The sequence below is a fragment of the Lissotriton vulgaris genome, chromosome 7, assembly GCF_964263255.1.
Source record: "Lissotriton vulgaris chromosome 7, aLisVul1.2, whole genome shotgun sequence".
In the NCBI taxonomy this organism is placed as follows: Eukaryota; Metazoa; Chordata; class Amphibia; order Caudata; family Salamandridae; genus Lissotriton; species Lissotriton vulgaris.
This window is the reverse complement of record NC_141695.1, coordinates 939183646-940337078: the sequence shown is the minus strand read 5'-3', so window position 1 is coordinate 940337078 and position 1153433 is coordinate 939183646. Positions and strand designations below refer to the sequence as shown.

Below are 1153433 nucleotides of genomic sequence, written 5' to 3'. Positions count from 1 at the left end.
ACGCCCACAGGGCTAAAAGCGATTCTGACCCCCCCTCCCTCCCCCCCACATGTCTTCAAAGACCATTTGCATATTTACATACCTTTGTAAACTGGTTAACAATGCTTAGTTTTTTTTTTAATTCTGGTGCAGTACCCACTGGGCCTCCACTCGCCCTATTCCTTATGCTTGCATTTTACATTTAAACTGCAGTAGTGTGAGAATGTATTTCATAAAAGGGAACATAAAGTAGGGTTGCCAAAAGAAAAAATGCCAGTCACGTGTTGTTTAAAGAGCCTGCAAAGACCTGTCTTGACACTAATTAGGGTTAAAAAGAAAAAGTATTTATTCATTTGTAATGTGACTTTTCTGTCTTTGTTCCCTTTAATTATCAATCACGGATCATTCAGGCAGCCCTCGAAAACAATTAAAAGTGCCTTTTATTTATATTTGCTGTTCGAAGTATGCACAGATTAGTGCTGAAATACAGCTTTAGGTGACTGCTTATACCATCTGGGACATCAAAGTAATGAGTTGACAACCCTAAGACTGGAAGTTTACTGCAGCATCATTATTTATTTCCTCCATCCTCAATCCCTGATTAATGCAATTATAGCAATAGTTTAACTTATATCTGAAAACCTACACAACAGTCAATAACAAGCTGAGTTACTTCAAGTGTTGGGGAATGCACTCTGCATTCAGACAACACACCCCTCATTCTTGTTCTTCACTTTTCCACTTTCCCACTCACCCTGCACTCACAATTATCACAATGCACTCACACTGATCACCATTCACTCACATCATTCACCCACTCACCATGCACTCACAGTTATCACTCTGCACTCACAATACACTTGTGCTGTTCACCCTGTACCTCACCCTGCAGTCACACAAGCACAGCACTCACCTTGCACTCATGTGGTACTTCACTCATCTGTACCTCTTACTGCTCAATCAGCAGTATTACTCAAACACGCTCATCACTAACCACGCATTCATACGTCCCACTCTGCACTTACATCTGCACCCAAAGTCATATGGCCAACTCACTCACCCTGCAGTCACTCCTCTTACCCTACTCTCACACTGTTGCATCGCTCACCGTGCACTCACATGGGCACTCCTGCCACCCACACCGTGCAGAGGGTTAATCTGCCTGCTACAAAGAGCGTGTACCATGCAGATTACAGTACTGAGTGTGAGTAAACTATGTGCAGCTCGATTAAAATTGAAATTATTGTCAGAAAGGTGCTTTAGAGAGATGAGGTTCATTGCTGGCGAGAGGTAGTGAGGGAATTCATGCAGAAAGATGAAATGGGGAGGGGTTGCCAAAAAAACTATTGCACAGTGTGCGACCAGTGCTAGGGCCAGCTAGGGAGTGTTAGCCCCCCCGCCACAGTTTGGGTCTAGTTGCTCCCCTGATCCCAGCATCCGTCATGGGCTGAAATGAACATAAATTCTTTCAAAAGGCAAACCTTCAGACCCGCATTTAGAAAACAAATTGCAGCAAGGTTTATATAGTGCGGACTTAATCCAAAAGTATTGGAGCAATTTACATTATTAATTTATTTGTATGCATGGGAAGCTTAATTGATTTACCGAGAATCACAGGATGTTAACCTGACCCGATACTCAAAACCCACCTTCTAAGTCGGCAGCTCGAGCATTAAGCCACAACTTCTACCACATGAGCGCAAGCATTTTCAATATTATATACAACTTTATTCAACAATCAACCTTTGACAAAGCCAATAGTCATAGCTTCTCGTAGGTGTAATGTTACTTGTATTATATATTTGGATGCAATGACAGAAGATCAGTCGGGCAGCACACTATGCTAAGCATCAATTTTTAGCTTAATTGCTTTTAAGCCATGCCCTTAATTGCATAATTAACGCCCCTTTCAGAGACCCCCCCTCGTTTTTTCATCTCACTTAAAGCCCTGGTTTACACGCAGGGTCGGGTTCTTGGCGCACATAGCCTTGGCTGCACCGCCCTGAGACCTTACTCTGCCACACACAAAGTAAAAAAATTAGAGGGAACATTGATTGTGACTTACCTGTTTCCCTTGCAGACACTGTCTTCTGGGCTGGGAACTCGCCTGACAAGCACCTGTGAAAAGATGAAAGTAAGACAGCTAGGTATTGCCTTCAAGAAATAAGGTAAAGCACAGGTGCCTGTTTACATGCAAAGTAAGTACCAGAACAGAAGCTCCCAGATGGAAGGTTTCCAGCGTTCCTGGAGTCCTAAAGGGAAATGAAAAGGAACACGGTAAAAAACTTTGCAAATCGGTTAGTGCAGAAAACAACAGTACATTACACATTTGATAACTGAAACTGTTTTAAGCAACAATACCAGTTTGGAACTGCGCTTGGCACAAGGAGACACTCTGTGCAAATAAAAAACATTAACAGTTTGAATGGTGTGACTTCAACATCAGACTGAGATTTTACTTTTATGTTCCCAAGAAAGGGATTAGCTATGTCCAGTGACAATTGCAATTTAGAAATTGAGGGAATATAATAAGTCATAGCAATAGCATTTGTCTTATGTTTCTCTCTTCCTCTTTCTTAGAGGACTTGAGTTCGCAAATTCCTTACATATTTACAACAAGGGGAAGGGGGAACATCTGGTGGGTGAGAAGGGCATAAGATTACCCAAGTCTGGAGTGCCTATTATTGATGGGAAACAAGTTAGTTAAAAGAACTAATTGATGATTTGTGTTGCAGATGTGCCCAACGCGGTCCACTTGTTACAACCATCCACAAGACCTTAAAGCTTATATAGACCATATTATATGAGTAAATAATCCAGTGTGAGGTGTTAGATTAGGCGCTCTTCTCTCTTCTTGCTTTCTTCCCCCATTCCCAGGGTGTCATGGTGCTGGCCTCCGAGTTCTTTCGAGGTTGGCACAGGGAGGGGGAGTCAAGGTTGGGTCTGGAGCTCAGCAGATGCCTGTTGCTCTTCCAGGATTTCAAGCATAATGTTAGACAGGAATCTCTCCTGGTAGGCTCTATCCCAACAAATGTCAGCCAAAGGGCATTTTGACTCAAAGTTTGCATTGTCTAAAATGGCATTTATTTCCGTTATGAAATTGTTGAGATATTTTGCAGCTTGGCTATGGTACTCAAGTGCTTCATCTGAGTTTGAATGTATTTTAAAGTGGTATGAGTAGCTGCCAAATCATTTTTAACAACAGTGACAACATGTGTGTGTTGTAAAGTGGGTTATTAGTAGTGGTAGATATGCATCTACCACTGACAATAAGGCCACTAACATATTCTACAGCTGAGTACAGGTCTCAATAAATCATTCCATGCTTAACCCTGGGTAGCTTGACTGTGAGCAGGCAGGCTTTATTTACGAGACAGGTATGTAAAGCATTTTAAAACAGCAGTTCAGTAAATAATTAAGACACAAAACACAATAAAAATCCCACACCAATTTATAAAATTAGGAAATATTTATATCTTTATAATGACAACAACACAACAACAATCCAATGTAGGGAACCAGAGATATGAATTTTTAAAAACGTAGCACTATATAGCACTTAGAAACATATAGCACCACTCTGGGCCATCTGGTCGTGCTTGAGCGGGACAAAGTCAAAGTTTCAGACTGACCGCGATTGAGCCATGCTCGGATACCCCTCATGATAGGCCTTGGTCAAAATTGAAGATGGAAATCTGGAACTTTTCAACAGGACGAGCCAGCAGGGAAGGCAAGTTGGCTCGCTATTGAAGGTGGCCGGATTGGCTTTCAGTGTTAAGTCAATCCCCAAATGGAGATTTTTTCGAAACTTCTGGAACTTCTTCCTCAAGCTCCTACTGAGGAAGCAAAGTGTACAAAACGTAATCTAAGGGTATGGAATCTCCAAGATGGTCCTAGAAAGGTTGGGACTACAATACCCACAACACACCTGGACAAAACTCTTACAAATCCAATGGACACACTCCAGGCAGTGAATTCTTGGTGGTGATGGTCCAGGGGAGCTCTGTTAACCTGTAGCTTGCAGGGAATCCAATCTTTACTACTCTTGAATCGAATTACTTCCAAAGGGATGTATTCCAGATAATGCAGCAGGCGTAGTCAGTCAAAATGTAGGCCTGATGGTGCAAATCAAGTTTCCAGCTTGTGAAGCCTTCTTCTTATTTTAGTTTCAAGCAGCTGATCTGAGAGGCTATGTTCCTCTCACATATGTATTCAGTGTCCTCTGGGGTCAAGCAGGAGGGCACTCCTGTCCAATGAGGCTCAGGTCGCCACCCCATAGCATGGCCACTTCTTCCAAAGTGTGGCAGAATCTTCTCCCAGAAAGCACTATTCCTCCAAAATTCAGTATGGCTGAAATCTCAGCAGAGTAGCAAGAACTAGTTAAACCAACCTTCAGTGTGGCTCATTTCTATAGCTCTCCTTCCCCTACCATCTGTACATTCCTGCCTTAAGCCTGCCATCTGGCTGGTGGCTAGATGGACCGGGCATGCCCTGCCTGTCCTCTTCCCACTTTGAAGTTTCATGCTTTCCGACCCCTTCCCCCTACTCTGGCATTCCAATGTGGCAGAGCTCTCTCCACCAGATAGCCTCTCCCTGGGTGAGCCTTTATCACTTCATCAAAGCAGCCCAGCTAATCCTGTTAACACTGACCAATCAGGGAAGAGGGCAGGAAGGCTGAATTTTGGTTTACAGACAAGTAGTCTTATAAATGATTTTCTTTATACTTTAGGCTGAATTCAACAATGGCATATTGTTGGATTTATCAATACCATTCTCCTAAGTCCTTGAATGGTATTTTATTTAATTCCAAGCAATATTTATGCATTCATAAACTATTACCATGTTATCCTATGGGGATAGGCATCTACATTGGGGAACTGCAATGCATCATCAGGACATATAAATCATCTTTTATAATGACCCTGCTTATAGTTACAGGATCCCCCAGCCATTGGACACCAAGGGGAGACCTTATGGGTCCTGAATATGGAAAAATGGCGTAAATCCTCACTCCACAATGCTCCTAGCACCAAAGTCGAGTGTAGACACAATTTACATTTAAAATCAGTGCTGCAACACAGGTCTGTTTTTAAAATGCCCCTAGGCTCTCAGCAGTGCACACGTGCAAGTGCAACAACGGCTTCTGGCCTCTAAACTACCATGCCCTATTATATACTAGGTGCTTAAAGGTAAATGTAATCCCCCCTGCCCTAATATCTACAAGGGACTTATAGGATAGGTCATGCCAATCATAGATGTACCCTCACACATAGTGTACCCTAAAGCATGTGTGTGTTTTCACTGTGTGTTCAACATAGCAAGGATGTTTTCAACATGGCACTGGCCCTGTACCTGCCCTGAGCAGAGCACGAGCACTCTTGGTCAGAAAAACAGCATCTAGTGGTTTCAAATGGGGCAAAAAGACGGGGGACTATTGGACTTGGCTCTTATTGTCCAAAACTTTTTCGCTTTTCCCCTAACCTTTTTTACTGACAAGGTGTGTCTGATCTGAAAATATTAAATGCGCACTTGTGTACGCACCTTAATTTCCACCATTGTAGAAATGCACCTTTGTAAAATGTCACTTTTAAAATGGATACCATTTCTGTCTGCTTGTGCCGCCTGCCGAGGTGGGTTGGCGGTCTAGTGTCTGAAGTGTTTGAAGTGACAGAGTGCCCTACACCTCCCCCATAGTGACAGTTGGGACTGGGACTGCCAGGAGCCTTCTAGAAGGTTATAGCCCTTTCTGGTATGTGGAGTGAGGGGTGTATAAAAAGTGGAGCTGGGATGCAATGTGCTCAGATTGAGCGTGGACTTGACTGTGAGGACACATACTGCCAGGAGGTACCGTCGCAAGGGCCTGTATGCTGGCCCCTGTGCCCAACTGTACCCCTCTACTGTCCACAGGGCTAGTGAGAGCCCCGCTGCTGGAGTAAAGACTGCTGTATCAGGAGGAGTGCCACGTTACAGAGGATGACGGTTCCCCAGAACTGCGGCCCTGTGCTGATGAGTGCCCACTGACTGCTGATCTTGCCCCCTAGTGCCTACTGCTCTCCTGCCTAGAGCCTTGTGAGCGCTACATCTGTGCCCTGCCTGCTGGCTAGCACCTGGAGAAGAAGAGCGCTTTATCTTACTGCCCAGCAGGTGAGGAGCTGACACCTGCAGACCTGTGCTGCGAGAGCGCTATCGTTCCATTGACTGTGCTTTTCTGCCTGCTCCCTAGCACCTTGTGAGCGCTCTATTCACATGACCAGTGGAGAAGGTGCGTGGATCCTGCAGCGCTGAGGTTGCAACGTGGGTGGGATCCCCCCTGGCCTTTCCTGCCTAGCGCCTTGGGGGCTCTGCATTTAACGTGCTGCCAGGGAGAGCTGTTGTTGTATAAGTACCACGGGAACCCACCCCGCGTTATTGCACTCTTGTGCCTAATTTGGAATAGCAGGAGCCTACCCCGCGTGCCAGCCTAATTAGAAACACAGCGGGTGCACACCCCGCGGGTTTATTGCCAATGGAAGCGGGAGCCCACCCCATGCTTTAAGACTGCCCGAAATCACCGCCGCGGCCGAGCCACAACGAGAAGAACTGCCTATTTAAAACTAAGCGGGTGTTTACCCCGCATGTATGCTGAAAAGTGTGTGCCCACCCCGCATGCCCGCAGAGGAAAGGAATCAGCAGAATCACCACTGCAGGCAGCGGGAGAACAGTCCCGGCCCGACCAGGAACCCAGGCGCTTCCCTGACTGTCGGCGGGGCCGGGACAGGAAGCGGTCGCGCAACAGAATTGAGGAGACGAGTCCGGAGCCCGCCGGCTCCAGGTCAAAGTCCCGGCCCCCCTTGAGAGGGACCCGGGTGAAGAGCGAGGCCAGATGGAGTGATGTGAGGAAGGCGGGCCCCCGTGTGTCAGTGGGAGCCCCGCACACTGGCCCAAGAGTCAAGAGATGTCCCAGGAGCAGGTCCGACCGAGGCAGGTTACCGGTGCCTGAGGACCCGTGGGAGGAGACCAGAGGAGGCAGGGGACACCTGCAAGAGTTCCGGCGAGTGGGGCTCAGGCATGTCATGGTTGAGGGGTGTGTCGGGGCCCAGTGCCAATGCCCGCTCCCTGTACCAGTATTCTTTTGCAGGCAGCTGCAGATTTGTGGGGCACCCTTAATTGCAGAATCCAGAAGAGGGACACCAAAGGACTTGTGTTGACTTTCATGGGCACGACTTCCCCGTCCGACAGCGGGCAGTCACCATGGTTGGGGCATTTCTTCATTGTAGAGTCCTGGAGCAGGAACTCCCCGGGCGCCGTGGCGCCAAGGATTAATCTTTGCCACACTTGGAAAGGTATCCGGTGTGCCCTGCTGACTATGTTCTATGCCCTATGAGTGTGATTGATGCCTTATGACAGGGTACATGGCTACTGATGTCATGTAAAATATAGCTACCCTACTGGTTTTACGCGTCATGGGTTGTCTGCCTCATGATTTCTGCCTAATGCATCTATGCTGATAAGCTTTTGTAGGCCAATGTTACACATGCGCTATTGTTTCTGCCCCATGCTAATTGTTTTTCATGTCTTTATGCTTCATGTGATATGCTGCATGCTAATGCCTTCCCCCTAATGCAGGATGTGATATTGGCTCATGGTTCAGGCCCCAGCTGAGTATGGTGTGCCTAATGTTATGCAGAATATGCTCACATATTTAAGCCTGATGCTAATGGGATTTTTACTAATGTAATTGTGGCTCATGATGTTATACCCCGAGGATGTTGATATGTTTATGCATAACGGGCTTATGTTATCTCTATAATGCCCTTATGCTCAAGGTGCTGCCTAATGATTTCTGCCCACAAGGATGCCCAATCTAAGGTTGCCTAAAGCTAACTGGATATATGCCTAGAGTGATTTTATGCTTAGGCAAATATGATGCGAAAAGTGGTTCTATGCCTAACCTGATGTTTTCCTTCCAGGCCTATGGCAAAGGGAATTTATGCTTGATACTAAGGTTATGGTGCTTCATGTTTATGTCCACAGGATTTATGCTACTACGGTTATGCATGACGTTCTCTTGTTACCCTAAGGAGAAGCCTGAGATGATGCCTTCACGCTATTAATGTTTTCATGCTATGATGCGTCATGTTTATGCCTACTTGTTTTATGCAAATATGATGTTGCTCAGTGCATGCTCTTGCTAGTAGTTGCTGGCTGTTACGTATTTATTGATGGCCTTTACATGTACTGATTATACCTTGTGATGGTTCTGGCAGCAGCCCGATTGGCCCTGCCTTGTAAATTGTCCCCTGTGAATGGTTACCCGGTGCCGGCTGGCACGGAAGATGTGCACCTGTGTTCTGCATTCTAATGTGTTTTATAAATACACAAGTCATTTTTCATTCCTCTGCAGTTTGGCCCACCCGCTCTGCACCACGCTACCTCGTTTCTAACATTGGTGTTCAGCAGTGGGATAGGACTTGTGTTTGCACAGTACCACAGCGACAACGGGTTGCACTGCAAACTGAGCATTTTAAAAAATAACAGGGTTCGGAGATTATTTTTCCTGATTGTTCTTTCCTCCTGAAAGTGTTGTTTTGAATTGTGTTCCTCTGTTGCACTGTGGGTTGTGTATCCTGGGTGTATCTCACCAGGATTGGGTTGGTCTACAACGAGGACAAACTGTGGGAGTACACTGAGGAGGAAGTGATGTATTTCTATAGAGATAGGGGGATACCAATAGAAGGTGACTTCCGCAGAAAATTGTTCCTCTTCAGAGTTTTTAAAAGGGGAGAACCCTTAGATCTCTTTGGGGACCTATCAGATTACCCCTCCGCATATCTAAAGGGTGGATTTGGTGGAGACCCGGAGGAGGACTCAAAGAGTAAGGGTTCCCGGTCCATAAGTCTGGAGGGTGGTGGCACTGAGGAGGAAGAAGATGACACGGTGGAGATGCCAGTAGCTAATGAGGACACCATAGACAGGGAGTCCCGTGCTGGGTCCAGTCCCGGGGTCACTACCCCCTTCCTTTCCCTGTCCCGAGAAGAGTGGGTAGATAGGAGGGAAGAAAGGCAGCATCAGCTGGCTTTGGAGAAGCTCAGGTTGGAGTACGTCAAGGAGATTTTGTGGCTGAGTCTGGAGGAGAAGAGGCTAGAGACCGAGAAGGACCTAGCGCAGGAAAGGATGGGGAAGGCAGAGAGGTCCTTCACTAGAGAGAGACTAGCTCAGGAGACCAGGTTGTCCCCTGAGAGTGGTTTCAGGATTTTGGATTCACCAGGGAGGGTGGGATCTAGTGGTGGCAGCGAGAGTGATTCCAGTGTGGGAAGTCCCACTCCCAGAGCTCGGAAGATGGTGCCTGAACACAGGAGGAGGGGAGCAGGTTGGAATTTAGGGGCGGCAAGAAACTGTCCCATCAGTCTTGGGTGGGGTATGTAGACGTGTGTTGGACTGCCCTGGAGGAGTGGATAGAGTGTGCCATGGTGATCGATTGGGAAGGGCTGTTCCATCAGATTATCAGGAAGCATGTGCTCAGGAGTTGTTTTCCCAGATTGCGCCAACACCTGTTGCAGTGTGGGTTCTCTGACCCTAGGGAGCTTGCACGGGAGGCAGACCTTTGGGTGAGTGCCAGAGAGTCTGAGAGGGCATTGGGGAGTGATCCTGAAGGGAGTGGCTCAGGGATCTCCCAATCCAGCAAGGCGGGAGAGGTGCAGAATAGCCCGGTTAGGTCCCGGGGTAGTGAGAGGGATGTAGGGGCTCACTTCCTATCTACAGGAAGGAGTGAGATGGAGAGGTGTCCCGAGGTGCCCCAACCACAGTCTCCGGGCCTAGAGAGTTCCATAAGGGAGCCCCAGGTAGGGATCCTAGGCTGTCCTGACAGGCCGTCCATTAAAGGGGAGCCCCTAGTGTCAGGAGAACCAGGGGCATCTGTAATCAGAGCTCCAGAGGTTCTGGGGTCTGCTCAGTTGCCGGGTTTAGATCCTGGGTTGGGATGCTAGGTTCAGGGACAGCCTGACCTGGAGGGTGGATCACCTGTAGTCAGGGTCCCCACCAAGATGACTTTCAGGGGTACTTCTCCAGGTAGGAGGGTGCAGAACTCTGGGAGGGGTGCAGAGGGAGGAAGGGCTCACCTCTTGCACCGGCTCAGCCACAGGGCTTAGATCCTGGGTTGGGAGGCCAGAGACAGGTACTGCCTGTCCTGGCGGGTGGGACATCTGTAAGCAGTATCCCCCCAGAATTGTCTTCCAGGGGTACTTCTCCAGTTGGGAGGGTGCAGAACTCTGGAAGGTGGTGCAGGGGGAGGGAAGACATGCCCCTGGCACTGGTTCAACCGAAGGGTTTAGACCCTAGGTTGGTGGATCAGTTGCAGGATCAAGGCCCTGGACTGGGGAGAGAGTGGTGTTCTGAGGGTGTCCCAATTTGGAGGAGAGTGCGGAACCGCAGAAGGAGAGGTAGGGGGAGGAGAGCCTCGGCCCTGATTGCTGGTCAGCTTGAGGGTGCGGACCCTAGGTGGCTGGACCAGTGGCATTTTGGAACTGCACGAAGGAGAAGGAGAGTGGCCAATGAGTACTACGCGCCTGGGGCTACTGCCCCCCACTCTGTGAGACAGCAAGGGCCAGAGACAACTAGATGGCCATGGGGCCGGTCCTGGCCACAACTGACTAGGGAGCACCAGTGGGGTGGCTTAGTTGGTCCAGGGAGGTTTGAGAGAGGGAACCACCGGGTTACAGAGTTGCAAGAACCTGCGGATGCCCCTGAAGTTGCGGCCCGCGTCCATGTTTTCTCGCCCCAAGCAGGGAAGTTCATCAAGGCATTGATCGGTCTACCCTAGCTTTTGGCTGGGAGGGGGTTGTGTTGGACTTGGCCCTTATTGTCCAAAAATGTTTTGCTTTTCCCCTGGACTTTTTTACTGACAAAATGTGTCTGATCTGAAAATATAAAATGTTGTGCAATTGTGTTCGCACTTTGATTTCCACCATTGTAGAAATGTACCTTTGTAAAATGTCACTTTTAAAATGGACGCCATTTCTGTCTGCTTGTGCCGCCTGCTGAAGTGGGTTGGCGGTCTAGTGTCTGAAGTGTTTGAAGTGACAGAAGGCCCTACACATCCTCACAGAGACAGTTGGGACTGGGACTGGGACTGCCAGGAGCCTTCTAGAAGGTTCTAGCCTTTCTGGTAGGTGGGGTGAGGGGTGTATAAATAGTGGAGCTGGTATGCCATGTGCTCCTACTGAGCATGGACTTGACTGTGAAGGGACATACTGCCAGGAGGTACCACTGCAAGGGCCTGTGTGCTGGCCCCTGTGCCCAACTGTACCCCTCTACTGTTCACAGGGCTAGTGAGAGCCCGGCTGCTGGAGTAAAGACTGCTGTACCAGGAGGAGTGCCATGTTACAGAGGAGTGGAGAAGTGTGGAGAAGTATGGCTCACTGGTTAGAGCAGGCAGACCCTGAAGCAGAGGTCAGACCCGGGACCAGGGTTCAATTCCCGACGTGGCAGGGTCTTGAGCTCAAATGTCTACGGACTCGATAATTCTCGCGTTTAGTTGCCTGACCTAATCATGGGTTCACACTCTGCAACTCTGGGCATTAAGCGTGCTTAATCTCCACAACGGCCCCCCGAGGCGGGATGCCTGGCTTTCACCTTGGGGATGCCCTGTAGGGGCTATCTCACAGGGAAAAGTCAGGACGGGTTCCCAAGGCAAGCGCTTAGAGACCCCTGGGTGATAAGCGCTATATAAATCCAACATACAATACAATACAATACAATACAGAGGATGACAGTTCCCCAGAACTGCGACCCTGTTCTGATGAGTGCCCACTGACCGCTGATCTTGCCCAGTAGTGCCTGCTCTCCTGCCTAGCGCCTCGTGAGCGCTACATCGGTGCTAGTGCCTGGAGAAGAAGAGCGCTTTATCTTACTGCCCAGGAGGTGAGGAGCTGACACCTGCAGCGCTGTGCTGCAAGAGCGCTATCTTTCCTTTTACTGTGCTTTTCTGCCTGCTCCCTAGCGCCTTGTGAGCGCTCTATTCACATGACCAGTGGAGAAGGAGCGTGGGATCCTGCAGTGCTGAGGCTGTGACGTGGGTGGGATCCCCCATGGGATTTCCTGTCTTGGGGGTGCTGCATTTAACGTGCTGCCAGGGAGGGCTGTTGTTTTATAAGTACGGCTGAAGGCCATCCTGTCTAATTGCACTAATTGGGAATTGTGTGAGTGTACCCCGCGTGTGCCAGCCCAATTAGAAACCCAGCGGGTGCCCACCCCACAGGTTTATTGCCAATGGAAGCGGAAGCCCACCCCGCACTTTAAGAATGCCCGAAATCACAGCCACGGCCGAGCCTCAATGAGAAGAACTGCCTATTTAAAACTAAGCGGGTGCCTACCCCGCATGTATGCTGAAAAGCGGGTGCCCACCCTGCATGTCCGCAGAGGAAAGGAATCAGCATAACCACCGCCCCTGGCCGCGGGAGAACAGTCCCGGTCCAACCAGGAACCCAGGCACGCTTGCCTGACTGTGGGTGAGGCTGGGGCAGGAAGCGGTCGCACAACAGAGCGGGCTCCCATGCAGTGTGAGAGCCCCATGATATTGAGGAGATGAGTCCAGAGCCCGCCGGCTGCAGGTCAAAGTCCCGGGCCCCCTGGAGAGGGACCCGGGTGAATAGCGAGGCCAGGAGGAGTGCTGTGAGGCAGGGCCCCTGTGTGTTGGTGGGAGCCCTGCATACTGGCCCAAGAGTCAAGAGACGCCCCAGGAGCGGGTCCGACTGAGGCAGGTTATCGGTGCCTGAGGACCCGCGGCAGTCACCATGGTTGGGGCATTTCTTCTTTGTAGAGTCCCGGAGTAGGAGCTCCCCGGGCGCAGTGGCACCAAGGATTAATCTTTGCCACACTTGGAAAGGTATCCCGTGTGCCCTGCGGACCATGTTCTATGCCCCATGAGTGTGATTGATGCCTTATGACAGGGTGCATGGCTACTGACGTCATGTAAAATATAGCAACCCTGCTGGTTTTATGCGTCATGGGTTGTCTGCCTCATGATTTCTGCCTAATGCATCTATGCTGATAAGCTTTTGTAGGCCAATGTTACACATGAGCTATTGTTTCTGCCCCATGCTAATTGTGTTTCATGCTTTTATGCTTTATGTGAGATGCTGCATGCTAATGCATTCCCCCTAAGGCAGGGTGTGATATTGGCGCATGGTTCAGGCCCCAGCTGAGTATGTTGTGCCTAATGTTATGCAGAATATGTTCACCCGTTTAAGCCTGATGCTAATGGGATTTTTACTAATGTAATTGGGGCTCATGATGTTATACCCCGAGGATGTTGATATGTTTATGCATAACAGGCCTATGTTAGCTGTATAATGCCCTTGTGCTCAGGGTGCTGCCAAATGATTTCAGTCCACAAGGATGCCTAATCTAAGGTTGCCTAAAGCTAACTGGATATATGCTAGAGTGATTTTATGCTTAGGCGAATATGATGCGTAAAGTGGTTCTATGCCTAACCTGATGTTTTCCTTCCAGGCCTATGGCAAAGGGGATTTATGCTTGATACTAAGGTTATGGTGCTTCATGTTTATGTCCACGGGATTTGTGCTAATACGGTTATGCATGACGTTCGCTTGTTACCCTGAGAACCCTGAGATGATGCCTTCACGCTAATAATGTTTTCATGCTATGATGCGGCATGTTTATGCCTACTTGGTTTATGTAAATATGATGTTGCTCAGTGCATGGTCTTGCCCGTAGTTGCTGGCTGTTACGCATTTATTGATGAACTTTACATGTACTGGTTATACCTTGTGATAGTTCTGGCAGCGGTCCGATAGGCATTGCCTTGTAAATAGTCTCCTGTGAATGGTTACCCAGTGCTGGCTGGCACGGAAGACATGCACCTGTGTTCTGCATTCTAATGTGTTTTATAAATACACAGGTTATTTTTCATGCAACCTGGTGTGGAGTCTCTTTTTGTAGAGTGCCTGGTGTGTCGCCGGTGAGTGCTCCGCGGATGCTTTACACATTTCCTCTGCAGTTTGGCCCACCCGCTCTGCACCACGCTACCCTGTTTCTAACAGGGACACTGCAAACAAGTCATGATTTCCACCACAATACCCCCCAGTCAATAGCCCAGGAGACTCAGCCCATCCCAGGGTGAGTCTTACCTGCTTTTTCAGGCAAGTAAAAAAGTGCAGAAATCAGTCTGGAGCATTGCAGGGCCTTACATCCTACTACTAAGGTCAGTTCCCCCAGAGAAGCCACCCCAGCTCTACAGTAACAGGACTCATTGTAAACCAAAACTTCTACTCAGATGTTCCATTTTCTTCCTCTCTCTTTAGTGGGGGTAGTGAGGGGTACACCTCCCCTATCTCCAACTGTGCTAGGGTAACACCCAGCTTACCCGCAAAGGCTACACAACACTTGAGCAACCCCACCATGACCAGCAAGGTCAGTGGCCTAACTTACTCTGGGCCTTGGGGTTCACCTCCCATGTCAAGAATAATGCTGCCATGAAGGCCAGCACCCCTCAGAACCTACTAACAGCTGTCAGTATCCAGAACCACCCCTAAGCTCTCCAACAACAAGGGGTTAAGTAGCCTTAGGGCCAACTGTGGGTTTCTGTCATCCCTCTTGCTGCTCAGAGTGAGGGCTACCACCTCCTTTGGCAGACACCCTCCTTCCACTCTCCCTTCTGTCAGGGAAGCGGTGGCACCCTCCTTCTTGGAAGCTGTCTGACTGCTCAAGATTTCCATGTGGTCAGGTGTAGCCTTACCAGTACCAACTCTTGGTTTCTCTCTTACTAGGACAGAAGACACTTGGCTCACTGGAACCCTCTTTAAGAGTGGCTCACTGTTCCTCGTCTTTTTCCCTTTCTTTTGGGACCCAAGTCTCCTAACCGTAGGCACTGGTTCCCCAGGAATTTTGGGTAGGGGTGTCCTAGCTAGCGACCACCCTACATGGGACCAGACCAACATCTGGGAGGTCATTGTCTTGGAGAAAATCTAACAGGAGGTCTGTAATGACTACCACCATGTGCCAGCTAAAGGAATCCACCCTCACCAGGGGGACTAAGGCCACAGGTTTTCTAGTGACCTTGCCTGTGGCGACCCTTACTCTCCTTATCTCTCCTGGCATATACATGTCTGAGGATACCAACCTGTCACTCACTATAGTGTGGCTGGCACAGGTGTCTTGCAGGCCCACAGTAGGGATCCCATTCACCTTATTAGAGTGAAAGTGCCTACACCCACTCACAGGGATCACAAGCTTACCATCTAGACCTGTCTTCCATCTAAATGATAGGAGGATTTATTCATCTGAGGAAGTCTCCTCCATGGCTAAACTGGCCATTCCAGTGCTAAACACCTTCTAAGAACAGGGGGGTTTGCCCCTAAAGTACCCTGACTGCTGGCAGTAAAAAACACCTTGTTATACAAGTGCTTTTCAGTCCTGGGTCCCACTGACTCTGCTTCTCAGAGGTAGGGTGGGAGCTACTTTCCTCCTTTCTAGGGTTCCTGGGTGCTGAGGGAGTCTCTGTGGTGTGCTTACCACCTTCCTTCTTGGGTTTTGGTGGGCCTAACCCCCTTTCTGGAGTCTTCCACCTGGGGCTGTGTGAGATCCCTGTTTCCCACACACTCATCAGTTGATTCTTCCAGCTCAGAGATCAGTCAGTTTTGAGTCCACTAGATACTGGCATAACGTCTCTTCTGCACAATGAGTCAAAATGTGTTCTTTCAAAAACAAATTATACAATCCCCTATTTGTCTACCTTATTATCAACAACCCAGCCTTCTAGTGCCTTCAGTAAAATGTCTGCAAAGTCCACCCAGAATCGTGTGCTCACTTTCTGGGAATCTGTGAACTTTCCCCCTGTATAACTCTGGACCAAACGTCTTGACTACGCATTGCCTCATGTGAAAACAGGATTTTGCCTCATCCCCCTGCAGGGTCAGGAGTCTGTCCCTTCCAGCTACTGGAATCCGTTCTCACAAGAGTGCACCCCAATGCTTAGGGTGAGCCCCACACATCTCTAGGGCCCTTTCAAATGCAGTCTGCCATTTGTTAATGTCATCCCCCTCTGTGTACCTGGGTACTTTACCCGTGGGATGTTTATGGGCAAATCCACCATCCCTGAACCTCTCAATCTGTTCATAATTTTTGCTGCCACCATTTCTTCTTGTGACCTTCTCCCTCTCCCACCTCTTCTTAGCCAATTCCACTTTCTTCTGCTCCAAAGCTATTTGGGCCGCAAACTGCCTCTCTGCTAGGGACTGCAGTGGTTCCTCTCCCACCATCTGGTATTATGCACATACTAATTGAAGGAATGGAGGAGGCATCCTCCCCACTCGCCTTCTGGGTGACACAAGAGGGGGTCAACCGTCCGCCTGCCCCTTCAATTCCTTCAGCTACAACAGCCAAGGCTTTCAGGGACTTAATCAATACTGCCTACATGATCTTGGATGCAGGCAGCCCCCTAAACCTACATGGTATCCTTAACTAAGCCATCTTGAGTTTAGTCAGTTTAGCTAGGTCCAGCTGCACGGTATCCCTAGGTTTGAGTCACAACAACTAGCAATCAGACTTAGAACCATTTTGGAAAAATCAAAAAATGGATTAAAAATCAGTTTAGCCCAAATTCCCAAAATTTTAAACTCAAAAGTTTTGTTCTAAGACAATTTAGATAATGTTAAATATCTTAATTCACTTAACTGAAAGCTGTACTTTAAAACACAAGTCCTCATTCCCACCGCTGTACACCAAGGTTTGGAAAGTGGGTTATTAGTAATGGTAAATATGTATCTACCACTGGCAATAAGGCCACTAACACAGTCTAGGGCTCAGCAGAGGTCTGAATAAATTGCTCAACCCTGGTTATCTTACCTGTGAGCAGGCAGGCTTAACTTGGGGGACAGGTATGTAAATCATTTAAAGACACCAACTAGGTAAATAATTAAGACAACACACAATAAAAATCCCACACCAATTTTACAATTAGGAAATATTTTTATGATAAACGGTAACCAACGGTGGACTGCATTCATCGCACCTCACTGCTATGTTCATTTTGTATTTATCCGGAAGTAGTGAGATCTGGTGTGCATATACAACTCATGCACCTGCCGTTGTTAGGTGCCAGCTGCAGAGCAGAAAAGAAACTGTACAAGTGTGGAGAGGGGCACTACCAACGTGTCTTTTCCAATGAGTAAGACAGACCAATTCCTTTATGTAAGTCAATGTTATATTATGTTAAAATTATTTATAGAGTGCTCTTTCACCAGACGGTTTCATGGCTCTGTGAACGGGGGCAGCAGATGAATGAATGGTGGGCATAGCCTTACTCATATGCCTGAGAGAACAGCAAAGTTTTCAAAAGGGATCTGAATTGGGTATAAGATGTTGTTGATCTGAGTTCCGAGGGGAGGGAGTTCCAGAAGTGAGGCGCAAGAAAAGAGAATCTGAGACCACCGTGTTTCTTCCATTTGATGTGAGAGGAGCCAGGTCACGGCAAGGGAGATAGCGATGGATCAAGGAGGAGACGAAAGCTGGACCAAGATCGGGCAAGGCTTTAAAGACAGTACAGCCCAATTTGAATTCACAGCGTTTGGCCACTGGGAGCCAGTGGAGACTCTTCATCAAGGGGCGAACATGGTGCTGTCTAGGTTGGTGAAAGATGAGCCTCGCAGCCTGGTTTTGTACCAGTTGCAGACGAAGGAGCTGATAGGCAGGGATGCTAACATAAAGTGAGTTGGCATAGTCAATGCGGGAAATGACTAAGGCCAGTAGATCCAGGGTTAAGGCTTCCGTAGTTAGAAATCTAGAGATCTTTTGGATTCTGCGAAGGTGGAAGAAGCAAGACGACACCACTGCGCCAATCTGAGGCTTCATGGAAAGATCTTTGCATATTGTAACCCCCAGGCTCTTAACAGATTCCGCAGGATTGGGAGGATTGCCCTAGAGGGGGGGCCAAAAGTTGGAGTTCCATGGGTTAGAGGTGCCTCCAGTCAGGATAAGCTCAGTCTTATCGGGGTTAACTTTTAGTTGATTGGCCAACATCCAATAGCTGATGAGGCTCATGGTGGACTGAAAGTTGTTGACTGAGGTATCAGAAGAGTCGATGTCAAACACCAACTGGGTGTCATCTGCCTAGTTAAATGCAGCGAACTTGCTTTCGTGCAGGGACCAGATCAGGGGAGACCAGTACAGGTTAAAAAGAAGCGGAGAGAGGGAGGATCTCTGGGGTACTCCACAGGTCAACCTAACTTTCTCCGCCGAGAAGTTGGGAAGGCGACAGCCTGATGTCGGGTACTGAGAAAGGAGGAAATCCACCTCAGAGCCGACCCCTGGATGCCGGCGTTGCCGACACGGCTGATCAGTATGTTATGGTCGATGGTGTCAAAGATGGCCAACAAATCAAGGAGTTCTAAGGCCTGACTGATGTTATGGTCTGCCCTCCTCCTCAGTTCATCCATGACTCAGAGAATGACTACCTCGAGGGAATGTGCTGGTCTAAATCCTACTTGTTGCGAATCGAGAAACTGTGAGTGTTCATTAAGGGAACTGAGGAAGTTGGTGACATGAGCTTCGAGAAGCTTACTGAGTTAAGGGAGCAGCGTGATGGGGCGAATATTGCTCATCAGAGAGGGTTAGCATTGGGTTTTTTCAAGATGTGAACGACTTCGGCTATTTTGAAGGTGTCAGGGACGGAGCCTACTCTGAGAGAGTTGTTGAGGAGCGCAAGCTGGGGGGGCAGGGCAGATGGCGAAAACTTTGTGTAGGATGTGGGACGGGCAACAATCTGTAGGGGGGCTGCTCCAACTTTTTTCAATAGAGCGAAAAACTCATCCCTATATATCGGGGGTATTTGATCCACCACCTGGGGAGTTTTTAAAGGTAGAAGAAGAGGTTGTAGAGGGTGTGGGAGCAGGAATGCTGGTTTTTATTGTAGCAATCTTCTCCGTAAAATATAGGTTAAGGGAGTCGCATAACGTTTGAGAGGGGACGGGTTTAGCTATTACTTTGTCTGGGTGTGACAGCTCCTCAACTATGGAGAGTTTGTCTTTGGTCTTAGTAGCAGAATTGGTGATTTTCAGGGAAAAGTATGTAGTCTTAGCCTGAAGAATAGATTTTTTGTAGTCTTTTAACAAAGTGATATAAGAAACTTTTTTTCCTGGGGCATAGTCTCGTCTCCAGCTACGCTCAGCTTGCCTGAGTGTAAGTTTCTTATTTTTTAGCTCGTCGGAGAACCAGCGCTGGGCATCATGGGGACGCTTGAGTTTGGTTTGCCTAAAAGGTGCAACAATATTTCTAGCTGATTCAAGCCAGCGCTTAATGCTGGTAGCCTGGTTATCTATTGTTCGATTGGCAACCTGCAAATTGAATTTTTACAAATGTCTAAGCATTGCTTATTATATCATTAAAATTCAGGTTTCAATATTTTGTAGTGAGCACTCAAGGGTCAAACGATGGCGAACAACACTTTTAAGGAAGTTCGCCACTAGGAAAACCAACCGCTCAGCCTGTAGCAATTGTAAAAAAAGCAATGCTGGACGATGTTGTTTAAGACCAGTACTCCTTAGTATGAGTATAAGCCATTTTTTTCTAAGGTTATGGTAAAACGTACAAAAAAATAAAATGTGGGGAGTGGATTGTAACGAAAGACCATCACAAGGACAAGGAGGAAGTGCTTTTGCCCAGTTGTTTCTAGTAGGAAATGTGACCAATCTATAGAAAAAGTTCATTCTGTACCTTACCAACAGATGTCGTTCGTAACTCGTGGTGTTATAAGTAAGATATGGTTGTATTAAAGGTTCAGTTTGTATAAGCAAGGTATGAGTGACAGAGGGTTTCGTAATCTCACTCGTTAATCTCAAAGTCTCTAAATGAGCCAAACATTTCTTTTTTAAAACCTTTCTCGGTACTTCACGAATTAGGGAGGGATTAGAATAATATTGGTCCCAAGAATAGAGGGAAGCAGGACATGTAGTGAGGGGGTCGGTAAAAAGGGCACAGATAAAAGGGGATTGGGAGGATTCAAATTTTAAGATGAGGCTGTCAACTGAGGGTATGCTAGTAATATTTAAGGCGGTAAACCTAAGTTGGTAATGAATTATGGTGGCAACCCCACCTCTAGGCTTCCCTGAGGGCCTGTTGGCTTGGAGAATGTAGTAGCCTGAGGGCCCTGCTGCGAGAATATCCGGTAGTGACTCCGTAGTGAGCCATGTTTCCGTTACAAGAAGTATGTCAGGTTTGTCCGAATACGGAATATTTCAAGTTGGTGTTTAACCAGTGAGCGAGTATTTAAGTAACTGACTACCAGGGTGCTCTTTATTTTGTCCTGGGACAGGGAGGGGGTGGGACCAGGTGGAACAGCAGAGCTGGGGGAAGAGCTCTTTATAGATGGTAGGACTAGAAGTTCAGGAAAAGCGGTCCTGAGGTTAAAAATCCCTATAGAATGCAAATGGGCTTGGGTGCAGGAGCTAATATGCCAATTGTCATGGAGATGTGTTAGTTCAGTTGCCGAATAAGAGATGAAATGGGCATAATTTCTTGCCCCTTGCCCCGGTCGGCCACGGACGGGCGCAGACGGGCTTGCCTTTGGCGTGCCTTCGGCACGTCGGCGGCAGGCCCGCTGCGCACGTTCGCTGCGCGTAAGGAAAGGCATGTGAGCTATATGGCGCCGGGCGAGCTAGAGCGCTAACCAGTGGATCCGCCCCCAGCACCTCCCAACTGCCGGGAATGAAGGTCAGAGGTGCAGGCCCCCTTCACATCAATCGGGAAACCCCATGGTGGACCGGGGTGTCGTGTATGACCCAGTCAAGGTGTGTAGTGCTGACACAAGTAGGAACACAGTAGAAGTAAAGAGGGCTGAATTAAAAGCGATAAAAAAATAGTTAAAAATTTGGCAGCATAAGTGCTTGCGCAAGCGCACAAATATGCTCACAGAGTGTCAAGAGAAGGTGATGCTGTCTGCTTAGTAATACAGCAGGACAGGTCTCCGGTCAGGTAATCATAGCAAACAAAGCAGCGTTCTGCAACAGGCTGTGCGCGTTCACAGCGCGAGAAGAAAGACAGGTCAGCTATATGGTGCTGGGAGAGCTAGAGCGCTAACCAGTGGCTCCGCCCCCAGCACCTCCCAGCTGCCAGGAATGAAGGTCAGAGGCGCCGGCATCCTCCACATCAATCGGGAAACCCCGTGGTGGACCGGGGTGTTGGCGTATGACCCAGGCAAGGTGTAGAGTGCTGACACAGGTAGGAACACAGTAGAAGTAAAGAGGGCTGAATTAAAAGCGATAAAAAACTTGTAAAAAATTTGGCAGCATAACTGCTTGTGCAAGCGCGCAAATATGCTCACAACGTGTCAAGAGAAGGTGATGCTGTCTGCTTAGTAATCAAGCAGGACAGGTCTCCGGTCAGGTAATCACAGCAAACAAAGCAGCGTTCTGCAACAGGCTGCGCGCGTTCACAGCACGAGAAGAAAGACAGGTCAGCTATATGGCGCGGGGAGAGCTAGAGTGCTAACCCTTGGCTCCGCCCCAGCACCTCCCAGCTGCCAGGAATGAAGGTCAGAGGCGCCGGCACCCTCCACATCAATCGGGAAACCTTGTGGTGGACCGGGGTGTCGGCGTATGACCCAGGCAAGGTGTGTAGTGCTGACACAGGTAGGAACACAGTAGAAGTAAAGAGGGCTGAATTAAAAGCGATAAAACAATAGTTAAAAATTTGGCAACATAAGTGCTTGTGCAAGCGCGCAAATATGCTCACAGCATGTCAAGAGAAGGTGATGCTATCTGCTTAGTAATCAAGCAGGACAGGTCAGGTAATCACAGCAAACAAAGCAGCATTCTGCAACAGGCTGCACACGTTCAATCCTTTATTTTCTCAGACAACTTGAGTACCAGCCAATGTGTTTCTTTCATTGAAGTATGAACTGCATCAGGGCATAGATGCTATGACTTTTGCAGGAGAGCCGAGGTACTCAGTTCCCCAACTGGTAACAATGGTGATGATGAAGAGCGTGATATGTAAATGCTGAATTTATTGATCCACGAGAGAGAGTGTATGTGAACCATGCACATGTTGATGCAACCTGTGGCGGCCTCCCTGATAAGGGCCTGTCTGTCTGAACCTTAAAGTGATGCGCATCTAGCCTGTTCCTTCCCGGGTCATTAGGATTGCCTTACATAAAGGAATTGGTCAGTCTTACCCATTGGAAAAGACACATGCAGGAAATATTTCTAGCTTTAAAATGACACCAAAATGACAAGAATCCAATGTAGGGAACCGGAGATATGAATTTTTATAGATTTAGCACTACTCTGGGACATCTGGTCGTGCTTGACAGGGACAAAGTCAAAGTTTCAACTCGACCGCAACTCAACCCTGCTCAGATTCCCCTCGCAGTAGGCCTCAGTCAAAATTTTACCTTCTGACTTAGAAACATTTCTGGAGGTTTTTCTGCAGTGGTCGCTCAATGCCTTTCATCGGGATTCGGTGAGGGTGCACTGGCTTGCTTTACAGGGATCTGCTGGTTAAACTCTTGAAGTCAGCCCTCTGGAGCTTTTCAGCTGGACGAACCAGCAGGGCAGGCCGGCTCGTGGTTGAAGGTGGCCGGCTTGGCTTTCAGGTTTGAGTCGGTCCCCTTATAGAGCTTTTTTCCAAAGTTGCTCCAAACTTCTGGAACTTCTTCCTGAAGGTCCTCTTAAAGGTCCAAAGTGTACGAAACACAATCCATGGGTCTGGAATCTCGCAAGTGGTCGTTGAAAGGTTGGGACCATAGCTCCTACAATGCATCTGGACAAAACCCTTACAAATCCACTGGATGCACTCTTGGAAGGGGTTCTTGGTGGTGATGGTCCAGAAGGGCCCTGTTATCCTGTAGCTTGCAGAGATTCCACTCTTTATATCTCTTGAAGCAAAGTACATTCAATGGACTGTAGTTCAAGATAATGCAGCAAGCGCAGTCAGTCAGAATGCAGGGCCTGATGGTGCAAATCAAGTGTTCATTCATTTCTCAGTTTCTCAGTTTCAAGTAGCAGATCTGAAAGGCTCTTCTCCCCTCACATATGTATTCAGTGTTACCTGGGGTCAATCAGAAGAGCACTTCTGTCCAATGAAGTACAGGGCAACACCCCAGAGTATGACCACTTCCTCCCAAGTGTGGCATAATCTTTTTGCAGAAAGCACTATTCCTCAAAAATTCTGTCTGGCTTAAATCTCAGATGAGGCACAAGAACTAGTTAAACCAATCCCCAGTATGGCTCATTTCCATAGCCTTCCCTCCCATAGGAATTCCTACCTTAAGCCTGCCACCTCGCTGGGTCAAATGGATTTGTGGGTAGATGGACCTGGCATGGCCTGCCTGTCCTCTAACCCCTTTGAATATTCATTCTCTCCATCAGATAGCCTCTTCTTGGGTGAAACCCTTATCACTTCATCAAAGCAGCCTGGCCAATACTGTTAACTCTGACAAATCAGGGAAGAGGGTAGGAAGTTTGAACCTTGCTATCGTGAAAATAGCTTAGAGAGGCTAGTCATTGCAAGGACATGTGGTATATTATACTTTCACATGTCCTACTTTTAAATACCATGCACTCTACCTTTCTGGGCACTAAGGCCTACCGTAGTGATAACTTATTCATATTTAAAGGGAAGCTTTTAGGCCTGTGAAAGGCTGAATTGGCAGTTTCCAAATGGCTCTACCAGTGGGCGTGGCCTGGCACCAGCCAAAATGGCTGTGTGAAGTGAGAGCTCTGCCGGGGGCTTTTAGAAAGCCCACAATATCCGAACATGATCCAGCAGCTGTGCAACTGCAATAGTCAGAAGAGTCCCCGGAGCAGTGTCCCAGGGCCGAAAGAGAACAACGTGGCGGGGGAGCAAACCACTGCAACGTACGCCTAGCTGTAGAGAGAGAGGGCAGTATGTGGAGCGGGAGAGGACAGCTATGTGGGGAGAGAGTGTGGACCCCCGTCACAGCACATTGCCTGGGCCTGGCAGAATCAAGGAAGACTCCTACAGTCAGAGCTGGTCCCGGTCGTAACCATGGAGTCAGCTGACTCACGCCAGGACCCCTGGGGAGGCTCCAAACATACAGATGCATCACGGCTTAGGCCCGGGAAGAGATGAGCCTGCACCCAGGCCGGTGAGAGTGATTTGCATGAACCATGAGGAAGAAGGCAGTATCCAGGCGGCCTGCAGGGACGGTGGGAAGTGGAGTTTGATGTGCTTGGGGAGGTCGCAGGGGACTGATTAAAAGCGGCAGCCCAAAGCCCGGTGTGCATGTGGTAAGAGGACCGCCCGGATCCATTATTAAAGAGGGGAAGCAGTGGCGATGATATATGTCTCTGATCTGGACCAGGAATTGTCTCTGCATATAGAAAGATGCCCTGGGAGATCGGCAATGGACATTTGACACGTTGACCAGTGCCCCTCTTGACCATACATCAGGGGCATGCAGAGGAAGAAAGGAGCCTGGGGCTGGTGTAAAACGACAGAGGGGGGCCTGACCCCACCTACAAATCTGGGCGGAACTGATGCCGAGAAGATTCCCAATTTACCAAACCCCCCGTTGTAGGGACAGAACAAGGCCTGATTGCCTTCCGAAGGGTGTGGGAGGAATAATGTTCCACTCTCCCCTCTAAGAGTGGAGCGCACTTGGAGTTTTGTCACCAACCAACCATAACCATGCGACTGAGACTGTAGGCTCATGGGTGGCTCCAGCCAATAATCTGCCCCAACGCTATTGGCCAAAGAGTAAACTTCACTGCAGTCCAGCGGCCGGATCAGAGATCGGCAAGATATGCAGGGTAGTCGCAGCTCACAGTAGGGATAGTCTCTGCCATGACAAAATCGAAGGGTCCTCCCCCTTAAAATCCAACAAGCTGGATAAGTATAAAGTCCCATGGCAAGCAGCGGCAGAAAACGGACTGACTGGTGACAAGGAGGCAGCAGCGGAGCCATGCCTGGGAGCAATTATGGCAGCCAATAAAATGCTAGGTACGAATCTAGAGACAAAGATAGATATGGTCTCGATCGAGATGAACTTGATGAGAGCAGATATGCATAAGACCTCGGAACGGGTCATCACGGCTGAAACAAACATTACAGAGTTAAAATCCACAGCACGCAAACTGGAAGAAAGGGTACAACACCTGACACATCAACACAAGCAAATGGCACTGAGGATGGAGGTCCAGGAAGGGAGGGCCCGCCGCAATAATATTAGGGTGGTCGGGGTCACGGAGGGAGTGGAGAGCCCGAGCATGGACCTGTTTCTAGAAGACATTATATTGAACCATCTTAAGCCGAAAAGACTCTCAACTTTCTTTATAGTGGAAAGAGAGCACAGGGCTCTGATTCCTCTGCAGAAGCCAGGGTCCCCTCCCAGGAGAAATATAGCCAGAATTCTGAATTATAGGGATCAAGGTGCTATACTGCAGGCAGCCAGGATGCATGGAGATCTTCCCTATGAGAGTTCGATTATATGATTATTCCCAGACTTTACCCGGAAAGTGCAGCAGGAACGACGCACCTTTGATGGGGTGAAACGAACTCTGATACCTGATGCTCTTTCCAGCAAAACTCAGAGTGATTGACAATCGCAAATCATGGTATTTCACTGCGCCATCGGACGTTCAGCAATGGTTAGAGGAGAGGTGCCTTCAGAAACTTGGCCGACGACTGAAGGGGGACTGGTGGGAACGCCGGAACGCAATTGGGAGTCCCCGAACCGACGGACAGAGGACGGGAGATCAGCGAGTTGATCTAGGGGCTCACACTTGAGGAGTCCTACTGTTGGAGTGGCAAAACCTGGACAATAACAACTACGCCTGGGTTCGATGGACAGACTAGACGGTTGCAACAACACAGGTATAGGTTGAGAATTATGCCTATTCTGAGTGCCTATCATAGGTAGTTATCACTAACCTGTTAGCTCAGACTTTAATTTCCTACTGGTAGGAAATACTCACCTGTCTTGGGGAGGCTTTGGGGTGGGAGATACGTTTGGAGATATGCCAGGTGCTGCTTGGACTGCTCCCCTCTCCAGCAAAAAAGAAATTGAGCAGAAAATGTACCTTCTTGGGCCTTGCATTGGTGAAGCGGCGGATCGCTATCTCACGCCTACAAAGCTCTCCACCATGCCGGACCTGTGAACCTCAACCACTGCCTCTCCTTCTAAACTCCCACCAGACCTCTCTGCTTCATCCAACTGGCCCTAGCCATCATCCCACGGATCCACGGCTGGTGGGAAATCCATCACCTACCTCACTGTGAAGACCTGGAACTCCATACCTCTAAACCCCAGACAATCACCATTGCCGCAATTCAGGAAGGACCTCAAGACCTGGCTCTTCGACTGAACCTTAGTTTCCACCCCTCCACCCAGCGCCTTGAGACCCTAACGGGTGAGTAGTTGCACTTTACAAGAAACTTGATGGATTCATTGTTTGGCTCTGGCCCATGCTCCCAACTTATGAAGATTGGCTGCAAGATGTTTCTGAGTTGGCAACTGCAGAGGGTATCCGGATAAGAAACGTTCGAAAGCATTAAAAGATTGAAGAAGACTTGCTAGCCTGGACTTACATGTTATCTGAGTTGCAAGAGCCACAGGAGTTGCCTGTATACTGGGACGCCGCTGACAGCTCGGCGTCTTCCCCCCTTACAGGTATGAGTGCACAGTGACTAAAAAGAGCAGACAACTGAGCCTGAATGAGGGTAGCCAGGTATCGTGTACACTGGTTTGTTTTTTTCTCTGACGCGATGGTCTAGAACGAAAGCAGGCAGTGGGGGAAGGTGTTAATAACTGTTAAATAATGGCATAAAGGTTAATACATGATGAAAACTGTTCTGCAAAATATAGTTTATGGATTGTGGAAGTAATGAGAATGGCATATTTTCTCTAATCCTTTCTCGTACTCCTCCAGAGGCGGTTTTGCATTGGTTGACTTAACATTGTGAGGGAGATTCGTTTTTTGCATGTAGAATGATGGGAGAAGTGACAGGAAAACTAAAAAGGGATGCAATATGAGATGCGCTACCTATGCGATATCTTTATATGCCAATAAAGTTATGTTTATTAAAAACTGTTAGCTCAGTATCTTTATTTTCGTATCCTGAATACATTAATGCCATGTGCAATATATATGGAAGCTTGTATATGTAAAGTGCAATTGCCTCCCTGAATGGCTTCTGTTAGTGATCTGTGCATTACCTTTGAGGTTATTCTGATGTATAAACAACCAAGTGGATAAATAAATGAATTAGCCTGCTATAAAATTTCTAGTCATTTAGATATGTATCCAACTTTAAACATGAATCCAAAGATTCCCTTCAACTATGTGGTGAAAATACCCTGATTCTGAGCTGAACCCTGGATGTTTGTGGAGCGGTACACCACCAGGCCGTCTTTCCTGATAACAAAAGACTGACCAGTTCCTTTAGAGGAAGAATTTCTTTATTTCAATGACATCAAAAATGTAGGCTCCAGCCAACGCTTTTCGTTCAATAAAGTCTAAACGGCAGGTGCAGGAGCCGCATGTGCACACCTTTACAAATCTTCATTCTAACTCTAACAGAAGGAACTTGGCGGTGAGGTGCGGCTACTTGGGTCTGCCGTTGGTCTGTGCTGATTTCTGAGCTGAACCCTTTTAAACATACCAGAAGGGGAAGATAAAGTAAATTGGTGTTTCCTCATTAAGTGGCTAAAAATATAATGTGGGAAGGGAGATGCACTTTCACATGGAATTGCCCCAGGTCTTGCTGTGATCTGGTTTCACATATACACTAGGGATTTTCTGACCAATATTTGGAGTCTGCCCTTCCCCTTCCTGTTATGAGTTTCTTGATGTTCCCCTCTTCCTTATCTTCCTTCGTTCTTTTCCTTCAAATATATTCTTTAGTATTCTTATCACTTATGTCCTTTCTTTCTCTGTTCCTGTTGCTAGCCTAAATGTGTCTCTGACGTCCCCCTGCATCTGTTTGTCACTACATAACTTTCTTTCTCAGAGCTATCATTAGAAAAAGCCAAACAAGAAGATTTCATACCCATCACCTCTCTGAACAGTAAGGGACATGACTGGACTTACCAACATCCACCCGCACAGGAATTCACATGGCTGTCCCCATCAACCATACGGACAGGAAGTGATCTCATTGAATTTTCCTTCAGGCATCTGCACAGGAAGTGACACCACTGCCCCCCCCCCCACACACACTTTAGTAGTGACCAGAATGATGTTAAGAGAAATTACGACAGAATTAGGTGCTCTCCAGTTCAGAATGGAAGCCCCCATCCACCTGGTAGGTGTCATACTTCATCTTCTGCACCTCCTGACACTGATCTACATGATCAAAGTGTGAACTAGAACCACATCATTGCGTGGGAGCACTAAAGATTTTTTTAAATAGTACTGTTTAAAAATGAAGCCACTGTTGAATATTGGTTTGGTGCAAGGGCTGGTTTGCAGAAGAGAACAGAAATGTAAGACGATCTCATTGATGGACGATACGTATTTTATTGAGTCTCCAGGGATAGGATTGAAACTGCTGGGGGTTAATTTGATCAACTGGCAGAGATCCATATGTTTCTGTCATTGCAACACCCTCAAACCAGGTGTAAGTGGCATTTAACAGGACAAGGATGCCATCTCTGTAAAAATGAAATACAAATAGGCAAAAGAATAAAGAAATTCAACCAGGGTCAGGGCAATGTGCATTCAACCACCCTACCCTCATAGGCACCCTGGAGTCCAAAAAGGTATTCAACAGCAATCTCTTCACTGGATCTTCTCCTGCCTTTCTAACTGGCAGCAGTTTGTTCACATGGGCAATTCCAAATTTCCCAATATTATGCATGATTCATAGTATCTCCTATCATCATCAACCTCCACATAAAGCTACTTGTTGCTCTACTCATAGACAACAGCAGCAAGATTCACCAACATGCTGAGGGTACTTGACTCTACCTGAAAGTCTTCCCTGCTTTAGACATCTAATGTCTGCATATCCTCCAGGCTTAGCTTTTGAGTGCCTACCTGAAGCTTAACCCGAACAAGACAGAATTCCAATTATGTGCCCTCAACAACAAAGTAAGAGTACAAGCCTGTCTTAAATGACATGAACCTTGATGGCTTCAAACGCCAACTTTCACCGCATGCCAATTCACTTGGATATCAACCTCACGTTTCAGTATTGCAAAAAAACATAAAGATGGTCTGGTACCATCTCTCTCTTCCAAAGAAAGTTAAACTATTTCTTCCTGAAAGCAATTTCAAGGCTGCTGTTTAATCACAGATACTCTTGCATCGGGCTGATGGAAACACCCTGCTCCGTGGCCTCCGAGACTCAATTTGTGCATCCCTTAGAGGCATCCCACTCCCAACAGCACTTATCATCAGGGCCTGACAAAAAGAATCACAGCACCTCCCTAGTGATGAAACTCCATTGTCTTCCTTTGCCGAACCACACCATCTTGAAACCAGCTGCATCATTTACAAATCCATCATTACCAGCACCCCTGCTTATCTTGAAGACAAGCTCACCATCTCTGGTGGTTCTCCGCACAGCCAGGACACCATCAGACTGCAGACTAAGAAGTGTATGAAAGAAACAGCAAACCAGGAGGCCCTTTTCCTCCATGCATCCAGATTCTGGATCAACACTGTATATCCATCAAGACCACTCCAACACCGTTCCAAATTAGGAATGAGTTGAAGACTCACCTCTTTAAAGAACACTACATCACAATATATTACCTTTCCACAACCCAGGCACATCTCCTGTCACCTGTTGACTTTATGCTCGTCTTTGACCCTATACAGGTCTCCACTGCCTTTTGGCTAGGTTTGTGCCATAGACATATCATAAACATTCATACATCCTATTTTTTTCATCTTCCTGTCTGTCTTTCTTGATCCCCTCTCTTTCTGGCTCCCTCAGTCACACCTTCACTCTTGTTCCAAACTCCCCCCTCTCTTCCTATTTTGGACCACACCGAAGCAATATTCTTCACCTGCTGCTTACTGGCCATTACCAAAATGTGGTGGTCAGAGAGAATGAGGTATTTGGGTCAAGATTGTTGTTCACATCTACAGGTCATTACCAAGAAGTTCTGCTTAAGATGTGCATGACTGTTATGCAACGTGAGGCAATAGGGAAATAAAACTTTATTTGAGTATGTTCTAAGAGTACATCCATACATAAAATAGCGCTTGCACGGTTACTCGCTATATCACTTCCACCACCATCCTTCCCCTGGGTACAGACCATTTCACAGGACTGCCGGTGGGATTACAAAGGGAGAAGAGGAAGAGAACCACCAGTACAATAAGAAATTGTTGCATGGTACACAATATGTTATTAAACACATAAAAGATGTAACAGGCTGTCCCATCCCTTTCCACATCACTGCGCTGCTTGGAAGAAAGGGACCACATCTCCTCCTGGAGCAGTCCACTCTTCAGCTGGAAGCAATGGTCACAGCTGTTTTTTGTAGCCGAGCGCATTAAACCTACTGGTGGGATGATTGGTGGAAAAGCCTGGCCCCTCCACTTCTTTCATTTCATAAGTGCGAAACCATCAGAATGGGTCTTTGACATTAGTGATGTAATAAAATGGTACATCACAGAGGGTCATAAGATAAGAGTTTTCCTTGGTAGTAGAAAATACTTTAGTAACAAAAACATGTGAAATCAGAGGTAAAAAAAACATGCTAATTGTTCATTTAAAAAAATAAGTCAGGGGATTAATTTTGCATTTAGCCTTGATGTTACATTTCTGTCCGTAAACTGATACTACCAAAATGCACGATGTAAGAGTGTTATATTGTTATTCTAACCAAGTAGTATAATTTGTGTGCAATTACTATTGTGTCAGATGCATAGGGTACTTTTATTGTTTACCATGGTTTTTTAATTAGAAAGTTTGACACACCTCAAGTTTAACCAAAGAGAATGGTACATGTTGCAGTTTATTACTATAACCACAAGATGGAAGTGTCGGGTTAAATATAAACATTTTACCATGGATTTACAAAAAAAAGTTTTGAATAAGTGAAGGTTAGCTGAAAACATTTGCACACTGTATTTTATTACTGCAGCCAAGAGAAGAAGGCGTCTGTTGTGCCTCCATTTCTATGCGAGTGCGGGCTAGGCCCCAAAATACGCCAGAGCTCTGTACACAATAATGAAACTACAGGACAAAAATAGCATAATCAGCATCCATTCAAGGACCTGACAATTATCTCCAGATGGTAAGTAAATGGCTCAGACTAGGTGTGAAATTTGATATTTTAGAGAAAATGTTTGATCTGAAAATGTTTGAAAGCGCTTTTAAAATCTATAATCCATTCCTGTTTAAAGACAGGAAGCAAACACACCATATAATACTCGGTTCACGGTCATTTATAGGTGTAAACCAAAGTTTACAGTAAGGAATGACTACATTCTATTCTATCAAGTATTTAAAAAAATCATATTTGGTAGTCGTACAGGATTTTATCTCTGTGTTATTGTATACAGCGACGCCAAACAAAAACTCAACAGTAAACCCCATGCATAGGGAGGAGAGTGGCTGACTCTAGGCGCGATTTGCTATCAGACCTATGTGATGACCACTAGTTAGCTTGATGGCATCCACTGGGCTCAGACTGGCACCTGGCACCTAGCACCTTGGATTTTCCCAGTGAGTTGGCCTGGAAATGTTGGGGCAGATTGCATTGTTGGTGTGGACTGGTATTGTTGTTGCAGACGGCGTTGGGTGCATTTCCTGCCGGCAGAGCTTCAGCAATTTAAAAATAAACAAAGCAAAACACATGGTTTTAAAGCATGCTCAATCAAACCACGCTCTCTTCAAAAATATTTGCATTTGCTTTTCGATTGTCCCTGTCTCCTGCTGGGTGACCACGAACAGCACTGACTTTCAGGGCTATAGATGGAAGGGGAGTGAGGGAGTCTACTGATACTTGGCTCAGAGAGTCAAATAAATATATGATAGAAACACTTCAAAACTCATCTAGGTGATGTATGTTTCATAAAGACTGGTGGTGGCAGAGTTTGGGGTAAGAGATGTTTTAATGTAGAACCGAAAATGAGAACCAGAGCACCCACAATTTGCTTTGAGACAATTGGCTCCACATGACTAAAACTCTTCATTATCATCCATTTTGCAATAAATTCATCCACCCACTCTTCACTCATTTAATCATTCATTCACTGGACCAAGCACCCCTCCTCTAACCTCCATCCATCCCAAGAGAATACATCCGATGACAAGGTTCAAAATGTGTTGTAAAGCACACCACATTTGCATTTCTCCCCCAAAAATGTCTTAGGGGAAGAACTACCCAAACCCCCCTTAGCAGTGCTTTGCTACATGAAGAATGGGGGATGGTCTGACAGAATTTTCCAGAGCTGCTTTTGCTTCTAAGTCCAGCCCTTGCACCCACAAACAGGTAACCTCCATTCCAGGGTGGGAAGAGGAGTGTAACACCTCAAACTATGTGGGGTGTATTGGAAGGGCTTTCAAAAGGGAGAAACAGTGTCTGCGGAGTCGTCGTGTGTGTTGTTATACTAATATGCGTTACATGTCTCAGTGTCTCATTTACGTGGACTTCTTTGGCCCTGACACAAGTCTATGTGTCTGCTCACAGCATGGGGTCACAATCTACTTTTTTGATATATCAATCTAGTATTCTTTTCGTTAATAGAGGTAAGAAATATGTGTGCTGCAGCTAAAGAGAATCACTTGCATCTGCACGATCACAATGAAAATGACACCAGTTTCAAAGTGGATTATGAGTTCATCTTGACATATGTATAGTCTTAATACAATATGTTGGGCCTTTTCTCTTCCAGGAATTGTTTTAGGGGCCGAAACATGTCAACAAACATAGCAGGTTATTGGATCATTAAATCACACTCTATTTAGCGACTAGGATGAGACCCGATGATGAAGCATTCCACTACTAGAGTCGTTAAGCGTCTAACTAAAAAATATTGGTTTGTACATCACATAGGGTGACACTCACTGGTTTCTAAACCAACTTGACTTTGTAGACGGGTGGAATATCTTCAGGTGATTGTGGATATAGTGATAGGGATAACGCTATCCTATTTCTTTAGAATTTTCTCTCTCCCCTTCCCATTGGGTTGACCTGCATCCCACTGGGTCCTGTGGGTACAGATATTTATACAGGTGCCCAAGAGTATGTGTACAGGTCTAAAAGTAAACTTTTCCTTTCTGAATCCGGCCTATACAGGTTAGCATATAGGTTAAGTATAAATAAAGTTACTGTAATAATTTAGGGGCTGATGATCTGTGACTCACAAACCATTTGCAGAATTGCTTTCAAATTCAAACATTGGGGCATGCTTTTAAAGGTGAACTTGTACATTTGTACTTTGGGCTATTTAATATTTCTATTTGCAAATTTAATACAAACTCTACAAATTGTAGATATACATGTCTCTACACCCTCAGTTTTGGGGGTGGTGTCTGAATTAACATGCAGTAGAACCATACCTTTACTAAGGGTAACTTTATAACTGCATTTTATGTTCTGCATGCTTAGAGGCAACATCTGCACTCTGGGTGGAGACATCTCAGATAGGACACAGACTGCCTCATGGAAGAGACAAGGAGAAATATATGCTCTTGAAACAAATCCTACACACCTGACACCCAACCCTTACAACAACGTAAATACTCCCACACCTTACGATCTGCTCTTTTTCACTTCAGCGTGCTGATCTGAAGACAACACATTCAATCAGAAGCATGCAGACTACCCAACTCATGAAGAAGAACAATTTTACTGAGGAGGAAATAGCCTTTGTAGTTAAATCTGTATACCGTACTACCAACAATTTCATGGGCTTCCTTCATTCACCCTCAGTGGAACCCTGAAGGCACCTTCATAACAGGAGGTGACAGATTCTGTCAGTGCATTGTTGGAGGTGGCCTGCATCCTGGGGGGTGGTAAAAAGGAGTAGTGAGACACGAAAAGGCAGGTGAATAGACGTTCTCCAGAATACAGCCATTCGAAGTTCTCACTGGTGGGCCTTCTGTAGCTTGTCTCCATCTCACCCTCCCACGAGGAGGCTGACCTCTCCACAATGCACCCCTACCTGCTACATGGGATGCCAGTTTCTGATAACAATAATGTGATGCAAGGTAAGATTCTAAACTCGCCTTCTCTTTCTCAAATAAACAGATACTTACACTTATCTGTCCTTTACTCATGTCTGCATTGTCATCACATACATACCCCTCAAAAGAACCATCTAACACAAGCTGTATACATTGTTACATGTGGTATAGTTTTTAATACTTTTTCCGTACAATAACTCTTTCTTGTACATTGGTTGTGTCAGCTTGGACAGGAGTCCTTGCAACTGCAGCAAAGCAACGTACATGGCAGGCCTAGTGCAGCAACCCATCTACACACACAGGTATGTCCTTATGCTAACAATTATACTAACACATAGGGTGTTTTGGAATGGATTTTATTTCTAGCCAAATGCAATCCTCATTTTATACAGTTACACTATTACATACTTGTACTTTTAGTCGTACCTATTGAAAGTATTGTGTTGTCCCATTCACTACCTGCCAACATCTGCTCAAATCCTTTGGATCCACGTCTTTTTTTTACTACTGAAAGGATGCTGTTTATCTTTTGGTCACCCATCCCTATTGGCACAACGCTCAATAAATAAGACTTGCCAATATGAAGGTAGCACTATATTATATCAGTTATGTCTGGTCTTAATTTTCAGGAGAGATTTCTTTGTGGGTCTCAAAATGAGTAGTGAAATCATATAGCTAGTATCTTATTGTATGATTTATGATAAGGTACACTCATATGTATGTCTTTCTTTCTCATGTCAACTTCTGTCATACAACAGCCCTTGCTGGCCACCTTGAGAACATCAACAACTGGGACTTCACAAAACACCTTTTTAGCAGCTATTATCCACCTATTTTTTTTTAATTTAATGCATTTTTATAAAGCGCAGACTTTACCCAAAGGTGTCAGAGCACTGTACAATAGAACCAGTTACGTTACATGAGAGAGCTGTTGCAGGAATGGAACAAACAAAAATAGCATGCCTTAGAATCAAAGTGACACAGACATAAGGCACACGATCTCAAGCACAGCAAGCACAGACTGTACAAGCAAAAATATGAATATATATGACAAATTTTACAATGACTAAAGAACTTCCTGGCAAAAAATAGCAGGCCATAGAATCAAAACAACGCAGGCAAAAGGAACACAATATCAAACGCAGCAAGCACAGGATGTACAAACAAAAATATAAATATATATGACAAATTTACAATGACTAAAGAACTTCCTGGCAGGGTCTGAGAAGGAGGGAATTAGTTCTGAAAGTGTCTTTGGAATAAAAGAGATTTGAGGTCCGCTTTGAAGATCTGGATGGAGGTGATGGCACGGAGCGAAGGAGGAAGTGAGTTCCAGATTCTCACCGCATTACCTGAGAACGATTGTGCCATCAATGTTTCCCTTTTGAAGGAGGGGGCTCAAGAAGGAACTTTTCCGCATTCCGAGGAGCGCTCTTGGCCATGGAACTGATGTGTGAGATTAGGTTGAGTCTTTTGTGAAGTATGACACCTAAGGATTTAGCGCAGTCCACAATGATGGGTTTACTGTTGAGTAGATTCAACTGATCCATCCAGGATTGAACAGGAGGCTGGGAGAGAGAGCTAGATAAGAGGAGGAATTCTGTTTCGGAAGAATTGAGAATGAGTTGGTACACTAACATTAAGTTGTGAATAGCGTTGAGAATAGAGCTGAGTAGTGAGAGCTCATGAGGGGAAGACACCTTGAGGTATATTTGGGTGTCATCCGCATAGAGATGGTAGAGGATTCCAGATTTGCTAAGGAGGTTTCCTAATGGTTCCAGATAAAGATGAAACAATGGGAGCAAGGATAGAACCTTGAGGGACGCCTTGACCATCCACCAGTGGAGACGAGAGACTGTTCACAATCTTAATCATTTGGGATCTGTCCAAGAGGAAAGAGGCAAACCATTTGAGTACTGTGCCTTCCACTCCCATTCTCTGTTGAAGAATGTTAAGGAGGGTGTTGTGATTAACAGTGTCAAAGCTGCAGAGAGGTCAAGAAGAATCAGAAGGCACGATTCCCCTGAATCAAGAATATGCAGTGCATCATCGATCACTTGAAGCAGGGCTGTTTCAGTGCTGCAATTTTGAATAAAGCCCGACTGGAACATGTCGAGGAGATTATTGTCCTTAATGTGTTGGGGCAGTTGTTTTGCAACACATTTTTCTGTGATCTTTGAAAGAAAAGGGAGATTGGTGATGGGGCGGAAGTTATTGAGGTCATTTGCATCTGCAGAAGATTGTTTTAGAAGGGGGTAACCTGTTCTCTTTTGAAGACAACTGGGAGGGATACTTGACTGAGGTAGAGATTGAATAGCCTGGTCCTGTAAGAGAGAGTGTTAGAATAGAAATCAATGGCGATGCCACTAGGTATTGGGTCAAAATAATGGTTGGAGGGTTTGGTTTCGCGGATGCATTTGAGGAGATCATCCTCCTAGATGGCGGCAAAGTTCTGCCAGGTGACTAAGGATTTTCGCTGCTCGATGGGGGTGGGGTGGCTGACCTGTTCCACCAGAGATTTTACCTTTTGATTGAAGAATATAGAGAACTCAGTTGCTTTCTTTGAAGTATCCTCAGGCTTGATGGTTTGGGGAGAACAATTTGGGTTTTTGAGTACTGAAGGATGGGTTTTTGATGAGGTCGAAAAGTTTTTCGGGTCTGTTTTTAGCTGAATCGAGGAGGGATCTGAAATGAGATGTTTTTTCCTGGAAGATGTGCTTGTGGTATTTGGATCTTGCTGAACGTAAAAGAGAGAGGTTGGGGGTGGATGGAGATTGACTCCAGTGCTTCTCCAAGATTCTAAGGTTTTTCCTTTTTTCATAGAGAGCTTTGTTGAACCATGGACCTGATGGGGTGGGTCTTTTCCTTTCGCTTTGGAGTGGAGCAACCTTGTCGATTTCGACTGCAAGGATTGAGAGGCAAAGGGGAGTGAGATAGTTGACATCCGTATTGGGGTCTAGACTAGGAAGTGAATGTGTAGCAGAATCACATAGAGTCTCAAAATCAATGTTGTTTGTGTTGCGGAACCAAGTAGAGGCTCTTTTAGGTTGGCCGAGAGTTAAAATATGAGAGAGGTGAAAACAGAAGGGAATGAGGAAATGGTCAGACCAGTCAACACGGATGGGTGAAGCAATGGTAATCTGGTAATCTGGTCTTATTTGGATATCACAAGGTCCAGAATTGAGCCCTTGGCGTGTGTAATTTCTGAGCAGTGTTGGGGTAGATCGTTAGCCGAGAGAAAGGTTGCAAGCTTGTTGGCAGCCGAGTCTTCCACGGAGCCCCAGTGGAGATTGAAATCACCTAGGAAGATCTGCTTGTCGATTTGTGAATATTGGTCACTAATAAAGTCGATGAATTCCTCCATGAAGGAAGAGCAATTACCAGGTGGGTGGTAGATGGTATGGAACCTGAAGGGTGAGCCATGATGAACTAGGAGTTCTAGGGAAATGCATTCAAAGGTGCGAAAGAGGGTGGAGGGAAAGGTTTTGATTTGGAGGGCGTTTCTGTAGATAATCGCAACCCCTCCCCGATCTTGCCTGTTCAGTCGTTTCTGAGGATGGAGTAGTCAGTAGGTAACAAAAGATCAAATGAAGTGTGAGAGGAGTCATTGAACCAGGTCTCAGTGAGAAAGAGCATGTCGAGATTGTGGTGAGTGATAGTGTCAGAGATTTCCACTTTGTGTTTGGTTGCCGGTCTGCAGTTATGGAGCATACAGTGTAGCTCTGACGCAACTGTTTTGGTGATGTGAGTGTCTGGACTGATGAGGGGCATTCGGATTAGATTCTTGAATGATGGTGCCCCTTGAGGGGGAGGCTGGTAAGTTCTAAAGGAAGATATGGTCTGAATGGCCAATTGAGTAGAGTTGTTAGGAGAGGCGAGTGGAGGGGAATTGACATTGATGGTCTTGTAGGTAGCCAATAAGTTGGTGATGTCTGTGGAGTACAGATTGTGGTTGGTTCTATTGGGGCGTGGGAGCAAGGAACTCCTCGGGAGGTTATTCTTGGGGGATATCTTAGCACATAAGAGTGAAATGCACGCTTCAAGCTGGGAAATGGAAGAGATGAGAGAATCAAGTTTAGTTTCCAGAGAGAGGTGTGCTGAGCAAGGAGTGTAGGGTGGCTCAATGGTTAAGGGAGAGAGTGGCTAGGTGAAGGAGGACAGGAGGAAGAGGGGGAAGGGGGAGAGTGCTGGGATGCGAGGATCAAAGGTGGGGGAGGAAGTGAAGTAGGCAAAGGAGGACAGTGGGCTGTGGGGGACTGAGGAGAGAGATGTGATGCAAGGGTCTGAGGGGGGAGAGCAGGTGGTAGAAAGGAGGAGTGAATGGAGTTAAAGTGATATGTTTACTGGTGTTGAGCAGAGGTGAAGAATGGAGATCATACATAGGAGGAGAAAGTTGAGAAGTAGAAATGGATGGCTGTAGCAGGAGGGGGGAAGGAGTGGGGTTATGGGAAGGTCATGGATATGGTGAGATGAGGGGAGAAGGGGCTGAACAGATAGAGGAGGGAGGGAGGTCAAAGGGAGGCCATAGGAGTGGGGAGGAGAGAGAGGGCGCAGGCCAGGTGCCATGGGTAATGAAAGGTGAATGTAGGGGTAAAGGCACCAGGCAGAGTGGGGGTGTCAAGCAAAATGAAAGTTGTGGGAGGAGTGAGGGACTGTGCAGTCAGAAGGAGGGAAGAGGGAGTAATTACTAAAAGGGGACACAGGGTTGTGAATCATAGAGGGAATTTAGGATGTGGAGAGATAGGAGGTGTGAAATCAGTGGGAGGGAAGATGATAGGATTACCAAAAGGGTAGGCAGGGATGTTTGGCATGGGAGGGGGAGAGAAGGTTGAAGAGAGATGGGAGAAGTAAGAACAGAATTGAGGGTACGAGGAAAGGGGAAGAACGGAGAGGGTTGAGGAGAAGAGGGGAGGTAGGGGGAAGGGTAAGGCGAGATGATCGGTAGTTCAGATTGTAAGAAAGGTGGATCAAAAAGGGGGAAATGAGAAGGAATAGGGGAGTTAAGGGGTGGGAGAAGGCAGTGGAATAATGAGGAGATGCAGGATGTAGAGGTGAAGTGGGGTGTAAAGCAGATGAGGTAAGGGGGAGTCCCATTGGGAAGGTGGCAGAATGGGAGGGGAGGGAACGAGAGAAGGGGGGATAAAGGTGCGACCTGTGACTCCCGGGAGTGCGGTCTGAAGGAATGTGAGGGGACAAGGGGGAGAAAGGGAGAAAGTAGACAAGCTAGAAGAAGAAGAAGAGGAAGAATCTAGAGAGATAGTAGTCGCAGGGGTGGTACGAAGGGAGTGGAAGATGTGGTCAAAGAGAGAGAGACAGGAGTCAGAAGCTTGGATTATGACAGTGCCATTGTTATAAAGTGTAATGGTGAAATAGCCATTAAAGCGAGCAGAGGGAGACATTTTTAACCGCTTCCCATGCGGGAAAGAAGAGGAGGAGGAGATGTTGAAGGAATTGGAGAAGCTGGAGGACCAGGAAGAGATGTCATTAGTGAAGAAAATGAAGTCATTTTTAATCTTCCCTAGGCACCCATTATGGAATTGGTCAACAAAGAGGGAATCTGGAAATTGTTCAATGATGCTATGCTTGAACCATTTAGCTTGTGCTTTGGACATATAAGGGGGATAAATTACTTTGAAGCAATTGATTCCAGACTTAATTCGACTGGAAGCCATGATAAGGAGATGAGGTGAGGACGTGGTTTGGTGGACAGAAAAAGGGGCCACTAGGATAGTGATGGCGCAAAGAGGTAAAATAAGAGGGGTGCGCAAATTCCGGAAGTCATGAGAATAAAACCAAAAGGAGTGAGGTCAAATCAGGACCAAAGGTAGATACCTGACAAGGCTAGAAACAGATAGAAAGGTACAGGGGAGAAGCAGCATTGAATCATGTGTGCATACCTCTTTTGTTTCTAATAGAGGAAGAGGAAGCACCAAAAGAGGGGTTGCCCAATCCAAGATGGCCATCAAAGATTTGAAAGCATTCCTCTTTCTGTTCTAAGCACTGCCTGGTGGCAAGTGCCGCCATCTTAGTGTCAGGCATCCAGGTTTTGGGCATGGGGGGCCTGGGTGGGGGGAAATAACATGGATGGTTGGGGTGTGAAAGCACCACAGAGGGCACATCAGAAAGTAAGCGAGTAATCCACAGTAATTCAGTTTAAAACCCCCAATCACCCCCTCTGTGAACACATTGTCGGAAGGGACAATAGAGCACTGAATCTTCCCAAAGTACGCAGCCAACCCCTCAAAATAGAATGGAAATCAGCTCAGATCATTCCCATCCGAAAAAATATTAAGGCTCCTATAGATGATGTATCCAACTATCGCCTCATTTCTCAGCTCCCCCTTCAGAGCACGCTTTTGGAAAAGCATATTAACAAACATCAATCCGAATTTGTCGAAGCCTCAAATTGTCTCGATATCTCTCAATCGGGCTTCCGGGCAAGACACAGCACTGCATCTGCCCTGGTAGGTACTGTATTCACCCTCCAGCGGCAGGGCTCCCCTATGCCAGCCCCGATCGGTCCCATCAGCAGCAGGCACCAGTGCCACCCATATGGCACAGTCAGAAGGCGCGTGGTCCCTGTCCTGTAAAGGCCGTGCCATGTGATTGGCCTTCTTGCGCTTCAAGATGGCAGCTCGTGGAGGGGGAGGGGCGGCAATTCTCCTTCACCGCCCCGGAGGCCCCCCAGGAGTCCCAGGACCCAGTCGCGGGGGCGCGCCTCACCCCCAACCTCCACATCCAGGCGCCTCAATCACCAATGGAAGGGGGGGGAGAGGAACCGGTACACCAGCAGCAGTATCTCGGGCCGAATCAGATATGGGCCCTGCACTCACTCACTCTATGCTTCACATGCAGCCCCAGCCAACAGTATCCGACATTCAGGGGAAGTCTTCTTACATCAGTGCACCAGGCCCTGCGCACATGGAACCTTCTGCATTAAAATCGGCTCCTCTTTTGATGCCCGATCTAGGCAAGGCCGCCGTCTTGGGGTCAGGCATGCTGTGCGTGCATCACTGAAGGGCACAAACATCACTAGCGCACAAAATCGGGGTACAGCCTGGTGTTGCCCTCGCGCCTCACTTGTGTGGTGCTCTGTTGGTCCCCCGGTCTCTCAGCGGGACTCCCCCTTGCGTCTTCCAATGGCGCAGGAAACACTGGGATGATAAATTAAGAAAAGAGTCGGGACACCAGGACAGTCCTTTGAAAATCGGGACTGTCCGCATAAATCCTGCGTCCCCTTCTAGGCTCCGAACAGAACCCCCAGACCTGAGGAGCTCATCTGTGGTAGGGGGGGGGAACTGTCTTGTCTGCTGAGGATCACCGCCTGCCTGTGCCGCTCTCCAGTCATTGTCCCCCCAGGGGCCTTTCATTAGTCCTTTCAACAAATGTTTTATCTCTATTTTGAAAGTATGTTCAATGTTAAAAGGCATTCTAATGGTGGTGTTTATTTTTACTCTGATATGTATGTCTAATGTGTCAGAATTTGTGGCACCGAAGAATTTCATAGATTGACAGTATCAGTTGAATATTATTTTTATCTCTACAGTTACTTTGGAAACACAAAATACAATGACAATGGTCCAGCTGCTCACCTAATGTGGGATCTCTGTAATGAAATATAATAATTCCATCCTTGGATCAACACTTAATTTCATATGTTCCTTAATGTTAATGGAGAGCAATCTGAGGAGAGAATCCAATCCTCCTTCAAGCAAAAATATCAGCAGCTAGAACTGTTCAACAAAAAGGGGAGAACCAAGAGTATGAGCTGGCTGAGGAGGAGGGCATTGTTGAGGAGGAGGTCATTGTTGTCTCCCACAAATAACACCTTCAAAGGCCACTTCATGGCTTGGCAGCAGTGTTCCTCCTTAATCAGTTCTGAAGATTTACCATCCCAGGCCATTATAAACGTAGCCAAGGATGCTTGCTCCACTTACACAACATCTCCTCCACACAGTACTCAACTTACAGTCACCACTGTACAACAGTCTACACACTCCTCCCATGAAGGTATACTTTCATTCTTCTCTCGGTCATGTGAGGAACAGGTAGCCCTGGTAAGGATCAGATATCCCCCATTCATCTTCTGCCCCCACAACGGCCTACATTGTTCCGCTCTCTATGCCTGCCAACCTGTTGGCCATGTCAGATGGCCATTTGTGTTGGGAAGTGGAATTGGCATGGTATAAAGCTGGCCTCTGGCAGTGTCGGTTTTCTCAACAGCTGTCTAATGTGTGGGGGAATGTTCATGAAAGGGGGTAAGGGTAATGTTCGCATTATTGATGTGCCGGAACATTTAGAGGGCTCCAATGCATCCCAATTTGTAGAAAAATGGTTGAAAGAGCACATAGCCCCAGAAGGTCTCTTTACCTTTTTCTGTGTAGAATGAGCACACCGGAGCCCTACGGGCAGACCAGCAGCAGGAATGCCGCCCAGACCACTTATAGCCCATATCCTCAATTTCAGGCACCATGATTTTTTACTTAAAAGGCTCATGAAAATGCTCCTACACAGTATGAGAACACAGAGATCTCTCTCTACCCAGACTATACTGTGCAAGTGCAGTGCCAAAGGGCATCCTATCAACCAATTAAGCAAAAACTCCAGGCTCTCAACTTGAAATATGCTCTGCTATTCCCAGCATGAATAAAAATTATCTATAATCAGAAATCTCACTTTTTTTGATGTCCCAAAGCTGCAAATGATTGGCTCAAGTCCACTATTCCCTCTCAGTCACTAGACAATATTGATCAACAACTACAATGGGTCCACACACAGAAAAATAAGCCGAGATCCCGTCGCAACAGAGCAGCACAAACACTATCCACCAAAAAACCACCACCGGAACAGGGCCTACTGGAACACGAGTCGGAGTTGGTGTTGGCAGCCTCCTTGCGTGACACTACACAGATCGCGTCTCCGGAACAATCAGATGATAACTTGCTGCCTTCTGACTCATAAAGTAATGATATCTTGTTCCCCTCGATCACTCCCCAGATCCTAAAGGACTTATTTGGTTGAAACTATAGATTGATGCACACAGGACTGTTGAAGATTGCAGGGATTTGTTAGCATGAGCTGAAAGCCATTTTGTACTTGTCAGCCATTTTAGGTAGCCATGTGCTCACCATGTGTTGTTTCCCTTTTTTTAGAGCCTTGCACAAGCTCAGAGGGGCCTAGCTAGGAGAATGCACCTGCTCCTAGTATAGAACTGTCAGGCTATTCTTGCTGATGTAGGGAGAAGTAACTCTCCTTCCACTTTGTTGAGCAAGCAAATCTTGTATACCCATATTAGTCATTTTGCATGCTTACATGTGCCAGGACCTCCCCTTGGTTTTATGCTGAGTAATGTAACGTAAGCATATATAAGGTCCCTGTTTTCTGTACTCCTTAGACTGCCTCATACCGTTTCCTGAGAGTACTGTGTGATGTAGTCTACCTCATCTGAGGTGAATAAAATATGTCTTTTATATTACAGCTTCGGTGCCAATCTCTTCTTTGTTGGTTTAAAAGAACCATGTTTATCAGTGAGACCCCTGAGAAGGTTTCTATGGTCTACAGGACTGGTACAACTAAGGTCCTCACCCAATATGATGGAGGGAAGTAAGACATTATTGATGCACTAACAATTGGTTTTCTTTCCCCAGATCTCTGCTTGTTTAAACATATCACCGGGTCCCACCTTGAGGGTAGCTGTCTGAAGCTGCAAAGTCATGCTCAGCATAGGATGCACCCCCAGGCAGTTACTGCATTGTATAACCATTTGGAACTAGTATGTTATAGAACATGTTTGGACCAACACAGTTTATTCATTGGCCCTAGTACTGGGTATATTTGTTTATTGAGGGTTTATTGGTTCCTGGTGTTCCTTATCTCATATGATGTAATACATTCCTTTTGCCTATCTAGGGTATTTCTTTGTACCTGTCTGATATCACATGGCTGTGTTGGGTTAGTACAAAAATACTGACATGGAATGTACGGGGTATGGGATTGGTCCATAAACGACGCAGAATTTACACCCAACTGAATAGATGAAAAGTGCACCTAGCCCTTATCCAGGAAACACATTTAACCAACTCGGAAATTACAAAAATGCGTAAAAAATGGAGAGGCCACATTTTTAACACATCCTATGCCTTTGCAAGAGGGTCACTCACTTGGATCAGACATGCTGTACCCTTTGTTCTTGTGGAACAGCTTATATACACATCAGGACATTATGTAATACTACAGGGTAAACTAGATGGTATTCCAATAGTTATCTGCAGTGTATACACCCCTAATTATGAACAAAATGCCTACCTTACTAACTGTCGGAGTGTGGGTCCGAAACAGAAGCGAGGCCGTAGGTGCTCTATATTGGGAGTTTATTTGTGAGTGTTCAACAAGTATTTTATAAGGGGAAAGCAAGGAGCATGAAAGAAAACAAAGTCTGTTGAATCCGCACAGAAAAGTGGTCAGGGATGGTTGGGGTGATAGTTCCAGTGAGGTGTCCTCTGGGTCAGGAGTTCCTCTGTTCTTCGCCCCAGGTCGGGTTCCCGTAGTACTGAGGGACACTTAAAACAAACAAGAAAGGAGGATGGCGGTCAGTCCCAAGTATGCAATAATTTTATGGCCTCCACCAATCATTCAATCAATCACTGCATTTGTAAAGCGCGCTACATACCCGAGATGGTCTTAAGGTGCTGGGAAGGGGGAGGGGTGCTACTGGTCGAAGAGCCAGGTCTTGAGGAGTCTTCTGAAGGCCAGCAGGTCCTGGATCTGTCGTAGGATGGTGGGGAGAGTGTTCCAGGTCTTGGCGGCGAGGTAGGAGAAGGATCTGCCGCCGGTGGCGGTTTTTCGCATGCGAGGGACTGTAGCGAGGACGAGGTTGACTGAGCGGAGGCTTTGGGTGGGGGTGTGGAAGCCGAGTCGGTTGTTGAGGTAGGTGGGTCCGGTGTTGCGCAGTGCTTTGTGTGCGTGGATCAGGAGCTTGAAGGTGATCCTTTTGTTGACGGAGAGCCTGTGCAGGCCTCTCAGGTGGAGTGTGATGTGGCTGTGGTGGGGGACGTCGAGGAAGAGTCGGGCCAAGGCGTTCTGGATGCGTTGGAGTCGTTGCAGGAGCTTGTTTGTAGTTCCTGAGTAGAGGGCGTTCCCGTAGTCGAGTCTGTTGGTGATGAGGGCCTGGGTAACGTTTTTTCTCGTGTCGAGGGGGATCCATTTGACGATCCTGCGGAGCATACGGAGGGTGTTGAAGCTGGACGCGGAGACGGCGTTGACTTGCCTGGTCATGGAGGGAGCGGAGTCTAGGATGATCCCCAGGTTGCGTGCGTGGTCCGTGGGTTCCGGGGCTGTGCCTAGTGACGTGGGCCACCAAGAGTCGTCCCATGCTGATGGGGTGGGTCCGAGAATGAGGACCTCTGTCTTGTCTGAGTTCAGCTTCAGTCTGCTGTCCTTCATCCAGTCGGCTACGGCCTTCATTCCTCTGTGGAGGTTAGCTTTGGCAGTGTGGGGATCTTCTGTGAGGGATATGATCAGCTGGGTGTCGTCGGCGTAGGAGATGAAGTTGAAGTTGTGTTGTCGTGCGATGTGGGCGAGGGGGGCCATGTAGATATTGAACAGCGTCGGGCTGAGGGAGGATCCCTGTGGGACGCCGCAGATGATCTCAGTGGTTTTGGAGCGGAAGGGTGGGAGGCGGACGCTCTGGGTTCTGCCGGAGAGGAAGGATGTGGACCAGGCCAGGGCCTTCTCTTGGATACTGGCATCATGGAGGCATGCTGATAGGGTGCGGTGGAAGACTGTGTGAAAGGCTGCTGATAGGTCCAGGAGGATGAGGGCAGCTGTTTCTCCTTTGTCCATCAGGGTCCGGATGTCATCAGTGGCGGTGATGAGGGCAGTCTCGGTGCTGTGGTTGCTGCGAAAACCGGATTGGGAAGGGTCCAGGATGTTGTTAACTTCGAGGTAGCGGGTCAGCTGTTTGTTGACAATCTTCTCGGTCACTTTTGCCGGGAAAGGGAGCAGGGAGATGGGCCGGAAGTTCTTGAGGTCCTTGGGGTCCACCTTGGGCTTCTTCAGATGGGTGTTGATCTCGGCGTGCTTCCAGCTTTCTGGGAAGGTTGCTGTCTTGAAGGAACAGTTGATTGTTTTCCGGAGGTGCGGCGCGATGGTTGCGCTGGCTTTGTTGAAGACGTCGTGAGGGCAGGGGTCCGATGGGGATCCGGAGTGGATGGAGTTCATGGTTTTGATGGTGTCTTCGCCGCTGAGGCTGGACCAGACGGTCCGGCGACTGGTGCGAGTGGTAGTCACAGGGGTGGTGGACTCGGTGGTGGGTGCAGGGGGGGTTGGAGTTGAAGCTGTTGTGGATGTCGGTGATCTTGCAGTGGAAGAAGGTGGGCAGGGAGTTGCACAGGTCTTGAGATGGCGTCATGTCGTTGGTGTTGGAGCTGGGGTTGGAGAGTTCTTTCACGATGCTGAAGAGCTCTTTGGTGTTGTGTGCGTTGTTGTCTAGGCGGTCCTTGAAGGCGGTCTTCTTGGCAGTCCTGATGAGTTGGTGGTGTCTGCGGGTGGCGCTCTTGAGGGCTGTGTGGTTGTCTGGTGTTCGGTCGTGGAGCCATTTCTTCTCCAGCTTCCGGCAGGTGTGCTTGGACATTCGGAGGTCCTCGGTGAACCAGGCGGCTTTCTTGTTGGTGTCGTTGGTTGTAGAGGTCTTGAGAGGGGCGAGGGTGTTGGTGCAGTCGTTGATCCACTGTGTGAGGTTGGTCGCGGCGGTGTCTGGGTCGGGGTGGTTGGTGGGTGGTCTCAGGGCGAGGACGGTAGTCAGTTGGTCCTCGGTGACCTTGCCCCAGCAGCAGCGTGGTAGCTGTTGGGTGCGGTGATGTGTGGTGGGTTTTCTGAAGGTGAAGTGGACGCATCTGTTGTCGGTCCAGTGTGGTTCGGTGGTGTGGTTGAAGGAGACGCGGGGCTTGCAGAGAAGATGGGGTCGAGCGTGTGTCCAGCTGCTTGAGTAGGTGTCGTTACGAGCTGTTTGAGTCCGAGGTTGGCGAGGTTGTCGATCAGGGCGGTGTAGTTGGCGTCGTTGTTGTTCTCGAGGTGGAAGTTCAGGTCCCCGAGGAGGATGTAGTCCGTGGAAACGAGGGCCTGGGTGCTGATGAGGTCGGCGATGGTATCACTGAACTGTGAGCGGGGTCCGGGAGGTCTGTAGATGAGAGTTCCTCTGAGGGTGGTGTTGGGGTCGGTGTGGATCTGGAAGTGCATGTGCTCGGCGGTGGTGAGGGTGTCATCAGTGTTCGTTGAGATTTTGATGGAGTCTTTGTGGATGATGGCGATTCCTCCTCCCACTCTGTTGGTGCGGTCTCTGCGGGAGATCTTGTAGCCCTGTGGGATGGCAATGGTGATGTCTGGTGCTGAGGTGGCGTTCAGCCAGGTCTCCATCAGGAAGGCGACGTCGGGGGCGGTGGAGTCTAGGAGGTCCCAGAGTTCGATGGCATGCTTGCGAGCAGAGCGGGTGTTGAGGAGGATGCAGCGGAGGTGGTTGGGTTCTCTGGCTGGTGGTGTGGAGGGTTGGATGCTGGTGAATCTGGAGTTCTGGCCAGTGAAAGGCCCCTGGGTGCGTTTCATTATTTTGCACAGCAAACCTGATGGCAACCCCAATTTGGAACTAGAGAATGGTATTAACAATTCAAGAATTGCGTGTATGAAGCATTAACAAACTGCAATATTCATAGAATATCTTTTTTGCATGTGCAATTTACCACCTAAAAAGAACATGATAATCAGGTGCAACCTATAAAAAGATGCTCAGAATTTCAAACAGCTATTCAAGATGGCATCTATGTTTGTAATTGTGAAGAAAATGATGATTCTAGCAACTCAGAAGACAAGGAGGAGCTAAAAGAAGGATTGGAAACCAGTGAACTTTCAGACATTAAATTAGTCTGGTTGAGCTGATAGGGAAGAGATGCATACTAAATTGGGGGTGGGCAGTAAATTCTGCTCAGCCTGTGGAGATTGCAGAGTTTTGCTCACTTCGTATTACTCTTGTAATGCTGAGTTCCAGCCAATCTTTGCCACCTGCTGTGTGATGGAGTTTTTTCTTGCAAGCGGCTCACCAGCATTAAGTTGCTGAGCAAGAATTAGTGTCTCCTAGCATGATTTTCTGAGGCTAGAATGGCACCCAGTGAGATTTCCCCATCATGGGCAGTCGTGGACTGTCACGGCGAGTGCTAAAAATCAGCACGAGAAGCAAGACATTTTGATTTCCTCCAGCTCGCAGAACTCCACGGAATCTTGCTGAGTTTTTATGTAACTCCACGGTATTCTGTCCACCTTATACTAAATACAGACTTAGCAGAGAGGCTATATTGGACATGTTAAATGAATTAGACCCAATAGTAGGTATAACCATTCAGCCGTAATTCCATTCCTACTCATGTTTAGGTACTGTGCTTTCTCCACCTATCAGTGTCATGCAGTTACCAGGTTATTTGAGCTGGTGATGGGGTAATATCATACAGTGCTATTTCTAGATTTTACGAGCATGCTAGATTCCTTTTCTATCTAGAATTCAATCAGATTGAACATTCCCACACACAGGCAGAGTTACAGCATTCCATGTTGGGGTTTTATTGCAAGTTTCCACAAGTCATTTGTAGAGTGGCCCATGTCTTCATTTCTCCTCCTTAAGCAAATGAATGTATCAATTATCCAAGTAATATGTAAATCCGATAATATTTTCACAGACATAGTGGCACGCTGCCCTCGAAACACGTGAATCAAATATGTTTAAGCTCTGTGTGTTCTATACTGCACTATCCAGAAAGATATTGTTGCTGGTTAGTTATTAGGCAAGTATAAACATCATTCTTATTTTTATCTGTGAAAAAGCACATTACCAGTTGGATTTAGGATTACATTATAGACTGTCTTGTAGAGGAAAGTGTTTTTGCAAGATGCTATTGGATTTTAACTTGCACATTCATCGCAAAGAGCAGGGGGGGGGATAGGACACGGCCCACAGAAAGACACACTCAGTAGTGGAAAGCACACTTGATTTGCCGAAAGGGACATTTTGGCTAGTACATAAAAGTGAGGATCACTTCAGTATTCTCCTGAAACATCTTGAAAAACAGTAGCATGTAGTGCTATGCTGCAGAATGTAGCATCATAGAGAGGCATACCAATTGACACAGATGATGAAGACTCTGGTGATGAAAATGTACCTCTTCAGCAACTGAATACAGGTCTTATTAATACTTGAGCAGCTGAGCAAAGAACTTGTGCACAAAATGACACTCCATTATGGATGATTTCTTTGTTTCTGTTTATTCACAGGTAACCACGTGCATGGAGCTTCAAGATGTAACAAAGAAAAATCATTTGTGTTATTAAACGATATATTCCAAATTATACTTTGTGCTTTACATGCAATGTAAATAAACACAATAATATTCCCCAGTGTCTTTTTATTTTCTACCTAATGTAGACTTCACCATACCTTATTTTTCACCATCCCACTATCCCTCAGTGCTTCTAGTCCTAATGTACATAACAGAGAATCAGTAGAGCTAATGGCAAAATACAATACTAAATGTAGAATTTTTAAAAATTATAAAGCAGAAAACAATCAAACAAAATCTCAAATAAAAACACAATTAAATTAACTAGATGTTTTAAAATTAAATAGAAAAATACTTAAAATACTGAAAGAAAAACGTAAACATTCTTTAAAATTATTCACGAATATTTGTATAAATGAGAAACCCAGAACATGAATAAAAATACATAGATTTTCAAACCAAACAACAACCCAGTTGCATTTTTAAATCCAATTTAGTGTTGAAATAAAAAAAACATTATAACTCCATGATAAAAGTATTAAAAACACAAATAAGGACAATAAAATGTACTGCTGAAACTCCATCCTAAGCAACAGTAGGGAAAGTATATCACTAGGGAGGGTGCAGATTTTGCATTTACACTCTAATGTAAGCAACATTAGGGGAAATGTTGGACTTTAGAGGGGTCAGATTTACTATTCCACTCCGAGCTAAGCAACGTTAGTGAAATTGTTGAACTTTAGAGCGGTTACATTAAATCTATTTACACTCTAGTCTAAGAATCAGAAACTCCTCAAGACCTGGCTTTTCGAGCAGTAGCAGCATTCCCCACCCCAGTAGCTTGAGAACCTCACGGGTGAGTAGTGCGCTTTACAAATGATATGATTGATTGATTGATTGATTGATTGATTGATTGATTGATTGATTGATTGATTGAAAGGGTTAGACTTTGGAGAAGTCAGATTTGCTATTACCTTTCCAACGTGAGCCACAGTAGAAAAGGAGTTGGATATTGGAAGGGCCATATAACTATTCCAACTCTAACATGAGGGGCAGTTTCAAAAACGCTGATTGTTTGGATGAGTAGGCAAGACTATTTTACTTATTAGCGTGACTACTCCAATACCAGGGACAAGATGTTTGCTTTGTCACTGCCAGCAGTATTTGCAGATTGTTCTGGGATGTAGGGTTCTTTGTCTAAGAAGGACAGGTTTTTACTCGAAGCATTGTATTAAAGACAAAGGAAAACAAGCAATTGAAAAGACTTACTGGTAAGGACTGGACTCAGCTCCACAGCTTTCCTAAAATCAGTGTCATAGTAGTGGCACGTTGCTCTGAGCAAGGTGATGCAGTGAACAATCGAGCCCAACTACTTAAAAGAGATTGGAGTAGGCTCTTCCCACAATGTTCTTTTTTTTCTTTAAATGCATATATGCTGACAAAACAAGATAGGTATGTAGTAGATGTAGTAGTATTTGTATAGCGCACTGAATCGGCCCCCGAAGGGGTATCTCAGGCGCTTCTACACATACCGCTGTGGAACCCTTCCTAGCTTTTCACTGTGAAGTGCCCACTCCTGGGCACCCCCAAGGTGGAGCCAGGCATCCTAGCATTGTTGGGGCCGTTGTTGAGATTAAGCAATCTATTGCCCAGAGTTGCAGAGTGGGACCCATGATTAGAATAGGCACCAAGGCGAGAATTATCAGGTCCGCGGATATTGAGTCCAAGACCCGCCGAGGCGGGAATTGAACCCTGGCCCTGGGTTAGACCTCTGCATCAGGGTCTGCCGCTCTAACCATTGACGTTATGTTTAAAGGGTTGACCCAACGGCACTGGGACCTGGGTAGTCAAGTTTACATACATAGGGGTCCCAGTTGGAACAGAATTTAGTACACAAAGGAAATTACTTTTAAAGAAATCAAGAAAATCGGTATTGTATTTACAGAGAGATGTTTTTAATTCACATCCTCAGTTGTAGATTGGTTACACATACTTTTCTCAAAATAATACAAGTGCCCAAGGGGGGGCAAGGTGAAAGAGGGACAGGGGGGAAGGTAGTGCAGGTAGTGAGGATATAGACAAGTTGCAAAAGAAATCGTGGGTGGTCATTTATACATTTTAGAAATGATACCACAGAGGCATAATCATATTGCCAAACAAATAATTACTCTCAGCCTTCATAATCCTATAGCAAGAATCAGCCTACAACCTTGGGGTCGAAACGTCGACACAATCCTACTGTCGCCTAGCCAATAACAACAGCTCATTTTTTGGTTGTGTTAATTTGTTGGTATAGGAATATGAAGGCTGAGAGTAATTATTTGTTTGGCAATATGATTATGCCTCTGTGGTATAATTTCTAAAATGTATAAATGACCACCCACGATTTCTTTTGCAACTTGTCTATATCCTCACTACCTGCACTACCTTCCCCCCTGTCCCTCTTTCACCTTGCCCCCCCCCCCCTTGGGCACTTGTATTATTTTGAGAAAAGTATGTGTAACCAATCTACAACTGAGGATGTGAATTAAAAACATCTCTCTGTAAATACAATACCGATTTTCTTGATTTCTTTAAAAGTAATTTCCTTTGTGTACTAAATTCTGTTCCAACTGGGACCCCTATGTATGTAACAGCTCTAACCATTGAGCCTGCCGCTCTAACCATTGAGCCACACTTCTCCAGAGCAGACTTCATGAACAGTGCATTATATTACCTCTAGTGAAAGTGGAAAAAAGAGGCACTCCAACATTTTGAAAACTGATTGGCAATGTGATGTAGAAAGAAAGTATTTAATCCTGTGAAAGGTGGGGCTCCCATCCCAGTGGCAAATGGACTAAAATTGTGAATATGTGTGAGCCACCTGTGTACAGTATGGAAAAGTACTGTGAAGTGATCTCAGTGGCATTGTTGGTTTAGTGGCAAATACATTCAAACATATAAATAAGGAAAGGATGGAAACAAGAGAATGAGAGAAATGAGGGAAAGAGAAGAGTTGGAGCTAGAAGGGGAAAGAATGCAAGGGGGCACATGGATGAAAAAGGAGGGAGAGAAAGAAGTGCAAGAGAGAGTAGACAGAGTGTAAGAGAGAGAGAGGAGTGGGAGGGAAAGAAGAGAAAGAATGTTAGAGAATGCAGGATAAAAGAATAAAGAAAGGGCAAATGTGGTGTGGGAGAGATAAACGAGAAAGATAAAGCAGGTGAGAGAAAAAGAGAAATAGAGAGAGAAATAAGAGAAAATAGAGAACATGAAAATGATAAGAGAGATAAAGAGGCTGGCGAGACGGTAAGAGAACTGGATACAGAGACAATGAGGAAGTGAAACAGAACTTTGAAAATAAATTACCTAACTAAAAAATCATATTCCCCATATTTATACATAGCTTTTGTTTTGCAATTTCCCAATGAACTTGGAGTCAACTGCAGGATAATATGTTTCCACTAAAGGATAGGGTAAGAAATAAGAGTAAAACATTTGGACCCTTAATGTCTTTTACAGAGATCTGATGTTGAGCTCACATTACTCTGTGCTCACATTACTCTGTGAACAGACCATACTGAGTGAAGTCAAGTGGAAGCAAGAAGGTGAAAGGCGTTGTCCTTGTCACCAGGCCTGTTTTGGTTGGGGTGACTTTGTATAGTAATAAAACAACCATACGATTGTACCTCTTCCTTGCAGCTTCTCCGCTTAAAGGATCCTGCTACTGGTCAGATGTGCCGTTCTACCACTTCTCCGGAATGCTGCAAGCCAGGTGTCTGCATTCAGAACCTCATGGGCTGCCATGATGCAACCATTTGGCCCTTTCTGGTCATGTCCGTCCGCTGTCTGGGACTGGTCTTTACATTTTTCCAGTTCGGCCCTTCTCTCTTTCCTGACCGAATCTAGATGTTCTGGAAATATGTGGCCTGCACTGGGCGACATAACTGCCAAGGTTCCAGATTGGTATGTGTGACATTTTTATAATTTCCGTGAAATTATGAGTGACTTATCAAAGATAATGAGTGACACTTTCTCACAAGCAAAATCAAGCAAGGAAGACAAGGGAAACATATCATATATGTCCTATAGCACATAAACAGGTAAGAGCTGTCAGCCAGACCGTCAATCACAGAGAGAGAATCAAAGATAGCAGCACTCGAGAGACAGTGAGTTCAGGTACCTGCAGGTCTGTGGACTGATGCTGGGAGATAAAATAAAATGTGCACTGTTTGAAATAGTTTCATGTGCATGTATTTAGCAAGAATTACCTTTCAAATTATATTGCTAAACGACTCCAATGCAGGTTACAATTTACAGTGCTACAGTGCTTCAGGATTGTGAATCCAAAAGCAGAAGAGCTAATAAAATATAATACAGATCTTGCTTTAAACTAATTTAAGAAACAGCCACTGTACTTGGGACCTATATTCAGAAAAAACAACAACCTTTCCCTTGCAAAGCTCGAGGTTAGCACATCTCACTATTCACGTCACAATATCAACTTAAGAAAAACTTATCTTACCATCATCCAGGTATGCATATCAAATGCCTGCTCAAGAGTCCCCTGGACACCTTCAGAGGCAGCCGATTGGATCCGGGCTCCTATAACTTCTTAAACCAATTCTGGCCTTGCACGCTCTATAATTGCAAGTAGGCTCTGGTCTACAGTCTTTCTGAAGGCAGGCTCAGGACTGAGCCACCTCGGGCCATGGCAATTCAAGTTAGCCCCCAGGCCCTCCTCCAGAAAAAGGCGCCCAGGCCTCTGTCACTGGTCTACAGCTGACTTAAAGGCAGACTCAGGCCTGAGTCACCGCGGGCCAAGGAAGTTCAATTTGCCCCCAGGGAAAACCACCCAGGCAGCTGTACTGTCCTAACTCCTGAGAGTCCAGGGCGGGTCGTCTAGTCTTCGACTCCCTCGGCTGCTGTAAAATATTGATTTCAGCATGGGGTTTGGGGGTAAAATAACAGCAGCTGTTAGCACACGGCGGCCCGGGCTGGTGCGAGCTGCTGCAGGCAGCGCTGCGAGTGCCACGGCCGGGTACCCTGATTATCGGTAGCACTCCGACCATGATTATTTGTAGTTGCTCTCCGGCCACGGTTATTTGCAGCACTCCGGCCATGGTAATATGCTGCCCTCCCTCCTCCGGCCATGATAAACTAGCCAGCTGCCTTTTTCAGCTCTCTTAACAAACTCCCCGCACTCCAGTAGCAGGATGCGATGTCCCCCCGATGACATGATTCTGAAAGTGAGAGCCACGCCGCTTGATTGGAATCACCATCATGACACAGTAACAGTTGAGTGAGGCTGCCACCATCCTAAGCTCAGCTGAGAGCCTCAAGCCTGCAGGAGCAGCACACACAAGTCACTGGAAAACTACAAACTCTGGGGCATAGTACCAACAACCAGCGATATTTATCGCTAAGTAGGCTTAGCGAAAAAAAATGATCGCCGCGCATCGCCGGATATTATCGCTGAGATAACGTGCTATTGGCAACGTTTATCTCAAGAGTGACAATATTTCCGGCGATACTGGCGAAATCTGTGAATATAGCTGAAAATACAGCAATATTCACGCATTATCGCTAATAGGGTCTTAGCCATTATATCCACCTCCTATTTATTGGATATAATGGCTAAGAACTGGTCTTAGATCGTCCTGACTCTGTCAGAAGCGGTCGCTCCCCTCGCTCCCTGGCTCCAGCTGGTATCGTAGCGCTTCATTGCAAACATTGTCTTGTGCTTTAATACTGCTCCCATTACTGACTGCGATCCGTCTTGATTACCTAATATTTCTGCATTGCCTGATTATAGCGTAACGCTATTTTGCACAGCCCACATCGAGTTGATCAGATTGTGTGCATATTGTAGCGCTTGTGTGCCATTGTAGCGCTTCTGCAGGCTCGCATTGTGTTCTCAGTTTATCTGTGCCTGATTGTGCCTGCGCCTCTGCCCACCCCAATCTCGTCCTGTTTGCTTTCGTTTTGCTGCCATCTTGTTGTTGTGCCTTCCAGCCCGCCTCTCCACCCCGCTCCCGCCTCCCAGCTGACCCTCTCTCCCACAGGAAAGTTAAGGACGATCTCGTAGACCACAGCGCTGTGACCGTCATGACTCCATCAGAAGCGGTCGCTCCCCTCGCTCCCTGGCTCCAGCTGGTATCATAGTGCTTCATTGCAAACATTGTCCTGTGCTTTAATATTGCTCCCATTACTGACTGCGATCCGTCTTGATTACCTAATATTGCTGCATTGCCTGATTATAGCGTAACGCTATTTTGCACAGCCCACATCGAGTTGATCAGATTGTGTGCATATTGTAGCGCTTCTGCAGGCTCGCATTGTGTTCTCAGTTTATCTGTGCCTGATTGTGCCTGCGCCTCTGCCCACCCCAATCTCGTCCTGCTTGCTTTCGTTTTGCTGCCATCTTGTTGGTGTGCCTTCCAGCCCACCTCTTCACCCCGCTCCCGCCTCCCAGCTGACCCTCCCTCGCCCCTCCCCCTTCACTATCCACTTATGTCAGAAGCCTTCGCGTGCAGCGTTCACGCGCAGCGGTCACGCCTCATGCGCGCTGAAGGTGCGCCAAAGGTAAGCCCGTCTACACCTGTCCGTGCCTGGACCGCACCCAGCGCCATAACCCCTGGCCCCCACAATATCCCCTCCGCCCGCATAACATACGACGCCGCAACTCTTTCAGCCCTTAACCCCGGCCGCCCACCTAACTGCTACCTAGCCGCCCCAGGACACACCCATGGACCCTTCACCTGCCATTCCTGCAAGTTCGACTGCATCAGGACCCACACCAAATCCACAGACTCCAATCAGAGCTCCGATACTAACCACCTAAAGTGCATCCTGCTCAACACCCGCTCGGTCCACAGACATGCCATTGAACTCTGGAACTTACTCGACACTACATCGCCGGATGTCGCCTTCCTTACAGAGACCTGGATGAACGCCTCATCAGCACCTGACATCGCCATAGCCATCCCGGACGGCTACAAGATCCTCCGAAAGGACAGCAGCAAGCAAACTGGAGGAGGCATCGCCATCGTCCACAAGAACACCATCTGCATCACGACCAGTTCCAACGACAACCTCACAAACGCCGAACTCCTTCACTTCCAGATCCACACCGACCTTAAAACCTCACTCAGAGGCACCCTCATCTACAGGCCACCAGGACCCCGCACACAATTCAGCGATGACATCACTGACTTCATCAGCCCACACGCCCTCCCCTCCGAGAACTACATTCTACTGGGAGACTTCAACTACCACCTGGAAAAGAAAAACGACTCCAACACCACCACCCTTCTGGACAACCTGTCCAACCTTGGACTCAAACAACTTGTAAATACCCCCACCCACTATGCCAGACACACGCTCGACCCAATCTTCACCTCCAGTAAGCACATCTCCTTCAATCACACCACAGCTCTCCACTGGACAGACCACAGCTGCGTTCACTTCAACTACAAAAAGACCATGACCCAAAACCCACCACAACCTATTCCCCGAAGAAACTGGAACAAAATTACCACCGACCAACCCTTCACATCGCTACCCCAAAACCCTCCTGCCAAATCATCGGACCCAAACCAAGCAGCCACAAACTTCACACAATGGATCACCCACAGCGCAGACGAACTAGCACCCTTGAAAAACCATCAAATCAAACAAGGTAACAAAAAAGCCCCCTGGTTCAACGACGACCTTAAAAAATCCAAGAAGTCATGTCGCACCCTCGAGAAAGCCTGGAGAAAAAACCCTACCACTGACAACCTGACCACCTTTAAGAACGCCACCCGCAAACACCACCAACTGATTCAATCCACCAAGAAATCAAAATTCAAGGATCGACTTGACAACAACGCCCACAACAGCAAAGAACTATTCAACATCGTCAAAGAACTTACCAACCCCACCACCGGCACCAAAGACATCACTCCATCCCAAGACCTCTGCGATTCCCTAGCCTCTTTCTTCTACAACAAAATCGCCGACAAACATAACAGCTTCAAAAACCAGTCCGGGGATCGGTCCACTGCACCCACCTCCGATCCAACACCCCCCTAACAACCTCTGCGCCTGGAACCCAATCACCACTGAAGACGCCATCCGCCTGATGAACTCCATCCACTCAGGATCACCAACCGACCCATGTCCCCACCACATTTTTAACAAAGTTGACTCCATCATCACACCCCATCTCCGTGACGTCATCAACTGCTCCCTCAACTCTGCTACCTTTCCGGAAAGCTGGAAACATGCCAAACTCAGCGCCCTTCTGAAGAAACCCACAGCAGACCCCACTGAACTTAAGAACTACCGCCCCATATCGCTCCTCCCATTCCCTGCCAAAGTTATAGAGAAAGCCGTCAACAGTCAGCTCGCCGCCTTCCTCGAAACCAACAAATCCCTCGACCCCTCAAAGTCTGGCTTCCGAGCCAAACACAGCACCGAAACCGCCCTCATCGCAGCAACAGATGACATCCGAACTCTTCTGGACAATGGAGAAACATCTGCCCTCATCCTACTTGACCTCTCCGCAGCCTTCGACACAGTCTGTCATAGCACCCTCATACAACGCCTCAGCAACGTCGGAATACAAGGAAAAGCATTGGACTGGATCATCTCGTTCCTCGCCGGAAGAACCCAGAGAGTCCGCCTCCCCCCTTTTGAATCAGAGGCCACCGAAGTCATCTGCGGCGTTCCACAAGGATCATCACTCAGTCCCACCCTCTTCAACATATACATGAGTGCCCTTGCATCCATCGCATGCCAACACAAACTCAACATCATTTCCTACGCAGACGACACCCAACTGATCCTCTCCCTCACCAAAGAACCAAACATAGCCAAAACCAACTTACACGAAGGAATGAAAGAAGTAGCCGAGTGGATGAAGAACAGCAGGCTAAAACTGAACTCGGACAAAACGGAAGTCCTCATCTTGGGATCATCCCCCTCCACCTGGGAAGACTCATGGTGGCCATTGGCCCTGGGAACCACACCCGTACCTACAGATCACGCACGCAACCTGGGCTTCATCCTGGACTCCTCCCTATCGATGACCAAACAAGTCAACGCTGTCTCTTCCTCATGCTTCAACATCCTACACATGCTCAAAAAAATCTTCTGATGGATCCCCACCGAAACAAGAAAAACGGTCACCCACGCACTGGTCACAAGCCGACTGGATTACGGAAACACCCTTTACGCCGGAACCACAGCCAAACTACAGAAAAAACTCCAACGCATCCAAAACGCCTCAGCTAGACTCATACTGGACGTCCCCCGTCAAGCGCACATCTCCGATCACCTGAAAGACCTCCACTGGCTCCCTGTCAACAAGAGAATAATGTTCCGTCTCCTCACCCACACACACAAAGCCCTCTACGACCTAGGACCCGACTGCCTCAACTCACAACTATCCTTCTACACCCCCACCCGCCAACTACGATCATCCAATCAAGCCCTCGCTGCAATTCCGCGATCCACAGATCCACCATGGGAGGAAGAACCTTCTCCTACTTAGCAACTAAAACATGGAACTCTCTCCCCACCCACCTCTGCCTTGTACAGAACCACCTCTCCTTCAGAAAGCAACTTAAAACCTGGATATTCGATAAATAAAATCCCCCCCCCTCCCCCAAGCGCCTTGAGACCCTCTGGGTGAGTAGTGCGCTATATAAATTTCTGAACTTGAACTTGAACTTGTCTGAGCAGGCGTTTGTTTTTGGAGATATTTGCGCTTAGCGCGAATAAAATTACATTGCTATGCCTGCCTTGCTAATAGGCGATAGTGACTGAAAGCAGTTGCTAACGTCGCTAACAGGTTGGGTACGCCCACTTTGCATGTCATTAGCGATAAATATCGCTGACATGCAAAGCGGGCCCCAAACCGCTCGCTATCGCCTACAAGCTGTCGCTAACTGTTGTCAGCGACAGCTAGCTAATAGGGCGATAGAATTATCGCCGCTTTACGGCCTAAAACGGCCGCTAAAGGGGCTATAATCACATATCGCCTACCTTGGTAACACGCCCCTTTAAGTTTTATTCACTGCTTTCTGTGATAGCAGACACACAGAATATGCATGACAATGCATTGCAGTGTGGTAATGCGGAGTACCACACTGAAATGCGTTAGTTTAATGTGTGATGCGTGATACTTGGCAGGACAGGGACGAGGAATGGCACAGGCAAGCATGTGCTTGTTATGCAGGGTTGCTTACACGGTTGGGTAGGCAGAGCCTCCAGCACTGAAAGCAGCACCTCCAGCTGTAAGTAAGGCAGAAAGAAAATATCCACCCCTAATCACAGGGCGGTTCCATAGATGCCCTGATCAGTCTTGTGTAACTACTCATCTGTTGGATCGCTGACAATAAATCTACCTAAAAAATATTGAGGTACAGAAATATCAATGCAAAAATATTGATGTCCAGAATATCGAAGTCCTATCTGCACAATGGTAAGTACAACAAAATTGAGAAAAAAAATATCGCTGTCTAAAATATTGTTAAAAATATATTTTTTCATGTTTACAAAATAATGCAAAATAAAGGAAATAATACATATAATTAAAATAAACATAGAATTATTAGAAAATGTTCAAAATTGCAAGTATTACATATAATGTAAACAAATAAACATACATATATATGAAATATAATATATATATATTTACTTAATAACATTAATAAATAATTATTGTTCAAATATAAATTGTTCGAAATATATTAAAAATTATAAATACATATATAAACACATACACCAATAACATTAAAAAAAAATATATATATATGATACATTAAAATATTTTTAATCTTTATAAAATACATTTCACACTACATTAACTGAAACAGATTAGAAAATATTGGATAGTGGAGGGGTAAATACTTACTATTCCCGCTCCAGTGAGTGCAACAGTAGGGAAAGTATTGGATAGCATAGGGGTAAAAATTACTATTCCCACTCCAGTTAGTGCAAAAGTAGGGAAAGTGTTGGATAGCGTAGGGGTAAAAATTACTATTCTCACTCCAGAGAGTGCAACAGTAGGGAAAGTGTTAGATAGCGTAGAGGTAACAATTACAATCCCCACTCCAAAGATTACAACAATACGGAAAGTGTTGGATAGCGGAGGGGTAAAGATTACTATTCCCACTCCAGTAGGTGAAACAGTAGGGAAAGTATTGGATGGCGTAGGGGTAAAAATTACTATTCCCACTCTAGTAAAAGTAGGGAAAGTGTTGGATAGCGGAGAGGATTAATTTACTATTCGCACTCCATTAAAATAATTAAAAAGTATTAACAAGCAATTAATTAATTTTAAAAAATGTACCTCCCACCATATTCCCCTATAAATTACACCAACAATATTGTAAAACATAACGCTATTAACATAATTAATTAAAAATATTTAAAATTAATAAACAATTAAAAAAATGACTACTAATTTAATTCACACAATTAATAGTATAAATCAATTTTAAAGAAATGTTATAATTTTTTTTTAATATGCAAATTAAATTAATTCCTACCTACTCCCCTATCAACACACAACCCACTTAAATAAATCAAACAAATAACATAATTAATAATTATTAATAACAAATAATAAATAAGACTATATTATTTACACCAATTTACAATATAATATTTTTGAAAACATAAATATGAAACAATAAAAAATATGACCAAATTAATTATTATTAAATTACTTCCCACCCTACTCCCCTATAAACCCACAACATGCTACCGAACAATAACACAATTTACATATTTACCAATTATCTATTAATATTTAACAAGCAATTAATAACGAATTATTAATACATTATTAATTATAATTACCAATATAAACTAATACATAATTATTAATTAATATAAATTATTAGTTAGTTAATTATAATTAAATTGCTTCCCACCCTATTCCCCTATAAACCTACAACTCGCTACAGAACTAAAACGCAAAATGTAATTAAAAATAATTTATAATTTCTAAAAATTAATCTTTAAATATACTAAAATTAAATTACTTCCCACCCTATTCCCCTATAAACCAACAACTTACTACAGACCTAAATTGCAAAATTGACTAAAAAATTACTAACTTCTAAAAATAATACATATATTTTTTTTAAAAACAATACTTAACCAAAAATATAGATCACATACATTTAAAATACATACTAAAATACATAACACTAATATAAACATCAATATTATTAACTGCAATAGTTTTACAAACGATATTACTGGCTTCGATATTAACAAAAACAATATTGCTTACCTTCATGTCGATATTCTGGTCATCGATATTATGGATGTCGATAGTCTGTCCCTTCGATATTTCCAATTCAATATTTTTGTAGATCGAAAATAAAACTCGATATTATGTCTGTACACCCATCTGTCACTACCCAACGTCGCTGGAGAAATGCAAAGGCAGTCTGTACTGCGCACGTGAAAGCATTTCTTGCATGCACACTAGCAGTACTTCAAGGCTCGTGAATATACACTGTTTCTAATTGTTCAAGAATAGGAATCAGAATCACAAATCACTGTTTGATGGATCCGTTGAGCTTCAAGGGAAGCAAGGAAATACAGGCACCCTACGTAGACATAGACATAGTGTAGAGCATGCAGGGGTGAAATAACTCAGGTTCAAACTCTGGAAGCACTGCTTCAACTGAAACATGAGGGACAGGCTTGGGAATCTGAAGTACGATATGTTCTGGCTACACAAGCATACACCCATTACCAAAGGCGACAATCTTGAGGTGTCCTATTCCCATATTTACAGAAAACAGCGGTATATCACATCGAGAGAAAGCATCACATTTTATGTTATTTGCAATAATTTCATTTATATGTAGTAATTAGAAAGTTTTCAAAAGATCTGTTAAACCAACACACAGTGAAAATAAATGTGTTTCTGTGTTATTCTTGCAATTATTGGTAGCAAGTTAAGCAGGGGAAAGGTTTTGCTGTGCATTCCTATGATGAAAACTTGGGGGCATATTATCAAGCCTGTGCGCTAAAATTATCGCCGCTTTATCGGCCGAAAACGGCCGATAAAGCGGCGATAATGGGCTTGATAATATGCTCTGTGGAATTTCAATCGAAGCCCATGTTAGATGTCTTCACATCTAACATGTGCTTCGATTGGAATTCCATAGAGCATATTATCAAGCACATTATCGCCGCTTTATCGGCCGTTTTCGGCCGATAAAGCGGCGATAATGTTAGCGCACAGGCTTGATAATATGCCCCTGTATTTGTAAATGCTATTTGCGTTCCAGTGATCATCTTGTTAGGTATGGGTGGTCCCAAGATGGACACTGGGGGGGTGAAGCAAAAGATGCAGAAAGACGTCCTTACTCTGTGTGGAATTTCCTGCTCTTCGTGGTACTCATTTAATTTTAAATAAGCCGGATAGTATATGAAAGAAGAGAAGAGACTTTGACATTGAATGAAGACGTCTTAACAAAATAAGTACAGGAGGTCTCCCTTATGCAACAGACTCTTGCATCTTTTCAAAGAAAAATGATTTCCAAGGACTACCAAAATGGCTTCCCTCAAGGTGTTCTGCGTCATTGGGGAATGGTTCTGCCACATGCTTTAATATTCACTAGAAACAACTTTTTTTTAATTTGCAGAGTAAGCTTTGCATAACATGTTACATCTTGAATATTGGTTAGGCCATGATACTGTAAACTTGGCGGACTTGGCTAATATTTGTGTTTTATGACATCATTTTTCAAGATTGTGTTTGATGAAGTGCATAAGATATACTGTTATTTTGCATTAAATGAAGAAATTCTAATTGCACTGGTATAGCATTCTGTCATGTTAGCCTGACATTAGAGAGGCAGATTTAGGAACACTTTGCATTTAGATAATTTTTATATATCACAAAATGCAGTATGTTTAGCATTAGTCCATGTATGAAACACAATGAACCATTTAACATAAATTGCTTATGAGTGCATTATTGTACAGCGATGAATTAACAAGCAAATCCAATAGGTAATGCCTTGCTGACCTATTAGCTTTGGTAGTGCTTTTTTCTGGTGCTCTGGAGCATCAGGAAAAAACAGAATGCTTTTTCTTGATGCTGCGCAGCATTGGCAAAAAGGGGCAAAAAAAGAAGAAAGGCGCAATGACAGGTGGCTGCTGACAACCATGTTATTTTGTAGAACCAAGCGAGCATCACCACACATCTGCGTTCCTAAGGAATGATGCAAACAACACTTTTTTTGAATTTGGCGATCCAAGATGGCGGATGACATTTGCCTCAGTAATTTGAAAAATAAAATGTTATTCAAGGGAATGCACTTTTTGAAATGTCGAGCAGCTAGTAGCAAATGGCAGCTGCGGAGCCCTTAAAAACAAAATCATGAGTTTTGGCGGAGCAATGAAAGAGTGTGCGCAGATTTGGTGAGTGAAAGGAAGCAATGGGAAGTGTGGGAGCAACAGAGGTACGTGAAGCACTTTTTTGGAATGAGGGGCAGCGAGGCAGCAAACGACAGTCACCAGGCCTTCTCAAAATGTTAAGCAAAAGTACTGTAGAAGTACTTTTAGTAAACTATCTGTAATGGGTAAGGGAGCAACTGAGAAGTGGGTCAGGGGAAGAGGGTGAGTGAATAGGGTGACCAACTGGCATTGGTGCAAATTCAGGACGGTGAGTGTAAAAATTCAGGACAAAGGGTCAAAATTCAGGACAAATTCAGGACAGGAGGTCAAAATTCAGGACAAAACTTTAGGACATTTGGATACGTTTTACAGACACATCAGAGGTCGCGCAATAGTATATAAGTAAGCCCAGCCATATCCAAACATTCAACCAGTTGCAAACTTAGCCATCATGTATCCTTCCATCTATCATTTTACTCATCCATCCCTTCATTCATCAATCCATTATCCATCCATCCACCCTTTCACCCTGTACATCTGTACACTCATCCATCCACTCTTCTACCCATCCACCCAATCACTCATCCATTCAGCCATTTACCCTTTCACCCATCCAGCCATCCTTTCACTTATTCATCCATCCACCCAGTCACTCATCCTTCCACCATCCACCCTTTCAGTTATCCATCCATCCATCCTTTCAGTCATCCATCCATCCTACCTTTCTCTCTCCATCGACCCTTTCACTTAGCAATCCTTCCTTCCATCCATCCATCCATCCATCCACATTCCCATCCAACCATCTACTCATCCACTCATGAATCCATCCATTGACCCTATCACTCATCTATCCTTCCTCTCATCTATTTATCCTTTCACTCCTTCACTCATCTATTCATCCTTTTGTCCATCTACCCTCCCTTTCACTCACTCATCCATCCTTACACCCATCCTTTCACTCATCCGTTCATCCATTCACCCTTGCACTTATCAATTCATCAACCCATCCATCCATCATTTCACTCATCCATTCACCCACTCAATCATCCACCTTTTCACTCATCCATCGTTTCACCCATCCATCCACCCTTTTACCCATCCAGCTACCCTTCCACCCATACATCCAGCTATTTACCTTTTCTCTCCTCCATTCTTCCAATCACTCATCAATCCATCCATCCTCTCTCATTATCCATCTATTCAATCTTTCATTCATCCATTCACCCTTTCACTAATTCATCCAGCCATCCACCCATCCCTTCACTCACTCACTCGCCCACCTTAACATATACATTTTTAGCTGAGTCTTTTTGAGAAGAGGCCCATCAAGAACTTCACCCTCGCTGCAGGAGCCATTCCAGGACTGGAACAGAAGCCACCCAGGGAAGCAACAGATCCACCACATGGGGGGACAGGAGCCATCACAGGCGCGGGGGGGGCAGGAGCCACCACATGGGGGCACAGGAGCCATCACTGGGGGGGGGGCAGGAGCTATCCCAGGAGGGGCAACAGGATCCACCAGGGTGGGCACCGGAGTGGGTGTGCAGTATTCTAGTACCATCTTGGTCTCTTCCAGGGTGGGGTAGGTCTTTTCACCCCCTCCTGGACAAGACAACGAGAAGACAGGCTCTCTTTCCAAAATGTTACTTTTGCCATCTCCAACTGTGATGTACAGTACTTAAAGGAGGTGCTCCGAGAGAACTGATTTAACTGATTGTCCTCCATACTTTGTTAGTCAGTGTGGGTGCGATTGTGCCATTTCTTTATTTTATTACATTATAGACTGCATGTTTGCAGAACTGAGGTTTGTTGAAACCACGTGCTGTCTCGGTGTAATGTGGCCGGTTCTAGGATGTTTGGGGCCCTGGGATGTGTGAGGCCCCTCTAAATTGCAGAGACATGACGCATTCAGGGCTGTTTGCATCTGAATAGAAGCCCCTGCTCCTGAAGGGGCAGCCCCTCCCTCTCAGTCACCTCCAAGCACCTCTTAACAGCTCATCAAGGGCTGGAGGTGTGAGGGTTGCCATCCCACTGTGCCTCTCCAATGCTGCTACTAGGTATCCCAGATTGCATCGGAGTCTGTTAAAAACCCGACCCCAACAGCATCAGAGTCAAGAAGGGAGGTGGGTGGCTAAATTTACGGACAAATGGCGTCCGTTAAAGAATCCTTCACGGACAACGGACAGACGGCTGAAATTACGGACTGTCCGTGAAATTTACGGACGGTTGGTCACCCTATGAGTGAAGGGGGAGAAAGAGAGGCAGGTATTGGAGGAGGGCAGCATGTGTGTGTGTGTGTGTGTGTGTGTGTGTGTGAGAGAGAGTGTGTGAGAGTGTGTGTGAGAGAGAGAGAGAGAGAGAGAGAGAGAGAGAGAGAGAGGCCAAAAACACACGAGAACTCTCATTGAGTGCTTAGTGAAGAAGAAAAAGATGTTCACTAAATGTGAGCAATGGAAGGGTATAAGTGGCTTAATCAAAAGACTGGCCTGAAAACAAGTTGTTCTGTAATGGGGACAACGGTACTGAAATGCACCATAAAAACACAAGATGGCAGTGCTCACTCATTAATGTCATTTTACAACAATTGCAGGACGCGCCTCGGAAATTCCAAGCTGAAAATGTCCATGCTTTTCGCTGAAACACAAGAAACGTTGGCACAGCCAACGGTCTGTTTCTAAACAGAAAACAATTCAAGAAAAGAGACGTGTCCGTTAACTTCGTAGGGCACGGATACATTGCTTGCCAACCATTTTGACTAGCATACTATTTGTAAAGGAAATGCTCCCTGACTGTGCTAGAGCGCCATCTTCTGGACCATGTCCGGTAATAGCTGTAAGACGAACTAGGACCGTGCTTGGAAATATCGCAATGCATTTTGTGAATTGCGCTCATGCAGTTGGACAAGGTCGTTTCTACGCTAATAAGCTCAATACTTCATGGTTTGCAGAAACCGTGCACGGCTCATGGGCTCCGATTCACCAGAGAGCCATGGGGCGCGGGCGTGAGAACATGGTCCCGTTATCTAGTGGTGACATCACAGGCTTGTCCCTCTTACCCGTCCCCACGCAACCTGTTAGATCCAGCCTGCCTCCTATTTGTAATAGTCACACTTTTACACGTGGTAAGGTTTATTTGGTGTAAATAAATCAGTAAAGTTTAGGTTGATAGTGGATAGAAAACGTACCTACTTCATAATATGATGCATGCCAGGCGGCTCCTCTTTTGCGAAGGATCGCAGAGGCCAGAGAATGTCATCATTCAAATACAGTTACAATGAAAATCAAATGGGTGGAAAACATTTGATTTGATAAAGCATCTCTAAACGGAACAGCACATGCCCCATATTATTTTGCATTTAGTTATTTTAATTGTTTATTTATATTTCATTTTTCCTCTGTCTTTTGTACATTTATGAGTTTAGTGCAAACACAGACTGGGCAAGAGATACATAGGGCCTCAAGATGGCGCCGCACTGTGTCCTGTTCAAAGCACAGGCATGCGTCCATGTTAACAACACTATGACGCCTTCCTGTGCTAGCCCCAGCGCTGGAGCACAATTGGGCGCCAGGCGCCAGCGCAGGCATCATTGCATCATGTTGCAAGGGTGCTTGCATTGAGGGGATGATTAGTTTTGTGTAGGAAGGACACCAGCATGCATAGAATGAGGAAAAATGAGGAGAAATACAAGTATTTCTCCTTGTTGCGCCTCCATATGCCTCTCAAAGCGTAGGATTCTGACTCATTCCCAGATTTATCAAACAATGTAAATCTGTGAATGCAGCAGAATCCATGGGTGTTGCATGGGATGTGTGAAAAGGGGCCATATTTACAAGGCTATGAAAAGCCACTCAAGTTGGCTTTACATGGCCTTGTAAATATGGGCCAGCAGACTGCTTCGTCACTGCGTCCAAAAAAAGTGATGCACCAGTGGCACAAGCGACTTGTAAATAAGCCCCACAGAGCCTCATTGCACAACTACTGGTGAGAGTTGGTGCTGCACGTAAAGTAACATCTACACAGTATCTGCGTCAGGAGCTCCAGCAATTACTTTTTCAAGGATTTTATTTTTATCATACGCCACCACTTTGTAATACAGTTTCCCACAAGAGAAGGTAATTGTCTGTGGAAAAAAAAACAACCAAGTACTGATGGCCTTTTACTGGCAGGTGACAATACGATAAGTTTGGCTTACTATTTTTTTTCTCGTTCTAATGCATTAAACACAAACATAATTTAAATACATTATTACATTGTTGATCTTGAAATTAGTTTAGCAAAAATCAGGTTAAACATAACTCATTTTGCATGACTAACTTACAGACAAATACAAAGATTTTACAATTTGTCTCTTTATCCAAAATGTCAGAAGTAGAATATTGTCTAGAAAATAAATTGGTCACTCTCCAGGCATTTTGATTATATCCTGATTTTGCAGCATACATGTTTCTGTGTTAATATTATTATTATTATTATTATTATTATTATTGTTGTTAGTAGTAGTATTAGTAGTAGGGGCGGCGGTAGTAGCATTAGTGGTATATTATTAATATAATAATAATAGTAATAATACTGTTGTTTTTAGGTTTTTAATAATCATAGTAATTATTATTATAATGATAATAAAAGTTGTCATCATAACGATCTTCAGAAAATACTGTGATAAAAGGCTAATAACAATAATAGTCGATATTATTATTACTTAAGTAATGGTGATAATAATCATCTTTATAACAATCATCATAATATACTACAATACTATTATATAATTATAAGGTTGCTCTCTGGTAGGTGTGCCACATGATACTTTTATTCAGAGCTGCTTAGCAGCCCTGGACTGCCTTGCCTTTGACGGCCTTTCGTTTTCCTTGTAGCGCTAGTGCGCCCAGAGTTGCCTGGTTCATGTTGGGGCTGGCAGCCATCTTAGGCCGACTTCTTCTGTTTTGAATGGGTTTATGTTTTAACTTTCTCACTTTTATTTTAGTTTTGCAATTTTAATTAGTTTTTTCGTTGCCAATATCTCCCATCTGGAAGAGAAGGCTCCAGTTCAGTTATGTTTGACCCCCTTTGGTTCCCCTGTGTTTTCCCGCACAGTAGCCGTGCCCCTTTGAAGGTGGGCTATTTATTTAGTGGGAGTACCGGCCGGGCGGTGACATGGGGATGGGCAGGGTGGAGGATAGTAATGTATGGATTACGGAGTTTAACAGGTAAGTAAACCGATAAATAAATAAAAGGAATTTCGTTGCGCGCACTGTATCGCGTTTGGTGATGCAGTGCACGCAACAAAATGAATTTTATTTATTTATATGTTTAGTTACCTGTTAAACTCCTTAATCCATACATTACTACCCCCCACCCTCCCCTCCCCACGTCACCGCCCGGCCGGTACTCCCACTATCGGCCGCGGCTGTATTTATTGTTTGCCGATGCAAGGAAACCCTGGATCACTCTCTAGCAGGAGCACCAGATGATACTTTTATTCAGAGCTGCTTAGCGGCCCTGGAACTGTGTTGCATTTGACAGCCTTTTGGTACCTGGTAGTGTAGTGCGCCCAGAGTTGCCTGGCTTCGGTTCAGGCTGGCGGCCATCTTAGGTCAACCTCCTCTGTTTTTAAAGGGTTTACGTTTTACATTGCTCATTTTTATTTTAGTTTTGGTATTTTAATTTGGTTTTTAGTTGCCAGTATCTCCTATTTGGAAAGGGAAGCCTCCCAGTCAAGGGTGGAGATGCTGGGCTCCAGTTAGGTTTTGCTTGGCCCTGTTTGGTTTTGTGGCATTTTTCACTCTGTAGCCATGTATCATTAAATTTGGTCTATTTATTGATGGTTGATGCATGGATGAACTGCTGGTGCACCTCAGGCAAGCCATCTGCGTCCGTCGGCACCTGAACGGTGCCAGTGGCCAGGACCAATGCCCGCCCAGAACAATACACCATCCATTACACAGCTAGCGAGATCCCGCAGCTTAACCCCACAATATTAGAGGACTTTTGGCACTCTCTAGATGTTTCTAAGGATATCACAGGCTGTGCTAAGTGTGGCTTTTGGGGCAAGTGCCCAGCTACAAGACCTCTTACTGGTGAGGAGCCTTTGCAGCTATCTTTGCTGCTTTGCTGCTATTTACTAAACTGACGCTCTCTACCTAAACATAAGATTGATTTTCTTGACTTTTTAATAGACTATCAGTCACACGCTCAATTTGTATTCGAAACCGGGCTATCAGAAAACTCTGCCACTGATATGCTTACTGCAATCCCACCAAGCTATGCGCAAGGCATGATCTGAAGACCTATAAAGGTGGCGGGATTGTGTTAATTTTTAAACAGACCATTCGATGTTCCTTTCAAAAAATTGATAGCGGCTTGTGAGGCAGGGTTTTTCACTCTGACCATCTCTAGCAGCTGCACTCTGGCAAGGTTCCTAATTCATCAATCATCTGGTTTGGCTACTAACTTTGGGGGTCATTAGGATGACGGACGGACCTGCGTCCGTCCGCCACCCCCAAGGTAGAGGGACCGTCCGCATGAGCAGCGGCGGTCCCTCCATGCAAATTAGGTTGTGACCGCCACCCTGGCGGTCACTTCCCATATCTTTAACCTTGCGGCGGGTGCTGCTTGAAGCAGCACCCGCCGCAAGGTTAAAAATGCATGTATTGCATTAACATGCACAAAGCGGCAGGCACTGCGTGGTGCCTGACGCTTTGTTCATGTAAATGCAGGGGGGTACAATAGGTACCCCCATGTGTACCTCCCCTGACACCCTGAGGACCTGCAACAGGCCCCCAAACTGAAAAGAACACATGCTTTTCCAAGGCAGAAAAGCTGCTGTGGAAAAGCATGTTTCCTGCCCCATCCTAATATGGCTGGCGGTGTCTGATAGACACCGCCACCATATTAGACCTTTTCCGCCACGTCGAAAGGCAACCACAGCGGAAAAGCGGCAGACGGTTTTCCCATCCGCCAATGACCCCACAGCCATCCTAATCTGGCGGGGGGCTTTGGAGGCACTGCTGCGGTGATTCCGCATCCTCCGGGCAGGTGGTGGCTTCCGCCGGCCTGGAGGATGCGGAATCACCGCAATCCTAATCGGCCCCTAAATTTCTTCCTTAGCCAACATCCTGCCCTCCTTTTTGCTGGTCAATATAGAAAACAGTGGTCCTGGTTAAGTTACAATTTATATGCAATGTTCAATATCTAACGCATCTAAATAACACCCACCATAGATTCATTTATCATACAGTAGAAATAGTATGTATACATTTAGACCAAGTGTATATTTTGTATGCATTTATTTATGCATAGTTCATATTGACGCAATATTACTTTTGCGAGCTTTGAGCTTATATCCAAGAAAATGAATAACACATAAAAACTAAAATGCAATTATATAGTCATTACATTTCAATGTGCTCTCAGAAGAAAAGGAAGGGGAAATGTGCAAGTTGTGAGGGACCGGGTAAAGGTGGTGTGACTGGTTCAAGAACATCACGTAGAAATCAAGATGCCTTTACAATCATTATGTACATGGTTCCAAAAATGCATCTGACATAGGTTAAAATTCATTAATTTCTTTATATCCTATGTCGTGCTAGAGTAGCACTCAGTTGCTCATTTCCAGCTCAGAACCCCAGAGGTCGGACCATGGACGGCACGTTCCAACGCGCCTAATAACAAAGAATAACAGGACGTAAGCCTGGAGCAACCTGCCTATATTTTTCAGGAGCAGTTCCGCAAATTTCCCAGGAGCGCCACCTGGCCCACTCCCAGACGGCAAAGATTCCTACCGTCCAGATGATGCTCTCACAACTCTCAGTCCTGATGAAGACCCCATCATGAGGCAACAGTCACCCGTACAGCGTTCTTTGGGGGTCGAAACGTAGACCGCGCTACTCTAGCACGACATAGGATATAAAGAAATTAATGAATTTTAACCTATGTCAGATGCATTTTTGGAACCATGTACATAATGATTGTAAAGGCATCTTGATTTCTACGTGATGTTCTTGAACCAGTCACACCACCTTTACCCGGTCCCTCACAACTTGCACATTTCCCCTTCCTTTTCTTCTGAGAGCACATTGAAATGTAATGACTATATAATTGCATTTTAGTTTTTATGTGTTATTCATTTTCTTGGATATAAGCTCAAAGCTTGCAAAAGTAATATTGCGTCAATATGAACTATGCATAAATAAATGCACACAAAATATACACTTGGTCTAAATGTATACATACTATTTCTACTGTATGATAAATGAATCTATGGTGGGTGTTATTTAGATGCGTTAGATATTGACCATTGCATATAAATTGTAACTTAACCAGGACCACTGTTTTCTATATTGACATTCGGACCCAGGTCCTGGAGTTTGTAGGGTTAACCCCTTTTTCACTCCTACTCCTTTTTGCTGGGCCATGCAGAATTTCTAGTGCTGGGTGACCTGAATTTACATTTTGATGAGGCAACATGCTGCTTGGCCTCTATTCTTATGGAGGACCTTGAAACCCTCCAGCTTTTGCAATGTGTGCATTCTCCTATGTACAATTTAGGCCACACGTTAGACCCATCTTCTCCAACTCAGCAGAAGTGAAGGTGGATGCCCCCATTCCTGTTATCTGGTCTGATCGTTATGTCATTTCGTTTCAGTTTACTTTGATCACTCGTATACCTACCTGGCAGGGAGGTAGGCAGCATAAAATTCAGAAATGGGCCATGGTCACCGCCATAACCTTTACAGACACTTTAAAAGCTAACTGTTCCATTCTAAGTGAGTGTCTTGACACAGCAAACAAGCAAATGGAGGAATGAATCATTGTTGCCCTTGATTGGATTGCGCCTCTGATGACCCACTGAGTCACTCGTTCTAAGCCTTCAGATGAATAGTTTAATGAAGAACTCCTATTGCTCAAGAAGAACTGCAAACACATGGAGTGCCTTCGGCACAAGAATTTTAGTACCAACAGGAAAGCTAATTATTATAACCCTGGGCATAGTTCGCGAAGTAGCGCTAAGCAAAGCTACGCAAAGTGCACTTCGCGAGCTACGCGTAGCACAATGCGAACTGCGTAGTGTGCTGTTCAACTTGATTGCACAGTGCTGGATGCTTGTCCGCACTGTGCAATCATTAAAAACGGCATCTTGCACAGTGCGTACTGTCTTTTACTGCTGCTCGAGTAGATTTTTACTCGAGCTGCAGCTTTCTCAACGCGGACTGGTAGTTTCTCATTGCGAGCGGTCGCGAGCATATGCAACCACTCTCAATGAGAAACCTGACGTCCCCACGTTGAGAATCTCGCTGAGAGGTTCATTTTGCACGCTCGCGATCGGCAACTTGATGTTGCTGATCGTGAACGAGGAAAAAGTCTTGCCGGGATGTCATTTTGCTTGCTCGCAGTCGCCAACTTGACGTTGGGGACCACGAGCAAGCATAAAATGACCACTGCACTACGCTACACGTGTTTGCACTGTGCTATGTGCAATTCGCATAGTGCGAAGTAGCGCAAACTTCACAAACTACGCAAGTGTAGCGTTTTGCTTTGCCCAGGGTTAATTATTAAAGGGCCCTTAAGGACTACCACAAGCAGATCTGAATCACGTCTAGCAAATATTACACTCATAAGAGTGAATCAGTACATAATTCTTAGTGAGAGCTCTTCTCAATGAAGAAATCTTTGTTCTCCCTGGAGTGTGTTTCTGTTCATATTGCTCCATCAGTCAAGAGTTGCAATTCGATTGCCCACTTCTTCCCTGATAAGGTCTAAAAAAAATATGACATTTTCCCTGAGGCATCTAGGGATACTCCATACCTTGAAGCATGATTTCACCCATCTGACATTGAGGATGTGCACTCAAATGTTAACACTCTTTCTTTAGAAGAACTATGGACCCATCTGGCCAAGGTGAAATCAAGTTCGCCTGTCGACTCAGCCCCACCTAGGATTTTAGCCCATAGTATGGAGGCATTTCTACCAAGACTGTGTGACCGGAATAACAACTCGCTTATACTTGGCCAAATACCTTCAAGATGGAAATGCTACTGGCATGCCACTTCTTAAAAAACCCTTTTTTCGATCCGGCTCTTCCAGAAATTACAGGCCTATTTCCCTGCTCTCTTTCTTCTTGAAGGTGCCCGAGAAGTATGTGGATTAACAGTTGATAAATTTGATAGAGACCAAGGATCTCTTACATGAGACCTAACCGGGGTTCTGTGCCCAATATAGCACGGAATCAGCTCTGCTACTGGCCTCTGAATCTCTAAGGTTCCTTGCTGTTACTGGCAAAATAAGTGTCAATAGTGGAAATGGCTGCAGCGGGATAAATAAACAACAAACTTCTAGAAAAGCCAACTTTATCATTTTTGGCCTCTGGCATAATTGCTCGCCTAGTATAATTCATTCATTTTTTCAGAAAGACATGTGGAATCTGTCAATGAAATTTATGAAAGTATTGCTGTGCAAATAAAACGAAAACACTGACTTGAAGATAACTTTCTTGTTCAAAGCATTTAGTTAATTAGTGTTTCTAAACAAATAAATGATGATGAGTCACAATACATAATTATTGTTACGGAAGTGTTAACAAATATTAGGTGAATGGGGTGTCTGCAAATGACGCGCAATGAACCCTTCTTTGCGCTACAATAAGAAAACTGTCTAAAGGAACCAACACTGATTCATTGCAGACCAACTGAAACAGCTCTCAAACTAATTGAGTCCACCATTAGTTATATAGTCTAATCCCCAATGGGTTATTTTCTGTTTTTTAAGATGAATGGTGTTGGTCCTAAATACTTTCATAAATTTCATTATTAGATTCCACATATCTTTCTGAAAAAATGAAGAAATTATACTAGGTGAGCAATTCCGCCAGAGGCCAAAAATGATAAAGTTGGCTTTTCTAGAAGTTTGTTGTTTATCTATCCCGCTGGAGCCATTTCTCTTTTTTGACACATGTTTATTGTGTAGCCCAGGCTCCAGAGGGTTTTATGGGCTCTTCCCCTTGCTTTGTCTTAGATAGTGAGAAAGCAAAGGTGCTGATAATGCTGGACTCAAGTGCAGCTTTCAGCACCGTATCCCATGGCCTTCTGATAAAGAGTCTATGGAACTGTGGTGTCGGTAACACAGCCTTGAGATGGCTGGCTTCCTTCCTTCCTTCAAAATCGTACCTTTCAGGTATATCAACAATCTTTCTCCTCTGAGGCTCTATCGCTGCAGCAGGGGGTGCCTCGGGGCTCTGCTCTGAGATTTACACTTTTTAATCTTTATGTGGAACCAGTTGCAGAGATCATCGAGCAACACTGTGTAAACATTGTGTCATACACCGACAACACGCAGTTGCTCATCACGTTATCTCAGGATGAGGGAGCTGCCCCAGCTCAGATCCTGTTTTGCTGAACTTGCAGAATGGATGGATCATAGCTACCTTAAACTCAATGCCAGCAAAACTGAGGTTCTCATTCTTGGTAGGTAGTCCTCTGCCCGGTGGCCAGATGTACTGGGTCCCACACAGGACTTAATTTATAAAATATTAAGTCCAGGTGCTAACATTTTTGTAGGAGGCCACACCCACTATCCTAGCTCCACCCACTTACTCTATTGGCTCCACCCACATCCTCAATTGGCATTACTGGATGCCAGATGTAATACCCGATCTGAATTTCAGTAAGGAACCTTAGACAAGTAAGGTTTTCATAGGAGGTGCCCCCCGTTGCATGTAAATTTGATAAAGATGAAATCAAAAGTGCATTTAATGCACAATTTTGGAATTAGGGCGCATATAATGGAGGTCTGCAAATTTCATTTACCTGAGCTCAGAAATGTCCACTTGTGCAGACTTCTTTTTGGTTGGCCTGTTATATATGTCAAGTTGTGTAAGCCTCTGGCATATGCACATCATACGGGCAGCTGATATTTGCCCAGTGCTTTAAATCTTTGACAAACAAATATTTGGTGGACAATAAGCACCCAGTAGTTCAGGCTTTAGACATACGCAGGTTGTGTGACCAAGGCACACTTGTTCAAAATGTATTTGTGTTTACTTCTAATATTCAGAGATAGTGACTTGTGTTTCCAATAGTTAACAAAGAAGCAGCTCACTAATATTGCTGGAAATAATCTCTGTGACTCCCTCCCATTTCTCATATGAGAGGATCTGTTGTTATCTAAAAGAAACTGTCGATGAATGTTAAATGAAACATAACTAGAACAAGTCTCTGCCAAATGTCCATAATAAACTAACATTTCACCCACATTAAAAAGGAAAACAGTGTTTAAAACAATCTGTTTAAAAATAAGTCAAGGTAATCAGGGCAAGAATACCTGCAGAACATAGCTGACTTTATAAGAAGGGGTCTATAAAAGGCTGGGGCCTTGGGCCAGAGCCCACTTTGCCCATTCCTTAAAACATCCCTGCTTGCTGGGTAGTGTAAAGAAGTTCAAACGTGGATTATAGGTGAAATAAGTATTTATTGTAGAATAGGATCCCATCCACAGGATAAAGAGTCACCAGTAGCAAGGTCCAAGCTCAACTGCCTAGCTAGTCTAAACATCACAACTACAGAATCTGCACAGAGCATTCTAATGCATGTGGCAACCTGGCAACAGGCTGCATAACCAAGATACTCAAGATGCCACACATCTCCCTCCTTATAACAGATAGAAATAAACAGAAAACATTATCTTACAAAGTCATTAAAACGAGTAGGCATACGTGTAATCCTTGAAGATTTCCTTGTGATGACAGGACCAGCCATAGCCCGATGAGATGAGGTAGTTGTCGAAGAACCAATCACAGGGCGCTGAGATGAGACACCTGCAGGTGAAGAACTTGACACAGGAGGTTTGGAATTGTCAACAAAATCTTTCTTGATCACCACAACTCTGTTCAAATTCCAAATGCGATGATCAGTTGTTTTGATGGCATTGCCTAAAACCTTGATGACCTGAATGGGCTTCAAAAATTAAGCAGATAACATCTTGTTCTTCTTACATGGATTTCTTATAAGAACCCAATCACCCACATGCACCATAGTGTGTTTTACAGAATGTTTCAAATCATGAATTCTTTTCCTAGCATGTAACTTTTTTTCCTGGCCCACCTTCCAATCCTCACTTTCATTAGAAACCTTGAGATGTAAATCATTTACCCAAGGCGGGGAAACCAAAGTATTTGGACATCTACCTCTGAAGAGCTCAAAGGGTGTTTTGCCCGTAGTGGCATGTGGTGATAACCTGTAAAGTTTAAGTTTTTCAAAAACATCAGATCTCCAATCTGAACCTGCAGATTTAGACATTCTAATTGTCTCCTTGAGCACACGGTTAAATCTCTCCACGGTGCCATTTGTCTCTGGGTGATAGAGAGAAGATTTTTTATGTTTAACACCATGTTTGGACAAGAATAATTCCATCTCCCTAGAGACAAGTTGACTTCCATTGTCCGTCAAAATGATGCTGGGAATGCCCTCCCTAGCAAAAAGTTTTTCCAAAAAAAATATAACATGTTTGGACTCTATGCCACGAGTAATAGCAATCTCTGGCCACCTTGAAAAGAAGTCTATTAAAACTAAGACATACCATTCAGACCCCGCTGAGTATATAGGCCCAAGGATATCCAGGCCAACTTCTTCCCAAGGGCTATTTGGAAGTGTTCTGATAATCATGGGCTAAATCTTGGGCTTCGCCACCTTCTCACTCAAAGCACATTCCATACAGTCCCTAACTTTCCTCTCAATTTCCAAATCCATGTTGGGCCACCAGTACGACATCCTCAAATTCCCTTTAGTCTTTGAAATGCCCATATGTCCACTATGAGCTAATGAAATGAGCTCACTTCTAATAGATATCGGGGGAACCAGTCTAGTACCTCTGACAAGTAGTCCATCATGTTCAGATAACTGATCTTTAACATGCCAAAATTTCTCCAGTAAGTCTCCATCTTTTTGCTTGACCTTCCATCCAACCTTGATCAATTTCAAAATCTCCATAAGAGTCAAATCTTCCTGCGAGGCCTCCAACCATTTACACTTATCAATGACACCCTCATCAACTGAACAAACCATTTCATCCTCACCTTCCAAATCCTCCTCCAGATCTAAATCTTCCTGAGAGACAAGACGAGATAAAGCATCTGCTACCTTATTTTCAACACCTGGTAGATACTTAACCTCAAAATTATAATCTTGTAACCCTACAACCCATCTTGTAATCCTACTGGAAACAGCATCAATCCCTTTTGTTTTTAAGATTTCACATAACGGTTTGTGATCAGTTCTTACTTCAAAAGTGCTTCCCCACAAGAAGTTTTTCAATTTCTTTACGGCCCAATATACAGCTAACGCTTCACATTCTACCACAGAATATCTTAGCTCTGGACCCCTCAAGCTTCTTGACAAAAACAAAATAACAACCTCACTCCCTTCACTCTTCTGTGTTAAAACTGCCCCTAATCCTTTCAAACTTGCATCTGTTATTAGAATAGAGTTCTTCTCTGGATCAAAACTATTCAATTTGGGGGCATTGTTCAACTTACCCTTCAGGACAATGAATTCTTTTTCACATTCATCACTCCATACAAACTCAGTGCCTTTTTTAAGCAATGATCTCATGCAAACACACAAAGAAGCAAAACCACAAATAAACTTGTTATAGTACTCCGCCATTCCTAGAAAGCTAATCAATTCTTCTTTGTTCTTGGGAGAGGACATTTTCATCATGGTGTTAATCAGACCAGCTTTCGGTTTAATACCATCTCCCGAGATTGTGTGCACAAGATAATCAATGGAGTTTTTCCTAAATTTACATTTTTCCAATTTAACTGTTAGACCAGACTCACACAAACGTTGTAACACACCAACCAATCTTACATCATGCTCCTCATCACAGCTCCCAAAAATCAGAATATCATCTTGGTACACTCTCACGCCTTCCAAATCTTTTAAGACACCATCCTAAGCTCTTTGAAAAACTGAGGCAGCTGACACTAGCCCAAATGGAAGCCTCACAAAGCGAAAAGTGCCAAAAGGTGTTACAAAAGCGGTCAGATCCTTTGAGTCTTCATCAAGTCTTATCTGATGGTAAGCGGATCTTAAATCAACCGTGCTAAAAACTTTTGCCCCTTTTAACAACATCAACATGTCTGTAATTTTAGGTAAAGGGTAGTGATCTACCACCACGCTCTTATTCAACTCCCTAAGGTCTATGCATAGATGGAGAGAGCCATCCAATTTCTTTGCTGCTACAATCGGAGCGACCCATTGGGTTGCTTCAATTTCCTCTATGATACCCTCCTTGACCAATTTCTCTAATTCTGCTTTAACTTGATCTCTAACAGTAATGGGGACACTACGTACCTTACAACAAACCGGTACAGCATATTTCTTTAGTTTAATGTGATGATCATAGTTCCTCAAACAACCTAATTGAAAATTGAAATTAACAGTACCTTTGATAAACTTCAAAATGAGATAACAGAAGATATCTTTGTATCCTTGTTGAGATCCTTTCTTCTTTTCTTCAGAAATCCCATCCTCGTCGCCAATGTAAAGAAGTTCAAACGTGGATTATAGGTGAAATAAGTATTTATTGTAGAATAGGATCCCATCCACAGGATAAAGAGTCACCAGTAGCAAGGTCCAAGCTCAACTGCCTAGCTAGTCTAAACATCACAACTACAGAATCTGTACAGAGCATTCTAATGCATGTGGCAACCTGGCAACAGGCTGCATAACCAAGATGCTCAAGATGCCACAGGTAGGCCCAGGGTTTTGTAGTAGTGTTGCTAAATCTTCAACAATATATGCACCAGAAAGGTTATCTGGAAGTACAACAGATGTAAGTGGATACACAGATGTGTACTGCAAAACAAAAAGCAAAACAATGATGTCAAAAGGAGGAAGGGATACATATAAGAAAGGGGTCCCCATAGGAAGGAGTTGTGTATTGTATATAACAAACACAGCAAATTACAAAAAACATCAAGCACAAAATTATGTAAACGAAAATCAATCAGATTGGCATATGTTATTTAATGACCAATACTTTATGATTAGTATCTATAATCAAAACATCATGTAGATTAAAGGCCCCAAAGGGGGAAAAGGGAGAAAAAGGGGGGGGGGGGTAGTGCTCAAGGAAGTGTCGAGAGGTTATAACATAGTATAAGGAAGTAACAATACAATTTAGCAAAGGTTATCCAAAGATAATCTGAATACAGACGTCCCAAATCAGGACTACAAATTCAAGAACAAATATGAAGACAGCAATTCCACGGTCACAACTAATTATTAGTCAAATCAAGAGTGTGCCGGAAAAGCAAAATGCAGAAGGAACTGTCGACGTTTCGACCCCTATCTATAGGCCGAATGGAGTCCTTTTACGGGGTCTTCATCAGGACATCAAAGTGGGGAAGAAAGGTGGAGCCATTCTGTGTAAAAAAATATGAACATGTATTTGACAACAATCCATACGGAGGACGAAGAGCATCATCCTATCTAAAAAATTAGATGCAAGAAAATAAAATAAATCTGAAATACCATGGTTGTATACCCCAAAGAAGGGGGTTCGATACATGTGCGGAAAGACCACGCTGAACTTCGTGGAGGGTCTCGCGATAATGCAACCCAACGCACCAGTAATCTGTAAAAAACGAGGAGATCTTACTTTGATGTTCTTAGTTGTCAAAGAAAAGATCACAACAGTAAGCCTGATTGTGCGCTATATCAACGCTTCTGTAACAGGACCCAAAGATTAGACTACTAGAAAAGTGATCTGGGCTACATGGAGAATCTTGCGATAAATTAAATACTTAGGTGATTGAGACCTGCACAATGGTGAAAGTTGTTCACTCTGGTACTATGCTTGATAACACCGGGGGATAAAATCGAATCGATTACATAGGTGATAAAACTCACGTTTAAATGGTAACAGTTAAATGGGTACTCACAACAATTAGAAGTGCTTGAATTGACCTTTCACAACTCAGGTGAGGCTATACATGGGATGGTTTCAAAAGGTCAGTCAATTCGGAAGCGTGTTAAACCTGGTAATAAGAGAGATGAAGTTAAGGACATGCGTGGGTTTGTGGTCATCAATCTTAGTGAGAAAGAAACAATCTTACTTGCAAAATTACAAGGGCTTGCAAGTACGAAGATCGGCAGTTTACAATACGGCGTCTGCCCATAGAAACTGGGAAATGATGTGTAGCATAATACACCAGTAACTTAGTCTGCGAGGAAAGATAATACAGCTGCTTTGTTAAAAAAGGGGGACTTGGAGGTTACTAATCAACAGAGTGGCGCAATCGCATTGAGAAGTACTTACTAGCACCGGCAACAATGATGCCTACTACTTGAGTGACGAACAATGACTCCGTTCGGTGAAATGGGTCCGGTATTTAAATCTGCAAGAATACAAATGAGTGTGCTGTAAGAGCGGGACTCATAAATCGACAGAGTCAGCATCGAAGTAAAAAGTGAACTAAGGAGGCACTAATTTACAAACTAACGGCAAGGAGCCTACCTGCAGCTGAACCCACGAACGCCAACTCCGCAGTCTGAGCTACGCGGAGTGAGGGGCGGGGCTAGACTTCGTGCCGGCTCAAAAAAATGAAAGAGTTACTTCGCTTAGTGTGTGGGTTAAGTTAGATACGATGTTTGTTACACGACTCAGGATTTTGAAAAAAGAAGAAATAATGTGTTGAACAAATAACAACAAAAATAAGTTGGATACGATGTTTGTGGCACGACTCAGGATTTTGAAGAAAGAAACACTGTGTTGAACAAATAACCACAGATGTAATGGAGTACGATCGACACAATGCACCGAAATAGTGCAGCTCTCAAACAGGAGGCTGAAAACTATTTACTTAAATAACTGCAACAATTGTTTACTAAATAATATGCTTTCAGAATTCCACGCGACTCTTAGCACAGAAGGTCGTAAGTGATGACAATTTGGCAAAGGTTAAGAGGAACCAAAAGATTAAGCATACTATCACTTTAAAAACACGTACATATTTTACAACAAGTAGTATTGACACCTATTGTATAGCATATTATGACATCAAGCAGCATTGGCACCTTAGCTCATAAGATGTGGCAGCACCAAGAGTGATAGGTTTAGGCAAAAGACATTTCAACAGGGTTTGAAAAATTGGTTTATATTAGCCCAGTGCTGCCAATTGGGATAGACTACTATCTTGTTCATTCAGCCCATTATTAATGGAGTCCAAGAGGGACATCCATTTAGATTCTCGGGTGTTAAGTACTGTGGGGAGGTTGCCCCCTCTTCTACCCAGAACTACTTTTTCAATCACAAACCAACGTAAGTCTGAAACGATGTGTCCTGCTGCCCCCCAATGTTCAACAAGGGGCGACCCTGCCACTTTACACCTCAATCTGCTAGAATGTGAAGAAATTCGGGCTTTAATTTTCTGCTGAGTTTGCCCTACGTATAATTGGTTGCAGGGACACTGAATGATGTAAATTACTCCCATGGAGTTGCAATTCGTGAAATGTTTAAAGTTTAAAGGAGGAAGGGAACCTGAATTAAAGGGAGTCAGAAAGGGATGTAATGAAAACAAGCATTAAAAATGCAATAGGTCTCACCTTTGACTACGTTAACCCCTTCCATGCTGATGACAGAACGGTTCCGTCATCAGCTACGGGTGAGCTGTGCTGATGACGGAACCGTTCCGTCATGAGCCCGTTAGAACCTTAGAACCCTCAGCACAGCGCGAAAATTCGCGCCGCGCTGAAGGGGTTAAAGCCATTTGCTTTGCTATACAATACTATTAGCAAAGCAAATGGCTTTGACTTAATCAAAGGCGAGACCTATTGCATTTTCAATGCTTGTTTGAACCTCTGTTTAATGTGACAAAAAGACTGTACATAGTTGTAAAGCTGGATGGCTTTTCATTTGAGTTTGCTATGGACAAATCCATCTACGAAAAGACAGCCAATACCTAATGGGTACTCCACTGCACGAGCACAACAAACCTGCAAGATGCTTTCAGAAATATCACAAAAGCATTAGAGGCGAAGAAGTAGCAAAAAAACGAAGACGTACAACACAGAATGATGTAAGTGAATGTTCTCAAAATAAAACTAAATATGTAAGTGAAATGCACCCAAATCTGTAATCCTGCTCAATGACAAAAAACAACTTGTATCTATACCATCTTCACTTGTTAACTTACTAACGATGTAAAAGCACACAATTTACTCACCGAGTACGGATAAACAGAACATAGTTAGTCTATTGCTGAAATGTAATTGGTTCAAAACAAATGAGCCTTGCGCGTTTAAATGGTGCTGCTGTCAATCGAAAACACGTAATTTGCCCACTAAATGTGATGAAACTAAACTAAACACTCCAGACACGTCATACATGCTATGGCCCAAATATTGAGAAAGCCAAAACACACTATGTGGTGTAAACGATGCGTGCAACAAATAAATAGGTCTTTAAAAATAAACACCACATAGGAATTAAATATGAATGAAAGAGTAAATACAATGACAAAATCAATGCCGCGCAGGCCTGGTTATTGACCCCGGTCTGGGTAGTAACACACCTTGGACTCTGATACCACATGGACGGTGTGAGATATGGGGCAGCTGACTGCATATGGCGTTAAGGAGAGTAAGGCACTGGAGCAGACTACACCGGAGGATAAGTGATGCCCCTAAGGTAATGAGCACAGCAGCACAATCAGGGAAGGCCCTGCCACTTGTAGGCAAATGGTCTGCCGGTGCGTGGGGCTACACTGAGGTAGGCAATGAGCATTACAAGTAAGTGCACCCGCTGTGCTAGTGAGCTCTGCCGTGTTAGTTTTTCCATGTGTCTTCCTCTTAGCTCATGACTACGCAGCTGTACTGTTTACAATTGCTACAAGTATCAGAGTAGACCATATGCACGTAAATGGCTGACAAACTCTTTGTGGATGAAAGGATGTGAGATCCAGAGATGGGTGTATGGGTGGCCGAGTCAGCACGGCAGCTCAGCAGCTGCGGCACTGGTGGTGTACCCTGAGGCTGGGTGGTGGTATGGGAGATGGCGGTGTGGACATGACACAGAAGTGCATTGCGCAGTGCAATGAAAAAAAGAAAGAATTATGAGAGGCATACACTTACGGTCATGGCGGCAGAGAATAAACAAGCATACAAAAAAAGTGTGGCAAGCTAATAATAAACGTACTGTGTCATGCCGCGGGTAAGAGATCCAATCCCGCTGGGCGTGGCTAAAAGGGGACAGGGTGGCAACAAGCAGCGATTGACATGCCTTCGGTACAATCATGGCACTGCCTTTTGCATATTTTATGACACCAAACGAAGCGCACAAATGAAAACTGAAGGCGGAGCTGGGACAAAGCTTCTTGAATCGTATCGATTCCAAGAAGCCTCGTATGACAAGAGCAGCGCATGCGCTGCTTAAGTCAGGCCGAGATCTAAAAAGGAGACAAAATGAGTGAAGGTAAACGAGGTGGAAGCATAGAATGTGAACAGTGATGGAGAAAAAGAGAGAAGACAGAGCCCGAAAGATAGAGACAAACATGAAGAAGAGAAATAAATCAAGGTAATGAAATGAATGAAGGGAGAGCGAGTGCTATGAAGGGTACAAGCAAAAGAGAGATGAAGGCATATGGGAGAAAGAAGGTCTAAAAAAAGGGAATTGGAGTACATCTGTTGAAAAAAATGGAAGTTGGGGAAAGTTGAGCTGTCAAAGAAAGGCACATAGACAAAAGTGGATGGACAGGCAAAGTAAAGAAGGGTCAGATACACAGGAATCGAGGTGGAAAGATATTTATTGTTTTGCCAATAACATTTTTGTTAAGAAAGTTGATGCCCTCTTTGCTCCGGTGGTTTGCTGGTTAAAAGTAAACAATGATGCTCATGAGTAGTGTGCTTGGGTAACTGGTTTTGTGTGGAGCAAAAGTTGATGGTAAGATCAATTAACGGTTTACTTTAATAGCAGGAGAAAATCACCTCCACGTCACCCATTGAAACCAAGATGCTTACTGGTGTTGCCAAAAACGAATCTAAAGGGATGCAGCTGTGTATTTGCTTGATGGCTCTATGTCATTAGGGAAAGGCTAATCCGGTCATGTTCTTTAATTTTAGTAAACTGTGTAATCTCAGTTGAGCACAATGGGTATAACTATAGTCAACCAAGACTACAGATCCCAGAATGCAATGGAAATGGGATGTTAACATCTATGGCGAGAGTCCTGTCTCAAGTTACAAGAAGCCATCCAAATCCCCTATACATGAACCACGTATTGTCCAGAATGGTTGCCTCAGCCATGCCTCTGTGCACCGTGGGTGGTGGCATTGTAAAAGAAGTCACCCAGTCCACAGGGTCGGGGGTGAACTTCACACCTGCCACAAATAAGAAGTTTGCTGTCAGTTCTTGTAGGTTTATTGGAGAAAGCACTGCCTTCAGTGGCAATTCACTGCGTGAAAAGGAGGGAGAAGAAGCGGCTTTGCAGGGACACTGGTTGATGAAAAGTCAATGAAAACGGGGATCATAGAAATCAAAATTAGGCTTTTCCTCTTTCTTCATGGATGATATGTTCTGATTGCTCTTTGCAGGGGCGGATTGGCAAGGCGGGCATTCGGGAATGGGCCGAAGGGCCGGTGCCTCAATGCCCTCTGTGGGCCGTTTTTTTTCTCCCCTGTCCCACTCCACAGAGAGCGGACTAGGAAAGGGGAGAAAAAAAACCGGCCCACAGAGTGCACAGAGACAGAGAAAATGAAAGCAGCCTCGCTGTGCGGCCAGACAGCGATTGTCAGCTGTGGCCTCTCCTTCACCCCTGCCCTGCCAAGCAATCAAGCTGAGGCTGGGCAGGGGTGATTGTTTGCAATAATCGGCCTCCCTGGGGGCCAGGTGTTTCTCAGGCCTTTGAGCCATTTGCACCTCGGCCCCCTGGCACCCATGCAGCCCAGAAACGGTGTTAGTCTTAACACCTCGCCCACAGCCCTTCACATTCAGGGCACAGTGGGTGAGGAAGAATGGGTCTTGCTGTGGGGGCCAGGTGATGTTTGGAATTTTTTTGTTTTATTTATTTATTTATTTGTGCGTTTTTATATAGCGCGGACTTTACCCGAAGGTGTCAGAGCACTTCACACTAGGAACAGCAATAATACATGAGGAGAAAATTATAAGTGACAAATTACAAAAGCAAACGTTAAGTTACATGAATCAAAAGTGACAATAGTGAGCAACCAAAATACAAGAGGAGCAAACAATACATTACAGGAGGAAAAAGTGATATGTGTGCAGGTTACAAAAGCGTACAAAATACAAGTAGAGGTATAATACTGCAATTAATGGCAGACACCCCATCACAAGAACAAACGTTACGTAGGCAATGGTGGCACTTGTGCAAGTATCTAAAGCAAACAAAAGTGAGAAGTAGCAAACAGTGTGTTACAAGAGAAAAGTGACGTGTGCAAGTTACAAAAGGGTACCATACACAGGTACAAGGGTAATACTACAGTAAATGGTAAATACTCAAACTGCCAGAACACACTGGGAAGGCACTTCCCATGCACCAGCTTCACCTCAGCCTCCCCCCTGGCTACCTGGCTACCTTGGATGACCCAGAAAGCTGTGTTTTGTGCTCCCCTGCCAGGACATTTCCCCAAGGCCTGGAGGGTTGATTAATTTACTAATTGCAGGGGCCTTACCTCTGTTCATGTGCTCCTGAGCTGAAGGTCTGGGGAGGGCTAAGTAGGTTAGTAATAGCAGGGGCTTTGCTGCTTTTCAGGTGCTCCTGTGCTGAAGGTCTGGGGAGGGCTAAGTAGGTTAGTAATAGCAGGGGCTTTGCTGCTTTTCAGGTGCTCCTGTGCAGGAGGGCTGGAATAATTTTGTGACAAAAAGGGGCCTTGCTATTTTTTTTAGTTGCTCGGCATGTAGGCCATTGTCACCTTGGCCCTGTGTCCTGTGCAAGAACACTATCCTCCCACTTTCAATCCTTGTCTGTGCAAATGGTGTTTCATGAAAGGGCACGCCCCTTGAATGTGGGCCACGCCCCTTAAATATGGGCCACGCCTCTTGAATGTGGGCCACTTTTTTCGTCAGTGCCCGGGCCGAATTGTGATCCCAATCCGACCCTGGCTCTTTGGGAATATATTTGTTTCTGTGGTGTCTCTCACAGGACGTGGCTGCTGTTACCTCACAGGCCTCTTGCCGTCTCTCATGCGTCCATGTTTCCCAGAAGGTTGCTCCTTCCAAGGTTCAGGGTGCAACCCCCGGGCAGGTGGGAGGCTAAGACCAGGATGTTCCACCCGGAGGAGTCGTACATCTGCTGTGATTCGGAGTTCAGTGGCTACTTCCTTAGGTGGCCCATGGAGGGGTCGATGAACTATGTGTAGAGGTTTGTGGTATACTCCGGCTGCCATATCAGGTTCTCTGTCCGGGAGCGGGGCCACATGGAAACCACCAGGGGAAGGTGGTCGAAGCATTCTAGGTATGTGCTGCTGTGGATTAATCCCAAATGCATCACCTCCAGCGAGTATGCCTCAGTGCCCAGTATTCTCAGTACTGGCTTGTACTCCCCACAGTGCCACTTCTTGTAGCTCCTTGAGACTGAAGGTGAATTGAAAGTTCCCTTACCTGGGAAGCGGGCGCGAGCCAGGAGTTGAGTTGGCCAGCATGTCCCCAATGTATCCGAGCTCCTTTTGACAGGGGAGAGGTGATGGTGGTCATAGCGCCATTTCGTGAAATTCTCTGCATCTGAGTGCGGAATATGCGCCGAACAGCAGGAGACAAGATCTCAGGTTGATTTGATCAGATGTTTGTGATCAGCCAAACTGCCCACATTTCCTAAATTCAGAACTGGTGAATGAGCCATGTGACTGGTTTGGGGAACATTTTTAACGCGATTACCGTTGCTGGGTAAACCACTTAATTGTTAACTACAATATGCTATGTTTACATAAAAACAAGCGCGAAAAATGAAAGGTTGCACTTTTCCGGGCACATGACGCACCTCAACCATTAAAGAAGGCGTACATGCTTCACAGTAGCACATGTTACCAAAAATGAAATAATGTATTTACTTACTGCCTTAGTGCCTTTTGTTTTTATTTGTAGGCCTCTTGCTGGCTGCTGCATGACACGCTGCTTGATCTTCAAACGATTGACTAGCACTGCGGCTGCACAGTACCCTGAGGCAAAAGAAAGTGGGGACACTGACCTTCATTGGTCTGACTCACTCGGGAGGAAACACTTGACGAGTCAACGCCAAGGAGGGACGGGGCGGGCTATTTATTGTCATTCAGTCTTTGGTAGCGCACTAGCGCTGCTATGATTGCTGTTAGTTAAGTGGTAGGGACCTCACCCAGTTTCTGGCGGTGTGTGCATGCTGTCCGTTTGCCTCATGAAAAGGCAGGTGGCCGCAGGATACAAATTTAAATATTTCACACACAAATCCAGCCCAATCAGGCAACTATGAACCCAGGCAGGCATGAATTTACCATGCAATGTCAGCTCTTCTCCAGGGAGACACTGTGAACTTAGTGAGCCAATATGTTGTGTATGTAGCCCCGGCCATAAGAAATGAGGGCTTGTGCTAAGCACCAGGAAGCACCGGCACAAATTAAGCACTGCCCACCATGGTACAGAGGCCTTTCCGACCACCAGCCTGACCTTTGTAGGGGAATTCTGCGGTCGGAACGCCGCATGCCGGTTAGGCAGTCTCCTGACGGCCATTATTGCAGCCGGCAGTCCGACGGCCTAGCATCAGAATTATGCCCTTAGGGTCCAATTCATACTGGCTATTAGCTCAATCTGGCTATGTATCTCTGCTCTGGGCTAGCTGCTTTAAATCCCCGCACCCTACTAGTTTGGGATCAGGTCAATAAAAGTGTTTGCAGTCCTCCTTGTTACTGTGTCTACAGGAGAAACTAGATTTCTTACTCTTTGTGTGCAGCATTCCTTCAGTGATGCCGAGAACCCTTGCCTCTCAGTCACCTTTTAAACAAGCACATGCATAATCACTAAAGCACACAGACACACATCTCTCCAAGAATTGTATTAACCACCTAATTTACCTTTCAGTGTTGTGACTCTAAACTTGCTGGATGCACAATGATCTTTTCAGCAGGAGTCCTATCTATATATATATCTGCAATAATCATATGATCTCGTCCCCTGAGTAACTCGTACCTGCTGTTACAAAGTTAAAGGTCACATTGCCTCGCTTCTGGCTCCAAAAACCCTCGTACATCCCACAATCCCTCTCCATTTTGAATGCATATCATGTGATCCGATTGGTGCAAAATTAGAGATGTTCCCGCTCTCTCCATCTTAACTGTTAATTACACCCAAGGTCTTTTACTAAAAAACTCCATCTCCCAACATCCACTTGTCCCATGTGTTGCCAACTATACTGAAAACACCTGTTGTTGCGAAACCAAATTATCCATGGTCTGTCTATACTTCTTCAAAAAGTTCTGGTGTTGTGCTCATCTCAAACAGTCTTGTAATTGCTCAGTTCCTTTTCTGCCCTTGTGCTGAACCACGGTGTTGTTCTGTACGTGGACTCGTGTAGTCATTAGACATTCCATTCTTCTTATCGTGGGTGCTGTCCTGATGGTTGGGCTATTGTTATGATGCTTTTGAAAGAGAGCAGGACTCACACCTTTCTTCTTGATTTTTAACCATTTTATCTATATTAATCCTTAGGTGCGTTCAATTTACTGTAGTGCCATGATCATAAGCACAGGGGTATTAACATCATTCAGAGTGGGACTGTCTCCAGCCAGAAGCGAGGCAATGTGACCTTTAACTTTGTAACGGCAGGTACGAGTTACTCAGGGGACGAGATCATATGATTATTGCAGGAATACGCGCAGCGTTCTTTTAAAATGTTAGAGATGCAGAAGGAGTTATTAAGGTTTTTTACCGTTAGTCAAAATGTGCTAGAAACAATGCGCAACTGCATATAATTTCCGTCAGATTAGATGAACACATGATAAATAGTTTTTATTGAACCACCATTATATAGAATGTGTAATTGATGGAGGAATATAGAACGAACAAGCTGTTTCAGGATTAAAGGAGCGGGTGTTGTCAATAGAAGAGGGTGGCTCAGCCGATTTAACAATGGGAAGTAACCCGAATAGGCATGGGTTCGAAGCTGAGGTTGATTTTATCGGTTTACCTGTGTAGATTAATTAAGGCATACTGAGATCACTTTTTTATAATAATAAGAGATAAATGTTGCTGCATATGGTTGGACATTGTAAAACGTGAATACTGGTGCGAACAGTTTTGTAATTATGTTGTATTATCATTACTTACAGTGACCCCCGAAGAAGGGCGTGAAGCCCGAAATGCATTGGGTTATGTGATATGAATAAACACTGCTTGGACTGAATTTTACGTCTCGATCATGTTCTTGGTAAAAGTCCTTAGTGACACCAGTTGAACAGTAGAAACTTGAAAAATTATGTGTACATGGAGTGCGTGTTCCCGTCTAGAGAAGATTTGGAATACTAATGACTAAAGGTTATGGATTACTTTGTATAAAAGTGGAATTAAAATGGTTCTAAAAGGTACAGCCAAAAGTGGCGTCATGCTGTGCATTTCTGTGGACTGGAGACAGTCCCACTCTAAATGACACTTTAATCCACTGCCAGACACTGTCTGCCCTATTTTCTCACTCATGCAGTTTCCTGCTAAATCCTTTGGTGAGAGTTCTTCTTTCTTTCTCCAGGGGCAGCTCTAGGCTCATGGCTGCCCTGGGCAGGGAGCGTAGGTAGGGGGCACCGGAAGAGGGGGTCCGGGCAGGGCAGAGCCCCCTGGAGCTCAGGAAAGTGTTTTAATGAAACGTCCAGAAAAGGCGTTAGATGACCAGTACCTGATGCTCCTCCTACCCTTCCGAATTCATCTCAGAATTATAAAATTTAGTAGGAGGAGGGTATATTGTGACATACAAGGTGAGGAACTGGCACTGATGGCTGCAGTGTCAGGGCCATGACAGGAGCCCTGGACCTACAGCCCCCCCCCCCACAGAGAAAGAATCAGTGGCCTCTTTGCCCAGAAACATCCCTGCCAGGGGCCGCCACATTATTATTATTATATTTCTTATATAGCGCCAGAATCGACCCCTGAAGGGGTATCTCCACGCTTGCCTTGGGAACCCGTCCTGGTTTTTCCCTGTGAGATAGCCCCTACATCGCATCCCCAAGGTGAAAGCCAGGCATCCCGCTGCGGGGGGGCGTTGTGGAGATTAAGCAAGCTTAATGCCCAGAGTTGCAGAGTGTGAACCCATGATTAGGTCAGGCACCAAAGCGAGAATTATCGAGTCCGTGGACATTTGAGCTGAACACCCTGCCACGTCGGGAATCGAACCCTGGTCCCAGGTCTGACCTCTGCTTCAGGGTCTGCCTGCTCTAACCAGTGAGCCACACTTCGCCACGAGTATCATTCTGCTCATGGATATCATCAATTTTTTATTCTTGTTTATGGTCATCAGCGCCTCTTTTAACTAGTACATCAGCAGTATTCTGGCCGGAGGATTCTCCATCTTTAGGTTTCCTTTTGGTGATAAAGTTCAGGATTGCTCCTTCCTGTGACGCTACGAAAGCCTGCTGAGCCGCCTTTCTCTTTCGTTTCGAATACCCAGATTCGTGTACTCGAATTATCTTAATTTTGCTTGCGATGTTATATACGCCTGTACCAGCGGGCCAGCAGTGGGTAGGGAATAAAAGAAGCCAATCTGGAACCAGGGGGAATGCAGGCACGGAGCCCAGTGAAGAGGGGTGGGTCAGGGTGTTTGGAAGTGGAACAGAGCCGGAGGCCGCCAAATCCCTGCCAGGGGCCGCCACGCAAATATGTATCCAACCTCATAGGATTATTATATTAAGGAAATGAATTGGCGTGGCGGCGCCTGGGGTTTGGCGGCCCTGTGCAGGGGCACAGCTTGCACATGCCTGCCTAAGCCCGCCTCTGCTTTCTCATCCTCCTTCTTTCCCGGTTTTGTGTTTTTCCCTGTTTTTGCTCTCAGGGATTGTCTGATGAGGAAAAGTAAGTGCTGGTTCCCAATAATGAGTGCCAGTGGTCCCCGCCGGTAACCATCGCCTCAAATTAAGAACTGGCTCAATGCGTTATGTACAAATAGTGCATGATCACTTCAACAGTGTGTGCTGATTTCAACACTAACAAAGTCCAGTCCAATGTGGAGCTCCATTCCGTCACTGGCCAGTGGCTTCCTCTACTAAGGTCTGATTCAAATCCTCTGGCACAAAGAGTAGGCAACAGACATCCTTGCTTCTCTGTGAGCCTTTGTGACCCAGTCTGTCCACGGCCAGGCAGTGGTTACCATGTCAGCGGCACAGGTTGTCTAGGGCAGAGAGGATCAGGATGCAATCTCCCTGAGCAGAGACCACAAGAAAGGGATGTCTGTAAGTGACAGCAGCATCAAGACAATGTATAATAAATTTCATCTTTTGAGACACGCTATGAATTACAAACTGATAGTTGTACAATGTGTGTGTCTGCTACAACTGACGAGCTGAAATTTAGGGCAATTTGCATTTAATGATATGCTGATATTTTAGAACGAAATACATATTTTTGCTGTCTACAGTGGAGTATTTTGTAAAACAAAAAGGACTGCATTTGATGCAAATGACAAGCAAATGTATTGGGACTAAGTGGCCAAGTGGCAAACGTATATGGTATTTTAACTACTAATTTGCAAAGCATGAGATACTCATGGCTTTGCTGTGTGTGAGCACTGTAATATAGTCATAATTGTGCTGAAGAGATTAGTTAACGGAGCACCTTCAATTGGTATAATACACTTTTACATTGTATTAACTTTGCATTTTTTAGCACATGCCACCACTGAAGAGGCTTTTGAAGTACACCATGGTGAGTAGCACGCTACTCCAGAACCCAAGGTTAGTGGTTTATTTAGCCGTTTTTGGTTAGAGCCTTTAGTCTGGGTTTCCCAGAAGAAGTCCTTACATGCATTACTGAAGGTTTTGGTGAAATAAGAGGGAAGTAAATAACACATCTAGGGCCAGATGTAGGTAATCCCAGTTTACCGATTCTTAAATACAGAATCATACCGAATCGGTATTTTAAAATCGGAAAACGGGATGTAGGTAAAAAATCGGTAAAAATTACCGATTCGGAAACATTCGGAATCCCCATTCAGTATTTACCTAATCGGAAAATACTGAATCGGTAAAACCCATTCAACCCTATGGGCCTCCAGGCCCATAGGAATGAATGGGATTTACTGATTCGGTATTTACCGAAATAAGAGGGAAGTAAATAACACATCTAGGGCCAGATGTAGGTAATCCCAGTTTACCGATTCTTAAATACCGAATCATACCGAATCGGTATTTCAGAATCGGAAAACGGGATGTAGGTAAAAAATTGGTAAAAATTACCGATTCGGAAACATTCGGAATCTCCATTCAGTATTTACTGAATCGGAAAATACTGAATCGGTAAATACTGAATTGGTAAAACCCATTCAACCCTATGGGCCTCCAGGCCCATAGGAATGAATGGGATTTACCAATTCGGTATTTACCGATTCTGTATTTTCCGAATCGGTAAATACTGAATCCGTAAATTTGAACAGAAGCCATGTGAGCCAGTCAACCAATCAGGAACACCCACCACACCCCACAACAAAGCAACAGAGAAACCATCCAATCAGATGCAACCACCCCTCCCCAGTACCTGGAGGTGGCCACACCCATGCAGGTGCAGAGTAACTGAACTTCTTGGAGAGCTGGAGGAAACATAGAGGAGCAGGCTGCCCTGAGCACAGCAGAGCATCAAAATGGAGTCCCAGGAAGGCCAGAAGGATGGAGCTGAGCGTAAGAGGAAGATTAAATTCAGCCCAGCTGAACTCCAGGTGCAGGTGGAGGAGGTGGTGAAACACCACACCCAGCTCTTTGGCAAACAGTCTCTGCATGTTGCAGAGTCTGTAAAACGGAACACCTGGCTGGAGATATAGACAAAAGTCAATGCCATTGGGGTCATACACTGGGACATAGATGACCTTAAAAAAAGGTGGTATGATCTGCGGATCATCACCAAAAAGAAAATTGCAACACAGAGGAAAGAAGCCGGAGCCACCGGTGGAGGGAGGAGCCGTGCACCAGACTGACTGACCTGGAGCAGCTTGTTGAATCCACCCTGGAGCCTGAAAGCAAACATGGGATTGGGGATGCTGACCGCTCAGCCAGAGCTGCAAGAAAACAAGGTAAGATGCACGGACATGAATCCCCACCCTATTTCCTGGGCCCTTCCCCAATGTGAGTGTCTGCATCACAATCCAGAACTGGTTTTAGTACTTACCATCAATGCATCATGGGAGACATAGTCATAGTATCATACATCAATGCAGTCAACATAGAATTCAGCATGGCATGCCACACACTACATCCATAAGCGGTTGACGACTAGGCAATTGTGTGTTATGTTATGTTATGTTATAGCCGTACTTTTAGAGCGCACGGCTACCCCGAGGGGTGTCCCGGCGCTTTAGCAAAGAGGCCTGAGAAACCCAGAAACACAAAGGCAGAGACGCAGCAGTCACAGAGATCACATGGAGAAAAGCACGGTCTTCAGCTCCTTCCTAAAAGCCAGGAGATTATTAGCTTTACGGAGGGAGAGAGGGAGCTCATTCCAAAAACGAGCTGCCACATATTGGAAGGACCGGCCTCCCATCCGGACTCGTTTCACAGCAGGTACCACCATTTTTGCCAGATCGGCAGACCGCAACATCCTCCGTGGAACATAGGGAGAGATGCGCTTCCTGATGTAGCTGGGGCCGATAGAATGAAGGGCTTTAAATGCCAGCGTAAGGATTTTGAACCTAATTCTGCTAGAGATAGGTAGCCAGTGCAGCCTATTAAGCAGCAATGAGGCACTGGCTCTCCTTGGCAAGCCGAATATGGCTCTTGCTGCCGAATTTTGGACAATTTGCAGTCTGGACAAGAGGTACTTTGGCAGACCTGCAAAAAGCGCATTTGCGTAGTCTAACCTAGACCCCACAAGCGCCTGGACTACGGTCTTACGGTATTGCAGGGAGAGCAATGGAAGGAATTTCCTGAGCATCTTGAGGATGCCAAAGCATTTCCCCGATAGCCCCAAAATGTGGGGTCGAAAAGAGAGATCGTCATCAAATACAACTCCAAGATTTTTCACTTGGGAAGATGACTTCTCAGGAGGGAACATGTCCTGGGGCCATCACGACTTCCAACCAGGATCAGGGGCACAGCCAAAAAAAAGCAGCTCAGACTTATCCGAGTTGCATTTCAGGCTGTGCCGCTGAAACCATGTGAAAACTGCACTCAGACAGTCTTTAATTCTGTCGCCGTCAAACATCTCTCCCTTCCTGCATGTAAACAGGAGCTGGGTGTCATCAGCATATGAGATGACCCGGGCCCCATAAGCCTCCGCTACCCTCGCCAGAGGTGCCATATAGATGTTAAAGATGGTGGGGCTCAGAATGGACCCTTGAGGCACCCCCACCTCTAGCGATGGCATTTCCGCGGAGAACGGTGGAGCCCAGATCACCTGCCGACGGTCGGCTAGGAAGGATTGAAACCAGTCCAACACCGTCCCCCTGAGTCCTATCTCCCTGAGTCTTAAAAGGAGGCCTGCGTGGGGGACGGTGTCGAAAGCCGCCGACAGGTCTAGCATGACTAACATAGCCTTTCCCCCCTGATCGAGCGTCTCCCTGATGGCGTCAGTCACCTCCAGGGGGGTTGTCTCCGTGCTATAATTAGCACGGAAGCCAGATTGAGAATCATGGAGCAGGTTGTTATTCTCGATAAAGGTGGTAAGAGTGTGTTGAACATGTTTCTCAACCACCTTCGCCAGAGCAGGGAGGAGGGAGATCGGTCTGTAGTTAGCCAGCTGCATGGGATCTAACAGAGGTTTTTTGATCAGCGGCAGAATGAGTGCATGTTTCCATTCTCGAGGTACCACCCCGGAGCTCAGTGACAAATTGAGCAAGGGATTCAGCAAGCTGTTTACTGTGTGTTAGGAATGTGATTTAATAATGACACACAGGTGATCAACACCACTGACCCATTGTCTATATCTGCCCACAGGAGAGTCATCGCGCAGTACAGCGCAGGAAAGGGAGGAGAGGGCACTGGTAATGGAGCTGAGGGAGAAAACACCGGACAGATCAGGACCAAGCACTGTACCTGAAACGACATCCACAGCGCAGGCAGTCACTGCACTGGAGCAAGCCACCACACCACAGCCACTGTCACCTCTGCTGTTTGGTTCACATAATTCGGAAGCACCTGCACTTTCCCCAACACCAACCTCAGAGTCCTCTGTGCTGGGAAGGCCAAGGAGGCATGATGTGCCCCCTCTCAGGATCCTCGAAACCTCAGATGAGGAAGATGTGGAGGCTTTCACACCAAGTAATCCACCTCTGGCTGACAACGCTGGGGAACAGAGTTCATCTGGAGCTGTGCGTGCTGGTGTCCCAGGCCGTAGGGCACAGGAGAGAGGCGAAGACCAGGATGGAGAGGGGGTCTTCTGTGCTCTTGAGGCCACCATGGTGAAGGTCCAGCGCCTGCAGGCAAAGGGCATTTTAGCGGTGCATAGACAGGTGCGCATATTAAACAGCAGGATCTCTAACATTGACTGGGGGATTGGCTCCATGGCACAAGGAATTAACTCCATGGGAGAGGGGATGAGGGAAATGACAAAGTGCATAAGTGCCCTCTGTGAAAAACTAGAGAGTGACCACTCCGAAAGGTGCAGGGATCATCACTGCATGCGGCAACAAACCAAAGCCATGAACCGGCTTGCCACTGCAACCACCCTGCTATGCCGGCGCTCAGTCACCATGCAGGATAACATTGTGCACTGCTGCAGTGATTTGTCGAGGGGGATGGGGAGAGTCTCCTCTGCCACGGAGGTTTTGCTGACACAGCAGGCAGCCACTGCTGGAGACACAGGTGTCGGGGACACAGAAGACTCCACCGGCAGGAGTGGCTCTAGCACTCCTGTTCCTGACATTGGTAGGAGCAGCAGGCTGCAACCTGCTGACCCAGGCACCACTGCGCACGTTGACACCCAGCCCCGTACATCCCGCACTGTAGTGCGTGGGCGCAAACATTGACAATGCCCTCAAGCCACAGGACAGGTCACAGTGAGGTCAACTGTGGCCACCCAGTGTGGAATACAGATATTGTACTACCATGGTCTGGTATCAGTGAAGTGCTGTAGTGACTATTAAACTACGTACTTCAATTACTAAGCATGCCTGTGTCTCCTTACTTACTTAGAAATATCTGCATGTGATTTCTGCACGTCTCAGTCTACCATCTGTTGCTGGCGCTGCTCCTGCTGCATAGGGCCTGTTCTGTTCCATCATCAATGTCCTCATGATGTGTGATCTCAACCTCTGTGCCTTCCTTGGTGGCAAGATTGTGCAGCATGGCACAGGTCGAAATTATTTTGCAGCAGATGATTGGAGTGTACTCTTATGGAGGCAGTGAAACCTGCTTTTTAGTAGTCCAAAAGTGCGTTCTACAATGCTGCGTGTTGCTCTGTGTCCCACATTGTAACGCCTCTCACTCCTGGTAGATGGATTCATGTAGGGGGTGAGGACAAAGGACCGCAGAGCATATGCACTATCACCTAGGTGTAAAAGAGAATGACATTAGTCACATACTCATGATTGATCCATCTGCATTGACTATCAGGGTGTGTCACTGTTATTTACCTAGCAGGTATCCATCCCCGAATTCGCCGGCAACAAGACGTGTGTATATCCCAATATTCTGGAAGATGTAGGAATCTTGGGTACTCCCTGGGAATTTGGCCACAATGTCTGTTATGATGTTGCCAGCATTGCATATCACCTGCATATTGATTGAGTGTGTTGACTTCCGGTTCCTGTAAATGTGTTCTGTTAATGCAGGTGGGCATAGTGGGATGTGGGTGCCATCTATACAGCCTATCACGTGATGGAAGTGTGCCAGTTGATAGAAATCTGTTTTGGTCTCAGCAAGTTCCGCAGGTGTGTCAGGGAACCGAATGTAATGATGCATCATCTGCATCATGGCCTCAAGGAACTTCCAGAAAAAAACGGGACAGGCAGCTCTGAGACACACCACCTAGTGCAGCAATCACACTCTGGTAGCTCCCAGAGGCAAGCAGGTGTAGGCTGCACAGCACCTGCACATGGGGTGGGATGGCGTTCGCCCTTGGTGTTGGGTTTTCCAGGTGTGGGTGGAGGTCCCTGATCAAGTCCAGGATGGTTCTGGGGTTTAGCCTGTACCTTTGCAGTATCTCTGGCTCAGTCAGTTGGAAGAGCGGTATCCTCTGCCTGTAGACTTGCTCCTCCCTTCTCCATACCCTCTCTCCTGCTGCCTGTAGCCGTAGCTGCCTTGCTATGATGTAGAATGCCGCCATTCTGTTTGCACTGTTGCATTTTGGGACCTTCTTTTATAGCCTGCACGTGGTTACCACCTGCTTTCAATCCATGGTAAATACCGACTCTTAAATACCGGATTTCATGTAATTCAATAATTTTTGGGATTCCTACATCTTGATGGACATTTTTTACCATTTCTTATTTACTGATTCGGTAAATAAGAAATTGGTAAATAGGGATTCGGTAAATTCCGATTTGGTAGAATACCGACTCATATTTACCAAATCGGTATATTTTTGACTCCTACATCTCATTTTCCAAATACCGGTCGGTAACGGCCGAAATTACCGAATTGCGTCCGTTACCGACTGGTATTTGGCTACCTACATCTGGCCCCTAGTGTTGTGGAGTGTTTGTTAGTTTACATGAATGATTAGTGGGATAACAGACTCTCTCACTAGGGATTTAAATGCCAATGCTAGTGGGGGTAAGGTATGCCATTTGCCTATGTGATTTCTAGGATTAATAAAAATACAGTAAGCTTAGAAGATTGATAGATTGCAGGCGAAAAAGCTTTTCTTGTTCAATTATTTAAAATCATTACAATATACTAACTGTATGAAAATAGTTATCTAAAAAAGAAACATAAGTTGGATTCCCTGGGCTTTTTCCTCCAGTCAATTAAATGTAAAACCTTCATAAAATATCATATTCTGACTATGCAGTTTAAAAACAGTGTGCGTTTAAATGTTTTTAAATTGGGTGTGTGTCCACCTCTCTCCTCCGTCCCGACCTACAGTTTCCTTTTTGCAGCTCGGCATTTGCGGACAGTCCCACACGAATTAGGTCTGTAAATTTCCCCAGCCGTGCTACTGTTTGACTTGCTGTAGACGTAAAACACAAGTCTGAAATTTCGCAGCATCGATTGCGGCCCTGAGCTCTGCAAATTGGAATGACCAAACGTTGTCTCTCTCTGGCTAACTTTGGGCAGCAACACAGCAAGTGATACCAGGATTCCTGGTGATAGTCACAGAGTCTGCATGCTACTGATTTATCCGGTCGGGCCCAGCTTGGGTTGAACTCCACTATAGGTAGTGCCAGGAGCCTCATGTGAGTGATCTTTTTTCGAGTTTGATCGGAAAGAGCTTGTTCAAAATAGGGCTGTGCTTTACCCACTTTATAAGAGGCATCCAGTACGGAGAGATTTGGGTGATGATGCAGACTAGCGATGTCTCTTGCAAATGATATTTGCTTTACCTGTCGGTTTACTGCTCTTTTCCATACTGCAGTTGAGATATTCATTTTGGCCAGGTTTTGCACCTCTATTTCCAGCAATTGATTGGCTACTGCCAGTTGCGCTTGCCATGGCGATCCGCTTTCTTCGAAGATTGTTTTAATTTGCGCTTTCAAAGCCATTGCTGGTGCTCGCAGGGTGCTAATGTAATATTTTATTGTGTCTCCCAAGCAAGAGATGTCGGGTCGGGAAAGTCCCAGCTCCAGCCTTACTCTAGCTCTCCTGGCCTGTCGTGGGATGCCCAGCACTTTCTTGTATGCAGCAATTTGAAAACTCATATAGAAGTTGGTAAGGGCTCCTGGGAAAATTAAATGCCATAATTAACTGAGGGCAATATTTTTGCTTTTAGAACTTTCAAGATGGGGTCCGTGGATGGGCAATGTAATTTTCTATTGAGGTTTCCCAGACTGCAGATGATTCCTGCCCCTTTGCTTCTTAAGTGCTTCAGATGAGCTGTTGTCTTAGCCCCCTCCGTTAGCCTGAGGCCCAGGTAATTATAGTTTTTGCAAGTTCTAATTTGCTGATCACCCAGGCGCCATTGGGCTATGTGCTTTCGATGATACTTCCCAATGATGAGAATCTTAGTCTTCTCCTGGTTGACCAGTAAGTTGTTCTTTTGATTAAACCTGTTTAGCGCATCTAGGGCTTTCTGTAGGCCTATCCTGGTGTGGTCCAAAATTACAAGGTCATCGGCATATTGAAGTATTTGGAGCCGCTTGCAGGCATGTGATTTCCAGTTTGTGAGAGAGTTAATGGTTATGGGCTATGGTTAGAGACAGGGCAGTTCACACAACTACATTTTGAAAAGTAAGACGAACAGTCGCAGCTTTTGTGAGAATAGTTTACCCAAGTACATTGAATTTGAAAGAAGAGATGAATAAGGGGATGAGGGCATGCAGAGGAGTTTAGCAAAGGGATGGTTACATTTCAAATCCCTTTTCGTTTTGAATAGGGGTAATAGCATATGTTGGGGGGGACACTTGTTGGATTTCCTGCTATCCTAAGCAGGTGATAGAAAAAAGGTTGAGTATTTGAATGTTTGATAATACATTCATTTTACATTAATGGCACATGGGCCCACTGTTTCCTGGAAGGGTTGGCGGAGTTTTTGCACAAGATTTTTAATGTTGGTCAGAGCTTCCGGTTGTGGTTAGGCTTTATTGTAATTGCGTGTCCTGTTTTGTAGAGCATTTTGTATCAGGGAATCCATGATAGTCAGGTTGTGAGTAGACAGATCTTAATTATTCTTATAATGTCCAGATGGTTGTCAGTGCCACTTTTTTTTCTGGAGGGAATTTGGCACCGTGAAGGGAGAAAGTAACGCTGCTGGTTGTTTTCTTTTTGTAAGGTGGGTAGGATGCTTAATTTTCTAGCTACGTTCTGAATTCTCTCGAGTCGTTTAGCGAATCCCTGGATAGAAACAATTTGTATAATAATCTTTTGAGGGCATAAGTGATGCAATTAGGGGCACCTTGTGTGAAAATCCAAGATGGGGAAAATTGTGATGAAATGGCTTCATAATGTAGAAGATCGACTTGGCTAGTTTGTCCCAGTAATGTTTGGGGTCTTTCTGATTAAATGTCATTGTTAATTCTTGTGAGCGCTCTTTATATAAAAATACTTCCTGACACGTCAATGATATCAACGTTCATGTGACATCGCTTCCTGACACAGCATCACTTCTTGTGTGTCCTCAAAAATGGACTGTCCGCCTAATGATTGAAAATTTGGCCCTTAACTAAAATAGACTGAAAAGTCTCGACCTGGGGCTCTCCACAGCTAAAGAAAATGTGTGCTTAAGGTAAATAAATCCAATAAGTATGGCCATTAGGCTGTAATTAGGATGAACCAGGTTAATAGTGAATGGACTTCTTAATTATCATATGTTGTTTTTATTTTCTGTATGGATAAGTTACATGCAAAATGCTAATTACATGAGTAGCAGAAGTCAGAGTAAAATTGTTTCCAACTGCGTAAGCATTCGTAGGAGCTTGTGTCAATGACTGCAATATTTCATCAATATACTTCGGAGTATACTGTAAATTGTTACTAGTGGTGACGAATGAAGCCGAGCACAGTGCAGTTTAAACTACTGGTCAGAAGATGGCGCAGTTAGGCCATTTATAATCAGTTCATTCATGATCAAGCAGTGACTCTCAGAAAGACAACGCTTTGTAAAACTGTCTCGAGAGTCGCAGGAACTAAGGAAGAAACCATACCTGCGCTGTTTTTAACGACTTTATGAAAAACAAGCATTTACAATGCAATAGGTCTTGCAATTATATTGAATGTTATTGTTTTTTTTTTCCCTTCGTGAACATTAATCAAGCAATGGTGTTGTAAATGACAATGTAGTTTACCCTCTGTTGACCACCACATACGGACATACATAGAAACTGCACTACAAACGGGCACACATGCATGCACACGCTGAGAAACACACACACCCCGTGAGACAGACACACTAATACATAGAGGCACGTGCATAGAAGCACTTGATTACACACAGAGTCTCACTAAGTCACAGGCACACTGAAGCATGAGGAAGTACTGGTATTGAGGCATCGTTTATTTGCACAAAGCATGCCATTAGGCTGTTGCATTGCCCCATAAGTGAAAGGAATGCAAGTAAAACGACCTTGCAAATGGAATACCAAACTTCAGGTGCATTTTCTACAAATCCAACAAGCATTTACAATGCAATGGTTTTGCCTTTGTTAAAGTTTGAGCTATTGGCAATGCTCATGACATTATTTTAATATATGTTTTTTTTTAACATAAATAAATGGCATTGTCACTTGCAATGCCACTAGCTTTATCTTTCCCAAATGACACCCACAAACACCTACAGAGAGCCCCCAACACACACCCACACAGAGCCCCCCCACACACTGCGAGCCCCCCACACACTGCGAGCCCCCCACACACTGTGAGCCCCCCACACACACTGCGAGCTCCCTCCACACACTGCAAGCCTTCTCCACACACTGCGAGCCTTCTCCACACACTGAGAGCCCCCCACACACTGAGAGCCCCCCACACACTGAGAGCCCCCCACACACACTGAGAGCCTCCCCCACACACTGAGAGCCCCCCCACACAAGGAGAGCCTCCCCCACACACTGAGAGCCCCTCCCCCACACACTGAAAGCCCCGCCCACACACAGAGAGCCCCCCCCCGCCCACACACAGAGAGCCCCCCCTTGTCTGGCAATGTACATCAGGCCCTCAGAGTTCTATACAGCTTTGGAGAGAGTTATTCTGCAACTGTTCATTATAAAGAATATATTCGTTCCCAACTATACATTAAAATGATATTGCAAGATACCTGCAGTTCCAAGACCTTTTTAAGTAACCCGCTTTCGGACTCTTTCCTCTAGAAGGTCACAATGCTCCTTGGTGACTTGAATTGCTCATATTACAAATGTTATGGGGGACAATATATCTCATACAAGCCACTCTCAGATGGACGCAGGCAGCTGCTTAGAAACTTCTTTAAACAACATACACAGTGAGGTCAAGGTCCTAGAATGCGAGTGCGCGTATTGTTGTAAGACATCAATAAGGCACATGAGGATGATACACAGAAGCATGCATAGGCACAATCTTGCACAGTGACTTCACTAGATTGAAAAACAGTTGGAAGGCCAGAGGTGGAGGTGACCAAAATGGCCGCTCCCACCGCCCCTCCCCCTTGTCCGAGCAGGTCGAGACCCCAAAAAATGGCCGCACAGGCAAATGACCCTCGTGGCCAGCAATGGCGGCCCCACAAGATGGCCACTATCCGCTGATGAAGGACCGGGGCATCCCATGCGGACCTCCCTAGCAGCCTGAGATGCACAGGGTCCCCGGGAAGGACAGGCAGGCGCCTACCTGGCACAACTGTCCATACCCGATGGGGTAGAGGAGGGGGAAAGGTGACCGCCCTCTGAAACGGGTGCTGGTCGTGAAACATGAAAGCCCCCCCCGCAAAATAAAGTCTGCCAGGCCTTGCCAGCAAGCCTACATGCCCCCCACTTTCTGTAGGATTTGCAGCGCGGCAGCCCTCACTACACCAGAGCCCGAAATGTTGTGGTATGAAACACAAGCCGGAGAAGTTGAATTTAGTTTTTGACATGGATGCCGATTTGTAAAAAAGAAACACATGAAATGATAAATAGACTGACACCAGTTTGGTTTCACGAAATACAAATTGCTGCAGAGAGTCAAGGAAAGTATTCCTTGTTTTTGGCCAGCACTGATACTCTCAGCACAGCACTGGTCAATGCTAAATAATGCACCTTTCAACACCTCCCCGACCCCCTCCCCTCACCCCCCAATCTGGAAATGTTGTTTCTTTTAACTACCCCAAAAATATTTCAGGACTTCTGGTCCCTTGAGCTGGATGACACTAAGCACTCTGGTCCTCCTAGCTGGATAGCTGCAGTAACTTCTAGACCTCATCCATACCATCTCTTCTCGACCTCAAAATTCGATCACCTCTGCCCCTTACTCTGGTGTTCCTAGCCCCTCTTAATCAATTAATCTTAGTGTCACAATCATCTCTTCTAGGCCCTTGAGCAGCTGCTTCTTCTGGGCACCAGGCTGCTTGGTCATAGCTTTTTTATTTACATTGAGCTGGTCTCTTCTGGGTCCCCAGGTATTTTGTCCATCTAGTCTTCTGGGCCCCTAACATCTTCTGGCCGTTGAGCTGGGTGACTGACTTAGGATTGTCCCTACACCATCTTTTTCGACGCCTTAAATGGATGTTCTGATTAGGCCGAGTTGGGCTCTTGGGACACTTCTGAGACATACTATTGCATGTCCCCAATATCTTGTTGGGACCCTAAGCTGGATGTCTCATCAGGGTCCCCAAGCGGAGTGCCTCATATTTCTTTGGGCCACAAGCTCAGTACTCATAGACTTTATTTGGGTTCCATGAGCGTCAGGGTGTCATTGGCCACCCTCTCTTCCAGCCCCTTATTGGGTACTAAACTCTCCTCAGAGCACTTCAGATGTCTATATGCTTTCTCTGATGTACTATCCAAGCTGCTGTCCTCTTGTGAACCTCTCCTCTGACCCCTATGCCAAGTGTCCCTGAAAGAGTTGTGCTTGTGGATGTCCTTCTGGCTTTTTCAGTAGTCCCTACTGTCTTTCTAGGCCAGTTTTGCATTGCTTGGACACTAATGCATCTGCCATCTGAGATAGATGTCCCTTGTGTCTCATAGTTCCTGGGCTGGATATTTTTGTCCCTAGTTGGCTATGTTTGGTATGACTCAGGTCCATGCCACTCCTGCTTCGAGTGTCACCAGTCTTCTAATTTTCTCCATGCTGAAACATGCATGGCTTCTCTTTTAATCTGGAACCACTGCTTGCCTCTGTTCTCTCATTGACCTGTATAGAATGACCTTCTTCTGGTCCGTAAGGTGAATATCTTTGGGATTTATTCTAGCCACTTCTCCTCCCTGTTCAGGGTGAGTGCCTTAACCTCTCATGTCTTCTGTGCTGGGAGAAGAGCCGAAGTCTCTCGTGTGGCTCCTGTGCTGAACATGACCTGCGTGCATTGATCTCTCTACTCGTTCCTAGTTAATACTTTAGTAGTGCTGTTGTTCTATTTGTCTGGGTCTCTCCTAGTCTTTGCTATGGGTACCTTTTCCCCTTGCCCGGAAGATGGGCGACCTCTCTCCTGGCCTCTCCTAAAGAGCGTCTCCTTGTCTAGCTTATGGCTCCTGTGCTGGGTCGTGACTCGGAGGTTCAATGGCTTCGGGAATGGTGGTATGGTTTGTCGTGGGCCTATGGTGAGCTGGATGCTATACTCTTACTTAGCCTTTGCCACAATGAGCGCCAGCCTATTAACTTGTGCTCTGAGAAGCCCCGGTTTCCCCATTGCCAATCTGCCCCTGCCTCATGGGTATTCAGTGAAGCGGCTGTTCTGCACTCTCGTCTAACCTAGGTGCGCTTAGCCTGCTCTTGACCCCTGGAGTTGGGTGCCCCATGTCCCTTCTCTGGGCCCTGCAGGGTTAAAGGTCCCAGTAGGGGTAAGGCCTCTTCGACGTGCCTCCCGCCCGGTCCCCGCCCCCTATCCGCACAGGCTCTGCTGGGCGGGGGCGGGACAAACCCCGTCTCCGGCCCAGCCCGTTGCGCAGCCCGGGGTTAGGGATGGTGGGGGTACGGGAAGGAAACGTCGACCGAAGAAAGGGATGGAGTCTCAACCGGGCTGTGGAGGAGAGGGCCGGGCGTCGACCGGGAACAGCGGCGATCCGTACACGTTGCCAGGATTGAGCTGAGCTTGGTTCCGACCGGGGCCCAACGGGGAGGCTTGTCGGTGGGAGACCCGGGGGGTCGTGGTTGATGGAAACAGCAGTGCTTCTGGTGCATTTAAAGAGAGGGAGGGACGCCTCCTCCCCTCTAACAACTGTTGAATGTCATGTACTTCTGAAGAGGACGATTCTGCGTGAAAGGCAGGGACTTGGGCGGAAACACCTTCCGCGGGGAAATGAGAGGGGCACGGGTGGACGCCAGTCTTACACATACAGCCAGGGTGCCGATACTGGCAGAACACAGAGTCCTAGTGCGAACCCGTCTTCAGAGGTCCGGTCTGTGGGCAAAAGGAAACCGTGCAAGCGACGAGTGTGGGCCAGCCTAAGCAAGGGAGCGTAAAGTCTACCCCGCAGCTCCGGTGTGCTGGCACCAAAGAGATATGGCCCAGGGAGCCAAAAAAATATACAAAGTGAAGAAGGGAGGCGCGGTGTAAGAGAGAGCGAGTCGGGCCGAGGCCAGCATCGTGGGACCGGTAGAGCGACCCGCCAGAGCACAGCCTCGCGCCCGCGGCTGCCTCACGCAGCGCGCAACGGCTTCATTTCCATCCCACGAGGCCTCCCCGCGCACCGTCCCCGGGGCTTCCCATGCCCCTGCTCACGGAGCTCAATACCTCACAGAACCACCCTTCCCCACGGCCTTTCAACCCGTCCATGCGCACCCCTCAACCCTTGCACACGGTTCCCTCAGCCCAACCCTTGCCCGCGGCCCCTCAGCCCGTCCATGCGCACCCCTCAACCCTTGCCCGCGGCCCCCTCAACCCTTGCCCGCGGCCCCCTCAACCCTTGCCCGCAGCCCCCTCTGCCCTTCCATGCGCAGCGGTCTCCTTACCTCAGTGAAGCGCAGCCCCTCGGTGTGCCCTCGACGGCTACGGCCGCCTGGTCTCCCTCGGTCCTCCAGTTGTTCTGGCTGCCACCTTCTCCCGTTTCTCCGTAACTCGTGCTTTTCTTTCCCCAGTCTGTTGTTGTGGTCGGGTCTCCTACCTCCGTATTTCAGCCTGCTGAAGCCGCCTCCCCTCCCGTCCTCGCTTCAGTTGCTCTGCTTCCCCTGCAAGCCGCTTCCTCAGTGCGGCTGCCTCCGCCTCCCGCGGCCTCGGCCCGGCTGGTGCTGTTGCTCGTCCCCTCCCCCTGCTCTCGGCTCCCTCGGTGCTCCTGTGTCTGGCTGCTGCTCTGGTCTCCTCCCCCTGTCCTCTCCGGCTGGCGTTGTTCGCTCACCTCCCCCTGCTAAATCCATATTACGTTACCCCAGTTAGTAGAGAAATGTTTTAAAGCCCGAGTGTTAGACGAGAGCTGAAATCCACTCTGTCGGAGTCTGTGGGCGTGGTCAGCAAGGGATCTAGTAGCCGAAGGCAGGTGCTGGCAATGCCGGACCAGATTCAGGGGCGTTCCAGAGAATTGGCTTTGGGCTGACGTAGCGTGACGTAGCCAAAAGCCAAAAATTCTCGGGAACGCCCCCGAATCTGGTCCTGCATTGACGGACAAACGTGTCTTCCAATGGCTAGCCTCCATTTATGGAGCTAGCCAATGGAAGACGGGGTGGATTCCAAGCCCCATACTATACTCATTAGGTTTTCGCCTGCGCGAAAAAGTTGCGCAGAGCGCAGCTTTCGCCAGGCAAAACCTAAAAATGGCTGGTTAAATAGCAGCAAGAAACTATGTGGCACAGTGTTCAGAGGTGTCAGAAATAGAGTTGTTCCTCGGACTGAGCCGCGCATTGGTTTGGCAGACTGGCCTCTTCCTAGGTTTCCATTACTCGGGCAGGCTGGAAGGCAGTCTTATCCAGAGTATATAAGGTGCGTGAGAGCTTTTCTTGTCTTCTTCCCCATGCAGGGCACAAAAGGCAATGCCTACCCCTCCCCTCCCTGCCTCCATTTCCCAGGTTCCTGCCTCTGCCCGGGTACGCATAGCTATACTGCGCACACCTTTCACACCTTCACTCTGATTCACCATTCACAAACCAGGGCTCTTTCTTGCAGAGCCCCAACTACGGGAGTTGTGTTATCTTTGTAAATGTGCTTATCTTCCCTGGTTGGGGTATCTGCATGAAAGTAATCACTTGATTTGTTTTCGGAGCAGAGTTGTGTAAACTTGAGAAACATAATACAATCAAATGTTTGCAAACTACTTTATGGTTGCCATAATTGTCACACATTTGGAAAAAATAAAGACCTTCTCATTGCAATGACTTAAATATGAACATCTAACTAGGATTCGTTGCAATACCCCAGCGGTGCTGAATTCGGAACTGGGAAATTCAGGTCAAATCTCAGCGTGGGATAGAAACTTGTGATTCTGGGCAAATCACTTCTTCTCCCTGTGCCTACAAAAAAATTGATGTGTCCTTGTGTAATGTAACCAATGCTCATTTAATGCCAGACGCGGTCGGTAGTAAGTGTACCTGCAGGGCGGTGACGTGGGGAGGGGGAGGGGGGTAATCTATGGATTACGGTGCTTTACAGGTAAGTAAACATATAAATAAATAAAACGAATTTCGTTGCGCCAACTGCATCGCATTTGGTGATGCAGTGCGCGCAACAAAATTCGTTTTATTTATTTATATGTTTACTTACCTGTTAAACTCTGTAATCCATACATTACTACACCCCACCCTGACCTCCCCCTCCCCACACGTCACCGCTCTGCAGAAACTCTTACTACCGACCGCAGCTGTTTAATGCGCTCCAATACCCACGGGTCGAGTTCACGCTAAATAAAAACTGGGGAAAAAAACTGTTTAGCGCTATAGAATTCTGCTGCGCGTCACCTCCAGGGACTAGTTCATGGTTAATTTTAGACAAAACGCGCATTTTGTGTAGGATTGCAAAACTGAATCTGTACTCAGACCACACAAGTGCATGCATTTTTCTGCATGACTCAAAAATGGGAGGGCGAAGTGAGTGCGAAGTAGAATACATGTGCGAATCTGGTACTACAGTGCATCACACATCGTGAATTTCAAAAGAGACTGGTAAATAAATTAGTATATCCATAGGCAGCGGTCACATTATCTGTCCAGGAAACTCTAATAACAATTATATTCATGTAGGCATTTATTAACCGCATCGATGCTGATGACGGAACCGCTCCATCATCAGCCACAGTGGCGCTGTGTTGATGACGGAGCAGTTCCGTCATGGCCCCCCCCGACACGCCTGCGCGGTGCGGATTCTGCGCCTGCGCTGGGCGTTGTATTGAGTGGGCGGGGCCATGACAGAAATGCTCCGTCATCAGCACAGCTCACCTGAGGCTGGTGACGAAGCGGTTCCGGCACCAGCGTGTGAGCGCCGCGCGCCCCCCGCCCCCTTAGCGCTGAAGCGGAATAGCCGACACAGCAAAGGGGTTAAGGCATGTGCTGTTACCGGTATGCCATTCGTCGGCCCTGCAATGCTTCCAAACACCAACAAACCTCCAAAAGAGTGAAGCAGATTAAATAGCAAGAGAAAATAATAATGCATATTCTCCATAAATATATAGACAGTGCTTATGTGGGTTAAAACGGGAAGACGCCTCTTATTGTACTGAAAATCAGAACCTAATTCTGTTAACGCAAACACCTTGCGCTTCTGACAATTACTTGCTGCGTGGCACAACGAAAACTGAGGAGACAACCTCTGGGAAACAGGATGATTCCTGATACTGCTTCACACTGAAGTAGGAGCAAAAAAGACGAGGCGGAGTGCAGACTACCCCTGAGTAGATGATTCCAGACACAAGAGCCCCAACCACAGTAATCCGTAATTTTTTAAATAAATTTGTCACCATTCTACAATTGTTTTTACTCACCCCATTCCCCTGTCCACTGCCGATTAGCGGTTTCTGTGGAGGGAATCAGGACACACTAGGAGATGCGCAGGAAGTGATGCTACTCCCGGGTCATCGGGAGAGTCAGCTGACTAGCAGATGAGCTTGCCCCTTCAAAAACAGGACTCCTCTCTGTATGCGCATGGACGTGCTGACCAGAGACGAGCAGAAACTAGCTTCGGAGCAAGGAGCAGGAGCGTCAGGCAAAGGGGTCCTCAGTACTCACGCCGCATTTTAAAACAAAGAGAAGAAACTCCACCTACTCCTAGTACTTCAGTAATTTTTTTAATAAATTTGTCACCATTCTACAATAGTTTTTACTCACCCCATTCCCCGGTCCACCGCTGATTATCGGTTTGTGTGGAGGGAATCGGGACACACTAGGAGACGCGCAGGACGTGACTGCTACTTCCGGGTCATCGGGAGAGTCAGCAGACTAGCAGCTGAGCTCAACCCTTTAAAATCAGGACGCCTCTCTGTATGAGCACAGACGCGCTGACCAGAGAGGAGTAGAAACTAGCTACAGAGAGGGAGCGCCAGGCAAAGGGCTCCTCAGTACTCACACCGCATTTTAAAACAAAGAAAAGAAACTCTACCTACTCCTAGTACTTCGGTAATTTAAAAGAAAAACTTTGTCACCATTCTACAATTGCTTTTACACACCCCATTCCCCGGTCCACTGCCGATTAGCGCTTTGAGTGGAACGAATCGGGAAACACTAGGAGACGCGCAGGAAGTGATTGCTACTTCCGGGTCATCAGGAGAATCAGCTGACTAGCAGCTGAGCTCGCCCCTTTAAAATCAGGACTCCTCTCTGTATGCGCACGGACGCGCTGAGCAGAGACGAGCAGAAACTAGCTTCAGAGCAAGGAGCAGGAGAGCGAGGCAAAGAGCTCCTCAGTACTCACGCTGCATTTTAAAACAAAGAAAAGAAACTCCTCCTACTCCGAGTACTTCGGTAATTTTTTTAATAACTTTGTCACCATTCTAAAATTGTTTTTACTCACCCGATTCCCCGGTCCACCGCCGATTAGCGGTTTGTGTGGAGGGAATCAAGACACACTAGGAGACGCGCAGGAAGTGATGGTTACTTCCGGGTCATCGGGAGAGTCAGCTGACTAGCATCTGAGCTCGCCCCTTTAAAACCGGGACTCCTCTCTGTATGCGTATGGACGCGCTGACCAGAGACGAGCAGAAATTAGCTTCAGAGAAAGGAGCAGGAGCGCCAGGCAAAGGGCTCCTCAGTTCCCACGCCGCATTTTAAAACAAAGAATAGAAACTCCACCTACTCATAGTACTTCGGTAATTTTTTTAATAACTTTGTCACCATTCTACAATTGTTTTTACTCACCCCATTCCCCGGTCCACCGCCGATTAGCGATTTGTGTGGAGGGAATCGGGACACAATAGGAGACGCGCAGGAATTGATTGCTACTTCCGAGTCATCGAGAGAGTCAGCTGACTAGCAGCTGAGCTCGCCCCTTTAAAACCAGGACTCCTCTCTGTATGCGCACGGACGCGCTGACCAGAGACGAGCAGAAACTAGCTTCAGAGCAAGGAGCAGGAGCGCCAGGCAAAGGGCTCCTCAGTTCTCACGCCGCATTTTAAAACAAAGAAAAGAAACTCCACCTACTCCTAGTACTTTGGTAATTTTTTTATAACATTGTCACCATTCTACAATTGTTTTTACTCACCCGATTCCACGGGCCACCGCCGATTAGCGATTTGTGTGGAGGGAATCGGGACACACTAGGAGACGCGCAGGAAGTGATTGCTACTTCCGGGTCACCTGGAGAGTCAGCTGACTAGCAGCTGAGCTCGCCCCTTTAAAATCAGGACTACTCTATGTATGGGCACGGACGCGCTTACCAGAGACGAACAGAAACTAGCTTCAGAGCAAGGAGCAGGAGCGCCAGGCAAAGGGCTCCTCAGTCCTCACACCGAATTTTAAAACAAAGAAAAGAAACTTCACCTACTCATAGTACTTCGGTAATTTTTTTAATAACTTTGTCACCATTCTACAACTGTTTTTACTCACCCCATTCCCCGATCCACCGCCGATTAGCGGTTTGTGTGGAGGGTATCGGGACACAGTAGGAGACGCGCAGCATGTGATTGCTACTACTGGGTCATCGGGAAAGTCAGCTGACGAGCAGCTGAGCCACCCCTTCAAAATCAGGACTCCTCTCTGTATGCGCACGGACGCGCTGACAAGAGAAGAACAGAAACTAGCTTCAGAACAAGAAGCAGGAGCGCCAGGCAAAGTGCTCCTCAGTACTCATGCTACATTTTAAAACAAAGAAAAGAAACTCCACCTACTCCTAGTACTTCGGTAATATTTTTTTTAAATAACTTTGTCACCATTCTACAATTGTTTTTACTCACCCCATTCCCAGGTCCATCGCCGATTAGCGGTTTGTGTGGAGGGAATCGGGACACACTAGGAGACGCGCAGAAGTGATTGCTACTTCCGGGTCATCAGGAGAGTCAGCTGACTAGTAGCTGAGCTCGCCCCTTTAAAATCAGAATGCCTCTCTTCACGCGCAGCGGGCGCGCCGCCGACCTGCCGAAGGCAAGCCCGTCGGCGCCCGCCCGTCTGCACCTGATCCGGGCCCAGGGCCTCCCCCCTGGTCACCCACACACAAACCCACATCCTAGGCTGATAACTTACAGCAGCAATCAACTTAAAACCATACTCGCTGCCTCCAATGACAAACACACAAGCCCTCCAATCAACCTTTAAACTCTATCCACCAAAAAACATGCTCAATGCCCAATCTGTCCTTTCATCTTACAACCCCCTCATAGAAACTCACCTAACAAAGACTCCTTAGCCACAATAGATCAAACTACCATCAACTCAGCTCTCATAAATGCCTGCTCACTATCCAAACACAAATACGAACTACTTAATCTCCTAGAAACGTATAAACTAGATCTCCTTTTCATAACCGAAACATGCGGGAATCCATCCTCAGGACCAGACTTCGCCACAGTAACCCCTGATGGCTTCTGTGTCAGCAGATTGGACAGATCCATAAAAAAAAGGGGGAGGATTGGCTTTTATTTACCAAAATCACTATTCATTGGGAATCAACCCTATCCCGATCAAAACCTGTGAAGCCTTCTCCATCACAATATCACTCACACACGCGTATTCCTTTAAAGGAATCCTCCTATACCGCCCACTGGGACCCAGAGCCGAGTTCATATCCACCTTAGAGCCTCTCATTGAACCCTCAGCAGGAGAAAACAACTTCACCATACTAGGCGATTTCCATTTCCATATGGAAACCCACAATTACCACGACACATTAACCCTCCTAGCAGAGTTAGAAGCAACAGGACTCACTCAACTAGTAACCAAACCTACCCATTCAGCAGGCCATATCCTGGATGGGCTATTTACGAATAATCAACAAATCACCATTGGAAACATCCTCCCTTTCTCTTGGACTGATCACTGTGCGATCTTCTTCAATATTCATATAGATAACAACACCTCCAACCAAGTGATACCCACTACCTCCAAACAATTCAAAGCATGGAAATGTATTTCCCCGTCTGCCCTCAGAGCTCACCTCCTGTCCTCCCAACCAGATCTTTTACTCGAACCCGAGCAAGTAGCCACGCAATACACTCAGTGTCTCCAATTGGCCTTCAACACACTAGTACCACTTAAAACCACCTATACAAACAGGAAAACCCCATCAGCCCCCTTGTTCTCAGAGGCACTCAGGCTAGAAAAACAATCCTGTAGAAACACAGAAAGACAATGGAGCAGGAACTACGATTTAACTCAAAAAATTCAATACAAACTGGCACTACCTAAATACAAACAACTCTTAATCTCAGAAAAACGCAGATACTTCACTAATCAAATTGAATCATCGCAAAATTCCATTAGACAGCTTTTCCAGGTCATAACTAGACTGGCAGACCCCAAACCCAACCCCCCCTCAATCCCCACTCAAACATTCTGTAACTCCTTAGCCTCATTTTTTCAAGATAAAGTCAGCCACATATATACCAACTTTGCAACTAATCTCGCTGTTACCAACGTCTCCACCGCCACCAGTGATACCACACTCACATCTATCCCCTCACCACCATCCACCTTAACAGCTTGAGCGAGCAGTTCACTCACAGATCTCATCCCGTAGATTGGATGGAGTTCTTGTTCAACAAGCGATGAATTAAAAAGAAACCGATGGCCCCCCATAAAGATAAATAAATGTGCTTCACAACAGCCAAGAAGCAGAGAACCCAGTCCGGATGGGCCAGACGATAGGGAGAAAGGGCAGTGGCCCAAAAGCATCCTTTTTAATGGGAAACTAGCATTTAGCATAAACGATGACACAACCCAATGAAAAGGATGGGTGGGGCTTTAAGTCCCCAACTGTAATATGCTCTCTCACAAAATCTCTCGCCCAGTGAGCAGTGCTTTGTGCTGCAAAGCCAGGCAAGACATAATAAGGTTAGTGAGAGACTGCCTTTGGTGTGTATTTTCTTTTATGTTGCATGCACACTGCAAATTTGAGGATTTTACCCACTGGGCATGTAGTCTAGTCATCACGGACAAGGCAAGGGAAATAAATAATTCGACCAACATGACCGCTGCAGTGCCGTCTCTTGTTCGCCGCACTTTAGACCCTGGTCCCAGGGCAGACCCAGTTCTTGGTCTCTAAAGCAAGGACCAGCTGTTGGGAATATTGCAGGGATTTGTGCTAGACGTCATCGCTATGAACTTGCATGTACTCAGGGTCATCTCTGAAGAGAAGAGCCAGTACTTCCTGGTAAATATGAGCAGCTTTGCGTGGTCTTGTTTCCTTAAACACAGCGCCTAAAGGGATTCGTGCAGCGACAATGAACCGGCTGGTGCTTACTGGCAGTGAGTGCACCCTCAAAAGCCTGGACCTTTGCTCATCTAAATCAAACACGGCAGTCCTGCCGTGGGGGGCACAGGACCTACTTAAGGTGTAAACTTTAACTCCTATGACTACATGTCCCAGAAAGCAAAGCGTGCACTGAGCACGTCCTACTTAAGGTGGAATTTGGGAATTTGCAGATTTGGAGTTTCCTGTTGCACAACTACTGAGACCTTTGAGGAAGAAGCTATTGCTTTGAAACGTGTCAGGTCGCCAGTAACAGAAAAGAAATCTCTCTTGGAGCAGCTTCGCGTGGTCTTGTCTCCTTAAACACAGCGCCTAAGGGGATGCGTGCAGCGATAATGAACCGGCTGGTGCTTACTTGCAGTGAGTGCGCCCTCAAAAGCCTGGACCTTTGCTCATATATATATATATGACCGAGCAGCGATGTCTCATCTGTAACAAGTGCATCTAGTGTTGAATCTTTATCATCTTGCTCTTCCAACTCGGATTTAAACTTAATGGGACTGGAAACACTCAACCTCCAGCAAGAAATGGATTTTGTGGTGGAGGAGAGGCTTCAAACTCTGAGGTCATGGCAACCCAATTCACAAACAGGCAAAGGAGGAACCAACGCCGGAAAGCACGACGGCGCAAATGGAAACAACGCCTGTGCACAACAACATCAAAAAAAGAAGAAGAAAATATGGGGGAAACGCCACTAAAGGACAACACTATTATTAATCTTTCCAATGTTACCTTAAATAAAGCCGAGGAACAATTACTATCATTGGGATTGAATTATTCACCGGTACAGAGTTTCAATTATGCCATGACCAGAGTGGATCTTTTTTGCTTCATTAGGAAGCTAAAATTAAAAAAACATTTTGCCTTGAAATCCGCAAAAGATCTCAATAAAACGGACAATTTAGACGATGAAATTGTGCCCAGCGACATCAATCAATTATGTGCTGCTGACACACACACCTTTCTGGACGCCAATGATTTGATCGACTCTCCTAACAATTCGGAAATAGACCCTGAGGAGGCCATGCAGAGTCGTTTAAGGAGAATATCCATCTCCCAAAAGGGTGCTGGTCTGAGTCCATTTCATAGTAAATCCAAGTATATCCCTCTAATGCCTAAAGATGCAATAGACATCTTCCACGACTGCGTTACCAATGACATTAAAAGACTTTATTCAAAAGTGAACAATAAACATCGGAAAAAGGAGATACACACTAAACGCGCTTATGACAAGTTGATGAAGAAATTGGGAGATAATCATGAAATCGTGATCAAAAAATCAGATAAAGGAGGTAATCTAGTAATTTGGCCCAAACAGGATTATATCAATGAGGCCAAACGCCAACTTGAAGACCCCCTATGTTACATCAAAGCCTCACACAAAGAATATGAGAACGCTAAGTGCAAACTACACAAGATGTTGGGCCAATGGAAAAGAGAGGGTTTGATTTCATCGGAGGAACACAAATTTATGTGTATTAATTTTCCTGTTTTGCCTTCTCTTTACCTCATCCCAAAGGTACACAAAGCTGTGCAACCGGTGCCCGGCAGGCCCATTGTGTCGGCCATTGGTAGTGTGGGTGAAAAAGTTGGGGAATATATTGATTTTTTTCTCCAAGACTTTGTAAAGCAACTACCTAGCTTCACACGTGATACCAGTGACTTCATAAGTAAAATTTCCATCATTGAATGGGATAATGATATGCGGCTCATCTCACTGGATGTAGAGGCGCTTTACACAAGCATTGACCATGAACAAGGACTTTCAGCAGTGAAGCATTACCTTTCCAAGCGATCAATTATGTATTATGAACACAATAAGGTCATCTTGTGTCTCATGGAATGGTGCCTCCACAATAATTTTTTCTGTTTTGGCAAGGTGATCTTCAGACAGCTCAGAGGAGTGGCGATGGGGGCCTGCTTCTCTCCCAGCTATGCGTGCTTGCACGTTGGCTGGTGGGAGGAGCAGGTCCTCAATGTGCGCCACAAAGCTTGGATGGATGGCCATGTGAGCTGTTTCTTGAGGTACATAGATGATATTTTCATAGCTTGGAGAGGTACTAAAGAGGAAGCCCTTTCATTTATTCAAGAGATAAACAATAACTCCCTTAATCTAAACTTTACTGCGCATATTGACAAGAATAGAATCCAATTTTTAGATGTTGAGGTGTACATTACCAATTGCACACTTAACACTACGCTGCACAGAAAACCTACTGCGGGCAATGCTACACTGCCGCAACTAGCATGCACCCTAGACATACCATTTCAGGAATTCCCTATGGCGAGATCTTAAGGTTAAAGAGGATCTGCAGCTCTCCTTCTGATTATGACACATGTTTAGGAGAACTGATGACATGGTTAAAAGCGAGGGGTTACTCTGATACCATTCTAAAGACAGCCCTCAAAAAATCTTTTTCCCGGTCCAGGAAAAGTCTCTTTCCAATGTCCACTTCTGAGGCTGAAACCCCTACCACAACAGAACCTCAATTTGATTGCCCGCGCCTGATCACTACATACAGTAGGGAGGACAGAAAAATCAAGTCTATAATTAACAAGAATTGGCCTATCGTCCTTAGTGACCATATACTAAATACCAGATTGCCTGCTTCCCCTACTGTCACTTTTAGACGCGCCAAAACCATGGGCAATTCCCTGGATAGAGCAGCTCCTGAACTCAAAACTAAAATAGCTTGGTTACGCCCAACTCGAGGTTTTTTCAGATGCTCTAACTGTCGAGCATGTAAATTCGGTATCACTACTTCACACTATTCCACTCCCTTTAGTACCATTGCCAAACCGATTTTGGATAACTTCTCTTGCAAGACAGATCATGCTGTTTACGTCCTGACATGCACCTGTGGGCTTAGATATGTGGGCAGCACTAAGCTCCAGGTGCATGTCCGGATATTACAGCATTTACGGGAAATATTACACAGTGACCCGGCCTATCCGGTCGCCCGTCACTTTAAAAGGGTCCATAATAATGACCTGACGTGCCTGAGTTATTTTGTTATTGGAGCGGTCCCAGGTCAGAAAAGAGGGGGTGATCGTGAATTGCAGCTCAGGAAACTGGAGACCAAATTTATTTTGGAGCTCGATAGCCGTTGGCCGAACGGGCTAAATAATATCAAAGAAATGCATCACTTTCTGTAGCTTCCAAGTCTGTACATCTTATTACTGCTAACTTTATATATTAGCAATCCAGTTTTCTTTATTTGTGGTGCCGTTTCTCCTAGTTAGGTTCCCTATTAGGAGATATTTTATCGAGGCACAAGCAGAGCTGTGAACACAATTAATGAACCGATTAAACATTCAACAGCGTATGAATTTATTAGACATAGATCTTACCATGAAAATGTATTTTGTAACATACACTTCCATTTTCTTTACATGTATATCATAGTTCGGTATTTATTACGGTATTTAGGTTTTTTTAACCCCTTCCATGCTGGCACGTTTCCGCCCCTGTGCGGTAAACAAACGAACAGGGGCGGGCCATGACGAACCCCAGCCGTCATCAGCACACGAGCACTTTAGTGCATGACGGCTGGGGTTCGTCACCAGCATGGAAGGGGTTAAAACGTATTTCCTTTTGATATATACATTTGAACTGTATTATACTGGAATATTATGTAATCTTTTTTCACTTTTTCTACAGCTTTTTATTGCACAGTTGGTCATGACATGTATTTGTGTATGGGGTATGGTATTATTTTCACATATTCCCATTTTTAACCTTTTGATACTTTTTTACCATTTGTAATTTTAGAGAACCTATTATCCAGTCATACAGTCACTTATAAATTCAGGAATTTGAGAATCTATATTTGTATGAATTACATGGTATCTCTATTCTGATGGTAATGCGGCTTATTCTTGCACTTTGCACTTTTAGACTCTTACACTGCACTTTTTTACACTTTTTGCACTTTATCTTTCACTGCTAATGTATAGATTTGCATATGTTATAAGAAATACTACAAATGGCTTGAAGGGATAAAAATTGAATTATTGTTTGGCCAGAGGACCATACCTTTTTGTATGTAGATTGTTTATCCACATTTAGTGAGATTTATGATATTGAGATCTTTGCTGACTGGCAAATATCAGCCTCTACACACACTGATCTTTCCATTGAATGCCATTTGTAGCTGTTGTTAATTACATGGATTTAACCAGTGACAATGTTTCTTATACGTTATGTTTAAGAAAAGACTTGCAGTGTCAGTATGTTTTCACTGTTTGTTACACATGTGACACTGGAGGTCACCACTAGGGGGTGGTGATAGTCTCCACTAAAAGTATATAAAAAAGCATTTCAATTCTGACCATGTTGCAGCGTGAACAAGGGCTCTTTTGCTCGAAATGCGTCGCTGGTTCTGTGGATGAAATAAACAACATCTTGCTGACTTTGCTGGTCCGTTCCTCATTCTTGCTGGCGTGGAAGCGGTGTCTGCGAGCGCAGAGCGTGCTGAGGAGGAGCTTTGTTTTCCATATATATATATATATATATATATATACTATTCCTGGTTCCCAAGGGAAATAAAAACGCAATCACTCATCTTGAGTTGAAATTATAGCGGCTTTAATGCAACCATAACCCCAACGCGTTTCACCTCTCACGAAGCTTGCAAGTCTGTAACGCTGTGTCCGGTGATTTCTGGGCCCTGCACTTCCAACTTCGCAGTCCCTCTGTTGGTAAGGCTTGGAGACGCCGTTAAAGTAACTTTGTCTCTCCGTGTGTGTCACGGACTGTCAGCTGGCAGCAAACCATCTGCCTCCATCGGGTTGCGGGGTGGTCTGGGTTAAGCCACTGAACCCTAAAAACTCCTGGAAGAACACTTCTGGAAGGGCCCCCTCTGCGTGTCACTGGCTACACGCTAACATGTCCGCAGCTATCCTTCTCAGTTGAAAAAGATGAGGGGACACGACAGGGCTTTCAGGGAATCTTAAATAATTATTGGCATGACGCGTTTCGGCGGTAGCCTCATCAGATGCCTCCGTTGTTGCAGTCTCACAGTGTCCTTATATCAGTTACGCCCCTCCCTCTGAAGTAGCGCGGGGCTCACCTGCACCACATCTTGTTACGGAGCACTCGGCCAGTTCATGGTAAGGACTGCAGATCCCATCATGCAGTTTGTTCTCGGCATGGACGAATGCTCCCACACAGCTGGGTTTTGTCTTTCTCAAAGTGAGTGTCTGTCTATGGAGAGTGGTCGGCTTGAGTCTGTAACGCTGTGTCCGGTAATTTCTGGGCCCTGCACTTCCAACCTCGCAGTCACTCTGTTAGTAAAGCTTGGAGATGCCAACTCCATCGGGTTGCGGGGTGGTCTGGGTTAAGCCACTGAACCCTAAACACTCCTGGAAGAACATTTCTGGAAGGGCCCCCTCTGCGTGTCACTGGCTACATATATATACATATAATGCATTGATAATCTTCTACTTATCTGTAAAATAATTGCAGCCACACCAACATGGCTCGTATTTAGATCAATTGTTGATTTATTGGTAAATGAAAAAGATGCATTTCGACCTGCTTCACCATTTATGCAAATTGGCACTGCAATGTGCCTATAGACATAAAAGAAATGCTTGGGGGAAGGTTGAGGTCACCTTTCTTCCTCTACAGATAAATTACCACAACTTTATGCATGTCTTAAATGTGATTGTTCATAGTACATTCAATGATGAGTTGATATGCTATATTCTTTGCAAATCAAGGTACAGCACGATATTTCAGTATTGGCTTTCTGTCAAGATTTTTGCTCACAATCTGTCTATGTTTTGTGCCTAAACACAAAAAATGCAGTTGGAGTCAACATAATTTCTTAGGAGGGGGGTTTATAGTACCCCACTAATATTGATCACTTTTGATACAAATTACATTGTGATGTACAGTAAAACATATACTGTAGAAGTCTTACTATACCACCATCTAGTCGAAGAGCCAAAAAAGGTGATCAGATCAGCTGATTAGTTTGGTCTGGGTCAAGTGACCTACTATTATGAAGTCTTGGATAGAGGTCAGAACAGCGTGACTAGATGCTATGAGCTTGTCACAGTGGACTATCAATTGATCAATCAGGGTTTGTAAAGCGCAAAGGCTACTCACCCGTAAGGGTCTCAAAGTGCTGTGGGTGGGTGCACAGATCAGGCTGAGTGCATCCGAAGAGCCAGGTCTTGAGGTCCTTCCTGAATTGCGACCATTGACTCAAGTGACTATCTTCCATAATCACTTTTACTCCGTGTCCGATCCTGTTCCAGACGACATAGAAGTTGGACCTATGAGAGCTTTCTCCGTTGTATTACCAAAGGTCCCGGGAAATAATAAGCTCACCACTTCCGTTTATACCACACAATATACCCAGCAATTATTAGGCGTTCATTTTAGGAACTGGGCAGAGAAATTACAGAAGAGTGAAAAAATAATCAAAGCTTAAAACTTGGGATCACACCTCTGATCAAGAGTACAACCCTTGATTTGAGCAAAAACACCCTCACAATCACGGACTGAATGTCATATGCATTGATAAGGGCAATGTCCGAGGGGCACGCATTTACAATATCCGCCACAAGTCCGGAATTGAAACTCCACCTATAGTCTACTTCGACGCTTAAAATTGTTTCTCCTGATCATCGAGAACGGCCAGGACAATCTCTAAAAATTGTTCCATTATGAAACTCAGCATTTGCAGTTCCAAGCGGTGACTACCGATGCGGTTATTCCTTGTCCCATTAGTCATGTCTGCGTACATGACTTTATTTCCTATCCGTTTTGACAATTTCCAACACGTCTGATTATCTAGAAACTGAGCTCTCCCGTCGAACTGCTGATCTGGGCCACTCGGCTGACGTCAAAGGTCAGAGCCGCCAACCCAGATAGCGGGTACAATGCCCGGCTCTATTATAATGTGATCCACGCCAAGCGGAGTCCCCTTGTCGAAGTGGGGTTATATACAGGAAGATCAGGACGACTGGAGCCGTTCAGGGAACCGTGGGAACAACCACAAGCTGGTCATTCTTGCGAGGGACCAAGGCGAACCTTTGCTTTCCAGGTCACCGTCATCGTCAATTCAGTGGCTATCCGATAAGAAACACAATTCGGATATCACGGCTTGCTCTGTTGGCGAGTACCTTTAGTCACATTTTATTTTGTGTTTGGTTATATCCGTTTTCATTCCTATTTCGTATCACAAATCTTTTCCTTACCTTTACGATTAAAAGAGTAAACACTGACAAGATATTTTGGACATCTTCAAGTGATGTACATAAGTGATCAAAAGTTAATTTAGTGATTCGGTATAAACGATATAAACGATTACTTCAGTGATTCAGCACAAACGATTACTTTACACCCTAACACCAGGCGCCCTAAAACATTCGGAAACCGAATTAACCATAGTGATATGCATAAAACAGTTAAACCCAACACGAGCATTCTTTCAGTGGACAATGTCTCCCGAGCACATAATGTGTGTTCATTCACCACAGAACTCCAATTACAGTGATTCTAAAGCATCAGTCCCTTGAAAACATCAGGATCTAACGCTGTAATCGCAGAATGTGGGCAGTAAAGTTCTGCCGAGTCCACATTAACTCTATTTAACTTACAGAAAAGAAACTCTACTATCTGTCTTCCATTTTGCCTAACTGACAATTATCCATATCATTTTATTTTTTTATTTTTTTTAACTACTGGTTTCAATTAATGAGTTCTGACTTCTTTATTTTGCGGCAAACGGTTAATAACTGCATTATATTTCCTGAATGCAAATTATATATGCAACTTTGTTTGTCCTGAGCCCTGTTCATTTGGGACCCACCAATATTATCAAGTACCTCAGGCGGTATTTTGAAAGCGAATTCTAAAGAACACTATCCTCACAAGGGGCAATCACAGGCCTTAAACTGGCAGTGCCACTTAGATTGCTAAATCAAAAAATGAAAGTTATGTGGCCGATTGCACTTCTTGCAATGTCGAGCGCCCCTGCAGCAAATGTCATGTCCAAGGCTCTCCAAGAAAAGTAACAAATATTGAAAGTACCACGAGTGACAGGGGAGCAACAGAGGTGTTTGAGGATGGACCAGGTGAAGGAAAAATGTAGACAAAATCCAGGGGTGGGGAAAACAATTGACACGCCTAGGGGTGGGGGGATGAGGAAATAATATGGAATGTGGGGGCAGGTGATTGGGAGGAAGCAGCACGTGAGGGTGAGAGACAGTAAACTTGCACTCATGAAGTGCTGAATGACAAAGAAATAAGTAATCCCCAGAATATGAGCAGTGGAAAGAGACAAGTAATCAAATTAAATGAATGTTGAAGAAGCTATTGTCCGGGGATGGACAAACACAAAAGAGGAAGGAAAGCTATTGAATAAGAGGCTAGCATTCAGAGTGGCCAATAAATTATTTACTTGTAAGCAGTGGGATGGTGCTAAGCCCACTGTATATTTTTGGTATGGTCCACACAATGTCTTTCACAAACAGATAGCAAAAGGCTGCCTGTAGGTAAAAAGAACTAAAAACAATTTTCAAGAACGATTACAGGTGAGTTCTATTGGGTATTATCCAGTAAGTTTAGAGCAGATCAATATGTTATTGTAACGGTGTATGGTTGTCGTGGCTGGATAGGCTCTTTTTCAATGTAAAGGAGAGAGAGAGAGAGAGAGAGACAGAGAGAGAGAAGAGAGAGAGAGAGAATGTGTGTGTGTATGCACATGAGTTCATGAATATACCAAAGAACGTTGCTGTTTGTTTTGAGAGAAAGCACAGACTATGGCCTCTTTTACAAGAAAATGAGGTAGAGCCTAATCTTCAAGAAAATGATGCAGCGCGCCACCACAAGCCATTTAGCTGTGCAGTACTGTCTCATTTTAAAAACATAGGGTTGCGTTGTATTAACACCAATACGATGCATCCCTGTGCTTGTGCACAATTGGCTGCCATGCGCCAGTGCAGGCACCTTTGTGTTTTTTTGCAAAGTCAACTGCGCAGATGATTGTTTTTGTGCTTAAAGGGAAAACTTCATGCGCAAAATAAAACATTAATGGCATGTTCCTCTTTCTATGCGTGCTGCAGAATGCAACACGCATAGAAAATGGAAAAACAAGGAGAAATAAAGGAATTTCTCCTCGATGCACACCCCTTACACCTTCCCTGGGAAGTCTGATGCATTCCCTGGTTTACAAGTCCCTGTAAATCTGGGAATGCATCAGGTTCTATGGATGTTGCATGGGAACCCCCACTACAACACCCTTGGAATGCCCCTTTCACACAGAGTAATGCGTGAAAGAGGTCCATATTTACAAGGCCCTGAAAAGTCAGGCAGGGTGGCTTTACGTGGCCTTGTAAAGATGGGCGAGCCCCTTCTACCGCTGGTGCATCAAAAAATGTGATACACCAGCAATGCATTGGGCTTGTAAATAAGCCCTTGATTGGGCTGGATCAATACTGTATTCATAATGGACTATGCGTTGCATATTATGTGTACTGGGCCAGGATGAAGAATGAGTACAAATAATAGTTTCTTTGAGGGCGAAATTGGAACTCGAGTCCACTATTTAACTTTTAAAAAATGTGTGCACCTGATGAGGTCAGTCGTGACTAGAGCCTCATTTTCACTTTGCAGAGACAACCCCACGGTTCCCCCTCTCTATTTGGAATCGGGGAAGCACTTAGTTTAAACATGCAGAACCTCTCCAGGCTCCTCAGGCATAACCCACTAAACTAACGGGACACCAGGTCATAGTGATGGCCAAGGCATGTTTGTCTGGACAGGAGAGTCGCTCATTGGCGCACACATGCTGTCGGAGGAAGGGACCGTCCGCCACAGGGGCGGAGGTACCGTGCGTCAAATTAGGATGCATCCGCCACAGTGGCGGGTGCATCCCGCATTTTTAACATTGCGGCGGGCGGTGCTGAAAGCACCGGCCGCCTCAATGCTAAAAATGCATGTTGTGCGTTTCAAAGCACAACATGACAGGCACCGTGCAGTGCCTGCCATGTTGTACTTTGAAACGCAGGGGGGTACCATAGGTACCCCCCATGTGCACCCCCCACGCCCCCTTTCACCCTGGGGGCCCACAACGGGCCCCCAAAGCAAAGACCATATGCCTTTCCATGGCGGCAATACCGCCGTGGAAAGGCATAGGACTGCCGGCATCGTATTATGGTTGGCGGTGTCTCGCAGACACGCCACCATATGTAAGCACTTTTTCCGCCGGTCGCATTCGCGATCGGCAGAAAAGCGGCGGACGGTCTTGCCGTCTGCCGCAGACCCCCCAGCCATCCTAATGTGGCGGGGGGTCATTTCAAGGAGAATGGCGGATGGATTGCCCCCACCAGCCTGGCGGAGGCAATCCGTCCGCCATCCTAATCGACCCCTTTATTCTTGAAAACCTCTTGGCACTGGCCTTATTGAGGGTGGTGGTGAATACAAGAGCATGATTTAGAGCTCAAAGACTCAAGTCTTCAAATGGCTCCTGCAAGTCGATCTAGCTAGAGTTAAATGCAGAGCAGAGGACGAGCCGCCACAGTGTTGGTGCCAGAACATCTAAATATCCCCACCAATGTGAGTTCTGAAGAACTGTGAGGGCAATAGGGGCAATAGGTGCAAAGTCAAGTCAAGTCAAGTCAAAGGATTTATATAGCGCACTACATACCCAGAGGGTCTCAAGGCGCTTAAGGAGGGGTGGGGAATTACTTGTCAAATAACCACGTTTTAAGTTGCTTTCTGAAAGCTAGGTGGTTCTGGGTAAGGCGAAGGTAAGTGGGAAGTGAGTTCCAGGTTATAGCTGCCAGGTAGGAGAAGGATCTACCTCCCATGGTGGTCTTGTTGATGCGAGGTACCGTGACAAGGGCTTGGTTGGAAGATCGAAGCTGGCGGGAAGGGTTGTAGAAGGACAGTCGTGTGTTGAGGCATTCTGGTCCGATTTCGTAGAGTGCTTTGTGTGCGTGGGTTAGAGCCGGAAAGTGATCCTCTTATTGACGGGAAGCCAGTGGAGGTTTTTCAGGTGACCTGAGATGTGTTCTTTACGCGGGATGTCTAATAAGAGCCTGGCTGAGGTGTTTTGGATTCGTTGGAGTTTTTTCTGGAGTTTAGCGGTAGTCCCGGCGTAGAGGGTGTTTCCATAGTCCAGTCGGCTCGTGACCAGAGCGTGGGTGACCGTTTTCCTAGTTTCGGTGGGGATCCAGCGAAATGTTTTTTTGAGCATGCAAAGAATGTTGAAGCAGGATGAGGAGATGGCGTTGACTTGTCTGTTCATTGAAAGTGAGGAATCCAGAATGACGCCCAGGTTCCGTGCGTGGTCTGTCGGGATGGGTGCTGTTCCAAGGGATTCTGGCCACCAAGAATCGTCCCATGCGGAGGGGGAGGTACCTAGGATGAGGACTTCTGTTTTATCTGAGTTCAGTTTCAGACGGCTGTGTTTCATCCATTCGGCTACTTCTTTCATTTCTTCGTGTAGGTTAGTTTTGGCGGTGCTAGGGTCATTGGTGAGTGATAGGATCAGTTGAGTGTCATCCGCGTAGGAGATGATGTTGAGGTTGTGTTGGCGGGCGATGGCCGCGAGGGGGCTCATGTATACGTTGAAAAGAGTGGGGCTGAGTGAAGATCCTTGTGGTACGCCGCAGATGACTTCGGTGGCCTCTGATTTGCATGGTGGGAGGCAGACTTTCTGGGTTCTTCCGGTGAGGAACGTCGTGATCCATTCCAGTGCTTTTCCTAGGATTCCGATGTTTCTGAGGTGCTGTAGAAGGGTGCTATGGCATACTGTGTCAAATGCTGCGGAGAGGTCGAGGAGGATGAGGGCGACTGTGTCTCCATTGTCTAGTAGAGTTCGAATGTCGTCTGTTGCTGCGATGAGGGCGGTCTCAGTGCTGTGTTTTGCTCGGACGCCGGACTGTGAGGGGTCGAGGGATTTGTTGGCTTCGAGGAAGGCGGCGAGCTGGTTGTTGACAGCTTTCTCGATGACTTTGGCCGGGAATGGAAGGAGCGAGATGGGGCGGTAATTTTTGAGTTTGGTGGGGTCCGCTGTGGGTTTTTTCAGAAGGGCGCTGAGTTCAGCGTGTTTCCAGCTTTCCGGGAAGGTGGCGGAGTTGAGGGAGCAGTTGATGACATCTCGGAGGTGCGGTGCTATGATGGAGTCTGCTTTGTTGAAGATGTGGTGAGGACATGGGTCTGTGGGGGATCCTGAGTGGATGGAGTTCATCAGGCGGATGGTGTCCTCAGTGGAGATTGTGTTCCATTCAGTAAGGATGTTTAAGGGGGGTGAAGGTCCAGTAGATGGTCGGATGGGTTGGTCTCCGGGTTGGTTGTTGAAGCTGTTGTGGATGTCTGCGATTTTGTTGTGGAAGAATGAGGCTAGGGAGTCGCAGAGGGCTTGAGAGGGGGTGATGTCGTTAGAGTTGGCCGAGGGATTGGTAAAAGTTCCTTGCTATTGTGGGCGTTGTTATCTAGTCGTTCCTTGAAGGCGGTTTTCTTGGCCTTACGGATCAGTTGATGGTGTATGCGGGTGGCGTTTTTGAAGGCGTCCTTGGTGCTGGTGGTTGGGTCTTTTTTCCAGGCCTTCTCAAGAGAGCGGCAGAGTTTCTTGGATTTCTTAAGATCGTCGTTGAACCATGAGGCCTTCTTGCTGCCAGGTTTGCTTTGTTGTTTTTTCAGTGGTGCTAGGGTGTCGGCGCTGTTGGATAGCCATAATGGTCTAATGGTCTGACCATAGAGCCATCAGTGAGCTTTTCATTTAAACAAGAAAATAGAAACTATGGTCTTGACGCCCTAACTGGATTTACACTGGACCTGCTGGATCACAGGCATATATGTTCTACTATGTGTAGTCCAGATATCAAGCAAGCTTCTGGATTTGCAATAAAAGATTATGTGGAAATGCAATCACTGTTAAAGGGTCTTTTGAAATAGGCTTTGTGGTAGATGTAATGCATCACTCTGAATGGTAAGTATTTGGCAGAAGTGGCTGGTAACGGGTGAAAGTGGTGAGGCAGCAGGGGGATACAAAAGTAACTTAGTTGGCTACTGCTCGCTGCTCTTCTGCTTTCTGCTGACTGCTGTGCACAGGGTGAGGCTTACAGATTACCCTATTGCCAAGAGCAGTGCTTCTCTCATGCTGGTGAGAGAAGTGCTGGGATTGGCCTGAGCGGGCTGCTTTTCCACTCCATTGGGGACTGGAATCCTGCACCTGCTATTCTCTCCACCAGGCAATGCAGCTCGGGTTGGAGAGATGTCAGTGCGCATGGCGGGTCAGCCGCCCTGAGACAGCTGAGCAAACCGAAATACGCACTGACAGCAGTGCTCAACACTGCCCCTCTGTGCTTGTTGTAGTGCTTGGTGAGTATGGCCCTGCCCTCAAGGCTCGGCTCCGAGAAGAAAATTAAAATGATAATAATACAGTTTTATTATCATTTTATTTTACAATTTTTGCAGCTTTTGGCAGTGGCGTCACTGGTATTTATTGGGGTACAGTACATTGGTATGAAGGCATAACAGCAGGCACCTTTGGCAGCCACTGACCTGCTGGAATTACATCTGGGTCATGGCTCAAGTACCTGGAAGTGACATACTGTGTGCAGCGACTATGTGGCAGAGAGGGCTACAGGCTTCATGGCCTCTTTCGCTTCTCACTGATGCCCACAGTAGACCCAGAACTTGCAAGTTCTTCTCACAACAGGTTTTGCATCTAGTCAAACATTTTTTTGTAGCGTAGTTAGGGATTGGTTAATAATGAAAGTGTTATTAATGGGGAAGAATTATATGCTATATTTGTATGACTCCCCTCTTCTGGTCATATGAATAGGAGGACTTTGAGGTGCGATAGATGAGTAGTAGCTCCTAATTGCCTGGTTTTGAATACTGTAACATATTGCCATTGAACATTAATGGCGTGAATAAATGTTACCTGGTGTGGGCATGTGGAGTTGGGCTCTTCCTTTTTAAGGGTCATGTGGCCACTGTCCCCACTTTAACAACAGTTAACTTTTACTGTCCACTGGGCGGAGGAGGGAGCGGGCTATCTGTGTCACTGACTGTGGGAAATTACATTTGCATAGAATTGATTCTTCAGCAGGTGATGCATTTAATCTTCTCCTACATTAATGGATGCTAAGCCTGGCACACAAAGCCTATATTTTTTGTTGGAAAGTCAGGGCTAACTAGGCCTGGGCGGTGATCTCCGGTCATGGAGTTTTTTGCACTCCGAACTCCGCAGAGTTCACGGAGGTCCCAAAAACTTTACTCCGCCTAGCAGAGTTTTTTTTGTTGCATCGGCGACTGTCCTCATTGAGAAATCTTGCTGGGAAAGGGTCTAGCATAGGATTTTCCTCGCTCGCACTCACCAATTTACTGCTGACAAGCGCAAGCGAGGAAAATCCAGTGCTACACTGCATCCCAGCAAGATTTCTCAATGCGGGCAGCTGCAGATGGTCGCTACCGCTCACATTGAGAAACCTTCAGTTTGCGTTGAGGAAGCTGCTGCTCGAGTAGAACTTCTATTCAAACAACAGCAGAAACAAGCAGCGCCCTCTTTCACTGCGCTTGATGCCGTTTGCACTGCAGCGCAGGCCAAACTAGCAGTGCTAAGAATCAGCGCAAACTTTGCGAGGTAATGCACTCTGCCACTTTGGGAACTCCAAATAGCTTGGCTGAGATTTTTTGACACTTCGCAAAACTCCACAAAATCCACCCAGGCCTAGTGCTAACTTTTAAGTGCCCTTACTTTCCGTACGCATTTTTGCAGTGCAACAAATAACAAACCTATCTTAATTCGGATAGAGTATTGTGGACATTTCTTTGGTCCTCTGGTTAGTCGGTCGCCCACATACATGCTCGGCCCTAAGCCTACAAAAAGGGATTTTCACTTCCAGTAAACTCCATAGGCATCCTAATGCCAGAGCAACACGGATGCAAAGAACAACGCATGTTAGGGTATGCCGGGGTGTGAGGTTGTCTTTTCGGAATCTACAGAGAGAAGAGACAGATTTATGTAACCTCTTTGTTCTGCCGTGGTTAGAGAGCACACGATCAATGATCCGACGCATGTTCTTTTGTGTCAAAGCCAAAACTGAAGAAGAAAAAAACATTGTGTGTAATAAGAGAGCAGAAACTGAGCACAACTCCAACCTGAGGTTGGAAGCCATGGTTGCAAGAAATGTGGTTTTACCGTGGATACAGAGATGTGTCACATTCAGACAGATTCAGGGCAGAGCTGGAGAGGCCATGATACCATAGGCTGGGATATGCACTGTTAGGTTCCCAACCCCTCTCCACCCACGAAAGCAGGGACAACTGACACATCTTTGTTGGGATCGTTACATGGGACTCATTTATTAACATTTCAAACATGGAACTCGACAAATAGGCGAATGAAAAATACAATGAATCATTAAAAGAAATGCCAGATTCTGACTGGGTCGTTCATCAAAACGTCGATGACACGCTGGCCTGGCTTGCGACCTGTAGCTCTTGTTCCATACATTATTGTGGAGTAGGACTGCAAACATTTTAATCCGGCTTTCTTCTGAAGTTATTACAAATTAAATGTATGAGAAAAATGACCGTATTAATAATTGCGACTCGTAGAATGTAATGTGACGTCTGAGGCTGCTGCTAATCACAATGTAGCGTTTTCGACCACGTTAAACACTTTTACAGACCGGCAGCAGCAGGGGTAAAAACACCCAGCTACTGTGTTACAGGCCTTTGGCACCATCCTACCTTCACCAACCCCTAAAAAATGCTTTCGTAACAAGTTTTCGTACTTCGTCTAAGTTTGATCAACAGTGGCATCACATTTCGAAGGAGTTTGAACGTGTAATAACCATGTAGCCAACGTTCCATAATTGTTTCAACAGTCCCAAAATAAATAGAGTTAACTTATCCCACTTTGCATTTTAAGACTGGGTGTTAAAATGTTCCCGTACTTGGCATATGTGTGATGATGTGATGGGTTCCACGATAATGAGTTGCGGAATGTTGAGGTCTTGGGGGCGCGCACACGTACACGTACCTTGTTGTTGTCGACAAGCCACTTGATGCCACATTACATAGAAAATGTAAATATGGTAAACGCGCGATACAGCCTTTAAATAACCACACAATACATATTTACATGAACAGATATCGCGAAGATTAGTCTAAATATGAGCACAGTTTATGAGGCGATGTTTTTTACATGGTTATTGGTGAATTGTTTGCAGCATTTGAAACATTTGGGCCGGTTCATAAGATTAGTTCATGGTTTGTTTTTCTTTACACAAAAGATAAATACTAGTGATTTATCTGAGACTCAAAGGGAGACGGAAGAGTGCACTTTAGCGAGAAGTGGGCACAACTTTGTCCACGGACATGTGCTGAATGCTTCTTCAACGGTTTCCGCGTAGAATAAATGTACACGAAGCAGGTGTGGATTTATATGTGCCTACCAATGAATGGCCTATTTTCTGCTTCAATTAGTTCTAAAACGTTTTAAAAAAAACAATGCAGAGTGTTTTTTTCTCAATAGATATGAGGCTTTCGGACGCATAATTATTGTAGTTCCCACAATGAAACAAGAGATGGCGATAGCTAACCATAAAATGTTACAGAGGGCGGGGGAAGTTGATGCGCCTCCAACGCAGAACCAACATTCTCGTTTCCTGCTGAGTCTTCTGAGCAGAGAGATCGATCTATGGTAATGAAAATATTTGAAAAAATGGGACACCCTTCATGGAACTAAACACATGACTGAAAATAATTGACAAAACCTTTGAATCTCGCATCGCTCTGAGGGTTGGAATACCGCGGACCTGCCATTGAATCCAGCCAGACATGGAAGTGGTGAGACCGCGGCTGACAGGGCAGTGGCGGCTGCGGTGCTTTCTGCTGTTCTTTCTCCTGGATTCTGTTCTGGGTCAGATCAGATACTCGGTCCCAGAGGAGCTCGAGCGAGGGGCCGCGGTCGGAAACATCGCTCAGGATTTGGGGATCAGCACGGATCGTTTGAAAGCCCGTGGACCCCGAGTCGTGTCCAAGGACAGGAAGCAGTTCCTTCAGGTGGATCCAAGCAGCGGGGATCTAGTGATCGCCGAACGGATCGATAGAGAGGGGTTGTGTGGGCAGAGCGCTGTGTGTGCACTGCACGCGGAACTGGTAATCGATAATCCATTGGAAATGCATCGCCTTGATATCGAGATTGTGGATGTAAATGACAACGCCCCCTCCTTTCACGAGAAGGAGTTTACCCTTAATATTGTTGAGTCTTCCTATCTGGGGACGAAGTTTCCGCTAGGGAACGCCATCGACCATGATATTGGATCAAATTCTGTCCATGATTACACGTTGAGCCCCAACTCCAACTTCAACCTAAACATCATCAAAAGTTCTGACAACACAATATTTCTGGAATTGATGCTAAACAAGATGCTGGATCGCGAGGAAATGGACTTTCATAAACTAATTCTCACAGCATTTGATGGCGGGAGTCCAAAGAAGTCTGGAACTGTGCAAATACACGTTCATGTTAGTGACGCAAACGACAACGCCCCCATATTTGTCCAGTCAGTTTACAAAATACAACTATTAGAGAACGTACCACTGGGCACAGTGATTGTACAGGTGACTGCCACGGACTTGGACGAAGGACCAAACAGTGAGGTCACTTATGGCTTTAACAAGCGGGTCCCGCCAGGTGTGCGCCAGATGTTCGCCATAGATGAGCTCACAGGTGTGATCACAGTGCGGGGAGCGCTGGATTTCGAGGCCTCCGAGGTATATGAGCTGTCAGTGGAAGCCACGGACCGAGGGCCGTACCCTATAGCCGGCCACTGCAAGGTAGTGGTGGAAATCATCGACGTGAACGACAACGCTCCCGACATCACCACGACGTCCCAGTCCGGCTCTGTCCCTGAAGATGCCCCCGGCGGGACCGTCCTCGCGCTCCTGATAGTGTCAGACAGGGACTCCGGGGACAACGGGAAGGTGGACTGTACCATTCCTGCGGCCCTCCCCTTTACGGTCCAGAATACTTTCAACAACCACTATTCACTGGTCCTGAAGCAGCCCCTGGACCGCGAGTCTACAGGGGAGTACAGCATCCCCATCACCGCCACGGACAGAGGCGCGCCTGCGCTCACCTCCACCACAACCCTCACAGTGCGAGTGTCTGACGTCAACGACAACAGCCCCCGGTTTGCCAAGACTTCTTACTCCATGCACTTAACGGAGAACAATGTTCCGGGGACCCACCTGTTTACAATCACTGCAACAGACTCGGATCTGAAAGAAAATGGCTACCTCACATATTCAATTACATCAAAGACCGTTTATGAGAACCTTCTCTCAATAAACTCAGAAAGTGGCAAGATCTATGCACTAAAATCGTTTGATTATGAGGAAATACGGCATTTTCAGTTCTATGTCCACGCAAAGGATGCTGGGACCCCCGCCCTCAGCAGTAATGTATCAGTCGATGTGTTTGTTCTCGACCAAAACGACAAGGGGGGCTTGGGGGAGGGCAGCCGACCACCGGGAGGTCCCCTCCCCCGGGCGGTTTGGGAGATCTGGGTGGGGTATTCCTTCTAGCAGGTTCTTTGGGCGTTTTTGGGCTGGTTTTAGTTGTTTTGTGCGCTCCCCTATAAATGGGCGGGGCTCCTCGCTCCGGGCACCATTTTAGGCTTGGTGACCTGGTGGCCGGTTGAGCTTAGAATTTTTGTGTGTTCATACTTTGGTAGGTTTGCTCTTCTTCCGTGGCGATATCATGTCTGGTGAAGATTATCGTGTGCTGGAGGCCATTCGCCTGCTTAGCGAGGCGGGGCATTTGGACCTGGTTATTGGCGACCGGGGTCGGGCCGGGACCCCGCGCCCCCAGCGGGAGGCCTCTGCGAGGGTGTCGGCTGCGGTGGCAGCATGTTACTCCCCGAAACGGCGGAGGCAGGATGGGGTAAGTGAGCGGGGTCGTTCTCGGACCCGTAGGGCGGGTTCCAGGGCCCGGCGGGGGAGTGAGGCTGGTTCTTCTGAGCAGGCCGTTTCTTTGGATTCTTCGTTGTTGGAGGGGTCTGAGGTTGGGGGTTTCCCTCGAGGGGAGGGGGAGGTTTCGGAGATCGGCCTGAGGGATAGAGCGTCCTCTGCTCCCGTTTTCCGGGGCCGTCGTGCTTCCAGGCAGCGTGGTTGCACGCGGCGTTCGGCTTCTGCCTCCGCTGGGGTGGGGACTGACGTCACTCGGGCAGGGCGGGTGGAGGCCATTTTGGATATGGTTTCTGTGGCGCAGCAGCCATTGCGGGGTGCCCCGGATCCGGACGTTGAGGAGGTGGTCGCTCCACTGAGCGTTATACGCCGCCACGTTGTTCAGGTCCCGGGGACGGTTGATGATGGTGCGGTTGGTGAGCATGGCGGGCGGCCTTTGGTGTCCTCTGCGGGTGTCGGGGGGCCTGAGGGCCGTGGCGTTATGGTTTGCGCGGGGGGACGGGAGCTGCAGAGTCCATTATTGTTTTCCCCATCTGGGTCGGTTGGGGGGGGGGAGGCCATGTCTGGGGGTTGCAGCTCCTTGGGGGAGGGGGAGTGGGCCCAGATGGGTATGGGCGAGGGTGCGGGGCGGCATGACTTGCTGGTTTCGGGTGGGGAGCTGGGCAGTGCGGGTGGGCCTGGGGGGGATTCCCGCCATTTTCGGGTGGTAGGGGATATGGCGCAGGGAAGTGTGGGGGGGGAAGGAGCCTGTTATAGGCTGTCGGGGGATTTTCGAAGTCATGGTGGTTTGGTGGGTTCGGGGCCTGCTTCCCGGGGTGCTGTTTCGGTCGGGGGGGTTCAGGATTGGGACCCTCAGGGGACGGCTTCGAGAGTTATTCAGGCTGTGTTGCATGTTAGCTCGGATGAGGAGGTCTGTCCGCCGTCTCCGCGTCTTTGCGATGCTTTGAAGAGAAAGAGTATGGTTGGTTCTGGTGGTTTTAGCGTGTCTAGTAGGGGGGGCGGTGTTCCTGTTGGCGGTTTTTCTGCCCCTCATAGAGTTGGTTTTTGTGAGGGACCCGGCACACCAGTCCGGCCTTTTTCTTTGCAGGAAGAAGCTCGTTCATCGGCAGCAGACTTGGCAGGGCGGCAGGCAGCCCGAGTACGCCGAGGAGAAGTGCGGGTGGAGCCTGGCGCGGCACGTCCCATACCTTCGAGGGATCCCGCCGTGGCCATCACAAGCAGGTTTAATACGACCTCGATGGTCCCAACGAGGGATTTCTACATGGGCGGTGCATCCGGGTCCAGTACGACCTTCCTGGCCTCGGCGGTTGATTCCAGCGTTGCTCATGGGGGCAGGTTATGTACGACCTCTCCTGTGCCACGTAGATTTTCGAATGCTGTTTTCTCATATTCTGGAAGTCAACAGGTGGTCAGTGTTTCTGGTGGGGGGGTGTGTAGACGAGTTCAGTCGTCCTCCCCACCTAGGTCCAGAGTAAGGGCTGGTAAGGCCCATGGTCGTTCAAATACGGTGGAGTCAAGACAGACTTCGGTGGTTGCCCCCCCCCCTCAGTTGGAAGACTCTTTGATTTTAGATTATGATGAGGATAGCCCTGAAGAGGGCGAGGTTCGTGATGTGGTGTCTGGGGGGGGGCATGTTAATGTTTCTCGTGACATGTTACAGGACCAAGTGGTGCGGAGTCGTGTGGAATCGTCACAGCCACGAGTGCTCGGCCCCGTGGTGAGGGCTCCTCGAAGGCCAGATGTCGGTGCACGAACAACGTGGAGGACGGAAACCAGTCAACCGCCTCTTTTAAATCCAGGTGAGGATGCCGTGCGGCCCCATATGGTATCTATTGGTGTTGGTGTCGACCTAATGTCGACGGAGAAAGATGGTAAACTGTATAAAGGTCGTGTGGTACGTGATCAAGGTGTTGGTACTAATGGTGAGGAGGTTGGTACAAGTCACATGGTGGATAGTGGTACGTCCACTGTTGGTGTGGGCACTACGTCAAGGGTACTTCACAGTAAGGAACTAAAAATCAAAAAGCTGCCGTACATGGGTGTGGCGAAGCCTTTGGGGGCTCATTTGATGTTCAGTACGAAAGAAAAGATATGGAATGGTGAGTATGTGGAACTGCTAAAGTTGCTCCACAGGGAAGTCCGGGCTAAGGAAGGTTCTAAAGAGGAGGAGTTCGAGCTCGCTAAACGCCCTAAAGTGCCCCTGAATATAGAAAATTGGACGGCGGCCTTTTTAATCTTTGCCAGCGTCTACTGTGAAAAATTCCCTGAGCGTTGTGTGTCCCTGTTTAAATACATGGACGTTATTCGTAAGGCTCAGCTAACCCGGAGTGATTATGCGTGGGCCCAATATGATGAGGAGTTCAGGGCCAGGATGGCTTGGGACCCTGAAGCGAAATGGGGGGAGCTGGACTCTGACCTTTGGCAGCAGACTATGGGTTCGTCTGCCTCTGGAAAGACCATTTTTACAGCCAGTGGTCTCCCTATATTGTATCGTCCCTTTCAGTCCCGTCCCACCCGGGGAGGGGTGGGGGCCGTCTCTTCCGCCCAGGCGCCCATCGGCACATGCTGGGATTTTAATACCGGGACCTGTACCAGACAGTTTTGTAAGTTCCGCCATGAATGCTCCCAATGTGGCCGGAAGAGTCATCCGTTGTCCCGCTGCTGGGGGCCCAGGGCCCCAGGGTGCCCCACAAAGTTCGGGAACTTTCGTGCCACCCCAACAACCCCCAGCTCCCAGGGGAGGGAAATCTTCATCTGGAGCTGGGCCCAAAGGCTCGTACTCCGGTTAACGTAACCAGATTGGCCGCGGCTTTGCGGGACTATGAGCCTGCGGAGCTGCGGTCAACCTTGTTGCTGGGTTTTCAGGTGGGTTTTCGTTTGGGGTATGAGGGGCCGCGTTTGAGACGTTGGTCAAAGAATTTAAAGTCAGCGAGTGAACACCCGGACATTGTGCAGTTGAAATTGGACAAGGAAGTGAGTGAAGGTCGGATGGCGGGCCCATTTGATGACTGGCCTTTGGCGAACCTCATCATATCCCCGATTGGTGTAGTCCCCAAGAAGGAGCCTGGTCAGTTCCGGCTCATTCAACACCTGTCCTGGCCGGACGGTGAATCAGTAAATGATTTCATTGACCCGGAAGCTGCATCGGTGTCTTATTCCTCTGTGGATGTGGCCATGCAGCTGGTTGTTTCGGCGGGCCCAAACGCCCTGATGGCAAAATGCGACATTAAGTCCGCATTTCGGCTCCTTCCAGTCCATCCTGAGGACTGGTGTCTTCTGGGCATCCATTTCCTTGGGAAGTGGTACGTGGACAAGGCGTTGCCAATGGGCTGTTCTATGTCCTGTGCTTTGTTCGAAACGTTCAGCACCTTTCTTCAATGGTGGTTTACTTCACAGAGTGGCCATGACCTTGTCACTCATTATTTGGATGATTTCTTTTTTGTAGGTGCTGCCAGTTCCTTAGCCTGCCATGCGGCTCTCACATCTTTTCAATCACTTATGAGTTATTTGGGTGTGCCATTGGCTCCGGAGAAGACCATGGGTCCTTGCGCGACCATGTCTTTTTTGGGGATCGAGCTTGACTCTCATTTGATGCAGGCTCGTCTTCCATTGGAAAAGAAACTGACAATGCTCGAGCTGGTTGGAACTATGTTGGGGAGAGAGAAGGTGTTTGTGAGAGAGATACAGGTTCTGCTGGGTCACCTGAATTTTGCCTGCAGGGTGGTTCGGGCGGGTAGGACTTTCTGTAGGCGATTAGGCAGAGCCTTGTCTGGTCATTCCCTTCCACATCATAGAGTGAGACTGTCTGCGGGAGTGAAAGAGGACTTACGTATGTGGGTTTTCTTTTTACATTCCTTCAATGGTGTGCCTTTGTGTTGGGAGGTGGATTGGTGTTGGGAGGTACAGATCTTCTCTGATGCCGCTGGTAGTGAGGGTTTTGGTCTTTACTGGCAAGGACGGTGGTGTGCTCGACAGTGGCCCAGCCAATGGACGAATGGTGGTCGAAGTATTGCCTTTCTGGAACTCTTTCCTGTGGTTGTGGCGGTCACACTGTGGGGAGCGGAGTTGGCCCACAAAAAGGTCCTTTTTCGGATCGACAACATGGCTGTGGTTCAGGTGATTAACAAACAGTCGGCCAGAGATCCCCAGATTTTGAAACTTCTGAGAGTGTTTGTGTTGTGTTGTCTGAAACACGATATTGGTTTTCGGGCCCTTCACGTGCCTGGCGTGGACAATGACATTGCGGATGCTTTGTCTCGTTCACAGTGGGAGAGATTCCGTGGGCTTGCTTTGGAGGCAGACGAGGAGCCGACTCCCATGCCGGAACAGCTTTGGAAGATAGGAGACACCGGGTCCTTCACTTGGTTTTAGGTTCCCTGGCCCCTTCCACGAGGACGGCGTATGAGTTAGCCTGGAAGGAATTTTTGGAGTCAGGCGCTTGTCGGAGGGACCTGGATTGGCAAAGGTCGGAAGATGTGGTACAGTTTATTTTGGTATTGATGGATAAGAAGTTGTCTAGGGTTACTATAGCTGGGAAACTGGCTGGAGTTTCTTTCATGGGTAAGCTTTTGTGGGGTTACTCGCCGTCGGCGGGGGAGCTGGGTAGGAGGATGTTGGAAGGGTGGTCTAGAGAGAGTGGTGCTATTCGCTCTATGCGATCCCCTTTGTCGTGGCAAAAACTGTTCCAGGTTATCTCTGTCCTGCCGGTGGTGTGTACTGACCGAGTGGAAGCGTGTTTGTTTGCCACGTTGATGGTGTGGATGTTTTTTGGTGCTTTTCGTGTGTCTGAATTGCTGGGCAACAGATCCTCTCCTGGCCTTGTGTGGGGGGATGTTACTATCACGGAGCGGGGGGTTCATGTTTGGCTCTCACACTCCAAAACGGATCAGAGAAGTGTGGGTAAAGGTGTCTGGTTAGAATCGGTTTCCCCTCAGGAAACGTGCCCTTTACATTGGGGATTATGTTGGAAGGCATTGTCGGGTGGGTTGTTGGATTTTCGAGGTTTTCAACATGCCAATGGGTCTAGTGTGACGAATTATCAACTGCGCATGGTGCTGCGAAAAGCGCTGCGATATATTGGTTTAGATGGCTCTTCCTACGGTACTCATTCCTTTCGGATTGGGGCGGCCACAGAGGCCTTCCACAGGGGATGGTCGAGGGAGGACATTATGGGTCTGGGGCGCTGGACTTCTAACTGTTTTCGGCGCTATGTTCGTGATGAGCCTACTGGAGCGCTGGCGTCCGCCTCTGTTTTGCCTGTCTGACTCTGTTTTCTTTTTCAGGTTCTGTGGCTGGTCCTCGGGCCGCTTACGTTACCATTTGGATCGTGGGCCATTCGTTCATTAAAAGAGCTCAAGTCCAAGCCCGACAGAGTTATTTTGGTTCCTCGTTGGGGTTCAATGACAGTTTGTTTAATGTGGTTTGGAAGGGGAAGGGGGGAATGTTGTGGAAGGAACTTATACCTGCCTTGAATTCTTGGTTGGTGGGGGGGGTTTGCCCGGATGTCTTGGTGATTCATTTGGGTGAGAATGACATGGGTTCTGTCAAAGGGGTTGTCCTGCTCCGGGCGATTAAGAAGGACTTGGCCTTGTTACACAGTCAGTGGTCGGGTTGTCATGTCATTTGGACGGAGATGGTTCCTCGACGGGTTTGGAGGTATGCGGTGAAACCGAAGGCGGTGGACAAATCCCGGCGGAAGGTGAATTTGGAGGTTTCCCGATTTTGTAGAGACCTGGGTTTCGGTCGCATCGTCCATAGTGACATTAAATATGATGCGGTGGAATTCTTTCGGGGGGATGGGGTACACCTGTCTCGTATGGGTATGGACCTGTATCTTCTGGAGTTGCGGGAGGTTCTATCTCGCTGTTTGACGATTCGGCAGTTGGTTGGTGAGTAAGAGGTAGTCGGTTCTGTATTCTGGTGTCCCCCTTTCCCTTTTTTCTTGGGTCTCCCTCGTACTCCCACCCCCCCCCCTGTTTTAGGCGTTGGGGGGGCAGAAAGGTGGGGCTCTCTCCGTATAAGTCTTTCACCCCACGGCTTTCTGGGTGGCGGTTTTGCTATGAGATCGTCAGTGTTGGGCCAAGTTGGACCCGTTAGTTTTTATCGGTTATTGTTTGGGGATTGTTCAGTTTGATTGACGTGGGGTTCGGAGAATATGGATCGGGGGATATGTTATGTTGTTTTATAGTCAGAAATGTAAGGTTATATTTATTAGGTGATGTTATAATGTTATAATGTTATTGGGTTTTGTATGGTTTTGTGTTTGGGTATGTACGGGTGGGGGTGGGGTGGGATGGAGGGTGTGGGGTGGGGGCGGGGTTTTGGGTTTTGAAATAAAAACGAACAAAACTTGGGTTGTGGTTTTAGATTGTGAGGCGGTTGCCGAGTTTGTGTATTTTGTAAATGTGCACCTGTTCCAATAAAGCGGCCTTTTTCACACTTAAAGGGTTTTTGAGTCTGCTCACTCTCCCCCCACCCCTCTCTCCCAAGGGGGGCTTGGGGGAGGGCAGCCGACCACCGGGAGGTCCCCTCCCCCGGGCGGTTTGGGAGATCTGGGTGGGGTATTCCTTCTAGCAGGTTCTTTGGGCGTTTTTGGGCTGGTTTTAGTTGTTTTGTGCGCTCCCCTATAAATGGGCGGGGCTCCTCGCTCCGGGCACCATTTTAGGCTTGGTGACCTGGTGGCCGGTTGAGCTTAGAATTTTTGTCCCTCCCCCCCTTCCCTTTTTTAAGGATTTTTTCTTTCTTATTTATTTCTTTATTTTTCGTCTGGCTGCGGTTTGAAACACGTGTTCATGGGGTTTTACATTGTTCTTTGTCGCTTGGGACAGGTGCGTGGCGGTTTTGCTATGAGATCGTCAGTGTTGGGCCAAGTTGGACCCGTTAGTTTTTATCGGTTATTGTTTGGGGATTGTTCAGTTTGATTGACGTGGGGTTCGGAGAATATGGATCGGGGGATATGTTATGTTGGTTTATAGTCAGAAATGTAAGGTTATATTTATTAGGTGATGTTATAATGTTATAATGTTATTGGGTTTTGTATGGTTTTGTGTTTGGGTATGTACGGGTGGGGGTGGGGTGGGATGGAGGGTGTGGGGTGGGGGCGGGGTTTTGGGTTTTGAAATAAAAACGAACAAAACTTGGGTTGTGGTTTTAGATTGTGAGGCGGTTGCCGAGTTTGTGTATTTTGTAAATGTGCACCTGTTCCAATAAAGCGGCCTTTTTCACACTTAAAGGGTTTTTGAGTCTGCTCACTCTCCCCCCACCCCTCTCTCCCAATCCACCAGTGGTGCTGCTCCCCCACCCCGGAACGGACTCTTTGGGCACCGAGTACATCCCTCGGACTGTGGAGCCCGGCTACCTCGTGTCGAAGATCACAGCCGCGGATGCGGACAGCGGATACAACGCCTGGTTACAGTATCGCTTGGTGCAAAGGAAGGGAGATGCTCTCTTCAACGTCGGGCTGTACTCGGGGGAGATAAGGACATCTCGAGCCATCGAGGACAGAGACGGGAGCCACCAGCGGCTGATCCTGCTCGTGAAGGACCAGGGAGACCCGGCTCGGTCCAGTACAGCCACACTCAGCGTCAGTATCATTGACAGTAACAGCGAGAAGGTATCCGAATTCACAGAGCGCCGCGACGAGGGGGACCCGATGCCGGATTTAAACCTGTATTTGGTTATTGCGATCGCTTTCGTTTCCTTTGTTTTTCTGTTAACAGTTATCATATGTGTGGCCTTAAAAGTTTATGGAAGTGGAAGTGACGTCGCAAGCTGCGCCCAGCCTTCCTGCTTGATATCCGACGGAAGTCTGTCCTACACTCCGAACAACAGTTACAATGTGTGTCTCAGGAATTCTAAGATTGACTTTTTGGATGTCACTGGCGCCTGCCTCCTGTCTCTGGGGAGCAATTCCATCCCCAGGGACCTGCTGGCGGTGGGGGGGAGCAGAGGGTCGTACACCGCGGATCTCGTGTGTATAGACGACGACACGGTAAGATTGATTTCAGCTACTTAAATACTTTAGTTATAAAGCATTTAATGCCATTGGAGACGAATAACAATGTATTTATTTACTCAATTTTACTATAATCAATACGTGGTTGAACATTATGATCGATCGAATAATGCATTGAGTATTGAAATTTCGTTCCACTGTTTTTATAATATAGTTTTATGACAGAGCTCACCTACAAAACACTTTACAGCCTTATACATTTACTTCCATGGGGCGTCTTAGGCTTAAAGTACAATTCTCACTGTTTTAGAATTCAGAGGTGTACTACTTCCAATAGTGCTCATTTGCACAACTATTTACGTGTTTGGACATTTAGGATATGTGCACTTTTCAAGGCAGAAACGTGATGTAAAATATGTATCTTTCCTTCTTCCCAACCAATATTTTTTACCATACCAGCCCAGCAATTTTGATGGTGTTTCCTCTAATTTTCCACAGTACAACAGTAGCGGCTGGCAGGGAATTAAGGTGGAGGGGCAGGGGTAGCGTGGGGGGAGTCATAAAAAAAATACCACTTACGTCTTCCGCAGGCCGCCTCTCCTCGCTTCTCCGGATTCTGGGGCCCAGGAAGCACCCAGGCTGCCCAAAGCCAATCACAATGCTGCACCGCAGCATTGTGATTGGTCTGAGCACCGTGGATCAGAGCTCGGATGGGGACTAAGGGCCTGGACATCTGGACATGTTCCCCACCAGGCTGTATAAGGCAGTCTGATGGGGGGAACATTCTAAGTGCTCATAACTGTTTGTTCGTTCCCAGATGGCCGGCCAAGCAGTCATGTGCACTTAGTGTGCGCAAACCACTCATCCCCCTGTGCCTCTAGCCCTGACCCGCCCAAGCCTCAAAGAGCAGTGCGGCAATGATCCTCCGCCTTAGCGGAGTAGTCGCCCCTGCTGTACAAGTATATTTATCCCTAGCTTTCATAGGAGGACATTTGCAAGTAGTTTCAGGACAGGAAACTGCATGCAAAATATTGGTGAACATCCTCAAACTTACAAGTTTGTGAGTGCTCATCAACATTTATTGAAATGTGCCTAGAGGAACTCCATCACATCTCTCAATAGCACTAGATTTGATCACACCAAAATTTCAGTAGACTGGCGGATCTTCAGTACTAGCAAATCACATTTTTAATGATTAACTCTCACCATTTTTGATTCTGTCAAAAGATATTTAGCACTTGTTTGAAAGTTTGGTGAATGGGTACTCCATGTAATAAGTCAGATAACCTGTCTGACTTATTACAAGCATTAGTATAAAATGTGCTTTTGAAAAGGCTGACATGATATCCATCACAATCTAAAATCGAAACTCTAAGTCAGGCCTTGATGTTGTCCTTGTAAATGTTTTTTTTTTCTTTCTTAAGTACATAGCTCATTGACTCTGAAGAGGTTAACATAACATTCCCACAAACAAAAGGTTATTGATTAATTACTATATATCTACCAACAGGATCTCAAGGCATAGGCAACCACCCAGTGCCTAAATAGGAGAGAAGCATATTAGAAAGTCTTGAAAAAGATGGCCCACATCCAATGAGTCCATCGAAACGCGTCGACGCCCTTCTTTTGCATAATTTAACAACCCAACTCAGCCCACGAACATTGAGAAAATAAGACATGTCTGGGTTTGAGTTACATTGAGGGTTCTAATGTGCATAACTGTATGACAAACTGTCTATGTCTGTGTTTTTTCTTCTCTCCCCTTCCCTCACTGTATTACATTGGATGAAATAGAGTACGTTTGCAAAAAAGGTTTTTTTCTTATACATTGTCACAACAATGCTGTCTAGATAGGATATACATGAACTACATAATTTTTTGATTACGTCTAAATGAGTATTGGAAAGAGTGATAAACTCTATTTTTAAGCTTTGTGTATGTGTTTTTTAGATTTATGATAACATTGTTTTAATAAAATATTTCTACTTTTGTATATACATTGTTGTTTATGTTGATATTTTTTAATTTGAGTCTTGTGTCCAAGACCAATATCTGGGCTTAATTTTCTAGACAATTCACCAAGGGAAACTGTTTAACTCTTCTATTGATTCATTTCACCTGTTATATGGGTATTACAGACAAAGAGCAGCACCCAGCTACAACATTCCTTATTCACCCAGATATGCAGGTTTGAAATCTAAATATCTGTATCAGCCTAGGGAGGGGCCATACTTATTTGTGGCCTTAAAGTTGTATAATTGACTGTTTTGTCCTTCATGTTGTAGAAGAGCACTTTTCTTTGCCATTTTGAACTCAACAAAGGATGTACTTGCCCAAATGCCTGGTGGGAGGAGGCTTCGGAGCCAAAGGCCAAGGAAATAGATGAATTGGAACTTGGAAACTGAAAACAGTGTTTTGGGTTTCACAAAAGCGTTTAGATTAAAAATGTACAGATTCCATGTAGTTGTATATCAAGATGGATGCCTAAGAGTTAGTGAGGGGCCATGTTATTCATTGTCTCAAATTGTAGCTTGTAGACAGGCAGGTCTTGGTTGGCAGTCAGCCCGCTAAATTATTGTATCATGAGATGGCAGTATGTTTGGAACGATAGTACTGTGTTGTGACGTTTAGCACTTTTTGAATTGTTATAAAGGAGTATTAGAGGAGGCCCAATAGTAATCCATTTCAATATTCAACCCTGCTCACCATTAGTGAATTATTGAGTCTTTTGGCTGTGTTGAGTGTCATAAGATGTCATAAGATGTCATAAGATATCCGTTCTATTTAACAAGTGCTTGTTGTGTTGCTCATGTGTGATTCCTTTTATCAGTTTGACCTAGAGACCAGACTGGGTTCTGGTTGCTAAGATTGGGGCTTTGTAGGGTGGCTCAAACGAGTATTAGGGCAGGCCCACTCATAATCAATATCAATATTCAAACCTGCTCAGTATTAGTGAGTTATTGAGTGTATTGGCTGTTTTGAGTGGCATAAGACAGTAGAGGAATCTTGGGTCTATTTATCAATTGGTGTTTATCAGCAGTTGTTGTGTTTCTTATGTGGGACTCCTATTTTTTGTTTGGCCAGAGCTAGCTCTACCTGTTATGCCAGACTCATGCTTTCCAAAAATTTCACAATAAAAATCTAGATTATATAAATATATGTACATGGGAGAAAAATAGAAGATACATAACGAGCAGCTGTGTAATATAGTCCCATATTGCCATTGAGGGGTTTTGGTGACATTATAAACAAAGAGGCAATGAAAATGTGCCCTGAACCCCAAGATGGCATTTTAGAAATATATTACATGTTGTCCCTTACATATTTTTATATTACATCATTTTTTTGGGGGGGAGTCAGAATGAGAAAAGCGGTTTACTTCATATTGCAACAGAAAAATTAGGCACTGATTGAAATTAAAATGTTTAAGAATTGTTTAAAAGTTATTGATAAAACAATGGCCAATCATGAGAGCCTGTGCATTTACATGTGCCTGTGGCTGCAATTTTTACTGCATGATCATGAAGATATCTCATTTGCCACATAAATTGCACATTTCACGAAATGTGTTGAAATTATTACTGCCAGGGATCGAACAACATAATTTGCATCTAAGCAACATAATTGAGATAATCTTGCCACAACATTTGCACCTGAATTTCAACAATGATCTCATTTTTTTTATATTAGCCGAGCTATGAAGAGTGGTGTGGGTATTGTCCTTACAAAGATAATATCTGTATTTCCAAGAAAGCCATTAACTATTTTCCATATTTCACACTTTCCTGTGTGTATATGGGGATTACAGCACTGCATTTTGTGCATAAAAGTACTCAAACATGTCAAATAACGAAATATACTCACATTCTCCCCCTCCATCTCCCTCCCTTTCTTTCTCCTTTTCATGCATAGGTCTGTTTACATGTTATTGATGTTTTGTTTCTGCCCACCACAATTTATAACATGGGGTAAGGGTCAAGCCACTTCTACTATTGATGCTTTCACTGCGAGTGACAGGATTTTGCTTGTGTGTAAGTGTATACCCACTTAAAAATGAGGCCAACCTCTGCTTTTGTTTTTATTTCACATTCTTTACATCATTACAGCACCTGGTAAGTTTTTACTTTTTATTGGAAACATCACCCTTAGAGGGCAGTATTTTCATTATTTATTATTTTATTATTTATTACTTTTCAAATGTTAATGCTGGCTACATGTGTATCCAAAAACATGTAGGGTAACCACAGTCTGACCTATTGGCTTTGCCAATGCTTCTTATTGATGGGTTGATACGAAGTTCATTTTTTCTGCCAAAAGGTCCACATTTCAGAAGGAAAGTAGATTGGGTCAGTTCGAGAAACTGGGGGTCAAAACAGGACTCAGTTTTGGGACGTTTAACCGCATCGCTGCGGCGGCTTTTCCCGCTGTGTGTGGCGAATTTTAAAAAGCCGCTCAGCTCGTCATCAGCACACGACCACCGTAGCTGATGACGAGCTGAGCTCGTCATCAGCAGCGAAGAGGTTAACATGATGCACAATATAGCCATCGAGGTTTGCATGGTGCAGAGTAGGCCTGTGCAAAATTTAAATTTTGCCAGTGAAATTTGCCAAATTCACGAATTTCACGTTACACAGAAAGTGTTTCAACAAGGGACATTTTCTGCTTGTACTGGACTCCTGTTGGTATTTTGCAATCCTTTATAATGCGTGGTCTGGGTTCTGTTAAAAAAAAGTGACGTGATGCTGCCAAACCACATTATATGTGAAAGGTCACAACTGTTTCTGCCAGTTCTCTCTGGGCCTTTTGTTATTATTCCCTAAGCTTTCACCTATAGTCTAAGCTTGTCTACATGCCCTCCAGCTAAGAAGCATCTCGACGTTGACTCAAGAGCATTCTTGCTGAGCTTTTGGCATCAGTTGGATCTCCAAGACCACACAAGGGTTCCCCAATCTTACTGCCTTAACAAGACATTCCATCTCAACTGTCTTGCTGCATTGCTCATATCATGTATGAGGGGTGAGGCAACACACCACCCCATTTGTATGGAAGTATCTTGACCATCAGTTAAACAGGGCTTTTGCACAGCAAGATGTTATGTGTAATAACGAGAGAAGGTAGTTTCTTCCCACTATAGAAGTATTTTTATTCTTTTGGCTCTTATGACCCAGGTTGCAATGACTCCCTCCAGGCCCAGGGAAGATATATTGCACAGCTATGCAATGTGTCCATTCCTCTCTCTTTACTTCTGACAGAAATACACACAGATATCTACCTAAAGTAGCTCCCCTTGTATGGGAACCCTTAAAACCTGCCCATCAACAACAATAAGGTATCATGTTGAATTTAGTTATTTTTCCATGCGGAGTTAGGTTTGGAATACACGTCTAATCCAGCCAAAGCCAGCTACTTGCAGTTAGTTAAAACAAAGGGAGAAAACATGTGAAGGCGCCTTTCTACCCAATTGGCTGTTGTGCATTATTTATTTCGATATTTTAGCCTAATTGATTAGCATTGGCAGTGCTTTAAATGGGAAAGAAGTGCAGGTACTCACCAAATAGAGCCGTGGACTAGCTGTGGAGTTTGGGGTTGGGGATGAGGGTGGGGCAAGGTGTGGGGCAAAGGGCAGGGCAAGGTTTTTTAAACTTCATCAAGCTTTGAATGCAATAAATCTGCATGATTTGTGAGAATGCTGGATGAGACCTGGAAAGAATCATCTCAGCAATTCTACCAGGCAATGCATATATATGGTTGACTCCCTTTAGTCAGACACGCACAGACACAATATCTTGGCTTGGTAGGGATTCCAAATCTAATTAAAGCATTCTTAAAAGTGATTCGATAACCCCATTGTGATGCTAGACGTTTAGAGAGTCACCAAATTCCTGAATTAAATAAATTCCAACATCCTAATGAACATTTACTCACATGTTTGTCCTTTTTGCCAATTTCTTTGGGGCTGAGAAAAATAATAATTGATAGGTTGGCTGTCAGACTGTACGCTTCATTATTCTGTCCACTTTCTGCTGCCAACTGTTAGTTCCAATTTATGGGATCACAAAGTAGTTTGTATTTCCACTTCCAACACTCTTTATGGAGCTTCCTGGTTAATAAAAGTGGCCCGGCTTCAGAAGTGCCAATTTTTAAATGAATTTGACTCTCCGGTGTTAAACCTGCTGCATCATTTGTTCACAAACTGACGATATTTTGTAAATTAAATTCACATAAAATGTCAACATTTCCAACAGTCAATTCAATTTCCTCGGCCAAGAAATGAACAAAAAGGCACTTTATGCACCCCAGCTTTGAGGTTTCTGGAGTTTAAAATATTGTTACAAACATCTAATTTATAATTCTACATGGCTGAGGTAAGTATTTATGCTGAATTCGTGAAAATTGTAACTTGGCTGGTCTGTAATGATTTCCAAGCAGGTTCCGAAGGAGCGTCAGGAATCCGAAGAATATTCCACAGCCTTCCCCTACGGCCTTCCGACTCTATCAAACACTAGAGTAACGAAAGGCTCACAAGGGGAAAACAGGGAGACAAAACAAGGAAAGGTTGGGGGAAAAAATAAGAGCTTGATGGAGGTCTTCACAGTGGATGCGTGGCAACTCAGAATGGTCACTTGGCAACAGGTGGGCTGTAAAGAAAGGTAAATATACAATCTCTCTAGGTTAAACACAAAACACAAATACCCCCTGGCTATATTATGTATATGACTACTACATACCACATTTGTTTTGCTATGTCGCAGAACTGATATGAGGGATAATGGTAGAAATTCGTCTTGAGCTGTTACAAAGAAAATAACAGTAATCACTGTCTTCTGACCTTGTACACATAAGTGTTAAATATCTGACTTTTTTCAACTCTCACTCTGTATGCGGTAGAAGACTACTGGACAACATCCACTATTCTGATGACAATGAGCTGATGCCAACATTAAATGATCGTTGCATGGAAATCTATGAAACAAAACACACACTCAGGTTTCTATTAGGATCATAACATTAGCCAACTTATATGTTGGCAGCGCTTAGCGCTGTTACCGTGATTCTAAGTCGTGAAGGTTGAATTCTGCACCCCACTCTGGTCCACGCAAGAATCCCAGAACACATGTCAGGCTTGCCAAGGAATAAGTAAAAACGACAATATGCTCAATAAGAAATTCAGCATAGAGTGGAGGATGGCTATGGAGGGAAATAGATGCCCAGCCGGATGACGGAGAACCAGCCCGGTCGCCGGGCGGAGCACCAGATTAACGGAGAAATAAACGGAGCAGAAGGGAACCTAACTAACTAGGAGGCCCCAGTGTGCCCAGCCGGACGGCGGAGACCAAGCCCGGCCGCCGGGCGAAGCAACTCAGGTGAGGGGGGAAGAATGAGTAAGGAGCCCAGCCAGGCGGCGGAGACCAAGCCCGGCCGCCGGGCGAAGCAACGCAGGTGAAGGAAGAGGACTGATTAGGAGCCCAGCCGGATGGCGGAGACCAAGCCCGGCCGCCGGGCGGAGCAACACAAATGAAAAAGGACAGGCTGAGCCCAGCCGGATGGCGGGGAAGAACCCGGCCGCCGGGGGAGACTCCAGGAAATGGGTAGCGTACACGTTACCGGGCGACAGTAACGAGACACCAGCGGACGTCAGGGACAGAGACGTCCGCTAACCTCGGAGACGCTGTGGGGAGAAGGAAAACCGGAGCCCGCACACGAGCGCGAGGGCCGGAAACACTCCCACAGAGGTAACGAGGGCAGAATAGCAAAACAGGAAGTCAGGCAAACAGGAACAGGATGGAACACCAGAACCATCGGAGCTAGACGCAAGAACGTAAAGCGTCGCTCCAAGAGTCTTGGTGACTTAAATAGCGGTCTCAATTAAAGGGGCAGTGTGAGGGAAACTCAGGGCATGACATGGTCTTGAAATATAAGAGATGAACTAGTAAAGACTTGTGTACATTCCCACTCATGCATGTCAAAATACAGCTTCCATCTTTCACTGGCACACACACACTTCACTCCTTTAACCGCATCGCTGCGGCGGCTTTTTCCGCTGTGTGCGGCAAATTTCAAAAAGCTGCGTTACATGACGAGCTCAGCTCGTCATCAGCACACGACCACCGTGGCTGATGACGAGCTCAGCTCGTCATCAGCAGCAAAGAGGTTAAACTCCCCTTTCATACTCTTTCATTCTGTCACTTGCACACTCAACTGTTATACTATTCTTCTTTTTTTTTCTCAGTTATACTCACACACTTTTTTGGCTTTTACTTCCCTTACATGTGCTCATTTTTGCACACATATACCCACCTGCACAGAGTATAGCATCCCTGATCAATTAGGCTAGCTTGAATCCAGTGGTTCAATGAGCACAGGGCCATGTCTGGGCAAACTTACCCTTCCCACTTAGGGTGACAAAAGCGAAAAGTGCAAATGACAGACAGAATGCTGAATAAATCAAACATTCACCCCCAGTTGTAGAAGTGAGATTTTTTTATCTGTCTCACTGGTGTAGGGACACCCTTTGTCTACGGGTTCACAAATGAGGATCAACACTGGAGTGGAAACAAAACACAAGTTTATTGCACTCATGAGAGGAGTCCCATCATCCAGACACTGCAAGTACCTGAGGGAGGGAACTGCCAATCACAAGTTGAAACACAGTATTTATACAGTGTAGTGCCTTGTGAATCATATTGCAACCACTTGGTCATGATGAAATGCAAACTGCTAACTCTTGATAAACCCCTTCCCACGTCATCAATGTAGATAGGCAAGGGAGGTTACAGGCGTTGGCAGGCTTATACATAACACACCTGTGTGCTCTGGCCTTTCGGCAGGGCAGGGCCTCTTACCCTGGCACGCAAGTATTATCAGCACAATCAGCTTTTCAGTGAACACATAACTCCTGACTTTGCAAAAGTCCTCTCAGAAACACAAAATGGGTGTTCACAGACAACATGGGGGCGAGCGTAGGCTAACTTAACAGAATACATTTTTTACTGTTCAACACAGTCACAGATCTGGGTTTAATCCATCATTTTGTACTTAAAACACCACCCCAGTTTGGACCCAGCCATATGCAAATAGGTATTGACCCTGATCTCCATGGGAACAGTCCACCCTGAACTGCCAGGCCAGGTCCTCCCTGGACCGAAACAACTGGTTTCACGGCATCACCCCTCATCAGCCAGGCTAGCTTGAATCCAGTGGTATAGTGAGCACGGGGCCCACGTCTGGGCATACCCATCCCACGACAAAAGCTAAAATAACAAATGCTGGATGGAATGCTGAACAAATTAAACATTCACTGAGTCACAGATCTGGGTTTAATTTATCATTTTATTGCTCACCACGCACCCCAGTTTGGACCCATCCATATGAAAATTAGTCTTGACCCTGCTTCCCAAGGGAACAGTCCAGCCTGAAATGCCAGGCCTGGTCCTCTTTGGACCAGAAACAAACATCCTGGGACTGGTTTGAGGCTATCACCCCTCATCAGCTAGGCTAGCTTGAATCCCCTGGTACAGTGAGCACTAGGCCCACATCTGGGCATACCCTTCCCACTTAGAGTGACGAAAGCAAAAAGAACAAATGACGGATGGAATGCTGAACCAGTCAAACATCTACTCCCACCACAGATCTAGGTTTAATCCATTGTTTTTTTTATCATACTGTTACCCCAGTTTGGACCCAGCCATTTGCAAACCAGCTGTGCCCCTGCTCTCCTTGGGAACAGCCCAGCCCAAACTCACAAGCCAGGTCTTCCCTTGACCAGAAACAAGCATCCTGGGACAGGTTTTATATCTTGTCCAGGCCTGGATGAACCTCACCAGGCATTTGAAAGAGCATGGAATAGGTAGTTTGGAACAGCATAACACGATTTATGAAGCAGGTTCTGCACAATCCCAGTGTTAGCCATATATTTATATTGCTCTCTGGCTGAACATGTGCTGCAGTTAGCCACTCAGAAGACTTATGGTTTAGTCTTGGGTTAGGGGAAGGCGTATAGTAAAGTTTCATTTTGGCGCTGACCATGATGGTTTGTATACACATTGTTGAGAAGAACTGCATCTACACTGATGCTGGCCCCCTTGGAGTACTGGTACTCTCCTTGTCTGAGGAGAGGTACCGGTATTCAAACAAAGAAAATTAAAAAGTGCCAGTACTCAGCACCAGTGAGTAATGGCTCATTTAAAGTACTGAGTATTGGACTACAGCTGGAGAGATCTGAGGAGCTCAAAAAGGGTTCTCAGATACCGGAGACCACGGAGAGGGAAGAAAGGAAAGTCAAGGGCAGGTGAGTTGAACCACTGGAGGGCATCCTCTACCTGTTGAGCACTCTCATCTGTACCACCAAAGTGTCCTTTGCGACAACTGGAATTGCCTGCATCATTCCTAGTCCATGCAGGACTTGGTCCTATGTGGCCTGAGCAAGAGCCAATCACCATCCTTCAGTCTTGAGTTCTGAGATAGAATCTGTGTACCATGCTCCAAGTTCTAAATATTACTGACTAAAGAGAGAACAACGGTCTAGGGAATGTGACAGGAAGAACCTATGTGGGAGCACGTGCAGTTCACCAGTTGTACAAGGCTTGTCCCAACCCAGGCTAGAGTAAGGTTTCCATCAGCCCACCCATTTGGCGGAGCTTCGTCATTTGGAAAACCAAGAGAGAAGGGTCACATATAGCCCAGTAGTACATAGGCTACATGTACAAAGGTAATGGACCTCTTACTCTCTAGATGACTCAGCCTCTATGTTTGTCCAAGGTTTGAGGACCGGTGGAGTGCAGTGCAAGTGATATGTGCAAGTGAGATAAAAATGACTAAAATGACAAAAAATATGTTTATTAAGGATTGTCCTAATGCCATGTGATAAAAACCGCCTGATAGTTTGGAAAGATTTTTACTATCGTTTGGCTAGGAGTGAGGTCAACATGTTTCAGCCGAGAGGGTTAATGACCCAGCTTTCTACAGGACCTAAAGGTAGTTTGTGCTACTACAAAATATATCTAATTGTGTGAAAAAATGTTAATATGTTAATAGAAAGAAAGTAAATCAGTGGTTTATTAACCACCCTACCAGACATATATCTCATATGTGTGTAGTTTTCAAAGTAATTTCTTCATCCCCAGCTTTGTGTGGGGGTAAGCCTCACCTCGCCCGGCAACCGCTCGGTGTGCCATCTGAACAGGTGCCACACCACAGATCTTTCCAAACTATCAGGCGGTTTTTATCACATGGCATTAGGACAAATATACAGTCAACATGTTTCAGCTCCGTATTGCCCAGTCGGGTCTGTGGAGCATTCGTCAGGACAAAACAAAATAATATATACTCACACCTCTTGTGCAGTATGTCAGTGGATTTTGTTATACCCACCGTATTTATGAATACAAGGTTTAATTTACCTGTAATAGAAATCACGAATCAGTTCTCGATATTGTTATGTGTGATTACCAAGGCATGTATATATTTTTGGGCTGCAGCAAATTTTGCAACACCTTTATATTGTATATACTTTCTAAAGCATATTCATTACAGTGTAGGCATTCGTTAGGAAAACAATTGGCGAATCACATTCAGGAATCCAAACAGTAAAGAGAGAGAGGCACATTGTTATGTTAGACAGTGAGCATTAATAACCTTCATTTTTATAGCAACAGGTCTTTCGTTAGTCTGGGAATAAAGGTATCAATGTTGTGTTTGGCAATGCGGTAAGTGTGTAGAAGACCGCCCAGTTTACTCGCAATTGTGAGAGAGGCACATTGTTGTATTAGACAGTTAGCATTAATAACCTTCTTTTTTATGGCAACAGGTCTTTCGTTAGTCTTGAAATAAAGGTATCAATGTTGTATTTGACATTACGGCAAGTGTGTGGAAGACCGCCTAATCTACTCGCAATTGGATGCAGGATACTGGTACCATCAACGCGTGTCAGAATAAAAGTGTTACCTTGGTCTTTGCGATATTGTGTCACATCAGGGGTTTTAGACCAATCGGTCTAGGGCTAAAGTTGAAAAGAAAGGGGGTATTTTTACATTAGGGTAACAGTCCGAGAACCGACTAGGATTTTAGATCGGCCTCGAATTTCTCTTACCCGCAATATGGAGCGTCTTCAGCGTCTGGTGCTGGCGCTCCCCCCAGACACGGAAACGCGTCAGTTTCCCGTTTTTCTATTCTGCAGATCTCATAGCAATAGAAAACGGACCACACGCAATGTTGCTTTTCTTAAGTGACATGAAAAACATACCTTATTGCTTGTATTTGTTGTAACGATTACCACATATAGAAATATTGCTTTAAGATCTTTTATTCTATCTATTTTATACGTGGGCATATGTATCAATTTAGAAATAAAAACATTATCATCGTTTTTTCTACTGCATGTAACATTCTGATAGAAAGGGGACTGCATGTGATTTTGGTTAACTTGATAGATACAGAAAGCAGACTTTCGTCTGGTAGTCTTGGAGCTTACACTTATAGTCAATCAGTGGGTTCTGTGTTAATAACTCATTTCTAAAAATTGTGTACACAACCTTGATTGAAAAATAAAATAATACTCCAGGGTAATTCTCAAATATTAAGAATTTTCATGTCTATCCAAAAAATGTAAAGGTAAGGTATACATACATTTATGCAAATTGATGCCATGGGACAATATCGTTAAGTCCAGTAAGATGAGTTTTAAGACGATTGACCCATCTTTGTTCCCTTTCATATAGGACTTTTTCAGCATTTCCAGTCTTATCCTTCAACATTTCAATGACAGTCCATTGCATTTCTTCTACTGTATGGCCTGATTCTACAAAATGGGTGCAGAGTTTTGTGTTGTTTTTCTTCAATCTAATATTGCTTTTATGTTCTCCAATTCTTAATTTTACCTTTCTGCAGGTCATTCCTATATACTTTTTTCCGCAGGGACATGTGATCATGTAGATTACATGAGATGAGTTACAGTTTGTGTGTTGTCTCTGGGTCCAAAGTAGTGTCTCTGTTAATTGCAGTGTTTTAGTCGTGGTTGTTGAGTTGCAGGCTAGGCAAGTTCCACAAGTATAGTGTCCTGTTATGATTGTCATATCCATATTCCTTAGCCGTCCACTCGATGTTTGTCTTTTTGGACGTATGTGGACCAATAAATCCTTTAAGTTGCGTGTTCGACGATTAGCAAATCTTGGTTTAGGCCAATCCAGGCTTCCTGAGGTCAGTATACGCCAGTTCTTATTTACTATTTTTTGGACCATATGGGTTGCTGGGCAGTATGTTGTAACACATGTTACCAAGTTTGGAATTGGTTCTTTTCTATTAGTTTCAAGTAAGGATAACCTAGGTTGGTTATTGGCTCTTTTACGGCATTTAGAAATCGTTTTTTGTTTGTAATCCCGACATTGAAGTTTTAGGCTTAGTTCTTGGGCCTGTTCCTTATAGTCAATGTTTTGGCTACAGTTTCTTTTGAGTCTTAAAAATTGGCTATACGGTAGATTGTCTCTGAGAGGTTTTGGGTGGAAACTGTTATATGACAGCAAGCTGTTCTTTGCTGTAGGCTTGGTGAAGGTTTTTGTTTCGATCTGTCCATCTTTGATAAAGATTGTCAGGTCCAAAAAATCTATGCTGGTATCATATGACGTAAACGTGAACTTCAGACATTCATCTCTTGTGTTCAACCATTCCATGAAGAGGCTCAGATCAGTATCTTTTCTCCAAATCGTCAGGACATCATCAATGTATTGTTTCCAGTAAAGGATACTGGAAGCGAAAGGATTAATGTCCGCAAATACATTGTCAGCTTCAAAGTGACTGACATACAAGCCTGCCACCGAAGGGGCAAACGCACTGCCCATGGAAGTTCCATGTTTCTGTAGGTATAGATGTCCATCAAATTCAAAATAATTTTCAGTTAATGCCAGTCAGCAACATTCGAGGACAAAGTGGCGAGGTGTATGATGGGTCCACTCTTCCATAAATAGTGTGTCTTCAAGCATTTGTAGTGTCTCTCTTTGGGGTAGACTTGTATATAACGATTCCACATCTAGTCCTACCAGTAACATGGTAGTTTGGTCAAATGGCATCTCCAGTATTTGATTCAGAAGGTCCCTCGTGTCTTTTAAATAGGTAGGAGTGCTTTGGACTAGAGGATTCAAAAATTGGTCCACAAATTGAGATAAAGGCTCCAGTACCGAGCCTATCCCCGAAACTATTGGGCGTCCGGGTGGAGGGGATTTATTCTTGTGCGTTTTCGGCAAAGAGTAGAAGAAAGGGATCTTAGGTTCCTTCGTGCTCAGATAATCTGCCTCTTTTTTTGATATCCAAGCATTGGACTCTGCCTCATAAACCATCATTGCAATTGAATTCTGCAGTCTCGGTGTGGGATCTGAGATTATTTTGGTGTAAAATCTTTCATCGGCCAGTAGAGTTAGACATTGTTGTTTATACCCTTCTTTTCCCAAAATGACGATTGCTCCACCCTTATCTGCGGGCTTTATGACGATGTCGGCATTAAAACGTAGTGTTTCCAGGGCTTGACGTTCATTCCTTGTTAGGTTTTGGAAGATCTGATTTTTATCAATGTTCATTTCATCTATGCCCTTCATGATTGCCTGCTCGAAAGTTTGAATCTCTACAGGTATGAGAGCATTGGGAGGGTTGAAGGTGGATTTCCTTTTTAAGTTGGTATCACCCTCATTTGTCCTCTGTTCAGTTCCCGAGAAAAAAGCTTTCAGTTTTAGTAGTCGGCAGAATTCTGCCAGCTCACATTTAACTTTGAAAGTATCCAAGGTAGGGGTGGGCACAAATCCTAATCTACATGATCACATGTCCCTGCGAAAAAAGTATATAGGAATGACCTGCAGAAAGGTAAAATCGATATTGAATACCCCCTGTACTTAGTCTGGAGCCAGGACAGGAAAGGTGGGATGCCTGGGGTCTTCAAAGGGAAACTTCTAGAAGCATCATCCCTACTTTAAAGGCTCAACTGAGTATAAATACTGGACCTCAGACACCATCACTTCAGTACACTTGTGGACCTGTGGATACTCTGTCAGGAAGAATAACTGCTGGGCTGCTACGAGAACTGACTGCTGAACTGCTGGTCTGCTGTGCTGACCTCCTGCCTTCTTGCCTGGGTGAGAAGGGCTGGACCTGCATCTCTTGAACCCAGAACATAGAGTGACTTCAGGGGCTAGTTGGATCCTGATCTGAAACCTGTTCTGAAGCTTCAGGGACATAACAGACTTCCAACAACCTTGCATCTGCACCGCTATGAGACAACCCTGTCAAGTGGTGCCACCCCAGTCCTAGGCCCTGGGAAGCGGGCTTGAGGTTCTCTGCCAGCCTCTATGGACCAAGCGGTACCGCTTCCTCTGTTGCGTACCACAATCCCGAGTAGAACCAACACATCTCCGCCTCTACGTGGGTTGGGCCTGTCACAAAGACCTGCGTCGCCGATGAAGCCCGCATTATCTTCAGAACCGCTGCTGCACTACGCATCCTTAATGTAGGCCCTTCCATCTCTCACCCACCACAGCCTCGAGGACGACACAGGGCTCCGCATCGTAGGTTTGCAGATCCTTAGAACTGATACATTGCCCCATCTGCCCCAACTGTGCGACATATCCTCGACTCCGGACTTCGCATTACAAGCCCTCATTGACAAGATCTTCAACATCGATTAATTTGGAACTCACACCACAGCTTCACCGCATTTTGGAACCAACGCATCGCTTAGGATGCATGACGCATCTTCAACGCGGATCCTCGCTCCACTCCGCAAACTACAATTGAAGGTACTCTGTTCAGCGGGTCTAACTAGGTCCCTGTGGTACATTGCGGTTGGCCTGAAAGTGGGACTTTGTACCTGGCCATCGATGCCAGATATCCACAGTTGGCTCTTTATGCATTTTGGTACTATTTTTACTAAAATGTTCACAATTTAATGTTTTTGATTTTACTAATTAGATTTTTGTTGCTTTGGTCTTGTTTTATTTATTAAAAATTATTACTTTTTTTCAAACGTTGTTGTGGGCTCCGTTTATAGTGTGTTTCTCTGAGTTACTGTTTGAAGTGTTGCACAAATACATTATACATTGCTTCTGAGTTAAGTCTGACTGCAACACATGCGTTAACCTCCAGAGATATCTTACCTTTATTGTTATTTCCTATGATTTTTTGGGCACACACAGTCAGCGTAGTCCACATGAGGATGGCCTCATGAAACTCTGCAGCTAAAACATCACTTACTGGTGCAGATAAACCACAGCGAAAATAAATGTTCCACACAGTACATGTATAAGAGGTGTGAATCTTAAGTGAAGTGCAGTATCATTCTTTCATGTGTTCCCCTTGCCTGTATCTTCTACAAAAGACATTGCCCCACTAAAGAAGGTATTACTGTCTTGCATCTTGGATAGGTAGGCTCGACAGAATGTCTGTGATCTTTGTCCAATTCAAGACTACTTGTTTTTGTGGGATTACAGTCTAACAGTGAGAGTGTGGGATGTATTTCTTTTTCATTTCACTAGGTAATATTTAGAACATCCAACTCCAGAAACTCATTCCAAATATAACCCAAGAATGACAAAGAAAAGGCGAAGAAGGACAATTTTAACTTCATAGTTTTTTCTATTTGTATTTTTTACCAAAGAGCTTACAGGAGGATTTTCTGACAAATCTACTATGGAAAAACACCATTAAATCATGAAAGCCAGAAGGAACCTGCAGGAAGTAAGTAGTGTAAGGGTCACCTTTGGCAGGTCATCAACAGAAAGCTGCGCTGATCATGGTAAGAACACAAACAAAGGGCGTGGAAGGTCTATCTTAAACACAACTCAAGAGTAGTGTTAAGCAACTAGAGGTCTCTTGGAATATAATCCTTAGAGGATTAAAACGTGCCGAGTTGACAGGCACCACTACCATGTTACTCAACAATTAGTAACTCCCAAAGAAAAAGGCTCAGCACGCTGTGTTTTATCGGAACTCTCAATAGAAATTTGAAAATAATACCCACCAGTGGCCTGTGCTCCACGAACACCTTGTTTGGTCCTTTGTGTGTTCGATTGAAGACCACTGACAACACATATTTTCTCTTACGTTACCCCAAACTGGCCAAGGCGAGGAAACGAAGATTAAACTCAGGACTGAGGGCAGATGAGTTCCTAGTGGAGAAAAGAAAGACTTTGTTTCTCCTTTTCAACGGGTCATCTGGTAAAAAAACAGCGTTCTTCGTCCAGCCCTGCTTTGCTAAATGTAAATGTAGTAGTATTTGTATAGCGCACCAAATCGACCCCCTCAGGCGCTTGTACGCATACCGCTGTGGAACCCTTCCAGGCTTTTCCCTGTGAAGTGCCCACTGCTGGGCACCGCCAAGTTGAAGCCTAGCGCTGTGGAGATTGAGTGGGACCCATGATTAGAATAGGCACCGAGGCGAGAATTATCTAGTCTGCGGAAATTGAGCCCAAGACCCTGCAGCGTCAGGACTTGAACCCTGGTCCCGGGCCTGATCTCTGCTTCAGAGTCGGACGCTCTAACCAGTGATCCACACTTCTCCACAGTCTCCAGCAGTAGTAGACAATCCATAATCTTTTGACACCATTCAGGGGGGGGCGCCTTTAAGTGGCACACATGAAGCTTCTTATTGACAATTTCTCAAGGAAGCAATGAACATAAGGGCATGGCAGGCCCAAGTCACCGCAGACAGACACAAATTGCAAGACCTGCGATCCAAATAAAACAATGTATTGTGCTTACAATAGAGGATGAGTTAAAACTGCAAGGCCCACCATTAATTCGTGGCAGCAGATTCACATGCAATCAGATGAACCCTCAATTAACCATTGGCTGCACTACCACCTCATATTCCAAAGGTGTATGTTATAGTTTGAGCTCTGTTTACTTTGCCTTTTCCATTTGTTCTACCTCACGTTATTTCTCTTTTTGCGTTTAGTTTGTAGGCCTCTTGCTTTACATACTGCGTTCTGGCCTTACTGGAAAGGCCCGACAGTGGAAACTGCTAATCTAAAACGAAACAAAATGACTCTGGGGGTGTTGTCATGAATATTTGCTTGGCCAACGAGACACAAAGGGGTTATGCGTGGTGTGTGTCTATATTCCGCTCGGAAGAGGGGCCGGCAGCCAGTGGCGTCACTAGGGGGGGGCGGGGGGTGCGGACCGCACCGGGTGACACCATCCTCATGGGGTGACACCGTGAGACTCTACAATATTACACCACATATGTGCACATGTGAACTCATGCTGGGCATTTACACGAAGACGCGAATGGGGGAAAGTGCACCTCGTGGTGAGATGACAGAAAGCTGCTAGGCAGCTCCAAAGTATGAAAATGATGTCCCTGCTTGTCTCTCCGCTCTCGCACGGTAGTGCGCAAAGGCTACTAACATCACAGGCAGGGGAGCCCCAATGACATAAAGCCATACCTGGCGCCGCCGGTTGACGTCAGGTCCTGCTGCGCCTGCTTTGGAACTACTGTCCGGCTCCTGACTCCTGCAGCGCGTGCGGGCGCCTTACAGTCTCTCTCTATGGACTGCACTAAGTTATGCAATGGGTATGGCAGCTCGCGCTCGCAAAATAGACTGCGGCACATTGTGTGATCCCGACGCGATAGACCAGACCCCACCGGCCTTCTTGTGAAGTTGCAGTGTTTCAGGTACAGTTATGGCAACATTATTTATAATTATGGCAGCGCTCGCATGCAGGCGGCGGCCGCAACTTTTCAAATGTCCGCACGCACATAATTGCAGCCAGTAGTGGGCTCGCTAATTGCCTTCCGCCAGTCCTGTAGCCACAGCCCGCCCTAAGAGCCCCCAGCACCACCATCCCCGTGTGTGGAGGACAGGGACTCGGTCGGTTAGGCTTAGGCCTCATCTGCCCTCCTGCTTCCAGTCACGTGTGGGCTATGTTACTGTACATCCCTTGTGAGTGGCGGCACACTGACTTGGCCTGTTCAGCCGACAAATCATCTCAAGCGCGCACCGGCCACTGCAGTTACCGTGAGTTCACTAGGGCCTTGTAGCAACGCTAGAAAACAGCCTGCAGTGTAGCATGACACTCAAGGGCTGCACACACACTATTCCTCTCGGTGCACTGCAGAACGTGTTTATCTACTGACTCAGCCTTCCCTGTCAGTAATTTCTGGTATTGGACAGGTGAGTCAAGCAGCAATGGGGGCAGTGTCAGTGCGTGGTCCATAGGCGTGGTTAAAAGACATTATTCTGTATGTATTTTTGTTAGTGTTTCACCTTTACACATCTAAAGCACGCACCATAATTGAAAGATGAATGCAAGTTCAAGTAATCAGTCACAAATACACTCTTACATTGTGAAACCTCAACTGGTTAATTCAGTCTTCCTGCAAATGCCTGTCTGTTTTTAAGGAGAGAAAAATAATGTAATCCTGCTTGGCGCAGCAGCCAGCAGGGCATAGTGACTTCTCTATTTATAATGCTATGACATCCCCTGCTTCTGCGACTGAGAAAGCACTTTAACTATGCAAGGCATTGATTGTAATGCACACAGTATATAATGGTCACTCAAAGTGTCAATGCTTTGGCCGTAGAATGTCACTCCCAAGTAATCTGAAATCATGGAAATACCACACAATCAAACTGAAAACATGGCAGTTATAGAGAGTCATGATAGGGCGGACAGAGTTCCCCAGAACCCACGGAGGGCTGTAGGTCGTCGAGGGAAGTGTGATGCCAGGCACTTGGAAGCAGAGCACCTCCCACACTCACACCTAAGTGCCCTTCCATTTCTGGCACTTTGCACCAGTTTTAAGTTCTTCTTAGAGTTTCTTGTTGCTCAAATGGGTGTAATTTCTGTTATTTATAAGTTTCCGTAGTATTCATTGCTTGATTTTGATCAAATGAAAGTGTCACTTATCGTTGAAGAAAAGTCACTCATAATTACACTCAAACTTTGAAAATGTCACACATAGCAATCTGAAACCTTGGCAGCTATGGACAGAACAACCATGAAGGTTTAAATGAAACAAGCCTCTTTAGAGAATAGAGACCACTCACAGAAACGCAGCCACCCACCAAACGCTCCTAAGGGTCATAAATCGAGGATGCGTGTTAAGAAAAGTGCACTCAGAAACAACGGATGAAACAACCGTAAAAATCATTGTAGTGCAGCATGACGCTTTAGACTCTTCAGAGTACCTGTTTGCTGTTCAGAAAGTGCCGGCACTCTCCCATTCTATGTATTGCAGCAGTGCTGAGAAGTGCAGGTGCTCTTTCAAATAAGGAGCACTGCGTACCGGACAGTACCTCCCATTTAAAGCACGCGCGTTACTCTGACGTTACATTTCCATATGAGTCATAGTATTGGAAATCTAGGACAGGAGTTGTGTGTCAAGGATGGAAACACACCGGGCCGAATTTACAAAGCATTTATACGAATACGCCATTCCAGAGCGCAAAGCCACTTATACAACTCAGGAAGATTGGGCCCGCAGGTACAGCTTATTTATTTACTCACACAGAGAATCCCTAAATGTGGGTATTCACAAACATTTTCTGATCCTCTTTGGGACTAGGAAAATTATAGGTATTTACGCCTGTTAGGGGTTTAAGTAAATCCACGTTCACGGTTGTAAAGTGAAAGGAACATCTCCCCAAGTCGCTGTGGTGAGCACGAGGCGTGCCTCAACAGTAAAAATAGATTTGCACCCATGGAGGAAAAAAAAGTTTGTTTACAGGGGCTTGTTTTTTTTTCTTGCAGACCAGAATATACATGTATATAATATTAGTGTGACTGGGTTTCAAGGTGTCACGCCTCATGATATATAAGAACATAGAGTTCACAGCTCTGCCTTTTGCCATAAAATCCGCTGCCAGGGTGTTCACAGAGTACTCCTCACTATCCCGAGCTCATCTAAAGGGACGATCTACTCGTGTCAAGTACCCAAACCCGGATGATTGATGCAGAAGATGTCTTCAGAAGTGCAGGCAATTTACAGCCAAGATAGTGCAAGCACTGCCTAGCTGGGATTCAAAGTGACTACATGAAGTAACACCTGATGCATTGTCAGACAAAGACTCTGTGGAACCAGTCATAGACGCTCAGGGAGTTCTGGGATTTCCCCTCTATCCGAGGCTCTAAGAGTGAGACAGGTGTAGGCCTTGTAATGGGCGATGTCGAAGTGCAAGCATTCCCCTCCTATTAAGGTCACAATCACTCCTCCAGATCAGAAAGGGTTAAGGTGATTCCAGGGCCAGCTTTAGTGCTGATGGTGCCACAATCTTTTTTGGTGCCCCCAATGACGGACTTCCTTCGCATATTCTCTCATCACTACCCTCCAACAGTGCCCCTCATCTTCTCTCCCTAGTCGTGAGGGGGTGACACCATGAGTCACCGCACTGGGTGACACCAACCCTAGTGACGCCACTGCGGCAGCGGTGCGCCAGGATGTAGGGGGAAGGAGGGCTTGTACTCTGATGGTATATGAATTCAAGGCAGGCGATTGGAAAGCATTTGAGCCACGCTCCAGCTATATAAAACTTCAACAAGAACAACAGAAAAACAGACGGGGGTTGTGGGTGTAGGTAAACATGTAGGGGAGAGCAGAAAGCATTAAAATGCTGATGCTTCTTAACTCTGCCCTCTAGGCCTGGGATGTCACCCTTGCGAGGAGGACATGTCGCTGTGCGTGCTTCTCTCTAGCGTAACGAAACTTGATCTCCCCCCCCCCCCCCCCCCCCTGTAAGGTACGCGTGGGCCCCTCCGGGACCGGACCCAATAAGGAGCTCTGCCGGAAGAGTACTCTGCTTAGGATAGCCCCTGGAACGTGGGCCCCACACCGCAGGGGCTGCGGGGGTGGGGGTGAAAGGTGGGGGGAGGGAGGGTTGTGGTATTTGGACTCGGGCTCCTAGCTGTATCGACCGACCTGTCACTGCCTTAAGTGAGGCCGCTCCAAGACTCCAAGCCAAGGGACACGGGGCATTCTCCAGGGGTTGGTGCACAGACAGACTCACCGCTGAAAGTTACTCTAAGCCAACCTCAGGAGGAGTGCCACAATAAAGCGGTACACCGTCAAGACCCAAAGGTGAAGAAAAGTAAAATATTTCACAACTCTATCAGTATCAATGAAGTCACATCCGGCCCCACCGCATTGTCACCCCTGGAACTGCGTGTACACGTGGGAACGAATACCAATGTCAGGGAAGTTAGCCAGGATGTTTGTCCTGGAAGCACGTGCGTGTGTGTACTCAGACTTTCAACGAATGAAACCCACTAGTTGCTGCAGTAGCTGAAAGCAACATCAGTTCAAGAAAACAAGTAGCATTATAAAATACATCGTGAGAAGCTTTTAACTTTAATGTAATTGAAACCCGAAACCACAAGATGGCAGTACATACCGACTACTTGTAAAGACGCTTCGGAAATGCAGATACAAGATCCCGGAAAATTGCTCAGCTGCATCAGGCGTATTCGCCGAGTCTGGCAGTTGAATCCCCGGCTGGTATTGTGGAGGAAAGCGTCCTGCGGCGGCTGAATTGTATCTGATAGTCATCGCGGTACTGGCTGAACGAGGTGGTTGGAGAAACACCGCCGCTGAGGGATATTTACTGTCGATTGCAATGGCAGAGGCAAAAGAGAAGCTCCGGCAACCGTGGCGGCTGCGGTGCTTTCTGCTGTTCTTTCTCCTGGATTCTGTTCTGGGTCAGATCAGATACTCGGTCCCAGAGGAGCTCGAGCGAGGGGCCGCGGTCGGAAACATCGCTCAGGATTTGGTGATCAGCACGGACCGTTTGAAAGCCCGTGGACCCCGATTCGTGTCCAAGGACAGGAAGCAGTTCCTCCAGGTGGATTCAAGCAGCGGGGATCTAGTGATCGCCGAACGGATCGATAGAGAGGGGTTGTGTGGGCAGAGCTCTGTGTGTGTACTGCACGCGGAACTGGTAATCGATAATCCATTGGAAATGCATCGCCTTGAAATCGAGATTACGGATGTAAATGACAACGCCCCCTCCTTTCACGAGAAGGAGTCAACCATACACGTTATGGAACCATCCTTCCTGGGGTCTCGGTTTCCGATTGACAACGCAGTCGATCCCGATATCGGATCCAATTCTGTCCAGGGTTACACGCTGAGTCCTAACTCCAACTTCGACCTCAGGGTTATTATAAATTCGGATGACAGCAAGTCTGCAGAGCTGGTTTTAAACAAGTTGCTGGATCGCGAGGAGCAACAGTTTCACACACTTGTCCTCACTGCAGTTGATGGGGGAATCCCCAGGAGGTCTGGGACTCTGCAAATACTCGTCCTGGTCAATGACGCAAACGACAACGCACCGGCATTTGACAAGTTCATTTACAACGTCAGACTCATGGAAAATGTGCCCTTAGGGACGAGTGTGCTACAGCTAAATGCCACGGACATGGACGAAGGACCAAACAGTGAGGTCACTTATGGCTTTAACAAGCGGGTCCCGCCAGGTGTGCGCCAGATGTTCGCCATAGATGAGCTCACAGGTGTGATCACAGTGCGGGGAGCGCTGGATTTCGAGGCCTCCGAGGTCTATGAGCTGTCAGTGGAAGCCACGGACCGAGGGCCGTACCCTATAGCCGGCCACTGCAAGGTAGTGATTCAAATCATCGATGTGAACGACAACGCTCCCGACATCACCACGACGTCTCTGTCCGGCTCTGTCCCTGAAGATGCCCCCGGCGGGACCGTCCTCGCGCTCCTGATAGTGTCAGACAAGGACTCCGGGGACAACGGGAAGGTGGACTGTACCATTCCTGCGGCCCTCCCCTTTTCGGTCCAGAATACTTTCAACAACCACTATTCACTGGTCTTGAAGCAGCCCCTGGACCGCGAGTCTACAGGAGAGTACAGCATCCCCATCACCGCCACGGACAGAGGCGCGCTTGCGCTCTCCTCCACCACAACCCTCACAGTGCGAGTGTCTGACGTCAACGACAACAGCCCCCGCTTTGCCAAGACTTCTTACTCCATGCACTTAACGGAAAACAATGTTCCGGGGACCCACCTGTTTACAATCACTGCAACAGACTCGGATCTGAAAGAAAATGGCTACCTCACATATTCAATTACATCAAAGACCGTTTATGAGAACCTTGTCTCAATAAACTCAGAAAGTGGCAAGATCTATGCACTAAAATCGTTTGATTATGAGGAGATAAGGCATTTTCAGTTCTATGTCCACGCAAAGGATGCTGGGACCCCCTCCCTCAGCAGTAATGTATCAGTCGATGTGTTTGTCCTCGACCAAAACGACAATCCACCTGTGGTGCTGCACCCCCACCCCGGAACGGACTCTTTGGGCACCGAGTACATCCCTCGGACTGTGGAGCCCGGCTACCTCGTGTCGAAGATCACAGCCGCGGATGCGGACAGCGGATACAACGCCTGGTTACAGTATCACTTGGTGCAAAGGAAGGGAGATGCTCTCTTCAACGTCGGGCTGTACTCGGGGGAGATAAGGACATCTCGAGCCATCGAGGACAGAGACGGAAGCCACCAGCGGCTGATCCTGCTCGTTAAGGACCAGGGAGACCCGGCTCGGTCCAGTACAGCCACACTCAGCGTCAGTATCCTTGACAGTCACAGCGAGAAGGTATCCGAATTCGCAGAGCGCCGCGACGAGGGGGACCCGATGCCGGATTTAAACCTGTATTTGGTTATTGCGATCGCTTTCGTTTCCTTTGTTTTTCTGTTAACAGTTATCATATGTGTGGCCTTGAAAGTTTATGGAAGTGGCGGTGACGTCGCAAGCTGCGCTCAGCCTTCCTGCTTGATATCCGACGGAAGTCTGTCCTACACTCCGAACAACAGTTACAACGTGTGTCTGAGGAATTCTAAGATTGACTTTTTGGACGTCACTGGCGCCTGCCTCCTGTCCCTGGGGAGCAATTCCATCCCCAGGGACCTGCTGGCGGTGGGGGGGAGCAGAGGGTCGTACACCGCGGATCTCGTGTGTATAGACGACGACACGGTAAGACTTCAAATCCCTAAATAATTTATCAGGAAAGTTTCACCAATGATTTTAATGCACTTTGGAACATGGTGTTTATTTAATCATGTACACAATAGTGCTTAAAGCAAGTAGTTGTATTCTTGCCTTTCTACATAACCAATTTTTGATTGCGGTGTAATTGAGTATTAATAATAATTTTTTGCTACCGGAATTGAATATGCTTAATTTTCTTTTTTGCGGTTTTCATATTATTGTTTCATGGTATTCTCCACCGTCACAGCAGGTTGCAAAAACGCGTAAACCCTGGGCATTAACTGCAGTGGGGTCATTTTTTCTCTTTTTGTTGAATTCAGATGTCTGCAACTGTTGCCAGTTTCAGTGCGTGCTTAAGTGCGTAATTATTTTGGCAAAGGGAACAGATGTTTATTCCTTAAAGTGAAAATATGAGGTAAACTATTGATCCTCCCGGCCACCCTCCCCCAAATGTTTTTTTTATCCTACCACCCAGCAACATTTGGCTGTTTCCTTTTATTAAGTACCCTACAAGCACATTTTCTACTGTCCTTCTTAGGAGCAAATATGCAAATGCTGTCAGAGTGAGAAACTGCAAAATATTGGTAAAAACCCTCAAACCGACAGGTTGGTGAATGTTCACCAACTTTTAGAGGGCGGTGTGCAAAGGAACTCCCATCAAATCCGACCCTGGAACTAGATCTGGTCAAAATGACATTTGATCATACTGGTAGATTTTCATTATGATCAAATTCCACAAGCAAGCGTAACATTCAACAGTTTTAGACTCTCTTTTTTTGCAGTCTTAAAGTTGATCTTTGGTGGGCATAACTGTTTGTGATTCATATCTTCACGGTCACTATGTCTGCGGGCCAGAAGCGTCATGTGAGGACAGTACTTATTACTATGCTTGAAGTTGTTCTCATATTTGCCTTTCGAGTTGCAATAGAGGACTTTTCAGTGCAATTTTTAAACTCATGGAGGGAGATAGTTGCAGGAATGCTTGGTGGTAGGAAATTAATGTAGCAAGGGCCACAAGATGGATGAATCAGAATTTAAAGGAGGAACACGGTGATTTGAATGTGACAAGAATGTTACAATTAGTAAATCACCGATTCTGGATATGCATCAAGATAGGACGCCAAAGAAATTGTACGGGGCCAGGGTCAGACTTGCACTTTTTAAAGAGCTATTGTATAAATGTTCTGTAAGATATAGGGCCATGCATTTGTGCTTGCTGCAGACAATGGTTATGGTAACATCAGGAAAATCAATGTAAAGCCGACTCTGTCTGATGTGTTGGATGACCTGTTATGGAGCCTTGATGCCCTTGGGCTAAGTTGCGCGGTATAAGATTGTATTAATTCATTCATTCAATAGTAACAAGTGGCCAACTAGGCCCAAAAATAGGTTTGCAAACAGCCCAAAAATGCCCCGCACTGACCTGTCATTGTCAAACCTGGTCCTTCAGGCACAGCCAAACGGCCCAATAGGCCAGTCCAACCCTGTTAGGGGTCATACTATTCATTGTCTTTAATGCAAGTTTGGCAGCATCTAGACTGCTATTACTGATGGCCGGTCAGTGTTCCCAATGATTGCATCATGAGGTGGCAGTTTGCCTGAATAGTACAGATCTGGCAAGATCATACCAAGGTGGGCATTTTGCAGTTTTCACTCCTAATTTGCCTGGTAGTGAGGGGCAGTATAAACTGGCCATGTGTTCACCCACTCTAAATCGGGTGGGCAGACAAATGACAAACATCCAATGGCCTTTAGTCTTTTGGGATTTCAGAGATTGTTATTATTAGTGGAGACAGAGTAGTCTCCGCTGTTGACATAATGAAGATCTGCCTGACTTTAAATTACAAGTGTGTGTCCTTCAGTTTGATTAGAGGGTCCTCTGTCCCCACTGCAATGGACGATCCTCTCTGCCAAACTCCAAATCAGGCCCTTTAATAATTTTAAATAATGAACTACCTTAAAAACATTCATTTAAAGTCAATGTTTATTAGGAAATCAATATTTTTATCTGTTTCTGGTCAATATTCTTGGAAGTGATATTTTTGGCATTACATTTTTGTAATTTTTATTATAAGTATAGAACTAAGATCATTTTGCTTATTATGATATTTCCGACACAATATTGTGTCATTGAACATCATCTGCTATATCATCATCATAGGGTAAACTACCTTTGAATCTGCCAGCTGTGGTAGAAAAATACAAAGTTTTTCCATTGTTTAACAAGTTACTTGTTGTCTGAGATGATTGCTTTAGATGGAGCTGAGAAATGGTAGACGTGCATGTAGATGATGTAGTGATTGCTCCAAGTGATGGATGAGGTTGTGTCTAGGGAAAGCCAAGCTAAGAATGTGAAGACAAAGACCCGATGGTGTAGGTTCTGTGTACTAGACGTGGTTAATGGTTTAAATGGTGGAATATAAAGCTGAGAAGGGTGAATAATGAGACAGACTCACAAGCAGAATCTAGAAGGATAAGGAGAAATTTTACATGGGTAAGGGTGGTGAAGAGTGGTAGAGTGAGGGTAGCGAAGATTAAGAAGCTTGGGGGAAGGAGTTGATTAGAAGGGAAGGCTAAGTTGTGTCGGGAGGGAAAAATATATCAGCATGAAAGGCATGAGAGCAAGGGAGAGTGGAGTGAGAGTTATTGGGAGGTGGAAGTCGGATGATTGGACAATGTTTGTCTATCAAAGTAGCATAAGCACTTTTGCTGAATTTTCCATTTGCAGAGAAATATTGTTGGGGTGGGTATGCCCATGAAGAGTAGGATTTTCATCTATGTGGGAAACAAGGTAAACTTGATGAAGGATACAGGGACTTTGGTATCACAGAGGAGTAGAAGGGACCAGCTCGCTGGAGAAACACACCTAAGAAAACATAAGTTCTCTTTAATCAAATGAACGTAACAATCAGAGATTTTTTTGTCTTAACGATGTATGAGATTGGTGAGTCTGGTATAGGTAGCAGAGTTGTGGTGCTTTGGGAGACACAGTCCCCCAAGTCACCAGATGTTAGAACAGATGTCTGCTCCAGAGCAGCAGAGGTGCAGCCTAAAAGGCATGCAGCCCTAGAGGGTCCATTCACAGCAGTTGCAAGATTATCACTAAGAAGACAAAGCTTCCTAAACTCTCATATTGAGAGCCTCTCAGTCCAATCTGATATATGGTGGTGAAACCCTGAGGAACGTGCAGCTTTTAGAACCCGCCAAATGTTAGGAGTCTGAGGGTACACCCAAACAGCAGAGGTGCAACCCTATGGAAGAGGCAGCCTAAAACCACTAGATATTATAGGTAATCATCATGAAGTTCGAAAAATGGTACTGCTAATGGTAGGAGAGGTGATGCCTACTGGGAAAACATCAGGCCTGGACTGGCCGTTGCGGGCACCGGACAATCCCCCGGTGCGCCCGAAAGGGTGGGGGCCGGTTTTGGGCCCCTGGGGGCCCTGTAACAAAATCTGCCGAAAACCAGCCCTGGCAAAGAGCTCGGCGGCACCCCCAACCCCCCTGGGGGGTGGGGAGGCCGGTCGAGCACTTTGCCAGGGCCGATTTTGGTTCCCAGTCCGGCCCTGGAAAACATCTTAAGCCGCCGAATTTTAATGGTTAAGGTTCTTTTCGAGAGAGGTGCAAGTGTAATCCTAAAGAAATTGAGATTCTTTAATCATGAATAGCAAAAATCTATGGGCCAACGCAGAGCAGTGGAGGTGCAGCTGCATGAGAGACACAACTTCCTAAATACACCAGATGTAAACTGTAACCCTGCTGAAATTAGAAGTCTATGGTGTTATCCCAGAGAAGAGGAGGGGAAACCCACAGGATGATGCAGCTTTCTGATATTAGTACTTATTGAACTGAAGATAACCTTAAAGGGAGAGGGGACTATGGCACAGCTCCAGAGCAGCAGTGGTGCATCCCTCTGGATAATACAACACGTAAAACCAAAAGATATTATTTTGAGTGGCAGGCACTGTGCAACTAGTATTCCCTTTAAGTTGTGCACCCATGCAGAGTGCAACTTTTCACCTTACCGGAGTTCATTAAGGCAAGACATTACCGGTGCTTCTTTCTGTGTCATAAAATGGAAATCAAGAGAAAGGATTTTTAAGAGCTGTACAGGAATCAGGAAAAAAATCAAATAGAAGCTACAAAATACAGCAACATCATTCAGATCTTTAAAAATACATCAACCTTTTGGTTGTCATCTGCTCGAATTTGAAGTGAAATTCTGGCCCACAAAATGTTAAGGTGATCTATTAAACTTCTGTAATCGCTTTGAAGAACTGAACACTTCACAGTTCTGCCACCAGCCCCATGTCTCTTAGCTTTATTTCAGTCCCTTCATACACCTGATGCCATTGGGGCATGTTGTTCCGAAAATAAACATGTTTGCAGAAGGAAAAATAGAGAATTATTTATATACATGTATGTATGTGGTATTTCTAGAGCGCAAACCTAGCCCAAAAAAGTGGGGCACAGTACAGGTTCAAAGCCTTGCATAAAGTCAGTGAGCATTAGCAGAGGTAGCTGAGTTGTGGCCTGGTAATGCAGTGTGCGGTAGTGTTCTTCACAGAGTTTCATCTTCACCTCTTCCTGAATTGAATCAGTGTTGTGTGGTCCTGGTGGATATGGAATGTTGTTGCAGATCCTGTTTGCATAGATGGTAAACGTCTGATTTGTTTTGCTCCATTTGACACTTTTCAATGTGCATTCTGATTGTTTCCTAGCTCAGGGTTGACAGAAAACAACCAGAGATGGAGAGCGTGTCTCCAAGATAAGCAGGGGTGCTGGTCATGATGGCGTCTGCTTTCAACATAGATATGCAGCATCTGGTGCTCTCTCAGTTTCAGTCACCTCTTCGAGGTTTATTGTGTTTTATATAGCAATGCAAACTTTTAAACACAACATCTTATGCTGGTTTTTTGGACCGCAGTACATTTGGCTTCTGCAATGGAAATATTGTCAGGCACTGTTTTTCTCCCTCTTCAAATTTTTCCTCAGTACCGGCTTTTGCTATGTGAAAACTACATCTCACATTACAGAGGGAGCATGAAACTGGATATATGTTCTAAATGTGCTGATACAGCATTTAACCCCTTCGGCGCTTATGACGGAACCGTTCCGTCACACGGCTCGGGTGAGCTGTGCTAGTGACCGAACGGTTCTGTCACGGCCCGCTCGACGCGCCTGCGCGGTGCTGATTTCGCGCATGCGCGGCGCGTTCTATTGAACGGGTGCGTTCATGACGGAACCGTTCCGTCACTAGCACAGCTCATCCGAGGTGCGTGACGGAGAGGTTCCGTCACAAGCGCAGGTGAGCCGTGCGACCCCCCCACCCCCTAGCACTGCGGCGGAATTGCCGCCGCAGTGAAGGGGTTAAAACAGCAAAATGTGTTCAGAGCATGAGCGCACAATTACAGGTACTAAAATGGCACCCCCTATTATTTCTCACAGTGTAAGCTCCTGCCATATTTACATGAACATTTCCCATCACTTTACAGTTAGAAGCAAGCGACTGAGAGGTGAATATGAGTGAGTGTGAGAGAGAGAGCAAAAACGTGAGTGAAAGGGTAAATAAATAGCTAGTTAGACTGATACAGTGAGATGCTGAGGTTGTCGGGGAGTCAGTATAACTGCTGGAGTGAGAGATAACAAATGTAGATTGACATAGTTATTAGGAGAAATGCTAATAGAGGAAGATATAGAAAGTCGGAGTACAGGAAAGACTAAGTGAGACTATGATGGAGAATGTGAGAGAAAATGTAAGCAAATGTGTTACGCATGAAAGATTAAAAGTAAATATGATAAGGTGAACGATGAAGAAAGAGCAGATTTTGAACAAATGTTAATGAAGTCAAAGTGGGAGAGAATGAGAGGGAGATGGGTGGCAGTAAAACGTTAAAATGAGAAAGAGAACAGGTGATCTACAGCATAGTAAGTGATAGGTATTCTACTGCACAGTAACCAATGGGCCAGGCATATCTGAGTGACACTTATGAGGCACAGCATACCTCACAGCTTCGAGACACAGTTGCATTACAGTCATTCTTTAGTACCTTTTGGGCAGACGTTTTCTTGTACAGTGATGGATGGGCCACGAAAATAACTGGTTGTATAATCTGTTGGCACATTGCCTGATTGAGACAGGCGACACAAAGGAATTCTGTTTAACATAACTAGAGATATGGTAATTCTGATAGACTTCTCTTACAATCTCATGAATTTAGTTGGACATATATGACATAGTTAATATTATGGTTATTGTATATCCTCTTACAGAAAGTGCAATGGGTAATGTGTCTTCTGGCACCTGAGGCCAGTCTGTCAAAATTTGCACTGTTTCTTAAGATGGCTTCGACTTCTACTGTAGTATCACAAATATGGTATGAGTGCATCAGACAAATAAGTGGCTATGTAGAAGTAAACACTTTCCTTGTGCGGAGGCGTGATATTTCATAGAACATCTTGAAGAGTTTGGAATCATTTGGTGAACAAAAAAGCACTTTAAAATGTACAATTTGGCACCATTTTTATAAAATATATGTTTTTGGGGGCTGTTCCTTACAATATTTCCCTTAGAAGTGATCATTCACTCTCCCATAGTAGCTTACCTCAACATCTTGAGGTACATACAGTGCGAAAAGAGTCACACAAACATTCCACTCCTGCACACAGAGAAAAATAATTAAAGGTAACATTGCTTGCTACCACACTGTGATGTTCCAATCAGGTCTCTGGGGACTGGTGCAAGGCAGCCTTCAGGACATGACTGCACTACTCGTAGTTCAGATTCAACCGCTTTAACAAATCGTGACCCTAATCTTATTTCACAAGAACAAAATACCCTGACAGACTTTCACTCTGACTGTGATATGCTGTTCTGGCTTTCCTTGTAAGATGGGGTGGCTGCTTCTGGCAATTGAACAATATTTCTGCTTGATGGATGGGAATTTGCAGTGGTAACAAAGTGTTTTTGGGTAGTAGGGATACTTGACAATGATCTTTGGGCTTGGACTTTTTTTCTGGAGTGTTCAGAAAATCCTATGTGTGAATTTGTGGATGAGATGGTTCTTCTTGGGAACTGAGATGTGAAAGAGTGGCTTTCCCTTTGTCAGCCAGCGATATAATGGAATTCATTTTAAATTTACTGGCATCGTATGGGCCCCGATATAAGGTTTAATTCCATAAGACAAATGTGCTGTGTGCTTTTGGTACTTTCAAAGTTTAAGGTTTCTGGCACAAACGTGCAGCAGTATAGTATTATAAATAGTTTTCCCAGATGAACCTTTTCCACCACTTAATTACATTCTTCGGTCACATCCTTAAAGCTTTTATTTTTATAACCTTGTGCTATGTACCGTTCCGCAAAATCGGAAGGGACATTCCAGAAGGTTATTCACTTGTGAGCGGATAGCTGACCAGTCTGCTCCAATCTTACACACTTTCAGATTCAGTGATTATTGTAGTTTTTATTTGGCTGCAGCCTCATAGACCACATCAAGTTTGTTAGGAAACAGTCAAATAAAAAGCGAACCATTTGGGGAACTCTAAAACTACGTCTGTTCCCTACAATGTTCTCATGTAAAGCATTGCTTCCATCTATCTATTCAGATAGAGGCTGCAGCTTGCACCCTTTGTGCTCGACCTGTTAGTGTATGAAGATGCGAGTACGCCTGATTATCTTGACCTGGTCACCAGTGCCATCTTAGAGTAAGTAAGAGGAAGTACACCATTGGAGTATATCAGAGATGGGCTTTGTACTTGTCGTGATTTTACTATGGTTAAAGGCACATTATTGTATTTGTGAAACTTCTTAAGGTGCAGGACATTAAATGGTGCTGACATTAATCTCCGCAACGTCTTTGTGCTGTTTGGAACAGCACTGATAAAGGGCACCTGTGAAAGACAAGTTGGCGTTAAGTGTGCCATACGATCAGAGAGTCCTTGTCCAAAAACTACACCTGCTTGAAATGACCCCTGTTTATTTCACTCCTTTGACTTGGAATGCTGCACATTGGTTTGGAGGACGAAGGGAGGGAAATCATGACAGAGCTTTGGATTACTTCACGCGCAGTGGCTGTTCTTGCATGAGGGCATAGGGGGCAGAGCATCACCACTCTCTGAAGATGGAGAAGGAGATTGGACTGGTCAGAGGCTGCAGCACTTACACTGTCCATTCTGGTAGCAGTGCAGCACAGCCGTGTACAAACACACGCTGCGCATGCGAGGTGGACGACATCAATACCGCCCAAATCCCACATGTGCAGTGTGTGTCTGTGAGGCAGTGGTGAGGGCAAGCAGACGCTACTTACAGCAGCAGTTTTGCCAGGACTATGGTTGAATACTCAGCTCGACCGGATCTATGACGTGGCTCATCACATTCTTCTAGGATCCCGCCTCCTCCTGTGACTGGCTGACCCTTGATACTGTCAGCCTATGAGAATAGAAGGCGGGATTTCCAGCACTGCTTTCTTCGGTCTGTGCTGGGTTCCTATTTCCCTCCTTCCTTCAACGAGATGCATCTGGCCCTGAGAGACACCTCTGGGAGAAACACTGTGTCCTTGACCAAGCTGAAATTGATGAGTACAAGTGCACCTTGCCTTGTTTTTCAACGGCCGCCACTGATAAACGGAACGCCCCTCTCCTTTCAAAATTCACCGGCCGCCCCTATGACTATTGTCTGATGGCAGATCTCTGTTGGGTGGTATAAAAGAAGGGATGAGGGGGGATATTAACAAAGAACAATGTGGTTCGTACAAAGTGAGCAATCCTATTCTTTCTGTAATTAACCGTTTTTAAAAGAAACTGGACCTGTGGATGACTTGAGAATACTTAGAGAATACGGTTATCCAGAAACCTAAAAAAGAACTTTTGAAACCTAAAACCAATGTATCAGAAGAGGACAAATAAATTAAAACAAAGGAAGAAAAAGGGACAAAAGAGCACAAAGGAAAAAAGGCAGAAAACAAAGCAAAAGGAGAAGAAATAAGGGGAAGAAAAGAGACAAAAGAGAAAGGAAGATAAAGCAAGAGAGCAAAAGAAGAAGAAGAAAAAGAGGAAATAAAAGAGAAACGAACAGATAAAGAAAGAAGGCTAAATAAATAAACCAGAGAAGGCTAAATAAAAGACAGAAAAGAGAAATAACACAGAAAGGAAAGGACATAAAGAAAAAGTAGAAAAGAAGAAAGAAGATAAAGAGAAAAGAAGAAAATAAAGAGGAAGAAAGAAGATAAAGAGATAAAAAGTAAATATAGAGAAAAGAAGAAGAAAAGAAGAAAGAAGATAAAGAGAAAATATAGAGAAAAGAAGAAAGAAGATAAAGGGAAAAGAAGAAAATAAAGAGGCAGAAAGAAGATAAAGAGATAAGAAGAAAATAAAGAGAAAAGAAGAAGAAAAGAAGAGAGAAGATAGAGATAAGAAGAAAATATAGAGAAAAGAGAAAAGAGAAAGGAAGAAAGAGAAGAGGAAAATAGAGATAAAAGAGAAAAGAGGATAAAGAGAAAGGACAAAAGGAAAGCAGAAAAGAAGAAGAAAAGAAGGAAGAATAAAGACAAAAGAAAAGAAAACAAAAGGACGGACATAAAAATAAGAATAAGTTGCAGGAAGGATGCAAATATAAGAAAACAAGGAAATAAAGAAGAAGAAGACTAGGAAAGCCCAGAAGAGGCCGAATAAAAAAAAAAAAAAAAAAGGACAAAAAAAATAAATAAATAAATAAAGGAAAAGCCAGAGATAAGGCCAAATAGAGGAAAGGACAGAAAAGAGAATTAACAAAGAAAAGAGGGACAAAGATCACCAAAGAAACAGAAAAGAGAAAAGGAGAACATAGAAGAAAAGAAAACAAAAGGAAAGACACAAAGACAAAGGAAATAAAATGGGTAAAAAGGAGCAATGTGACAGGACTTTGGCGCAGGAGAAACAGCAGGAAAGGACAAAGACAAACAATGAGCAGAGCGGACAGGCGCCACCAAGGAAGATCAAGGCAAGAGACACTGCACGGCCAGGACCAGAGGTGGTGAGACAGAAAGAAACAATATCGATATTCAGACAACAGGTTCTCCAAAGATTCACTGGCGGTGACGAAAGTGAAAGGATCAATGATAATGGCTGTCTCCGACCGACAACAAACAACAAGGAAAAGATAGCGTTTCAAGGAGCTAAAGGCGGATGAAGAAGAAATGGCAGCGGCAACTGCAGCCACATAGAAGGAGAAAGATAGAGGACAAGGAAGCGATGGAGACACTAGATCACGAAGGACATTCAGTAAATAACAGAGACTCATTGAAGAGATGTAGAGTGACAAGTTCACTCTCTCTCTCTCCCTCTCTCTCTCTCTCTCTCTCTCTCTCTCTCTCTCTCTCTCTCTCTCTCTCTCTCTCTCTCTCGTTTCGTTCACCTCCATCAATATGACTGTGAATGAGGACTATGGTAAATGTGTCACGAACATTTGTTTGCAACAAGGGGGGAGATGTCGTGTTCCGACAGTGTGGGCGACGGACAGTAGGGCGTTAGGACCCTGTGGGTCCTCAGACAGAGTGACCAGGCCACCGGACACCAGATCCGGTGACGACACAGGAAAGGGGACAGACAATGACTAGGACAGGGACGAGTAAGGACGTGCTGACGGGACGCTGTACAATATGAAAATAAAGGAAATGCCCGACTAACCTGTGTCCAGTGTTTTGGTGTGCCGCCCAGCCAACAGCATGAACACGACAAGTAGGTGGTGCAGAAAGACTGGGGGCGCTTTTATAGGTGCATATAAAATATTGCTGATAAACGGCACAGCCACAACTCTGGCAGGGATCTTAAGTGTGGAATATTAGAGAACATTCCAATTTGGCCTGTGTGCCTTCTCCATCTGATTCAGGGGCAAATTGTGCGTGGATGTTTTGAATGATATATGTAAGATCTCTGTATGTGTCAGCAATATAAACTGAATGGGACTCATTTACAGAGCTAATTTCCTATGTAAGTGTGACTTGTACGTGCAAATATATCTTCTTTTTACGAAGAGTTGGATTCCAGAGAAGGAAAGTTTGTGAACACCCAAAAACGTACTCATTTCTGCATACAAACATTTTTCCAACCCATTCTCACCCTGGAAATACGCAGACCTTTACTTGTGTCAAAAGTAGAGATTTTTCAGAAAGGAGAAGGAAACCATCTAAATATTGGCCTGGTGTTGGGCAGAGGATCTTCCTGTGGGAAATAATCTCACAGTGGAGAAAACAATGACAAACGTTCAAAGGTTTGTGAATTCCAAACTGCTGGAATTCTGCATCCACGCCAGGTCAGAAACTTACAATGTTTAGAAGTCAATCCATCTGAATGTAAATAAGACACCAAGAGCATTTGCAGGTCAAATGAGGTCCTAACACCCAGCTCGTTTGCTTATATAGTGCTGAAGATGGTTATTTTTAATGTGATTGTGGCGTTTCCTACAATGTGTTTCTTAAGGTCTGTGGGAGATGAACATGAGCTTGATCGATGTTTAAATATATCTACACCGGCACGTGATCATTACATTTTAGGTTTTAACAAATTGTAAGTTTCTACTTGTTTTTTGGAAACTTGTGCGTACCCTCTACCGGAGTACGTACATGCTTCTAAGAAGTGCCAGAACTTTCCAATTAAAAAATACTTCACCCCCACTGAGAAGTGCGGGTATTTTCCCTCTAAAAATAAAGAAATGCAGGCGCTAAATACCTTATAGTACCGAGCCATTTTAATCGCTGCTTACACTGGAGTCCATTGTACACATAAACCATAAATACATAGTACATTTTAAGGAAAAGCAGAAACGTGTTAACACCATCTTTTTACCAACAAAGAATGTACAAGCTTTGGACAAACCATACAAATTCATTGCGAAACACATTTGGGAAAATATTATTTAAACCCTTCTGTAGCTCGGCCTTGAATCTTGTAAATGAATCTAAAATACTTACGTATGTATTACTCCTAAATCGCAATACTTTTAAGTTTGAATAGTGCTTCTTTTTTTTTTTTTACAAATCCGCAGAGGTGAGCCATAGAAAATCATGGACTTGTAGTTCAGAACAGATACCACGAGGTGGCGGTGTTCACTCGTGTACTGCGGCACTGCTGCCTCTTCATTCTACGCAGCCACACCTACCTCGCTTTAAACCAATAGGAGTATCTTCTTGTGCGCATCGATGCCTAGGACGGACTTATTGTTATTAATCTAGTTGCATTGGCGACCACCTCAAGGTAGAATATTTTGTAATTTTGTAAATACTTGACTATCACTGCCGGAAGTCTTGGAAGTGTGGAATGGTGGTATCGTGTGGAATATTCATGTGGAAATGGCGCCGGCGGTGCCTCACTCTCCTCCTCCTGCTGTCTCTCTGGGACCGCGCGCTTGGACAGCTCAGGTACGCCGTCTCCGAGGAGGTGGAGCTGGGGACGTTTGTGGGAGACATCGCTAAGGACCTGGGTCTAGATCTGGTGCTTCTGGGCTCCCGGGGACTTAAGCTCGTGTCAAGCGCCTCGAAGCCGCCCTTCCAGGTGAATATGGACAGCGGTCTGTTACTGACTGACGCCCGCATTGACAGGGAGGAGGTGTGCGCGCAGAGCCCCGGCTGCAAACTCCTTTCAGAAATAGTAATTGATAACCCCCTGGAAATGCATCGCCTGGAGGTAGAGATTATTGACGTGAATGATAACGCTCCCTCCTTTGTGGACAACGAAATCACGCTGAGTATTTTAGAGACAACGTCCCCGGGGTCTCGGTTCCCGGTACAGAGAGCCGTGGACCCGGACTCGGGAACCAATGCTCTGAAGGGATACACATTAAGTGCCAATGGTAATTTCGATGTCAACATTTTCACTGATCCCGATAGCAGCAGGGCGGCAGAGCTGGTTTTGAAGACTGCCCTGGATAGAGAGCGCGCCTCGTCTCATGACCTCATCTTAACTGCCTATGACGGAGGTGAGCCGAGGAGATCTGGGACGCTTCAGATACACATTACAGTGCAGGATGCTAATGACAACGCCCCCTCGTTTGAGCAGCTCGTGTATCACGTAAAATTGATGGAGAATGTGCCGATTGGGACAACTGTGGCACAGCTGCACGCCACAGATCCCGACGAAGGCCCCAATGGTGACGTCATGTACTATTTTAACAAACCTGTCTCTGAAGCTATAAAGAGAACTTTCTCTCTCGATGAACGCACTGGTGTGATCACCGTGCAGGGTGTGGTCGATTTTGAACAAACCATGGTGTACACAATATCAGTGGAAGCTACAGATAGAGGCTCGTTCCCTGTTCCTGGCCACTGTAAGGTTGTGGTGGACATTAATGACGTCAATGACAACGCACCACATATAACTATTACGTCTCAGGCTCACTCCGTTTCGGAAAACGCCAACCCCGGGACAGTGATCGCCCTCTTGATTGTTTCAGACAAAGATTTGGGTGAGAACGGGAACACATCCTGCTCTCTGCCACCGGGGCTCCCATTTGTCCTTGAGAACACGTTCAACAATCACCACTCTTTGGTGCTGAGGGGGTCACTCGATCGTGAGTCTGTGGAGCACTACGATATCACCCTCACAGCTGTGGATGGAGGGTCACCTCCACTCTCCGCCTCCACAGTCATTAGTGTGAGAGTGTCTGACGTGAATGATAACAGTCCGAAGTTCACACAACCCTCATACGCGCTTCACCTGGTGGAGAACAATGTCCCCGGGGCTCAGGTGTTCGACATTTCTGCCACTGATCCTGATCTTAAGGAAAACGGACACCTTACATATTCCCTCGTGGGAGACATGGCACGTGGTGGCTTTATCTCTATAAATTCAGAGAATGGTAACATTTATGCCCTCAAATCTCTCGATTATGAGGAAACTAAACATTTTAGGTTTGAAGTGCAGGCGAAAGACGCAGGCGTTCCACCCCTCAGCAGTAATGTGTCTGTGGACGTCTTTATACTCGACCAAAATGACAACGCCCCAGAGATCTTACCTTCTCATCATCAGACACACTCTCTTGCTGGAGAAGTTATCCCTCGATCAGTTGAGGCTGGTTATCTGGTGTTCAAAATCAGAGCTGTCGATGCAGATAGTGGGTACAATGCCTGGTTACTTTATGAAACGGGGCCTTCCAAAGACAGTTCCCCTTTCAAGGTTGGACTCTACACAGGAGAGGTTAGGACATCACGGCCTATTAGAGACAGCGACGCGGCCAATTACAGGTTCATTGTTGTTGTGAAGGATCATGGAGAACCTGCTCTTTCCTGCACAGTCACTGTCACAATCTCTTTATTGAATAGCAATGAAGAAATCCACACAGAGTTTAGAAAAGAGCCAGAAACTGAGCATTCTATTTCAGATATAAATCTGTATTTGGTTATTTGCATCGCAGTCATCTCTTTTATTTTTTTGGTCTTTGTTATAATTTTTGTGGCTCTAAGAATTTACAGAGTAAATAGCAGCCAGGCCAGCTACAACCAACAACATTGTGCAGCCACAATAGGAAGTTTGTGTTACTTTGAAAACAACTATACATTTTGCCTCAGGAATTCTGGGAATGGCACTTTTGAGGTTAATGGGGTGTATCCGATGCCGTCTGGAAATAACACCAGTGAGAGAATTAGCGTATCATCAGCTCCAGGACATGCGCAACAGAGCATCGATGACCTGTTAATGATTGGCGAAGATCAGGTAAGAACTGTTTTTCGATTGCCTTGAAATGTCTTCCCAGAACAGTAAAAGAACAGTGAAAGGATTAATACAATTCTGAACTAGAGCTTACTTATTATATTTACTGATCACTCGTTTAAAAGAACAGGGCCGGACTGAGAACAGAAACCGGCCCTGGCAAACTGCTCAGCTGGCCCCCCCTGGGGTCAGCGGGAGTGCAGGTGAGCAGTTTGCGACGGCCGGTTTCGGCCGATTTTGTTACCGGGGGCCGACATTGCCGACCCCCGGTAACAAAAACAGCCCCCAGGGGCCCAAAACCGGCCCCCACCCTAGAGGCCCACCGGGGAAACGCCCGGTGCCCGCTATGGCCAGTCCGGCCCTGTAAAAGAATTGTTGTTGTATTTTACCATTTACAGGCCGGTATGTCCTTATTGAAGGAAGATGATGTTCAGACTTCGTGTGGTTGTAGTGTTAGTTAGTTCAGTCTGTTTGTCTTATGGTAGAACGTTTTTCTCTAAAACACAGACTAGATACCCATAATTGATCACTACTAGATTATTTTTGGTTGGATGTGTGAAAGCATTTTGAAAGTTTCAGTTAAACCAATGTGCCCTCCAAATGCATCCATTTGCAACCCAAGCACACAATTATAAACCACAATTGTATATTAAATGTCACATTCTGGGCTATTAGCCTGCCTGCTTCCCCTGTAAACCACCACTAGATGAATTATGCTATCTTTGTTGTGATCCCTGGTCCAAATTACCTTCCTGGCATGCGGAGAGACCTGCAGAAGCGGTGGCCTCATCTTGATGAATGTTTGACTAAGGGGAACAGCTCTTGCTCCCACACCTTTTTGAGCTACAACTACTGTGAAACCCGGTATTGCTGCAGTGTGTATTTCAGCACCATAGACCAGAATGGGTCTATCCTCAACCTACAGAAGAAGATAGGAGATTAGGGGAATTAAGGGGATCTTAGGTCCTGGCGAAAGCAGTAAGACCCTTTTAGGGCTGGAATAAATCAGCTGAAACATGTTGACAAACATGCTAACAGGAGAGGTGTGGGCTACTAATAATCCCAGCAAAACAGAGGTGCCAGTACTGATATGCATGATTCCAAAAAACTAATACCCACCAGAAATCTGAACAATAAATCAGAAATGGGGATTACTACTTAATAGTATTTTATTCAAAATATTTGCAACATTTATCCCGACTTTTGATTCTTGGTACACAAAATATTTACAATAAACACGTGGGACATGAGGGTATTAACCAAACATTCAACCATTCATTCAAGATTCAGGCATATCACAGACAACAACATCATTTATACATGCTTGGGGGGGAAAAAAGATTTAAAAGTAAAACAGTGAAACAAATACCATTGTCTACAAATATTTTCAAAACCATTTAGACTGGCTGTTTTATGAGTACATTCCTATATTTCTACAGGGTCAATTCGAACTCATTATAATTAATATTGCATGGTAATGTACAACAATAAGCTCTGGGTTCAGCTAATTCGACGCCCAGAAGCTTCAGTAGACTGGTGGGGTGGGGCCTACGCGTTTCGAATCCAACTGAAGTCGTAGGGGATTCTCTTCAGGGCCTTAAGAATTCCTGTGAAGGATAAGAATAAAGGGAAAAGAAAGAAAGAAACAAGCATGAGTGGCGCATATTGGACCAATTATTTGATAGTCATATCATACAAACATGATCAACATCAAGTGAACTGCCAAGCGATACTAACAACCAGTAGTTGCAACGGCATTGAGATTGGACTAGAAATTGTTTTTACATCAAAAGCGTCCCTTCAAGAGTGTAGCCCCTCCTGATGATTGAGCTAATGTTCCTAAAGAGGAGGACGGGTCACTCTGTTTCTAACAGATACTAGACTGACGTTGGATGAACTGCACGATGGAAGCAGTTTCAAAAAACTGTTATTTTACTCACCTTTACTCGGTAAAAGGACGAATGCCCTTATGGTAATTGTCCCCGTGTAGTGTCAATACGCTAGAGCGCAGGAGACTGCCTGTAACACAGAGAGGTTTAATTTAGACTCATATGTCCAAGGGGCGGCATCTCCTGGATGAGAAAGAAACGCTGAAAGAGGGGGGGTCGTGATCACTTACCCCTAACTTCTCTTTCCTGTATTTAGAGGCTTCTATGTAAACTGACTGCAGGTAAAAATATGAAACAACGGAGGAAACTGTGGAAAATAATGATATGAAGCCCGTTATTTATATAGCGAGAAAGCACTATAAATAGTGTGGTTTGCATGGCCGGAAATATTGAAAAGCTCTTACCGGTCTCAGGGAGTTTTTGGGGACCGTGACTGATTAGATGAAGGAAGCCACTCGGGTCGAAACTGGAGGTTGCTAAAGTGAATAGGAAAAAATGAACAAACACGCCTAGTTGGACTGGCTAGCCAAGATGGTGTAGTGCATTCCGTCTATTGCTAGTTCTTACCGGTCCAGCGTTGAATCTTGTTCCTTTTAATGCATGGAGCCGAATGGTGAAATACTTCGCGGCCGTGGTCTAGCCAAAATCACTACAATGATATGAAATAGGGGAGGGAGAACCATTACAGAACGGAAACTATATTTCAAAACTCGAGCGAATGCGGCGTGAGCTTCCAATTCTCACCTGGTACATACAACAAGTTGTAAGAAGCCCGTTTTTTGTATTTTCGGGGAAGGCGTCAGAGGGCTCCTTTCGAGTAGTTCACATAACTAATACAAAGATAAAAGGAGAAAACACAGTACAAAGTTTAAACAAAGGCAAGGAGGTCTGTGAGTGAAAGTGCAGCCTACTATCAGAGAGGAAGCACTTACTTAAGTTTATACGTCCACAGCTCCGTGATAAATGCAAGCCGGTGTCAGTATCCTATCGGCGGGGGTCACGGGCAACTGTATAATAAAAGGAAGCCACTAAGATTAAACACTGGTAGGCACGCTATGGAATAAAAATGGATAGCTAGCAACGGGGAACGTCACACTTACTATTGAGCCGAGATATCCGCACGTCTGAAAGGCGTCTCAGTCCGCACTGCTCACTCGCGCATGTGTAGAGAAGCGCAAGCTTGGCAGAAAGTCTTTTTAAAGGAAGGGTGTTCCATGATAACGCCCGAAAGGGGCGTGATATGACACCCTGGAAACAGTTGCAAACGGTGATACAGTCTACTTAGGAACGACAAAGCGTGTATAAAGTTGATGAAAGGCTAGTCCAATCCGTGCAGGATACAAATGCGGTAACATTATGAAGGACCTGCAGAGTCCTCATAGTTTAAAGATCTCACTTAATTTGTTTAAGCCTGACATTGCCGTGTCGAATTTAACTATAAGCAATGCCTCTCTCTTAGACAATTTGAGGTTCCAGTCACCTCCACGCGGGTCTTTTTCAACTTTTGATATAACTGTCCAGCTTAAATCTCCGATTTGATGTTGCATCCGTGCCCAATGATTAACCAAGGGCGCATTTTCAACTTTCTTTTTTAGTCTTGACTTATGTTGGGAGATGCGCTGGCGTACTTCTTGATTGGTTTTACCTATATAGAGGCAATTGCAAGGGCACTTTATCCCGTATACTACAAATTTGGATTTGCAATTACTAAAGGCGTTGTGCTTCCAAGAAACTCCATTGTGTTGGAATAGCGACCCTTCTAATGTAGAGTCGCAGCATAAACAAGTCCCACATTTGTGGTGTCCTGTAATTGGGGGCATCCCCATTAGGTGACGCAATGTGGGTTGTATTTTAGTTGGCATGGCTGCTCTTATCACGTAATTAGCTACACTGTTCTCCTTCTTAAAGGCGAATAAAGGGAGTTGTTTTAAACTCACATCTAGATTTTTTACCAAGTGCCAATTTTGTGTAATGACACGTTTGAGTTAATTGGCATTTGGACAAAAGGTTGTAACACACACTTGGCGTTGCAGGTTAGATAATAATCCCAGGCACCATCATTCTGTATTCATTTTAATCCTGACCAGGAAGTCCAGGAATAAAAGTGAAGGCGGACAGTCCTGAGCCAGTTTGAAATTCCAATCTCTTCACCAATTTTCTTTTCAGATCCCTATTATTTTGTGTTTGCATTGTCTTCCCCTCCCTTCTGCTCCACTCCAGTTGTTGGTCTGCGCAGGGGTGTCGTTAGCAAGCCCTATGATGAAACCTGTCACAACTTGTGGGTGAGGGCTATTTTCAAAGTAGCAAAGCGTGTGCCACTTTCTATACTAGCCAGTCATTTCTCTATACTCCTACTCATTTGTGTTTTGGGATATTTCTAGGGGAGGTTGGTGTAGGAGTGTAACCTCTTACCCCACAGTTGTGTGTGTTTTATTCCAAATGACAAGAGGCATAATGTTCAATACAGTGTTAGACATCACATTCTGCTACTTTTAAAACAATTAAAATGAAGAAACATAATATTGTACTTGGTCTTGCAAGTGATCAAAAACAAAATTCCAAAGGGATTTCACCCAGAGCATGAACAGAGAATGAGAAGAAACACCAATGATACATTTATTGTTAACTCCTTGCATGTTTTGAAGAGAGTCCACTTCTTGTAGACTCAAAGCAGGGGTTAACATGCAGTACAGCAGAATGTGGCTACTGATTGGAGGCAAAATGCATGAACGAATTGCATACTGGTGGCAATGTCTAATCTAATGCATTCCTTCTTGTGTTACAAATGCTGTGGAAAGAGCTCCCTATTGAAAACATATATTGGAGAAAATATGGATTGTTTTTATAAGTTGACCATGAATTCGAAAATGTTCTAATAGAGTTCAAAGGATGATTTCTGAAATTGCTATTCAGGTACTTTATTTCTGAAACAGGCTCTAAAATGTGTAAACCCATATTATTTGCATTCCTTTGCCCATTTTTAGTAGTTTTTTTGGGAATGTGGAACCCCTGTAAATTCCGTGCATATAACAGAGGGCATTATTGTGGCAGTCCATCAAAACCTAATTAGATGACAGATGATTGGATTATTCATCTTGATTGGCTGAACTTAAATACTAATTTTGAAAATAACTGATCTAATTGGTTAATTAAAGTAATTAGTAAATGCCAAGGGTCCTGTGACTGCTGGAGGAACAATTTTCATGGGCAAGCACGCAGGTTTCAGATTAGGAAAAAGGCATATTTTAGAAATTTTACAAAGTTCTATAAAAATTCCCTAAAATTGTGCTTCCAGAGAGAAATCTGATTTGCCAGGATCTCATGTAACTTTTTTTTAATGAGCACTCAGCTGATGTAGAAATACCTCATGAGATACTGGGAGGAAACTGGCACAAGCAAATAAATGTCTCTCGGCTAGACATTTTCTGTGCAAACCTTCTTTGGATGATTTTTCCAAGTGATGTGTGCATTCTCTTACAAAAAATGATGTAGAATTGCATAACAAACACATGCCCAATTTAGTGTTTGGAGTATAGGGTGCACAATGGTGACAGAGTACCCTGTCCACCAAAATCTAGGTCTACCTGCCTAATTTTAAGTATAATGGACTGCCAGGTTTACGGTGATGGCTTAACGGAGCGAATGCCTTTGCAGGTAAGCCATCTGACCCTTCACCCTATTTAGAGTGACCAGTCCGGTGGCTATTTTTAAAAACTATTCTTCAGTGAAAGGAATATCTTGGCTGTGAGGCTGGCAGTCATGGACAGTAAAAATACATTAAATGATCCTCATATCATGGAAAACAAGCATTTGAAATGCAATAGGTCACGCATTACTGAAAATTGGCTTTGCAAATAATAATGTAATGGCAATAGCTCAAACTCTCAGTAATGCGAGACCTTTTGTATTTCAAATTCGTGTTCGGAAACTGTTCTTAGGAACAGGGCAGGGGTGGGAGAAGTGGAGGAACAGCCTTTCTTGCTTTATGCAACTTGGGAGTGGCATGAATTTTGTTTTTCAAAAACTGCTTTTTTGTTCATGTTTCAGCTCTGCTACCCTCCTATTTTCACTTTCTACCTGCACAGTTTTTTCCATACACAGCATGGAAAAAAATGCATCTGTGCATGCAAATAGCAGTTTGAACGGGTAAACCTGTTCTTGCCCCTAACCTCTCACCCAGCAGTGTTCATGCCTACCTAGCACCAATGGGTATTTTAAAGGTGAAAGAGTGACATACTGAGAAGCATAGAGGGGAACATTCGAGGGATCTCATGCAACAATCCACATCTTAGCACTGTTGCCTGGACATATCAAGGTCACTGTCTCCTGCCGGTACACGAGACATGCAGCTCTGCCTCTGCTGACATTTCAATCAAATACTTGAAGCACGTCAATGAGAGTGTGTTTCACAGGAAGGAACAGGTCTAAAGACCAATGGTTATGGCCAATGTCCTAAAGCAATACATTAAGTAGGTCTTTTTTCTTTATATGCATCTAAGTAGCAGGAACATATTTATGATCATGGGTTAACTGTAGCTTACATATTTACTTCCAAGCATTGAAATATTATAAAACTTATGAACATCAGAAAATCAACGCACAAAGCGATTTTTAGTTAATGGGAAATGGAGCATGTGGGTTTAATAAAAAAAAACTCAAGACTTCTTTTAAATATATATTTTTAAGTTGGTAAAGGGATTTATTGTTGGACTATGTCTGTTTTCTAAAATCCTAAGTATCAAGAATAAAGCTTTTGGACAAAAGGTTAGCACTTCTTCTTTGTAATATCACGTTGCTAATTTTGCACAGTTTGCATTTGACTGAATTTTAGATCAGAGCATTACGAATAAGGATACTCCTTGGTGGTTGTTCAAGAAAAAAACTTGTAATCCCGCAATTGTTTAGCACTTACCACCTACCATCTGTATCTGTAAAACGTGATTGGGTCTGGGGTGGAGTTGTAACTATCCTTGACTAATAGTAAGTGTACAATTCAGGTTATCTGCAGTTCATTTCACATAGGCCAAAGCACGATCATGTTATGTACATCAATGCATGCGAGTTTCAGAGTACATCTAATGTTTAACCTCTTCACTGCGGCAGCTATTCTGCCGCAGTGCTAAGGAGGCAGGGCGGAAATGCGTCTGGCGCATGCTGGTGACGGAACCGCTCCGTCACCAGCGTCGGTTGCGCTGTGCTTATGACGGAGCGGTTCCGTCATGGCCCCGCCCGCTCAATAGAACGCTCAGCACAGGCGCGGAATTCGTGCCACGCAGGAGCATTGGGCGGGCCATGACGGAACCGCTCCGTCATCAGCACAGCGCCACCGCAGCTGATGACGAGCGGTTCCGTCATCAGCAGGGGAGGGGTTAAAACAATTCAGTAGGCAAAACTCTAGCAAGCGCCAAATTGGACAAGGCAAAATGTGCACAAATGTGCCAGTTTGTACCAAATCAAACAGGGATTAATGGCATGATAGATGATCTTGCAACACACCGATCAAGGCAATCATTAGATAAATCACTGGCTCACACCTAACTCTTACAAGGACAACATAACCATGCACTGGTATCAATGAATGACATTTGGGGACACCTGGGTTAGACATTTAGAAAATGTATTACATGAAATGTATTTCTCCATTAACCTGCATTGTAGTGAAACAACGTTTAAGAGGGAGAAAGGTGAAATCACATCATTTTCTAAAGTTAATTGGGAACGCTGGCATGTATAACATACCAAGCACTATGCTGCAACCAACATAAAATCAGAACACACAGCCCATCTGATAGCCAGAGCAATAAAGCGTATGTAGCGAGCACCCTGGTTCTCTTCAAAGGGGGTACTCAACCACACAATCAAGTGCCCTGGAGCACCTTGCATTGACACAGTCCATTGAGGCCATCACTTCTGGGTCTCGAGCTGTCAGATCTCGGTGCCAGGAGACTATATCCCCCTCCTCACTCACCTCCTTCTTCTGTCCACTTGAGGGTAACTGGCCACAGCACACCAACAGCAGAACTCCAAGCACCAGCAACAAGAATCTGGCGGTCCTTTTCTGTGTATAGCAAGGTTCAAAACTTCCCACCATGGCAAAAGACACACCTCCCAATCCGGACATCCATGACATAGGGTAAATCCGACTGGACAGGCTCTGTTTGGTTTCTGGTGTATCCAGTAACTGTGGAAACAAGAAGAGTGGCTCTGCTGCAGGCAGGTGGCCTATAATGGCGGCGCAAGTAGCAGCTGCAGTCCTTTCTCCGGAGGTGCGGGGGAAGGAGGCAGCTCAAGCCGCAGAGAAAGCGCACAGCCCCAATGTACATCAAGTGTGGCGTGCCACTGCATAACTAAGTTTAATTTTAATAAAAACATTATTTGGCGATCTGCGCTATAAGAAAGGCAAACAATCAATTGGGGAAGTGTAGAGGAGATGATAGAATCACCCTCCTGAACTAGGCTTGTAAACAATGGGATTCTATCAATGTGAGTGGTGACTAATTTTATATGATTTTGTATATTCTCTAAACTCGTGGATACACTGCAATTTGAAAATCAGGCCTCTCTGCGAGTGGCAGAATGAGGGCACTGTGTGTTTTTAAAATACCCCTCACACACTATGAATCCCATTAGTGTCATTCTCCCATCTTTGGGGTCTTCCCGTCCCTCTACGGGGCGGGGCGTGCTTCGACCTACGAGTGACGCGGGAGCACTTATATTTTTGACAATAGGCTATGTGATGTGATGAGGATAGTGATATGTGTTGGGGAGTGTAGGGACCTATTTACGTGAATGGTAGTGTAAAAAAAGGGTAAAAATTCCCTGGCTAGTCGAAAAAATTGATAGAATCCAATTGTTTACAACTATAAGATAGGCACGCAGCTGCCATTGTTTCAGCTGAAAAATGTATTATGGCATGAGCAGTTAATAGCGTGGCCGCCATTCTACAAAAGATAAAGCACAGCGGTGCTGTTTAAATAAAAAAAAGCAGTTGCAGAAAAGCATGTTGTGCATGCATCAGGAGAACCTCACCGACTGTATATAAAAAATAGTGAGTAACAACACATGTAAGAGGGCCAGTCCTCATGGAAGGATACAACAACAGAAAAGGCGGTACTAAGGAGGGGCTACTAAGCCTATTGACCAATAAAAAGCCACCATTTGCAAAGGACAGAAATAGGAGCCAATTAAAAAGATGGTCGGAAAGTGGGCAGAGTTTCAAGTCCATACCTGAATACAGCATGTCTCAAAGAGACAGCACAAGTGCTGCCTTGATGAGACCTAAAACATTTGCATGATGTTAGGGGCATTAGATTTTACGAAAGACAAATCCTCTCCTTGGTAGTTTGTGTTTGAAAAAGTAAGAAACTTTTAAAATTTTGGTGTAAGTATCCATCACCAATGCACACTGACGCACACCAACCTTTTAAATGACTTTGTATGAACTGCTATGACAGCACTTCATACAAGCCCATAGAGTTCACCACAGGGCGGAAGGTGAACCCTAAATGTGGTGGGATGGGTAAAAGCAGGGTTGTGGACGTAAAGTCTTCTGCCACCCTGACTCCCTTTATTCCATCTGCCAAACTCTAAATTGGAGCCACTTAATCTATCTTGGATCTTCATATAGTCTCACAATTAAGAATTTTAACACTAACTTTGGAAACTCAAAGATGCTAAAAGCAAGCATTCACAAGACTGGAAATTCATTTTTAAATACTGCACATTTTCCAATCCTCAAATGCAGTACGTTCACTTAGCTTGTCTGGGATTTATGCAGTGTGGTATGCAGACAGACACCGATCTCACTCTATTCGAATTCCCATTGCAGGCTTTTAAGTCCCTGCTATTACAGAAGCACAGATTCCGCTCATAGACAGTAAATAGTTCTGGGTATGCGAGCAGTGGCATTGGAAGCAAACAGAATTCATATCTAAAACTAATTGAAATGCAGATAACCATTTTCAACATTCTTGCTCTTCTCTACCATCTCCTCTTCCCCCAGGCAATTGTTGCATAGGTGTACAATGGGATGCAATATTATGTATTGGATTCTCTGCACCACCTTGCACTAGAGCTGATGTGGTGCTATTGCACCAGACTTTGCAGTATATGATTTATCACAACAGCTGGATTCAAAGCTGACAATATTTCTCTTAACACAGAGAGCTGCAGATCTTCTTTGTGGTTTGAACTAGAAACATGTATTCATTCATTTGTATTCATTCATTTGTATTCATTCATTTATATTCATTCATTTGTATTATTGTTTTCATGCCTTTGTCTGACAGCCACGAACTCCCCTAGTCATAAAGATGATCGAAAGTTTAATATTAAAAGATTATGGTTTTTGTTAACTCCTATTTTGATACTTTACCAAGGCAATATTTGAAAATGCTCACTTACTTGTTTGGGCAAAAGCATGTGGCTCCTTTTCAATGTAATGCTGTGTTCCTCTTAGCAAGTACTTGAGATTTGTGGAATCAACATAAATGAATCAAAACTCTTTACACAGTTGCATTCCCGCCTTTGTGCATTTTGATTGTTTTCTGGCGGGTAAGTGCATCTAAAAGGACGATATTGCAGGAGTAAAGAAAAAAACCCATATCTGGGATACCCATAAAAGCTAGACATATGATTAACTCTTGCCTAATTTGTCATCTATTTATAGTTAAACTGATGCTGTAGGGTTTTCAACAGCCTTTTCTTAAGCTAGGCTTATATGAGAGCAAAGAATCCAATTTCGAACAATTCTTCCCGTATTACCCTGCTCACAGAGAGCTTTAACAGTTATTAATAGCTTTCTGGGTAAATTAGTGAACACCAGTCAGAATTATACATTGGTCACTCAGGACTGTAAGTTTAAAGTTTTCTGAAACTCTGATTGTCAAGCAGAACATATAATCTTCTTGAGCAGGTAAAGACACATTCTGGATATCTTGCCATTTTCTAAGGCCGCATTCTGTCCTTAAAATATCTCCGTGTGTTAATTTGTAAAATCTTCAGGATCAGCCGGCCTTGGCTACAGAAACATCTTCAAGAATTACAAATAAACAGTGGAATTATTTTCTCGAGAACTTTTCAGGAATGCAAACAGAAAAAGAATCATAGGAGCAAAGAGGTACAAGATGGGTGGATGGTTGAGTGTTCATACTCATCAACTCCTGTTAATGTCTCCATCAATATCATCCCCATCCCCTTAATTGACATGTTAGTGCATTCTCCTGCTACATAGAGGAGGGACCCCTAATGCATGGTGGAGAGACCTAAGCGCCAGATCATGACACTAACATTGCTGCTCGCGCTCCCAAGAAATGCAGCCTAAAACCCATCCGCATTATTCAGGAGAATCATATTCTCAAGTTGTATTTATTCACAAACTAGTTCAAGTGATCATAACATATGAAAACAATATATAATTATTCATCGTGTTGATAAGAAAAGTAGACATCAAATCATCTAACCAGCATAATTATCATAATTAGAAAAGTCATTGTTAAACACCCAGTCAGTCCTTCCAACAATGGTTAATTTGATCTGGAGCCCCTTTCACCACATGCCAGGGACCTCGCTGGGTTTTTTCGCTGGACAAACTTGCCTACTCCCCAATATCAGGAGATCCTGTGCCAACTACTAACCTGAGCTCTAAAGAAGATCATGCCAGAGCCAAACAGGAAATGGGATCCCTTCTGGCACACTTCGAGGAGATGGGCCCAGGCAACTGGGGCATAACTTGATTCACTGGTGCAAGGACCATCTCCTGAGCTCCCCAGGGCAGTGCTATGTAGACCCCCTGAAGGGGGTACGGTCAATCGCGCCCACCCTCATCCTGCCTGACCATTGCAATTCCACTGTCCTTGCCTGAAGTAAAAAAATTAAGCAGAATACTTTATTTGCAGGTCTTTTTGAATGTGTGATGTCAAAGTGTCTACCTAACTCGTGGTTAACCATGAGTCTACCCCACCCATTGCCCTGATGGTTACCTGACCTTCTGTGCAACCCCTTAAAGTCCCCTTTTTAAGCTGGGGAAAGATGATAAACTGCACGGGAGACCTCTCTGCACCGGGAGAACGCGACTTTTGTATTGACCCCTGCTGGAGAAAGCACACTGCACTTGGTGACTGCCCCTGGTGACTGCCGGGAACTATAAATCAACAGAGCAGGTCCCGCAGCCCAGTCCCTCCTAAAATATCTTTTTGGAGCCATGGGGGCGATAGAGCAACAGATTTTATCCATAGAGGAGGCTATAAATACTGAAAGATCAAGTTCAGAAGAACCACGTTACAATCCCTGAAGCCTAGCACAAACCCCAATGGGTGTGTATTAAATCTCTGTGACCCCATCTCTTTTTGTGAGCTAGACCTAGATGGTGACTCTCCACACCAGACTAAACGTTTGAGGAACACTATCAATTCCATCACAATCCTAATTAATACCCACTCTGAAGATTGAGTCATCACCAATAACTCTGCACCCTGCACTGTACAGGATAAAACTGCAAAAAAGTTAAAATCAGCGCCTGAGACACGAGGGCACAAGGGCAACGTGAATAAAGGCCCGACACATAATATTCCAAAAGAACTGGTGACACTAAACAGTGAACTCGATACTTTGGACTCCTATTTACGAGAAACTTTATCTAATCTTGTCAGCAGAGTGGGCATTCTGGAAGACCTACTGTCAAATTGTTTTGAAACCCTCAAGCCTTTATCTGAAAGTCATTATGTAATTCACCATATGGACCATGCCTTGGAAGGGCTCGCTAATAATCCGCCCGTAAACGGCGTCACTATTTTCAGTAATCGTGTGCCCTTAACAAGTCATAATCAGCCATCCAGTAATCTAAATGTAGGTACTAATACCTTGCGCCCATCTGTAGGTTAGGTATGGGACAGAAGTCTTTGTTATTGGATTGTGTGATCTTGACTTGCAAGTCTTTAGAGTTAGTACAGCATATTCTTTCGAAGGCTGGAACATTCTCTATATCCTCACATGACATTAATGTGGTTCTTCTGGGTTTCTTTTATCAACCACCCCATTACATCCACTTGTATTCATATGATAAAGAGCATTCAACAAACTGGCTATCATCATATAATGTCCCAGTTCAAAATCGCTATGACCTCTTATCACACCTGAAGCAAATGGATTGACTCCCTATGGCTACTCAGGGATCAAACCCTCTGAGCAGGGTTGCTATTACAAACATGAGATCATTGGCCCAGGGAATAACTGAGTCGGGATATATAAAAACTATGGCAAGCGCATCAACAGTTTCAGAGAGTATCCCATCTGATGTCCTTAAGAACTTCAGCCATTCTCCTGAAATGAGCGCAGCTGATGAGACTATAGGTAATCCTTCCTTTCCAGTCATCGCTTTTGCCCATAGCTTAGCTAATAGTTCACACGCTTCCCCTGAAGTTGATACTGCCACTGTTTCTGGAACATGCTCGAGGGTCGTGAAGGAAAGCCTTAAAGACCACATTTGTAATGTTTTATTCTGGAATATTGCAGGCCTAAAGTCAAAGATTGGGAATCCACAGTGGATAGAGTTTGCACTTGGGTTTGGGGTCTTGTGTTTACAGGAAACATGGGCGGAAGATGCGATCCATATTAACCCCTTCCATGCTGATGACAGCCCCCGGCCGTCATGGCACACAGTGCTCATGTGCTGAAGACGGCTGGGGTCCCTCATGACCACGCCCGCGATCGGAATGTGCCGCACAGGAGCGGAATTCCAGGCTCTGGCAAGCGGTTAATGGTTTTAGACCTTTCACTTGCCTGCAGTGGCATCAATGCAATGGAAGAGCAATGTGGGGGGGGGGGGGGGGGGGGGGGGGTTGCGCACTTATGTAGCATACCACTCAGTGGAGAAGTGTGGCTCACCAGTTAGAGGAGGCAGACCCGGACGCAGAGGTCAGACCCGGGACCAGGGTTTAATCCTCGACGCGGCAGGGTCTTGAGCTCAAATTGTCCACGGACTCGATAATTCTCGCCTCAGTGCCTACCCGAATCATGGGTTCACACTCTGCAACTCTGGGCAATAGCTTGCTTAATCTCCACTACGGCCCCACCGCAATGGGATGCCTGGCTTTCACCTTGGGGATGCCCGGCTTTCACCTTGGGGATGCCCAGTAGGGGTTATCTCGCAGGGAAAAGCCAGGACGGGTTCCCAAAGCAAGCGCCTTGAGCCCTTACGGTGAAAGGCGCTATATAAGAATGTATGATTTACGATTTATTTACTCATATCTGACGAATATTGTAATACTGGCTGCCGAGCGTTACTATCAAATTATAGGGGCGGATCTAGATAGAACAATTGGTATTTTGATTGTGAACTTTTATAATAACGTGCCGGGTAAAGACCAGGCAGGAGTCCTGGGATCTATATCCCTTCATATTATCAAGTCCCAGGCAGCCTCCTCCAAAGGTCTCTTTATAAATTGGCATCAGAGACTTTAACATCAATTTATGCCAGCATTGGGACACAAGGACCAGCGGCCTCCGATATAATAATAATACCAATTTTCCTCATTTTAATCATCATGGCTCTGGTGAGATCTTAAATGATATAATGATTACAGGTGAAATGGGCCTTGCAAATAACCTATGCAGTCTATCAGTCCCATTCAGTCCAACATTTAACAGACAGAGACTATTCTCAACCAGTGATTTTATTTTAATCTCGTCCAGACATGATTCTAGAGTCAGAAGTTTTCAAGCTCATGACATCTCTCTCAGCGATCATTTCCTGTAGAGTATTGGTGTTAAGGTTGATTTCAGATTAGTTAAAGAGAATGTTCTGTCTACTTATGGTGTTAAGCCAGACAAAATGGCTATGCGCTGAGCTGGAAAAAAATAGATCCAGACTCCTTTATGAGTAAGGTGATAACTAATAATAGTGAAGCCATCAACATATGCCTAGGAGATGGCCACTCCACGTTGGATATAGTGGAGGGGTTTTCTGTTTTATCAAAATTTATTGGTAATATTCTATATGTGAATTCCAGCTGGAAAATCCCTCAAAAGAAAGCATGGTTTGATTCCTGTTGCATTAAAGCCCATTCTGAACTTAATCTTGCACTACATAGAAAGGTCAAAGACACTGAAGAAATATAAGAAGCAAGCATATAGATACGCTTCTAAATCACGGAAAAAATGTTTAAAAGAGGAGGCATGGAAGGCTCTCTGAGTGACATCTGAAACAAAAGACTCTTCAGCGTTCTGGAAAGCGGTTAATGCCCCTTTTCTAGTTGATGCAGGGAAGGCAAGTATAGAAACTGTGGTGACTAGGGAGGAATGGGTTGATCACTTCACCCAATTATTATTCTACCCCTGGCCCTGAACTAAGTAATAGCGACTTGGTGGGGGCGAGGGCAGAACTCCAGACTGCAATTCATCATTGGCATCTTCGACTAGATCTTAAGGAAATTGAAGAGGCAATCACATAGAGTAAGAGTGGTAAGGCCCCAGGGCCAGATGGTATCCCCGTGGACCTTTTTAAACATAATATAGCTTTCTGGGGACCACTTGTAACTCAAGTTATAAATGCATGCATTTCAACCAGCCTTATTCCTACCTGGAGCGAATCGATTTTGGTCCCGATTTTTAAAAAGGGGAACAGGCACAACCTAGCTTGTTATCGGCCTATCTTGCTTCTAGATTCCACTGTCAAGATAATTGGTAGAGTAGTCCTTTCCAGACTGCAGGACTGGGCAGATGATCATTCTATCATAAGCAACATACAATACGAGTTCCGCAAGGGCCTGGGTATGATAGACAAGTGCTGAATTTAGAATTAATGACTGCCATATATACCTAGGCCAAAAGGGGCCCTCTCTACCTGGCTTTTGTGGATTTATCCACGTCCTTTGATTGTGTTATTCACAATAAACGTTGGCCAATTTTGGAGAATGGAATTACCTTTAATCTCCTTAATGAGAGAATTTTATAATGGGGCCAGGGTGCGATTTGGCATAGGGGGCGAGTGCACCAATGTTTTTGCTGTAGGAAGAGGGGTAAGGCAGGGCTGTGTCCTGACGCCCTTTCTATTCACCTTGTTCATTACCAACTTGGACATGGTGCTGAGAGAGGAGTGCCAGGACCTCCGGGGTAAGGGAAGCAACCATTCCCTGTGCTCATGTATGCTGACAACGCGGTGCTCATGGCCCGCACGCCAAATACTCTCCAGAAGGTTATATATAGATTTGCAAATTTTATATCCAACCTGGGTCTTTCTGTTAATGCATCTAAAAAAATGTATTTTAAATGTGGCTCGGGGAACAACAAGTGCTGCTCGTTCTTTTTAGAGAAGAATCGGCTAACATGCGCTAATACTTTCTCCTATTTGGGGGTATTATTTGATCGTACTGGATCATGGAAACAGGCCGTTAATCAAAGGAGATTGTTATACTCTAAGGCACTGGCAGCCTTGACCAACTTTGGTAGGAAATTGGATAGATGCCCTTCCCAGAATTACTTCACATCTACAAAGCTAAATGGGTTTCAATAGCAATTTATGGGGCGGGCATTTGGGGACACGCAGACGTGACATCTTTGCAGAGGGCTGAAAACAGATTTTTAAGACACCTGCTTGCAGTCCCTGGCCAGCGTCTCCACTTTTAATTGTCATTCAGAACTGGGCATTTCGCACTTAGAGGATGTCATTGCCATTCAACCAGGGCCGGACTGACAACCTCAACCGGCCCTGACAAAGTGCTCAGCCGGCACCGCCTCCTCTCTTGGGGGGTCGGAGGTGCCGCCAAGCTCTTTGCCGGGCCAGTTTTCGGCCGATTTTGCACCAATGCTGCAAAAACGGCCCCTAGGGGCAAAACCGGCCCCACCCGTGTGGCGCACCGGGGGATTGCCCGGTGCCCGCTATGACCAGTCCGGCCCTGCATTCAACCAATCCTTCTTTGGCACCTCATTTGGACTACAGAGCAGACTATCTTAAATCGACAATTGATTAGCGACTGTTGTGGGCTAGATGGGTTTTCACACATAGGATGGCTTAAGTACGTCAAGGAATTTCTGTGTAAATTCGGCCATCAAGAATATTTTGATAACGCCATCATTTTAACTAAAATAGAGAGAAAAGTTTTTAACTCGGCTGCTTACAATACCTTGAAAACATCAGATTAAATAGAGAGAGCAAAAAAACGTATGTTTCTGCCCACCAAAATATTCTGACTACCTTTACGATACAGCCGTATTTAACTTATGTAAGCTCATATTTTGAAAGATTTTTATTAACACACGTTAGGATGGGCATCATCCACAGGTTACTTAGCTTTCCAGTAATTAATGATTGGACTAGGCAGCTGCCTAATTTCTCATGTGACGATTTATCAACACAATCCACCATACATGTCTTATTCTTCTGTAAATTTTATTCAGCCCAGAGGAAAAGGTGGTTACTCCCGGTCCTCAGAAAACTTGGTTTGAGACAATGTCGCCCAGCTTTTATAGGTATGCAATCCCTGGGGGGGGGGGGGAACTTGTGATTTTATTTGTTACATTGTTTTTAAAGACTGTTTTTAATTGTAGAAAGACTCTTCTCAAGTAAGAATTTGTACTGTATAATTTATTTCTTCTCTCTAATGTGTTCTTTTAAATGTGCTTTTATGATTATTCTTTTAATCGAATAATGCTTGATTGATTGATTGATTGATTGATAAACTGCAAAAGCTAACAGACAGGTCACAAATAACACACTACCTTGGGTGGGCAAGTGTACCCCATCTCCCTAGAGGAGGAACTGTCCTCTCCACACTCGTCAAGGTGTGGTATGTGACCAAGCGATGCTGGCACCTGGGAACTTCTTTGCCATCCATGAAATCTTAATCATGAAAAAAATCTAATAAGCCCAGACCCCCACCAAAATAAAAAACCAAAAACAACCCAATCATTGCCCAAGGATGAAGGATGACAAGAGAAGATGGTTGTAGGCCGCTGCTTTCTGACTTCTCCATCAAATAGTGCAGACTGTGAATCTGAAGTCCCACATCACCGGCATTGTGCATGTGCAGCCATGTCTCAGCTGTACTCCTTCAGAAATCACCATGGTCAAATATCTCCTTAGCTCTTTTCATTAAAGAATAACCAGAAACCCACACTTTTGCTGCTGCCACGCAGACCTAATGCAAAGAACTGAGCAGGGAAAAACAGCTATCGGAAACACAAACAAGCCTTCAAGAGAATATTCTTTTATTATGCAATGGATTAGATTACAATGAGGAAAACATAGTGCCTGTAGCAATCAGACTTCCATCTACTAATCTTTTTAAATGTGCCTCTCTCATGGAACATAACATATTACAGAAGCAATGGTCTCAAAAGTGAAGGAGTGGGAAGTTATGTTGGAGCCCTTTATCACATGTGTTCTCAGTGCCATTGATAAAGCTCAACTGATTTGAATCCTGATCAATTGAACCCCTCTACGGCATGCCAGCAATTATATAGCCTGGCACCCAGAAAGGAGGCTCATGTATTCTATTAGGGTAGCTACAGGGCAACCTACAAGACCTTACATATGCCTCGAGACTACCTGGTCACCCCTGCCTTGCTGGTTTGCCATAGAAAAGGGGAGGGTGACCACCTAGTCTACTTCTACCTGTGTGATGTTTTGGAGGGGAATTCCACCATGGTATCCATTTTAGATTTTGCAACCAGTTCAGATTTTCTGAAGGCCTTTTAGAATACCAGGGAAAAAGCTGGGAAAAACAACACCACCCGATAGTTTGAGCTACAGACAAAGGTCAATACCCCAAGATCCTTCCCTAACATGTCCGTATCAGTGAAATACCTTTTATCTGATGTTTTCCCTTATTCCCTTTAAGTTTCCCTTCCCCCAGGGCCTTCTTATTGAGGAAAAACTGAGAATACTTGGGAGCTACTGAGAAATGGTCATCCTGTGTACAATTCCCAACAAATGAAAAATAGGACTCAAACGCCCCCTTATAGGGCTAGGCTACACTAATTTAAGTTGGATCAATGCCAAGGCTGCAAAGTTGGTCTGGAAAAGGGATAGCTTCTTCTGCTGCCCCAGGACAAAAATGCTGGAATTACTGCATCTTAAAATTAGATAAATCATCAGCTGCAATATTCCAGTTACCAGCAACATGTTTGGCTGCAAACAAAATATTTTTTAAAGTAAATGGGTACAATTTATTTTAGCAATCTCAAAGCCATATTGCACTTAGCATGCTGTAGGTTAATAGACTTAACCACTGACAAGCTAGAAGGGCAAAATACAACCATTCTAGTAAGAAGATGTTTCCAACAAGACCACAGTCAATCAGCTGTTGTACATGCTATTCCCTCTCCAGAATGGTTCAAAAGCCAACACTGCCTGCTGCATCTTGGCGCGACCTGATAAAGGCAGGCCAGACCAATGTAGTGTAAAGTTTCCCAGGAAAGATAACCAGATCCTTTTTTTGTTTGTTTGTTTTTTAAGATAAAAAATTAATTTTACAATCATATAAAGCAGCTTAATATGAAGCACAAACGTGAATCATTTTTCTTTGTATATAAACATAAAAGTACCCTTTTATTTGCAAAAAATTATGTCTTGCTCATATAAAACTAATGTGTGCACATTGCGCTTAGACTGCAAAGTTTATACAGCTTTACAAAGGGCATCCCTATCGGAGGGTACCCTGTAAACAATTTATTGCATATTCAACACATGGTGCAGAAAACCACATGTAAAACGTAAGAAATGGTGACCGTGACAAGTGTTAGTGATAGCAGCACAGGAGGCAGCTGGGGACGTGCCAAACTATTGTGATTACTTTGCGGTTTCTGAAGACCCCACCCTATCATGTAATGACCACGATGCAGAGGACACTGCACTGCAAACACTAGCATTCGAATAGCCCATGTGCACTAGACACTGCAGGTGTTTGAAGAAAGGACCGGTGTCGCCATTAATGGCCTTTAAGGAGTCTGCGTTTGAAGATCAATGAATACCAGATTTTGAAGGCCACCAAGTGCTTAGCTGCACCTGAATGAAATCATTGACCCTCGAATATCCAAGTGCACCTGCCAGCACTGCTCTTTAAGGACTATGGGACACCAGACACAGTAGGCTTTAGAAAACCCAGTGCATAGGCATCACAAGTCTTCTAGGATCCCAGTGCACCAGGCATCAAGGGCCTTCAAGGATTAATAAGCACCCAGCTCTACAGGCCTTTAACCCCTTCGATGCTGATGACGAGCTCAGCTCGTCATCAGCCACGGTGGGCGTGTGCGGATGACGAGCTGAGCTCGTCATCTAACGCGGCTTTTAGAAAAAAGCCGCGCAGCGTAAAAATAACCGCAGCAGAGATGCGGTTAAGGCATCTAGTCCAGAAGACAGTGATGCTACTGTGAATTACCATTCTCAAAGACTCCAGTGCATAAGGCAGTGCAGACATTCAACAACCCTCAGTGCACCAAAACAGCAGTCCTTCGAGGGAGCTGTGCATCAAGCATTATCTTCAATGGCCATATGCATCAGGCATCTGTCTTCCAAGCAACTGCAAACCCCACACCATAGCCATTCGAACAGTCTGCACAGAACAATGAAAGCCTTTTCAGTTTCTACATGTAGCTTGAATTGCTGGCCTTGAGGGCTTTGGTGTAACCTGCGACTAAGTCCTTCCACGACCCCCCTTTACTGGCAACAGCAGACTTTGAGGTGCCAAATTCCTGCATCACAGGTATTTAATGACTCCTATGCACTAGGTACAATGCAATGGGTAAAGGAAGTCGGACGGATTATGATGCACTGGGCATCGCTCGCCTTCAAGGACCCCTGTGCATTAGGCCGCAAAGACCTAAAATGACCCAAATGATGCACCAGCATAGACGGCTTACAGGGTCTCTACTGTGTCACCACACATTATGCACCAGACATTTTACACCTACAACGACCTCTGCACATCTGACATCACAAACCTTCGACCTCGATGCACCAGATCTATAGCCTTCCTGCACGTACCTTACAGATAAGGATTCAAAATCCCTTTCACACAAGAGTTACAGCTTGATAAAGATCACACAGATTCAAAGGTCTAGATACCGGTGATGCAAGGAATGGCTTGTCTAAAGTGCCTACTGGCCATAATTACCTATTGATTTCCAGACTTAAGCTCTCATTTTCAATATTACCCATGTACTTCAAGGATTATTTATTCATTTTCAGAATTACTTCTTTATCCGTAGGATTATCTGTTTATATTCATAATTAGTCATCGATTTTCACTGAAAGTTAAATACAAAAATATTACATCACTATAAATTCAATCACAATATAATTCACATGGAAATAAAGCATTGTAATGAAAAATTCATACAGCGCACAAAAGGCTTTAACTTCAACTAGAGGTTAACTGCTCTCCCTTGTGCACAGATAGAGCCAGAGCCTGCCAGGTAGACCGGCCCAGTGTACATAAGCCACAAAAACTGAACATATCTCTCTCTCACACGCACACACACCAACCATATCTCAACTTCCCTGTCGGTACAAACTGGACGAAAATGATGCGTTTGGATTCCACCATCATAGAAATATGGCAGCTGGAGAGAGCAATTGCCTATTAGTTCCACAGGACACGAGCTTCCTTAGCAAAGGGATCACCTGTTTACCCAATATGTATTAAAACAAATCCTGGCACACTAGAAAGTACCTCTGAAGAGTAATCAATCTCTTTTCCTTTGCCAGCAAATCTCCAAGCTACCTTTAGAGGATTCTCCTCCAGGTAGAGTTTCGAATGCAGCACCCAACTGTGTTGATCCCTGGTTTACGGCTGGAGCACTCAGCACTCAAAAGACAGCAAACGATCTCTCTCTGAAGAACCTAAGAGCTCTTTGCTCTGTGTTTGTGCCTCAAGAACACTTTGCTCTCCTTGTGACGTCATGGTTGATGAAGCAAAGGCCATTAAATGTGGGCAGTACCAAAGCCCAAAGGGCAGACGCAGATTTGCAAGGTTCTGCCCTAGCCATACTGTCTTGTCATAGACAATAGCCTTTAAGTTCGTATTCCTGTTTCCATCCACCATAGGCAGAAGCATCCCTGTGCAGCATGCAGCACTGTATAATAACAAATTACTATATTAGTGAACACGCTAGTATGGCCATTAAAACACTCCTGTTTCTATCACTAGTTATGCCATCATCCACAGCATAGATCTGCTCAGTATAGATCATGTGTCTGTGGTTGAGGTTGAGTCTGGTATAAGGAGGCTGCTTTCTCCAAATAGTGAAGGTCTCAGCACGTGCCCTGCTGCGCTCCCATTCCCCACCTTCCCAACCCCCACCAGTCCGTACAGGAGTTACCCCATACATACGCTCTGCCACCAGGTGTCACCTCGTAGCTCTATGTTAAAATGTAGTCACACCAGTTCACATTTCCCTAGCCTCTGGCCTTAAAAGTGTTTTTAATTTTCTGATAAAACATTTCAAATTGAAAGTGCACACTTTTTCTCCCTGCACCATCTTACATGTCCACAAATCGCACCAAGATCTAGGGGCGTCTACTAACAAAACTTTGGTGGGGTGGAACATGATGCTGAAAACACACAGATGCTGATGCAGACATCAATGGTGACGGCACTCCGATCCGTAGCTGCCCTCTTACCGATAGATAAAAGGAAGGAAGGGGGTTGACATCCTGTACAAATCCAACCAATCCTGGAGCTGGTCTAATACTACAGCAGCTCCACGATTTGTTGTAGCAGGCTACCCCAGCACTCATTTAGAGGCTGGGGGTCTGTGCATTAAATCCCACAGCTGCTTTGCAGTGCTGGGATTGTAGTGTCTATAGTGCGCATGTCGGACATGCACACTGATAACTGGCAGGGGCAGCAGTCATCCTGCAATCTGCTTGAAGTTGCCTCCGCCACACCCTCACATTCAAGTCTGAGCAGCGCGGGTCAGCGGCACACAATAATAAATTGGTAATAACCATTTTATTAATATGTGTATACCGCTGCACTTACAGCAGGAGGGGCGATACTACTCTGCCCACGCAGATGAACAGCCATAAGGTTCCCGCCCCAGCACCTGCATGCTACTATTTTCAAGTAACAGCTGTCCAACGCTTGCCTGCACATGTACCTTGATAGCTATTGGTCTAGACCTTCGTGGCCCCAGAGAGCATCGGATACAAAATACAAACTTCCAGTTAAAGAAAAAAAAAATATATATATATATGTTAATGACAACAAGAGGCACTGGAGGAATCTCCGCAACAGTGAACTGTGAGATTTCTGGCATGGCTCCTGATGAGGCAGTCAAATGCCAGACTGTCACTGCCATTTTCAAAGCCCTATCATCATGTCAGAATTCAAGATCTTCCGACAGGCCAGTCTAAAGGGGCCACCCCCAAACATGAGCACCGACTAGTGAACAGTGAGCGTTTTTCTGTCAGCCACTGTCCAGACTCCAAGATCCCCCCTCCCCCTCCGCTCCAAAGGGCAGAATAATAAATCAAAGATACAACTACATTTCTTCTGGCTCTAACAAAATGTGCACTCGTCCCCGCCACTGCAAGAATAAATTGCTCAAAAACGTATGAGAAAGACACTCAAACAAACACACAGGTGACGTCTATAGCATGTTAAAAGTCTGTTCCCCATCCCAAATTAGAGACTGCAATTTACCCCAAACGCCCCCCTCCAGCTCTCTAGAACTTCCAGAAGTTTAAATAACATCTTCAGGTAGTGGGGATCTAAAGTGACAGACATGCACAAACCGATCACAAGCTGTGCAAGTCTGTAGTCCTATCTGATGAAACCTCAAGCAAAACGCACACATAAAAATAACATGAAATATTGAGTTTGGTGTGCTGAGGAACTTTGACTTGTGCAACACAAGTACACCTACTGAGCAAGTGAGAAGCCACAGCCTCGGAATCAGTAAAACCAAGAGTGGGATACACTGGCACCCAGGTTTAACCCACCTCCAGTCCATCTATGGGTGCATTACTCACGTCTCACATAAGATACTTTGATGCACGCTCAACTTCATGCAGATTGTCATGCAGTATGTGAAAACGGAATGCCTTGGCTGCCTGAAGAGGACAATCAGATCACATTTGCATAACTCTCAGATGAGAGAGCTGAGCTGGACTCTCAGCTGCTTCTATGGACTGGAGGGGGAACAGGTAGTGAGGTGGTTAGAGGGTGAGGGGTGAGAGGATCTCAAGCAGTTAACAATGCAGCACTCACTGGCATGCCACAATCTGAAGCAGATCAATCCTGTGTACTCCAGCTACCAAAACATGGCAATTGTGGAGCTTTAAGTGCAATGTCTTCCATCGCCCAATAAAAAAAGTACCTATCATAGCTAGAATGTTGCTTCTTCCAATGCACTGTGGATTGTAGGACATTGTGCAAAACTCAAAGTAAGTCGGCACCAAGATAACCAGATCTTGTTATAGGTCAGCTGATTAGCGGGTTCTGTGGTGCTTTTCTTTTAGCCTATACATTGCCTCCACAGTGGACTTAGAGAATGGGTGGCACATAAGGATAATCTGAAGGGCACACAACCGAGCTGTCCCAGTAAAACGTGGAGTTGGTACAGTGTTACTTTGTGATGCCAAAGGCAGGATTTAACACAGTTTCTGAAAGACTGCACCTTCTCCTGAGGCAACTTGCATCTCCCCTTCTGTGAATTAACCAAGCTGACCAGAGAGGTTGCTGCAGCTGACATTCTTTCTTTCACCAAGTGTACACTAAATGTTTCCTTAAGTTTGGTAAAACAGAACAAGAACTCAGCATACCTACTGGAGTCTCCTGGGCACAAAAGCAAGAAATAATCCAGGTAATGTATGAAAATATCTGTGGCCACCACCTGCCTGGATGAGTACTTATGGAAGGAGCTGAATTGCTCAAGCTAGGACAGAGAGAACCACAGAGGCACACATTTGTCAAAAAAGAAAGTCCCCTGCAACTGTAAACCCAGCAGGTTAAAATCCTCGGTGTGGACCTGTAATAAGTGAAAGGCTGACTCAAGGATGGCTTTTGCCATTAGCGCCCCCCATCCCGGTCACCTCAGTTTGGCCAGGGCCTAATCAAGAGAGGTATATCGGCCAGAGCACAGGATGGGGTCAATGGCATCATTCACCCCCGCCCACCTGTAGCGCAGGCAGGTTATGTATGAGCTTGAACTCTCCTGTTTTATGGTTGGGGGCATAAATATATCTAAAGGGCCAGCCATCTATTTTTATCAGTCTTCTTTTTTGCAACTTCTTATTCATCACCAAGGATTGCTAATTCTTACAAAACATGGGGGTCATTACTCCTTTAGCTGGAATTTTAAAACTGTAGCAGAGACCACTATAAAGTTGGTGTTTTGTCTTTCAGTTATGATAGAAATGTAGCCAAGGGATCAAAGCCTATAAAACCAAGGGTGAGGGGGCTTTTCAAGCACACCCCACATGAAATACACTTTTGGATCATTTGTTTTCTATATATTTCTTGAAGCACTTAAGCCCAGAATGGTCTGCTGTCTCTCAGAATAAGCAATTCAATTCAAACCTTCAAGTACCGACCGGACACGTACAGACTTTTTTTTTAACACAAAACATGCCCCTTTCTGTATTCAACAGAGAAATAGGGGAGAATTTCACGGGACACTTTCCATATTGCTGCCCCCCACTTTGGCCTATCTGATACTGACCCCCCGGCATTCAAGGTCCTTCATTCAGACAGTGACACTGCTGACTGCGCCCCGCTGCCTCACCTGCTTACATCTGCAAATCAAACCTAAGGCTGTGCCACCATTCAGCCTGGAACCCCCTCACTGCACTATTTAGGCTCTTGTGAAAAGCAATAGGCACTTCTCAGGACACATTTATTTTCGCACCAGATGTACCACCAGCCTTTTAAGTTACCTGCCCACCCTCACAATTTGTACTAACAGTAGATTACTTCTGACGGGGAGAAAAAGGCTCATATAAGCTACTCCATTGAACCATATAAGCCAATATGCTTGAGCAAACCATGCCTCACCCATAAACTATCAGCAAACACGTCTTAAAATTGAGCCATGCACATTTCAGAAGTGAATCTAAGAAGAGACTTACCCAGAAGACGTAGAAACTGAAGTAGCACATAGAATGTGGGTCCCAGTCGTATCCAGTGGCCAAATGGTGGCCCTTCTTTCTAAGAGAACTATGCCCACGAGTCAGCTCACTTCAGATACCTCAGACCCAGGAGGGCACAGGAAATACCTACATCTGCTAAAGAGAGAGCATCAGTAAACCGTGCATTACAGCTTGCAGCCACTCCTACTTCCTGCACCAAGGTGTACATTGAGCAATAGCAAGGTGCAGTGCTCTAATGCTGGAGGCAGGCCTCTGCTGTTTCTGAAACTATCCCTCCAAATGTTTTAATTTTGTGGCATTAAGAAGCCTAGTTTTTTTTAACAAAAAAACACTGGAGACTCGTTCATCTGTGAATTATAAACAGATGCACAGGGGGTGAGGGAAGACTGTAACTATCTTTTGTCGGGAATAAGGTACAGAGCTATTGATTTGGTCCATAAAGATGACGTGTGATGAATTGTACATCAAGATTGGAGGCTTCGTATTATGCATTAGAGAATTTGCACGCCAACACACATTGAAATTGTGCCAGAAATCAACCCCGAAACAGAGGAGTGCAGAGAGCGAGACAGCGAGAGAGAGAGAGAGCGAGAGAGAGAGATAGACAAAGATGCATTTCACTGCTTTCAATATGATTGACGTCTCTTTACTAAGTAACACACATTCTTATCTTGGTATTTTTCTCTCTTCTCTTTCCTGTCTCACTTATTATCTGGTTTGCTCCGTTCTCTTAATTTCTTCGACAGATGTCTGAGTGAACCACAACCACACACTGCCCAGTCTTCCTACCATACAGCGTTTCCTGCCTGTCTATGGTTCCGGGTACAGAGCTTTTTTAAAAGACACATACGGCTGTGTACCCTACATGCAGACATTTGAGAAGAGGAAAGTGGGAGATTTTAAAATAATAGTTGCAGAATGTATTTTCTCCATTGTCTTTTATTGAAACAAAGGCAATTTCATGTGGGAGATAGCGAAAATAAAGCCATTTTTGGTTTAAAAAAATTGTGTGTCTCATGTCTAAATGCTGTTACCAAGGACTGGATGCCGTTGTTTAAGTGTGACATATTTGCCACATTCCCTCTGAAACGCATAAGGAGAGAACACATGACTTGCTGTAAAGAAAAGATAGCAAACCTCACTTGTTTAAATGACAGTCCCATGCCATTTCATCACCCAACCCAATATAATGGAAGGCGTCATGCCTGCTCCTCTCCTTGGACGTTGTGATGAGGCACATGCATGCGAGGTAGCTTACGTAATGATGGTATTAACCCTTCGCTAGACAGGGTAGCCTGGGTTACAAGCAGCATTTGGAAGGACAAACATGGATATGGATCAGACAGAGCCGAGAGCTGTAGATGGAGCTGCTCCACAGAGATGGCATGATTGACGTACGTTTGCAGAGCTGTGTGTAGTTACTGGTGAGGCAGCCGCAAATTAAGCCAAACTTGAGTACAAAAAGGTAGACATTGAGTTAAAAGTGTCAAGTTGAAAATAAAGATCAGTGCTGCAGTTTGTCTTTCACAAGCACAACACAAATGTAAAGTGATATGGAGCAGTAGCTCTTTGAATAGACGCTGTCATCGTTGTCTTGTTTTCTTTCTTTTAATTTTTTCTTATACATCTACTGGAGTAAATGTTTTTTGTGATTAAAGGGTTCCGTAGATTTTCTTGACTGAGTTAAAAAATTACGCTTTATAAATGTATGCACTTGACTGAAAATATTTTACAAAACATCTCTATGCAAATAGAGTGTGGCTTAAATCCTATTTTATGTTACTCTCTTTATGTTCAAGTTTTGAAAGCATAGCTGTCAAAAGACCTGTTGCTAACAATGTACATGGAGTTAGCACATTAAACTCAGACCTATTGGCTTTGCCAGTGCTTGTAAAAGATGATTTTGTTTCCTACATTGTAGCTAAAAAGTGGCTGATATTCATCAGGTTGGTGTGCCACGTGCGACCAAAATAATGAGATATGAAGACAAGTGTCTGCCTTAAAAGATACCTGTATTCCCAGTCGCATATGTTCACTTTTAAAGACAGTTGATATTTTGAAGTTTAAATCTGTATTCATATTTTTTACTTCAAAAATGAACTTCAAAGATTATAAACTAATTTTAAAAAGGGCTTCCATTTAACTAGCGACGCTAGAAACTTAAAAGAATATTTTGGAAATCAAGTAATTAAAAAAATAGATTCAAACCGAGGTGGTGTTGAAGGACATCTAATAAAATTACAAGTATTGAACTTGCTGGAGTATTTTTCACTACTTAATTTTTGTATTATATCAGTGTATGGGATGACTTACATTTGCGCATTTTTATTCTAAAACTGTAATGTAATAATTAACATGTTCTGGAAAAAGGCGGCTAACTTGTAGGGCCTAGTGTTTTCAGTTAACTCAAAATCCACAGGAGCAGTTATTCTTTCAGCGTGAAAAAGCAATTTTTCATTTTTTGCACGAGTTTATAGTTTTACATTTGGTTGTCTGGTGATGCAATGTGTTTATTCACGAGCCAATAATACACATATGTAACTCGAATACATTTTTATTATTTCTGAAGGTTGATACTGACGTCCCTTGTCGCTTTTATTTAAATGTTAGAAAATATAAACTGATTAAATTTTTATTTTTGTCTTGTATATTCATTTTTTCAGCCGCGATGCCCTAAAAGTTTAACCGTTCTAGATAAGCCAACGTTAGTTTAAATATGCAAATAAGAATGGTACTTAGGTGTGAGTTTCAAACTATAATAAAGTATATAAGTGAATGATACAAATATGTTCTTCATTACCTGGAGTAGCTAGATGTCACGTTTCACCAGTAAACCACTAGATGGCGATGTGAGCTTATTCCTTGGTAATGCAGACATTCTACTGGAAACAACGGTGTACATGAATAACCCCCCTCTCTCTGTCAAAGAAACGACTAGCTGCACTCTGAAGGACTGAAGAAATGAACGATTGAGCCTCGCTGAAACTCTGCATTGGGTGGAGAAGCATAGCTTATATTTACCTTGGCGAGTTTGCCTGCTCTTACCGAGGAATGGTGGTCCCGTGTGGAATATTAATGTGGAAATGGCGCCGGCGGTGCCTCCCTCTCCTCCTCCTGCTGTCTCTCTGGGACCTCGCGCTTGGACAGCTCCGGTACGCCGTCTCCGAGGAGGTGGAGCCGGGGACGTTTGTGGGAGACATCGCTAAGGACCTGGGTCTTGATCTGGTGCTTCTGAACTCCCGAGGACTGAAGCTCGTGTCAGGCGCCTCGAAGCCGCCCTTCCAGGTGAATATGGACAGCGGTTTGTTACTGACTGACGCCCGCATTGACAGGGAGGAGGTGTGCGCGCAGAGCCCCGTCTGCAAACTCCTTTCAGAAATAGTCATCGATAATCCCCTGGAAATGCACCGCCTGGAGGTAGAGATTCTTGACGTGAATGATAACGCCCCCTCCTTTGTGGACAGTGAAATCACACTGAGTATTTTAGAGACAACGTCCCCGGGGTCTCGGTTCCCGGTACAGAGAGCCGTGGACCCGGACTCGGGAGCCAATGCTCTGAAGGGATACACATTAAGTGCCAATGATAATTTTGAACTGCACGTGATAGCCGATTCTGATAAAAGGAAGTCTCCACAGCTTGTTTTAAAAAATGTTTTAGACCGAGAGGACGTGTTCTTGCATAATCTAATGTTAACTGCCTTTGACGGAGGAGATCCGAGGAGATCTGGAACTCTCCAAATAAACATACTGGTGCAAGACGCCAATGATAACGCTCCCTTGTTTGATCAACTCCTTTATCGCGTAAAATTGTCAGAGAATGTGCCAATTGGGACAACTGTAGCGCAGCTGCATGCCACGGATCACGATGAAGGTCCCAATGCTGACGTCATGTACTATTTTAGCAAACCTGTCCCTGACGTTGTGAAAAAAACATTCAATATAGATGCAGACAGTGGGGTGATAACTGTGCAAGGTGAGATCGACTTTGAAGAAGCCAGAGAGTTTGAGCTCTCCGTAGAAGCTGTAGACAAAGGTCCATTCGCTGTTCCTGGCCAATGCAAGGTTGAGGTGGAGATTCTTGATGTTAACGATAACCCTCCTTGTATAACCGTAACTTCTCAGACACGCTCTGTTCAAGAAGATACCAAACCTGGGACAGTGATCGCCCTCTTGATTGTTTCAGACAAAGATTCGGGTGAGAACGGGAACACATCCTGCTCTCTGCCACCTGGGCTCCCATTTGTCCTTGAGAACACGTTCAACAATCACCACTCTTTGGTGCTGAGGGGGTCACTGGATCGTGAGTCTGTGGAGCACTACGATGTCACCCTCACAGCTGTGGATGGAGGGTCACCTCCACTCTCCGCCTCCACAGTCATTAGTGTGCGAGTGTCTGATGTGAATGATAACAGTCCGAAGTTCACACAACCCTCATACGCGCTTCACCTGGTGGAGAACAATGTCCCCGGGGCTCAGGTGTTCGACATTTCTGCCACTGATCCTGATCTTAAGGAAAACGGACACCTGACATATTCCCTCGTGGGAGACATGGCACGTGGTGGCTTTGTCTCCATAAATTCAGAGAATGGTAAAATCTATGCCATGAAATCTTTCGATTATGAGGAAACTAAACATTTTAGGTTTCAAGTGCAGGCGAAAGACGCAGGCGTTCCACCCCTCAGCAGTAATGTGTCTGTGGACGTCTTTATACTCGACCAAAATGACAACGCCCCAGAGATCTTAACTTCTCATCATCAGACACACTCTCTTGGTGGAGAAGTCATCCCTCGATCAGTTGAAGCTGGTTATCTGGTGTCCAAAATCAGAGCTGTCGATGCAGATAGTGGGTACAATGCCTGGTTACTTTATCAAATGGGGCCTTCCAGAGAGAGTTCCCTTTTCAGGGTTGGACTCTACACAGGAGAGGTTAGGACATCACGGCCTATTAGAGACAGCGACGCAGCCAATTACAGGTTCATTGTTGTTGTGAAGGATCATGGAGAACCTGCCCTTTCCTGCACAGTCACTCTCACAATCTCTTTATTGAATAGCAATGAAGAAATCCACACAGAGTGTAGAAAAGAGCCAGAAACTGAGCATTCTATTTCAGATATAAATCTGTATTTGGTTATTTGCATCGCAGTCATCTCTTTTATGTTTTTGGTTTTTGTTATCATTTTTGTGGCTCTAAGAATATACAGAGCAAACAGCCTTGCAGGTTATAACCAAAAACAATATACAGCTGCACTGGGAAGCCTGTGTTACTTTGAAAACAGCTATAACGTGTGTCTGAGGAATTCTGGGAATGGCACGTTGGATATTAATGGGGTGTATCCAGTGCTGCCAAAAGAGAGCACCAACGAGATGAACAGATTTCCAGTTCCACAGGACAAACCACAAAATGTAGATGACCTGCTAATGATTGGCGAAGATCAGGTAGGTCAATCTTAGTATTCGCTTTACATGTCTCCCAGATGATTCTAACAGAACTGATAATGAATGGTTAACGTGTGGCGCAAATACATGTTGCATGCTTTACTAGTCTGTGGTTTAAGACTCACTTTTAAGACCGCAAACATGTTTTTATAAAGCATTGAAAGAAGTGTACAAGAAAATACAACATTTTGTTACTTATAATGCAGTTCAGGGTGATCTAAGCTTGGTCATTCGGGGGCTCATTACTTTGTCTTTTTAATCTAGCATCCTTGCTGTTTGAAGGTAGGACAACTGAAGGCATTATTGTACTATCTTAATTAGTTCAAAGATATTAGTGTTCATGTATGGGGGGATATAACCATTCGGAACATAAACCAAAAATCACAATTGTTACTTAAGCTGCACTTTTTAACGATCTATAAGTTGGGAAAGGTTCTCTGGTATTAAAAGTAAGAGCTGTTTATTAGGATAGATGGCACAATAACTGGTTACTTTGTAAATCAGAGTCAATCTAAGAATACTTCCTTTACCAATCAATCAATCAGACATTTGTAAAGTGCTGCTCACCCGTGAGGGTCTCAAGGTGCTGGAGGGAGAGGGGAAGACACAGCTATTGATCGAACAGCCAGGTTTTGAGGAGTCTCCTGAAGGTCAGCAGGTCCTGGGTCTGCCGCAAGTGGCTGGGGAGGGTGTTCCATGTCTTGGCAGCGAGGTGGGAGAATGATCTCCCGCCGGTGGTCATTCGGCGGATGCGTGGGACGGTGGCAAGGGCGAGGTCAGTGGAGCCAAGCTGGCGGTTCGGGACGTAGAAGGAGAGTTTTTCATTGAGGTAGGTTGGTCCGGCATTGTGGAGAGCCTTGTGTGCGTGGGTGAGGAGTTTGAAGGTGATCTTCTTGTTGACCGGGAGCCAGTGCAGTTCTCTCAGGTGGGCGGTGATGTGGCAGTGGCAAGGGAGTCCGAGGATGAGGCGTTCAAAGGCGTTCTGTATTTGTTGGAGTCGTTTCTGGAGTTTGGTTCTCGCATAGAGGGCGTTGCTGTAGTCCAGTCTGCTGCTAACGAGGGCTTGGGTGACCGTCTTTCTGGTTTCAGTGGGGATGCATCTGTAGATTTTGCGGCGCATGCAGAGGGTATTGAAGTAGGAGAAGGAGACCGCATTGACGTGCTGGTTTTAAAATACACAGCAGTTATTAGAGCACCACATCTATTAGAAGAAGTCATGGGACTACTAACTGGTCTATTGTTATTGTGAAAGATCATGGAGAGGTAGGTTTTAGAAGGCAGTTATGTGGACTAAAACACTCCCTGCAATACACTATCATGATATTGAAAGTCACCAAGGAGTTCCTTGGCTATATATGGAGGAAGCTGTAGTCTGAGTTCCGTTATAAGGTCAAGGAAATACAAGATGACTTGATATATTCTTTAAATGTATAGCAGAATAACATTATTCCTTATAATACGTGCTAATACCATCAACCCCCCACAAACGCCTTAAGTTCTTGACATCTTGCACTTTGATGTTCATTGCAGAGAGGAAGAATAAAAACAGAATCTCTACCGTAAAATTAAACAAACTAAAGCATTTAGTGGTTCTTGGAAAAATATATTAGAATCTGTTTAACCGCATGCGCCCTAGCGGGTTTTCCCGCTGGGCGCTGAAAATTTTAAAAACCTGCGTTACGTGACAAAGCCAGCTCGTCATGCGCGCAGCGCCGGTAACGCCCATGACGAGCTGGCTTTGTCACCAGCTTTGAAGGGGTTAAGGAAACTCATGTCAAAAATCCTGTTGGTCAGATTGTGTAGAAAGGTCTTATCTGTATCACATGTAGTGTAAAAAAAAATACTTTGCTCCTTTCTACTGAATTATTTTTTTTTTGTTAAAGTCAGAAGAAAAAAAAGTCAGTTCCTGCTTTTTTTGTTTAAAATGCAGCTATAATTATGCTACAGTTATTCTCTTTGACATATCTTTCACATTAGCCACTTGCTCTGTCAAAAGGCATTGTGGTTTCTTAACTCAGCTGTAACAACTTTTAAACAGTTGAGCAGCTACATCACTTCTTTATTACAGTCAAGTAGAGAAGTCACAAGTCGCTTGTAATAGGAAACCATTAACAAAAATGGGGTGACCCAAAACATCAAAAAACCTGGGTATCATATACTTTTGAAATACAGTGGTCTTCGACCATTCCTTTCACGTAACTGAGTTAATCAATTCATTATCAATATTGCCACATAGTCATGAGGTATGTCTTGCAGATCAACCCTAAGCATTCAATGTCACAAATCTTCAAAATGACAAAACAAAGCAAAATGCAACAGCAATAAATACAAAATCAGGGGCAATTTTAATTCATTGCGTTTACAAATATCTCTATCCAAAACCTATTTAGGTTGCCCAAAGAAGGCGTGCAGAAGATAAAGAAAAGTCAGGTGCTCAGTGAAGAAAAAAGATAAGAGGCATAGAGGTATTCACAATATTATTTATAATATTTACATAAAAGATCGGTTACACAGTTCACCGTCCTATAATAATCTGGCAGGTGATATACATTTTTATACACATTTTCATTGAATGGAGACATAGCTTCCAAAAATTCTTTGTACCAGAAAATGTGTTTCACAGTCCAGGTATTGAAAAGGGGAAAAGAGCGTCAATGTTTCGACTCGTCTTAGGGCCTAGAGGTGAGTTGGACCGTGGCCATGCGAGTCTTCATCAGGTCTAAAACATTGGGCAACCCAGGGAGTAGTGTTGACCCTGAAATGAAGTAAGGATGGGAATCAGGCTGTTGCATAAAAATTGCGACCAAAACTCAGTCTCGCAAAATGAAAGGGCAAAAACTTGGCTTACCCTACAGTGGAGGGGACCCAGTGAAAAATCTTCACTCTGTGTCCCAGATATAGTTTTTACTCCTAAAAACAAATAATGCCGTGATCAGGTGACTAACTCTCTCATAGTTGATCTGAAGAGTTTTTCAAACAAAAATTGGCTGAAGGTTTCATTGCCTTATCCACGATATGTTGAGGGAGTAATTATCTCATATGTATAGCAGGCTTGAATCTCTGCATCTCCAGAGTAATATTTAAAGAAGGTCCTATAATTAAATAGGAGAACTTGATCAGTTTATTAATGCTTGATTAATGCATAATTCTATTGTCTATATACTGCATTGCCATCTTGAATCAACGTGGCATTCACGTGATAGTAATACTTTGCCATTGTTAACTACATCATTCAACATAGCTGTCTTAAATCGACGTGACATTCCTGTGGCAGTAATAGTTTGCCATTGTTAACTAAACACTCAATTAGTTAAACAAAGGTTTAAAATCATAAAGACCATTCTCAACAATGTGGACAAGGTCACAGTGATAGGTTCCCGAGTAAAGTGGTAGTGGAAAAGAACCTTACCCAAAAACCGTGTCTCTAATAACTTAAAGTCGTATGTAGCTCAGACCATCGGTTCCGGGTATATATTAGAATTAAATCACTGTAGGAATAAAATGGCGGATCAGTTAAGCTAACTGAAACACTCATTGCTAAAAGTTATTATTATTCCCTAAAAGATAGACGCGGTCGGAGAGGCTTACCGCAGTTTCGTCTTCCTAGTTCACGATAGAGACGTTCTATGCTGGCCGCTGTACACACGCCATATTAGAGCCAACAGGCGTCGGCATAGAAAAAGGACTCGCGATTCCGCATCGATCAGAAAGGTTTATTCTAAAAAACTCAAAACTTAGAAATGGTAGTCAGGTTCACGATCCAAATTTAATTAAAGGTGAACTGAAAGAAACATGTTTTGATTAACGTGAAAAACGGAAAACTCAAACTAGATCCTCCGCCATTTTGGAATGGGAGTCTTCGATTTTCAGTAGCAAAACCAATGATGGACTACAAAAATACACATACTCTTCATGTCTTTCCCCGAGATTCGAAGGGGAAAGAGAGGGTGCTGCACGTCAATTCGGCCAGAACTCATGTCATATTTTGGAGAACTTGCAATTATGGATGTCAATATGATAACATAGGTCATACATAGAATAGATAGTGTACGTTATGTATATACTATTATCCAACTGGCAGGGAATGAAAACAGTGCATAACTATCGCACCGACAGACAATCATTCAATTGATAGACTGATAAGCGTGGCTCAAATCCACCCGAGTGACTTACCGCACTCACCTATAGGTATTCTGTAGAAAGTCAGCCGGACAGTGGAGAAGAATAAACAACAGTCTTTATTAGGCCAAATACACTCATATGAGAGGGCCCTGTCCGACCTCACTCCTAGGAGTGCGAACGAGAGGACTGACTCTCAGCGTCACAGCAATACATTATAATGCAACACAGTTCATTAGGGTACGCCCCTTCTGGAAAATTACTGAAACCCAGACCAGTGAACAATGCCATCATGCAGCAGGCATCTGCACCTGCAGAGGATACATCGCTATCTTTACTCAAGGCCATGGAGCTAGGCTTCAGCGTCTCTGAGGCATGAGAACATTACTGATAAAGAGACTTGTTAGTTTCGGCCACAGTAAGCTGAGAAACGAAAACTGCTGTAGTAGTGAAATTCTCTATTCCTGCGGGAGGGGTAGATGAGCGAGTGAGGCTCGCGGGCACAGAGGGATACACAAAATGGTGGCACACAAGCTAAGCTAAGGAACTAATATCGTCACACATATATATGGATAATAAGATAGCAAACGAGAATAATTCAACATGAGTATGTATACGCACTCCATTAGTTAGCCATATGATGCTAACTTACATATGTCAAAGGAGATGGTTGGGGCATCGAAAAAGTGAATTCTATCAAGACAGCACAACTTAAATGTGTTCATATATTAACAAATGTGTTCATACATTTACCCAGGAATAGAGATGCCGGTTATTCATTCCACAATGTAGTATATGTACATTAGTTCAATTAAACACCAGTACAGTATTATCAATCGATATAGATGACAGGTGATCATCTACTGACATGTAGGAGAACTCACAATAATGGTACAAGATTACCCCTATGTCTATAATGTTTTTTAAAAGGGGTCAGTCTATACACATTGTAGTTCAGCATTAGACCTTATGCATCTGCACCTGCTGAACAGCAATCGGTAGCAACCCTGCATATGCTGTTCACGTCAGGTATAAAAATGTTATACAGACTATACATATCTACACCTAATGGTCAGACAGTCAATAACAATCCTGCATACGTAGTTCACACCAGGTATAAGGTATGTACAGGCTATAATTCAGGTTTCATTATGAGGACAACAACCTCAGGATTCCCACAATGTATATTCTCTTATCTTAAGTAGTTCCACTTGCCTATTGTTTTCTTCCTGTTCGTTGAGTCCTTTATTTACTGTATTCAGAGAATATATCCATTTGCATTCTCTACGATTCAGTACATTACCAAAGTCACCCCCCTTGGATGGGATTCCACCTTTTCTATGACCCACCAACGGAGACTGTTACAATCATGTCCAAAGGTAGTAAAATGTTCAACTAATGGTGCACCTGGTGTTTTACATCATATGCGACTGCAATGTTGCAGAATTCAACATTTCTCTCTTTGTGTGGTCTGTCCTATGTACATGAAAATTTTGGTCGCAATTTTAATGCAACAGCCTGATTCCCATCCTTACTTCATTTCAGGGTCAACACTACTCCCTGGGTTGCCCAATGTTTTAGTCCTGATGAAGACTCGCATGGCCACGGTCCAACTCACCTCTAGGCCCTAAGACGAGTCGAAACGTCAACGCTCTTTTCCCCTTTTCAATACCTGGACTGTGAAACACATTTTCTGGTGCAAAGAATTTTTGGAAGCTATGTCTCCATTCAATGAAAAATGTGTATAAAAATGTGCATCACCTGCCAGGTTATTGTAGGACGGTGAACTGTGTAACCGATCTTTTATGTAAATAATATAAATAATATTGTGAATACCTCTATGCCTCTTATCTTTTTTCTTCACTGAGCACCTGACTTTTCTTTATCTTCTGCACGCCTTCTTTGGGCAACCTAAATAGGATTTTGGATAGAGATAGTTGTAAACACAATGAATTAAAATTGCCCCTGATTTTGTATTTATTGCTGTTATGACTATGTGGCAATATTGATAATGAATTGATTAATTCAGCTACGTGAAAGTAATGGTCGAAAACCACTGTATTTCAAAAGTGTAATAGGAAACCGACAGACAGACATTTTGAAAGGGATTGCAGTCTCCCATGTCTTATATAATTGCCATGCCCACATCAAAGAGCCATACGGAAATCAACTTAGAGTTTATAAAAGAGTGAGAAACAAAGCATTCTATATTGCCTTTATAACAACCAACATCATTGTACTGTTGCATTTAAAATTGTGTGTTACCTCAAAAGCATGTATAAAGCATGTTAGAGCAACTCTGTCAATGGCACTTTGAATGTTAATAGTCATCAGAAAACAATTCAAGTGAGATGCATGGGTTGACAGTTGCAGGGTACAAGCAAAAGAACATCTATGACCTGCTAATGATTGTTGAACATCAAGACAGCCAGAGTATGAAAAGCAACAGGTACAGAGCGTGTAACAATCTGTACAAGGTCATACATGGGGTATTTCATTTTCATATGATGGCATTTTGTTGCAAAAGTGAAGAGCTTTGGCAGCGTAAAGCCAGTTGCCCTGCTCTTGTGGAATATTCATTGTTAACAAAAATGAGTGTCATATTGTCTTTTCATCAATGCATGTGCAGAACAAAGGGATCTCTGAAGCTATAGGAATCCAGGATAATACCCTAAAGGTGTTCCCTTCATAGTGTTAAAGATGTTGTTTATTTATCAAAGACCAGTGTAAGCTGTGAGGAAAGCAGTGGGGTGAGATGTATGCATGATCTGCACATTTGTTTCATTGTCTGAAATGCTGCCTTAGTCCAAAGTACAGGGGAAGACAAAATAATGTTTCAATGAAAAGCTTAGGGAAAGTTCCAAGTGTCTGATTAGATTTTAACCATGAGCTTTCTGAAATCACCATTTTGGTGTTTTATGTCTGAATTTAATTTGGGAATTTGTTAAAAAGACAACTTTTGGAATGCTTTCCCCATTCAAAGTCATTTTATTTCGAATACCAAATATTTTCTAATTTCTACTAATTACTACAGAACATAATGTTGACATTCCACTCCGATCTATTAGATAAGCAATAGCTACATTCATGCAACTTACCTAGCTGACATACATACTGATTTTGAAGCTTACGTATCCTATCTTTTATCCAGGGGACTTTGACACCACATGGGACTGTATTGACATGAAACACATGCAGACATTTAAATCCTGACGCATACTGATTACAAAGCTGCTACTCTTGTATCTGTGCACATCAAAAATCTGTATATTTCCCCATATGTATGAATTTAAACACATGCTTTTCAAACAGCTTTCATCCAGGAAGAAAGCTTTCATGTGGTAAGAATTTTCATAGCTCCTTCCTTAGGACCCGATTACGATGGTGAGGAGATGCCACCAACAGGGTGGCGGTCTCTGCACCATCGTAACCAACTTCACTGCCTGACATAGTATAATGGCAGGCGGATATATGGCGGTCGTAAAGACCAACCACCATGCATCCGACGGGCTCCTTGATCCCACCGGTGTAGCGGAAGGGCTCATAGTCCCTAGTGTGGTGGCGGTGTCTACCTGGCACTACCAAAGGGATTACGATGTCCCTTTCCACCTGCCTGTTCATGGCGGTTAAGGCAGGTGGAAAGGGACTTTCGGAACCCGGTGCAAGCCCCTCTTACCCCCTGGCCCTCAGACAGGGGGCACCCATGGCACCCCCTACATATTCCTGCACCCTATGGCAGGCACCGCATGGTGCCTGCCACGTAGTGCAGGGATATGTAAATTGTCCTTTTTTTTGCCTTGTGGCGGGTGCTGTAGCCAGCAGCACCCGCCACAATGCAAAACCTAGGCAAAGCGACCGCCTCATTGTCTGTCGCATCGTAATTTGTACTGTGGGACAAGTCGCCTTGAAGGCGGGCGGTCCCAAATACAAAATAATGGTGGATGGACTGAAGTTCGTCTGCCATAGTAATCAGCCCTTAATTCTTAATACTTAATCAAAATGTTTTTCTTCTTACTGAATTGGGTTGGCTTCTCACGGGGTCCATACAGACACAATGGCCAGGCCAATCCCTGTGGCAGGTACTACAACCTCCTATTAAGTATTCACACGAATTTTCACTCAATTGGTATTTCCACTGAATGCAGTGAAACTCCTGCTATTGCAGGATCATAGTTCCACCTCAAAGGTAGGACAATTGTCTGGGCATGAAGCTTGTGCAAGTCGAAACATAAACAATTCAGCCTCATTACTTGCTTGCGATATAGATAAGGATTTTCAACCATTTTGCACCTCTCCCTTTACCTAGTCCAATTTAGATGACACATATGCTACCTTTGTTGCGTACATTTATAATGTGATGGAGCAATATATTATCAGTCTCTTAATGCATCTTTGGTCTCTTAATGCATTTGCCACTAAGTCCATTGACTGTCTATGGAGAATCATGTGAGATTTTGTATCATAGCAGTGATTCACAAACCTAAACAACCATAAAGGCCTACCCCACTGGAGCCACAGTTGAAGTTAAGTGTTCCAAGGTGTCTTATATCACAGGACAAGAAGTCGCTTTGGCATTTAGGGTAAAAGCAAAATGCAGGGAGGCAGCACACAACACCATATGAGATAATTGGTAGAATGATTTGCAGCCAGAGTTAATATAATATATAAAAATAGGTTCAGAAAAAACCTCAAACCCCAGCTTTTTTAGATTTGTTCAGCTATTCAATGCTGCAAGGTTCATGCTGAAACCTCGGTATTCCACTTTTTGGTGCCATATAGATGATCTCACTTAGATTCTAAAACCAACTGCACAATTTTTGTTTAGGGTGGCTGAGGTGGTGTTGCTTCTAGTTGAAGTTTAAAAAAGCTAGGTTTAAATTCAAGAGTGCTACTCCTATGAACACCAAAATCATGCTTTTTAAGATTGAAATGTCCCTTGCATGGCTCTGGAGAGCATGTACCTTTTCCTATCCCTTTACCTATATCAAGTGGCTGTTAAATTCGTGATATTTCTCTGTAGGTTTTTGATTTGTACCTTAGTGAACTTGACAATTATAGATGTTCAACGAAAGCCATCTGTGTAAAAAGATTGACATTTCAGAATGTGGTTTTGAAGTCGAAGGGCACCCAAAGTAAAGCCCTCCTTTAGAGAGTGACTATTGTCTTATCAGCTGAGCTAGACTGGCAACTGTGGCAGTATTCATTTTCAGTGGAAGGAAGAAGCCCTTTTTGCCTTCATCCTTAGCAAAATATATTGCTACTTGCCTCATGTTGTATATTCATACTTTATTCAATATGGCTACTTGGTGTCTGTAGTCCTTTCTTAGTGTTTCTATCTTCTAACCTAAGAGTGTTCTTTCTGTGATGTGGACATTCCAGCCTTGGCAGTTTATGGTCTGGTCAGCTGTGAGGTTTACTGCTCTGCTGTCTTATCTTGTCTAACTTAATAAATATATCTTAATTACCTGAAGAAGAGTCCTGCTGCCTACCTAATCCATTTACAACATTTTGGCGACATCTGAAGCTGACCAGACCAGAGAAGAAAACCAAGAAGAACAGAGCAGCACGAGTAAGACCTCACAAACAAGAACCCACCTAACTGTGGCTAGAAACAAGAAGTAAGGAAACCACAAACTCGTAAAACGCAAGAAAAACAAGAAATCTGCCGCAAGTAAGATGGTAAAATCAATCAAGTAAGAATAAGAAGAAACCAACCGTCGAAAATTTAAACCTAAAAGAAGTTTGAATGAACTGCAAATATTACTGTTAAAATCATCTGTAACCTCAGTCTCTAAAAGTATAAGGAAGACAGAGATATACAAGCAAATGAAAACTTACACCTGTGAAATGCTGTTAAATCAGATGTAATCTGTACCTTTTACCCCAAGCTGCTACCCAGAAGAAGAAGAAATCAAAAAGCATTTTTCTCTTCACTCGCTTCAACTGCTGCCGTAAAAGAGAGAAACTCAAGTTAAAGTGAAGACCAGAAAAGAAGAAACTCATCACAAGTACCTGTGTCCTGTGAGTCAAATTCTATGTGGAGATGCTGCTTTCCCTGTGAGTGCTCACTTGTAATTTTCTACTGCCTTGCCGATCCATTATTTCCTGAGGCATCTTTCAATCTGATGATGTTGCAGAGTCTTCAGGGGTCCTGGCGAAGAACCATCGCTTACAGAGCGTCATTACGTAACGTCACGTAATGTCTAGCATCCATCTTGTGCCTTCGTTGCTATAGTTATGGGAGCAAGCATCGGAGCACAATTTATTGAAAACTAGTATTTATTTGTTTTGTCCCCAGGGTAACAGGAGTTACGGGACCACAACTTTGTTTGTTACCATCAGCGTTCATTACCTCGCTGAGCATTGAGTTAAATTCATCACGATGCCATAAAAACAATAGGTGAGTTAACTCATGCATTTTATTAAGTGCTGAACTTCAACTGTTAAGCGTGTGTGTTTTGGTGCGCTAGAGGGTATACACGTGAAAATTCAGCAGTTTCAAGTACACTGCACTTTGAAACCCCTCAGGTTAGAAGCCAGAAGATTTGTAGAACAATTAAAATAATACTGGTGTGCTAGTGGCTAAACCCACCTTTCTTTCACAAGAGTGCCATCTGGTGGATTTTCGTGGTATTTCATCTGTCAGTACATTTGGAATGAAAGCCATATTTGATCGTGAACATATTGAATATTTAAACCTACTGCTGTTTTGCTTTGAATCTATGCTTGAAAAGGCTGAAGTGCTTACAACTTTGTAGCATCTATGGGGAGCACAGAAACAGTTATTTCGGCATAGCAGCACCCATTGCAGCATTAAATTGTTTTAATGGTGATGTGAAATAGCACATATATTGTAAAGTCACAGAAGAAGCGCGAAAAAAATAAATTATCTTATTGATTCTGTATTGCAAAAATAAATTGGGAAAAGCTTGTTAGCAGCCACCATCAACTTCTGCAGAGAGTAATTCATTTAATTCCAGTGTTTGACAGACAGGAGCTCAAAGACAAGTGAGGCAGAGTTACATAAAAATAAAATCAGACTTAATGTCAGAAGAAGAGATGCTACTGTTCAAAAGTATTGAAAGACTGTAGATTTCAAGAGATGATATGGAAATTGGGAAATCGGAAAGTGGCTATTACTATTTCAAAATTCTCCTGGAGAAATCTATTGCGTTTAAAACCCCAATTCAGGGAAAACTAAGGTCTGAGAGAGTCTTGAACCCAGGGGCGTAACAAAGACCGACCCAGCCCCCAGGGGGTACTTATACTGGAGGGGCTCCTCAGGCCCTACTGAAGAAAGTGCAAGCAGCATATTAGATTCCTGCAGGGGGGGGCACTTGCGTTTTTTTGTTATCAGCCCTGCCAAGTATCAGCTAACAGCGTGCAATCTGTGGCATGTGCACGCTGCTCTGCAGGCTTGTGGGCCTCCAGCTCTGCTAGGGTGCCGCTGGCAGCCTCAGTCATCAAATGCTAAAACACAATTTATTTTATTTATGCGATGATTCCCCGTCTGGCGCTGTGCGGCAATGAGTCAGACTCCAGGGCTGGGCCCAGTCAGGTTGCTTGATTCAATTGGCCAGATAAGACGTCACGTCCTACTGCCAGAGCGCCGCAGGAAGTTTGCGAGGAAGGCCGTCCCGTGGGGCCTCACTGGTTTGTGGTGATGCTTGGCTATCTTGGAGCTGCTCTCTGCTTGCAGGGGCCCCCATGCTGTGGGCTTCGGATGGCTGCCGGCACAGCATGCTGTGAATGTGATTTTGACGAGCCCAGCTGAGGAAGAATCATAACGCAGTGGTGTGAACTACGTGGGACTCAGTCTCTCTTACCCCGCATGCCTCCTGTCTTCTTGCTGCGCTGATATTTTTCACTCTCTTCAATGTTTGCCCTGGGTAAGTAGTAGACTAAAAAATCAAAGGTGTGTATTAATTATTTAGCGTACCAGCCAAGTTAATCTGAAAACCATATTCAGTGAAAAGGTATAAGAGGAGTTGACCTCGTGGCCCCAGGGAAAGGGTTCCAGTTCTAGGAACAGGATTAATCATTTTTTCTCAATAAGCTTTCGGCTGGGGGAATGGAATATTGTGCGCCAGGTCTGAAGTCTTCATTTTTCGTAATATGCCGTTTTACAACTTGTTTGAGTTAATGTCAGTCACAGTCCGAGTAGGAGTCATCTGTCACACTAACTGAATAGTAAGGTTCGTGCATTAACCCGCGGCCAGGCTCATCAGAACTCACAACAGGGACAGTCAGCCTGCACTAAGGCTAACGGCATTTTGAAAGGAAATGATTACCGCGGGGGGAGGGGATGGAGGGAGTTGGAATCATCTCGGCCTGAACCTGGCACTAGTGCTGCTGTGTGCGATGTCAGGCTGCCTCGGCCTCCCTGCCCTTACATTTTTTTCTCTCACACTCTCCTACGCACCATGCTGTGCCCCACACAGCTCTTCTTGTGCCTTGAAAATACACAGGGCCTCAGAGTCTGAGGACTTTGTCAGCAAAGAATATGCTGGTCCCTCAGGTTAAGTTCTTAGCATCGCAATCCTTGCCGCTGTGTCCTTACATAACCCCACGCTCAAACACCAAGAACGCACAGAAATTCAGCTCTGCATTTACCCGGTGTCCTTCGCTTTGTACATTCTGATCCTAATCTGTCTTGCTTCAGTGTTAGTTACATACACTTTTTGAGGAGTCTCGGAGTGGAGCGATCCCTCAGTTGGTTACATAAGTAAGTTGAAGTCTCACAACATTTACTAAATTGTTTTAATTGGGCCGCACCGGTTCATGCAAATACTGAGTTCACAAAACTAAACTGAAATCCATGGACCACCACAACAGTCAAATATGCATATCCAATTCAGTCAGTTGCAGTTCAATTGATACTAAACTAAGGGAGCTGTGTGAGCATGTTTCAATGAAATGGAGGTAGTGCATCAGTGTAAGGGTTAACATGATTTGCAGTGTTTCTGGTCAGTGGTGACGGACCCGATCGGTCGACAATTAGTGTCACATAACACATTACTTTCAGCTGCGTCATCAGCACAGCATTGTGTAGAAGATCCGTGAGAGCCTTGCTGTGTTGTGATCTGTGCAGGGGGTATGTTATAATTCTTTTTGGTGTCACTGAGTTGAAGGGTCGTGTTTTTGAAATAATGACCTGTGCACCTCAGCTGCTTAGTGCTACTTGTTGCCCAATCAATGTCCATGCCTGTCTGCAGCAGCTTCCACAAGACAGCTGTGTTGACTCTTAATTTTTAATTTAGGCAGCTCATCTATCACTCCCTCTCTATGCCTGTAGCCTCGGTGTCCCCCTTATGAGCATGAGCGGCATGGTAGAGTGGAGAGAGTGCCTCCGAACTAAAGGAGGGCTGGAGGGGGCCATGGATCATTGGGGGTAGGTGCTTAGAAGCATAGCACCTCGCACATTCACACCTAAGTTCCGTTCCATTTCTGGTACTTTACAGCAATTTTAAGATCTTAGAGTTTTCATTCCTCAAATGAATGCAATTTCTGATATATGTATGTATGTTTCCCTTGTCTTCATTGCTTGATTTTGCTCACAAGAAGGTGTCACTCATTGTTGTTGAAATACCACTCATATTTGCACTGACATTATACAAATGTCACACATAGCAATCTGAAACCTTGGCAGCTATGGGTACAGTGTGCTAATATAATATCTCAAATGACTGACTCCAGACTCTCCGTTCAATCTGATTCCTAAATACAGGTCTATTTTTAGCACGCTTGTCTTCCAAATTATGTGATGGTTTTAGAAAAAAACTCACCCCAGGTAACTACCCAGCAGAGTGGAAGCGTCTGGAGATGCAGGCGATGATGGGAGCTGCTGCCTCGAGTCGTGACCAGAGCTCTCTAGTGCTTATCTCCCAAGTCATCCCTGTTTTGTCTGTATATGTAAAGGGCTGAGTTTTGGCCTCTCCGGGGAGTCCTTGCCCTCGCCTCCGAGGTCACTGGCCCAGAGAGCCCATCGATACCTGCTGCAGCACCATCCATGGGCCTCTGCTCCTCTCTGTTGGCGTCGGGGTGTTTGTAATTAGTGATTAAAAACTCCCAACCAAAACTTCAGAGGATGAGGTGAGTGCCCAGCCTCTTAACCTTGAAGGCCCTGGTGCCACCCCATGGCTGCTTATGTATGTGGGAAAATCACAATATTTTCTTGGGAATGTTGTGGTTTTGAACATCCTCCACTATTTTAACAGGCAGGATGGGACTATAGGTTGCTCCAGCTACCTAAGTTAATATCGAGCCAGGTCCGTGGGCAGGGCCGCAGCTAATCTCTTTTTTATTCTGAACCTTACTCTGTCCGGGAGGCTGAGGGTAGTGTGAAAACACCGAGGCACATGCTGCGAGGGCCGCAGGGGGCCATGCACAGCTCTCCAACTTTACAGCTGCACTTGGCGAATTTGAGGAGCAATCAGCAGTCACTCACAACTCAGGGAGCAGCAGTTACATATCAGAGGCTCACATCGGGCATCTAATATCTTGATTGAAAACACAGAAAGACACCCATTAGGGCAAGAGCATGGACAGGCAGCACACTACCTCACTGCTAAAAGAAAGGATAAAATGTACATCAGCTCTGTCTTTCTCCTACTGAAAACCCAGCGGAAAAGGCCAAAAATATTCAATTCAATTTAGCAACAAATCAGGCAATATATTTTAAACAATGCACACCTTGCAAATTACCCGCAAAATGTTCATCTCACCCGCAGATGCACTGTAAGACCTGCCTGTCAGTCTAATTTGATGAGAATTCTTCACTTGCGGCTGAGAGACAAGAACTCCTACTTGCATCGCACTAGGAGTTAGCAAAAGCGAACTGTCACTTAGCCCTTCGCGTGCTGATGATGAGCTCAGCTCGTCATGCAGCACGGTGGAGCTGTGCACGGCCTCCCCCCCGTGCCGTGGGGGGAATTAGCCCCGCGCGATGGGGTTAATTGTCTTTTTATTTGTAGTAGCTCCAGAAACCCCCAAGCAACAGGCTGTAATAGGGCACATGCCACAGCGCCGAGTACAGTGAGTAGATTTGTGTAGCAGTACTGCACTTGCAGACTTCAGTAAAAGCTCTGATACATAGCTCAGTTGGCTCACTTCCAGGCACTACTCGCTGCTTTGAAGACCAGAGTTCCAAACTGTGGTTGACATTCTGGTGTCTTTGCCATGGTAGCTCAAGGGAAGTATTCAAGGTGGAAAACATGTTTTCTGTAACACCAAAGACACTGCAGATTGTGCACCAATCTCGTGCAAACAGAGAATGACTTTTGCACATTCCATGTATGAACACTGCCTAATTTAAAGTATACAAACATGTTTCCCCTAGAGTGCATTGGTACCCCTTATATATCTGACGCTATCTGGTATCTTTATATGTTTTCAATGTATATCCCAAGAGTAGCATCAGTTGTTGCCTTTTAAAACAGGTGGACACTTTCTGTCCAAAGGCTACCTGTGTTCTTGTTTAAGGAATTATATATTATCTGTTAAATCCTGCATTTGTTTAAGTAGTTCCTACACTGTCTCATGAATTTATGCTTCCATGGAGAGAGCAACAGGGCTGCAGAGTGAGACAGGGCCTGCCTGTTGCCACAGATCTAGCTCACCAGATTCGCAACAACAGTAATTGCCTGAGATAGAGTGACAGTATGATCTCCTAGTTGCACTTGCTATGCTTTCAACCATGCTTATTTAGGCTAGCATGCAGTCCATGAATGATCAGATCAACGAGATTGTCTTCTGAGCAGCTGCATTGCCTGCCTACCCTCTGTTACGGAGAACTGCAACCATGCAGTCTGTCTCTGCTGAGCACCCTTCCATTTCGGGTGCTTTGCAGCAGTATCAAGATCTTCTTAGTTTCCTGTTGCTCAAATGGATGTAAATTTCTGATATTTATATGTTTCTTTAGTCATCATTCCTTAATTTTGCTCGCGAGAAAGTGTCACTCATAGTCGTTGAAATGTCACTCATAATTACACTGAAATTATAGCAATGTCACACATAGCAATCTGAAACCTTGTCAGCTATGTCCCAGCCATGTTCAAATCACCTCATTACACATGAAATTGGAGCATGGCTGTAGGCAGAAACCACATTAAATCTTAGAAGCCACATTAAATCTCAGATTGTTTTGGGGCCAAGGGTCTAAGAGGGCCTCAAATTGAGCTAGAGCCTGGCTCGAGCAGTGGCGTAACAATACTCCACGCAGCCCCAAGGGTACGGAGGGCCCGAGCTCCAGGGGTCTCCCCCGGCATGGTGAACGTGTCTATGAGCTCCTTACTGGGTCCGTAGCATGGGGGCCCCCTCCATGCACTTTGCAGGGGGGCCCCTACAAGTTTCGTTACGCCACTGCTTGAACCTGGACCCAGAGAGGTCCCATGTCCCAGGAACGACAGAACCAGGAACAGGCAGAGGACAATACAAGTTTAAGGACCGGCAGAACTAGAGGGGGACAAAGGATGTCCCAGAATCAGTACCGGGAGAGGACAAAGGTCCCAGGACCGGAAGGGGACAAAGGTCCCTGAATTAGAACCGGGAGAGGACAAAGGACGTCCAGGACCGGAAGGGGACAAAGGTCCCAGAATTTGAACCGGAAAAGGACAAAGGTCCCAAAATCAGTACCGGGAGTGGACAAAGGGAGTCCCAGGACCGGGAGAGTTCACGACTGAGATTCGTGACGGACAAGAGTTCCAGTACCACAACAGAAAGTTGTGACAAGGCGGTTCTTTGAACCGGGATAAATGTTCCGCGATTTGAACCGGGCTGTATAGCCCACAGTACTGAGACAGTTTGTCCACAAAGGAAATACAATTTTTAAGGGAACTTAGTGGCCCGAACTACAACCAGAGGCTCACAACCCGAGGAAAAGATCCAGAACCTAGACACCTAGTCCAGAACTAGATTTTGGACTGTAAGAAAACTGGCTACAAGTTTATCTTTGGAACATTCTTCCAGAACTGTTCTATCTTCAAAAATTAGCGAGAAGCCGCGACGGACAAAATACTGATTGGAGAAAGTGAACTCTCTATTTCCGATTTTGATGGCCACAATGACGGATTGTAGAGAGCAGACTGGCTCTTCATGTTTTGTCAATTGAAGGGGAGAAGGTGGTCATCATGATCTTCATCATCATTCTCATCTTGATCCCGATTCTCTTCCTTCGTGTTCTGGAAGTTCATGAGGTCGCTGACCTCCTACGTGTTATATGTTTTCTTCTTCGTGTTTCTCCATGCTTAACTCTTTCTATGTGTTTGAGTGTTTCATTGGTGTTTTGTCTGTAAGGGGAGAAGATGTGTTGTATATTCATACTTTATTCAGTATGGCTACTTGGTGTCTGTAGTCCTTTCTTAGTGTTTCTATCTTCTAACCTAAGAGTGTTCTTTCTGTGATGTGGACATTCCAGGCTTGGCAGTTGATGGTCTGGTCAGTTGTGTGGTTTACTGCTCTGCTGTCTTATCTTTTCTAACTTAATAAATATATCTTAATTACCTGAAGACGTGTCCTGCTGCCTACCGAATCCATTTACAACACCTCACATTTTAAAAGGTCTGCTAGTCTCACTCAACTGGATACCTCTTATCATTCCTGTGCGAAATGGATGGAAAGTAATCTGACTATGCATATGTGGTTTACAGGGAGAGTACAATGTGTGCTTAACTGTCTGGGTTTGGAAGCCTTCACACAATAGAGGGCTTACAGCAAAGCAGCTTAACATGAGCTGCAGACCTTTGTTGATTCCTGAACCTTCCCCCGTAGATGCTACCATAACTGGTCTCTGGTGGCAGGATGAAATACCTGTCCCTTCGTCTATGTTGCGAGTGAGTTCTGGGATCTTCCTGTACCACCAGTCATTTTTAAGTAGCTATGCATAAGTGGGGATTTCACAGCCTTCCGTTTGAAGTGTAGCCTCTATTTCCTGTTAACTCCACAGTAGCGGCTGGTATGCTGTTGGATGGTGGAGCCCCCACCACACAGCTCCACCGATGCACCCACCACACAGCTCCACCGAGGCACCCACCACACAGCTCCACCGAGGCACCCACCACACAGCTCCGCTGAGGTACCCACCACACAGCTCCACCGAGGCACCCACCACCAAGCTCCACCGATGCACCCACCACACAGCTTCACCGACACAGCTCCACCGATGCACCCACCACACAGCTCTACTGATGCAACCACCACACAGTTCCACCGACACAGCTCCACCGATGCACCCACCACACAGCTCCACTGATGCAACCACCACACAGCTCCACCGACACAGCTCCACCGATGCACCCACCACAGAGCTCCACAGATGCCCCCACCACACAGCTCCACCGATGCACCCACCACACACTCCACGAGGCACCCTCCACACAGCTCCACCGAGGCACCTACCACACAGCTCCACCGATGCACCCACCACACAGCTCCACCTATGCACCCACCACACAGCTCCACCGAGGCACCCACCACACAGCTCAACAGATGCACCCACCACACAGCTCCACCGAGGCACCCACCACACAGCTCCACCGATGCACCTACCACACAGCTCCACCGAAGCACCCACCACACAGCTCCACCGATGCACCCACCACACAGCTCCTCCGATGCACCCACCACACAGCTCCACCGATGCACCCACCACACAGCTCCACTGAGGCACCCACCACACAGCTCCACCGATGCACACACCACACAGCTCCACCGATGCACCCACCACACAGCTCCACTGATGCACCCACCACACAGCTCCACCGAGGCACCCACTATACAGCTCCACCAAGGCACCCACCACACAGCTTTACCGATGCACCCACCACACGGCTCCACCGAGGCACCCACCACACAGCTCCACCAAGGCACCTACCACACAGCTCCACAGATACACCCACCACACAGCTCCACAGATGCATCCACCACACAGCTCCACAGATGCACCCACCACAAAGCTCCACAGAAGCACCCACCACACAGCTCCGCCGATGCACCCACCACACTGCTCCACGAGGCACCCACCACACACTCCACCGATGCACCCACCACACAGCTACACTGATGCACCCACCACCCAGCTCCACAGATGCACCCATCACACAGCTCCACTGACGCAGCTCCACCGATGCACCCACCACACAGCTCCGCCGAGGCACCCACCACACAGCTCCACCGATGCACCCACCACACAGCTCCACTGATGCACCAACTAAGCTCCACCGATGCACCAACTAAGCTCCACCGATGCACCCACCAAACAGCTCTAACGATGCACCCACCACACAGCTCCACTGATGCACCCCCCACCCAGCTCCACCGATGCACCCACCACACAGCTTCACCTACACAGCTCCACCGATGCACCCACCATCCAGCTCCACCGATGCACCCACCACACAGCTCCACCAACACAGCTCCACCGATGCACCCACCACACAGCTCCACTGATGCACCCACCACAGATCTCCACCGATGCACCTACCACACAGCTCCACCAATGCTCCAACTAAGCTCGACCAGTGCACCCACCACACAGCTCCACCAATGCACCCACTAAGCTCCACCGATGCACCCACCACACAGCTTCCCAAATGCACCCACCACAGAGCTCCACGAGGCACCCACCACACAGCTCCACCGATGCACCCACCACACAGCTCCACCACTGCACCCACCACACAGCTCCACCGATGCACCCACCACACCGCTCCACCTACACAGCTCCACCGATTCACCCACCACACAGCTCCACTGATGCACCCACCACGCAGCTCCACCGAGGCACCCACCACACAGCTCCACCGATGCAGCCACCACACAGCTCCACCGACACAGCTCCACTGATGCACTCATTACCCAGCTCCACCGATGCACCCACCACACAGCTCCACCGACACAGCTCCACCGATGCACCCACCACACAGCTCCACCGATGCACCCACCACACAGCTCCACGGAGGCACCCACCATACAGCTCCACCAAGGCACCCACTGCAAAGCTCCACCGATGCACCCAGCACACTGCTCCACTGAGGCACCCACCACACAGATCCACAGATGCACCCACCACACAGCTCCACCGATGCACCCACCACACAGCTCCTCCGATGCACCCGCCACACTGCACCGCCGATGCACCCACCACACAGCTCCGCCGATGCACCCACCACACAGCTCCACCGATGCTCCAACTAAGCTCCACCAATGCACCCACCAAACAGCTCCACCAATGCACCCACTAAGCTCCACTGATGCACACACCACTCAGCGTAACCACAGCATCACTCAGCGCAACCACAGCAGCACTCAGCGCAACCACAGCATCACTCAGCGCAACCACAGCATCACTCAGCGCAACCACAGCTTCACTGGTTCAAATATGTTCTTTCAATGTTTCAAGCTGTTTTCAAGCTTTCATGCTTTATTACAAATCACAAAAAGATGTTAATATTTCACTTCTGTTCTTGGATTTTCATCACAATAAAAAACACTGAACATAATCTTCACAAAAGTTATTTACAAAAGTTTAAGCTATTGCCATTACAAATTAAATAAATTATTTAAGTATTAATTATTTTAAAAAGTTAAAAGCCATTGTTATTTGTAATATCAATACATCTAAGTCACGTAAATGCAAAACATGTTGCATAACAAATGCAATAGGTGTCACATTTGCGAAACTCATAACTATTGGCATTGTAAATGACAAAGCTATTAATTTAGCTATTTAAAAAAATAACACATAAATAAAAAAATTAATTTATAAGACCAATAGCTCGAACTTTCCTAAAGCGGGCCCTATTGCATTTCCAATGCTTGTTTATTCGGTTAAGCAGAGAGTGCATTTGCTTTTCAGCCATCTCCCTCATGTACTTCTTTTCTCCTTTCTGTCTTCGATGTTGCTCTCTCGCCCATATGCTTCCCCTTCTCCTTCTCCCTCACCTGCTCTGTGCTGACACTCTATGCACTTCTCCCCGTACCAGTTTCTCGTCCATGTGCTTTTCACCCCAACTCCACGTTCCTCTCTCAAGCACTTGTGCTTCTCCCCACGAGGTCTACGTGCCCCTTTTACTTGTGTTGCAAACCCACAACCTCAGTGTTGTTTTCACTACCTACACCATCTATGTTGCGTTATCTCCCCAAACCTTCTGTGTTGCTTCCTTCCCCAGTGATGCTTTCCCCTCCTGCGGTCTCTGTGTTTCTCTCCGCCACCCGTACCCTCCATTTTGTTATCCCCACTTGTGCCCTCTGTGTTTCTTCCCCTTACAGGTACCCTTCATGTTTCTTTCCCCCACCCGCATCCTTTGTGTTGCTTCCTCCAAGTTTTTTTGGCAACAAAAAAAATACTTTTGTTTTAGCATTTTTTTATGTATTGATCCAAATTGGATCCAAAAATAAAAGCACCTGCCTTATTTTGTAGAGAAGGTATGCATTGTGCGCTCACCTACAAAATTATGTGGCTGTGTCATAGCACCTTTTTTATTGATTTTTCTTTTGACATGCTGCACAGCATCAGGGATGCTATACAGCATTGCTATAAACCACTGGCAAAGCCACTAGGTCCCAAACACAAAGCCTATTGGCTTTGCTAATGATATGTAAGTTTATAAATAAGCGCATGTGGCCTGTGAAAGGTGGTGTTTACTAACTATAATTTACAATGGTGGCTGCTAGGGAAAAGTAGTGGTGAGCCAAGAGGGTTAAAAAAAAAAAAAGTTCACTTATCTGAGGACCAGGGCATAAACATAGATCATGAGGTACACTACTTTTCAGGCACCTAGACAACACACTGAAGTTGACTAATGACGTGACCACAGACATGTCCAGTCTAAAAGAGTAAAATATGAACATGCTACCTGTAACAATCACCAGAGGCTTATCTGTTGATGAATTACTGACATTATGAGTATACTGAATTGTGTAACCTAAGTTCTATGATACCTACTAACAATGTATTGTAACAATACTATATCATTTTGTAATGAACCACATAGGAGGGAGAAACTAATTAAAAGCACCATACTTGTAATATTAGCAACAATTGTGCACATACGCTAGAGACCACTAGTCACGTATATCACGCAGCAATGAAACAGTATCAGAAACTCATCATGGCCAAGATTAGTTACCTTTGACACCTAGTATTACTCATAATATTGTCATGCACTGTAGCATTATGTAAGGTATACCTAAAGTACTTTGGTTTTTTTGAATTATATATACTATCAAAGTATCGACGACTTACACAAAATTATATATTATTAGAACAGAGCGCATCGATGATAGTCCATATCAATAGAGTAAAGATATTCTTAACTCGCTACATATTTAAAGATCTCTTAGATTTTTTAGATATTGCCAGTCTATAAACAATGTACATGTATTACTACTGTGGATCATGGTAATTAATTGAATTCTCCAGTACCAGTCAAGTGCCCTTGATATGGCTTCACAGCAACACTAACATATCCATTAGATATTCCAATTGGACTCGGCTGCTACATACCACACTAGACGCATAGCCTATTAGATAACATCGCAATTTTTTGGCGAATATCCTCACACTTTATTTATGTCCGTTTTGGTTTATATTAAGAACTGGTTCCTTGCTGAATTTTACTTCTCGATATATTCACCAACAAATATTTTTTCTACGAGATGACATGTTGGGACATTCTACGTGACTTAACAATTAGGAAGATACAATGCGCAATATAACCTTTTAGACCTTACAAGATGGCCGCCATAACTACCCAATATCCGGGGTGATGCTCAATTCCCACATGTGGCTCTCGCGTTAACTCACGACGAGCCCGTGACCTACACGAGAACTGATACAACTGCCGGGAAATATAAACGGTACTGAAGAAACATACTGTTGATCTGGAATCTTACGGAAGGACAGGGGACACATTATTACATCTTTGGAATGGCGAAAGGTAGGTGCTACTTTAGCAACGACACTGTTTTTAATTCACTGGGTTTCTGCTCCAAACTTGCAATAGTTAATGTTAAATAGGATTTAATATCCCTTCCGTTTAACATATACGCACTTTACTAATGACCATGCCATATTGACCTACGATTTAACAATCCCAACCAGAATGTAACTTGTCGGGCTGAATAGACGAATATCAACCTTGTGACTTTATCTATTAGCATAACGTTGATTAAGAGCTAATATCCTTTCGTATAACACAAACGCACTTTTAATATTGAACATGCCAAATTGAACTACGTTATAACACTGTAAATTGAATGTAATTTATCGGGCTGATTATGCGAATATCAACCCTATGACTCTATCTCTCGTAGCGAATATTACGAGGAGCGCTTATTATATTTTTTAATACAGTTGCACAGTACATCTGAGTGGAGTTTACCGCGGTTACCGAGATATTTAATAATGAGAAAACAAGGATTTTCGATAAATAGTGTCTCTATGAAGACTAAAGTAATTTCGATAATAATTAGAAACCGTACGTTATTCCTACAGCCCTACATATGAATAAACAGAGTTAAGAAGCTACACTCCTTGACTTCTTTCACCGAATTTTACTGAGATGCAGAGATCGTCCCCTACAGAAACCCACTGCGGGTTGGAAGTATCACCGCAAAATATGTGAGTAATGCGACTAGCTAGGTGAATACTGCGATGGACATTAATGTATTGCATTGAAACCAAATATCTCTTTTTGTAAAATGTATTTTATTCACAGATACGACCGCTTTACCACAAAGAGGTATCCCTTTAGGGTATTTTGACACTTTTTCACCAGATATTGTGCATGTAATATCACACCAAGATATATCCCCTTCTCACAACCTTCCAGAACTTCTTATTAAGAAGTTCCCTAGTTAATTAAATCACAACTGAACACAACAATACCTCGAGCACCTGCACCTATTACATAGTTGTTCATGTCACATGTTGGTCTCTCCATCTTAGTACGAGTTCATAGACCTACTGAATACAGAGGTACATTATGTGTTATATTATTTAACATATATGAACAGTTACATCTACGTAAAGAAGTACCTTGTCTAAAATATTATTTTAAACCATTATTTTAAACCACTGTTTTAAAGCACGAACTTGAGTGACTAATCACCACCTGTGATACTATGTTGCATGGCCCGAATGAATAACAACCAACCAACTTGAACAACAACTAATAGTTAACAGTGTGATGTTTAACACTGTGTTAATGGGACTTGTTGTATTGGGTCCTCAAACAATTGTGTATGTTCTTTTCTTTACCAATGCAGCCTTGAAAAAGTCGTGGGTTACATTCCCAATACGACGAAACATGTGTTGTCTGTGAGAGTCCAAGAATAAAACTTCACAATTAACAACCGGATTATACTAACGAAATTCATTTCTGAATGCAAGAATGTTGAATGCATAATTTTGAAAAAAACGGAAAAGATCTTGATTTTGACGTGTGCTAGGGAGTTTCTTTTGCTTATGTATAGGCCCATGCCTAACTTAGAGGGAGTTGTGGTTTCCTTTACCTTATAGCACCGTTCTTCGAATACTGATTGCATCACATTAGTGAGATATTCTGACTGGCGCCTTAGAAACCTATAAACAATACCACTGGCCTAGTGTTTCCTTACCTGAGTACGGCCACCGCCTCTCCTTCATCCTCCCGCTATTCCTGTCTCCCTGCAGCATACAGGCTCTCAGACTCCCCTGAGCCAATCACGATGCTCCATTCACCAGCATGACAGCAGCATCGAGATTGGTCTGAGCGGCCTGGTTCGGCACTCAGACAGGGAATTGGAGCTTGTGCATGTTCTCCACCCAGCTGTACAATACAGCCAGGTGTAGAAATACTAAGTGTGCATGTCTGTTTGGCCAGCCAAAGATGGCTATCCAAACCATCATGCACACTTTAGAGCACCAATCACTCCTCCCCTTGCTCATCACATAGCCCAGCCCACCCGCCCCTACTTGGCTTGTGTTAAAAATAAAATAATAACATAGTGTTATTAACGTTGTGCTATTTTATTTTTTATTTTATACTCAGAGGGGCAAAGCTACTCTGCCTTAGTGGAGGAGCCGCCTCTGATAATTTAGCCAAACTCTCATAGTAGGCCAGTGACATGATCAAAATTGCTCCTATCTTGAAACGTTTCTATGAGGTAGATTAGGAGAGGGATTCTAGTGATTTAGCAGGAATATACTATTGCAATAAGCAGTTCTGTACTACTTTATGTTATGAGGTTGCCTTTGAAGTTGAAATTACATGTTCTTATCTATGCAGCTTTGTAATGGAAACCTACTTAGGTAGTGACACAAATTGCCGGGGAAGATTTCTTTTTAATAATGAATGACTACTGAGATTGAAGCATGTATGTTGCAGTGACATTTCATAGAATCTACATTTCTGCTAATTCTCACCACCGAAGGATATTGCTATGTACACAAAGTCATTGACTCCTTTCTTTTAAAATAAAAGTCAAGAAGGATCTGAAATTACCAGGCATCATTCTTAACATTAAACGAAAAATATGCATGTTGGGACTTAATATCAAAAGCGTTATTATAACTTTGTAAGGGAACCATGCAGTGCTTAATGCCTCATTCCAATCAATCCTAATCTTGGTGCCCTCCCCAACATGAAGGGTGGATAAGTATTTGGACTAAAATTTGGAGGGCTTCATTACGATGTTAGGCGGACTTGTGTCCGCCTGACACCTTCAGGAATACGGGTCCAACCGACCTCTGGTCGACGGCACCTAACCGCTGAATTATGATTGCATTCAAGGATAAATAGGGGGGCACCATAATTGCCACTTTGGCCCCTTAGCCAAGGCCGCAGGAAGAAGAGGGCCCTGCTTGAGGCCCCCAAACTTGCTTTCCAACAAGCTTTCTATATCGGGAAGCCCGGCTTGGAAAGCCTGCTGGAAACCGAGCATCGTATTCTGGACGGCGAATAGGTATTACATGCCAGTTCCAACTGGCAGACGGGCTCCTTGAGGCCATTGGTAGCCAGCCAGAATGCCCAGCCAATTTCAAAACCGACAGCCTCCATTGTAATGAGGATGGCGCTTTTGAAACTGCAATGAGTCTCCGAAAGCCTCCAAACTATGGGGCCGATTAGGATGGCGGATGCATTGCCTCCGCCAGGCCGGCGGTAGCCACCGCCGCCTCTGCGGAGGCAATCCGTCTGCCATCTTCCCAGGACAGACCCCCCGCCGCAATAAGGTTGGCTGGGGGGTCGGGCGGATGGCAAGACCGTCCGCCGCGTTTCCGCCGGTCGCCTTTGCGACCGGCGGAAAAAGTGCATGCATATGGTGGCGGTGTCTGCGAGACACCGCCAGCCATATTATGATGCCGCCGGTCCTATGCCTTTCCACGGCGGCATTGCCGCCGTGAAAAGGCATACGGTCTTTGCTTTGGGGGCCCGTTGCGGGCCCACAGGGTGAAGGGGGGTGGGTGGTGACATGGGGGGTACCTATGGTACCCCCATGCATTTACATGCTTTTTTAACCTTGCGGCGGGTGCTGCTTCATGCAGCAACCCCGTCAAGGTTAAAGATCCAGGATGTGCCCGCCAGGTTGGCGGTCACTTCCTAATTGCACAGGAGGGACCGCCGCTGCCCCTGCGGACGGTCCCTCCACCTCGGGGGTCCGCCATCCTAATGAGGCCCTATGTTGGAAGTCTTTCCGAGCCTCATCGTAATCAGCCCCGGAGTTGTAAATATTGGTAGGCAGAAATATGAGAAAATAAAAATTGTGACTCAAAGAAATCATGATGCAAAAATATTGTCAAGAATATTGTTTATTCAAGTAAGTAATATCGTTGTTAAGAATATCACTGTTCTAAATATCATTCTCAATAATATAGTTGTAAAGAATATAATTTGTTTAAAGTAATTTAATGTGTTTCAGTTTATATATTAATGTTATGTGTTAGTATTGCTTGTTTTTTTAATTGTTATTAAGGGCCTCATTATGATGGCAGTCGGACGAGCGTCTGACCATCATCGCTATGGACAGGTGACTGCCCGACAAGACGTCGGCAGTCCGGCCTCCCCATTATGCTATCTGCATGGCAGTCATAGAATACCCTTTTCTACTGTGGCTTCTGTTGCTGCCCGGAAAAGGACCACAGCACAAGCCCCAGGAGAAAAGGACACTTTTCAAACATCAGTGCACCATGTGCCAGGCACACAGTGCATGGATGTATGAGGGGTAATATATGTGTCCCCTGGCCACTTAGTGGGGGCCCACGGGGACGGGCCCTGGTTGAAGCCACCAAAGTCCCTTTTTGACATGAAAAGGAAATAGACATCCTAATCCCTATAGCAATGTCTGCACAGGCACTGCCTTCATTGTAGGGATTAGTGTCCAACCGCTGCCCTAATGGGCTCCTAGAGCCTGTCGAAGGCGGTGGTCTGCTCCCCAGACTGCTGCAATCCGACCGTCCGCATCATAATGCGGTGGTTGGACCAATGGCTTGGATGTTGTTGGAACAGCAACCGATGGCCTGTTGGTGGCGGTCCCACCGATATGAAAATGCGGCCCTAAATTTTTTTAATCTAGTTTGTAATTTTAAGTGATTTTGAATTTTTTATTTAATTGTTAATACTATTTTATAGTTCTGTAGTGGGTTGTTGGGTTTATAGGGGGATAGGGTGAAAAGTTAAGTAATAATTATTAAGTAATTACTAATTTTCAAGGAAGTATGTGATTAATATTTATTATACATATTATGATATATTGATTTATTTAAACATATATTTTAGGTATTGGTTGCTACATTTGTAGGGGTATAGGGTGAAAAGCTAATTGGGAAATAACAGTGAATATATTATTAAATATTGAATTTATTATTAATTATGTAAATTGGGTCATCATATATTTTAGGAGCGGGCTGCACTTTATTAAATTTCATGGACCAAACCTCACACTCCCAGAAGCTCTCTTTTCAGTCTAAAATCATCTGATCATCTGATCATTTCTTCAACCCTATTCTCACGACCTAGCCAAAGTTTTCATATAAATCGGTAACGGTAATGGACCAATTTAACTGGCTTATCTCTTCCTCTTAGATTTTCCTGGTCTGTCTGAACATAGACTAAGTTTCTCTGCTTCTAAAAAATAAATTCCTTGCAAATCGTGATGATGTCAACAAATTCTGTCCAGATTCAGTTCACTTCTTCCTCACCAAAGTCCTATAGAGATACTTGGGCAATCAGGTATACAGTCCTCAGCAAAATATCCCCTTGGACAACTTTCAATCAGGACTTAGAGCAGATTTTAGTAATAAAGCAGTTAGTCTGCAGATAACACTTTAAGATGGGAAATTGTACTAGATCTGTTGCAATCAGATTGCAAATATGCGACATATGCCACATGTAGTGCTCTGCAACAGGTGCCTTAGACCTCTATTCTGCTTTATGATGGTTCATCTTTGTGGCCAGATTTAACACAAAACACTGCAACTAGTATGTTAGCTACATTATCATCCTGAAACTTGACACTAAGCCCCTATGGTATCTTAAAATGCAGTCGGTAACCTATTAAATAAACAACTTTATTAATTTTTTCCATGTGAATATCCATGGTTTGGGTGGGCGATAAATTCTGCTCCACCAACGGAGTTCGTGTAGGTATTCCCACTCTGTGTTATGCTTGTAATGCCGAGTTCTTACAAAACTCAGCCAACCACTGCGTGGCAGACTTTTTTCGCATACGCGGTTCCCCAATGGCAGTTGGTGAACACTTGCGAGAATTGGCGTCCCCGGGCGTGATTTTCCGGCACTGGAATGGCACCCAGCAAGATTTCTCAATCTAGGTGGTCATAACCTCTGTGATAAAACTTCAGCTCAAGAAGAAAATCTACTCTAGGGGCAGCAAAGAAAGAGCACCCTGCGGCACACTGTGTCGCACCTTTGTGCTGATTTTGCAGCATAAAACAAGCTCCCTGTGATAAAAAGTATTGTGGCATGCCTATCCCACCCGCTCATGGGACTCAGCGAAATCTCGCTGAGTTTTCATGTATCTTTGTGTAATACTGCGGATTGAAACTCTACAAGTTCCCCCCACCCCTATGGGACAGAGTTTGTAAACATAATGAATATGTACAGAGAGGTAATAGGAAGACTTTCTATGACTCTGCTCCTACTTGTGGGCCTGATCTTCATCATGACACTGGCCTTATGACTCCACCCCTTTTCTGCCCCACTCCCAATTTGGGTAGTAGAAATATTTTTTCCCCTTTTTTTAGCACTTCTTGTTGAAATGTCCTTGTCCTCCTGGCCTCAGATAGACAATTTGTATAATCATATAAGCCTACTCATCAGAGGAGTAACATGTGCAGTGGCAGATATTCAAAGGCCAAGAGATGCGATTTTGTTGTGCATGACCTTAAGACTGCCTTCAGTGGCCTCGGCTATGTCATGGGAGCTCCTGTCCATGCCAGAGGAGCATCAGAGCCTGAATCTGGAGTAACCAGAAGATGAGACAGGGCAGCAGAAGCGAATGTGCCTGCATCTAGGAGCAAGAGGCGGGGGTCTGGCGTGGGAGCAGCAGACATTTTCGCTGAACCTCAATATGAATTTGCACAGAATTCAGGGCGCGAGACATCAGGGCCAAAAGTAATGATTCTTACTGGTATCTCCACCCTGAAATCCAGGCATATGAATTCGGCCCAAATGGGCAAAGCATGCGAACACAAGAACACTGCATTTTACAACATGTGGTTGCCAGAATGGTAGATTTCAGTGTCGTTTCTCTTAAGCATTTGCAGCTGTTAGGGCAGGTGTTTTTTACTAGGTAAGGAAATCAGTGGCGGCTGGTGACATTTGAAACTGGTGGGGCGTAACATTAGTGGTGGAGCACACCGCCTTTTGACATACGACACACAACCGTAATCAGGGTTCAGCGGGCCCTCAAGACTTTGGGTAGCGGTGCCACTACACCTGCTGCAGCAGTGAAAGCTACCCCCTACTGCACACCTAGCGTTTTACATGCTACAGACTTGGTGCACTGGAGGTTTGAGTAAACCAATTCCACAAGGTCTACCTGGCGAAATCGATGCAGACCTGGGGTGGTATTTTTGTATTCCATAATCATTAAATGCTAACTCCCTTTTGTGCCTGAACCTGGATTACTACAGCCCTCAGATTAGTTATTTCATTCCACCGGCTCACAGGTTAACAGTGCTTCTGACCAGAGTTTATGGTGTCGAACCCTAAATAAAAGTGTAATATTTCATGATGTCATTACCCTTTCAGTACTGGCTGGGAAACTTTTGCTTTTATTGTATGGTGTTGGAAGAAACGTGTAAAATGCACCATATGTCACTATTTGTTTTTCAAAACCGTATATCGAGGAATATCTTTATAACCCATCCTCTTTTCATAAATAGGTAAATGCTTAGAATGTGTCAAAGATCAATGCAGGAATACAATGAGGTTGATCCCTATGTAATAACGCCTGCCTTATCCTGGCAGACCTGCTCTCCCCAGGGGCTCTCCTTATAATTACTGACAGCGCGCAGTTAAAAGTCCTTTAAAGTGGAGTCTTCCTCCAATAAGAATTCTCCCGCATGAGGGCTCCTGGAAATGTTCTGTCTGCCGTGGTTAGTGCTCATCAAGCTGCCCATAATAACTACGGTTTGGAGAAGCACATATTTATTTCACAATTATTAGAACTTGTCGATGTCGAAACCTTAATGTTATTAAATTAAAGAATGGGATAAGGGGCTTGCATTGTCTTAATAAATAAAGAGCAGAAGGATGACAAGTGAGAGGATAAGATTATCTCGAGGAAGGGAGAAAAAGGAAGAGACGGAATAGACATGAGCGTGTATATTGGATTGGATGATTTGATGGCTCGACCAAAAATAAATAATTATGAACTCACCGGGACCCAAAGAACGGAGGAAAACCCTCTGCACGTTTAGGGCGCGCTGGGTATCAGGGATGTCTGTGGTGAAGCTCCCCTGGCGCGGAAGTGCAGAGCCTAAACTTTCCATTCAAATGCGCTGACTCGGTTTCGAGAAATTGTCGTTTTTAACCAAGAATTGGCACACCAAAGCCCACAAATGACCAACACTGCTCTGAACCTGCGGCAAAGTTTCAAGTGCTTCGCTAGGGCTAGGAAGTAGAATATGAAATAAATTAAATGCAATGCATTATGGGCCCGTGCTGCTTAGCATATAGAACAGCCGCGCTGTGTGTGCACTATAGTCGCCTTTGCGGAACAGGAAGCAATACGTCCGAAGTGCAGGCCCCCACATCTGTGTTTTAATTTCGATCACGCAGAACAGTGCACAATGTCCGTCAATGGATTTATTCTTAGTGCAAGCAGCTAAGCGTGTGCTATATTTTCACTTCACTTGCATGCAGTGCACGACGCTATGTCTGTGCACCACGAAGCCCCCCTCAAATAGTAAGAATCTATCCACACAGTACACACGGATCATAGTCATGGAATTCACGGTGCTACATCCATGTAATCAGGGCGCAATACTTTTTGAATGAGATGATTGCTCCGACATGGCGCTATAATTTAGCAGTCTGGGCACTATCTTCTACGCAGGTTAAAGATATACATTTTAAGAGGAAAAGCAACGGGCCAAAATAAATAAAATAATTAAATACAATAAAAACTAAACTTACCTTATCAGGATGAGGCATGTCCTCCGCCGGCGGCCGGTTCCGCGTCACAGCACGTCTCACTCCGAGTCCAACGTGACAAATCATTGGCAGGATACCACCCCCAGTCGCATCCAGGCCTTTTGAAAGGGCATGGGGCGACTGTACGTCACCGCCCGAAGAGGAGCCTATATGCAGACTTCTGCACTAAACTAGGCATGCGCAACATGCCTAATGTTATGGGAATGGACTGGCCGTGCTAAATAAAAAGCGCCCCTGGCTCGCAGTTGCGCAGTAGGAGTCCACTTCTGGACTCCTGCTGCTCCCGCCTGCGTGCATGCACTGTGTGTGACGCATGCGCACTTGAGGCTGTGAAGCAGCTGCCAGCACAGGCCGGAAATGTAAACAGACGAGAATTGCGTCTGCTTACATTTCTTGCTGCCTGCAACGTACGTTACAGTTTATCTTGATTGATTGTGAGAAGTGGGGCGCTGCCCCAACGCCCCTAATGGACCAGCCGCCACTGAAGGAAATCCATCTGGGAGCTCTGACCCTGTTATTCCCATAGGAGTAAAATCCAAGTGCAGGGACATGGGACATTCAGATGTTCTCTCCCTTGGGTTCCCACTCTTGCAGGATTATCATGAAGACCCATCCACTCTGCTGCGAGGACGATCGTAACCAGGTCCTGAGCAAAGCGTCACTCATGGAGTCAGGGTAACCTGGCCTGCAGGTTAAGAACTTCCAGAACAAACTGATCTTCCACTAAAAATGAAAAATCTCTTTGTAGATTCATACTCTACCAAGTTTTATCACATGTATGCATCTTTATGTCATGCAAAATAAGAACTGTTTAATATTTATGTTGGGGCAGAGGGAGTGGGGTAACATAAAGGTGCAGACCACTCTCCTGAGAGAGTTAGTTATTCACAGAAAGGCCAGGTTACATGGATCACACTGGCGACTCAGCAGATGTGCATTGACATCCGGGCAAAACTGCACTAGCATCAACATGAGTAAGAAGACATTTGTGCTAATTAATGCAAGAAGGACGTGGAAAAAAATGCAACTAAACATTTTACAAGTCGATGAATACAAATACCTTTCCAAACTTGTATGTAATTCCAGTTTCAAAAACCTGCACACCCCATGCCAGTGGCGGGCCGTTGTACTAATAAATGAAGAAATCGAAGAGAACACAACCACGCTGTCGCTTGTCATACACAAACCCTGAATGCATCTAAGAGAAGAAACCTGTTGACCCAAAGGTGTTCTCTCCTTTACTAGCATTGAGGCACCTCCTCCTAAAAGGTAGGACTGCGACATTCACAATTATTGGAAAAGGATTTTTTTTTTAAAGCTGTACGGCTTGCGGGTCTTGCTTTTGAATGCCCCGTGAACATCAAAACATCGAACCTAATAACATTGTCAATGCTTGTTTGCAGAGCAGCACCATGGAGCTGGCGCAGAGAACGGCATCTAAAAATTAAAGCTGCAGAACAAAACTGTTTGCTTGATTTCTGTAGCATACAATGTTTGTGTGCGTTTTTCAGTGCTTGGGTCCTAGTGCCACCTGGCTGCTCGCGAGTAACTGCAGATGTTAATATCCCCTATGTATTCCAATGCAGCCAGAAGGACACACCGAAAAACAAATAGAACATGGTGACACGGAAAAGAATCTGTGGGAAGATCTAAGATGCGATTGGCAATATTTCATTGTCTAGTCAAATACTGAAGGTCGTGGAGCAAAAGAAGCCAATGGCTGAAAGAGACTGGCATAAAGTCATTTAAAGTATAGAATCCATATGTTCGCCATGAATGGCATAAGCACAGGGCTTTAAATGGGCTGGGTCTCACTAGTGCTGAGCACCAGCTGTGTTTTACAGGGGCCTCGAAACTGGTCTCTATCGGGCTCTGTTTTGTGCCATGGCACAGGCGGTTTATTTTTTTCCGGACTGCAGTTATATAACTTTTAACTAGTGGAGAAGTTACTGCAGGACGTCATGCCAGCTGAGCGTTGTAGGGGAGGGAAATCCTTTAAAGAGAGTCATTTTCTCTCTGGATTTCTCTTCTCTTTTTGAAACTCAGGAGCAGCAACATTATTGTGGTGTCACCAGGACTGTAAGTGGAAGCGTTTTCAATATTATATACAGGCCATAGTTGCTGCTTATTTATCTTATGCAACTAACAACCAGTGACAAAGCCAATAGTCCTGACTTGTTGTAGGTATGATGTTACTTTTTGTATCATATATCTGGATGCAAGGACAGAAAAAGCAAAATACTAGTCGGGCGGCACGCTATGCTAAACCTATTTGTAGCTTACGTGTTTTAAGCCACGTCCTTATTTACATCAGCCACGCCCCTTTGAGAGACCCCCCAGCTTTTTCATCCCAATTAAAGTCCTGCGTAAGCACCAAACATGTTAAACTGAAAAATACAATCTGGCACTGGTCAGGGCTCGAGTCGGGGTACCACGCAGATGGACGGCGTCCCCCCACTTATTTTACCGGGAGCTCAATAACTGGAGCATATGGAGCCACACCTTCGCTCTTTGGCCTCTCTGGGGCGAGATCAGAACCCATTCAGAACGCAGCTCACGCGCTGGCTTCTCTGATGCAAACACATTTAATGGGTGAGCGAGGGGAGGCAATGAGTCTGATGGTGCAAGCCACCTTTCGTGACATCACTTCCTGTCGTGACTTGAGCATCCCCCCACTTCTTTTTTTTAGGACTTGTGCCCTGGTTATGGTTAACAATAACCTCTTACATCCATATATCAAAAGACCACAATAATTCAGAGAAGGGGGAACAGATTCATAGATGAAGTGCCAAGTTAAAGCCAACAACATGGGAATTTTGCAGTTTTACTTGCAGTCCAAGATTCCGTGGACATGCAGACAATACAGGAACACAACTTCAAGTTAACTGAGGGAAAGAGAGAGGGGACTGTCTACGAAGTCTCTGACTCTCCATCTGCAGAAAAACATTCTAACATCCTGCCCCGTCGTACTAGTGCGTTTCGTCTTGTTGCTGAAGTAATAGGGTGTGTTGCATTCATTTTTAAACTGCGCGGCGTTGCTTACACAACAAGAAACTAAAAACATAATCGAAAACAAAATATCAAGGGTCATATTTTAAAATGAAATTACGCCAGCATATGCTAATAAACGTGACATCCATAAATATAGATAATATTTAAAACCACTAAATCGGGCTCTACATATTGTTAGTGTGGAACCCGGATTGCACTCATATGTGTTTGGCACTGAAGCATACAAGCACAAAGGCTGTCTTCACACCTAGATGCTAATGCATCGTACTGGTTGAAATTGTTGCACTGAAAAAAAACCTCAATATTTCTAAAAGTACTCCTTAAATGAAAGGAACAAATTCCTATTCATTCCACACGGTGGTGCCAGGTGCACGTGAAACTGAAATGTAGCGCTCTCTGTGACGTGTCTCCTCCTTGTTCACTTCACTGAAGATTTCTATTTAGAATAGAAAACGAGAACAAGAGAAACACACCAGCTTGTGTGTTGCGCGTGATGGATTTGCATCGATAATCATTAATACGGGGCAACTGTATGTGGTTTCAAGACGTGGCAGGTATTGCGGAAATAGACTTATTTTATTACTGAAATGGCTGTGTCTTTGGACAAACTGGCTTTGAAATGGCGATCGCTGTTCCAGCTTTGGGTTTTATGTTGTTTTACCTCTGTGCGAGGACACCTCAAATACTCGGTCTTCGAGGAGCTTGACCCCGGCACCGCTGTGGGAAACCTCGCCAAGGACCTCGGCCTCCACCTCGTTCAGCTGAACGCCCGGGGGCTGAAGCTGGTGTCCGGGGACAGGAAGCCGCCCTTCCAGGTGAATCTGAGCAACGGCGCCTTATTCATTGCTGAGAGGGTGGACAGGGAGCAGGTGTGCGGGCACAGCAGCGCGTGCACCTTATATTACGAGCTGGTGGTTGAGAACCCCCTAGAAATGCATCGGCTGGAAGTCGAGATTCTCGATGTAAATGACAACGCCCCGCGCTTTATTGAAAATGAAGACTTTATCAGCATCCCAGAGTCGGCAGCGCCAGGGACCAGGTTCCCACTACCGATGGCTCTGGATTCAGATATTGGGGTGAACGCTCTCCAGGGTTACAGTCTCAACCCCAACTCCCACTTCGAGCTTAAAACGAGTGCAAACTCAGAGGGGCGCAAATACGCGGAGCTGAGTTTAGCGCGCGCCTTAGACCGGGAGGCCCAGCCCGTGCATGAGCTCGTGCTGACAGCCTTTGACGGCGGGGACCCCAAAAGAACGGGATCGACCCGCATAACAATTACTGTTATTGATGCAAACGATAATGCACCGACGTTTGATCGCTCGGTTTATCACGCTCAATTATTGGAGGATGCGCCTATAGGGACCACTGTCACGAGGCTCAATGCCACAGACGCGGATGAAGGGAAGAATGCGGAAGTGAGGTTTTTGTTTGGCAAACACGTCCATGGAAGTATTCCAACAGTTTTCCATATAGATGAGACAAGCGGCGTGATAACACTGCAATCACAAGTTGATTTTGAATCCAATAGAGTGTATATGTTCTCAGTACAAGCTTTAGATAAAGGGCCTCTGCCCATGGCTGGACTCTGCGAGGTTGTTGTGAAAATAATCGACATGAACGACAACCCTCCGGGCATTTCGATAACTTCCCTGTCCTCGTCTGTCCCGGAGGATGCTAAACCCGGGACAGTGATAGCCCTGCTGACTGTGTCAGACCGAGACTCGGGGGACAACGGGCAGGTGGTCTGCACTGTGCCCTCAACGCTCCCATTCCAGTTACTAAACCCTTTCAACAACCATTATTCTTTGATTTTAAAAGACACGCTGGACCGTGAAACCGCCGAGGAGTACAATGTCACCATCACGGCCACGGACAGGGGCTCTCCGGCTCTGTCCACCAGCACTGCCCTGACCGTGCGAGCTGTGGACGTCAACGACAACACCCCGGCGTTCTCACAAGCATCTTACTCCGTTTTTGTGAAAGAGAACAATGTCCCCGGGACCCACATATTTACAGTATCCGCCATCGACGCGGACCTGAAGGAAAACGGATACCTCACCTATTCCCTGGCAGCAAACACAACCATCCATAGCTTTGTCTCCATAAACTCCGAAAACGGCAAAATCTATGCCCTGAAGTCGTTTGATTATGAAGAAATAATGCGGCTTCAGTTCCACGTGCAGGCCAAGGATTCGGGGGTCCCATCCCTCAGCAGCAGGGTGTCCGTGGAGGTGTTCATTCTGGATCAAAATGACAACGCCCCCTCCATCCTATCCCCCCACCCGCAGAAGGATGATTTCGGCGCACACTCGATCCCTCCTTCTGCGGACGGCGGATACCTCGTGACAAAGATCCGAGCAGTGGACGGGGACAGCGGGTACAATGCCTGGCTGAGCTATCACATTGATCAAACGACAGGTTCCTCCTTCTTTAACGTGGGGCTCCTCACAGGCGAGGTGAGAACCTCCCGTGGGATCAAAGAACTCGAGGGGAGTCAGCAGAGTGTGTCTGTCATCGTGAAGGATCACGGGAACCCCGTCCTTTCCAGCACTGTCTCCCTCAGCATCACTGTCCTGGACGCCACCAATGATATCCGTAAGCAATTCAGAGAGAACCCGGAAAGCGGACACAGCACCCCGGAGCTTAACCTCTACCTGGTCATCTCGATCGCAGTCATTTCCTTTGTCTTCCTGCTGACTGTTATCATCTTTGTGGCTTTGAGGGTTCATAAAGCCAGTGCGGACAAAGCTGAATACGGACAGCCTCCGTGTCCGAACCAGAGCTGGTTTGACACCCAGAGCAACAGCTACAAGGTGTGTGTGGGGGACCCGTGTAACAGCATCTTACTGTTCCACAGCGCATGTCCGCCGCAGACGGACGGGAGCGGGGGCAACTTGACGTCACTAGAAGGAAAGGCGCAGCAGAGCATCGATGATTTATTAATGATCGGAGACAACCAGGTAAGAAAAATATGTTTTATACCCTGCGCAGGCGCCCTGGCTCTTCCGTGACCCTAGACAAAAGGCTCCCAGCTGAAGATGGCAATACTTTGTTATTAGCTTCTGCTTTGCCTATGGGCATCCACAATTGATCACACTTTCGATGTATGTTTAATATAATGCAGTATACATTTAAAATGTACATTCAATAACATTATGTACATGATGGGAACCCCTCTTTCCTGTAGCACTCATTGGTTTTTTTTTGTGGTTTGCCCGATTGAGTGTTTTTGAGCCATTATATAATGTTGATGCTCAGAGGCGTGCCAGTTCCTCGTGAGATGATACAGGGTCCTGGGATAGATAGCAGGGTTAGCAGTCTCAGTCACAAGAAGCCTGTTGTTAACTTCACGAGGGTGTTTGCTGTGTGTGATGACCTCACCGCACACTCTGCTCTAGAACGGAATTCTTCTGAAAGTGAGGTTGCCTGCCAGAAACTATAATTATTTATTAATATCTTTTGGGCATTGGGGCAGTATTTAGGGTCTGTTAGAACATGAATGACACATCAGACTAAATACAGGTTTGTCAGTTCATATTTTATTTTTCTGATTTGTCAAAATTGTGAATGCAGCAGTTCATGTATATTCACTGCTTCGTGTAGTGTTATATTCAGTAGAGCATAACACACTAGCTCACAGTGGGGAATAGATATTGTTTTGCTAAGATGGCAAAGTATTAGTGAGGTACCTACACCTCTCAGTGCTTACATCGATCTCCAAAAACATTAAATTCTATATTTAACTTTATCGATCACTGTTCAGTTTGTTTATGCATTTTCGCTGTGAGTTTAAGCAGTTTTGACAGTTTCTCAATGATCTTAGTTGTTACACCTAAATGTTGTGGTGCGGACAATGGGGCTCTTAGAGAGAAAGTTGGCTTCTTCAATATGGGAGAAAGCCGATTTGAAATGATTAAAAACTTAGGAGAGTAATTTGAAGTCTGATCTCTTTTCATAGGATTGTCATTTAAAATAATGATGTCAGGATGTTGTGGGAGTACAGATCTGAGATGAGGAGTGTTTCTGGTGGTCAGCCTGCAAGCCATTGTTCTAAGTCAATTTGCTTGATGTTTATGCTCCCAACGAGGCATTTGCTGCTGAATATAATGAGTGATGGGCTTTTATTCTATGATTGCTGCAAGAGTAAAAATGTATGGTGGTAAGAGTTAACGAAATGAAGTGGGACAACGGCGTGTAGCTGTCAAACTTCCTGCAAGTGCAATGGCTCTATGAGTTTGTGATCTCAACTCACCTTTTGTACAAATCCATCACATTGCTTTGCTACCAGTTTTATACTGAAGCTATACATGTTTCCACTTGTCCCCGCTGCCCAGTAGCGTTCCTTCTCAAATTGTTTGACCCACTTTCGGTTTTCCACCCAGCATATTGCACAGCAACATTCATTGTAGCGCGCAATGCCCCTGATTTCGTGCTGTCTAACATTTTTGGTTCACTTGGTCTTCCAAATCTTTGAATTGTAATAGGACACTGGACCACTTCTTATTGTTATTTTCAATTAATGTGTGGGGCAGAGTGCATTGGTAGAGCCATTTGTGCTTAAATATATCTAGTTGTCTTCCCAGAGTATGTATGGAGTTCCTTTAACATATTCTTTACTAATTCATGTTTCCTTTAATTTTAAAGATCTGGCAGGTGCTCAAATGCATTTCCAGAAAATGGACTAAGATAGTTACATTTGCAGAGCCATTCTCTGGATGACTGTGACATGCATCTAAATATTATTTGTCTCACAGTTGTTTGAATGTTATGCATTGGGGCGAATTCAATTTGCAAAACATGTTGTACATGATGACAATTTTTTTAGTACCTGCATCGCTACTGCATGTTATGTTTGATTAAATAGTATTAGCTATTTGTTGTAAGGGAGGAATACTTTACAATGTCCTCTAAGATCATTATTTTGTTATGTAATAAGATTCGAAGTCCCAAAACAGATATATCCCATATGTTCAGAAGACACATATCACCACATACCTCTGAACAATTAATATTGACCAGAGTGTCTTCTTGAATGAATGCAATCCTCTTGCCATAATGTCTATAGAACCAGCTAATAAAAGTCAGAGTAGGCATTCCAAATTCCTAATAATCTTGTTCACCTGAGATGATAGCTTAAGTAGTGTACCTGTGAGCTTGCAGCAATGGCACTTTTGCGGTATCTTTGGTCTCTGAAAGTAAAATCTTAATCTTTAGGCCCACCAAGTTATATGTATTCACTGGGCTTACAATGTTTTTGCACAGAGTACCTAAATAAAATCTGTGCATTGAAAATCAAGACAGCTTGAAGCATCTTCATCAGTAAATATAGAACAGTGTACAAAGTACCAATGGGCCAGAAACTAAGTGAATTATGATTTACCCTAGAACTAGTGCTATATCTTTTTATTCTGCTTATGCAACACATTCAGGAAGAACATTTACTTGCAGAAAATCAGCTAGTGTGTATATTTTGTTACTCCATTTACCAAGATTAGTATTTCTGTGGTACATTCCAAATTTTCATCGCATTCACTGGCATTCTGGGTAAATAGTGTGTAAAAAATATCGTGGTAGACAAAATTCTTGTAAAAAATACCATGATGTCAAAAGTATCATGAAACAGAATAATGAAGGTAAGAATATCATTTTAGGTATTTAATATGTTTTTGTTATGTTGTGCCAAACATTGCTAATTTAATCTAGTATGATAAAATTACAGCTTTAATTGGTATGATAAAAATTAGTTCTTTTAGATTGCTAATTTATTCGTTTTATAGTAGTATATCTGTTTTATTTGTCTCAATATAGTTTTATATGTTTCATTAGAAATTATGGAACTGATTATGATGTCGGGGAGATCACCACCGACAGACCGTCTGTGGTAGTCCATCTGACATCCGAGGCAGCGGTCCAACCGCCACATAATGTAGCGTTCGGACCGACTATGCCTCCGTCAGGCTCAAGAAGCCTGTTGGAGTATCAGTCGGAGAGTAATCCCACCAATGGTGCTTGGCACATGCTGCATGGATGTTTGAGAACTGCCCCTTTCCACTGTGGCTTGTGCTGCATCACTTTTCTAGGGCTGCATCACAACCCTCAATGGAAAAGAGCAGTTTTCCAACCGCCTGAATGGCAGTCGCATTGTAATCGGGCAGGTGGGACTGCCAAAATATAGTCGGTTGGACACCTGCCTGAAGTGATAGTGGTTGGACGCTTATCCAACCGCCATGGTAATGAGGCCCTAATTGAGTTATTTATTTAGAAATTGTTAATTTAGTAGTGGGCTGTTGGTTTCATATGGAATATGGTGGGGCATTTCTTAACCCCTTCGGTGCTCATGACGAGCTCAGCTCGTCATGGCATATACCTCTCAGGTGCTCATGACGAGCTGAGCTCGTCATGACCATACCAGTTTTTATTATGACCCAGCACAGGAGAGGAATATCATCAGCAGCGATGTGGTTAAAATGCAATAATTTATTGTTTTTAATGTATAATTATGTTTCATTGAACGTAATTTTTAACTGCTTATTCAGTATGTAAATAGTTATTTAATTTCTTCTTATTTTGTATTTGTTGGTTTTTAATTGTTATTGGGTACAGTTTACCTAATTATTGATTTGTTTTACTTAACTATATTTTAATTGCTTTAGTTGTATGTGTTTTAGTTAACAAGTGACATAATAATAATATTTTAGCCTTTTTATTACATTATTTATTTTAAATTCTATTGAATTTTTTAATGTTTATTTTTTTAGGGTATGAGTTAAGGAAATGTTTAAATGTAAAAGATCTTTGATATTTTTTAAATTTGACTTTTTATCTGTAATAAACCATTTTTTTTGTTCACATTTAATCTTACATTTGGTCTATATTTAAATGTTTTATTTTAAAAATTGAAGGGGCAATATTAAATGTGACCCCTCCAAAGTCCCACAATTTCCATTTTTTTGCGTAGATTGGTGTGGGAATAGCACATTTGACGTCTCCAAAAGCCAACATTTTCTTTACTGTTGCTTAGATCAGAGTGAAAATAGTAAATTTGACCCATCCAAGGTTCTACACTTTCCCTACAGTTGCTCAAATTGGAGTGGGAACAGTAAGTCTAATCTCCCCAACGTCTAATACTTTCCCTACTTTTACTTACATTGGAGAGGGAATAGCACAGCTGACCCTTTTAAAATCCATTACTTTCCCTACATTCATTTGTATTGGAGTGACAATAGTAAATCTAACTCCTCCAAAGTCTAACGCTTTCCCTGCATATACTTAGATTGGAATGGGTATAGTAAATGTGACCCCTCCAAAGTCCAACACTTTCCCTACTTTTGTTTTTGTTGGCATGACAATAGTAAATCTGACTCTATCAAAGGCCAACACTTTCCTTATTGTTCGTCAGATGAGAATGGGTATAATAAATTTAACCCCACCAAAGTCCAACATTTTCCCTAGTTTTGTTTAAGTTGGAGTTGGTATAGTAAATCGAACCCATCCAAACTCCAACACAAATAACCTACTGTTGCTCACATTGGAGTGGCAATAGTAAATCAGACCTCTCCAAAGATCACCACTTTCCCTATTTTTGCTTAGATTAGAGTGAGAATAGTAATTCTAACCCCTTCAAAGTCAAACACTTTTCCCACTTTTGCTTATGTTGGAATGATAGAAAATGTTCCTTGCTAATTTCAACATTTTCCTACAATTGCTCAGATTGCAGAAGAAATATTAAATCACATCCCTCCAAAGAAAAGCACTTTCCCTACTTTTGCTAACTTTGGTGCCAGGATTGTAATTCGGACCCCTCCAACATCAGAGCCTACAACCATGCTCTTCTCCAAACCAAAAGAAATCCTCTGGTATAAGTTTGACATAGAACTATAAAAGTGTGTGAGAGATAGGATGAGAATAAAAATGAGGGTACTCACAGGAGAAACACCTGGGACATATATATATATATATTTTTGAAAGGCTTTCACTGGGATTACATTGTGGGAAACTCACAGCATACTGCATATCTTACTGTGTTCTTGAAATGCAAAGTCATAGAACCACTATTTACAAGTATGCTGACTGATCTCCCTTGGCTCTTGGCACCCATGACAGACAGATTGGTGGTGTCCCCCTCTGCTGGAAGAGGGGGTCAGTAGGCTCCCTGCACACTGAGGAGTGGCTGAGCGTGCACAGATGCAGCCCGCATTAGAGACTGAGCCTTGATTTCCCCGAGTGGCCCTGCTTACGGCTGCGCATTGTGGCACAAGGGAGGCGCTGTTGGAAGACAGTGGAACAGTTGTTGGAGATCACCACCATCGGTCGTGGTTGTTTATCCTGAACGGTCCGTTGTCACTGACAACCTAGTGGGAGTATGCAGGTGAGCATGGGTGGTTTTCCTGACTGTTGATCCCCTATGAGTGCCCCATGCAATTAGTGGCTTCTCTGGCACACCTGACATGGTGATGGTCCTGCTATAGAATGGCAGCGTTGACGGAAGAGATCACTGCCATTGGTTGGAGACACGCTTCTTGAGTAGCCCCGTGGACAACAGAGCCTCGGCGGAGGGTCGCGAGTGAGCAGGGGTGGCCCTCATTACTATTCATCCCCCAATGAGTTCCTCCTGTAATTACTGGGGTCTCTGGCATACCTTGATCCATGTGGTGGGTAATAACATAAGCGCCCAGTTTCTGGTGACTGATTGGTGGCATTTGGGGATATGCCTGCCGTTCTGCGTTGGGGACCACTAGGTGATTCATGTTTTAGCTGGGACAACATTTCACCCCTTGATGGGCAGCAATCTGCCTCTTTCTTATACTGCCGCCTTTCGCCCTCTGACTCCTAGGGACTCCTGTGCTAGTACCAGAGAGGGTAGGCATCCACAGAGGTGGCTGATCGGGCTGACCTGACGAGACGTCTCTACTCATTGATTTAGGGGGTCATCGCCACATTTCACTGAGCACGAGAACAGCTTTTCTTTAGGGGGTGGCATACTTCTGGATTCGGTCTGCCTTGGGGAGAGGCTTATTAACTGCTTAGTATTGTGCCTTGCTGGTATCCCAGGGGTTCAAGCATGAGGTACTGCAGAGCCTATTTTATTTCCACATGGGGCGAAATAAGCAATCTAGAAACCAAAAGGGGAACACAATGGAGTGGTTTAAAAATTCAATGACTAACTTGCCACCACACTCATGTCAGGCCTTTGGCAAGGGGGTGCAAGATCCAGAGCTCTCCGCCAGAGAACTCACAAGGGTAGAGACACTGGTGGCCATTCAGGTATCTATGGTGGCTAAGGAGGGCAAAATGTAAACTGTGACCCTCAAGGTCAACCTGCTGTGCACAGACTTCCGCAAGGTGTCTGGTATGGTTCGGGTGGCTGAGGGTTCTATACTGCAGCTCCAGGCTGAGGTGGCTACCTTGCAGAAACAGTTGGCTATGGTCACGTCAAAATGGGGGCTCTGGTGGTGTGAGTGAAATACGCAGTACAAAGGTTATGCTGTTACAATGTGCTCCTCCTCTCAAGACCTGGCTCTTTCGCTGAATGGATCTGCGTCTGCCCCCGTCCCCTCAGTGCCTTGAGACCCTCACAGGTGAGTTGCGTGCTTTACAAAACTTAATTGAATGATTGATAGAGGTCAAGGCCAAGTTTAGATCGATGGGCCTCCGCTATATGTTCTTGTATCCCTATAGACTGAATGTGTTTTCAGGGGGCAAATCTCACTTTTTTGATAATACGGATGATGTGTGGTGGTGGCTGAATGTCTAGTACAAAGGTTTGTGCGCCTAATGCGGATTTCGCTTGAGTTTTGGGACACCACGCTTAGAGCGACATAGTGTGTGATAGCCTGCACGTTTTTAAATATATCTCCTTTTAGTGTCTCAATATTATTTTAATTTCCGTTATTGTACCCTGTTTTTAAATTACGATAGTAGCGCTTACTTGCACGATAATTGTGATCCTCACGGCGGTTTTCGCGGGTCTTTAGGCAGCTTTACTTGATCACCGCCATCTTGGGGGTAGTTAGGGATGTTTTTGGTGAGCGCTTTAGTGCTCTTCACAGCAGGCGCGGCCCCTACTTAAGACGAGCGCTTTGGTCAGCTCGGTCCTGGACAAGGTTTGTGCGCCTAATGCGGATTTCGCTTGAGTTTTTTTAATTTCCGTTATTGTACCCTGTTTTTAAATTACGATAGTAGCGCTTACTTGCACGATAATTGTGATCCTCACCGCGGTTTTCGCGGGTCTTTAGGTAGCTTTACTTGATCGCCGCCATCTTGGGGGTAGTAAGGGACGTTCTGCTGGCGCCATTTTGGTGAGCTATTTAGTGCTCTTCACTGCAGGCGCGGCCCCTACTTAAACCTGGCATGGAGACGCTCAACGGTGACGCGCCTAGGGCCAGGAATCCTGGTTAATACTTCAGCAATAAGGATGATATATTCTCGGGACGACCTTATGTCATTGTGCCCTCCTAAAGTCTCTTCCTGTAAATCTGCCCATAAAGGATCTATTCCGTTATCTGGCTGCAGAATGTGTCAGCTGATTCAACCTGATAAAGGTAAGAATGCCTGTTGTTAGGTCTGTTGAATTGTAGATCCCTCCCGAGACACTCGGTAGAAATTAAGCTTCTTATCCAAGATCTCGACTTAGACATCCTGTTCCTGAAGGAAACATGGATGACATCCAGCTCTGAAGTAGATATAGTGCAAGCCCTCCCCAGAGGCTTTCTAATATACCATCTGGATAGACCTGTGGGGCGAGGGGGTGGCATTGCCATTCTATACAGGGACACGTATGTGTGTAGGGCTCAGAATGGTTCAGTGTCGGACTGCAAGAGCTGCCTGTTCTCCTTGCGGACGTCCCCTACGGTGTCGGTGTCAGGTATACTGGTCTACCGCCCTCCGGGCTGTGTGGGTAATTTTGTTAGCTCCTTAATGGAAACAGTCACTCTCCTGGCCTCTTCCACGACCAACTTCATAGTGCTGAGAGACTTTAATCTCCATTTTAATGATCCAGCAGATCTAGTGGCGCGAGACCTGCAGTGCGATTTGAAAGCCTTCGAGCTGAGTTTAATCAATGCGGGGGCCACGCACGATAAGGGACATTTACTTGACCCAATTTTTTCAAACATTCCTCGTTTTATAGCCAGGCCTACTTATCCTCTCCCGTGGTCAGACCACTTCTTGGTCCCGGCAATCTGGCAAATTGATTCATTGGCCACTCTTGGCCCCAAGGTTCATATGGTGGAAATAGCATGGTCCAGGTTATCAATCGATGACTGGATTACCAACCTGGACTGTACGTGCCCTCTCCCTGAATTGGACCCAGTAAAGGCAGATGCAAATTTCGATCAGTGGCTGACCACTTCCCTTGATGCCATTCTCCCGAAAAAGAGAGTGCCAAAGAGGGAGAAAAGAATTGGTTCTGCCCCATGGTACACTCCTGAGTTACGAATCCTTAGGAAGGGATGCAGAAAGTTGGAGAAGACCTGGAGAAAGGAATGGGAGGTAGCCAGCCGAGAGGAATATCGCTCAGCAATGAGGGTGTATAAATCCGCTCTTCGTCATGCTAAAGCCCAATTCTTCGAGGAGCGAATAAGAACTGCCTCCAACTCTTCCAGAGAGACTTTTAGAGTGGTAAAGGAACTTCTTAAAGTTCCCGAGCCCCTGGTAACACATGACAGCCCTGGTGAGAAGTGCAAGGAGCTGGCAGACAATTTCCATATGAAAATTGAGAATATATTAAGCGCCCTGCCCCAGCCTGCCTTGCCCCAGCCTGTTCATAAAATAGACACAGGGAATCAGCCAAGAGGAGCACTCACCCACTTAGATACCTTTGGCCCAGTATCAGTGGTAGAAGTCCTCAAGGTATTAGGCTCTATGAAAAGCGGTTCCCCTAGGGATCCAGTCCCTATGAAGTTCCTGAAACAGGTAGCACCTACTATTGCGATCCCTGTTACTGATTTAATGAATGCATCCCTCGCCCATGGCTTGGTGCCACCGAGCTGGAAAAAAGCAGTGGTAAAGGCTCTACTGAAGAAGCCAAGTCTGGATCCTTCGGACTTGGCAAATTTCAGGCCCATTTCCCTGCTTCCGGGACTTGGTAAAATCGCCGAAAGGTTGGTGAACCGACAGCTGTCAGGTTTCCTGGAGTCTAATGGCCTGCTGCAAGACTCACAAACTGGATTCCGGCCAGGCCGGGGCACCGACACCGCTCTCCTTGCAGTCGTTGATGAAGCCAGAAGCATTCTGGATTCAGGAGGGTCAGTGGCAGTGATCCTCCTGGACCTCAGTGTGGCTTTCGACACTGTGAACCATCAAGTGTTGATTCAGCAACTGTCCGATGTAGGTGCTTCAGGTGTAGCTCTGAAGTGGCTTAGGTCATTTCTCAGTGGGCGGACATACCAGGCTTGGGAAGGTAGTGATCGGTCAACATCTATCCCCCTCCAGTGTGGCGTGCCACAGGGCTCTTCCCTCAGCCCTACATTGTTTAATGTATATATGGCCCCCCTGGAGGACGTGGTGGCCCCATTTGACATTAAAATCATCAGTTATGCGGATGATACGCAGCTGGTGGTCGCTCTATCCCAACTGGTGGATAATCCCGATTCACTGCACTCCTGTTTGTCGAAAGTTCACACCTGGATGTGTGAGTCAGCTCTAAAGTTGAACGGTTCGAAGTCCGAAATAATGTTGCTAGGGAATAAGATCCCCTCATTCCCTTTGACGAGTTGGCCTAGCTGTATGGGAGAGCTCCCGAGTCCGAAAGAGGAGATTAAGAGTTTAGGGGTCTGGTTAGAGCAAGACCTCTCTTTTAGGACCCAGGCGAAAAAAACAGCAGGAGTCTGTTTTGGTCTTCTCCGCTCAGCTCGCAAAGTCCTGCCTCTTCTTCCTCCAACATCAAGGAAGTTGTTTATTCAGGGGCTTATCACATCTAGACTAGACTATAGCAATGCTATCTTTCTAGGTGCTCCTGAAGCAACGTTTAATAAACTCCAGCATGTCCAAAACGCTGCTGCAAAGCTGCTTATGGGCGTGCCAAGGATGCAGTCAGCTAAACCAGCCTTAAAGGCACTGCACTGGCTCCCGGTGCGGGAAAGGGTCAAATTTAAGGCTCTTTGCACAGCACATAAAATTCTTCAGGGGAGGGGTCCTCCTATCCTGAGGAACTTAGCTGTGCCTTACAAAGCTAATAGAGCGTTGCGCTCTGACCAGAAACATCTGCTCCAAATTCCCAGAGTGAAAAAGGCCTGTACCGGTGGGAGAAGATTTTCGGTCAATACAGCCATCTTGTGGAACGCGCTTCCTTTGAAGTTGCGCTCAGAGACCTGTACTCTTCGGTTTTGCAAACTCCTTAAAACTCATTTGTTTCCTGCTTGGTGGTACTGAACCGGCCTTTGGTTAACTGTTGGCGTCTGGACAAGCGCTGGGATGCCAGAGGGTAACTGTGCGCTATATAAAACTTCAAATAAATAAAATAAATAAATAAATAAAGTACCCAGGGAGAGAATGGGATCCCGGAGGTCTGGGACCAAGATGTCTGCTGGGGCCTGCAGCAATCCTGCCTGGAGGGCAAGTTAGGAGAGTGTGACTGGGGCTGGACAATCCCCTGGGAGGAGTATCCATAACAGGGTTGTAATTCAGGATGGTAGTATCATGGCACAGGCTTCCTTGGAACAGCATTCAGAACCGGGAGAAAATGAGACTGTTCTGGAGCGTCTAATGGTGCAGGACGATTCTGTGATCTTATTTTATTGTCCCATGTTTATTTTTATGTGATTTAACATTGTGTACTCATCAAACATTCAGTATTGTAGGGGGAGTATTGTTTCCCTCTGTTTTTGCTGAGGGGGGAACACTAGCAGGTCATTGATTGGGGACACACTGTGATGGTTTGATATAAAGTACTTAGGGTGCATCTGAGAAGTCATGATATTTTGTATGGGGTTCATGGGACGACTCTCCAAGATTAGTGGTGGGCAATGGTTCAAGGGTTTAGGCTGTGGATCCTGTGGTTCCTCGGGCAACATAAAGTGCAGATAGCCTTTCTTCAGGAGGCACACCTTGTGGGTGGGGAAATGCAGAAATTGGGTAAAAAATGGAGGGTTCCGCTGTTTTCTGCTTCTTACTCCTCTTATGCCGGGGGGCGGGAGGGGTGTAGGGTGGTGGCCATCTGGGTGGCTCCGGTGTCCCCTTTAGGCATTTCTATAGCGGAGCAGATGTGGACGGTGGCTATCTTTTACTGCATGGAACTTTGAACATCAATATACTACACTCGTATGCCCCTAATTTAGATGATCAGCATTTTTAGGAATTACTCCAACTGTTGGAGGGTAGTGTGCACTCCCCCATATTCTGGGCAGGTGAATTTAATTGCATTTTGGATGAGACAATAATCTTTACCCACCCAAGCGTGGTACTAAACCTCTGATGGTGGGCTCCTTCTGGCAGTAATGCGCAATTCAGGTCTGCTGGATGGCTGATGAACACAGCATCTGTGGGGTCATGAGTACACCTGATATTTCTGGACGCAAAATACCTACAGTCGTCTAGACTCAATGTTAGTGGGAGGAATTGCCCATTCACTGTTAACTGCGATGACACATTTGGGTCTGTTTCTCTTGGATCATGCCCCTGTGTTGTTAGCTGTGTCTTGGCGTGATACACCTCATGGCATCAGAGGTTGTCGAATGCCCCCTGACCTCTTAACAGGCTCAGTTTCCAGGGATGCATTGGCAACATCTTTGTAGAGCTATCTGGAGATGAACTGGGGGACTCTGGACACTAGAGCTGTTGAATTTGAGGCGCCCAAGGCAGTAGTAAGAGGGGAGTTTATATGAACCATCTGTGGGGTGCGGAGGTGAATGGAAGCTGATCTTAAGGTACAATCGCAATGACTGGCCGACCTGCAGAAGCACAAAGCATGCTTGGCAGACGTGTGCACAACAATGCGGGGAGTACATAGAGAATTGCTTAACCTCTGGGACCCTCTGGATAGAACTACCCTTAAATCATACTGTCAACTCCTAAATAGGGAGCGTGATTAATCAGGCAAGCTACTGGCTTGGATTCTCAGTAGTGAAACAGAGATATCTCCCATTTTGTATATCCGTAAGATGCATGGGAACTACAGATTAGGTGGCCAGACATTTTGTCTGCCTTTCTGGATCACTTCAAAGTGGTGTCTCGGGCTGGTCCAACAGGCCCTGAGGGGGAGATAGATAGGTTTCTGGCAGGAGGGAACTGATGCAGAAAGGCCATATACAGGATTTGGAGGAAATTACAATAGAGGAACTGGGTACAGCCATAATAGCGCTCAATAGATCCAAGGCTCTGAGGAGAAAGATTCCCAGTAGAGTTTTATCAGACTTACTCTACTGTGCTCAAGGATACATAATTGGAGGTCTTCCTTGGGGCAAAGGGGGGTGGGCTTCTTCTAGCGAACTTATGGGAGGGTATTGTGTAACTCATGCTGAATACTGGCAGACCGTTCTTCATCGAGGCCCATAACTATGCATAATTCAGATCTTAAGATAGTATGTAAAATTCTGGCATCTAGGTTGCATGAGTTGGTTCATGAGGGTCAATGAAGCTTTACGCCGGCATGTAGTACCACCTACAATATGCGCACACTCACATGATTTACGAGCCACCTCAGGTGGAGAGGGGAAGAAGGCCTTGGTCTCACTTGATCTTGAAAAAGCATTTGACTCGGTTGAATGGGGCAATTTAATGGCTGTGTTAGGAGGTATGGAGATTGGACTCAACTTCTGTGCCTGGATACAACTCCTTTACACTGAGTTTTCAATATGTATCTGGGTGGGTGGTGAGCTCTCTGAGCCGTGGATGGCTGGGAGAGGTACCAGACAGGGTTGTCCTCTTTCTCTCTTTCTTTTCTACTTGCAATTGATCCCCTTGCTCTGTTTTAGTTTAGGGAAATGCAGCCTTGCGGGATCTAGGTTGGTTACCATGGTGTATCATGGTATGCGGATGATGCAGTTGTTTATGTACGATCCCCCGATGAGTCAGCTCTGCTCTTAATGCAGCTACGGGGAGCTTTCGGTGAGGTCTCCGGTCTTAAAGTCAATGTTGGTAACTCACCCTAGTTCCCCTTGGGAGGGTTGGTTAGGAAACACCCCAATCAATTGCCACCTGTGGGGCTCTACTTGGGGACGAAGGAGTACGATAACTGGGGTTTGGGTTACACACACCAAGGTAGAGCACAAGCTCAGGAATGTTGACAGGGTTGTGATTGGTCTTGAGAATTCAGTCGTATTCTGTAACAAACTCCCTCTTTTCATTATGGCTAGAGTGGCCATAGCGGAGATGGTCTTCCTCTCACGCTGTCTGTCCCCCATTTAAAACTCACTTTTCCCGCTCAATGCTAGTTTCTTTCATAGAATGGATGACCTTTTGGTTTTCCTGCTATGCGATGGAAAGCGCAGTGGGATGGTAATGGCAGTGCTTAAGAGGGACTTAGGGGAAGGTGGTTTAGCTGTCTCAGATGCACAGTTTTACTATTATGCAGTGCATTCGGAGCATGCTGCATGATGGTTGGCAGAGATGAACAAGTGTGAGAAAAGCCTGATGGACGATATGATTAGGGAGGACACATTGCCACAGTTATTGCTGCAAAGGGGGCAGATCGTAACACCCAGTGCTATACTTAGTCAAAGCTACAGCTGCAATCTGGGAGAAGGTGGTTCAGAAAGTTCTCCATAGAGCCCACTTTGGTACGTAGCTAAAACTGTGGGATCTTGCGCCTTTTTTCATCAAAGATACTAACATGTCCATGGAACAATAGAGGGTGGCTGAGTGCCAGATAGTGGGAGATCTTTATCCCGGAAAGACTTTCATTACCATCCAATATGCTCAGGACTCATTCAGGGTCAATCTTGGTAATTTATTACATTACGCCAAACTAGAGTGTTGCAAAGGAGGTGTGAAGCGATTTGCCTGGAGCCCTGCGGCACTTCAGGATACTTGGTGACTTAATTGGTTGGGGGGAGGGGATGCACCTGATTTTGCTCTTTTACAGGCCCTTCAGTGGTAACGTGCTTAAACAACCGTATGTATAACAAAGGGCCTGGGAGTATGAGTTGGGGGACTCCAGTTCAGACACTGATTGGGATCACACATAAGCCCTGGCACGCACAGTGTCTTGCAATAATAGATTCAAGCTGCTTCATTTTCATTTCTTACACTGCACTTATATGACACTTTATACATAAATAGAATGGATTCCTCTATAGGGGCAAAATATGTGCACTGTCGGAAGGTAGGCACCACATTTTTGCATCTGACCTAGGAATACAATGGGGACCAAACCTTCTGGAGGCTGTTAATACCAGGAATGAGGCCGCCTCTGGAGTGGTGATTCAGCAAACACCGATTGCTGTCTGTTGGGCATTGTGGACATACCTAGGGTACTGAAAATCCACTACAAGCTCGATCAGCTGGCTCTTGTCCTAGCGAAATGTTGTTTTGCCATCAGGTGGCTGGGCACTAGGGTGCTCCTGGTTGCTCAATGGCTGAAATACTTAATGGAATGTGGGTGACAGGAGAGCACCACTTGCAGTTGTCACCCACTGATGAGGAGGCGGCGGATGAGCTATTGCTCTGGGCCCAGTTGATTGTGAAACTCCATGAGGATGGGGACTCGAGTGCTGATGATTGCTAAGATCCCTGCCCAGAGACCGAACAGAACAACATCAGCCATGACCTCTGAGGAAGCGATCGAGCTGGTCTCATCATACTCCTCCCCCACCACTCAGAGCCCGCAATCCGCGATCCAGGTGATCACTGGATTCAGAATTGAACACTCACTCCCAAAACACCCTAGGCCCCCAGCCTCCCTCATCAACATCACGACCGCGCCACCAACAATTGAATCTAAAAAAGAGAACCCCGCACCAACTGCTTGCGCATAAACTGCAGATCTGCCTCGAAACATGCCATTGAGCTAGCAGAATCCATCCTTAGTCATGATATAGACGTAGCCTTCATCACTGAGACCTGGCTCAACGACTCCTCTCCTCCTATCATGGACATGCTCGTGCCTCCAGGCTTCTCTATCATCAACAAAGATAGGAAAGACCAAAAAGGCGGAGGCCTGGCAATCATCTACAACAACACCCTGTCAGTGTCTGAAGTGGATACCTTCAATTACAACTCCTTTGAATGTCTAACCGCTATTATCAAATCTTCTAGCAACAATATTACACTGCCATCTCCTGTACCACCCCCCAGGCAACACCACCGTATTCTCAGGACACTTATCAGACCTGATCGCCCACTGCTCTCTCCGAGACAACAACAACCTAATTCTGGGAGACTTCAACCTTCACTGGAATGATAAAAACAGCACTCCAATACAAACCCTGAATGAGCTATTGCATTCCAACAATCTTATCCAGCACTGCGCAGAAGAAACCCATAACAAAAGGGCAATCCTAGACGCCATCATCTCCCGCCCTGATGCAATCATTATAGAACACATCCTTCCGGTCGACTGATCAGATCACCACCTAATCCTTTTCCATATCTCTCAACCGACCATGTGTCAACCTCCCATCATTGATCCCCCAACTTGGTCCAGAAACCTAACACAGATCAACACAGCCGCCTTAGAAGAAAAAATGAACACCCTCCTGCCCATCTCCCCGGATGGCCTCTCAACTACAGAACTCACATCCCACTACAATGTAACCATGTCCTCCATCTTAGACCAGCTAGCGCCAATGAAACTGAAAAAACCCAGGAACATCCCCTCCAGATCCTGGTTTAACAAGGACATTAACCACGAAAGGAGACGACTCAGAACCACAGAACGTCTCTGGAGAAAAAAAACCTCCAGCCTTTGCGATGAACTCAAAACGGCAAGAAGATAGTACAAAAAACATATCAATAACGAAAAAAACTTTTTCTCCAATGAAGTGGACAAGGCTAAAAACAGGCCAGGAGAGTTATTTAACATCATGAGAAACCTAACATCCAAGCACTCCACGACTCACGTCCAGGCCTCCAAAGAGTCATGTGACAGCTTTGCCAACTTCTTTAATGAAAAAATCTCCAAGGTCGAACTCTTTCTCGACATCAACCTCCACCCTAACATCGAAAACTGGTGCTCAGCAAACAAAACAATGGTGAGAGATCAACCAAACAGTACCTGGAGCCACTTCTACCCTATACCGGAAGTCGAGATCCTTAATTTAATCTCCTCCTCCAACCCCTCATCCCATGCCCTCGATTCCCTACCCTCACATTTGGCAAAATTCTGAAACTCTCCCTAGCACCACTCTGGTGCGAAGTCATAAACAGCTCTCTAAAAACAGGCATCATCCCTGATTGCCTCAAAGTGGGCCAAATCACTCCATTTCTGAAGAAACCAGGCCTAGACACTAATGACTTAAACAACTTCAGACCGGTCTCCAACCTTCCCTTCCTAGCCAAAATACTTGAAAAATGCATCCTCCGCCAACTGAACCAACACATCGACAAGATTAATCTCCTAGACCAACACCAATCAGACTTTAGAAAAGGCTGCAGCACCGAAACTGCAATCCTTAACATACTGGATGACATCCTCAACTCCATCGACCATTGCTGCCTCCTCATCCTCCTGGACCTATCGGCGGTCTTTGACACTGTGGATCACAATCTTCTCATCAAGGCTCTCAAGGACCGCGTAGGTGCAGACGAGGTGGTCCTTCAATGGTTCTCCTCCTTCTTTCAAAATCGCTCCCAAAGGGTAAAAATCAAATCCTTTTCATCTGACCTTCTACCGCCATCAGAGGTGTCCCTCAAGTATCCGTCCTCTCCCCTCAATTGTTCAACATCTATATGGAACCCCTCACCTCCATTCTAAAAAAAGCCAACATCCCCTTCCATCTATATGCAGATGACACCCAGATCTACTTGGAAACCTCCTCCCTCAATGACATTCTAAGACTCAACAATACTCTCAGAGAGGTTCAAGAATGGCTATCAACCAATCACCTTAAACTCAATCAGGGGAAAACCGAATTCCTCCTCATTTCCAACAAGGAAGAAACCCCGCAAATCACTGAACGGCTAAAAACTATTGACGCTCTCAACGGTAACCTCACCTTGGCAAGCTTGGTAAAATCACTTGGAATCACCCTTGATTGCAAGCTAACCATGAACAATCTCATCAAGAACTCCGCATAAAAGTGCCTTCCTCAACCTGAAGCTTCTCAACAAAATAAAACCTCACCTACCATCCTGGGACCTAAAACAAGCCACCCAATCACTTGTGTTATCCAGACTCAATTACGGGAATGCAGTCCTCTCCGGGACAGCCCTCGCTCACCTAGCACCACTCAAAACAACACTCAATGCAGCTGCCAGAATGGTCATTGGAGTCAAAAAAATATGACCACATTTCTCCCGCTCTCAGAGATCTAAAATGGCTACCTGTAGAATTACGTGCCAGCTTTAGAACTGCATGCCTCACGAACAAAGCCCTGCACGCTGGGAAACCAGAATACCTAGCCTCGAAACTTAAGAAAGCCGGCCAGTCTAGAAGTCTCAGGAGTTCCAACTCCCTCCTACTCATTCCCCTGAAAACACGCAAACAAAAAACTGCAGCCTGCTATTTTGCAGGAAACGCACCCAAAATCTGGAACTCCATACCTGTGCACATCAGAACTACACCCTCCTTTGAGAAATTCAAAAGTCTCCTAAAAGTCCTCTGCCTCAACCGGGCCTTCCCGAACTGAAAGTCATGACTCTCAAGCCCTCAAACATCGGTCACCTGGGGAATACACCTCCACTACCTACCTCTCTCTTCCCGCTCGGCTTGTTCCATCGTCGCTCAGGGATTTCTTACAGACCTACCCTGTGTCCATGGATTGAACTTACCTCCAACCATCTCCACCCCAACAGCACACCTTGGACCCCCAGACCTCTTGACCTCAAGGACGCTCCCCGGACGCTCGTCACTATTGTGTTCTTCCGAACACTTATGATCACGCTTATCCTCCAAGAAAAAAGTTTTCTTTGTATTGAGACTACCTCAATCCCACTTTACCTCAATAGCGCACCCTGGACCACTAGACCTCTCCACCTCTATGGGGCACCTTTGTGAACACTTATAAATTCCTTTATCCTACTCCCAAACTGTATATGCTTATGTTTTCTTCCCCTCCTGCTGTAAAGCGCTCCGATACCCTCGGGTCTGGTCAGCGCTATAGAAAACTTAAAAAAAAAATGATGTTTTGCTCTATGACTTGGTTAATTTAACAAGCTGCACTTATCTCTGTATTTACCTCCCTGGTGCTGTAGTACCTGAAATGTGGGATATACCCAGTTCTGTAGCTGCCTATGCCTCATATTCATTAGGATACTTTGTTGGAAACTGAAACTCTAGCACAGTATGTTTCTTTTCTTTGTTGTTGCTTTATTGAAAACCAGTAAAACACAGTTTAAAAAGAAAACAAAAAAGAACTTTGCATTCTTCATAAAGTTCACACAGAGATTACAAAAAAATCTTCCTAAACTAGCAGAAGATAACCAATGGCACCTTTCCAAGCCCTAAAGCATGCTCAAAATGCCCCTCGGACAGTTTTCTGGATGGGGATTTTAATGATATAAACCCCGTTTAGCCTTTAGCTTGAGAAAAACATGTAAACTAATTGGTGGATAAATTAACCCCTAATCTACTCTATTATGTGCTCCTTTTCAATGCTCAAAAATCAGTTTCTTCATTTTGATTTTGCAGACCTGGTATTACTAATGGTCAAACTGAAAATGCACTCCTGCTAATCTACTCGTTCGAGTTGTGAGCATAACGGGCCGAATTAGTTAAGAAAATAAATCTATCCACTTACGTACATACAGCATGAAGGTTATTGGGGTTTGCCTAAGACGCTCTCTGTTTTTTTTTTTTTACCAGACACTAGACAGACTGGTGTACCCACAAAATCCACACTATTTTGACCATCTGTCCCAGTGGATTTTCCATCAAATCAAATATTTACAGAATGTCAGGCAATGTAGAGGACAGAAACAATGGCAAGGGAGCCCAAAATGTAACATTTGGGATGGTTGAACTTTGCAAGAGTCCCATGAGCTCTGCAGTGGTTCATGTGCTTATTTCTCGGACTATCGAAGTCTTTTTGTAGATTACCATGGGTTAAATGTCATCAAATCAGATACCACCCTATCCCCAAAGCTGATGAGCTCAATGACGAGCAGATGCTGATTCTGTTGAAAGGCAGTTGATCTGATAAATGGCAACTGGTGGAGAGCATAACAGAAGGCACCAATATAAAATCATTTCTGTACACCCAGGAGGCCATTATCACTGTAAAGCTCAACCATTTTGTTAGCAGAAGAATTAGCACCACCATCTACGAGATGGGCAATTGTGCATCAGCAAGCATGAGTGTGCTGACTGTAGATATCGCTATGATATAGTTGTATTTTATGTCATATGACAGGATCACATCAACTCCATACCGTGTTGCAGGGCCAGCAAAGTGCTAAACTGACTTTGAAAGCAAACAAATAAAACTGGAAGGAACTCCATGGTATGTCTTGTGTCTCAAGTGATGTTGGGAAGATTCTGCATCTTCAAGGTAGGATTCAAACAATTATGGAATTGGCGCTAACCAGCGCTCAGTCCTTCATGAATGACTGAACACATCAATAAAGTAGTGCAGACTAGTTTTGGCCTGATGCGCAGTCTGAAGAAAATGTTCAAGTGGCTCCCCCTCTCGTCCCGTATGCCTCTAGTCCAAGGCCTTATTATAAGCTGCATTGATTACGGGAATGCCCTATTAACTTCCATAAATGAAAACCTTCTGGCAAAACTGCAGGTGTTGCAGAACACCGCGGCCAGACTGATGCTTGACCTTCCTCCCCTTACCCCATCAGATCCTTCCCTCAGGACCTTACACTGGCTTCCCATTAAGAAACGTATCCAATTCAAACTGTGCTGCTTAGTACACAAGACCATCCATGGACAAGGGCCGGTTTACCTGGAAAAAAAGCTCAAACCCCACAAACCGGCTAGAGCCCTCAGATCCTCCAGCAAGCAGCTCTTAAAGGTTCCCAAAGTTCGTACTGTGAGAAATGGCGATAGGTCCTTCAGTAAAACAGCTCCTGAAACCTGCAATTCCCTGCCCATACCTATTATGGCACAATTTAACTATCTCAGATTCCGCAAAGTCCTTACAACCTGGCTTTCGTAATTTCTCTGTCCTTCGCTTTCTCTGATGTCTGTGCTAGCGCTCTGAGACCTTCAGGTTATTTATGCACTATATAAATGCAATTTACATTACATTACATTACAATGCCTTTCTATGTTTATTGGTTTTAACCAAGATTCCTGGAGGACTGTTGTCACTCCGTCGTCAGAGGTGACACTTTTATTTAAAAAAATCAAAACTAGAAAATTTATCTCAAACTGTTCCATTACCTTTGAGCTTCTGAAAGTGGGTATTTTATAGTGACGGGTATTATTTTTGGGTGGGGGTGAATTTTTCTACTGGCATGATGAATGTGTGGATGATCCAGCAGCTTTCAATATTCAGAAGTATTATTCTGAGTGTAACAATCATGGGTCATCAGTGAGAGCAAAATTGAGAAAGTTAACATCCTTTATTTATTCACCACACGTACTGGTCAACCCCATCCTAGGCGCATAAAGTGTTTAGCAAACATGACCATAAAGTAAGAAACCTAAAATGTGTTTTTAATCCCATTTTGCTTTTGGCACTGACTATAATAATACAGTGCATGTGTTCCTGAGCACGTTTCCAGTAAGTGAGAAATACATTGCAGGAACAGGATGCGAACAGATGTAAACTTAGCAGTGTATAGTGCGGAGGTGGGGACCGAAGAGTGGCTTAGCGTATGAAGGAAGGAAGGTAGATGAGGAGCATGGGAATTCTTACCCATAAATAAAGTTAAACCAATGAATCAATGCCAACATTCTTGATAGGAAGGACATGAAAGATACAACCAAACAAAGTAGAAGCACGCGAAGTCGATGAGTATGGCAGTGATGACACTTTAACTCAATAAGATTAAAACATCAGTCAGACCTCGCTGTAATCAAGCAGGCCTCCATAGCCTTAGAATGGAATCCATAGAACAGCCATGAAAATGCTAGTGGTCGACTTAGAATGTATTCCCAGCTCGAATGGGAATATGTAATTGTCTAAAGTTAGTTCGTAGCTTCCATTCTTGCGAGGTATGCACCTGTAGTATTGAAATTGATAATGCAGCGTGCAGCCCCTATGCTTGAATTCCCTGCTTCTTTTACAACAAGTTTTTCTAAACCTCCGTAGTGAACAGAACTGATGTCTTTTTTCCATTTCACAAGTTATGAAAAAAACACAATTATCTTTTTATTTTTGAGTATGTGTACATAAAACCTGGTTAAAGTTTCTAGCAACCCATCTGTCTTATTCCAGAGGTAGATCATCAAAATAGTCAATAACATTTAAAATGTCTAAGAAGCTCATTACAATTTAAAGTCTAAATTCTAATGAGTGTGCAAACGTGTATTTGCACACAAATCTGAATGACGATTTGTATGCTAAATATCCTATTCAGCAGTTTTACCCTGATAAATTCCAGTATGTCCAACTTGTTAAAATACATTGGGAGGTGGGGGGGATGGAAAACAGTTAAAGCACTTGGAATTCGGTGTGTTAAAAACGAATCTGCAAGTTATGCCTCATTTTCCTGTTGAAATTATGGATGGTAGGTATTTACCACATAAGGTAACTATCTCACTCTGGAGTAATGGTATTTACAAAGTGTGGTAAAAACCCAGCCCTATTCTATATAACTTGCAATGAAGGCCTACAGTGTTGTGTTCAGGGAGGCACTGAGTCGAGGCACAAAGTGAGCTGAACAGCAGAGTATAAGCTTTGTTTGGCAGATTATGGGGTTCAGCCTACTCTTGCTTCCGTTTTATTGTCCCAGGATATGAAAGCATAACCTGGAAAGTGCAGATTCATTTAATTATATCTACCCCTATTTATTACTGCACATTACACGAATGGGTTTGGAAATGTGAACCTTATTAACATGATTTGTGTTTCCTCCCTTTTCCTTTGGCAAACAGTTCCCATTGCTGCTATTGTGTTTCTCATTTTGTTTAATCTTTAGGTACAGTTTTAATATAAAAATGTCTTTTCATAATGCACCTGCATGGACCTTGCGTCATTGTGTTCAGATTGTGGAGCTGATAGCTGCCCTATCCTCCTGGCTAAGACTAAGCCTGAAGGCCAGTATACCTCTGCTTGGCTGCCCTGCTGCTGCTTCTACCTTGCCTACATGGACACTGCAGCTCGCCCAAAGTGATCAGTGAATTTAAGTAGGGCCTGGACGCCCATTCTGATCTCTCAGTGAGACTAGAAGTGAACTGCTGAGGACTCAACCTCAGCAACAGATGACAATCAGATGAGCTGCTTGAGCCTCTCACAGGAGATGGGTTTGGGTTGTCTGAGATATTCAGTATTACATGCGCAGGCGAAACAGGCAGGGCTCGAGTCGGGGTACCACACGGGTGGACGGCGTCCCCCCACTTATTTTACTGGGTGGACGTCGTCCCCCCTGCAAAGATTCCCTTACTGAGGAATAAAGTGTATTCTTGTCATTAACTGCATGCAAAAACATACCCAGCTCTCTGCTAAAACATCCGGTGCCAAATTACAGTGCTTAACCAGAAATAAAGCAGACACACACAAGCACGCGCGCATGGACTCAGGCATCCCACACACATAAACACATCCTCCCCACTCTTAAGAAGCGTGCTTCCTTGGCCAGGAACTACCAGCCCCAATGCACCTCCATTAATAGGAGACTATGTTTTTTACCTCCATGTCTTTGAGCGTCCCCCACTTCTATGTTTTTACCTTTTCTGACGTCACTTCCTGTCTTGGCGTCACTTCCTGTCTTTGAGCGTCCCCCCACTTCTTTATTCAGGATTTGTGCCCTGGAGACAGGCACACTCTTCCGTGCACAAAATGTTCTTTTAAATGTTTGTTACTTCTTTTACCTGCCGAGTGTGACGGTCCAGCACTAACTTTGCCAGCTAGCTAGCCGGATACAGAGACCACTGCTGGTGGTCTCTGCTAAGCCTCATGTACTCTTTGGATTGTAGCCCCAGTGTTCATGTCATTGTTCATAAGTCAACATACTTCCTGCTTCCTGGAATTAACATAAACCTACCCTTTGGCAATGCCCCATTTATTTGCAGGTATCATCAACACAGTAGTTGCTGGTGTGTTTGTTGTGTTTTGCTTGGTAGATCTTCACTACTGTTTAGGGATGCAAACCTCAAGACCATAGGGATACAAAGTATCCTGTACTGTTTGAATGATCTTGATCCGTACTTCAGTTAAAGTATGCTTATGAAGCTATGTGAACATTAGATGCGTCTTAACCTCAAGTATTCATAACTGCAAGGAATTGCTTTGGGTCTGTGTGTTTCCATTCCAAGTGTGTTTTGGGGTTGGCGGTCATTAGAGGTCTGTGAACAATACAAGGGTTAGTCACAATCCTGATTTCACTGCTCTATTACGTTTAGTAATAGTTTTTCACATGAGATTCCCTTTCTGAGAGTGAGACTACCAGTTCCTGGAATCCTTGTTGGGTTACCTTTGTGAACTGTGTTTTGTACGCTTTTTTCTGGGTGCTCTTGTACTCCAAAAGTATTTACTATGCATGAATATTACTAAGAGTTGTGTAATAAACCATTTTGGCTGAATATTTTACTGATTGCACAAAACCTCTGTTGAGCTATGTCTGGGCTGCTTCCCACTTCAGTCCAAACAGTTAAGAGAGCTTAGGTGGGTCCATTTACATTTGCACCATTTGTGTTTTGAGCACCGATAGCAAAGGACCCTTAGCTTTCTACCGCAGGAGGGGCGGGGGTTGGGGGGTTCCGTCGCTCCAGTGAGCGGGTGCTGCTCAGATTACCTCTCCTTGACATCCCCCAGCTGCCCAGCCACGGAGGGTCCCTATCTCGCCACTCCCTTGCTCGTCAAACATCCATCGGTCCACTGCCTCTCAGAGAGCCTCTGGGGTAATTCGACCATTGGTGCACTTCACATACACACACGGGCCTGGTCGGTCATTTCAGTCTCCAGATGACGAGAGGGATTCACCTGGCAACACAGCTGTTAGTCTTGCGTTTGATATATACTCGCGATTAACTGGTTCACCCATGTTTGTAATCTGAGGGGCGGCCTCTATCAAACGAAAAAGGTTCATCACTTTCTCTAGTGAGTTAAAAGCACCATATGCATGATAGAGCAGTAAAAAGTAAAGAACCCCGTTCACGTGGAAGCTGTTGGGAGGTGCGCCCCATAAAACACACGTCTGCAACAGTCCTAGCGCAAGGAAAGAGAAAGAACTCAAATGTGTCACATTTCCAAGCTGAGGCAGTTGTCATGGTTTCACAAAGGTGCGTAACTTTATTAGTGCGCACGCGTTCTCGTAATGAGAACCAGTGCGCCAACATGAAATAAACATTGGATTCTCTTTAACGGCAAGAACATTTGATGTATTAGCTCAATGAATTTCTCCAATGGGGTTTTCCGGGGTGTCAGAGCCTGGAAACCCTTGCTGTTGGTGGTCTGCCCAACACAGTTCCCGTAGCAGTCGCAGAAACGTGAGGCTGCCGTGAACACACAAATGTCATAAAGGGTAAAGGGACCCCTGAACGACACGCAGAGGAAGCTATCGAGCCTCGCGCGTGCGTCGTGGTAGAAGCATTCGTGTAAGGAGGACGCATATTAGACAGTTTCTTTGTTGTTCACCATTTCCGTGAAAGTAAAGGAAGGGTCGGCTGAAAGATTTAGGAACATAAAGTAGAGACGTACCTTTGAAGAGGTATGTCCAAAAAGCAGAAGTGCGTGTTTCCTGAAGACGCATAAACATTCCAGACGTCACAACTTAAATAGGCGGCTCAGTGAACTGTCTCCCGGGATACATTTCACGACCACCCAACGCAATGAGCAGTTGTGCAGCACCCCGTTGTTTCTAATTCACGATCACAACACTTGTATAAGTAATAAAAACGCGTGAATGTTTTTTTCAAGAGTGTTTAGTAGCACTGTCCAAAAAGAAAAGACTATACGAACGGTATCAAACGTGTGTTTATGTAAACATGGAAATGTATGCAAAGAGGATCTTAGGATCGTCTATCAGGACAACATCCGAAATGTGAAAACATGTTTAGCATTTTGTGTGGAAATAAAATGTAAGATTTATGATAAATTGTGTTTTAACCAAGAAGGGATGCGAGGCATGCTAAGGCGCCCATGCTCATAACATGGGGGCTCAAATGAAAGGATAGCAAAAATCGCAGCATTCGTAATAATTCCACAAGGTGGCGATACCAGCACGCTTAAACTGTAAACCTCACCTCTGCTGACGGGAAAACAATGCCATGGAAAACCTATCTACACGACGTTCTTGGATGGCACGGTTCCGCCCAGCAATGATTCGTAACTGATCACCAGCAGCAACCTTTCTAATCAGCAACATTATCTGGGATTTTTCATTCAGACAACATGTGGATTATTCAAGACATGGCACTTCCAAGCCCGCGGTGCCCGGTGAAATGGCGCCTGCTTTGCCTGCTCTGCACTTGCTTGGACCTCGCTCGTGGGCAGATCAGATATTCCGTCCTGGAGGAGCTGGACCCGGGCACCTTCGTGGGAAACCTCGCCAAGGATCTGGGCATTGACGTCATCGGTCTGAACTCCCGCGGGCTGAAGCTGATGTCGAGAGCCAAGAAGCAGCACTTCCAGGTGAATATGAACAAGGGCGTCTTACTGACGAGCGAGCGGATCGACAGGGAAGAGCTGTGCGCAGAGAGCCCTTCCTGTAAGCTGAATTTAGAGCTGGTTATTGATAACCCACTGGAAATGCATCGCCTTGAAATAGAGATAATTGACGTGAATGACAACGCGCCTTCGTTTAGTGAAAATGAAACCACCCTTAACATCTTCGAGTCGGCGTTGCCGGGCAGCGCTTTTCCAATAGAAAACGCTATGGATCCTGATATTGGTGCAAATGCCCTCCAGGGGTACAAACTCAGCCATACGGAATATTTTGACATTACAACAAATCAAGGATATTCCAAGAAAAGGAAATCTACAGAATTGACTTTAAAACAAGCTTTAGATCGAGAACTTCAGCCGATTCACACACTGCTTCTGACAGCTTTTGATGGAGGGGATCCCAAGAGATCAGGATCTATGAAGATCATCATTAGAGTTCTGGATACGAATGATAACGTCCCCACATTTGACAGGGCGGTGTATCATGTGAAACTGTACGAGAATGTGCCCGTAGGTACCCACGTGATGCGACTGAATGCCACAGACCTGGACGAGGGTCCGAATGCAGAAGTGGGGTATTTCTTCGACAGGCGGGTTCCCGTGAGTTTACAGAATGTATTTCACATCGAAGAGATGACGGGGGTGATAACAGTACGGCAAAGCATCGATTTCGAAGATACCAACGTGTACGAGTTCTCAGTGGTGGCTTTGGATAAAGGCCCAGTCCCTCTGGCCGGCCGTTGTCAGGTGTTTGTAGAAATACTTGATGAGAATGACAACGCTCCGGATATAACCCTCACCTCCGTGTCCAGCTCAGTTCCAGAGGATGCTGGGCCAGGAACCGTGATCGCTCTGATGATTGTGTCCGATAAGGATTCGAGCAACAATGGACAAGTCGAGTGTAGTGTCCCCGCTGCCCTTCCATTTACCCTCCAGAACCCATACAACAATCACTACTCCTTGATTCTCAAAGATCCACTGGATCGTGAATCTACAGAGGAGTACACAGTCACGGTCACAGCTGTGGACAAAGGATCCCCTCGGCTCACCGCCTCTACAACCCTCAAAGTGCGAGTTTCAGATGTCAATGACAACAACCCGAAGTTCACACAGCCATCCTATGAACTGTATGTGATGGAGAACAATGTCCCAGGGACCCACGTGTTTACAATATCCGCCACAGACCTCGATGCCAAAGAAAATGGATACCTCACTTATTCAATCTCCGCAAATACAACGCTTGACAGTTTTGTCTCTATAAACTCAGAGAACGGTAAACTCTATGCCTTGAAGTCGTTTGATTATGAAGAAATTCAACATGTGCAGTTTGAAGTGCATGCAAAAGATGCCGGTGTTCCATCACTTAGCAGCAGAGTGACCGTCCACCTGTTTATTCAAGACCTCAATGACAATGCACCAACCATTTTACAACTACATCCCCAAAGCACTTCCTTCGGAATTGAGGTTCTCTCTCGGTCTGTGAACGCGGGTTATCTGGTCTCAAAAATAGGAGCAGTCGATGCGGATAGCGGTTACAATGCATGGTTGGCCTATGAGGCCATTACACCAAAAGAAGCCACTTTGTTCAAAGTTGGACTTTCGACTGGGGAGGTTCGAACATCTCGTGCCATCAGGGACCACGATGGAAGCTACCACTGGCTGGTCATACGTGTGAGGGATCACGGAGAACCATCACTGTCTAGTACTGTCACGCTGAGCATCACATTTACAGATAAAGATAGGGAAATGCCAAACAAATTCACGAGACACCCAGAGAGCGAAGATCCAATTTCAGATGTTAATCTGTATTTGGTGATTTCAATAGCTTTTATTTCATTTATTTTTTTGGTAACGGTTATCATCTTTGTTGCCATGAGGATCCATAGATCAGGATCCAACATGTCAGAATACGACCAGTCTTCAGCTGGAAATAATCGTGATAGCTGGTATTATACACAGAACAGTAGCTATAAGGTGGTTCTGGGGAATGCAACACATGATATTTTATTATTTAGCAACCAGGGCTCACAACACTCAGAAGACAGCATCAATAAAAGGAGAACAATGACATCCAAGGAGCAAACGCAGCAGAGCGTTGACGACCTTTTAATGATGGAGGAGAACAAGGTAAGATGTTTTTGATGTGTATCTTAAATCTTAATTGTGAGGTCTGACCGTTTGTTATTAGCATAATACTGTGAGAATCAGTTACTGCTAATGAATGGGGTATATATTTTTGCTTTTTTTGTGAAATGAGAGGTGGGCCCTTGCATTTTGGTACATGCTATTCTGCTAGCTGAACACACATTAATTGTGGAAAGTGACAAGTCTATGCTTTGTTTTAAAAGATGGTGCTAGTTGATTGAAAGAGGGTCACACTCACCACTGGTAAGCTTTCACAGCAGGAAGGGAGTAGGAATAGTCCACAAAGATGTTTCTGTAAGGAGCTGGGACGTGCATGTTACTTACTCTTCCCTTGTTCCTTAACTTAAAGGGGTAATGCACACCTACTCACAGAGAATCTTTTTTCGAAACAGGGCCGGATATGTTCAGCTGAAAATATTGCAAGAAGGGCAAGGTGAATTTTTAATAGGCCCCGTAATGGTGGGTGAATTTAAGGAATCCCGCACTTCACATAGAAGTTTGAATATTCCCTAGTTTGTCCTAGTTGCCATAATTAAAATTCATCATGTCCCTGTAGAATGATGACCTGCCCAGCAATGACTTGTTATGGCTGTTTTGTGCCTCTATACATTGCCCAGTGCTAGAAGAGTTGCTAGTCACTCCTCCCTCACTCCACGAGCGACTGTCCTGAGCTCAGAAGTTGCCATGGAAATTATGAGATCATGAACAGAGAAAGATCATGGCACTGCCAAACCATCTATGCGGCAGTTGCTCATGGTCCTGTGTGGTAGGAAGAGAGAGGGAGAGGTCCCAATGAAGTGCGTAGCTTCTGTAATTTGCATTTCTTTTAAATTTAAAAATTAAACATTGCTTTAGATCGATATGTGGTGAGGGGTGCAAATGGTGAAAAGGCCGACATGTTTCACTCCTATAGTCTCCTAACGGATGCGTGGCATTTTGTCAGGACCAGGGAAGAAACCTAATCTACTCTGAAAATAAAGGAGACGGTCATAAGGATGTCCTAAAGTGTACCGTCTCGGTATTGTGGATTCAAGGATATCCGGGAAGGTGGACAAAAATGAAGAGCAAGAGAGTTTGTCCTTCTAGCGAACCTCTAAGGGGTGAGTGTGGGGCATCCACCAGAGCTTCCAAACACAGCCACAACAGTGGTGAAGGGGAGTTACCACTAAATTGGTGCTCCAAGATGTGGGGCCTACCCATGTCTGGACGCAGGTAGGCCCCACGTATTGGAGCACCAATTTTGGTGGTAACTCCCCACCGCCACTGTTACAGCTGTGTTTGGACACAGGTTTAATTTTCCTTGCCAGCCACGACTCTTGTAGTCTGGTTTTAGCCATAGTATCAGTGTCCAGTTATTAGAGGAGGAGTTGCCCTATGATGAAGCATCCTTGAGGACTCATTTATCTCTCAGTTAATGCTTGTAAAGTCACAACAGTGAACATAATTTGCCAGAACTCATAAGATTTATAACACAATCAAACTTTTTATGTGATAGAATGAATTGGTTATCACAATTAAATCATTATTGGCCGAAGATAGAAAAATATTCATAAATCAACATCATGTATGGCAACACACTAACCACTGTTTAAATTCCTTTTCATGTACACAGTGGATTCCGACACCTTTTGTTAACATATGAACTATGCATAGCATCAGCCATATATAATATTAAATTATGAGAAATAAATGAGTCCTCAAGGATCAATTGTGTTAAGTTATTGATGATATCCAGTTCCTTGGGGAATACTGGGGTGCCCTATTGTTGTGCTATGATGAAGCATGACACATCTCGGGGTGTGCGAGGGCCTTTGCTCCTTATTGGAGCTCTCCCCCCTCCTTGTTCCTTCTCTTACCTGGTCTCCTGCCCCCTTTTTGACCCACCAACCCCCTTCTTTAGGAAATGCATACCTCTTTGTTTGACCATTAATGTTAAGTCATGGTACTTTTGGATCATATCAATATCAGAATAAAAAAATATTGTGTGAATAGGATTTCATGACAAAAATATCGAGGACAAAAATATTGAGAAGGTAAGTGCAAATAGCTAAGTATAGATTTACTATTCTTAACTCCATATCTACGTACCTTTATAAAATATATATATATATATATATATATATATATATATAATGAAATTGCTGTAATTAAATAAAGAAGCCTGAAATGAAAGATATCCGTGAGTGCCGGATGATTTCCATTGATACTAAACTGGAACAGAAATCCTATTTCGAATATATATATATATATATATCGCTCAGCACAAGGCAGGAAGGGTGATGAGGTGGTACCGGTACATTGATGACCTCTTCATCGTGTGGCAGGGGACGTTGGAGATGGCTCATCAGTATATCGAGGTCCTGAATGATAACAACTGTAACCTGCACTTCTCGGGGACAGTTAGCCCGGTGGCAGCTGATTATCTGGACCTGAGGGTGTTTGTGGCACAAGACAGTCTACACACCTCGCTATACCGCAAACATACGGCAGGGAATTCCATCTTGAGAGCTGATAGTAACCACCCCAACAGACAGATACAAAGTATCCGCTACGGGGAACTCCTTAGGCTGAAAAGGAACAGTAGTAGGGATGACGATTTTGAACTGGCAGCCCACGGCTGTGTAGAGAGATTTTGCAAAAGAGGATACGATCCTATCTCTCTATCTAAAACATTGACAAAGGTGAGGAAGATCAAAAGGGCTGACCTACTCAAGCAGAATCCTGTAAATAATCAACCCAGCAATGAAGGTAAATTTCGGATGATCACATCATACACCAGTGAATCCCATAAACTCAAAAGAATATTGCATAAAAACTGTCATATTCTAAAAACTGACCCAGTACTAAAGGACGATATTCCATCTAAACCTTTAGTAACTTATCGGAAGGCAAGATCCCTAAAAGACTCACTAGTGAGGAGTCATTTCGAAAAGTTACTCCCAAGACAGGCAAAATAGCAGAGATGTTTTTTTTTTACCTCTGTGGCAAATACAAAACCTGTTTAGGTAGTAAGAGCGTTCGAATGTATAAGGTTCCTGGTACAAGCATCTCCAAACCTATAGAAAAGTTTATGACATGCTGCACTAATTACGCTGTATATTGGCTTGTCTGCCCATGCGGCCTAAGATATATATAGGGAGCACAATTCATCAGCTAAAGGTCAGAGTCCTGGAACACCTTAGGGCGATTGACAAAGCAGACCCTTCCTATCCTGTCGCAAGAAATTTTGATCAGATACACAAAAGAGACAGGAATAAAGTGCAATTCTTCGGTCTTGACTATGTGCCGGAAAGTGTGAGAGGAGGAGACAGGCTAAAAAAGCTGAGACGCCTAGAATCCAGGTACATTATAGATCTGATGACGAAAGTACCGTTTCGACTGAACAGCGGGATAGAGCTTGCTGTCCATCTAGGAAAATGAGTAGATGATGGAATAATGTTGTAAATCGAACTGTAGGGGACTCTGATTATTTTTGATGGTCTTTCAATGACCCTCTTTAATACTAACTAGATTTAAAAGAATCATTCTTCCTGTGGTGTCTGTGTGTTTTTCTTTCTTTTCGATTCTTTTCTTTTCTCCCCTTTTTATCTCTCTTTTTTTCGGACTCTTCTATTTGATCGAATTCTTCTTGATGTGGACTAATCTGTACAGTCTTATAGAATCAGATGAATTGTGAAGAACCATGTAAGAGGAGAGATTTGGGATTGAGAATCTAAGAAGGAAAAGTATAGATGAAATTAAAACACACCTCAGACAGTATTAGGAAATATCCTATTGTACTGACTTAGTGGATTGTATAGAAGATCAGTGTGGTATAATGCATTAGACGCCTTACTTGCTGGGTAAAGTGAGAAATTTGCCAATTTATGGCTTCACGGACTATCGGAAATTCGAGAAGGCGGCGCGAGGCTTTGCGCTCCCTCAATCTCCCCGTAAGGTACCAATGCGGGGACCAACGCCGATACACGGCGATATTTATTTTATTGTATTTCCTTTTACATTGCACTGAGCAAACGCGTGGCAAAGACGGCAATATGTACCCGAAATGCTGATTTGATTATGTTTTTGCATGTTTAAAGATGGCGCGATACTTAGCTGCAGTGTCCTTAGTCCATCAACAATGTTTAGCCAAATGTGCGATTGCATTAAGACCCAGGCTAACCTGCGAAGCGTGACTAACACTGACGAAGGCTTGATGCTGAAACGCGTCTGTTGGCTCTGAAAAATAAAATAATGATGGTGTGAGCATCTAACTTGGGTCTACGAGTGCGGTTCTTCTGAGGGGGATTCTTGGAAGCTGAGCGCTGTGTTTTTGCGGGCACCCACTACCGCATACCACACCCACCCGTGAGTGCCTCGACCTTCAGTGGGAGTGGGAGCATATATATATATATATATATATATATATATATATATATATATATATATATATATATATATATATATATATATATATATATATATATATATATATATATATGTTTTAGCAAATTGCGCAAGCGCTTTGGCAAGGGCTCACCACGTCCTTCCAACCATCCGGTTTGTTGCACTGGCTCCCAGAGTGATGCACCAGGACTCCCTCTTGTTGTTGCTGAATGTCCGACGCGTTTCGGGGCCAAAACCCGCCCCTTATTCATGGACTTGATGAGGAAAGCGCCAATCTGTACTCACACTTTTCAAGCGCTTCAAAGCTTGAGAAGGGCGTCGTCCGCCCTGAGTGGGTGGAGCTACGACGTCGGGGCTTGTGGTACATGCAGTCCTGTGAGTATAGTGAGTTATAAACCCTTAAGTAGGGTGGCTCAATCCTTCTTTGTAAATGTCATTAAAAACCTTTAGTTAACAGGCGAGGGTAGTTCTTGAAGCACCACTGACTTATTCATTGGAATTCCGTGCTCACAGGCGATCACGTTTTAGACCGCCTCAGGCTTCTGTTGTTCGGATCCTCGTTCCGCACTGGAAGCGGAGCCCCTTGCCACGACCCAGGCAGGCCGTCAGGAATGTGTTTTAGCAAATTGCGCAAGCGCTTTGGCAAGGGCTCACCACCTCCTTCCAACCATCCGGTTTGTTGCACTGGCTCCCAGAGTGATGCACCAGGACTCCCTCTTGTTGTTGCTGAATGTCCGACGCGTTTCGGGGCCAAAACCCGCCCCTTATTCATGGACTTGATGAGGAAAGCGCCAATCTGTACTCACACTTTTCAAGCGCTTCAAAGCTTGAGAAGGGCGTCGTCCGCCCTGAGTGGGTGGAGCTACGACGTCAGGGCTTGTGGTACATGCAGTCCTGTGAGTATAGTGAGTTATAAACCCTTAAGTAGGGTGGCTCAATCCTTCTTTGTAAATGTCATTAAAAACCTTTAGTTAACAGGCGAGGGTAGTTCTTGAAACACCACTGACTTATTCATTGGAATTCCGTGCTGACAGGCGATCACGTTTTAGACCGCCTCAGGCTTCTGTTGTTCGGATCCTCGTTCCGCACTGGAAGCGGAGCCCCTTGCCATGACCCAGGCAGGCCGTCAGGAATGTGTTTTAGCAAATTGCGCAAGCGCTTTGGCAAGGGCTCACCACGTCCTTCCAACCATCCGGTTTGTTGCACTGGCTCCCAGAGTGATGCACCAGGACTCCCTCTTGTTGTTGCTGAATGTCCGACGCGTTTTGGGGCCAAAACCCGCCCCTTATTCATGGACTTGATGAGGAAAGCGCCAATCTGTACTCACACTTTTCAAGCGCTTCAAAGCTTGAGAAGGGCGTCGTCCGCCCTGAGTGGGTGGAGCTACGACGTCGGGGCTTGTGGTACATGCAGTCCTGTGAGTATAGTGAGTTATAAACCCTTAAGTAGGGTGGCTCAATCCTTCTTTGTAAATGTCATTAAAAACCTTTAGTTAACAGGCGAGGGTAGTTCTTGAAACACCACTGACTTATTCATTGGAATTCCGTGCTGACAGGCGATCACGTTTTAGACCGCCTCAGGCTTCTGTTGTTCGGATCCTCGTTCCGCACTGGAAGCGGAGCCCCTTGCCACGACCCAGGCAGGCCGTCAGGAATGTGTTTTAGCAAATTGCGCAAGCGCTTTGGCAAGGGCTGACCACGTCCTTCCAACCATCCGGTTTGTTGCACTGGCTCCCAGAGTGATGCACCAGGACTCCCTCTTGTTGTTGCTGAATGTCCGACGCGTTTCGGGGCCAAAACCCGCCCCTTATTCATGGACTTGATGAGGAAAGCGCCAATCTGTACTCACACTTTTCAAGCGCTTCAAAGCTTGAGAAGGGCGTCGTCCGCCCTGAGTGGGTGGAGCTACGACGTCGGGGCTTGTGGTACATGCAGTCCTGTGAGTATAGTGAGTTATAAACCCTTAAGTAGGGTGGCTCAATCCTTCTTTGAAGCGCTTGAAAAGTGTGAGTACAGATTGGTGTGGAGTGTAAAAAAACGATGGATTAGGACCCAGATCTTTTGACTGGGTTGAATGTGCGACATTGATCCTCATTCGGTCCATCACCTGTTGTTTTTGCAAACTCGCTATAAGTGTACTGGGGATGCCCAGACGTGGGTCCCAGGCACTCCACACCACTGGAGTCAAGCTAGCCGGGCTGATGAGAGGTGTTACCTCGAAACCGGTCCGGTCCTCGGATGCTTGATTCCGTTCTGGGAAGGACATGGCTTTTGTAGTTCGGACTGGACTGTTCCCATGGGTCACAGGGTCAGAGCTGATTTGCATATCGCCATTGTCTAACCCAGGGTGGTGTGGAGTGTAAAAAAACGATGGATTAGGACCCAGATCTTTTGACTGGGTTGAATGTGTGACATTGATCCTCATTCGGTCCATCACCTGTTGTTTTTGCAAACTCGCTATAAGTGTACTGGGGATGCCCAGACGTGGGTCCCAGGCACTCCACACCACTGGAGTCAAGCTAGCCGGGCTGATGAGAGGTGTTACCTCGAAACCGGTCCGGTCCTCGGATGCTTGATTCCGTTCTGGGAAGGACATGGCTTTTGTAGTTCGGACTGGACTGTTCCCATGGGGCACAGGGTCAGAGCTGATTTGCATATCGCCATTGTCTAACCCAGGGTGGTGTGGAGTGTAAAAAAACGATGGATTAGGACCCAGATCTTTTGACTGGGTTGAATGTGTGACATTGATCCTCATTCGGTCCATCACCTGTTGTTTTTGCAAATCTGGGTTAGTACTTTACTTGGAGCATGCCTGAAATAATTGGCAGAACCACTAGACCCCAAAGGCAATGCCACTCACACACGCAATGCCACTCACACACGCAACGTCACTCACACACGCAACACCACTCACACACGCAACGCCACTCACACACACAACGCCACTCACACCCACGCAAGCCCACTCTCACACACGCAACACCACTCTCACCCATGCAATGCCACTCACACATGCAATGCCACTCACACATGCAACACCACTCACACACGCAACGCCACTCACACACGCAACGCCACTTACACACGCAAATCCACTCACACCCACGCAGTGCCACTTTTACCTACACAGCACCACTTTCAGACACACGCCACTCACACCCACGCAAGCCCACTCTCACACACGCAACGCCACTCTCACACACGCAACGCCACTCTCACCCATGCAATGCAACTCACACATGCAACGCCACTCACCCACGCAACGCCACTCACACACACCACTCACACACGCAACGTCACTCACACACGCAACGCCACTCACACACGCAACGCCACTCACACACGCAATGCCACTCACACACACCACTCACACACGCAACATCACTCACACACGCAATGCCACTCACACACGCAACGCCACTCACACACGCAATGCCACTCACACACGCAATGCCATGCAACACCACTCACACACGCAATGCCACTCACACACGCAATGCCACTCACACACGCAACGCCACTCACACACGCAACGCCACTCACACACGCAACGCCACTCACACACGCAACGCCTCTCACACATGCAATGCCTCTCACGCACGTAACGCCTCTCACACACGCAATGCCACTCACACACGCAAATCCACTCACACACGCAAATCCACTCACACCCACGCAGTGCCACTTTTACCTACATAGCACCACTTTCAGACACACGCCACTCACACCCACGCAAGCCCACTCTCACACACGCAACGCCACTCTCACACACGCAACGCCACTCTCACCCATGCAATGCAACTCACACACGCAACGCCACTCACCCACGCAACCCCACTCACCCACGCAACGCCACTCACCCACGCAACGCCAGTCACCCATGCAACGCCAGTCACCCACGCAACGCCACTCACCCACGCAACGCCACTCACACGCGCAACGCCTCACACACGCAACGCCTCTCACACACGCAACACCACTCACACACGCAACGCCACTCACACACGCAACACCACTCACACACGCAACGCCACTCACACACGCAACACCACTCACACACGCAACGCCACTCACACACGCAACGCCACTCACACACGCAAATCCACTCACATACGCAAATCCACTCACACCCACGCAGTGCCACTTTTACCCACACAGCACCACTTTCAGACACACAACGCCACTCACACCCACGCAAGCCCACTCTCACACACGCAACGCCACTCTCACCCATGCAATGCCACTCACCCATGCAATGCCACTCACCCACGCAACGCCACTCACCCACGCAACGCCACTCACCCACGCAACGCCACTCACCCACGCAACAACACTCACACATGCAACGCCACTCACCCACACAACGCAACTCACTCAAAGCCACTCACACACATGCAGTGCCACTTTCACCCGCACTGTGCAGTGCACAATAGGTCTCGCAGTAGGAAAGTTGGAGCTATTGGTTTTGTAAATGACAAAGCCCTTTATGTTTTTAAAATGAAAACAAAAATAAAAGGCATTGTTATTTGCAATTGTAATAGCTCCAACTTTCCTACTGCGAGACCTATTGGCAACGCCAGTGCTTGTTTGTTAATGTGAAGATGCGCCTCTGGATCAGTAAATACCTGCTGTAGATTAATCAGGGTCAGGCTAGATTCCATACTTGCAAGCCAGGGTATCTCAAATCCTCTATCACAACCAAGACAGTTCTTGATGATGTCCTTAGTAAGGCTCACCTCCCTATTTTTCCAAACGGACAACCAGAGCAAGGGGGGCGGGGGGAGGGGGGGTCGAGCTACAATGAAGTCTTCGAAATGTGAAGGAGAGAATTCTTTGTGACAAATTAAGTGAGGGGTCAAAATTGGGGCCGTTAAAACCTTTCTACAAAACCTGCCCCCCTCGATCAGCACAGCGTTGCATTTGGAAATGCATTGTGTTTTATAAATGTGTAGTAGGGGTAATAAGGCCACCTCCCCCCCTCCCCCCCCTCTGGCTGAGGTAAATTAAGTAAAGCGCCAATTGCCCTTGTAAGTTTGGCCATAGAATGCAAAATGTGTTGTGCTCAGGATTCTGTATTCACACATGTCAGGCACAAATATGAAAAAGTGCTTGTGCAATTTAAAGTACTATTGCTGATTGGAAAGAACAACATACAACATTTCTTAAGATTTCATCAAATTTGTTTGCAGATCAACTGAGGCCATAAAATGTATAAAACCATGAATTAAAAGATGCTGGGCTCTAGGTGTAAGTGCCATCAAGACGTCCTTATCTGCATACAAAAGAGAAGGTATCAAGGAGTCTTTGATTTTGGAAAATCAGGGGTACTATTACTTAAAAACGGATGGAAAGTACTTATGTATAAAATGAATGAAAGCGGTGCCAGAACACACCACGGAAGCACCTACATCGATGGTTACCTCCCTGACTGTAGATATTATAATCCTGGCCTTCATATCTTTATGCAGATACACGAGGAAGTGCACTAAACCCTCATCCAAACCCTGTAGCAGCACGATTGACCACAGCTATGAGCGATTAACACGGTCAAACCTTAAAGTTCAAATCTATGAAATCCGGATACAGAGGGGATTGTTTCACAACAGTGTACTTTCGAATAACAAAGGACAAAATTAAACACTGTTCTATTGTGCCAACTCAATTCCTTAATCCGCATTGAGATGGGCACAAGAAGGAATTGTCACCAGCCCATTCTCGAATTCTGTTACAGAGAACTCTCCCAAGGAATTTTACCGTGGTATCAATTAGGGAGGGATTGATAGAGGGAGAGAACAGGGTGGTGCGTGATCCCCCTTGTTAAAGATTGGCTCTATTATAGAGATAGTTCAGGTGCTGGTCAATGAAGAAGTGGGTGAAGCCATTAGAAATATTTGCCAATAAGGGTGCCCAAAACTCAGGTTTGTGCATTTAGGACTCCATCTGGACCCAATGCATTGCCACAGGCACTCTGGTTAATAGTATCTACTACCTCGCTTAGACCCACCTGAAATTCCCCACAGGTGTGCCCTTCAGTAGGTGTGCTTGGAGTCTGGGTGAATTCACATATTTTGGTAAAATGAGCCACCCAAGCTTCACTAGTGATCTGGCAGGTAATACTAGTGGCTTCATGGGTCAGGCGCCATCATATCAGTAACTTCCTTCCAAAATAATTTACTATTACTTGTTGCTGCTGTCTGCACTAGTGTAACCCATTGAAGTTGCTACACTTCCCTCTTTCTCCTGCAGACAACATATTTATATTCTTTACAGCAAGTTTCCACTTCTAAGGGGTCATTGGGGATCGTTGTGAGTGCCTTTACATAAAAGCCAATTAGCCACAGATCATTCCCGGTTAAACCAGCTAAGGTTGGCAGCTCGGGTACGGGATAGTCCATTATTCGTTTTTGATTAAAAGTGGCAGGCTGAGAATCAGCAGGTTAGAGGCAGAGAATTTGCCATACTTCAGTAGAGTTCTTCTTACGTCATTTTGGGAGAAACACAGCGACGAATCCCCCAAACAAGTATGAACAGCCTTCATCAGGTAAATTGGTTTCAGCAGGGACTCCCTTGTGGTGTCAATCGTAGGCCAGCAGCACAGAAGGTGCAACAATGATTCGTGCTTATAGTTGCCGAGTCTGCAAGCCCCCGTACCCAGATGGGCTTGTGGATTAAAAGTCAGCCACTAGTAGACCTAACAGTCGCATGTATAAGATATCTCTAAGTGCACATCTATTAATGGCATCTGAAAGGTATGGTTATGGGTTCCATATTAAGTAAGAGTTGTTCAAAGGGGACAGAATGCAAGAGGACTTTAATGAGAGAATGTTTGAGAGGTATGAGGTTATTTGCAGCTGCTTGTTATTAGCCCTTTTCCAAGCCGTATAAGGAATGGCATCTGATTTTAATGCTGATCCTTCAATTTGAAGAGAGCCCTTTGATTTTTGTTCTTTCCATTGCCAAGGGTTCCCAAAGCTCTCAAATTTGTCTTTTGTGGGGGGCGTGGCTAGCGGCCGATCATGGCGGCAGCGTAGTAGGAGAGCTCCGAGAGTAAGGTAGTCTCCTCCATCAATACGCACTCTCATCCTGCATACTACAAACCTCAGAGGGCAGGCCCAAAGACCCAGGACCGGGCGACGCCAACCACAAGTACTCCGGTGCATGACGGGGACCAGGAAAAGTGGATCGGCGTGAGAGCAGGTTGCGGCCTTGCAGGCGATTGAGGGGCCGAGCTGTAGTGGCACTGGACGGCCGGGCGGAAGTGACTGCGGCCCAGGGGGACGCCACCGGAAGTTCGCGCTGCGGCGCTCTGTGGCATAAACGAAGGAGGAACGACACAGCGATAGGGCGTCTCACGCCCCTAAGACCCACCCGGAGCATTGACCAGTGCATGAACGGCCATCGGTGTGGAGGATTTGAGCATTCTGCACGACGCTGCTGAGCTGCGGGGCGTCTGACGGCACTCGGCGCTGCGCCGGATCAGCTGCGCTCCCACCCGGGAGGAAAGCGTCGGCTCCAAAGAAGGTACACCCCGGCACTCATTGCAGGACAAATAAGGACACGGCAGCGACAGGCGATAAGGGGCGAAAATGGCGATGTCGTGGCGGTGACCCATCGGCGGATTCCAAGTACCGCGGCCGAAGATTGGGGCAGCGAGAGACCCCCGGGACCATGTTTGCGCTTGGGGCTTGTGCTGCGCATCAGACGGTTGTGACCCTCCACGGGCACTGAGGTGTGGAGACAGTGGGTCCCACACACGGCCCATGAGGGGAGCGGCTGCATACAATAGTAGGAGCCTGCCAAGCGCGGGAGAAGTGATCGGCCGGGCCACATCACGGGCTATTTACAACTGCCTGGACAGTGAGCACGGCAGTGGGACAGGCTGCGGATACATTGGCACAGGGGCACACCGTGGACCCCGGGGGAACCGCCAACTTCCCTCATACAACTTGATGGTGGGTGTCTGGTTGTGGTTCGGCGGTGCCAGGACATTGCCGGGAGGAACATTGCAGGCAGAAGCGCTAAAGGTGCCTCGGCGCAGGCGCGACTAGACAAGTTTGCATATGACAAGCTGAGTCTCGAACATCCACTGGTAAATCATCGGACCTAAAAAAGTAACACTAGAGGATGTCATGAAGGCATTAACACAAGTACAAGCAACAGTGGGATCCATCTCTACGGATATCGCCCTATTGCGCGCAGACTTCCATAAGAAGACTGATTGAGTGAAACAGGTGCAAGTGGTCATGTAATCCTTGGTGGAGGACGTCTCGGGGCTGCAGATAGGAGTGGAATGGATGGAGGCTGAAAACAAATCCCCCAAGGAGAAGCTGGACGATCAGAAGGGGCGGTCACGAAGAAACAACGTCAGGATTATGGGGGTTCTGGAATCTGAAGGCACCTGAGCAATGGACCTCTATGTGGAAGAGCTGATCAGGACGAGGCTCTAACCCAAGGGCCTCTCGCACTTTTTCTCGGTCGAAAGGGTGCACCGAGTCCCCGGTGGGACACCGAAACCAGGTGCAGCTCCGAGACCAATACTAGCTAGACTCTTCAACTTCCGAGACACAGGACACAATCCTGCAGGCGGCAAGAGTGGCTCCACCAATCCAGATCCAAAACTCTTCAATCGCCTTCTTTCCGGACTACACAGCTGAAGTCTCCCACTGTAGGAGAACCTTTCTGGATGTCAAATAGGCACTAAGAGCAAAGGAAATACCTTATTCAATGTTGTTTCCGGCAAAGCTGCGGGTGGTTGCAGACAATTAAACATGGTTCTTTGATACGCCGGATGCGGCTCGAGACAGGTCGGGTTGCCTCGCCGCACGAATAGGACTCAAGGAGGCCAGCGAGACGACGACTACGCGGGGTCACAGGCAACTAATCGGGGTGCCGCAGAGCGATCACCACAATAGGCTGCTATATATTTATGTTCCTTGCCCAGCCGGACAGGGAATTTATTACTCAGATAAAAAGATTCTTATTCTAAATACATTTATACAACAACAATTCATTGCAGTAAAGCACACTCCTGTGCCGTACCGGGAGAAATGAAAGAGAGGATAGGAGAGAGTGAAAGGGGTGTTTCGGGCAAAGGAAAAGAGCAAGCAGGGTACTGTTTTGAGTCAGAAGTTAACAGTATCTCCTGGAGTAGTACATACAGATACAGATATATAATAATTCAGTGTATGCCCACTCACAGGAGTCGACGTTTCGTTCCCGTGCTCAAATTATAAAGGGATCATCTTCAGGACTTAAATGATAGTTTTGCCTGGATTAAAAGGTTAAATAAGCCTGTTGGGGAGAAAAACAGGGAACAGAGAAAAAAATAATAAGAGAGAATGTCAATTTAAATGACTTGGGAGAGCGGTCAGTTTTAGCCATCTGCATCACTCTAGAATTCGGAATCACAGTGAGTGGTATGTGCTGGTGCTTGTGAAAATAACATGTTTAGAACATTATTGGTAAACATTTGTGACATTACAAACATTGTCCTCGGAATCGCAGTGATGGGATTGTGCTTGTGGAGGCTGGCCTTAATTTGGAGTTTTTTGGTGCACTGATGGTGACTATAAAGTTTGCTCATTCCTCTGTGTTTGTGGTGAGGGGAGCAAGGTGCACTTATACTTGCAAGAGGAGACTTTGGCGTGCAGCTGCAGCGTCTATTGTTGGATGGAGGCTTTGATTTGGTCCCTTAACGGGTTTAGGGATACAAGGGAGATAGCCTACCTCTAATTGGAGGTGGGGAGGTTGATTTTCTCCGTAGGGAATGCCAGCGTCATGGGGGCTTCTCTTGTCAATGCAGGCTGGGGCTCATTGACTGTAGCTGTAAGTAGATAGTGGAAGTAATAAGCAGTCTTATACTTCCATTTTGGGGCGGTGCTGTAGAAATAGATTTGCTGGGATTTGGGGCATACCTTGGGCTCGGTGATGGTGAACCAGCAAGGCGCTGCACGTGGATTTGGATTAGGATGGTGCCCTCCGAGGTTTCTGGCAGCAGTCGGTAGGGCCAGTGATCGGTATAATTGGAATCTAAGGATCGAAGAGTAGATGGGGTTAGCGGCCGTATATGTGAGAGTGGGCGCGAGGTTTATTCAGGAGTTGTTGCATACCCTTTTGTTTATAAGGTTATGTGAACCTTAACGTTGTTTTCGAGGTGAGTTACATATGGGAGTTAGGGGGCGGCTCGATGACCGTCGCCGGATGCGGTCGAGTGAGTCAGCGATCCGCTGGAAGGGAATGGAACAAAAGTTAGCCCTCGGTCCGGTGTAGGAATCGGTTTGAGGAGGCGAGGTTGAGGTGGAGCGGAAGCTTACCAGATACTGGGATAATGCCGTGGGTACAGCCGACAGCAATGATTCTTCCGTCAGCGGCTAAAGGGGAGTGGGCGGGCATGTTGTTATTCCATCGCGGGCTCACGTGATCGGTGCATGTGGCTTCAGGATAAGACGGGCGCCATATTGGAGTGGTGTTTTGGCAGTTACGCTTGTAGAAGTCTGTAGGGAAAGGCCAATAGTACGGAAATGGGCAGAGTACAGTCCCGATTAGATTCAAAAATTGAAAGTTGCCCTTGATGAGATAAAGGGATGGATTCTGGTGGACATGTTAGTATTGGATCACCAGGTCACGTGATCGGGGCATACAGCCTATGTGGCTTCAGGACCAGGGCGGGCGCCATCTTGAAGTGGCGTTTTTTGCAGCTGCGCTTGTGGGAGCCTATAGGGAAAGGCCAATGATGGAAGAGTGGTGAATGATAGAAACCCGATTGTGAGGGCATTGTGAATATAAAAGAAGTGAGGATTTCCCTTGATAAGTTTAAGGGATGGAATCTGGTGGGGAAGTGCACGTGACACAGAATTCCTACATGATTACATTAAGACAATTCTGTTTTTTCGACCTTCTAGGCATGTTATTACACAGGACATCTTTTGCGATAGTGGTAATTGTTCTATTAGAGGAGTGTTGTCCAGTCCTCGCTTCTGTTGAGTCCCGTGTGAATGGTGTTGAACTGAATTATGGACTTGAGTTCCTCACGATTCAGAAGTTGGCTCAAGTTGCCTCCTCTCTGTGGCAGCTTCACTGCTTTTAAAATTGTCCATTTGAGGTCATCTGCGGTGTGCTTCAGTTCAGCAAAATGTTCAACCAAAGGAGCATTTGGAGTCCCGCATCTGATGTGACTCCTATGTTGGCATATGCGTGTCCTGGCCTTTTGGGTGGTCACGCGATCGAATAACAACATGCCTGCCCACTCCCCTTTAGCGCGCTGACGGAAGAATCATTGCTGTCGGCTGTACCCACGGCATTATCCCAGTGTCTGGTAAACTTCCGCTCCACCTCAACCTCGGCTCCTCAAACCGATTCCTACACCGGACCGAGGGCTAACTTTTGTCCCATTCCCTTCCAGCGGATCGCTGACTCACTCGACCGCATCCCGGCGACGGCCATCGAGCCGCCCACTAACTCCCATATGTAACTCACCTCGAAAACAACGTTAAGGTTCACATAACCTTATAAACAAAAGAGTATGTAACAACTCCTGAATAAACCTCGCGCCCACTCTCACATATACGGCCGCTAACCCCATCTACTCTTCGATCCTTAGATTCCAATTATACCTATCACTGGCCCTACCGACTGCTGTCAGAAACCTCGGAGGGCACCATCCTAATCCAAATCCACGTGAAGCGCCTTGCTGGGTCCCCATCACCGAGCCCAAGGTATGCCCCAAATCCCCGCAAATCTATTTCTACAGCACCCCCCCAAAACGGAAGTATAAGACTGCTTATTACTTCCACTATCTACTTAGCCAATGAGCCCCAGCCTGCATTGAAAAGGGAAGCCCCCATGACGCTGGCATTCCCTATGGAGAAAATCAACCTCCCCACCTCCAATTAGAGGTAGGCTATCTCCCTCGTATCCCTAAACCCGTTAAGGGACCAAATCAAGGCCTCTATCCAACAATAGACGCTGCAGCTGCACGCCAAAGTCTCCTCTTGCAAGTATAAGTGCACCTTGCTCCCCTCACCACAAACACAGAGGAATGAGCAAACTTTTTAGTCACCATCAGTGCACCAAATAACTCCAAATTAAGGCCAGCCTCCACAAGCACAATCCCATCACTGTGATTCCGAGGACAATGTTTGTAATGTCACAAATGTTTACCAATAATGTTCAAAACACGTTATTTTCACAAGCACCAGCACAGACCACTCACTGCGATTCCGAATTCTAGAGTGATGCAGATGGCTAAAACTGACCGCTCTCCCAAGTCATTTAAATTGACATTCTCTCTTATTATTTTTTTCTCTGTTCCCTGTTTTTCTCCCCAACAGGCTTATTTAACCTTTTAATCCAGGAAAAACTATCATTTAAGTCCTGAAGATGATCCCTTTATAATTTGAGCACGGGATCGAAACATCGACTCCAATGAGTGGGCATAGACTGAATTAATATATATCTGTATCTGTATGTACTACTCCAGGAGATACTGTTAACTTCTGACTCAAAACAGTACCCTGCTTGCTCTTTTCCTTTGCCTGAAACACCCCTTTCACTCTCTCCTATCCTCTCTTTCATTTCTCCCGGTACGGCACAGGAGTGTGCTTTACTGCAATGAATTGTTGTTGTATAAATGTATTTAGAATAAGAATCCTTTTATCTGAGTAATAAATTCCCTGTCCGGCTGGGCAAGGAACATAAATATAGAGAAGCCTATTTTGGTCTATATAACAATTGTCTATTGTTTTATGTATGCTTAGGACCCTTGTCTCCCAAAACTTGAGTGACACCCATGGTCCTTAGCTACCCGCTGGGTTCTCCTTGTTCTTTCAATTAACTGAGCGCAATCGCTGGATTGCAGGGGTTTCTTGTAAACCTAAACACCTCGTCCCACGAGGGTGGCTGCCCTAGTGCCACAGTACTTTGACTTTTCTTAACTCTAACTTTAACATCAAGGAGATGTCAGACCATGCCCCACTTTATACTGTAGATTACAATAAACATCTATGCTCCTTACCCTCCTTACTGTCAGAAACCCCAGATGTCCCGACAGTAACTAACTCTACTTTACCTGAGCAACTCGAAAAACTTAAAAAGAAACAGGTTCGCCTACAACTTATGGTATTAATGCTAACGGATTACCTAAAAGCCGAGGTTATAACAGTTGGCTTACAGGTCCGTAATATTCCGGGCATCTTTACGGACAACCCCAAATACGTCTCCAATTTTAGCTATATTGGGACCACATGTTCTAGGCACTGGCTAGCGCTAGGCATCGATATAGCCACAGAAACATTAAAAGCTCTAGAAATTGAAATCAGTGACTTGTTGAAAACAGATCAATGATTCAGATCCCACTCCAGATTGCAAAAAACTACTTGAGTAAGTAGAAAAAACAGTGGCAGATTTCCATCGCATGGAACAAAATAAGAAATCTAATAAAGTCAAGAAAGACATAAAAAGCTACAACATAGAAAACACCTAGCCCTACTTAAACAAGGATTTCTACACCAACAGGCCACACTTTAACCCCAATAATAAGCCTTGGGGAAGGTATAACAAATGGCAAAATATAGTTGGCTTTTCTGATACCTCAGAGGATTCCTCTGACACTTCAGATCCCGGAGAAGGAGGTAGCAATCTCAGACGGGGAGGAGGGGGTGCCCAACCTAATTTTTTATCCAGAGGCCAACCAGGCATAACCCAAAGGGGAAGGGTAAAGAAACCACAGAGATGGTTCAACGCTCCTGGCGAGCGAAAAGCCCCGGAACAATTTCTATCAATGGTATAATCTACCATAGACATTACTCCAACGGTGTCCACCCAAACGCCCTCTGAGATGATACCCATCTTTAACCTATCCAGACACACACTGCAGAAATCCGAAGTGGAACTGCTGAAAAAAGGCTTATCCTTTGTGCCCACTATCCGACCAAACTTTATGGAGTTGCAGACTGAATTGCTTAGATTCTTCAGACTGATCCGCCTGAAAGCTTTCTTTCAACTGCACCCATCAACCCCTTCTAACGTTATCACACCTTTCAGTCCCCCTTCGACCTTTCTACCAACCTCAGGTATGATTCCATCCGAAATAATTTGGGGCATACCCTGGGCTTGGTGATGGTGAACCAGCAAGGTGCTTCACATGGATTGTTCTTTTAATTAGCAGAGCGATCACCAGCGCAGGAGGAGGTTGGCGAGGACACCGGGACAGGACATTAACCGCCCGTTGCTCACATGAGTAGCGGTCCCTACGATCACTTAAGGTCGAACTGCTGCGAGACTCTGGGCTAAGGGACCCCAAAGAGGGCAAGAGGGGCTACACACTCCAGGGGGCCTCTCACCCCAGCAAGCAAGTACTCTTTTTTGGGGGGGGGGGCAAAGCACTCTGCTAAGTTGGGGGGCGGGCGGTTTCATGTCCGTATAGCAGGGAGGCAGGGAGAGGGGGGTACGGGGGCAGTTCTTGTTTTTCAAGTTATACACCTCATAGCAGGACGTAATAGTGGGCACACACGCAGCGCAGACTGGTTGGGTGAACAGAGCTCACTGGTGGAAGAACACATTAGGCGCACATGGGGACACACCGACAGGGATGTACAACTCCCAATCTATTACACCTGAGGGTGGGGCGCTGATGGCGCAAGTGACACCCCTCCGCTTAATGACCTGGAATGAGAGAGGGTTGGGAGACAAAATCAAGAGGGGACTGGTTCTACAGGCCGTAAAGAGACAGGGACCGACACTTGTCCTCCTACAGGAGATGCACCTCACGGGGGGGAGGGGGCTTGCCGAGCACTGGATAGGAGAGGCTATAAAATGATAGTGCACTCTGAATTCACGTCGGGTTCAAGGGGGACAGGCATCCTGGCTAAAAAGTCGTCCCCGTTCATTGTCCTGCACACTAAAACAGACAAACAGGGTTGTTTTGCAGTGATTCAGGGTCAATGGGAGGGGAGGCTCTTAAATGTAGTGTCTGTCTACATCCCGCCAGCGCTCCACTCGGTCGCGCTGCCAGCATTAGGGGATTTCCTCCTGACTTTACCGGCGGGGGATGTAATCATCGGGGGTGATTTTAATGCAACGGTGGATGCCCTTGCCGATCGGTTTCCGGTTCGGCCCCAGATGCCCAGACCCTCTTGCTTCCGGAGCTTCTTAGACGCAATGGGGTTAATAGATATATGGAGGCATACGCACCCTACAACAAACCACTACACTTACCATTCAACAGTACACAACAGTTTGTCCCAAATAGACTATTTTCTTGCATTGGGGAACGGCCCATAACACGTCGAAAATATAGAAATCCAACCCAGAGGCATATCTGATCACTCCCCAATGGTACTTACACTATCCACTCAGGAGAAATCACGTAGAAGGATTTATCCTATATACGCAATGTACCTACAGGTCCCTAAAATCCAAAGAGAACTCAAAACGATGACTAAGCATTACTTTGATGAGAACACCTCGTCAGTAACCTCTCCTGCTACTCTCTGGGAGGCATACAAAATGGTACTCAGGGGTCAGGCCATAACGTCCATCACAGGATACAAGCGCGAGCGTCAACGGGAGCTACATAATTTAGAACTGACATTACATGCAGCAAATGTAGCACATATGACGAACCCTACACCAGACACGTCCCACACCCTTATTACACGCCAACAGCAACACAAGGAGCTTCTACGGCAACAGACGATTGACAACATTGCAGCGACCACACACAGGATTTACGATATAGGAGATAAAGCGGGGAAAATGTTGGCCTAGCTGGACAAGAGGGGGGCAGCGCTAAGCGAATCCAGCAGATACATGATCAGGGAGGGACACTCTGAACACGCCCAGAGGAAATAGTTCGAGCCTTGGCAGACCACTTCGAAGCAGTCTACACCGCAGATAGGGAGGTAACGGCCGAGGCTGCTCGAGCCTCTCTTGGCCACATAGCCATACGCTCGTTGTCACCGGAGGCGGCCACGGAACTAGAAGGGGATATCACGGCCGAAGAAGTCCAACTAGCAATACACGCGGTGCAATCGGGGAAGGCACTGGGACCCAATGGCATCCCAATTGAATGGTATAAAAGCAGGGCTGACACGCTTAGTAGGTCCCTATTAGCCATGTATAATGAAAGCCTGCTGAAGGCCGAATTCCCATTAGATCAACGGACAGCGACTATTGTGGCGATCCCGAAAACCGGGAAACCACCGGAGGACTGTGCGTCATACCCACCGATTTCGCTTCTTAATGCAAAGGCTAAAGTTTTGGCTAAACTGTTAGCCAACAGGTTAATCTCCCACCTCCCGCAACTAATCCACCCTGACCAATCGGGCTTTATGCCGCATGGGAACACTGCCCTCAACCTACGAAGTGTACACGGTGTACTAGACAAAGCGCCCTCACAGTCGGAACCAGCGGTCATACTATCACTTGATGCGAAAATGGCCTTCAATATGGTGGAGTGGCAGTACCTCCTTGAGACCCTATCCTGCATGGAGTTTGGCCCTAAATTTATAGCATGGGTTCGACTACTATATACCAACCCTGTTGCCCAGGTCACGGCGAACGGGCATCTTTACCATACGTTTCCGCTGGCTTGAGGCACCCGTCAGGGCTGTCCTATGTCGCCATTATTATTCACGATTGTCTTAGAACCCCTGGCGACATTAATACGTGCTACTCCCCTGTTGAAGGGGATCACCTGGGTGGAGGGCTGGGAAAATTGTCTCTCACTATACGCGGACGACATGTTGGTGTACTTGACGGACCCGGAGAGTGGCATACCGGAGCTCTTGGCTCTCTGCAACACGCAGGGGAAGACCTCAGGCTACACCATAAATTGGACGAAATCGGTGTTGGACGATTCGGAGTGGAACGAGACGCTGGCTTCTCCAAAGGATGTGGGCATCTCGGTAAAGTTCCGTTTGGTGCAGCTCAAAATCCTACACCAGGTGTACTAAACGAGAGTCATCCTACACAAAATCCGGCGGGCAGAACACCCCTTCTGTCTCCGCGGGTGCGGTGAGGAGGGAACATTTCTACACACTATATGGGACTGCCCCCGCATTGCCGAGTTTTGGAGACAAGTAATGCGTACCATCTCCCAAGCGTTGGATTTGTCCGTTGTTCCTGAACCACGTAAGTGCCTAGTGAATGTGTGGGAACTAAATGACCTTACTAGACACGGCCAGATCTGGGCCACAGTAGGCATGTTGATAGCGAAGAGAGACATAGCTCAAAAATGGGGCGCAGCAGAACCTCCCACGTTAGCACAATGATGCAGGAACATGGATGGGGTGATGATTACTGAAAGGGCGGTCTAAGCAGGAAGGGCGAGCCCACGTAAGTGGAATAAGATCTGGACTAACTGGAATGTGTTCAGGGGAGAGATATGTGAGCCACTGCAAGAAGACGAAATGTCCGACTCAGAGGGGGAAGACGTCGAGGAGTAAGGGTGGTAGGTTGGGGGAGTTAGTTAAGGGGCACAGAGCTACAATCGGCAAACGTGAACTCTCTCCTTGAATACATAATATAAGCGCAAACAGACTTTCCAAACCGGTGCAGTACTCTGATTGAAATGTAAACTGAAAAGTGCGATTCCAACCAAACTTGGTACTCATTGAAATTATGCTCTACGTTAATATGTGCTTCACGATATACCAGTGCGATCGTACCTCTAAAGTGCCCTAATTGACGTGATTGCTACATTGTATGTATTACGTGTTGTTTTATCTAAATAAAATGTTGTTTTTTTTAAATGTGTCTTTCGGGCAAGCCTTGAGTGAGTTAGCTGGCGCTTTCAAGACCCTGATATAGAATTTCAAGATATCACCCTCACAGGTTAGAGTTTGTCTTGAAAAGCCAAGTTCCAGACAGAGTCTGGTCGTCTGAATGTGTCTAGGCAGTTGGAATACTTTTTGTAGGCTATACATTGTGCATGGTCTAAACTAGGGGCATGGGTCTTGAGAAAAGCCTTATGCCTGTAGTGCAGTGCAGTGAAAAGAGACGCCTTCATGACCTTTATTCATGCAAAAACAAAGCTTGCAGCTCAAGACCACTTGAGTCGAGTCAATGCGCACCAAGCTTAAAGTTTTAGACATACAAATATGTTTATCACAACCTGTGAATGGAATTATTGGCATCCACCACAAGCCTTTCTCCTAAAAACGAGTGTGGAATGATTAATTCCACCAGTGGAGTGGAGTGGTGGAATTTATTAGTAATTCTGCATTACAGGAGTAACGTGGAATTACTAAATTCCCCCAATTCCGCCAATGGAATTAAAAATTCCGCCCAGCCCTAAAATAGATATTAAATCACATGAGACTAAGCTGGACTGATAGGAAGTCTTGAATCTTAATGAAAAGTTATGGTCCACAAGTTGCAAAATGGCCAAAGAGTGTCCAAGATAACGGTGTATCATCAGACCTCTAACTTAGGGCTCCAGTGCTGGTTGGGTGGGAGTCACCTGAAAGATTTGGTGGCAAGGGGATGGGAACTGATACTGAAAACATACAGAGAGGTGCCACTCTGACAGTGGAATGTGTGGAGCCTTTGCTGCAAAACACTGGGGAAAACAGCCATTACCACCTAGGAGGTTATTAGGATGGCGGGCGGACTTTAGTCTGCCCATCACGCTAGCGGTTTTGAAACTAGCCGCCAGACATGCGGCGGTCCCGCACCTCTAATTAGGATGCGACCGCCACCCTGACGGTCGCATTCCACATCTTTGACATTGTGACGGGTGCTGCTGTTAGCAGCACCCGCCGCAATGTCAAAGTGCCATGTTGTGCATTGCCATGCACAACATGGCAGGCACTGCGCGGTGCCTGCCACCTTGTGCATGGCAATGGAGGGGGGTACCATAGGTACTCCCCAAGTCCAGCCAACCAGGCCACGGAGGCCCGCAACGGACCCCCAAAGCAATTCCCTACCAGCCTTTCCATGGCAGCATCTTCGCCAAGGAAAGGCCTCAGAAGACACACATCATAATATTAATGGCAGTGCCTGCTAGGCACCGTCACCATATTAAGGCCCAGTTTCACCCGGCCAGACTGCAGCGATACCCCCGCCATTATATTATGGCCTGGGTAAATCAGGCCACGATGGCGGGTGGATCGCCACCGCCAGGTCGGCGGTGGCGATCTGCTCACCATCGTAATCAGCTCCATAGTCTTTACAGCGCATTATACCTACCATGAAGCCATTACAATGCATATGCCTTTACCAAGCTTGTCATTACCACGTATATACCTTTACTATGAATGCTTTTTCCAACCATGACTTTTACTATGCATTATTGGCATATACCTTCACCATGAATGCCTTTGCCATGAATGATTGGGTAAGTTTATGTGAGTTTTTGTAAGTATGAATTGGTGTTTGTTTTAATATAATGGTGTTTATTGTTGGATTCTTAAAATATGAACACATGTAATGCTTTTATATAGGTTCATTTATATGTTATCACACACTTCTGGGTAAGTTTATAGGTAAGTATGGGCAAGTAAGGACAGGAGTCTGTTTTAATATGTTGATGTGTTTTGTACAAAGATTAAATAGTTAAATAATGGTATATTTTAATAGGTTTGTACATGTTATATTTTGTAATATAACAACCATTTTGTAAAATGTGTAAAATTTACAAAACAATGTAAGGACAGGATGTAAGGGATATAGGGGTATTATGTGGATAAGTGTATGAATAATCAGATATTAATTTTTAATACCGGAGTATTCCTTTTTTTAATAGGGTATTTAATACTATAATTATGTTTTAATTATTTTTAAAACAAGAACACAATCCTTTGGGTGTGGAATGCTAGGGATAAAGGGTTAAGCGGCGGGGAAATGTATTAATACTCAGGCATTATTTTGAATGCCCAAGTATTAATTTGTAAAACATATTTATAGTGTTAAAATTATAGCTCTTAAAAAATATTTGTAATACTAGGAAACAAACCTTTAGGGATGAGATGCAAGGGAAAAAGGTGTAGTGTGTAAGAGTATCAAAATGTGGCTATTGATTTTAATGCTTGAGTATTACTACTTAAAACTTGAATTGATATGGTTTATTATTTACAAATTGAAAATAAACCTTTCGGGATTAGACGCTAGGAATATTGGTGTACTTGGTCTGGAATCTAGATGGCAAACCAATATCCCAGGTGAATTCAAACATATATCAGTGGTGGCTGGTGAGATTGGAAAGTGGTGAGGCGTGAAAAATGATGGTACTGCACTGCAGCGAGCGAGCGTAGCGAGCTAGCCTGAACAACTCACAGAGGGTTCGGGGGACTCTCCCCCGAGAAAAATTTGAAAAAAGAGTGGACAAATGGTGCATTTTCAAGCAAATTTGAGAAAGCAGGAAGGTTAATAAAGCATTTGTTAATTACCTTGCTGTTTCCCTGGCAAGCAGCATCACACCCCTGTACATCTCCCTTCTATGTTCATTGCCTTGCTATGCCCCTGTCAAACACCAGCACAACCTTGTATGTGTCTCTTCTATGTTCATCGCCTTCCTGGTGTATGCGTTAATTTTAAAAATGTGTACATAGTTTGCTGGTGAATAAGACTACTCAATAACTATTCCTGTTGTATATCTTCAAGGTTAATCTCTGTGTCAGCTTTACTATTACCTAATTCTAAATCTACAATAACTATCGGATTCTTGCACATAACTAAAAGATTACATAAAGTATAAATCTTCCTGGTGTATAGCTGTGGAATTACACTTTGTGTAAGACTTCTTGATGTCTAAATGTGAGACTTGCCTTTGTGTAAGTCTTTCTGGTGTATAATTATAATACTACAGGTTGTGTAGGAGTCTCTAATTTATCACTTTAGTATTAGACTTGATGTGCAACTTCTAGATTAAAAACCATATAGCTAAACAGTTAATAAAACAAATCTTGATTTCGGATTTGCCAATATTATGAAAACTAGGGCGCATGCAGTTGCATCAACTCTGTGTCCAAGAACTAAAGAAATGAGACGTGTGACCGTAGTGATATTAAATGCTTCGTGTTAACAAATTTAAGAAGCAAAGGGTTACTTCGGTTTTGACCCAGCACTGTGTAATAAGAGAGGGCAATTCAAAATCTATTCAAGGATTTTGACGTTTTGACATATGATAACTCATCGTAGCAAGCATAGCACAGCAGAATAGCAAAACACAGCAAAGTACATCATAACACTATTCAACGAAGCCCAACAAAATAACATACCACAACCCAGTATAGCACACTGTGACATAAAATAAAATAGGTTAATGTGACACATCACAACACATTACATAACAAATGACTCGGCATAGCATAAGAAAGCATGGTATAATTTAAGTAACTTAACATAGCGCAGAATAGCATAGCTTAAGGCAGCATAACAAAATGTCACATAATATACCACCTTAACAGACCGCACAACTTAACAGAACCCAACCCAACATAAAATAAGTTGGCACCGGATTCAGCTTACATTTCCTGTTGTGTTAACCACAAGTAACTGTGAGGCCGAAATGCAGGACACATCTAGCGTTTACCCATCCCGAAATGAATGTTGTGAAGTCAGACAGTGTCCACTATGGGACATCAGCGCTGATACAATACACATCACTGTGGATGTTGGTTATAGATAACATGTTTACAGCGAGCGGGGCCGAAGCAGTGGCTTTTAAAGGGAGTTTGGGGAGAGTTGGAGTATCGCCATGTGGCATGTGTGTGTTAACAAATAATAAAATAACAGCGTCAATATTAAGCGGACACTCATACTAAGACCAACAACAAGATCTGAACGTAAATAACCATAGCAATGTATGAATCCAATATATTTAAGGCCACCATTTTGCCCCAAACATTAGCTTTCCAGTTTATACAAATACTAGCAGCCCTTCCCGATGTTGTCCGGGTATGAATTGCTGCCGGCCAGTAGTATATTGTTTTGTAGGATTTCGTTTTGATAGCATTTCTTATCTGTGACAGGCTTGTGAAATGCTCCTATTCACAGTGCACTGCTGATGCACTTAAGATTGAGCGTTCAGTAGTGTGTGAACTCGAGTTTCCCTACTTTATTTTTCCTTGCAATATTATATAGCGCAAACTCGACAACATGGCATGAGCACAATTTACATTACAGAAGAACACATTCATTTGTGGTAGGCACAGGGAGACAAAGCGATTTGCCTGGAATCACAGGATGTTGAGCTGATGCCGAGATTCTAACGTAGCTCCCCAGCTCTAAAGTTCGCAATTCTAGAACTTGTGGCGGGAGGTGTGTCTAAAAGTGTATGTCGGTGCTGGTCATCAATGAGAGAGACCTGTGCATTTTTTAAATGGGTGTTGAAAAAATATGAGTATGTTGCTGCAGATGCGGGCCTCCGTGCCACCAATGTACTTACCGGGGGAGGGTAAACACCCATTATTCCGCAACTTTCTTTCCGCATACCATCACTCCTCATACTTTCATTACGAAAGTACCATGACTCCGCAATGCCATTATAATGCATGGCATTACATTTTATATGCTTTTACCACGCATACATTTACAATGAAATTCGTTGTAAATGCATGAATGGTAAAAGCATGCTTTTTTTAATGTTTGGATAAGGTAAGTATGGGTATAGGGGTATATGTTTTGGGGTACTGAGGTATATGTATTGGGGTGTTTGGGTATTTTAAGGGTTCAAATATAGTTTTGGGTTATGGGGTACAGGGGTAGTTTTAGGGTTTAGGGATAGGTATGGGTTTTGGGGTACAGGGGTATTTTTAGGGTTCAGGGCTAGGTTTGGGTTTTGGGGTATAGGGGTATTTTTAGGGTTCAGGGGTAGGTTTGGGTTTTGGGGCACAGGGGTATTTTAAGGGTTCAGGGCTAGGTTTGGGTTTTGGGGTACAGGGGTATTTTCTAGGGTTCAGGGCAAGGTTTTGGGGTACAGGGGCATTTTAGAGTCCAGGGGTAGGTTTGGGTTTTGGGGTACAGGGTTATTTTTAGGGTTCAGGGCTAGGTTTGGGTACAGGGGTATTTTTAGGGTCCAGGGGTAGGTTTGGGTTTGGGGTACATGGGTATTTTAGGGTTCTGGGGTAGGTTTGGGTTTTGGGGTACAGTGGTATTTTTAGGGTTCAGGGCTAGTTTTGGGGTACAGGGGTATTTTTAGGGTTCAAGGGTAAGTTTGGATTTTGAGGGACAGGGGTATTTATAGGGTTCAGGGCTAGGTTTGGGTTTTGGAGTACAGGGGTATTTTTAGGGTTTAGGGATAGGTTTGGGTTTTAGGGTAGAGGGTATATTTATAGGGTTAAGATAGGTTAGTGTTTAAGGGTGTTGGGGTATTTTAAGGAGTAAGGGAGGGTTATGATTATAGGGTGCAGGGGTATTTAAAGGGAGCAGGGTGGGATTAGCACACAATATGAGACATGGCATGAAGGGCGGAACATACCACATGCCTTCAGCGTTTGTCACGTCCCCCAGCACACGCCCACAGCACAACGCAGACACGCCCACAAGGGACTACTTTGCTGGCACGGTTCTTTTACCTTTTAAATATATGGTGGGCGTCTGCATTGCCTATGTCCTTCTGCTGCAACTGCTCTTTCCAACGCTGTATTGGGTGTTGTGATTGGTGCTGTGGTTCCTGAGATTACCCGTCTCAAAGGTTTGGGCTCTCTCTTTATTATATTAGTATGGACTCATACTTTGGAGAATTACCTGAGACAGCAGGGACCACCTTGAGGCTTCAGTGGAAGAGAGCTGAGACAGCAGGATTAACCGACAGCCGGTGAGCTTTGTGACAGCCGGTGAGCTTTGTGGAGGAAAATAAGCTCCTCCACTCGTCTCAGTCGGGATTCAGGGCCAAACATTGGACTTAAGTGCGGCGTTCGACACCGTATCGCACTCCGTATTACTGGACCGTCTGAGTGAGAAGGGAATAACCGGTCCTGCTCATGAGTGGTTGGTCTCCTTCCTCAAGAACAGGAGATTTCAAGTGCACTGCCCACCATGCAAATCCAGTATAAGATGTCTTAGACAAGGGGTTCCACAAGGCTCGATTCTGAGCCCAACGTTATTCAATCTGTACATGGAACCCCTTGCCAAACTGGTGGAGTCTTATGGTGTTGCCATTGTCTCTTATGCAGACGATACACAACTGGTGATCAACTTGTCCCGTGATCCAGTTGTGGATGCTGAGAAATTCTCGGCCTGCTTGGTGGCACTTGATGGGTGGATGAAGCAGAACTATCTCTGCCTCAATGGTAATAAGACGGAAGTTCTTATCGTTGGTCCCTGTCCTTCCATCTGGACATCCGCTTGGTGGCCCGTAGAACTGGGCTCTGTCCCTGTCCCGGTGGACACAGTCAAAAACCTTGGCATACTTCTTGATTCTAACCTAGCCTACACTAATCATGTTGGTAATGTTGCCGGCAAATGCTATGGCATTTTGAAGGTCCTGAGGAAAATCCTTGACCTACTGCCTCCCAGCACCAGAAAAACAATGGTACATGCCTTGGTCACCTCCCATTTGGATTATGGGAACTCCCTCCTATGTGGACTCAGTAAAAAAGGCCTAATGCAGTTGCAACGCGTCCAGAACGCAGCGGCCAGGCTTGTCCTGAACCTCCCTAGGAGGGCCTCTGGGAAACATGCATTGCGTTCCCTGCATTGGCTTCCAATCAAGGAACGCATTAAATTTAAAACTATGTACATTACCCATCGCATAGCTCACAAAAAGGCACCTTCATATCTCCAGGATTTGCTTCCAATCTATCGTCCTTCGCGCCTTCTCAGGTCGATGGGCAGCATGCTATTAGTGGTTCCTCGGATCCACAGAGCAAGGATGGGAGGACGGTCCTTTAGACTCCTGGCCAGTAAAGATTGGAATGACCTGCCCATCGAATGGAGGATGGAACCGTCGGAAGCAAGGTTCAGACAGAGGTTGAAAACCCATCTCTTCCCCAAGGCTTAATTAGTTTAGTCTCCCTCCCGGCCCTAGTGCTCCTCCTCCCTGAGCTAAGCTGATACGATGATTAGTGGGATTTTCAGCGCGGGGACGCACTGTTCCTTGTGCAACCATGCGCTTAACAAATGTCATTAATAATAAATAATTAATAAAGCAGGAAGCACCGTGAGGCTCTAAGGAAAGGCTCTGAGACTGCAGGAACCACCCTAAGAATCTATAGGAAGAGACCCGAGGCAGCAGGATCCACCCTGAGACTACCCGGTAAGGGACCTGTTACAGAACAGATATACCTGGCTTTGGACATGAAGAGATCTGTGACGGCATGCAGCATCCTAGGAGTAGGCAATAAGGGAAGAGACTGGAGACAGCAAGAACTACCCTAAGAGTAGGCAATAAGGGAAAATACCACAGACAGCAGAGATAAACCTGGAGCTGGACATCAAGAAGCCCAAGACAACCCTTGAGCTGTAAATTAGAGATCTGACACAGCAGAACCAACGTTTGGGGTGTCGAAGAGGAGGTGTGAAGAACCAAAACCACCCGAGCGGTGCAAGATGAGATGTAAGACAGCATTGCCATCCCTTGGGGTTTAGGGTGGGGGGCGTGATATTGAGTCAGAGACTGTCCTGAGAGAGCAAATTAAGAGGACTGAGATCTCAGAGCCAACCCTTGGGTTTTATAGGTGGAGGACTTGGACCCAGAGACATCCCTGTGGCAGCACAGGAGGGGGCCAGAAACATCAGAGCCAACCCTTGGGCGTTACAGGGGAGATCTGAGACATCAGAGCCAACCCTCTGGTTTTACAGGGGGAGATTTGGACTCAATGACATTTGTGAGATGGTACAAGAAGAGGCCTGAGACATCACAGCCAACCTTTGGGCATTATAGATGGAGGCCTTTGACCCGCAGATATCCCTGAGACAGCACAGGAGGAGGCTTGAGACATCACAGCAACCCTCGGTTTTTACAGGGGATGATTACACCCAGCAACATCCCAGAGGCAGCACAGGGGGAGGGTTAAAACATCAGAGACATTTCTTGGGTTGTACAGGGGAAGGCCTTGGACCCAGAGACATTCTGAGACTGCAAAGGAGGAGGCCTCAGACATCAGAGCCATCTCTTCGGCTTTACAGGGGGATACCTTAGACCAAGATGCATCCCTGAAACAGCACAGGAAGAGCCTTAAGACATCAGAGCCATTTCTCTGGTTTTACAGGGGGATGCCTTGGAAATGGACACATGCCTGAGACTGAACAGGTGGAGGCTTTACAGAGGGACGATTTGAATCTTTCTATACTTTCAGGACAACGGTTATCATTTATAAAGCACTACCCATCTCCTTTCAAAAATACGCAGCAAAACATATCAACGTATCTGAGAGCACCAGAAATCTCTGAATCAGTGCCCTTCTGTATCACAATCCCAGATTTCATGAAGGTGTCCACTCACACAATCCTTCTTTGGAATCCACACTCTAGCAAGCCAAAAATAATATATTTGATTCCCTCAGAATGCTGTTGAGCAATTTCACAAAAGTTGCATGCTAAAAAAACGTCAGTGTCCATTTGATGACTGTGACCCTATGTTCTTGCTCCTGCACTGAACTCCTTGGGTTCTTTACCTGCGTCCACGCAAAATGTACATTATTTGTCATGATTCATTCTTTCATCATTTTTGATGAAGTGTGCTCATTCTTCAGAGGACGTGTATGTTACAGGGATACTTTACATGCTTTCTTTTTCTTTGCCCCTCACAGCACATAAAACACATTTTCAAATTTGCAAAGAGGGAAGTGTCTGCCCCTCATTTACACATTTATAGTTGGGAAGGACGCAACTTCAGGAATAGTGCACTTTCCCACCCGGGGAAAAAAATGTTCAAAGAGATTCGAGTAAAGCGGTTCTAATGTGTTTAGTTGTGAATAAATTAATCTGGCCACCTTGCAACTGCTCTGTCTTGCTTTTTAGGTCTCGGGCTTCGAGACCTATTGTCACGGAGTTCAGTCTCAACGGAGCCAGAGCGGTGAACGAGCGCCGATTGCATCTCGTGGACGCGCACGCCGAGCCTCCTGGAGCCGTGCACATCTCTTGCTCCACATTCACACTCACGGAAGCACACACGCACGCACGCACGCACACACACACACACACACACACACACACCCTCCCTCTCTGCCGCCCCCCCTCAACCCCCACTCACCTGGCTCTTTCCCTCGCAGCGGGTCAGTCATGGCAGCAGGCAGACTCGGTGTCTTCTCCGGGGATCTTGAGCTGATGTGCACGCCCACGCTGCGTCTCGTGCGCGCCCACCACGCTGTTTCGCGCCTGTTGATCCTCAGCTTGTTGCTTACAGCCAGTGGGTTGAACTTGAATGTACTCGACAAAATATCCTTATATAACTAAAGAGTGAGCATCATCTTCATCTCACGTTTGTAAAGGTAACCATGAACACCAATTGTGTTAAAATATATTGAATACGATAGATCACCTTCCACTCGCCCATACATATACTTTAAATTCCTTATTCATATTATTAGAACAAAGCAACGCAGAATATAATTTTTGGTTGTCTGTGGGTGGGGAGATGGGGTTAGCACTCTCTGCCCTCTTTTCCTATCATTGACTCTTAGGCGCCTGTAGGAAAAACCCAAGCTGCTTATACTTTAGAGGAATTCTGCATAAGGATTATTATAGTGTGAGTGCAGAGTGCGCACAGTTCAGAGTGCGCAGAGTGCAGAGTGTGAAGTAGTGAGTGCAGAGTGAGTGAGCAGAGTGTGAGTGCAGAGTGTGAAGTAGTGAGTGCAGAGTGAGTGCAGAGTGTGAATGCAGCGTGCAGAGTGGGAGTGCAGAGTGTGAGTAGTGAGTGCAGAGTGTGAGTAGTGAGTAGTGAGTGCAGAGTGTGAGTAGTGAGTGCAGAGTGTAAGTGCAGAGTGCAGAGTAGTGAGTACAGAGTGCAGAGTAGTGAGTACAGAGTGCAGAGTAGTGAGTGCAGAGTAGTGAGTACAGAGTGCAGAGTAGTGAGTGCAGAGTAGTGAGTAGTGAGTAGTGAGTAGTGAGTGCAGATTGCAGAGTAGTGAGTGCAGATTGCAGAGTAGTGAGTGCAGAGTAGTGAGTAGTGAGTTCAGAGTAGTGAGTGCAGTGTAGTGAGTAGTGAGTGCAGAGTAGTGAGTGCAGTGTAGTGAGTAGTGAGTGCAGTGTAGTGAGTAGTGAGTGCAGAGTAGTGAGTGCAGAGTAGTGAGTAGTGAGTGCAGAGTAGTGAGTAGTGAGTGCAGAGTAGTGAGTGCAGAGTAGTGAGTGCAGATTGCAGAGTAGTGAGTGCAGATTGCAGAGTGGTGAGTGCAGATTGCAGAGTAGTGAGTGCAGAGTAGAGTAGTGAGTGCAAAGTAGAGTAGTAGAGTAGTGAGTGCAGAGTAGAGTAGTGAGTGCAGAGTAGTGAGTAGTGAGTGCAGAGTAGTGAGTGCAGAGTAGTGAGTAGTGAGTGCAGAGTAGTGAGTGCAGAGTAGTGAGTGCAGAGTAGTGAATAGTGAGTGCAGAGTAGTGAGTAGTGAGTGCAGAGAGTGCAGAGTAGTGAGTGCAGAGTAGTGAGTGCAGAGTAGTGAGTGCAGAGTAGTGAGTGCAGAGTAGTGAGTTCAGAGTAGTGAGTAGTGAGTGCAGAGTAGTGAGTGCAGAGTAGTGAGTGCAGAGTAGTGAGTGCAGAGTAGTGAGTGCAGAGTAGTGAGTGCAGAGTAGTGAGTGCAGAGTAGTGAGTGCAGCAGAGTAGTGAGTGCAGCAGAGTAGTGAGTGCAGAGTAGTGAGTGCAGAGTAGTGAGTGCAGAGTAGTGAGTAGTGAGTGCAGAGTAGTGAGTAGTGAGTGCAGAGTAGTGAGTAGTGAGTGCAGAGTAGTGAGTAGTGAGTGCAGAGTAGTGAGTGCAGAGTAGTGAGTGCAGAGTAGTGAGTGCAGAGTAGTGAGTGCAGAGTAGTAAGTGCAGAGTAGTGAGTAGTGAGTGCAGAGTAGTGAGTAGTGAGTGCAGAGTAGTGAGTAGTGAGTGCAGAGTAGTGAGTAGTGAGTGCAGAGTAGTGAGTAGTGAGTGCAGAGTAGTGAGTGCAGAGTAGTGAGTAGTGAGTGCAGAGTAGTGAGTAGTGAGTGCAGAGTAGTGAGTAGTGAGTGCAGAGTAGTGAGTAGTGAGTGCAGAGTAGTGAGTGCAGAGTAGTGAGTGCAGAGTAGTGAGTGCAGAGTAGTGAGTGCAGAGTAGTGAGTAGTGAGTGCAGAGTAGTGAGTAGTGAGTGCAGAGTAGTGAGTGCAGAGTAGTGAGTGCAGAGTAGTGAGTGCAGAGTAGTGAGTGCAGAGTAGTGAGTAGTGAGTGCAGAGTAGTGAGTAGTGAGTGCAGAGTAGTGAGTGCAGAGTAGTGAGTGCAGAGTAGTGAGTGCAGAGTAGTGAGTGCAGAGTAGTGAGTGCAGAGTAGTGAGTGCAGAGTAGTGAGTAGTGAGTGCAGAGTAGTGAGTAGTGAGTGCAGAGTAGTGAGTAGTGAGTGCAGAGTAGTGAGTAGTGAGTGCAGAGTAGTGAGTGCAGAGTAGTGAGTGCAGAGTAGTGAGTAGTGAGTGCAGAGTAGTGAGTAGTGAGTGCAGAGTAGTGAGTGCAGAGTAGTGAGTGCAGAGTAGTGAGTGCAGAGTAGTGAGTGCAGAGTAGTGAGTGCAGAGTAGTGAGTGCAGAGTAGTGAGTGCAGAGTAGTGAGTAGTGAGTGCAGAGTAGTGAGTAGTGAGTGCAGAGTAGTGAGTAGTGAGTGCAGAGTAGTGAGTAGTGAGTGCAGAGTAGTGAGTAGTGAGTGCAGAGTAGTGAGTGCAGAGTAGTGAGTGCAGAGTAGTGAGTGCAGAGTAGTGAGTGCAGAGTAGTGAGTGCAGAGTAGTGAGTAGTGAGTAGTGAGTGCAGAGTAGTGAGTAGTGAGTGCAGAGTAGTGAGTGCAGAGTAGTGAGTGCAGAGTAGTGAGTGCAGAGTAGTGAGTGCAGAGTAGTGAGTGCAGAGTAGTGAGTTCAGAGTAGTGAGTTCAGAGTAGTGAGTTCAGAGTAGTGAGTGCAGAGTAGTGAGTGCAGAGTAGTGAGTGCAGAGTAGTGAGTGCAGAGTAGTGAGTGCAGAGTAGTGAGTGCAGAGTAGTGAGTAGTGAGTGCAGAGTAGTGAGTAGTGAGTGCAGAGTAGTGAGTAGTGAGTGCAGAGTAGTGAGTGCAGAGTAGTGAGTGCAGAGTAGTGAGTGCAGAGTAGTGAGTGCAGAGTAGTGAGTGCAGAGTAGTGAGTGCAGAGTAGTGAGTAGTGAGTGCAGAGTAGTGAGTAGTGAGTGCAGAGTAGTGAGTAGTGAGTGCAGAGTAGTGAGTAGTGAGTGCAGAGTAGTGAGTGCAGAGTAGTGAGTGCAGAGTAGTGAGTGCAGAGTAGTGAGTGCAGAGTAGTGAGTAGTGAGTGCAGAGTAGTGAGTGCAGAGTAGTGAGTGCAGAGTAGTGAGTAGTGAGTGCAGAGTAGTGAGTGCAGAGTAGTGAGTAGTGAGTGCAGAGTAGTGAGTAGTGAGTGCAGAGTAGTGAGTAGTGAGTGCAGAGTAGTGAGTAGTGAGTGCAGAGTAGTGAGTAGTGAGTGCAGAGTAGTGAGTAGTGAGTGCAGAGTAGTGAGTAGTGAGTGCAGAGTAGTGAGTAGTGAGTGCAGAGTAGTAGTGCAGAGTAGTGAGTGCAGAGTAGTAGTGCAGAGTAGTAGTGCAGAGTAGTAGTGCAGAGTAGTAGTGCAGAGTAGTGAGTGCAGAGTAGTAGTGCAGAGTAGTGAGTGCAGAGTAGTGAGTGCAGAGTAGTGAGTGCAGAGTAGTGAGTGCAGAGTAGTGAGTGCAGAGTAGTGAGTAGTGAGTGCAGAGTAGTGAGTAGTGAGTGCAGAGTAGTGAGTAGTGAGTGCAGAGTAGTGAGTAGTGAGTGCAGAGTAGTGAGTGCAGAGTAGTGAGTGCAGAGTAGTAGTGCAGAGTAGTGAGTGCAGAGTAGTAGTGCAGAGTAGTGAGTGCAGAGTAGTGAGTGCAGAGTAGTAGTGCAGAGTAGTGAGTGCAGAGTAGTGAGTGCAGAGTAGTGAGTGCAGAGTAGTGAGTGCAGAGTAGTGAGTGCAGAGTAGTGAGTGCAGAGTAGTGAGTAGTGAGTGCAGAGTAGTGAGTAGTGAGTGCAGAGTAGTGAGTAGTGAGTGCAGAGTAGTGAGTGCAGAGTAGTGAGTGCAGAGTAGTGAGTGCAGAGTAGTGAGTAGTGAGTGCAGAGTAGTGAGTGCAGAGTAGTGAGTGCAGAGTAGTGAGTGCAGAGTAGTGAGTAGTGAGTGCAGAGTAGTGAGTAGTGAGTGCAGAGTAGTGAGTAGTGAGTGCAGAGTAGTGAGTAGTGAGTGCAGAGTAGTGAGTGCAGAGTAGTGAGTGCAGAGTAGTGAGTGCAGAGTAGTGAGTGCAGAGTAGTGAGTGCAGAGTAGTGAGTGCAGAGTAGTGAGTTCAGAGTAGTGAGTAGTGAGTGCAGAGTAGTGAGTAGTGAGTGCAGAGTAGTGAGTAGTGAGTGCAGAGTAGTGAGTAGTGAGTGCAGAGTAGTAGTGCAGAGTAGTGAGTGCAGAGTAGTGAGTGCAGAGTAGTGAGTGCAGAGTAGTGAGTGCAGAGTAGTAGTGCAGAGTAGTAGTGCAGAGTAGTAAGTGCAGAGTAGTAAGTGCAGAGTAGTGAGTGCAGAGTAGTGAGTGCAGAGTAGTGAGTGCAGAGTAGTGAGTGCAGAGTAGTGAGTAGTGAGTGCAGAGTAGTGAGTAGTGAGTGCAGAGTAGTGAGTAGTGAGTGCAGAGTAGTGAGTAGTGAGTGCAGAGTAGTGAGTAGTGAGTGCAGAGTAGTGAGTGCAGAGTAGTGAGTGCAGAGTAGTGAGTTGTTAGACGGACCGGGAGGGTCGGCCGAGAATAAGGGGAGAGGTCTCCGGGGAGAGCCGTCTCCAGCGATCGTACAGACGAGTAACTTCCCCCCCACAGATGTACACCACACAAGGATAAGGTTTAACGTTCTTTATAAGCAATTCTTTAAGTACGGTGAAATGGTACAAGGAGGTCTGGACTCCGGGGTCCCCTCGGTTCTAGTCTCTCGATTGGGAAAAGGGTAGCGGGACAGTTTTGTTACCAATCTGGTAGATGAAATAGCTCACAATCCTCGAGCTCGGTGTCTAGATGATCGGGCCGCGGCGGAGCCAGCAGGTCCCGGGATGGTTGAAGGTAGCGACGGTCCGCGGCGGAGCCAGCAGGTCCCGATGAAGGTGGTGGTTACAAACGGTCCGCGGCCACGCCAGCAGGTCTCGACGACGATGAAGGTTTCAGAAGGTTGCGGCAGCGCCAGCAGGTAGGACAATAGTTCGCAAGGTAGGACTACGGCAGCGCCAGTAGTCCGTCAAGGATGAGTTCTTCACTGCGTCTCTCGACTCCAGGATACAACTGCCTTCCTGCTCTGGAGCTGCCCCAGTTATAGGTCTGGTGCCCTTTGATGTCCGGACCCTCGCACTTGGAGGTCGGGAGGTCCGGGATGAGGGAGTCCAGACACCCAGCAGGGGGGTGGAGCCAGCGCCCGGGGGAGCGGGGTGCGATCGGCACCTGGCGGGGGAGAGCCATCGATACTTCTTTCTCCCATCAACCTGCCAAGTGGGCCGTTCACCTCCTGGGTGGATGGTGGTGCCGGGATGTCGGGGCCTGGCTAGGCCCAGGGTTAGGGTTGATCTGAGGCCACGCGGCCTCGTGGTGCAGTGTCCAAGATGGCGGCCGGGCCGGCCGAGGGAGCGGGAAGGAATTCGGCCCCATGATACAGAGATGTCCGCGGCAGGAGTCCCGCATGGGACGGGGTGCGGGTTGCCTTTGTGGCTAACATCGGGAGGACCGGGGCCCGGGTCCTGTCATGTGGGGAGGAGGCAAGCCCCTCACGTGGCCTGTCCAACATGAGTGCAGAGTAGTGAGTGCAGAGTATTGAGTAGTGAGTGCAGAGTAGTGAGTGCAGAGTAGTGAGTAGTGAGTGCAGAGTAGTGAGTAGTGAGTGCAGAGTAGTGAGTAGTGAGTGCAGAGTAGTGAGTGCAGAGTAGTGAGTGCAGAGTAGTGAGTGCAGAGTAGTGAGTAGTGAGTGCAGAGTAGTGAGTAGTGAGTGCAGAGCAGTGAGTAGTGAGTGCAGAGTAGTGAGTGCAGAGTAGTGAGTGCAGAGTAGTGAGTGCAGAGTAGTGAGTGCAGAGTAGTGAGTGCAGAGTAGTGAGTGCAGAGTAGTGAGTAGTGAGTGCAGAGTAGTGAGTAGTGAGTGCAGAGTAGTGAGTAGTGAGTGCAGAGTAGTGAGTAGTGAGTGCAGAGTAGTGAGTGCAGAGTAGTGAGTGCAGAGTAGTGAGTGCAGAGTAGTGAGTGCAGAGTGGTGAGTGCAGAGTAGTGAGTGCAGAGTGGTGAGTGCAGAGTAGTGAGTGGTGAGTGCAGAGTAGTGAGTGGTGAGTGCAGAGTAGTGAGTGGTGAGTGCAGAGTAGTGAGTGGTGAGTGCAGAGTAGTGAGTGGTGAGTGCAGAGTAGTGAGTGCAGAGTAGTGAGTGCAGAGTAGTGAGTGCAGAGTAGTGAGTGCAGAGTAGAGTAGAGTAGTGAGTGCAGAGTAGAGTAGAGTAGTGAGTGCAGAGTAGAGTAGAGTAGTGAGTGCAGAGTAGAGTAGAGAGTGCAGAGTAGAGTAGTGAGTGCAGAGTAGAGTAGTGAGTGCAGTGTAGTGAGTGCAGAGTAGAGTAGTGAGTGCAGAGTAGAGTAGTGAGTGCAGAGTAGAGTAGTGAGTGCAGAGTAGTGAGTGCAGAGTAGTGAGTGCAGAGTAGTGAGTGCAGAGTAGTGAGTGCAGAGTAGTGAGTGCAGAGTAGTGAGTAGTGAGTGCAGAGTAGTGAGTAGTGAGTGCAGAGTAGTGAGTGCAGAGTAGAGTAGTGAGTGCAGAGTAGAGTAGTGAGTGCAGAGTAGTGAGTGCAGAGTAGAGTAGTGAGTAGTGAGTGCGGAATGCAGAGTAGTGAGTAGTGAGTGCGGAATGCAGAGTAGTGAGTAGTGAGTGCGGAATGCAGAGTAGTGAGTAGTGAGTGCGGAATGCAGAGTAGTGAGTAGTGAGTGCGGAATGCAGAGTAGTGAGTAGTGAGTGAGTGTGCAGAGCAGTGAGTGCAGGTGCAGAGTGGTGTGTGCTGTTGAGTGCAGAGTGCTGTGTATTGGCAATGTAAATGACAATGCTATCTATTAATGATTTAAAGAAAAAAAAGAAATGTCATGAGCAATGCCAATAGCTCCACCTTTAATGATGCCGAGACCATTGCATTGTAAATGCTTGTTAAGTTAGTTGTTCTCCATATTTTGAAAGTTGTATTTCTTTCCACCCCAAGGCTGTAATGTCAGAAAAAGAGGATGTTTCTAGCAGAAGTGTTTTTCTTTTGTGGATCCATTTCACGGGGAAGCAAATTAAAGGAGAAAAGAGAAGGTAATACCCATGTCATGCCTGTTCCAAAAGAGAGGAATTCACAGGACACAGCAAGAAATCCAGCGCACTATGTCCGAGGCCTGAAAGATAGTAGCTCTGCTGTGCAAAAAAAACCTGAGCACACTGTATAGATCACCGCTCGAATTTTACACGACAGTGACAACGGAAAATGTAATATTCAAGTGCCTGGCCTTTAGATTGCACACACCCAATGCTAAGCTCACCTGCTGCTATGCTTAATTTTGCAGTGCGCATTTATCTATAGAATCGATTGGTCATCCCTGGACATGGCAGCTTAATTGTAGCACAGAGCGGGAAGCCCGGCACTGGAGTGGGGCTCAGCAGGCACGCTACGCACAGACGTCTGTCCTCAACTTCCTGCCTTCATCTTTAAACCCCACCCCCTTCACAATTTATCACAGGTCGGGGTGAGACCAGTTCAGTTAGGCTTGCTAACCCCACTCCACCCTGTAACATGCTGTAAAAGGCTGTCGTGGCTTAAATGTCATTGCCTAATTGACGCAAAGCCCCTAGCTCTGCAGGGCTTCTGGATGAAGCGCCCAGGGCTAACTTCATTGGAAACGACTCAGGGGTGGAGTTATGTTATGTTATGTTATAGGTTGTTTTGTAGCGCGCTCTGCTACTGGGGAGTATCCTGGCGCGTTGCGGAGGTGACCAAACATAACACAGAGAGACAGCCTAGACCTAACAAACAAACAGATGGGTCTTGAGATCCTTCTTAAACTTGGATAGACACTGGGCGGTACGCAAATGAAGAGGGAGAGCATTCCAAGCCTTCGCAGTTACCACAGAAATAGATTGGCCGCCCAGCCTAGCCCGCTTATAGCGGGGAAGGGTCAGTTTGGCCAGCGAGGCTGACCTGAGACAGCGAGAAGGAGTGTAGAAAGAGAAGCGCTTCCTCAGGTAGCCGGGGCCAAGCTCGTGGACAGCTCTAAATGACAGCACGAGAGATTTGAACATAATTCTCTGAGCTACAGGGAGCCAGTGAAGTGCGCGCATTTGTGACCGAACACTCTGCCATTTCGGAATGCTAAACAAAAGGCGGACCGCGGCGTTCTGGACAACCTGCAGTCGTTTGACCAGATACGCCGGGATACCACAAAACAAAGCATTAGCATAGTCCAATCTGGACAAGATGAGGGCACGCGCAACCGATTCCCTAGCTTCTCTGGGCAGCAGAGGGAAGAATTTTCTTAAAGCCCTTAGCGTAGCAAAACAGGTCCCTGACAGCTTCTTGATATGGTTCTCAAATCTAAGGTCTTCTCCAAACCAAATTCCGAGGTTCTTAGCTGGGCCTCCCATCACCTTGGGACTAGGAAAATCAGGTGGCCACAACTCATTCTTAAAGTTGGAGGGGAAGGACCCATAGAAGAGGACCTCTGACTTATCCTCGTTGCATTTAAGCTGGGCCATCGCCAGCCAATGAAACACCGAGGAAAGACAGAGGTGAACAGCCGTTGTATCCAGCTGGTCATCCGGCCAGGTAAAGAGCAGCTGGGTGTCATCAGCGTATCCGATGACCTTAGCCCCAAGCTGTTCGGCCAGGTATATCACAGGGGTGATGTAGGCGTTAAACATCAACAGGCTCAAAGTGGAGCCCTGAGGGACCCCTGTGCAGAGTGGTTTGGCCTTTGAAGCAAACGGCGGCATCCATACTTGCTGCGTCCTATCAGAAAGAAAGGATGACAACCAAGCCAGTACCCTGCCGCCAATGCCAATCTCAGACAGTCTAGCAAGGAGGAGATTATGGGGGACGGTATCGAACGTGGCAGAGAGGTCTAAAAGAATCAGGACCGCTCTGCCGCCACCATCCAAGCACTCTCGAATGGCCTCCGTCACCTCCACCAAAGCTGTCTCTGTGCTAAAGGCCGCCCTGAACCCTGACTGCGCCGGGTGCAGGGCATTGGATTTTTCGATAAAGCTGTCCAGTTGGCGAAAAGCCACCTTCTCACAGATCTTCGCCAGGGCAGGTAGCAAAGATATAGGACGATAATTCCCCGGTACCGTAGCCTCAAGCCCTGACTTCTTCAGTAAAGGAAGCAGCATAGCTTGCTTCCAGCATCCCGGAACCGTGGCAGAAGACAGTGAAAGGTTCACAATCTGGGTGACCTCAGTACATACAGTAGACGCCACTCCAGAGAGAACCCGGGCAGGGCAAGGGTCAGAAGGTGAGCCCGATTTCAGGGACTGAAGGAGAGCCTGGACATCAGGCTCCTCTGCCACTGAAAAATCCAGAAACTGCTGTGAGGCGCAGTGGACTGTTTGAGAGTCAGTAGTCATCAGAATATTGCCTGTGGGCAAGGCAGCGAGCAAATCCCTTTGAATTTTTTCAATTTTTTCACTGAAAAAACAGGATAGCTCCTCGCACCATTGAGAAGAAGAGGGAAGCAGTGGTGAGTCTGCCACAGGGGATAAAAAGCTTTTGACAATAGAAAAGATCTCACGGCTATTGTTACTAGCTTTAGCAATCCTCCCAGCATAGTAACCGCCCTTAGCTAATCTGATGGCGGCATGATATTCCCTCTGGGCAGTCCTCAGGATTGCTTTAGCCTCTGGCTGATAGTCTCGTCTCCAAGCCCGCTCTAATTTCTTACAGCCACGTTTCAAATCCCTTAGATCGGGCGAAAACCATGGCTGAGAAGGGATGCAGCGAGGTCGGGACGGGGCATTAGGCTTTGTGGATTCTTTGACCGCACATTCCATCCACCCATTAAAGCCACTAACCGCCTCTACCAGCTCCCCGCTGATTATTGGTCGGGACTCAATTAAGGCTCGCTCAAAGGAGGCAATGTTGATCTTTGGAGGGAGGTCCAGGACCGGACCCGTGCTCACTCTATCGAGTCCATCCACCTGCCAGGCAAAACGGACCAATTTGTGGTCGGACCACGTCACTCTATCCGATCTAAGTGCCACAATGGGAAAGTTGGAACAGACCAAGTCGAGTAAGTGACCCCCCACATGAGTCGGACCTTCCACCCATTGTTTGAGTTGGGCCAGTTCCAAGATTTCTGCCAGACGGCTGGCCGTAGATGAATCATTGGCCTCCATGTGGATGTTAAGGTCCCCCAGTAAAAGGTACTTTGAAAAACTCAAGACTCTGGGCACTATATACTCCTCCAGTGACTCAATAAAGGGACCAGCATATCCTGGTGGTCTGTAAACTAGAGACCCCCCCAGGGTAAAGTGAGGATTAATCACCAGGGAGAAGTGGAGCACCTCTCCATCCGCCAAACCACCAGCCTGTTCAGTGGAAAGGCTCCATCCCTCTCTGTGAATAATGGCTAAGCCACCTCCCCTGCCCATCGGGCGGTCCACCCTAACAATTTTAAACCCTCTAGGAACAGCAAGTTCAATACTAGGGGCGCACGAGCCATTAAGCCATGTCTCCGTGATAAGTTCAGCTCACAAGTTCAGCTCCGTGATAAGTTCAGCTCACAAGACAATTGCTTTGCTGGGCTGATGACGTCACAGGCCTACGGGCGGTGTGAATCCTCAGCCTGGCAAATGCATTGCAGCTGGGTTATTACTACTCCTGGATTTCTGTACACAATGGAGTCGATCCCATATGAATGTTCACACAAAGGTAAGTTTGGCTAGGGGCAAGAGCAGCCCTTTGTCAGCGCTTGTGAACTTGTGTGCTTATTTTTATTTTTTTATTTTTATTTCAAATATGTTTTTCAATTGTGTCAAAAAATGAGAGGGGCGGAGCCCCGACGCCCATATAGGAGAGCCGCCCCTGACAAATATCTTGGGTTTCAACTTGATCACAATCTCAACTTTAACCACCAGCTGGACCAAGGAAAAATGAAACCAAAACAACTCCACTACGACTTTAAAAATCTAGAGAGAAAGTTAAAAGGCTGCTTAACCGGTCACCTGCTAAAGGTAATTGCAGCAAAATTCATTCCAACTATATCTTATGGGTCAGAACTGATGAATACAAAAGATGCAGCTGCCTTAAACCAAGCCCATTTGAGTCTCTTTAAGAGTCTGTTCGCAATCCCAGAACACATCTCCCAGTCACAGATTCGACTGTAATATGGGCTTAAAAAACAGAAACCAGCCCAACAAGGAGCGGTGGCCAAATAATACTGGCGGATGAGGCAAGCAGAAGAAAACACCTTAGCACACTCTTCCTGGGCAGAAATTGAACAGCAAGTGAGACAAAATAATTCCATTGTCAGCGTACTAAAAGAATCACTTGCAGAGCTACACCTTGAAGAGGCCTGGCACACAATCAAATTTGTGAACATAGCAACCAAACGAATTCCATTGTTAATGGACAAAACTGCATTTAAAAAAAAAACATGCATGGGCAGTGATTCCATCTTATCAAATGCTGAAACCACAACAATATTTTTTAGAACACTTCGCACATCATAAAAAGCACTACCTGACAATGCTACGGTTGGGACACTTCCCCACAAAGCACTTGACCCCGAAATGAAATTGTATATGGCCGACGAAAGAAGGCCGATTGTGTGGACAGGGAGATGGAGACATTACTACACCTCCTATGCATCTGCCCCTCTCTTCTAGAAACCCAGGAAACTGTCCTTCGCAAGATTCTCTGGAAAAAACAATCAAGACCATGCAGAGTAGCTGTCATAGAATGCCTTGGAGGCTTGTCAGTGCAACTGTCCTGCAAAGCCATTACTTTTTGTGAAATGGCAGCCAAAGAACTAGATAAAACACAAGAATCAACTTGAATGGCTCTTACAATACTGACTGGTCTGTCCTCACCCACTCCTGCATGATTTTTTGATCTCTCCTCAATTAAATATCCTAGCATTTTTAAACGGCACTGATTATAAATTTAATATTATTTTCAATTGTTAATGAGGATTGAGTAATGACGACACTGTGTTTTTATCCTTTCCATCTTTCAAACCACCACTTTTAATCATTGTGTACTACGTGTTTTTATAATCTTTTACGATTTTTTAATGAAATCAAAGAAAACTATTATTGACTGACTTATACCAGAGTATTAATGTTTGAACTTGAATTTCTAGTTTTTTTTATTGCTGAAATAATTTTTTAACTTATAAGACAAACCTTTGGGGATGGAATGCAAGGGATATAGGGGTATTTGGAGGGGGAGTGTACTAAAACCTGGGTATTAAGTTTAATACCTAAGAATTCATTTTTAAAACATAAACTAGAAGTGTATTTAGTATTTGTTATTTGTAAAAATATTTTTAAAGATAGAAAACAATGCTTTAGGGACCGGATGAAAGGGATATAGGGAGGGAAAGTTTATTAATCCACAATTAATAATTTAAATACATGAGTATTAATGTTTAATCATTAATTTATAGGTTATATATTACTATACTTATTTTTAAAATATTTTTTGAACTACAAAACAGACCTTTAAAGGTGGGATGGAAGGGATCTACGGGTATTAGGTGGGGGATGGTATGAATACTTGGGATTAATTTTAATGCCTGAGTTTTAATGTTTAAATATTAATTCATAGGTTATTTATTACTGCAATATTTTTTTTTACAAAAATGTAAAATAGAAAACAAACCATTAGGGATGGCGTGTAAAGTTTGTAGGGGTATGTGGTGGATGAATGTATTAATACTCAGGTAATAATTTTAATAAATGAGTATTCATTTTTTAAAACAATATATTACACATTTGGCATAATAGATATGTTAACTAAAAGTAGATGTAACTTATAATATGTAAAACATTTTAAAAAATAAACAACATTAATAATAATTTTAACAACCATAAAACATTTTTAATAATTTTATTGTCACAGAGAAATAACCACACAAGACAAATTAATTAAAATATTTATTCAACTGGTTTGTAAAAATCTGATACCATTTTAATAAATACTAAACCAATGTCTTATTTTATAAAAATACAAAATATATTTTAAATAGTTCACAACATATTTGTTTATAATTTTAAATAATTTTTCTTTTTTTTAAACTTTTTTATTGACAACACAAGCAGATGTACATTTCAAAAGAAAATTATAATACATACATTCCTTAAAAACATAATCAAATAGAAAATAGGCAAATAGATTTACAGTATATTAAAGAAAAATACATCAGTATCTTCTGCATCAAATAGGCTCTGACCATGAAAGAAATAGGGAGTATTCACAAATCTAGTACTGCAAAAATGAAGTCATTCATTCGTGAATAGGGAGCAAATCACCCCAAATTTTATCAACTTTCTTCAAAGAACCAATCCCTCGAATTTTGGCAGTTGAAAATTCCATATCGTATATCTCGTTTACCAGAAGCCACCATTCGGTTACTAATGGTGGCTTATCTGAGATCCAAGCCCTAGCAATTATCAGTCTTGCACAAGAAATTAGAATAAACATTAGGTCCTTATGAGTAGCAGTATTTGGTTGTATTCCCAAAAGTATCATCTCGGCAGAGAATTTACCAAAGAACATTTTATTCAGTTTCAGCACTTTTTCTATTTCATCCCAAAATGTTTGGAGAGCCGGGCATGAAAAAATTATATGTACTATATCTGCTGCTAGTAGGTCACATTTTGGGCATTTTATTCGTTCGGATAATGCATTATTCCCTGACCACTTAAAGAAGTGAAGTGGCATGTAGTATAGCTGGCATACAGTCTTGTGAGTTTTAAGCTAGAAGAATTAGTTAAAGAGTTATTGTTATGAAGAAAAGTGGAAATATTATTTGAAGAGATGGGCATTCCTAAAGTAGTAGTCCATTTCTGTGCGATTTTGATGCAATCATCAGGTTTAGATTGACAAAGACATTTTACCCAAGGCTAATTATATCACTATTTGTTTCCCCGTAAATGCAGATCCATATTTCTGAGTCTAAAATTTCCCTTAGTTTCATTTTATTCATAAAGAAATCACGTATCTGTGTATACTTGAAAAGAGCATTTACAGGTAGTTTATAAAGTGTTCTTAAGGTATCAAATGTTAAAAAACCTGATGATCATTATAAGTCGGAGAGGTGGTTTATGCCGAGGTTAGCCCATGTTCTAATTATTGGATCGCTAAAAATCTCAGGTAAGCCCGGATTATACCACATGCTTAGCTTTGGGTGAAAGAACGTAGTTTTATTAATAGCCATAATGGTATACCATATATGGACTAGATCTTTAGCGGTCTTAAACTTCACTTGTTTGAAGTAGTTCGGGTCATTGCTTCTAGCTAAAAATTGTACAGAGTTTGCTCCTAGCATAAATTAGTGATAAAAATAAGGGTAGTTAGAAGAAAAAAGGCTGCGTATCCGACCCAGGAAAGAAGCGTAAAAGTAAAATTTAAAGTCCGGGAAGTCGAGGCCGCCCTTAGTAGCTGTTAGTTTGAGAAGAGACAGAGCTCTGCGATTTTTTTTGTAGCCCCAAATGTAGCTTCCTAGAATACCATCCAATTTTTTAAAAAATAAGTTGTTAAATAATTTTTCTATGGCTTCCCATTTTCTTTAATGGGAACAATTGCCCTCTCTTTGTTTTTACTTTCCGACTTGATGCAAACAGTTTTGCATCTGTTTTTACAGTTGGTGGAGCATCGCTGTCAAGATCGGGTGCAAGGAAGAGCTGTGGTCATGAAAGAAAAATGAATTACACATTTTATATATATTGGTGGCTATGTTTATTGTAAGGAGAGATAGAGGGAGGTGGATAGATGGTGTATAGAAAAAAAACTGTATTTCATTGCTGTTTTTACCACTTTAATATCCCCATGCAGGTTGCGTTTGTATGCGCACATCAGGACAGTTGGTTTTTTTTCAATTTAGGCTTAAATAATGTTGGAAAAAATCATGGTTGCAACTTTTTAAAATCGATTTGAAAATTAAAATAATATTTCAACGTTATTGCATTGTTGTTTTTAATCATTTTGTAAATCTAGAAAACAAAGACCACAGCACTGATGGAAAAACTTGGGATTCATGGATAAATTGCTGCATGATTTGTTTTTTGGATTTCATTTTGGGAGTTGGATGCTTTTATTACGTTTTTTGTAACAACTGGATTTTTTTCAGAAATTTCTTTTTAGGATTATCTTATGCTTTTTTGGATTGCCAAATAATGGGATGTAGGAGAAGTTTTTAAAAACTTTTTTTTAAAGAAAACACATGTAGGCTTTTATGGAGATTTGGATTTTACACTTTGGTCTATTGGATTGCTTAGGACTCTTGGTGACAGGTTTCATGAACTATCACCAAAAGTTGAAGAAAGAAGACAACTACAGGTAGGAACATAAAGTATGCTTTAATTTGGTAAAAAAATATTTTTTAAAAATGCCAATTTCATTTGATAAAGTTGTTAAAGCAGGTGAGTAATTTTAGAGGGTATTAGTTCATGTTAGTGTAGAATGCATACAATATTGTCTAAGTTGTATGAAGCTCCCATCTATGGAAATTAATGTTTTTTTTCTAATTGTCTCTCCGATATTTCTTTACTTTTTTTTTTGTATATGTGATGAATCGGACTACCTGACAATGATTGTACCATTCTAGTTTCACGCAAGGTTAGTGTGAGATCTTCTAATAAATTTGTTGAATGAATTGTGCCATCCTTCTATGGCGTTGTTTGTTTTGTTTGTTTTATCACTTCCCGCCGAGGAACTTTTCCACCAGTCAATGGGAAACCATGGCTGTCTCCTATGACTCAACCTGCCTAAATCGGCAATCAAAGTATCTTTGAAATAATTTTGGAGTGGAGACAATTTTTCTTCATTTTGAGCAATTACATATGATTGTATAATTGATATGTGGAAGTTATCCACACACTCATGGGGTACAAAACTCACAACTGTTATTTTTTTAATTCATATTGCAGTTTACTATTTGGCATGTAATCCTCAGCTAAGGATGTTTTTGAATTTTTCAACAATAGGCCTGATAAAAGTGTGAAAATAATCCTTGAATTTCGGTGTCAGGGTAAATTTTATTAATTGCTTTAATCATTTGTAATTCAAAGTCAATTATTATTTTACTGGGACTTTTATTTGCTGTTTTGTTTTTTATTTCCGATAAAAATTCAGTGTAAGTTGAGGATTGCTTGTCAAGTAGTACGCTGTAAACTAATGGGACAGTAGTGTTGTTTATATTGTCATGAATAGTATAAATGTGGGTGAATGGATGGGGTGTTGACTTAAATGTTCCATTCATTATCCAAATTGAAATATTCTCCAGGGTTACTAAGTTGTGCGTGGTGCTAAAGATTTGTAATAGTTTGAGACAGGTTTTCAGTGTCATACAGTAGGAAAGGTTCATTAGTAAAAGAAACTGTACGTTCAGGGGGATATTAATGTCAGTGTAGGATTGTGGTGTAACTCTTTGGGTAATCTTTTGAGACATGTTTTCAATTTCATACAGTAGGAAAGGTTCATTAGTAAAAGGACCTGTAAGTTCAAGGGTGATATACTCTAGTGTAGGAATGTGGTGTTACTCTTTGGGGATTACATTCATGTTTTTGCCTCTGAACCATCTCCTTTAATTTGGTATTGTGGCATACTACTTACAATGTGCCTGGGGATGTTTTCAGTAACTGTCCTCAAAACCTAGCTACAGGGTTCATTAAGGTTGGCTGCTAGTATTTTTAATTAGAAGATGTTTTCTCTAGCTTCCATCTCAATTTCGAGGCAGAGTGGTTATGCTCTGTGGTCCTTTCCACAATGTCACCCAGAGTAAACCCTTTAACTTTGCAATGAGATGGAAAATACTGAACACACCTCCAATGACTCCTGGGCTCAGTTAATCTCTCCTAACAATAAATGTAGCCACCATACTTTAAGAGCCTGTTCCCGCATCATGATTGAATGTAGTTAACTTGTTTTGGGTTCTCCATGTTTCACTTATCTGTTGAAAAAAGAGGAATTTTTTTTAGGGCAATGGTCTAAAAGTGTGATTTATTCTCCTTGACAAAATTATGTCTGCTACTGAAAAAGATTTGAATGGCTATTTTTTGCTGTCTATGGAGGGGGAAAAATCGGTAGTATTCCTTTAGAAATAGAGAGCACAATTAAGTGGTTGTGTTCTGTGAAAAAACAATGTTGGTTTGGAAGTATATATTTTTGCAAAAAAAAGTTTTACCTGGTTAGGTTATTTCTCTGTTCCAATGTGGTCTCAATAATTCTGTACTGATTTTTGGGTGTATCTGAGTTCTTCTTTCTTAGATATCTATTTTAATTTGGAGCACAAGGTAAAATATTTGCTGCTTTTTCTGCATATTTGCTTTTTTTTGCTTTGTGTGTGTGTTTGGGGTTAACTTACTTATGTACTGTTGATTTTCTTCCAATGATGGTCCTCGATTTTGCACTGTTTGTGTTTTCTTTCCTCCTTCAATGTGTTTTGTTCTTTTAAGGTCTATGGGATTGAAAAAGGGAAGGTGCTGGATTGTGATTTTGCGTACAATCACAGTCACTGCCCAGTGCCTTCCCTGAGGTAAGTACTCAGCAGAGTTTGAATAGTCGTTTTTGTCCCCCATCCATTGACCAGCACCTTCCCTGAGGTACGTGCTCAGCAGAGTTGGAATAGTAACCTTGTCCTCCAGCTCCTGTCTAGGACCTTTCCTGAAGTAAGTACTCTGCATTGTTGGAAATATAATTTTGTCCCCCAGTCACTGTCCAGCACCTTCCCTGCAGTAAGTACTCAGTAGAATTAGAATAGCATTTCTCGCCCAGTCACTGCCTAGTACCTTCCCCCGGGTAAGTACTAGGTGGTGTTAAAATGGTAACTATGCCCCCAAACACTGTCCAGCACCTTCCCTGTGTAAAGTACGCATAGGAGTTAGAATATTAATTTTGTTCCCTAAACAATGTCCAGCACCTTCCCTGAAGTAAGTACTCGGTGGAACTAAAGTAGTAATATTGCACCCCAGACACTGTCCAGCACCTTCCGTGAGGGAAATACTCAGCTGAGTTAGAATAGTAATTTTGCACTCCAGTTACTATCCAGCACCCTCACTAAGTAGGTTAAAGGTTTTAATTAAATTATGATTTTGCTACCATTTTATCAGAAAAAAAATGTTGAATGTTCTGTTACATTGTTGTAAATGTAGTAAATGTAACCAAATGGTGAAGAGAAGATAACCTTCACAGTGTCTCAAAATGGAAAAATATTTCTGCATTAAAAATTGTCCTGTTTATATTGTTAGTATTTTATTGGGGCGATTAATGTTATGGGTATACTAACTTGTGTAGATAGATGGCAATGTGTTGTTCTCTCCTGCTCCCAGTGGTGCATGTGGGAACTTCAGAATGCAGTGCACGTCTGTTTTTATATGTTTTTACAGGCTGTTCAATAATTCACAATAAAGTATGTGTTTTCCTTTCCATGGTTTTGATCCTAACTAAGGCCCTCATTAGGATGGCGGATGGACCTGCGTCCGTCCGCCATCCCAGAGTAGGAGGGACCGTCCGCAGGGCAGCGGCGGTCCCTCCGCACAGATTAGGATGTGACCGCCACCCCGGCGGTCACATCCTCTATCTTTAACATTGCAGCGGGTGCAGCTTCAAGCTGCACCAGCCGCAAGGCTGAAAATGCATGCATTGCATTTTCATGCACAAAGCGGCAGGCACCGCGCAGTGCCTGCTGCTTTATGCACGCCATGTGCACCCCCCACCCCCCTTCACCTAGGGGGCCCGCAACGGGCCCCCCAAGTGAAAGTCCGTATGCTTTTCCACGGCGGAAAAGCCGCTGCGGAAAAGCATGTCTGTGCCACCATCCTAATATGGCTGGCCGTGTCTGATAGACACCGCCAGCCATGTTAGAGCTTTTCCGCCGCGGTCAAAAGCGGCAAACGTAAAAATGACCCCCCAGCTATCCTAATCTCACTAGGGGTCATTTGTGTGTCCGCCGCGGTGAATCCGCATACTCCGGGCCTGCGGTGGCTTCCGTGAAGGCTACCACACAGGTGATTATGTAGCACTGGATCCCAGGGGTTGCAACCCCCTCCCACACCCACCTCACTCATCCCCACACTTCATACACCCAACACATGACCCCCATATACTGTCCTGCATACTACTCAACACTCGCTCCTTCCGTCAAAAAGCCACTGAAATTTGGGATCTGCTACATGACCACTCACCGGACCTGCTCCTCTTAACTAAAACATGGCAGACTCCTTCGTCGGGCACCGTCATTGCCACAGGAATTCTCTCTCCTAGATACAAAATTACAAGACAGAACAAACTGACCCAAAGGCGGAGTCACTATCATCCTTTGAAGAACTCCTCTATTGCCCCACCACCTCAGAAAGGACCACCTGCAAAAGTGAACACTTGACCATCAAACTTCTTATCACTGCCAACTATACCCTGAAAGGCACCCTTGTCTACTACTCCCTGTGGTAAATGGTTTCTATCTCTTTTCCCTCTCTACCACTTTATCAGAATGTCCTGTGACATCATGGAATGTTTGAGTGCCTCACTCTGTGGAGATTGTCAGTTGGTCATCTCAGGCTGAGGAGCTGGTAGCTCTCTCCTGGTGGGGTTTCTCCTAGTATCTTCTTATCTTGTAACTTGCCACCTAACTACCTGCTAATAAAGAGGGATCTTCTACTACAACTGGACTACGCATCCTTGTTTATGTACCACATTTTAGCGATGTTTCTTGGACTAACCTACGCTGCACAGAAACAGGATTATGATTCAGCACTAAAGAAACCAAGTACTGTTCTCGGACCCAGTCAAACTTAAAACAGAAGTAAGTCTATGTTCTTCTGAAATTGGAGAAATGCCCAGTAAACCCCACCAGTGTCCTTTTCATCTTGGACAGCCTGTACCCTGGGCGTTTGTGTTGTAAAGGAGTTTACTGCTGGCTTGTTGTCATCTGGAGATTGACTTCCTCCAGCCACATAAGCTAAGGAGATTCAGCTGGCCTGATCACCCTACTGCATTTCCCTACTGCTCTTGCATCTTGACAGTTCGCCTTTTCTACATGTTCACAGTGGTGCTCTACAACTACTCTGTCACAGGTGGGTAGATGTGCGCTCTCACCCTGTGGGCATGTTTTTTTTGTCAGCGTTTCCTCTGTTTGCTGTCACGGAGTTGCACCGGCACTAGCAGTATTTTCCCTTCTCAACAGCCACCCACCATCTGTTTTGTCAAGATCTACAAGCTCTACCTACTCATACAGCGTGAGGTTTTCCCTTGCTTTCAAGCTGTTTGCTTTGGATTTGAAAAGCTTGGTCCTGAGCGCGAGCCTACGTTCGTCTTTGTGGAAGCCTAATGGTATTGTTGCGGTGAGTGGAGGACACTTTTGAGATGTTTTTGTGTTTTTTCACCATGGGATCCTTTTAGTGGCCATTTAATCTCTTCATTTTGAACAAGCTGTCCGCTATGGCGCACGCACAATCTTACCTGTCTCGAGGAGCCTGCTTCTTGCTCTTTGTGACGTCTGCTCTTCTTTCACTGCCTTCTCCGTTTCGAGTCAGGACAGCACGTCTTCGCCGTGAGCCATCCAGCGCCGACGTGACAACTTGCCTCCATTTTGGTTGTACGGCTTGTCTCCTGGTCCGCTCCAGCTTTCCTTGCGGTGCTAGTCCCTTAACTGTCTTAGTGGTTAGTGGAACATGCGGAGTGAGGAGTGTCTGTCTACGGCGTTCTACGGAGAAAAGTGCTTTCGAGCTTCCTCTACATTGCTGCGTGCATTCGACATTTGCCATTTCCAAGAGGGGGTTCTTACAGGAACTCGGGTGAGAGAATAATTTCGTGACTCTTATCATGTTTCTAAACATCTGCATTTGCATGCTTTCAAGCTTCCTCTACATCGCTGGTTCCATTTGAGTCTTGCCATTTTCAAGAGGGGGTGTTTACAGGAACCCGGGGACTGTGGATGTCCCATCTTTTGACGAACTCTTGGTTGGAGGTTGCCTGCATTTCACCCCACGTTTCCTGTTGTACAGTCACTCATCGGAACTTTTGGACAATTCTAACTAAGAAGTCCTCGGGTGAGAAATCGCTCACCGGAGCTAAACTCATTTGGTTTTTTTATATACTTATGTTTCAAGTTGTTGGTATCTCAATATATAATGTGCGCTGGTGTGTTTGTGTTGTGCATAATGGGTTGTTCCATCCATTTTTGGGAGGTTGTTTCCCTTTTGGTGTATTTTTGTCAAGGATTGTTTTATTCTGTACCCTACCATCGGGAATTTGGGTTGGGTTCCTAAGGCAACGTCTTACCCTACGGTGTACCCTTATTTAAGGGAGGGCGTGTGGCTAGTCAATGCCATATTTTGTAACTAGGGCAATGTTGTACCTTATGGGGTACCCTGTATATTTATATATATAGGGGACATTGTAGTCTTGTTTTCATAGGGTGTGTATCCTGTGTTTCACCCTTCTTGGGCAGCTAGGATGTTTATGTCTAATCTATACCCCATCCATGTACTAAGGGTTAGTACTTATGGTGTACCCTTACTTAGGGGAGGTTGTGGGGTTGTGGTGCCAGTCAGTGCCTACATTTTGTTTCCTAGGGTCTTGTTGTTACCCTTTGGAGAAGTTACGTTGCGCACTTTTAATGTGGTGTACCCTTTCATTAGGGGAGGTTGTCTGCATTTAACTACTTTGTTCGAAAAGTTTCAAGGATTAGTATCCTTTGTGTACCCTTTTCTGAGGAAGGTGGTGTGCGTGGTCAGCGCCACCATTAAGTGATGTTGTGTTGAACAATTCTTACATTGTTCAATGGTGTACCCTACTGTTAGGGGAGGTTGTCTGTGTTTGCCTAAATTGCATCACTCTATTTGGGTATGCGGGGTGCGTGGTCAGCGCTACCTCTTGGTGTTGTTGCGTCACAGTTGTCAGTGTGTGGCTTCTGTGTTCTTTCTTCCAGGGGCGTTAGTATCTTCTGGTGTACCCTTTCCTGGGGAGTCGTTTTGTTCCACAGTGTAAAGGTTGCCTTTCAAGGTGTACCCTTGGAGGGGAGGTTGCTAGTGCACGTCATGCATTCGTCTTTATTACAAGCATTCCTTTTTTCTGTGTAGGTTGCTAGTTCTTCTTAATGTGCTTACTTCAATCTGCACACATTTTGTCATTTAGTTGTTACACCCTACTTAGTTTGCCGGGTTCGCTACTTTGTTTTATTAAGGAGGGTGGATGGGCATGTTATGTAATTTTCATTCTTGTGTTTTGTCCAACCATGACCATTTGTGCATCTTATGAATATCTTTCAACATGCCTCTTTTTATTTTCCTTTGTTTCTGCTTTCACGCTTGTGTTTCCTGCTTTTCAAATTGTCTCTTTGACTAGTTCTTGTGTCTACAGTCGCCTCTGAATTCTTCTACTCCGTCTTAACTTCTTTCTTGCTGTTGTTCGCTAACGGAAGAGGATGTGTGGTAAATGGTTTCTATCTCTTTTCCCTCTCTACCACTTTATCAGAATGTCCTGTGACATCATGGAATGTTTGAGTGCCTCACTCTGTGGAGATTGTCAGTTGGTCATCTAAGGCTGAGGAGCTGGTAGCTCTCTCCTGGTGGGGTTTCTCCTAGTATCTTCTTATCCTGTAACTTGCCACCTAACTACCTGCTAATAAAGAGGGATCTTCTACTACAACTGGACTACGCATCCTTGTTTATGTACCACACTCCCCATGTTCCAACTTTGGCAGCACCATTACAAACTTCCTTAAATCCCCTAATCCTCGACTCCATTGACATTCCTCCTTGGCGACCTCAACTACCAACTGTGGGACCTCACCGATACCCAACAACATGACCACCCTCGTCAAGGACCTATCCAACCTTGCACTCGCCCAGTGAGCGGAAGGTCCCACACATACCACCAGACACCTACTGTGCTCTATCTTCACCAGCTTCTGCAACATCACAGTAGACGAGACCACACTGATCACTTGGTCCGCCCGCACCCATGTCAACTTCAGTATACTCATCCCACACCTCCCAAAAACAACATCACCAAATATTTATTTGAGGACTGAAACAAGATATCGGAAGCATCCTGGTCTTCAGAACTCCTACACAACCGGCTATGACATAATAAAAACCTCCCAGAATCCACCTCCATTTTACACCTGGATTACCGCCTACACAGATATCCTAAATCCTCTCAAAACCAACAAAGCCACAAGCAAGCTGGTACATGAAAGAGCTAAGGCTCTCAAAATATCAATGCAAGCAAATTGAATGCAGATGGAGACAAAGTCAGGATTTTTGCTCTGGAGGAAAGTAGAGCTATGGAGGTCTGTTGAAGATTGGAGGCCCATGCGCCCCCAAAGACCTTGATGGCTAGTTTGAAGGTGCCCTTTAGATGGGCTGTGCTCTAAGTCTCTTCATGCTGTGAAGCTACTGACCCCCATACAATAGCTGACTGTGAAGAGATGTGAGCTCTTCATATTGTATTGTATTGTAACATTTATATAGTGCTTACTACATCTAAGTGGGGTGCCGAAGCACCTTTCTACATGGGTAGCTCACTATAACGTACAGGGTGTGTGGTTGGATGGATGTTGTATTTGTTTTGATCTTCTGTGGTAAGTGTATCCATGCCATGCGTGAGGACCACTGCGGTGTGTCTACTGTGTTATAGGATGCAGCATTTAGCAGTGTGATTGATGAAGATATGTGAGAGACAGGCACTCACTGTGTGGTTTTCTGTAAGTTTGCAACTGGGAGCAGCACTGCAGGTCCCTTTATGACATTTCTTATTTTCATAGTCCACTTAGCTGGTTACTGTACTGGGGTTGCCCACTCTGATATATATTTATTTAAAAGTTTATATTTTTTAGCAGGCATAGTTTGGAGTAAGACATGGATGAGAGATCTGCCTTGATAGACTTCTTTACTATCATCACATATCTGGTTGCCATTGTGAGATTGACTTAACAAATAAGAGAGGAAGGGTATAGAAGGGAAGACTCCCGGTCCCCTATATCATATATGTAACAAACAATAGAAGGAGTACCCCTGAGGACAGAAAATGCCCATGTGGTATAAGGGAAGATACACAAAAAAGAGAAACATTTCTCCTTTTTAAGAAGACCCCTCACTCACCAACCTAGTTGATGACATGCTTCATCATTGGGGTCCCACCCAAATAGTTGAATGCTATCCGGGTGTGCTTCAACGCCTGATTACAGTGGAGCAGGTTTTGATCGCAGCAATGGTGCAGGTGAGTGAAAACAAGTGAATTAAAAATTGTCCTAATTTAACTCCCTAGAATACTTTAATATGGAGCAACAGAACAATATTAAAAAACAGTGTAGGATACTGTGTTTGGTTAAATTGACCTCTGGTATCTTTGTGATAGTAAAAAGTGATAGTGGTCTACATGTTTCAACCTCTCAGTGATATTATCAGGTTTTCTTCAGGTCCTAGCTAAGTGACCCGGGTGGTATACACACGCTACGATGTACCAAATCTTGGTCACTTGTGAAACCACACTGTGTACTCACAGTATGGCGTAAGGAGCCCTTCTGTATCGTCCACCCACTCCCAATCCGGACTTCGCCCTGCTCCTTCTGGAAACACTTGCTCCCCATATAAAAGCCAAGGAGGATTTTATCCTCCTCGGGGATTTTAACATACATATGGACGTCCCAGAATTGCCGGAAGCCACTCATCTGACCACTGACCTATCCCACCTGGGGCTTAATATAAGCAACAACGGTGCCACACACATAGGTGGGCACACCCTCGACCTTATATTCTCAAACTGTTCCAAAATACGTTGTTTTCCTGCTAAAAACATCCTTTGGTCAGATCATTTTTTGATTGAGTTCCATCTGGCTGGACCAATCAATCGACCTCAGAAAGCCTTGCCCCCGCCTATTCTTCGTCGAGAATGGCATAAAATCTCAGTAACCAACTTGTACAAATACTGGGTGCAACCGACTATTACGGAGTCAGATACTGCTGAGTCTGCATTAGAGAAATTTAATCAATCCCTAAAATCTGCTATTGACACCATTGCCCCCCTTAAACTACACAAACAATTTCTCCATACCAAACAGGAGAAATGGTATACAGCTGATCTTAGGAAAGAAAAGCAAAAATGCAGACGTTTAGAAAAATTTTGGAGAACATCAAAAAATGAAGAGGCCAGGGAAGCCTTTCAGGAGGCTCAGTCAGCATATTATAAAAATATAAAACTAGCCAGGAAAGTCCACCTCTCCGCGCAACTGGAGGAGGCAGGGAACTGTCCGCGCGAATTATTTAAAATTCTAAAAGATTTTATTAAACCCACAGCCACTGAAAGTACCGATGATGCTTCTCAACCACTCTGTGACGAAATCTCTGAGTTTTTCGAGGAAAAAATAAATTTGATTTATGACAAAATTTTAACCTCTAAGGGTGGGGCTACTACACCCATTCCTGAAGCTAAACTCGGCACTCAGGCCACAAATTCCCTGTTTGTCATTCCCCCCGTCACAGATCTAAATCTGGCAACACTTATTGGCCATATGAAAACTGGCTCCCCCAGCGACCTCCTTCCTGCCAAAATGGTGGCCCCTTTGATTCCCATCTTAGGCCCCTCGATCCAGGCAGTTATCAACACCTCCCTGGCCAAAGGCCAAGTCCCCATGGAATGGAAGACTGCGGTAGTAAACCCAATCCGGAAGAAGGCGACCCTACCCTGGACGGACTTATCTAACCTCCGACCTATCTCTCTCTTGCCCTACATCGGCAAGTTAACAGAGAAGCACGTGAACACCCACCTTTCTAACTATATCGAGACAGCGGGTGGCCTAGACCCTTCACAATCTGGGTTTAGGCCCAACCATAGCACCGAATCCGCCCTACTGGCCGTCACCAATAACATCAGGATGACGCTTGATAGTGGAGGGTCGATGATTCTGGTGCTATTGGACTTATCCGCTGCCTTCGATACGGTGTCTCACGATTTGCTTCTCTGTCGGCTGAGAGAGATAGGACTGGGAGGTACAGCCCTGTCCTGGATGGAGAGCTTTCTTTCGGGTCGCTCTCAGGAAGTCCGATTGGGCTCCCATAAATCCATCGCTAGGGAGCTCACCAGGGGTGTGCCACAGGGCTCATGCCTAAGCCCCACATTGTTTAATGTGTACGTGGCCCCCCTGGCTGACTTGGTGAGATCCTTTGGGTTTATTCCGGTGTCCTACGCCGACGACACCCAACTTCTGTTCCCTTTTAAGACCTTCTCTCCTGCTTTACAAAGAACTTTCGCAGAAGGCATGAGGGCAGTTTCCAGATGGATGACAAACAACTGCTTACAGTGCAACGTGACCAAAACAGAGGTTGTACTCTATGGGGAAGCAGTAACACTATGGTCCAATGAGTGGTGGCCGCTTGAACTAGGACCTGCCCCTATTCCTAAACAGACCATAAGAAATCTGGGAGTGCTGTTTGATCAGTCACTGACCTTTAAAGAACACGTCAACCAGGTTGCTGGTACCTGTTTCGGGGTTATTTCTTTGCTGAGAAGGGTGTTTCCTTTTCTCCCAGATCACCACAGAAAGACCTTGGTCCAGGCTCTGGTCGTCAGTAGACTGGACTACTGTAATGGCCTTCTTTTGTCAGCTAATGAAGGCCAATTTAACAAACTACAGGTGGTCCAGAATACGGCCGCGAGGTTAGTCATGAATGCTCCATCTAGGACTCCCTCCCGGCCACTACTGACAGAACTTCACTGGCTGCCAGTGCGACTGCGGACCAAATTCAAAATCCTGTGTACAATTCACAAGTGCCTGATGGGGAAAGGACCGAAATATCTCACCTCAGCCTTCCTTCCTTATGTTCCTGGACGTTCACTACGATCAAGCAACCTCCAGCTCCTTAAGGTTCCAAAAATTAAAAAAACTCGGCAAGGGGGCAGGGCTTTAGCATACACAGGGCCTGTCCTATGGAACACCCTGCCCCTTGCATTAAAACTTAGTACTGATCACCTGTCTTTCCGAAAAACCCTGAAAACGTACCTTTTTTCCAGCATCTAATTCACTCCCCTCCTACCACCCACTAAAAATGTTTATGGGCAGAGTAGCTGGTCTCCTTTGTATGGCAAAGCGCGGAGATACCCCTTCGGGGGTCTATTCATGCGCTATAGAAGCATATAATAATAATAATAATGTGGGTAACTTCCTAGACAGTAATGAATCAATATTAACAAATATAGAATGTGTGTTACATATGTTATATGCAATGTTTTTGTAAATTTTAGGAACTTGTGGCTCAGTTTCCTGACAAAGGCGTCCCCACATGCCGAAATGCGCGTCGAATTTCACATTGTTTTGCCACTCTCTGACTCATTGGAGTATAAATTTTTTTAACAAATTAATTGTCGCATTGATAAATTGTATTTTTTTTTATATTATGACATTTTTCCTTTTTTTAAAACAGTGACAGTTGAAATTGTATTGTGTTTTTTACTTCTGTATTTTAAGTACCAAATAAAACAAATTTAATATATTGCCTTTGTTTGCTTGACAATTACTGCATATAACATATGTAACACACATTCGATATTTGTTAATATCGATTCATTACTGTCTAGGAAGTTACTCACATTGTGTTTTGCCCTGCCCTAGAAGTCAGGTGGTCTCTGTTATTACATATACTCACAGTATGGCGACCTCTCATCTATTGCTGAAAGGAAACCTGAAACAGAAATAAACAATCGCACGTAATTCACATCAATTGCAAGTGTGTTGATCTTTTGATGAAAATAGTGTACCTTCCATATGGCTCAGAGTATGAGTCATAATCACAAATGCCATGCACACAGTGACTCTGGCATTCCATGCACGACATATCTGATAATAGTGAGAAACAAGTGAGTGGTAATTGCCATACAAGCATCTACTTAGGGTTGGTAGTCACCCCACCGCGGTATTAGCAATGGGTCTCTTAACGCTCGATTCAAGGAATGAGCGTTTTGAAAGGTTATATTAAAAAGCATGCATGCTTGTTAGTGTGCTTAAAAAACTGCGAAACGGTGAATGAATGATTGAATAATGCTCTTTACCACTACAGCTTGTGCAGCGGCCCTTTCCCTGGGCTGCTGCTCAAGCTGCAATGGTAAATAGCTATGCAATGGTAAACAGCATTTTACAACCGCCTCCACAGCAGTTGCATCGTAATTGGGCTGTTGGGACCGCCGACTCCTTGTCAGATGGTCCTGTGCCGGAGACTAAGGCAATCGGATGCTCGTCTGACCGCCATCGTAATAAGGCTCTTAGTTTGAATGACATAGTGGTCTGTTTATCTGAAGAACTCCATGAGACTCGGACAAGCTAAAGATAGAGGTAGAGGAACATGTTGACTTGAGAATAGTTTCTTTTTAGCTTTTTCCCCCTTTTAATCATGTACTAAAGAGGTCAAAAAAGTCACTAACCACTAAACAATTTTCATGAAAATACTTTTATTGTATATAAATATAGTATATGGCAAGACTGATTGTAATCAAGATGAGTTCACTGTGGCTATTATAACACAAACATGACTGGACTCTGTCATGAAGTATACCTCATTGAATGGGTGAGAGCTTTGTGTCCTTTCAAAGATATATATGTCCATTGTGAATTCACACAACTTGTATACAGTAATATCTGTTTTGATCCACTTAATGAGAAGAAAGAACAGGAAATCGATGAGGACCCAGACCAGGAGAATAAGAGCCATGGAGACTAGGAAGAAAAGAAGCAAACAAAACAGGAGCTTTCATGTGCTCAAAGCTCAAAGCACCAGGATGAAGAGAACTAGAAGAGTAGAAAGAGGGGACAAGAACAGGTAAGGATTAATAATACCAGGGCCAGGGGCGAGAAGCTCCAGAGTGCAAATGCCATGGGGACAAGAATTAGGAGGACAAAGACCAGAAAGATCAGGAAGCTCTGGAGCATGAAGTCTTGAGCCAGATGAATCAGAACCAGAAGGAATAGCACCAAGACTAGAACTGGAAGGAGTACAAGAATGTAATGACCAAGAATAGCAGGAGGGCCAAGGCAAGGATGATCAGGGCAGGACACATAGAGGACAAGGGACATGAGAAGTGGCTGCTGCCAAAAGCAAGCCCTGTAAGTGAAGGGACACGACCAGGAGGAGGAAGAAGTTAGGATGACAGTGAAAATTAGAAGGAGGAGAAGCAGGATCGGGAGGAGGAGCAGGAGAACCAAGAGGAAGCGGATGATGATGAAGAGGAGAAGGACTAGATTGACGTTCAGGGTATTATGAGGAGTAAGAAAGTCAGGAGGAGAAACCAATGTAACTTTAGGCCAAGTTTATTAGTTACAAATGCCACTTCTGTTATGCATAATAATATATTGTTTACGCCTCTAAGTTTATTACTATTTAGAGAGGTCTGACTTTTTTCAGAATATTTGGAGCTCTGCTTAACTCCCTACGCTGTTGTACAACATAGTCTTCCTGTGACCAGTTAGGTAAGGCAGAACAGCTTTATTCTTACATTTTCCTTGTTAACGGTTTCTTTAGAAGACCCTTTTTTTTTTTTTATTCCTGCCTATGCTCTTCAAGAAGCCAATTCAGGACTCTCCTCCTTATCTTCAGCGCCCCCATCACCAATTTTGGATTCATCAGAGGAAATTGTTTTCTCTGAATTTCGGTCTCTGCTAGTCCCACAAATGGGCGCAGCACAGTGGACTCTTGAGAACGAAATCCTCTGGAGTCCATGAGCACGTGTCCCTCTTTTGATTACTGCTCCGCTTCCTAATACTTCCTGCTCTATCTAATTACGTCATCTTTTCAAGCTCCACTGCTTCTCGAGAGCGCATAACCTTTCCAGGGACAAGGGCACCACTCACTTGAAGTTTATTGCTACAAATATACTCAGTCTATGAACATCGCAACGTTGGTGATTAGTTGCAAAGTATAAGCTGCATTGGTCCCTAATTGGTTAACTATTTCTCTCCGCTTGAGCTCTGGGGAGTCAAGAAAGCCATCATTGTATTATTGTCAGGTAAAGAATCGTCATGTTTTATTTGCATGGTTATGTTGGTTTTTGTGGTAAATATGAATAATAAATATGTAATAAACATAAAACGTGAGGGAAGTACATTCGAAAATTGTATTCCCAGTAAACATTCCAAAATATGATCCATATTATATTATAATATACCTTTAAAATATATACTAATGCAGTGACTGTACAGCGACGGAGAGTTGGTATATTGACTGTGTTCCCATATACTCTAACCCTAGAACCATGTAGCTGGCAATAGTTTTCAGAAGTTGATGAGCATGGATTTATTCATTTTATGTCCAGGTACTAATTTAATCGGTGCACAGCGTTGTTTATGTTTAGTAAGCAGAGGTACTAACAGCAGAAGCAAGATTCACTTGCATACTGGGGTGTATGCACCAGAATGTTTGTGAATAATTACATACATATATTGAAGCACAAAGCATGGTGTCATGGATCTTTCATTCCAGCCTCAAAATATGTTTTGGTACAATGGGTCCTCCTAACTTTTTTTTTTAAATAAAACAGTATTGATTGCAAGATGTGCGACATGCATTAAAACAGTCATTATTTGCTGCAGATGACAAAGCTTTGTGACACAGAACGTAAAAGTGTGCGTAAATCCGCAAGGTGGCGCTGTTGGCAAGTGAAACTGCAAAATTGGCTTTATTTCTGATGCTCCACCTACCTGCTCATTCTATTTTTCGAAATTACGGAGAATGGAAACACATTCCTGCTGCTAGCTACGGATCGGAATTAATATCATGCAGCACATTAGCTGAGCAGTAGAATTAAATTTGAATTTTTGTTCCGACAGACACGCGTGGATATTATTTTAAAAAATGACATTGTCAAGCAAGCGGTGGTCGGTGAAATGGCGCCTGCTTTGCCTGCTCTGCACTTGCTTTGATCTCGCTCGTGGGCAGATCAGATATTCCGTCCTCGAGGAGCTGGACCCGGGCACCTTCGTGGGAAACCTCGCCAAGGATCTGGGCATTGACGTCATCGGTCTGAGCTCCCGCGGGCTGAAACTGATGTCGAGAGCCAAGAAGCAGCACTTCCAGGTGAATATGAACAAGGGCGTCTTACTGACGAGCGAACGGATCGACAGGGAAGAGCTGTGCGCAGAGAGCCCTTCCTGTAAACTGCATTTAGAGCTGGTTATTGATAACCCATTGGAAATGCATCGCCTAGAAATAGAGATAATTGATGTGAATGACAACGCGCCCTCCTTTAGTGAAAATGAAACCACCCTTAACATCTTCGAGTCTGCGTTGCCGGGCAGCGCGTTTCCAATCGGAAACGCCATGGATCCTGATATTGGTGCAAATGCCCTCCAGGGGTACAAACTCAGCCATACGGAATATTTTGAAGTTGCAGCTGAAGTCAGTACCGACAAAGATAGAGTAACGGAACTCAGTTTGAAACAAGCTTTAGATCGAGAACGACAGCCCATGCATACACTTCTTCTGACAGCTTTTGATGGAGGGGATCCCAAGAGATCTGGATCTATGAAGATCATCATTAGAGTTCTGGATACGAATGATAATATCCCCACATTTGACAGGGCGGTGTATCATGTGAAACTGTACGAGAATGTTCTCAAGGGTACCCACGTGATGCGACTGAATGCCACAGACAAGGACGAGGGTCCGAATGCAGAAGTGGGGTATTTCTTCCATAAACTAGTGCCTATGAATATACAGAACATGTTTAATCTCGACGAGTCAACAGGTGTGCTAAGTATTCGGGGAAATATTGATTTCGAAGATACCAAGGTGTACAAGTTGTCAGTGGAGGCTTTGGATAAAGGACCATTCCCTCTGGCCGGCCATTGTCAAGTTGTTGTAGAAATACTTGATGAGAATGACAACGCTCCGGATATAACTCTCACCTCCGTGTCCAGCTCAGTTCCAGAGGATGCTGGGCCAGGAACTGTGATAGCTCTGATGATTGTGTCAGATAAGGATTCGAGCAACAATGGACAAGTCGAGTGTAGTGTCCCCGCTGCCCTTCCATTTACCCTCCAGAACCCATACAACAATCACTACTCCTTGATTCTCAAAGATCCACTGGATCGTGAATCTACAGAGGAGTACACAGTCACGGTCACAGCTGTGGACAAAGGATCCCCTCGGCTCACCGCCTCTACAACCCTCAAAGTGCGAGTTTCAGATGTCAATGACAACAAACCGAAGTTCACACAGCCAGCCTATGAACTGTATGTGATGGAGAACAATGTCCCAGGGACCCACGTGTTTACAATATCCGCCACAGACCTCGATGCCAAAGAAAACGGATACCTCACTTATTCAATCTCCGCAAATACAACGCTTGACAGCTTTGTCTCTATAAACTCAGAGAACGGTAAAATCTATGCCTTGAAGTCGTTTGATTATGAAGAAATTCAACATGTGCAGTTTGAAGTGCATGCAAAAGATGCCGGTGTCCCATCACTTAGCAGCAGAGTGACCGTCCACCTGTTTATTCAAGACCTCAATGACAATGCACCAACCATTTTACAACTACATCCCCAAAGCACTTCCTTTGGAATTGAGGTTCTCTCTCTGCCTGTGGACTCCGGTTATCTGGTCTCAAAAATAGGAGCAGTCGATGCGGATAGTGGTTACAATGCATGGTTGGCCTATGAGGCCATTACACCAAAAGAAGCCACTTTGTTCAAAGTTGGACTTTCGACTGGGGAGGTTCGAACATCTCGTGCCATCAGGGACCACGATGGAAGCTACCACTGGCTGGTCATACGTGTAAGGGATCATGGAGAACCAGTGCTGTCCAGTACTGTCACCCTGAGTATCACATTTAAGGACAAAGACAAAGAAATGCAAAGCGACTTCATGGGACACCCAGAGAGCAAAGACCTGATGTCTAATGTGAATCTGTATTTGGTGATTTCAATAGCTTTCATTTCGTTTATTTTTTTGGTGACGGTTATCATCTTTGTTGCCTTAAGGATTCATAGATCTGGCACCAACATGTCCGGATATGACGTCTTCGGCTGCAAATGATCGTGGAAGCTGGTATTACACACAGAATTCCAGCTATAAGGTGTGTCTGGGGAATGGGACACAGGATATTTTACTATTTAGTAACCAGTGCTCACAACACTCAGCAGACAGCATCAATAAAAGAAGAACATTGACATCTGAGGAGCAAACACAGCCAAGCGTCGATGAACTTTTAACAATAGAAGACATCAAGGTAAGAGTAATTTTGATAAGTTGCGTCGCTATGTAGTTTTCATTCAGGTTGTTATTAGAAGAAAACAGGACTGGTGAAAGAATACTGAGCTGCAGATAATAAGCACGACTTAAACAAACAAGTTTTGTAATTAACTAGCATAGGTGATCAATAATAATTCAGAGGAAGTTATATCTCAAAACATTTATGTCTCTGACTTTAGTGGGAATGGGTTAATCATCTTTTCTCTGTTGCTATGATATTCTGTTCTCCTCTGTAGCAAATGCTACACAGTATCCTCAATTCATCTGCCTCATTCAGAGATGACCGACTTGACTTTTTCCATCAATGGCATCCCTGTTGGTTACTTGATGGAAAACATTCTCCAACTGCCCTTTTTAGTAGGGGAAGGCTATAAATCGTGCTCCACCAGCAGAGTTCGAGGAGTTTTGCCCACTCCACTTTATGCTTGTAACGCAGAGCTCTGGCAAAACTCCATCAACCACTGCTTGGTGGAATTTTTTCTCATACATGTCTTGTCAATTGTAAGCTAGAGCAATAATTTGCACCACTAGCGTGATTTTCAGTTGCTAGGACAGCACCCGGCAGGATTTTCTCAATGAGGGCAGTTGCGACCGTTCTCAATGAGAAAGCTGCCACTCAAGTAGAAAATCTACTCAAGTGGCAGCAAAGAAGCAGCGCTCTTTGGCACACTGCTTGTTACCATTTGTGTTGATTTTGCAGCGAAGAACAAGCTCCTGGTGCTAAAAATCAGCGCAGTCAGTGAGACATGCTAAATTCCGCCCACTTGCTGAAATCTGTGGAGTCTTGCAGAGTTTTTTTGTAACTCTGCGGAATTCTGCTGAGTGAAACTCTGCGAGTTACCTCCACCCCTATTTAGTTGGGTTGCAAGAGTAATGATATTACACTGCTTTTCCTATTTATGATGGGTAGTGTAATGCCTTTTATTCCTGTATGTCACCACAGGGAACAACCTGGTGGTGAGGGACAGAAAATAATATGTACCCCACACCCTGAAAGAAAACTTCCTGGGTGTGAGGTTCTTTAGGTTTTAGTTTTTTAGGAGTTCGTTTCTGAAAAGCTAATACTTTGGAACTATTTGGTGAATAATTTTCAAAACCGATGGTGGCTTCCCATAAAATAGTTTGTACATTGAAAGGAAACTATGTACCAAGAGGACCCCTGGGCCACTGATCATCTTTAAATTTGATGGATGGTCGTCCATCAGGATGGCAGAGGTTTTGTCCTATGCCAACCTGATGTCCATAGTACTGAAATTCTAAATCAGGCCATATGTCTTCATGCCTCTAGGATACTGGCTATAGGTTGTTTTTTATTGGTTCTATTGTAGCATTGAAATGTAACCCCAAAGACATTTTTTATTTAGGTTTATTGGTCAAATGTTCACCCCTGACAATTTAGTGTTACTTGCATATTACAAGTTTGTATTCCGACATGTAGGGCTTAAGTGTATGATAGTTATGTGATAGAATGGTATGAGGGTAATTACTGTTTTTAGAAATAGTCAGTAAGTTGAAGGGTGCTTGTCTTGCAACACTCAAGTTGCCGATTATGTAGGGAGAGCAGAGAAATTAAATACATATTTTTCTTTTCTGCTCTGGATAAACTGAGACCTCAAAAATAAGTTGCATTGTAGGAAGTAATGGATTTAGACCCAATAATTGAAAGGCCCTGTTTTGATGAACTTAAAGACATTTTGTGAAAAATATAAATTCATTTTTTCCTAGAAAGATGCAATGATTAACTTGGGACATGTTTTAAATATTATGTGCATTATCCACGTTTTAAATTATGCTTTAGCATGTTGGTTATTTCATTTACTAAATCAAATAATGAAATAGGGTAAGCATTTTATTTTTATTCATCTAATATTCTTCCTTTCCCTCATTTATTTTATTGCTAACTATTAGCATTGTAAAAATAAACAAAAGTGTACTAAAATTCCATGGTTAAGCACTCACTGGTGTGAGTTGAGTGTTATCCATAGGTTACAAGTTCAGATCCCCCATGGCCGAAGGACACTTTCTTTGCCTATGAAATGAGTAATAGTGGGCAATTATTAAAAGCCTTTATGATTATGGGTAGTAGAACTGTATGAATACTCATTTGATGTACTCTCACATATGTTTGTGAATCGGCACCAAAATGTCCAACTCCCTTTTGGCAAAAAGACAGCAAGGGCACAGTTCTTTTTATTTGTGTGATCTCTTTATGAATACTCTTTAAATATTCCCATTTTAGAAGATTTGGGAGCAATTCATAAAGGCATGTAAGAGTACGTAAAAGAATACTATCAGAGTACTACTCTACATACTTTAAATTGACAATATGAATATGCCACTTCAATTGAGCAATATTAATAGCATACAAAATGTTCTGTGTGTAAAGTGAAATGTACCAGCATGCTACATAAAGAAAAAGTTTGTATTGCTTGAAATAAATTAGTTGACTTTACCTGAAAAGAGCTACACATTTGTATTCTGCTAGTGCGATGTTTATTTCATGTAAAAGTACAAGACACTGCATCCATCTGGCCTTAGATTGTTACAGATTTCAAATGTGGGTGACTGTAGATCTCTTCTCACCATGGGGCTTGAATATAAGATTGAAAGTTTAAAAAGTGAGCTTGTCTCTCTGCAGGCAGCTGATTGCTGGAATTGCTTATTACAAAATATAGTCTTTTTACAATCTTAGTGAAGGTTCTTATAGTATAATTTAATGTTTACTTGTGCACAGATCATGTATGGTTAAGAAACAGTATTAGGCCTTCTTTCTTTCTAAAGTAGTTGCAATATTAAAGGTGTTTGGATAGAATTTTCCCCCAAAATTATTGTGATACAAACATATATTGTTTCAAGAATATCAGGATTCAAAAATATCGTCAACAGGAATATCGAAGGTAAGAATATCATTATTAGCGTTGTTATTCCTATTGTGGTAAATATCGTTGAATGGAATTGTTTGTGTTAATTAGGATGTAATTTATTGTATGATGTTTTATTTTATCAGTTGTTTTTATATTTGTGTTTTTTTACCTATGAAAATGTATGTTTGTATATTTAGATGGTTATACGTATATAATTAATTGCTCCGTAATATATTATTAATCTTGAATATGCAAAATTATAAAATTGAATTTTTAAATGTATTTTGTAATATCAATATTTGTATTACAAAATGTAATTTTCATTTCAATTAATATATAGTAATGGTAAAACAGTATTTTTTAAAAATAGAAAAATATTTAAATAAAATATTTAAATTTTTTGTAAAATGTGACATTTTTGCAAGGTTTGAGTTTAAATTGTAGACATAATGATATTTTTGACAAACATGATATTTTATATTCATAACATTTTAACATTTATTTACACGTTTTTATATTTTATATTTTTACATTTGGAATAATAGTTTATTATTTAGTGGCTTAAAGTTTAGGAGCATTAGAAAACATTTTGAAAAATATTGAACTATTATTGGTAATAAACATATATCTTTTTCATTTTAATTATTACATGTGTAGCTTAGGGTATTTTTGATCATTTTTACATTTATTGTATAGTTAAAGTTAAAAAGAAAATGTGTATAAGTATTGCATATTATTTGGGCAATTAAGTTGTTCATTAAGTATTACCTTGTTTAAAATTATTTATTTAGAAGTGACTATAGTAAGGTTTGCCGCTTTGGTGCCCAACACCTTTTTCAAATAGCCTTTAAGTGGAGTGGGATTGTTAGATGTCACCCCTTTAAATTGAATGCATTCGCCAAATTCTTTTAGTTTGAGGAGGGATTAGTAATTGTTGCCCCTTTAGTGCCCAGCCCTTTCCCCAAATTGTTTCATATTGAAGTGGGAATAGTTAATGTAACCCTTTTAATGCCCTAATTCTTCTACAAATTGGTTTGGCTTGGAGTGGAAAGAGTAAATGTCACCCCTTAAGTGTCCAACACCTTCCTCAAATTGGTTTAAATTGGGGAGGAGGGTAGTAAATGTCACTTCTTTAGTGTCCCACACCTTCCTTAAATTTGTATAGATTGGAGGGGTAATAGCAAATGTCTCCACTCCACTTTAGTGTCCAATACTTATCAAAAATGTGTTTGACTTGGAGTGGGGGAGTTAATGTCACCCCTTTAGTGTCCAACAGCTTCCTCAAATTCGTTTAGATTGGAGAGGGAATACTAAATGCAAACCCTTAAGTGTTGAATGCCTTCTTCAAATTGGATTAGTGTCTTTTGCCTTACCCCAGTATAGTTGGATTGAGGAGGGAATAGTAAACGTCATCCATTAGTGTCAATCAACTTTTTACTTAATTTGTATATTGCAGAAACAGTTTGTTATTTTATTACTATTGTTGATCATTAAAAAAATAATTAAAACAAAATTAGCAAGTTTGTACATAATAATAATAATTACATTGTTTTATGTAATAAAGACATTTCACACATGTTTTATCTTTTATTTATTTTTTAAAACAATATTATTTTTTATTTTGTCATTTTTAATTATATTTATTGCATTTCGAAAACCAATTTGTCTATAAAAGTAAGTAAATAAAAAATGTCTTTTTATTTTTTATTAATCAAAGATATGTAAATTATATATCCATAGTGTTCTATTTTGTGTATTTTCAACTTTTCTTTTACATTGTTTAAAAGTGTATTAATATCTCAACTTTTTAATATACATATTTTCAAAATGATTTCATCATATGTTTTTTAAGCATATATTATATAATTGTATATATTTTAAACTAATATTTAACCTCTTCGATGCTAATGACAAGGGTAACTCGTCATGAACTTTCCATATATTTCAATGGAAAATGAATGTAAAATATTAAGGTGCCTTAGCAGCGAAGCGGTTAATTTATACTTTATACATTGTTTATACATACGTTTAGAGATAGCTACTCCTGAGGCGGAAGCCGGGAGAGACGACCATCAATTTTTAAATAATTTGTACTTTGCACGTTTGTGATTTCAAACATTCTGCGCTTACCTAGCTGCTCTGTTGTAATCCTTATTTGACTCAGGGTCTTGGGGGATACTCCCGCCCAGCGGATCTAGCGCTGTCGCGGGGAGGGCAAAAACATCGCCGCCATCGCCCACGAGACATTAGGCCACGCCCACTAACACAAAGCCACTCCCCCTTCTGAGCTATAGACAGCCGCGCTGAATACAAGCCGGCGTTTAGAGATAGCTACTCCTGAGGCGGAAGCCGGGAGAGATGACCATCAATTTTTAAATAATTTGTACTTTGCACGTTTGTAATTTTAAACATTCTGCGCTTACCTAGCTGCTCTGTTGTGATCCTTATTTGACTCAGGGTCTTGGGGGATACTCCCGCGCAGCGGATCTAGCGCTGTCGCGGGAGAGGGCAAAAACATCGCCGCCATCGCCCACGAGACATTAGGCCACGCCCACTAACACGAAGCCAAGCCCCCTTCTGAGCTATAAACAGCCGCGCTGAATACAAGCCGGCGTTTAGAGATAGCTACTCCTGAGGCGGAAGCCGGGAGAGACGACCATCAATTTTAAAATAATTTGTACTTTGCACGTTTGTGATTTTAAACATTCTGCGCTTACCTAGCTGCTCTGTTGTGATCCTTATTTGACTCAGGGTCTTGGGGGATACTCCAGCGCAGCGGATCTAGCGCTGTCGCGGGGAGGGCAAAAACATCGCCCACAAGACATTAGGCCACGCCCACTAACGCGAAGCCACGCCCCCTTCAGAGCTATAAACGGCCGCACTGAATACAAGCCGGCGTTTAGAGATAGCTACTCCTGAGGCGGAAGCCGGGAGAGACGACCATCAATTTTAAAATAATTTGTACTTTGCACGTTTGTGATTTTAAACATTCTGCGCTTACCTAGCTGCTCTGTTGTGATCTTTATTTGACTCAGGGTCTTGGGGGATACTCCTGCGCAGCGGATCTAGCGCTGTCGCGGGGAGGGCAAAAACATCGCCGCCATCGCCCACGAGACATTAGGCCACGCCCACTTACACGAAGCCATGCCCCTCTTCTCACCCCATAATAATGCACACTTCTCGGAAGCGCAGCGGACGAGCGCAGCGGGCGCGCCTAAGGCAAGCCTGTCTGCGCCCGTCAGCGCCCAGGTCGCGCCTAGCGCCGGTTATACTGCTCAAAGTAACGCGTGTACGGTTGCAGCTCCTCCATTATACTCCCGGGAGACTCTGCTCAACTTGGGTGAGTATGCGCATGAGGGTCACCTCTCGTTCGCAGACACTGCTCTCCCTTTGAAAGACTTTGTGATCAGGGGTTTTTTATCGTGTGGACTTCTTAATGTCAGATCGCTGCCCAAGCATGCTGAAGAAATCCAACTACTGGTGGAAACACATCAGTTAGACGCCCTGTTCCTCACTGAGACTTGGACCCACCTTGATTGTGAAATCGAGCTGGTCTGGGCCTGCCCGCAGGAATACAAAAACCCTGCACCTCCACAGACCGAATGGTCGAGGTGGAGGGGTGGGGGTGATTTATAGAGCTTCTTGGCATATCAATATTATAGACATGGACCCGGTTGTTGGGGCTGAGCTGCTTGGCCTCTCTATTAATAGTCACACAGGGGCTATTTTCACAGTGATCATTTGTTATAGACCACCTGGGACCTTCAGCACCCAGCAACAAAAATCGCTACTTAATACCTTTTCCAACATGGCGACCTCCCACAATAAACAGATTATTTTAGGCGATTTTAACCTATGGCCGAATGGCACCTTAGATACTGGGCTGCACAACCTTTTGCCCTCTTGTGAAAGTGTGGGTCTCCATTAATTAGTTAGGAATCCACTCATAGAGCAGGGCATCGGCTTGACCTTATCTTCTCGGTCCCACAGTTAGTACACCTGGAAGAAATTTTGCCCATGGGCTGGACTGATCATTCCCTTCTTAAATTCTACGTTAACAGCAAGGGGGTTAGTACGCAGGCACAAGGCACTACCTCTGAATTTATGTACAGAGACTGGAGAGCTCTAGAGAGGCTAAGAACTACGGATGCTGTGTTCAAGGTGGATGACAGCTTTTCCTCAGACCATCAAGTCGATGACAATTACGATGCTTTATGTCTCAGGATAACCACGGGGGTTGACTCTCTTGCTCCGCTAAAAACGCGCAAGCATAAGGGCAGAGTGTCGTCTCTGTGGTTTAATGACTCTCTAAAGGCTCTAAAACTTGCCTGTAAACAGGCGGAAAGGAAATGGAGGCAGGGATACACCGATGCCAGCAGACTGCTCTGGAAAACTAAACTCTCCGAATATAAAGCCTTGATTCAGAAATCTAAATCTGATTATTTTTGTTCCACAATTTGTACCGCTGCAAATAGCTCTAAAAGCATTTTTCAGATTCTGAACAGTCTTACTCACCCTGACTGCTCAAAAAAATCGACCCCTCCCACACAGGCCCTTTGTGATAATTTCCCTCTGTTTCTCAATGATAAAATAGAAGCCATCATTCGCAACTTGAGTACCACCCCAACCCTGTTCTGTCCCCCTTGCCCTTGGGAAGGAAGTATAGACATCGGAGCGGGGAACCCAGGATGGCAGCCTGCGGATTGTCTGTTGGAGCTTCCCCCTATTACTGAGGCGGACCTCGACAGACTTGCTCACGGTATCTCATCTGGATTACCTTTGGACCCTATCCCCCATAAGATCTGGAAAGCTTATGAAGAGGAACTCTTTCCTACTCTATGCAGGATCTGTAATCAATCTCTGCTTAGTGGCACAGTTCCTGCTTCTTGGAAACAGGCTCTTGTTTCTCCACTGCTAAAAAATCCCTCCCTAAATCCAGAGTGTCTACAGAACTACAGACCCATCTCCTTGCTACCGTTCCCTGCAAAAATTACTGAGCGTTGGGTGAGCTCATGTCTCTCAAAACATCTGGAGCAGCATCAATTTCTGGACGAAATACAATTCGGCTTCCGCCCAGCCCACGGTACCCAAACAGCTTTACTTACTGCTATGGAGGACCTTTGAATGCGTGCAGACAGGGGTCAGGCAGTGGCTCTGATTCTGCTGGACCTGTCTGCCGCATTCGATATGGTAAATCATGGGATCCTCCTGGAGAGACTGAGGGAAGCCGAAGTAGGTGGCAATGCCCTGTGCTGGATTCGTTCCTTCCTGCGGGATAGGAAGCAGGCTGTATCCCTTCTCCCCCTTTCAATCTGCATTCTCCCTGGTGTCTCATGGGGTGCCTCAAGGCTCGGCCATCAGCCCGATTTTATTTAACGTGTATCTAAAACCATTGATCACGTTGATAAAATCTCACAGGCTAAAGGCCATCAATTATGCAGACGACACTCAACTCATCCTCTCTTGGGAGGGTGAGGAATCGATTCCTTTGGAATCCTTTCATGATTGTCTGCAAGATACGGCTGGCTGGCTACATAACAACTCTTTACAGTTTAACGCCTCCAAAACTGAGGTTTCGTTCTGTGCTGGAAGTCGGATCCCTCGTCCCTTCCAGGTGGATTTTTGGCCTCCAGAATCCTCTGAAAAAACTCAGCCGGTCATCACTGTTCGCAATCTGGGTGTTATGATGGACAACAAACTGAGCATGGAAGCCCAGGTTGCGAAAAACGTGTCCACCTGTTCTGCCCTCATTCGGTCCCTACGTAAGATCTGTTGGACTCCTGCCCAACCCACACACTGCAGGAATGAGGATTAGTCCAGTCCACTTCCCCGACTCACCAGCCACTCACTGACTGACACACATGAGTAAGCTGCTGACTCAGAAAAGGGGGTGGAAAATCAAAAGGCAACCACACCTTCCACCCTTGTAACGTGCCGTAAAAAGGAACACCCGCCTCCTTCTTCTGCTCCTGCATAAAAGGGAAACAAAAAATACACCCTACAATAATATCTCAGTCCCCAATCTTACCTTAGCCATATATCCATATCCAATAAATACCATCACACATACACTTACCAGAAGCGTGAGCAGGCTTAGCTTCAAGGAGTTGTCAATCAATTGGAACCTTTAACCCAAGATATCATCTCTTAGGTGCATTAGGTACAAGACTGATCGTTTTGTAAGGGTGTTTTGGTGTGGGCGAATTAGGGGATTACAGGGTAAAAAACACACCAAGCTTATTGGCATGTACAAAAAACCCCTGTTAGCGTGGTCTCTGGGAAAAGGGACTAGAATAACATCAAGGAACGTGAGCCTCATCCGCGTTGTTGTGTTCGAGAGAGTAAGGAAAAACCCAGCCGGGTTTCTCTCGCGGATTGGCCCAAAACGTCACTTCCACCTATAACGAGGTGGACGGGTTGCGCATCAACAGCAAGGGATCGCGCATCAGCGCGAGTAACACCGTTTCAATCACCGCGTCTCCGTGACAGGAGAGTGGCGCGAACCGGCAACCAGCAAACAGGAGCCCCTGAATGCTGGCAAAGGGTCCCAATGCATTTACCAAAAAATGAATAACGGGGGCGGGACAATTAACTAAGGAATCTAACTACCTTCTGACTACAGGGGGCACAAACTACGGAAGGGGGGTGGACAGAAACAGGTAATTACCAAAAACGAAGCACCAGGACAAGGAATTGCACCAAGATAAGGGACAAAAAAGGTAAAAGGAATGGGGAATTCTCCAAGTCTTTCCACAAGCCCGTGAAAAGACAGCAACAACCAACAGGAAACACCGGAGCCAGGATGCAGGAACCCACAGGTTAGCAATAACAAGCATTGACATAAGGGTAGGACTCCTTTTTATGCTACTGATGTGTCATGTGATGGTTTTGAACATGGTCAGCAAAAGAGGACTGGGGACCAGATCCTAACAAGATCTTGCCACTGCTTCCCTTACAGGCCCGGGCATTAATAGTCAGGTGTACTATTTTAAGTCGCCTTAATTACTGTAACGCGCTGCTACTCGAGTCTCCAGGCCTGCTGTTAGACAGACTTCAAAGAGTACAGTCTGCTGCTGCTAAACTGGCCCTTGGCTGGTCTAGGAGGTCCTCGGCCACAGCGGCGATGGCTGAACTCCACTGGCTCCCGTTAAAACCGCGAGTGTCCTTTAAATCCCTCTGTCTCGTTTTCAAAGCCCTGCATGGACTTGGGCCCAGCTCTTTGCAAGCCATGTTTGCCTGGTATACCCCTACCAGAGCACTTCGTTCTGCAACGGTCTGTCTTGTGAAAGTGCCGATATTTAAAAAAGCTAGGGCCGGGGGCAGATCCTTCGGAGTTGCTGCCGCTAAACTCTGGAACAGTATGCCCCTAGATATCCGTCAAACGAAAGAACTTCTTCCTTTCAGGAAACATGTCAAAACTTGGCTGTTTCCAAAGGGTTAACTTGATGGCCATCGTACTGCTCTGCTTTCCCCCGTGCTTCTTTCCCCTGGAGATATCTCAGCGCCAGGATGCCTGTAAGGTGACAGCTGCGCTATACAAATGTTCCAAATAAAATAAATAAAATGAATAAATAAGCATTTTTGTAATATTTTTAAAAATGTTTTACATGTTTAATATTTTGTAAACATTTTTATACATTTATTCAACAGTTTTACAATAATTCCCATTCATTCCTATGGGGAGTTAGTTTTTTTTAAAAGTTTCCTTTAGTGGTCATTTTATGTTTTTTACTGCTACCATCAATTTTGTAATCTTTTTGTATAATTTTAAGTCTATTTCCTGGAACCAGGTCACAGTAAGGTGCTGCTATTCATCAGAACAGGTGCATCCTTTTTAAGGATTTTTTAATGGGTTTGATAGTAGGTGGGATAAGAGAGGAGGGCTTGAAGGTAGTTATAGTGTTGTTTGTTGCATATTTTGATGTATTACTGTTATAGTTTTTCAGTAGTTTGTAGGCTTCAGTTTTTGTATACTATTGTGGTAATGTTTTGTTATATAAATGTATGTTAGTTATATTTTGATTATCAACTGTTATACATATGTGTTTTTGTGGGTGGTTGTTTATTTTACTTTAAAGGTTTGTTATCTCTGATCATGTGCTATGGCCTTTATGAGGTTTTTTTTCCAGGAAATTATTTTGTGTTTATAATGAACCAATGCTTTTTATTTGAATTCCTTTACTTTGTTTTCCTAGAGCATTTTGTTTTATGGGTCCTATATACTTTGGATTGCTTTGATAGAATTTTATAGGATTCTTTGAATGTTTAGCATTTTTTGTGGTATTTTCGACCATATTCCTATTTTTGGTGGATTACTTTTTTTAATACTTGGATGCATAAAGATATCTGCAGCTACAGAACAATACGTTTTATCTATTTTATTTCTTTTTGGGTAGAAAATGTAATTTATTAATGTTTGCATTACTATTATGTTTTGGTTTATGTATTCTAATTATTTCATTTGATGGATTGAATTTGTTAAAAAATTTTAAATGGTGATTATTACATTTTATTTTAAATAATTGCTATTTAGTTTTATTATATCAGTCTTTATTAACCCCTTCCATGCTGGTGACGAACTCCAGCCGTCACGCTCTGCGGCGCTCGTGTGCTGATGACGGCTGGGGTTCGTCACGGCCCCGCCCTGTTCTTTTGTTTACCGCACAGCGGCGGAAACGGCCCAGCATGGAAGGGGTTAATATTGGTAAGTTAATTGTTTTGTTGATTGATGTAATACAAATGATGATTTTTTTTAAGTGTTTGTTTTGTTGTTTTAGAATTTATCATAGTTTTTGAGGATTTTGACAGGCTACCATTTATTTTATAATATGCTTTTAGCAATCATTTCTAAGTAATCTACGCCTTAAATATTTATAAATAGTTTGATTTTAAATTGTAGTATATTGTGCATCTTTTTTGTTTGTTTGCTAAGTTTAGGGGCAATTTGAGTCATGGATTGTTCCATCCATAGTTGTTGGTAGCTTGTGCTTTTTGTAATGCTTCTATAAATTAGTAAGTGCAGGTTGTGCTCCGCCTAATGTGGATTGGAAGGCATTGTGCCATCTTTTCACTGTGTTGTTTGTTTTGGCTTCCTATGCCAAGGTGCTGTCATAGACATTCCATTATGGTATTTAGAATTTGGGTTGGGGTCTGTGTCCTGAGCAATGCAGTCTGCCAACCCAAGTGTCTTTTAAATAGCCCATAAAGGGGCTGTATTTGTCTCCATGTTATTGGTAGAAAGGGATTTGTATTAGTAGATTGTAGTGGTTAGCTACCTCTGTAACAGAAATATAGGCAAGTGGTATCATTTTTAAAATTTCAAATGCAAATTGGCTTCCCACCATGAAAAGGCTGTGGGAAAGGGAAGTCGTAATCCTGACAGTGTGCCTGCCTCAACACCGCCATTGTCCACAGCGGCCTTCGGCTCCACTGAACCATCAGGATCTGAGATCCTGGCAGTGTGGGCATTGTTGTTGCGGGATTGTGGTGGTCCAACCGTCAGACTAGTAATCTGACGGTCAGACCACCTAGGTTTTGAAGGTTGGACTGTCACCACAGTTACGACAGTCCTGGGACCACCACCATGGGTAAGGCAGTCCGGGGACCGCCATAATAAGGCCCTTAGTGCAGATTTTTCGAGGTGTCTTTATATAATACTTTGATTGAAATTATATTAACACCCTTGTATGGCTGTCTGGTGGTAAATTGTTAGAATGGTTTGAATCATAAGTTACTCAAAGTCTATGTTTTTTGGGGGTAGTAATTATTTGTTTTGTGTTTGATATGGTTTAGGAGCTCATAGTAAGTGCTGCTTTGTTTATTTGGTAGTAGAGCATATATAAATGGGATATTCGTTTTTTGATATTCACCTTGTATGGTGTGTATTTGAGCGAATGGTTTGGGACTGATTATGAAGGTCCCATCCATCATTCAAGTTATCTGATGTAGAGAATATTAGTATTTGTTTAATGTTATTTAGGTTGTCATGTAAAAGAAAAGGTTCTTTACTATGTGTTGTTTAAAAAAAATAGTTTGATTTAGCACCAACTAGACCTGAGAAATGGGATATCGGAGCGCTTGACATGAGCACCAGTTTCATTACAGATGAACAAATTCATTTTTGTTAGGCACGGGGAGATTCAGTGATTTTCCCCGAATCACAGGATGATGAGCGTCGTTGCCAAGACTCTAACTCGGTTCCCCAGCTTTGAGGTCGACCACTCTAGCCGTAAGGCTACATCCTTCCTGTGAAGTACTCAGGTATGTGTATGTCTTGTTATTTCTATGGGCAGGTGGGGGTGTCACTGGTGGCTCTTTTAGTTTGTGTAATTAAACATTTTAAAAAGAGGATAGGTGGTAGTTGGCCTGTTATGTGTTTGGAGACTTTAGTTAGTATGTCTTTAACCTCTTCAGCGCTGCGCAAATTCTCCCGCTGCGTGGAAGGATTAATAAGTGGGCGGGACTCGGACGGCCTCTGGCCGTCCTTAGCACATGCCCACTGTGCCGATGGACGGCCGGGGTCCATCCTCCGCAGCAAAGAGGCTAAGGATTTTGCTTGTGAGTTCCTTTGAGCTAGTGTTTGCCTCTCTTAAATCTTGCAATATCTCTTACTTCTATTTCAGTTACATTTGGGGGTGGGTGTGCTTGTTACATGAATTATAACCCAATTTTTCACAGTTGTACTCCTATAGCATTCATTAGAATAATATTTAGCATATTTGCAGTTTATAGTGTCTATTGATGCAGGTTCTTGGCTGTAGATGTAGCCCTTGTGATTTAGTAACTGCTTTCCTTTCTGCGAAGTGATATACCTTGAAGCTTCTATCATTGTATCTGAAAGTAGTGCAATAGTATAAATATATAGAATATTTTAATGATTGCATCATTTTTGAATGTTAATAATAAGTATACAATCACTTCTATTTTGTAAACTTACATGTATCTTGCGTATAGATTTTTTCACGATTTTGCAGCATTCCCTTTGGGGGTGTTCCTATGTGGAGCTGGTCCTTTGTTTTCTGTTGGATAAAACAAATTATGCTTCACTTTAAATGTTAATTTGTTGTCAGTTTGTAGATGTTTAGGTTGTTAGGTTTATTTTTGCTCGCTATTTTGGTGAGTTTATACTTTTAAATTAATGTATGTATACTTTATGTTTTTTATAGTTATTTTCAGGCAGTTTACCACTGTTTCCAGACATGGGTTTTTCTTTTAGGAAATCTATGTTAAAAGATAGAAGTTGGATAGCATTTTAATGATTATTTGTATTTAACATTTTTAAAATTTAATAACAATTATGTTTTAATGTAAATAAAAATTGTAGTTACTTCATTAAGTAGCTGTTGAAATGCATATATTTTTTTGTGAATAGTTTGGTTAAAAAATCCGGTTTGCAGCATTTGTCAGTTTTAAAATAGTTAATTGTTTTAATTATTATTCCATATATATTGTTGGTATAATTGTTTGTCTGATTTTAGTGGTTACATTTATTTATTGTTTAATTTCGTCGGTTGCTTTAATTTTAGTTAGATTTTTTTTGTTTGGTCATTCTATGGTTAATGCTCATTTAGGTATTTTTTTGTAGTATAGTATATTTATATATACATATATGTATATATATATATATATATATTGATACTTTTTAATAGCGTGATCAAGGGTTCATGCCCGAAACACGTCGTTTTTCCTGTTGTTGAATTAAACTAAGCTGAAGCACTTGAGGTGTCCGAGTGGTTCTTTGGAGACGAGTAGAACCTTAGGAGTGGATATATATATATATATATATATATATATATATATATATATATATATATATATATATATATATATATATATATATATATATATATATATATATATATATATATATATATATATATATATATATATATATATATATATATATATATATATATATATATATATATATATATATATATATCCGGTAAACATCCCTTCAAGAAGAAAAGATCAGAGGCCACCAGGGGGAAACAGTGCAGGAACCCTTTATTTCAGACCTCTCAGCAGCGGCAGATGCATTTCGGCACAATCGCCTTCTTCAGTGCCCTGTGCTGTAAAGATTGCAACCCCATAGTTCTCATCCCGTGTGAAGTACTCGCTGGTCACTGTGTCCCCTCCCCCTAATGACGTCATCACACCAATAGGAGCTCATGCCTTGTCCAATGAACTCCAAGTCCCAGCAGGCACTGTTCCGGCACTGCAAGCAGGTGGCGTGGGGGAGTGGGGATAACTGTAGGTTAGAGCCAGCTCCAGGTGAGCCGGGTTGATCGTAGATTACTGGAACACCGGGAGCCTCCCTGAGTCTCCCATGACCGCAGCAACCCATCCCTTCAGGAAAAATCGTGTGTGGGGGCAGTCAAATGCGAGACTGCATGCCCCTTCGGGATAAAATACCTCACTCCACATCCGATATCCTGTCGTTCTTCGCGGTCAACGGAGTATACTGATTCCTCAGTCCCAAAAAGCTGCGAGCAGCAAGATGCCAGCGTTTACTCCGTGTCTCTTATCGCTGCGGGGCCATCTGGATTGCGCCTCTGGCAAGCGCAATTACATATCCGGTAAACATCCCTTCAAGAAGAAAAGATCAGAGGCCACCAGGGGGAAACAGTGCAGGAACCCTTTATTTCAGACCTCTCAGCAGCGGCAGATGCATTTCGGCACAATCGCCTTCTTCAGTGCCCTGTGCTGTAAAGATTGCAACCCCATAGTTCTCATCCCGTGTGAAGTACTCGCTGGTCACTGTGTCCCCTCCCCCTAATGACGTCATCACACCAATAGGAGCTCATGCCTTGTCCAATGAACTCCAAGTCCCAGCAGGCACTGTTCCGGCGCTGCAAGCAGGTGGCGTGGGGGAGTGGGGATAACTTTAGGTTAGAGCCAGCTCCAGGTGAGTCGGGTTGATCGTAGATTACTGGAACACCGGGAGCCTCCCTGAGTCTCCCATGACCGCAGCAACCCGTCCCTTCAGGAAAAATCATGTGTGGGGGCAGTCGAATGCGAGACTGCATGCCCTTTCGAGATAACATACCTCACTCTACATCCGATATCCTGTCGTTCTTCGCGGTCAACGGAGTATACTGATTCCTCAGTCCCAAAAAGCTGCGAGCAGCAAGATGCCAGCGTTTACTCCGTGTCTCTTATCGCTGCGGGGCCATCTGGATTGCACCTCTGGCAAGCGCAATTACATATCCGGTAAACATCCCTTCAAGAAGAAAAGATCAGAGGGCACCAGGGGGAAACAGTGCAGGAACCCTTTATTTCAGACCTCTCAGCAGCGGCAGATGCATTTCGGCTCAATCGCCTTCTTCAGTGCCCTGTGCTGTAAAGATTGCAACCCCATAGTTCTAATCCCGTGTGAAGTACTCGCTGGTCACTGTGTCCCCTCCCCCTAATGACGTCATCACACCAATAGGAGCTCATGCCTTGTCCAATGAACTCCAAGTCCCAGCAGGCACTGTACCGGCGCTGCAAGCAGGTGGCGTGGGGGAGTGGGGATAACTGTAGGTTAGAGCCAGCTCCAGGTGAGTCGGGTTGATCGTAGATTACTGGAACACCGGGAGCCTCCCTGAGTCTCCCATGACCGCAGCAACCCGTCCCTTCAAGAAAAATCGTGTGTGGGGGCAGTCAAATGCGAGACTGCATGCCCCTTCGAGATAAAATACCTCACTCCACATCCGATATCCTGTCGTTCTTGGCAGTCAACGGAGTATACTGATTCCTCAGTCCCAAAAAGCTGCAAGCAGCAAGATGCCAGCGTTTACTCCGTGTCTCTTATCGCTGCGGGGCCATCTGGATTGTCATATTTGGGTTGTGGTTTAAATGTTTTTAGTTTATGCGTATATTTTTGGGGGTTTGTTTTGTTATTTATTTTGTTATATATTTTTTCGGGGTGAAAAGTAAATGTTATATATGTTTTTTTAATTTAAGTATGTTTATAAAATGTTTGTGTTTTATTTTAACTAATTGTTTTATGTTAGAAGTGTTTTTATATGTTTATTATAGATTATTTCGTTTTTCCAGTGATATTATTTGTAATTTACATTGTGTGTTTCAATATTTTTGACATATTATATTTTTATTTATAGGTTTAAAGGTAACAATATTTTTGTATCCAGTAATTGAGTTTTCGATATCTGTAAAAATCGATTTTTTTAACAGCAATACTTGCTCTTGAAATTTTTGATTTTAGTAGTTAAATCGATATTTGTGTGATTGATATTTAATTTCTGATATTTTTTTGTTTCAATACAGTGTGCATTGATATTATATGAGTGATACATTTTGAAAGTTTAAAACAAACAAAGTGAGGCATTGATTTCAGTAATGTTACTTATTTGTCCTCGATGAGCTTAGTCTCAGCGACCAGTGAAAAACTGTCACTGGGAAGAAAAAAAAAGAATTCAGCTAAACACATTGCAGACCTATTGACTTAAGGTATATATATTTTACAAAGTCCTATTGTTATGATGATGATCATCATTATTAATAATGTTGATATTATTGATATTATTACTACAGACAAATATGAAACTAAGGTTGTTATTATGAGTTTGGCAGTGTGGGACTTGCCCACTCCTGCACCACCAAACCTGTGTACAAGCTGCCTGCTAGATCGGGAGTTTTTTCCACTTCTGGCGGGCGGTTCCGTGGTGTTCCCAGGGCGATGCCTATGAAATAGACACCACAATGGGAACGTCAAAGGGAGTACCTGCATGGCATCCACTGTTGCAGTCCATGCCGTGCAGGTACTGGGGTGCATGCACATGTTGTGCCTCCTGTGTTAGCCACATGGCGTGAGACATCAGGGGGCCCTGTAGGGCACTTTTTGTATCCTCTCTGCCACGGTTTTCATGACTGGGTCAACGCCATGAAAATTGTGGTGGAGAGGAAAGTAGTAATACGCTTGCTGGGACCGTGGTGGTCCTGCCATGCATATTGTGGACCCAGGACTGCCGCACAACTGCCAGAAAATGGTTGTTCTCCATTGGTTGCAGTGGTCCAGTGTGGCCCGACTGTCCTAGTTGTGATAGGGCGGTTGGGAGACCGCCACTTGTGAGCCTGGTGTCTGTGCACCGCCAGACTCATAATAAGGGCCTATGGCTGAAGTCTACATTTTTGAAAATAGTTGGGCGAATCACAGTTGGTTAAAGTGGTACTGGTTGTTAAACAGAAGTAGCTGGTTTTTTTTTGACACATTGCTCTGCCTAAAGTAGCCACATGGAGTTCGTAAATGGTAAGGCAGTTCTTGCTATGAAGGTGCACCCACATACATTGTACAGTTATCTTAAGACCCAAGAAAGAGGCAAGTTAATTCTGATTGCTCTTTATGGGACATGAACCACTCTGAAAAGTACCTTGTCCCTACGACTTTTTTAATTACATCCAATTAGTTGAGCAATTTTAATAAACTCTGAACTTCTTCAACAAGGGAAAGGTTTCCAAATTTGCCCGAGTTTAACATAGTTTCACTCTATCCTCGACTCTGACTTTTGCTGTATCTGGAGATCTTGCCCAACCTGTACTAGACATCAAGCTGCAGTTGAAGTAGGTCAACATTTGGCTGCTGCTTAATCTTGTTACTTTCTTCCATGCTGCCAGAAGCCCCACCTTTGACATTTTAGCAACAGGAAAAGTGATGAAGCATGGTATCACAGGAGTAAAATTGAGCATGTGCTTATGGTTCTACTGTTTAAGCTGCCCATTGGTCCAAGTTGTACAACCTTTACTGGCTAGGGAAATGTTTTTCACACATGTGTACGGGCATGCCTGCATTTTCTGACTCCTTTCTTGCTCACACAACCAAAGGGCTCCCAAAAATTCATTTCCTCTAAACCTTTTTTTGATAAAAAAATTGCAATACAGAATTTTCTTGTTGTTTAATCTTTTGAATCATTTCTATTCTCTCTTCTGTTTTTAAGAAGTGGCATTCTGGGAGGCAAGAACAAGCAAGGGAGATTCATGGATTTGAGCACCAGTGCCTAGCCTTGCACATCAACTGGAAATTTAAAGCTACAGTGACCAATTATTTAGGTCTCGCTGGCGTTGCAGCGCGAAGCGCTGCCGCCAACGAGTCTTATAGTCGCCGTGTTTGCCTCCAAGGGAGACAGACCTGGAGACAGACCTGTGCACGAGCCGATTCTACTATGGGCACGAGCCGATTCAGGTCTGTGAATGCGCTTCACAGTGGAACAGCTTGTGCGCGTTAATTAATGTGCAGCACGTCAGGCTCCGGAACAGCTTGTGCGCGTTAATTAATGCGCAGCACGTCAGGCTCCGCAAGTAACAATTATCACAGCATGAGACCCCACTTATCACAGCATGTCAACAGGCGCCCCAGGCTGCTGGAGCACTCAACTATAATTAATGCACAGTTGAGTGCTCCAGCATCATGGGGCGCCTCTCTGCATGCTGTGATAATTATTACTTTGGGGCCTCATGCTGTGATAATTCTATCCCCCTTGCCCTCTCTTCTCTCAGCTCTTCCTCTCACTGTCAGTTTCTCCCCCGACTCACTCCCCTCTAGGTCACTGCCTCTCAATGCCCTGTCTATCTCCAACCCTCCTTCCTTAGTTTCTCCTTCCTTGGTTCCTCAACTTCTCACACGGACTACAACTCGCAGATTCCAAGAACATAAACTTGATAGATAAGCTGCAAACTCACGAACCTGGGAAACCTGATATCTGTTGAAATGTCGAAAACTCCATGGCTTCTCTTGCAGTAGCACGAACGATGCTTCACTTTTGCTCTGTTGTTCAGAGAGATGACTAACGTCCTAAATATATATTGGAAAGTGTTTACATGTTCCCAATTAAAAATAGACGGTACGCTTAACATTGCTTCAGGGGGTGTTGCTGTGAAGTCCTTTCTCTAGTTCTTTAGTTCGCCTAGTCGCCTATGTTACCGTGTTTGTGTCCAGGAGTAAGTAGTAACACGGCGCTTACTACCCGAGACGAGACGAGACTTGAAAGTGAGAGAAGGGAAGAACACCGGACAGGTTAGTGCCATCCTGGCATGTTTGGTAGCGGTATGTTTTTTAATATGATCTCCTTGGCGCACCCAGTGTATGAGGCCAGCTGTCCGTTGGGCTCGCTTTTCTGCCCCCCCGCCCCCTGTTACCTCGTGATCGCTTTTCTACCCCCCAACCCCTGCTTTGGGGGTGCAGGGACTGTATTCATATAAACTAATAATTGATTGCGGAAACTACACATATGATGCTCGAGTCTCACACTTTGAATGAAGCTCGTCATAGAACAGTCTTCAGCTCTGCCAGTTTCAGTGGGGCACCATTATAACTCTAATTTTGATAGCGCATATCTGTGAGTCTTCACTTTTCGCTTTAATCTTACATTTTGATTTCGCATCCTTAGTCTTAGTCACTTGTTTATAGCAATGGATCCTGAAATCCAAAGGTATTTGTAAAAAAAACCTCGGGCTTTTGATAAATGATAGAAGTATGTCTCTGCATGCGATTCCTCGTATGAAGTCTCTGTTTTGTGTGTATGGCCCCCCCACCCCCCTGTTGCTTGCTTTTCTGCCCCCCATCCACCTGTTGTGTGTGGGGGGGCTGTGTGTGTGTGGGGGGGCTGTGTGTGTGTGGGGGGGCTGTGTGTGTGGGGGGCTGTGTGTGAGGGGGCTGTGTGTGGGGGGGCTGTCTGTGTGTGTTGGGGGGCTGTGTGTGTGTTGGGGGGCTGTGTGTGTGTTGGAGGCTGTGTGTGCGTGTTGGGGGCTGTGTGTGTGTTGGGGGCTGTGTGTGTGGGGGGCTGTGTGTGTGGGGGGGCTGTGTGTGTATATGGGGGGCTGTGTGTGTATATGGGGGGCTGTGTGTGTGTATGGGGGGCTGTGTGTGTGTATGGGGGGCTGTGTGTGTTGGGGGCTGTGTGTGTGTGTTGGGGGCTGTGTGTGTGAGGGGCTGTGTGTGTGTGTTGGGGGCTGTGTGTGTGTCGGGGGCTGTGTGTGTGGGGGGGCTGTGTGTGTGTGGGGGCTGTATGTGTGTGGGGGGCTGTGTGTGTGGGTGTGGCTGTGTGTGTGGGGGGGGCTGTGTGTGTGGGGGGGGGCTGTGTGTTTGTGGGGCTGTCTGGCTGTGTGGGGCTCTGTGTGGGGGGCTGTGTATGTGGGGGGGCTGGCTCTGTGTGTGTGGGGGGCTGGCTCTGTGTGTGTGGGGGCTGGCTCTGTGTGTGTGGGGGGCTGGCTCTGTGTGTGTGGGGGGGCTGGCTCTGTGTGTGTGTGGGGTGGGCTGTCTGTGTGGGGGCTCAGTGTGTGTGTGTGTGGCTCTCTCTCTCTGTGTGTGGGGCTCTGTGTGTGTGTGGGGCTCTGTGTGTGGGGGGCTCTGTGTGTGTGTGTGGGGCTCTCTGTGTGTGTGGGGGGGCTCTGTGTGTGTGGGTTTGTGGGACTCACTGTGTGTGTGTGGCTCTGTGTGTGTGTGGGGGGGTGCTCTGTGTGTGGGGGGGGCTCTGTGTGTGTGTGGGGGGGGCTCTCTGTCTGTATGTGGGGGGCTTTCCGTGTGTGGGGCTCTGTGGGTGGGTGCAAATGCAATAGGTCTCGCGTTTGCTTGCGAGAGCTTAAGCTATTGACATTGTAAATGGCAATGCCATTTATTTATCTGTTTTCAAAACCAACACATAAATAAAAAATGTGTCATTTACAATGCTAATAGCTCTAACTTTGGAAAGGCGAGACCGTTGCATTGTAAATGCTTGTTTAAAGATCTGAGGGTGCTGACTATGCTACATTGCCCAACTCTAGACACAGGCCTTAGGCCTGGAGTTAGGGATTAAATGACTTTGGGCCTGAGAAAACCTGAGTTTCCTTATTTCTGGTGGGATGTTTTTGGCTTTCCCAAAGCGATGCCTCTGAAAATGGGCACCACAATGGGATTGCCAAAAACTGCTACTTCATGGCATGCACTGTCAAGTCCATGCCGGAACTGAGGTGCATGCTCAGAGGGGGGCACATGTTGTGCCCCCCTGCAAGCATCCCCAACACCATGCAAATGGGCAACAGGGGGGTCTGTAGGCTCCCTTTTTTAGGACTGCCAGCCTTTTCATGGAGGAATGACCTCCATGACACCGCTGGCAGTCCTTAAACTTGTAATATGCTTGACTGTGCCACAAAAGCACCACCAGCATATTACTCAGGCCCTGAGTGCCGCTTCACGTTCCCTTGTGGCCTAGGTGTTGCAATGTCTGTCTGAGCGCCCGACTTTTAATAGGGGGGACGGACCGCTAGTGCGGCCGTGGCTGTACCACCGCACCACCTTGAATCTGGTGGTCCGCGGACCGCCAGGCTCATAATCAGGTTTTAAATGTAATGGTCTTCAAACATTTTAATTCCAAGTACTCGGTGTAAAATATTATCCTTGAGCCCGCCCAAATGACAATCATATTTTCTAACAATAATTTAAAATGTTAAACATTGCAAGCAGACTAAATAATTGCGGCTAGATTTAACGGCACATACCCTAACTAACATAACGAAACTGATATGCCAATGTGCTTTTCAACTGTCATATTAAATATGTGTGTAGCAAATAAGCTAAATATTTTAAGTGATACCACACTGCAGAGGCACGTTTTAGAGGGAAGGTCCCATTGCAATGTTCCGCTTTACTTCTTTCTTGCAGTAAATCACATATGTAAAATTAAAAATGTATTGTAAGAAAGTTAAATAAAATGTGTGAGGGAATATAGAAATTTTGACAAATATCACCTTACGGTGAAAGGCGCTATATAAGAACGTATGATTTACGATTTACGATTTGTTGTTGCCTTCTATATTCCACATCATAAGACCTTGCTGGCAGTTGGCTCCATGTTGTGGATGACTCCTTCTCTCAGTTCTTTGCATTCTGAGATTTTCTAGCATATAGTTACAGGGGTAAAAGCAAATCTACAAGTCCCAAAAGCAACTATTGCAGTTTAAAGTACTTGGACTGGCGGAACATGTTGCTCAAGACATTGGCTGTTGGGCAACTAGGAACATATTTAGCAATGCAGCGTTTTCACTTGGCACTTTTAAAAGTTCACTGAAATAAATAATTGTAATAATGCTATTGACAGATCTGACACCCTTAAATATCCACAGTGATATTTTAAAGGAAATACATTTAGGTGATGGTTACTTGGGACTCCTCTTTAGCACATCGTCTATCGCAGACAGAACACACCTGAAAAAAAGAAAATAGCATGATGGCTCATTACAGATTAACTAACTAAATCACAGCACTGTTTTTCAACGTGCAGTTTGTCTGAATGCTCCAGAAACTGACTAAATGCTCCTCTTAACCAAAGCCTTGAGTCCCCTCTTTACATCCCTTCATGCCCCTCATATGGGCCTTGTACCAAAATTGGAAGGCTACTGTCGTAAGACACTGGTTCCAATATTGCATTTTGATACCAGGATGTTTAAAGATGAAAATAAATCAGTGTCACGTAGCAGTTTTCAGGGCTCATGGTTAAGTGAGCATGGTTAGTGTTTTAAATTCAGGGCAGCCATTTCTGTCCTTAAAAATTGATGTTTCTGTTCTTATTTAAATACGCCTCTATTCAAACACCAGTGGATTCTGGCTCGACAGTGTGATACTTATTTCTTAACCCTCATTTATGGTGTTTGTTGTTGTTACAGTTATGGCCCTATTTTGTGGCTCGAGATCCAATAAAGATGGTAAATGAAACTGCAGAATGGGTGTGCTAGATCATTTCTCCCACATGTGTTTGGCCTACCCCTGCAAATGCATCTTAAGAAATATTATTTGATCAATCTATATTATAAATGTGACTGTTTCAATGGCCCCCGTTGTCTTTAAATTCTTACTTGAAATTAATTCCACAAGATGGTCATTTCTCTCAAAAAAGTCATAAAAGCAATCACAAGTAATATATCTAATGGGTGAAAATCGACAAAGGTGGGCTGTGTTGATCTCTTGTAGGGTGCTTCCTCCCTGTCTTTTATTAAAGGTGTTGGTTTATAAAATATTGATTATTTATGCATGAATGTTAAATTATTATTTGAGATAGCAAAAGGAAAATTATGTTTTTTTTCTTTTCATTATATGATAATCTGTATGTAAGTTTGACAGATATGTTTATATGGACTGTAGTTTCCCAAATGAACAGATTTTAACAAAAGCGACAATAAAGAAATAAAAACATGAACAACACCAGCTCCACAACCAACAACAATAATGATGACAAAAAGTAAAATAATAATACTAACAATCATACAAATATTTTTTGCATGAAATTACTTGTACTATGTTGATACTTTGGCATTTCTAATCTTCAAACCAATCATTCTCATGTTATTAACTATGTCAAAATACCACCCAGTGGTTTGTAAATTTGGAATTTTAACATGTAGGTTGCAGACATAAGTACAGAGAATGTGCCTTGACCAACTCATTAATCACGTTTGTTACTTTTGCAATTTATGACAACGGTTTCAAACTCAGAGTGATTTCGTTTTAGTTGTTTCTCTGCTGTTCATGTTACTATGCCTAAATCTAAATGACGCAAAATATGAGCGCGAAATGACCTAATGGTAAGTAGAAAGATTTCCGCATAGATTGGCTGAGATAAAACCCAACCAATAATCTAGTTTGACACTTACAGCCGAGTACAGTGTGAGTCATCAAAATAATCTTTATATTAATACCTCAGCAGAATATTTTGTAAAGGATTTTTATGGGAGAATATAGGTCTTATCAAACAGATACGCCACAAATGCTTCAAAATAAAAAAAAACAATTCTTTCAGGTTCTCAGGTTTCTGAGTGTTTTTAGCTGACACATCATTTTTCTGATTGATAGCAAGTCTCATTAGAGTTCAGTGGCAATGCCTGGTCAAATTATACAGCAGCATTTCCTGAATTAATCAACAGAAAGACTTTCGAATATAACTCGCAGTCTTGAGAAATAAAACTGCGCTCTTTACGAGATACTGTTCAACATGTAGCAATTAACTATTTTGTCTTGAATGGAAGTTAATGAACATTATGTCACAAAGTGCCCTCTACCTCTGGAGTCAGTTTGTTTGAAACATATCCACTGGTAAACTCAGCACAACACTAACATTCATACGCACAAATCAAGTATTGAAATCTGGGCCTCTTTTACATTTTTCTGTATGTTTTAAAATGTGTTTACTGCAAGAAAGAATCAGCCTGGATTTTCAAATCAAAAAGACCAACACAGGGTTTGGCTCTTAAGTAGTAAGGCCAAGCCAAAATCAATCAAATAACAAAGAAAACGCCATCACTACTACTCAGTTCAAAACCTATTCGTAGTGCATTGAACAAAACAGTGTCACACCAATCTCGTTTTCGGTTGGATTTAATCCCAATTTTGTTTTCAAATTTTACATTAACAGTTGTTCAAAAACACAAAAGAATCCAAACATCATAAAGCTCAAACTATTGAACCAATGAAATCAAAATTCTCAATTACCCTCACATGCATACATCTGTTTTACTGACGTACTGGTTTCATTTGGTTGCATTCTCCATACTCCATTCATTCTATCAGATTCCCCACCTCAGTCATTCTATCATACTATCACTCCTACCACACACACCCTAAGAAACCTTTACAATGTATTTGCAAGACATATTCTTGATACAAAACAAAACAAGGTGAATGCCATCAATATCATGAATTTAACCAAATTCAAGACGTAAACAATAATCGCAGTTTGGACACAGCCATATGCAGATTAGTGTTGACCCTGCTCCTCGTGGTAACAGTCCAGCCCAAACTGCCAGGCCAGGGCTCCCAGTACCAGAAACAAGCATCCTGGGACTGGTTTCAGGGTATTACCCCCTCATTAACCTGGCTACCTTGAATCCGGTATCCCCCAAACAATGGCCTTGCTAGTATTTCAGACAGTACTTGACTCCAGGCCACGCCCTCATGCGGTGCCTACACTATTTATTGTTCAGTTGCTTGAACTTTGCCTAACAAGGAATGTTTTTGCTTTTGATGATCAATTCTATCAGCAGGTGAAGGGCACTTCAGTGGGGGCTGTGTTTGCCTCAAACCTGGCAATACTTTAAATGGATCATCTTGAAATGACAACCATGACACCCTCTAACCCATTTTTTTCGGGGGTCACGTTATGGCGCAGGTACATAGAAGATATATTCCTTATCTGGCGTAACCACACTGACAGCTTAAACCAATTCCTGCATTGGTTAAACAACAACTGTTCAGGCTTGACCTTCACCCTCACCAGTGACAAATGTGCTATTGCCATCTTTGACCTCACCATCTATCACTCTGAAGGGGAACTATTGACAAAACTATAAAGGAAAACAACTGAGCGCAACACACTTCTATCTTATGACCGTAACCCCCCGAGACCCCCTAGGGATTCCCTCCCGTATTCACAATTCTTGAGGATAAGGCGCAACTGCTATGAGAAGGATGACTCGTTTTTAGAAGCTGCCATACTATCGGCCAAGCTGAGAGATCGTGGTTACCCAAAGAGATTTGTATGCAATGCACAGAAAAGGGCTTGGTACTGTCCAATGGAAGTCCTTCTTAGCCCCAAAGTGAAGAATAATTCCAACGGAATAGTTTTTGTGATGACATTTTCCCCCATTTCCAATCCTGTCCACAAATCGACACTCAAACACTGGTCTATATTGAATGCAGGTAGCTTGAACATTGAACGCCCACTATTTGCCTTCCGCAAAAGTCGTAACTTAAAGGATCACCTTGTTAGAGCTGCACTCCCTAACCCTACTGTCCACTCTACCCTTGATTCTCATTGGGGGTTGGATCCTTTGATTGGTCACTCAAAAAATGGTAGCTGCAATGTTTGTGATTTTACAATGGAGGATAAATCTTTTAACTTCAACAATATTGTAGTGAAAAGTTGCACATTCTCAAATTGCAACACATGAAATGTCATATACCTGATCCAATGTCCATGTCCCAAAGTCTACAATGGTCAAACAACGCAGAAGATAAAGACCCGGATTGGCCAGCATCAGCAGAGTGAGATGTAGAACACAACTAGTTCAACATTTTACTTTGAAGGGGAACAATGAGGATGACATTAAGTGGACAGTGTTGAATGCACTCAAACTCCCCCAAAGAGGAGGTGATGTGGCTCTACTCCTCAACAAGGGAGAATTGAAAATGATAATCTGTATGGACAGTATCAGGATTGTCTGAACAGGATTGAGGATTAGACCGCTCTACTTTAAGTATTTCATAATGTACTCTTTTTATAACGTTGCACCCCTGCAGAAACTGTGTTTTGAATTTCCATGACTGGTTGTATCTTGGTGCCTCTTTTAATGTGTATACTTCAATATTCTTTTGTATTGTACAATCTAACCACAGACCGGGCAATTCTGTGTGAAACTCTATGTATAATTTGAAAGTTCTTGTATTAGCGCAAAATGTATTATTCATTTGACAATTTTATTTCCAGTCTTAAACATCTTCTCATCTTCGTCTGATTTAAGTCTTCTTTCTAAATATCCTTCCTTGACTGCAACCATTCTCGACAGCAGTCTTTCTTCTAAACCTTCGTGACTCACCCAATATGGCTGTCGCATTCTCACGTAATCACGTGCCCTGCCAGCTGCCTTTAAATGCTCACTCGGATCTAGTGGTGAGTAGCCTCACTGCCACTGCGTAACCAGAATCCCTGATCCGGCCTTTGATGCCCACCTAAATCGGTAAGCGCACTGCTTAGAACACTTCTGAAGCTTTCGTGCACTCCACGCTGCGGTTTTTGACCGCTTTCACATGAGGTAAAAGTTATTTTCCCATCACAGGTTCACATTGTCGTACCAGCAAATCCCTGGAGTATTTCCGTGTAGAGCTTCATTCATGCTCTTGTCACAATCATTAGTGGCTCCACCGTGAGCCTAGGTAATTATCTTCCCGGTTTCACTTCACGGAGTCTACCGCGTACTATTCACTTGAAGAGTGTTCATTAACACTCCTCTTTTACCTGCAGTTTATTGTGCACCCAGTTTATCTTACAACCCCTTCCCGAAGCAGTACCTTCAATTCTTAAAATTGCATCAAGGTTAGTGACGATTACTCGTGCATGCAACACTCGCATAATAATTGATTCTTCAGGCATGCTTGTCACATTTAAATGTTAGTCCACTCCTGCAATTCAGGTCAGTTGAGCCCACAATAGTACTGCAGTTCCACCGCTTACTTTCACCATTCGTTTAGCCACTGTTGTTGCAGCTGACACAAGGACGTCCTCTAATCTTTATGTTTTCACCATATCTTGGAGTGTATCCACCTCCAACAGGTTCTGCTACTTTACCCCTCCATGCCTCCATACATGGATCACAGCATAGTATCATGTGCCACACCTCCACCGTATATGCATTCTGCATGGTTCTGTATGTAAGTGGAGACCTTTCCTGGCAAGCCTAATGTCTTCTTACATTCTTTTATGAGTTGCCTCTATCCTTACATCGGATTTTTCTCTGTTTTTACTTCCCCTTCTCTCTCCCAACAGGCAGCTCTCTTTCTCAGGCATGTAACATCACCATCCTGATGATGATCCCATTATCTCTCTAAAAGGGATCGAAACTTTGTCGACCTATGGAACAGATTTGCTTGTTTAAACCATTGTGTCACATTAGTGTGAATGCTGTCATGGACAGCTTGTCATGTATTTTGATTGACTTCAGGCATCCTTTCTCTTTTGCCGGAAATTCTTTGATTCACATGTATTTGTCTTTTATTCTGTGTACTGGATGCAGGACTGCGTACCACTCTATTGTTGGTTGCTTGTCATTTTTTTGAAAACATTTATTTGATTTATTAAAATTGTGTGTCCGGCTCGACACCTTAGAATATAGTACTAATCTTGGTGTATATTTATCATTTTCACATGTTTATGTTTTAAGGACCATTGTTACCATTATTATTATTATTATTATTATTATTATTATTATTAAGCTGTTTTATAGCGCGCACAATTACTCCAGAGTATCCTGGCGCGGAAAGAGGGGAACAGAAGACACAGAGCATAGATCAGTAGACATTCTAGACAGCTATTCTAAACAGGTGAGTCTTCAGCGCTTTTTTAAAAGCAGTGAATTCGTCGATGCAGCGAAGAGCCGCAGGGAGGGCGTTCCATGCGCGTGCGGCCTTTACAGTCACAGAGTGGCCTCCCAGCCGAACACGCTGGAAGCGCGGGACCAGCAGCAGATGTTGAGCTGCTGAGCGTAAATCTCTGTTAGGGAAGTACCGCGTGAAACGTTTCATCAGATAGGCAGGGCCACACCCATTGATGGCTTTATGGGCCAGAGTCAGAATTTTGAAGGTAATACGATGCTGAACCGGCAGCCAATGCAGGCTCTCCAGATAACTTCTAACACTGATCCGCCTGGAGATATTCCCCAAAAGTCTGGCGGTGGCGTTTTGAATAATCTGGAGCCGCCCGATCAGATAGGCCGGAGAGCCACTGAACAGGGCATTGGCGTAGTCCAGACGCGAGAGAATTAAAGCTCTCGCGACTGACTCGCAGGCGGGGGCAGGCAGATAAGGGAAAAATTTTCTAAGAGACTTCAAAGTCCCAAAGCAGCCACCAGTGAGCCTCTTGATGTGCCCCTCGAAGCGGAGGTCTTCCCCAAACCAGACCCCAAGGTTTTTAGCCAAGGTGTTAGAGGCACATGGTGCAGGAAAGCCAACCGGCCACAGTAGAGATCGAAAATCAGGGGGGAACTGGCCGTAGAGCAGAATTTCGGTCTTGTCCTCATTACACTTCAATTGAGCAGACGCTAACCAATTGAAGACTGAGGACAGACAGTTCTGAATCTGCTCAGTATCAAGCGCCTCTCCAGGCCAGGTAAACAACAACTGCGTGTCGTCCGCGTAGGCTATAACTTTGGCACCCAGATGTTCTGCTAGTTCAATCAGAGGTGTCAGATATATATTAAAGAGCAAAGGGCTCAAAGTCGAGCCCTGTGGGACTCCTGTCACGAGAGGTCTCGCCGAAGAGGAGTAAGGGGGAAGCCAAATCTGTTGGGATCTGGCCGACAGAAATGAGCTCAGCCAATCTAATGCAAGACCTCCAATGCCAATGTCGGCAAGCCTGGTCAGGAGGCGCTGGTGGGGAACCGTGTCAAACGCGGCAGAGAGGTCCAATAAAATTAGAGCCGCCCTGCCGCCACCATCCAGACACTCTCTGACCGCCTCCGAGATTTCCACAAGAGCCGATTCAGTGCTGTAAGCAGCACGGAACCCGGACTGTGCCTCATGCAGAGCTCCGGAGCTTTCCACAAACTTGTTAAGCTGCTGGAAGGCCAGTTTCTCTCCGATTTTTGCCAAAGCAGGGAGCAGCGATATCGGACGGTAGTTAGTCAGAACCGCCGGATCAGCACCAGCCTTTTTAAGGAGGGGCAGAAGTTTGGCTTGTTTCCACTCCGAAGGCAGGCTGGCTGATTTAAATGAAAGGCCGACCAAGTGAGATACCTCCTGAACAACTACGTCGGCAACCGCCGCTAACACTCTTGCTGGACAAGGGTCCGATGGTGACCCGGATTTCAAAGATTTAATCACAGCAAGAGTGTCGGTAGTTGAAGGCGGGGCAAACTCCGTCAACCAAGCCGCTGGGGCCCTCGGAGGAATCAGGTGTGTTAAGGCATTTGAGGGAATAATAGCGGCAAAGTTGGACTGAATAGCCGCAATCTTATCCTCAAAAAACCCGGACAAACTCTCACACCAATCCCTAGAAGCTGGAACTGTCCGCTCCTCCGCGCAAGGGGACAGAAAGCTGTTAACAATTGAGAAGATCTCTCGGCTGTTGTTATTGGCCTTGGCGATCCGATTGGCGTAGTAGATGCCCTTTGCCTTTTTAATACTGGCGTAATAGGTTCTCTGTTCTTTTCGCAGGGTATCCTTGGCCAAAGGGCAATAAGATCGCCGCCAAACCCGCTCAAGTTTTTTACAGACCAATTTAAGGGAACGTAGCTCCGGGGAGAACCACGGTTGCGAGGGGGAAGAACGCAGTCTGCCACCCTTCCCTTTGGACGAGACTGAAATCCCTGCCGCCATCCATTCATTGAAGGATGATACCGCAGTGGTAAGGTTACTACCCAAAGTAGGGCGATTCTTGATCAAAGTAGCCGCTAAAGTAGTGTTATTGATTTTTTTGGTGCAAAGTATATTAGCCCTCGCAGAAGAAGGTCGCAGGGATGACCAAGTGAACCGAATCAGCTGGTGGTCGGACCATGTCAGAGGTTCAGGGGCTTCAACCTGGAGAGGAAAGTTGGAGGAGATCACATCCAGGGTATGGCCACCTGAGTGCGTGGGTAAAAAGACCCACTGGGACAGGTGGGCCAAGTCCAAAACGTCACTCAGACCTTTACTCTCTGGCAGATCCGCCTCCTCAACATGAATGTTGAGATCGCCCAGCAGTAAAAAACTAGGGAATCTAAGAGCTCGGGGGGTGATAAGATCACTCAGACCCGAGAGGAATGATCCCACCGGGCCAGGAGGCCGGTAAATGAGGGTGGCCCCTAAAGTGAAGTGCGGGGAGAGAACCACAGAAAAATTCATAGCTTCGCCCCCATCCAAAATAACCGGGGAATCCGCATGAAAAGTCAGTGATTCCCTCAGAATGATGGCAACCCCGCCACCTCTTCCCAGCGCTCTGTCCTTCCTGTGAATTTTATAGCCACGGGGGACAGCTAACTCGACAACCGGAGCGCTGGACGCCGTGAGCCAGGATTCAGTCACAAATAGGAAGTCGAGTGAGCCATCTGACAGCAGCTCGTAGATATCAGCAGCATGTTTGCACATTGAGCGCGCGTTAACTAGGGTAGCCGAGAAAACATGTGAGGCCGGCACCTGGGGAGAGGGAGAGGGGAGTGTCACCGTGCAGCAAAAGCCACAGGTCGGGCAAGAGTCGAAGCAGGGGCATATCTGCGCATCCTCCCCCGTAATCCGGCACAGAGCCGGGCGCAGCGACAGCAGCTGCTCCTTCGAGTACCGACAAATGGACTTAGGCATAGTCCGATGCGGAAAGGCAGCTCGTCCTGCGCCCGTCACGGCCGAGGCACGGACGGGCGCAGACGGGCTGACCTTTGGCTTACCTTCGGCGCGCCTGAGGCGCGCCCGCCACGCGTGGCCGCTACGCGTCCAAAAGGACATAGTAAATTTGTAGGAGCGCGTCACTCCCCCAGCTAGACCGCTGCCACAGGTTCAGCCGGGGAGAGGACTCAAGTAAGATGGCCGCCCGCCCTCCACACAAACGGCACACAGCCGCGATGGAACGGGGTCGGGTAGGCTCACCTAAGCGAACAACAGTAGTCAGGTAAGACTAAAAACAAGCCCCAGACGTTTTGCACAATTTTTAGGCTGCCCCCATCAATAAAACAAGCTGACTCGAGGAGCGAGTACAAAAGGATGCAAAGTCCGGAATAAGGAATAAGGAATTACATAGCTTGAATCCCGTAGCACATGGTATCCATGTCTGGGCACACCCATGCACCTTGGGCGCTACATGAAATACGCAAAACGTGTTGGGAGGAATGCTTGCAATTTGTCTAACCACTGGCGATCGCTTGGGATAGCATCCCCACCCATTGCTCTTTTTCTCACCATGTCACCTCAGTTTGGACCCAGTCCCAGGATACTTGTTTCCGGTCCAGAGGGGACCTGGCTTGGCAGTTTGGGGTGGACTGTCCTATGAGAAACATGGTCAGGACTGATTTGCATATGGCTGGGTCCCAAGTGGGGTGGGGTGGTGAGCAAAGGAACATTGGAATAAACCCAGGTCTTTGTGGCTAAGGGTGAAAGTTTGCATTGTTTATTCTGTCCTTCATTTGTTTGTTTTAATTATGTCACCCTAAGTGGGAAGGATATGCCCAGACGTGGGTCCTGCGCTCACTACGCCACTGGATTTATGCTAGCCCAGCTGATGAGGGGTGAAGCTCCAAAACCATTCTCAAAATGCTTGTTTCCAGTCCTGGGAGGGCATAGCTTTGCTGTTTTGGCTGGACTGTTCCCATGAGTAACAGGGGCAAGACTGATTTGCATATGGCTGGGTCCAAACTGTGGTGGCTTGGTGAGCAAAAGAGTGATGGATTAAACCCAGAACTTTGTGACTGGGGGTGAATGTTTGCATTGCTCAGCATTGCGACCATCATTTGTTATTTTTTGTATAAGGGGAGTACCTAGATCACTGGGTCACCAAGAAATGGAATAGTTTGTCCTGACTCTGCTATAGATAATGGTTGCAGTTTTAACTGAATTCAGTTTTATACAATTTTTTGCATCCAGGAGGCCACTGCTAGATTGCAAGATTTTAATTTTTCCAGAGTACATATAGGGTTGCCAGTGATTGAGACAATTAATTGAGTATTGTCTGCATATTATATATATATTAGTGAAACCAGAGGTTTGTACCCCCTGGGTCATGTATGTATCAGTCAGTCAGCCAATTATCTTTATTCGATTATTAAAAATCATAAAAGAACGAGCATTATTACATAGCAACATTTCATCAGAACACAAGTTAATACATAATTGTAACAGACAATCAATGTTTAAAAAACACTAAAATCATAATGTACAAAATGAGTCATACGAAAATGTTAAGAATATTAAGAAGAGACTTTTGAAAGAAAAGGCGTTTAAAATCAGTGAAATAAAAAGGGAAGTCAATATTCAGGAGTAAGGTGCCTAATTCTTGTGCGGTGCTTATTTATACGTGCTCCTGCGACTAAAAAACTAGCAACATGAAAGGCTACTCTTACATTGGGAAGGAGTTGCAGGAACATCAGGGCTGGTTTTACCTGAATAAAACCTAGATTGCGCAAAATTGGAAGCAAATATCTTTTTCTAATCTCAGTATAATGACCACAGAACATGGTAAAGTGAATCGTGTCCTGGGTGGAAAAGTGATTGCAATCACATGGTTCAGCATTATCGGGTCTATTCCATATTTTAAAATTGCCCAGAATGAAGTGGATCAAATCAAAACGGAATCTCGTTAGAAGGAAACAATGGTATGGTTTAGTTACCAGGAAAAGGTATGGTTCCATTCCTGGGACAGATGTCAACAAACAGTGTTTCCTAACCATGGTTTTTTTTAACTCTATGGCTTCCCTCTCCATAACATATAAATTTGTCAGGGTATTTTTTACTATTTTAAGATCTTCCTGCCTTATCAAATCTGGAGATGAGAAAAGCTCCGGTCGGCCGGCTAAAATTAGCTGCGTTTGTACGTATTTTACCCACGGGATGTTTTGGGCTCTATCCAGGGCTAAACAATCTTTTAAGATAATGTGATTTAATGTGAGCTCCTGGTTAAGCCAAGTTTTCATCCATCCGATGACTGGGGCTAGTTTTAAAATGTCAGTTATATAGCCCAATCCTAGCTCTGTGTGTAATGCATAGGTGGGAGTCGATTGGGGGACAGAAAGCAGGGTTCTCAGAAATTTGTTTTCTACTTTCTGGATTTTGTCATGATTAGTGTACCCCCAAATAACAGAGCCGTACTGGGCAACAGACAAACATTTTGCTTTATAGACCTTAATAATGCTTTCAATGGGACGGGCACCTCGTTTTTTTAGCAAAACCAAGCAACCCTGCTGCCGCTCTTGCAACAGCGTTGCTTTTAACGGAATGCTGGGGGCCCCAAGTGCCCTTTTCATCAAAGGTCACCCCTAAATATGGAAAAGATGGGACTCTCCTGACCTCTTTCCCAGCACAAAAAAATTTTTTCGACTTTCTTTTCCTGCCTGCAGTTCCTGCAATCATTACGTGAGATTTCTCTGTATTGGTTTTCATGTCCAACGAGGTCATGAAGTCCCCAAAAGATGAAAGGAGTTTATTTAGTGCCACTCCGGAGCGTGCCAAAAGAACTGTGTTGTCCGCGTACAGGAGGACAGGTATCTTTGTCTCACCTGCACGCGGAATATCGGTGTGGGATGCTGCCAAGACTACCTCAAGATCGTTTATGTAGAGAGTAAAGAGGAGGGGGCAAGGATACACCCTTGCCTAACCCCCCTCTCTGACTTAAAGTGGCAAGTGCATCTCCCTTCCCTAGTCACTCTGACCGAGGTCATAAGGTCCCTATGTAGCTCAGCCAGGTATCCAACCAAAGGGGGGTCGATACCCATGGTCGAAAGGACCCTCCACAGCTTTGCCCTGTTGACCAGGTCAAAGGCTGAAGAGAGGTCCATAAAGGCCATGTACAGAGAAACCCCCTTGGCGATTACGTATTTATTTATGATCAGTTCTAGGTTTAGGCACTGGTCTAAGGTTCCTCTTTTGGCTCTAAAGCCGTATTGTGCGTTTGATAGGACACCCTTCCCTTCTAAAAGCTGAGTCAGTCTTCCTAGAAGGACTCTTCCCAAGATTTTAACACTGGAATAAATGAGAGAGATTGGCCTATAACAGGCCGGATCTGTCCTCTGTCCTTTTTTAAAGATCGGTACTATCGTGGACTTGGCCCAACTAGTAGGAAAAATGAGATCCCTTGTAGCATTAAAAATGTTTGTGAGAATCTTGGTACTTAGTTCAGGGGCACTCTTGAAGAAATCTGCGGGGACCCCATCGGGCCCCGGTGCCTTTTTATAGAGTGTGTCATTAATTGCTTTTTTCACCGCCTCTAAACTAAAGGGAGAGATGGTAGTTACTGCTTGTGTGAATGGCATCTCGCAGTCTGGGGTGGTATCAGTACAGCTATAGATGTTACTGAAATGTGTCACCCACTGTTCGTCTGGTATAATTAGGCTTTACTGTTTTCAGTTTCTATTTTTGGTAAATTCTGGTGGGGTTTTTTCAGTGTTTTCAATATCTTAAAAAACAGTTGTTATTAGTGGTTAAACATTTTCGCGCCACTAAAAGCAACAGAAAAAGTTTTTTTCTGGTGTTTATGGAATGTTTTGCTTTTATTATTGCTTGCTTATTGCACTGAATGAACATGGTATATAGACAGTGTACTTATAGTGTATATGAGGTCCAAATAGATTTTTGCAAATTAATCTTATTGTTGTACACCATACAATACTTCTTCAGTGAGTCTTTGGGTCATGTGCGCTCACCCTTTCCTTCCTATGTAAACTTCTGTGAAAAGGCCCTCTCAGCATTCATACCCCCTTGGGCTGAGAACCATCAGCTGAGGGACACAGTTGTAATGACTCTTTCTTTGATGCCACATACAGCACAAAATGATAAATATTTGCGTTTTAGTTCCTGTGCATAAGAAAACAGTGTACCAGAATAGACTAAAAAGTCAATAGCATCCCTCATTAACTCTGAAGATTGTAAAGATGCTTTCAGCATACCATCTAACAAGTGGCAAGAATCTCCTACAGGGAATCACTTCAGCTCGGGTATCAATTTTGACAGGCCATCACACAACTTTTTTATATATGTAGCTGAATCACGGCAAAAACAAACAATATCACTCCAATCTTTGTTGAACTTGGAAATAACCTTTTTTGCACAGCATTAAAAGTGACAATGCGTTCCATGTTTTCCAAAAGTCTGGTGTCATGTTTTCACCACTATCCCAGATGATTGGTGATATATATACTTGCATTGAATGTTTAAAGCCTGAGGTGTTGGCAATTCACCTACTATCAATACTGAACCACTAGAAAGTTTGGTCTGATGTTTTAAGGGTTTTTACCCATTCTCTGTGGGTAAACGTGATGACACATATTAGGAAAGATTTTTATGAAACCAGCCATTTTACCGATCAGTGAAAGAATCAAATTCAGCCAAAATATCAAATATGAGTTTGATATTTCCTGATTCTCTATAGTTTATAAAATGATTAAACTAGACCTAAAACATGAAACTAAACTCTTAATCTTTAGACCAAAGGCCACAAAAACGAAAAAAGTAAAAGGAAGAAGAAACAATATTTTAGTGGCATCCCTAAAAAACAAAACTCAAGCAGAATAATGTTAGCCAGTCTTTCTACTGCTAGCTTGTATAACAAACTTACATTGTATTGACCACTTCACGAAGAAAAAAATGACACTTTCACTCTCTTTTGCCTTTCTTTGAATGGCATTTAGTTTGTGGTTTTCCAGGTGTTTTTTCAGTGTTGATATGTTTTAACCAGTGAGGGTTATTTTTCTTTCAGTGGGGTTTTATCAGTTATTATAGGTTTAAACCTAAAACCCCACAGCCTAGGTATAATGCAATCTGCTCTCTGATTCTCTAGTCCCGCGAAGTATGGGTGGTTTATTATTGCCCAGAATTTGGCGCTATCTCTCTGTATATCAGGCAATAATAAATCACTCCAGGCCTCCTTTTTTATCTCGGATTTCCTCACCCTGATAGCGTAACTGTATTGTTTCCTCAGTAATGCTATCTGCTCTTTATCTCTAGTTTTGTTTTTTAGAGCCTTTAGGAGGATTGAGTGAGCCTTGGAGCAATTTGAATCAAACCATTTGGGGCCCCTGAGCCTATTTGGCTTTGTCTTTACGGTCAGGTCTAAATTGACCTGACGGCAGATAACATTAAAAGCCTCTATCATGGTGGTACCAGAATTCTTATTATCCAAACAAATGGCAACCTCCCCCTCAACTTTAGCCAGAGTTTCCTGTAAAAAGGTGATTGGGGTTACTTGATCCCATTTCAGTCTACGATTCTGATCTCTCGGGACTAATTCTGTCGCACATAAAGCATCAATCTCCCTTTTTCCCAAGACTCCCTCTGATATGGTCTCTAAAATCACAGGGTTATGATCGCTGAAAACTGTGGTTTCTACCTTATAGTTAATAGCTTCAGGCCGAATACTAGAAGATAAAAAAATATAATCTATTATTGTGCCTGTGTCATTGCCCACATATGTTGGTAACCTCGGGCCTGTGGGGCAACTACATGATTCGTAAAGGTTAAAAGTAGCTAAGAGCAATTCCAAAGCCTCTCCGTGTGATGTGTGTTCGAAATGCGGTGGGGAGAAATAGGGGGAAGATTCCTCGTATTCCACGTGGCAATCCGCATGGCATGGGTGGATGTTAAAGTCTCCCATAAGGATCACCTCATACCCATGGGCACTATTCTCACTGTGGGTAGACAGGAATTCCTCTAGAGTTACCAAATGCTCGTTTGGGGTTTGACTGACGGGGGAATTATAAAAATTAACAAGTAATATGGGGTGAGAGTTTGATGTAGTTAGTTCAACCGCTAAACAGTTTTTTGAGTTAGATTTAATATGTCTTGGCTTTCCTTGAATATCTAGTGAGATGTATATAGCCAAGCCCCCCTTTGCCCTTCCTGCTTTACTAGGATCTGCAGGTACAATAAAGTGGGAAAAGCCATCCAGAACCAGTCTGTCTGACGTTTCCCAGGTTTCTTGAAAGGCAAGGACATCGTAGGATCTAATTATGTCCAGCCAATTCTTGTCGTTATATTTGGCTCTGAGACCAGCAATATTCCAGCTCATAATTCTGCAGACCCTAATACCTGCAGAGTTCCGAACTGATGAACTGAGAGCAGGCTGAGGACCCTCACCATTACTGTCTTGTCTAGGGGAGAGTCAATCGTTTTGGTCCATGAAGGATAACGGGGCATAGCGATTGAATAGTTGAAGGGGTTGTGCAACAGGATTATGCTGTACTGAATGAAAATGGTGGGCTGCTACATTATACCTTGGGTCCTGGGCCCATCTGAGGTTCGAATCCCAATTGCTGTCCCACCCTGGCGCAGGGGTCCTTGGGTAGTTAACATTCTGCTGTTCACCATAGAAAAACTTTAAAGTTAAGGGAACAACAGTACCCCGTCTGCGTTGGGGAGGGAATAAGTTAGCAAGAATGTTGGGAAGGACGTCTTGTCTTGAAAAACTCACTGCCACACAGTCCCCTTGAAATTTTTTCGGCCGGTTTCCCAACCAGGGGACCCTAGTTGCTGACTTGATTACACTTGCCAGATAGTGCTTTCCCCCTGGTGCTAGCCGCATGTTACTGGTTAGCCAGTGTAAGGCCTTGCTTGTGAGAGAAGTGGGGCTTTCCGCTGTTCCCCCTTCCAGAGGAGGGACATTTGCTAGAACTAAAACCACTGGTGTGGCTTCAACTATGAATTGTAGGGGGTCCGTTGAGTGAACTTGTACTGGGGGGATATTGACCGAAGGGATTCTGTCTGTTGGAATGTTAACTGATAAAGGACCCTCACTGTTAACAGTCAATGTTGGTGGATGAGATGGTGAATTCTCCTCAGGCACCTGGTTTCCTACGCCTTCACCTACAGCCTCTCCAACACCATTTCCCCCTGTATTATTACTCAAATTTGTAACTAGCATAGTTATATTTTCTACCCCACCTGCAACCATAGTATGGAGTCCACCCAACTTCTTGACCTCCGCTTGCAGTTTGTCAATTTTTGATATTAGAGGTTTAATAATAGCGTTGATTTTTAACTCAAGAAAATCAGCAATTTTTTCAAAAAAAGCATCCTCAAATGTGTGATTTGATTTATCCTCAACACTATTCACTTGCTTAGACTTTGGGGTAATAGCCCTCTTCCGTCTTGTCCCTGATCGTAACCCGCCCCGCTTTGGTGGATTTTTGGTGCATAGTCGTCTTGGCCTGGCGGCATGCCCTATAGGCGACTGCTCGTCCGATGAGACGCGAGTCTGTTTCTCCTGTTCGGAGTCAATGTCAGTGTCGCCCTCAGCCTCTACATTGGGTACCTCTGAGGCCGGGGCTACGTTAACAGATGTGCCAGTTGTTCCTTGAGAAATAGGGCCGCTAGTAATGGCCACGCGATGAGCTTCCTGCAGTATGGTGTCATCAATCAAAATAGATGCGGAAGGGGACAGACATCGTAAATCTGGGGATTGGCTCAACCCCAGAGATTCTCTCCTCTGCATGTTTATTTTTTTAACAGTCTGGACAAGGTAATTGTCAATAGTGTTTTGCGGGACTTCCTCAGGTTTTTTAGGCATGTTGACAAAATACACGCAAACTCAGTATTGTACAAACAAAATGGCAGGTAGCAAATTCTTAAAGCAGTAAGTCTTACTTGAAGAATGGGTCACGCAAGTGTTTCCTGCAGCGTTTCTGGCCCTGTCCCTGCCTACTCCTGCCGATGAGGGCCGTAGAGGGCCCGCCCTTTGCCCGGGCTTGGCCCGGCGCCGCCCGCGCGCGTCCCGTGACGCGGGAGGAGCCTCCTCTTCTTATGCGCCTCCGTGCGCTGTGGGCTGACGCTGCCCCCGGCGTCCCCGGGAAGAAGCAGGGGACGCTGGGATGTGTAGTCTTAAGCCGCTCCTGCGGCGCTGGAAAGCGGTAATGGAAACCGCGGGTCCCGTGCCTCTGGACCTCCTCAGGCGATACAGTAGAGCCCGCAGGTGTGGTGATAGCCCCCGCTCCCCTGCTGGAGCCTCCTCTTCTTATGCGCCTCCGTGCGCTGTGGGCTGACGCTGCCCCCGCGTCCCCGGGAAGAAGCAGGGGACGCTGGGATGTGTAGTCTTAAGCCGCTCCTGCGGCGCTGGAAAGCGGTAATGGAAACCGCTGGTCCCGTGCCTCTGGACCTCCTCAGGCGATACAGTAGAGCCCGCAGGTGTGGTGATAGCCCCCGCTCCGCTGCTGGAGCCTCCTCTTCTTATGCGCCTCCGTGCGCTGTGGGCTGACGCTGCCCCCGGCGTCCCCGGGAAGAAGCAGGGGACGCTGGGATGTGTAGTCTTAAGCCGCTCCTGCGGCGCTGGAAAGCGGTAATGGAAACCGCGGGTCCCGTGCCTCTGGACCTCCTCAGGCGATACAGTAGAGCCCGCAGGTGTGGTGATAGCCTTCATGTATGTATCAAATAACACAGGTTTCAGTGTTGATTCTTCTTTTAGCCACGAACCGACCCCGTGTTTAAGATGGTAGATTAAAGATGTAAAAGGTGGGGGTGAAGAAATCTGCTGCGTCTGGTTGTATGGAAAAGACAAAAGCCATTTCAGGGTCCTACAAGAGTCCCCGAGGTCATTGAGTAGTTGTATAGTGTAGTGTAGAAAGCCACAGACAGGTCTAATGAAATCGGTATAGCTGAACCCTTTCTTCACGGGTGGATCGAAGATTTTTGGTGACAGCCACAAGGGCCGTTTTGGTACTATAAGTGGGCCTAAAACCGATTGAGGGTCATCAAGCAGACAGTTATCATCGAGGGACGCTTGCAAGCTTCGATTTTAGTGTTTGTTTGAAAATTTTGGAAATTGAAGGGAGCAGCAAAATCAGTCTGAAGTTACCCCAAGTCCAGTGAATCTGCAGATGTTATTTTCACAAGTTAATATGCCTTATGGCTAGTTAATATGCAATCTACTTATTGATAAACAGATAACAAGGGCTTGACTTGCTGTCCTTGAACTTTGATAGATCTTTATGGCTCAGCTCTTTGCATGCACTTATAGCAACACATTTAGGAAAATAGTGGAAGTTATTTTATCAAATTGTGCCCCGCAGCATAGATGATTGAGCCAAAAGAGGATGTGTTTTGGTATAAATTGGTACATGTTGCATGTGTGGAATGGTACATTGAGTGATTTGATGTCCAGTATGGAGGCTCTGCAATGAAACTTCATATAAAGGAATCTCTGGGGGAAACAGTCCCTCTAACATTATACGGTAGGGATTGTTGATTAATGATGGCAGAAATAATTTAAATGTGAAAGATAGAAAATGCTTGAAAAGTTCTAAATCCTGTAAAGAACGTTTGCCGCTCAGAGTTAGACTTATGGTAGTTTTTGTCAAAATCTAAAAAATGTAATCTATTTGAGCTTTAAAAAATAGCAATATAGCAAATATGTCCTTGCTGTGTTTATCTGAATTAGAAAGAAAAACTCAGCAATTGCTAACATGGGTGGCCCCAGGTGAAAATCTTACTACATTTGTTAAAGTTCATAAAATTAATACATTTCGATTTACAGGAAATATATGATTTCTTTGTCATTTCACAGCCACACTGTTTCAACTATTTTGTATTCAAGGCAGACTATGAAACTTGTTCTTTTAGGCTTTATTGCACACACTTTTATCAGTGAACTTGTCCCTTTAATATGCTACAAAGGTATCAACCACCTAGACAAGTGGCACCAAATGTATGTAACAGGTTGTCGATAAAGAAGACCAGTGAATAGTGGCGCCATTATGACAAGGCAATTGATATGCCAAAGATAACCACATCCATGCCTGTGATGACCACCTTTGTTCCAAAGATGCCAGATGTGTGCTAGAGAACATTCCCCTATGCCAGGCCATCATGATGATACTGATAAAAAACACAATATACCATGAAGAGCTCGAATGCCAGGGCACAATTTATTGGGCCACCTTCATTAATGGTCAGCATTCGTTCAGAGAATGCCACTGTAATATTATGAATGCACCCTGAAGCCTACGGTTGCACATCAATTTATTGTGGTAACCACATTTATACTTGGGATGGCCATCGTTATTGGAACCGTAATGCTAAGGATACAAGGATATCTGAACTAAACGCCTTCTTTCAGGAACGATCGCCATAATGTCAAGAGGGCCAACATTACTAAGGGGTGGCCACAATATTAACAAAAGATATTAGAGATGGGCACCCAAGGAAACTTCTGCAAATCGGCAGGCATGCACATTCACAACCATGAAAAATTACAGACTGATACCTATAGACAGCTAGACATGCCCACTAATATACACGCAAATATCCACCAATATTCATGCGTATTCACACACTCATACATGCTCATTTATACTTGAACATATATGTATACATTTACACACATGCCCGTACTATCCCTCTGCCCGCCCGTGTGCTCATTCACTTTCCTTCAACTCGTTGGCCCTGATTGTGAACTATCTGTGCCTCCCCCAGCCATGGAAGCCCTCCTAGAAGCCACTCTGTCACTGACCAGCAGGAGGCGGGGTGAGGAGTGCACTGAGCGCCTTTTATGTCGCTGCGTCTGGCTCTATCCTGCCTCGAGCCTTGTCAATCCGTCCACGTTTGGAAGAAAATATCTGCGCTCGACTCTGCCTCACTTACAGACCCATTTGCACGTGAAAATTCATTCGGATTCAGATCAAAGGCTTCCCACCATTGCATGCACAGTTATTGTTGTCTTCTTTCTCTGTTTTACTCTTAATGTTAGATTTAGCAATGTGTATGCAGCAGAGTAATCTGTTAATCGCGTGCTTCTTCATCACTCCTTGAATGGTGACACATTTCCCCAAAGGTCCTGCAGTTGAACAACCCTTCTCAAAAAGCTTTGTAAATTAAAGCCTAAACCAGGAGCAGACCTTGGTGTTAAGTCGCAAACCCTACACATGTGGTGCCAGTCAGATGTGAAGAAATATGAAACGATTGAACTTTTTGGTAAGTGAGCCTAGGGATCTCGATCCCAGGGGCTAAGAATGTCTGCCATGCACCCCTAAACTCACCAGCAGTGGCACCCAAGAAGTATTAGCCTATGGTTTAATCGCAAATGGTTTTATAGGATGCAATGTTGAATGTTCAGGGCCACAGATGCTGTTTACAGACACTCTAGACGTGGCTTCAGTATTCATCCGGCAGTGTGGTCACAAAATAAAAAGCCCGATTTCTAGTCTGGCGGGTGGCCCAGCAGCCCACCAGTTCACCCGCGGCTGTGGCCTTTGCTCCACTGGTGGAAGGTCACCCACTACATCGCCGCTAGGCAAAACCACATCTCTGTACATTCAGCAGAGCGCCTGCCGCCACTGCTCCATAGCAGGCACTGAAGCTTTGTGTGAGTGTCATGTATGATGCGCCAAGAAATGCTTTGTGATTTTCAGTAAGAAATTCCCAAGGCGATAGAGAGAACTGAGACTCTGCGGGGATAAAGCACTTAACCCCCCACCCCCTTCAGCCCCCTTCCTTTAAGTGCTTTGGAAGAACCACACGCATGGCGGACTAGTGAACTGCCACTTTTGGAAAGGCGCTGTACACCCTTCAAACTCTAAATGAGACACCCAAGTTTCCATTTTTCTCTTAACACTCCAATTTGAGAAAATGCAGCTGACCTATTAACCAACATGCATACTAGAAGCAGAGAGTGTGGGCTTGAGAGGGATACAAAGGCATAGGGATGGAAAGATCCCCAATAGTTGTAAACAAGAGAGTATGTGTGTGTTTGTACACGGTGAACTGTCAATAACATGGGCAAAGTAATTCCAGTAATCATCCAAAATACTAAAAAATTGCATATTGTAACACAAAGTCTGGTTACGCATAACTTGTTACAATAAAAAACAGTGCCATGCGTTGATGCAGGCATTGTCTTGCATGATTTATCTACTCTTTATCGAAAAGTATCAAAATATACGTGTTTGGACACTGATCCTCAGGCTAAATGTAAAAAAAAACATCGGAGAGAGGGAGCCTCGTATATCTTATGTTTTAGTGGCAAGAAACACAGGGGCACAGAATGTCAAGATAGGTAAAATAGGTTACAGTGAGGCAAGATTTTTTTTTTTTAAATCACACATAATCAAACTTTGAATTATTCTTCAATCCACAAGGTGGCGATGCTGGATAACGAAACTGGAATTCCGATTCTCCGCCCACCTGAAGGCGCAGTCTCCTTGCCAGGAAGCACCAACATAGGAAAAACATCTCTCCAGCACGACGGTTTGGATTCCGCGTAGTCCATAGATCGGAACTGATTACCAGTAGCACATTTACTGATCGAAAGCAGCACACGCCAATTTTCATTCTCAACACTCGCTGCATTGTGCAGAACATGGCACTTCCAAGCCTGCGGTGCCCGGTGAAATGGCGCCTGCTTTGCCTGCTCTGCACTTGCTTCGACCTCGCTCGGGGGCAGATCAGATATTCCGTCCTCGAGGAGCTGGACCCGGGCACCTTCGTGGGAAACCTCGCCAAGGATCTGGGCATTGACGTCATCGGTTTGAACTCCCGCGGGCTGAAGCTGATGTCGAGAGCCAAGAAGCAGCACTTCCAGGTGAATATGAACAAGGGCGTCTTACTGACGAGTGAACGGATCGACCGAGAAGAGCTGTGCGCAGAGAGCCCTTCCTGTAAGCTGAATTTAGAACTGGTTATTGATAACCCATTGGAAATGCATCGCCTTGAAATAGAGATAATTGATGTGAATGACAACGCGCCCTCCTTTAGTACAAACGAGGTAACGTTGAATATCATCGAGTCGGCGTTGCCGGGCAGCACGTTTCCAATCGGACATTTTATCGATTCTGATATTAATACAAATTCCCTTCAAGGCTACAGACTTAGCACTACTGATTATTTTGAGCTTTCACCTGGAACGAATTCTGACAAAAGAGCAGTAGAAATGACTTTGAAGAAAGTTTTAGATCGAGAACATCAGCCGATTCATAAGCTTCTTCTGACAGCTTTTGATGGAGGGGATCCCAGGAGATCGGGTTCGATCAATATAACAATCAACGTAATTGATACGAATGATAACGTCCCCACTTTTGATAGGGCGGTTTATAACGTGAGGCTGTTAGAGAATGTACCCATAGGTACCATGGTGCTCCAGCTGAACGCCACAGACCTAGATGAAGGCTCGAATGCAGAAGTGGAGTATTCCTTCGATGACATAGTTCCTATGAGCATAAAGAACATATTCCACATTGAGGAGTCTACTGGTGTGGTAACAGTGCACCAAAATATTGATTTCGAAGACACTAAAATGTACAAGTTCTCAGTAAAAGCTTTAAATAAAATACCATATTCTCTGGCCGGCCATTGTCAAGTTGTTGTAGAAATAATTGATGAGAATGACAACGCTCCGGATATAACTCTCACCTCCGTGTCCAGCTCAGTTCCAGAGGATGCTGGGCCAGGAACCGTGATCGCTCTGATGATTGTGTCAGATAAGGATTCGACCAACAATGGACAAGTCGAGTGTACTGTCCCCGCTGCCCTTCCATTTACCCTCCAGAACCCATACAACAATCACTACTCCTTGATTCTCAAAGATCCACTGGATCGTGAATCTACAGAGGAGTACACAGTCACGGTCACAGCTGTGGACAAAGGATCTCCTCCGCTCACCACCTCTACAACCCTCAAAGTGCGAGTTTCAGATGTCAATGACAATAAACCGAAGTTCACACAGCCAGCGTATGAACTGTATGTGATGGAGAACAATGTCCCAGGGACCCACGTGTTTACAATATCCGCTACAGACCTCGATGCCAAAGAAAACGGATACCTCACTTATTCAATCTCCGCAAATACAACGCTTGACAGTTTTGTCTCTATAAACTCAGAGAATGGTAAACTCTATGCCTTGAAGTCATTTGATTACGAAGAAATTCAACATGTGCAGTTTGAAGTGCATGCAAAAGATGCCGGTGTTCCATCACTTAGCAGCAGTGTGACCGTCCACCTGTTTATTCAAGACCTCAATGACAATGCACCGACCATTTTACAACTACATCCTCAAACCTCTTCATTTGGCATTGATATTCTCTCTCGGTCTGTGAATGCGGGTTATCTGATCTCAAAAATAGGAGCAGTCGATGCGGATAGTGGTTACAATGCATGGTTGGCTTATGAGGCCATTACACCAAAAGAAGCCACTTTGTTCAAAGTTGGACTTTCGACTGGGGAGGTTCGAACATCTCGTGCCATCAGGGACCACGATGGAAGCTACCACTGGCTGGTCATACGTGTGAGGGATCACGGGGAACCATCACTGTCTAGTACAGTCAGTCTGACCATCACATTTACAGACAAAGACAGTGAAAAGCAGAATGAATTGATGAGACTCCCAGAAAGCAAAGACACACTTTCTAACATGAATCTATATTTGGTGATTTCAATAGCCTTTATTTCATTTATTTTTTTGGTAACTGTTATCATCTTTGTTGCCTTGAGGATCCATAGATCAGGATCCAACTTAGCAGGATGTGACCAGTCTTCTGTTGCAAATAGCCGTGGAAGCTGGTATTATACCCAAAACAGCAGTTATAGGGTGTGCATGGGGAATGCGACACACACCCTCTTACTAGTGAAAAAACAGAGTCCCCAACAGTCAAAAGACAGTATCACTAAAAGAAGAACACTGACATCCGAAAAGCAAACTCAGCCGAGCGTTGATGACCTTTTAATGATAGATGAGAACAAGGTAAGAGTGTTTCATGGTATTATCTTGAATTTTTATTGCGCTTTCAGGCATATCATTATTTGCAGAAATTTAGTAGATTCTGCTGGTGAGACTGTATAGAATACAGAGTGGCAGTGAGGGCACAGTTGATAAAGAAGTAAGATGAGGGGAATAATTATCCTACACAAAGTCCAGTGATGGAACAGGATGTGATGTTAGAACTGTGTCATGCTAATGACTTTTGATTGTTATGTGTATTTCCCACCAGTGCTAGTCTGATATTCTTTGTATTTAATATAGAATAATCACCTAGATATGGATTTTCCTATATGTCTCATATCTAAGATTTCCTTTATGACTCTTGTTTTTCAAGAGCTTAACATTAACACAAGGCGTGGTAAAATTTATATTACACCGGTCTAATTTGCGCAATATCGGGAATTTAACGTTTCACTTGTTACGTATGTATGTATGTATGTATAGGCACTTATATAGCGCACTACTTACCCGGAGGGTCCCAAGGCGCTTCGACCGCTGCGAAACCCTTCCTGGCTTCCCTGAGAGATGGTCCCTTAATGGGTATCTCCAGGGTGAGACCAGGCATCCCCGGCGGTCTGGTGGGGCCGTTAGTGAAGATGAGGCAAGCTAATGCTCAGAGTTGCCGAGTGTGATCGCTCATCAGAGTGGGCACCAAGGCGACAGAATTATCGAGTCCGCTGACCCTGGTCCAGAAACCTGCCGCGCCGGGAATCGAACGCTGGTCCCGGGCCGTCCTCTGCTCTCGGGTCTACCGCCTCTAACCAGTGAGCCACACTACTTCACACAATTTCCCAGATAATACCATTACAACAGGTCATGTAATTACGTGCCATTTGTAAGAAAAAATCAATGCGAATACCCCATTAGGGTAAAAAGTGGTCTTGTTTATATGCATTCTCGTGCCAAAAATTGATGGTAGGATATATTTCGTACTAAAATGTAGCATGGATTTGCATGTTTCATTATTTGAGGAAATCTGTGTGATTTTACAGAAATGTCATATAATTATGTTAAAGCAAATTTTGCACACATGTATACCTATGTTGGATGTGAGTCGAGCTTTCAAACAGTTTATAATTGCAGAACATTAAAAGAATCAGCTTGCACTAATATGTAGTCTGAACAGAGGGCACACAAGGCCCTCTATGACCTAGGACCCGAATGCCTCAACACGCGTGTGTCCTTCTACACCCCCACCCGCCAACTTCGATCGTCCAATCAAGCCCTCGCCGCAATTCCACGCATCCATAGATCCACCATGGGGGGAAGATCCTTCTCCTACTTAGCGGCCAAAACCTGGAATTCTCTCCCCACCCACCTCCGCCTTACACAGAACCACCTCTCCTTCAGAAAGCAACTAAAAACTTGGCTATTCGATAAGTAAAGCACCCACCCTCCCTCAAGCGCCTTGAGACCCTTTGGGTGAGTAGTGCGCTATACAAATTCCTGAACTTGAACTTGAACATCTCTAGTAGCTACTGTACTGGGAGTTGAACACACTTAATTGACACCTGTGCGTTTTTTTCCAGTAATTTTACCATAGACCCTAAAGATGATCATGGCTAAGCCATGACAAGGTATAAGAACTTACAAGGTTTCCTGTTATTGCAAATACACTTCCATTAATGTCCTATAATTAATTTTATAGCTATTTTTATTTTAATACTGTCTCCATCTTCTATCATATCACTAGTAATACTTTTTCAGTTATTATTTTTATTATTATTATTATTATTATTAGGAGATATTATTAGCAGCACTACTGTAGTAGTAGAAGTATTATAACTTCTAGCTTCACGTAGCACCTCCTGATATAAACCTTTCTGTTTTTACAGAGTAATAAACACATTAATTTAAACATTTACCTTTTATCTTTTATGAACAGTAATAAGCCAGCCACTCAGAGATTGCAATTTATTACACACAGGTTGCTGATAGATTTCAGCAGAAGATTCATCAGCCCCCTACCAAAGATATCACCGTCTCTCTGTGTTCTTGATTTCTGCAGCTGATGGCTCTTGTTTCAAGAACCAAAATGACTTGATATCCTTCTCGTGTGCTGATGATGATAATGATGAGATGAGGCCACAGAGAATGTGGGAGCAAAGTAGTCTTTTCGGAAATGGCTAGATGAGTACTTAAACAGTTTTTTACACATAGAAATCTTACTTAAAAGATTGTAAGCCTTCCTTAAAATCCCTTAAAAAAGAGAACTGATTTAATGAGGGCTATTTATTTCCCAAGTTGACCATCTAATGCGTTCAATTTAGATCTCCCCAAATATGTTATGGTCCTTCATCCATTTGATCATTCAAAGGCCCTCAGCACCCCTGGTCATGACATTTTCTCCCAGCTCTGTCTCCATCTGGAGGCCATTTACAATTAGACATCCTGAAAAAAGTAGCTCCTGACTGAGATAATCTAAGCAGTAATAAAGTTTCCGTTTTAGTCCCAGAAGTACACATCTGAGATTGACTTTTCAGAAAGAACTCCATCTCCGTCCTTATTTTATATTTGTATCCTTTTGCGAATGGCAACAATTACTCCTTAAGTTTTATAGATTGTACCTACGCAGACAGCATCCAAATTCCAGTCATGTTTGTTCCTGCAGGTAAATTAGCCGGGTAACTGGAGGTCATCGACCAATGGATGTGGCAGACCTCCCTCAAGATTAAGACAGTTACTCCTGAGCACATCTCACGTTGTGCAGTGGCGTAGCAGGGGGTAGCAGGTAGGCAGCACAAGTATTGGGGTAGGCAGGCTCCACCCCCAGTGTGTTGTTACCTGCAGGCATGTAGAGTGGCCTTCACAAGAATCACCAGCGACCCTCCCCCCGCTCCTACATATGGCTGCCAGGTGGTAAAGGCAAGGACCGCCACGGGCGGCACAGTGTGTATCTTTCCCCTTTCAAGGTCTAAGACCTTCAAGTCTCAGAAAAATATTGATCTAATTCAACTTTTTCAGGTAACTGACTTATTTTTAATTCTCTGTTACCTTTTCTTATTTTAGACAACCACAGTAATTCATCCTCACTTTTATCTTAAAATGTTTAGCAAGCCTTTCCCCCTCCTAGACTTTTCTCAAAGTGTCACTGCAGTTACTTATTTCATTGCTTTTTAACTTCAAAGTCCATAAATGTTTGAATGTTATCATCTCTTGGTCAGTATTATGAAAGTTGTTTCTTTGCCAAGAACCCTCAATGCTCTTGGATGTGCTTGGACCAGAGCTTAATAATACAAAAAAAGGATTGGAGACCTTATCCATAATCCGGACTGTAGTACTGAGGTTTCTGCTGGCATAAAATGAACAGGTTCTACCTTGTTGTATGGGGGAGTATCTCATGAAAACGAAGAAGCCCCCTTTGCACACCAGTAGGCTTACATTATAGATGCATGTGCTTTGGCAAACATCCATAGTGCATAAACCATTTTAGCACATATGAGGCAGTGTTTGTGAGGCACCAGGGGAACATCAGAACGGGGGTATGGAAGGTCTGTGGCACCCTCTGGTGAACACCACCATGTGGTGTGCAGTATCTGACTCTACTTCGCAATAGAAAGGTGGCAAATACCCTCGATTAAGCAGTGGTCATGGACATGCATGTGCAGAGTTTGTAGTAGCATCCACACAAACAGGAAATGAGCTGATAGTACTCTGCTCTGGGCTGTGGAACACATAAGCATGAATAAAATGACTGATGTTAGAAATTATGTTACAGTTTAACTGGGGAGTGTGCCCAGGTCAAGTAGCATCCACAATCCTAGTCAGGGTAAGGCACAAGCAAACCCCAAATGATCCTGTGCTCAACCACATGGTAGCTTGGCACAGAGCAGTCTGGCTTAACTCTGAGGCAATGTGTAAAGTATGTTGCAGCACCACACAAAAAGATCACCAGGTTAGAAAAATAGAGCAAACTTTAATATTTAAAACAAGACCAAAACTACAAACATTCAAACTTCAAAACTTGAGTTATGAATTTTTAAAGAATTGACTGCAATATAGCACCTAAAAGCAGAAAACCGCCAACCGCAGCCATCTGGTCGCTCTAGATGGGGTAAAAGTCAAAAGTTCAAGCCTACAGTCATGTAGCGCTGTTCGGATACAGTCCCACATTTGTGGCACTGTAGTTTTACCTTCTCAAGTTTTATGCCAAGAGTCCTGTTCGTGTTGGAGAGGGCTGCAAGGAGAGCACCGTGGGTGATATTCAGTGTGGCATGAGGAGCAGGCTGGACACTGCAGACGTGCAGGCTGGTGCTTCATATTAGCGTTGCTTTATGGGCAATCAATGCTTGCTGTGTGAAAGATGGGTTGGTGGCAGTTCGCCATGAATGTCCGTGTGAGCAGGCAGTTCACAGTCGCAAAGAGCCCAAAAGATTGATTTCAAGAGACACACCAAGAGTATAGTACCTAAGAGGCACCACTTGGGGATCAAGAACCTGCCACAGACAGGTTCAGGATCTGTGGGGGGGGTCTTTTATGTTCCTGAGGCTCACATCAGGATGCCAGCAGTCTAGCCATTTGAGTCACTCTGGGGTCTTAGGTTCAAGATGAAGTTGCAGTCCTGTTCTTCTTCCCCAGGCAAGTTCAGTCAGAGCAGCAGTCCAGCAGAGTGGCAATCCTTGTGCAGGACAGCAGTCCTTCTTTTTGGCAGAGTATCCTCAGGTCCAGAAGTGTACTGAAGAGTTGTTGTCTGAGTTAGTTTGTTTTATTGAAAGTTGTGCCTTTGAAGTGGGGAGAAGCTTCTAGATGCATACTGTTGAAGTGCACAGACACCCTTCCTGGACCTGGCTCCAGACTAACTACAGGGTTATGTATGTGTGGCGGCAGGACACAGTCTATTGAGTTGTAAGTGGGGCTGGGCCTAGCTCCTCCCTCCCATCCTGCCATGGATGGCTCAACACCTAAGCGCCCATTGTGTGCGGCTGTCTAGAAGGAATACACAAAGCCCAACTGTCAACTACACCCACTCACGTGACCAGATATAGGCTGCAGGCAGCAAACGGCTAAGCCAAGAAAATGGCAACTTTCTAAAAGTGGTATTTTCAGAATTGCAATTTAAAATCTGACATCACTAAAAGTTAGGACTTTAAACTGTGATTCCAGATACACCAAACATGAACCGGTCATCTCTTTCCATTTCAAAATTATACTAAAAGTTAATAAGGCAACTCCAATGTAATCCTATGGGACAGATCGGCCTTGCAGTATTGAAAAAATAATTCAAGTGTTTTTCACTGCCAGGATATGTAAAACTTAAAAGTTCATGTCCAACTTCTTAAATACACTGCACCCTGCTCCAAGGGCTGTTCAGGACTTGCGTTAGGGGGTGATTATATGTATTAAAAAGGAAGGTTTGGTCCCTGCAAAAGCTTTATTTTGCTAGGTCGACATGGCAGGTTAAAACTGCACACACAAGCTCTGCAATGGCAGGCCCGGGACATGTTTAAAGGGCTAATTAAATGGGTGGCACAATCAGTGCTACAGGGCCACTGGAAGCATTTAATTTACAGGCCTTGGGCACATTTAGGCACTTAACTAGGGATTTATATGTAAATTAAATATGACAGTTAGGTATAAGACAGTGCTGCCAGGTTTTAAGGAAAGAGCAATGCACTTTAGCACTGGCTAGCAGTGTTAAGTGCACAGAGTCCTGAGGCCAACAAAAACGAGTTCAGCAAGAATAGGAGGAGTGAAGGCAAAACGTTTCGGGATGACCCTGCATAGAGGGTTAGGTGCAAAAACGGTTTAATGCCCTTCTTGTTGGTGTTAATGCAGCCAAATTCCTCAATGGTCAGAGCATCCCAAAGCATATACTTACATAGCCACAAGTCACCCCGTCGCTCCGTCATATTGCTGTGCCCTTTGCCGTCCACATGCACACAATTGTTGTGTGCATATGTGCATGACAACTCCTGCTAAGTAAACTTGGTATATGGACACAGTGCTCAATCCTGAGAAGTTGAGTGTGTGCCCGCACCCATCAGCACTATTCACCCCGGTCTCAGAGCACTTAATCAACTTCAGGTCTAGAAAACTGATTAATTGAAATATATATCAATACTAATAAACCATCTCTCATATAAAACACAACTAAAATAAACAGAAGAGATTTTTTTTAAATGAACCTCCCAATACAATAAGACAAGTAAGCTAAAATAAACATTATTTTAAAGTCCGACAGTTCAACTGGACACTTGCAAGGAGTGCTGTGCTCATCACAGATTCAAGGATATTTGAACAAATTATTGAGGTGTAAGTATTGGGAGACAGATATATCATAAACAAAAATAGTGTAATCCATAAATACTGTGAAAAGAAATATTATTTTTAAGAATATTGTTTTGTCAGGTAAGTAAAATCGTTGTTAGGAATACCACTGTTGTAAATATCATTTTCAATTTGATAGTTGTACAGATTATCATTTTATAATTAATTTAATGTGTTTTAGTTTATATATTAATTTTATCTGTTAGTATTTTTATATGATTGTTGTTTTTTTAAATAAAGTTTCTGATTTTAAGTGATGTTGAGTTTTACATTTCGTTGTTAATAGTATTCATAGTGTCATAGCTGGTTGATGGGGGATTGTAGGGGGAAAATGGGAGGGAAGTTAATTAATAATGATTAATAACTTTTAAGTCAGTATATGATTAATACTCCTTATGTATAATAGGTAAAATTGATTTGTTATACTTATATTTTAGGTGTGAGTTGCTTCGTGTGTAGGTGTATAGAGTGGGAAGTTAATTAGGTAACAATTAACTTAGAATAATAATTATGTAAAGTGTGTAATCATATATTTTTCTTATGTTAGGTGTGAGCTGCTGTGTATGTAGGGGTGTAGAGTAGGAAGTGAATTAAGTAATAATCAATTATATAAAAATTATTATTCAATAATGAATTAATTATTAATTATGTACATTATGTAGTACTGATTTTTGTTAGTTACATCTTAGTTACAGATTGCTAGGTTTGTAGTGGGATAGGATGGAAAGTTAATTAAACATAAATACCATAAAAATAATTAATTTATGATTAAATATTTAATTAATTAATTAATACTTATGTAAATTATGTAATTATATATTTTAGTTATATTTTAGGTTTGGGTTGCTGGGGTTGTAAGGTGGGAAGTTAAGAAATATTTAACTATTTATTGTTAAATACATTGTTTATTAATTATGTAAATTGTGTTGTACTTATTTATTTTCCTCATATTTTGGTGTGGGTTGCTAGGTTTGTAGGAGATTAGAGTGGAAAGTTAATTAAATAATAATGAAATAACCAATATTTTTAATTTTTTTTTTTTTTATATATATATTTTATGTTAAATAATAATGGTTGTAGTTAGAGTTGTATATGTTTTTTAAAGGATTAGGGTTATTCAAATTCTGTAATGTGTTTGAAGTGAAGTCGTTTACCTACTGTTGGTTAGACTTGAGTGGGTATAGTAACTTTAACCCTTCTGAAATCCAACACTTTCCCTACTGTTGCAAAGATTGCAGTGGGATTAGTAAATTTAGCCCATCTGAAGTCCAACGCTTCTCCTACTTTTGCACAGATTGGAGTAGGAATAGTAAATGTAACCCTTCGGATGTCCAACTTTGATCCTACTGTTGCACAGACTGGAGTGGGACTAGTAAATTTAACCCCTCCGAAATACACTGCTTTCCCTACTGTTGTACAGACTGGAGTTGGAATAGTAAATCTTACCCCTCTGAAGTCCAACGCTTCCCTAGTGTTGCACTGTTGCAGTGGTATATGTTTAACCGATCTGAAGTCCTACAATTTCTCTACTGTTGCATTAATTGGAGTGGGAATAGTATATAAATTATTCCCAGTCTCCAAAAATGTCCTAATATTGGCAAAATATGTTTTATTAATATTTATTTATCATTTACATTTTATTGTATTTGTTTATATTTATTATTATTTCAGTTGAAATGGTTTTTGTACTTTTTTTTAATTTATTTGTTTGGTAATTTAATGTTTTGGAATTGAATTGTTAATATTCTTTCTATTTATACATTGCCTACTGACGGTTGGCAGTAGTTCGTTATAGTTAGGACCTATTTTTAAAAGATGTAATGTCTCAGTTTTGCTCATATCTTTGGCACCATTTGACACATCTTCCCAATTTGTATAACAAATTGACGAAGGCCGATGCCGAAACGCGTCTTTGCTATGCTGTGAGGTTTACATGAAATAAATCTTATTGTAAACCACCCCCACGAGTGCTGCGATCCTTTTACAGGGACAATACCTGTGGATGCTGTGAGCTGCCATATGTTTTGACGGGTACACCCCCGTTACGCAAGCACCCGCTCGAGAGTGCGGAAGGCTGGTGTTGTGGGAGCTGTGTGATATATATATAGATATATATATATATATATATATATATATATATATATATATATATATATATATATATATATATATATATATATATACATATGATATTTGAGGTGAGAAGATCTAGAGTGTCGCTGGTGTTGAGAGTGCTCCATACAGGAGCTGCTTTCCACCTAAACCTGAGAACTACCCAGAGTTCTCTGCTTCATTTTTTGCATAATTTATTCATCACTCTATGCCTGAAAGGGTATTTTTATGACTTATACTGGGTGCTCCCTTGTGTCTGGACAAAGCTATACCTCTCTGAAGAGCTCGAATTAGAGCGAAACACTGTGTCAGGGGTTGCTTTTATTCATTTCAGGTTGGCTTGGTTGGTAGTTTACCAATTCAAAGCTGTAATATTGTATCTGGAGTGATAAATGGCTTTTGTCATTTTACAACTCAGCAAGGACAGCACTGTGGTAGTCCTATGCTTAAAATCTTTGCTGTAGAAATGGCAAAAGACTTTGTCTATTTCTATCTCGTCATGGATAGCACTGTGCTAATCCTACGCTTAAAGACTTTCATAGAAAAGCAGATATTTGAGGTGAGCAGATCTAGAGTGTCGCTGGTGTTGAGACTGCTCCATACAGACGCTGCTTTCCACCTAAACTTGAGAACTACCCAGAGTTCTCTGCTTCTTTTTTTGTATATATATATATATATATATATATATATATATATATATATATATATATATATATATATTTCAGCAACACTTCAAGTCATCAGCATGTTAAGACGAGAAGGCAGACCCGGGTATGGTGCAGAAAACGGGTTTATTCAGAGAACGCCCGCACCACTGCCATAACGCGTTTCACCCTCCTCCGATTCCTTGATCACATGACGCGTTTCAGAATCATTTTTTCAGTTTTGAAGTGACAGTGCAATTGGCATACATGAAAAGTGCATAATAGACATAGAAGTTACATTATAAGCTTGTATAATAAACCCAATGACATACAGCCTGTATATGGTAGTACATAAGTGCAAAATACGCACTAAATATTGTATGTAATCATAAATATTTAAACTATTTAAAATCAGCATGACAACCTAAATAAATTATTAAATAAGTCCAGGTTTAGCTATTTTTGATAGTATAAAAAAGTCTCAGTAAAAATTGTTATAAAATGAATCATACAACAATGTATACATCATCTCTAGTTAAGTAGCGGACGATATGTGTCCTACTAAAAAATCCGTCATAAAACCTCATAGATGACCCAGTGGTACATCTGATCATGCTAACTCCAATTCTGCCTGAAAAGCTGGGTTGCACACTGGCTATGTCAATGCGATATCATAGGTTCAAAGAGGGTCCTGCCCAAGTGGGCCAATAATCATGTGTAACCTTTAAAAGTTCAAAGTGCTAGTGCATAATAACAATCCTGCTCTAACCATTTTTGAATTACAGCCGTAAATCAAAAACGTAAAATCATAAAAAAAGCAAGAAAGATACATTTTCTCACATTTAAATTCAATGGAGGCGTGACTGATGCCAGCTAAAAGTTACTGGATGTGGGAACAGTATAGTTTGAAGACAGGTGAAAAAATCCTCACTGATATTAAGACCATGTGGTGTTTTACAGTTGAGCTCCAAGATGTATTTGGTATCCAGTTTTCTAAGGAGGTACTCACGATTGCCACCCCTTCTAAGGGGCAAGACAGTATCCACAGCTAAGTATTTCAAATGTTGTATGTCGCTGTTGTGGAGTTCCTGGAAATGTTTTGCCACAGGATAAGTGGCATCCTTGTTAGTGATGGCCCTCATGTGCTGGAGTACCCGTTTGTGGACCTGCAGCTTAGTGCTTGCCACATTGCGCAAGCCACACGGGCACTCCAGCACATACTGCAAACTCTGTTTTGCAGTTTAGAGCCTTGGTGATTGCAACAGGTCTGGGTTTAAAGGGAGTGGCGTATGTTTTTGTAATCAGTCCCTGTTTACAGGGTTTGCAAGTAGCACATGTGTAAAAGCCGGTCCTGCTGCTCAGCCAATTTTTAGTTACTGTCACCTCAGGGCTGCTCTTTACCAAATAATTGAACATAGAGGCGCTTTCCTGTAGGAAATACTTGGAGTTGCTGTCAAACATCTTCCTAATACTGGGTCATTGAGTACCAGTGGCCAATTTTTATTGACAATTTTGCGGAGGGTTTTGGGTTGACGGTTAAATGTTAACACTAGCCTGGTTGGATCTGCTGTTGATTCATTATTAGGATTTACCTTAGGTGTTTTGGGCATTAATGTCGCTGAGCGCTGTAGTCTGTTTGCCTTCTTAATTGCTGTCTGAACTACACCTTTCGGGTACCCCCTCGCCATGAACCTCTCCCTGCTCTCCCTCTGGGCTTGAGTGTTGTCTAGATCCGTGCTACATATACTTCTGATCTGCAACATCTCCCCGTAGGGGATGCTGTTGATCAGATGGCTCGGATGGAGGCTGGAGGCATGTAGTACAGTTTTGCCTGCAGATGGTTTCCTGTGTAGGAGAGTCTCTAACTTACAGTTCCTCACATATATTTCTACGTCGAGAAACACTATGCTGGTATTGCTCATCTGAGCTACAAACTGCAAGTTAAGGTTATTGTTGTTAAGTTCAGATACAAAGACATGAGCATCACTCTCACTTCCCTTCCAAACTAAAAACAGATCTTCGATGTACCTATAACAGCAAAGTACATGATTTCCTTGGGTTTCACTGTGCGTTGCCATGAGGACCTGCTCCTCCCACATGCCCATATGCAGACAGGCATAACTTGGAGAAAAGCTGGCCCCCATGGCCACACCCCTGATCTGTTGAAAGATCTGATTGAGGAAAAGGAAGAAGTTATTTTCCAGACAAGTGGAAATCATATCAATGAACATCCTGTTGTGCACAGCGTGTTGCAAGGGTCTTGAATTTAGATTAAACTCAGTTGCTTTGATACCATCAATGTTATGAATACTTGTGTACAAAGAAGTAACATCAAGTGCTATAAGTACACAATCATCATACCAGTTCACACTCTGAAGTTTATGCAAGAAATCCCCTGTGTCCTGTATATATGATGGGAGCCTCTGGACATGTTCCTGAAGGAAGAAATCCACATACTTGGATGTATTCTCAAGATGACTACCCTGGGCCGATATAATGGGCCTTCCCGATGGTTTATGCATATTTTTGTGTATTTTGGGGATGAAATATATAGCTGGTATGACAGGATAGTCCATTTTTAGAAATTTAAATTCCTGTGTGCTTAACAGACCTGCAGATTTCCTTGCTAGAAGTTTGTTATTAAAATCATCCCATGCACATTTGACTGCTTGGATGGTACTTCTTTTGTAGCAGTTCCTGTCGTTGAGTTGCAACAGGGCCTCAGCCACATGACCAAGTTGCCACCCTTATCAGACTGTCTGATTATGACATTGTCATCCCCCTATAGTTTCTTGATCAGTTGGGAGTAGGTATGATCTTGTTTTAGTATATTTGTTTTGCGATTGCATACTTGAACAATAACGTTTTTTCAAATCATAGACCACTTTCTCATGGAAAATATCCAAATTATCACGGATCATGATTGGACAGAACGTAGATTTTGGTCTAAAACTAGTTCTTACAGTTGTCACAATTTGAGATTGAACAAGCTCGGTTTCATCCATTGGTTGGTCTGTATATTGTTCATCAAGAAGTAGTTGCAAGTCCCTGAGCAAGGCCCCATCACCTACTGACATAGTCGGGCTAACATTGCCTGTATTTTGCTAGTCATTTTCCACTTCTCTGTTGTGTCCTCCTTGGATTAAGTGGTATTTCCTTAATTTAATTTTGTGCACAAATTTGTACAAATCCACCCTGGTTTGTGCATAGTCCATGTTCTAATAGAGCTGAAAGAAAGTCCCAATGCCAAGGTTCTTCTTTCTTTCTCACTCAACAGCATTTTTGGTAAATTAATGACTGTATTTGCATTCATGTTGTCCTTTAACTTCTGTTTCATCTCCTGTTTGCCTGTTTTTGTTGCCTGGCTTGTTTCTGCTTTCTGATCTGCCTTCTTGCCCATCTCTTTTGGTTATTTAGTTTCTTTCTTTTGGAGCAGTGGCAGTCTGGCCTCGTGGGCGCAAAGTTTGTTTTCTGTCCCGCATGATGTAATCCAGTTCTTGGCCCAGCGAAGGTTTTGTAAACCCTAACCCCGAACTTGAGGCTTGGTCATTATCCGAACTGCTATCAATAGCTGGGCTCAGATCGGAGGCAGAAGTTGAAGCTTGCATGTTACTGATTGCACTGGGATATGATATGCCCTGGACCCCTGAAGGTTTTGCTAGTTTCACAGCATCATATTTTTTCGCGAAGGTGAATACATCATCCTTGCTCAGAATCCACCTTGTCTCACTGAAACTTGTAGGCCTTGCATTTTTTTATCACATCTTCATCCCTCTGCAAACGATTAATTATTTCCTCCCGGTATTTTGAGCATGTCCAACCTCCCAATCTCCTCATTCAGTTCGTCCATCTTCAATTGGAATGCTGCCCTATCACTTTTGGCATATTTGATCAGGATTGTGACCATTTTACGTGAAGAATCCAGGTTACAGTCCGCCCATTCAGTTACCATCCGGGGATCAGGATTCTCGTAACTGGGGGCGAGCATGATTCTCAGCCCCCTCAGTATCCTTCCCACCTCCAGGTACCTCGTCAAAGATTTACTCTCCCACCATTTAGCCTGTTCCGATTTACAGCACTTCTCCAGTCTTTTGAATAGATCTTTGATGTTATTGGTTGCTGGTTGCGGAGTGTTGTTGAGCACTTGAGTTACATTCACCCCACTCGGTGAATCATTAAAGACATCATCGTCCGCTGCCTCTCGGCTCCGAATCGCATTGGCGGACATGGCCCTAGGAGGGTGTTTGAAAGTCAGTGCCTACACCCGTCCTTGCTGCACACTCCCTCACCGGTCCGTAGGCAGGCCTTTACCTCAGTTTGCTCAACAACATTGCTGGCGTCCTGCGACACCTGCTACGCGTCACACTACCGAAGGCTGAGCTTTTCCGCTGTCCTGGGGTTTGACGGCTGCTCCTTCACGGAGATATTTTCAAAAAACTTCTCCGATGGCCACCGGAGAAAATGCCTCATGCCGTCTGCCCAAAACAAGGGAGGGGTCTGCCAGTATCGAGGAACCAACTCGATAATAAATCTGCAACACTTCAAGTCATCAGCATACAAAGACGAGAAGGCAGACCCAGGTATGGGGCAGAAAACGGGTTTATTCAGAGAATGCCTGCACCACCGCCATAACGCTTTTCAGCCTCCTCACAGGCCTTGATCGCATGACCCGTTTCAGAAGCATTTTTTCAGTTTTAAAGTGACAGTGCAATTGGCATACGTGGAAAGTGCATAATAAACATAGAAGTTATACTATAAGCTTGTATAATGAACCAAATGGCATACAGCCTTTATATGGTAGTACATAAGTGCAAAATACGTGCTAAATATTCATATAATCATAAATATTTAAAACATTTAAAATCAGCATGACAACTTAAATAAATAAATTATTAAATTCGTTCAGGTTTAGTTATTTTTGATAGTATAAAAAAGTCTCAGTAAAAATTGTTATAAAATGAATCATACAACAATGTATACATAATCTCTTGTTAAGTAGCGGACAATATGTATCCTACTAAAAAATCTGTCATAAAACCGCATAGATGACCCAGTGGTACATCTGAACATGCTAACTCCAATTCTGCCTAAAAAGCTGGGTTGCACACTGGCTATGTCAATGCAATATCATAGGTTCCTGCTTCCTGCGTCATCAGAGGTGCATATGCTGTTTCCTCACAACGACGTGCACCTCTGACGACGCAGGAAACAGGAACCGGGAGCAGAGACAGCGACGCTGGAACCACTAAGCAAGAGGTAAGACTGATTGTGCCGTAGTGTTTTAGGGTAGTGTAGGGGTGGGAGTAGTGTGGGTAGTGTTGTAGTGTTTTAGGGTTTAGGGTAATGTAGGGGTGGGAGTAGTGTCGGTAGTGTTGTAGTGTAGTAGTGTTTTAGGGTTTAGGGTAGTGTAGTGGTGGGAGTAGTTTGGGTAGTGTTGTAGTGTCATAGTGTTTTAGGGTTTAGGGTATTGTAGGGGTGGAAGTAGTGTGGGTAGTGTTGTAATGTTTTAGGGTTTAGGGTAATGTAGGGGGGAGTAGTGTGGGTAGTGTTGTAGTGTAGTAGTGTTTTAGGGTAGTGTAGGGGTGGGAGTAGTGTGAGTAGTGTTGTAGTGTAGTAGTGTTTTAGGGTTTAGGGTAGTGTAGGGGTGGGAGTAGTGTGGGTAGTGTTGTAGTGTTTTAATGTTTAGGGTAGTGTAGGGGTGGCAGTAGTGTGGATAGTGTTGTAATGTAGTAGTGTTTTAGGGTTTGGGTATTGTAGGGGTGGGAGTAGTGTGGGTAGTGTTGTAGTGTTTTAGGGTTTAGGGTAGTGTAGGGGTGGGAGTAGTGTGGGTAGTTTAGTAGTGTTTTAGGGTTTAGGGTAGTGTAGGGGTGGGAGTAGTGTGGGTAGTGTTGTAGTGTTTTAGGGTTAGGAGTAGTGTAGGGGTGGGAGTAGTGTGTTGTGTAGGTGTAGGGGTAGGTTTGTCACTTACCTTGCAAACTTTAACAACGAGTATAGCTTTACCACGCATGCCTTTGTGTTGTAATGGCATGCGTGGTAAAGACATTCTCATGGTAAAAGTATGCAGTGTAATAGCATGTCGTTGTCATTGACATCGCGTAGTAATACCCGTGTTGTAATGGCACGCATGGTATTAGTATGCAATGTAATGACATACATTCGTGGGAACGAGTGCTCTGACTGGCTGCAAGCAACATGAGAAAAATGTTGCTGGCAGCCAGTACAAGACTCGGGGACTAAGTTCACTGTCCTGAAGTTATTAAAAAAAAGTACTATAACAGCCTCTCTAGGGCCAGAATTGGGAAAAAAACTGCAATTTTTGCAGCAATCATGCAAAACTCATGCAGGATTAGAAAAACAAAAACAAAGTGGCAGCCTGAATCTGCATTCTTTAAAGGGAATTGGGTGCACGTCTCCACTCGCTAAGCTGTTTTCGGCCTTGGGGACCCCATCCCCTTGGGTGTGAAGCATTTGTTAAGGGTAGGGCATCAGCGCCATAATTACTATTCTTACCCCAAAGTGAGCAAACTGAAGGAAAGTGTTCAAATATAAGTGTTAGATTTATTATTCCAACTTCATTGCATGCAACAGGTGGTAAGGTGCTTGACTTTGGAGAGGTTAGATTTATTATTCCCACTCCAATCTAAGCAACAGTGGGAAAAGTGTTTGATTTTAAAGTTGTGGGAAAGTGTTGGATTTTGGAGGGGTTAGATATACTATTCCCTCCCAAGTCCAGGCTACAGTAAGGGAAGTGCTGGGCATTGGAGAGGTTATATTTACTATTTATACTCCTTTGTAAACATAATCAATAAAAGAGTTGTATTTTGGAGGCGTTACATTTTCTATTCAACATAACCAACACCATGTAAATTGTTGTGCTTTAGAGTGTTTAGGTTTACTATTCCCACATCCACCTTAACAGTAGGGAAAATTATGGACTTGGAGGGTTTAGATTTACTATTCCTATTCCCACATAAGGTAAATCAGGGAATCTATTGGACTTAGACATGGTTAGATTTACTATTCTAACTCCAATCTAAGCAACAGTAGGGAGTGTGTCGGACTTTGGAGGGGTTAGAGCCACTATTCCCACTCCAATATAAGCAAAACCTGGGAGAGTATTGGAGTTAGGAAAGGTTACATAAACCATTCCAATTTCTAATAATTAAAAGAATATATTAAATAGATCACAACATAAAATTATTAAAACATATTCAAAATAAAATATATATGATTTATGAATAACTCAAATTAAAAGTAATTGAAAAAGTGTACTAATACAATAATATATTAATGATTTAAAGGAAATACACTTCCCTGCCTGCTACTCAAAATAACACTAAGCCCCAAAAATGTACAATAAATTATAAATAAAACAATAATATCATTAAAATAGTAAATAAATAAAAGTTAAGTAAAATAAAGCAAAACATATATCAAATGCATTTTGCAAAGTGTATTCATAAATACAACTATCAATAAATTAACAATTAAAATACAACCAGTAATTACAATTAATAGTTAAATTATTTGCATACATATTTACTAATTCAATATTTAATAAACATAAAAAATGATTTTGTAAAAAAAAGTATAATTTAAAGAATTTACCACCCTACTCCCCTACAAACCCAATATCCCGCTACTGAATTATAAATTAATAATTTGGAAAAATTAAATTGCAAATTAAAAATCATAAACTACACTTAAATAATTAAAATACACCAAAACAATCATTTATAATTGAAATAAATTTGCACCCTATATCCATACCAACCGAACAACCCACTGCTAAATGAGAAATTACTAATTGAATGTTCGTAATTTTAATTACATATTAAAGGTATAAATTATACTAAAATTAATTTCAATCAATTAAATTAATCCTAAACGTTATAATTTCATAACTAACATTAAATTAATTTAAAAAACGTATTTAATAAAAGTGTATTGAATAAAACACTATTATATGTTTCTTCAAAAAATATATGGATAAAATAAATTCTTAGGTTATATTCACTCTACATTGTTAATTTTCACACGGAGACTTGCGATTGTGCTAAGCTTGAATGTGGAAAAAATGTGTGCATTCGAGTGTTCGAAGTATGAAGCAGCATAGTTATTTGCCAGCTAGGGTAAAGGTGACTATAATCCCTTAGGTTCGACGAAATGATGTGTTCTTATGGTTATTACTTGCCTCACAGAACTGGAAAGCCATTCTTATGGTGCTTATGATCTGTTCATTACAAACATCACATACAATTTCCATTCCCACTTTATGTACGAACATCTGTCAGACACAATGTTGTATTTGATTATATTAATCTTTGCAGAGTTTTTCAGGCAGGTGAGGCATCCAGATACTGTCGGACAGGCAGCACTTTACGCCGTGGGGAGTGATTGCCTGGAAGCTTGTTGTATTAAAGTGCTGTCAGGCGTGTTGTTCATGCGTGGCACAACAGAGTACACTTTTGTCATGACTTGGTTCACACCGTTTACCTGTGTAATGTTGGGAAGATAGCAAAACAGAGTGCAGAGGTTTACATTAATTGGTCTTTGTGATGTATTCTGCGAGGCGCTACAAGATTCTACCAGGTGACAACCTGAACACCAAATACGTCCTGTGTTGGACTCAGAAGTAAAGACAAATGCTATGAAAAATATAGAGTCCCCGGGAGTTAACTACACAGGTCACGCTTAGTAAGGAAATTGAGATTCCTGCCACAGAGGGAATTTGAGAGTCATGATGGTGTTGCAACATATATTCTGGTATAATTTAAACAGAAGTGAGTTTCCAAAATCTTAGTCACATGAGACTATAAATGCTAGCACATTAATATTGCTTTAAAAGAAAAATGCTGGCCTAAACAAATAGGAATTTTAATAATACATTTCAAGAATTACGATTTCCTTTGTTGGAAAGTTTGCTCCTGCACTTTGCTTTTAAAGACACGCGATGTCGCTAATTACCAGAGTTGTAGTCAGGCATGCACAACATTAATTTCTTTTCACTTGTGTAGTTATGATTTCATTTGAGCTCAGTGGAGAGTACAGATGTAGGTGGATGTCATGGGATATATCTTTTAAAAGATGGCTTTACTCTCAACAACGTCAGCTATAGTAAGCTTACAGCATCCTTTATTGGAGAGGATGCTGCTGTGTCTCTAGCTCACTGGAATGAGGGTCCTGGGGGAAGCAAAGGCGCAGCCTAGTCTTCCCCTGTGAAACTTTGCGGGGTTTGATGACAGGATAGGTGGGTTGTGGGCGCGGGTGGAGTTAGGGTGCTGTCAATATAAGGAGTCAGAAGAAGGGGTTTGAGCCTCTTTCTGACTCCTTCCACCAAAAGAGGCAAACATGTGGCCACCCACACACCCTACAAGTTTTATTGGGGTTTAGGACTTGGTTTTATTGTGTGCTGAAAGGTTGCCATGGTAGGACAGGTTGCAAGGGCGGAGGCAGTAGTTGGGGGGTGGAGAGTAAAATGTGGGCTTATCCACCCCTCAGTGGGGGAGGAAGGGAGCATATGCGAAGGAAGACGGTGTGCGGGATGCCTGGGACAGGACAAGGAGGCTTCATTTGAAGATGGTTGGGTAAAAGAAGTGAGAAAGACATTCGGAATGGAAGCAGGTTATTGAGAGAAAGGAGAAGTGAGGAGTGAAGCGAGATGGGGTGCTGAGGTGAAAGCTGGGGTTGAAGAGAGAATAGTGGGAAGCAAGGGTTTACTTTTAAAGATGTTTTGATATTATGATACAATGTTGAAATGTTTAAATGTATGCAGTCCTGTCCTAATAAATGGCCATTTACGCATCATGGAGTGCTGTGTCTGATTACCTTGTGATGGGGTTTGCAGCCATGCACTGGATTCGCCCCAGGATTTCTGTTTTTGCGATTTTGGTCCTTTAGTGTATAGGACTGGTTAAATTGACCGATTCGCTACTCGGTGCTGGAGGAGTCAGACGCCAGCCCTGAGGTGGGGAATGGGGCGCGGGATCTGGCATGGACGTGAGGGATCTGTATGGGCAGAAATTCCAGTTGAATTCTAAAACCAAGGGACAGTTTTTCACGGTAAGTATGAAGGGCGGGGCTATGCTGACTAAAGAAATACTGGACAGGGAAGTCACCTGTGTGATGAACTTGGATGTTGTGATGGGCAGTCCGTTGGAATTTCACAGCCTCGAGGTAGATATCATACCTATTAATGACAATGCGCCTGTATTCCCAGTGACTGAATGCCGGTTTACAATTGCAGAAACAACTCTGTCTGGAGCTCGTTTTCCACTGACAAGAGAGAGTGACCCAGATATCGGTACGAACTCTCGAAGCTCATATAGACTGAGCGTAGTGATTTGTTCCCTCTTGATATGAAGGCCACTGAATATAAAAAAAGGTCTGTGGATTTGATGCTGAGCAAACCCTTGGACCAGAAGCAGCAAGCAGTACACAAGCTGACCCTTACAGCTGTGGACGGGGGAAACCCAACAAGGTTGGGGAATTCTCACATAACTATAAGGGTTATGGTTATGAATGATAACCTCCCTGTGCGTAATAAAGCCGAGTAATTGGTAGATATACTGGAAAACACACCCCTTCCAATTGTGTTTATAAAACGAAATGCCACCAATGTAGACGAAGGTACAAATGGAGATATTACATATTACATTAGCAGTGAATCATTTTCTAACGAGTAACAACTTTTTTTCATTGGTGCAGATAATGTTGAAATTTGCGTTATTCGGCCCCTAGACTTTGAGGAATCAATTTTGCCTGAACTTCAGGTGCAAGCACAGGACAAGGGCCATCTGCCCCTGACTGGTCACTGCAAATTAATGGTGAAAATTCTTGATGTAAATGACAATGCTCCAGAATTTGAAATTACTTATTTTCCAGCCCAGTGAAAGAGGACGCCCTGCCTAGACTTGACATTGCCCTGTTCACAGTGACTGATGAAGATTCTGGGGTGAATGACAAAGTTCGTTTCCAGGTTACCAATGATCTCCCATTTACTATAGAGTCTAAATACCAGAACTACTGCTCACTGGCAGTGAAGGAACCTCTAGACCGCAAGGCGGCTTCTGAGTACAATGTCACGGTTGTTGCCACAGACGGGGGATCTCTCTCACTATGTGCTATGAAGATCCATTGTGGTTTCTGTGTCTGATGTGAATGACAACCCTCCCACCTTCTCAAATTTGTCTTATGTCATCAGTGTTCCAGAAAATCATATCACATATTCTCCAGGGTTCTGCTCTGGACCCGGATGCAGGTGGCAATGCTCAGGTTAGATATTTCTTTTTAGAAAACAGCATGGACGCTTTGTCTGTTCTCAGTCCCCTCTCTGTTCACCCAGACACTCAGGTCATTAATGCTGTTCAGCCTTTTGATAATGAGAAGCTCCAGGCTGGTTCAAGCAAGGGATAATGGATCTCCTTCCCTGAGTGGCATCACCAATGTTACTGTATTTACTCAAGATGTAAATGACAATCCGCCGATCGGTTCACAGAGTGGATCTGGTAGTGCTGTATCAGCAGACAAAGTTCTGGTGCCACGTTCAGTGAACACAGGTTATATTGTATCCAAATTAAGAGCAAATAACGCAGACTCTAGACACAACGCCTAGCTGTCCTACGAAATTAAAGAATTCACAATAGGGACGCCTTTTAGAATCGGTCGCTAAACAGGGGAAATTAGTCTCAAACACCCACTCATAGACAGCCACCTTAATACACATAAGCTTGTCGTTCTGGTGAAGGATAACCAGACCCCTCTCCTTTCATCAACAGTATCTCTTACTATATCTTTAATAGAAAATAACCCGGAAGCGAAATCCGAATACATGCACCTGTATAAGAAAGAAAACTATCCCAAGAATTTGAATTCTTCTGTATCTCAATTGCTTTCATTTAAAATATCTGTATATTTTGTGTTATACCTTTCTCTGCATTGCAATATGATAGAGTTCAAAATGAGAAAGGAAGAATAGAAAACTCAAATGCTATCCCGATGCAAGAGGCAATTTGTCACATTCGCAAAGTCAGCAGTATAACCTATATTTGACTACGAAAGTAACGGAATGTGACCACTAAACTCTAACCTGTCCAATCGAGGCTGGACACAAAATATAGTCAGTGGAGGAAAAACTGAAGGCCTGATGCAGAGACACGTTACTCGAACAGTGGTTCTGTAACAAGATAAATGTAAAACATTTCTTATTTTGTCCCCGCAGATGGGAGGACTCCAATTAATGGTACGATAAGCCACAACACAGGTTCTCTACAAGTTCGACCACTTACACCAAATGAAATGTGGATAAAGTTTATATAAGAAGAAAATCATATCTTTCAAGAATTAAATAGCAAAATCCAGGACATGTACACACAAAAGAACAATATGGGTTTTACACAATGGTGATAACACAGGGGAGGTGAGTACGATGAAGTGCTCCAAATGAAAACTAGCCATGAAACAACACTCCCAGATTTCTAGCCACCGCTGTTGGAGTGGGCGGAGGAGGAACACTGTTGGCCAGGTCCCAACCCAACCTGGAAGAGGATCCCACCCAAACAATAAGACTTCCGTCTTATCTGGGTTGCACTGCTGCCTATTGACCTTCAGTCAATCTAGCAGTGCCACCAGACAGCTGGCAAAAGCAGCCCTCACTCTCACATGATTCCCATCGAGAGCAGGAGTTGCGTATCATCAGCATATGAGATGATCTTGATGTTGAAGGATTCCACCAAGCATGCCAAAGGGGACATATGAATGTTGAAGAGTGTGGAGCTAAGGGAGTAGACTTGCAACACCCCCTCACTTCAAAATTTTTCCTCCTGAGGCATACAGCTTCATCCATACCTCATGCTTATTTCTTTCAAGAAAGGAGCCCAGCCAACTCAGCGTAGACCCTGTTACTCCCAGATGCTCTAACCTGTTCAGCAAGATGTTATGATCCACAGTATCAAATGCTGCAGAAAGGTCCAACTGCAACAAAGCCACATTGAGGCCTGAATGTAAACTAAACTTATTTGACTCTGAGACCTCTAATATGGTCTTGGTGCTGTGGTGGGCTCTGAACCCTGAATGAGAGGGGTGAAGTAGGTTGTTTTCCGGAAAAAATGTGGTGAGTTGCTGGTTTGCCAACTTCTCTAACACCTTTTGAAGCTGCTGGCAGCAGCGAGAGCTATGGATTCAGTATCAGCATTGGCCTTTTTTAGGTTGAGGCTACAGTCGCACTGCGTAAGCAGTGGGCGGAGCCGAAATCATGTGTGTAGTATGGGGGCCTGAACACGCCCCTCTTCTCCATTGGCTGGCCTCGTAAATGCTGGCCAGCCATTGGAGGAGAGGAGCGTCACTCAGTTCAGGGCCCGCCTTGACGCGATTCGGGGTCGTTACCGTGTGTTTTTTTAAACCCGCCCCTTTTTTTGTCATGCCTTTCTGTTTTCGTTTCTTTCTACATTCTTCAAACATGCCCCCTAGTCTAAAGGATGGGGCTTACAGACAAAAGGCACGGAGTGTCTTGCTCACGCTGTCGGCTCTGATTGGTTAGCAAAAACCAAATAAGCTTTCTGATTGGTGTACCTCTCAACCAATCAGAGAGTCTACTAGCGCGTGGGGGCTGCGTGAGCAAGACATGCTGTAGACTGGCTGTCCCAATCGCAGCAACTGCGCCTATTCCTTCCATCCGGTCACAAAGGTACAGGGCTGAAGCAAATACTTCTAAAGAGGACCCCCTGGAGGCCGGCAGACCTGGAAGAAGCTGTAAACAGTTGCTAAAGTTTTAGTGCGATGACTGTGAAAGCGGGGTATTTCTGTCTTTAATAGTTTTTGAGCCCCTTACTCGTGAGAGAGTTGCCCGACATGTTCCAAGCTCTTTTCGTTTTCCCCTACGTTAAAAGTAACATCCAGGGCTTGGGGCCTCAATTGCATGAAATCATGGCTGCCTTTTTGGATTCTGATCTCTATGTTTAACGAGGTCCCGGAAGGACGCAGGCGGACAGGGCAGTCTTCATCTCGGGATCCCAGGTGTGAGGGGCCACCACCTCACCGGAGCCGGCTCGGCCCCCGTGCCCCCAATCCCGCCTGCCCGGGAGCCATTTCATGCGGGAGCTCCGGCTGCAGGCTGCCCCCGGATCCTTCCAATCCCCTTCATTATACCCAGAAAATGCTTCTCCTGCCCCCTTCCGCCTCCCCCACCCCCGGGGCTGGCGTGCAGTCCCCCGGGGCTGGCATGCAGTGATGGCAGCGGTGTTGGCCCTTCTGTTCAGGGTTTGACAGGCTGGCCAGAGACGGGGTATAAAAACAGGTTTTCTTTTGTTCCAGGATACAGATATTGTTCAATAGCTGTAGGTACGGATTTGGGGGTGGGGACTGAAATACCTCGGGGGTTTTGTTTCACTGCCAGGGACTTTTGAGAAGGTTTGAGGTAGGGTGTGGCGGTGACACCACAGCATGTCTTGTGTTTGAGTCAGGGCGTTCTGCCTGAGCTCCCGTTTCCTTCATGCTGGCTTACTTTCCGTGGCCGGAGGGGGCTAGGGAGAGAACTTATGTGGCAAGTGCGGTGTCCAGCTGCAAGGACATACGAAACCCCCAGTTTTTGACTGGGGTCATTTCATTTATACTGCGCAGTTGGTGCCGTTACTTTTGGGATAATCGTTGCACCCGCGATTTACTTTTAATGTTTGCACAACCCCTTACCAAAGCTCTTAAAGGGCAAAGGAAGGAACCACTGTGTGCGTGCGCGCAATGAAAGCGAGAAATAATAGCAAAACAAATTATATTTATTTTAGAGGTTTTGATATAGCGCTGCTAGACCTTGAAGAGTGAAAACAGTGCTTTACACCTAAGAGTTCATAAAGAGGAGAAAAACGTGTACTTCGAGCAACAACAATAGTAGTATGAAAGCAAATGCCCAACGCTGTCTGCACCAGCATGGCTTTGACAAAGCCGTTAATAAGTTAAATATTTTAACGTCTCTTTCCGTCATGCTATTTTAGCGATACAAAAGCGTGAAAGAAATCTTTTTTGATGGTCTTTTTACTGCCTGATCATTAGATCCGTAAACATAAAAAACGGTCTTGGTTTAAAATAAACAGCGTTGTGGTAACAGAAAATTTAGCTAGTATACATGAGCCCGGGAAATTGGGAAAAACCGGACTCCGTTGCCTCTCTGTGGATGCGCGCCATTTGGCTCGCTGGACAGTCACCTTCATGCTCAATCGAGAGCCGCCATTTGAAAACCTGGTAAAGTGTGCAGAAGCGGCGGCGACTCCTTCCTGGGTTCATAAATGTAAATGGCTTACTGCAGGGTGTGCTGTAATATAGATGAATGCATTACACCTAGTTTCCTCTTCTCTGACTTCAGAGGACCAGCGCGGTCCCACACTTGTTTCTATTTGGCCTTACTTTGCTCGCTATGTGCTTTTTTCTAACGACGGTGTTGTCAGATGTATTTGTTGTAAAAGCACTTTGAATAGGTACTTCGAATAATACAGTATTGTATGTTTTGTGATGTTGCCGAAGTTTTAAGGTGTACATGATTGATCCTCTCCTCACTAGTTTACAAGAACGGAGTTCGAAACACATTTTCCAAATTGATAATCTCATACGAAATGGCGATGAGTGTGGTCTCTGAAAGATTTTCTCTGTAACCCAGAAAATCGATTGAGGATAATGCAGTCATTAAAGAATTGTTGATGAATCCAAAGTGTCATAGGGAGTTTCGAGGGCAGCTTGCTGTTTGAGAAGAAACATTCTGGTTCATGAAGGTGTGTACGTTGGAATTTACTGTAAGACTATTTTTGGTGACTGAGCAGCTAAGGATATTGTCTCATTCCTGCCCTGCATTCCCTCAACGTTAGTGATTGAAAATGTTGAAGTTTTGTCAGTGTGGAGATAGACTGTTTGACACACATAAATGTGTTTTCTCAATATATCACATGCTTGGAACAGTTACGATTGTTGAAGAGTCTGTCTCCTAGGATTTTGTGGGCAGAGACAGTAGCTTTGTCTTAGTCCACAGGAACCTCGAATCTAGACCAGATTTGTCCTTGCCACCTTTCATAACTGCTGATAGGGGTCAGGTGACGTGTGCTATTTGTGTCTAGTGTGTTTTAGTATTCACTTAGACAGTTTCTGTAGGAAACAAAGGGCTCCATTAGGATGTCGGGCGGATCGCCACCGCCATGGTGGCGGGGGCGATCTGCCCGACAGAAATGACCGCCCGCCACCCTTTCCCCCCCGCCACATTACAATGGTGGGGGGGACCGCAACAGAGCAAAACACCGCCCGCCACTTTTCCGCCCCAGTCGCATTGCGGCCGGGGCGGAAAATGATTAATATGGTGGCGGTGTCTATGAGACACCGCCAGCCATATTACAATGGCATGTGTTCAATGCCTTTCCGCGGCGGCAATGCTGCCACGGAAAGGCAGGCGTTGTTCACTCTGAGGGCCCCCTGTGGGCCCCCGGAGTGAAGGCCAAAGGGGGGTGACACACGGGGGGGTACTTGTGGTACCCCCCTGCATTTGCATAATCAAAGCGGCAGGCAACGTGCGGTGCCTGCCGCTTGGATTATGTAAATGCTGCTAAGCATTTTTTGTATTGTGGCGGGCGGAGCAGAGAGCTCTGCCCGCCACAATACTATACATACAGGATGTGCCCGCCACTGTGGCGGGCACATCCTAATGGTGTGTGCGGGACCCCCGCCCTTAGGGCGGGCGGTCCCGTTTTCCGACAGCATCCTAATGGGGCCCATGATGTTTTAAAAGCAAGTGCAGACAGTGAGGATTATTTTGTCTCCGGCTACAGCACTTAAAGTGGAAGCAAACTTGGCTTATGTTATAAGATACACGCTTAGCTCATTTAAACTTAATGTTTTAGTGGCACTGGAAGTAAGAACATAAGAGTGCTTTGCTAACAGTGATTGGAAGCGGTCCGGTATTACAAGGTTTACCGACGGCAAGAATAGGTGAGATGAGGTTCAGAGGTCGGTTGTTCCAACCGGAGAGAGAAAAACAGAAAAGTTATATTCTTCCGAGCTTGCTCAATGAAATGAGAGAGGCTCAATAAAATGAGAGGCAGAATGGTATCTGATAATTCCTCGGGAAGTGTAGGTGCAGATGCCAACTCGAGGAATATTTCTTTTATGAATACACAAAAATAAGTTGCTCTCGCGTAAAAAGTGACAAAACTAATTGTGGCGAAAACTACTTTGCAGAAGCTGGCATCTCACAAAAGATGAAGGACTGTCCTCGCACACTTTTTACACACACTTGTCACTTTTCACTCAAGCAGCTTCTTTTTGTGTATTCATTATAGGTTGGATGCCAGCTTGCTCCAAACACCCCGCTTCTCTAGTTCCCTCCCCTGGGAGTTCCTAGGGTTAGTGTGTCTCTGTGTGTGCCTGTGTGTGTGGCTCTGTCTCTGTGTGTGTCTGTGTGTGTGGCTCGGTCTCTGTGTGTGTGGCTCTGTTTGTGTGGCTCTGTGTGTTGCTCTGTCTGTGGCTCTGTCTGTGTGTGTGGCTCTGAGTGAGGGTGGCTCTGTGTGTGTGTGTGTGTAGGTGGCTCTGTGTGGGTGGCTCTGTGTGTGTGTGTGTAGGTGGTTCTGTGTATGTGGGTGGCTCTATGTGAATGACTCTGTGTGGGTGGCTCTGTATGTGTGTGTGGGTGGCTTTGTGTGTGTGGCTCTGTGTGTGGGTGCAAATGCAATAGGTCTTGCATTTGCGAGAGATTAAGCTATTGGCATTGTAAATGACAATTACATTTATTTATATGTTTTACAAACAAAAACGTAAATTAAAATAATGTCATGAGCAATGCCAATAGCTCTAACTTTAGCAATGCCGAGACCATTGCATTGTAAATGCTTGTTTAATAAAGAGATCACATCAGCTCGTTTCCAATCATCAGGTATTATGCGTGAGTGGAGGGAGATAGCAAATAACTCCTGATATATTGGATCATAAATACTCGAGTTATAGTTCAATATGTGAGGGGATATGGCATCCATTGGAGACCCTTACCTACAATTCAAAAAAGAAGAAGTCACATCCTCCAACAATGGTACCAATAAAGTTGCCAATGTTGAGTGAGGTATTCGACCCACTTGGTCTCCTAGTTGAGACCCTCCCAAAGTATGATTTACCTCTGACAAGTTAGACTGAATTCTAAGAATTTTCTCCTCAAAAAAGTAATTCAATCAGGAGCATAGGGACGGACTAGGTTCCAGTGGAGGGGATGAGTGAAATTGTCTCCAATTTATAAATCTGTGAAATTGGCTGAATATAAATAATCTCTTGCCATCATCTCAGCTTCCCTTATAAAATGCGAAAAAATTGTTGATGCGAGTCTTCTCATGATTTCTATTGTAGGATTTCCTGGACAATTTATAATGGATATTGTCAAAGTCCTGATGCGAACACCGCCACACTCTTTCTAATTTCTTAGGCGCTGCTCTTTCATAAGCTAATTCCTGCGAGAAACAATATGCTGAGCGAGTCTTCGTAGTCTTTCTTGAAGCCAAAATGGGGGCTACAAGATCAGCCACCCTTCTAAGTCATGAGCTAATCACAATGTCCCCCACTCGAGGATCACAGATTTAGAATCCTACAAGGTGCTCCTTAACACATTCAAGGGAACACTACTTCACCATCTGTTCTCAGCCTGTGGTAGGGAAGGACAGGGATCCTTAAGATAATCAAACTTATCCAAAAAAGGCTGAATAAAGTGATCCGACCATGGCACTGGCTGAGAAGAATCCCCTTTTAGTGTTGGATTGGAAAATATGCCATTAATACCATAGCCAGCTATATGGGTGGGCCCCATAGGTGCTTTAACTAAATTAAAAGAGGCTAACGTTTCCACTAAATGCATTGTTGAAGGCATTTCTGGCTTAACTAAATGAATATTAAAATCACCAAGCATGGTGAAGTTGGCGTAGGAGATACATTTAAGGGCTGATAGTTGGTCAAGGGATTACATAAAATCTCCTGCTTATCCTGGGGGGTGACAGACCAATATCCTAGACAGACAGTGCCATCTGTCAATGGATAAGCTGAAGCCCAGGGTTTCAACTCCTCTAATACCATCTGGTTTAAAGGGCTTACAATCATCTTTTTAAAAACCATTGCCAGCCCACCCCCTCTTTTTCCGCCCCTGTCTAAATGCACACATACATAAGCCTCAGGAATACCAAAGTGCAAATCAGTGCAAGCGTCCTCGTTCATCCACGTTTCAGTCATAAAAAGTATGTCAGGAGTCTCCTCCTTTAGCAAGTCATATACATCTGAAGCGTGCTTATGCAGGGAACAAGCATTCATCAATACTGCCTTAACTTCCTTTAGACTATTTCTGGAAGTTGCACTATTAGTAACCTATGATTCAAGGGGAAAAAGCTATACTTACAATTGCCACTTGTAACAGGGCCAGTAGCATCCACCGAAATAGGACAATACCCTGGCTAATCCCCCTCTCTCATACCTACAAGCTCCTCTTACGTTTAAATCTGACAGGACCGACCCTCTGCTTCATAAGCAGCATTATGGCTGGCGCTGGCCACAGTCGCGATGTGGACGGGCGGAGACGGGCTTGGTTTAGGTGTGCATTCGGCACACCAGTGGCACGTCTGCTGCGTGTCCGCACTGCAGCCATGATTTTATAGAAAAAGAGAAAAGCCTCCTCCTACTTGACTGTGGAGCACTAGAGCGCATATGACATAAGATGGTGTCGCTTCGTGTTCCAAAAAGCCCTCCTCCCAGCAGACAGTCTGACCACAGACCACCGGCCTGGTAATGAACCTTTCATAGATTACTTTTCACAGTTTGGCAACAAAAGTTCCCAAAACAATATAGCAGCAGATTTAATCAGCTTTTAAAAAACACCTGAATGCACACATTTCAGGCTCTATTTCAGATTCAGTGCAGCTCAAAATATTAAAACTCCAAAATAAAGTTATGTGGAGAAAGTAGCAGCAGAGTTGCCTAATTCCAGCATCCTTGCACATTCGTGAGGATGTGTCCACAGGCTCTCCCCGCATGGGTGCATAATTGGTTATGAAGGGCGCAGCTGGTCCATTGCCACCTTCTAAATGGCGGGTCACCAAGCCTTGCCCCAAGACGTTGGGGTGTGACACACCATCAGGTTGGCACACTGCTCCTAGGGGGAAGTGGGGAGTTCTCACAATGGCGTGATGAGGCGTTGGTCTTGCTAATGGCCACTTCCTTAAAAAGTGTGGCAAGGCTGCACTCAAACTTTTTGTTCCAGCCCACCTTATCACAATCCCCGGAGCCTTGCATCACCGCCCAATCAGAGGTCCACAGCAAGCATCAGGAGCACTGGGGCAGGAATTGCCAGTGCTTGCAGCATTCTTTAAGAGGGGAGGGTGCTGGTTGGTTGCTCTCCTTGACCCCTTTCCCACCTTTCATGCACACGTAATTTATTTGTAGCATGGGCACTTTGGAGATTGGAAGATGCAGTCTGCACAAAGGTATCCAGACATGTCAGTTTTACTACTTGTAAATGATTCTAGGTCCTTTGACTGGGAAAAGGTGGCCACTCCAGACAAAGGGACCAATTTATATTTTGGTAGCGAGGGAACTCCGTTGCAATGGTGACAAGTTCTCTCCCCCCCCCCCCCGCAAGACTATGGGCTGCCTGCCCAATCAAAATGCGGGAGGACCGTATGTTTAAGTGGGCAGAGACTAGTCCTTCTCCACTGTGGTCAATCTTTTCCAGCAGCCCATTGGAGTAAGGGCTGCCAGAGAGCTATTTATCCACTCACCTAATATAGATTTGCAGATATATAGACATTTTTGAATGTTCATCACCACCCGGAAAATCCTTGCGTTAACCCTACTTTTGATGGATCCCATGTTTTCAGCAACTGGCACTTTATGTTCTCTCTCTAGCCTTTGTGAGATAGTAAAGACTGGGCAATTGTGAAAGCGAGACAAGGAGAAGAATATGCAGTCTAAAACAGCAAGCCTTTGAGTGGCTACATGAGAGTGACTGGGATGTCTGGATTAATCACCCTTACAAAACCATTAATGTATGGCCATGCTATATATCTTATAGGAGCTTCCTTCGAGGATCTGCTAGTAACATAGGTATATAACTTTCAGGTATACTCCATTAACTCACACCAGCAGCTTAAGAAAGAATGAAAGAATTGTGGGCATGGGGCCCTTAAACTTCACCACTAGTATGCCAAGTGTGTTAGATTCAGTGTCTATTGAACCCCATCTAACATTGACCACTAACCCTCTTTTTACCCTGCTTTTTTGTTTACCTCTGTCTGCTGCTACCTTGTCTTCCTGATACTGTGTCAATGGGAAAGTGTCTATGAGCCAGGACACTCGGAAGCACAAACTTTCAATCGCATAGAAACATGTCTTTGGGTCTTCACCCATTATACTAATTAAAGTGTCCTCAACTGGTACTCACTTTATGTAGGACCTGTAGTTAAATTTCTATCAGACCATCAACTAGTGCTCATCCACTTACTAACAGTCCAGATTCCATATGTTAGCGGATAATTTGTTAGGAATTATTGTTTCCAGTGCTATCTTTTAAAGTAGTAAAAGAAGCTTAAGCAGCAGATTTAAAAGCTTTGTTGCAACATATATAATGATACTCTATGAATTAGTGACCTACAATGTTGCTTCTGCTGTAAGATGAAGTTTTTAAAGATGTTCTGGCAACGTCAATGTAGTACTTTCTTATAATATATTTCTGTTCTTATGATACCTTGTCAAAGCACAACCCTCTGGTCCTGTAATCCTTCAACCAGATAATGTTGACTTCTAGTAGTGTTGAAGTTTCAGTTATGATGTATCCCCAGTTATACTTCCCAGAATAAATCTGTCTATGGCACAATTCAGTAATAGCAAATTGCTGTCATTTAATTACATTTCCTCATGTAGCACCGCACCATTCATTTGTTTCTACTTGGACTATGGTGGATTTTTTCAGAAAGATCATAAATGTTGTTAGTGAGCATTTCACAGCAGAACTTGCATGTTCTCAACTTCATGCTCCAGTGGGCAAAGACATCTTTTGAATCCTTTGACCTATGAGAGAGAAAAACACTCAAATCAATTTGGCTTCTTATCCCACAGAAATTGCTGATCAATTTCAAAGTTTTTATGCAGTCAACTAAAACGAAATGATCTGTGCCAAAAACTGCGATTTGAAACTTCAAGATTAAAGCCATAAAGCTCCGGTCAGTCTTTAGAGAAGAGGACTGGTCTGCATAGGATCTAAAAAGGTTTCAAAAAAGCTTGTTTGATATAATTTTGATTCATGGTCCATGAGTAAGATGCATTCTGCAAGATGGTTTTGGAACTACTTCAAAGTCCATGTTTCTTCTTAAGTTAGAAATTTACTATAGAATTGGGTCTTCCATACAATTAATATCTGACGTGTTCCTTCTTTAACAGTGGTATAAATATTGCTTGCATTTTTATAGTCGTAAACCCATACACTGTAATTAACAGAGCAGATGTATACTTGAGATGAAAGTAAATCAGTTTGAGTGTAGTGTGAATGCACTTTGCCACAGTTCTAAGAAATTATAATGATTCGCGTTCATAATCCATCAGCACTCTCACCTGTGTAATGAATGTTTTCATGTTTATGCCGGTTGTCATTACAATTGTCTCTTAAGTTGGAATTTGTTGAAGTTGTCCATGAGACTGCTCTGCGGCATTTCATTAAACGACCTCCTTACTACCTTTGCCAAAACAGCCTCTTGAGTGTATATGTTATACACCTTTAGGTGAAATCATGGTATATTTATTCTGTTTAATGCATGGAAATGTCTAACAGGAAATGGAACCTTGCTGTAGCTTTCGTTCAGCATTAAAAAACGATTTTTTTTAAACTGATGCCATATGCGCGTCCTTCTTAAACATTTAAAACTGTACAAGTTATTTGCGAAAGTCAAATTAGACATATATATCAGAAAAGGCAATACACTAATCTAGATATATAATGTTAACTGAGCTGCTGTGGTGAAAAGTATCAAAGATGAGTGAAAAGGGAACTTATTACTGTGTCAGAAAGTCGAAGAATATAAAACTGGGAAAAGTAAAAAAAAATGCTGCTCCTGTCACACAGAGCCACTATTGTTTTTCACTCTGATGATCACTCTTTGTAATGCAAGTAAAAACATACCTCATTGTTTGTTTTGTTTTAATATCCTAACATGCATAGTACTTACAATCTATTTTGAGTGTCATCGTCGTTCAGTGTTCTATGTTCTGGTTTTAGAAGTGTTTCTTTCAGCAGAGCAGATCACCTATCTTGACAGTGGAACAAAAACTGCTAGGAAATTGTAAATGTCAATCTTGTTCATGTAGCACCTATAAACCTTTCCCATGTTTCAATATTGTGGCAGCTGAGGGAACGGTCAGGCAGAAATCAATGTGTTTTTTTACTCAAGGTCAAACAAAGTGCTGAGGTTTTGGAGACAGGATTAGAACTACAACACAAGTCCAGAATGGACGCAGGTGTATGGAGTAGATGCATTATTTTAGAAAGGGTACTCCGTTCCCCTTGGACTGATGTTGAGGTTGAAGCGTTGCAGCTTGCTAAAGACACCAGCGGGAACCCAGCATGCATTAACAGCAAGTTTAATGTTAAAAAATACGCGCAGCGCATTTTGTTTAGTCACTAAAAGCAGTTCAAAAAATCTAATTTAAAAGTTCTACATATCTGTTTAAAAATATTGTCACTTTCACTCGTGTGTAAGCTTAGTTGCACCTTTGATATCTGGAAAAAGTATGCATGTGATTAATAAAAAATAAAGCAAAAAAAAAATCTTTTCGTATTTATTTGTGCTTGTTTTAAGTTATTGTTTCTGTACAATAATCTCTTGACCATTTTAAGTTAGGATTATTGTACGAGCATGGCATCCATTATTGTGTCGTCACTTTCTGTGTCATCATTGGTGAATTTCATATGATGATTGATCCCCCCACTCACTGTTATCCTTAGAACTTATGCCCTTATTAGAATCTAAATCCGACAATAGTCACCAATTTAGATATTAGGCCAGTTACCCAGACAGGTGATTGGTGACATAAAGGAAACAGGAGATTTCCCAAAATTGAAATACCTTTGAAAAGCTGTTTAGGTTGGAGCACCTAAAACCACAGGTCCTTCCTGACATATATTGTTCCCCAGCCCTACTGATGGTTTTATATGGCCTAATGTATCTGCTCAAAAGAATGAGTTGCTGAGGCATACATATGTGCCCATATGGTATTGGATGTTCTCCTTTTATCCTCGTTTCATAAATGGTGCTTAACCAGTCCGCAAAAATAGTGCCTAATATGAACTAACCAAAATAATCAACGAGTCATATATATCACTTAACAAATCACATGAGGGCACTTTAATTGTAACACGATGTAGCACTGGTATTACTTGTAATGTAATATGACACCACTTCTAAACATTGACAATTTCAGCAATTAAGGGACTAGGGAGAAAGAAGGTAAAACATTTTACCTAGTATTACACAACGTATACATTTGGAAACTAGGAATAGAAACCTGCTCACATGAAATTAGTCGGAAGCAGTTAATGTTCGTGCCCACAGCAGGGGCTTTCTGGCCTATAGAACAAGCATTGGCATAGCCAATAGGTCTCGCCTTCGGGACCTTATAAGTGTTTAACCATGCAACAGTTAATGTTGTTGCACCAAGTATATTGTGCTGCATAACTAAATACTTATAAGGTCCCAAAAGCGGGACCTATTGGCTATGCCAATGCTTGTTTAAACTTGAGCCATGCGATGGTGTGCAGAGCAGTCTAAGAACAACTGACAAAACCAATGGACACATTACTGCTGGCAACCACGCATGATGTACTGATGTGATCACTGGTAGAAACATTACATAATGTGGAACTAATGTAATCTTGTCTAATGTGGTCCGCATAACAACATTCTTAATATTAGGAGATCCCAATGAGATTCATTGAACAGAAGTAGCTCTCATTACAGAAAAGGCTGGAGACCCCGCTGAAGGGTTTGGGGCAAGCGCCGCAGAGGCTGTATGGGGCCTGTCTTGGTGTGTTATAGGGCAGTGCAGGCTTTTAGAAACAGCAAGCTAGAGCAGCCCACTACTGTCCCAGAACATGCGCAATGCTCTGACACGTACATTTAAGCCCTGCTTTGGAAAGTGCTTCCTGACCAGGCTAATTAGTTTGACCTCTGACTCCTAGGTGGGCGGCTTTATTGGACCCCTATGACTTAGTGTATAAGTGATGCTCTGTAAAACCAGCCACATTTCTGCTTTACTCATTTTAGCGCATGTATAGTTGTTTATAGTGCCCTCTTGTGGTTGTGAATCGTAAGAATGATTCAAAGGGCCATGATCATTCAGATTTGTGTTTTAATGCCAATCGTTTGATACCAGAAAGTGCCAACCGGAAGTGGCGATGTAGGCAAACATGCAATTTCAGATATTGCACTGTTTCATGTATATTAAAAGTGTGAACTGTAGGTACATCAAGAAACCTAGATTCAGCTGGCCTGTACAAAACAATTCACTCACTCCACTACCACACACTGCATTCACTCACTAAAGAGTGTTGCTCACTTTTCAGAGTAAATAGAATTTGAAGTTTCCGGAAGCACTTTGCCATCTGTCTTCTCATAAGAAATTCACAGTCATACACCAGTGCCCTAAAATGAGCTCACCCCGATGATGTCTGTCCTGTTTGAAGCACTTACCTGCCTTTTTTACCGAACGAACCTCTTGAGATCCAGCTCCCAGCTCAGATACCTCCAGTCGGAAGGTGATCTTAAGCAAACCCCTTTCATCCTCTGCTCAGTGTTGCTCCTGGCCTGGTGCAGCAGCAGGGGCGTGGCTCTCAGTGGTGCAGCGGGTGCAGTGGCACCGGGTCCAAGTGGTGAGAGGGTGCCCAGGCTGCAGTGCCATCTGTCATTAGAGCCCCCCCAGAGGGTGGGTGAAGTAGGATGGTGACTGTAGGAAAAGTGAAGAATGGAGAAAAGAAAGAAATTAGATGAAAGAAACGGGAACGGTGGACAATAGATGGGAAAGGAATAGAGGGAACAGTGACAGAAAGGGAGAAGTGGATACTGATGATAAAAGAGATAGAGAGGATCAAAGGCAGCAATGGAAGTGAAAGGGGCCAGACATATGGACCTCAAGGAGGGCAGAGAGGAAGGAGATAAGGACTCTACAAAACATGACTTCCTGTCTACAAACCACTTCAAGAATCAAAACACATTAGCGTACTTGTCATCACAAACGTGCACAAATATGTGTTGCGACACACAGGTTGTCACTGTAACTAACAGTGCTGGTGGTATTGGATGTTGACAACATGAGTGTGCGATTGAGCTGAGGTCGCAGAGGGCCTCTGGAGCATGGAACAGGGACGCGAGATTTTGCTGCAACCCATAGGGTACACGCATTAGAGACAGTGGTGTCTGTCTGGCTCTCATTTTAGAACAGACAGAGGCTTCTAATTCCGACTAGATTGCAAGTCGTAACTAGGAAAATTACTTTATTTCCACGTTTTCTCACTTGTCAATCTTGACTAGGAGGCGGATCAGGAACAAAGAAACAAGGTATACACATTCAAAAAAAGAGATGAGGATTGGACCAGTGTAGCCCGACAAATGATGCAAGTGAATAACATGTAAAAAGGAGTCCTATACTACAGGCAACCAACCAGTGCCATTTAAGAGGGAGAGACCTATCATTGTAGTCTTGACAAAGATGGTAAACTATCAGTAAGACCATCGAAACGCGTTGACGCCCCACAGCACGATCAAGGGAGAAAAAGACCTAGCCTGCAAACCAATAATTATATATTGACAGGATTGTGTTCTATCGAAATCCCATCAAACGTGCAACACCAATTGACAATTTTCATGTCCTGTATATGTCTCTCTTTTTTCTCTCTCACATTTTTTGAGTATTGTAATTGTTAAAAATTTCACATTATTTATGCAGTGTATGTGTTTTGAATGTTTTTTAGCATACTTTTATTGTTAGCTCCTCGTGAGCGGTTTTAATGATTTAATTGTATATGTACACGTATGAATACAAAATTTTTTTAATAAATAATGAACTACATTATTGGTTAAGTGTATGAGTTTAGAAAATTCTTTAGTGGTTTCTGACAGCTAGGCAAGCTAAGACACCCATTTCAGGTTGTCCGAGCAAGAATTGGTTCACCAAGGGAAATAACTTTAGTCTTTACTGAAAAGTACCCTATTCCCCTGGTTGTAAGGGGGTCTCTCTCAAATTTTGAAACATACACGCATTAGAGACAGTGGTGTCTGTCTGGCTCTCATTTTAGAACAGACAGAGGCTTCTAATTCCGACTAGATTGCAAGTCGTAACTAGGAAAATTACTTTATTTCCACGTTTTCTCACTTGTCAATCTTTTTAAATGCATCTAATGTGAATTAAAAAAAATGCAACATGCTGTCCTGGTTGTATTATCCCACTCAAACCTCAACACAAAGCACAGGCAGTAATCTTGTTTGTTAACTGCAATCACTGAACTACCTGTGTGCGGTATCAAATAACTAAAACAAACATTACATGAATCTCAGGAATTTTGAAGTACCAGAGCTCACTCTATTTTTCAGTGTGCCTAGTGTGTGGTAAACTGGTGCACACCGAGATACGTGGATTTGCCCAGGCCACTGCTCGCAAAACCCGCGGAAGGGGAGGGGGGAGTCGCGTGGGTTATCGTCCGCGCAGCTGTGAAAGGGGACGCGTTTGAAAGGCAGATGGCATTACATGAATCTCAGGAATTTTGAAGGACCGGAGCCCAATCTATTCCTCGGTGTGCCTTGTGTGTTACACTGGTGCACACCCAGATAGGTTGATTCGCCCAGGCCGCTGCTTGCCATACCCGCGCAAGGGGTGGGGGGGGATTGTCGTGGGGGTTATCGGCCGCGCGGATGTGAAAGGGGACGCGTTAAAAAGGCAGATGGTGGCGCCGCAAAATTGAAAGTAATTGTGGCAGTAAGGGTGCCGCAAGATGGCGCCTGTGCTGGTAGGCGCGTGTCCGCCCGCGTAACCGCTCGCTGGTGGCCGGAGAAAGCCTTTTGGTAGCACTTCAAAATGCCAGCTACTAAATGTCTCTCCAGAACAGCGCATGCGCCGACTCTGGCGATACCTAAAAACAAGTGATTACCAAACTGACCAGTACTTATATCAGGCTGAAGGAGCTTGGCAATAATTCACATGTGCTTGCCTTGCATGATAATGAATAGGACCAGGGTCTACTGACCTTTACATTTATTCCAGCAAGCTTGTACTTAAAGTGATGGAAGTCTTTGAAACATTTCTCATATTTTGGTGGGTTGTAACAGCTTTAAATAGTGCTAGTGTGCATTGTTAGGCTTCTGACATGGGCCAGTAGATTGTTCATTGAATGAAACCCTTTCTTCTTAGATATGAGTGCAGCCTTGAATCACACTGGGGTGGATCATCTCAGACCAGCATCCTTCTGATGGTGATAAGAAGAGAACCAGTTACTTTGCCAGTGACTAAACAAGAGGTGTTAACAAACTGTACGATACCCCTGCCCTTGGAGTGCCTTAGTTGATCTCAGGGACAGAGGAGGTTTATTCATTTATTTATTTATAAAGTTTTATATAGCGCAAACTTGACCTAAGAGGGTATCAGAGTGCTTTACATTTGGAATCGTTGTGTTACAGGTTACATCAGATAAAAGAGCATAGTAAGGTACAGTACATATAAACAATGTTTTAATAATTCGAAGGAGGGAGGGGAGGAAGGAGCAATAGTGGGGAAACGAGGAAGAACAATGCCCAGTGTCCGGCTGGGTAGGTGACGGTCAAGGGGGAAACCAGGGCCCATCTCCTCATTAGCTGTCAAGCAGCTCCACCGGTCATCAGCCATGTTTCCCAGGTCTCAGCGTTCAGGAAAAAACAGTTTTAGAGTATTAGATTTTCAAAGGTTATGTAACGCTATCTAGACCCAGAGGTATCAGAGTGCAAAACCAAAGGAAACTTTGCATTAGAAGGTAGATCAGAAGGATTATAGAGCGCTGGCTTTCCCCGTAGGTTTCAGAGCGCTAGAACAGAGGAAACATTAAGTTTTAAATTGTAACAGTTGAAATAGCGTAGTAAGGTAAAGTAAAACAAACAACAAGGTTGAGAGAATTTATAGGAAAGTAGGGGAGGAAGGAGCCATAGCAGGGAGACAAGGAAGAACTGTGTCCAATGTCTGGCTGGATAGGTGACGGTCAAGGGGGAAACCAGGGCCAATCTCCTCATTAGTTGTCTAGCAACTCCATCGGGCATCAGCCATGTTGCTCAGGTCTCATCGTTCGGTGAAAAAAAATTAGAATAGAAACATAGGCTACAAGGATAAAAGTAAAAGAAGAAGGTGGGGAGAGCGTAGAAACAAGCCAGAGAGGGCGCTGGGGCTACCACATAGGCTGATGCAAAATGAAGGAAAAAACAGCTTTCCTGTAATTGTGTTCATTCTTCCCTCGGGTGTCGGCGGGTGGATTTTGAATCAGACTACCACTAGCAGCATGCCATTCGCGTTTCCTGATCACGTGCACACCCCTTCAGCCCCCTGGGGCGCTTCTGTGAGACTCAGCACCGCCAACAGTCCCCAGGCCTGCGCAACCCAGGCCCTGGAAGGCGTGGAGTAGCTCCGGTACCAGCCATTCAATTTTTGCATTAGAGCAAGAGGGGGAGCCATGGACCAAAAATAAATGTAGAGGTCCTATTGAGGTCAAGCATAGTACTGGAGGAGTAGAGAAATAAAAAGTCAAACAGGGAGGTAGATGTCATCATTGTCAGCCATGTTGGGGTCAGGCATCCTGATTGATTGGTAGTGCTGGGGCCCGCTTTGAAATACACCAGGCAGGGCAAAGGGATCAGGTGCCTACCTCCTCCAGTCCGCCGTCGCTCTTCGTGGTCAGTTCTGCTTTTTGCGCCATCAGTATGTGGCTTGTCCTTCCTAAGATGCCTTTTTGGAACCAGGCAGATGGTAGCCGTTTATGTTGTGTCCGATTAGCAGTGCTGGGGGGGGGGCGCTTGAAACGTATTATGCAGTTCAATGGGGCCAGCCGCCTACCTCCTCCCGCCCTCCTCTGCACCTTCTTGTCGGTCCCGCTGTCTGCAACTTTAATGTCTGCTCAGCCATCTTTAGGCACTATTTTGGAACCCAACAGGCATTCCCGGCGAAGCGTGGCATGTAACACCGCAGTCAAAGGCAGGGGGGTTGGAGAACCGAGCGTCTCACAACCACCTAGCCACCGGCATAAGGTTGCCAGTCTCTAGCAAGTTGAGCCCTATTTATGGCTCTGGGGAAAGGGACACACACCATGCTGAAAATGGTTAAAGAAAACTGTGTGGCAGAGCCCCACTATGTATTGGGTCGTGCCTACTTTTTTGATATAGGATCAACCTGTGGATACTTTTACACTTTTAAGGAGACCTGTCTCCCAAAAGAATTTTGGTAATCATGTGTTTAATTACATTTTAAAAAGGAATAACAACATAACTACAATGTTTTACTAGTTAAAAATGTTCAGAGCTGCCAATAATATTGAGTACTTGAAAGAAAACTGCTTTTTCATTCTGGAGATCTCAGATGACTTTTTTACATGAGGGGGCGTGGCATTAAAACGTTTGAAGACCTTTGAGTTAAAACTTTTATTTTCTGCACTAGAAAAGTGTAATAGACAAAACTTTATAAGTTGTCTATAAATCAAGTTATTATATTCATATATTAAATGTACACCTCAATTGAGCAAATGAAGCATTTCCACTTCTGTTATGACTCTGCCCCTGTTTTAGTAACTGTATGTTTATTTATTCATACTCGCTTCTCTTGAAAAATTATATAATTGAAGTGAAGAGGCTAAATATGTTTACTTATGACTAAGGCTCCCGGTTTTCTGTTTAAACAGATTTTTACACACAAATACAGACTGAAAACTTTTATTCCTTTGTCTGTATTTATAAATAGAAATGGCACAGGGGCCAAGGAAAGGAAAGAAAACTGAAACTGCTACTGCGATGTCCTGCAGATTATTCTCCCATCTAAATCGCCCCGCCCCCCGAGTCTGAACTAAGCACTCTTCTGCCAAGTGAGACTGAGCTGATAACCCCTTCGATGCTCATGACGGAACGGTTCCGTCATGAGCGTCGGTTGGCCTGTGGTCATGACGGAAAACGTTCCGTCATGAGCCCGTTTGCTCATTAGAACCTTCAGCATAGCGCGAAAATTCGCGCCGCGCTGAAGGTGTTAATAAGCGAGCCTCTCTACATCCCAGACAGCAGCAGGCCGAGAGCACCTATCGGCCTTTATCAATAAATCACACACTATTGACCATGCCACGGGGTTAATTGCCCCCAGACATCCTGTCAACAACATGACATTCATCATCTGTTGTCTCACCATCAGCTCGTAGTAACTGCCTGTCCAGAGGCATAGTTTAAAGCGCAAAGAAATGGGCTTGCAGCAGGACAGTGATGTTCTCCTTGTCTTTAAATTAGTGGTAAAAATGCACGATGTGGTGGTGGAGGAGTCGGTTTAGCTCAATTTCTTTGTTGAGCTACAAGCAAAATTAAAGGCCCATAAAGAGAGCTTGTTTAAGGAGGGCCTGCCACCACAGCAAGGTTATGGCTTCATTTACCCCCACAAAGTCTGGGGTGCAAAATCTTTGAATATTTTCACTGGAAGGGTCCTAGCCGTCAACGGCAGCAGAAGCAGCAGCCATCCTAAAATGAGTTCAAAACCAGCATATTTAGGATCGGTGTGAGGAGGGGGGGCTGTTTTCTATAGTGCCCATGGCACCTTTGCTAAGCCATTCTTCACTGTAAAGCAGTTTTAGTAAAGACAGATATATCGGGCGGTGTCTGCCACTTGACCTCGGAGCACTGTGGATCTGAACCCCGAGGAAGGCAGCCACGCTTCTTAAAGTGTGCGTGAACATCTACACGTCTGAGGTACAACAGCTCCTGGTTCACAGCTACAGCCCAGAGCCAAACACAACACTGAGGTTAATTACAGGGTGGCAAAGGCAAGCATTCATTTCAGGCTGTTTGGCATACAAGCGGAGCGAGGTGCAGCGCCCTGCCCAAGCCGCCGGAGTTCCAACGATGCAATGATCACCTGGTAATACGTGCTCGAGCACTCGGATGCAAGGCGGAGAGGACACTGGAATGCAGCCTCTCCCTGGAGAGCAAAGCTTGCTCCCAGCCAAGCACAGAGCTGTCAAATGGAAATTTAGGCATACAAATGAGTGAGTAGATATCGCCACATCCGAAACCTAACCCTAGGGACTGTCACCAAGTGCCGTCTTGAGCAATGCTTGAATGCTAGCCCTCAGAATTGTTTGCCGAAGCCCAGGCCTTAGTTGTTTCTTTTCAAACAAATGGACTATCTTAAGTCACTGTACTTTACAGACCTTGCAGGTAATCTGACTTGCTGCTCACAGTAGCGTTTTAGTACACAGGTGTAACCACAATCAATCAATCATATTATTTGTAAAGCGCACTACTCACCCCTGAGGGTCTCAAGGCGCTGGGGTGGGGAATGCTGCTACTGCTCGAAAAGCCAGGTCTTGAGGAGTTTTCTGAAGGTCAGCAGGTCTTGGGTCTGCCGTATGTGGATGGGGAGGGGGTTCCAGGTCTTGGTGGCAATGTGGGAGAACGATCAACCGCCGAAGGTCACTCTTCAGAAGCGGGGGCACTGGGGCAAGGGTGAGGTCGGCGGAGCAGAGCTAGCGGATGGGGGTGTAGAAGCTGAGTCGTCTGTTGAGGTACGCTGGTCCGGTGTTGTGGAGTGCCTTGTGTGCGTGGGTGAGGAGCTTGAAAGTTATCCTCTTGTTGACCGGGATCCAGTGCAGGTCTCTCATGTGGGGTGTGATGTGGCCGCGGCGAGGGATGTCGAGGATCAGGTGTGCAGAGGCGTTCTGGATGTGTTGGAGCCATCTCAGGAGTTTGGCCAAGGCTCCTGCGTAGTGGGCATTTCCGTAGTCCAACTTGCTGCTGACGAGGGCCTGGGTGACCGTTCTTCTCGTTTCAGTGGGGATCCACTTGTAGATCCCGCGGAACATGCGGAGGGTGTTGAAGCACAAGGAGGAGACGGCATTGACCTGTTAAGTCATGGAAAGGGTGGAGTCGAGGATGACCCCTAGGTTGCGTGCGTGGTCAGTGGGTGTTGGAGCGGTTCCCAGTGCGGTCGGCCACCAGGAGTCATTCCAGGCCGAAGGGGTGGATCCGAGGATGAGGACCTCCGTCTTGTCCGAGTTCAGCTTCAGTCGGCTGTCCCTCATCCATTCAGCGACAGCCTTCATTCCTTTGTGAAGGTTGGTTTTGGCTGTGTGGGGGTCCTTGGTCAGGGAGAGAATCAGCTGGGTGTCATCGGCATAGGAGATAATGTTGAGGTCATGCCGATGGGCGACGTGGGCGAGCGGTGCCATGTAGATGTTAAACAGAGTTGGGCTGAGGGATGAGCCCTTGGGTATGCTACAGATGATCTCTGTGGCTTCTGAGTGGAAGGGGGAAGGTGGACGCTCTATGTTCTGCCGGAGAGGAAGGAGGTGGTCTAGTCCACGGCCTTCTCTTGGATCCCGGCTTTGTGGAGGCATGTTTGTAGTGTGTGGTGACAGACTGTGATGAAGGCGGCTGACAGGTCCAGGAGTATGAGGGCCGCCGTTTCTCTGTTGTCTAGCAGGGACTTGATGTCATCGGTGGCGGCGATGAGGGCACTCCCGGTGCGGTGGTTGCTGCGGAACCCGGACTGAGAAGGGTCCAGGATGTTGTTCTCCTCGATGTAGCGGGTCAGTTGTTCGTTAACGGTCTTCTCGATGACCTTTGCCGGGAACGAGAGCAGGGAGATGGGCCGGAAGTTCTTGAGGTCCTTGGGGTCAGCCTTTGATTTCTTGAGTAAGGCGTTGACCTCGGCTTGCTTCCAGCTCTCAGGGAAGGTTGCTATCTCGAAGGAGGTGTTGATGGCTTTCCGGAGAAGGGTTGCCATGGATGAGCTGGCTTTGTTGAAGATGTGGTGTAGGCATAGGTCTGACGGAGAACCGGAGTGGATGGTGTTCATGATCCTGATGGTGTCGTCATCGTTGATGTTGGTCCAGGAGAGCAGGCGGTTGGTGCGGATGGTGGTCGTGGGGGTGGAGGTCTCAGTGGTTGTCGGGGCGGTTGTGGCTTTCAAGCTGTCATGGATGTCTGCGATCTTGCAGTAGAAGAAGGTGGCCAGTGAGTCGAGTCGCACAGGTCTTTCGAGGGTGTGACTTCGTTGGTTTTGGAGCTGGGGTTGGAGAGATCCTTCACGATGTTGAAGAGCTCTTTGCTGTTGTGCGCATTGTTGTCTAGGCGGTTTTTGAAGGAGGCCCTTTTGGCAGATTTGATGAGGTGATGGTGTCTGCGGGTGGCATTCTCATGGGCTGCGTGGCTGTCATGTGTTCGTTCACAGAGACAGATCTTCTCCAGCTTTAGGCAGGTTTTCTTGGAGGCCTGGAGGTCTTCAGTGAACCAGCTGGCTTTCTTGTAGGTGTGACTGTTGAAGGGTTTCTTGATCGGGGTGAGGGTGTTGGCGTCGTCGTTAATCCACTGTATGAGGTTGCGGGCGGCGGTGTTGGTGGGGTCGGTCGGTGGGCTCTGGGCGAGGATGGTGGTTAGCTAGACTTCGGTGACTATGCTCCAGCAGCGGCGAGGCATCTGTTGGGTGCCGTGGTGCGTGGTGAGTTTCTTGAAGGTGAAGTGGATGCAGCGATGGTCGGTCAAGTGGAGTTCGGTGGTATGGTTGAAGGAGACTTGGGGGCTTGCGAAGAAGATGGGGTCAGGTGTGTGACCGGCGGAATGGGTGGGTGTTGTGACAAGCTGTTGCAATCCGAGGTTGGCAAGGTTGTCGATCAGGGTGGTGGAGTTGGTGTCGTTGTTGTTCGCGAGGTGGAAGTTCAGGTCTCCAAGGAGGATGTAGTCTGTGGAGGCGAGAGCGTGTGTGCTGACGAAGTCGGCGATGGAGTCACTGAATTGTGGTCGGGGTCCGGGGGGTCTGTAGATGAGGGTTCCTCTGAGGGTGGTGTTTGGGTCAGTGTGGATCTGGAAGTGCAGGTGTTCGGCGGTGCTGAGGGTGTCGTCGTTGTTGGTCGAGACTCTGAGAGTGTTCCTTTGGACGATGGCGATTCCTCCTCCTGCTCCGTTGGTGCTGTGGCTATATCGCGTTCCGAGACGGGTTTCAGCCAGGTCTCCGTCAGGAATGCGACGTGTGGGGAGGTTGAGTCGAGTAGGTCCCAGAGTTCAACGGTGTGTTTGCCGGCGGAGCGGGTGTTGAGAAGGATACATCTGAGGTGGTTGGGTTCTTGCCTGGTCGGCAGCATGGTGGGTCAGATGCTTGTGAAGCTGCAGTTCCGGCAGGTGAAAGCTCTGTGGATGTGCTTCGAGGCGGCCAGGAAGCAGGTGTGTGATCGTCCGGTGTTGAGTGCGTGGTGGGTTCTCGCACCTTAGTGGTGTTGGGTGTCATGGCATTCGCGGGGTCCTGGCGCTGGGCGCGGTCCAGGTGTGGACAGGTGCAGACGGGCTTACCTTATGCGCACCAGTGGCGGGCCCGCTGTGCCCTTCCGCTGCACGGACTCCATATGAGGGGGTGTGGGAGGGAGGACCAGCTGGGAGGCTGGAGCAGGTCAGCGAATGGGATTGCAAGGGGGCCGCAGGGACGCAGCGGCTGGAAAAATGGGCGGGGCAGCGGGAGAACTGGGCACAGGAAGGAAAAACAAGTTTAGGCAAGAAAACAAGTACAGGCACAAGGGAATAAAAACAAGTCTGGGCAAGAAAGTAAGTACAGGCACAGGGGAATAAAAACAAGCCTGGGCAAGAAAGAAATTACAGGCATAGGGAAATAAAAACAAGTCTGGGCAAGAAAGCAAGTTAGGCACAGAGGAAAAAACAAGTCTGGGCAAGAAAGCAAGTTAGGCACAGGGGAAAATACAAGATTAGGCAAAAACAATACAGGCAGAGCCATGCAGCAGCGTCGGGAGTGTCCTGCCTGTGAGCAGGGTGACTTGTTGAGTAGCTCTCAGCTTGTAAAAGCTGCATAGATGTCTAAATGTTGCTGTTCCACATTTCTGTAGCCCGATCTCTAATTGTATTGAGAAACCTGGAGCCCATTACAAGTGGATTCATTTTGGTGGCCTAAAGTGTCAACCTGTAGGATCAATTTTTACATGTATTCAATTCATTATATGGCAATGGGTGTACACATCAACCAAAAAGGTGGCGGATGTAGGAAATGGGAGTAGTAGATTTGGAGGGACTTGAACGTTGTGGTCAATTAGCGTTAGTGAGGAGTACAGATAGTGAACCACCCAACTTGCCTGTTCATCGCTGCTGTGGAAAAACAGGAAGAAATTAAGAATCGAAGAGCTCTGTTTACGTTCCTTGATTTTTACTCAGCTTTATTTTCTTAGCTGCACAGCAGGAATTAAGTGACTTCTGTGGTGCTAAGAGTGGATGTAACCCTGTGATGGCAAAAGGACTGGGGCGAATTAACAACCATGGATGTGAACATATAGGCTCAAGTCTCGGGTTTGGCTCACCATCCCATGATTCTGGCTAAATCCCTTAATTTCCCAGTGTCTGCAAAAATGAAAATGACCTTCTGTAATTAAACTGTTGCTCATGTTAAGCACTTCAGTACCTTTGGTGCAAAGTCACACTATTAAAAAAACTGCAAAAAGTGTGCATTGTCTAGCTAAATAAATGTGAAAAAATACTAGCTGCGACGTCTTCTTTTGCTTGCCACAAAAATAAATGTGGATAAATACAGATAAAATGATTAAAAAAAATATGGGGAAATACAGACGGAAATGTGAAAAAAGTAAATACCATAAACTGTGAGCCCTACTTATGATTAACATGAAGAATGATCTTTTGTTATTCCATTGCTCAGGAAATAAAAACTGACGACTATATATAGCATTCCCTATTCTTCTAAGGGAGAGAATGTGGTGCAGTGGTAAAAACTGCTGACTCTGGAGCTTGGGGGTCAGGGTTCGAGGATCGTCATCTACTAAACATCCAGTGGTTCTGGCCTGATCACTTAATCTCCCTGTGCCCATGGCCAGCGCCTGGATACCCTGACGTGTGATAAGCCACGCTTTATAAATTTACAAAATCTAAATTTTTAATTCAATGTGGCTGATGCAATTGCCTTTGGTCACTGTCACCTCCTCCCTTGGCACTGCTATCATCTGCATCTGAAATACACAGAGAGCCTCCATTGCCGTTTGTGTCCCAGCCTGGCACAGACATGTTGAAGGGTGAGTTTTGGAGCTCAGTTTGATCCATCATTGTCTGGTCCAACAGTAGACACAGAAAGGACACCACCCTGTAGGGCAGGAGCTGTTTCACAATGTTGGTCTTAGACTCACTGCCAATTACTAGACTCTCACACCCAGCTGGTCTTAGACTCACTGCCAATTACTAGACTCTCACATCCAGCAGAGGAATAAGTGTAAGTGCTTGGAATGCTATATGTAAACAAATGTATGTTTTTCCATAATTTGTGCTGGGATGTTATATGCTATGTTGTTCTGTATGATATTACATGATGCTACATTATGTTATGTTTCTTTGTGCTCATTTATGCTACCTAGTGTTGTGTTAATGAGTACTTGCCAGAGTATATTCACCAGAAGTAGCCCCAGACATTTAAAGAGCAAAAGCAACAGCAAAAACAAAGTTCAGATAGTTTGGAAAAAATATTGTTTCATTTTCTTGAAGTCTGTAACACAGTGTAAGTGGTGATGTGCAAAGCTTTGGGGCCCGATTTAAAGAAATCAAGATTTGAGATTGGATGGAAGCTAGTAATGTTGTTGCATCTTGTCTGTGTAAGAGAGAGAGTAGAGAGTGTGTCTGTGTGTTACACTCAAGCGCTGAGTCCTTTTTAAACAAGTTCTTCAGACCGGAGGAGTTTTGCCACTAATAATAACAATCTTTATTCGATTTAAAATAAATCATAAAAAAACATGATATAAATTTTCGTCGTAATAACATATTTGAAGACGTAAGAAGTAACAAAATTCATCACTGTTTGCACTATAAAATGGTGGCACCCCCAATTGATCAATGCAATTAAAAGCATCAGTGCTGAGACATAAAATAAGCTGACTGGCACAGAAAACACCAACCCTCCGTTGACCATATTTCTTTCTAATCGCATCGCTCCTCTAATAAAATGTTAGCTCTACACAGCAGATGTTCAAGAGATCCAAGAAGGGGAGGACCTGAAACCATCTATATGCTACTCTATAGAAGATTGTTTGTTTAAACATAAAATCTCTACCGCAAGTATAACGGTGTTTAACTGATTGTGCAGTATGATCATGTTTTAATATGTGCAGTAGATATAAAGTCCCTTCAAAGTTGCTCTGAAATACAAACAGAGGTAAGGCCAGATGCCAGGCACTAAAGTAGGCGACTTATAAATCTAAGAAAGCCAGGTGGCCCGGCTGTTCTTTAGTCCGATGGTAAGATTCTTTAAAAGCAGAATCTAAAAGTGTTGGAAGGATCAGTGATCCGCTGTAATAATATACTCTAGGATGTCAAGATGGCTCTTGAATGAGAGCAGAGAAGGAATGGCCAAGCCTCCGGTTCGAGTGATCGACTAACGCCCACATCGGCTGCTTTAATTGGTCTTTGGTTGAGGCCGACGGTGGCAGATACCTCTGTTTGCCGTGATTCGAATAGAGGCCTGGGGGACCATAAATTGATGATAAGCCAAATGGATGCAAATCGTAAAACTGATGTTTAAAGCCGTGTTTGCTGTGATCAGGGCAGCTATAATTCCCTGCCTGCAGGTTCAAACTCCCAGTTTGATCCACTCAGGCCTCCAAATTTGTTCTGCGCAGGCCCGATAGCGCTGGGCAAATGCATACAAGGTGCTCCAGAGATTCGTCAGGTTTGCCCCATCCTCTACATGACAGGTCATCTGAGAGACAACGCCATGGAGCTATATTTTTCAAAGAGGGCCACTCGCCCAGCCTGAGGGCCAAGAATCGATGCTTTAGATGTTGGGAATAAGAACAAGCCAAATGTGGCAGAGGGGTGGCCAGCTGATAGGTATTGATTACTGTGCAAGCATGCTTACATTTGACTAAAGACTTTCTATCTAACATTCTGGAGCATAGTTGAGTGTGCTTCCTGATGCTTAGTTTGAAAGGTTTGGTTCCAGGATTGAGAGACCACAGGTCGTTCGCTGCTGGTTGTGACCTGCATTCGTTGAGATACCGGCTATGCGACCCATGAGGGTTATCAACACTGATGTCAGTCCATAACAGGGACTCAAGTGAGCCAGCTCTGGCATGTCTCAACTTATAGAAACGATTAGGATAGGCCCCCATACTTGGCTGAGCGTAGTTTACGAGACCTAGCTCCAGTCTGATCTGATCAGCAGACAAGGTTTTTGGCATCCGAAGCACCCTTTTATAGATTTTGGTCACATATTGATTAAGTGTGGGACTGAGCTTGCCCAGAGTTTTGCCACTGTTTCTGCCTTGTGTCCAGCCATAATCACTGTCCAGTAGACAAGCATTCGCATTACTTTGCTTTTATCACCTAACAACATTACTTCATTAGCGAGGAAGGGCTAACTCCCTGTTTTGTGACTGAAATCACTCAGTAGTTAGAGTATACATTTTCCTGAACCTGCCGGAGACATGTATACCACCTCCTGTGTAAATCCAGAGAAACATTCACCTTTTTTATACGCTTGGTGTGTCACGCATTACTGGCACCTGGAGTAAGTATATAAGGTGATAAAAGCAGAGTAGTTTAATTGCACATCGACCATACTGTGTTTATCTTCGGGCCACAGCATCATGGAGCAGGCCCTTGTGTTGACTCTGGGCCACCTAGCACGCAATGGAAAATCCTAACAAAACAAAGGAGAAACGCTCCAGATGCACAGCTGTGTCTGAAGCGCTAGGAAATCCTTTGCTTGCAGCTTTGCATCTACTCGCATTTTTTTTTCCCATTCTGGGGTCATTAGAGCTACTGTCGGATAATGAAACTTGGGCTACACTCGGATAATGAAACTTGGGCTACTGTCGGATAATGATACTTGGGCTACACTCGGATAATGAAACTTGGGCTACTGTCGGATAATGATACTTGGGCTACTGTAGCCCAACGAGTGGCACTGCTCCGGCAGTTCTTGTATCCTGGATTTCTCATGCCATCCGCATTTTAAACCTACAGTATTTCGACTGTGACACCTAAACAGTGCCTTGAGCCACCTGTTACAGTGCAGTAGTCGAGATGGTATTATGCATCCTCGAATAAGTCTATCGCAAAATCTCACCACGAGGACAGTGGTCACAAACAGATGCAATGACATTATAGTACACACTCATAAAATGTGTGCTCCTGGCTAATCAAATGATTTACTGACAAGTCTGAAAACACTGCATTGAAATTGTATTGAAAACTCTGGTGGAATTTTTAACTTGGGTTTAAATGTATAATCCGTCGTCCAGTGAAACACCTGTAAGAACTGTATCTTCAACGTGCTGTATGCACAATGCCCATGTGTAGGATGCGTAGCCATATTCAGATTGTTTTCACTTAGTGGTCGAAGTGCATGGAAAAAAAGTATGGAAACTGTGATGCTGTGCGTAATGTTAGAGGGGTGAGTGAGCTTGGGTGGTTGGTCAAAAGTGTGGCTAAAAAAACTAAAATATTATGTACATTTTTTTTGGTCTTTCACCTTCAGGTAACTAGATATAAAATAATGCACAGCTTAAGTGAAAAATAAATGCAAAATATATTAATCAGTGGGAAGTGCAATAAAATCATTATTGAACCTCTACTGGTTAATGCACTGCAGAGATCTGTGTGTGTAACCAGAGAGCCACAGATTTAAATACTGCTTGGTGCAGTCGAGAATAGTGACTTGTATATATTTAGTGCTGCATGGTCCCGGTCTGTGACAGAAAACATTGTGGACATGTAAGTCATTATTTTGAACTTTCATTAAACACAGTAGAAGATAAGCTGCTACAAAATGGCAAAGAGTTCTAAGATACCAATGTGCTTCCTAAATTATAGATTTTAGTAATACCCAGACAGTACGTAATTAATTTTTAATAACTGTCTTTTAAAAACACCCACTTCACAGCTCAGCTGGTAACTCCCTTGCAATACCTCTCAAAAAGTATACATGTGTCATTAGGAAGCTTCAAGTAATTCCATCAATTAAAGCAAACACAGGCTTCCAAACACCCTTTACATTCGCAAATTAACCAGTTGTCCACATTTACATTTCTTTCAGGCAGCAGGCACCCTGGCTAAAAGGATTGTATAGCGTTCTGCCCCTCCCTGGGTTTCACAGCACAAGAGACTCTCTGCCCTACACTTCAGCTGGAGCATTCCAGTTGTCTTTTCACAAAGAAATGGGGGACTGTTCTAAAATTGTAAAAAGTATTTTTACAATGTGTTCCTCAGATGCCTATCCCCCGCACACTTCGACCACTGTTTTCAGTGTACTTCAATGATGTTCAGATTTAGACTCCCCAGTGCATCACAAGGACCTCAAGAATAGCATATGCTCTCGCTGTTCCAAATAACAAAGAGGAACCTGATTTACTGTCGCAGGGGGAGGTTTTTTAGCAGTCTGTTCGCATTTCCCATCTGGTGTATGAGTACTGATGATTACCCCAAACTTGCAGGAGCTATTTTAGGTGTGGTTATTTTCTGTGTATATAGGCATGGCAAGGACGAGAATATTGTCATTTTATGCGTGTCTGTGTGGGAAAGATGGGATAAGCATCACTTGCTAGAAAGTCTGATGTGGTATTTAAAGTATACTTGAATTGTAAAATAATCTATGTTTCAGAAGAAATTGTAAATTTAAAAACATTAAAGAATTGATGCAATTGCCTGTTGAGGACAAAAGATGGCGCTGTTCACCAACACTCTCTTTTTATTAGATCTCTGTGATGTCATGAATTATGTTAAGAGGAACTGTAACCAATGTATCGCTGCTTCCGTTTGCAGCTCATTCTTGCAGCAGCAATTTAGAGAAGAAGGCACCAGTTTTTTTTTGCGTCTGCTAATTGCTGCATTGTTTTTGTCCGAGGGGATTTGTGGAGATAATCCTGTTTCCTGGAATGGGTTTTGCCGGCAGACGCTGGATTCTGCCCTGGATTCCCGTCTTCACGGTCTCGCTCCTTTGCTGCGGAGGACGGGCTGAGGGGCCGATCCGCTACTCGGTGCTGGAGGAGTCTGAGGCCGGCACCGAGGTGGGGAATGTGGCGCGGGACCTGGGCGTGGACCTGAGGGATCTGTACGGGCGGAAATTCCGTCTGACTTCTAAAACCAAGGGGCAGTATTTCACGGTAAGTATGAAGAGCGGGGCTTTACTGACCAAAGAAATACTGGACAGGGAAGCCCTGTGCGGCAGCGCCGCCGCCTGCGAGATGAGCCTGGAGGCGGTGATGGACAATCCACTGGAATTTCACCGCCTCGAGGTGGAGATTGTGGATATTAATGACAAAGCCCCTGTCTTTCCTAACACTCAAAGCACATTTGCAATTTCCGAGTCAACAGTCCCCGGAACTCATTTCCCACTGAAGAGAGCGTTTGACCCGGATGTGGGTACAAACTCTCAGTGCTCGTACAGCCTGAGCCCGAGTCGTTTTTTTACGCTTAGTACCAAACTTGGCAAATTTAAAAGTACATCTGTGGAGCTGGTGTTGACGAACTCTTTAGATCGCGAACAGCAAGCTTTGCACGAGCTGACACTCACGGCAGTGGACGGTGGTACCCCAAAGAGATCGGGGACACAAGTAATTATTGTTTACGTCCAGGATGTTAATGATAACGCGCCTGTGTTCGAGAAAGACTTGTACAGCGTAAACGTTTTGGAAAATGTAACAATAGGTAATTTGCTTATGAAGTTGAATGCTACCGATCTCGATGTGGGGGCAAATGGAGAGGTTGTGTATTCACTCAGCAATCCCGAATTTCCTGATAATGAACACCTCTTTTCAATTGATGCTGACAGTGGGGAGATTAGAATTCGGGGTCTCCTTGATTTTGAAGTGGCACGCTTGTATGAACTCAACGTGCAAGCGCAGGACAAGGGATCCCCGTCCATGACAGGTCACTGCAAAATACTGGTGGAAATTATTGATCTCAATGACAATACCCCGGAAGTAGAAGTGACTTCTTTTTCAAGCCCAGTGAAAGAGGACGCCCAGCCCGGACTGGTCATCGCCCTCTTCACAGTGACTGATAAGGATTCTGGAGTAAATGGGCAAGTTCACTGCCAGATTCCCACTGACCTCCCATTTGCTGTAGAGTCCAAATACCAGAATTACTACTCCCTGTCTGTGAAGGAACCTCTGGATCGTGAGGCGGCTTCTGCGTACAACGTCACAGTCGTTGCCACAGACAGGGGATCGCCCTCACTCTCTGCCATGAAGACCATTGTGGTTTCTGTGTCTGATGTGAATGACAACCCTCCCGCCTTCTCAGAGTCTTCTTATGTGATCATTGTTCCAGAAAATAATGTGCCCGGATCTCACGTTCTCCAGGTCTCTGCTCTAGACCCGGATGTAGGTGACAATGCCCGCGTTACATATTCCTTGTTAGAAAACAGCGCAGACGCTGTGTCTATTCTCAGCCTCTTCTCTGTTCACCCACAGACTGGGGTCATTTCAGCTCTGCAGCCTTTTGATTATGAAAAGCAACAGGTGGTGCAGTTCCGGGTTGAAGCAAAGGATTATGGGTCGCCCTCCATGAGTGTTGTATCAAATGTGACAGTATTTATTCAAGATGCAAATGACAATGCACCAACCATATTCCATACAGGAATGGTTACAGTTAACTCAGCAAATACACTCCTGGTTCCAAGGTCCGCGAACACTGGTTATGTTGTGACCAAAATAAGAGCAATTGACGCTGACTCTGGACACAATGCCTGGCTATCCTATGAATTTAAAACATTGACAGTGGGGACGCCTTTCAGGATTGGTCGCTATACAGGAGAAATCAGCCTCAGACACCCGCTGGGAGAGAGTTATATGGAAAGACACGAGCTTTCCATCTTCGTGAAAGATAATGGGACCCCGCCGCTTTCAGCAACAACAACACTTACAGTGTCACTATTTGAAAACAACCCAGAAGTGAATTCGAACGACAAGCAACTAGGCCAGAATGAAAACTACCCCAACAACCTAAATTTGTATTTAATTATCGCCATAGCTTTCATCTTGGTTGTTTTTATATTCTGCATTGTACTTTTCACTGTCCTGCATTACTTTAAAGTTAATCGTGAGAAAGAAATGGCAGAAAAACTGGACCTTTGCCATGACGGAGCAGGCAAATGGTTATGTTCACAGAGCCAGCAGTATAATCTTTATTTAACTGCACAACCCACAGAAAGTGGCAACGAAACACTAAAATCTAATTTGTCTAATCAGGGCTGGACACATCTTATAGTCAATGGGGGAATGAATTGGGATCTGATGCAGAGATACAGCATTACTGAAGGAAATGCCATCCAGACACCTATTGAGGTAAGAAGGTATAGTTGGATGTAAGTATCATGGTAATAATTGAAATACTGCATTCACTGTATTTAAAATTAAGAAACTTTTTAAGGTAACAAATACATGGGTAATGTCTACACATTATAACTAACTGCCTAATATAGTACATGTCTTTCACTTGCCTTAATATATTTAGATGTACTGTTAACTAATAGTGTTAAATTTGACGTGAAATTTGTGTGTGCATCTCTATTGAATGAATCGTCTACATTTCCAATGAAGCTTTTATTTTCAATCTGAAGTGCATTTCCTTAGAATTTAATTGTAACCATCACATCTGACAATGTTCAGACATGGCAGTATTTGATTTAAATTATTTTTTGCATCCTGCAAATTGCTCTGAACTATACTATTTTGAGCAGTGCTTTGTAGGCAAGAATATGCTTCCTTGCACACAAAGTTGCGGGCGCCAATTTGTCACTAGCAGGTTCTGTTCTTTGGAATGGGTTAGGACACACCTAGCTGGCATTCCTACTCACAGAAATGCCCTTCTAATCCATGTCAACTGTTGCTAAACGTGTCTTTTTGTGTGCTCCTAGACTCGGTGCTGCAATTTTGAAATATAATGAATGACTGTAGTCAAGGCAGGTGGCATTTGTGGTGTATTTTAGAGCACAAGTATAAACAAATACTAATAATAACTAAAGTCCACGGTTTAAAAAAAACAAATTTAGAGGATCATTTGAGGTATTCTCCATACATCACGCATCAACTTTTCCGAAGCCTCTATATGTGTAATGCGCATGCCGATATTGGACTGCTTGCTTTTATATTTAGTGTGTAGTTTCACACCAACAGTTCCCTTGTAGTAGTGGTAATGTTGAGGGGCAGGGTCCTTAATTACAGCGGCCTCTGGTTCCTTTCTTGTGAACCAACCTGGCTTTAGTTGAATGGAAGCAGAGCCCAGAGTTATTTGGTTTATAAGAGAGTTGTCTTTCCATGCACTTGAAAGTTCTTTCCCTGCTCTGCATGCACTGTGTTCACACTCCAAGATCAAACCGAGCAGTCGATTCTCAGTTCTCAGGTGCTTCTTGTTTAAATAGTGCAGGGTACAATTGGGAGGTGGCCTCCTATCTCCTAAGAGCCCTCCTCTCTTTGGGGTATCTGTTGGGAGTCAGAGGTAAAGCCTGGCAGACATTTAAAGAGGAGAGCAAGATGCCATTCAGGGACTGTTTATAAAGATTCTTCATGCATTACAGAGGCCACTTAAGACCCTGGAGACAAAGGTGATGTTCAGGGAGTATGTATACAGGGCTGGCTCTTACAGCCCACATCCCCACATGGATGTGTAAGCGATCTACTAGTTATTGGCCTGTATAGTGCTCACATCACATCTATTTTTTCTGAAAATGTTACCTTTAATAAAATTCATATCCCGTTCCTAGTTTTATAAAATAACGTCTATTACATTATGAAATTGTAGAATACGAGGCCTAGGCCGCTTAGAGTAATAAGTTAACCTGCATGCTTAATCTTCACTCACGAATGGAGAACAAGAGCCCTCTTGTGGCCCTAACTGCAAGCCATTCTAGAGAAATGCATATCTCGACAGCAATGACCAGAGTGTATAGAATGCCTAACCCCAAAAATAGGGATGCTCATTCTTGGCGGGGTCTGACTTCTTCACATGACAGAGTGGAATGCAGATGTATGATTTGAGGTGATCAGCGATTTACATTTTAAAATAAATCCCAGATACTAAACAAATTCTCACTCAGGGCCGGCTTTAGAGCAGTGCAACCGCACTGGGCGCTGACCTGTGGAGGGGGCGCTGTGACCACAAGGGGTAAGCTGTGTTTAGCAATATCTTATGATTGGAGAGATGAGGGGCATTTTTGCAGGTGGTAGTGAGAGAATCTGAGAAGGCGGTAATGGGGTGCCAAAAGTGATTGCCGCACCAGGCGCCACCAGCGCTAAAGCCGGCCCTGTTCTTACTGGCTGTGGCATGAACTCGCGACCATATGGTAGACTCTGAACTCTTTTTTCGCGCCGTTGGCTTTGTAATTAACATGTTTGAGATTTCACCAGGAAATCTATCTCACTCTATGAGATTAAGCCAAATATTGTAATGCAAAAATTTAACTTTCGGAGTCCTACAGAGAGCGTTCAAATTTGAACATACCCATGGAAGATTAGCACTCCCATGTTCGCATCACAGAACCTCTGCAGAAAGGTATCATCTTCACTTGGATTTCTCTTTCTATTCAACACTATTTCTGATGTAAAAAAAAAACTGTAGATGATGGGCAAATGAAAGTCACCTTTTTTTAGAGAAAACAATAGCTTACAATATTAAAGCATGTATGCACTTTACAGCTTAGGACTCATCACTATACTACATTGAGGTAGAGTGCAGTATAGTGTCACACAATTGGGTGCTTTTTAACGATTATTAATATGCTTATTATATTATACTTTTATCAGTTTTATTAGATCCATGGAACAAATTTTAATGATGTTATCATGGAGAAGCAACACTTTATCATACAGAATTTGATATAAAACTTTACTCTGCTTAATGTTGATGTGTATACATGGTTCAAAGTTCCCAGTACGGCATGTTACCCTCAGAACATTATAACATTTGTAGCAATATTGGTTTTAGTTTTATGGACTTCCCATGGATTTTGATATAGCATTTATTCCATACATTATTTGTATCAATGAACGTGTATATGGTTTAAAATTTCTAATTGTAATATATCTAATAATCTCGCAATAAAGATCTATCTATCACATGTTGTCGATAGCTGAAAAGCATAAAATAATAGACTTATTACAAAGTCATAAGTAAACCGTGATAAAAAAAGGGTAGAAACTTAACAAAAAACAGGTACTTTGCATTTATTTTTTAGGAGTAAACATTCATCAAGTGTAAAACATTAATGTGGATGAATTGTTTCGAACTTATACAAGATAAAACAAAAAAAATTACTGGAGCAGAAAAATAAATACATCGTGTATCTGAAAAGGGTAAAATAAAATACTCAAGAAAGGATGGATTTCTTTTGTGCACCATCGGTTAGTAAACAAATTGACAACAAATATATTTTTTCATTTTTTATTTTATATTGAGGAGAGAATGTCTGAAAGATAATACTCATATATAGTGTGGTGTTCTTGGGATAACAGAGAGTCTGAGCTTCGCTTTATCATGGACATGAATTTGTATATAGCAGGACTTCTTTTTCGATTGTAAACAAATCAATTGCAGCGAGTTTCTATATGTGACGGTGAGCCAGTGTCTCTTTCCTTTGCAGCCCATGTTCTTTGGTCACAGATATATGACTGGATGGGATTCCTGTAGACATGAAGGCATTTCCTATGGACTTCAGGGGAAAATTGTGATGCGTAATTATTAATTCCAAATTGTTGGTGGCTTGACTGTGGGATCGGGTTCTCCTTATCAATCCCAAATGAATGAGTGCACATGCAGGGTTGGACTGGCTTAAAGGACAATCAGGTGTGTCCTATGGACTGGTCTGACATTTGTAAGGGGGATGGTTTTTTAGTATTTTGTGGGCCAGGTGGGCCAGTTTTTACTGTTGATTTTCCTGATATCACCACAAACCAATGCTTAAATCAGGGGTCTTCAAACGGGGGGTGGGCCTAGGGGGGCCTCAAGTGATCCCAGTGCGGCTGCCAGATTCTTGCTAAAAGAGGTATTATGTTATTAACAGTGCTTTGTTTTCAGCTGAAACAAAGGAGCGGCAGTAACCCACTCTATAATGTGCCATCACTAACCTCTTTTGCCATTCATATCCTGGCTGGGAGAAGGTGTCAAAAGGGAAGGGACCACAAATATTCTAAAAAAAAAAACAGCCCCATTTCTAATAATCACACTTTGGATACTTGTACACGTTAGTAATGCATGCCTGGCCAGAATAGTAGGTTGGGCAATCATGTATTTGATTACACTTATAAAACGGTAACAGAACGTACTTGCAATGTTTAACTTAGTATAGACATATTTAAACATTGCCAGTTTTAAAGACTAATTGTGAAAAATGTTGAGGGGGGGGGCCATGATGATTGTTTTTTCACTGACAAAGGGGGGAGCGGGGGGCACAGCATCAAAAAGTTTGAAGACCACTGGCTTAAATAGTCCGGTACGGAGTACCTGCACTTTTTTATTTTGAGAGGAAGAGTGCCTGCACTTCTCAGGAGTGACGTTATACTTTTAATTGGAGAGTATCAGCACTTCTCAGAAACAAGCAGGTACTCGGGTACAGGGTACTTGCACTTCTATTTTTCCATTTCAAGCAGTGCCACAAACATTTCCAGCATCAAAAACAAATGCATGCAAGCTCCTGTGCTTAGCAAGATGCTGATGCAGGGTGTCTTAACTAGTTCAAAACTGGCCTGATTTACAAATGTTGGCCACTTTTTAGGTCTCGCCTGGCGTTGCAGCGCGAAAGCGCTGTCGCCAGCGAGACCTATTGTTGTTGTTTTGCCTCCCAAGGGAGACAGACCGTTGCACGCACCGATTTGGGTCTGTGAACGCGCTTCTCAGACGCGCACACACAGCCCCTGCTTCCGCTTGGCTCGCAGGCAGTAACGGCGCGCGCACACACACACACAGACACGCGTACCGCACTCACCGGGCTAGTCAGATATGTGTGTATACCTCGGTGGAATAGCCACGGGGTCATGTCCTAAGGTACAACGGACTTTGCATCTCAGTGGTGGTAGGCCACAGCAAGGGAAGCCAAGAAAAGCCCATCAAAGCACGTACCCTAAACAGGGATCAAGGTAGAGCTGGGTCGGGGTAGACATTTTTGCAGTTTCCCATGGTGACACTTCATTTCTTGTGGCTGTGCCGCTGCCCCATTCCAGTGAAGAGCTTACCTCGCAGGAGGGGGTCGGAGATAATACATAAAAGCTGTTTCCGCAGATATTACTTCACTTGTTGACTCAACCCCCTCCCCTCACCGGCCCCCGCTGACTTCCGACCGCCTGTCTCACTGGTGCTCCCCAGGGGGTGAAGGCGAAGGATGACCAACAGGCGGGACAAAAACTGCCACTTTTGAGGAGAACATTGCAGGCGTTTGCGGGTTTTTAGCCTCCTCTGCGCGCCTCGAGGGAGAAGCTTCCAGACTTTCGGTCTGTTTGTTGTCTGCGTTGCTCGACCAGTTGAGGAGGACACTGAGGGGAGGGTGCAGGGGGGGATACGTGCTGTCACCCATCAATCATGGCCCTCAGAACCAGCGACCAATCAGCGGACAAGAGTGTTGTGAGGCTGAACTACACGTCCGCACACAGGGTGACAACAGTAAATCTTGCAGTGAACTACGGGGAAGTTAATGGACAACCGAGGAAAGACAAGATGACACTTATCTATCATAATATAACAAACAATGGCTGGGAAATACAAGATAGACTTTGATCCATTAAATTGTCAGGAGGAGTCTCGGAAGGAGCAAGGCGTCCGTCGATGGGTGGCACCGAGGATCAGATGGCACCTGCATCGACCTTTAGCAAAGGGGGGCACCAGTAGGCAACGGACCACAGTAGAAAGATGCACCGAGCCATCAGACATTGAGATAAGTAATGTGCAGAATATATAACTTCATATATCCTTAAAATATTATGTTACAACTTATATTTATTAAGATTGGGGAGGATACATATCAGACCATTATCTGGCTAAGAGCAGGCTCCTGGTGGCAATGTGAGTGATTACAAGTGTTAAATGGGAACTAAAGTGGGTGAAATTAGAATGACACAATGTACAGGAAAACTAGCCTTCAACCATTCTGGTATTTATTTATTTATTTATTATGCAACTTATAACGCGCAGACTAAACCCGAAGGTATCAAGGAAAGAGTCAGTGGTTGCCAACTGTGAGTTACAGTCCTTAAGTTGTTCAGTGAGCTCAGGACCTCTTTGTACTTGGAGGCTGTGTACGCTCAGGCTACAGATGTGAAAAAGTGTGACAGAATATTTTTACTAACAGGAGGCACATCTTCCCCAGTTGAAGGCTTAGCACAGAGAAAAATATGAAAGCTTGTGAAGTCTCAGAGGGAAAAAGAGCCCCGCCATTTCAGCAGATGATTGAAAATGACCATCTCTGGTGAGTCAGGCCTGGGAAGTGAACAGCATTGTTGTGCCTGATTGCGGCAGCTGATTCACCATTCTCCTTTGGCAATAGTATTTAAATCTTTTTTTCTAGTGCCTTTGCAGTTCAGTTGTACATTATTAACAGATGTCTTATGTTTACGTCATTCATAAACAAGACTCTTGCTTGCCGTTTCAGTTAAATTTGCTTTCTGATAGGGCACTGTTACTAGTTTTCCATCATTTTGTTAGTTCTTGTAAAAGAAAGAGGCCATGTATTAGAAATATTAGCAGTAGTCAGACATATTTCATTTCACATTGATTAGTATGCTATACTGTGCTTATAATTTAAAATATAGGTGTGGCAGCAACCTTTTTTTGATGAAGATTCCACACGCCCTTTTTCAGAGAGAGAATGTTTCAACGTCTCCAGAGGCTTAAAATCTGAACTGTATCACCAGATTTATACTTTAAGTGCTGGCCCTGCCCATTCGCTTAATCCCCCTCTTTTGTTTTGGTTTAATGAAACGGTTCTTGGAGCAAACATTAACAAGCTCCTGCTGATGAACTGCTGGGTGTCAATTCCAGAGGCACATCTGGCCCTTATGCTTATCAGAGGATGGTCACAGGAAGTAACGTTCACAGCAGCAAGAATTCCATGATAATAAATTTGGCTGTGCTAAGCTGCTATGTTGGAGATTTAATGCCAAGCTTGCCAGTGCAGCTGTTTATTGACTTCTTATCGCTAATACTTAAACATATATATACATAGAGTAGCCTTTAACATCTCCCCAGAGGAATATTGTCTCATCTCATGTGGTTGTTTAGTCCTTCAACAGAGTGCCTGGATTGCAGTGTTTGAGGGAATATTTTACGCCTTGAAAGTAGACCCAATCATCACACTTAATGTTGTATTAAAATATTCAGTAGTTTATCTCCTATATCCATTCTGTCCATAATGCTATTCCTAGTTGCTATTTTTTTTTGTGCTGCAGACTTTTTTTAAATGCCTTTATTAAGGCTAGATCATTAGTTCTGATCTTAGGATGGCTATCCAATGGTGTTGTCTTTTTTAGGTGGCCACTTTGGTGTCAGCAAACACAACAGGTGATGGACCGAATGTGGATCAATGTCACACACTCACCCCAGTCCAAAGATCTGGGCCCAAATCCATCGTTTTTTTGCACTCCACACCACCCTGGGTTAGACAATGGCGATATGCAAATCAGCTCTGACCTTGTGCCCCATGGGAACAGTCCAGTCCGAACTACAAAAGCCATGTCCTTCCCAGAACGGAATCAAGCATCCGAGGACCGGACCGGTTTCGAGGTAACACCTCTCATCAGCCCGGCTAGCTTGACTCCAGTGGTGTGGAGTGCCTGGGACCCACGTCTGGGCATCCCCAGCGCACTTAGGGCGGAATATGCAAACACAACAGGTGATGGACCGAATGTGGATCGATGTCACACACTCACCCCAGCCCAAAGATCTGGGCCCAAATCCATCGTTTGTTTGCACTCCACACCACCCTGGGTTAGACAATGGCGATATGCAAATCAGCTCTGACCCTGTGCCCCATGGGAACAGTCCAGTCAGAACTACAAAAGCCATGTCCTTCCCTGAACGGAATCAAGCATCCGAGGACCGGACCGGTTTCGAGGTAACACCTCTCATCAGCCCGGCTAGCTTGACTCCAGTGGTGTGGAGTGCCTGGGACCCACGTCTGGGCATCCCCAGCGCACTTAGGGCGGAATATGCAAACACAACAGGTGATGGACCGAATGTGGATCAATGTCACACACTCACCCCAGTCCAAAGATCTGGGCCCAAATCCATTGTTTTTTTGCACTCCACACCACCCTGGGTTAGACAATGGAGATATGCAAATCAGCTCTGACCCTGTGCCCCATGGGAACAGTCCAGTCCGAACTACAAAAGCCATGTCCTACCCAGAACGGAATCAAGCATCCGAGGACCGGACCGGTTTCGAGGTAACGCCTCTCATCAGCCCGGCTAGCTTGACTCCAGTGGTGTGGAGTGCCTGGGACCCACGTCTGGGCATCCCCAGCGCACTTAGGGCGGAATATGCAAACACAACAGGTGATGGACCGAATGTGGATCAATGTCACACACTCACCCCAGTCCAAAGATCTGGGCCCAAATCCATCGTTTTTTTGCACTCCACACCACCCTGGGTTAGACAATGGCGATATGCAAATCAGCTCTGACCCTGTGCCCCATGGGAACAGTCCAGTCCGAACTACAAAAGCCATGTCCTTCCCAGAACGGAATCAAGCATCCGAGGACCGGACCGGTTTCGAGGTAACACCTCTCATCAGCCCGGCTAGCTTGACTCCAGTGGTGTGGAGTGCCTGGGACCCACGTCTGGGCATCCCCAGCGCACTTAGGGCGGAATATGCAAACACAACAGGTGATGGACCGAATGTGGATCAATGTCACACACTCACCCCAGTCCAAAGATCTGGGCCCAAATCCATCGTTTTTTTGCACTCCACACCACCCCGGGTTAGACAATGGCGATATGCAAATCAGCTCTGACCCTGTGCCCCATGGGAACAGTCTAGTCCGAACTACAAAAGCCATGTCCTTTCTCAGAACGGAATCAAGCATCCGAGGACCGGACCGGTTTCGAGGTAACACCTCTCATCAGCCCGGCTAGCTTGACTCCAGTGGTGTGGAGTACCTGGGACCCACGTCTGGGCATCCCCAGCGCACTTAGGGCGGAATATGCAAACACAACAGGTGATGGACTGAATGTGGATCAATGTCACACACTCACCCCAGTCCAAAGATCTGGGCCCAAATCCATCGTTTTATTGCACTCCACACCACCCTGGGTTAGACAATGGCGATATGCAAATCAGCTCTGACCCTGTGCCTCATGGGAACAGTCCAGTCCGAACTACAAAAGCCATTCAAGCAAGCCGGGCCGAAGACGGCTGAAATGCCAGAAACCGGTCCCCGGTAGCTTGTTTCCTTCCCAGTGAAAGAATTGGCTTGGTAGTTTGGTTTGCCCTGTTCCCATGATACATGATGTGGAGAAGTGTGGCTCAGGGGTTAGAGGCGGCAGACCCGGAAGCTGAGATCGGCCCTGGACCAGGGTTCAATTCCCTGCCTCGGCAGGTCTTGGGCTCAAAAATTCCACGGACTCGATAATTCTCGCTCCGGTGCCTTCTCGACTCACGGGTTCACACTCTGCGACTCTGGGCAATAGCTTGCTTAATCTCCACAACGGCCCCTCGCGGTGGGATGCCTGGCTTTCACCTTGTGGATACCCTGCCAGGGTTATCTCACAGGGGAATACCAGGACGGGTTCCCTAAGCAAGCGCCGGGAAACCCTTTGTGGGTAGCTGTGCGCTATATAAGCTCAAATACATTTACAAATACATTTACACTGGGCCAGGCACAGACTAATTTGCATATAGCCAGGTTCTGAGCTGGGATGGTGCAGTGAGCTAAAAAACGGTGTTGGATCAAGCCCTGATCTCTTGACTGGGTGAGAGTATTCTGCTTAATTCAGAAACTCTGTCCATCACCACCCCCTGTTGTTTAATTATTTTGTCCACCATAAGCGTGTGGAAGGGTATACTCAGACGTGAGTCCCTTGCTCATTGCACCATCAGGATTCAAGCAAGCCGGGCCGAAGACGGCTGAAATGCCAGAAACCGGTCCCCGGTAGCTTGTTTCCTTCCCAGTGAAAGAATTGGCTTGGTAGTTTGGTTTGCCCTGTTCCCATGATACACTGGGCCAGGGACAGACTAATTTGCATATAGCCAGGTTCTGAGCTGGGATGGTGCAGTGAGCTAAAAAACGGTGTTGGATTAAGCCCTGATCTCTTGACTGGGTGAGAGTATTCTGCTTAATTCAGTAACTCTGTCCATCACCACCCCCTGTTGTTTAATTATTTTGTCCACCATAAGCGTGGAAGGGTATACTCAGACGTGAGTCCCTTGCTCATTGCACCATCAGGATTCAAGCAAGCCGGGCCGAAGACGGCTGAAATGCCAGAAACCGGTCCCCAGTAGCTTGTTTCCTTCCCAGTGAAAGAATTGGCTTGGTAGTTTGGTTTGCCCTGTTCCCATGATACACTGGGCCAGGGACAGACTAATTTGCATATAGCCAGGTTCTGAGCTGGGATGGTGCAGTGAGCTGAAAAACGGTGTTGGATTAAGCCCTGATCTCTTGACTGGGTGAGAGTATTCTGCTTAATTCAGAAACTCTGTCCATCACCACCCTCTGTTGTTTAATTATTTTGTCCACCGTAAGCGTGGAAGGGTATACTCAGACGTGAGTCCCTTGCTCATTGCACCATCAGGATTCAAGCAAGCCGAGCCGAAGACGGCTGAAATGCCAGAAACCGGTCCCCGGTAGCTTGTTTCCTTCCCAGTGAAAGAATTGGCTTGGTAGTTTGGTTTGCCCTGTTCCCATGATACACTGGGCCAGGGACAGATTAATTTGCATATAGCCAGGTTCTGAGCTGGGATGGTGCAGTGAGCTAAAAAACGGTGTTGGATTAAGCCCTGATCTCTTGACTGGGTGAGAGTATTCTGCTTAATTCAGAAACTCTGTCCATCACCACCCCCTGTTGTTTAATCACTTTGGTGTCAGGCCATCTGTTCTCCATCAACTTAGATTTTCCTTACACAGTTTGTTTACTAGTAACAGAAAAGTATAATACATTAGAATAACAAACTCCTTTAACAAGTGTTTAACTCCTGTATTTAGAGTCTGCAGGGAATGTTTGGCCTACCACGCAGATAGGTTAAAATACAGTCTGCTACTAGTATAAGTGTGGTGACCTCGGATCAGACAATTAAGTAGAAGTGTGGTGACCTTGGATCAGACAATTAAGAACTTGCCATGTGTTTAATAGTTGCGGGCGCTGTGACTTTGTTACTCTCAGAACTAGTACCATATATAGTGTGTCTTGGACCCTAGTGCAAGGAAGGACATGGGCTCTCTCGGCGCCTTCTGAACTGTGAAATACAGCAATAATAGGGGTACTTTGGGCCCCTCACACCTCTGGTCCGGTGGCACTTCACCTGCCGCACCAAAGGAAGATACACCCCTACTTAACTAAAGTTGTAGGTTTATATAGCACTGTCTATAACCCTTGAGGGTATCCAGGCGCTGTCCATGGGCAGGGGCAGATTAAGTGATGTGCCTAAAGTCACAGGATGTTGAGCCGATGCCAAAACTCTAACCCTGATCCCCAGCTCCCGAGTTGGCAGCTATGGCCGCTGCGCCACATCCTCTCTGACTGAGAGCTGCAAGCTCTGTTTGCTTCCATTAGTGCGTATGCTTCTGTGAGTCAGCGGGCTGATACTGTTCTGGGTGGCATTTATTTTTTATGTATGATACTATAAGTCCAGATAAGAAAACATAGTCTCTGTTTAAATGGTAGAAGCAGTTGTTATCCAGTGTTCTTGAGAAACAAACTGCCATAATTTCTATAAACGAACAATTTTTTTCTTCACGTACTTTGAGCACAGAAATGAATAGAAACTCCTCAGTTACACAAGCAACGCTGCATGTGTTACTGATGTGCCAAAAGTGCCCTCTGCTGTACATTGCTATCTATCGCCCTCACTCTATCTATCTATCGCCCTCACTCTATCTATCACCCTCACTCTATCTATCTATCGCCCTCACTCTATCTATCACCCTCACTCTATCTATCTATCGCCCTCACTCTATTTATCGCCCTCACTCTATCGCCCTCACTCTATCTATCAGCCTCACTCTATCTATCACCCTAACTCTATCTGTCTATCTATCGCACTCTATCTATCGCCATCATTCTATCTATCTATCGCCCTCTATCTTTCTATCTATCTATTGACCTCACTCTATCGCCCTCACTCTATCAATCGCCCTCACTCTATCAATCGCCCTCACTCTATATATCGCCCTCACTCTATCCCCCTCACTCTAACGCCCTCACTCTATCTATCTATCCCCCTCCCTCTATCTATCTATCGCACTCACTCTATCTGTCTATCGCCCTCACTCTAGCTATTTGTCTAACTATCACCCTCACTCTATCTATCTATCGCCCTCACTCTATCTATCGCCCTCACTCTATCTATCGCCCTCACTCTTTCTATTGCCATCACTCTATCTGTCTATCTATCTATCGTCCTCACTCTATCTGTCTATCTATCGCCCTCACTCTATCGCCCTCTCTCTATCGCCCTCACTCCATCTATCGCCCTCACTCTATCGCCCTCTATCTTTCTATCACCCTCACTCTATCTATCACCCTCACTCTATCACCCTCACTCTATCACCCTCACTCCATCTATTGCCCTCTCTCTATCACCCTCACTCTATCTGTCTATCGCCCTCGCTCTATCGCCCTCCCTCGCTCTATCGCCCTCCCTCGCTCTATCGCCCTCCCTCACTCTAACGCCCTCCCTCACTCTATCGCCCTCCCTCACTCTATCGCCCTCCCTCACTCTATCGCCCTCGCTCTATCTATCCATCGCCCTCCCTCTATCTATCAATCGCCCTTCCTATATCTGTCTATCGCCCTCACTCTATCTGTCTATCTATCACCCTCACTCTATCTATCGCCCTCACTCTATCTATCTATCGCCCTCACTATATCTATCTATCGCCCTCACTCTATCTATCTATCACCCCCTCTATATCTATAGCCCTCCCTATATCTATCGCCCTCACTCTGGCTATCTGTCTATCTATTTATCGCACTCACCATATCTATCTATCGCACTCACTCTATCTATCGCCATCACTCTATCTATCTATCTATCTGTCGCCCTCTCTCTATCTATCTATCGCCCTAACTCTATCGCCTTCTATCTATGTATCTCTCTATCTATCGCCCTCACTCTATCTATCGCCCTCACGCTATCTATCTATCTATCGCCCTCACTCTATCACCCTCTATCTATCATCTATCCCCCTCACTCTATTGCCCTCTATCTATCTATCTATCTAGTGCCGTTAATCGCACTCACTCTATCTGTCTATCACACTCACTCTATCTATCGCCATCACTCTATCGATTTATCTATCACCCTCCCTCTATCTGTCTATCGCCCTCCCTCTATCTGTCTATCTATCTATTGCCCTTCTTCTATCTATCCCCCTCCCTCTATCTACCTATCGCCCTCACTCTATCACCCTCCCTCTATCGCCCTCCCTCTATCTATCGCCCTCACTCTAGCTATCTGTCTATCTATTGCCCTCACACTATCCATCTGTCTATCGCCCTCACTCTATCTATCTATCGCCCTCGCTCTCACTCTCTTTCTATCAATCTATCGCCCTCCCTCCATCTATCTATCGCCCTCCATCTATCTATCGCCCTCCCTCTATCTATCTATCGCCCTCCCTCTATCTATCTATCGCCCTCCCTCTATCTATCGCCCTCCCTCTATCTATCGCCCTCCCTATATATATATATATATCGTCCTCCCTATATCTATCTATCGCCCTCCCTCTATCTATCGCCCTCACTCTATCTATCTATCGCCCTCCCTCTATATCTATCGCATCCCCACAGCATCACTCAGCACCACTACAACTTCACTATGAGCTACCACAGCATCACTCGTCGCCACCATAACATCACTCAGCGCCACCAAAGCATCAATCACCGCCACCACAGCATCAATCTGTGCAACCATTCAACAACAACTGGTTCAAATATGTTCTCTCAATGTTTCAAGCTTTATTACAAATGTCACAAAAAGATGTTAATATTTCACTTCTGTTCTTGGATTTTCGTCACAATAAAATACACTGAACATAATCTTCACAAAAGTTATTTACAAAAGTTTAATCCCTTCTATGCTCATGACGAGCTCAGCTCGTCATGAGTTACGCCTCTCGTACACTCATGACGAGCTGAGCTTGTCATGTAACGCGGGTTTTTAAAAAAAAACGGCGCACAGCGGGAATACCGCTAGCGCGCAAGGTGTGAAGCTAATGCCATTATACATTACAATAACTTTTATTTAAGTATTAATTATTTAAAAAAATTAAGTTATTGTTATTTATAATATCAATACATCTAGTCACGTAAATACAACACATATTGCATTACAAATGCTATAGTTGTCACATTTGCGAAAGTTACAACTATTGGCATTGTAAATGACAAAGCTATTAATTTCACTATTTTCAAACCCAACACATAAATAAAAAAATTGTCATTTACAATACCAATAGTTCAAACTTTCCTAATGCGAGACATATGGCATTGCAAATGCTTGTTAACTATCTGGCTCACTAACGGGACAGCTTTTTTGGGTGTGCAGTCCTATTATTTGCCCCAGTCCGATCCTGTCCACAGGCCGGGAGAGAGAGGAACTTTTCCTTGTCTGCCTGGTTGTGTTGTTGGTGTTTTCCAGCAAACTGAGTCAAAGGAGCACTTGTGTGGTTTCATCCCCAGGGGCAATACAGGCCCAGCCAAATTAATAATCCGGTTTATTTTACTTGCCTGTTTCTGCTGCTATTGAATTGTTTGAGATTGTCCCCGTTGCGCCCCAAGTGTTGTAGTTGTGTTTAACGTTAGCCCCTAGGCTGGTGAATGAGCTAACTAACGTTGTTCACATTGTTCAGTTTGTACAGGTAAACCAAAAAATGCCTCACCCAGTCTGACACTGCGGGCTACACGCGCAATCCCCAAGCTCTTTGATTTGTGTTTATGACACATTAAATACTAACGAGATATTTCTTCATTAATAGAAAGTGTTATGATAAAAGGGCAGCAAAAGAAAAAAAAACTTTTTTAAAGTAATTTTCGTGAATAACACTAGTCAGTAATTGACAGTGGGTGCATTCGAGGTCGCAATTAATTCCCTTTCACTACAAATTAAACGAATTTAGATGCACCAATTAAGTCCTTCTTGGGAGTACACGTCATAAAGCTTGTTTGGTATTACCAAAGAGAGATGGTATTCCAAAGCCCATCCAAGATTGACTGGTGCGAAATTTTAATTACTTTAGACTTGTATGATAACGCAATACGGATAAACACACTTCAAACACACGCTGTGCAAGCAATCCTGAAATACTCGGAACTGAACTGAACTGACATTTCTTACTACTGAATTCCTTCTTGTTATTTGCTACTGCCGACACACGGTGGCGATATTTACAATCACAATTTCAGACAGCGATACTGTTCTTTGCTTGACTTTTATTCCGGGCAGCAGGCAGTCTGAAAGCAGCAGCTGTGAGATGATTCAATGGGAATACATACGTATACGGTTGAAGAGAGGATTTGCACCGACGTTCGTTTTTTGTAGCAGATCATTTGTTGGCGAGGACGCTCCATTATCTCCCGCACCGTGGAATGGGTTTTGCCGCCAGACGCTGGATTCTGCCCTGGATTCCCGTCTTCACGGTCTCGCTCCTTTGCTGCGGAGGACGGGCTGAGGGGCCGATCCGCTACTCGGTGCTGGAGGAGTCTGAAGCCGGCACCGAGGTGGGGAATGTGGCGCGGGACCTGGGCGTGGACCTGAGGGATCTGTACGGGCGGAAATTCCGTCTGACTTCTAAAACCAAGGGGCAGTATTTCACGGTAAGTATGAAGAGCGGGGCTTTACTGACCAAAGAAATACTGGACAGGGAAGCCCTGTGCGGCAGCGCCGCCGCCTGTGTGATGAGCCTGGAGGCGGTGATGGACAATCCACTGGAATTTCACCGCCTGGAGGTGGAGATTGTGGACATTAATGACAACGCGCCCGTGTTCCCGGCGAGTGAAAGCAGGTTTACAATCACCGAGTTAACGCTTCCGGGGGCTCGTTTCCCACTAAACGGAGCCTTTGACCCGGATGTCGGTACAAACGCACTCTGCAATTATCATGTCGGCAATAGTGCATTTTTCGCTCTAGAGGCTGACACGACCGATTGTAAGAGTAAGTCTGTGGGGCTGGTGTTGAAGAAACCACTGGACAGAGAGCAGCAGGCTGAGCATCACGTGACCATTACAGCTGTGGACGGGGGGAACCCGAAGAGGTCTGGTTCGTCTGAAATTATCATTACTGTTCAAGATGCGAATGACAACCCTCCTGTATTTGATAAAACCGTGTACACGGTAAAGGCTCTTGAGAATGCAACAGCAGGCACCCTTATAATAAAAGTCAATGCCTCTGATTTGGATGAAGGGGCCAATGGCGATATTGTGTACTCTTTTAGCAATCTCGCACTTTCGAAATCAAAAGAACTGTTTTCCATTGATGGAGAGAATGGTGAAATTCGGGTTTGGCGTCCTCTCGATTATGAAGAGTCAACTTTACATGAACTCAATGTACAAGCTCGAGACAAGGGCCACCATTCAATGACAGCTAATTGCAAGGTATTGGTAGAAATTATTGATCTCAATGACAACGCCCCGGAAGTAGAAGTGACTTCCATGTCTAGCCCAGTAAAAGAGGATGCCCAACCTGGACTGGTCATCGCCCTCTTCACATTGACTGATAAGGATTCTGGAGTAAATGGGCAGGTTCGCTGCCAGATTCCCAGTGACCTTCCATTTGCTATAGAGTCCAAATACCAGAACTACTACTCCCTGTCTTTGAAGGAACCTCTAGACCGCGAGGCGGCTTCTGAGTACAACGTCACAGTCGTTGCCACAGACGGGGGATCTCCCTCACTGTCTGCCATGAAGACCATTGTGGTTTCTGTGTCTGATGTGAATGACAACCCTCCCACTTTCTCAGACGCGTCTTATGTGATCAGTGTTCCAGAAAATAATTTGCCCGGATCTCATGTTCTTCAGATCTTGGCGCTAGACCTGGATACAGGTGACAATGCCCGCATTAGATATTCTTTGTTAGAAAACAGCGCGGACGCTGTGTCTGTTCTCAGCCTCTTCTCTGTTCACCCAGAGACTGGGGTCATTTCAGCTCTGCAGCCTTTTGATTATGAGAAGCTTCAAATGTTGCAGTTCCAGGTTGAAGCAAAGGATTATGGGTCTCCTTCCCTTGGTGGTATTGTCAATGTGACCGTATTTATTCAAGATGTGAATGACAACTTCCCCGTGATATTCCATACAACAACCAGTAGTGTTGCCTCAGAAGAGACAGTACTTGTTCCACGGTCTGCAAACATGGGCTACATTGTATCCAAAATTAGAGCAATTGACGCTGACTCTGGACACAACGCCTGGCTGTCCTACGAATTTAAAGACTCCACAATGAGGACACCTTTTAGGATTGGACGCTACACGGGGGAAATCAGCCTCAAACACCATCTGGGAGAGAGTTACCCGGATATAAATGAGTTTATAGTCCTGGTGAGGGATCATGGGACCCCGCCACTTTCAGCAACAGCAACACTCACCTTGTCATTGTTTGAAAGCAAACCAGAAGTTAAATCAGATTACCGGCTCATGGACAAGAATGAAAACAACCTCACCAACTTGAATTCTTATTTAATCATTGCTATAGCTTTAATTTCTAGTGTATTTATAGTCTGCATTATACTTATTGGTGTTTTACATTACATTAAAGTTCGAAATGAGAAAGAAAGACGAGAGAAACCGGACTGCTGCCCCGATGGAGCAGAAAATTGTCCATATTCCCAAAGCCAGCAGTATAATCTGTATTTGACAGCTCAGTCCACAGAAGGTGGCAACGAAACCCTGAATTCTAACCTGTCTGGTCAGGGGTGGACTCATATTTTAATAAACGGAGGAGTGACGGGAGATCTGATGCAGAGATACAGCATTGTTGATGGAAACACTCCCCAGGCACCTAACCAGGTAAGAGTGCACACTTGTATTTCATATTCAAAGGAATATTTGTAAGTAAATGCAGTTTTCTAATACACAGTTCAAGAGCAACTGATATGCTTTAGAAAATATTTTTCTTTTAATTCATAGTCACAAACCCCATGGATGTCTTTTTGAATGATTTTGCTTCATTTAAAAGGAATGAGGTGTTTATAGGTATCCTATTAATATCACTGTTGTTTGCAGGTGTTTAAGTTACCGTGGACTCCTCTGGTCAGTTTGCACTGCGATGCATTTGTTCTATTAGTATTTCCATTATCTTTATCAGATATTTTTCCATGGCGTATATCTGGTGTGGCTTTTCAGTAAACGTCAAGAGAGGATTTAGGCACATTTATTATTGTGTTCTTACCATCTTGTTACTGGTTTGTGTGAGAGGCACAATTTACATTTCTGAGCAGGTCCATCTATGTTGCACTATTCATGTTGTCCTGTTAAGTTATGTGATGTTTTGTGTATTTCTAAATTACGATAACACCTGCAAGGGTATTCTGGCACTGAACAGGTGTGTGTTGGTACCTCTGCCTATGATACGTTTGTTAAATGAAAATCCAGGTCTTCAACTTCTTGTGGAATACAAAAAGAGAGGAGGAGGCTTTGATGTGGAGTGGGAGGTTGTTCCATGCTTTAGGAGTGACGTACGAGAACGCCTCCTGATCTGGTTCTGTATATGTGTGGGATGTGTGCGAGTAGGAGTCCTGCAGAGCAGGAGTATCTGGGTGATTGGTGGAAGGAGATGCAATTGTTCAGGTAGGTAGGGCCTGCGTTGTGCAGTGCCTTCAATGGGTGTGTGAGGATTCTGAATTGAGCATGTTAGTGTATCAGGAGATAGTGTAGTTCCCTGAGGTGTGGTGTGATATGCGTTCTGTGTGGGAGGTAGAGGATGCTTCAATTACTTACCGGTAATTGCATTACTCTGAGTCCTACTCCCTCGCTTCCCTTACTTACAGAATGAGGCATCCCTGCCTCACCAGACACCCGTACCCACGTGATTTGTCACGTGGGGACTATATATAGCCCCCAGCCCCCTCATACCTCCTGTAATACCCCACAGATCGAAACCATACCAAAAGGTTGGCCTGGACCATCAGGGAGGGAGGGAGGGATGTAAGTAAGGGAAGCGAGGGAGTAGGACTCAGAGTAATGCAATTACCGGTAAGTAATTGAAGCATTACCTCATCGTCCCTCCCTCGCTTCCCTTCCTTACAGAATGAGATGTACAAAGCCAAACAGGACAACCAAAGAAGGTATGCAAAAAACAGGTTTATTAAAAAACACAGAAGACCAGGGGAAAAACCACTATTCAGGAATCATAGTGGAAAGAACCCTGTGTCCAAACACATCAGCACAGTCAACCTCCTGGCCAATCCTGTAATGAGAGGCAAAGGTCAGCGGGGAAGCCCAGGTGGCAGCCCGGCAGATTTCCGAAATGGAAGCTCCTTGGACCTCCGCACAGGAAGCAGCCATGGAGCGAGTGGAACAACCCTGAACCCCCAAAGGAGAAAGGTGTCCCCCCTCTTTGTATGCCAAAGAAATCAGAGAACGAACCCAACGACTCAAGGAAGGAGTAGAAGGACGCAAACCCCTATTCACAGGACCAAAATTAACAAAAAGGGAATCCGAGAGACGGAAAGGAGCGACCCGCTCCAAATAGACCAGGAGAGCCCTCCTAACATCCAAAGAGTGAAGCCGCACCTCAGACTCCGAGGACGGGGAACCAAAAAAGGAAGGAAGAACCAACTCCTGATCCCTGTGGAATTGAGAGTCCACCTTAGGACGAAAGGAAAGAATAGGTCGCAACACGATCCTGTCATCAAAAACCCGAAAAAAAGGGTGTTTGGAAGAAAGAGCACCCAGTTCACTCAGGCGGCGAGCAGATGAAATGGCCACCAAAAAGAAAGTCTTGAAGGACAACAGGCGCAGATCCACAGAAACCAACGGCTCAAAGGGAGATGACATCAAGGCGTCCAAGACCAGAGAAAGATCCCAGGTCGGAAAATGCCGCCGAGGGGTAGGAAGAACGTTACTCAAACCCTTAAGAAGGCGACTGACCAACCCCTCAGAATCCGAGAGATTGCCCCAAGAGCTCCTAAACGCCCTAATCGCAGCCCACTGTAAACAAAGGGAAGACACCTTCAAGCCCAAGGAAGCACCCTCCTGAAGAAACAGCATCACCTCAAACAAAGAAGAGGAAGAGGGGTCCAAACCTTTGACAAGACACCACCGACTGAAAGAACGCCAGTGCCGCAGGTAAGACTTGTTGGTCGAAGCGCGTCTAGCCGCCTGCAGAGTAGAGGTCAAACCAGCCGGAACCCCACGTCGCAGAAGACCTAGGCGTTCAACCTCCAAGCCGCCAAGCGCATCCGGCCCAGAACATCCTGTTGAAACGCCGGGAAGACCAAAGGGGGAGGAGACAGAGGCAGCAACCACTCCACCTCCGACCTCAACTCCACCAGGAGAGGAAACCAGGAGGCACGAGGCCACGCCGGAGCCACCAGAATCACAGAAGCCCCCGAGGACCGGACCCTCAGCAGGAAGCGGAGAAGAAGGGGGAAAGGAGGAAACGCATACAGAAGCCCGCGGGGCCAAGGGCAAGAGAGAGCATCCACCGCCCAGGCCGACCCCTCCCGACAGCGGGAGACAAACCGGGACACCAAGGCATTTCCCACATCCGCAAAGAGGTCCACCACCGGAACCCCCCAACGCAACGTCAGAGCCACAAACAACTCCCGACGAAGGCAGAAATCCACAGACGACGGAATGGCCCTGCTGAGGGCATCCGCCCGGGAATTGGACACCCCCCGAATATGGATCGCCGAGAGAGCCAACAGATGAGACTCCGCCCAAACAAACAACCGCCTCGCCACAAGGGACAGAGAAGAGGACCTCGTCCCCCCCTGCCTGTTGACGTAAGCCATGGCCGTGACGACGTCCGTTCTGACCAGGACCACGGAACCCAGCAGAAACTGGGAGAAGGCCAACAGAGCCAGACGGACAGCCTCCAACTCCCTCCAGTTCGATGACATCCTGCTCTGAGCGGGAGACCAGAAGCCCCTGGACTGATGAACCCCCAGCCAGGCCCCCCAACCCGAGAGGCTGGCATCGGTCGTCACCACAACCGGAGCCGGAGGAGAGAGAGAGACACCCTTCAGCAAATGATCCCGAACCAGCCACCAACCCAGAGAAGACCTGATCTGAGGGGAAACCGGGATCGGAGAAGAGAGGGGAAGGCAATGGGGAGACCAATGCGCCAGAACATGAGCCAACAGAAGTGGAGAAGTGTGGCTCACGGTGTAGAGCAGGCAGACCCGGAAGCTGAGGTCAGACCCGGGACCAGGGTTCAATTCCCGACGCGGCAGGGTCTTGAGCTCAAATGTCCACGGACTCGATAATTCTCGCTTCGGTGCCTGTTCTAATCATGGGTTCTCACTCTGCAACTCTGGGCATTAAGCTTGCTTAATCTCCACAACGGCCCCCTGCGGCGGGATGCCTGGCTTTCACCTTGGGGATGCCCTGTAGGGGCTATCTCACAGGGAAAATCCAGGACGGGTTCCCAAGGCAAGCGCCGGGAAACCTCCGGGTAGCTGTGCGCTCAATAAATGCAATAATAATAATAATAATAATAACAGAGTGTGTAAATGAAATCTGGCCCAAGGAACCAGAAACACCGTGGCAGCCATATCCCCCTGGACCTGCAGCCAACGTGCCGCCACCTGCACCGGACCGGACAGCAGAGACAGGATGTGAGACTGAATCTTGACCACCCGAGCCTCGGGCAGAGTGACCACTCCCAAATCTGTCCGAAACCTGGCCCCAATGAAGAGACGATCCTGGGAAGGAACAAGAAACGACTTGCCCAGATTGACAAGAAAGCCGTGCCCCCTCAAAACGGCCAGCACCAAGTCTGTGTGAGCGACAGTCAACTGGAAAGAGGGAGCATGAACCAGCCAGTCGTCCAGATAAGGATGTAAAAATATCCCCTGACAGTGGACCAGGGCCACCAAGGGGGCCAAGAGCTTGGTGAAGACCCGAGGGGCGGACTTCAGCCCGAATGGCAAAACCGCAAACTGGAAGTGGAAGCCGCCAACTGCAAAGCGAAGAAACCGCTGATGAGTCCGAGCCACAGGAACGTGAAGGTAGGCGTCCTGTAAATCGATAGACGTCATGAAGTCCCGGACCCCCACCAACGGAATGATGGACTGCAAAGTCACCATCTTGAAGTGAATGGTCCGAACCCAACCATTCACCCTCTTCAGGTCCAGAACCGGCCGGAATCCCCCTGACACCTTCTGGACCAGAAACAAAATGGAATAACATCCCAGACCTCGCTGCGCCAGCGGGACCGGAACAATCGCCTTCTTTGACAGAAGATCCCGAACCCCCTCCAGTAGAGCCTCCCTCTTGGATGGAGACCTGGGGATAGGAGTAAGGATGGTGCCCCAGCCGGGCGGAACGGCGACAAAGTCGATAATATAGCCTCTCCTGACAATAGTCAATGCCCAGCGATCCCTTACATCCAGCTGCCAAGCGTCCAGGAAAGACAACAGCCTTCCGCCCACAGGACCCGAGGGCGAAACACAGTCGACGTCAGGACTTCCTCTTGAAGGTATCCGCCGGAAGCTTGGGACCAGGCAAGGCCGAAGATTTCCTGGGCCTGAATTGGCGTTGACGAGCAGAAAAGTTCCTGGAGGACTGGCGGGAAGACTGAAAAGACGCAGAGGAGGAAGGAGCAGGATTCCAAAAACGGCGAGAACCAGAGGAAGACGCCTTGCCCTTGTAAGGCAGAGCATGCTTACGGTCCTTGAACGCCTTAGTGACCATACTATCCAGCTGGTCACCAAAGAGCAACTTGCCATCAAAGGGAATCTTAAGGAGCGAGGACTTCTCCGAAGAATCAGCCTTCCAGTCACGCATCCACAAGTTCCGACGAGCCAAAACCAAGGAGCCAGAGGTCATGGCCGCAGAGCGAAGAACATCTGAAGAGACGTCAGCCAAGAGCTTAGCCTGCTGCTCCATGTGGACAAGCAAGCCAGAGCAGTCCGACTCCTCCTGAACAGCCGTGGCCAGCTTGCCAAAGTCAGACACCAAAGATTGCGCCGCATACGCTGAGTAGATACCAGCACGTAAAGACAAATTCCCAGCGGAAAAGGCCTTCTTCAGCGCACCATCCACCTTTTTATCCGTGGCATCCGAAGGCGAACAATCCTCAGGATTAATAGAAGTGCGCCCAATAAGAGTGGCCAACATGGCATCCACCTTCACAGAGTGAGGAAGAGAGACCTCTCCTTCCTCCAGGGAATAAAGCTTCTGCAAAAAGCGAGGAACAGAGGAGCGCTCAAGGTCTCGCCATTCCCCCGAAATCAAGTCTTTGATGCGACCATGAAAGGGCATAGAGAGTACAGGAGGCTTAACATATTGGGGAAAAATGTCCTCGGACCCCATGGGAGCAGCAAAAGGAGAAAACCCCAAGTTCTCCCTGATGTGCTGGAGAATAGCAGGCACCTCCTCCCTACGCACAAACTTCCCCGAAGATGTAGAAGGCATGGCAGAGTCCGAAGAAGAAGAAGAAGAGTCCTCAGAGGGAGAGTCCACCGGACCCCCCGCAACACGAGAAGACCTGCGCCGTGGCTTAGCACCTCTCGCCTCCAAAGCACGAGACACAGCAGCCTCAATCATGGACTGCACCTCAGAAGCAGACAGAAGGGCAGAAGAATCCACCGGACCCTGGGACCTGGTCCTACGAGCCGGGACAGGCACCTCACCATCCTCATCAGAGGAGGACAAAACCCTCAAGCGCTTCGATGTCCGTTTAGCCATAGTGAAACTGACAGGGCAGAAAGCCGAGGTAAGCCCTTAAATAATGTGCAACCCAGCCCCAGCCGGGTAAACCAATAGAAACAAAGACACACGAGGCCACCAATAAAGAAGCCTTGCAGACACTGAATCCAATCACCAAAAACACAAAAATGTATAAAAACGACCTCAAAACGAGGCCCCTACCGCATAGGAGCATCGGGAACAGCCAGCCGAGAAGCCACAGCACATCCGCCAGCCGCCACCTCCATTCCGGCCATCTGAACCGGAACTACAGCCCCAGCCACTCAGGGCCGGTGACTCCGTCACCCGGAACCCGATCGCCCAGCCGCCGAGAAGTGCACCGCAACAACACCAACGCGGTGGGGAAGGCTTGCATACACCAGGTCGGCGCCGCCAGACCCAGGACGGCAATTGCAAGAGAGGGAGAAGCCCTCAAGAAAGTGAAAAGACCGCAGCTCCGCAGAACGGCCAGTGCGTGGGACGCGCGTCTCACAGTGGTGAGACAGAAAAAAACAGGAGGTATGAGGGGGCTGGGGGCTATATATAGTCCCCACGTGACAAATCACGTGGGTACGGGTGTCTGGTGAGGCAGGGATGCCTCATTCTGTAAGTAAGGGAAGCGAGGGAGGGACGATGAGGTAATGAGTCTGGCTGTGGACGTCCGGATGGTTGCAGTTTTCTAGTGAGTTTCTTGCTGATCCTGGCATGGTGGGTATTCCTATATTCCATTGCTGGTGACTAGTGTGTGAGTAACAGTTTTTCTAGTGTTGCATGGGAACCATTTGAAGATCTTTAGCATCTTCAGGGAGTGGAAGCAGGATTCAGTGAGAGCGTTGACTTGTGCGGTCATGCCAAGTTTGTTGTCAATTATTATTCAGAAGTTCTAGGCCTGCAGGGGAAATTTTCATGTGTAAGTTCAAAGATGTGTGGATGATTTACATTCCTATTCCCTTTAATGCATGGAAGGAAACCAGTTTACCAGGCTTTTGCTATAGGTGCTGTACTGAGACTCTATTCAAACGTGGAAAGATCCCACCTTAACACCCAGTCTTAGGCACCTACTTGTTGACATACTTTTCCCTTAAGAATGGTTGTACTTCATTCACTTACTTTCAGTCTGAGGTTTGTTCCAGATATAGAGTTGACAACTAATTTTTTTTTCCAGAGTGACTACATCTGTATTACTGCTAGCTATGGACATGGTTTAGGCTTTTTGCCTGTCTCTGTATTGGAAATGAGTGAAGAGCTTTAACATGCAAATATTAGACTAATGTAAGCTCTCATTTCAGTCACAGTAGTTAAAGAAAAATGGTAAAGGTTCTATTAATAGAGTTTTATATAGTTACATTTTACAGGCAAAATGTTTTGTCCGATCAGATTGATTATAGCTGGACATAGCTAGCTTCTTGCCACTGTCTGCTGGCCCCAATTGGTCGTACAGAGAAACACTACGAGACTCACAAAAATACTTAGTAGTCTCCATTCACAAGCTGGCGGTCAGACTGATGAGACAAACAGGAAAATAATGTGATGTGTTTCTCATTTTCTCAGAAAAGGAAACAGAAAAATATGACATGAGAAAAAAGATAATGTGCACAGACTTCAACATGCAGACATGAGTGATATTGCACGTGAAAAAGGACCAGCTGGCCCTGTAGAGCCTTATCAATAGGGTTCAGCTGCAATGACGTATGTTTTCCTACCTTTGCTGAGGATCTATGTTGTGTCTTAATAACTTCAGAGTCGACATCAGGTAAGAGAATAAAGCACAGTTGTATTAACAAGAGGAAAGACACTCTTGCACAGTAGCAGCTGCTACTGAACAGGGGAATGGGTAGCGCGGGGGTGGAATAAAAAATAAAAAAAGACTTACCTGAGTGCGGCCGGCCTCCGCCTCTCCTCTGACGTCTTTTCCGTGATGCAACAGTAAGCACAAATCCTCCCAGAATCCCCTGGCCAATCACAAATCTGCAAAGCTGCATTGTGATTGGTCTGAATGCTGTGGTTCAGTGCTTACATGGGGACAGGGAGGCTGTGCATGTTCCCTATCAGGCTGTGTAAAACAGCCTGGTGGGGGAACATGCAAAGTGCACAGGACGGTTTGGCCGTAGGGCTGGCCAAACCATCCTGCGCACTTTAGAGAATGCCAAACACTCCTCCCCCTGGCCCTTGCTCTGGCCGCCCAGCCCTACCCACTCCACCCGCACCTAAGCAGGAACGAAAATGATAACGTTAGTTATCATTTTAGATTTCAGTTTCCTTTTTAAATGGCTCCCAGAGCAGTAGGGTGCCGCACCTCCGCCTTAGCGGGCTAGCTGCTGCTGCTTTTGGTATGATTCTATGTAACATGTGCGAGTTTCGCAAGAAGGTTTCCATCCTTTATACAACATAAAACTCCCAACAGGACAGTGTGGTACATGGAGTAATTTTGTATCTGTCCATTGTTCGAGTGGATGACCTGCACAGTTGTATAGCACTGCCATATACTTATAGGTATGGTTCTTCAGTCCAACATTTGCATTGTGTATGTGTGTGGTATTTATATAGAGCAAACCTACCTGAAAGACGGCGGAGCACAGCATAGGGAGAAAGCCAAACATATATTTAGTAAGTGATTGTAGGAGCTTCTGACTTCTAATAGTGGGCTTAGAATGCTAATGGTCATGATGCAATGTTCTTTAAACATGTTATGTTCTTTAAACGGTGAGTCTTCAACAGTTTTCTGAATTGGAAGAGCTTTGGGTGATCCTGCTTGATACAGGGACATCATTCCTGTCCTATCCTTGGTGTGTAGAAGGAGAATGCCTGCAGCCTTTTTTCTTGTTTACACTTTTTTTGTCTCCAGTAGATGGTGTGCTATTGGAGGGTGTGGTGAGGGCCATCAGATACTGCTATCTTGTCAGCCTGATAGGCGTAGTTCGGGTTGTGATGGTTTTTGTAGATGAATATAAACAGAAAAGTCCACCAACCATCATAAATTCAAAGTATTATTATCAAAATAGAACACAAACACTCTTAATCAAGTGCCTGAATATATATTATTTTTACTTTTATTAGTTATTAGAAGATTTTTAAACAAAAAGATTTATCAATGTATTCACATCGCAATAAATGAATAATAAAAACAATAATACCTCATATAAGAAGAGACTGATAAATCATCAAATCACATATATGAAAATGAATCATATAAAAGTTTCTACAGTATCCATATTTACAGCACTCTGGCTGTGCGCAACAAAAACAAAAGCATACAATGTAGAGGTTTATATATATTGATCATCAAATGATGTCTTAGAGTGGGGAAAATACAGTTTATTGGAGACACCACCACCACCAGGGGCTGTATTATAAAATTGCCAAGGGGGGCACAGTGGGCATGTGCTCCCATTTTGTGCACCCTTGGTGCACTTTGCTATTACAAAAGGGGCCGCTGACACTGCTGCTCCTGGGGGTCCGCTACAGGAAAAAAGAGGATGCTCAGAAGGTGACCCGGGGCCTAAATAGTCCCTTGGCTGCCCCTTCCGCTCCCAGCTCTGGCCGGACACACGTCACGTCCAACCCAGAAGCAGTCCACCCGGCCAGTAGCCAATCGGGCTACTGGTCTGGACTATGGGGGTGTGGCGTTGGACCGGGGGCTCGGGCCCTAAGGGTGCGCTCACCAAGGCCTTGCGCTTTTCAAATACAGCTAGCGTTGGCACATATGTAGCGCTAGGTCTATATCAACAGAGTGTTCCCTTATTTGCATGGAGGTATGGCCTGATGCAAAAGTAGGAATCTCCATACCTCTGCACCCATGCCACATTATGGACGCATGAAAAACTCGAGATGGGAGATTGATGAAATGACTCCATAAACCCAAAAAGCTGCACGGTTGTAAACAAACATCGACTGGAATGGATACATGACAAATCCTTTCGTAGTTTGCAGCTCTTGACCACCAAAATAAATTAAAAGATCCGCGAGTGCCCTGATTCGAATTGAACAGTACTGAAAATATAAGTGGATTTCACATATACATCACCAACAAGAGTGGCACCTACTGCGTAAAACAGAGCTCCAAGGCCAATTAATCAACTTTGGCACCACACAGAAACAGTTCTCTTTAAAGAAAAGATTATCCAGCCCTGATGAGAGTCCGGTAACTCATAAACCAGAACTCGAAACGCATCAGCTATGACATTAAATGGCAATGGAATCAATGAATAATTTGAGTCCTCGAATGCTTGTATTAGAATCATTTATTCTCTGAGCTAAAGGGTTTTTAGTCGTTTAACCCCTTCGCTGCGGCGGCTATTCCGCCGCAGCGCTAAGGGGGTGGGGCGGCCGCATGCTGGTGACGGAGCCGCTCCGTCACCAGCCTCAGTTGAGCTGTGCTGATGACGGAGCGGTTCCGTCATGGCCCGCCCCACTCAATAGAACGTTCAGCGCAGGCACGAAATTCGCGGCGCGCATGAGCGGCGAGCGGGCCATGACGGAACCGCTCCGTCATCAGCACAGCACACCCGCAGCTGATGACGGAGCGGTTCCGTCATCAGCGTGCAAGGGGTTAAAGCTTTTCAATTTACTTTGTTGATAATTAGATGTGATCAATTATGTATATACCACTGTTTTGTGGCATATTATTTTTTGTATGTGAATGTATCTAATATAATTTTGTTGTGATATAACACAGGTTTTGTTTAAATGTATTGAATATATATGTGTAGTTATATGCACAATGAGACACAATTTATTTGTTGTTGCACGGTTTGTACCAATGTGATATTCTGTTTAGTAGATGTTCTTTTTTGTGATTTAAAGCAAAATCTTTCAAAAAAAGACAAAATAAAAAGGCAAAATTCATTGCCAAGATAAACGTATTAATTTTCGTTTGTCTTAATATATATCAGTAATGTTAATTTGAGGTTTAGGTAAAATTTCTTGTTGTTTGACATTATGGACGCAGGCACAAAGGAAAATAAACTGTCATGAGGTGCACTCACAGTACAGCCACAAAAAGATGGCACAATGTCAATGCACCCCCTGAAGGCAGTCCTTTGAAGAGAGTCCCTAGATATCCCCTTGCACGATGGGTGCAGTCACCCACTGCACCTACTTGCAAGGATATCTGTTTCCCCTCTTAAAAGCGCAGGCAGGCTACCACCTGCACAGTGAAACACAAAGCGGCTTTGAAGCAGTCGCTCTGTAGTTCACTTGAATGCACTGCCCACATGGCAGCACAAGTTTGCTGCTGCCCTGAACGCTGCACTTCAATTTAGTAAGATGCACTTTCCCTGTTTGCGCCCGACACACCTGTTTGAAGGTGCGCTGTGGTGCAAACAGGGAAAGTGTGCCATATATGTAATAGAAACCCTGGTCATTAAGGTTTTTGTAGATGACGCAGCTGGTTTTTAAGAAAGTGCACGCCAGGAAGGGGAGCCAGTGGAATTCCATCAAGAAGAAGGGTAATGATGTCATACTTCTTCAGATATTTAGTGAGGCAATGTCCAGTGTGGAGGTTACCTTAAAGGCTGGCCGGTGTGGCATCAGGTAGACCAAGGGGGTAGCAAGTTGCCATCATTCGGATGCGTAAGCACTAGGACTTGAACAGTAGTCCAGAAGTCACTTTCTGGGGCGAGTTTATTTTACTTTCTTTAGGAAAGAGAGCTATACAATGCCTTTTTTGCTTTCTTGCAATGTGTTGGTTGATGACAACAGTGATGCCCATGCTGAATCTGAGTGATTCTGCAATGAGTGAAAATTAGGTACATCCAGGTTCATGATGATGTGACAGGTTTGGGCTAACTATCAATTTGTTTACTTGATTTTTTAGTGGGATTGAGCTTCAGGTAGCAGTTGCTCATCCATGTCTGGATGAGATGCAGAGACCGCTTGAAGCATTACATTTTTAGAGTGTGAGAGACTTTCAAGTAGAGTTGTGTGTCATTAACATATTATTGCATTTTGATGCTGTTATTGATGAATACAGTCACCAGGGTCTCCTGTGTGTTTCTCTATTAGTGGACAGATCTGATTTGTCTTGAGAGAGTCTATGAAGATGCTTTGAGTGAGGGAGATGTTGATGCTGATGAGTAGGGAGTCAGAGAGCATCCCTAGAGAGGACTTTAATGACAAATATAACATCAGCTTTAGATTATTGAACATTAAGGATGTTGGTGAGGTATGTGAGAAAGGGGGTTGAGGTATGACAATTGTCAGATGCTTTACACAGAGATGGGTGTCAATGGAAACGCACAATTTCTATTCTCTAGATGCTCTGGGATCTTTAATATCTTTTCAGTGACTAAGATGAAGTGGTTGGGAGCATTGCACTGCACTCGTTTTTTGGGCAAGAATTGGAGATGTAGGCTGGTGGTGATACAGTGAGTGATTGCCTTTGTTGTTTCCAACAGGGCCTCCTTCTGTGGGCTGCTTTGTCCATGGTGTATGATTTTCTTATCTCGTCAGCTGCACAGTCATGAACGTTTGATTTAAAATGTATATGTTAAGGGCCTTCTGCTGCAGGATGTCCTACTGGTAAGACGTCCTGCAGCAGGAAATCATCACTGCTGCAAAGCAGGGACAGTGTGTCCATCAGGGTGCTTGGGCATTGCCCCACTGAGCGTTGCCTTCAATCTGACTCTCTCATGAGTCACACAATGCAAATGAACCCCTCTGATTTCCAGGCCGGCAGAGCCGGAGGCAGTCTGCTTAGAAGGGGGCGGGGCAGCACTACAGTTCAGCTGCAAGTCAGTGTCTGATGATTGAGATCCACCAGGTGGTCGGCCAGTGGAGCGCACAGCAAGACTGTGCATGTTCTATTTAGGGCTTAAACATTTTGCACCAGCCCTGAACACGCACACACTAGGCTGCTCATTAGAAGAGCGAGGGTTGTTCCATGCCGCTCTTCTAATGCACAGCCTAGTGCGCATGTCCGGGCTGGTTGCAAGAAATGTTAAGACCTAAACAGTACATGAGCACTACTGCTCAAGCCAAGCCTGGCGCTGCTGCTGAAGCAGCGTCTGGATTGGATGAGAGCAGGCGGTAGGTGCCAATGTGGTAGTCGGACCCGGCCCATGAGGACTCACAGAGGCGGCGCGGATCTAGTAAGTTGTTTACTTTACTTTACTACCATTGCAGTGAGGAGAGGGGAGCACGGCGGGAGTACAGGAGACCAAATAGAAGTGTTCAAGACGAAAGGTCACAAAACTGCGTGAGTCAGGGGCGCTCGGACGTACCTGTGTGATAGAAGCGCAGATGGGGTGGGTGGTTAGACTTGTGGAAGAAAGTGTCAGCCTGTGTTGCAGTCAGCCTGTGTTGCAGACATACCCCGGAGCCCAGAGGGCCCCCTTCAGCTTCAAAGCCAGATGCCAAGATATGCCACGCTCCCTACCGATATCTGCACCATGTCACGCGGCCTTTAGAGAACACTACAAACGCACTTCTCCCACTTCAGAAACACCTAGAGGCTATCAACTCACAGCGCAGCGCTTAATGAGTTGTGTTGTGAGTGTTATAAATATCCCCATAATTGTTATTATGGGGATTGGAGAATGTACGCAGCGTGGCACCTCCACAGACCTGGAAGGGGGCTGACAGATTCTTAAACAAACTCCTGTGTTTTTTACGCACTAACCGGCCAAGGCCTAAAAATACATGTTTGTGTAATAAACAGATCTAACATTGGAGGTGGCATTCCAAGCTGAGGCGGCAGCCGCAGCGGGGAATTTCTGGGTGAGGTAATGAGGTGGCTTGCGTGTCCGAGGGCCATCAGGAGCTTAAGACCACAGCTGGGGCAGCAGTGGGGGTCTGTGGGGACAATGAAGGCCAGGACTTGGGAGCTGACAGTACAGCGGCCCAGAGGACGAGAACAGCGAGGGGCCCTGCAGGTGAAGTGCGCTGCAAGGATTGGGATGATGGCGTGCTTAATTTGTGCCGGTGGAAAAGAAGTGTTTGATTTATGCCGGTGTGGCGCCGGTGCCTAGGGATTTAAGAGAGCTACTGCAATCCAAATAGGACCTCTTTTCACTGGAGAAACTAGAGGAGGGAGGCCCTTGTGTGCGCAACCCCCCAACCCAGGCGAGTATTTGAGCGGGAGCCGCGACTGCAACAGACACGTACTTGAGGTTTATTATCCTGCATGCTTAATGATGCACTGGGTTCTTAACTGTGTCACCTGTCCCAGTGTTTGCTGCAACCCAGCATGTATTTCAAACGGTGCTTTAAAGGGGTAACCAGGGAGAATGCAGCTGCAGGACCATCCATTGTACCAAGGGTGGGGGGCTGTTTTTGTGTCCGCAGTAGCCTTGACCACATCTCCTGGTGCAAATAATGCACACTTTTTAAGAGCAAGTACACTACTTCAATCCACAACAGGAAGGTGCAGCACTGTGGACGGCGCGTGTGTACCCAATTAGGATGGAAGGGGACTGGGGTTCTCCTCTTCAGTGCAACATACACATGTACTAACTAGGTTCAAAATACACAGCTGAGGACCGGAGAGGAGGTTAGACACATGGACTATGGCGGTGAGGGAAGCACAGGGGTCAGTGCAAGTATCTGGGGGTTGTGTTTGAATCTGAAAGCTCTCTCTCCCTCGACCGCGAGGAAGCCAGAAGGACAGGAACAATTGCTGTCCTTTAAACTCGGATGAGCTAACCTCCAGATATCAGGACCTATCTAAAGCCCCCTGTCCCATATTCCTGATAAACGTATGACAGCCGCGGCGTAAGCAGTCACTCTTTCACCAACAGCAAGTCTCCACCCCACCCCCCTCCCTCCCTCGAGCATGCCGGCCGCCGCTGCTGCCTACACATAAAAACAAAGCTATAGCTCCCCGCGGCAGGTGAAAGATCCCCAGGTAAGAAGATTTAAAACAAAAGTACATCTGCAGGTTACGTTACAAACACCCTGATCACCTAGAAATGCAGTTCATATTAATGACTCGGGATTCTGATTTGCATGCATGTTTCTATTTCATCTGTTGAACAAAGTGACAGGCAGAAATATGGTAAATGTTAATTTTGTGAAAGCAGTGCCCATATTAAAATGTGTTTAGCTGTCGGGGAGAATGTGGTCAAGCCTTAAGAATTTATATTTTACATTGTGTGTATATTTTTCGTGCCGAACATAAAACATGTTTCTGTGTCAGGCCCTTTTTATTTTCCATTTTTTGTTTGTATTGAAATGGGTGTTTTGTGCACGACTGTTATTAGTACTCATCCTAAACACAGGGCTAAAATATAACATGTTTTACCACATTTTAGCCTTCCTGTTTCTCACTCTTTAATCTGCTTGTGTCAGTACTTTGACACGCCTTTCTCTTTACCTGTCACTCAATCTCTTTAACTATTTTTGATCTCTTCATTTCTCTAGGGCCCTCTTTTCATTTCATACTCTTTTTCTCTTTATCACTCATGTTGTTCTTTCTCCTCCTCCTATACCTTTTGTACTCTATATCTTCCTCTCTCATCTCTTTCACCCTGTCTCTTTAAGCATCTCTAGCATTCTGTCTCAGTCATTTACAAGCCTCCATCAGTGACGAGTTCCACTTTGCCACACACATTTGCTCATTTTCACCACTATGTTGGAAACAGCAGTTCACTTGTTGGCTTTGTTTAATGCTATTTGCACTTGAATTGTCTTTAAATTGAGTCTTCTCTGTCTTTCATTAATATTTGACCTTTAATATTCTGTAGTTGTCATTTGTTGATTAAAACAGTAGGAAAAGCAAATGAAGTTTAGTGTGGGCCAGTTTCTACAGTGTAATGCATTTTCAATGAGCGAGATGACCACATGGGTTATAGAGGATGTTTCACATTTTCTGTCTGTGCAAGGGTTCAGTTATTTGAACTCCAGGGTGTAAAGATCTGGGTCTTGCAATTCCTTGTCAGTCATTGAATAAGTCATTCATATAGGTTTCACAGCTGCTTCCTCAATGGAAGAACTCTTTAGGAACTTGCTGTAGAACTCTATGTAGCCAACATGCACTCAACCTCCGCATATTTATTGGTGGCGCTTGAGTCTGAGCAATGACCGGGATGGAAGGAAGCACACCTGGGATAATACCTTCTCACTTTCACACAGCTGCATAATCAAACAGCAGGCCTCTCCTCATAGCTACACCATAGGTTTTTCTCATTCCAGAAAATCAAGCGCAGGCAATTTAGACCCCACCTTTGGAGTACATAAGGGTCTGATTCTAACCTCAGGCTGAAATACTTGCATCGTGCTCACAAAGGGATACTGTTTTAACTGCAGATTACTATAATGTTTAGAAAGCCTGGATTTTCCACACTGGCCATGTATTAGACATGCTCATATGTGTAGTAACTGCGGCCTAACATTTTTTTTTAAAGAGACTTGAAATAAGAATGATCTAACATACTGTTCTCTAAATGCAAATGGGTTTTGTCCTCGAGAAAGGAGTGTTATTAATAAATTCCTGATATTCTGTAGATGACAGCTACTGAAAGCAATATAAAGATCAGGACCCTAGGAATGTCATATTTAGTGGCATATTCCCTTACCAATTAAGTGATCCGCTAACATTGGAAAAAGTTCTGTAGAATTACAGCTGCAGATCCATTCCAGAAAACAGAGGGCAAAAAGTAAACAGAACCTGACAGTCCACATGAGCCAAACATCAATGAGAGGCAAAGAAACTCAATAATAGACCTATAAAAGAAAAGCGAACCAAACAACAGTGTGGCATGTAAAGAGAGAAAATTAGGTTCTAAAATAGCTTGGCTACAAAAACCTAGCATTGTGCTAGTTGAATGTGGACCTTCTTGGCTGCGGGATAAGGGGACAAGAGGACATCACAGTGATGTATGTGATCAACGTGGCTTTCACAACTGCTCTCAGTACTGCGCAGGAGGGGTAAAATACATGCAAATTGAACTGACTCAAGATGGGGACCCTTCTGTTGAAGGTAAGAAGCTAGGGAGTAGGAAGAATCACAGACATCCGAAAGTTAAATTCTGGTCTCAGACAACAAAGATTGCAAGCGTGGTGCCATGGTGATCTATCCCTGCTGTATTCATTTATGAGTGGATTTTCAGAGGATTTAGAAGGCAAGTGACCCCCTCACACATTAGACTTGTGAAAGAATAGCACACAGTGGCACAGATGGACAGAGCACGTGATAGGCCTGCATCTGATATGCATCTGATTAGACTGACAGTTTTTCCAGTCATTGTCTTTGTTAGAACAGATTCACAATTGTTTTATTGACCTTCCTGCTTTCTCAAATTTGCTTCAAAATGCACCATTTGCCCACTATTTTGCCAAAATTTTCTCTGGGGGAGAAGCCCCCCGAACCCTCCATAGGTGGTTCGGGCTTGCTGGATACACTCGCTCGGCCGCATTGCACTACGATAATTGTTTTATGCCTCACCACTTTCAAATGTCACCAGCCGCCACTGCTGCAGAGCTGCTGTACTGCAGCTTGCTGTTTATGAAGTTACACAGATTCCGAAAATGTCCCACAACTCCACCAAATGTAACTTTACTAACTTTGCCAAATTTTGCTAGTGAAGTAAATGCACCTCTAATCAAAATCATGCAGACGCATAGACATCTATTTTTGAAGATTTGAGGAACTGGAGTTTGGATTCAGAAATAATCTGTGCTCTAACATCAATGTGCAAAGAATGTTTCTTATTGTCTCAAGAAGCGTCCTTAAGGATCCTCTTTACTTATAAGTATGTGTCTGTTCATTTATTTGTGTACATAACTAAGGGGGAACATCCTTTTCAACGCAACTTTTACAACGCATGCCTTTACATCGCAAGCCTTACAACGCATGCCATTACAAAGCATTGCGCTGGAGGGCGCTCTAGGATAGGGAATAGATTTAATTTACTATCCAACACCTTCCCTACTATCCACGGGGACTGGAGTAGGAATATTAAATTAAACTGTTCACTATCCAACACCCCTCAACACTATGCGTTGTAACAGCATGCGTTGTAAAAGCTGCGATGTAAAAGCATGCGTTGTAATGCCATACATCCATAACTAAGTGTTTAAGCGTGTATCTGTGTGCATGTGTGGCAATGCTGCATATATCTGTACGTGCCTCATGTGTGAATTTGTGTGTGTGTGTGTGCGTGAGTGTGGATAGAGTGTGGGGTACTGTATGTTGAAGTGTTTTGTGGAAGAACAGTCATTGTATGATGGCTTCAATAACACAGACCATCCAATGTTTCCTGTTTTGGGGCAAATCTGGCTTTTAAGTGGATTTTATGATCTGATCAGCATTTTGAGGCTAGGCATAGCTATACTGCATTAAAAGTCACGAATGATTTATCAATAGAAAATGTGTATTTTTAATAACACTTTATTCACTAATGTGCCCCCGATGCTATAAACAGTTAGTTTCACAGGATAGCTCAAAAAGAAATGAAAGAAATAAAAACTGCCTGTATTGTTGGATATAACATTACTTTAGTAGGATCTTACAAACAAGCAGACCTTGCTAAGCAATGCAATCAGCTGCAACATATTGCTTACCCTGTTCATCGCAAGTGGCAGAAAAGCATCCCTGATTTCATTACTGTCTGGAACACTGCGTAGCAGCTTATCAAGTGAGGAATGTGGTTTCTACGTGACTTTGGAATATGGTATCCACACGGAAAGAGGCGGTTGAAGGTTGCCTCAATACACGGGCCATAGTGTTGATCCATAGTCATCATTTGACAGAGGTAAGAGGTGGCCACACAATGCGTCACTGCTTGAAATGGATTCTATGCCATGTGACTAAGATAGAGTTAACAAAGCCACCTGCCTTCCAGAGACCATGGCTTATATAACATGTCTTTTACGTCTCATATGCCAAAGGCCATTCGCTTCTTTGTCTGCCAATTAAAAATATGGGGCCATATTATCAAGCACGGGAGATACGTTATCGCCGCTTTTATTGGCAGGAAACTGCCACTAAAGTGGCGATAATGGGCTTGATTATATGTCCTTGTGAATTCCCATAGAAGCCCAGGTTCTGGTGCTAACCTGGGCTTCTATGGGAATTCACAAGGGCATATTAACAAACCCATTATCGCCGCTTTAGCGGCAGTTTCCTGCCGATAAAAGCGGCGATAATGTATCGCCCTTGCTATATCACACGGCAGTAAAGTTGGAAGGCTTCCATAAAACATTTTACTGAGTTAGATAGCTTATATTTCACATGAGATAGTCGCGGTACCTCTGACACAATTTGTATTTATATGTTTATTTATTTAGCGCGACAATCATTATGCGGGATATCTCTGTGCTAGGAAAGCGTTATCCTGAGATAAGAGTGGAGAATGTCAGAAAATCTGAGAACAGGGGGGCCTAGGCTAGGAGGGCAGCAAGTGTTAGTGACTATATTGTAGGGAACAGCCATGTTTTCAGCTTCTTCTTAAAAGACATATAAATGTTCGTAAGGCCAAGGTCCAAGGGAAGTTGATTCCAATGAACGGCCGCCAGATTAGGGGAGCGGCCTATTCTATAGGTAGGGGTACTTTTTTGTCCAAGTACATAGTGGATCCTAAATCCCACATCACATAGCAGGGCTAACATTCTCCTTTAAGATGTGAGAATTAGGGATATGATTTATATATTTTTTCAATAAAAGTATAATCTTGTGTAAACCCTAATTTTTGGGCTATGTGTATCGAACAATTTCTATTTTCACTATACTTATACTGACCATGTAATTTTGACTGAAGGAGACCTGGTTTGATCAGAAAATCACTTGAGGAAACAGTGGAACTGGATGTGTGTTGCGTCTGCATATGTTATCGTCACTGCTTGCTTTTAGACTATGGACAGTGCATTGAGCTGTGTTTTATGTGCCTTTAGTCTGGAAGGACATACAACGCATACAGTTCTCACCCAGGTGTTCGTCCACATGTAACACGCATAAAACCTCAGATTCTCCCGAAAGATGTGCGGAAGATAGGTCTAATTTCACCCACCCCAATTGGCAAAGAGTTACACAATGATTATGAACTCAAGGTATAGATGGGTAGGACTGATGGGCGGAAGTCTCTTAGGATACATTTAATATGTAGATATCTGAGCAGTAAATTCGGAGTTGTTCGTTTAATTTTAATGTGCTGCTGATTGTTTCCATAGCGCTGAATTTAGAAAATATCACGGTGTTTGCTTAGCATGCCGCTATACTCTTGCCCTTGTTGTTTTCTAATAAACTATGGAAAGGGAAAGACTCTTAAGCTACATCTTCAATTATTAAAATGCCCCCTACATATATTGACACGCTCGTCTTTGAGTAATTCCCGTTATACCTGCTAAGTAATTCATTAATGCCCCATCAAATTAGTCATTGTTTTCCAAACGACTCACGTCTGGACAATAGAACCAGAATGGTTGAAAAGCCTGTTTGTAGCATAGATTGGTACAGTCAAGCTGAACTGATGAGTAGGCGCCTGTAGAGTGTCACCCGGGCGCTCCTCTACTTTGTATCGAACACCACACGCATCCCCACACCCCTCGGGGCGGGCTTGCACATAGGGGATAAATAAACCTGTGGGAGACCGCTCGGGTCTTCCCGCCTACACCCAGTATGACTTGTGTGGTGTCAGAATTACTTACTAAATCCTGGGCCTGCTCGAAGCCGAGCAGCCCTCCACATTGGTGACGAGGCCGGTACACATACCCCACGTGTGCCTGCGAACCTCGAGGCGCGCGGAGCCCACCCGCGTCTGTCCTGCCCGCTCGAGCTGTTGGTGTGAGAAGCCAAGAGGGTCCCAGCGTGCCTGATCCAGCACGCGACCGACTGCCGACCGGTGCGGGCCTGCCCACTCGTTTCCCACCAGAAGGAATGCTTTCGGCTGGCGGGCCCCTGGTTCTGCTGCGGCGCCTGGGTGAGGGACAAGCGCACACCTGCCCCAGCCCGCACCACTGAGCCCCGCTGCGGCCTGCCTGTAGTCTGGGCACCTCCAGAGGCCCCTACAGCCCAGAACAGCCCGCTCTGCAACGAGCGGCCAAAGACGCTGGTGCAGCCTGAAGCGGAGACCCCGGCCGGGGCTGCCCGCTGTGGTGCCTGCGCGCGCGCGCACGGCCCCCCTCCCCACCGCGTGAGAGGCGGTAGCGCCGATACGACACGCTCGGTGTCAGTGGCAGTGCGCAGAAGGCCGTTTTCAGCCCAGAGGCCAAGCGAGGCCCTGCACAGCGCGTGTAGGTGCTCGCATCAAGCATTGGCAACACCAGGCTTTTGGAACTGCACAGAAGAGTGGTAGAGGAAAAAAAAGGGAGAGAAGAAGTGAAGGAGTATCTTGTACTCTGGGGCCACAGAGACATAAGTGGTGCGAGGGCCCGAGCACGCCCACCCACCTGCGCACAGTGTCCCACACGTGGCGAGGCCGGTTTGAACCAGCGAGCACAGGTGTGCCAACCCACAGGAAGCCTGTGGAGCAGGGCGTGACCGCACACGTCCATTCCAGCACCAAGCAGAGCAAAGCGCCGCCACTGACGCAGAACACGAGGGAGCTACGCCCTACTGTGTCGCAACACCGCCAGGAGTGTCCAAGCACCGGCAGCCACAGCAGCAGCACCAGCGGCCACAGCCGCACAGCAAGGAGCAGGAGGGAACCCAGGGCCTGCGCTGAGGCCCCCGCCACCGATTAACGCACACACTGCCGTCGCACCCCTGCCCCCGTTAAGCGAAACCGCCGACCCGGCTGCTGTAGCCCCCAGATGGAAGGCATGGGTGGGGAGACTCAACCACTACTTCAAAGGGACACGCGAAACTGATGGGACAGTCAAGAGGTCACTCCTCATCTACTACGGGGGAGAGGAAATTTAAGATCTATTTGAAACACTCCCAAACACTGGGGAAGATGACGACTATGATGCGGCGGTCAATGCGCTGAATGCCCATTTCGACCCATAACTCAACATTGACTTTCAAAAGTTCAAGTTTAAGAGGGCCTGGCAGACTGAATCCGAGTCCGTAGACATGTTCTACGCAAGACTTCGCCGGCTAGCTAGCACATGACCGTTCAGAGAGCCGGGAGAGGAGATCTGAGACCAAATCATCGTAGGATGTCGATCCAAGTTGCTGAGAAAACTGATACTGCGACAGCCGGGCATTTCCCTCGACGAGATCCTGGTCCTAGCTCGATCCCACGAGCTGTCCGATGCCAGGGCAGAGGTAATGGAAGCCGCCCTACGTTCCCCTGTAGCCACTCCGTCGACTACCCGGCTCCCACCGATCAAAGAGGAAAAGGTGGACGCGATCCAAAGAAGGTCCTCCTAAGCACGTCAAGCACCAAAATTCACGCCAAAGAACCAATGCGGATACTGCGGAGAAGACCACCCGGCACAACGCCACGTGCGGAGCCAGAGGAAAAATATGCTCCCGCTGTGGGCGGCCAAACCATTACGCCAAAGTGTGCCGAGGAGGACATTTCCGAACCACGCCCAGGGCCAGCGGCATGCCACAGCATGTCCGTCAACTATCGCTGGAAGAACAAGCACCACCACCGGACGACCAAGCGCAAGGCAAACGACCCATGTATGAAGACGACGATGACGAGGAGGTGTTTGTCATCTCGTATGTCAACCGGGCGGGCACCAAGAGACGTCCCCACCAATGTGTTCGGTCACCATTGATGGCAGCAAAGTTCAGGCGCTAATAGACGCAGGTGCGTCTCTAAACGTAATGGACTCAGACCAGTATGAGAAGCTCTCGCCCACGCCGGCGCTTGAGCCATCGAGCGAGAGTTTCTACACCTACGGAGGCACTGATCCCCTGCCACTGCGAGGGGTCATCCAAACCACCATCGTGAGCGGGAAACTTTCCACGAAGGCCAAGTTCCACGAGACTGAAGGCAAGAAGGGAACTTTGCTCAGTTGCCACACGGCAGAAGATCTAGAGCTTGTATTTTTTGCCAACCAAGTCCACGAATTCCGCGCGGAGGCCCTGCTTGAAAGGTTTCCAGAGCTCTTCCAGGGAGTAGGTAAACTCAAGGGAAAGAAGTTTCTACTGCACATCGACAAATCAGTACGGCCGGTGGCCCTCCGGCACCGGCGCATGCCCTTCAATCTCAGGCCGCAGGTGGAGGAAGAACTCAGGAAACTCGAGGAACTGGGGGTGATAGAGAAGGTGTCCGGACCCACACCCTGGGTATCCCCCTTGGTGGTAGCCCCCAAGCCCAAGCAACCAGGAGCGATTCGACTTTGCGTCGACATGAGGTTGCCCAACACGGCGGTGAAGCAGGAGCGGCATATCACCCCAACCATGGACGACATAGTGGCGGGCTTAAATGGCGCAAAGTGGTTCTCCAAGCTCGATCTGAATGCGGGATACCATCAACTGGAGTTGGAGCCAGAAAGCAGATACATAACCACTTTCTCGACGCACGTGGGGCTACGCCGCTACCGAAGACTCAGCTTTGGGATATCCTCAGCCGCTGAGGTTTTTCAAAACGCCATTCGGGAGGTGCTATCGGGACTGAATGGAGTCATCAACCTCAGCGACGATATCCTAGTATACTCCGACACCCTGGAGGAGCACCACGCTCACCTGAGAGCTACCCTGCAACGACTTGTGGACAGCGGTCTGACCCTACACAGATCCAAATGCTCATTCTATCAAGAAAGCATAGACTTTTTTGGATACACATTCACGCGAGAAGGGCTAAAGGTGGATCTCAAGAAGGCGGAGGCTATCTGAGCAGCGAGCACTCCTCGGAATCCCACCGAAGTGCGGAGCTTCCTGGGCATGGCCACATACTGTGGCCGGTTTATCCCGAATCTGGCGGCCATGTCCGAGCCTCTAAGGACACTCACGCGTCAAGACCAAAAGTGGGAGTTGTCCGTAGCCGCCAACAAGGCGTTCCATGACATCAAGACCAGCTTGCTTGACAAGATGGTGATGGCGTACTTCCAACCCCAACGCAAAACAGAATTAGTCGTCGACGCAAGCCCGGTCGGGCTGGGTGCGGTGCTCTTACAAGAACACAGAGCTGATGTGTGGAAGCCGGTGGCCTATGCCAGTAAGGCACTGTCTGATACCGAAACGCGCTACGCACAGATTGAACGGGAGGCGCTTGCCATTAAATGGGAGGGCCAGCATTTCCACCTATACCTGTGCGTCCAAGAGTTCACCGTGGTCCCCGACCACAAGCCATTGATACCCCTGTTTGCAGGTTCGACCCCGCTGGCTCCCCCGCGCATTGAACGATGGGCAGTGCAGTTGCAAGGCTATAACTTCAAAGTGATATTCCGACCAGGGGCTCACAATCCTGCGGACTACCTATCACGGCATCCGGAATCAAGTGCCTCGGGGCATGCCCCAGACGTCGCCTAGGGAGTTGAAGCCTTCATCCACATGGTCTCGCAATCCGCCTGTCCCAAAGCAATGACACTATCCGAGATGGGTCAGGCCACGTCGGAAGATCACACCCTGTCCAAGGTAAAAGAAGCGCTGCAGGCAAACAGCTGGGCGCACTTCATGGACGGATCACGAACCCTCCGGCTAGAAGTCCATCATGCCCGACAGTAACTGTGGCAAGTGAGGCATGAGCTGAGTGTAGGGGAAGGTGGCGTCATCCTCAGAGGTCATCTAATCGTGGTCCCGGAAGGCCTGCAGAAGAGAATCCTAGAGTTGGCCCATGTAGGGCATCAAGGGACAGCCAAGACCAAGGCGAGGCTAAGGTACAAGGTCTGGTTTCCAGCCATGGATGCAATGGTTGATGAAATGGTGAGATCATGCCATGCCTGCACCATCACAGGTGGCGACCCGGCGCTAGTGCCCGTGATTACGGAGGAACCATGCACGACCCCGTGGACACACCTGAGCGTGGACTTCGGGAGTTTTCCGGATGGCCGTCACATGATGGTGGTTGTCGACTTGTACTCGAAGTTCCCGATTGTGTAAGTCTTGTCATCCACGGCATTCCCACAGGTGAAGACAGCCCTGGACCGCACCTTTGCGCTGATGGGCCTCCCTGCAGAAGTCAAGTCCGACAACGGGCCCCCTTTTCAAGGACGGGAGTTCCAATGATACCTAGAGGACCTCGCCATCCGACACAGAAAGATCACACCCCTTGTGGCCCCAGGCCAACGGGGAAGTGGAAAGACTCATGAGGACCCTCAATCGCGCCCTGCGCAATGCTGTTGACAATGGAGAAAATCTGCAAAACTGCCCTTGCCCAGTTTTTGGGGGCATATCGCCAAACGCCCCACAGCACCACGAAGTGTGCGCCAGCCCATCTGTTGTTCAAACGAGCCCCGAGAGACATTATACCGGCTGGTCCGGAGTGGGCCCCAGAACCGAGGAATGAGGAAGCCGTTCAAGCGAGAAGAGAAACGACCAATCGGAAGGCGAGCGAGGTGCGCCATGCTAAGCTGACAAAATTTGTCATAGGAGACTCAGTGGTGATCAAAGATCGACACCCCGGGTGGAAATTCCGGACACCTTACGAGCCGGAGGTCTGGATTGTAGAAGCGATCATGGGAACGATGGTGACGGCCCAAAGAGGAAACCAACGGGTCATCTGGAATGTCTCTAGCTTCAAGAGAGTGGCTGGTCCAGAATCAGATGCAGGAAGCAAAGTCCACCCTTGCAGGGCACCGCCGAGGGACCTGGCCGTATCGTCCCCAGCTTGGAGTCCGAAAACGGAGAAGAGTGGAACGGAGAGCCCTATGGTGAGGGAACAGTTGAGAACACCCTGCATGTCCCCGGACCATGATGAGGCCACTGAACGCCACTGTGAGGTGCTGATATCTCCGAGCCGTTGCAACCAAAGATATCATCTGCGGCCCAATCCAGGGCCCAGTCAGAGACTCTGAGACTTTGTGTGTACCCCACCATAAGAAGGACTTTGATCCTGGTACCAGCTAAAATAAAGGAGAGATGTAGAGTGCCACCAGGGCGCTCCTCTACTTTGTATCGAACACCACACGCATCCCCACACCCCTCGGGGCGGGCTCGCTCCGAGGGTATAAATAAACCTGCGGGAGACCGCTTGGGGTCTTCCCGCCTACATCCAGTATGACTCGTGTGGTGTCACAATTACTTAATAAATCCTGGGCCTGCTCGTAGCCGAGCAGCCCTCCACGGCGCCCAGGCAGTGAAGATACTGTGGGAGAATTCGCAGATCAGCATCCTTTACATTCATAATATACATGTACATTCTCAATATATATTGAACTTATCACCCATAAAAAAGTACTTCGTCTATTTAACAAATTGCCGCCCCTCTGAAACTTCATGTAGAAACTGGTGAACTTTTACATATATTAAAATATTACTTAAAATTTAAAAACTAGAAATTTCGAAAATGTGAACTGTATGAAACGATTTTACGCGATTTCACTTTCCTTAAATATATTTCTGCAGGTTAGCAACAAGGGCACAAGATGTCGCTGTTCACTGTCTATGAAATATAAGGCAGTAACCTCCCGGTTTTGTATGCGTCTTGCTAATCGACTTTCCTGTCAGATGAGGCCAGTCAGACGGAATATGCGCAGGCAGAGGACGCGAGCTGGATTTTGCATCTGTTAATTTAAGCATTCATTGGAGGAAAGAACGTTATCCGAGGCACCGGCTCCCTGGAATGGGTTTTGCCGGCAGACACTGGATTCTGCCCTGGATTCTCCCCTGGATTCCTGTCTTCACGGTCTCGCTCCTTTGCTGCGGAGGACGGGCTGAGGGGCCGATCCGCTACTCGGTGCTGGAGGAGTCTGAAGCCGGCACCGAGGTGGGGAATGTGGCGCGCGACCTGGGCGTGGACCTGAGGGGTCTGTACGGGCGGAAATTTCGCTTGACGTATGAATCTGAGGTGAAATATTTCGAGGTAAGTATGAAGAGCGGGGCTTTACTGACTAAAGAAATACTGGACAGGGAAGCCCTGTGCGGCAGCGCCGCCGCCTGTGTGATGAGCCTGGAGGCGGTGATGGACAATCCCTTGGAATTTCACCGCCTCGAGGTCGAGATTGTGGACATTAATGACAACGCGCCCGTGTTCCCGGCGAGTGAAAGCCGGTTTACTGTGGCTGAGTCAACGCCTCCAGGAATACATTTTCCTTTAGAGGGGGCATTTGATCCAGACGTTGGCACAAACGCTCTTTGCACTTATTTCTTGAACAACAATGAGTTTTTTGCTCTAAAGACTGAAAGCAGTGACTGTAAAGGTAAGTCTATAGAGCTGGTGTTGAAAAAATCGCTGGACAGAGAGCAGCGGGCTGAGCATCACGTGACCATTACAGCTGTGGACGGGGGTAATCCAAAGAGGTCTGGCACATCAGAAATTATAATTACAGTTCAGGATGTGAATGACAACCGTCCTATCTTTGATAAAACCGTGTACACGGTAAAGGTGCCGGAGAATACAGCAGTAGGCTCCCTGTTAATAAGAGTAAATGCTACTGATCTGGACGAAGGGGCTAATGGACAAATACTGTACTCTTTCAGCAGTCGTGGTATGTCTACCATAAAACACCTGTTTACCATTAATGCAGAGACTGGCGAAATACGGGTTCAGGGACCCCTCGATTACGAAAAGTCCCATGTGCATGAGATCAATGTGCAAGCGCAAGACAAGGGTGCAGTGTCTGTGACAGCTCACTGCAAAGTAGTGGTGGAACTTGTTGATGTCAATGACAACGCTCCAGAGATAAGAGTGACTTCCTTTTCTAGTCCAGTTAAAGAGGACGCTCATCCTGGACAGGTCATTGCTCTGTTCACAGTGACTGACAGAGATTCTGGAGTAAATGGGCATATTCACTGCCAAGTTCCCAATATTCTTCCTTTTCAATTAGAGTCAAAATATCAGAACTTCTACTCACTGGCAGTAAAGGAACCTCTGGACCGCGAGGCAACTTCTGAGTACAACGTCACAGTCGTTGCCAAAGACGGGGGCTCTCCCTCACTGTCTGCCATGAAGACCATTGTGGTTTCTGTGTCTGATGTGAACGACAACCCTCCCGCCTTCTCAGAGTCGTCTTATGTCATCACCGTTCCAGAAAATAATGTGCCCGGATCTCACGTTCTCCAGGTCTCAGCACTAGACCCGGATGTAGGTGACAATGCCCGCGTTAGATATTCTGTATTAGAAAACAGCGCGGACGCTGTGTCTATTCTCAGTCTCTTCTCTGTTGAGTCAGAAACTGGAGTTATTGCTACTTTGCAGCCGTTTGATTACGAGAAACTCCAGGTTTTGCATTTCCAAGTTGAAGCAAAAGATTATGGGTCTCCCTCCCTGAGTGGTGTGGTCAATGTGACAGTATTTATTCGAGATTCAAATGACAATTCACCAACTATATTTCATACTTTGCTTGGGAGCGTTTACGCAGCTGACATAGTGCAGCTGCCACGATCAGCAAACTCTGGGCATATTTTGACAAAAATAAAAGCAATTGACGCAGACTCTGGGCACAATGCCTGGCTCTCCTACGAATTTAAGGAATCCTCAGTAGGGGTACCATTCAGGATTGGTCGCTACACGGGGGAAATCAGCCTCAGACACCCTATGGGAGAAAGTTACCCGGAAAGACATGAGCTTATCATCCTGGTGAAGGATCATGGGAGCCCTCCCCTTTCTACAACAACAACCCTTACAGTGTCATTGATAGATAATAACTCAGAGATGAAGTCACACTACAAGGATGTAAATAAGAATGATGCCTACATTACCAGCCTGAATTCTTATTTAATACTTTCCATAGCATTAATTTCTAGCATATTTATATTGTGCATTATTCTTTCCAGTGCTTTGCATTACATAAAAGTTCGAAATGAGAAAGAAAAAACTGACAAAGACAACTGTTGCCTCGATGGAGGATGCAAATGGACAGATTCTCAAAGCAAACACTATAATTTGTATTTGACTGCACAATCCACGGAATGTGACCAGGAAACACCAAAATCTAACCTGTCTAATCAGAGGTGGACCCATTTTATAGTCAATGGAGAACCAACTGGAGATCTGATGCAGAGATACAGCATTGTTGAAGTAAATGATACTCATACTTCCAATGAGGTAAGAGGATGTACATAACTGTAATTTTTATGTTTATGGCCTTCCAAATGTACCCCATTTCATTTCATAATGCCAGACAAAAAAAATGTGTTCCTACTACAAGTCCATTATTATGAACTGTCATTAAGGTTTCTCATGAAAGTTTATTTAATTTCACTTTGATTGGTCTTTGAATTCAAAATCTACATAAAACCTATAGTGACATTTTAAAAATATCCACTTACTATTTCAATAAGCTAAAATTGCAGTGTAGTGATTTTTCTTGTAAGTGCTTGAAATCATATTTTGCTGTTTTTATAATGGTTGTTCTGAGCTTAACATATCGCTCTCAAACATGATATTATCATTAGGGGTGGGCGGAGATTCCGCAGAGTTCCAAGAGTGAGTGGTATTCTGCACGTCCTGCTGCTCGCACTGATCTTTAGCACTAGTAGGTTGTTCTGCTCTGTAACATCAGCGCAAACAGCAGCACATGGTGTGCCAGATGGCGCTGTTTCTTTCTACCGCTCGAGTAGATTATTTACTTGGCCAGCAGCTTTCTCAACGCGAATGGTCATGGCCTGCTGCAACCGCCCGTGTTGAGAATCTCACATGAGTCGCTCTAGCACCCAAAAACCATGCTAGGAGAACGGAAATTCATGCTCATGCTTGCTAATTTAATGTTGGCAAGCCATGCCTAAGAAACAACACCATGCTGTTGTTGATGGAGTTTTGCCAGAACTCTGCGTTCCAAGTGGAATGGAAAGTGGGCAAAACTGCAAATTCTGCCAGTGGAGGAGAGTTTATTGCCCACTCCTAATTATCATTTGTAATTTGTAAAAAGATGTAAATATAGAAAACTGCATTAAAACTGGCCACATTGAACATACATGCATCAGTTGTGTCCATGTTTGAATGAAGCTTTCTAAACTTCAAGAAAAGTCATTCAAAGATGGCTGCTACATATATGAGCGGTCATGGCTCTATGTCTGAATTTTTTTAAATATATTTTTATTAAGAAGCCTCATTCAACCATGGCCACAGTGGAAACGTGCATCTGGAGTGTTGATTTACTAATGGTAGTCCTTGAAATCTAGCAAACTAGATAGTGATGGCCAGCCACTAATAGATGTTATGTTATGTTATGTTAAATTAAATTTATTAAGCGCACGTACGCCCGTAGGCTTCATGGCGCTGTGGAAGACTAGCAAAACATAACATGTAACAGAAAAAAAACGGATTTAACTAAGGATAAGCTTGCTTAAAGAGCCACGTTTTAAAAGCCTGTCTAAAGGCCAACAGATCTTCATGAAGCCTTAGCGGCGGTGGCAGAGAGTTCCACAGGGAGGAGGCCAGGAAGTGGAAAGATCCACCTCCCTGGCGTTGTTTCCTGATCCGAGGCACCACTAACAGGTTCTTTTGACCTGAGCGGAGAGCGCGAGAGGGAGTGTAACTGACAAGGAGGCTGCTAATGAATCCAGGGCCCTTACCTTGTAGAGCCCTGAAGATAATGCATCCCGCTTTAAATGCTGCTCTCTGCGCTACTGGCAGCCAGTGAAGACTGGCCAGTCCCGGTCTAATGGACTGCCACTTAGGAATCTTACAAATCAACCTGGCCGCCTGGTTCTGGACCAGTTGAAGTCTCTTGAGCTGCCCCGCTGGAAGACCCAAGTACAAGCTGTTAGAGTAGTCCAGACGGGACAGCACAAGAGCGATAATGACCTGAATCAGGGCAGGGTGGGTTAAAAGGTGGGCGATCTTCTTAATCTTACGAAGTTGAAAAAAACTTGCAGATACCACAGTCCCTACCTAACTTTTGAGCGAAAGATCTTCGTTGAAAGTGATTCCTAAGCTTTTAACTGTTTGGGACTTAGCCGGGGGGTTTCCCATCTCTGGAGGCCAAAAATGTGGTCCCCAAGACAGTTCACTCTTCCCAGGCAAAATCAATTCAGTTTTGCCTGGGTTGAGTTTCAGGTGATTTAGGCCCATCCATCTCTGGATGTGGACCATGGCCTCCCGAAATTCGGTGGCCGCGCCAGGGGAGTCCAAACAGAAGATCAGTTGCAGATCGTCTGCGTAATTCAAAATTAAGGTTCTGAACTTTTTTAATGAAAATAGCAGGGGTCGTAAGTATAAATTAAATAAAAGTGGGGACAGGGACGAGCCCTGAGGGACTCCACATTCGTTTTTGATTTTGGGGGCTGTATAGGTTCCTAATCTCACTGCCTGGGTGCGATCCGAGATGAATGACTTCAGCCATCTAAGTGCCGAGCCTCTCAGGCCTGCCTGTTCGACACGGTCGACCAAGATGGTGTGGTCGACCGTATCGAATGCAGCCGATAGGTCAAGAAGTACCAGTGCTTGGTGAATGTCCTTGTCTGCATTGCATCTCAGTACATTCTGGACCGCCAGTGTCACCATCTCAGTCGAATGCCCTGGTCGAAACCCTGCTTGATTGGGCTCCAGGTAGCCAGTGGTTTCGACGAAGCTAGAGAGACAGCTAGCAACGTGTGCCTCCAGAATTTTAGAAAGGAATGGCAGCAAGGATATCGGGCGATAGTTAGATGGATCGTGAGGATCAAGACCAGGTTTTTTGATCAATGGAATCAGTAGAGCATGTTTAAACCCTGTAGGTACCTTTCCCTGATCAAGTGAGTCATTAAGCAGAGAAAGGATCCCGTGAGGGATGGAGTGCCCAATCTCTGCAAAAATGTGGGGTGGACAGATGTCATCGGGTGAGCCAGACTTGACCCGTGCAGGGAGGTTGGAAAAGGTTTTAGGGTCTATAGCAGGAAGGGTATCTAAAGTAATAGGGTTATTAAAAATATCATCCAAAAGAGACGATTTAGGAGAGCTAGCTATGTTGCGTTTTATGGTTACAATTTTCTCTCTGAAAAATTCGTTCAGAGAGTTACACAACTTCTGGGTGGGAGCTATTGAAGGGGCTGTCCTATCATCGTCACAGAGCTCATTAACTATGTTAAAAACATCTTTGGTTTTGTTTGAAGAAGTTAAAATTTTTTGGGAAAAATAGTTGGATTTGTGTTGGAACAGGGTTTTTTGGAACTCCTTTCTTGCGGTACAGTACACTGTCCTGGCTTGAGAGGAGTAACTTTGTCTCCATTTCCGTTCCTTCTGTCGAACCCCCAGTTTAAGTTCTTTCAGTTCTTGGGAGAACCATTTGTGAGCGTCATTCCCTCTTATATTAGGGACCAATACCAGGGGGGCTGAGAGGTCAGCTGCGTTGCGTAGCCAGTTAGACAGTGCTCTCTCGCCAGTGTCCAGGTCATCGTGCGGTGGTGGTACGGTTTTACTTAAAACATCAATAAATCCCGGAAGGTCCATAGATTTCCATTTGCGGAATTCTTTGCTTTTGCATGGCTTGGACTTGACAGTTCCTTGTATTTCCAATGTGAAATAGATGATATAATGGTCCGACCATATACATGGGCTGATGACAGGGTTGGATAGAGATAGGTTATGCGTCCAAATCTGGTCCAAGCTGTGGCCTTTCTGGTGGGTAGGTGCATGAATGTGCTGGTTTAAATTGAGAACTGTAAGTAGGTCTTTCAGTTCAGGTGGTTTTGAAAGTGTGCAGGGAATGGAGACCCAAGCAACAGTAGAGTGATTAATAAAGATTGTTTGGAGAGGAAATAGCAGGATATACAAAATAAAAGTGATGGGAAAGTAAGCAGGTAGATAGAAAGATTAAATAAATAACCCCTCATAGACACTGCAATGGAAGTCTGATGTCAACAGTGGGAAGGATACATGCCAAGTGGTGATACTAAAATACTCCTGAGTGGAAAAAATACAATAATATATGAAATAGCTATCAAGTCCTAAGCAAGCAAGAAATTGAGATTGACAATAAATCACCAAATATTAATAGTTGGCTAAGATATATTATATTGTTGAGAATAAGTTGTCATCAAAAGATAGAAAAAGCTGTCAGTCGGCTAAACCTAAACACTCAGTCTGGCTTGATTTGGAACTAAACCAGGCTACACTTTTCACCAAGAGAATGGGCTGAGCAAGTCACAAGAGATATGGGGTCAAGACTGCTGACAGACTAATGCTGTCTTTGCCACACTCAGTCATTAGTCATACACACTTGAAATAAAATGCACAGTATGTAAAGCAAGATTACAACAGGCAGCATATATTTATGAGAACCCACTCATTCATCTCTTAGAGAACGAAAGTAACAACACACAAATGCTGGTCCACATGATGTGGAAAGGCCTTGCCTTATATGCTAAATGCACAGAGAGTGTGTGTCAGAATATCTTTCTTCATAAATATTATCTGAAATATTGAGTTCTAATTATCAGTATACAAAATAATTTCACGTTGTAGATTTTCTTTTATTAACTCCAATATTGTGATATATGTGTAAAGTCTAATTAGGACACTATCAATGTGATAAATAGTATATTGGCAATTAGATTTGATAGGTGCCACACAGTGGAAGGAGGTCTTAGATGCCAGTCATAATCGGCAATGCTCAAGCATATAATAATAAAAAGAAGTAGCTCCCCCAGTGCTTAACTTGAGTTGATGGTTGCAGATGGAGGCCACTGGCATTCATTATTTAGGGACTGCAGCCGATTTGTCATCATCAGACTTTGACCCAGTCTGACCTTTTGATTGCTACCTCACATGCTGGCACTTGTCCACTGGGATCAAAATGGCTTTAGCCCAATCCGCAGTACCTCCCTTAACCTTGGACATCTTTATCTTGGCCTGTATAATCCCAAAGCACAGTTCCTACCATGAGCTATGCTGATGTCCTAGTTTAGGACACCCCCCGTGCCGCACGGCCACCAGCTGCTGCGTGTGCCTCCCGTCTGCCTGCCTCGCTGCCCCGGCTGCCGCCGCGTGACCACGCCCCCTGCCATCGAGCGGCGTGGTCTGTGCTCGCCTGACCTGCAGGCTCCTGTGCCCCGCTATCTTGCCTTGTACCCCTGTATTTATTGTACTGAATTGTAATTTTGTTTCTCTTTAGTGCCTGTTTGCTTGTTTTTTTGTTGCCCCCGTCTCTTCCCTCCCCGCTCCCCGCTTCCCGCCACCGCTGCTAACCCTGCCCCTTTTTTCCTTCTGTACCCTCCCCGCTCCCGCCTCCCAGCTGCTCCGCCCTCCCTCGCACTTGGCCATATATGGCGACCGTGCGACGCAGGTGAGTGTGACCTAGTTTAGGACACCCCCCGCGCCGCACGGCCACCAGCTGCTGCGTGTGCCTCCCGCCTGCCTGCCTCGCTGCCCCGGCTGCCGCCGCATGACCACGCCCCCTGCCATCGAGCGGCGTGGTCTGTGCTCGCCTGACCTGCAGGCTCCTGTGCCCCGCTATCTTGCCTTGTACCCCTGTATTTATTGTACTGAATTGTAATTTTGTTTCTCTTTAGTGCCTGTTTGCCTGTTTTTTTTGTTGCCCCCGTCTCTTCCCTCCCCGCTCCCCGCTTCCCGCCACCGCCGCTAACCCCGCCCCTTTTTTCCTTCTGTACCCTCCCCGCTCCCGCCTCCCAGCTGCTCCGCCCTCCCTCGCACTTGGCCATATATGGCGACCGTGCGACGCAGGTGAGTGTGACCTAGTTTAGGACACCCCCCGTGCTGCACGGCCCCCAGCTGCTGCGTGTGCCTCCCGCCTGCCTGCCTTGCTGTCCCGGCTGCCGCCGCGTGACCACGCCCCCTGCCATCGAGCGGCGTGGTCTGTGCTCGCCTGACCTGCAGGCTCCTGTGCCCCGCTATCTTGCCTTGTACCCCTGTATTTATTGTACTGAATTGTAATTTTGTTTCTCTTTAGTGCCTGTTTGCCTGTTTTTTTGTTGCCCCCGTCTCTTCCCTCCCCGCTCACCGCTTCCCGCTTCCCGCCACCGCCGCTAACCCCGCCCCTTTTTTCCTTCTGTACCCTCCCCGCTCCCGCCTCCCAGCTGCTCCGCCCTCCCTCGCACTTCGCCATATATGGCGACCGTGCGAACGCGCAGCGGTCACGCGCAGCGGGCGCGCGGATTGTGCGCCGAAGGTGCGCCAAAGGTAAGCCCGTCTGCGCCCGTCCGTGCCTGGACCGCGCCCAGCGCCAGGACCCCTGGCCCCCGCCGAAGCAAGACGACCCGCCGGACCTACGACGCCGCAACACTCATCGCACTCAACACCGGCGGGATCCCTGAATGCTACCGAGCCACTCCGAAGCACACCCACGGACCCTTCAGCTGCCACGCCTGCAAGTTCACCTGCATCCGGACCTGCCTCGCACCAGCACCCGCCAAACCGAACACCAGCAGCAACCACCTCAAGTGCATCCTGCTCAACACCCGCTCCGTCCACAGACACGCCATCGAACTCTGGAACCTCCTCGACATCACAGCCCCTGACGTTGCCTTCCTCACGGAAACCTGGATGAACGACTCCTCAGCACCCGACATCGCCATCGCCACCCCAGAGGGATACAAGATCACCCGCAGAGACCGCGTCAAACAGACGGGAGGAGGCATCGCCATCATCCACAGGGACACCATCCACATCTCGACCAACACCGATGACACCCTGACAACCGCCGAACACCTGCACTTCCAGATCCACACCGACCCGAACACCACCCTCAGAGGCACCCTGATCTACCGACCCCCGGGACCACGCAGACAATTCAGCGAGGACATCGCCGACTTCGTCAGCCCGCATGCCCTCCCCTCCGCTGACTACATCCTCCTGGGGGACTTCAACTTCCACCTGGAGAACAACAACGACCGCAACACCATCACCCTGCTCGACAACCTCGCCAACCTCGGACTCAAGCAGCTGGTGTCCACCCCCACCCACCTCGCAGGACACACACTCAACGCCGTCTTCTCGTCCAGCAAACACATCGCGCTCGGCCACGCCACTGGACTCCACTGGACTGACCACAGCTGCGTCCACTTCACCTTCAGAAAAACGACGATCCACCACCACCAGGAACAGGTTGCTCGAAGAAGCTGGAACAAGATCACAGCCTACCAGCTCGCCGCTTCCCTGAGCCAGCACCCTCCCGCCAGCTCAGCGAACCCCAGCCAGGCCGCCGACAACCTCACGGAGTGGATCAGCAGCTGCGCGGACGAACTCGCCCCACTAAGGACCCCGCCCAGCATACCCGGCAGCAAGAAGGCCCCTTGGTTCACCGACAAACTCAAGAGCTCCAAGAAGAACTGCCGAGCCCTCGAGAAAGCCTGGAGAAGGGAACCAACACCAGACAACATGACCACCCTCAAGCTTGCCACCCGGAAGCACCACCAACTGATCCGCACCACCAAGAAAACTGCATTCAAGGACCGACTGGACAACAACGCACACAACTGCAAGGAACTCTTCAACATTGTGAAAGAGCTCTCCAACCCCAACGCCGGAAACAACGACATCACCCCATCGCAAGACCTCTGCAACTCCCTCGCCTCCTACTTCCACAACAAGATCGCGGACATACACAACAGCTTCAGCACGCAACCGACGCTAGCCACGACCGAACCACCGCCCCCCACCACCACCATCCGCGCCTGGACTCCGATCAGCACCGAAGACACCGTCCGCATGATGAACTCCATCCACTCCGGATCTCCAACCGACCCCTGCCCTCACCACGTCTTCAACAAGGCCGATGTATCATCGCACCCCACCTGCGGGACGTCATCAACACCTCCTTCGACACCGCTACCTTCCCGGAGAGCTGGAAGCACGCAGAACTCAGCGCCCTGCTAAAGAAACCTACAGCGGACCCCACCGAACTCAAGAATTACCGCCCCATCTCGCTCCTCCCATTCCCAGCCAAAGTCATCGAGAAGACCGTCAACAAACAGCTGGCCTCCTTCCTTGAGACAAATGGATCCCTCGACCCCTCACAGTCTGGCTTCCGAGCCAACCACAGCACTGAGACCGCCCTCATCGCTGCCACCGATGACATCCGAGCCCTGATGGACAACGGAGAAACAGCGGCCCTCATCCTCCTAGACCTCTCCGCGGCATTCGACACTGTCTGCCACCGCACCCTAGTACAGTGCCTCAGCAACGTCGGAATCCAGGAGAAGGCTCTGGAATGGATCATCTCCTTCCTCGCTGGAAGAACACAGAGAGTCCGCCTACCACCGTACAAGTCAGAGGCCACCGAAGTCATCTGCGGCGTCCCTCAAGGATCCTCGCTGAGACCCACCCTCTTCAACGTCTACATGAGCCCCCTCGCGGCCATCGCACGCCAACACAACCTCAACATCATCTCCTACGCCGACGACACCCAGCTGATCCTCTCCCTGACCAACGACCCCGCCGCCGCCAGAGCCAACCTTCACGAAGGCATGAAAGACGTAGCCGAGTGGATGACGACCAGCCGCCTGAAACTGAACTCAGACAAGACGGAAGTCCTCATCCTGGGTTCCTCGCCCTCCGCCTGGGACGACTCCTGGTGGCCCCCCGCCCTGGGCACCGCACCCAAACCGACAGACCACGCACGCAACCTGGGCTTCATCCTGGACTCCTCCCTCTCCATGACCAGACAAGTCAACGCCGTCTCCTCGTCATGCTTCAACATCCTGCGCATGCTACGGAAGATCTTCCGGTGGATCCCCACCGAGACCAGGAAGACGGTCACCCAGGCCCTCGTTACCAGCCGACTGGACTACGGCAACGCCCTCTACGCCGGAACCACCGCGAAGCTCCAGAAGAGACTCCAGCGGATCCAGAACGCCTCAGCCAGACTCATCCTCGACATCCCACGACACAGCCACATCTCCGGACATCTGAGAGACCTGCATTGGCTCCCCGTCAACAAAAGAATCACCTTCCGTCTCCTCACCCACGCACACAAAGCCCTACACGATCAAGGCCCGAGCTACCTCAACAACCGCGTCAACTTCTACACTCCCAAACGCCAACTCCGATCAGCCAGTCACGCCCTCGCCGCCGCTCCCCGCATCCGAAGAACAACAACAGGAGGAAGGTCCTTCTCCTACCTGGCCGCCAAGACCTGGAACTCCCTCCCTCCCGACCTGCGCCTGACCCAAGACCACCTCTCCTTCAGGAAGAAGCTCAAGACCTGGCTCTTCGAGCAGTAGCAGCACAACCCACCCCCCAAGCGCCTTGAGACCCTCCGGGTAAGTAGTGCGCTCTATAAATTTCTTTGATTGATTGATTGATTGATGTCGGTAGACCTCGAAAAGGCCTTCAACGGGGTTTGATGAGATTTCTTGATTGAAGTCATTACTCAAATGAGGCTGTGCGAGGGATGGGTTAAATGGGTTAAACTACTGTTCTTCAACCCGATGGCAAGGGTCAAGACAGGCTCTACGATATCCCAACAATGTTATATATAGAGGCATGAGGCAGTGTTACCCATTATTCCTCTCTTATTCACTATTTTTACCGCAATCTAACAGACGCGGAAGAGACGAGACACGCCGAGGACGTTTGTCGTTGGAATCAAAAGCCACGAGCAACGATTACCCGGGGTTGGAAAATAAGATCACGACATACCGGCTCCCTATGAACCAGGTGCGGTGTCAAGCACCAGAAAGGGGCCAACCGGATTTTAACTGATCAAATTGTGACAGGGAACTACGCAAAATTGAGTAACGTTTTCCCACGCTATCAACTAATCCACTGCATTATATTATATCCGACAGCTTTGGCCTTTGTTACGTAAAGACAACTCCATTGACAAGCTGAATTTAAACAGGATTCTCACCAATGTGCGATTGCACAAGTAATACGAAGGATATGGAGAAATAATTACTTATTGTCCTGAAGAAGGTGGCTATAACCAACGAAAGCCTCCGAAACGCGTCGACAAATTATATATTTGTTAAATTTGAAGTGGTCAACAAGTAAAGGGTTGTAGGGAAGGGAAGCCCAACCCTGTGTTGCCCAGATAGAGTCTAAATTAACAGTGGTAAGACAAAGTTGATTGTCTTTCCCTTTCTCCTGTGTAGTTTTATGAATTTTTATTGTAATTTTCTTTTTTTTTAAATGAGTGTTTTATATTGATTGCACATTCAGTTGAATGTTTTTTAGTATGAAAATAAACAGTCTGTTTTGATATAATTGATGTATTACTTTTTCTTTGTAAGTGTTTCACATGATGTATTAGGTGTATTTAATTCCATGAGGGGAGTGATTCTGGTTAAGTGTATTGATTAAATGTGCTTGATGTTGATGATATACGGTCTACCCAAAGGGAAAAATTCTTTTTTTACTTTAAAGTCAAATTAGGACACTATAAATGTGACAAATAGTATATTGGCAATTAGATTTGATTGGTGCCACACAGTGGAAGGAGGTCTTAGATGTCAGTCATAATCGGCAATGCTCAAGCATATAATAATAAAAAGAAGTAGCTCCCCCAATGCTTAACTTGAGTTGACGATGGCAGATGGAGGCCACTGGCATTCATTATTTAGGGACTGCAGCTGATTTGTCATCATCAGACTTTGACCCAGTCTGACCTTTTGATTGCTACCTCACATGCTGGCACTTGTCCACTGGGATCAAAATGGCTTTAGCCCAATCCGCAGTACCTCCCTTAACCTTGGACATCCTCATCTTGGCCTGTATAATCCCAAAGCACAGTTCCTACCATGAGCTATGCTGATGTCGGTAGACCTCGAAAAGGCCTTCAACGGGGTTTGATGGGATTTCTTGATTGAAGTCATTACTCAAATGAGGCTGTGCGAGGGCTGGGTTAAATGGGTTAAACTACTGTTCTTCAACCCGATGGCAATGGTCTAGACGGGCTCTACGATATCCCAACAATGTTATATATAGGGGCATGAGGCAGTGTTGCCCATTATCCCTCTTTTATTTGCATTGGCCATTGAGCCTTTGGCAGAACTTTTCCGACAGGTTGTCAGGGGCAGCGGTGTGTTGTGGAGTTTAATGATACATAATTTCACTTTATGCAGATGACCTTCTGCTTTATTTGACGGACCGTGTTGCTAATGCAGCGGGTGTGATGTGGCAGTTGGAGGAGTTTGGGACCCTTTTGTGCCATCGGGTCAATCGGACAAAAACCTGCCTGCACCCGGTGACACAGGGGGGCCAGCGACTACTTAGCCCACTGGGTCTGACATGGTCTCCCATGTCTTTTAAGTATCTGGGTATCCAGGTATATTACATTCTAGATGATTTGCGGGAGGGTAACATGGGAGGAGCACTCTGGAGATCCCTAAAGCTGCCAATCATAGCTTGGATATCCAACTCCGAAATGGTAATGGGTCCTCCTTTGTTATATTTTTTCGTTAATGTCCCGTTTGGGGTGCTGGCCACCTGATTGAGGCAGTTAGATGTTCTTCTTTGAGAGTTGATCTCCGATGTGGGCCATTATAGAGTGTCCCCCGAAACTCTGCGGCATCTGCCAGATGAGGGAGGACTGGGGGCTCCCGATTTTGAGTTGTACTTTTTATTGGTACAGTTCCAGTGTGTCGCCAGGCGGCTTGATGGGGCCAACCAGGACAAACTGGGCCTCCTGGGGCTTGCTCTCTACCGGGGAATCCTGTTGGCAGGTCTGCTCCAGCCGACAGTTGTAATTCCACATCCGGGTACACTCTTGATGGTGGCCCTAAAGTGCTGGTAGTGCAGTATAGTGAAGACCAGAGGTACTCCACTGTATGCCCGTACCCTGCCAATTGTGGGATTGACTCATGGGGAACCCCTATCCTTTTTTACTGCCCTTCAGTTATCGGACAGAATGGCGGCTGGTCTTGTGACCGTCGATGACTGTTATCACTTAGGCACCCTAACCCCATCTGAGGAATTGACATCCAAGCACGATTTGCCCTCTGGACAATTTCTGACCTATGAAGCCTTGGTGCAGACTTCTGGGGATCTCTGGGATGGGGGTTGGGAGGAGCTGGCAACCCACACACTGCTCCAGTTGTTGGTGTCTGTGGGATCGGAGGGACACCTAGTAGCACAGTTCTTTAGGGCACTGAATGGAATGGTGGGGAGGACCTAGGTGGCATTCAGGCTCAAGTGGGGAGGTGTATTGGGATGCGACTTCATAGACCTAGAATGGTGTAGTATAATGGCACATAACAAAAAGGTCTCTGGGAATACGAAACTGAAACACATTCAATTCAACTATGTCCACATGACCTATTTGACACCTCACAGACTCAAGGTAATTTATGGGCGAAGCCACGCGGGTGTCTTAGATGGCAGCACTCAGACACGGGCTTCTGTCACATAACTTGGAGCTGTCCCACTCTGGAGCTGTTCTGGAGTGCAATAGTCCACAAATTGACAGCTCACTTGTTTTGCACACTCCCATGAATGATAGTCATGCCTCTTGAGGGGTGGGGGTTCCCTGGGCCCTTACATTGGAAGGTGAGCACTAGGCTCCAGGATTTGGCTCTTATACTAGACAAGAGCAAGTTGCGATGGCCTGGAAGTCTGCAGTGGGGAAACTTGAGTGAGAGATGTCACAATGTGGGCTAGGGCAGAAGAGAGGGTGTTGCTTAGGGAGGACTATAAGGGGGTGAGATGACATCTGTTAACTGGTATGGAGATGGGGTGGACAAGAGTACACATTAGGAGTACTGGCCCCCCTTACACTTCCCAGCTCAGAATGCTAATAACCCACCAGGATTGGCAAGGTTGCCCCTGCATGCTGTGGGGCTTTCGGCCAGCTGTAGACCTCCTGGCCACACCTCTCCTGGTACTTTTCAATACTCATTACTCGCAGGCTACACGCACCCTGAGAAAATTAGATTTTCTTTTTATTTAAGTTTACAAGTTTTCCCGTTCTCTCCCACTTGTCCCAATGTTTTTACTGATCACATGGGACATAGCAGACATGCAATTACAGAGGCTCTGCATGGGCCACATTAGTTGACATGCTCTAGGGGGGACCCAGACAAGTGAATTGATGTTGAGAGTTTAATTTGCAGGCTTACGGATGCTCCTAGGGGTATTTATTTGTCACTTACTTGCTTTTCCTGTTATGGTCTTGATGTGCATTATTATTATTATTATTATTATTATTACATTGAATTTGTAGGGCGCGCAAACCTTCAGAGTAGCTGCATGCCCATTGTATGCTGTTTAGATGGCCTTGCAGAGGTAATGTTTTGAATTTTTATGTTTATTACAGAAATGACAAAATAACAATAAACCTATGTTTAAAAAATCTGACTTTAACCCAGATCAAGAGAAAGGAAGGCAGAAAAGTGGGAAAGAAGGAGGAAGAGAAACATGCAAATCAGTAACAAATGGAGAAATAGGAATTAAAAAAAACAAGAAAGAGTGAGGTAAAGGGTGAAAGTGTATGATGGTGTATGTTAGTGCATATAGTGGAATCCAGACTTGATATATTTGGTATACAACAACCCTAACATACTGCAGTGTTGACTTCTGAGAAAAACCTTGGACCATGGAACTTATTCTTTTACAAATCAAGTAGGCTCCTTTGATGTAGTAGGTGTGGGCAGGCTTTCAAGCACATCTCCAAGGAGCATAGTCTTTTTCGTGCCTTCCATGGGCTATCTTACCAGTCCTGATAGTTTTATTCAGGGCTGCTTCAATCCTTTTAGAAAGGGAGCCATAGCTTGCTTTACAGGACCCATGGAATGCCCAAAAAACTATTCTAGCATACAAAAGGCATCACACTACATCTACAGGTTGACATTTAAATAAAAAGAAAGCATTGGCAAATAAACATTCTAACCTAACAACCTTAAAAGAAGTGGCATAATACGAAGTAATAGCATAGAAAGTAACATAACAAAAAATGACCTCACTTGAGTCTTTGAAACCACAGTGAGTGCAAAGTCAACAAACTCAATTAAATGTCTCACTGTACAAAGATCCATAGCTGTATCATTCAAAATGACCGCGGCATTGTTCCTATACATATTGAAAAAATCAATTTCCCTGGATGACGTTAAGATAAATGTGCAGTTAAATGTGTAGTTTTATCAATTTCAAACAGACCAATGACGCACCTTATAGCTTGCTACTCAATGCAGGAGGCTCACTCCTGTTCATGGAGACTGGGGCTGCCTATTCAATTTATGTGGTGCTTATTGTGTAAGCTTACCTACCTCCACAGTTCCTATAATTGCTGCCTATATTACTGTTCTTCAAGAAACTATCAGATTGTTGAAGAACACACAGGTACAGTACAGAGCAAAGACTATAGAACACACATTAGAATAAGACATTGCTTAGGCCTGGGTGAACTTTAAATTAAGTGGGCATAGTTTGTTTGATTTTCGGGATTTTACATTTCGTTACCTATATAAAATTCCTGAAATTATGCCATGATGCCACTTTACATAATTACGCACCATTTGCTGTAAACATTTAAAATGAACATACAGGAACATCAGAATACGAGAGGCTATTGTCCGCTAACACCCATATTATTGCTCACCATATATTCTGATGATGCTGTGATTTATCTGATTATGCATCAGTGGCACTAAGCATTAGTAGATAATTTGTGCAATTCATTGATCACAACTGTTTTCTTTCAATTACAATTTAATCAATGTATTCTTGAGCTGTTTCAATATTTTCCAAATAAATTGTGAACATTAAATTAAATTCAAAGTGGAATTATAGGTACAAGAACCCAGAATCTTAACCACTGAAAGGAACTCTGCACAGCAATGCTGTAAATTGCCTCCTCTTTCACCAGTCCACAAACCGATAAATTCATTAAGAAAGCTCAGTGGGTTGAGCACCTGCAGCCCTATGCTGTGGGCCTGATTCACGAAGGGACTTACGTGTAGTAAAGGTACGAGTGCATCTACTCCACACTTGTAACCTTCCTACACGTAAGTCTCTTTGTGAATCAGGCCCTCATTGTCCACACTCTTTGTCACATTTTGGAATCCCTTCAGTGTGGAGCAATGTTAAAATAAATTAGTTGAACCATAACAGCAAGCACAAGTCCTAATTCCCAAACATACATAAAAGACTGCTGCAATGTAAGGCACAAGAATATGGAGATGGGCTTCTGAGCAGCAACAGCTGAGGTTCACTGCACAACAAGTGAAGATGTGGAAACCATGGATAGCCATCTCACAGTCCTGTGCACGGCAAACATGAGCTGTGCCAAGGTGCCTGTAAGGGTCATGTAGTTGTTTACGTGATACATGGGAGGAAGGAGCTGCAGCATAAAAGTGTAATGCACAACTCACCTTCTGAATTTTGTTTACCTAAACATTTGCTAATAAGGAAGAATGGAAACACGTGCAATAGAATCACTTCAAGCAAGACGGGGACCAACCCTAAAGCAATAGAGGACCCTTCCGATAGCTTAAATGTAAACCATCCATCTAACATTAGCTGCTCGAGTTTATGGTCAGTTTCACCTTACAACTGTAGGTGGGTGACACAAGGAAAATCTGGTGTCTGGACATGAGATCCTGAGATAGATTACTCCAGACATCCAGAAGCTTAGGAGCATCTACTTGATTGCAAGAGCCACAGCCACCCTTGCAGTTACCCTGACAAGGAGAATTTAATTAAAGTGGAGGGCTCACTTTACGCTAGTGAGGAAAAGGGATGAGTGACTAGCTAAAAGATTGGGTTTAGGCCACTTCTAGACATAGCCCCAGTGCATCGCAGTACAAGCCATTGGCACTAGCTAACAACAATGCTCACCAATTGCTGCCTATTCTATTGATTTTTTCCACAGTGTGTTCCCGACTAAGCATAATAACATAATATATATGAATTGCACCTGAGCTTCTTCATTGAGGGTGTGATTATGATTGACTTCTGACTCTGTGCAAGTAGAACAGGGGGAGGAGTAGAAGTACACCTGGGGAACAAGTTAGCAGACCAAGGTGCCAATAGAAACACAATATTCAACATCAAATATATGCAGCTAGACAGTTGTGACAAAATGGAGACACGTTATTGAGTGGGTTTAAATATCCCAGGAGCCCCAGATGATATAGTTCGCTTGCAATTCGTGATGTGAATAATACACAGTACCAAACTTCACTAATGTATTACTTTAACTTTCATATCTAAAATATCTAACCAAGAAGCCAGTAGTGACTGTACATGAAGTCAGCAGCAGTAACCTCCATGAATAGCCTTTCAGAAGGCATTATGGGGGATGAAGATGGTGATAGCTCCACGGTTTTGGTGACTTTAGCTCTCTAAATAATCCGCACTATTGAAAATTGTCTCCAGGATGCTTACATCATGAATGCACTCCATGCATCTCCTTGAGCAGTTTTGACCAATATGTTTGGTCTTGGTGCCTTCACATCCTTTTTGGCCCAACTGTTGAATTGAAATATTATTATAGATACCGCATTTGGGGTTAGTGTTGATATTGCATGTTAATTAAAGGTTTGGAGTGTTTTGCATAGTCCTGTTTGATTTTTCTTTCTTTTAAAAAAGTTTACTGGCTATCCAGAATGTCTGGATGGGTTAATATCAGAGCAAATAATAATTATGTAGTTTGGGTTGTCTTTATTCCATCACTGGGCTTTTGATTTTGGTAATCACTACGGTTCCTGTAGAACTGCATTGACTAGATAATTTAGGTGTGGCTACTCTCAGCTTTAGCTGTCTGCAGGAACCTGATATCCTCAATATAACACAGAGGAGCTTCGGGTGAGCCCCCATTAGACATGTGTTGCTTTGTTTCACTTCCCTTCGACCAGTTCTTCATTCAGTTTCCTATGACATTTGGATCATGCCACTGGATCATTGCACAGCTTTATATTTTGCCTCAGTGTTGATTTTCAAAGAGAAAGGAGTTTATGGAAATGTATCGCTTCATGCAACTGAACATGAGTGTTATATGCTACCTGTGTGCTTTCCAGCACACAGGTTTATCAGAACTTAAAATGTTTTACCAAGCTTCTGTGTGGTGGGTTCTGTGTATGTCAGTTGGAGCTTGACTGCGCTTGTTGCCGGTCCCTGTGGATGTTAGCTGTTCCTCTATCACCATTAAATCTTTATCCTGGAACCAACTATCTTGAGGACCTCGTTTCTTCACAACACATTGGCGACAGTGGGAGTATTGTTCCAAGGAATCAAATTTTTAAGAGGATACAGCGTTCACTTCGTGTTTTCAAAGTAAGGAATTTTAATTTACTGCGGCTGTGTTTCTTTATTACTGTGCCCTGATTGCACCAGCGGCGGCTTTTGAACTACTTTATTTACTCGTATTTTTAAATTAGTAATTAAACACTACAGCGGTAGTAAATCTTAATTGTGCACTTGTCAGCACCCGCGACAGACTCTCAAGCAAAATCCAGCGACACATTTATTAAACATTTTTCGTGGTTTCACGATCTTTTGTAACCATATTACTTTCCTTCCATAACGGTTACTTACTCTTGCCGCTTGTTTGTAAGAACTTGCTCGAGATATGGAACGTCCGAACCATTCATTCCTCGCGCATTGCTTTCATTGTCGCAGTGCATCCTGGGTACCCTAAGCATTGTGGGAGTGACATCATCGCGCTTCTTCACATTTCGGCCATTTTGGATTGGGAAGTTTTCATGAATCGATGATTTGTTCATTTTCAACAATGTGCTCATTTTAAAGACTAAATTCCACGAAAGCATTTCACAGCATTTCTACAGCGATACACACGCTTGGTGTGTACTCTTGTTAAAACTTTTTTTTTATTTAGATCCCCTCAATATTTTCACAAAGTACTCTATTTTTTTTTCATTGTTATTATCACATTTTATTTAATAGTTGTTGTCATGTCCAATATAATGGTACCACCCCATTTTTTACCTATTGCTGGGGATCCTAAAATGGATTGGGATCTATGGTATCCCATGTTTTTAGCATATGTCAATGTTCTCGAAGAAGATGGATGTTCTTCTAAAAGGAAATTAGATCTTTTACGTTTGTCTTTAGGAGGTCAAGGCCTTAAAGAATTGTCGGATTTACCTCCATTAGAAGACTCTGATGCTGAAACTGATGTGTTTGAGACTGCTGTTAAACAACTCACTATTAGATTTGGGAAGAAAGTCAATACTGTCATGGAGCATTTTAAGTTTTATTCAAGAGCTCAAAAAGATAATGAATCCATTGAGAATTATATTTCTGCTTTCCGTGCATTAGCTGGATCCTGTGCTTTCGACACTATCAATTATGAACAGGTTCTTCGAGATCAAATAATGATGAAAACCAAAAGCAAGAAAATACAAGAAAGATTGTGGTTAGGTACTGAGACTTCACTTAAGTCTGTAGTAAATATAGCAAAAGGTATTGAACAATCAGAAAAGTTTGTTACTGAAATAAGAGGTCAAAGCCAAAGCCTTTCAGTTAAAATACACAAATCTATACCTGAGGTTTCACTCGTCAAAAGTCAACCAGTTCAGAGGAAAATTGTTCCTTCTACCTTCAAAAAAGATAGTTTTCTGAAAGAAAATAAATTTAATAATAGACGTACATTTATAATATGTTATAGATGTGGTAGTTTTGAACATGTGGGGAATTTTAAGAATTGTCCTGCCTTAAATAAGATTTGTGTCAAATGTTAAAAGTCTTGACATTTTGGGAAAATGTGTTGTTCGTCTCAAAAAGTAAATTGTATTTCTTTTGATGACAAAGTTAGTTGAAGAATTTAGTGAATTCAACTGTATTTCATGTATCTCTTCAGATAACTGCAAACGTTTTCCTTCTAGTATTTTCAAGATTGACAGCAAAGAGATTTCTATGTTAGTAGACTCTTGTGCATGGTATTCTATTATTGGCAAGGATCTGTTTGAGGAATTATGGCCTAATATTGAATTTTTTAACCCTGATATCAAACCTGGAGGTTATACTGGACACAAAATAGAACTAATTGGTTTCTTTTGGGCCAAAGTAAGTTTCAAAGACAGGTCTACTAATGCTAAAATCTACATTGCTCGTAAAGGAGAGTCTATCTTCGGTTGGCCCCATCAAAAAGAGATGGGAATCAAACTAGATCCTAATGCTTCACCTCCAGTGTACATTGATTCTAATTTTTCGCCGCCAATTTTGTCTGTTACTTCAAGTAATAGCGAATTTGTTGATAACATTAAGAATTTGTTTCCCAAAGTATTCGAGGAAAAATTAGGTCAGTATGCCCAATTCAAACACAAAATTATTCTTAAAGACAATGCTATTCCCATTAGGCATAGGGTTAGAAATGTACCCTTAGCCTATCGCGATAAATTGAAAGATATTCTTAATAATTTAGTTAAAGCCAACATCATTGAACCTATTGAGTCCTCTCCTTGGGTTTCCCCCATTGTTCTTTCCCTTAAAGCCAATGGCGAGCTCCACTTATGTGTGGACCTTCGCAGCTTAAATAAGGAAACTTGGACGGACATGCACCCCTCACCAAAAATTAATGAACTTATTTCTACCCTTTCAGGTGCCTGTGTGTTTTCTACCTTAGACCGTGCTAGCGCATATCATCAGGTTGTACTGCAAGAGGAATCCAAGAATTTGACAGCTTTTGTTACACCTGAGGGTATGTTTCGCTACCTACGTATGCCTTTCGGTCTTGCGAGTGCTGCATCTGTCTTTCAACGCTTAATGAAAGAAATGTTGGAAGGCTGTAAGGGAGCTATTGCATTCCAAGATGATATTCTTGTCTTTGGCAGTGATGAATTACAACATGATGAGAACTTGAAAGCTGTTTTAGGAAACATACAATTGAAAGGGTTAACGCTTAAGTTCTCAAATGGTAAATTCAGACAACGGAAAGTTGAGTATTTAGGGCCCAAGTTTGATCATATTGCCAGTATTTCCAAAGCTCCTGCTCCAATCAATAAAGACCAATTGTTTTCCTTCCTTGGTTTAACTGAATATTTTAGAAAATTTGTTAAAAACTATGCCTTTAAAGTGTCTTCTCTTCGTGTATTACTGAAAAAAATGCTAAATTTTCCTGGGGTAATGAACAGCAACTGCAGTTTGATGAGTTAAAGAAGGAAATTTGTTCTGCTCCTTTCTTAAAACCTTTTGTTGTGGGAAAAGAATGTATTGTTTCAGTTGACGCAAGCAATACTGGTCTAGGAGCAGTTCTTCTGCAAAGAGGTGTTGGTGAGGAGTGCATTGTCTCTTACACTTCAAGAACATTGGAAGGTGCTGAGTATAATTATTCAACGATTGAGAAAGAATTGTTGGCTTGTACTTGGGCCGCTCAGCATTTTAGACAGTTTTTATGGGGTACCAAATTTGTCCTTAGAACTGACCACAAACCTCTTGTTAATATGCTGGCTGCGGGTGGTGGTAGGATTTTAACAGCTCGTTTGGCCAGGTTAGCAGCCAAGCTACAAGAGTATCAATGTACCGTGGAGTACATTCCTGGTAGACTCAATGTGCATGCTGATTGCATGTCTAGGTTGGCTTTGCCTCATCAGGATGATGAACACTTTGAAGAATGTGATGTAGCTTACACCATGAAAGACATCAATATGAATGATTTGGATGCTATTTCAGAGAGTGTTTGGGTGAAAGCTATGTCGGAGGATGACATTCTTGGTCTTGTTGATACCTATCTAAGGTGTGGATGGCCTGAAGAAAGGAAGCTTTCAGGTGATTTGAGTTCTTTCTTTAAATTCAGTGATGAACTTATGTGTTCTCACAATATTATCACCAGAGGTGACAAAATCACCCCTCCTTTTTCTGTCAGGGAAAATTTGATTAGAATTGCTCATGAAGGCCATATGGGCATGTCTACAACTAAGAGGCGGTTACGGGAATACTATTGGTGGCCTTCAATGGATGCTGTTGTTGATAGATGGGTTAGGAACTGCCCCTCTTGTTCCAATAGTGATAAGACTGTTAAACCCCTTTCCACTTCCGTTACTCCCAGTGAATATTCAGAAGGCCCTTGAAGAAGATTGGGGATTGACATCATTGGTCCATTGAATTTGCATGATTGTAGAGAGGTTTATGGTTTAGTCTTGATTGACTATTTCTCAAAATGGCTGGAGGTCAAGTTTGTTGAAAGGATTACTTCTAGCCAAGTTATTGATTTTTTAAATAACATTTTCAGTCGCGAGGGTCTTCCTTCAGAGATTATCTCTGACAATGGCACACAGTTTATCAGTAGGGAGATTGAATTGTTTTTTAAACAGCATGGTATTATTCACAAGAGAGTTTCGAATTATAATCCCCAGGCCAATGGTCAAATTGAGCGTTTTAACAGAGTGGTCAAGGAGTCCATTCAGTTAGCTGTTAAGAATGATTTGGATTGGAAGAAAGCACTACGTGCTACTTTACTTACCTATCGGACTTCCCCTAATTCTGTTACTGGTTGTTCTCCTTTTAAATTATTGAGGGGTCGCAAAGCTGGTTCGAAATTGTTGCCCTGGTGGTTAAAACCTGTCAAATCAGTTGTATCTGGTCCTGATATTGAGAAAGTGAGAGAACGTGTGAAGACTTATCAAGAGAAAATGGGTAAATGTTCGAATAAGAAGATATCTAACTGCAAGGTCAGAATTGGTGATTTGGTTCGTGTGAAATTTGGAAGTTCTCTTTCTAAAAATTGGGCTAAGTGGTCTGATCCTGTTAGAGTTATTGAGGTCTTCAGCAAAGCTGTTCGTGTTGAAGGGGGGAAATTTGGAATTTTAGGCGTGTATCTATTGTTAGGTCTGACAAGTCATTTTTTAACTCTAAAAAATCTTCTTCCCATGTGAGTGATGTAGATGATGATTAGAACTTTTTGGATAATTTTTGTACCTGGCAAGATTCTCAAAATTTTTGCCTAATGATTCTGTTTGTTCTGATGAACCTTTGGTCGCCATTCTCGATTCGCAGGATTTTGTCAACAACTCTGATGATGTTTCTGAAGTTTTAGGTGATTGTGGCGTTGTTGACAATGATCCTGTTGGTCGTGTTGGCTCTGTCCAAGGACTTACTGATTGTGTAATCAGGAAAAGTTCACGTGTTTCACATCCACCTGTAAAAATGAAAGACTATTTTTGTTCTTAGTTTTTTGTTTTTTTTTTTCTCAATGGAGGGAGGTGTGTTATATGCTACCTGTGTGCTTTCCAGCACACAGGTTTATCAGAACTTAGAATGTTTTACCAAGCTTCTGTGTGGTGGGTTCTGTGTATGTCAGTTGGAGCTTGACTGCGCTTGTTGCCGGTCCCTGTGGATGTTAAGCTGTTCCTCTATCACCATTAAATCTTTATCCTGGAACCAACTATCTTGAGGACCTCGTTTCTTCACAACAATGAGGTGCTGCTTTATTGTGTTTGGGTAGAGTTTATTGCTGGTTAGCAACCTCAGTAGGCGGCTTTTGGCTGCACATGTAGAGGGTGCAGGCACAGTCTATAATACAGTAGCAAAAGCCCACAAGCACTCATTAAACTCACATAAAAACGAATATTTCAGTAGTGCGTTTGTACATAAATAGTAGCTGGTTTGGGGAGCTATAGTCCAGACTATGTAGAGTCTGTCAAGTGTTAAAATGACAAAACATTTTGTTAAGCAATTGACAAAAAAAGTAAACTGAAGCATTGTGCCCTGTCATTCTCATACTGCCATATGTGTGAACATGCAGACGTGAAACTTAAAGGCACAGGAATATTATTTTCTAGTCTGATCAGTAAATTGCATGAAGCTCTCAAAAAATATATATTGAATATGAAAAAACATTTCAGTTTAGCACTGCACAGCGGGCGGGTTCATCATCTACCATAAGAGGATTTGAGAGGATTATTATGAAAGTTCAGCAGCATTGTGTAAACAAAGACATGGGCTGCCACTATAAAACATGTGTCCGCATAAAATAGTATGTAGGGGATGGTCAGGCTGAGCCCTTCCAGGATTCATAGAGACATCCTCTCAAAGGTAGCCCTGGATTTTAACAACATGGCAGAAATAACGTTATTTGATTTTTATGATGATCGTACCTATTTTTAATGTTTGGTAAGTAAGATAGCATTCAAACCATGAAATCTGATTGAAGGCAATAACAATGAAGATAAAACAAGGACTAAAAGAATTGTACTCGTAATGCATATAAAATGTAAACACTGCCAACTGCTCAATCATGCTGTTTGCTTTTTACATTTCTTAAGAGAAACAAGTGTTGCTAGCTAAAAGATGGCAATACAGTAGTTATTCTCTGTTTTTAGAAATATGTATTTTCTTTATTTAATGATGTCAAACCACTAACAACCAATAGTGGATGCAGTTTTACAAGTATTGTATTTTATATACTTTTATTGCATCGTTGCAGATTTACTATACTTACCTTTATAATCAACTGGTAGGGAGGAGGATTTAGAGTCCATTCTTTTCCCCAAATCAATATCTCAAGCAATCAAAAAAAATGGGAATGGACACTTGTAACTACGTGAACGTAGGTTAAATTGAATCACCCTCATAAACGCTATGTTATTTGTGCGGTGTATATCGGTTCTCCGCCCCACATACGCGTTATGGCATAGTCATTGGGTGTCCAAGAGTGCTGTATGCCTACCTCATCCTGAGCCAACCTCTGGTTTGTGTAGTAGTGTCCAGAGAGATGGAGGACCCACATAAGATAGGAGTAAGTGAAGGTGATTATTAAAACACAAAAAACTCACCAACAGAACTTTACTATAAAAGGGGAGACTTTGTTATTAAAAATTGTGGGTATAACTTAGAATCGTGTTACTTGATCTTGTTATACTAAATTATCAGCAAACGTCGACATGTTTCTGCTCCTTTTGTGCCCAGCCGGGTCTACGAAGCATTCGTCAGGACAGACAAAACACACATAACATTCATTTACTTACACTACTTGTTTAGTAATCAATAGTGTTAATCTTAACACACAGTTTCTAATTTGTTCTAATTTCCTGCAGTAGAGACAAAAGAAACACAGAGAAACATAACATACAGTTGTGGGGGTACTAGACCAAGTAACACAATTCTAAGTTATACCCACAATTTCTAATAACAAAGTCTCACCTTTTATAGTAAAGCTCTGTTGGTGAGTTTTTTTGTGTTTTAATAATCACCTTCACTTACTCCTATTGTTTGGGGGTCCTCCATCTCTCTGGACACTACTACACGAACCAGAGGTTGCCTCAGGATGAGGTAGGCATACAGCACTCTTGGACACCCACTGACTATGCCATAATGTGTATGTGAGGCGGAGAACCGATATACACCGCACAAATAACATAGCGTTTATGAGGGTGATTCAATTTAACCTATGTTCACGTAGTTACAAGTGTCCATTCCCATTTTTTTGAATGCTTTACTATACTTACCTCCAGATATACTTTGGTTATATGGATACATAATACATACATATATATTTGTAATCCAAGAAGGGTCCTTCCCGGGATCGTTCTCCCAATGTCAGTTGGCGCGTTTCTTCGGCGAACCCAAAGCCGAAATATATATATATATATATATATATATTATATATATATATATATATATAGAGAGAGAGAGAGAGAGAGAGAGAGAGAGAGAGAGAGAGAGAGAGAGAGAGAGAGAGAGAGAGAGAGAGAGAGAGAGAGAGAGAGAGAGAGAGAGAGAGAGAGAGAGAGAGAGAGAGAGAGAGAGAGAGAGAGAGAGAGAGAGAGAGAGATTCACTAGAACAAACAAAGGTTACAGAGACGTTATAGTTAGGCTCAGATTTTATGTGTACAATACCAGGTAAAATTCAGTAGTTATAGTTACTTTAGCTAACTATAACTGCTTATGGCCTCACATATTACATCACTCATGACAAGGTCAGTAACATCTTGAATTACATCACTCATGACACAGAAGCACTCACATACCTACTCACACCTGTATACAACCTCTCATACACCCACTCACATACCCACACACCAGTCTCATACCCATTCACAGACCCATCCAAGTACTCGCACAACCACTCACTCATCCATAAAGTGACAGATCACACCAGAACTTTAAAGACAGCAGCTGAGTGAGTGATAAATGAGTTTTGAAAATATTCTGAGGATTTATCAGATAGTGCTAACGTCTTGGCAATGCAAAAAACTATTTTCCTATGGAAACTAGTCCCCCCCCCCCCCCCCCCCCCCATCTCTGGGCTGCTTTCGGTCCCAGGGAACCCATTCTCCAGGGCTTGGTCTTATAAAAGTGGGAGGGGCACATGGCACTCCCCGGCCAATTTTGGCCCTTGGATCCCATCCCCCGGGACCCGAATTTACTAAAAAATGGGCTAAGGGGGCTACACAGCCCCCCTTCCTGGGGTGATTTTTGCCCTTATGTTTCCATTCCCCAGGGTCTGCCTGTAATTAGAAAAGGGAGGGAATGGCGGGCATCCCTTCCTGCATCATTAATGGACATGTTGACCCTCTCCCCCTATAACTAGCTCCTGCTATGTCCTGGGGTGTCCACCCCAGGACGTAGCGATTGCTCTGCCCACTCTGTATGCTCTCATTGGCTTGGGCAATTTCAAAACTTCTGCTAAGTGAAGGCAAACACGGAGTCTGCTCCCAGCTAGTAGGAGCTTTAAGAATGTTCCCGCCAGCTAAGGCAGAGAAGCCAATTTGAATATTGCTCCCGCTTGCAGAGAGCAGCATTTTTGGCATTTTAGCAATGCTGGCTCCCGCTGGATGTGGGGAGCTGGTTGGGGCTGTGGGGCATGGGGCTCCCCCTTAAGTCCCCCAAACAGACATGGTGGTGCCCTGAGTGGGCACCCGGACAACCACGCTTAGTTGGCCAGGCCCCTGGGGATGGAGTCCCAGGGGCCAACATTGGCCCTGGGGAGGGAGGCTGTGTGCCCCTTCCCCATTTAAAAAATGACATGGCCCAGGAGTATGGGGTCCTCAGGCCGAGTGAGGCTGTGTGTAACCCACCCCTTTAGAATATGACAAGACCCCGGGAGATGGGGTCCCCAGGGACCAATCAGCCTTGGGAGGGGTGCTGTGTGCCCCTCACCCCCATAAATCTAATGGTGGCCCCCAAGGGATAGGGTCTCTGGGGCCATAAACGGCCCGGGAGGGAGGCCACATACCCCTTTCCCTGAAAACATTTTGACAGATCCCAGGGGATGGGGTCCCTGGGCCCCAAAATTAGCCCAGAGAGGGGAACATGTGCACCTCTCCCACACATGTGCTGGGCCTTAGGGGATATGATCCCCAGGGTCGAAATTGGCCTGGGTGGAAACTGTGTACCCTCCTCCCCATAAATATAATCTAGGGTCCCATGGATGGAGTCCCTTGGGCAAAACGTGGCCTAGGGAGGGGGTCCGCAGGTTGGCTGCTTATGGGCAGGGGGTAGGGGGGGGGGGGGAGTTGGCAACAGGTTTTTTAGTGTAACCTGTGTTTTCTTAAGTGAATACCCAGAAATGCTGCAGAGCTTTCTCCCGTCAAATCTGTTGAAACCTGCGTGTTTGTAGGACATAAACCTTTGCTGGCTTTAGGGTCTTCAAGGAGTGTGGAAGAAATAATTATTCTGCAGACTAGTCGTCCAGCTTTATAAACACCACTTTGGTTATGAGATACCATCTAAAATTAAATTTCTTTAGATAGTGGCAGCCAATGAAGATTCTTCAGTCTTAAAAAAAAAACAGGACTATGCCTAGGGATCCAAAGTAGCTGCCTCACCACTGCATTCTGGATAGTCTGATGTCTGAGTTTATTGAAGCTCTTAAATGTAGGGGAATTTGAATAGTGACTAACGCCTGAACCATGGTTTCCCTGGCTGTGAAAGGTAAAAAAGGAAGGACTTTACATAGAGTTTTCAGCAAGCGGAAGCAAGTAGCAGTTACAGACTGGATCTGTTCCCAAAATGATAATTGAGAATCGAATCTGACTCCCAGGTTGCAAACAGATTCTGTCATAATCTGGAGAGAGCCCAAATCACCTGCCCACCACCCAAGCCCCCAATTTGATGATTGAGACCAATAATTAGTCATTCCATCCTATTGGAGTTTCTTTTTGGTTTGTTTTTATATGTCATCCAATTGGCAACTGATATCATATATTGTTTACATTTGTGTCTGGTTTCCCCATCATTCATATATAAAGGGGCTATTTGTTGAGTGTCATCTGCATAGAACAACACTTCAAAGCCTTAGGCTTTAATGAGTTTGGCCAAAGGGGCCATATAAACATTAAAGAGTGTCAGGTTTAATGCAGAGCCCTGTGGAACAGGGGTGGAAGAACAAGTAAGGAGTCTGACCACTTGTTGTGATCTAAAAATCCAAAAGCTGATCTACAGCAGGAACTTCAACACCAGTATCATCCAGATGAGGCAAAAGAGTCTTATAGGAAATGTTGAAGGCAGCTGAGAGATCTAATAATAATAATGTGAGGGCAGCTGTGCCCTTGATATCTAACAGATGTTTCAGGCTTTCTGTCACCATGAGGAGTAATGATTCTTACTAAGGACTTGTCCGGAAACCACATTGTGTGGCATCCAAGAGATTTCTGGTGTCTAACAATTTTGTGAGTAAAGAGTTTATATGTGACTCAGCATCTTAGCCATGGCTGGCAACAAAGAAATGGGCCTGAAATTAGCAGGAATTAACTAATCCGTACTACGTTTTTTCAGATTGGACTTTACCGTGCCTGGTTTCCAAGGTACTGTAACCGATGCAGATTCAACTGATGAATTTAGTAAGGTGCAGCGAAAGTTCACTACTGTAGAGGCCCCTAATTTTAGAATGGTGGAAGGACGGGGATCTTTGGGTGACACTGAAGAACATTCATTCAATAGCATTTCTTGGTCCGAAATTAGAGAAAATTCTCTCAGATCCAGGCTGTCACATGTAGTGTTGCAAGGAATAGGTGCAAACATGGGTTCGCCAAAAGAACTGTCTATGGTATAATCTTGTCTTTGAAGTAAAGTGCCAGAGAGTCATAAGTAGCTTGAGAATGATTAACTTGTTGTGTAGCTGCAGCTGGAAAGGTCATGGAATTTACAATCTTAAATATGGCCTTGCTAGAAAGCTTAGTTTATGCAATCTTAGATGCTGAATAGGCTGATTTGGCAAATCTAATCTCTTTATGGTATGACTTTAAACAGGCCGTGTAGGCTTCTTTATCCGCAACTGTTAAAGACATATGCCATTTACCTTAAGCTGTAGCCTATGACTCTTTAATGCTAAAAGGCTAGGAGTGAACCAAGGGGCATACGTTTTGGTAGTTGTACGATATGGTTTTAAGGTAGATAAAGTATCTAGAGTTGATGTAATCCATGTTTGGAAAAAATAGCAATCTACTGTCACATCATCTGAAAAGAATTACAATTGTACTCTATTTCCTATTGCCAAAGCCGAGTTGAGACATTACAAATGTAAGCCAATGAGATTGATAATGGGATTGCCAAATGATTCCACCAAAGTAACAGTACAGGAGTTTGCTCTTCCATCAGCCATTTCAGTACTGTGGATCTGATTTTGGAGCTGCAGAACTAAAAGGGTGGAATTGGCAGGCTACAATGATGCCTGGATGAAATTGAAATTATGCAGGCATAATTCACACACTAAAACACAAACAATTGAAGAAGGGTCTGAGGAAAATTTAAAGACCTGCCCAGTTCGTATCCTCCTAACTGTAATCCTAACAACAAAAAGAACCGGGGGTCTATAACGGAGCTTCAAGTACTCTGAGCTGCTGCAAAACTCCTACATAGGTGAGTTAGGTGCTAATAGAGCTATATAAGTCTCTATATCAGAATGTGTGCCAGGACAAACCTGTCGAAGGACCTACTGAGATTGTTGGTAAGACCCGTACAGAGATGTGTTGGATTCCCATCAAATAGGTATGTAGATCAAGTGTTCTCATTTGGTCATCCAAAAAAAGGGGTGCTATGTCTCTTGATCAATGAGACCCATTCATCACCCTTACTCAATAGGGTCGCACCATCAATCGCTAATGTACCCATGAACAAATGATAAAGATGGGATCGAGTGCAGTGCAAAAATCAAAAGATGTGTGAGTTAAAAACAAGGGGTAAAAGGATCAATAGGCGAAAAACTCTAATGTAATTTGTCCTTTCCCTCAAACAAACAAGAACAATGCAGAGGAAGCAGTCTAAACATATAACTGCATTTACAAGGCCAACATGTTTCAGCCGGTAGGGACAAGATCCCATGGCTTTCTTCAGGGCCAGAGTTCTAAGCATTAGCTACTGCATACACAAAGTGAACGTAACGACAATCTGTAAAGGATATACATAAATAGTCCAAAGCTCGGCCACGAAGCTCGGGTCCTGCAATGAGACAACGCCGGACAGAGCGGGGCCTCCTTTTTCCTGAGCTGGGTTCCAGGAGAGGTGAGGTACACTCCCTGTACTATTCAGATGTAAGAGACACCGTTTGGTACAGAGGAACACGATTTTGGACTATTTATGTATATCCTTTACAGATTGTCGTTACGTTCACTTTATGTATGCAGTAGCTAATGCTTAGAACTCTGGCCCTGAAGAAAGCCATGGGATCTTGTCCCTACCGGCTGAAACATGTTGGCCTTGTAAATGCAGTTATATGTTTAGACTGCTTCCTCTGCATTGTTCTTGTTTGTTTGAGGGAAAGGACAAATTACATTAGAGTTTTTCGCCTATTGATTATTATTATTATTATTATTAAATGAAATTTGTAGAGCGCGCTGACACCATGGGTTTCCTGGCGCTATGGGACATCGAATTCCGGGACTGAGGTAAAGTGCAGAGTTAGCAGGGTGAGGGAAAAAGAAAAGTTTTAAGCAACTTCCTAAAATGAAGGAGGGAGCTGCTTGATTTGATGTTCAGAGGAAGGGAGTTCCAGAGTTTCGGAGCTAAAAAGGCAAATCTTCGTCCACCGAATTTGTTAGTTCTGGTTTTGGGTGTGATAAGTGATTTTTGATAGGTGGAACAGAGGTTGCGGTTTGGACAGTAAGGAATGATAAGGGAACTCAAAAAGACAGGGCTGGGGCAGTTGAGGGCTTTGTACGTGAGACAGCCCAACTTAAAGGCCACCCTTTGTTCAATTGGTAACCAGTGAAGTTTGTGTATCATTGGTTTGGCAGATTGCCATTTGGGAGATTTAAAGATGATTCGGGCCGCCTGATTTTGGACCACCTGAAGGCGGTGGAGGAGAGTTTTTGGAAGTCCATGATAGATAGAGTTGGAAAAGTCCAAACGGGAAAGCACAAGAGAGATGATAACCTGGGTCAGGGCAGGTGTGGGAAGCAGATGGCTGACCTTCCGGATTTTCCTGAGCTGGAAGGAGCAGGATGAGATCACGGTGCCGATATGAGGTCGGAGGGAGAGTTCGGCATCAATAATTACGCCGAGGCTTTTTACAGAGGTGGAAGGGATCGGCGAGGGGCCCAGTTCGGAAGGCCAGAACTGGGTTCCCCAGGAAGAAAAGCTGGAGCCCGGGAGGAGGAGCTCGGTTTTCCCGGGGTTTAGCTTCAACTGGTTGGAGTTCATCCAATCTTGGATATGAAGCATAGCAGAGTGAAAATTATCTATTGCATTGGGAGAATTGAGTGGAAAAATAATCTGCAAATCGTCGGCGTAGTTAAAAACTGTAATGTCCCAGTTACGGAGTGAAAGGAGTAGGGGCTGGAGGTACAGATTGAACAGGAGGGGAGACAGGGAGGATCCCTGGGGGACTCCGCAGGTTGTGGGGGTCTTGGGAGCTGTGTAGGGGCCCAGGCGGACGGCTTGGGATCTGTCAGATAGAAAAGAGCAGATCCAGTTGAAGGCGGAGCCCTGGATGCCAGCCTGTTCGACACGGTTGAGCAAGATGTTATGGTCAACCGTGTCGAACGCGGCCGAGAGGTCCAGGAGAACGAGAGCCTGGGGGGTTCCTGAGTCGGCATTTCTCCTTAGTGTGTCGAGGACAGCTAGGATGACGGCTTCAGTAGAGAATGACGGCCTGAAGCCGGCCTGATTAGGCTCCAAATAACCAGAGGACTCAATGAAATTGGAGAGGCAACTGGTGACATGTGCTTCGAGGAGTTTAGAGAAGTAAGGCAGAAGCGATATAGGGCGATAATTGGAGAGTTCTGCTGGGTCCGCGCCTGGTTTTTTAATAGTGGGACAAGGATGGCTTCTTTGAAGGATCTCGGGACAGTTCCTGTGCTGAATGAGCTGTTCAAGAGAGGTAGTATGCATTCAGGTAAGGAGTGACATACTGTGCGCAGGACTGAGGGTGGGCAGCCATCGTTTGGGGAACCTGATTTTAACCGGGATGCGAGCTGTACTAGGGAGATCGGATTGATGGGGGGGAATTCAGTGAAAACAGAAGGGTTGTTGAAAAAAGATTCTAGGGGGGCGATCTGAGGGGTGGTGGAGATTGATCCTTTTACCCCTTGTTTTTAACTCACACATCTTTTGATTTTTGCACTGCACTCGATCCCATCTTTATCATTTGTTCATAGGTACCTTAGCGATTGATGGTGCGACCCAATTGAGTAAGGGCGATGGATGGGTCTCATTGATCAAGAGACATACCACCCCATTTTTTGGATGACCAAATGAGAACACTTGATCTACATACCTATTTGATGGGAATCCAACACATCTCTGTACGGGTCTTACCAACAATCTCAGTAGGTCCTTCGACAGGTTTGTCCTGGCACACATTCTGATATAGAGACTTATATAGCTCTATTAGCGCCTAACTCACTTATGTAGGAGTTTTGCAGCAACTCAGAGTACTTGAAGCTCCGTTATAGACCCCCGGTTCTTTTTGGTGTTATATATCACACACTGTCAGGAATTTCTACTTATGCTTTTTGCACAAAATTTCTGGCATTATGCCAGTATGCCTCTTCACGTACTTACACACCATGTGCTTTCAGAAAAAATTACAACAAACGGGGCCATTTGTGGCAAACAATTTCTGTGAACATACAGCAACAACAGAACGTGAGCAGATGAATGCGTGTGTCAGAAGGGCTCCTTGAGTAGTTCTCAGCAGCCATGATGTATATGTGCAGTCCTGTGTGTCAAAGTAAATCTCAGCAAACACTTTATATCTCTCTTTTTTCATCTGTGTGTAACTCACATTTCTCTGAGTTTCATGGATGTTACTCATCTGTCAAGTAACAGTTCATCAATAGTGGTGGGTCGACCTTGCAGAGTTTCACTCTCTGAAATATCAGTGGAGTTACATAAAAACTCTGCGAGATTCTGCAGAGTTCCGCGTGTGGGCGGAACTAGCATGCCACACTGCTTGTGCTGTTTTTTAGCACTGGGAGCTTGTTCTACACTGCAAAATCAGCATGCACTACACCAAGCTGTGCGCCAGAGTGTGTTGCTTCTTTTCTGGCACTCAAGTAGATTTTGGTGTATTTTTTTTCTCGAGTGGTTTGTGAGGTGAAGCCATAACTTAGTTTTGAAGATTATTTCTGATGTACTGAGTTCCTTTTGTTTGAAAAGATATCAGCTACGTTTTCAGATCTGTGTTTTAAAATATAAGGGAATGTGGTTTGTGAAGCTTTGATGCTTGTTCTGGTGGCATCGATATTGTTTTGAAGAAGATGGCCTTACTGTTTAGAATATTATTTTTGTAAGTTATATTGTTTTTGGAAAGATATAATTTTGTTCTGATGGGTTTAGTTGTCGTCTGTCTTCTTTTATGTTCTCTGGTGGATTTTCTTTCATCTTTTAGTTGTGAGAACTCTGCTGTTGATTTTTTGTGTTTACTTCCTTTGTGCATGGTTGATGCAGGTAATGTAGGGCTACTGTCATAACAGGATTGGACTTACGTGTTATAAGGGGGTCGTTCTTGTTCTCTTTAATGTGTAACAAGAATGGCTGCAAGCTTTTTCCTAGAGAAGTAGAGCCGATTGAGTTGATATTTCTAGGTTGACCAACTTGTGCTGGTGATCTATTATTCTTTATTTAATAATATATATTTTAAATTGAGTTTTAGTGTTGCTGTTATATTTGTGGGCTTTTGAATTGTATCGGCTCCTGTATACAGTGAAATATCAGACTCTACATTCATCGGATTCTTCAAAACTAGCACTAGGTGTCAATGTACACATGATATGAACGTAGTAGTGTCCGTTCCTCACTGTCAGGGGATTTTGTTATACTTAAGTAATAGGAAGGTCCATCTTAAGCATCCTCCTGTTAGGGATCATACCACCCGTAATACTGAAGGGGTAGGGGACATAGACGTTAAGATTAAAATGTGAAGCTTTAAAGAGGGCTATTGCACAAACGTATTAGTTAGTTATATTTATTAAACAAAAGAAGATGCTGAAATAATCAGATGCAAAATGTAACAGTTCTTTTACTTTTAACGGGATATGTTCCTGCAATATTCGAATAACGACACTAGATGCTGTTATTCGTTGACCAAATAATTAGGGCAGGCAATTATGTTTTTTTGTGTTTTTCTTTCTTGGTTTCATCGGGCTTCAAATGGGATCGGAGCAGCCCGGGGTTGTCATGGTTGGGATATACTGCGCATGAGGAGTGGACGTCAGTTAGATCATTTGAGCATCCCTTGGAGAGAGACAAAGATGGTCGAGTCTTGTTGTTTTTGGAATGGGGTTTGCAGTCAGAGAGTGTATTGCTCCGGGAATTCTGTATTTAACGGGTTCGCTCCTTTGCTGCGGGGGACGGGCTGAAGGGCCGATCCGCTACTCGGTGCTGGAGGAGACTGAAGCCGGCACCGAGGTGGGGAATGTGGCGCGCAACCTGGGCGTGGACCTGAGGGATCTGTACGGGCGGAAATTCCGTCTGACTTATAAAACCAAGGGGCAGTATTTCACGGTAAGTATGAAGAGCGGGGCTTTACTGACGAAAGAAATACTGGACAGGGAAGCCCTGCCGCCGCCTGTGTGATGAGCCTGGAGGCGGTGATGGACAATCCCTTGGAATTTCACCGCCTCGAGTTGGAGATTGTGGACATTAATGACAACGCGCCCATGTTCCCGGCGAGTGAAAGCAGGTTTACAATCATAGAGTCAAAGAGGTCTGGTACGTCAGAAATTATAATTAATGTTCAGGATGCGAATGACAACCCTCCTGTATTTGATAAAACCGTGTACATGGTAAAGGTGCCGGAGAATACAGCTGCAGGCACCCTGTTAATAATAATGCCACCGATCTAGATGAAGGGGCTAATTGACAAATACTATACTCTTTCAGCAGTCGTGGTATGTCTACCATAAAGCATCTGTTTACTATTAATGCAGAGACAGGTGAAATACGTGTTCAGGGACCCCTAGATTATGAGGAGTCCCACTTGCATGAGATCAATGTGCAAGCGCAAGACAAGGGTCCATTGTCTTTGACCGTTCACTGCAAGGTGGTGGTGGAACTGGTTGATGTCAATGACAATGCCCCAGAAGTAGAAGTTACTTCTTTTTCCAGCCCAGTGAAAGAGGACTCCCAGCCTGGACTGGTCATTGCCCTCTTCACAGTGACTTATAACGATTCTGAGGTGAATGGACAGGTCCGCTGCCAGATCCCCAATAATCTTCCTTTTCAATTAGAGTCAAAATACCAGAATTACTACTCCCTATCTGTGAAGGAACCTCTGGACCGTGAGGCAGCTTCTGAGTACGTCACAATCGTTTCCACAGACGGAGGATCTCCCTCACTATCCGCCATGAAGATCATTGTGGTTTCCGTGTCTGATGTGAATGACAACTCTCCCGCAACTCTCCCGCCTTCTCAGAGTCGTCTTATGTGATCAGTGTTCCAGAAAATAATGTGCCCGGATCTCACGTTCTCCAGGTCTCGGCTCTAGACCCGGATACAGGTGACAGTGCCCGCGTTAGATATTCCTTGTTAGAAAACAGCGCGGATGCTGTGTCTATTCTGAGTCTCTTCTTTGTTCAGCCAGAGACTGGGGTCATTGATACTCTGCAGACTTTGGATTATGAGAAGGTGCAGGTCTTGTGGTTCCAGGTTGAAGCAAAGGATTCTGGATCTCCTTCCCTTAGTGTCTTGACCAACTTGACCGTATTTATTCAAGATACAAATAACAATCCACCAAACATATTTTATACAGTACCCAGTGCTGTTAACTCTGCAGAGATGGTCCTAGTTCCACAGTCCGGGAACGCTGGTTATATAGTGACCAAAATAAGGTCAATTGATGCGGCTATCCTATGAATTTAAGGATTCAACAATGGGGATTCCTTTCAGCGTTGGCCGCTACACGGGGGAAATCAGTCTCAGACACTCTCTCGGAGAGGGTTACCCAGAAATACACAAGCTTATCGTCCTGGTGAAGGATCATGGGACTCCGGCCCTTTCAGCAACTGCAACTCTTACCGTTTCACTTATAGAGAATCACCCAGAAGTGAAACTGGGCTACAGCGATGCAAATGTGGAGGAAAACTTACACACCAACCTGGATTCCTATTTAATTATCTCCATAGCTTTCATTTCAAGTATATTTATCGTCTGCATTATATTTTTCAGTGTGTTACAGTGCATAAAAGTTCGAAATGACAAAGGAAAAGCAGAGAAAACAAACAGTTGCTCAAATGAAGGAGGTGAAGTTTCTTATTCCCAAAGGCAGCAGCACAATTTGTACTTTAATGCACAGTCCACGGAATCTGAGCAGGAAACCCTGAAATCTAACCTGTCTAATCAAGGCTGGACACATTTTATAGTCAATGAAGGAATACCAGGAGATCAGATTGAGAGGTACAGCATTGTTGAAGGAAACTTTATTCATGCATCCACTTAGGTAAGGGAATGTACACAGATGTAATGTTTGTGTTCATTTACTGTTTAAGTGCTCAACTTAAAAATCTGCCATGTCTAAGTTAAAAACTATATTTACACTTCACATTCACTGTTATGAACTATCAATAAGGGACCTCGTAAGTTAGTTGTGAATGATTGTTGGTGTGTTTCTTCAATGCACTTTGTTTGAATTTTTAATTCAATGCCAAAGTGAAACCCATAACTCAATTTATTTGCAAATTATGTTTTCAACTATTTGCTTTAGTTAAAAAGAATTTACCCTTGGGATTTCTTAGTTATGTATACTCAATCATGCCACACATTCACACATCAAACTTATGGGACAACTCCAAAGGTAAAAAATTATATAAAAAATATATCAAAATGTATTTTTTAGCACAGCATATGCAATATTAAAAATGATCATAGGATCACAGTAAATCCAATTCAATATACATTAAAAACACAATATTTTGTGTTGTATACACAATTATAAAACAATAAAAAAACAATAAAAAACATACATGTTATGGCAACAAATTCTACATAATACTACAATACCCGAGGTGGTAACATATTTTATTCTTTGCCCCTGCCAATTTTTGGTCATACACTGGGCCCGGTGGTCGTTACCACCAACCGGGGTACGAATGCGTATTTATTTTTGGGTCTGGCAATGGGTAAAACTCTTCTCTCATTAGGAGGATTTTTGCTTTTGGATGGAAACATGGTCTGTTTGTCTATTCGCATCCTTGAAACACCCGTTTATGATGGGCATTTCTACTATTTTTTTTGTTTGTTTTCTATGTCTCAAAAGGTTATTATACTGTTCTTGCAAATTTTGATTGACTCTTCGCATCAACAACGTTGGTCCCTACATTCTATTGACCACATCACCTTTTGGATAGTATATTAGGTAAGGGGAGGGCGCTTTGCCTGTGCTTCACTTTCAACTTGGGTGTCCGACTTTCGTGACCGTTATTCTTGGCCTTGGTTCAGCTAGGTGGCAGGCTATACATGTTTTTGTTGTCACATATATTTTAAGCGGTTTATGTATGCCATATATAGATATATTTTTTCTAGAACTATATCGACCTTTATTGTGGATTCGCGCAGCTTTGGATTAGCACGTCCTGGGTTCATCTGAAATATTTATTTTTTTCTGGTGAGTTTCTTCATTTTGCTTATTGTGTGATCTTGTCTTGATTCAGTTGCGTTATTTCTCTATGGCAACCGCACATGTCCTACGCACCATTTGTGTGATTTTGATTGTTTTTCCTTTGGCCTTTGGGTGGAGAGTCTTTATGATTATTTCTATTCTTAATTTTACCTTTATGCTCTCCATGTGCTCTTTCTTTCTTCCTCCCTAGTTTTCCGTTCTTTCTGTTCTCTCTATTCCTTCTCTATGATGCCATCCCGTTTTTCTGTGCCTCACTCGGGGTACTGGTCAGTTGGAGTTTCTCTTCTACTGGTTTTTTGTTTTTTTGTTTTTTTTGTGTGGGCTACTCCCAGGCCTACACAACTGGATGCAAATCATAAATGTTGTTTTATGTGGCTGTTCAGTCTCTTTTAATATGTATAGTGTTTCTGGTGGATGTTCCACATTTATGTATCAATGTGACTGTATTTGTTTGCCTGCGAATTTTGTGTTTAGTTTGTGTAAATAGATTACGTATATGTACATGTGTGTTTACTTAAGACGTTTTTATGTCTGTTTTATCAGCCCTGACGAAGTCCCCTTGGGGACGAAACGCGTTGGCTGAGGCCTTTTAAAGATTACTAAACAATAAAGGAACTTTTTCTACTCAAGTACATGTGCTACGGACTTCTCTTCTTTTGGTGCACCATCCTATATTCATATAATGCTACAAAAGACTGTTATGGAAGGAACCCACACCAGGCTACACGAATGTACCCTTATTGCGTTAATCTATGCGTAACTAGGGACATAGCTCAAGACAAAGTCTCTGTCATTATGCCAATTGTCCCGTTTACAGATTTAACTTGTGTATTTGCGTCGACGCGTTTCGGTAGAATTAACTGTTTGTTTCCACCTTCTTCAGGACAATAGAATAAAGAGTCCTTCCACCTTGTATTCCACAATTGTATCTTGACTCTGTGTTTTATGGACAGATCCAGATATCTTGTCCTCGCAATTTCAAATGTATACGATATTCTGTGTATTTATTTTGTTCTTATGAATCCTTCTCTTCACTCTTGTATAAATTATTTGTTACTGTCTTTTTTATTTAGAGTTCTACTCTCTCTGGTAATATTCTGTATTCATTGGGTATGCTGATCCATGATAGTTGCTTTACCTTGTATTTTGCTCGTTGAAAGAAGACGCTGTCTTAGATATTAATATTGATCCGGTCTGTTTTTTCTCAATTATAGGGCTCTATCGCTCCTCTCGATCCACATAGGTCTATATCCCCAGCTTGTCTCATCTATCGTATCATCGCCATAAGCAACTATTTGCTTACATCTTCATTCTGCTGCATTGTAATGTAGTTCACCCACTTTAAAGGCACCTGCTGAACCTATACTATAATGCTTACTGGAAATTGCATTCTGTTATTTTTGTACAACTGTTCTGAAATTGACTCTTCTCAGGCATTTATTCACTAATTTCATACTTACAGTGGACAAAATAATGTTACTCAGCTTTCACAAGTGGCATCATGGGAACTGCTATCAAAGGAAGTGATTTGATGGGAAGTGAGGTCACAGGAAATGATACCCTGGGTGGGGTGATCACACAAAGTCATTCAAAGAATCGATCAGTGTAACATTTTTGACAACACGTATAAAGCTTCCTAAAGCAGATTAAAGGACTCAAAGCCAAATCATAATGACACCTTTCTCATATACATTACCAAGATTATATAAATACAATGCCAAAGAAAATAATTAAACCAAATTTTCTTGGTTCATAAAAGCTGGAAAATATTGCCATTTTGGAGATGCAGTGTTACTTCCATGCTTTATGAGTGTACGTGTGTTATATTAATTTGATGTGCAGAACTGCCACTTGCAACAGGTGTAATAATTAATCACTATTCTTGTGTTGTTTAAATTGCTTAAATCAGATAACCAGGAAAGGATGGTAAACTGTGAGATGTGAAAGTATGTTGGAATCCTGCAGCGTACTCAGTAAAAGTGGTTTGGAGTTGATAATGTGTATATTCGACTGACATATGCAGTATAAATTCCAGTATGCATATGTGTTCCACCTCTGTCTGAAAAGCTTCAATGGTGCTGAAATCATTATATTTTAAAGATCTGTGTCAGTATGCATGTGTACAACTATCTGTGTGTGTGTGCAAGTGTGCATGTATGTGTCTGTGTGCACATAGTGTGTGTGTATCTGCGGAAGTAGTGTGCGTGTGTTTCTGTGGGTCTACTCAAATGCCTGTGGTGGGAAAGGGTTAGTCTTAAAACAATGTCCCTCTGCACCTTGAATATTTGTTGCCATGGGATGTAAACAGACTGGTTAAGACATCTAATTTCAAATTGACTGCGGATTGGTAGCTAGGGCTATCTGAATGCAAAACAGTACCAACACAATCGCCTCACTGTGATTTTGTTCATTTTTTATAAATCCATGTTCAGTTTTATACAACAAATGTAATTAACTATTGTGTGATGGACCGAAGAGGAAATTAAGGCATTATTGTTTACCTTTGTGTTGGATCTCACATCCTAGGAAATGTATAATTTCTAAGTTGAGATGACACTGCAAACACACTTAATATAATGTATCATAGCAAATAGCATATCAAATTCCATGCATAATGCAGAGAAGCAGCCATCATTTTGTTGTGGGCTATAGCAATAGCAGGGAGTGGCTTCCTCATCAGTGAACTAGAGGAATACGCCTTACACATCACATGACCCAGTGAAACAGGCCCTCCATACAATTATGCTACTAAATATTGACCTGAAGAATATCAACATATAGGAATATCAAGGCCAGACTATTGATTATTGAGGGACATAGTATTGAAACGTAAGTGCATATAGGGGAGTATAGATTTACTACTCCTAATTGCTCGTCTGCATGTCGTAAAGATCTATGTAAAGAATATGAGAGGGGCTTCTGGAAACCAAAGGAATAGGGTGCAATAAGACAATATCCGAAAAGCGGTTTCCTTTGGACTACACTCTAAGAATAACTAATACTACTGACCACATCAACTGGTATTAGTCATAACCACACAATCTCTAACCCACTTCACATACACCATACGCATAAGGGAGGTATAATAATAAGCCCATGGTCACAATACAAAATTGTAAAAATAGATCTACTTATTGATAATTGTATCAAAATGTTATACAAAAGAAGATACAAATTACTTCTTAAGTTAAAAACAACCTAAAAAGTATTATTTAAGAAACTTTTTTTTGTCATAACACAGAGTGTAGAAAAAGAAAGATTTTTTTCACACTTTGTTGGTAATGTTCATATGTAGTCTGACCAACCTAAAGACTATAATCAATTCATAAAGCTAAGACACAATAAAATAACCAAACATTACAATCTAACAGAGAGAGTACACACAAAAGACAATACACTTTGTCATAAACAAAACACACATCGGTAGTAGGACAATAGAGTGCCCTAGAACCCAATACTACAGAATTGATTAGTGATCTATGGTTCCAGCATTATAACGGATTGTATCATGGAGCGTATAATCATTTTAACTTCAGAAGTAATTTGTATCTTCTTTTGTATATCTTTTTGATATAATGATCAATAAATAGATCTATTTTAACAATTTTGTATTGTGACCTAGGGCTTACTATTATACCTCCCTTGTGCGTATGGTGTATGTGAAGTGGCTCAGAGATTGTGTGTTTATGATGAATACCAGTTGATGTGGTCAGTAGGATTAGTTATTCTTAGACTCTAGTGCAAAGGTAACCGTGTTTCAGATATTGTCTTGAAGATATAGGTTCCATTTAGGTAAATATTGTGTAGTTAGGTGTAAAAGAAATCTAGTCTTACTTACCCTTGATTTTTTCCGAATATTTTGTACCCTGTATAGCCTGACTTCGATATTTAGTATCCACACACTTCATACACATTACATAGTGTGAGATACCAATTCACCCGGGAACATACTGCAGCTCTGTCTTGCGTGCTAGCCTCAACCAATCATGGTCCAACTTATCCCACAGTCTTGTTTAGGCCTCTGGAGGCTTAAGTGACCTTAGAGGTGATACTCATCAAACTTTGCATGCAGAGACAGTAATTTTTTGCTAATTCATTGTATTCATCACTTGCAAATTAGGTGGCTTTTATGCCACCCAACACAGACTGAGATGGAGCCAGGACACTAGACGTTCTCATTTAGTGACTCGTGAATGCGTTTTTTGTTTTATTAAAAGTGACATGGCTTCCACATCACATGAGATAGAGAGCCCAGACTTCCATACGCCATGCTGATCAAATGGTTGTCTTGTATACAAAATGTGGTGGTGCATCTGGCCTTGTCTATTCTAAGAATGTCATCAGCCTCTCTACCACTGAAAACGCTGAATTGTTTACCAGTAGGGAAGATTACTATTTTTAAAGCATTCTTCATTGTCTACAGGGCTGTCCATATGATGTGCCCTGCTTATTTATGGAGCAGGTGTAGGAGCCACTGCCCTGGACACCAGCTGAGATCCACAGAAGCTGGCTTTCTGATACAGAGTAAATACATACTCTCTCGGGTTGGAGGTAGAGCTGTCCGCGTGGGGAACAACATACCAATTTCTTTGCAAAAATTGCTGGATCTTGGCCAGTTTGGAAGATCTCTTAACCCCTTCACTGCGGCGGCTATTCCGCCGCAGTGCTAAGGGGGCGGGGCAGCCGCGCGGCGGCAACATGCTGGTGACGGAACCGCTCCGTCACCAGCCTCGGTTGAGCTGTGCTCATGACGGAGCGGTTCCGTCATGGCCCTCCCCACTCAATGGAACGTCCAGCGCAGGCGCGGAATTCGCGCCGCGCAGGCGTTCCGAGCGGGCCATGAAGGAACCGCTCCGTCATCAGCACAGCACACCCGCAGCTGATGACGGAGCGGTTCCGTCATCAGCTTCCAAGGAGTTAAAACATGGGCTGTTTATTTGGTAATTGTGGGTGATAATGTGATTGACCATAATAGTCTGTTTAGTGCCAGGACGCCTTTTCGGCAATTGTGCGCTTTAGAAATAAAATTAATAATCATAGCAATAATACTGCATGACACAGCTTAACGTGACGGTCATAGCACAGTCATTGATGGGGGTTTGTGGATGGGTCCAGCTTTCACATGCAAGGTGGAATTCTTGGCAAAGGAATGAGGAAGTAGTTAAATTATAAGGATTTTATTTGATGGCCAATACTGTCTGTCAAATATTTTTAGTATGATGCAGCAGTGATATGTGGCTATCAGTTTAAATGTAATGTTAGTGAATGAGCGCTGCATGCATTATAACACCTAGCATGAGCATAAGAAATGTAGGGGGGGGGGGCTTCCCCCCTCACCCCAGATTTTGGAGTGGATGGACTTTTTTGACAATGCACCCTACATTTTTAGATATGAGTTGATGAATAAACAGTGGCAGACAGAGCATGTCTCGTGGAAGCCATGCTGCACATCACCCAAATCTCCTTGAAGCATTGTAACTTGAGTAGCAAACTGGGGGAGGGATGGGGGGCTCTTATGACCTCTTTGTTTTGTTTATTATTTATTTGTAGTCCATAAGATGTTGAGTCTTTCCTAATATCATTCTATTTATAAAGCGAGGCTTGCCTGTAGAGTAAGGGGAGGCAGGAAATGCTGTTTCGTGTCAATGTTACTGCGTGCTTGGCTTACTTGAGAAAACCTGATTTTCGGAGAGGATAAACAGCTGAATGGCAACAGGTAAAGAGCAAAAAGAAAGATGTCTCAGTGGACCAACAGAGCTTGAGGTTTAGTTAGGAGACTCTTGCAAAGCTCAGGATGATTTCAGACAGACATGTTCTGTGACCGAGTTAGATCGTCGGTGTCTGTAGGAGCATTCCAAACACAAAAGCACACCTTTAAATCTAATTACTACACCGACATACATATGTGTGTGTGTGTGTAGTGTCAGTTTGATGTAAGTTGTTATAAGTGCATTTTTATTGTAACTCTGTATACTTAAACTAATTGACTAACAACAATTGAATAACTGAACACAAAGCACTAGCCTTTGGTATTTAATTGAAGAGAAAAATATGTAACCCTATAATCTCAGAGCTGCACAGTATACAGGCCTGGACTCCAATCTTGTCTTATCCATTTGACCAAATTGAGTGATGCACGCCTTATCGCTTTACTTCACTATATTTAATATGAGCCACTCAGTTTGAGAGCACAATTAAGTAATCAGTACTGCATCTGTGCTCTACGAAAGATTCTGGTCTATATGGTTAATATAAAGTATTCTTTTTTTCCACATTTAATAGCAATATAGTCGAGATAGAGAACATGACAGACACATTTGGGTAGCTCACAGCAACGTTCACAGGCATGGATGGGGGTATTCCTGAATCTGATGTTTAAAAAAAATACTTCTAAAAAAATGCTACTCGATTCAGTCAAATAATCGCATCTATGGGATACAATGAGAAATGTTGAAAAAATATATATAGGTTCATTATAAAGTCCTTATCATAGTTATTTCATCACACGTCTTGCCTGTTGTACATCTTTTAAGAGCTCTGTTCGTGCTTTGGGTTTTAGAGCCAAGCCACACCCGTGCTCCAGCTGTCCCCAAGGATGTCCTTGACCTGTCCCTTGACCCCAGCAGAAATGTAGTGTCTCCTACGCCCATGCCCATTAGTAAATTAAGCTTGTACAACTATTGTTCATCCACTACGTCCTTTTCCTTTAGCTTCACATTTGGAAAATAAAATGATGTTGCCTTTGGGGTGCTTTGACATTTTGCACTATGTGCATTTTCTGCGTTCTGTATTATAACAAACAGAATTAAGCTGTGATATTAGAGAGCTCTTCTGCTACTGTTAAAAAGTACTTAATGAAATGTCCATATATAGCAACTTGCCAGCCTTCGAGGGATTCCCTTTTCACTGCTGACGAAAATCATTCACTCTGTCCCGATCTAACTAATCCTATGGACTCGCAAGAGAGTGACCGTGAAGGGAAGACGCCCATTTCTATTACCCCCCGATTCCTTCAAACCTAATAGGAGGGGCTTCTTTTGAATCGCAGTGAAGAAAATATTTTAAACCCAGTGTCTTATTGACAACAGAATTTGATAGATTAAATAATGCAAAGGACAAGAATAGACGCCTGCGACCTTTAGTGGTCCCGCCATTCATAACACGAGACCTTACACTCATGCATGATGGAAAATTACTGAGCAAATTTAAATAAACTATTCAAGTAGGGTAAAAAGTCTGAAAACACTTCTTTCTGTGTCTTGTTCGATGCAATTCATGCACTTTACACTAACGACACTAGATGTCACTGGTGACTGTTGTTTGTTGTCAGTGGGTCGTAACATTTCATTTTCTCGAATGTCAGATGTTCACTGTCACTTGGATGGAATATGTGTGGGGAGAGGACGTCTGTGATTCTGCAGTCGCTAATTTCATCTTTCTTCAGAAGAGAAGACGGTGGCAGGATTTCCGGCTCCGTGGAATGGGTTTTGCCGCCAGACGCTGGATTCTGCCCTGGATTCCCGTCTTTACGGTCTCGCTCCTTTGCTGCGGAGGACGGGCTGAGGGACCGATCCGCTACTCGGTGCTGGAGGAGTCTGAGGCCGGTACCGAGGTGGGGAATGTTGCGCGGGACCTGGGCGTGGACCTGAGTGATCTGTACGGACGGAACTTCCGTCTGACTTATAAAACCAAGGGGCAGTATTTCACGGTAAGTATGAAGAGCGGGGCTTTACTGACCAAAGAAATACTGGACAGGGAAGCCCTGTGCGGCAGCGCCGCCGCCTGTGTGATGAGCCTGGAGGCGGTGATGGACAATCCCTTGGAATTTCACCGCCTGGAGGTGGAGATTGTGGACATTAATGACAACGCGCCCGTGTTCCCGGCGAGTGAAAGCCGGTTTACAATCGCGGAGTCAACATTTCCTGGCGCTCATTTCCCAGTAAACGGAGCCTTTGACCCGGATGTCGGTACAAACGCTCTTTGCACTTATCATCTCAGCATGAATGATTTTTTTGCTCTGGAGACTGAAAAAAGTGAGTGCGTGGGTAGGTCGGTAGAGCTGATTTTAAAGAAAGCTCTGGACAGAGAGCAGCGGGCTGAGCATCACGTGACCATTACAGCTGTGGACGGGGGAAACCCGAAGAGGTCTGGTACGTCAGAAATTATCATTAAGGTTCAGGATGTGAATGACAACCCTCCTGTATTTGATAAAACCGTGTACACGGTAAAGGTGCCGGAGAATACAGCAGCAGGCACCCTGTTAATAAGAGTAAATGCTACTGATCTGGACGAAGGGGCTAATGGACAAATACTATACGCTTTCAGCAGTCATGGTATGCCTACCATAAAACACCTGTTTACCATTAATGCAGAGACTGGCGAAATACGAGTTCAGGGACCCCTCGATTACGAAGAGTCCCATGTGCATGAGATCAATGTGCAAGCGCATGACAATGGGGTAGTGTCTATTACCGCTCACTGCAAAGTATTAGTAGAAGTTGTTGATGTCAATGACAATGCCCCGGAAGTAGAAATAAATTCATTTTCTAGCCCAGTAAAAGAGGACGCCCTGCCTGGGCTGGTCATTGCCCTGTTAGCAGTGACTGATAAAGATTCTGGAGTGAATGGGCAAATTCGCTGCCAGGTCCCCAAACATCTCCCATTCCTGATAGAATCCAAATACCAGAACTTCTATTCACTGGCAGTGAAGGGCCCTCTGGACCGAGAGGCGGCTTCTGAGTACAACGTCACAGTCCTTGCCACAGACGGGGGTTCACCCCCTTTATCTACTGTGAAAACCATTGTGGTTTCTGTGTCTGATGTGAATGACAACCCTCCCGCCTTCTCAGAGTCATCTTATGTGACTAGTATTCCAGAAAATAATGTGCCCGGAGCAAATATTCTCCAGGTCTCGGCGCTAGACCCGGATGCAGGTGACAATGCCCGCGTTACATATTCCTTGTTAGAAAACAGCGTGGACGCTGTGTCTATTCTCAGTCTCTTCTCTATTCACCCAGAGACTGGGGCCATTAATGCTCTGCAGCCTTTTGATTATGAGAAGCTCCAGGTAGTACAGTTCCGGGTTGAAGCAAAGGATTATGGGTCTCCTTTCTTGAGTCGTATCGCCAATGTGACCGTATTCATTCAAGATGCAAATGACAACCCACCAATCATTTTCCAGAGAGGATTCGGAAGTACTAGATCAGCAGACACAGTTTTGGTGCCACGGTCCGCAAACACTGGTCACATTTTAGCCAAAATAAGAGCAATTGATGCTGACTCTGGACACAATGCCTGGCTGTCCTATGAATTGAAAGATTCCACAATGGGCACACTCTTCAGGGTCAGTCGCTACACTGGGGAAGTCAGCCTCAGACACCCTCTGGGTGAGAGTTATCTGGAAAGATATGAGGTTATCATCCTGGTGAATGATCATGGGACCCCACCCCTTTCAGCAACAGCAACACTTACAGTGTCACTGTTTGAAAATATCCTTGAACTAAAATCAGAATACAAGCTCAAAGACGGGAACGAAAACGACCTCAGCAACCTCAACTCCTATCTAATTATCTCTATTTCCTTTATTGCCAGTATATTTATTTTCTGTGTTATACTTTTCAGTGTTTTGCATTATATCAAAGTTCGAAATGACAGAGAGAGATCAGAGAAACTAAACTGTTGTCCCATTGGAGGAGTCAATCGGGCTTATTGTCAAAACCAACAGTACTTGACTGCAAGGTCAACAGAAGGTGACCACGAAACTCCAAAATCTAACTTGTCTAATCAAGGATGGACCCATTTTGTAATAAACGGAGGAGTGACTGCAGATCTGATGCAGAGATACAGCATTAGTGAAGGAAATGATACCTCCACACCCAGTGAGGTAAGAGAATGTACTTAGATGTAACGTTTATGTTTATAGCCATTAACATTTAAAGCAAATATCACAAAATTAGGTCATAATACCTGCCATAGTTAAATCATGCATTGCCTTATGTTATTCTAACTGTTATGAAGGTTATAGTTCTCCAGTGTGGCATGGGACAAAAGTGAAGATCTTTTGACCTTTAAAACAGGTGACAAATCGAGAGGTGGCACCTAAGGGAATAAAATCATGGGCATTCAGGGGTGTGAAATTTAATAAAATATCTACTTGTCCATGGGACTGTTTGCTTCATGAAACTACTTGCCCTGTAACAATATCCACTTATCCGTTTGGTGCCACGTAGTGCGGCAACAAATTATGGCAGCAATTTCATTATATAAGAGCTCTGATAATAACCTCAATGATTCTGCCAGAGTTCATACCATGGTAGGGGTTGAATACTAGCAGTTCCCTCATTTTGCCACTTTCCCACAGATCTACATACTGGGGCTGGAGGGAGTGATAAGTAATAGTTCCCCCTGCTTTGAATGCTCTTTTGAGTATCTACAAACCTACTAATTTGCATGTTGTATGGGTTTTTATCAGCTTGTCTCTAATATTTTCCCATATAGGGAAAGGTTTGAAATGTATTGCTGAAAAGGGCAGAAGTATAACTTCTTCCAGGATTGAGAACAAGCATTTACAGTGCAACGGTTTTGCCTTTGGAAAAGTTAGAGCTATTGTCATTGGAAATGACAATTTTTTTAATTATGTTTTCTTTTTGAAAACCGATAAATAAATGGCATTGTCATTTACAATGCCAATAGCATTATCTCTCGCAAATGCCACACACACCCACACCCACACAGAGCCCCCCCACACAGAGCCCCTCCACACAGAGCCCCCCCCACACACACAGAGCCCCCCCTCACACACACCCACAGAGCCCCCCCCACACACACCCACACAGAGCCCCCCCACACAGAGCCCTCACACACACTGAGCCCCCCACACAACCAGACAGAGCCCTCCACACACTCACACAGAGCCCCCCACACATCCACACAGAGCCCCCCCACACACCCACACAGAGCCCCCCCCACACACTGTGAGCCCCCCCTCACACACCCACACAGAGCCCCCCCCCCCCCCACACACACAAACACACTGCGAGCGAATCTAGAGGCAAGCAAAGGCAGGTGAAACAAGCAGGGTAGGTGAGAGAGCCCACCCAGAGAAAAAGGGACAGATTAGGATTACAGAAATCAAGCAACGTCAGAGGAGGGTCAGAGAAAGCAAACAAGGACAAGGCAACCAATTGGAGACTTGGCAATGAACCTGTGGCAAGCAGGGACAGAAGAGGGTCAAAGAAAGCAAAAACTGCCATGTTTGTGCTCTAGCTACCCCTAAAAGAGAAGAAAGCCAAGAAGGTTCTGATCATGGTTGGCTAAGATCAGAGGTTGGTGGGGACATTACTGTCCTTGTGTAAGAGCTGCAGTCTCTCACATGCCAGTCCACTGACCCTGCGCACACACTGATTGTACATGTACAGACGAAGAAGCGCCATTTCCTGATTCAAATAGAAGCCTAAGTGGCCCTCTCTGTTACTTGACACACAAGGGAGAGACCCTGTCTGTTCCTGTGTTAAACATAAATAGGTAGCCTAATTCATATATACACACTGAAGCACCACACCGCTTCTGAGCACATCCAAAGGTGTCCTCCCTGCTCCTCTACCCAGAAAGGGCGGGATGTGGCCTAGTGGCTAGGGCTGCACCTGCCGATTTCAGAACAGGAGGGTTTGCAAATGCCTCAGCCCCCAATTACCACACAAGCATATTTGGATATGGATTGTAAGTATGGAACGCCCACAATTTTCGTCTTTCAAAACAGATGTACATTTTACCCCCCTTCCATCTGTGGCCCCCTGACGAGAATTGTCCCCGCATTCTAATTGCCACTTAACAACCCGCACTACGATAGGTCACCGTCTGAACCCGTATTCAGTTAGATTTACAAAGATTTATGGGATCTGGGACTATCTGCACTATGTTTATGTTGTTTTACCTGCAGGTTTTGCAGGTGTTACGATTGTATATATGTAATGGTACCTTTGATTTATCTTGCCTTCAAAATGTATATGTAGGGCCGCTGCCCAGATTGTGCCACAAAAACACAATACAATGTTTTATTTAAAAAAAAAATAGATGTACATTGACAAACCATTAGCAAAGAAACCTACGTTTTGTTTAGCACTATAGATGTATTACTCACCAATTCATAAAACTCTTTATAGAGAATTGTTAGACAATATGTCCATAACTGTCTTAACGACATTCACCCAAATGTATCAGCCGAAATTCTATGCATAACCATCAAATGAGTATTTGACACATTTATCAACTTGTTACTATAACACTCTTGTTCTAAGGGCTTTCACGGATGTATGATGTAACAATGCGAGTCCGTACAATGCGTGCAGTTACATCGCGGTCATTACAACGACTGCAATGTTACCACGCTATGCCATTACAACGCAAGTCTTTACATCGACTTGCGCTAGATGGCGTGCTAACATTAGAAAAGTGTAATTTACTATTCCAACTCCAGTCAACTTAACAGTAGGGAAGGTGTTGGGATAGTAATCTACACTATTTGTAATGTTAGCACGCCATCTAGTGCAAGTCGATGTAAAGACTTGTGTTGTAATGGCATAGCGTGGTTACATCGCGGTCGTTGCAACGACCGCGATGTAACAGCATCGCTGTGTACTGGCCGAGATGTTAAGGGTGTTTCCCGGCTTTCACAAATTAATAAATATAAAGACTTCTATCTTCCTGGATCTGGACTCGTGAGACCTTATGGAAAATCCGGCAATGTGAAAACGCCCCACAAAGGAAAAACCTATAAAAAGAAGGCTTGGAAACTGACCCACTCTCACCAGGAACAATAAGTCCATGATCAACCAGTATTCATGATTACATAAAATATAGTCCTCTCCACAATGGAGACCCCGGCAGACAATCCACAAGCACAAGGCTTGTCTATTTTCCAGAACATATGGATAAAAACGAACGTTATTTGTTTTAGGGTTGTGGCTGAATTTTTGTCCAGCAAGGTGCATGGGCCAGTCCTAGTCAGAGCTCAACAGCAGCATTGGAGACTCTTCCATTCGAGCCTGGCAGTAGCAATGTACAAATAGTGTCACCTCACTGCTGTGCCCATGCCTCCAATTAACTGTGCAGGGTGTGTTGTCATGAGCGAGCACACCAGGACATGAGCGAGCAACAAGACGGTATGGAGGTGGAAAGAAGTCTGTGTTGTGGATGTAGACATTTAAGCAGAGCTGGCAACAAGGCTCAGTGAGAAAAAGTTAATGATCCTTTTGAGCAGTCACAACATGTGTGGTGGTAATTAGAAGACCAGTGTGTGCTCATTAACGGCTTGCTGCCTGCGTAGGTTTTTGGAGCTGTTTGTGGGCACAAACTTGTAGTAAAGTTCCTGGTGCAGTAGTGCAATGAACTTGCTCTAGGTCTCGTTTGCAGGTCAACTCATTGGAGCCATTAGTTTGCAATCTAAGTCTAGACCTCAGGCAGAAGTTATAGAAATTGAGAAAGGAGCACTGTGTTTGAGGGCTAGAGAAAGTAAAGGAGGTCAACAGCTTTTCATTGTGAATTTAGCAGTGGGCATGCTTCACCTGCAGAACATCTTAAAGGAGAAAGACTGCAGTTTTAATATGTGCTCTCAAAGCAGTATCCAGAGGAAAATCAATCCAGCTGTTGGGTTGGGAATTGCATGTACTGATTCCTATTTAAAGGAGTCTGGTATCATTTACTTTTATTATGTGTAAACATGACTATCGCTGCTTTATTGAATGCACGTGGCTCACATGTACAGCTTTGGTGGGAAGGGAAGGGAACTTCCATATCTTACGGTTGTGTGGTCCTGTTGAGTGCAACCTGTGTGCAGCGTTATGGGCTTCACTCTAATAAAGCTCTACATAGGACACAGATGGGCCCTCCTGATGCAAGGGAAGACTGTCCGGCACAAGCTAAATCAAGAATGTCTGCTATCATGCAGTCATGACTTTGTCCGGAATGAGTCCGGAAACAGGAATATTACCATACATGTGACTAGGGCAGCATTTTCCGCAGCACTGTCCAATCTCAAGGGGCCTACTTCCCACTCCAGGGAAAGGACAGTGCCTACTCACAGAGGCACAATGGTGTAGAGTTTGCACCACGTGACTTGCTTCGAGAAGCCATTAGATAGCCTATTCTCCCCAGTTTTCAGGAGATGAGGGAAACAAATGTCAGTATAAACCGTGGAAAAAAACAAAAAGAAATGTTTGTGCGGAAAGGGTATCCCAGGCCTAAGTAAGGTATACCTCAAGGTCGGTGGCAAAGGAAGTCAGGAGCATACCGTAAATACACTTAACTACCTCTCGGCATTGAAAGCAGTGCGTTATAGGATGCGGAGGGAGTCCGGGACTCGAGCAGTTGCTGTAGGAAACAGTGCAGTCTTTGATATCCAGACACGTCAGTGAAGATAAAGTGTTATGGGAGTTTGGGAGACGGGCTAGGTGGTCCTTCCCAGATGTCAATTCCGAAATTCCTACGTTTCTCTCCAAACGCCCCTATAATAAAAATATCAAAGCCAGCATGCCAACGGAGAGCAGCGCGCACCGAACCCCAACAACTAAAGAAAGACACCTCTTTACAACTGCATGCCTAATCGGATTTGTTTCCCATATGCGATTTATTAACAAGCATTTACAATGCAACGGAGGGGGGGCGGAAAGGCACGGATAGCGGGAGGGGGGCGGGAACGGCCACACACTGACAGCGGGAGTGGGGGGCGGGAACAGACATACGAGGCAGCGGTAGGGGGTCGGGAACGGGGCCAGAGACACGGAGAGCGAGGCAGCGGTAGGGGGGCGGGAACGGGGCCAGAGACACGGAGAGCGAGGCAGCGGTAGGGGGGCGGGAACGGGGTCCGGAGACCCGGAGAGCGGGAGAGGGGGTGGGAACGGGCAAAAAAAAAAAAGCAAGCAAAAAAAAAAGCAAGCACTCACCTGGACTTCTTCCGGGTGCCGTCAATGCCGGACCAGATTCGGGGGCGTTCCCGAGAACAGGCTTTCGGCTGACGTCACCAAAAGGGAAAAATTCTCGGGAACGCCCCCGAATCTGGTCCGGGATTGACGGACAGAGCCGTGTCCCAATGGCTAGCCTCCATTTATGGAGCTAGCCAATGGGAGGAGGGGGCGAGTCCCTGTTCCCCACTGCAAAACATAAGATTTTTCCTAGCGCATGCGTACTTCGTACGCATTTGCTAGGCAAAACCTAAAAATGAGGTTCGTGGGAAAGTGAGCTTGTTACTGCACAACAGATTTTCACATGAGGAAATCTACACATGATTATTTGAAAGTGCTAAAATGGAGTTCACAAATAGTTACTATGGGTGCGGTTTCCTGATCTACTTCTGTAAATTCTTGTGAAGTCATAAAAGCTGTAAATCTGCACTACTGTTAAGACATATACCATGGGTGCAATTTTGTGACTTTCTTTAACATTTAGGCCCCTTTTTAGGTTTGGTGTTTTTGTTTTTATTAAAATTATATCTATCTACTTGCTGTCATCACTATGTGTGACTGCATTGTACTCTTTCACAAAGACCATGTTGGCACGCAAAGTAGATTTGCTCAATGCCAGGAAGTACTGTGGCAATGTGTGGTTTTTGAGACCAAATATATTTTTGCATTTGCCAATGTTTGTTATAATAATGAGGGCCTAGCAACTCCCACAACAATAACATTTTTACGAGACAAGCATTGACAATCAAAAGGCTGACAACCAATGTCATAGCTATTGGCTTTGCCAATGCTTGTTTATTTTCATGTTTCCTATAATTGTGTTGGAAGTGGTTACACTGATTTTCCATTATGAATATTCTTCGGAAATACTAGCATGCATCTGCATCAACACATTTTGATAAATAATGCTTCAAAGCAATGGTGCCTTAAATTTCACAGTAGTTTACCCTAACATTTTTTTCCAAGTTGTATTTTTTTAATGAACATTTAATTTTGAAAGGAAAGAATTATCAATCTTGCTTTCAAGCTTTTGCAAATATTTGCATACATTCAGAGAGCATCATGGAAGCATTACACAAAGCCTTATATTGTTAAACTTTGCAAACGTGTGTACACATTTTTATTCCGAAACCACTGTCAGGTAATGCAGTCTGAGCTTACAAGATTTCCTTAGAGCGCTCACCCTAATAATGAAGGCTTTGCATTAATGAGCCATGAATACAAGTTTGAACAACATTCACATAGGGACACAAATACCACCTTAACTGCAAACAGTGCCCTTCACTGATCCATAAGGTGGTAGTGTAATCGGGCAGCCAAAGGGTGTTTTGCTGCAAAGGATTGTGCCTACTTGTCCCAAGGACAAAATAAACATGAAAACTTCTTGTCCTTGACCCCAAACAATATATCATTGGCGTTGGGCTATAGAAATTCCACACTGCTGCGTCATTGACGCTACAGGACAATTATATTAGATATAGTGGCAACACAGGGCGAGTCTTTGAAACTGCACTCAGTCCAAGGTTACTAAAATCACTTTAAAATGTTACTGTGCGGATACATAGATCCCACTGAACGTGTCCCCAGTGCAGTGCCCGGATGCATGTATCCAGAAGCAGCAGCAAGATTAATATGCTTCCAATTATTTATGTGGCATAGAAACTGGACAACAAAGCAAGTATGAAGGTTTTTGGTTATTTCCATCTTATTTGGAAGATTCTGTATACTTATATTATCCAAGAGATTGGTGGCAACATTTAGTTGATTGATGCAGTCAGTGCAAGAGAATCACTTTAGCTCTTGGAAAGGATGTGTGTTAGATTAGGGGGTCTCTAGTTGGCAGAGGTAGGTATCTTTGACCATATAGGGACCCTTCCGTCTAGTTAGGGTAAGGGGCTACACTCCTAAAATAACCCCTGCGCACCCCCTTGGTAGCTTGGCATGAGCAGGCAGGCTTATCTCAGAGGCAGTGTGTAAAGCATTTGTGAACGCATACACTGACAACATTACAGATGGACACCATACAAGTTGTAGTATAAAAATCTGTATTTTTATATAGACTTGACACTAGACCACAAACAACAAAAATCAGTGGCGGCTGGTGACATTTGAAAGTAATGGGGCGTAAAAGTTTGATCTGAGTGCTCGGTGGCGAGTGAGCCTAGCAAGTGAGTCTGATTGCTATAAGGTGGGTTTGTGGGGTCCTTCTCGCCATTTTTGTAATCACACTGACTATCCCCAGAGCTCAACTAACCCAACCAATACATACCTTCACACTACAGGCATACCAACACAGGCCCAAGTGATGGAGGAAGGCCATAATTCCCAGCGCCCAACTGGGCGTTGACCAAGCAAAACACAAGAAAATTAAGCACATTACAGCATCCATTGACCACACTTACTGAGGGATCCACCTGCTGGCGGATCTCTGCAGTAGGAAGACCCATAAAGAACCCCTAATGACTGGCACATGACCAACTGAACACATTTACATGGGTTTTGGATGAGGTCGCATGACACGCTACCCTATGAAGCTTCAATCTTATAGATTCCAACAACAACCTGCAGATAACGTTGTACATAATGCACTCCGTACCCATTGATTACAGCTGCCGTGGGAGATGCTGTGCTGTGAAATGTCTAAAGTTACATGGAATGCACGTGTATGCACACGTCCACTTTCTGCGTGGTTTGCATGAGACAACTGCACTTCAAAGTCTTTCCTCATTATAATTGTTTATAACTGTGAAAGTCTTTTTTTTTCATTAGGATGACCACGTCATGCAGAGGGGTACAAAAAACGCTTTTATTGCTCCTAACTAGCATCCCTGGCAGAGTGCCTTTAGTAAAAGTAGGTGGCGAACTACAAGCACCTTGCTCTGGAACAAATGACGCACTATTTACACAGACATGTCTTTTCAAGAAACTGAAGAGTTTATTTTCCTGCTTTTCCGAGGTTGGGTCCAAAGACTGCCTGAAACTGACGTCTGAATGACATAGAAATCAGGCGGCAGGGCTACCGATCTTCCATGCTACCACTTTTGCTTCAATAACCGCCTCCCTATCTCTCTGCCCATCTTAACTCAATTAATGACGGTGATTGGCGCGCTAAAATGTTTCGTTTAGTGCGTGCTGATATAAACCAATTTCAGTTTTCTGGTGTGAGGAGCGCGGTGAAAGGCAACCAAACAATATTTTCTTGACCCAAGACATGCGCTACTAAAACAGTGCCTTAATTTCCCTCCTATTTCTTGACGTTCCAATAATGTGAGATAGGCAGTGGAATAAAAGCACACAAAAACTGACCAGTTCTTCATACACTCAGCCCTAGTTCAAAGCAGGTTAAATAATAGCAAACCCCTGTTCATAAACGGTAAAACGGATCCGATTTTACAAATATAAATAAGTTAAGTACACTTACCTTGTTACCGTCCAGCAGAGACTTCGTCCTGATTCCCGCCGTCCTCACTTTCAATTCCTGCAGGCAGCACCAGCACGTCATCAGGAAGGCGGCGCAGCAGGCAGCCTCCCTCTCCACTGCCACGTTTTTCATTGGTGCGACCGGCTGCCCCAGGCTACGTAATTTTCTCTCTGTATGCTGCTGCTGCAGCATACAGAGAGAACAGGGAGAGTTACTCGAGGGCAGGGGGGAGTGGCTTGGGGGAGTGGCTTTCCCACTGTTGGTAATACTGTATGTTTGGGCGGCCTCAGACTGCCCATACAGTCAGTATTAACAACAATGGGCAAGCCACTCCCCCCTGCCCTCGAGTAACTCTAACCAGGAAGTTCTGCTTTCTCGGGTGCGAGAAGGCAGAAACAATGGTAGTTATATAATATGATAACTACCATTGTTCTGCCTTCTGGCATGGCGAGAAAGCAGGGGGGGCGGCGCCCAAACACCCCCATGCAAGAACCGCTGCTGACAAAAATCCATATTAATGTACTTTAAAATGGTAGAAATAGCTTAGTTCTCTTTAAATGGTAGATGCTACACTTTATGCTCAATTTACCTTTGTATGAGTAACCCTATACAACAAAAGTGTTGCATGGAAGATGATGCGCCGGTTCCTTACACGCAAGAAATGTAATGCGTCGGTTCCCCACTTCTGCGTTGGGGACGGTGATGCGTTGGTTCTTCTCCGCGTGGGGAGGTGATGCGCAGTTTCTTGCTGTGCTCCCATGGCGATGCGACCCGCAACACTCTGATGCAATGAAGATCTGGTGCAATGAAACAAGATGGCGTGTTCTTCTTGATGCGCCAATGATGAGGCAATGCGTGCACGCTTAATGGCCGTGTGGTGACTCAACTAATCTTCCGAGCTGCGACAGGCCCTGCGACATGCTTCTCTGGCGATGCGATGGCGTCTGCTGCAATGCGATGCGATGAGACAGCGGCATCACCCTTCTTCAGTGATGCGACAGCAGCGGCTGCGGCGGCAACACACTTCTCCAGTGATGCAACAGCGACACTCTTCTCTGGGGATGCGAGGCGCATTGGTGATGCAAGGCAACCGCGGCAGCAGCGACACTCTTCTTCAGTGATGTGACGACTGTGGCTTCGACGGCATCATGCTTCTCCGTGAGTCGCGCTTCCATGCAGTCTCTCAGAAGGCCCAGCACAACAGTAGGCGCTTCAAATTCACAGCAAGGGAATTCAGGGGAGCTGGTTGGTTAAGTCTGTTATCACTGAGACTTCAGCAGGAGGCAAGCTCAATTTCCAAGCCCTTGGAGATACTTTGTGAGTTGATGAAAGTAGCACAGAGTTCCTTTCTCCTTTCTTTGGCCGTCGTGCAACCACTGGAGGCCAATCCCCCAAACAGCACTCAGCTTAGGGATAGTCTCCTCCTTCAGTTTCTCTCTGGTTCCTCTCCTCAGCAAAGGTTCTTCTTGTTTACCAAAAGTGATCTAAAGTTCTGGGGTTTCGGTCTCCTCTTTTATACACCAATATCCTTTGTCTCTGAAGGCAGAGAGTGTCTGTGCCTAGTCCAAACAAGTTCTGTGCAGTCCTGGAGCACTTTGTTTACAGGACTCCTTCTCTTCCTTTGACAGTGTAGGCCAGGGACATCAGACACACCACAGGAGGTGGAGCTAGCATTGTAGAAGGCAGGCACAGCCCTATTCAGGTCCCAGGTTCTCCCCTCCCTCCACTCTACATGCAGATGGGTTTATTCAGCGCTGTGCTGACTCACCTTGTCTCCTGGAATCCCCCAGCCCCTGTCACTCAGAAAACAGACTAGGAATAGACAACCTAGTAGAGGCAGGCTTGGATAGTTAGGCAAGAAAATACCAACTTTCTAAAGAAATTATTTTCCAACATAGAATGTTAAAACCAACTTCACTAAAAGATGTATTTTATCATTCTGAGTTCAGGCATACTAAACTCGAATTTCTACCTAGTTCCCTGAGTCAGTTAGGATTATAAGAAGGTATAATCAAACTGCCCATTCTGGCCTATGGGGAACAGGTAGCCTTGCAATAGCGAAAAACAAAAATGGCTGTAATTCACTATCAGGACATGCCACACACATCCGGGCAGGTCCTACCTTTTACATACAATGCACTCTGCCCTTGGGCCTACCTTAGAGGTGAGTAATGTGCAGAGAAAGGAAGGTTTGGCGACTGGCAAGTGGGTGCACTTGCCCAGTCAACATGGCAATACCAGACTGCACACAGGCTCTGTAATGGCAGGCCTGAGGCACACTTTACAGGCTGCTTCTGTGGGTGCAACAACCACTGCTGCAAGCCCACCTGCAGCATTTGATTTACAAGCCCTGGGCACACGCAGTGCACTGTACTAGGATCTGACAAGTATACCAAACAAGCCAATCATGGAGTCACTAATCCATACATCAATTTAACATAGGGAGCACTTGCACTGTGGCACTGAACAGTGGCACATTGCCCAAAGCATCTATAACCAGCAAAAACATATGAGGCAACAGCAAAAAATGGAAGAGAGACCCCATGTCAATGGTGCCAGGCCTAACAATGTGTGACTGTTCAGCTAAAGCTGTGCTGACGATCAAAGTGTAATTTTGCTCCATACTTTTTAAAAATGCTTTCTCTAGCGTTAATCCAAGAGTGAACATGGAATGGTTTTTGGGCACATACATAGTTCTGAGTGCAAACGTTGTGTATACTGAACAGAAGCACAAATCTTGATAAAGAAGACAAAGCACATTCTGCCTTTGATTGTGTAGGTGAAATATGTATGCATCCATGTTCTAAATAAAATGAAGATAATGTTTAAAACTCACAGGTGATGACATGAGTGTGTGTAATTAACATCCAATCAATATTCTAGAGTTGTTATCACTTTCACCTAAACAAACTGCGCAACCAGAATCAGATGCAAACCAAAGTTGTTGACGCTTGTGGGAAATTTATAGTTTACCCAACGATGTAGCTCTAGGCAGCAGTGCCAGAAATTGACTTATCTTTCATAATTTCACAAAAGAGCCAAGATCAGTTAGATAGTTTAGTGAGTTAATCTGGGTAGCATATGTTGTGGATCACAGTTTGAAATTCCATCAATGTGAAAACCTATGAGAATAAATAAGTTGATTGACGATAACAAAAAAGGGAAATAGAAAAAATCAAGCATTCAGGCTCATGTGAACAACACTGATACAATTAATGGCATGTATTTACACAGATATGTCTCTGAGCTGCAGGACCCAGGGATGACTGCACGACTCAGAAGACTAGTAAGCCTCGAGTGGTCCGGCGGGGTGTGTTGAGCGGCCCAGAGGGGCCTCCCCTGTAGCATTGAATACTGCGGATGTGAGATCTGCAATGTGCCTGTAAGAGGACCACGTTTGCTCACATGATGAAAACAAGAGAGGGGCTGAGCACAGAAGTATAGTCTGCAGCACATCTCTTCATGTTTACCTTTAGAAATGGTGAGTGCTTTCCAGCGGATTTTCCACAGAGCCTAAGACTGCCTGAGACGGTGATTCCTGCCTGACAGCCTTTCACCCTCGCATTTACCTTTCGCGACACCCGCTGCGCGGGTGCCGCTCACCTGTTCCCTCGGTCTCCCGCTGGTGTGAGCGGCTCTGCGGTCGGCAGAGAGCACACGCGCTCCCAGTTGAGGAGAGGCCGGGTGAGCATTTTCCAAGCGCCAGCAACGCGTTGAGCCTGCAGGGGGACTGCGAGGTCCAGCAGCCTCTGCTCTACACAGCTGGTGCCTCTTCCCCCTGCGGCCACGCCCCCAGCCTCCAGCATTTAAATCGCTGCTTACATCGGCTGTGGTGGGTGCTTTCCAGCGGATTTTCCACAGAGCCTAAGACTGCCTGAGACGGTGATTCCTGCCTGACAGCCTTTCACCCTCGCATTTACCTTTCGCGACACCCACTGCGCGGGTGCCGCTCAGCTGTTCCCTCGGTCTCCCGCTGGTGTGAGCGGCTCTGCGGTCGGCAGAGAGCACACGCGCTCCCAGTTGAGGAGAGGCCGGGTGAGCATTTTCCAAGCGCCAGCAACGCGTTGAGCCTGCAGGGGGACTGCGAGGTCCAGCAGCCTCTGCTCTACACAGCTGGTGCCTCTTCCCCCTGCGGCCACGCCCCCAGCCTCCAGCATTTAAATCGCTGCTTACATCGGCTGTGGTGGGTGCTTTCCAGCGGATTTTCCACAGAGCCTAAGACTGCCTGAGACGGTGATTCCTGCCTGACAGCCTTTCACCCTCGCATTTACCTTTCGCGACACCCGCAGCGCGGGTGCCGCTCAGCTGTTCCCTCGGTCTCCCGCTGGTGTGAGCGGCTCTGCGGTCGGCAGAGAGCACACGCGCTCCCAGTTGAGGAGAGGCCGGGTGAGCATTTTCCAAGCGCCAGCAACGCGTTGAGCCTGCAGGGGGACTGCGAGGTCCAGCAGTCTCTGCTCTACACAGCTGGTGCCTCTTCCCCCTGCGGCCACGCCCCCAGCCTCCTCGTATATTCTGACTAGTCTACTTCCGCACCGCGGGACGCACGCGGGACGCAGGCCGGGGCGAAGCCCGGGCAAAGGGCGGGCCGTCTGTGGCCGTCCGGGGACGACCGAGGACGGGACGGGCCAACCCATTAACATCTACGCCCTAAAAACAAATAGTGATCATCGCAGAGTCATAACATCGAAGAAAGGTAACAATCTTCCCTCTCTCCCTCTCTTGCGATATAAGTGGCACGGTCTCCTCACAAATGGGTCTAAAGAAACTACGCTCGCGAACAATCTTCATGAAACGAATGGGAACGGAGGAAGCAGTTAGAAAATCCACTGATAAAGGAATCAAAGCTGGCCGCAACAGCCTGACCCCAGCAATCAGCGAATACTTCTCGTCTCTACCAGCAAAAAAGAAACCGGAAAAAACAATGTCTGCCATTGAAAATAAAACATCAGGGAGTCTGGAAGATCGATCTTGTTTATCGGCATCCCCCCATCTGTCTCATAATGTCAGCGACATTGTGTTTAATAACAAGTCTACTTATACAACAAGAGAACAACAACCTGAAAACTCCAATTCTAGTGCGGTGATATCATCAACGCCTATAAAAAACCACGAGGGTGTACACAAAACAGAAGACCCGAGTATTCTTAATTTTACAGCAGAACAAAAAAGTTTGAACTCCGATATACTCTTGATAAAGGGCAATGGGAGCCCTCAAACACTAAAAGACTTATGTATATCCAACCAAAAAGCAGGAGAAAACAGTCCAGAGCTAAAGTCAACAAATACAGACACAAAAAAACTTTCTATACATGAACAAGATTCCTTTTTGGATCCCTTTGTAATAGAAAACAATAATTTTGAAAAATCTTCTATTCCCTTATCCAAGGCTTTCTTTACACTACAAGAAATTCTCGAATCAGTTCTCTCCTTTCTAGGTAACATCCTTGAAAACTCTGACCAAACTTTGGATGTCCAAATTGGTATTCTGAAGTTTTTAGTAGAAGAGAAAAGAAAAAAGGAGTCCTCCAAAAACACAGAAGGCAAACTAGAGGATACCAACCGACGACAAGAAAATGATAACAAGCAAAGCATTTGTCACTCTTCTACTCAGACATCAGATGATGATTTTAAATCAACTGACAATAGGAAAAAAAAGGAATATTTTAATGAATCCACTTTATACTCCTTGAAACGTCTGTTTAGAGAAAACCCCCCAAAAAAGCAAAAACAATTCCCGATTTTCCATAAAAAAATGGGAACGGAAAGACTCGACAAAGACTCTGTAAAAGAAGTCGAGGAATCAAATGTAGTAATTAAATCTGAAATATCCTCAGGAGAAATGACACCAAACTCAACTAAGGATGTTACGCTAAAGGGAAAAAATAAAAGGAAGAAAAAACCTATGAGAAGGATTCATAAAAAGCAAGCACGTAAATTGAAATTTCAAAAAATTATAATACCACAAAAAGAACTACAGGAGAAAAACGACGAGAAAAGTACGCCATGTAGGAGTAAAAAAGAAGAATCCCCCAAAGGAACAACTATTGATAGAAAGAAATCCTTGAACCCAAAGGCGGATGTATATCTCCCATTAAACACAGCTATTACGACAACATATGAAAATGCTGATAAAACTCTTTCTGAAAAGGAAAATGACTGCAGGAATGACACACAATCTAAGGTACTTCAATTTGAAGAACTATTTCCCACTGACAATACCCCTCTTAATAGAAGCAGGATCCTTCACCTTTTACAGAATATAAAGACTCTTCAATCTATGACAAGCAGTGACATCGACCTAGTATCACTCCCAAAGCGAGGTCAAAGTAAAATCGCAATAGTCTCGTTTTGGTCTCCAGTAATACCAAGTATTATTTTGAAGGAAAAAGAGATAATATACCGATTCGGTTATGATGTCATAGAGAAAGCTGAGCTTAAAGGAAACAAAAAATACCCAACTTTCAATAACAATACGCAACTCTTTTCTACACTGCATTCAAACGAGGGACAAAGATCCTCGGGGACTCTAAGATATCCAGAGGGTATGCAAAATAGAGATATAGAACAGGGAGAAGAGATACTGAAAATCCGAGTAAAAAAAGGGGAAAGGGAAGTGTGGCATATGGAACCAAAGGAAAATTTTGCTGAAAATAAAATGGAGAACTCATGGACCTGGCTCCCAGGGATTTTAAACTATAACAAAGGTTCTAACCAACTAAAGTACCCTGTTTAACCAAGGTCTAAAGGTTACAACGTGGAATATCGCTGGTAGAACAATGAAAAAAATGAAGGAAGTCCTTAGTAACCAGCCCGACATACTGACCCTACAAGAAACCTGGGCAACAGAGCCCTTTTCACAAAAAGGATACTATGTGTATAGCATATGTGCAAAAGCCTCAAACCGGGGCCATGCCAAAGGGGGACTGGCTATTTTAATGAGAGAGGATCATCTGTGGGCACAAGAGATAGTGGAAACCAATAGTGAGAACGTGCAATGTATGAAACTGTCCCTGAAAGCCTACAATTTGACCACAACTAAAATAATGTTGCTTTTCAATGTATACGCCCCTCCAGGAAAAAAGCACGACAACTTATATGACGAGACCTTGCAAATTATTATACAAATAATTGAAGCCCATACGTTCTCACCCTATATAATCACGGGAGATTTCAATGGGAAAATTTCCAATACAGAAATAAAAAAATGGGGAAAAATTCTGGAAGAAGAAAGCCTGGAACCTTTAATCCCTCAATTCCCTAACGATATTCGATCTAATAAAAGAGGGAAAACACTGTTAACAGTACTGCTCTCCATAAACGGAACAATCCTCAATGGGAATGTGGAAGGCGATATCCCGGCAGCGTATACAAGACAGGGAAACGGGAGACCATCTATAATAGATTATATTATTTGTGGCAAAGACCAGCTTGAAACTATGTCCCATCTATGCTCCAATTTTACTACAGAGAGCGATCATGCCGTCATGCAACTTAGAACCAGTTGGTCGGTTCCGTCCGCAGAAGAAGGTCTGATGACCCTCGATAGAAAGGAAACTCTGGTAAACAGCGATCAGAGACGTATCTTCTGGAATCCTACCTCTTTGAGTAAAATGACAAATCTGGTCGATCACCAACAGTTCTTAAGGAATCTATACTCCGAAGATCCTATAGAAAACTTCGAGACCATGCTCATCGAACTTAAGGAGGTATTAATTGAAATGAATCTTCAAAGAACTAATACAATCCCAAAAAGAAAAAATAATAACAAAACAGGGAACTCACTGATAAAGAAAACCCTAAACAAATTGATACGTGCGCAATATTTACACCCCTCTCCTACTAAAAAGAAAGAAATAAACAAATTGAAAAACCAACTCAGAAGAGAAAAAACAAGTGAGAGAAAAACCTTTCAAGATCGTAACTGGGTTGAATTACAAATTGCTGCCAAAGAACCAAACCAAAGAACTTATTGGTCCATAATAGCCAAGATATCAGGGACAAAAAAGAAATTACAAGCAGTACCTGTTCCTCCGAAAGAGTGGGAAATTTACTTGGCAGAACTTTACAAAAAGAATGTGGACAAACTACAAGCAAACAGTCCAGATAAAGCAAAGGAAAAAGTTATGGAAAAAATAATCCCGAAAACAACAACTATAATGGTTGAAACACACATTCGGAGGGCAAGAAGCTCAGGAGCCTTTGGTCCCGACCAAATTCCTATAAAGGCCCTGCAGACAAATTCTAGGGAATGGAGCCTTTTACTAACCCCACTTTTCAACTATATTTTCTCCACTGGACAAGTTCCCAAGTCATGGCAAGGGAGCACTATTATCCCTATTCACAAAAAAGGTTGCAAAACGGTAGCAGGAAATTACCGCCAAATAGCCCTGATGGACGCTACCGGGAAAATCTTCGCAGCAGAGGTACTATTGCAATTAAAAAACTGGGCCTTCTCGATGGGTCTGATACCCATGTTCCAGGCAGGCTTCAGACCCAAACATTCTGTTACGGACAACATTGCAATTATCCAGTTTTTTCTGGACAAATACGTCACACGAAAAAAACAGACGGTCTACATGGCTTTCATAGATTACTCGACCGCTTTCGATCAAGTGGATCGCCCCACACTGTGGAAAAAATTGAGGAGTTTGGGAATCAATGATCACTTGCTACAGGCAATTATAAGTCTCCATACAACTACATGGTGTCGAGTCCAAATGGGGGGCGAAAAAGGATTAACGAAAATAATATACACCGAAAACGGCCTTAAACAGGGTTGTTTACTAGCTCCCTTGTTGTTTTCGTTATATCTCAACGATTTGCCAAATCAACTACAAAAGGGCTCAAGCCTGCCCCCAAAAATTAACCAACAAAGAGTTCATTTGTTGCTTTATGCGGACGATATAGTCCTATTCGATCTTACACCATTTGGTCTGCAAAAATCTTTGGATATTCTGTTCAAATATTCAAATGACAATTTTTTAATCCCGAACGTAAGAAAAACCAAAGTTGTAGCCTTTTCTGGGAGGAAGAAAAGTGTCAAATATAATTGGAGGCTAGGTGATGAAAAGGTCGATGAAGAAAAAGAATACATTTACCTCGGCAGGATTCTTTCTAAGAATCTAACAAATACAAAGCATATCGAAAAGTTAACGAAAAAATCTGATTTACATGCAGGAGCACTATCAAGACTATACAACGCCACGGGGAGCAGGCACTTTTCCTCATTAATAAAAATATATAAAGTTAAAATACCAGCGGTCCTGTCTTATGCCACAGAATATATTCCCATTCAACAATGGGGCTTCATGGACCGTCAGGAGGGAAAAATCTTGAAAAAAATAATGAAGGTCCCAACTGCTACTCCAGTTCAGGTCCTACGGCTGGAATTCGGAATTACTAGCGCTTTTGCCACTGCCGTGGCAAACATAATTAGATGGGCCTACCATCTCCTTCATGCTACGGAGGGAACTCTTAGATTTCTGTTACAAAAAGAGACTTTTGGCACAGATGTAGTTAAACAAACTTTCTTAGTGAACATGTCTGCGGCACTCCAAATGGCTGAAATTTCTACAGAAATCTTGCAGACTTGGTCCGTGTCACAACTAAAACTCTTTCTCAAATGTTTTACACCTAGGTTGAGTTATGATTTGGACTACGCTCACAGCTATAGGCTAAAAATATTCAAGCCATTCACTACACTTATAGAGTATAAACATATACAGCCATATATCTCTTTTTGTCTTTCTCACAGTGCAAGGAGGGTAATTTTCATGTATCGAGCTGGGATTTTACCTGTACAAGCCTATAAAGCAAATTGGTTACCTGGAGATCTCTCCCACTTATGTTTGTTATGTCAAGGGGGGGAACAGACTGTGGAGCACTTACTGTTCATTTGCCCCAACTCTAAAGTGGTAGCAGCTCGCGCTCATTATATTTCACCGATATACAGATCCTGTAGGCTATCAAAGGAAAAAGAAATTTTAACAGCGGCCATAAATCCCCCGAACGAATTTGTATGTTATAATCTGTACAAATTTTTTAAATCCATGTTAGTTTTATATTAATTTGTGATGTACTTATCTTATGTAAAGTTCACTTTTTATCTCATGTTATATTTGTGGTCCTCGGTTGAGTACCAACACAAATAAAATCTTTTTGACTTTGACTTTGACTTTGACCTTTAGAAATGCTAATAAAATGAATATAGTTTCTCTAATAGCACTAGCCTGAAGTCTACATGGGGCCATCCCTACAGAGTTAGGGCCTGTCCATCCCAGGAGGACACTCACATAAAATGCTTTAATGGTGATGCCCCATCCAGCTCGAGTCAGATTGAGATAAATGTCATCTGCCCCTCTGAAACAGATGGCAGAAAAGGAAAACCTACCACCTGGAGCCTGGATCCGAGATCCTGAGGAAAATTGCCTCAGACATGTGTGAGTTAAGTCCAAACCTGCTTGATTCCTCCTTCATGCAACACCACTTCACGTTTTAGATTGAAGGAGGCAAATCCACACTCTACCTTCCTCCCATCCAGTCTTTCCATGGTGCTGCTGCGCCTCGCAAACCTTCCGCAGCTGCCCGTTCAAGGAGACCATGTGTAGGAGAAGTGCTCGCTGAATTGGTACAGGTGAGAATGGAGCAGGCGCTGCTGCCCAGGAATGAATGGGCCATTGTGAAGAGACAGAGCAGGGGTGAAGCATCACCGCCTGGGCTCGTGTGGTCCAGAGACAGCCCACAGGGAGCTGGCTGAAATGTAGTTTGTCAACATTTGGTGTCTGACTCAGGAAGATAATATAACCTCTGGAGCTGTGTCTGGGTGACGTCAATGAGGAAAGGATGCTGCCTCCTCATCCCCTCCACTCTCCACGGTGCTATGGCTTTTGGGGAATAACTGGAAGTAATGGCAGCTCTGAAGGCCAGAGCAGCAGGCCAAAAATCCTGGAGAGTGACGAGAACCACCATTCGCAGGATGAGGCTGGGCAGATGAGAAAATATTGGTAAAGCATTTAGAGAGAACTTTAATAGGCCACCAACCTCTATAGTTGTAAAGCCAGTACAGTGCATGATTACTTGATGTGGACATACTCCTTACTACTAGGCTTCTTGAAATTTGGTGCTTACCACAGTACTCTCGTCATAGAGATGTCCTTTGAGTGGAGGTGGAAATTGCTTTTATGAAGAGTCCTCCATTGAAAAGTACAACTTAGAACAACTTATATTTCCATAGCTTTTGAGAGTATAATACACGTCACCCTCTCTAATGTAGTTCCTAAGTCCTTTGCACATGAAATTGCTCATCAAGTCTGAAGGTACCGGGGTGTCTGCAGGAGTAGCCCCCATTCATGCAGAAAATGAGATTCCCTTGCTGTGGTGACATTTACTATAAAGTTTCGGCATAGATTAAAAATCTTTACTGGGTGACAGCTTCATTAATGCACTTCAAACATCCTATTCACCAGGCCAACGAACGTTGTTGTTCCTGGTCCGCTTTTGTAAATTGGGATCAGACTTTTCAGTAACTCTGTTTTTTTTGTCACTTGGTGGTTTCAGTGTGGGTTATAGAGGGTCCTGCATAGCCCTGTTTTATAATTCAGTGATTTTCGTATTTTTTACAGGATGCACAGACTTCTTCTTTGAGGTATTATCTAAAGTATACATTAAATGTTCATACAACATAAGGACTTAGGTTTATTTTAAATGTTTTGGTTGTAACCATCATTACTGTTAGATTTTTATTACATTGCCAATATCATCCTTATTTTATTTATTTAGTCCATTTAGTTCAAGGACATCAGCCTATCCCAGGACTGGTCTCATTGGACCACTCAAGCAGGGGTCTTCTGTCAGATTTCCAGCTACACCTGTACGCCCCATATGGATGCATTTCCTGAAATGGTATGGAATCTGGGTGTACCTCAGCCAGATGCTCATAACAAAGAGGGTGCTTTCTGTCTACCTATGTTTATATATATTTTTTTTTTGCAGAGTTTTATATAGCGCCAACTAGACCCGAACCGAATCGGGTATCAGAGCGCTTTACATAGCACCAATTACGTTACACAAGGACACACATTCATTTCAGGCACGGGGAGATTAAGTGATTTGCCCAGAATCACAGGAGGTTTTGGCGTTGTTACAGAGACTCGAACCCAGATCCCCAGGTCCGAGGTACAGGGCCCTAGCCAAACAGTGCTTCCCAGCACTGCAGACCGAGAATAAAGCAACTTGTGAGCTCACATGCACTTAAAAGAGTCATGTTTTTACTTCAAAGCTACTCCTGTGAATATCTGTAAACCGCACCTTTCAGGTCTGCCAGGTGCTGTGGTCTCAGATTATATCTTATCCTCATGGACCCCCAAGGGTATGCATGTGAGTAATTCTCTGGTACCTGATTTTGACTCTACCTCAACAGGGTAGATTCATAAGGGTGAGGATTTGGAGTAATTCTCAGCTAGCACTTTACATTAATTGAGTAAACTAAATATACATGTAGCTATGTGAGTGACATATCAAGACTGACCTCATTAGGGTTTGACTCCTGAACAATTTTCAGCTGGTTGCTATACCTAATTCATTTGGGTGGACCTCAGGAGAGTTGGGTGTTGTTAGTACCTCTAAGCTACCTCTCTCTAACGCTCTATATTTCATCTCATGATTCACACATCCACATTGGAGTTCATAATTGATCTCCACCAATTACGTAGGGGCTTATTAATCATAAGTGACTGCTACCCAACGGGGGTGGTGGGGTTGGGCATGGGATAAAAAAACACTTACCTCAATACCGACGGCTGCTGCCTAGCCTCCGTCCTCTGTGCAGCAGGAAGCGAAGCACACAGCCTCCAGGAATCTCCTGGCCAATCACATTGTTGCCTTACAGCAGCATTGTGATTTGTCTGAGTGTCGTGATTCAGTGCTCAGACGGTAACAGGCAGGCCGTGCATGGTCTCCAACCAGGCCGCAATGCATCCTGAGGCAGGAACATGCACAGTGCGCATGGCGGTTTGGCGGGCCCAAGACAGACAGCCAAACCATCATGCGCACTTAAGGTGCCTCCACCACTCCTCCCCCTCTGATGCGGAGAGCCCAATCCCGCCTTAGCGGTGGAGCCGCCGCTATTATTAATGTATGCATGGAAAATGTGTGATACGCCTACAATATTTTTGTATGATTATGGCTTAGATGGTTGATGTGTCCTGTTTAAGGTCACTATGTCTGCGGCATTAGCAGACCTCATCTCTTGCCCTGCAGCATAACACGCAAAACTTTACTGTTAAGATATGAAAGTGATTCGCCATTCCATTAGCATTTCTCTTGAAAAGCAACACATGTAACCTTTCTAACCCCCATCCTTTTCCGCTGGACCCTTTGGAATGTAAATCAGTGTTGGGTAACCTGGCTTACGTAGATGCAGCTTCTCATTTGCCTTACGTGACTTGGGAACGTGAACAAAAGAAGGGGGTTCCCCGTGGGTAACTTCGAGATATAGGCAGGTCATAGGGGTAAAAAACAATTTTGAATAGAACAAAGGAGGACACCCTGCCTAGGGATATACTGGCCCTAACTAGAGGGTCCAACAGGTATATAAGAAGGGGTGATTAGCCTAGAAGTTGACACTGCACACAGCAACCATAAGGTCAATCCAAGTAGACTCTACAAAACATATTAGAAATATATATGTTTTTATTTCTTTTGGGATAACAAAGATATAAAAAGTGAATAGTACTTTAGTATCACATAATTCATTTAGTGCATAAAAAAGACATACATTTATATAGGGACAACAACGGAGGGGGGGAGAGGACTACATTAAGACCTACCCAGTACCAGCCACACTTCAAACACACTATCTCACTTACTTCTATCTCTTCTCACTCTACCTCATATTCTACCATTCACCTTTCATTCTTCCATTCATACTTCTAATCCTGGCGTGTGCAACACATAGGTGGTTGATGTGTTGCAAGGATCGGGATGTTAATCCAGGCAGATGACTTTTACTACGGGTCCTGATGTAATTAGGACAATGGCCGTATTCCTGGAGACACAAGCCGACGCGCGTTTCGGTGACAGGCCAATGAGGCCACACCTTCGTCAGGGCTAGGGGCAGTATACTGGGAGGGGCACAAGTGTAAAATCTGTATGGTTTCTTATCTCTATTATCAGGGACCATAGGCGTACGATGGCTTCTGCTGCACTGGGAGGCCAGTATTTCTAATTTTCATTAACTGGACTCCAGAGATGTTGACCATGAAATGTCTTGGAATCACGAAATCAACAAGAAAGTAGGATCAGGCTGAGTTATTCAGGCACATGGGGTTGATGGATTCCCAAATCACTCTCTGAGGCAATATTTCGCAAATTTCTGTTCGGGAGTAGGACAGTTAGAGCGGTAATATTCGAGTTTCTATATTTCCGATGGTTTCGGGGAACCCCCGGCTATCCGTGAAGATCTCGGAACAGCCGGTGAGCACATCAATGCTATGTTTTATTTCAACACCGAGGGCTGGATCACTAGAGTTCCTTCCACAAGTGTGTAAACTTTTTTCAATGGAGTTCCAATGGCTTCTCTACTCGATTTACTGCCACGAAGGGGGACGGGTAGAAGAAGAGCCTTCCTATCGAGGACCGTCTCCTTCAGGTGGGGTTCCGCCGACCGCGCCTGCCGGCCTACTGCTGGGGACTGAATTCTCTAGTGATCAAGCCCTCGGTGTTGAAATAAAACATAGCATTGATGTGCTCACCGGCTGTTCCGAGATCTTCACGGATAGCCGGGGGATCCCCGAAACCATCGGAAAAATAGAAACTCGAATATTACCGCTCTAACTGTCCTACTCCCGAACAGAAATTTGCGAAATATTGCCTCAGAGAGTGATTTGGGAATCCATCAACCCCCTGTGCCTGAATAACTCAGCCTGTTCCTACTTTCTTGTTGATTTCGTGATTCCAAGACATTTCAGGGTCAACATCTCTGGAGTCCAGTTAATGAAAATTAGAAATACTGGCCTCCCAGTGCAGCAGAAGCCATCGTACGCCTATGGTCCCTGATAATAGAGATAAGAAACCATACAGATTTTACACTTGTGCCCCTCCCAGTATACTGCCCCTAGCCCTGACGAAGGTGTGGCCTCATTGGCCTGTCACCGAAACGCGCGTCGGCTTGTGTCTCCAGGAATACGGCCATTGTCCTAATTACATCAGGACCCGTAGTAAAAGTCATCTGCCTGGATTAACATCCCGATCCTTGCAACACATCAACCACCTATGTGTTGCACACGCCAGGATTAGAAGTATGAATGGAAGAATGAAAGGTGAATGGTAGAATATGAGGTAGAGTGAGAAGAGATAGAAGTAAGTGAGATAGTGTGTTTGAAGTGTGGCTGGTACTGGGTAGGTCTTAATGTAGTCCTATCCCCCCCTCCGTTGTTGTCCCTATATAAATGTATGTCTTTTTTATGCACTAAATGAATTATGTGATACTAAAGTACTATTCACTTTTTATATCTTTGTTATCCCAAAAAAAATAAAAACATATATATTTCTAATATGTTTTGTAGAGTCTACTTGGATTGACCTTATGGTTGCTGTGTGCAGTGTCAACTTCTAGGCTAATCACCCCTTCTTATATACCTGTTGGACCCTCTAGTTAGGGCCAGTATATCCCTAGGCAGGGTGTCCTCCTTTGTTCTATTCAAAAAAGTGACTTGGGAACGTGCCTGGTCATGACGCACACCATCTGACACTTCATATTTGAGTCAAGTTACGCCCAAACACCTTCAAACTACGAATGCTGTCTGCAGCAGACGAGGCAAGCATCTAATATGCCCAATTCGTGGAAGTAACGGCAGCGCACATTTTGAAAGACTTCGGTATTTTTGAATACTGATCCTTTAAATTTGCTGCCCACCGCCCTGACCGGAACAGGCACTGGGCCCTCAATCTGCTACCAAACACAACAATGGGACAGTCTGGAACTAACGTGGCACAGTATGGGTAGTATTGCATTGACCTCTTTTGGTGAGAGACCCAAGGTAGTGCTTCTTAAGTGTAGATTAAACTTCTCTCGTACTTAACTCTACCTCAAAACATCGCAACGTAAAATACATCCCTATATACTGAAGAAAGATTCAATATCGTAGGGCTAATTATGTTTAAAAATGTGTGTGTGCTTGTTTATGTGTGTGTATTTATACAAAACATAAATACAAAAGAGAAAATACATTGATCTAATACCTTTTGGAAAGATATTTTCCAAGAAAGATAAATTAATTCGAAGCCTTTAAAACTAACTCCATCCCTGCAATTTACAAAGAGGACACAAGATGTCGCTGTTCATTGCAAGGTAATGGTGTCTTAAAATGTTCTTTTGTGATGCTCCTGCTCTTCGAGCCTGCTGCCGTATCAGAGCAGCCAGAGGTTGGTGTGGTCGGGAGATGCTTGGCGTGAGGACGTCTGTCAGATTTCGCAGCTGATATTTGCAGCATCCTGTGGAGGAGAGGACGCTGGCCGAGGCACCGGCTCCGTGGGATGGGTTTTGCCGCCAGACACTGGATTCTGCCCTGGATTCCCGTCTTCACGGTTTCGCTCCTTTGCTGCAGAGGACGGGCTGAGGGACCGATCCGCTACTCGGTGCTGGAGGAGTCTGAAGCCGGCACCGAGGTGGGGAATGTGGCGCGGGACCTGGGCGTGGACCTGAGGGATCTGTACGGGCGGAAATTCCGTCTGACTTCTAAAACCAAGGGGCAGTATTTCACGGTAAGTATGAAGAACGGGGCTTTACTGACGAAAGAAATACTGGACAGGGAAGCCCTGTGCGGCAGCGCAGCCGCCTGTGTGATGAACCTGGAGGCGGTGATGGATAATCCACTGGAATTTCACCGCCTCGAGGTGGAGATTGTGGACATTAATGACAACGCGCCCGTGTTCCCGGCGAGTGAAAGCAGGTTTACTGTGGCCGAGTCAACGCCCCCCGGATTTCATTTTCCGCTAGAGGGAGCCTTCGATCCGGATGTCGGTACAAATGCTCTTTGCACGTATCATCTGAGCATCAGTGAATATTTCGATCTAGAGACTGAAAGGAGTGAGTGTAAAAGTAAGTCTGCTAAACTGGTTTTAAAGAAAGCTCTGGACAGAGAGCAGCGGGCTGAGCATCACGTGATCATTACAGCTGTGGACGGGGGGAACCCGAAGAGGTCTGGTACATCAGAAATTATAATTAATGTTCAGGATGCGAATGATAACCGTCCTGTCTTTGATAAAGATGTGTACACGGTGAAGGTGCCTGAGAATACAGCAGCAGGCACCCTGCTATTAAGACTTAATGCCACCGATCTGGACGAAGGGGATAACGGAGAAATAATGTACTCTTTCAGCAGTCGCGTCACTGCTAACATAAAACACCTGTTTACCATTAATGCAGAGACTGGTGAAATACGAACTCAGGGACCCCTTGATTACGAAGAATCACATTTGCATGAGATCAATGTACAAGCGCAAGACAGGGGTCCCCTGTCTCTCACTGCTCACTGCAAGGTACTAGTGGAGGTTGTTGATCTCAATGACCACGCCCCGGAAGTAGAAGTGACTTCCATGTCAACTCCAGTGAAAGAGGACGCGCAGCCTGGACTGGTCATCGCCCTCTTCACAGTGACTGATAAGGATTCTGGAGTGAATGGGCAGGTTCACTGCCAGATTCCCACTGACCTCCCATTTGCTGTGGACTCCAAATACCAGAATTACTACTCCCTGTCTGTGAAGGAACCTCTAGACCGCGAGACGGCTTCTGAGTACAACGTCACAGTCGTTGCCACAGACGGGGGATCGCCCTCACTCTCTGCCATGAAGACGATTATGGTTTCTGTGTCTGATGTGAATGACAACCCTCCCGCCTTCTCAGAGTCGTCTTATGTGATCAGTGTTCCAGAAAATAATGTGCCCGGATCTCACGTTCTCCAAGTCTCGGCTCTAGACCCGGATACAGGTGACAATGCTCGGGTTAGATATTCCTTGCTAGAAAACAGCCTGGGCACTGTGTCTATTCTCAGTCTCTTCTCTATTCACCCAGAGACCGGAGCCATTAATGCTCTTCAGACTTTTGATTATGAGAAGCTCCAGGTGTTGCACTTCCGGGTTGAAGCAAAGGATTATGGGTCACCTTCCATGAGTGGCATCACCAGTGTAACCATATTCATTCAAGATGCAAATGACAACCCACCAATCATTTTCCAGACAGGATCTGGAAGTGCTGGATCAGCAGACACAGTATTGGTGCCACGGTCCGCGAACACTGGTCACATTTTAGCCAAAATAAGAGCAATTGATGCTGACTCTGGACACAATGCCTGGCTGTCCTATGAATTGAAAGATTCCACAATGGGCACACTCTTCCGGGTCAGTCGCTACACGGGGGAAGTCAGCCTCAGACACCCTCTGGGTGAGAGTTATCTGGAAAGACATGAGGTTATCATCCTGGTGAAGGATCATGGGACCCCGCCCCTTTCAGCAACAGCAACACTTACAGTGTCACTGTTTGAAAATAACCCTGAACTAAAATCAGAATACAAGCTCAAAGACGGGAATGAAAACGACCTCAGCAACCTCAACTCCTTTCTAATTATCTCTATATCCTTTATTGCCAGTATATTTATTTTCTGTGTTATACTTTTCAGTGTTTTGCATTATATCAAAGTTCGAAATGACAGAGAGAGATCAGAGAAACTAAACTGTTGTCCAATCGGAGGAGTCAATTGGGCTTATTGTCAAAACCAGCAGTACTTGACTGCAAGGTCAACAGAAGGTGACCACGAAACTCCCAAATCTAACTTGTCTAATCAGGGATGGACCCATTTTATAATAAACGGAGGAGTGACTGGAGATCTGATGCAGAGATACAGCATTAGCGAAGTAAATGATACCTCCACACCCAGTGAGGTAAGAGAATATACTTAGATGGAACTTTTATGTTTATAACCATTAACATTTAAAGCAAACATCACAAAATGAGGTGATAATACCTGCCATAAATAAACAATGCATACTGGATATTTACTTTGCAATTCGCCATGCACTGACTTTTACTTTGACATGAAAATGAATTTCATGAATCAGGTTACTTGCAGAGTGTACTCTTTAAGCATCCACTTATTTTTATCGAATGACATACCGGATAGTACCTTTTTTTTTACTTTGAAGCACTTGCAGAACAGGAAATAATTGACTGAAATTGTCCTACGTTATTTTAGTAGTGTTATGCAGCTTATAGTTCTCCAATGTTATATGACCAGCGTCAATAGACGGCATTTTCATGGGACAAAAGTGAGTTGTTTTGACCTTTGTACAGGTGACAAATCGGAACATGGCACCTAAAGAAATGAAATCATTGGCATTGATGCTACGGGAAATTATATTAGATATAGTGGCATCGCAGGGCGAGTCTTTGAAAATGCACCCGGTGCAAAGGTACTGAACTCATTTAAAATCTTACTGTGCGAATAGAGATCCCACTTAACGTGTCCCCAGTGCAGTGCCAGGATGCATGTACCCAGAAGCAGTAGCAAGATGAATATGCTTCCAATTGTTTATGTGGCGTAGAAACTGAACAGCAAAGCAAGTATTAAGGTTTTTGGTAATTTCCATCTTGTTTGAAAGATTGTATGATTATATTATATCAAAAGATTGTTGGCAACATTCAGTTGATTGGTGCAGTCAGTGGAAGAGAATCACTTTAGCTCTTGGAAAGGATGTGTGACTGTTCAACATGCGTTGGGCTTATGGTCAACGTGTGATTTCGCTCCATACTTTTTCTAAATGCTTTCTATAGTGTTATTCACATAGACAATATGGATTGGTAGTTGGGCATATACATAGCTCAGAGTGCTCTCTTTGTGTATATTGAACAGAAAAACAAATATTGATAAAGAAGACGAAGCACATTCGTGCCAGTGAAATGAATATTCATCCGTGCTATGAATAAAATGCAGATACATTTTAAAACTCACAGGTGATGACAGTAGGGTGTGTTATTAATATTCAATAAGTATTCTAGGGTTCTTGTCACTTTCACCTAAACAAACGGTGTACCCAGAATCAGATGCAAACCAGAGTTGTCGACGCATGCAGGAATCTTACTGTTTATTTACAGAATGTTGCTGGAGGCAGCAATGCCAGAAATGGTCATATCTTTCATCAATTCACAAAAGAGCCACGATCAGTAAGATAATTGGCAGCATATGCTGTAGGTCATTCGTAGGTCACAGTATACAATCCCATAATTGTGAAATTATGTGAGAATAAATGAGTTAATTGATAATCATAACAAAATAGGCACGTTAAAAAAAGAAAGCATTTAGGCTCACATAACCAGTACTGATACAGTTCATGGACTTACACAGATATGTCTCTGAGCTACAGGCCCTGGGGATGACTGCAAGTCAAAGTGGACTTGTAAGCCTTGAGTTGTCCGGCAGGGTGTTTTGAGTGGCTCAGAGGGGCCTCATTTGTAGCATTGAATACTGCGGATGTGAGATCTGCAGTGTGCCTGTACGAGGACTATGTTTGCTCACATGATAACAGAAAGGGAGTGGGATGAGCACAGAAGGATGGTCGGCAGAACATCTTTTCACCTTTACCTTTAGAAATGCTATTAAAAATGAATGTGTATTTTCTACTAACACTAGCCCTAAGTCTGCAGGGGGCCATCGCTACAGAGTTGGGGCCACTCCATCCCAGGAGTACACTCACATCAAATGCTTTAATGTAGATGTCCATCCAACTCGAGGCAGATTGTAGTAAGCGTAATCTGCCCCTTTGCAGGAGGTGGATGAAAAGGAAAACCTTCCACCTGGACCCGAGATCCTGAGGAAAATCGCCTCAGGCATCTGAGAGCTAAGTCCAAACCTGATGTATACAATAAGAGATTAAAAAAAAGAACAACCCAGCTGTTATCATAAAAGAAGGTGCAGTGTTAAAACATAACAATCCATTGGAAGAGCCGGGCACAATTACAATAAATACCATAAAGAGGGTCTGAACATTAGTACCACTAATCGCATCCCCTGTGTTATTTGCTCATGGAATGGGGGTGGAGACCACCCCACAGCTATCACATTTTGTTGACACTTGGAACAACGTATCTATTTTGCCATATGTTGCCACACCTAAGTCATGGAGCCTGGCTGATATGTAGTATGTGCACATTTGGTATCTTACTGAGGAACATAATGTAATCTCTGTGAGCGAGCTGTGTCTGGGTGACATCAGTGAGGAAAGGATGCTGCCTCACCCTCCCCCCGAATCTATGCGACAGTGTGGGTGATAGGGTATAACTACAAATACCAATGAGGTACTGAAGGGGTAGTCTCTATAAGAGACACTGGAGGTGGATACATCCTCCTCTAGAAATATATAAAAAAAACATGAGGAACCACCCTAGGATAAATTGCTGAAAGGATATACTCACAGGTCATGTGTTTCCTACAGTGGTTGGAAGCACACATAGTTTCTTAAAATACCCCTCACACACCAAAAGGGCCTTGGGAATAATAATACTCTTTATTGTTTGGTTTAAAAAACCATTTACAATTTGAAACATGACAAAATTGAATAATAGAAATGACTGTGACACAAGTTTTTAAACAGTGAATTTAAAATAACTTAAAATTCGGGGGGCCATTAAGGTCTGATAATGTTCTGATAAAGGACATCCTTCTGGATTTCTTGTAGTCTCTGATTTGATTTTTGTGTCTATTAACTCAGCGGCCATGCTATGGTGAGGCGGGTTTGGATGTGATTGTGACTTCAAGTAGTTTTGACGCTTTATGGACAAATTTAGTAAGCCCAACATTTAGCTTGGTGTTGTCAGGGTTAAGAGCGGCCATTATTGCTTGGCAGCAAGATCAAACTCCCAGTAATACATTGGCCTCCCAGTTTTGACCGTCTGGCCGTAAGCAGAGCAGGGCATGCACAGACGATGTGTTCCATTGTTTCAGAATGATAGTCACACAACCTGCATTCTTTGCTAGTACCTGGCCGGCGCCATACCAGGAGGTTCTTCAGAAAGGGCCATTCTCCCATTCTTGAGGCTAAAAACTTCTGTTTCCAATAAAGTGCATATGTGCTTGACAGGTAGAGCGGCTGAACACCCACTTTAAAATTGGCGATTACAGCCCAAGCGTGTCTCCTCTTGACCAGTATCGCCCTGTCCGAGTGAAAAGGCCACAATCTAACGTTTTTTTTGGTAACGGACTTTAACACCAGGTGCGCGGGATTTGTATCCCAGAGGTCTTTTGCACCTAGTAGCTGTAAACTGTGATTCAGGAGTTGTTGATGCTTGTGGCTGGTCTGATTTTTCTGTATTTCCTGCCAGAGTCTGGCCTCCAAGGAACCCTCCCAGGAGTGGCGCAGTCTATGACACAGTTTAATGAATGCACCTGCCTCCACTCCGTGGTGATTTTGGAGTCCCAATTCGAGTCTCACTTGGGCTGGCCAGGCAAATTTTGACAGCCGAAAGGCTTTTTTAAAGATATTTGTTGTTAACTTGTTTATTAATATCCTGGTTGTGCCCTTGGTGATCTCGTGTCCATACGTCAGGGAGTTGATTACTTTGGCTTTAATTACTTGCAGCATGGGAGTTAGGCTGGAACCTAGTAGCTGTTTTGCCAATTTTGCAGCGGGCACCTCTAATGACAGAGCTTTAGTTTTCAATGATTCTTTGTGCTTGATAAAGGAACCTCTTGTATCAAGAAAGATGCCCAAGTATTTATAACTGGGGGTTGAATCTAGCTTTGTTTTGTTGAAGTACCACCTTTCTGTTGACCTTTTTCGCTTCCCAAAAGAGATAGTTTTGGTGTTTGACAAGTTAAGCTCTAGATGGTTTTTTGTCATATGAGCTAGCAATTCACCCAGTAGCCTCTGGAGACCCACTTTTGTGTGCTTTAACAACACCAGATCATCGGCGTAAAGCAAATGGGTGATGCAGGTCCCATCTAGTTGAGGAGGGTGGCAGTTTGTGCTATCGAGAACTGGAGAAAGGTCGATTATAAACAAATTAAAAAGGAGTGGGCCCAATACACACCCTTGTTTGACGCCAGTTTTGGTTCGAATATTCCTGGAGACGTGTCAGCCTTCACCCAGCTTGATTCTTATCCACGTTTCTGTGTGGTGTTGGATTATTGCTTGAAGAAGAGGCTGGGGTATGCCCCATGATTTTAGTTTCTGCCTTACGGACCCCTGGGCACCCGGTCGAAGGCCGCTTGGAAGTCTACAAAGCAAAGGTGAAGCTGGATATGTTGGGCTGTCACTTTATCCATCAAGATGGTTAGCATTAACAAATTGGTAGTAGTACTGGTGTTGGCCACAAAGCCCGTCTGGTTAAAAGGAAGGTGTGCAGTTGTTACGGCCCAAGCCTGTAGCTCCTCCAATAGAATATTTGCATAGTACTTAGACTCCACGTCGAGAAGTGCAACCATTCAGTATTTTTTTGGCTCATTTCTCTTCCCACCTTTGTAGATTGGGTGAATGATTGCACCTTGCCAAGACTCTGGGGCCATGTTACTTAGACTACAATAGAAAAACAAGGGGTTCAAGTATTCTGACCATATGCTGACATCGGATTTGAACATGGCTTTAGGGAGGATGTTCGGGCCTGGGGCTCCTTCGGCTCTGGCTTTCCTTATGAAGCTGATATCTTGTTTTTTAAGGCATCCGACGACACCCTAGGCTCTTGTGAGGTATCGTTCCTTTTCATTGATTCCTTGTGTGTTGGATCCTCAGGTGGGGTGTTTACCGGCTGAGCCCGCCTCGTAGGAATAACAAGGTTGGAGAAATCGGTGCAAGAATCGTTTTTGTTCGTGTCTCTGAAGTGAAGAGATAAAAACTTACTCCAGACTGCTTCGCTAATGTTTGTACTGCCATAACCTCTTGCAATTTGTTTGCTTCTATTTACCAGAGACCAGAATTGCTTCAGGTTAGGATTTTTACTTTCATAGATGAGCTTCAGCCAGAATTGATCCAAAACCACTAGTTTTTCCTTTTGTGTAGCGATTCTAAAAGCTGCTTGGGCTTTCTCGTAGTTATTGAAGTTGATTTTATTGCTGGGGTTCTTTCTTGAATGACGGAGTGCTCGGTTCCTCTCAGTTCTCAATTTCCTTGTGGCGTTTGACATGTAAAATTGAGAGATTTGGTTTTTCGGAACCCTACTCATAGGAAATTTGTTAAGAAGGAGGTTTGTAAGAGAGGTCCAGCCGCTAATGACATGAATATTTAGCTCTAGAGATTGATGTAGTAGGGCTCTGCTTTTTTCCATCAGTGATGGTGCCATGGAATCTAACCACTTTATCTGCTTCAGGTCCTCTTTGAGTGCCTGAGTGGGTGTGGGCCAGTTCTTGATGGTGTGGAGTGCCGGTGGATAGTGGTATTATTTGTGCCCGGTGATCACTCTCTCCTTGTGGAGCAATTTGATAACTCTTGATCCAGGGCAGTATTTCTCTACTCCCTAGAGTAAATTCCAAAAGCGAGAGGGATCTGCCATCTGACCGGGTCCATGCAGACGGGATGTCGGTGGGGAAGCGCCCATTCAATAAGGTATATCCTAGGCTGCTGAACTGCATTGCCATATATTCACCTAATGTTGAAAATGTGTTTCCAACAGGAATTGACTGGGATGCGAAGTGTGGAAGGATTCTTGGGGGGACTGGTCCTGTATCGTCGGCAAGATTGCAGTAGAGATTAGTATCGAAGTCACTTGAAATTATACTTGGTGTACTGCCATACTTGCCAATTAGGGCACAAATGGAGTTGGGGCCCTTGGTGTCATGCTTTATCATGGGGCTCATCCCGTCCCGCTGCGGGGTGGGGCGTGCGACGACCTACGACTACGTGGGAGCACTGTTTTTTGTACTATGTGTGGTGTAGGAATTAGTGAGTGGAAGGGCCATGGGTGAGAGAAGTAGTGCGTTAAAAATTAACTGGTTCTCGTGGACTAATAACTTTAATATTCCTGGAGCTGGTACTGTTGAAAGAGGGTCAGAAGTGTTCTGCTTTAATGACTATGCTAGCAAAACAATGATGTGTGCCATCGGAGCCGCGGGGAGGCGAGGCCTCAGCGAGGCAGTGTCCTGGAGTCAAGTGTTACTATAGGCACCCATCCCACCAGTCCTATAGCTCATGGAAAAAGAAATGCTGCCGAACACGGTAGCAACACACTGGGCACTGTGCACTAATGTCCCTAGGGACCTAGAAATTAATATAAAACAATAATCAGTACTCAATAGCAAAGCAAAACAAATCACTCAAGTACTATGTATCAATGATTTTCATCAATTGTATTCATCAATGAAATATGATATCAAACTTCAACATGACAAGTGTAATGAACATTGACATGAAATAATCAACTTAAACTATATAATGTATACTCATTGCTTCTTGTACAATGCTTGTATTATACATCACATAAAGATAGGAACCAAATGCTTGCGGACAGCCCGATGCATTTCGGGACAGTAATGTCCCTTCCTCAGGGGAAATCTATAAAGAGACAAAATTTGACACAAATATAGTTCGTACAAGTGCAATAGGTGGGTAATACAAAAAATGTTAACTTCAGACCTCCACACCGGAGGGAAATACCAGCTCAATATGAAAAGGTTGATAGAAAAAGAAAAACCAAGCTGTTGCAACAGGAAAGACACAGAAGCCAAATGAAATGATACCTTAAAAGATTGTGTAGTTAGGAAAAGACCGTACCAGAGTGACAGCAACAATCTGTGCAACACGTGCCAAATATTAAAAACATGGTGAGTGCCAAGCTCATTAACCAAAAACCCTTTATGTGTTTAAAATGTGAAAAAGTTAAAACACGTGTCATCATCAACAAATACCTGGCTGAAAACAACTGGCGTATGCTAAACAGAAAGACCAGTACAACTTCAGTATGGGTACAAAAGTGATGTGAACAAAATACCAAATGATGTGCAACAAAAAGAGGTACACCCACCTTTTTTAAGAAAATGAAAGACCTTTCGTCTGTCCTACACTCCAGTCGTGTAGTTATGTAAGAATCAACTGAAACAAGCGCAAAAACCTCATGTGAGTCACTGCCGATATCACCTTCATTGTAACATAGTTAGTAAAGAGAACTATACTCACAGAAGTAGGTATTACAATGTGTTTAACCACTAGTTCCAAGTATCACATCCCGCGGGTGTGTTATAATGTAGATAGTCTGTTTGTGTGTAAACGTCCTATAAATCAAAACGGAACACGCTCCGTTACCCACTGTCGTGTTGAAAATAAATTGACTACAAAGATCTGATCAAGACTAAGCGGAATGGTACTCACCCGAAAGACAATCACAGTACCATGAAAACTACTAACTCAGCTGACCTCAGTCGAGAGCTATCCGACTCACAAGCGGAAACGTGCTTTAGGCGTCCAAAGGCACATTGACTAGTAACCACACAAAGAGGACTAACTGTGGAACAAAATAGGGCGCCATGATGTAATAGTAGTAATCAAAAATAATGTTGCTGATGGTGAAAGATCGTGGACTATGTATCCTATGCTACAACAACAGATCGTTACTCATGTTTTGCATGCAACTAAACAATGAACTGCTGCCTAAAAAGTCACAAAGTGATAGCAAATGTAACAGTCACTGGATGCTGTTGTACTAGTACCGTGGGGAGCCACTGGGGCCCAAAGTAACACATTTAAACATGCTCAAGTGAGGTGTGCTATGTTAGAAAAGGAAGCGTGTGGAAGCATGATGTATGAAACAAAGTAAAAATCAGAAAAAAGCTGTGGCAAACTGTTAGTTTGAATAAGAAGATAAATAGTGCAGCTGAATCCCGTAAATCAAAGCCCAAGAGGCACAGAAAACAAAAATAGAGAAAAGGCAATTTATGCAACAGCTAAGCAGCATTACAAATCAGAACATGTTGTAAAAATACTGTGAATATCCATCAAGTTGGAAACCATAGTATACAGTACGACGGATAATCACGTACATATGGCCTGGCGTATGAAAAGGTCACTTTACATAATATAACAAAAAATACATAAGATGATCAAGAAAATTACTACTAACTTGATCACCTATAAACATGTGTATTCTTCTGTTTACAGCATAAACTCTCACAGAGAACAAGACATATCAAAGCGGTCATTGAGACCTGCTGGGTGCATCGTTCCTAACGTTTGTATCCAGAACAATTCCCTTTGTAGTAACAACCTGTTAGTGTCACGACCTGGTCTGTCTATTATCTGCTCTATTACTTGAAACCGTAATTGTGATATTGAGTGTTTAGCTTCATCCCAATGAGTAGCAAAACTTGAGGTAATATTTTTGGTACGAATTCTACTCTTGTGCTCAGTTATCCTTATTCTCAATTTACGAGCAGTTTTGCCTATGTAGGCTTTGCCACAAGGACATTTAATACAATAGATAACATGAGCAGAGTTACAATCAGTTGTGTGTTTAAGTTTAATTTTTTGACCTGATCATGGATGTGTCAATACATTCCCTACCGTAACGTTTGTGCAATGTGTGCAATTATTGCATCGTCTGGTGCCTAGATGTTTTGTAATGTTTTCTGCTGATTGTGGAGTGGCCAATAAGGCTCGTAGATTTTTCCCTCTACTGTAGGCAAAAAGGGGTCTCTCGTCAAATATGCCATTAAACTCTTTTTCGTGTTGGAGAAGATCCCAACGTTTAGAGATAATATTCTTGACTGCTCGTGAAACTGTGGAATACTTTGACACAAAAACAATGCACTTGTTTATCTGTACAGGTTGTTTCTGCAACAATTCATTCCGAGTTTTTTGCATTGATTTGTTCAAACATTCTTGTACTGTAGATTGTGGATATCCATGTGTGATGAACCTTTGGGAATATTCCTCAAGTTTTTTGTCACATACCTCTGGATCTGAACATATCCTCCGTATACGAATGAACTGGGAGAACGGCAGATTTTTAAGCAAACTCCTCGGGTGAAAACTTGAGTGTAACAGAGTGCTATTTCGATCTGTGGGTTTTGAATAGACTGCTGTATGAAATTTATTGCACTTAGACTTGTGGATTTGTACATCTAAGTAATGGAAGGATTCTGGTTGTATGTTAAAGGTCAGATGTATATGTGAATTGAGATTATTCAAGGTCGTAATCATCTCTTTCAATGCCTGTTCTGAATCCTGCCACAGCAGGAAAATGTCGTCAATATAACGACCGTAAAGCGGGATGTTTTTCCACCATGTATGATTGGATATGATATTGTCAGATTCATATTAGCACATGTAAATGTTGGCGTACGAGTTTGCCCCCGAAAAACCCATGGAGGTTCCCGTCAATTGGATGAAAAAATATTGTTGCCACTGGAAGTAACATGTTGTGTAAACAGAATTTCAAGAGTTGTAAAATGAACAGTTTCTCCATGTTGATATTATCAGAGCGTAACAATGCCCATTCGACTGCCTCTAAACCAGCTGCATGGGGAATCGAGGTATAGAGAGCTGTCACATCAATTGTACAGAACAAAATAGGTGTGTGTGGGTGAATGTTAAGTGAGTCAAGTTTCTGAAGGAAGTGCGTTGTGTCTTTAAGGTAAGTACACCAATTTTGCATGAAAAGCTGCAAGTAAAAATCCAAGAATTTACCAACAGGATCAAATATGGATCCACTCACCGACACGATAGGTCGGAATGGAGGATCACTTGCGTCTTTATGCATTTTAGGTATCATGTAGATGCGGGGACGTCGTAGGTTATGTGTGACTAAGTATGATGCAGTTTAGTCATCTATCCAGTCATTATGTTTAGCCTCTAACAATAGACTTTTCAGCATGTCTTGTAACTGAACCGTAGGGTCATACGATAACTGCATATATGTAGCAGTATCACGTACATGTGCATTAACTTTTGCCTCATAGTATTGGGTATCCATAACCACAAGGGCACCGCCCTTGTCGGCCGGTTGTAAGGTGATCGTGGAATCGTTGGCAAGTGAAGTGATGACCTTGCGTTCATGCTTAGTTAAATTGTTATGTTTTTTTATGGAAAAAGGCAATTTCTGTAAATCTTTATTGACTAATGACTCAAAGGTGTCCAGCATTTTATGTGAAATTGGGGGCATAAACGTGCTTTTAGGTTTAAAAGGATCTTCTGTTTTTGGTGAAGACTGTGGGTCATCAGAAATTACATTAGTGAAGAAGTGACGCAACTTTAGAAGTCTCATGAATCTAAAGAAATCAGCTTGAACCTGTAATGGGGTTGTTGTGTTGGTTGGCACAAATGTCATGCCTCGATTCAAAACGGCAAGTTGCCATGGCTCAAGCTGTTTCGAGGAAATGTTCATAACTAGGTCACGTTATTGCCGCTGCGCAAGGATTGTCCTGCTTTTTCTTTGTTCTCTCCTGGTTTTGAGGCGGCTGATGGTGTTTCTATGACTACATTGGCTGGTGACTGGTCTAGATCCAGAACCTGTTCTAAAAAAGACACCGTAGATGAAGATTGTGGTTTTTCAATGGCCAGAGTTGAAGGTCCAGCTGTTTGAGACTGCACTATCTGGTGTGCCGTTGTACGGCTCATTTTGGTATCCTTATCAGATACCAGACTCTCTTCAGAGGAAGCAGTAGTGGCAGTTGTTTTGTGTTGATCAAAACCTTCTTTTTGAGTAAATCTCGGCCCAAGAGTAAACTTCGTTGAGTTTGTAGTCTATGGTAACTCTCTTATATTTACGAAGCTTGCCTTCCTGCAATTCTCTTTCATACTTGTCTACTTTCTGGTCCAAGACTTCTAGTTGCAGTTTCCAAGCATTTGTCTCTAGTCGAGTTTCGAGTTCACTTTTTAGTGAGTATATTTCCTCCTCTAGATCACGGATTGTTTTGGACAATTCTTCAATAATGAGCAAAATCAAATCTAAAGAACATTTATTCAAAATCGAATACCATTTGTTCATAAAACAAGAATTTAAATGAAAACAAAATAAAAGTGGCTTGATCTCTAAGCGAAGACCCCTTGGGATACGTTTGGCCCTATGGTACTGTACAGGGGTGGAGGCGTGAAGCCTTTGATTAAGCTGTCGCCTTGTTAAGAATTCAAGTTGACGCAGTTACTGCGTGATAGACCCTCCATGGGTGTCTGAAGTTTTTACCTCCTGCATAAGAGCATAGATGTCACTTGCCTCATCAGATGTGTATGCTTTGGTGTTAGCCCTATTATTGGTTATGTTGGTTATGGAACCAAACGACATTGTATGTGATGGGTGCTACTTCCCCTAGACATGAAGCATTGTCTCTCTAACAAACACATTAACATATAGAATACGTATTGGGTATTGTATTCCATGCATGATTGCTTGCATTTTTTCACCTGGTATCAGCACTTGTGTATATATATGGCTTTATACATTGTCTTATACCACCGGCATTGTTTAGCTAGATAAATCTCTCACTATGGACCAAGTGTATGTTTCAATGTTCTATTCTAAACAGTATTATTGCCTTGTCTATGAGTGAGAACCGGTTGGACAATGGCAGAAAATGCTAAAAATATCTCGGGACAGTTTATTCGCCATAAACAATATTAAAAACATACAATTTAAGCTATGTCTAGCCTTAGTGGATACCCTAGCATTACTCCTTTTCAAGGTTACAATCTAAACAAATTTATCACATAAATCAATTAAAAACATTTGTTAAAAAACAGTTGACGCAGCCTTTCATTGTCCAGCCGGTTCTCACTCGTAGACCAGGCTATAATACTGTTTAGAATAAATAGAATATTGACATAGACACTTGGCCCATAGTGAGAAAGTTCTCTTGTTGGGATTCAAACTATAGGGACATTGTTTTCTTTAGGAGTTGTAAGTCCCTTTTATGAATAGTCCCCCATTGAAATTTACAATATAGAGCAATGTATAATTCCACTGCTTTTCAGGGCAAAATACATGTCACCCTCTCTAATTTAGTGCCTTAGTCCCTTGCAGATGAAATTGCTCATCAAGTGTGAATGTACCAGGCGTCTGCAGGAGTAACCCCCATTCATGCAGAAAATGAGAATCCCTCTCTGTGGTGACTTTTTGCTCTAAATTTTCGACATTGATGAATACATTTGTACTGGATGCCAGCTTCATTAGTGCACTGCAGGTGCCCCTTTAACCAGCCCTACCAACGTGGTTGTTCTTGATTTGCTCTCGAAAATTGTGATCATACTTTTAAGTTACTCTGTTTTGTTTTTTCATATGTCACACTTGGTGGTTATCTGTGTGAGTTATATAGGGGCCTGCATATTACTCGTTAATAATTGATATCTTTTTGAATTTTTCAGGATGCCCCGACTTTCTCTTTGGGTTATTAACAAAAGTGTACATTAAATGTTGATACAACATCTGAACTTGTGTTAATTTTAAATGTATTGGTTGTAACTGTCATTACTGTTTGATTTTAATTTGATTGCCTACATCATCCTTATTTTATTTAATCCTTTTAGTTCAAGGACGTTGGCCTGTCAGCGAACTGGTCTCCTTGGACCACTCAATCGCAGTTCCCAGCTACACCTGCGTGCCTCAATCGGATGCATTTAATAAAGCGTTTGGAATCTGGGTGTACTTTATCCAGATAGTCATAGCAAAAAGCATGCACTCTGTCTGCCTATGTTTATGTTTATTATTTACATAGTGCATAGCTGCCCAAACAAGGCTTCCCAGCGCTGCAGACTGAAAAGAAAGTAACTTTTAAGCCCACCTGCAGCTAAAAGAGCAAGCTTTTTACCTGTTTTTACTTCTAAGCATATCTGGAAACTGCACCTTCCAGATCTGTCAGGTGCTGTCGTTTCAGAATATAGCTCATCCAAGTGGACCCCAAAGGGGTTTGTGTGTGAGTAATTCTCTGGCACCAGACTTTGTCGATACCTCGTCAGGGTAGATTCATAGGGGTGCTTATTAGGAGTAATTCTCCGGTTGCACTATACATTAATTGATCAAACTTCATATACGTGGAGCTTTGTGAGTGACATCAAGACTGACCTCATTAGGGTTTGTGTTGAACAATTTTCCGCTGGTTCCTACGCCTACTTCATTTGGGTGGACCTGAGGGGGCTAGGTGCTGTTAATAGCTCTCAGCTTCCTCGCTCAACCGCTCCGTATTTCATCTGGGTAATTCTCACATCTGCATTGGAGTTCAGATGACACTCCACCAGTTACTTACGGGCTTATTAATATATGTTTGTAAAATGTGTGATTCGTCTACAATATTTTTGTGTGATTGTGGCTTAGATGATGGATGTGTCCTGTTTAAGGTCACTTTATCTGCGGCACTAGCGGGCCTCATCTCTTGCCCTGAAGCATAACACTCAGAACTTTACAGTTAGGGCCGAAGACAGTGATGCACCTTTCAACCAGCATTCCTCTTGAAGAGCAACAAATGTAACCCCCCCCCCCCCCCCCTCCCACCCCCCTTCCCTCCCTCCGGAGCCTCTGCATTGTAAAAGCAGTGTTAGGTAACCTTAGATACAGCTTCTCGTTTGCCTTACATGACTGGGGAACATGCCTGGTCATGCCGCCCAGCACCCGACACTTAACTTTTAAGACAAGTTATGACCAGACAGCTTTAAGCACAGAATGCTGTCTGCACTGGGCAACCCGTCAGCTGAGGCAAACCCCTTCAATGCGTCGTGGGTGTTCCGGTAGCGCACTGTTGGAAAGACTTCGGCAGTTTTACAGACTGATCATTTAAATGTGATGCCCTGCGTCCTGGCCGCAACAGGCACCGTGTCCTCAATCTGCGACCAAACAAAGCAATTAGACCGCCAGGAACCGACCTGCCGCCCTTCGGGTAGTATTGCTTTCACCTGTTTTGGTGAGAGACCCCACTTAGTGCTTCTTAAGGGGAGATTAAACTTCGGACGTACTGAACTCTACCTTATAACAGCGCAGCGTGAAATGCTTCCCTATATACACGAGAAATACTCAGGATGATATAGCTAATTGTGTTTACAAGATGTGTGTGCGCCTGGGTGTTTTTTGTATGTCTGTTTTTGCAAAACATATATACAAAAGAAAACATACATTGATCTTATACCCTTTTAAAAGATATTTAAAAAGAAAGATACATTAATTCGAAGCATTTTCAAATAAATGTATCCCTGCAATTTACAAAGAGGACACAAGATGCCGCTGTTCATTGCAAAGTAATGGTGTCTTAAAATGTTCTTTTGTGATGCTCCTGCTCTTCGAGCCTGCTGCCGTATCAGAGCAGCCAGGGGTTGGTGTGGTCGGGAGATGCTTGGCGTGAGGACGTCTGTCAGATTTCGCAGCTGATATTTGCAGCATCCTGTGGAGGAGAGGACGCTGGCCGAGGCACCGGCTCCGTGGGATGGGTTTTGCCGCCAGACACTGGATTCTGCCCTGGATTCCCGTCTTCACAGTCTCGCTCCTTTGCTGCGGAGGACGGGCTGAGGGGCCGATCCGCTACTCGGTGCTGGAGGAGTCTGAAGCCGGCACCGAGGTGGGGAATGTGGCGCGGGACCTGGGCGTGGACCTGAGGGATCTGTACGGGCGGAAATTCCGTCTGACTTATAAAACCAAGGGGCAGTATTTCACGGTAAGTATGAAGAGCGGGGCTTTACTGACCAAAGAAATACTGGACAGGGAAGCCCTGTGCGGCAGCGCCGCCGCCTGTGTGATGAGCCTGGAGGCGGTGATGGACAATCCACTGGAATTTCACCGCCTCGAGGTGGAGATTGTGGACATTAATGACAACGCGCCCGTGTTCCCGGCGAGTGAAAGCCGGTTTACTGTGGCCGAGTCAACGCCCCCCGGATTTCTTTTTCCGCTAGAGGGAGCCTTTGACCCGGATGTCGGTACAAATGCTCTTTGCACCTATCATCTGAGCAAGAATGAATATTTCGATCTAGAGACTGAAAGGAGTGAGTGTAAAAGTAAGTCTGCTGAACTGGTTTTAAAGAAAGCTCTGGACAGAGAGCAGCGGGCTGAGCATCACGTGACCATTACAGCTGTAGATGGGGGAAATCCAAAGAGATCTGGCACATCAGAAATTATAATTAATGTTCAGGATGCGAATGACAACCGTCCTATCTTTGATAAAGCTGTGTACACGGTGAAGGTGCAAGAGAATACAGCAGCAGGCACCCTGCTAATAAGAGTAAATGCCACCGATCTGGACGAAGGAGCTAATGGAGAAATAATGTACTCTTTCAGCAGTCGCGTCACTGCTAACATAAAACACCTGTTTACCATTAATGCAGAGACTGGTGAAATACGAACTCGGGGACCCCTTGATTACGAAGAATCACATTTGCATGAGATCAATGTACAAGCGCAAGACAGGGGTCCCCTGTCTCTTACCACTCACTGCAAGGTACTAGTGGAGGTTGTTGATCTCAATGACAACGCCCCGGAAGTAGAAGTGACTTCCATGTCTAGCCCAGTGAAAGAGGACGCCCAGCCTGGACTGGTCATCGCCCTCTTCACAGTGACTGATAAGGATTCTGGAGTAAATGGGCAGGTTCACTGCCAGATTCCCAGTGACCTCCCATTTGCTGTAGAGTCCAAATACCAGAATTACTACTCCCTGTCTGTGAAGGAATCTCTAGACCGCGAGGCGGCTTCTGCATACAACGTCACAGTCGTTGCCACAGACGGGGGATCTCCCTCACAGTCTGCCATGAAGACCATTGTGGTTTCTGTGTCTGATGTGAATGACAACCCTCCCGCCTTCTCAGAGTCGTCTTATGTGATCAGTGTTCCAGAAAATAATGTGCCCGGATCTCACGTTCTCCAGGTCTCGGCGCTAGACCCGGATGCAGGTGACAATGCCCGCGTTAGATATTCCTTGTTAGAAAACAGCGTGGACGCCGTGTCTATTCTCAGTCTCTTCTCTATTCACCCAGAGACTGGAGCCATTAATGCTCTGCAGACTTTTGATTATGAGAATCTCCAGGTGTTGAACTTCCGGGTTGAGGCAAAAGATTATGGGTCACCTTCTTTGAGTGGCATCACCAATGTGACCTTATTCATCCACGATGCAAATGACAATCCACCAATCATTTTCCAAACGGGATCCGGAAGTGCTGGATCAGCAGACACAATAATGGCGCCACGTTCGGCCAGCAGTGGTCACATTTTAGCCAAAATAAGAGCAATTGATGCTGACTCTGGACACAATGCCTGGCTGTCCTATGAATTGAAAGATTCCACAATGGGCACACTCTTCCGGGTCAGTCGCTACACGGGGGAAATCAGCCTCAGACACCCTCTGGGTGAGAGTTATCTGGAAAGATATGAGGTTATCATCCTGGTGAAGGATCATGGGACCCCGCCCCTTTCAGCAACAGCAACACTTACAGTGTCACTGTTTGAAAATAACCCTGAACTAACATCAGAATACAAGCTCAAAGACGGGAATGAAAACGACCTCAGCAACCTCAACTCCTATCTAATTATCTCTATATCCTTTATTGCCAGTATATTTATTTTCTGCGTTATACTTTTCAGTGCTTTGCATTATATCAAACTTCGTAATGACAGAGAGAGATCAGAGAAACCAAACTGTTGCCCCATTGGAGGAGTTAATTGGGCTTATTGTCAAAACCAACAGTACTTGACTGCAAAGTCAACGGAAGGTGACCATGAAACTCCAAAATCTAACTTGTCTAATCAGGGATGGACCCATTTTATAATAAACGGAGGAGTGACTGGAGATCTGATGCAGAGATACAGCATTAGTGAAGGAAATGATACCTCCACACCCAGTGAGGTAAGAGAATATATTTCGATATAACTTTCATGTTTGTAGCCAGTAACTTTTAAAGCAAATTTCATAAAATGAAGTGATAATACCTGCCTTAATTAAACAATGCATACTGGATACTTACTTTGCAACTCGCCATGCACAGACTTTTCATTTGACATGAAAATGAATTTCATAAATCGGGTTACTTGCAGAGTGTACTTTTTAAGTATCCATTTTTTTTCTAATGAAATATAGTATAGTATTTTATTTCTCTTTGGAGCACTTGCAGAACAGGAAGTAATTGACTAAAGTGTCCTACGTTATTTTAGTAGTGTTATGCAGCTTATACTTCTCCAGTGTGATATGACCAGCGTCAATTGATGACATTTTCATGGGACAAATGTGAGAATTTTTGACCTTTGAACAAGTGACAAATCGTAACGTGGCACCTACTGAAATAAAATCATGAGATTTGATGCTACAGGACAATATATTAGATATAGTGGCATAGCAGGGCGAGTCTTTGAAACTACACACAGTGTAAAGTTACTGACCTCACTTCAAAATCTCACTGTGCGGATACAGAGATCGCACTGAACTTGTCCCCAGTGCAGTGCGAGGATGCATGTACCCATAAGCAGTAACAAGATTAATATGCTTCCAATTGTTTATGTGGCATAGAAACTGAACAGCAAAACAAGTATGAACGTTCTTGGTAATTTCCATCATGTTTGGCAGGTTCTGTATACTTATATTATATCCATTCTAAGGCTCCCTGTTTTACGTTTTTACTGATTTTTACAGATAAATACAGACAGAAAACATTAATTGTCTTGCCTGTATTTATTTTTAAATGTGGGTAAAACGGATATTGGGTTGCTTTTTGAGTAATTCTAAATACTGTCTGCCATGACTGCCAGGCCAATAGATGTGTGGATTGATAGATAAGGGGATTAAAAAAGAAAGGGATTTTTGTAAAGAGGCTTTAATAGCAGTAGATATGCACAAGTTTGATACTGAAATGTGCATATTTTCATATGTGTGCACTTATTTATTTTCCGCTAGTATTCATCGCACTGAAACTTGCCGACATTCAAGCTTGAGTGCATATTTATCGGTTAAATAAATATGGAAATATACTAATTTCAGCTTAATTTTTCCACAAAATATATATGGTTAAATACAGAAAAAGTTAGCAAAAAATAAATATGGATAAATACAGACCAATGTTTAGTTGATTGATGAAGTCAGTGCAAGAGAATCAATTTAGCTCTTGAAACGGATGTGCAACTTCAAATTAAGTGGTGCTTATGGTCAATGTGTAATTTCGCTCCATATTTTTTAGGTCTTGCCTGAGCCAGCGTGCATGCGCTGCGTGGTGAGCCTTCTAGTAAGGGCTTTTCATCTTGCACCATACGCTCGTGCTTTTTTTCTATCACACCTATTGGCCTTTGTGTGCGTCTTTCTAAGAAAGACTGCACGCAATTGGTCAAAGGTGGGTGCATGGCCCGCCTTCTCTCTGCCCTGGCCTAGGCAGCTCGGTAGCGAGCAGCAGCGCCATCCGTTTCCAATTATCTTAATTGGAAACCGATGGCGGTTGAGCTGCGCGCACCACTCCCGGGCTTGTTCGGAGAAGGAAGCAAGTTCGCCCAGGTCTAAAGAAAGATGGCGAGTTGTGTCTTTTTCTGAGACCATGGCGGGCTTTCCACATTGTAGAACAATATGGCAGATGCTTGTGGAGTATGGCAGAAGTTGATGTCTTTTTAGGGGCGATTACCGACTTTTCCCATGCTGCGCAGAAATATTAAAGGCATTCTTGGAGTGTTAAGCCAGTAACTAACTCCGATAGTCATCTTGCAGAGGACTTAGAAGTTTAAAGTCTAAGATTGAGAGAAATAATTTCAGGAAATAAGGCACACGGGCACTTGTTTTTTATTAACAGCAGCAATACTTTCTTCAAGATCACATGAAGAAGAACCATGGTACCCAGGTAGAGGTCATCCATCATTTCTTTGTGCTTCAGCGTACTCTGCTGGGCTACCAAATGATCTGGTCGTGTTCCTTTGAGCAGGAGCATTGAGGCTTGTGTTTACAACCAGGATCGTAAATCACGGCTTTTGAAGCTGCATCGGGTCCTAGTTCCATAGTACTTGGGGTAGTGACTTCCATCGAGTTTTATACCGGATAATTTATTTAAGCGCCTGCCTGGCATCCCTAACATACAACTGGCTTCCCCAGAGATACAGACTGCAAGTGACCGGCAGCCTGAACCTGAGTGGCACTGGTGCACTGGCACACTGGGTGATGACACACAGACTCACTGCCAGGCAGCACTCTCTTACAGCGGTACACACACAGCGTGTGCACACAACTATCTGCACCCTGTTACTGCTGCTACACACACAGCATGTGCACACAGCTATCTGCACCCTCTTACTGCTGGTACACACCCAGCATCTGCACACAACTATCTGCACCCTCTTACACTGGTCAACAAACAGCGTGTGCACACAACTATCTGCACCCTCTCACAATGGTACACACCCAGCATCTGCACACAACTATCTGTATCCTCTTACAGTGGCACACTTGACTGCACACGGCCTCTGCAGGTTGTTGAAGTCATACACACACAGCACGAACAAATTAATATCTGCACACTCTTACAATCATGGTTCGCACACAGTGCAAGCATACAACTACCTGCGCCTTCTTATAGCGGTACACTCTCTACCTGCACACAACCGCTGCATACTGTTAAAGAGGTACACACTCACTACTGCACAAAACCTTCTGCAGCCTTTTACAGCTGCACACACACGCTGCCTTCACACGGCCCTCAAGAGGCAACAGTTCACATGCCACAATCTTGCCAAATCCCACTCGCTACTTGTGAATGTCCCCTGCAGCTTCCGTAAGAGGGGGCTGCTAAACCAGAGAGGACATCTCACAGACGCAGTTTTCCACAGCCACACTCCAGCATGTACCGAGACCTCCCACGAGAGACAGCCATCTCACTCTAGCCTTCCCAGCACTCACCACTGTATACAACCCCATGCCTGAACACTCTTGCAAGGGTACAACGAACCACACTGGAGGCAAAACACACACCCTGGCCTGTCATGCACAACTGCTGCCCTACATCGACCCTAGAAACCTGAGAGGGGTAAAACCCACCAGAAATAACACCTCGCGCGGCCCAGGGTTCCAAAACGTGTTCGCTGCTAGTATGAAGTCGGCACAGCCCTCTGCAGCCTCTTACATTGGCAAAGGGACGCAGCAACAATGAAGGAAAAGCTCGCACGGGCCCAGTAATTCCAAAACACACGCACTGCCTGCACACAGACCCAACACACTCCCTGCACGCACACAGACCCAACACACTCCTTGCACGCACACAGACCCAACACACTCACTGCACCCACTCAGACCCGGCACACTCACTGCCAGCACACAGACTCAACACACTCACTTCCGGAACACAGACCCAACACACTCACTGCCGGCACACAGACCCAACACACTCGCTGCGCGCACACGAACCCAACACACTAGCTGCGCTCACACAGACCCAACACACTCACTTCCCACACACAGACCCAACACACTCACTGCTCGCAATCTGGCATCTGGTGATTCTCCGCTAGTGACTGTCCGCTGCTCGTGTTCTAATTAGATTACTGTTTTCCAACCTCCACTCCCCCATTATTTATGTCCTGCTCCCCCATAACAAAAAAGTTATAACAAAGCATGTGAACAGGCAGAAAGAAGTTGCCAGCAGTGCAAGTACAATAAAACTAGAAGACATTTTTTTATGTTAAAATCTTTTTTTAATCAGGTTTTTCAATTGTATGTAATGTTGTCTTCCTTTGTATAAAGGTAAAAAAATGCTTACCACTTTTTATCATACCTTTTCAACATAATGCACAGCAGTCACAGTGCTCTGCAACATAGCCAAAGGTTCTGGCTAAACACATAAGGTCCCAAAGGCGAGACCTATTGGCTATGCCAATGTTATTTCTTAATGCCGTCTCTAGTGTTGTTCATAGAGCAAACATAGAACGGGTGCTGGGCACATACATAGCACAGAGTGCAGGCTTTGAGTATATTGTACAGAAAAACAAATATTGGCGATAAAGCACATTCTGCCTTTGATTGTGTCATCAAAATAAACATGCATCTATGTTATGAATAAAGTTCAGATCATTTTTAAAAATCACAGTTTATGACAGTAGGGTGTGTTATTACCATTCCATAAGTATTCTAGCGTTGTTGTCACTTTCACCGGAATAAACGGTGTAACCAGAATCAGACGCAAACCAGAGTTGTTGACGCGAGTGGGAAATTTACAGTATACTCCAGGCAAGTACTGCTTAGGAATGGAGAACTGCTTTTAAATTACTTGATGTTAACTCACTGAAATCGACAATTGCAGTAATTGTTATATATTCAGACACTGCTGCCTAGGTGTACCCCTTAGAAGTGTGATCCTCGTAATACGAGATAATTGCAGAAAATAATGGGTGCTGGGCACATACATAGCTCAGAGTGCACGCTATGAGTATATTAAACAGTAAAACAAATATTGATAATGAAGACAAAGCACATTCTGCATTTGATTGTGCCAGTGAAGTAAGTATTCATCCGTGTTATGAATAAAATGCATATCATTTTTTTCAATCACAGTTGATGACAGGAGGGTGTGTTATTAACATTCAGTAAGTATTCTAGAGTTGTTGTCACTTTAACCTAAACAAAGGGTGTAAGCAGAATCAGACGCAAACCAGAGTTGTCGATGCATGCAGGAATCTTACAGTTTACTCAAAGAATGTATATCTAGGTAGCAATGCAAACACAAGGAAAAAGACATGGTCATATCTGTCATCCATTCACAAAAGAGACAAGATCAGTTCGATAGTTTAGCCACTTAATCTGGGCAGCATATGCAGTAGGTCATGAGTAGGTCGCAGTTTGAAATCCCATCATTGTGAAACTCGATGAGAATAAATAAATTGATTAACAATCATAACAAAATAGGCAAGTTAAAAGAAGACATGCAGGCTCACTTCACCAACACTGATACAATGTGAGGCATAGACTTACACAGATATGTCTCTGAGCTGCAGGACCCGGGGATGACTGCATGACAAAATTCACTAGTAAGCCTCAAGTGGTCCGGCTGGGTTTACTGAGGTGCCCAGAGGGGCTTTCCTTGTAGCATTGAATACTGTGGATGTGTGATCTTCAGTGTGCCTGTAAGAGGACTGTGTTTGATCATATAACTGAAAGGGAGGGACTCGGCACAGAAGTATAGTCTACAGCACATTTTTTCACCTTTACCTTTAGAAATGCTAATAAAATGAATGTATTTTCTCTAATAGCACTAGCCCTAAGTCTGCAGGGGGCCATCCCTACAGAGGTGGGGCCAGTCCATCCCAAAGGACACTCACATCAAATGCTTTAATGGAGGTGTCCATCCAACTTGAGGCATATTGAGTTAAAGAGCATGTGCCCCTTTTCAGTAAGTAGATAAAAAAGAACACCTTCCTATGTGCCTGAGACCATGAGGAAAATCGTATCAGACATCGGTTCGCTAAGTCCAACCTTGCTGTATACAATAAGAGATTGAAAAATAACAGACCAGCTGCTATAATACAAGAAGATGCAGTGTTAAAACAGAACAATCCATTGTAAGAGCCGGGCACCATTACAATAAATACAATAAAGAGAGTCCGATCATTAGTACCACTAATCGCATCCCTGCGTTATTTGGTCATGGGATAAGGGGTGAGACCAGTCCGCAGCTACCTTAATTTTTGACACTTAGATCAAGTTACCTAGATTGCCATAAGCAAGTTTGCCACAACAAAAATACGGATCCTGGCTGATTTGTAGTTTGTGCACATTTGGTATCTGACTGAGGAAGATAATACAACCTCTGGGAGCTGTGTCTGGGTGACGTCAGTGAGGAAAGGACGTTGCCTCACCCCCCCCCCCCCCACCCCCCCGACTCTCTGCAACAGTGTGGGTGATAGGGAATAACTGCCATGGGTGGCAGGTCAGAAGACCAGAGCATCAGGCCACACAACCTGGAGAGGGACAAGAACCACCATCAGCAGGATGAGGCGGGCAGATGAGAAAATGGTGGCACGCCATGGAGAGAGAAATTTAACAACCCATGAGCTTCTAACGATGTAGTGGCAATGCAGTGTGTGATGACTCGTGTACATGTGCCTTAATTCTGCACCCCTGCAATTAAGTACTTACCACAGTACTCTCGCCGGAGAGATGTCCATTGCATGGTGGTGGAATTTCCCTTTATGAAGAGACCTCCATTGAAAATTACAATATAGAGCAATTTATATTCGCACAGCTTTTGAGAGTATAATACAGGTCACCTTCTCTAATGTAGTGCCTATGTCCCTTGCAGCTGAAATTGCTCATCAAGTATGAAGGTAGGAGGAGTCTGCAGGAGTCTGCATGAGTAGCCCCCATTCATGCAGGAAATGAGAATCCCTTGCTATGGTGACTTTTTTATTATAAAGTTTCGGCATTGTTGAAAAAAATCTGTACTGGGCGCCAGCTTCATTAATACACTCCAGGCCCCCCTTTCACCAGTCCGGCCAACATGGTTTTTCCTATCCCGCTCTGAAATTGTGATCATACTTTTCAGGTACTATTTTTCTGGCAGATGTCACACTTGGTGGTTTCAGTGTGGTTTATAGATGGTGCTGCGTTGCCCTGTTTTAAAATTCAGAGCTTTTCTTATTTTCACAGTATGTCCAGACTTCTTCTTTGGGGTATTATCAAAAGTATACATTAAATGTTCATACAACATATGTATGGACTTCTGTTTATTTTAAATGTTTTGGTTGTAACCGTCATTACTGTTCGATTTTAATTTCATTGCCTACATCATCCTAATTTTATGTATTTAGTCCATTTCGTTCAAGGACGTCAGCCCATCCCAGAACTGTTCTCATTGGACCACTCAAGCGGTGTTCTTCAGCGAGATTTCCAGCTACACCTGCATGCCTCATCCGGATGTATTTCATAAAGAGTTTGGAATCTGGGTGTACCTCATCCAGATGCTCATAACAAAAAAAGTGCTTTCGGTCTACCTATGTTTATTATTTATATAGTGTGGAACTTCCCAAACAGGGCTTCCCAGCACCGCGGACCGAGAACTAAAGCAAATTGTCAGCTTACCTGCACTTAAGAGTCCTGTTTTTACCTGTTTTTACTTCGAAGCTACTCCTACGAGTATCTGTAAACCGCACCTTCCATGTCTGCCAGGTGCTGTGGTCTCATATTCTATCTCATCCTCATGGACCCCAAAGGGGTTTGTGTGTGAGTAATTCTCTCGTACCCGACTTTGACGCTACCTCAACAAGGTAGGTTCATAAGGGGTGCGGATTTGGAGTAATTCTTAGCTAGCACTTTACATTAATTGAGTAAACTACATATACATATATCTGTGTGAGTGACATATCAAAGACGGACCGCTATAGGGTTTGTGTTCTGAACAATTTTCAGCTGGTTGCTACGCCTACTTCATTTGGGTGGACCTCAGGCGGGCTGGGTGTTGTTAGTACCTCTAAGCTACCTCTCTCTAACGCTCTATATTTCATCTCGGTGAGTCTCACATCTGCATTGGAGTTCATAAGTGACACTCCACCAATAACATTGGGGCTTATTCATTTATGGATGTAAAAAGTGTGATACGCATACAATATGTTTGTCTGACTGTGGCTTGGATGATGGATGTGTCCTGTTAAAGGTCACTTTCTCTGCGACATGAGCGGACCATATCTCTTGCCCTGCAGCATAACAAGCAAAACTTTACATGACAGTCGTGTACCTCTCAACCAGCATTCCTCTTGAAGCGCAGCAAATGTAACCTTTCTAACCCATATTCCTCCCTCCGGAGCCTCTGCAATGTAAAGCAGTGTTAGGTAACCTTAGATGCAGCTTCTCTTTTGCCTTACATGACTGGGGAACATGCCTGGTCATGACGCACAGCACCCGACACTTCACCTGTACGACAAGTTACGTCCAAACACCTTCAATCTAAGAATGCTGTCTGCTGTTGGGCAACCCGTCAGACGAGGCAAACACCTGAAATGCAAAGTCGGGAATGTTACAGAGGCACTGTTTGAAAGACTTTGGTAGGTTTACAGTCCCACCCTTTAAGTGTGCTGCCCACCACCCTGGCCGGAACAGGCTCTGTGCTCTTAATCTGCTACCAAATTTAGTAATAAGACCGCCTGCAACCGACGTGCCGCCCTTTAGGTAGTATTTATTGCATTGGCCTGGTTTGGTGAGAGACCCTACTTAGTGCTTCTTAAGGGTAGATTACATCGTTGACGTACTAAACTACTCCACCTCAAAATATATTTTTTGTGAAATGTTTCCCTATATACTTAAGAAACATTTGGTATCATAGATAGAATTAGGTGTGTTTACAGGATGTGTGTGCGCGCCTGGGCGCGTATTTGTGTGTCTGTTTTTGTAAAACAAAAATACAAAATAGAAAATACATTGATCGCATACCTATGGTAAAGATATTAAGAAAGATAAATTCGAAGCATTTGAAACTAAATCATCCCTGCAAATTACAAACACAACACTAGATGGCGCTGTTCGTTGCAAAGTAATGGTGTCTTAAAATGTTCTTTTGTGATTCTGCTGCTCTTCGAGCTTCCTGCCTTATCACAGCAGCCAGGGGTTAGTGTGGTCGGGAGATGCTTGGCGTGAGGACGTCTGTCAGATTTCGCAGCTGATATTTGCAGCATCCTGTGGAGGAGAGGACGCTGGCCGAGGCACCGGCACCGTGGGATGGGTTTTGCCGCCAGACACTGGATTCTCCCCTGGATTCCCGTCTTCACGGTCTCGCTCCTTTGCTGCGGGGGACGGGCTGAGGGGCCGATCCGCTACTCGGTGCTGGAGGAGTCTGAAGCCGGCACCGAGGTGGGGAATGTGGTGCGGGACCTGGGCGTGGACATGAGGGATCTGTACGGACGGAAATTCCGTCTGACTTATCAAACCAAGGGGCAGTATTTCACGGTAAGTATGAAGAGCGGGGCTTTACTGACGAAAGAAATACTGGACAGGGAAGCCCTGTGCGGCAGCGCCGCCGCCTGTGTGATGAGCCTGGAGGCGGTGATGGACAATCCCTTGGAATTTCACCGCCTGGAGGTGGAGATTGTGGACATTAATGACAACGCGCCCGTGTTCCCGGCGAGTGAAAGCCGGTTTACAATCGCGGAGTCAACACCGCCCGGAATACATTTTCAGCTAGAGGGAGCCTTCGACCCGGATGTCGGTACAAATGCTCTTTGCACGTATCATATGAGCATGAATGAATTTTTCGCTCTGGAGAGTGAAAGGAGTGAGTGCGTGGGTAAATCGGTTGAGTTGGTTTTAAAGAAACCGCTGGACAGAGAGCAGCGGGCTGAGCATCACGTGGCCATTACAGCTGTGGACGGGGGAAACCCGAAGAGGTCTGGTACGTCGGAAATTATCATTAAGGTTCAGGATGTGAATGACAACCCTCCTGTATTTGATAAAACCGTGTACACGGTAAAGGTGCCGGAGAATACAGCAGCAGGCACCCTGCTAATAAGAGTAAATGCCACCGATTTGGACGAAGGGGCTAATGGAGAAATAATATACTCTTTCAGCAGTCGTGGTATGTCTAGTATAAGACACCTGTTTACCATTAATGCAGAGACTGGTGAAATACGAACTCAGGGACCCCTTGATTACGAAGAATCACATTTGCGTGAGATCAATGTACAAGCGCAAGACGGGGGTCCCCTGTCTCTCACTGCTCACTGCAAGGTATTAGTGGAGGTTGTTGATCTCAATGACAATGCCCCGGAAGTAAAAGTAACTTCCATGTCTAGCCCAGTGAAAGAGGACGCGCAGCCTGGTCTAGTCATTGCCCTCTTCACAGTGACTGATAAGGATTCTGGGGTGAATGGGGAAGTCCGTTGCCAGGTCCCTAATGCTCTTCCGTTTGCTATAGAATCCAAATATCAGAACTTCTACTCCCTGTCTGTGAAGGAACCTCTGGATCGCGAGGCGGCTTCTGAGTACAACGTCACAGTTGTTGCCACAGACGGGGGATCTCCCTCACTGTCTGCCATGAAGACCATTGTGGTTTCTGTGTCTGATGTGAATGACAACCCTCCCGCCTTCTCAGAGTCCTCTTATGTGATCAGTGTTCCAGAAAATAATGTCCCCGGATCTCACGTTCTCCAGGTCTCGGCGCTAGACCCGGATGTAGGTGACAATGGTCGCGTTAGATATTCCTTGTTAGAAAACAGTGCGAACACTGTGTCTATTCTCAGTCTCTTCTCCATTCACCCAGAAACTGGGATCATTAATGTTCTGCAGACTTTTGATTATGAGAAATTCCAGGTGTTGCAATATAGGGTTGAAGCAAGGGATTATGGGTCTCCTTCCATGAGTGGCATCACCAATGTGACCGTATTCATTCAAGATGCAAATGACAACCCACCAATCATTTTCCAGATGGGATCAGTAAGTGCTGGATCAGCAGACACAGTCCTGGTTCCACTGTCCGCGAACAGTGGTCACGTTCTAGCCAAAATAAGAGCAATTGACGCTGACTCTGGGCACAATGCCTGGCTGTCTTATGAATTGAAAGATTCCACAATGGGCACTCTCTTCAGGGTCAGTCGCTACACAGGGGAAGTCAGCCTCAGACACCCTCTGGGAGAGAGTTATCTAGAAAGACACGAGGTTATCATCCTGGTAAAGGATCATGGGACCCCGCCTCTTTCCGCAACAGCAACTCTAATAGTGTCACTGTTAGAAAATAACCCTGAACTAAAATCAGAATTCAAGCTCAAAGACGGGAACAAAAACGACCTCAGCAACCTCAACTCCTATCTAATTATCTCTGTATCCTTTATTGCTAGTATATTTATTTTCTGCGTTATACTTTTCAGTGTTTTGCATTACATCAAGGTTCGAAATGACAGAGCTAGATCAGAGAAACCAAACTGTTGTCCCATTGGAGGAGTCAATTGGGCTTATTGTCAAAACCAACAGTACTTGACTGCAAGGTCAACGGAAGGTGACCACGAAACTCCGAAATCTAACTTGTCTAATCAGGGATGGACCCATTTTATTATAAACGGAGGAGTGACTGGAGATCTGATGCAGAGATACAGCATTACTGAAGGAAATGATACCTCCATACCCAGTGAGGTAAGCAAATATACTTAGATGGAACTTTTATGTTTAGAGCTATTAACGTTTAAAGCAAACATCACATTATTAAGTCATAATACCAGACATTATTAAACAATGCATACTGTATACTTACTTTGCAATTCGCATTGTACAAACTTTTAATTTGACATGACAATACATGTCATAAATCAGGTTACTTGCACAGTGTACTCTTTAAGTATCCACTTTATTTTACAAATGAAATATAGTATATTATTTTTTCCCTTTTGAAGCACTTGCAGAACAAGAAATTATTGACTTAAATTGTCCTACGTTATTTTAGCAGTGTTATGCAGCTTATTGTTCTCCAGTGATATATGACCATCCTGAATTGACATGTTCATGGCACAAAAGTGAGATTTTGTGTCATGTCAACAGATGACGAATCGGAACGTGGCACCTAAGGAAATAAAATCATGGGCATTGATGCTACGGGAAATTGGATTAGAAATAGTGGCATCGCAGGGCGAGTCTTTAAAACTGCACTCAGTGCAAAGTTACTGAATTCTCTTCAAAGACTCACTGTGCGAATAGAGATCCCACTGCACGTGTCCCCAGTGCAGTGCCAGGATGCATGTACCTAGAAGCAGTAGCAAGATTAATATACTTCCAATTGTTTATGTGGCATAAAAACTGGACAACAAAGCTGGTTTGAAGGTGTTTGGTTATTTCCATCATGTTTGGAAGATTCTGTACACTTATATCAAAAAGACTGGTGGCAACATTCAGTTGAGTGATTAAGTCTGTGCAAGAGAATCACTTTAGCGCTTGGAAAGGTTGTGCGACTTTTTAACTCAAGCGGTGCTTATGATCCACGTGTAATTTGCTCCATACAATTTCTAAATGCTTTCTCATGTGTTATTCACAGAGAGAACATAGAACGGGTTTGAATCCCATCATTGTGAAACTCTATGAGAATACATTAATCGATTAATGATCATAACAAAATATGCAAATTTAAATAAAAAGCATGCAGTCTCACATGACAAACACTGATACAATGTGTGGCATAGACTTTTACAGATAGGTCTCTGAGCTGCAGACCCCGGGGATGACTTTAAGACAAAGTGGACGAGTAAGCCTCGAGTGGTCCAGCGGGGTTTGTTGGGCTGCCCACAGGTGCCTCTCTTGCAGCACTGAATACTGCAGTTGTGAGATCTGCACTGTGCCTGTAAGAGAAATGCGTTTGATCACATAACTGAAAGGGAGGGGCTGAGCACAGAAGTATAGTCTGCGGCCTATCTTTTCACCTTTACCTTTAGAAATGGTAATACAAATGAATGTGTACTCTCTACTAGCACTAGCCCTAAGTCTTCAGGGTTCCATCCCTACAGAGTTTGGGCCAGTCCAATCTAAAGGACACTCACATCAAATGATTTAATGCAGATGTCCATCCAGATTGAGGCAAATTGAGTTAAAGATCATGTGCCCCTTTTCAGGAGGTGGATGAAAAGGAACACCTTCCACATGTACCTGAGATCCTGAGGAAAATCGCCTCAGACATCTGTGAGCTAAGTCCAAACCTGCTGTATACAATAAGAGATAAAAAAAAAGAAAAGACCAGCTGTTATCATAAAAGAAGATTTACAGCCTGATTCATCATACTCCCGTTTTGCGAGGCCCTAATAGCGATTCATAGCGAATCGCTATTAAGGACTCGCAAAACGGGATTCATGTAGAAATTGCATGAAGAAATGCGATTCCTACATATTCCTTATTTGCGATTAGCAAATTGCTAATCGCAAATAGGGAATAACTCGCCATTCATTCCTATGGGCCAAAAGGCCCATAGGAATGAATGGGGAGTATTCCTTATTTGCGATTAGCAATTTGCTAATCGCAAATAAGATAGCGATTTGAAGGGTGCCAGGGGTGTCCAAAGGACACCCTGTAGCACCCCTCAAATGAAATTTTACAAGGTGTTGCACACACACACATGTCCAAAGGACATGTGTGTGTGTAACATGCAACTCAGAAAAATGCATTTAAATGCATTTTTCTGAGTTTTCGCAATTTACCACGAGGTCTGACCTCGCGGTAAATTGCGGCAAGAAATTGTGAATTCACAAAATTAAATTGGATGTTGAATTGCATTTAAGGAATCTCAAATTGAGATTCCTTAAATGTCATTCCTCGCAAAATTGCGAGATCGCAATTAGCGATTTTTACATTTGGGATGCTGAATCCCAAATGCAAAAATCGCACTCGCAAAGTGCCAGATTCTCAGAATCTGGCCCTTTGCGTGCGCTATTTTTTTTGATGAATCGGGCGGTTAGTGTTAAAACAGAACAATCCATTGTAAGAGTCGGGCACAATTACAATACATACAATAAAGAGGGTCCAATCATTAGTACCACTAATCGCATCCCAGCGTTATTTGCTCATGAAATCGGGGTGAGACCACCCCACAGCTTCCACATTTTGTTGACACTTAGAACAAGTTATCTAGATTGCCATAAGAAAGTTTGCCACAACAAAGACACAGAGCCTGGCTGATTTGTAGCTTGTGCACATTTGGTATCTGACTGAGGAAGATAATACAACCCCTAGGAGCTGTGTCTGGGTGACGTCAGTGAGGAAAGGATGTTGCCTCACCCTCCCCGGCTCTCTGCAACAGTGTGGGCAGGGCCGGCTCTAGGGCTGTGCGACCGGTGTCAACTCACGGGGTGCTGACTCTTCGAGGGGGCACCTGTTTTAAAACTATTTTATGGATTTAAAACCACCTGCTGCTGCATTGCTGGCCTCCACAATTTTACTACAAAAATAAAAATGTCAAGATACCTTATTGATTAATGTTCTTGCCGGAGAGAGGAGTTTTGTCAAGTGGAAGTTTTAACTCATTTTATGGTAGTACAGTGCCTGCTGTCAATAATGTGTACCATGCAGATCACAAAGTGCATACAGTTTAAATAGGTCAGTGCTTTTGTAAGAGAGCTCCTTATGTTATTAGCAGTGTAGATGTTACAATCCTAACTTGGAACAGTTATCTAATAACTGACATCAAAGAGCTGCATGCAAACTGCGATATAGATTAAAGCATTATGATGTTTTCCTCCATCTTTCATTATTCTAATGTTTTAAAAAGGGTTCATTTCGTTAAAAAAAAAAACATCCTTATTATTAAATGTAACTCCCAACCATTGGGTTATGTTTTAAATTCTGAGAATGTGCTTCTACAGACCAGGCACTCTTAAACTATACTGTCTACCGGTATGGATGACGTGCAACTCCAAAACCTTGTAGTCCTCTGTATTATGTAACACTAGCTTACCCGTCGCGCGTTGCTGCGATCTCAGAAGAAAGACAATTTAAGGAAACTTGTTATGATAGCATTCAATTTACATTGTGTCATTTTTATTGAAACTTATTCATTTTAATATGGAAAACATTTTAAAGTGTTGTTTTAATTCTGTTTATTTATTCGAGTGCTTGTGGATACACAGTATTTTTTGTTTTTCCGTCTGGTGCGTACACAAATAAATCAGAAGGTTTTCCGACGCGTGAGCTGGCCACATACAGTTGTCCATGTGAGAAGCACAGATTCTCCAAATCTAGTCCACACACTTGCAGCGATTGTGCTTGTGTCGTTGCAAAAGCGAGTCGCATCTGAAACTGTAAACGTTCAGCTTTGGAAAGATTTTGATTTGAGGGCCCTGGGGGGCCGATATTTAACAAATGTTTCTTTTTTTTGTTGCCAGAAACCTTCGCGGGAGTGTACTCAACAACTTCCCAAAGTTTCATGGCGATCGGATGAATGGTGTAGTAATGCATAAAGGACAAACAGACATACTTTTGTTTTTATATATATAGATAGATTTCCTATACACTGATTTACACACCTTTAATTGATTGTCTCTGTGTAGTGTATGTGACACAAAGTGCTCTGACAACCTACACTGGTATGAGTGGCGCTATTAAATACATCTGAGAGAGTGCTTATGGAGACTTGTGAGGGCAATGTTAAAGGGTAGTAGTGAGGGAGTCTGTTAGGAGCGCCTGTGGGGGGCGCCAATAAACATAGTGGCGCAGGGCACCACCAGCGCTAAAGCCGGCCCTGAGTGTGGGTGATAGGGAATAACTGGCAGGAGTGGAATGTCTGAAGACCAGAGCAGCAGGCCACACAACCTGAAGAGTGACAAGAACCAACATCAGCAGTATGAGCCAGGACAGATGAGAAAATGGTGGCAAGCCATGTAGAGAGAACTTTAATAGCCCATGAACTTCTAAGGATGTAGTGGCAATTCAGTGTGTGATCTCGATGTAGACAAATGCCTTAATTCTTCACCTCCGCAATTTAGTACTTACCACATTACTCTCGCCAGAGAGATGTTCATTGCATGGTGGTGGAAATTCTGTTTATGAAGAGTATTCCAGTGAAATGTACAATATAGAGCAATTTATATTTGCACAGCTTTTGAGAGTATAATACACATCACCCTCTCTAATGTAGTGCCTTAGTCCCTTGCAGACAAAATTGCTCATCGAGTGTGAAGGTACTTGGCATCTGCAGGAGTAGCCCTTATTCATGCAGAAAATGAGAATCCCTCGCTGTGATTGATGACTTTTTTACTCTAAACTTTCGGCATTGTTGGAAAACATCTTTACTGGGTGCCAGCTTCATTAATGCACTGCAGGCGCCCCTTTCACCAGCTCAGCCAATATGGTTTTCCTATACTGCTCTCGTAAATTGTGATCATACTTTTCAGTCACTCTGTTTTCTGCAGATGTCATACTTGGTGGTTATCAGTGTGTGTTATTAAGGGTCCTGCATAGCCCTGTTTTTATAATTAAGGCTCCCGGTTTTCCGTTTAAACGGATTTTCACATATAAATGCAGATGGAAAAATATTTTTCCTTTGTCTGCATTTATATATAAAAACGGAAAAATGCCAATATATAGGTTTATCTCTGTTGTGGTCTTCGAGGAGCACACCAGTCTGTCCAAGTGCTGGCGGGGAGAGGGCTTATCGTATTTCAGCCGAGTTGATGTTCAGGGGCCATTAGGCCTCCTTTTGTTCCTGGCTTGGAGCAGAGGTGCGGCAGGATGCACAGTGTGACACAGAGTCACCTTGAAGTGCTACAAATGGGGCACCTGCTGCGCTTCTGGGTCCGTTGATTACAGGCCCCAGGAGATGAAGGATGAAAGGGGCAGGGAAGATTACGTTACTCCGTCTCAGCTTTCAGTAAGAAGGTTTGGGGTTTGGTGTAGGATACGGCTATCGCAAGTGCACGTAGGAATAAAATAGGGAGAAGTGATTCTCAGCAGCACGCCTGTTACTTTGCTGCAAAAATATGTTAACAAAATGCTCATGTTCTGTTATCCTTTTAGTTCAGCACGAATGACAAAAACGGCTTCGGTAGCACTGGAGAACTACTAATGTACATGTATGTAAACAGGAAAAGGGTTTCAGCATAATAAAATGTTTTTCATACGGTGTAATGTCTGGAAAATCATTTTCAGTACTTTTCTTTTACTTGTTACTGCCTGATTTAATAATATTATTCACTATTGCGATAGAAAAGATTGTCCGCTCTCTGTCTCCCAATAAAAATAAGTTAGTGTGGCACACCATGTGTGGTGTGCAGCACCTTTTAACTTATGTTTGTTTTACTCGATGGTCCCCTTGCCATGTTCGATATATAGTGCTTCACCAATCTCTTATTTTAATAAGTGCTTCTCTAATTCAGTTTAATTCTGCAGGGTCGCCTTCTCTGGCTCCGGTTTCTCTATTGGGGTCTCAGACCAACATATCCTTCAGTGACCCTGAACTGAGGCGCAACTAGGGTGAAATTTCTAGGGGGGGGGGTGGGGATGCCTAATTCTTCCAGCAATCAGAAGAGTGAAGATGCAGGGGCTCTAAGAAGGGGTGAAAGTACAACAAAGGCTCATTAATAAGTAAATGGTGTTTTAAAGACCTGAGAAGTCCTGGGGTGTGGCTGTGTGTGCGCTGGGAAGCTGTCTCAGCTGGGCTGACACACACAACTGGGGAGGCTAAAGCCCTTTGACCCCAATGGGCATTGCGCGCCTGCACTGAAATAATGTTCTCATCTGACATTGTTTGCATTACCGGTTACCGAGAGGCCAATTGCCTACCTTTGCCTAGAAAAGTTTCTTCACTGTTACTGTATCTTAGGATGCAGTGAAATCTGCAAATGTGAATCATCAGTCCGATGGTTCAAAATGAGCCTTTATGTTGATATTTCTAATATGTTTTTATGAAGAAGACTGCATTTCTTTTAGTACTGCTAGGTCAGTGACAAGACAATATGCATGTGTACCAATGGCAAACAAAATTCTTTCACCTCTAGTCAAATAATATTGTTTTCCTTACTAATATGTGACCACCACGGAAAGTCATGCAATTCACAATCCCTGATTTTGTGAGTTAGTTCCGGAGTAGTGTACTACTGGATAATAAAGCGCTTCAATGCCTTATCAAGGGTAGTAATCGCTATATAAATACAATTACAATACAATACATAACACAGCAAGGTTTACAAGGCCCTTCATAGCTCACAGTCTTATATTAGAAGGTTTGCAATTTATTAACAGCAAGTAACAAAAGGATCTCTTTGTTAAAAGCTGTAACCCATTTACCCATCTGCATAAACCTATCTGAACCTATAGCTGTTGGCCTAGTTTCCTTTATTTATATTTATTATTTATACATATGTGTTTAACTTTTTCCCTTTGTGTTGTATCTTTGTAACTATGTTTTTAGAAAGAAGTGGTGACGGGGTTCAGTTTTCCACTGTAAAGAGGACATAAATAGGGTACTGATATATCAAAACTTTGTTCTACAATTTCCTTTTTAAATAAATGTAAATAAATACTAACCACAGAATAAATATGGATAAATACAGACGGAAATGTTAAAAAAAATAAATACCATAAAACTGGGAGCCCTCTTTATAATCCATAGCTTTTATTTTTACAGGATGTCCAGACTTCCTCTTTGGAGGAATTATCACAAGTATACATTAAATATTCATACAACAGATGGACATAGGTTTAATTTAAATGTTTTGGTTGTAACCGTCATTACCGTTCGATTTTAATGTAATTGCCTACATCATCCTTATTTTATTTATTTAGTTCAATGTCGCCAACCTGTTCCTGAGCTGGTCTCCTTAGACCACTCAATCGGGGTTCCCAGCAACACCTGCATGCCTCATCCGGATGTATTTCATAAAGGTTTCGGAATCTGGGTGTACCTCATTCAGATGCTCATAATAAAAAGTGTGTGTTCTGTTTACCTATGTTTGTTTATTATTTATATAGTTTGAAGTAAAGGGAGAGGCCCAGATTTCCAAGGAACAGGGTGCAAGAAATGTGTAACAAATAAAAAAACTATATTCCCTTGGATCCAACTATCAATCAATGCAATGCAATCAACCACACACTGTGTAAAAATGAATGCCCACACTGCAATTATAAACCACACAATAAATTAAAACAACACATACATTTATTCCATATGCATCATAAACGGTCATCAATACATATGTTTAAAAAGGCAGTAAAAACTCCCTAATTCATAAAAACAATGTTAATAGATAATCAAAACAAACAGAGACAAAAAACAAGTGACAAGTTAAAAATCATCAATAAACGATTAATTTGATTGAATCTATATCGCAGTGTTTTCCTATGAAAAAGTTTATGACGCAATAGTTCCTCGAATTTAAAATCACAAAGGCGTTGACGCGTTTCGGTGTGCACATTAATATAGCAGCACCTTCATCAAGACTTCTCGTAATAATTGTCTCTTTTTGAAGAGTAGCACATAAACATGTGTGCCTATGTCAAAAATTATAAAACACATTACATCATTACATATATCAGATCATATATATATATATATATATATATATATATTTGTTCACAGCGCGTAGCCACGGCTACGCAAATGCACTCTCTTACGATAAGAAGTAGATCACTCCAATCACTCTTTGCGCTTTCCAAAAAGATTTATTGTTCCAGTTGCTGCATCGTGAATACGGGCAAAGGAAAAACCACAACGCGTTTCGGCGAAGAAATCGCCTTGGTCACGGGTACCAAGTTTTTGGATACAGGGCTACCTCTGCCCCTGAAATGCACCACTGTCCTGGTGTCCCGGCGACTATGCGGAGGATGTGAACTGTAATATATATATATATATATCTCCACAATCCTGAGGTGCGTGAAACCAAAGGCGAACACAAAATCAGGTACAGACCACAACGAGGGATGGTGCGAAATTAAAGTGCCTTTATTCCACAGATGGGTAGCAGCATGACACGTTTCGTCTGGGAAACCGGACTTGATCATATATATATATATATATATATATCTACAATCCAATGCTCACCCTCCGTCGAAAGTAAGCGGGACACAGCTCCGCATTCAGAACAGGTTGGATTTTTATTAAAGCCTACAGCACCTTCCCTTGCAGTCCGTGATGCGCTTATATTGTATGGGCAGACGCGTTTCTGGCTGTCATGGCCGTCTTCAGTGCCGATGTCACAGGCTGCTGGCAATTTGTGTGGGCTCTGGGTCGCTGACCACTCCTTTTGGGACAGTCCTACACCTCATTGGGGGGACCCCTCCCTCTGGGGCGGTCTCACGGCTCCACCTCCCCGCTGCAGGTGTGTGTGTGCTTGTAGCTCCTGGCAGACTGCATCCTGGGATATGTAGTTTGGTGTGGATTCCCTGCTTAATAGCGGAGTCCCAAACATCCCGAGATGTCCCATTCACTTGGCACCGCTTCATACATCCTAGTAGTGTAACCAGGAAAGTGTTGTTCCGTCACCACCTGTGTCTTTATCCTATCGGGTAGCGCAATGCTACCTCCTCTCTCCCCATCGCGAAAACTGGTCACCCGCAGGCAATATCTTCGCTGGGGGGGCGCCGCACCTTTGTACTCCTCGTACTGTCCAAAGTTTCATTCTGCTGAAGAGGTGCGGTGCACCAGACCGAGAGTGCGTGCCCCACCGGTCTCAGCCAACCGGAAACATACACAATCCAATGCTCACCCTCCGTCGAAAGTAAGCGGGACACAGCTCCGGATTCAGAACAGGTTGGATTTTTATTAAAACCTACAGCACCTTCCCTTGCAGTCCGTGATGCGCTTATGTTGTATGGGCTGACACGTTTCTGGCCGTCACGGCCGTCTTCAGTGCCGATGTCACAGGCTGCTGGCAATTCGTGTGGGCTCTGGGTCGCTGACACCTCCTTTTGGGACAGTCCTACACCTCATTGGGGGGACCCCTCCCTCTGGGGCGGTCTCACGGCTCCACCTCCCCGCTGCAGGTGTGTGTGCTTGTAGCTCCTGGCAGACTGCATCCTGGGATATGTAGTTTGGTTCTCATATATATATATATATATATATATATATATATATATATATATATATATATATATATATATATATATATAGATATATAGATATATATATATATAGAGATAGATAGATAGATAGATAGATAGATAGATAGATAGATAGATAGATATGAGAATTCCTCTATTCCGGAAATGATTCACTGGATTCAAGGACGGCACACCAGGAAAACGGTACAGAAAACTTTATTGTGAACTAGTTAGCAAAGACACCGCGTTTCGGCATTATGCCTTCATCAAGTGACTTCCTGTGTCTCTAATTCCTCTAGAAATACGTTTCAATGTTCATAGACATGAAAGAAATACATTGTAATTCATGTTTTCAAATAAGTGTTGTATGACATTATTCAAATACAAATTGATAATTAATGCATAAATCATGTCACAAAATCATACCAATAAATTTCGCCCTAATAGAAAATATCCATCTATTAAACAGATTCGGCGATTAAAAGACCGCATTGCTAGAGACTTTTCAAAGCATGGATGGGCTGCGTGATTGTATGAGTTAAAAATATACATATGTGTTTCGGCTACGTGATTTCAGCATAATCATAAGGAGAAAGGAAACATTACGGCAGAAGCATTTCTATCGGTATATGCAAATAATGATTAGCGCGTGAAAGTGCCAACTGCATTATGGGCAATAAAGGGATTATGGTTCTAAGCAACATATAAGCACAGTACTAGCCTGATGTCAGCGCTTAATATAAACAGTGGTTACTGCAAAATGTTTGCCAACACTAACTGCCAATTATATGTGCTAGAAAAAACAAAAAAGGCTTGGGTCCTATCACTGACCGGCCTGGATCGCTACTATTGGATAAACAACAACAAGTGGCCGAGCAGGTTAAATTTACAAGAGATACATCGCTTAGTCAAATAAATTACTAGGTTGGACAACCATTATGTTGAATTGATTCATGTTTTATAAAGCAGTTTTTTGAAAAATGTTTTTCTTATGTCATCAAAAGAACACAAATATATTTAACAAATACAAACATACATTTAGTGCAGTGAAATACACTTGTCACAAACAAACAAAAGAATTGTCATATAAAATCACAAAGACAACTGTGCAATGCCTCAGACAACTTGATTTTGAGGCACCAGTCCTAAATAACAATAAACAAGTGGACAAACTGAAAGTTACATTCGCCTACTTGTGACACCAACACAAGATACATATTGTAATTTATAATGGGGTTCTAATAATAGGAATAACACATGATAGACTGCGTGATTACAAATGTATTATTTCATTCCTATCAAGCCCTGTCTGTTTTGTATCTTGGATGGAAGGTCAACGCGTTTCGAACCCAATTTGATTCTACGGGTTCTCCTCAGGACACGGACTGGTGGGTCGCTGTCGCTGTGAATAATTAAAAATTTGGTATCAGTAAGAAGACTGCCTCTAGGGACCTCACCTCTACCAGACTCAAACACTCTTATGGTTGGTTACCTTATTCGTAATGGGTGGCAGTTAGAAATTCAAGGGCCATCCCCCGTTAGCTGTACTCTGTAAACAGATAAAATCAGAAATATCCGTTTTAAATGCTGCCTTACTGCCCGACTTATGCTCCACTACCTGACCCCTGAAACCAAGACATACCTCATTGATGAGTGCTATGGGCGGGAGGCGGGTGCCGGATCGTTTTAATATTCGGTGTTCATATCTTTACACATGACCACTGCAATAAAAGCGAACCTGGAATTACTGCCTGTCTGAGTGTGCGGATTAGTGGGATTACAACTTTGAATTCGGACTTCCTACCTTAATGATCGTAGGAAGTTCTGCACGGCTGCATGCGTAGGGAGGCGGCAGCCGGCGCACAAATTTGCTAGCTGAAAACACAGAGGACGCGCTGTTAAACACTTTCTACAGACAGGTTATTACTATGTTTATAAAAATGGTTCTTGGCAAAGAACTTACTTGGAAGCGGGTTTCAAATTGCTTCAGTCCGGCATCCGTCTTCTCCCTGAGTAAAACACGTGATTACGTTTGGGGCGTGTCTTCTCTAATTTAAAGAAACTGCAGTCCCGGTGTATATTGGGACATATAGTTTCGGTGAATCTAAATGGAGTCTTTCTTGTTAGGGGTGGTCATGTTGGTCATATTACGTTTCATGTTCATGGTCATCTGAGCAGCACAGAACCAAAGCAGACACACGCCGCAGAATCTACCGTGACAGACCGGATACTTAGAGGTTACTTAGTTCGTTAAGGTCATTCAATCCTGACATTGAGGTGTCAAATTTCAAAATGAGATATGCTTCATTCTGTGCCAGGCGTGCAGACGGATCACCTCCCGCACCAGCAATGTTTTTGACAACTGATAGAATTGTCCATTTCAAATCACTGACCGAGTGATTATTAGTCAGGAAGTGGGACACCAGTGGCGCTGTAAGTACACTGTTGTTAATACGGGATCTGTGTTGGATTATCCGTTGGCGTACCTCTTGTGTAGTTTTCCCAATGTACACTTTTTTGCAGGGACATACTATGGCATATACTGCATACCTGGTTTTACAGTTTGTGAAGTCATCATGGCGCCAATGTTTCTTGCCATCCGTGAAATGTGTTCCTTCCATTGTTAGGCTGCACACCGAACACGTGCCGCATTGTGCTAGTCATGAGTATAACATGATTTTAACAATCGATTTATACATGAAAATTAATCACATATATAATTGCATGTTCGCTTTAAACCACTTGTGGTATGTGCAAAGCAGACAAAAATGGCAGGAACTGCAAAGAATACACCATAGGCACTAAACCGACTCGCCTACTAAAACATACCATCAATTGCAATAGTTATTTTACTGTCTACGTGCTGGAGTGCCCTTGTGGCCTTCAGTACGTAGGCAGTACTAAACTCCCACTTAAACAGAGGATACTGCAACATTTGCGTGCTATTACGAATCGGGATCATAACTATCCAGTTGCGCGCCACTACACGGAATACCATGACAGCAATAACTGCAGTCTACGTTTTTTTGGTGTAGATAGAATACCTCAACACATAAGGGGTGGAGATCGGGAGAAACAACTCAGGATCCGTGAATCCAGGTTTATCCTGGATCTAGATTGCAAAATACCAAAAGGCTTGAATAGTGGGGAGGAACTGGCTACACACATAGGATTATAAAAAACTGCATCTCCCTCTTATGTCATGAACCAGTATTAGGAAATTCCTGAACAGAAGTATGTCAGGATTTTAATTCAATATTTGTTATCTGTAAGCTTCTAATTTTCACTTTTAATGGACACAGGATAATGATTTCCTAATTCGAAATGGGCACTGTCAGTGCGACGCCTATTTAGGATGAATAAATGAGCAATATCCATAATTGTGGAGCCTCATTAGAAAGTACTGGCCGCCCGCAAACCTGTATCACACACTTTAGACACTTCAGTAAACATGCTTTTTCACACACTCACACTGTCCCTTCACCCACCCCATCCTTAGCACATAGATATGGAATACAACCTGTGTCTCCACGGGACCAATAATTATTAGACAACATGTTTGGGCTATAACATAGTGGCAGCAATATCTAGGCTATAATATATCGGAATGATAACTCCTTAATACACAAGGGAAATACGAAGTATACTTCTTATTTTATTGAAAAAAAATATGTGGCAGTTGGTTTAATGCGAACATGCAATTATATATGTTGATTAATTTTCATGTATAAATTGATTGTTAAAATCATGGTATACTCATGACTAGCACATATAATTGGCAGTTAGTGTTGGCAAACATTTTGCAGTAACCACTGTTTATATTAAGTGCTGACATCAGGCTAGTACTGTGCTTATATGTTGCTTAGTACCAAAATGCCTCTATTGCCCATAATGCAGTTGGCACTTTCACGCACTAATCATTATTTGCATATACCGATAGAAATGCTTCTGCCGTAATGTTTCCTTTCTCTGTATGATTATGCTGAAATGACGGAGCTGAAACACATATGTATATTTTTAACAGAGCCCATCCATGCTTTGAAAAGTCTCTAGCAATGCGGTCTTTTAATCCCCGAATCTGTTTAAATAGATAGATATTTTCTATTGGGGCGAAATTTATTGGTATGATTTTGTGACATGATTTATGCATGAATTATCAATTTGTATTTGAATAATGTCACACAACACTGATTTGAAAACATGAATTACAATGTATTTCTTTCATGTCTATGAACATTGAAACGTATTTCTAGAGGAATTAGAGACACAGGAAGTCACTTGATAAAGGCATAGCGCCGAAACGCGTCGTCTTTGCTAACTAGTGCACAATAAAGTTTTCTGAGCCCTTTTCCTGGTGTGCCATCCTTGAATCCAGTGAATCATTTCCGGAATAGAGGAATTCTCATGTTACGAGGTGGCCTCTTCTGCCACCAACGGCATCAACGTTGAAGGCGGGTAAACCACTCGAGCAGCTTCTCGAGGGATATATATATATATATATATATATATATATATATATATATATATATATATATATATTTATTATGTATATTATTCATCCCTATCTATCATAATTATAAATCACATAGTATTGTCATTGCCTAATACAAAACATGTTATTATAAAAATCAAAATACATCAGAAAATCTCATCACATTACAAAATATCAAATATTTATAATAACAGTTGGGTTTAGCCAGAGACTAGGTTTCACACCACTCATTCCATCCTACAACTTAAATGTTTATGGCGTTTAAAAGATTATTACACTATGCAAGTTACCATCCTAGAACCAAAAAGAAAATATACCATTTGGACAGTTTGTTCAGTTGCAAAGAAACTGTTCTACTCTGACTGATTTCTATAAACATTCTGAAAATCTTAAATCTAAATTAAAAGATAGAGGCTATCCTAAGAGATTAATAAATCATTCTTTTAAATGGGCTAGATTTTATGACCATGATAGTATGATCAATTACTCTAGTACGAACCGACAAAATGATAAAACAACTAACCAGAAAATTGTTTTTGTGAGCCAATTCTCAAGTTTTAGCAACAAAATATAGAACATCATTCATTCTAATTGGGGTATTCTCAATGACAATGAAGAAACAAGCCTAGAACGCCCCATATTTGCTCTTAAACACAATAACAATCTCAGGAAGGAATTGGTTCATACATATAGGGAAGTAGGAGTAGGAACAAAAGGCACCAATGAAGGTAAGCGAGCAATAGGTAACTGGAAATGCGGAGGGTGCATAATTTGTGACCAATGCTTAGAAGGAAAGAATGCCATATATAAGAACCATACCCTATGGGCTAAGGATCTTAATTAACCCTGGGCTTAGTTCACGAAGTGCACTTCGCACTATTCGAGCACTATTCGAGCTACACGTAGCACTACGCGGACTGCGTAGTACCCTGTTTGCACTGTGCAAGATTCCGTTTTCAATGATTGCACAGTGCGGACAAGCATCCAGCACTGTGCAATCATTGAAAACGGCATCTTACACAGTACGAGCTGCAGTTTTCTGCCACTCGAGTAGATTTTTACTCGAGCGGCTGCTTTCTCAACACGGACTGATAGTTTCTCATTGCGATAGGTCGCAAGCATACGCGACCACTCGCAATGAGAAACCTAACCTTCCCGCATTGAGAATCTCACCAGGATGTCATTTTGCTTGCTCGCGGTTACCAACTTGACGTTGAGGACCGAGAGCAAGCAAAGAATGACTGCTGCACTGCGCGACACGGGTTTGCACTGTGCTACGTGCAATTCACAAAGTAGCTGAAACTTCGCAAACTACACAAGCGTAGCGTAGTGCTTTGCCCAGGGTTAACCTTAATAAATATAGGATCAGAAATGTAGTTTACCTTCTCATCTGCCCATGTGGTTTAGGCTACGTGGGGGTTTAGGCTACGTGAGGGAGACGGGACGGGAACTTCGGCTACATTTATCTGAACACAAATTTGCTATTGGAAACCACTAGGAAAATGCCCCATTAGTACACCACTTTTTGATGTCAGGTCATTCCTGTACAGAGTTTAAGTGGTTTATTATTGCAAGAATTACAGGTAGCAAAAGAGGTGGGGATATCACTGTTGAGAGAAAAAATCGAGAACAGTGGTATATATCCATACTTGACACCATTAGAACTGGCTTGAACTCTGAGGACTGGTTAAAACTAAGAGGCTAGTCAGATTTATTATCTATATTTACCATTACCGATGGATTTCTTATGAGGCACATATCTCCGTGGGCCTCAAAAATGATTTTTTTATAGGCTTGTTATCCTTATAAGCACTTAGGAGCTAATGTGTATGATTCGTTGGTGTTAATATATGTATTAACCCCTGACAACATAGCATTTTTCACGTCCTATTGATTGCCTCCCCCTCTTTTAATATACTGTGCCAAACAGAGGGGATGCTTATCTTTACATGGTATAGATCAATGAGGACTAGCTAGTTTAGGAAGAGTATAGGAGACTCTGGTACGTCAGACAATAATAATAAGGAAAAAAGCACTGTTTTCCTTATAAAGCCCTCACCCACCGACCTAGTCGGTGGCATGCTTCATCATCGGGCCCACCACAGTGGCACCGAATGTGCCCCAGGTGTGCTGCAACGCCAGGTGACTGCGGAGCTGGTATATTGCTGAGTGTGCAGTGAAAAAGTGAGAGAGGTGAAGTTTAAAATGCTATACAAGAGGTCCCAGCACCCGAGGGTTAACAATTTTTAATAAACTGGGCCTCTGTTAGCAGGTTAAAAAGGCAAGGGGACGTAAAAAGGAGTGCTATGATGACCTCCAGCGTCCAGTGTGGTCTACATGTTTCAGCCAGTGCCTTTGAATTCTAAGCTGGCTTTCCTCAGGACCAATGAGATATGTGATAAGGTGCAAATTAAATTATAGTAAACTTAAATTAAGTGTTTGTGTCATACTTTGGCTATGTGTAGCGCACGCTAAGGCGCTGTAACTGTTAGAGGGGGATTCCCTCAAGCTTTATATGTTATTTCTTTGTAAAAAGCCTCAGGGGTCGCCTGGCAGAGAAAGAGACCGAGTAGTTCGGTCTGGTTCCTCCTTGGACCTATTCGTCCTTCCGCGGCGCCCGATATGATTGCCTCCCCCTCTTTTAATATACTGTGCCAAAAAGAGGGGATGCTTATCTTTACATGGTGACATCCGACACGCACTGAATCTGTGGATGTCGTACTGGCCGGCATACCACAGGTTCGCCGTGAGAAGGACTCCCACGTATATTGAGGCTTTGGCATTAACATGCTGCTCACGGTATTTGATTGACACTAGGATGGAGGAGATATTATAATTCTGCCAGTCTAGTTTAACTCCTATGGAATTTATATTTAATTAAAATAGCAAGATCACGAGAAGGCCAAAAAAAAAGTTAATTATGTTTTCAAATAATTAAATGTATTTAATGAGGATGTCTTGTTGTTGCTTGTAGTATTTCTTCCAACTCCATTATTATTGGGCTACAGCAAGAAGAGACTTGATTAACCCCTTCGCTGCTCATGACGAGCTCAGCTCGTCATGAGGCACACTGGACCTGTGCTTATGACGAGCTGAGCTCGTCAATAACAATGGGGAAACAAAGGATCCAGCACAGGAGGGGAAAAGCCATAGCAGCCAAGGTGTTAATGTAGTGGGCCCGTAATGATGAGGTCACAAGTCAGGCACCATTAACCTGCAGGTGAAGCGCGTTACACATTTATGAGCGGGTATTTAAACATTGGTCCGTTTTGGCTATAGAACTTTCTGATCGCGGAGCAGCTTCGGACGTTAACAATTTACGAGAAATTACCTGTATCTAAGGTAAGCACATAGGGGCTAGTAGTTGAGAATTCCGTGAATTTCAATATAGGTAGTGTTTTTGCCACTATCGGTAACCTCCCGCTTCTACCTGTTTGTCTCCCATTAATTTACAGCGAGACACGAGCATTCCAGTTTCACTAGGAACGCATCCCTTAAGTATGTTCTGTGAACAAGTTTAAAGAAGGAGTGCACAAGAGGATTATAAATACATACTTATTAAGGTATGTTAAATTAACTTATAAGTTCCGCTTTTTAGTTCAAGGGTCTAAGTTTTTTTTTAAATGTTCTATATGGGACTCAGTTTACAGCGATCCGAAGCTCGTTGGGGCCTTGGTTTTTAATGATATATATATTTTCTTTAGAGTTAATAAGGAGCCTTCTCACTCCACCTATTTGATGTGAGCTTCTGATGTTGTTGAACACTGAATCCCCTATTCTCGAGTGGTGAAGTTATTGTTGTATTTGCACTCCAAATTATCAGGTGGGGTCATCATGTTATTCTATCCACAAGATGGGTAGTGTATAGATACTTTTGACCTAATTGGTTTTATATGGTTGTTGTTCTCATTTAGATGTTGTATATCTATAAGAGGTTCAAAGGGATAAACAATCTTTGATGGACAACATTCTCTGCTTCCTTAGATCCGCTTCCTAAGGTAGGCAGTGAGAGAGATATATTTTGCCTTGTATAGTTTCTTGGAGCAATCAGATTTGTACTATTATAATATGTCCATATATGAATATAACTTTTGAAAAATATATCTATCCTGGCAACACAGCAGGATAAACATAGCCTTTGTAAATATTGGTATTAAAAAGATTGAGGCAGTCGGAGGAGTTTCTATTAGAATAGATGAGTGAGACCCTGACTTTGAGAAATTTCATGATGATATAAATAATAGTTTTGGGGTTCAGATCTCTTTTGGACGTCATAATCATTTAAGTTGTAGGATGGAATGAGTGGTGTGAAGCATAGTCTCTTGCTAAACCCAACTGTAATTATAAATATTTGATAAATATTTTGTAATGACATGAGTTTTTCTGATGTATTTTGTTTTTATAATAAAATGTTTTGTATTAGGCAATGACAATACTATGCGATTTATAATTATGATAGATAGGGATAGTGATGAATAATATACATATATATATATATAAAATCTGATACATGTAATGTGTTTAATCTTTGACATACTCTTCGAAAAGAGTCAATTATTACAAGAACTACTGATGAAGGTTGTGCTATATTAACATGCACACCGAAACTCGTTGATGCCTTTGTGATTTTAAATTCGAGGAACTATTGCGTCATAAACTTTTTCATATGAAATGACTGCGATAAAGATTCAATCAAATTAATGGTTTATTGATGATATTTAACTTGTCACTTGATTTTGTCTCTTTATTTTGATTATCTATTAACATTGTTTTTATGAATTAGGGACAGTTTTTGCTGTCTTTTTAAACATATGTATTGATGACTGTTTATGATGTATATGGTTTTAATTTAATGTGTGGTTTATAATTGCAGTTTTGGCATTCTTTTTTACACCGTGTGTGGTTAATTGTATTGCATTGATTGAAAGTTGGATCCAAGGAAATATGTTTTTTTTATTATTTATATAGTGCATAGCTTACCAAACAGGGCTTCCCAGCGCCTCAGACCCAGAATAAAGCCACGTTTCAGCCCACGTGCATCTAAAAGAGGCAGGGTTTGACCTGTCTTTACTTCTAAGCTACTTCTGTACATATCTTGAAACCGCACCTTCCAGCTGTCAGGTGCTGTGGTTATAGAACATTACTCATCCAAATGGACCCCAAAGGGGTTTGCATGCGAGTAAAATTCTGGTACTAGACTTTGTCGATACCTCAACAGGGTAGATTCATAAGGGGTGCGGATTTGGAGTATTTCTCAGCTCGCCCTATACATTAATTGAGTAAGCTTCATATACATGTAGCTATGTGAGTTATATATCAAGACTGACCTCATTAGGGTTTGTGTTCTGAACAATTTTCCGCTGGTTGCTACGCATACTTCACTTGGGTGGACCTGGGCGGTGTTAGACGCTCTAAGCTGCCTCTCTCTACTGCTCTGTATTTCATCTGGCTGAATGATACATCCGTATTGGAGTTCAGAGGTGACACTCCGCCAAATACGTAATGGCTTATTAATGTATGTTTGTAAAATTTGTGATAAGTCCACAATGTTTTTGTATGATTGTGGCTTAGATGGTGGATGTGTCCTGTTTAAGGTCACTCTCTCTGCGGCTTCAGCGGACCTCATCTCTTGCCCTGAAGCATAACTCGCAAAACTTTACTGTTAGGGCAGTAGACAGTCGTGCACCTTTCCACCAGCATTTCTCTTGAAGAGCAACACATGTAACCTTTCCAACCTCCCTCCCTCCGGAGCCTTTGCAATGTAAAGCATTGTTAGGTAACCTGGCCCACGTAGATGCAGCTTCTCGTTTGCCTTACATGACTTGGGAACGTGCCTGGTCATGACGCCCTAGAAAAGGTCCAGCACCCGACACTTCACATTTAAGACAAGTTACGTCCAAACACCTTCAAACTACGAATGCTGCCTGCCGTGGGCCACCCGTCAGTTGAGGCTAACACCTAAAATGCCAAAGTCGTGGTTGTTACGTTTGCGCCCTGTTGAAAGACTTTGGTAGTTTTACAGGCCGACCCTTTAATTGTGCTGCCCACCGCACTGACCGGAACAGGCACCGTGCCTTTAATCTGATACCAAACAAAGCAATTAGACAGCCTGGAGCGGAACTGCCACCCTTTGGATAGTATTGCATTAACCTGTCTTGACGTACTAAACTACTATACCTCAAAATATATTCGCGTGAAATGCTTCCCTATATACTCAAGAAAGATCAGTATCATATAGCCAGTTATGTTTAAAGGGTGTGTGTGTGCCTTGTGGCCTATTTATATGACTCTGTTTTGTAAAATGTAAATGCAAAAGAGCAAATACATTGATCTCATACCTATTTTAAATACTTTATCAAAGAAAGATACATTCGAAGTATTTGAAACTAAATACTTCCCTGCATATACAAATGGGACACTAGATGCCGCTGTTCATTGCAAAGTAATGATGGTGTCTTAAAATGTTCTTTTGTGATGCTCCTGCTCTTCGAGCCTGCTGCCGTATCAGAGCAGCCAGAGGTTGGTGTGGTCGGGAGATGCTTGGCGTGAGGACGTCTGTCAGATTTCGCAGCTGATATTTGCAGCATCTTGTGGAGGAGAGGACGCTGGCCGAGGCACCGGCTCCGTGGGATGGGTTTTGCCGCCAGACACTGGATTCTGCCCTGGATTCCCGTTTTCACGGTCTGGCTCCTTTGCTGCGGAGGACGGGCTGAGGGGCCGATCCGCTACTCGGTGCTGGAGGAGTCTGAAGCCGGCACCGAGGTGGGGAATGTGGCGCGCGACCTGGGCGTGGACCTGAGGGATCTGTACGGACGGAAATTCCGTCTGACTTATAAAACCAAGGGGCAGTATTTCACGGTAAGTATGAAGAGCGGGGCTTTACTGACGAAAGAAATACTGGACAGGGAAGCCCTGTGTGGCAGCGCCGCCGCCTGTGTGATGAGCCTGGAGGCGGTGATGGACAATCCCTTGGAATTTCACCGCCTGGAGGTGGAGATTGTGGACATTAATGACAACGCGCCCGTGTTCCCGGCGAGTGAAAGCCGGTTTACAATCGCTGAGACGACTCTGCCGGGAGCTAATTTTTTAGTAGAGGGAGCGTTTGATCCGGACATCGGTACAAACAGTGTTTGCACTTATCGAGTCAACAACAATGACTTTTTTGGTTTAAAGACTGCAAGCAGTGACTGCAAAGGTAAGTCTATTGAGCTGGTGTTGAAGAAACCGCTGGACAGAGAGCAGCAGGCTGAGCATCACGTGACCATTACAGCTGTGGACGGGGGAAACCCGAAGAGATCTGGTACGTCAGAAATTATAATTACTGTTCAGGATGCGAATGACAATCCTCCTGTATTTGACAGCGAGGTGTACACGGTAAAGGTGCCGGAGAACACAGCAGCTGGCACCCTGCTAATAAGAGTAAATGCCACAGATTTAGATGAAGGGGCTAATGGAGAAATAATATACTCTTTCAGTAGTCGTACCCTTTCCAGCATAAAACACCTGTTTGCCATTGATGCGGAGAATGGAGAAATTCGAATTATTGGGTCCCTGGACTTTGAAGAATCAAATGTGCATGAACTCCACGTGCAGGCTCAGGACCGGGGTTACCTGTCAATGAATGCTCACTGTAAGATACTGGTGGAAATTATTGATCTCAATGACAACGCCCCGGAAGTGGAAGTGACTTCCATGTCTAGTCAAGTAAAAGAGGATGCCCAACCTGGACTGGTCATCGCCCTCTTCACAGTGACTGATAAGGATTCTGGAGTAAATGGGCAGGTTCGCTGCCAGATTCCCAGTGACCTCCCATTTGCTGTGGAGTCCAAATACCAGAATTACTACTCCCTGTCTGTGAAGGAACCTCTAGACCGCGAGGCGGCTTCCGAGTACAACGTCACAGTCGTTGCCAAAGACGGGGGATCGCCCTCACTTTCTGCCATGAAGACCATTGTGGTTTCTGTGTCTGATGTGAACGACAACCCTCCCGCCTTCTCAGAGCCGTCTTATGTCATCACCGTTCCAGAAAATAATGTGCCCGGATCTCAGGTTCTCCAGGTCTCAGCTCTAGACCCGGACACAGGTGACAATGCCCGCGTTAGATATTCCTTGTTAGAAAACAGCGCGGACGCTGTGTCTGTTCTCAGCCTCTTCTCAGTTCACCCAGAGACTGGGGTCATTAATACTCTTCACAATTTTGATTATGAGAAGCTACAGGTGTTGCACTTCCGTGTTGAAGCAAAGGATTATGGGTCACCTTCCATGAGTGGCCTCACCAATGTGACCGTATTCATTCAAGATGCAAATGACAACCCACCAATCATTTTCCAGACGGGATCTGGAAGTGCTGGATCAGCAGACACAGTATTGGTTCCACGGTCTGCAAACACTGGTCACATTTTAGCCAAAATAAGAGCAATTGATGCTGACTCTGGATACAATGCCTGGCTGTCCTATGAATTGAAAGACTCCACAATGGGAACACTCTTTAAAGTCGGTCTCTACACAGGTGAAATCAGCCTCAGACACCCTCTGGGAGAGAGTTATCTGGAAAGACACAAAGTTATCGTCCTAGTGAAGGACAATGGGACCCCACCCCTTTCTGCAACAGCAACACTTACAGTGTCACTGTTAGAAAATAACCCTGAACTAAAATCAGAATATAAGCTCAAAGACGGGAATGAAAACAACCTCAGCAACCTCAACTCCTATTTAATTATCTCTATATCCTTTATTGCTAGTATATTTATTTTCTGCGTTATACTTTTCATTACTTTGCATTATATCAAAGTTCGAAATGACAGAGAGAGATCAGAGAAACCAAACTGTTGCCCCATTGGAGGAGTCGATTGGGCTTATTGTCAAAACCAACAGTACTTGACTGCAAAGTCAACGGAAGGAGACCACGAAACTCCAAAATCTAACATGTCTAATCAGGGATGGACCCATTTTATAATAAACGGAGGAGTGACAGGGGATCTGATGCAGAGATACAGCATTAGTGAAGGAAATATTACCTCCACACCCAGTGAGGTAAGCAAATATGCTTAGATGTAACTTTTATGTTTATAGCCATTAACTTGTATAGTAAATTTCACAAAATGAGGTGATAATACATGCCATAATTAAACAATGCATGCTGGATATTACTTTTCAATTCGCCATGAACAGACTTTTAGTTTGACATGAAAATGAATTTCATAAATTAGGTTACTTGCAGAGTGTACTCTTTAAGCATCCATTTATTTTTTTAAATAACATAGATGATAGTACCTTTTTTTACTTTGAAGCACTTGCAGAACAGGAAACAATTGACCGAAACTGTCCTATGTTATTTTAGCAGTGTTATGCAGCTTATAGCTCTCCAATTTGATATGACCAGCGTCAATTGACAACATTTTCATGGGACAAAAGTGAAATCTTTTGGCACTTGAACAGGGGGCAAATTGGGAAGTGGTACCTATGGAAATAAAAGTATGGGCATTTAAGCTACGGGAAATTATTTTAGATATAGTGGCATCACTGGGCGAGTCTTTGAAAGTGCACCCAGTACAAAGTTACAGAACTGACTTCACAATTGCAGTGTGCGGATACAGAGATCCCACTAAAAGTATCCCCAGAGCAGTGCCAGGATGCATGTACCCAGAAGAAGTATCAAGATTAATATGCTTCCAATTATTTATGTGGCATAGAAACTGGACAGCAAAGCAAGTGTGAAGGGTTTTGGTAATTTCATTTTGTTTGGAAGATAATGTGTAATTATATTATATCCAAAAGATAGGTTGCAACGTTCAGTTGAGTGATGCATTCAGTGCAAGAGAATCACTTTAGCTCTTGGAAAGGATGTGTGACTGTTCAACTAAAGCTGTGCTGATGGTCAAAGTATAATTTCGCTCCATACTTCTTCTAAATGCTATCTCTAGTATTATTCACAGAGAGAAAATAGAATGGTTGCTGGGCACATACATAGCACAGAGTCCACGATTTGCGTATAGTGAACAGAAAAACAAATATTGATAAAGAAGACAAAGCACATTCTACCTTTGATTGTTCCAGCGGAAACAATATGCATCAGTGGTATGAATAAAATGCAGATAATTCCTATAAACTACAGCTGATGACAGTAGTGGGTGTTAATAACGGTCAATCAATATAGAATCACAGGAAGGAAAATTTGAGAAATTGCTTGGCGCTAGTTCACAGTTCCCTGTTTTCCTTTCAGGGAAAATTCCATAAATTTGATCATGCACTAAGAAAAACACATTTAGCATCTTAAATTTCCATATGAATTATTTTTATTGCACTTCCTTCTTACGGACACTTGAAAAAGTTCATCTTTTGTTTGGATGAAATTTGTATCGAAGAACCTTCAAATACTTGAATACAAATCTTCATCAACATGCAGTGGTATAATCATCCAAGCAAACGCATGTTTCGCGAACATTTTCCTTCTTCAGGGCTATACAGAATTTGTTCCAAAGAAATTTCTTTCCAATCTTCTGATAAGAGGGTTCTCAAAATTCCTTGTAACCTAGTGCTTCATCAAATAGTTTCCTCCAGTGGCATAATTCGGCAGTAGCTGCCCATCAGTAAAAGTACCGTCATGACTTTATGCAATTGGAAGAAACTATTTGATGAAGCACTAGATTAAGAGGAATTTTGGGAACCCCTTATCAGGAGACTGGAAAGAAATTTCTTTGGAACAAATTCTGTAAATCCCTGGAGAAGCAAAACTTTTGCGAAACACGTGTTGGCTTAGCTGTTTATTCCACTGCATGTTGATAAAGATTTGCAATAAAGTATTTGAAGGTTTTTTGATACGAATATCATACAAATTGAAGATGAGCTGTGTCAAGTGTCCGTAAGAAGCACGTGCAGGAAAGAGGGTTTCTATGGACATTTAAGTTGCAAAGTGTGTTTTTCTCAGTGCACATTCGATCAATATACTTAGGTTGTGAAATCCCTCATCCAAACAAACGGTGTAACCTGAATCACATGCAAACCAGATTTGCCAACGCATGCAGGAATCTTACAGTTTACCCAATGAATGCAGTTCTAGGAAGCAGTGCCAGGAATTGTCATATTTTTCATCGATTCACAAAGGAGCCAACATCAGAAAAGATAGTTTAGTGAGTTAATCTGAGCAGCATATGCTGTAGATCATGAGAGCAAAAGCAACAAATGATGGACAGAATGCTGAACAATGCAAACAAACACCCCCCCCCAGTCATAGGGATCTTCTTTTAATGCATCGTTCTGTTGCTCACTACGCCTCCCCAGTTTTACCCAGCCATATACTAATCAGTCTTAACACTGCTCCTCATGGGAACAGTCCAGCCTGAACTGCTGAGCCATCTCCTCCCTGAACCCGGAAAATAGTAGCCTTGGACTGGTTTCAGGGCATCATCCCACATCAGCCAGGCTTGCTGGAATCCAGTGGCGCAGTGAGTACAGGACCCACATCGGCGCATACTCTTCCTACTTAGGGAGACAAAATCAAAAGAAACAAATCATTGAAGGAATGCTGAACAAAGCATACATTAACCGACAATCACAAGATCTTTTGCACACCACGCCACTCCAGTTTGGACCCAGCCATATGAAAATCAGTCTTAACCGTGCTCCTCATGGGAAAAGTCCAGCCCAAACTGCCAAGCCAGGTCCTCCCTGAAACAGAAACAAGCATTCTGGGACCGGTTTCAGGGCATCACCCCATTTGCATATTGCGCATGTGAGGTCTATGGTGTGCCTGTAATAGGACTGTGTTTGATCACATGATAACATAAATGGAGGGGCTTAGCAAAGAAGTATAGTCACCAGCACATCTTTTCACCTTTCCCCTTAGAAATGCTAATAAAAATGAATGTGTACTCTCTACTAGCACTAGTCCTAAGTCTTCTCTGGGCCAACCCTACAGAGTTAGGGCCAGTCCATCCCAGGAGGACACTCAAATCAAATGCTATAATGCAGATGCCCATCCAGCTTGAGGCAGATTGAGATAAAGATAATCCACCCCTTTGCAAGAGGTGGCTGAAAAGGAAAACCTACCACCTAGACCCAATATCCTGATGAAAATTGCCTCAGACGTGTGAGTTAAGTCCAAACCTGCTTGATTCCTCCTCCGTGCAGCACTCCCTCACGTTTTATATTGTAAAAGGCAAACTCGCACCCTGCCTTCCTCCCATCCACTCTATCCACGGTGCTGCTGCCCTCGGCAAACACTTCACAGCTGCCTGGCCAAGGAGAGTGTGTGTTGGTGAAGTGCTCGCTGTGTGGGTACAGGTGCGAAAGGAGCAGTGACTTCGGCCCGGCAGTGAAGGAAGCATTGTGATGAGACAGAGCAGGGGTGAAGCATCACCGCATGGGCTCATGTGGTCCACAGCAGACCCATGGGGAGCTGCCTGATCTGTCGTTTGTCAAACATTTGGTGTCTGACTCAGGAAGATAATATAACCTCTAGGAGCCATGTCTGGGTGACGTCAATGAGGAAAGGCTGCTGCCCTCTCATCCCCCCACTCTCCACTGCACTATCACTGCTCGGGAATAACTGGCAGAAATGGCTGCTCTAAAGGCCAGATAAGCAGGCCAGGCAGCTTGGAGAGTGACAAGGCCTACCACCGCAGGATGAAGCAGACCACATAAGAAAATGGTGGTACATCATGGAGAGAGAACTTTAATAGCCCATCAACCTCTAACGTTCGAAAGCCAGTACAGTGCACGATTATTTGATGTGGACATACTCCTTACTACTAGGCCCCTTGCAATTTGGTACTTACCACAGTTCTCTCGTCATAGAGATATCCTTTGAATCATGGTGGAATTTTTTTTATAAAGAGTCCTCCATTGAAAAAATTCAACATAGAACAAATCATATTTCCACAGCTTTCCAGAGTATAATACACATCACCCTCTCAAATGTAGTGCCTTAGTCCCTTGCAGATTAAATTGCTCATCAAGTGTGAAGGTATCGGGCGTGTGCAGGAGTAGCCCCCATTCATGCAGAAAATGAGAAAACGCCACATTCCAAACCATATACTGTCAACTTAAATCACAACCAGTCCATTTTCGCGAGATTGTTCGGATGTCTTTTATTATTTTTATTTTCTCTTTCTTTTTAGAAAAACAAAAGCCAACGCGTTTCATTCTGTAAGCAGAAATTCTTCAGGGCATTTGTGAATTCCGTGATATCATATAGATCAATTAGCCTGGCTAATTTGGTGTATCTTTCAGTAATGTGCGCCTTCATGTCATATATTAGTTTTATTCTTTTCATGTGTCGGGCAAGGTTGATTGTAGGGTACAATACCGTGATCTGATAGTCACTCAAGGAGCATCGGGCGGGACCTGCGAAATGCTTAGGAGTTTCTGGGTGAATTGGCGGCCTTAGTAAGGTATGCAAGGCTCTGGCCCTGACATAGAGATGCCCTGGAGGTTTTGAGTGACTATCAGATCACGTTATTATACCCTACAATCAACATTGCCTGACACATGAAAAGAATAAAATGAATATATGACATGAAGGAGCACATTACGTTTAAGTTTAACGTATATGGTTTGGAATGTGGTGCAATCTCGATACAAGTACAGATACAATTGACCCTGAGGGATAAGGGTGGTGCCTTGGGACAGAGGGCACTTTTGAAGTTTGCACACAAAACTATCTCTCTGTTAAAAGTATTTGGTATACCTTCTGAGTTGGTGCCTATGGTAGGCTAATTGGTCCACTGTCTGGCTTTTGTGTTTGTAGAAAATGAGAATACCTCGCTGTGGTGTTTTTTTACTCTAAATGTTCTACATCGATGAAAAACATCTGTACTGAGAGCCAGCTTCATTAGTGCAGTGAAGGCGCCCCTTTGACTTGCCCAACCAACGTGGTTGTTTCTGGCCCCCTCCTGAAAACTGTGATCATTCTTTTCAGCTATTGTTTTCCTTGCTATTTCACACTTGGTGGTTTTCAGTATGCGTTACAGATGGTCCTGAATAGAATGTCCAGACTTCCTGTATGGGATATTATCCAAAGTATACATTGTTTGCATACAACATAATGGTTTAAATTTATTTTAAATGTTTTGGTTTTAACAGTCATTACTGTCCGATTATAATTTCATTGTCTACTCCATCTTTGTTTTATTTATTTAGTCCATTTAGTACATGGACTTCGGCCTGTCCCTGAACTGGTCTCCTTTGAACACTCAATTGGGGTGTGTTCAGACAGATTCCTAGTTACACGCGTATGCCTCATCCTGGTTCATGTCATCAGACTTTGGAATGTGGGTGTACCTCATCCGGGTGCTCATAAAACCAAGTATGCTTTCTGACCACCTCTAAGCTGTTTCTGTAAGTATCTGCAAACCACACCTTTCTGGTGTCAGAACATAGCTCACCCAAATGGACCTCAATGGTTTGCGTTGTGAGTAACTGTCTGACACTAGAGCTTGTCTTTCCTTAACAGAGGAGATTCACAAGGGGTGCCGCTTTAGACCAGTTCTCGGCTACCATTACATACGTAATAAATATGAAATCATATAAATAAATACTAAATCAATGGAATAAACTTCCACATACATGTGGACTTTCTGTCTATCACACCAAGACTGACCTCTTAAGGGGTTGTGTTCTGAACAATTATCACCTGCCACAGAGTGTCCCTCGGAAGGGCTGGGCGTTGCCAGTAGCTTCAAGCTGCCTCTGTCTACCTGCTCTGTATTTCAACTGGGCATTTCTCACCTCTGCATTGGAGTTCATAGGTGGCACTCCACAAATAAAGTATGGGCTTATCAATGTATGTATGCATGTAATGCTATATGTGATGCGTCTGAAAAACGTTTGTGTCTGTGGCTTTGAAAGAGGATGTCTCGTGTTTAATAGCTCTTTCAACGCGCCATGTCGGACCGCATCTCTTGCCGTGATGCATAACCCGCAACAGTTAACTCTTAAGACATTAGACGGTGGTGCACCTTTCAACCACCAATTCTCTGGGAAAGCAACACATGTAACACTGCCAGCCCTCACCCTTCGCCCCCGAAGTCTCTGCATTGTAAATCAGTGCTAGCTGTCGCACACAGGTGCAGCTTCTCGTTTGCCCAACATGATTGGAGAGCATGTCTGCCCACTCACAGCACCCGAAACATCACTCGTTAGACAAGATACACCTAACACCTTCAAACTATGAATGCTGTCTGCAGTGTGCAACCAGTCGGGCGAGGCAACCACCCTCAGATGCCAAAGTGGTTGAAGTAGCGCACTGTTTGGCAGTTTTAAAAACTGATCATTTACATTTTCTTCCCGCCACTCTGGCGAGAACAGGGCGGCACTGTCTGCCCTCGATCTGCCACCAAACACTGCAAGGAGACGGTCTCGAACTAACGTACCACTCTTTGGGTTTTATTGATTTGGCGAGAGACTCTCTCTAGTGTATATTAAGTCTAGATTCAACTCCTGGCGTTACGTAATTTCTATTCAAAACGTCTAAACGTAAAATGCGATCCTATATTTACTCAAGAAAGATTCAATATCACCGAGCTCATTATATTTAAAGGGTGTGTGTAACTAGGCGGTTTATGTCTCTGTGTGTGTAAAAATGAGTACTAAAGAATGTTTGATTTAATATTTATTGAAAGGCCGTTAAGAAAGATAAACGAATTCGAAGCATTTGAAACTAAATTCACCCCTGCAATTTACAAATAGGACACTAGATGTCGCTGTTCATCGCAAAGTAATGATGATGCCTTAAAATGTTCTTTTGTGATGCTCCTGCTCTTCGAGCCTGCTGCCATATCAGAGCAGCCAGAGGTTGGTGCGGTCGGGAGATGCTTGGCGTGAGGACGTCTGTCAGATTTCGCAGCTGATATTTGCAGCATCCTGTGGAGGAGAGGACGCTGGCCGAGGCACCGGCTCCGTGGGATGGGTTTTGCCGCCAGACACTGGATTCTGCCCTGGATTCCCGTCTTCACGGTCTCGCTCCTTTGCTGCGGAGGACGGGCTGAGGGGCCGATCCGCTACTCGGTGCTGGAGGAGTCTGAAGCCGGCACCGAGGTGGGGAATGTGGCGCGGGACCTGGGCGTGGACCTGAGGGATCTGTACGGGCGGAAATTCCGTCTGACTTATAAAACCAAGGGGCAGTATTTCACGGTAAGTATGAAGAGCGGGGCTTTACTGACGAAAGAAATACTGGACAGGGAAGCCCTGTGCGGCAGCGCCGCCGCGTGTGTGATGAACCTGGAGGCGGTGATGGACAATCCCTTGGAATTTCACCGCCTCGAGGTGGAGATTGTGGACATTAATGACAACGCGCCCGTGTTCCCGGCGAGTGAAAGCAGGTTTACAATCACAGAGTTAACGCCCGCCGGATTTCATTTTCCGTTGGAGGGGGCCTTTGATCCGGACATAGGGACAAACGCTCTTTGCACTTACCAACTTAGCAACAATGACTTTTTTGCGCTAAAGGCTGAGAGCAGTGACTGTAAGAGTAAGTCTGTGGGGCTGGTGTTGAAGAAACCACTTGACAGAGAGCAGCAGGCTGAGCATCACGTGACCATTACAGCTGTGGACGGGGGAAACCCGAAGAGATCTGGTACGTCAGAAATTATAATTACTGTTCAGGATGTGAATGACAACACTCCTGTATTTGATATCGAGGTGTACACGGTAAAGGTGCCGGAGGATACAGCCCTAGGCACCTTCTTAATAAGAGTAAATGCCACAGATTTAGACGAAGGGACTAATAGTCAGATATTGTACTCTTTCAGCAGTCGTACCCTTTCTAGTATAAAACACCTGTTGACCATTGATGCAGAGAATGGAGAAATACGAATTATTGGGTTCCTGGACTTTGAAGAATCAAGCTTGCATGAACTCCACGTACAAGCTCGGGACAGGGGCACTCCAGCCATGACCGCTCACTGCAAGGTATTAGTGGAGGTTGTTGATCTTAATGACAATGCCCCGGAAGTAGAAGTGACTTCTATGTCTAGCCCAGTGAAAGAGGATGCGCAGCCTGGACTGGTCATTGCCCTCTTCACAGTGACTGATAAGGATTCTGGGGTGAATGGGGAAGTCCTTTGCCAGATTACCAATGACCTCCCATTTGCTGTAGAGTCCAAATACCAGAACTACTACTCCTTGTCTGTGAAGGAACCTCTGGACCGCGAGGCGGCTTCTGAGTACAACGTCACAGTTGTTGCCACAGACGGGGGATCTCCCTCACTGTCTGCCATGAAGACCATTGTGGTTTCTGTGTCTGATGTGAACGACAACCCTCCCGCCTTCTCAGAGTCGTCTTATGTGATCAGTGTTCCAGAAAATAATGTGCCCGGACCTCACGTTCTCCAGGTCTCTGCGCTAGACCCGGATGCAGGTGACAATGCCCGCGTTAGATATTCCTTGTTAGAAAACAGCGCGGACGCTGTGTCCATTCTCAGTCTCTTCTCTGTTCACCCAGAGACTGGGGTCATTAATGCTCTTCAGCCTTTTGATTATGAGAAGCTCCAGGTGTTATACTTCCGGGTTGAAGCAAGGGATCATGGGTCTCCTTCCCTGAGCGGCATCACCAATGTGACTGTATTTATTCAAGATGTAAATGACAATCCACCAACCATTTTACAGAGTGGATCAGGAAGTGCTGGATCAGCAGACACAGTCCTGGTCCCACGGTCCGCAAACCGTGGTCACATTGCTTCCAAAATTAGAGCCATGGACGCCGACTCTGGACACAATGCCTGGCTGTCTTATGAATTTAAAGACTCCACGTTGGGGACACCTTTCAAGATTGGTAGCTACACCGGGGAAATCAGCCTCAAACAACATCTGGGAGAGAGTTACCCGGAAATGAACGAGCTTATCATTTTGGTGAAAGATCATGGGACCCCACCACTTTCAGCAACGACAACCCTTACAGTGTTACTCGTAGAAACGAACATGGAAGTGAAATCGGGCTACAAGCAAGTTGAGGAAAATGAAGACTACCCCACAAATCTCAATTCATACCTAATTATTTCTATAGCTTTTATTTCTAGTATATTTATATTCTGCATAATACTGTTTACTACTTTACGCTGCATTAAAGCTAGAGATGAGAAAGTGGCAAGAGAGAAACCAGATTTCTTTCATGATGGTGCAGGAAATGTGTTATATTCTCAGCCTCAAACCCAGCAGTATAACCTGTACCTGGCTACCCAGTCGGAATGTAATCTCACTATCCGAAAATCAAAGTTGATCAGTCAGGATCTGAGTAGTACCACAGCAGGTGGAGAAATAGTTGGAGATCTTATGCTGACATATAGCACTGCAGAGGGAGGTGCCGCCGAGGCAGTCGTTGAGGTAAGAGGAATGCATGATACATGAATCTGATTAAGACCGTTTTTAAGCTAACCAATCCGCATGCAAACCAGATTCAGTGCTAAAGACTGAATCTAGGTATTCAGATGGATTATATAATAGATCCCTATTTTTTTTGTTTTTGTTTTTAAACTGAAATTGTTTTGTTGTGATATATATATATATATATATATATATATATATATATATATATATATTATCAGATATTGTGCGTGTGTGTATATATATATATATTTATATATATATAATATCTTCTCAAAGTAGCTTCTTTATCAACTTTGTTTGTTCTGTAAAAACGTCAGGACAGTAGCATATTTACGAATTTCATGGGAATTTTTTTTTAAATAATTTCCTCTCAGTATAGAGAAGATGTTTGATGTCACAATTTTTATTTTCTGCACGGCACATTTGAAATTCTTTCACTGTTGTCAGCCTTGCTTTAAGTGTGATAAGTTGTGGGCTAATGAATCGCAGATCCGGATCATGAAGGTTGGTTTGCATTGTATCGTGTTTTCGTACCTGTGCTTGACACAGCTGGGATGCTTTGCAAAGATGCGGTAGTGAAAAAGAGAACCAGGAGGAAAACCTCCTTCATTTGATGTTTGAGCTACATGAAACATCCGAAGCCTGTAATAGCAATGTCTGCTGTAATGTTGAGAGTAAAGATTTTAAAGGGAGTAATACATGTGTTCGGTAATTATCAAACTATGCAACTAATTAACGCAATGACAGAAGCTGTTATTGAAGCGGGCGGGGTACAAAGGTAGAAAGCGGGATCCCCGTACAGGAGGGACCAGGGTGGTTTCTGTTTCTTAGACACATATCATTCTGGCCTTCAATTTTGGGAGTTTGCCTGACAGTTGCTTTAAATGCATATTCAATGTCTGGTGTACAAAGCTGGTCGTTTGAACAGTGTGTGGCTTGTGTGACTTCGGTGAGCCAGCATTTCACAATCGTGGACACGAGCTCACACCTGCTGTTGAGGTGGTGGTGATGCACTAGGGTGAGTCAATGTACGTGTAGCGATTAGTACCCGCTGCGGGTGTTGGAGCGGACGGACATACATCAGGGCTGCGTACAGCTGCTCTTCTCAGCAGCCAATTGCTGCTACGTGTGTCCTCTGTATCCATTGACTTCCCGAACGTATGCTGCCTGGCATTTAAACCCCGCCTCTGGCGAGTCTCGAACGGTGAGTCACTTGTGCACTTGTACGTTTGATTGTGTTATTCACATCACAAAGATGACCTCTTAATATGGCGGCTGCTTTCACGTCCGCTCTCCCTGTGCGCAGAGATATAACACAGCTGCCGGCGTGTTCTTTGCGTCTACAGGACTAGAAGGCGCATTTGGTGTTATCCAGCTGACGTCCACATTGAACCAGCGGGCTTTTCATTGTGTCTGAGCGGAGATTGACGGCTGTATAAAACATTACAAAAGGAAGCCCTTCTGCTGCGTGTATAATGAATAATGCATGAAGTCCTCTAGTAGATGTTTACAGGAATGTAATCATAACTCCGTCGGAGAAATATACTAGCTGGCTGTGATGTTTGGGAGTTTAATGTGCAGGTTTCAGCCCGGCCACTGCATTTCATGATCTATTATTAATGAAAGATCTCCCCCTGCCGTCGCCCTGCAAAGTGTTAGTGACACGGTTGACAGTTTTCCAGTCTAAAGCAAACAAGTGCCCATGAAACGGCGAGGACATATTGTATGTATTTGCCTATGTGCAGCTCATAGGGCAGCGTCATATCCGGAACGCTCTGACAATCCTCATTGACTGGACCTGGATCTTTCACACTGAATGACGAGTCGAGAGATATAACCATTGGCAGCCTCGCAGACCTCGGAGGGATGTGACGCTTTCCAGTGACCTGAGGCCCTTTCAGCTCTCGCTTCCGACGCTCTGCTTCCGCCATGAGGCTGGGGTCGGTGTGTTACTGCGGATACTTGTCTCATCGGCTTGGAAAGATGGAGCAGGGTCCAGTGGGGAACTGTTGGGGTCAGTGATCCTCAAGCTCACAAATGATGGAGCCCGGAAACTGGCAGAAGGAAACGAGGAACAAGCTGTCCCCACACGTTCATGTGAACACGTGACTAGATTCATGTCTTTGAATCAATGCCAAGTAGCATCTTCAGTTTAAGAGCAATGGTGAGAGAGATGGCGAGGGGGGATAAAGAAGGAAAAATCCAAGGATAGAGAAAACGAGATCGAGAGAAACTGGGAGAAAACAAACGAGAAAAGAGGCTCCGCCCAGCAGAGGCCGCACTCCTCAGTGGAGGTGTGTGACTGTATGACACACGTCACTACTGAGAACATATTCACACAGCTTTTGGAATAAAAGCACATACTGCAATATTCTATCATAATCCATCTGCAGGTATACCTCGCTTTATATATTATTTTTTAACTCGGGCAATGACCGAGAGAGCAACAATGCGTACTGTAAGCATTAAACCTTAATCATAAATTAACTTATTTTGTATGAAACTACATAAATGCGAAAAAAGGGGTCGAGCTCCTGAAAAATCAGTCAAAGCAAACGAAAAAAAAAATGTTGCTTGTAGTTGTATGACGGCATCCTCACTGGTAAACCACAGTGTATCTACAAAATGTGGAGAATGTTACTCAAAAGCAACCAAAAGATTATTCTGCACCGTAAAATGCTTTAATAGTTACTTGTCATTAATGACGCACCAGCATACTCTTATATGTTGTTATGGTAGTTGGGCAAACTGAAGGGTGCAACGGTTTACTCCACGCCGCAGGACTGTACCAAGTTGCAGCGTTGCCAGGTTACGAAGGATACATGTGTGTTTGGAAATGTTCTCTATGGTTTCCTGGATCATGACGTCTTTAAAATGGTTGAATGTTGATGTCAGTGATAAATACAATATATACATATTTTCACGTGCTTGTAAGTATTTGATATTTTTTAAAAAAAGTTTTGAAAGTTATTGTTCTTTCGTAAAGCAAACTTCTTCTAGGTCTTGACTGTAATAAGTGCTTGTAGTATCCCAATAAGAACACAAGGTGTCGCTGTAGACCATCAACGGGCTGTAGAAATAGGGCTGAGTCAACTCCCTTTAAATATGAAGCCCATGCTCGCTGGAGCGAGATTCCAGTTGTTCTGTGTCATTTTATTCTGATTCAGCTGCGAACGCGCCATTTCTGCCGCGGAACCTGGAGGGCATACAAGAGGCAATGGATCATGGCCACCATTTTCACTGCACCGCAGGATTGTACCATCTTTAGGAGTCAAGAGACCTTCTTCTGAAGTGAGCCTCGCTGTATGTACCAGGTATGTATTTCTCAGACTGGAGCCAGAGTCATCGATGGCGGACGGGACTACTGCTGCACCTCTGTGCTTGGGGACTGGTGGCCGGGCAGGTCCGGTACTCCGTTTTAGAAGAATCCGAGGAGGGTGCGCAGGTGGGGGACGTGGCTTCCGATCTGGGGGTGGACGTCGCAGACCTGCACCGCCGCAGGTTCAGGCTGAGCTCCGACGCTGCAGTCCAGTACTTCGAGATCAATTTAGAGAGCGGAGTCATTTTTGTAAAACGAAGAATAGACAGAGAAGAGCTGTGTGGCAAAAGTGTTACATGTTTTGTAAAATTAGAAGCCGTTATGGACAATCCCCTGGAGTTATACCGCGTACAGATTGAAGTAGTGGATATAAATGACAATGCGCCCATTTTCACAGTGACTCGAAGGCATTTATCTGTTTCCGAGTCCACGCTGCCTGGATCACGTTTCCCGCTAGAGGGCGCCATTGACCCAGACGTTGGCACTAACTCTCTCCGGTCCTATAATCTCAGTCCCAGTGATTTTTTCTCTTTGGACGTTTCAGTGACAGAGACTAAGAGCAGTTCTGTGGCTTTAGTTTTAACCAAAGCCCTGGACAGGGAGCAGCAGTCTCAAATGCAACTGACTCTAACAGCGGTTGATGGCGGGAAACCCGAGAGGTCAGGCAGCACCCAGGTCATTATAGAAATCCAAGATACAAATGACAACCCTCCTGTATTTGATAAAGAGCTGTATACAGTGAGGCTGCCAGAAAACGTCCCTGTTGATACTCTGGTCATTAGCCTCAATGCCACAGACGCAGATGATGGACAGAATGGGGACATTCAGTATTCATTTTATGACCTGGCTTCTTTAAACAAACACCAGCTCTTTAGCATTAACCCTGATAGCGGGGAAATTCGAGTCCTTGGGCAAATGGACTTTGAAGACGTGAGCATGTATGAAATACAAGTGCAAGCTCAGGATAAAGGACCGACTGTCATGGCTGGGCACTGCAAGGTCCTGGTTGAATTGATTGACCTCAATGACAATGCCCCTGAGATTAGAGTAACCTCTATCTCCAGTCCAGTCCGGGAGGATGCCAAGCCTGGGCTTGTGATAGCTCTATTTACTGTGACCGACAGGGACTCGAGAGTGAATGGGCAGGTGCACTGTGAGGTGGCCCCTACTCTCCCCTTCCAGATCGAGTCAAAGTTTGACAGCTACTACTCTTTGGTCCTCAAGAAACCGCTGGACCACGAGGTCAATTCTCAGTACAATGTTAGCATCCTCGCAACGGATGGCGGATCCCCACCTCTATCCACTGTTAAGACCATCGTCATTTTGGTTTCTGATGTAAATGACAACTCACCAACATTTTTGCAATCCCCCTATATAGCCTCTAGCCTCGAAAACATAATTCCTGGGTCTCCTATTTTTCAAGTGTCGGCAACAGACTCTGATTTAAAAGAGAATGCCCAAATCAGATATTCTCTGTTAGGAACAAGTGTGGGGGGCATTTCTGTGTCCAACCTTCTGTCTGTTCACCCCGACACAGGTCAAGTGTTTGCGCTTCAGTCCTTTGATTATGAAAAAATCCAAGCTATCGAATTTTGGGTGGAAGCAAGAGATTCTGGTACCCCTCCTCTGAAAAGCAGTGTGAATATTACTCTGTTCATTGAGGATAAAAATGACAACGCACCCACAATCTTGTCACCGACTTTAGATGATGGAAACTTTCTAAAAGCCTTGGTCCCAAGGTCAGCGAATACAGGACACCTCGTAACTAAAATCACAGCAGTGGATGCGGATTCAGGATACAACGCGTGGCTTTCCTATACATTGAAAGAGCCATTGAACACAGCCCTTTTCAGAATTGGCCTTCATACTGGAGAAATTAGAACTACCCGACCATTTTCTGAAAGTGATAGAGATGAGCACATACTAATAATCCTTATTACGGACAATGGGAAACCACTTTTATCTACAACAGGAACTCTTTATATTTCTTTGGCCGACAGTAATCAGGAAATCATTTCAGATCAGAAGCAGGTGGCAACCAGTGACAGAGTCCTCACTGATCTGAATGTGTACTTGATTATTTCAATAGCTTCAATTTTAAGCATTTTCCTGCTCCTTGTAATGCTCTACATGGCTTCAAGATTTCTGAAAGCAAAGCGATACATCGAAGGATGCAGGAAAGCAGAACCAGCCCCTGATCTCAGAGGAAATTGGTCTTATTGCCAAAATCAGCAATATAACTTGTATTCAACTGTGGAGTCTTTGCAAGGTGACTGTAAAACGCCAAATTCATGCACAGCCACAGATACCCAGGTGTTGAACAACAAAGGCATGGAAGGACATGCAGCAGTTCTTGTTCAGAACCTCCTTGGGATGGAACACGTGATGAAGGTACAAAATGAGGTAAGAGAAAGTACCCTCGCTTTGACTGTCTTCGGTTGGATCTTTGCAGAATCCGGCTTCATCCCACCGTTTCATTCTCTGTATATAAATGTTGTAATCAATTTTAAAAAGGGACTTAAGATGAATTATTTAATGGATATTTGTAACTGTTGTGTTATTGTTTGTTTTTAGAAGGTAGACGATCTGGCAGTAAAACAGACTTTAGACCCAGCAACAATATTTTCTCATTATCACATAAGAATGAAACAATCTGAGTCCAGTTTTTGGAACAGATAAACTACCCTATGTTGAAAATATTGTGCTGGTGTATCATGGGGTGAAGGTAGTCTTCAAAATAGCTTTGTTTCAAGTCGGGATTACGTTTATTAGTGTCAATTATCTTGTTACCTGGCCTGGTTTTGAAAATTTCTCAGTCTAGTAAACCAATTAGCTAAATGTCTGGTAAACTTGTAGATGGATATACATGGTGTGAAGTAGACTAATCTTTATTTTTCTTGAACTCTACAAAACATTTCAAATTATCATTTTTTTGTGAAATTAATTTCCTGGTCATCAATTATGTAACATCTTAAAATACGATTTGATTATCCTATACAGGGCAGAGGGGCCAGGTGGTGTGTTAATCTTCATTTTGCAGTGAAAGTTTGTCCTGTTCCTTGTTGATTGCCAGAGACAAAGGTGTCTCCTCCCAACAGACATGGTGGCGCCCTGCACAATATATCACTAGTTAAAGGTGAATGATGTTTCTGGACACAGTTCCCGTATAGGAGGAAAATATTCTTTAAGGTAAAAAACCTCCTTAGCAGTCTATCAAGGCTTTCATGAAGATGGGGAGTTATGTTGCAGTAGATAAGCCAGGCACCCAACTCCCCCTGACATTAGGAAGAGGGCATAGTCCCGCTAAAGAATCCTGGAGAAGAATAAAAGTGGAACTGTTTCAAAAGGATAAAAATCATGGACAAAAATATATTAAAAACGGGTGAAAAATGGAAAGAAAAAGATCGAAAATGCATTGTGATGTGTCTCTCTGTTGTGATTGCCTCCCTTCTATATAATTTAAACAATAACTGATATCACAGGAAAGACTCTTACTTCATTTTGGAATATGACTTCCATTCACCTCCTCTGTACTATTAACCACCTTGAAAAAGGTAGTTCATATGCCTGATCATAAATTTTCCTTTAGAATCATGGCATTTGCTAACATGCAAAGAAGAAGACCAATTTGATTGATTTTCCTACTGCCTGATCCTACAGCCCCACTGCTCTATGTACCAGTCAGTCATTTCCACTGATCTGGTTGGTCCATGATCTTTAAATCATCAGGCATCTCATGCACAAGGATGCCCAACAACTCCCCGGGCATGTCACCCAGCAAATTACTGTCCTGTTGTGCTGTGGGTGCAGAATCTTTCTATTACCGAAGACTGGCTCTGTTGACTCATGGGTATAGATGTGACAGTTCACAAAGATGGTACAAAAGGGGGTGGTGATGGACGGAGCATTTGAGTCAATCAAACACTCACACCCAGTCAAAAGATCATGGGAACAGTCCAGCCCGAACTGCCGTCCATCACCACCCCCTTTTGTACAGCTTTTGGCCGCCATAAGTGTGGCAGGGTATGCTCAGGCGTGAGTCCCTTGCTCACTTTGCCACTGGATTCAAGCAAGCCGGGCTGAAGACGGCTGGAATGCCAGAAACCGGTCCTCGGAAACTTGTTTCCGGTCCAGGGAAGACATGGCTTGGCAGTTCGGGCTGGACTGTTCCCATGAGGCACAGGGTCAGACTGATTTGCATATAGCCATGTCTGAACTGGGGTGGCAGAGTGGGCTAAAGAACGGTGATGGATTAAACCCAGATCTTTTGACTGGGTGTGAGTGTTTGATTGATTCAGATGCTCCGTCCATCACCACCCGCTTTTGTACCGCCATTAGTTCACAAAGATGGCATATGCTTCATCGACACCCCTGTGTTTTAGTCTCCTTGCTTCTTTTTCTTAAACATTGAATAATGGTTTTGAGGAAGGGGTATGTGTCTGTGCAAGCTTTGATGAAGAACTTAGGGACTTATTGTGATAATGGGTGGTCAGACTGTCACCTGCTATTACATCGGTCAATAGACGGACCGACTAGCAGGTAACGGTTCAACTGCTCAATTATGATGCTACCACTGGGCTGGCTGTCGGATAAGTGCTCTCATGGCGGCTTCTGCTGTGGCCCTGTAAAAAGGCCTCAGCACAAGCTGGAGTGTAAAAGAGCACTTTGTGCACATCCATGCACTGTGTGGTGCATGGCACACAGTGCATGGATGTGTGTGGGGCACTACATGTGCCACAGGGCCACTTTGCAGTGTCCCACAAGGGACAGGGGCCCTGTCTTGGCCTCCAGAGTCCCTGTCCTACAGAATTTTCATGGTAGTGGGACTGCTATGAAAAGGCTCTAAGAAAGAAAAATTGAAATCTCGACAGCACCACTGTCATTAGGGATTGTGGATCCAACTGCCTCCCCGTCAGGATCAGTAGATCCTGTCGGAGGCGGCAGTCTGTCCACTGTCCAACAAGGGTCCTGCCACCTGCACCATAATGCAGCGGTAGGACCGAAGGGATGACTCTCAGTGGACTGCCACCAATGCCTTGTCGCTGGTGGTCTGCCTGACATCGTACTTTGGCTTTAAGTGAGATCAAAATGGAGGCAGCAGAGTATTTATTTTTTCTTAATCATAATTACTTACTTCTTGCCTCTACCTTACCAATTGCAGTTATTGTTTATTTTCCTGGTTTTCCCACTAAGGAATATGAAAGAGGCAGACAAGAGACATTGATTGGAGCTTGACATTGAATTAATGAGATAGATTAGATAGAGCGAGAGAGAGTGAGCAGCAAAATATGCTCGCATACTATGAGAAAAGAGACAGCAATTAAACAGTTCTGCACAACAAATGGCATAAACTTGCAAAAGTCATAGTTGTAATGTGTGCATTAGCATATTTAATTATCTAGTCAATAAATGCCTAACCTGCCAAGGCGCTTACAAATTACCCCGGCCGTCAATGTGTGGAGATGCATACTATCCAACAAAATAAGGAGGATGCCCCTTCCACCATCCTCATTGTCCAACCACTCAATTTAGCAGTGTGGGAACTGCCGGGTTTAAGACAGCAAAGCCCCAGCTGAATTTGCATCAGAAACTTGACCTTATTTGACAGTAAGATGACCACAATTTGACTGATAGCAGTAATATTCCACCAAAATCTCAATAACTATTTTCTTGACTTTTGTTTGACGAACAAGGTGATAATATTTCCTCATACTTACTACCTGGCCAATTCTTACATGGCCACTTCTGGGTAACCATGTGTAGACCTTGTTTTTTAGGTCGAGCTAGAGAAAGCAATGCTAAGCATTGCATCTAGCTCGACAACTAATGTTGCCCGTTTCTGGGAATGTGGACACGAGTCGGACGCGCGCTTTTTCTGTCTCAGATTTGTCCTTGTTAGCGTGCTTTTGCTGCTGGCTGCTTGCTGTGTGGGCGCGCTTTCAGTTAACGCGCTCAATTAGACACACACACACACGCATGCACACACACGCAGCAGGCACACACACGCAGGCACACACCCCTCCCCCCTTACCTCACCGGGCTATTTTCTTGCTGGAATCCCTGTTTTCTTGTGGGCTCCTTCTGCTCGGCTCCCGATGAATGGGCGGGTGGGGCGACGCGGCTAGTGGCTCCAGAGCAGAGACAGGCTTACAACTTCCAGCCTGCTAACTTTCTGCTGCTCCGGTGGGACCTTTGGTACACGAGCTGGTCAAGACGGCAGCTGTGCAGGATTCGTAGCCCCTGCCCTTCGGCCGCCTCCGGGACTCCGTCCTGCTAACGCGCCATTGGCTGAGCGCCCCTCAGCGCTGGTTATTGAGAAAGAGGCGGAAGCGCTGGAGGAAGGGGTAATGCTTGTTCTTCTTTTCGTTCATATTTTTGGTACATCTACAAGACTATATCCATAGCTTAACGCTGAACGTTGTTTCTACATTATCATTTTATTGATGAAGGTGTATTGACAGTAATAAACATGACAGGAGGGCTAAGTAAGGAGGTTGTTCAAAGTAACGATACCTCCGGGTCACCTCCGCATTATATAAACTAGTTGGACGCAGTCCTCTGAAGTAATTGAAACGAGACGCGCAGCGCTCTATAAAATGTGCAATGGCAAAAACAAAGCACATTGTACAGTTTAAATTGTACAGTTTGTAATTCAGCTGCAGCAATCTACAGCTGAATTACAAACTCCATCCAATTGTAACCAATTCAATTTTACATGAATTACGCATGTTCGTTTACCCACAAATTCGCAATTCAAATCGGATATAATTCCAACAAAAAGTGCTTAACTCATAGTAAGCGATTCCAGAATCCTGCAGTGCTATGAACATGGCCGGCAGCCGCCGAAGGACAAACAATTACACGGAAACACGCACGTCAATCTAGCGATAACAGCGACTGACCAGGATCTGCAAAGACCATCATACACGTGTCACGATTAGGAAGAAGATTTGCTGTCAACTGTGCAAATACACGATCTGGCTCGTTCACGGAATCACACTGTGTGATCTTGGACAAGCCATTAATTCTTAATATGCAAGACACGTCTTTTCAAGGGTACCGAGACCTCTTCTGTTCCTCCACCATAGATAGATAAGATGGTATAGTAAAGAGGCAGGTCAAATTAAATGAGAGTGGATATAGAAATCAGGCATCGAGGGACGCTGAGCGAACTCAGAGCAAGGTTGCCGCATATGTTAGCAAAACATCTACTTATGCCACAAAACATTGTCTGGTAGAGAGAGGTTGCATTTGGGACCTTAAGTATTCTCTCTGTGCATAATGTTCCAGAAGAGATTCTTTACTCATAGGCAGTGCCTCTAGAATTATGCGGCAGGGGAGGGCCAAATTATGCGACAGCACTGAATACATTATGCGGTCAGAAAAGGCAAATTATGTGACTTAGTGCAGCACATTTTATGATAGTATTACATCATTATTTTGATATTTTTGCAGTTGTTAACACTACCTGGGCATTGGTTACACCTCATTTGTTCCATTTTAACACTCAAATATAACAATAAGCAACCAGAAATGTAACCAGTCAAGCTCTGGAAAGAAAGGGTCTTCCACTGCACAGCAACACGTGTCACTCATTGCGCCTTTAGTAACTTTTGAACCGTTTGAGCTCAAAACTAATTTTTGTTGTGTTAACATCGGTAAATTATGCAGCAGATGGTGAATTATGAGGCAAATGTGGCAAAGCTATAATTATGCGAAAAAACCAGCGGACGCACAATGGCACAATTCCAATGGCTCTGCGCATAGGTGATTTGTGACACAGCATCTCAATTGCAAATGAAGGTCCGTATGAGCTGTTCTCTCTGCAACCATCAGACATCTTATGTACCAACACACAGCGTCTCCAATGTATCCCGTATGCTCGCTGAATGTGCAGGGCCTTTCATGATAGGAGTGTCTGAGAACATCAGTGAGTCTTGTTCTACATGAGGTGGGTGTGGAGGACCAGGTGCAGCGCTTAGATCTGTGTGGCGCTTAGAAAAGTGGGCGCTTCGAGCTGAGCCCTGTGTCAGCCACAGGTTTAAGCGCAACTTCATCCTTCTTTCGGTGTCTTTAAACCTTGTATTATTATAGAACAAAAAAGAGTGTGGTAATGAAGCCACGTATTTAGTTCAGCAGAGGGCTTGCAATGCTAAGCGGTGCCTACACGTGTGAGAAATGAATGCAGAAGGCTCGTGGTAGGGTCTCCCGAGGCTGTGAGTAAATGTATGATCAATGAGAATAAACGTTGTGTGATTCGATATAGCGCCTTCCGCCTGATCCTCTACCACCGCTTTCTTCACAGCGAGTACTTGGGTAAAGCCACTTCAATGCGCTATACCCAGATTATACCACTTCGGACAGGCGTTGATTATTTTATGTTAATCCTAACCAGCGGGTTGTGTGTGTGATGCTGCTACTGCACACCCTCCCTCGCTTCAATATTGGAGAATGTCGATGAACCAGAGGCTGGTCCGGTTTCGCGACCTCGCACTCCCACTTTCAAACGTCGAATTTGAATTCCAAAGGAAAGTTCCAAACGCTGTCATCAGCACTTAACGTGTTGACATTCTTGAAGCCCGAGCCGAAGTTATAAGTAGAGACTCCCACGGAAGAGGAATGTGCCTACATGGTACCTGATCGGCGCTTACACACCTCGCTTAGTGGCACGCATTCTATCAACCACTTACGGGTGAAACGAGGCGCTGCCCTAGCCGGCTTGAAACTCGTGCACTTACTTTTTTTTGCAATTTTATATAGCGCGAACTGGACCCAAAGGTATTGGAGCTCTTCATATGAGCACCTGCTACGTTAGTATACATTCTAATTTTTTTAGTAGGCACGGCGAGATAAAGTGATTTGCTCAGAATCACAGGATGTTGTGCCCACACTGAGACTCGAGCAGGCTGCCTTGATATTCACTGCATCAGTGCTTAATTGCACTGGCCGCAGGCTTCTGGGAAGAGCTTTTGGCACAAGGACTCATTCTTTTGCAAGTTAAGCGCCGCTCTCAGGCATTTCGCAGTTGAGGGAGTGTTCTGGGGGAATACTTGTCTGTGCAAGTGTGAGAGCACAACTCCGCACTTTTCAAGGGAAATGGTGCCAGCTTTTTCTATTTTTGCAGTCGTGGTTGTGCTTGGCTGTAAAAGACGCCAGCTTTTGGGAATGTACAAAGAAAAAATGCAGTATAGTACAATATATAGCGTTCTCATCCACAGGCACATTATTATTCTGTCATCCATTCAATTTTTTGTTCATCATTCAATCTTTCACCATTTCATCCATCCACCTATTCAAGCATTCATTACCTATGCATGCATCCATCCTTTCACTTACCCATCCATCGGAAAACAAAAAGCACAACTGCGTATTTTGAGTCTAAAATTCAATTTATTGTAAACAATGTCATATTTGAAAAAATGTCTAGGTATTCACCTTTCACCTTAAGCACAAACAGCAGTAGAATGTCCATTCATTTGGCGCGGTGGCTCGCCAAACTCTTTACATAACTTTTCTAGCACGCAACATTTGAGTCCTAGCTGTCATTAAACAGAGCATACTTGTGTTGTGCTCCTCCATTGCAGGTGCGTGAACTATATACATCACGCGCAATACATATACATCTCTTTCCAACCCCCTTTTGTACCTGCAGTCTCCAGCTTTTCCAGGCTGATGGTCACTTTGTATAGTGAGGCTTCATAACCTAAAGACATGCTATGCTGGTACTTTAAACACTTCATTGTATTTAAGGACCAAACCTAAATTCATTTACTTTAAAGAACACTCTATGCAATTCTTCATACTTTTAATAATGTAGTTGATTCTTTTGGATCTATTGTAGTCATTGTTGGTAAATTTTTGGTTTGTTTTACAATTAGTGGTATTTTTCGGATGGTTATTCCTACCCTTTCCAGGGATTAAAACCAAAAATTTGTTGTATTTTTAAAAGCTTCCTTTGAAATGTTTTGGGTTTTGAACTGTGTTTAAATAATTTTGGGGTTTACACTCCCATTATCAAATTGTGCTCTCAGTACCAAATTTTGATGAAAGTAAAAATCATACTTTTTACAGAAATGTATCAAATGGCGTGTATGCTGAAGACAGAATATTATTTTGATATAGTGTGAGGCATTTTAATTATCACTTTTATGAGTTAAAGCTTTTAGTTTAAATGCCATTTGAAGAAGCCAATAGAGGTCCATAAGACTATAAGTGATATACCGTTTTACCTTTCCTGATTATCGAAAGGTAAAAATCACTTTCTAATCAGAAGAGTGGACAATAACAGAGTTGGAGCCATTGGCTTATTCAAAAGGTATATGAAAAAGTGGGTGATCCAATATACCCTGGGAGGTGTGGGCGTTCAATGTATTATTAGCAGGTGAGTGTGCCTACAAGGGATTTTCTAACTTACACAAACAGTTTAGCATTCAATATGCAGATAATAATCGCAAGCTCTATTCAGTAACTTACATTCAATTATTTAGAAATTCAATTAACTCATTTATATTTGAACAAATCTGTTACAAAAGATCCTACACAGGTGTAAATATTTTCGAAATATGTAATTTATAATGAAGAAACGTTCAAAGGGTACAAGAGACTGGTTTCATGCTGAAATGAAATGCGCATAAAACAACTCCAATGTAGCTGTCTACATTGAGGTACACTGCTAATTTAGATCAATTACCATGCACATGTAATGATAGGAGTGGACAAATAACACTCCACTTCCTATTTTTTTGTAAGTTATATAAAGAATATACCAAACCGTTCCTGACCCCAATTTTTAAAAACCTCACCTTTTCATCTCGATGAGGCTTACTTGAAAATGTGCAAGTTGGAAGATGATGAATTAACTGTGCTTGTAGGCACCTTTTTAAAAATCGCAGTACGCTCCCAAAACACAATGTGCACTTCATGAAGTTTGTTTTATTGAATGAATTTGATATATGTTGTGGCCATGTTTTATATGAACTTAATGGATACTGTTTTTGGTCTTGTTTTAAATATTTCACAATACCCCAAATGACTTGTAGGGCTTTTATCATAAGGTACTTTTACCTGTTTTAATATGGTTGTTCTGTACGATTTTATCTTACTGTTTTTATGGATAATGGATTTGCGAACTCCCTTCTGTTATTACATGACTTATGCTTTTATGGATATATCTATATCCGAATAAAGATATTTGATTGATTGATAGAATTGTATTTGTATTTATATAGCGCTTAGTACCCTTGATTAGGCAATGAAGTGCATTATGCCAGTCATCACGCTGTTCTAGAAATCCAGTGTTAGTGGTTACAATTGGTTATTTGAATTAATCTTGTGCTGTCAAGGAAACCTTTCCCTGTATTTACCTATCTTTCTTTGTGATAGATTACATTATTTGGGCTAAGTTCAGGGAGTCTGAATTGGTGTTAAGGGTTGAATATTGTTTTTAAGTCTGTGCATGATTTTGTTTTGCTGGGGAAATTTGTGAAATTTGGAAAACTATAAGTGAAAGTCACAAAATGTTTTAGATTTTGCAGTATGCAAGTTCACATAAACTTCACCCTGTTGGAGACTAGTTCAGATAGAAGATAGTATGAGGGTACAATATATTCACATCTGAAATACAGTCTCTGTTTGTACCATTCCTAAACCAGTATTTCACATGGCTTTTTCTGTGAGATTGTCACTTGAGTGACTGGCGACTCCCATTTTGAAGAATTTAGCATATTTGTTTGTGTTTAAACATGACACTAATTTGACCGCCCCTAGTGTTTATGGAAATGTTTTCAAAGTTGTCTTGATGTTTTCAGTTGCATGTCTTGTGTGTTAACCAGATCTAGTGTGGGAGATACAGTACAGTCGGGTGGGTTCTCAACCTTGGTGCGATTAGCTTTGTTGTCATGTCTAGGCGAGCTACTATTAACTGTGGGATGTTGCACAACACACATGCGTTGGGGCTCTCTGTCATTTTTCTTCTATTGCCAAGAAGTTCAAGTAATCAGGTCATGCTTGGTATTGGAAGTAATTCATTTGGATGCTAAGATTTGTATCATGCTGTTTTGAGGCATCTGCTTGGTGTGTGAGGTATTAGAGTGGTAAACTACATTTTTTTATTAGCTTGTCTTTCATAAGTGAATCAGATTCTTTGATAAGCTCTTCCTTGTTCTGATTCTAGACTAATAGTGTCACATTTCTATTGTTTACAAGTCTAATGGTGAATTTGAGGAAAAGCTGCATCCATGTGGTCCAAATGCGGTATGCAGTGTTTCATTTACTGTAAAGTAGAACTGCAGGTCTGGTACGTCTTGTCATGGACCACCAGCCTGGGACAAATGTGGAACATTACAACAGCTGAGCAGTTTATCTAATTAGCATTATTTTATTTGATGCTGTCTGGAGGAAATATTTTCTTGCACCCTTAGAATTAGTTTCACTTACAATTTGTAACTGATGTTTAACCTGCTAGCATTGTTGTCTTTTAATAAATGATGCTGGCACTTTAGCATACTGGCATGTCTCTATTTCCCCTTCTTAGCTATCTCTACAGTGCGTTATCCTTTATGCTTTCCTCTTTTAACTCCCTGTTTTCTCTTACTCTACGTAACTCTTTGCATGGCTTTGTTAATCAGTTACCGGACTAGCTTTAACCTGCTATTACATGCATTGTCTAAACCTTATATATAGGTACTGCAGCACTCCAAAATCTTTAGGATGAGAAATAGTGTATAAGGATACATGCCTTTACATTTTGACCATTTCTTTGAAATGCACTGACCCTAATTAGGAATGTCCATCTTAGGTCCCACAATGCAAAATCAGTGCCAGAATATCATGATATCTGCATAAGATGCGTTTGCATACCGTTAATGTAATCCAAATTATTTGCATACACAGTGGTTATTCTTAGAATCTGGTCTATTTACAGTCTACCTAAGTTAATGTAGGTGCGTTGGGTGGCACTGGATTGAATAAACATATTAAAGACTGACTATTTTTTAACAGAAAGTTAGAAAAAAACAAAAGTATTAGATTTTCTAAATGAGGATCACAGGCCAACCCACCCTAATAGGAAGGAGATCTCTGCCATCACTCCTGACATATTAGTATTCTTTTCAACAAACAAACGTAGTTCTCTTTATTTTTTATCAAAGCCTTTCACCTGAGTACATCCAAAAGTTGGCAAGTTTGCAGAAAGTGTAATCTTACTGATGTAGTGATTTGGGTGTTAGCAATGACTGTATGTATTCTGTAACTGCATTCATATGCGTGTCGTGTGTTAAATTAATTTATTTGATTTAATTTAAATCATAAAAAGAGCAGCTTAACCGCTAAAACACATAAAATTCATGAGCAAACTACAGATTGATTAATAAATTCTCGTACAAATTTGTGATAAAACTTTTTTCTTTTAAAAAGCAGAGTACAATTGGTGACTTCAGTCTTGTAATAATGAGTCTGGCTAGGAGATATGCAGGTCCTATTCAGGCTGCAGACTGATTATCTACACTTTTTCACTTTACATGTTTTGCTGAATCGAGTTCTCTATGTATCTTTTCTAGTTCATTTGCAGCTAAACTCAAAAACGTTATTGCTTTACATGCCAATTATACCGTCGAGCCTCCTAAACATTTTATTACGGCGGATCTGCAAGTCCTTATTTGTTCTCTTTTCATTATTGGCTGCAAAAGTTCTTTCCGTATAGATAATAAAGCAGGACAAATACTGAGTAGGTGGAGCAATGATTCGTCTCCTTGTCCGCAAAGGCGGCACTCCATTGCGGGCCAGGTCGTTCCCATTTTGGGATTAGGTCTTTAGTTGACAGAACTCCCAGTCTCAGTAGGGTCATACAATTTGCAGAATGTTCCAACAGGTATGACTGAGGCTTTAACATTTTGTATGTTGGCAACACAATCCATGCATTGATTTTCGTCGTCAATAAGGCTTTGTCCTTGTCTTGAGATATTTGATTCATCATTTTATTGACTATTTGATTGAACTCCGGGTAGGATGGTATTGTGTGCCAGGCTTCCTCTAACTTTAAAGCTTCAATCGATAGCTTTAAAAATGGCTAAACCGAATTACTCAGTCTGGAGTGACTTTCAACCTCCAGCCAACAGTAATGTTCCAGAGACTCTTCCTCTGCTGCCCGCATTGTCCAATAGAATTTTACCAGCGCTCCTTGTCTTGACATGATCTGTTTTTTTAACCCAAATTCTAGCCTAATCCGGGCTTTAGAAATATGGCCTGGATTTTTAAAGAGACTGGTTTGGGCGATGTTCAGGGTTATTACATCTTTTGTGTTTAGGAGTTCTGATCCGTAAGTGATTGAAGGTAAAAATGTTGCTGCCACGACCTTTAATAAATGGGTCGTCAAACAGTCACTGAGTTATTTTGCAATGTTTTAAAGCAGATAATAGCTGTTTGGCTTGTGTTTTCCACTGTTCTAGGTGTTGCTTGTAATTAAGGTGGCAATCCAAAGTTATTCCCAGATATTCATATGTTCCCCCCTAGTCCTGGCAGTTGCCGTTGATCGTCCCAGTAAACTTTATTTTTTATGTTGTGTGGGCTCGAGAAACACATAATCTTTGTTTTCTTAAAATGTATGTGCAATTGATTTGAAGCTGTGTATTCTGCTAATTTGTTTATCACTTGTTGGGGGCCACAGAGCATGAGATAGTAGCAAGATGTTGTCAGCGTATTGCAAACTTGCTATTCTCACATTCCCCAATTTTGGGGGGTCCCCTAATGTCAAGCGTAAGTTATTGTCTAGGTTGGCTGTATATACATATATCCATACTAATATAATAAAGAGAGAGCCCAAACCTTTGAAGCGGGTAATCTCAGGAACCACAGCACCAATCACAACACACAATACAGCGTTGGAAAGGGCAGTTGTAGCAGAATGACATAGGCTATGCAGACGCCCACCATATATATTTAAAAGGTAAAAGAACGGTGTCAGCAAAGTAGTCCCTTGTGGGCGTGTCTGCGTTGTGCTGTGGGCGTGTGCTGGGTGGCGTGACAAACGCTGGGGCGTGTGGTATGTTCCGTCCTTCATGCTATGTCTCATATCATGTGCTAATCCCACCCTGCTCCCTTTAAATACCCCTGCACACCATAATCATAACCCACCCTTACTCCTTAAAGTACTTCAACACCCTTAATCACTAACCCATCTTAACCCTATAAATATACCCTGCACCCCAAAACCCAAACCTATCCCTAAACCCTAAAAATACCCCTGTACCCCAAAACCCAAACCTAGCCCTGAACCCTATAAATACCCCTGTACCTCAAAACCCAAACCTACCCCTGAACCCTAAAAATACCCCTGTACCCCAAAACCCAAACCTAGCCATGAACCCTAAAAATGCCACTGTACCCCAAGACCCAAACCTACCTCTGAACGCTAAAAATGCCCCTGTACCCCAAAACCCAAACCTAGCCCTGAACCCTAAAAGTAACCCTGTACCCCAAAACCCAAACCTACCCCTGAACCCTAAAATACCACTGTACCCCAAAACCTAAACCTAGCCCTGAACCCTAAAAATACCCCTGTACCCCAAAACCCAAACCTAGCCCTGAACCCTTAAAATACCCCTGTACCCCAAAACCCAAACCTACCCCTGTACCCTAAAAATACCCCAAAACCCAAACCTAGCCCTGAACCCAAAAAAATACCCCTGTACCCCAAAACCCATACCTATCCCTAAACCCTAAAACTACCCCTGTACCCCATAACCCAAAACTATATCTGAACACTTAAAATACCCAAACACCCCAAAACATATACCTCAGTACCCCAAAACATATACCCCTATACCCATACTTACCTTATCCAAACATTAAAAAAAAACTGCTTTTACCATTCATGAATTTACAACGAATTTTGTTGTAAATGTATGCGTGGTAAAAGCATATAAAATGTAATGCCATGCGTTATAATGGCATTGCGGAGTCATGGCACTTTCGTAATGAAAGTATGCGGAGTGATGGTATGCGGAAAGAAAGTTGCGGAATAATGGGTGTTTACCCTCCCCCGGTAAGTACATTGGTGGCACGGCGGACCACATCTTCAGCAACATACTCATATTTTTTCACCACCAATATGAAAAATGCACGGGTCTCTCTCATTGATGGCCAGCACCGACATACACTTTTAGACACACCTCCCGCCACAAGTTCCAGAATTGCGAACTTTAGAGCTGGGGAGCTACGTTCGAATCTCGGCATCAGCTCAACATCCTGTGATTCCAGGCAAATCGCTTTGTCTCCCCGTGCCTACCACAAATGAATGTGTTCTTCTGTAATGTAAATTGTGCTCATGCCATGTTGTCGAGTTCACGCTATATAATACTGCAAGGAAAAATAAAGTAGGGAAACTCGAGTTCACACACTACTGAACGCGCACTCTTAAGTGCATCAGCAATGCACTGTGAATCCGAGCGTTTCACAGGCCTGTCACAGATAAGAAATGCTATCTAAACGAAATCCTACAAAACAATATACTACTGGCCGGCAGCAATTCATACCCGGACAACGTCGGGACGGGCTGCTAGTATATATATATATATATTAAGCCATGGGTGGTGATGATTTTGTTTGTTAAAGTTCTACCGTCTCCCATTTTTATTTGAACCCATGTTTTTGAGTAGAGGTTGACTATTGCGTTCAATAGGTTTGTGGGGACTCCCCAGGATTCCATTTTTGCCCACAGTGCTCATCTGGGGACCTTATCGAAAGCTGCCTTGAGGTCAACGAAACATGCGTACAAAACATTTGAGTTGGCAATGGCTTGGTTGGCCAAAAGCGTGACGGCAGATATATTTGTTAAAGTGCCCATTTCAGCTCGAAAGCCTATCTGTGTGTTGGGGATCAATGTAATACTGTCTACCCAGTCCTCTGGGTCTTTCAGCAAGTTTGCAGCGTAGATTTTTGCCTCAACATCAATGAGGGCTATTAGCCTATAATTTGAGGTATTTGAACGAGCCCCTGATTTTAATATTGGGTGTAATGTGCTGCCTCGCCAAGAATCTGGAATTGTGTGAGTGTGAGCGGACAGTATTGATAGATGATTAGATCAAAATGCGGAGTCTTTTTAGGTCTCGCAAGAGAACTATTGCTACCGAGTTGCCTCCCAAGAGAGACAGACCGGGGCACGTGCCGATTGGGGTCTGTGGACGAGCTTCTGAGACGCGATTGCGCAGACGCACACACAGCCCCTGCTTTCGCTTGGCTCGCATGCACTAACAACGCACACAGCCAGCCCCCAACCCCCTGCACACACACAGGCGCCCGCACACACACACACACACACACACATATGCACACACACACGCGCACGCATACACACGCCGCCGCCCCCTACCCCCCTGCACACACACACACACCCCACCACCCCCCCTTACAACTAAGCCCCACTCACCGCATCGCCGCCACTCCTGACTTCTGCAGCCACCGCGGGGCTCTCCCTAAGGCATGGGAGCCCCGTGTCACCACTGCTGCTCTCTGGCACTCCGTGGATGCGGGCTTCACCCAGAAGGCGGAAGTCCCGCCCCACGACTGGCTTCACGCTCCCGAACTTCCGGTTGCTATACCAGGTTACAATCCTTGTGTACGGAATGCCATGATCAATGATCATCTTGTTTTGAAAGAGCTTCCTAGTCAGGACTAGAGTATCTCAGGAATCGCGGTGAGTTTTGTGCTTGTTCATAATTTATTTTAGTGGTACGCCATGTTATATGTTTGTTTTCTTTGATTAATTGATTATAGGTTGGATTTTTATACCAACTGAATTCAAAGTATATGGGCGCTTTCCAAGGAGACGTGAGAGCGCCCTCTGTGAAGCACCAAAACAAATACTGCTTTGTATAAAGCGATTGTAATGTTTTCACTGTCTGCCTTTTAGCTTAGTGACGCTGTCCCCACTTGTTCAGAGCTGGCAACTGGCCCCGTGACGTAAGCAGTAGCTTGAGCCTTCGCATGGTTGTAGCCAAGAGTGCCGTGCATTCTGGGACCTGTAGTCCCATGCGTCATTAAATACATACAAACTGCAGTTAGGAGTTAAGACACACAAGAATTGGCGGTGTGTGGCAAACATGGACTGTGGGTTAGTAAAACACAGACCGAAGCACGTGGATTCTGTTTTCAGCAGCAGTGACAGGGGCAACGACAGTAAACAGATTTACAAAGGCGCGGAGAAACGGAAAACAATGGTAAAGCCGGAGTCCAGGAAGGATCCGCATGTCAGGAGCAGAGAAGGGTGCTCAGTCCACTGTGAGTAAATCTGCAGGAAGCTCCTTCACCAATGGCGGGCACCTTCATTGTGTCAACAACTGCTGGTTCGGACAAGCTACATACCAGGGCAGCTTTTTAACATCTCAGAATCAGAGCCATCTCAAAATCAGGGCCAATGGAATTATGCAGCAAGGGAAGCTCAAATTATGCGGCAGGGTTGACTAAATTATCCAGCAAGAAAAGGCAAATTGTGTGGCATAACACAACAAATTTTGTAATGGAAATACTTCCTTATTTTGTCATGTTTACATTTGCTAACCCTGTCTGGGCACAGGCTGCACCTAATCAGTAATAGTTAAACAACCAAATATAGCAATAAGCAATAGAATGGTTCCCAACCAACCTTTGCTAAGGGCCTTCCACTGTGTGGCAACACATGTTACTGCATTTTTTGTAACTTTTGATTCATTAGAGATAGAAACATACTTTTTTTTGTTAAAATCTGCAAATAATGCAGCAGGTGATGGATTATGTGACAAATACAGCAAATCCATAATTATGTGAAAACCGCAGCACTCACATAATTAACAAAGTCCATCCCAGCAGATATCCAAACCGTTTCTCTCTCCAACCATGTCTGCTGTTGTCCATAGACTAACTCTCAGAATGAAATACCAGTGCAGTAACCAGCTTAGTGGAGTCGGATCATAAGAAATACCATAAAGAGACCTGCAGATTCTTTCCTGCTCAGACTATGGGAACTCCCTATATTTGGGCTCACCCAAATATTTTATCACGACACTCCAGATAGTCCAAAACGTGGCAGCAAGAACTATCCTCAAGAAACCCAAATAGTTCACTGCCTCCTTGCACTGGCTTCCAATGGAGGTAAGGATAAAATTCAAGGCACTCCACTTGGCTCATAGGGGAATTAAGCAGAAAGGACCCTCCTTGGTAAGGGGCCCTACCGGTAACCTACACCCACGGCAGGACCCCAATGTCGACCAATGTGTGAGTACTGAAGGTTCAGTCAACCCAAAGGATTAGATTGGGGGGTGGGCTGGGGGGAGGGTAAAGACTGCTCACATTTGACCCCTAAGTTTTAGAATGCTATGCCTGCTGAGCTCAGAAATGAACTAAAGAAGACCCGTTTAAGAACAAGCACTTACAATGCAATAGATCTCGCACTGGCATTATTTTGAGCTATTGACACTGTAAATGACATTGATTTTTTTTGTTTGTTTTTCTTTTGTAAAACATGAATAAAAAAAGGCTTTTGCTATTGACTATTCACATTGCAAATAACAATGCCTTTTATTTGTGTTTTCTTTTCTAAAACATAAAAAAGCTATTGGTATTGCTTTATTTAGCAATGCCAATAGCTCAAACTTTAATAATGCGCAACCTATTGCATTGCAAATGCTTGTGTAGATCTGTGCCTGGAATCAAAAGGTATAAAACACACCCCAAATTTAAAACTGCAGCTTTTTACCTTGTAAGTAGTTTATTTGCTGTCTTTTACTTACTTCGGTGCGCTATATACGAGTGAATAACACGTGAATTGAATTACGCGTTTTAATGGTTCAAATGAGTTATTCAATATTACTTTCAAAATAATTAAATGTTTATTTTGTATTCGCTTTTGTTTTCGGGTTCTGGATTTCCTACCATTTCCCTATTATATACGGGTGAGAGAGACAGCAGTGTGAGAGAACTTTTATTTATGTTTTGGTTTTTGAAACATAAATAAAACGCAATGTTATTTGCAATGTCAATAGCTCAAACTTGCGTAAATACGCGACCTATTGCATTGCAAATGCAATAGGTCTCGCATTTGCGAGAGATTAAGCTATTGGCATTGTAAATGACAGTGCCATTTATTTATCTGTTTTCAAAGCAAACACATAAATACAAAGTTTGTCATTTACAATGCCAATAGCTCTAACTTTTGCAAAGGCGAGAACGTTGCATTGTAAATGCTTGTTTAAATAGGGCGTTGGAGAGGCCGTTTGGTCCCGGCGCCCCATCAGACCTCTGTTTTTTTATGATGTTCAGCACTTGTTTTTGTGTGCTCTGTATATCATTTATCTGACCCTGGTTTACCTTCAGTTTGTTTGGCTTGTAGGTTACTGTGGTCTTTCGAGTTCAGTTTGCAACTCGTGAAATCTAGGGCCTGCACAATTGGTTTTGGTGTCTCAGCCGTCCAATGCTCTCTAGTTTGAGTGTCTCTAGGGGTACTGGCGCTGAAACGTCTTACCTTAGGGTTGTCATTTTTGGCTGTAAGCCTAGAGGATTTCTGAGGGTTATATGTAGCTTCTATATGAGCTCTCCATGCATGCTCGGTTATGTCGGAGTTGTAATGCCGATTTTTTCCATTTAATAAGACGTTGATTTGGGACCAAAACTCTTTGGAGTTTTGTTGTCGGCTGATCTGAAGCATTTTTGTCCAAAACTGCTCGTAGTATGTGCGTTTTGCTGCACAAATCTCTTTTTTAGGTCGCTTTTCATTTGTTTGATTATGGTCAGAGCCTGCCGAGATGGATTCATATGCATTAAGATAGTCCACATACTTGAATCTTACCACCCTCCCCTTTTGTCAGTCATCAGTCTTTGTCACTTTTCACAGAAATGTTTGTCTTTTTCAATTTTGTTTCTTCTTTAGGTTTTAAAAATAAGAGGTATGGGCCGTCTTTCTCCCTAAGAATTCATACTTGAATCACCTTTGGGTTAGGACCACATATTGTATCACCTCATCCACAAAGAGTGTCTTAGTCACTTTTCAATAATTGATCCAAGGTGTATCTGTGCATTTTCCACTTCACTTTCTACTCTCTATTTTCTGTTCAGTCACTGCTCAATAACAATCTCTCCTAACTGTCAACAAACCTCTGTTTTCCAAGCATGTCTGGATTAGAAAGAACTTGTTCTTCTTTCAGGAGCATGTTAAGTACCCAAGGATTATTCCATTGTTTAATCTAGGGATGCTGCCCCTTCATGTCAGAGAGAACTATTTCAGTGCCTGATTGTAGGTGCAATTAGCAGTGCCATCAGTTAAAGACTAATGGGTTTGCTGATGTGATTCCTTTTGAAGCGCTAGGCATTTTAGATGACCACCACTTTATTAGTTATGAGGGTCGTGGAATTAACATGAACTAGCAGTGTGGTCTTGGCTAGAGTTTTAACCACCATTAGGCATCACCTAATTACATTCTATGCATGCACGTATCAATGGTTTCTTTTGGTATGCCAGATGGCTTACCAACATTAAATTCCTAGCCATTTTACCCACAAGCTAACTTTTCCATATAGGCCATTAACTTATTTAAAAGGCCATATCTATGGAATTAATGTAGTGAAAGCACTGTGTTAGACATGATTCAGAATCTAGTGACATTGCAATTGCATTTTCTTGTTCAGAGCTTAATTGTACCTAGATAGTTATTTCAACCTTCTTAATTTTATAGTTTAATGTCTTTGCTGACATACCAAAACATATCTTCTGTATCTGCCCTGAATATATTCTCAGCCAGATTCACCATTGCTTTTATGGGTAAAGCTGTACAGCTATTTTTAAGACTAATTACTGCACTAAGAAAGATAAATATTTCCTCAATCCAATTACACATTATTTTATGAAGAAGTGTTGCAAGTTAAAAGTGACCTGTTGTAGTTTTATATATTTATATTTTAAAACATCAATTTTAAGTTAAAATTATTACATATTGCAGTTCAGTGTACATTAACATTAGTAGTCATTGCTAAACTGCAGAAATGTGGAAGAAATTTACCAAAGTATATGTATGATCCATGAAGTGGAATATACAGTGTGCTTACATTTGAAATGCACTATCATTTCACCCAAATTTAAGTGTGATGGCCATACCTGGTTATCTTACGTTAAATGACACAAAGAAGTAACTTTTGTCCTTAAGCTTATATATTTATAACAATGTGGTTTATTCTATACCTGCTTTAAGTGTGAAGTTATTTTGAGAGAACAAACGTTGGTGGCACCCCCAATCCAGGAGTACATTTGAAATTAGATCACATTTGTAGTAGAGACTGGATAGTATTTATATTAGAGACAGCACAGGAAGCGATTATATTGGAAAAACAACCCATAGAAGAATTAGAAGCCAGTCCAAGAGATAATACTGCACTAGAGGAGGATACGAGGAAGGTGGATGAACCAAACTAAAAAGAGATATTAATAAGTTCAGCCTATGAATTAGCATACCCTAATTTAAACAAGGACTATTACCAAGAAAGAAGAGAGCAGGGTTGGGATAGACAATACAACAGTAGACCTGTATACAAAGAGGAGGAGGGAAACAGGTGACCTTCTCCAACACATCCGGGTCTCTAGAAATGAAGATGAGCGGCCCACTCGGGATGAAAATTGAGGACATTCTTCTAATTCAGCATACAGTATTTTTTTTTTTTTTTTTAGATCAAAGACGAGGACAGAGACACAACCCAAACCAGGGAAGAGGACAGTTTATGAAAAGCCATCTCCCACTAGAATACTTAAAAACAAGGAACCAGAAATATTGGCGGTAAATAAAGGTTCTATAGTAAATCTATCCAGTAGAGAACTTAGCAAAGCGGAACAGGAAGACCCAGGGAAGGGCTTTAGTTTTGCTTCCACTATGAACATTAATTAGTTCAGGAAAATCAGATTACATTGATTTTTTTGAGAGCCGCTATCAACAACCAATTGAGAATAGCTCAGGACTAAAACCAAACTCCACTTGTATGTCCTCTGTAACTGAAGTTCGTAAAAATTTGGAAAAAGTAGTGAAAGTTAATGTTCACAAAATCCTGGAAGAATCCACTACATAATAGTCTACTTAAAGAACAAATATTGCAATAAAACCTTCAGATAAGGATGGGGGAGTTGTGCTCCATGATACAATTGATTACGAAGACCGAGTTTTGAGACTCCTTCAAGTGGAAAAGCATTATCTGAAGGTACATACCACCAAATTAATTGCTCTTAAATAATTAGTCTTAATTACTGTAGACAGCCAACAATAATAACATAATAACTGGATCTGTGAGGAGGAAGTCAGATTTTTGAATAATATTAATTCCATGACATAACGACAGATGTTTTTTTCTTGTGTAATCTCTTTCTTTTTTCTGATATATTGTTAACAAACAATTTTTTATGTGTATAAACTGTGATTTTTTTTAATGTTTTAAAAATTTTCAGTGACCTAATGCAATTTCTGCACAGTTCTTCTCCATGGTAGACCGCCCACCATACATAGAGTTAACCACCTATCCGGTTCCATTGAAAGCACATCTGTAAATCCACTGAAAGTACTTTTATCAGAGATGAATGCCAAGCAGGCTTCCCTGTTATCCCGACTCTCTCAGAGTTATTTTATTAGTTCCTAAAATGTGTGATCCTGAAAGTAAAAACAACAATGTCCTTGATGCACATGGAGCTATCTTCTACACATGGTGTCCTCTGTTTATGTGACTTTCTAGGGTTTACAGTGCCTTTCATGCTGAACCAGACTTGCATAGTCTGACTAGGTCTGACTTGCATAGGCCAGACATCCTGATGCAATGAATCCAGCAGCCTGGGGGCCAGGTGCTGACAGAAATAAATTGTGCACTATCTAGTGGTTGCCCACCTTTACATTTGGCTGGGATACATAGGAGTTAATATGCAGTGGGACACCTGCTTCTTCAACCCCTCAATAAACCCTGAAGTCTAAGTAAAAAGGAAACTGAAGTATTGACACATGTAAGTTAGGTATGTCAGCAAGCTTGGATTTACAGCGGACCAAGAGTTTACCTGCTGAGTTGTGGCCAGCAAGTCAATGAATAGCATAAGTAAATAAATATTCAAGGGACTTCTAAATAAATTGTATGTGAATATATTGTATAAATGTATGTTCAAATGTCTGTTTCCAATTGTCTAATTTGCTGTTTCTGTTACTGTAGTTAGTGAAACCAAGCTACTGCTTCTTTCCTGATACAGCCATGCACTAGCACACTGCTAGGGACTGATTAAGGAAGACGTTCAAAAAACCAGAAAGGTTCTTTTCACTTATTTAAATAGTACAAGTTCTAAGTCACTAAGATGTCATAACACATGGTGCTTTAAATTGCTCTGCTTCATATGTAAGCTAAGGGGGTCCAGTTCTGTATTCTCATAAGCAGGATGTCTGAATTCCTCTGATCTTGGAATATGTACCCAATCAGGCTCACATTCTTCGGTTTTCTTCATTATTGATCTCTTTAAGGTTTCCTGGAACGATTTCTGTAAGGAATATTCTTGCTCTTCAGAGGTACCTATCTACCACTTGTTAAGCTCATTATTGTGCCTGACTTATTAAATGTAAATCGGCTACTCTGTGTCAGATATGCATTTTCAAGTTGTAGTGCCTTCCCTTTTGGTTTGTCTATCTGCTTTATCTCCTGCTTTTAATACCTACATTTGGGTTTACTGTCCTAAGAAAAGTACACATTCCTAGGAATCCTTGTTTTTCCATACTAAGACATACCTCACATGCGTCTTTTCCTTATTTAGTGCAAACATAACATAGCACACTTGCTATTTTTATGTAAAAAAATAACAGCCAACATTCAATATCCTTCTTTGAAAAAGGAATTGCACCCTTCCATTCAACAATGCGGGACACCCTATGCAGCAGTAATATCCTGAAGTAAATATTTCCTTTAAGATTTTACAACTTTCTCATATAACCTTGAATACATTCTGGCCTATTCCTTATTTCAAGACTTCTAAACTATTAAACTATTGTGTTTTTCAACTTCTCTTTTGCAATTTAAGTTAGTCAAAGGAGCTATGTTGATATCTGTGCTAAATGCAATCCTGGATGTTTGGACAGGGCAAAACAAAGTTTCCTCTGTGCCAAAGGAAGATGTTTCTGAAACATGAGTGAGGTTCACATTTGTTTTAGTGAAGGAGACTTCAAAGATTAGGGTGAACATATTGAATAAGGCAAGTGAGCGTGTTTTAAGATTCTTGCAGCGAATGACTTGATAAAAAGAAATTGAAGAGAACCTGTTGGATTAGATACTTGCATCAATGTTTATTTTATATTAGTCAACTTTCTGAACTCATTCATGTTTATGTCTAAATGTTACACACACACTCAGATATAGAACATATTGTACATTGAGATATATATAAAAACAAGTTAGCAGAATCCTGTACATTTAAGGTACACACAGTGTAGCCTTTTAGGTTGCTACAGCTGCATGAATCTGTCAGTGGGACTCAGGATAGTATAATCAATGAGAATGCGATCAGGTTTCAAATTACTAAGATATTTACAACATGCTAGAACTCAGCAATTGATCTGGTCAGACTTATGTCAGAGGTTTCACTGGTTGAGCTTTCCATCACCGGGGTGTGAACAATGTGAACGCCAGACCACTAATGTAAATGAACAAATCAATTGGAAAAACAGACAGTAACTCATGGTGAGGTAAGGGAAAGGCTGAGTCAGTACTGCGGGCCTATTGCATTCATGTGCTTACACCACAGCCTGATCAACATAAAATTGACTGAAAGGGAAACTGCACAGAAACAATTTGAAATTTCACTCTTAAATTGCATTCATGATTGCAAAAATGTTGATTTATGGTTTCAAATCCCAATCTGATGAAAGAATCAGTATAGTGTATTATCCACTATAAATTCATATTTGAAAAGCGCAACCTACTCACCCTTACGGGTCTCAAGGCGCTGGGGGCCGATGTGGAAATTAAGTGAGCTATTGCCCAGAGTCACATGGTGCTGAGCTGAACTGCCGCCAGAGCCGGGGATCAAACCGTGAAACTATGCTCCGAAGTCAGCTGCCCTGGCTGCAGCACCACACTACAGTATATTTGAAGTAGAATACAGCTATTTCAGGAGAGGTGGTTGGCATGGCCATTATAAAAGTATTGAACCCCCACACATTTGTTTGCCTGTAGGTATTCAAAAACGTACTCAGTAGTCTTCACCCCGAATTTTCGAACTTACCTTTTGGCAAGTATTATGCATTGAACAATACATGTACCCTCATATTTGTAGGCAGAGGAAATAGGGGAAGGAAGAAGTTATTTCTTTACCCGTAATAATATTTTCCAGTTGAAGCCAGCAAGAAAAAAAATAACATGCTGAAGCACATGTATGCATTACTTGCCTGAGAATTGTACACTGAGTACAAGATTTGCATGAATAAATGTGAGGAAGTAGGAGTGCTCATGGATACCTATGATTTTCAGAGACTTCCATACCAAAATTTGGGAATTTTGCAAATATATATAAAAAGACAACGTATGGCACGTAGCTTTCTGTCCTTTAAAAGAGGTTTGTAACTCAGCACCTATATATCTAAACAACTTTGTATCCGTGATTTATCTTGTGGCATTTTCCCACTCTGTACATATTTGAGAATTCTAAATACATGTTAAAATTTGTACATTGCATTGTTTTTTAACATATTTATAATTTTACTGCTCCCCCTAGAGACATAAAACACTTTATTTTTCATGACTTGTGAATAGCAGACAAAAGTGAAACTCTGCACCCTGTGGCTTGGGGGGGGGGGGGAATAAGGTACTATTATTGAACTCTTCCGTCTTTATAACACCAAAACAGATACTGCAGGAGATTCTGTGTTCCGACAGCTGCAAAATACTTTGAACACTACATTAGCAGTCCGAGTAGATTCAAATCAAGTCAAGCTGGTATTGGTTGGTTTTAATGGAGAATTATTGGAGGATAGTTGAAGAGACTTCAGATTGTACTGTAAATTTTAAATCGGGCAGCTAAATCAAACAAAATGTTTGCTTTTGATTGGCTTATGAAATTGATTATTTCTTTCTTAATAAGAAGTATACCACTTATCTGGATTAAACATCATACAGGCCTGGAAAGTGGAAGTATATAACTCTGTAGCCAGTCAAATGAAGCAGATCTTTCATATTTCTTATTGTTTATGCTTAGGTATCTCTATATTTCGCCAGTTCTGTATTGCGAAGAAAAAAAGCAGAGCATGAGCTAACTAAAATACAGTTTACAGTGTTACAACAAATGACAAAGATTTTCAAGTACACCTTCAAATCATATGCATGAGCTAAAACATGAAATCATTCTGACATATTCTACTACTTCCACAGAAATTGTCATGATCCAGGTGAGTATTTAAACTCTTTGGTGAAGTTACAATAGTAACTATAGGTCAAGCAAGTCAAGCAAGAGCTTGCTCCTGCTGAAGGAAGTACATGTTTCAATTAATCAGGTCTGACTTTTTTCTCACAAGGACAAGGAATATATTTGTTTTCATTTTACCTTTCTGGGATATTAACCTTAATTTGTGTGTACAAATTATTCGAGAAATGGTTTTCTGACCAGGATGGTTTCCAAATCTTATCTGGGGAACAACATTTTTCACATACTAAAATCAAATGAAAATTCACCACAATGACTAAAACTATTCTGGCGCCATTAATACATGATTTAAATTATGACTGCAATTGGTTGTCATCTTTTATATGCTCCTTTTCGAGGCCCTCAAAAACAAGCATTGTAAATTTCCACTTATACATTATCATGATGAAAAACACATCATCTAAAAAAAGGTATCCCTAGTTCAAGTGTATGAACTTAAATTGCAATTTCAAGGGTCAGGTCTCTCCCAAGTAGTTATAGTCTTTGCCCGTGTCTTCTGAATCCACCCAAGTCAGTAACTGCCTAGGAGTGCTTTCCAATTTGCATAACATTGCTTTAATTATGCCCCCCTAGTCAATTCAATGATGGGGTGGAACTAATCTTAAACTTTCCTCTAGGAAGACATTGTAATAGGCTGGATATGAATTATTTCATATTTAAAGACATAATCAATACTGGGATTTTCTATAGAATCTGGAAGTTACCTACCACTTAGAAAGTAACTGTTATCCATGGGTAGCAACCCGAATAGATGCCTGTACACCAGAACAGTACCAAGAGGTATTTTTACACCTTAATGTATCCTTCCAATTAGTTCTACCACCTTTCATTTGTTATCTTGATCAAAACTAACCGTTTGCCTCCTACCCCAGTCCTCACGGATCTCTTTTTTATTGAAGACTATTCCTTCTTAAGATTCTTCATGTATGAATATGCTAATACTTGCAACTGTAACTTGCATGTTAATCACATATATTTGCAGTGGACACAATACTTCACTGACCCATCCACAAGTGCTCAATGCATGTGTGGAGAATTATCTTTCTCATGTGGTGTCCTCTGTATCTTTGATTTCATCACAATAGATTACTGATGTAGTTTTGACTTGGGCACTCAGAAAATGCTAAACACGCACCAGTTAATTTGTTCTGCACCTACACCTGGTAACAGAATAGCTAGGCCCAACTGGCTTGTTTGACGTCTAGTTAACTGTCACATAGGACACAGCTAGATTTTACCACCTACATGAATTTTTATAATATTATGTCTTTAGGATGTGCCTTTGCTGCCCCGAAGTGCTGTGAATAACGCTGCCACAGATGCATATTATATAGCTTTTGAGATGTCTAAAATTGTTCCTTTGATAATATCAAAGTTCCATATGAGTAGTACATTGGACCTCACATGCCCTTCACGTGCCTCTGGTATGTTACTCCATTGATAATATACCTGAGCTGTTTTTCTCTGGTTAGGCTGTGATAGCCATTCCTATGGAAAAAGCCTACTTACAAATTAAAGTCAAATCACCACAAGTCAGAATAATAAAAAGATACATGGGGCTGTGCACCATAATATATATAAAAAAATAACTTGGTGGTAAACAAAGTTTTGTATTAAATATACTGCAATGATGTGTTATTAAAACGTTTATTTCAGAAAGCTTGGAAATAATAATTACTTACCTGTTTTTCTCTCTTCTCTAGTGGCAGTAATTAGGCCACGTTTTGCTCTGAAATAATATTTTCTTTAACGAAACAAAGAGCTCGAGCAGCCATCTGAGTCTGGCAGGAAGGTAGTGAGTGGTGAACTATAGGGTATTCACCTTGTCCTATCTGGGAGAGGGAGTGGACAGTCACAACAAATGGCCCTCACAAAGAACTGACTGGAACCTTCCATGGCAGGATCTTTATGATAGACAATGCTATAGTGTCAGTGGTAGCCTTGAAGCAGCTCTACTCCCAGCTATCCCATCTTCTAAGAAGGAAGAGGGGAACTTGGCTCAGAACCATCCAGGATTGGTTTTCAAGGACAGATTCCTTTTCCCCCAGTACAGCTCCTGGGTTGAGTACCCTGCATGCGGAGTCAGTGGTCCTGCCAGTATGTAAGGCCCCAAGAACAGCATTTCCCAGGATTGTTTGCAATAAGGCAAAAGAGGATGCTGCAAAAATAGTGCTGGTTTACCTGTGGGAATTTTCTTAAGATTGGCTCAGACGTTATCACCAGTCGGTACCTAGAACTCCATATAGGAAAACCTTCCTACCACCATTGTTTCAGAACACAGTGGAACTGGGACGAACCAGAAAAATAATACGAGCAAAACAACTTGGTGTCTACAGCCTTCCTCTAAAGAGATTGTGGCTTCAATCCTGCTTTTCCATGTAATCCTGCTTTGGAAATGCACTTACGGGTCAGAATGGCTGGCTTCCTGAAGCCTCAGCTGTAGAAAAGGCTGATAAAGGACTTCTTGTAAGTAAGACCCGAAGGCCAGTCGGCACTTCGACCTGTAATAGACTCCTGGCTATAGTAACTGTTTGACCCTGCCGCCCACTGCTGATTTGTGTGCTGGACCCAAGATGACCCTACCTCCCTGGCTTTTGGCAGACCCTAGATCAGTGTTTCTTAACCTTTTGACACCCCTCCCCCCCTCAGTATCATTACTGTAAGCCAGCGACACACATTGAATTTTAAGTTGAAGCTTTCCTAAATTCAATTTAGGCCACTCATTGTCTATACTATATTCTGTTTGATGTACTCGCACTGATCCCACAAACTAATCTGAGGATATTTACTTAAAATTTGGCTTCCAGTTTAAAATTTCATCAGATTTGCAGAGCATTTAAAAATGTTCAACTTAAAATTGTACTTCTTTAGTAATGGACACTTTATTAATCTGTTAAGTTAAAAAAAATGTAAGCAGTCACGAACCCCTGATTAACCAACCCTCTAGGAGTCCCAGGACCACAGGTTAAGACCTACTGCCCTAGATGATCCCACCACCCTAGCCTTAGGCAACTGTATGCTGGGCGAGGAAGAAGCCTTTCGGCAACTCATTTTAGGTCTCATTTAGCAGATCAGAAGGAATGTCGAAAACCAGTAGTCCACAAAGCCTAACCAAACCTGCTGTTCACTCGGTCTATTTTAAGTCGGGAAGTTCTGGGGTACCTTCAATGGAGCATCTGCTGACTCCATTGACAGTAACAGCATACAATCCAGAGGATTTGAGAAACCAGGCATGAACTTTGAAACGCCAAAGTCCCCTGCACACTATAAACATTTCAAAAATGGCCTGTGAGGGGCCAGCATATCTTTTAAGTATTTATTTTGATTATGGACCTGCAGCACTGAAGTATCCTTTCCAACTCAGGTTTAGAAACACATTTCTCTTACAGACAGTAAGACGAATTGTGAAAGTCTAAGCACCTGGAACCTTTTATATTAGTAATTGAGTTCATGACCCATCTTTGGACTAAAATAAAGCTCTTGTACCATTTATTAAGAAGAAGAATGCATTTAACCAATTTGAATGTCTTTTAAAAAAAAGTAATACACAACTTTGTGACTTCAGGAATTCATTTTCCACCAAAACCTTGTGGAAAAATTATTCTGCAGAAATCATAGTTCTTGAATCTATTGTCCCAAGCTAAAGATGTATTGGCAAGCGGTCCTAGACGACGTAAACACTTTTTTTGAAACTGATACTCCTCAATTTCCCGCTTACATTCTTCTTGATCTCTCTAACAGACAGACCTACCCTCTCCGAAATTACAGGGGAAATAACATGCCTATAGCCCTATGTACAGTCAAGTAATGAATCACTGCATTATGTGGCTTCTCCCAAATCCTGGATTGATGATCTTGACTGAAAACACTCTGGAAATTTGTTGAGTTTGAAAAACTCATAGCGGCTCTGGACCTCCAGCCAGACTGCTTCAACAAAGTAAGAGGCCCTTGTATATCGTTCTCATCTAGAATCTTCTAAGAAGCATTCTGACAGAGGTACTTCCAGGGGTAAAGCACCTTCACCCTGCAACCGTGACCCCGCATGCTGTCACAACACGGTCGTTACAACGACCGCGTTGTGACAACGCATACCACTACTCCGCAAGTCGTTACAACGACTTGCAGAGGGGGGAGAAGGTGTTGGATTTAAAATCCAACACCTTCCCTAAAGTCCGCACAGACTGGAGCTGGAGTTGGAATAGTAAATGTTACTATTCCAACATCCAGCGCCCCCCATCGCAAGTCATTGTAACGACTTGTGGAGTAATTGTATGCGTTGTCACAACGCGGTCGTTGTTACGACCGCGTTGTGACAGCATGCGGAATAATGACATGCGGATTCAAGAGGCATATTCACCTCCAGGACTTCTGGATGCACCGGCTGACTCCCATTCATACTTACGAGTCTGTGGCAGTCCTATTATGAACAGGAGGAAAAGGGACCCCTGACTACTGAAGAGTGAATGTTGCACCAATATATAAAACTTGGTCACGGCTGGCAGGGAGAGGGGATCAGGCGCGCAACACCCATTGGGCTGAACGGGCTTCAGCCCCCCCCGTCGTCATCTTCAGCCCGGGCTGCCAAGGTTCAGATGACAGCCCAACACACTTTCCTGATTTACAATTATGTAAAAATAATGAAAGTATGAAAACCGTTTCTCCAGTTTCATTTGTATTGAAGGCTCCACTTTTATTCTCGGATGCTTTAGTATCCGAGTTTGTGATTTAATGACCCCTTCTAAGAGGCCCAGAACCATCCCGAGCCAGCCCTCTGAAGGTTTCAGTGACCCTCCCTGACCCCTAACTTTTGTTTTCTTTAAGAGGGGTGCCACCGAGGTGATTTCCTTGCCTGAAGCAGGGATTTCACCTAAGCACGTTTGATGTGCGTTGCAGCATGGAGTGTGAAGATGTGCACAGCAGGGAGATATGACGCCAGCAGGAATTCCTTTACAAAGGAAAAGCGTCACCTGCACTGGCCATCCCTTTCTCCCTGCTGTGCACATCTTCGCACTCTCTGCTCCAAGAGTCCTGCTGTGTGAGCTTGTGTTTCATGACTCGCCTCTCAAGTGAGGCCCCGCCTGCCCTGCGCATTTTGGACACAGCTTTTCGAGGAACACCTCAACGGATTTTTTTTTCAGGAGCTGTCCTCACTTGTATCCAGTCTGTACTTGGAGCGTTGCTCAACCCGCAGATCTGCTCGAGGAGAGGAGGTACACTGCAATGGTAAATGTTAGAGGGCTGTGTTAAGAGCACCACACTTGCGTCCTGTGGGTCCTGTACAGGCATTCTTCATGTGACCCGGCACTGTACGCGCAGTACATCCCGGGTTTACACGCATCAGTTTCCCGACTGAACACAGTGAATAGGGGCGCACGATAGTGCTGCTCATTGCGTCCTATGGCCCCTTCATTGGTTGGAAGTGATTGTTGGGGTGGAGAGGAGCTGTGAATGTGCGTAAGCACGGATATAGCACCTAGTGGGTTTTGGCACTGGTGACAGTGCTTGTGCTGGCTATGAAAGCGGCACATTGAGGTAGGGTGCATGGAAGCACCTACAGTTGGTACCTGGGGTTGCGCTGTCGCCAGATGCTGGCAACAGTGGCCCAACTTCTAATAGGAAGGCGCTACCAGCTGAGCAGAAAGCAACTCTAATTTAATGCTTGACTGGTCCGTTCTATAATCAATCCGATTTTATTATTTTTAACAAATCTTGCCACTGGAGGGCGTTACTTGGTTGGAAATAACATGTTGGGCCCTGGTACCCCACAATGTTTGTGCATCGATGGATGCAGGTGCTTGGATTCGGTTTTTGCACTCCTGTGTGGGCTGTAGGGTCACATGGTGAAGTGAGAGCAGAGATCCTGCGTTGAGAATGATGGCTGTGAAGTTGTGCGACACCTGGTGTGTCCTCACCTTACACCAAAAGTGTAATGAAGGTGGTGGTCAGGAGCGCGTGCTAGGCCTCAGTTCAGCTGTGAGGGCTTGGGGCAGTGATGCTTCAGATACCTGCCCCCATGTCTGCTGAGTGGGCTGGACAGTGGTACTATGGAAGGGTGGTACTTGTAAGTGATGCTGTTGCAAAGCAGATCGTAGCCTCATTTTCAGCAAGTGGCCTTGAGGCGGTGGAGCCCCTGGCATGTCCTTGCAAGAGATGAGAAGCTGATGTGAAGCAGAACAAGTCCCCTTATCTGCTGAGTGGCCCGACCAGTGGTGCCACAGGTGGGGGGGGGAGTCCCTGGGATGTTGTTTGAAGCATATGGGGCCCATTTCTAATGCATCAAGTCAAGGGGTAGGTTGGCCTTTCTAAAGTAGTCCGCAGTACTGTAACAACAGATGATGGCCAAATATAACTACCATGTCCTTGGTTTGGATTGGTGGTATGTGTATTGTAATCAGGTTCGTAAGTTTATTTGTGGATTTTTTGTATATTTTCACGTTTTTCTTCGATTCACCCTCTATCTCAATAAAGACTGATAATACTTGCAAATCTTAAACATTCACTGTGCAGTAATTCAATTGTTACATCATCATAATACACAATTTAAGAACATAAAAATAAATAAAACAAATTTTGTTGTGCGCACTGCATTGCATTTGGCGATGCAGTGCACACAACAAAATTCGTTTTATTTATTTTTATGTTTACTTACCTGTATTTGGCTGTATTCCATAGTTTACTAACCCCCACCCTGCCCCTTTCCACCCCACGTCACCGCCCGGCAGCACTCCCACCACTGACCGCTACTGGTTCTTTGTAAGAATTTCCTCCATCTGAAGCCAGGCCCAATTTGTTAAGCTGATACATAACACCAGGCTTGTTCCCAGGCCATAAGTCTAGACTAGGATAATTACTTTTTCTTAGTTTCATTTCATATTTTGTTTACTAGACAATTTGGCTTGTGTGTGGTCTCATTTTGTTATTTTCTTCATTCTTCAGTATTATTTGGCCATTTGTTAAACATGTACGCCTGGAGCCTCTTGGTGCTATAGATATGAAACTGATAACAGATTCAGCTTGGTGGAAGGAGTTATAGAGTGAAATTACAGGTTTTTTGCTTTTTCCTTTATTTCAGGCGGGATAGTGGTCTGTAATGGTACGGAATAATCTAACACCTTACACAACCACACAAGTACAACACCATTTGAAAGTCTTAGTTTATTAAATGCAACTTTATTCTACATAGATTCCCTTCCTTATGCATTTAGATACCTTTCATGTACTTACGTATCTTTATATTGATTACTTTGCACTACCCTAGATCTCACCATATATCTCTCGCAATATATTCCCTACCTCCACTCTGACTCATCTCAAACCTCTCTCTACTACTCTCTCCAATGCACTGCCCTATTTCTAACCCTATACCTCTATCAGTATATTCTCTACCTACACTCTTTCATTCATCCTAAACCCAATACTCTTCTCTCCTCTACCCCTCCTTCCATCATCTCATACCTCTTTTACTATTCAGATCTCCCAAACAAGCCTTTCTAAACCCTTCCCTCTGACTCTTCCTCCCAAATCCCTTCCTACTGCTATGAACTCCCCAAAAAAACACATTCTAGACCCTTCCTTTTTCTATCCCTCCACTATTCCTTTTCAATACAAATAAAAGACTAAGATTTCCACCACTCAGATTAATTTCATATTTCCCTATATCAGTCCCCACTAATTCTGTTTGAGTTCCAGAGTAGCGTGCTACCCACCAAAAAGCGCTTCAACATCTCACATGGGGTAGTAAGTGTAATATAAATGCAAACCTTTTCCCTCTTCTATCCCTGCGCTATGCTTCTCAATCCAAATAACAGACTAACATGTCCAGTGCTCAAATTACTTTCATATTTCATTATACTAATTCACCACTGATCCTCTATGGGTCCCAGAGTAGCGTGCTACTCACCGAAAAAGCTCTTAATCGCCTCATCAGGGTTAGTGAGCGCTATATAAATGCAATTATAATAGGAGCTGCACCAGCCGAAGAGGTGAGGACTGGAACTTTGTGACAGGGATGCAATTACCAAGTTCTGTGTTTTTGCAGTATCAACAGCCTGGCAATTGACCTGTCTTTTGAAGAACAGCAAATGTAACATGATATTATCAAAATGTAAATGCTTTATTATTTCTCATGCACCCTCTGAATTCCAGCATGGTGATGATGGGGGTGCTGCTGCACAGCATCCCACCCGCCACTACTTCCACTGCCTATACATTAAAGCACCATGCTTTAATGTCTGTGCTGCCAATAAATTAATGTTTGTTGGTGCTATAGTTTGTAACAACACTTCAAATGGACACATTGCAAAATATCAAATTCCTTCTCTGTCTTTGCGGGGTGGACAGAGTCCCCTTTTTTGGTGTGAAATATATCTGTGAGAGAGTAGCATGTTGTTCTGGGCTCTTTTGACCCAGTTTCATGGGCATTCCATTAGAAAAAAGGTTGTAATTTTAACCATCTACATAATATCGTTGTGAGACAATTTAATGTATTTGAGTGACACTTTATTGCAAGATGAACACATCTCTTGTCTGTTATATAAATGGTTCACATTACCCTCTGTTCTCCAATTGAATTCTCCTAAAACTGATTGTTGTCTAGTTTCGAATGCAGAATTTGCCATTTCTTTTTCTTAGCTTGGCCTGAGCATTACCCGATCCTGATTGTCTGCCATTTTAGCCCCGCCCCCATTGATTAACATGTTAACCACGCCCCTTTGTATGTCATGTTAGCCCCCCCCGAACTTAAGACCTAGTTGTGCCCCTGGAGGGGATCTCTCTCGATTATATTGAAATGTTGAAGTTATCTTTGTTTTTAACTCTCTTCACCTTTTCTAACTGAGGTCTCACTCCCATCGGCCATTGGTTGTATGTCAATATATGTGTAAAGTGATACATAACTATAAAAGAGAGTTAAACAACAATACAGTTTTGAAAGGTGGTGTTTCCACATAACTTTGTTGTCAGCATAATATCCTGTAGGAACTTTAACAGAATTTGAATCTAAAGAGTAACAGTTATGATCAGAATTTTCAAATAGTGATTCATATTGCACTTCTGCTGTTTCAAAGTACTAAAAATAACATTTGATCCAGTTGAAAAATTCACGATACTCTGTTTACTGACCGCCCTCCCCCTAAGAGATGAAAGGTTTATTTATACATTGGCTTATAGGTACTCAGTCGCAAAGGTGATGGAGTTCTCTCCCCATCAATATAGTGGTCCGCCCACCAAATTTAATTGCGAGCAGACCTTAGGTTTGGCTATCGCCAACAGTACTCTGTCTCTGCCATGGCTAAACTTGTAATCATGTCCACCCTCCTAAATTTAGAATGGCTGACACGCAGTCATTTTTTACTTTTCCTTACCATCAGGTAAAATCTGGTGGTAAGGAACAGTAAAATAGTTATAATGCTCCCTTCGACAAGGGAGAATTTTTCCAATGCAGCCTTTTAGCAAAGAGTAAAATTCATTAACAGGAACCGCAGAGACGGTGGTTCCTGCCAGTGCCTTTATAAATGACCACCTGCTTGGTGGTCATTTATAAATTTGGCGGATGGTCTGTGAGGCATGGGGACAGAGTATTCTACCCCATCCTCATGGCAGATCGGTGGGCCACCACCATTATATAAATCTGGCCCAAAGGCTGTCTTTTATTAATTTGAAATCTGGACTTCAGATCACCATGTTAGTAAGTCAGAACTATTCAACTCATAGAGTCATCTTGCTGACTAAATAATGTGCTATTATGTTTCATTAATTACGGTCAGTGGTGATTGGATGGTCATTATCTGTCTACCCATTTACGCATGAAATTGTTTAAGTCATAATCTTGTGTGAATGAAAACTGCACTGAGTATCTAAGGAGACAACTGGATAATGTCAAACGGTTTGGTCAATAGGAGACCCAATATTAAAATGCAGAACTGTTTATTTCAGTGTTTACTTTTCGCACTTTACAAGTTGGCACTGCCCCTCCTGCCCCCTAAATATTATATCCAAAGTGTTTTAGATTCCATTCTAGATTTCTTATTATTTGCTTAAGACCAGCGCTTTATACAAATCTTGAAACTTCCAATCTTTGTACAAAAACAGGAGCTGAAAAATAAGTTCAAAAAGTGATTACCCCAACATACAGTTTGGTTGCATAGCAAAAGCTGGTACTGAAAACCACATCTTTTGTTTACATATTATCGAGCATATTCACAACATCACAACTTTGTTCAGAGTGGTTATGATGAGGAGGCCTCTGAGATAAAATGCGGGGGGGGGGGGTGGTGAGTGCCCAAATGTTTAATTCAGCATTTACTACCAGCATGTTTTTGGTTAAGTGGAAAAGCAAGGATTAAATATCAAGTCCCCCAGTGCGATGGCTAAAACGTTTCACTGAAATGCATCTAGTGTTGAGAGTGGAGCTGTGGTGTTTGCTATACTTATACATTGGCCGTCTTGTTGGAGATCTGGTCAGTGTATTTTAAAGCACTCGCTAACATATGTGATCCTGCTTCTAAGCATTGCCAGTGTTCCAGTGATAAGATACATTTAGGAGACTCAGTGGCGTTTTCTTTGGGTTTTGTGGCAATAGGTTGGGGTAATGGGCAGCATCTTTGGTGAATACCATTTTTACGGTTGAAGTCCTAGCTGGATAACTAAATAAGTCCCTTTGTGTACTTGACTGTTCTAGACTGCTGATAGTGAGTTTTCAAGGCTTACATTATAAGGCAGTTAAGGAACTGAAACTCGGATATGGTATGATGCAATGATCATCCTTGATAGCCATTGGCCCCGATTCACAAAGAGCTTCTGATCTCGGGGCAGAGGCACCACAGTCATTGAGAAATCTTCCCACTGCAGTTTTCCATTGCCGAGATCCCCCCACGAGTGTGGATATCCCGCCATTATTGCGGAGGCTCTTTGTGAATCAGGGCCTAAATGTGTGGAGAGAACTAAATCTCTTAAAGAGGTTAACAGTCTAATTTAGAGGATGTTGGTATGAAATGAATCCCCAAAAACTGCTCCATGACTCAGTCTCTGCTATAATCATATTTGTTTATATTCAGTCAGGGCAGCAATGCAGCGTTTGATCACACCCAAGAATGTACATTTTATTTCCTGAAGTGGTGGAGTGAGTACCAATGGTATAACAGAATGCAATCTCCCTACGTAGGTATGTTTAAGAAAACACTGTGTCAGTGCTATCATTATGTTTGACAATGTGCTCACAAAACCATTATAATATTAGACACTATAAGCTTGTACTTTAATTGGTATAATATGAAGTAGATAGACACTATACAAAAACTGCTTTTTGTAGTTTGTAAAGTAGTACTACAGTAGTACTGTTCACATACTACAAAATGATATTCACAAACCTGCAGGCAGAGACCCCCGCCTCTCCTATGTTGTCAATGCAGAGATCCCCACCAGAATGGCAGAGATCCCCATACACATCAGTATATGTTTCAGTAGGAAAAGTGGGAACGACAAAAGGAAGTGACTGCAAAATTGTAAATTCTTACTACTAAATGAGTGGGGTTTAGGGGAATTTAAGGAGGGATTTATGGAGGGACATGCTAATAAAAATGAACCCCTCAAAAGGTAATACCATTGTTACTCACAAATTACAATTATACATTTATTGAAGATCGAAAGAGTTTGAAAACTTGTGGAAATGTTATCCAGTTTTGCCTTGGAGTAAGTGAAGCACCAAACACGGGTACTTGCAGGTACTGCAAAACATTCTTGTAGAAAGCAATGAACTAATGTTAAAATAGTTTAATTATGTTAACATATAAATTATATATAAACAAGTGTGTGTGTAGGTGTGTTTCCTTGTAAAGTGTCCAGGGAAGCCTGGCACCTTGAGATGAACAGGTGCTGAGCAGAGACCACAAGCCAGAGATTCTATCCATGCAAACAGTGTATTACTTAATTGAACTAAAAAAACATGCCAGAAGTCAGTAGCGAAATGAGCAAATAGCTTCTGCTTTTATGCATCATCGAGCACATGAACCAGCAGTTAGCTGGTAACGTGCTTTGGTCTAAAATTGACCTTAGTACCATAATAAACAGCTGCAAGTAGTGAGAGTTCAGATTTAAGGTTCACTTAGATCCCTGCTTGCCCTTTATAGAGGTTATTTCGCAGATCTGTAGATCCCTTCTTACATTGGCTTGCTTGTGATTGTGTCCATAAGCTATAAAACAGCATTACTTACTTCTCACAGAGGGTACTAAATGTAAATTTTTAGAGGCAATTGAGGAACGTTTATTTTATTCAATGACACAGAAGTAATTCTAATCACTTGTCCTGTTTTCCCCATTCAAATGCATTCTCCTTCAACTGTTTTATGATTTGCTAATTTCTTGGGGTTGTTTTGTTTTCTTTCATTGTGAAGAGGACTGGACAAGCATATGCAACAAAAGGAGCCATCTGGTAGGCTGGAAAGCTGCTTCTGGATAGGCTGGGCTGAGGGATCCTCAGCTCTTTTCATTTGAGAGTATCCATGACAGATACACTTTTCATATACAAGTACATACATGATTTGCTGCAGTGGTAAAACCAGAGATATAATTTCAGACTCTAGTATATTGTAAATATTAAACAAATTCCTCATCAGAAGTATGGCTTGTTTGCAGATGTATTCCGAGGAGCTTCAGAAAAACCACCATCCACCACCACCCGCAACAGATCCCCCACAGAAGCTGGAGCAAGATCACCGCCGACCAGCTCACCACCTCCCTCAGCCAAAACCCACCGGCTAGCACACCGGACCCCAACGAAGCTGCCCGCAACTTCACGCAGTGGCTGACCGCCTGCGCCGACGACCTCGCACCACTGAAGAACCCTCCCAGCAAACCCAGAAGCAAGAAGGCCCCCTGGTTCACCGACGAACTCAAGGACTCCAAGAAGACCTGCCGCACCCTCGAGAAAGCCTGGCTCCACGACCGGATCACTGAAAACAGGACCGCCCTCAAACACGCTACCCGCAAGCACCACCAGCTCATCCGCACCACCAAGAAGAAATCACTAAAAGATCGACTGGACAACAACGCCCACGACAGCAAGGAACTCTTCTGCATCGTCAAGGAGTTCTCCAACCCCAGCACCGGCAACATCGACATCACCCTTTCACAAGACCTCTGCGACTCCCTCGCCTCATTCTTCCACCGCAAGATTGCCGACATCCACGCACCCAACCGTCGAACCAACGCACCCCACCGCCACCCTCCGCACCTGGACCACAGTGACCAATGAAGACACAGCCCGCGCGATGAACACCATCCATTCCAGATCACCGACTGACCCCTGCCCGCACCACATCTTCAACAAGGCCGACTCCACCATCGCACCCCGTCTCCGAGACGTCATCAACACCTCCTTCGACACCGCCACCTTCCCGGAGAGCTGGAAGCACGCCGAGCTCAGCGCCCTACTGAAGAAACCAACAGCGGACCCCACCGACCTCAAAAACATCCGCCCCATCTCGCTCCTCCCTTTTCCTGCCAAAGTCATAGAGAAGATCGCCAACAGACAACTTACCGCCTTCCTCGAGACGAATGGTTCTCTCGACCCCTCGCAGTCCGGTTTCAGAGCCAACCACAGCACCGAGACCGCCCTCATCGCAGCCACCGACGACATCCGAACCCTGCTCGACAACGGGGAAACAGCGGCACTCATCCTCCTGTACCTTTCCGCTGCGTTCGCCACTGTCTGCCACCGCACCCTAGTCCAACGCCTCAGCAACACCGGCATCCAAGAGAAGGCACTGAAGTGGATCATCTCATTCCTCGCCGGAAGAACACAGAGAGTCCGCCTCCCCCCGTTTCGATCCGAGGCCACTGAATTCATCTGCGGCGTCCCGCAAGGATCTTCACTCAGCCCCACCCTCTTCAAAGTCTACATGAGACCGCTCGCCACCATCGTACGCCAACACAACCTCAATATCATCTCATACGCCGACGACACCCAGCTGATCCTCTCCCTCACCAGAGACCCCAACACCGCCAGAACCAGCCTCCACGAAGGGATAAAAGAGGTCGCAGAGTGGATGAAGAACAGCCGCCTGAAACTGAATTCAGACAAGACGGACGTCCTCATCCTGGGACCATCACCCTCCACCTGGGACGACTCCTGGTGGCCCCCTGCCCTGGGCACGGCCTCCAAGCCCACAGACCACGCACGCAACCTGGGATTCATCCTGGACTCCTCCCTCTCGATGACCAGACAAGGCAACGCCGTCTCCTCTTCATGCTTTCCCACCCTCCGCATGCTCCGCAAGATCTTCCGATGGATCCCGACCGAAACCAGGAAGACGGTCACCCAGGCCCTCGTCACCAGCCGACTGGACTACGGAAACACCCTTTACGCCAGAACCACAGCCAAGCTACAGAAAAGACTCCAACGCATCCAGAACGCCTCCGCCCGACTCATCCTGAACATCCCCCGACGCAACCACATCTCCGGCCACCTGAGAGACCTGCACTGGCTCCCCGTCAACAAGAGGATCACGTTCAGGCTCCTCACCCACGCACCCAAGGCTCTCCACGACCTGGGCCCCAAGTACCTCAACGACCGCCTGACCTTCCACACGCCCACCCGCCAGCTATGGTCTGCCAGCCTCGCCATCGCCGCCGTACCACGCATCCGAAGAGCCACCGCCGGAGGCAGATCCTTCTCCTACCTGGCGGCCAAGACATGGAACTAACTCCCCATCCACCTCCGGCTGACCCAGGACCACCTCTCCTTCAGGAAGCAACTGAAGACCTGGCTGTTCGAGCAGTAGCGAACCCCTACCCCAAGCGCCTTGAGACCCTCCCGGGTGAGTAGCGCGCTATACAAGTGATATGATTGATTGATTGATTGATTGAGTGGACAATAAAATGGCACATTTTATGCCTGCAAATATTCATGGGGGAGAATTCCCCAAAACCTACAAGAAGGGTGTCTGACTCTTTTGCTTTGTAGGTCAGTTCATTTTTGTATTTGATAAATGTAGTATCATAGGACATTGTGTCCTGAAATGTGCAATTGGGCAAACTAATATTTGGTACAAATCACAGTAGATGACTTGGACTGTAATAAAATAATTACTGTGGTACTGATTAGCTGATCCTAGATTACAGCAGGGCTTGATTCATAGTATGATAGCATAGGTATGTCCTTAAACGTCTTGAATAGTCGTAGAGTAGCACTAAAAGTTTATGGTGGCCCCCGTCCTTCGTGGAAAGGTAGCCAGACTGGCCATTACATTGTGAAGTTTTAAAAATTGCAATAAGCTAGTTTGCTTATTAACAAGGTACTTATCAAATGCCCTTTTTGTGAAAAGGGGGATACGGGGATGGATTTGTTGATTTTGCAAATTTTGGCTATTATTGAAACAATTTCCAGGACTGCTTTTAACATCTTTTGAGGACTTAGTGCAGGCTGCATATTGTGAGGTTGAGGATTCCAAGAGTGGTTAACTTGTGAAAGGTTGAGAACTTGACTACCTGTGACCTCATTTAGAACATTTCAGCGACGTTTCCAGGTCCCTTGGGTTGGTGGAGGTCGCGCCTATTGGTGGAGTCCCAGCAGTAGAACACCTGCCAAACACAGAATTCCCTGCCATGTTGTTGGGGGTGTTTTTTCCAAAAGTTCATCAACCGATGTAGCTAAAACAAAACTGAATACAATGTGGAACATCATGGAGATTTCTCCCTGCATGTAGGGACCATTGTTGACTTTCCTTACCTGGGTCTGCTATATCTCTCCTGGCACTTCCAATAAAGGGAATATCTGCATATGCAGACCAGCTGTAAAATGGGCATGTATCCCAATGCTTAAAAAGCAAATGAGAAGGCTGTGGGTTTGGCAGAGTGAGAACAGGCAGTGAGATGTGATCTGATGTTTTTATCATCTTTACATAGAGGTAATATAGTGCAAGTGTTTGTGTTGCTAATAGGGCAAACACACAAAAGAGGATGGGAGGAATGCTCGCAATAAGCCTATGAAAGCAGTAACAATATCTCAACTGGTATCATTCAGTAGGACAGTTAGACAGACATGTGCAATATATTACATGAAAGAAAGGGAGACTCATGATTGTTTTTTAAGAATGTGCACATGGCATCATATATTAAAATACAAATTATAAGACGAAGTACAGTTGTAACAGCACTGTGGGCAAGAAATACATAAAACAACCCGAATTGTACTTTGTGCTCAGTTGTGTACGTGACACAAAAAGTGGCGATGCAAGTGCAAAAGTGACAAGATATGTACAGTTAATAAAGTGGTTCCAGACAATAATTTACAATCTTATTTGACAATTTGATAGTAGTTTCTGTGGAACCACGACAAGGGTGTGCCATCAATTGCGCTGACAAGTCAAATGCAATAAGCCTAACCACTGGTAATCACTTGGGATGGCATTCCAACCATTATTTTGCTCACTGTGCTACTTCAGTTTGGAGCCAGCTTTATGCAAATCATTCTTGACTCTGTCCCAGTAGGAGCAGTCCAGTTACTCCAGGTCCTCCTTGAATAGGCACCCAAACAATGCAAGGCTGGTTTTGACCTGATTGGGGCTCGTCAGTTGGGTGAAGCTTGGACCAGGGGTACAGTTAGCATGGATCTGCTTCTGAGCATACAGTTTCTGCTTAGGAAGTTACATCAAACACACCAAAGGTAGTGGAAGGAATACTTGCAATAAGTCTAACCACTAGCAATCGCTTGGGTAGTATTCCTTTTTTAAGGCAGTGCTTTATTGTAATTTCAAACCACATAGACCCATGTACAATAGCACAAGATATCCAAAGCTATCAAATAAGAAGTACCATTGCAATACAATAATGGTAGCCAACATATTCTGTATAAAACAATATATACACAAATTCCCACTCTGCATAACATCCCCGCAACAATCTGTCTGGATGGGCTATTAAGTTAGATAAACGTCATTCTGTATCCTAGGACTGTGCAACTCCTGGACTATGTGCCCCTTGGATTAACACTCAAATAACAGGTGTGGTCAGCTCGATAAACGTAATATCCCATTCATACTAAGTGGCCCCCAACTGGGTGTTAAGCATTTTGCATTTTTGCTCTTTATGGGCTGTTGTGAGGCAGGGAGTCCTAACAAGAAGTCATAGATTATCTTGGTGCTGTCAGAATCAAGATGAAGGGCTCCCATATTGCCTCAAAGACTTCCATCAGGTTATTGATTTTATATATTTATGATACACTCAAAGTTCACAACCCTAGCAAGCTCGGATAGCCATTCCACTAGGGTTGGAAGGAATGGCTATCACCAGAGGCATAGTGTGCACACTATATCAGTGGCTACAGCCGTCGCAAGACACCTTTGTGTTTGGTGGGTATTGTGCAGTTCGCCATGTCATGTTCGCAAGTCCAGGCACATCTCTAGAACAGTGATACTCAAAGTACAGCCGGGGGCCGCTTGTGGCCCTCTTGACCTTTACATGCGGCCCTCCTGATGAACATCAGCATGAGCCTGGAGAATAATATGTTAAATAAACGGGCAAGCATTTAGTCACTTGCAAATAAATGCTTTCCTGTTTATTTAACATTTTTTAGACCTTCTTAAACAGTCCCTGTCCCACTCGGACACCCTACCACCACCCTGCTGGCATCAGTGCGGCCCTCAATTACACCACAGACCATACTGTGTTATCTCTGGGCAAATGTTTGTGATTACCCATGCTGTAGAATGAGCTACTCTGCAGATCAGAAGGGGGCAAGTGCTACTCAGTGCCACAAGATGTGGAAGATGCAGCATCTTCCCTCCCCACATCAACGGGTGCCCTTTGAAAGTGGTGGGGCGAGTAGAGAGCCCCACTACTTCCCAAAAAAGAAAATAAAACACCCCCTCTCTCCAAAACCCCATAGTAACGCACCCCTCCCCAAAAAGTCAAAATTAAATACCCCTCCCCTCCAAAAGCCCAAAATAAGACTACACCTCCCTCCAAAATTCAAACAAAACTACTAGAACAAAATGTTAAATAAATGATAGTTGCCCATGGCTGTGTGTCCTCACTTCTGCTGTGGAAGTCAAGCTCCTCTAACCAATCCAGACACTGCTCTCATGCTATAACCAGCATTAGAGAGGCACCCGGACTGGATGGAGCAGGCTGGCTGGATGCTCCTTCAGGCTCTGGAGGCCGATGCTTGGTCTCCACCCAGCTGTCTACAACCTCTATTTTCTTGTTATTCAACTTTAAGGAGTTGTCAGCAATCCACCTGGAAACCACTGATCTGCAAGATAGAAAGTTGTCCCATGTATTTTGAAAGCCATCTTTAAATTAGATGACGATATGAGTATCATATGTATAAGATACCAATGAAATCCAGAGTTACCAAAGAGAGCAGCAAGATGTGAAATATAGAAATGAAAAAGCTCAAAGAAGATCCTTGTGAAATATGCCGTTCATGAGTTGTGGAGTGGAATGAAAAGGAAGGCGATTAACAGACTGAGACCAACCAAATACAAACGATGAAAGCCACAGTATATAAAATGTATTATCATGTTCTACAATTGTACTTTTTGTATTGAGCATAGACATCAGGGAGACCGTATAATGCCAGAGAAATTTGAACCTTTGGTTTCATAGATTCCAATCACAGGCATTTGAAGCAAGCAAGTATTTGAAGTAATGTGTTTCTCCTAGAGTTATTTGATGATACTATTAATAATCGCACAACAGGTGATGGGAGAAATGCTTGCAATAAGTCTACCCAATGGCAATTGTTTGTGGTAGCATTCCAGACCATCGTTCTTTTACCCACCATGCCACCATTTCAAACAGTAACCCAAATGTCTCACCCAGTAACACGTCCAAGAAATAGGGGTTGCTTTGCTCATCAATAGGTCTCGCCCTTATAAAGTGATGCATACATGGACAGAAAATTAATGTAGGTATCAGTTTACAAAACTGTAAACAATTACCCTTATCCTGGGTACCTTATATGCTCCCAATGCTAACAGATTTTCCCTATTCGTCCAATTGTTTAGATTGTTGACCGGACTCGGCCATACCAGGGAGAACTGGAACATAGCACTCAATCCCATTCTGAATCATACTGGACCCCTTGAAAAATGTCACACAAAAGACAGATCCTTCTTGACTGATGTCATCATGAATCATGCCCTTATAGACACATGGAGCCTGACTCACACAAGGACTATGGACTACTAATTCTATCCCCGAGGCAATGGTAAATCTTCCAGGATAGACTTTATTCTCACCAGTGGGCCCCTTCTTCGTCACTCAATATTTTATTCAGCTAAACTCCCTGATGGGGTGTCCGATCACTTTTGGTCCTCTTTTCTATCCAGCTTGATCATCGTCAACAGACGGGAGGATCTTCATGAATTTCAAATTCTAATTATAAAATTCCAGAAGAGAAACTCCTCTTAAATTCACACGTTCAAACTTCTCAAGAAGAACATGAACACTGCATCCCCCCAGTTACTTTGGACAGGAGGCAAGGCACTGTGGAGGGATCAATTAATGAGAGAATCAACTTTCAAGAAAAGGGTTCTCAGGTTGAGAGGAAGCATCTACATGAGTCCACTGCACAACAGATGGCACAATACAACACTGCCCCAATATGCATACTAAGGCGTCAGCTGGAAGCAGAGAAATGTGCCCTTAACTCCCAGTACATGGTGGAGAAGGACCTATCAAAGTTCAAATGGTGTCATTATAGAAGGGGAAGAAAAGGCTGGTAGAATGAGAATGTTATCCCTTGAGCAATGCAAAGGGAGGTACAACTGTTAATCCCTGCTATATGCAACACCCAGGTAATACTATAGACGCATCTGGAGGACATCACAAAGGTGTTTACATCCTTTTATAAATCATTATATCAGGCCTCGTATTACATTGACCATGCCAAGGAAGATATAATCCAAGATTTGTTGCCCTCCCTTCTCTTTCTGATGAAGGTAGGAAAGTCCTAGAGGGAGTTATTACAGCAGAAGAAATCAGCGAGCCCATTTCCAACCTACCTACATGTAAATCCCCTGAGGAAGATGGATTCTCAGGAGAATTATATCAAACATAAAAATCACAGATTGTACAGAGCTCTATTAAGCCTTTTGAGAGGCAGCATAGACGCACTCACTTCGGGCTATGTCCAATAAAGAGATTATTACACTGTGACCAAAAGAAGGCAAAGACCTATTGGATTGAGGAAGCTACTGACCCATATCTCTCATATATGTGGATGTTAAAATCATGGCCAACAATCTGAAAACAAGACTGGGTACAGTATTACCATCTCTGATCTATTCCTTATAAATCAGCTTTGTCCTGGGACTCCCATCCTGGAAAACTGGAAAAACACGAGGACACTAGTATCTCCTGCTCTGGTCAACTAAGAACTCGGACAAGCAAACATTGGCCATCTCCCTCGATGTGAAAAAATCCAGTGACTGGTTGAGTTGTCATACCTACTGAAGGTGCCTTAACAGTTTTGATTGGGTCACTGGTACATAAAAAAAGGCCAAATGGCTCTATCAGGCTTGGGCAGCTCAGCTAACTGTGGCGACTTCCTTATTCATCAGGGAACGAGACAAGGCTGCCCCCTTTCACCATTGCTGTTCCTACTGGCTATGGAGTTGTTGACAACAACGATTAGGCTATTTACCCAAATTGGTGGCATAACCATGAAAACAACCACTGTAAAGGTGCTTCATGTTCATCACCAAACTGGAAGACTCAATCCCCTTTCTCCCGGAGTGCATTTATCACCTTTTCCCACTTCAGCAATTAGGTGAACTGGGACAAGTGGGAAGTAATGCTCATGTACCAGGTTACCACAAGTGCCATATTTGAGGGTTTCCAATTAAAACGGGTGCAGTAGGGGATGAAACACCTCAGGACTTTTCTCAACATAGGTCTTTCAAAATGGCGGAAGGCATTCTATTACTCCTATCTCTTAAAACACAAACTCGCTTTGCCAATATGGTCGGGCACTCAGTCCTGGCATTCCAAAGGGTGATTGCACCCAGATTTAATTATGTCTTTGCAATGCTTCCAATCTTGATCCCTAAAAAGTGCTGGTTCAAATTGACTTGTTCATTAAATATTTCATATGGCGGACTAACACTCCTCAGCTAAAAATGTATAATCTATATGCCCACACGAAGTCATGAAGACCATGATTACCCCATATGTTCATATATTACACAACACATCAACTCCCCCAGTGGCAGAGTGGAGATCCCAGTGGATCCACACTCTGCCAGACCCATCCCGTTTGGGATACTCTACAGGCCTCACCTTACCTAACCCCAGGCAGAGAACCTGGTACTCAATGCTATGCAGTTCATGTGGAAGCACTCACATAATCTAATCTCCTTGGAGTTAGCCCATAGTTCCATATGGCAGCTCCTTTCCAGCAAAAAAACGGAATCCAGATAAGAGGCGTCCCAATATCCTGTCTGGCTATGGAACTTGCACAAGTGGGCCAATTATTTTTTGGTGACACTATCAAAACCTTTCAGGAGCTTCGGTCTTAGTGTCTTCTTAACTAGTCCCTTCAATGGTCTTATATTCAATTGTGACATTGCCTCAATTAGGAGGCACCCCATACAACTTCCAATGCTCCACTATCCACCAATACTTGGAGACCTTTGGTGAATACAAAGGGTGGTTCATAGCCTGTATCTTCTGTTAATTAATAAGCCCTCCTCCTCTCCCACAAGGGAGTGCACAAGTGTCCATTGTCCTAGGGATACACACCAGCATGGATTTATATTTTGGCGGATGTGATATCAGTCACCATTGTGATGGAGTAACCCATCCGCCAAGATCTAAATCTTGCTCTGAGTTACTCTGACATACCCATTTCTTTGCTTTAAATGTTGCCATGAGCACTGGCTCACCCTAGCTGGGTAGGCCTGTAAACAATAAGGAATTGAATATATGTGTAGCATAAGATGTTGTGGATCTCAAAGGTTATGTTTTTTTTGTATGCCTAATATTGCAATCATTTGAACAAACAAACTGTTAACATTATTAAAATGAATTTACAAAAATAGCAACAATTGCTAAGTTATTACCTGAGATTTCTTGACAAACCTGTTAAAATCACTACTCAATAGGACAACAGGAGGCAGCAAATTGACCTTGTCACATTAATTCATTGTCAATCATAAAAATGGCAATATATATTGTGCCTTTTTTCTGAGTCCTGATGAAGTGAATTGTTATTGGAAAGTATCTGTGTTTGGCATTTTTATTTTTAGTTTCCATGTGTGTTCCAGAGTCTCTGTGTTCTGTTGCACTCCAGTTGGATAACCAAGTCACTCCTTTTGTAAAAATTACTCTAAGGTTACCTGTTGAATATTTAGAGGCCGATTCCGATCTGGGTCGGAAATCACTCCGAACGAGCCGGATCCGGGTGTTTTCCGACCGATCCGGACTCCTGCAGTCAATGAATCAATCAATCAGAGTACTTGTAAAGCGTGCTACTTACCCGTGAGGGTCTCAAGGCGCTGAGGGGAGGGGGGTGCCGCTACTGCTCGAAGAGCCAGGTCTTGAGGAGTCTTCTGAAGGCGGGTAGGTCTTGGGTCTGCCGTAGGTGGGTAGGGAGGGTGTTCCAGGTCTTGGCGGCGAGGTAGGAGAATGATCTGCCGCCTTAGGTCGTTCGGTGGATGGGGACGGCGCCAGGGGCGAGGCTGGCAGAGTGGAGCTGGCGGGTAGGGGTGTGGAAGCTGAGTCTGCTGTTCAGGTAGACTGGTCCGGCGTTGTGGAGTGCTTTGTGTGCGTGGGTGAGGAGCTTGAAGGTGATCCTCTTGTCGACGGGGAGCCAGTGTAGGTCTTGCAGGAGGGGGGTGCTGTGGCTGCGGTGGGGGGTGTTGACGATCAGTTAGGCGGAGGCGTTTTGGATGCGTTGTAGTCATCGTAGGTGTTTGGCTGGGATTCCTGCGTAGAGGGCGTTGCCGTAGTCCAGTCTGCTGCTGACAAGGGTCTGTGTCACCATTCTTCTTGTTTTGGTCGGGATCCACTTGTAGATCCTGCGGAGCATGCAGAGGGTGTTGAAGCAGGAGGAGGAGATGGCTTTGACCTGTTTAGACATGGAGAGGGAGAAGTCCAGGATGAATACTAGGTTGCGTGCATGGTCGGTGGGTGTCAGTGCTGTTCCCGGTGTGGTAGGCCACCAGGAGCCGTCCCAGGCTGAGGAGGTGGGTCCGCCGAGGATGAGGACCTCCATTTTGTCCGAGTTCAGCTTCAGACGGCTGTTCCTCATCCAGTCGACGACGGCCTTCATTCCCTCGTGGAGGTTGGTTTTTGTGGTGTGTGGGTCCATGGTGAGGAAGAGGATGAGCTGGGTGTCGTCTGCGTAGGAGATGATGTTGAGGTTGTGATGGCGGGCCATTTGTGCGAGGGGGGCCATGTAGACGTTGAACAGCGTTGGGCTGAGGGATGAGCCTTGGGGGACGCCGCAGATGATGTTGTTGGCTTCGGATCGGAAGGGTGGGAGGCAGACGCTCTGGGTTCTGCCAAAAAGGAAGGACGTGGTCCAGTCAAGGGCCTTCTCTGGATTCCGGCTTCTAGAAGGCGTGTTTTTAGAGTGCGATGGCAGACTGTGTTGAAGGCGGCCGACAGGTCCAAGAGGATGAGCGCTGATGTTTCGCCTTTGCCTAGTTGGCGCCTGATATCGTCTGTGGCGGCGATGAGGGCTGTCTCTGTGCTGTGGTTTCGCCTGAATCCAAACTGGAACTGGTCCAAAATGTTGTCTTCCAGGTGGCGGGCCAATTGTATGTTGACGATTTTCTCGATGACCTTCGCCGGAAATGAGAGCAGGGAGATGGCCAGAAATTGTTGAGGTCCTTGTGGTCCGCCTTGGGCTTCTTCAGGAGGGCGTTGATTTCAGCTTGGTTCCAGCATTCCGGAAATGATGCAGTTTCTAAGGAGATGTTGATGACCTTCCGTGGTTGGGGTGCGAAGGCTGCGTCTGCTATGTAGGCTGCATGCAGCCTACATAGAGAAAATGGCCTTCCCATAGGCTGGAAGCCGTTCTCACCAATCACAATGCTGCCATTGCAGCGTTGTGATTGGCTTAGGGTAGGGAGGCTGCCTTCTTCCTGTTCCACCAGGAAAACATGTGACCCGGCCAGGTCCCCCCCCCCCCCCACCCCCCCTGTGTGAACCTCCCACTCGCCCCCCTTGCAGAACTCCACCACCACCCGGAAACCCTCTTGAGGATACCCTCAGGGGTGACAAGTAGCATTCTGCAAATCTACTGATTGAACTCCATGAAGTCTCGCAGAGTTTTTATGTATCTCCGCTGAATACTGCGAAGTGAAACTCTGCAAGTTTCACCTACCCCTAGTAACTATGCGAAGTGACGTAATGGCATAATTTGAGAATTTTGCACAACAACTGTAATGGTAAGTTCCTGAATAAATGTGAATTATGCCAGCGTAATTTAAATTTCACCCAGTCCTAGTGAAATGTGATGTTAGTGAGACACATTTTGAAGCTAGTTCTACTGGAGATAGGATTCCGGCCCAAGGTCCTGCTAGGTCCAAACAGGTAATTCCCTCTTCTGTGTCCACCCTTAGCAGGGGATATCTGGTTGGTCAGATACTCTAAAGAGTTTACTAAAGTTGTGGAGGACGCATGAAATGACAGATTCTAAAAAATGAATTGATGTCACTTTATGTAGAGAAGCATTCTGGAAAATCTGGAGGTAGCTTTCTATTGAGATGGATGCTGAGATAGCTGATTCCAACTATAGAATAATTTCCATTTTGGGTCAAACTCCTGTTTCGAACCAAAATGGATTTCAAACGGGAGGTATTTAACCAAGCGCTAATTGCACATGTGTTTGCAAATGTTGTACCTCCAGCTATTTGCTCACACGTTTTTGACAGAAAAAATTCTGAATTGCATAGTCTTGAATACATTCCTGGGTGTGCATATCATGATTTGCCAATAAGACGCTGACTGACTTTATTATCATAAAGATGCTGGACCGTAGCGCTAGCTAGAAAGTTTGAATTTGGAAAGATAGGACTGGTGCAATTAATCAGGGTTAAATTCTGCCCAACTTGGAATCCCATTTCTGGTGCAACTCCTGTGTGTATAATAAGGGCAGTAGTTTTAATCGTATCATTCATGGCTGAAGTCTTGATTTTTTTACTATGCCTTTGTTTATTGATATCAGTCTTTGGACAAATGGTGCCACAAAAAAATATTAAATATCAAATATGCTATGTTACATCTGTCTTTTATCCGAATTTCTTAGGATCCCTTCTTTCTTGTGGGGCATCTCACTGGTTATGAGCAATGGCAGCTGCAAGACTAACGATAGTGCCAAAAAGCAAAACAAAACGAACGGGGCCTTTGACCTATGGAAAACTGATAGTTTTAAGTATTAGGGTGGTAAATAACTGATCCTAATTCCCATTGCCCGATTAAGTGGATATGGTCAGCAAAAAGGAGAGGGAATGAACATAGTTCAAAAGGACCCCAAATACTGCTCCCATTGGCTCCAAAGAGAAGACACAAACAAAGGGACAACTGGTGCTGAAACTGGCCTGACACAGATAGAGTACCAACGTTTAAGTGATGGTATGTTGTTTTAATGACTATTGAGGGTGGGAATCTTCTGGTGCCCATTAGTTTATAGAAGCAACTGGGAAACTTAGATTTAGAGTCAATGTTGTTTTGTGTTTTATATGAAAAAAATCTCTTGAACCACAAACACTAAACAGATGACTTGGACTAGACAGATGGTTTTGGAATCTAGCTGACCATTCTTAGCAAATATTAGCGTAAGACTTTAGGTACAAGGGTTGCCCTTCATCTCTTCTGTGGGCTTGGAAAGGGGGCACCCACAATGTCTGTGAATAGTGAATGAAATGAAATGAGGTTTTGTAAAGCGTGCTTCTACCCTGAGGCCTTGTAGTGCTTAGGACGGGTGGGCGGAGGCAGCTATCGGACTGGGAGGTTTTCAGATGTTTGCGAAACTTGGGTAAATCTGGTTTGCTGCGTCGGGTGAGGGGCAGGGAGTTCCAACGGGAGGCAGCGTTCCAAGAGAATGAGCGGCCCCCCAATCTAGCTCCTTTAATTTTCCGAGTTGCTGCCAAGAAGGTAGTGCTGGAGCGTAGCGATCTAGGGTGGTGGTATGGGGTGACTAAGGAGCAGATCATTGCAGGGCCTTTGTGCTACATAGCTTTATGGGCTATGCACTTCGCTTTGAATTGGATTCTGGCCTGTATGGGCAGCCAGTGGAGTTTCCTCAAGGCGGCTGACCCTGAGTGTCTCCAAGGTAATCCAAGCAGTAGACGTGCAGCAGAGTTCTGAGTGACCTGAAGTTTGTTGATGGAGCTCGCCGGAGCGCCCAGGTACAGGGCGGTCCCGTAGTCGAGACGGGACAGGATTAGAGCCTGCACCATGATCCTCCGTGCCTGAAAGGGGAGGAGAGGCAACATTTTCCTCAGCATCCTCATCAGGCCGAAGCAGGTTGCGGAGAGCTTGGTGGCTTGCTGGTTGAAACCTAAGGTGCTGTCAGCCATACTCCTAAACTTTTGATCTGGTCTTTGGGTTCTGGTGGGGTGCCCATACAGGTCGGCCAGTCGATGGTTGCTCTGGGCGATGGGGTCTTTCCCAGGAACATCAGTTCCGTCTTGTCCCAATTTAGTTTCAGATGAGAAAGTGCCATCCAGTCGGCTACTGCTTCTAGTGCTAGACTCGCCCTCGGGATGGTTGAGCGCCACCACCAGTTGGGTGTCGTCTGCGTAGGTGACAATTTCAATGCCGAAGGGGCGAACTATCTCTGCTAAAGGCTCCATATAAATATTAAAATGGGTGGGACTTAGGGAAGAGCCCTGGGGGACCCCGCAGTTGAGAGGCCAGGATTCAGACTTTTTGGCACCCTCCGTGACCTGGAACACCCGGCCTTCTAGAAAGGATTGCAGCCAGGTGAGGGCTCGCCCTGTGACTCCAAGGTGTCTTATGCGTGAGAGCACAATGTTGTGATCCACTGTGTCAAAGGCGACACTAAGGTCCAGCAAAATAATTGCTGTAGTGCCGCCTTGGTCCATGGACCTCCGGGCTGACTTGGTTACTGCCAATAGGGCAACCTCCGTCCCGAACTTCGGGCGGAAGCCTGCTTGAGAGTCATGGAGTTGGTTGTTAGACTCCAGATGGTTAACCAGGGTGGAATTGATATGCTTCTCACGCAGCTTGCTCAGCCATGGCAGGAGGGAGATTGGACGGTAGTTAGCCATAGTTGCAGGATCAAGATTGTTTTTTTAGGTCTCGGCTAAAAGACGCGCGTAAGCGCGTCTCCGCCGAGATCTTATGTTAGCGAGTAGCAGTCCCAGGAGACACTCCGGGTCGCGCGCAGGCATTTCTAAACTGGCACGCGCATTAGCACGAGCGCTGCGCGAGGCTCTCTCACAACACAGGCATACATAGAAACAGAAGCGCTCACGCACGCACATACATACAGAACCCCCCCACTCATATATACACACACACACACACACACACACACACACACACACACACACACACACACACACGCGCGCGCGCGCGCGCACCGGCCCCCCCTCTCCCCTTTAACTTACTGCTCCGCACCGGCAGGGAGAGTTGACGCTGCGGCTCCTATCCCGGGACTCCCTCTTGGTCAAGGGAGCCCCGCAACACGCGTACAACGTCCTGTTGTCGGCCCCGGGGGCTCTCCACGCTCGCAGGAGCCCCGGGCCGCTCCACGCATTTCCTCCGCCTGCCTCCTCTTCCGGTCCGGACGCGGCTCCGCCCCCGTCACAGGCGACCTTGCCTGACTTCCGGTGCGGCCGCGGCGGAATTCCGGGGGCAGTAAGTTATTGTATATTTGGCTGCTAAATGAAAGCGTGTCCATCTGCCACTGACATTTAAATTTACTAAAAATATGTGAATATGCCCTAAATCCAAATGTAAATTTAATTTAGCTAAAAACTATTATTATTTTAAGTGAAACTAATGTTTTCATGTAAATCAAAACCCATGCTGAACAGTTTGTTTCGGCATTACTGTTTGCATGTCATATTTTTATCTTTTTGAAGGAAATGTACTACTTTTGAGTAGAGAAGTAGTCTAAAGCGTGATTTAACACATGCTGCTCGAAATGTGAACTTGGCGTGGTACAGACAGCTTCAGTGTGTTTCCTTGTTTTCTCTGTTTTGACATTATGCACTAGTTCTAGCTGTGGAAGGAAGCTGTAGTGAGTGCAGAGTAGTGAGTGTGAATAGTGAGTGTGAGTAGTGAGTGCAGAGTAGTGAGTGCAGAGTAGTGAGTGCAGAGTGCAGAGTAGTGAGTGCAGAGTAGTGAGTGCAGAGTGCAGAGTAGTGAGTGCAGAGTAGTGAGTGCAGAGTAGTGAGTGCAGAGTAGTGAGTGCAGAGTAGTGAGTGCAGAGTAGTGAGTAGTGAGTGCAGAGTAGTGAGTAGTGAGTGCAGAGTAGTGAGTAGTGAGTGCAGAGTAGTGAGTGCAGAGTAGTGAGTGCAGAGTAGTGAGTAGTGAGTGCAGAGTAGTGAGTAGTGAGTGCAGAGTAGTGAGTAGTGAGTGCAGAGTAGTGAGTAGTGAGTGCAGAGTAGTGAGTGCAGAGTAGTGAGTGCAGAGTAGTGAGTGCAGAGTAGTGAGTGCAGAGTAGTGAGTAGTGAGTGCAGAGTAGTGAGTGCAGAGTAGTGAGTGCAGAGTAGTGAGTGCAGAGTGCAGAGTAGTGAGTGCAGAGTAGTGAGTGCAGAGTAGTGAGTGCAGAGTAGTGAGTGCAGAGTGCAGAGTGCAGAGTAGTGAGTGCAGAGTGCAGAGTAGTGAGTGCAGAGTGCAGAGTAGTGAGTGCAGAGTAGTGAGTGCAGAGTAGTGAGTGCAGAGTAGTGAGTGCAGAGTAGTGAGTGCAGAGTGCAGAGTAGTGAGTGCAGAGTGCAGAGTAGTGAGTGCAGAGTAGTGAGTGCAGAGTAGTGAGTGCAGAGTGCAGAGTAGTGAGTGTGAGTAGTGAGTGCAGAGTGCAGAGTAGTGAGTGTGAGTAGTGAGTGTGAGTAGTGAGTGCAGAGTAGTGAGTGTGAGTAGTGAGTGCAGAGTGCAGAGTAGTGAGTGCAGAGTAGTGAGTGCAGAGTAGTGAGTGCAGAGTAGTGAGTGCAGAGTAGTGAGTGCAGAGTAGTGAGTAGTGAGTGCAGAGTAGTGAGTAGTGAGTGCAGAGTAGTGAGTGCAGAGTAGTGAGTAGTGAGTGCAGAGTAGTGAGTGCAGAGTAGTGAGTGCAGAGTAGTGAGTGCAGAGTAGTGAGTGCAGAGTAGTGAGTGCAGAGTGCAGAGTAGTGAGTGCAGAGTGCAGAGTAGTGAGTGCAGAGTGCAGAGTAGTGAGTGCAGAGTGCAGAGTAGTGAGTGCATAGTGCAGAGTAGTGAGTGCAGAGTAGTGAGTGCATAGTGCAGAGTAGTGAGTGCATAGTGCAGAGTAGTGAGTGCATAGTGCAGAGTAGTGAGTGCATAGTGCAGAGTAGTGAGTGCATAGTGCAGAGTAGTGAGTGCAGAGTAGTGAGTGCAGAGTAGTGAGTGCAGAGTAGTGAGTGCAGAGTAGTGAGTGCAGAGTAGTGAGTGCAGAGTGCAGAGTAGTGAGTGCAGAGTGCAGAGTAGTGAGTGCAGAGTGCAGAGTAGTGAGTGTGCAGAGTAGTGAGTGTGCAGAGTAGTGAGTGTGCAGAGTAGTGAGTGTGCAGAGTAGTGAGTGTGCAGAGTAGTGAGTGTGCAGAGCAGTGAGTGCAGGTGCAGAGTGGTGTGTATTGGCAATGTAAATGACAATGCCATTTATTTATGATTTAAAGAAAAAAAAAATATGACATGAGCAATGCCAATTGCTCTACCTTTAATGATGCCGAGACCATTGCATTGCAAATGCTTGTTTTTTAGTAGTGCGCTGACCTGAGCGCATTTCCAGGCCACTGGTACTGTTCCTGCGGTAATAGAGGCATTTAGGGTGTTCAAGATGATTGGCCTGATTATATCAGCAACTAGCAGCAGATGGCGCGGAGGGGCAGGGTCAGTAGGAGAGCCAGATGACACTTTTAGCATTAGAGTGTTCAGTGAATCCTCATCAAGCAATGGGAATTCCGTTAGATGGCAATCAGAGTTCTCAATCCCAGGGGAGTTGGACTCGCTCCTAGTTGAGGTAAATGCGAGGGAAATATGCTGAATTTTTTTGAAAAAGTATTCTGCCTGTTTGTCGCGTCGATTTTAGTCCTCTTTGGGTTCAGGGAGGTTTTGTGGGGTTTTAGTAAGAGTTTTGGCGATCTGGAAGCTCTCCCTCGGGGCATGGCTGCTGTCTTTATCTTTTGCTCATAGAATGAGGATTGCGCCGATTTTATTTCTGTTTTATAATTCCTGATCGCTTCTCTATAGTTGGTTATATTTGCCTCCTCTGATGCCTGTCTCCAAACCCCCTCTAGCTTCCTACACTTTTGTTTTAGCTCTCTGTTTGGCGGTGTACCAAGGTGCTTTTTTAGACTTAGTTTTTTTGTGTAAATTTTTCAGGGGGGCTGCAGAGTCAAGCGAGGTTTGTATCCAGGTATTGAAGTTTCTGTTATTCGAGTCCGGGTCATCACCTGTCAGCGGGGGGGGTAACTGTGAGGGAGCGCGCCCACTGGCTGGTAGAGAGCTTCAACCAGTTCCTCCCCATCAACGGGGCAGGGGTTGGATCCAGGGGAGGATTCAAGTTTTCCCAGACAAATGGCACCAGTAAATGGTCGGTCCAGGGGAGGGGAATTGGGGGGCCTACGTGGAGCTTATGATCGTTGCTGAGCACAGCGTCTAACAGGTGGCCTTTAATGTGTGTTGGTGCGAAACCCTTCTGTGCAATTTGAAAAGCTGCTAGGTTGGTCAAAATAGCCTTCGCTTGGAGATCAGTAGGGTCATCTAGGTGGATATTGATCTCTCCAAGAACTGTGAAATTTCCCGGGAATAGCACTAAATCAGCATCGTAGGAGCGTCGAGAATGAACTTGCCTATCTGTCCAGGGAGGCGACAGAGTAAAAGGCCCGAGAAGGTCAGTGTGGATGAGAATTCTAATGCAAAACTCATGCTTTCACAATTACGTACTTCGGCTGGGGAAGATCGGCACCGAAAACAGTCCCTGTAAATTATCCCTAACCCCCCGCCTCTTCCTGATTTACGGTTAACTCTGTGAAGTAGGTACCCTAGCTGTAGAATCTGTGTGATGGCAGGGTCTGCATCATCCCGTAGCCATGTTTCAGATAGGAAGATAGCATCAGGATTGAGGTTTTCTAAGAGAAGTGACAGTTCTACTGAGTGTTTTGTCAGGGAGCGACAATTTAGAAGAAACATTGTTATAGGTGGCCGGGGGTTATGTGCCGGTACCGTAAAAGGTTTGAATTTAAAGTGACAGTGGGAGCAAGTAGGGGCGTTGATAGTTGGGCACATTGTATGGAGACAGTGCGCCTTGGTGGCTGGCTTTAGGTGTTGCAGTTTCTGTGAGTCGTATCTAAGACAGGTGGTCATGTTTTTGGTCGGAGGGGCAGGGGGTCTGGCCCCCTGGTCCAGGCCGGGCGCGGACCGGCGCAGATGGGCTTGCCTTTTGCGCGCCACAGGCGCTTGGATAGCACCTTAAATACAGTGGGGCTATATATGTGGAGCTCCACAGCTAGAGCACTGCCCCTACCGGAAGTGGTGCTACCGGATGTAAGAATCTTCTCCCTTGGGCCTTCCGCACAAACGGCAAATGCCGCGACGCAGTCCTTGGCAAGTCAGATTGAAACGGTCTCTCACCGTACTCAAAAGATAAAAGACCCCCGAAATGGTGATATTACTAATGTAATGTAATGTACCAATACTAGACACACTAATCGTCAGTACTTTATATGACTGATTGTTGTAACAAGGTATCACCAGTTTCTGATGCCTATATCTGTTTTTTGTTTCCTGTCTTCTTGTTTTTGTGTTGTCTGACATATTGATCCTCCTGTCCAGAACAACTTACAAGGAGGACATCCATATACCATGATTCTCAGGTGATATGGTTTCTATATTGAATTTCACCCTGTATTTTTTATGAGCAGTAGCGTATTGGTCATGATGAAAGCAGTAGACACCTGTCTGGGTCTTTAAAACTGCAGAAACATGTTGACCTATACAAAGTAACTAGTGGCTATTTGTTTAAACTACTAGGTTTACGCACTGATTTTTAACATTGGAAGTTTATAGGATACCCATTAAATGTATTTTCTTATAATCTCTCCAATTTTAATATAATCCCTTTTCACTTATTGCACATCACTTTATCACACGCACTGCCTTCCAGTTAAAAGTACACGTCTTTTTACTGTTACATATAGATATCACACTGGGACACCCACCCCTCTTTTGAACATCTCAGGAGGGGCTGTACGCCATACTCTTCTTTGAGTGAAGAGGCCCAGATGATGACAAGGGCGGTACAGGACGGCAACTGATGGGTACTCTCACACTTTGAGAGCATCTCGTTTTGGTTTAGTTGCCATTTAGATCCTTTTCTTGTTGAAGGAGTCCCTTGGTCAGCCTCAGGAAACACGAGCAGTAGAATTTAGACCCACAGTTATACTTTGGTTTGTATACATTGTCTTTGTAGGGGGACGTAACTGTGATAGGTGTTTAAAAGTTTCCCTTGGACCCTCTCTCCACAGTTGTTGTTTAGGTTCCACAAATCTACATATCGTTCTGTTGTTTTCGGCTTGCTCATTAATCGCAGTAAAAATATCTTGGAGTCATGGCCAACAGGCAATTACATTACTGAAAATTAAGACTTGAAACAGCCATGATTTTATCACCTGGTAAGGCAAAAACATACGTAATACTTATGCTGCATGTGGCTGAAATCTTGGCCACATACTTGTCATGCTTACAAACATGTTGTGTAGGCCATTGGTCATCAGATATTATCTATGTAATATATCAAAGTGGAAAAGTTTAAATCTGGCATTTTAAGATGCTCTATTTGGTTATCCCATCGCTTTCACCCATAGAAAGTAAGAACCACATCAATATTGCTTGGCTACACTTTTCTCAAAGCAAGTATGTTTTAGTTATATCTTGTAGTGATGTGTAAATATATGACGCCGTACACTAGTGATAGGACTGAAAGTTTCAACGGTGGCCCACTAGTCATGTCCCAATGTCTCAAATTTCTCCATCAAATTGCCCTTGTGGTACTCCAAATTCACAACACTTGGGTATCACAAAGAATTAAATGAATCATGGCAATATCCCCATTTTGGCTGGGGGAGAGGGCAACTTGTCCCAGTGTCCACAGTGGGAACTGCTTCCATAATGTCTCTGACGTTCGAGCATTGATATTAGCCCTGGTCAGATTTCCTGCAATTAACTCAGCTTCAATGTAACCATGTTTATGCTTAAGTAGCAAACAGTGTCCGTTTCCCACTCAATAGGCAACTCCGGATTCCCTATCCTCTTTTGATACTCAGACAACCTCAAAAGGTACAAACATAATTTACTTGTGTTTATCCTCAACCCAGATATATCGCCAAACTGTGACAAAGTTCCAAGTGTCTTTACACATCATTGAGATGTAAGTGAACATCACCCGTGTAGGATGATATCATATGCATATATTTGCAAGTTTCAGTTCCCATTGCTTGCTGTGATCTCTGAATCTGGGAGCCATTGGCCTTATCAAAAGGCAGATTCGGAGAAAGTAGAAGTAGCACCCCTGCTTAGTTCTTCTTTGAATTGGTCAGAGTTCTGAGAACACTCTCCTTGTCCCTTATTTTGATATACATCAGTTTTGCACAATCTTCATCCTCCTCCCTTTAGAATTATGGATTATCTTTCAATAAAGTTATTGTGAATAAAAATATTGTATGAAGCAGGTCTAATGCTAGTTATGCAGTTATGGGATCTATAGTATTTATTAATTTTGCCATTTTGTATGAATTTCTTTTCTAAGAAATTGATTTTGACAACCATCCTTTTCCCATTGTCATTGTGTTGTTGAGTTTTCACAGGATCAGTACATTGCCCTTTATATGCACTGTCTCTGAACCTAAATCTTTAAACAATATTATGGTACACAATCTTGATATGCAGTGGGCCCTGAAATTCATTTGGAAAGAACAGCAGATTAAGCCAGAACCCCTGATCATCACATTTGGTCCAGGTCAAAGGGGAATATAGGTTTCTAATAACAACATTTACTGTTTGGATTAAAAAGTAATTTTGTAGGTTTACAGTCTAGTAAATTTAAAGCCTCCATCCATAGACTGCAGAACGGTAGAATCTTAGACTGAATATTTCAAACATTGCCACATGCGCACCAGTGCTCATAATATTACCCTATTATGAAGGCTATTGATGGAGGAGGCCTGCCTTGCTTTCAGCACTGGGTTCCTAGAATCTTTGCAAGGAGGAAAGAATAAGGTTGGATTGAATTAGTGTAACTAACTGCTAAATATGACCTATCCAATTGGCTTAGGTGCATCTTCGCTGATATCAGGTTTGAGAAGGAAGAGTAGGACGAAGTGGTGATGCAAAATTGCATACCAATAATCTTTGCTACTGAGAATCCTTCTCTTCCTTGCAATACATGAGTTTACTCACCCACTGTATGGGCGTTCAAAGTGAACAACAAGATGGGGTGCAAAGCTACACAATGAGTTTACTTGTCTTAAAGTAAAGCATACACCACTTGAAGGATGGACTCTGATGATGGTGTTTGGGATTCAGTATATCGGAGACTACCTGTTAATAATTAAGGCATCACCATAATGTACTGACACATATCTTACCCCACCACTAATGCTGATGTGTGCTGATTTATGCAGCAAATGCTAAGTAATTGAAGTAGGATTGAATCTCCTGTACTATCTTTTTTGTGTTATAAACTTAAATCGAAAAGAGAGTGACAGAGTGCACACCGATTTTGTCACATTTTTATCACATTTTTAGTTTGTCACTTTTGTGTTTGTCCGCGTGCTTGGCCCAGAATCGTGGTCTGCCCTGAACCACGTGCTTGTGAAAACATTAGGAACAATGGGGCAAACTCTTACCCCATTACCGGACGCACAGCGATCATAGAAGCATTTCAATAATGCGACGTTATAAACCAAGTTCGTTCCAACCTTAATTCAAAGTTTATTCAAGTTGTTCACAATATCCAAGATTTATCAAAAGTCAAGAGCGAGGCTTTTTGCTAGCATCACTGAAACCTCAAACGCTACAGACATGCAGAGGCCTTAATCGGTAGCTAGGAGTGTATGCCAGTAATCTTCATAAATTCTTCACGATAACCCAATGCATTTCGGGCCTTATCTTGGCCCTTCGTCAGGGGTATTTCTACAATTAAAAAAACAATGTATCAATACAGAAAAGATGTATCTAAGTACATATTTAAACGTGTTGCTGAGCGATTATATCATAACCTTTTCAACGTTTTCCCGCTAACCGTGACTATAAACTGTCACTAAATTCTTGATTGATGTCTAGGTCTCCCTCCCTTGTTTATCACATATATAGTTAGATTTATACGTCCCTGTATAGTGATCTTAAATATACCAAATGCAATGTACTGCCTCCATTTAATTTCCATGCTGGTTATAACTGTTCTTTACGTGCGTAAATAAAGATGCTGTTATTCGAATTCATTTACAAAAGGAATCTCTTCCATCCAATTCCTTACCCTTTCAAACATCCTTCTCCTTCCCTTCCAGGTGGTTCACTAACTGTGTTTCACCCGCCATTCATTATTTAAACACCTTCGTTCAAACTCCGCCCGCAGTGGCTTTCATTAACTCTGTGTTTCCCACTGATCTCCAACTAACAAAGTATCCATCCACATTACTGCGTGTGTTTAAATTCACTGTTAACGTTAATTCCGTACAGGCAGTGGTGATCCTGTGGTATACTCAAACTTTATGGTCTTCCTCATGTTATTGCACTACATCTCCCACCAACCATTGTGCATGCTATCGTAAAATGCCTGGATTGTTACTAAACATCAATCTAGATTTCCCCGCCCACCCTGTTGATCTAAACAACGTTGATTGTAAGGTATCATGTGTAGCGTATTTTACATATAAAGACCCGGTTATTTACAATGTAACATAATCATTATTTCGAACATGTATATGTACAAGAGCATAGCTTCAAAAAACATCAGAATGTATTATACAATAGTTTTAAAACGTAGTCCGGGAATCTATTTCTGAAAATGTGTTCTTCCAATAGTCTCGCAAGTGACTTCCTCATGTTTATCCGTTGGTATCATTGTCACAGTGGGTGCTACTCGTCGAGAGGCAGAAGCAAGGTAATCCAAAAGAGAGTGACAGAGTGCACACCGATTTTGTCACATTTTTATCACATTTATCGCTCTTGACTTTTGATAAATCTTGGATATTGTGAACAACTTGAATAAACTTTGAATTAAGGTTGGAACGAACTTGGTTTATAACGTCGCATTATTGAAATGCTTCTATAAACTTAAATCGCTCAATGCTATTAAATAACAATATTCCTTTTTACCTCAAGCCACTAGGGGAGAATATGGAATGGTCCATAAGGGTGTATGTAATTTATGGCAGGATTGCAAACTGAGAAAAACCTATTATGACAACGTGGTTCAAATGTCTGGATTGAACTATTGGCAGTCTACATACATCATCTATCTTGCATTGAATGTTTGCGGTCTTCCAATTAAGCATTTTTAAATCAGTTGCAATCATACTTAATTGTATCCATGTGTGCAATCATTGTCTTGAGAGGGAGTAAATCCCCTCTATTCATAGAACAATATGCCTTATATATATACTATTTCAAAGTGATGGTGTGTATGCGCTAGGAATTTTAATTGTGGAAATGCTTTGTTAAAGATAGTCTCCCTCAGGCCAGGGGAAAGGGTAAGAAGAGCAATTATGGACTGTATATGCAAGAAGTTGATAGTTCCTTTCCTTACATTGAGACTGTAGACAGGACTTAGATTGAATTGGAAGTCCTTATGGTTTTTCAGAAACAATAACATATCAGTGATTTAGTAGTTAAATCCATTTATGAAACACATTTCAGGGCTAAAGGCACTAGACGATGTGGTTACATGCACATGTATAAGAAACTGTGGAAGATGGAGAGGATACATTGTTGGTTGATATATATCATACAACTTCCTTCTTTCTCCTGAAAAAAAGACAAAACATTCAATAGGCCATTGACTCCTACAGTGTTATTACGGAACTGATACAGTGTCTGTTAAGATTTAGCCTGGTTTCCTGTGTTTAAGGACACTGGACCTCATCCACCAAAGTGCCATGCTTCATCAATAGGGTTGTGCCTCATCCTGAATAAAGTACTTTTCACCTGAGATGTGTTCCTAAGTAGGAACTCTCCGGACAAGACTTGTGGGATATTCTGTCTCCTAATGAAGGTACATTGTCCAAATCTCGATTCTTTATCAATGTGCAGTACTAATTTCCTAATTACCAAGGAATCATAAGAATCATTTTATATGTTAAAATTTGTCATTAGTAGTTAAAATACTTTATGGTACTCTACCTAAATTAAGGTTACTACAAATAGCCAGACACTAAGGGTGTAAATTGCCCCCTGCATTCATATTCGGTTGATATGTGTCGGCCAATATGAAGGCCTCAAATTAGATTTATGGCTTTCTTCAGGACTGATGTTCTCATGCTTCTCACTTCGCATTACCTGTTAGTGAAAATGTTCGTCAAATGTGTGCGTGTGTATATAAAATTAATACCAAACTGGTTCAGATCACCTGGTTCCATTTTTATCTCCCTAACTCCTCACTGAGATCCCGAGAGAGGAACAAATAGGTTCAAACGCAGAGGGTCGACCTTGATGCAATTGTGATGTTGAAGCATGCCACCAACTAGGTTGGTAGGTGAGAGTTCTTCTAAAAAAATAACTGGTTTCCCTAACAAGGTGGCAAAAATGTAACTAACCCTTCATAATGGGTTTTCTAGAGTGCAGCTCTAGAGCTCGTTCTCTTTGTTTATATGTATCTCCCTAACAATACTTATGGATTGGCTACAGATGGGAAGTGTCATTGGTTCAGTAAGGTCAATTTCTGTGTCCATTAATGTGGTAAAGTGATAGGGATTCTACAAACTGCTCCGCGTAAGCCTATTTTTAAGTCTGGCTCAGCCAGGACTTTTCTGAACAAAACGCATAAGATTTGCTTGTGTGGGTCAGTATTTTTCATTCATTACTTATTTTGAAGGGTCCTTCACTTTTTGTATCGTTCACAGTAGTACTGTGCAGTTTTGTATTTTGAAGGGATCATTGGCAAACAAAGTTGTCCATCTCTGCCACTACAAAATGAGAATCTCCATGGCCCCGGCACAGGATGTAGTGGCACGCTGTGACAATTAACTACTTCATGACCTGGGCTCTGTCTGTGAAATGTTTCATACACCTACAAGCATAAATCACCTCATCTCATAAAGGGTTTCGATAAGGTAACAAACATCCCATTGTACGATGACATTTATTTATCCACATAACTGTCTTAAGAGTGCACATTATAAACAGACTCTCGGTGACTTAGTGTAGGCAGAGCCAGGTGATTTCCTCCACATGTGTTGCCTGGAGACTTTTTAATGCTGCCCCATGGCCCTAGCTCATTCTGAAACTGCTTGCATTATCAAAGCAAAGTGCAGAGGAGAGAGAGAGAGGTCAGAGAAGGTAAGAGAACGGTTATTTGTGCCTTTTGACAGCCTACCCTAGTCCACTCTACCCATCGTGAAGCTTGCTGACTTGCTACATCATCTACTACTTGGATGGATTTTCATGCCCCGCCCATGATTGTCTCTCCACTTGGGGAGATTTTCATTGCACAAGCGTGCAGGAAAGTTGAGTTAGGAAGTGCGGGCGTCAAGAACACAAGGAGGTACGCTCAGTGAAAATGCCTTGACACGCATAGTGTGGTAAATGGTTCTATGTATTTTCCCTCTCTACCACTTTATCAGAATGTCCTGTGACATCATGGAATGTTAGTGTGCCTCCCTAAGTGGAGATTGTCAGTTGGTCATCTGAGGCTGAGGAGCTGGTAGCTCTCTCCTGGTGGGGTTTCTCCTTGTAACTTCTTATCCTGTAACCTGCCACCTTACTACCTGCTAATAAAGAGGAATCTACTTCTACACCTGGACTACGCATCCTTGTTTATGTACCACATTTTGGCGACGTTTCTTGGACTAACCTATGCTGCACATAAAGAGGTCTGTAACTGAGCACTAAGGAAACCAAGGACTGTTTTGGGACCCAGTCAAAATTATAACAGAAGTAAGTTTTTATTCTTTTGTAATTAGAGAAACGCCCAGCAAACCCCACCAGTGTCCTCTTCACCCTGGACAGCCTGCACCCTGGGCGTTTGATAAGTGAAGGAGTCCACTGCGACCTTGCTGTCATCTGGAAATCTAATTTCTCCAGCCACAAAAGCGTGTGAGATTCAGCTGGCCTGATCACCCTGCTGTGTCTCTATGGCTTTTGCACCGTGACAGTTCGCCCAGCGCTAGCAGTTTCTTTCTCAACTGTCCACATCAGTGAGTGTCCTATCACAGCTGCCCAGCGCTGGCACTACCCTTCACTACTGCCAATTTCGTTGAGTGTTATTTCAGGCATTTGAGGTTTCTTTCTTTTTGCGTTTTTGTTACGGACCTTTTCAGCGCTGCCAGTACTCCCTTCACAACAGCCAGCACTATTCTTCCTGTGTCCGCTTACAACTTCAACCCATTCAGTGTCTGGAAGCAGCGTGTTCAAGTCTGGAATTTTTTGCGGTGAGTGGGGACACATTTGAGGTGTTTTGTGCACTTTTATTTTTGTTTTACTTTGAGGCAGTTGAGCTCCTACAAGTTAATAAATCAACTGCCATGGCGCGCACACATTCTTACCCGCCTAGTGGAGCTCGCGTCTTGCCCTGTGTGACGTCTTCCCCTCTGCCGCTGTCTCCTCCTTGGCGTCTCTGGACAGCACATCTTCGCCGTGAGCCTTCCGGCGCTGACGTGACGACGTGCCTCCATTTTGTTTGCTTTTACTGCCCAAGTCCGCGCAGTATGTACTGGATCGTTTGCTCCTGTCACTTGGCTGTCAGCTTTACTGTTATCTCATGGTCCGCTCCAGTCTGCCTTCTGTACTGGAACTCGGGTGAGACATTAATTTCGTGACGTTTTTAAACATCTCCATTTTGATGCTTTCAAGTTTCCTCTACATCGCTTATTGCATGTGACTCTTACCATATTCAAGAGGGCGTGTTTACAGGAATCTGGGGATTGGGAATGTCCCATCTTTAGATGAACTCTTGGTTAGAGGTTGCCTGCATGTCACCCTACTTAGTTTCCTGCTGTGAAGTCTTTCATCAGAACTTTTGGACAATCCTGGCTAAGAAGACCTCGGGTGAGATATTGCTCACCGGAGCTGAATTCTTTTGTTTATTCTTATGCTTATGCTTCAACTTATTTGTTTTTCAGTGTATGTTGTGGGTTGGTGTGTGTGTTGAGCATAATGGATTGTTATATTTACCTTTGGGAGGTTGTTGTATGTCAGTGGTTGTTTTATGCTGTACCCTACCATTGTGAGTTTGGGTTCGGTTCCTAAGGCAGTGTTTTAACCCTAAGGTGTACCCTTATTTAGGGGAGGGTGTGTGGCCAGTCAATGCCATATTTTGAAACTAGGGCGATGTTGTACCTTATGGTGTACCCTGTATATTTATATTTAGGGGACGTTTGGTCTCACAGGGTGTGTTTCCTGTGTTTCACCCTGCTTTGCCGGCTAGGGTGTTTGTGTCTAATTAATACCCCATCAATGTACTTAGGGTTAGTACTTATGGTGTACCCTTACTTAGGGGAGGTCGTGGGGTTGTGGTGCCAGTCAGTGCCTACATTTTGTTTCCTAGGGTCTTGTTGTTACCCTTTGGAGAAGTTACGTTGCGCACTTTCACGTGGTGTACCCTTTTATTAGGGGAGGTTGTCTGCATGTAACTATTTTGTTCAAAAGTTTCAAGGATTGGTATCCTTGTGTACCCTTTTCTGGGGAAGGTGGTGTGCGTTGTCAGCGCCGCCATTAAGTGATGTTGCGTTGAACAATTTCTACATTGTTCAATTGTGTACCCTTTTGTTAGGGGAGGTTGTCTGTGTTGGTCTAAGTTGCATCACTCTATGTGGGTTGTCGGGGTGCGTAGTCAGCGCTACCTCTTGGTGTAGTTGCGCCACTATTGCCAGTGTGCGGCTACTGTGTACTTTGTTCCAGGGGCGTTAGTTTCCTCTGGTGTACCCTTTCCTGGGGAGTTGTTTCGTTCCACAGTTTAAAGGTTGCCTTGTTAGGTGTACCCTTGGAGGGGAGGTTGTTAGTGCATGTCATGCACTAATCTTTATTGCAAGGCATCCCCTTTTTCTGTGTAGGTTGCTATTTCATCTTATTGTGCTTATTTCCATCTGCACTGATTTTGACATTAAGTTGTTACACCCTGCTTTATTTGCCAGGATCGCTATCTTGTTTTATTAAGGAGGGTGGATGGGCATGTTATGTAATTTGCATTTAGTTCATCTGTGCATCTTATGTTTATCTTTCTACATGCCTCTTTTTATTGTCCTTTGTTTCTGCTTTCTTGCTTGAGTTTCCTGCTTTTCAATTTGTCCCTTTGTTTAGCTCTTGTGTCTACAGTCTCCTCTGAATCCTTCTGCTCCGTCTTAACTTCTTTCTTGCTGTTGTTTGTTAACGGAAGAGGATGTGTGGTAAATGGTTCTATGTATTTTCCCTCTCTACCACTTTATCAGAATGTCCTGTGACATCATGGAATGTTAGTGTGCCTCCCTAAGTGGAGATTGTCAGTTGGTCATCTGAGGCTGAGGAGCTGGTAGCTCTCTCCTGTTGGGGTTTCTCCTTGTAACTTCCTATCCTGTAACCTGCCACCTTACTACCTGCTAATAAAGAGGAATCTACTTCTACACCTGGACTACGCATCCTTGTTTATGTACCACACATAGCAGTACAAAAGGGGGTGTGATGGACGGAGCATCTGAACCAATCAAACACTCACACCCAGTCAAAAGATCGGGGTTTGATCCATCACCGTTCTTTAGCCCACTCTGCCACCCCAGTTCAGACATGGCTATATGCAAATCAGTCCGACCCTGTGCCTCATGGGAACAGTCCAGCCCGAACTGCCAAGCCATGCCTTCCCTGGACCGGAAACAAGCTTCCGAGGACCGTTTTCTGGCATTCCAGCCGCCTTCAGCCCGGCTTGCTTGAATCCAGTGGCAAAGTGAGCAAGGGACTCACGTCTGAGCATACCCTGCCACACACACTATCTGCTAACAAATCTAAAGAGATCTTCTCCTTGGTTAATAACTTGGCCACCTCTGATCGTGCCTGCCCTAACTTTATTCCTTCCCAAGCCCTCTGCTCCTCTTTAAACGACTTCTTCATCGAGAAGATCGCTAAAATTAAATACAACATTTCTATCACTCCTTTCACTCCACTCCATTCTGCCCCCTCTGTGTCTAATTCTTCCTTTTCCTCTTTCCCGCCCCTTTCCCTGGACTCCTTTTTAGTTCTGCTCACAAAAATCAAGTCTGGCACTCCTACCGATTGTGCCCCCGCTCGCATTCTGAAAACTCTCTTTTCTTCTTGCCCTGCCACCCCTCTTTCCCTTCTTAATGCTTCTCTTTCTACTGGATTGGTTCCCTCTTCATTTAAGTCTGCTATTGTTTCCCCTATTCTCAAAAAACCTGGTCTTGACTCCTCCCTCCCTTCTAATTTCATACCTATCTCTCTCCTTCCCTATCTTGCTAAAATTCTTGAAAGCTACGTCACTTCCTGTCTCTCTTCTTATATCGAGCAGAACCATCTTCTTGCTTCCTACCAAGCAGGTTTCCGTTCGGGTCACTCGACCGAATCTGTGGTGCTCGCCATCCTCGACGAGCTGAAAGCTAAGGCTGACACCAACTCTCCCCAAGCTTTGGTTCTCCTCGATTTGTCCGCTGCGTTTGACACGGTCGATCACAACATTCTTTTGGACCGTGTCAGCGCAGCGGGCATTCGAGGCCCTTCCCTCTCCTGGATCACGTCCTTCCTAACAGGACGCTCACAAGCTGTTCACCTCCCCGGTTTTTCTGCTCCTCCCCTCCCTGTGCCCTGTGGGGTCCCCCAAGGCTCCTCCCTCTCTCCTCTTCTCTTCAACCTTTACATTCACCCCCTTATTTCTTCTCTCCTTGAGCTGGGGGTCTCTGTATATAACTACGCAGATGACCTCCAGCTCGTCTTTGATCTTTCTTCTTCTTCTCACTCCCTATCTTTTTTTCGCTCCACCATGGTCTTTATTTCTGGGTGGATGAGCGCCAATCACCTCAAGCTCAATCCAGACAAGACTGAGCTTGTCCTGACCGGCAGCTCATCCAGCCCTTGGTCCTCCGCTTTTTGGCCCCCTATTCTTGGCCCCTCCCACCCCCGTTCCCTCCGTTAAAACGTTGGGCATTAAGGTCAGCCAGGACCTGTCTATGCATGCCAGGTCAGTGCTTAAGTATCTTCCTGCTTTCTTTCCCTTCGGTTGATCCAAAAAATTTCCCGTTTCTTTTCCCTTGACTCTCTTAAAATTATCATTTCTGCCCTCATCACTTTCCGCCTTGATTGTGGAAATAGCTTGTTCGAAACTCGCCGCCTTCAAGCAATCCAAAATCAGGCTGCCCGTCTCATCTTTCATCTGCCCAAAACTCACCACATCACTCCTGTCCTCAAATCTCTCCACTGGTTACCTATCCTGCAGAGATCCCTGTTCAAACTAGGGTGCCTTGTCTATCGGGCTCTCGATCGCTCTGCACCGGCGTTCATCAACTCTCTGATTTCTACGCACACCCCTGATCGCACTCTCCGATCATCCTCCTCTGCCTTCCTCACTGTTCCCCGTTTCCGCAAAACTCGCACTGGTGGAACCAGATTCTCTGTCCTTGCGCCCCGATTTTGGAACTCCCTTCCTCTTTCTATGCGTTCTATCCCTATCTTCTCACACTTCCGTAAAGCGCTCAAAACATTCCTGTTTGCCCAGGCCTACCCCCGCTAACCTCCTCCCCCGCTAACCTCCTCGGCCCTGTCTGTTCTGTTCTCTAGAGCTCTCAGCGCCAGGAAGCCGTTTGGCCATCGTGCGCTCTATAAATACTTTCATTCATTCATTCATTCACTTATGGCGGCCAAAGAGGTACAAAAGGGGGTGGTGATGGACGGAGCATCTGAACCAATCAAACACTCACACCCAGTCATAATATCTGGGTTTGATCCATCACCGTTCTTTAGCCCACTCTACCACCCCAGTTCAGACATGGCTATATGCAAATCAGTCTGACCCTGTGCCTTATGGGAACAGTCCAGCCCGAACTGCCAAGCCATGCCTTCCCTGGACCGGAAACAAGCTTCTGAGGACCGGTTTCTGGCATTCCAGCCGTCTTCAGCCCGGCTTGCTTGAATCCACATAGCAAGCATCCACAGAGTGACTGGAGACTGCTGGGACCATGTCTAGAGTGAGCACTCTGCAGGTGTACGAGGAAGTACATGTAGGCATGGTTTCCTGCTGATTAAGCGCAGTTTCAGATTCTGTTACTTAGAGACATCCATTTCCGGCAACAGGTGTTGTCGCTGAATTTAACCCTGCAAGTTGTTAGTTGCTGGTTCTGTGATGGAGATTTACATAATTTTAATAGTTTGTGACTTCAGCAATAAGTGTTGTTGATTCCTTATTGATTTTAGACTCTTGACCATGTTGGGTGAAAATATAATTTTTTATATATTACCATTCAAAGATAAAAAAAATACCAGCACTATGAATTGTTTATCAGCTGTCACTATGATTTGATCTTGAATGTGTGAGGGTGATGGCAACTCTGGTGCCAGATACACACTTGTTGGGGTCGAATATCTCTCCAGGTTCCGAAATCATGTTGTCAACCCACCTAATGTCTAGTTGGTGGCCTATGGGAAGAAATCATTAGATTTAGTGTGTTATATAGAAGCTTGCATAGAGTTTCAAGGAGTGAAAGGTCTCTTCAATGTTTACTTCTCTAAAGATGGTTTGTGTTTGCCGGTTTAGTCTCAGCAGAGATTGTGCCTTACAGTGGATCCCAACCACCCTGACCAGGTTTTGTGAGCCCAGTCTGGGGTGGCTCTGGCAAGGAATGAGTCTCTGGTGTTTTTGCAAAGAATTTCCTGATGTATTCAGTGACAAGTTTGCTGTGTTGAAGGAATTCATGCACAAGATCGCTATGAAGGAAGGTGTTGTCTCCAAGGCTCATAAATGTTGCGGGGTTCCTTTGGTTATGAAAGAGCCTTTGAATGAAGAGTTGAAAAATTGGCTCCTGTGGTTTTAGCCAAGAAGAGCAATGAAGATCTGCGGCTGAGTGTGTGGATTTGAGGAACAGTAATGCGGCTATTTGGGTTGACAGGGACCCTTTGCCTAATGTTAATGAGATGTTAGCCACCATAAAGGGAGTCACAGTGTTGTGTTGTATTTGTCGTCGGCATACCATCAGATAGTGTTACACCTAGAGTCACGGCCATTGACATTCCTTATTACAACTGACGGTGCCTAGAGGTACAAACTGATGCCCTTTTGGCGTCCACGGCTGCTGTATTGCAACATGCCATGCACTTGTTGTTGAGGGAGGCACCCCATGGCACTTACTTCCAAGATAACATCTTGGTTTTTGGTAAGGATTTGGAAGAGCATAATCAAGCTTTGAGAGTTGTCTTGCGGGTGTTGCAAGGGAGTGGTTTGACTATAAAAAAGAGAAGTGTAACATGAAGGTGAATGGTGTAGAATATTTGGACACTGAATCAATGTGAAAGGTATTTCTCCAAAAATTTAATTAGTTGCGGTTATGAGACCACTTCTCCAGAGAACAAGGACCAGTTGCAGTCATGTCCAGGTTTAGTGGAATACTATTCAAGATTCATAGCTATATTTGCAGACAAAACCAAATGCATGCATAAACTCTTGTTGAAGAGGAAAGTGTTTTTGTGGGACAGTGAGAGTGAAGAAAAGATTTTCTTCTTGAAAAAATGTAATGCAGCCGCACCAGCACTCAAAACTTTTGATACTAATGACACAACCATCATCAACACTGACACTAGCAGTGTTGATCTGGGTACGGTGATGCTGCAGAGTCGTAATGGAATTGAGATTACGATTGCTTATACCTCCAGACCTTTGAGAGCTGCAGAGAAAAAAACTATTCCATAGTAGAAAAGGAGGTATTGGTCTGTTGGTGGGAAGTGAATTATTTTAGGAAGTAAGTGTGGGGAAGGGCAGATCGTAGACCATTGTTGGATGTGTTCTCCATGGGGGGTCAGGAAGAGTATATCCCAGGATAGCACATTGGGCGTGTAGATGACTACAGAATGGAGAATGTCCACGGCAAGAACGTGTTGGCAGGCTGTTTTACTAGAGTTCTTAGCAAGGGAACTGGCAATTTCTTTGAGGAAACTGCTGGTTGCATGGTGACCAGGGTGATGGCGGTCACTGAAGGAAGGATATCCCATGAGGAATGGAGAAGTGAGGCGACTGGCGATATGGTGTTGCAGGAGGTGATGAAATATCTGATCGAGGGATGGCCTGTTAAGGGTAATGTTTCTGGTGATGCACAGTTTTTCCTCTATGTGAGCACTAAATTGTCTGTGGGAGAGTTATTGGTGGTACCATTAAAATTGAGAGAGTGAATTCTGAAACTCACACACAAGGGGCACATTGGCTTAAGTGCCACTAGGAGGCACATCCCAGTTGGTTAATGGTGGACAGGACTTGACCTGGATGTTGAACATACCATTAGAGAATGTGTGACTTGTGCATAAAGCGATAAGTCGCAAATGTTAGTGAAATACTCTCCGGTGGTCTCAGATAAGTTGGATGGTGCATGCAAGAAAATTGTAGTTGATTTTACGGGACCATTATATTCTTTGCGAAGTTGTCCTAAATTTGTTGTCCAAGGGTATGGAGAGACAAGTTAACCTTCAGGAAGGAAGTGTGGATTTCTGTGTAGGAGATTGGGTTTGAGTGTTGAAGGGATGGAGGGTGAACAAGTGTTAGTCTAAAATTCTCTAGACCTTTAGTTGTGTAGAACGTAAACAAGTATACATTGTTGCATAGTGATGGAAATATTTGGAATAGGAAGAAGATTGTAAGATTCCCTGATTCTTTGAAAAATGTTGAGAGGTTGGCAAGTGAGAGAGTTCAGTGTGATCTTGTTGGTGAAGAAGCGCAACGGGGAGTCTTTAGAGAACAAAGGGAGATTACGTTGCCTGGAAGATTGGATGACTATATGTTATATTAATTTTTTTGAGATGTACGCTTTATTGTTAGGTGTGTATTTTTTTTCCATTTTTTTTATAATGTGTTCTAGTCTCTAGTTTTTTTTCATTTGTGTTTTTGGGTCATGTGCTCAATGTTAGGTGCAAATTAGGCCACTACATATTTATTGTTGTTTTTGGAAATGAGGTGTAATATGACTTAATGCTCTTTGAGATTTCATTCTAGAATGGAATCTCAGAGTACATGTTAAGTCAGTTACTGGGGTGTTTCCTCCTGAACAGGATGTACTTTCCCGCTTATAAAATAAATTCCAGGTTTTCCCTACCTGTTGTGATCTATCCTCATTTCACTAGCATTGTCTGTAGTTGCAACCCTAAAGCTTCAATAATCTTTCTGTCCTCCTAGTGAGATGTATTGGGGGATTTCCCCAAATCAGTCATCCATAGGGAGCAGAAAACCAACTGGGCACTAGTGATCGGTATTATGGTAGTCATTACATGAAAAAGGCTTGTTGCATTGAAGCCAATTCCCCATATAATTTCTTTTTTTACACCAATCCCTGGTATATATTGGGCTTTCTGCCCAACGAGCAGAAAGTTAGATAAAGTACCCTCCAATTCCTCCTTCCACAAGGGAGCAGAAAGAGTGTCTGCTGCCGGAGGCAGAGGCTGAAGTCTAGTGTCAGGATGGGAAGCCTTGCACCCCATCCTGTTTCTCACTTTTTTTCAATGTGGTGTGTGGGCTTTCTGGTCCACCCTCCACTGGGTTGGCAGTCAGGCGGGTACTTGTCCTGTCTACCCAATCGGGTTGATGAAATGCCAATAGTTGACCGGAAAAGAGCAAATGAATGATGTGGTTTGCTGGACCATTTTGGCATGGGGCTACACACCCGGACGTCAGATACAATTACTGTGCAGAGGTAGACAGTATGGGGGCTTTCTGCCTGTCTATATTTCAAAACTAAGCCAAAACAATTCCTACATTTCCCTCGCTCACCATGGGAAATGGCTGCAGTATTGGGCTCCGAGTCAGCTTGCCCAAGAAAACCCACCATCCCAGGGCTTTTCTGAAACCTTACCCAAAACGCCAAGCAAGCTGTAAGAAATATACCTTAAACATCTAATTTCCTCTCTCTTTTCACATGGGATGGCTGCAAAACGTTAACTCATGGCCTGTGGCCTCCAGACACCCTTGCCAACCCAGAACATTGATGAAACCTAGTTACTCAGGTGTTGTAGCTTGCATCGATCCCCACATGTAGTTTTACCCAGAATGCCCTGAAAATGTACGAGTCACTATTTTTTCCCATTTTATGATGACCGAAAATGTGGCCACTTCCAGCCAATGAGCAAAGACTTACTCACCTGCGATCCCACACGTCTCCCAATTGAAATGCTGCTGAACATTGTAGGTGGACCTAGCACATGTCATAGGAATGGACTAAAATGTAACCATGAGACAACCTCATTGACACTGTATTGACTTCCACACCATCCACACAGGAGGTACCTTTTTTATCGAGGGAAGTATGGGATTTCCTCACAGGAATCTGGGGAAAATGTATGATTTTAGCAAAAACTTATGTTTTTAGGCCATTCTGGGTAAGAAAAATGTGTGGGATCAATGCAGGCTATAAAACTTGGAATCCATGGGTTTCTAGATTTCAAAAAGGTGTGGGGTTGGAAATGTATATGTGTGCTGGGTGAGCCCAGATCCCCAAGTGTTGCAGCTATCCACATAGCCAGAAAAGTGAATTCCAAAGAAAAAAGCTTTCTTTCTATGCTGTGTTTTGGGGCATTTTCTGTCACTGGCAGTAGGCCCACGCACTCAAGTTGAGTACTGTTTCTGTTGCGAGAAGTGAGAACATTGTGCAGTAGAAATGTTGCCAATCTTCAGAGATTCTGGAACTTTCTCTCACAGAAATGTGAGGAACTTCTGTAATCATTGTTTTTTTGTTTCTTTTATTTAGCATGAACTCAACCAAAGATATCGGGTATCAGAGAGCTTTACATGAGCACCAGTTTCGTTACAGATGGACACATTCATTTTTGTTAGGCAGGGGGAGATTAAGTGATTTTGCCGAGAATCACAGGATGTTGAGCGTCCCTGCTGAGACTCGAACTCTGTTCCCCAGCTTTGAGGTTGACCGCTCTAGCCGTAAGGCTACAAACGCTACCCCTCTTTTTTTTTATTTTGTCAAAGTTTAAAGTTTACAGGGCGCTCTGGATAACAAACCTTGTGGGATCAATGAAAGTCATAAACCTGAGACTCCTCTTGTTATCTAGTTTACAGAAATGTCAGAGGTTGGTATGTTAGTTTGGGTGTGGGCAGACCCTGGGTCCAAATACTACATCTACCCACATTGACAAACATATTGAATTTCAAAGAAGAAATCATAATGGTTCCATATTGTATTTTTGGCCTTTCCTGTTACAGGTGATAGGCCCACCCACACTAGGAGAATATCGTGTTTATCAGGAGAAGTCTGGATACTTTGGGTGGTAAAATGCATGTTGATGTGTGAGGAAAATCTCTGATTGTTGCTAAAGTCTGCTCATTGTAGGGCATTCTTGGTAAGAACAAGAGGTTTGATCCACATAAGCCAAAAACCCTGGACTTCATCAGGTTTCTAGATATCAGAAATATCACAGTTGGAAGGTCTAGGTGCCGGCTGACTCTAGGCCGAAATACCTCAGCTAGCCCCATCCCCGTAAAAACTGTAAGTCAAAGGAAAGTACTTGTTATCACTTCTGTACATTTTGGGCCCTTTCTGGTTGCAGTTGATAGTCCAATCCACACAAGTAAAGTACTGTTTTTATTAGGAGAAGCATGGGAACACTGAGTAAAAGAACATTTATTATCATCAAGAGAACTTATCTGAGTTTTTGGCTTCCAAATATAAAAGATCGCTATTTGTTAAATGTCTTTGATGAACATGACAGTACAAGTAACCCAAATTCAGAACTTTAAAAATAGCCCCTATTCCTACACCCAGAATCTTGGGCACAAAAAAAATGCATAGCTTGCCTTAATACCCATATTTCTGTCCTTATATGTTACCATATGAATTGATGCATAATTGGTTCACAGTGAAAAATCAATCAAAACTACAGTTCAGTTGATGCCTTCGGGTATCAGTGTTTTTGGGCATCCGACAAACACTGGGTATCCTTGTGAACTAAAGAGTCAGATGAACATCACAGTACACTATTTTTGTCAATCATCCAATGGAGCAAATAATTATAGATGAAAACATTGTCACCCCTTTTTTCGAACGTTACATTTTTTTTGTATTTCAACACTAAGGGGGACATTTGGATGGCGTGCGGACACCCATCGGGAAACGGCACCACCCACCATAAGAGCGGGGGTCCCGTGGGGGCAATTAGGATGCCCCCGCCACAGTGGTAGGTACATCCTGCACTCCTGTCATTGTGGCGGTCTGCGCACACAGCACCACCCGCCACAATGCCAGGAAGGCATGTTGTGCACTTCCATGCACAACATGGCAGGCACCTAGAATTCCACTTTGCACAACTTGTAACCAGGGCCTTGACATTCTGTGTCTCTACCACCCACAGATACCGGTGTAGGGTGAACCATCAGTCACAAGAAGGAAGTAGCTAGGAGTATATGGTTAGGTTTATTTTATTGCAGTAACTGAAGGAGATGCGTTTTTTAAGTGTCCCTAAGCCATTCCTTTGCCAAACGTCCATCTACTGCGTCTTTATTTTGTCTGTCCGTCAGATATGTATGTTATTTTATTTTTTTACACTATAAGATGTGCCACTTCCTTTAGTTTCATTAGATCAGACACAGAGTGATGCTATTTGTTGGGAATTCATTCTATTCTTTTCATGTTCTTGTGAGGTGATTATACTCTCAGAGGGAGCCACTTTCCCTGATAGCAGAACACAAAACATGTGTGGTGCTCCTTCTATCTCCCCTGCCGCATTGATGACACCAGTGAACGTTTCTGCTGATGTCACCATTGTTCTAAGCTAAGGGTTGTGCTAATGACCTGTAGTGATAACATAACTGCAACAAATCCTCTTCCGGACTCACTTCTGCATATTTCAGCAAAACACGGATCAAGTGTCAAACTTGCCAGCCAGAGGTAACACGAGCCTTCCGCTTGAACCCCACGTGCGAGCATTTGTAACATTTGACTTATGCTCACAAAAGCTGCCTAGACAAACGTGAAGGTCTTAAACAGTGGCAATTTTTCGACTGCAGCACGTGCACTAATACAAAAACAAGATGTGTTCAGGACGTTTAATATTTCTTCTTTGCATCATTGCTGAAGGCCTACGCCTGTGCATCCCATTTGGGGCGGATGAAATCACGAGTATATATTCAGGTTGTAATTAATTATAACCTCTTTCAAATCTGGAGGCGCCCAGACAGGATCACCTGCCGAGGAGGAACTAAGACTCCACCTCTAAACGTTTCAACTCCTCTTTATTCTCAGGTACCACTCGCTGGATCCTAGACTGACATCCCCAGTGACGTAGGGAAACTCGCGGGCCCCTCTGCAAAGTGCATGGAGGGGACCCCCACGCTCAGTCAGGCGCTCTCAGCCGCCACTTGTGCGCAGTCCCTGAGGCCCCCCATCAACGCTGGGGCTGTAGTAAGGGCACTGGCCATCCCCGTGTATCACATTGCTGGGACATTCAGCAGTTGCAAGGCTTACCACTTAACTACGGGAGATAACAGCACCAGCTTTTCCAACTAATTGCTCTTTACCCTCTGAAGTGCCGTCACCCCTTTGTTTCAGTCCATTCTTTAAGAAATCGTGGCTTCGTATAAGCAATCCCTTCTCAGAGCTGTACCTTTCCGGTCTCAGGCTGGAACCCAGGTAGAGCAGACTCCTCCTTCCACCCTGCTGAGCAGCGCCAGTTGGAAGGCGGTGCCATAGGCGGCAGGGTCCTAGAACCCCTGCAAAAGCTGACGTCAGACGGGATTTAGAAGTAGCAGATAAAGCTCCATATTCCTAGAAGGGATGGCAGTAGGGTATGTCACACTTGAGCCAATAATCTCTGTGCCAGCCCTGACTGAGGTTAATACAATCAATCAGTCAATCAATCATATCATTTGTAAAGCGCACTACTCACCCGTGAGGGTCTCAAGGAGCTGGGGTGGGGAATGCTGCTACTGCTCGAAAAAGCCAGGTCTTGAGGAGTTTTCTGAAGGTCAGCAGGTCTTGGGTCTGCCGTAGGTGGATGGGGAGGGTGTTCCAGGTCTTGGCCGCGAGGTGGGAGAACGATCTGTGCCTGACGTCGCTCTTCGTAAGCGGGGGACTGTAGCGAGGGCGAGGTCGGCGGAGCAGAGCTGGCGGATGGGGGTGTAGAAGCTGAGTCGTCTGTTGAGGTACGTTGGTCCGGTGTTGTGGAGTGCCTTGTGTGCCTGGGTGAGGAGCTTGAAGGTTATCCTCTTGTTGACCGGGAGCCAGTGCAGGTCTCTCAGGTGGGGTGTGATGTGGCTACGGCGAGGGATGTCGAGGATCAGGCGTGCAGAGCCGTTCTGGATGCGTTGGAGCCGTCTCAGGAATTTGGCTGAGACTCCTGCATAGAGGGCGTTTCCATAGTCCATCCTGCTGCTGACAAGGGCCTGGGTGACTGTTCTTCTCGTTTCAGTGGGGATCCACTTGTAGATCCTATGGAGCATGCGGAGGGTGTTGAAGCAGGAGGAGGAGACAGCGTTGACCTGTTTAGTCATGGAGAGGGTGGAGTCGAGGATGACCCCTAGGTTGTGTGCGTGGTCGGTGGGTGTTGGAGCAGTTCTCAGTGCAGTCGGCCACCAGGAGTCGTCCCAGGCCGAATGGTTGGATCGGAGGATGAGGACCTCCGTCTTGTCCGAGTTCAGCTTCAGTCGTCTGTTCCTCATCCATTCAGCAATGGCCTTCATTCCTTCGTGAAGGTTGGTTTTGGCGGTGTGGGGGTCCTTGGTGAGGGAGAGTATCAGCTGGGTTTCATCGGCATAGGAGAGGATGTTGAGATCGTGCCGACGGGCGTGTGCCATGTAGATGTTAAACAGGGTTGGGCTGAGGGATGAGCCCTGGGGTACGCCACAGATGATCTCGGTGGCTTCGGAGCGGATGGGGTCCGCCTTGGGTTTCTTGAGTAAGACGTTGATCTTGGCGTGCTTCCAGCTCTCCGGGAAGGTTGCTGTCTCGAAGAAGTTGTTGATGACTTTCCAGAGATGGGGTGCGATGGATGTGCTGGCTTTGTTGAAGATGTGGTGTGGGCATGGATCTGACGGAGATCCTTAGTGGATGGTGTTCATGATCTTGATGGTGTCATCGTCGTTGATGTTGGTCCAGTAGAGGAGGCGGTTGGTGTGGATGGTGGTCGTGGGGGCGGAGGTCTCAGTGGTTGTCGGGGCGGTCATGGCATTGAAACTGTTGTGGATGTCTGTGATCTTGCGGTGGAAGAAGGTGGCCAGCGAGTTGCACAGGTCTTGCGAGGGTGGGACGTCGTTGGTGTTGGAGCTGGGGTTGAAGAGTTCCTTCACGATGAATTGGATAACAGCTCGTCTGGATGGTTACAGTGGTACATGATGGCAAGGCCCCCGTGTCAGGTGCTCTAGAAAAACGTAGGTTCGGTTATTACCCACAATGCAAGGTTTCCCGAATCTACACTGTCATGATGAAACTAAAGCAGTGAATGACTTTTTTAACGTGGAATATACAATACTGCTATTTTCATCACTTTTGGGACTGGGAATATGAATAAAGGATTTTTTTTTTATTCTCTTGAGGGGTTATTTTATACCAGTGTGCCCACAGACTCGACATCTGTCCCCGGCCTCTTCAGTCTACCCTTGTCTGACGACGTACTCTTTCACTGACTTTATGTACTTTTTAGGGTCATTTGTAACTCTGCTGCTGTACTTCGGCTATAAAAACACAGTTTTCTCTTTTTCCTGCCAAATGAGATTACTACAGCAATATCAGTCGGATTTCATGAAGTTTATGAAAAATGTTCGTTTGTTTCTTTTTTGTTGTTTTTCATTAAAACAGCATAATCCCAGATTCCTTCCTGTAGCTGGGACTCCTCTGTTAGTACTGTGTGTGGGCTTGGCTCTCAATGCCCCTCAGAATGCTTCCTGCGCCTGGGCATCTGTTTCATGCAAATACAAGATCTTGCGCGAAAGAGAAAGATAGACATCCTTGTGTGTTTGTCCTCTAAGGGGAGGAGAGTTCCTGTGTGACTGTCACATACACTTATCTGCACTAAGGAGGCCTCCGGTTGAGGTGCATGCAGTATGTGTGTCTTGGCTGCCTAGCTGGGCCTGCAGGAGGGGCGCACTGTGAGCTGATCCTGGCAGTGGAATGCCTCTCCCTTGAGGACAGGCGGACCCGGGCCATCTGGCCTTCTGTGGGAAGAGCATGACATTGCATTCTAAGCAGCACTTTGTCTAATAGGCAGACCGTGCATTCCAGCTGTGTCAAGATCCAAGCCAATATCATTTCTCAGGGCGCTCCTTACAGCAAACAACACGTGCTTTGAAGTAGCTTAATAAACATGATTGTGAGAGCAATAACACCATTCCTGTATTCAAAGCAATGCAATTATTTTAAAGACTAACCATACAATTTAGACATTAGACAAATATTTATGTAGCAGAAAACAGTTATTTTTCCTCTCTTTATATACAGACGAAGCTATGCATACCATAGGCATATTAGTAAAAAAAAAAAAAAAAAACACAGGCTAGCGGACGCCTTCATTAACTAAAATTAAGTGACACTACAGAAAATTCGTTTTTTTGTTGTTTTCTTTTAAGCAATTTTATTCATTTTTGGGAATTATGACTTGAATTACTACTTTTCATACAAGTATTTTGTCAAAAAGAGTACAGTATAGAAACGAGATGGACACACAGGTGATGTGTCTAGTTGGTAGAGTTTCACCATCAATCATACATATGACAAAAATGCATTTAGCAAAAGCAACCAAAGACCACTAGGACAGGTCTGGAGGTGGAACAGCATCCTCCAATGGTGTGCCTGTCATTAAATGCTAATCAAAACATGCTCATCCCATATGGACCAGTTTCATATGTATTTCCTACGCTAGCCACCACTCTTAAAGGTCTTTGTACCATAAAGTTAATGAGGGGCCTTGGAGTTTTGTGCAATGGATCATAATCCTACCATTGGCCAGTATTTGCCTATGTTGTATTTTTCTCTTTCGTGGCATACGGTGTAAGCCCAGTATGCAGTGTAGCAACGAGTTTTCGATCTTTAGCTCTGGGATTCTGGCCAGGGTCGCTAGCACCAACTTCCAGTATTCATTAATCACCGCCAATGCTCAGATCTTGTGCAAAAGATCTGCCATATCGTGAGTGTATCGCAGATAGTCCCCAGTGTGTGTAGGATACATTTTTTCTCGGAACATATGGGGTGAAATATGTTCAATGATGTAAGAGTTTAAACTGCAAGAGGCTGTTTTGAGCGTTACTCAACACCTCCTTACGATAGCCTATCATTGTGTCTCAGTTTCTGTCCACAAGCAGGTCTCTGACGTGGCATTCCCATTTCGTCCGTATAATTAGAGGGTTACGTTTCCTATGCTTCAGTAATGCTCCATATAACATAGAGAAATGTTTGCTTGTGTCTCCATAGTCGCATAATAGCAACAGATGTCTGTAATTCCTGGTGGGCTTCCTGGGAATACAGGCCAGAATACACGTATCACCGCAGATATTTTAACAAAGGTCAAAAACTTACACAGACCCACCTGAAATCTGTTCCGGGCCTCCTCAAAACCACTGAGAATTTGCAGCATGGCTCTTTGACACCTAGGCATCTTTACGCTTTAGGTAATAGCTACTTGTTGATGATCCTCAAAAGCCAAATCCATTCCAACTTTACAGATTTCCACAGTTAATATATATTAATGAGTTGAATGTGTGCACTATTAATCCTAATGGAGCGTAGTTTACATTTGCATTGGTTATTCTGAAAGTATGTTGTAGTTTAGTCCTCGGGGACTGATAGACTGCATCCATGTTTAACATACATGAGAAGGAGTTGGGCTCAGGTCATGATTGATCAATCAATCAATTAATCAGAGCACTTGTAAAGTGCGCTACTTACCTGTGAGGGTCTCAAGGCGCTGGGGAGGGGGGCTGCTACTGTTCGAAGAGCCAGGTCCTAAGGAGTCTTCTGAATGCGAGTAGGTCTTGGGTCTGTCGAATGTGGGTAGGGAGGGTGTTCCAGATCTTTGCGGCGAGATAGGAGAAGGATCTGCTGCCGGAGGTAGTGCGATGGATGCGAGGGACGGCGGTGAGGGCGAGGCTGGAGGATCGGAGCTGACGGGTGAGGGTGTGGAAGCTGAGTCTGCTGTTCAAGTAGGCTGGTCCGGCGTTGTGGAGTGCTTTGTGTGCGTGTCTGAGGAGCTTGAAGGTGATCCTCTTGTCGACGGGGAGCCAGTGTAGGTTTCTCAGGTGGGGGGTGATGTGGTGACGGCGGGGAACGTTGACGATCAGTCGGGCGGAGGCGTTTTGGATGCGTTGTAGTCAGTGTCTCAGTTTCTGTCCACAAGCAGGTCTCTGACGTGGCATTCCCATTTTGTCTGTATAATTAGGGGGTTACGTTACCTATGCTTCAGTAATGCTCCATATAACATAGAGAAATGTTTGCTTGTGTCCCCATAGTCGCATAGTAGCAACAGATGTCTGTAATTCCTCCATTTAAGGCGGAAGGGAGGGAGGAGCAGCTGGGAGGTGGGAGCGGGGCGGCAAGGGGGCGGGCCGCAGGGAGCAGCAGTAGGAAAACGGGGGGTGCAGGAGCAAGAAGGGGGGTGGGGGCAGACAACAGAAGGGCTGGGGCTGAGCAAAAAGAAAAAAAAATGACAATACAGGGAGGAAGACACCAATGGAAACAGTATATATAGAACAAAGTGTCCCAATAGGTACCAGTAAATAAGGCAATTTAAAATATGTATGCAAAAAGCATAACAAACGAAGGACAACAAGGAGGCTCAATTCATTAGTGTAAGGCTTGTTATTCACCGTTTTTTCATATGGGAATACAGTTGTAAAGCAGCACTGTACATGAAAGCATTCATGTGACAACCCAAATGGCACTTGGTGACAAAGTGATAAATACAAGTGAAAGTGACGACGCAAGTGAACGGGGTGAACAGCGTGGACGGCGCAGAGTGACAAAAATATATACAGTGTAGGCTCAAGAATAAGTTCAAATTATTTCAAATTGCAAGTAGGACACAGTTGTGAGCCAAAAGTAGTGCGCCAGAGAATTGCGCTGCAGTGTCGACGGCGTTTCGATCCACAGTTATTTGGGATCCTCTTCAGGACAGGGTTGACAGATTGTAGAAGTGCTGAGTAAAGGGTAAAAGCTGGTACTAAGTAGTTGTCAGTCGTGAAGGAGCATTGATTTCAGGCGATCGGAAGGATCATCATACAGATAAGTCGTGACCCGTCAAGTGTATTGAATCTATCGTTCAGGTTTCTCTAGATGATGCAGGGACAGCGTCTGAATTAATCTGGCGCTGTGGTTGAATGAATCCCGAGTGCGTGTTCCGACCTGCACGGAGGTTTGCGGCGACCCGGGACTGCTGTACTCAGGATTCATTCAACCACAGCGCCAGATTAATTCAGACGCTGTCCCGGCATCATCTAGAGAAACCTGAACGATAGATTCAATACCCTTGACGGGTCACGACTTATCCGTATGATGATCCTTCCGATCGCCTGAAATCAATGCTCCTTCACGACTGACAACTACTTAGTACCAGCGTTTACCCTTTACTCAACACTTCTACAATCTGTCAACCCTGTCCTGAAGAGGATCCCAAATAACTGTGGATCGAAACGCCGTCGACACTGCAGCGCAATTCTCTGGCGCACTACTTTTGGCTCACAACTGTGTCCTACTTGCAATTTGAAATAATTTGAACTTATTCTTGAGCCTACACTGTATATATTTTTGTCACTCTGCGCCGTCCACGCTGTTCACCCCGTTCACTTGCGTCGTCACTTTCACTTGTATTTATCACTTTGTCACCAAGTGCCATTTGGGTTGTCACATGAATGCTTTCATGTACAGTGCTGCTTTACAACTGTATTCCCATATGAAAAAACGGTGAATAACAAGCCTTACACTAATGAATTGAGCCTCCTTGTTGTCCTTCGTTTGTAATGCTTTTTGCATACATATTTTAAATTGCCTTATTTACTGGTACCTATTGGGACACTGTTCTATTATACCTTATACCCAGTCCCAGTCCCAGTTTGGTCTATGGTTTTCACTCCTGTTCTTCACTAAACCAATGGAAACAGAGCACAAGGCGCAGCGGCGGTCAGGACAGTCCGGACACAGAAGGCTCGAACTCGCGCTCCTAGCGACGTTGAGCAGTCGAGCAGGCAGACAGGTAGAGCTGTTTGGCAGTAGGGGGGCGACCTGGCCTGCAAGCAGGGTCAGGGGTCGCATGAATGAATGAATGAAACACTCACACACACCAGAAGGCAGGGGGTGACAGATGTTGAGTGAATCAAAGGTGTAGCTGAAGTGGTGACATTTTTAGCTGTTTGTAGATATATGGAATAAGGTAAGATAGGCCCCAACTGGCAGGAATTTCAGAAACATGTTTTTGGATGTAATTTTGGGGCTGAACTTCCAGAAGAGTACAGTCTTTGTACCATTTTCACTGTTTTTACATTGGATGGTCCACTGGATATTTGCTCTTTGGCAGTATTTCTGAGGCCCCTAGTCTTTAAGATCCCCTCTACCAGCACATCTGGTGCTTCTCTTGTGCATTTTTGGTGTCCAGTGAGAATGGAGGGAACCTCTATTGGTCTCCACTAGTTGTATTCTCCAGACAGATTCCCACCACTTCCCTCCACATTTTACTGCCTCTACATAAAACTGTTCAGCTCCCAGTTCTCTTTGTTATGTTAGAGTGCACTCGATGTGACTGTGCGAGTTGTCTTTTGCTCCCCCTAGTGAATTATGTCCACATGCCTGGAATAGATGATGGCTCCCTCTAGTTTAATCTTAACATTTTTTTTTTTTGAATGAGCATAATGTTTGAGACCATTATTTGTCATCACTGGTATAAACCTTTTGTAAAGATTAGAACCAACACTGCAGATTCACCTGTTGTCTGGTTACCCATAGCTATCCTCATATACCTTTGAGCAGGAATGGCAGATGCAAGATGGAGGTTGAGTGCTGCTTTGGAGTTCATCTCATCCCCACTTCTTTTTTCTATTTGTTTAGTCTTTGCTCTTGTCTGTTTCTCTCCAGAACAGCTCCTTGGAAGGTAAGGTGTATCTGTACCTCTGAACTTAGGCAGATGCCCTTGCATTTAATTCTTGAGAAAGGGTCTGCCTAACCTGGTGCCTGAGAAGGAAAATACTGACATAGCCAGATTTGCTGTACAGCTGAACTGGCAGAATGCACTGCACACTTACTGAAAGTGAGCATCTGTCAAAAGTCCTGGCTTTGCAAATATGAGCTAGAGCTACTCAGTAGCTCTCATTATTTTGTGCACTTGGACCCACTTGGAGCCAGTTGCTGACGTACATTCTAACTATGTAGCCACAGTGCTTCCTCCTGACAAGCACTGAGTCTGAAGCCACTGTTGAACTCTGATGGTGTTGTTGTAAGGTTCAACATAGCCTGCACACAAGTCTCCATTTTAAACTACATATTTAAACTTGACATCTTTTTCTAAAGCTGACCATTTACATGCCTTGCACTTACACGATAACATGCATAGAAATTATTCTGTATGCAGCACATTTCTTAGTAAGCATTTTACCATGTGCCCGTACACTCTGTCCATGGCTAGGAACTTTAAACTTGATACCCTTGCATTTGGTTGTCCGGTTAAAGACCGCTCTGAGTCTCAAGACAAACAATCACATCAGTGCTGCATCTTTGACCGTGTGATTGGAACAGTGTTTTTATTTTATAAACCCCTTCTGAGCCAAATTCTGCAGAGGGAGAACTTCTGCTGGGATTATCCTGGAACGCCATGCACTGTGACTGAGATGCAGCCCTGCTAACGCTAAGCTGCATCCTGAAAAGAACACTAGCCTGCTCTACAGCAGATCTGCGTCCTGGTGCATCATACACAGGTATGGGAGTTGTGTTGTCCCAAGATGTCTGGCAAAGGGTACTTCCACTGTACTCTTGCTAGAGTAGGTAGTATTAGATAGGAGTATAAATATAGTCATATAAAAGCACAACAATGTTATCATGGTTGAACTGTTTATATTTTTCACCATTCCTATAATGCTGGTTACAATGCTTTGTTTCATTCTACTAATAATTGGAGCTCAATCTTTTTTACAGAGGAATACAATTATTTGAATAAATGTTTGAAGAGCCAAATGTGTATCTATCTTCTGTCTCCCATGGGCATGCCCGAGTAACAATGAGAGGGTATATTTGTTTCCACAATTTCCTTGGTGAATTAGAGTAGTCATGTTCTGAAGTTTAAGATACCATGTGGAACCCTGGTAATGTTAGGGGTTGAGAAGGGACACTGTGATCTGGCTTTGAATAGGGACAACGTACTCTGATGATTTGTGTGGACCCAATCCCCATATTCTGATGGTTATGTTGTCTGGATACACAATCCTACTTAATTTATAGGAACTTATTGACAATGGACTGCACTGATGCTACTGACATTGCTCTTGTGAAAGCCCACAGACACTGAGAACAGCCTGAATAGCCCTCTGTGTCTTACTAGGAGACATAGGCAGGCTAGTGTAGAAATACTGTCTGTGGCATCTGATGTTGTTCATAAACATCTGCTGATCCCCTTGAACCTGTCTTTAGAAATGGAGGCTAGCTGCATGCGAGATCAACTGCTGTGAAGTGCAGGTGAACTGGGTGAAGGCTCTGTCAGGTGAGCACACCCCTTATTGCACCAAATGTTATATTCATTTACTTTCTAAATTTGCTAAGTGTGTTGGTCTAGCACCCAGTTGACTAGCAAACTAGCCCTAACAAGTGACCCTTGTTGTCTGGAGCAAGCTGTGTGTGCTTGTAGTCTGGTACTGTCCATTATAGGCAGGCTAAGCAGTGAAGGTACACATACACTTAGAGACAATTCCTGTATCTTTGCAGATCACAGGTACACTTTAACTCAAAGTTTTATTTCTGTTGAATGTCCCTTGAGCTATTAAGATATTCAAGAACCTCAAAGGTTGCGAACATTCGCCACTTTTAATCAATACAAAGTAATCATGTTTATAGGAAATTTTTCTTTGGTACGCTATTTATATTGTTATCGATCAGTTTTCACATTCGCCATTTGAGAACCCTAATGTAACTGTATCATCAATTCTGTTTTGCATTGTGTTGGCTCAGTTCTCTGCATGTTCTGAGCTTTGAGAACGTCAGAGCTTTGCAAACATTACAGCTATGCACAGCTTTGCAAAGCTCTGCAAACATTATTATACAGAAATTTTAGCCAGTGGCCTTTGGTTTCCTTGCAGTATAGTGGTAACTTTTTGAACATGAGATTTGTTTTTGCAGTTTGAGATCACCAGTTTCACTGTTTGATCACTGTGTTGTAGTTGTGTTTTTATTGTGTACTTTTCATTTTCTAATTACTATTTATACTGTAATGGTTTTGTAATATGTTAAAAGATCTTACTGACAGTGTTGTGGAACACACAACTTTGTCTGAAAATTCATACTTTATTGCAGCTGCAATTATTGTGTGTCACGTCCGTTGGTCGACACGGCCCCACCCACTGCGCTAAACCGCTGCACCGCGGCAGACTTGTCGCAGTGGTTAAGCGGTAAGAGATCTGTGAAATTTGCGTGATTTTATATCATATAGCTACACAAAATGTTGGCAAAATTATATGAAATTGCAAGTCGTTTTGTGGGATGAAAATCTGTCATTAACACTGTATTTTACTGTGAAATGTGTCCTCTCATCAATTATTTGATGTAGTTTGCATTTTCTGCCTTATAAAAAAAAAGAACAAAAGGGAGATGTGCAGGGACTATTAGCCCTGCATTCTGGCCTTTCATGTTTTTTCCAATCCTTCGCTGTACAATTTTGTAGCAAACCGCATGTAATTACATGATGTTGCATAATGGCCTAATTTTAGGAATTTCATATAACAAGCGTAAAGCAAATTACTGAAATTACGCAGATTACAATAGCATGATTTACAATTTGCCCTGGCCTAGTTAAAATATTATGAGCTTTAAGGGCAGATTTTTTGACTACTTTCGTTTGAAGACAGACATTCACAGAAATACCTTGGTTCCATAATTATTGCGATAGCTTTTATTACAGCAACTATTTAGGCCAAATTGCGTGTTTGATCCTGTTTTTCCTTCAGGTGCAACATGGCTTGGGTATTCTCTATTCTGCTACAAATGTACACGCTGTAGAGAGCACATGCTCAAGTTTCTTAGGTACTTTATCAAGCATTAACCTTCTGTTTGATGTTCAAAAGACCAATTTGGTAATGTTATTTGAAATCTCCTTCTAATCTCACCGATTTCTGACACTTCGAAAATGTATAACACCCTTTTACCCTTGAGTTTGCATCTGTAATATGATGTGCAGTCACATCATATTACATGAAGGTGTTCCATTGCCTGCATGGGCTCACACCACAGGCAAGCCGGGGAGCCCACACCTCAGAACGAGCAGGCGAACAATGTGTGCCTGAGGAGTAAGTGCCAGAGAACAGGCTGCTGAAAACCTGTAGCTCCTTTTAGAATGAACAGGTGCCCTGGGAGCAGTAAAAGGAGGTAAAATGCCTTCTGTGTTTTCATACAACTTGAGAAATATGGTGTTAATTGTTTAGTGAAACGTGAAAGACGCAAAGACAATTTATATCACATTCCATAAGACCTCTTAGGGTTTCCATGTGTTATCACATCCTGCATGTGATTGGTTTCACTGTATTCCAAAGTCTTTCTGAGCCCTGCTGACCTTCTCTTCTTATTCGATTCCACTGACGATATTTTGTCACTCGAGAACAGTGGATTTCCACGATTCCCACAGTAAACAGGTAAAATGTTGTCATCATTGTGGTAGCCGCGCAGCTTTTAGATATCCTGAAGTATTAGGGCATGCAGCTACTGTTTGCAAAATGTAAAAATGTCCCAAAGACATATCATTTATCTCAGGCCAACCAAGGGAAGCCTCTTCGACCCACATTGTTTTCTCTTTGGGTGTCTGATCCCAGTATGCATGTGTATGCATGGTTGCAAAACCCCTGTTCACATCATTTCTTTAATTCCTAACATGTGACGTAGAGTTGCGTGGTAATAGAAAATCAACCAATTTCTAGAGAAGGTGCTAAATCTGGAAGAAAACCCTGCGGTGGATTTGCTATTACCACCAACTCTTTCTAAATACAAACAAATAAAAATGTATGTATGTTACAGACGTATAGAACTTAACTCCCATAATGACGGCTGCTGCATTACTCTAGAGTGTTACTAGATTTAAATAACCTTTTTGACAAAGAGTTGTACTCGATCAAACTTCACCTGAGTTTCAGGAAAATGCAAAACGTCACTTTTATGAACTTTCCACCTCTCAGCTCTGCGCAGCTGGCTCTTTGGTGCGAGGGCTCTGAAAGTGCAGTCATTGATTTACAAAGTAACGGAGCCACTGCATTTGCTTGAAGCCAGAACAGCCTCTCTCTTCTCTTTGGGGTTGGGGAAAAATCCATATAATGACTGTACATTTAGTTCAGCTTAATTATTTTGACATATTCAGCAACTGCATATTGCTCTACACTGAAGATGTCAATACACTACTGTTTCCCCATCATAAGAGAAAGCACAGCAGGAAAAGAGATTTAATGTCGCTGGTTACTATTTTATCTACATTTTATTTTGCTTGAACCGTGACAAAAGTGGTGTGTTCGGTCTTACAGCTCCAGATCACTGCAGTTCAGTTAAATATCCACAAAGCGTAACGTGCTCTGGAGCCGAGAGTCTTGGTGGCATGCAGGTGTGCCTCAAGTTATCCTTAGTAGCTGGTATCAGGATATTTCACAAGGTGCTTGTCCGTAGTGGGCTGAAAATGCAGATGATTGGGATCGAGGTGTAAGTGACTGCTGCAATAGCTTCACTCTATTGACTGCATTGTAGGTGGAAATTTTGATAATAAGTTTGATTTATTATCCCTTCGGTCCAATAGTAATGAACAACCAGAAACCAGAATTATAGGGCCCCGTGAAGCACCTCTGACAGGGAAAGGTCTGCCCAATTTAAACATGTGGATCAGCTAAGACTTACCCCATCCCCTTCATTGTGGTGCCTTGCACTACCGTGGTGCAGAACGCCTTTGGGAAGGAGCTCTCTGAAGACAAGTCCGCCATGTCCATACGTCACGGTGCACTTGCCACCAACACATATAGGTACCAAAGTGGGGTACATTTCCAGTATCTATGTTGCATGTGTCCCTGATGATTGGGGGATTTCCCTCAGCAAGTCAGGGACACTTTCAGTGTTTTCAATGGAAGATCATCATGGATCATATAGAAGGGACGCAGATGAAAATGTGGACAGATTATCAGCTTAAATTGAGAGACTAGACCAACACTATAACCCGCAGAGGCTCTGTAAAGCTGTGTACCACCGTTCCAGATTTTCAATCAAGTACTTGACATTCAAAAGAAGTGAAAACTTTGGAATCAAAATAGAATGTACTAAGCTGCGTTTCACACTCTGTTCAAAGTAATATAGTTTGATAATATTTATTTAGTCTTGTGTTGTCCACATCTGTTACTAGATAAGTATGTTGCCTTTAAAACTCTGTGAGTGGTGAACTGTTAATCTGTGCCATTGGGCCATAGTACTTGAGGGAAGAAAAGAATCCCTTGCTGTGTGCTGTTAAGCACTTTACCTTCTTCCTCCTCCCATTGCTTACTAACTGAAGTAAGGCTCCAGCTGCTTACAACGGCACCGAGTACCAAAGCCTCTTTTTAGGTTCCTGAATGCCAGAGGCATTCTGCTTTCTTCCCATTTAAGAGTAGTTCTCACTCATCACACTTCCTGTTTTGTTTTGTATCCTTGGGTTCTCTTTTATTTTATTTTACCCCAGGAGTTTTGCACTTTCAGGGTTTAGATTTGTTCTTTTTCTCCCCTCAGTCAGGAAAATGAGTGCTGCAGGCACCACACTAAGATAATGTTGTGCAAGGATTGACACTTCAGCCAAGCTTTGCAGGGGCTAACTCTGTATAAGGGAGATGCAAAGACCCGCACTGATGAGCAGTGCAGAGGCTTGCACTTGGGAGAATGTGGTCAGCTCTGAAGTGCAGTGGTACACAGGGCAATACTGAACATGGTTTCTCATAAATTTCTGAACAATGCATAGGCCCGTCCAGAACACACTTTCTTTGAGGATCGTTCCTTCACAGAGCCTAGAATATACAGGTATGTGGGTCAAAAAAGGCTGAGGCAAGGCCTTTCTCCCAGTTGAAGGAGGACTTAGTTGTTGCAACATCTGAACAAACTACTAGCCAGGGGGTAGTCTTTAACCAAGGAATTGCTTTGCATCCACAAAGACATGATTATTGTTTATGTTTGTATCCTGACTTCACTTCTTTTTAGAGGAATAGTTTTTGCATTTTTTCTTTCAGGTAGGTTGTGATTCCTTGGGCGTGGATTCGCCTGGGCAAAATGATATTTCGTATTATCCATCCTTGCTGCCCTTCTTCAGAGGAGTATGAGATTCTCATCCTGGCTTCCCAGAGCATTCTCAATCATTTCCACTGGTGGTTCCCACCTACAGCTTTGGGGACAGGAACGCGTTTTTCCTTTCTGGACCCAATGATACTGCTGATGCCAGCTGTTGGAGTTGGTGAGCAGTTCTGTGTTTTGATTCAGCTCAGGATCTTTGGTGCAAACCGGAGAAGTCCCAGTTTCCACTTGAAAGGAAATGATTGTGGTTGGTTTTAGCCCTTTGGGTTTTTACAGCAAGCACCTGGTAATTCACACAGATCACATGGTGACAAACGGTTATTTAAATCCTCCGTTTGGGATGGGGCTATGTCCACTGAATCGCCTGACCTACCAGATTTGCTCCAGGGCAATTCATATTTGAGGAGTACACAATTACCAGGCATCCCATTTGAGTTTGGGGTTTCCTTTATCGGAGAGATTTACTCTCATGCATCTCAATGTCAGGAGATTTGTCAGACATTCGGAGTTCCAAATGTAGATCACCACAAAGTTCTATTTTCCAAGATTCCATGGTCCTCTAGAGGTAGGGATAGAAGTTCTAGTGAGCAACTGGCCAAAGATTCTAATGTTTGCCTTTCTTCTGATTCCGCTCACTCCCAAAGGTTTGGCAAAGATTCAGAGGAAGGGGATGGAGGTAATCATGATTCTCCCCTGTTGACCAAGAAGTCTGTGGTTTGCATTTATTTATAGACATAAGTATAAGGGATCACACACTCCTGTATCTTCCAATCTTGCATAAAATAGTACTCAGTTTTTAGCATGCATGAAGGGTTTCACTCTCTGGACTTTGAGTGTAACCAAATAATGATGAAAATAGCGTTCCCCATTTGGGGTTCGTCCCCTTCAACACTGCTAACATCCCTCTCTCTTAGGGATGATCCTTGTTAATGTAAATCAAATAGTCTTCAAAATTTCAGTTAAAATATTTTTCTTTTTCATTGGTAGTATTTAATGTTAATCATTCCACCATTCAATCATTGAAAAAGAAAAATATTTTAACTGAAATTTTGATAAATATTTGATTTACATTAATAAGGATCATCCCTAGGAGAGAGGGATATTAGCAGTGCTGAAGGGGACGACCCCAAACGGGGAGCGCTGCTTTTCCTTTTATTTATCTCATGGCAGTTCGCCAAAATGGATTTTGCCCCTAGTCCTGGCCTTTCTATGACAGCCTATTCTTCAAAGAGTCTCCTACCTTTAGCTGCATGTGTCAGTTTAGATGATGAAAGAACTATGGTTTTAAATCGTGCTCTTTCCTTTCTTGTCTCTCTTTCAAATCAAGCTTTCAAAAGAGAGTCCACCACAAAGTCATAAAACCACCACTGGGCTTCTTTGACCAGATGGTGTGAGGCTTATTGTTTTTGTCGAATCCGTTTTTCCCCTGGAAAAATTTCACAATTGTCTCTTTACGGTTCCAACAATTATTTGTGTCTGTCCTAAGATTTTAGTTGTTAGCCATTAGAGACCTTAGGCCTCCTTGGGGTGTTTTGTCTGAAGTTGGGTCCCTTTGAATTGTTAAGGCCAATGCTTTGAGATTTGTTTCCATCATGAGACCATACTTTAATGTTATCACTTGTTATGGAGTTCTCCTTTTGAACCATTAGTTGAAGCAACAGAGAGTTTTCTGTCCTATAAAGCATGCCCTCTCATAGCTATTAATAACTGCTAGGACAAATGGAGAATTGGGCTATTTTCGGTGTTATCATGTATATTTAAGAATATCTGCAGGCAGGAGTGTTTTGATGTTAGGATTAGGTTTTGTACCCAAAATTAATTGAGTCTTACTTTGAGAACTGGTGGTTTTTCTTCCAGTTTTATGTTCACATCCTGTCTTCGAATCAGTCTGTAGGTTGCATCTTTAAGATATGATGAGAGATGCTAAGATTTACTTGCATAGGTCTGCAGAATAACCACAGTTGGATTGCCACTTTATTATCTTTGGTTCCACAAAGTGGGGTTGCAAATCTTCCAAGCAACTTTGAGTTGCCGAAAATGTCCTAAAGGTTACCAGAAGTCAAGTAAGGGGTTTTCAAGTGAAATGGGCGCTGTCTGGGATGACCACATGACGAGTCACTTACTAATTCAGTATACATTTAAAATAACTATTACCTCCGCATAAGCCATTCTTATAGCTTTGCGGGCCTGGAATAGTCCGAATTGCCACTCTTGTAGGAGGAGTGCGATGGTTAGCAGTTGTGTTGTTACGACCATTGGCAGCATGGCAGGGGTAAGGAGTGATGTAAGCTGCAGTGGCCTCCTGACGGGAGCCCTGGCACTTATTTTTTTTTTAATTATGCACTGCCAGGAGGTCATTGAAAACATTCTTTACCTATCAGTGGGATGCCCTGTCACGGTTCAGGCATTCTCAATTCATAGGAGACTTGTCGTGATTACAAGCATGGAAATGGAAAACAGCCAGTGTACTATTTTAAACTGAAACACTGGTTCTTTTTCATAAGAACACTAGAACATCAAATTGTTGATGCATAGTTTTGTCATTTAAAATAGTTGTTTTTTCTGCTCCTCCATTCCCCGATGTCATAATGGTGGTGACGGTAGACTTGACAACAATAGTGATAATTGCAAAACATTTTTAGCATTGTATTTAGCATGTGAAAATGTCTGCTTCTATTAATGTCTGGCAACTTCTTTGGATCTCATCTGTTGAAATTAAAAACTGAACATGAATTCTGGCACTTCTGTTCGGGACACGTGTTCCTGGTTAAAAAGAAAAAGCGACCACGTGATTTGCCAACTTCCTCGTCGACCCAGATCTTGGTTCAGCCATAGGCCGGCGTCGGCCCCGCTAAATATATGCCAGTTGTGTGAAAACACCTTTCTAGGGCTGGGAATAGGCTTCACTGAGCGGCAACGCACGCTGCTATTTGCAGACTGTGTGAAGTCTTGTTTTTTAGTATCTAAGCTAGGCCTGCAAATACAGTATTAAACGTCACGAAAGCGTAGGTCTGGCGGCCTTAAATGAGCATTCTCTGTTCCGTCATTCCTTGCAGCTTCCATGCTGTAAACGTATTTTCTGCAGTTTTAAAGCCTCCTCCCCTCCCCCACTATCTCTTTAACGTCCAGCAGGCCTCGCGAAGGCAAGGAAAAGATACAATAGGACAAGTTCAATGGAAAATATGGAAGGGAACGCGCAGAGACGCAAAATACGTGTTGACGACTACACCCACAATGGCAAAAGTAAATTCTCGATTCCAAACCTCATTTCCCTATCATGCTGCCTTTCCCCTCGTGTCGTGGTGGATGTTATTTCAGGGAGTTCCATTTTACTGAGAGATTTCCCACTTTTTTTTTAATTTAAAAGCATTAAAAAGGGTCGATATAACGGTAACACGACATATTTTCCCACCGTCTCAATATTCACAGAGGTAGACGTGAGATGCGGGCAACCATTGCAATTTGATAATGTGACTGGGCCGTTCAGTGCAATCAATTTTCCGCACTAATGTCTTGCAATATATCACGCCATCTGACTCTCACTAATGCACCGCAGCCAAAACCACATGTTACTCTGTGTATTTGTAAACTATGTCACCCGGCAGCTTGAATACATCGGACGTGTTTAGCCGTGTCGTAATGATTTTTTAAAACAAAAGACAGGCAGGCCGTGTTCTTGTGCCCCTGGACAGAGCCACAGCTGCGTGAAGGACTCTGGGAATGTTATTTTCTAGATGCCACAAGGGACAGCCTTGGGCTTTATTAAAATGCATGAGATGGGGTATGCCAGATAAAGCCAGAGAAATGGGAGGACGTCACATCCACGGTAAATGCTTCCCATCAGGCCAGGCAGAGTAGGATTGTCCAGAGAGTAATGGAATCCCTAACTTGAAACTGCCTGCAATCCTGTCCAGTAATGTAAACAAATTACACAGAGTAGTATTACCTCTTGTTTTGGGCATTTAAAAATCTGCAATGCACGTGTTACAAATTATGACCTGCAATTGAGAGAGTATCTGGTATCAAGGGTGTAAGATGGACTTCGTTAGCCGTTCAGGTGTTGGCCTAGGGGCAGCGACGTTGAATGGCACCGCCTGCAGACAAAAACCTTTGGACTGCTTGGATTTTGCATGATTAAGTGCTCAACGCTGACTGTGCTACTCAAATCAAGAAGATGTGCCTAAGTCGTCTGCTTCTTAGGTGTAGAGTTGCCTCGAAGCTGGGTGGTGTAGTATCCGGATGGATACATTCTAGTGTTCCGCCTGTGTTGTACCACACATTAAACACACACACCCACCACAGGCGTCAGGTGACCCTGACAATAAAAGGGGCAGAGAGCACGTGCTCGAGGCCAGTTACTGCACCAGTATGCCATGTGTCTGTGTCCCTCATTTGCCCAGATGCGAGCCCGAGGCCCCAAATTCTACAATGGCGACGAGTGGGTCTTATCCCACGTCTGCAGTGGGGACTGCTTACCAGGTCCTGGTGGGGGATGTTTAACTTGACCCGAGAGGACCGGTGGCGACCGTAGCCCAAAGAGGACGAGGGAGTGTTCGGGTGCTCACCCAGCACCCGGTGTGCCTGCATGAATGCCCTCCAGTCTGTGCTGTGGGGCCCAAGTGCTGTCCCCTACCTGCTGCCTCGTGCACCTCAACCCAGCGCTCTTCTGTCCCCGCCATCGCCGCTGCTGCCAGGACACCGCAGCGTGGCCGCCGGGACAGGGGACTACATCCCCCAAGATCCTTAGCGGCTGGACGCCGCCTCCAGTAATCAGGGAGCGCCCGGAGGCGCTTAAAACGAAGGACTGCCCTCGGGGGAGCGGGAGGCCCTCCTGTCTGTGCTGTGGGGCCCAAGTGCTGTCCCTTACCTGCTGCCTCGTGCACCTCAACCCAGCGCTCCTCTATCCCCGCCATCGCCAGTGCTACCAGGACACCGCAGCGCGGCCGCAGGGACAGGGGACTACATCCCCCAAGATCCTTAGCGGCTGGACGCCGCCTCCAGTAATCAGGGAGTGCCCGGAGACGCTTAAAATGAAGGACTGCACTCGGGGAGTGGGAGGCCCTCCTGTCTGTGCTGAGGGGCCCAAGTGCTGTCCCCTACCTGCTGCCTCGTGCACCTCAACCCAGTGCTCCTCTATCCATGCCATCGCCGCTGCTGCCAGGACACCGCAGCGCGGCAGCCGGGACAGGGGACTACATCCCCCAAGATCCTTAGCGGCTGGACGCCGCCTACAGTAATCAGGGAGCGCCCGGAGGCGCTTAAAACGAAGGACTGCCCTCGGGGGAGCGGGAGGCCCTCCTGTCTGTGCTGTGGGGCCCAAGTGCTGTCCCCTACCTGCTGCCTCGTGCACCTCAACCCCGCGCTGATCTATGCCCGCCATCGCCGCTGCTGCCGGGACACCGCAGCGCGGCCGCCAGGACAGGGGACTACATCCCCCAAGATCCTTAGTGGCTGGACGCCGCCTCCAGTAATCAGGGAGCGCCCGGAGGCGCTTAAAACGAAGGACTGCCCTCGGGGGAGCGGGAGGCCTTCCAGTCTGGGCTGTGGGGCCCAAGTCCTGTTCCCTACCTGCTGCCTCGTGCACCTCAACCCAGCGCTCCTCTATCCCCGCCATCGCCACTGCTGCCAGGACACCGCAGCACGGCTGCCGGGACAGGGGACTACATCCCCCAAGATCCTTAGCGGCTGGACGCCGCCTCCAGTAATCAGGGAGCGCCCGGAGGCGCTTAAAACGAAGGACTGCTCTCCGCGCCGCGGGTAGCGCGCAGGTAGCGCCGGGCTAAGCCTGGGCAAAGGGGGGGCCCTCTGTGGCCCTCATAGGCCTGAGGAGGACGGGACAGACCACCCCCCTTGGCTTTTCCACAAGAGGAGGTAAAGAGACTTGGACTCCATACTTTGTGGTTTTAATAATTGATCTTATTAATGGACTTTAACTTTTATACTTTAAATTTCCTGACTGTGTCGTTGCTTGGTATTACCCATATACATCTTACCCATAGCCAAGCCACATTATGACTAGTAAGGGGTTAACAGAAAAGCCATCCCTCAGAGGGGCTCATGCCATGGGACACAAGTCCACCACCCAAATGGGACAACACTGCCCATTCCTAGTGAAACAGAGGGAAATAATTCTTTCCAGTCCATAGATAGCATACTCAGCCTAGATTCTCCTTTACTAACAGCCGGTATTGTGCAAAGCCTCTCACTGGAAGAGGAATTAAATATTCTGTGTCAAACTAGGTATGTTCCAGTGGAATCGAGATTCGAACAAATTAGTGCCCTATCTTGTCATACAAATAGTATCGGTACATTATCCCCTAATGACTGCCCGCTGAAACCCCCCCTATCACCTCAAAAATATAACACTCAAAGTATAGCACTCCCCCAGGTCTCATCCGTTAAAAGGAAGCACGACGGGGATAAAGACAATGGGAATCACCCAAAGCTACAAAAACTTTCCGTAAGCCCCTCACTTTCCACCACTAACTCCCCCTTAACCTCAGAGGCTGCAGAAAAATTAGACCACCTAGTACTTCCCTCCCAGTTGGCTTTACTGTCCCAGATTGAACTACTGGTTAAATCTATTACATCGCCGTTGGTGGAAAAACTAAACACTCTAGGGGACAGGTTGACGAGACTAGAAGAAATGATCAAGGCCAATCTGCCACCCACTAAAATCTCTGTAACATCTAACTGCTCCCAGCCACCTGCTGCCCCCGAAGTGCCTACGCTAATTACACAAAGCATTACTGACCTAATTCAGCCACTAGCCCTTAATATATCAGCCCCAACTGTTCCTAAGATCCCTTCTAAACCTGTATTAGCACAGTATAATGCCCCTAGAGCAGAGTTTAATAAAGCACCTTATATACACCTACCACCGGAGGCTGCCCCATTTGTATATGTTCTTTCAGGAGTACCAGCACTCACTCTTGGAAAAGTCGAAAGACAAGAAGATCTACTAAACAAGGTTATGTTTTGGTTAACAAAAAATAGACCCCTACCAACCGACCTTAATGTCTTAATGAAGGCACTGGAATGGATCACCTCGTTCCTCGCTGGAAGAACACAGAGAGTCCGCCTCCCCCCGTTCCGATCCGAGGCCACCGAAGTCATCTGCGGCGTCACGCAAGGATCATCACTCAGCCCCACTCTCTTCAACGTCTACAGGAGACCTCTTGCAGCCATCACCCGCCAGCACAGCCTCAACATCATCTCCTACGCCGACGACACACAGCTGATCCTCTCCCTCACCAGAGACCCCGACACCGCCAGAACCAACCTACACGAAGGGATGAAAGACGTCGCCGAATGGATGAAGAACAGCCGCCTGAAGCTTAACTCGAACAAGACGGAAGTCCTCATCCTGGGATCTTCGCCCTCCGCCTGGGACGACTCCTGGTGGCCCCCCGCCCTAGGCACCACTCCCAAGCCTACAGACCACGCACGCAACCTGGGCTTCATCCTGGACTCCTCCCTCTCGATGTCCAGACAAGTCAATGCCGTCTCCTCATCGTGCTTCAACATCCTTCGCATGCTCCGCAAGATCTTCCGCTGGATCCCGACGGAAACCAGGAAGACGGTCACCCAGTCACTCGTCACCAGCAGACTGGATTATGGAAACACCCTCTATGCCGGAACCACAGCCAAGCTACAGAAAAGACTCCAACGCATCCAGAACGCCTCCGCCTGACTCATCCTGGACACACCCCGACGCAACCACATCTCCCGCCACCTGAGGGACCTGCACTGGCTCCACGTCAGCAAGAGGATCACGTTCAGGCTCCTCACCCATGCACACAAGTCTCTCCACGACCCGGGCCCCAAGTATCTCAACGACCGCCTGACCTTCTACACGCCCACTTGCCAGCTACGCTCTACCAGCCTCGCCCTCGCCGCCGTTCCACGCATCCGAAGAGCCACCGCCGGAGGCAGATCCTTCTCCTACCTGGCGGCCAAGACATGGAACTCCCTCCCCATCCACCTTCGGCGGACCCAGGACCATCTCGCCTTCAGAAGACTACTCAAGACCTGGCTGTTCGAGCAATAGCAGACCCCTTCCCCCCAGCCCCTTGAGACCCTTCTGGGTGAGTAGTGCGCTATACAAATGCTATGACTGATTGATTGATTGATTGATCTGACAAGAGGTCCGACAAGAAGAATGGAGAAGAAGTCAGTGAAGAGAACGACCAAGGAGATATCCATGAAGAGGACCCCATGAGAGGTCAACGAAGAGGACCAGGAAGAAACGGTCGAGAATTCTAACAACATTAACTAGAAGTCAGAAGTAATCAAACTAAAGAAGGTCGCAACGACGGGTCCAGTCACAGATCGAAATGAAGGCAGTGTCCTCAGGGAGAACAAGACAAGGGAGACACATGTGGAGTGCACGCTACACGAAGAGTCCTGGTTTGGGCAGACCAGCAGGATAGAAGACCAGACCGCGTCGTGAAGGAAGGAAAGAGAAGACAGAACTTCAGTGGCAAGACGCCATGGCGAAGGAAGAAAAGCAGAGGAGAAGAGTAAAGAGGTGTGTGTGACAGGTCAGTTCACACACCAGAAGGGAAACACTCGAAAGGAAGAGTGCAAAGGTGCATGAACATCGGAACACAGTGCCCGGAGAACGTCAGTATCACTGGGAGTACACATCTACTTGTGAATCCTTAGATCACCTGGTGACGACCGAGGCGAGCAGACCGGTCCATTAGTAACAACTACCTCTGGGATGGAATGGACACAGGATCGTGGATATCCAAGGGGCAGAGGCCTCTGGGACACCTGTGGCAGCGGGTCCCAACACGAGAGATGGATTGTTGAAGCTTGCTCTGGAAATCCTGGGAGGACAAAGGTAACATGCAAAGGAGCAAGTGCCAACAACATCCTTTCAGATGGAGCTTGGAACACGGAGAGAGGACCCGTAGCGATTCCTCCAACGTGTTTGGAGCGTCAAGGCAGAAGTCCGGGTCATCCGGTGAGAGGGGACACCCACGAGAGAGGGGCATCCGTGAGAGGGATGTGCTACAACTCCAAATCCCGTTTGAGAAAGACAGACACCAGATGGAGAAAATACTTCAACCAGGACTGTACAGTGGAAAATAACCCATACCTGATCCACCATCATTCCATCTGCACCTTCACTGTATGTGGACCAGGAAGAGAGAGACTGTAGAGCTCACTTCCATGCTATGAATCCAAGAAAGGATTACATCCACAGGGCACCCTGACATCGTGCCAAGGAGAACTAGTGGTCCTGGGGGCAAGGGCACCATCGTCAGCAGTTGGCCAACAGTGAAAGAGACACCATGGAAGTCATTGTTATTGTGTTGTATTTTGTTTACAAATTGTATTCTCTCCCACATGTTCGAACTTCATTGTTTTGACCTTCATTAAAGTTTTGAAGGGATGTAGTATCCGGCTGGATACAATATAGTGTTCTGCCTCTGTTGTACCACACACTAAATACACACCCACCACAGGCGTCACCAGTCAGGTGACCCTGACAATAAAAGGGGCCGAGAGCACGTGCTCGAGGCCAGTTGCTGCACCAGTATACCATGTGTCTGTGTCCCTCATTTGACCAGCTGCGAGCCTGAGGCCCCCAATTCTACAAGTGGTACATGAGTTCAATCAGGCTGGAGCCAGCATGAGTATAGTTAGTCCTGTGTATAACTGTGGATAAACATCTTGCACCAAGGTTAACACACATACCCGCAAGTCTCACATTGTTTGTGAGTAAGACATGAAGACAGAGTCAACTTCGGCCTCCCTCTGTACAAATGTTGCAAGCTTAAAATGATCTTGGTTTAAATTCCTACAGTAGGACGGTATCAAATGGGAGATGGCCCTCGGGTAGGAGACCCCCAGTGACTATTCTCGGACAATTTGCACCTAGCACAATAGCCTCTGGGGTCGTATGGATCATCGTAAATCCTGGCCTTGAGGTTGGTTAGTGTGTGGTGGGGTGAATACTGCAGCTTAGGCTCCGTTGATTTTGTCTGATGTTTATATGGAGTTAACAATGAGGATAATCTTTTTAGCAAGTCAAACAGCCACCTGGTTGGCATACTTGCCCCTTAGCTGGGGTTGAAATGGTGTTTGCTGTGGTGTGTCAGTGCTTAATTTGAGCTGGTCATTGCAGGTGGGACCAAACGTCACTCTTTTTGGGGACCAGCACTTATTTTCATCACCCGACACGGCCCCAGAACAAGTGAGAGAAAGGCAGCAAAGAAAAGCAGGCCAAAGGAAGAGATGGAAAAATAGTGAGAAAGTGGGAAAGCAATGATGAAAAAGAGCATGCAAGAATGACATAAAAGGGTAGGCAGAGTATGTGAAAGAGTCCATGAAAGAAGCATGAGGTGAAATCAAGACTAGACAGCCTTGGTGTTAGACAATCATGATATTTAACAGAAAAATCATGATATTTGGAGAAAAACTTTGGACACTGGCATTTATTCTTTTACAAATGAAACACAGGCATGGGCTGTGTTTTTTTTTTTACTGGATATGGAGATACATTTGTGACAGAGTAACTCATTGAGAACCTCTAAATCAGGCCCTTATTCTTAATTGAAGAATTGAAGATGATTTCTGGTGAACAACGCAGCATACGGTTCGACATCAGTAGCTCTAGATGCAAACCCATGATGGTGAGACTTAATGAGGAAGCTGCAGACAGATTTGCACCCACTACCAACGTGTGACCGCATATTTTATTGAGGTTTCTATATAGCCTGACTTTACCTAGTTAGGTGTCAGTGAGCTTTACCTTAAAACCATTAACCTGGCTCCTTCTAAACAACATAAACACACTAGGAACTAAGAGCTTAACTAAACCAGTGTCCTGTAGGAAGGGATGTGTGAAAATATCCAAACGGCAACAGCGTGAATGGAAGGAAAGGGAAAGGAAGATGCATGGGAACAGTGAGGTGTAGAAGTGATGAATAAGCAGATGAGGCGACAGGTTAAGATATGAATAGGTTCTGGTGTATAAGTTACAGGAAGGGAAAAGGAGCAACAGGAAGAAAGAGGATTAAAGAAAGATTTGAAATTGCTAGGGAATATTCCTTTAAAGCACGTGCAATTCTCAAGGATGTAAATGGGCATCTGGTGATCTATGGTGTCAAAGGCCACCGAGAGGTTGAGCAAGATCAGCAGGAAAGCTTCACCTTCGTTCACAGTACAATGAATGCAGTTAGGTATTTTTAACATGGGATGTTTTGGCACTGCAACAATTGCCGAATTCAGATTGATAGAGATACAATAGATTTTTTACATCTGTAAAATGGGAAGTTGATCTTACATTTCTCGATACTTGTACCCAGCTTGGGGATGTTGGTGATTGGCCTGTGTTAAAAACCAGGTGTGTAGTTGGCAGAGGTATGCGCTCTGTCCAAGTAAGGACCACCATTCTAGTCAGGGTAAGTCAGTCACACCCTTAAATCAGCCTGTGCTCACCCTCTGGAAGCTTGGGACAGAGCAGTCAGGTATAGCATAAGAGGCAATGTGTAAAGCAGTTGTGCATACTTGGATACAGTAACACAGTGAAAACACCGCAAAAAAGATTCCACAATGAGGTATGAAAATAGCATGTCTTTTACTCCTTAAAACAAGATAAAAACAACAAAATCCAAATTAAAGCTTCTCAAGTTATGAGTACTTCAAGAATGAACAATGCTGAAAGAGCCGTTGCGCTTTCAGTAGGTTATTTACGGTTACGCTGAAGAAATGACAGCGATCCATGCCATGGATCGGGAACAGACTTTCTCTCCGGATCAGCATGAAGAAATGCTACCAAAGTTATTACAGTTCATATGCAATGTCAAGTTTGCAATAGACTGATCTACTCACTCTATTCAGGGCCGCTCGCAAGAGCGCTGGTAGGCGGCAGGGACCACATAAGACCCAGGGTGCATTGTACCTTTCTCAGGGGTTTGCAGCAGTGCCATTTCCTTCAGAATTGATACTTGCATTGCTGGAGTTTCCCCTTATTGGACACGATGAGGTGATTGGAGTCGTGGGAGGCAGATGCCCGTCTTCCCATGATACGTGCAGAGTGTGCCAGGTCACACTGGACTAACTTCGGGTGCTGCGGCTTTGGTGAAGTTGACAAACACAATGATCTGTGCTCTAGCAGGGAGGCACAGAGTTACTTGATTGCTGCACAGTGGTTATGTGTGTGGATGCCTAAAAGTGACTGCCGACACTGTGTGAAGGCCCAGGACTTGTTGAGGTCTGGTCAGGCGGAGTCAGACTCTGGATTAGCAGAGCCTAGCAGTGTTTGTTTGTGTGAATGAAATCTTTGATGCCCTTGAGATTTCCTGAATAGGGGGCAAGCCAACATGCCCCTGGAATTACTTACATTGCAAAAGGTTGTAGAGAACAGGTCCAGTCCATCTCAACGCCCAGGTCAGAGGCAGCAGGCTAACACAGCAGAGCAGGTAACAAAGTGTCAGTCCCTCCTGTAGCCTAGCAATCAGCAGGCAGCAGACCAACACAGCAAAGCAGTTAGCAAGGTGGCAGTCCCTCCTGTAGCATAGCTCCTCTTCATGGCAGTCTGCTTAGAACCGCAAAGTGAATTAGTGAGAGGAGGTCATGGACACAATACGTATACCCAAATGTGTCCTTGAAGTGGAGGTGACTACAAAGCAAAGCCTTTGTTGTGCACGAGTCTCCTTTCAACCCAGCTCTGTCTGACAACCGATCTATGGGGGGTAAATCAGTTTTTTGTGTGAGGCCAGGCAACTAACTATTCAGTGTAATTCAGTGCAATTCATTGTACATGGCAACCCTTTTGCCCAGGAAGACCCATCAGTTTGGAGATGACTGCAGATGCAGCTGAGTTTCCTGTACTTGTGGCTGTCTAGCGGGAATGCACAAAGTGTAACTGTCACCCACCCCAGATGTGTATTGGAGACTGGCTGTAAGGCACACAAGAGAGCTAGGTAGTACTTAAGTAGTATTTCTAGATTGGTAATTCAGTAGATCCAACGTTACCCCTAAAGAGGATTTGTTGTTACCAATTCAATGCTATAAAACATAATGCAGTAATTACACTTAAAAAGGGTATTTAAGAAATTCCAATAGTTAACCTGTGAGAAGAGCAGGCCTCACAGTAGTGAAAAAGAATGTGGGTGGTTGTCACTACCAGGACATGTAAAACAAAAAGGCACATGGCCTACTTTTTTTTACTTAAACGGCACCCTGCCCATAGGGCTACATACGGCCTACATTAGGGATGATTGATGAGTAATAAAAGGGGAGTTTAAGGCTTGGCAAGTAGTTAGAAATGCCATGTTGAGGTGGCAGTAAACTGTGCCCACAGACCCTGTAGTGGCAGGCCTGAGGCAGGTTCTTACTTCTGTAGGTGGCACATACAGTGCTGCAGGCCCACTATTAGCATTTGGTTTACAGGCCCGGAGTAGATGATATACAACTTTACTAGAGACCTGTAAGTGAACCAAATATGTCAATTGTCATAGCATTTTTTTATAAGAGTGCATGCACTTTAGCACTGATCAGTAGTGCTAAAGTGCTCGGAGTCCTAAAGCCAGCAAAAGCGAAGACAAAACAGAGGAGAAATGCAAAGAGTTTGGGAAAATCCTGCAAAAGAGCCATTTCCAACAGAGAAATCAGACTGAGGTTTCTTAAGAGAAGATTTATCATGCCCATTTTCAGTGAGTGTGGGAAAGATGCCTACTTGTAAGGATGATTAACTGACACCAAAGTTTGCAGAGGTGTTGTACCACTGATTCCCCGAGTCCACCTTACTATTGAACTCTATACTGCAGTGATTAATTTGATCCGGTAGTTGCCAGTGGGGGCCAACTGCACTTATTTTTTGGGGACCGGCACTTAGTTTCCCACACCATATATTTCCCAAGAGGAAAAGAAAGAAAAACACACAATGTGGAAAGATGAAGGAAAGGAAAGATGGAAAAACCATCAGAAAGGGAGAAATCAGGAACCTGCAAGAATGAGATAAAGGGGCATGGGGTTTTCTGGTATTGGATTAAAGAGGTCCGATGTGGTTTCAAGACTATATAGCCTGATACTCAGTGCACTAGCATTTAATAGCACTAGGCACAGTCTTCTGAGCAGAGCTTTGGGCACAGGCACTCATTCTTTTAAAAACTAAGCTCTGATAAACTGTGCATCTAGTGAACTCCTTTGGGAAGTGACACTCAAGGTTGAACCGAACAGTATGTTTAACTCGTAGGATATGCGGTGGACTAAAGACTCAGACCTCAGCGGAACACTCAATAAATGAATGTCTAGCCAATGCTTTCTGTTAAAAATAAAGCATTGAGCATCATAGAAATAGCTAAATAATGTGTATAAAAACAAAAATACACTTTAAGAAACTGTTAGAAATGGGGTTTCTGGTTGGCTAGGGTATGCACCTCAGCCATGCAGAACCCACCAGTCAGGGTAAGGGAGTTACACACTCAAGATAACCCCTGTTCCCCCCTTGGTAGCTTGGCTTATTCCAGAGGCAATGTGACAAGCATTGACGCAATACGCACATACTGCAGTGACACACAAAATACACCACAAAAAAGAGACTCCACACAAGGTTATATACAATCATCACATATATTGTATATAAAAACATAGGCCACAATCAAATAAATCCCTTTGACAACTAGGCAATATTCATAACATCGCATAAATCACTTTGCCACAAGTCAATGGTCATAACATCTTAGGTAGGGCAGTAAGGTAAATGCTCATAGGTTGCACACATTAGAACACATAATGTATGCATAACAACACCTTACATCATCACTGTGTACATTATGCAGTTTCTGAAAATGCCAGCACTTGTTATTTTGTTACTGCAAGGCATTAACACAACATAAATTGCCAACTTTCATTGTACATGAATTGCCAATTCCATATCACCATACCCACGCAGGGTAACTCCCCTACAATTGCAGGAAACCCTTTGGGACAGTGCCCTTGTACTTCTACTGATATCTGGAAGAAAACTGGTCCGCCCAACGTAGGTTACCGGGCCACCAGCCCCCCTTCTATCATGGGTCCTGTAGAATGGGACCTCCGTTTAGGGTTTCTACCTCCTTGGCTAATTTGGTGGCAGGGTGAACCCAAAATGCCTTCAACAGTTTGAGGCAGTTGTCCACAGACACGTGGTGCAGCAGCCGAAACAAATGGGGAAATCTACGAGAAATGCCCCAAGGTACGCGTCAGGAAGGGTGGTTGTGGGGTGACAGAAACACCCTGCCGTCATCAGAGTTAAGAAGACCTCTCTGGGTCCCCATGGGCAAAAATTATCCCATTTGCAGCTGCCTGCGAGTGCGGTTCTGCTGCGACATATACAAGACCATAGGGGAACAGCCCCAAACTCACGTGGCCTCCTTCGGTCTCTGGGCAAGACCCGCTGCTGACGGGCATCCTCCTCTTGCCCTTCCGAGGTAGGACATGGCTGGTTGGAGCCCACAAGGCTCTGACTCCATCGGGGATGGAGCTGCCCTGCCCTGCGTAGGGTGGCGCTGCTGCGGGCAGTCCCTCTCTTTCTGGGTGCAGCTTGGGCCTAGTTGCCAGGCCATGCCTGGCGCTCCGGGAAGTGCGTGCTTCAGTTGGCGAGTGACTGGGGATTCAAAAGGCCTGCTCACAGCCTTATCTCTCCTGGGGCCTTACGGCACGGTGCCTCATGACCTGCCCACTACTCTGAAGGGAGATCAACTCAGAAATCAGGCTGTGTAGTTTCAAAAAGTTCTCTGGGAAGTTTACCCACACATTAAGCACCAGGGACTTACTGATAATAAGGAACTTTCCACACGCTTGGGACCCAACAAGATTGCTCAGTACGCACTTACTTCTTTGGAAACCAAAAGGCACCAGGACAGTCCAGTCCTTCTCCTGCTCCAGGCAGGAGTAGGCACTGCAGGCCGTCCTACTCCACACACATCAGGGTCAGCACTCCTTAAACAGCTTCTCCAGCTCTCCTTCCAGACAGGTCCTTTTTAAATCCGGCAAGGATCTTTTCTTGAAGTTTCTTATTTCCATGAAACTTCCAACAGGAGGCAAGCAAACACAAGCCCTTGGAGATTCTTCATAAGCAGGATACTACAGCAGGGCAAAAAGAGTCAGTCCTTTTCCTCCACCACAGACAGAAGCAGCAACTGCAGGCCAACCTACCCCTCACTGAGAAAAGGCAGCGCTCCTCACAAAGCTCTTCTTCTTGGCAAGTTTGTCTTGTTTCCTTGAGAAATATAAATTCCTGGGGTTTAAGGTCCAATACTTATACCCCATTTTCTTATTGTTCTCTTTGTGGCAGTCTCTGAGCTCTGTCCAAACCAGTTCTGTACTCCCTGGTCCAGGATAACCACAAGGGGTGGAGACAGCATTGTGCAAAGGAGAGACAGCCTATTCAGGTGCTAATGAAACTCCTCCCTCCACTCTAACTACAGGCCAGGTCTATTCAGCATAGCGATGAGTCACCCAGGCAAGGGAGGACGCACCTCAACCCCTCTTGTGACTGTCTAGAGTGAATGCACATCCCCACTCCCTGTCACTCTAAAATTGATGCTGAATACACAAACGAGCAGAGGCACACAGGATGGTCAAGAAAAAAATGCCCACTTTCTAAAAGGGCCATTTTTAAACACACAATTTAAAAACCACCTTTAACAAAAGATGTGCTAATAAATTCTGAGTTCAGCGAGCCTAAACTCTATCTTGTCCCAATTGAAAGTTGCACATGTAAAATGTTACTCAAACAAACAGTGGTAGCTAGGGGACCCGATTGACACACAATCACATGTAGCAATAGTATTCAAAGACTATTATCAAGTTCACAGTTGCCCACCTCAAGATATGGTTCACCACCAGCTAGAACCTCAAATAATTAAGCAACAGACAAAAAGATCTGAGAGGCCACAAGAACAACTTCTAATTGAGTAAAGGCAAAATTGCCAGACAAGCACAAATTGAACGAGAGGTTATCTTTATGAATTAGATCCTTTACTTCATGTTATTTTATGAATTGCCAATACAGCCACCGCGTTTTGCCTGTATCCGGGCTTCTTCAGTGCATCCAAGAAGAAATGAGTGAGGTCGGCGTGCTAGTGTTGTGCTTGATGCTTGCCTCACCCTTCAATGAACCACGTCACCCGTACGCGCAGCGGACGAGTGCAGCGGGCGCGCCGATGGCGCACAGGAGGCGCGCCAGAGGTAAGCCCATCTGCGCCCGTCCGCACCAGACCGGGCCCTGGGCCTTCCATTATCCCCACCAACACTCCTCAACCTCTTTTTAGTTCTCGCCCTGGAATTCGCATCCGAAGGATGCGTCCAGGGTTGGAGACTTATAGTTATCTGACTCGGGGGAATGGAGGACAGGAAACTGCCACGAGCTTCTCTTGGCTGGATTACACTGCGTGCACGCGCACACTCACGCATGTGCACATCACAGCCGCGCACATCACAGTCACAGCCACACCTCCCCCCCCCGTCGCCGCCGCCGCATCTACACACACACACAAAGAGCAGGCTGTTCACAACACATGCACACGCAGGCAGACACGACACACACACGAGCGCACACATACAGACACACAATACACCTCCCCAGCCCCCCCCATGCCGCCACCGCCCACACACGAGAGTACACGCACAGACAATCCCCCCCCCGCCGCGCATACACACACGCACGCACACACTCTAGCGCACAGTCCTCACAGAGGCGTAGCTCCCTCTCCGCCCCCCTATCCTCGCCTCTGCCCCGGTATACCGCCCCAGCAGTAGTGACCAGAGAGCGCGGGTACCTTGCAGACACCATGGGAGGTCCTCGCACCCCCAGGCCGCTCCGTTCCCCCGCTGCCGCGGACCGTGCAGCAGCTCCCTCTCTCCACCTGGCTGCTGCTCCTCCTCTCCGTTGTTCTCCTGGTCTCTGTCCAGGCGCTCAGGAGGGCGTCACTCACAGCTGAGGCGAGCGGCGACATAGTCCACCTTTTAGCCCTGTAGGAACAAGGGAGAGGAGCTAATGGGGATTGCAGTTTTTTACCGACGCCATACCACGTGCAGCTTTTGGAGGCGTGGCCCGAAAACACTACAATTCCCAGCAGACCTTTTCTGCGCGAGGAGTTCGGATGGGTGATGTTTTTACCATTATCGCTGAGAGTCATTAAGCCCAAAGTGAGGAAATGTACAAGCAATACTATAGGTTTATTTTTCTAGTTTACTGCCCCCTTCTCTTCTCGTTTTTTTTTTTTCTAGTTTATTCTGGTTTCATTTTGTTGGCGTTGTCTTTTGATACCAAAGCTACATTTGAGTATGAATCCGTGGGAGACACATCTTTTCACCCTACCTCCATTTTCTCACTATGCATACATAGAACAGTTACTATGGTAGTGAAATTATGTGCCTGTAATGAGCACATTGGGATCAGACCGAGCCTTGGAGTCCTCGGGTCGTGGAGTCAGATAAGGCAAATATTTATTTATTTATTGTGCTTTTTTTGTGTAACTCAGACCCCGTAGGCTAGAAGAACGCCTTACATAAGAGCAGCTAGATTTATAAAATGCGAAGTGACAAACTGTATAGGGTATAAAATAAAGAGCAAATTAAAAGTTGTCATAAGTGACTCTTTCTTTATTACACTGGTAGAAAATCAAGAGCAAATAATCAAATGTAGGGGTAGAAATGCATGATTAGATGTCAGCTGGTGACCAATAACTGAGACAGATAGATTTGTCTAAGAGTTGGTGCAAAACACCTTTAGCTATAGGTCTCAAGATGGCTCTGCACCAAATGCGCTTTCCTGGTTGCTTTGCATGAAACACTTCCATCCTTGTCCCCCTTCTATTTGTTTATTTATTTGATCGAATTTACTTACATATCCAGCACACCTTCACCAAAAAGGCATCTTTTTTCTAGTAATCAAAGGGACCAAAAGATGGTGTTGAATCAGTATAATTAACATAACCGACATGTCTTTGAAAGCGATCTGTAACTCAATCTAAACGCAACCCTAAAAACACTGTTGTCCGACGGAGCCCCACCCACCCTTTAGAACGCCCACACCGTGGCGGAAAAACCGCCGCGGTTAAGGCGTTAAGCAGCGCACTCCCTTTGTCTCTTCACATCCTGCTTTCCCCTCCTCATAGCCAGACATATTGTGTGTGTATTAACACATGTAATCAACCTGCACTGCAGTATCAAACATCAGGCAGACTAGACTAAACTGATAGAGTGCTGAGGATAGAAGTAACGATGACATAGTTGTAAGCCAAAATGTTAAGTCAGCAGGATCTGTAGCACGTGATATGATGTCTTAGCTAAGTAAGCAAACTGATAAAAGAGCACATCTGGTGGTGTGTTCACACGTGCAGTCTCACAGAAGAAGACTGTTATGCCTCATGAGCCACTAGTGTTCTGGGAAAATCCATGCAGTTCTTTTCTACTCCGAGTAGCTAAGAAGACCACGAAAAAGACCATAAGCATCATAACTAGTTTTAAGTATCTGAACTCCATTCTAATATTCCCAAGGAAGAGAGAATAGGAGGGAAATGATAACCCAGAAATAACTAAATGGGAGAAATGTTGCGGTAAAATCACTATAAGCTTAAAAACATGCATTAGCCAGTAGGAGATAATGTATCCAGCTCCAGCTCCGAAGTGCCATGTGCCATTGGTCAAATCAAAAGCAGATACTTCATACAAAGATTAAGACAAAGAGAATTCAAAGTGTCTGACTTATGCTAGCAAACAGTTCAATAAAGAGCCACGTTGAAATGTTCTCTCAATGTTTCAAGCTTTATTACAAATGTCACAAAAAGATGTTAATATTTCACTTCTGTTCTTGGATTTTCGTCACAATAAAATACACTGAACATAATCTTCACAAAAGTTATTTACAAAAGTTTGAGCTATTGCCATTATAAATTACAATACCTTTTATTTAAGTATTAATTATTAAAAAAAAATAAAAGCCACTGTTATTTGTAATATCAATACATCTAAGTCACGTAAATACAACACATATTGCATTACAAATGCTATAGGTGTCACATTTGTGAAAGGTATAACTATTGGCATTGTAAATGACAAAGCTATTAGTTCCGCTATTTTCAAAACTAACACATAAATAAAAAATGTGTCATTTACAATACCAATAGCTCAAACTTTCCTAATGCGAGACCTATTGCATTGCAAATGCTTGTTTACTCTAGGGATTTCCTAATGCATCATAGGCAGCCTCCTCATTCGATCTGCACTCACACTATTAGTATGATGGACCCCCCCCTACTCGTTGCCCCAGCTGCCCCTTCCAATTTATGGGACATGACCCCTGTCCCCCCCCCCAGTAGTTCCACTCAATATGGCCTTGCTTAATTGTCGCTCCTTGCCCAAACATGCCCCCGAAATCTACATGCTACTTCAAGATGGTCACTTGGAGGTCCTGTTCCTCACGGAAACTTGGCTCTCACCGGATTCCAACTATGACATTGGGCAAGCCTTGCCTCCTGGCTTCCTGATTCAAAGACTAGACAGACCTTCAGGTAAGGGAGGAGGAATCGCTATGATACACAAAGAGCACTTGTCCTGTCGACTTACCGACTGTCCGATCGCAGACTGCGAAAACATCCTGTTCCTCATTCAAATCTCCCCTCTGAAATCCTTATCAGGGCTTCTTGTCTACCGTCCTCCAGGCCCCTTAGGGCTATTTTGCAGCTCCCTTCTAGAAGCCTCATTCGCCCTGGCTAGTACTTTCCCAAACTTTACCATCTTAGGTGACCTAAACCTTCATTTTGACAACCCAGCTGCTAAAGGGGCATCTGAGTTGCAACTTGACCTTGCAGCATACCAACTCCACCTGCTCAACGATCAACCTAACCATATCAAGGGCCATCTTCTCGACCCTCTTTTTTCTAACATCCCAGATCTGAAGGTACAAAACCCTGTCCCCCTTCCTTGGACTTATCACGCCCTAATTGCTTTCTGTTGGCATATTCCGGTGTCCTACCGGTCTAAATCGTTTCCCAAAACCCTGGAACGCCGCTGGTCGAAATTGGCCACAGAAGGCTGGACGCAACTTCTTGAAAGCTCCCTTCCACCTCATGATCCCCTTATCCATATAGCAGACATTACGTTTTCTGCTTGGATTGAGGATTCTCTCGATATAATCCTCCCTAAGACACCGGTCCATGCCCCTGGTGGGAAGCCCAAGTCACGTTGGTTCAATAATGACCTCCGCATGCTAAAAAAAAAATCTGCAAAAAAAAACGAAAGAGCCTGGAGGAAAGAATTTGCCCCCCAAAAAAAGAAAGAATATAGTCAATCTATTTTAATCTATAAAAAGGCCCTTAAAACAACAAAATCTGCTTTCTTTGAGGAAAAAATCAGAACCACCTCCTGTTCCTCAAAGGAAATTTTCCGCATAGTAAATAAGCTTCTAAAAATCCCACAGCCTCCCCCTCCCGCAGACCCCACTGGTGACCGCTGTAATGAGTTCGCAGAATTTTTCAATGCGAAAATCCAAACCATTCTAAAATCCATCCCTCCCCTCACAGGAGAAATCCCTTCAGAATCCCATCTCAGTACACAGCAACAACACAGTCCTTGCCTATATTCCTTTTTGTCTATCACAGAGGATACTCTTCTCCCCATCTTTCTCTCCATGAAAAGTGGTTCTCCACTTGACCCAGCACCAACCAATATTTTGAAATTAGTTGCCCCTACTATCCTGCCCCCGTTGGTCAAACTCATTAGCACCTCTCTACTACAAGGCATTGTGCCTCATGGCTAGAAAAGGGCCATAGTAAAACCCCTCTAAAAAAAACCTCACCTTGACCCGGCTGAATTGGGTAACTATCGACCCATCTCTTTACTGCCCATAATCAGCAAAATAGCTGAAAGACTTGTCAACCAGCAGCTCTCAGCCTATTTGGAAACAAATGGGCTCCTGTATCCGTCCTGGACGGGTTTTTGCCCGGGTCAGGGCACTGAAACAGCCATGATTGCGGTTGTGGAGGAGGCTAGAAGGATCCTCGATTCAGGAGGATCAGTGGCAGTGATCCTCCTGGATCTGAGCGCAGCCTTCGACATAGTGAACTATATTACTTTGACCCACCGGCTCAGGGAACTGAGAATCTCGGGGTCCGCACTGACTTGGTTGAATTCTTTCCTTCACAACCGTTCCTTCCAAATTTTGGAGGGAACCTCTAAATCCCGTCCCACCCCTGTACACTGTGGGGTCCCTCAGGGCTTGTCCCTGAGCCCCACCCTTTTCAATGTTTATATGTCCCCCCTGGAGAGAATAGTCACCCCCCACTGGGTTAAACTTGTGACTTACGCTGACGATACCCAGCTTGTGGTCTCTCTCAGCCAGATCAATCAGCCCCCGGATAATCTTTACTCCTGCCTCCAAGACATTTCACACTGGATGGATTGTTCCCATCTTAAACTTAACAGTGATAAAACTGAGGTTTTAGTATTGGGCAACCAGTCTCACTTCATTCCAAAGACTTTGTGGGCTCCTTGCATGAGGCCTGCCCCGGCTCCAAAACAATCCATTAAGAGCCTGGGCATTTGGCTCGACCAGGATCTCATGTTTACTACCCAAGCCAGGAAGTCAGCGGGGGTCTGCTAGGGCATCCTTAGGCCTACCCACAAAATTCTTCCCCTGCTCCCCCAAGACTCTAGGAAGATCCCGATCCAGAGCCTTCTGCTATCTAGACTGGATTATGGTAACGCTCTGTACCTTGGTGCCCCTAAGAAAGTCCTCGCCAAACTTCAGGTTGTACAAAACTTTGCAGTCCAACTTTTAACCGGCATTAACAGTAGGAGCTCGGCAAAACGTCCCTTAAACTGCTCCACTGGCTTCCCATTCAGGAGCACGTATATTTCAAATCCCTCTGCACGACTCACAAAATTCTCCATGGAAAGGGTCCTCAAATCTTAAAAAATCTGATTAGACGCCATGAAGTATCCAGAAACCTTCGTTCAGCACACTTACATCTTGCTCACATACCTAAGATCAAAAAGGCCCGGACAGGGGGGCGTCTTTTCTCCTATAACGCCTCCAAGATGTGGAATCTGCGTCCCCTCACTTTGCGCTCCGAACCTAACCATCTCACCTTTCAAAAGCTGCTGAAAACATGGCTTTTTCCCTAATTTCCACCTCTCCTCTAATATCTCTGTTACTAGAGCTGGGACGCTCACGGGCAGCCATGCGCTTTATAAATCTAATTTTCATTTCATTTCAAAGCTCCTCAGTGTCCGTGTTAGTTCCGGTTTGATCAACCATTAAAGAGACCCAGAAGCTATGTTGGTAGGTTATCTTCTGCATTCAGGTATTTCAAAAAGATATGGACACTGAGAGTCTTCAATGAAGAGCAGTGTAACAAGAGTATTTCGTATACACACTAATGGTGAGACGCTACTCAATTGAATCCTACTTTGACTCGATGCCGGAACCAGAGACAGTTCCAGTCTAAGATGCTGATTATGGCTCTGCATCTTTAGTGTGTATACGAAATACTCTCGTTACACAGCTCTTCATTGAAGACTCTCAGTGTACGTATCTTTTTAGGAGACAGCACAATAAGGAGACAGCACAAATTTGCAAATACTATCACCCCCTTGTCCCTTGCATGCCTCTATATTGCTCCAGCACTCTCCACCACCCAAGCGCTGGAGGATCACAGACTAACTAATTTCAAAGGAATCTGTAGTATCCTGCATTTGGTAATGTTATGTATTTTACTCCTCCTGCTCTGCCAGTGTCTGTGCTCTCTGCCCAGTAGAATGTTGGTGTCATGATGTGCCTGGGAATGTTGAGACACTGAGTGCTGAAGTGACAGTTAGGCATGGACTGAACAGCAGACAGGTTGCTCCTGGTGGGGCTCTGATCTGCTACCTTAACTACTTGATGTTCTGGACTTTACTACCTGTTAACTACTTGAATAAAACATCCTGAAATACAACCTCCTGTGTGGACCTACATCCCTACAGAATCCATCTCTAATAATGGGGTTTGGAGATCTCTGCAGCCTGCTTCTTCTCCTTCAGCCGGGGACTCTTTCGCATCCCTAAGCGATGTACAAGGGAGCACCATGCCACAATGCTAAGTATCTCAGCTCAGGTTCATGTTACAGACCACTAGGAGGGAAATATGGTGTTTTTGGAGATAGCATGTGACCACTCAATCCCTTCTGAGTAGGAAGTCAACATTGTGAACAGATCAAATATAGGCTAGTGTGTGGTGGGGTGAATACTGCAGCTTAGGCTCCGTTGATTTTGTCTGATGTTTATATGGAGTTAACAATGAGGATAATCTTTTTAGCAAGTCAAACAGCCACCTGGTTGGCATACTTGCCCCTTAGCTGGGGTTGAAATGGTGTTTGCTGTGGTGTGTCAGTGCTTAATTTGAGCTGGTCATTGCAGGTGGGACCAAACGTCACTCTTTTTGGGGACCAGCACTTATCTTCATCACCCGACACGGCAACCCTTTTGCCCAGGAAGACCCATCAGTTTGGAGATGACTGCAGATGCAGCTGAGTTTCCTGTACTTGTGGCTGTCTAGCGGGAATGCACAAAGTGTAACTGTCACCCACCCCAGATGTGTATTGGAGACTGGCTGTAAGGCACACAAGAGAGCTAGGTAGTACTTAAGTAGTATTTCTAGATTAGTAATTCAGTAGATCCAACGTTACCCCTAAAGAGGATTTGTTGTTACCAATTCAATGCTATAAAACATAATGCAGTAATTACACTTAAAAAGGGTATTTAAGAAATTCCAATAGTTAACCTGTGAGAAGAGCAGGCCTCACAGTAGTGAAAAAGAATGTGGGTGGTTGTCACTACCAGGACATGTAAAACAAAAAGGCACATGGCCTACTTTTTTTTACTTAAACGGCACCCTGCCCATAGGGCTACATACGGCCTACATTAGGGATGATTGATGAGTAATAAAAGGGGAGTTTAAGGCTTGGCAAGTAGTTAGAAATGCCATGTTGAGGTGGCAGTAAACTGTGCCCACAGACCCTGTAGTGGCAGGCCTGAGGCAGGTTCTTACTTCTGTAGGTGGCACATACAGTGCTGCAGGCCCACTATTAGCATTTGGTTTACAGGCCCGGAGTAGATGATATACAACTTTACTAGAGACCTGTAAGTGAACCAAATATGTCAATTGTCATAGCATTTTTTTATAAGAGTGCATGCACTTTAGCACTGATCAGTAGTGCTAAAGTGCTCGGAGTCCTAAAGCCAGCAAAAGCGAAGACAAAACAGAGGAGAAATGCAAAGAGTTTGGGAAAATCCTGCAAAAGAGCCATTTCCAACAGAGAAATCAGACTGAGGTTTCTTAAGAGAAGATTTATCATGCCCATTTTCAGTGAGTGTGGGAAAGATGCCTACTTGTAAGGATGATTAACTGACACCAAAGTTTGCAGAGGTGTTGTACCACTGATTCCCCGAGTCCACCTTACTATTGAACTCTATACTGCAGTGATTAATTTGATCCGGTAGTTGCCAGTGGGGGCCAACTGCACTTATTTTTTGGGGACCGGCACTTAGTTTCCCACACCATATATTTCCCAAGAGGAAAAGAAAGAAAAACACACAATGTGGAAAGATGAAGGAAAGGAAAGATGGAAAAACCATCAGAAAGGGAGAAATCAGGAACCTGCAAGAGTGAGATAAAGGGGCATGGGGTTTTCTGGTATTGGATTAAAGAGGCCCGATGTGGTTTCAAGACTATATAGCCTGATACTCAGTGCACTAGCATTTAATAGCACTAGGCACAGTCTTCTGAGCAGAGCTTTGGGCACAGGCACTCATTCTTTTAAAAACTAAGCTCTGATAAACTGTGCATCTAGTGAACTCCTTTGGGAAGTGACACTCAAGGTTGAACCGAACAGTATGTTTAACTCGTAGGATATGCGGTGGACTAAAGACTCAGACCTCAGCGGAACACTCAATAAATGAATGTCTAGCCAATGCTTTCTGTTAAAAATAAAGCATAGAGCATCATAGAAATAGCTAAATAATGTGTATAAAAACAAAAATACACTTTAAGAAACTGTTAGAAATGGGGTTTCTGGTTGGCTAGGGTATGCACCTCAGCCATGCAGAACCCACCAGTCAGGGTAAGGGAGTTACACACTCAAGATAACCCCTGTTCCCCCCTTGGTAGCTTGGCTTATTCCAGAGGCAATGTGACAAGCATTGACGCAATACGCACATACTGCAGTGACACACAAAATACACCACAAAAAAGAGACTCCACACAAGGTTATATACAATCATCACATATATTGTATATAAAAACATAGGCCACAATCAAATATATCCCTTTGACAACTAGGCAATGTTCATAACATCGCATAAATCACTTTGCCACAAGTCAATGGTCATAACATCTTAGGTAGGGCAGTAAGGTAAATGCTCATAGGTTGCACACATTAGAACACATAATGTATGCATAACAACACCTTACATCATCACTGTGCACATTATGCAGTTTCTGAAAATGCCAGCACTTGTTATTTTGTTACTGCAAGGCATTAACACAACATAAATTGCCAACTTTCATTGTACATGAATTGCCAATTCCATATCACCATACCCACGCAGGGTAACTCCCCTACAATTGCAGGAAACCCTTTGGGACAGTGCCCTTGTACTTCTACTGATATCTGGAAGAAAACTGGTCCGCCCAACGTAGGTTACCGGGCCACCAGCCCCCCTTCTATCATGGGTCCTGTAGAATGGGACCTCCGTTTAGGGTTTCTACCTCCTTGGCTAATTTGGTGGCAGGGTGAACCCAAAATGCCTTCAACAGTTTGAGGCAGTTGTCCACAGACACGTGGTGCAGCAGCCGAAACAAATGGGGAAATCTACGAGAAATGCCCCAAGGTACGCGTCAGGAAGAGTGGTTGTGGGGTGACAGAAACACCCTGCCGTCATCAGAGTTAAGAAGACCTCTCTGGGTCCCCATGGGCAAAAATTATCCCATTTGCAGCTGCCTGCGAGTGCGGTTCTGCTGCGACATATACAAGACCATAGGGGAACAGCCCCAAACTCACGTGGCCTCCTTCGGTCTCTGGGCAAGACCCGCTGCTGACGGGCATCCTCCTCTTGCCCTTCCGAGGTAGGACATGGCTGGTTGGAGCCCACAAGGCTCTGACTCCATCGGGGATGGAGCTGCCCTGCCCTGCGTAGGGTGGCGCTGCTGCGGGCAGTCCCTCTCTTTCTGGGTGCAGCTTGGGCCTAGTTGCCAGGCCATGCCTGGCGCTCCGGGAAGTGCGTGCTTCAGTTGGCGAGTGACTGGGGATTCAAAAGGCCTGCTCACAGCCTTATCTCTCCTGGGGCCTTACGGCACGGTGCCTCATGACCTGCCCACTACTCTGAAGGGAGATCAACTCAGAAATCAGGCTGTGTAGTTTCAAAAAGTTCTCTGGGAAGTTTACCCACACATTAAGCACCAGGGACTTACTGATAATAAGGAACTTTCCACACGCTTGGGACCCAACAAGATTGCTCAGTACGCACTTACTTCTTTGGAAACCAAAAGGCACCAGGACAGTCCAGTCCTTCTCCTGCTCCAGGCAGGAGTAGGCACTGCAGGCCGTCCTACTCCACACACATCAGGGTCAGCACTCCTTAAACAGCTTCTCCAGCTCTCCTTCCAGACAGGTCCTTTTTAAATCCGGCAAGGATCTTTTCTTGAAGTTTCTTATTTCCATGAAACTTCCAACAGGAGGCAAGCAAACACAAGCCCTTGGAGATTCTTCATAAGCAGGATACTACAGCAGGGCAAAAAGAGTCAGTCCTTTTCCACCACCACAGACAGAAGGAGCAACTGCAGGCCAACCTACCCCTCACTGAGAAAAGGCAGCGCTCCTCACAAAGCTCTTCTTCTTGGCAAGTTTGTCTTGTTTCCTTGAGAAATATAAATTCCTGGGGTTTAAGGTCCAATACTTATACCCCATTTTCTTATTGTTCTCTTTGTGGCAGTCTCTGAGCTCTGTCCAAACCAGTTCTGTACTCCCTGGTCCAGGATAACCACAAGGGGTGGAGACAGCATTGTGCAAAGGAGAGACAGCCTATTCAGGTGCTAATGAAACTCCTCCCTCCACTCTAACTACAGGCCAGGTCTATTCAGCATAGCGATGAGTCACCCAGGCAAGGGAGGACGCACCTCAACCCCTCTTGTGACTGTCTAGAGTGAATGCACATCCCCACTCCCTGTCACTCTAAAATTGATGCTGAATACACAAACGAGCAGAGGCACACAGGATGGTCAAGAAAAAAATGCCCACTTTCTAAAAGGGCCATTTTTAAACACACAATTTAAAAACCACCTTTAACAAAAGATGTGCTAATAAATTCTGAGTTCAGCGAGCCTAAACTCTATCTTGTCCCAATTGAAAGTTGCACATGTAAAATGTTACTCAAACAAACAGTGGTAGCTAGGGGACCCGATTGACACACAATCACATGTAGCAATAGTATTCAAAGACTATTATCAAGTTCACAGTTGCCCACCTCAAGATATGGTTCACCACCAGCTAGAACCTCAAATAATTAAGCAACAGACAAAAAGATCTGAGAGGCCACAAGAACAACTTCTAATTGAGTAAAGGCAAAATTGCCAGACAAGCACAAATTGAACGAGAGGTTATCTTTATGAATTAGATCCTTTACTTCATGTTATTTTATGAATTGCCAATACAGCCACCGCGTTTTGCCTGTATCCGGGCTTCTTCAGTGCATCCAAGAAGAAATGAGTGAGGTCGGCGTGCTAGTGTTGTGCTTGATGCTTGCCTCACCCTTCAATGAACCACGTCACCCGTACGCGCAGCGGACGAGTGCAGCGGGCGCGCCGATGGCGCACAGGAGGCGCGCCAGAGGTAAGCCCATCTGCGCCCGTCCGCACCAGACCGGGCCCTGGGCCTTCCATTATCCCCACCAACACTCCTCAACCTCTTTTTAGTTCTCGCCCTGGAATTCGCATCCGAAGGATGCGTCCAGGGTTGGAGACTTATAGTTATCTGACTCGGGGGAATGGAGGACAGGAAACTGCCACGAGCTTCTCTTGGCTGGATTACACTGCGTGCACGCGCACACTCACGCATGTGCACATCACAGCCGCGCACATCACAGTCACAGCCACACCTCCCCCCCCCGTCGCCGCTGCCGCATCTACACACACACACAAAGAGCAGGCTGTTCACAACACATGCACACGCAGGCAGACACGACACACACACGAGCGCACACATACAGACACACAATACACCTCCCCAGCCCCCCCCATGCCGCCACCGCCCACACACGAGAGTACACGCACAGACAATCCCCCCCCCCCGCCGCGCATACACACACGCACGCACACACTCTAGCGCACAGTCCTCGCAGAGGCGTAGCTCCCTCTCCGCCCCCCTATCCTCGCCTCTGCCCCGGTATACCGCCCCAGCAGTAGTGACCAGAGAGCGCGGGTACCTTGCAGACACCATGGGAGGTCCTCGCACCCCCAGGCCGCTCCGTTCCCCCGCTGCCGCGGACCGTGCAGCAGCTCCCTCTCTCCACCTGGCTGCTGCTCCTCCTCTCCGTTGTTCTCCTGGTCTCTGTCCAGGCGCTCAGGAGGGCGTCACTCACAGCTGAGGCGAGCGGCGACATAGTCCACCTTTTAGCCCTGTAGGAACAAGGGAGAGGAGCTAATGGGGATTGCAGTTTTTTACCGACGCCATACCACGTGCAGCTTTTGGAGGCGTGGCCCGAAAACACTACAATTCCCAGCAGACCTTTTCTGCGCGAGGAGTTCGGATGGGTGATGTTTTTACCATTATCGCTGAGAGTCATTAAGCCCAAAGTGAGGAAATGTACAAGCAATACTATAGGTTTATTTTTCTAGTTTACTGCCCCCTTCTCTTCTCGTTTTTTTTTTTCTAGTTTATTCTGGTTTCATTTTGTTGGCGTTGTCTTTTGATACCAAAGCTACATTTGAGTATGAATCCGTGGGAGACACATCTTTTCACCCTACCTCCATTTTCTCACTATGCATACATAGAACAGTTACTATGGTAGTGAAATTATGTGCCTGTAATGAGCACATTGGGATCAGACCGAGCCTTGGAGTCCTCGGGTCGTGGAGTCAGATAAGGCAAATATTTATTTATTTATTGTGCTTTTTTTGTGTAACTCAGACCCCGTAGGCTAGAAGAACGCCTTACATAAGAGCAGCTAGATTTATAAAATGCGAAGTGACAAACTGTATAGGGTATAAAATAAAGAGCAAATTAAAAGTTGTCATAAGTGACTCTTTCTTTATTACACTGGTAGAAAATCAAGAGCAAATAATCAAATGTAGGGGTAGAAATGCATGATTAGATGTCAGCTGGTGACCAATAACTGAGACAGATAGATTTGTCTAAGAGTTGGTGCAAAACACCTTTAGCTATAGGTCTCAAGATGGCTCTGCACCAAATGCGCTTTCCTGGTTGCTTTGCATGAAACACTTCCATCCTTGTCCCCCTTCTATTTGTTTATTTATTTGATCGAATTTACTTACATATCCAGCACACCTTCACCAAAAAGGCATCTTTTTTCTAGTAATCAAAGGGACCAAAAGATGGTGTTGAATCAGTATAATTAACATAACCGACATGTCTTTGAAAGCGATCTGTAACTCAATCTAAACGCAACCCTAAAAACACTGTTGTCCGACGGAGCCCCACCCACCCTTTAGAACGCCCACACCGTGGCGGAAAAACCGCCGCGGTTAAGGCGTTAAGCAGCGCACTCCCTTTGTCTCTTCACATCCTGCTTTCCCCTCCTCATAGCCAGACATATTGTGTGTGTATTAACACATGTAATCAACCTGCACTGCAGTATCAAACATCAGGCAGACTAGACTAAACTGATAGAGTGCTGAGGATAGAAGTAACGATGACATAGTTGTAAGCCAAAATGTTAAGTCAGCAGGATCTGTAGCACGTGATATGATGTCTTAGCTAAGTAAGCAAACTGATAAAAGAGCACATCTGGTGGTGTGTTCACACGTGCAGTCTCACAGAAGAAGACTGTTATGCCTCATGAGCCACTAGTGTTCTGGGAAAATCCATGCAGTTCTTTTCTACTCCGAGTAGCTAAGAAGACCACGAAAAAGACCATAAGCATCATAACTAGTTTTAAGTATCTGAACTCCATTCTAATATTCCCAAGGAAGAGAGAATAGGAGGGAAATGATAACCCAGAAATAACTAAATGGGAGAAATGTTGCGGTAAAATCACTATAAGCTTAAAAACATGCATTAGCCAGTAGGAGATAATGTATCCAGCTCCAGCTCCGAAGTGCCATGTGCCATTGGTCAAATCAAAAGCAGATACTTCATACAAAGATTAAGACAAAGAGAATTCAAAGTGTCTGACTTATGCTAGCAAACAGTTCAATAAAGAGCCACGTTGAAATGTTCTCTCAATGTTTCAAGCTTTATTACAAATGTCACAAAAAGATGTTAATATTTCACTTCTGTTCTTGGATTTTCGTCACAATAAAATACACTGAACATAATCTTCACAAAAGTTATTTACAAAAGTTTGAGCTATTGCCATTATAAATTACAATACCTTTTATTTAAGTATTAATTATTAAAAAAAAATAAAAGCCACTGTTATTTGTAATATCAATACATCTAAGTCACGTAAATACAACACATATTGCATTACAAATGCTATAGGTGTCACATTTGTGAAAGGTATAACTATTGGCATTGTAAATGACAAAGCTATTAGTTCCGCTATTTTCAAAACTAACACATAAATAAAAAATGTGTCATTTACAATACCAATAGCTCAAACTTTCCTAATGCGAGACCTATTGCATTGCAAATGCTTGTTTACTCTAGGGATTTCCTAATGCATCATAGGCAGCCTCCTCATTCGATCTGCACTCACACTATTAGTATGATGGACCCCCCCCCTACTCGTTGCCCCAGCTGCCCCTTCCAATTTATGGGACATGACCCCTGTCCCCCCCCCCAGTAGTTCCACTCAATATGGCCTTGCTTAATTGTCGCTCCTTGCCCAAACATGCCCCCGAAATCTACATGCTACTTCAAGATGGTCACTTGGAGGTCCTGTTCCTCACGGAAACTTGGCTCTCACCGGATTCCAACTATGACATTGGGCAAGCCTTGCCTCCTGGCTTCCTGATTCAAAGACTAGACAGACCTTCAGGTAAGGGAGGAGGAATCGCTATGATACACAAAGAGCACTTGTCCTGTCGACTTACCGACTGTCCGATCGCAGACTGCGAAAACATCCTGTTCCTCATTCAAATCTCCCCTCTGAAATCCTTATCAGGGCTTCTTGTCTACCGTCCTCCAGGCCCCTTAGGGCTATTTTGCAGCCCCCTTCTAGAAGCCTCATTCGCCCTGGCTAGTACTTTCCCAAACTTTACCATCTTAGGTGACCTAAACCTTCATTTTGACAACCCAGCTGCTAAAGGGGCATCTGAGTTGCAACTTGACCTTGCAGCATACCAACTCCACCTGCTCAACGATCAACCTAACCATATCAAGGGCCATCTTCTCGACCCTCTTTTTTCTAACATCCCAGATCTGAAGGTACAAAACCCTGTCCCCCTTCCTTGGAATGATCACGCCCTAATTGCTTTCTGTTGGCATATTCCGGTGTCCTACCGGTCTAAATCGTTTCCCAAAACCCTGGAACGCCGCTGGTCGAAATTGGCCACAGAAGGCTGGACGCAACTTCTTGAAAGCTCCCTTCCACCTCATGATCCCCTTATCCATATAGCAGACATTAAGTTTTCTGCTTGGATTGAGGATTCTCTCGATATAATCCTCCCTAAGACACCGGTCCATGCCCCTGGTGGGAAGCCCAAGTCACGTTGGTTCAATAATGACCTCCGCATGCTAAAAAAAAAATCTGCAAAAAAAAACGAAAGAGCCTGGAGGAAAGAATTTGCCCCCCAAAAAAAGAAAGAATATAGTCAATCTATTTTAATCTATAAAAAGGCCCTTAAAACAACACAATCTGCTTTCTTTGAGGAAAAAATCAGAACCACCTCCTGTTCCTCAAAGGAAATTTTCCGCATAGTAAATAAGCTTCTAAAAATCCCACAGCCTCCCCCTCCCGCAGACCCCACTGGTGACCGCTGTAATGAGTTCGCAGAATTTTTCAATGCGAAAATCCAAACCATTCTAAAATCCATCCCTCCCCTCACAGGAGAAATCCCTTCAGAATCCCATCTCAGTACACAGCAACAACACAGTCCTTGCCTATATTCCTTTTTGTCTATCACAGAGGATACTCTTCTCCCCATCTTTCTCTCCATGAAAAGTGGTTCTCCACTTGACCCAGCACCAACCAATATTTTGAAATTAGTTGCCCCTACTATCCTGCCCCCGTTGGTCAAACTCATTAGCACCTCTCTACTACAAGGCATTGTGCCTCATGGCTGGAAAAGGGCCATAGTAAAACCCCTCTAAAAAAAACCTCACCTTGACCCGGCTGAATTGGGTAACTATCGACCCATCTCTTTACTGCCCATAATCAGCAAAATAGCTGAAAGACTTGTCAACTAGCAGCTCTCAGCCTATTTGGAAACAAATGGGCTCCTGTATCCGTCCTGGACGGGTTTTTGCCCGGGTCAGGGCACTGAAACAGCCATGATTGCGGTTGTGGAGGAGGCTAGAAGGATCCTCGATTCAGGAGGATCAGTGGCAGTGATCCTCCTGGATCTGAGCGCAGCCTTCGACATAGTGAACTATATTACTTTGACCCACCGGCTCAGGGAACTGAGAATCTCGGGGTCCGCACTGACTTGGTTGAATTCTTTCCTTCACAACCGTTCCTTCCAAATTTTGGAGGGAACCTCTAAATCCCGTCCCACCCCTGTACACTGTGGGGTCCCTCAGGGCTTGTCCCTGAGCCCCACCCTTTTCAATGTTTATATGTCCCCCCTGGAGAGAATAGTCACCCCCCACTGGGTTAAACTTGTGACTTACGCTGACGATACCCAGCTTGTGGTCTCTCTCAGCCAGATCAATCAGCCCCCGGATAATCTTTACTCCTGCCTCCAAGACATTTCACACTGGATGGATTGTTCCCATCTTAAACTTAACAGTGATAAAACTGAGGTTTTAGTATTGGGCAACCAGTCTCACTTCATTCCAAAGACTTTGTGGGCTCCTTGCATGAGGCCTGCCCCGGCTCCAAAACAATCCATTAAGAGCCTGGGCATTTGGCTCGACCAGGATCTCATGTTTACTACCCAAGCCAGGAAGTCAGCGGGGGTCTGCTAGGGCATCCTTAGGCCTACCCACAAAATTCTTCCCCTGCTCCCCCAAGACTCTAGGAAGATCCCGATCCAGAGCCTTCTGCTATCTAGACTGGATTATGGTAACGCTCTGTACCTTGGTGCCCCTAAGAAAGTCCTCGCCAAACTTCAGGTTGTACAAAACTTTGCAGTCCAACTTTTAACCGGCATTAACAGTAGGAGCTCGGCAAAACGTCCCTTAAACTGCTCCACTGGCTTCCCATTCAGGAGCACGTATATTTCAAATCCCTCTGCACGACTCACAAAATTCTCCATGGAAAGGGTCCTCAAATCTTAAAAAATCTGATTAGACGCCATGAAGTATCCAGAAACCTTCGTTCAGCACACTTACATCTTGCTCACATACCTAAGATCAAAAAGGCCCGGACAGGGGGGCGTCTTTTCTCCTATAACGCCTCCAAGATGTGGAATCTGCGTCCCCTCACTTTGCGCTCCGAACCTAACCATCTCACCTTTCAAAAGCTGCTGAAAACATGGCTTTTTCCCTAATTTCCACCTCTCCTCTAATATCTCTGTTACTAGAGCTGGGACGCTCACGGGCAGCCATGCGCTTTATAAATCTAATTTTCATTTCATTTCAAAGCTCCTCAGTGTCCGTGTTAGTTCCGGTTTGATCAACCATTAAAGAGACCCAGAAGCTATGTTGGTAGGTTATCTTCTGCATTCAGGTATTTCAAAAAGATATGGACACTGAGAGTCTTCAATGAAGAGCAGTGTAACAAGAGTATTTCGTATACACACTAATGGTGAGACGCTACTCAATTGAATCCTACTTTGACTCGATGCCGGAACCAGAGACAGTTCCAGTCTAAGATGCTGATTATGGCTCTGCATCTTTAGTGTGTATACAAAATACTCTCGTTACACAGCTCTTCATTGAAGACTCTCAGTGTACGTATCTTTTTAGGAGACAGCACAATAAGGAGACAGCACAAATTTGCAAATACTATCACCCCCTTGTCCCTTGCATGCCTCTATATTGCTCCAGCACTCTCCACCACCCAAGCGCTGGAGGATCACAGACTAACTAATTTCAAAGGAATCTGTAGTATCCTGCATTTGCTAATGTTATGTATTTTACTCCTCCTGCTCTGCCAGTGCCTGTGCTCTCTGCCCAGTAGAATGTTGGTGTCATGATGTGCCTGGGAATGTTGAGACACTGAGTGCTGAAGTGACAGTTAGGCATGGACTGAACAGCAGACAGGTTGCTCCTGGTGGGGCTCTGATCTGCTACCTTAACTACTTGATGTTCTGGACTTTACTACCTGTTAACTACTTGAATAAAACATCCTGAAATACAACCTCCTGTGTGGACCTACATCCCTACAGAATCCATCTCTAATAATGTGGTTTGGAGATCTCTGCAGCCTGCTTCTTCTCCTTCAGCCAGGGACTCTTTCGCATCCCTAAGCGATGTACAAGGGAGCACCATGCCACAATGCTAAGTATCTCAGCTCAGGTTCATGTTACAGACCACTAGGAGGGAAATATGGTGTTTTTGGAGATAGCATGTGACCACTCAATCCCTTCTGAGTAGGAAGTCAACATTGTGAACAGATCAAATATAGGCTAGGTTAACAGGAGCAATCCCTTAGGTGACCTTATCAGTTTGGCATGCCAGGTGACTAGTCCAGCACTGTGAAGTCCAAGTTCCAATTAAATGATTGGAATAACACTGCAATGTTGTGTGTCACATGGTCCCCTATACCACATTAAGCCCTATCAAGGTAAACTTGTTAGCCTCAAAGGTTTCCACCACTTGTCCGGCCATGGGAGCTTTCAGTCACATCCCTATAGAAGAGGTGTTTAGAATCCATGACTTTGACTCTTCCTGCCATACTGACTGAATGTTGTTATGGGAAGAATGTAATCTACAATACAATTATCTCAGCAGCCAGATCGACGGGACACACCGGCATATCTCTAGCACCAACCCCTGGAACGCTTTGCTTAGCAATTTTGGGGCAGTCTCAGCATCTTTGTATTACCACTCTGATCAGCTTGAAATGCGAATTCACATTCTAAGTGCCCTAGCACCACATTGTGGGAATAGATGCAAAACTGTCAGCCCTGAATAATCTGATCACAAGGGTCCAGTCGGACCAGGCCACCGTATATCACTCTTGTCTTGTACCATCGCTATCAACGCCTGTGCTAGGACACTTCAAAAGTTGGACATCATCCTCAATTGCATTTCGTCACCTGCTCAACAGACAGGTACAATACCGAAGCAAGAGGACAACATGGATTCTAGAAAGGAACCTTTACTCTCTGAGGGCACTTTTGAAAACTCACTGCATGCAAGTGCATCTTCCTCTGCCAGCAACTCTGATTTTGTTAGGGGCACCTACGGGACCTGCATTTGAGCAATCCACTGTGTCAGAATACGATCTGTCTGGCATCATAATCACCAATGAGGGCACAATCGCAGCTGTTTTTCGCAATCCACGAGAGGTCACCCAATGACACAGCAGTACCTACTGCCCATCTAGCAGCTGGGGCAAAGCCGCACACAAAAAGGGAGTGGAAAAGGTTCAGAAAAGTGAGAAACAAGCACACTGTTAGCTCTTCTCTGCTTCTTTGCACAGCCTCTGCCCCGCAGGCTGCCCATTGGCAATGATACTCCAGACGGCTATTCAGTTACTCATCCGCCTCCAATCACACAGCCTTCTAGTGATACTAAAATCAAAACCTACTCATTGTTTTATCCCAATACAGTACAAATGTTAGACTACAAAGAGGACAGTGAAGTGGATGGAAAGATTCAAACTTTGCTTTACCAGCATGCAGCTGCAGTACCAGCACTTCCACCATTCCATACCTCCTTGTCCAACTGTGAAATTGATAACTGATCCAGGGGCACCATTTGAACCTGCTCACCAGCCTGTCATCTCTGCCTCTGCCTCTGAGCGTCACCATCTTCGCACAGATTGTCCTGACGAAGACCATCAATGGTCTAGTTCTACTGTTTAGCATTCTGTCTATCATTTGTTGAAGTTACACTTTTTTCCCTAAGTGGGACGGGTATGCCCTGAAGTGGGTCCCTTGCTCACTCTGCTACTGGATTTAAGCTAGCCTGGTTGGTGAAGGGTGACATACCCTGAAACCAGTCCCAGGATGCTTGTTTCTGGTCCTGGGAGGACCTGGCTTGGCAGTTCAGTCTGGACTGTTCCCATGAGGCACAGGGTCATGACTGATTTGCATACGGCTGGGTCCAAACTAGGGTGGTGTAGTGGGCAAAAGAACAATGGATTTAACCCAGATCTCTTGACTGGGGGAGAATGTTTGAATCATCCAATATTCCATCCATCATTTGTTGCAGTTGCACTTTTCACCCTAATTGTTACACTAGTTCTACTGTTGACACTGCCCATCCACTCTCTTCCGTAAGGGCCTAAAAAGCTCTTCAGAGCAATCAGGGAAACAACACAGAGTCACTAGAAGTTAACAGGCAGAAGGTGGCATATACTCCCAACTTTCCAACAAACAAGCTTAAGTCCATCCTGCACTATGTCTTCATGGGCAAACACGACATTCTTAACAGGAGCACAATCTTGAAACTGCTCAGGCAGCAGCAAGCACCAGACATATTAACTCTAGCAAACTGGAGTCTATTGAGTTCAGGGAAAATCCAGCCCAAAGGGGGAGATACATCACCATCACTACATGCTCTTCCCCGGGCTTGGTTATCCTTGTTTGGCATCTTAAGGACACCTTTTTCATGTGGGAGATCGAACTGTCACCTGTGCTACCACCTTGCTACCCCAGCTTACTATCACCAGTCTTCTTACCTTTAACGCACTGGATTCTAGAAACTTCAGAGGAGACATCGGCATTGATTTCTGCTAGTACTTACCAACACCCTTTACAGGTGTCCGTTTGAACACAGTGGGTACATGTTGGGAAGTCCCTCTCAGTTCCAGCAGGGTAAGTAACTCCACAAGAATGTGCAGCCCACTTCCAGCTACTAGCATGTGAACTCAAGATAGGGATTGCAAAACGTCTCCCCCAGTGTATATTCACAGCCTCTTTATCACCCTCGAAGGAATACGATCCCCCCCCGCTCCAGCCTTGCCCACTCTTGCACCAAACTCCAACACCAGTACCTGAAACCACATGTGGTCTCCCCATAGCACCTCCCCCCAGCAAGAGTCCCGCCTCAGCAATACTCAGGTGAAACAGGTGACACCAGATCTGTTCGACGGATGGCGTTTGTCATCCGAACTATAACGCCAGATGGAGGTGAGCAAGTATCTGGCCATAACATTGAAACTGTCAACATCCCCAAGTTCTCCCTTTTTTGTTTGGAACGTAGCTGTAATCAAAGAGAAAATCAACAACCAAGTGTGGTCTTGTTTTGTGAACTCCTTCTCGGTTATGTGCCTACAGGAAGCATGGGCGGTCTTGCCTGCCTATATCAATAGTTTCAAAATGCTCCCTTTACCAGCTAGTACTTCTTCATCTGGTCCCCCATAAGGTGGTCTTACAACTTTCATATTGTCCATAGACTGCGCAAAACTTTTCCACTATGCTGCAGATACACCGTTCTATTAGGTCTTCGGTCTGGATTTTGTCTCAGGCTCATGATTGGGCATAGTCAACTTTTACAACCACATTCCAACAGTAGACAGGGGCTGTATTTTGTTGAAATTAGATCACAACCTGGACTCCCTAAACTCCAGAGGTGGCAAGGGAGCTGCGTCTGATTAGGGAGGCGACTTCAATGGTCATCGTTGCCCTCCTGCTTATGAAGATGCTTGCAGCATAACCGACTGTGAAGGGAACATCTTGCTTCACTTTTCCCCCCAATACATTTGGCAGTAGCATTAACTATTAGAGAATGAAATGTAATATGTATTTCACGAATTAACATAGTTCCATGAACGGTTTCTTCCCTTTAACCTTGGCAGGCATGGGACAGGGTTCTTGAATTGATTTTATCTGACTGTCTTTTAATTTAGCTGCCAGGGCGAGTGAGCAGCTACTACATAATCTTACCTTTAGCGACGATCTTCCCCAAAGTCCTACTCTCTTGATTGGAGGCCTGGACAGAGAAGAGCGGCTCTCTCTCGAACATCCAGTATGTGTCAGGGAGGGATGGGGACAGAAGATTAATGCATTAATTTCCATTCTTTGAAATACACGATTGACAAGCATTGTGCGCTCCAGCTGGTTTAATGGATCTGTCCAGTGCCATTGACCATGTGTCCCACTCCAAATTTTATGGAAGGCTTTGGCATTGACACACAAGTTATCAACACCATCTGGGAAATGTACTGTTATTCTAGTGCTACAATAAGGTTGTGGCCGGGGGGATTGGGGCTGGGGGAGTGTTCTGAAATGTTTGGGGTACACACGGTTGTCGGACAAGAGTGTGTCTTGCTCCTTTTCTGTTCTCCCTCTATATCAACCGCTTAGAGAGGAAACGAGTTTCAAGGTGTGGGGGCATGCCCCAGATTTGAAAGTGCTCAATACCAGTCCTAGTGTACACTGATGATGCTGTTCTTATGGATGCACATCAGTAGCATTGCAGTGTCTTTGGGATGGGAGCTTCTGCATCCTTTATGAAGGGGTTTACCATGAAGATTAACACCATCAAATCCTTTGTAATGTCCTGCGGTTACAGGATGGGCACGAGACCTGCCTTCAAACTTCAGGCCACCCCAGTTAAAAATGTGACTAACTTTAATGGCCTTGGGGTAACGTTTAATTGTAGGGGGTCCGGCAACCACAGATAGAAAATAGAAATAATAAGTTAGGACGGAGAATCAATGCAGTGTTTTCCGTTGCCACGAAATTGGGCACAATGTTTCTTGCCCACATGTAGGCCATCTATCGTGCAAAATGCGTTGGGTTGGCTACCTGTCTGGACATTGAGCCCTGGTGCCACTGCCCCTGCCCACCACTGATAACTTCAACCCAGTTTCGAACCAATGGTGGCAAATCTGTGCAGAAACGTGGGTAGGGGCAGCTTCTTTTGGCGAATCAGGGATCAGACTTCAGGAAGAAGAAGAAACGGATTATGAACTTTCAGGGCCGTCGACGTCACAAACTGCCTATTTCGCAAACAACGTGACATACAGTTCTATAGGGCCGATGCGTAAGTGCAGCTCCAAAGCTCAAGAGGAGACCTGGCACTTGTCCAGACGCCATTTCCTCTAAATCAGCCTCGTTAAAAACATATTACAGGCCTGGGCGTCGCCTGCAAGGCTTGGGGCCCGTTCTCTGGCAGGTCCTGGAGCTGCTCCGGGAAAGGCCGTGCGCGGGACTGTAGCTCAGCTCGAGTTCAGGGAGGGGACTACTGACATGGCTGCTTACCAAAGCTTCTTGGGAGGATGAGCTCTGGAAACGATTCATAACCTGCCTGCCTGCGGTGTTTTCACTCTGTTGCTTCGTTTTGCACCCTTTACCTTCGGCCGACTGTTGTTGACAAAACAATAACAGTAATACTGCTTATAGTAATCATACTTTAGAAGACAAACAAGTATTGATTCTTACATGTATAGCATTAAAAATATACAATTGTTGACTCCACGATAATAACCATCTCTAATAATATACGCCTCTACTCGAAGATTGTCTCGTGACCCTTACAAGTAGTACTGCCAGCATTCGCAACGATGCTCGTTATATCGACCTCGAAGGATGAATGGCCGTCGCAGCAGCCATGTGCATTCGTCCTCTGAGCATTCCCCATCATAAGTGTTCGGGCGCTTACTGGGTCGAGTCTGTGGGTTCAACGGAAGCTTCTGGATTCCTTTTCGAATAAATCCTTTGGACCGTATTCTTTGTAAAAGCATCCAGCCTGGTATGTGTGCCCACGAGCGTTGTATTAACCACACCCATCAAATGGCGCCGTCGCCCTACTACAGCGTCTTTAACACCGCACGTCGATTATCCTCTGCTGTTTACACTCAGCCAATGCAATTTTAGAAAAAGACTCGTGTGTAAATGACAGCACAAAATGTCGGTGTGATTCGGTTGACACCTGTAATTCTGCATACGTCTTTGTGCATGGACATGCTTCATGTTCACGTGTCTGTTTGCAATTATTGGTGTCGCTATCGGCTTACAAGTGCTTTCGTGTGCTTGTTCTTGCGTTGGCGACGCATGTGCATCTTTTTTCAAGGGTGTTTACAGGCACGCAGGTACCTGGTAATAATTCCGTCGACGCCTCGGTGAACAAGAGCGTATTGATATTCATGTTTCACGTGTCTGTGGTTTGTGTACATCTGCGCCGGGTGCGCTGGGCAGGCTGTATGTGTGCGCGCGCCTCTGTTTCTATGGACACAATATGGATGAACGAGTGCTTGCATCTGTGGGAGAGGGGCGTGTCGACCACATGTATCAATGGCTTCTTTTGGACATGTGCTCTTGAAGACTGCGTGTGATGTGTGACACGGACAACAGCTCTTTGGGGAGCAGCGTATAGCACACTGGAAGTGCAGAGGTGACGACGCATGCTCCACAATCAGCCCGTTCTTCGCGATTCATAAAAAATGCACAGCCGTGTTGCTGTTACTACTTGGCTGGTTACACGCCTGGCACGCGGCAGCCTGTGATTATCTCCGGCCGGTGGCGTGGCCGGTGCCCGACCCTCCCGGGTGCACCTCCGCCTGGCTGCCCCTGTCCGAGGTGCTGAACATGCAGCAGGCTTGAGCGGCGCCCCTCCCTCCTCCGCAGGATCCTCTCGGCGGCTGCAGGAGGAGCGGGCTGCAGCGTGAGCTGGGAATAGCAGGCCTTATCAAGGAGGAGGCGGAGCGCGCTCAGGAGGCGAGCGAAGACATGGATTTACTAGGGAGACAGCCACCGACCGCGCCCAGGGAGACGCGCCGGTGGCCCGGTCATGGACGGTGACTTGGTGCCGGGAGACCTCGGAGGATGCGCGGGGGTCTGCTCGGGGAGGAGATGGCTTCCCCCCCGAGGCACGGGTGGCTGCTGTTCATCGCCACCCTGAGCGTCCTTGCGCTGCGCCTGGCTGCTGAGCAGATTCGCTACCAGGTGCGGGAAGAACTCAACCACGGAGCCTTCGTGGGCAACCTTGTGCGCGACCTGCGCCTGGACCTGGCGCAGCTCTCCGCCCGGGGCTTCCGCCTCACCTCGGGCAGCAGCCGCCAGTACTTTGACGTCAACCAAGGCAACGGGGTGCTCTTCGTCAACGACCGGGTGGACCGGGAGGCGCTATGCGATGGGCGCCCCACCTGCGCCCTGACCCTGGAGGCGGTCATCGGGAACCCGGTGGAGGTGCACAACGTGGAAGTGGAGGTCCTGGATATCAACGACAACGCGCCCACTTTTCCTAGAAAGGACTACTACTTGGAGATCAGCGAGTCGGCCCTACCGGGGGCGCGCTTCCCCATCGAGAGCGCGCAGGACCCCGACGTAGGCTCCAACTCCATCCAAACATACAAGCTGAGCCAAAGTGACCACTTTGCTTTGGACCTGAAACCTTTCAACGGGAACAGCAAGCTCATCGAGATAGTGCTGAAGAAGGCCCTGGACAGGGAGCAGAGGGGGCTGCACCAGCTGGTACTCACTGCTGAGGACGGGGGAAGCCCCGCCAGGTCTGGGACGGCCCAGATCTCGGTGAGAGTGGTGGACACCAACGACAACCCCCCGGTATTTGACAGGTCCACCTACAAGGTGAGCCTGCTGGAGAACGCAGCCAGGGGCACCCTGGTGGTCAAGCTGAACGCCACTGACCCGGATGAAGGGTCGAACGGGGAGGTGGTCTACTCTTTCAGCAGCTTCACCCCCGAGAAAGTCCGGCAGCTGTTCAGCATCGACAGCAAGACGGGGGAAGTGAGGGTTAACGGAAGTGTGGACTACGAGGAGGCCTCCTCCTACGAGATCTATGTCAAGGCAACGGACAAGGGCCCCGTGTCCATGGCCGGGCACTGCAAAGTGCTGGTGGAGATCACGGACTCCAACGACAACGTGCCCGAGGTGGTGGTGACCTCGCTGTACTCCCCTGTGCCCGAGGACGCCCAGGCAGAGACGGTGGTGGCCCTGATGAGCGTGGCCGACCTGGACTCCGGCCTGAACCGGCATGTCAGCCTCACCATCCCGCCCGGCCTCCCCTTCAAACTCAACTCATTCCGAAACTCCTACACTCTCGTGACCGACGGGCCCCTGGACCGGGAGCAGACCCCTGCCTACAACATCACGCTGACGGCCACGGACGGCGGGACGCCGCCGCTCTCCTCGCAGAAGACCATCCTGGTGGAGGTGTCAGACGTCAACGACAACCCGCCTCGGTTCGAAGAGACCTCCTACGCGGTGTATGTGAACGAAAACAACGCGCCCGGGGTGTCCCTGTGTATGGTGAGGGCCACGGACCCCGACGACAAGGAGAACGCCTACGTGTCCTACTCCTTGCTCAAGGGGGACATCCAGGGCCTTCCGGTCACTTCCTACGTCTCCATCAAATCGGATAACGGCAACATCTACGCGGCCAGCTCCTTCGACCATGAGAAACTGCGGGAGTTCGAGTTTGTGGTGCAGGCGCAGGACGCGGGGAGCCCCCCTCTCAGCAGCACGGTGACCGTCAGCCTGTATGTGGTGGATCAAAACGACCACGCCCCCAAAATCCTGTACCCCTCTCCTGCCAACGGCTCCAGCGCCATGGAAATGATCCCCCGGACTGCCAACGCGGGCTACCTGGTGACGAAAGTCATCGCCATCGACGCCGATTCCGGGCAGAACGCCTGGCTCTTTTACTACATCTCCCAGGCCTCCGACCCGCACCTCTTCACGATGGAGCTGCACACGGGGCAGATCCGGACTACAAGAAAAGTGGGGGAGGACAGTATTAGCTCCTACAATTTGACTTTCCTGGTGAGGGACAACGGGCAGCCTGCCCTCACCTCCTCGGCGGCCATCACGGTGGCCGTGGTGGACCGGGTGTCCAAGATCCTGCCGGACACGAGGCGGCACGTGAAAAGCACAAAGAACTCCTCGGAGATCACTCTGTACCTCATCATCGCCCTGAGCGCCATCTCCTTCATCTTCCTCCTGACCGTCCTCGTGCTGGCGGCCTTCAAGTGCTACCGGTACAGCGTGTACGGCCAGGCCTGCTGCGCAGGGCTCTGCGGGGCCAAGCCCCGGGGGCCGGCCGAGATGTACAAGCAGGCCAACAACAACATCGAGACCCGCATCCCCCACGGCCTGAAGGTGCAGCCGCACTTCATCGAGGTGAGGGGGAACGGCTCCCTCACCAAGACCTACTGCTACAAGGCCTGCCTGACGGCCGGCTCGGGCAGTGACACCTTCATGTTTTACAACACGGGGGTCCCGGGAGGCACGGGCCCCCACGCCGTCATCGCGGAGAGGCACCTGTCGGGCCAGAGCGAGCAGAGCGCCCAGAACCTCATCATTTTTAAAAGTGAGACCACCACTCCCATTGAGGTGAGCTTTGACGACAAAAAGTTCTTGTGGTTACTGATAGCGCCTTATCTGTTTCAGGGGCGAAAACACCACTAGTGGAACGGGTGCAGTTGCACCAGGGCCCTGGGGTGTGAGGTTTCTGTTGCCCCTTCCCCACCCCAAGCTGTGGCTGCCTTCCACTGCACTTCCAGCTGCAATGACTATTGTCCATGTATTTGACAGGGCCTATGATACTTCTGAGTGCCAAAGCTTTCTTTTTTTGCCCTGTTGTATAATTCGCTGTTGTAAATATATTTAGTTTTTTGTTCTAAATGTGTGCCTAATTGTTGCTGCGTCATAGTGCTACGTGGCCAGAAAGGCACTCCTGAGAGCCGGGATATTTATGAATTAGGCTTTCAGAACTGACCAGTGCTCCAAATGCAAGTAGATGCCCCAGTTTAAAACATGTTTTGGCTTATTTAATTTTGTGTGTGTTTTGTTTTATGCTACAATAGACTAGAGTCGACTGCAATGGCGTGGCTCCGTTCTGTTGAATTCATCTACTGTGGGATGCTGTATTGCATGTTTTGGTATGTAGCGGTAAGCCATATTTGTCTGGCACATGGCAGACATACGTGTGAGCTTGTAGCGCTGTGGGCTGGCCAAGACCTGCGCCCAGCAGGTGTTTATGGTTCTTGTCAGATCACGTGATGACGTGTGCCTCTGATGGGAGCTGGCCCATCCCTAACGTTTTGTTGTATCCATTCTCTGTTAAAACAGAAGAACTTTGCGTAGGTAGGTTCAGGATTAGATATGGTATGATGACACGATATGATATTGTGTACAGAGGGGAATTATTTTCATTGATTCGATTATGGTACAGTGGGTTCATGCACAGTGTGTGGTGTTAGGCATTGCTTAGTTTGTTCTGCTGCTCTATGCTACACTGTGTCGATATAGTAAATTATTGTATGTTCTGCCTACCTATGTTATGATGTGCAATCATATGTTATGCTTTGTTACTTGAGGGTAGGCATGTATGGTTGCGCAAGGGGCTTCTGAGGCAGTAACACAGAATGAGTTCTTTATGGACTCCTTAAATTGAAGCCCCCCTTAGGTGGGCCCCATATGTGCATTTCTAATTTTGTGACGTACGAATAGGTTGTCACAGCTGCCAGGGCACATCTGTAACAGAGCCTTTCCCAGGTCACTGCCCCGGTCATAGGGGTGGAGTGGGACTCTGTGGAGACCGCCCACACCTTAGCACAACGTGAAGCTCCTAGAAGGTATTGCCACCTTAAAAACTGCGAACAACGAACTGTGATCAGCCCCCACAGTACACTGCAGGTGGGGGGCTTGCACAAAACACCCTCCGTCTGTAAACAGAAGACGATTATAAATGTACCTGTGTGTATGCACCGCCTGTTTGAAGAGGGGCGCTCAGTATTCCTCACAGGCACTGAGCACTTTAACATATTTTCTGAGAGTACAGGAGTGATTAGTCAGCTGCATGTTGTCCCCGCACCACGCTGTCCATGGATGTCTTTTGTGTGATTGAGCCTGGAGGCATAAAATGGCAGCGCTGTCCTGCTTAAAAGGCATTCCCAGAGCCCGCGCCTGGGGATGATGCAACAGAAGGCAACTGCTTGCACCCGGCCGCGCTCCTCATAGGAGTAGGGAGTGGGCAGGTGGGATGGAACGTGGCTCGCCCTGGCGGGGTTGCCATGTCTCTTCTCCCATGTGTCTATGAACATGATAAACGAGGCCAGACACCCCGCCCCCACACATCCGTAACCAATGAGGATTCTCTCACACTGTTGTGAGAACATCAGCTTGTTCAGAACGGGGTTCACTGCGAGTGACATCACCACTGACCTCACTTCCCGATGACGGGATGTCCTCGTGCAGGGGCAGTGGGTTGCGTTTGGAATGGCTAGTTGATGGTTTCGAGTTTAAACACCAGCTTTCTCTAGAGCATATTAATGCGACATCTTTGTCAGTTTCCCCCCCCTGTTCTTAAATTTCAGGAGTTCATCATTAGCCAGAATACTCTTGTCCTTTAAACTGTGAATATATCATGATCCAGGGGTTCTAGAATCCCCAAGATGGCGACAGCAGGAGCTAGAGAAGACTGCCTTAATAATGAAGTGTAGTAAACCACAGTCTGAGCCCCAGGGACCATAGTCCTTCAGGCCAATAATCACGCAGGCACCTGGGCCATCGAAGCAGGGTTCAGCAAGCAGTAAAAATGCAGGATGGTGCAGGTAGGGCGATGTGCTCTCCAGACAGGGTCACCACTCAGTTCACCTGCATTTTTAGTATTGGGTTGGAGAGTCACCCACCCTCCAGTCTTATTTAATCACTAGGAAGGGTCTCTCATCATGGTATCCTCGCCCTTGGACTCCTTGGGCTGGCTTAGGGCTTCCATACATTCAGGGTCATCAGTAGCAGTCGGAAAGAAAAGTAAACTTGGGATGTGGACTTCAAGCATGTCCCGTTCCAAGGTGAAATTGGAAGCACTCGTTTCCATGATCTGGAAGCACCACCGCAGGTTTCATGGACGTCAGTGTCGTAGAACGTATTTATTAATGTGGAGTAAGATCTCGGTCACACGCCAATCTCCTGTGTGTTTCACTGGACAAGAGCCTCCTGCTAATTAGACTAGGTAAAATAATATGTTTGACAACCCAACAAAGTAGGTTGGGTATATTGTTCCACTTCTGAAGGTCTTCTAGGAGGCGACTCTTGTCTTACTTACCAGAATACAGTCTGGTGACCCCTGCATGTGAATAGTTGGCTGTGAACAACTTCCAGTGGCTTGTGATGGTGCAATCCCTTGTTGATTTCCCTCATAACGTCATAATGACAGTAGAGCAGGGATTAGCTGTCCTTGTCTCTGGTCATCATCCATGGCCACTCTTATAACCCCCATTCGCAGAAATATAAAATGTACACAAACAGGTAAGAATAACCCTTGTATTAAGTACACCGCTAGTGAGTGGGTATTATCTCCAATAGTCAGAAGTTTCAGTATTTGCCTTCATTATAACAACATTTAAACCATATTGTTTATAACATTCCACTCATAAAGTATTTGAAGTGGCCATTATCTGCCCAGGTAACTGCGCTTAATTTAGAAGGAGAGGTCACATGGCACCTATGGTTCCAGGGTTCCATGTTTTGTCAACACACCCCTAGGACACTTGGCACGAACTTGAAAGGCTCAGTATATTGTTCCATGTTCATAAAACTGAAGGAGGAAACTTTTCTTTACAAGTCGCCTGTGATTGCCGGCTCTGGGGATCCAGGTCTCCCTACTCTTAGCGAAGAGCGAATCAGGCCTTCATTTGCCAGTCGGAGCAGATTATCTGTCCTCTGCTCTCTTTTTTTTTTTTTTTTTGCTTTTTGGCACTAATTGGCTTCTATGTTGACAGTGTCTGTGGGAAGAGACTAAGGAATTTGCCCCATGTTCTTTGGACAAAGGCCAAGAACTTTGTGTATATCAAGTTTGAACTTCCCTTTCATTTGCTTGAGTATTAGTGGTGCGCGGTGGAGCCCTGCATCAACATCTGGAACCACTATGGAGTGTTCAGGCTCAGGCGATTTGAGTCTAGTGTCGTTTGAACCCATAAATCCAGACCATAATTTACTCAAGCAACAGATATCATATCTTTCATGACTATAACAATGGAGCATCATTCGTAAGTGTGCATCTCTGCTCGATGTGTTAATGGACTTTTTTCCTGTGTTTGAGTTTTCTGTTTTTCAGAAGTGTGGCTACTGGCGTTGGGCATTAAAGAGGCTAATTCATATTGCTAGCCGCCAATCTTGCCATAAAATGTCACTGTATAATGTTCATAATTCTATCTCTTTTGAAGGCACCCAATTCCTACCTGCATATAATACATCTCTATCGACACAAAAAGGAGAACACAGATCCCTGTCATAACACTTAGTTTGAGGCAGCAGTCACATGCACTTTCTACTAAACTAAGCTCCTCACAAAACTGTACCCTTCATACCAGAACAGTGACAAGTGGAAGTCGGTGGATCGAGATTTAGAAACCAGGAAAGAGATGCACTGTGGGAAATTTGTATCAAGTATTGCATCATAAGGCACATTTCACCAGCAGCAACATACATATGAAACTGGGTAGGGGTATTACTGTGATGGGGCCATCTGATAACGGAACTGTTGAGCAAACTAAAGGTAAACGGTGCATTTTAAGACTTATCAAAAAGTTGCCTTGCACATACATTACAGAAGTAACGCACTAACCTTCCTTGGCTACAGAACCATCAAGAATTGGACAAAAACCACACTTTTCGCCTTTTGTTCTATCTCTTCCAGCTCTGGCTTATTGTCAGATAGGCCAGTACAAGACTGCTTATGTGCCTCCCATAAATTCCTGAACATTAAAGGCACAACTTATTCCTAACTGCTCAATCTACATCTCTCATACAGAATATATATGGGACCTGCCACCACTTCCCGTCATTAGGAAATAGTGGATATGAGTATATGAATGCCTTATGTAAACAGTGAATAGTAAAGTAATCTGCACATGATGATGTCAAAGAGCTACTTACCACCAGGAACAGAGACAAACTGTATAAATAAAGCTGTCCAATACACTGCCTTACTGAGATTACAATAAAAGTTCCAAAATGTAGGGAGTAGAGGGCTACAAGCCCACAAAAGTGCTTTGGTGGCCCCTCAGGTGCATGAAGCGCTATATAAATGCTATGTTATTCAATGAAAAAACAATACAAAAATTCAGCACATGCAATAATTCTGTACTCTATCACGCGTGTCACCGTAAACATGTCCAATACATTTACTGGTCAAAACATGCCTAGACACCATTTCGTTTTGCAGTGGACACGGACACTAAAGAAACAAAATAAGCATAAACAATCAAATAGATCACTCTACACACTATGTTTTTACGTAAGGAGTAGCAATGTAAATTGAAAGTAAGGGCACAGTTGTGCTTGTAGGATAAATATAACACGTGTTGCACATTTTGTGTTCAGGTCCACAAGGGTCCCTGGAAAAATGTCCCAGGTGCAGGATACAGGGCGTCCTTGTGTAGACTCTGTAGAGAAACACACAGAGCTGGCTTCTGCGTATGACAACACAGGAAAAGGGGCCTTCGCTCCGGGCACTTTAGAGCTAATTCTTTAGGGATTACTGTCCTTAAAGCAGGTTAGTTGTTCTTACTCATGTGGAGACGTGAATGGTTCTTAATCCTGAGCCTGGAGGATTGGGATGCTGGGATTATTTCTTCTCTGCAAGGAGCAGATCTGCACTTCACAGCCCCGCAGGCCTTCCGCAGGTTATGATTGTGCTTTTGGGCAGCTGTGCTATGCCCAAGGATACTGTCTGCAGCTCTGTGGGTGCGACCATTTCAGGGCAGGTGTGCTGGAGTGGTCATGCATACTGCAGCATGTCATACAACAACCATAGGCTTCAAGGGCCTTCTAGTTAGGGGCGCTGAAGCATCCCGCCGCCCCTGTGTTTGATGTCAGCCTATTGCACAGCAAACTCACTACGAACCCTAAAAAATAACCCATGCTCAGGGAGGAACAAAACTGCCTCCGTTTCTGGAAAGACCAGAAAAGTGACCTGTTTCAGGGGTCCTTAAACTACACCCACACCTCAGGAGCAACATTTCAAAACAATATCCCAGAATCCTCTCCTCTAACCCCAGTCGTAGATTACCCTTGAACTACCCATTAATTGCATTTCTTATTCTCTGCTCCACCTAGAGTTCAGTTGTAAACACAATATTCCTGTATAAAACCTCTAATACAAATTCTACGGTTTAGGCTTACTATGGCTGCCAACCCCTTATTGCACCGTGAGCTTGGTTTTAGGCTCACTTCCATACTACCTGCGCAACGCCAAAGTAAACATCTTTTACGAGTCCCACGCCGAGAAGCATTCCTTCTCAGACAGCAATTAAGGTTGGCTTCCTGTCTCCCAACTGCGTCACTACAAAGCTGTATAAAACAGAACATGTGTCCATTCTTTTCCTAACAGTCCTTCCCCGTGTGTGCATCGACCGATTCACACGGTGCGGGGACATTCGGCCTACTTTACTAATTGTATTACAGTCCAGTACACCTCCCCTGCTGACTTTGTCAATGGGCAGCCTCGCGCTCCTCTGATCACAAGCAGCAGTGTTCTGTGTCCGGATCCCCCCCCTCCCTCAGTTTGGACCAGGCCGCGCACGTGTTTTCCACCAGGTTAATAGCAGCCGTCTTAAAATCAGCGACAGGGCTATAACAGCACGCGCGACTAGTACATTATGTCACGGAGCACGCGCGGCCATAATATATTAAGTTTCTCACAGAGGGGAAGAGTTAATAATTGCCTGGCGGAGGGCGTTCGATTCTTGATGGAGAGGGGTGATTTTCTGTGCACTTTATACTCCGTTGCCAGTGGACGGGGAAGTAGCAGGCACGAGGCCAACTTGTGCATTAGCACAAATAATTCGCATGGCTCCAAAGAGCACTTGTTGCAGCCAGGCAATGCTCAATACTACAGCTCTGGAGATGCATGGTTTGGCTTTTAGGTATTCCCCGCACATTAATGCGAGCCTGTCTCTTATGCTGACTGACATCCGTTAAAAGCTAATCAAAATGGCAGCATTGGCATTCGGTAATAACATGATGTGAACCCAGGGTCGGATTGGGATCACAATTCGGCCCGGGCACTGACGAAAAAAGTGGCCCACATTCAAGAGGAGTGGCCCATATTTAAGGGGCGTGGCCCACATTCAAGGGGCGTGCCCTTTCATGAAACACCATTTGCACAGACAAGGAATGAAAGTGGGAGGATACTGTTCTTGCACACGACACAGGGCCAAGGTGACTATGGCCTACATGCTGAGCAACTAAAAAAAATAGCAAGGCCCCTTTTTGTCACAAAATTATTCCAGCCCTCCAGCACAGGAGCACCTGAAAAGCAGCAAAGCCCCTGCTATTACTAACCTACTCAGCCCTCCCCAGACCTTCAGCTCAGGAGCACATGAACAGAGGTAAGGCCCCTGCAATTAGTAAATTAATCAACCCTCCAGGCCTTGGGAAAATGTCCTGGCAGGGGAGCACAAAACACAGCTTTCTGGGTCATCCAAGGTAGCCAGGTAGCCAGGGGGGAGGCTGAGGTGAAGCTGGTGCATGGGAAGTGCCTTCCCAGTGTGTTCTGGCAGTTTGAGTGTTTACCATTTACTGTAGTATTACCCTTGTACCTGTGTATGGTACCCTTTTGTAACTTGCACAAGTCACTTTTCTCTTGTAACACACTGTTTGCTCCTCTCACTTTTGTTTGCTTTAGATACTTGCACAAGTGCCACCATTGCCTACGTAACGTTTGTTCTTGTGCTGGAGTGTCTGCCATTAATTGCAGTATTATACCTCTACTTGTATTTTGTACGCTTCTGTAACCTGCACACATGTAAATTTTTCCTCCTGTAATGTATCGTTTGCTCCTCTTGTATTTTGGTTGTTCACTATTGTCACTTTTGATTCATGTAACTTAACGTTTGCTTTTGTAATTTGTTCACGTATAATTTTCTCCTCATGTATTATTGCTGTTCCTAGTGTGAAGCGCTCTGACACCTTCGGTAAAGTCCGCGCTATATAAAATCGCATAAATAAATAAATAAAACAAAAAAATTCCAAACATCACTGGGGCCCCACAGCAAGACCCATTCTTCCTCGCCCACTATGCCCTGAATGTGAAGGGCTGTGGGCGAGGTGCTAAGACTGACACCGTTTCTGGGCTGCATGGGCGCCAGGGGGCCGAGGTGAAAATGGCTCAAAGGCCTGAGAAACACCTGGCCCCCAGGGAGGCCGATTATTGCAAACAATCACCCCTCCCCAGCCGAGCCTCAGCCTGATTGCTTGGCAGGGCAGGGGTGAAGGAGAGCCCACAGCTGACAATCGCTGTCTGGCCGCACAGCGAGGCTGCTTTCATTTTCTGTGTCTCTGTCTCCCTGCACTCTGTGGGCCGGTTTTTTTTCTCCCCTTTCCTAGTCCACTCTGTGGACTGGGACAGGGGAGAAAAAAAACGGCCCACAGAGGGCACTGAGGCACCGGCCCTTCGGCCCATTCCCGAATGCCCGCCTTGCCAATCCGCCCCTGTGTGAACCATACGCTTGCTCGTTATCGATCTCGCCCCACCCCACGGGTTCTGAAAGCATTCATGGGCCAATATGTTTTAATCTCAGAATAAAAGGCACCGCAAGGTGCTGAAGAGCTGGTCCAGGTGAAATTCAATATTCTGAAATGAAAGAGTGGTTTATCGGAGGCACAGGGTCAGACTAATTTGCATATGGCCATGTCTGAACTGGGGTGGCAGAGTGGGCTAAAGAACGGTGATGGATTAAACCCAGCTCAGTTGACTGGGGTGAGTGCTTGTATTGTCAACGCTCCGTCCATCATTTCCTTTGGTTTTTCTTTATGTTTAGCCTGAATAGCTGGTGTTTCGTTAATCATAGAGCCGATATATTTGATCTCAACATGGACTATAGTTCTGATGCCTGATTTCTAAAAGCAATTTGGCTTAATTCCTTGGCCAATCCTGGCACAGCTCTTGTTCTCCCAGAAGGCTACGGCACCACGAGATTAGACAGAATGAATTTAAGTGGTGATGGTATAGCCATAATTTCCCTCCCCGCTCCCGCCTCCCAGCTGCTCCGCCCACCCACGCACTTGGCCTTATATGGCGACCGTGCGACGCAGGTGAGTGTGACCCACTTGTGGGACACCCCCGCGCCGCACGGCCACCAGCTGCTGCGTGTGCCCCATTGCCTTGCCCTCTGCCTCGCTGCCTGCCTCGCTGCCGGTTGACTCTGCTGTTGTTCGTTTTTGGTATTGTTTTGATCGCCATTTGTGCCTGTTTCTTTTTGTTATTTTGTGCCCGTGTTAGCGTTTTCCTTCCTGTTTGCTGTTGCTCGTTTTTGGTATTGTTTTGATCGCCATTTGTGCCTGTTTCTTTTTGTTATTTTGTGCCCGTGTTAGCGTTTTCCTTCCTGTTTGCCCGCCTACCTCGCCGCTCTCCGTCTTCCCTCCCCGCTCCCCGCTTCCCGCCACCACCACTGACCCGCTCCTTTTTTCCTTCTGTTCCCTCCCCGCTCCCGCCTCCCAGCTGCTCCGCCCACCCGCGCACTTCGCCTTATATGGCGACCGTGCGAACGCGCAGCGGGCGCGCCGATTGTGCGCCGAAGGCGCGCCAAAGGTAAGCCCGTCTACGCCCGTCCGCGCCTGGACCGCGCCCAGTGCCAGGACCCCTGGCCCTCGAGGACCCCGACCGACCCGCCTGACGTACACCGCCGCCACCCTCACCGCACTCAACACCGGCCGAGTCCCCGGATGCTGCAGAGCCACCCCACGACGCATCCACGGACCCTTCAGCTGCAACACCTGTAAGTTCACCTGCATCCGGACCTGCCCGACACCAGCACCTGCCAAACCGAACACCAGCAGCAACCACCTCAAGTACACCCTGCTCAACACCCGCTCCGTCCACAGACACGCCATCGAACTCTGGAACCTCCTCGACACCACAGCCCCCGACGTTGCCTTCATCACGGAGACCTGGATGAACGCCTCCTCAGCGCCCGACATCGCCATCGCCATCCCAGAAGGATACAAGATCACCCGGAAGGACCGCAACGCCAACCAGGTGGGAGGAGGCATCGCCATCATCCACAAGAACACCATCCGCATCACGACCAGCACCGACAACACCCCACCCTCCGCCGAACACCCGCACTTCCAGATCCACACCGACCCGAAGACCACCCTCAGAGGCACCCTGATCTACCGACCTCCGGGACCACGCACTCAATTCAGCGAGGACATCGCCGACTTCGTCAGCCCGCACGCCCTCCCCTCCGCTGACTACATCCTCCTGGGGGACTTCAACTTCCACCTGGAGAACAACAACGACTGCAACACCAGCACCCTGCTCGACAACCTCGCCAACCTTGGACTCAAGCAGCTGGTGTCCACCCCCACCCACCTCGCCGGACACACACTCGACGCCATCTTCTCATCCAGCAAAGACATCGCCTTCAGCCACGCCACAGAACTCCACTGGACAGATCACAGATGCATCCACTTCACCTTCAGAAGAACGACGACCCACCACCACCAGCAACAGGTTGCCCGAAGAAGCTGGAACAAGATCACAGCCGACCAGCTCGCCGCCTCCCTGAGCCAGCACCCTCTGGCCAGCTCAGCGAACCCCAGCCAGGCCGCCGACAACCTCACGAAGTGGATCAGCAACTGCGCGGACGAACTCGCCCCACTGAGGACCCCGCCCAGCAGACCCGGCAGTAAGAGAGCCCCATGGTTCACCAACGAACTCAAGAGCTCCAAGAAGAACTGCCGAGCCCTCGAGAAAGCCTGGAGAAGGGAACCCACGCCGGACAACAGGACCACCCTCAAGCTCGCCACCCGGAAACACCACCAACTGATCCGCATCGCCAAGAAAACGGCTTTCAAAAACCGACTGGACAACAACGCACACAACTGCAAGGAACTCTTCAACATCGTGAAAGAGCTCTCCAACCCCAACGCCGGAAACAACGACATCACCCCTTCGCAAGACCTCTGCAACTCCCTCGCTTCCTACTTCCACAACAAGATCGCGGACATACACGACAGCTTCAGCACTCAACCGACGCACGCCACGACCGTAGGACCTCCACACACCACCACCCTCCGCGCCTGGACCCCGGTCAACACCGAAGACACCGTCGACACGATGAACTCCGTCCACTCCGGATCTCCAACCGACCCCTGCCCTCACCACGTCTTCAACAAAGCCGACGCTGTCATCGCACCCCACCTGCGGGACATCATCAACACCTCATTCGACACCGCCACCTTCCCCGAGAGCTGGAAGCACGCCGAACTCAGCGCTCTACTGAAGAAACCTACAGCAGACCCCACCGAACTCAAGAATTACCGACCCATCTCGCTACTCCCGTTTCCAGCCAAAGTCATCGAGAAGACCGTCAACAAACATCTGGCCACCTTCCTCGAGACGAATGGATCCCTCGACCCATCGCAGTCCGGATTCCGTGCCAACCACAGCACCGAGACCGCCCTCATCGCCGCCACCGACGACATCCGAGCCCTGATGGACAACGGGGAAACAGCGGCCCTCATCCTCCTAGACCTCTCCGCGGCTTTCGACACGGTCTGCCACCGCACCCTAGTGCAGCGCCTCAGCAACGTCGGAATCCAGGAGAAGGCGCTGGAATGGATCGTCTCCTTTCTCGACGGAAGAACACAAAGAGTCCGCCTACCACCGTACAAGTCAGAGGCCACCAAAGTCATCTGCGGCGTCCCTCAAGGATCCTCACTGAGCCCGACTCTCTTCAACGTCTACATGAGCCCCCTCGCGGCCATCGCACGCCAACACAACCTCAACATAATCTCCTACGCCGACGACACCCAGCTGATCCTCTCCCTGACCAACGACCCCGCCGCCGCCAGAGCCAACCTGCACGAAGGGATGAGAGGTAGCCGAGTGGATGACGACGAGCCGCCTGAAGCTGAACACAGATAAGACGGAGGTCCTCATCCTGGGCTCCTCGCCCTCCGCCTGGGACGACTCCTGGTGGCCCCCCGCCCTGGGCACCGCACCCAAACCGACGGACCACGCACGTAACCTGGGTTTCATCTTGGACTCCTCCCTCTCCATGACCAGGCAAGTCAACGCCGTCTCCTCGTCGTGCTTCAACATCCTGCGCATGCTTCGGAAGATCTTCTGGTGGATCCCCACAGAGACCAGGAAGACCGTCACCCAGGCCCTCGTCACCAGCCGACTGGACTACGGCAACGCACTCCACGCCGGAACCACCGCCAAGATCCAGAAGAGACTCCAGCGCATCCAGAACGCCTCAGCCAGACTCATCCTCGACATCCCACGACACAGCCACATCTCCGGACACCTAAGAGACCTGCACTGGCTCCCGGTCAACAAGAGAATCACCTTCCGCCTTCTTACCCACGCACACAAAGCTCTCCACGACCAAGGCCCGAGCTACCTCAACAACCGAATCAACCTCTACGCTCCCAAACGCCACCTCCGATCCGCCAGCCACGCCCTCGCCGCCGTCCCACGCATCCGCAGAGCCACTACAGGAGGAAGGTCCTTCTCCTACCTGGCCGCCAAGACCTGGAACTCCCTCCCTGCCGACCTGCGCCTGACCCAAGACCACCTCTCCTTCAGGAAGAAGCTCAAGACCTGGCTGTTCGAGCAGTAGCGGCACCCCCCCCCCCCCAAAGCGCCTCGAGACCCTACGGGTAGGTAGTGCGCTCTATAAATGTCTTTGATTGATTGATTGACGCTAGAACAGATTACTATCCCTGACTGTGAAACTTCCCTTTACTCTGTTGGCTTCTCTAATAACTTTACTTGCTTTGGCGGTCTTGTGTGTCGGCACCCTGGTCCTCAGACAAACTTTCTAGACATTTTTGTAGAGGTGATTTCCCGATGTGCAATGAGAGTAACACATTTTTATGTACGTGGAGACTGGGTCGGATTGGAATTACATTTCGGCCCGGGCACCCCTTAAAGAAGTGGCCCACATTCGCGGATTTCACCCTTTTATAAAACAGCGTTTGGCTAGTCTCATTGGCCTAATTTTTAGGGAATGTTTGATAGATTAGATATTTTAAAGCTCAGAGCCATACACATTGGTGAAAGCTAGAAGCACTACCTTTTGGCTGGTAGAGTGAGTTGAAATAAAATTGCCGAAACGCCACAACTCCTGATGCAGACTCTTAAAACTGGGCAAACAGAAGATTTTTTTTTATTGTAGTGTTAGAGTAAAATTAGCCAGAGGGCAGTGATTATATGAGCACCAGTCATATTAAAAAAGATCAAATGAATGTTTGTTTTAGGCCATAAGCAATTAAGAATCACAGCATGGTTCGGACTGGAACCCATTTCCAAATTCAGCAGCGCTGACCCTTACATTACATCCTCTTAATTTTTCTCACTGAAAGATGCCTCACAGCGAGGCCTATCCAAGCATACACCTGTCTGTCTACCAAGAACTGAAAGACTTTGGCACTGAGGTGCCAACAACAGGACCCCAGCGGTGCCCCTTCACTTACCCGTCAACCTCCCCACCCAAGTATAGCCTCAGGGCGATGACATAGCAGGGGAGGGGTAAAGTAAAGTATAAAGCTGCTGCTGCTCCAGGGAGCTGAGGTGATAATGGCCCACCGGCCGGCCACATAACCTGCGCTCAGCAAGGCGCCTCAATTTAACATTACAGCAGGGAAGTGAGCTTCTGTCCCGGCCCCACGGGGGCCAAGCTAAAGTGCAGAGAATACTGACTGAGTGACATTGCTGCAAGCTACCCCCTAGGATGCTTGCTCCACGTTACAATGGCTGGGCTGGGAAGAGGCAATAAGAATTGAGCTAACAAAAAAGCGGCCCACAGGTGACCCCTAGGCACCGACCCATCGTCCGATGCCCGACTGCCCGCCTTCCCAATCCGATGCTGCTTGGAGAACTAAACTTACACTTTGATTCAAGTCGCTGGTCTCATATTTCTAAACTGGTCAATGATTTGGAAGCCATTCAGCGAAATCAGTTAGTGAAATTTGCTGCGTATTCAGCTGGACATATCTTGAAACCAGTGTTTTCTAATTTAGACTCTTTATGTATTTCAACCCCTTTTCCTCTTACCTGTACGGACCATTATGCAGTCCCTATAATGCTGGTGAGTAAGAATCTGACATCTTGGAAGACATTGGGATCCCAAGTCAGCAGACATTGGAATAAGCTGAATGAAGTTCAATTTTGTAATTTGTTAATGCTTGATCCCCCCCCACCCCCGTTGACAGATGCTAATTTAGAAGCTTCAGTATCAAACATAAATTTATGGATTATTACCTCACTCATTACTATCATCACTGAAAAAGTAGTCAAACTAAAAAAGAAACCACCTGGTTTGAAAATACTATAAGAGCAAAAAACATGGCGTAGTCTTTGAGCATGCATGGTCTAGACATTATGATTCCACAGCAAAAAAGGTCTACTCAGCAGCCATTAAACATCATCTCAAGGCAATTAAAAAGGCTTGTGTAAACTACTATGCAAATAAAATTGACGGTAGTATTAACTCCGTGAAGGGCATTTTTGACATTGCTCACTATCTGCTCAATGTTTTGGAAAAATCTTCTTTAATAGATGCATCAAATGACAAATGCAATCTATTAGCAGAAAAGGTAAGGGATATTTGTTGCAACTTTAACGCGAAGGACATCAATCGTAACACAGGGCAGGACCTTCAATCGAAGTTTGAGTAATCATCATAGTTATAACTTTGAGTCGTCTGAGCTCATAAGTATAGACTGCTTCCAAACTCTTGTCTTAAGCATCAAATCAGGCTCGCTTAGTGACCCCGCATATTGGGGAAGGTGGGAGGTGTTCTTTTTCCCATTTTCTTAGGTTGTTAAATCTTTCTATCTCAATGGCAGTGGTTATACCTAGTTGGAAACATGTGATGGTTATTCCTTTATTGAAAACACCTTCATTCGATCATAAGCTATCTGAAAATCATCAACCTAGATCTATGTTTTCAATTTTGACGAAAGTATTAGAGAAATTCATCAACAGGCAATTGGTAAACTACTCGGAGGAACAGTGCCTACTGTACCCCTCTCAAACAGGCTTTCGCCAGCTCATAGCACGGAGAGGGCCTTGCTCAAAGTTTTCACAGAGGATTGCAATATTGTGGACCAAGGTGGGTCAACTGCTTTGATCCTGTTGGATCTAAGCACCACATTTGATACTGTATCCCACAAGGCTCTGTTAAAGAGATTGAACGACTGTGGTGTTGGTGGAAAGTCACTCACTTAGTTTTCATCCTTCCTGAAGGGAATTAATATGGCCTCTGTTTTCTTCTAGGAAAGAGAAGCTTGAATGCGGAGTCCCTCAGGGTTCTGCTCTGAGTTCCACTCTCTTTAATATTTATGTACAACTGTTGGCAGACATTTTTCAATTGTTTGGCTTGTCGCTGGTGTCATATGCTGATGATACTCTGCTTATTCTATCACTGTCTGCTAATGAATATATGGGCGTCCCTTTACTTATGAAATTGCGTGGTATCTATGGCAGATTGGACGAGAACTAATTGCTTTAATGCCTGTAAAACCGAGGTGTTAATCATTGTTTAACAGTATTCCTACTGGGGCCCTCACTTCTGGCCATAGACGCCAGGACAAGTGAGCCACTCATCCTGTGCCGGATGAATGGCTCACATCTGGTACAGGACAGTGTAGGACCTCTCTGACATTATACTGTATTCTCCTACCACTCACCACCCCTGCCTGCTATTGTACATAAATGGTTATCGTGGCCATACATCACACTCTGTTACACACTGTCTCTTGCTGCACATTACCACAGGCCTAGGAATTTTATATCACCCTGTGCTTCCTTGATACAGAATTTCCAGTATACACCTCATGCATAACACCCTGTGCTTGGCTGACAAATAACACTCAGTGCTCCTTTGAAGCACAGGACTCAGCCCCCTACAAAAAGCATCACTGAATGCTACTTTGAGGCATGTTGCTCAGTGCTCCCAGTAGGGGTGCAATACATGAGCTCACCCCAAGGCAAAAATAGTCCCATGAAAATCATTGTACTTTCCAACCTGATGATGATATATTTTTTGAGATATTTGTATTTTACTGGGTAAAGCACATGCATGCCTTTATTTAAGTACACGTTAGAAACCTCTTAAATGCCACGGCCTTCTCCGTTCAACTGTGCCCGAGCTAGAGTATGACAACTTACCCTAAATAAGCATTCAGAGAAAGGAATAGTATGTTAAAAAAAAGTAGGAGCACTTTGTCAAATGAAGTTGCATGGCATGAGACAGGCTGCACATTAACATACAGTAAGTGTTTCAGGACTAATGATCAAAATCTTTTTCATTGTGAATTCTATATCTGAACCCCATAAATGATATATAGGGGGGGTCTGCACCCCCTCCGTCACCAGAGCTTCCAGCGCCCCAGAGCACACCTTACTTTTTCCTCCTCTGCTGCACATGACTGGTGGCCACTTATTAGCCTCACCAGGTGCTTCCTGGTGCTTATCACGTGCTTCATTGTTCCACCTGTCTCTATGCTTTCTGCTGCGCAGGGTTATGCATGTCTGTTAATCGGAAGAAATGGCTTGGTAGTTTAGTCTGCCCTGTTCCCATGATGCACTGGGCCAGGGACAGACTGATTTGCATATAGCCAGGTTCTGAGCTGGGATGGTGCAGTGAGATAAATAACAGTGATGGATCAAGCCCTGATCTTTGGACTGGTTAAGAGTGGTCTTCTTAATTCAGACACTCTGTTCATCACCACCCCCTTTTCTGAATCTTTTTTGGCCACTATAGGTGTGGCAGGGTATACTCAGACATGAGTCCCTTTCTCACTGCACCATCAGGATTCAAGCAAGCCGGGCCGAAGACGGCTGAAATGCCAGAAACCGGTCCCCGGTAGCTTGTCTCCTTTTTGGTGAAGAATTGGCTTGGTAGTTTAGTCTGCCCTGTTCCCATGATGCACTGGGTCAGGGACAGACTGATTTGTATATAGTCAGGTTCTGAGCTGGGATGGTGCAGTGAGATAAATAACGGTGATGGATCAAGCCCTGATCTTTGGACTGGGTAAGAGTGGTCTGCTTAATTCAGACACTCTGTTCATCACCACCCCCTTTTCTGAATAGTTTTTAGCCACTATAGGTGTGGCAGGGTATACTCAGACATGAGTCCCTTTCTTACTGCACCATCAGGATTCAAGCAAGCCGGGCCAAAGACGGCTGAAATGCCAGAAACCGGTCCCCGGTAGCTTGTCTCCTTTCTGGTGAAGAATTAGCTTGCTAGTTTAGTCTGCCCTGTTCCCATGATGCACCCGGCCAGGGACAGGCTGATTTGCATATAGCCAGGTTCTGAGCTGGGATGATGCAGTGAGATAAATAATGGTGATGGATCAAGCCCTGATCTTTGGACTGGGTAAGAGTGGTCTGCTTAATTCAGACACTCTGTTCATCACCACCCCCTTTTCTGAATTGTCTGTTAATCGGTGCAGATTGATAGGGGTATATTTCATGGTCTGTGTGCATGGTGTCTGGCTATTGCACCTTAGGACACATGTTCCAGAGATGTGTTGGACTGTGAGCACATGAGCATGTTGCGCATGCAAGCATCCTTATACTGTGCGCACAAGCATCAGCAAACAAATGAGACCCCTATTGGCTTTTGATTATACTTTTACCTTTGTCCAAATTGGGACTCTTCCTTTTAGTCAGGTTAAGGGGGATACACACTTTAAATAACCCCTGCTCACCCCTTGGATATCTTGGCAAGAGCTGACAGGCTTAGCCCAAAGGCAATGTGTAAAGTATATGTACTCAAAACACAGTAATACAGTGATAACACCACACCACACCAGTTTAATAAAAATAAACCATCTTTATCTAAACTCATCAAGACCAAAGCAACAAAAATCCAACATACATGTAATAAGAATATGACTTTAAAATGGTATCAAACAACTTGGGCCATTAAAAACCATGGATGTGTGATTTTACACTAAAGTACCTGTAGATGCATCAAAGTTTCACAAGGCCAAACAGCTGCAGAGAAAGGAAGAGTTGGAAAATGCATCAGTCCCTGAGTCCTTGGGGAGGCGAGGGGACAATTCTGCTGCACACAGGAGAAGTGATGCGTTGAATCTGGACTGTAGGGGTAAGTGAGGCATCAAAATCCAAGACAATATTGGTCTGCAGGTGAAGCGTGGAAAAACTTGGTGCACAGGTAGGCTGCGTGACAAACCAGAGGTGATGCGTTGCTTTGCGAGGCTTCACGTTATCTGGCATCAGTACTGGTGGCTGCAAGGCTTTGTGTCCACTGGCGGGTGACGCAAACTGATGCCGGGCGACTGATGCTGGGAAACTGATGGTGGGCGACGTGAAGCCTCAGTGAGGCTTCACGTCGCCCGGCATCGGTTTCAAGAGGCTGGCAGCTGATTGGCGGGACTCAGTGAGGCTTTGCATCATCCTGCATTTGTTTTGAGAGGCTTTCAGCTGCTTGGCAGGACTCGGCGAGGCTTTGCTTTGTCAAGCGCCCGTTCCGAGAGGCTTTGCACTGTTTTGTGATGCCTTCTGCCGGTTCTTGTAGAGATTAGCCACAAAACCCACCTCTGAGGTCCTGTAACTGGAAGGAGCCACCTCAGGCAAGGGTAGGACTTTCAGATGTTACAGTCTATCAGATGTGCAGGAAGTCTTTTTTCACGCTGAGACTACTTCACAGAAGGCAAGCACACACAAGCCCGTGGAGAAACTTCACAAGCAGGATACACAGCAAAGTCCAGTCCTTTGTCATTTTCTTGGCCTGGCAGGAGCAGCAACCCCACACAGCACATAGCAAAGGGGCAGTACTCCGCCTCACAGTTCTTCAGCTCTTCTCCATTGAAAAGGTTCCTCTTGATTCCAGAAGTAATCTTAAATTCTGGGGTTTCAGGTCTACTACTTATACCCCATTTTGTCTTTGTTCTCTTTGTGCAAGGGTCTCAGAGTCCAGTCCAAGTCAGTTCTGTCCTCACTGGTGTAGTATGGCCACAGGGGGTTAATACAGGATTGTGCAAGGGAGACAGGCCCTATTAAGGTGCAAGGAAATCTCGTCCCACTACTCTAAAATTCGGCCATGCCCCTTTCAACTCAGCTCTAAGTTATCCAGAAAGGGCCAGACCCACCTCAACCCTCCCTTTAGCAGTCCACAGTTAATGCACATCCCCAAAACCAGATATTCAGTACACAAACAGGCAGAGGCACACAGAATGATTAAACAAGAAAATGCCTACTTAAGTGGCATTTTCAAACACACAATTTTTAAAACCATCTTTACCAAAAGATGTGTTATTAAATTCTGAGTTCAGAAAGCCTAAACTTTATTTCTCTATCTTGTCTCAATAGGAAGTTATACTTGTAAGATGTTACAAAGCATCTCCCATTCTATCCGATGGGGCAAGATAGCCTTTCAATAGTGAAAAACGAAATTGGCAGTAATTCACGATCAGGACATGTCAGGCACACCAGTACATGTCCAACCTTTCACATACTCTCTGCCCATGAGGGTACCGTGGGCCTACCATAGGGCTGACTTACATGTAAGAAAAGGGAAGTTTAGGGCCTGGCAAGAGGGTGCACTTGCCACGTCGACACGGCAGGTCGCAACTGAGCACAGACACTGCAGTGGCAGGTCTGAGATACATTTACAGGCTACTCATATTGGTTGCACAATCAGTGCTGCAGACCCATTAGTAGCATGTGATTTACAGGCCCTGACACACCCAGTGCACTTTACCAGTAAACCAAATATGCCAATCATGGAAACACCAATCCATCAATTTACCCAGAGAGCGTATGCACTTTTGCATTGATCAGCAGTGGTAAAGTACCCAGAGTTCAGGCAACAGAAACAGGTCAGGAAAGAATGAGAGGAAGAAACAAAAAGTTTGGGGATAGCCCGCAAAAAGGGCCATGTCCAGCAGCAGGTTGTCAAGCTCAGTTTGATTTTCTATTCAGGACAAGTATGTATTGTGGGCTAGTTTTGTAGGTAGCCACTGTTTACCTGGTGCATTGTGGACTAGTTTCTGCAGGTAGCCACTGTATACCTGGTGCATTGTGGACTAGTTTGCAGGTAGCCACTGTGTACCACCAGAGAGTGATTGAGGCAGATATTAAAGAGCTGAATTTGATTTGTTCGCAAACAAATCACTGGGTTTTGATTTTCAGTCAAGCAAGGTGACCGTTTAAGTGTGCCTGCTGACTCACCAACTCCATGGCCTGTGTGCAGTGCAGCCTTTGTGAAATCATTCACTCCCTTTTCACCTCGCTGCAGAATCTTTTTTCCTTATCCCAGAATCTTCTGTTGTGAATGGTACTAAAAATGCTGTGTTACTGCTGCAGTTTTGGGAAAATACAGATGGGGTGGCTGGTTGCGAATGCTAAAGAAGGAACCATTTTGCAAGGGATGCTAATATCAAGAGACAGTACTGTGAATTTTGTGTATTTAATGGTTATTTTCAAAGCACGTACAAATATGTGATGACACAGAATTTTAGGCAACGGCTGGCCTCCTACATGTCCCGTACAAAAACCGGAGGGGGAGGTAGAGCAAAATGGAGAAGGATTCTTGCTCCACAGAATACTTTATAAACAAAGATAATCCAACTCAGGGGCAGGGTAAAGTGTTCAACAAAATGGTGTTGGAGCACTTAGTATTTTGTAAAATACCCCTCACACACCAAAAGGCCCCTTGGTGTCATGCTTCATCATCGGGGTCTTCGCACCCCTCTAGCGGGATGCGGCGTGCTGCGACCTACGACTACGTGGGAGCACTTTTAGTTCTTGACTATATGTGGTGCATGAGTTTTGGGTGTATTTATAAGTGAGTGGTGGGACGTGGTGAAGGATAAAAAGTACCTGGCTCGTGAGTATACTCTAAAATAAATTTGTATTCCTAACTCCGGCAGGTACTATTAAAAAAAGTGCAGTGCGAGATCAGATCTGTCGTGTTAATGGACAGGACCTCAGGTGTGCGTCGACATGTTTCGGAGGCAAGGCTCCTTCTTCAGGACGGGGGCACAACTTCCCCACCTTACTCACGTTCCATTAAATATTAATCAAAATGTATTAAAGTTGATAACATAAAGAGTGAAAAATAATCTATTAAGGCTATAATGTGCCTACAGCGTCTGCTACAAGTACAATGACTTGTAACAAAAAGAACAAAAGGAACAGAGAATGGTTACCCATGTACCGGGTAGTTCAAACAGGTGCAGTCACCTGGAACCTCACCATGTGCTTTAATAAGCCTATACAAAATCACCTATACCAAACCAAATTTTGTTTTGGCAAGTGTCGATACAGATGCTGTTGCAAAATTACACCAGCTCTAGTGTAGTCTCAGTTATCCAGAAATGTTATTTTAATTTTGCAACCCAGGCTTGATGTGTACAGAACTTGCTCTATTCGTGGCAAACATGTTGTAATCTAATCTTATTTTAAGTGACTGCTTTAGATCAGCATCCTTTTAGCCATTGGTTCCTTTTACTCAGGAACCTTCATCATTTGGCTTGAAATATTTGTTGATCACGTCTTAGATCAGCACATGAGTTTTTTCAGTGTCACAGTTTTTTGTTGGCTGTTTGGTGTATCCATCCTTTGGAATGCATGAGGGACTATTTTACTGCCAGTGTGCGGCCTGATAGACTTTCCTGTGCACTTTTAGCTCCACTTGTTCACCAGCACACAAACAAGCATCAGTAAAGCCAACTCCACACTGTATAAAACTCCAACTCCACACTGTATAAATGTCAAACATATTTAGTGGAGAAGTGTGGCTCAATGGTTAGAGTGGCAGAGGTCTGGCCCGGGACCAGGGTTCAATTCCCCGCCTCGGCAGGGGAATGGGCTCAAAAATTCCACGGACCTGATAATTCTCGCCTCTGTGCCTATTCCAATCATGGAGTCCCACTCTGCAACTCTGGGCAATAGCTTGCTTAATCTCCACAATGGCCCCCAGAATGCTAAGGATGCCTGGCCTCCACCTTGGGGGTGCCCAGGAGTGGACGCCTCACAGGGAAAGCCAGGATGGGTTCCACATCGGTATTCGTACAAGCGCCTTGAGACCCTTGCGGGTGAGTAGTGCGCTATACAAGTATCAATTTACATTTACATTTTCCCAGTGCTCCATCTAGATCTACGCCTCTACAACTTTTTCAAAAGTTTCATAACAAGAGTGATTTCTTTGCAAAATATATGTTTACTCAATTTATAAGCATAATGAACATAAGTTTGGATTAAGCCAATATTTACCTTTTTGTCATCAGACAACAGTAATAAAAATCATCTTACAAAGGCACATAACTGTAAAAGTGAAGCGGTAGAAAATTAACAACATTGCATTCAAATTTGAGAACTCCAATTAAATTGCTGGCCCCCTTCACTGTTCAGAAGACTGCCACGAAAAGTTTATATTCAGTTGTGCACTTCTTTTAGATTAGTGTTATTTAATTTGAATTCTGGCTGGAAGACCAAAAACATCAGAATGTTATGACTCCTGAATGTGGAGACCTGGATATGTGGAACAATTATATTGTGGATAAAATATCGAGGAGCGAAAATGTTGCAAGATCAGGATCATATGTGTATCTTTGTAATATATATATATATAGTGTGGAGGGCTTTAAAAGGAGCGGGACCAGCCTGTGATGTCCCAAACAGTAAGGCATGAAAATACCAGCCGAAAAAGTTTGTTGGGAAACGTCAGGGGCAAGGGAAGGGTGAAGTAAATTGGTCCTTCACTATACAGACTTCAGGATTGAAGGTACAAACTTGAATTGTGAATAAGTGACAGTCTAAAGATTTGAGCAACAAAAGTCACTTCGAATGGACTCTTTATGCTTTACATTGCACTGTGAAAATACTCAGTAACATGATTAAAACCTAAAATGAATAACAGTGTGTTAAACAGAAAAACAAGAGATTTTACATTCCAAGCGCATTTTTGGAAATGTAGGATGCGAGGACCACGTAGATAATGTTGTAGTCTGAAAGAGGCGTATAAAGCACCTTGAGACACCGCAAATTCACCCATACAGCTCACCTGTGATCAAGGCTACCGATGTAGCTGAAATGCGCAAGGACTAAAGGACTAGAAAGGCTGTTGCTTTGTGGAATAAAGTGCTGAGTATTCCTGGAATCTGGTCGGGCGTGCTTCTTTTCTTCGAATTGAAGGTGTGCTGAATATATATATATATATATATATATATATATATATATATATATATATACACACATACACAAGTTGCATAGATGTGGAGTGTTAAGGACAGTAAATATGTGCTTCTCTATATGCACTTCCCTTTTGTTATTTTATCCCTTGATATGTTGTCCACAATATTAGTGTGTCTCAATATTCTTGCACTCAGTATTTAAGAGTACCTTCCGTCAAAACGATACTATGGAGACAAATATAGTTCAAAGCAGATAAACATTGTTTACAGTACCGCACAGCAAAGAAGATTCACTAGCATGGTCTTATTGATATATCAGTTTAGTGTGTACATTTCAATAATCTCTGGATATATTGTTTGGTGTGTATATAAAATAAACATTGAAACATTGCCAACACACCAGGAATCAGAAACAGGAAGACATTTTCAAAAATCAAGCCACTATATGACAAGGTTCTGTGCACATTTCCTATACAATTAGCACCTTAGCTGCTTTGGAACGTCCAGCTCCAGTGCTGAACGTTCCATTGCGCAGGTGCAGCTGGAACGTCCAACGGCCGACGGCAGCACTCCCGAGGTAGTGGTGTCGTTGGTATAGGCGCAGCACTTAAGAGGTTAAAAAGTGAATGTTTGCAAGTAATCCTCAAGATTGTTTTATTGCCCAACACTGCCATGTCCAGGCAACTGCACAAAAGATCGGATACACTTGCATACCCATGTGACGGCTGAATCATCAATCTGGATTTAGGCTGGCAGGTTTAACTGAGACTTTTTTGCTGGATATCTAGAAATAGTGTTGAGATCACTAGATGAGGACCAAATAGCATCCTTATTTTTACTCTTTGCTGCATTTAACCCCTTGGGTACTCATGACGAGGTCAGCTCGCCATGAGCTTCGGCGCTCCGGTGCTCATGACGAGTTGAGCTCATCATGACCTCGCCCGTTCCATGGAACGCTCGCACGCTGGGCGGATTCCCCTGCTGTGCTGAACGTTCCATTGGAACGGGTGTGGCCCTGACGAGCTCAGCTTGTAATGAGCACCGGAGCGCCGTAGCTCATGACGAGCTGACCGCGTCATGAGCACCGGGGCACTGTACGCGCCCCCCAGCACAGCGGGGGGAAACAGCCCCGCACGGAAGGGGTTAATACTGTAGACCACTCTGTCATACTACCAAGCAGCCACGATTGTATGGTTAAAGATAGAACATCTCAGACATGGATTATTTCTTAGTTGCCAGAAACACTAAGTAAAAATAAAGACCTTTCACCACCTATACTAAATAAATATCCTGAAGAGTTTGCAGGTTTGTCCTTTTTACCATGGTTGGTCAGTATCTACATGCTTCACTTGGCCAGTGCTATTAGCACATGCAAGATGCCCTTCCAAATGCATGAAATACCTGGATGATATGCAGATTGTGTAGATGAAAAATTCATAGTAATAGTACAAATATATGCGCAGTTGTGCAAAAATATTACAAGTTTAGTGTATGTGCTATATAAAAATCGCATATCATGACGTAATGTAGAACTTATGTTTGAGTGGTTGAGGGCCTTCAGGCTTACCTAGTGACCTCCACCTCTCTCATCTATATCCATCGATATTAGGTAATGCAGCCTGGCCTCATTGGATCAAGGATAGAAATACAAGTCTTTGGTAAATGAAGCCCAAGCCAACTGCCATTAGAATTGCCCATCACTGGAGAATCCCCCGGCTCTGTTAATCAGTTAGAAATTAGAAGGATATCTTTGACCATAATTTAACTATTCAGGTTTGCTTAGGAGCCATGTGTGTGTATGTTCATCTGCTCAAATTAACCAAAATCACTCCTATGTTCACCTTCTAACCGAAAGTGGATGTTTTAGAAGTCTGGCTCAGTCTACATGGGAGGTATATTCAGCAGCCTCTCAAAAGTCTGCTGAGAATTTCTTCTGCAAATCCTACCTTTATTGGATTTCTTCTTTCCGTGTAAGCATTTCAATATTACTTTCACAAATCTTGGAAAGCTTTGAAAACGTTTTCATGAATCTTGCAGCAAAACAAATGGTTCAACTGTGCACACCTAGTTGAGGTCGAACTTAGGGATGTTTAATGTTTCTCTTTTTCTGCTTCTGAAACCGCCTCCAGCCCATTCGAGGATACTGGTAAAAAAATCAATAAATAAATGTAAGTAGTAATTTATCAAAATAGAAATACAAAGGTATGTAGGGCATTGCTTTTGAGTTCTGTGGAGTATTCATGACATACAAGATTTTTTTTTTTAAACTTCATATCATAGTTTAACTATGAACACTAAGCTATCTCCGTCTAAAACCTGAAGATTAGGGACCCTCATTAAGAGTATGTCAGTAGTTCGGAAAGATGTTAGTCAGTGTTTGAACAGAGCAAAGTGGTTGAGGCAAGATGGCGTCAGTGTGATCGGAACTTGAAGCGGCACTCTGCTGGTCCCAACCTCTACTGATCTGTCCTATGATACACCCTATGCTTTTTCGCTGTGATGGATGGAAGCATGGATTTTGCGCAGTGTGCTTAATGGACCTACGAGCTTTGTGAGCAGGGTCGGATTGGGATCACAATTGGGCCCGGGCACTGACGAAAAAAGTGGCCCACACTCAAGAGGCGTGGCCCATATTTAAGGGGCGTGGCTCACATTCAAGGGGCGTGCCCTTTCATGAAACACCATTTGCACAGACAAGGAATGAAAGTGGGAGGATACTGTTCTTGCACACGACACAGGGCCAAGGTGACAATGGCCTACATGCTGAGCAACTAAAAAAAATAGCAAGGCCCCTTATTGTCACAAAATTATTCCAGCCCTCCAGCACAGGAGCACCTGAAAAGCAGCAAAGCCCCTGCTATTACTAACCTACTCAGCCCTCCCCAGACCTTCAGCTCAGGAGCACATGAACCGAGGTAAGGCCCCTGCAATTAGTAAATTAATCAACCCTCCAGGCCTTGGGAAAATGTCCTGGCAGGGGAGCACAAAACACAGCTTTCTGGGTCATCCAAGGTAGCCAGGTAGCCAGGGGGGAGGCTGAGGTGAAGCTGGTGCATGGGAAGTGCCTTCCCAGTGTGTTCTTGCAGTTTGAGTATTTACCATTTACTGTAGTATTACCATTGTACCTGTGTATGGTACCCTTTTGTAACTTGCACAAGTCACTTTTCTCTTGTAACACACTGTTTGCTACCTTTCACTTTTGTTTGCTTTAGATACTTGCACAAGTGCCACCATTGCCTACGTAACATTTGTTCTTGTGCTGGAGTGTCTGCCATTAATTGCAGTATTATACCTCTACTTGTATTTTGTACGCTTTTGTAACCTGCACACATATCTCTTTTTCCTCCTGTAATGTATTGTTTGCTCCTCTTGTATTTTGGTTGCTCACTATTGTCACTTTTGATTCATGTAACTTAACGTTTGCTTTTGTAATTTGTCCACTTATAATTTTCTCCTCATGTATTATTGCTGTTCCTAGTGTGAAGCGCTCTGACACCTTCGGGTAAAGTCCGCGCTATATAAAATCGCATAAATAAATCAATAAAACAAAAAAATTCCAAACATCACCAGGCCCCCACAGCAAGACCCATTCTTCCTCGCCCACTATGCCCTGAATGTGAAGGGCTGTGGGCGAGGTGTTAAGACTTAACACCGTTTCTGGGCTGCATGGGCGCCAGGGGGCCGAGGTGCAAATGGCTCAAAGGCCTGAGAAACACCTGGCCCCCAGATTATTGCAAACAATCACCCCTCCCCAGCCCAGCCTCAGCGTGATTGCTTGGCAGGGGGTGGAGGAGAGGCCACAGGTGACAATCGCTGTCTGGCCACACAGCGAGGCTGCTTTCATTTTCTCTGTCTCTGTCTCAGTGTACTGTGTGGGCCGTTTTTTTTCTCCCCTTTCCTAGTCCACTCTCTGTGGACTTGGACAGGGGAGAAAAAAAACGGCCCACAGAGGGCACTGAGGCACCGGCCCTTCGGCCCATACCCGAATGCCCGCCTTGCCAATCCGCCCCTGTTTGTGAGGCTTTATGAGCATTTAAGCATTACAGCCGGACAGATATACATACAAGTGCGGTGCGGAGCTGTGCTGAGATGCGGAGCGGCGATGGAGATGAGAGTTAAGACCGGGGTACTGACACCGATATTGATTTGCGGTGGTGTTGGGCTGTTTTAGGAGAAACTCGCTATTCTACATACCGGTGCAACGTAACTGACTTTGGCAACGTGCTGGAGGCAGTGAAACGAGCCCGACACTGCAGGAATAGCTGATGTGAATAGCTGCTGTGCCCCCCCCTTGCTAGGAAAAGACACGCTCGTGTTGAGTCTGAGTCTGTAAGCAGCTTAAATGTGGTAGGCCTGACCTGTTCGTGCTTCTTCTTCGTGTTGGCCGGGCGTATCCTCCCAGTCCGCATTGCTTGGCAGCTTCCTTACTCCGCCGATGGCCGGCAGTGCTTTCTTTGAGGAAGTTTCCCGGTCTTGGCGCGGCGATCAATTTGGCTCGGTAATCTCTCTCCTCCAGTGGCCTGCGTTCCTCGTTCTCCAGGGAAAAGCCAGAAGGCTGGCCGATCGGTGCGGTTTGATGCTGCTTGTTGCCCGCAGCTTCTTTTGCTGCCCAGGACACACGCTGCTCATCGTGAAAGCGGGGAAGGTGTTCGGTGAAGGACTACGGAGGTAGCAGAAGGAGTCCAGACGACCCATATGATCGAGGAGAGGTGAGCCACAGCTACAGCATAAGGTAGCACTGAAGGCAGTCAAAACAAACACTAGTATAAGCATAAGCATGGAGAGGGAGGATGATACGGAGCTTGTGGGTAGCCATGCCGCGGACACAAACATTTCAGTAGTTTCAGGAGATCTAAGCACTATAGGCACCATAGTGGGGCACTCCACTCAGAACTCCCAGGGCCCGTCAAATCGTCCAGAAACAAGAGGTTCAAGGAATAAGGTGGAGAAGGAAAAAAAGAAGTGTAAAATCAAACACACAGAAAAGTAAAAGGATATAGATGGTGATGGCAATAGAGATATGAATGACTATTTACATAATCTACAAAATAATGGGCATACCTCATAAAAAAAAACAGATAAGACAGATCTGCTAGCAAGAAAGGCAAGGAGACTTCAAACTATAAAAAACTTAAAAACTGCTGCAATAACCAGTGGGCAAACTGATGCACAGCCTCGGATCTTGAGCATATTTAACTCTATATCCAAAGAATCGCATGACCCAGTGGGGGGTGGAGGACCCATAGGTCTTGATAAAAAATCAACTGGTAAAACTAAAATCCCAGGTGCTCAAGGCGCTCAAGAAATTAACTCTTCCACCAAAACTGGGCGACAATCTCATGAGAAAGATAAAGACACGCCAGTGATCAAAATTAACAAAACGACATAGTTAAACTAAAATCAGAACCAGAACCAGCACCTGCACAATTAGCTGCACCAGTAAGAGTGAATGAGATAACTGGCCATAAAGTGACTACAAAGATAGATCTTAGTCTAGACCCCGGTTTAGATCTACACTTCACAAAACCCGATCAAAATCTGGATCACGCCACAGGCAGCAACCAACAGATACAACATGTACCTGAGCTAACTATAGAGAGTGATACATCAATCGAAATCACTGGGGAAGATGCCAATTCAGAGCAAACTCCATTTACGAACAGCCGCTCTCATTACTTTGTTCATGCTCAGGCTTGCTCTGCAGAGTCTGATTCTGGCTCTGAAATCTACGAAACCGGCGCTTCCACCTCAAGTGAGTTACAGAGGCCAGAAAAGACAAGTGCTTGATCCCCTGAACCATCAGATCTCGAACTATCTGAGCCAGAGATAAATAAATCAAATTCAGCTTCAAAGGATAGTGCTTCGAGAAGGAAACAAGAAAGGGAAAAAAAAGACAAAACAAACTAATGTATGATGACACAACGGATCAAGGGAGTAACACTGATCAAACTGGCCATCGACCGAGGAATCTTTCACTACATGACACTGTCAAACCAGACTCAGAACTATGTCTATCTGGAGAATCAAAAACATTTAAGACTCCTTAATCAGAACCATCTCTGTGCGACGTGCTAAAATCAATCAAGCGCTTTCAAGAAGATGTCAATCATAATAACAAGAAAAACCACATCGCCATCCAGAAACTCCAAGGGGAAGTACAAAAAGTAGGGCTCGCGTGTCTGGAGATCTCGGACAGAATGGCTTCAGTGGAAATACGCACTGAAAATCTCGAGAAAGATGTTTCTGTTCTGCAAGCACTTTGGAAAGAACAGGAGGGTCTAGTCAAAGATCCAATGTTGAAGGTCGAAGACCAGGAAAATAGAGCAAGATGGAATAACTTACGCTTTCTTGGGATTCCGGAAAATGCAGAAGGGAATGACCCAAGGGGCTACATAATTTCATTGTTGAACGATGCATTCCCAGAGCTACACACTTGGGATTTCGCCAAAGAAATACAACTGGCACATCACTTTCCCCTGACCCTCTCCAAAAGACCACAGACAACGGCACAGTATCTACGAGCAGTCCTGGTAAACTTTGGTAACTTTTTCCTACGTGAAGCTATTTTTGACCTAGCTCGGACGACAAACAAAAGAGAGTATAAAGGTTCCTAATTCTTCTGCAGACCAGATTATGCTCATGCTACAGTGGAAAGAAGGTGGAGGATGAGACAGCTGTTTACTCCCTTTGAACAAATTGGCGCCACTCTCTACTTGCAGAACCCAGCAAGAATAAAGATCATCTTCAACGGCACTACGAGAAGATTTGTTAGCGAAATACAGGCAGAAGCGTACCTAAAAGAAATCACAAACTCAGACAAAAGCAAGACTAAAAAATAGTCTACCTAAAGTAACAACAATAATAAGTCAAATGTTTCAGCTGGATCACATGTAGCTAGTTATCTCATACATGAGCAGGAGGGAAGTGAAGTAGGTGGGGTTTAATAATAATTGCAATCTCCTCATTTTTACTTACTTGTATGTATATTTGTTAATCAAACTTTGAATACCTAACATATTAAGATTAAATATAGCCTCACTCACACAGGCAGACACAGGGGTTGGAACTTGCAGCCGCTTGGAGCTACTGATGAACCTGGTTAATCGGGGGGGTCAACGGGGAGGAGTGAGTGGGTTCTTTAAAGGGGCACTAGGGGTAGGTGAGAGGGGGGGTTTACAGGCACGTAATCTGGTCAGTAGGTGTGGAATCCTTAAGGTGCTATGGGACTGAGCAAAGCTCCAAAAGTAGACTAGAAAAGGGAAAATCTGCTTTTTTATGCATAAATGAGCCAACTTAAGATTCTAACAATTAGTATCTGTGGCCTAAATGACCCAAAAAAAAGGCAAAGAACGGCAATAGATCTTAACTCAATTGGAGCAGAAATAGTTTGTCTCCAGGAAACCCATGTGGAAGGGTCCCAAATACCAATTCTAAAAAATCTTGGATACAGGGTGTTTACGGCAACAACTCAGGCAAATAAAACACGGGGAGTAGCAATCTTGGCACGCGGTGGAGGTCTCCAATTTGCAAAATCAGCTGCAGATAAGTTTGGAAGATGGGCTATCACTGAGTGTCAATATGGTGTGGGGAAAAAATTAAATATATGTTCGGTATATGGGTGTGTTGATGATGATCCAGATCCCTTTGAATTTTTATCTAATGAATTGGCTCATTGGTCACTACCCATGATTATTTGCGGTGATTTCAACTTAAATCTTCCATCAGACTGGTCGCACGGACATATCAAGTGTACATATCAAGGCAGGAAACCGAAAGTTTTTAGAGCCCTTGAGGAACTTTGTAGTACACACGGGATATCAGACTGCTGGCAAATGCACTTTCCCAAAAATTTGGGCTATACTTTCTTTTCCCACCCACATCATAAATTCGCAAGGTTGGATTATATATTTGCATTACATTGTATTGCTGTAAACTGCTCCATAGATAGATTACCGAAGGTATTGTCTGATCATAACCCTCTAATTATAACTATGGATACAGGAAAGATGCAATCAAATCACAAGAGGTGGACTTTTGAAGGGCTTTATTGCTTAACGAAGAATATTGTCAACAGATAGAAAAATTGACTCCTGAATTTTTAGAATATAATCTCGGAAGCGCCCCGTTGGAAATTGTATGAAATGCTTTCAAGGCGGGAATCAGGGGAGAAGCCATTAGATTTTCAATCAAAAATAATCAGGAGGCAAAATCAAAGTTAAAAAACCTACAATATAATCTAATTAACAAAGAGGAAGATCTAGTAAGGGCTATTCAGGAAAACACCAATATCGATGAGGCGATAAGAGAAGTCGCTATTGCAAAAAACTCAATTGTAGAAATCTTCACACTAAAGGCAATCTGCAAAGCCACCCTAAATAAAGAAAAGATTTACGAGCTTCGAGAAAATGTCGGGCACCAATTAGCAGTTCGAACTAGGTAGGAATATACCGATAATACAATTAGGGAGATTAGAGACCCTATCAAGGGTCCTATACAAGATCCTAAAGAAATTAGAGATATATTTAAAAGATATTATACGGAATTATATACTGAGACATTTAAAACTCAATCTCTAATTGAGGACTATTTGGATTCGGTTACATGGACTCAACTTCTCCAAAATGACCAAGATAGTCTGGCTGAAATGCCGCAATGGGTTGAAATACTTCTCTCATTTAACAGCCTCTCATTGGGTAAAACAGCAGGACTCAATGGAATCCCATCAGAATTATATGCTAGATTTAGCAAACAACTGAAAGAGATCTTAACCAAGCTGATGACCCAGGTGTTTCAGGGTGGGCGACCATCGGGATCTTGGGCCCAGGCAAAGATCATCGTTTTCCCCAAGAAGAATAAAGATCCCATGGAGCTGGGGGCCTATCGCCCAATCACCCTAATCAACAACCATTCCAAAATGTATTCTAAATTACTTGCTAGTCGGCTTGCTCCACTAATACACAAATTCATTTCAGTTAGGCAACATGGGTTCGTTCCGGGCAGAACAACCACCGATCACATACAGAGGGTGATCACACTCTTTGACATAGCCGAAGTTTATGGGGACCCTATGGCACTTATCTTGCTAGACGCTGAAAAAGCTTTCGATAGGGTCTCCTGGCAATATCTATGGACGACTATGTTAAGGAGTGGGATCGGGGAAAAATTCATCAAAGCAGTCCGTATGATGTATGTTAACCTGGAAGCGACGGTTATGATCAACGGGGATATATCGGAAAACTTTAAAGTGACGAGAGGGACAAGGAAGGCTGCCCCTGTTCACCCTTTTTATTTGCCCTATTTATAGACCCTTTTATTCGGAGGCTAGAATCTAACCAATCCATAATACCAATGAGAACACCAAATGGAGAAACAAAAACATTGGCATATGCCGATGATATCGCAATAATCACAACTAATCCAAATGAAGCCATAATTTTAATGGAAGAAGAAGCTGGTCACTTTGGAGAGGTATCGGGATATAAACTAAATCAAAACAAAACTCAAATCATAATCAATAACAAAATCAATTAATGTAATGTAAGGGTGGTTGAAAACGCAGTTTATTTAGGCGTAAACATCACCTCAAATCTTAACAATTTGGTTAAACTCAACCTGAGTCCACTCTTGAAACAAACGGACCAAGCATTGAAGAGATTGCATAATCTACATCTAACCATCATTGGTAGATGCAATTTAATTAAAATGGTATTTTTCCCTAAGTTTTTATATTTCTTTAGTACTATTTGCCTAATTTTTGACCAACAGATTTTTAAAGAAATTGATTAGTATATTTTCTCGCTTTATTTGGGGGTATGGTAGACCACGCAGAGCTATGAAATTTATCAATCTACCTACAGACAGAGGAGGTCTCTCCTTGCCAAACTTTAGAGTTGATTGGTGGGCTACTATTCTCAATTACAGCAGAGCACTTTTAACTCATAGCATGGATCTAAATTAAGGAAGGGGGTTCCGACCCCACAGGAACTAATTCTTGGGGCAGAGACAGGTGATCACCTCTGGCGCTTGACCTATGATTGTCATTTTAAAAAGGTTTGTTTTAAAACCTTAGAAGGAATATACACAGCTTGGGGCAATATACACAAAATTCTGGGGATTGGTATATTTTCGCATTATACGACCATTTACAGAAATCAAAATCTCCCTGCGATTTTTACTGATTCATGTATGGAACGGTGGGGTAGGTTGGGTATCACTAAACTTGGCTCATTTTACAACTCAACAGGGTTTAGCACATTCGAATCATTAAAAAATAAATTTGGCTTGGATCACCGAGATTTCTTTGAATATCTGAAAATTAGAGATTTTATAATGAAAAAGGGTGGTGGCAGCGCTGCATTTCAGAAAATACCAATAATCTAAATGATTATTCAACACAATATATCGAACATTGGGGAAATATATAATAGTGTGATCACTAGTCTGCTCGATGATTTAGACAAACATATTCAAATATGGCAGAACCAATTAGAAATATCAGAAACTTCTATCCAGATGGCATTTGATTACTCCCAATCACTTTTAATTTCAACCAAATTACAAACACAATATTATAAGACCTTCTTTCAACTATATTATACACCTAAAAGAATAGCCAAGTGGAGCACAGGCAAGGGGACGCAATGTCCAAGACGTGAGCTCCCTGAAGCAGGTATAATGCATATGTTCGCCACCTGTAATGAACTGTACTATTAGACGGGAAATCTCCACTTTTCTCTCTAGAATTTTTAAAACAAATATAGAGATAACTATTGCTGAAATACTCTTGGGGGCAGGCGGAGATACTCTACCGACTCAAATGAGGGGACTAATATTTGTAGCAATGGCTGTACTTATATGTCTAGCCTCGGTTTGGCTCAACCCACATCCACCTACATTTCAACAATGGCATGCGCGCATACTAGCAACATATAGTTTGGAAATAGCTATATATAGTCGGAAGGGTCGGAATAAGAATAAGAAAGGACTAGAAATTTGGGATCCCTTTATGCAATGGATAGAACATGTTGATTAATCAAAATTGTTAAGCATGTGTTATTTTTTAATTTGCTCAATCTTAAACCTTGTATGATTATGTGTTTATTCTGACCAATGTGTATATATATTTTTAACTATAATGACTGTATCGCGGGGGTGGATGGTGGTGGGATGAATTGTCTCAATAAGGTAAAAATCTAATAAAGATGAATTAAAGAAAAAAAAGAGTATGTCAGTAGTTCCACTGGGTTATGTGACCATCTCTACTCCCCGAGGGGGAAAACACACTGATTTAGCCTGCTCTCTAAGCCTCTTGAGGAGCTGCAACATTCGTTGTAGCACTGTAGTCTCAGTTTAATGATGAGCGGTCTCCATTTTATTTTTGGCCTTGTCAGCATGAGCGGTCTCCATTTTATTTTTGGCCTTGTCAGCCTTTCTATTTATTAGCCTCTTAAGTGCTGCGCCTATACCAGCGGCCGACGGCACCACTACCTCGGGAGTGCTGCCGTCGGCCGTTGGACGTTCCAGCTGCACCTGCGCAATGGAACGTTCAGCACTGGAGCTGGACGTTCCATAGCAGCTAAGGTGTTAGAAAAAAAATCCTGATGAGGTACATTTTTTTGAAAACCAAACAAGTATGACCCTGACACAATGGGTGTTTTTTTCTCTCAGTGTGTAAGAGCCATTGTTTGATTTCCCAACAAGGCACCACAATGGCGTGGCCATGCTGGGCAGGAACATCTATTGACAGTCTGCACGCCCTAAAGAGGTCCAGTGGCTGATAGGCTGCCTAGTCAAGAGATGACGTAGGCAGAGGCATCTGTGGCTCCGTAGGTGGACATCTTGCCGTTTCCCCACCTCTAAACGGGGTGGGGTAACTGTGGGTATGGCAGGGTGGGTGAACTGCCAAGTTATGGTGGTTCAATCCCTCTGATTAATTCAAAATTAGCTATTATTTTGCGATACCTGTCCCACATGTACATTATCGTAGAATCATTTGATCTGTTTTTGTCATGGTTGTGCAAATTTTGACTGAAGTGGCATTGTCTTACAGGGACAATTGAAATCCGTATTTTTCTTATTCATATTAATGCGAACATTTCTTGATTTATTGGTCTATTTGTCTATATATGGTGCAAATTTTATATGGAATGCGTTTTTTTAATATGGGAAGATAAAATGTACATGATCGTCGTCTTTAAATAATTATTCTAAAACCCTTTCAAAAGTAATTCACAAATATTAAAAAATATTTAAAAAGTATGTGTCTGAGTGACACCGAGACCCCCCCCCCCCACGCACATTCTGTGCCCTTATGACTTTAATCGTACATCACATTGGAATACGAGTGTTTCAGTAATTTCCTGTGGCAGATCTTATTGATATTTGCTATATTGAATCAAGAAATTAATTTCCTTTTTGTATTTGAGCCATTGTAAAAAATCCGCCATACACAGTAAACCAGGCATGGAGAAGATTTTAACTTTTAACTTACCGTTCTGTTGTGTATTTTCCTTGATCCCTCAGACATGCTAGGGCTTTCGGGGGCCTTCTTAATAATAAAAGTAAAATGCCATCATGGTCACACAGTGCTCAGGGATGATCGTTAAAAGAGAAACCTCTTAGAAACGAAGGAAAACGGCTTTTGGAGCAGGAGACGTTCCACTTGTTTCACGTTGCAGTCGAAGGCAATTGTAATGAGCTTTTGGTCAATGACCAAAAATATAATGATATAACATAATTACATTATGCGTTCATATGCTAGATATTAAGTGTAAATAGTGCTTGCTTGATTAGAAGACACAATTTATGACTAATTGAAATATAGGCTGTAATTTTGGCATAATTGACCATTGACTATTAATTTATCAAATACGATTTGCTATGGGGCATACTCGTCATTCTTACAATTTAGTTTGTTATGCTGGTAACAAGATTCTCAATTGGGGTGCACTATGCAGAAGTTATGAATGGCCTGATTGGAAATTATGTTAATGAGTAGTGGAAATTATGTTAATGAGTTGCAGTCACATATCAAGGTCACCAGTTTGACACTCTAGGAATTTAAAGTGAAACATGCAAGTCCTAATATAATTTCCTGTCAATGTGGATGGCAAGAAACGGGAAAATCACCCTGCATTCCCTGTAGAACGCAGTAAAAGGCACAGCAAACAGGCTTTGAAGCCTTCCAGACTAAGCGTGCCTAGTAGCCCAAAGCACAGGTTGTGAGTTGAATAAATGCTGAACAAGATACATTGTATTTTAAATATTTATACCACACTAAAAGCAGTCTTGGAGATACTGCATCACAGCTTAAGGCGGAAAATAAGGCAAATGTAAAATCTCTCCATTGCTGTAATTGATTCGTAGTGAAATGCAAGTGGAAGAAATAATTGGGAAGCCCAGAAACATTGTAAAATATTGTGTTGTACCTTCTAAGTCTGCAGTAGAGATGAGCTACACTCACCTTAGATGTGTGATGACTTAATCAAACCGTGATGTCAAGTGTCTATAGTGCAGCAACCTTCATGCCAATGAAGCGATTGCAGCTGCCGAAGATGTTAAGAATGTTTTAGAACCTGTAGAAAGAGTTTACACTGCAGCCCATTGCGCTTGGAAGTCAGGCTGTAGGCCCCTCCTCTTTATATAGTTGGTAAAATCGAAGAAAGTTATCATCAATAATAACTTTTTTAAACACAGAATCTACAAACCGTTGTTGCTGTGCATCGTCTATTACTATACAAGCAGCTCTTTGCCTCTAGTCTTATTTTAACACAAGATACTACTTAAATGATTGACCGTCTCTATAGCATCCAAAAGATGGAGAAATCCAAAAAGGCCTCCATCTTCTTGTTGAAATCACAGCAGCATAAGCTAAAAGGTAAATTTTTAGTGGTACACGTATTCACAATGATCTAGGGCTACCTAATAGAGCTCTAGTGCTGACTTCAGGAGTGTTAATTTAATGTGTAAAATCCTTTAGTAGGTATATGAATAGTACTTTGAATATATAGGTTTAACCAATTGTTCTAACCCTTAGTGTGTTTCGCCAGCCTTTATTGATGGTTTGCAGGGCCGAACTGGCCGTTGCGGGCACCGGGCAATCCCATGGGGGCGCCGCAAGGGTGGGGGCCGGTTTTGGACCCCTGGGGGGCCTTTTTGTTACAGGGCCACTTGTCTGGTTATGGATCCTTTCCCTGTAACAAAATCGGCCGAAAACTGGCCCGGCAAAGAGCTTGGTCGCTCCCAACCTACCCAGGGGCACTTTGCCAGGGTCAGTTTTGGTTCCCAGTCCGGCCCTGATGGTTTGTGAATGACATCTTAGGCTTCGAAGTTCATGGTTTGTATTCTTTCAGAGGAAGTAAGAGAGCCCACAAATGGCACATTGTGTACATATATGGATCTCTTTTCTTTATGTTTGTCTCACATAGCTTAGAATTAAATGTCTACTCTGCAATATGCGTTTCTGGGTGAAAATCATGGATATATCTCCTCATGATGACTAGATATGAGCAGATTTTCTGTTTAATGGAGAGTACATAAAAAAAATACTGACCCATCAAATAAAAACACATGTCTTATCCATTGATGGGTGTGTTCTTTTAAGGATCCGCAGAAAAGACTACGGCCTTAATACTGATAATGTGCAGAAACGTGGCAGGAGCAGCTGATTTGTTTTGATCCAAACACATTTATGTGCTGCATGGAATAATAAAATATAAACTTGACTGCTATATTTTCAGCTAGCATGTATAGCTCGCCTATGTACCATGAGAGTGGTGCCATCCCCCATTGCTTTTTAATTGTGTGAATAGACTCCCCTGTCCTTTGATGGGAGTTGCCTGGGCATAGCCACAATATAAGTGCAGTCCCTGACTGCATTGATCCTGCTAGGTGCCCAATGTTTCCCATCAAAAGGGCAGTGCAGGGTTACTTAGTACAACACTGGGCTGTCTGGTCCTAGTCAAACTGTCTGGTTCTGGATCATTTTCCTAACCTTGAGAGTGGGCCATTATCAAGGAGATGTTCAATCTTGCATTACCACCAGAAAGGTGCTCTTTAGGGTCATTTGGGAGGATAATTTTATCCTAATGAATTGCCTCACCTGTGTTGCATGCACATTTTACATCCCTCCATGATAATCTACATTTTGTAGAGGTGGATGAGCCAGCAAATTAACAGGGAGAGCTGAACCAGAGTCAAGCCTAGGTCCTGGCTTGACTCTAGAGTCCATGCATGAACCGAGCCCTGAAAATAGCTAACATCTATCACTTTATTTGCCCTAAGTTGGCAGGCGTGCCCAGACGTGGGTCCCTTGCTCACTTTGCCACTGGATTCAAGATAGCCTGGCTGATGAGGGTTATGAACCCGAAACCAGTCCCAGGATGCTTGTTTCCGGTCCAGGGAAGACGTGGCTTGGCAGTTCGGGCTGGACTATTCCCATGAGGCACAGGGTCAGACTGATTTGCATATAGCCATGTTTGAACTGGGGTGGTGGCGTGAGCTAAAGAATGATGATGGATTAAATCCAGAGCAGTTGACTGGGTGAGTGTTTGATTTGCTCATACGCTCCGTCCATCATCCCCTTTGGTATCGCTTGGCTTGTAAAACGTGCCACAAAAATCATGTTGGAATTTGATATGATGACGTCAAGACTAAATAAAATGGGTGACTTCAAGATTAAATAAAGTGTTCTTCTTTAATACACAGAAGTTTTTTTCTTTAGTACATCAGATTATTTGAAAATTATTTATTAAAAGTGAGAATTTTTAGTCCTCCTCTGTGAAACATTCCTGCTCTTTCCCTGATGACAATGCTATTAGTGAATAAAGATGCAGGGATTCACAGGATGCAAAGCTGATGCTGAATCCAAACCCAGTTCTCCAAAACACATTGTTGGTAGCTATAGCTGTGAGATCACATCGCCTCCTTTTAAATCTTGGCTCGTTTTTGGCTCGAGGTTCCAAGTGGACCTCGAGCGGAGCCAGAGCCAAGCATCTGGCTTGAGCCTTGTTCAAACTTTCAGCTGTTTGCTTATCTCTGACATTTTCTACTTTCTTCATATGGGGTCTCGCCCTGTGCATAACACATAATGGTAAAATGTGCCAGGTTGTCTTGGAATGACCTCTATATATGGATCATGTCCCAGTGGAATTCTGGTAATTATCTATTTTTGATGAATGCCCAAGCAGTCTGCGTTGTAGCAGTGACCACGTCTCCCTTTCTTTAGTACTAACAATTTACAAACTGGTATTACGAGCAGCATTAAGTACTGTTGGCCCATGGAATACACCTTTTTCTAGGACAGCAACAAAAAGTTCAATTGACGTAATGGTGTCCATACATTGAGCATAATGCCTGTGGTATATGTAAGAATAATTTTAGGAATTTAGTTGCAGACATACCTTCCATGTATACCCAATGCAATTCTATGACATGCTATGTTATAGTATGTTATTTTCTTCTTATTGCTGTCGAGACCCAAAGGCTGGCAGAAAGAGATAGTGCCATTGTCTTTATTATTGAGAAGAGCTGAGGCGTAATCATCTTTGATGGCGCAGATCTTTTGATCTGCAGCTGTCAACGGGTATCACATTCCAGAGTTGGGAAAGGAAAAAATCCGAAACTTTTAATGGTAATGTTTATATTTTACTACTAAAAAGGCAAGAGGTTTGCAACATTGTGCAAAGTATGCTTAATAATTGTAATCAATCCACAATGAACCTAGTATGCGCTGAATGACTGTCGTCTGACTTGCTTAGCTGCTACTAGTCAGTATATACAGCCAATAGTGGTGGCCATCATCGTCTTCTTATATACTTTTAATCACTGTATCTGAACAAAAGTGTCCCATGTAGCTCTCCAAACTGACCACAAGATCACTTGTTTGGTGCTGCAAAACATGCCTTAAACTAAAACATACTTTACAAAAGGAGATAGGAATTTTCTGTTCAAGTCCTTTAACTCTGTAATTGTGTAAAATTTGCTCCTGTTAATTATTCAAATGATATCTAAGTCAAACATGCCATTATTTGATTATTATTGTATGTTTCTTTGAAAGGATCTCTTGTTTCCCATCTGTAAATACAGCAGATTTCAGGAGCACATATAAGTAATTGAGATGATAGTGTTCACCACAACACTGCATGCTCCTTGTTTGTAGTAAGTAAATTAACCCTGAGCCAGGGTCTGAAAGACACTTTGATATTACAAATATTAAGTTTTCGAAATTTTTCCTTTATGCTTTGTTTGTAATAATTTTTGCCATTTATATTTGTCTTCTTCATTTCTTTTTTGCGACTTTGCATTCTACCAAATGTACTAAAAACTGGTAGTTTGTAATATTTTATTTGTAAAGTATGATGCCGATCAACAAAGTATAATGCTGGAGAATTCATGATTACCTCTAAGCAGGCATGGCCACCATAGATCCTGGGTATTAGAAACGAATAGTTAGAGTTAGCAGATATTGCACGGTATGCCATGTGCTGTTATATCAGTAGGAACGCTGTGTGATGTCGAGGACATGTGCCTTCCAATCTACTTGGTAGGCTCTGAAGAAGAGCCTTGTGATCATGTGTGGAAAGCACATGCATCTTTAGTGAATTAAAACATTCATACTAACAAGAATGCATTGTGACTGAAGTCACTTTGTGGTGCTAAATATCTCTTAGAAGGTTATCATAGATTTACAGGGATTTTGCATGTTTTCAAGATAAGTGTCTATCTAGCAGCCAGTTGCATACCAAACAACTTGGGTGAATGTGGGGAATCACATAAAACCACTTATCACGTCGTAGATTATATGTAAACTCAGGTAGGTTAACTCTGAAATCTTTGTGACCATAGAATAAAAAGATTCATAAATGTTTCCATTTTTTGGCTGAAAAGTCAAATATCTAAAACAGGAATCTCAAACAATGTAATGTTCAAGACAGACATCAGTTGCCAAGTGATACATCATGCAAATTTAGTCCACAGGTTTATTGTTGTTTTTATTTGGATTTGTCTCTTAATCGCTTAACCGCAGCGGTTTAGTGGAGTGGGCGGGGACGCATCGGTTAACGTTCGTACACAGCACTACGAAGGTAGTGCACGCGACGGCCGTTGGCCGACAGAAGTACGCACGGGGTTATAAAAAAATAAGCCATTAGTGAGGCATCTCGGTACATTGAATGATCCAGAAGTGACTTTCCAAATGCTTTGGAGGTTCAAACTAACTATACTGCTAATCATAATTTATATAGGGAGTACCACAAAAGACCCCTTTCTTGCATATTAATAAATGGTGCTATGATTACCAATCTTACATCTTAATGCTCTGAAGTATATGAACATGAATATTGCCTTCATTGTTTTTATTGCATTTTTTAGAAATTATGTTCTCAAGCAGAGCTGAGGTTCCCTTTGCCAGAAGAGGAAAAAAGGTTCTATCAACTGTATTCTGATTATACTTGACAAACATAAGGTTAGCCTTAAGCAAACCTAATCTCCCATGATGGGGCGGGTTGTTTGTGTGTGTGTGTATATATATATATATATATATATATATAATGAGGCACACATTATTACCCTCCTATCACCCATAGAGTAATGTCTAGATCGACTAATGCAAAATTGTCGCAATCAGGCAGTGCCATCATTTCGGGCCCTAGAGAGGTCTGCTGGGAGTCCAGATTGGCAAAACAAAAGCAGAGTTACTAATGAAGTTCGGGGTTCACGATGAAAGTACTGGGAATATGGCCTGTTATTATAGAGAGGTGGAAGCCTTGTAAATCCATCCTTGGATATCCATTGACTTATCCAATGACATTCATAGGGATCGTAGAAAACAAGCGATAAATAATTTCTTGAGGTAGGCAGGCTAAAATGCACACTTTAGTAAACAGTTGATATCAATAGGAGCAGTAGGACCACCCCTTAGGAAAAGGAATCTCTATCAAGGAATATTTCTTGTTAAAGAACTGCATAAGCCTTTGCAAATGGCTGAAATACACTATACAGGTTCTGAGTAAATATCAAGATATATGGAGCTAACAAACTTTCAATGTAATGGATTAAAGCCTGACATAAACAGCAAGTTGATAACTTTAAGGCAAAATAGGAAGAACTCTTGCTCCATCGGGGGAAGGGCTAACAATTGCTTGCATTACTCGTAGACGTGTGTGAAGATAAGCCATGTGAGTACCAGCCATTTGTGAAGGTAATGCGCCTGCCAAAGATCGACATTTAAAAGCTGCATAAAAACGCTGCAGCACACTCAGTGCACTTAGTCGTGGAAGTCCACTCTTCAGAAACACTTGAAAAGCTTCTTGAAGGAGGCTTTTTATGTCGTGAGCATGCTACGAGTAGTAAGTACTTCTGCAGACAGGGCACAGTCCATTAATATATTGTACCGCAAATGAGGAAGCTCATTGTTTTCATCGCATTAACGCTCACTCGCTGATCAGGAGTTGACTGATGTGCAGGGAAGGAGCTTTCGCTGCATGTATGGATTGAGATTGAGGAGCAAATGACCACACAATTCCTTGGGAGTAAGATTTGCTAGATTACAGAAGAGCAATTACTATGTAAACAACACGGTCAGTGGGGACAGAAAATAGGCCCAGGCACGAAAACAAAAGTGTACCCCATTGGTGAATCAGATAGCTAAAAAAAAGGCACTTTTGCAAATTGGGGCAGTTTTGAACTTGTAGAGGCATGCTGTATGTGTGTTGTGCAAGGTTTGTAAAACTTGACATGGACATCAGCTTGCTGCAGGCAATGTTTGGTTCACTATCGGGGAAAATCAAGAGTAAAACCAGCACAGCAGACTATACAACAAAGCACCCAAACTGCCAAATAACTACAAGTCCACACACAGTGTTAAAACAGTAGCATGGTGATGTGTACATTAATTGTGGGTGAAAAAACATTTCAAATTCAATTCTATATTATCTGTTTCTAACAGGGTTAAATATAGGCATTTACTACACTACATCAATGCTGAATTTTAGGATTCCAGATGATCTCATGTGGTAAATTGCAAACAGTTGATGTGAGGCTTTCCGCTCTTTCCATGCAGCAATAAATGCAATAATTATAGGTGGACAAGCAAACTTATTAATAGGGATAATCGAGCCAGACCCGAGCCAAAGGTCGGCTCTGGGTTTAAGAGCTTGTAAACGAGCCGAACCATGAAAATGTTTGCCATGTAATTCATGCAAAAAACATCACGAGATAGTAAAGTGTATTTCTGTAACATGCACTTGGATAAGGGTCAGTTACTTAGTCCACCTAGGGAGCCTAGGGGTTATCACTACACCTCCTATTTCAAGAACCACCTGTCTTTGGGACCACCCACCTCATGAGCGCTCACCCTCCCGAACAGATAACCTAGGGGGACCATGAGAATCACAACTATCTCACACCCTCCTTTCACCATGGAAAAATTGCTTTGGAGTCCCCCACCACTGGAACCCCTAAGGGTGTCACTACCGCCCCACCCTTCCTGTGGTTTTGGCCTGCACCAATGGTGGGAACATTTCTGTGGACTGTAGGACTAGCATGGGCACCCCCTCTTTGGAAACCTGCCCAAACCTATACAAGCGAAGAAATTTCCCAAAGCCCCCTAATCACCTCACACACCCCACAAAAAAAGTACACCCCTACACCCCAATGCCAGCATAGTGCGTGTATAGTGCTAGGGTTCAAAGCCTAAACTGTAACACAGTTTAAACAGTGATCCAACATTTCATCACATAATGTGCATGTGTGCAGGAGCTTTTCTTTACATACTTTTGGTTTACATGGCCAAACCTTTCCCCCTTCATAGAGCCTTGCGCTCTAATACTTGCTTATCAATGCATAGGTAATATGTGGCAAAAATGGACTTATCGAATGCGATCAATGCATACTGGAATGGGATACTATGTATCTCATTGCTTACACCAATGTTAGAAAATTAGTCATTACTTGTGTGGCCTGCACAAGTAATGGGTCTATATATATCCTTCACTGGGAACCAAACACCCCATTGTAGCGCATGACTCTCACAGGGTAGAGAAGCTGTCCATATCCAAGGTAAAAGTACATTTATTACACATACTACTCAATACTATGCAGCAATTTACAAATATACCTGAGCTGATAGAAATACTTCTGGATGACATTGCATAATCATTATTAACCCTCCCAAAGGGATATTTAGACCAACAAATCACATGTCAAAACATTCACTTGTATGCAGCTGCAATACTTGTGCATCACTTTGGGTGAGACCACTTAATAATGGCAATAAAGCATGCAAACATTGATCACGAGTGGCTATCAGCCTCATAATTTCACTAAAATTGGTGCAAGTAAAAATATATAGGCATGTCTGAATGATTTGTGCTGTAAAAAATATTTCTAGCACGACATACGCAATTTAAACATAACCCCTAAAGGGTATCACATAGAGAACTACACCAATGTGGCATTATCACTTTTCATCCCTAGAGAGTGTTTGCCAAGATGAAAATTTACATTAGACCACTTCGGGCCATAATCTCTGCCCCTTGCGGGCACAACATTCCCAGCAAAAGCTCTAGCCTGAGGAGTGCTTCAAAACCTTGGAAAGGTTACCTTTTTTAGTCCCAACAAATGTAGGGCGGGGACCCTGTTGTTTCTTTTTGGGGGAGGCTGTGCTGCTCCTGCTGATATTGTCAGCCTGGTGAAGCACAGGTCCTAGGTGGGAGATTGGGCTCTGGTAGGAAACTGTACGTGGTTGCGTTGGGCGGGAAGCTCAGATTGAGCGAAGTCTGGAATACATACCCAGATAGGTCTTGTCAGCAGTCAGTTTCTGTTCAAAAGTTCAGACTTAGAAATTTTTCTGGAAGCTGTAATCCTTTCAGCAGGGAAACCAACAGGTTGAATCGGACAGTCGCTTTGACATCGGCAGCTGCTACTTCGGTATTAGTTCCGTTCTCCATTGGTTTTCTAGAGGAAAAGTTTTGAAAACATTTCTAAGTGTCCTATTTTGCAGGTTTCAGGGTCGAATCAGGAGTGGCTCTTCCATAGGGGCAATGGGGCATGGCCCCACTAACTAAAATGTCTCCAGAAAAGCCCAAGAGATGAGAAATAAAATGGTAATAAAGTTAATTTGTTACTATTTTCTTTTTCACTAACCCACGTCCCGAACCGAGTGTGAGTACCGTGCGGGTTATTGCTGCTGAGTGGAAATTACAGAGAGAAGTGGTGGGCGTGTCACTTTGGCCGGCTGTCTTGCAATGGCCAGCCAGACATGCACATTTTAAACCCCTTTAAACTAGCTGTGTTAGACAGGAGGGATGAGAGCCAGCACAGGCCTGAAGTGCCTTTAGGAGCGATGAGAGATGCCGCTTCCCTTAAACCTGGCACTTCTCTCATGCTAGTTAACTGCAAGAGAGCAGTGCCAGGATTGGTTAGGGCTGTTGGCTAGGGGTCACGCTAGAGCCTGGGGGAGAGGAGAACACCAGGACCAGAGCGAGGAGGACATATTTAGCAGCAGGCAAGGTAAGTGACCATTTATTTTATATTATAGGCACCTTACATGTAGCGCCCATGAATGTACCCACCCACCACCGATTTACCCACTGCACCACTCTATGTAGTTGCCATCCGCGACTGGGTCAGAGGATACAGTCATAACAGCAGATACGGGTTCAGGCCCTTATGGGCACAACTCTCCCATAAACCTCCAGCATGGTCAAGAGCAAACTCGGAACCAATTAGCTAGGCTCTTGGAAAAAGATGGCTTCTTGCAGATTTGTGGCCATGTAGCTCAAAAGATGGTCACCCAACTGACCCTTGGAGTACACTTCTTTGTTCAGGGTCCACATGGGAGCTGGTCCAGCTCATGGAGTCTTCCTCCACAGTTTCAACATCAGGCGCAGTCCTTCACCTATCTTCCACAGGTCCAGATGTGTTCTAAAGAAGGTATCTATGAGTGCCACATGTATGCCTGGCACTAGCTTGTTGGTGGCGCAGGCTCCCTGAACAATAAATAAATATTTTCTAGGGGCAACTCTATCCACTTTAACTTTATTTCCTGTGAGCTTGCCCTAAACAATCCCACAGTACAATGTTCTACCAAAATCCAACATGGCAGATTCTGTCTTCCCCTGGCCAGAGGTCTGGGCAGCCCCCTGAGTTGTGTCTAGGGAAATAAGGACACCTCTTTGCAAACCAGTTTTGAAAGATATTTTACCCCCACTGGGATTGGTGTCATCCTCACTACCTGAATAATTGAAGGGACAGGGCTATGTCTGAGTTCAATCTTCCATTGACGGGGGATTCCCTATTAAAACTTGTACAAAAAGTGGCAGCTCTAGAGTCATGCTTGACATGTTCACTCTAGTGAAGGCACAATAAGTGCTGCAGTCTTATAGCGCCATTTAACTTACCAGGCCCCAGGCACATGAGGTACCATAAACTGGAGAAATATAGGAAGTTAAATATGCAAATCAAGAAGTGTAAACAGTTCAACATTTGTTTACAGGCCCAGGGCACATGAGGTACGATATACTAAGGACATATAGGAAGTTAAATGTGCACATTAAGAAGTTTAGCCAATTAAAACAAAAACAATAGGGGCCAGAGTATATGGACTGCGGCCTATTGAGCAGGGTCAAAATGTACAGGGTCTTAAAACCAATAGCATCAGTTAAAAAAAAGGATGGGGGTGAACATGTAAAAAGAGGCAATTTCTTACAACAAATAGAAAGATTAGAAACAACTTTGCATTGCTTGCACTGTACCTGATCATTCATTATGGTAAGTGGAGCACAGACTGCAGGTCTATCGATTCTGCCGGTTTTGCCAACTGTAATTCACACATAAATATGATAAAAGTGAAACATGCATATTTTATGCTGTGCTGATACAATATTAATATTGTAAATTATAGATATACTGCTGTAAAATAGTATTCATGACCAGTAGCATTCAAAATTGATGTTTTAGATCCTTCATATTAATTCCCTTGGCATATATTGTATCTTTCTAATGGCGCACAATATTTAAATTGCAGAATAAATGTTGGACGGTTGCCTTTGCAAATGACAATGTTTCTGATCTTTGATGTAATTGTTTCAAGAACATTTGGTGGTACGAAAGTGCAAATGTGAACACATTTAAAAACATGGAAAAGCAGAAAATGTTTCCTACAATATTTTAAGCAGATTTGCTTCAGCGTTCAGGCATAATTTAATTTGCTATTTATTCTCAATAAATGATGACTGCGAAGCCAAATCGCAGATCAAATTCTACTTTTCTATTCCAGTTTTTCACACAGTGTCTCACAGTGGAATGATGTGAGGATTCACGGGCACTGGGCTTGTCTTAATGCAGAACACACATAGGGGTTGTCTCTATAAGGGTACTAGAACAGAGCCCTCCTTGGATATATGACTGGGGGATCCCCTAGATGAAGAACCTAGTGTGTTGGTTTTAACAAAGGCTTAGTTATTGATTGGTTTGGGTTGAGGGCACCCTTGGTGTATTTTCCTCTCTAGCTCCCCCTTTTTTTGAATTCTTGAAGCTCTGCACCTGGTCTTCCTATGAGAATCTGGCTCTAAAATCTGCATACTCTCAAAACCACAGAGGAGAGTCCCCAGAGCAGGAAGACCCAATTTAAAGGCTTCTATGCATAGCATATAGATTAGTCCTCCAGTTATAAACCAGAAGGTTCATGTGGTTTCCATTGTCCCTTCTTGAAGGTTTTGGGAGGCATTTCCAGTAATGAAAATGAGTCTTTGGAAAGGAAAGCTCCTGTCTGGCACAGGAAACTTAGTACAAGTAAGTTTGGCATTGTGGCTCTTAGTTGACATTCTGCTGTGGAAAGCATGACATGCCACTTTGCTTATTGTAAATGTAGATTCATTTATATAGCGCTGTATCACCGACCAGTTTCTAAGAGCTTGCTTAGGGAACCCGGCCAGGCATCCCGCTGCGAGGGGCCGTCCGGGGGATTAAGCAAGCTATTGCCCAGAGTTGCAGAGTGGGACTCCATGATTGGAATAGGCGCCGAGGCGAGAATTGTCAGGTCCGTGGAAATTTGAGCCCAAGACCCGCTGAGGCGGGGAATTGAACCCTGCATCAGGGTCTGCCGCTCCAACCACTTGAGCCACACTTCTCCACATGGAGAAGAAGTTCTTGCGATGGAAGACTAAACTAGTTAAAATAAAACGGCATCAATCAAACAGCTTGGTTATGCTTTCTGAATTCCTAAAATGATCTCTCTGCATTATGGAAGACGTAGTATTTTCAAGTTCCTTATACTCCCTTAGAGCAACGATTCTTCTTCTTTCTCAGCAAAATAAATTGCTCAAACCACTCTTAAGCCTTGACCCAAAAGAATGAATGTTTACACAGCTATTGTACCCTTTATTCTAAAGTAGGTGTCCACTGTTCTGTGCTCATGAAGAGCAAGCTCTGGATACTACAAGTTAATCGATTACATTTAATATTCTGCTACAGTTTATTTGCAAGATACTTTAACTTTTAATTGTAATTAGGAATCTTCGTTGAACAAAAAGTTACAATTAATTCTGGGAAAGGCAAAAAATGATAGAAAAAATGTTTTTAATTAATCGTAATCAATGTGTTTATTGAATAATTTTATTCACATGACCATTGCACATATCCATCAAGGTGCAAACTCTGTACAAAGCAGTCTTGGCGTTGCCACAAAAGGGACAGTCCAGTAGGAACTGCTAATCTACATCACCCCCTCTAAATATTTCTCTGCCATGCTGGCAGATTGTTCCTCTGCCTTACGAGTGGATTTACTGTACTCCCCTGACTAGAGCAACGCAGGAAATCTTTCCATAGCCACTTTCCAACCAAGTAGGCAAGGGTTTCCGGTGAAAGTGAATACATTTGCCATTGGGAAATACAGGGAAGCATCTCCAGGTGGAACATCTACCTACACAACTCCTTCCATTGTCAGGGCTCACATATTAAGGCTTCCTAACAGACATTGGTATTTCCCTTCATGTTAGGTTCACAAAACCGTCCTGTGAATGTCCACTTAGCCGAGGAGTCTTTCACATGTGTTATTATGCCAGATATAGTCAAATGATTGACCTCTCCAAATTGTTTTGGTGATTTACTGTAAAGAAAATAGCTAAATCTTGCAAACAATGGATGGTCCCTTCGAGTACAGCTGTACACTTAATGGAGTCTCCTAGATCATGTGTCCATTCATACTTGATTTTCATTTGCAAATCATAAAATCATGTCTTCTTTTACTAAAACCAAGGTTCTTCATCAAGGGTGATTCGACTGCAGTGTCTGTTTTATATTTCTGGATCATACGTTGTATCACAAAAATCAAGTATTGTTGCAGTTACCTTCAATTATGTCATTTCATTCTACATAGGCAAATACAAGCAAGCAGAAACAAGATATGTTCTTGGTCACTGTCAGACGTGATCCGCATCAGATCAGGGAGGCATTCTTGCTTTGACCTATTCTGGTCTGGAGTGGTGTTTTGTTCCCCCTTCTCAGCTTCTCTTTCTCCCACCTCCAGTATCCCAAACACAGTTACACCAGAGAAGCACACTTATGTTTCCTAAGATTGATGAGATATTATCTGCAAAGAAGGTGTGTGCATATTGGAGCTATACCCTAGAAGACTGTTCATTTAGAGTCACCCTTAATTGGCAGAGTCAATGGTACTGGCTGAATATTTGCAATCTACCTAACACTAACTGAGATGCTGCTGGTGCGATGCCCAGAGAATTTGCTGATTTCATGGTGGATTCTACATTTCTTCTGTCCTCTAAATTATGCCCGAATTCTTTGGTTATACCACACAAGGACAGAATCATAGCTAATTACAGAACATTTGCCAAAGAAATGCTAAATTACTGTTGTTCAGCAGATAACAAATGGATTACCCACAATTCAATACTATACTTTTACAATATCTGTAAAGCCTTTTAAGTGGATCTTCTTTGTGCAATGAAATCCTATCTTCATTTTGGGGATGTATAAGGATGGGCTCAGCGCAGGACAAAACGCCTGTTTTATGTACCTGACTCAATATTTCACTGGTTTAGTACTTCATTTTCGCACAGCATCGCTTAGAAACGGAAAGAGGCAAACGTTCCTCGCTGTTTCCGAGCTGTACTGTCTGAAAATAAAACACTAACTCAGACAAATATCAGGCTATGTGAATTCACTTTACTCCCTTCAGGCACATAAAACAGGTGCTCGGCTCTGCCAACGACAGAAAAGCCCATCATGATACTGCCTTTGGCTTCTATAGCACAGACGCTAGACATATTAACCCCTTCCATGCTGATGACGGCCGGGAGTCGTCATGGCACACAGTGCTCGTGTGCTGATGACGGCTCCCGGCCGTCATGACCGAACCCGCGATCGGAATGTGCCGCACAGGCGCAGAATCGCGGCCGCGCCCAAGGGGTTAACATTGTTTCAGAACCTTGTTGCCCCTATATTTTTCTATTTAACTACATGCAGGAAGCCAACATAAGATCTGGCATCAAAGATGAACCTCTAAGTTCTTGAAAAATACGCAGACATCTCAATTTTCTAAAACGATATAAACATGGTAATCTAATTTTCATATGTTCTTATTATAAGACATGAAATAGCTCTTCTTCCCACGGTAAAAATCAGTTCAAAAAACAAACTGTCACTCCTGCTCTGACCAACAACCATGCCCCTACTTGAACTCTCTTTATGAAGTGCTGCAGATAAACAAAGACATTCAATCTAACAGCAAGGGACTGTTCACCATTATTGCCATATCACAAGCACCTTCATTAAAATCACATTTCAGACTGGAATGTAACGCTGAATGTCTGAACTTTACCCAGCCAAGTAACATTTACGTGTTATTTGCAGTTGTTGTGTATTTGCATTGTTTTAATCGGACACACACTTCAGGGAGTAAAATGGTAGGTCAGAGAGCGAGGGAATGGACAAGGTAGGAGATGGGAATGGGAAAGGTATAAGAGAAAAAACGGGGAACTCAACTCTTACTCTAACTTAGTTAGAACTCATATAGCAAAATTCAGTGTTTGAGATACAGAGCAATGCAATCTGGGAGTATGGATAGATTCCTAACTGACCTTCGAGACTCCGATTAAGAAGTTGTCAGGAAGATGTTTTGGAATCCTGAAGATACTAAGAAAAACCCTGGACATTCTACCGATGTCTGCGAGGAAAACTCTGATCCATGCTCTGGTCACAGCGAGACTAGATTATGGAAATGTGTTATTCCTGGGTGCAACCAAAAAGGGATTGCAAAAGCTGCAATCTATCCAGAATGCAGTAGCTCGACAAGCGCTAAAGTTGCCGAGACAAGCCTCTTCCAAGAATGCACTGGAGACACTGCACTGGTCACCAGTTCAGAAACGCATCACGTTTAAGTCACTATGTTTTGGCCACCGCATCCTGCAAGGTAAAGACCCAACTTACCTACATAACATATTGTCACCTTATAAGACCGAACGCCAATTAAGATCCACTGGGAAACATCTGATTAAAGTCCCAAGGATCAAAAAAGCACGTATGGGAGCAAGATCTTTCAGCTACTTGACAGCAAAAAGCTGGAATGCCTTACTCTTGTCTTTCAGGGAGGAGCCATCCGAGAGCAGTTTTCATAGAAAACTAAAAACCTGGCTCTTCACACAATAGACAGGAATGTGGCGGTGAGAGGCAAAGCACTGTTTACTGGAGCTGTCAGGTACAAGCAACATAGCGCGGGGACACACCAGTAGGTGTAACCAGGCGCTCTATAAACTTATAAATAATAAATAATAATGCTCACACAAGAGAAAGAGCTAATTAGAATAAGAAGATGGCTGCCAGTTTGTGGTATTAATGGGTGTGCTTGTCTTTCTTTGGAATACTAGCTAATCCTGTTTTGGTTAGAGTCCCTTTGTACATGCTGCTGTTTGTAGTGAAATATTCATGCTTTCTTATTCCGTATTGAATTTATTTTATAAAAAGAAACTTTACTATCGGTTTTTATGTCCCTTTTGTGAGATTTTGAGCAAAGTAAAGCTCACTGTCTTTCTCTACAAAGATCCTATAATGTGCGTAAATGAGGCACACCAGTCTTCCCGCTGCACCCTACTGCAACCAAGCTCCAGCGTGAGCTCGACAAGGAAATGGTCAGAGTCCTGGGAAAGTATATGCATCTGCGTGACAAATTGTAGTCCGTAGAGGCAATCCTTGAGAAGTAACTATGCGCACCAGTGTAAACTGTGAATTTTCTCTCCGCAAAATGGAAGTAACACCAGACACCCCAAAGGCCCACAGAATTATTAAAACTAACCAGACTGGGTGAGTGGGCCAGCGCATGTTTTATCTGCAGACTAGTTCAGTACCCCAAATCTAATCTCCCTCTTGCACCAGCACTCTTTGAGGAAGCCGAGAGCCAGAAGAGAGACAATAAATTCCAGGAAAGTGACAGTCAATGGAGCCAGGGTATTAATTTTCTTCAGTGATATCGGTCCCCCATGTAGCATCCCTATAATTACAATTAGGGGTTCAGTTTTATGGTATTTATTTTTTTGACCTTTCCATCTGTCTTTATCCATACTTATCCTTTGCTAATTTTATCTGAATGTCCCCATATTGATTTTGGGGTTTGTAAAAAAAAATGAAGCTGAAACTAGTATATTTCCAAATGTTTCTAACCGATAAATGTACACATTTACTTGAATTCCTGTCAGGTTTTAATTATATAAACACCGAGAGATAACGAATCATTGCGCATGCATGAAAACATGCACATTTTATTATCAAACTTGTGCATTTCTATGCCTTTTAAGCCTCATTACTAAAATGTGTTTCTTTTTAAATCCCATACCTGTCAATCCACACAGATGTTGGGCTAGCAGTCATGACTGACAGGATTTAGAGTCACTCCAAAAATGTACGTTTTTATCTACATTTATAAAATAAATACAAGGACACCAAATTGTTTTCTGTCAGTATGTATGTGTAAAAACCAGTAAAAACGGAAAACATGGGAGTCTTAATTACAATGCATCATACATGTGAGACCCTGCATGTCGGTAGTAGTGGAAGGAAAGGTGGTCCTAATCAATATTGCAATTCGCAGAAGATCTCTCGTGAAACGTGCACGGATCACCTGTTGCATGCCACATTTCTTCTCCATCAATTGTGCTTCTTGTAAAAAATAGAGGAGCGTAGAATCATATCTTTTAGTGGCTTTTAGATCGCCCACTTAAAGTTTGTTCAATAGACCGTTGATGTGCCAAGTGAGAATATATAGTTGGGAGGATGTTTTGCTGTCAGTGTTGCTGTCCCTTCTGGGGCATGCTCAAAGGCTTCTGTCAGATCATGCATACATTGTACATCAAACTAATAGTGTAAAGATGATAAAACAGGTATGTAACGGGGTAAAACGTTCCCTCCCACACCACACACCCTACATTTCGAAAAAAATGAAATAGCTGCTTTCCTAGTGTTTGTATCAAAAGCTGTAATCTTAACAGAGCGATAATCGGTATAATGGACCCCATATTAACATTCACATTAACGTAATCCCTCAACCTAATTTTGTCATTCGAGCAGATAGTGGATAGGTGCAATGAAGAGAAAAGTGAAACTAATAGAAATATCAATAAAGAGAAGGAAAAAGAAAACAGAAAAGAGGAGAGTACGAGTTAGCATGTTGTTACTAAGAGGCGCATCTAAGATTACCACTGCAGCCGTTTAGGCACCAGTACGCCCGTAGGTTAAAACCTTGCACAGCCTCGGAATATATCCTATGGGTTTAGTCAGAGACAATAATTAAGAATTTTTCCAACTCATCTGTATGAGATTAATCCCCAGCCACATACACGTAGGCAGTTGGTGTGGGCCATGCCATCAACGGCCACCATTTATGACCCACATGTTCTACAGTTTTAGGCCATTTGGTGAGTTGCAAAACCTTCATTTTAGTTCATGTTGCTGAAGGACCAGAATGGGGCAGTTATGTTCTAGGTCAGAGCTTTCTTGGACTGAGTCAAGTTAAGGTTTATGGCTCCCAGTCTTCCCCATTCTGTTTCTCTCGAACTGTACTTTTTTCTGTCATCTCCCACCTACCCATTCTAGCCTGATCCTGTAAACCCTGTCTGATCTGCTATGAGGCACATAGGTCAGTCAGTCTATAGTAAGTGTTTTCTTTTAGATGCCCAAGCCTCTTTTGGAATGTCAAAAAAATACATCTTGGAGTCTACGAAGACTTTCAGCCGATGTTCAGTTTGCACTACTGTTAGATTTTCTTTCACTCTATCAAAACACTTTTACTGCTAATGTGCAAGCCTGGTGTATTGTACAAAGATGAATATTTTGGCCAAGTTCTGATGTATGGTTATGCTTTGGCAGGTAGCATGAAAGATAGCATTGTGGTCACTGTAGTTCATTATCCAATGAAGAGCTGGTGAGGGATTAGGGGAGGAAACTTGGGCCAGGGTGCGGTACCTCCTTTTTTCTATTTAGGAAACAAGGAGAGAGGTTGGCAACAGAGACCCATGGATGAATCCAGCCATTTAAAAATGCTCCAATTGTGAGCACTCTACCCCTTCCATCAAGTCCATCAGCCAGTTGTTGTTGCAACAGGATACCCCATCTGCCTTCTTCACACAGTGCATGAGTGATCTGGATATGGCCAAAAGCTTGCTTAACACAACTGTCAGACACTAGACCATATCTTTCTGTTCAGAGATATGCCCATCCCCCTTTGTGCCCCTATCAGCTGTGTTACTAGGGTCTTGCCTGGGCAGTATCACAACAGATTTGGATTCTATTTTGTAGGATCTGGTGGGTCTTGTCAATTACCTATAGAATAATTGTAGTGCTGGAGCCATGTTAGGCCTCACCACAATCACTGATCAGTTATTGCACCCTCACAGGAAATTTTCAGTTACTTTGGTAGGTTTTATAAACGTTTCAATTTTGGGTTGGTGAGGCTTCTGGACCCCACTAGAGCCCAACATCAGACAACAAGATCCAATCTGGATTTAGGAATCTCAGGGCACCGCCATTCCAGCTCTAGTCTACTCAGCCCTGCTCTCCAGTTCTGCAACAGTTTCCATGGTTTGAGGATGAGCTACCACCTCAGTGTTGAACCCTGCAGCCAATACCCCGCTTGCTTCCACTGTGTTTGATAATCCATCCACCACTTTACAGCTGCAATATATTTAGGGCTCCTGCTTTTATGGTATTTATTTTTAGAACATTTCCATCTATATTTATTTTGTGGCCATCTTATCAGTATTTATCCATATTTATTATGTGTTTTGGGAACAGATTTAAAGAACAAACGTGCACTCAAACTTTGATGCCTGTCAGGTTTTAGCACATTACACAGCCAAAAAATAATGAAATTATAAACCCACATCAAAAAATGTACATAATAGCACAAATACATATTGAGATATTCAGTAATTTAATGAAATCTCACTGAGCTTTGTAATTGCGTATGCAGCCACTATGTCCAGCTATTGACCATGTTGCAACTATTTACAGGTACTGGGCTGAAAGTCATAATCTTAGCATGAGGAGTCACTCAAAAGAAGCAAAATTATCTGATTTTTTCTCTTTTATAAATAAATACATACAGAAAACACAATGTTTTCTGTCTGTATTTAGAAATAAGTAAAAACGGAAACAGAGAACCCTAATTATATTCTGTGACACTTGTAATCCAATGAACAGTGTTAGAAATGGGGTCTCTATTAGGAAGTGGTTTCCCTCACTCTAGTCAGTGTAAGGGAGTCACACAGCTAAGATAACTCCAGCTCCCCCCTTGGCAGCTTGGCACAAGCTGTCAGGCTTACCTAAGAGGCAATGTGTAAGCATTTGCACACACACACACACGCATATGTGTACACAAACACTCACACACACACACACACACACACACACACTAATGCAGTGAAAACAATACAAAAAAGTCCACACCAGTTTAGAGAAATTGCCAATTTTTATCTGAATAAAACAAGACTAAAACGTCAAAAATCCAACATGTACAAGTCTAAATATCACTTTTAAAAGATTAAGCAACTTTAGCCCATCAAAATCAATGGATGAATTCGCTTTAGCACAAAGCAAAGACGGTGAATGGTGCAAGTGAGGTGAGGCACTGGAAAAGCAAAGCAATGCACCAGTTCCTTACTACACAGGAGGTGATGTGCTGTTTCCTTATTGGCAGGGGCGGTGATGCGTAGGTTCCTTAATGGCAGGAGACGCAATGCATCGGTTCCTTACTGGCAGAGGAGGTGATGCGTCGGTTTCCATATACGCAGTCTTGGTTCCTTACTGCGGTGCGGTGTCGGCAACGAGGGAGGATGTGTCAAAAATCCAGAAGCACTATGCCGAGAGTGGTGATTCAGGCGCTGCATGAATTTCACAGCTGAAAGGCAGTCGCTACGTCGACTCATCAGCAATGAGCAGGTGCTGCGTCAGAGTGGGTTACACCGAAGTCGGTGACATGATGTTCGGGACTCATGCCGAAGCGATTTTTCTTACACGATGCGTTGGCATAAGGGGACCAGCAGCGATTCGTTGATCATTTTTTAGCGAAGTGTCACAAAAACAGGCGCTGGGAACCAATACGTGGATTTTCTCTTTAAAATCACCAGGCTACACTTCTGAAAGCCCAGGAACAGAATTTGGCATTACTTGGCAAGTCAGGACTCTCAGCAGAAGAGCCCAGGCACTGGTAGGTGAAGCCTTTGATTCCCGTGAGACTTCTTAACAGGAGGCACACACACACAAGACCTTTGAAAACAAACCTTGGGAGCAGGACCCTTGGAAAACCTTGGGAGCAGGATACAGAAAGCAAAGTCCAGTCCTTTCACTCCCAGGACAGAAGCAGCAAGCGGCAAGCCAGCACAATAAAGCAACAGGCAGAGTGGCAGTCCCTTCAATTTAATCCAGCTCCACTTCCTGGCAGAATGTCCTCTGTCCAGACGTGTTCTGATTATAGAGTGTTAGAGGTCCAATACTTTTACCCCTTTCTGCCTTTGAAGTAGGCAAACTTCAAAGGAAAGTCTTTGTAGTGCACAAGATCCTGCCTTTAACTGACCTGGCTCCAGACACTCTAGGGGGGGGGGGGGGGGTGGGGGCGGCTTTGTGTGACGAAGAAAGGCACGGTCCTATTTAGTTGTCGGTGACAACTCCTCCCACCACTCCAGCTCAGGAACGGCCATCAGCCTGGTGATGGGCCATCAGGATAAATTTCAGCTCCCTTTGTGCGACTGTCTAGAGTGAATGCACAAGATCCCAACTGTGAGCCAACCCAGACATGTATTCTACAGACAGGCAGAGGCGCAGAATGGTTAAGCAAGAAAATGCCACTTTCTTAAAGTGACATTTTCAAACATGAAATGTAAAAACCAACTTCACCAAAGGATGTATTTTATCATTGTGAAGTCAGAGATCCCAAACTCCAAACCTCTTTCTGCTCCCAATGGGAAATTACTCCTTTAATGGATTGCAAGGCAATCCCTGTGTTACCCTGTGGGAAAAATAGTCCTTGCAATAGTGAAAACCGAAATTAGCTTTATTTCGCTATTAGGACATGTAAAACACACCAGTACTTGTACTACCTTTTAAATACACTGCATCATGTGTCTGGGTCTGCCTTGGGCCTACCTTAGGGGTGACTTACATGTAGTAAAAAGGAAGATGTGGGCCTGGCACATGGGTTTACTTGCCAGGTTGAAATGGCAGTTTAAAACTGCACTCACTGACACTGCAGTGACAGGTCTAAGACATGTTCCCAGGGCTACTCATGCAGGTAGCACAATCAGTGCTGCAGGCCCATTAGCAGCATTTGAGTTACAGGACCAGGGTGCACACAGTTCACTGTACTAGACACGTACTAATAAATCAAATATGCCAGTCATGGATACTCCAATCACCAATACAATTTAGACAGAGAGCATATGCACAGGTTAGTAAGTGGTAAAGCCTACACAACAAGTCAGAAAAAAGTATGAGGAAGAATGCAGGAAGTTTGGGTATAACCCTGCAAAATGGGCCAGCCCCAACAAACAGGATTATATGCTTAGTTCCTCTTTCTAATGTGGGCCTGTATGCAATATTGCATCCCATTGCTCCTAACTGTGTACCATGACATAGGTAAGATGGCACAGAGAAGTGATGGTGGGTATTCTTTAATTTTTTTATGTAAGGCTCAGGTCATAACTCTTGAGTCTTTCTCTTGTTTTTAATTTCAACTTGCACCTAAATGTCCAGTCCTGTTTTACATTGAAGTTCTTGTGAGTAGTTCTTTATTACTCTGGTCTTAGGAGTGATATACTCATAAGTTAGAGTAATCCAGGTTTACTCAGAAAGAATGTAATTCACAAAATATTTTTCTCTCAATAGCATGTTTTACTCCTGAAAATATATGAATAAGTAACCTGTAAGCTTCGTGAAAGACATTGCTACTTACAGAAAGTTATATTTGAATGAATCCTGAATATCTAGTTATAATTGTGGTTCAAAGCATGAGTAAGGCACAGTTACTCAGACAAAGTTTTGTGAATTGATTCTGTAAACTCTCAAAAATAGTAAATGATGAGAGAATATCTTTAAGACTAAAGAGTGCTTATATACCATTAACAACCAGTAAATTTGAATAATTTATACAACATAATAGCACAGTTTCCACACTAATCTGCAGTAAGACATCGACCGGAGCACAGATTTTAAAGTGATTTGATAAATTATTAAGCTCCAGGGTTTTATTTACTCCAATAGCATAGGGCACATTTTGGGTCTCATAAAGTGTAGCGGAGGGATCTTTGATAAGTATTCATTTGAATTGGAAGTTCACAATAGATTGCTTCAGGTTTCAAATAACTCTTGCAAACAAGATGCTAATGAGGATGATATTATTTTAAGCTATGTAGATTGAGGGGAAGCTTTAGTTTTAGGCCTGGACATCCCTGTTAGGCTTGTTTAGTGGCAGACTATCATAATTTCATCCAAATAATTGACAGAACGTCTAGAAAGAGGAGACTGAATGATGCAGGACAATGTTTTAGATATCTGTTTTTTTGTTTGGTTTGAAGCTGGTAGGTTATTTTCAGCCCTGCGATTCTTTAATATTTGTGTGAGAGAAAAAAGTGAGGATACTTTTCAAAGAAATTTGTGACAGGTGCTGCTGTAAAACACATTTCCTTGCCACTTTTAATTTTTCTGAAAAGAACTTAGAGAGTCTAGAAATAGTGTGTTTAACAAATCATTTGCTGAAGGCAGGATTATATTTTGTGGTCAGGTTTACACAACCCCATCTGATTTTACTAAAGTTACACATACATAGATAGATAGACAGATGATTAGATAGATAGATAGATAGATAGATAGATAGACAGACAGACAGACAGACAGACAGACAGACAGACAGACAGATAGTTAGATAGATGTAGGGGCTGTTAGCCATCCATCTTCAGCCATTGGTCTGTTATTGTATCATTCACATTTTAATTCTGCCCACTACAGCATTTGGAATGGGGTAATTAGTCAGCCTACTTCAGTCATTGGCTAATTTCTCTGTGACTGGCTGCATGCTGCCATTTTAGAAGGAGCCCATCTTCACACAGAGCAGTTTCCTTAAATCCCTGAGAGTACTATGGCATTGTGCTCTTTATTTTTGCTGTTATTCGTTCTTTTTTGTTGTAATGGTTGAGAGCTTTGCAGTTTCCCCTACAAAAGGTTTTGATAAAATAATGACAAAATACTGCAGAGCCAAAAGGCTGGGAGTCAATACCAGACAAATTGGCTTTGCCAATGCTTATTAGGTTTTGGGTTAGCCAATATCTTTTGTGTTTATTAAAATATTTTTACTGTGCATCCTTATAACAAGGGCTGTCAGTTAGACATCTTTGTCCATTGATCTGCTGTTGTGTCATTCACATTTTACTTTTGCCCACTACAGCAAGGGGCATAGGATCAGCATGTTTCATGCAAGGCTTACCAGACTGCGAGTGACTGCCTTCTGCTCTTGTAGTGTGCACATAGGCACATTACATGGTCCATTTCAATTCTGATGACTATTTGTGCGTGTTTCCTGTTACATGAAAAAATGACATATTGTGGCCTTTAGACAATTCTTTTTTCTGACTTCGTGTGCCTTCATACAAGAACCAATCACAAACAAAAAAATAAGCATTGGTAAAGCCAAAAGGTCCCCAGCCGAATCCAGACCAATGGGCTTTGCCAATGCTTGTTGTATTCCTATCTGCTTCTTTGAAGAAGAGTTTGGTTTTGGGCCTCTGTACCCAAATCCCATAAATTTCCGACATTCCATTTGAGGGCTGCGAGCTCCACTGCGTATATTGTACTGCGTGGTCTTTGCTTTCGAAATAATGATGCTCTTTTAATTGTGCAGGGCAGGATATTGACAGGACTTTTCTAAGTTACATGGGGCCGTTGAGCTATGTCAGGGTTCTCCAGAGTCGGTCCTAGAAGGCCGGATCAGATTTTGAAGATAACTACATTTATCTAAATGCTAAAAATCTGGCTTGAATCCGGCCCTCCAGGGCCGACTTTGGAGAAACCTGAGCTATGTTATCAGTTTCACTGGCGTGATCCATAACTTTCTGAACTTTGGTCCCCTGCCTCTGACTAGCGTGAAGACGACATGCTCCTTTGTGGAAAGAGAGGTGCTAAACGGAGGAGCTTGAAATGAGATCAGTCCTGCGACAACGGACTCAGGTAGGGTGACCAACTGGCATTGGTGCATATTCAGGACGGTGAGTGTAAAAATTCAGGACAAAGGGTCAAAATTCAGGACACAAATTCAGGACAGGAGGTCAAAATTCAGGACAAAACTTCAGGACAATTGGATAAGTTTTACAGACACATCAGAGGTCGCGCAATAGTATATAAGTAAGCCCAGCCATATCCAAACATATTCAACCATTTGAAACCTATCCATCATGTATCCTTCCATCTATCCTTTCACTCATCCATCCCTTCATCCAACCTTTATCCGTCCATCCACCCTTTCACCCTAGCCATCTGTACACTCATACATCCACTCTTCTACCCATCCATCCATTCACTCATCCATCCCTCCATCCACCCTTTCACTCATCCATCCATTATCCAACCATCCACCCTTTCACCCTATCCATCTGTACACTCCTTCATCCACTCTTCTACCCATCATCCATTCACTCATCCATCCAGCCATTTACCCTTTCACCCATCCAGCCATCCTTTCACTTACTCATCCATCCACTCAGTCACTCATCCTCCCTCCCATCCACCCTTTCAGTCATCCATCCATTTTCCCTTTCTCTCTCCATCAACCCTTTCACTTAGCCATCCTTCCTTCCATCCATCCATCCACCCACCCATCCATCTACTCATCCACTAATGAATCCATCCATTGACCCTATCACTCATCCATCCTTTCTCTCATCCATGTATCCTTTCACTCCTTCACTCATCTATTCATCCTTTATTCCATTTACCATCCCTTTCACTCACTCATCCATCCTTACATCCACCCTTTCACTCATCCATCCATCCATTCACCCTTGCACTTATCAATTCATCAATCCATCCATCTTTTCACTCATCCATTCACCCACCCACTCATCCACCTTTTTACTCATCCACCCTTTCACTCATCCATCCATCCATTCACCCTTGCACTTATCAATTCATCAATCCATCCATCTTTTCACTCATCCATTCACCCACCCACCCACCCACTCATCCACCTTTTTACTCATCCACCCTTCCACCCATCCAGCTACCCTTCCACCCATATATCCAGCTATTTACCCTTTCTCCTTCCATCCTTCCACCACTCACTCATCAATCCACCCATCCTCTTTTATTATCCAGCTATTCAATCTTTCATTCGTCCATTCACCCTTTTACTAATTCATCCAGCCATCCACCCATCCCTTCACTTACTCACTCACTCACCCACCTTTTCATATTAATTTTGAGCTGAGCCTTTTTGAGCTGCAGGAGCCATTCCTGGACTGGGACAGAAGCCACCCAGGCAGAGAAAGGATCCACCACAGATGGGGGGGGGGGGGGGCGGGGAGGGGGGCGAGGGACAGAAGCCATCACTGGGGGAGGGTAGGCAGGAGGGGGACAAGGATCCACCAGGGTGGGCACAGGGGTGGGCATGCGGTATTCTAGTATCATCTTGGTCTCTTCCAGGGTGGGGTAGGGCTCCTCCCTCCCTCCTGGACAAGACAATGAGAAGTCAGTATTTTTTTCCAAAGAGTTACTTTTGTCATCCCCCACTATGATGTACAGTACTAAAAGGAGATACTCCAAGAGAACTAATTTAACCGATGGTCCTCCATACTTTGTTAGTGTGGGTGTGATTGTGCTATTTCTTAATTGTATTATATTAAATACTTCATGTTTGAAGAATCGAGGTTTGTTTACAATTTAGTGACCGTAATTAAGCTCTGTGCTGTGAAGAGAACCACGTGCTGCCTCTGTGTAATCCAGACCGGTTGTAGGATGTTTGGGGCCCTGAGCAGAAAAGAATGTCTCACACAAATTGCAGAGTCATGACGCATTTAGGGCTGTTTGCATCTGAATAGATGCCCCCTGCTCCTGAAGCTGCAGCCCCCCCACCTCTGTCACCTTCGAGCACCTCTTAACAGCTCATCAAGGGCTGGAGGTGTGAGGGGTGGGGGCTGCAGCTTCAAGAGCAGGGGCATCTATTCAGATGCAAACAGCCCTGAATGCGTCATGTCACGTCAAGAAGGGAGGTGAGTGGAAGCTGTGCAGGCTTTAGGGAGGTGCGACCATACCCGGTTAAAATTACGGACAAATGGCGTCCGTTAAAGAATCCTTCACGGACAACGGACAGACGGCCGAAATTACGGACTGTCCGTGAAATTTACGGACGGTTGGTCACCCTAGACTCAGGTGCAGTTGACTTTTTGATGATTAATGTGAACACAGGTCAAGCTTGTGCCCACTCCGCCAGGAGGAATCCGTTGAGTATGTTAGAACCTAAGACACATGACGCCATAAGATCTGCAGTGGAGGTTGTCTAACCATTTTGTAAATAATCTGCTTCCCTGTGAGTATACTCCAATGAGTCCGAGGCACACATCAACATTATCCCCCTATTCACACAAACAGAAACAACTGAAACATGAACGCACTCTTGCGCGCACACACACATGCACACATTCACGCACGAGCAAACACACACCCTCAAGTGAGCTTGAAGTCACATGAACAAACCACAGGTGGATGGATGCGCGTGCAATATTCAAACGCACGCAAATGGTACCCACCATTTCTCTTTAAATAGCTCCACATTTGCATCTGTTTTCCTAACTGTCGCTCATTTTTATCTTCATGATCATGTCACTGGCATTCCAAAAACATATTTTGACACACTATATTTAACAAGTCACGTGACATTACATTATCCTTTTAGGAAGACGATCAACTTTTCGCAGACATCCCACAATTATTTCACACTCAGTGAAAAGGTCAGCATTGTTGCATTATTAATCACTTGTTAGATCACGGTCCCAGAATAGTAAAGAAAATGTCAGTGATAAGATGTCCGCTTAAAGCATCCAACAGAAAGGTCCCGTTTTTGCTTAGAAAATATGCTACCTTTTTAATGCTCTGTAGAATTCGTCTTTTTGCAAGATAAACACAATGTAGTCGGCCTCTTATGAACTGCCTCATTTAAAAAGTCCAGTGTGAGTCAAAATTATTACCTTGTGATCAGAATGGGAGGTGTAATATTTATTAGCAAGGACACTGGGTTTTGAATGCCTCAGAGAGTGTCTGGGGAAAGGACTATATTCTCTAACCTCCCTAGTAGATGCACGTTCAGCCCAGCTTTGCTACCAGAAACTTTGTCAGATGCTTGTTATACACCCCATGCATGCTGTAGCTGCCCCTAATACATATTGCAGACAGACCTGCGTCGTGCAGTTTGACAGCTGGACTCTGTTCCCATGATGCACTGCCCTCTTCCAATTCTCATGTTCCCTGCTTCACTGTGCAAAATCTCGAGGCCTACTGCTGAAATTTTCTCATTGGTGGATGGATTTTATTGGATTCTTATTTTGATCACTCTCCAGTCCCATGATCTACAATCCTGCAACTGAGGCACAAAGTTTCCATTCTTCTTACTCTTTTCAACTGTTGGTTGTCTTCAGAATCTGATTTGTTTGAACTTACTGGATCCTTTTGATTCCTCTCCAGATAAAGCCCTGTTTAGAACCACCTTTTTCAAACAAACCTTTACCCCATCTCTTTGCTATACTTTCCAGTCAAGTTGATCAATCACTCATAAATCTACAAATCTTGTGGAATTTCTTTAGTCTATCACACTCACCATGCAATCCACAGGTAAATGGTCTTGCTGCATTTATGACCTAAAATATGTGCAATTGATGGCAGTGGTGTCATAGCATTGATAATGTAAATCATGCCCATGCCTTTCACTGCAGGCAATGACACCACCCTGATAAACTGTTTCTGAGAAACCTGGATCGTAACAATTCACTTGTTTAAATTCAGTCCCAGGTTTTAACAATGTCACACATCCTGAATAGGAATCTCTTTCTTGTGATGTGGATCCTGGTAGTTCTACGTTCTAGTTCTCTGTAATATCTAGATAAGACAGCTTAAACATTTTGGTGTGACAGAAATATAATTGAGTTCTTGGGCCGAATTAATCAGTTGCTGGATGCATGGTTTGCGGCCATGTAACAGGAGATCTACCTCATATGGGGTGAGATCTTAAAGATTTGGAAGAGGTGATTACAAAAGCAGAACTCATTACTGTATAAAATTGTCTCCAGCCGAGACAGTGACCATAATGCTCTTGATTTAACCCTTAATGCTGATGCATTTCAAGATCTAGACAACTCGAATTCCTGTAACTATCCAGAGCCTACTATTTTGTAAAAGAGAAGAGGAGTTGAATGGCCATGCTTTTAAGGGAATTCTACCTTACTGGGAAATATCTTTGACATTTTTATACACCTGTGGCCCCCTCCGAAAATTTACCTAAGCAGACTATACCGATAATTGAACTACATACTAAATGGTTAAGCTACCTGAAAGGGCTCTTTTCTGAGACTAATACATGAACGCCCAACCGGAACCCAAAGCCTACATCCTGGTTTTGCAATGAGTGTTGTCGGGCCAAATCCCAACTTATCTCAGTCATTAAATCTCACAATCAAGTTGCCCTAACAGATGGTAGGCTATCCTATAAGCATACTCTGGCCACTAAGAAACAAGATTGGGATTAGGGCAATTTGCAAGACTTACTGGAAGCTGCCCGGAACAATAAGAATATTCCATTTTGGAAAATAATAGCCTATGGTAGCCTTGTCGCAAGCAGTTCACAGATCACTATCTGCAAACAAATATCCCGGATAAGCTTTTTTCTAATCTTTATTTTGACTGTGACACTATTGAGCTATCGAACACTACATTGATTTTAACATCAAGTGCAATTCCCAAGGCTGATCGTGTTGTGTTCTTATTATCAGACACATTGAGTGCAATAGAGTCTGTACATATGAGGAAAGTTCCCGGACCAATATGGTTATATAAATATGAGACTGAAATTTGGGCACATCGAATTTATCGCGTATATAACAGGATACTCCTTGGTGCCAATTCATCTGCTTCTTGGGCAGGGGCTCATACTTTTACAAAATTCAGGGAAGGTGATAGGTGCAAGATAGGGAAATACCGACCCAAAAGCCTCCTTGATAAACTTCATAAAAGTTTCTGTAAACTACACCGGGATAAGTTGCAGGAATGGATGGGTGATGGTCAGATTTTTTTTCTTCTCTTCAAACAAGTTTTTGTATTAAGGTCAGTACTATTGATTTATGTTTTCTGTTTTTAATGTATTTCCTAGAAATGTATCTCTCTGTTTGAAGGCCATCTGTATGTGGCCTTTGCTGATCTAGGAGTCAGTTTTATTTGGTACTCAGAAATAGACTATAGGGGGTCCTTAGATTAATGAGCACACCTCCCCACATTCTAGATACCATAATTATGCTACCTATATCTCAGTCTGCCCAAGTTAGACGGTGTAGGCCGGAAGAGCTAACTTCACCAATACCAATATGTAGGGGGGTTTGACAGCTGTGGCCTGACACCCGTCCTAATGTCTTTGTACATAAATCATGTTTTAGGGATGAACGCTTCCTCCGCCCCTGACATCGCCATTGCCATACCTGATGGCTATAAGATCACACACAAGGACCGCACTGACCATACAGGAGGTGGAATCGCTATCGTCCATAAGAAATCAATCCGCATCTCAACCAGCTCTGACGTCAACCTCGCCAACTCCGAACACCTTCACTTCCAGATCCACATTGACCCCAAGACCACACTCAGAGGCACCCTCCTCTACAGACCACCAGGACCCCGCGCAAAATTCAGTGAAGACATCACGGACTTCATCACCCCACACGCGCTCCCCTCCAAAGACTACATCCTTCTGGGAGACCTCAACTTCCACCTTGAAAAGAGCAACGACCGCAACACCGCCACCCTCCTGGACAACCTAGCCAACCTCGGACTTAAACAATTGGTCACTTCCCCCACCCACATCGCAGGTCACACACTCGACCCCATCTTCACCTCCAGCAATCATGTCTCCTTCAGCCACACTACGGATCTCCTCTGGACCGACCACAGCTGCGTTCACTTCACCTACAACAAACCGAAACCCATCGTCCACCTCCAACCAACTCTACAAAGAAACTGGAACAAAATCACCATGGATCAGATCTCCACATCGCTCCTTCAAACCTCCCCAGCCCTCTCTTCTAACGCCAACGAAGCCGCATCCAACCTCACCCTCTGGCTATCCAACACCGCCGACACCTTAGCACCAATGAAAAAACGTCAACACACACTTGGCATCAAGAAGGCCTCATGGTTCAACGATGACCTCAAGAAGTCCAAGAAACTGTGTCGCTCCCTTGAAAAGGCCTGGAAAAAAGACCCATCCACCAGCAACAAGGACGCCTTCAAAAGCGCCATCCGTACTCACCACCAACTGATCCGAAAAGCCAAGAAAACAGCATTCAAAGATCGACTTGACAACAACGCCCACAACAGCAAGGAACTTTTCAACATCGTCAAGGAATTTTCCAACCCCTCGGCCAACGCCAACGACATCTCCCCCTCTCAAACCCTCTGCGATTCCCTAGCCTCTTTCTTCCACAACAAGATTGCTGACATCCACAACAGCTTTGACAACCAACCCGGAAGCCAACCCACCCTACCTTCAGCTGACCATCTTCCCCCCGTTAACACCCTTAACGCCTGGAACCCTATCTCCACTGAGGACACCATCCGCCTGATGAATTCCATCCACTCTGGATCCCCCACAGACCCATGCCCTCACCACATCTTCAACAAAGCAGACTCCGTCATAGCTCCTCACCTCCGAGACGTCATCAATTGCTCCTTCAACTCCGCTACCTTCCCAGAAAACTGGAAACACGCTGAACTCACCGCCCTTCTGAAAAAACCAACAGCAGACCCCACCGAACTCAAAAACTACCGCCCCATCTCGCTTCTTCCGTTCCCGGCCAAAGTCATCGAGAAAGCTGTCAACAACCAGCTCGCCGCCTTCCTCGAAGCCAACAATTCACTCGACCCCTCACAATCTGGTTTCCGAGCCAAACACAGTACTGAGACCGCCCTCATCGCAGCAACAGACGACATCCGAACTCTACTGGACAATGGAGACACAGTCGCCCTCATCCTCCTCGACCTTTCTGCAGCCTTCGACACAGTCTGCCACAGCACCCTTTTACACCGCCTCAGAAACATCGGAATCCAAGGAAAGGCACTGGAATGGATCACCTCGTTCCTCACCGGAAGAACCCAGAGAGTCCGCCTCCCACCATTCAAGTCCGAGGCCTCTGAAATCATCTGCGGCGTACCACAAGGATCCTCACTCAGTCCCACCCTCTTCAACGTATATATGAGCCCCCTCGCGGCCATCGCCCGCCAACACAACCTCAACATCATCTCTTACGCGGATGACACTCAACTGATCCTATCTCTCACCAAGGACCCCAGCACCGCCAAAACTAACCTTCACGAAGGAATGAAAGAAGTCGCCGAATGGATGAAACAAAGCCGACTGAAATTGAATTCAGACAAAACAGAAGTCCTCATCTTAGGTAAATCCCCCTCTGCATGGGACAACTCCTGGTGGCCGGAAGCCCTCGGAAATGCACCCATCCCGACAGACCATGCACGGAACCTTGGCGTCATCCTGGATGCCTCACTATCAATGAACAGACAAGTCAGCGCCGTATCCTCTTCCTGCTTTAACATTCTTCGCATGCTCAGAAAAACATTTCGCTGGATCCCCACCGAAACAAGGAAAACAGTCACCCATGCTCTGGTCACGAGCCGACTGGACTACGGTAACACCCTCTACGCAGGTACCACCGCTAAACTCCAGAAGAAACTACAACGAATCCAAAACGCCTCAGCCAGGCTCATATTAGACATCCCACGCAACGAACACATCTCTGGTCACCTTAAAGACCTCCACTGGCTACCCGTCAATAAGAGGATCACTTTCCGACTGCTCACCCACGCACACAAATCACTCTACGACATCGGACCAGATTGCCTCAACTCCCGACTGTCCTTCTACTCCCCCTCCCGCCAACTCCGCTCTTCCAGCCAAGCCCTCGCCACTGTACCTCGCATCAACAAAACCACCATGGGAGGCAGATCCTTCTCTTACCTGGCTGCCAAAACATGGAACTCACTCCCCGCCTACCTTCGCCTAACCCAGAATCACCTAGCGTTCAGAAAGCAGCTTAAAACGTGGATATTTGACAAATAATCCTCCTCCCCTTCCTAAGCGCCTTGAAACCCTCTGGGTATGTAGTGCGCTATATAAATTTCATGACTTGACTTGACTTGACAAGAGCAGCCTTATTGAACATCCTATGGCTGTGATTCCGAAAATGCACAGATCTACTCAGACCGGATCAGACTTCCGGCCCTTCAAGTGTACAAATGTAATGTCCAATCTGCAGAGCTTTATGGAGAAGAAATATGGGAAATTATCCATGTAAATTGTCTTTTTACAAAAGAGAATATTTTTTAAATAGCTTTATTAAATCTTCTCCAAAGTTCACAGAATTTCCCTTTGATCCTTGATACTGAGCTAAAAAGCATTGATAATGTCGCTGCTTGGAGACCTCTTCTCTATTGGGTAAGACTCTGATCCTTTTACGAACTGGAACCTTTAAGAGCTTAACTTAAAGAGGTCAAGGAACTGGTTACTAACTTAACTGTCAGTTGGCTTTATTATGTGAACTCCTGGTTTTACAGATTAGGATTGCAGGCAATGTGGTAAAACCCCTCATACATTAGGAAAGCGATGAAATGTACCCGTGTTAATACCTATTTGGAATTTATTATGGAACAGTGGCATCAAATCACTAAGAACAGGTCTCTTACTGACCAGTTCTTGAGTTGCAAGCCTGCTCCCAAGTTTGAAGGCTTCTTAGATGAGATTTATCCCCTTTTTGCGAAAAGGCTTAATCTCAGGTTCAGATTTGGAACTATGCCTGTGAAAGCCTTTTCCTCTAAATGGTACTTTGGCTCTTGTGACACTTCTTTTTGTGAATATTGTATTAACACTATTGATAACACTGAACACTTTTAATTTTTTTGCCCTCTTTATTCTAAACCTAAACTCAAATGGATTCGTCCACAGGGCTTGAATCTTGGTGTAATAAACTATCAGCTTGTGTTTAGGACTTTTAGATCTAGTACTAGTAGGCTGGTTAAATTTGAGTTAACCAAACACTTGTTTTCTGCTTGGATTGTGAGGAAAATATATGTAGTATGTGATTGCTCTAAGGAGTTTTAAAGTTCAAGTACTGTTTTGTCTATGTACACATATTTTGCCTCATTTGGCACTCTAAGATCCTCATGTACTGAATTGTATTATAACATGTCTGTTATATGAACCGGACAAATTACTGCAAGTTGAAGGTGGTGTGTAGTTTTTTATGAACCTCAAAGATTACTTTGTTTATGGAGCTTTATGATGTTATTATCCCTGTGTATACATACGCTTGCAAGTTGTTTTAAAATATTTTATGTGCAATTAACTGTATTTTTATTCTTATGTTTAATAGGATTATACTTAGAAATACACATATTTTGACGATGATAATGATGATAATAACTAACTGGAGCTCAACAGTGTTAACGCTGAACTCGTGGTGTGGGACACTGTCTTGAAGCCTTCCTCTCCTTTATACTTTTAACTTGGTGCTGAGACATTTGTTACCACTAGAGTCAGTGATGCTGTCTCCTCTTGCTTTTTTCAGCTTTGTCTAAAATCAAAAGCCCATGTCTTCCCATTTTAACACCTTCTATTCTGCTGTTATGATGATAGCAATAATTTCTCTTGATTGGACGTGTGGGTTTCCATTTACTTGGGACTACAATGTTATCTTTTTAGAACACTCCAACTTTTCTAACATGGTCATGAAGAATAGCCACAACTTCCTCATCACTGTGTCCGCCTCTGGCTACCACAGAAATGCACAATGGGGCTCAGGGTCTAGCGCATGCCGCACCCTTCAGAAATGAATTCTCATTTTAATGCTCTGTTTAGATTTTCATTCTCACCTTTCCTCCCTCTTCCAATTCCTTGCTCTTCTAAGGCGAGAATGAGGTGCGAGAACGTTAACATGTCCAATCTCTCTTTGAGTAATTGTCTCCCCCTTGCTGTTAGATCTGTTGTTGGATATCTTGCCCTGCTAACGGATCTGAAGACAAAGCTATTGTCTCTACCCACTAGCCACGTAGACTCTCTTTCCTTCTCTCAGTGCTGGCACTTCTTTCTTACCGGAAACAAGCAATGATGGATGTGTGCTTGTGAGATACTTATAGGCAAAAGAATCACTAATTATATATGTATTTGTAGGAACTGTGATTTACATTCCCATGAGACCATCTATGCAGTAATGAAGTACAATGCATTAATTTTATATCACGCAAATGTGTCACCATAAGGTAATATCAGATGCTTGCAAATCATAAAATAACATAATGTTACTACCCAGACTTCCATGACGAAATGTGGTAAAAAAGCAAACACAAAAAATGGGAAAGGTATGCTCATGGGTAAAATCGATTATAAAATAATTAATTTGTTATTTTAAAAAAAAGCAAGCAGAAGATGGTCTATACTGACCCTTATGTACACTGCAAGCCATACACCTAGTTGCCTACGGCGTGAGCAGAAGCAGGGTTATTTTATTTTATTTTATATTCTTCTATAGCGCCTGAATAGACCCCCGGAGGGGTATCTCCGCGCTTTGCCAGTAAGAACATAGCTCCAAATGGTCCGTGATCAAATAAGATGGTACAGTTTATCAAGGAAAGATCAGTTGCTGGAAAATAGATGCGTTTTTAAGATCTTTCGAAAAGTCAGATGGCTGGTGAGTGATCTCATCTCAAGGGGTACTCAGATGCCACTTCTGTGCCATTATAGCAGTGTGTGTCTGCACCCGAATGCAGTTTCTAAGCGCTACAGATTTTCAAACAAAAGCATTTGAAAGTGTCTTTCTAGGGGCCCCAAAAATCCTTATGATGACACTGGGCAAAGAGAGACCAAGTCAGAAGTAGAACTAGGCATACAGAAGAGAAGAGGTTAAGATACAGATGTAAAATAGAGAGGGGTGAGCTAGAGAGAGAAGGTTTACTTTGAGAGGGGTCCTTGGAAGGTAGGGGCCCTGGGCAATTGCATATCCTACTCTGCCCATGCATTAAAACGTCTCTGTGTATCTTTTCAGGACTCTTTTGAAGCTACCTTGTTTCATAGTTTTGCTTCGAGCTGCAAGCCTAAAACTCTGCTCTCGTGCTGTGTCAGGATATGTGCTGGAGAGAAGTGAAATTGTTAATGTGAATTTAATTGCTGTGCTGGCAGAAATCTTTATTGGACATTAAGCAAGGCTGAGCAGTTTTCAAGAGTCCTAAGGAAGAATTGATCAGGCACGTTTAACAGCAGCAAGAAAAAAACCTCGACTCAATGTAGATTGTATAAAGCAGATAATGTAAGATTGTGGTTTGAAATAAACTGTGCCACGAGGTAAAATAATCATGAACTTCCTTCCTGCAATGTAAGTCTCTCGTGCCACTGCAGCCCAGCCCGCCTTTGAACTGCGTCAACTTCCAGCACGGCTTGCATCAGTGATCAGTTTTGCTGGCGGAATCTGGGTTATGCATGCCCGCACTGCTTCCCGTCCTTTCAACTCGCAGCAATCTCATTACTAAGAAAAAAAATAACAAAGTTGTTCATGGCCTAGAAAATATTTCATTCGAGCTCATGAGGGGTTTATGTTATTTAATATTCAGTATTGTAAAGCAAACGATGAAAGGATGGGTACATGTCTGCCTGTCACATCCCATCGCGAAGAACAGGGCGGACAGGAGCTGATGGTGCGTGCAGCATTATGCAGTGAAACCCTGCATTAAAGGAGTCAAGCCGAGGTCATCTGTGAAAGCATAAACACGCCGGATTTGTACCGAATCAACCTTGCCAGCAGAAGAGTATAAAAAGCATGGGTACAGGCGGAACATATTTTGCCCTCGGCCAACCACTGAGCCCGCCCCGGAGATGTTAGATATTAATTCCATATCGTTACTTATTGATGGCGAATTCTTGAAATGGTTCACAGCCAGTACTAGGGTTAGAAGGAATGGAGTGAAGCGCTATCACATCCATCTGTCCTCCCTCCAGCCTTGTGTGTATTCAATATCGATTTTAAACTGCTCAGCGTCCACTGCTGGTGACAAGGGTCTCTATTTAGGGGGTGGCGACTGGATGCTGTCGCTAGATGCGGCTTGCACCCATTGTGGACTGCTATGCCACCGCTGTGATGTAACTAATCTGCCTACTCATTTTGTTTAGAAGTATGCCACTTGCTTTTTGGTACCTTAGACAGGGTGTGCAAAGTTAGGAATGATGTGACTCGCAACTTTGAATTAAAAAAAAAAGTAGAAAGTTTTATGTAATACAAATCTTGCAAACATAAAACCAGTGCAGCCTCAGGTGGCTCTCTGATGGCAGGAAACCTCCCCGGTGGCAGAAGGAGTCACGAGGGGCAGTGCATGGACTGGTAATGCTTGACAGCCTTTGCCAGGCATTTGTCTCACCTTTAGCGTGTCTCCTGTCCTCCTGTCAGTGTCATCTTCCCCTGCACATTTACCCGCATCACTTTGCCCCCTACACAGTCCTGGTGGGTGAGCTTTCTCACACCCCCATGCACCAACCTGAGATCTCTCCACCTTATATACCCAAGCCCGTCTACGCTCCTTCCCTTTCTTTTGGTACTCTCTGGTATTCATAACATGTCCTCACTTCATGGTGGTCATCCTGCAGTTGGACAACTTGTTGCATTAGGGCAGACTTGACCTCGATGAAGTTTTGCAAATTAAGAAATCTGCCTCGCTTCACTGACATGATGACTTTGCAGATTACAGTTTTACTTCCACCTCTCACTTGTTCGAGCCTCTTGTGTTGTTTCTACTTTTGATTCCTATTTCTTGTCCTTATGATGGCACATCCTGTGGTGTCATCAGGGGTCAGTGAGCATGTTAGTTAGTTATAGATGGCTTTATGATTTTGGTGGAATGACACCACTGGTAAGAGACTTTTCAAAGTGGTGGAGAGCTATTTACATGACTTTCATGTAATTGTGAATCTTGTTTGCATGCCACTTATAGCCACAATACAATTCATTGCCTACCTATGCTGTATCAACATCTGTAATGTTAACATTTTGTTGGAATTTATAACACTATACAAGAACTGTTTCTCAACAGGGCCAGACTGGCTATTGTGCAACTCCAGGGTGCTCAGGCCAATCCTTGTGCTTCTCCCATGCTGCCAGCAGCATGACAGCAACGTCGCAGATCATTACCCTAATGATTGTAAACACTGAAAAAAACTCTGGAACAGATACATAACATTAATCTGAAAATAGTTCATGAAAATGCATTATGGAACATTAAAATACGTAACATCCTGGGTACTAATATGTTGTCTCATCTGTACACACCCACCCTAATGATCTGTGTGCATGACCTCATGTTTGGGTGGGTGTGTACAGATGGGACAAGATATTAGTTTTTCACATGACTGTTCAATGGCTTCCCCAGATACAATGAGGTAAAGTGAGGAATCTCTCAAGCTGTTCCTCTGGCCTCAGTCAGTGTTGGCTTACATTTATGCCTTACCTGTGATCAACTATGGATTACGGGTGTGTGTTTTTATATTGACAGACTATATGCTGCATGCTCCTGCTGTACTAGGCCGCTTGGAACTCACACGTGTAGACGCCAGATCATCGGGTGCTCTTGTGACTCAAATTAATTTTGGGTATAGTGAAACTGGCCAAGCTTTTTTGTATGGAAGACAAAGCCCAACCTTGGGTCATTGATGGAACTCTAGGTTTTCAATTGTTAACTTCCAGGTAGAGGAGTTTAAACCAAAATTCTACTACTTCCCAAAGGGGGTATGAAAGGTTATCTCCAAAGAGGCAATATGAACCGCAGCTCAGAACACAACTTGAAACCTTGAATATTGCACAATGATTTATACGAGAGTGTGCCTGCCATCCTCCTAAAGATATGCTGGACTCTTCAGAGTGCAATGACTCACCATATTACAGGAGTAAATAATAGGCAACATATCATACCACTGATGACAATTTGTCATTGGCTCGATGTCAAGGAGCGCTACAAATCTAAGGCTCTGGCACTAATGCATGCAGGTTTATGCAGCTGGGGACGTGCATTTTGAAATGGATCCTGAAGTGGTACTCCACAATAGCTCTTTGTGCGCTGCTCAGCAAAACATGCCAGCTCTCTAACTATATATTATTGTCGTGACGCCTGCCGTGTCACCATGCGTTGCAACGTGGCTGGTCAGCATAGCTTTTGCATTGCCTAAATCATCTTGACTCTCATCAAGTAGGGAGGGTCTTTTGAGATGGTGTGATTGCTTCCTAATCTCGGCAGTTTGAGAATCACATAATCTTGTGTTCAAAAACATTGTCCATGAATAAATGAGCAATTAAGCCCCCACTCCAGCTAAAGATGCAATCATCAATGTCTCGAAGTTGCACTGCATGGCTGTGCTTTAGTCTGAATCATATTTTTAGCTGACCCAGCGGAAACGCTATATTGACTATAGTGCCTAGAGACAGACAAATATCTAAATCAACTATAACTATGTTGAAAATGTTTTGTATATGCTGAACAACCTCCTCCAGTGCATTAGACTTTAGTTTTCGTTCTGTTTACATATTTCACGTGTTGTGATAGTCCTCGTATGTGGAAATTAAGTGTTGTACTAATATTGATATTTACACTACTTCCCCCTCACGGAATACTTTCTGATCTCCTTGCACCAGTATTCCTCAGCCCCTCAGGTGAACCTTCGGCATTTTCATTTAAAAGAACAGAAAAAGACACGAGCTGGTTGAGGAAGTTGGGGTGTTCTAACTCATAAATGAACAGACTACATGAACAATAGCTCGCCCCTTTACTGTGCACAGTGCTCATCAATTGAAATTTCAGATGTCATGAGTGTTGCTTTGAATGCTATGCTTGAACGTGGTATAAGTGATGTAATATGACAGGATATAAGCAGTACATGTAGAGGGTCCAGTTATAAATTAATGTAATCTGTCTAGTAAGTTAACAACAGTGTGTACGGCAGTTTGAGAGTTATAGTAACTTTTCAAGATTAAGCTAGAACTATAACTTTATCATTTCTAATGTTGTGTAGTTTAAGTTTGCAAAGAAATACATATGCAAAAATGAAAATGGTGAACTCTGGGTAGTTCCCAGGTTTAGGAGGAGAACAGATCTTTTATATAGAGGACCCTACAACACCAGCAACACACTGAATTTTCTCCTCTCAAATGTCTGTTTCTTTAGCAGAGTATTTAAGCATGGGATTAGCACAGTGCCATCCGCGCTGAGCTAGAGAGTGACAAAGCCTTTGCCATTTTTACAGCAAAGTCTTTAAGCATACGATTAGCAGGTACCAACCACACTGACCTGCCTGACAAATGACAAAAGCCTTGCACCACTTCAGGCAGAGTATTTATTACAGCTTTGTATTGGTAAAATACCATCCAAGCCAAACTGGAATAACTAAAAGCACCCCCAGATAATTGTGTTTTGATCTAGTTAGAGCTCTTCAGAGAGGTGTAGCTTTGTCCAGATTCGAAGGAGCATCCGTTATAAGTCAACACACTACTCTTACATGGTTGATTTTATTCATATAAATATACTACTTTTGACCATGACAGTAAATCATTTTGTGCAGTTATCCAGAGAAATGTACTCCAATTAACATTTCACATTGAGAACATTGGGTTTTCGTTATCATGGTCATATGTACCATTAGTGTTCATGCTGCAGCAAACGTATTCATTATGGGCCTGAGTCGCAGAGTTGTTTGTGCAAATAGTACGTCTCCTTTACATGGTAAATTCAAGTTTGTGACTATCAAAACTTAAATCCGCAAATGAAAATGACTTAACTCCCATATAGAATTTCTACTTGATGGAATTTCTTGTGTTAGAATATATCTTCACAGAGTCGGGTTGGGGCTACTTAAGAGCAGAAGCATAATTAAAAGGTGGTGAAAACAAGGGCAGCTCCTCCACTAGGCCGGAAGAGCATCACCCCACTGCTTTCTTGCTTTTCAGGCCGCCCAAACTAGTCATGCACACTCAGCCCTTCTCCATGCAGGCTGCATTGCAAACCGTTACAGATCATGACCCTGATAATTTTAAACAATGAAAAAAGTCTGGAACAGATACTTAATATTAATCTCAAAATAGTTCATGAAAGTAAGATATGGAAGATTTAAAATACCTAACATCCTGGTTTCTAGCATCCTGTCTCATTTGAACACACCCACGTAATTGATCTGTTTGTAGCACCTCATTGCAGCCTGCATGCAGAACATGCCCACCCCACTAGCCCCTGGCTGGGCGCCATCCCAACCAATCACAACGCTGCCATTGCAGCGTTGCAATTGGCTTATGGGAGGGAGCCTGGCTGCCTGCTTCCTGTTCCTATCGGAGGCAGGAGAACAGGAGCGGAGAAGACGTGGGACCTGCAGGAAAGGTAAGTTTCCCCCCACAACCCCTCGCCCCTGTCCCCACCAGCAAGCAATGCTGGCCGCTACTGGATGAAAACCAACAATCTACAAGCGTGTTGGTAGTCACAAATGGTGTTGGCTTTCACAAACCTTTTTCAGGTAGTTTTCCAGCATAGACCAACGATAATTTTCCTGTTCTCAAGGACATGTAAATCCACCCTAATAAAAAAGAGGGAACATCCCAGTAATTGTTGGTGGGTGTAACCAAATTTGTTTTCCAGGGGGAAATGTTTTATTTGGAAAGACAGAAAAAAAATGTTTCCGTGCACGTGCACTGATGCATTATATTTATGCATGCAGAAATGTACACTTGCTACTTTTCTAAATGAATGAATCAATGTTGACTCATGATTAGCTGTCAGAAACTAGGAACCTGGCAATATATTTGATGAATTTCAATATCGTGGGATATTTGCTCCAGAAAAAAAATTTCACCACATCTTTCTCTTTTGTTTAAACTTACACCCATCTAGAAGGACTGTTTTGGTGTATGGAGATATCGTTTTCGACAGCTGTGGGAAAATGTAAAACTAGAATATTTGTTTATTGCTCTGGAATTTGTTGTTTATGATTTTTATAGATTTTGGAGCTGACTAAACACATTAGTGTAATGTCATTTGGCATTTATTCAGAAACTGTACTCTGGCATTAACACAAATATGCATTTGTTCTTTCAGCAGCCAAAACATCCCAATCCAGATTGGCGTTACTCGGCGTCCCTAAGAGCTGGAGTACAAAGGTATGACTTCTTTTGAAACCACTTCTACAATATATGTATGGGAAATTGGGTATTTATTTCTGGTTCTCTACAGAAGGCATGCATAAAAAACTTATAAAAAGTGATCAAGAGAATTTGTGAAAACTAGCAATTGCTGCATGTGGTGTGCAGAGTAAATATATGAACAGAAAGAGCAAGCTGGGATTTTATGGGTTACAGAGTTGAAATATGGGTGTTTCGCGTTAGAAAGCGATGGCTAAGGAATTTCCCGAAGGGAGTCAGGGTGGGGATAGTTATTAGGTCGAGTGTGAGGGTATTCAAGTAAAGTAGTGCCAAGATGGAAAAAACACTCAGATCTTGGCGTGGTGCCGAGTGAGGCTACTAACAATGTCCCTGGTAACTGATCAAAGTGGAGACCTAGGATTAGAGAAGGAAATGATCTGTGAAAGGTTGGTGGGAGCGTCGGAAAGGAAGCAAATGTGGGCAGCAGGCACATGGCTGCATTTGTGCACTGTAAATATGAATTTTTAGCAGTATTTGTGATTTACAGTAGTTAACCCATGAGGTCCATATCAGTAGAGAGGCTGGTGAAACTGATCTGGTCAAGAGCTTTTTAAATGGGCTGCAAGAAATAATATAGGAAAGTAAGTTTTGTGGTGCAATGAACCCCGTTTGTTAATGAATAGGTATTTTCAAGAGTTAAATACGTTCGCAGAGTTCCAGAATTACTAATTTACCAATGGTAACAGGTAATTCCAAATATATTAAGAATGCTGGTGAAGTGCATCACCCTGTGACACAGTAAACAATGTGTGCAATCAGTGTACAAACTTCAAATAATACTTGAGAACAGTCGTGGGAGTTATTACATTATGATAGATTGGATCCAGGAGTCTGTTTATAAAAGCCTATATGTAATTTTCTTACTACAGTCGATTTGTGACGACTGTAGTCACCTGTAGTAAATGACTATTCACAGGGTCTACTGTCTCTGCGCCAAGACACCTCCGGGTATTCGTGCGCTTAACAAGTTGAAATAACATAACGGGAGGCTAGGTGATAGGCAGACGAGGCAGCATTATTAAGGCTGCAGTTCAAACAAGGAAAATGGAAACAGACTTTTCCTCTTCGGATATCTTTTTCTGAAAAGAAAACTTCATCACCAGAGACGAGATGTTTATGGCAACATATTTATTGTTTTGTAAGCTATAGGTCATTACAGGAAAAATGAAATGTCTCCATGTTTCTACACAATTTGAGCCACATTATTTCATCCAAACTGTAAACTGATTTTTGCTAAAATTATTGACTGCTTTTTAGTGTGTTTTATTTTGTAACACAAATTCTGCATGTATTCTTTATTTCTGCAGTGAACATGAAGGAGCAAGGCACCAAAGATTTAAGCTTTTTTGTGGGAAGGGCAATGGTCTGATCATTTGTATATGTAATAAAATACCCTCTGACATACATTAACAGGATAGGGCAAGTCACCCCAGAGTTCCATGACCTTATAAAAGAACTTAGCCTCGTTCCTCGATGTGGCCATGACACTCCTCAGCGGCTGACAATATGCTTATAATATACAGCAGAGGGTCCTTTATCCCTTATTTAAGAACATCCTAACCAGCAATATAGGTAGAGCTCAACACCAAAAAATGATCGATATGACCCATAGGAGCAAAGCAGCAAGCGTACAGCAATCCCACAATTTAACAGAAATACAGTGGTAACATTGCTTTTATAAGTAAAGTTATTTATATTGATTTTGGGGTGTACCACAGATCAGAGATGGAAACCGTCATACCACTCTTTTATTGATGGATTTATTACTCACTGCCAAGACATCTCTCAGGAAACTGGCTCTTGTGCCTACTGTGCACCATGAGGTCATCCTTGAGGCAGGTTCTCAATCATTGTGTAACCAGCGATTGGCTGTCTTCAAGTGAAAATGAAGTCACAGTCAATAAAAGTTGCCTTGTTAAACGAAAAATGAATTTTATACAACGGCTCCCTAGAGTACAGATTTTGCCAAAAAGCTCATTATATAAAAAAAAGAAATGCGAGAGTATTTCCGCTTCCATTTACTGAATTTTGTTTTTTGTCCACTGACTCTCATGTGACTATACCCACTTTCTTCATCTGCAGAAAGGGATTTGTTTACAGCCATTCAACAAGATTGAACTATCAGCAGTTTCATATTACCACTGGTTAAACAAACCCTTCCAGAGTCTTTCTCATGTGTTTTGTTTTTCTTGTGGTAGGAAGATAATAGTGATGCATGTAATTAAGTTTGAGTTCCAGAAATTTGTGTTGACAATAATAACTTTTCCCTTGGTGGACAAATGTGAGCATTCGCATTGTGACAAAGCAAGCTTACTATCCATATTTGTCTTTCCAGGGGACTAGAAGTTCTCTTCTCAAACTTTCTGCCTTTATGCTGGCCAATTTTCTGCCTCCCAATAGAAACTAACAAAGGGTTGATCCATCCTATCTGAGTGGGTTTAGATCAGACACTGGAAGCAACCAAAAGACTCCGTGATTAAATGAGATGGTGATTTGATTAGGCCTTATGTCCTCCCCAGCTCGACCGCCATCATAAGCACCATAGATGAGAAAGAATCATGGAAGATAAGTGTTAGGCCAGCTTGAAGTGCCTCAAATCAAAATTGAAAACCATTGCAACACAATCAGCCTGGTAGAATTAACTGCTGGAGTACCAAAATGTTGTAATGGTTTATCAAGAGGTGAACGGAGAGCAGAGCGGGAAGGATAACCCAACACAAATCAGCCCTCCGCGACTCCAAGACAAATAGTTGACATCGGCGAGGCCTGATTTGGCCCTGGGAAATCTCGTTCTGCGTCCAGTGTTATTGCATGGAGCATCAACTTTGTACATTCTCTATATTATCTTCATTTATCTAAAATCGTTGATCATAGCCCGGGCCCGGCCCTGTGAACTTCCTGCTCTGCTCCCAGTGCACTTATTTGGAGTGCCATTTTTTGCAACAATTCTTCATTACCATTAAGATATTCACCTCAGTTAAGCCCTGATGAAGTTCTCCATGTGAGAACAAAACACGTAGGCTGAGTGTAATGCTCCCATATCGTGTGAATTAATTGATTTGAAATAAAGGCTTTTGAAACATTATACCGATTCCCAGGACTTCATTAGCTGGCGCACGCCAACACCTCTCTACAATCAACCTGGTAGAATTAACTGTTGGAATACCAAAATGTTGCATGGGTTTATCAAGAGGTAAATGGAGAGCAGAGTGGGAACGATAACCCAACACAAATCATATGGGTGCTCTATAAGAAGGCAAATATTGGCAGAACATCATGTCCATCAAATGTTCCTCAAGACTATAATTTCAGGTGAATCATATCTAGGTTTTAAATGCTAATATAAAGGATGCTCTTCCCTTATGGGTGCTCCTTTCTATCATAATGCATAAGATTATTGCTATCAGGGAAAGCCAAAGCATTATCTGGTCCTCCTGAGGCATCGATTAGCTACATTGTTTTGATCTTTTTATTACCATCCTTTTATTGACATTTTAATATAATACATACACTCAACTTCACCAGTTCATTGATACTCTAATAAACATGAAGCATGTATTCTGAGTGCCAACCTTCAATTTGTACTTCAGTTTTCTGGCATTCAAATCTTGACCCCCTTCCATTTTCTTGTAGAGTCAAAAACACTTTATTCGCTTAAATTAAAATCACAAAAGTATGCTATACATTCATAGTTGATTATTGGAGTATTTAAAAATTTTTCATATAAATAGCTTAAAAACAAGACACATTATGTACAAATGCAAATTTCATATTTACAAATTTCATATTTACAAAAGTTTTAGAAAAATTAAAATGTTTATCATCATACTTGCACTGTCTGTGTTTTCCTACAAAATTACATTTCATTTTTACGGTTTGTGATATGGGGTTTGTTCAATGATCTATTTACAATGATATTTACAAACCTATTATACAATCACTTAACAGTGATACCCCGACTGGGCGTACAATTTTTGACAAAGGCTAGGTCAGTTAATCAGTGCCTGAGGTCTATTTCGACGAGACCTGATGGACATTGTGAGAAAATTTGCTACCCCATACATGATTAGAGGTGTTTCCATTAACTGTAAAAACAGAAAGGCCGGTTTGACTTGGGTAAACTTTTGATCTTTTAATATTGGCTTAATATATTTCTCTCTTGCAATTCTGAAAAAAGGACAAAAAAAGAAAAAATGGGTAGAATCCTGGTCTGAGAAATCGTCACACTTGCAGGGGGCGTTCTCATGGGGTTTACACCATTTATTATATTCACCCAGCAAGAAGTGAGACTGGTTAAAGCGAAATTTAGTGAGAAGCCACCGGTGGAAAGGTTTGTTTACTACCGCCAAGTATGGTTCAATGGCTAAAGATGTTATTGTCAAAAAATGTGACCTCACGGTTGGCTTCATAATTTCGCGTGTTTCTCTTTCGGCTTCTCTTTTCTTTATATATTCCAGTTTTGCCCAGCTAATGTCATCTTTTTGTAGGCCTTCAGGGTTGGTATATAGATCAGGGCGGCCCAGGTATTGTGCTATTTTCTTGATGTATGAAAGCCACTCAATCTCTGCCACACGATCCCGCCCCATACAGTCTTTAATAATCGTGTGATTTAATGTTAAATTGGGATTAAGCCAAGTTTTAATCCAAGCCCTTAGTGGTGCAAGAGACAACATATCTTCAATATAACCTACCCCTAGTTCCATATGTACTGAGTGAGCAGGTGTGGATTTTGGTAAGCCCAGAACAGATCGCAGAAAAATATTCTCTGCCCTTTGGATATGGGTTGTGTTCTTATATCCCCAAATAGAGGCTCCATATCTGGCTATTGCCAGGGTTTTGGCTTTGTATATGGATAATATAGCCTCTGATGGTTTGCCGCCAAGACGTTTGGCGAACCCCAATATAGCAGCAGATGATCGTTTTACAGCAGCGGTCTTGTTCTGGATTTGTGGTGCCCATGTCCCTTTCTCGTCGAACACCACTCCTAGATATGTAAAGGTTTTAACCTTAGTAAGTGCGGCACCATTACAGGTCAGGGTTCTAATGTTACTTTTAGAATTACCCACAGCCATGACATGCGACTTTCCTACATTAATCACTAAATCCAGATCTTGCATAAAAGCCCCAAAAGTATTAAGTAAATGTTGAAGACCCCTCGGGGTCCTTGACATCAGTACCGTGTCGTCGGCGTATAAAAGTACCGGCGTCACAGAACCACCCATGCAGGGCACATCTGCAGAGGCAGTTTTTAGGGACTCACCAAGGGAGTTAATATAAAGGGAGAAGAGCATAGGTGCCAAAATGCACCCTTGGCGCACTCCCCTTCCCGATTTAAAAAAAGAGGTACAGTTCCCTTCTTGGGTCATGCGGATAGTTGCCCTTAAATCACTGTGGAGTCGCGCCAAAAAATCCACGAGTGCACGATCCAGTCCCTTTTCAAGGAGTATTGTCCACAGCTTTGACCTATTAACTAGGTCAAAAGCTGTGGACAAGTCCATGAAGGCCAAGTACATCTTCCCCCTTGAAGCTACAGTGTATTTGCTCAGTATAAGGTGCAAATTAAGGCATTGATCTTCTGTACCTCTGGCAGATCTAAACCCATACTGCGCTTCACACAAGATGTTTTTATCGGTGGTCCAAGCTGAGATTCTCTCTAGTATTATTTTGCCCAAGATTTTAAATGAGGAATCTAGCAGAGATATGGGTCTGTAGCATCTAGGGTCCCCCCTTTGACCCTTCTTAAATATGGGGATGATGACAGTCTGTGACCAGGTAGTTGGAGGTCTTATCTTGTCTATACCAACTACATTAAAAACATTAGTAAGTACAACTGACCACATTGCTGAGTTTGTTTTGTACATATCTGCGGGTACGCCATCTGGCCCAGGGGCCTTCTGTGATGACATGCCCTCGATAGCACTCTGTACCTCTTTAATAGTAAAACTTAGAAGGGGGGTTTGAATGTCGATCGGTGTTAAGTTAGGAGGTCCTGGGTCGATGTTGCTGCCATAAATTTTTTGGAAGTGGTCCAACCATTCCTTCTCAGGAATATTTAACTCCAGTGGCGCATTTTCTTTCCCATTGAACAAAGGTGTATTAACAATGGTCCAGAACTTTGCGCTATCCCTCAGGGTAGCTTTTTCATACAAATTATCCCACGCCTGTTTCTTAATTTCCTTTTTCCTTGCTTGGATATCCTGATTGTACTGCTTCCTAAGCCTCGCCACCTCCACTCTATCACGGGGTACCTTTTTCAGTGCTTTATGGAGTACTCGATGTGATTTGGAGCATGCATTATTAAACCACCCCTCAGCCTTTCTCTCCCTGTTTGTGGATTTACATTTTAGGTCATCTGCCACCTGGCGACAGATGGCTTCAAAGGACCCAATGATATTCCCTTTGAATCTCAATGGCTCCCTACAAACATTAATGTCGCTGCTCACTTTCTCGTTAAGGGAGTAAAGGAACTCCTCAGGTATAACTTTACTCCATTTCACCCGTCTCCCTTGATCCTTTGCAGTGATATCAGCAACGATATCTAGTTCAGAGTTTTTATTAAACAAAAATAAAATATTATCCTCCATGTTCAACACAACCGGGTTGTGATCACTATGTGTGGTATGTATAGCATTATAAAAAATAACATTCTGCAACATAACTGGTGAAATAAATATATAATCAATTATAGTGTTGCAATCCCTAGCTCTGTAGGTTGAGACCCTTTCTTTACTATCAAAGAACTCTGGTTCGTAAAGTTCATTTTCAAGAAGCAGATCTTCTAGGGTCGACCCTTTAACAGAATGTTCAAAGTGTGGGGGTTGGAACATGTCTACATTCAAATTATCTATTAAATGACAGTTTTGTTGGCATAAATGTACATTAAAATCTCCCAACAATATAAAATATGTCGGCGCGGTTTGACTCTCTTTAAAATTACACAAAAACATATTCAGGGAATTGAGATTTTCGATATCGCCAGTGCCTTGGGTAGCATTATAGAAGTTAATGTAAACGCATTTAGATTTATTAGTCAATGTGACTTCCAAAGCTAGAAAATTTTGGGATAGCGTGTTTATTACTTTCGCAGTTCCATTCATTTTAACTGACATTAAAAATTGTAAACCTCCTTTGTTGCGACCAGAGTTTGAGGGTTGTGCAGCAAGGAAGTAGGATGTATACCCATCTATCCAAAAATCACAGTCCATATCCCATGTCTCCTGCAGCGCTATCACATCATACTTTTTCAAAATATTCAACCAATTTATATCTTCCCTTTTAGAGCGGAGTCCTGCGATATTCCAACTCATTAGGTTAACAATAGAACCCCTTACGTTACTATTATTAATTGTAGGCAATGGGTCAGTAATACTGTCATAAGAAACTAGTCAATCAATTTCCTCCAGATTTGAAAGTGCCGAAAACATATTTGATAACTCCAGACCATTACTTAATTCACAGCCCTGGTTTCCATGGATTTTAGGTAACATACCCGTTGTTTGTGTTGCCCAAGGGCTAATACGGTGAGTTTTGGTTGGGAGAACATTACGACTTGCCCTTTCAGGGATCTTTTTTGGTGGTGCTGGTGGTGGGTAGAAGAAACCTAGGGGGACTGCTCTTATTCTATCCTCTCTAATCTCGGTTGCATCCCAAAATAGGCGGGATGCCTCATAGGGTCTGTTAAAGTTAACAATTAGACAATCCCCAGAGAATTTCTTCTTTGTATATCCCACCCAATCCACACGTCTACCTGTCTGAATGTATTCAGAGATATTATTAGGGCCAGTACAGTTAGCATTGCACCATGTTTTTATATTGTCCAGCACTGAGACATTTGACTCAATTTCCCCTGGTTTTAATACAGGAATATTCACCAAAATTGCAACAAAAGGTGTAGCTTCTGGTGGGAGGTGAACTGGTGGTCTCGGGCGAGGTCTTCTGGACCCTGCTGGGTTAAACCCATCTTGGGTAGATGCCAGGGGCATTGTCTGTGGTGGGCAGGGTTTGGGTGCAAAGGGCAGCTTAGTGTTGATTGTGCTGTCCCCTTGCCCCGTTCCATGACCAATTGACCCTAGTGGTGGTGCAGGTGGAAACTGGGGATTGGCTAGTACGGTAATTCCCTGCTCCATAGGGGATTGGGGTTGCCTCTGTGGGTTAGAAGGGGATTGTGGGGTGATTTTGGGTGGTGGGCACCGAGGATCTTTCTCGAAAGAAGTTACAAATTTATTTATCCTGTCACATTTCTTTAGAATATCGGAAACACAATCCCTTAAAGTATCAATAATATCTGTGGAGATTTGTATGAGTACCCCCTCAAGTTTGTCAACTAGGACCTTCTCCACCATGTCCTTGATAGAGGTTTCTAGGGCACTCAATGGGGTATTTTGTAGCTTACGACGCTGTGCACCATGTGTCCTTTGTTTATAAGTGCGCTTGCTAACCTGGTGTTCAGGCTCAGGTTCCTGAGTACAGTCATGAAAAGAGTGTTCAGCTTGACTATCAGTCACTTTTCCAGCCGCACCTTCTTGTACCAATATATTGTCTATATCTGTGTCTGGTAACCTAGTAATAGGTACTTTTTCAACCAGAATTACCGGGTCCAAAGGGATTGGTTGTCTAGACGATGTAGGCAAAGTTTGACTATCCGATGATATGGGGTCCAAGCCTAGTTCGCGCTCTTTATCAGCAATTTCCTGGTTTAGCTTACCGACAGCTGTGGTCAGGAACGACATAATGTTCGAAGATGCAGGGGTTTTTCGCGCAATTTTAGCCTTAGTTGTACCCCCATTAACAGAAGTTTGTAGTTTGCGCTTACCCATTGTCCGGTGTGCAAATCGAAGGGGGGATGCCCGTCCCGTCCCCTGTCGTCCCCGGACGGCCACAGACAGCCCGCCCTCTGCCCGGGCGCCGCCCGCGCGCGTCCGCGAGGCGGAGGGGGCTGTTGCCTTTTGTTGCGCCTCCTGGCGCTTGAGCAGGAAGTGGGCGGTGGAAAACTGCTAGGCACGCTGGGAGTTGTGGTCCGCTCCGCTCCGCGGCCGTGCGATGGCGCTGCACAGCAGCGGGGGCGGCCACAACGTCAGGAACCCAGTGGCGCTGTGCTGGTGCAGAGTAACGACCCCTCCTGGAGCCGGTATGCCTCGAAATGATCCCCGCACCTCACCGGGTGCTGCTGCCTTTTGTTGCGCCTCCTGGCGCTTGAGCAGGAAGTGGGCGGTGGAAAACTGCTAGGCACGCTGGGAGTTGTGGTCCGCCCCGCTCCGCGGCCGTGCGATGGCGCTGCACAGCAGCGGGGGCGGCCACAACGTCAGGAACCCAGTGGCGCTGTGCTGGTGCAGAGTAACGACCCCTCCTGGAGCTGGTATGCCTCGAAATGATCCCCGCACCTCACCGGGTGCTGCTGCCTTTTGTTGCGCCTCCTGGCGCTTGAGCAGGAAGTGGGCGGTGGAAAACTGCTAGGCACGCTGGGAGTTGTGGTCCGCTCCGCTCCGCGGCCGTGCGATGGCGCTGCACAGCTGCGGGGGCGGCCACAACGTCAGGAACCCAGTGGCGCTGTGCTGGTGCAGAGTAACGACCCCTCCTTGAGCCGGTATGCCTCGAAATGATCCCCGCACCTCACCGGGTGCTGCTGCCTTTTGTTGCGCCTCCTGGCGCTTGAGCAGGAAGTGGGCCATTTTCTTGTACAATAGTTTGTAACCTGAAGGTTGCTTTTGATTCCAAGTTATGCTTTGCCTCCCATATAATTAAGTTGTTTCCACCCTCTTCATGCTTCTTAGTCATGCATACGATCCATTCTTTCTTGATCCTGAAGACCATGGACTCGTTATTCAAGCAGCAGTCCCTTTTCATCTAGGTTAAGCTAATGTGCTATTCTGAGGGCCCCCAAAATGTTTTGTTGTCAGAGTGCAGATTGTTCTGAGTGATGCAAACCAGATTCTCTTAGGAACTTTCTCCAGAAATAGCTGTTTCAACACAGTTTGACAAGTTTCACTAGTGGACTTTGGACAAGCGAATGAATTTGAAAGATCTAGTCTTCATTGTTGTGTGCTTCGTGTCAATTCCTTGAATATATTCAGAACAAATTATGTCATCAAAGGCCCATGCACACATTTAGAGCCTTTTCTCAGGTACTGCTGGCTGTTTCCCACATTTATCGAACTGAGAAGGGTAGCTGGTCTTTTGTTCATCAGCCATTGCGAGCTTGCTTCCTCTTGCCATTAGCTTGGTCACTAAACCTCTCATTTTAGGAAAGTTTCTTAAAACCTTCCCTTTCCCTCTCAATGTTCGCGTCTCTTAAACAGCATGACACCTTTGCTTACTGTTTTAAATGCATCAATCAATCAACCAATCAATTTATTGGTGAAGGGCGTAGGTATGCAAATCTTTCTTTATCTGCAACACATATGCTAAGTTGTTCTCACCTCAGTAGTTTGGAATGAGACCCACCTCCCAGTTTGATCACTCAATGATCGTGTACATAATGAAGTATTTAATATGGGGCAGTTGAGCTTGAATGTATTCAGTTTGTGCTTAACTGACAATAAACTTGGAAGTATGTATAGGATAAATTCTCAATACTCTGACTTGCCCGAATTCCATCAGCATAAAGTGTCTGCCCCACCAGCAATGAGAACACTGCATCACTCCTGCCACTTTTAAGGATCTGTTCACAGTCATTCTCAAATACAGGCTTCCTGGTCAGGACTCACCCGGCCTCAGTCATTCGCAGCATGAAAAAAAAATGGAGAACAATCGCCTATATTTCTGCATCATTTAGCTGATCAGGAAAGTTTCAAGACGTGTGCCGCATCTGTACTTTTCTCAAGGGAACATTTTTAAGTTATGTGATCATTCATGTAGAGGAAAACACACATCATGTAATCAGACACAGTTTTTTGAAATTTCAAGCTACACACATCCATTGGTCAATTCTTAAATGTATATGTTCTATGTCTTATTACTTCATAGCATTCATTTGATAAAGTGATTATCTTAATTTGATACAAGGTTATCTTTAGTGCAACTGGGTGCATTGTGTCAGAATTAAATTATTAATTGGAGAAAATAGGGGCAGATGTACAAAAACTAGGAATTGCGATTTCCAAATTGTGATTCTTACTGAATCGCTATTAGGAAATAGCAATTCCCAATGTAAGAAACCTTAGAGCTTTTAATCACCAATTCATAGTGGGTCCCAAATAGACCCACCTCATGAATATTATTGAGGTAGGTCACAGTTCATAATCCATTAGGAATGATAGCCATCACAGGGATGGTGGCATGCTGGGGTCAGCAGACTACCATGTCTCTGATTGCTTTTAAATAAAAGTCAACACCATTAGGAGGGCCTTGGGAGAATTATAGACCCGCAGGTGTCCCTTCCCCATTTTCATAAATAACACACAAAAAACACCTGGGTATTAAAGAGGTAAAGAAAGGACAACTTAGCCGAACAGTGATATTATTTTCTAAGGACTCATTTCTCAACCACCAGAGGTAGCATGCTTCCTCATTGGGATTCACCTCGCAGGCTATAACTCCCTCACTTAGAAGGAGGCGCTCCTTAGATATTTGAAAAGAGTTGGTAGTAACCCTGTGGTGAACTAGATGGTGGTGAGGTATGCCAAGCGGGCAAAGAGTGATATAGTGATTGAAACTGCCTCCAGCACAAGCGTACAGCTTTATTCAAGTGTGCCTGGTTCACGGTTAAAAGAAGGGACACTGCAGAGGTAAATTAACCCTGATTAGGTGCGTCACTAAAGTAGGCCAACATGTTTCTGCCATTTATACCCTCAGAAGATGTGCCTTGGTATTTATCAGGACCTGTGGAAATCGCTTCTGCTCAACAAGCTTGGTCATAAAACGAAAATACAAAACCAATCAGTGGTCCAGTGCAGCCGCAGCTGCTGCAGGTAAGAGCGGTGGGGCAGGCTGGGGGGGATTTCGAGAGACGACCAAGAGGGAAAATTAATTATTTATTTAATTTTCCCATGTGGTCCTCTCTCCAAATCATGCCCCAGTCGGCCCCACCGCTTTTACCTGCAGCGTCTGCGGCTGGTCCACTGTAAGATTCAAAACAGATCCACTGTCAATCAACTTGTAGGGGAATACAGAGACACCTTGGGTATAATGAAAAAATCTGTGGCATCTGCCACAGCGTGACTCCAGCTACCCAAGTTAATGGTGAATATAGAGCATCGCAGTAGTGTGTGCAAAATTAAACAAACTTTGCGGTCACACAGAATTTACCCAAAATAAGGTGAATATTGAACACCATGATTCAATGTGTGCACAATCAGTCAAACATGGATTTCGTACATCATCCAACAGGCTTACCCACAATTGTCAGGTGTTGTGCCTCAACTCGTGGGACCCTAGTATGGGGCTCAGGGTGCGCTCTTTACTGTAGTGAGGATATTGGAGAAAGCAGTAAGAAAGCCTCTTAGGTACTGAAACACTCAATGCTGTTGAAAAACAGCATTGGCAAATAATAGATCTGGACATCTCCTTTGAGTGCCCAAGGAGAGAAAAAAAGAATAAGAACACAAAAGGAATAAAAAAAGTATATTTCTCTGTTCGGGTCATAAGACCCACCCCATTGTGATGGTGGTCATGGTGAAACAAGCACTGGCCATAGGCGGGGAGGGTGGCCGACATTTTGGTGTGTGAGCACAGGCAAGCACAAACGGCATGAAACAGGTATGACATAGTGCATTCTGCAGGACCATTAAAGGTAAATAGCCTGCTTCTCTTGAATGGTTCAAGGACGCAATGGTCTACTACAAATGCTGTATATGGATAAGACGCAAAACTTCAAGATGGCTTCAAAAGGTTTTGCATTGCAGGAGACTCTAAAATGTACTAATGATTGATGTGTGGGAGCATGGAAGCCTAGACAAACCGGGCAGCTAAAGAGCACCTGCCTTATGATAAGTAGGTTGGTGTACAATAGGGGAACAAGAATAAATGGTAAAATCGGCTCAGAAGCAGCGACCGTTGCATGACTTACATGTGTGCTATAAGCTAGAGTTAGATTTAAGCTAGAGTTGATAAATGTGAGCGCTCCCTTGAACAAGATAGTATGCCAATGGTTCGAGGGTTATTAGTGGTACAGGGAACACAGTGACTGTTGGACTTGACGTTCCCTTCCAAATACAAAAATCCAATGCTCTGTGTCTTTACATATTTGCAGTGTTACCACAGGCCCGATATACCGTGCCGCAAGTCCAATGAGGTGGAGCAGCTCAGGTAGTGCGGGGAAATGTCAAACAAAGTTGACAAGTAAAAATAAACCATGTGTCAGAAGTGGAAGCCAAAACAACTGCGAAAAAAAACAAGCAGAGGTCCATAAGTGCATGGAGCACAGCTCTTACCGTAGTGGACGCCCCTTTTAAACCATCCGTCCACCGGCAGGTTTGAGGACACAGGCAGTGGCTGTGGTCTACTCATTTCTGGAATAGATATGCGCTAGTTGATACTTAAAGCATCCCACCTGTGTGGGGCTCTTGGGAATTCTAGTCCACTCTGTTTTTGTAAATATTTCTATTCAGGTTTTGCATAAAACACAACAAAATGATACATACCAAAACATAAACAAAAATATGCCGTAAGGGAAAGTCCGAGACAAATGAAGCATAAACAGCACAATGACAAAACCATTGGTGGGATTAATGGAGGTCATACATTTAGCAAAGAACGTGTATCCCTCACAAAAAAGCCCCCGGAACAGATGGGTATAATATACATATCGTATACATAGAGTAACAGCGCCACCCCTTCCACCCAATTTTCTCTAATCCCAAGAGACCCCATGCAGCATAACTTAATGTAGTGGAGTATGGAGACAGGGAGAACTGAGGGCCACTGGGGGACGCCACCCGAGGGTGTGCCCACCACTCCAGTATCCGAGGTTGACATGGAGTCACTAGGTAAAGAATCATCCACCACCACCTAGCCCCTACGATCCATACACAGGCAATATAACGAATTGGAGTACCACACAGGTAAAAATCAATGTCCTCCTAACTTTCCAATCCTCCTCCCTGCAAATCGCCTCCTACGCATGCAGTCATACTTCGGGGGCTCTGCTACACCAGCACACCACCAGTTCTGCAACTTGTGTGTCAAAGCTCAGTGAAGTATGAGCCATCAGGACTTCAGGAGATCTGTGAACGGGCACAATTTGCCCCCTGTAAAAAGATCACCCAGGACATCAATCCCCCTGCTAGCAATTCATGGAGACCAGACCACCATCCTGGGCTGCTCCCATACCAAATTGTCAGAAGGAGGGAGTCGACGGGTGTACGAGATTGGCGACCTAGTACATCGTAAAGCACAAGCCCTAACATAACACACTGTCCTAATCAAGATATTTGAGGTCCGCACCCTGGAAGCAGTTGTTGGCTTCAGAAGGAAACCCAAGGGGCAATCCATGGAAGGGGAGCCACACTCAGCAACCCCCACACCATCCCACAAATATGTCTGCCAGCAGGCAACCCACTGAAGTTGCGCTGCTAACTAGTTGAACTCCATTTTGGGGGCAAACAGAATTTCCATAGGGCTACATGGCAGTGCAAGTGCCCTAGTAAAGCAAGAGGAGCAAACAATCCCACGCCTTAAAGAATTTCTGGGGCAATTCCAGGGGGAGAGCTGCAAACAAATAAAGAAGATGCAGCATTAAAATCATCTTGGATACGGCCACACGGCCATTCACCAATCAAGGCAGTGTACACCAGATGGCAATGGAATGGCCCAGCTCAGCCAATGCATGTCTAAAGTTCCTGTCATACAGTGATTCCGGAAAGCGGTATACAGCCACCCCCAAGTATCGGACCTTATCACATTCCCATCTCAACTCCCGAACAATGGGGATAAGACCACACACAGGGTCATCCCCCTCATGGGATAAGCACATGGCTTGTTCCAGTTGACCTCTAGCCCAGAGTGAACACCAAAGTCTGAGAATGCTGCTACCACCTCAAGAAGGTGAGAGCCCCTCCTCCTAAAAATCAATAGCATGCCATCTGCATTCAGGGAGAGAGAAGTACAGTCAGAAGTGAGGCTTAGGCCCTGATAGTGCAATTCCGATCAAACCCTGCAGAAAAAGGTTCCATGGCCAGTGCAAAGAGTGGTGTTGAAAGGAGGCATCCCTGCTGAGTGCCCCCTCCATGTTGAAGCCTTCTGAGTTCAAGCTCCTTGTTCGAATCCTGGCTAGAAGGTCAGCCCACAACAGCTTTGTTCACCTGACAAAGGGCATGCCCAAGCCCATGGCGAACATAGTAGCATATAACAACTCTCAGTGGAGCGAGTCAAATGCCTTTCTAATGTCCACTGAGATAACCAGTGCCTCAGGCAGGAGTTGTTCCCGAAGGTCAAAGACCTGAAACAATTGCTGAATATTAGGCATGGTGATACCCTTAGGGATGAAGCATGTTTGATCCAGATGGACTAGCGAGCACATATGTGGAGGTAACTGAGTTGCCAACATTTTATTCAGAGTCTTATAGTCCGCATGGAAAGGGGGCAATAAGAGTTAAGAAAAAGAGAATCTTTTTTATTTCTTAGATAGCGTCACAACAGCTGCCTCCCTAATGAGGTTTAGAGCTGGCCATGCCGTCAGGAGTCATTAAAAAGCGCTAGAAGTCTATGAAAAAGTTCTGCCACGAAGACCGTATAGAATTCAATCGGAAACTCATCAAGGCCAGGTACCTTATCCCTCACCATGTCCTTAATTGCTCCCCACACCTCCTGCTCAGAAATATCCCCACCCAGTTGATCTGCCAACGTTATTTCAAGCGATAACGTGAGGCATCCGTGATATAGTCCAAAAACTCTCTCTGACCACCCACCACCCCTTAGGAGTAGAGTTCTAAAGAGTGCCATAGGGGGACTTCATTAATCACTGCCATTGTGAAGACTTCACACCGAGAGGGGCCCTGGTACTGAAGTATAGTGTGTCCTCCCTTGGCATCCTGCCCGAATTATCCTGCTCTGTATGAGCCCTGGCCACATATACTTTATAATCAAAATAGCTAAGGCGTTCCACTAACTCAACCAGCGCCTCCTCCAACAGCCGAGCCCTGCCGTCTGTGTTCACCTCCAGCTCACCCCCAGCTGCCTCCTGTTGCGGAATATCCAAGAGAAGCTAAATACGAACCCCCATTCTATTAGAGATACAACACCCCCAAAGCACCACCTTCATAGCTTCCAACTCCATCCCAACTGGCAAGGCTGTACCAGTGTTATCATTCCAGAACTGAGAGATATGCTCTCTCAATAAGCTCCGAAATGCTTGATCATCTATTAGTGCTGGATGAAAGTGCCAGGTAAGCACACAAGGCCTAGGGGAAGACCAATTAAATGTTCTTAATACAGGAGCATGATCAAAATACATCTTTGCTAGGTGTTCCAGTCCCATCAGTTGGCCGTAAAGTGTACTGCAAGCATAGAGCCTATCAAGTCGAAACCCAAGATCATGCAATTCAGAGCAGTATGACTCTATCCAAGCTTCTGGGGACCGAAACCGCCAACCATCTATTAAATCCCACTAGCCCGACCAGAAATGGCAGCCGCTGCCAGCCGGCCTGTGGGCCAGGGGCGTAGCACAGGCCCCCGCAGCCCACGCGGTGCGGGGGGCCCTTAGCTCCACAGGGCCCCCTCGGCACTGAACTCTGGCCGGGAGAGCTCCTGATTTCGCCCGGAGGGAGCCCCCTAAGTACCGTGCAGGGAGGCCCCCTCACTTTTTGTTACGCCAGTGCTGTGGGCACACCGCTTAAGGAATGTTTGGACCAATCAAGATTTAAGTCCTCGACATAGTTAAAATCACCCCCACCACTCTCCAGTAAGGGACCATAAGAAAAAACTGGGGCGCCAAGCTGCTAAGGAATGATTCCTGATCCACATTTGGTGCATAAATATTTAAGATGGCAACATCTCTTCCATCTAGACTCCCCGGCACAAGGACATAGCTGCCCTTGTGGCTGTAATCACCCTTTGCAAGTGGAAAGGGACACCAGGCCTAGACCAAATAAGGGCTGTAGGACTTGGCCTTTTTAGCTACAGTTCCCTGAACGTTTTGCTTTCCCCCTAGACTGTTTTCCTGACATAGAGTTGCCAATTCAGATGCTTTGGGGATTTTTCCACTGCTGATCAGTGTCAAAGTACAAGTGTTCCCTGTGTAAAGTGTTATCGTAATTGGTTGGCCATGATTGGTATGTTTGCCTTACTAGTAAAGTCCCTAGTGATGTGCACTGTGTGTGCCAGGGCTAGTGATGCAAAGGTGTGTGGCGAAGGTTACTCAGGCCTGCAGTGTAGGGCCTGTGCGCAGTTTGTTAAGTTAGCATGTTGTCCTGACAAGGGAAACCACTTCTCAGGCCTTACTTCCACTTTTGCGTACACAGTGGGCCCCCCTGTGATAGGTCCCGGGTAACCCCAGGGCAGGGGGCAGTGTAAGTAAAAGGCAGGACAGATACTGAGGTGTGTGCTATGTCCTGACATTGAAAAACACTCCATTTCTTGTTTCACTGGTGAAAGGCCGTCCTGCCCATAGGACAGAATCGGGAAGGCTGGGTATTGTGTTTGTTAGCCTAGTTTCCCATAAGTTTAAAATGGAGAGGTGACGTTTAGTATGTATGAACTCACAGTGCCATAACACATTGTTGTAAGTAGATTAGGTAGGTAGGCAGCAGGACACGTCTTCAGGTTATTAAGATGGATTTATTAAGTTACATAGCAGAGCAGTAAACCTCACAGCTGACCAGACCATCAACTGCCAAGGCTGGAATTCTCACATACCATATAGAACACTCTTAGGTACTATGGGAGATTGGTAAGATAGGAACACTAAGAAAGGACTACTGACACCAAGTAGCCATATTGAAATAAGTATAAATATACAACATATCTTATCCCTTTACAAATAAAACAAAAATTAAAGATTTAAACACATAGTAAGAGCTAAAGTATGGAAAACACAAAGAAAGAAAACATATAACACATAGGAGGTCAGCGACCTCATGGACTTCCAGATCACAAAGGCAGAGGAACAAGATCAAGATGAGAATGATGATGAAGATCATGATTACCACCTTCTCCCCTTCAATTGACAAAACATGAGAGCCAGTCTACTCTCTACAATCCGTCATTATGGCCAGCAAAAACGGGAATAGACAGTTAACTTTCTCCGATCAGTATTTGTCCGTCGCAGCTTCTCGCTAATTGTTGAAGATAGAACAGTTCAACAAGTGCCTCCAAGAGTCAAAAGTTCTGGAAAGATGCTCCCGTAGAAAAATTTAGAGCCAGTTCTCTTGCAGTCTTACAGTCCAAGATGAAGTTCTGGACCAGGTGTCTGGATTCTGGTTCTTATTCTCGGGTTATGGGCCTCCGGTTGTCATTCGGGCCGCTGAGTTACTTTAAATTTTATTTCTTTTGTGGACAAACTGTCTCAGTACTGTGGGCTATAAGCCTGGTTCAAATCGCGGAACAAATATCCCGGTTCAAAGAACCACCTTGTCACAACTTTGTGTCGTGGTACTGGAGCTCTTGTCCGTCACAAATCTCTTTTTATAACTTTAGTAGGAACACTAAGAAAGGACTACTGACACCAAGTAGCCATATTGAAATAAGTATATATATATACAACACACATCTTTCTATGAAAGGGGTTTTGTCACTGTGTGTTCAGAAACCACTCTTTTAGAAAGTGGCTGAGTTTTGTGCTTAAGAATTTATGTGTGTCTCTGCTGAATGTGGATTGACTGTCTGGATCTGAGAGGTGAGAGGAGCTGGGGGAAGTCTTGACCCAGGGAGGGGTTAAAATGGCACCAGGCTGACCTGCATCTGGAGATGAGGTGGAGGAGAAGCCCCAGGAGGTGAAGAGGCCTGGGTTGCGGCTGTAAAACAATTGACCCATCTCCTGCTGAGTGATTAAGGATCCAGGCCCCGGTAACAAAGGGAGAAAGGTGACACGGGGAGGGAGACACCCAGAACTGATTTAGACAGGGGTCAGGGATCCTTGAGTACAACGAACTTCAAAGACATTTAGGGGTATAACTATGAGAGATGAGACCCCTGAACGTTGGAATAGAAATGGATTGAGACTGAAAAGGCAAAGACCCATTTCATGGTTAAGAGGAACCTCTGCTAAGGAAGGAACAACCAAGGAGACTGCTGGGAAGGACCGACCCTTGCTTCGTGATCTGCGGCTGGTCTGCAGTTTGCTGTTTTAACCAAGGAAGAGGCTGTTGGGACTGTGCTTTGTGTGCTGGTTCCTCCTGCTTGAAGAAGACAGTACTTTGTGCTGTGTCTTGTTACACCAAGGGCCCGAGGTGAGCTGGCTCCCTGTTTGGAAACACAGGAACATAAAAGTTTACGGAGAGGTTTCAGGCGACGCAGTGGATGCGTGTTGTGGCAGCTTGAGACCCTCGTAAGGGGTGCCCTGTGATCTTGGACACATGGAGGAGAAGTGAGACTCGGACACGCTGGGTGCGTGTCGTGGTGCACAGGAGGCTTTGGTGAAGAGCTCTTGGTCAACATGTGCATGGAAGGTGAAGTGAGTCTCGGACGCTCAGTGCGGGTAGGTGTTGGTGAAGAGCACCTGGTGCATCAGAGGAGAAGTGAGACTTGGACGCACAGGGTGCGTGTCGTGGTGCACTGCAGGCGCTGGTTAGGAGCGCCTGGTCAACATGTGCATCGGAAGTGGAGTGAGGGTGCATGTTGGGGTGCACCAGAGGTGCTGGTGAAGGTGCCTGGCCTTTCCCGGGACATGACGCATTTTTGGGAGAGGGCATGTGGCCCCCCTTTTTGGCCGCTTTTGGCCATGGGGACCCCATTCTCTGGGCCCGGCTTATTTTTTTGGGAAGAGGGGGGCGCTCGGACCCCCCTCCCTTTCTTTGACATTGCTGTGCCCAAGGGGATGAGATCCCAGGGGCCAAAATTGGCCCGAGGGGGGGGGGGGGAGCACGTGCCCCCTCATCTTTAAAATGCGGCCAAGCCCCAATGGATGTTGACCCCGGTACCGAAATTGGCCTTCCTTCCCCCAAAATATATATATTTGTTCCCTCAAGGACCTGGCCCACCCAGGGAGCTTAAAAAACAAGCGCAGGAGACAACACTTTTAATTTTCACTCATAGATAGTACATCTGCATTAAAAATGGGTTTATAGTTCAGATTAAGAATATTAGAAATACTAACATTCATTAGTAGTACAGAAAATGAGTAGTTTATTTTATGCAGTAGCTCAGTATATATTTTCATTGAATTTCTAAGGTCTTATAAATTCTACTTCCTAATCTTAACATCCTGTAACCTTTGTTTTTTTTATCGGATTTCTACATTTTTAACACTATTTTCTAGCTACAACATCCCTGTAACCTTTGCTTTTTAGTGTATTTCTCAGTTTTTAGGTTTCGAAACCTGGCGAGGGGCGAAGCCCCTCCCAGATCGAAATCTATTGTTTTCAATAGTGAGGTTAGGACAGCCTCTGTTTCCAATTGGCTAGCTCCATAAATGGAGACTAGCCATTGGGAGACAGAGGCTGTCAATCGCGCTTTCTCACGAAAACGCGATTCGGGGGCGTTTCTGGTGCTTTTTTTAAGCCCCGCCCCTTTGTCCCGGGCCGCGCTGCGATTGGCTGCCGGCCCGGGACACCCCCGTGACGTCATTCCCGGGCCGCGCTGTGATTGGCTGCCGGCCGGGACACCCCCGTGACGTCAGCCAATCACAGCGCGGCCGGGACCTGACTTGTTTATGATCTCTTAGCCTCAGTCTGCAGAATCGCCAAATGTTGTTGTAAAGTATAAAAATAACAGAGAACGGAGATACCCGTATCTTACAGGCAGATCCGACGGTCTCTCCCGGGAATTCACCGATATGTCCCCTAGCTCTCCTATGGGTCGGTATCTCGTGACCTCTGTGTACAGTGGGGATTTGTTAACATCTCTCCTCTGCGGGAAGTGCAGATACGGAGACATCGCCGCAGGACCTCCAGAGACACACAGCCCCTCCAGATAGACAGCCCCAGTCAGTCTCTGCTGCGGAGCCGAGGAGGTGTTCGCGAATCTGCATGTTTCTCACCGGGGCATTTCGGTAGCAGCGGTTCCAGCCGAGCGCGGCCGGGATCTGCTCTGCCTCATTCATCACTGGCCTCTGCTCTGTGCTCCTGTGGAGGAGAGGGTACAGCTGTGGGGGAGAGTGAGAGGGGAGCCTCAGTCCGGCAGCTTCTGCGTCTGGCACCTCCAGGGGCTCCGCTCTGTAGAAGTCCACCTGCTGCCCCAGTGCCGGGAATGTAGCGCCTTGAACACCAGACGCCGGAGGCGGAAGCACGGCGATCCACAGTCCAGGAGTGCAGAGCACACTGGGCGAAGCTCGGGACACTCAACCTCTGCGTCTTCAGATCAGCAGAGACGACACTTCAGACTCTGGCACTGTATGGAGTACCGACGTCAGTGCACAGCAGTATAGACTGCCCTTTGAGCCTCCTGGTGCTTGAAGTACCGAGGGTGGGTGCCCGCTGGTAGACGAGATGGGCTCAGACTGCAGGAGCCTCCGTGTCCGGGTACTGGTGTCTGAAAAGCTGCAAAACAACGCTTTAGCCTCCCAGCACTTCAAGGGTTTAGAGGGTTAGTGTACTGTTGGAGAAACTGGGAACTTCGGAGCATCCCGGTGCTTAAAGTGCCTAGAGGATGGGTGCTCCCTTGGGAGAGCCTGGGAACACTGTAGCCTCAGGCTCCGCCGCCAGAACCATCTGCATACACAGGCTGAGAGACGCCGGGAGCACCGGAGCCTTCGGCGCTTTAAAGGTGCAAGTATGCTGGGTAGACAGGGTGGAACTGAGATATGCAGCCCATGCGCTTCAAAGGAGCAGGGGCGAGGTGCGGACTGACGCGGGACTCTGAGCGCCTTCCAGGGCTCGAGATGCAGGTCACAGATGGGAGTAAGCGGACTGGAGCCCCTGGCACTGCAGCTGCACAGACGCGATCCTAAGCACTTCCGAGTAAGTGCCGGTGATACTGTGCACACTGGATACTCCCGCACTTCCGAGGTGTTGCACCCACTGCACTGTTCATAGTGTGCGCGCGCTTACTTCCCATGGGTTGCACGCACTGCGCTGCGCACACTTGATTCTTCTGAGATGCAGTACACGCTGCACTGTGCACGCTGGACACTTCTTCACTTCGGAGATGTTACACACGCTGTGCTGCTCGCGCCGGGTGCTTCCGCGTGTCAGGGATGTTGCGTGCACTCAGCACTGGATGCTTCTGTGTTGAGCACAGCTTACAACGCGCACTGGTTGTGACCCTGGAAGGGACAGGACCGGACTTGCCCTGCGCTCGGCGTTTCTCACAGGGGGTCTCCGCCTTGTCCCGGGTCCTTTACTCCCTCCTCCTCTGGGGTCTCGCAGCTTTCCGCCTGCACCGGAGCTGGACTGTGGTGCGCTGGAGCTGGCGCTGGGATGTACAGACTGCCTGTCCCGCTCTCCCAGATAGGATCAGCCTGACATATCACACGGGGCGGGGGGTCAGAAACCTCAGGCAAGGAGCTGACACTGGCCGCGCTCACAGCCCGCCCCTTTTACGAGAACCTTTCCTCTCACTACCACCACCTCCAGCACCCCTACCCCAGGCACTCTCCTCTCTCCAGCAACCTCCTCTCGCCAGCACTCTTTTGCAGGTCCCCTTCCCCCCCACACCTACTGTCACTTCCGAGGAGCGCCTCTTCTAGCGCCCCATTCTAACACCTTGCTACACCAGCAATTCTAACCAAGCAGCTCTCCTCCTAGCAACACCCCTGTACCTCCGTATACCCACTCTTTTCACCTGCACCCCTTCCTCTACAGCCCCTTCTACTTACCAGTAACCCCCATCCCACAGAGCCGCCCACTCACCAGCACTCCCCTTCCCCGAGTATTGCTTTCCTCAGCACCCCTTCTGCTCACCACCCCTCCTCCGCCAGCAGCTACCCCCTCAGTAGTACTATTCCTCCACAAGCACCCCTACTCTCACCAGCACACGTTATCAATTAACACTCCTGGTCTCACCGGCACCCCGCTTCTGACCACCGCCGCACCCCCACACCCCTTGGTCTTTGGCGGGAATACCCCGCTGTCTGCCTCCTGGACTGGTGGCCTGTCCTAGCACCCTCATCGCGGGTCTGCGACGTATTTAAACAATGTTTAACCCCTTCCCCCCGTTCGCATTTCTCTCCCCTCTTAAACTATTTGTTCTATTTCCCCTTTCATAGCCCGCTCACCTCTTCTCTACATCTCGCCCAAGAGCCTGTACAACCCCACTCTTCCATCCTGCCCGCTTTTCATTATGCTTTAAAGTCATCGCATCTCTCCGTTGCCCTCACTCAAGCACCCTCGTTTGTACTCTCTACCCCCATGCCCCCCCCCCCCCCATATGTCCCCGTCCCTCTCAGTTCCTTTTCCACCCAATCCCTCGTTGTTCCGTTACACTATGCTGAAGGCAGCACCTCGGCCTGTCCACCGGTGAAGCCCCTGCGCAACCTCGCTCCCTGAAGCCTGCCAGTGCTATCTCAAGGGAAAAGGGACTCATTTCCCACACATCTTTCCTACTCTATCCCTTCTGGAATGTTTTGATCTAGCTGAACACAAGCTGTGCCCCCTCCACGCCTGTCACAGCAGGGGGGGCGCCTGCCACCGACACTGTGCCCCATACACAATGGGGCGCATGCAGACAGCGGGGAGCTCGAACCCCCACTGTTTCCGACCCTCTCATTACAGGAGCATCGAGACCCGACGCAGAGCTCCGTCTACAGAGAGCCCATCTGCCCCAGTCCTCGGCCCCATGGTCTGTGTGCTACAGGAGCACAAATGGCCCCGGGTAATGGCTTGCAGCGAGACCCTCGCTTCCAGAAAGGGGGGGGGGGGGAGGTGTACACCAGCAGCTCTCTTTCAGAGTAAACATTTTTATTCCCATGCTGTATTTTCTCTGTGGTTTGCTTACTTACTGCCGGCCTACTATGTAATGTAATGTCCTTCTGCTGTTTACTGTGTGTATGTAAAGCGCTCTGATACCTACGGGTCGAGCTAGCGCTATATAAAACTTTTAAAATAAATAAAATAATGTGGGTCTGGTGCATCCCTTCAAAGCTCTTGCTTGGTACTGGGTGTTTGGTTCTTTCGCTGGAATAAAAAGACGCTTTTACACCGGCGTGACCCCTGCGTTCTGTTCACACAGGGTGTCTTTTGCATTCTGTATTTTCGGTGCATCAGCTACCTGAACCTCCTGTCTGGAAACCACCTTCAGACGAGCGCAATGCTGCCTGCGATGGGAAGGCAGAGACAGAAGCAGTGAAATGACTGCAGTTTGAAAACAGCGCCAGGATATAGTTTGCAAGCTGCTGATCAATGCCTCGTCACTGGGAGGCAGTGTCCTACCTGCTATCACACAGGAGAAGCAGGTACCCCTGGAGTTACTCCGTACAGGCAAGTTCAATACAGGTCAAGCTTAAAAGGAATGTTGCGTTTTAAATAGAGTGAAATGCAGTGAAGATTATTATGATCATTATTATTATAATTATTGTTGGTATTGTTATTATTAGTATGGTTGTTGTGTTTGACAATAATAACAATTATTATAATTGTTAATATTAATAATAATAATGACAATATTAAGGATGATAATACTATTTTTCACTGCATGTCACTAGTTGATTAAAACAAAGGCATTCCTTCTAAGATTGACCTGTGTTTAAATATGTTTATGCGTCCTCGTTTTTTTCGTCTTTCTACATATTTTGCATTCTGCAGCACACATAGAAAGAGGAAAAAGCCTCAGAGGATTGTTTTTGTGCAGGAAGGTGTTCCTTACTGCACAAAAACAATCTTGCCTGCAATGCAGGCACCATGCCTGCGTTGGCGCATGGCAGCTACTAGTGCACTAGCATAGAGGGAGAGCAGGAAAGCCCAGGGCATTTTTTAGGTTTCGCCTGGCCGTAGCACGCTGTGCTTCGCCCAGGCGAAAACTTTTGTTAACAGTATGGATGTTCGTCCCGCCTCTGTTTCCCATTGGCTAGCTCTATAAATGGACGCTAGCCATTGGCAAACAGAGGCGTCCGTCATCCTGCGAGGCGACTTGTGGGCGTTTCTGAGAATTTTTCTCATCCGGCCCCTTTGGACACGTCAGTGCGGCGGTGGGCGTTTATTTTTTATTTTTTTGGCTGCCTTTTATTTGGTCATTTGCCCCGACCTCTGGCGAGTGCTTGCTGCTGTCCTGCCTTCCTCCGTCCCCCTCCCGCTGTCCGTGTGCCCGCCCGCCCCCCCTCCCACTGTCCGTGAGCCCGTTAACCCTCCCGCTGTCCGCCCCCCCTCCCACTGTCCGTGAGCCCGTTAATCCTCCAGCTGTCCGCCCCCCCTTCCGCTGTCCGTGAGCCTGTTAACCCTCCCGCTGTCCGCCCCCCCCTCCCGCTGTCCGTGAACCCGGGGCACATTCTTGCATCCTCCAAAATTCAGCCCTGAGGAGGTTCTTGCTCCTGCCCCAGGGTGTAACCATCTGCGAGTGCGACCCTCCCACCGAAACTCGGGGCTTGTGCTCGGGTTACTTTGGATGCGGAGTTAGAGCAGAGCGTAGCCTGTCCGGACACAGCGCCTTCCTTCTCTGCCATGGGGCTCCTCCAGGCGCCGCTGTGCAGCTTCATTGGTAAGAACTGAGCGGTAACGATGCATGAACCGGGGTCCCAGTGAGAGAGAGCGCACGCTGAGATAATGCTGCCCGTAAGGGCCGTCCTGCAGTTGGGTTTGTGGCAGTGACTCAAACCATGCCACTTTGTATACAGTTGTTTACACATGTCTCTGCCTTAGAGATAGGTACAAATGAAGCCTACAAAGGCGAAACCGTTGCATTGTAAATGCTTGTTTTTATATGAATTGTACTACTACAATTTGACCAATAAGTTAAATTAATAATATACATTTTTCAAGGAAAAAAATACATTTTGTTCAGACATTCATCCTTATTAAATATTTTAAAACTAACATTTTTAAAATTAGGGTAAGGTCATTTATGAAGTTTTTCTATAAATGCTATGCACAAAGTCTTTCTTTTTCTTTAAAAATTTGGTGTTGACACGTGGATCTGCGGATCTGCTGATAGAGCGCGCAGGTCACCCGGCTAGGATATTTTTACTGATACTCACCTGGGCCCATAATTTTCATTCACATTAACATTCACCTTTGGTAACTCACGCTCTACTATCAGTATATCTTGAGATTCTTCTACTTATTTTGATTCCTATATCTATAACCTAGCAATGCAGATATTAGGAACCTAATCACCTAGGATCAGGAAGTTGAGTCAAAATATTAGGTAGTCAAGACTTTTATAAACATTTGAGAAATAAGAAATAACCACAGACTCTGGGTATCTTTCAAAACTTTATCTAATCATCATCATCATCATCATATGTCATGAGCAGAAAATTGAATGTGATAAGGCTATCAATAACTAAAATCAGTAAAAAAGTATATAGCTATGAATAAGACAGAGTATACTTAGCATCTAGAACTTTAAACTGAAGGACAGGTAAAACAAGGAACATGCTAATCTTAGATACCAGGCTTACGCAACATAGATTAAAGGAGGGTAAAGAAAAGGGAACATGCTATTTGAGAGTCTTTAGAGCAGTTTAAAGAAACTTATTGTAATTCGAAATTCAATTTTAGCTCAAATACTAAAGGGTAGGTAAGATTGGAACATACTATTCAATTCAGCTTATCTCCTAAAGGGAGGGTAAGATAAGGAACATATACTAAAATAGAAATGATTTAGCATTTATTAAAGGTAGGTCCAAAAAAGAGGAACATGCTAATAGACGAGTAATGCATGAAAATCTCATTTATAAAGGACAGGGGAGAAAAGGGAACATATGCAATTGCGCTTTACAATATTCGAGAATTAGAAATGCAAATATAGATAAGCAATCACCCACACAGACTTTATATTTACCTAGGATAGAGTGAAGACCAACCCTGGCCACGGGTCAGTTTGGAAAGACGGGAAAGAACCCTCGAGGACTTAGGTGCCAGTAGGCGAGCAGGTACAGCTCATGGACAGTCAGGACAGGATAACCCCAGAATTGGATCAGGATCGGGTTCACCAAAGGGTACGATCAACACCGCAGCTTCGGTTGCAACGTCTGCGCTACTCCGTCTCTGCAAGGAATCTGCCAATAACCCCGATTGGGTTCTCGAATCTCCCAGCAAAGTGCTTCGCCAGCACTTTCAATTACCAAAACCCCGGAATGGGTTTCTCGAACCTCCCAACAGAGTGCTCCGCAGCTCTCTGTATCAGTCACCTCTAGATTACGTTGGGTCAGTGACATGTCAGCTATTCGGACAAGTCGGACAAATTCTCTAGCTAAACCTACGCTAGTTATACTGTTTTTCAGGTCAGTGTACCACCCACCAATGTTGCAAGTGTAAGGATCCCCAATTTTGATTGGACAAAGGAGGAGGTTAAGTCATCACACTACCTAAATTTTAGACTATCTCAGGCTTAATATTCATTCTCTGTACCCACCCCTTAACTTTCAACTTTTCATGACATTTGTCTTTCGGATAACAATAGTTAATACAAATTTTTAATACATTTGTTGCAAGTTTGGTAGAGTTCAGCTTCGTTCAACTAGGTCGCAGGTCAGGTTCCCAGGAGCATCTTGGCTGTGGCTGCCAGCTGTCTGGGTTCCACTGCTGCAGAGTTTTTCTCTCTCCTCATCAAGACCTGCGTAGTAGGGACTTCCAATATGGAGTAATAAACACCTCCCTGGCCCAGAAGGATACGATACATGAAAAGCAAGAGAAAACAATTAAGAACACAGTAATAAATGATTACACAGTATACCATGAATCACTATACTACACGCATTACTTCATAGTAACTATAGCATTATTGGTTATGCAGAACAGACAGCTTTGCGAAAGTGGCAATGCAAGCTTGTAGCATGTGAAAGCACACAGCGGCCATGTTAGCTGTATTGCGCATGAGCAAACACTTTCCCACCAGAACTGCGAGTACGTCACGTCATATGGGTAAGACCGACGCATGCGCAGTCTAAATTCCCGCGTAGCAGCAACCATTTTGTAGTTCAAGCGTATTAGGATTAATAAACACATAGGCAAGCGTCTCTTGGACACCCCGTATAATGAAAAAATGTGCAAATTAGTAAGACAAACATGTTGATTATTTTATTAACATTATTTGAAGTTCATGATAAAAGCAAGTTGCTTAATGTGCGAATCCTTGCTCCATCACTGCCACCAAGGATCTTCATCTCTAGATATCCATTATTTACCTTAAGAACTCCAAAACTACTGAACAGATTTACACCAAATTACAAAAAAGCACTCTTTATGGGCCAAGATCTAGTTTTCTGACAAATTTAGTGTAATTCCATTTAGTGTAATTCCATTCAGTGGTTCAGGCTGTAGTCATGTCTAAAATTCCTATGGGGAATTGCATGGGGAAAACGTGTTTTGGGACCTCCCCTTTTACCGGCCCCCGTTTAACAAATCACCCTGAAACTTACCAGGCAGTAGCTGAAGTAATTAGCAAAACAAAGAATGCTCTTACTATGGAAACTAGGTCCTAACCATAGCTACCTAGTGGTGCCCTCCAGTGGTAAAACCACCACTCTAGTCAGGATAAGGGAGTTACACTTCTAAAATAACCCCTGCTCACCTCCTTAGTAGCTTGGCACGAGCAGCCAGGCTTATCTTAGAGGCAGTGTGTAAAGCATTTGCACATAACCAACAGTAAAACAGTGTGCGCACTACAGAAGGACACCACACCAGTTTTGAAAAATAACCAATTTTTATATACTTAAGACAAGACCAAATACGGTAAAACTCCACAATACTATACTTCAACATCTTCACTTATCAAAATATCCTTGATGGCGATAGCTCCATCCGGGGCTATCACAGCATCGTGCACAACAAATCCAAAAACAGTTCTGGCTGACCGCGGGGTCGCCGGCCAACTACGGTTTGGGGAAGACCCGCAAACAGTACCTTTCAGAGATGCAGGGCGATGGAGCCCTTGAAGTCACTTGCGTTGCAGGTCCAGCTCCTTTCTGATGGGATCTGGAGCGCTGGCGCCAAAAGGCATTGTGTGCTGCGGTGTGAAGCGCAGCGGTGTGGCGTGCTGTGCCCCCAGGTGGCGTTACGAGCAGCGGCTTGGTGGCGGTGTCAGGTGGCGGCGGCGGTGAGACCAGGGTCGCAGTGCGAGATGCAGGCGGTGCTCGTCACGGTGCTAGCAGGTCATGGTGCAAGCAGCGGCATTGTCGTTTCTGAAGTGCGGTCGTCGGCTGACGAACTGGAGACGATGGCCCAGGCGTCGGTAGGCCAAGGCTGCAGTGTGAGATGAGGGCTGTGGGTCATGCAACTTATGAGCGGTGCCTCCAAACCACAGTGCAGGCAGCTGCGTCAATTTCGGTGGGAAGTGGCGGCATCAGGAAGGCCACGGCGTTGTCTTGTTGCAAGGCGGTACAGAGTGCGGGCCCACAGGTCCCGGTGCTAGCAGCAGCTCGGCGACGATGTCATCGGTGAGACCAGGGACACCGTGCGACGTGGCGGCGGTACCCTCAGCGGTGCCAAAGCTTCAAAGTGAAGCAAAAGTGGTGTGGAGAGTGGTGCCCACAGGTCGCGGTGCGAGCAGCGGCTCGGTGATGGCGTCAGCAGGCGTCATCGGTGAGACTAGGGTCACGGTGCGGTGTTGTGGTGGTGCCCTCTGCTGTGCCATCAGGACACAGGTTCGGCAGGGTCGTCGTAGACGTCGTCGGGTGGTGTTCTTCGGGTTGCAGCACAAAGCACTGCCGGTCAAAGAACCTGAAGTCTTTGCTGTTTCTGAGACTCCATGAACAAGGGGAAAGTTCTATCTCAAGCCCTTGGAGAGTCTCAACAATTTGGGTGCAGAAAGTGCCCAAGTCACTGCCCAAAACAGAAGCAGCCATTGCAGGTCAGCCCAGCAAAGCACGCAGCAAAGCGGTTGTTCCTTTCCGCAGTTTTTCCGGCTCTTCTTTTGTGCAGTCTTCTATATCCAGATGAGTTCTAAAGTTCAGGGATCGGGGATCCAGTATTTGTACACAAAGTTCCTTTCATCTGCAAGGCACAGGGTGTCGGTGTCCAGCCAAAACCAGTTGTGCCTTCTCTGGTGTGAATTCCTGGCAGGAGGTAGAGACGGCCTTGTCAGAGGCAGACTAGGCCCTTTGAGGTGCAAGGAAATCTGCTCCCTCTTCCCGCGTTGTAACCCAGGTCTATTTAGCCCTTTCCTGACCTACCAAGACTATCGGGAGCCACCCTGCTCCCTAGCCATCTGTCGCCCAAAAACTAGACAGGCAATCCACATTCCAGCAGAGGCACACGGGATACCAAGTAAAATAATACCCACTTTCTAAAAGTGGCCTTTATGAACTCGTAATGAAAAGGGCACCCTCGCTAAAGGATGTGTTTTTAGACGCTGAGTTCAGGCATACCAAAGTTCCTTCACTTATACCTTTCTCGGCTACGTACGTGGGTGGCACAATCCGTACTGCAGGCCCACGAGTAGTGGTGGATTCACAACCCCGGCACTCGCAGTGCCCATTACTGGGGACTGATAAGTAAGTCACACATCCAATCATAACACAATTTACCACAGGAGCACCAGCGCTTTACCACTGATCAGCAGTGCGAAAAGCACACAGAAACGTTATACCAGCAAAAACAGAGTCAAAACCAGGTGGGCAGAAAGCAAAGAACTCAGGGGAAACACGCCAAAAGATGCCAAGTCTAACTCCTTGGTACTGAACATTTCACCTAACTAGAACGTTGCTTTAACATTTGTAATATTTAATTGCAGCCACCCCTCTTGTGCCGCCAACACCATGCCGTGCGCACTGGGGGGTTTGGCCACAAGGCCTGTCCTGCGAATAGGTTCGGTGGTCAACCCACCCGACAGTAGCCAATACTACACTGCACATAGCCTTTGGCCCTGCGCTGTGGTGGGGATAGCCACAAGGCCCAGCCCTGAGGAATCCCATCATCCAGGGCGTTTTTAGGTTGAGCCTAGCGTTGCAGCATGCATGCGCTGTCCGCTCTGCGACGCATGCTATATTAGGGTATGGAGTGGAAGCTCTGTCACTCCCATCCATTTTTCATTCGCTTGTGTCATTGTCCTTCATAAATACTGCCTTCTGATTTTTAAATAGGCTTGTTAGTCCCTCCTTGGTACCACCTTGTCTTCTTCCATCAGGACTGGACCTTTTAATTTGGATGATACACAGTCTGTGTTATTTAGACCGTTAGCATTACTTTTGTTATGCAGTTTCTCTTACTGCAGGCAGGACGTGCTTTGGTGCCTTTTTCCCCCTGCCTGTTGTCCGTGCGTGCCTTTTCTCTTCCCACCTCCCCCGCCCTCCCATTGTCCATGCCTTCTCCGCCCACCTCCCTCCTGTTGTCTGTGCCTTCAAAATGATTGTGCCTCGGCCTCGCTACATGTTTAAAATATCCATAGACCAGTGGCTTTTCTGATAATTACACCCTCTCTAGATTTAAAAATCCTAATCCATTCGTATGAATCTTGTCACTTCTTATGTAAGGCGCTCTTAGGCCTTTGACTGATAGCCGCTAAATACTACAAATAAAGCCCTATTTTGGCAGTTTGGAGTAAGGAAAAAGAGGCCTTCTGAACCATGAGCTGGGCGCACATGCTCTTCCATAGTTTAATTTATTTATTTATTTACCAGTGACCATTCTGGCTCCTGCATTTAACGTTGTTTTCAGAGGGGTGAGGTGAGATTTTGAAGTCCCAGTCAGGGCTGCAATCCCGTAATCAATTCTGGAGAGCACTAGTGCTTGGGTGGCTTGTTAAAGGTCTTTGGGTGGGAGGAAAGGTTTGATTTTGTACAGTAATTTCAGAGGAATTGCCAGGGGGGTGGTAAAGGAGATGGCAGATTGCTGGCCTGTTTTTACTGAGAGACACTCAAAGGTGCTATATAGACAGGATTTAATTTCCGTGATGGAGATGACATTCTTGTGAATGATCGCTATACCCCCTCCCCTTTGCTCTTGTTGGTCTTTGTTGATAATAGTGAATCCCGGAGGCACCAGCATGTCCATATTGGGCTAAGAAAGATTGTTGAGCCAGGTCTCCGTGATGAATGCAATGTCTATATCATGCAGAGGATGGCTTCTGCTAGTTCAGTTGCGTGTTTAGAGGCCGATCTGCAGTTTAGGAGCATGCAGGTAATGGGGGACCCTTTGATGTTCGGCTTCTTATTAGACGGGGCTCTGGGAAGAGAGATTAGGTGGGCTGGACATCTAGGGATTTTTGGAGTAAGGTCATCTCTTCTGACTCCTGTGATTACTTGGATCGAAGATTTGGGGAGAGGTTAGGTGGAGAGTCATAGCTTGAGGCCAGGTGTGCCGCTTCACCAAAGGAAAGTGCGTTTTTTGCTCCTCTGGGTCTATCGGAGCGATTTTTCGTGACCGATCTGTTGGTAGGAGGCCAGGGCGGGGCAGGGTCCCCATTAGAGGGCGAAGCCTTGGCGAGCTCGGGATAGGTGGGGATGGGGGGTGCTATGGGCAGTTGGGTGGGCTTTTGAATCGCGGCCATGTTGGATAAGGCTTTGTTCAGGCCTTGGATGAGGGTTTCGAGCTTAGTTTCCAGGAGGTTTAGGCGCTGATTCGCACCACTTCCCGCCACAAAATAATTAGCGTCTACGAATAATGGTATTGAAAGCAGAACCGAACGCTTCTAACCTTTAATAATTCCACAGGTAGCTTCTTTTAGAACTGTAACGTTAGAAGCCAGATTCTGCCGGAGCACTAATGAAAGAACACTGGAAGAAGGCACACGGGTATATCCGGAAGTCTGTGTTTTTGGTGCAAAGTCGGCTAGGCTATCGTTTTAGTCTTTTGGGCGTGGTGCACAGGCGCATTAACGTGATGGTGGGCGAAGGAGGTGGGACGCTACACCGTGATCCCCGGCTGAGTGGAAGAGCAACAAGGCGGAGTCAAAAGTAGACAGGAAATGTATTCCTCACTTTATGATGTCTGGCTCAGAAAATGCTGCCAAAGGAGAAGCTTTAAGTGAACATCAGACGAGAGAGGGAACTTAAGTTGGGCGGGAAGGAAAGAAATATCCTTTCATTATCATAAAGTTAGGGTGTTAAAAAAACTAATGCATTAGTGGCATGACTACACACAAGCATTTGCAATGCAATAGGTCTCACATTTTTGAAACTTTGGCATTGCTGCTTGCAGGTTTTCAAAACATATAAATAAAAGGCATTGTCATTTACAATGCCAATAGCTACAAATTTCGCAAATGCGAGACCTATTGCATTGCAAATGCTTGTTTTTTTAAAGTGGAGAAGGTCTGCGTGGCCCCACTCCCAGGATCTATTATGGCCATGGAGACCCCATCCCCAGGGCCATATATATGTTTAAAGGGGGGGCCCCTTCCAAAGCCCTATTAGGCCCTGGGGAGCCCATCATCCAGTGCCACTACTTAAAATAAAGGGGAGGGGTGCCACGCTGACCGCTTCCTCAAGCCTTTTTTGGCCCTGGGAACTCATTCCCCAGGGCCGTTTATTTGAATTAAAGGTGGGTGCACCAGCCAGCTCTCCTCGTGTGGCGGACACCAGCACTAATCCTGCCGAGAAGGAGCAGTTACTAAAGCTACTAATGCTGCTCCCTCCGGGTGGGAAAAATATTTTGATCTGTTTCCCTTCCTGCATCAGTGCAGTACTGGAATACTGCAACATTATCCATATAGACCTCCTTGAGACCTATTGCATATATAAATACACGTAATTTAATGTTAAAAATATACAAATATAACAGATTTATTACTTGATTATAAAATATCTTAACCTTTTTTTCATTAAAATGAATGTATGTAAGATCACATTTTATATAACTAACTTACTTTTACACAATTCTATTTCCCCATCTGAAACGAAAGAGAGAGAGAGAGATCTCTGCAGATGTATGGATATATTTAACTCTTTTAAATAAGTTAATTTAATTTAATATTATTTCCTATGGGGTTTAAATTTAAGTCCCTGCCTCCATTATTTTCTATAGGAGGCTACTGCAGTACTGATAATTGGCTGGATGTGGTTCTGGACTTAGTACTGGCGGTTTTTTTCAGTAGTAACTTACTCTCCTATGTTTGACTCCACCCCTACACATTTGTGTAAGTTTACACTCAGTATTTGTGAATAGCCCAAAGCAGTGAATTTACTCAAAAGTGTACGAGTAAAATTGCATGTGTAAATTACTCTCAGGTATAAATTACCAATGTGAATAGGCCCCACAATGTTGAATATTATCTCAACAACAGCTCATTCCTACTCATCCTTCACATCTTGCTGCCATCACGTTTACAATAAATTATGTGTATTTAACAATAGACTACATTAAGTCTACATTACATAATATAATAATTGCGTTTTAGAAATGGTAACTGTGCTGCAGCAAGGGTATCACAGGCCATATTGCAATCGAGGAAATTGGACCCCATCTCCTAGCTTGATTGTAAAAGCAGCTATAACTGGGCTGCGGGTTGCCCCTCAGAGATTATGGCCCCAATGTCAGTGCGCCTGCTGCATTGGTAATCTTTATGTCCTTGCATGGTAAATAAAATTGGAATACATTTTTAATTTTAAAAAAGCATACTTCAACCAACATGTTGCTTTAATCATCCGGATCCATTTACTGCAGCACATTTCTCTCCCTCATGGACACATATCCGATGTAATTAAATTAGTTCTTATCCTGATTTTTATCTGCAGCTGGTGTCTGTGTAATTGAAGATCTAATTTACTCTGCCCCTTCCATCTGCTGGACTTTTGTAGATATGAATCACAGACCATCCATTCCATTCCCCTCGCTGGACGGTGGCTTTAAATGTTTATCAGGCATACTACACATTACTAGGGTGTATGTTGTCTTGTTAATTGTGCTGTGATTGCTTGCTTTGTTATTCATTTAATTCCTACTAAATTCTGTGTTAGTCGCTGAATAACTAACAACTGCATTCTTCATTTAAAAAAATGTTGAGTTAAAAAGTAAATACACGTTTTCACAAGCATAGAACACCAGCTCTCTCACTCCTAAATTGATAAACGAAATGAGTTGTGGATAAACCAGTCATTAGCCACTAATCCACTTATTCTGAAGCAATTTTTTAAAAAGATTCGTCCTACCATTTTGCTCCTAAAGTAAATATAGTTTTTCACTGAGCTCCAGTTGATCCCACCTCATGCATAGGAGAGTAAGCTGTATTCTCTTACTTAAAGCCTGGCTTTAAGGCTAGTATGAGTCCGTATTGACTGTTATCCACTCGTGGTGATTTTGGCTAACTTACTAGTTTCCACATTTCAGTTTCTTAGTCACAAAGCAGGGAGTGATACATTGAATCTGGTGCAAAGTCAATTCATGTAGGTCTCCTAGTTGGATCAGCAATTACCCACCCATACATGGAAAGTTCTGTTGTTGCCAAGAAGGAAGTTTCCACACACAGTTCTTGTTCGTGAGATTGGATATATCCAGACATCAGCTTTGCCTTTAAAAAAATTAGTTGAATGAATGAAAGAATTATATTTTAAAAGTGCGCGGTTACCCCCCAAAAATATGTCCTGCTGCTAAATCTAACCATGTGAGGGGCTCCATTGCAATTGTTGAAGCAACCAGGCTTTTAAAGACTTTCTGAAAGAGGGATACTCAAAAGCTAGCCTCAGAGAGACAGGCAAGGAATTCCACATTTTAGCAGTGAGGTAGAATAAGGAACACCCTCCCTTGCAGCAGCGTCTGAATTTAGGGACCTACAGAATCCTAGATCGTGTCAAACAAACAGTGCACAAAGGCAAATACAGACAGATCTTTCCAGACAGGTAAGTTGGGCCGGTGCCTGTTGTGGCTTTAAAGACCAGAAAGATAGCCTTGAAAATGTATCTCTACTGAATAGGTAGCCAGTCAGGCTTAGGAAGAAGAGATTTAACAGCAGTCCTATTGCAGAGCATGAGAACGTCACGAGCCACCACATTCTATGCAATGTGGGGCCTATGATGGAGGTACGATGGTAAGTCTTGGTAAAGAGCATTAGCATAGTCCAGGCAAGTAGAAATGAGGCCCCGAACCTTAGTTTTACAAGCATAAGCAGGCAAATAATGGAAGATTTTAGGTGTAGCCTAGAGCTTCACAAAGCACTTGGAGACTACCCTGGTGATTTGTGTAGCAAATTCGAGGTCATTTAAATGTGAAAGCTTTCGCTTATTCTGAGGTTGCGCCTAGTAATCAAGATGGGTTCCTTTAGTGACTTTGTGTAAGCTTTTTTGGCTTGCCTGGTTTTGCTTTGTCTTTCCTTGCGTGGATGGTGCAGTGCTATGTCTGTACACTTCCACGTGTCTGCAGCTGGTATATACTGATTCTAAGGTTGTGCCTAGAAGTCAAAGTGAAGGCAGTTTTAGCCCAATATTCTGCAATAATCTCAAACTGTAATAAAATTTACGATGTGCTATTTTTTGCCCCATCTGGCATAATAAAAAAGGTTACAAGACTGGTACACTATGCTCTTTTAGAGGAGCATGATACATCGGGGGTAATTCCTACTTTCAAAAATAAAATCAATGACCTGCATTATCCCTGGATTGTGCTTCTTATGCAAGTAAATGCTAAATAACTTGCAGTGTATGGAAACCCCGTTAATTGCATGCATGTTCAGTTACACTCAATAAATCAGCAACCATACTTTTCCAGTGTGGAGCGCACTTTGGGCGCAACACCGCTAGTAGTTTACTTTCCAAAAGGAGGAAGAGATGGACATCAAGGCGGGCCCCACAGCCATTTAGGTGTATCCCAAGGGGTCCAATGCAGATGCTGCAACCATCATGTGTCTTCTGCCACTTTGCTGTGGGCAGCCTTGGAGGAAAGCCTAGGAGTGCCTTAGTGACACTTGCGCAGCACCTGTGGAAATACTACTTATCCAGATGTGTGCTGGGTTACAGGCGCATTAAGTTCCCTGTGTGTTGAAGACCAACCTCTAACTTGTGAGGGACCTCAGGTCATCTCACAATGACCTTGGGGTATCGCGTTCTGCACAGTGATGTCACATTACTGTGGTGTGGAACCATTGCATCAAAGTGCACCGCTGTGTATTATAACTCTTATATAGTGTTGTATTGTCAGGTAATAACCGAGTAGTCATGGTAACCTTTCGTTAGCAGCACCAGACCTTACTCCATCTGCTTAACTCAAGAAGTATTCAAGTAGTTCAAGTTACCAATCAGCTGCTGCACTACGGCTTAACTAAATAAATATCCATGTGGTTTCTGGTAGGCTGGTTTCTGCTGACCCGGATTTTACACCACTGCACACCCCAAAATCTGGTAACTGCCCTCTGACTTCGGATCAAGGGGTATTCAAACCATCCTGGTAGCCTACCTTGCACCGTTGCAGTTTCTACTGCAGCCATCCAATTCAGGAAGCAGTGCAGTCCCTTTGGTAACCCATGTCTTACTGTGTCAGTCCACACCATTGCCTTACTTAGTAGTAATCTAGCTGTTGATACTCCAGACCAGGCATACCAGTTTTAAACTCAAGCGCTTAAGCCTCCTTTGGACTTCTCGTCAAGAAATATCTAAGTAGTTCTGCCAGCTGACTCTGCTTCTCCAGACCTAGTCACACTTAACCAGCAAGTCTGCAGAACAGAAACAACTGCCTTTACGCCTACATATTCCTCCCTGATGGACCATCCTTCCTCAGCTCCACCCCTAACCCTACATCTACTTAACACACTGTCCTCAAATCTACCTCCACATTACCCCATATTCCTTACCCCATTCCATGTACCTTTCCCTTTCTTTACTCCACCACTGAGAACTATCTCTCTCACAGTACGCCTCATTGTTTCATTTCACATTTTCCTATTCTCTCCACTTCATCATCCAACCCTTTTCCACTATCCCATGAGCTCTCACCTCCATATCTCTCCATCAGTGTAACAAAATACAATCTATTGCTTTTCCTCTTCCACGAGCCCCATGTTACTACCTCCACCACGTATCATAAACAAGGTGCTTTTCCCTTTCAGGTGCCTCTAATTACTGTTTGATATGCGTGTTAATAGATTATTTGGAACGGTTTTGAAATGCTTGCCCGAGTAAATCTGTTGTTCAAGCTTATATAATATAATAAATGTATCAGACAAACATGTTAATGAAGCTGACACATTCACTTCCTTGTTATTTATCTTTATATTGCGTTTATTCTAACATCTTATTGTTTCCAAATATCGGGCCACTTTTACAACCGTTTTAAGCCGTTGCAGACGAAGATTCCAGCAGTTTGAGACCGCTAATAGAGCATATATCAACTCTTTTTTTGTGAGTCGGTAACCTGTTATCGACTCGCAAAATAGGGTTTGTGAGTCGCTGTTAGGAAGGGGTGTGCCAAGGGCATCCCATCCTAAAAACATGTCTCAGGGGGTGTCAATTGTTTTGCGCCCGGATTGTGGTCGCAAAACAATTGCAGTTTACCTCCTACTTCAAGTAGGTGGTAAGCCACTTGCAAAGGGGAAGGGGTTCCCAAGGATCCCTTCCCCTTTCTGATTGGCAGCGGAAACTTTTTTTAAGAGCAGGCAGAGTGGTCCCATGGACCAGTGCCTACTCTTAAAAAATGAAACCTTTAGTGAAAATGGGCTGAATTTCAACAACAATAAGTTGTCTTATTTTCAAAAGCAAACACAGACATGGGAGTCTGCTGTCCCCAGGAGGCCACCACCTCAGTGTTATTGCCAATTCCTAGTAGGTCTTAAATTGCGACCTGCCTCATGAATATTGAGTAGAATGCTCATTTGCAACTCCATTGGGATTCGCAAAATGTGTCTGAGACACATTAGTACAGTTCAAAATTGCAAGTGGCTAAAATTCATAAATTGCAAGTGCAAAATAAAATGGTCATACATGTGGCCCTTCGTTTCTACAATTTCCATAATTGTTTCTTTTATGAAAAGCAACATAATAACTACGCCTCTTAGCATTTATTGTTTGATCGAAGGGGTTTTCAACTATATTACTTTGTGTTTATTGTTTGAATTAACGTATTTTAAAAAAGATCTCTAAATAGACCCCATTAAAACCCCGGTGTGAGCGAGGAGTTTTACACAGACGTGGTCTATCACAGACGATGGCACGCAAGATGGTAGCACCAGCTTTGGTCGAAGGTTGCAACGAGAAGAGTTGCCTTTACCAGTCACTGTTTATGTTCCGGCGCTGTACAACAAAGTTAGGAAATAGCCACTGTGCAATTCCAGAATGATACAACATTTATCTTTGGCCTGAAAACACATATGCTGTGCGCACCCCCTCTGCAACTCGAGAATAGCCTTATTTTATACTAACTAGGCTGAAAAGGAATTTAGCAGCTAGCAGTAACAGAGTGAGTGTGTGTTTCTATTGCAATCTCTGATCATTAAGACTGGAGAATTCAAAACAATTATATACTTTTTCTTCTTTACATTATCCAAAACGTGCTTCACTACAATACTGTTCATATTAAGGATGGATATCATTCATGTTTTTTGCACTAGAATAGGATTTTAAAATATACATTTTAAAATAAATATTCCGTTTCATAGTGTTAAATTATTTGAGTATGTTTTCTCATTAACAGAAGAGGGTTTGAAATTCCACTGTTTCGCTGAACTCATCTTATGGGACTAATCAATCCCAGGAAATACTTCCTAGGCAGTATTCATTACTGGATTTGTGTATGTGGTGCAGTCCACCTGGATTCCTAGGACGGGTTGGCACATTGCGCAAGTCATCAGTGAAAGGGGTTAGAAATCTGTTCATTAAAACTCTAGGAGTACCCAGGATAATGTATCACAACTAAAACACTTTTCTCTCCTCTTAACAACAGTTTATCTCTTTGAAAGCTGCCCCCTTTGCAAAATATGTGAACATCATTAAGGACCCTGAATCTAAAGTCTCTCCTTACCTGATCTACTTCTACATAGCTCTCCACTATGCCTTGTATCTCCCCAACCATCTACTATACACCCCAACCCGGTCAAATCTCTACTAAACCTCCTTGGCGAACCTGAAGAAGTCGGTGCACTGTGCACAGGAACTCTCTTACCATTCAGCCTGAAAACACACAGGAACGAGAATGATTATCTGATAAGGTAACATGCAGCTTCAAACCATTGTATCATCGCCTGAGGCTGATTTAAACAAGCCTTCCATGCCCATGCTGCTTCTCCAGAAAAAGATGTCACTAATCACACATACTCTAGGACCTTACTGGCCAGAGCACTTGCCAGGCAAAATGCTGGTGTGAAAAACCACCCCCTATCACTCAGCCTAACCCTGCACCAAATAGCCTGAACATGAATTGTAATTACCAGAACCACAAAGTACAGTGCTCAGTACAGTTTGTCACTCCATAGAGACAACTATTGCAATGCGCTCATCCAAACTTAAACAGCCGACATATAGTATTCCCAGAACCCATCCAATTCACCAGATAATTCACAAACAATGGATTACACCCTCAACCAAAGTTGCTGCACTCTAATCTAATTAAATACAGGAGTGAGATCCTTGAGCAAAAACTGAACCCACATATGTCCTATGATCTGACTGTGCCTTTGCGTATCTGTAACCTTGAAATGTGTGACCTTTACCAACTATTCTTTGGGCTAACTCCCGCTGCATGCCACTCTGTGGATGGGGTCAGAGTCTCTAAAGGACTGATCTAAGCCCTTCATCTTGAACTACTTAGATTTTGTAAATGTGTTAAATTATTGACTTTTTTCTTCTTTTAGTCTACAAGCCACCTCCCTGTGTGTGCAGCTGTCACAGCATAATTTGTTTTCAGCATCTGGAAACCAATTGGGGACAGAGCACTTTATATACATAACATAACGTTTCCATTCTGTAGACTTACTCTCACCTTTTTGCTCCCATTTGTGGAGATTCTGCATGGAATTGGAGCCGTGTGTCTAATAGAATAAATATCTCACCTTGGAAACCCTATATAGCACACCCCTTGCAATTCAATCCGTCCAATTACAATCAGACCACATGAGTATTCAATTCGAATTCTGTAATCTAAACAAGTACCACCAACATATAAATTGCACCAAGTTTTATTTGCATGTCTTAAGCACAATTTTTCTGCTCATATCAGGATATAATATATATTTTATGGGGTATATCACCATACAGTTAAAGGATTACACATCCGACAGATTAAAAATCAGTTCACTGAAAACCAACCCAGATACTGTGTAAATTTAAAGCCCACAAATCCTTACAACTATTAAAATAGTTAGAAATGAGAGCCACAAAATAGTACACATGTATCTTTATTATTTTTGCTGATCCGTTAGATAACATCAATCAAGAACCCTGATGAAACAGATATTTTTCATCTATGGTCTCTCGCTGTCAAATGGATTCTGCATAAGACATACATTGATGTGTTTCAGTGTGGTTAAAGATATTTAGCAACTTTCTTCAGGGTCATTTGGATAGCTACAAATTTCTCAAACCAGTCAAATTATATATTATCAAATAATAAGGTTGAAAAATCCTCGGATTAGCCCACATCTTTTTTCAGAAGTGCCAAGATTAGCACAAAATAATTAAAACCCAAGAATCATAATCTTTTGCTGGTTAAAAAAAGCACTATGGGGCTATCAACCCAGAAAAGTGTGATCTCTTGTTCATTGGACTGTCAATTCATATGCGGTGCTTTGGACGCGATAATCATCAAGATAACCGCCAAATATAATTAGGGGGCCATAAATATACCTTGGGCTCCCATTTCTAGAATGTCCGCAGTGGTGAACAAATACTGAGGAAACCAATGAACAGGAAGTTATGCATCCCTGAACTGCTAGCCCCATAATGATCCTTGACTGTGAGAGGCACTGACTTCCCTTTTTAATGCCACACTATAAGACCCTTGTAAGAGGGTACTCTTTTTACCAGCGAAAGATTATGACAGGGTGCCACACAGCAAAAGGTAGGAGGCTCAGGCCAGCCACTATTCCGGAAGGGCATGCAGTCCCTTTAAATGGCAGTAATCGGCCTTCTGCACAACAGATTCCTCAGGCAGTGTACACCATGTAGGTCCAGGTTCTCTGGTCCCATGTCCCCACAAGCATATCTCGCCCATGCTGAAGTGTGGCACCAGTAGTTATGCTGTAGTGTACATTTGAAGTTGGGGTGTTTCAAAACGTCTCTCTTTGAACCACAGATGTCTCCCCTATATTTCAGTCCTGTCTGCCACGAGGCTGTGAAATGCAGATCTTAATCTTTAGTAGGGCCATGATCTAGCTGCAGAGGCCACATGTCACAACCTCTTTCTCCAATCTCCTCAGACAGGCTCACAAATGGCAGCGGTCTGTCATTCCATTTGCATTCCCAGTGTTTTATAGCTGTCATTGGGGAATGCCCAACTGTGCTCCTCCAGCCTCCAGTGTGGACTGGAGCCAAGCACAAAGGCACACAAGTTTTAGAGCATACAAATGACCACTTTCTAGTAGCGGCATTTCTATGCAAATCATGACAAGGCCGCCTTTACCACTGGAAAGGGTTTGTCATTATGAATCCAATGATAGGAAACATCATGAGGCTGCTCCCCTGCAAACCTCTGTTGCAGCCAGAAGTAATTTAACCTGGCAGGGTATGCACGTACATCTGCCCCGCCTTTTACCAAAACTCACTTCACCCCTTAAGATGTGGCTCGGGTGATAGTGAAAGGTCCTCTCAGAATGGCTACTGATTTAAACAGGCCAGCCTGCCTAGTCGCGCAATTGAGCACGCACAAACCGTGCTTGCAGATTGGACGCATGTTTAGAAACATCATCGGTGCCATTGATGCGGAGTGCACAACAGCCTGTAATGGGAGGCTGGACACATATATAGAGACACCATCAGTGACAGTGCTCCCACTAGCCTGCATGGCAGGCCCAACACAAGTTTTAAAACATCAAAGGTGCACATGCCCAAACCGGCCTGCAATGGCAGGCTGGACACTGGTTGACAACTACCATGTGTGCGAGCATGCACACGCTGGCCTGCAATGACAGACCTGACCTACGTTTAAAAACCTGAGGCGAGGACCACTTCCTAAAGTGTGTAGAAAGGGTGCGCACACTTTCACACTGTATCCACAATGGGAATGAGCCCTAGGCCCTAAGGCCGCAACAAGAGAATCAGCCACACCTGGGAAGTGTTCTAGGCGGAGAGTCATCTCCCTTCAGGTTGGCTATGGAGTGAGGCAGGCCAACCTGAGCATAAGAAATTTTTGACAGGCTATGCCTGTGGGTGGCACCATCGGTGCGGCTAACCCCTTTTAGCCACTGTAGGTCCTGCTATGGATATGTAGTGTACCCCTTTTTACAGGGCCCTCACAGGTACGACACCAAACCAATCAAGTGGACACCCGATCCTGGCATGTGTAGGAAGGGCGTACACATTTTCCTGCTGCAGTACAGTGGGAAAGTGTCTCGAATCCTGAATCCTAAGGTCATGAAACAAGAGTTGGCAAAAACCAGGAGGAAAAAAAGCAACAATTTTTAGGGAAATCCCCCTCTAAGAAGGCCGTGTTCAACAGCATGCCACTCCCAAACCAAGGAAATAGGTGGTAGATTAGCAATAGGTGCTTGCTTTTTGTTGTAGCATTAGTGATAATTTATTATTTGTATATAGCGCCTTATGTTTTGCCATTTTGAGCCCTGTAAACAACAGGTGCTTCTGTTACCCAAGTTGTTGCTTCTCATCACATATCCTGAGAATAAAGATTCTCAATCGTAATTACATTGTAAACACATTTATGGCTCTAGTCTCCTTAATATGCATGAATAATATTGCCTCCCAGTTGACTGGTTAATTGCTACATAGCTGAATGCGTATTAAGCTCTGATTACACATTTTACGCTTGCAGTGAAGCTGTTATCATCGTCTGAGAGGAATTATAATGACGACAGAACGAAACACCTTTTTTCATCGATTTCACACATCACGCAGAGATTGCCATAGAAACACACCCTCGACACGTCTGTTAGAGACGCAGCATATTCTGCTAATATGGGCTGGCGTAGCCGCTCCAACATACAAGGAAAAGGGGCTGCAGAAAACACACACACGAACCTTGGAGGCACGTTCGTTAAACATCTGTTAAGTCGGATTAGATTTGCGGGCCTGGTGTCTACGAGTAAGAGTTAAATAGATTTTACAATTTACCACAAGGTCCGCTGCTGAATTCGGATATAAGATTGGAATATAGAGGTGCCCGCTCTTCATATTGTGTTTTACTTTGAAAGCATGGGCCTAAAGCACGCAAAAGTCTGCTTCGAACCACTTGAAATCAGTTTAACAGAGATGGCGACGTTTTAGGGCTATGCTGCAAAGACAAAAGGACACGCGACTGGTGGGTAACTGCCGAGGGCGCGGGCCCCAGGATATTTCCTCCAACTCATTGAGGACCAGATGTATCAAGCTATTTTTTTAGTCGCAAATGCTGTGAATCGCTAAAAAAACAGTGTTTGCGACTAAAAAATAGGTAAATGGTATGTATCATGCAAAAAGCCTTGCAATATTAAGGAATCGCAAATTTTGCTATTCTTTAATATTGCAAAGCAATATTGTATGAAGCATTTAATTTTTGCAAAATTTGACTAAGAAATCGCAAATTACCACCAACTTGTAGTTGGTGGTAATTTGCGAATTCTTTTACAAATGCACTTTTTGCAATTTGTAAAGGTGCCATGTGACGCTCATGCATGCCTCTAGGGCATGTATGTGTGCCTTATGCGCACACATGTCATTTTCAGCGGTGTAGCAGGGTGTCCTTGAGACACCCCTGCACCCTTGAAATTAACTCAATTTGCGATTAGCAAATTGCGAATCGCAAATTGAGAATAATTTCACATTCATTCCTATGGGCCTCCTGGCCCATGGAAATGAATGGGAAATTATTCCTTAATTGTGATTAGCAATTTACTAATCGCAATTAAGGAATTTTAAGAATTTGCTTAAAAATAGCGAATTTCTACATACATAAAATTTTGCAATTCTCAAATAGCGATTCCTTAAAAATCGCTATTTGAGAATCGCAAAAGTGTATATTGATACATCTGGCCCTGAGTCTCTTCTGGGCAATACCACCTGCTCCCTGAAATGAGGGGGTAGCATAGTGCTTCCTCAATGTCCTGGACGGTCTACTTTCTTTACTCGGGGAGGAGTACATTCAACATTGCAGGCAACAGTGTTAGTGAGTGGTGATAGCAGGTGGATAGTACTCCATTTCCATTGTTCAGTCCTGATTGCATGCACATGTATACTAGTATGCTTAAAACCAGTGCTTTAAATGGGAAAAATAAGTGCAGGTACTCACTACATTGAGCTTTGAATGAGGTGTGGGTTTGGGTCGGAGCTAAGGACGATGCTAAGAGGCGGGGCAAGGGTAAAGAATTCTTGGGATTCTGATTTTAAATAACCATTTTGGTTATCAGGAGTATTCTTGTTGTCCTTAGAAAAGTGTAAATTTAAAATAGCCTTTCAGATTTTGCATGTGTACATATTATCTCAGAGTATGGCACATAAAAGACATTTCATATTTTTATATTGTGCAGAGTAACGAATAGTGTGGGCACTTAAAGAAAGAACACTTGGAAATGATATATTCTCGTCCTAATATATGTGGTTGTCTGATGTTTAAAATATTATAACTATAGTGCCCAAAAACTTCAAAAGACCTTTGAATGACCACACTGTCTCTGTACGCTGTTTACTTGACGCCTTAGCATTGGAGATAATAAACCATAGTAGATAATAGGGTAAAATGTCCCTAGAATTAAACAAGGCTGTTTGCAATCAATGGTTTACTTCAACCCATTACTATACCGCACTTGCATGTCCAAGAATTACCTGACTCGTTTTTTTTTCATTACGATGAAATGTAATACATTTACAAAACCATCTGAAACACAGCCTCAAAAAAGGTATCTGTTGGTCATGGCCTTTCTTAGGGAAAATTACCCCAAATGGTTTTGCTTTTTCCTCCTAGTTACTGCCGACTCTCTCCACATGACCTTAGGAATCGGGGCACCTTGTCACTGTTCTGTAGAGTGAAGGTGTGCACGCCCTCCTCGCCTGTATTGGGCAGGGAGTTGTTTTCCCGATGGGTTCAGATGCTGTACCTTTGTTTGCACGGTAAACAGTTACACCACATACCTGCGGCGGTATGTCACTGGCTAAGAGTGGGACGCCGCGCTGAGTATGTCAGCACCAGATAGCCAGTCAACCATGTATCGGGCCTGTCCGCTCAGGCCTGTGGGGAGCCATTGCACCCCTGCCTATATTCACATCACTTTTGCCTCCGACAACCATGAGTGAATTGTCCTATGCCATGAGGTCCCCCTGGGTGCGGGGGGTGGGTTGGTAGGCTGAAGTTTTGGCAGGTACATATGGATGTTCCCGGCCCAGGAAGTGAGGAAATTCCCACGGAGGGTTTCCCTTGCCTTGGAGTTCGGCTCTTCTGAGGAGGATACTCCTGGGATGTTGCAGATTCTCTTATAGGGCCTCCCAGCTGTGAGCACATCCACTGTTGAAGCAGTGTGGAAGTAAATAAGCCTTCCTATACAGTTTACGAACATGCACAGACATGGTGTTCTGGAACTTGGGGCGGTCAGCCAACGCAGATCGGGGAATGCGCACTTGCTCCTGTGGAATGTTGACCAAGTGCACAGCCTGCAATACTGATAGGTGCCCGGCCTGTCAGTGAGGGCCAATAAGTGCATACCTGCATCCTCAGTGTTCTACTAACCGGGCCGGCCCTGCTGGGGCAGGCTTGTATTTGCGCACTTTGACCAATGGTGCTAGTGGCGAGGTGCCCGGTCCGCTGTTGCCGGCCGGGTATACGCTATCACATTTATCGAGGGGTCCACCCATGTCCGGCTGGCTGGGCAGGGTGGTGTGTGCGCCCTTTCTCCACCAGATGCTATGGCCTGGGTAAGCCCAGGGGGCGATTTGTCAGCGAAGATCAGTGGGTGTGAATTAGCATCAATACTGAGTAAACACAGGAGCAGCCTGTCAGTGCAGGCCGCTGTGTGTGCGCACCTGCACCTATGGTGCCCGCAATCGAGTGTAACGCCTGCCATTGTAGGCGTGCATGTGCACTGGCCCCCATCCTAATTAAGCCTGTGTCCAGTCTATCGTTGCAGACTGGAGTGGGCGCACTTGCACCTCTGGTACAGGAGACTACGTGTCCAACCTTCCATTGCAGGTAAGGGTGCGCAATAGCACAATGCAAATTATGCCTATATTGTGTACCCTGTGGCATGCAAAACGTTATGCTTTTTGGCTGAAATCCCCCTGGCGTGTTCTGATGTAGAAGTGCTTCACACACGGGCCAAGTTATGGGTTCTCCTCGGGACTGAGAACTGCTTCAATCACATGTGCTCGCACTTCTTCTTTGATTCATATCTATTCTGCAGGAATTTATTGTGGTTGTTTCGATGTAAGAATGAAGCAGGGTGAGATCAATTATATTTTAAAACTGTGTTTCATGTCAATTTATCGAGCCTGTTGAGGTCTCCAACCATCTTTTCAGAAGCTTTCAGTGGATCATGAAGAACAAATGATTGCCTCCTTTGTTTCTTTGAGAGTCTTTGAGCTGTTAAATCATGGCTGCATTTTGTTCCAATGAAACTGCCAAAGAAACTGTATCCCTTCCGATATTGAGGATCCTCGATGAAGATTACAGGGATGTTGCGTATTTGTAAAAACCCACGGAATTGTGCCACCTTTAAAATGCTCAAGGAAAAAGGATCCATGCAGTTTAGGCCAAATTTGTTTCTTTTTAAGTCTCAACAGTTTGTTAAATTCATTTTTTTGATTACCGGTAGAACCTAAAGTGAATGAAGAAAAAAGCAAAGGAGTCCAAATCAATTTTTGAATGTCATCTCATTCAAAAATTGATTTTGACCCCTTCAAGCTTTTCCTACAGTCACAATGTGATGACATTCATAGGGATTTATCTGTCACTGTCATCAACATGTCGTACTGCTGCTGTGTTTATGGGAGTTACTGTGCATCCATATCTGTATATCCAGAAGTCAGTTTATCAATACAGGGAGCACAGAGGAGTTATCTTGGTTGATCCTTAGGAGACTCAGTGCATATTAAGTAGTGTAGTTCATGTTGTTATCGTATGTAGACATTAAAGAGAACTGGGAGAACTGGGCAAAGCTACCATCCCTGGTGACATGGAGGTGAGTGGAGAAAGTGGGCCTTGCTGGTAAGGTACAGGGAAGAGATATGGTATCCAAATAAAAGGCGGCCCCTCTTCCCCTAACACAGTCAGAGGCTGGCTCAGGATTTGAAGATGGCATAAAATAAAAAGCTTCCATTAAATTTAAATACTGTTGATATCTGCCACCTGACCTGAGTCATCAGTAGGTACAGAAAAGTCTGGATCCACTCCGTCCCCAGTGCTAAACCCAACTTGAAATAAGCTTAATAAATGGAGTTCCTCTATAAAAGCACTGGTGATGTACAATGCTGTTCAGCAGTTTTGTTGGATTTTTAAAGTTAGATATAGGATGGAGTTTGCTCAGTCTCTTTTGAGATGGTTAAAGAGAGTTTTGAAGAGTAGTAAATAATACGTTTTTATCATCTGAGTGTCTGTCACCAGACTTGTCAGTGCAAATAAAAAGTACTATGAGCACCGGGAGAGCATTTTTTGAAACCATCTTTAAGAAATTCATCGAGTATACAGTACATCCAGCAGGGAGCTTGTGCCCTGCTTTGTTTTGTTTTCGTAAGTGAGAAAGTGCCCTCAACTGAGAGGCTCATAAAGGTTGAAAATCCTAGATCATCAACATCAGGACATGTCTGAAAGGGATAGGTTGACATAGACTGAAATAGACTTCCAATTAAGAAGATTATGCCAGCAAAATATTTATTGAGATTGTCACACAGCCAGTGGGAAGTGCATCAGAACATTTTGGCTGCAGTTCCTCAATCAAGGTTAACAACTCTCTGCTTCAGCAAAATAAAAAATCGTAAGCACCTAGAAAGTTGTTTAGAGTTTGATGTTAGAGGGGTCCAGTTGTAACTTGATAGTTCTTCTGCAACCATCAAATTCACAATTTCTCCATACCATAAAGCCATCATTAGTAGTGGCTTGGCGTAAGATGCTGTATACCGCACTTAGCAAATAACGATACTGAGTTGTAAGTCATTATTGGAGGCGATAAATAGAACCTAAAACACATTTTTCACTCAAATAGGTATTAATGTGCAGATTGTGGTTCCAAGTGCAACAAAATCCACATGTACCAGTTCTTTTCGGCCCTTTTTACCGTTCCATTCTGGCATATTTGACGTGCCAAAAGTTAACAGGTAATGCTTTTTTTATTTCATCCAGTACCTATCACGGTCTATAAAAAAACATAAAACTACAAAACTCATAATGCTGATATATGCAGTAACAGGAATTACCACACACATCAAAAGTTATTTGGCCATTCGTAATGAAGGACTTTGAAATGGGGAACTGCTGGGTTTCCTCTGTCAGTTCAAACCCTTGATCTGGTACCCCATCCGCTACTGGGATGCCAGGTCTTAGGCTGGTTGACCATCCCTAGATTTTCCTTCCAGTGATTGACAGCAGTCCTGAGCAGGAACATCAAAAGGTGGCCTTCAGGGCCAAGGAGAAACCAACCGTGCACTTTGTGAATTTGCATTACAAAATCGTCATGTGAGGCCTAAACAATATGAAAGCCACATGTCAAAGTGATCTACTTCAGTGCAAATGGTGCCATTCTAAATATGATGAGTGGGCATCTCGAGGGTAAGTATCTGAATGACCATTTAATACTGACACCTACAAGATGTAACAGTTGTTGAGCTGTTTCACACAAAATTTGAATTGCCTTAGATGTATGCTGGAGAAGTTCCTATTAACCTTAAATTAGATGTTGTGTTAATTTTGTCATGTGCTAAGCAATGTCATGGTGTGGTATGGCATCAGAATGTGCATGACTCATTTCTGCCATTTGCAGCACTTAGTGCCCAACCTGAAGCCTGAAAAATATAATAGTGCTTTTCTCTTTGTGGGCAAGTTCATTCTAGTCTCTAGAAGTAAGCTATCCTGGTGCTACTTGCACATGTTGTCCTTTGTTGTAATCGTTCTCTTGAGTAGCTCCAAGGTTAGAGTTCACTCGTCTGACCACATCTGCCCAAGTTGCTTTCATTCATAACTCTGAACTCAATTTAGTATTAACCTGCATTAGGAGGAAGAAAGGCTCACTTGCTGATAGATTTAGCAGTAGTCCAGAGTCAGTAGCGTAACAAAGGTCCCTGAAGCGATGCGGTGGGTGGGAGGCTGAGCTTCAGGGGGACAACATAGCACAATATCCTGGGTGTGGCTGGAGGGGGCCCTCTCCATTTCCTTTGCCTTGAGTTTTGTTACGCCACTGTCCAGAGCATTACATAACAGAGATTATGTAGAAACGCAGATAAGGCATTGAAGAAACACATTTGAGTGGGTACCCCATTCCAGAGTTTGGTGGTGGAGAGGTAGAATCTGAAGGACATAAACTTGGAAGCTTGAAAGTTGCACCAATTCCAAGAAAACCTCAAAAAACAAAAGCAGGACAGTTCTTGTTCTTGCTTGATGGGTTGGTACAGAAGCTAAGGATTTATCACCCTGGCTGCCACGGCCCGTGGAGGGAGTTTCGGTGGGGCCGAGAGGCGGGGTGGGGGGTGCGAAAAACTGGAGTATGGATAATTGAAGGTAAGTAAACAATTTAATTAATAAAACAAATTTCGTAGCGCACCCTGCATTGCAAAATGCGATGCAGTGCGCACTACGAAATTCGTTTTATATATTAAATGTTTTACTTACCTGCAACTATCCATATTCCGTTATTTACCACCCCCGACCATGCCCCTCCCCTGCACCGCCTCCCTGCCCCACCGAACTCCCTCCACGGGCCGCGGATGCACCCTGGGTTAGCATTTTTAATGCAGTTAAAGTTTACCAACCAAACAGATCTCTTATTGAACCTCCCAGAGATAAGATTGGTTTCGGTTTTTAGCTGTGCTGCTTTTTCGTTCCCAATGAACCCATGTAAATCGGGGAAAAAGCAGAGGAAAAAATATGCATATATCCGTCAAACCATTCATAAAGTCTGCGACATGGGCAGGGAGGCTAGAAATCCCAGACACCTCTGGGGGTGGAAACTTCCAGACCTTTCGCCTATTTAAAAGTTGGCACCAGGTATAAATATTGAACCTTCAGACACAACTCTTCAGTACACCTCTGGATCTGTGGTAGACTTGAAAGGGCTGCTGTACTGCTCTGCTGCCCTTCTGCTTGAGTGGAAAGGATTGGACCTGCATCTTGAACCTAGGACCACCAAAATGACTACAAGGGCTAGTTGACTGGCTTATTGATCAGATCATCAGGGACAGAAAAGGATCCAACCACCTTAAATCTTGTACTTGGACTCTGCCTGCTGTGAGTCCTGACCCCCAGGTGGCACCTCCCCAGTTTTGGATCCTTGGAAGTGGGCCTGAAGGTACTCTGCCAGCCCAGCTGTGGTCCCCATTGGAACCAACGCAAAGCCCCATAAAGCCTCGCCGCATAGTTTCATAGGAACTGACAAAGGAGGACTCAAAGACTCAAAAAGCTACGCCGTGTAGACCGCGCACCAGGATTTAATGTACTTTGTTCAGTGGTCCTGACGAGGTCCCTGTGTCCAACCTGCTCCATCGCAGTCAGCCTGAACTTGTGACTTTGTACCAATCTGGAGTTACCAAATAACCACATTTGGCGCTTTGGGCTTTTTTCTTTTTGCAATATTTTTAACTAAATCTTTAAAATTGCATAGCTCCTGTTTTACTAATTGGAATGTTGTTGTTTTGGTCTCAAATGATTTATTAAAGTATACTCTGTGTCAAAATTTGTGTGGGATTTTTCTTGGGTTGTGTTTTCCCTTTATTACTGTTTGAATTGGTGCATAAATACTTTACACATTGCCTCTAAGTTAGTCCTGACTGCTTGTGCCAAGCTACCGGAGGGTTAAGCACAGGTTAATTTGAGGTAGGTTGTGACTTCACCCTAACAGAAATTGTAGTAGCTGCTTGAGTAGTGTTTCACCTCCTCCCCCCCTTAACCAGTAACTCAATTTTCTACAGTGAAACTTCCAGAACGTCTCTGACTATTAAAGGAGTCTTCAAGACGTCAAGCATAGGACAAACTGATAGGTACTGAAAACGTTCGGCTAATTGCAATGTTTCAGGTAGACCCTTTGTTAGAAAGTGGATCATTGGTAGTGGCAGTTATGCATTTATCACTGGGGATAATACCACTAACGTGCTTTAGGGCTCAGAACAGGTCTTAGTAAACTATTCCCATGCTCAACTCTTGGTAGCTTGGCTGCACGCAGGCAGGCTTAACTTCAAAGACAGGTATGCATTTAAAAACACAAATTCAGTAAATAATTAAGCTCAACACACAATTAAAATACAATAGTCATTTATAGAAATAGGAATTATTGTTATCTTTAAAATGACACCAAAACAAGAAAAACACTGTAGGGAAACAGAGATATGAATTTTTAAAGATAATACACTTTCTAGTGCTTAGAAACCAACAGTGCCACCTTAGGACATTTGGTTGACTCTGATAGGGACAAATTCACACTTAGCAACTTTTCTGGAGGATTTCTCACCAGACTCATGCAGCCTCCTCCAGTTGGGTTAATTCTGATTGGAACTCCTTCCTGAAGTTCCTCTTGCAGGTCTAAAGTGTCAAAAAACACAATCCAAGGATCCGGAATCTCCAAGAGGGTCCTTGAAAGTTTGGGACTTCAGTTCCCACCGCCCACATGGATAAAACCCTTACAAATCCACTGGTAGTACTCCAGGCTGGTGATTAATTATGGTGATGGTCCTGGTGAGCTCTGCTAACCTGTAGCTTGCAAGGAGTCCACTCTTTAGTCCTTTTGAAGCAGGTTTGACCCACAGGGCTGTAGTTTCAGTGGTGCAAGAGGCGCAATCTTCAGAGTGCAGGGCCTGGGCACTCCTCAGTGTGGACTCTTTTTGTTCTCTTAGGTTTCAAAAAGCAGATCTGAGAGGCACTGCCCCTCTCGGATACTTGCTCAGTGTTCTCTGTGGTCAAGCAGGAGGGCACTCCTGTCCAATGAGGTGCAGGGCAACACCCCAGAGCATGACCACTTCCTCCAAACTGTGGCACAATGATATCCCAGAAAACACCATTCCTCCAAAATTCAATATCTCAGGATGTTCAGCAGGGAGAGAAGATCTGGCTAAACACACCCCCTGGATGGCTAATCTCTATAGTCTCTTCCTCTTGCAGCTGCTCATTCCTTCCTTAAGCCTGGCATATGCTTGGGTTCAAAGAGGAGCATTGTGAATGAAAACTGGTTTCTCAAGCTTGTCCCCTCCTTCCCTTGAAGAGCATTATTTACTACCCCTCTCCCTGGCTCTGTCATTCCTATGCCCAGCAACCACTCCTTCCAGAAAGGCTTCTTAACCCCCGGGGTCGTTTATCGCATTTTCAAAGCAGCCAGGCTAATCCACTTATCTCTGACCAATCAAGATCGAGCACTTGAGGGCTGAATTGTGGCTTACAGACAAGAAAGTCTTATAACATCTTGTCTGTACATTTTAGAATATTTTCAACAATTCCATATTGTTGTATTTATCATTACCATTCTACTGAGTCCTTTAATCCGAGATGTATGGCTTTTCTTTCTCCAGTTATTAACTAATAACCTCTTCCAATATTAACCAATGGGCTGTGGATCTGCAATGGAAACATGAATTGGGCAATTTCTCCTATACCAGGGCCTATAAAACAGGGCTTATAAGGACCCTGCTTATACCTACAAGACCCCCCACCTCGAGAACACCTAGGAGAACTTCAGGGATTCTGAATATATCAATATATTGCAGATCCTCATTTTACAATGCTCCTGGTACAAAAGTCAGTTTTAGGAAGCATTTTACTACAATGTGGGGAGTGAAATGTGCCCTTTCACTAACCCCAGGGCATATGAAAACCTTTTTTTATAAGGATTCTCCATATAAGTACCTAGCCCCCAACCTCTGGGACCCCTAGGAAAGATCCTGGGGGTGCCTACCATGCCAACACATTATAGTTTATTCATTTTTAAGTGCCCCAAATGCTAAAGTGGAGTTTGGGCACAATTTGCATTTTAAAAGCAACACAGGGCTGCTTTTAAACTGACCACAGGCTGGGTCAGTCAAAGTCAGTTACGACCAATACCAGTCAGAAAAAATGTTGGGGGTGCCCAGGATGACGCTTCGTCGCCCGCTTTATGGTCCAGATATAGTGATTCCTTCTGCTATATTGATGGTGCATGCCCATATCTTAGCCACCTTCCCAGCTCAAATTACTGGAGGCCTCACTCACACTACCTGAATTGGTGGCTGTGATACAAGCATTGCTGGCCAGCAAGCAGCCTGCCCTGATGGCTTCAGGGCAGACTTTTGCAAGGCCTACCCAGCAGCAATCACTGCCCATATTGTTAGATGTTTTTGAGGATGCATTTGAGAAGGATCTATTGCACCCTAGTGGGTGTGAATCCTAGTTTACTGTTCTCCCCAGGTCAGGCAAGGATCCCCATTATTCAATGTTGTTGTGCTCCTTTCCTTTCTAAATACATATAGATTCTAAAGTATTTGCAATGGACCTTGCAAACCCGTAATCCCAGAATGTATTTACCCTGAGCAGATAGACTTACTAGCAGACCATTTGATTAGATATTATATATGATTTATATCTGGGGTGATTGCTGGATGCAGCATTGACACTGAACCAGTTGTAGCTACAATAGGCTCAGAAAAAAATATGTGACACTGTGGGATGAGTGTAAATGTGACAAGCTCTAAATCACTTCAGTGTTAGATCTGCATTTATACACTGGCTTTTCCTTTTTCACTAAAGAAATAGTAAGGATTTCTTTGAATGGAGAGATCTCTTCGATCATAGAATGAAATGTGATGCAAGGCTGCATTTATAGCCTGCGTCACTTCTTGTATTAGAGTTCTTAGCACTGTTTTATGGATTGGATATGGCTGGTACTAGCATTATAACATTTAACATAGTTTCCCTCATTTTACTGTGTGCTGACAATCTTTTCTTTTATTTGACTAATCCCACAATGACGCTACATCAAGTATTGGACATCTTTCGTTTTAAGGCAGGCCTTAAAATTATCTTGGAAAAGTCTGACAATATACCCAATTATACTTACATGTTATCCAAATTTATATAGGGAAATCTACTGACAATGAACAACACATCTACTTTTCCCTCCTTTTTATAAGGGCACAGTGCTGTGTCTGGACATACTCACTCGACTTAGTTAGGCTCAGTGGCAAAGCTTGAACAATCCCTTCGAAAGTCACTATGCTATTACATTTCTGTCCTAACTGTCCCTTTATTGTTGGAAATCGAGCCACACATTCATAATTGAACGGGGTATTTTCTTCTCTGACTAAGGTTTTTGACAATATTACTGGGAACTTTACTAGTCTAAACTTTATTTTTATCCAAGCTGTTTTGTATTCTATTATTCAGTGAGACCTTTCTTTGAAATGTATGCATTCTATTATGTACTTTTTTACTTTCATTCTGTCAAATTCTAACTGGCCCCTAAATTAGTGGAAACGTAACATTCAAAATTAAATTAATGAAATGACATTTAGAGACGTCTGCGTATGCTCACATTTTAGAGAGAATTAATGTAGGATATTCGTCAACCATGTCCAACTGGTGCCATCATTTGATATCTAGTCTGGATTTATCTCATGAATGTTAGGTCATCTAATGTTAGACAGGCCTTATGAGTCCCTGCCAAATAGAACATTCTTCAGCTTAACAAATCAGCTTAGAGCTCCGCTCCCAAGATATAAAATAGCAAAAACTGTATTTCAGAATCCCTTAAAACAAATGTAAGATTAATGAAATATTAGCAAAAAAAGCCTTCGCACAAAACGTCCTTCTCATCGTTATTTGGAAGATATTGTACATTTTTGTTCCATATGGCTAAAAAAATGCATGGCGACTGTTCATGCTAACCCACCTTTCAGTGTCTCTGGCCTGCATAGTTGCTGCACCAGAACTTCTTCAATACGACAAGAATACACCCTGGGCCCCATTGCACAACAGTCAGACCTTTGAGTTTAGTGTACAGAACAACCATGCCTACTAACCATAGGAGAATACAACTCCGAGAAAATGTGAGATGCATCTTTTATCTAACAATCTTTTCTGTGACACTGGCACACAACTACCCTGTAGCAAAAACTACAGTGTATGTGACATGATTTTGTTACGTCTCTGGCCCTCAAGCAGACATCCATCACTTCACATTAGGATCGATTACAGAGAGATCTGCCAGCCGTACTTCCAGGCTCCAGTCTGCAATCCTTTGTTCCATCAAAGGCAGTGATAAGGCCCCATGAGAGGTGGCCACCTTTTTGAGTATGTGCCTCTCTGGCTTTGCACCAAAATATCACTGTATTATGATGAGGAAAACCAAATGCCTTGCCATGCTAAGATCCTTTAGCGATGAAAATGCACCTATCTCCAACATGCCCCTGTAGTAATAAAATAACTTCATTTTAGAATCAAGGTGCAGATAAAAGAATGGGATATGCCACTTCTCTTTATAACAGAGCATCTGTATGTACTTCGATATATCATCTCTCTGTCCTGGTTATGGTATGCTATGCTATTCTATGGTGTGTTAATAGAGAACTGTAGGGATATGGGGGCAGTGAAATATGTGTTTTGCATGTGATTAAATTAATTAGGATTAATCCTTACCAGATCTCAAGTCTTATTTCAAAAGAAATATTCATTATTGTAAATTACCACTGTCAAAGTAGCATTATAAGTAGTACAGAAATATTCATTATTGTAAATTACCACTGTCAAAGTAGCATTATAAGTAGTACTGGTGTTTCACTTTACCACGATTGTCATTACAACCATTTATAAAAAAAATACAACCAGCAGAACCAAAAAAAAATTCTGATCGACAATCAACATGGCAGCATTTTATTTTTTACCCACTGCATTTAATTTTTACCCTGTACGAATGAGTAGCCCTTTCCAGAAAATAAAGTCTGAATTGAAGTGGCAGCGACATGAAACTAATATTAAAACCCATTCTGTTATGAATAGTAAATCTCAAACCAAGCCTAAACTGAAGGTTATGGATTGGGTATAATGTATGATCAATCTAGACATGAACTTACTTTTGATGAGAAATCTTACAAATGTCATACTTTCTCTTGAATTGAGAAATTCTATGATACATTACTAACAAAGGAGGCTCATTTTACCATAGGTGGTAATCTATTGGTAATAAGGCACAGAATTGAGGAACAATTGATATTTATTAAATAATGTCTGAAATTAGTTTCCATCATTTCCAAAATGAGGTCCTTAAGTTTAAGATGGATCAGATGATATTGTTGCTACATTTCGGGTTTTTTGTGATACCTGTGCAATTCAATTCTGTGTTAAAGTGTTTAATTTTAACATAAATGTGTTTTAGTTTCAATTGGGGTTTTCATTTTCAGAATTTCCATTTTAAGATATGTTTTTATTTTCTTCGCAGTGTGCACTTAAAATGATGAAATGTTGTCCAAACGATAAACTAGATGATTGACTCTTATGTAAAATTTCCATCTAATTCATATGATTTCTTTCACAGCTCCGTGCATATGGAAGAATCTGCAGTTTTGCGTGGAGTTCCAGCAGGACTTGAGCAACAGTGGCCAACAGTGTCTAGTGCTACAACCGGTGAGTAAAGACAAGAAACCTGATGGATATCTGGTTTGTGAAAAGTATTAGGCTGATGCATTCCAATGTCTAAGGTTCTGTATTGTCGTATTCAGAAAAGTGGTGACTCTTTGGGAAATAAAAAGCATTTACCATATTGTCTGTAATAAAAAGAGGGAATGAGAAGAACTGGGCAGTCCAGCACACATCCTTTCTAAACAGAACAATTATCGTTTTTTGGAAAGTGGGCTATTGGTAGAGGTAAGTATATATCTACTACCAGCAATAAGGCCACCATCACAATATCAGGTCCAGTAAAGGTCTCCGTAAATTAGTTCCTTGCTCAATCTGTGGTAGCTGGCTGTGAGCAGTCAAGCTTAACAGATATGTAAAGCATTTAAAACACCAATACATTAAATAAGTAAGACACAACACAAAATAAAAATGGCACACCAATTTATAAAAAGACAACATATTTGTATGTTTCAAATGACACCAAAATTACACAAATCCAATGTAGGGAACCGAAGATATGATTATTTTGAAAAATTAACCACTTAATAGGGCCTAAAACATATAACACTCACTTGGGACATTTGGTTGGGCTTGACCGGGACAAAGTCAAAGTTTGAGGCTGTCCGCGTTGGAGTCCTGGCCGGATACACTAAGCGGGAGGCCCGATCAAAATTTCACCTTCACACTCAGAAAATTTTCTGGAGTTTTTTCGTCCGACGTCAGGCAAGGCACTTTTTCAGGCTGGATTATGTGCTAGTCCACAAACTTGAATTTCTGTGAGGCCCCAGTCAAATCCTGGGAGTCTGCATCTCCAGAGCCATCAGCAGGATGAACCTGAAATCCCACAGTTGAAGGGGGCCAGCTTGACTCTCGACGTTGGGTCAGTTACCTAATGGGTTTTTTTCACAAAAGTTCTCAAAACTTCCCCAACTTTAGAGGTCTGGAATGAATGTCCTAGATGGTCTCTGGGATGTCTGGACTACAGTTCCCACAATACTCCAAGCCAAATTGTTGATAGTCCACGGGATGCACCCCAGGCTGGGGAATCTCAATGAAGATGATCCAGGGGAGTTCTGTTAACCTGTAGATTGTGGAAGTCCTCATTTTCCTTCTTGAAGCAAGGTACAGTCCCCAGGGGTGTAGTACAAGATTGTGCAGAAGGCACAGTCAGTCAGAGTGCAGGCTTCATTAGGGTGCAGATCCAGATTCTAGCAGGGCAGTCTTTTTAGTTTCAGTCAGCAGATCTGAGAGGCTATGCAGCTCTCACATATTTATTCAGTGTTCTGGGGACACAAGCAGGAGAGCACCTCTGTCCATTGAGATGCTTCATGCCACCAAAAAGCATGCCAACTTCCTCCAAAGTCTGGCATCTTCTTTTCCCAAAAAACGCTGCCCTTCCAAAATCCAACATGTATGAATTCTGTCCAGAGGAGTAGGAGCTGGCTAAACCAACCCACAGTGTGGCTCAATACCATTACCTCACCTCCTTCTAACCTCTGTGAATTCCTGTCCTAAGCCTGCCATCTGGCTAGGTATACAAGATATTTGGGTAGGTAGGCCTGGCATTCCTTTACTGTCCTCCTCTCTTTGAAGCCCAGGTTTTATTACCCATCTACCTGCCTGGCCTTTGCAGCTGCAGAACTCCCACCATCAGATAACTTCTGCTCAGGCCAGTCCACTTTTCACCCTAATCAAAGCAGACTGGCTAAGCCTGTTAGAGTTGACCAATCAGGGGAGACTGCTAGAAGGCTAGATTTTGGCTCACAGAAAAGAAAGTTTTATAACTTATTTTCTGTACTAGCTATCAAAATTCAACAGTGGCAAGTTGTTGAAATCATCAATACCAATCTTTTAAGTCCTTTTGTGATATTTACTCCTTTCCTAGCAATTGTTCTACTTACAATATTATCATGTTAGCCTATGGAGCTAATTACCTAAAATGGGGTAAAATTAAATGGACAGTTTTTCCCTCACCAGGGCATATAAACAAACAACTTTTATAAGGTCCCTGCTTATAGTTACAAGGCACCACACCCCTCGGACACCTAGGGGAGACCTTATGGGTGGACAATATGCAAAAATAAGGTAGAATGCCAATCAAGTCCAGTTTGCATTGAATTTACTTTTAACCCGTTTCGTCCCTTCCTGGTGCTGCGCACGACCGTTGGCCGACGCAGCCCCGCTCACCCTTCAGAATGCCTGCACCGCGACGGAATGTTCGCCGCGGTAAACGGGTTAAAGAAAGGCTGATTTTAAAATGACAGCAGGCACTCAGCAGTGCAAATATGCAAGTCCAGAAAATCTGATGGGCCTCTAAACTCCATGCCGAATAATATATACTAGGGACTTATTAGTTTGAACCCCCTGCCCTATCATATACTAGGGACTTATAGGGTCTGTCAGTACCAACTGTGAGAGTTTACTTTTAAAGACAGGTTGCAAGGCAGGGCTGCCTTTAAAAGGACAGTAGGCACACAGCAGTGCACACAAGCAAGTGCAGGAAATCTGCGGAGCCTCTAAACCTCCATGCCCTATAATATACTAGGGACTTATAGGTAGTTTGAAACCCCGGCCCTATTATCTGCTAGGAACTTACAAGGGTCTGTCATTGACAATGCAACCATACCCAAATACCGTATACCCTTTGAACAGGGCAGTAACCCTGGGCCTGGTTAGCAGAGCCCAGGGCTAAGTCAGAGTCCTTTACCACAAGTACCAGTCTGAAGTAAATGGGGGTGAACAGGGCAAATGAATAATTTTCTATCAACAGTACACTAGTGTGCTGTTCTGTTGCTTTAGTGCCTCTGCACTGAGGTAGATGAACTTAAACTCGTCATAAAGGGCATCCTTTATAGGATGTAATGGCCCTCACCCACCGCAGTGGCATGCCTCAACATTGGGCCGTGCTTCTCATTGGATGGACGTTGCAATACTCAGTGGATCCCTCGAGGGTGCTCTTAGCCAGAAATCTTTTAGTCTCTGTCGTGTTTTCAACAAACAGAGTGCGGGTGCCCTTTTTTGAGGAGTGTGTGGGGAAAGTGGTAGATTCGATGGTGTGTTAAAATTGGCTTTAGGCAGTAGTTTGTCTATTTTATTTCCGGGAAATGTCTATGTCAAGATCAAAAAATCATATGAACCAATAGGGACGACAATGAACCCTAGGTTGTAGTGAAGGTCAACATGTTTCTTGCCTGATGTTCCCTATGAGGCCTAGCAGCAGTTCTTAAGGTCAAAACTTTTCCCCTAATCTACACAAGTTTAAAGTGTATTAAAGATGTTGGACATAGCCTTAAATGTGGAAAAGAGTATATAGGAATCTTGCAAAAGAGCAATTGCTCACAATGAAGCCGATGTATGCACTCTCAGACCTGTTTAGATAAAATGTATAACAAAACGGCAAATAAACATATATGAAGACAGACACAGTAAAATTCTGCAGGTCATGTATTAAAATGTTGCTTGCACGCACACTTGGTGCCCTAGCATGTGACTGGCGTGATTACTGCAAACGCTATGGTGGTGCTGGAAAACTCGTTTTACAAAGTGAGGGTATGTTTTTACCCATGTTTCAATATACACATGCCTCTTTAGAGTCCCTGATATGCTGACTTTTACTGTGTCTGTGCCCATATATGTTTACATATCATTTTTTGCAGCCTGTACAATAGAAACAGTAGCACAGTTGTATGTCTTGATATCCATCCTCTAAACAGACCTGTATAATTTGAAAACGATTTCCTGTGTTAATTAAAAAATATATATTTTTATTTACATATCTCAATAATCCACATTTCCATTAAATCCTTGCAGTAGTATTCAGTGAGGTTTGTACTTCTTCAACAATAGGAAGTTCGGTCACGAGGAAATAGGTGGTTCCTGTGTTAATTTTAAAAGAAAATTGTGAGAATGCCAAAAAGTTGGGAAATACAATAAATTAACTTTTAATAGTTGAATTTTCTAGCAAAAATAAAAAAAATGTTTGTTTTGCCATATATTTGTGGTGCAAAAATGTCAACTGCAATGGTGAAAATTTCACAAACCTCTCAAACTTCACAAATTGCGAAGTTTAGCTCGTTTGAAAAGTTGCATGGTTTAAAATTAAACTAACCACAGTTCTACCACCAAGCCTTCCAGTCAGCTGAAATCAAAGCATCCCTTACAGAGTTACAGGTGTGTTCAGCATCAATAAAAAGGCTCAGTGTTAGGAGCTTGCCACTAGTGCTGCTTAGTGTATTTTATGGGTCAGAACTATTGAAACACTTAGGCGAAAACGGGCGACCAACTTGATGCATTTTATTGCTACACTCAACTAGGTTGCATGGTTTACAAGTTGACATGCCTCCATTCTATTTGAGAATCACATTCATTGAAACTGCAATGATTAGAATAGCCCTCCACCATCCTTGTTTCAAGGCTTGTCTTAATGCACAAGATGTCCCTGAATATGCATGTTGTAAAAATGGCAATAAAACACCCACTGCCTCTTTCTTCCTCTCTCCATCTGAACGGCAGATGGGATGCCTCGGAGTAATTGGATTCATCCGAGTGATTTATTGAAATGTTCAATGTCACACTTTCATGTACAGTGGGGAGACAGAAATGGTTTAGGTTTTCCATTTTTGCACACTCGCAAACAGAATTCTATTATTAGAGAAAGAGCTGATCGCCCCACACAGCAAATACAGAATCTGATGTCAAGTAGGGCGGTATTAAGAATAATCTCCGAACATCTCTAAGAGGATCATATTAAAATGATTATCCCCTTTGCAAATTTCCTGTTTGAATCATCTACTGTATTTGTTAGCATATTCCAGATCAGATGCATTTGTGGAAGTGCTGATGTGAGAGGCGTGACTGCCAGAAACAAAGGCTTGTGTATTTTACGAGTTCTGTGTCTTCTCAGTACATTAGTTTATTAAAAATGAACCCTCTGCTGTTTTTGTAATTACTGTGACACAGGTACACACCCCAACGGGCAGTCCTAGACCAGAGAGCACAGCTCCCAATTTTGAATCTAAAGCGTTGAACATGGTATGACAGCAAACAGCTACAAAATGATGAATTGGCAACAAATTTGCTGCATTGCTGCAAGCAACCCCCATTGGTTCAAGCTAATTAAGGCATTTTGCTATTGCTCCCTTTTACTAAAAAGAATTTCAGATACAGCTTTCACTGGGGCTGGGAATGTTTATCGATTACAGTAGACTGGAAACGCCATCAGGGAGAATTCAATGCCAGTCTTTGATGCCAGGCTCTTCCAGTCTGTCAGTCTCTGCTTCTCTTTACACGGTCTTCCGATTTGCCTCTACTGTCTAATGCTTTTTCTCCTCTCTCTGCTTTCGCACTTTTTAGTAATGATCCTTCTCGGTTAATACGACTCTCTGTATTTCTCCCTGAAACCTAAGTGTCTGGTGTGGTTGCCTACATTATATAGGCATCCACGCTAGACACTTAGGGGCATATTTATGACATTTGTGGCACAGGGCAGCACAGCAAATCACCTTGTCGTGCAGCCGTGCATCACAGGGATTGGGCAGGAATGCACCATATTTATCCACTATGGCGCATTCCCGTCCTTTTCCCTTGCGCTAGCACAGATTTGGCAACCTAGCACCAATGCAGGCACCTTTGCACCATAATGCAGGGATGCCTGCATTGCATGCAGGTTTGTTTTTGTGCAGGAAGGTATAAAAAACAATCCTCAGAGACTTTTTCCTCTTTCTGTGTGCGCCCTGTGGAGGGGGGTCTTTTGGGTGCATTCCCAGGTTTACAAGTACTTGTAGATCTGGGAATGCGTCACAATCCATGGATGTTGCATTGGAACACCCACACAACACCCGTAGAAACACCTCCCTGGCACAGAGTAATCTAATGCAGTTTTTTGCGCTTCGTTACATTACTCAAGATTTATGGTGCCACGGAGGACCATGCACGGTAGCCGTGCATGGGTTCATAAATCTCATCTACATATGCATCCCTCTTGCACCACGTTGCGAGGTGCAAGAGCCACACAAAAGGGCTCATAAATATGTCCCCTAGGTTTAAAGGTGAAATACTCTAAATAGGTATCTGGGTCAGGTCTGGTTTTAGCTGCAGTTGATAGAGCAACACGGATAACAAGGACAGCATTGACAGTTACAAAGCAACACTCAGGGTTTTAAGCACGAATAAGCAAGATTTATGTTCCTTTACTGAATGGTTTGTTGGTGTCCGCTTTTGCTTGGGTAACGGGCATCAGAGCACAGTTTCATATTTAAAAGTTCGGTAATATACCAGTGCTGACAAAAAGATCCCCGTTACTGAAGTAGACTACAAGGTCCTGGCACGTTGCCTTGAGTACAGCAGGGAATCCAAGGATCAACTCCCAGACTGTGAGCCCATCTTCTCTGGGGTGGTAGTGCAGTATATAAGTTCATCCACTGGAAAACAGAGCCCCTAAGGCCATTTGGAACCCATATATACATATGGAAGGTACATGACATATACCATTTCAAGAGTGATTAATATCTACACCTCCCGTGGATAGAGGCTTGTCTAGAATATGTTCTGCAGGAGTAGCATTCTCCGTACGAGTAGGATTGCCCAGCAATATATGGAGCGCTGCCTCGTGCAACTTAGATTGTTCCAGAATCGACATACGTGCACATCTTTTGAAGCAGAAGACCTTTATCAGATGCCAGAGAGATTCTCTTGCAATATCAAAAGGAGTAACTGACTCTCAAAGTCCATACAAATTCAGATGGCATGAGCTACATCATTTCGTAACGAGGCCACCGGTGTCTTACAAGTTTACAAAAAGAGGAGAGCTTGCTCAAACAGAGAATGTGTTCCACAGACTGAGGACCTCTTATATTATCTTTGAAAGGCTCCACTCTTCTGACCATCTATTCATAATGCAGTTTCAGAATTTCCGTAAGATGTACCCTTGTTAAAAAACAACAAAAACATGATTATATTTTTTAATCATTACTGCAGAAAATTCGGTGGTGTTTGCTGCCCCCCATTGTGCCTTTGAGCTCTTTGAGGATACTAACAGGCACATGTGTGGGGTTTAGTGCTTAGCTAGATCCACTACTCAATATATTTTCTGTTTCTCTGCACAGCTAAATTTGGTGTGCTGCTCCAAGCAACTGACTTGAATGCTATGCAGGACTTTTTGAGATCTGTATTTTTTGCGCTACTAATCTTGGTAATGGTTAGTGAATACGAAGGATGGCATCTCCTCAGCAAACAGCATCCATTCCAGTGTAAGAATAAACACTTACTAAGAATACTGGCCCTCTTATCTCTGGGAACTGAGCTGATCCTCTTCTCAACTGTGAAAAGCCCCATGATCACCAATTCCCAGATTACTCACAACACGCATTAACAGTTTATGCACAACCTAAATAAAGTGTCCATTCTTTTAATGCAGCAAGTGTTATTCAACATAAAGAAAAATAGCAAAGTGTATGTGGCAAGTAGTCTTGCAAGACTATAACAAGGCTAGTGTGAAACCATATGTTCCAGAGAGCAACCTGAAAACGATTTGTAGGTCATTCATGACTATTTTCTGTGCTCATACTTATACATAAATGTAAAAAAGAAAGATTCTCGAGATTGTTATCTAGGTGGTGCTATATAGGGTTAAACAAAGGTTTAACACTATATAGCACTTAGAAACCTATACCACCACTCTGGGACATCTGGTCGCACTTGACTTGGACAAAGTCCAAGTTTCAGGCTGACCGCGATGGAGCCCTGCTCGGATACCCCTCACGGTAGGCCTTGGTCAAAGTTTTAACTTCTAACTTAGAAGCATTTGTAGAGCTTTTCTGCCGGGGTCCCTCAAAGCCCTACACCAGTCTGGGTTCTGTAAGGGTTCACCCGTTTGCTTTTCAGGGAGCTCCAGGACACACTCTGGAAGTCAGACCTCCGGAGCTTTTCAGTGGGACGAACTAGCAGGTCAGGCCAACTCGCGGTTGAAGGCAGCTGCCTTGGCTCTTGCGGTTGACTCTATCCCCTTAAGGCGCTTTTTCCAAAGTTCCTCCAAACTTCTCCAAATTTCTGGAACTTCTTTCTGTAGTTCCTCTTGAGGTTCCAACGTGTCATGAACACAATCCAAGGGTCTGGAATCTCCAAAATGGTCCTTGAAAGTTAGGGGCCACAATTCCCACAATGCACCCGGACAAAATCTTACAAATCCACTGAACGCACTCCAGGCAGGGGATTCTTGGTGGCGATTATCTGGCTGTTAACCTGTAGCTTGCAGGATGTCCACTCTGTAATCCTTTTGAAGCTAGGTACATCCACTGGGCTGTAGTTCCTGATAATGCAGCAGACCAAATCAGGGCCTGTGGAAATCAAGTTTCCAGCGTGGCAAACCTTCTTCTTCTCTTAGTTTCAAGCAGCAGATCTTAGAGGCTCTGCACCTGTCACATATTTATTTAGTGTACTCTGGGGTCAGGCAGGTGAGCAACCCTGTGCAATGAGGTGGAGGGAAACACCCACCAAGCATGACCACTTCCTCCAAAGTGTGAAATAATCTTCTCCCAGAAAGCACTATTCTTCCAAAATTCAATATGGTTGAACTCTCTGCAGAGGAGCAAGATCTAGTTAAACCAACCTCCAGCATGGCTCATTTTGATTGCTCCCCCCCACCACCATCTGCAAATTACTGCCTTAAGTGTGCCATCTGGTTGGGTCAGAAGGGCTGGTGGGTAGATGGGCCTAGCATACCCTGCCTGTCCCCTTTAAAGAATCATGTTTTAGGCATCCCCCCCTCTGCCATTCCTGTGTAGCAGAGTTCTCTCCACCAGATAGCCTTTACCTGGGTGAGCCACTTATCTCTTCATCAAAGCAGCCGGGCTAATCCTGTTAACTCTGACAAATCAGGGAAATGGGCAGGAAGGCTGAATTTTGGCTTACAGACGAGAATGTCTTATACTTCTTTTCTCTGCACTTTAGTATAAATTCAGCAATGACATATTACTGGATTTATCAATACCATTCCCCTAAGTCCTGAAAATATATATATTTCAATTCCTAGTGATAGTTATGCATTCATATACCAATGAATTGTTATCCTATAGGGCTAGACATCTACAATGGGGAACCTGCATTGTGCAATGTATCCATCATCAGGGCATATAAAAACTTTTATGAGGGCCCTGCTTATAATTACATTATCCCTCACCCATGTGACACCTAAGGGAGACTTTAGGGGTCCTGAATGTGCAAAAATAGTGTAGACCCTCACTTCACATTGCTCTTAGCACCAAGTCGATTTTGGGAGGCACTTTACTGCAATGGAGAAAGTGAGATGTACAATTTACCTATCACCAGAGCATGTAAAGCGTATTTCATAAGGGCCCTCCTTATAATTGCATGACCCCTTACCCCAGGCACCTTGGGGAGACCCTGGGGGGACCTAAAATGCAAAGATATTGTAGTTTATCACTTTTTAAGTGCCCATAATACCAAAGTCGAGTTTGGGTACAATTTACATTTAAAATCAGTGCTGCAACACAAGGCTGCTTTTAAAATGACCTCGAGCTCTCAGCAGTGCACACATGCAAGTGCAAAGAGGGCTGCTGGCCTCTAAACGGCCATGCCCTATTATATACTAGGGACTAATAGGTAGTTTCAATCCCCCAGACTTATTATCTACTGGGGAACTGCAGGGTAGGTCTTGCCAATTTTAAGTGTACCCTAACATATAGTGTTCCCTCATGTATGTGTGTGTTTTCAACATAGCACTGGCCCTGGTTAGAAAGCGCCTAGCAACACTGAGAGTTAGTTACCACTAGTACCAGTCAGCAAAAAATGTGGGTGCATTAGGCACACAGGATGAGTTTTCAACATACCTAGACTGTGCTAGTGCCTTATTGCCAGTGGCAGATGCATATTTACCACTACTAATAACCGACTTTCCAACATTTGACGTTCCCCATTCAGCTGTGTTGATAAATTAACCGGCACTTCCTGAATTCGCAATACATGATGCAGTGACTGAGCTTGTGCACTCTTAAGCTTCTGACTTATTTTACTCCCTTTTGTTTGCCTCTTGTGTGTGTTTTGCAGAGAGGTTGTCAGTATGAACTAACAGACAAGGTGGGGCAGGTAGTGCGGTGAATCCAGCTTATGCAGCCCCACGCGCTGAGCTCTGACAGACAAAGAACAAAGCAGGCTGCACTAGCAACGTTTAAACAATGAATCATTCTTGGTAGAACTCCAGTACAATAATAACAAAGACAATATCCTCGGAGTGGGCATCAGGATTCCATGTAGTTGCCATGGGAACGGGGATAATATACACGAGTTGCAAGTGACTTTTGCATGGCTAATTAATTTCTTCTTGCTTTCCTAACCTGCTATGTCAATCAAACAACTATGCAAGTTAACTCTTCCCTATCAAGAAAAAATACTGGAAATGTAAATATTTCAGTGCAGGTTTATTAGATAGAGTTAGAAATACTTTAAATAATGTAAACAAAAATCGCTTCCTTTAGCAGTTTTTTTACATTAACATATAATCACGTCTACTTTTTGAAAATGTGCACGATGTACTTTACAACACGATTAAAATTAATTTGCCACATAGCTAAATGAGATGACAACAGCAACAGTCATTTGATACAAGGGCTCCAAAGTGTGTAACATTTAATTTTATTATGTGTTGTTTAAGGTAATTTGCAGTTTCTTAATAGAGTAAGACATTTTAGGCTGTTGGCCTGATTCACCAAAAGCAAAGGTCTGCAATGGTATGTTCGGAGATTTACTCTCCCTCTAAACTTACTTTTCCATTTTTTATAATAGAAAATATCCTCTCCAGCAGTGCATCTGAAAAGCTACACCAGTCACAGTTTTCCAGGCATTCACCTAAGACAGCCACGTGACGGTTTCTCCAGTACCATTTTCACTGTACACAGTTCTATACACAGTACAATTCTGCACTAACACAAGGAAGCACTCCTGTGCATGTGTACATTTTTCCTTTTTTCGCCACAGGGAGAACATTTTTTAACGGGAAGAAACTCTTTTGTTGCATAAACGAAGCATTTGAGAATGTTCCTGCTCCCACTCAATGAAGAGAGAGTTATTCCCGCCTTGAGTGATGTAAACCCTCATCATTTCCATGGTGCAAACGTGCCTGAGGGAGGTGGTGAATGTTCAAGCCTCTCACACCGCAGCATGCTCTCGCCTACAGGATGTTGTAGCAGTGGCAAGGACCTCGCTGTCAGACAGCGGGTCACTGGTACCTCAGTATTCATACTACTGTCGACCAGCCGCTCAGTAGGGACATGACTCTGCTCCTAGGTATCACCAGGGCCATCATTCATGATGGGCGTTGGCTGGGGCCTCTGCTCAGATGTGTGCTGTTTGTGCACAAGCATCAGGTTCGGTGTGGTGGTATGGCATGTAAGCGAGGACTGTGATGGAAGCTACCGTGTTCTTTGCTCAAGTTCTCTATAATGATGTGATTGTGCCAGGATGCCTGAAGGAAATATGTTCTTTTAGATTGATGGTGCTGTGAGCCTCTTGTTGAAGTGCTGGTGGTGCTTTACTGATGTAGGGGGACCGAGTCATGGGCCTGTGGTGGTGCACATGCGCATACCGTGGACCCAATCCTCAGCAGTCTCATTAATATTGGTTGGTTATGGATCAATTGCCTTCGCTTCAACTCCAGCCTGTCCGCGCTGTCATTGCCCATACATTGGACTTGGAGCAGAGGTAGGGTTGATGAATTGACACTGTCTGCTACTGCAACACACTATGTGGTAGCACCTTATAGAGATATGTTCAGAGGTAGCTGGCATGAACACATTTTTCTAAAGTGATGGTGCTGCTCTTGCCGCTCTGTGATTGAAGCGGTTTTTGTGCAGTGCCACCTTTGATTAACAGATCTAAGTGCCAGTAGTGGTGTGCATGCATATACCCTGTAAACCCAAGTTAACAGGAGTCTAATAAGTTTTAAGATTGATTACTTCTTTTAATACTCAGAATGGCTAACTGCCTAGAATACTATATACATTGGTATGTGTTGATGAGTTAACTATGCCACACAAATAATATTTTGTCTCATATTTCTGTTGCGTAGATCAAAACATTTGTTTTCCAGAATATTTTTAACTCAGATTCATGTAATGAATGGTGAGGAAATGCAGACCAACAAGTTTTCAAGCAACAATCGGAGGCCAGTTAGAAGGGATAGCAAATCTACTGAGCTTTATATGAAAGCTGATTACTAAAATGTAGCAGTTGCATTATCTGCGAGTACTCTAAAGAGAAGTATGGAGCATATATGGAGCAAGGCTCCATATATTTTATAATTTCGAGAGGCTGTTAAGAATTACCTCAATATACACATCATCTCCTCTTACGCTACAGTGGACGAATGACTTGAGTCAAACACTACAATGAGATGCAATCAAGGCCTTTACTGCATCCAAGATCACATGTCTCTTCAAAATGGGGTAATAACACTTAGTCTGTTTGTGTAGGTGGTACCTCCTAGCCCTTGCATGAATGGGATGAAGACAAATGGGACCAGTAAGTGTGGGATTTATCTTAATATTTGAGAAGCAGGATAGAGCTGACCATGGGCAGAACCTGAGGAGAGCTGGAGGGGAGGAAGAATGCAATGGAATCAGGGTGCTGACATTTTATGTTGCCTTTGGTACTAAGGGTTCTAGAGCAGCTGTTGAAGTAACTCAATTCAGTCAAACATTTTCAAATATTAGGTACAGGAATTTAAAGTAATTTGCTTAGAAGATGTTGCCAGTCTCAGACTGATTTCACTCTTTAAAAACACATGTACCCGGACAGAGACTGATTTGAATACAGTAGAGGAGAAGAAAGTATGCTGGAAGATTTCCCATTGACTGACAGTGGGATACCAAGAGATTTTTTTGTCTCTGACTCTTACCTTCATTTCTTGACTGGAAAGCTCATCCCATGGCTTAAGAAATGTACTCTTGCTGACCCACAGAGACAGAGGGATCCAAGTCATGCTCACTTCAGCCTGTTTGCTGGTAGAACTTCTTTCCTAAAGCTGGAGAGTATACTGTGTGCTGGAGCTAGATTAAGCTGCTGCTGAAGATAATAGAACAAGCAGACCTCTAGCAACTGAACATTTATTGAGCCAGCGCTTGTGAAGCTACTCCTCTGTAGCCTGTGAACTGATGTACTTGGAGCTGCTGCAGGGGTAATGCAGAAAGCAGTTGCGGCTATCCATTTGGCAGGGACTTGAGCTGGAGTTTTGGGAGGTCTCTCTGCAATTTGAATCCAATGACTGGTATCCTGGGAGAGTTTTCTCAAAGTGCACAGTCTTTTGAAGCACCAGGAAATACATTAAATATCTTTTTTCCGAAGGGTGGAAAATGTTTCATCTGTAGAGGACTAGAATATTATGCCAAACCAATCTAAACAAGACTATTATCTTGCTGGCTTTAATGTTATTATTTGTCCTCCTCACAGTTTTGATTGCAAAGTTTTAAGATATATAGAGCTTCAGAAACAAAATAATGTAGCCTTGTCAGCCCTTCGCACCTCCAGTTTCCAGTCTTGCCCCTAAACATTTTTCATTCCCAGAATTTTTCTAAGGCTGAACTGTGATGGAACAAGATCATGGACGACCTGATGATTCATACTCGTCAATCTTCGGACCACGCTGAATCACCAGGTTGCCCCTGATTACGTTCCATCACCAGTTGGCTGTTAAGAGTGCCTAAGTCCACATCCTACTTAACACTTGACCAGGATGAATCAGTAACTTCTATTAGACTTTGCTACAGTGACAGTCCTCTGCAGTCTTCCTAGATCCCACTCTACCCTCTTATGTGACTCTACCCTCTTTTTGAGCTATATGGGGTAAATAGTATGACAGGTGCAATTGTGAGGTAGTGTGGCTCACCGGTTAGAGGTGGCAGACCCGAGAGCAGAGGACGGCCTGGGACCAGGGTTCGATTCCCGGCGCGGCAGGTTTCTGGACCAGAGTCAGCGGACTCGATAATTCTCTCGCCTCGGTGCCCACTCTGATCAGCGATCACACTCGGCAACTCTGGGCATTAGCTTGCCTCATCCTCACTAACGGCCCCACCAGACCGCCGGGGATGCCTGGTCTCACCCTGGAGATACCCATTAAGGGACCATCTCTCAGGGAAGCCAGGAAGGGTTTCGCAGCGGTCGAAGTGCGGAGATACTCCCCCGGGAGTGATTCTAGCGCTATATAAACACGCAAATTAAATTAATTGCATTATGTCATAGAGTAGACAAGAAGGGTATGTTCTATAATGTATCCGCCTAATTGTGGGGGACTCGGCCGGTTGTTAAACAACTGTTTGGAACCATATTTGGAGCTATGAGATTGATATAAATGTGGGAAATTGTCTGGCTAGCCATGATTCTTTGTGAGCAGCATTATAGTGACCAAACTTATTATGGAAGACCAAGTGACTGTAACAACATGACTCTGATAAGATATTAATAGAATACGCCAACTGTGTATGAATGAGCAAAAGGTTGCTGCTTTGTAAAGGTAACAGCTGACTAGCTGATGGTAATAATAGCATGTTCTGTCTTGATAGCATATGTGTGCATTTTTACCTAAATGTAATTCCACTTGGACACCCGAAGTCTACAAGCGTTTGTTTCCCAAAGTATGCTTCTGGATGAGGGCTCGTAACCAGTGCAAAGCTATAACAGTGTAATTTACTGATCCTGGTTTAGTGGCGCCTCGTCATTTTAAAGGCCACATATGACAGTTCACATTGATATCTATTGAGATTAATTTGCAAATAAAGCTGATTACTTGTTTTAAATAATGAATCTCAAGTTTCACCCTTGTTTACATTTTTATAGTAGATTAGATGATAAATAACGCCTATTCAGTTTTATTTTTAAATGTATGCACTGCACCATAAACTAGTTTTACTGTTTGTAATACTTGACACTTTATGACTATAAGCACTTTACACCAAGTGTCTCGCTGGAAGGTGGATGGTAATCTGAGTTAAGTAAAAAATACACCACTCACCGATCTTGGCACCCCATAATCTTAATGGCTATCTATGCTAGTGTATACTTCCGAAGTTTAATATTGATGGTGGCAAATGCAAACAAATTGGCTGATTCCTTTCACTGTGGTGGAGCTGTAAATTGTGAGATATGTGTTTTTCCTAGAATAATTTGTAATGCCTTTGTCCAGTGGCGTAGCTAGGGAGGGGTGGGGGGACACTCCGCCCCCGGTGTCACTTTTTTTGGGGCGGAGGCGACCACAAGGTAAGTCTTTATTTATTTTGTTTGTGTTTTTAAGATGTAAATATAGTGTTTTTACTAGCCTATATATGAGTAAAGGATTAAGATGTTTTGAATAGTCATATTGCACTATAGAACACTTTATAGCTCTCCCATCCTTGCACTTCTGTAGAAATTGTAGAAATAGTTTTGAAGGACTATTTTATACTTATTTATATTTGAATCGATTGTAAGGCATTTTTGCTGACACAATAAAAAACAAATATAGATCCCACTCTGCACAAGCCCATTTTTTGAGCTCCCATTGCTTACTATGGAACAGCTTTTGTTTAATATAACTCCTGATTTCTATATCCAATTTTCATTATTTTTTATTGTCATTTCAATCATTAAATTCCAATTTAGCTGTAAAGTCGTTTTGGTGTTGTTGCGCATGTACTATAGGCATTTTACTCTTTAGAAAGTAGTGCTGTTTGAGCCATACTGCCAATGGCGGACCAGGTATTTCTCACAGAAACCAGTTTGGTAATATGAATGTGATTGTTTTGACTTTCTGGTAGCCTAGCCACAGCTCCCAGCTCACGCCAAGACTGGGGCTATTTAGACCAAGTGCAATTGCACTTGCCCCCTAATCCCCCCCCCCCCTTTCCCCGCTCCCTGCCCCAATTACAGGCTTACTCTTATAGCTTGATGTCACAGGAAAAGAGGTGTCATTTAGATACTACAACAATAGGGAAAGTGAAAGGGAGAATGTGGCCATTGTGGAGGGTGACAGAGAGCTGGAAGGCACCAACAGGCAAGCTCTGCTTAATTAGTGCATGTTGGTGGGGCCTTCACCTCGTTCCCATATACCCAGCCAGTGGGCCTGAAAGTAATTAGCTATCAGAGAAAGGCCTATCTATAAAAATGCTCAGTTACAAAAGGAAAGTCTTGCAGCAACTTCCACAGTAAGAGATAGATAGTGTGCTGCTGTTGCCCAGTCATGTTTCTGAATTCTGCCTTGACTGCTTTCACATCAAGACTTTCATTTACTGACCTTATTCTCCATTCTACCTTAATCTTCTTACAATGTAAGAAGATCTCTATTGATACTTGTTGCTCACTTCTTTATAGTCTTTCGTGCCTCCTCCTGTTTTGACTCATTTCACTCCTGATTGAGTGGATATTACCTTGAGGTGGTTCTCGCCACATGGATAATTACTTTTTCTCTGAAGCTGCTACTGGGGATACCGATTATCAGCAGCAGTGCATTCTGGATAAGGTAGTTTCAATGGTGGCTGGCATGGCTTGGGGTGAGTGGGAGGTGGGCGGGCGGGCAGGTCACGCGGGGGTGGTAGGGTCACACAATAAATCGAAAATATTAAAAAATACACTTACCTTGCCACCGGGTCTTGCGTCTCTGCTTCTGCTCTCCTCATGGAACTCAAGGAGCAGGAAGCAGGCCCCACTGACCCATCACAGCGCTTCAATGCAGTGTTGGGATTGGTAACCACCCAGGCTCAAAAGAACAATTGATGGACACAATGCAGAACAATGTCGTACATTCACCCCAGTACACTTTGCCACTGGATTCAAGCTAGCCTAGCTGATGACGGCTGATTAGCCAGAAACTGGTCTCAGGATGCTTGTTTCCGGTCCATCGAAGACCTGGCATGGCAGTTTGAGATGGACTGTTCCCATGAGGCACAGGGTCAGACTGATTTTCATATGGCCATTTCTGAACTGGGGTGGCTGAGTGGTCTAAAGAATAATGATGGCTTAAACCCAGATCAGTTGACTGGGGGTGAGTGCTTGCAATGTTCAACACTCTATCCATCATTCCCTTTGGTTAAGCACCCAGGCTCCCTGACCAATCACAATGCTGCAATGCAGTGTTGTGAATGGTTTTGAGCGTCCTAGTTCGACGCTTAAACAGGGAACGGCGGCCTAGGCCTGTTCTCAATAGAGGCTGTAATGCAGCCTGCATGGATAACGGGAAAGTGTGCATAACTGGTTTGGGCGGCCTGAGAGGGCCGACCAAACAATCATTGCGGACTTAGGAGTGGGCAAACCACTCCTCTCATGCTCTGCTCCGAGAGCAAAGCAGCCCTGCCCACCCGCCCGGAAATCAATCAATCAATCAATCAATCAAGCAGAATTGTATAGCGCACTACTCACCCGCTAGGGTCTCAAGGCGCTGGGGGAGAGGGGAGTTGCTACTGCTCGAACAGCCAGGTCTTGAGTTGTTTCCTGAAGGAGAAATGGTCCTGGGTCAGCCGTAGGTGGGTGGGGAGGGAGTTCCATGTCTTGGCCGCCAGGTGATAGAAGGATCTTCCTCCGGCGGTGGCTTTGCGAACTCGTGGGATGGTGGCGAGGGCGAGGCTGGCGGATCGGAGCTGGCAGGTGGGTGTGTAGATTGTGAGGCGGCTGTTGAGGTATTTGGGGCCCATGTCATGGAGAGCTTTGTGTGCGTGGGTGAGGAGTCTGAACGTGATCCTCTTGCTGACGGGGAGCCAGTGCAGGTCTTTCAGATGGGCGGAGATGTGGCTGTGACGGGGGATGTCCAGGATGAGTCGTGCAGAAGCGTTCCGTATGCGCTGGAGTTTGGCTGTGGTTCCGGCATAGAGGGTGTTCCCGTAGTTCAGTCAGCTGGTGACCAGGGCCTGGGTGACCGTCTTCCTGGTTTCGGTGGGGATCCACCGGAAGATCTTTCGGAGCATGAGCAGGGTGTTGAAACAGGATGACGAGACAGCGTTGACTTGCTTGGTCATCGTGAGGGAGAAGTCCAGGATGAAGCCCAGGTTGCATGCATGATCCGTTGGCTTGGGGGCGGTGCCCAGGGCAGAGGGCCACCAGGAGTCGTTCCAGGCAGAGGATGATGGTCCCAGGATGAGGAATTCCGTCTTGTCTGAGTTCAGTTTCATACGGCTGAGCTTCATCCATTCCACAATGTCTTTCCTTCCTTCCTGGAGGCTGGTTCTGGCGGTCGAGGGTCGTTGGTGAGGGAGAGGATCAGCTGGGTGTCGCAGCGCAAAGCATAAAATGATAATAACTATAAGTTACTTTCATTTAAGGTTTCTTCTACCTCATACCTCTTAAAAGCAGTGAGGCGACAACGCTCCTCCGCCATAGTGGAAGAGCCATCACTGGGTGGTTTACTTTAGAAGTCTGGCAGTGTGGGCTAATTACCTAAAACGTATGATAAGGAAATCTTACTGGTTATTTCCCTTGTCTTGTTTCATTTCCCTTGATATTAATGCTCTCTGTTTCTCTGCCCTTGGAGTGACCTCTTGCTGTCTAGTCTGTGATACTAGTGAGCAGTGATCCCTCAATGGGGAAGAAAGCCACCTCTTCGGATCCACTTCTAAGGGTGCATCAGTCTCTAGCAGCCAGACACAGGCCTCCCTCCTTCATATTGCATCAATTCAGTTTCTTACAGCCAGTAAGTGTAGCTCTCCTTCCCTTCAGAATAACCACTGAAACATTATTATACCCAAAATTGAAGAAGAGTTCTCAGGGTGACTACTTTCCTCATTTAAATGGACGTGTTCTCTCAAATAACTTAATTGAAGCTGGGGTTTAGAAGAGTACTCCTGTCTCCTTTTCGGGAGATAATTGGCTCTGCTGTTTTGAACACTTTGTATTGTTTACATTTGTTTAGGCCAATGATGTGCAACCATAACCATTAATAAAGGGTTTGATATCATTGCATGGGCACGTTTAGAGTAAATGATTTAGGATTACAGTGGTAGACACATGCATCAGAAGTGTGCCAGGTGGGATGTACCTCCACAGTGCTGCTCGGCCTTGCTGTCAGTGTCATAGACACCTGTGAGGCATCCATCTCAGGCCCTCATATAAAAATGCAGTGAGGTGAAACTCATTGAGAAGCTCAGCCGCTGGTAGTTGACGTGAGATCGCAGTGCGCGGAAATGGACATATTTCAACAAGCAGATTGTTGATGCTTTAATATTATCTACAGCCTAAGGGGAGGGTGCCAGGTTGGTAATGTTAGCTTCAATAATCTTCACCGGAAAACAATATATGTTTCTCTTTCATATGTGGGTTTCTTAGATTTATATCCCTTCAACCGTGGTTGCAGTTTGAAGGCGTCTATCAGACAAAAAACCATCACCGCTGTGGGAATATTGACGTCCTCAGTGGAGCTATCTTAGGTGGAAAACCTTAATGGACGTCTCTGTTTTCATTAGCTCAATGATTAGTGATGTCTGAAAGGTTTGTTCTGATATTTAACACAGTGATCAAAGCCACGAGGCAAGAGGCGCCATAGAGTTTTACTTAAGAATTGTCAGTTTCTTTTTTGAAGGTCCAGAAAGGGGGCGGGGCTGGGAGCTTAGGAGCCTGCGCACTACTGGCGCTTACCTGCTACTGTACACCACAGTGTGCTCTTGTTTTACAAGTACTCAATAGCCATTTGTATTTAGAACAGTAGAAGCATCACAATGTCCTTCTCATTTAACCCCTTGCATGCTTGTGGCGGAACCATTCCGTCACAATCCACAGTGGTGCTGTGCTGGTGACGGAATGGTTCCCTCATGGCCCGGGCCGCCGCGCCTGCGCGGCGCTGATTCTGCGCCTGCGCTTCGCTGATTCTGCGCCTGCGCTGAGCATTCTATTAGGTGGGTGGGGCCACGACGGAACCATTCCGTCACAAGCACAGTGCCACCGCGGCTCGTGACGGAGTGGTTCCGTCACGAGCATGGCGGCGCCACGCGGCGCCCCTCCCCCCTTGCGCTGCGGCGGAATTACCGCCGCAGCCAAGGGCTTAACATCATTTTTCCAAAGATGGCAGCAGACTCACCCTACTCGCAGTTCTGCTGCTTATGATTCTTGTGCAATGGATGAAAGTTTTAGATAATGGCCTGTGTATTTACCTTTGTTTTTCCGACCCTCGGACATTGGAGCATTTTGTCTTTCTTGGTGCAGGCCATGTGTCGGATTTTGTACATGGATTCTAGCGGCGCATGCATTGAAAAACTGTCAATGTTACTTTCTTCATGGCCTGCTTGCTTTACATCTGGTGCCATTTCACGATCGAGTTCGATGCTGAAGAGGAGGACAGCGAGTGTTTTTAAGACACTGTACTAGCTAAAGCGCATTCATTTATCTCAGAAATTATCCACATTGGTGCCCGAGCTGCTGACAGCATATCTCGGATTTAGGGAGAAACCCATGCACTCTTTTTCTGTGCTGCGCTTTCTGTAGCTCATGAATTAACAGACTTCTTGAGGTACATGTATATGCTTTTGACAGTGCAATGTCGTATGAACAGGAATGCAGCACTGCTGTGCGCCAGAGCACACGTGCACGGTGTGGTTTGTAAGTTTTACCTCACTTCAGCCAATGCATGCATTTTATTTATGTACCTTGAGATGTATCAAACTATAACCTGTATGCATGCATGTGTGTATGTGCATGGCATTTCTATTTCTATAGCACAAACCTAGCGAAATACGGAGGGATGCTTGCTGTCCTTGGTTAAAGACAATTATAAAACAAAAAGTGTTAAGAGAGGTAGCTGGGTTGTGGATGGTTAATACCTTGTGGCATAGTGTCCTTTAAAGAGATGCAAATTCAACTAGTTTGTAAATTGGAGAATTGTTGGGGAGTCCTGATGGAAACGGGGATGTTGTTCCAGATCCTGGGTGCATAGATGGAAAAGGCCTTCTGCCTTGTTTCTCTAATGCTTCTTAGTCTGCAGTCTGATGGTGTCTTGGCCACAGAGCAGGGCTTTACCACTATTCCGATGCAAGAGTATGAGTGCTTGAATAGGAGTTCTGGAGTCACTTTCTTAGAGAAATATTTTAACTTTCTTTAGAACAGAGAGCTGGCATCAGGCTACCTTAATTCCCAGTGTGTTTCTTGATGGTATGATTGGTGTCTAGGGTGAATCGTAGTGACTTGGCATTTGGGGAAAGTTGTGGTTTGAAACTGCCAATTTTCATGTCATGGAGTTACATTTGTAGTCTTTATTGATTGTTGTTCTTGACAAATAACAACAATTCTGTCTTGGTTGGGCTGAGTTTCAGGTAGGTGCTCGACAATTCTGTGAAGGTGCAGTAAAACAGATTTTTTATGCAAAGTAGGGGTTGCAATTAAAAACATCGACTGTGTTCTACCTCACCTTGCTGTCTTATTTGCTAGATTTTCAACTACCCAGAAATGACTGAAAGGGATCGCACTATCTTTTCTAAAACCTCCAATTTAATAAATTATATTAATAAGCGTTGAGACAAAGGCTGTGAAAAAAACTTGCTTTGTCTGTATGTAAGCAGTGCACACCTACACAGGAACACAAAATTGCAACTTATATGCCGATACGTTGTCAACAGTGCGATGCTACTGTACCTGACATGGACTGTGGTGGCTTCAAACTATTTTATAAATGTTGGTGAGTGTTGGGTTTTTATCTCCCGGTGAGTCATCAGACCAGCTGTACTTTGCACTACAGTCAGCAGTCCTAGTACTGGCGCATTTCCTAGGCCCCCCTTAGCCACAAGCCTTGCTTGGACTACAGTATATTGCGAAGGCACCTTAAAAACCATAATGTTTGCCCTGACCTTCAACTCATCTGGGAACAGGGTAATCTGCACCAGCATGTCCTGCATTGCATTTATCCTGGATCACTAGAAAAGGCTTAGGACATATCTCTGATGTCCTAATCAATGTCAGACATTTGACATCATTGTAACTTAAACACCCTTCAGTCATTAAATGTTCTGTTGGTTACAAAATTAAAAAACCTACACACAAAAATGGAATAGGAGCTGAAGGATGAAGAATGGAGCTTGCATACAAAGATTCACGTCAGAGGTGCAACCTTGCCTAAAACTACTGCCCCTTTTTATCATCTAGCTAAAAAATGACAATGTAGTTATCATTTGTATTCTTCTGTACTAGAAACTTTCACCCACAGGGAATTGCAGAATCTTTTGTGAGTCCAAACCACTTAGTGATGGATAACAGCCAAGGCTTTACTCTTTTCGTAGCATGATGTCTGCCCTGTTGGGTATGAGAGATGGGGTGTCTGTAGTGTGAGTTAATGGTAAGAGGTGGTTCTGATTTTATTACAAGTCTGTCTTGCCATGAAGTTTGATTACTGGCTTGAAAAGCGGAGTTAGGCCTTCCCTTACTTGTTGGCTTCATTCCTAGTAGATGATGAACAGAAATGTATGATGGACAAGTAATTACTCCGAGAAGCATGATTTGAAGTGTGGAATGCCGAAAATACTGGCCAAAGTCATCAGAAATGAGTACCATAACTCAAGGGGGTCCCGAAGTCCAATCGCCTACCCATTGACAGTTCATGGCTGCCTATAGGTCTTATAGGACTGAATGCAGGCAAGGAGGCTTGTGTTGAATGGTACTGAAACGGAGATGTGTGTGGCTGTCCCCAGCTGATATAATTCCCTTTCTGTAGCTGTCTTTGTAGAAGAGTCCTCAGACATGATGGAGATAGTCGAGGAGGTCGGAGTTTTTATGGATCGTAAACTGTCATTAAAGGATGACATTACAATCCTCAGTCATATCATGGACTTGTGAAATGCATGAAAAGTTAAACCAAAGCATTTCAAAATCTGACTGACACTCATAGATCTGGTATATTAACTTATCTCATTCAGAATATGGAATCACAAGGCTGAGTTTATGATTATCCTGTATGTTGTTGGCTATGTTTTTGATAGGATATGGATCCCACGGAACCTAATTGACCTGGAGATTTAGTGCATAACGTTGCTTAATAAATCCGGATCTGTGTCATAATTCAACATTCTGTGGGGTTTAACTCATAATTGATGAAAATATGTGCAGTTATACCAGCAATGAATGAAGATTCCAACCACCCAGTATCTCCTCCCATATATCTGCCTACTTGTAATCAGGCCTTTAGACTTGTATCCAAACCCCACCAGCAGCTAATGCATACTGCAGAAGGAGGTTGTTAGGTGTTTCAAGCATTCAGTGCACAGAATCAACCATGCTGTCACCATCCCCAATTTCCGAAGTGCCTTAAAGAATTAGACTACATCAGTCTGTGATGGTAGTGTGGCTAGCCAATGTACTACATAGCTGCAGAACAATATGCAACGCTATAAGCAATTGCAGGACACGATCTGTACCTGCACTATTTTCCCTTATAAGTTTGTTGCACGTCAACAACAAAGTATTACATGTTAAACAATGTTGTTGGTCAAAGTTCAACGATGCATGGAGGTGCTAATTTGCTACCTTCCTTATTTCTTCAACCAAAAATTGTGAACCTAGTTTTGTCACTTTTTTGTTTTTTTTCTATAAATTATTAAAATCCAGTATTGATTTGATCACAAGGCTCTTGTTTACTATGAGCGGCGTGTGTTTTAGGGTCGAGGATGCAATCTGAAATGCTTTTTAGTGATGTATCGATGAATCTAACAGGCCCAGCCATATCGCAAAAAAGACTGACGAAGAAACCCAGACGTTCAAGGAGATGTCTGTCTTCAAATTGTACATTCCTAAATTCAAAACTCTTGTTTGGACTATGTTAATCTAGGAAATAGGTGATTGAAAATAAGTTTATCTTTCACCTTGAGCAAAACATGTATTACAAAGCATCTAGAGTTGACAGTTCTGAGGATGCAAAACTACATGTGGAAGGCAAATACACATGCTGTACTCTAAAGAAAACGTTGCTCTTTGGAGAAACTTACCTTTTCCAGTACAGGGACTAATACATGTGCAAAAGAGGTACATTCTTTCTGGTGTTATGTTTGTATGTGGCTATATTGCAGATGCCTTTATTTAGAACAGTAAACTCACAAGAAACTCTGCAACAACCTCTAAATATTTAATTAAAAGAATAGTGGCTTAGTCGGGCAAAGATTATTCAACAGCCTTAAAATCTAATGACATTCTAGCAGTGGGGCTAGACGGGGTGCAAGATTACTTGATCTCACATCAGTGATCTTCACCTCCCCATGCCCAGACATCTGTAGTGCAGAGGTTGCAAATCATGGTTTGCCCATTGCACAAACTTCATCAGTGCCTCAATCTCTACCAAAAAACTACACCCATGAGTCACATCACACTGCTTCTAAAACCAATGAAGGCACGTCCAGTTAAAGGCACTAATGATCTATTGCTTGACAAGCCTGCATTGGTAAGGCATTCAAAACTGTTGTATGAGTCAAACTTTCAACAAACTTGGAAGAAAACTCCATTGTTTAGTAACTTCCAATGAGCGTTCCTTCCTCACTATCGAACACAAAACACAGTTCTTGCTATCTGAGTATAGGTACTCAAAGCCCTTGACAATGGTCAAGCATGCATTTTGATATTACTGCACCTGTCTGACACATTCACCAGTATTGGCCATCCATCATCAGGAGGCAGCTGCGGAAGTGAGTGAAGCAGTACCAGCCTGGTTTTCATCCATCATCTCTCTGGAGCAGTGGGACCCAGCAGATTTCCCTCTACTGCCTCTTCCAACAACTTGTGGCACCACAAGTGTCAGCCCTACTGTTAAAGCATTACACTGTGCTGCCATAAAGTAAGTCCACAATAGCTCACATGACATGTGATTAGATGACACCCAGATCAATCCCGAGTTCAATGATTCAAATAAGGGTGCAAAACCAAAATGCAAACTGCATGGAAAACATTCAGCATTGGATGCAGATGAGAGGCTTTGTTTTAAAAGTAAGAAAATTCTGCTCATTGGCCTTGTAGAGGGCTTGTCTCATGTAATTAATGGGAAACCAGTGCAGAAAGAATTTAACAATTGGCGGGTGATTTTCAGCGGGAGCTCTGTCATACCCAACATAAATGCCACCATCAAGAACTTTTTTCATCATCTAAGTCAACTTCATACATCTCTCTCCCTAGTGTCACTAATCACCAGAATAACTTTAGTGCTCTATTTAAGTCTCAGCTAAAACATGGTCACGTTGTCTATATACCTGAGCGTAAAAACAGCCCCTTCAGGCCTCAGCAAACGTATGTAAACCCAATGCTCAAAGCTCAAGTTAATTGTACCCTTTAAAAACATGGGGTATAGATGTTTGTTCAAAGTGGCCAAAAAGAGAAAGCATGATTGACCATGTTGAATACTGCTGATCGGTCCAGTGGAGCAAGTTGATAAGTGATTATTAATCAGCTTCTGGGCTGGCTGTATGCCAACAAGTACCACAAATCCTGCAGAGGATCCGTAGCTCATTGGCTTCATTATAGGTTGGATTAAACATTTTGAAATGTCTGCTGTTTTATGGCTATGGGTTTTAATAAGTGTTGTAAGTGTCTTTAAGTGGCAAGAGATAAGTGAGAAAATTAAAAGTGGGCAATCAGTCGGTCACGAAAGTGCACCATGAGATGGCATCAGAGAAGTAAGATAGACGGATAACCTGAAGAATAGCTATATAGAACCTCAGAGTTAAAGGAGCATGAAGCAAGTGGAGTACAGAGATACAAAAAAAAGGTTCAAGGTGTGCCTAATAACTGGTGTTTACAACAGGTAGTAAAGCATAATAAGAAAATACATGTTACAGTAAACATGTTAGAGTAAATGTAAAGGTATATGCTGTAAATGCATACACAACCAGATCAAACAGACTTGGAATGTATAATAATGAATTGAAGGATTCATGGCGATTTAAATAAATGGGACAACATATAAGGTTGTGCCCGTGATTCGGACTACTAGAATTTCATGGATATAGATTTATGAAGTTTTGCTATGATTGTATTATTGTTCTGCGGAAAAGGAAGCAACAAAATGGAAGGTGCAGAAAAGGTAGGCTAATCCTGTGTCTTTGAAATCAATGCATGAAGCTTAGAATTCGGACGTTTATCGGATATTTTTCATAATTGAAGCAGGTTTTAATTTGAAATCGGTTTCAAAGAGATCTTTTGTGTTCCAATGAAGCAGTACGTAAAATAAGTATGTACTCCTGAGTCTTGGATACTCTGTTTCTTTCTCAATGATAGGTGATAGTTGTCTTCTATCATACGTGCAGCGCAAGGCCAAGACATGTAACCATAAATATTTTATTATTCATGGTGTATGTTATCTTGTCAATTAATACTTGCCTGAGAGTTCACTATCTGATACTCAGAGCAAAATTCATCAACAACATCGGAAAATCTTTCTTTCACTACGTTTCCTTAGCATAAAAAGTGCATATAAAAAGAAGTATTTTCAAATATATATGGCAACATTTATATTTGTTCATGTAATGTGGCAGAAAATATTTACAAAATTCCGCCAATTTTCTTTTTGTAAATGGCTACATCTTTGGTAGTGACATTTCAAAATCATTATATCAATAGGTCAATGAATATTTTTCGAGATATGTAAGACTCTGAGGCTCCTCATCACAATCTCCATGAAGTCCCTGCCATTTTGTGTTATACCTCTGACCGCCCTCTGTATGTCGAGAGATTTATGCTGCGACAGACGAGATTCACTAAGTGGAAGATTTAAAGTCTGAAATGCAGAAACATTCTCAAGTAATGGTACCTTGTAGTGGGTGCAACACGCATCAGATTTTTGTGAGTCACTACCTCCGATTAGCAAGCCATTTATACATGTTCTCAATGTGTCCTTTATTTAAGAAAGATGTTCCAAGCTCACTATCATAAATGCTTCAGTATTTAATAATCTGAAATTGGCATCCTGTCGCCATTTTGTAAGCATTACTGATAGAAATGGCATTTTACGTGTTACTAAATAATGATGTACCTGGAGATTCAGGAGTGCATGATCTTAGCCATAAAGGTAGCTCAGTGCACTGGTTAGAGCACCTTCTGCTAAGGTAAGCTCTTTCTGTGACCCTCAAGCCACAGCTTCAAATTCTAGCTGTTCCTTCTGAAGACGATAAAATGAATGCCCATTAGCTGAAAAGGTTGATCACACTAATACTGGAGAAGAGAGAAGCTCCCTTCCTGTGGTAAAAAAAGCTAATAATATCATAGTGTTGGACATGATAACTTGAAAGTACTATTCACAAACCTTTTCGTATCTTAGACGTATACCTGAAATAAATCCAGTGTACCTATTAGATGTATCTATGTATCTATTAGATCTCAGCGCCGCCTTTGATACGGTGTCCCATGATATTTTACTCCGAAGGCTTGAGGAGGCAGGCATAGAAGGCTCAGCCCTGGACTGGCTCCGTTCTTTCCTGGTCAATAGATCTTTTTGAGTCTCGGTTCCCCCTTTTTCCTCCCAGATCCACACTATTGATCAGGGGGTACCCCAGGGCTCGGCCTTGAGTCCACTGCTCTTAAACCTTTACGTCCAGCCTCTTGCTGCGGTCGCCAAGCTGTGGGACCTTACTATGGTCTCCTACGCTTACGATACGCAGCTGGTGATTACCTCGGCGGACGGTTCTTCCCCCTCTGCCTCCAGTTTTAAAGATGGTATGACTGCAGTAGCTGATTAAATGGCAGCTAACTGTTTACAGTGAAATACCGGGAAAACTGAAGTTTTGTTGGTGGGTAAGAATGTCAATCTCTGGAAAGAGCAGTGGTGGCCGACAGCCTTAGGGTCAATACCATCTCCCAGGAGAGTGGTAAAGAATCTTGGTGTCCTGATTGACTCTTCTCTTTCTTTTCAGGCCCATACTAAGCAGCTGGCCACCACGTGTTTTGGCATCCTGCGAGGCCTTAGACCCATCCTGAAATACTTCGATCCCCCGATCCGCCAACTCATCGTGCAGGCCACCATCCTCTCTCGCCTTGACTATGCGAGCTCCCTTCTCCTGGGGGCGAACAAGGCGGAAAAACAAAGAATGCAGCGTGTTCAAAATGCCTCGGCCAGAGCGCTGGTGGGCCTACCGCGCTTCTGCTCTGCTACCAGCACCATTCGGAGGCTGCACTGGCTTCCTATTGAAGACGTATTTACTTTAAGACACTTTGTCTTTCTCTCAAAATCTTGAAACTCTCGAGTCCCGCTCTACTGGGCAATTTTGATTACCCACTACATTCCTTCACGTCCTCTCCTCTCCGCTCTGCTGAGCTACACTTGTTGGTTGTGCCCAAAATTAGGCTCTCCAGGGCGGGCGGGCGTGCTTTCAGGTACCTCGCGCCCAAATGATGGAATTCCCTTCCCGTACATATCCGCGCCATCGACTGTCTGTCTGCTTTTAGGAAAGCCATCAAGACCTTCCTGTTTCCGTCACCTTAGTCCCTTTTAAGCTTCTCTCTTTTTTCCCAGTCTGGTCCATATTTCTGTGCCTCTTTCGTGGCTAGCACCGGGACGCCCCTTTGCTGGGGCAGCTGTGCGCTCTATAAAACGTTTAACATAACATAACATACCAATGTGAAAGTCCATTCTCAAAGGGACAACATGTCGGCATGTGAGTAAGAGCAAAGGTGTGCAAATGTGGGGTACCCAGAGGAGTGGCCAAAGTCAAGCAAAGCAAATAAGGTTCAAACTCACAGAAGTGTCAATGTTTGAGCATCCATAATGTTTTTTGAATTTTTCTTATACCATACCAAGCATACATGTATATACCTGACTTTCTGCAGAAAGTGTGTGTGTGGGGGGGGTGGGGGGGGGGGGGTAGGGGGGGGGTGGAAGAAAACCAGTCACTTCATTGCCATGAGATGAGTTTTTTAAAAGGGGAAAGCATGGAATAAATATCGATATCAACGCAAATAATAGTTTACTTGAAAAAGTATGGTTTGTTTTCCTAACAATAAACGTGTACAGACTAATAATGCATACTACCGAGATACCGAGAAGCATAATCGTTTGTTTATATGAAGCACCTTGTGGCAACGCCTAAGCACTAATATTATGGGCATGCCTCAGTTACTGTGTCTTCAATCTTGTGTCTTCACGTCTTATAAGTGTAGGATCTCAAGTTACAGGTGTGGGCGGGTGGAGGTAGGCAGGGAAAAGAGCACTTTTAAGATATTGTCATAAACAGTGTCAGATTAAACCCTGCTGAGGCCCCTAGGTAGTCGAAATGTTGCCCCCGCAAATTATCTCCTAATTCATTTTTCATTTTAATGGGTACATTACATTAATATAGTATTTTCTCTATAGAGTCTTTAATGTAATGTTTTTGTCTCTTTGAGTTGATTAATTGTTCTTCTATCTTTTAAAAAAAAATTAAAAAAAGCTTGATTGTAATTTTCTTTCAAGGTCAAATCAATTTTATTTTGGACCCATTGTCACAAGGCCCCTAAAAGGAGTTGGGCCCATAGACCGATGCCTGCTTTGCCTATTTGGTAATCTGGAACTGGAATTGGGTAGGTTGTGCAGTGCCCTTTCATCAGTGCTTAGTCCTCAATGCGTCAAAGCCTAATTTTGACTTATGCTCTGCAGCTGTTCGTTTTACGCAGGCAGATAGATTTCATGGTGGAGACTTAGGTTCATATCAGGCATGTATATGGTTCGTACTTCTGCAAGTACTTAGGACCAGGGCCATGGCAGATGGTAGATGTTTTTGATGGTTGAGAGGATATCAAACTTAATTTTGTTCTTCCTTTGAGAGGCAGTGAAATTCCTCCAAAGTACCAGATGAAATCAAAGTCTTGTTGCTTGCTTAGGAATATGCTAATATTTCGGCAGATCATTTATTGGAGGTGCCAGCATTTATGATGTTACTCTATATTGAACAGATGCAGTGCTCTGGCTCGTTCCTCCCAGATACTCAGTTTCAAGGGACAGCGGATCAATCTCAGTGTCATGTGCAGGAGGGTGGTGTTTTTTACAGCGGCGGCCAGCACAGGTAAACGCAGTGGGGAGGGGTGGTGGGAAGCCGACAGATGACAGAAAAGGATTAATTAAATAAATAAATAATACCTATCCTGCCGTCTGTCAGCTTCCCCTCTGCCACGCCCTGCCCACCGCACCACGCTTACCTAGTCGGGCCGCCACTGGTTTTTTACTTGAATATTGATCAGCAGGGAGTAGAGAGCATGCTCAAACCATATCTCAGGTTTTAGATTTTAAGGTGGTCAGAATTTCGGTTTCACTATAGTTGGGCCTATCCTGTAAGATACAGCCACCATTCAGTTCAATATACCAAGTCAAGTCAAGTCAAGTCATAAAATTTATAAAGCGCACTACATACCCGGAGGGTTTCAAGGCGCTCGGGAAGGGGAGGAGGATTACTTGTCAAATATCCACGTTTTAAGTTGCTTTCTGAATGCTAGGTGGTTCTGGGTGAGGCGAAGGTAAGCGGGGAGTGAGTTCCATGTTTTAGCGGCCAAGTATGAAAAGGATCTGCCTCCCATGGTGGTCTTGTTGATGCGGGGTACAGAGGCGAGGGCTTGGCTGGAAGAACGTAGTTGGCGGGAGGGGGTGTAGAAGGACAATCGAGAGTTGAGGCATTCTGGACCGATGTCGTAGAGTGATTTGTGTGCGTGGGTAAGCAGTCGGAAAGTGATCCTCTTATTGACGGGTAGCCAGTGGAGGTCTTTAAGGTGATCAGAGATGTGTTCGTTGCGTGGGATGTCTAATATGAGTCTGGCTGAGGCGTTTTGGATTCGTTGGAGTTTCTTCTGGAGTTTTGCGGTAGTACCTGCGTAGAGGGTGTTTCCGTAGTCCAGTCGGCTCGTGACCAGAGCGTGGGTGACTGTTTTCCTTGTTTCGGAGGGGATCCAGTGAAATGTTTTTCTGAGCATGCGAAGAATGTTGAAGCAGGAAGAGGATACGGCGCTGACTTGTCTGTTCATAGAGAGTGAAGAATCCAGGATGACGCCTAGGTTCCGTGCGTGGTCTGTCGGGATGGGTGCTTTTCCGAGGGCTTCCGGCCACCAGGAGTCGTCCCATGCAGAGGGGGATGTACCTAAGATGAGGACTTCTGTTTTGTCTGAGTTCAGTTTCAGACGGCTTTGTTTCATCCATTCGGCCACTTCTTTCATTCCTTCGTGTAGGTTGGTTTTGGCGGTGCTGGGGTCATTGGTGAGGGAAAGGATCAGTTGAGTGTCATCCGCGTACGAGATGATGTTGAGGTTGTGTTGGCGTGCGATGGCCGCGAGGGGGCTCATGTATACGTTGAAGAGGGTGGGACTGAGTGAGGATCCTTGTGGTACGCCGCAGATGACTTCAGAGGCCTCGGACTTGAATGGTGGAAGGCGGACTCTCTGGGTTCTTCCGGTGAGGAACGAGGTGATCCATTCCAGTGCTTTTCCTTGTATTCCGATGTTAATGAGGCGTTGTAAAAGGGTGCTGTGGCAGACTGTGTCGAATGCTGCAGAGAGGTCGAGGAGGATGAGGGCGACTGTGTCTCCATTGTCCAGAAGAGTTCGAATGTCGTCTGTTGCTGTGATGAGGGCGGTCTCAGTGCTGTGTTTTGCTCGGAAGCCAGATTGTGAGGGGTCGAGGGATTTGTTGGCTTCGAGGAAGGCGGCAAGCTGGTTGTTGACAGCTTTCTCGATGACTTTGGCCGGGAATGGAAGAAGCGAGATGGGGCGGTAATTTTTGAGTTCGGTGGGGTCCGCTGTGGGTTTTTTCAGAAGGGCGGTGAGTTCAGCGTGTTTCCAGTCTTCCGGGAAGGTGGCGGAGTTGAAGGAACAGTTGATGACGTCTCGGAGGTGCGGTGCTATGACGGAGTCTGCTTTGTTGAAGATGTGGTGAGGACATGGGTCTGTGGGGGATCCTGAGTGGATGGAATTCATCAGGCGGATGGTGTCCTCAGTGGAGATTGGGTTCCAGTCGTTAAGGGTGTTCACGGGGGGAAGATGATCAGCAAATGGTAGGGTGGGTTGGTTTCCGGGTTGGTTGTCAAAGCTGTTGTGGATGTCTGCAATCTTGTTGTGGAAAAATGAGGCTAGGGAGTCGCAGAGGGTTTGAGAGGGGGTGATGTCGTTGGAGTTGGCCGAGGGATTGGAAAATTCCTTGACGATGTTGAAAAGTTCCTTGCTGTTGTGGGCGTTGTTGTCAAGTCGATCCTTGAATGTTGTTTTCTTGGCTTTTCAGATCAGTTGGTGGTGAGTGCGGGTGGCGTTTTTGAAGGCGTCCTTGGTGCTTGTGGTTGGGTCTTTTTTCCAGGCCTTTTCAAGGGAAAAGCCAGAGCAAACAAACAGAAATTTGCCAAACAGGTAATGGGAGAAGGAAAGCCTCATTATGGTAATTTGGGGCCTGTGTTGTTGTGGCACACTGGTAGTAGGCCCCGTAGATAGTTGGCAGTTGGTCTAAGGGCATAAATGCATGCACGGGTTGTGAAGTCATGTGGGTGGGCCACTTGATGCCAGGCATAGTGGGAAAGGACAACTGAACTGGTGTGTTGATCGGCTTTTGGCACTTGTTCCTGTTTCTTGCTTGGCAGGGCTCATTGAAGTCATTGGAAGCATGGAGTGGCAAGCGATCTTGTCACTCCAGTGAGAGGGAGATTAAAGGGTAGAGAAACTTGGTTACCGGGCTACCTTCACATGGTTGACTGATGCTATATTAACCTACTGTAAAATTATGTATTTAACTTAGCATTCAATTTTTTGCATTTCTTTTGTTAATGAAAGTTCCACTATTTAAAAAAATTATGGTTAGAGTGCAGTGAAGCACGGATTAGCTTGCAGTGTGTGCATTTTTGGGATTCTTTAGTAGGGTTTACCACCACCTTCCATGTACCCACTGACGCTCTTTCTATTCCTGGACATTTGTGTGATAGCCTAATACAGTCTGGGTGCCGTAGTCTTGTTTTGTGTGCATTGAACCAATTTGACTATCACACTTTAGTTAATGATTTGCAAGTGAAAAGATATGGGCAGGCGACAGTGTCTGTAATCTGGATGAGGTGGTCAGTCTTTATGTTATTGTTATAATAGGCAAGTGGTAGCTAACATTAGGTTACCCACTAGGCCTGTATGCCAAGAGGGAAGAATAGAATGTTGGTGAGATTTTTTGCCCTCCAGTTAAGTGAGTGATCTGCAGTGACCACCCTAATTAATAACAACGCTGATTTACGCTTTCGATTTCTTCTGGTAGTTTTGTCTGTTGCTATGGAATTTCTTAGCTATTCATGCCTACCTTTTGGAGGCCCAAACACATGCCATAGACAGTACAATGGATAACATGTTAGAAGGAGGTGGCAGGCATTTCTTCTGTATGGTTGGAGATATACATCATATCAACGTGACTTGCTGAATTGTGATGGTGGGTGGTCATCAGGGTGACAGTGAGAATTACCAACCCAAGTTTTGGCATGAATTAAGGGAGAGTGGTGAATACAGAGTATTGCTGCAGTATCTCAATTCTGTTTTCTTGTCTGCTCTGGAGGGAGACATGCTCTGGTTCCACTTTAGTCACCTCTATGGATGAAAATTGAACAGGGTGTGGGGTGGAAGGTCTCAGGGACAGTGTTTCAGATGGCATACTCAGCGAATCTCTCAAACCAAGAGGTGAGTTGTGTGGGTGGAAGTGCCACGGCCTGTGCAGTCAGAGGTATGTTCAGGATATGGGAGGGTGTTTCAGTTGGATGCTCAACAACAAAAGGGTATGCTGTTCCCCCAATCAGACAACATGATAAAGGGAAAGAAGGAGGAGAGTCCGCCTTGTCGGAACTAGAATCCTCACACACCCAGCAAGCTAGGTGTCATGCTTCATTATATGGACTTGCTTCTAGTCGGGCCGACACTGTAATACCCGACAGGCACCCATAAAGGGGCACTTTAGTGGAGATCTTTTGTACCTGCCGTTTGCTGCGTGTGTGTGAGGGCCCTAAAGAACAGTGTTGATGTGGTGCAGTTGGATCTCAGAAGGACATGAGCAGTGCTGGTAGACAGTCTTATGCAAGCAAGAGTCCCATGTGAGGAAGATGGCAGTGGGTTATTCCTGGGGCAATGTTGCATGATCTGGTAGTGAGCCAGTGGTCTTCAGAAGGTACCGCAAAGGTGACAAACCCGATGCTCAGATAGTGATCACCCTACAGAAAAAGTATTGTTCGATGATTCTAGATTAATATTTGTGATACTAGTTAGCATATGTTTTACACATATGTTATTAAGTTATAAATATTTTTTCCTAAATAAAGTTGTCATTGGTAGCTAAACTGTTTATAGTAGTTCAAAGTGATCAAAAACTGCACCAAATATATATGCTAGCTCTCATTTTTTAGAGGAAAAATACTTTTTTGGTTTGCCAAAATCGTTAAAATGTGTCTCTTTGAAAGAAAACTACAACCATAAAATGTTCTCTTATAAAAATACCCTCACACCAAAAGCAGTGTGTGTGGAAATATAATTATCTAATATTCCTATGTTAAAATCTTATATTCAGGAGCCATGCAATACAGCCTGCTCAAATCAACCCTAAATTCTTATTGCCGGAACAGGGCCAGTTCTTACCAATCACATTGAGGGGTTATGTCATCCACATACACTATAATGTACACACTCAAGGACACACACAAGGGAGTGTCCGTAAAAACCTAAAACATCTGTGCCTGTGTGAAATGTTGCCTAAAGGATTTGCAATATTTACCTACTTGTCGATAATCATATTTGTCAATTTTGGAAGGGCAATCTTTGTTATGCACATTTTTCTCATTCAACAATCCATTGCATGAACACATATTTTCAATTTCTGGCTTTGGATTAAGGTTTTCTTCAAAGGCACTGTCCCAGACCATATATAGTTATCCCTTTATCTTCAGAAAGAACATTACTTATAAAAAAAAGAGAGACATGCAAAGCATTATCGAGAGAGTAATGAACTTGTATTTCTGTTCTGGATGTTGCAAAGAATTCAGCTTGAGTAAAAAGCTAAAAATAGCAAGAAGCATGACTTTAAAGAGAAACATGAAACACTAAATAATGTAGATGGAATGCCAAATTCCTCTATGCGCTAAAAAGCAGAGCCCAGTAAGTCGAGGCAAATAGTTCATTGCTTGCTAAGAATAGCTCTATTTTCCAATCTCATCTAAACTGACCTAGACTGGGGCAGGCGAAGGGATTGCAGCGCTAAGCACCATAATCTGTCAACTCTTCTAAAGAGGGATTTCGGCTGCTTAGTGGCTGGCTTCGGGCAATATGTGAGACAAGAATGTTACCCTCTGAACTGGTCCCTCGAAATCACATGCTGGCGGATTTAGGCCGATGTACACTTGACTCCTATAGTTCGGTAATTCTCACAAAAATGGCTTTATTTAGGGCAACTCCCTCACCACCATTCTTTCTCTCTCTAGCTGTTCCTCACTTAACAACTCAACTGATACCATAACATATGAAGCAATCTCGCTGAAAAGGTATCGAAACAAAAAAGTTGCTTCGGTTAAGTAAAAAGTCATGTATTTTGAGCACACATCACATTTTTTGCAAGCATGTGTCCAGGCAGAGGATACGTTGAGAACTAACTTAACATATTAATGGTCATCTAGCTATCCAAACCAAGAGAAGGGCAGGGAATATGAAAGAGAATTTGGGAACGTAAGGCCAAATTTATAGTTGAGAGCTACTAAGAAATCCTTCGATTTTTGATGGAAGTTCTAAACACAATTGTTCACTCTAATAGCAGTTGGTACAAAGGACATTCCACCAGCGATTTACTCCCGAACTCAGGGGCATATTATCAAGAACAGGCAATAAAATTTTCGCCGCTTTATCGGCAGGAAACTGCTGCTAAAGCGGAGATAATGGGTTTGATAATAGGCCCTGTGAATTCCCATAGCAGCCCAGATTCTGGTGTTAACCTGGGCTGCTATGGGAATTTACAAGGATCTATTATCAAGCCCATTATCGCAGCTTTAGCTGCAGTTTCCTGCCAATAAAGAGACGATAATTTTATAGCCAGTTCTTGATAATATGCCCCCAAATTTGTTAATCACTAAAACTTCTGCAAGCAGAAATTCATTTTGCTTGCAATATGGTCTGTGGACATTGGGGAATACTTCCTGCTTTTTCACCACCAAGGCTGGGGCGGCTCCTCCACTAGGGCAGAGGAGCATTGCCCTACTGGTTTCTTGCAGTGTTAGAAGTAGAAGCATAAAATGGTAATAAGAACCATTTTATGTTTCTGCTTCTCGCACTGCGAGAAATCAGAAGGATGTGGTTGTGGGTGGGTGGTTGTTTAGGGCTGCTCTGCGAGCAGGTCTGGGCACGGGAGGAGTGGTGTACCCACTCCTGAGTGGGCAGGACTGGTTTGGTCAGCCCGCATGACCCCCCTCCCTGTGCGATACCCGCACCCCAACTCGACCTCTTGATCCCCACCCACGACTGCACCAATGTAATATTTAACCTTTGATTTTTTCAATAAATAACAAGTATAGTCCAGGTTGCTCCCAAGATGTTGACATTTTGAGAAGTAGATGGCACAAGGATGACTGAAGGTGGTCTGATGGATATAAGAAAAGATTACCTGGTAAACCTTGGATCAGGACTCTACTCTTTGAGGCAGTATCTGTTCTGCTACCTTAATTTTTGGATGAATGTTAGGCCACCTGTGACAACGCGACAGTCACCAGATTCACTGAATATCCTAAAGTGAATATGATTATCATCAGCATAAATATGTTAGCCCAGATTGAAGCTATTGATCATGTTTAAGACTGGTATAATGTAGGCATTTAGGAGAGTGGGGTTACATCACTGCTGCCTTTAAGATCCTATTGACGTTGTTAGTCCACTGAAGGGGGTGCGGGACAATTTTACCTGTTAAGACGCAAATTATTTCTAGCCTTTCATGGGTAATTTGTGGTCTAGTACTGATTGCTGTGAAGAAGTGGAGCGGGGTAAGCACATATACCTAACCTATTCCAGTACAGTGAAAGTACTTATTGGGTGTTTCCCTATGGAGGTTTCCATTACTCCACGAGCGCAGAATCGCCAATTACAAGATATGAGCAAATAATTGTGTATTTACCTCAATCGTGAACGCATTGGCTTTTTAGGGCAGGTCAGATAAAAAAAAACCTGTGACTCAGTCTGTGCTTCTCCCACAATGTGCTTCTGTGATTGCATGAGTTACATAGAGACACCTCACTGCTCAACTGAGATATTAACAAATGTAGTGATGAAGAGTGCGAGAGAGGGTTGGATTGAGATTTCGGCATGCAGTAAATTTTAAGTAATGGAGGCTCAAATGGCTGACTTGCTCTTAAACTATTATTAGAAATCCTCTCCAAATTAAGGAAGGCAAATGTTAATGTTAAAATATTTATAGAGCACGTGGCTGCCCCAGTAACGGGGCGTCCCACTGCTAAGATGAGCACCAAGAGAGACAACAGCACATATAAGATTACATTTGAGAGAATAGCCAAGGGGTGAGGTGGTCAGGGATTCCCCAAATGTGAATAGGGCGGGAGTTCCATAGGGCAGGAGGTAACCACCTTAAAGAGTGCCCGCCTGCTCTGGCCCTACGTATCCGTGAAACTCTAGCCAAGAGCAAGTCAGCTGAACGCAGTGAGCGTCTAGGAGCATAATGAAGGCAATGATGATAATAGGGAGGCATAGAAATTACTGAAATACAAATGTCACAAAGCAACAGCAACAAGTAACCAAGAAAACTACCTGTAAAGAAACATTGTTTCCTCAACCCTCAAAACATTTTCACTTTTGAAGATGTTTTACAAACCTTTCTTTACTTGTTCAGAGTCCTATCTTAATTAGTTTTCAGTTACATATTCATATTCACAATCACAAAATATACAAGAACATTTATTCTATGTCTTACTAATTCTAATGTCTTCCAATCGGCATTCATGCTCATCTTAGCAGAGCGTCTAGACCTCCTCCTCCTGTCTTCTGATTTTATCTGTGCTTCAATTCCAATTTAACAATTCACTGCGCGATAATAAATCAATAGGACCACCTTTTAACCCTTGTCATATAAATATCCCTTGATCAATGGATTCCAGTTCTAAAAAGAGAGCCCCCTATGCTTCGTGGTGTCATTGATACCTGTTTTTTCTCCAAATCCAATTACAACAGCCTAAAAAAGGCTACTGTGTTAAGCAAAAGACTCAACACCACAAACGTATCGAAGCAAAGGGAAATAATTCCGATAGAGAATTTGGAAAACGTATAGCCTGTTATACAATTAGCAGCTAGTAGAAAGTCCTCAACTAATAGACCCTACTGATAACAACCCCGGATCCATTTGTCTTCTCCACCTTGAAGCTACACAAATCTATAGATAAGTGATGGGTAACTCATGTCACATGGCACATTTAGCTTTACCTTTGAGGATTTTCAGCTGTCCTTTGAGCTTAAACAGATTTGTACTTCCCTTTTACTTTGAAGATGAAGCAGATACTTGTGTTATTCCCACAGGACCTCCCTGCCATTCTTGTCTCTTAAAACCTTACTCCAATGTCTTGTCTCCTTTGTTGGACTTTTTGTTCCATTCATATTTATTGCCTCGCTGTCTAGTACTACTTTAGTTGCATAAAATTGCATTTTGGTAGAGAGTAATCTGCTTGGCATCTGATATGACTTTTAGAATGCCAACTGCCCATTCAAAAAGACCCACCCATTCTTCATGTTAAGGGAAAACAGCTGGAATGTATTAGAACAAAGGAGAGTGGAGAAATACATGTAGGATTCACCGTGCCTACCCATGCAACTGGATGAATCAATACTCACCATCACAGTGTTTCAAAAAAGAACCACAGAACACTAAGGAAAAAAAGCATCCAGACGAAACATAGAAAAAGTTCACTGACTAGTTAGGTCAGAGAGGTGCATTTCACTAGCAAAAAGCTACCCATGTTCAATCGAAGCATTGACTATATGAAGGGTTTTGGAAATTGTTTCAATCTATTACACACGTCGCCATTTTCATACCCATGGGAATATCAGAGTGTGGTGTAGTGTAGTACACACAGAAAAGGGGGAGAAGGACAAAGCCCTACCTCATTCTCCTCAAACACGATAGAAAACACAAAAGGAGGTAAGTCGAATATCAGTCACAAAATGTACGTATGTGATGTGTAGTTGCAAACAATTGTTTGTATTGTCTACCCCTCCCTATTGCTCCGCCTCTAGCATTGGGTTGCGCAGAGGCGTCAGTAGCAGCTCTATGATGAAGCATGCCACAACTTGTTGTTGATGAGGGCAGTTTTCACAAAGTGTTTGTGCTCCCTTTGCAACTACACACCACATACGTACATTTTGCGACCGATATTCGCCTTACCTCCTTTTGTGTTTTCTTTTTTCTTTGATATCAGAGTCTGCCTATACATACCCCAATTTCCTTGGAAGTACTACACAGAGATATGGTAAGCTCAAGATCCATTCATGAACCAGTTGATGAGGAATGCCCTTATTCTTTCTCTGGGTACAGTCTCAAGATAGTGGCTAAGCCAGTTGTTGGAGTAGAAGATCGTCTCTTCAACTCAAACCTAACTTCCAAAACGAACGGTTATGCAGGAAGAATTCTTCATTACTCTACTCAACTAGATTTCTATGCTTGTGAGGTTCGCTTCATTGAGGTGCCATTGGAAAAGAACACACATTCTGTGTACACTTGGGTGCTTACATTCTCGCTCCTGCTGCTTTTGCCAGCAGTTCTTCACTTTAAAAAAATGATTCGAACAAAGTTGGTCCTGTGAACTGATCAATGTCATAATCATATTTTGATGGGATCACTTTTTCCCTGGCATGGGCTTTGACAACAAAAATTGGTAAATGTGCATCCCTGCACTACTTAAATGGCCTTGTTTATTACAAAACCTAGTTTCGTTTGGATGATGTAGCAGTGGCTAATCTCAAGTCATGGCAAATGATTGGGAGGAGCCACGAACTTTCAAAATTATACATGGCCCAAGGAAAGTTTGAATTTTTCTAATAAAGTTTCGAGTTTTAGTCCCTTTATTGCGAGTCACTCTCACTTGTACAATGTGAAAATTTTCGCCCCCATCAATGACAAATGCTGTTATGTAAGGTATTCCCCATGATACTTGTGCATTCCGCTATGTAGCTTTGTAGCACAAGTAATTGTAAAAATGAGAAATATATTTGTTTGATGGGGCAACCAAAGTCGTGTTGAAATGTATTTTAGGAGACACAAAGGAAGTGAGACAGGACCAAGAGGCTTAGGTGATTTCTTGGCTTTTGTTAAAAGAGCCGAGCCTACTGGCTCAGTGGATTAACGCATTCACTGCTGGGATATGTGTCACCTCATGGTCGCACATTTTGCCATTAGTTGAAACATGGTCCCTGTGGTTCCACTCAAACTTTTATTCTTCTGAGGTCAATAAGACGAGTACCATAGAGTTGGGGATCATTTAACATCTATTATGCAGTGCCAATTTGATCTTGAGGGTGGAGTTGCACTTTACTAATAAACGTTAGGGTATCGTTAATGTTCAGATACTATGATGATCCAGCAAGACGCTCATGCGCCACATCTACGTTTTAGTAGAGAGGGATTATTTTGATTGTTGAGCACAGCTTACTGCACCCAGGAACGCCCTCTATCAGGAAAGAAAGAAGATGCCCAGAATAAGAATGATTCTAAGTTACAGTGATTGTAGATGGGTGGAGTATCAGTCTTGGCAACATTCAGGTTGCTCTGTGGGAATGACTGTTGATTATAAGCATCTACACAGCCTGCTGTCAAGTAACTCCCCACCCTCTTATAAGTATAGCTGTTCCGACCATATGGAATAGGGCTGCTCCTCTTCCTCTACCTGCTGGGAAGATCAGGAATGTGGCTGAGAGGCTTGTGGAGAGAAGCAATTTATATGGAAAAGTCAAGATATGGTACACATCATTGATGAGTTTCTCAAGCCAGCAAAAATTGTCTGATGAAAGAGGACCGAGCCAGCAAGGACAATGTGGTGAATACTTCCACTATGAAAACATTTTTAACGTGGCAACATAGTTCAGGATCCAAATGTTTCCTAAAGTTGATGTGTGGCCTCTACTCCGTCAGAGGCTCATCATTTGAGGTGTCTCTTTTTTCCCACAGCATACCTAAATTCATTTTTTGAGACTTATAGAACAGAATTCAAGAATACACGAGTTGGAATCCAAATCAGAATTTGGGGATTGGGGAAGGGTAGTAACATGCAAAGAAAAGCCTCCTCGTGCATTGAACTGTAATCCCACTGTTGTCCAAGCAGTAAAAAATGGATCATTTGGGTGAGGGCGAGGAGAATGTTGGAATACAGACTCCTGCATGGCTGAGGCACTGAATATATGTATATGTATGTATATATATATATATTTTGTCGCTCCAAGGTTGTCCACCTCTTGAGTAGCACACGAACAGCAGCTTAATTTATGTGTAGGTGAGGACGAGGATCCGCTTGTAGATGCCGCTCCGTAATGGATCTGCCCGACGCGTTTCGAAGCTCCATCTGCTTCTCTTCAGGGGCTTTAACGGAAGCGGTGTGCGCACCCGCTGACACACTTCTCCAATTTCCATATGACACACCCGCCGATGGGAGGCTCCGATGAGACTGTGCATTATGGGAAGTGTGGTGCGGAAAGCACACAATCAAGTCCTGTATGGACCCCACAAGTGGGCCCGTCCTCGATCCCATATACGGCTGCTGTTTCACTTCTGTGACCCCCAAGGATAACGGGGTGGTGCATACTCCGCGGCTGGACTGCTGCGTGTAAATTGTCGCTCCAAGGTTGTCCACCTCTTGAGTAGCACACGAGCAGCAGCTTAATTTATGTGTAGGTGAGGACGGGGATCCGCTTGTAGATGCTGCTCCGTAATGGATCTGCCCGACGTGTTTCGAAGTGGTGGGTGTGTTATACATTAATTGGGGAAGTGGGTCGGCGGTTGCGCACACCACTTCCGTTAAAGCCCCTGAAGAGAAGCAAATGGAGCTTCGAAACGCGTCGGGCAGATCCCGTACGGAGCGGCGTCTATGAGTGGATCCCCACCCTCACCTATACATAAACCAAGCTGCTGTTCGCGTGCTACTCAAAGGTGGACATCTTCGAGCATTGATTTATACGCGGCCGTCCAGCCGCGGAGTATGCACCACACCGGTACCCTGGGGGTCACTACAGTGAAGCAGCAGTCGTACTTGGAATCGAGGACGGGCCCACTTGTGGAGTCCATACAGGACTTGATTGTGTGCTTCCCGGACCACACTTACCAGAATGCACAGTCTCATTTGATCCTCCCATCGGTGGGTGTGTTATACATTAAATGGGGAAGTGGGTCGGCGGTTGCGCACACCGCTTCCGTTAAAGCCCCTGAAGAGAAGCAAATAGAGCTTTGAAACGCGTCGGGCAGATCCCGTACGGAGCGGCGTCTACGAGTGGATCCCCGCCCTCACCTATACATAAACCAAGCTGCTGTTCGCGTGCTACTCAAAGGTGGACACCTTCGAGCATTGATATATATATATATATATATATATATATATATATATATATATATTAGAACAGTTTTTCTCCGAGGGAAGAAAGTTGGTCACACCTTGGAAAACTCTTTAAAGGGCTGCTTTATTTAATGGAGAAACAAGCGACTTTGAGGCTGAGTCCTGACATGTTTCGTTCCTCCTGGAACTTTCTCAAAGGGTTAGCCTCGCTCTCTGACCTGTTCCACGCAACTCCACAGTTCGATGTTACAGCATCCATTTCGTTCGCCTCCAGTGGCTTTTATTTAAGGAATCACTTCCGTTTCGAAATGCGTTGTGGGGCTTGTGGTTGCGCATCAATTCTAGACCTTTTGAATATGCAGTCCGGTATTGTTTCAAGCTCTTCTTTCTTTAATTGCGTGTCCAACTCGGTGTAATTTTAAATGCTGTTGCTGATTTAGGACACCCATCCGGAAATGCAATTAAAAAGGGCTGTTTTATTTAAAGACCCTCCAGTGGGTAGAGCGCTTCGCCGCTTTGTGTGATGTAGGCGCTTGTTATTAAAGATGCTCCACCTATACATAAACCAAGCTGCTGTTCGCGTGCTACTCAAAGGTGGACACCTTCGAGCATTGATATATATATACACATACATACATGGGGCATATAGGCATTTCTCTTCAGAATCTTTAACAGTAGCTGTAAAGTACCTGCCGGAATCATTATTATGGATATACACAGATGACACAAGGCTTCAGTCTACGAAAACATGCTAGCTTAAAATTCGCACTTATCCCCACATGCAGCTCCACCCCCCTTTTTTGTTTCTTCTCCTCCCTTAAGGTAAAAAAATAGCATTCGAGTTGAGAGCACTGTCTGGTACAGCATGAATCGTTCACCACTGCTTAATTGAAAGGAGTCATGTTACCATACTGGGAAATGAGCCAGATTTGTATTACTCTTCATAATCGGTCTTGGTTGTCAGTTTGGTACATTAGTAATGATGAAAGGTTCAAAACAGTAGCCCACAGAGCCAATAAAGCATGACCTCAATTCTTATTCTGTGAAAGTGAGGATTTTGCAAGAAGACAGAATTACATGCCAGACTATCTGTGAGAGCATAGTTTCACGCATTTCCCTGGAGAACGGGACATTCTTTCTCCTCAAAGTCATGGCCAACCATATTATGTTCTATTGTATTGCACTTTCATTTATATAGCGCTTACTACCCCTGATGAGGCCTCAAAGCACTTTTTTGGTGAGTAGCACGCTACTCCGAAACCCATAAAGGATTAGTGGTAATTTAGTATAGTGAAATATGAAATTAATTTGAGAGGTGGACATGTTAGTCTGTTATTTGGATTGAAAGGGATATTGGAGGGATAGAAGAGGGAAGGATTTGGACTTTTTTTCTGGAGGTCTCAGCAGGAGGAGTAGGCTTGAAATGAGTAAAAGGAATGTGGAGGTGGAAGAGTCAGAGGGAAGGGTTTAGAAATGCAGAACTTTGACCATCAAAACGTTATTTTTGCCACTGGTGGCCACTAAAGTGCTCTCAGGAAGTGAGCATTGTGCTCCTGAAGGGGAAATTCAAAGGAGCTTTGTTCTGTGACTTTCAGTAGAGTGATTCTATTGTCTCGCTTGTCTCACTCATCACAGCCTTAACACAATTGGACTTTGAGCTTGCACAACCAACTGAGATACTCTTCAGTGTTTCTCCTTCCTAATTGCCATTGCTGACTTTAGTGGTATAACCTACACCGCTATGGTGTCCGTTGGACCTTCTATAAAGAAGCCAGGCTTGGCCTAGCGTTTTTGCATATTTATGAAGTCCCAGCATAAACTTGCAAGACGATACCAGGAAGAGGTGTGGCGCCGCGAGGAAGAGGTGTGGCGCCGCGGCTAGGGTGACTGACTCCGGAATTTGGGGATCACAGTTCTATCCCCCGCACCGGCGGCAGATTAGCCCAGCACCATGGGAATCTGGGCAATAGCTTGCTTAATCTTCCAGACAGCCCCCAGCGCCTATAGACCCTTACGGGTGATTGTGCGCTTTACAAATGTGGGTTATTATTATTATTACCAATTTTTGTGAGGTCTTTGGCCTTCTTGTTATCATAAAATAGCTTAGAGGCACAGTTAGTAAACCCCCCGGTTCTCCTCTACTGATCAAGGGACTGAGAACTACTTTGCTCAAAAATGGCTGATTTTTTGACATTTGTATTATTGTAGCTGGTGTTGGTGGGACCGTGAATTTTGACGTGCTACTGGAATGAGGCGGCTGAAAATGTTACCCGTCAAACATGGAGAACTAAACATTTTCGAGTGATTTCCCTGGAGCTGTAAACATATTAAAATGTGCCAACACATCCTGTCCCGATGACCTTGCCTTTGCAGCTGCTTGCCATTTTTCTCTGCGGGAGGCCTGCAGTATGATTACATGGTGCAGAGGGAGGGACTGCCAGCAGGGTGAAAAATAACAGTGCTCACAAGGTGCGCTGACTGTATCACTTCTGGGAAGGGATTGACAGATATAGAGCAGGACACAGTTTCAACCGAGGACGTGTTACCCCTCTGCTAGCGCGGTTCAGGCGTGCGTGAAACAGCTGTGCGTGCGGAGAATGGGACATGTAGAGAAAAGAAAACCATCAATGAAAATCTTCTGATGAATGTAAATGGAAGAATTCACTTAATAATGTGAGTTAGACTACACACAAGCCAGCCTTTTACTGGCAAGCAATGAAACTCAAGGGTGGAGAGATAAAGCAGTGTGCTAGGGACACAAACTTGGTCATATTTAGAAGATGAGATTACAACTATAGTCTTTCTTTTGAGTCTACTGGTGACAATTCAGCCACCAGACAATTGCTCTTTTTACAAGTCAACATTGCCTCTAAAAAGTCATATCCTCAGAAAATAAGAAGGCTCAACATCTGAATACTGTTTAGCAATTGTAGAATACCTAAAGTTATTTCCGAAATGTTTTCTCTGTGCTGTGCCCTTAATGTTCAGGGGGTGATTTACATTTGTCATTGACTTAGGGTCTGATTTAGATTTCGGTAGAAGGGTTACTTCGTCACAACGGTGATGGAAATCCCATCTGCCGAAATTTAAATCCCATAGGATATTATGGGATTTATATTTAGGCAGACAGGATATGCATCACTTTTGTGACAAAGTAACCCGTCCACCAAAATCTAAATCAGGACCTTATTGTACTTAAAAATCTGCCAAATTATGCAGATTCTTCTTCCTCTAAAATACACTAGTGGTTCCCTGAAGGCAAGACGGGAAACAGCACTGTCCATGTGCAGGTGCAGATTACTAGGAGTAAGCCAGCTGACAAGCTTCTATTCTTGTCCATTCCCTGGTATAAATGCTCCTACATAGAAGCCAGCAAGGGGTAAACCCAGGTAGCTGACATGATGTTGCCACTGGCTGTTTACTCTTTGGTAACCTTGGCTCTGTCCTTTCCACCCCAGCCCTGGGGGCCTTGCTGCCATGAACAGAAACAACATATAGCCGGGCCTCAATGAGTCAAGTTTAATGTTATGCACTTTCCACTCCTTGCCCCTCTCCTAGCCTCACAAGATCGTCACATAAGAGGCTGTGAAGCAGCAACTGGTGAGGAAAGGGGTAAAGTATATGATGTCACCAGGGACCAAAGAGGGTATGATATCAGATCATGCATCTAATCCAGGGTTCTCTAAAGTTGATCCTGGAGGGCGGATCCATGCCATATTTTTAGCATATCCCCATTTAGATAAATGTAGTTATCTTAAAAAGCTGCCATGGATTCAAACCTCCAGGACCGATTTTGGAGAACCCTGATTTCTAATCAAAAGTGCAACCCCAAGATATTTGTAGGAAAAGCCTGCCTTGCCTTGCCTTGCATCCTGAAGGAACACCTGCTCTCTGAAGAGCATTGGGCCATGGTGGCCTCAGATGCGAACTCCCTTCCAGTAATAAACTGTGTCTGCACACCACTAAATTCCAGTAATAATGGCTTTTAGTATGAGTTGATTTCACATACGTGTCTTTGACTAATCATGACACTTCCTTACTTCATGTACATTTTTTACTTTCAAATTTTGTATTGATCGTACAAACATCTTTTAAATGTTCCTTGCCGAAATGTGTTTTGTTCCCAGACTGTAATTACATGGAACGTCATCAGGACCCTGAATTATGTGCATTCAATCTCCATCTCTTCATCAGAGCTATGAATCTCATATTACATGTTATTCGTGTTGTATTCACAGCTTTTTATCCTGCATAACATGATTCCTTCACCCTCTCAACAATACTCCAGTATCTCCGTCACAGCGAGCGGTAACACCCACGTGTTTGAGTCCCACGTTTCTGACAGTGTTCCTTCTGGTAAAGCCTACAACCATATTGCGAAAGGAGAAACTGCACCACTGTGATTCTCCTGGTAGCTAAGGTGCTATGCACATCTGAATTACTGTTGAGCTTTTTCTTCCCCTTGACATGCATTTGAGAATAGTTTTGATTAGGCGTCTTTGTGCATATAGGATACAACTAAACAAAATCAGTCTTTGAGATGTACCCCTTTCACTTATCTATGTATTCCCCCTTGGTTGGAAGAACCTGAAAGGAAACTGAGAATAAAAGACTCGGGTTAGGACACCCTCAGCGAGGTTTCTTCTGGAGAAGAACACAGCCTCCCTAGACCTGGGAATATAATATTAGCTATTTTTGAGATGGGATATTTCCTCAGTAGAACAGACAAACTGAGGGGCAAACTACATTCAGTATTTAGCGCATTCACCTGGTAAATCTACAGTTACCTTGATTGATGGATCATTGATCTTCATATACATTAGAGTCTATGCCCACTAAAATGTGTGTCCTTGACTTGGTGCAACAGCCAGGGTTATGCCGGATGACAAGTCGGTGACTCCTATCATCTGATTAGACGCTATTTGTTTTCTTGTCTTAAATTCATGCTTTTCCTCATTCCATTTACTTTGCTATAAGTGAGAAGTCATCAAGATGATTTTAAAAGCGTGCCAACAGTAACCACAAAAACACTAGCAACCATCTGACACTCTGTTTTGTTTAGCTTTTTACTTGAAACTAGCTTTAGGTTTTATTCCGTCATACTGAAATCAATAAATAGCTTAAAGACACCAGGTAAAATTCTCTCTCACCAAAAAACGATATTAAATAAGAAAATAGGAGTTCAGTTATTTAGGAAATAAACATTATTTTGCCACATGTATCACACCTATTTGCATTTGTTATTACCTATACCATACGAAAAGGGGTGAGCCCCTTGCTTCAATGTTTGTTCGATCTATTGGAACAAGTAATATCAATTCTTTTAGGACATTTTTCAAAACAATTCCAAACTGTTCAGGACCAATTATTACCTTACATGCCACTACCTCAACCCATGCCTGATGGTATGAAAATTGAGTGTGCAATTTAATCTATGGCAAACATCTGTGTGTAAAATAATCTGGAACATATATGGAATGGCTGAATCAGGCTGTTATCTTTTGGAAGTCAATGCTATGATTGCTATTGATGTATTCAAAAGTAAGGTATTGTTTCATTGATTTGGCTACCCAGTCTAATTTAAGAGTTATATAAAAAATAAAGCTATTTTATCACTGACATTAACAAATTGCACTAGCTGTTCCTCACTATCTTGCTTTGCCTCCCTGCCTGCCCTATCATTATATGCCATTCACAGATGACAAGGCAGTTTTACCACTACTGCCTTTAACTACGCAGGCCATTTAAGGGGCAGTGACTTTCCTTCCCCCATTCATTACAGTTCCAGTGCTGCCTCAGGCTAATGGAAACTCACAATTACTCGAACTCCTCATTTCTTAGGCCTTTGCATTTATGTGAATGCTCGTATTTCGAAAGACAATTATCTTGAACCCAGATATCTAAGGGAGATGTTGTCCAATAACAAACAACTGCTGATCAATCCAAGTGCACCATAGAAACGTTTAATGATTAACTCTGAAAATTCAACCACGAGTTTAGGCTGGGGAAAGGACAAACAAAAAACCTGCATTGTCTCAATCCAACTGCGCTGAGGGTGGTTGTGGAATGATTGCATATTTATTCTGTTGAACCATTCCATTGCTTTTGACAACTTGGATTTAGGAGTCACTGTCAGACAGTCCTACTCTGTTGCCCTGGCATTGGAGGATGCTGAGGGTCGTTTGGCTCCTTTTAAACAGCATCATAGTTCAAGGTGACTTACCCACATTTATGCATCTATTCATAAACGCAGAGGGCCAGAATGCTCAATTCTTTAATTATGTCTACAATCAATGTAATCTGCTGGGATCATTTACCATGGTTTCCCATCTCTAGGCTAGTGCTGCCCAGGAATATGAAAACTGATAAGTCACTGCTTCAAAAACTGATTGTCTTGGTTGGAGAAGGAACCGGTTACATCATTTTATGTATGAACCCAATAAAATAAATAAAATAACTTCTGTGGGTCACGATTAAACCCTGAGTTAAAACGAAATGCTAATGGGACATATTGGGGATGTATAAGCTCACCCTAGCATTGTACATCACAAGATGACACCTTTCAAACAATATAGCAGCCCTTCTTAGCCCTATTGACCAAGGAATTCAGAGAACTGACATGTCCCCGCTATCTGTGGTTACTGCGCCTAGCTGAGCCTGACACAATGTATCCTACATGGATGTTTATCAGTCAGCCGCCCATAAATAGGAACTAAATAAAAATTCATAAAGCCATCTGTGGTAAGTTCCCTGAGCAAAACGGCATTCCATAAGTAGGTGGGCCCGCCCATGAGTTGCTTGTGCACCTTTTTGATCAACACATCTGTGTAGAATTTACTCCCAGCTTATGGATTATTTTTAATTAAGAAAGAAGGTAAAACAAGCACACTTGCCGGACAGAAAAAGGAGCAATAGACTGCATTGAAGGCTCCCTTGCTTTTGATAAGACCCTTCAGCAAAAATGTCACCAATACGTCCTCCTGGATTTGTGGGATCTCAAACAGCCCTGGGCACCTCTTGCTACTGTAAAAATTGGTAAGGAGGATAAGTTCTCCCATGGAATCTCACCCAGACCCCCTATCATCTGGGACATAGGTCACCATTTAATGATCTACTTGCACTTCTCCCAGTTGCTGGTCTGGCCCTTTATCTATTTGCAATGGGCCTGGCAGGTGACAGCCCCTTTCCATTGTGCTCCCGTGTTAAAATATACATGTATTCATTGCTAGGAGCAAGAATTGCATCCTATTGCATAGAGGAACTAGTTTTGAATAAATAAACAAGACAACAAATTGTTTCTTGCAATACAGCAAACCACCGCACAGTTACAAGATTAAAATACGATAACAGAAACACCCTACATAACATAGCATTCGGTTTCATCCGGAAGAGGTTAACATTATCTCTTCTTTTAATACAGTTATGTAAGAATGCAGGGTATTGACAATGCATGGATATTAAACTAATGTTATTTTCCAGCTCTAATCTGCCTCTGTGCAAGTCCACTGTCTGCTGAAGAAGGAGGTTAAAGAGATGTTTATTTGCATGTGAATGCAGGCTTTATAAAAGAGAAGGTCGGTGCAGACCGCGTGTCGTCGAGCTTTCTGCTAACCCTATGTGAAAGGTACCCCGGAAGCGTCGCTTGCTTCTGTATGCTTCCCTGCACAGCAGCGTTTGTTTGCTGAAGCTAACACGTAACCTGATTATGAACAAGACACTGCCTTGGAGAGGATGCAGCTGCAGTCAGCCATCTATAGCCAGAGCAGTTTATGAACTGCACAATCTAATTATGGGCAGAAAACACGACTGTGGAGAGGCCCCGTTCATTACAAACTCCAAATGCTGCTGAGTGAAGATGAGGATGTGGTTATAGACTGAATGAGTTAAAAGGTTAGTTTCCTGCCGGTGGTTCATGCTTGTAGAAAGCCCGGTGCTGCCTCGGCCCTGCATACCCACCTGTGCTATTAACATGGATTTTCAGTCATTAGATACAACTCTACATGTTTAATGCTCATATCGCTAGACTACGTTTCCCATTGGACGAATTGCTAAATGCATGCGCATGTTTGTGCCTTTTGGCTGTGGGTACTGGAGTCTTGCAAGAGAAGGTTAAATGTGTTCAGTTGAAGATAGTCAATAAAAAAACGGAACAGCCCAAAAGCTTTAAATTTGGCTATTTTTTCGAGTAAGTGACTTTAATTTCAAACGGCTCAACCCGGCGTCACTGAGAAATATATCCTTCCAAGCCTGGGGGCTTCCGTAGAACTCGTGTCCAAAAGCTAGAACGTTTATTAAAAACTGAGATTTGTTTATAGGCAAGAAAAACAAACATTTATGTTTTTCATTTAGGCTGGTTGAGTGCAGTGAACGTCCCTGTGGATCAACATCAACCTTTTTTAAGTGGTCATAGGTCAGACGGGCATCCACTGAAATATCCTTAATGCAAGAGATTTGTATTTTGCCTCCCCTTGTCAGAGAGTATTAAAGCATCTTTTTCTGCTACACCAAGAACAATATTCCCAGGTCATTGCAAGCCTCTTTGTTACATTCTCACTCAGTAGGCTGGATCTGAAGGGCTTCATGCTATGCATTGCTAAGCTGAGCCTTTGCAGTCATATCAACTCAGCCCAAGCAAAGAAGATATGAAATCAGAATGATAAGAAGCTTAAAGGAACATTGGGCTCTTAGTGTGGTATCATCTGATTTACACATGCTTTTTCCGTATGAGTTTCTTCTTGCCTAATCGACAGAAGCATAACCAGGTCAGCTGCCACATGTTATTATGTTACTTAGGTAGGTCGCTGGTAGCGTTCGGGTAAAGTCCAATGTTCGAACATCTTAAAGGGATCTCCAAGAGCTAATTTTAGCCAAAGCAAACTATAGTGAGAAAATGTTTATGCATTATATTTTTTTATTTGACAATTGAGGTATACATTAAACAAAATATAGGCCATCAGTTATAGATCAGTCTTATTTGAATCACTGCCCAGTGGAGTATACCACTCAACCTTGGACATTACTAATGTGGCAACTGTAGCATATGTGGCTTTACTATAAATACAAAAACCTTGATACACAGACACAAAACTTTCAATAAAATGTTGTCAATTGAATTAAAATTCCTGTAATGCAATATATTACATCTGTTGTCCTTATTGAATCATTTATGATGTCCAGTCTACACAAAAGGCAGAAGTAGGATTTGACAACACCGCAGCAGGTGCCTAGGCCCAATCCCCCCTACCACTTACATGGGACTGGTCCTCTGACCAGTCTAGGCCCTTTAGGACACGACCTTGTGGCTCGAGACCTCCACTTCCCTCCTCCTGCAGCCTCATCTCTCCTCTCGCACTCTCTCTCTCTATTGACTGCTCTCGACTTTCTGTACCTTCTCTTTTGAGGGCCTCTTTTTGCCGCTCATTTTTTGCTCTTTTTGTGCCCCCAGCCCTCTTCATCACACTTTTTCTTGCCCCTGCTCTCTTTTCTCTGCTTTTCCTACTTTAGTGCCTCTCTCTCCCTTTCTTAACTTTCTGCACTCTTATTCATTTTTGTGCCTCTCTCTTCTTCCTCTCTTTGGGCCTTTTGACCATCATTACACCTTTCTTTCATTTGCTCTTTTCAGCCTCTGTTTCCTTGTGTGCCGCTTCGCACCTCTTCTCTCGCCCAGCTTGCACCTCTTCTCTCGCCCAGCTTGCCCCTTCAAGCTCCATCAGCCCCCTCCTGCACCCCCCCCTCCACTAATTACCTGCTTCTTGGGTCTTCTTCCTTTTGCCCGCATCTTCATTCTGCCCGTTCTAACATCGCCCACTGCTTGCTCGGGCTCCGTCCTCTCCCAGAATCTAGGTAATGGCACCTGCTGAGCGACCGGACCTGCTATAGTACACAAGAAAACAGCCTAGGGGGAAAAATATATACATATATATATATATCTGGTGTGGGACATCAAAGACTGTGTTCTAACTGGCATCTGAGGAAGGTGCATGCTGCGCCGAAATGCATTATGCTGCATTGTTCTCAATAAAAAAATCCTCCAACAGGTTTCCCCCGTGTGGCTTCTCACCTTTCTTCAGCGGAGGGGTGCTATCGTGAATATTTGCACGCTACCAGTGGCGTGCCCGAGAGGTCCGCGTTCAGCAAGAGGCCAGAGGTTTTGCTGGTTCAGCCCAGGCTGTTCGTCGTTACTTCACCAAGGATCCTGCATCTTTTGCCCCTGCAACACAGACTATTGTGGGCGTCAAACTCTTTTTGCCCCCAGCAAAGCCAGTCCCGACATAGTGAACTCTGGGACCTGCAGTTTTTTCAATCGTGCCGCAGCAGGTATGCTGTCATGTGACCAAGGGGAGGTGCTCGTCGACGAATGGGAGCACATCAGGAGGCAATCAAAAGGGTGTGGGACATCAGAGACTGTGTTCTAACTGGCATCTGAGGAAGGCGCATGCTGCGCCGAAATGCATTATTCCGCATTGTTCTCAATAAAAAAGCCTCCAACGGGTTTCCCCCGTGTGGCTTCTCACCTTTCTTCAGCGGAAGGGTGCTATCGTGCATATGTGGGCGTACACCGCTTCATTTAATCACTTCAGGTGAGGAGGCAGCGTTTTTTCCGAAGGCGGCGTGCAAACGCGAAGGGCGCTAAAAGTGCTTCACCCTTTTACAAAAGACAATTGTGTGCAACATTAGCTTTCAAAGATTACACCACTTGGCTGCTTTGCCGGGCGTCATGGCAGCTAGTCTAGAAACGGAGCAGGAAGCGGCAGCAGACGCACTGTTTGCACAAGTGCCACGAGGAGCAGGCAGCAAACAAACACAAGCCAGCGCCGCCACTGCAGGCAATCAAGACGTCAAAAAAATGCTGAACTTGTTGGAAAAAAAATCTCGTTCCGAGATAACTAAATGGTGGGAGCACAAATCACTAACTAAATATGAGGAGGCTGGACGAGTCCGGAGAGGGTTGCGCATTATGCTGGCTCCAAGTTTTACGGACCCCAATCCTAACATGTTACGTGAATGGGGGGAATTGAACTTAGGAGCATCCATGAATTTATTCAAGCTTTTAATCAAATATGCAATTCTGGACCGCGCTGTTCTTCTGGACGATATTTTGAAAATAAATACGGATTTGGATGCTTTCACCGATAGTGAAATTCAAGCAGTGATTGCTAAGGGGCGCAAAGACATCAGCAAGCGTCTCAAAAAACATGAGGACAAAATTAAGTTACGCAAAACCAATAAGTTTGCAAGAGACCTCAACGATTACGAGACAGGCCAGATATATACATTTGCTCGTAAATATGATCAGGCAAAAAAGCAGCGACAAATTCAAAAATCGACATCAAGAACCCAGATACAAGAGGTACAGTCTGACCGAGCTGCAACATCGGAAAATCATGAAACATCAACAACGGAAACCACTTCGCTTGCCAGTACCTCTAGTACATGCGGCTCACTGTCAAGCCTACTGGAGGGCAATTCGCCACATGCCGTCCTCGACCTAGCTGAAGAAATAGATTTTTTGGTCGAGGCTCAACTGCAATCGCTAGGTCCACGGACACGATCACGCAATGCAGGAAGAGGAAAAACGCAAGGCGGAGGGCAAGAAGAAAACGTGCAAAAACCAACGCAGCCGCCAAAAAAGAAGTGGTTCAAAAAGAAAAACAACAAACAATGATTGATGCAAGTACTATTATCAATCTATCCGATTTGACATTAACCGCAGCTGAGCAACAAATTCTCAAGTTGGGTCTCAACTTTTGTCCAGAGAGCTCTTTTGACTATACCAATACTAGGGCTGATGTCTATTTATACATTCGAAAATTAAAACTTAAGAAATTTTACGCAATCAAATCCAAACCCAACTTGAATGGATCAGTCACCACAGGGGCAACCAAAGAAGGTGTGGCATCCCCATTGGTTCCAGCAAGCGACATCAGAACCCTCATTACGCTTTGCAATTTGAACAGCGGAGCACCCCCACAAATTTCTAATACGGAACTCTCAGATACGCAGAGTGAGCTGCGTGAGATCGACATTCCACAAAAAGGTGCTGGAGAGAGCCCTTTCAAACCGAAGAGTAAATTTGTCCCCCTCATGCCAAAGGACGCGGTTGACATTTACCATGACTGCATTATTGAGGATCTGAAGAAACTGAATAAACAAATCTATATCAAGAAAGATATGTCCAGTTTTCAAACCAAGCAATACAACAACTTAATGGCCAAATTGTCCAAAAATCAAGAAATTATCGTGAACTTTTCCGACAAAGGAGGTAACATTGTTTTGTGGCAAAAAGACCAATACATCGCAGAAGTCAAACGACAATTAGAAAACGCCAATTGCTATGTAAGGAGCAATGGCGTTCAGTACAAGCACGCCAAGGATAACATCAAAAAGCAGCTGTTATCTTACAAAAGGAACAATCTAATCACAGCTACTGAATGTGCTTTTTTGTTGGTGGAACATCCGATCATGCCACATATGTATCTAATCCCTAAGGTACATAAAATGCAAGATCCAACTCCGGGGAGACCCATTATCTCGGCGATCAGAAGTATGGGTGAGAACATTTCACGTTATATTGACTTTTATTTACAGGAACATTTCCAATCACTGCCCAGTTATATCAAAGATACGGGGGACTTTTTGTCTAAATTAGAATCAATACAATGGCAAGAGAACTGGTGCATCATCACTCTGGACATAGAGTCTTTATACACCTGTATCGAACATACACAAGGCATTGAAGGGATCAAGCATTTTTTGGGACACAAATCCTGTATGTATTATAGCCACAACAAAATGTTATGCAATTTGGTACAATGGTGCCTTGATAACAATTATTTTATGTTTGGAAAGGACATTTGAAGACAAATACGCGGTGTGGCCATGGGATCCTGCTTCTCCCCCAGCTACGCGTGTTTGCACATGGGGCTGTGGGAGGAGCAGGAACTAATTGGCATTCCAGGTTTTGAACGCATCCAGCACTTGATGCGTTTTATTGATGATGTTTTTTGTATATGGGAGGGTGATGTGAAAAGTGCTCAGATATTTGTCAACGCACTTAACACCAATCATTTCAATTTATTTTTTACATCTAACATCAGTACTACAACTGCTGAATTTCTTGATGTCTGTATTAACATCAATGGTACTATGATTGGCACTTCCCTACACAGGAAACCCACTGCTGGCAACAGCATATTACATGCCAGCCGTGGTCACCCAAAGCATGTCATCAATAGTATCCCTCTTGGTGAATTGTTGCGCTTAAAAAGAATTTGCAACACACAAGAGAAGTTTGAGGAAGGTGCTGCTGCAATGTTAGTTAGACTTCAGGCAAGAGGATACAGCAAAGGTTGTCTAACCAATGCATTACAAAAGAGTCGAGAAAGATCCAGAGTCTCTTTGCTAACACCCAAACTCCCTGAGAATGAGACCGTTGCTGATACAACTAGATTAATAACTACATACAGCAGACAACACTGCAAAATTAAATCCATAATGACCAAACCCTGGGCAGTCTTAAAAACTGATGGTGTTCTACGTGACATCCCTCCAGACAGACCTGTGATCACATTCAGGCGTGCATACAGTATGCACAGTCAATTGGTTAAATCCAGCCCTGAATTACCCGCAGTCAACAAATGGTTGGGAGGTAAAGGCTTCCATAAATGTTCCTCTTGCCGAGCATGTATATTCGGGCAGAACACCACCCATTACCGCACTCCATTCTCTGACATTGAAGTTCCAATTCATGGCCATTACAACTGCCGAACGGAGTTTGCAATTTACATCCTAACATGCACCTGTGGTCTGCGCTATGTGGGCAGTACTGGTGCCCAGGTGCATGTTAGAATACTGCAGCACCTTCGTGCCATTGTTAATCACGATAGTGCTTATCCGGTGGCGCGCCACTTCAACAGCAAGCACAACAGGGATCTGTCGTGCCTATCATATTATGTCATCGATGCTGTTGCTCCTCTCAGATGCGGTGGCGATCGCGATAAACTATTACGCCGATTGGAAACGCGGTATATTATCAGGCTCGACAGCAAACAGCCCAATGGGTTGAATGCGACAGAGGACATGCACAACTTTCTGTAGGAATAGAGATCAAACACACTCACTCTGTATCCTACAACTGCATTGCATTTTGACTTCTCAGCTGATACACCACCACAGCGAAGAATGTTTAACCAGACATGTCCCAAATTGTATATAATACACAACAATGCACCTATTTTAGGTGATCTGCAGTCCGATTTTTGTTTCTGAACTGGCCGGTCAGGGCTCTGAGCAGGGCAGTCTTTTAAAAATCACTGGTTCAAAATTTCTTTAGGTGGTTCAATTGCACTGTGAATATATTTGAGCACTTGGATTTATGTTTTTCACATATAAAAACAACTTTTTTGTAAATAGTCCTTAATATTTATGTAATATAAAGTTTATAATGTATACATTTTAAATAAGTATATAGGACTGTAGCTCAATCCCATAGTCTTACACTTAGGTGCTTTCTAATGAGATATTTTTCCTTTTTCACAAAGTTATGCCCAAGCTCTGTATCAATTTATCAACGGTACTGTGATTATTTTCAACATCAAAACCCATTTATAATGCTTTACGAAAACAATTTGTGAATGTTCTAGTTTTTGATTGTAAACTGACTGAGAATTGAATCATGCATTGATGCATATCATTTCAACAACTTTACTAGTAACTTTTAACAAAATGCATTCATGCAGTTAAGATATGTTAAATATTAACGTATTTGTACAACAATTAACACAAATTTTCGGTAATTATGATACAGTCCACATCATGCATTATTATACCAAATATGGGTTTAATGTTTGTTTTATCGCCAGTATACATTTCATTGTACTAATACGTACTGTGGCTTTAAATTGTTTAAATCAGGCTGGAGGCTTAACCATGTATTGCACGTGTGGTAGGTGTGGCCCATAGGAGGGGTCAGAACTGCATTTATAAAAGAATTCCCTTAACATGAATGTGGTGTGTGAACAAGAGTATTTTTTATATATATATATATATATATATATTTATATATATATTTATCTTTATTTATTTAATCCAGGGAGGGATTCTCTGTCATTGGGCGAGAAAACAAATATATCCAGCAACTCACTTCCATTCACATATATGAGTCTTATGTCATTCCGTCACAGGATTTCATACCCATCCCATGAATGGCACATGAAACATGTACATGCAGTCATAGTGTACTCCGGGTGAAGTAGCTGTGCATTGATTCCAAATTTACTCTGCGTGAAGTGCAGAAGGAAATTCAGCATTTAGATTCTGCAAGCGTTCATTAAATTGGCACCTGGTACATCATTCTTTTTTAGGGAGGGGAGTAGCTGAACAAAAATATGGTAATATTTAACAGTACCTATTTCTGGTCCTCAGGGTGATGCTGTAAAGAAAATGGATTATAGATCTATCTGACTCCCTTCCAGTGGATTCATTTATTAGCCCAGTACAAATTACTTGGAAAAAAAACATTTGCTTAAACATACATTTCTTAACCTAATTGCAGGGTTTGTTGTGCCTGGTTGGGAGATGGGTACTTCAAGATGGCTTCTTCCTTCAAGTCCAAGTTAAATATTCGTTTAGATCAAAATTATTTTCTATTCTATTCCAGATTTTCTCAATCATTTGATAACTTTAAGGTCTAGACATGTCATTACAAATGTTTGTCTATTTGATCCAGAGCAGATTATTTGATATACATGCAGCATACAAATGCCGCAGAGTATACTGACAGTAAGTTGCGCCTATCATGTTTATATAGTCAATAACTATTCTACTGAAGCTATAGATCATTTCAGTACTTTGGCAGGTGACTGCAGAGTTTAACTCGTATGATGCTATGCACCTGTCTTCACAGACACGAGTAGTCCAATGTGATCTATTAGACTTCTAGTGCCAAATAAGAACATGATAACTGTGACCAAAGATTTAATTAATGTAACGAGTGAACACTTGCCAATATTATGTGGTTTATTAGCGGGTTAAATAGCTGCCCTGTCTGTACTATAGGCAATCAGGCAAGGAATGGGATGCCCATTTATATATATACCAAGATGTATCTCGAATATGCAGGTTCAGAAGAATTAGGATGGGTGAGAACAGCTGCTGTCATAATGAATAACATGTTACCAACACTAATCTGCTTCAACACGTAATATTATGTTTTTTAATGTAGAGCTGGTAGTAACAAAATGTATATATGTATATGGCATTTCTGTAATGCAAACCTAGCCAAACGGCAGCGGAGCATGGTGTTCGTTCAAGGACCAGTAATTGTAGAGGAAGCTGACTTGTGGATGGTTTATGTATTGTGATGTAGTATTCTTTATAGAGAGTCTTCAACTCTTTCCTAAATTTGAGAACATTGGAGCAGTCCTTGGGAATACAGGGATGGTGTCCCAGAGCCTGGGTGCATAGATAAAGTCTGGTGTCTTGTATTTTTTTTTATACACTTTTTCATCTGCAGTCTATTGATGTCCTAGCTGCGGTTGTGCCAAAAACCACAAAAGATAGTGAGTATATCTGCAAGATGGCTCGGTAAATGATGCAGCTGACTTGTTTGCTGGCAAAGCGAGCCAATGGAGTTTTATCAGGATGAGGGTGATTTGATCATATTTCTTGAGGCCCTGGATGAGACATGCATTGGGTTGTGGGATTCTAAGGACAGTGTAGAGTCAGCCATGAAATAGAGAAGTAACACCATTTAGATGCAAGAATGCACGGGTTTGAACAGCAGTTCTGGCATTGCTTTCTGGAGGAAATGGTTTGCCTGTCTTTAGAACAGAGAGTGGGTACCAGGCTCATATATTATTTTTTTGGCGATATGTTTCTCGAGAGAGAGAGATTGGTCTCCTATTTGAATCTAAGTGATTTGGAATTTGGTAATAGTTGGTGTTGGTAGCCATCAAGGTTCATATCATTGACCTATGTTTGTACTGAATCTCGTTAATTATGTATATGTAGAAGAGTTGCTCTCTACAGTCTCCCTCTCTAAAAGCCATTCATTAAACATTACAAGCAAAATAATTACCCAGCATAGTCAATGTAGCACATAAGAAGGAAAGACCAGGAACTGCAGAACCCTGGCTTGCATTGCTTGTGCTGATTTTTAGTGCCATACTGAGGGGACTGGGAGGGGAGTGGGAGTTGCTGGGGGAAGGGTTATATGTATAAGGGGAGGGGGAGTGGGGGAGTGGGGACATGGTCATTGGTGGGAGTGGCCTGACGGGGTTGAAGGGTGTGAGAAATGGGGTTTTTGGTTGGCTAGGGTATGCACCTAAGCCAGGCAGGAACCACCACTCTAGTCAGGATAAGGGAGTTACACACCCACGATAACGCCTCCTCACCCCCTCAGTAGCTTGGCAGAGCAGTCAGGTGTATCCCAGAGGCAATGTGTAAAGCGTTTGCGCAACACACTCACACAATAGCGACACACTAGGCACACCACAAAAGAAACTCCACACACTGTTATATAAAAATATACTTTGTATTATCCATAAAAACCCATTAGATCACATTCACATATATTACTGTGCCACTAGGTACTCGTCATGAGTTCACAGGGATTACATAAATCACTTGGCCAATCAGGCCACTGTCATAAACATTACAGTTAGGGTCACCAGTAACTACTAGTATGATTTACCTTTAGCATGAAAACATTGGGCGTAACCAACATCCTCATTAATGCACTATAGTAAGTACTAGTAGAGGGAATATAATGCCCACATCAGGCATATCACCATCCTTGAACATATGAATGAGGTGATTGGTAAAAACACGTATCCACTCCATCCTGGACGTATGGTGCAAATCCTGGTACTGTAACACAATATATTTCGTCATAAAAGGTACATTACCAACTCCCTTTCTAGGATGCCAATTCCCTTGCACTCCCAACCTATCAGGTGCTATATGGTAGCTCCAGTACTCACATGTAGGTTACCGGGCCGCCTACCCACCTACAACAGAAAATGTTGTGATGATTGGGGCCTCCGACTAGGGCTCTCCTCGTAAGCAGTCAAGACAATGCCCCCCAACAGCAGGAAAGGGTGCAGCCGCCCATGACCATTAGGTGCAGCTGCGACAATGCCAAAAATGCATGGGAGACCTCTATGCGGCTATCTCCCTCAGACCGCTTCTGGCCCCTTCGGTCTCCATGATGAGACCAAATGCCAACAGTGGCCCACCTCTCCCAGCAGCCAACCTGCTGATAGGAGCCCGCAAGGCTCTGGCTTCCTCTTCCTACTAAGATTGAATAGAAACAAAACATTGCTTTTAGTGATGCCGGAACCTGTGGAAAAAGGTAGGGCTAGGACCTTTCTCAAGATTTGCCCGGCGCTAACCGCCCTTGTACCATTCAAGTTTACCAAGCAATGAGGCAGGCGCCGGAGACCAGAAGGCAGGAAACAGAAGTTTTATTCCGACGGAGCAGAACACATCAGATCAGACAACAAGGTATCATCTCGAGGTGCTCTAACAGCCTCTCGGAGGCCTGGCCTCTTATACACTGGTTTATGGCATGTGACCTTCCTTTAATACAATCAGATCTTTGTAAAGCAAGGAAAAGACATCTTCGTAATCCTCGTGTTAATCCCACCCCCATATACCTTCACAATAGAGGTCCTCAACCTGCTGATAAGAGGAGGGGGCCATCACGCAGCTGAGTGTTCCGTCGAGTCTTAGGATGTGTGCGCCTGATCATATCACAGGGGGGTGGGGAGGCCTGGATCAATAGAGGGTCCTTTGAAGGAGAGCGACCTCATACAATAAAGGGCAGTAAATGATATCTCCCGGCTTAGGCAATGGCCTCGGACCTGTGTGGACAGTCGGACACGGGGTGAGGGGCCATCAATGGGGTGGTATTCATGCTGCGTGGATAATCCAGCGCAGGAGGGAGGTTTATCAACAGAGGGGCATTCATGGGAGGAGAGGAGGTGTTGGTCAGGCGCTGGCGTGACTCCCAAGGACAGGGTCATGCAGAAGGGTCATGCTCATAAGGAGGAGGGAGGGGGAGCCAGGGTGCGCGGAGGATGCTTGCTGGGTCAGAGGGGCGCGCTGGCGATCGATCGTGGACAGGGAGACCATGATATCTAAAATGGCTGCAGTGCACGTAGTACATAGGTGACAAGCTGGCGCAGATAATGTTCAGATCGCAAATTAAAATTCCACAGTCCTCCCTTTTAACATGTCAGTTTGGATTTATCCCCATAAGGCCACGTATTTCTACTTCATAGAGGGGACTCATGTGCTCATTTCGGAAGTCCAAAGTCTTTGGGCACATACAGTTAGAAACAAGGCCGCACAAAGGTGGCAGACATTGGATACCTAAGCAACACCCACATAATATTACAACAGGTATCAGCACGAGGGAAAACAACTTCCAACCCCAATTCTTCAAAGTGTCCCAAAACCAGCTCCCAAGCGACCATCCTTCTTGTTCTTGGTGAACCTCTGAGGAAAGTCTGTGGAGGTGTTCAATGGCTTTGTAGACTGAAGGCGAGTTGTCAGGCACGTATGTGCAGCAGCTGGATCCGATGATGCGGCATGCTCCTCCTCGGTCGGCTAGGACCACGTCTAGGACAAGTCTATTTTGAAGGGTCACAAGGCGGACCGCCTGAAGTTCCGCAGTGTTGTTGGCGAGGATACCAGCAGTGATGTTGATCGTTGTTTCTACTGCCTGGGTCAGGTGCCGGATAGCGCGGCTGTTTGCCATTGGGCCCCACAGAGGAACAAGTCCCTTTGCTGCATCTAGGAACTGTGCTCCGGTGGAGTCGGCTTGTCCAAGGTCGTCTGCACGCCTCTGTCGGTGATGGTTGGCAGGGGCTACATATGTGGGTGGGAGAACGAAGGCAATGTAACAGGTACCCTTCCAACCCTTCGGGAGCCAGGTGTAAGCCTTGGTGCCACACACAAAGTACATGTTCGGAGAAGCAACAAAGGAAGGGGGGTCAGCTGAGTCCAATGTTCTGGTGATTCGGCAGGCGCTGTGACCCACCAGTTGCGTTCCCTGGCCTTCTAGGCACACAAGGCCGGTGACATTGATAACAGACAGGGCCACAGTCAGAGTGGCGGTAGTTTGTTTTTGCAGATGAGAGAAGGTGGTTCTGGCTGGATTGTGGAGCACCTGTACTTCGACTCGTTCCTTGGCTGGAATGTCTTTGAGGAAGGTGGCGCCGGTGAGCGCAGGACACAGGGCAGTAGGAGTCTTTCCTGTTTTGTTCAGCCAGAACCCAGAGTAGAAGTGTGACACTGTCCGGCTGGAGGTGGCGTTGTCCTTGTGGCTCTCTTGCATGAGGATCAGCCAGGCGAGGCAAGAGCCGCGAACTGAGAAGGGTGAAGGGATGAAGGGAATAGAGTGTCCAGTGGCATGCGGGAGCAACCCGCAGATCCAACAGTTCGTAGCATTCGCAGCAAGGTTGTGTTGGTGCAACAGTTGCACGAAGGAATTGTTCCAGAATTCCCTGCGCCTTTCTCGGAGCTGAGGCGACAGAGAGATTAGGTGATGCTCTTTCAGGGGGGTCGGCTGTGCAGTAGGTAGCAATGCCTCATGAGCCGGTGTGCTTTCCTCCAGAATCCAGAAGGAGGTCATGAGGAGGAGGCAGAAGAGGAAGACAATGAAGAGTGCGATTGTCTTTGATTTGTGCAAGTTGTCAGTCTTTGGATTTCTATACTGGGTATTTCCTGTTGCTTCCATCATCTTCTTATCTGGCGCTTCCATCATCTTCTTATCTGGCGCTTCCATCACCTTCAAGGGAGCTCGGTAGCGGGCAGAACCACAGACTTCGTTTAGCTTCTCTCCCGGCAACCCTTGATTGTGTTTAGGTCACCGTTCTGAGATTTAACTTAGTCCGTGGCCTACTTAGCCGAAACTCCCTCCTTTCGACGCAGGAAATACCCTTCTCTGGATGGCACAGTGGGATCGGAGAATTTTGCAAGTTCGAGTGCCTCAGTATCGGGATAACAGTCCAATATCGGTCGGTCTTTGCTCAGGAGCTCTTCTTGGGTGCTGACGTTTTCTGTCGTGGCCAGGTTTGCAGAGACCTTTCGGCAATGATGCGCGTGCAGCCAGTGCTTCTTCCCCTCCACTCGGAGTGCCGTTCGGGTGGTGATCAGCACTTGCCAGGGGCCCGTCCACCGAGGTTCCAGACTCTTGGTTCGCTGGAAATTTCGTATCAATACGAAATCTCCCGGTTGGATGTCGTGGCCGGGGCCCCTGGAAGCATCGGGGATGGCCTGCTGCACCTGTTGATGAATGACAGACAACGTTTCAGTTAACTTGCACAAATAATCAGACAGTAGGACGTCCGGGACGTCATGAATGGAGGTCGGTTTGGGAGCAGTCCAGAGATTCATCGGTCGCCCAAACACGACCTCGTAAGGGGTCAGATGGTGCTTGGTGGGAGTGGAGCGCATCGATAACAAGGCCAGTGGGAGGGCATCCGGCCAGTTAAGTCCAGTGGTGGCCGCTATTTTTGCCAGTTTCAGCTTCAGTGTGGCATTATGGCGTTCCACTAGACCGGCAGATTGGGGGTGGAAGACCGCATGAAATCGTTGCTTCACCCCCAACCCCTTTAGGATTAATTGGATAACCTCAGCTATGAAGTGGGGGCCATTGTCGCTCCATAAAATTCGGCAAAGGCCATAGCGAGGGAAGAATTCTTTCAGTAGTACTTTGGCAGTAGTCATGGCAGTGTTGTCACGGGTTGGATAGGCCTCTACCCATTTACTGAAGGCACATACAATGACTAGTACATACTTCAGGTTTTGGCATCTCTCTAGTTGGATGTAATCCATCTGAAGGACCTCAAAGGGGTGATTGGGGGTCCCAAACCCTCCCCGGGGCACTACAGTTCCTTTCCCGGGGTTGTGTTGCAGGCAGATAAGGCACTGCTGAACTAGGCGTCTGGCTGAGTCGGGGATTTTGTCGTTATGCCAGACTTTGGAAACGAGTTCGATCATGGGTGCAGATCCTATGTGTGCGGGGGAGTGAGCCATTGCAGTATGGGAATCAGATATGAGTCGGGCAGCAACCATTTGTTTGCATCTTTTGTTCGCCAGCAGCCCTCTTCGTCCTTCAAACCCACCCTTGCCCACTTAGTCAGTTCGTGAGGGGTGCTGGCCGACTGTATGTCTCTGATCATTTCCCTTGTGTCACTCCATTTTTCTGCTTGTGACCTGGTCACATATATGCGTGTCACCGTCCTATTCTCAGCTGTGGTTCGTGCAGTGATGTCGGCTAATGCATTCCCTTGTCCGACTAAGTCTGTCACCCTTTTGTGTGCCTGACATTTGATCACCGCTAATCGTTTGGGGAGGAGAACTGCCTCAATCAGAGCGGAGACTAAATCTCCGTGGAGGATTGGGGTACCGTGGGACGTCAGGAATCCCCTCTCCCTCCACAGGAGCCCAAAATGGTGGACCACCCCGAAGGCATACTGGCTGTCCGTATATACGTTCGCGGTGGTCCCTGCGGCTATGATGCATGCTCAGGTGAGGGCTATCAGCTCTGCTGCCTGGGCAGATCGTTGTGTGATGCAGGCTGTTTCAACTACTGTTTGGGCTGTCGTTACTGCATAGGCAGCTGAAGTGGTGCCATCTGGAAGTTTGATGCATGAGCCGTCTACCCATAGCTCTCCATCGGGGTCAGGAAAAGCAGTGTCTCGGAGGTCAACCCTACTCCTAGTCTGTTCGTCTGTGAGGGTCACACAGTCGTGTATGGGAGGAACGTCGGGGTCGTTCTCAGGCAGGGGTAACAATGTGGCAGGATTCAGAGTCGTGCATCTTTTTAGTGTAATGTGGGGTGCAAGCAGAGTCAACTCGTACCCTGTCAGTCGTGCGCTAGTCAGGTGCTGGGTTTTGGTCTGGTTCAAGAGGGTGTCGACTGCATGGGGTACTAGCACTGTGAGGGAGTTGGAAAGCACAATTCCCTCGCTCTGACGGATAGAGACAGCAGCGGCAGCTACTGCTCGAAGGCAGGCAGGTAAAGCTCTGGCTACAGGATCAAGAGTGGCGGAGAAGTAGGCACAAGGGCGCTGCTTAGGGCCAATCGATTGAGTCAGGACAGACAACGCGCATCCCTCCCTTTCGTGGGTGAAGAGGGAGAAGGGTTTGGAGTAATCCGGCGTTCCGAGGACGGGTGCTGAGCAGAGTGCATCCCGCATTTCCTTAAAGGAGGCTTGACACTCAGTGGTCCAAGGAAGCGGGGAGGGGACATCTTTGGTCAGCAGGGCAAGTAATGGTTTCACAATGAGGCTATAATTAGGCAACCACTGTCTGCAAAAAGAGGTTAGGCCAACCAAAGAGCGGACCTGCTTTTGTGTTTTTGGGATGGGGGTATCTAGGATGGTTTGGATTCGGTCGGGCGTAAGTTTCCTCCCTTCTTTGGACAGAAGATGGCCTAGGTAAGTCACCTGTGGCTGACAGAACTGTAACTTCTTTCTGGAGACTTTATGGCCATTTTCTGCAAGAAAGTGTAGGAGTTGGACGGTGGCTGTCGTTGCAAGCGGGGTGGTGTCGGCCGCCAAAAGGATATCATCGACATATTGGATCAACACCACTCCCTCTGGTAGCTGGAAGGCATCCAGCTGTCTTTTGAGGGCCTGGCTGTAAATGCTGGGATTTTCGTTGTACCCCTGGGGAGCTCTACAAAATCGGTACGAGCGGGATTTTAAAGTGAAGCCGAAGAGATAACGGCTGTCTGGATGGATGGGGATAGAGAAAAACGCGTTCTTAAGGTCGATAACAGTGAAGGTGGTGGCGGTGGACGGGATGAGGGTCAAAGTGGTGGTGATATCAGAGACTACGGGATATTGGGGTACAACCACTTTGTTAATCTCTCGTAAATCGATGATGAAGCGGTACGCTTTCTCATCTCCTTCACCTTGCTTCTTAACAATAGGTAGGATTGGGCTGTTGCAGACGTTGCTAACCACCTCTTCAACCACTCCTGCATCTACCAGAGACTGAATGATCGCTACCAGTGCCTTCTCACCCTCTGGGGATATCCGATATTGCAGGAGTTTCGGGAGCATAGCGTCCTGTCGTACAGTTATGTGAATAGGGTCAATCATCATTCGCCCCACATCAGAGTCATTTTTGGCCCACAGGTACGGAGGCAGGGTGTCAAGCAGGGACAGGTCAGCGTCAGTTATGGAGCACATGTGTCGTGGGGGAGGGGGTCTGGGCATGTCCGGGTTGTCGTACAGGATGACTCGTATTCCATCTGGGGAACACCTAATGGTGGCTCGAAAATGTTTCAGTAAGTCAATGCCCATAATGGCGTCAGGGGAGTTGGAGGAGAGTAGAAATGTCGCGTCAGCAGTGTTGTTTTCTAGGTCAAAGGAAATAGGTACGGACAGGGGGTTAGTGGAGGGCGTCCCATCGAAACCTATCGACGTTATGTGTGAGCCAGACAAGGGTGCCCTTGGAATCAGTCGTTTTGATAACACACTACGTGTCGCCCCAGTGTCTACCAAGAATGGAGACTCTGTACCCAAGACCTTAGCGGTGACATAAGGACCTTGCTGGTCAACACAGAGCTCGACTGGATCCCTCCCTTGCCCCTGGCAGTCCTATGCAAAGTCGGGGGCATGTTCACCTTCGGACAGCTGGTATTGATTCTGTCGGGGACGGTCAAACGTGTTCAGTCTCCCTGATCTGTCATTGCTGGTGTCGTTGGAGCTCCCTCGTCCTTGTACTCTATTTCTCGGACCACCTGCCACATCCCTGGAATCCCTGTTTCTATTCATTTCTAGCAAAACCGGACACTGGAATTTCCAATGGCCGAGCCCTTTGCAGAAGGCGCATTGGTCATTGCTAACGTCTCTCCGTCCAGTGTGGGATGTTGGGGTGTGATCTTTAGGAGGTAGATCTCTGGGGGTGTTTGATGGATAGTTCCCCCTTTGATGTTACCGTCCTAGCGCTATACCCTGTATCTGGGCTATCATTACCCTTTCCTTTAAATCTTTCTTCTTTTTCTCAGACGCCCTATCATTCTCATTCTTTTGGTGCTCGTAATACTGAGCCATCTGAAGGATAGCTGCGGGTTTGGAGGCCCCCCAACTACTCTCACTCGTCTGCAGTTTTTGGGAGACTTCTTGTGTTAGTCCCTTTACATAATTTTGCACAAACAGGTGCTGTCCGGTTGCGGTGGTCATGTCTTGGCCACTGTAGTCGGAGAACACTGTCTCACATCGGGAGAAGTATTCTGACACATCTTCCTGGGGTTTCTGTCGACAGGCCGTGACTATCGACCAGTCTACTTTTCTTTCCGGGACCAGTGTTTTTAATTTCTGGACTATTTTATCTGGGAGTTCCAGTATGTCCTTCACTGGTTTACTCCCCGGCTCTCGCTGTCTATCTAGTTTACCGAGTTGGTCCCAGGTATGTCCAAACAGATCCGCGTGGTCAGCCTTCCGGATTTGCTTCCACACGTCAGCCGGCAGACATAGCCCAAAGAACAAGTCAATATCTGCTAAAGTCATTATTGTCGAACCCAAGGCTGTGCCTAATTCGGTATAAAATGCTGTCGGGTTCTTTCTTAAGTCGGGCAGGGTTTGCTTAAAGGTTAGGATATCTTGTCGGTCCCATGGTTGGTAAACCCAATTGTACACGACCCTTCCCTTTGCATTTTCGTTATTAATATCATCGCTCGTTCCCTGGCCCCGTGGCGGGATCCAGTAAGGAGCCGCTTCTCTGATAGGCATCATAGTATTGGCTGCTTCTGCCGAGGTTGTTTCAGGGACCGTAACCTTGGCTTCTGGTTTCTGTTCCGCGAGGTGGCGGAAGACCTCAAGCATTTGCATGAAGAGCTCCGTCGCTTCACGTTCAGTCCCATCTCCAACATCAATTTTCCTATACAGTGTTGTTAGTTTAGCGGGTCCCTTACTCTGATATCTATCTTCATACGCGTTCAGGGTGTAGTAGCTGAATCGCAAGATGAAATGCCGTCTGTGGCTGTCGGCATGTGAATTATATACGCTCATTGTATAATCTTCGCTCTCCCTTCGTTCTACTAATGTCTTTGCTATTTTGTCGATCCCCTCCCGCTCATCTTTGCTCAACCTATTTAGTCTGGTTGATGATTGTTTGCTAGACTCGGGGTCGTCTGATGAGGTTGTTAATGTGGCTGGTGCAAAGGCCGTGAGGGCTGGTGCACTAGCACCGAGATCGCTTTCGCTCACACTCGGAGCGTGAAAGTCTTGTCGGCAGGGGGCATATGGAGGGGGCATGTAGATGATTGGGGGACCTAGTAGTAACTCATCGTTCGCCCGTTGTTTGGAGGGCAATTCAGGGTAGAGCGCAGAGGGGGTCCTAACAGGACATTGGCCTGTCGACCCTGATTCTTGGTTTTGCATAGTATCTTTTCTTTCTTTTATTTCTTCTTCTAGTTGCTTCGCGGCTAGGTGGGCTGCCTTTCGTAATTCTTTCCCTATTTTTGCTTCTTCTCTTTTCTTTCGTTGTTCCGTTTCTTTGCGCCACATGCCGATACTGTCGAGCATAGTGGGCGTGGTCTTATTCTTCTGGAGCGCTATTTCTAATGTTTTTATTTTATTTTCGTCAAAGGAACCTATCAGTGGCCACTGACTTTCAGGGTTCTTTTTTGTATATTTATGCCATAACTTAGTATAAGCTATAGCGACTAGTCCATACTTAGTGAACATGTCCTTATTAGGGGTGCCCTCCAGTGGAGCTGGATGGTTCATCTCTAATAAGCGGTCCGGGCTAAACAGGCTACCAACCAGTGGGGAGAAGACAGGCATGACGGATTACAACGGGGACAAAAGTCTGCACTACCTATCTTATCACGGCGGACAAAGACTAGACAGAATATTTCTATTCTACGTTATTTGGAGGCCGTGAATACCTCAAAAGAACCAATACCGAATAATCGGCCAATCAAACAATCCAGTGGGGAGAATAAGTGGGCACGAAAAATTATCGTTACCCACTCTTTCTCTACCTGCAAAGAGAGACCTTGTTCTTCCCTGTTTGCAGACAAAGAATCTCCAGACAATAATCCACGAACGACAGTTCGGGAAACAGTGGGGGAGGAAGATAGGCACGACGGATTACAATGGGGACAAAAGTCTGCGTTACCTATCCTTCACTGCTTGCAAAGAGAGAGCCTGTTTGTTTTTCCCCGTTTGCAGACAGTGAATCTCCAGAGGGTTTCAACAAAGCGTAATACTAGTATTATCCAAACAAAAACAATTTTCCTCAATTCGTCGTGTTTACACGACCTTACCCGGACCGCATGGACGGTTTCCTGTCCTCTGGATCCAGCGCCCGATCGTCCTCTCTCCTTCGTGTTGTTCGCGGCACTCCTGATGGTTCCCAGTCAGGACCGTAGATCACTCGAGAGAGGTCTGTTCAGAACTAGTGAAGGTCGGATGATCGGCTGTCAGACGAGGGTCTATCGGACACGAGCTCTTCCCGATCGTTGCAGTCGTTCACTCTGTCATCGGGACCTCTCCCACTGGATCCACGTGTCGCTGATGGGCCCCACGCTTTGGGACGCCAATTGTGGAAAAAGGTAGGGCTAGGACCTTTCTCAAGATTTGCCCGGCGCTAACCGCCCTTGTACCATTCAAGTTTACCAAGCAATGAGGCAGGCGCCGGAGACCAGAAGGCAGGAAACAGAAGTTTTATTCCGACGGAGCAGAACACATCAGATCAGACAACAAGGTATCATCTCGAGGTGCTCTAACAGCCTCTCGGAGGCCTGGCCTCTTATACACTGGTTTATGGCATGTGACCTTCCTTTAATACAATCAGATCTTTGTAAAGCAAGGAAAAGACATCTTCGTAATCCTCGTGTTAATCCCACCCCCATATACCTTCACAATAGAGGTCCTCAACCTGCTGATAAGAGGAGGGGGCCATCACACAGCTGAGTGTTCCGTCGAGTCTTAGGATGTGTGCGCCTGATCATATCACAGGGGGGTGGGGAGGCCTGGATCAATAGAGGGTCCTTTGAAGGAGAGTGACCTCATACAATAAAGGGCAGTAAATGATATCTCCCGGCTTAGGCAATGGCCTCGGACCTGTGTGGACAGTCGGACACGGGGTGAGGGGCCATCAATGGGGTGGTATTCATGCTGCGTGGATAATCCAGCGCAGGAGGGAGGTTTATCAACAGAGGGGCATTCATGGGAGGAGAGGAGGTGTTGGTCAGGCGCTGGCGTGACTCCCAAGGACAGGGTCATGCAGAAGGGTCATGCTCATAAGGAGGAGGGAGGGGGAGCCAGGGTGCGCGGAGGATGCTTGCTGGGTCAGAGGGGCGCGCTGGCGATCGATTGTGGACAGGGAGACCATGATATCTAAAATGGCTGCCGTGCACGTAGTACATAGGTGACAAGCTGGCGCAGATAATGTTCAGATCGCAAATTAAAATTCCACAAACCCAAAAAGTTCTCTCTTTGATGGTTCAAACCTTTACATACACCCACTTACGAATGGCACCATGGACAATCCTCCAGGCTCCGTAGAGGTTGTTGGACCTTTCCCCCATGAGTAGAATTAAAGCTACCTGCGGAACAAAGTATCAAAACTGCACAGTCATTTATAATTTATGATGAGTCAATGACAAGAGATTAAGGTCGTTTTAAAGTATTTATTTTATCTATTAAGTTAGAATCTCAAATTTCTTTATTCAGTTTAGTAATTTGCAGAAATATGAGACGAGATAAGAAATCAACAATCAAGACTTGCTCCATATAGAAACCTAGTAAGCTAGCTAAGGGATCTATTTAAAAAAAGAACCCATATAGAGTTCAGTTGAAAAAGAGTTGTAAATGAGGGTCGAGCTTCTCATGAAGAGTAGTTCTGGAAAACTCTGCAGAGTTTCACAAAATTGCAGCTGCAACCATTTTAGAATAGCGATTTGTGCAGTAGCATTGATCTAAAATTAATAAAGGAATCACCTCAAGAGATCTAAAAGAAATCAACTCTCCATGAAGACGAGTCTCTGGCAGAGGAGAGATTCAGCAGCAAGACTACCGGATAGGTAAAGAATAAGGAGAGGTGTCTTGTTTAAATAGCTAGGAACACTCATTATATATATTATTATAACTTTCTAATACATGTATCAATCTTCTAAGATGCCTTCACTCGATGTCCAATGAGAGCTGCTCGTAAGGTGCTGGTGCCAGTCATACGATGCATCCTCTTCCAATTCCCACAGTCTGCACACCGTTTTCTAGTATAATTGTTTCATTAGGGAAGGTTCCCATGAGAACCATCAATAAACCAGGGGGGAGAGTGTCTATAGGGATGGTTTAACGACCCCAAAATGCTACTATCCCTAGAAACAATTATAACAACAAAAGGTAACACAGGGTCAACACAAACTAAGTAAAACCCTATATGGCGACTCAGAGGAGTAAAGAAGATGAACTAATAATGTGTATAAAGTGAGAAAGACATGGGACCACTAGTCTCATTGAGGGAAAAGTTCCCATCAGTCACCATTCGATTCCGCCTTCATCATCTGGGATCAGTCGTCCTCAGAGACAAAGGTGGGACCCACAGTGGACTGGTCAGATGTTGGAAGCCTAATCACGCCTGTGAAGTCCAAAATGAGGGGAAACCGACAGAGGTGGTGACTGAAAGCAGTGCTTAAGAAAGTGAGGTGCAGAGTGCAATGGTGAAATGAGATATGTATAAAATTAGGTAGGGAAGTGAAAAGCGATAATTTATTAAAGAATCACTTCACTCCTAAAGTTAAAACAAGAGTGCGTAGTGGTCTAAACAAATAACCACTGTTGGAAACAAGCATTGGAAATGCAATAGGTCTCGCAGTAGTAAAGTTTGAGCTATAGGTGTTATATATTTTTTTGTTTTTTATTTATGTGTTGTTTTTTCTAAATAGCTAAATTAATAGCTTTCTTCTTTCCAAAGCCAATAGTTATAATTTTTGTAAATGTGACACCTCTAGCATTTGTAAAGCAACATGTTTTGTATTAACGGGACTTATATGTGACTTATATGTATTGATATAAAAAAATCAATGGCTTTAAAAAAAAATTAATAATTAATACGTAAATAAAATGGATTTTATTTTATATTGCCAATAGCTTGAAGTTTATTAAATATATTTAGTGAAGATGCTGTGGTTGCGCTGAGTGAGGGTGAGGGTGAGTGAGGGGTTGAGGGTGAGGGGTTGAGGGTGAGTGAGGGTGAGGGTGAGTGAGGATGAGGTGTTGAGGGTGAGTGAGGGTGAGGGTGAGTGAGGGTGAGTGAGGGTGAGGGTGAGTGAGGGTGAGGGTGAGGGGTTGAGGGTGAGTGAGGGTGAGGGGTTGAGGGTGAGTGAGGGTGAGGGGTTGAGGGTGAGTGAGGGTGAGGGGTTGAGGGTGGGTGAGGGTGAGTGAGGGCGAGGGTGAGGGGTTGAGGGTGAGTGAGGATGAGTGAGAGTGAGGGGTTGAGGGTGAGGGGTTGAGGGTGAGTGAGGGTGAGGGGTTGAGGGTGAGTGAGGGTGAGGGGTTGAGGGTGAGTGAGGGTGAGGGTGAGTGAGGGTGAGGGTGAGTGAGGGTGGGGGGTTGAGGGTGAGTGAGGGTGAGTGAGGGTGAGTGAGGGTGAGTGAGGGTGAGGGGGAGTGAGGGTGAGGGTGAGTGAGGGTGAGTGGTTGAGGTTGAGGGTGAGTGAGGGTGAGGGGTTGAGGGTGAGTGAGGGTGAGGGGTTAAGGGTGAGTGAGGGTGAAGACACACAAAGTAGTTCCTTCAGTGCCAGGGACTGCTATGGCAATGTGTGCTTTTTGTAACAAAAAAAATATGTATTGCTTTTACCCACTGTTTTCATGTATTCTTGAGGGTCCTGCAGCTCCCCAACAATAACGCTGTATAAAACCTGTGACAAAACAAAACAAGCATTGGCAAAGGCAGAAAGCTGGTGGCCAACGCCAGACCTGTTTTCTTTTCCAATGCTTGTTCGTGTTTCTTTCTGCAGTTTTCACTCCCTCCTCTCACGCTGGGCTCTTAGCACAAAATAGGAGAAGTTTGAGGGAGAAAGTGTTAGGTATTGGCTGGGAGGGTGGGATGGAATGTGAACCAATCAATCAATAAAAAAGGGCGACTTGGGAAGTGAACAGGAAGAGGAGGCACAAATGTGGACAAGAGATGGACAGTGACATGCAGAAGGGAGCTTCATTTGTGCCGGTGTTTGCCGGTGCTTTAGGACGGAAGAGAGAGAGATATAAAGTGAAGCACGTGGATGGCTCAAACATTGAGTGGTGGGATTAGACTGATAATGGGCAGGGGGACACGGATAGGAGAGAAGGAGACATTTCAAGGCTTAGAAGGGCGATTAACACAAATGTCGGTAACTGGGATGGACAGAAGGGAGAGCTGCGGTGAGTGAAAGCAGGGTCTGGCGCTCGCTCGTGGAACCGAAGAGTTCCCGGCCCCTGACACACCTCTTGGCGCGCCCTGGTTTGTAGCATTAAATCCAGGCATATTGTATTCTAGCCCCGCTTTCCTCGATCTTAACGGAGGCGTCGAAATCACAGCGCACGCAGCTCACTGAAGTGCCTCGGCTGGCTGTGGGCACTATGCGCGTGAGAGATGAAGCACCAGTCCAACTCGGCCATGCCGCGGGCCCCTATCTTAACTAAATCAACGGGGTCGGAGTTCGGATGACACAAACAGGAAGTAGCAGAGGAAGCCGTATTCTGTAACCTTTTATTTTAAACGACTGGGCCTATTTTTGAAAATCCAAGGAACAATCCCCAGAAGTACGGCAGCAGCGCGTCTTTAACAATACAAAGCGCTTTTCCGGAGGGGGCACCTGGGGCGCTGAGGGGACTCGAGCTGAGTGGACCCTGGGGGGCGGGGGGCTGAGTGGAGGGCTTACAGGAGGAATGGAGGAAGGGGCCATGACAGGAAAGGACGGGCATGCGTCACAGTAAACAAAGGTTGTGATGCTTCTGTTGCTGTATTGTTTTGCAACTGCACGATGCGCGGAGCGAAATCTCCGGAAAACTCACTTTGGTGGGTGAATTGTACATGTTGGTGCTGAAAAATTCCTTTCTTAATCTTAGATGTAAGATATTTTTTCCGCGGGTGAAGTTTTGTGACTCAAACTAATGCAATAACAAGAGAAACACCGAGCACGGCGTCAGTGTTGGCATTGCTGGGGGGTAGGGGGTAATTGGTGATTTAAATAAAAATGCGACACGGCGGGCAGGGGAGGGGGCGGAGCGGGGAGAGGGAACAGACGGAGGGAAGGCCAGATAAGGGGAGGGGGGAGGAGAAATGCGACACGGCGGGCAGGGGAGGGGGCGGAGCGGGGAGAGGAAACAGACAGGGAAGGCAGATAAGGGGAGGGGGGAGGAGAAATGTGACACGGCGGGCAGGGGAGGGGGCGAGGGGGAGGAGAAATGCGACGTGCGGATGAGGGAACTGATGTGCACGCGCTTTTAAGCTCAATGCGCATTGAGCTTAAAAGTCACGGGCACTGCAAGGAATCGCCACGATTCCTTGCAAGTTGGATAAAGAGTGGATAAGCCCCCATAGTCTCGCTTGCTCGATGCGCATGCGCATCGACAGGCGAGACCTAAAAAGAGGTCGACATGTTTCTGCAGACTAACAGGATCAGCATAGTATCCAGCTGCTTCTTCAGGACCAAAACGCTACTGCTTTAAAGAGAACAGAAATAAACAGATATCACCTGAAATCCAGTGATACTATCCTTCTCCTGTCTGTATAGTTCAATGCCAAGACAGGTTCAATACACCGTGAGACACATATAAAAGGGAAAAACAAAGTACAAAGAAAGGTTATTAGAAATAAAGTACTGTGTTGAAACAAACTCTTCCTAACACAGTTCTCTTGAAAATATCAGGAGACTACCAAACATGTATACGTCATGTCCTGATATTGCATGGTCACAAACTCATAGCTGCTCACTTACCCAATCGGCAGGAGAGAGAAATCCCACCTCACCTGGCACACAGCGCAGGTGAAACGGGGCACCGCTCTGAAAGTAGCGAAAGAAATATATGAGAGAAGGAAACTAGGTAACTCGAGATGTCACGGTATTCCAGCAACACTCACAGACCACAAACCGATTAAAAGAAAGTACACCGGCATTAATTGTTCGCCTAATACCGTGTCCCAGAGTAAGTGTGATTGATTAACTACGCTCTTAGGTGGGATGGTAAAAGAGCGCCAGTGAACATCCAAGGGTGCTCGAAGTACGAACAACGTAATGGCGTCTCAGTTAGAGAAAAGACGGAGGGAAAGGGAAATGCCCCAAAGGGGTCTGACAAAAGGACAGTCAGAATCAGTCCCTAGTATATAGTGCTGGTGCGTGCCAAACGCTAAACCTAGCTGGTGCAGAGCTGGTGCATACGCTAGACCGCTATTGCGGTTGCCTAAACAGAAATAGTAAATAGACAGAGACAGGGCGCCTACCTGTCCGTCGGTACCCCGGGCGTCCCTCTGGGCTGTCGTGGGAGGTACCGACGCGGCACCTGATCGGCCTGTATAATTCCGCCCACTCCCTCGGCCGAGGGATGCGACTGGATGACGTCAGTTGGTGCGCCACGCGCACGGCATCTTGGGAATTGAAGTCTTTCGCAGTAATATGACCAATAGGCGCGTCATGGGACCCTCGTATTCAATTTCCCATGAGAACCTCCTTACCTAAGCTAAAGACATTCTATTTGTTTCAGTGCAGAATACAGGACAGTCAGCAAATATGAAAACATATTTTGAGTTAATTTGAAACATTTACAAGTCTACATCACCATTTGTTCTTCACAGTTTCAATAAGTCTATTATTCTTAGTGGAAATGATCTTACATGGGGTGAGAGGAACTAAATGAACATAATATTTAAAGTCAGTACAATTCTAGGATGACCTCAATATTAGGCTGTTGCACAGATACTTTACAATGAGCAAAGGTCAAAAAGAAAGCCTCAGGCCTAGTCGCTGCACAGGCTATAGTTGCTTGGTGCAAAGTTTTTGAAAACATGCAATTATAAATGAAGCATTTGTAATAACATCTTAAACGTCTACATGTCTCACTACAATATTTTTTCTTTTACTTCATTTGTTCTCCTAAAAAGCATTCACACATTTTGTAAAATGGGCATTTCATTTGTATTTAACCATGTACTAAATTGCATTTCTAATATGCTAAAATATGTTGATTTCTGAATATGTGGTCTTTTCTTCCATTGACTCACAACACTGACATCCTCTACAAGGATTCCCCAAGATTGTGATTAATACACTACTAACCATGGAGCTATCTACTTCAGTGTGCACACGTATGTAGCATTGTAGTTGGCTGCTGAAGTGTCTAAAGTACTTTCCATGTATGCAATTCTGTACTATGGAGAAGGCATGCACACTTATGTTGGTGTTAATCTGAGTACATTTGCAGGCTACAGAGACTCCTGGATTGTTCTGTATCTCATGGACACTGGGAATGTGAAGTTTTTGCGGGTTGCTGTGTATAAAGAATTGATGTTTTCATTTATTAAAAATGTTTGTGTTGTTTTGAGGTCTTATGACCACTTTATAGTGTTTGTACTTTTTGCTATTGCGAGACCTCCATTTAAGATGGATGTAGATTGCAAAGGGAGATAGTGAGCCGGGAAAGCATATTGTTTTGGCTTTCAGTCAATGGTTCTGTGGAGTCTTAGAGACAGTTGTTGAGTTGGGTACAGGTCATTCTTGTTTGGAGAAGGCGTGGGTCCTGATGCTGCTTTGGTAAAATGTGAATACCTAACTGAAACATAATGTCTTTTCCGTTCTCTTGACAAAGAGTAGGCTGGAATGCGCCCTATATACATCTGGGCTTAAGCTGTTACTAAGTTGCGAGCCTTGTTCTCTGGCAGTTATATTCCTGATCTTGTTTCAAAGATCTGCTCTGGACTGCCTGGCCTTTGATTGTCACCAGAGGCAGTTAAATGATTGAGTTTCTCTAAGAATTTTTCCAAAAGCCTATGTGCATAGATGGTGCTTAGTGTTATTAAATGTAATCTTTGCTACAATGGGAGTCAGCGAAGTCCTAAAGCTGGCAATATTTGGTCTAATGTCTTTATGTTCTGGTAAGCACTGGCCACTCATTGTATTCTTCAAAGTATCACATTTTCTATATTTATTGTTTGGTGCAAATTATTCTGCAAAAATCCAACCAAGACACTCCCAAGGCTTTGTTAAGTTTGATTTGGTAGTTCATATATAAGAGTAGCTTACACTTTTCTGCAGTGCATTCACAAGATGATTATTACTGTTTTGGTAATGGCTGTGATCCTATGCATAAACTATATAACTGAGTTGAAGCAGACTTCAAGTTTTTCGTTTTTTGTGTTGAGAAGGGGGCATAAAAGGGAAAGTATTCTTAGCAGGGTTCCCAGTTACAGGGATATTGTATTTCATATGGGCTAAGTGGGTGAGACTGTTCTGGGTTGTAAGCTGCCAGGGAGTAGAACCGGGTATCATCTGCATGTATTTGTTGCTGTATGATTTTTTTTTTTTTTTGTTTAAGAAATTTTTATTAAGCATTAAAGAGTGATACAAGAAATATGTCATGAAAAATTAGGAAAAAGTACATATGAGTGTAATAATAATGAAAGACATCAATCTACAGTAATTTATATAGAGAGAAAGAAAAAAGAAAAAGGTATGGACAGATAGAAAGGAGAGAGGAAAGGATCAGAAAGGAGAGAGGAAAAGGGAGAAAGCAGAGGACAGGAAAAGAGGAGAGAGGAGAGAGATGGAAGAAGAAAAAGGAAGAGAAATGGAGGGATCATGAGGGATGAGAAGCACGCGGTAAGGGGGGAGGATTGGATGAGAGGTATGAAGTAAAAGGAAGCCATAATAAGTCAGATTTAATTTTCAAAGGAACAGAGGTAGAAGAGGCAATAGAAATTCTATGTTCGTCACAAATATAATTCCACCAAGTGTGAACCGAGAGTTTCGAATTATCTTTCCAACACGATAAAACAACTTTAAATGCAAGTGCAATAAAAAGATCTAACAGTTTAGCAGAAGAAGGTGTAATAATATCAATATCATCAGCTAAGGAACCTAAAAATATGTGTATAAAGGACAATTGTGAAGAAAAAGATAACATTTTCATGCATATATTCCAAACATTAGTCCAGAAAGACAAAACTGGGGAACAATAGTAAAGTTGGTGTTGTAGAGTACCAGGAACTGTGGAACAGGACCAACACAAAGGAGAAGATGTTGGAGAAAATTTATGAATAGTAACCGGGGTAATAACAACTCTGTGATAAATAAAAAGTAAGGATTGGGTAATGCGTGCAGCAACAGAAACTTTGAAGAGTCGAGACCATAAACGATCCCATAGCGCAGTGTCAAAGGAGACATCCAAATCATTTTCCCAAGCAGTTTCCACTGTAGACTTAGTTCGGATAGAGCAATTAGATAATAAGAGCGAATATACAAGAGCAGCTTTAGGTTGTTGGGAAGAGAAGAGAGGGTAAAGTGGAGTGAGAGGAGTGAAAGAAGAAAAAGAATCGGAAGAAGAGGATAATGAGGATAGATGAGACTGAATAGCAGAGTTTATAATAGAGTATTCAGCAAGAAAAGAAGAGGGCAAGTTAAACTTATTTTGTAGATCTACAAACGAGAGGAGATTAGAATCAAGAAAAAATTGATGTACAAACATTATATCCTTTTCTTTCCAGTGTTTAAAATAGAATGATTTACCTTTATATCTGAGAAATTTGTTGTACCAAACTACAGATGATAAAAAACATTGTAGAGGGGAATGGGAGGAGGAAAAAACATTTTGCAATGTAGATTGGCAATATTTCAAAATAGGATATTTGGATATAAAGGTACAATTTGACATGAAAGGGACATGTTGAAATGAGAAATCCTTCAGAAAGGAGCGTTCCAAGAGCACCCATTTAGGAACAGGAGTATCAAGGAAATCATAAGCCAAGGAGAAGGATTGTTTGATAAGGAAGGCAGAGTGGTAAGAGCAAAAATCAGGGAAACGAACACCACCCTCATTTTTAGGACGCACTAACTTATGTAATCCTATACGGGGATGTTTATTGTTCCACAAAAATTTTGTACACATTGAATTGATACGGGAAATATAGGATTTAGGAATTTTGAAAGGGAGCATAGATACTGTATATAAAACATGAGGGGTAATCATCATTTTGATGGTGTCCAATCTGCCCCACCAAGAAAGAAATAAGGGAGACCAAATCTGTAGAAGTGATTGAATTTTGTTAAGTAACGAATCAAATGTAAATTTAAGGGTATCTTTTAGAGAGGAAGAAAACCATATACCGAGGTATTTGAGTTTAGATGGGCACCATGCAAAGTCAGTGTTACTGAACATATATTGAAAACACAAAGAGTTAAGGGGAAGCACTTCAGTTTTGGAGAGGTTGAGCTTATATCCCGATATAGAGGAATATAACTGAACTTCATCTAAGAAGGGCGGAAGGGAAGATTCAGGGTTAGACATGTATATGAGGACATCATCAGCATACGCTGAGAGTTTAGCTTCAATAGAAGAAAATTTTAAACCAGTTATATGAGGATTGGAACGAATACGTTGCAAAAAGGGTTCAAGGCAAAGGATAAATAATAAAGGGGAAAGGGGACATCCTTGTCTTGTGCCTCTTGTTAAAGAGAAAAATCTGGAAAATTGATTATTTACAAAAATACTGGCACGAGGGGAAGAGTAAAGGAGTTTGACCAATGCTATAAACTTTGGACCGAAACCAAACCAAGTAAGGGTTTGAAACATGTATTGCCAATTAATAGGATCAAAAGCTTTTTCAGCATCTAGGGATAGGGCCGCCAATGGGATTTTGACATTTTTACTATAAGAGAGGACATTGGAAAAAAGACGTGCGTTATCAGCAGCAAGTCTGCCCTTAACAAACCCCACCTGGTCTGTGTTGATTAAGCGAGGTATAACAGAATCAAGGCGAGAGGAAAGAATTTTAGCAAAAATTTTACAATCATAATTAATTAAGGAAATGGGGCGGAAATTTTTACATTGGGTATGATCCTTATCAGGTTTCGGGATGATGACAATGAGGGCGTCTAAAAAGGACCCAGAGGCCTTAGTTTCAGAGATAAAGGAGTTAAATAATTGAAGGAGCTTGGGAGCAAAAAAAGAATGAAAGGCGGAGTAAAATTCAATCGGTAGGCCATCAGGACCGGGGGCTTTTGATTTTTTAAGGGAATGAATAGCTGAGGTAATCTCTTGGAGGGTAATTTCACGTTCTAGGTGCGAAAATTCATCAGGAAGGGCTGGGGGAGAGGGAAGACCGTCAAAAAAAGTTGTTAGGTTGGCATCTGTAGGATGAGTATCATCTGTATATAAGGCTTGGTAGTAGTTGTGGAAAACTTCAGCAATATCTTCATCAGAGGTGACCAGCTTATTGAGTGAGTCGTTAAAGATTGGGCCAATAGCTTTACGTTCCGATTTGATTTTCAAGTAGTTGGCCAACATTTTACCTGCCTTGTTCTGACCCCCATGATATTTAGATTTTATTTTAAGAAGAGTATGACAAGCTTCATTAGTTATAATTTTATTGAGTTCAGTTTTGGCCTGAATCAGGTCCTGAAGGGCAGATGGGGATTTGGAGGAGAAATATGTATGTTCAAGGGTTTTAATATGTTTAAGTTGGTCTTCATACTTTTGCTTGTTAAGCTTCTTTTTGGCAGAAACATAGGAAATCGTAAAAGCACGAAAAGAAGCCTTAAAAGCATCCCAAGTGTTAGGAATGGAAGTGTCAACGGGGTTATTAAGGGAAAAATATTCATTAAAAAACTCAGTAAATTTTTTCATAAAAGTGGCATCTGATAAAAGAAAAGAGTTAAATTTCCATCTACTAAAAGTGGAGGGAGTAATGGATAAATCCAGGGTAGTGTAGACAGGTGCATGGTTAGAAATAAAGATAGAACCAATAACAGATTTTTGAAGGGAGGGAAGGAGAGACTTACTAATCATAATATAATCAATCCTTGAGCGTGTGTGGTGAACATTAGAAAAAAAAGTATATTCAAGTAAATCAGGATTACACACTTTCCAAGAGTCATGCAAAGGTCGAGAGGCAATGGCAGATTGAAAAGCCTTATGGGTTTTATCAGGTTGGAATTTACTTGAAGACAATCGGTCTGAAAAAGGATCTAGCCATTGGTTAAAGTCACCAGCAACGATGAAATTAGGGCAGTCAATGGATGAAATAAGTAATTTAATGTCTTTCCAAAATTTGGGATCTGGACGAACAGGGCCATAAATATTTAATAAGACCATCGTCTTGTTCTGAATAACAACCTTTGCCATTGCCCAACGACCATCATCATCATTGTGAGAGGAAATAATTTGAGCATTCAAAGACTTATGAAATAATATAGCAACCCCCCCTTTTTTGTTGACCGCAGGAGAAAATACAACCTGACCCACCCATTGTCTTTTCAATTTAAGGGAATCAATGTCTGAGCAATGAGTTTCTTGAAGAAAGGCAACCTGTGAATGAAATTTGGTTAAGTGAGACAATACCTTCTGACGCTTGACAGGATGACCAAGACCACGAACATTCCAAGAGACAAAATTACACATGTCGGATGAAGGGAGGAATGGGCGAAGAGTGGATGCAACACACAGCAAGGAGATCACTACATAGAAGAAGACAAAAAATAACGGTTAAACTTTGGGGTAGGGTAACGCTCATTTCAAGAGGGGAAAGAAAAGACAAGTAGCATGGGAAAAAGATATACAGAAGTAAAGAGAACAGCAGAGGTAGCTTGAGAAGAAGGAAGCAAGAAGAGAGAAAGAAGAGAAAAAAAGAGGAAAGAGACAGAAAGATGGAAAGATAATGAAGAAACAGACCAAGGCACAAAGGCTTGATCTGAGAAGAAAACAGTAACCAAAACATGCGAGACGCGGGTACACCAGGGAGAAGACATGACCCACAAGCAAACCAGATACGGACATATGAGAAAAGGATATACACAAGGATGTGAGAGAGAGGTTAATAGCAAGATAGGAAGGGGATACACGTTAAGAGTGGATATATGAATTGGAGGAGTGAGTTTAGAAAAGGAGCAACATTGAAAAACAAAAAGGCATTAGCTGGCAGTTTCCATGGTAGAAGGAGTGATACTCATCAAATAGTCTCGAAGTTTCTGGGGATCATCATACGACTTGGTACGCCCATTGTGTGTGATCTTGCAGAAACATGGATGAAGAATTCCATATTGAATATTGAGTTGACGCATCGTGGGACGAAGGTTCAGGAATTCCTTACGACGAGCGTTGGTAGCAGAAGAGAGGTCTTGAGAAATGAAGATGTTGTGACCAGACCACTGAAGGCGACGTTTGGCCCTGGCAGCTTTTAGAACATTCATGAGTTCTGTGAACTCCAAGAATAGCATGATGATTCCACGTGGTTTGGTTGCGTTGGAATTGATGCGGCCAAGACGATGTGCTCTCTGGATGTTGAGAGGATGAGTCGATGGGGAGAGTTCCAAAAGTTCCTGAAGAAGTTTTCGAATAAAAGAGACCATGTCGGACCCCTCCAAATTTTCCGGAACACCATAAACGCGTAGGTTGTTGCGTCTATTTCTATTTTCCAAGTCCTCAGTGTGCAATTTGAGTTTGTGGATTTCCTGTTCCAAAAGTGGAATCCGGGTTGAGAGGTCTTGGACATCACTAACCCGTTGCTCCAAGTTTAAAACCTTATTCTCCATGACGACCCATCGTTCCTCGATTTGTTGAAGCTTAGCGTTGGTAGCAGACATAAAAGGTTGAAGACCTCGCACCTCCTCAAGGATTGAGTCAAGAACAGGATTGTTCGAAGTGTTAATGGGGGAGGGAGGATCATTCTTTTGCCTTTTAGGTTTTGTTCCTGTTTGCGACAATTTCGGCGAAGTAGAGAGATTCGCCATAATGCAGGATGATGGAAGGAAGCTGTGACCAATGCTGCTGTCAACAATAAAATATAATGTGGACGCCCAAATGTAATAGGTGCACACCTCGTGGCAGAAAAAATAGGGCACTGAAAGGCACTGCTTATCAGTGCACAGTTGAAAAAACGGCCACACGAGGACAAACAATAGGCATTCACTGACTTAAATAGTTGACATTATGACAAACCTTCATGGCGTTATGGAGTGTTAGAATAAAAAAAAATGTAGCGCCAAGACATTCACCAGGCAGCACGAACAACGCATTGAGGCATTGGAAACAAACCGATGGTCGTTGGAGAACAAAGGAACAAGAAGCGTGTAGTAACGCTGAGGTAAATGTCAAGTGTGGAAGCAAAACCTACATAGCACGTCAAATACGGCATGTGAAAAATGGCGTCACCTTTTCCTGACAGAGAGCACAGAGTTATTCAAGAGCATAATTAGGAGGCAACCAAAAAGGCCAGGAACAGCAAAAAAGACGTCATGGTAGTGTAGAATATGGGCAAAGATGAAGAATAATGCCCAGTATAAGGAAGGGAGATGCAGCAGATATCAAAAACGGCGACACGGGCGCAGCGCACAAAATGGCGGCCGCCCGCGTCGCATCTGAAGGAAAGATTACCGCTGTGCATTTAAAGTCCTCCTTGCACGAAAATCACCTCCGACGGCTGCATCTGGGTCGCGTTGCCTTCCGCTGTCAATGAAGCCGCTTCCGATGTCAAAAGAGCAGGATACAACACTCTCACGGCATCACTGAAGAAAGTCCGTCACGGAGCTCACGGGAAAAGCGTCTTCTCCGTCCGGCGCGCAAGCCACGCCCCCTGTATGATTTTTTGCTTGTCCTGTATTGCCTACATCTAGAATCCATATAGCTTATGTTTTTTTAATACCATAGCCATGCTTAAGCCCAACCAATAATGTTAGACAAGAAGCAAGACTTCAGTAATGCAAAATTCTCTGGAATTTCTAGAGAAAGATTATGACTGGAAGATGGTCTATCTGAGTAACGAAAATAATCATTCAGCTCCAGCAACACCAACCAAATGCCACCATCACACACCCATCAGAACAGTGAAATTACATAAACCTAATAAAATAGAAAGTAAGTTCTCAGAGAAACCTTTGAGCTGCTCTACCATCTTTGTTCTAAGGACTGGAGATTTATAATATATTGTTGAGGTGATATATGTAGGTTATCCTGCAATTTTTAGTTCTCTCTATAGAAGCCCGTTTTTAAATGTTGTATTGTGATGATCTGAAAGTGACCACATAGAACTTTATTGACTGTTGTTCTTGTGCCTTGAGGCTTTGGGCAGACCGTCGGTGGCGGTCTGCCCAACATCCAGGCATCGGCCCGACTGCCGGATTACAATACCGTGGCCAGGGCGTGGAGGCCGGTGGAAAGTCCGCCACCTCCGATCCCTACAATGTAGACGCTGCATGCGTAAGCACTGCCATAGGGATTAGTATATCCCTGTCCGACAGCCTTTTCATGGCGATCTCACTGCCATGGAAAGGCAGACAGAAACAGACTTTGGGGCCCTGAAGCAGAGCCCCCATGGGCCTCTGCTAAGTGGCTGGGGTGGCATATATAGTGCACCCCCACAGATCCAAGCACAGTGCACCAGGCACCACATGGTGCCTAGCACACAGTGCATGGATGTGCACAAAGTGCATTTTTTACACTGTGGTTTGTGCTGTTGCCCTATTCCTGGGCTGCAGCAGAAGCTGGAGTAGAAAAAAACTTGTTCCAACCGCCTGCACAGCAGTCTGATCATATTTGGGCGGGTGGAACCGCTAACTCCTTGTCGAACGGTCACCTGCCAGATACAATGGCGGTCCCAATCGACCGCCTTCTTAATGAGGGCCATTGTTATATGTCAGAATACCAGTAACAAAAATATCATCTGACATGAATTTTGTGGTCTATATATTGTTTACAAAAATATGTATCAATTGGATGAAGATTTTATATTATTATCTATCTATGTAGAACAGATCTTTGTGGGAAGTCTAATTAAGGTTATGACGTGTTAAAAAGGGTAGTACAAATTGTGGAGAATATGAGCTGGAAGCAGTTGCTGGTGTTGACAGTAAGGTATAGTGTGTGCAGATGAAAATAGTGGTGGGGAACATAGGTGTTAGTGGATAGTTGTCTGAGGGGAGGTACCTCGCAAGATAGGTAGAAATTGGCAGGTTAAGAATGATACCAAGCGGTTAGGAAAGATTGAGGAAGAGGCGAGGTTAGGAGCCGGTGAATGACGAGGAGGATGAAGGTTAGAAGTAAGGGGATGGTGAAGAGGCAGACTGGTGGAGCCTGGAGAATGAATGTTATATATCGCATCTAGAATTGTGAGGGAGGTCTCGGCATGAATGAATCTTCCTTGGAAGCATGTTGCACACTGAGACTTAGTGCAGTGCTTTTCTCAGTATTGGTGCATTCTTGGTATTAATAGGCATTGAATGGCTGTTATTGTTGTAGTTGACATTCTTTGTGGCTGGTGTGCCTTATCATCTGCCACTCTGATCAAAGACCTTGTGTTTCTTAATTAGAGTGTGGTGACCAACTCTGTAGCAGTGCTAGTTTATTACCCATATGTGTGTTTGCGATTCCTTCGAAGGTTCTAATGTATGTAATGATTGGCCCTGGAACAACGGAAGCTCAGCTACCAGGATCAGATTTATTGTTATGGGTCTTTTTTAATTTTTTGGACATTGGAGTCTTTTGATTGAATCTGCAGCTGTAGAAGCTTGGTTGCCAGAAACCACTTGTGTTGCTAATTACTTCTGGAGCGGCAGCTCTGCTATCAGGATCAATTATAATATGATGTGTGCCCAAAAAATGCAAAGACCAGTATATATGGTCACAATATATATGGGGTTAGCAACATAATGCTAGAGACAGCATTTTATGAAGGAATTGACATCATGCTTCCAATGCCCACAAGTTGCCAAGAATTACCATCATTATGACAAGGCCAGCACCGTGCCAGAATAGATCACAGGGCAGTGGGAACAACACTCGCCAACATTCATGTGAGAACACATACATGCACATTAACAGCAGTTTTATTTTTTATGCATATTTAACTTTCACTGGTGCGCAGTCTCCTGTTCTAGGTTGCATAAACGTTTCCACCTCAGGGGCCTTGACTTGCCCGTTAGCAGCCCATATGATGCTATGGCAAGTCTACTGATGCTGCTGGCTATAACCGGAGGGGCCAGGGATATCAGCGGTTCCTTATCGGCACTCCCTGGTGGAGGAAGTAGGTACGAGGGACTGTTTTGCCTCTTTGGGGGCTAGGACTAAGTGGGCTGTTATGCCTCGCTGGTGGCTTCCTAGGTTTTTTGGGGGGTTTCTCTAGGGATAAGGCGAAGAGCAAGAATGGATTATTGGAAGCTGAGGTGGATGACTTAGGATAATGCCATTCAGGGTAGTAGAAACAAGAGGATACATTGGTTTACTGATCCAAATGCCTGAGTAGGGCTTCAACCTTGGTGCAGAAGAAGAGATTGGTAGGCATTTTTTTTACTTTCTAAACTTAGACTCTTTCCGAGACCCCAGTTCAGTTGGGTTTTGGGGGATTTAGTAGGGTTGGTGGTGAATCTTCAGTCGGCAGCATAACGTTTTTTTTGTCCTCCCTTTATGCAAGCACTAGCAGATGTGGCTCTGTTTTAGGACTGTCCTGTCTCGTGCAATAAAGAATAAATACAAATTTAAAAATACATAAAAAATACATACCTATATCAATACAAAGAGGGGTTTTTGGTCAAGCTTCTTCATTCATTAGTCTCTTTATCTAATAATCATATTTTGCCACTACTACAGCCCACAGCTGACGCAATGGATCAGCCAACTTCAGCATTTGAAATGCTTATCATTTGCCCTGTAAACACCGTTTAACAGCATATTGATATACTCGATTTCAGGCGACAACAACAAAAATTTTAGCCTAATTTAGTAAACATGCGATAGTTTGGAAGCCAAACCTAAAAAGATAGACTTAAAAAGTATTTTCAGGGATACAGAATAACTTGACCTTTTGCACTCTACTTTCCCATTCTTATTCCAATCAAAGATCTCTTGTCAACTACGTTACTGGCTCCTTTCGCACTCTGTCTAAGATATACACTGTGGAGGGGGTGTGAATTAAGATGGCGCCTGTGTAACAGCACTGCCACAGAGCTCCATCGTATGCATGCAGGAAATTTGTACTGGTGGTGTCGGTGTAAAATGGCAGCCGCCATGTAACTTGCGTCAAAGCTGCCGCAGAGATGGGAAGACGACCACTCCAGACCCTGCAAACTAGCTTAGAGAGGTGAGTGGCAATTGGTAAGCATGGGGACCCCGGATGGCAGCACTTGGAGGAGGAGAGGCCAAGTGCGGCGCTGGGAGTGAGTCTACAGCCAAACGACGCAGCGAGATTGGCACATCGCGGTGCCACCCCAGAGACCCCGCTGCTTTCCCCCTGTGCGGATATTGCAGGGAATAGTAAAATCCAGCACCACTGGCGTACGTTCAAATGCTACCCATACAGACAGGCAGACACTGCTAACTGCGATGCTGGCACCCTGATGTCAGAAGTGCTGGCAGTGATCTGGCCTTGGACACTCCTGGAAGCCTGGGAACCATAAAGTAAAGCCTAGTGAAAAAAGTGCAGTGTGCGCCCTAACAACTCCAATGTAAAAGTATTGCCTGGAGGATCTGGGGACTCACACTCACCACACCGGAGAAAGGGACACACTGACCACTTGGCTCCCGGACTTCTGACGGCCAATGCTGTTTAAGAGCGTCTTGTGGCAGTAGGTCTCCCGTACTGGAATTGGGCCCCTACAAGGGTACTCACTTGCCTGGCAGATCATTGAGTGGGGTAATTTGCATCCTGGGATCTGAGCCATGATTCACGGCTGACTTACAGGATCACTTGCTCTCCTGTGCAATACTGGGGTGGCCTACTTTCCCTGAGGGTGCTCAGACTTGCCTTACATCATGGCGATGCACCGCTCTAAAAAAGAAACAACATTAATGTTAAGTAAACAGTCTGCTAAAAATCCTGATCAGCGCCCTGATGCCTTCCCTCAAATTGCACCAGAGTCTGATCCTCTAGGAGCTGAGGAACCAGTGACCCGCACCATCTTAGAATATCTATCGGGGGCCTTGAGAGAGGACACTGCAACCTTTAAAAGAGATATGATGGCAGATATCAAGGACCTAAACAATTACATTAAATAAATGGGAAGCATTGGAGCTAAAAGGTAACCACTGGGAGGAAGAACTCAGCAAACTCAGCAAACACAGACATGAATTGATGGAGTTAAAGGAAAAAAATAAGGATCTATACTACCACCTGGAAGACCTTGAAAATAGATCACTCCTCTCCTACATACACAGTAAGGGTATCCCATTACAGGCGGAATCGGGGAAATTAGAGGGCTATGTGGTGTGACTATTCCGCCACGATATGCTGGAACTGGTGGACAAGGATATTGTTCTAGATTGTACCCACAGGGCGGGCTGATCCACCAAGACCCCTGGCATGCCTTGGGACATCTTTACGTGCCACTACTCATACAAGCAGAAGGATGTTATCATGGCGGCTCTCCAAGAAAAGACTAACATTCCCTTTTAGGGTGCAAATATTGTGATTTTTCAAGACTTGTACGTTGGTGCTCTCCAGCGACGCAGAGCACTGCGCCCGGCCACAATGCTCCTGAGAGAAAAAGGGATTCAATATAGATAGGGCCATCCCTTTCAGTTCCTCTTAGTCTGGAACAAGGAGACTTATGCGGTCCACATCCTTGAGGAAGCGCACTCCATCCTGGGCTTCAATGACCCCTCAGAGAAACATGCCCTGTGCTGCAGGACAAGTGCCTACCATTGCTCCAGAGCTAAACTCCAAATGCATGCTTGAACAGTGAAAAAGTCCACAGCTCTAACTCCCGAGTCCGAAAGCCAGTCAGAACAGTCAGCACTAATACAATCACTCCAACAACAGGGGAGTGCATCCAAGCCTGAAATGATTGGCCTCACGAAAACTGTACAACCTACTGTATTTGTATTTGTATTTGTATTTCCGGTTTATATAGTGCCAACTCACCGGCAGGTCTCAAGGTGCTTTTGACCAAAAGGATACAACATCTTACTCAGCAAGATGACCAGAGAGGGGGCACTCTTAGGCTAAACTCAATTCCTCTCTGAATAGAATTGTTTTCAGGAACTTCCTGAAGCGAAGGAGGTTTCCTTCTTTACGGAGGGACTCAGGAAGTTTGTTCCATATTTTAGGGATCAGGACCGAAAAAGATCTTCCACCTTTTGTCGCGAGTCTATAACGAGGACAGACAAGCAGTTGTGCATCAGAAGACCTAAGACACCGTTCTGGCTTATACAGCTCCAGTCGTTTTTTTATGTATGACGGAGCTTGTCCATAGATCGCTGAGTGCTTGTTGCTAAATCATCTTGTGCTCTGGGCACACCCCAACTTTTTGCTGACTGATACTGGTGGTAACTGACTCTGACTGACCCTGCGCTCTGCCTAACCAGGCCCAGGGCCAGTGCTATGCTGAAAGAGACACATTAGAATACAGTTAAAAACCTACATACACTAGGGTGCACAATGGTATGGTGGAGTACCCCTATGATTGGCATGACCTACCCTATAGGCCCCTAGTATATAATAGGGCAGGGGGATTGAAACTACCTAAAATTCCCTAGTGCCCTAGGGTATGGCAGTTTAGAGGCCAGCAGCTCTTTCTGCACTTGCATGTGTGCACTGCTGAAGCCTGTGGTCAGTTTAAAAACAGCCCTGGGTGCCAGGGCAGCTTTTAAAAAGTAAATTGTGCCCAAACCTGACTTTGGTGTTTGGGGCACTTATAAATGGATAACCCACAATGTTTTGGTATACTAGGGACCCCCAGGGTCTCCCCTAGGTATCCAGAGGGTGGGGGTCAGGTATTTATAAGGAACACCCTTATAAACATGAGTTCTTATATGCCTGGGTAAAGTGAAATTTCACTCCCTATATTGTGGTAAAGTGCTGCTCAAATCTGACTTTGATGCTAGGAGAAATGTGGAGGGAGGATCTGCAATATTTCTACATATTCACAACCCATAACGTCTCCCCTAGTTGCACATGGGGTGAGTTTCCTGTTGATATAAGACAAGTACCTATAAAATATGTTTTTGTTAGTCCTGGTGCTGGAAAAATGGTCCAAGTAATTTTTCCCATTGTAAATCCCCCGTTACAAAGGTTAACATTGTAGGAAGTTATTGATTAATAACTTGATAGGAGAGGGCTAGAAATGCCATTCAAATACTTCCCAGAAGGGAAATAATAAATCCAACAATATCATATTGTTGAATTTCTCCTAATGTGTACATACAGGGTGTTATAAGACTTTCTTGTTTGTAAGTCCAAATTCAGCCTTCCAGTGGTCTGCACTGATTGGTCAGAGTTAAGAGGATTAGCCAGGCTGCCTTGTATAGGTGATAAAGAGCCCCTGGGGTTTACCAGCTCTGCTGGCAGGGCAGTGTGCTGTTCCATAGGAATGGCAGGCCAGGTGGAGGAGTCGTAAACTATGTTCTTTAAAGAGGAGAGCAAAGAACAGTGTCATTTACAACTCTGAACTTCCCACCTTAGGCAGATGGCAGGATTAAGGAAGGTATTAGCAGATGCAGGGGTGAGAGTCTAATGAAATTAGCAGTCCTAGGGGTGTGTTAAGCCAGCTCTTACCTCTCTGTTGGAAAATCAGCTGTTATGGATTTGGAAGATTTTATGCCCTCTGAGACAAAATAATGCCACACGCTACAGGTTGTGGTCATATCTTGGAGGAGTTACCCTGCTCTCATTGGTCAGAAGTAACCTCCTGCTTGACCCAGAGAACTTGGAATACGTATCTGAGAGGGGCAGAGCCCTCCAGATCTGCTGCTTGAAACTCACTGAAGCAAGTAGTGCCCTGTTGAGAAGTGTTGCTGTGCAAAGATTTCTAAGGCCTTACCTCTGAAGTCTGCACCATATGAAACTACAACCCTGTGGATTCTCTTGCTGAACAAGAACTAAAGAGTGGGTGGACTCCCTGAAAGCTACAGGTTAAAAGAGCTGATCTGGAACATCACCAACTAAATCTGCTCATTGGAGAACCACCAGTGGATTTGTAAGGGTTTTGTACTAGTGGATTGTGTGAACTGAAGTCCTCAATTTTCAAGGACCATTTTGGAGCTTCCAGACCCTTGGAGTGAGTTTTAGACACTTTGGGACCCCTTGGGGAACTTCTGGAAGAAGATCAAGAAGTTTGGAGAACTTTGGAGCAACTTTGAAAAAATGCTCCTTAGAGGGACCAACTCAACCTGGCCAGTCTCGCCGCCTGCCCTCAACTGTGAGTTGGCCAAGCTAACTAGGTTTGTCCAACTAAAAGCTCCATTGCTCCAACTTCCAGAGATTGACTGGGACTAGAAGAAAACTGAAGCCGGCTAACCCCACCAGATCCGGCTACATGAGGAGCATCGAGAGACCCCGTAAGAAAAAGCTCCAGAAACGTTTCTAAGTCTGCTTGTAGAAAAGGTGACCTGGAGCAACTGCAAACATCAAGCAGCCTGCCTTCCATCTAGTGCCAGCCTGGATTCCTGGGTTGCCCTGCTGAAGCGATCTTGAAAAGGTTTCTACGTCCACTCCAGGGAAGTTGACCTGGACCTCATCACAAGTCAATTCGTCGAACCCTCACCGAATCCGGACTGGCTGGCTTCGAGGGGCCTCGTGAAAAAAAGCTCCAGAAAAGTTTCTGAGTGTGAAGGTAGAAACTGAGACCGGGAACTGCCACAAGCTGTAGTTGCTCAGGGCTTTATCTCGCCCAGCCTGAAACTTTGACTTTGGCCCGGTTTATCGTGAGCAGGTATCACAATATGGTGCTATATTCTTCTAAGTGCTATATCAATTAGAGTTGACTGCCTTGGAGAAGGAGAAATTGGAAGTGACTAAGAGAAAATGGGAGAGGGAGGAGGAGAAGAGAAATAGTGGCAGCAAAAGTGAAGACGATTTGAGATGTCCAGGGGTGGAAGATTTTAACCTAAACTTCCCAAGGGCATAGTGCCCAAGTGCACAGAGGGGGATGACATTGACAGGTGGCTAGCACCTTTTGAGAGGGCCCTTAAAATGAGTAGGATCCACTCTAGGTATTGGGGTGTACTCCTGTGGGAGTTGATTCCAGTAGCTGGGAGGAATAGGCTTCTGACCCTGAAGGAAGAGGATGCAGAATCATACCAGGAGATGAAAGCATGCTTAGTCAAGAGATTTGGTCTGACTCCAGAACAGTACAGGGTGAAGTTTAGAGGCACCCAGAAATGTAGTTCAAAGTCTTGGGTAGACTTTGTGGACGTTTCAGTGAAGGCACTGGAAGGCTGGATTGTTGGTAACAAAGTCGACACATATGAGGGCTTGTACAATTTGTTTTTGAAGGAACATATTTTGACTCATTGTGCAGAAGACTAGTTACGCCAGTATCTTGTGGACTCTAAGCTGAGAGAGTTGGGGGAAACAGCTGATGATTGGGTAAGAACCTGGGTTTCCATTCAGCACCAGGGGGGTGACCAGAAGAAAGGAGGAAAGGTCCCTTCCCAAGGGAAAACCCCTGGAAATGAAGGTCAAGAACCTAAGAAGTAGTCCAAAGACCCACAAAAACCTGCACAAGGAGGGGGACCCCGAGCCAACCCATATTCAAAGGGAGGAGGTTTCAGGGAAAGCCTGGTACGTTCTTTGATCCCTAAAAGGTGGGTAAGTGCTCTGACTGTAAGCAGCCAGGGCATAAGCAGGGAGATGTTGTCTATGCCAAGTAGCTCCCCCCTAAGGTACCATCCATAGGGATTGCCAATGTCAGTGTAGGGGTGGAGTGTGGTGCCCCAGAAAGGTATAGTCAGGTGGTGAAAGCAACATTAGTGCCCCTGGGTGGGGTGAATAATGCCACCCTTGCTGCCTTACCTCCAAACATGGACAAGTACAGACAGAGGCCTAAAGTGAATGGGACTGAAGTTGAGGCTTTCAGAGACACTGGGGCTAGTGTAACTATGGTCCTGGATGAGCTGATGCCTCCAGAGAGGTTGTTACCTGTGAGCTTCACCAGGTGACTTATGCCTGCAGCACTACCAAACTCCATCCTATGGCTGTGGTAGATTTTGAATGGGGAGGTGTGACAGGCCCTATGAAGGTAGATGTGTCAAAGGTGCTCCCGGTCCAGTGTTTACTGGGCAATTATCTTGAAGCCTCTGTGTGATCAGAGGAGGAGCAAGGACTCCATATGAAAATATTGGAGCTCCCTGAGTGGGTATGTGCTGTGCCTAGGTCACAGACTAGCCAGAAGAGAGGGGCTGGACACTTGGACCCTGGAAGAAAGGGCCAAGCATCTAAGGACAAGGGTACAGGGCCTGGTGAGCCAGCTCAGGGAACTCCAGAGGTTCAGGAAGAATCTAACCCTGATGGGGAGGATCTGGCCTCTGAGGGAGGGACTCCATCCCTGTCAGAGCTATCAGATTTGGCAGAAGTGAGAGGAGCAGGTGGACCCTCGAAAGAGGAGTTCAGTTAGGGACAGCGTGAATGTCCCACCCTTGAGGGCTTGAGGCGGATTGCTTCCAAACAAGAGGAGGGGTATAACAGTGGGTTTCAAAAACTCTACTGGGAAGATGGACTGCTTTATACTGAGGCCAGAAACCTCAAAGAGGGGGCCACCAGGAGGTTGGTGGTACCCCAGAAGTACAGAGAGTTCATCCTGACTTTGGGTCATGATATCCCCTTGGCAGGACATTTGGGGCAGACAAAGACATGGAACCGGTTGGTGAACTATTTCTACTGGCCCCATATGTCTGAAAAGGTAAAGGAGTTTTGCAGCTCCTGTGTCACGTCTGGCCAGTGGCAAGGCAGGGGGCAAGACAAAGGTTCCCCTAATACCACTGCCAGTGGTTGGGGTTCCTTTTGAAAGGGTGGGGATGGACATTGTTGGTCCGCCTGACCCACCTACTGCATCAGGGAATAGGTATATCTTAGTGGTAGCTGACCATGCCACTAGGTACTCTGAAGCCATACCTCTTAGAACCATTGATGCTCCTTTGGTGGCTAGAGCACTGCTTGGTGTGTTCACCAGAGTTGGGTTTCCAAAAGAGGTGGTGTCAGATAGGGGCACAAACTTCCTTTCCAGCTATCTGAATGCTATGTGGGATGAGTGTGGTGTCAACTACAAGTTCACCACCCCTATCACCCACAAGCAAATGGTCTTCTTGAGAGATTCAACAAAACCCTGAAGGGCATGATAAATGGGTTGTCCGAGAAACTCAAAAGGAGAGGGGGTGTTCTCCTCCCATGCTTAATGTTTGTCTACAGGAAAGTGCCACAAGCGGGTTTGGTTTCTGTCTCTTTGAGTGGGTATTTGGATACCCTGTGAGGGGGCCATTGAGCCTGCTGAGAGAGTATTTGGAGAAGCCTCTTAAAGAAGCTAAAGACAATGTGCTTGATTATGTGCTAGGCCTGAGATCTAAAATGGCAGAGTACGTGTACAAGGCAAACAGGAAACTGGAGGCCAGCCAGGAGCTCATGAAGCACTGGTATTATCAAAAGGCTACTATGCCTGAGTATACTCCAGGGCAATTGGTGTGGGTGTTGGAGCCTGTGGCTCCCAGGGCCCTCCATGACAAATGGAGTGGGCCCTATCCTATCTTAGAAAAGAAGGGTGAGTTTATCTATTTGGTTGACCTTGACACCCTCAGCAACCCTCATAAGGTCCTGCATGTGAATAGATTGAAACCACACCATGACAGGGCAGATATGACCATGTTACTGGTCATTGGTGAGGGTGTTGAGGAGGAAACTGAGCCTGTGCCCGACCTCCTCTCTACTAATGTGCAAGATGAGTCAGTGGAGGGAGTTGTACTCTCTCCCAAATTGGCAGACCAGCAGCACAGAGACTGTAAGCAAATGCTGGAGCAGTTTGCTGGCCTGTTCTCTTTGACCACAGGCATCACTGAGTGGTGTGTGCACCACATTGACACTGGTGACAGCCTACCTGTCAAACATAAACTGTGCAGGTTGTCTGACCATTTCAGAGCCAGCATTAAACCTGAGGTTGCTAAGATTCTGGAATTGGAGGTAATTGAACCGTCTGAGAGTCCCTGGGCCAGTCCAGTGGTGCTGGTACCTAAACCTAATCCTCAGGGGAGACTCAAAGAGTTACGGTTCTGTGTGGGCTACAGAGGTTTGAATGCAGTCACAAAGACTGACACTCACCCTATACCTAGAGCTGATGAGGTCATTGATAGGTTAGGGGCTGCTAAGTACCTGAGTACATTTGATTTGACTTCAGGTTACTGGCAGATTGCCCTTACTGATGGAGCAAAGGAGAGGTCAGCATTCTCCACACCAGAGGGCCATTATCAGTTTAAGGTAATGCCCTTGGGATTAAAGAATGCACCTGCCACCTTCCAAAGGTTGGTGAATAGGGTCTTGTCTGGGTTGGAATGGTTCAGTGCAGCTTACCTAGATGATATAGCTGTATACAGTTCTACCTGGGGGGTCACTTAAGCCACCTAAGGGAAGTGCTTCAGGCCATGCAGCAGGCAGGCCTTACTATTAAGGCACGCAAGTGCCAAATGGGGCAGAGTTATGTGGTGTACCTGGGCCACCTTGTAGGTGGGGGCCATGTACAGCCTTTCCAAGCTAAAATCCAAGTTATTTTGGATTGGACAACTCCTGTTGCCCAGACTCAGGTCAGGGCATTCCTTGGACTGACAGGGTACTATAGAACGTTTGTTCAAAATTATGGCACCATTGTGGGGCCCCTAACAGAACTCACTTCTAAAAAGAGGCCCAAGAAGGTGATTTGGACCCCAGAGTGTCAGAAGGCTTTTGACACCCTGAAAACTGCCATGTGTTCAGTGCTGCTAGCACCTGACTACGCAAAGGAATTTGTGGTTCAGACAGATGCTTCAGAGCAAGGGATTGGGACAGTGTTGTCAGGGCTAAATGAAGGGGGTCTTGATCAGCCATTTGCCTTTATTAGCAGGAGGCTTCTTCCCAGAGACCAGAGGTGGAGTGCAATTGAGAGAGAGGTTTTTGCTGTGATGTGTCCCTGAAAAAGTTGAGACCATATTTGTTTGGGACTCACTTTCGTGTTCAAATTGACCACAGACCTCTCAGATGACTCATGCATGTGAGGGAGGTGAATCCCAAGCTGTTAAGGTGGTCCATTTCCCTACAGGGAATGGACTTTACAGTGGACCACAGACCTGGTGCAGATGGACTTTCCAGGTGTTTCCACTTAGCTGATGAGGACTGCCAAGGACTAGGTTAGTAGCCCATCCCCTTTCGATTGGGGGGGGGGGGATATGTTTCAAAGTCATCCTGTGCCCTGGGCACCCCCCAACTTTTTGCTGACTGATACTGGTGGTAACTGACTCTGACTGACCCTGGGCTCTACCTCTGGCCCTGTTCTGTTGTTTTACTTGTTTCCCGACATTCCTTCCATTAACAACACACTCTGAACTATCTTTTCTTAGATCAATGCAGTTCGTCTGATCTGGCATAAGGGTTGATACCACCTGCAAATCTAGATCAGGTTGTTACCATTGGGAGGTCAGACATGGCAAACATCCTGCACCATGAATAAATTAATTAGCCTCAGTGTTCGATGCCTCAATGTCCCTGTGAAGCACGTGGTCCTCCTTTCCATGCTTAGAGATTCCAAATGTGATATTTGCCTTGTTCAGGAAACCCACCTCCTCCGGAAGGGCTTGTATCGCCTACACTCCTGCTCGTTTGACCACCAGTTATTTTCCTCAGACCCAAAGAAATGAGCTGGTGTTGCAATACTTCTGGCCATGTATTTCTGTGGCCAGGTAACCCAAAAACAAGCAGCGATAACAGGTAGACTGCTGTCCTTTTGTATCGCTATGCAGACCTATACATATACAGTAGCCATGGTGTATGCCTCCAACCCTCATCAAACCCTTCCTCCTAGGTGCCATGGGTCCGATGATGGCATCCCCTGACACTGACATATTGCTGGGCGGAGACTTTACCTTGGCACCAGACACCCTCATAGACAGGCAGCCCGGAGAATGGGACAAACCAGGTTGTTTACTGCTGCTGGCCTTCAATGACTCAGAGACATGGGGCTAGCGGATGTATGGCGTAAGAACCATTCCATAGAACAGGCATAAACATTATACTCCGCTATTCACCACACTTATGCAAGAATAGATCTCTTCCTTGTGTCTCCAAGACTGACTGCAGCAGTCACTGATGTGAGGAAGATCTGCTGCCCTCTCTGATCACTCACCCATTTTCATCAACATACACATTCCAAACACAACTCCCCACAACAGCACTTGGCACCTTAACCCTAAACTACTGCAATATGAATCGATTATCACCGAAGTCACCCTGGCAATACACCCATTTCTAAAATTCAATGATACTCCAGATACATCTACTGCTGTCCTCTGGGACACTTTGAAAGCGGTACTATGAGTTATTTTTTTTGCTGTCTCAGCTACAGACAATAGAGATAGGAAAGATAAAAGGCTTCAATTGGAAAGCAGAGTGACTGGCCTTGAAGAGGAGCATAAACAATCAGACTCCCATATGGTGCAACGCCAACTCAAAGAGCTTAAAGCATGTGATGTGGATAGATTGCAATATGCGCTATTGCACATCAAAAAGAAATGTTATACTGGGGGAAATAAGGCAGGACGTCTGTTAGCGCACTGACTATGAGCCCAAACTCTCAGATAAAGGATACCTGAAATCGAAGGGCCAAGTGCAATAGACTATACCTAGATTCCTAAATTACACAAGAATTTGCCAGCTTTTATGCCACATTATATACCACAGAGATGCTAATATTGGAAGAGCTAACTCAATACTTTAGTCACTACAAATGGAACATATTTCCAACACTGAAGCAACACTTATGGACAGGGATTTTCAGATTGGCAAGGTGCTTACAGCAATAGCCCGGTTTCACCCAGGAAAGGCACCTGGCGAGGATGGCTGTACCTCTGATATCTCGAAGACTTTCACCCCCACACTGACTCCCATGTTGGCCAGGCTCATTGACTCATTTAGCAGATCAGGAACCCTCACAGATACCACGAGAGACACCATTATCACAGTGAACCCCAAGCCTGGGAAGGTGTCTTGTGCATCCTACCACCCCACTTCCCTCTTAAATGTAGGCACCAAAATATTTACCAGTGTGTTGGCGGCATGCCTGTGCCATTACATGCAGGACTTTGTCAATCAAGACCTATCTGTCTTTATTCCTGAGAGAATATGTGGTGATAATACGAAATGCCTCTGTCAACTCAGACAAAGTTTGTTGCTCCCACACACCAGGACTGTTACTCTCGGTTGGTGCAGAGGAAGCATTCGACTGGGTACATTGGCCATATCTCTGGTTGTTACTGAGCAATTGGCCTCTGTCCCGATTTCAGAAATGGGTATGGTGTCGTAATGCCAACCATAGGGCGCAGGTCAGGGCAAATGGAGAATTATAGTGACCCTTTATTATTGCACATGGCACCAGACATGGCTGTCTCCTTTCCCCTCTCCTCTTTGCTTTATATATGGAACCAGTGGCTGAGAGGATACAGAGTAACAAACAAATAGTGGGCATTACCATGGGGGGTAGAAAAAACAAATGGGCTATGTACACAGACGATGTCATGATTGCTGTCACTCAACCCCATGTATCCCTCCCGCATTTGATGCTAGAGTTGGAGACCTTTGGGAAGGTGTCAGGTTTTAAAGCAAAAAATAAATTATGCTGGTATTGGGTCTCACTGTCACACAGACAGGTTGCTTTAATCTTGATCGCCAATTTCCCCTCACATGGGCTACTCAGGGAGTCCCATACCTGGGCCTAAAATGTATCCTATGTTAGAAAGCACAGCAAAGCAAAAGTATTTGGCACTCCTGTTTACAGCCAAGACAGATGTACAATTCTGGAAGGGTGTTTCTCTCTCGTTGCTGGGAAGACTGGGGCGGTGAAAATGACCCTTTTGTCCAAAATGTTATATGTACTGCAGACCCTATTGCCTCCAAACCCCCTCGCCCCATTCTGGAGAAATGACAATGTTTGATTAAAAATTATATTTGGGAAGGCAAAAAAGCTTGTATGGCGAGGAAGCAGACTTAATGGCCCATGAAAGAGTGTAGCTTGGGAATCTCCCGACTTGCACACTACTTCCAAGCATCACAACTTGAATAAATGGTGGAGTGGTCTAGACACCAGAGTGAGAAACACTAGTGCTTATTCAGCAGGTGATAACTGGGATCCATATCTGGAAGATACTGTGGTTCCCCAAGGAACATAGACCAGTGGAGGTATACATCTCTCTAGTGGTTCTGGTGACAGTAGGCACTTGGGACAAGGTACAGCTAACGAAGAAACTCTCTTCCCGAATCTTGCCACAGACAAAGATTTTTGGGAATCCGGTTTTCCCGCCTAACATGCTGGTTACATCATTCTTGCAATGGCAGATTGCTGGCTGTAAAAGAGTGGGAATCTTTACGTCCAAGATGACCTCCTAGAGTTTGCACAAGTTCAATCAGATTATGACGTTCCCTCCGGCGCACACTGCCAATATCTCGCCATTAGACTTTGGGCCATGCAAACACACATAAAACAACATGCCAGTAGCCCAGTCACTCCTTTGAAAAATTGTCTTCTCATCCGCAATCCAGACAAGCGTCTATTATCAGATATTTATGCTATTTTCACCTCACCCCCACATACAGCTAAACCCTCTGCATAGCAGCAGTGGGAGCTGGAATCTGAAAACCCATTCACTCCAAAAAAGGGTCGATATTCTTCATCAAACATGCTCATTTGCAGGTAGTGTTGGTGATAAAGAAACATTGTTGAAAATTGTTCACTACTGGTACTGACACCTGCATGACTGGCTTAGTGGAAACCGGTAGGGAATGACCATTGTTGGCGGCACTGTGGTCAGTCTTTGAAACTAACAAGTATTCTTTGACACTGCCCCAAGATACAGCCTTTTTGGTCAGATGTACTTGTGGTCATCAGAGAGATGTTTGAAACAGACATACCCCGCTTCCCTAGCTACACAGTACTGGGACTTCCTTATGCACTAATGTACCCATTAGGCTCAGCACGGGCTGGGCCATCACCATTACACTTTGCGCAGCCAAACAAGTTATCTTTGCCAAAAGGGGGACAGATAATGCACCAAAGAGACTGGACTGATACCAAAACTATGGGGTCTCTGGGGTATTTAGAAACGGGCTGCAGTGGTTGAACGTAAGCTCCCCTATTTGACAAAACCTTGGTGCTGTGTATATGCTTCCTGTCAGGGGCATTTCGAGAATTATCCTTCCTGATGTACCTGCGAGTCCTCCGCCTCACACAGACGGACCACAGTCAAACTGGTGATACTACGGCTCCTTCCTGAATTGAACACTGTCCTTGTATGCCAGACTTTGTTGTATTCATAATTTTTTAGACATGTTTAGTGTGGCTTACCTGCTGCCTTCCGAACCTCCTTCCCAACTCCCATCTCCTTCATTACCCTACCTTCCCTCTTCTCCCATTTCTGTATTTAAGTTTTGATTTTTATTGTTGGTATTTGCTAAAATCAATAAAACAGATTTAATACTGGCATATACACCATGTGCTACCACTTATTAAATGGGGCTTCCACATAGCTAAACAACAAAAGTTGTGTTGGTATGCACACCATTCTTCCAACATAATCCATATCAGTCCTCTTTTATTTCATCAACATGTGCATGTGTCATTGGCTGGATGACATGCCCACAAGTCACCAGTGAAAACAACTGTAGCTGGGTGGGGCGACTGTACGCCCCAAGCCAATCGCACTGCTAGGGCAACGTTGCCACATTATTCTTTCGTTTTAACGTAGTTTAAACCATATATTCATTTCTTCTAACTTCTCTATTCATGACTTTCAAAACATATTAAATGTTCACCTCGCGGGATACTTCGCAAATTCCCAAGCTTCTCATGCCCAAGTTGTGCCACTCTAGGCCTTTTTCAAGAACACGACAGATGCGAGAGGTTCGTCATAGCAGCGTTTATTAAAAGACCCAATGCTTTTCAGGCTTAAAAAAGCCCTTTGTCAGGGGTAACTGTAAACAACAATAAATTACTGTGAGACTGTGAACATCATATTTATACACATCAGATCGCTTTAACATGTCAAGTGAACCCCATGTTGTACAAATTCCCACATATTATCAAATTCTGACTACCTTCACTGGTTATAAAATTCCTTAGCCCCTCTTTTGTCCTAACCTTCCATGCAGCCCCATTTTTTGTGTCCCTCCCACTCATCTCTTCCTTTCTATATAAATTAATCCACATAGCTGTCAACTTACCCCATGCCATTATGGGGACTTTCAGCCTGCCTTACTTTTTGAACCAACGGCGCTTAGCATGCTTTCAGATCAATGAAGACCCACATATACATGACCCATCATGCTTACAGAGGCTGGGTAACAGGGCCAACTGGGGACCGAAACCGGCCCTGGCAAACTGCTCGGCCCACCCCGCCAAGGTGGGAGTGCAGCTGAGTTGTTTGATAGGGCCGATATCTGCTGATTTAGTTACAGGTGGCCGATATTGATGGCTCCCGGTGACAAAAATGGCCGCCCAGGGCCCCAGAATTGGCCCCCACCATGGGAGTCCATTGGGGAAATGCCCGGTGCCTGCTACGGCCAGTCCGGCCCTGCAGGGTAAGAAGCCAAGGGGCATATTTACAAGAGCATTGTGCACCAGGAACATCACTTTTAACAACATTCCGATGGCTCAATGCCCTGCTCCATATTTACAAAGTGGAGTTAAACCTTAACTTAAGCTGCTTTGTAAATATGGTACCCTTTCACACAGGTATCTGTGTGAAAGGGGCGTGAAGTGGGTTTTGCTGTGGACATTCCCCCTGCAACCCCTTTGCTTTTTGATGCTGCCCAGATTTACAAGGATGGGTATATTTGAGACAGCACCAAAAACTAACGCCATACAAGAGCAGGCATTAGAATGACAAAACAAGGAGAAATACTTTTGTTTCTCTACATTTTTGCTTTTTCTATGTGTGCTGCATTCAGTAGCACACTGAAAACGGGCAAAATGCCATAACATAAACAACCATTCCCTGCAACACATTCACCCTTACACTATGATGCTAGGGGGCCAGCATTGGCGCAAGGCAGCTAATCTTAGCGCTAGCTCTAGGAAAACTCAGGGGTGTGCTGTATTGTAAATACGTAAAACCAACAGTTGATGGACAGAATGCAGAACAATGTCATGCATTCATCCCAGTACAGAGATCTGGGCCTAAATCCATCGTTTTTTGCTCACCACACCACCCCAGTTCAGACATGGCCATATGCAAATCAACCTTGACCCTGTGCCTCATGGGAACAGTCCAGCCGAACTGTCAAGCCATGTCTTTCCCGGACCGGAATCAAGCATACTAGGACCGGTTTCTGGCTATCAGCCGTCTTCAGCCAGGATAGCTTGACTCCAGTGGTGTGAAGAGCACGGGACTCACGTCTGAGCATACCCGTCCCACTTGGGGTGACAAATGCAAAACCAACAGTTGATGGACAGAATGCAGAACAATGTCATGCATTCACCCCAGTACAGAGATCTGGGCCTAAATCCATCGTTTTTTGCTCACCACACCACCCCAGTTCAGGGAAGACATGGCTTGGCAGTTCGAGCTGGACTGTTCCCATGATGCACAATGTCAAGGCTGATTTGCATATGGCCATGTCTGAACTGGGGTGGTGTGGAGTGCAAAAAAATGTTGGACTCGATGAAAGCCACCATCATAATGATGGACCAGGTGACAGCTTTGTGCCAGCATTGTGATTTTTGAAATATTTTTTCTGGGATCAGAGACAATTAAGGAGCTGCCAGAAAGAGGAAGGTGGGGGTTGCACACAGCGCCATGAACTTCTGCTGTACATGTTTTTTGTGTGAATTCTGGGACTTGCAGTCCTGGTTCTATAATGGCATAATAAACAAGACAACAAATTGCGCAACTCAAACAAAACGCTTGGACTTGAGTGGTAAGTTACACCTGAAGATGGTACACATTAACATGGGAAACTTGGCAGGGCTGTGTACAGGTCCAGCCTCCTCTTTTGCAAGTGCTGCTGCTGCAGAAGGCTTCAGTGCTCTCCAGCCTCTCTCCTTTTCAGTCACTGTATCCAGTAACATCATCCTTTCCTGGCTTTTTAGCCAACACAGTGTATTCTGTGAAATGTAGGTATACATGTTCATCCCTTGTGTGAGGCTACATATTACCCGAAGTGTGTTGTTTACTAAAAAGTAATGAATGGCTGCCATGGGCGGTTGTCACAGGGTACATGGGCCCACTAGGCAGTTCTTCTTGCATAAGTCACCGAGAGCTAAACGACAAGTACCAGAGTTCACAGGAGAAAAAACACAACGGGATTTACCATGCACACGTGACGCAGGTCAACCCGAGAGTTTCTGAAAACACAGACCGGTGATTCCAGATGAGGGCGGTGTAGCGCTCTAGTTGTCCGTAGCTCCGGCCTCGGCCGGAACTACGTAAGCAAAATGTATCACCTTCTGGCCAGGCGTGGCCAGAAGGCTATAAATAAATGGGGGAAGGTCGCTCGTGACTTCCGGCCCGACTAAACCTCCATAGCGTGTGTACCTGTGTCCAGTTATTGCTGCATAGTATAATGTGTTATATATACTGACCCCTTACACTGGCGACGAGGGGTGGTCCAGAACTGTGTCATCCCTAACTGCTGTCCGTCAGGACGCCAAGCACAGCGGAGCGCCTCAGGAACCGACGCGGGTGATCAGCGCTGCGACAGCACCTGTTGTGAGGCGAAGCTCAAGCAGTGCCTGGAAGTCGAACGTCATCTGCATCACCACCGGTGAGCGACACATGCCCCTGCGCTGCTCGGAGGCTCCAGCGCTACAGAGACGCGATCGAGTGGAGGCCCAGCAGAGCGCCGGCACACGCAGGTGTGTCTCGGCCTGGTCGCGTCAGGCGCGCATGCGCACAGAAAGCAGGGCCCTGCTGCAACGCCCAGAACCAGCGCGTGTGAGCGCGAGGGCTGCGTGGAGCCCCTGAGATTCCAAAGCGCCCCGCTACCGGCCTGTAACAGTACACCACCGGCACCGGAGCAGCACCTGAGTGCCAGAAAAGATCACTGTGGGCAGTTGAGGAAAAGTAAAACGGAAAAAAAAAAATCATAAACAAGCATTGCTACACCGAACATTGTGCAATCAAGCATTGGCAAATTCAAGAGAAAAAAAAACTTTTGATGAAAACCAAAGGATAGTGTGAAAGTTAACAACAGGGGTCTACACAAGCTGCAGATCTACATACTCACTGTGCAGTGGTGCACAACGAGCCCAGTCATACCGCACAACAATCAAACCACAGGTGTAAGACACACGCGCAAACAACATGTCGGTCCAACCAGGCAACCAAAACCAGCAAGCAGCGCCACAGCAGCCTGCTCAACAGCCACAGCAGCCTGCTCAACAGCAAGCCGCGCCACAGCAAGTGGTACAGCAACCGGCAGTGCAGCAACAGGCAGCACCACCCGCACAACCAACACACCCCTCAGCACATTCGCAAATTCAAGCGCTCCCACCATTCAGTGAACTGATTGAACCATCCACGGCAGCACCGAGATGGGCGGTGTGGATAGGGCAACTGAACAACTACTGGAGTGAAGAAGACCGTGCACGGCTAAATCAATTCTGGAAGATACATAACGAAATCAGCATCGCTGAGAATGGTCTCATATTGAGAGGCTCACGAGTGATAATCCCAAAATCTCTACAAGAACAAGCAACAGCATTGGCACACGAAGGCCACCAAGGCACGAGAAGGATGAAGGCACGGATGCGGGAAAAGGTATGGTTCCCGAACCTAGAAGATGCTGTGGACACCATGGTGAAGAATTGTCGGGCGTGTCAACTGACAGGAAGAACTGAAGCCCCTGCACCAGTCATCACAGAGGAACATGCGCCAGCACCATGGTCCTGGGTAAACCTGGATTTTGGCAGCTTCCCAGATGGCAGAGTCACAGTAGTCCTAGTGGACAGCTACACGAAGTATCCAGTGGTCGAAGTAGCCCAGTCCACAAGCTTCACGAACATACAACCTATATTGAGTAAAACGTTTGCACTATTTGGGATTCCTCAACAACTGAAAACAGACAACGGGCCTCCTTTCCAAGGGAGTGAATTCAAAGAATTCATGCAAAGACTAGGGATTCCCCATCGCCGTATCACGCCACAATGGCCTCAAGCCAATGGAGAAGTCGAGAGATTTATGAGGACAATCAATAAGGTGCTAAGGATTTCCACAGTGGAAGGCACTAACCCCGAAGATGCTCTCCAAAGCTTCCTACGAGAATACAGGAGTACTCCCCACAGCACAACACAAAGATCGCCGTGGGCGCTCATGTTCACAGGTCCCAGGCGTGATCTGCTACCCATGGTGGATGAGTGGAGATCTGAGCCATACCATCCAGAAGGAACTCAAACTCGACGGAGAAGAACCAATGACCAGGCAAGCAAGAGGAGGGGTGCTCAAGACCGACTACTGGCTCCAGGGGATCATGTGCTAATTCGAGCCCGGAGACCAGGGGGAAAGTTCAGTACACCCTATGAGGCCGAACCATGGATCGTCCGAACAAGCAGAGGCACGGCAGTGACAGCCCAGCGTGAAGGCGAAGAAGTAACCAGAAATGTGTTGTGGTTCAAACGGATTCCACCAACACCGGCCAACGCAGAGCGGCAAATGGGATCACCGGAAAGGCCAGACGATGGCAGTGAACCAACGGGTGCAACCCTGAGCAGTCCAGCATTCACCCAGTCGACCGTGGCCGCAGAGCCACTGACCCCATCTGCGAGGGTATGCCCAGAGAACACTCCGGTAAGAGGAAGAAGGCACTAGAGCCTTAGGCCGAACCCTAGGCCCAGTCAAAGACTTGCAGACTTTACGTGTTGAACAAATTTCCTTCAAAAGACCAACTTGGGAAGGGATGTAGAGCTCTAGTTGTCCGTAGCTCCGGCCTCGGCCGGAACTACGTAAGCAAAATGTATCACCTTCTGGCCAGGCGTGGCCAGAAGGCTATAAATAAATGGGGGAAGGTCGCTCGTGACTTCCGGCCCGACTAAACCTCCATAGCGTGTGTACCTGTGTCCAGTTATTGCTGCATAGTATAATGTGTTATATATACTGACCCCTTACAGGCGGGTACCAAAGGTGTCGCAGCTCAGGGCAGTTTGTATCATGACTAATGTTTGTGCTAGGTCTTCAAACGTCCTGTTCTGTGAAATGTTAAATTTAGTGAAGAAAACATGGCCGACATTACATTATGCTGCTAGAAACTGACATTGTTTAATAAGCGCGTGTGAAGGCTTTGAGAAAAGCGTCCATTTCTGTGAGCGCCTGTAGGGTGTGGCGCGGGGGTGGTTCGTTTTATTGGTTTTAACTTGCATATTAGCACTCAGTGTATTGAATGTGGCAATAAATCAGATTTGTTGAAAACTTTGCAGGAGAAAAATATAATTAAGGAAACAATGTGATTTGGGGCCTTGGTTTGTGAAATGCAATGCTCCTTCTAATGTAATGAATCTACAGGCACCTGCTGATCGAGAGTAACTGCATATATTGGTATTGTTAATTTGATTTTTCCATCCGTAACCTATTTTAATAAAAATGAATAATTTCAGTGCCTAATGCATAAAAACCTAGCCCTTCGCCCTCAAAATGTAAAATGCGGCCCCGGTTTGCCGTCATCTGCGAGCGCGCGGCGTTTCTCCGCTGCCGCTCCTGCCCTCTGGGTCTGCGGCTCTCCGCGCGCGCAGTGCTTGTTCCGAATGTCATACCCTTTAAAGCTCTGGCGGATTCCTTTCCCTCCAGCCAGAGGCAGTTGCAATGTCAACGAGGAAGCGGCAGTGCAAAGAAACAAGGGGATAATCAGAATTAGGACTAGCTCCCTAGTACAGCAGCCTCCCCTATTACAAGAAGCTTGTTTTAGTAAAATTGCGTGTACTGCTCTGACAAATAGCTAACCAGGTGTTTGATTTCTCTCTTTTTTATATATAAATATCAGATTATTTTTCTATGGTTTTTCTCCCAGACATCATTCAGATTAAATCAGTTGAGACGTAAAACAAGCTTTTAGTGAATTAAGGCTACTCCCGCCCGCCTTCTCTCCATCTTTTCCAAGAGGCAGGGGGAGGTAGAAATCTGATAGATAACGAACAATTGCTGAACAGAAGGGAGGCGCCTGGAAGCGCGGTGCCGCGTGCCATGTCCACATCAAAGCCTCTGCAGGGAGAGAGGTGGGACAAACAATTGGACTCTCCTGTAGCAAGAGCACATCTGCTCACTGCTGCAGCAGGCTGCCCCACCCCCCTTGACAACAGTTTCTAGGAAAGCAGCATGGAGGAGGGGCGGGGGAGTGCACAGAGGCAAGGCTAAACACCTCCACCACTAAAGCCTGCCCCCAATAAACACCACATGGCGCCCTTGACAGCCAGGTCTCCTAATGCAACAGCACTCTGCAAAATTACAAAATTATCATGCTGCAGCGAAGGCTAAGAAGACCGATTTCGCCATCGGTGTGAGGGAGCCAGGCTGTGTCTGAGCACAGGAAGCTCGACGCTCACCCTGCTATTAGGGAGCCATATATAGAACTGTGGATTTAACATGCACGGGCAGAGCGTAGACGCGATGTCACCCTGTCGCCCTCTGAACGGGAAGCTAGCCAGCAGCAGTCACATTCATAAAATGCAGTCAAGGAGACAATAAAATTTCGTCCTACCAGAATGAATAAAAAAAAAAAAAGAGTGCTTTCGAGCAGAGCATAGGCGCCACCCACTGGCGACATTAATCCCACACAAATAATACCTACCGCTGCTCACAGGCATGTGAACCGCAGCCCCGAAATCAGTTAATTCTAATTTTAACATTTCGATCCTTGTCCCCCAGGCAGTGACGTATATGGTATGGTACCAGGCATATCTGACTACCTGCTGTTGGTATAAATCAACTGTACGTTTTTTCCCCTTCTTTTGCCTCCTCTCGCTAGATAAGAAAAGCAATGTTCCTTGATGCGTCAGTCTGGCAGGAGTTTAATTTCCTGAAAAAGACTGCCTCGTCCAGGTCGCTGTTCATAAATCCGAGTTTAGTTTAGATTCTGAATTTTTGTTTGCAGTGGGGCCTTCTCCTTGACCTGCACCCCGCCATTCTTCTCTGGACCCGCTAGGTTGTTATTTGCGCTGCGAGGTTTGAGAACGAAGTAATGAAAAGATGTGACCTTACTGCCAAGGCAGTCGTCTTTGGAACTAGGTTTCGAGTCCGGGCGTCTGCTCAACATCCCATGGTTCTGGAACATCATTTAATCTTCCTGTGCCTTAAAATACATTTTACCTTGTGGAAGGTAAATAGTGCTCTCGTAAAGCGCTCCAGTCTTAGTTAGGACCATGGAGATACGAGCTGCACGCTGGACACGTCACACCACTTCCTGTACGGAGATGGGGGTCTAAGGGCATTCCTGTGCAGCAATAGTGTTGGGACAGATGAGGGGTGATATGCCCCCCAGCAGCAGAGGAACAAATGAAAGAGAGTGAACAACCAATAAAGGAGTGCGTAATACACTGCCTTTGTTTGTAACAGCGGTGAGTCCACAGACCCTGGTCTACGGATGTCACTCTCCCCAAGCTCTGCGGCGATCTGCGCTGCCTTACTGCCAGCCAGCCCTCCGTGTCAGGGTTCGAGCCTCCCCTCAGCCGGCTCCTGCCTGTGTTAGCTGTATTTTTTTTTTTTATCGTTCTGCTGTTATTGTGCCCATGAATTGGATTCTGCCTGTGTCTAACACCTGTTATTTGTCTGCCCACATTCCCTGCCTACTTCCCGCCGTTTCTTCCTCCTCCCATCCCGCGTCTCGCCCCGCTCCTCCCTCCCCCCTCCCCTACATATGCCACACCACTGAACTTCACTGGACCGACCATCGCTGCATCCACTTCACTTTTGAAGAAACCCACCACGCAACACCGCACCCAACAGATGCATCACCGCTGCTGGAGCAAAGTCACCGAAGACCAGCTAGCCACCACCCTCGCCCAGAGCCCACCCACCGACCCTTCTGACCCCGACACCGCTGCCCGCAACCTCAGACAGTGGATCAACGACTGTGCCGACACCCTCGCCGTGTTCAAGATGCCCACCAACAGCCACACCAGAAAGAAAGCCAGCTGGTTCTCCTTAGAGCTCCAGACCTCCAAGCAAACCTGCCGAAAGCTGGAGAAGAAATGGATCCGTGAACGAACACCAGAAACCTACGCAGCCCACAAGAACGCCCCCCTGCAGACACCACCACCTCATTAGATCCGCCAAAAGGGCCTCCTTCAAAGACCGCCTAGACAACAACGCACACAACCGCAAAGAGCTCTTAAACATTGTGAAGGAACTCTCCAACCCCAGCTCCAACACCAACGACATCCCATCATCGCAAGACCCGTGCGACTCGCTGCGCACCTTCTTCCACCGCTAAATCACAGACATCCACGACAGCTTCAACGCCGGCGACCACCCCAGCAACCATGAAAACCCGTCCCCCATGATGACCACCATCCGTACCAACCGCCTTCTCTCCTGAACCAACATCAACGACGACACCATCAAAATCATGAACACCATCCACTCTGGATCCCCGTCAGACTCCTGCCCACACCACATCTTCAACAAAGCCAGCACCACCATCGCACCCCAACTCCCGAAAACCATTATGTCTTTTTTGAGGCCGCGACCTTCCCGTAGAGCTGGAAACACGCCGAGATCAACGCCTTACTCAAGAAACCCAAGGCGGACACCAAGGACCTCAAGAACTTCCGACCCATCTCCCTGCTCCCATTCCCGGCGAAGGTCATCGAGAAAATCGTCAACAAACAACTGACCAGCTTCCTCGAGGAGAACAGCATCTTAGACCAGTCCCAGTACGGATTCTGCAGCAACCACAGCACCGAAACTGCCCTCATCGCTGCCACCGATTACATCAGGACCCTGCTAGACAATGGAGAAACCGCGACGCTCATCCTCCTGGACCGGTCAGCAGCCTTCGACACTGTCTGCCACTGCACCCTACGCACACGCCTCCACGACGCCGGGATCCAAGAGAAAGCACTGGACTGGACCACGTCCTTCCTCTCTGGCAGAACACAGAGCATCCGCCTCCCCCCTTCCGCTCCAAGCCACCGAGATAATCTGCGGCCTACCACAGGGCTCATCCCTGAGCCCAACACTGTTCAACATCTACATGACACCGCTCACCCATGTCGCCCGACTGCACGACCTCAACATCATCTCCTACGCCAGCAACATCCAGCTGATCCTCTCCCTCACCAAAGATCCCCACACCGCCAAAACCAACCTCCACAAAGGAATGAAGGCCGTCGCAGAATGGATGAGGAGCAGGCGACTGAAACTGAACTGGTACAAGACGGATGTCCTCATCCTCGGATCCACCCCCTTGGCCTGGGATGACTCCTGGTGGCCGACTGTACTAGGAACAGCTCCAACACCCTCCGACCACGCATGCAACCTAGGGGTCATCCTCAACTCGTCCCTCTCCATGACGAAGCAGGTCAATGCCGTCTCCTCCTCCTGCTTCAACACACTCTGCATGCTCCACAGGATCTACAAGAGGATCCCCACGAAACTAGAAGGGCGGTCACCCAGGCCCTTGGCAGCAGCAGACTGGACTACGGAAACGCCCTCTACTCAGGAGCCTCGTCCAAACTCCTGAAACGGCTCCATCGCATCCAGAACGCCTCTGCATGCCCGATCCTTGACATCCATCGCCGCAGCCACATCACACCACACCTGAGAGACCTGCATTGGCTCCCTGTCATTAAGAGGATAACCTTAAAACTCCTCACCCACGCACACAAGGCGCTCCACAACACTGGACCAGCGTACCTCAACAGCCGACTCAGTTTCGACACCCCCGCCAGCTCCGCTCCGCATACCGCGCCCTTCGCCACTGTCCCCCGCATCCGAAGAGTGACCGTCGGCGGCAGATCATTCTCTCACCTCACCGCCAAGACATGGAACACCCTCCCCATCCTCCTAAGGCAGACCCAAGACCTACTTACCTTCAGAAGACTCCTCAAGACCTGGCTCTTCGAACAGTAGCAGCATCCCCCCCCCTGGCGCTTTGAGACCCTCACGGGTATGTAATGCGCTTTATAAATGCAATGCTTGATTGATTGATTGATTGACCCTGTGCTCATGACGACTTTCTCATGACTCACCTTGTAAATTTCGTTAAACAAATTTTCGCTTCTACTAAAATCCATTAGACGCTGAGGCAACTATGCTTTATTTATTTTAAAGGTTTTATATAGCGCTGGCTAGTCCCAGAGGTATCAGAGCGCTTTACATGAGCATCAGATCGTAGTTACAGGTTACATCATTACAAAGGTTACACAATTATTAGACCATGGCAACATAGTTACTTGTAAGGTCAAGATAAACAATAAGCACAAATACGAAAGGGGAAAAGCAGGCAAGCGGAAAGTTTCAGGGGAGGGGGGAAGTAGCTGGGAAAGTAGATAGGTAATAAAGGCAGGAAAGAGGAGGGGAGGGTGAAGGACATCACAAGGAAAGAGGAGGGGAAGGGCGACGGGGACACAAACCGGTAGACGAGTCAAAGCAACGTCCAAAGCCCAGTAAGCTGTGATCCCAGGGGAAGTGGTATCACTTCCCTATCTTTGTTGGGGGAGGCTCTCTTCACACAGTGGACTCTCTCAGAGGGGTCTCTGAGACTCAAGGCCTACATACTGGATCCTTCCCCAAAAAGGGGGAGGGAGTGCTTTGGCAAGGGGTGTCATACCATATCTCGGCTGTGAGTGGCTCCCTTGGCGCAGTGGACTCTCTCAGCGGGTACGCTGAGACTCCAGAGTATAAATATTGGATCTTTCCCCAACAAGGGGAGAAGGAGTGCCTAGTTAAAGGGCACAAAGGACAGGGGGCTAGCAGACTAGCATGTAAGGTGAGAGATTCAGGGGAGAGAGGATAGGAGCTAGGGAGGTAGACAAAGGGAGAAAGAGTACTAAATGGGAACACATTTATTTAATGAGTTATTATATAGCGCTGTCTAGACCAGATGGAATCAGAGCGCTTTACATGAAGGACAATAATGTTGCAAATTACATCAGTTAAAAGTTACATAAGTATCAACAAAAGCATTTAAAAAACATAGGGGAACAAGGGGAATGGAGCAGGAAGGTTAAGGGGATAGGGTAAAGGGGTAGGAGGAAGACAGACGTAGAGACGAGGGGGAAATAGTTACAAAAGATACCAGAAAAAAGCATAGAAGAAAAGGAAAATGGGTTGAGGAATGGAAAGGGGTGAGGGCAAAAGGGGCAGTCCAAGGTCTGGCTGGGTAGGCAACGGCCGAGAGGGAATGCTTGTTCCATCTCCTCTTCAGCTATCAGGTAGGTCCACCGGGCATCGATCAAATGGCTAGGTCTCAACAGAAAAACATTAAAGGGGAAGGGGGCGAGAAGAAGGGAGTGTAGAGGGGGAAGGGGTAGGGTGAAAGGGTAGGAGGGGGAAACAACAGGGAGACGAAGGAAAGTCTGTCCAAAATCCAGCTCGGTACGTGACGGCCGAGGGGGAATCCACAACCTATCTCCTCTTCAGCTAACAGGTAGCTCCACCGGACATCGGACAAATAGCAGGGTCTTTACGGTCGAGGGAAGGTTCAGAGTACATGTCCGGGAAGGAGAGCAGGATCAAGGTCAGGTGAGGGATGTGGTTAAGCTCAGGACGCTGACCAGTTCTATTGCCCGGGAGCATTAGAGCATCGTGGAGAGACCGACTGAGGCTGCCAACTTGAGGTCAGGCAGGGGGGTTGAGACCTTGGTGTTAAGTTCAGTCGGTCCCCAAAATTCTCAAAGCATAGGGGGTGTAATCTATGCTGTGAAGCGGCAGGAGGACAAGGCCAGTGTCCGCATGTCTTCAGAGGGGGTGAGTGGCAGGTCTGGCGTGGAGTATCCAGAGTCATTCTGCAATAATTAGGGAACCCTCCTATTCTGCAGTCCCATCGAGCATACAAGCTCCTCGCGTACATAATTACATCAAAGAACAGGCACAGTAGCACATACGTCGAGAACTCTATTCTGCACCAACCTCATAAGCCTAAATCTAGTAGACCACAACTCCTAAACATTACTTGCATTAGGAAATAAACTTAAACTTAGTAACATAACCTGCAGTAGGGAATAAATCAAACCTAGACCACAGTAGAAAACATAAGACAGTAGGTAAAGCCTAGTAAGAATAAAAGCACATCTATAAGCATAAATCAAGGTGCATAAATCACAATACAAACATTACATTTCCTAGCGCCTCTAAAAAGTACACTAGGGCCTTGCGCCCTACAAACCTAATAGTCCCCTGGGCCAACTGGCCATCTATAAGGGGCTCAAATGCCCTCTGTCCAAAATGTCAGGACGTGCTGCCAATGCAGCGATGGTCACGGGGGCGCACTTGGCGCAAACCTAAATGTGGCAGCTGCCCACTACCAGCTGGACAGCTGGGAATCTTCAATGAAGGGCCTAAATGTTGCAGCTGGCACTAAGTGCTGCCCAGCTGTGCAGGCCAAGGTAGGGATGGGCAAAAGAGTGTGTCTCACTCCTGGAGTAAAAAGACATGTCCCTGAAATAAAGAAGAACCTAAATGGTGCAGCTGCCCACTACTTGCTGGTACAAAAGGGGGTGGCGATGGACGGAGCATCTGAACCAATCAAACACTCACACCCAGTCAACAGATCTGGGTTTAATTCATCACCGTTCTTTAGCCCACTCTGCCACCCCAGTTCAGACATGGCCATATGCAAATCAGTCTGACCCTGTGCCTCAAGGGAACAGTCCAGTCTGAACTGCCAAGCCATGCCTTACCTGGACCGGAAACAAGCTTCCGAGGGTCGGTTTCTGGCATTTCAGCCGTCTTCAGCCCGGCTTGCTTGAATCCAGTGGCAAAGTGAGCAAGGGACTCACGTCTGAGCATTCCCTGCCAACTTATGGCGAATAAAGTGGTACAAAAAGGGGTGGCGATGGACGGAGTATCTGAACCAATCAAACACTCACACCCAGTCAACAGATCTGGGTTTAATTCATCACCATTCTTTAGCCCACTCTGCCACCCCAGTTCAGTCATGGCCATATGCAAATCAGTCTGACCATGTGCCTCATGGGAACAGTGCAGCCCGAACTGCCAAGTCATGCCTTAGTTATTGGCAGTAGTTGTTGCTGCTATAAAACAATTGTCCCATATCCTGCTGAGTGATTGAGAATCCAGACCCCCCACTAATCAAAAGAAGGTGTCATTGGCAGGGAGTCACCCAGAACTGGTTTGGACAGGGGTCAGTACCCCCTGAACTCAAGGACTTCAAAGCCATTGAGGGGTATAACTATGAGAGCTGAAGCCCCTGAACTTTGGAGAATGACTTGATCAAGATTGAACAAGACTGGAGCTACTTTGTGGACAAGAAGAACCTTTGCCAAGTGAGAAACAACTAAAGAGACTGAAGTTAAGGACTGACCCTTACTGTGTGTTCTGGGGCTGGCCTGCAGTTTGCCCTTTTAACCAAGGAAAGGCTAAAGGGACTTTGCTGTGTGCTGTGTCTCCCTGCTTGCAAGGACTTTGTTGTGCTGTGTCCTGAAGTAACTTATCCCCATGGGCCGGAGGTGAGCTGGCTCCCTGTTGTGGAAACACAGGAACACAAAAGTTTCCTTGAGAGTCTCAGTGACGCTGTTTACGTGTGCTTGTTGCAGCCTGAGACCCTCGTAAGGTGTGCCCTGTGATTGTGGGCACCTGGAGTCCAAGCAAGGATCAATAACGCTGTGTGCTTTTTGCAGCATGAACCTTTTGTGAGGATTGTCCAGTTACCTTGTGCACCGGAATCAAAGTGAGTCTCATCAATGCTGTGTGCTTTGTGCAGCGTGAGACGTTCATGAGGATTGCCTTCTTAACGTGCACCCGGAGTTAAAATGAGTCTCAGCGACGCTGTGCGTGTGTTCTTCGTGCAGCCTTAGACCTTCGTGTGGAGTGCCCGGTGATCGTGTACCTGAAGTTCAAGGGAGTCTCAGCGACGCTGTGTGCATGGGCCCTGTGGCAGCCTGAGATCTTCGTAGCAGTAGTGGCTCGGTCCGGCAGCCCCGGAGGAGTTGAGCTGCTGGCCTGAGCCCGCCGTTGCCAATTCACAAAGATTGCCTCAGAGGCCCAAACTGCTAGACGAGGAGAGGAGAGTGAGTTGTTGCCCCCCAGGTAATGTGTGTCGACTCCTGGGGCGGGGTGCAGGCTCGGAGGAAGACGCTCACAGCCTCTCTCTCATTCCGACAGCACGAGCCTCTGCTTCAGCTCGTATTGTGGCCCGTATTGCCAAGGGAGTGGCAGTACCCGGGCCGGAGTGCGGAGCTGCACTTTTTGTTACACCATACTCTTATTGGGGGCAGGGGCTGAGTGCGAGTTAGAAGAAGTGGCGGAGAGACCGCCTAAAGTACCTTGATTGGTACCGGAGTGAATTACGCATTATCTGATTTCTGCATAACGAAGTACCTGATTGTTGTATTACACATTGCATCATTTCTGCATAACGGAGTACCTGATAAGTGTATGACGCATTGCATTATTCCTGCATAACGAACTAACTGATTAGTGTATGATGCTTGGAATTATTTCTGCATAACGAACTACCTGATTGTCGCATGACGTATTGCATTGTTTCTGTATAACAAACTACCCGATTAGCGCACTGCGCATTGCATTATTCCTGCATAACAGACTACCTGATTAGTGTATTAAGCATTGCCTAATTTCTGCATAACGACATACCTGGTGGTTGTATTACGCATTGCATTATTCATACATTGCAAAGTGCCTGATTGTTGCGTTACGCATTGCATTATTTTTACATTGCGAAGTGCCTGATTATTGTGTTCCGCATTGCATTATTTTTACATTGCAAAAATGACTGATTCCAGCATTACGAACTGCATAACGTGGTTTTAGGATTACAGTGGGATGTTTAGAAGTGCTCATTAATATCGCCAGAACTTACAAGGGCTGGCTAGCCTAACAACCGACCAGGAGAGATAGTACATATATTCATATGTTGGATTTATATTGTGTGGTCTTATCGTATATCTTTTTATATAAAGTTTATACTCCTTTTTATAAAACTTGTGTGGAGTCTTTTTGTGGTCTCATCATTGGGTTGCTGTGAGCGTTGTTGCAAATACTTTACACATTTGATTTGAAGATAAGCCTGACTGCTCGTGCCAAGCTATCAAGGGGGTGAGCGGGGGCTATCCAAGAAGGTGACCATCCTTTCCCTGATGTGGAACCGCAGGTCCCTGTTTGGCCTAAGGGACCTACCTCAGCCAACCAGGGACCCCGGGTCTAACATATATGAAATCATATGCTGTGAGATCCTAATTTTGTCCAAAGGTTAAATAAAAATATAAAACAAATAAGGGGAAATGCAAATCTGCCTACCCCTTATTTTTCACACAGGTTGGAACTAAGCCGATTAAACAGAAGTACAGTTGTTGGGTTTAAGTACAAAGAATGAGCAGCCTGTAATTGTGATATATCAGAATACTAAAGGCAGAAATATTGTTTAACCCCCTTCGCCGCGGTGCAAATTCGGCCACGGAGGGGAGGAGGGTGCGAGCGCAGCGCTCCCTTAATCATGATGGCTAGCCGTCATGAGTCACGGGCAGCGTGTGCTCATGACGGTGTGGAGCCGTCATGACCCCGCCCACTCACTAATTTGCCCGCACAGGCGAGGAATTAGTGCTGCGTGTGCGGAGCAGCAGTTGGATGACTGCTCCACGCCGTCATGAGCACACGCCCCCGTGTCTCATGACGGCGTGGAGCTGTCATGAGCATGGAAGCGGTTAACATCAGTATTGTCTCCTAATTATTGTTTAAAAGCTATCATCCCATTGACTGTACATTTTGTATTATTATCTCTACTGGGACAGTATTATTATAAACAATGCTTAGGACATGCTTTTCATGTCAGATGCCATTCAAGCGACAACTTGCCTTGCCTGGTGTCTACATAACAATGATGGCCTGTTGCCAGGATATAGGCCTTGTAAAACAAAAATATACCTGATGAAACAAATCAAGCAGAATTAGCTCAGGTCAACAAAAATGTTTATACATAGTGCTACCTAAAGGCATTGTGGCTGGGGGATTTACCTTTCTAGGCCTATTTAAGGGGTCCTGGATTTCTTCTCAGCTAAAATGTCTATTTAAGAATTCCTATCCCAGACCTGCTACTGATAGCAAAAGGAAGTCTCTAAGTAGCTCCTCCATAGCTTTAAAAAAAACACTACAGTAAGGCTTCCTTATGACTATAAACTCTTGCTCTAGCTCTTGGACTTATTCCTATATACCCATCTAATTTCAATATAGTCACCCTGTGTTCTTAACAGAGTATAACCTGTACACCATCTGGCATCAAAAGCCTTTACAGTCTTGGATGAGAGCTTCATTCTGCCTAGAAAAAAATAAACAGATTTAAGGATGATTTTAGTTTGTCTTAACTTTAACATGATTTTATCAAAATAACATGATTTTATCAAAATAAATGCTCTAACTTGCATGACCTTCAACAGTCTTAATTCATTATGCTGGGAGAAGAACCTGGCCTGACTTAGATACCACTTTATTAATATATAGTCAGCTGAAATACCCATAAAATCAGAAAACGGGGCCTATTTAAGCTCTTTGGCCGAAGACCCCTTGCCTGTATATGGGGCATCTATTATTTTTAGATGTAGTGATTTAAGAAAGAGTTAGGAGTACACAGCCTTGTTTCATTCATGAAATGCAGTGCCTCATTTTTCAATAATAGTATAATCAATTCTGGATGAATTATTGAGTTTATGGGAAACTAAGCTACATAAAGCTACACATCAAATGTAGAAATAAAACAAAAGTAAATGCACCATGTGAACAACAGGTACACCACAATGAAAAGTGCACTAGTGTAGCATGTTACTGCAAGTGCAAATGGAGAATTATCTCTTGTTAGGGTTATGAAATCTAACGATTATAAAAATATGACTTCAGTATAAGTAACACATTTTAGAAAGATAAGCACTTCCCACTTTTTAAGCTTTCCCCTGACTGTCCATTTGCTGCCCCCACCTCCCTCCTCCAAGCTGCTCCTCCCTACCACCTCTCCCATATAGGCCGCCTGCTGCGTGGTGAGGAGAGCGACCCTTGACCCGTCCAGGTAGGTCCCTCCCCCTCCGCACAGCACTGCCTGTGCCCGTTCTCTCCCTCGCTGCCCCCATGTCTCTCTGCCCGGTTTCCCTTCTGCTCCCCTCGCTGCCCCCGTGTCGCTCTACCCGGTTTTTCCTTCTGCTCCCCTCTTGGACCCCATGTCTCTCTGCCCATTTTTGCCTTCTGTTGCTTAGCTGCCCCTGCATTTCTGTGACCTTTCCGACTTCTGTCCCACTCGATTCCCCCCGTTTTATTGTGACCTTTCTGCCCTTACTTGTGACCTTTTGCCCTCTTTGCCACTCGTTTCCCCCTCAATTGTTGTGCCCTTTTGCCTTTTGTTTCCTTCGTCGCCCCTCACCACCCCCGCTGCTGTGTCCCCTGTGGCTCCGCCCCCTGACTGCCCATTCGCTCCTCCCACCTCCCAGCTGCTCCTCACTCCCACCTCCCCACACATGCGGGCTGCTGTGCGGTCGCGCCGCTGGGACGCGGCAAGCCCGTCTGCGCCCGCCCGCCCCTGGTCTGCGCCCAGCGCCAGAACCCCTGGCCCCCGCCATGAGGACCGCCGCCACTACGACGTCAGCACTCTGCACGCTCTCAACCCTGGACCCATAACTGCTTCAAGGCTGCCCCGAAATGCACACACGGTCCCTTCACCTGCCGGAACTGCAGCTACACCAGCCACAGAGCCGACAAACCACCCACCAAGAAAGACCTCAACCACCTCCGATGCATACTACTGAACACCTGTTCCGCACGCAAACACGCCATCGAGCGCGGGTACCTGCGCAACACAACCTCCCCAGACGTCGCCTTTCTGACAGAGACCTAGTTGAACAACTCCTCCGCACCCGACATCGCCATAGCCAATCCAGACGGCTACAAGATCACCTGCAGAGACCGCACCAACGGAGTCAGAAGAGGACTCGCCATCATCCACAAGAACAGTATCAGGGTCTCGACTAGCATGGACGACGCGCTCAGCACTTCCGAACACATGCATTTCCAGATCCACACAGACCCCAAATCCACATTCAGAGGCACCCTCGTCTACCGACCCCCCCGGACCCCGCCCCCAGTTCAGCGACTCCATCGCCGACTTCATCAGCACGCTTGCCCTGACCTCCACTGACTACATCCTCCTCAGAGACCTGAACTTTCACCTTGAGAACAACAACAACAACAACTCCACAACCCTGATCGATAACCTCACCAACCTCGGACTGAGACAACTTGTCACAACGCCCACCCACTCCGCCGGCCACACGCTCGACCCCGTCTTCTCCTCAAGCCTGCACGTCACCGTCAGCCACACCACCAAGCTCCTCTGGACTGACCACTGCTGCATCCACTTCACCTTCCAGAAACCCACCACACACCACCGCACCCAACAGATCCCCCGCCGCCGCTGGAGCAAAATCACTGAAGACCAACTACACGTAAACCTCGCTCTCTGCCCACCCACCTAACCCTCCAACACCAACGACGCTGCCCACAGCCTCAGATGCTGGATCAAGGACTGTGCCAACACCCTCGCCCTGCTGAAGAAACCCCCCACAGAGACACCAGCAAGAAGGCCAGCTGGTTCACCCCTGAACTCCTAGATTCCAAGCAAGCCTGCCGGAAACTAGAGAAGAAATGGCACAGTGAACAAACTCTGGACAGCCACGCAGCACACAAGGACGCCCTCCGCAACCACCACCACCTCATCAGGGCTGCCAAGAAGACCTCCTTCAAAGACCGCCTCGACCACAATGCACACGACAGCAAGGAGCTCTTCAACATTGTGAAGAAACTCTCCAACCCCAGCTCCAACACCAACGACATCCAGCCGTCGCAAGCCTTGTGCGACTCCCTCGCCCCCTTCTTCCACTGCAAGATAGCAGACATCCACGACAGCTTCAATACCCAGACAGCCCCAACAGACAGCAACACAACACACCCTCCGCACACCATCGACCAAGTCCCCCTGCTAGCATGGACCAGCGTGAGCGTCGATGACACCATCAAGACCATGAGCACAATCCACTCCGGCTCTACGTCAGACCCATTCCCGCACCACGTCTTCAACAAAGCAAGCAGCTCCATCGCACCCCACCTACGCAACGTCATCAACCTTGAGACCGCGACCTTCCCAGAGAGCTGGAAACACGCAGAGATCAAGGCCATACTAAAAAAAAACCAGGCAGACCCAAAAGACCTCAAGAACCTCCGACTCATCTCTCTGTTCCACTTCCCGGCCAAGGTCATCGAGAAAATCGTCAACAGACAGCTAACCCGATACCTCGAAGAGAACAGAATCCTGGACCTTTCCCATTCAGGGTTCTGCAGCAACCACAGCACCGAGACTGCCCTCATCGCCGCCACCGATGACATCAGGACCCTGCTAGACAACGGAGAGCCTGCAGCAGTCATCCTCTTAGACCTCTCTGCCGGCCTCGACACCATCTGCCACCATACACTATGTGCACGCCTCCACGCCCCAGGGATCCAAGACAAGGCACTAGAATGGACCACCGTCCTTCCTCTCCGGCAGAACCCAGAGCATCCGCCTCCCCCGTCACATTCCGAAGCCTCTGAGATCATCTGCAGCGTACCCCAAGGATCCTCCCTCAGCCCGACACTGTTCAACATTTACATGGCCCCGCTCGCACAGGTCGCTCGACAGCGCAACCTCAACATAATCTCCTACGACGAAGACACTCAACTGATCCTATCCCTCACCAAGGACCCCATCACGGCCAAAGCCAACATCCATGAAGGAATGAAGGCCGTCGCTGACTGGATGAAGATCAGCAATCTGAAGCTGAACTCGGACAAGACGGAGGTCCTCATCCAACCCGTCAGCCTGGTACGACTCCTGGTGGCCAACGGCACTGTGGGCAGCCCCGACCCCCACCGACCACGCACGCAACCTGGGAATCATCCTCGACTCAACGCTCTCCATGACAAAGCAAGTCACCTCTGTCTCCTCCTCCTGCTTCAACACCCTCCGCATGTGCCGGAAGATCTACAGATGGATCCCGACAGATACAAGAAAGACAGTAACCCAGGCCCTCGTCAGCAGCAGACTCGACTACGGAAATGCCCTCTACGCGGGAGTCCCGACCAAGCTCATCAATTGACTACAACACATCCAAAAAGCCTCAGCACGACTGATCCTCGATGCACCACGACACGGCCACATCACCCCCCACCTGAGAAACCTGCACTGGATCCCCGTCAACAAGAGGATATCCTTCAAGCTCTTAACCCACGCACACAAGGCACTCCAGAAGACCGGCCCAGCCTCAACAGACGGCTTTCCTTCTACACCCCCAACCGCCAGCTACGCTCCGCCGACCTCTCACTCGCTACCGTCCCATGCATCCGAAGAACAACCACCGGCGGGAGATCCTTCTCCCACCTCGCTGCCAAGACATGGAACACCCTCCCACTGAGCCTATGACAGACCCAAGACCTGCTGACCTTCAGGAGGATACTAAAGACCTGGCTGTTCAATCAGTAGCGCCCCCCACCTCCCCCCCTAGCACCTTGAGACCCTCGCGGGTATGTAGTGCACTTAACAAATGACTGATTGATTGATATATATATATTTTTCACGAAAGAATGATATTTCAATTTGGCAGCTTAATATCTTGCACACAAATATGTTTTTTCATAGATTGTAAATGCAATTACTTGCATGATTATTAGGCACCTTCCTTTGCGATGACTCACTTGTAAAATTTCTAATTCAAACATGTAATGACACACAATGTTGTGTTACTAAATTATTTGAGCTATTGTATCACATAGATTATATGGATCATTAGTTTGCAGAGGGAAAACATTTGAACAAACCCTGCCTTGTTTGATAAAAGAGGATATGGTGTAACCCAAGCAGCATCCAGTAGAATGCACAATAACAGAACATTGGTCCAACAAATTCCCATGTACATCTGGATTCTCCAAATCCTCACAGAGTTGTCCCAATCTTGGTGACCAAAAGAAAAGTAATATCTTGGGGATAGGCTTCTGCTATGTTTGAGCGAAGTCACTTACGTTTTGGGCTAAAGGCGATTTGTAACAGACTTAAAAACTTTGCTTGTAAAGTATTCATTTTCTGAAATGTATGCTTTGGGACAAAACAAGCAGTCTTTTCTTCTGTTTCTCAGTACATGGTCCCAGTGTTGCAAAAAGTGTTCTTTAAAGAATCTTGTGAGCGGTCATACTCGATCTTCTATGCTATATATGCTGTCTGTTTGTTGATTGCCTATGTTTATCTGCTAGGTCTTTTAAAGCTGTGTTCTAGAGATTGCAGTGCATTCTTTACATCCAACCACATACTGTGCATTTCACATACTGTACATTTAATTATCATTCCCGATAGTATTTTTCTTTCGAGCCCTATCATATTTCTTTGAATTCCTTCTTTATGATGTGTTTTATATGCTGTTGTCACATCAGTTTTATTGTTACATTTTATGGCCAATAGTTTAACTCATTCTCGGGGGGACTGTATACCATGTGCTTAAATAAAATTGCGACTAGGTATTCAAATCAAACAGCTTCAGATTTCTAGGTAGATCATTCAGTATGTCCGAAGGACAGTGACATCAGTTAACTTCATATTGGTTGGTCCCCAATTGGTATTTGGTAACACTGTACCAACAATGCATTTGAAAAATGCAAGCCCCATGAGATTGCCTACAAGTAAGTCTTATCACATTTTGTGATGCTGGCCGCGCTACGAAATTTGTTTTATTAATTAAATTGGTTACTTACCTTCAATTATCCCTACTCTGGTTTTTAGCACCCCCCACCCTGCCCCTCCCCCGCCCCGCCTCTCCGCACCACTGAAACTCCCTCCACGGGCCGTGGCTGGGGGTGAATGTTTGACAATGTTCAACATTCCGTCCATCATCTTTTTGTGTTGCAAATGTAACTGTTGCCAACTTTTTCAAATGTCTTCAGTTTGCGCTGTGGCCATGCAGAGAAATTTTAGAATGTCAATGTCTTTCTTCCTCCTGAGATGTCGCAGAGGGATCTATGGTATTGCAGTTAATTATAAATGAGGTAATCTGCTTATATCTTTTGGTATGCTCATTGTGCCACATTTGGCTGAAAAACTTTTTACTAAACAGTGGTCTCTATAGTAGACCCTTGTGCCTAACCTACCTTATTATTGAAGATACAAGTTCATAAGCTCTGGTACAAAACAAAGTATTTAATTTGAGCATGACATGCAACCTTCTCGACTTCCCAGCTAATGAACCTTGGTTATCTGGGATCACATCTCTCTCAATAATCACTTATATGCCTGGCTCTGGATATGACTGTCCAAACATTTCTGTGCCAATTCTTTGTTGCTTTTTGGGTTTGAAAGGACAGTAAAATATGCAGCCACAGAATCCACTTGCCAGCTTCACAAATACTCACAGAATAATAAAAAATGAGCGTCAATTACATGTGGACATTTCAGTTTTGAGCCTTGTAATTCAAACCTGTTCCTCATATCTAACGGCATTGCAGAGAGGTCATTCTTCTGTTATTAGTTAACCTTTAACAATATTTTGTTTTTTCAATAATCAATCCATGAATTATTCCATGAATGAACACAACAGATCATAAAGCACAGGTATATCTGTTCCTTGGACGAGCTAAATTTCCGCACAGTTAGATTATCAACCACAAAAATATCATGCAACAAAATTAACATAGACATTATTTTCACAATCAAAATATTGAACCAGTTTTGTTGACATTTTGGACTCTGCACACCTAAGTGACACATTTAATGTACTTATACATCCCTAGTAAATGGTACTACACATACTCAGGTCCTGTAAAATAGAAGCTGTAAGTGTGCTGCAGCACTCATTGCGTCACCCACTAAAATAGCACGGTAAAACACGTCTCAGGCCTGCCACTGCAGCCTGTAGTGCAGTTTTAAACTGCCATTTCTACCTGGCAGAAATAAACCTTTTGCCAGGCCTAAACCTTCCTTTTGAATACTTATAAGTTACCCCTGAGGTAGTTTGTAAAGGCTTTTAGGGCAGGACGAATGGGATTTAAAAAGTAAGACATGTGTACTTAAGTTTTACATCCTTTGGCAGAACAAAAAATTAAAGTCGGTTTTCACTGTAGCACGGCTAAACTCTTATGTAGACTAGCACTGGGTTACCGTAGTCCACCTAATAAGTGATAACTTCAGTTTGTGACCACATAGAGAAATATGTGTTCCACTCATTTGAAATATGAATTAAATTCCTCTTTAATGATTAAGTCAGATTTATAATTACTATTCTAAAAAGCCTCTTTTAGAAAGTTGCTACATAAACAAATGATGGAAGGAATGCTGAATAAATCATATATTCACCCCCAGTCAAGAGATCTGGGTTAAATCCATCTTTATTTTGCTCACAATGCCACCCCAGTTTAGACCCAGCCATATGCAAATCAGTCTTGACCCTAGACCGCATGGGAACAGTCCAGACCGAACTGCCAAGCCATGTCCTTCCTGGACCGGAAACAAGCATCCTGGGACCGGTTTCTGGGTATTACCCTTCATCAGCCAGGCTAGCTTGAATCCAGTGGCATAGCGAGCAAGGGATCCTGTCTGGGCATACCCATCCCACTTAGGGTGAAAAGTGCTATGCAAACCAATCAAGTGATCTGTGTTAAATCGAATGTTCTTTTGCTCACCATGCCACCCCACTTTAGATCCACCCATTTGCAAATCATTCTTGACCCTGTGCCTCATTTTAATAATTTTAATCAGGAGATTAAAGTTTTGATTGGGGACGCGCCACATTTTAGGAAATCATGGAGACCATATCTGTGGCCAGGGCAGTAATAGGAGGAGTATGGCAGAAACCTCATGGTTCAAAATGTCACTGGTAGACATTTTGAAGACTATCGCTGGTAGAAAGTATGTGGTCTGATGGCATATGGCCTTCAAGTCGGCCACTTGAGCCAGCTAAAGCAGGATCCTCATACAAAACATCAAGAACATTTGAGGAAAGGCTAGCAATACACAGCTCGCTGTTATCCATGAGTAAAAACCCATCCAAAGTAGAGGTATTTAGAAAAGGCGATGATTCTCAATCAACTGCCTGAATAGGGGATTCTCCTGTGAGATGGTTAGAGGGACTACCCCAATATTTGGAATGATTGTGCTCATGACACCTGTATTTAAAGCAAATGCTTGTGTCAGACAGGGAGGATGTTCGTACATCAAATGCCACTAGGCTCTCTGCTAGCTCTTTGTTTGGAATAATTAACTCAATAGTGTTGAAGATAGTTTGTTGATGTCTGATCTAATTGAATGTCCTCTCTAATAAGCGAACTGCATCCTCTCACCTGCCTAATCCAATGTATAGTTTGATTGTTAGCATATCCTCTCCATCCTTGTTCAAAGATTGTTTGAGTTTGGGAACTTTTGTCAGGAAGTTTGATTATCTACGATTAATATTTAAATTACCCGACTTTGGGTTGCCATTTATTACAGGTGCTAAGGAACTCATATTACGATGAGCTCCTCCCTGTGAGCTGGTACATGGTGCCTAGGATGTGTAGCTCGTGCCGTCCAAGCCATATTTGTGATTCTCCATCCCTCACTCCCACTTGGTGTGTCGGGTAGCTTAAACACTGGCCTGGAATCCTTTGTTAGCAACAATTTTCCAGAGTACTGAAAGTCTCGAGCTCTAGAGCTTTCAGCGGGACAAACATGAAAGACTACAGTTACACAATTCACCTGGCCAAATCCTTAAAAGTCCACTGAACGCACTCCAGGCTGGTGACTTCTTGGGGGAGATGGTGCAGGTGACCTCTGTTAACCTGTTGCTTTCAGGGAATCCACCTCTTAATACTTTTTGAAGAAAGGCAAAGTCCTCAAGGCTGTCATTTCAAGTGTGCAGCAGGAGCAGTCCTTCAGAGTGCAATCCTTGAGGGTGCAGACCCGGGTTCTAGCAGGGCTATCCTTCCACTTGTAAATTCAGCAGCAGATCTGAGTTGGTATGCATCTCTCATATATTTATTCAATGTTCTGGGTCAACAAGCAGGGGGCCACCTCTGACCAATGTGGACCAGGGTGCCACCCAAAAGAATGACATCTTCTTCCAAAGTGTGGCATTTTCTTGTCCCACAAAACTCTGCACTTCGAAGTTCAAGATGGATAGTTCTTCTCTGTGAGAGTTGATCTGGCTAAGCTGACCCACTGGTGTGGCTCATTTCACTTAAAACCCCCTTTCCAGACCTCCTGCACGTTCCACTCTTGGGGCTGCCATCTGGCTGGGGGGAACAGGAAGAGGGTTAGGCCTTGGCTGGTATTCCTTACTGTCCTGCTCCCTTTGAAGCCTAGTTTGATTTACCCAGCCCCCATCTTGGCCTTATCTCTGAAGCTGCCGTGCTCCACCCAGCAGATAAACTCTGCCTCTATGCAGGCCACTTATCACCTAATCAAGCAGTTTGGCCAAGCCTGTTAAGACTGGCCAATCGGGAGAGGCTGTTAGAAGGCTGGGTTTTGGCTCACAGAAAAGAAAGTTCTACAACTTCTCTTCTGTATTATTTATGATTAATTCAACAGTGGCAAGTTATTGAATGTATCATTACCAGTGTTTTATGTCCTTGAAGTATTATTGTAGCTCATCCCAGTCGGTAGATACTCTGTATTACAGTATTCTCATGTTATCGTTTGGAGTGAAGAGTGCTATTATTATTATTTATCATTATTGAGATTTGTAAAGCGCATGGCTTCCCTTAAGACTTCCCAGCGCTGCTACAATGGGGATCAATCAATCGATCAATACATTTATAGAAAAACAACATTGATAGTTCCCCCTCCCTGGGACATCTTTTAAAATGTCCCTGCTTACTTTTACATGGCACCCTACACTGGGGGCACCTAGGTTAGACCTTAGATGTGTCTTACATGAAAAAATAAGGGTGTTTAATACTTTGAAAGTACCTTTAAATCCAAGGCCGAATTGTCATATAATTTCATTTTAAAAACAGCTTGCAAAGCAGATCTAACTTTAAAAATTACAGCAGGCAACACAGCAGTGCAAACTTTAGTGCCTCCAAGCTACTGGGCCTCTAAACCTTCATACCCTACCATATACTAGGGACTTACAGGTAGGTTGGCAATACCAATTGTAATTACACCTAATTACCATATACATTTTTAATCAGAGCACCTGCCCTGGGCCAGGCTAGACGAACCCAGGGTGCAGTCAGAGTCAGTTACCACCAGTATCACTCATGAAAATGGGGGTGATTGGGGCAAAAAGGATGACTTTCTCACACCCTCTACATGGCACATGCGGTGGTAAGGACTGTGTCTCCTAAGCAAGAGGAAGAAAGCGGTTTCTACACAGAATCGGGTACGTGTTTGTGTGAACAATGTCTGCAATGAGCGATTGTTGATTCTAGCCCAGGAAGATCTTAGTTTGCGGATGTGTGGTTTTTGTTTGCGTTTTCCTAGGCTGAGCTTTAAAATAACTTGGAATTGTCAAGGCATCTTGTTTGCACATGGGAACTAGCCTAACTGTCGATTTGGAAGCCCTGGTACATTTTTTCTTGGGAATAGCTCCCAGGTTATCAGGGAGCAAATCGGGATCTATATGATCCAAATCGAACACTGGGTTTGCCTTGGTGTGATGGATCTGAGCTGATGAGGGTCTCAACCTCCTCCATTAACAGATTCCTTAAGTGTGCAGTTATGGGGATTTAAAGAGCTCTTTAACCATTTGCCGGTACCCTGTGCAAAATCAGATGCCTTCCATTTGCCCATAATAATGATGTTGTAGGCATACAATACCCTTGGGAGAGACAATATCTCATTTTTCCACTAAAATATAAACACAAGATGAAGTACTACATTTTACTCAGTGATGATGATGATGAAACAATGTTTATTTAGACCATAGCCTATAAACCATGCATAAAACTTTGGATCCACATAGTGATAACATAATTAAACCACAATTCATTTTAACACAATTTACAAAAATATAAAACTATAAAATCACAATATTGGGATAACTCTAAAAAAATTTAAATCAACACCCATCCTTTGTTGCCTCCTTTACAGATTATCTTATTGCTTTCATAAACTTCCCCAAGGCAATTGTGATATCTAAAAATGACACAAGACCAGCAGCGTCAGCACGAAAATTCACCTTATATTTTAAAAAATATTGGGCGTCAAAACACTTTTCGTACTGCTAACATCAATGTACAGTCAAGCAATATATGTAAGATATCATTCCTTACACCTAAGTCACATTTACAAATACCATCTGGTTGGATCAGGGCTGCTTTTATTTTTCCTTCAGTTTTCCATGGATTTATGCCCACACGAACCTTTAAGATTTCGTGCCTTAGCCATTTGTTGGGCAGAAAATCCAGATATGGGAACCGGACCTCCTTTTCCCATTCGCTCCGTACCCAATTGACCGATTTTTTTTACCCTCAGATAATCATGGACTTGTGATCAAGAGTATTGGAGCCCTTGGTCCCTAAGCATTTTCTTAGTAAAGACTACATCCAGGGATGGCGTTAAGAGGCTCAATTCTAGGTGCGCAGCTTCAGTCTGGAGGGTTTTCCTTACATCCCGCGCCCAGCATAAGCTGCTTGTTTGGATTTCCTCTCTGCACCATATTGAGACCTTCTGTTCGCCACCAGGCTCCTGGCGTTTCCAGAATCTTAATAAGGACATTTGCGTCTTTACGTTCCATGCAATTAGCCCTACCTCCATTCTAATCACTTGGACCATGGTACAATTTGGTAAAGACAGCAGCATTTTGAGAATCTTTCCTTCTTCACGATCCCACCCCCATTTACAGCTCAGATAGAGCACTTCTGAACCGTAAAGGACTTGCGGGGGGATCATAGCTTCAAATGCCTTTAAAATCGGTCTGTGTGATATATCCCCATAATCTTTATTACATTTTTTCAATCCACAGACCGATGAAAAAGCCTTTGCAGTTTGTGCCTCCAAGTGAGTACTCCACTTTAATGCGCTGTCAAACCAGAGGCCTAAGTATTTATATTCACATACTATATCCAATTTGTCCTGTCCTAAAAACCAAGTACAATTTTTTGCCCTCTTCCCAAAACATAGGACCTTTGTTTTTTCCATATTCAACGTTAGACGCTTTTTGTCACAGTAATTTTTAACACATTTAATTTCCTTTGTAGGCCCATTTCAGTTTGGTCAAGGATCACAAGATCATCAGCATATAAAAGGCATAGCACTTTATTTCTGTTCATACGCGAGCTCGCGCTTCTTTCACTTTCTAATACTGCAGGAAGATCTGTTAAGAAAATTGAAAAAAGCAAGGGTGCCAGAATGCACCCCTGTCTAAGGCCATTCTTTACTAATTTTTTATGGGTTAGTGATCCCTTTGTATCTCTAATGACCTGGGCCCAACTGCCACTACGTAACTCTTTTAAAAGATTCAATATGCCATCCGGCATTCCATAATTTTCCAGCACATCCCAAAGACTATTACGGTCCACTGAATCAAAAGCCGCCCGGAAATCGACAAAGCAACAAAATAGTTTACCATTTTGCTCTATCGATTTCCTGGCCAGTGCCCACAGTGCAAAACAGTGATCTTATGTGGAGTGGCCTTCTTTAAACCCACCCTGTTCCACTGGCACAATAGACCGCTGTTCCACCCAGTCTTTTAGCTTGCTTAATATTATTTTCGCAAATATCTTTTCTCCTATATCTTATAGGTTGATTAGCCTGTCGTTCTTAGGGGCATGAACATCCCCTTTCTTGTGTAACGGCCTGATTATTGCACCCTTCCAGTTCCTGGGGATCTTCCCTTGTTCTAATATTATTGCAAACATTTTAGAGAAGAATTCCGCCCACCAGGACTGGTTTGAGTTTAATATCCGGGCTGGTAGATTATATGGGCCTGCAGCTCTTGGTAAATTCAAAGTTCTTATTGCCCTACGGAAATTAGCTGCTGAGCAATCTTGTTTTAAGTCCTCGACTTGGCCTCTCCAGTCCCTTGATACCTCATTTCCAATTCCACTCCCCGGGGCGTATAATTTCTCTATATAGTCTACCCAAGCCCCCTCTTCCACTACGCAAATCATTGGGACAACCGAAGATTCTGTAGCTGACTGGATTAGCTTCCAGAACTGACGTATATTCTTAGATTCGATTGCTACCAATAATTTACCCCAGCAAGTTTCTTTGTGGGTCCTTTTGGCATTGTGGATTAGAGCGGTGTATTCTCTCTCTATTTTTACGAGATTTTTAGCCTTAGCTAGGACAAACTTTTTGCGTAGGCTACGCTCTTCTCTTCTTACTTCTCTTTTCTTTATTAAGCAATCCTGGTTAAACCAAGTTCCTTGCTTCACCTGTAACCTTCCTTTCTTCTTAGGGGCGCTCACATCAGACCTTAGTTCTACACTTATGCTTTCCACTACTTGTTTTATTTTCTCAACAAACCATGATAGGTTTTGGCCTCTCAGGCAACCTAACTGAACCTTTTGTTGCAGTCTAGTTAACCTTTCGATAGATGCGTCGGATAACCGGGTGGTTATCCGCTTTGGATAATCCATCTCTTGAAAAATAACTTCATCACAAGCTGACTGTTGGGCTATTACCAACTCCAATTTTATTAATTTATGGTAACTACATTCCATGGGGCTAATCCTAAAATCTTTTACTAGCTCAAAATTCCATGCTAACATAAAAACATAATCGAGAGCGCAGTTTTGAGTCCCATATTTAAAAGTTTTCTTTGCCGGACGGTCTTGAGCTACCCTACCATTTAGGCAAAAGAAACTTTTTGTAGCTAAGTAAATCCCTAACTTAGCCGCATTAGTCGGTATTTTACTTTCCGAAAACTCCGCTTTTTTTTACTTCATATGACTCTAAAATTTCTATATACCACTGATCTGACACTTTTAGATTTAATTTATGGTTAAAATCTCCCAATAACAAAATAAAATCATTACCATACTTATCGCAGAGTGAATCCATATAATTTTTAAAATGTATCAGTTCGACCCCATATTCCTTCTGTGAACTCCATTGCATATACACATTTAGGATCAACATGTTTTCATATTTTTTATCAGAAAACGTTGTTAATATTCTACAACCCAAGAGCCACTTACACGTCACAGATAACTGGGAGACCTTACTCACCAAATTTGTTAATACCATGGTCAGCAAGCCACCTGTAGGGCGGCCAGAGCTAGATTTTACTGCCGGTCGGTGGATTTGTCGGAACCCTTCCACTACCGGGGGCTCTCCACAGAGCCAGGTCTCTTGTATACAAACGATTTCAGTGGGCATTTTACTCAGTGGGCAAACGTAAGAATACAAAGGACATGTGGTCCCCAAACAAAACAACTTGCAAGAAAATGATAGTGTAATACACTAAGTGACCTGAGCAAGCATTGAAAGGAGACCAGGGGGATGGTGTAATTTAAGCAGACTTAACAGGAGTACATAATGCTGGTGCCTTGAGAGTCTTACCTCAGAAAAATCAGGCAAGAGAGTGGGACCAGCCAAGCCTCCTTGGGCTCTGTCAGGCGTGGACTTGTCTGCCCTTGGCCCATGCGCAGCAGTAGCGCGATTACGTCAGCTGAGTGGCCTTCGTTGGAATCAAGAGGGGGTTGTGGGCCAAGCACTCCGCAGCGGCTGTATCGGGGGCGGCTTACCCCCTAAAATGTAGCGGAGTCCTGGTGGTAACGATGTGAAGGTCCCTCAGGAGTGAGGGCCATGTAATAACAAGGTTTTCATCCCAACAGCAGTATATATCAAGTGGTAAACAAGTGCAGTCACAGTTGCAGCCGGTTTGCGGCACTCTTAAGTAGCTCTGAGTGGCTTAAGGTGGAATCAAAAGGGGGTTGTGGGACATGCAGTCCACAGCGGCGGCATCCACGGTGGCTCACCCCTAAAATGTACCTGAGTCTTGGTGGTAACCATGTGAAGGTCCCTCGGGAGGGATAACCAGGCCAAAACAATGTTTTCTCCCCAATAGCAGCATGTATCAAGTGTCAAACAAGCGCATAATATAGTAAGCATATACGTCTTTAATATATTTGCTGTTTTACGTACTGAAACTAGCACCTTGGAGTAAAAGGAGCCTATTTATGTTAGCATCCTTAACACAGTTCCACCTTTATGCAGCTGTTGCATCTGTCGCCTTTAAATTGTGTTATTTTAACTGTAGGCCGGTTCTCCAAGTCGTCAAGCCCAATAGAAGTGCAATTGGGGCTGAAAAGATGTGCATGTAGGAGGGGAGCTTTCCTCAGGTGCTCTTTGACCAGTGTTGATGCTGCAGAGCATGGGAGTTGTAACCAATTGCAGAGATTGGCACATTTTCTTTTCAAAATGTGCTTTGTGGAGAAGTTCCACCTCTGAAAAACAACTCACCCCTTTTTGTCAAATGTATGGTATTTGCATTATTCGGTTTAATGCTACTTAATTTAATTTATTGAACACAGAAAGATGAAAGGCTGAGTCAGCCCTGCGTGTTTTCCAACTTGTGCCCTACAGAAGTTAAGACGCACTCGTTGTGCTACATGAAACTATTACAACAACATTTCCATGCAGAATGAAGCTGGTGCTGCAGCATGAAACTTGTAATGTAACATTTCCAAGTGCTTTTGTTTGTTTACTTGTCTTACCTGAACACAATGATGTTCACATTTTTGGGATCATCACCATATGCTACAACAAAAACTTTAAAAAACGGCCAACTTCGCAAGTTTTATAAAATGGTGTCAAACTGGTCTAGGCATCGGAAATCAGTTGCCATTGTGCCCCAGTTTAGGGGCTCCCATGTTTTACATAGAGTCAAAAAATTGGGAACACTTTCCTTTTAAGGAAACAAACTCCAATGCCCTTGTAATAGGCTCAATGAGGATTATCCTACGATTGCAATCATTTCGGCCTAATCTGTATCAAACGGGTGATGTTTTTAGTCGCCCTAGATTTGAAGAGCTAATCCAGACTTGTTGACAAACAACATTTCCCCTCAGGGTGACCTCTCTGCTTCGGCTAATTAAATCCTGCTTGGGCTATGCAGTTTGTAAGATTGTGGTTCCCGCCTGTCTGACAGTAACTGAACTGAGATCTGATTTACAGATGTAGTTCGATTACAGAGGGGGCAGGTAAAAGGATGTGCAATGTATAATCAATTTTAATAAAATTAAGTAATCCCTCATACCATTAGGGCTTCATGTTCCCAGAATCTTTAGCCTTTTCCTGCAGGATTCGAGATTGCAGACAAACATTTTTAGGGACCGACGAAATTGAAAATCAACAAAGTTTGGTCATAATTTTTCGTGTATCGTTTGACTTATTTTGGATTTTTTGGTGACACGTTTCTGTTATGCTCCTTATTATTCCCTGGCCCTTTAGATTCTTCGAGATAATTATCTTTCAGTACTGGAACTCCAACAACAACTAACAAGACTCACTTGTAGGTCTAGTTTGCACACTAGCACCTAGCATGCCTTCCAGTTAGTATCTTTCTGTTCCTTCCATATCCTACTACTAACAGTTAAAGTTGTCACAAAATTCGCCGGCCACATATAGAAATAGCAGAATGTTCATTTCATATAGTTCATATTGTGGGCTCATTTGCATGGAGTTGTTCTGTATTAGTGTATCTAAGAAAAAAAGAACTGGAGGATAAACTTTCACAAATGCCCGGGGAAGAAAGTCATACATTTTCTTCCATAGAATTATATCTGTTTCGAGTAAATTTATCCTTCTATCGCAACTGTTAAATAAATTAAGGAAATTTGCGATATTAAGTACCCCATACGGAAAATGTATGCATGGAGAATTCAATTCAGTATCAATTCTACAAGCTTACATTGGAAGCAAATGTGAATTTGCATACTTGTTTTTTTAATTCATTGGAATTATATTTTCTTCCAGGAGCATCTTTTCTGCTCATTATCCTAAAATACGCCTGGGTATGGCGCTTCTCCATTCTTATGCTGGAAAGGCATTTACGCTTAGTTTTGAGGGCGAAAAACAGTCTACAAATTGTTGATGGATACTATGGGTGTGTGAAATAGTGTAATATTTTCCACACATAATATGTGGAATTCCCCTGAGATTCATCAGTTTTGCTCCAGTTATACACTGGTGTTCACCTGCATGAACATTGCATGTGAGGTATGCACTCGGGTGCACAAAGCAAGCAAGGTACCAGCTCCATGCATTGTCTATGCAGATTCCAAAATTACCCAATAAAAGTTGCTAACAAAGCGCATGCAATCACAGCATACAGCCATGTAATATAGGTCGGCAAATTGAGTATTCTGGAAAGGCAGCTTCACTTCATGTGAGATATATTGAGTGCTAAAAATTTTGTAGTAGTAAGAACTGACATTTGAAGAGCCACTGAAAATGAAGCACCTTATAAAATGTACATTTTTAGGTCGAGCCTGGGCAGCACATGCACTGCTCTGCGAGGCATATTGTATTGAAATATAGACTTGAAGCCCCGCCCACTCTCCGCCCATATCTGTAATTGGCTTGTGACATTGTCTTCATTTGTAACCTCCCATGAGGAATGGCCCTTTAACTTCTGTTGGTACCCGGTATGAGATGTTTAGTCTGTAAGCACTATTTTCTTTAATTGAGTGTCTCCTACTGCGGGCACGACATGCTTTCCTGCAGCATTCAGCGCACCATCCGTGCTTTTTCTTTCCAAGCTGCCCGGGACAATGGTGGCTGCTTCTTTGAAATGAAATAGGTCTTACATTTACAAGAGTTTGAGCTATTGGCATTGAAAATGACAATGCATTTATTTATGTGTGAATTATCAAAACAGATCAATAAAAGGCATTGTCATTTACAATGCCAATAGATTAAACTCTCGCAAATGCAAGACCTATTGCATTACGTGTGCAATACTGTGCAAAGGACCCAACCATATATCATAGAGATACTGCACGTCTTATGGATACAGCGGGTGTTCAGGGGGGCAGAGTGACAAACTGCACTGTACAATGGTGGTATAATGCACTGCAGAGTGGAAAGTGTAGAAATGTCTTACTGCTCAAATTAAGACTCGCACTGGCAAAAAGTCCCTTGCAAAATCAGCATGCCTGTGCTTATTTTTTGTAGTTTTAGATTTAACCATTGATGAGGCTTAAATAAAGAAATAGTAAATTGGTGCTTGACAGTCACAGGAGAGTTTCTGATTGTTGCAATATTCAAATGTTACTTCTTTGTTTCACTTACAAAAATTGATTATCATATAATCTGTGCTTGTAGACGTTTCCCACATGTATGTTCTTTAAAAACCTCACCTGGCAGCGTGGCTGTCTGTCTTTATCCCAGAACCACCCATTTACTACAGCAGTAGGGAAGTTATAGGAAATAACATATGTTATTTACAGCACTGCACAACTGTTATGAAGCAGCTGCAAAAAATCATTAATAATAATGCAACCTCAACATCATCTCCTACGCGGATGACACTCAACTAATCCTTTCTCTCACCAATGACCCCAGCACCGCCAAAACTAACCTACACGAAGGAATGAAAGAAGTTGCCGAATGGATGAAACACAGCCGTCTGAAACTGAACTCAGATAAAACAGAAGTCCTCATATTAGGTACATCCCCCTCTGCATGGGACGACTCTTGGTGGCTGGAAGCCCTTGGAAAAGCACCCATCCCGACAGACCACGCACGGAACCTAGGCGCCATCCTGGATTCTGCACTCTCAATGAACAGACAAGTCAGCGCCGTATCCTCATCCTGCTTCAACATTCTTCGCATGCTCAAAAAAACATTTCGCTGGATCCCCACCGAAACCAGGAAAACAGTCACCCATGCTCTGGTAACGAGCCGACTGGACTACGGAAACACCCTCTACGCAGGTACTACCGCTAAACTCCAGAAGAAACTCCAACGAATCCAAAACGCCTCAGCCAGGATCATATTAGACATCCCGCGCAACGAACACATCTCTGGTCACCTGAAAGACCTCCACTGGCTTCCCGTCAATAAGAGAATCACTTTCCGACTGCTAACCCACGCACACAAATCACTCTACGACATCGGACCAGAATGCCTCAACTCACGACTGTCCTTCTACACCCCCTCCCGCCAACTACGTTCTTCCAACCAAGCCCTCGCCACTGTACCTCGCATCAACAAGACCGCCATGGGAGGCAGATCCTTCTCATACCTGGCTGCTAAAACATGGAACTCACTCCCTACTTACCTTCGCCTTACCCAGAACCACCTAGCATTCAGAAAGCAACTTAAAACGTGGATATTTGACAAATAATCCTCCTCCCCTTCCTAAGCGCCTTGAGACCCTCTGGGTATGTAGTGCGCTATATAAATTCTTTGACTTGACTTGACTTGACAGTTTATGTCCGGGAACAACCTTTATTAGCCAGTTTCAAAATACAAACGTATATGAAGCTGAGGTGGGTGGATGAGTGAGTTTTCTTTTAGAGCGGGTCCAAGAATTCCATGAGATCTTATAATGTTTTTACCTGAACCACACCTTTTCTGCTGTGAAACTACATCTAGCCACTTGTGTATTTCGGTCCCATGTTATCAGCAACAATTTTTCTGCATCTGAAGTGATAACGGGAGAAAATGAGTAAACACCAGGGAAGCTAAGTTGTTGCCATTTTGTTGAACCTATTGCAACATCCAGTGGGGACTTTGCAATTATTTGAGCACTTTAATGCTTTCTTAAGCTGAATAATCTCTAGCCCTGTGCTTCACTCAGCTTCCTGGCGTAGACTGCAGTTGTCAGTGTATACCGCTATCTAGTGGAAGAGGGCCCAAACTAATTTGGAAAATAAAATCTATTTGTTCTTGACTGCTGAGAGTAATACGTAGACTCCATTCCAACTGCGAAGTTGTGTTGTTCGGACAACTCCAGCATAATCAAATTCTCGGAGACTCTTTGTCTCTGAAATTGCTAAAAGCAGGCCAGAGCAACTGTTGCATCAGTCCGAGTATCCTGCATTTTGCTTTGGATTCTGACATCATCAGCACCTGCTAAGAGCATCTTCTTCACCATGAATGACTAACCTGTGAGCTCTCATGTAGAACTGGGTATAAAATGCTCATGGTGGAAACATCCTTGCAATTACTTCCAACCCAGCATTAGCTCGTACATGATCTTAATTTTACATGGTCACACCTTCACCTTTCCCACAAACCACTTAAAACCTTGGTGAGTAGCTCTTTCATAAGAAAGAGAAAGCATGTTTGGAATTTGAAGAATACAATAGAACCTCTTGTACAGATTTAAACACATCAAAAATCTGAAATATATTTGTTGTACAAAGATACTAATAACTGTTCAATATGAGTCAGTTTAAAAAACTAAATCCGCACTAGCTAGGAATGTGTAGAAACATAGAAAGATTCTAACTTTTCTATAATTTTCTAAGAAGTGCATAAAATAAATGTGTTCTTTCTATTTGCCACTGTACCCTAGAAAAATAGAGCAGAAGAAAGAAAAGCAATGTTTCATTTTTGTTGCTTTAAACGGCAGCTGTGTGACCTGGCCTGCCTTTCACCTTAGCTGCTGTCTCTGGCAACAAGCTCTGTGATATTGGAACACAACTGTAATAAGTTATAATAGTGGAGTTCTCATGTCTTTTCTTTAAAATTGGCAACTGAATGTATTACAAGTCCACAATTATAAAGAAGTTTGTGATGGGTATTTATTCAGGGATTGTAGAAAGTGCACCTACCTCCAGCAATAAGCCCACCACCACAATACAAGGCCCTGGTCCTGTAAAACTCTCAGTAAATTAGCCCCTTGCTTAGCCCTTGGTAGCTGGCTGCGAGCAGTCAGGCTTAATTTAGGAGACAGGTATTTAAAGCATATGGAAACACCAATACATTACACAAGTAAGACACAATGCACAATGAATTCCACACCAATGTATAAAATTAGAAAATATTGTTATCTTTAAAATGACACCAATATGACAAAAACCCAATGTAGTGAACCAGAGATATGAATTTTTAAAGATTAACCATGTTATAGTGCCTAAAAACATATAGCACTCACTTGAGACATCTGCTCATGCTTGATTGGGACAAGGCCAAAGTTTGAAGTCGACCACAATGAACCCTGGTTGGATACACTAAGCGGGAGGTCCTGGTCAAAAATGTACCTTCACGTTTCTGGAGCTTTTCCTTCCGATGTCAGGCAAGGCTCTTAGTTAGGCGAATTCAGTGTTGGTTCGCCGGGTTGAGTTTCTGCGAGGCCCCAGTCAAATCCTGGAAGTCTGGAGCTCCAGAGCTTTCAGCAGGACGAACCTGAAATCCAGGCCGGGTTGAGGTTGAAAGCAGCCGGCTCCACTCTCGACGTCGGTTCAGTCACTTTATAATGCTTTTTCACAAAAGTTCTCAAAACTTCTCCATATATCTTGAAGTTCTTCCACAAAGTCTCCTTGTAGGTTAAAAGTGTCCACAAAACCAATCCAAAGGTCTGGAATGTATGTCCTAGATGGTCTCTGGGATGTCTGGACTACAGTTCCCAAAGTGTACCTGGCCAAATCCTTATAAGTATACTGGGCTCACTTCAGGCTGGGGACTCTTGGTGGAGCTGATGTAGATGTGCTCTGTTAACCTGTAGCTTGCAGGAAGTCTGCTCCATATTCCTTGCTGAGCAAGGCAAAGTCCTCAGGGCTGTAGTACCAGATTGTGCAGCAGTTGCAGTTAGTCAGAGTGCAGTCCTTTGTGTGCTTATCCAGATTCCAGCAGTGCAGTCCTTCTTCTCCTTGTAGTTTCAGTCAGCAGATCTGAGAGGCTATGCAGCTCTCACATATTTATTCAGTGTTCTGTGGCAACAAGCAGGGGGCACCTCTGTCCAATGAGATGCTGGTTCCCACCCAAAAGCTTGACAACTTACTCCAAAGTGTGGCATCTTCTTGTCCCACAAAGCACTACACTTCCAAAATCCAACATGAAAGCTCTTACTCCTCTGGAGAGAATTCATACTAAATCAACCTACAGTGTGGCTCATTCCCATTAGCTCTCCTCCTCCTGACCTCTGCAAATACCTGTCCTAAGCCTGCCATCTGGCTGGAGGTACAGGATGTAGTCGTAAGTAGGCAACACATTCCTTTACTATCTTCCTCTCATTGAAGCCCATGGTTTAATACCCATCCCCCTGCCTGGCCTTGTCTTTGCAGCTGCAGAACTCCCACCATCAGAGAACCTCTGCTCTGACCAGGCCACTTATCACCTAATCAAAGCATCCTGGCCATACCTTTTAGAGCTGACCAATAAGGGGAGACTGATAGAAGGCTGGATTTTGGCTCACAGAAAAGAAAGTCTTATCAATTATTTTCTGTACTAGTTATGGCAAGTTCAACAGTGACAGGTTGTTGAATTCATCACTACCAATATTTTAAGTCATTGAATGACATTTTGACTCCTTTCCTAGCAATAGTTATACATCCATAACAAATTTCAATTTTGGCCTTCGGAGCTTAGTACCTACAATGTGGAAAAATTAAATGGGAAGTTTTTCCCTCACCAGGGCATATACAACTATTTTATAAGATCTCTTCTTTTAGTTACATGACACCCCACCTGGGGCACCTGTGGGAGTTTTAGGGGTGATTAATAAGTAAAAATAAGGTAGATTATAACTTTTAGAGTGCCCATACCACCAAAGTCGAATTTGCATTAAATGTACTCTTAAAGATAGTCTGCAAAGAAAGGCTGCCTTTGAAATGACAGCAGACACTCAACAGTGCACACATGCAGGTGCAGGAAATCTGCTGGACCTCTAAATGTCCATACCCTATTATGAACTAGGGACTTATAGGTAGTTTGACCCCCCTGGCCCAATTATATACTAGGTGCATATAGGGTCTGTCAATACCAATTGTGAGAATGTATTTTTAAAGACAGGCTGCACAGCAGGGCTACCTTAAAAAGGTCCGTAGGCACATGACAGTGCAGGAAATCTGCTGGGCCTCTAAACCTCCAGGCCCTATCATCTACTAGGGACTTATAGGTAGATTGAAAGATTGAATCCCCCCGGTCCTATAATATACTAGGGACTTACAGGGGAGTGTCATTACCAATTGTGAGAAGGTGGCCTGATATGCAGTGCTCACTATTCTAGTGAACACTATGTATCAGTCCAGCAACCCTTATTGATGATTGGTTGTAAGTCAACCTTATAGACCAGCTATCCTAGTAGCGTGGATACGAGCAGTCTAAGGCTAAAGACTCGAGAGGGCGTGTTAAGCCAGCTGTTATACCGCACATATACCCCTTGAATACCAAGTGAAAGGACACCACACAAGTGTTATGAAAATAAACAAGATATTTATTAAGAATCACAACAGCCCTGTACTCTTTATGAGGACAGGGTACTAAGCACAAAACAAAACTCTTACGAAAATACTTAAGTTAGCACAGTATATACAAATGCCCGAGGGGCACGTAAAACCATATACTCTGAAAGTGGAATGCGAAATTACTAGCAGGTAAGTACAGTACTAATAGGCTTTGGAATCGCTAGGTCTTGACTATAGAATCTTCAGATTACTTCTAGGAGGCCTAGGGGACTCGGGTGCAGAGTGTGCACTCTCACGCGTGATGCGGGACAAAGTCTAAGGTAGCTAGTAAAGACAAAGTTAGTGTTCTCGGGCGAACCCGACCTGGTAGGAAGAAAACGAAAGTGGATTCTGACCCTTGGATAGTGAGGCTATGCTGGGGCACCGAAATGCTGAAGTTACCTAGCCCAGGGGCTGCAGCTGCATAGGTCTCAAAAGACGTCGGGAATCCTCGTAGACGGACCAGGAGCCTGGAAGAAAGAAGTTGCTGGCAGGCGACCAGTGAAGAAAGTTCGATGGATCCAAGCCTGGATCGAAGGAAGATGACACCTGAAAGCAGAGGGGACCAAGTTCGTGACTACTAGCCAGTAGTCAGGTGGCACCAGGAGGGCACCGGATGGTAGTCACCTCGACTAGGTGAGTGGGTGACGCTGTGCTTGCAGATCTCACGGACCAGGAGGCGTTGTCGGCGACCAGGATGGAGGAGCGAGCTGTCACACGATGGATGAAGCTGTCGGCGTCGCTGGACCCAGGGTTGGGCAACAAAGCCTTGGCAAATTCAAGCCCACGCGGTGGACTCAAAATGGCGTCTGGAGTGGACCAGGAGGGTCCGGGGTGCCTCTCTTGAAGAAGGAAGCAAGGGCCAGTCTGGAGCAACCAGACCAGCAGCAGTGATGTCGTCGGGCGTCGTGTAGAAGGCCACAAGCCAGCCGGCTAGTAGCCACACAGCGCGGTGAGCACGCAAAAGCAGAAGGGCCCCACGCAGATCGTGGAGATGCTGGAGGGCTGATCTTCGGTGCTGGAGCTGCTCAGGGTTGGGGCTTCTCGGACCCCAAAGCACTCACCAGTGGAGCACACGGTGGGCTTGTTGCAAAGAAGTCGTGCAGTCTTGGCGATCGTCGGTCCCTCGAGGTCTCGTCGCACTCACAGTTCTCAGCTTTGCTGTAGAGGTGAGTAGAGGTCAGAGGTGCCAGGGAAGCCGGGTCTCGTCGAGCTGGGTCGTCGGATTCGTGAAGAAGGACTTGCAGCAGACCGCAGTGTTCTTAGGATGGTGCCCGCTTGATGCAGGGTGACTACTCCTTAGCCACAAGGGAGAATCTTGAAGAAGAAATCTTGATGTCCTTTCGAAGAAAGTTGTGTCTTGATTCCAAAGATGATCTAATTTTAACAGGGGGCCCGCTCAAATCTTTATACTAAAAAAGGGGGCTGACCCGGTGACTAGGTCCTGCCTATGGGTGGGACTAGGAGGGGGGTGGTTACACCCCTCTGCCATGCCGGACTTCCCCAGGCCAGGGGCTGGTGTGCCCCTGGAACTGGTTCAGACTGGCCTATGCGCAGTGAGTACCGGGGTGCCACTCAGCAGTCACCTTCCTGTAAAGCCCTGCCTACCCAGGATACACAAAACCATGTCTGGGACGGTGCTAGCACCGCCCCTGACAGGAAACCCTTTGTCCAGGCTCCCCTCGCTGGGAGGACTCCCAGCTGCAGGGGGTCAGACTCGTGTCTGTGGTGGCAGCATCCATTTTGTGGAGCTGAGGCTTCAGTTAACTTTAACCGGGGTTCACAGTTACATACATGTCGTGTCCCTCTAGAAGGGTGGAATGCTAACCCCGTCGCCAGAATTGGCGAGGGGTTAGTATTCCAATTCGTATGACACCTTACTCGACATGTTTTGATAAAGCAATACCAAAGATAGCATTTAACCGCGAGGATTATAATGCACTTAAGAGTATATGGTATGCGATATCATGGAACAGCTATTAGGACTTGGTTCCGCAAGCTGCAGACAGGCTCAGCTCATGCCAGAGAACCATCTCACACGATTCCAAGCACTCTGCCTTCAGGATTGTTAAGGCCTGCCATAGGAGTGACTGATAGGAATCTGTGTGTCCATTTTAGGGTTAGATATAGGTATACTATATCTACAGCAAAGGGTGATTACACGACTTTGCCCCAGCTGTCATGCAGCCAGTTGTGTCAACTCTAGGAGGCCAGCCAGGGGTGGCATAATACATGCTGCAGCCCCTGGCAGCCCTGGGTACACCTATGCCCTGAGTTACAGGGTCTGATAAGGTGGCCCAGTACCAATTGGAAATGTACCTAGGGTACATGGAATCCATTTTAAAGAGAGAGCAGTAGGCCTGGGGTCTTGATTGGCAGGGCCCCAGGTCGACTATGTCAAAAACCAGCTAAAACACAGGGCAAAAAAGTTGGGGGCAACCATAGTCAGGAGGTACCTTCCTACACCAATGGTAAGTGTACCTTTTTAATCTGAGCACTTTCTATGGGCCTGGTTAGCAGAGCCCCTGGCACAGTCCTAATCAGTTACCGCCTGTACCAGTCAGCAAAAAATAGAGGTGAACAGGGCAAAGGAATGACTTTCTAGCACCATGTATCATAATGGGTATAAAGCACATGCTCAATGATGAAATAAGTAACTGGAAAACAGCAGAGCAATCAGACTCTTCAAAATAAAGACCCCGCTCACAAATTTACCTCAGGGAGGATATCGGTTAACATTTCAGGCTTTGAAATGCCAAACAGCAGGGTCAGTTAATCCAAAATAAAAATACAAATGATGGGTTTACCTCCTGAAGCAGCCATGGCACTTATAGTCCAAGCCTACCTGGAGGCCGGCGGACAGGGCAAGCTGATGGTTAGCGAGTTAAGCTTTGAATCTGAATGAAGGTTAATCCAAAAGAGAATTACAGGCAAAGACACTCACAGCAAGTGGTCACAAAGGATGGCAAAAAGTATTATTTAGAAATGTTGCATTGTCATAACATTGTATTGGATATGATTAACAATGTTAACAATGTTTAATCTGTTGTGTTCACCTGAATTGTTTGCTCTTATAAATCTGAAGCCATTCATCCCCACAACTTGTCTCAGGGAGTATGTTGGTTGGTAAATGGGGTTACTTAACCTAGAGGGGCCCAAGTGCGCAGGTTATATCTGTATCTTTGCTTTGCCCATCATCATTTCTCCAGAAGTGATGTGTGAAAACACGAAGCAAATTCAGGGGACAAGAAGTGGCGTAACGACCAGAGCTGCTGACTTTGGACCTAGGGAACCATGTACAAACTTGAAGTCTGCTCAACATCCTGTGATTCTGGGCAAATCACTTAATCTCCCCGTGTTAAAATGAACATGTCCTTGCGCAATGTAACTGGTGCTCATGTAAAGCGTTCACATACATTTGGGTCTCGCTATATAAAACTGCAAAAAAAAAGCAAACATACAATTGCACACATTATTTAAAATGTAGAAAATCCTAATGGCACCATGTACAGCGAATAAATAGCTTGCAATTCTTCATGACGCGGCTCTGTAGCTCATATTGCCGTCGGTATACTGGAATGGAGTATTGCGTTCCTTGCTGGGCTGCACCTGGGTTCTGCTGAGCGCTGCCGCCTTCCCATGGGGACGCGGTTCTTAATATAGCACATTCATGAGCAGAATCCACAAGCTGAAATGTATGTGCAGCTTAATGGCTTTGCTAGTAGCACAGAACGTGGGGCCAAGTAGGATACGTCAATGTGCGTCACTTAAAGGCGAAGTGTTAAAATGAAAGATGCTTTTAATATAAAACATAGTGCGACCTAAAAACTGTCGATCACTGACACCCCTGTCCCGCATTACACTGTCAACCCCATGCTGCTATTACATACATTACTAAAGGGGGTGGGGGATGATTTCACTATTACACTGGGGGAAACCGAAACTTCATCTGGTTTTATTTGTAAAGAGATTGTGTCTTGTTTGCTGGATGGAAAAGTAGCACTTGTGTGATGGGTTTAGACTCTCACATTTAATTTGAGTGCATGTTTCTCCGATTTCCACTGCAGTCTTCAATGCCAGATTCTTCCCACATCACACATCCTTCTTTTCATGAAAGCACCACTCACCCCATGCAAGTCCATAATCTCCATCAGCAAAGTAAAAAGCCTCTGAGTCACTCTCAGCTCAGAGATGACTCTCCGTATCCGTCCGTGGTCAGCAGCACATCCCAGCACAACCTCGGCCTTCTCAGTTTCCTTCCCACGTGACCTTGCATGACCGCACTGCGGTAGTGAGAACAACAATCGGCTCTCAACCAGTGCTTAATTTGTGTCAGTGGTTGAAGGTGGTGAGTACCAGCATTCAGTCTTGGGAACCAGGACTTATTTTTCATCTTCACGCTTTAATCCGGAGCAAAAGAGAGAAAGTCGGAAAAGAAAGGAGTAAAAATATGTCAATAGGTAGAAATCAAATATGAAAAGAACTCCACAGGAGACAACTAAAAAGATAAGTGTACGGTGATGGAAGGCGGTGGCATTAGGGAAATCAAAGCTAAGTAGCCTTGGTATAGTGCAAGGCAAGCAATCTGCACCACAAGGGTGGGATTCAAAGAAAACATTGAAACCCTGTGCATATTTTTCAACAAATTAAGCACTGCTCTGATCTGGACTCTTTAAACTCGGTCTAAGTTCAGGGGCGGCTGCTTCGGCGCAGAAGTGGTGAGGCAGCAGTGGGAGAGGGGAGATGGACCCGAATAAAAAATATACCTGCAGGCCGCTGCCTCTCCTCTGTCCTCTTCTGACTCCTACAGCACGGAACCACTCAGGTTCCCAAACACCCCTAAGCCAATCAAGACGCTGCATGACAGCAGCGTCGGGATTGGTCTGAGTGGCCTGTTTGTCTACTCAAGTAGTGCCTGAGAGCTTTGGACTGTTCTCCACCCGACTATGCAACACAGCCAGATGGAGAAATGCTTAGGATGCTTGACGGTTTGGCCATCCTAAGACGGTCGGCCAAACCGTCACGCACACTTAAAGGGCCCACCACTTCTCCTCCCTGCTCTTCACATCAGGACCGACCACCCCCCTCCCTGCCGTAAATATTGCAAAGGAAAAAAGACGCTTTCCTTAAGGTAAATACATACTCAATACTGAAAAATAAAATAACATTTTGTTGTTGCCATTTTATTTCACCTTTCTGCACTGCTCAGAGAGCAGTGGGGCGATGCTTCTCCACCTTAACGGAGGAGCCGCTACTGTCTAAGATGGTGTTCTTAAACATAATGTCTCTTGCCTCTTCGTGGTCCAGAACACAGCAGTTTGAAAAGTCGCTGGTAAGATGTCAGGGAAATTCATCTTCCAAGCAGTTGCTTCATGTCCATACCTGTCCCATCATCCCTATACTCTGTCCCGTGCCCAAGTGCACTCACTGAAATCTCCCCATGTTATTTACCAACTAATACAGCAATGTATCCTGCATGATTCCTGCTTTTATTTTATCAAAACCTGCTCAAAAGTTGTCAGGTGCCACACCGAGTAGGGTTCCAGGCCATGGGGTGTGGCCCCTATCCTCATCAGCACCAAAGTCAACCCTGCATCTCCTCCCACCAATTTTAAAGTAACTCATACTTTTTAGTTAATTATGCATGGATCCCTCCGTTTAGAAAGCAAATATTGGCAGGGCTTGCCCGTCCGTAAGGCAGAAGTGCAGTTTATGCAATCGATGGGCTGTTGGCTGAGTTGCAGGTGGTGATGCATATTCTTTGCACCACTTCAGCTTTTTAGTGTTTCAATTTGCTGAGCCTCTGTGTACAAGTCCTTTATTCTGTCATTTATTCACCTTCTCAAATAAATCAGCCATACCAAAGCAGCTATTGGCAGCATCCCTCTTGCTCCATCCATTACATTCCTCACAATATATGCAACTGAATGTCTTTCCAGATCATTAGTCATGTCCAGCATCCTTATAAGCAGCTTGAAAGGAGTGCCTTTTCTTGCCTAAGGATTTTTTTTTTAAGATGTGTACAGCACCAGGCCTGATGCCCCAGATAGGAATGGTATATGTCTAGTTATTTCAAGAGGGGTTTGATTGCACCACGTTGTCTAGATATTTCAATACAGAGGCATTTGATGTTCGGAGTCTATGGATAAATGCATGGCTGACAAACACCGAGCCGGCAGATACTTCACTTATTTTGCAGGTCTCCTGTGCTCAATGCACATCTTTGTACTTGTGCCACATAATGGAATTCCTTCCTACCACAGTGTGTCTCAATCTCATTTTGTATCATCACTCACTGGTTTCCAGCCTCAGTGCCACTGCTCCAGCTGCATGGCTTAATCAGTGCCTGTAGGAATTGGCCCTCTTCCCCCTGAATTGTTTAGCTTTTTTGGGGGGAAATCAACATGTCATTTGAGGATATCTCCCCCCTGGTAGAGAAATGTATAGGCCATGTGTGGTGTGAGATGCCATAGTACATGCTGCGCAATGGTGTGTGCAGACTGATTTTCCCTATTTAGGCAGGTCATGTTGATGAATGGGAAATACAAATGTTAAATGTGATGCAATGGTGTGCGCCCCTGTAATTCCCCCATTGTAAGAATGCCCCTTGGTAAAATGCTACTTTTAAAATGGGTGCCATGGCTGTGTGTTGTGCGGCCTGACTGAGGTGGGTTACCAGTCTAGTTGTTAGTTTCCCAGCCATCCCAGCTTTTGGAGGGAAATCTGGCACCCAGGGTGCTCTACACCTCCCCCTGAGCCAGTCAGGACCGTTTTCCCCAGACGCTTCTAGAAGCTTCTGGCACTGACTGGTAGGTGGGGTGAGGGGCGTATAAATAGGGGGGCTGGGCCACCATGTGCTCAGACAGAGCGTGGTCATGAATGTGAGGGGACCTGCTGCCAGGCGGTACTGCCACATGAGCTTGTGTACTGGCTCCTGTGCCCATCTGTAACCCCTCTGCTGTCCCCAGGGCTAGTGAGAGCCCCACTGTTGGAGTCAAGGCTGCTGTATCAGGAGGAGTGCCACGTTACAGAGGAAGATGGTTCCTAGGACCTACAGCCCTGTCCTGAGGAGTGCCCACTGACTGCTGACCTTGTCCAGTAGTGCCTGCTGCTCTGCTACCTGGCCCCTGAAGAAGAGCGCTATATTAGGCTGGACTGTACTCCCAGGAGGTGAGGAGCGCTACCTTTGGTCCCTGAGGCTGCTGGTGGGACCTTGTGCCTCGTGAGCGCTGCATGTGGAGTGCCAGTTGAAGAGAAGCGCTATGTTTGGATTGCCTGTAACCCCCTGCCTGCTATCTAGCTCTTGGTGAGGGCGGCGCTAGCTACCGAATGCCCAGGAGAAGGGGAGCCCTGTTTTCTGCCCCCAGAAGGTGGTGGTGCTGCCTACCGCCTGTTAAGAGCTACTCTTCATGACCCAAGGGAGAACTGTGTGTTTAAACATATAGCGGGAGCCTACCCCGGGTGCGTACCTAATTAGGAGCCCCGCGGGTGCACACCCCGCGTGATTGCGCACTTGCGCTGACTTAAATGAAAGCGGGGGCCCACCCCGCAACGTGGTGCATATTGAAATTAGCAGGCGCCCACCCCGCGCTTTGAGACTGCCCAGAATCACCGTCGCAGCCCAGGCCAAGACAAAGGAGAGTGCTGCGTCTTCACCCCAGCAGGTTCCTACCCCGCATGTGGCCAGGAAGAGAGCTGCTGCATGACAAAGGCAGGGGGAGCCCAGCCCGCTGTCTGCTGAAGAAACTGCTCGACATCACCGCCGCGGAGCCCGGCGAAAGCAGGAAGCGAGGCGGCTGGCCTGGAGGTGGGCGGGCCGCAAGACAGAAGTGGGTGGGGGCTCCCCGTGAGCCGAGGAGAGCCCCGAGAAGAAGCGGGATCTTCAGCGAAGCCCTGGGTCCCAGAAGGGGGCCCGGGTGAAGACCGGTGAGGCGCTGCTGCTGCTGCTGACTGGGCTCTCATGCGGTGAGGAGAGCCCCGCCACCTCAGCAGGGAAGAAGACTGAGTCTGAAGCAGCAACTGAGAAGGAGCCAAGCAGGTCCCAGTGACGGACGGCTGCGCCTCCCTCTTGCCCCGCCCCCAAGGAGTGGTGAGTGGGGCGGGAGGCATTGCCCCTGGAGAGTGAGGGCAGAGAAAAGGGGGGAGCAAAGTGTCGGCTCTCCTCATGACGCAACGCCCGAAGTGCCGCAAGTGATTCGCGGGGCTCCCAGATGGAAGGTAGAGCCCCGCGTGCAGTCCAAGAAGCCCAGGCCCCAGGAGCGGGACCCGGGTAAAGAGAGGAGCAAAAGAGGAAGCCAAGGGGGCTTAGGAGCTGACGTCGGGAGCCTGCCCGAGAGCCTGGTGAGTGCGACTCGGCCTCCTAGTGGTTGGAGGGGTGTCAGGGCACATTGCCGGTGCCCGCCCCCGGGGACAACATTCTGTTGTGGGCTGCTGCCCCCCTGCACCTGTAAAATTTCCCAGCTGCCCCATCTGACATCGGGCACCTGCACTGTAGGGCAGTATTAGTATTTGACGTCCAAGAGGGTGCATTGCTGGAACTTCCGAGTCGCAGAAGAGGGGGCTCTACGTCCCAGAGTTGTTTTGGGGGCGCCAACTGACCCAGGACTAACTTTAGGATATTCAACTGCCCCGCAGGACAGTGGGCAGTTGCCACATAGGGGTCTCATACCTTGATTTGTGCTGGTAATTTTATGCCTCATGCTGATGCGACTATTCCCCCGTGTATGGCTATGCAGAATATATTTTCAGGCTCAGGGTTATGCCTAATGCTTATTTGCTTACTTATAACATTGCCTATTTTTATGCTTAGTATGATGGTAGGCCTAAGGTTGCATTTTATGCCAACGTTGATATGTTTATGCATCTTGCATTTTTACCCCTAACCTAATGTTTTCATCTCAGGCCTACGGCAAGGGTGAGGGAAGCCTGAGCCTGATACCTGATGCCATGCTAGGATGCCTGCATGCTCCCGATTCATGCGAAGGCTATTGAGGCAACTGAAGTATTTTTGATATGCCTCAGATTCACATGCGTATGCCTATTGAGTTGCCTCGTGTAGATTTTTAAGACCTAATGTCATGCCAATGTGTTTTTATTGCAGGATTGAGGCTGATGTGATTTATGCCATAGGTTTATGCCAACTTTGTTGTCTGCCTAACGTTTATTGCAGGGTGGCCGAGCGTCTGGTGTTGCCAGAAGTTACTGGTCGGTACACATTCACTGTTATCCATAATGTGCTGATGCTAAGTTTACTTCCATTCCCCAGTAGGTACGGACTGTGATGCCTCTATTGCTTAAAGACTCTCATTTATCCTTTGTCCTTTCACGATGGTTCTGGCAGCGGCCCGATTGGCCCTGCCATGTATATAATCCCCCAGTAAATGTTGCCTTGGCGGCAGTTGGCGCAGTATAGAGATTACTGTGATTACTATCGTATGTATGACACAATACAAATGTTATTCTCACACAACCTTGTGTTGCGTCTCTTTTTGGAGTGTGCGGTGTGTGTCACCGGTGTGTACTGCGTGGATGCTTTACACAATGCCCTGGAGTTTAACCTATCCACTCCCCACCAAGCTACCCCATTTCTAACAGTGCCACTTCACTAGATCCTACTGGAGGTGTCTGGTGGGTGCGGGGCTTACTGTACACATATGCCGAATCTTAGCAACTACCCTGATATTGTCTCCAAGTATAGATTTTGGAAGAGACAGATCTCAAATGGTTTATTTTCGTGTCATTCATTGTGTGGTTCGATACCTATTCCCGATCAGGTATCTGTTGGATTGCTTGGTTTGGACGATGAAGGTACAGATTGACTTTACTTCTGCTCTTCCTTTGGGTTCCCTTCCTGAACTTTTCAGATAGCCCTACCTGCAGTATCCTCCCTGATACACTGATTGGTCTTGGGCTTCCTTCTTGCCTGCCCATACTTTAAAATACTTCTTTCAATTGATCAAACATGTTCCAATCTATCCTTCCAATGTATATTTGCATTTCCATTCGAATATATTCAAATAGCCATTTCAGTGCAGTAGATCAACATACTACATTATTCATGCTGGCGGGTCTTTTGCTGATTGTAACTTAATTTGATCTAGCTAAACATATTGTACTTCAATGTACAATTCTCTATTTTTGCACATTCATATAACTTTTAAAATATCAAGGAGCAGTTTCAAATGTTCTCTTTTATGATTTCAGTCTCGGGTGAAAAGTAGTTCTGTTTTTTTCAAGCCAAATTCTTTCAGCCATATATATCAGTTTAGGATGATAGCTCATATCATACGAAAGCATGTTTGCAACGTAATACAAGACGAAGACCTTTAATTCAGGTTTTTGTCATTCAGTTTTCAGTATTGTTATGAACTGTCAAGCAAATGCACCAAAGTAAAAAATGTATGATTTTCAGATATAACAGAGAAATGGACAATTCGATTTTTCAAAATGTTTTGTTTAGATATCTCCTAGTTCGACTACAGACGTTATAAAAAGGTGTCAACTTATTATCTAATGAAATGATAAGTTTTAACAAGAAAAGAAGATGCTATTATTTTACTGTCCCTGAGGGATAATGCTGACTTATTGGCATGTGTTTGTATACGTTCGCTGGCTACTTGGTGTCTGCATTCCTTGCCTAAAGTTATGAAGTTGGACATTCTGGAAGCATGGTAGGTAGCTAGATAGAACAGGATCGAGGAAATATGAAACCAGTTGTTTCATACAATTTAATTGAATATTGTTTAAGGCATAATTGTAGCTCAAGGTCTATTTCTAATAACTCGCATCTTTTGCAAAGGAAACAATAAACACAACATCAGTCCAATAAACATAAAATATCAACAGCCAATAAATATGATGAAATAGCGAGTTTAGGAATTATTGGACGGTCTTGAAAGAGAGCATATTTGTATCCAAGTATAAATCCTGTGGCAAATTATTCAAGAACCAAGGCCTGTGCACTGATGCCACACTGTGCCAAATCCCTCCTTTGAAAGAGAGGCACCAGCCAGATAGAGTTTCATATTATCATCTCCTCCAATAATCTCTTTTATGTCAGATTAGATAATGTAATGTTAAACCCAGGGCCGTTCAGATGTCAAATGCAGCACTTAAGTAGTGCATCGAGGCGTTTCATGACCCTCAGAACAAGTATAATTCAGTAATTACTTCCCTTTCATTGGGTAGTGTTTAGTTTGAAGTATTGTAAGCTAGGTTTTCCTTTTTTTCTCTGACTCTTTCCCTCTCTTTTGTACCTGCAGAAGCTGCCAATCACATGTTGAACAAGCATTTACAATGCAATAGGTCTCGCCTTCGAAAAAGTTAGAGCTATTGGCATTGTAAATGACAAACTTTTTATTCATGGGTTGGTTTTAAAAACCGATAAAAAAATGGCATTGTCATTTACAATATCACTAGCTTAATCTCTTGCAAATGCGAGACCTATTGCATTTGCACACACACAGAGCCGCACACACACACAGAGCCGCACACACAGAGCCACACACACACAGAGCCACACACACACACACACACATACAGAGATGGGGTAAATCAGGGCTAAATAAATGGCATTGTCATTTACAATGCCACTAGCTTAATCTCTTGCTAATGCAAGACCTATTACATTTGTACACATACACACACAGAGCCACACACACACAGCCACACACACACACAGCCACACACACAGATGGGAGTAAATCAGGGCTGAAAATATAGGAATAAGGACTGTGGGCAAAAGAGCGGGCGATGTAAACTAATAAATGGTGAAAATAAGAGGCTTCTGACTGTAGAGAAAGACATGGTAGACGAGGGAGGAAAAGAGCACAAGAGAGGCGGGAGGAAACACGGTAGACAAGGAGACAGGACTAGGGCAGGCACAGAGCAGTGTTGCCAAGACACTTCTCGGGAAATGTTTCCATCCACGCACTGTGCTTATAAGGTTGCCAACTTGTTCGCTGTGGATGTTCTATGTGCCTTGCTCGAAGGCTTCATAGAACCCAAACACACAGCGCCTAGAGACTAACAATGGCACAGCGCAATCAGCAAAGTGTTACTGACGAGTGAAACGCACATATCGTATAGTATTGAAGTATGCCCCCGCTGTAAATGCGTACTTACCTCGTTTACTGCGCTCAGCCATTCAGGAATTGAAATACTCCCCATATCTCACTGGCGTTCCAGTGCTGACACGCTCCGAACTGCATCTATTCTAAACCCCGCAAGACAATTTAGCTAGGTGTGCCCTACCCTCAAAGTCAGTATTATTAGCTGCGCTGCTCGCTCCAAGCCTAGAAAGCATTGGCCAGGAGGTTTTTCTTGGACCCACAGCACATGCACAATACCACCCAGCTGCTCTCACTTCCCTGGAAGGATTGCTCCCAAAGCAAGCTAATTGGGCACCAGGTACACATGATCTCGAAAGGGCAGGGCAGAAAACGAGCCGTTTGCTGTCCGCACACAAAAGAGAGGCAGGTATGGGGAGCCCCAGCACGATTGCCCCGTTCACCTGAAGGAGTTCAAACAAAAGTCAATTATTGACTTCTCCACCTGGAGCGGGGCTCCTGTAAAAACCTGATGCCACCAAAACGCCCTGTATCAGAACAGTGCTAAATGAAAACTTGCTTTTAACAGACTTTCTGCATTATTCAGGGATCTTTATGTGGCGAAAATGCATTAAACATGTAACTGTTCTGTAGATGCTGAAGGCGGATGGAAATCGCGTTGATTTTTGCATTTTTGAGGGTTCAAATGTAGAGCAAAATATAGGACTGTGAGAAAATTAAATATGAAGCTGTTACATATGTCCGAATACACATGGTATAACCAAAACATGAGCGTGCCTATACGGAATACGTACGGACAGCGGTAATATGAGCATTGCAGAAGGCAATGGCCTATTCAATGTACCAGAACACCCCCCAGCCCATCAGAAGCAGTCATTGCAGACCCCATGAGAACTTACAGTAATACAAAGGGGGTGGGGACGGTTGTTTAAACACAAGAGACAGCCCGCGTCCTCCCAAGGAGCAGGCTTGAGACTGAAGGAGAGGAGTACGTAAAGTTGAGGTAAAAGACAGATACCTGCACAGCTTTGGGCGTCCCGAGCCGGGTGGAGAATGACGCCCAGCAGACCCTAGCTGCAGAGTAACAGTACCAATTCTGTGCCAGCAGCCCCCTATCAGAGGCGTCGCACATCGTGCAGCACACACCGGAGACAGTAAAGCACCCCCACCTCTCACGGGGAACCCTCTTGCCTCACACCACACTGGCAGAGGGGCAACAACCTTCCTTTACCAATATGCCGCCCAAACGCCACAGACCCTTGCCACTCCATAACTCCCCTCCCCAACACACACACACATACACCGCATGCACAGTGTGCATTTCGGTAAAATGCGCGGCTTCTCCCGCCTTCAACCCCCAACGAGAGCATATGTGGGGGTGGGGGTGACAGCACTGCCAGCCTGTTCACCTTCTGTGGGTGCAGACCCCCTTTTGTTGGCACCCCGGGCTGGCGGGTGCACAGAGAGCCCTCTTCTCCCCGAAGGTCAGGGCGGGGCACCCTCCCACGCCTGCCCCCGGCCTCCCCGGGAACCCCCAAACCTGTCTACAGCCCGCTGTGCTTCCATCACTCTACCCATCAGCGGGCCGATTCTCATCCTCGTGTCATACAATGCTTCGAGGGGGCTCAAAAATCCTCAACAGGCCAGCGTGGGAAATACGGAAAACTCGGCCTCTCTGAGAATCGTCCCCACCAGGACATCCCCTTCAAGGCAGGATGGGGGTCTCCGGCCATCCCTTCACACGTAGGCTCGCCCCCTCCTCCACTTCCAAGCTCAGTGGAACTTCAGGGCCAAACAGAGGGTTCTCTGTGTCATCCTCGCAGGTCATACCATAGCCACTGAATGAAAAAAGGCTTTCAAAAGCCAAGAAATGAGCACTCATTTTCCCCCTTCCTTACCCCAGCATCCAGAAGAAAAATCTTCCTCGCCACCACTGTTTTACCCTTGTACAGAAAAAGACAATGTCACACGGTCCGCCTCTCCACTCTTCCACTCTCCCAACTCAGCCCTCCAAAAAAACACTCAGCATCTCCGTGCAACTTTCTCTTCAAGATCCAGCCGCTTCTCCTCGGCTTTAGTTCGCCCGATCTTCCGCCTCTGTTGAATAAAAAAAAAAGTGGAGATTTCCAACTTTCTGAAGAGAAGTTTTTTTCGTAACGTTGGTAAAGTTAAGTTTCGTCCTCCTCAGCTGCTCTCTTTATGACTCCTTGTGTTTTTTCCCCCTCTCCCCCTCCCTCCCTTCTTGGCGAGATTCTCTCAGGAATGCAACATGTTAGAGGCAGACTAAAGAAAGACCAAAAAAACAGCCTTTCCTCTCCCCCTTGCTGTGCTCCTCCCCGGTCCCTTTAGGAGAAGTGGGAGGAATGGAGGCGGACGAGAGGAACCTAGTTCTAAGAAGCAACTAGAGCATAAACCTAACAAGACAAGCGCTCGCCAGGCAGCCGGCACCCGCCCATTACTTTTAACATTAAAAGTAAAGAGCGGGTGCCGCGATTATACCAAAAGTAAAGAAATAGACGTTTCATCTATTTCTTTACTTTTGGTATAAACGCAGCACACACGCTTTACTTTTAACATTAAAAGTAAAGTGCAGGTGCCGCGATTATACCGAAAGTAAGAAATAGAAAAAACATTGATTTCTTTACTTTTAGTATAATCGCGGCACCCGCTCTTTACTTTTAATGTTAGAAGTAAAGCGCGGGTGCCGAGATTATACCAAAAGTCCCCTCGCCTCGACGCCAAGTTTTCTCTTTTAGAGCCGTCCCACTTGGACTGGTGGCGTAGAAGCTTTCTTATCTTCTTTCTTTATGCAAAACAGATGGCCCCATAACAAAGATAAGAAAGCTTTTACTACAGCAGTAAGTCAAGAAAGCTAGTCCATATGGGACGGCTTCAAAAGAGAAACAAGTATGTCACTAGGATCTCTTTTCCAATGGCTGGCCACCCTTTAGCACGAACGGTGACGCTAGCCAATGGAAAAGAGGGGTGGGCTTAACCTCGCTAGTGAAAGTACTTTATCTCATTAAATCTCGCCAGCGAGACTGCGCATGTGCGCAGCCATCACAGGCCGAGACCTAAAAACTCCGGCTATAGTGGGCACTAGCAGCATGTAAAGGTCAAAAGGGCAGCCCCAGGGGAGGGCAGACAAGCCAGTAAGCAAGTCGTATTTTTACCCAGTCAATGAAAGATTTCCACAGAGATATTGAGCAGGGCATTGTTTGTTTCCCTGCTTGGATGAAACCTGATGGAGGATTCAAAGACCAGACATGTTTTCAAGGCGTTTCGAATATTCAGTGATGGCATCTACAAACTGGATGTTGGTTACAAGTCTATAGCTTGCAGTGAGGAAAGAGGATCCCAAATGAGTCTTTTTAATAGTGTGAAATTTGTCACATTCATGATTAGATTTTATTTTCCTGTGTGCCAAAAAAGTCTTGTGTAGTTTAGGTTTCAATTGTATGTACTTTTCGAAATATGAAACCCACAGAGCATTCCTGTCACTTTAGCTATAGTGTCATACTACATTTACTCAGATGAAAAGCAAAATCCTCTGTATGAACCTTCTGTGCTGACCTATTGTCTGGTGTATAGGGGTAGAATGCTTTAAATTAAGTGGTCTTCATGATTAGGTTTAATTCTGATGGCCAACACTATTGAGTTACCACCCTCTCAACAATTGGTAATGGCTGTGGCCTATAGTTGGCCCTAGAGGCAGTGTCACTGATGGGTATATATCTTGCATACTGCATAGGTTCTTTATTCTTATGATAAGGTGGTTAAGAAAAGATGAAATCACCGTCTTCTTCCATTGCTTGCGCCAGGTGACTATACATCAAAGAATCCTGCCAACACACACACACACACACTTTGTTGTTCAAGGCCATTCATGACATCAAACCTATCTATGTGAGGCAACCAGTATTTAGACATTTATGTCTGGGTCTCCCACTCTGACAGAGCCAAACACCTGGTTTCCACAGTAAAACACTCCTCAGACATTACTCCTGTAAATGACCAAGGATTTGATAGCCTTTTTCGCTTTGTTTGTGAAATGCACACCATGGTAAAAGACATTGAATTATACTATTTTCTCCTTTTGCAGACATCAACAAAGTTTGTGGCTTTTCTTGAAGGGATTTAGAAACGTACCACACTCACCTATTTTAAGAAACCCTTTCCTACTCATAATAGAACGGAATCTTAAGTTTGTCATTAACCCCTTCCACACTCATGACGAGCTGGGCTCGTCATGGTGTAGCCTCCTCATACACTGATGACGAGCCCAGCTCGTCATAAAACAATGAATAAAGCAATTTCCCAGCACAGGAGGGGAATTGCCTTAGCAGCCATGGAGTTAAGAAGTATCTTTCCCCTCATATAGCTCCTTTATTTTTTTTACTTCAACCTAAATTCCAGTTCAGAAAGTTTACATTTGTTATAATAAAAAATGCCTATTTAGATCTGATGAAAAGTTGAATTTTTTGGGTAAGGAGAATATGTGTTCTTGGATCTTTCCAAGGCAGCCCAGCTCAGGACTGCCCTATTGTGGGTTTGTGTGAGTCTTCTTGTTGAATGCAGCATGTGTTCATGGTCACTCCAACATGCCGAAAACTAGCAGAGCTTAAAAACATCAATCCAAGTGCCATGTAGAGACATTTGTGGAAGAGCCTGTTGATTTTGCTACACTTCCAGGACGAGGGACTAACATGAAGCAGGTCTCAGAGAGTCACTTGTCAGTTATTGAGTAACCTTACTTGAGCCAAATCAATAATTGGAGAGTGATAGAGTTTGTAGGGTAAGCACTTGGCTATGTTTGAACCTGACTCCACTGACAACCAAAATCCAGTGTAAGGATCGATTGATAGAGGTCTCAACAAAAAAAAATCGAATGCATTTTTAGGTCTCACCTAGGCAGTGCTTGGGCTGTCTCTTCGAGATAGGTTGTATTTAGGATATGTGCAAATGAATCAATTGATGGACGGAATGCTGGACAATGCAAACATTCACCCCCAGTCACAAGGATCTGGGTTTGATCCAACATTATTTTGCTCACAACCCCACCCCACTATGGACCCAGCCATATGCAAATCAGTCTTGACCCTGTTCCTTGTGGGAACAGTTCAGCCTGAACTGCCAAGCCAGGTTCTCCCTGGACCGAAAACAAGTATCCTGGGACCAGTTTCAGGGCATCACCCTTCATCAGCCAGGCTAGCTTGAATCCTGTGGTGTAGTGAGCACGGGACCCACGTCTGGGCATAGCCTTCCCACTTAGGGCCACATATGCAAAAAAAACAATTGATTAACGGAATGCTGGAAAATGTATATTGAGGATTTGGGCATTAAGCATCACCCATATTTCTAATTGGCTCCTTTAACTATCCTTTGTTATTGGTTACTTTCCATTGGTTATTATGGTCACTAGTCCCTCCTTTTTTTCTTTTGTAACCTCCCACGAGGACAGCCCCTGTTGCATGTGGTGTTACTCATCATGTTATTTATTACTCTATGAGCACTCTTTTTCGTTAAGGCTCAGGAGCTCACCCACACCCACACCCACACTTGCTCTCTCTCCTCGTAATTATAAACAACTACTCTTTATATTTGCTAACACTCGCTCCTGCTCCTTGGCTACAGCTCTACATCTGCACCCTTCACTGCTTGCCCACCCCAACCACCTCTCCGAGGTCTGTTTGTTTATTTCTTTAAATTGGTCTCTTCGCACTCCCAACACTGCTTGAACGCCTCTTCGAAATTGCTGATTTTTTATTTTATTTGTGTTCATATATCTCGGGCAGGACATTAAGAATTGCTAAGAATCACAGTATATTGAAGCAGCGCCAAGGCACGAACACTGGTCCTCAACTCCAGAGTCGGCAGCTCTGACCACTGAGCCACACCCTCTCCCTCGGGGGACAGCACAATATTATATATATTTGCTTGTTATGCAAACACTTTGCAATACAAACTACACACAGGCAAATTACAACGAAGAAATGCTAATAACCAAAGCTAGAAAAAAATAGTCATTCTTGCGTTGGGTATTAACATTTTTCCGTTGTAATTTGCCAGTGTGCATGTTTGCTTAACAAGCAAATATGTATAATATTGTGTCAATTAGTATTTACTAAGTGCCTACAATTTCATAACACTGGAAAAGTTATATCATACAAGCTCAAGTGCTGTGCGGTATATTTTCTGATTTATCAAAATGGCTGCCAGATTTACACCTACAAAGGATGGCTGAAATTAAAGTTGGCTACCATTAGCATGTGGGAAGTGTGGTCATGTGACAGTGCTTGAATGCCCACTAAAGATGACCACCAACATTCTGTTAAAAGGTGGCACGTGTCAGAACCGAACAGCATGGCTACAGCAGCATCAGCAAGTTACTTCTAAGACCAGAAGTGTGGTGCTTCCAGCTTCGGGAGGGCAGTCCGAGAATATCACCTATGGCATACATGCGCTCAGCTACAGGGAATCCTGCTACTGACATTCCCTGTAGTTGACACTGGCTTTACATATGTGTGACACACTGCTTGGGCTTTACAACTTCTGCTGGAGCACACATTTATTTTTATTCAATTGCTATAGTGCAGACAGGTGTTAAAGTGCTTGTCTCTCCTGCTGCACTGGAAGAGACAATACTGCTCCGGATGAGGTTACCCGGCCCCCATGTGATCCCTAAACAAGATGGTCCCATGCAATAAAAAAGCATAGCGTCTCCCTTGCTGCACCGGAAGAGACAACACTGCTCTGGGTGACGTTACCCAGCCATGGGCCAAAGCATCATTCATCCATATTCTTGCCTTTTGTCTTGGATTGAGCAACCCTGGTCACCATATAGCAACCATAAATTCAAAATAATAGACAGTGTCCCTGTTACTTGGAGATAAAGAGTACAGACAATGCCCTATATTGTAACAGACTCAAAGGAGGCAATCAGCATAACCTTGATCAGTACGGGGAACTTAAGTCTCATAACAACTGCCAAATGAACACATGCTGCTAGGAATGAAGAGGGCTGATATGCCATCCATACTTACACCAATGATTGCAAATGGTAGAATAAAAACAAAATACACAAATAATGCATTTAAAAATAGCTCTTTTATTATGAAAATGAATCATCTCATGCTGCAATCAGTAAAACATAATTCGCTTTGACTATCAGTACAGTTGAACTTTTTTTAAGTTAAAAAAAATAATTTTATTTGATATAAGGAGAGAATAACAAGGTGTCAATACAAAGTATAAAAATAGCATAAAATATAAGAAACAGTAGTAAGCAGTAGGAGCATTATAGTTACATACAATAGTGAAAACTAATCATGGACATTAGAACTAAATAAAGGAGAGGTAATAATTCCGAAAATATGGCTATGCAAAAGTAAATACATACAAGTGATAATGAAAGAAAGAAAGAATGTGAAGGGCAACCAAGGGGGTTTGGAGACCTCTTGCTGGGAAGGTTGTGGATGAAATGAGTGATTAGTACATACATCAAGGTAAAGTATGATAGGAAGCCATAAGTCCATACGCTTTGCCGCCATGTGAGCAGGAAAAACAAAAGCAGTATCTAGTCTATGGTTGTGACAAACATTATACCACCATGCTTTAAAGGATATGTTAGAGAAATTCTTCTAGTTGACTGTGATCTGCTGAAATGCAACAGCTAACAGTAAATCAATGATCTGAGTATTAAGTTCAACACCTTCCCAACAAGGAGAAATACTTCCCAAGAAAATGTTAATGTAAGAAAAAGGAATACGAGTGTGAAAAATTACATTGATTTGAGCCCAAACCTGCAACCAAAAATCATGAACAGATTTACAAAGGAACAACATGTGAAATAAAGTTTCTTGTGGGGAAGAACAAGACCAACAAATGTGTGAAGTTGTTGGAAAACGCTTATTAAGATCAAATGGTGTAAAAAGGAGCCTATTGTAAATGAAGAACTGGACTGTGTCAAGGTTGCCGCTCTAGAGGATTTGCGGATCTTAGTCCAGAGCTTGTCCCAGAAAGGAATGGACCAGGATGTAGCAAGGTCATGTTCCCAAAGTTCCTCCACTTTAGATTTGGGTCTAATGGAGTCTTTAGTATGAAGGTTCTTGTAAATAGAGGAGGCGTTGGGAGTGGTGCGCAGAAAGGAGTGGAGTTGTGAAGTGGGGGTAAGGGAAGTAGGAGAAGCATGTGTTTATAAAAGTCGGGCGTAAGTTGCCATTACTGTCTCTTTAAGTAGGAGATATTTGTGGGCAAAAGAAGCAGGCAGACCATAAGTGGAGCGAAGAGTTGGGAAGGGTATGAAAATAGAGTGTGAGAATAATTGGGAAATCCAAATTAACCCTGTTTGTCTCCAAGATTTCCAGTAAAAAGGTTTGCAACGAATCAGGAGGGACATGTTGTGCCAGATAGTGTAAGCAAGGAAATCAGCAACTGTCGCAGGAGGAGTGGGTGAAGAGGATAAAAGTAGTTTGGTGGTAAATTTATGAATGGGAGTGGGAATAGAGGAAGGTTTACGTGAAAATGAAATAAACTCAGCAAAAGAGAAGGGGGAAAGAAAGAGGTGCTCAACTTTAGCCCATAGGGGACAAGGAGAGATTGGGTCTTGTAGCCAAAAGGAAGCCTGTCGTAGCGAAAACGCCTTATGGTAAACTGGGAAACCGGGAAGGTAACTGCGCCTTCAGACTTGGGGTGTATAAGCCTAGCGAGGGACATTCTAAGTTTTTTGTTGTTCCAGAGAAAAGATATCAAGACTGAGTTAATCTTCTTAAAAAACTTGGAAGGGATAGATACTGGGATGTTAGAAATAGTATAAAGGATTATAGTAGATAACATCATCTTGATGGTGTCAAGACGGCCCCACCAAGATAAGTAAAGAGGATGCCATCTAGTCGTTAAGTCCGATACTTTTTGAATACATTTATTTAAACAAAGGGAAACCGTTCCTGAAATGGAGGGGGTAACATGTAGGCCAAGGTATTTGATGTGTGAAGAATTCCATGTAAAATTAGAGGCACTAAAATCAGGCTTGAAAGTAGACTTCGTCAAGGGTAAAATCTCACATTTATCATTATTAAGCTTATAGCCAGATATCCGGAAATAATCTTTCACTTCATCAAGGAAGGCAGGAATTGATTCAGTGGGGTTGGATATAAAAAGTGAAATATCGTCAGCATATGTGGCAAGCTTGACTTGAGAATTCAAGGTTTGAAAGCCTTAGACGTTAGGGTTCTGACGGAGCTTGGATAAGAAAGGCTCCAAAGCCAGGTTAAAAAGAAAGGGGCTCAAGGGACAACCCTGACGGACACCTATGCCCAGGTCAAAAAAGGAGGAGACCAAGCCATTAGCGCATACTGCCACACGTGGGTTGGAATACAATAAATAAATCAAAGAGATGAATTTAGGGCCAAAACAAAACCACTTAAGGGTATGGAAAAGATAGGACCACTCAACCCTATCAAATGCTTTCTCAGCATCTAGGGCAATCGCTGCTAGGGAATAGGGCAGGTGTTGGGATTTTGATAGGACATTAAACAAAAGTCTAGTATTATCGGTGATAAATCGACCCTTGACGAAGCTGGACTGTTCCTCACCCAAGAGTTCCGGAAGTAGAAGGTCAAGACGCGCTGCGAGTGACTTAGCGAATATTTTATATTCAATATTGACCAGAGAAATGGGCCTGCAATTTTTGCAATACTGAGCATCTTTTCCTTCCTTGGGTATTAGGCAAATTTGGGTGTCAGAGAAAGAACCTGAGGAGGCACCTAAGGCAACAAATGTATCAATAAGAGAGTGTAATTTTGGGATAAGTAACTTTGAGAAATAAAGGAAAAATTCAACAGTGAGACCGTCTGGACCGGGGGCTTTGTCTTTTTTGAGAAGTTGGAGTGCTGTAAGTAATTCTCGCTGGGAAATATCCAATCCTAAGTGAGAAAGATCAAGAGGGAAGTTATCAGGTTTGTGTATGGTAGAAAAGAAACGATCTAGAGATTGGGAGGAGGGCTGGGTTTCAGAAGAATACAGGGTTTTGTAGAAAAGGGAAAACTCAGTGAGAATATCAGCATCTTTGTGTTTAAGGTCGGAATGAGTATCATAGATGGACTCAACATTCAATTTATTGTGTTTGACTTTCAAATAGTTGGCTAAAATTTTCCCTGCTTTATTCCTGCCCCCATAAAACTTTGCGCTTGATTTCAATAAATACAAGGAGGCATCTTCTGTGGATTGTTTGTTGAACTTCATTTTGGCATTGACAAGAGCTGTTAAACTGTCTTGTGAGTGTGAAGTGAAATAGGCGAGTTCCAATTTCTTAATATCTTGGAGTAGATTCCCAGTAAATTTGCGGGCAATTTTCCGTTTTTTTGCCACACATCGAATTATAAAATATCTCACCGCAGCTTTAAAAGTATCTGATATGGTGTGCTTAGGGATAGAAGGGGTGTCATTGATTAGAAAAAAATCTTCAAAGGAGGCAGTGAACTTGGAATCCAAAAGAAGGGCATTATTAAAACGCCACCTTTTAGGTCCAACAGGCTTAGGGAGTATATCAAGATGAACTAAGACAGGGGCATGATCCGATAGTAAAATTGGACCAATTTCGGCATTAGTAAGAGTCTGGGCAATATTGTGAGTAGCAAAAATATAATCAATCCGAGACTGGGAATGATGGCAAGGAGAGTAAAAAGTAAATTCTCTTGCCGTCGGATTGCAAAGGCACCAAGTATCAATGAGTTTGAGTTGGGAAATGGCTAGAGCAAAAGGTTTGTGAGATTTATTTGGGACATATGAAGCTTTAGAAGATCTGTCAAAGAAGGGATCCAGGGGTTGGTTACAATCACCAGCCAAGAGGAAGTTATCATCAACAAATCAAGTGATGTGTTGAGATAGCATATGCCAAAATATAGGGTCACCACCTGTGGGGGCGTAAACATTGAGAAAAGAAATTAGAACACCTCTAAGAGACAGTTTAACATGTAGCCATCGGCCATCAGCATCTGATTCCTGATTAATCAAGGAGTGGGATAGGGATTAACGACATAAAATAGCTACTACGTTTCGTTTGTCATCTCCCTGGGAATCATAAACCTCACCCACCCAGCCTCTCTTAAGATTTGCAGATTCTGCATCAGATAGATGAGTCTCTTGCAAATATGCAACATCAACATTTAATCTAGCTAGGTGAGACAAAATTCTTTGTCGTTTGATTGGGGAATTAATACCCTTAACATTCCATGTAACTATTTTCAATGACATAATATATAAAACATAGTGAGATAGACATGGTGAGCAAATTCAAAGAGAAAGCCCAAGAGAAAAGATAAGCGGAAGAGAAATAAATAATGATGAATGGCAAAAACGTAGGAGAAAAAGAATGGGAAAAGAGGAGAAAGTACAAGAAAAAGGAGGAAGAAGAAATAGTAAGTAAAAGAGAAAAGAGAAGTGAGAGAAAGCATGTATATGTTAGGAAAGGAAAAAGAAGGTAGAGACGTAAACAGGAAAGCATGAGCATAATTGGAGTAAAACATAATAATGTCCATGAACCGATACAAAAGGAGAATGTGAAGAAATCAAGCAATGAAGGGGAAGGCAAGAAAAAGAAGAGACAAATAAAGAAGAGAGGAATAAGCAGAGGAGTAAATAGGGAAGACAAAGAGTGCTAGACAAATACGTGCGAAAACAGAAGAGTAGGGTAAATAGTCCCAAAGATTAAATGACAGAAAATGAAAGAAGAAGAAGTAAAAAAGTAGAAGCCAGTAGAAAAAAAGAGACACCTTTAAACAGGAGAGAAATGGGGAGGAAGTCGGGAAAGAGGAAACGAGGGGGAAAACAAACATGTTGAACAAAAAGGGAGAATGTACTTACAGGGAGTATAGGTAAGAGAGCACAATCAGGAAGAAGATCGAAAGTGAAAGGAGGGGGGGGTAGAGCCAACTGGAGGAGGCAGGGCGTCCAGGGTCAGCAAGCCACCCAGCCGGAGGGACAACACGGAGCACGAAGTATAATCTGTGGAAACATGAGGACAACATTAGGAGAATGAATCAATAAAGATAAGAGACAACAAGGAGATCATATCATCAGAAATAATAAAGAAGAAAAAGGTAGACATAAAAGAGATAGAAATACACACATAAGTGTACAGGAGAAAAAAGTACAACCGCTAAGAAGCCAAACGAGGAGAAACAACAACAACTTAGAGAAATCATGGAGGAAAAGTGGAGGAGGGACCAGAAAGGTCCATGTCAGCAGCTCGGCAGGAGTTCAGGAAGCTCTGAAGTCGGACTGGATCTTCGTAGGTCGTTGTTTTATTATTGTAGGTGACCTTAAAGAGGCATGGGTGAAAGAGTCCATATCTGGCACCGATGGAGCGAAGATCAGATCTCATATCCAGGATGGCCTTACGACGACTAGCCGTGGTTCTAGCAAAATCTTGCGCAAAAAACAATGAGGATCCCGACCAGGTAGGATGAGGAGACGCCCTGGCTGCTGAAAGGACCTTTAAGAGGTCCGTATATTCTAGAAAATACATGATGACGCCTCTCGGCCTCGATGAAGTAGAAGTAGAAGATGAAGCACGGCCAAGTCTGTGGGCCCGCTGTATGTTGAGCAGTGTCCTCCGGCATACGCAAACGTTTAGGTAGAAAAGACTTGAAGAAAGCAATGGGGTCATTCCCCTCGCAACCTCTCACCAGGCCGTAAATGCGTAAATTATTACGCCTGCTACGATTTTCAAGGTCCTCGACCTGTTTTTGACAAGAGGAAATCTGCGAATGCATGTGAGAACCCTTAGTAGATGACTCCTGAAGAGAAGAAACGCTGCGTTCCACTAATGTGACTCTCACGTCCATTTGTGACCAGTTATCGGTCAGAACCTGTAGCTTGGCGTTGGTTTCCTCCATAAAGGGGCAAAGTGCTCTTATCTCCTCCAACGACAGCTCCATGGATATGGTGGCGGCAGTATTAGTAGGTGAAGGAGGGTCCTTTTTCAACCTTTTGGTAGTGCCTTTCCCCGAGGTCTTCGCGGAATGTTCCATCGTAAGATGCGATGTAGAGGCGAGAGGTGATTGAGAAGCTTCTAAATGAGCTAATGAGGAGAACACCTTAGAATTCTTGATGAAGACGTGCTTTGAAGCCTTAGTGACGCAGTCTGGCGTGAGCTTGCCCATGGAATTGCAGGCACCACTGATGAGAGAAGTGTGGCTCACTGGTTAAAGGAGGCAGACCTGGAAGCAGAGGTCACCCCGGGACCAGGGTTCAATTCTCGGCTCGGAGGGGTCTTGAGTCCTAAAATGTCCATGGACTCGACAATTCTTGCTCCGGTGCCTACTCGATTCACTTGTTCACACTCTGCGACTCTGGGCAATAGCTTGCTTAATCTCCACAACAGCCCCTCGTGGCGGGATGCCTGGCTTTCACCTTGTGGATACCCTGCCGGGGTTATCTCACAGGGGAATACCAGGACGGGTTCCCTAAGCAAGCACTTAGAGACCGGTTGGTGATGTGCGCTATATAAATTCCTGTACATGAGAGCACCAAGCAACACACTTGGAGGATCTGTGCAACCTCCAAAATATTAAAATGACAGCAGGAGGTTATAAAGAAAGAAAGAAAAAAAAGATGAAAGAGAGTCTCTCACGAAGCAAGGAAGGTTGGTGGAAACAACTGCCACAGGCGATGGATTCAAGAAAGAGATGAGAGGATTCACAAAATGGCTGCCATAGCTAAAAAACTAAGGAAAGTGGAGGCAACATCCATGAAAGGAGGAGGAATAAAAGGTGGCAAGCAAGGAAAGTCTATAGATGATGAGTTATGGCCCATTATGAGGAAAAAGGGAAGCGCTGAACATCCTGAGAGGGCGCCAGAGGCAGGAGTATGTTGCACCTTAAAAATCGGCTCTTGAGCACAAAATGGCGATCGCGGCCGTCATGGAGCTGCGACCGAGAAGTCCTGAAGCAAAAAAGTGGCAAAGCAAGCCTCAAAGAGCCGCAAAAGGGACTCACTGCATTCTTGAAGACTTCCTACAGCAAAATCCTCTGTCCGCGGGTCCGAGGGGAAACGTGAACCGCCTGTGTCCTCCGACTGGGACGGAGTGCTCACGCCGGCGCCGCTATCCTGATCGGGCGCTAACCCACGCCCCCTACAGTCGAACTTTTGACATCATATTTTTTTGACGACACAGCCCTTCATTTACATAGCACTTGGCTTCTGACAGCAGCGTCTAAAAATGGTGCCAGATTGTGACAAACTCCGGGACGGCTGTGGTATGTGAACATGTACCCACAGGGGACACGTTGGTACCACAAATTAATTTCACCACTACACAAATATGCCAAACAATACCACCCCACACAATTCCAATACAACACACATAATTCACTCCACACCACGTACATCCACAACACTCCAAGCAAAAACACATGGGTAAAATACATTATCATTAAGACTCCCTGTTTTCCGTTTTTACAGATTTTTACAGATAAATACAGACAGAAAACATGTATTTTTTTGTCTGTATTTATTTTTAAATGTGGATAAAACGGAAACTGGGTTGTTTTTTTGAGTTATTCTAAATACTGTCTGCCATGACTGTCAGTCCAGTAGCGGCGTGGATTGATAAGGGGGGGTAAACAAGAAGCTAATATTAGTAAAAAGTCTTTAACAGCAGTTGATATGCACAAGGCTGATACTGAAAATCGCATAATTTCATATAAGTGCATTAATATATCTTTTGCTGGTGTTTACAGCATTGAAACCTAGTAGGCATTCAAATAGGAGTGCATATTTACTGGTTAAATAAATGTGGAAATTTACTAATTTCAGCTTCATTTTTTCATAAAACCCCAAATAAATATTGATAAATGCAGATACAATTAGCAAAAAAGATATGGATAAATACAGATGGAAATGTCTCAAAAATAAATACCATGGGCTAGATGAATCAAGCCGTTTGCATGTTTTGGCATGTAACAAAAATTCGCAAAATAAGGAATCGCAAAAATGTGCGATTCCTTATTTTGCTTAAGCATTTAAGGAATCGCAATTTTGCATGTATGTGCGCCATATGCACAAACATGTAAATTTCAGGGGTGCAGCAGGGTGTCCTTGAGACACCCCTGCACCCTTGAAATTATTCTCAATTTGCGAATCGCAAATTGAGAATTATTTCACAATCATTCCTTTGGGCCTCCTGACCCATAGGAATGAATGGGAAATTATTCCTTAATTGCGAATTCCCAAATTGCGAATTCTCAAATAAGGAAGATTAAGAAATCGCTAAAAAATAGCGATTTTCTACATATATCCCATTTTGCAATTTCTAAATAGCGATTCCTTAAAAATCGCTATTTAGAAATCGCAAAAGGGTATGTTGATACATCTACCCCCATAAAACTGGGAGCCCTAATTATCATTTACAACGCCAGTAGCTATGACTCTTGTAAATGCGAGCCCCATTTCAATGCAAATGCTTGTTAACTCATTTGTGGGCCATTGTTAGCAGCTAGGAAATCTACAGACTGATTCTGTATACATTCCAGTGTATATATCACAGTGGGTTATTCATACTAGTACTTCATTGTAGGATGCTTCATATATGTCTCACAAACAGAGTTTTGGAACAAATAAGACCACAGGACGTATAATGTCAGAATATTGGTAATTTGTCAGTACGCCAAATTTAATTTCCAGATATTCTGATATTTTATTCATGTTTTACTCTGTCTTGTATGTTTCTAAAAAAAACTGTTGATGGAAAAGTACATATCAGAAAGGTATGTTCGAGGCATTTCAGTGGAATATTTCAACAAATATGGCAGTATGTCAATGCACAGTACCAAAGAATGACCGTGGAGAGAACGTGGGCGGCTGTTTTCACGACAGTACGGAATGAGTGAAATTCAAACAAAATATTTCTGAAACAAACAATAAATACATAGTGAGGTTTATCTGCTGCATCATTATGAAATCTGTGTGATATGGAACACAGAAATGAGTGGCTCTGTGCCACTGACTCAAAGGCAGCTGGGATGTGAACACCGTCCTCCCAGACGCCTGTTGTGCCCTGGCTTCTTGCGTTTGGATCAAAAGATTTTATGAGACTCTCTCTCGAGAAAATACATCAGATTAGCGCTAGGCCTCTTTTCAAACATACATTTCCCCTCTCACCCTCCTCCTGGGTGCTCGCTGCGCCTCCTCCAAGTGCAGCACCTTTTATATTAGCATTTCAAAGGAAGCATTACCTAGATAGTCGGTTTCCTGGAGACCAACACTCAAGCATGCAGTAATTGCAGACACCTGAGGAGGGTGAAATGGGGGTTTCAATCTCTGCTTTCAGTGCATTTGTTTTTGTGCTATATAAAGGTTAGCGTTGCGAAGGCTTTTTTTTTTTTTTTTTTGCTTGTTCCCGCTAATCCCCATGATTTATATGTATTACATCTTTCACTCAATGCCTGGTACCGATTTCAAAATTCAGCTTCCAAATTGATATCTTGTGTACTTAATGCTCGATGCAAATAGAGATGTGTCACACTGGCGGCTGAGGGCTATTTTCCTTTGTAAACATGCAGAAAAAACGTTTAGTGAAAGATGGTTGCAGCGTAGAGCTGAAATGAATACTAATTTACATTGATGAATGCTGACATGGGGAGCTGGCGATCTCGTCGAGCTGGGCCCGCTTTGCAGCCAGTAAGTATAACGTTCCAAGAGCCTGAAAAATGACGATTGTTTACTCATCTTTTGCTGACAACTTACATAATGCATATTTTATTTGTTTATTTATGATTTATTTTAGTTTTTAATTACCGTTGGCCAGGGCACAAGTCCTATAAATAGAAGTGGGGGGACTGACAATATGCAAATGACCTCATGACGTCATGTGCTGAACGTGTCCTGGTGTCTGAAAATTACACCGGGACACATTAAGCATATTTCTGTGGAGCCCAGCTTCTTGGCTGGGGGGACAGCGTCCACCCGGTGAAAAGAGTGGGGGGACGCCATGTACCTGCGTGGACCCCCGACTCGAGCCCTGCCTTTGGCACACTAGGACACACCTGCCAATTTGTAGAACAATCTGTTCTACAAGTGTGGGGAGGGGACGGGGCATTGAAGGGCCAGGGCCTCGTACAGAGAAGTACTTAGGAGGCACTTTTGAACCCCACTCCGCCCCCAAGCCCCCTCCTTCCAAGAAAAAAAAAAAGCTTGCTGAGGCTAGTGCAGATGTCCCGTGGTGGTTTCATACCTCTTAATGGACTTCGTCCAGTTCAATGCCTCTACAAAATTAGCTGGAAAACCACAATTTTCAGTGATTTTCAGATGTTTTTCTCTGCCTGGGTGACCATGTGATGGGAGTCTATATCCAGTGGCGTAGGGAGGGGTGTGCGGTGGGTGCAGGCTGAGGGGGTGACAAAATGGCAAAAATGTGTTTTAAACATATTTTTGTCGTTTTGTCATTTTCTGCACTGGGTTCCGCCTGACCTTGCTAAGCCACTGCTGATATTGTGTGTCACACTGTGGCACCATGTGAGGTGGCAGGTATGCTAGGAGAAGAAAAACTCACCCAAGGTACAGTGGCGCTGGAACAATTTTAGAGTGGGGATTTTGCCAGCCACAGCCCGTGGAGGGAGTTTCGGTGGGGCAGAGAGGCGGGGCGGGGGAGGGGCAGGTTGGGGGGTGCTAAAAACCAGAGTATGGATAATTGAAGGTAAGTAAACAATTTAATAAATAAAACAAATTTCGTAGCACACCCTGCATCACATTTTGCGATGCAGGGCGTGCTACGAAATTCGTTTTATTAATTAAATTGTTTACTTACCTTCAATTATCCATACTCCGGTTTTTAGCACCCCCACCCTGCCTCTCCGCTGCCCCGCCTCTCCGCCCCACCGAAACTCCCTCCACAGGCCGTGGCTAGATTTTGCCACAGGGACTGTAAAAAATACAAGATTCATACAAAAAACAAGTATAGCAATGTGCAATGCCCATTCAGCAGGAGAGTGGGAATGGTGTGGCGTGTAGCTGATGGTGCATTTTGGAGCACTGGTGGGGTAACGCACTGTCATTTGCAGACAGCACATTTTCCAATGAAATGGTCTCAAAATTTGCATAGACATGCTGTTTTACCGGTAAAAATAAATAGCACAAAAACGAATATATGCAGTTTCAGTGAACATTTTTCATTTGCTCGTCGCCAAGTAGTGTCTTAACCGCATGCGCACTAGCGGGTTTTCCCGCTGCGCGCTGAAATTTGAAAATCGCGGCTTTCGTGACAAAGCCAGCTCGTCATGCGCGCAGCGCAGGTAACGCCCATGACGAGCTGGCTTTGACATCCGCATCGAAGGGGTTAATTTCTTTTGATTCTATTAAAATCTTTGTGTACATCACACTTCAGGAATACAAAAAAGTTATTCATTTTTGCCTTCCTAATTGCTGATATAATTTGAAATGTATCTAGTTTTTTCCAAATTTTTAAATGTGGTTGTGTGTTCGGGAAAAAAATGACATGCTACTGTCATTTCCTTTCGTTGCATGTTCCGCAACAGGATTGTCACCTAGATCACTTTTACAACATTTTCTCACTGTGCTGTCTGAAAAAAATATGTGTACCCTCCAGTTTCCGAATAAGCAGCAATTTGTCAGAAGATATAGCCTGATATTTGACCTTTGTCTTTGAACTAACAGCGACTGTGACAGGATACACCGAAAAATTAAAGGAATCTTTATTGTTCATTCACATTCTGAACTCCAGCATTATTATTTCAGGGGTGCTGGAGCACCCCCAGCATCCCTGCTTCCTGCAGCTTCCACAAATGAGAAAGCCACAAAAAACACAGGGTATTGTCACTGGATTTGCATAGTATGAGACAAGGTGGTTCTTTGAGAAGAGGAAGGGATGGGTTTTCTCTGAATGACATAAGGGCGGAGTCTGTGCTGATGTGCATAGACATACTGTTGCAGAGTTAAGGCCAATAACTGAGAAACATCTGTCGCCACCGTTGACCTGTTAGGATTGGTGGTTCATAGGCAATAATGGTTGATGGAATATCCTCTTGTGGAGACCTATCTGGCTGTATTTGCAGTGCATCTGAAAGTGGTCATGAACATGGCTTGTAAAATGAAGATATGATGGGGAGGTTCAGAGGGTAGCACTGAGTCAGTCTCCTATGTTCAATTCTGTGTCCATTTGGCAGCTGTGATTTGTCTTGTTTGGGCCATGCTCATGTGGTGTTTGAGTGCTTCTATGTTTGGGATTTATTACTGAGCTAATAGCAATAGTATGTTGCTCTCGATATCAACCAGTACATAGGCAAATATTGTGGTTCCTTCAAAGTACTCTCAGGAGTTAGTCTGATCTTTGATGATTCTGCTCACTTGGGTCTTTAAACACAGGCTACCTGTTGGTTTTGGAGAGAGTTGCAGTGAACACGGAAGAGGATCTCCGTTTTAGAGCAGTTTAGTTTGAGTCTGCAATGTCCCACTCAAAGTTTTAGGATACTTAGACACGTCATCGCTACGTGGAAGCTTCAGGGTTTCTTCTGAAGAGGAGAAAGGTTTAAAGTCAAGGAAAAAAATAATCGGTCAGTTTTTGCAATAAGGGTCTGTTGTATCAAAATAATCACCCCACCCCGAAATGTATCTTTCATATTTTTGTTTAGTGTTTGCACCTGCTCTACTAGCCAAAGTACATTTTGTTGATTGTTGATAGACCAGTTGATTTAAAGGAAATAAAAGCTTAAAATATAAACTTTGTTGAAATTCCATTCAAATGCAAACGTTATAACTACCGTTGGGCAGAGGTTTTCATTTTTGCTTTAATCTTTTTTTAAGAACAACATGCTTACATTTATTTTATGACTACGTCCAATGTCATCAGCTTCCCATACATAGGATAGGTGGCGATGATGATATAGTGAGCAAATTAGTGAGAACCTGCCAATCGCCTCCTGGTGGTTACTTACGTGAGGCACACTTATGCTTTTCTTCTAAGGGTGTCTTATGCCTGCACGAGACTTTTCTTGCATTTACAGTTTACACACACAGGGATGTTTTTTTAGATCTACACTAGAGACAGCACAATCTTAGATATAGATGAAGTGGGCCCTGAAATCCTGTATAAAAAGGATTTGACTGAAGGTTCAGTCGCTGCTACAGAAAACTGCATATCGCTGCCACTCCCATCCCGCTTGGCAACCAGACAGGGCTCGTACAATATTGCCTGGTTTTCTGCCCCATCTGCTGTCCAGTAACATGTTTCAGTCCAGATCGTGGTCCTATCATGCCCCCAGCCCGCGTCACCAATGCTGACTTGTACTTTGGAAAGAACTCCTCATTTTTCAGTGTATATATCCTGCCAGCTGGCCAGTACCATTTTTCAATCCAGGCCTTGAATCTATTGCGCCCTTGGCCCACGTCACCAACATCGACCTGTACTTTGTACTATAGCCCACATATGCTTGATACGTGTATCCATAGTCAATATTCAGAGCAGCTGGCTCTACTTTGATCAGTGCTTGCCTTGGTTCCTCTCTCCTACCAGGACTCATCCCATGGTGAATTGCACTCCTCCACAGGCATTTTTGTCTCAGTCATACAAATGTAAGTCCTGATGATGATCCCCAGATTGTAATGAGGGATCGAAACGTCGTCGACATCGAGTACCATGACTGAGTTGTCAGGCCCTCATTATAATTTGGCCAGAATTTTCAAGTCCCTGTGTGAACCTCTGTTTGTGCAGGCATCAAAATTCCAAGTTGTGTGATATAGTGTATGTGGTAATTACCCAGTGCATGAAATGTCTCCCTCTTTGTTACATTTCGGTAAGTCAAACGTTTTTGGCATTTAAGTGGGGAAAAGTGTATAGTATTTACCATACTATGTGGATTTTGGTGCAGCAAGTACCAATATCCACGTAATTCTCCGAAAATTTGTGATAGGTGTTATTTATCACACCCACTAAATAGCGTACCCTGGTCTATAGTTATTTTTGATGTGCGAGAAATAACATATTGATTCAGACAAACACAAAATAAGGGCCTAATTCCGTTACACAGAAATGGAATACAAAAAATATGTTTTTCTAAAATCAATAGCGCAAAATACTGCAGCATTTTTATTTTATGGGCAATGTTTATTCCCAAATATTGACTCACTATATCTGAAACTGAACGCTGTATTTGTTGTACACATTATTAAAACACTGTGAAAAAATCATTCTTTGAGTTAATGAAGAGAAAGAGACATGTAACTTGCTTTTATCTGTGTAACCGTGACACATTCCAGATGCATGGATATGAAGGATACACGCTATATTTGACAACATTGTAATTGCTTTTTAGAATGTAAAATTTGACATTGATTTTAAAAATGTACTATGTCAATTTGTGTCGTTCTAACTGTTACATGTTTTACAATTTTAGAACCTGGAGGAGGAGAAGTTTCCCCCCCAGTGGGAGCCGGTGTGAACAGCAACAGCTGGACCTTCAAATATGGACCTGGACCTGGACCTGGACCTGGAAACCAAAAACAACCAGGGCCAATTATCCCGCCTGATTTCCCTGACAATTTCATCATCCCAGGGTCTCCCGCCATTATTTCCATTCGACAGGACCAGCCATCCAGCCAAGCCGCTGACAAAGGTAACTTCATAACTTTTGGAAAGAAAGAGGAGACGAAGAAGAAAAAGAAAAAGAAGAAGGGAACCACCAAGACAACTGACAAAAAGGAAAAAGGCAACAGCACTACTGACAACAGTGACCAGTGAAGGGAAATTCAGTTACCAGATTTTTTTTGTAATGATGGCCGATATTTCCTATGTAGCAAATCCCAACTTCTTCCTATTCTTAGTACAGCTCACCTGTACACATATTTATACAATAAGACCAGGACATTTGCTATGTATGTCTATGTTCTAAACGGGTTCTTTTGTCTTCAAAGGTATGTTGAGCCTGGTGCCAGCCATTTTCCTTCACTTTATTATTAGCGTAAAAAATAAAGCTAACAGTTTTGCTACCACTGCAGCAAAAGGGATGCATATTCAAGGGATGTTGGGATCGCCATATTTTGATTGTGGTATCCTGTCACTATTTTAGACGTGGGGCGTGTGTATGTTTGACCGGTTCGTGTTTGGTTTTGTTTGATAAGAAGGAGATTGTGTCCAACTGGAAATTTATTCTGGGTAGGATAAGAGTATGAAAATCAGAGAGCAAATGTAATATGTAAAGCGATGAACTAATGAGCATGATGCTCGAAGCATCTTTGCGTTTGGTGGACAGATATATCGGGATGTGGGAGTGATACACTTTTTCCTAAATTTTAGTTAATATATTTAATACGTTGAAGCATAGGCAAGAAACAAGTTAAACTCTTTAGTAGGTGTGTTTTAACATGCAGCCAACGACTTGGTGCTCTTATAGCGCATTAACATAGGGCTGTTGCCAAATAGAAATGTGCTGACGCAAAGCAAAAACAAAATGTTGACTGATGTCAAGTAACATATTCCCTGTGGTGTATAAGGGGTGGCCTGTCCGCCAATAAATGTGGCAGGATGTGGTATGTTTACCTTTTAACTTCCAAACCCCACCTTATGTAAGATTTAAATTTAGTATGCCCTTGTAAAGATCAGGTATTTCCCTCAACGTATATAACCCCAGGGGAGACAACCGATGCCTAAGATACGTGTTCATTAGTGAGGAGAGAGAGAGTAATTTCAATACACACATGCTGTCCCACTGAATCCAACAGACACACCTCTACAGCCATTACAATGTATACTTGCTGCTATTAAAGTGCTTTAGAAAAATTGCCTGAAACATCTGTATTATATCAACCACCTGCCAATCACACCTTTGTCCTGTGTAGTCACACAGTGGCTGCCGTTTGCATGTATTACTAATAATAACAAGAACCACATGTTTGCATTTATCTGCACTTTGAGTACACAAGATCTTGTTAAATGGCATTTAATTGTTACAAGTGCAGGATAAGCAGTACTTCCCGTACACATCATACAATCTACTAACGTTCTAACTATGTGCAGTAACCTTGTGTCACCTCCCCACAGTCCCTTTCGGTTTCATTTAATTTTTTTATGAGAATATGAACTGTTGACCCTACTAACACATTATGTGGAACTAAAGTATGTATGCTCTATGCTCTTATGAAACCCCAAACATATTTATTCTGTGCTCGTGTATGTGAATGGAATTGCAACTATTACCCATAGTTGTCTTTAAGCTTTATTGTTGAATGTAAAATTCATATTGCATTTCCTTTTTGTACACTTGTGAAAAAGTGGAGTAGTGTTGATTTTTTAAATCACTGTTTATCAATTTTTGTTTATGAAACACACAGTAAAATATCTTTTTAAAACAATAAATCTGCGGATTGAAGTCGTTTATTAATTGATTTTTGCTTTTTCCTCAAATAGGAAAGAAGTGCAATTCAGCTGATTGAAATTACTTTACTGTATTGCACCTCTATCAAATCTTGAGTACAGAGAAATACATACATACATGTGTATATATATATAAAAAAAAAAATATATATATATATATATATATATACATATACATACTCGTTGCTTGCTTACACCCATTGCGGCTCCAATCAGAGGGCGTGTTGTCGGTTTCAGACCAACCAAGCCAGGTCCGATTAATTTTCTAAACCACCTCAAAAACAAGGAATGACGACGCTGTGTTCTGGCCACATTCAAAATGTATTGTTGGCGGATCGGACGCGTTCGATCAGCCAACAATAAATTTCGAATGTGTCCAGAACACTCTAAAGAGTCCGAGGAATATATGGCGTTATTGTGTTATTATCCAAGGTGTTGATGTTACCTCGGACCGCCTCAAAAACCAACCTAGCAAGTGGTTTTTGCCAGGAGCAACCCGGATCTGACGGGGGAACGCGGATACTGCTCTGCTGTTCCGTGACCCGGCTGGGGGCAATAATGGAGGCAGAGCGTTTGGGGACCTGAGGAAGATTGATGTACTATTTGCATCGGATTAGGTTGAGTAACAGCACCCACCTCTAAAAGGCAAAAACAGTACCAACACGAAGGAATCTGGGCGTCATTGAAGTCAGTCACCAACCGGTGGACTTCTGGGAGCTGTAGTCCCCTACACCGGACTACAAAGGAGAGACTATGTTTTCTCAATTGGGGCCAGCTGTACTCTTACAAATGGGAGGAGCCAAGGAGGTTTAAAGAAGGGTGAAACCCAATTCCGACCATAAAGGCATCTGAAAAAGACGGAGTGTCGAAATGCATCATGCCGCAATTACTATCAGTAAAACGATCTTCCTCTGAATCCCCACTGTGTACTTTTGGTTTCTTGAAAAGAAGTTGCCGTTTGTTTTATGTTGTTGCACGCGTGCCAGTAGCATGCAAAAGTGCGCACTATAAAGAGTCTGAGGGATATCTGGCGTTATTGTGCTATTATCCAAGGTGTTGGTGTTACCTCGGACCGCCTCAAAAACCAACCCAGCAAGTGGCTTTTACCAGGAGCAACCCGGATCTGACGGGGGGGAAAGCGGACACTGCTCTGCTGTTCCGTGACCCGGCTGGGGGCAGTAATGGAGCCAGAGCGTTTAGGGACCTGAGGAAGATTGATGTACTATTTGCATCAGATTAAGTTGAGTAACAGCACCCACCTCTAAAAGGCAAGAACATTACCAACACATAGGAATCTGGGCCCCATTGAAGTCAGTCATTAACATGTGTACTTCTGGGAGTTGTAGTCCCCTACACCAGACTACAAAGGAGAGACTATGTTTTCTCAATTGGGGCTAGCTGTACTCTTACAAATGGGAGGAGCCAGGGAGGTGTAAATAAAGGTGAAACCCTTTTCCGACCATAAAGGCATCTGAAGAAGACGGAGTGTCAAAATACATCATGCCGCAATTACTATCAGTAAAACGATCTTCCTCTGAATACCCGCTGTGTCCATATATATATTCACAGAAAAAACCATAGGTTATAGTGGATATATAGTTAGGAATTTGCATTTACAAAACCTTGAAAATTCAATGAAAAAACCATTGGTTTTAGGCCATATATAGTTAGGGATTTGCATTTACAAAACCTTATTTTACTCGCATAAAACCATTGAAATTCCATATATAGTTATAAGCGCTAACTATATATCGCGCACCCGCAATCCACTGCTGATGATGTCACATATTACATCATTCATGACATGGTTAGTGACATCACTGATGACATCACTGATGACATCTCAAATGACATCACTGATAAAATCACTGATGACAACATCCAGTGACTGTATGTTTCTGTAAAGTTAAAATATCTCTTACATATTGAAGAATGAGTGGATATATAAGTGTCTGGATGAAGGATTTAGTAGGTGCATGACTGACTGTATGAGTGAGTGATTAAATGTGTCTCACTGAGTGCATGGGTTAGTGACTAAACTGTCTTAATTTGTGCATCATTATGTCTGTTGTTCTGTAAACTGTTGCATGTGTTGATAAGTAGCTATATGAGTAACTATATGGGTTATTGATTGGTTGCCCAAGTATTTGTATGGGATACTGAGTGCGTGTGTGGGTGGCTGGGAGGTGTATGACTCTGTGCATAGATGTGTGAGCAGTTGATTCACTAGATGTATGGTTTCAAAAGTGCATGTGGAAACAGCTGTATGGGCGGTTGACTGTGTGCATGAGTGCATTGGTGAGTGAATGGATATCTCAGTGCTACATGTCAAAGTAAGTACATATGTAAAACACAGTACATGTGAGAGTTGACATATATAAATAACTGTGCATAAGAGCCAGTGAATGTGTGAGTGGCTGTATGGATCATTGTGAACTTGTATCAGGGATTGTATAATAGAGTAAATATGTGTTAGTATATGTTTGAATAAGTAAAGTTTGTATAACTGTATAGTTGAGGAAATGGAGGTGTGATTGATTCTTTGCATGACTGACTAGGTGTGTGAGTAACTCCATGGATGAGTGACAGTCTGTGAGTGTCTGTTTACACTGATTGTATCTAAGGTTATATTAGAGTCTGAAGAGGTTCATCGTATTATCACATGAATGATATCATCAGTGATGTTATCAGTCATGTCAAATGAGATGTTTTCAGTGATGTCATCAGTCATGTCATTTGAGATGTCATCAGTGATGTCATCAGTGATGTCACTAACCATGTCATGAATGATGTAATATGTGACATCATCAGCAGTGGATTGCGGGTGCGCGATATATAGTTAGCGCTTATAACTATATATGGAATTTCAATGGTTTTATGCGAGTAAAATAAGGTTTTGTAAATGCAAATCCCTAACTATATATGGCCTAAAACCAATGGTTTTTTCATTGAATTTTCAAGGTTTTGTAAATGCAAATTCCTAACTATATATCCACTATAACCTATGGTTTTTTCTGTGAATTTCATTGGTTTTTTAATAGCAAATATGAAAAGCTTTAAAATGTCAAGTACGTGATAGATAAAAACATTTTCGTATTTATGCACGCTGATGTGCTTTGAACGCTGCACCCCCCCCTCCCCTCTTTTGTCTTAGTAGTACTCTCTCTTTGCAGATAGTGAACGGTAGTTAACGCAAGCCTTTGCCCCCGTTGTAATCCGTCGTGCCTGCTTGTCTCTCCATTTGATTGATTGTTGTCCAAGCATTTACTGTTTTAGAATTGGTTCTCTTTGGATCATTCTCTATTTACAAACAAGCACAAAGTCGCAATACTCTGTTTAGTCTTTGCAGATAGTGAAAAATCGTGTAAAAAAATAAAAGTAATCGAGCAAAATCAGTAGGCCACTAATTGGATCTCTTTTTGACCTCGCTTAAATAGAAATATTAGGAACAACCCTTCATGAGAAATACGAAAATAGTGAGATGAACTGAGCTCCACACCATGAGGGCTGCAAGACAGCTCGGCTCCATCACCCATCCCGCACAAAATAATGACAAACCCTATGCAAATATTAAAAATATAGACAACACACCAGCAAAGAAACAGGGTAAAACATTTTATTAAAAAACTATTTACATAACGTTGGTTTATAAGATGATGTCAGTAGTGGACCGATGTGTGAATAGATCGAAAGCAGCACAAGGCTCCAAGATCCGGATGGCAAGCTCCTGGATGTTGGGTGCCATAGTTCAGAGTTCTGAGTTTGAGCCTTTTTCAATGCCTGTGCTTTGTTGAATCAAAATGGCGGCTTGACACAAAGCTGACTCAAGCGTTGCTACTGATGCTAAGCAGACCAAAACTGGTTTTCAGTTTGTACATTTTTCTAGATTTTTCAATCCAAGTTTGGTTGACTTTGTAGAACGATGGCTTCAAATTTTCAACATACGGTGTGGTGGCGCTGACTGGGAGGGGGCGCTTCGCTCCTGCCCCCTCCCCAAGTAAGATTTTCATACGTGAAAGTACGTTAATGGTTTTGGTCCCTGAGTTGCTTCGATGTCACTGCCATTCTCAAATAGCATAAGTTCTGGATGTTGGGTGCCATAGTTAAGAGTTCTGAGCAGTGCTTGTAACACTGTCTGAAGCTTATTTCCACCTACTGCAGCTTCACTATTCTCAAAGTAAGTGAGTGTCGTTTGTGGACCTGACTGCATTAGAAAACAATGTGATATGTTACCTTCCTAAACAGCTTGACGGAGGCCCCTGAGGGGCGGTGTGATGGCCATGGACTCGGATAAGACGCTTGGCTCCGACACCCTCCCCAAGTCTTATAGCACTGGTGTAGCCTGAGATCGCCCCCGACATAGGCGGCCGGCTCCCGGGGTCCGGCGGAACTTTTTGCCTTTTGATGACTCTTCAATTCTGGACCTTGTCCCACAATCCGTTTCACCTGAAGACAAGCTGTAGTGGGGCGCCCCTTTACCGTTTTAGTTGCCATTCCGCCCGCTTTTGCTACACTGTGCCTCTTCCGCCATTCAGCTCTTTACCGCCCGCTCTTGCGACTACAGCGTCTCGCTCACCATGTAGTTGAGTTGCTCCCGCTCTTGCGGTGCAGCGATAGGCGGCTGCCACATGGCTCTCAAAATGGCGGCCGGCTCTTCGGTTTTGGGCCTGGTCCACTAAAATGGCCCTGGGACACATTGGAACTCGGACGCTTCCCTGATAGGGCTTGGGTCCCATTCTCGAAAAGCGTCCCCTCAGCCGTGAAGATTCTACAAAAGTCTTGGGGGCCTCCGACTCCCGCAGGCTTCTGGTGGGGAGCGGCTGCCATGATTGCTCGTGGAATGGCCACGACGGAGCTACGAGATGGTAGTGGTCTCATGCTGACGCCAGCTTTAGTCTGAAACATCCAGAAACACTGTAGACTACCAATTCGATCAGTTCCGGTAGCGCCCCAACATGACCCGGAAGAGAAGAACTTGCCCTCCCCTCTTTGACTGATGGTTCTTGTTGCCTGTCCCCTCTGTTGTCATTTAACAGAACTTTTTGGACTGCTGAAAGGGGTTGTGTTCTGAACGCTGGTTGGTGGAGACATTTTGACTATATTCTTGACCTACGTTGTCGCGTAATGCGTTATATGACACGCCGCGTTAGCGCACACGGAAGTGATCCGAGGCGCAGCGCGTAACGTAAGCATAACAGGTCATGTGACTTGTTAATAAAACTTTTCATTGGTTCATTTTACTTTTGTTAATTTAATGATGAAAAGCTTGGTCATATGACCTAAAAATTACGCTTTTTATTGTTTTCGAATATTTTTTTTTCAAACATATGTTATAATATTCCAGGCTAATGTACTTTCCCGGAAAATTTACAACTGTCTTGCAAGTAAAATATATTCCTTTTTCGAGAAAAAGGGCGTTTCTTCCTTCCATGACGGAACCGTTGAGTAAAAGAGATTCGGCCTGCTGTCTTAGTCGCCGATACGCCTGATTATCAGATTCTTATCGATCACTTTATGTTGCAGACATGAAAAACACAACTGCCCTTGACCATTTATCTTTACTGCGTTCCTACATATTATACCTTTTATCCGTCATGTAATTGGACTGCTTTATTTCACTTGCCTTTTACTGATTCGAAAACAGTGACTAAAAGTAAAAACTTTACCAATGTAAATACTACTACCGTGTTTTGTTTTAAAAACCTTTATTGTGAAAATGTCAGTATACAAATACGGGCCTATAACCACGTGGGCCGGCCACGGAGCAAACTGAAATCGTATATGATGAGGAGACATTTACACTGTAGAGGAACGTAACGAGCGGGCCATTAGGTTGCAAGAACTAAGGTGTCTAACAGTTGCGGAATCGGTGGACATACATTTTGTAATTAAAATAGGACAGAGCCACTTACAATAACATTTTCTAGATATACATTTGCGGGCAAGGAGTTACGAGTCCCATTTATACCGGCGCCATTTTGGGCGAGGCCGGGCAGGTCCAAGATATAGTCAAAATGTCTCCACCAACCATCGGCCAGACCAGAACCCCTTTCAGCCCTTTATGCTACAAGATGGTGTCTTCCATTCAGAAAATATTGTTGGCAGCATTTTGAAAGGAAACAGAAACAGCCGTTCTCCTAGTGAGTTTCACATTGTTACATTTAGGAAGAATGTTGAAGAGTAGTATGTGGAAAATCTGAAGCCATTTTTCTACAAACTCTTAATCAGACTTGGATGGAAAAAAAAAACATGAAGAATGTACAAACTGAAAACCAATTTTTGTCTGTATAGCATCAACAGTAACGCTTGAGTCAGCTTTGTGTCAAGCCGCCATTTTCATTCAATCAATAGCGTCCCCCTGCACACATTCAGGGACCTGGTCGTGTCTTCAGATGAAACGGATTGTAGGAAAAGAAGCAGAAAGGAAAAGGCAAAAAGTTCCGCCGGACCTCGGGAGCCGGCCGCCTATGTCATGTGCGACCTTTGGCCACACAAGGGCAATAGTGAAGCTGCAGCAGATGCAAATAAGCTTCAGACAATCTTACAAGCACTGCTCAGAAATCTCAACTGAGGCACTCAACATCCAGGACTTGCCATTCGAATCTTGGCGCCTTGTGCTGGTTCCGACCTATTCACACATCGGTCCTGGATCTCGGCGCGTTCGACTCACTGTACCGCAACAGTGACCGCAATTCAGCTGGACAAGCCGCCATTTTCATTCACTCAATAGCGTCCCCCTACACACATTCAGGGACCTGGTCGTGTCTTCAGATGAAACGGATTGTAGGAAAAGAAGCAGAAAGGAAAAGGAAAAAAGTTCCGCTGAACACCACCTTGGGCAATAGTGAAGCTGCAAAAGGTGAAAATAAGCTTCAGACAGTCTTCAACTTACTCTGATTCTTATAATAAACTTCAGATAGTCTTACAAGCACTGCTCAGAACTCTCAACTGAGGCACTCAACATCCAGGACTTGCCGTTCGGATCTTGGCGCCTTGTGCTGGTTCCGACCTATTCACACATCGGTCCACTACTGACATCACCTCATAAGCCAACGGGGCACCCCACGCCGACTTTCGGCGCAGCATTGTAGGATGGCCACACCAGTGCGGCAACTTGCTGGACACAACATCGGGGCCATCCAGATCTCGGCGCGTTCGACTCACTGTACCGCAACAGTGACCGCAACTCAGCTGGACACGCCGTCTTTCGGCGCAGCATTGTAGGATGGCCACACCAGTGCGGCAATTTGCTGGACACCACCTCGGTGCCATCCGGATCTCGGCGCGTTCGAGTCACTGTACCGCAACAGTGACCGCAATTCAGCTGGACACGCCGTCTTTCGGCGCAGCATTGTAGGATGGCCACACCAGTGCGGCAATTTGCTGGACACCACCTCGGTGCCATCCGGATCTCGGCGCGTTCGAGTCACTGTACCGCAACAGTGACCGCAACTCAGCTGGACACGCCGTCTTTCGGCGCAGCATTGTAGGATGGCCACACCAGTGCGGCAATTTGCTGGACACCACCTCGGTGCCATCCGGATCTCGGCGCGTTGTGCTGCCTTCGGCCTATTCGCACATCGGTCCGCTACTGACGCCGCCTCACGTGCCAACGGATTTTCTACGCTTTTTGTAGCCCTATGCCGCATAACAGGTCATGTGACTTGTTTATAAAACTTTTCATTGGTTCATTTTACTTTTGGTTTCCTAAAGATGGAAGGCTTGGTCATATGACCTAAAAATAACACTTTTCATTGGTTTAGAACATTTTTTTTTCCCAAACGATGAAAGCCCCACCTTGTTTCTGGATCATTCAGACTGAAGCTGGCGTCAGCATGAGAGCACCACCATCTCGTGGCTCCGTCGTGGTCATTCCGCGAGCAATCATGGCAGCCGCTCCCCACCGGAAGCCTGCGGGAGTCGGGGGCCCCCAAAACTTTTGTAGAATCTTCACGGCTGAGGGGACGCTTTTCGAGAATGGAGCCCAAGCCCTAGCAGGCAAGCGTCCGAGTTCCAAGGTGTCCCAGGGCCATTTCAGTGGACCAGGCCCAAAACCGAGGAGCCGTCCGCCATTTTAAGAGCCATGTGGCAGCCGCCTATCGCTGCACTGCAAGAGTGGAAGCAACTCAACAACATGGTGAGCGAGACGCTGTAGCCGCAAAAGCGAGCGCAACTCAGCTAGATGGCCGCCACCTGGGGAGGCCCGTTCACGCCGCCTCCCCCACCCCCGGGCCGCCGCACGCAAATTTTCGGAGCAGCATTGTAGGATACCAAAACCAGTGCGGCAGTTTACTGGACATCACCTGGGTGCCTGTCGTACATGTTGTGTCAGCCATGTGACACTGGACACAGTCCCATCAACATCTCAACGCGTTCTGCTGCCTTGGGACTATTCGCACAACAGACCGCTACTGACGAGGCCTCCCCCCGCACCACCCGGGACGCCCCACGCTGTTTTTCTGTGCTGCATTGTAGGATCCCAAAACCAGTGCGGCACCCAGGCGACATCACCTGGGTGCCGTCCAGAACTCTGCACGTTGTGCTGCCTTGGGACTATTCGCACAAAAGACAGCTTCTAACCATTGTTGCTTTTTGTGTTGAAAAATGTTTAAATGTTTTTAGTTTTTGTTCCGTTCGTTATAGTTAATAGTTAATAAAGTTTTATAATCTTACTTTGTTGGAGTGTTATCTATTTTTTTTAAAACGGGTGAATGGGGCCTTGAATCGGGTTATTGTCATGTGTGGGCTTTGGAAGTGTGCTGCTGCAGGATCGGACATTTCAAACTCAAATGCACGTTCTTTTTCTTACCTTTCCGAAGCATGGAGCGCAATAGCAGGCAGAGAAAGGGTGATGCACGTGTTGAACACTACCTGACCTGGCAAGTTGCTGGCAGTGCCCCCCCGCCCGCTCCTGAAAGAGGGCACACACACACCGCCGCCCCGAGTACTTCACAAATCTTTAAAAGACCATGCGCTTGTTCATGAGGCTTAAATGGTTTATCACCTCTTCTAGAACCCCTGCATCGACCCTCTGACGTTTCCTGGAAAAATTACCATGTAACACAATACCAAGCCCTGTCAGCTGAAACCCCCAAGGAATCGTGGGGCATATTATCAAGGGGGTTTATCTCCGCTTTTTTGGCTTTAAAAGCCAAGAAAGCGGAGATAAAAATATCTCCCTATTACCAAGCTGTCGCTAACACCAGTTAGTGACAGCTAAAAGGAGATAGCGACCATCTTGGGCCCCGCTTTGCATGTCAGTGATACTTATCACTAATGACATGCAAAGCGGGCGTGCCAAGATGTTAGCGACTGGAAACAGTCCCTAACATCGCTATCTCCTATTACCAACTTTTGGAGATATTCGCGCTAAGCACGAATATCTCCAAAATCTAACACCTGCCCTGAGCAGTTCTTAGCCATGTTATCCAATGGGAGGTGGATAACATGGCTAAGAGCATTTGCTCGATAATACATGAATATCGCTGACTTTTCTGCGATAATAGCAAGGTTTATCTGCGATAAAAATCGCCGATGTGCGGCGATAATTTTTGTCTCTAAACAAATAAGAGACAAAAATTATCGCTAGTTGTTCGTAATATGCCCCCGAGTTTTTGCTTGCAGAAATCGGGAGGCGGGAGACTAGCACTGAAATCAGTAGTCACACGCCTGAATCGGGAGGGTTGGCATGTCTGAATTCTCTACAGCTGGGGCCATAAACTACATCCGCAGGGGTAGGTGATAGCCTAGGTCCGGCCTGGACAATCGGACACAGAGGAAGAGGAGTGTCAGAGGGTGCGGTAGTGAATAGGGTGAAAGAGAGGTGTCGGGAGGGCACAGGGTGTGATTCTCAGAGAAGAGCAGCGCAGATGGGGGGAAGTATATGGCCCATGCATGAGAGACAGAGCGGGGATGACCAGTGCGTGGGGGAGATGCTTGCGAGGGTGGGAAGCCATGCTGAGGATCGGCGGCGTGCAGAGAGTGGGCCTGGTCAAGGCATCTAAAATGGCTGCCGTGCACGACAAAATTGTGGCATTGGACAAAAAGCAAGATGGCGCAGACAATGTTTTTCAATAAGGATTCATTTATAACAAAATATTTACTCGCAGTGACAAAATGGTGGTCAACACTTCCTGATTTCCATCGAATCGAACGTTAACAAACGTCACGCAGCAAAAAAAAAGCTCACGCACAGAGCAGTTTTTAACCATGTTATCCAATGGAAGGTGGATAACACGGCTAAGAGCATTTGCTGGATAATGCATGAATATCGCTGACTTTTCAACGATACTCATGCATTGTGGCCGATGTGCGGCGATAATTTTTATCTCTAAACAATTAAAACGAAGCACAAAATGGCGAATTCCCGTTTCGCTACCAGTTTGCGGCCCAGTTCGCGGCCCGTGAAGCGCTTCTACCGTGAAAAATCATTTTTTTTTTCTTTTCCCCACGGGACCCTTTAATAACCCCAACAACATTCCTAGGGGGTCAAGAGGGGGATACCTTGCCCCCTTTCATTAAATTCCCCTTTCGTTTTTCACCTCTTCTTCTCTCTCGATCCTACCGAGAGACAAGATGGCGGCCGCTCCGGACTGTTTAGAATGTTGACAGACACCGGAGAGCCAATCAGCTTTCTGCACGCAAAGTTCCGAAACGCGAAAAGTAAGCGGACCGGATCGCTGCCCGGAGCCCTGTTACAGATATATATCTTGATTTAAACGTTAATTTCTCAAAATCCACTGAAGCACATATATTGAGACCTAGCAAAGGCACATCGGGCTAACAGTCCCTACAATTTTGCCAAGTTTCGTGCAAATCCATTCAGCCGTTCGAGCTAAAAGTGAGTCCAACCGCCCTATGGAAAACTCAATGCAAAAAACGCGTTTTGGGACCCCCCTTTTTTCTCAGCCCCCCCTTGACGAAACCCCACCAAATTTTCAGGGGCTGCTCAGAAACAAAATGTGCCATTTTCCTGAAAATTTCAGCCGATTCCGTCCACAAACGCCAAAGTTATTAGACATAGAATTTTCAGAAATCCCATAGGGAATTAATCCTAACTATATATACCTACTGGCGATAGCCAGTAGGTAATATACATATATACATAGATATATATATATATATATATATATATATATATATTGTTCTCCAACTAGAAAAACGGCAGCGCCTCTGCCCGTTTCCCCAGCGCGCAAACAGCAATAAACGTCCCGAGTCAGGCTTAGCTTCATACCGAGTCATACCTTCTTTTATTATGTCATCAAAGTGCAGGGTGCAGAAGACATCAAACAGACGCGTTTCGGGCGCGGACGCCCTTGCTCACTGTCAGCGAGAGATGGACACGTCAATCATTAAATAGCAAACATTGGTGTTCAAACAGCGCGCCAGAGTGATCACAAAAGTTAACATAGACAGAGGACTAATAGTGAGAAACCTGAAAATAGGTAACTGTCATAGCGGCCATTGGTAAATGGTTAATCAAACCATGATCCTACATAAATGTACAAATACAATAACATTACCAATGGTGACCACAATATTGCAAACAGCATTATAATTAATCAATATTAATGTAAACAAATAACATATGTGCAAATACGCAAATTGATGTGCAAATAGGCAAATATATAAAGTGTCACGTGCAATTGCATAATGCCTAAGCATACATTACTTAACTGTTTAAATGCATTATGTTAAAAGTGCAAAGTGCCTTGTAAACTTAGTAATTGTGCAAATACGCAATTTTAAATGCTGTCACATTAATGGTAGATCAAACTTCAACCATATGTCATTGCACATCATTCTTTGGCACGTTGAAGTTTCATTAAGTTGGTCGTAAATGCTATAGAAGTGTTATTAAACTATTAAATATGTATAGTTAATCACATGTGGTCTATGATATTTAATATCCGCCTCTGTATGTTCTATGGTTTAGAAATATATTTTTGTGATCAAGCAACTAGTGCACATCTCATCATAAATGATAAATGTCCATCTATTAGACAAATTGTAAACATAAAATAACGGTGGGGAAGGAGTGTGAGTGAGTGTAAACCATAATGGTGCCAAATGAAACTTAATTGAATATGAGTCAGTGTGTGCCTATATTCGAAATAAGAATAATAATAAGAAGAAGAAATCTGGCCTTGCTCTACATAATAGGCAGCTAAATGGTACTAGACTACTACCTCAAATGAGGTCTACTGTTTGGACAGAAAGAGACAACTTAATGAAAGTGAACAGTCAGTGAGGGTATTTACAGGAAGTTACGAAGTTCTTCGCCCATGTTGAGCCCCCCCGGGCTCTTACTGTTCAGCCGAACAATATATTTAGATTCTAAGCGTCTGAGTTGTTTCTCATAGTCTCCCCCTCTTTTAGAGGTTCTCACCGCATCTATCACATAGTATTTAAGATGTGATAAATTTCTATTGTGGTGTGAGTGGAAGTGCCGAGCAACAGGGTAGCTTTGATCATTATTAGTTATAGCTCTCAGGTGTTGTAGAATACGTTGGTGCACAGGTAATTTTGTGCTCCCAACGTACCGTAAATCACACGTACAAGTGAGAACATACACTGCCAGCTCGGTTCTGCAGGTGAAATGTGCCCTGATGTTAATGGGTTTGGAATCAAAGGGGGAGACATATGATCTTGTGTTGATGCCAAAATTACAAGCGCGACAAGATATGCACTTGTAAAAGCCCTTACGTGGCGAAAGCCAATCATCGTTTTTTGGCATCTCTGGACTGCTTGAAACCAACTCATTCCGCATGCTAAAAGCACGCCTATAGGTAACAGTTGGTTTGGGGGGTAGGATTTCTTTCAGTATTGGGTCTGTGAGGACAACTGGCCATTGTTTCCTCACAAGGTTAGAGATTTGGCGGGCCTGACGGCTGTATCCTGTGATTAGCCTGACACCGGAGTTGGTTTCTTCTGTCTTAGCGGTGTCTGTTTGTGAAGTAACTTGGGGAGAAACATTAAGAAGATCTGTTCGATTATGTTTATTGGCTCTAGTCATAGCTGAGTCTAACATGCTTTTGCTGTAACCTCTAGCTTCTAGTCTTAATTTTGCCTCAGATTGATTTTTGTCCCTAAGCTCTGCCGTACTGCAGGCGCGGTGTATCCTGAGGAACTCTCCATAGGGAATAGCCCTAATGGTATGGCTGGGGTGGAAACTTGCAGCATGTAAGATGGAATTACCTGCTGTAGCTTTTCTAAAAAGGCTGGTTGTTACTTTATTGTCTATAATTTCCACCATCACATCGAGGAAGCTAATACTCGTGGCATTGATATCTGATGTGAACACAAGGTTACAATCATTGTCATTAATTGCATGTACAAAATTCTGAGCTTCTTCTTTGTCTCCCCTCCAAATCAAGAATACATCGTCTATATACCTCATATACATGACTATATTCTTTGACCAGGCATCAAAGTGTCTAACCCTGAGGACATGCTCCTCCCACCAGCCAACGTGGAGCCCCGCGTAGCTGGGGGAGAAGCATGCCCCCATGGCCACACCCTTGAGTTGCTTGTAAACCCTATTGTCAAAAAGGAATACATTATTGTATAAGCAACGTTCAATCATGGTCAAAAGCATGGCATTGTGTCTGTATAGTTCTATTGGTCTCTTGTCCAAATAGAATTTCACTGCTCTCAGACCATCAGTGTGGGAGATACTTGTGTACAGTGTAGATATATCCATGGTCATGAGTAAGAGGTCAGCCGACCAATCGAAATTTTCAAGTACTCGCAGGAATTCAGTAGAGTCACGTATATAGGAGGGTAATGAGGTGACAAAATCCTGCAAATAGAAATCAATGAATTTTGATGAGTTTTCAAAGAGGCTGTTGATCGCAGACACTATGGGTCTCCCCGGGGTTGGTTTAATGCCTTTATGTATTTTAGGGATGAAGTAAATGTTTGGTAAAATTGGGAAATCTTTTTGTAAAAATTTCACTTCATCTTTAGTGAGAAGACCCTCGTGTCTCCACTCATTCAGTTCTTTGTGGTATGACTGTTGTATCACCCTGGTAGCTTTGAGATCAATGACAGCATAACAAGAGGTGTCGTTCAGGTGTCTATATGCCTCTTCCATATATTCTTTCTTTCCCCAAAGGACCACATTGCCCCCTTTATCAGATTGATTAATAATCACAGTCTCATTTGTTCTGAGTTTCTTCATGAGATTATTATAGGGGCGCATTCTGATATTCACAGATCTTTGAGTTTTTCTTACCTTGGTCTGCAGTTGTTTCAGGCCACTGGTAATCAACTCTGCATAAGTGTCTATTGAATCCTTGGGCATGTTAGGAACAAATGTTGATGGCAATTTGAATGCACTTGTCGGTGCTGATCCCAACTCTATATCCTCTTCATTAGCAACCTCTTGGGTGTTAAGTTCCAAAGAGTCTCCGCGTTGTAGATGGTGCATCGTTTTTAGCAAACTTGAGTCTTTCGCTTGCAAGCCACTTTTTTTCGGTGGTAAAATGCTTGTGGTTTTTTTCTTGGAGGCTAAACTGGTTTTGATGGCATAGTATTTTTTCAACTTTATTTTTCGAATGAACTTGAAAACGTCCACCCTGGTGCTGCAGTAATCAAAATTGCTTTCGGGGCAATATGAGAGGCCAAGGGTCAGCAGCTGTTTTTCCGCCTCATTTAACTCGATTTCAGTTAGGTTGACAATAGTTTTGTATATATATATATATATCCAAAGACCACTCTTTTCGCCGCTATCGTCACGGCGCCCAAGTTTCCCAGGGAAAAGAGAGACGGACACCAAATGTTCTGTTTTTGCCGCAGGTGAAATTTATTCAACATATTTTTTATCAGTGCATGTTCCGAACAGGAACCCAAACGCGTTTCGGCGTTCTCAGACGCCTTGCTCGCTGGTGAACTGTGCAAGTATCCCCGCCCCTTAATAAAATGAGGCTAATCCCGTGATCAGTGACCGGTGCAACAACAAACATGGAAAACATACTCGTTTTTATCACAGATATATCAACGTCCCCTCAACGGAGAGCACATTGTAAACCACAATTGCTAAAAACAAAAGAATATTTTATGTCTCTTGTTCCCCGCATGTCAGAATTAATTCATATGCATTCAATTTTACACATTTCTTTCTTCGTAATGCAAACCCTTGAAACAACATAAATCCCTTATATCGGATTTTAAAGAGACATTGCTATTCACAATTGTTTTAGTCATATTGAACTGTGACATTTTCCATCTGTTATGTGTAAGCACCTGAAAAGTCACACACCCATGATAGTGCAAGTGATTTAAAACTGTAAGTTTCACAGTGCAGTTGGCTTTATGGAGCCTCTCAGCCGAGAGTTATCCTACCTAAAAAGCCCGCTGCTATAAATTGGATCTGGGAAAAGGGGGTTTGGGGGAAAGAAGCGATTGCTGGACTTAAGCTCTCGGTGGAATTAAATTATAGCTGTACAAATACAAAGGGCAATGTTACACATTATATACAACGGGATGACAGGTATAGTCCAACTCTGGACTTCAATACTATGAGAATAGCAATACAACCTGTGGTGTGTGGCCCCATATTAAAAGAAAATTCCATTATATTATCTACTCCTCAAATCCTCTAGGAGTCTCCTATTCATGACAGATCACAATATCACCATCTTTTCTAGAATCCATCTATGATTTTTCCTAGAGGACTAAATCTAAGATAATAAATATGTGCATACAATAAAAATGCCTAAAAATTCATATTAAACATTTCAGAATTTAGACCACCTCACCACATACAGGTAGTTGTTGCCACATAGTTGAGATTTACCAGTTTGACCATCAGAACCTCATTCAAAGATGTTTACAGGAAGTGAAAAAGATCTTCGCAAATATTAAGTCCCTTGGGGCTTTTACTATCAAGCTCGATTATATATCTGGTTTCGAGTTGGCGAAGTAATTTCTCCCTATCACCACCTCTTTTGTTGCCAGGAACATGGTCGATGACATAGTAAGAGAGCACATTTAAATGACTCCCATGTTCCACTTTGACATGGCGTGCAACCGGATACGTAGGATCCGAGTTGACGGTCGCTCGTAGGTGCTGGAGGATTCTAGTCTGCACTGGTTTTATCGTGCTGCCCACGTATCGCAGCCCACACTTGCAGTTCAGAATATACACTGCATATTCCGTCTTGCAATTAAAGTTCCCTTTTATTTTTATGGGCTGATCAGAGTATGCACTGATATAAGAAGAGGTGTTTACTCCAAATTTGCATGCTCTGCACGTATGGCATTTAAAGAACCCACATCTAGAGGGGAGCCAGTTCTTATTCCAGATCTCAGGGCTAGTTTTCACTAATTCGGATTTCATAGAGAATGCCTTCCGAAATGTGAATTGAGGTTTTTGTTGGTAAATCTCTCTCAATATGCCATCCGTCATTACTATAGGCCATTCTTTGCTCATGATTTTTCTGATTGTGTTGGATTGCCTACTGAATGTTGTGATGAATCTGCATGTTTTGTTCTGACTATCCGTATTGGGGATCTCTCTTGGCTGATCTGCCCGTCCTTTCAATAGATTCTCCCTCGGAATCAGTGAGGCTTTGCGGAGGGCATTACACAGAACTTTCTCATTGTAGCCTCTTTCTGCAAGTTTGGACTTCATTTGTACCAAAGCATTTTCACACATGCTCTCTGTGCTACATGATCTCCTCACCCTCAAAAACTCACCATACGGTAAGCTTGTGATTGTGTGTCTAGGATGGAAACTTTTCGCATGAAGCAGGGTATTGCCTGCCGTTGGTTTTTGGAATATACAAGTTTCCACCTTTCCTTCCTGAATCATGATTTCTATATCCAAAAAACTGATCTTAGAGGTATTAATCTGATGTGTGAACTCTAGATTACATTGGTTTACATTGATATTGTTAACAAAGATAAGCGCTTCATCCTCAATGCCATCCCACACTATGAAGATGCCATCAATAAATCTCCACATCCTTATCACATGTCGATCAAAGAGAGCTCTGTGTTCCCTCCTGAGGACATGCTCCTCCCACCAGCCTACGTGTAAACACGCATAGCTGGGAGAGAAGCATGCCCCCATTGCTACACCTTGTTTCTGTCTGTAAATTTTTCCATCATACAGAAATCGATTATTGTATAGGCACCACTTAATCATTGCAATAAGCATTTTGTTATGACCATATAGTTCTATTGTCCGTTGATTTAAAAAGTGTTCCACTGCTGCTATTCCTTCATCATGTCTTATACAGGTATAAAGTGCTTTAATATCTAGTGTCATCAACAAATAGTTGTCGGACCATTCCAATTCATTCAATTTCATCAAGAAATCCCTGGAGTCCTGTATAAATGTGGGCAAGTTTTTTACAAAGTCCTGTAGGTAATAGTCCACATATCTCGATGTATTTTCAAACATGCTATTTTGAGCCGAGATTATTGGTCTACCCTGTAGTGGGTCCAATCCTTTGTGGACCCTCGGAATCAAATAGAACGTCGGCAATTTGGGATGTTTGTTGATTAGAAATGTATTCTCATCTTTAGTAATGAGACCTTCCCGTGTCCATTTGTTTACATCTTTTTTAAACATCTCATTTGATTTAAGGACCTCTGTACCGTTAGATACTTCATAACAATTTTCATCTTCCAAACGTCTGTTAGCCTCCGCTCTATACAGGTGTTTGTCCCACAAGACAATGTTGCCCCCTTTGTCCGCTTTGTTGATTACCACTGTGTCATTCTTTTTTAATTTATTCATTAGTTGGAAATAGTGTCTATTGAAATCGGATTGCTTGGATTTAGATGCATTAGTTCTTTTGTAGAGGCCTTTCAGTTCGTCAACCACTCTATCATGGTATACATCTACCGCATCCCTTGGCATTATGGGAACAAAAGTTGAGGGTGCTTTAAATGGGCTTTGATTGCTTTTATCCCCAATGATGTTCTCCTCTTCTAATACTCCTTGAGTGTTCAAGTCTGTTTCTGATTCTCCGGATCTTTGTAAATTGTGTAAAGTTTTCAAAAGAGGTATTTCTCGCACCATTAATCCTGATTTTTCCTGGCTTGGATTCTCTTTGTTCCCCTGGGGATTTTTCTCAGGGTTTTTTATCGCAAAATATTTGGACAATTTTAATTTCCTGATGAATTTGTAGACATCAATTCTGGTTTTAGCAAAATCAAAATTGCTTTCTGGACAGAAACTGAGGCCAAGCGTTAATAACTGCTGCTCTGCATCATTCAATTCAATTTTAGTTAAACTCACAATTGTTCTTTTTCCACTTTCATTCATTTTCAGTTGTTCCAATTCCGTTTTTTCTTTTGCCAATTGCCGCGTCCTCTTGTTCCTCTTCCTGCGCTGGCGTCGTTTCCAGTTCCTTTTGTTGTTGGAGCAATGCTTTTCTGTTGGTATCGCGGCCTGAGGGATTGAATTTGTTGCTCCCGAATGTATTCCAAATCCTCCGCATAGGTTAAAGGGTCCATTGCCTCTGCCAGTTGCCCTGTGCTTCCTCTATCAGAGTCTTCGTCACTGGTTACCAGGCTCCCCTCCGTACTTGAACTTTCTGATTGTACTGTGGAAGTTGAGGCTTGAGTATCTTTGCTTGTATTGGCATCTGTTCTTGAAGCAACTTTACTCATTTTTTGCTTTTTAACCAAATCATATTTCCTGGCGAATGTAAACACCTAGCCCCTGTCGTAGTCATTCTTATCCCTACTGAATTTCCAAATTTTCCGTTTCTTTATTGTCTCCTCCAATTTTCTTTTCCTGTTTAGCATTTCTGTGATCATTTTTTCCACCTCAGATTTATTGTTGTCGTCCACCAGTGCATCAATCTCACTTTTTATTTTCGCAATCTCTGAAAGATCAGTATCCCTGTCTATCTTCGGGTATTTTATTAATAAGCACACCAGTCTCATGGATGCTTCCAGGTTTGACTCTATATATTCCGCTCCACTGTCAAAAAAGACCGGACCAGCACTTAGATTTAAACCATCCTCAGGTTTATTTGCACAAAATAACAAGATGTGTTTCAGCCTTAGCCTTCGTCAGTGTCAGCTGGCGTCGGCGAGGCGTAAGTAAATATTGGCATTTAGGTACATAGACATGAATGAAGGACTCCTCGTCCCGTTTTTGGTCGCCACCTTAGAGTGGCTAAACAAAATATATACAAAACTTTCTTGTCGGCAGAAAGCTAATTTCAAAATTCATTTCCTACATTTCATATTTACATGGAGGTAGTTTAAAAACCATATTGCGTTTTTGCATAATTATTAGACCCTGTATGGGTATAATCGAAAAGACGATCTGTGAGCACTATAATTCACATCAACATTATATCTCCATTGTCAAATTCACAAATGTGTAGGTAGAAACACAATTAGCCACTCATTTTAGCATTATTCAAACTAATCGTTGCATGGTCTACATTGAACATAATTACATTGATTCGTGATTAAGCCCTATATGGGCAAACAGTGACTATTTCTCGCATGTATTGTTCCCTTCCCTGTCACTGTTGAAACAACTATCAAAGTATGTAAAGTGTGGATCAGATGCTTCCAATTAGATAAAGATCTCATAGTCACTGATAGCCCCCAAGGGACCTACTCTGACACTGATGCTGCTCTTTCTAAGGTGAATGGGCTACAGGTGAGTGATGAGTTCCTCACCCGCATTGAGCCCCTTCGGCATTTTCGTTTGGAGTTCAATGATGTACCTGGACTCCAAACGCCTTAATCTTTTCTTGTAGTCCCCTCCCCTTATATCCATTGTGATGCAGTCAAGGCAAAATAAGGTCAGGAGATTTCTATCACTATTGTGGTGTGTGGAGGAGTTCCTAGCCACCGGATAGTTTTCATCTCGGTTGGAAATCACCCTTAGGTGCTCTAGTATTCGCAGTTTCAACGCGTTCACTGTGCTCCCTATATAGCGGTAGCCACAGGGGCATTCTAGGCAGTATACCGCATGGGTCGTGGAGCAGGTCATGAATTTAGAGATCTTAGTGCGTGAGTTTCTTTCTGGCACTTGAGAGGATAGGACTCTCTTGCTTGAGCTACATGCTTTGCATTTCCCGCAAGGGTATGCGCCGTGCATTGCCTGCAGTCCAGTTTTAGATCTTTTCCTTAGCTAGATGACTCTGAACTAGCTTGTCTTTCAGAGACTTCATCTTTCTGAAAGAAATTAGGGGATGATTAGAGAGCTCATTCCCAATCACTACATCTGACTTCAGAATGTTCCAATTCCTGCACATAATCGCTCTCGCCTTACTAGCAGCCACAGAGTAATTAGTGATGAGCCTTACAGTACCTGTTCCCTCTTTAAGATTACGGCCCTGTCTGTCTCTCAGTAATGTTGTTCTGTTGGTTGTATCTACCTTTCTTCTGGCATGTTGAAGTACCCTCTGTGGATAACCACGGGATTTAAAGCATTTAATGCTTTTATCTGCTGCATCTTCATAGTCCTTCTCTATAGAACTATTTCTTTTTATTCTTAATAGTTCCCCCTAAGGAATACTATTAGCAAGGGTCTGGGGATGGCTACAGGTCAAGGAAGCTAACCTCTTCCCTGCTTATTTCATGAGTGAAGGTTAAGTTTAGGTCATTCTGGTTCAGGGCTGTGATATTTCTTTCTGCTGAGGATTCTGATCCCTTCCAAATGATAAAGAGATCATCAATGTATCTTCTCCAGCAGATCACCTTGTCCACCCACTCCCCCTTGTTGTCGGTCCAGGCCACCTGCCTCTCCCACCAGACCACGAATAATTTGCGTAGCTGGGGGCGAAGCAGGTGCCCATCGCCGTCCCTCTGATCTGCCTATACGGTCGCTCTTGGAAAATAAAGATGTTATTATTAAGAAAGAATGAAATTAATTCCATTATCATTTGACTGTGTTCCAGGTATCTGGCTGATCGGAGGCCAAGGAAAGTTCCCACTGCCTTTACTCCATCCTGATGTCTGATACTTGTGTATAAGCTGGAAATGTCAAGAGTTATCATAATAAAATTGTCTTCCCAGCTCACATCCTGTATTTGCTTCAGGAAGTCTTTTGTGTCTTTTGTGTAGGAACTTAGTTGTGTTACCCACGGGGCTAAAAAAGAGTCAATCAATTTAGACATATTTTCAGTCAGCCCTCCAATTGATGACACAATTGGTCTTCCTGGTGGTCTAGTGGCATCTTTGTGGACCTTCGGCAGATGGTAGAAGGTGGGTATCTTTGGTTGTTTATTCTGTAGGAATAAATATTCTTCCCTTGAGAGAATTCCTTTCCCGTACCATTGTTCAATTAGGGTGTGATATTCTCATATGGTGGATTGGTAGTCTACCTCTGTTGTTGGTAAATAATTGTCCTTATCCTGTAATTGGCGAAGTGCCTCTCTACAATAGTATTCTCGGCTGAGTATCATGACATTTCTGCCCTTATCGGACGGTTTGATTACGATGGAATCATCATGTTCAAGAGTCTGGATAGCTTTTCTTTGATTGGATGAAATTTTCCAATTTATTTTTTGTTTAGAACTCTCTTTTTGTAGAGACAGTTTCTGAAGTTCTTGAATCACTGTTTCAGAAAAGATGTTAATGGCATCAATCCGGGACTGGGGGCAAAAACGAGATGGAGGTTTAAATTTGCTTTGTTCCCCACGCTCCATGGGGTGTCCAAAAATTGAGCTGCATACGAGACCGCTTGTTCCCCATCAAGCCTTTATTGGTACAAACAGCTCGCATTATCCAGTCCTTTAAAAAGCAGCCAACCGCCGCCTGGCGCGTTTCGAGATTGACTCTTCCTCAGAGGCAGTAGCGGTTAGGAGAAGGCATGGAGGACTGCAACTTCCTGACGAGCGAAATTGTGGGTCCTCATTGGTCCGCTCTATATGAGCAACACGTTGCAGTCTGGGAATTGCAGTCCTTAATGTTACCACTGATGGATACCCCCTTTGAATAAAGGCTCTGATGGAGCCCTCAATGAGCCCCGGAATATGCGTCTGTTCTAATCCATGGTCTGTGCTCCACATGTGAGTCCCGTAACATAGAGCTCAGTGGCCCCCTATTTTCTGGGGCGGTGCCCGCTCGGCAGCAGGACTGCCGCCTAAACAACACGCTCCATGGAGTGTCCAAAAATTGAGCAGCACACAAGACCACAGACCGCTTGTTCCCCATCAAGCCTTTGTTGGTACAAACAGCTCGCATTATCCAGTCCTTTAAAAAGCAGCCAACCGCCGCCTGACGCGTTTCGAGATTGACTCTTCCTCAGAGGCAGTAGCGGTTAGGAGAAGGCATGGAGGACTGCAACTTCCTGATGAGCGAAATTGTGGGTCCTCATTGGTCCGCTCTATATGAGCAACACGTTGCAGTCTGGGAATTGCAGACCTTAATGTTACCACTGATGGATACCCCCTTTGAATAAATGCTCTGATGGAGCCCTCAATGAGCCCCGGAATATGCGTCTGTTCTAATCCATGGTCTGTGCTCCACATGTGAGTCCCGTAACATCGAGCTCCGCGGCCCCCTATTTTCTGGGGCGGTGCCCGCTCGGCAGCAGGACTGCTGCCTAAACATCACGCTCCTTGGGGTGTCCAAAACATGGAGCGTGGTGATATATATACTTGTGAGTCCCGTAACATAGAGCTCAGTGGCCCCCTATTTTCTGGGGCGGTGCCCGCTCGGCAGCAGGACTGCCGCCTAAACAACACGCTCCATGGAGTGTCCAAAAATTGAGCAGCACACAAGACCACAGACCGCTTGTTCCCCATCAAGCCTTTATTGGTACAAACAGCTCGCATTATCCAGTCCTTTAAAAAGCAGCCAACCGCCGCCTGACGCGTTTCGAGATTGACTCTTCCTCAGAGGCAGTAGCGGTTAGGAGAAGGCATGGAGGACTGCAACTTCCTGATGAGCGAAATTGTGGGTCCTCATTGGTCCGCTCTATATGAGCAACACGTTGCAGTCTGGGAATTGCAGTCCTTAATGTTACCACTGATGGATACCCCCTTTGAATAAATGCTCTGATGGAGCCCTCAATGAGCCCCGGAATATGCGTCTGTTCTAATCCATGGTCTGTGCTCCACATGTGAGTCCCGTAACATCGAGCTCCGCAGCCCCCTATTTTCTGGGGCGGTGCCCGCTCGGCAGCAGGACTGCTGCCTAAACATCACGCTCCTTGGGGTGTCCAAAACATGGAGCGTGATGATATATATACATGTGAGTCCCGTAACATAGAGCTCAGTGGCCCCCTATTTTCTGGGGCGGTGCCTGCTCGGCAGCAGGACTGCCGCCTAAACAACACGCTCCATGGAGTGTCCAAAAATTGAGCAGCACACAAGACCACAGACCGCTTGTTCCCCATCAAGCCTTTATTGGTACAAACAGCTCGCATTATCCAGTCCTTTAAAAAGCAGCCAACCGCCGCCTGACGCGTTTCGAGATTGACTCTTCCTCAGAGGCAGTAGCGGTTAGGAGAAGGCATGGAGGACTGCAACTTCCTGATGAGCGAAATTGTGGGTCCTCATTGGTCCGCTCTATATGAGCAACACGTTGCAGTCTGGGAATTGCAGTCCTTAATGTTACCACTGATGGATACCCCCTTTGAATAAATGCTCTGATGGAGCCCTCAATGAGCCCCGGAATATGCGTCTGTTCTAATCCATGGTCTGTGCTCCACATGTGAGTCCCGTAACATCGAGCTCCGCGGCCCCCTATTTTCTGGGGCGGTGCCCGCTCGGCAGCAGGACTGCTGCCTAAACATCACGCTCCTTGGGGTGTCCAAAACATGGAGAGTGATGAGATATATATATATATATATATGTATATATATATATATATATATATATATATATATATATATATATACATATATATATATACTTGTCTCTACGACACATGATATTCAAGTGGGAAACTCTACGCCATTTATAGGGTAATTTACATTTTCTTCAGGATTGCCACCTGTATAATGAGTTCCGAATGTATTGCATATGTGTTTATGTGTTTTAAAATGTACATAAAACCGGAGGAGTGTGAGCACACATCAGCACCAGAACACACTGTAAGAACATATCATCCGAGCACTGTCTTATTTTTGTTTTTTATTTCGTGGTGTACGGTAGCACATTTTCAAAAAATTCTGTAAAATTTACTTCCACATTCAATGGAAAAAAAAACGCAAGAAAAATGATTGGTTTTAGTTTAATATAGTTAATTTGGTTCTGACTAGGGAAATGAGGTTCAGTGATACGCACAGGAATCATGACACCTGCTCCTTTTGTGGCAAGGCAAATTTGGGTGGTTCTCATAAGAGTAAGCAAATTAAACAAGCATTGGCTAAGCCAATTGGTCTCTGCAATCCCATATGTATTGTTATTGCTGTTGTCAAACTTTTTTAGACATGTTTAGCTACAGTCCCCCTAACAGGTAACCTTTGGACTATGTTTCAATCTGCTCAAATGAATTAAAAACGAATAGCAGACAATAGCTAAATAGACAGATAGATAGATAAATAGATAGCAAATAGTTAAAAAATAGATACATAAAAATATTAATGAAAGATAGATACATAAACGATAGATAGATAAAACATAGATATATAGATAATTTAAAAGATAAATACTAATAGATAGCTAATAGATAAATAAAAAATAGTTAGATACATAAAAGATTAACACATAAAGGATAGCCAAAAGATAGATAGGTAAAAGATATAAAATATATAGATGCATAAAAGATAGAGAGATACAAGATAGATAGATAAGTAGATAGAGGAGACAGCAAAGAAAAGCAACACAGATTTTGGATTCGCAAAGATGATCGGTTTTATCAACGATTCAGAAAAGGGGGTGGTGATGAACAGAGTGTCTGAATTAAGCAGACCACTCTTACCCAGTCCAAAGATCAGGGCTTGATCCATCACCGTTATTTATCTCACTCCCCCATCCCAGCTCAGAACCTGGCTATATGCAAATCAGTCTGTCCCTGGCCCAGTGCATCATGGGAACAGGGCAGACTAAACTACCAAGCCAATTCTTCACCAGAAAGGATACAAGCTGTTCATCACCACCCCCTTTTCTGAATCATTTTTGTCCACCACAAGCATGGAAGGGTATACTCAGATGTGAGTCCCTAGCTCATTGCACCATCAGGATTCAAGCAAGCCGGGCCGAAGATGGCTGAAATGCCAGAAACCGGTCCCCGGTAGCTTGTTTCCTTCCCAGTATAAGAATTGGCTTGGTAGTTTGGTCTGCCCTGTTCCCATGATGCACTGGGCCAGGGTCAGACTAATTTGCATATAGCCAAGTTCTGAGCTGGGATGGTGCAGTGAGCTAAAAAACAGTGATGGATCAAGCCCTGATCTTTGGACTGGGTAAGAGTGGTCTGCTTAATTCAGACACTCTGTTCATCACCACCCCCTTTTCTGAATCATTTTTGTCCACCACAAGCGTGGAAGGGTATACTCAGATGTGAGTCCCTAGCTCATTGCACCATCAGGATTCAAGCAAGCCGGGCCGAAGACGGCTGAAATGCCAGAAACCGGTCCCCGGTAGCTTGTTTCCTTCCCAGTATAAGAATTGGCTTGGTAGTTTGGTCTGCCCTGTTCCCATGATGCACTGGGCCAGGGTCAGACTAATTTGCATATAGCCAAGTTCTGAGCTGGGATGGTGCAGTGAGCTAAAAAACGGTGATGGATCAAGCCCTGATCTTTGGACTGGGTAAGAGTGGTCTGCTTAATTCAGACACTCTGTTCATCACCACCCCCTTTTCTGAATCAGTTTTGTCCACCACAAGCGTGGAAGGGTATACTCAGATGTGAGTCCCTAGCTCATTGCACCATCAGGATTTAAGCAAGCCGGGCCGAAGACGGCTGAAATGCCAGAAACCGGTCCCCGGTAGCTTGTTTCCTTCCCAGTATAAGAATTGGCTTGGTAGTTTGGTCTGCCCTGTTCCCATGATGCACTGGGCCAGGGTCAGACTAATTTGCATATAGCCAAGTTCTGAGCTGGGATGGTGCAGTGAGCTAAAAAACGGTGATGGATCAAGCCCTGATCTTTGGACTGGGTAAGAGTGGTCTGCTTAATTCAGACACTCTGTTCATCACCACCCCCTTTTCTGAATCGGTTTTATCAACAGCAAGCCTTCCCTCGTCCAGTTTATGAAGTCCTTTTCCACCGTCCTTTCGTTCTGCACTTAAAGTAACAGACAAATGTGTTGTTTTAATCATTACTTATTAATTTTAGTCTGAATGTCGTTGCTCTAATGGCTTGGCTCTCAGTTTCCTCCTTATATTAAGTGGGGTCTGGAACTGGCTAAGGTTTCAGCATGGGTACAACTGCCTAACCAAATGCATGTATAAGTTAGCTTAGTGACCCTTAATATCAGATGCATCCATGCCTTACCTTGATACACTTTGACCGAGATCTTTTCATTCGACTCTCACTCTGTGAACTATTCTGCTGAGAATAAAGTAGAGGAATTAATCCTCTTCATTCAGAATCCCCCAAGAACAGCAGAGTTGCAAGAAAAATGTCCAGATACAATCACTCAATGGTGAGATAGACTTTTCTAAAAAGGTTTTATTGCATTCAGATTATCGAGTAATTACAATTATTCAAAGCTTCTCCAATTATGCCTCTTGCTGATAGAGGTAGCCAAACTAGTTAAGTGCAGATAATACTGTTAAGCATGGTCCCTAATCCAAACCTTACCAAAAGTTGAAGCATATTCATTCACATAACCTCTTCCCAATCATAATGTATGGGTAAATAAAGCAACATAGTTAGAAAAAAACTCAATGAATTCCCAAATACTATGAAAATCAAATCAAAGAGGAAACCTGAAAGAACATGCAGAATGCTATATCATCATCACTGTAGATAAAGAAAAGACCTGATGTCACATTATCTTCATCCTGTCAAGACGTACACAACTCATATTGCCATTGTGTGTGTTAAAATAAATAAAGGCATGAATGTCCAGGTCATTGATTTGTGCTAGAGGGCATGCCCTTCACAAATAATGAAACATCCTCAAATAAATCAGAGGATGTGAGAACAAAACAAGTTAGCACCTACAAAAATTCATGACTGCCTCTCCTGAAGAAACACAAAGTAGACTCTCATGACTTTGCCATTCTCCTACTCACCTAATCTTCATCAGCAATATCATCAAAATTACATTCTATGTACAACTCACATTCTGACCATCCCCGGCATGACCACCAGTCTGGCTTCATACTGCAACACAGAAACAGCTACCTTGGAAATCATAGACAACTGTGATATTCTCTATTACTAGAATTGTAAGTTCACTTAGGTTCCATGCTACCATAGATCTGGAGTGTGGTGAGGTCATTGATGTTTTGAAAAATGCTGCTCAGTTGAATCTTACTCTGCCAGCTGTTGGATGGGATCCTTTGTATATGAATAATCTTCAAGTGAAATCTACAATGTTTCTTCACTTATATGGAAATTCTACAACAACACCTCGTTGACCACAGAAAAGATGACCTCTACCTCCTTATATTTCTGAATCTCAGTCACCTTCTACACCATTGATGATGCCATCCTCATCCACACCTTCAAGTCTCAAATGGGATTCACTTACAACCTGCTTAATTGCTCTCTTTTTAGTAATACATTTTACTCGTTTTTCAATAATAAAAGTGCTATATTCTATTTTGTTTATTGGGGTTGCTATAGAGAGAATCCTTGGGAAACTTGTTATTGTTCTTTCCCTTGTCCCCCGCCCCCTTCCCATTAATACCCAGTTGGTAGATTCCTTCTGTTTAGCCAGAGGCTGCCTTGGAATGTTGACAAGAGAGCAGCCTGACTGGAAGAGTTGGAAGTGTGCTGTGCCCTGTGCTCGGTGTACTTGTGGTGGCAGAGTACGGGCTGTAATAAAGAAGTGGTTTTACTTGCCAAACTCCAGTCTTCATTATAACACTGGCGACGACTGGTCTGTGTAAGGGAGCAGGAAGGCTCTCCGTCCCTTCTGCATACTTCCACTACGTCGTGTCAACCTATCACCTTTTGGCCCACAAGGTCAAGGTACTGTCTGTCCAGTTACCTCCCGGACAACCTGCATGAGGCCGATTTGACTTCCATATGTGACTCTGAGAGACTTTCTTTCTCCCAACTTTCAAGTCACAATTGCTAAGTCTCACCCTTTCCTCGATTATTTTTATCCTGATGGCTCCCCGCTGCTCCTACAATGCATACTGCCGCCCTTAGGAATCTCTCGCAGCCGGCACATTCATGAGATTCCTGGCACCCAGTTCCCCCTCTTCCTTACTCTGGAGACTCTGGTGATGCCTGGAGGCGTATTCCTCTGTGGACGCTCCCTCCTCTTAAACACCTCCTCCACGACCTCCGGACCGCCTACACTCTTTCTCTAAGATGCCTCAGACAGACTCTGGTGACGCCTGGAGGCGTATCCTCTGGGGTCAGTCCTTAGAGCACCACACCTCCTCAGCGTCCTCTGGACCGCCTACACACCTTCCCTTCAGCTCCTCACAGGGTTTGGAGGCATGTGCAGCTTTGGGCATTTTTCGTTTTGGTACGCCCTCCTGTCTACTAAGACACCTTTGCTTCTCTGTCTACCGGCGTCTATAAGTTACGCATGTGTAACTTCACTGCGGGGGCCCGTTGCGGGCCCCCTAGGTGAAGGGGGGTGCACATGGGGGGTACCTATGGTACCCTCCTGCATTTGTATGCAGAAAGCGGCAGGCACCGCACGGTGCCTGCCTCTTTCTACATACAAATGTAATGCGTGCATTTTTAACAATGCTGTGGGTGCCACTTGAAGCCGCACCCGCCGCAATGTTAAAAATAGAGGATGTGACCGCCAGGGTGGCGGTCACATCCTAATTGCACAGGAGGGAAATCCGCAGCCCATGCGGAGGTTCCCTCCTACTCTATGGTGGCGGACGGACTCAGGTCCGTCCGCCATCATAAACGGTCCCTTAGTGCATATCTGTGACTAGTGGAGAAACACCATTTTCAAAGTATTTTCTTTCCCTTTCTGCAGTGACTCTCACACCATCGTGCGTGTCTCTTCAGTGACACGCTCACTTTTCGTGATCAAATCACTCATCACTGTGTATCTTTTGGAGCAACTTCTACTCTTATTCATTCTCTTCCATCCTGTGGTGGCACACCTCATTTTGCGTGTCTGAAGCCTTCTCAGTGACACGCTCACTATTTCTCTTTCCATCTTTTAGGTGAAACTCACACCATTGTGAGTGTCTTCCAGCTGGGCATAGTCTCCTCTCGGCTACAATTTTTAACATCCTTTCCCTATGGTGGTACGCACACCATTTCCCTGTGTGCCACTTCTTCAACAGTGATACTCACACTTCTCAAGGCATTTTGTGTGTCATTCATTCGGGCATTTTCACCATCTCGGCTACAGTCATCTCGTCTACTGTCATCTTTGCAGTGGTACACACACCATTTTCTTATGTATCACTTCTTCAACTGTGATATACACACTTATCAAGGCTATTCTCTTGTACCTTCTCAATATTCTGATACGCATACAATTAAGTCTGCTATAACCCCTACTAAGAATATGCACAAAGGTATTACGCAAATATTGTTCATACTAAAATCACGGTGACACGCTCACCTTCCAGCGTGCCACGCTATAAGTGCAATTGCACTTTCACTCATTCTCAGCTTCTTATTTCCATACATACCATCTTTATTCAGCCAGGGCTGCTGCAAGCATGACCCAATCTCATTCGTTCCTTAACGAATTTGGGGAACCTAACCACCATTCGAAAGAATGGATCAAAATCTTTGAGTCCTACCTTATAGCCATTGGGGGGGAGAAATTCAGCTCCTTAATAAAACAATCATATTCTACTTCACAATCTAGGTACCTATGGTAGGAAAGTTTTCGACACCCTGCCAGACCTAGATGAAGAGGGGGATGCTTAAGAAATATCCCTTATCAAACTTGAAATACACTTTGGGAACAAGGTGAACATTGCCTCGGAACGCCACAAGTTTTTCTGTAGAGTCCAAGGAAAACAAGAAAGTATTTCAAGCTATGTGGCTGTTGTAAGAGGTTTAAGTGAACTTTGCGAATTTGGTTAACTCAACGATTCTCAAATAAGGGATCAACTAGTGCAGTGCACCAACAATGGAAAAATACAAGAACAATTACTACAAAACCAACCTAATCTATCATGAGGCTACTGAATTGGCCAAATCTATTGAACACACCGCCCTCTGCTTGAAAGAAATCAGGCCAAGTAATGTTCATACTGACCCCAGTCAAGTATCTTAAATTGCTGACCTTACCACAGAAAAAAACATATGTAAAATTAAAAATGAGTAAACCTTAAACCACGCTTGTGACAACAATTCAAGCAAACTTAAATGTTACTGATGCGGTAGCAGTAATCCCTTGGCCAGCAACCCGAATTGTCAAGCCATATCACAAAGGGCAATAAGAGAGGCCACTTAGCTAGGGTTACTTAAAAAACAAAATAGCGCTGACAAGATACCTGACACTAAACTCCAGTCGGTGACGAAAATTGTCTTTCAAGTTAGGGACTCTAATTCTATCAACCAAATAAACTACCCACAATGTGAAATCGGTTTGGATGGCAAGAAAATCAATAGGTATGCCGATTCATGTTCCCCCTTCAGATTTGTGAACATTCTGATTTTAAAAACATGAACATTTGCAAAGAAAGTAAATAATGAAATCTGACATATCCCCTAGCAGCTACACCAGGAAATCCATTCCTTTGAAGGGCATGGTTAAAACTCACATCACTTTCAAAGACCAAGTTACCCTAGGGAAAGTCTTCATAGTGGAAGAAGGGTCCAATCTCCTTTGTTGGCAACACTAAAAAGAATTCAGTATAAAATGTGACCCTAACAACCCAGAACACATGCTTACTCTTGACTTGTCCATTCCTGGTAAAACCTTCATCATAGAATTTCCGGAGGTGTTCACTAAGACTTCTTAAAAACGTTCAGCACAAAATTAAGTTTAAACCCAATGGTAAACCGGTTACACACAAAACTATGCCTATACCTCACCTCATGTGGGAACCTCTGAAATGGGATTTATCCAGGTTACAGACCCTAGGTATTATCCAACCCGTTGATTGCACTGCATGGATCGCCCCAGTGGTCATCACCAAGAAGGCCCAAGGGGATGACATTAGATTATGCATCGACCTCAGGGAACTTAAGGATTATATCATCATAGAAAGACTCCCCCTGCCATGCATCCACAAGGTTTTAAGCACCATGGGGGAAGCCACGTGCTTTAGTGTTCTGGAGCTATCAGGTAGAATTACACCCTGACTCCACAGAATTAAAAGCCTTCATTACTCCTCTGGGGTCGTTCATGTTCCTCAGGATGCCATTTGGTCTTGTCTCAGTGGCAGCTTGTGGGCTAGTGGTTCGGGCGGACCGGAATAACAGGCGTGGAGGCCGGATATAGTGAGCTATGACCTAGCTTAGTTTATTGTTTTTCTCAAAGTCAGGGGTTTGGAAGGTAAAGAAGCAGAGGGTTGGGAAGACGGTAATGTTCCTTGGAGTGGAGTCGTCAGGATGTCGGGAGGGGGAAGGTCCGTGAAGGACTCCGCTAGGCTGGACGTCTCTGGAGTAGATCCTTCTTTTCCAGGTAGGTCCCGGTGGTCCTCGGAGGTATATAAAGGAGAGAGAAATAACAGGGCGATTAGTCCCCGAATGTAGGATGCCTGAGTGCTGTCACCAACACCAGGGGGGTGTGGAGGGTAAAGCGAGCGTGAGGGTCGGGACGGTAAGGTAAGGGTAGGAATTGGAATATGAAAGAGCGCGAAGGAAGAGGGTGGAAGTGGTGAGGGGTAGGTGTGGGGTTCTCTATACTACCGGGTTCGTGACATGGTTATACAATATGTACAGTGTGAATAGTGCTCTACAAAGTGAGAGGACACTCTGTGTACATCAATATACAAATCAACTTGGGAGCCAGGAGACAGGGTACTCACATGCCCCGCCGCAACTCTCCTGCGAGTTACGGCCGCTCTCCAGCCACCTCCTGGGGACTCCACCAGTCTTCAGTCCAAATGTCTTCGTCTTCGCCTCCGGTCTTCTCCTCTCCTTCGAACACGCTACCTCCGCTCTCCGCCTCAGGTTCTCCGCACGCTGTCTCCTGCCATGAATCCGCCGCCTTGAATGCTCTTCTCTCGCTTCTGTCGGCTTTTCCGGGTTCCGGGTCGGTATCGAGGGAGGGACTTCCGGGGTCACAACAAGGTGCTTCCGGTCTTTCGTTTGTTTCCATAGGTTCCTGCAAGGGAGGAGAAAGGGGTGGAGTCCGTGTTGCCAGGGACGCGGTAGGGTCGGGTTCAGAGACCAGGGAGCTCATGCTATGCCTTTGCTCAAAGGAGGTAGGGGACGATTCTGTTCCACATCCTCTTCCCCTATCAATCTTTCTTGTAGGGGTTGTTGGGGAAGGATACCGGGAAAGATAAACTGCGTTTCCCTGATCCACCCTTTTTCGGTGTAGGGTTTTGAACCTGTAGGGCTGTAGGGACAGAAACCACCGTAGGACACGGTCATTGTGTCCCTTGTTTCGGGTCATCCATTCCAACGGGGCATGGTCTGTGTACAGGATGAATTCTCGTCCCTCCAGATAATATCGGAGGCTTTCCACTGCCCATTTGATAGCCAGTGCCTCCTTATCGACCACCGCATAGTTCATCTCTCTAGGGAAGAGCTTTCTACTAAGGTAGAGGATTGGCTTTTCGACCCCCTTATGGTCCTTCTAGGACAGCACTGCCCCCAAACCCTGATTCAAAGCATCGGTTTGAAGGATGAATGGCCGGGTGTAGTCGGGGCTAACGAGTACAGGTTCGGATACTAGGGACTGCTTGAGACTGTTAAAGGCTTGTAACAACAGGGGAGTGGGATGTTGTAGGGCCTCTTCAGTTTTAATGGCTTTCTTTAGGAGGTCGGTTAACGGAACAGCGGTCTGGGAGAAGTTGGGGATGAACCTCCTATAGTATCCCAAAAGGCCTAAAAAGGCACAGAGTTCTTTCAGAGCCTGAGGAAATGGTATGGACTGTATGGCTTTTATTTTTTTATTCTGGGGTCTGATGACACCTTCGCCTTGCAAGTACCCTAAATATTTCACAGTTTGGGCTGCCAGTGTGGTCTTGGAAGGATTAATGGTGAACCCATAGCCCCCAAGGGATGAGATGACCTCCTCCAAGTGTTGCAAGTGCTGTTCTCAATCGTCGCTGTATATGATAATGTCATCCAGGTAGGCTCCGGCGTATTGGGAATGAGGTTGTAGGACCTGGTTCATGGCCCTTTGGAAGGTGGCCGAGGCACTGTGAAGCCCGAAGGGCAGTACCTTAAACTGAAACAGACCATCGGGTGTTGAAAAGGCTGTTTTCTTTTTGTCTTCATTTCTTAGGGGGATTTGCCAATAACCCTTGCATAGGTTGAGGGTGCTTATGTATTTGGCCTTACCTATGCGTTCCACCATCTCGTCTACGCGGGGCAAAGGGTAGGTGTCAAAACTTGAGATTTTGTTGACCTCCCTGAAATCTATACAAAATCTTATTGAGCCATCTGGCTTCGGTACCAGGACAATGGGTGAATTCCAGCTGCTGATGGATGGCTCTATGATTCCCATTCGCAGCATTTGGTCCGTTTCTTCCTTGATAACGGCCCTGCGAGCCTCAGGGACCCGATAGGGGCGTTGTCTCACTATTTTTCCGGGTTCAGTTTGGATGGTGTGTTCTATGACGGTGGTATGGCCTGGTAGGGAGGAAAAAACGGTTGTAGGGAAGACAAGGCGTTCCGGAGGTCCTGTCTTTGTTGTTCCCTTAGGTCGGGACAAAGGCAGACCTCATAAGGGAGAGGTCTCTGGGGTTGTACACTGGATAGAACGGGTCGGGGTCCCTCCCATTTTTTAGGAGGTTTACGTGATAGATTTGTGTGACACCTCGATTGGAGTCCAATTCCACCTCGTATGTCAAAGGGGTCACTTGCCGTAGGACGGAAAACGGGCCCTGCCACTGACCCATCATTTTGTGGTCCGAGGATGGCATGAGTAGGAGCACGAGGTCACCAGAGACAAAGGTTCGTGGCTTGGTCCCTTTGTCGTATTGACGTTTCTGGGAGGTTTGGGCAGTCATTAGATTTTGTCTAACGATTTCTCTTATCTGTCCTAGGTGTGTTTTGAGGTTATCTACGTATTCCGGGAGGGGTTTGGTTCGATCAGGCTCGGCCTCCCTGGCTTCCCGGGTCATGTCCAACAGGGTTCAGGGGGCTCGCCCATATAAAAGCTCGTAGGGGAATAACCGGTGCTGCTTTGGACCTTGCATCGGATAGCAAACAGAGCCAGGGGTAACATTTCTTCCCACCTCTTACTCTCTAGTGCCAGTAGTTTCTTAAGGGTGGTTTTCAGGGTGGCATTGTAGCGCTCGACCAGTCCGTCGGTCTGGGGGTGGTAAGCAGAGGTCCTTATCTGTTTGATACCAAGTTGGGAACATACTTGTCGGATGAGGGAGGAGACAAAAGGGGTCCCCTGATCCGTTAGGATCTCTCTGGGGAATCCAACTCATGAAAAGATCGAGATGAGATCTTTAGCGATGTTCTGGGTGGTGGGTTGGCGCAGAGGAACCTCTTCAGGGAAATGTGTGGCATAGTCAACCAGGACTAGTGCGTACCTACACCCGCTTTTAGAGGGTAACATGGGGCCTATTAGGTCCATCCCTACTCTGCTGAAAGGGACATCGATGAGCGGTAGGGGTTGAAGGGGTACTCTAGGGGGACGATAATGGCTGTTCTTCTGGCAGACTGGTCATTCCCAACAGTATTGTTTTATCTGTTGATACACACCCGGCCAGTAGAATCTTTCTAGGATGGTCTGTCCCGTTTTTTCATCACCAAATTGGCCCCCAAATAGATGGCTGTGGGCCTGAAATAGCACCTTGTCCCAAAAAGGACCGGGGATTATCAACTGGGGGGATTGCTGTGGCCCGCCTTTTCTATATAACAGGCCGTTCCGTTTAAAGAAGTAAGGACGGGGCGTGGCCAAGATGGCGAGGTGAGCGGACGCACTCTCCGTGAGCTCCTCCTACCTCGGAGCCCTAGACCGTGAAAAAGCTGCCGATCTCCCCCCGTTTGGAGCTGGGGTAACGGCGGATGCGGAGAGTACGCACTTCTGCTGACCCCTGGAGCTGCACTGGGACTGCCTTTCGGAAGTTTTCGAGAGTAGCGAAGCCGAGGGTCGGCCATCTTAGCGGCCTACCTGGCGGCTGTCCGGAGCACCGCACCGCTCTATCCCTGAGGTGGCAGTGGTGGAACTCCTTTATGGCCCAGAAGCGGTGAGTGGCGGCCGCTGGTGTGGCCACGAGTGGAGCCCAGGAGTGTGTTGGTGCCCCGAGTGGAGCGGGGATCGCACGCAGGAGTGGAAAGAGGCGGAGTCCCAGCAAGCTGATCTAACTAGGAGAGACCGCGGACGCGGCCTAGCCCAAAGATTCCCCTAGCCGTTTCTGGAGTCCGGATTTCGGGGCTGCGATGGTGACCGCTGAAGGATGGCGGACGAGCCCCAATGAGCATAGAGACTCCGATTCGGACTGCGCGCTGAAAAAGACCGGGAGGTGGCCGTTAGAGCTCTCGCTAAGCGAGCAGCGGAGAGCGGAAGCGCAGGCCTGAGACCGCGGCCTGAGCGCCGAACACACGCGGCCCCCGTAACGACTGAGCTGCCAAGGAGGGCCAAGCAAGGGAGAGGCCCGGACAACCCGGGATCATATGCGGGGGCTGGTGGCCGTCGCGGGGGCCTGAATCACACCGACGGCCCGCTATATTTGACCGGGGAGCAGAACTGGTGGTGCGCGGTCGCGGCCGCGACCCCGCACGAGACCCGGACGACGCAGGGGAGGCCGCTGGAGCGGATCGGTCTCAAGCGTGGAGTGAGGAGAGGACGTCCGAGCGGGCCCGGGAGTAACACCAGGACTGTGGTCTGGCGACAGGACACCTCCGGCACATGGCCAACGAGCGGAGGCCTGAAAGCACGCGCAGGTCTCCGTGAAGGATCAGAAAACAACGATGGTGAGCCACGAATCGACGGAGTAGCGGCGGAGATGCAAAGCGGGGGAGCCGGAGCCCGGTGAGTGGACAGGACACTATTGCACTCTCCTGCGAGGCTCAGCTTTCCCGATAGGCCGGTGCCTCGCTGGGTGTGGCTGGTTTGGTCTGCGGGGTGCGGACCCGTGTTGCCTGATCCCGGCGCCCTATAGCTGAACCACTGGGATACACTCCCGACTCCGGGGCCGGGGAGAGGGGCGCGGTGAGACGAGGAAGAGAGACGCTGCAGCTCTAAGCTCCCTACTGGACTGGGCCGGACTTGCTCTGAACTTTCGCCTCTTTTCTTGGAGCTGCCCCAAGAGAGCAATTTAGGAGGTATCATGGCTGGCAACAGAGGAAATAAGAAGGGGGATCGAACTCTGCAGGACATGCTAACGAGGGGCCCGGCGAGGCAAGATAGGGGTCCACAATCATCGAGCCCCGCGAGCAGCTCCCAGGGGGCAGTGGGTGGCGAACCCCCAGTGACCAGGTCTTTCCTGGAATCTCTTTTTAGCTCGCTCAGGGACGATTTCCAAGCACTGAAACAGGAGGTGGCTGGAGAAATGCGGGAAGTGCGCAGAGAAGTCGATGGATTGGGCGAGAGAGTGGCCACTGTAGAAGTGGCGGGACATACCCGAGACGAGGAGATAACGCAACTGCAGCAGGAGGTGCTGCGCCTGCAAGACCAGCAGCTTGACCTCCAAGCACACAATGAGGATCTTGAAAACCGTTCTCGCCGAAACAATATTAGGGTCCGTGGCGTCCCATCCGGAGAGGAGGATGAGGACGCGACAGGTTACCTGCAGGACCTCTTCAGAGAGATTTTGGGTGAGCCGACAGACTTTGTCATTAGGATAGACAGATCACACAGGGCGGGACCGCCGTGCCGGGCCTCGGCCCCCCACCAGATATTTTGGCCTTCCTGCCAGACTATCCTTTGAAGGAGCGGATTCTCAGTGAAGCTCGACGGCACAGTCCCTAAGCTTTAGGGGACACCGGATTGCCCTTTTTCAGGATCTCTCGGTGATCACGCTTCAGAAGCGCAAAACTTTCAAAATCGCCACAGACTTCCTGAGGGACCACGACACGCAATATTCCTGGGGCCACCCTTTCCGGCTCATCTTCAGGTGGAATGGAACACTCCACCAGCTTCGCTCTTTGCAGGATATTTGTAACGTCTTGGGGATCACCGCAACAGACGATGCAGTGCCTACTCCACGTAGACTACCGCACTCCACGCTGCCGTCGACACCGGCTCCCCGCGGGGTGTGGCGGCTCAGAGATACGCTCTTGCATAAGAAAATGGTGGTGACACGCATAAAGGAATCGATCAGAGAATACCAGGCTCATAATGACATTGGGGAGACCTCGCTAGCACACAATGAGCAGCGCTTAAAGCGGTCCTGAGGGGTGAATTCATTGCTCTCTCCTCGGCAGAGAATAGGGAACGGCGTCAGAAGCGTGATGAACTGACGCAAAAGGTCCGGGAACTTGAGCAGGTGCACCGCCGTACGGGGGCCCCTAGAATCTGGAAGCAGTTGAAGGCGGCGAGGAAAGTCCTATCAGCGTTGGACATGGATAGGGCCGAATATGCGGCGCTGAGGTTGCGGCATGCGTATTATACAGGAGGGGACAGGTGTGGCCGGCTTCTAGCGCATAAATTGAGAGTCTCACCAGTGTCGTCGAGTGAAAGAGATTGAGGCTGGAGCGGTGGTTTCTGATGATGCTCAGATAGCTGAGACCTTCCAGTGATTCTATGCAAAGCTATATACGGAAGATCTCCTAGGGGAGGGAAACGCGGAGTATTACCTATATACGATCACCCTCCCATCTTTGGCGCAGATACAAACAGAGTACTTGGAGAGAGACATCAGGGTTGATGAGGTGATTACAGCCATCTCCAGACTTAAGCATAGCAAGGCCCCGGGCCCTGACGGATACTCCACACTCTTTTATAAGACGTTCAGTGACGTGCTGGCGCCCATTCTAACCAGACTCTTTAATTCCTTCTTCACCTCGGGAGCCATTCCATCTGATCTCCTACAGGCGACCGTGTCAGTTATCCCCAAACCCGGAAAGGACCGGACCAAATGCAGCTCATATCGGCCGATCTCTCTCCTCAATGTTGACCTAAAATTATATACAGGGATCCTGGTGGCAAGGTTGTCGCTCCACCTGCCCGGATTGGTAGAGTCAGACCAAGCGGGCTTTATACCGGGGAGGCAGACGGTGGATAACACCAAGCGGATAGTCCACATTTTGGAGAAAGCCTCCAGAATCCCGGGGAAACAAATGCTGCCAACTGTCGACACTGAGAAAGCGTTTGACCGGGTGCACTGGCCCTATTTGGAAAGAGTGTTGGAGAGAATGGGGATTGGAGAAAAGTTCTGCACTATGGTATTTAACTGCTATAGGTTTCCAACTGCCGTGGTACGTGTGAACGGTTGTAACTCCCAAGGATTTAGCATCGAGAGAGGAACCAGACAGGGTTGCCCACTGTCGCCACTTCTCTTCGCCTTATATATGGAACCGTTCACCCAGAGGATACGCCACAACCCGGACGCGACAGGTGTGAAAATGGGTGGATATGTCCATACAGTCAGCCTTTATGCTGATGACGTGATATTCTCCCTGGACCATCCGAGGCGAGCTCTCCCCGCGTGTATTAGCGAACTGGAGGCTTTTTCGTCAGTGGCTGGCTTCCACATGAACATGGGGAAGTCGTGGCATTGGATCTTTCCCTAACGGCTGCCACTCGATCAGAGTTGCAGGGGCTCTTTCCTATGCACTGGTCGTCGCACCAAGTACAGTACCTAGGTATACTGTTAGCTCCCACGTTGCCGGCAACGGTCACAGCTAATTATGAGGCTCTGAGTAAGAAGATCAGGGAGGAGCTGGGTAGATGGGGCAAGGGCATGATATCCTGGCTTGGCAGAGTGGCGGCGGTCAAGATGACAATCCTCCCCCAGGTTTTGTATCTGTTTCGGGCACTGCCACTTCAGCCGCCTAAGGGATGGATCCAGCAGACTCAAGCAGACCTAGCCCGTTTCATCTGGCAGGGTCGCAAACCTCGAATTAAGAGAGTTCTCACGATGTTGGCTCCGGAGTCGGGGGGATTGGGTGTCCGGGATCTGCGCAAGTACTTTCAAGCGGCGCAATTGCGGTATCTGGTGGAGTGGAGTAGGTGGGAATCAGACAAACCCTGGCTCTTCCAGGACCCGGCAGTCACAGGTCGCCCGCTGCAGGAGGTGCCCTTTCTGCGTAGGGCTCACCGCCCTCCTAATCTTTATGCATTCTATGTCACGCGGGTCCCACTGAAAGTGTGGGACGCCACTTGCAGGGTCCAGGAGCTCACCACGTTCCCCTCCCCGTTTACGCCAATAGTGGACAACCCGGACTTTACACCAGGGATGGAACCAGGGGCCTTCACGCACTGGCGCACAGCCGGCTGTAGGGCGCTCTCACAATTGTATGACACGAATGGGGTTCTCCCTTTTCGGAGCCTCAAGGAGGAATTCCGGTTGTCTGAATCGGACAGGATGCGTTACTGGCAGGTGAGGCATTGGGCGTTATAGCCACAAGTGCAGGAGTTAGCTGACAGGAGGTTGTCACCATACGAGAAGTGGTTGATCCCACGCACGTCCGACACTAAACACATCTCTGATCTTTACAAACTGTTGCGGACGCCACCCTTCTACTTTCACAACCCAGGCAGAGAGCGGTGGAATCGAGAACTAGGCAGGACGCTGAGCCATAAGGAATGGGACCAGATCTTGTATCGGGCTAGGCATTCTGCATACCATATAGGGCTCACTGAAACGTTCACCAAAGTATCGACTTATTGGTACTATACTCCAGAAAGATTACACGAGATGAATCACAATGTTGATAACACCTGTTGGCGAGAGTGTGGACAGATAGGCACCTTGACACATGTATTATGGGACTGTCCCCTGCTAGAGTCCTACTGGAAAGAGGTGCTTGATGAGATTGACACACACTTTGGTATAGAGCTCCCCCGCTTCCCAGCTTACACACTGTTAGGCCTCCCAAATGGGTTGATGTACCCCTTGAAGTCACGTAGGTGAAGACAAATTGCAATAGCATTGGGCTCCACGGTGCAAAACATTTTAATACACTGGCGCTCGACTGTCATCCCCTCTCCCGCGGGTTGGCTTCATAGATTGTGGCATGTCCTGGGTATGGAAAAACTATCACTTATGGTGGCGGGGGAAGTGGAACAATTTGAGGAACTGTGGCAACCATTCCATGCTCTACTAACCACGGAATTTAGAGAGCTCACATGCCCAAGGTACCTCCGATTGCTGAGACTCACTCCGCCGATGGCCCACACTGCTTAAGAACTCACTATCTGGGTATGGGAAGCACCGACGGGCAGCATTGTGGGCATGATGTACAAGGCTCTGGATGGGGAGGGTAGGGAATGGGGGGGTCTGGGGAGGGCGTGGGAGTTGGGGGGGGTAGGTCTGCAAAATTTGAAAGAGTATAGAGGGACTGCACTATCTTTGTTTTGTATTATAATGGTATTTGCTGAGTCTACGCTGAAGGAGGCCACGCTGAATGGACCTAATGCACGGCGCACTCATCTGGCTAGCCTCCTGGGGTACTGTGCAATCATTCTTGCCTGTATGTTTAATTTTCTTTCTCTGTACTCATTAAATAAAATACTTTAAACATAAAGAAGTAAGGACCTCCTTGGAGAGGGTCTTCATTACCCAGGGCACAACCCCATGCGTCCTGTAGGAATGGATCTTCTTTCTGGGCGGCGCGGAATTCCCTATCAGTCTCCCATGGATGTTCGTCCAGCTGCACAGGATAGGCAGTAGCGTGGTTTCTTTTCTCTTTTTTTTTTTGGCTCTTGGTTTTGTGAGGCTTGGTTGGTGACTCCCGAGAGGGACTGGTCTGGGGAAATGGTGCTTCTGCCCAACATTTTTCCAGGGAGTCGGTTGTTTCGTGGAGGAGGTGAGGGAGCCCGCTGTAATCACTACCCAGTATCACTTGCTCCAGTAGATTAGGTACTAGGCCGACTGTCAGTAGGCTTCCTTGGTCTGTAGGGTGTTGAACCCGCACTCTGGATGTGGGATAGCGTTTGGTATCGCCATGCTCGCATTGTATGGCTATTGTACCGGTCACTGGTCCTACCGGGGTCAGCAGCTCCTGGGGTCGTAGTACACTCTGCCGGCATCCCGTATCGTCGAGAGCCAGCACTGGATGTCCGTCGATCCTTACTGGACAGTGGAAGCGAGGAGGGGCTGCTTCGGAGGAAACAGAAACAAAGTTTCTAGCCAGTCCTACCTCCATTGGTTCCTCCTTCTGCGGGCATACCCGGGCGATGTGACCATACCCTCCACAATGGTAACACTGAGGTCCCGGTGGTGTTGGTCGGGGCAGAACTGGGTATGGTAAAATGGGAACAGGGTCTGGTTTCCTGGGCATAGATGGCCTTTGGGCTCGGATGTGGCTGATATGCTGGGTTCGGGGAAGGTGTTCTTCCTTCACCTTCTGGATATCCTGTGCACGACTAAAGGCGCTGGCGATTTCCACTGCGCTTTCCAGTGTCAGGCGGGCATGTTGCTGTACCCACTTCTGGGTGGAGGGATGCAAGGAAGACAAGTACTGTTCTAAGTAAATCTTTGAAAGGATGTCATCCTTTGATGACGTGGCAGGCTTCAGCCAACGGTTTGCCAGGTCTTGGATGCGGAATGAGAGGGCCCGGGGTGTCTCCTGTGGTCCTTCTTTGGCTTGTCTTAGGCAAATCCTGTAGGTTTTGTCGTCGATCCCCAGACGCTCCAGGATATAGGTCTTTATATTGTTATAAGGGGTTTGGCCTTGTATGTTGGCCTGTTGATAGGCCGCCTGCAGTTCTCCGGTCAGCAGGGGACCCAGATAGTGACCCCAGCGATCAGGTGGCCAGGCAGCGGCTTGGGCCAGTCGCTCGAAATTCATGAAGAAGAAGTCCGGCTCCTCTCCCGGAACATACTTCTGTAGGACCACCGACGGAAGGGAGGTTACTGGTCTTTGCTGTCCCAAAACATCGGTAAGCCTCCCCATGGCCTGGTCTTGTGCTGTGCCTTGGCCCTTTAGGACGTCATGTAACTGCCCCCTGTCGTCCTCAGCAGTCTTGAGGAATTGTTCCATCAGCTTCCCCAGCTGCTCCTGGGTTTCAGCCAGCTTCTTGACTGCGGCCTTCATGCTTCCGGTAGATCCCACTTCTGACACCACCTGTGGGCTAGTGGTTTGGGCGGACTGGAATAACAGGCGTGGAGGCCGGATATAGTGAGCTATGACGTAGCTTAGTTTATTGTTTTTCTCAAAGTCAGGGGTTTGGGAGGTAAAGAAGCAGAGGGTTGGGATGAAGGGAATGTTCCTTGGAGTAGAGTCGTCGGGATGTTGGGAGGTAGAAGGTCCGTGAAGGACTCCGCTAGGCTGGTCGTCTCTGGAGTAGATCCTTCTTTTCCAGGTAGGTCCCGGTGGTCCTCGGAGGTATGTAAAGGAGAGATAAATAACATGGCGATTAGTCCTCGAATATAGGACTGCCTGAGTACTGTCACCAACACCAGTGGGGTGTGGAGGGTAAAGCGAGCGTGAGGGACGGGACGGTAAGGTAAGGGTAGGAATTGGAATATGAAAGAGCAGGAAGGAAGAGGGTGGAAGTGGTGAGGGTTGATGTGGGGTTCTCTATTCTACCGGGTTCGTGACGTGGTTATACAATATATACAGTGCAAATAGTGCTGTACAAAGTGAGGGGACATTCTATGTACACCAATATACAAATCAACCTGGGAGCCAGGAGACAGGGTACTCACATGCCCCGCCGCAACTCTCCCGCGAGTTGCGGCCGCTCTCCAGCCACCTCCTGGGGACTCCACCAGTCTTCGGTCCAGATGTCCTCGTCTTCGCCTCCGGTCTTCTCTTCTCCTTCGAACACGCTACCTCCGCTCTCCGCCTCAGGTTCTCCGCACGCTGTCTCCTGCCATGAGTCCGCCGCCTTGAACACTTTTCTCTCGCTTCTGTTGGCTTTTCCGGGTTCCGGGTCGTTATCGAGGGAGGGACTTCCGGGGTCGCAACAAGGTGCTTCCGGTCTTTCTTTTGTTTCCATAGGTTCCTGCAAGGGAGGAGAAGGGGTGGAGTCTGTGTTGCCAGGGACGTGGTAGGGTCGGGTTCAGAGACCAGGGAGCTCATGCTATGCCTTCGCTCAAAGGAGGTAGGGGACGATTCCGTTCCACACAGCTGTATTCCCAAAGAATAATGCAGCACATTTTTGAAGGGGTTCCCAAAACCGTGTCTCTCCAAGACGATGTCTTAACATACGGTGCCACTCCTAAAGACACAACTTTTTCTCCCAGAACTGTTCTCGACAGATTCCTAAAGGCAGGTCTTACCCTGAAAGAAAAGAAATGCGAAATCGGGGCCGGAACAGTAGATTACTTTTGGCACACCATATCAAGGGACAGATTTAAAGCTAAATTGAGCCTCCTTGATGCTGTTCATGCACCCCCCACCAAACAGGAACTTTTATCCTTCCTAGGGCTTGCTGAATACATGGCCAAATACGTCAAGAACTTTGCTGGCCTCACTAATGACCACAGGGAACTCACAAAAAACCCTACGCCTCACAAATGGCTAGATAAACACCAAGGAACTTATGATAACATTAAAAAAGCTTTCTTAAATGCTCCCCACTTATGCTACCTTGACCCTAGCAGAAAGACCATCTGAACCACTGACATCAGGAACAGAGGTCTAGGTGCTATACTCTCAGGTCATCGGGGGGAAAGAACGCATAGTAGCCTTTGCCTCTCGTACCCTCAGTGATTCAGAAAGGAACTACTCCGTAGTGGAGAGAAAAGCGCTGGCCTGTTTTTGGGCAATCAAACATTTTAAGTTCTATTTATGGGGGATAAAGTTCACAGTTCGCACCGATCATAAACCTCTCATCTACTTGTTCAGTCCCAAAGGTACCACCAACAGCACATCCATAGTGGCAAGACGGGTGATTGGCCTTGAGAGTTTCGTTTTTAAACTTGAATATGTTGCAGGCGACCTCATTTCAGCTGCTGACTTCCTTTCAAGAGCACCTCTAGATCTAGTGGATCTGGTGGTCACATCCCGTATCTGTAACCTTGCGGCGGGCGCCCACCGCAAGGTTAAAATTGCATGCTTTGCATATGCATGCACAAAGCAGCAGGCACCCCCCATGTGCACACCCCAGCCAAAACACACTGGGTGCCCGCAACGGGCCCCCAGAAGCATTGGTCCACATGCTTTTCCACGGCGGAAAATCCACCGCGGAAAAGCATGTTTCCTCACCCTTCGTAATTTGTTTGGCGGTGTCTTGCAGACACCGTGGACAACATCCTGCGGATAAGCGGCCGACGGACTTGCCATCCGCCGCTGATCCCGTAGCCATCCTAATGTGGCTGGTAGTGTTTTGGAGGTCTGCAGGGGTGAAGCTGCATCCTCCGGGCCGGCAGTGGCTTCCAGAGGATGCGGATTCACCGCCATCCTAATCGACCCCATGTTTCCGGTCCAGGGAAGACATGACTTGGCAGTTCGGGCTGGACTGTTCTCATGAGGCACAGGGTCAGATTGATTTGAATTATGGCCATGTCTGAACTGGGGTGGTGGAGTGAAAGAAAGAATGGTGATGGATTAAACCCAGATCAGTTGACTGGAGGTGAGTGTTTGATTTGCTCAATCGCTCCATCCATCATCCCCTTTGGTATCGCTTTATTATCATTCTTTGACACAATAGCTTGTACAATTATAAAATGGTAACAGCGACCTCTTCCCATTCTTTCCCACTCCCACTCCAGCATCCCCGGAACATAAGTCTAGTCGCATTTTAGGCATGAAGTTGCGAATTTCCATCTCTATATGTTGCATACAGGGTCCAGCATTATGCCCATGTACTGAGTGCAGTCTTTTCATATTTTTAATGCTTTTGTGGACATCACATCCTGTAGCCAGGGCCGGACTGGGAACTACAACCGGCCCTTGCAAAGTGCTCGGCCGCCCGCCCCCCCCTCCCCCACACGGGGTGTTGGAGGTGCCACCGAGCTCTTTGCCGGGGCCAGGTTTCTGACGATTTTTGTACAGGGCCATTTTTGCAGCTATGCTGCAAAAACGGCCCTTTAACAAAAACGGCCCCCAGGGGCCAAAACCGGCCCCCACCCGTGCGGTGCACCGGGGGATTGCCCGGTGCCCGCTATCTCCAGTTTAGCCCTGCCTCTAGCCATGAAAATGTACTATTCAAGGCTCACGCAATGATCTAGAATGTTCTTTCTGTCCTCCATGGAAAGAGGATTTGAGTCTTTCCATCTCTGGGCTGTGTTTCTTTTGGCTAGTAGAATACCATTCCAAACAGTTGCTATCTAAGTCAGTTGTAATATGAAAACAGGTTATTTCATGGTCTTGGGGACGCTGCCACCCCAACATCACTCAAAGGATAGAGAGCACTTTCACTAAGAACTCTGCGATCACTTTGCAGGCCTTGGATGTATGACTCAACTCCCCATTGTAGGATGTGCATCAGACACAGAAAGGTGAACCCACTAGCCCCATTTTTCACAGTCTTTTACAAGTGATGTATGTATGGTACATGTATTACAACTGGATGACCCTATACTGCAGGGTAATAGCTGATTCTCCGGGGAAGCCCTAGTCTTTCCCCAATCATCATGCATCAGAGGACCCAGATCTGTCTCCAACGCCTCACACAGATGGGGGGAGGAATCTGAGGTATTGACCACCAGGGACTTTTAGATCTGTGATATTTTGTGAGCTTATATTTCTCCTAGTAAAATGTTGACTCTGAGTGTATTGAAGTCAGGAAGGACATCCAGTCCCCAGATATAGGTCTACAAAATATGCTGGAACTGGAGGTACTTACAGAATTGGGAACATTGTAACTTGGGGTAGTTTTGTAATTGGTGAGCACTTGTGGCTGGGTCATCATTTGAAGATCGCAGACTGCCACAACAATGACAGTGGGGGAGTTGTCCAGAACTTTACATCCCCACTCAATTTGTGGCTGAATATTTTCATCCCAAGATATTTGGATATTTGGTGTCACTTACATTCAAAAATATGTGAAAGACACTTTAACCACTCATAGACCCGTGCCCACCCTAAGTCTTGAGCAGATTCACTAAACACATATGATCTGAAACTATTAACATGCTGTCCCTAAAACTTGCTGAACATTTGCAATATGTGCAACATCCTTGGACCTGATCATTCCGGTTCTCTCAGAAATAATAATACACCATTGGCATTCAAACCCTCTCTGTCTGCCACCCATGCCATTTCAAAACCTTTTACCTGGGCAGTCATCCTTACCCCTTATGCAAGTGCCTTTATTGCAATGGCAAAGGGGAGAGCAAACTACACCATCTTGTGCCTTTGCATATCATAATTGGGTGCAATATGGCCCTCTCAAATCTTACCTGTGCCCTCAAATCCTTATATATTAGTAGAATATGTTGAATGTGAGGCCAAAGTTAAGCTTCTGCCGCAGCATGGGCAAGTAATACCACCCACAGAGTCATCTACAACGAAAACCACACCTAGGCCTTTCAGTGTATGTGCTAGAGCCTGGGCATTGTGGACCCTCCTTATGTTATGTCTATGGGCCCTTTTTGGTAAAAAATCAAGATTGGTCAGGCTTAACTAACGAGCCAATTACTTTGAGTACCTATTTTGCCGAGACAGTTGCTATTATTTTTGTCTAAACATTCAAAAGCAAGAGAGGGCAGTATGATGAACACAAGTCGGACAAGTGACCGGCTTTATGAATGACATTTGTTTTATCCCTCCATAATACCTATTGGAAGTCACCGTATGTTGAAGGATTCGGTGACCATTCCCAGTAGTGGAACAGCTAATTTAGGCATGTAGAGTAAAAAAATATATATTGCTGGGAAGTCATTCAGATCCGGTGTTTCCCCAGGGTTTACCATGTGTAGGGCCTTTGTCATCTCCTCCTCTCTAATGTCACTGTCTAAGCTATATCTCTCATCTTGTTCTAGCCTGTGAGTGGGAGGTTATACATGAAAGCAGCCAAATCTGTGGGTTCCGGCGAGAGGACCTGTTTTGTTGCTGGGATATCTTTGGCATTTGGGCTCAAGCTTGACTGCTATTCAGGGAAACCTATCAAACCTAAATTTAGATACCTGTGGACTTCAGGGTGATGTGAAATACATAGATCTCTTGAGGTCTTCATACCCACAATGCTGTGCAAACCTCAAACTTTGCCTAGATTCACAAATTTTCTTCACATTTCTGTGACAGAAACTTTGAATATACAAAAATTCCTACCACCCGTATTTCCGCTCTTCTCCCAATAAAGGTGCTAACCCACTTGTGTAGGTCAGACATAAAAGGCCCAAGAATGCTACATTGAAACAACAATATTTCTTGTAAAAAACAAAATGACCTGCTTTGGGTGGTATATTATTTGGTCCCACGCTTGGCTGCCACCATAGGATACCTACTAAATCCAGGCATGTTTGAAAAATAGACAGCAAAAAGAGTCCAGGGAGATGTGCCTTGCTGGGATCCCACAAAATGTTCTTACCCACAGTGCCCTGCAAACTTCAACCCTACCCTAAAATCACACATTTTTCTAACATTATTGTAAGAAATTGGGTTGTTGGTTGGCTGGGGTGTGAGCCGTAGTCAAGCAGCAACCACAATCCTTGTCAGGGTGAGGCACAAGCCAACCCTAAATTGACCTGTGCTCAACACTCTGGTAGTTTGGCACAGAGAAGTCAGACTTAATTCAAATTCAATGTGCATAGCATTTTTGCAACACTTTAAACAGTAATAAAGTGAAAACACCACATGAAAGGATCCACACCAATTAAGAAAATGTAAGCTATTTTTAATAAAGAAAGCAAGACTAAAATGTCAACAATACAATCAGTAGAAACAGAGATATGCAATTGTAAAGATTTCAGTGGCTGCTCCAGACCAGGACAAAGTAACAAGTTGAGCCTGACCCCGATGGAGCGTGGGCTGGCTACAGGGACCCAGTTAGGCCAGCTTTGTGGAACGTTGCGAGGATCTGTGCCGAAGATGAATCGCACAGCCAAAGCAATGCTTCAGTTCCGAGTTGCGGTGAGGCTGCTCTGCAAGGTCCTGTGTCATTGTCGAAGATTCTGTCACCAAGCCCCCCAGCAAAGCCACGGACATCACACCTTCCCAAGAACTCTGCGACAAGCTCAGCTCCTACTTCCATCTGAAGATCAAGGACCTCTACGACGATTTCAGCGGACAGTCGCCGGACACCACCTCCCTCGTCACTCCACTCATGAGCTGGTACCCCACTATCGTCGAACACATTACCATGATCATGAAGAAAACCCACTCAGGAGCCCCAATGGACCCCTGCCACCACACATATTCCACAGGGCCGCAGCCACCATTGCATCCTAACTAGGCTGGACCATCAACACCTCTTTCAGATCCGTCATCTGCCCGGACGACTGGAAGCGGGCGAAGGTTAAACCCCTCCTCAAGAAAGCAACGGCTGATCCAACGGACCTGAAAAACTACTGACCCATCTCTCTCCTCCCCTTCGTGGCCAAAGTCACTGAGAGACTCGTGAACGCCCAGCTGACAACCTTCATCGAAGAGAACTCCTACCTAGATGCCTCCCAGTCTGGATTCTGCAGCAACCACATCACAGAGACTGCCCTCCTCGCCGCCACTGATGACAGCTGCATGCTACTTGACCAGGGACACACTGCAGCCCTCATCCTTCTAAACCTCTCCACAGCCTTCGACACCGTTTCACATCACACGCTGGCAGCCAGACTTCACGACACGGGGATACAGGGGCCGCCCTCGAGAGGATCCAATCCTTTCTCTCCGGCAGAACCCAGAGGATCAGACTCCCCCCTCCTCCTCTCCAAACCAACCGATATCACTTGCAGAGTCCCCCAAGGATCTTCGCTCAGCCCCACGCTCTTCAACATCTACATGGCCACCCTTGCCGCCATCGTGGGCATTGTCTCAGCATAGTATCCTACACCGACGACACCCAGCTCATCCTTTCACTCATGAAGAATTCTGAAGACACCAGACTCTGCTTCCATGAAGAAATTAAGAACGCAGCAGCCTGGATGAAAGACAGCTGCTTGAAACTCAGCTCAGTGAAAACTGAGGTCCTCTTCCTCAGACCCTGCACCTACACCTGGGACTACATATGGTGGCCCTCGGCCCTCAGAAAGCCACCCGCCCCTAAAGACAATGCACAAACCCCCGGCATCATCCTCGAATCCTCCCTCTCCATGAAACGCCAGATCCATGCATTCGCCTCCACCAGTGTCAACTTCCTGCGCATCCTCCACAAGACTTTAAAATGGATCCTCCCGACTGCAGAAGGACCGTCACCCATGCGCTCATAACCAGCAGACTAGACTACGGCAACGCACTTTAAGCTGGAATCAACAGAACTCTGCTACACAAACTCCAAACTATACAGAACACCGCAGCTAGACTCGTACTCGGGACACCGCGTCACAAACACATGACCCAACACCGACAAGACCTCCACTGGCTCCCCATCGAGAAGAGGCCACCTTCGAACTCCTCACCCACACCTACAAATTCCTCAACAACATCAGACCCAAATACCTCAATGAGAGAGTTTTTTTCACGTACCCAAAAGGAACCTCGGCTCCACCAACGTCGCCCTGGCAGAGGTCCCCTGCATCCACAGAGCCAGGGCAGGCGGGAGAGCCTTCTCCTACATCGCGGCCAAGACCTGGAACAAGCTCCCAGTGAACATCAGACACTCCCTGACCCTGCACACGTTCAGGAAGGACCTCAATACCTGGCTTTTCGACTGATCCGGAGTTGCCCCCCCTGGCGCCAAGAGACCCTTGCGGGTGAGTAGCGCGCTTTTATAAACCACTGATTGATTGGTTGAAGAGCTTGCGATGAGAAGCCCGGTGTTGAGGATGTGTTGTGCGGTCAGGGTGATGCAACGGTTCAAAGGAGCTGTGATGCTGAGTCTGGCATCATCGTCTAGGCTGCAGTCGAGGGATGTGAGGGTCTGTGCCAAGGATGAATCGCACAGTGGCGATTCCAGTGAAGCGACGGGCTGCAATGCGATGCAGGTCTTTGTGATTGTACCGATCCATGCAGCAGAGGCGGAAAATGCAAACTTTCTAAAAGTATGATTTTCAAAAATTTTATTTGAAATACGACTTTACCATGATAGAGGATTTTTCATTACAATTCCAAGGACATCAAGCATGTACTGGTTACATGCTTTAATTAGATAATGACAGCCTTTTAAATGTAATAGGGTAATTTAAATATTATCCTATGAGAGAGGTATGCCTTCCAGTAGGGATGAACACATTTTGGAGTTTTTCACTACCAAGACATATACAACTTAAAAGTATGTGTCCTATTTTTTAAATACACTGCACCCCGCCTTCTGGACTGTCCAGGGCCTACTCTAGGGGTGACTTGTATGTATTAAAAAGGAAGCTTTGGACCTAGCAAAAAGATGTATTTTGCCAGGTCGAAATGGCAGTTTAAAAACTACACACAGAGGCTGCTAAGGCAGACCTAAGACAGGTTTGTAATGCTACTGAAGTGGATGGAGTAGCCAGTGCTGCCTTTCTCACTGCTCCATCAGGATTCAAGCAAGCCGGGCCGAAGAAGGCTGAAATGCCAGAAACCGGTCCCCGGTAGCTTGTCTCCTTTCTGGTGAAGAATTGGCTTGGTAGTTTAGTCTGCCCTGTTCCCATGATGCACTGGGCCAGGGACAGACTGATTTGCATATAGCCAGGTTCTGAACTGGGATGGGGTAGTGAGATAAATAACGGTGATGGATCAAGCCCTGATCTTTGGACTGGGTAAGAGTGGTCTGTTTAACTCAGACACTCTGTTCATCACCACCCCCTTTTTGTAAATCGCAGGCCCACTAGTAGCATTTAATTTACAGGACCTGGGTATACATAGTATGATTTTATTAGGGACTTACAAGTAAATTAAATGTGCCAATTGGATACAAGCCAATTTTACAAAGTTTAGAGGAGAGAGCACAAGCACTTTAGCACTTTAGCACTAGTTAGCAGTGGTAAAATGCACAGAGTCCTACAAGTCAACAAAAACAGGTTTAGAAAGCAGGAGGGTGAAGGCAAACAGTTTAGGAATGACCCTTCAAAAAGGGCCATGTGCAATAATCATAATAATGGAAACTTTTGGGAATCAGCAGAGACAACAAGATCCCTTCCACCGAGCAATCCCACGATTCTCTCTATAAAACGCTATCCCACATGCACTATATGGTTGAAGTACCTGGTCATTTCTATACACTCAGCCCATGTACCTGTTGTAATCAAGTATAGAGCTTGGCTAATGAACTTCTCTTATCCTCCCCCAAACCGTGACCGGACAAGTGCTCTCATCAGGAACTGTAGTGAGCATGTTTATTTATCGCACTCTCATAGCTAATAGCTCATTAGGTCAGAACACTACACATTGTTCTGATCTCCTTGGAGCTTCTTACACATAACCTCAAGTAGGAATTCTTTTAGGTGACTTTGAATGGTAGAGCAAACCACAGTGCTAGCATTGTGACGCCTGTTGAACCGTGCCCCTCCAGTTCAAAGGTTGCACCCATGATAACCTTTATGAAAGAGTGATTGTGTACGCTCCCATGTGAACCTCCCACTAATTCCTAATGAAATGGTATAACAAGCTCTTTTTAGTTTATATCCTTTGAATAGACCCAACAACTCATAGACCCACTATATTCTTCGTAGGACTATAAATCTCTGGAAACTTGAAAGATAAATGATCCATGTCAAGCCAAATTTTAAACAACCATGATTATGGATAGTTCTAGGGCAATGCTGCAGAATTATCACTGAAGTGCACCATACGCTTCAGAATCTAAAACCTGTCTCTGTCCTTAACCACTGCAAAGCTAGTGTTGTACAAACCACACCAGTAGACCAGGAGGAAAGCTGTTCCTTTGGTTTGTGCATGATTCCGATGTTGAGCGTAAGGCACGGAAATGTTTTCAGCTCTCCATAAGAAGCGGGAGTGCACCCGTGTGCCATGGAACGACTCACTGAAGTGTATCCATGCTCCCTCAGAAATAGTTTGTCATGTAAATTTGTTTGGCTACAATTTCCTCAAAGGAAGTCAATCAGAAAAATGTGGTAGAAAATATAATATTGACTTTGCACCCAGCATCTGCAGTAATAGGTGGAATTTGTGGCAGACCTAAATTGAGGGTCTGACAAGTGTGCATTCTCACTGTGCTTGACACTGAACCTACCTGCACTGTCAATTGGGCTGTGCAGCCACTGTCTCTCTACCACACAGATTGTGCTTGTGAAGCAATATCATAACTGTCATGGTCATGTTCCTCAAAATCAATGGAGGATGAGTCCTCATCAGATGCCACTGCACTGACTGAGAAATCACGTACAGATTCTGCTCCATGATCCTCTCCCTCAAATATTATCTCCATATTGGAACCTGCTTCAGAGCTCTCCTCCTTTATTTGAGTTAGAGCCTGGTCATCAGTCATCCACCAAGATGCCATCTCTGTTAACTGTCTAAAACCTTCCCCCTTAGAGAGAATCCTGTGCCATTCACATTTTGATTTTACCCACCACAGCATACATCGTGGCACAAGGTGTCAGCCCACTTCAGCCTTTGATCGGTTATTGTGATATTCACATTTTGCTTCTGCCGACCACACCATAGCTCATTGGGACGTGGAGTCAGTTTTCAGCCATTGTTTTGTTATTGTGATCTTAACATTATGCTTCCGCGGTTCCACCACCACAGCATCAGCAAAGGATCAGCCCACTTCAGCCTTTCATCTGTTATTGTGACAGTCACATTTTACTTCTGCCAAGCATATCATAGGGCATGAGGGAAGGGTTCAGCCCACTTCAGCCTTTCATCTGTTATTGTGACATTCACAGTTTGCTTTCCCCACCACAACATGGAGCAAGAAGTCAGCCCACTTCAGCAATTGAGAAACTTCACTGTGATTGATAGCAATATGCTTTTCACAAGGAGAACATTCTCATACAACGCAGTTCCCCCTCTGTGTCAGAGAGGATTATGCTAATATGTACGTTTTCCTTGCGGAAAATTGAAGCAATCGTTTTTTCTTTTCTTTTTATCTTTTAGTTTCTTCTGTAAAGCTCTTTGGCTCACATTTTTCAGAAAGAAGTGCCATGTTCCTTTTTATTGAACTAGTTAATTGCCATTGCTCCATTTTCACTTGCACTTTATTTCAGCTCCTATCACACACACACATTAATCGTTTTTAAGACTGTCTCTTCATTTTACCCATGACATTATGTTTGTGGGAGAGACATCACTGAAAAGGGGAGATTCTCCCCTTTCCTACAATGCCTGACCAGTATCTCTACTTCCCGCAGGGTGGGGAGAAATGACCCTGGTCATGTTCCTGAAGAACCAATTTCCTTTACTGCTGCACTTTCCATTAGGCAATATTGTCAGCATGCATACATCCCACTGATGCGGGGGGTTGGGTTAGGGACTGGAGCGGAAGCAGTTCTTATTGTTTTGTATATGTAGCAGGTTTCATTGGGATGGAACAAGAGTGTGTGAGTCCAATGCCCTTAGAGTCATGTTGGAGGATAGTTGCTGAGGGCAGAGGACCTGTGTGGACCTGTTTTCTTTGTATGGTGTTCCTTAATAAAGTAGGCCTTTTACTTGATAACTCTGCCTGCATGTCCTGCTTGCTGTGTATCCAAAGAGAACCATACAACAGTTTGGTGATGAGCGGAAATACACCCTGGACCGACAGGCAGACCCAAAACCAAGTGCCCAATACAGGAGACCACTACCATTTAGCCTATCAGAACCACAAACTGGAATAAGGTGGGAGAAATGGGTCAGGCATTTTGAGAACTATGTAGACGCAACAGATGTCACAATGGCCAAGAAATTAGGACTGTTTCTGAACTTAGTGGGAGACGAGGTTGAGGATCTGCTGGTAACACTGCCGAAAGAAGAAATTGCCACCTATGAAAATTACAAAAATGTTTAACGGACAAGTTCGATCCGCAAAGAAATGTTGACTTCGAGAGGTACAGTTTCCTGATAGCCTTCCAACAAGCTGAAGAGTTGCTAGATGATTTTGCAACAAGGCTGAGGAAACTAGTCACCCATTGTGAATTCGACAAGTTTGACAATGAGCAGGCAATCAGGCTATGCATCATCGAGGGCTGTCGGGACATAGAATTCCGAGCAAGAGTACTAAAAGAACCGATATCGCTAGAAAACATCCTCGCACTAGGCAGGGCAGAAGAGCGAGCAACAGCACATTCAAAAGAAATGGAACCTGGAAAAGCAAGAGGTGGAGAACAGATTCATCGGATGACCAACAACAACAGAGCAGGAAATTGGAGACAAGATAGAGGTGATCAGACAGGGAAGAAGCAACTAGAAGGAACATGCTACAGATGCGGTCTTGAGTTCCCACATCGAGGCCAGTGCCCAGCATTTGGCCATACCTGCAGAAAGTGCAACGGAAGGAACCATTACGCCAGCGTATGTCAAGGGGCACAGTTCAGAAACGACCGAGGAAGATCAGGAAGAGCGAGAATGCCGACAAGCAGGCACATCAGGCACGTAGAGACGGGAGTGAGAAGCTCATCCGTAGAGTCCGGGGAGGACTACGAAGAAGAAAAAACGGAACGACTGTATCTCATGACGGAAGTCAACAAGGAATCAGAACAAGATGAAGAAGAAAGAGATGAAAGAATATGGCTGGTGGACAAGAAGAAAATAAAAAAGACAGAGTCAGTAATGATAAAGGTTGGGCCACATGATACCAACTTCGTCCTAGACAGTGGCGCGACGTGCAACATCATGTGTATCTCTGAGTACGAGAGAATGAAAGTAAAGCGGGTCCTAAAGCCATCACGGGTGCAAGTATTCACATGGGGGCAAGAAGACCAGTGATCAACATGGGAAAGTTCAAAGAAGAACTCGCATACAAGGATCAAAGACTAACGGAAGAAATATATGTGCTCAAAGGAGACATCCCACCGCCATGCCTGTTGAGCAATGTCACAGCACAAATGATGGGGCTGATAGAAATGACGTTCCAAATGTCAGAAAGGAAAAGCATCTTACAAGAATACCCCAAGCTACTACAAGGTTTAGGCAAGCTAAAAGGACGACAGGTAACGTTGCACATCGACGAAACAGTAAGGCCAGTTGCGCAGCACCACAGAAGGGTGCTCATACACTTACAGCCACAAGTCGAAGAAGAACTAGAAGCTCTACTAAAACAAGATATCATAGAGCCAGCAGATGGACCGACACCAATCGTGGCCGTCCCGAAGAAAGACAAATTGAAAATAAGAATATGTGTGGACATGAAGATCCCGAACAGAGCAATTGAACGAGAACGACATCCTGGTCCATACCTAGACGACATGATTAGCTGTCTCACAGGCACAAGATGATTCTCAAAACTGGATCTATGCAAAGGGTATCACCAACTGGAGCTAGACCCTCAATCAAGGTATATCACGACATTCTCCACCCACCTAGGCCTATTCAGGTATAAGCGCCTGAGCTTTGGGATCTCATCGGTCGCGGAAATTTTTCAAGAGACAATTCGTCAAGTCATCAGGCCAGTCAAGGGATTGCGAAAAACAAGGACCCCCTGGACACTGATACCAGTGAACTCCTAGGGCAGGGACAACAGTGTGTGAGTGAACACCCTAGGCAGTCAATAACAGTGGCAAAACAAGTAATATCAAATGACAGTAAAAACTAAAGGTGAGAAAGGAAAATTAAAAATAGTCAGAACTTTAATGCAGACAATTAAAAATCATACAAATACATGGCATATTAATAAATATACAATATAGACATAACACTTAAAAAACATACATTTCATTACTATTCATACATCTAAACATAAAGATCATTCAGTTTATAAAAATCACACTGTGGCAAGTGCAACTCGACGTGCGTTTCGGCGTAAGGACGCCTTCTTCAGGAGCCACCCAAGCGTGTTGATATTGTTGTCAGAAGGATCTCCAAAACCGTATACACTAGGGAGACGATCAGTTTACTAGATAATCAACAGGTGCACAGGTCACCAAACCGAAAATATTCCTTTCAAATATGTCTTTAGAGGGCTACAGGACGCTATATAGATGGAAATGCCTGCAGAAGTGGTAGGTGTAAAACCAATAAAATCTTGGGTTAACGCGATCTTGCCAAAGGATATTGAGGGCAGTGGAAGAGTGAAGATATCTCTTCAAGTGAGCCGTCTGTCGATCAGCAACTAGAAGACCAACGCCTAAGGATTCAATTTGGGATTATTAAATGATGCGGAGAAATGAGGGTATCCCTTCAAACGAGCCGCCTGTCGATCGGCAACTTAAAAAATTAGAATAACACAGGCCAGTCAAGAACAGCCTGAACTATAGCGATGATATCCTTGTATTCGGCAAATCAGACGAAGAGCATGACAATGCCTTAAGAGAGGTGTGTTCACATCTAGAAGAAGCAGGTCTGACACTTAATGAAGAAAAATGCGAACTGGGGCGAAATGAACTGGTGTTCTTCGGTCATTTCTTTTCCAAGAGAGGAATGCGACCCGACCACAGCAAGGTGGAAACACTAGAAAAAGCGAAGAAGCCCACAGATGTGGCGGAAGTGAGATCATTCCTGGGGTTAGCAAGCTACTGTGCGCGATACATCAAAGACTTCGCCACTGTAAGCGCGCCACTAAGAGAGTTGCCGAAGCAAGGACAAAGTTTCTTGTGGACCAGCGAGTGTGACAAAGGATTTGAGGAGATAAGAAGGGCGGTGACAGCAGTGGATCATTTGGCCTACTTCGACCCGAAGTTATGCACAGAGCTGACAGTGAACGCAAGCCCCGTGGGGCTAGGGGTAATTTTAGCACAGCATCAGCCCGGGAGAGAGTCCCCAAGACACATCGTGGCTTATGGAAGCAAGAGTTTGACAGATGTCGAGAAAGGATATTCACAACCAGAAAAAGAGAGCCTAGCAGCAGTATGGGCCTGGGAACATTACCACATGTTCGTATATGGGAAGCCCTTCACGATCATAACGGACCATCAGGCCTTGATAACAATATACGGCAATCCGAACGCAAAGATACCGCCAAGGATAGAAAGATGGGGAATAAGGCTCATGGACTATAATTTTAAGATAATTCACAAGCCAGGAAAAGAGCAAAACCCTGCAGACTACGTGTCAAGACACCCCCTGCCACAAAACTCACAAGTGACAACGATGGCAGAAGAGTACCTAAACTTCGCACTGAAGCTCAGCACACCTGCGACAAGAACACTAAGTGAACTGGAACAGGAAACAAAGCAGGACGACACCATGCAGGAGGCAATGAAGATCAACAAGGCGCAGAGATGGAGACATGTGAATAGCAACATGTGCGTAGAAAGAGTACCAGACAAAGAGGAACTGCTAGCGTTAAAAAAAATCAATGAGGAACTATCGGAGTGCGAAAATGGAATAGTAATGAGAGGCACGAGGATAGTAATACCCCGAGCGCTGAGAAGAAGAACAGTGGAATTGGCACACAAATCACACCGGGGAATGGTGGCCACCAAGAAAATGCTGCGGGAAAAGGTGTGGTTCCCAGGACTAGACAGCATGGTGGAAGAAGTAGTGACAAGGTGCCACATATGTCAAGTAACAGGACCCCGCTCAAAGCCGGAACCTCTACAAATGTCCCCTTTACCAACAGCGGCGTGGACAGAGCTAGCAGCAGATTTCTACGGACCTCTGGAAACAGGAAGTTACCTACTGGTCATAATCGATGCATACTCAAGGTTTCCCATAGTAAGACCGGTGTCCTCAACATCAGCGAATGCAACACTGCCAGTGCTAGACGACATTTTTGCAGCATGGGGATCACCACAGACACTTAAGACGGACAATGGCCCACCATTCTCAGGTGAGGAATTCAAGAGTTTCATAGCCTACCTGGGAATACATCACAGACGAATAACACCTTTGTGGCCACAAGCAAATGGTATGGCAGAGAGGTTCATGGGGACCATCAAGAAGGCGGTGCAAAGGGCAAAGCTGACACAAATATTGATTGGACAAGCACTGTGTCAAGTATTAAGGGACTATCAAAACACTCCTCACAGCTTCACGGGGAAGTGCCCCGCTGAGCTGGTACTAGGGCGAGTGAGCAGAACAAGACTACCACAAATAATGGAAGGAGAAAAAGCGGAACACAAAGATGTTGCCACAAGAGACAAAGAACAGAAAGCAAAGATGAAGAAGTACGCGGATTAAAAAAGGCATGCAACAAATCACAAAATAGAGGAAGGAGACATGGTGTTTGTGAAACAGCGGCAGACGAGAAAGTCAGACAGCGCGTTCTCAAAGGATCCGTTGAAAGTGACGAAAGTAAACGGGCCCATGATAACAGCTTCAGCAGGTCAGCACCACATCACAAGAAACAGCTCCAATTTCAAGGAAAGGAAAACCAAAGAAGAAGACATGTCAAAACAAGAACCGATAGGAGATACACTGCAAGAGGAGCCATCACCGGATGTCAGAGAACTACAAACAAGACGAGAATGTAAAAAGACAAAGAGACTGATCGAAGAGATGTGAAGAGACGGAGACGGGCCAAGAGAGCAGAACGGATTTTTCACTACCTCTCTCTCTCTCTTTCTCTATCTCCATATCTAGCTCTCTCTCTCGTTTTTCCTCTCTAACGTTAAGTTGCTTACTGTCATGAGCCATGGAACTAATGGAAGGACAATGTTTGTTCAACAAGGGGGGAGATGTCGTGCCATGATGATGGCACTAGGACCCAGGGGACTCTGGGATGGGGATAAGGGACACCAGACACCACATCCGGTCAGGGGAGGGGATCGGAGGGCAGACTGGGTTAGGACCTCGGGGAGAGGTCGGGTATGAGCATCGCTGTATGGTATGCAGAATATCTAATAAAGGTACCTTGTGCACCGGCTGGCGTCCTGCGTATATTCCTGGTACAAAGAACACGACAAACATGAGGAAATCAGCTGTGATATCCTGGCCGGACCAATTGGGAGTGTCCTTCAGAAGTGTGACGCAATGATTACCTTAAGGCACTTTGAGAATATAAGGAGTGGCACCTGGTTGGATGTTAGAGTCGGATTAGAAATCTGCAGCATTTAGTGAAAACTGCACGGAGGCAGTGAGGGTTCCAGACCTTTTCCGGAGCATTCCAATCCTTGCCTGCACCCGCTGAGCACGAGAGCTGGGCCAGAGCATTCCAATCCTTGCCGGCAACGGCTCTATGTGCAAGGAGGCGAATCACATTCCGTGATCCACGCAGGGGCCATTTTGGATCATGAAATTCAGGCGAGGGCAAAATATTCATGTGTGTGTGTGTGTGTCAATTGAGTGATTTGAGACACATGCACATGATTTAGAGATTGCGACATTCTGGAGGGTGTGCAGAAGTACACAGGAAACAGGTGAGGACGTTGAGCTAGTACTTGTACAAAAGGAAGGTTGTAATAAAGTGTTCTGACTTTTACTACATTTTCTCATGGGGAGACTTTTGGCATTTACCTTTGTGTGTAACAGACAGTACCATGACTCAGCAAAAGATTTCTATATGCTCCTCACATGCATTTTGGGTTTTGGAATCAGAACCATCCCTAAAGTGGATAGAGTAAAAGGACTATTTCGTTAATTATATTGAGACAGTGGATGAATCCAACAAGATGTCAGCAGATCAGAAGAAAAGGATTCTTCTTCCTTACTTAGGTCCTGTAGGTTTGAAAACGTACAGTGGAATGCCAAAAGCAACCATTACGATCTGAAAGTTTTTTAAGCTACCTTACGTGATTTAGATAGATATTTCACACCAAAGGTCTGCATAGGCGTTACAAGATATAAATGTTTCTACTGTAAGCAGAGTAACGGGGAATCTGTGGATGACGGTGCCAGAATTGAAAAAAATGGTAATTGACTGCACATTTGAGACTCTGCATAATAACTTGTTAAGAGACCAACTAGTCATGCATGCCAACAAGCCTGCTATTTAGGAGCATATTTGGATTAGTGGGGATTCTCCACTTGAGGAAGTCATGGCTATTTTACGTTTGGCATAACTCTCAGGAAGGTGTGCCACTGTATTAAAGCAAGCAGACAACGAATTGGATTGTATATGCAAGGTAACTTCTCGCAAAATACAGAAGGAGTAAAACGGAGGTGTCCCAAAGAAAAAACTGTTGGTAAGGGAATGAAATGTTACCGACGTGATAGTAAAGATCACCTTAAATAAAGTAAAGCGTGTCCATCTCCCAAACAAAAGTGTAGTAATTACAGTACTGTGGGCCATTTTGTGAGAGTTTGCAGGAAGAAAAAAACTTGTGTCAAGTACATATATGAGGACAATAAAAGCCTTGAAGATGTGACACTGATGAGGAACGTACAGAACCAAACAGTGTTATGAGTTTTCATGGCAACTCCATATTAAATATAAGGGATTAAAATGTAAAGAACAAAACCGAGTGTGACACGACCATTGGTGGGTTGCACATCAAAATATATGCAGACACAGGCTCACCTTTCACTATTCTTAATGGGGAAGTGTGGAGGGAGAAGTTTGTAGACAGATTGGCGCACATATATTGGCAACGGACATAAATAACAATTTGATATGTTAGGCTTTAGATGGTTGACAACCTTCTCCTTTCAGAACAGGCACACAAGGGGGAAACTGTACATAGCAAAGAAAGGACAGTCTGTATTAGGATGTTTCAATCAAGGGAATCTGCCTGCCATCTTTGTCCCCAATAGCGCTTAAAAAGTATTGTGTATAGAGGAGGATGAGTCCCATGGGCACAACCATGATGGCAATGTTTCCTAGAGTTTTTGAAAAAACTCTCAGAAAAGTTTGAAGATTTGAGCATACCATTGTGCTCAAAAGCAATGCTGTCCTATAGTACATAGAGCTGATGGTGAGGGAAGGCTTTTCAAAGGAACTGGAGAAACTGGTGGCAATGGATGTTATTGAACCGAAAAAGATTTTGGAATGAATTTGTCCAGTAGTAGTAGTGGGAAGATTTGCCTTCGTTTGGATCTTCATCATCTGAACAATAACACAATAACATAGTTACTGAACAATTTCCCTTGCCAAAACCTACTGAAATAGTGTCGTGCCTAAACGGAGCTAAGTGGTTTTTGATCAAAGACCTTTCATCTGCATACTACCAGATCCTGTTAACTCCGACTTCCAGGAAATTCACAGATTTCATTACACACTTTGGGTGCTTTCAATTTAAATGGATGCCATTTGGACTGGCATTGGTGGTTGCCATTTTCCAAAGGCGAATGCACAGGCTGTTCGGGAAGGAAAAGGGAGTGATGTTCTTCCAGGATGACATTTAAAATTTTAAGGATAATAGGAGTATCTATGATGAGAGACTGTAGAAGTTTTTGAGTATACTGGAAGACAAGGGGTTGACTGTTCATTTTGCCAATTGTAAGCTTGCAGAAAGAAGCGTTGCTTACTTGGGGCACGTGATTAGTAAAGGTGGAGTAAAATCAAATCCATAATTGATCAATGATATTGTAGGGGCTCCAGCATCTGTTAATAAGGATGAAGTGATGTCATTCTTTGGCATAACAGAGTATTGAACAAAATCTATTTTGAACTTCATAGAGAAAACGTAGAATATAAGGCAATTACTGAAGAAAAACATAAATTTGTATTGAACTTGCATTGTGAGGTGGAGTTTTGCAGGATCGAGCAAAATATGGTGAATGTACCCACATTGGGCAGTTTTGTTCCCTGATTGGATTGTTTCATAGCCATGGACACCAGTAATAAAGGGTTGAGGGCAGCATTGGCACAGGACACATATGGTAATGACATCATAATGTTGTATGCTTCAAGTTTACTATCGCCTGCAGAGGAAACATTTCCTACTATTGAAAAGGAAGCTTTAACGTGCTCTTGGGCCTTAGACCATTTCCAAGCCTTTGCCTGGAAAAAACCCAATTACTATCCAATGTGTGTAAAGTAATGCTCTCCAAGGAACACAGGAACAATCAGGAGGCGTCGTAGTTTGAGAAAGGTAAGTTTATTACCAAAAGAACAGAGTACCACAGGAGCACGTCCACACACGGCAAACTCCAACTGTCGAAGTCGCAGACCCACAGTTGAAGGTTGCATGCGAGGGATGCCACGAGGAACGCATCTCTTGAATGTAAACACTCTTCAAGAGACGCGTGTGGAACATAACAATAGGCACGTGTGATAACATATTAACAGAGAACTCTTACCAGCATCTAAGAACTCCACATCTCCTCCCTTCCCACAAAATAAAGAGAAAAGAAACTTGACTAAAAGAAAGGAAACTTAGCCTAAATAAAAGTCTTTAAAACGTGTGGGAAAAGGGCAATTCCTGTGAGTTCTGGATGTCACATCTGAAGTGGAAGCAGAGGAAGATGGGCAAGGAATTTCAACATTTTCAAGTGTTTTGAAGGGGAAGAGAAACCTCAATAAAAGGTGAAGACACCTCACCTGTGGTATCTTGAGGAGTAAGGGTGGTATCATTGGAAGATGAATATTCTACCTGGGTGGGCAAAGGGGAATCTAACAGGGTAGGAAAATCATAAGCAACATAGGAAGAGTTCTCATCCCCATGTTTAGTTCTGAGAATGATCCTAGCTTGCTCAGAGGTTAGCTTAACGAGGGAGCGTTTGTTACGCCACCCTCTCTTATCTAAAAACAGAGAACCTTTTGAAACCTTGAGAACTTGAGTGGGGATAGAAAACTTGGAGAGACCTTTCTTGACTCTAAAAAAAAATTGTTTTTTCGCAAAACCAAAGGAGGAACACATCGATCACCCCTAAAAACAATACCATTAACAATAGTCAAATCCTCTGAAACCTGTGCAAAGGACTTCAAGGAGGCAGGAAGGGAACGTATTCTTGGCCAGCCTGAAACTATTAAATTCTTCACAGCCACAAGAATTTCATCTTCAGAATAGCATTTGAACCAATCTTCCTCAGAAATAGAGAGAGGAGAAAAAACCAAGTCTTCCAAAGAGGCTACGACACACTCAACGTCATCTCTGAGAACATCATCATCACTTTCCAAGGGCAACCTGGAAAGTGCATCTGCTCTCATATTTTTACCTCCAGGTATATGGTGAATGCTAAAATTGAAGTCATGTAGTTTAGAAAGAATCCTTACCAACCTCGAAGAGGCTTTACCAGTACCATTTCCGTTTAAAAGATGTAGTAAGGGTTTATGATCAGTGTAAAATAAAAAATGGGAACCCCAAATGTAGACTTTGAACTTTTCTACAGCCCATGCACAACCAAGAGCCTCTTTCTCAATTGTGCTATAATTACCTTCGGGATTGTTCAGTGATTTTGAAGCAAAACCAATGGTGTGTTCTACAGAACCATTCCACTGACAAAGGATTGCACCAAGACCCTTCTGACTTGCATCCACGTAAATGCCACACTTCAGGCCTGGTGTGAAAGATGATAAGGCTGGAGCATTTACAATAACTTCCTTAATGTTATTAAAAGCTAAATTTGCCTCATCATTCCACAAAAATGTAACATCTTTTTTAATTAGCATCCTAAGAGGTTGAATCAACTGAGCATAGTTCATGACAAATCTTGAGTAATATTCGGTGAGACCGAGAAATGATCTCAAAGTGTCCTTATTGTTGGGGACAGGTACATTGGATATAGCCTGAGTGAGAGAGAGTTTAGGTTTGATACCTGAGGTGGAGATAGAATGACCCAAATAGTCTAATTCTTCTACAAAAAACTTACATTTCTTTTCACCCAGGGTGATTCCTACATCTCTGAAGCGAGACAGAACAATTCGTAAATCCTTAATATGTTCATCAACATTCTTAGAATTAATCAAAACATCGTCTTGATATGCTTGTACACCTTTAACATCACACAAGACGCTGTCCATAAATTTTTGAAAAACACTTGCGGCACTCGCTAAACCAAAAGGTAGTCTTAAATATTTAAAAGCCCCAAAAGGAGTGATAAAGGTGGTGAGTTCTGATGAACATTTAGTCAGGGGAATTTGATGGTAAGCGCTCCTTAAATCTAAGAGAGTGAACAATTTGGATTCTGCAATGCCGGTGAGAAGTTCTTGAATTCTGGGCAAAGGATAACAGTCGATTAGAATATTTTGATTAAGAGATCTAAGGTCTGCACACAGACGAATGCTGGAATCCTTTTTCTTCATGACAACAATAGGACTAACCCAAAGTGAAGAATCCACAGCTTCAATTATTTTCTCATCAACCATTTTCAAAATTACCTTTTTTAAATCGTCCCTTACGCTAAGAGGAACATTCCTCAACTTGTGAATAACAGGAATAGCGTTGGGCTTGAGACGAATGCGATGTTCGTAGTTTTTTATCATACCAACAGAATTATTAAAAACCTCTGGGAAATCAGCAATAATTTTGTTAACAATCCCTACATCAATAAGATTGATGGAGAAAAAGGTACTTTGTTCATTTATCTGAACAGGAAATTCTGAACCAGGAACAAGTTTGAGGCCCATTTTGGCAAGGTCTTGCCACCCTACAATGCATTTCCCATCAGTGGCTACATATACCTTTGTATAAATGCACCTCCCCAAACAAGTTACACTGGTAATGAAGAAACCCCACATTTCAATGTGTTTGCCAGTATATCCCTTAGGTCTGATGTCTAAAGGTTCAAGAGTAATTCTTGAAGACCAGTGAGTGTTGAACAAATGATCAGATATAATAGTCACGGGGGCACCAGAATCCGCCATCATGTCAATTTCTATCTGATCAACAATTACCTGGCAAGTGGGATCTTTCACACGTTCTGAATCAATGCAATCAACCATAAAAATAGAAACAGAATGAATAGAGAGAATTTCCTTTACAGCTAAATTTCCCTTTTGAGAATCAATATTAACTGAACTAATAGTAACATTTTTCAAATCAGAATCAATAGATTGAACATCTGCATCTTCGCCTGTAAAATAAGAAATGTTATTAATTTGAGAACTCTTTCTGTTGCGACAAACAGATTGGAAAGGCCCATTTTTCTGACAAAAAGTGCACTTTTTCCCTTGAGCTGGGCAAGTAGGGCTGTTACTCAAGTGTGTTTTAGCACCACAACGAAAACAAAAAGTATTTTTTCTCCTTTGAAACGGTCTTTGAAACGGCTTGCCCCTTGAATAAACTGCGTTTACATTCAAGTCAGTTTGAAGAAAAGATGAGGTACTTTCAGAGATGCACTTAGAGGATACAATTGATCTTTCAATTCCTTTGGCCATTTCAAGAACTTCGGATAAGGATGGGTCTCTGCAGCTTAGTATACGTTCTTGAATCTTTTTGTGACAGCAGTTATATACAAATTGATCTCTCAGAGCTGTGTCCAAATAAGAACCAAAACTGCACTCCGAAGCAAGGTTCCTCAAAGCGGAAATAAACTCTTCAATAGTTTCATCTTGTTCCTGACGCCTTTTCATAAAATTAAATCGTTCAAGAATAACACTAGGCTGATCAAGAAATTTTCTATTCAATTTTAAAATTGCAGCAGAATATTCATTAATTTCATCTCCACTTCCCGAAGCTGGAAGAGGATTTGGCAAATTATTAAAAATTTGTCTTCCTTCTTTCCCTAAATTGCTATAGAGAATAGCCATTTTTCTCTTTGGTGCATATTCATCAGCTCCAATAGCAATCAAATAACTTTCAAAGTTTTGAAACCAATGTCTCCAAGGTTCCTTAGGTTTACCAGGGACTGGTAGAAAGTAATTTAAAGTGACAATTTGCTGGTTAGTAGCCATGTTGCTTGAATAAAATAAATGTAAAGAACTTTAAAACAGCAAAGGTCTGAGACTGGTAAATGGTTCAGAAGGAAAGAACTTGTTTTGGTTTAAAACGAACTTTTAAAACGTCTGAAATGTAAGAAAACGAAATAAACTTTAAAAATCTGCTCACCGTTGATGCTTCAGAGACATGCGATAAGTCATTTTCTTTCCGATCCTTGCGATCGGGAAATCGTAGCCATGGTAACCCTGAATAACAAAACAAAATGGCCCCTCTGCGTAGCTGAGCGTAGCTACGTGATTGCGCGTGTGCGCGTGATGACGTATGCTCAAAACGAGATGAAAATCTCGCTCACGTCTCACGTCATAGAAGAGGGCGCACCAAGCGAGATAAATCAGGGAAAGTGAAGAAAATGTCCGATACCTTGACAGAAAAGGCCAAATTAATGCGGGTTTTCTTGATGGCGAAGGATGTACTGGATGCTCTGGCAGTAAACGATGAGGAAGTTGGATGGTGCAAAGTTGGTGATACGCTGTTTTTGGAGAAAAAGGAGTCCCTCGTCGCCAAATGTAAAGTAATGCTCTCCAAGGAACACAGGAACAATCAGGAGGCGTCGTAGTTTGAGAAAGGTAAGTTTATTACCAAAAGAACAGAGTACCACAGGAGCACGTCCACACACGGCAAACTCCAACTGTCGAAGTCGCAGACCCACAGTTGAAGGTTGCATGCGAGGGATGCCACGAGGAACGCATCTCTTGAATGTAAACACTCTTCAAGAGACGCGTGTGGAACATAACAATAGGCACGTGTGATAACATATTAACAGAGAACTCTTACCAGCATCTAAGAACTCCACAATGTGACCATAAGCCTTTAGTGAAATTGCTAACTGCAAAGGGGAGTGTGACCATTTCTGCGAGGATTGCGAGATTGTCTATGCGGATAAAGAACTACATTTACCTCATTGTGTATGTGCCCGGAAGGGACAGTGTGGTGGATTGCCTATCTAGGATGTCATGTCCATGGGAGGAGTATGAAGATGATTCATGGAATTTCTTTGGGGTTGCATTGATGCATGATTGTGGTACACCTTTGATAAAAAAGGATGACTGGACAATGGAGTATGGGAAGGATGTTGTCTTACAAGGGACTTTAAGGTGCATGTGTGAGTGAAGGCTGGCCAAGAAAAGAACAACTGGGTGAGTCTCTCAGGCAGTTTAGGTAAATCAGGTTTTAGCTGTCTGTAAAGAAGAATTTTATTGTTAGAGGAAGCAAAATAGATCCTCTCAAGGGATTGTGTGATTTGATCATGGAGCGTTGTGATGAAGGGCATTTTGGGGTGGTAAGAACTAAGTCAGTAGTGATGGATCTATTTTTATGGCCAGGAGTGGACTTAGCTGTAAAGAGGTTTGTGAGAGCATGTGTTAGTTGTTCCTCAGCTGACAAGTCCTTATACACCCAAAGACTACCTATGAGGGAATATTTTATTTCCAATCAGCCCTGGGAATGTTTGGCAGTGGATTTGTTAGGCCCTGTTGGTGAGTTGCAGGAGTATGTAATTGTACTTATTGATCTATTCTCTAGCTGGCCAGTGGTTAATATAATGGGAACAGCTGACACCACCATGGTATTGCAATTTGTGGATGAAACATTTCTGTCAAAGTTGATTCCTGCTATGCTTTTGAGTGATAATAGTGTGCAATTGGTCTCTAATGCAGCCAAAGCTTACTTTGAGATAGTATATATCAAGCATAAGGCCACCGCCCTTTAAAATCCAATTCGGAATGGTATGGTGGAGAGGTTTAACAATATGAACAAAGATGTGATTCAATCTGCTGTAGGAAGTCAGTGTGATTGGCAGAATGAAGTAAAAAAAGCTGTTTGGGAGTACAGAGTAACTGCTAAAGAATCTACTGGACTGTCGCCATTTGTGATTTTGTGAGGAATGATTCTTAGGAGTTAATACAACCCTGCATGGTTGTGTGATAGCAAGGTAAAGCAATGGTCACCAGATTTGGTGGGGAATAAGTTGAAAGCAACGCATGAGAGGAGTAAGGAGTACTACAATGACAAACATGGGGCTAAACCAGTTCAGGTTAGAGTTGGTGATTGGGTGCAGGTGAAAACATCTAATAAACTTCTTAAAGGGGAGAATCAGATGCTCCGTCCATCACCACCCCCTTTTGTACCGCTTTTGGCCGCCATAAGTGTGGCAGGGTATGCTCAGATGTGAGTCCCTTGCTCACTTTGCCACTGGATTCAAGCAAGCCGGGCTGAAGACGGCTGGAATGCCAGAAACCGTTCCTCGGAAGCTTGTTTCCGGTCCAGGGAAGACATGGCTTGGCAGTTCGGGCTGAACTGTTCCCATGAGGCACAGGGTCAGACTGATTTGCATATAGCCATGTCTGAACTGGGGTGGCAGAGTGGGCTAAAGAACGGTGATGGATTAAACCCAGATCTTTTGACTGGGTGTGAGTGTTTGATTGATTCAGATGCTCCGTCCATCACCACCCCCTTTTGTACCGCTTTTGGCCGCCAAAAGTGTGGCAGGGTGTGCTCAGACGTGAGTCCCTTGCTCACTTTGCCACTGGATTCAAGCAAGCCGGGCTGAAGACGGCTGGAATGCCAGAAACCGGTCCTCGGAAGCTTGTTTCCGGTCCAGGGAAGACATGGCTTGGCAGTTCGGGCTGGACTGTTCCCATGAGGCACAGGGTCAGACTGATTTGCATATAGCCATGTCTGAACTGGGGTGGCAGAGTGGGCTAAAGAACGGTGATGGATTAAACCCAGATCTTTTGACTGGGTGTGAGTGTTTGATTGATTCAGATGCGCCTGTTATCTTTGATAATTTCATGTTTTTGCATGTGCACACAGTGGTGGCACATGATGTGGCATCAAGGTGTTCCTGGTGCTAAAATTTGGATTTGATTTGAATTCAAATTTAATTTAAATGTATATTCTATTTTGTTCTTTCCTAGGTACTGACCAGGAGCGGTTACAAACATGCAGCTGTAGCCAGATGTTGGGTATACAGGTTCCTGCCCGCCCTGATCGATTATGAGGGTATTTGTAATCCATTTATCACGTGCACTTTACAACTTTTAATTCTGGTCCTGACGAAGCGCCAACGACCCTTAAGGCGATGCAGACGCGAAACATGTTGACCTATGTCTCTATACCCAGGCATAGTATGCCTCTGGGGCTAGATTTTATTTAGCAGTTAAGTCTGCTTAGGGTACATGATTAGAACAATTGCTGCATGGTTACCCTTCATGAATTTCACTCTACACTAGCACAAATTTTTACCCTCAATTGACTCACCACACACAACCCCCCACACACTCGCATGCACCAGCCGGCAGTCCTACAAAAGATCTCCGATAAAGAGACCCTTCGAGGAGCAACTGCCCGATGATGAAGCATGACACCTTTCGAGGTGTGTGAGGGCAACAGAGGACACAAAATGTTTTCCCTGTTTTTTGTAGGTCCCCTTACCTAGGGATTCTGTTTCTTCTCCCCTTTTCTCTTTTTTTCACATATGGGTGACTTTAGCACCCCCATGCATTGGTGACTTTTTGCACCCTGCATTAGGAACAGTGTCCCTTTTTGGAAATCAATTTAAAATAGGAGCATGGACACCGGACCTTATAATAGCTCCTTAGTCCCCCACCTCTCTCTTTTGTATAGTAATTTAAGCACGGCTTTCCGGCTGAGGGACCATTTTATCTCCTTTTTCTAGTTTTTCCTTTCTACAGGCGCATGGGACAATCCCCAATTTTCAGCCAGCATGAATTGCCAATGCAAACCGTATGTGTGTTCATTTGGCAACCTTTTTGGGTATATGATTTCTAAATCATATGGGTGAGGCAGGAGGTATGAAGACAATTGCACCTTGAGTGACACCTTCACTCTAGCCCTTTGTACCCAATTCTTTTGACACTATGTAGTGTATATTATTATTTTTCTTATTCCCTTGTGCAGGCATTAACAATTGAGACCCCCACCACATTCACGGAGTAGAATCACAGTAAAGCGGGACTTGCACCCATTTGATCAGCTCTTACTATTGCACCTTTGGTTTTTAACACGAGTAACAGTTTAAGTTAATTTTTATCTGGAACCATTGGGTTGTGATTACCGGGGTGAGCCTCCACATTAATCATGATTGTACGGCTTGCTTATGTATTTTTGCAAGAGTACATGGCCAACAATAGCATTTAAACTGCGCATGCGTGGGGGATTAGTTAACTCGAGTTTTTGCACATGCACGGAACGTTAGAGCTTCTAAGCTTGCGCATTGACGTAATTTATCGAATAGGATGTCCCGGATAGGGTATACGCCCAGCACACCTGACCTTTGTGATCTGGTTATAAGGTTACTGGGGAGCGCCACAGCTTTCCCTGGCCGACGCAATGATGGGGTAGGTGAGGAGGAGGTAGCACCCAAATTAAGATGTGAGAAAATCCCTTTCCTAGGGACTCAGGTACCGTGACTTTTTGAGCGCTCGATATTGGGCGTCCTGTATGTATTTGTTAACTCCCGTTGGTTGGTTATTTCCACAGACCGGTTTTGTGGGTAAGTCCATTGCCAGACGCCAACGGATCGTTTTCCTTAATATAACGAGGTGAGCTTGTATCAAGGGAACACTTCTCTAGGGCACTGGCTCCTTGACGAGATTTTTAGAGCACTATGTTGTTACAGAATATGGGGATACAAGTGGGTCCCACAACATCCCCACACCCCAATATTTTCCTGGTGTGAATTTGTGTCTCATGCGCCTGTTATCTTTGATAATTTCATGTTTTTGCATGTGCACACAGTAGTGGCACATGATGTGGCATCAAGGTGTTCCTGGTGCTAAAATTTGGATTTGATTTGAATTCAAATTTAATTTAAATGTATATTCTATTTTGTTCTTTCCTAGGTACTGACCAGGAGCGGTTACAAACATGCAGCTGTAGCCAGATGTTGGGTATACAGGTTACTGCACGCCCTGATTGATTATGAGGGTATTTTTAATCCATTTATCACGTGCACTTTACAACTTTTAAATCTGGTCCTGACGAAGCGCCAATGACCCTTAAGGTGACGCAGGCGCGAAACATGTTGACCTATGTCTCTATACCCAGGCATAGTATGCCTCTGGGGCTAGATTTTATTTAGCAGTTACGTCTGCTTAGGGTACATGATTAGAACAATTGCTGCATGGTTACCCTTCACGAATTTCACTCTACACTAGCACAGATTTTTACCCTCAATTGACCGACCACACACAACCCCCCCACACACCCGCACGCACCATCCAGCAGTCCTACAAAAGATCTCCGATAAAGAGACCCTTCGGGGGACCCGTAGGGGATTGCAGCGCCGGCCCTACGAGGAGCAACTGCCCGATGATGAAGCATGACACCTTTCGAGGTGTGTGAGGGCAACAGAAGACACAAAATGTTTTCCCTGTTTTTTGTGGGTCCCCTTACCTAAGGATTCTGTTTCTTCTCCCCTTTTCTCTTTTTTTCACATATATGGGTGACATTAGCACCCCCATGCATTGGTGACTTTTTGCACCCTGCATTAGGAACAGTGTCCCTTTTTGGAAATCAACTTGCCTACAGTACCACAAAGCTTCTTCCAACCGATTTAAGGATTGAGGTGGAGTGGAAAGCCTGATTTGCAGGCTCTATAATGTGCTGTTATAGGTCCCAGGATAAGTCGAATCGGTAGGACAGATGTCACCACCTGATTCGTGTGAAGTCTGGTTCTGTGTGGGGCAAAGGATTCTTGCGAGCTTGGCACCAAGTGAGTGCCCAGGCGCACACTTTCACTTATGAAAAAGTTGTACTGCTTCACTTAGTAAAGTAAAGGTACTTGAAGGAGTCTAATGTGAAGCAAAGAGTGGGGTTTTAGGGTACAGAAAAGCTTAAACATATCCACTTAATCTGGGTTCTCAGTCTTAATACCAGGCTAAGCGATCTGGTGCTCGCTTTTGGTCAAAAAGGGAAAAAGTCCTTCAAGTTCCTGGTTAATGGGGTCCTGTAGCTAGGGAAAACAACTGTTCTAATAAACTGTGTTCTGACCATCCAAACACCATGCATTATTCTCTTTATTTTCAAGGCTGAATAAAAACAGCATTTATCTATTCTGCAAAAGGACAATTTCACTTAGCGATACATGTCAGTGGTTGAAGCATTAAATTATGATGTCAACTTCTGGCATGGAAGCTCCTTACGAACACATGATGCCAGATTAGAAATTGTGAAACAAGCATAAATATAATAGTGTATAATGTATGTAAAGCATTGTTCATGAATGGGCTGATGTCTATTACCTTCTGCTTGGGTACCTGCTAGGACACCATGTATATACGGACACCAGTTTCATGTGTGCGCATGATCAGCTGTTTCCCTGTGTCATCTTTCAGTTCTTAGACTACAACAGCAGTATTCCCTCTGCATATGCACTACCCTGTAAGGGAGGTACTATGGTTGTGAAGAAAGTACCCACAGTCGGTAAAAGGGAAGGTGGGGGAGATGGTAAACGTGTGGCAGCTGATCCAGCTGAAGCCTTTTCTCTAACTCTCTAACCGTACTAGGCCCCTATCATGATTAGACAATTCTCATCATTGCCCGTTACCACAGAGGTGATGGACCTCTGATGGACATTTCTTCATCGTAGTGATGGGTGGGAAATCAGGATGTCCAATAACCGTTGGCCACCCAATGAGGACCATTCATTGGTATCCAACTCACAAGAAAGAAACAAGGGTTAAGTATACCACTCTCAGAACCATGATGTAAAACTGGAGCATTGCAATTGGAAGACCCAACCAACATCCTAGAAGTTTATTCTAACCAGAATTATACATACTAAAAGCTCTGCACTCACTGCACAGAATATAATCAGCAGGACCTTATGTTCTAAAAATAACATATGACTCTCTCTGTCACACATTTAGAAATCAATCTTTTATGCACAGTTTCTAGGGAAAGAACATTAATACTCAATGAGGGGACACAGGCAATTTAGGTAATTTAGTTATTGTATTTGAGATCCAAAATCAATGCATACAAGTATATTTTAGATAGCTCAGTGAAGAGTCTTACAGCATGTTGTATAAAACCACACATTTAGCCAAATAATTCCAATAATAAAAAGGGTGGTTACAGTTACGGAATTCCTACTACCACAAAGGCAGGAGGATGTATCAAGGTGTTCGCCCTAAAGGGGCAAAGGGATCAAGTTAAATTCCACTAAGGAAAGGTTCATGGGCAAAAAAGTGAATGGAGCAAAATAAGGAAAGTTCAAATCTAGTCTCTCAATAGATGACTCCAAATAGTCCAGCAGACAAATTCATTAGCAAAGGGAAAGGGCATAGGGTATAGAAAGGTAATTGAACAGGCTGATAGCAAAGAAAGATTCCAAATCGATCTGCTAAGAGCAGTAGTAGAAGTTCCAAAGATAGTAAGCGAAAAAGCAGGGTGTGGGGACCCTCCTCCTTTGGAAAGTCACTTTTTATACTTTCAAAATGTTCATTAGTGACATCAGTTGTCTCTCCACAATGGTCTCATCGTTATGTGATCATTCTTCCTTTCACCAGGTACCAATTTGATATTCCAGCACAGTTTCTCATGCTGCTTGTGAGAAACGACTGTCCATTCTAGCCTCACAGGTTAGTTAACAAAGAACTATATACTTTGTTGCATTTCATGGTTTCCGTCCAAAGGTCAGACTCTCACCAATGAAAGACTAGAAACATTTCCTATTCATAAAGAATGTTGCAAAAAGAGAACAGATAAAGCGACATGTGTAGAAATGTGTCAAAAGTCTATTACTAAGCTATGAAATAATGCAGCCTAAGTGAAAAGGTAATTCAATGCATTTAACGTTATGTTATGTGTTCCCTACAGGGCCTATTGTAGTTTTCCCTATATTAGCCTGACTATTCACGACACAGGCAGCATTAGCTTTGCACACGTTATTACATAATCATGTTTGCTTTGTGTCACAATATATTATTACAGAGAACCTGCAGTTGTTTTCTCATTTTCGCATTCTGTTCTTTCCTGGGATTTAGTCTGAACAGTAGACAAGGTCAAACAACAATGGCCCTTGTTCTTATGTTCTGGTCAGGCACTTGCACCTAGACACAACACAGAAATCCAGCTGTTATTTATGAACATGTGAACCTTGTCATAAAGGTATTCACATCACTGTAACACAAAGAGAGAGAGAGATACAGTTTTTCCTAAGAAAGAATCACAGCTGTATCTGAGATGTAATGCATTCATCTGTATATGCTAAGGTACGGGGTCCATTGCTAAACCTAGAGATATTAGCTGTATGATCAGTTTTGCTTCTGTAGAATGGGAGGGGGCTAGGCTATTCTGTCTCATAATTTGACAGGGGTTTTATAATCTATGGTTTATTGAAAATGCTGATGGTATTTTTGCCAGGCGGTTATTTGATTATTGTGGCACGTATACTGCATATCAGAGCACTATAGTTTAAATAAACATTTCAAATTTCATTTGTGTCTCTTTCTTATCTTATTGTGGACGAGTAAGAGAGCGAAAGGGAGTGTTCTGTTACCGCCATCCCTTAGAAATCTCAAGAGTGTTGTGTTTTGGGGTGTCAATTCACTTGTTCCTCTGGTTATGAGTAGAAGGTCAAGTGAGACACTCTAGCTAGTCGGAATCTGACTCATGGTGCTGAACTGGTATGGTGTCTCAGTCCCTAACTGTTAATGTTCTATGGTCCCAAGCCCAAGCATAGTTATTTCCCTGAGCAGAATACCCGCAACAGTTAACATTTCTTACTCTGTCAATTCAACTCCTAATTAGATTCAAATAAAATTAAATAAATCAAACCTATACTATAGAGAAATGGTTGTAATATTGTCAGTGATTTATTGCATAGTAATGTCTAAAGATGAATATGGCCTACTCGAACAATGTTTAAAGTACATATATATATATATATTTAAATGTTTCTTAAAAATCCCTTTGCTAAAAATGTTTTATATATTCATGATTCTAATAATGTCACGTATTAATTCTGAAAATGTCATTCATGTAAATAATTGCACATTGGTTTTGCACCACATTCTTTTTTATGGTGCATTTCACAAAAAATGAAAGAGATACTAAGTAATTGCACTATTTTGTCAGTAATAGCATTTTCATTAATAATTTCCTAACTGTTTTGTTATAACACTCAATTAATAAGCATGTT

At 44.6% G+C, this 1153433-nt stretch overlaps 1 protein-coding gene and 7 pseudogenes across 9 annotated transcripts; all 8 read left to right on the top strand.

Annotated features, from left to right (window-relative positions):
* Nucleotides 1-163953: 163953 nt before the first annotated feature.
* LOC147702780 (protocadherin alpha-6 pseudogene) lies at nt 163954-166359 on the top strand (annotated as a pseudogene).
* Nucleotides 166360-178641: 12282 nt separating this feature from the next.
* LOC147702779 (protocadherin alpha-8 pseudogene) lies at nt 178642-181059 on the top strand (annotated as a pseudogene).
* Nucleotides 181060-209950: 28891 nt separating this feature from the next.
* On the top strand, nt 209951-1078254 carry LOC147702773 (protocadherin alpha-C2-like). 9 transcript variants are annotated; one of them, XM_086931373.1, is made up of 4 exons: nt 209951-212442; nt 843741-843802; nt 901646-901734; nt 1076297-1078254. In XM_086931373.1, the coding sequence occupies exons 1-4, from the start codon at nt 210058-210060 to the stop codon at nt 1076638-1076640; spliced, it is 2880 nt and encodes a 959-aa protein (XP_086787499.1). In that variant the 5' UTR covers nt 209951-210057; the 3' UTR covers nt 1076641-1078254. The 9 variants fall into 9 exon arrangements, with proteins under 9 accessions (XP_086787499.1, XP_086787500.1, XP_086787497.1 ...); XM_086931374.1 differs by lacking the exon at nt 209951-212442 and adding an exon at nt 387492-390014; XM_086931371.1 differs by lacking the exon at nt 209951-212442 and adding an exon at nt 534422-536897.
* On the top strand, nt 247792-255107 carry LOC147702778 (protocadherin gamma-A4 pseudogene; annotated as a pseudogene).
* On the top strand, nt 275696-333082 carry LOC147702777 (protocadherin gamma-A4 pseudogene; annotated as a pseudogene).
* LOC147702776 (protocadherin alpha-5 pseudogene) lies at nt 523992-525252 on the top strand (annotated as a pseudogene).
* On the top strand, nt 550143-572590 carry LOC147702775 (protocadherin alpha-10 pseudogene; annotated as a pseudogene).
* Nucleotides 589981-593341, top strand: LOC147702774 (protocadherin alpha-13 pseudogene; annotated as a pseudogene).
* Nucleotides 1078255-1153433: the final 75179 nt, after the last annotated feature.

Coding starts and splice junctions, on each gene's coding strand:
- LOC147702773 (XM_086931367.1), top strand. CDS start 763,497: ATGCGCGGGGGTCTGCTCGGGGAGGAGATGGCTTCCCCCCCGAGGCAC. Junction 843,803..901,645: donor CTAAGAGCTGGAGTACAAAG/GTATGACTTCTT, acceptor TTTCTTTCACAG/CTCCGTGCATATGGAAGAAT. Junction 901,735..1,076,296: donor AGTGTCTAGTGCTACAACCG/GTGAGTAAAGAC, acceptor TTACAATTTTAG/AACCTGGAGGAGGAGAAGTT.